General features: G+C 43.7%; 2 protein-coding genes, 5 non-coding genes and 2 pseudogenes across 7 annotated transcripts in view; 3 read left to right on the top strand and 6 right to left on the bottom strand.

Moving 5' to 3' along the window:
- Nucleotides 1–84814: 84814 nt before the first annotated feature.
- On the bottom strand, nt 84815–671343 carry TTLL1B (Tubulin tyrosine ligase-like 1B). Its single transcript, XM_080268174.1, has 9 exons — nt 671231–671343; nt 656490–656555; nt 615808–615932; nt 603826–603960; nt 480336–480489; nt 328749–328899; nt 254863–255093; nt 216288–216397; nt 84815–84959 (listed from the first exon to the last, which is right to left on the bottom strand). The coding sequence occupies exons 1-9, from the start codon at nt 671341–671343 to the stop codon at nt 84815–84817; spliced, it is 1230 nt and encodes a 409-aa protein (XP_080124300.1).
- A 76533-nt stretch (nt 671344–747876) lies between these two features.
- LOC145394322 (5S ribosomal RNA) lies at nt 747877–747995 on the bottom strand. The gene has a single exon (XR_013896395.1). It is a non-coding gene; the product is annotated as a 5S ribosomal RNA (ribosomal RNA).
- Nucleotides 747996–770499: 22504 nt separating this feature from the next.
- On the top strand, nt 770500–770616 carry LOC145394266 (5S ribosomal RNA; annotated as a pseudogene).
- Nucleotides 770617–824817: 54201 nt separating this feature from the next.
- LOC145394188 (tether containing UBX domain for GLUT4) overlaps nt 824818–1053341 on the bottom strand; it is a 673993-nt gene continuing 445469 nt past the window's right edge. The window contains exons 8-11 of the mRNA XM_080268173.1: nt 1048810–1048943; nt 981471–981694; nt 858624–858801; nt 824818–826247 (exon numbers count right to left, since the gene is read on the bottom strand). Coding sequence (XP_080124299.1) covers nt 826055–826247; nt 858624–858801; nt 981471–981694; nt 1048810–1048943 — 729 coding nt within the window. The 3' untranslated portion in view covers nt 824818–826054. The remainder of the gene's footprint in view (nt 826248–858623; nt 858802–981470; nt 981695–1048809; nt 1048944–1053341) is intronic.
- Nucleotides 850311–850429, top strand: LOC145394231 (5S ribosomal RNA). Its single transcript, XR_013896338.1, has one exon. It is a non-coding gene; the product is annotated as a 5S ribosomal RNA (ribosomal RNA).
- LOC145394278 (5S ribosomal RNA) lies at nt 885721–885839 on the top strand. The gene has a single exon (XR_013896351.1). It is a non-coding gene; the product is annotated as a 5S ribosomal RNA (ribosomal RNA).
- LOC145394310 (5S ribosomal RNA) lies at nt 969767–969885 on the bottom strand. The gene has a single exon (XR_013896383.1). It is a non-coding gene; the product is annotated as a 5S ribosomal RNA (ribosomal RNA).
- Nucleotides 973493–973615, bottom strand: LOC145394271 (5S ribosomal RNA; annotated as a pseudogene).
- LOC145394215 (5S ribosomal RNA) lies at nt 1005609–1005727 on the bottom strand. The gene has a single exon (XR_013896321.1). It is a non-coding gene; the product is annotated as a 5S ribosomal RNA (ribosomal RNA).

The raw sequence follows: 1053341 nt of genomic DNA, 5'->3' as shown, positions 1-1053341 counted from the left end.
AGGCTGCCTTGAACACTGCTATTATCCCTTGGTCAAGGGGCTGCAGTATCGAAGTCGTGTTTGGCGGAAGGAAAAGAACCTGAACATTCTCATTCACGTCCATGAGGGATTGTGGGTGGCCTGGGGCATTGTCAATAATCAGCAGGACCTTGAAGGGCAACTTCTTGCTCTCGAGGTAGTCCTTGACATCCGAGACGAAATAGCGCTCAAGCCATTCTGTGCTGATGAGGCCCGTCACCCGGGCCTTTTTATTGAACATGTAGTGTACAGGAAGGCGGTTCAGGTTCTTCCCCTTTAGTGCCCGAGGTCTCTGCGTTCTGTAGACAACTGTTGCTTTAAGCATATGTCCTGCAGCATTGGCACACAACATGACGGTGATCCTGTCTTTCCAGGCCTTGAACCCTGGTGCCTGTTTCGCTTTTTTCTGGATATAAGTCCTGTTGGGCATCTTTTTCCAGAACAGGCCCGTTTCATCCATATTGAACACCTGTTCTGGAAGGTAGCCTTTCTCCATGATGATCTCCTGCAGCTCCTTCGGGAATTCTTAGGCGGCGCCTATGTCAGCAGAGGCAGCCTCACCAGTAATCTTGATATTCTTAAGGTTGAAGCGCCTCTTGAAATTTGCCACCCACCCAGGGCTGGCAGTGAACTCCTTTTGATTCTCCACAGGAAGTTCAGCCCGAAAAGACACGTAGAGGGATTTAGCCTTCTCAGACAATGTGGCGCCGTCCACAGGAACTCTGCGTTGAACCATATTCTCCAGCCAGAGACTCAGAGCCTTTTCTGTCTTCACCAGGGCTTTGTCCCTGGGGAAAAAGCACACTTTCGCTGTTGTGGGGGTCAAGTCAGAGTAGGCCTTACGAATCTCCTTCTCCTTGGCTCTAATTGTGCGAATGCTGGACTCGTTTCGTCCCACTGCACGTGCTGCACTACTCACAGACATACCTAACCTTAACTGATCTAAAACTTTCACTTTCTCAGCAACTGTCAGAGCACTACGAGACCTTTTAGGCTTACCATCCTCAACAGCACTGTTAGATGATCGCTTAGGCATTATTCACAGAGCAAAGGAGTCGGAGCACGGGATAACGTCCTACTGTACTCGGGAATGTCTCACTCACTGACAGGGTTGCCAAGTCGCACCATGCTCTGCCCGTGGAAACCCAACTGAAAACCAGCCCAAAAGTAGCCCAACACCAATAATTATTTTAAAAATCCTCTTATTATGCAAAATTAGTGTTTTATATTAATAAGAGAAAATCCTCTCTACTGCAGCAGTGCTTGCTGGCAACGAAAATTGGGATAAAACAAAACTCTCTCCGGAGTCTCCGCACTGCCTGCATCCACTGGTCCCTGTGGGAGTATTAGGGGGTCTCTCTCCGCCATATGTTTAAACGCTCTCTCTCTCTCTCCCTCTCTCCCTCAGTAGGTCCCACCTAGATCATTACATAATCAAAACAAACCGCGTGCTGCGGTGACGTTCGAGGATTTGATCTTTCAAAGGCCTCTTCTGCGTTAATTTGTAGTTTTCATAATGGTTCTTTAATCTTACGTTGTCTTATATGTATCCCAGCCCTTACCGTGTATAATTGCGAGCGCGTTCCGTGAGATCGTGTTCTGTGCGAGTTACCTGTAATCATTCTCGTTATAATTAACAGAATGTTGATTATTTTCACACTATTTAGGCTAGCAGATTAATCAGCGAGTGCAAACAATCCACCATCTCCATCCTGTGTATCCTCATGCATGTGAAAAATCTGTTTGGTAATGCATTATTCTGATTCATTACCAAACAAATTTTTCATTACCAAATTGGTCCACATTTGGTAATGAAAAATATGAAATGGCAACCCTGACAAGGGAGGGGGGAGGAAGGAAGGGATGAAGGGACCATGGTGCAAACCAGCTGTTCAGCGCCACACGGCAATTTCAAGGTACGAGTGGGAAAAAATTCGGATTTTTTGGGGGGGTTCTGAAGGTCCAGGCCCACAATGTATGGTAAGCGGGGTGTCCGAAATGTGGGCGTCCGGATAGTACGGGGATTACTGTACATATATATATATATATATATATATATATATATATATATATATACATATATATATATATATATATATATATATATATATATACATATATATATATACATATATATATATATATATATATATATATATATATATATATATATATATATATATATATATATATGAGATGGAGGGATGGGGTGGAGAGGTATATGAGAGAGGGAGGTGTGAGTTGGGAGCAGGGCGGTGAAATGGCAGGGGACAGGGCGACTTGGAGGCGATTTGTTTGTGGCCACCCCAAAAGGCATTGAGGCGTCTGGCAATAGATAGATAGATAGATAGATATATATATAAATATTGCCAGACACCTCAATCCCGTTTGGGGTGGCCACAAACAAATCGCCTCGAAGTCGCCCTGTCCCCCGCCATTTCACTGCCCTGCTCCCAACTCACACCCTCCTCTCTCATATACCTCTCCACCCCATCCCTCCATCTCATCCTCGGCCTCTCCCTCCCTTTTCCCCCCTCCACCTCACTCACATACACTCTCTTCGTCAATCTTTCACCCTCCATCCTCTCCATATGGCCAAACCACCTCAGTGTGTTCCTCATAACGCTTCCTATCACATCCACATCCACTCCACAATGCTCCTTTATATCATCATTCGTCAGCCTGTCTCTCCATGTGACTCCACAGGCTCCTCTTAAATGACTCATTTCCACTGCTCTCACTCTTGACTTGTGTCCTTCCAACAACGTCCAAGCTTCACTTCCATACGTTAAACTTGGTATCACAATACTGTCATGTAGTAACTTTTTCACTTCCATGCTCATTTCCCTGTTTCTTATCACTGCTTTCAAAGAACCAGCAACCTTTCTTCTCTGCTGTACCCTTTCAAGCACTTCACCCTCCAAACCTCTATCCTTACTCATAACACTACCCAAGTACTTAAACGTACTCACATTTTCCAATTCCTCACCATCCAACTGCGCTGTACATTCACTGACTTCACCTCTCTCAAAGACCATCACTTTACTCTTCCCTACATTCACCTTTAGATTCCGTTTCTTACACACTCTCCCAAACTCATCCACCAAGCCCTGCAGCTCCCCTTCATCTTCACTCAACAACACAGTCTCATCTGCAAACAACAGTACAGGGAGTTTCCAAACACTATCCTCTCTCACCAGGGCCACTCCAACATCCACTACCCTACCTTGTACTTCTTTTATTACCCCATTCATGTACAGATTGACAACCATGGAGACATGACACATCCCTGTTTCAACCCAACTTTCAAAGAGAAAATTCACTTAGTTCACCATCCACACGCACTTCAGCCTTAGCACCATCATACATACTCTTCACAGCATTCAACAACTTCCCATCTACTCCATATATTATTAATCTGTCTATCTATATACCTAGGCTGCTTCCCCCAAGGAAAGGGAGGTAGCCAAGACAGGACGACACACTCCTCAATTACTCATCCATTCAAACACATTCATTCGCATCTTAGCCCCAAAGGGGAGAACGGACAGATCCTCACCGCACCACACTGCACAAGGGTCAACTGCTCAATGCAATCAGTGACATCCGCAGCAGGGCCCGACAGCAGAGCTGGTTTACCCCTGCCACATCATAACAGACTCATCCCCTTACCCGCACCTGACTTGAAATAGCTGAGCAGACCAAATGCGGGAGAATATCCCCTCAGGGCTGCGTCATCACTTATTCATTCACAATTTCTCTCCATTTATTTCTGTCACGCACAGCCACTCTTCCTTGCTCAACAGACATCCCTCTCGCATCCAGTGCTCCTTCACACTGTCCATCCATCCTATTCGTGGTCTTCCTCTCAGCCTTACACCTCTCACATCAGATCTAGTTATCTTTTTCACCAATCGCTCATTATCCATTCTCTCCATATGCCCAAACCATCACAACACCCTCTGCTCAACTCTACCAGCCATCTCCCGAAAACTCCAGTTCTCCTTCGCACTTCATCATTCCGCACTCGATCCATACGCGTCACTCCACACATACTCCTCAGACACCTCATCTCCATTACATTATTATTAGTAATACTTTCCACAATCCTTGTCTATCCACCTTGTCATATGCTTTCTCCAAATCCATGAAAGCCGCATACAACTTCTTTCCCTTCTCTAGAAACTTTTCCACTAAAGGTCTAAGAATGAATATCTGATCTACACAACGTTTTCCCTTCCTAAAGCCTCCCTGTTCTTCTCCAACAAATTCATCTGTTCATTCTCTAACTCTGTCAGTAAGTATCCTACCATACACTTTACCTATTATACTACAAAGACAAATGCCCCTATGATTATCACACACTTTTTTTCCCCTTTTCCTTTGTACAAGGGAATAATTATACCTGACTTCTAATCCTCTGGTACTCTACCTTCCTCCCAGGCCAATGTGCACATCTTCCACATCCATTCTACTACTATCTCTCCCCCATGCTTCAGCAATTCACCACACACTCCATCAATTCCTGGGGCTTTCCCCGATTTAACTTTCTTCATTGCTTCCACAACTTCTATCCTACTGATTTCTTCGTGTCTTCTCACCTCCCTCCTTCTCCCAGCCATTCCCCAGCCACTTATACTCGCATTACTTCCATCCTCTATGTTCAACAATTCCTTAAAGTGTTCTCTCCATCTCACTTTTTCTCCCTTCGTCACTAGTAATCTACCATTTTTATCTTTCACTCCCCTGCTGACTTCACTTCCACCCTGTCTTACTCTTTTCACCTCTTTCCAGAATATTTTCTTACAGTTCCTCCACTTTACATATATATATATATATATATATATATGTCTATCTATCTATCTATTGCCAGATGCCTCAATCCCGTTTCGTGTGGCCACAAACTAATCGCCTCCACTTCGTCCTGTCCCCTGCCATTTCACTGCCCTCCTCCCAACTCACACCCCCCTCTCTCATATACCTCTCCACCCCATCCCTCCATCTCATCCTTGGCCTCCCCCTCCCTCTTCCCCCCTCCACCTCACTCACATCACTCTCTGCGTCAGTCTTTCACCCTCTATCCTCTCCACATGGCCAAACCACCTCAGTGTGTTCCTTATAACGCTTCCTATCACATCCACATCCACACCACAATGCTCCTTTATATCATCATTCGTCAGCCTGTCTCTCCATGTGACTCCACAGGCTCCTCTTAAATGACTCATTTCCACTGCTCTCACTCTTGACTTGTGTCCTTCCAACAACGTCCAAGCTTCACTTCCATACGTTAGAGTTGGTATCACAATACTGTCATGTAGTAACTTTTTCACTTCCATGCTCATTTCCCTGTTTCTTATCACTGCTTTCAAAGAACCAGCAACCTTTCTTCCCTGCTGTACCCTTTCAAGCACTTCACCCTCCAAACCTCCATCCTTACTCATAACACTACCCAGGTACTTAAACGTACTCACATTTTCCAATTCCTCACTATTCAACCTCGCTGTACATTCACTGACTTCACCTCTCTCAAAGACCATCACTTTACTCTTCTGTACATTCACCTTTAGATTCCGTTTCTTGCACACTCTCCCAGACTCATCCACCAATCCTTACAGCTCCCCTTCGTCTTCACTCAACAACACAGTATCATCTGCAAACAACAGTACAGGGAGTTTCCAATCACTATCCTCTCTCACCAGGGCCACTCCAACATCCACTACCCTACCTTGTACCTCTTTTATTACCCCATCCATGAACAGATTGAACAACCATGGAGACATGACACATCCTTGTTTCAACCCAACCTCCAAAGAGAAAAATTCACTTAGTTCACCATCCACACCCACTGCAGCCTTAGCACCCTCATACATACTCTTCACACCATTCAACAACTTTCCATCTACTCCATATATTCTTATAATACTTTCGACAATCCTTGTCTATCCACCCTGTCATATGCTTTCTCGAAATCCATGAAAGCCGCATACAACTTCTTTCCCTTCTCTAGAAACTTTTCCACTAAAGATCTAAGAATGAATATCTGATCTACACAACCTCTTCCCATCCTAAAGCCTCCCTGTTCTTCTCCAACTAATTCCTCTGTTCTTTCTCTAACTCTGTCAGTAAGTATCCTACCATACACTTTTCCTATTATACTACAAAGACAAATGCCCCTATGATTATCACACACTTCTTTTTCCCCTTTTCCTTTGTACAAGGGAATAATTATACCTGACTTCCAATCCTCCAGGACTCTACCTTCCTCCCAGGCCAATGTGCACATCTTCCACATCCATTCTACTACTATCTCTCCCCCATGCTTCAGCATATATATGTATATATTTATATATATATATATATATATATATATATATATATATATATAGATAGATAGATAGATAGATAGATAGATAGATAAATAGATAGATATATATCTCCAGTACCCTCGCATCCAACATGCCCTTGTTCAGCACGATTCATGTCCAGCACAGAGCAAAAAATTAGTACAATTTAATACGATTTAATTACTGTAACACGGGTGCGTTAGCATAACACAGATGGAGCTCCGAAAAGTGGGCGAAATCCGCAGAGTTCACCTCTAGCACGATCACCCGCGGTCCAACACGGTCATACTGGATGTTTCCATGACGCTGACAGCCAATCAAAACTTCCGATCAAGTAGCCTTCCCTGCCTGCTATTGTGACGTGATCGTGATGTCGTCCAATTAAAAACGCTTCTGCTCTCATGAGATGTTTTGTTTAAATTTCTCCCGCCACAGCGCCACTCAGTCGCATAATTCGCACTGGACAGTGCTTTTTTCTCGCTGCATTTTCTGCCCTTGCTACTGCATTTTACCTTGTTCACAATGCCTAGGAAACCTTCTGAGAATCCCAAGAAGCAGTGGCACCTCCCTCAGGCCACCAAGCTAGAAATCATCGAGAGGAAGAAGAAAGGGGAGAGGAATGTGGACATCGCGAAGGCTTACGACATGAATGAAGCCAGCGTGAGGACCATAATAAAAAACCAAGACAAGATCCTGGCGACAGTGAAGGCTTACGGAGTGCTAGGACAGGCAGAAGCAGGACCTTCCACGGATGTGGATGAGGATAGTGATTCTGAATGTGATTTTGAAGGATTTATGAGGGAGGTTGAGGAGGAGCAGCAGCCATTACCCGCTAATGACGCCAACAGCCATCCTTCGGTGACTCAGTAAGACTACCTACAGCCTCAGATACCACCTTCCATTCCCAGCAAGCCCACCAACACTATCCTAAAAGGGTAGTTATCATTCATAGTACAGTACCATTTATTATAATTACAGTAGTACCAATGTATGTATAGGTGAGGTGTGGCTTAATTGGTAGAGAGGTGGCCTGCCGTTCTAACAGATCCAGGTTCAAATCCTCGCTGGAGCAGGGAACAGTTTAAGGATTTGAATTTCATTAAATCAGGCTTTACTGATCTACCAGAAGACCCGCCGACATGTCATAAAAATACCTCCGCTAATACCAATACACCAGTCCTGTATGAGACAGCCCTAGCATTTATTCAATATGGACGGTGGGTGCTAATGCCGAAGTGGCGACATGTAGAGGTGTATGGTATGTAGGAGGACTGCTGGGCCTTGATAGCAGGCTGTGAAGCCTAGCCCAGAGTCGGACACATAAAAAAAAAAAAAAAGTATATGGTAGGTATTTAGGGTGACTTTTCTTAGGGTTACCGAAATAATTCATTTTTTCCCATAAGCTCTGTTGTTTGTCCAACATGTTTTTGGTCCAACACGGGACCCTTGCATGACAATATTACCGTGTTGGACGCGAGGGTACTGCATATACAGTATATGTATATATATATATATATATATATATATATATACTGTATATATATATTTTTACGGAACAGAGAGAGATAATGAACACTTCAAGTGAGAACTAAAATCACTACTGTCCCGCAAAGTTCCAGGTTCAAAACAAAAGAGTTTGGTAAAATTACAAGTTAAAGTTTAATGCTCAAACTAACAACTAAACATTCAGGACTCATAAGGATTATGTAATGTTAAAAAACAGGTTAAATATATGGTTAACTGCAATAGCCTCTATTAACACGAAATTAGCAAGAGTAAATTTATCTAAGTCAGCCCTGATAAAATGAGAAAACTGGATAATGCTCAGTTAATGCAAGATATATTATTACAGATACAAAATATTATTAATAATGGCTGACATCAAAAACTCCACATGAACCACAAAAACCTCACCAGGCCTACGAATTAACACCTTATGCTATACAGTACAAGAAAAAATGTAGTAACACTTATACTCAAATTACACAGCAGCTAGATGGTTGGAGACTTCCTGTGTACTCACAAAAATAATAACAACTGTACAGGGGAGGACAGAGATGTGAACAAAATGAGGAGTAGATCTAAGTGGCAATTAATGCAGAGACTGAGCTCATTATATAAAGGCCGGCAGAGCTTGATACAACTTGTAAAAAGGATGCGCAAATGAAGCCATAGAGGACAAAGAGTTGATACTCCTGCTCTGAACAACAGAAAGAACGACTTACTCTGCTATACGGGGGAGAAGGGGGGAGTGAGGCAGAACACACAAGTCCGGTCACTATGGAAGCCACGAGGCGAATCGTGATCAAACATGCAGCACACTGTACGTTAGAATTATAAAAAGGATGATGAAATAATAGGCTATGTAACACCTCCCCACAAAGAAAAAGAAATTTACAAAGGAAATTTCTTATTACTCTAAAACAATCTGTCTAAAGTCTAGATAAGCAATCTGCAATAACATTTTCTTTCCCCTTGACATGTTGTATGTCTAATGAATACTCCTGAAAAAGTAGACTCGATCTTGTCAATCTCTGATTTTTATCTTTAAACTTACTAAGGAATTTCAGTGGGTTATGATCGGTATAAATGACTATGGGGTCAAAACCAGAACACAAATAAAATGAAAAATGCTGTAAACCCAAAATCAAAGCCAAAAGCTCTTTCTCAATAGTGGAGTAGTTCTTTTGAGGTGGAGTGAACTTCTTACTGTAATAAGATACAGGGTGTTTAATACCCTGATCATCCTCTTGCAGCAAAACAGCCCCAGCTCCTGTATCACTTACATCAACAGCCATCTTAAAAGGCTTAGCAAAATTTGGAGTAGTGAGCACTGGCTGACTTAATAGGATAGCTTTAAGTTTACTGAAAGAGGATTCACAGTTATCGGTCCAGACAAATTTAACTCCCTTTTTCAGTAGGTCTGTAAGTGGTGATACAAGAATTGAAAAGGTAAGAACAAATCTCCTGTAATAACCTACCATTCCCAAAAATCTTTGTAACTCTTTCCTACTTTTAGGTCCGGGAAGATCACTTATAACCCGAACCTTAGCTCCTGGTGGTGCAACATGTCCATCACCAATTACGTACCCAAGGTACTGAACTTTAGCTTGACCAAACTCACACTTTGATAAATTAGCTACAAGATTAGCCTGAACCAAATGCTCAAGAAATTTACTGACATGGCATAGGTGATCTTTCCAGTTGTCACTGAAGATTAATACATCATCAATATAAACAACACACCCTGCCAAACCCTCTGTTACAACATTCATGAGCCTCTGAAAAGTGGCTGGTGCATTCTTCATACCATATGGCATTACAGAACATGCAAAAGTCTTTCCTAGTGTTACAAAACAAGAGATCTCCCTAGCACATTCAGTCATAGGTACTTGCCAGTATCCCTTTAACAAATCAAACTTACTTATGTACCTAGCCTTTCCGATCTTGTCTAAGCAATCTTCCACGTGAGGGAGAGGGTAAGTGTCTGGTTTGGTTATCTGATTAACACGTCTGTAGTCGATGCAAAGCCGCTGTGACCCACCTGGCTTAGGGACTGGAGTGACAGGAGAACTCCACTCGCTCTGACAGGGCTCAATCATCATGTGGTCCAACAGGTAGCCAAGCTCCTTCTGGATGAGAGGAATTTTCACTGGGTTCACACGGTAAGGAGGCAATTTAATTGGCTTTGCGTCTCCAACATCGACATCATGCATCAACAGAGTGGTTCTTCCTGGAGTGGCACGGAACACTTGCGGGTACTCCTACAGTAAAGCCGAAAACTCCTGCCTTTCCTCGGGAGCTAGATGAGAAAGCTTAGTTTGGAGATCATTCATGATATCAGGATTCTTCCCCAAACTATCACTCAGGCTCATGCTGCATGGGAGAGCTTCACTTGCAGACTCGGGTGGAACAGCTACAGTGCAGACTGGGTTATTTTCGTCCCGCCTGTGATATAACTTTAGCATGTTGATGTGACAAAGTTGCTTGTTCTTTCTACGATCTGGTGTGGCGATGACATAGTTGACATCACTGAGTTTCTTCTCCATGAAATAAGGACCACTAAACTTGGCTTGAAGAGGTTGCCCATGCACCGGTAGCAGAATCAAAACCTGATCTCCTGGCTGAAAGTGGCGTAACCTGGACTTCTTATCATACCAAGTCTTCATCTTCTCCTGAGCAGCTCCTAAATTCTCTCTCACCAGCTGTAAAGCAGTGGACAGCCGTTCTTTGAACTTCATCACATACTCCAGCAGGTTGCTGTCATCTTCCTCCGACAGCCAGCATTCCTTGATTAGCTTAAGGGATCCTCTTACTTCATGGCCAAACAGTAGTTCAAAGGGTGAGAAGCCCAGTGATTCATTTGGAGATTCTCTTGCGGCAAATACAACGAATGGAAGACCTTTATCCCAGTCTTTCTGATGTTCCAAACAGTATTTCTTGAGCATCGATTTGAGTGTTTGATGATATCTCTCCAACGCTCCTTGGGTCTGGGGATGGTAAGCTGAAGACGTGATCTGGGTGATGCCCAACTCTTTCAGAGACTGCTTGCAAACATTTGACATGAAATTACTTCCCCAGTCTGACTGTACCTCCTTGGGCAGACCAAACTTGGTGAAGAACCCTAGCATTTCCTTAACCACGTTCTTTGCTGAGATATTTCTAAGTGGAATGGCTTCAGGATAACGAGTAGCCATATCAATCAGGGTCAACACATAAGAAAATCCTGAAGAAGTCTTAGGAAGAGGGCCCACAATATCCACCAACACACGGGTGAATGGCGCCTCAAAAGGAGGAATGGGAACTAGAGGTGCAACCTTTTCGGTCTGATTACACTTCCCCACAACTTGACAGGTGTGACAAGACTTACAATACCAGGAAACATCTCTGAAGATACCTGGCCAGTAGAAGTGTTTCAAAATGCATGCCACAGTCTTCCTCACTCCAAGGTGTCCTGCCAAACCGGAATCATGAGCTACTCTAATGATATCCTGCCTACAAACACGAGGGATGACAACTTGATGTACAACCTCCCATTCACAGTCGGCTGATGCTGTTGGGGGTCTCCACTTTCTCATAAGTACTCCTGACTTTATATAATAACAAGTAGAAGCACCAGCTGACTCTTCCTCACTGCAAGCAGATTTTACTAGACCTTTCAACTCAGGGTCAGCAACCTGCAACTCAACCAACTCTTGACGAGACAAATTATCAACACTACGGGGTACTGCCTCATCTGGTGAGTGGTCCAAATTAGCAAGAAAAGTGTCAGCTAGGATAACATCATCATCATCATCATCATTATCCTCTAAGTCACCAGCAACTTTAGACTTAGCCCTAGTGACAGCACATGCAGAGAACACATCAGGGACATCACAATCCTGGGTCGCAGTCACTGGTTCACTAGACAACTGAGGAGCTGGACACACTTGACTTCCACCAATATCATTTCCAAGTAAGAAAGTTACACCTGACATTGGGAGTGTCTCAACCAACCCAACCATAACGGAACCATTAACAAAACCAGACTCCAAATTCACTCTGCACAGAGGGACAGAGAAGTAATTATTCCCTACACCTTGTAAGATTACAGTTTCATCAGAGGAATTAACATTAGAGCCTAGAACACTGGTCAGCATAAGGGATTGGCAAGCACCTGTATCACGATATATTTTAACTGATTTCCTCTTATTACTGTCCAGAGGACTGACAAAACCATCAGACAGGAAATTAGCACATGAACTCTTGAGAGTGTCACCCACATTACTGCTCAAAAGAGGAGCTTCATCATGACAATTTAATTTACCCCTCAAAGCAGGTTCAGTTAACTCGGTTCAAGAATTCTGGGAACTCTCAAGGGTGGACACTAGACCAATTGACTGAATATTTAAAGACTCCTTTTTGTTCACATCACGCTGTCTCCTGAAACATTTCTCCGTAGTATGACCAAGCTTACTACAATAAGTACATTTACTTTTCTGAAATCTAGAGGTGGAGCTGGTGTTTACTTCCTGAGAAACATCATCTTTATTCTCTTTCCTGTTACCTGTACTCTGAGTAGAGGCAACGTACTTACTCTCACCTTTCCTTTTTTCTTTAGAATACCTCTTGTGAGTGAGAACATATTCATCAGCTAAAACTGCAGCATCAGACAAATTATCTATTTTTCTCTCATCAAGATATAGGCTTACATCATTATTAATACACCTTTTGAAGTCCTCCAGCAAAATCATCTGCTTAAATTTATCAAAATCAGAATTTACATTCTTAGAATTTAACCACTGCTCTAACAGATCTTCTTTGATTTTTGCATACTCAACATGGGATTGCTTATCTTGCTTATAAGTTGTCCTAAATTTTACTCTATAGGCTTCAGGAACAAGCTCATAGGCCTTAAGAATCAAGCTCTTAACTACATCATAATTATCAGATTGATCCTGAGGCAAAGATGCATAAGTTACTTGAGCTTTACCGGTGAGAACAGTCTGAAGGAGTACTGGCCAATACTTTTTGGGACAATTAAAACCTGTAGCTACCCTCTCAAACAACTGAAAATACTTTGTTAAATCAGATTCATTAAACGGAGGGACAAGTTTAACATTTTTAGCCACATGAACATCATCAGAGCTAGATGATCCAGTTCCACCTTGTTTCATGCGATACTCATGGTCTGCCTGAATCCTAGCAAGTTCAATTTGTGCCTGAGCCTGTGCCTGTGCCTCCTGAATATGAGCCTGAGACTCAGCCTCCTTAGCCTCAGCCTCCTTAGCACGAGCCTGAAACTCAGCCTCCTTAGCACGAGCCTCCTGCAGGGCTAGCTGTAACTTAGCTATTTCAATCTGCGTTTGCTCATCTGGAGGAGTTACATTAAATAAGCTTTTGTTAATCATGTCATCAATTTGATCTTTAGAATGATGAGAGCGAACAGCAATTCCCAATTGTTGAGCAAGAAGCTTAAGTTCATTCTTTATTCTGTTTTCTACATCACACACTGTTTGCACATTTGACAAAAAATCTTTGGCTTCATCAAGAGTAGTAATAGTAGATATCATGAATAAATCACAGTCACAAAATATCAAGCAATATCCTTATGATAATTTCCTGAATACCCTGGCGAGGTCGCCAAATTTATGTTACGGAACAGAGAGAGATAATGAACACTTCAAGTGAGAACTAAAATCACTACTGTCCCGCAGAGTTCCAGGTTCAAAACAAGAGTTAGGTAAAATTACAAGTTAAAGTTTAATGCTCAAACTAACAACTAAACATTCAGGACTCATAAGGATAATGTAATGGCAAAAAACAGGTTAAATATATGGTTAATGCAATAGCCTCTATTAACACGAAATTAGCAAGAGTAAATTTATCTAAGTCAGCCCTGATAAAATGAGAAAACTGGATAATGCTCAGTTAATGCAAGATATATTATTACAGATACAAAATATTATTAATAATGACTGACATCAAAAACTCCACATGAACCACAAAAACCTCACCAGGGCTACGAATTAACACCTTATGCTATACAGTACAAGAAAAAATGTAATAACACTTATACTCAAATTACACAGCAGCTAGATGGTTGGAGACTTCCTGAGTACTCACAAAAATAATAACAACTGTACAGGGGAGGACAGAGATGTGAACAAAATGAGGAGTAGATCTAAGTGGCAATTAATGCAGAGACTGAGCTCATTATATAAAGGCCGGCAGAGCTTGATACAACTTGTAAGAAGGACGCGCAAATGAAGCCATAGAGGACAAAGAGTTGACACTCCTGCTTTGAACAACAGAAAGAACGACTTACTCTGCTACAAGGGGGAGAAGGGGAGAGTGAGGCAGAACACGCAAGTCCGGTCACTATGGAAGCCACGAGGCGAATCGTGATCAAACATGCAGCACACTGTACATTAGAGTTATACAAAGGATGATGAAATCATAGGCTATGTAACAATATATATATACTGTATATATATATATATATATATATATATATATACACACACACATAATATATCTATCTATATAGATAGATAGATAGATAGATGTAAATATACAGAAATACACATGTATGCCAACATACACATGCACACAAGCTCACATATTATACTAATGGTGACAATATTAACAACAAAAGCAATTAATCAATAATAATAATAATAATAATAATGAAAATTATATTAATTAATAATAATCCATCCAGAGTGAGAGAAGAGTTCTGGACAAATGTGAAGGTGGATGGAATAGTTGGTGAGTGGGGTGTGCCTGCTGAGATAGATGAGAATGGCAGTGCTTCAGTGGACATTTGTGCTGGGAGGGGGTTGGTGATAGTCAATACCCTCTTCAGGCACAAAATGATCATCAGGTATACATGGCGAGTGATGAGAAGGGTGGGTGGTGAACTGAATGAAAGGAAGAGAATGATTGATTATGTGTGTGTGGATGAAAGGATGTGAAATGTGTAATGGATGCAAGAGCTTATAAAGGCTGGGGGAGTGGACTTTCTGACCACTAATTGGTGGTGGCCAGAATCAAGGTCCAATTAGGATGGAGAAATAGAAGAAGGAAAAGTCGGGAAGAAGGAGTATTTGTAAGGAGAGTGGAAAGGTTAAAAGAGGATGAGAAAAAGGCAGAGAATAAAAGAGAAGTGGAGGAACAATTGGGCAAATATGAATTGGAGCAGGTGGGGGACGTGGAAGGTGTGTGCAGGATATTTACAAAAGAAACATGTGCAGCATGTGATGTGGTGTGTGGGAGGAAGAGAAGACGGAGGAGGGTGCAAGGAACAGCATGGTGGAATGAAGATGTGAGACAGGCTGTGGCACAAAAGAAGAAAGCATACAATGAATGGATGAGAAATAGGGGCGTGGAAGAAGTTGAGAGGCGGAAGAGAGAGTTATATGTAGAAAGAAAGAGAGAGGTGAAAAGATTAGTAAGAGAGGTGACAAGAGAGCGGATGAGGAATTTGGAAGGAACTTGAGTGTAAAGTGGAGGGACTGTAAGAAAATGTTCTGGAAAGAGGTGAAAAGAGAACAGGGTGGAAGTGAAGTTAGCAGGGGAGTGAAAGATAAAAATGGTAGATTACTAGTGGAGAAGGGAGAAAAAGTGAGTAGATGGAGAGAACACTTTAAGGAATTGTTGAACATAGAGGATGAAAGTAATGCAAGTATAAGTGGCTGGGGAATGGCTGGGAGAAGGATGGAGGTGAGAAGACAGGAAGAAATCAGTAGGATAGAAGTTGTGGAAGCAATGAAGAAAGTTAAATTGGGGAAAGCCCCAGGAATTTATGGAGTGTGTGGTGAAATGCTGAAGTATGGGGGAGAGATAGTATTGGAATGGATGTGGAAAATGTGCACATTGGCCTGGGAGGGAGGTAGAGTCCCGGAGGATTACAAGTCAGGTATAATTATTCCCTTGTACAAAGGAAAAGGGGAAAAAGAAGTGTGTGGTAATCATAGGGGCATTTGTCTTCTTAGTATAATAGGAAAAGTGTATGGTAGGATACTTATAGACAGAGTTAGAGAAAGAACAGAGGAATTGGTTGGAGAAGAACATGGAGGCTATAGGAAGGGAAGAGGTTGTGCAGATCAGATATTCATTCTTAGATCTGTAGTGGAAAAGTTTCTAGAGAAGGGAAAGAAGTTGTATGAGGCTTTCATGGATTTGGAGAAAGCATATGACAGGGTGGATAGACAAGGATTGTCGAAAGTATTAAGAATATATGGAGTAGATGGAAAGTTGCTGAATGCTGTGAAGAGTATGTATGATGGTGCTAAGGCTGCAGTGCGTGTGGATGGTGAACTGAGTGAATTTTTCTCTTTGAAGGTTGGGTTGAAACAGGGATGTGTCATGTCTCCATGGTTGTTCAATCTGTACATGGATGTGTTAATAAAAGAGGTACAAGGTAGGGTAGTGGATGTTGGAGTGGCCCTGGTGAGAGAGGGTAGTATTTGGAAACTCCCTGTACATTTGTTTGCAGATGATACTGTATTGTTGAGCGAAGACGAAGGGAAGCTGCAAGGCTTGTTGGATGAGTTTGGGAGAGTGTGTAAGAAACGGAATCTAAAGGTGAATGTCTATCTATCTATCTATATACCTAGGCTGCTTCCCCCAAGGAAAGGGAGGTAGCCGAGACAGGACAACACACTCCCCATTTACTCATCCATTCAAACACATTCATTCGCATCTTAGCCCCAAAGGGGAGAACGGACAGATCCTCACCGCACCACACCGCACAAGGATCAACTGTGAATGTAGGGAAGAGTAAAGTGATGGTCTTTGAGAGAGGTGAAGTCGGTGAAAGTACAGCGAGGTTGGATGGTGAGGAATTGGAAAATGTGAGTGCGTTTAAGTACTTGGGTAGTGTGATGAGTAAGGATGGAGGTTTGGAGGGTGAAGTGCTTGAAAGGGTACAGCAGGGAAGAAAGGTTGCTGGTTCCTTGAAAGCAGTGATAAGAAGCAGGGAAGTGAACATGGAAGTGAAAAAGTTACTACATGATAGTATTGTGATACCAAGTCTAACGTATGGAAGTGAAGCTTGGACGTTGCTGGAAGGACACAAGTCAAGAGTGAGAGCAGTGGAAATGAGTTATTTATGAGGAGCCTGTTGAGTCACATGGAGAGACAGGCTGACTAATGAGGATGTAAAGGAGCATTGTGGTGTGGATGTGGATGTGATAGGAAGTGTTTGGAGGAATACACTGTGGTGGTTTGGCCATGTGCAGAGGATGGAGGGTGAAAGACTGATGAAGAGAGTGTATGTGAGTGAGGTGGAGGGGGCAAGAGGGAGGGGGAGACCAAAGATGAGATGGAGGGATGGGGTGGAGAGGTATATGAGAGAGGGGTGTGTGAGTTGGGAGGGGGGCAGTGAAATGGGGGGGGGGACAGGGCGACATGGAGGCAATTTGTTTGTGGCCACCCCGAACAGGACTGAGGCGTCTGGCAATAGATAGATAGAATAATAATCCATCCATCCATCATCCAGTCCTACCTTTCCCCATGAGGAGTGTAGAAGCCCGGGGCTAGGCATGTTGGTCTAGACATTTAAGATGAAAGTGACCAGCCTCACTCATCCCTAAGTGGCATTACGTGAGCAATAACCCCAACCATCCCTTGGATATAAACCTTCACCGGCTCAATCCGATTGGAGCTCCGCAATTACCCACTAAACCACCAGGTGCCATAATTTGGTTATATGGTTACTAGCCAGCGTAGTAAATGGTTTCCTGGTGTACAGGAAACCATTTGTCATGTCACTCAGTGTAGAGTCACCCATAGGCAGAAGAAGAGGAAAGAATGAAGGAAAGAAAGACAAAAGAGGGAGTGTAAAGTCACTCGAAGGCAGAAGAACAAGGAAAGAATGAAGTAAAAAAAGACAGAATAGGAAGGAAGGAAAGGAGGGAGGAGAGGAAAGGGCAGACACCCGAGAGCAGCACAACATCGAATGAGTGGATGGTGAGCACCCCCACCTACCACCAATTAATAATAATAATAATAATAATAAAAATAATAGTAATAATACCAATAATATTAAGAACTAAAGCAATTAATGAATAATAATAACCAATTATAATAATTAGTAATAATTATTATAATAATTAACAATAATAATAATAATAATTATTATTATTATTATTATTATCATAGTAATAATAGTAATAATATTGATAATAATAAAAATAATAATGAAAAGAAAAATAATAATAATAATAATAATACTAATGATTAAAACAAAGCAACAAATAACAATGATAATAATAATAATATAATAGTGGTTGGGGGTAGTGCTCACCATCCACTCACTCGATGTACTGCTGCTATTGGGTTCCTGCCATTTCCTCTCTTCCTTTCCATCCTTCCTCTTCTGTCTATTTTCTTCTTTCTTTCCTCTCCTTCTGTCCACGGGTGACTCTTACACTAAGTGACATGCCAAATGGTTTCCTGTACACCAGGAAGCCATTTACTATGATGGGTGGTACCCATATAACCATATTATGGCACCTGGTGGTTTAGTGGGCAATTAAGGTGCTCCAATCAGATTTAGCCAATGCAGGTTTATATCCAAGGGATGGTTGGTGTTTACTGCTCACATAATGCCACTCAGGGATGAGTGAGGCTGGTCACTTATCTGCATGTCAGGACCAACTTGCCTAGCCCCGGGCTCCTATGATTCTCATGGAGCATCACTGGATTATATGATGAATGAATAAATAATAATAATAACAACTAATGACATCATTACAACCACAATTGTCCTTAATATCATAGTTCTTATATCATTAGGACTAAGTATAATACACTTAATGTCAAGTGCGTGTATGTGTGTGCTGAATCACACTGGATCACCTCCACGGGAGCAGGAATTTTTATTGTCTGTTGGATTGGATGTTCCCATGTAGGTGATCCAGAGTGATTCAGCACACACACACACACACACACACACACACACACACACACACACACACACACACACACACACACACACACACACACACACACACACTAATCTGTTGAGCTACTATGACAGAGTAACAGACACATTACAGGAAAGAGAAGGATGGGTGGACAGTATCTATTTAGATTTCAAGAAAGCATTTGACACAATACCATACCAAAAACTTTTATGGAAACTGTACCATCAAGGAGGTTTTTGAGGCAAACTGTATTGTTGGATGCAAGATTTTCTCATAAGAAGAGAAATGAGAACAGTACTAAGGGGAAATTACTCATCTTGGAAAGAAGTGACTAGGGGAGTACCACAGGGCTCAGTGCTGGCACCAATCATGTTTTTAGTGTATATAAATGAAATAGACAGTAACACTGGAAATGAAAGCTATTTAAATATGTTTGCAGATGACACAAAAATACAAAGGAGAATTACTAACACAGACTCTTGTAAAGAACTACATGAAGAATTAAATAAACTTCATGAATGGAGTAATACATGGCAAATGGAATTCAATGTGGACAAATGTCATGTAATCAAGTTTGGTAAAAGTGGAAAAAGACATGATTTGGTTTATATGTTAGGAAATAAAACCCTACACACATCAGAAAGAGAGAAGGACCTAGGTGTGATGATTAATAACAGACTATCTCCGGCTGACCACATCAGTGAGAAGGTACGGAACATATGTACACTGCTTGCAAATATGAGAATAGCATTCACATACATAAATGAAGACATGCTAAGAAAGATAATAACATCATTCATCAGACCAACCCTGGAGTATGCATCAGTAGTCTGGAGTCCTCATCTCAAAAAACACATAGACAAGATTGAAAAAGTTCAAAGGGCCGCTACAAGATGGGTACCAAACTTAAGGGATCTAAGCTACGAAGAAAAACTAAATAAACTGAATCTACCAACACTACAGGAGAGAAGGAAAAGAGGTGACATGATTATGCTATATAAATGCATATCAGAGAAGGAGAAAATAGACAAAAATGATTACTTAACATATGGGGAAGCATCAGCATTACAAAAAATTGCATAAAAAGAGAGGCGATAAAGACGTAAGGAAATTTAGTTTCCCAAATAGAGCAACTGATCAGTGGAATGCACTACCTAATGAAATAGTGTGTGCCAAAACAATTCACAATTTTAAGGATATGTACGATAAATATGGTTTAAGACACGGGACAGTACGACCTTGACTCATTCCTGTAAAGATACAATTAGGTAAGAACAATTAGGTAAGAACACACAGACACACACACACACACACACACACACATGCTTTAACTTTATACATGCCACCCAGATCAAACATTTGGGAAAAAGACAAATATGAAGACCTGGCAGAGAGTACAATTCAGAGTTTAAGAGCATTACTGCACAGAATGGAGGAGAAATCTCAAAGAATTATATTATCTGGAGATTTCAATAAAAATATAAATTGGAATACTCTAGATACAGAAAGCCAGGAAAGCTTTTGGGACCAAAACTCCTGGACCTTGTGCAGGAGTTTTTCCTAATGCAACATGTAAAAGAAAGCACCAGAAAAAGAGGAGTTGATGTACCCTCAGTACTAGATCTTATATTTACTAGGCAAGAAAATGATATTGATAATATTATGTATCACCCTCCATTCGGCAGAAGTGACCATGCAGTATTAAATTGCAACTTCAGGATTGCCTATGACATAGTTAACAGTAATGATAGTTACAAAGGGAGCTTTAAATACAAAAGGGCAACTATCATGACATAAAGAAATACTTCTTAGAAACAGATTGGGAAAAGAGCCTAGAGGACAAGATTTATATGTTATATACAGAAAATTCTTTAAACTTTATGAAATAGGATTCCAAAATTACATCCCTCGGCACAAAGAAGTATAAATGAAAATAAAGAAATGGCTTAATAAAGAATGTAAAAAAAGAAAAAGAAAAATGAGACTTGTGGAATAGATACAGAAGACACAATAGTGAAAGGGCATATAATAACTATGAACAGGCAAGAAATGAATATATAAGAATGTGGAGAGAAGCCCAAAAACAGTTTGAGAAAGACATCATACACAAAAGTAATGATCAATCGATGCTATTTTACAGCTACATCTGAAGCAAAACCAAAGAAAAAGATAAATTACAATCCATTGCAGATGAAGGGATCCTCTATGCACAAGAGGAGGATATTTGTGAAGCAAATTTCCAAACAGTTTTTCTACTACTACAACTACTGCCAGACACCTCAATCCCGTTTGGGGTGGCCACAAACAAATCGCCTCCACGTTGTCCTGCCCCCCGCCATTTCACCGCCCTGCTCCCAACTCACACCCCCCTGCTCCCAACTCACACCCCCCTCTCTCACATACCTCTCCACCCCATCCCTCCATCTCATCCTCGGTCTCCCCCTCCCTCTTCCCCCCTCCACCTCACTCACATACACTCACTTCGTCAGTCTTTCACCCTCCATCCTCTCCACATGGTCAAACCACCTCAGTGTGTTCCTCAGAACACTTCCTATCACATCCACATCCACACCACAACGCTCCTTTATATCCTCATTCGTCAGCCTGTCTCTCCATGTGACTCCACAGGCTCCTCTCAAATAACTCATTTCCACTGCTCTCACTCTTGACTTGTGTCCTTCCAACAATGTCCAAGCTTCACTTCCATACGTTAAAGTTGGTATCACAATACTATCATGTAGTAACTTTTTCACTTCCATGCTCACTTCCCTGTTTCTTATCACTGCTTTCAAAGAACCAGCAACCTTTCTTCCCTGCTGTACCCTTTCAAGCACTTCACCCTCCAAACCTCCATCCTTACTCATAACACTACCCAAGTACTTAAACGTACTCACATTTTCCAATTCCTCACCATCCAACCTCGCTGTACATTCACTGACTTCACCTCTCTCAAAGACCATCACTTTACTCTTCCCTACATTCACCTTTAGATTCCGTTTCTTACACACTCTCCCAGAAGAAAATAATTTTGAGAGGGATGATATGGAATGTGCATGCCCAAACATACTACTGGATATACAAATATCAGAAAAACAAATACAGGAGGAGTTAAGTAAATTAGACAAAGGAAAAGCAAATGGTCCAGACATAATTTCATGTTGGGTGCTACATGAATGTGCAAAGGAGTTAATTGGACTGTTATCTTTAATATTCAAGGAATCCTTGGGTCAGGGTAAACAACCTGATATTTGAAAGAAAGCAAACATTCTTCCCGTATTCAAGAAAGGGAATAGACAAAATCCACACAACTACCAACCAGTATCACTAACCAGTGTTGTAAGCTGATAAGAAAAGTTTGGGTAAGCCATCTAGAAGAACACAATAACTGAAAGGTAGTTTGGTTTCAGAAAGGGAAAACCATGTGTTACTGATCTATTAAGCTGCTATGATAGAGTTCCAGAAACATTACAGAAAAGAGAAGGGTGGGTGGACAGTATCTATCTAGATTTCAAGAAAGCATTTGACAGAGTACTACACCAAAGACTTCTATGGAAACTGTACCATCAAGGAGGAATCCGAGGCAAACTGTACTGCTGGATGCAAGATTTTCACAGAAAAAGGGAAATGAGAACAGTACTAAGGGGAAATTACTCATCATGGAGGGAAGTGACTAGCGGAGTTCCACAGGGCTCAGTGCTGGCACCAATTATGTTTTTAGTGTATATAAATGACATAGATAGTAACACTGGAAATGAAAGCTATTCAAATATGTTTGCTGATGATGCAAAAATACAAAGGAGAATTACTAATGCAGACTCTTGTAAACAGCTACAAGAAGAATTAAATAAACTTCAAGAATTGAGTAATACATGGCAAATGGAATTCAGTGTGGACAGGTGTCATGTAATCACGTTTGGTAAAAGTGGGAAAAGACCAGATTGGGATTATAAGTTAGGAAGTAAAACCCTACACATATCAGAAACAGAGAAGGACTTAGGTGTGATTATCAATAACAGGCTATCTCTGGCTGACCACATAAATGAGAAGGCATGGAACATATATACACTGCTTGCAAATATGAGAGTAGCATTCACATACATAAATGCAGACATGCTGAGAAAGATAATGACATCTTTCATCAGACCAACCCTGGACTATGCATCAAATTGTCTGGAATCCTCATCTCAAGAAACACATAGATAAAATTGAAAAAGTTCAAAGGGCCACTACAAGATGGGTACCAAGCTTAAGGGATCTAAGCTATGAAGAAAGAGTAGAAAAACTGAATCTGCCAACACTACAGGAGAGAAGGAAAAGAGGAGACATGATTATGCTATATAAATGCATATCACAGAAGGAGAAAATAGACATAAATGAATATAACCTATGGGGAAGCATCAGCAAAAGGACACTGCATAAAACTGCATAAAAAGAGAGGCGATAAAGACATAAGGAAATTTTGTTATCCAAATAGGGCAATTGATCAGTAGAATGCACTATCGAATAATGTAGTGTGTGGCAAAACAAGTCATAAATTTAAGGATATGTATGATGAAATTGGCTTAAGATACAGGACACTACAAGCTTGACTCATTCCTGTAAAGATACAATTAGGTAAGAACACACACACAAACACTCAACGTGATGTGTATTATACTTAGTCTTAATGATATAAGAACCGTGATATTAATAACAATAGACGAGTTTCCAGTTCTGGTGAAACATGACAAGTGCACCCTGCTATGTGCTTAGAAGCTTATGGTATACAACGTGTATTTTTTAATTTACTTTATCAGTTGCACTGGTCAAGACGTGATAACTTTAATTCTTTGCAGCTGGAAGGAAGCAGCCATCATATTGGTGATGACGTCAGGATTCATACTGCATACAACACTCCAAACCATCACACAAGACTTTACCAGTAACAGTGAGAGTAGTTGTCAAGATATTTACCGACATGGGCACTGTAGATCCAAATTACCTTCTTCAGGTATGTTGTGAAGGAATGCTTTTCATGGTGGAAGTGGGCAGTACCTGTTAGGTAAGTAAATTGGAATGAAATCAACTCAAGGTAGCTAACAACTACATTGTTTACACCATTCCTGAACTATGCTCGTATCTCATTTGGAAAGTGTTTAATGTATGCCATACAGTATTAGTTGTATGAGTTTATGTTGGTATTATGCTCATGACTGTTTAATATTTGACCTTTTCTTTTCATTATTAGTTTTCTGAAAGAACAGTTTCAGTGAGTATTCTGAACTTGAAGGATATAGAAGTACCTTTGGAAGGGTGCAATGAAATGCCCTGTTGGTGGTCATTTACCAAATTAGCACTTTTGATTAGTAAATATTATAGTTTTTAGCACCATATATGTTTATACACATGTAATTATCTGAAATCCAATCAGATTTTTGTGTTTAACTGTTCATAAAATATCAGGATTCAGAGCAAAAATACACTAAAGTTAGTGGAAGTGTTTTTCCTTTAGCTCAACAACTCACCTTGGCAGACTTCTACTTTGTATACATATTGATTTAACATTCAAATACATTTATTTGCACTGTAAATCAATATTGTGCAAAGTAGAAGTCTGTGAAGGTGAGTTGGTGATTTTATGAAGAACTTCCCACTAACTTTAAGACGTTTTTGTTCTGAATTCCAATTTTCTGTTAATAGTTAAATAGAGCATAATTTGTTTACTGGATTTCAGGTAATTACTGGTAGGTTTGCATGAACATAAATGGTGAAGAAAATTATATTTTCCTACTAAAAGTGCCAATTTAATAAATGACCGCATTTAAGCACTGGCAACTTCTCACAAGTAACCAGCCACCTCTGCTTTCATTTATTCTGATTTGCTGGTACACAGAGAAATAATTTCCAGGTGTGCGTTTGTCTGTGCTCTTACACATTGGGACGAAACACCAGCGATCATTCCTCTTGTCACTGGACATTCTCGGAAGTTAGGAATAAGCACAGAGTATGCAGGCAACAGCTAAACTGCTCAGTGAGTAGCGATGTCACGACCAATTAGAGGCTGTTTCAGAGTCACTTGATTTTTCAGCTACTTTATTACTTTATCATGTATTTGCACATTTTTTTTTTTTTTTTTAATGGTTGGCATAGTAATTTTCTGCATATTTTTTACCTATATATATATATCCTGCTTTTAAAAATTTTTGACCAGAGACTCGTCTGTTGTGGTCGTAACAATGTCATTAGTTCTAATTACAATAAAACCTTTCTATAACAGACTAATTGGGCCCAAGCCATTCCTAAAAAGGCGAAATTCAGATAAAACTGACATCCGGACATCACACTGCTAGCCCGGCCTTTTTCCTATACATCAGACATTAGTGTGGATCAAGCCAATAGTTTTTAAACTATTTTCTCTCCCATTGCGGTACGGTACTGTATTATACATTCATTTCGATAATCAAACATGTCTTTACCTTGTGGTGAACATTGCAGAAGTGGTCAGGCAGTCGAAACTGCTTCTCGCTTTACTGGACTTTTTCTGATATACAGTAAACGCTTGATATAACGAACCCCGATATTCTGAATTTCGGATTTAGCGAACAGCCAAATCAGGGTTGAACTTCCCCCGGATTTTGCGATCAAAGGTCGCTAAATGCAGCGAAAGTTTGCAAACTGCTGGCTTTCACGTGATGGCCAAATCAGGACCGAACTTCCCCCAAATTGTGCGATCAGAGGTTGCTAAATGTGGTGGAAGTTCGCGAACCTGGTGGCTTTCACGTGACCTGTTGTTTAGGGAGCGGCATGTTGATGAGTCACGTAGGCTAGCCCGCGCGTGGCACGTCTTACCCCTTCCCTTGCAACCTCTCTCTCAGTTTATGCCTAGTGCTTGCCATGTGCTTTTCTCTCCTGCCATACCTCTAACTATCACGTTACCTCTTGCCCCATGTGGTACCTACCTACCTACCTACGATCAAGAATGGCTTCTAAGTCTGCTACCTCGTGTACCTTAGGCAAAAGGGGAAATACGCTATAATTCAAGATTTTGAGAAGGGGACAACAAGGGGTCAGTTGATGGAGAAGTATTGCCTAAAAAAAAAAGGATGATTCATGACATCAAGGCAAAAGATAAGGTCAAGGAGGCCATAAAGCGAATGGAAAACAGCAAGACAACCAAAGTGTACCGTAAGCGACGACTTCCTAACGGGAATCTTGACGAAGCTGTCTGTAAGTGGTATGCTCAGGAGAGAGCTCAGGGTGTTCCTGTGCGAGGAGTCAGTATTCAGCATGCAGCACAGAGGCTTGCGAGTCATCTAGGCTATGATGACTTCAAGTGCAGTGATGGCTGGCTGTTGAGGTTTAGGCGCCGTCATGGGATCATGAACAAAGCCATCATGGGGGAGCTGCTCAGCACCATTACCAATGCTGTGGACCCATTTATAGATCAGTTTTGTGAGGTGAAAGAGAAGCAGGGCTTGCACGATTTCTAAATATATAATGCTGATGAAGCTGGTCTGTTTTGGAAATCTTTACCCACTAACACTCAGGCCTCTAAGGAGATGAGCAAGATTCCGGGAAGGAAGAGCACAAAGGAGCACATCTCCATGTTGGCCTGCGCCAGTGCTGATGGGTTGCATCGCCTGAAGCCAGTCATGGTCGGAAAAAGTAGGAAGCCTAGAGCACTGAAGGATATAATGGACATTTTCCTGCTGAATATTATAACAACCCTTCCGCCTGGTTCACCCAAGAGATTGTGTACGACTGGTTTCACAATATGTTCGACCCATCTGTTCGGCAGCGCCAGCTCTGGTGTGGGGTACAGAAGGAGGATGTGAAGGCTATCCTCCTCCACTACAACACCCCAGCTCATCCTTCCACAAATAAACTCTGCAGCAAGGATGGCAAGATCAAGGCCATGCTTCTGCCACCCAACACCACTCCCCTAGTTCAGCCCATGGATCAAGAGGTGATAGACAGTGCCAAGAGACGTTACCGGAACTTGTACCTCCAGCAGTGTTTAGTGGTGACGGAGGATGGAATGGAGGAGGAAGGATATATTGACACCAGGGAGAGGAAAATACTGGAGAACTTCAAAAAGTACACCATCAAGGATGCCATACTGAACTGGGCAGAGGCTTGGAAACAAGTGCCAGTCACCACACTTCGTAATGCATGGTGCAGGCCCCTTCGCACCCCCAAAACTCCAGTCCAAAAGCCAGACTTTGAGGGACTCGAGCCACTGAGGGCAGCAGAGCTGTTGGCTGCAGCTGACCAAGGCTCAATCCCTCAAGAGGAGGTGGAGGACTGGCTGGATGAGGTTGTTGATCTGCCTGTGTATCGCCACCAGATGTAGGAGGAGATTGTGCAGGAGCTGACCTTGCCAGAACCACCTGTGGAGGAGGAAGAGGAGACTACATCTGGCCCATCTCTGTCTGCTGGCATTGACGCTGCAGACACACTGCTGGCCCTGGCTGACAAAATTGGAGGATCTCTCGGCCAGAACTATGAGATGCGTAGAAAGATCAGACTGGACAAAACCAGGCCAGTCAGGTTTGGCAGAAAATTTCAGACTCTTTCAAAGCAGTGCCTTTACCTGTGGGGAAAAAGCAACAAACAGTGCCTGAAACCTCCATTGTGTCTGTGGCGTCAACCTCATCAGTGAGCCTACCGAGTTTGGCATCAGGCAGCAGCACACCTTCCTCACTGGCAGTAGTGATACCAGAGCCAGCAGAAATTATTTTTGCAAAGTCTGACAAGGACTGGTGTTCAGTACAGTCTAGTGTTCAGTGTAGTGTTAAGTTTAAAGTTAAGAGTGTTAAGTACATACTGTACAGTGTATATCATTGTCATCATAACTTTGTACAGTGCTGTTCAGTGCCCTAGTACAGTTATGTAATCAGAGGGGGGTGATAAAAATCTATCTATCTATCTATTGCCAGACGCCTCAATCCCGTTTGGGGTGGCCACAAACAAATCGCCTCCAAGTCGCCTTGTCCCCCGCCATTTCACTGCCCTGCTCCCAACTCACACCCCCCTCTCTCATATACCTCTCCACCCCATCCCTCCATCTCATCCTCGGCCTCCCCCTCCCTCTTCCCCCCTCCACCTCACTCACATACACTCTCCTCGTCAGTCTTTCACCCTCCATCCTCTCCACATGGCCAAACCACCTCAGTGTGTTCCTCATAACACTTCCTATCACATCCACAGCAACACCACAACGCTCCTTTATATTCTCATTCGTCAGCCTGTCTCTCCATGTGACTCCACAGGCTCCTCTTCAATAACTCATCAAGTTCTGAATTTGAGGATGTCCATTTGGGAAATGATTAACACTATTAATACATAAATTTCGATACCAAAACTAACATCATATCTCTTAAAAAAAAAAAACACCCCTTGAAATTCAAAATTAACAAAAAAATTGGCTTTTCTGTCCATTCTGTTGTTTGTATTCCCTGACTTGTTGTATTTTCTACTAGTACAAGGCTTGAAATACTTTTCTCAAAATTGATTTGTAGCACATGTTGATCCAAAAAATAATTGCTTTAGCATTTACATCAATTAAAAAATGGTTATTGGATCACAGTATGTGTATTTTCAAACACAAAACAGGATGCTTAATTCAAGAATTGTAGTAAAAGTCATTAAAGACTGTTTTAAAATACTTAACATTTTTATTTCAAACTTAAAACACTCAGTTAAGTGGCAGAGAAAGAACTATCTTATGAAGATGCCAGTTTGTCAAGGCTTTGCTGGAATTTCTCATTCTAGTGTGGTTTGGTTGCTGCTCCTGCCCAGGTATGACATCAGGGCTTCTCCAAACTCCTGTGCTATCTTCATCCTTCTCTTCCTACTGGGCAGTGACACCTGGACTTAGAAGATAGGATCAACTTTAGGGAGAAGTTTGGTATGCTCTCTGGCGAACTGAAAATCCAGGTTCATCCTCTGCTACTTGTCCCTGTCGCTCAGAGTTGGATCCACAAGGAATTGCTCAACTTCCCCACTGTCAGTAAAGGGGCCACCATTAGATTTTAGTTTTTCTAGCATATCCAGTCATTTCCTCTCATTTCTCTGAGTCTTTTCCTGCTTTTGTTCTGCCCCCTTCTCAAATTTCTCCTTTGTGTATTTACTCCAGTTGAGTTCGACCTCCATTTTAGCTTGAGCCTTGAAACATCTAAAGGAAGGAATCTGTCTATTCCTTAGTTCCTGGCTCATCTGCAGGATAATTGAACTGCTGACTGCATTCAGTGTGCCTAACTTTCTCAGTCTGTCGTCCACTTTGCCACATTGTCTCTCCATGCCAATGTTGTGCACAGGGGTTTCATCGATGTTACATGCCTGGTCGCTCACGGGATAGGCCACTGGGAAAGCCTCCTCATCTATACCATAGTCCCTCCTCTGCCTGGCTAGAACAATCAGCAGTGGGGCAGCATTAGGTTGGTCAGCTTTTTCACCTCCCCTAAGTGCTCCTCAGCTAAGTCAGATATGGAGTTCAGGACTTTGTCCTTGTAGTTCTTCTTCACACCAGCGAAGAGATCGTCAGACACCCCAGGGTATTCAGGTTTGTAAATCTTGTGAAGTCATCACTGATGCTCTGACCCAAGGCTGTGTGGAGTCCTTTGTAGAACTCTCTGAGGTGAGTATTCGCAGCATCTTTTTCTATTGTCCTGGCATAGAAGGGATCCAAGTGCACACCCAAGCAGGTAAACACCATGAGGACAACTTTGAGATAGGGGAGTTCCAATACTTCTCTGACCTGGCAGGCTAGGTGGTTGTTGATATGAGGATTCTGCCTCAGAAACTCTGCCAGGTGGTCATAATTGTATATTAAGACTTCTGTTGCCCTGGAGAGGCACCCAAACCTGCTATCTTTGTAGGACATGATGCACGCCTTTGCTCCAGGAAGACAAGAAATTCCTTGTAGCGGGTCCAAGGCTTGTGTGAAAATTCAGGAGCCACCAGCTTAAGGCACATGTCCAGTACATGCCCAGCCAGACTGGTATTTTTGCTGTCTACCTCCAGATCGACCAAGAAACCCTTCAGAACCTGCTCCATCTTCATATCTGCCTCCACCAGCCTCATGACCTTAATCATGGTACTGCTGAACCCCAGTGTAGTATGAGTGCCACAAAATAACTCCTGCTGGTGTTTCCAGGTTGTACATCTCCGCCAGCAGCTTTGAAAAGCCCTTGTTGTGCTCTGTGCTATCTGTCATATGGGCGTCTACAAGCTTATACACGTCCTCTGCACTGACTCCTCTGACAGGTGCCAGTATCTCAAACCCCATATCCACTTGCATTGCAATGTCCTCAGTTGTCTCTCCATAGAATGGTAGAATAGATAAAGGAAATGGGCTGTCCGTACCTACATGCAGCCCTTGCGCCATGAACTGGCCTACACCTTTCTTTGTGGTACTGTCTGATGCATGAGTAATCATCTTACTCTTCTGTTTCTCCTCCTCCTCAAGCTTGCCCACAACTAACAACAAATTCTGGGCCTCAGTTTGCTGCAGAACTGTCCTTCTGTTCCTCTTGGTTGGCACTGTATCTAAGGCAAAGATCTCATCACATTATTGAGGGTTTTTCCATCTTCTTCCAGACAGTGTATTGCCAACCTCAATGACAGCTTTGCTCGATTCTCTAACAGAAAGTCACTTTCCTGAGAGACTAGCCACAGTTTGGTAAAACTCATCGCGTACTTTACTCTCTGAGACTCGGATGTGCCAAACTTCTTGCGGTAGCGGATCATCTGTGTCTGCCTCAGCAGCATCCTTGAAGAGCTTTCTCTTCCATAGCTTTGGGTCAGCTATAACCTCACTTTTCTTGCCCTTGTTATTGTGTGTGTCAGTCTCACAGGTCTTTTGTTGCATTTGGACTTGGTTCTCTTGCTCTACATCATTGCTGCTGGTGGGAATCTCACCAGCTTCTACGAGAATATCAGTGACCTGGTCAAGGGTCATATACTGGAACTGTTGGTCTCTCTTCCTCTTGTATTCATCTTGTCCCTTTCTCAGCCTTTGGGCTCTCATTGTACTTTGGTACCACATGGGGTCCACACCTTTGACAAAACATCCTCTGCTCCATGTTCTTGTCTTCATAGTACGTATATTACATATCACTCATGCTTATCCCCAACTCCTGCTCCTGATGTTGCTGCCACACAGGGTCCTCTGCATATATGTCAAAGAGCTCACACTTTCTATCAAATAACTCCTTATATTGCCTGACAGCTTTTGAGTCTTCCTTCCCTTTCTGTCCATATTTCTTTCTGCCTTCACTAAACTGTTTCTTGAGGTTCTCTACCCTCCTCTGGATGGTGCTCAAGGACACATAGAACACAGTATCATGGTAGTACTTAGGGTAGATCTGCTTCGCTACGTCCCGTATCGCCATGTCAACAGTCACCTTGCCAGTGCGCACCATCTCCAAGTGGTACCTGACCATGCCTATTACACCCTGCACTGTGGGCAATTTTGTTGGTGGTTGAAATATTTGGATGGAAAAAAGTCTTTATCAGCACCGTATTCTATAGCATCAGATCTAGTTCTTGGCTTGTATCGGGGTTTACTACTGCTTGCCGTGCTGTAACATAACATTATAGTTTTGTGCTTGTTTTATGACCTTCAAACTTGGTCGATTTCTCTAAAACATATTAAAAGAAATTATCTTCAATCACAGTAAACTTTCATGTGTCTTTTTACTTGTCAGTTTTGCACAATATCTTACTGATTTTATATTCATTTACCAGTATTTCTGTACCAATGACCATCTGTGATATTCTTAAAATAATTAAATTGTCAGTTATGTGCTTATTATGAAAGTATTACACTTCAGTGGTGTGATCAATATATAATGTACCAAATTGATCCAAATGGGCAATTTATCACTTTCATACTGACCGGCTGACTGTGTGTATAATGTCAATTCTGTTTTTGGGTGTGTGTGTGTTCCCCCCCCCCCATGCTAGGTACCCACTTCCAATGCAGATATCTCTAAATGACCCAGTACATCACCTCTCAAGTGGACGTTATCATATTTCAAAATTTTTGTTTTCAGCCCAATTATCACCTCACACACACCTGTACACCAGAGCACATCACACTGTACTCCTATACACCAAAGCACACCACACTGTACACCTGTATACCAGAGCACACCATAGTATACACACCGGAAATGTGCAGTATAACATTAGTCTATCAATCTATTTATTGCCAGACGCCATAATCCCATAAGGGGTGGCCATTTGACTTTGAGTTATTTGTTTTACGGGGAGGGGCACTAACCCTCCACCAACCCACTTGCTGACACATAGGGAGCCCGTATGGTTTGGTTATATGGTTACCATGTTCTAGTGTCTGACATTTTTTTCCACATTGGAGCATGTCTCTCGCTACTGTACACATATTATTCATATTTAGAGAAAATGTGTTGTAGCGTTGAGATAAGAATACAAATACCACTTTAGTATAGTGTGGTGTGAGAATGAGACGAGCACTTGATTTGCAGACCCCAGCATTTTCTATCATAAACAACGAGAGTAAAGTGAAGGTGATAGAGAAATATGTATTGTATACATATTTAAAGTCTTGGGGGAAATATTTACCCTGTTGGTATACTTTAATGTAATCAGTACTACTTTATTGAGGTGTATAATGTGCATGATAAAGTTGTGATGCTTCTATTCATGTATAAATCCCAGTTGTCTGTGGGGTTTGGCACCTCTGTATTTATGTTGACCTCAGCGCCACTCCCAGAGGGGAAGCTGGCCAGCTAGGGCAGAACGCACTTATCATTCAAATGAGAGGGACGTATATACTCTGGGTTCTCCCTGTGTCACAGTTGTATCTTTCTGTGGCCAATAAAGAGAGAGAAATCTGCTCAGTTTTCAGTTCACCTGCACACTCTACCTCTACAATTCCCTCAACAGGATTACGATCTACACTGATTCCCACCATCTCCAGTGTGTGAAGACATTTGGTGGAGAGTGTCAGCCGGCAGTGACTTCGACCAGGCGGAACATTATATCTTGATAACCTTGCTTGGAACAGTGCAGTCACGTCTAAGCTGATGTATAAATTGGTGATCAGCTTTGGGGTTCCAATAAGCTGATATATTAGTGACTAGTTGAGGAATTACTACAAGCCGACACATAATTTTGGTGGCAGCGGTGGGATACAAGAAGGTGGTAAAGGGATTTGTGCAGTGAAAACCCTTGCAACCGCTCGTGATGCTGCAGGTGAAACAGAAAATCTTACTCTCCTGTTGCAAAGGGACTAATTGTGGAGCGAGTAAGTGGAGCAGATATATCAGAGTAATTAATCTCGTTCTCTCTCTATCTCTGCCTGAGCGAGATATCTCTACCTTCAAGCGTGAACTGGCAATTATCTCGCTCTCATGTGTGAGATATCGGCTCACCAAGGTCAGTGCGGTGAAGGGTGGTATCGTCTAGACACATCTGGCAACTCTGGGCACTGAGGCTGGAGTGAGGCAAGGCGAGTGTCTAGTGTGGGCTTTGTAGCGTGGTGCGGCGTCCCGCAGTCACCTGAGGACCAGCGTTGGGAGAGGATCGTCATGTGGTTGGAGAAGAAGCCTGGCAGAGTGTGTGGACTTGCAGTATGAATCATCCAGGAACTTCAGCATCATATGACACATAGGTAGAGTATATGCACAGTGAACCTTCAGACACACTTTTTAAGCAGCACATGTTAGTTAGCTAATATGTTTGAAAAAAAAAAAAAAAAAGTTTCAGTTTCCCCTAAATAGATACATTTTCTGTATGTCTTGTCTGTGTCTCATTCTCTATTGCTAAAAGCCATAACTAATCTATTTGTGTCAGTTTTTCCTGTGACTGGGAAGGGAATAAATTCTGACAAGGTTAGACGGATACAGTAAAGAAGTCGGGACGAAAATTAAGGGGAGATTCAGACAAACCAATCATGACGGATGGTGAATCAGACTCAGAATTGTGTGAGTGGATTGAAACTCTGCACAAGGGCATCCAAACTTTACATAGTGAAGGACATATTGGGGCTGAAGATAGTCAGGACACTTCTAAGGAACTGGATAGGGGGGACTTGAACACTTTACATTTGCGTTCTAGTTGTTCTTATTCTACAGTTCCTGAAGGTTCGGTTAGGTCCAAAATGGCCACTAGTCTTGCTAATAAGGGTACTCCTAATGAAGAGACTGGGGATGTTGAACAGGCTACAACAGTACCCGTGGTCACTCAGGATACTCAAGGTCCAATATTCTCTTATAATAATGCAACCACTCACATACCTATATACACCTCAGGCGTGTTCAGTTCACCATTAACCTTTGGGCAGCAAGGACAAGATCATTTATTTGCTAATGTTCCTTATGCTAATCCATGTGGCATGAATACTAACAGTATTGGCATGTAAACCCAGGATCTTAATGCTAATCCATGGGGCACGAATACTAACAGTATTGGCATGCAAACTCAGGTGAATTTTCCTTCTGCATGGCATGAACCTAATATGGCAACCACTTATCTTAACCAGGCCAAGGCTAAAAAGCCAAAGGTACAATGATGGTGTGTTATCCATGGGCAGTGTCCTCATTCTATGGACTATTGCCCAATTGTTCTTGCCAATTGGGAAAAACTGGGCAACCAGGTTAATTCAGGAAAAGCTCAGGGCTGCACGTAGAAGTAAATAAAATTGTACACACGTATGCCAAGGAGTCATCAAGGCTCAAGTTATGTACTGGTGGCAGTGGACCATTTTTCACGATTCACTGTTTTAGCACCTTTACAGATGAAAACTGCAGAGGAGGTGGCGCATGCTTTTGTAACCTCAGTGATTCGTCCATACTCGACACCCAAGGTATTGCTCAGCGATAATGGCAGTGAATTTTGTAACCAAGTGTTAGAGGAAATCTGTCGTACGTATGGGGTAAGGCAATTCTTCATTACACCTTACAGTCCCAAGATCATTGGCCTTGTGGAGAGGACAAATAGGAAGATACTGGAAGTCTTGAGACCAGCGATAAACTTGCAAGAGGACTGGCAAGACTGGTTACAACATGTAGCGGCGGCCATCAACTCCTCAGAAAATTTGTCAATGGGGAAATCTCCTTATTATGTCTTTTATGGAGAGGAGAAGGTGTTACCCTACGATTTACTGGCTGGACCTCCTACCCCAGTGTATAATCAAGAGAATTACAGTACTGTATACCAAAGTCCAGCTTGCAAATTTCCAATGTATACATAGTGAAGTACAAAAAAGATTAAAAGCCTCAAGAGCAGAGATGATGGTGAAACAACACAAAGATAGTCAAGAAAAGACGTTGGAGATAGGCCAAAAGGTTATGATCAACAACCCTGAGAGAACTTCCAAGCTCAGACCCAAGTTACGCGGATCATATACCATTGTGGAACACGTGCGTGGACATACTTATCGAATAAGGGATGATGCTAATGGAACTCAGGAGGCAGTACATGCTGATAGGATCAAACCAGTAAGTCAAGAGCTAGGCCTAACTAACTAATCGTCTGATGTGTTGTCCCTGCTGTCTTCTTCGCAGTCTATGTCGTCGTCCATACCTGTCCCTAACCAAGAGTATCGCAGCAAGCTACAATCCCACAGTAAGAGTGATTAAGGGAGTATCTTCTCTTACAGACATGTGGCTTGCACTTGTACTCCTCTTGTGTTGCTTGGAGTGGACCTATGGAACGATGTCGGACACGGACACGATTGTGTTGATGCCAGGAGTACTGAAGAGCCTACTTGGAGAGGTAGTGGTAGCAGAGGATGCAGTATGCATCTACTATCCAATGAAAGGATATCTCCAAGCTCCAGATACTGTTAAAGAGGTCTCTAAGGGATTGTTTCACCTCAAACAGCAACTGTTCGAAGTCGGCAAGCTATTCAACCGGAACTCACAGTTGACGACCTCAGATAATGAAGCTTTGGTATAAACCTTGCATGGTATAACCGAGCTTCACACTGGACATATAGATAGGCTCACAGACAGGCTCACTAAATTACATGTCACATTACCTAATGCAAACTCTGATCTTTTCAAGCATGTCCATGCACGTACTAAGAGAGGACTTGTGGATCTCCTAGGTATCCTGTCTCAAAAGCTTTTTGGTACAGTGCTAGACAAGGACGTAGTGCAATTGGGGAGACAGATGCATGATTTGGCATCGGCGGCTAAGGCGAATAACAGGCTAATCGTACACATGTATGAACAGTTAGGTAATTAACCCCTCAAGTGCTAATTTCATCAATCGGGCTTTTTGTGCAATATCTTAAGAGGACGAGCAACACCGATCATACAACATACACAAAAAACTGGCGGCAGCTGGCTCCACCCCAGCTGTGACGTAGATGGCTTCTAACCAATCAGAACTAGGTGTTGGACACACTAGAGGGGGAACCCAGGCCCGTACCCAGGTGGTGGGGGGAGTACCCTCTACCTCCCTCTTGCCACGTCCCTCTACTCCACTACCTTGTTACTACCCTACCTCCCACCATTCTTACCACCACAACAACCCCTCCCAACCCCTCCTCATGCATCCCCCCCTCCCATGTTGATCCCCCCCTCACATCCCCTTCCCCAGTCAACTGGGGGGAAGGTATTTCCCCCCTACCCTCCCTCCATGTCCCTGTACTCCACTTTGGCCCTTCCTTTGTGTCTTGTGGTGGTCTCCTCCCATCCCTCCATCCCCATCCACCCCCTCCTGGCATTATCAGCACCCCCCACCCCTCCACCCCCCACCCGAACCCCCTAGCACCTCCCCGGCCTCGAATATTTTGCGTATTATTTACACTTTATGGCACGTGTTTTTGAATCATTACCTGTAATTTATTGGTGTCTGCATACAGATATGCACACCATGGTTATTTTAGCTGTCTTTATTCGAAACCCACTTGAAAAAGACATTTTATTTTATGCCGACGCATGGAAGCATGTTGGAGCCTTCAAAACGAAACGAAAACTAGATTTGACAGCTCGGAGGGGAGGGGAGGGGGAAGGGGAGGTTAGGCGAGGGGGAAGGGGAGGTTAGGCGAGGGGAGGGAAGGGAAGGAGAGGAGAGAGGAGGGGAGGGGAGGGAAGAGAAGGGGAGGGAGGGGACTGGAGGTTTGAAGAGGGGAGAGAAGGGGAGGATAATTTTTACTATTTATCATATTTTTATTGGGGGTGTTCATGACCAATTTCCCTTGCTAGATTTGACAGCTCGGCGGGGAGGGAAGGGGAAAGGGGAGGGGAGGTTAGGCGAGGGGAAGGGAAGGGGAGGGAGGGGATTGGAGATATGAGGAGAGGAGGGAAGGATAATTTTTATTTATCATATTTATCTAGGGGGCTTGTCACTATTTTATTTTTTTCTAAGCACATTACAATGGTTTATAACATCTATACACACCAAAAAAAATTAATTTTGGTGATTTTTGTATGTATTGTTGTGAAGAAAACAGGTGCGAGCGGCATATTTTCTTTCGCCGGGGCCGCGACGGGTAACTATTACAAACATTGATGGACCATAGCTCGGTAACTATTGGGTCTAGGAGGGTGGGGTTTGCGTTTTCAGGTGTGTAAATTCAAGCTCTATAAATCGGGCATAAAACTTTTAACCTTTGAGGAAGTCGAAAAATTGGCCTGTTTTTGCGTCCTGGGGGGCAGTCGAGGCTGGAGAATTGCGTACCCTAGGGGTTAAGACCACCAACCATCTCGTAGGAGTTGTGAACAACATCCAAACCAACTTACCAACCCTGACTAACTTAGTGTTAATTGCTGAGTATTTACATGCTCTCGATGTGTCAACCACTGTTTTGGAGTCGCATGCAGCCAATATGGTGGACGGCTTAATTGATGCAAGTTTGAATAGGGTTAATGATTTATTGCTTCCTACTCACATTTTAATCAATGCTCTTGATGTAGCTATGGTGAAGCATGGAGTTACGCCACTTTTTGGTATGAGTCAACTGGAATATTATTACCCATTGTTAGAGGCCCAGTTGACCCATGATGGCATCCTGATATTGGTACCTATGAGGAATGTTGTAACATACAGTGCATGGTGGTTCATTCCTTTCCCTTTTGCTACTACTAACAATATACTTGTCATTCAGAATGAGGGACCAGAGGTGCTAGTTGTGTTGGATGACAAAGGGTATATAGCAGAAATGACTGTGGATGACTTTGAGAATTGTAAGGCCTCATTTCTTGATCTCCATGTATGTCCTGCTTTCCATTTTGTCTTCATTCCAACAGGGATGGAGAAGTGTAAGATGGCCTTGTTGAACACAAACACTTCCTCTGCATTGCAACACTGCACTTTCCAACCCATTCAATTGAAGTCAGTTTTCCATGCTCATGTACATGCGAAACAATACTTCTTTCCTGAGGCAGAGGACGTAACACTAACATGTGCCTCACAAGACCAGTTCCTTACGGTAAAGGGTTACTATGTTGCACCCGCTTATTGTGAGTTGCACAGTAAAAAGATAGCAGTTCTACCTAACAAGCACCATCTAGCCTTGCCGGTGAACTTCTCGTCCCAGTTACAACCATTTTTACCTTCATTCAATGTTTCTACCTTGAATGTGAACAGGCTGTCTGGTGTGCTCAAAGACATACAGTTCCTCACCCACCTGAACAAGACTGATTTAGAACCATATGTACTGTCCTATCTCCCTTCATACCTTTCTCCTTCCTATTTTGGTCCTGACATTGGTCTTCTACATATTGTGGTCTTGTCCTGTGTTTGTCTTTGGGGCTACTATCCACGAGGCTGAACTAGATACCCACTAAAACCACGGGTCTGTACTCGCAGATCACAATTGGACTTGCCTGCATAGTTAGCTATCCTACACATTCGTTAGGCTACACGGTAGTTAAGACAACAGTGTCAATGGGGATGTTGAAAAGGTGTGGCTGAGCAATGTTTTAGTGTCTGACATTTTTTTTCCACGTTGGAGCATGTCTCTCGCTACTGTGCATATCATGTTATTCATATTTAGAGAAAATGTGTTGTAGCGTTGAGATAAGAATCCAGATACCACTTTAGTGTAGTGTGGTGTGGGAATGAGGTGAGCACTAGATTTGCAGAGCCCAGCATTTTCTATCATAAAGAACGAGAGTAAAGGGAAGGCGATAGAGAAATATGAAATGTATATACAGTAATCCCTCCAATATCTGATGTAATAGAGCCATAGGCAGGTCCGGATAGTGGTCCTGTCCGGATATTGGGCCCCAGCTTACGGACTTGTACTTATGGACCCTAACTCAGAGAAACACCTATACAGCTCCCTCTGGACATGCATTGCACCTATTTAAGACCCAAATCACACCAATAAGGGACATAAAAGACTGAAATAAATGCAAAAGAACCATAAAACGAGGTTTTAGAGGTGAGTTTATACAATATTAAACATTCTGGGTACTTACAAGTCCCTGGCTCCTGGACTGGTTTGAACTGCCAGTTTGCAGTCCACAGTTAATCCTCTGCACTCTAAATTCTAATTTCTTAACACTGCACAACACTGTAAATTCCTGTGTGTTCTAGTGGCAAGGTATTGCAGCTTATTCACTGTTTATTCACAAAAAAAACAAACACCTGTGGCTTGCACTGCTATGAGCATCTGCTCTCGATCGGAGTTAGGCTGTGACTGTTGATGATGGCGGGGTAACAGAGTTGCCAGATCGCAACGGCCACATTACCAATCTCCTCAACTTTCATTACCAAATTTAACTTTTCATTACCAATTTCGTAAAGCTAGCATTTATTCTTCACTAATTATCTATCTATCTATCTATCTATCTATTGCCAGACGCCTCAATCCCGTTTGGAGTGGCCACAAACAAATCGCCTCCAAGTCGCCCTGTCCCCCGCCATTTCACTCCCCTGCTCCCAACTCACACCCCCCTCTCTCATATACCTCACCACCCCATCTCTCCATCTCATCCTCGGCCTCCCCCTCCCTTTTTCCCCCTCCACCTCACTCACATACACTCTCTTCATCAGTCTTTCACCCTCCATCCTCTCCACATGGCCAAACCACCTCAGTGTGTTCCTCATAACACTTCCTATCACATCCACATCAACACCACAACACTCCTTTATATCCTCATTCGTCAGCCTGTCTCTCCATGTGACTCATTTCCACGGCTCTCACTCTTGACTTGTGTCCTTCCAACAATGTCCAAGCTTCACTTCCGTACGTTAGAGTTGGTATCACAATACTGTCATGTAGTAACTTTTTCACTTCCATGCTCACTTCCCTGTTTCTTATCACTGCTTTCAAAGAACCAGCAACCTTTCTTCCCTGCTGTACCCTTTCAAGCACTTCACCCTCGAAACCTCCATCCTTACTCATCACACTACCGAAGTACTTAAACGTACTCACATTTTCCAATTCCTCACCATCCAACCTCGCTGTACTTTCACTGACTTCACCTCTCTCAAAGAGGTGAAAAAAAAAAAAAAAAACAAGTGGAAATACATGTAATCACTCTCCTTATAATTAACACCATGTTGATTATTTTCACACTATGTAAGGTAGCAGATTACTCAGAGAGAGCAAACAATCCACCATCTCCATCCTGTGTATCCTCATACGTGTGAAAAATCCATTTGGTAATGCATTATTCTGATTCATTACCAAATGAATTTTTCATTACCAAATTGGCCCATACTTGGTCATGAAAAATACCAAATGGCAACCTTGACAGGGGAGGGGGGAGGAAGGAAGGGGTGAAGGGACCATGGTGTAACAGCTGTTCGGCGCCAGGCGGCAATTTCAAATTACGGGTGGGAAAAAAGTTTTTTTTTTTTTTCAAATTTTTTGCGGTTTTTGGCGGAATATTGGATCCCAGGATGATTATGTCCGGTTAGTGGGGATGTTCGGATATTGGGCGTTCGGATATTAGAGGGATTACTGTTTAAAGTCTTGGGGGAAATATTTACCCTGGTGGTATACTGTAATGTAATAAATACTACTTTATTGAGGTGTATAATGTGCATGACAAAGCTGTGATGCTTCTATTCATGTATAAATCCCAGTTGTCTGTGGGGTTTGGCACCTCTATATTTATGCTGACCTCAGCGCCACTCCCAGAGGGGAAGCCGGCCAGCTAGAGCAGAACGCACTTATCATTCAAACAAGAGGGACGTATATACTCTGGGTTCTCCCTGTGTCGCAGTTGTATCTTTCTGTGGCCATTAAAGAGAGAGAAATCTGCTCAGTTTTCAGTTCACCTGCACACTCTACCTCTACAATTCCCTCAACAGGATTACGATCTACACTGATTCCCACCATCTCCAGTGTGTGAAGACATTTGGTGGAGAGTGTCAGCCGGCAGTGACTTCGACCAGGCGGAACGTTATATCTTGATAACCTTGCTTGAAACAGTGCTGTCACGTCTAAGCTGATATATAAATTGGTGATCAGCTGTGGGGTTCCAATAAGCTGATATATTAGTGACTAGTTGAGGAATTACTACAAGCTGACACAACCACCCAGCATTGTAAATGGTTTCATGGTTTCCTGTAATCCAAGAAACCATTTACAACGTTGGGTGGTAACCATATAACCAAACCGTGCGTGCTCCCTACGTGTCAGCAAGTGGGTTGGCGGAGGGTTAGTGCCCTTCTCCGTAAAACAAATAACTCAAAGTCAAATGGCCTCCCCTTACGGGATTATGGCATCTGGCAATAGATAGACTAATGTAATACTGTACATTTCTGGTGTGTATATCATGGTGTGCTCTGGTGCACAGGTGTACAGTGTGATGTGCTTTGGTGTATAGGTGTACAGTGTGGTGTGCTCTGGTGTACAGGTGTATAATGTGGTGTGCTCTGCTGTACAGGTGTACAGTGTGGTGTCAGCATCCAACCTCTCCAGAATTCCTCCCCCTGCCTCCCACTTTTTCCCACAGTGATAACAGTATCCCTTCCTGGCATGGTAGGTCTTATGTAACAGTACTACAATATACTGTATTCATATTATAGGTATTGTATTTATATTTACAACTTCATACAGTGTTGTATTTATATGCACTACTTCATACTGTATTTTATTTACAAGTTCATAAACCCTTGAATTCTCCATGTAAAAATTCATAGAGTTAGTTAAGGTTGTGTGTGAGCATGTAGGACCGAACAACTCGCCTTATATAGTGACCTGAGTTCAGTAATCCCTCAGGAATACCATTCCCATCATATATAGCGAACTTTCGGATGTAGCAACTGACCCCTCCTCCCAATTAGTTCGTTATATCAAGGGTTCATTGTATAAGAATTTAGTCCGGTAGCTCCTTGATTCCAGTAAAAGCAAACTCAGGTCTCCTATTTTATAAAATTAACAGAATTTTCTATATACAGTCACTGTTCACATATCGCGCAAATATTGTTCATGGCAGGTCCCGCTTTATGAAAATTCTGCATTATACAGCCATATATTTACATGTTAAAGGGTTTCATGGTATCCAACCCAACCCTAAGTTCGCCTTTTGGGGCAGTTTTCCGGGATTTTTCTTAGGACATTTACCTACCTGAAAATGACTTCAGTACATACAAACACTGAAGGATTCCTCACCTTGAACTGAAGAGTTTGTTGGCTTCCTGGGGGGAGGGGGACTGGGGTTCTGAGGCAGGGCAGGACTCCCACTGGTCCCCAGCATGGTCCTCTGGCTGCGCTGGCTCCACAGGGTTCTTCATACATTTATAGTCGATTGGAACTGTTTCTCTTTCCTGTCGGTTGCAGTACATGACCAAGTACATTTCCATCATAACAAGTGCTGGGTCAGACACTCGAACTCTCCTGACCAGGCCAGATTCCCTGTAGGCTCACACTGTCTTTAATATGGCGTCCTTCTTGCCCAGGATTGTACGAATAGTTGACACATTCACCTGGTACACTTTGGCGATGGCACAATTACATTCTCCTCTCTCCTTCCACTTGATCACACCAAGCTTCTGCTCCTGGGTCAAACTCTTCTGCCATCTTGCTGGGTCACAATGTGGCAACATGGTCAGACTAGGTCAGATGGCAAAAAAAAAAAAAAAAAAAAAAAAAAAGCAAAGTTAATGCACAGCATGTGTTGAGGCAAAGAGCATGGAAACGGTTGACTGGAGTCGGCTGGGAATGCTCAGTAGACCATGATGACACCCTGCACACATATGACATTCATACGTCATGGGCAGATGCAGTGCTTTTTGATGGAATTTCCCCACCTTGTCTTTTTTTTTTTTACCGTGTTTTGGCAAGTTTTCTCATGTAATGACTAAATATTCCATAATTCTTGACCTCAGGCCACGTTTTCACTATTGCAACATCGTAGTACGGTTGTTTAAGAAATGGGCAATTTCTCCACCAGCGTAATATTTGTCAAAATTGCGTTTTAACTATTTCTGTGACTCAAGAAAATGGGCTGTGTTATGACTAGTTTCGCGCTCTCTGATCGTGCGTTATGCAAGCAGTGACTGTATAACTTTTAAATCTTGTCCTCTAAGCTCCTTTTCCCAATCTTTTTCTAATAAGCACTTCTTTAGGTCATGGTAGTTGCCCATTTTGTAGTTTAGGCTCTTTTTGTAACTCTCATTACTGTTAACAGTGTCATATGCAATCCTGAAGTTGCAATCCCTCTCCCAGTGATGACCCGAGCTGCCTGGAACCACTGTCTGACTCACTTCTTCTTCATTTCCGCAACATTCGTGGCCTTTCCTCCAACTTTTGCTGTGTTGAGCACCACCTGTCCTCCTCTAAACCTCTCTCAGACTCAGCTGTCTGCAGCAACAGACAGCAAACCCTTTTCTGTATCCTCCTACTTTCTTTATACTCATTTCAAAGCCAAAGGTGGCTATTGTGTATATATACGCAACGACTTATCTTGCTCTCGTGTTCCTGAACTTGATTCTTCTGAATTCTCAACACTCTGGCTTCGGCTTTCCTATCATTCTTTGACTAAATATATCTGTGCTGTTTACTTATCCCCTAATTCTACTGACTATCAAAAATTCTTCAACTATCTTACTTCTACGATGGAACACATTCTATCCATTTCTCCTTTCTCTGAAATCTCCATTCTAGGAGATATCAATGTTCACCACCACCTTTGGTTCTCCTCTGCTTTCATTGATCCACCTGGTGAACAAGCCTACACCTTTTCTATCCTTAATGACCTAAAGCAGCTTGTACAGCACCCTACCCGTATCCCTGACCGCCTTGGAGAGAGCTCCAACATACTTGACCTTTTCCTTACAATTAATCCTTCTGCTTACCTTGTTAATCTTTGCTCTCCCCTGGGCTCCTCCGATCACAACCTTATCACCTTAACCTGTCCTATCGCTCCGGTACAGCCTGTGAACCCTCCAAAGAAACGTCGTCTGTGGCACTTTGGAGCTGCAGATTGGGAGGCCCTTAGGCAATACTTCTTTGATTTTCCCAGGAATGGTTATTGCTTCCATGGGTGGAAGCCATCTGGATGTGCCTTGTGCATTACGGATGTTATTCTCTCGGGCATGGAAGCATACATTCCTTTCTCATATCCTTTGACTAATGCAAGAAAGCCTTGGTTTAATCAAGCTTGTTCTAATGCTGTCCACAACAACGAGAGGGCTTATAAATGGTACTGGAGCCAACCTGCCCCTGAATCACATCTTTTATACGTTTCTACCCGGAATGGTGCTAAGTCTGTTCTTCGCACTGGTAAAAATAATTTCATCCTTACTAAATGCTCTCAACTCTCCAACTTGAATTCTTCCCGCTCCTTCTGGCACCTTGCCAAAAACCTTTCTAATTACTTTACCTCATCATCCTTCCCTCCTCTTTTAAACTCTGATGGCTCTGTAGCTATTTCTTCTACTGATAAAGCAGATCTCTTCGCTCAGACTTTCTCCTCCAATTCCACCTTAGATGATTCCGGTGATGTTCCTCCATCACTTCCCCCCTCTGACTTCCTGATGGCTGACATTAAAATTTCTTCAGCTGATGCATTTTCTGCCATCACAGGCCTCAATCTTAACAAGGCAAATGGGCCTGATGGAGTCCCTCCTGTTGTTCCCAAGAACTGTGCTTCTGTGCTTACACCCTGCCACGGCAAACTCTTTCATCTTTGTCTGTCAACCTGTACCTCTCCTTGTGGAAGTTTGCTCTCATTCAGCCAGTCCCAAAGAAGGGTGACCATTCCCAACCCTCCAACTATCGTCCAATTGCTTCAACATCCTGTATCTCAAAAGTTTTTGCGTCAATTCTTAATAGAAAAATTTTAAAGTATCTACCCTATCACAACCTTCTTTCTGATCGTCAGTATGGGTTCCGTCAGGGACTCTCCACTGGCGATCTTCTCACCTACCTTTCAGACTCTTGGTTATCCTCCTTTCGGGAATTTGGCGAAAGCTTTGCCATTGCACTTGACATCTCAAAGCCTTCCGATCGAGTCTGACATAAATCTTTAATTTCCGAACTGCCCTCTTACGGTTTCTATCCTCCTATCTGTGCCTTCATCTCTAGCTTCCTTTCTGGTCAATCTATAGCAGCTGTTGTAGATGGCCATCATTCTTCTCCTAGATCTATCAACAGTGGTGTTCCTCAGGGCTCTGTCCTATCCCCAACTCTCTTCCTTTTATTCATCAGTGACCTTCTAAGCTGTACATCTAACCCTATCCACTCATATGCTGATGACTCCACCATTCACCTTTCCATTCGGTTCCTGCAACACCCATCTCAGCAGTTGCTTCAACAGGCAAGGGATGAGGCTATGGCACACCTAATGTCTGACTTGGCTTGTATCTCTGACTGGGGTAAAAATAATCTTGTTATTTTTAATGCATCAAAGACTCAGTTCTTACACCTATCAACCCAATAAAATCTTCCACAGGTGTACCCACTCATGTTCAGTAATATTCATCTTAATCCTGCATCATCCTTGAACATGCTTGGGGTTTCAATTACTCGGGACTTATCTTGGAAAGATCATATTACATCTCTTGTAAAATCTGCTTCCAAGAGATTAGGTATGCTAAGCTGACTCTGTTCCTTCTTTACCCCTGCACTATTGTTGACTCTATACATGGGTTTTATCCGTCCCTGTGTGGAATACAACTCTCATGTGTGGGGAGGTTCCCCACATACATCTCTTCTCAATAGGGTGGAGTCAAAGGCTTTTCGTCTCATTAACTCTCCTCCTCTTATTGACTCCCTACAACCTCTGTCTCTTTGTCGCACTGTTGCATCTTTATCTCTTTTCTATCGCTACTTCAGTGGTCACTGCTCCTCTGAACTGTCTGCTTGCATTCCTCCACCTCTTCGACAGGTGCATAGCACCCGTCTAGCAACAAACTTTCATCCCTTTTCTGTCCATCTCTCTAATGCAAGAGTTAACTGTTACTCCCAGTCCTTCATTTATGCAACAGGTCAACTCTGGAACTGTCTCCCTTTGTCTATATTTCCTGTTTCCTATGATCTCCAGTCTTTCAAACGCAGTGTGTCCAGGCATCTCGATATGATCGGATCTTGAATTTGGCTTTCTCTTGTATTTTGTTTTTCTTTTAGAAGGAACAGTTATTGTGGGCTCATGGCCTTTGGTTCCTTCTTCTTCACATAAAAAAAAAAAAAATTAATACTGCATGGTTGCTTTTGCCAAATGGAGGGTAATACACAATATTGTCAATATTATTTTCTTGCATAGTATATATATGATCTAGTACTGATGGATCATCAGGTCCTCTTTTTCTGGTGTTTTCCTTTACATTTTGTTAGGAAAAACTTATGCACATGATCCAGGAGCCTTTGATCCCAATAGCTTGCATGGCTTCTTAAATCTAGAGTATTCCAGTTTATTCTGCATTTGTATTCAAATCTCCAGTTAATATAATTCTTTTATATTCCTCTTCCATTCTATTTAGTAATGTTCTTAAACTCAGGATTGTGCTTTCTGCCAGGTCTTCATATGCGCCTCTTTCCCAGGTGTTTGTTTTGGGTGGCATGTATAAATTTGCCACAAATCGTTTCCCTTCAGATGTTTTAATCTCTACTGCAATCAGTTCTACTTGTGAGGGTATATCTAGTTCTATTTCTTTGACTTTTAGATATTTCTCTGTTAGGATTATTATTCCTCCTCCTTTTCTTAAATTTCTGTCTCTTCTCCAGGTATTGTATTCCTCAAAGTTTACGGTATCATTTGGTATCATTGGGGTTAATTTTGTTTCAGTGAGGTGAATAATATGTGGTTCCTTTTCTTTGGTATAGTCTTTCATCTCTAACAATTTTGACACCACTCCATCTACATTTGAGGACATCAACTTAATCATCTTTTAAAGGCCCAAACTGAAACTTAACAAATTAATCACTGGTCTGGCCGGGATTTGAACTCAGGCCCTCGCGCCTCATACGCACGCACGTTACCACTGAGCCAAGGAGAGGATCCCTGCTTTGTCTCTAGGCAACGCGGGCTTTTATACACCCCATTGCATCACGCTTTTCTTCCTCTGGTGATTAATTTGGTCAGTTTCTAACACATGTGGTAGCGTAGCACACTGGAGGCCACCATTAGGGGGAGCCCGCAAACCACACAGACAGCTCACCCCCTGGGATGTAAGGTTTAAGATACTATTAACAACATCGTGGCCCTCTAAGCCCCGCCTCACATCCCACACCACTGCCAACCAATGTAAAGGCCCAACCTGAAACTTAACAAATTAATCACTGGTCTGGCCGGGATTTGAATTCAAGCCCTCACGCCTCATAGGTGTGCATGTTACCACTGAGCCAAAGAGAGGATCCCTGCTTTGCCTCTAGGCACCATGGGCTTTTATACACCCCATTACAATCTTGTTTACATACTTGCCATAGCTTGAGTTTGCTACCTTCCTTCTTTTTATTCCCTGTTGGTTATGTATCACTTTCGTATCTGCAATCCAGTTGCCTTGTTAAAAAATGTACTCTTCTCTTCCTCTGATCTTTCCATGTTTTTGGTTTTTGCTTCCTACATTGTAACTACGCTGGTCAGGGACACTGGTCTATAATTTAGGAGTGTGGGTGTGTGTGTGTGTGTGTGTATTTACCTATTTGTATTTACCTATTTGTAGTATACAGGAATTGAGCAATGCTCGTGTTGTCCTGTCTCCATATCCACATTTATCAAGTCTACCTTTACACACATGAATGTTTTTCTCATGCACCACCTCTTTGTCTAAGTCGTTCCAAATATTTAAGAATATACCTAATTGTGATATACACGGAATGTACTATGCTCGTGGGTTTCCGTCGCTGTTTCTCAATAAGTCGAATTTAACTTTAAACTTGTTTAAGTTTTTAGACTGGACGATCTCTTTGTCCACGCTATTCCATAAGTCTATACTTCTGTAAGGAAAGCTATATTTCTTGATATCCTTCAAGCAGCTTGACTTTTTCAATTTCATTCCATGTCCTCTTGTTGCTCTCTTATCCCATAAAAACAGATCTTCTTTGTCAATTTTATCTACTACCACCATGGTCCTGAACACCGCAATCATGTCTCCCCTCTTTCTCCTTTCCTCTAACGAAGGCAAATCCAGTTTTTCCAGCCTCTCTCTGTATGACAGGTCTGTCAGACTGGGGACCATCTTGGTTGCTGTTCTTTGTATTCTCTCAATCTTGTTTATATCTTTCTTTTTGTGTGGGCACCACACTACCACTGCATATTCTAACCTGGGGCGGATCATGGCCACTATCAATTTTTTCATCATTTCCTCATCCATATAATGAAATGCTACTCTTATGTTAGTCAAGAGCTTATAAGTCTCTCCAACTATCTTGTTAATGTGCTTTTCTGGTGACAAACTATCTTGGACCAGCACTCCCAAATCTTTCTCTTCTCTCCTTTTTGTGATTAATTCATTACCCAAAAAATAATTCAGTGATGGTCTCCTGGTACTTTTACCCATTTCCAATATTTTACATTTCTTTACATTAAATTTCATTTCCCACGTCCGGCTCCAATTGTGTATCCTATCCAAATCCTCCTGCAGTATTTTACAATCCTCCTCAACCTCTATCTTCCTCAAGATCTTTACATCATCAGCAAACAGACTCGCATAACTGTTCACTCCATCTACCATATCATTTACGTAAATCAGGAACATTACTGGCGCCAACACTGAGCCTTGAGGGACTCCACTTGTTACTTCCCTCCATCCAGACATCTTTTCCTTTATTACTGTCCTCCTTTGTCTGTCTCTCAAAAAGTCTCTCATCCATTCCAGAAGTTTCCCCTTTAGTCCTCCTGTATATTCTAGTTTCCACATTAGTCTCTTATGAGGTACCTTGTCAAAGGCCTTCTCTAAGTCTAAGTACACACAATCCACCCAACCATCTCTCTCCTGTACCACATCAATTGCTCTTGAGTAAAAGCTCAACAAGTTTGAAACACATGACCTTCCACTTCTGAATCCAAACTGACATTCAGCCAAAATATTCATCTCTTCCAGATATTTTATCCATCTGTCTTTCAGGATTCTCTCACACAATTTTGCGACCATGCTGGTTAGAGACACTGGTCTATAATTCAGGGGTTCTTCCCTGTTTCCTCCCTTGTAAATTGGTACCACATTTGCCCTCTTCCATTCTTTTGGCACTTTCCCCTCTTCCAGTGAGCATACAATTAAGCTGTGAATTTTATCCGCCAGTTGTTCTCTGCATTCCTTCAGTACCCAATTAGAAATTCCATCAGGTCCTGGGGCTTTCCTTACATCTTGAGTTTCCAGTAATTTATACACTTCCTGCACCTCCACTTTTATATCTTTCATCACCGGAACATTTCTAATCACTCCCTCCCCTTCCACAAGCTCCTTTTCTTTAGTGAAAACTGACTGGAAACGTTTGTTCATTATTTCTGCTTGCATTGCCGCATCCTTAAAGACCTCTCCATCTACTTTCAGCTTGGTGATTCCTTCCTTTTGTTTCAGTTTGCCATTAACAAATCTATAAAACAGTTTGGGTTCATCCTTGCATTTGTCAATTATACCTTTTTCAAAGTTCCTTTCTTCTTCCCTATGTATTCTTGTGTATTCGTTTCTTGTTCTTTTATATTCTTCCTTTGTTCTGTCGTTACCTCTCTTTCTCCAATTGTTCCACGCCTTATCTCTCTCTTTTTTGGCTATCATACACCTTCTATTAAACCACTCCTTTTTCCTGTTTTCTTTCCCTCTTACTCTTGGTACAAATTTTTCCACTCCCATATTATAGAGGTCTAGAAAGATATCCCACTTCCTCTGTATCTCTCTTGTTTCTCTGAATTTTCTCCAATCCCCATTTTCAAAAAAGTTTCTCAATCCTGTAAAATTTGCTTTCCCAAAGTTGTATCTTCCCTGTCTATGAAGCTCGTCTCTTGGCTCGACGTTTCCTATTAACATCTAGAACTCAATGACCACGTGATCACTTTTTCCCAAAGGACAGAGATATTCCAATGATTCTATTACATCGGGTTCTTTGGTGAACAGTAAATCTAACCTTGCTGGTGTGTCCTCACCTCGAAACCGTGTCTCTTCTTTGACCCATTGCATCATCACATTATTCATTATTATATTTAATAACATAGTGCCCCACGAATCCTCGCCGCCTCCCGAGTACCATTCCTCCCAGTTCACCTTTTTACAATTTAAGTCACCCACCAAAATTATATTATTGCTTTTCTCAGTTATTTTTTGCAAGTAGCTAGCCATATCTGACAACATCTCATGGTATTCGTCATCCTTCCATGCTCTCATCTTTGGGGGAACATACACTACCGCCATATCTCTCTTAACATTCTCTCCAGTTTCTAATTTCATATATATCACTTCAGCCCTGCCTTCTCCCATTTCCACAGTATCTACATTTATGTTGTTCTTCACTGCTATCATCACTCCTCCTCCCTTTTTTTCTTTTCTGTCTTTTCTCCACAGTTTGTATTTACCATCTCCCAAATGAACATCAATATCTTCTCTTAATTTGGTCTCTACAAAGCACATGACATCAGGTTCATGTTCTCTCAAGAAATCATTAATTTCGATCCTTGTCGATATGAAACCATCAACATTAGTATATATCACCTTCAAATTATTTTTGACATTATTAGTACCCTCTTCTCTCCTACTCTCTGTCCGTACCACTTCCTCAACTTCTGATCTTTCACAACCATCCCCCTTAGTTTCCTTCACTTCTATTTCCTTAAATACCATTTCCTTACTTTCATATCCAATACTCTCCAAAAAAAAGTATTACGTTCTTCCTCTGTCCTCTTATCATTTTTTTCCTTTACTTCTTCCTTTAATGATTTTAAAACTTCTCTTTCTTCTTCATTCAGATCTTTTCTTATTATAATATTTTCCATCCCCGCCTCTTTGCTTAATTTCCAGGTCACTTCAAGTATCTCATTTATTACACTTTCTGATGTAAACTTGACTCTCATTGGTCTTGTTTCCCCTTTCTTATAAGGCCCTATCCTCCTTACTTCCTCAATTTCTTTTACCTACTTGTCTCCTTCGGGGTCAATCTTGCCTAATATTCCTCTCACCATGTTCGTGTCTCTCTCGAGTCTTGCGAACCTAACCTTTTCTTCCTCTTCCCTGTTTCCAAATACTACCACACATCTGTTCCTTTCTACAGTTTCTCTCACTATTTTCTCTTTTTTCTTCAGTATTTTCACTACATTTTCTTCCATTTCTTTCTTGTTCATTTCCCTTTCTTCCTGAATGATCTCTCTTAAGCTGACCACTTCTTTCTGTTCTTCTTCTACGTGTGCCCACTTTGCCTTATGTTCTTCTAATACATTACTCACCTTCTCCGTTTTATTAGTACTCTCTTCAAGTTTCCTCCTCAGTTCAACATTTTCCCTCTTCAAATTCCTAATCTCTTCACTGGCAGTTTCGTTGGACTGGATTAGACTCTGTATGGTGGTTTCCGTATTTCCTGATACATCCTTTATCACTAGATTCTCTACTTTTTTTTCGAGTTCACTAATCCTCATAATTAATGTTTTCACCAGGTCCATGACATTAGTATTAGCATCAAAACCTTGAAATTCCATTCCCTCATTGTTTACATTTTTGGCCATGTTTAATGTAAAGTACACCAGTCGAGCAGGGCAGAACTCCCGAGGTGGATGGAAAGCTGATGACAGGGAGTGCTGGAGCTCCCGTTTCATCAGCCCTCAGGACTAGTTCCTGACCATCCCCCTTTGCTGAACTTTTTCAGTGTCTCAGTTACACAGAGAGTAGGCCAGCATGCTCTCCAGTACAAATTTCTCTATCTATCTTCACCAAACTACATGCACAGTACACACTACACTTCCTATTCAAAATTTACCAAAATGGCGTCTATTCACCTAGCCTCGGAGTCCCCAGGGGGGGGGACCATAAATGCCCCCGCCATCTGCCCCTCTCCCGGTGACGACTCGAGGTGCCTGGAACCACTGTCTGACTCTCTTCTTCTTCATTTCTGCAACATTCGCGGCCTTTCATCTAACTTTCGCTCTGTTGAGCACCACCTCTCCTCCTCTAAACCTCACCTTCTTTTTCTAACGGAGACTCAGCTGTCTGAGGCAACTGACAGCAAACCCTTTTCTGTATCCTCCTACTTTCTCTATACTCATTTCAAAGCCAAAGGTGGCTGTTGTGTATACATACGCAACGACTTATCTTGCTCTCATGTTCCTGAACTTGATTCTTCTGAATTCTCCACTCTCTGGCTTCGGCTTTCCTGTCATTCTCTGACTAAATATATCTGTGCTGTTTACTTATCCCCTAATTCTACTGACTATCAAAAATTTTTCGACTATCTTACTTCTACGATGGAACACATTCTGTCCATTTCTCCTTTCTCTGAAATCTCCATTCTTGGAGATTTCAATGTTCACCACCACCTTTGGCTCTCCTCTCCTCTCACGGATCCACCTGGTGAACAAGCCTACATCTTTTCTATCCTTAATGACCTAGAGCAGCTTGTACAGCACCCTACCCGTATCCCTGACCGCCTTGGAGAGAGCTCCAACATACTTGACCTCTTCCTCACAACTAATCCTTCTGCTTACTCTGTTAATCTTTTCTCTCTGTTGGGCTCCTCCGATCACAACCTTATTACCTTAACCTGTCCTATCGCTCCAGTACGGCCTGCGGGCCCTCCAGGGAAACGTCGTCTCTGGCATTTTGGAGCTGCGGACTGGGAGGCCCTCAGGCAGTACTTCTTTGATTTTCCCTGGAATGATTATTGCTTCCATGGCCGTGAGCCATCTGAGTGTGCCTTGCGCATTACGGAGGTTATTCTCTCGGGCATGGAAGCATACATTCCTTTCTCATATCCTTTGACTAACGCAAGAAAGCCTTGGTTTAAACACGCTTGTTCTAATGCTGTCCGCAACAAGGAGAAGGCCTACAAAAGGTACCGGAGCCAACCCACCCCTGAATCACATAATCTTTACGTTTCTGCCCGGAATCGTGCTAAGTCTGTTCTTCGCTCTACTAAAAATAATTTCATCCATACTAAATGCTCTCAACTCTCCAACTCGAATTCTTCCCGCTCCTTCTGGCACCTTGCCAAAAATCTTTCTAACAACTTTACCTCATCATCCTTCCCTCCTCTTTTCTACTCTGATGGTTCTGTAGCTATTTCTTCTACTGATAAAGCAGATCTCTTCGCACAGACTTTCTCCTCCAATTCCACCTTAGACGATTCCGGTGCTGTTCCTCCATCACTTCCCCCCTCTGACTTCCTCATGGCTGACATTAAAATTTCTTCAGTTGATGTATTTTCTGCCATCACTGGCCTCAGTACTAACAAGGCATATGGGCCTGATGGGGTCCCTCCTGTTGTTCTCAAAAACTGTGCTTCTGTGCTTACACCCTGCCTAGGCAAACTATTTCGCCTTTGTCTGTCAACTTGTACCTTTCCTTCTTGCTGGAAGTTTGCTCTCATTCAGCCAGTCCCAAAGAAGGGTGACCACTCCCAACCCTCCAACTATCGTCCAATTGCTTTAACGTCCTGTATTTCAAAAGTTTTCGAGTCAATTCTTAATAAAAAAATTTTAAGGCATCTTTCCTATCACAACCTTCTTTCCGATCGTCAGTATGGGTTCCGTCAGGGACGCTCCACTGGCGATCTTCTCACCTACCTTTCAGACTCCTGGTCATCCTCCTTTCGGGACTTTGGCGAAAGCTTTGCCATTGCACTTGACATCTCAAAGGCTTTCGATCGAGTCTGGCATAAATCTTTAATTTCCAAACTGCCCTCCTACGGTTTCTATCCTTCTATCTGTACCTTCATCGCTAGCTTCCTTTCTGGTCGTTCTATAGCTGCTGTCGTAGACGGCCATCGTTCTTCTCCTAGATCTATCAACAGTGGTGTTCCTCAGGGCTCTGTCCTATCACCAACTCTCTTCCTTTTATTCATCAATGATCTTCTAAGCTGTACATCTAACCCTATCCACTCATACGCTGATGACTCCACCCTTCACCTTTCCATTCGGTTCCCGCAACGCCCATCTCAACAGTTACTTCAAGAAACAAGGGATGAGGCTATGGCACACCTAATGTCTGACTTGGCTCATATCTCTGACTGGGGTAAAAATAATATGGTTGTCTTTAATGCTTCTAAGACTCAGTTCTTACACCTATCAACCCGACAAAATCTTCCACAGGTATACCCACTAATGTTTAATAATATTCAGATTAATCCTGCATCATCCTTGAACATGCTTGGGGTTTCATTTACTCGGGACTTATCTTGGAAAGATCATATTACATCTCTTGTAAAATCTGCTTCCAAGAGATTGGGTGTGCTAAGCCGACTCCGCTCTTTCTTTACCCCTGCACAATTGTTGACTCTATACAGGGGTTTTATCCGCCCCTGTGTGGAGTACAACTCTCATGTGTGGGGAGGCTCCCCACATACAGCCCTTCTCAATAGGGTGGAGTCAAAGGCTTTTCGTCTCATTAACTCTCCTCCTCTTACTGACTCTCTTCAACCTCTGTCTCTTCGCCGCACTGTTGCATCTTTATCTCTTTTCTATCGCTACTTTAATGGTCACTGCTCCTCTGAACTGTCTGCTTGCATTCCTCCACCTCTACGACGGGCGCGTAGCACCCGTCTGGCAGCAAACTCTCATCCCTTTTCTGTCCAACTCTCTAATGCAAGAGTTAACCGTTACTCCCAGTCTTTCATTCATGCAACAGGTCAGCTCTGGAACTGTCTCCCTCTGTCTGTATTTCCTCCTGCCTATGATCTCCAGTCTTTAACGCAGTGTGTCCAGGCATCTCAAAATGATCGGATCTTGAATTTGGCTCTCTATTGTATTTTGTTTTTCTCTTGGAGGGAACTGTTACTGCGGGCTCATGGCCTTTGGTTCCTTCTTCCTCGCATAAAAAAAAAAAAAAAAAAGCCACAAACATTCATGTATACTATTGCCAACAAATCTTTACATTTTTGGTAGTCTACTAACTTTCATTATTTTAAATTTAAAGAAAGACCCTAGGAGACAGGACAGACAAAATTCCTGAAACTACTCAAGGTTAGGAGCGATGCCTGGGACGTGTGTGTGTGTGTGTGTGTGTGTGTGTGTGTGTGTGTGTGTGTGTGTGTGTGTGTGTGTGTGTGTGTGTGTGTGTGTGCCTGCTTACCTAATTGTATCTTTACAGGAATGAGTCGAGCTCGTACTGTCCCGTGTATTAAACCATTTTTATCATACGTCTCCTTAAGATTATGAATAGTTTTGGCACGCATTATTTCATTCGGTGGTGCATTCCACTGAACAATTACCTATTAGGGAAAATGAATTTCCTTATGTCTTCATCGGCTCTCTTTTTATGTAGTTTTATGCAGTCTCCTCTTACTGATGCTTCCCCACAGGTTATATATTCATTTATGTCTATTTTCTCTTACCCAGAGATGCATTTATATACCATAATCATGTCTCTTTTCCTTCTCTCCTGTAGTGTTGGTAGATTAAATTTTTCTAGTCTTTCTACATAGCTTAGATTCCTTAATCGTGGTACCCATCTTGTAGCTGCCCTTTGTACTTTTTTAATCTTAACCATGTGTTTTTTGAGATGAGGATTCCAGAGTACTGATGCATATTCCAGGGTTGGTCTAATGAATGATGTTATTATCTTTCTCAGTATGTCTTCATTTATATATGTGAATGCTATTCTCATATTAACAAGCAAAATATAAGACAGAAGTAGCGGAACAATTGGGTAAATATGAATTGGAGCAGATGGGGGACGTGGAAGGTGTGTGCAGGATATTCACAGAAGAAATATGTGCAGCATGTGATGTGGTGTGTGGGGTGAAGAGAAGACGAAGGGGGGTGCAAGAAACAGCGTGGTGGAATGACGAGGTGAGACAGGGTGTGGCACAAAAGAAAAAAGCATACAATGAATGGATGAGAAATAGGGGCGTGGAAGAAGTTGAGAGGCAGAAGAGAAAGTTATATGTAGAAAGGAAGAGAGAGGTGAAAAGATTAGTAAGAGAGAGTAAGAAGAGAGTGGATGAGGAATTTCGTTGGAATTTGAGTGTAAAATGGAGGGACTGCAAGAAAATGTTCTGGAAAGAGGTGAAGAGAGCAAGACAGGGTGGCAGTGAAGTTACCAGGGGAGCGAAAGATAAAAATGGTAGATTAGTAATGGAGAAGGGAGAAAAAGTGAGCAGATGGACAGAACACTTTAAGGAATTGTTGAACATAGAGGATGGAAGGAATGCGAGTATAAGTGGCTGGGGAATGGCTGGGAGAAGGAGGGAGGTGAGAAGAGAGGAAGCAATCAGTACGATAGAAGTTGTGGAAGCAATGAAGAAAGTCAAATTGGGGAAAGCCTCAAGAATTGATGGAGTGTGTGGTGAAATGCTGAAGCATGGGGGAGAGATAGTAGTAGAATAGGTGTGAAAGATGTGCAGATTGGCCTGGGAGGAAAGTAGAGTCCAGGAGGATTAGAAGTCAGGTATAATTATTCCCTTATACAAAGGAAAAGGGGAAAAAGAAGTGTGTGGTAATCATAGGGGCATCTGTCTTCTTAGTACTGTATAATAGGAAAAGTGTATGGTAGGATACCCTTAGTGACAGAGTTAGGGAAAGAACAGAGGAATTAGTTGGAGAAGAGCAGGGAGGCTTTAGGAAGGGAAGAGGTTGTGTAGATCAGATATTCATTCTTAGATCTTTAGTGGAAAAGTTTCTAGAGAAGGGAAAGAAGTTGTATGTGGCTTTCATGGATTTGGAGAAAGCATATGACAGGGTGGATAGACAAGGATTGTGGAAAGTATTAAGAATATATGGAGTAGATGGGAGGTTGTTGAATGCTGTGCAGAGTATGTATGATGGTGCTAAGGCTGTAGTGCATGTGGATGGTGAACTGAGTGAATTTTTCTCATTAAGGGTTGGGTTGAAACAGGGATGTGTCATGTCTCCATGGTTTTTAAATCTGTACATGTATGGCGTAATAAAAGAGGTACAAGGTAGGGTAGTGGATGTTGGAGTGGCCCTGGTGAGAGAGGGTAGTGTTTGGAAACTCCCTGTACTGTTGTTTGCAGATGATACTGTGTTGTTGAGTGAAGATGAAGGGGAGCTGCAAGGCTTCGTGGATGAGTTTGGGAGAGTGTGTAAGAAACGGAATCTAAAGGTGAATGCAGGGAAGAGTAAAGTGATGGTCATTGAGAGAGGTGAAGTCAGTGAATGTACAGTGAGGTTGGATGGTGAGGAAATGGAAAATGTGAGTACGTTTAAGTACTTGGGTAGTGTGATGAGTAAAGATGGAGGTTTGGAGGGTGAAGTGCTTGAAAGGGTACAGCAGGAAAGAAAGGTTGCTGGTTCCTTGAAAGCAGTGATAAGAAACAGGGAAGTGAGCATGGAAGTGAAAAAGTTACTACATGACAGTATTGTGATACCAGCTCTAATGTATGGAAGTGAAGCTTGGACGTTGTTGGAAGAACACAAGTCAAGAGTGAGAGCAGTGGAAATGAGTTATTTAAGAGGAGCCTGTGGAGTCACATGGAGAGACAGGCTGACAAATGAGGATATAAAGGAGCATTGTGATGTGGATGTGATAGGAAGCATTAGGAGGAACACACTGAGGTGGTTTGGCCATGTGGAGAGGATGGAGAGTGAGAGACTGATGAGGAGAGTGTATGTGAGTGAGGTGGAGGAGGGGAGAGGGAGGGGGAAGCCAAGGATGAGATGGAGGGATGGGGTGGAGAGGTATATGAGAGAGGGGGGTGTGAGTTGGGAGCAGGGCAGTGAAATGGCGGAGGACAGGGCGGTGTGGAGGCGATTTGTTTGTGGCCAACCCGTATGCGATTAAGGCGTCTGGCAATAGATAGATAGATAGTACACGTGTTAAATACCTTCTCACTGATGTGGTCAGCCAGGGATAATCTGTTATTGATAATCACTCCTAGATCTATCTCCTTTTCTGATATGAGTACGGTTGATCTTCCTAATTTATTATCCCAATCTGGTCTTTCTCACATCTACAAAACTTAATTACATGACACTTGTCCACATTAAATTCCATTTGCCATTTATTGCTCCATTTATGAAGCTTATTTAATTCTTCTTGTAGCTCTTTGGAAGAATCTATGTTAGTAATTCTCCTTTGTATTTTTGCATCATTTGAAAACATATTTGGATATCTTCCATTTCCAGTGTTACTGTCAGTGTTATTGATATATACAGAAGGCTCTCGATTTATTGAAGTGCGAATTGATAAACTTATGGAAAATAAATAAATGGGACTGGTGTGTCGCCCAACAAATCTACACCAACTCTTACATATACTAATATGAGCACCCCCACCACCGGCCCCCCACCCCGCTACGGAGCTGCAGCCCTACCCCCACCCCAGGAGGACACCACAGTGGGCCAGGTGAGTGCGACTCTGGCCCAGAGCAAGACGGGCGCCGGGGCGCCCCTACCTTGTGTCCCTCTTTCCCTCAACCTGCCCAGCCACGATGTCACAGGAATGCGACACTACTTCTCGGCCAGACCAGCCCTTGTCAGGATTGGGATGGGACTGCTCCAGATACAGTCCCAGGCAGCACTGCGGTAACGGCGATTGTACGTACTGGGGAGGGAACAGCCACTGTACGTCCCTCAACTGCTTCCCCTGCAGCCCCGCGACGATGGCCACTGTACACGTCGGGGAAGGAACGGCCACTGTACGTCCTTCTGCTGCAGCCACATCTGGAGCCCACCTCGGTGTGACAGCCACTGTATGCACACCGACAGGCAAAGGTAGGAGGAGTGGAGCCGCGACGGCAGCCACTGTACACGTCGGGGAGGGAACGGCCACTGTACGTCCCTCATCTGCCTCTTCCTCCTTCGGGAGCAGCCCCACGACGATGGCCACTGTACACGTCAGGGAAGGAACAACCACTGTATGTCCTTCTGCTGCTACCCCTAGGGGCTGTGGAACCGCGACGATGGCCACTGTACGCGTCGGGGAAGGGACGGCCACTGTACGCCCTTTGTCCACAGTCCCGAAGGTTCTCCCGGAGGTGAAGGTCCCTTGCGTGGCCGACTCTCCACCTCTCGGCTGCGCGGGACGCCCTTCTGTCTCTCCCTCCAGGTGTGGTTCCCATGAGGTGCTGCTGTTCCAGGAGTGGTGGCGAGGTCCTGTCTCTGAGGGCGGGGTTCATGCCCCTCAGTCTGCCCCTGGACGACGCCGGGTCCTGACGGATGCCCTGCGGGCGAGGTGCTGCAGTCAGCCACTGACGGCACCCCCACCCAGCGGCGACCATAGTCCGCTTCCTTCCAGGGCCATCCCCCGGACCCCAGGGCAGGACCGCTCTGGCCTCCCTCACCGTCAGCTCTCCACCAGGAGCAAGAAGCGGCAGGCCAGACTCCTGACGCTGTTTGGCCCCAGTCCCAAGGGCCCCTCACCAGGTCGAGGCCTGAGTAGAAAAGGACCTCCCAGCACCCCAGACCAGACATGTGCCCGGGCCATGATGCCCCCGAGAGCTGTCCCGTGCCTTCTGCAGGAAGGCCCCCAAGGAGGGCTCCCTCCCACGTGCCACCTCAGTTAAGCCCAGACCTCAGCGGCCCAATGACGAAGCCTCGAGACCCCAGTGTCATGCTAAAGATCTAACAGTGACAGTGACTGAAGGTGATATTGAAACAGTGAGACAGAAACACTACACATAAAGGTCTCTATTCCAGTTTATCCAGAGTGCTGTGTGTATGTCTAAGCGCCCCAGAACCAGAGTACTATACTAGTGTGTGGCGAAGAGACCAACCTATGTGATATTCTCTCATGTATTAACTCAGGTGTAAACACAGTGCCCATGAGATATGTTATCTATCTATCTATCTATTGTCAGACGCCTCAATCCCATTTGGGGTGGCCACAAACAAATCACCTCCAAGTCGCCCCGTCCCCTGCTATTTCACTGCCCTGCTCCCAACTCACACCCCTCTCTCTCATATACCTCTCCACCCTGTCCCTCCATCTCATCTTCGGCCTCCCCCTTCCTCTTCCCCCCTACACCTCACTCACATACACTCTCTTCGTCAGTCTTTCACCCTCCATCCTCTCCACATGGCCAAACCACCTCAGTGTGTTCCTCATAACGCTTCCTATCACATCCACATCCACACCACAACGCTTCTTTATATCCTCATTCGTCATCCTGTCTCTCCATGTGACTCCACAGGCTCCTCGTAAATAACTCATTTCCACTGCTCTCACTCTTGACTTGTGTCCTTCCAACAACGTCCAATCTTCACTTCCATACGTTAGAGTTGGTATCACACTACTGTCATGCTGTAACTTTTTCACTTCCATGCTCACTTCCCTGTTTCTTATCACTGCTTTCAAAGAACCAGCAACCTTTCTTCCCTGCTGTACCCTTTCAAGCACTTCACCCTCCAAACCTCCATCCTTACTCATCACACTACCCAAGTACTTAAACGTACTCACATTTTCCAATTCCTCACCATCCAACCTCGCTGTACATTCACTGACTTCACCTCTCTCAAAGACCATCACTTTACTCTTCCCTACATTCACCTTTAAATTCCGTTTCTTACACACTCTCCCAAACTCATCCACCATGCCTTGCAGCTCCCCTTCGTCTTCACTCAACAACACAGTATCATCTGCAAACAAAAGTACAGGGAGTTTCCAAACACTATCCTCTCTCACCAGGGCCACTCCAACATCCACTACCCTACCTTGTACCTCTTTTATTACCCCATCCATGTACAGATTGAACAACCATGGAGACATGACACATCCCTGTTTCAAATCAACTTTCAAAGAGAAAAATTCACTTAGTTCACCATCCACACGCACTGCAGCCTTCGCACCATCGTACATACTCTTCACAGCATTCAACAACTTCTCACCTACTCCATATATTCTTAACACTTTCCACAATCCTTGTCTATCCACTCTGTCATATGCTTTCTCCAAATCCATGAAAGCCGCATACAACTTCTTTCCCTTCTCTAGAAACTTTTCCACTAAAGATCTAAGAATGAATATCTGATCTGCACAACCTCTTCCCTTCCTTAAGCCTACCTGTTCTTCTCCAACTAATTTCTTTGTTCTTTCTCTAACTCTGTCAATAAGTATCCTACCATACACTTTTCCTATTATACTAAGAAGACAAATGCCCCTATGATTACCACACACTTCTTTTTCCCCTTTTCCATTGTACAAGGGAATAATTATACCTGACTTCCAATCCTCCGGGACTCTACCTTCCTCCCAGGCCAATCTGCACATCTTCCACATCCATTCTACTACTATCTCTCCCCCATGCTTCAGCATTTCACCACACACTCCATCAATTCCTGGGGCTTTCCCCAATTTAACTTTCTTAATTGCTTCCACAACTTCTATCCTACTGATTTCTTCCTGTCTTCTCACCTCCATCCTTCTCCCAGCCATTCCCCAGCCACTTATACTCGCATTACTTCCATCCTCTATGTTCAATAATTCCTTAAAGTGTTCTCTCCATCTGCTCACTTTTTCTCCCTTCTCCACTAGTAATCTACCATTTTTATCTTTCACTTCCCTGCTAACTTCACTTCCACCCTGTCTTACTCTTTTCACCTCTTTCAAGAACATTTTCTTACAGTCTCTCCACTTTACACTCAAATTCCTTCCAAATTCCTCATCCACTCTCTTCTTACTCCCTCTTACTAATCTTTTCACCTCTCTCTTTCTTTCTACATATAACTCTACATATATGTTATGCTAATATTAATTAACCTGTCACTCTACCCCATCCATATTCAGTGTATCTTTGAATGTACAGTATATTGTAAGGGAATTGAACTAAGACAGTAGATGTGTTAAGGTGTCCTGCCGAGTTTTTATGCCCTGTTCCTTTGTAAGCGTTCTATTTCCGGTCTAGAAAGAGGATCCTGCTTAGTCATTGATGTCTTTAGAACGAGAAGTCGGTCTAAAAACATCCAGCATGACACCAGTGGCAAGAGGTGGTTCTGGATCCGATTAGAACACGGAGGAACAAATAGGGAAATCTTGCACAATGGCAGCCAAACCACATATTCAACTGCCAAAGTTCAACCCCGAACAGTACGACATCGATGTGTACTTGGATATGGTAAAACCCTTATTAGACATAGGGTTTGAAAACGACAGGGAGAAAATTGCCATCACACTGCCTCACCTGGGCAAAATTGTGGCAACCATAGCTACAAAAATCGTCCCCGAACTAAAATGGGATCAATTCACACATATCATGAAACAGGCAGTTACCGGTATGCTTTCCTTGGGTAAAGTTGTCGCTCTCTCACAACTAGACACCCTCACATACGACAGTAGTGTCGATGACACGTTCATCCAGGCATGGCGACTCGTCACCCCCGCCTATCCCAAAGCCAGCACAGCCACTCGGGATCAACATACATTCAATACCCTGCTGAGGATCCTCCTGAGCACAGTCAGGGAACACTTTACAATTTATGATCCATCAGGAGACATGGACCAAGACCTGCAGCTTGTACGATGCCTCCTCACCGCCCGCCCCGCACCTCAACCAATACATGCAGTCAGTAAGCTTCCCACAAACAAGGCGGCACCGCAAAAGCAATGGACGCCCCCACCACAACCCGCTACGGAGCTGTCACCTGCCATACCCAGGGCTCACCCTCCAAAGAGACGCCCTAACCCCAGGGAAAACTCCAACTTGATATGCATAAACCGGTGAAAATTTACCACTTGCAGTCACAGCTGACATATGCGTGCAGCTGAAAGCCACATGACGCAGGGTGGTCCCACAAGGGCACCGGAAGGTGTCATCTTTGGATGACGACGCACCGGAAGACGATGCTCCACCCCTCTCTTACACAGTCCCAGGGGAAGTGGAGCCCGACGAGGAAGGCACCATACAGCAGATGGATTTTTAGGTCCACCCCCGCACCTCCCCACAGTGGCGGGGGCCACTTCACATAAATACAGACCCACAGTCTATGACAAAATGAGGCTGAATGGGGTCAAGGCAAGACTCTTGGTTGACACGGGAGCGGCCAATTCCTGCCTCTACTTACATTTTTACTCCCGCCACAGCTCTGCCTTCGGCCCCCTTCTCCCCACCTCAGCCAACCTCGTAGACGCAGGGGACGGCCCCCTGCCTATCCGTGGGGAAACCCGGGACCTGCAGACTGAAACCCACCAACAAGTCACCGCAAGACACCCCTTCATCGTCTTCAATTCTACCTGCCGTGCATACAATGGCTACCTGGGGCTGGACCTCCTACAAAAGCTTCACACCAACATCGACTGCCACAAACGCCGCCTCCACTTTTGTCCAGCCCCCCCTCCCTTGACCACCCACGCAGCACACAACACCCCCCTCCCCTTCCTCACCACCCTCAACCACTCTGCACGTGCATCTCCCCTCCACCCTCACCTCTCCCGTCATCCACCACTACACCTTCCCACCTCCATTCTTCTTCTTCCTCTCCTACCTCACCTCCCCCTCCAACTTTTCCTGCCACCATTGCTTCCGCCATTACCATTCCCCCCCACCATGAGGCTTGGTTACAATTAAACAGGCCCAGCGGTACCTCAGTACTATTTTCACCCAGCTTACCATCTGGGCCCCTTTCATCATGTTAACTATCTCCCACATTCCTCCCCCCCCAACGTCCAAGCAGTGCGAATCGCCAATCTCGCCACCACGCCACTCACCCTCCCTCGAGGGTTAATAGTGGGCAACATGGAGGAAGCCAAGCCTTGTGAGACACCCTCCCCCTCTCCCACCACGCTACCTACTCTACCTGACCACCTCTCCACCCACCAAGCAAACACCCTTCGACAACTCCTTCTGGACTTCCAAGACCTTTTTTCATCTGGCCCAGCGGACATCGGGCACGCCACCTACCTGAACCACGAAATCCACACCGCGGGACCACCCATCCGCCAACCCTCACGACACAAGAACCCTAAGCAGTGGGCAGAGGAAGACCGGCAGGTCCAGGACATGCTTGATGCCTGCGTTATTTCCCACTCCACCAGCCCCTGGTCCTCCCCCGTCATACTCGTTAGAAAAAAGGATGGCACCATGTGGTTCTGTGTTGACTACTGTAAACTCAATGATGTCACCACCAAGGACGCCACTCCCCTACCCAGAATAGATGATACCCTCAACTCTCTGCACGGCTCTTCATGGTTTTCCACCCTTGACCTGCGGTCAGGGTACTGGCAAGTCCCCATCCACCCAGAGAACAAACAAAAATCAGCCTTCTCCAACAGCAATGGCAAACATTATGAATTTAACGTCCTCCCTTTCGGACTTTGCGATGCCCTGGCCACATTCTCCCATCTAATGGAGTCAGTCCTGAGTGGCCTGACCTGGGAGATCTGCCTGGCATATCTAGACGATGTCATTGTGTTCAGCTGAACCTGGGCCGACCACCTCCGCCGCCTCAAACAGGTATTTACACGAATACGCCAGGCCGGATTTAAACTCAACCTTCAAAGTGAGTCCTAGCAGAAAGATCCGTCTCCTTCCTGGGAAACGTGATCAGAGCCAAGGGCATCTCTCCCGATCCCGACAAATTGCGCGCCATTGCTGACCTCCCTCTGCTTAAGAACATCCACGAAACGCGCGCTTTCCTCGGACTTACCTCCTACTACCGGCGTTTTGTCAAGGGCTTTGCTGACATTGCCAAACCCTTGCACGATCTCACAAGTAAAGGCGAGCCTTTTGTCTGGACAGATACACAAATTGCAGCCTTTAACACCCTCAAAAGCAAACTCATCTCAGCTCCGATTGTCGCTTTCCCCAACCTCAACCTAACCTTCCGTCTATACAGCGATGTTTCCCTGATTGCCATTGGTGCAGTACTCGCCCAGGTGCAGGATGAACGTGAACACATCATCGCCTGCACCAGCCGCACCCTTAACCAGGCAGAGAGAAATTATGCTGCTACTAAACATGAGTGCCTGGGCATTATTTGGGCCTTAGATTACTTCTGATCCTATATTTCAGGCACTCATGTAGTCATCATCACTGACCATCAATCTCTCCAGTGGCTGCGACAGTCCAACACCCCCAGCACTCAACTAATTCGATGGAGAGAAGCGCTTGAGGAGTTTGATTTTGAAATATCATACCAACCTGGGAAGCTGCACACAAACACCGACGCCCTCTCCCGCCTACCCATCAACTCAGTCCGCACCAACAAAGACCTTATCCAAATGTGGCAGGCCAAGCAACGCCCCCCCTGGATGATGCCGCACACCTTCGCCAAATTATACCAACACGGTGAACATCTGTTTAACCAAGACGGCCACATTGTCCTAGCTCAACGCTGCACACGATGCCATGCTTCATCTCCACGCAGACAACGGCATCCATCTCGGCAAAAAAAATTACTACAAGTCTTCAATGACATTTATTGGACGCCCAACCCCTCCACCATTGCCAAAAACATCATCCAAACGTGCCGAGCCTGCTCCTTGGGTTAAAGACATCATGCGCACAGCTGGACCTGCGGGAAAAATCAACGGACACAAACCTTGGCAGTTACTGTCAGTTGACGTAGTCGGGTCCCTAACACCCAAAGCGGCTACAAATACATCATTACTTTCATTGATGTATATTCCAAATTCCTCATTGCCTGCCCCGCAAAAGAACATAACACAATGACAGTAGCTGATGCATTGGTCTGCCATGTCTTATGTTATTTTGGGATCCCCGAGGCCCTACACTCTGATAATGCACCAGAATTCACCGGCAAAGTCTGGGATGAATTAGCCAATCTATTTGGCTACCAAATATCACACTCCTCCCCATACTGGCCCCAAGGAAATAGTGTCTGCGAGAGAAGTCATTGTTCTCTCCTTAGCCAGGTACGGGACCAGATTATACAAACAGGCAATGATGACTGGCCAGCCCATGTGAAAATTGTTCAGTGGGGCCTGAACACATGCCCTAGAGATGATGGAATCACCCCCCATGAGCGAGTCTTCAGGGAAGCCCTGCTCCTTCTGCCCCTCTGCCAACACCTTCAGCCCCCTCCCCTGCCCTCCACCACTTACCCCCTACACCATCTCAAGAGGTGCCTCCACCACCTTCAACAACAACAAGATTTACAGCCAGACACAATCACCTCCAACCCCTACAAACTGGGAGACTCTGTCGTTGTGGCACGCTTACCTACCCCAGACAAAATATCTCCCCAATTCAAAGGCCCCTTCACCATCGTCAAAGTCCCCACCCTTTACCAAGTTATCATGCATCATCATGAGCATACACACACGTACTGTAACCGCCACGTGCGCCCCTTCCAACCCACTGATAATACAATCCTGCCAAACCGCGTGCCATACACCTCCCGCCACGCAGTGCTACCCTCCACTCCTTCCAAGAATCAACCCACTGATTCATACTCCTGCTCCTTCACACCCTCCCCCTCCACCTCACCTGCCATAACCCCCTCTCCCACTGTACCCTTACATGACCCACCACCGACATCCTCTGCTTCTGGAACATCACCAACCTCCACCCCTAGCACACTCCACACGGATGCCTCGCCATCACCTCCTCCAACCAACAACTTCCAGTCACCGACCCATACCCCTAACAACACACCAACAACACACCAACCCGCGACAAGTCCCACCATGACCACCGCGGACACAACCACCTGCACCTTACCGCCATGACACTCACCCCCACCCACCCTCACCCCTCCCTGTCACCACCCCCCACACCACCTTACCCGCAAACTCCCCATGTGCATCAACACCAACCACCACCCGCACCGCCCAAGCATCCACGCCCTTCCACCCTTTACCCACTGATCATCCCCACTACACACGCCACCCCTGACCACCACCTACAACCACTCATGCCCAACACAGGATGCCCACACCATCATGTGCCACCACAGCTTCACCTCCCACGCCCATCGTCACTACCACCACCCGCCTCTCATGCCCACCAACCAGGTACACCCCTACGTCCACTCCTACCTCACCAACATCACCACACTCACTCCCCACATGTGACACCCCCCCCTCCAACAATACTGGCCCTATCACATTCAACCTACATCAGGCAAGGTGGAAATTTCCACCTACCCAATTCCCCAGGGGGAGCCACCGCTCCTACCCTAACCTCCCCCATAAAAGGCTGAGAACCTCACCCTTAGTCAGCATACAGCTACCAACCCTGCATCAAGCACCACCACCAGAGATGAGGATCCAAAGGATTGTATGGCATCCCCCACACAGACCGGGACAGAGAGTATGAGGGGCACACCAGCTCCTCTGCAGCCTCCGCCACACTCCACTTACATCCACACTCCACATCACACTCAACCCTCACCAAGTACCCAACCACATAACATTGGACCGCCCTCCTCTAATACATCACATCTACACACCAGACCTCCACTACAAGTACGTACCACCTCCAGTCATGGGGCTGTGACTTCTTTACCACAGACGGTGGTAATATGCGCGCCCTCGTCGCCGGACCCCCCCCCACCCTGCTACGGAGCCGCAGCCCTACTCCCACCCCAGGAGGACACCACAGCGGGCCAGGTGAGTGCGACTCTGGCCCAGTGCAAGAAGGGCGCCGGGGCGCCCTGACCTTGTGTCCCTCTTCCCCTCAACCTGCCCAACCACGACGTCGCAGGAATGTGACACTACTTCTCGGCCAGACCAGCCTTCATCAGGATCAGGGTGGGACTCCTCCAGATACAGTCCCAGGCAGCACGGCAGTAACGGCCACTGTACGTACCGGGGAGGGAATGGCCACTGTACGTCCCTCAGCTGCTTCCCCCTGCAGCGCCAGGACAATGGCCATTGTATGTCCTTCTGCTGTAGCCACATCTAGAGCCCACCTCGGTGTGACGGCCACTGTATGCACACCGACAGGCAAAGGCAGGAGTGGAGCCGCGACGACGGCCACTGTACGCGTCGGGGAGGGAACGGGCACAGTACGTCCCTCATCCACCTTCGCATCCTACAGGAGTAGCCCCGTGGTAACGGCTGCTGTACGTACCGGGGAGGGAACAGCCACTGTATGTCTCTCAGCTACTTCTCGTTGGGCAGGCAGACCTGCGGTAACGGCCATTGTACGTCCCTCATCTGCCTCTTTCTCCTTCAGGAGCAGCCCCATGACGATGGCCACTGTACATGTCGGGGAAGGAATGGCCACTATACGTCTTTCTGCTGCTACCCCTAGGGGCTGTGGAACTGCAATGACAGCCACTGTACGCGTCGGGGAAGGGACACCCACTGTACGCCCTTCGTCCACAGTCACGAAGGTTCTCCCGGAGGAGAAGGTCCCTTGCGCGGCCCACTCTCCACCCCTCGGCTGTGTGAGACGCCCTTCTGTCTCTCCCTCCAGGTGTGGTTCCCCGGAGGTGCTGACGTTCCAGGAGTGGTGGCGAGGTCCTTGTCACTGAGGGTGGGGTCCATGCCCCAGAGTCTGCCCTTGGATGACGCCGGGTCCTGACGGACGCCCTGTGGGCGAGGTGCCGCAGTCAACCACTGCCAGCGCCCCCACCCAGCGGCGACCACAGTCCGCTTCCTTCCAGGGCTATCCCCTGGACCCCAGGGCAGGACCGCTCTGGCCTCCCTCACCGTCAGCCCTCCACCAGGAGCAAGAAGCGGCAGGCCCGACTCCTGACGCTGATTGGCCCCAGTGCCAAGGGCCCCTCACCAGGTCAAGGCCCGAGCAGAAAAGGGCCTCCCTGCACCCCAGACCAGACACGCACCCGGGCCGTGATGCCCCTGAGAGCTGTCCCGTGCCTTCTGCGGAAGGGTCCCCAAGGAGGGCTCCCTCCCACTCCTGGGTGTCACCTCAGTTAAGCCCAGACCTCAGCAGCCCAGTGACAACGCCTCGAGACCCCAGTGTCGTGCTAAAGACCTAACAGTGACAGTGACTGAAGGTGATTTAGAAACAGTGAGACAGAAACACTACCCATAAAGGTCTCTATTCCAGTTTATCCAGAGTGCTGTGTGTATGTCTAAGCGCCCCAGAACCAGAGTAATATACTAGTGTGTGGCGAAGAGACCAACCTACCACTTACAGCCCAAAGAGACCGAGTGTATGAATAGTGTCACCACGGCTATGTGATATTCTCTCGTGTGTTAACTCAGGTGTAAACACAGTGCCCATGAGATATGTTATGCTAATATTAATTAACTTATCACTCTACCCCATCCATATTCACTGTATCTTTGTATGTATATTGTAAGGGCATTGAACTAAGACAGTAGATATGTTAAGGTGTCCTGCTGAGTTTTTATGCCCTGTTCCTTTTTAAGTATTCTATTTCTGGTCTAGAAAGAGGACTTCGCTCAGTCGCTGGTGTCTTTAGAACGAGAAGTCGGTCTAAAAACATCCAGCATAACATATACACTTATATCCACCCAAAATCATAACACAACCATATATTTGCTTATATTTAGTACATACAGTAATCACTCCAATATCCGGATCAATAGAGCCATCGGTAGGTTCGGATATTGGTTTTGTCCGGATATTGGGCCCCAGCTTATGGACTTGTACTTACGGACCCTAACACAGAGAAACACCTATACAACTCCCTCCGGACATGCATAGCACCTATTTAACACCCAAATCACACCAATAAGGCACATAAATGACTGAAATAAATGCAATAGACACATAAAATGTGGGTTTAGAAGTATGTTCATACATTAATAAACATTCTGGTACTTATGGACTCTAACCGAACCTAACCTAACCGAACCTAACCGAACTCTGAAAAACACATTCCTACTGCACATGCATGAGGTAAGTTTAGTATGGAAAGAAGTACAGTATGACACTTTCTGGTAAGTATAGTATGGGAAAAAATACAATATGAAACATTCTGGTAAATATAGTATGGAAAATAGTACAACATGAAACATTTTGGCTACTTACAGCAAGTCCCTGGCCACCTCGATCAATAACCGCCTCCTCTCGGACTCTGACAGTAAGAACGATTTCCTGAAGCACTTGCACTACACTCTTCCTGAAGTCTTGCACTGAACTTAGTCACTAACACACAGAAGTCCGTTCTTTTCACAGTGTTCACTTTAGTCCAAATAATGTTCCATTAAATTTAAATGTTGCACATTAACTTTTCCCAAGTTTTTTTAAGTTTCCAAAGCGAAAACAAAGAAGGTTAGTTACGTTAAATTTCTTTTCTACTTAGTCTTTTCTCCCAACTTGAAAACCTTAACACAACACACCGTTTTTTTCACTGCACAACACTCAAAATTCCCGTGTGGTCTAGTGGAGAAGTTCTTGCTGTTTATTCACTGTCAGAGCCCGAGAGTATCACTGGCAGGCGTCCAAGGGGTGCATCGGTGGGTAGTGGTGATGGCGTACCGACTACAGAAGACTCTGAAGACAGCCGCAAACTCACGTCGAGCGGTGACTCCACTGTAGCTGATGTGCTGGGCTGTGGCTCGGAGCATGAGGACCTGTCTTGGGGAGGCAACGGAGTGGAACCAGGGCTTGGCACAGCGGGGGTCACGGGCCTGAAAAAACTGTCAATCGTTGACTGACGCAAGGACCGACGATTCTGGCGATTGATGATGCGCTGCCGGAAAGCACGCACTTCCTCCACGAGTCCCAAGGGCCCCATCTCCCTGTCGCAGTCCGGGTGTTCCAGGTAGTCTAGGACGAACTCTAGATGTTCCCGGAGTGCGCTCAGCTTGGGGATGGCTGGAGTAGTGTCCTGCTGGGCGGAGTCTGCATCATCATCGCCTCCGTCGTCGGAATCTTCAAGTTCGGGACTGACACCAGCAACCGAAGATGCGATCTCGATATCAGACAACGTCTGATACCCAGGATCGCCCTCGTCGTTGTCCAACCACTCACGAACATCGTCCACATCAACATCGTCGCCGTGCGTACGTAGCCGTGCATGGAAGTCATCCACGTCAAACCCTAGGAAATCGTACTCCACATCTGTTCCGAGAAGCAGACGAGACCAACCATTTTCAAGAGTTTTCACAGGGACTTCCTTCCATGCACTAGCCCAGTTGTACAGCGCAGACTTGATGTTGTAGCGGCGAAGGTTTTCCAAAGTCCGCTTGCCTCGAGTGTCATGTCCTTCCCTGCGCTCGTCCTCGTCCTCGAGAACCACCATCACCTCGTCCAGGAACTTCCGACGGTACAGGCGCTTTGTTGCCACGATCACTCCTTGGTCCATTGGTTGAATGAGAGCAGTCGTATTAGGTGGCAGAAACATGCACCTAATACGGCCATTCTCAGCAACCAAGTCCTTGTCGCACGGGTGGGCAGGTGCATTGTCGAGGAGAAGGAGAGCCTTTACCTGGTCGCGAGGAATTCCCAGTGTCTTCGTCTGGTAATGTATGACCTCCTTGACGAAGTGATGGTGAAACCAGTCTTTGAAAATCACAGCTGTGAACCATGCTTTCAAAGAATGGTACCATACGACAGGAAGGACATCCATCACCCCACGAAGGCACCGAGGCTGCTTTGCACGGCCAACAATAACGGGCTTAAACCAGTGCATGCCGTTAGCATTGGCACAACACAAAGCAGATATCCGTTCCTTAGAAAGCTTGCGGCCAGGTACACGCTTCTCCGTCTCATCGGCGAGAGTGTTCGTTGGCACCGAGCGATAGAATAGGCCAGTTTCGTCAGCGTTATAGACTTGACCGAGAGTGAGGCCCTCCCTGTCGATCAAGCCTTTCACCTTGTGCCGAAACTCGTCCACTCCATCCTCGTTAGCGTCCAATGCTTCGCCATGTGCTTTACGGTTAGTAAGGCCATGTCGCAACTTGAACGCGAAGAGCCAACCCTCGGATGCCTTGAAGTCTAGGGCGTCGTGAAGCCTTGCAAACTTCTCAGCAGCAGCCTTCAGCTCCGTTCCACGTACCATCACACCAGCTGCACGTTGCTGTCGATACCAAATCAACGTGGAGCGGTCGATCTCTGCATACTTGGGGGTAAACATAACCTTCCTCTCCACGTTGCATTTGCTTCTCGACGAGAAGTCAGCCGTGTACTGCATGAGCTTGTCTCGGGAACGCTTGATATCAAACAAAGTCGACCGGGCCAGGTTGAACTCGCGGAGAATGCGAGAGGAAGACCAACCCGCATCAACCTTCTCCAATATCTCCCGTTTCTTCTCCAGAGTCAACACCACTCTCTTCCTTTTCTCAGGAGGCGGGGCCATCATCACACACACTAAGAGTAGGGCAGAGAGCAGCAGGAGGCCTTGCAGCAAGTACGGCACCACCACAAAAGCGAGCACGTGGGCAGCCATGGCGAAGAGCGTAGGTCTTGTCGCGGTGAGAGACAGGCGGGAAGTGGGGAGGATGCAGCGGCGCTCTATCGGACGTCGGAGGAATGACGAACCAAAACAATGCTCTCACGCGGCGTGCGCGGCAAGTTCAAATTACGGACGGCAAAAAATCGATTTTTTTTTGCCAATTTTTTTGGATTTTCGGACCATTTTGGGAATGTTTGATCCCAGGACGATAAGGTTCGGTTAGTGGGGATGTTCGGATATTGGGCGTCCGGATATTAGAGTGATTACTGTATTTACTTACTATGCAAGAGAAGCAAGAAATACAGACTGCACTCTCTTTAAAACAAAAAGAATGAAGCTTATGTTGTTGAGTGGTGGGTTCCAAGACAATTCACTGTCAAGTCAATTCGCCGTCAGACAATTCCCCGTCAAAACATGGGCAATTCTCCGTCAGGACAATTTGCACCCTAGACGATTCCCCCTCAGTCTATAAATATACGTATTATTAATTAATCAATACTTTAATAACTATATTTCAGGGAGATTCATCAAAGTCTGCATTCAGTAGCATAGGCTTTGGATATTATTTATTAGTTGCACCTTTAGTCAATAATTAACTTTTTTCTACCTTGCTGTAGTCACCTTTGCATTATATTCTAGCATCACCCACAGCTGTCTTCATTAATGACAGTGCATTGTCTTGTTATTGTTGTGACGGCAATTTGTCCCGACCGGTTCCGAGGCGGTGGTTGTCATTGTTGTTAGCCACCACTGCCACCCTCACTGCCATCACTCGCGCTCGCCCCAACCCCGCTTGAGTGAACGCCTGCTTCCCTGTCCTTGTCCCAATCACCATGGCCACTGCTGTTGATGCTTTCACTGCCTCCGTCATCACAAAAAAAATTTCAAACATTTGAATGAGGGCAAGCTTCATGAAGTGGCTGATAGGTGGCATGACAGATGAGCATCAACTTGCGCTCGCAACCCAGCCTGAGTAATTTAAGCACGAGTTTTGAAATCCAAGCACGAATTTTGGACAAGTTGGCAAGTCCGATCAAGGTACAAAATATTGAAGTAAGATTAATTGAATATCAAGAGCATTCTGTACCAAAAACATAATTGGTGCCAGCACTGAGCCCTGTGGAACTCTGCTAGTCGCTTCCCTCCATGATGAGTAATTTCTCCCTAGTACTGCTCTCATTTCCCTTTTTCTGAGAAAATCTTGCATCCAGCAGTACAGGTTGTCTTGGATACCTCCTTGATGGTAAAGTTTTCATAAAAGTCTTTGGTGCAGTGCTCTGTCAAATGCTTTCTTGAGGTCTAAATAGATACTGTCCACCCATCCTTCTCTTTTCTGTACTGTTTCTGTAACTCTATCTTAGTAGCTTAATAGATTAGTAGCACATGATTTTCCCTTTCTAAAACCAAGCTGCCTTTCTGTTATCATACTGTGTTCCTGTAGATGGTTTATCCAAACATTTCTTATCAGCTTTTCTAGTATTTTACAACACTGGTCAGTGTTGAGTGGATTCTGTCTGTTCCCTTTCTAGAATAGGGGAACACTTTGCTTTCATCCAAATATCAGGTAGTTTACCTCGACTTAAGGATTCCCTGAATATTTAATACAATGGTCTGCTTAACTCTTCTGCACATTCCTGTAGCACCCAACCTGAAATTTCATCAGGACCAATTGCTTTCCGTTTGTCTGATTTACTTAACTCTTCCTGTACTTCTTTGTGCTTTGTGTGCATGCATGTTGCATACCATCTCTTTCAAAATTATTTTCTTATGTTATAACTGATTGGAAGTTTTTATTTAGTGCATCACAAATATCTTTCTTTTCTGTATTGATCCCCTCATCCGTAATGGACTGTATTTTATCTTTATCTTTGGTTTTGCTTCTGATGTAGCTGTAAAATAGCTTAGGTTGATCACTACTTTTATTTATAATGTCTTCTTCAAACTGTCTTTGAGCCTCCCTCCTTATCTTTGTATAATCATTTCTTGCTTGTTTATAGTTGTTACAGGCCCTTTCTCAATTGTGTAATCTGATTCTGTTCCACAGGAAGTCTCTTTTTCTTTTAATTTTTTACATTCTATATTAGACCATTTTTTTATTTTCATTTGTTTCTTTGTGCTGAGGGATGTAATTTTGGACTCCTATTTCTTATAAATCGCAGAATTTTCTATATACAGTAATACCCTGATATACAATACCCCTAGATGTGATACCCCAGCTTAGCGATGGGGGTACAAATACCACCATACCCCATTAGATGATGGCTGTGCCCAGGTTTAATGATGGGCCCTCCGATGTCGCGTCCACAGGCAATAGGCCAAAATTTTGAATCGCACGTGTTCCCACGGCCAGCTGAGCCTGGCCTCCTCCCAGGATGCACAGAAACGCTCCCTCATTCCCCACAGCCATCACTCACCCTGTGCTAACCCATATCGTTCTTCTCGCACCGGCCATCTCAGAGTAAGGAACTCTCTTACGTTCATCCACCATGCATTGTATTGCATCACCAGTGTTATGCAAGCCGCTATCGTATTGCATCGTAACTGAATATGAGCAGTGCCGAGAGCAGAGCAGTGATACAAATCATGTGTGGAGTGTGATTTTGTGTGTTTTTTTGCCTAAATAAGTATAATCATGTCTGGGGCTAGTGGTGGTGCTAATGGAAGCCCTAGTCAGGGTGGTAAGCGGCCTGCTAGTGTTGGTGCTGGTGATATTCCCTCGAAGCGTGTGCTTGTGACTGTGTCTCTAGAAGTCAAGCTAGATATTCTTAAGCGCCATGAAAAAGGTGAGGGTGCATGTGCTATTGCCTTGGCTCTCCACCTGGCCCCAATCGACTGTCTCCACCATCATTGAGAAGGGTAAGGCCATTAAGGCTGCTGCTGGGGAGGTTGCAGTCTTATCCGCCTCCTGTACCACCCACCATAAACAGCCTGCGATGGAGGAGCTGGAGCTGATGCTGTGCATGTGGGTGAAGGATCAGAACCGGCGAAAGGCATCCATGAGCCAGGCAATTATTTACACCGAGGCTCTCTTACTATGGGAGGAAATAAAGGTCAGGCGGGATCTTGATGCTAGCGAGACCTTCAGGGCTAGCCATGGGTGGTTTGACCAGTTCAAGAGGCGAGCTAATCTGCACCACATGAAGATGTATGGTGAGACAGCAAGTGCAGTTACGGTGGCTGCAGCAGCCTTTCCTGACTAACTAAAATGCATCATCACGGTGGGTGGCTACAGTGCGAAGCAGTTCTTGAATTTTGACGAGACTGGGCTCTTTTGGAAGAGAGCATCCTCCAAGACATATCTTGCAACAGAGGAAATGTCTACGCCAGGGTTCAAAACCTCGAAAGACCGGCTTACACTTCTGCTGGGGGGCAATGCCGAGGGCAACCTCATGTTGAAGCTGCTCCTTGTCTACCACTCCAAGAACCCCAGGGCTCTGGTGGGGTATGTTAAAGAAATTCTTAGGGTGATTTGGAAGTCCAACAAGAAGGCCTGGCTGACTTCCGATATCTGTTCGTCATATTTCCACCTGTACCTCTCTCATGTCCTGAAGAAGTATGCCTCTAGGGAGAGTTTGGCGAACAGATTTCTCGTGATGGTAGACAACGTGCCTAGCCACCCTCCTGAGATGAAGAAATGGGCAAGGAACATTGAAGTGGTGCTCCAGCCCCCCAATCCCACTTTGTTGTTGCAACCCATGGACCAAGGGATGATTGCTGTGTTCAAAGTGTATTACGTCCACCGCACTATGCAGCATTTGGTGAGGGCCTGTGACAGTGATGATAGGACAACAGTGCAGCGGTTCTGGAAGGGCATCAATATATGCAACGCCATAGAGAACATCGCTGCAGCGTGGTGTGAAGTTAGCCAGCCCACCATGAAGGGTGTGTGGCAAAAGCTGTGGCCATAGTGCAAGCACTTCTTCACTGGCTTCCCCGAGGGTGTGCAAGCTCCACCGGTGCATTATGTGTGGCAGGACATAGTGGAATTATCACACAAGGCAGGCTTCGGGAAGGAGATGAGGAGGACATGGACGCAGTTCTCGAAAGCCACAGGAGGAACTTAGCAGTGAGCTCCCAAGTATGGAGACTCAGCAGGTGCACCAGGAGGCACTTACTCCAACCTCTTACAACTTTACTCATAATTGTACTGTATAAATTATCACTGTTGTTTTGTGTTGCATAGGTAATGATTTAGATAGTATAGGCTAATTTTAGGTGTTCATATTGATTTTATTGACATCAAGTACAACCGTAGTTACAGTATTTTATAATGTATCGGCTGTATCAGTTTGTCACCTACAGTACATGGTTATGTACACTACAGACACTTAAAACCTTACCAATTACTGTCATTTTGTGTTGAATAGGGTTTGTTTTTGATGGTTTAGGCTGTTCTGATATGATGAAATTGATTTAGGTGCCTTCCAGGAGTTATTTCTTTACACATGGCATGGGTCTAGGGGGGTCAGAAACTGTTTACAGAAAATCCACTTTTGTGGGGGTCTGTGTCCCCTAACCCCCGTGAAAGTGGGAGGGTCACCTGTATGTATATATATATATATAGCTAAATTATGCCATTTCTGATGGTATCTGGCAATTCAACTATGCCCTGCGTGTTGAGTCCTACAAACTGTGGAGCTCAGTGTGCCCTCAGGCAGCGCCAGGGGAGGTTAATTGCCGCTGGTCCTGACCCACCCTGACCCTGATTTTTTCGTTCTCGCATTGCTGTCGCCCCTCCATGGTTCCAGTGGTGCAAGATGGTTGGCAAACAGTGTTCTGACGTTGAAAAAGCAAGGATTTTGACTCTGAGAGAGGAAAATGTGAGCATAAGGGAGATTTGTCGGCGTACTGGCCGGAGTAAAGCAACCGTAATGCGTCTGCTTGCAGCGGCTCGTGACTTGCCTCCCACCACCATCCCCCAGTTTAAGAAACGCACTGGACGCCGAAGGAAGACCACCCTGCTAACAGACAGACTCCTGAAGCTAGCTGTGACTAGGAACCCACGTCTGACTGCAAAAGAATTGAAATCAATGTATCCCCAGCTTCTCCAGGACGTTGCTATCAGAACCATTCAACACCGCCTAAAACACCACCTGGGCATTCCATCACGCGTTGCAGCTCGCAAGCCTCTCTTGACTGATAATATGCGACGCAAACGCCTTCGTTTTGCTAGGCAACACAAGGACTGGACCACAGAGCAGTGGCGAAAAGTCCTGTTTAGTGATGAAAGCAGTTTCCAGATCATCACAACACACCGAACACGTGTCAGGAGGCCGGTGCAGAGGAACAGGTACGACCCACGCTACACTCTCAAGACAGTTAAACACAGTGCTTCAGTGATGATGTGGGGGTGTTTTAGTGGGTGTAAGGGGGCTGGTTCAATTTATTTCCTACCAAAACATGTCACCATGAATGCAGAACGCTATGAAAAAGTTCTGCATGATCTGATGCTACCTGTTTATGATGAACATGATGTCAGTGTGTTCATGCATGATGGAGCTCCCTGCCACACCGCTAAACGAGTGGGTAGATTTTTACTGAGTAATGATGTTGAAGTGATGAGTTGGCCTGGGAATAGCCCAGACCTCAACCCAATTGAAAATGCGTGGAAAGTGATGAAATACAAAGTGCGTGAAAAGCAGGTGTCCTCCCTACCTCGCCTCATGGAGGTGATAACGCGAAGTGTGGGACACACAGATGGATCTAGAATATTTTCAATCACTCGCCGACAGCATGCCAAAGAGAATGAAGGATGTGCTGAAGGCAAAGGGAGAAATGACAGCCTATTAGGGTGAGTTTTTGTTTGGTTTGCCTTTTATTTCTATTTTTTATTAATATTTTTTGTCAGGCTGCAGGCATTTTAAAGGGCTAAGTCAAGTAGGTCTCATCTACTTCTGCACCCACTGTATATATATATATATATATATATATATACACACACACACACACACACACACACACACACACACACACACACATATACAGTAAAAGTCCATTAATCTGAGCACTGATAATCCAAAAATCCCAATAATCCGAATTTCTGAAGAAGGCTGACAAAAACTCCAAGAGTAAAAATTCAAACTGGGCGCCAAATGCACTGAAGTGCTGAGCGGTGTGGTCATGGAAGTTTCATGGAAGAAAGCTTTTGTTTTACTTTGATAAACTGGTGTGTTTCATTGAACAAAATAATCTTTACAATGGGGCTGAGGTGATCAGGTACCATATCTTGCAAAACAAGTTCTACAAGAAATGTGTGCAGGCTGTCAGGCAGGCTGATTTCCATGACTGGTTGAAGTGCATGAACAACCAGGCAGGTAAATCCACTGATGGTTTCGGGACAATTCGCCGTCACAGCAATAAGACAATTTGCTGTCAGGAAAATTCACACCCTGGACGATTCTGCGTCATACTATAATATACTTATTATCGATTAACTAATACTTTAATTACTAATTTTCAGATGGATCTATCAAAGTCTATGTTCATTCAATAGCGTAGGTTTTGGATATCATTTATAAGTTACACTTTTAGACAATAATTAACTTGTTTCTACCTCACTGTAGTTGACTTTGAATTATATTCTAGCGTCACCCATAGCTGTCTTCATTAATTTCCATTGGTGAACTTGTTGAACGAAAGGCAATGATAGACTACGTGCGTGTGGATGAGCGAATGAGAAGACAAGTGTTGGATGCAAGAGTGTGGAGAGGGTGGGGGAATGGAGTCTCGGACCATCACTTAGTGATGGCCAAGGTAGAGCTGCAAAGAAAGTGGTTGAGGAGACGAAGGGGAAGACAAGAGGAAGCCGCTCCTGTGAGAAGAGTGGAGAAACTGCAAGATAGTGAGAAAATGACAGAGTATAAGAGCATAGTGGAAGAAAGATTGGGAAGGTATGAGCTAGAGCAGATGGAAGGGGTGGAAGACGTATGTAAGATATTCACGGAAGAGATAGGCGCAGTGTGTGAGGCGGTTTGTGGAGTAAGGAGGAGATGCAAGGGTGTGCAAGGGACAGCTTGGTGGAATGATGAGGTGAAACGAGCTGTGGAACAAAAGAAGAAGGCATATGGTGAATGGTTGGCGAGTAGAGGTAGGGGAGAAGATGAGAGAAGAGAGAGGTATATGTGAGCAGGAGAAGGGAGGTTAAGAGACTGGTGAAGGAGAGTAAGAAGAAAGTGGATGAAGAGTTTGGGAGGAATCTGAGTGTGAAATGGAGGGAGAGTAAGAAATTGTTTTGGAAGGAGGTAAAGAAAGTAAGGCAGTGTGAAAGGGGAAATAGTAGGGGAGTGAAAGATAGGAATAATAGATTGTTGGTGGAGAAGAGAGAGAAATTGAGGAGATGGAAGGAGCACTTTGAGGATTTGTTGAATGTAGAGAGTGAGAGCAGTGTGAGTATAAGTGGTTGGGGAATGGCTGGGAGAAGAAGAGATGAGAGGAGGGAGGAAGAGATCAGTAGGTCGGAAGTAGAGGAAGCGATGAAGAAGATTAAGCTGGGAAAGGCCCCAGGAATTGATGGAGTGTGTGGTGAAATGCTTAGGTATGGGGGTGAGATTGTTGTGGAGTGGATATGGAAGTTGTGTAGATTGGCTTGGGAAGAGGGAAGGGTTCCAGAGGACTGGAAATCAGGTATAATTGTTCCTCTGTACAAAGGAAAAGGGGAGAGAGAAGTATGTGGTAACCATAGGGGTATTTGCCTTCTTAGTGTGACTGGTAAAATATATGGTAGAATAGTCATTGATAGGGTTAGGCATATGACAGAGGAGCTAGTTGGAGAAGAACAAGGGGGATTTAGGAAGGGAAAAGGGTGTGTAGATCAGATATTTGTTCTAAGATGTTTAGTGGAGAAGTATCTAGAGAAGGGAAGGAAAGTGTATGCTGCCTTCATGGACTTGGAGAAAGCTTATGACAGAATAGATAGGCAAGGTATGTGGAAGGTATTAAGAATATATGGAGTGGAGGGGAAATTGTTGAGTGCTGTGAAGAGTATGTACGAAGGAGCTAGGGCTACTGTGCGAGTGGATGGTGAGCTGAGTGAGTTCTTTGATCTCAATGTGGGACTGAAACAGGGGTGTGTGATGTCTCCATGGCTGTTTAATATATATATGGATGGGGTTGTAAAGGAGATGCAAGGTAGGGCAGTGGATGTGGGGCTGGCCCTAATGAATGAGGGTGAGATTTGGAAGCTTCCGGTGTTACTGTTTGCTGATGATACAGTATTGTTGAGTGAAGATGAATGGGAGTTGCAAGGTTTGGTGAATGAATTTGGGACAGTGTGTAGGAGGAGGAAGCTGAAAGTTAATGTAAACAAAAGTAAAGTTATGGTGTTTGAGAGGAATGAAGTCACAGAGTGTGCAGTGAGGTTGGATGGTGAGGATATGGAGAATGTGAGTGCATTCAAGTACTTGGGTAGTGTGATGAGTAAGGATGGAACTTTGGGGGATGAAGTACGTGAAAGGGTACAGCAGGGAAGAAAGGTTGTTGGTACAGTGAAAGCCGTGATGAGAAATAGGGAGGTGAGTATGGAAGTTAAGAAGTCACTGCATGATGGTATTGTGATCCCTACCCTGACGTATGGAAGCGAGGCGTGGACCTTGCAAGAGGGGAACAAGTCAAGAGTGAGAGCAGTGGAAATGAGTTACTTGAGAGGAGCATGTGGAGTGACGTGGAGGGACAGGTTGACGAATGAAGAAGTGAAGGAACGTTGTGGGGTAGATGTGGATGTGGTTGAAAATATTAGGAGAAATACGCTGAGGTGGTTTGGACATGTGGAGAGAATGGAGAATGAAAGACTGACTAAGAGGGTGTATGTAGGTGAGGTGGAGGGAGGGAGAGGGAGGGGTAGACCGAGGATGAGGTGGAGGGATGGAGTTGAGAGGTATATGAGGGAGGGGGGGGTGAGTTGGGGGGAGGGTAGTCAATTGGTGGGTGACAGAGTGACTTGGAGGCGTTTTGTCTGCGGCCACCCTTTGCGGGATTAGGGCGTCGGGCTATAGATAGATAGATAGATAGACTACAACATCCTGGGTATATTTTAAAACGACTTTGACGAGGTACAAGTATTCAAAAACTAGTGTACTTGCTAATAAACTGATATGTAGATAAATGACAGGGAATCGTCCTGACGGAGAATCGTCCATATTTTGACGGCGAATTCCCCATGTTACTAACCAAGGAAAAACTGCTACTCTTCATCAGATTCTTTAATTTTTGACATCAAAGTTGATCAGCTAAACCCCGTTCATTTTATGTGCGCTCTGTGTCACTAAAAGGAAGGGAGAAATTATAACAACATTATTTTACTCACAGCTACAAGGAAGAGAGACAGTCATATAGTCAAATAAAATAAAAAATTGGTGGGCTGATTCTACCATCTCTGTATTGGGTTGATTATTATTCTTTCCTTGCTTAAATACTGATAAGCTTTATTTTACATCCATTCATGTATTTGTCCATCAAAACAATAATAAATAGTGTTATGAGAAACAAGTAACAATTCTTCGTTAAGAAATATTAGCACAACATGGCTCGAGATCGTACGTTTCGATAATAGCTCACGTGTGTCTACTGCCCCACTGGGATTTTGGAGCCCTCGGCATAGTCGGATTTTGGCCAGCGGTCTCGTCTTTGCATGATTTCAGCTTTAAACATTGTACAATTTTCATATGAAAAACATTGCAGATTTTCTTCATCATTTTGGAGATGAAGCATTGTTCTTTTAGAAAACTAAATTATATGCGTTTCAAACCAAAGGTGCAGCTAAAAACTTATAAATATGTGATAAATGCTGTCACACCTGGTGTGTTTTCACGGCTTCTATAGTAACGTTTTCCTGCATTTACTGCACTAAAGCATATCTAGGAAATTAGTATAACTACTAAAGAATAATATCATGAAGAGCTTACATACGGTATATTAACCTTTACACCGCGGGCATGTTTCCCAATGTTTTGCATCTCCAGCGGGGTTATTCAGGCTCCGACAGACTCTCAAAAAATATTTGTCAAAAACCAGTTATTAGTCCTAGAATATTAAAATTATATATGCATATGGCACATACCTTCAGCTTTCTCCTGGGATGTTTGTTGAGCCTTCGTCGATTACCGTAGGACTTGTGGAGACCTCTGAAGTTGGGTAACGAAGTCTCCACTTTACACTTCCCGACAACCCGTAATATGATTACCACAGCCAGATATTAACACTATAAACACTACTCTATGATTATCAAGTAGTTTGGGATCCATACTCCAAATAAAAACCACTGTGAAAGCAATGAAAATACGAGCGCGTATGACCTTCCCACTTGCGCTAATTCGCTGTTGGTATTCTGTCATTTATTATTCATAAAACCCCTCACACTTTATATTTCTATTACTATATAACACTTATATATATCTACAGTCTTTATCCATAAGTTTCCTTCAGTAGTATTAGTTTATTGTCACTGTAGGCATTCAATTTCTTTCAGTAAAATAAGTAGCATTCACTTTCTCGTCCTGTATACTAGCATTGAGAGTGAATGTCACTTTCCCCTTCACTCTCATAACTCATAGTATTCAGATATGCTAGAGTGAAACTTTCACTTTCATTACTCCTAGGGTATATGCTCGTATCCTTATAATACTACTCATTTACATTTCTATTTACGTTCTCTATTTTATTTACGTTATTTACATTTCTATTTTATTTACACTGTGTTATGCACTGTCACTTGAAGTAACTTATACTGTAAAACTATTTTCCACTTTTCACGTATATTTACATTCATTACTTTCACTTGCAGTTTACACATTATTTACAATTCCACTTGCACTGTTTTACTCAATAGAAAGATCGTAGTCACTCTTTTATCAATTGTCAGCCCTTTACCTCTTTCCACATGAGGTTTAGTAGGAGGTAAAGGTCACAGGGCCCTTTGCATAGAGGTGAAATGTCCCTGAAGTTAGCAAGAGCAAACAGACGTACCTCCACATTGGAAGATGAGAGTGAACTGATAAGGGTGGGCCGGGGCGGTGGCCTACCTAGGGAAATGCATTACTGCCATCGTTAGCCTCTTGACAGCAGCTAATATATAGCAATGAAATGATTGGCAGGAAGTCTAGACAATACATTATAAATTAGGTAGTTCCAGGTGAATGTAAATATCACTTAGGCTTCTCCCTTCCTTCCTTATATGTATATTTATTACGAAAATAGATTATACGGCATATTTCAAGGGAAAATAAACAGCGAAAATTAGCGAACGAGTGCACGTGAGGTGTTGTCAGGTGATAATTAGCCAATTCCAGGTGTATGGCACTCTCACTTACCTTATTTCTTTCTTTCTTGTATATATTATTTGGTATAAGAATAGGGCATAGGGCTTATTTCAATGGATGAAATCAGTGAAAACTTCCAGGGAAGATATACTTAGCGTAGCACGGCCGGGCAGGCGAGAGGATAGGGTAATGGAGGGGGGGGTAGGAAGGGGAGTCAAGAACGGGGAGAAATGGCTAAATTGTCAACAATGGATGGGAGTACAGATGAAATTAGGAGTGCTGACTAGTGTTGGACATTGGCAATACTGATAGATGATACAAACCACCACTTGGAAGCCCGGGTGAATTCAAAATAACACAGAATCACAAAAGCGACACCCCGCGGTATGATCCCTTGCTCCCAAGCGTCACGAAAGTGACGCCCCGCGGTTAAGGGGTTAATAACCATCACGGGAGAGATTTTTAAATATATGCGACTTCTGTGGTCTCTGCATGAGTAGCCTGACTTTCATATTGACCTAGCTAGTGATCAGTGGCAACTCTTGAGTTAGTGACAGTGGGAATTGAGCTTTTACAATACATGCATATTATTATTAACCTGGACTTACTCCCTCCATTTGGATTTACCTGCCTACAACTGCTGTTTTCAACACTATGCATTACTAGTGAGTTAAAACAACCCATAACATCTCTTAATTTACCAATTACAGTTTGTGTCTTCAGTAATACATTATTAAGTAAAAAATTTGTGTAATGCGTAATGTTAATATGTGCCACATTGTATTATGAATGACTGAAAAGTGATCCATTCGGTAAAATTTCAGTTTAAACATGATATTAAGTGTCTTAGGGGTTCCGTCTAAAAATCCAAAAAATTTGATAATCCAAATGATTCTCAGTCCACTGTCATTTGGGTTAATGGACTTTTACTGTATATATATACATGACCTGATATTAGTAATAACTTTAATAAAGTACAACATGGATCTGTATTACTTGAAGAGGTTCTGTACCATGAAACACGTACACAAAACCATGCATCAGTGTGTTGAGGTTGGCCCAGTGCCTCTTCTGGCCATGGGCTACTTCCACCGTGGGGCAGAGTGACGATCAGAGGTCCTGTTGCGGTGGCCAGAGGAGTGGTCGCTGCTCTGGTATACCTCTTCATCCAGCAACAGCTCAAAGTCTCCATATTTATCTGGGGCTGGTATCTTGTTCCAGTGCACACTTGAAAAAAGAAAGAGATTTGGCTTTTTGAGATATTACTAAAACAAGAATTCATAATTATTTTCTACATCGGATTCTAAACTGGGGAGATAATATATGCTGTATTCCCTATCTATCTATTTATCTATTGCCAGACACCATAATCCCGTAAAGGGTGGCCATTTGACACTGAGTTAGTTGTTTTACAGGGAGGGGCACCAACCCTTCACCAACCCACTTGTTCACAATAGGGAGCACGTATATGTTTGGTTATATGGTTACCACCCAATACAGGTAATATATTGAGTGCAAGAAGTCAGCAGACAGGAGAGTCATGTAACTCATGAATCTGGAAGAAAATTTAATGTGGGCATGTCTGAAAATACAACTGTAAATGATGAAAATTGAAAAACGAACACATGGACAAAATATAAGAATAAGATGAGCAAACATGAAAAAAACAGATGAATGGGAATGATGAAAAAAATAGAGCAAGCCCACAGGTACCGTAATGCATACACACCCTTCTCACAGCTTGTGGAGCGAATGTCTGCTCAATGAAATTCATATGCAGAGCATGCCTACTGGCAAACCAGCTTGGCTTGCCTGCCATCACTAAATCTGACTTCTGAAGGGGTAAGGTACATTTTGTGTGGCACACCTAGGAGTTACCAGGATCAGCTGTTAGCCTCATAACTCTTCATCCTTCTCCACCATCTTCAGGCTGGACACTTAAATTTAATCATCAAATGAAAGTGAGATTCAGCAACTGAGTATGAAGTGGATCTTTGTGAGTCACAGTGATTGAGAATCCATCACAAAGAGAATGAAGTTGCAAGGTCATCCACAGGGACGGCTTGACACTTGAATTAAATCACCAATGAAAGAGAGATTCAGCATGTGAGTATAAAGTGAAGATTTGTTAGACACAGTAAATGAGAATGTATCACATAGATGCTGAAGTAGCAAGGTCATCCACAGGGACAGCCAGGGTTGACATTCTGACAACTATTTATCTATCTATTGCCAGACGCCTTAATCCCGCAAGGGGTGGCCACAAACAAATCGCCTCCATGTCACTCTGTCCCCCACCATTTCACTGCCCTGCTCCCAACTCACACCACCCTCCCTCATATAGCTTTCCACTCCATCCCTCCATCTCATCCTCAGCCTCCCCCTCCCTCTCCCTCCCTCCACCTCACTCACATACACTCTCCTCATCAGTCTCTCACTCTCCATCCTCTCCACAGGGCCAAACCACCTTAATGTGTTTCTCCTAGCGCTTCCTATCACATCCACATCCACACCACACGGCTCCTTCTCTTCCTCATTTGTCAGCCTATCTCTCCATGTGACTCCACATGCTCCTCTCAAATAACTCATTTCCACTGCTCTCACTCTTGACTTGTGTCCTTCCAACAACGTCCAAGCTTCACTTCCATACGTTAGAGTTGGTATCACAATATTGTTGTGTAGTAGCTTTTTCACTTCCATGCTCACTTCCCTGTTTCTTATCACTGCTTTCAAGGAGCCAGCAACCTTTCTTCCCTGCTGCACCCTTTCTAGCACTTCGCCTTCTAAACTTCCATCCTTACTCATCACACTACCTGAGTACTTAAAACGCACTCACATTTTCCATTTCCTCCTCATCCAGCCTCACTGTATATTCATTGACTTCTCTTCTTTCGAAGACCATAATTTTACTCTTCCCTACATTCACCTTCAGATTCAGTTTCTTACACACTCTCCCAAACTCATCCACCAAGCCTTGCAGCTCCCCTTCGTCTTCACTTAACAATTCAGTATCACCTGCAAACAACAGTACAGGGAGTTTCCAAACACTGCCTTCTCTCATGAGGGCCACTTCAACATCCACTCCCCTACTTTGTATCTCTTGTATAACCCCATCCATATACAGATTGAACAACCATGGAGACATGACACATCCTTGTTTCAATCCAGCCTTCAAATAGAAAAATTTACTCAGTTCACCATCCACACGCACTGCAGCCTTAGCACCATCATACATACTCTTCACGACATTCAGCAATTTCCTATCTACTCCATATATTCTTAATACATTCCACAATTGTTGTCTATCCATCCTGTCATATGCTTTCTCCAAATCCATGAAGGCTGCATACAACTTCTTTCCCTTCTCTAGAAACTTTTCCACTATGGATCTAAGAATGAATATCTGATCTACACAACCTCTTCCCTTCCTAAAACCTCCCTGTTCTTCTCCAACTAATTCCTCTGTTATTTCCCTAACTTTGTCAATAAGTGTCCTACCATATACTTTTCCTATTACACTAAGAAGGCAAATGCCCCTATAATTACCACACATTTCTTTTTCCTCTTTTCCTTTGTACAGGGGAACAGTTATACTTGACTTCCAGTCCTCCAGGACTCAACCTTCCTCCCAGGCCAATCTGCACATCTTCCACATCCATTCTACTACTATCTCTCCCCCATGCTTCAGCATTTCACCACACACTCCATCAATTCCTGGGGCTTTCCCCATTTTAACTTTCTTCATTGCTTCCACAATTTCCATCCTACTGATTGCTTCTTCTCTTCTCACATCCCTCCTTCTTCCAGCCATTCCCCAGCCACTTATACTTGCATTACTTTCATTCTCTGTGTTCAACAATTCATTGAAGTGTTCTCTGCATCTGCTCACTTTTTCTTCCTTCTCCACTAGTAATCTACCATTTTTATCTTTCACTCCCTTACTAACTTCTCTGCCACCCTGTCTGACTCTCTTCGCCTCTTTCCAAAATATTTTCTTACATTCCCTCCACTTTACACTCAAATTCCTTCCAAATTCCTCATCCACTCTCTTCTTACTCTCTCTCACTAATCTTTTCACCTCTCTCTTTTTTTCTACATATAACTCTTTCTTCCGTCTCTCAACTTCTTCCACGCCTCCGTTTTTCATCCACTCACAATATGCTTTCCTCTTTTGTGCCACAGCCTCTCTCACCTCTTCAGTCCACCATGCTGTTCCCTGCATGCCCTTTTGTCTTCTCTTCATCCCACAGACCACCTCACATGCTGCACAGATTTCTTCCATGAATATCTTACACACACCTTCCATGTCCCCCATCTGCTGCAATCTGTACTTACCCAATTCCTCCTCCACTTCCCTCTTATATTCTGCCTTTTTTCCATCCTCTTGTAACTTTTCTACCCTCATTGTAAGAACTACTTCCTCCTGTCCTTCCCTTCTTCTATTTCTCCATTTTGTTTGAACACTGATTCTGACCACCACCAAGTGGTGGTCTGAAAGTCCACTCCCTCTGTATACTCTATATACTCTTGCATCCATCACACACCTTCTCATCCTTTCATCTACACACACATAATCAATCATTGCCTTCCGTTCATTTAGATCACCATCCACCCTTCTCATTACTCGCCATGTATACCTGTGGATCATTTTGTGCCTGAAGAGGGTATTAGCTATCACCAACCCCCTACCGGCACAATTGTCCACTAAGGCACTGCCATTCTCATCCACCTCTGCAGGCACACCCCACTTACCAACTACTCCATCCACCTTCACATTCCCCACTTTTCCATTCACATCTCCAGTCAAGAACACTCTCTCATTCCTTTCAAACTTTTCCAAGCACGTTTCCACATTTGTCCAAAACTCTTCTCTCACTCTTCTTGCACGATCTTGCATTGGCGCCTACACACACACATTTGTAGTCCAACTTTCACTCTTACCCACACAATCCTTGAGCCAACTGATCCATACTCTCTTATGTTTTTCTTCCAACAGTTACTCATAACAATACACACACCTTTTGCCCTCTCATTCTCACCTACTCCTGCACATATACCCCATCCATACTCCCATTTGCTCACACTCTCACCTAGCCATTTAATTTCAGTTAATCCACATACAGTACATCCACTTTTGCACCCTCAGGCACCTGTACAATCTCTCTCTCTTTCACCTCATCATTCACACCCCTTACATTCTATGTAGCTATGCACACCAAGTCCTTTGTTTGGTCCTTAGTCGTCATCTTTTGGTCAGTCCTGGTTCGAGGCTTAATGTTCATATTATTGGTTAGTTGTTTTCCGGGAAGGGACACTAACCCTCCGCCAATTCACTGTTTTCACGGAGGGAACACGTGTTGGTTGGTTATATGGTTACCACCTAGCGTTGTAAATGATATCCTGGTTTACAGGAAATCATTTGGCTTGCCACTCAATGTGAAGTTACCCCCCAAAAAACAGGGTATCACCACACCATGTGGGTGGATGATGGGTACCCCCACCTACCACTGACATAACACTGTATGTTTAAATCCAGCATTATCAACTGAAAAAAAAAAGATGGTGGCCTGATGCCAACATGTGTGTACCACTGAATGTCTTTCATGCACGTAGTCCTTTCATCCTTACTTATAACAGAAGAACAGGTTTACTGAAATGGTTAAGACTGTACATAAAGTGGCACAACACAGCCATCCATAAACTCTACAAACAATGCTGAAATTCTGTCTCCCTGTCAATAAATTGTAATAGCAATAACAGAAGCCTAGCAAATTCCAAAAGGAATTGTTGTTGTTGCCTAACTGCAGTCTGCCTGGCCAAGGAGACCTGTTGACTGCAGGTAAGCAGTTGCCCTTTTGGGGTCATCCTAAAGGTTTCATACACTGCAGATTTTGTATGTGCGTCTTCATGTGAGGAGCTGTGCTATTATGTACAGTATTCACCTATGCATATAGGTGTAATGTTTTGTGGGCCTATTCTGCAAGAGCAACATGTGTCATCTGTGATCCCCCCCCCCCCGAGGTCTAAGCTGGTAACTGAGGAGGGCAGTGTGATGTTCTGATCTAAGCCTAACTAGGTGTACAGCACACCCCTATGGTTTATTATGAGGATGTTTTTGAAAATGTTCATCACATAACATTTTATCATATATGAATTCACGTAGAGTGTGCATTTTCGTACATGGGAGAATGAGGGTTAGCGCCCCACCAGGATAAAGTTTGGGAGCATTCTTCCAGCCACATACTGGTTTGGCAGACATAAGAGGTGTTGTGGTTGAACCACAGTCGCGTACTGTATAGTATGCTTGAACCCAGTCGGCTTGCATGGGCTGATTACACTTGGTTCATAGACTACACACACATCCAAAGCCACTCCAACACAGCAATCACACTTACAAGCACTTCTCGCCCTACATACTATCTCTACCAGACAGCCTAAGGCAATTGGTAGAGACACATAGACTGTATCGTCCCCCCTTCGGTTGAGATAGGCCGGTCCTGCCGTGGACACTCAAACGGCTGCTGCTGCTGATGATGATGATGATAACATGGGTTCAGTGGGAATATGTTCTTGGTTAAGGGTTACCCACCCAACAAAGTCTTAAAAACAAGTTCCCAACTGACCTCAACTGGTAGTTGCTTCACTCCACTGCATTTCATTTGCCACTTACCATCAAAAATGTCTAAAAACAAGTTTCCAACGTACCTGAACTGATACTTATTTCACTTCACTGCACTTCTCTCATTGCTTGAACTCCAACATCACACATTGTTCCATCATTGACACTAATGTATGTGATAGCGATGAGTTCAAGGACCATCTTGGAACAAATGAATGACCGGCAGCTTGTGTGCTGGCAACTGTACAAGTGAAAATAACGATTGCACACTGAGCAGTTAAGCTTCATATGGGCTCACAGTGATCATACAAGTGAAAATACTACACTCGTATGACGAAAAAATGTCCTAAATTTTTCCTCATTGTACACCCATACTCTGATTTCCGGCAGTGTTGTGTACCAGTGGGAATGTTCAGTCAGCGTGTATATCGAACATCGAAGCAATTTTCCCCATAAGGTACTGATGAAAAGCTAGAGATGCATTCCAGGCCGAAACCCAAACTCTCATGTACCTTACTCAATCAGTGGAGACTGACACAGAAACATCATAGGTGATGTTATTATCCTCATAAACAGTGCTGTTGCTAAAAAATGAGACAGCAAACATCACTTGCAGGAAGGTGAGGTGGGTGGGATGTGCAGTTTGAGATGCATCTGGAAAACTGATAGGCAGGCAGCTAGCAGTATGCCAAGGGGGGGTAGGGGGGGGATGGAGAGGAAGACAAGCAGGGGTGGAGGAGGGTAGGGGGACAGGGAGGGAAACAAGAAAGCCAAACTGCCCACCCAGTCTCACTCATTGACTCACTCATTCACTCACTCTCACTGACTCTCTCTCTCTCTCTCTCTCTCTCTCACACACACACACACACACACACAGACAGCCACAACGGACGGACGTGTCTCTCAACAGCTCCCAGGCCCAGGCTGCATACCTTAAGTAGTTTCCAGGAATTATGTTTATCCTGTCTCCTATGGTTTTGTTTTAAGTTTAATATATTGTAAGTTAATATAGACTACTAAAAATGTAAAGATTTATTGGGAAGAATATACTTGAATGTTTTGTAGTATTTTCGGTAACAGCTGTTTTTGCTACAGTAACCAACATCCAACATGGCCGAAAATGTAAACACTAAGGGACTTGAATTTCCAGGATTTGATAGAAATACTAATATCATGGATCTGGTTAAAACATTGATAATGAGGATTAGTGAACTTGAAAAGAAAGTGGAGAATTTAGTGTTAAAGGACATGTCAGAGAATACGGAAATTACTATACAGAGTCTTATCCAGTCCAGTGAGATGGCGAACGAAGAAATCAGAAATTTGAAGCGTGAAAATGTTGAATTGAGGAGGAAACTAGAAGAGAGTACTAATAAAACAGAGAAGGTAAGTAGTGTATTAGAAGAACATAAAGCAAAGTGGGCACACGTAGAAGAAGAACAGAAAGAAGTGGTCAGCTTAAGAGAAATCATCCAGGAAGAAAGGGAAATGAACAAGAAAAAGATGGAAGAAAATGTAGTGAAAATACTGAAGAAAAAAGAGAAAATAGTGAGAAAAACTGTAGAAAGGAACAGATGCATGGTAATATTTGGAAACAGGGAGGAGGAAGAAAAGGTTAGATTCGTGAGACTCGAGAGAGACACAAACCTGGTGAGAGGTATATTAGGCAAAATTGACCCCGAAGGAGACAAGTGGGTAAAAGAAATTGAGGAAGTAAGGAGGATAGGGCCTTATAGGAAAGGGGAAACAAGACCAATGAGAGTCAAGTTGACATCAGGAAGTTTAGTAAATGATATACTCAAAATGGCCTGGAAATTAAGCAAAGAGGCTGGAATGGAAAATATTATAATAAGAAAAGATTTAAATGAAGAAGAAAGAGAAGTTTTAAAATCATTGAAGGATCAAGTAAAGGAAAAAAAATGATAAAAGGACAGAGGAAGAATGTAATACTTTTTTTTTGGAGAGTATTGGATATGAAAGTAAGGAAGTGGTATATAAGGAAATAGAAGCGAAGGAAACTAAGGGGGATAGCTGTGAAATATTAGAAATTGAAGAAGTGGTACTGACGGAGAGAAGAGGGTATAAAAAACATGAAAAATAATTGAAAGGTGATATACACTAATATTGATGGTTTAATATCGGCCAGGATTGAAATTAATGATTTCTTGAGAGAATATGAACCTGATGTCATGTGCTTTGTAGAGACCAAATTAAGAGAGGATTTTGATGTTCATTTGGGAGATGGTAAATACAATCTGTGGAGAAGAGACCGAAAAGAAAAAACAGGAGTAGGAGTGATGATAGCAGTGAAGAACAACATAAATGTAGATACCGTGGAAATGGGAGAAGGCAGGGCTGAAGTGATATATATGAAATCAGAAACTGGAGAGAAAGTCGCGAGAGATATGACTGTAGTGTATGTTGCCCCTAAGACGAGAGCATGGAATGATGACGAATACCATGAGATGTTGTCAGATATGGCTATGGTCCTTTCACCGCAAGAAGTCTGTTCAGGGTGGGGCCCACCTGGTGAATCACCTCTAGCGATGCTGCCAAATCAACCGTAGTACATGCCTCTCTCTCTCTTATTTCCCATCTATGTGCTGTTTGAAATTGTTTTTTATATTCTGTATATAGTAAAGGAAGCTATATAGTACACTGAGTATCACTTTTTAGAATTATAACAACGATTTGAATGAATTCTTTGACACGTGGCAGTGCTTTCTTCCCATGTTGCCACGCCGTAGAATTGCCAATTTGACCACCAATTATCGGATTATCACCTACCCCCATCCCACCTGTTTCTCTCTTCCTCTCTCTCTCTCTCTCATCAATATAACAGAAAGTTCTGATGACGAAGAAAATTATGATTAAAGATCAGAGAGAGGATTAGGCCGACAGGGGAAACCTCTTAAAAATAAAACGCGCCTAGACTTTTACCTCATAAGTGGTGTGGAAAAAAATTGGAAATAAATAATATACAGGTAACTCGCACGGAACACGATCTCACGGAACGCGCTCGCAATTATACACGGTAAGGGCTGGGATACATATAAGACAACGTAAGATTTAAAAACCATTATGAAAACTACAAATTAACGCAGGAGAGGCCTTTGAAATATCAAATCCTCGAACGTCACCGCAGCGCGCGGTTTGTTTTGATTACGTGACGATGTAGGCGGGAAATTATTCAGTGAGTGAGACATTCCCGAGTACAGTAGCACAGTATTTGTAAGTTAAATATTTACAGTACCGTACTGTTCTGGTAAGTTTATGTGCAACTTAAAGTACTATTAAATAATGTTAAAGCAAGAAATAAAGTCTTATAACCAGTTTACCTGATAGGCGTCAGAATATTGCCTTTTTTATTTGTTCGTTTTTTCCACAGTGCGTTCAGTATTTGTAAGTTAAATATTTACTGTTCTCGTATGTACTGTACTTGTAAGCACTTAAATAAAGTTAAATCATTAAATAAAGCCTTGTAACCAGATAACCCGAATTATATGATTACCCATGATCGGCGTCGGAATATTGCCGTTTTTGTTCGTTAAACTCTTACTGTACTGCTTTTCTACAGTACTGTATTTGTAAGTAAAATATTTACTGTTCTGGTATGTACTTGTAAGCAATTAAAGCATTAAATAAAGGAGTTAACCTGATTTATATGATTACCCATGATCGGCGTCGGAATATTGCCTTTTTTTTTGTTTGTTCGTTAAAGACTTATAATAAGAGAAAAATACATTTTTGTCTTGGTATCTTTACCTATTTGCCCAGGTTTGCTGTAATGGTTTGCAACTTGTAGAAAACTGTGAAAACTTTCGGGAAGTGAACGAAAATCTGGGACATGACCTTGACTTCACCGTCTCAAGTATCATCTGTCATTAGACTGTCAGTTCACCACCGGCTATCGTGATGAGTGGATGTACGATTTTTTCGCTCGTGGCCATGCCTAACCACACATAGTTACACCCATTATCTCGACCCAGACAGAAAATACAACCTTTTTCCTCCCTTGCAAAACACAAACAACCACCCTGTTTACGAGGCAACAATATATATATCGCGAAAATAACAAGGTAAAATGATAAAGATGAACGTAAAATGATTGAGAAAGATGAACATGTTATGACGGAAAAAATACGTTTTCCCTGTCTGTAAACGTATTTATTTCTGCTTTGCATCTGTATTCGTAATAATTAGACTTATTGTTCGTTCTGAAACTGCATTACGATTCTATTTTTAGCCATTCTCGTGGTGTGGGAGCTGGAAGTTGTGACACAACTTCCTTATTGCTAATCGGACTGACCCTCCACCTTATTCTCCTGTGGCAGAGTCTAGCCTTGGAGGACGTGCAGTTTTCTCATTTAGGACTGAAAATTCAACTCTTTCGCTCTCTTTTCCAAGCATGGGCACAACGATAACGTAAAAAATAACTCGAAACTACCATAAACATAAATCAAAAAGGTGAAAATGTATTCATAACATTTTTTTTTTTCCAGCCATTCCTAACAGATTATGTACTGAAATCATTCGATATCACAGTACTGCATTTCTAAGTTAAATATGTACTGTTCTGGTATGTACTTGTAAGTTAAAGCACTGGTACCAGTTAACCTAATTTATTACCTATGATCAGCGTCGGAATGTTTCCTTGTGTTTACGTACAGTATTTGTGTGTGGAAGTTTTGCTAGGAGTACTGTATTTGTGAGTTATAACATTAAATAAACCTTCTAACCACTTAAAGTGCTTTCTAGTGACAGATAACAGCAAAACAACACATTTGGGGGGTCTAGGGAGCAAAATACGGAGTAGTTTAAATATACGCGATTTCGCACCTAACACGGCACGGTAGGAACGAAACCCTCGTGTTCCGTGCGAATTACCTGTATATACAATATATATATATATATATATATATATACATAGAGAGAGAGAGAGAGAAACAGGTGTGATGGGGGTAGGTAGTGATAATCCAATAATTGGTGGTCAAATTGGCAATGTCGCACTCGGGGGAATTCCAAATTCTGCCACACCCTGAACGGACTTCTTGCGGTGAAAGGACCATAGCTATTTACAAAAAATAATTGAGAAAAGCAATAACATAATTTTGGTGGGTGACTTTAACTGTAAAGAGGTGAACTGGGAGGAATGGGACTCAGGAGGCAGTGAGGATTCGTGGGGCACTTTATTATTAAATAAAATAATGAATAATGTGATGATGCAATGGGTCAGAGAAGAGACATGGTTCCGAGGTGAGGACACACCAGCAAGGTTAGATTTACTGTTTACCAAAGAACCCGATGTAATAGAATCATTGAAATATTTCTGTCCTATAGGAAAAAGTGATCATGTGGTCATTGAGTTCCAGATGATAATAGGGAACATCGAGCCAAGAGACGAGCTTCATAGACAGGGAAGATACAACTTTGGGAAAGCTAATTTCACAGGACTGAGAAACTTTTTTGAAAATGCGGATTGGAGAAAATTCAGAGAAACAAGAGAGATACAAAGGAAGTGGGATATCTTTCTAAACCTCTACAATTTGGGAGTGGAAAAATTTGTACCAAGAGTAACAGAGAAAGAAAACAAGAAAAAGGAGTGGTTAATAGAAGGTGTATGATAGCAAAAAAAGAAAGAAATAAGGCGTGGAACAACTGGAGAAAGAGGGGCAACAGCAGAACAAAGGAAGAATATAAAAGAACTGGAAATGATTACACAAGAATACGTAGAGAAGAAGAAAGGAATTTTGAAAAAGGTATAATAGACAAATGCAAGGATGAACCCAAACTGTTTTATAGATTTGTTAATGGCAAATTGAAACAAAGGGAAGGAATCAATAAATTGAAAGTAGAAGGAGAAGTCTATAAAGATGCAGCAATGCAAGCTGAAACAGTGAACAAATGTTTCCAATCAGTTTTCACTAATGAAAAAGAGTTTGTGGAAGGGGAGGGAGTGACTAGAAATGTACCAGTGATAATAGATATAAAAGTGGAGGTACAGGAAGTGTACAAATTATTGGAAATTCATGATGTAAGGAAAGCCCCAGGACCTGATGGAATTTCTAATTGGGTACTGAAGGAATGCAGAGAACAACTAGCAGATAAAATTCAGTTTAATCATGTGTTCTCTGGAAGAGGGGAAAGTGCCACAAGAATGGAAGAGGGCAAATGTGGTACCAATTTATAAGGGAGGAAACAGGGAAGAACCCCTGAATTATAGACCAGTGTCGCTAACCAGCATGGTCGCAAAATTGTGCAAGAGAATCCTGAAAGACAGATGGATAAAATATCTAGAAGAGATGAATATTTTGGCCGAATGTCAGTTTGGATTCAGAAGTGGAAGGTCATGTGTTTCTAACTTGTTGAGCTTTTACTCAAGAGCGATTGACGTGCTACAGGAGAGAGATTTTGTGTACTTAGACTTAGAGAAGGCCTTTGACAAGGTACCTCATAAGAGACTAATGTGGAAACTAGAATATATAGGAGGACTGAAGGGGAAACTCCTGGAATGTATGAGAGACTTTTTAAGAGACAGACAAATGAGGACAGTAATAAAGGATAGGATGTCTGGATGGAGGGAAGTAACAAGTGGAGTCCCCCAAGGCTCGGTGTTGGTGCCAGTAATGTTCCTGATTTACGTAAATGATATGGTAGATAGAGTGAACAGTTATGCAAGTCTATTTGCTGATGATGTAAAGATCTTGAGGAAGGTAGAGGTTGAGGAGGATTGTAAAATGCTGCAGGAGGATCTGGATAGGATACATGATTGCAACCGGAAGTGGGAAATGAAATTTAATGTAATGTAAAATATTGGAAATTGGTAAAAGTACCAGGAGGCCATCAATGAATTATTTGTTGGGTAATGAATTAATCACAAAAATGAGAGAAGAGAAAGACTCAGGAGTGCTGGTCCAAGATAGTTTGTCACCTGAAAAGCACATTAACCCGTCACGTCCCGAGGTTTTCTGCACCTCTGACATCCCCCAATCCCGAGGTATTTTCGAAAAAAAAATTTTCGCTAAAACCTTCGCTTTTGGTGAGAAACATCGAAAATTCATAGAGAAATCGCTCACTAAGGTTTAAAATACTCAATTCATGTAGGAGTTCCTCCTTACATGACTGGGTTTTCTAACATGCTAGCACCAAAGAAAACGAGTTCTATGGGAGGGTAACTATTTTATCCACTTATAAACGGTATTTATTTATTTATTGGTACGAATTTATATGTAGTATGAGAGTATATTGGTTTTCAAGCAGTAATAAAAGCATTATAAGCATTGTTTCACTCACTAACTAATCACCATACCTGACCATTTTTTGCCACATTACCTGATCATTATTTCTGACTGTTTCTTCTTCTAATGCTATGTAAACATTGTCCTCCACATTGTCATCAATTGGGGAATCACTCTGGCCCTGAATATCTTTACTGGCCGGGTCACTGGTAACAGGTGAATTGCCGAGACAATGGCGTGAGTGGGGGAGGGGGGAGGTTATGCGGTGTAAGGCATTGTCCCTGCTTGGCATCTTGTAGGGGAATAGAGGAAGGTGTCCCGTGTATACATACGAAAAATCACGCGCGAAAATTAAAAATTGTGCAAATTAGGGACCTTGCAATTGCACGACGTACCGGTACATCGCCGGGACTGGCAAATGCAAATTGTTGCAACGTACCCATACGTTGAAGGGACGGGGCGGGTTAATAAGATAGTTAGAGAGACTTATAAACTCCTGACTAACATAAGAATACCATTTCATTATATGGATGAGGAGATGATGAAAAAATTGATAGTGGCCATGATCCACCCCAGGTTAGAATATGCAGCGGTAGTGTGGTCCCCACACAAAAAGAAAGATATAAACAAGATTGAGAGAATACAAAGAACAGCAACCAAAATGGTCCCCAGTCTGGCAGATCTGTCATACAGAGAGAGGCTGGAAAAGTTGGATTTGCCTTCCTTAGAGGAAAGGAGAAAGAGGGGAGACATGATTGCAGTGTTCAGGACCATGGTGGGAGTAGATAAAATTGACCGAGAAGATCTGTTTTTATGGGATAAGAGAGCAACAAGAGGAGATGGAATGAAACTGAAAAAATCAAGCTGCTTGAATGATATCAAGAAATATAGCTTTCCTTACAGAAGTATAGATTTATGGAATAGCCTGGACAAAGAGATCATCCAGTCTAAAAACTTAAACGAGTTTAAAGCTAAATTTGACTTACTGAGAAACAGCGATGGGAACCCACGAGTATAGCATATTTCGTGTGCATCTCAATTAGGTATATTGGGTAAATACATAAGTATTTCGAATGACTTAGACAAAAAGGTGGTGCAGGAGAAAAACATTCATGTGTGTAAAAGTAAACTAGATAAATGAGGATATGGAGACAGGACAACACGAACATCGCTCAATTCCTGTATACTACAAATAGGTAAATACAAATGGGTAAATACACACACACACACACACACACACACACACACAAATGATGCGGAAATCACGTATGCTGAAATGGTGAAAGTAAAGAAAGACTTAGAAACAAGGGTGGAGGAAAAAAGCATTAAACAGGAAGTGAAAAGAATAATCCAAAACAATCCAAAGTTAGTCGGAGATTCAATAGATATAAACAAATCTATAGTAATCACTGGTATAGAAGAGGAAGAAGTAAAAAACAAGATCACAAGAGACAAAAAGGAGATGGCAAATGTAATGAGCTTACTGAAAGAAATATCAGAGGAAATCTGTAGTAAAGACAGAGGAACACAAAAGGTTAAAGAAATACGAGAAAAGCAAGACAAGACCTCTAAAGGCGACTTTCCAGAGTGTAAACACTGAGGAGGAGATACTGAAAAATGCAAAGAATCTTACGGAAAAAGAGGAGTTAAAAAATGTATGGATAAAAAGATGCCTAACACAAGAGGAACTGGAATTACTGAAAGAGAAAAGGGAGGAAGCAAAAACAAAAACTGAGGGAAGATCAGAAGAGGAGAAGAAGAAATTTTTTTACAAAGTAATAGGATTGCAGGTACGAAAGTGGTACATAAACAGGAGGGAATAAAAAGGAGGAAGGTAGTAGAACCATGTCATGACAAGTATATAAACATGATGATTAAGTTGATGTACTCAAATGTGGATGGAATGGTAACTAAATTATTAGAGATGAATGATTATGTCAGAGAAAATGAACCACATATAATATGCCTAACTGAAACAAAATTAACACCAAGGATATCAAATGACATACTAAACTTAGAGGAATATAATATATGGAGAAGAGATAGGAACTTAAAAAAAGGAGGAGGAATTATAATATTAACTAACAAAAATCTAAAAGTCAAAGAAATAGAACTAGATATACCCTCACAAGTAGAACTGATTGCAGTAGAGATCAATACATCTGAAGGGAAAGTAATTGTAGCCAATTTGTACATGCCACCCAGATCAAACACATAGGAAAGAGACGAATATGAGGACCTGCCAGAGAGTACAATTCAGAGTTTAAGAGCATTGCTACATAAAATGGAAGAGAAATTGGAAAGAATTATACTAACTGGAGATTTTAATACAAATATATATTGGAATACTCTAGATATAATAAGCCAAGAAAGCTGTTGGGACCAAAAGCTCCTGGATCTCGTGCAAGAGTTTTTCCTAACTCAACATTTTTTTTTTTTTTTTTTTTATGCGAGGAAGATGGAACCAAAGGCCATGGCCCGCAGTAACAGTTCCCTCCAAGAGAAAAACAAAATAAAATAGAGAGCCAAATTCAAGATCCGATCATTTTAAGATGCCTGGACACACTGCGTTTGATAGACTGGAGATCATAGGCAGCAGGAAATACAGATAGAGGGAGACAGTTCCAGAGCTGACCTGTTGTATAAATGAAAGACTGGGAGAAACGGTTAACTCTTGCATTAGAGAGTTGGACAGAAAAGGGATGAGAGTTTGCTGCCAGACGGGTGCTACGCGCCCATCGTAGATGTGGAGGAATGCAAGCAGACAGTTCAGAGGAGCAGTGACCATTAAAGTAGTGATAGAAAAGAGATAAAGATGCAACAGTGCGGCGAAGAGACAGAGGTTGAAGGGAGTCAGTAAGAGGAGGAGAGTTAATGAGACGAAAAGCCTTTGACTCCACCCTATTGAGAAGAGCTGTATGTGGGGAGCCTCCCCACACATGAGAGTTGTACTCCACACAGGGGCGGATAAAACCCCTGTATAGAGTCAACAATTGTGCAGGGGTAAAGAAAGAGCGGAGTCGGCTTAGCACACCTAATCTCTTGGAAGCAGATTTTACAAGAGATGTAATATGGTCTTTCCAAGATAACTCCCGAGTAAATGAAACCCCCAAGCATGTTCAAGGATGATGCAGGATTAAGCTGAATATTATTAAACATTAATGGGTTTACCTGTGGAAGATTTTGTCGGGTTGATAGGTGTAAGAACTGAGTCTTAGATGCATTAAAGACAACCATATTATTTTTACCCCAGTCAGAGATATGAGCCAAGTCAGACATTAGGTGTGCCATAGCCTCATCCCTTGTTTGTTGAAGTAACTGTTGAGATGGGGGTTGCGGGAACCGAATGGAAAGGTGAAGGGTGGAGTCATCAGCGTATGAGTGGATAGGGTTAGATGTACAGCTTAGAAGATCATTGATGAATAAAAGGAAGAGAGTTGGTGATAGGACAGAGCCCTGAGGAACACCACTGTTGATAGATCTAGGAGAAGAACGATGGCCGTCTACAGCAGCGGCTATAGATCGACCAGAAAGGAAGCTAGCGATGAAGGCACAGATAGAAGGATAGAAACCGTAGGAGGGCAGTTTGGAAATTAAAGATTTATGCCAGACTCGATCGAAAGCCTTTGAGATGTCAAGTGCAATGGCAAAGCTTTCGCCAAAGTCCCGAAAGGAGGATGACCAGGAGTCTGAAAGGTAGGTGAGAAGATCGCCAGTGGAGCGTCCCTGACGGAACCCATACTGACGATCGGAAAGAAGGTTGTGATAGGAAAGATGCCTTAAAATTTTTCTATTAAGAATTGACTTGAAAACTTTTGAAATACAGGACGTTAAAGCAATTGGACGATAGTTGGAGGGTTGGGAGTGGTCACCCTTCTTTGGGACTGGCTGAATGAGAGCAAACTTCCAGCAAGAAGGAAAGGTACAAGTTGACAGACAAAGACGAAAGAGTTTGCCTAGGCAGGGTGTAAGCACAGAAGCACAGTTCTTGAGAACAACAGGAGGGACCCCATCAGGCCCATATGCCTTGTTAGTACTGAGGCCAGTGATGGCAGAAAATACATCAACTGAAGAAATTTTAATGTCAGCCATGAGGAAGTCAGAGGGGAGAAGTGATGGAGGAACAGCACCGGAATCGTCTAAGGTGGAATTGGAGGAGAAAGTCTGTGCGAAGAGATCTGCTTTATCAGTAGAAGAAATAGCTACAGAACCATCAGAGTAGAAAAGAGGAGGGAAGGATGATGAGGTAAAGTTGTTAGAAAGATTTTTGGCAAGGTGCCAGAAGGAGCGGGAAGAATTCGAGTTGGAGAGTTGAGAGCATTTAGTATGGATGAAATTATTTTTAGTAGAGCGAAGAACAGACTTAGCACGATTCCGGGCAGAAACGTAAAGATGATGTGATTCAGGGGTGGGTTGGCTCCGGTACCTTTTGTAGGCCTTCTCCTTGTTGCGGACAGCATTAGAACAAGCGTGATTAAACCAAGGCTTTCTTGCGTTAGTCATTGGATATGAGAAAGGAATGTATGCTTCCATGCCCGAGAGAATAACCTCCGTAATGCGCAAGGCACACTCAGATGGCTCACGGCCATGGAAGCAATAATCATTCCAGGGAAAATCAAAGAAGTACTGCCTAAGGGCCTCCCAGTTCGCGGCTCCAAAATGCCACAGACGACGTTTTCCTGGAGGGTCCACAGACCGTACCGGAGTGATAGGACAGGTTAAGGTAATAAGGTTGTGATCGGAGGAGCCCAACGGAGAGAAAAGATTAACAGAGTAAGCAGAAGGATTAGTTGTGAGGAAGAGGTCAAGTATGTTGGAGCTCTCTCCAAGGCGGTCAGGGATACGGGTAGGGTGCTGTACAAGCTGCTCTAGGTCATTAAGGATAGAAAAGATGTAGGCTTGTTCACCAGGTGGATCCGTGAGAGGAGAGGAGAGCCAAAGGTGGTGGTGAACATTGAAATCTCCAAGAATGGAGATTTCAGAGAAAGGAGAAATGGACAGAATGTGTTCCATCGTAGAAGTAAGATAGTCGAAGAATTTTTGATAGTCAGTAGAATCAGGGGATAAGTAAACAGCACAGATATATTTAGTCAGAGAATGACAGGAAAGCCGAAGCCAGAGTGTGGAGAATTCAGAAGAATCAAGTTCAGGAACACGAGAGCAAGATAAGTCGTTGCGTATGTATACACAACAGCCACCTTTGGCTTTGAAATGAGTATAGAGAAAGTAGGAGGATACAGAAAAGGGTTTGCTGTCGGTTGCCTCAGACAGCTAAGTCTCCGTTAGAATAAGAAGGTGAGGTTTAGAGGAGGAGAGGTGGTGCTCAACAGAGCGAAAGATAGATGAAAGGCCGCGAATGTTGCAGAAATGAAGAAGAAGAGAGTCAGACAGTGGTTCCAGGCACCTCGAGTCGTCACTGGGAGAAGGGCAGATGGCGGGGGCATTTATGGTCCCCCCCCCTGGGGACTCCGAGGCTTGATTAGTAGACGCCATTTTTGTTGATTTTTGAATAGGAAGTGTAGTGTGTACTGTGCATGTAGTTTGGTGAAGATAGTTAGAGAAATTTGTACTGGAGAGCATGCTGGCCTACTCTCTGTGTAACTGAGACACTGAAAAAGTTCAGCAAAGGGGGATGGTCAGGAACTAGTCCTGAGGGCTGATGAAACGGGAGCTCCAGCACTCCCTGTCATCAGCTTTCCATCCACCTCGGGAGTACTGCCCTGCTCGACTGGTGCTACAGTCTACTCCGTGAGGGAAACCACCTGAAAAAGAGGACTCGATGTACCCTCAGTGCTAGATCTCATATTTACTAGGCAAGAAAATGATATTGACAGTTTAATACTGTATATCACCCTCCATTCAGCAAAAGCAACCATGCAGTACTAAATTGCAACTTCAGGATAGCATATGACATGTTAACAGTAATGAACGTTACAAAAAGAGCCTAAACTATAAAAAGGGAAATTATCATGACCTAAAGAACTACTTCTTAGAAATTGTTAGGGAAAAGGAGCTTAGAGGACAAGATTTAAATGCTGCATATAAAAAATTCTGCGAATTTTATGAAATAGGAGTCCAGAAGGAGCATTGTGGTGTGGATGTGGATGTGATTGGAAGAGTTATGAGGAACACATTGAGGTGGTTTGGCCATGTGGAGAGGATGGAGGGTGAGAGACTGACGAAGAGAGTGTATGTGAGTGAGGTGGAGGGGGGAAGAGGAAGGGGGAGGCCGAGGATGAGATGGAGGGATGGGGTGGAGAGGTATATGAGAGAGGGGGGGTGTGAGTTGGGAGCCGGGCAGTGAAATGGTGGGGGACAGGGCGACGTGGAGGCGATTTGTTTGTGGCCACCCCAAACGGGATTGAGGCATCTGGCAATAGAGTGTTAGATAGATAGAGTCCAGAAGTACATCCCACAACACAAAGAAGCAGAAAAGAAAAGAAAGAAATGGTTCAATACAGAATGTAAAAAATCAAAAGAAAGAAGAGATTTGTTGTGGATTAGATACAGAAGACACAATAATGAAAGGGCATATAATAATTACAAACAGGCAAGAAACGATTATACAAGAATAAGGAGGGAAGCCCAAAAACAGTTTGAGGAGGATATAATAAATAAAAGTAGTGATCAACCAAAGCTATTTTACAGCTACATCAGATGCAAAACCAAAGTAAAAGATAAAATACAATCCATTATGGACAAGGGAATCATCTATACACAAGAGAAGGATATTTGTGAAGCACTAAATAAGAATTTCCAATCAGTTTTTACAGAAGAAAAAAACTTTGAGAGGGACTATGTGGAACATGCATGCCAACACATACTACCAGATATACAAATAGCAGAAAAAGTGATACAGGAGGAGTTAGGTAAATTAGACAGAGGAAAAGCAAGTGGTCCTGATGAAATTTCATGTTGGGTGCTACGAGAATGTGCAAAGGAGTTAAGTGAACCATTATTTTTAATTTTCAAGAAATCCTTGAGTCAAGGTAAACTACCTGATATTTGGAAGAAAGCAAACATTGTCCCCTTATTCAAGAAAGGGAATAGACAAAATCCACTCAACTACTGACCAGTATCACTGACCAGTGTTGTAAGCAATGTATTAGAAAAGCATATAAGAAAAGCTTGGGTAACTCATCTAGAAGAACACAATATGATAACAGAAAGACAGTTTGGTTTCAGAAAAGGAAAATCATGTGTTACTAATCTGTTGAGCTACTATGACAGACTAACAGACACAATACAGGAAAGAGAAGGATGGGTGGACAGTATCTTTTTAGATTTCAAGAAAGCATTTGACAGTACCACACCAAAGACTTTTATGGAAACTGTACCATCAAGGAGGAATTCGAGGCAAACTGTATTGTTGGATGAAAGATTTTTTCATAAAAAGAGAAATGAGAACAGTACTAAGGGGAAATTACTCATCATGGAAAGAAGTGATTAGTGGAGTACCACAGGGCTTAGTGCTGGCACCAATCATGTTTTTAGTGTATATAAATGATATAGACAGTAACACTGGAAATGAAAGCTATCTAAATATGTTTGCAGATGATGCAAAAATACAAAGGAGAATTACTAACACAGACTCTTGTAACGAGCTACGAGAAGAATTAAATAAACTTCATGAATGGAGTAATACATGGCAAATGGAATTCAATGTGAACAAGTGTCATGTAATCAAGTTTGGTAAAAGTGGAAAAAGACCTGATTGGGATTATACATTAGGAAATAAAACCCTACACACATCAGAAAGAGAGAAGGACCTAGGTGTGATTATCAATAACAGACTATCTCCGGCTGACCACATCAGTGAGTAGGTACGGAACATGTATACACTGCTTGCAAATGTGAGAATAGTATTCACATACATAAATGAAGACATGCTAAGAAGGATAATAACATCATTCATCAGACCAACCCTGGAGTATGCATCAGTAGTCTGGAGTCCTCATCTCAAAAAACACATAGACAAGATTGAAAAAGTTCAAAGGGCCGCTTAAGGGATCTAAGGGATCTAAGCTACGAAGAAAAACTAAATAAACTGAATTTACCAACACTACAGGAGAGAAGGAAAAGAGGTGACATGATAATGCTATATAAATGCATATCAGGGAAGGAGAAAATAGACAAAAATGATTACTTAACCTATGGGGAAGCATCAGCAAGAGGACACTGCAAAAAACTGTATAAGAAGAGAGGTGATAAAGACGTAAGGAAATTCAGTTTCCCAAACAGAGCAATTGATCAGTGGAATGCACTACCGAATGAAATAGTGTGTGCCAAAATAATTTACAAATTTAAGGATATGTACGATAAATATGGTTTAAGACACGGGACAGTACGAGCTTGACTCATTCCTGTAAAGATACAATTAGGTAAGAACAATTAGGTAAGGTAAGACACACACACACACACACACACACACACACACACACACACACACACACACACAAACACACACACACACACACAAACACACACACACACACACACACAAACACACACACACACAGAGGCAGCGTCAGATTCAACACGTCTGTCTCCTCGCTCTGTGCTGGCCACCGTTGGCCACAACTGGCCATACCTAAATTGTACCTTTATATGAGTCAAGCTCTGTACTAGGTTAAAGTAAATGGTGTTCTAATATAGTAGAGCAAGTTTAAACAAAAGTGTTGTCCAAATAACAGAATACAGCCAATTAGTGCAGGAATGCACTGATCAAGGTTCAAGTTGTTTTGTCTACCTCAGGGAGTACCAAGGTGATGCATACTTGTAATTAGAATTTTTTTCTCATTAATACCACAAGATCACCATCTTTAGTAAAGCGAATATGGAAGGAGTTAAGAAAAGGGATAAAGGTAGAAAACAGGATGATGATTTCTACCAGGAACTGGTTGAAATGGAAACATACTCGTTTAACAAACTATTAGAGAGGGTGTACAGATTAGAGAAAGCATTTCAGAGTGAAATGGATGAAATGAAGAAGCAATTGCACATGGAAGAGGAGGAAAATGGAAACTTAGTAAAGGAATTAACCCGCCCCATCCCGACCACTTTTCCACCACTGACTCCCCCCAATCCCGACCATTTTTGGAAAAATTATTTTTTTGCTCAAACCTCCGCTTTTGGTGAGAAACATCGAAAATTCATAGAGAAATCGCTCAGCTGAGGTTTAATATACTCGATCCAGGTAACAGTACCTCCTTACCTGACTGGGTTTTCTAACAGGCTGGCACCAAAGAAAACGAGTTCTATGGGAGGGTAACTATTTCACACCACTCATAAATGGTATTTATTTATTTACTTGGTACGAATTTATATGTAGTACAAGAGTATATTGGTTTTCAAACAGTAATATAGGCATTATAAGCATTGTTTCACTCACTAACTCATCACCATACCTGACCTTTTTTTGCCACATTACCTGATCATCATTTCAGACTGTTTCTTCCTCTAAGGTTATGTAAAGTTTGTCCTCCACATTGTCATTGATTGGGGAATCACTCTGGCCCTGAATTTCGTACCGTGGCATGACATGGCTTTACTGGCCAGGTCACTGATAACAGGTAAATTGCCGAGACAATGGCGTGCAGGGGGGGGAAGGAGGTCATGCTGGGTAAGGCATTGTCCCTGCCTGGCATCTTGTAGAGGAAGGTGTCCTGTGTATACGTACCAAAAATCACTCGCGAAAATTGAAAATTGTGCAAATTAGGGACCTTGCAATTGATTCATGTTTAGGTACGTCTACGGGATTGGCAGTGACAAAACGTGTGGATGTTAATTCATGTCAACGGGACGCCGCGGGTTAAACAAGATAGACACAACAAAAGATGAGCTGTCAGCTGAGGTGGGTTCACTTAGAAGGAAGATTAGAGAAATGGCAAGCACAGTTGTCAACCATGAGAGTATTATGGAGGAGTTCAGAAATGATTGAGAGACAATTAGGCATGCTAGGAGTCTTATAGACCAGAGCAGTAATACTGAAGAGAAGATAATCCAGGTGAATGAAATGATACAAAGTTGCAAAGATGATGAGGAGTCTGCGTATGCTGAAATGGTGAAAGTAAAGAAACAAGAGTAAAAAAAAAAAACATTAAAAAAGAAGCGAAAAAAAATAATCCAAAACAACCAAAAATTGGTCAAAGATTCAGCAGATATCAACAAATCTATAGTAATCACTGGTATAGATGAAGAAGAAATGAAAACAAGACTTCAAGACAAAAAGGAGATGGCAAATATAATGAGCATATTGAAGGAAGTATGAGAGGAAATCTGTAATAAAGACATAGAGAAACACAAAAGGTTTGGGAAATATGGGAGAATAAGTCAAGGCCTCTGAAAGTAACCTTCCAGAGTGTGAACACTGTGGAGAAAATACTAAACTCATGGAAAAAGAAGAGTGTAAAAAAGTATGGATAAAAAGATGCATAACTCAAAAGGAATTGGGAATACTAAAAGAGAAGAGGTTGGAGGCAAACACAATGAATGAGGCAAGATCAGAGGAAGAGAAGAGTACATTTTTTTGTGCAGAGCAATTGGATTGCAGGTACAAAAATGGTACATAACCAACAGGAAATAAGACTCAAGTTATGGTCGTGGTGTAGTGGATTGCTGTCTGGCTCTCATCTGAGAGTCCTGGGTTCGATTCCCGGAATAGTGATATTATTTTACCCCTGGGGGTAGGGGGGTTTCAAGAATACTCCCCCAGTATCCCTGCTTGTCGTACGAGGCGACTAAAAGGGTTGGTGGTGGGTTAGTGCCCCACCCCGTAAAAAGAACTAACTAAAAAAGCAAATAAAGCGCCTCGGACCCGGACGGACCATACGTTGATGACTAAGGAACGGACAAAGGACATTCTGAGAGTAGGAACGTGGAATGTGAGAGGAGTGAATGATGAAGTGAAAGAGAGAGAGATTGTCCAGGTGCTTGAGGATGCAAAAGTGGATATATGTGGATTGACTGAAACTAAATGGAAAGGTGAAAGGATGAGAGAATGGGAATACGGTGTAGGTATATGTGCGGGAGTCAGTGAGAATGAGAGGGCAAGAGAGGGAGTATGTCTGATGATAAGCAAGAAGTGGAAGGAGAATATAAGAGAGTATGGAACAGTGGGTGCAAGGATTGTATGGGTGAGGATGAAAGTAGGTATACAAGCATGGGCGATTGTATGTGTATATGCTCCAACAGAGGATCGAGTGGCAAGAGTGAAAGATGAGTTTTGGGCGAGAGTAGAAGCATGTATGGACAAGTTTGAGAGGAGCGAGAGAGTGCTGTTGATTGGAGACATGAATGGCAAAGTCGGGAATGTACGAGTGGATGGAGTGGTTGGTCAGTGGGGTGTGCCAGCGGAAGTAGATGGGAATGGTAGTGCTTTGGTGGACATCTGTGCTGGTAAGGGGTTGGCAATAGCCAACACCTACTTTCGTCATAAGATGATCCACCGGTATACATGGAGAGTAATGAGGAGGATGGATGGTGAACTTGTTGAACGAAAGGCAATGATAGACTACGTGTGTGTGGATGAGCGAATGAGAAGACAAGTGTTGGATGCAAGGGTGTGGAGAGGGTGGGGGAATGGAGTCTCGGACCATCACTTAGTGATGGCCAAGGTAGAGCTGCAAAGAAAGTGGTTGAGGAGGCGAAGGGGAAGACAGGAGGAAGCAGCTCCTGTGAGAAGAGTGGAGAAATTGCAAGATAGTGAGAAGAGGACAGAGTATAAGAGCATAGTGGAAGAAAGATTGGGAAGGTATGAGCTAGAGCAGATGGAAGGGGTGGAAGACGTATGTAAGATATTCACGGAAGAGATAAGCACAGCGTGTGAGGCGGTTTGTGGAGTGAGGAGGAGATGCAAGGGTGTGCAAGGGACAGCATGGTGGAATGATGAGGTGAAACGAGCTGTGGAACAAAAGAAGAAGGCATATGGTGAATGGTTGGCGAGTAGAGGTAGGGGAGAAGATGAGAGAGAGAAAGAGAGAAGTATATGTGAGCAGGAGAAGGGAGGTTAAGAGACTGGTGAAGGAGAGTAAGAAGAAAGTGGATGAAGAGTTTGGGAGGAATCTGAGTGTGAAATGGAGGGAGAGTAAGAAATTGTTTTGGAAGGAGGTAAAGAAAGTAAGGCAGTGTGAAAGGGGAAATAGTAGGGGAGTGAAAGATAGGAATAATAGATTGTTGGTGGAGAAGAGAGAGAAATTGAGGAGATGGAAGGAGCACTTTGAGGATTTGTTGAATGTAGAGAGTGAGAGCAGTGTGAGTATAAGTGGTTGGGGAATGGCTGGGAGAAGAAGAGATGAGAGGAGGAGGAAGAGATCAGTAGGTCGGAAGTAGTGGAAGCGATGAAGAAGATTAAGCTGGGAAAGGCCCCAGGAATTGATGGAGTGTGTGGTGAAATGCTTAGGTATGGGGGTGAGATTGTTGTGGAGTGGATATGGAAGTTGTGTAGATTGGCTTGGGAAGAGGGAAGGGTTCCAGAGGACTGGAAATCAGGTATAATTGTTCCTCTGTACAAAGGAAAAGGGGAGAGAGAAGTATGTGGTAACCATAGGGGTATTTGCCTTCTTAGTGTGACTGGTAAAATATATGGTAGAATACTCATTGATAGGGTTAGGCATATGACAGAGGAGCTAGTTGGAGAAGAACAAGGGGGATTTAGGAAGGGAAAAGGGTGTGTAGATCAGATATTTGTTCTAAGATGTTTAGTGGAGAAGTATCTAGAGAAGGGAAGGAAAGTGTACGCTGCCTTCATGGACTTGGAGAAAGCTTATGACAGAATAGATAGGAAAGGTATGTGGAAGGTATTAAGAATATATGGAGTGGAGGGGAAATTGTTGAGTGCTGTGAAGAGTATGTACGAGGGAGCTAGGGCTACGGTGCGAGTGGATGGTGAGCTGAGTGAGTTCTTTGATCTCAATGTGGGACTGAAACAGGGGTGTGTAATGTCTCCTTGGCTGTTTAATATATATATGGATGGGGTCGTAAAGGAGGTACAAGGTAGGGCAGTGGATGTGGGGGTGGCCTTAATGAATGAGGGTGAGATTTGGAAGCTTCCGGTGTTGCTGTTTGCTGATGATACAGTATTGTTGAGTGAAGATGAATGGGAGCTGCAAGGTTTGGTGAATGAATTTGGGACAGTGTGTAGGAGGAGGAAGCTGAAAGTTAATGTAAACAAAAGTAAAGTTATGGTGTTTGAGAGGAATGAAGTCACAGAGTGTGCAGTGAGGTTGGATGGTGAGGATATGGAGAATGTGAGTGCATTCAAGTACTTGGGTAGTGTGATGAGTAAGGATGGAACTTTGGGGGATGAAGTACGTGAAAGGGTACAGCAGGGAAGGAAGGTTGTTGGCACACTGAAAGCAGTGATGAGAAATAGGAGGTGAGTATGGAAGTTAAGAAGTCACTGCATGATGGTATTGTGATCCCTACCCTGACGTATGGAAGCGAGGCGTGGACCTTGCAAGAGGGGAACAAGTCAAGAGTGAGAGCAGTGGAAATGAGTTACTTGAGAGGAGCATGTGGAGTGACATGGAGGGACAGGTTGACGAATGAAGAAGTGAAGGAACGTTGTGGGGTAGATGTGGATGTGGTTGAAAAGATTAGGAGAAATACACTGAGGTGGTTTGGACATGTGGAGAGGATGGAGAATGAAAGACTGACTAAGAGGGTGTATGTAGGTGAGGTGGAGGGAGGGAGAGGGAGGGGTAGACCGAGGATGAGGTGGAGGGATGGAGTTGAGAGGTATATGAGGGAGGGGGGGGTGAGTTGGGGGGAGGGGAGTCAAATGGTGGGTGACAGAGTGACTTGGAGGCGTTTTGTCTGCGGCCACCCTTTGCGGGATTAGGGCGTCGGGCTATAGATAGATAGATAGATGTAAGCAAGATGATTAAATTGATGTACTCAAATGTAGATGCAATGGTGTCTAAATTATTAGAGACAGAAAACTACACCAAAGAAAAGGAACCACATACTATTTGCCTAACTGAAACAAAATTAACCCCAAAGATATCATATGATAACCTAAATTTAAGGAATACAATATATGGAGAAGAGACAGATTTTTAATAAAGGGAGGAGGAGTTATAATCTTAAAGAAAAATCTACAAGTCAAAGAAATAAAACTAGATATACCCTCACAAGTAGAACTGACTGCACTGGAGATTAACACATCTGAAGGGAAATTAATTGTGGCAAATTTATACATGCCACCCAAAACAAACATTTGGGAAAGAGGTGAATATGAAGACCTGGCAGAAAGTACAATTAAGAGTTTAAGAACATTACTACATAGAATGAAAGAGAAATCTGAAAGAATTATATTAACTGGAGATTTTGATACAAATATAAATTGGAATACTCTAAATGTAAAAAGCCATGAAAGCTGTTGTAGAGTCCATTCACTGACGAGCAGTTAGCTATAATTTATGAGTCATGTTAGCTCTCAGCTTGAATACTGCTTACCCTTGTGGAATGGATGTGGAGAGGTTGCATTAAAACAACTAGACAAAATTCAGAACAAAGCTGTTAGAATTATTAATAACCCTGCTATTACAAATAAACTACCTTCCCTACAAGTAAGAAGGAATGTTGCCTCCCTTGCATTATTTTACAGATATTTTTATGGCAAATGCTCAGACGAAGTTGCGTCCATTGTGCATTCCCTCATGTTACACGGGCATCTGGTAGCGCTCATGACTGGAATGTCACTCAGCCATATTGCAGAACTTATGGCTATCAGAATTCTTTCATTTCCTGAACTGCATCTCTCTGGAACTCGCTTCCCCAGAGTTGTTTCCCCCCAAACTTCAACCTACAGCTGTACAAGTCTAACTGTTACTGATATTTTATGAACAGAGGACACCAGTAATCTGGTGTATGGATTAGTTTTTTGTTTGTTTGTTTGTTTGTTTTTTCTTCCTCTGTTCTGTTATTAAAAAAGGAAAAAAAAAAAAAAAAAACTAGATCTTGTCCAGAAGTCTTTCCTAGCACAGCATGTAAAGGAAAACACCAGAAAAAGAGGACTTGATGATCCATCAGTACTAGATCTTATATTCACTAGGCAAGAAAATGAAACTGACAATATAATGTATCACCCTCCATTCAGCAAATATGACCATACAGTATTAAATTGTAACTTCAGGATTGCATATGGCATTACCAGTAATGAGAGTTACAAAAAGAGTCTAACCTACAAAAAGGGCAACTATCATGACCTGAAGAAGTACTTCTTAGAAATAGATTGGGAAAAGGAGCTTAGAGAACAAGATTTAAATATTATATAGAGTAAATTCTGATATTTATGAAATACGAGTCCAAAATGACATCCCTCAACACAAAGAAACAGAAATGGAAATAAAGTAATGGTTTAATACAGAATGTAAAAAAATCAAAAGAAATAAGAGACTTGCTGTGGAACAGATACAGATGACACAATAGTGAGAGGGCTAACAACTATAAACAGGCAAGAAACGATTAAACAAAGATAATGAGGGAGGCTCAGAGACAGTTTGAGTAAGATATTATAAATAAAAGTAGTGATCAACCTAAGCTATTTTACAGCTATATCCAATGCAAAACCAAAGTTAAAGATAAAATACAGTCCATTACGGATGAGGGGATCATCTGTATACAAGAGAAAGATATTTGTGAAACACTAAATAAAAACTTCCAATCAGTTTTTACAAAAGAATATAACTTTGAAAGAGACGATATGGGACATACATGCCCACACGTATTACCAGATGTACAGTCAAGTCGCCTAAAGTGCGGCTAATTGGTTCTGGACTGAGCCCGTGCCATAGAAAACCGCGCCATACAAATAACTAAATCATCATCATCATCAGCGAGGTTGGATGGTGAGGAATTGGAAAATGTGAGTACGTTTAAGTACTTGGATAGTATGATGAGTAAGGATGGAGGTTTGGAGGGTGAAGTGCTTGAAAGGGTACAGCAGGGAAGAAAGATTGCTGGTTCTTTGAAAGCAATGATATGAAACAGGGAAGTGAGCATGCAAGTGAAAAAGTTACTACATGACAGTATTGTGATACCAACTCTAAAGTATGGAAGTGAAGCTTGGACGTTGTTGGAAGGACACAAGTCAAGAGTGAGAGCAGTGGAAATGAGTTATTTAAGAGGAGCCTGTGGAGTCACATGGAGAGACAGGCTGACGAATGAGGATATAAAGGAGCATTGTGGTGTCGATGTGGATGTGATAGGAAGCGTTATGAGGAACACACTGAGGTGGTTTGGCCATATGGAGAGGATGGAGGGTGAAAGACTGATGAAGAGAGTGTATGTGAGTGAGGTGGAGGGGGGAAGAGAGAGGGGGAGGCCGAGAATGAGATGGAGGGATGGGGTTCGTTTCGTTTCGTTTCGTTTTTAAAGGCTCCAACATGCTTGCATGTGTCGGCCTTGGTCACCTAATGGCGGCTCTCCACGCTGCACGATCCATTGCAGCCTCCCTGTTCAGTCCCTTAACCCTAAGGTCACACTTAATGACCTCATCCCATGTCTTTCTCGGTCTACCCCTCATAACCCCACCCCCAATATTAACACTTCTCACCTTCCTCACCCAACTATCATCCCCCATCCTCTCCACATGTCCAAACCACCTCAATCTACCTCTCCTCATCACAACACCAATACACTCCAGTCCCATCCTACCTCTCAACTCTTCCATTGTAAACCTAGCCCCTCCAGGCCTTGGACGCAGGGACGCACTGCACATCCACCTAATCATTGTCATTTCTGTACGTCTGAGCCGGCGAATGTCTTCCTCCTTCACTGCCCAGGTCTCACTGCCATACAGCATTACACTCCTAACACACGCTGCATACAAAGACCCTTTAGCACGTAGGGAGAGCCCCCTCAATGTCAGGAGAGGCAAGAGCTCCCTGAACTTCTTCCAACCACTTCTCACCCTAGCCACAGAGCTAGCTCCAGCCCCACCTCCAGTACACAACATGTCTCCCAAATAACAAGACTCTTCCACACACTCAAGAGATTCACCAGCAAGTTCAATTCTTTCACGTCTGACGATCTCCACCTGCTCTCCCCGACATGCCATACACATAAAATCAGCATTATCTCACAGTCTACCTCTGATACCACTACATCTCTTATGCACCCATTTATCACACACACCGCACAAGATGGAATTACTTCCCATGCCCTTGTGGCAAACTGCACATGGCCACTCTCCCTTGTCTTTGACAGTACCGCCACCAACCCTAGATATCATCACTTTTGTTTTATCTGCATTTACCCTTAAACCCTTTTGCCCCATACCATCTCTCCACTTCCTAAACCTTTCCTCCGCCTCCCTTTCATTCTCTGCAATCAACACCAAATCATCAGCATAAAACAACTCCCACGGGAGTCCGTTTCTAAAGTCACGTGAAAGGGCTTCAAGTACCATGATAAACAACATGGGACTCAAGACTGACCCCTGATGCACACCAACATTCACGGAAAACTCATCACTCAAATCTCCATTCACTCTCACCTGGGTGTGAGCACCCACATACATGGCCATAACCACCCTAACCAGCCACTCCTCCAAGCCAAGCTTTCTCATTGCCCACTTCACCACCTCTCTAGGGACTCTGTCAAAGGCCTTTTCCAAATCAACAAAAACAAAATAAAGATCCCTTCTCCTACCAATATATTTTTCCTGAAGCTGTCGAACAATGAATATGGCATCAGTGGTCCCCCTACCTGGCATAAACCCAAACTGCATCTCATCAATATTCACTCTTTCTCTAATCATACCTTCTAAAACTCTCTCCATTACCTTCATTATCTGATCTAAAAGCTTTATACCTCTATAATTCCCTCTTTCCAGGGCATCACCCTTCCCTTTATACACATTTACAATTACACTCTTCAGCCAATCATCTGGGACAACACACTCATAAATAATCCTATTTATCAGGTCAGTGACTAAACTCACCCCTATATCGCCTGAGGCCTTCAACATTTCGGCAGTCAACCCAGACACACCTGCTGCCTTCCCCACCCTCATCCTGCCTATTGCCTCACTCACATTAGCAGTATCAATCAAAGGCCAAGGGCCAGAAACTGGATCTGCTGGCTCCAAACCTTCCCTGTCCCAGTCAAACTCCTCATTCAACAACCGGTTATAATGCTCTCTCCATGCATCTTTAATATCCTCACTGTTCACCACTACCCTTCCTTCATCATTCTTCACACACTGCTCACCTATGATATCCCGATTATCCCTCTTCACCTGACCTGCCACCCTAAATATATTTTTCCTTTCCCCATGATTTAGGTTATCAAGTAATTGTCTCTGTGACTCAGACTTTGCCCTGTATACCTCTCTCCTAGCCCTACGCTTGGCAGCCAAATATTCCTCTTTGCTACCACCCTTCTTCCATTCCCGGAAAAGCCTTCTTTTCTCCTTAATTGCAGCTTCTACACCCTCATCCCACCACCAAGTTACTTTATGTCTTGGTGGTCCTCTTGTCCAGCCGCATGTTACATCAGTAACTCTCAAGAAATTGTTCTTGAGGGCTCTGTACTGTTCATTAACGCCTCTGTCTACAGCTCCCTGTTCAGCCACCACTCTCCTCAACTCGCTATAGAAGGCATCCCTTACTACTTGGTTTTTCAGCTTCCATATTTTCCTCTTAGGTACATAAGTCCTCTTTTTCATCATTTGTTCTTTAAGCACCATATCACAAATCAATAGTTTGTGCTGCTGCACACACTCCTCACTTCCTATAACTTTAACATCCCTCACTAACCTCCTATCGGCCCTCCTAACCAGAAAATAATCTATCTGACTGCTATTTCCCCCAGACTCATACGTAATTAACCTACTGTCTCTTTTCCTAAAATATGTGTTGCACACAATCATGTCCGTTGCCTCCCCAAACTCAAGTATCCTTTCCCCTTCTGGAAAGGTATATGAGAGAGGGGGGTGTGAGTTGGGAGCAGGGCAGTGAAATGGCGGGGGACAGGACGACTTGGGGGCAATTTGTTTGTGGCCACCCCAAACGGGATTGAGGCGTCTGGTAATAGATAGATAGATCATCATCATCATCATCATCATCATCATCACCATCATCATCCGGACCTCCTTTCCCACCCAAGGGCAGGGTGAGGAGTAGCAATGTCCAGACAGCCCAAAATTGCCCAATCTAATGGGCCACGCTTCCATTCGCTCATCACGCAAGCCCCCGGAATCCTGGCTGTATCGGATACGCCAAAAACATTCACCACGTTCTGTAGCTTCACATAATCGTATCCGACAGTCAATCCAGATGCTGCCACGTTAAAAAGGGGTGCCAATACAGTTTGGTTCTGGACATTCACCCAAAGTCCCCCTTTTCACCCCACTTTTCCCTATTTTTCCCCACTTCACACACGCACACAATCAAGCAATCAGTCCCCGCTGCAGGGGGTCACCTTGACGTGGTGGCGGGGCTTGAAGCGTGGTTGGCGGTGCCACCTACTTTGGAGGCATGCCTACCTTTGCAGGGTTCGGTATTTGTCAGCCACGTGGACCAAGCGCCCCCTGCATCACTGGTGGAGGAGGCCTGCTAGTGATGTTAGTCCCTGCCCATTTGCTATCTAGGGCTGGACTGTTGCCTCCCCACGTGTTTGCCGTGCGTGGCGTCCCGTAATGCTGGGAGACGGGAGTCCTGGAGGTTGAGCGACGCTGTGTATGCTGCACCCTGCAGCTAGCAATACACCTCTTTGGTCCCTTATTCTGGCTAGACGGGTGGCCTGGTTGGGTCCGACCAGGTCAATCGGCTGGTCACTGGCTAGCCACCTAGTGGCTTTAGGGTCAAGTGGGCACTGGGGGACCTGGTGGCTCCTATTGTCCTGGAGTCACCCTTGTCAGGGTCCTTTGGTGGTTACCTGCGTATACTCTCCTGCTACCTCTGGGGTCGCCAGTGGTGTTTATCCCTGGCATATGACCTCCCCTTGTTGGACTCCGTGGTGGGTGGAGGGGTGGGGGAATGAAGTTCATGCTAAATAATATGGGTGACAAAAAAAAAAAATGTTGATGACACTGCCACTGTCCCAGGAAGTTCTCCAGACTGCTCCACCCTCATAGCCACTCTACAGCCTTTCCAGGCCACTGGTGACTTTCCTCTTTTGCCCCAGCGTTCAACTGGGACTAGCAGGAGGCCACGTCTGGTTGGTTCGGCTGTTGAGTTCGGCTCAGATGATACTATGCCTGAGCATTTTGCCAAGTATCTGGTGCTCAGATCCTCCACAGGTGGATCTGTGCTGGATACTGATATATTTGAGCTACACTGTAACATTATTTCAGGATGTGGCAGAGAACCCCGAATAACCTCACAGGGCGATGGAAGCATCCTTATAGAAGTATCGTCTCCTGAAGAGAGCTTAAGATTATTGAATTTGACCTCAGCTTCTGGATCAGAGGTTTCCTGCACTCCACACAGTACATTTAATCAAAGTAAAGGAGTGATTTTTTCGCGTGATCTCCTTCGATTCTCGGAGGCCAGGTTGTTGAAGGAACTGCAGGCTTCAGGCGTGGTGAAAGTTGAACGCCTCCAGAAGAAGATCGACGGTATTTTAACCCCGACTCCAACATTGTTCCTAACATTCGACAGATTGACACTGCCTACATCTGTGAAGCTCGCTTGGCTGTCACTTCCTGTGAAGCCATATGTGCCTACCCCAAGGCGGTGTTTCCACTGTCAGGGATATGGCCTGTCAGCAAATTTTGCTGCCGTGCACAGGCTGGACTTCCTGGTATTTGTGTTTCTTGTGGTGGATCAAGCCATTCCAACGACTGTACAGGACCTATTAAATGCTATCACTGTGGAGGTCCTCATGCTGTCTCATCAAAAAACTGTCCAAGATTCTGCCTTGAAAAGGAGATCCTATCCATTCGTACACATGAGAGGGTTTCATTTCCTGAAGCCAAAAGGAGAGCCCACACACTCTTCTTTCAGCCGGGAATTACCTATGCTTCTGCTCTTTCTAGAACACCAATGCGACTCCCTGTATCTCAGAGGCAGCCTCGACCCACTCCAGTACCCACAACTTCCACTCACGATATGCAGAATGCTGTCCCCAAGGTCAGTACTGCAGGTAAGAATGATGTTTTCCCAACTGCTACTCTGACTGTTTCCGCTCCCACTTCGGTGACTGACGACTTGCACACTTCTGTGGTGGTGGCAGATGTCCACGTTGATCGGACTTCTCCTGTCGTAGCCACTATGCCCAAGATTCCATCTGCACCTGGTAAACGTCACCGTTGCTGGTCAGAGTCGTCTGATTCTGAAGACCGGCCACCTAAGGTCTCTGTTGTTGACCATTCTGTTAACACCTCTCCTGTTCCCTCTCTTCCTAAGGTTACAGTTAGGGAGCCCACTCCTCCACCTGCTTCGAAGCCTATGGCTTCGGCAGAGGTGAGTTCTTGGGCGGGCTCCTCGTCGGCTGTCCGGCCCTCACTGAGTGGGGAGGGCAGGATACCATCACCCTCTCGGTCTTCAGAGTCTTTAGATCCTGAGAGAGCTCGGTCGCTTGTTGCTGAGAGGTCTGACAAGGCAGAAACTGCAGCTCATGGTCCGCCTGTGAACCAGTCCCAGCCCGAAGAGGATGTTGGGCGGACCCTTAGTGCTTCGGATCCAACACTCACGATGTCACCTTCACAGGGTTCTGACCCTGTACAGTCCACTTCCACATCTGGAACTTCTAGTGGTGCCACTGGCCGCCCTACACTACCAAGGGCTCCATCCAGGCCACCTTCCAAGCAGGCTGGTATGCCCACTCCAAGAAGGAGTGTGGTAAAACATCCTTCCTCATCCTCTCGTTTGCCCACAGATGTTCGACAGAGGGTGCGGGTTTCTGGTGCTGGGCAGGCCCCTGCGAAGGGCCTTCATAAGCATCAGTCCAAACCCTCTCACTTGTCAGGTGTACAGTCCCGCACTTAGTCATCATTCCTCCATTATGGGTTCTATCATCCAGTGGAACTGTAGAGGTTTACGTGCTAACTATGAGGAACTTTGTCATCTTGTTTCTCAATTTACTCCTCTGTGCATGTGCATCCAGGAGACCATGGTAGGTGATGCTGTTCCTTCTGGTCCCTCTGGCTACCATGCCTTTTATTCAGATCCTGTGCCAGGTCAAGGTCATCATGGAGGTGCTGCTATCTTCCTTCGCGAGGATATTCCATACAGTCATATGGACATCTCTACTCCCCTGCAGGCTGTCGCTGTCCAGATGTTTTTACATCGGCAGTATACAGTTTGCAGTCTTTATCTACCTCCCAGTGCTGTTGTTGAAAGGGCGGATCTGGAACGCCTTATTCGTGGCCTTCCTTCTCCCTTTTTGTTATTAGGAGATATGAATGGACACCATCCACTGTGGGGAAACAGTGAGGCCAACCCTCAGGGTGTCATGCTAGCCTCTTTAGTGGAAGATGAGGGGTTGGGCATTTTCAATGCTGATAAAATGACTTATTTCAATAGCCAGACTGGAACTTTTACTGCCACTGATTTATCTTTATGCTCAGCTGATGCAGTTTTAGATTTTGCCTGGGATGTGTTGCCAGACCTATATGGCAGTGACCATTTTCCCTTACTTTTAACTGCTAGTGCAGGTGGACCTCAGCCACGTCTTCCTCGATGGCTTCTGGGTAAGGCTGACTGGCCACGTTTCAGGGAATTAAGTTCCACTTCCCTTTCTGTCAATGAGTTTGGCTGTCTTACTGAGGCAGTGTCATATTTCACTGACTTGTTGCACTCAGCAGCCCTTTTAACTATTCCAAGAACTAAAGGTCAGTTTCCTAAACGTCCGGTTCCTTGGTGGAACTCTGAGTGCAGTTCCGTAGTGAGAGCTAAATGAGTCGCCTTCTCTCGACTTCGTCATCACCGTGGGGATCCTCAGTATTTGGTGGCGTATCAGAGGGCACAAGCTCATATGAGGTGGGTTTTAAAGGAGGCCAGGCGATCATCCTGGAAGGGTTATGTTTCCTCCATCAATTCGAGGACTTCCATCACCCAGGTGTGGAACCGGGTAAGGAAAATTTCAGGGAAATTTACTGCCCCCTCGCCTCCCGTTTTATCTGCAGCAGGTGGAACTGTGGCTGATCCTTTTGCTGTTGCAGAGATGCTTGCTGATCATTTTGCCAGTGTGTCACAGAAGGATGCGGATACGCCTTCAGCTTGCCACCGTCGGCGCCTAGAGTCTCGTGATCTCAGTTTTACCTCTCCTGGGGGAGAGCCTTACAATGTTCCATTTTCAATTTCTGAACTCCAGGCAGCTCTGTCGCAGTGCCACGACTCTTCTCCTGGTTATGATGATATTCCTTATGCCTTTTTAAGTCACCTATCTGATGAGTCCCTTATGTTTTTGCTTTCTCTGTTTAATAAGATTTGGTGTTCCGGGGAGTTTCCGGCTAGTTGGGGTGTTGCTGTGGTTATCCCCATCCCCAAACCAGATAAGGACCACCTACAGGCAACGAATTATTGGCCTATTTCTCTAACATCATGTATATGTAAAGTTCTGGAAAAGATGGTCAATGTTAGGCTTGTGTGGTTTTTGGAGAAAGGTGACTTCTTATCCCCTGCCCAGTTTGGTTTTCGAACAATGCGATCTACCTCTGATGCACTGCTGTCCTTGGAATCTTCTGTCTGTGAGGCTTTCTCCACTAACCAACACCAGGTCACGGTCTTCTTTGATCTGGAGAAGGCATATGACACTGCCTGGTGTCACGGTATTTTACTCCCTCTTCATGAGTTTGGTCTTCGAGGATGCTTGCCTATTTTTATTCAACAGTTTTTATCTAACCGAATTTTAAGGGTGCGAGTGGGAGGAGTGCTTTCTAATGCCCGACCACTAGAAGATGGAGTACCACAGGGGAGTATCCTTAGTGTTGCTCTGTTTGCTGTAGCCATTAACAGCGTCATCAGTGTACTTCCTGATGGTGTACGAGGATCACTGTATGTCGATGACCTCTCAATTTCCTTCACCGCATCTAGAATGTCTCTGATAGAGAGGAAGTTGCAGCTGGCTCTCAATAGAATTTCTGACTGGGCAGAAACATGCGGTTTCCATTTTTCTTCAGCAAAGACAGTGGCTATACATTTTTGTCGTCTTCGAGGGTTTCACCCAGACCCTGACTTGTATCTCTATGGTAGGAGAATATCCTATGTGGAAGAGACACAGTTTCTGGGTCTTCTGTTTGATAGAAGATTAACCTGGGTTCCCCATATTCGTTCTGTTAAGGTGGCTTGTCTTAAAGCTTTGAGTCTTTTGAGGGTTTTAGCTCATACCTCTTGGGGTGCTGACCGTCAGACCCTCCTCCTCTTGTATAGGTCTCTTATTCTTCCTAAACTTGAATATGGGTGTGAGGTCTACTCCTCTGCAACAGATGCCCGCCTCCGGTTGTTAAATTCTGTGCATCATGCTGGTGTACGTCTGGCAACCGGGGCATTCAGATCATCCCCAATTCCAAGTTTGTTGGTAGATGCTGGTGTACTCCCCTTGGACTTGCGACATCAGTTGCTAATGATGAGGTGTTGGTATCGTCTTCACCGCATTCCAGACTCAATTTCATGTACCATTGTCTCCCAGGATTCCCGATCTTCTGTTTTTGAGACTCGTCCTAATTTCCCAAAGCCATTTGGTTACAGGGTCCAGTCTGTTATGCTAGCCCTCTCTGTCCCAAGACTGGCAATTTGTCCACATCGGATCCCAAGGGTTGGTTCTTGGCTACTCCCTTGCGTGACATTCTGTAAGTCCGTTGTTGGAAAAAAGGGCTCTCTTCCCTCTCAGGTGTCCCTCTCTCTCTTTTTAGAACATGCCTCCATTCATGAGGGTTCTGTCCCCGTCTACAGTGACGGGTCTAAGACTGATACTGGAGTAGGATTTGGTGTTGTCTTCCCTTCATTTAGTAGGGGTGGTAGCCTTCCTGGCATTACTTCACTGTATACGGCAGAACTGACTGCAATTTTATATGCTGTTAAAATCATTTTTACTCTCCCCCAATCCGTTTTTGTGATTTTTAGTGACTCGCGTAGTGCTTTGTCTGCACTGGAGTCTTTTAATGCATCCCATCCATTGGTTTTATCAATTTTAGAATGGCTTTTTCTTCTTGGCCGTCGTGGCTGCCATGTAGACTTCTGTTGGGTTCCTGCACATGTTGGTGTGGTGGGCAATGAGAGGGCAAATATTTTAGCTAAAGCTGCATCTTCTCAACAGCCCCCAACCGACTACCCACTTCCTGTTTCTGATGTAACACCTTACTTGCGGTACGCAATTCGTTCGTGTTGGTAGAGGCGCTGGGATGGTGTTTCTCATAATAAACTAAAAGAAATTTTTCAGAGAGTGGTTGTGCCAAGGGTTCTTCCCTCTATGTCTCGGCGACTGGAGGTGGCTCTTGCTAGGCTTCGCATTGGGCATTCTCGGCTTACACATGGGTTCCTCATGTGTGGTGAGACTCAACCGTACTGTGATGACTGCCTTGTTCCCCTTACTGTTCGTCACTTGCTGGTTGAGTGTCCGAGTCTGGGGGACCTGCGTCAGAGGTTCCTTCATAGGCATGGGGTGGCAGATGGAGCCTACTGTTTGTCCTCGATGCTTGGTGAGGCTTTTAATGATTTTACTCATGTTTTTAGTTTTCTTCAGGAGGCGGGCCTCCTTTCATTTTTATAAATAATTGTTATTTTATAAACTATTTTTATTATTTTTAGTGTTTTATTCATACTAACAGATATTAACTTTATTTTGAATAGGCACTTTTTATTTTGCTGTGTCTTTTACTTTGTCATCCGGCGGCATATGACCCTGGTAGTTGCGCCGCCAGATTTTTATTATTTTCAATCAATCAATCAAGCAATCAGTCAAACAAAAATGACAACCCACCTTAATCACTTCTTGTGTCAGTCCAAGTCGTCTCCAAGACCAAAGCAAACACTATCACACCAATACAGGCAGCATTACTCACATACAGTAAATCGTTGCAACAACACAATAATCACACTCGCATAATGTTGGCCTGGTGCCACATGATGTATACTGTAGTATGATGCTTGGCTGAGAGGTGACGATAGCAAGGGGGCACACGTGAACGAGGGGAAAAGACTGCTTTGAAGGGGTGGTGGGACTGCGCAACTGAAACAAAACAATGCTCTGCGCACAGGAGCCAACATCTTGCCTGAGATGAGTGACGGTCGCCTTGTGTGCACCTGGCGTTTCGTACGAAATTTTCCGATGGCAATATCGTTATAGTGGCAAATTCATCATAAACTGGATTGTGGGGTGTAACTTTTTTATTATCGTTGTTGCGAATTATCGTATACCGGTTCAACGTATAACAAGTAGTGACTGTACTGTACGTACTTGACTCCGACAACGATAGTGCTTAACCCCTAAAACGCGGCTGTGTACGCGCGATCCCCCCCCTGTGGCGGGGTTGTAGCGGGGTCTGAGTACCTGTGGAAAAATATTTGCCAAAAATCATAGATTAACCCTAGAGCATTAAAATTTTTAAGGCATATATTACTTACATTCAGCTATCTCCTGAGCCACATGTTGAGCCTTCGTTGACTACCAAAGGACTTGTGAAGACTTGCAAAGTTGGGTAACAAAGTCTTCACTCTCACACCTCCAGAAACCCGGTTTTCTTTCTACCACAGCCTCAGTCTGTCACAGTACACTTTATACAACAACGTAAAGGTAGTTAGGAATCCGTATTTGTACAATAAACACTGAAAATAAGGCTAAAATCAACGGAGCGTACGGCCGACATGCACTGTGGCGGCGGTTTTCCCATCACTCAACAAACATTTCCATTTTCACAGCTAAAAACATGTATACTACATTATTTTCAATCATATTACTTCCCAAAAGATCACCACGGCGCGCTTTTTATTCTGCCTTACGTCCGCCACTTTATTCTCGTTCCTGTCGGCCGCTTGCACTGACTGGGAAGAGCTAGAACTCGCCATAATCTCACTTTCAAAGCCTGCAGTAAACTGACACTAAACAGAGGCAAAAGCTAGTGTTACAACTGGGGAAACAAGCGTTTCCTAGTAGCATAAACTGCTTGTGAGAGGAGATCGCAAATTTACAGTTCTGAGCGCTCAGAGCGCTGCCATGTATCACAGCCAGGCTGGCCGGGCCGTGGTAGGGGGGGTACGGGGGGAAAACGCGATATTTGGCAACAACTGAGGTCAGTAGTACAAAGGTAAAGTATGCTAGTTGTAGCTAGAGGATGGTGGTACTGATAGACAATACCAGCTGGAGCCTGCTTGCCCGCGGTTATTCAAAATATACTAAAATCGCAAACGCGACGACCCGCCGTCCTGCCCTTATGGCCGAGCGTTGCAAACGCGACGATCAGCGTTTTAGGGGTTAAGTGGAAGGGGTAGGGTTGGGGGTCCTGAGGCAAGAGGTGCATTTCAACCTTGCCACTCCCGCACCATAGGTATAGTTTATGTGCGTGGTTCGTTTTGGGGGGTTTGACACCTTGCCGTGTCATAGAAAACCATGCCATAGAAGCACACACTATAGGTGACTTGACTGTACTAATATCAGAAAAACAAGTACAGGAAGAATTAAGTAAATCAGACAAAGGAAAAGCAAATGACCCTGACGAAATTTAAGGTTGCGTGCTATACGAATGTGAGGAAGAGTTAAGCAGACCATTGTATTTAATAGTCAAGGAATCCTTAGGTCAAGGTAAACTACTGTACCTGATATTTAGAAGAAAGTAAACAGTGTTCCCCTGTTCAAGAAAGTGAATAGACAGAATCCACTCAGCTACCAACCAGTGTTGTATGTAAGATACAGTACTAGAAAAGCTAATAAGAAAAGTTTGCGTAAACCATCTAGAAGAACACAGTATGATAACAGAAAGGCAGTTTGGTTTTAGAAAGGGAAAATCTTGTGTTAATCTATTAAGGTACTATGATAGAATTACAGAGAAGAGAAGGATGGGTGGACAATATCTATTTAGATTTCAAGAAAGCATTTGACAGAGTACTGCACCAAAGACTTTATGGAAATTGTACCATCAAGGAGGTATCCAAGGCGATCTGTACTGTTGAACGCAGGATTTTCACAGAAAAGGGAAAATTACTCATCATGGAGGGAAGTGACTAGCGGAGTTCCACAGGGCTCAGTGCTGGCACCAATTATGTTTATAGTATACCTAAATGACACAGACCGTAACACTGGAAATTGAAGCTATCAAAATATGTTTGCAGGTGATGCAAAAATACAAAGGAAAATTACTAACAGAAATTCTTAGAAAGATCTGCAAGAAGAATTAAATGAGGCCCTGCACACCATAAGGGGTAAAATGCCATACCAGCTGAAACCTCTTTTTTTCCACCAGCTGCTCCATCAAATACTACCCTGTGACTGCACAAAGTCACTTTGCTCAATTCTAATTAGTGCAGTAAGGGTGAAAGTCTGAAGTGAGCAAAGTGACTTTGTGCAGTCAAAGAGTAGTGTTTGAGGGAGGAGCTGGTGGAAACAAGCAGGTCTCACATGGTACGGCAATTTGCCCCTTATGGTGTGCAGGCCCTCAAATAAGCTTCATGAATGGACTAATAATTAGCAAATGGAATTTAATGTGGACAAGTGTCATGTAATTAAGCTTGGTGAAAGTGAGAAAAGACCATCCATCCATCCATCAGTCATCCAGTCCTACGTTGCCTCATGAGGAGCATAGGAGCCCGGGGCTAGGCAGTTGGTCCTGACATTTAAGATGAGAGTGAAGAGAAAAGACCAGATTGGGATTATAAGTTAGGAAGATCAACCCTACACATATCAGAAAGGGAGAAGAGCCTAGAAGTGATTATCAATAACAGACTATCTCCAGCTGACCAAATCAGTGAGAAGGTACGTAACATGTATACTGTACATTGCTTGCCAATATGAGAATAGCATTCACATATATAAATGAAGACATGCTGAGAAAGATAATAACATCATTCATCAGACCAACCCTAGAGTATGCATCAGCAGTCTGGAGTCCTCTTCTCAAAAAACACATAGATAAGATTGAGAAAGTGCAAAGGACAGCTACAAGTTTGGTACCAAGCTTCAGGGATCTAAGGTTCGAAGAAGACTAGAAAACTGAATCTACTGACACTACAGGAGAGAAGGAAAGAGGAAACATGATTATGCTACGGAAATGCATCTCAGGGAATAGAAAATAGGCAAATGAATATATAACCTAAGGAGAAGCATTAGCAAGAGGACACTGCAAAAAAACACATAAAAAGAGACGTGATAAAGACATAAGGAAATTCAGTTTCCCAAGTATGGCAGCTGATCAGTGGAATGAGCTACCTAATGAAATAGTGTATGCCAAAACTATTCATAAATTTAAGGATGTTTATGCTAAAAATGGTTTACTGCATGTGACAGTACGAGCTTGACTCATTCCTGTAAAGATTTAATTAGGCAAGAACACACACACACACACACACACACACACACACACACACACACAGCCAGAGCGAGCAGACGTCTTGTTTTAAATTTAAAATGATGAAAGTTAATAGACTACCAAAAATAGAAAGATTTATTGGCTAGAGTATACATGAATGTTTGTATTTTTCGGTAACAGCTGTTTTGGTACTTTAACCAACATCCAACATGGCCGAAAATGTAAACATTAAGGGACTCGAATTTCCAGGATTTGATAGAAATACCAATGTCATGGATCTGGTTAAAACATTGATTATGAGAATTAATGAACTTGAAAAGAAAGAAGAGAATCTAGTGATAAAGGACGTGTCTGAAAATACGGAGACTACTATACAGAGTCTGATCCAGTCCAATGAGACAGCAAATGAGGAGATTAGAAATTTGAAGCAAGAAAATGTTGAATTGAGGAGGAAACTAGAAGAGAGTACTGTACTAGTAAAACGGAGAAGGTGAGTAGTGTAGTAGAAGAGCATAAGGCAAAATGGGCCCATGAGAAGAACAGAAAGAAGTGGTCAGCTTAAGAGAAATCATCCAGGAAAAAAGGGAAATGAACAAGAAAAAAATGGAAGAGACTGTAGTGAAAATACTGAAGAAAAAAGAGAAAATAATGAGAGAAACTGTAGAAATGAACAGATGTGTGGTAATATTTGGAAACAGGGAAGAGGAAGAAAAGGTTAGGTTCGTGAGACTTGAGAGAGACACGAACCTGGTGAGAGGAATATTAGGCAAGATTGACCCCGAAGGAGACAAGTGGGTAAAAGAAATTGAGGAAGTAAGGAGGATAGGGCCTTATAAGAAAGGGGAAACAAGACCAATGAGAGTCAAGTTTACATCAGAAAGTGTAGTAAATGATATACTTAAAGTGACCTGGAAATTAAGCAAAGAAGCAGGGATGGAAAACATAATAATAAGAAAAGACTTGAATGAAGATGAAAGAGAAGTTCTAAAATCATTGAAAGAACAAGTAAAGGAAAAAATTATAAGAGGACAGAGGAAGAATGTAATACTTTTTTTTGGAGAGTGATGGATATGAAAGTAAGGAAGTGGTATGTGAGAAAATAGAAGTGAAGGAAACTAAGGGGGATGGCTATGAAAGATCAGAAATTGAGGAAGTGGTACTGATGGAGAGAACGAGAGAAGGGGGTATAAAAAACATGAAAAATAATTTGAAGGTGATATATACTAATGTTGATGGTTTAATATCGGCAAGTCTTGAAATTAACGATTTCTTGAGAGAACATGAACCTGATGTCATGTGCTTTGCAGAGACTAAATTAAGAGAAGATATTGATGTTCATTTGGGAGACGGTATATAAAACCTGTGGAGAAGAGACAGAAAAGAAAAAAACGGCAGGAGGAGTGATGATAGCTGTGAAGAACAGCATAAATGTAGATACCGTGGAAATGGGAGAAGGCAGGGCTGAAGTGATATATATGAAATTAGTAACTGCAGAGAGTGTCAAGAGAGATATGGCGGTAGTGTATGTTCCCCTAAGACGAGAGCATGGAATGATGATGAATACCAAAAGATGTTGTCAGATATGGCTAGTTATTTACAAAAAATAATTGAGAAAAGCTATCTATCTATCTATCTATAGCCCGACGCCCTAATCCCGCAAAGGGTGGCCGCAGACAAAACGCCTCCAAGTCGCTCTGTCACCCACCATTTGACTCCCCTCCCCCCAACGCACCCCCCCCTCCCTCATATACCTCTCAACTCCATCCCTCCACCTCATCCTCGGTCTACCCCTCCCTCTCCCTCCCTCCACCTCACCCTCCCTCCACCTCACCTACATACACCCTCTTAGTCAGTCTTTCATTCTCCATCCTCTCCACATGTCCAAACCACCTCAGTGTATTTCTCCTAATCTTTTCAACCACATCCACATCTACCCCACAACGTTCCTTCACTTCTTCATTTGTCAACCTGTCCCTCCACGTCACTCCACATGCTCCTCTCAAGTAACTCATTTCCACTGCTCTCACTCTTGACTTGTTCCCCTCTTGCAAGGTCCACGCCTCGCTTCCATACGTCAGGGTAGGGATCACAATACCATCATGCAGTGACTTCTTAACTTCCATACTCACCTCCCTATTTCTCATCACGGCTTTCAGTGTGCCAACATCCTTCCTTCCCTGCTGTACCCTTTCACGTACTTCATCCCCCAAAGTTCCATCCTTACTCATCACACTACCCAAGTACTTGAATGCACTCACATTCTCCATATCCTCACCATCCAACCTCACTGCACACTCTGTGACTTCATTCCTCTCAAACACCATAACTTTACTCTTGTTTACATTAACTTTCAGCTTCCTCCTCCTACACACTGTCCCAAATTCATTCACCAAACCTTGCAACTCCCAGTCATCTTCACTCAACAATACTGTATCATCAGCAAACAGCAACACCGGAAGCTTCCAAATCTCACCCTCATTCATTAGGGCCACCCCCACATCCACTGCCCTACCTTGTACCTCCTTTACAACCCCATCCATATATATATTAAGCAGCCATGGAGACTTTACACACCCCTGTTTCAGTCCCTCATTGAGATCAAAGAACTCACTCAGCTCACCATCCACTCGCACCGTAGCCCTAGCTCCCTCGTACATACTCTTCACAGCACTCAACAATTTCCCCTCCACTCCATATATTCGTATTCTTAATACCTTCCACATACCTTTCCTATCTATTCTGTCATAAGCTTTCTCCAAGTCCATGAAGGCAGCATACACTCTCCTTCCCTTCTCTAGATACTTCTCCACTAAACATCTTAGAACAAATATCTGATCTACACACCCTTTTCCCTTCCTAAATCCCCCTTGTTCTTCTCCAACTAGCTCCTCTGTCATATGCCTAACCCTATCAATGAGTATTCTACCATATATTTTACCAGTCACACTAAGAAGGCAAATACCCCTATGGTTACCACATACTTCTCTCTCCCCTTTTCCTTTGTAGAGGAACAATTATACCTGATTTCCAGTCCTCTGGAACCCTTCCCTCTTCCCAAGCCAATCTACACAACTTCCATATCCACCCCACAACAATCTCACCCCCATACCTAAGCATTTCACCACACACTCCATCAATTCCTGGGGCCTTCCCAGCTTAATCTTCTTCATCGCTTCCACTACTTCCGACCTACTGATCTCTTCCTCCCTCCTCTCATCTCTTCTTCTCCCAGCCATTCCCCAACCACTTATACTCACACTGCTCTCACTCTCTACATTCAACAAATCCTCAAAGTGCTCCTTCCATCTCCTCAATTTCTCTCTCTTCTCCACCAACAATCTATTATTCCTATCTTTCACTCCCCTACTATTTCCCCTTTCACACTGCCTTACTTTCTTTACCTCCTTCCAAAACAATTTCTTACTCTCCCTCCATTTCACACTCAGATTCCTCCCAAACTCTTCATCCACTTTCTTCTTACTCTCCTTCACCAGTCTCTTAACCTCCCTTCTTCTGCTCACATATACCTCTCTCTTCTCCCTCTCATCTTCTCCCCTACCTCTACTCGCCAACCATTCACCATATGCCTTCTTCTTTTGTTCCACAGCTCGTTTCACCTCATCATTCCACCATGCTGTCCCTTGCACACCCTTGCATCTCCTCCTCATTCCACAAACCGCCTCACACGCTGCGCTTATCTCTTCCGTGAATATCTTACATACGTGTTCCACCTCTTCCATCTGCTCTAGCTCATACCTTCCCAATCTTTCTTCCACTATGCTCTTATACTCTGTCCTCTTCTCACTATCTTGGAATTTCTCCACTCTTCTCACAGGAGCTGCTTCCTCCTGTCTTCCCCTTCGCCTCCTCAACCACTTTCTTTGCAGCTCTACCTTGGCCATCACTAAGTGATGGTCCGAGACTCCATTCCCCCACCCTCTCCACACCCTTGCATCCAACACTTGTCTTCTCATTCGCTCATCCACACACACGTAGTCTATCATTGCCTTTCGTTCAACAAGTTCACCATCCATCCTCCTCATTACTCTCCATGTATACCGGTGGATCATCTTATGACGAAAGTAGGTGTTGGCTATTGCCAACCCCTTACCAGCACAGATGTCCACCAAAGCACTACCATTCCCATCTACTTCAGCTGGCACACCCCACTGACCAACCACTCCATCCACTCGTACATTCCCGACTTTGCCATTCATGTCTCCAATCAACAGCACTCTCTCGCTCCTCTCAAACTTGTCCATATATGCTTCTACTCTCGCCCAAAACTCATCTTTCACTCTTGCCACTCGATCCTCTGTTGGAGCATACACACATACAATCGCCCATGCTTGTATACCTACTTTCATCCTCACCCATACAATCCTTGCACCCACTGTTCCATACTCTCTTATATTCTCCTTCCACTTCTTGCTTATCATCAGACATACTCCCTCTCTTGCCCTCTCATTCTCACTGACTCCCGCACATATACCTACACCGTATTCCCATTCTCTCATCCTTTCACCTTCCCATTTAGTTTCAGTCAATCCACATATATCCACTTTTGCATCCTCAAGCACCTGGACAATCTCTCTCTCTTTCACTTCATCATTCACTCCTCTCACATTCCACGTTCCTACCCTAAGAATGTCCTTTGTCTGTTCCTTAGTCGTCAACGTATGGTCCGTCCGGGTCCGAGGCGCTTTATTTGCTTTTTTAGTTAGTTCTTTTTACGGGGTGGGGCACTAACCCATCACCAACCCTTTTAGTCACCTCGTACGACAAGCAGGGATACTGGGGGAGTATTCTTGAAACCCCCCTACCCCCAGGGTGGGTGACTTTAACTGTAAAGAGGTGAACTGGGAGGAATGGGACTCAGGAGACAGCGAGGATTCGTGGGGCACTATGTTATTAAATATAATAATGAATAATGTGATAGCGCAATGGGTCAAAGAAGAGACATGGTTCCAAGGTGAGGACACACCGGCAAGGTTAGATTTGCTGTTTACCAAAGAACCCAATGTAATAGAATCATTGAAATATTTCTGTCCTATAGGAAAAAGTGATCATGTGGTCACTGAGTTCCAGATGATAATAGGGAACGTCGAGCCAAGAGACTAGCTTCATAGACAGGGAAGATACAACTTTGGGAAAGCTAATTTTACAGGATTGAGACAATTTTTTGAAGATGCGGTTTGGAGAAAATTCAGAGAAACAAGAGAGACACAGAGGAAGTGGGATATCTTTCTAGATCTCTATAAATTGGGAGTGGAAAAATTTGTACCAAGAGTAATAGAGAAAGAAAACAGGAAAAAGGAGTGGTTTAATAGAAGGTGTATGATAGCAAAAAAAGAGAGAGATAAGGCGTGGAACAACTAGAGAAAGAGAGGTAACAACAGAACAAAGGAAGAATATAAAAGAATTAGAATTGAATACACAAGAATATGTAGAGAAGAAGAAAGGAATTTTGAAAAAAGTATGATAGTCAAATGCAAGGATGAACCCAAACTGTTTTATAGATTTGTTAATGGCAAACTGAAACAAAAGGAAGGAATTACCAAACTGAAAGTAGAAGCAGAGGTCTATAAAGATGCAGCAGTACAAGCAGAAATAATGAACAAATGTTTCCAATCGGTTTTCACTAATGAAAAAGAGTTTTTGGAAAGGAAGAGAGTGATTAGAAATGTACCGGTGATAAAAGATATAAAAGTGGAGGTACAGGAAGTATATAAATTACTGGAAACTCAAGATGTAAGGAAAGCCCCAGGACCTGATGGAATTTCTAATTGGGTACTGAAGGAATGCAGAGAACAACTGGCAGATAAAATTCACAGTTTAATCATGTGTTCTCTGGAAGAGGGGAAAATGCCACAAGAATGGAAGAGGGCAAATGTGGTACCAATTTATAAGGGAGGAAACAGGGAAGAACCCTTGAATTATAGACCAGTGTCTCTAACCAGCATGGTTGCAAAATTGTGCAAGAGAATCCTGAAAGACAGATGGATAAAATATCTAGAAGAGATGAATATTTTGGCTGAATGTCAGTTTGGATTCTGAAGTGGAAGGTCATGTGTTTCCAACTTGTTGAGCTTTTACTCAAGAACGATTGACATGGTACAGGAGAGAGATGGTTGGGTGGATCGTGTGTACTTAGATAAGGCCTTTGACAAGGTACCTCATAAGAGACTAATGTGGAAACTAGAATATATAGGAGGACTGAAGGGGAAACTCCTGGAATGGATGAGAGACTTTTTGAGAGAGAGACAAATGAGGACAGTAATAAAGGATAGGATGTCTGGATGGAGGGATGTAACAAGTGAAGTCCCTCAAGGCTCAGTGTTGACGGCAGTAATGTTCCTGATATACGTAAATGATACAGAAGATGGAGTGAACAGTTATGTAAGTCTGTTTGCTGATGATGTAAAGATCTTGAGAAAGGTAGAGGTTGAGGAGGATTGTATAATGCTGCAGGAGGATCTGGATAGGATACATGATTGGAGCTGGATGTGGGAAATGAAATTTAATGTAAAGAAATGTAAAATATTGGAAATGGGTAAAAGTACCAGGAGGCCATCACAGAATTATTTGTTGGGTAATGAATTAATCACAAAAATGAGAGAAGAGAAAGATTTGGGAGTGCTGGTCCAAGATAGTTTGTCACCAGAAAAGCACATAAACAAGATAAGTAATCCCTCTAATATCCGGACGCCCACTATCCGGACATCCCCACTAACCGGACATAATTGTCCCAGGATCCAATATTCCCAAAATGGTCCGAAAACCGCAAAAAATTCGAAAAAAAAAAAAATTACCTCAAATGCTTCTTTTGCATTTATTTCAGTCTTTTATGTCCCTTATTGGTGTGATTTGGGTCTTAAATAGATGCTATGCATGTCCAGAGGGAGTTGTATAGGTGTTTTTCTGAGTTAGGCCAGGTTATGGTCCATAACTACCAGTCCAGGAGCCAGGGACTTGTAAGTACCCAGAATGTTGAATATTGTATGAACCTACCTCAAAAACCTCATTTTATGTTTCTTTTGCATTTATTTCAGTCCTTTATGTGCCTTATTGGTGTGATTTGGGTCTTAAATAGGTGCCATGCATGTCCGGAGGGAATTGTATAGGTGTTTTTCTGAGTTAGGGTCCATAAGTACAAGTCCAGAAGGCTCGGGCCCAATATCCGGACAGGACCACTATCCGGACATGCCTATGGCTCTTATTACGTCGGATATTGGAGGGATTACTGTAGTTGGAGAGACTTATAAACTCTTGACTAACATAAGAGCAGCATTTCATTATATGGATGAGGAGATGATGAAAAAATTGATAGTGGCCATGATCCACCCCAGGTAGAATATGCAGCAGTAGTGTGGTCCCCACACAAAAAGAAAGATATAAACAAGATTGAGAGAATACAAAGAACAGCAACCAAGATGGTCCCCAGTCTGGCAGATCTGTCATACAGAGAGAGGCTTGAAAAGCTGGATTTGCCTTCCTTAGAGGAAAGAAGAAAGAGGGGAGACATGATTGCAGTATTCAGGACCATGGTGGGAGTAGATAAAATTGACAAAGATCTGTTTTTATGGGATAAGAGAGCAACAAGAGGACACAGAATGAAATTGAAAAAGTCAAGCTGCTTGAAGGATATCAAGAAATATAGCTTTCCTTACAGAAGTATAGACTTATGGAATAGCTTGGACAAAGAGATCGTCCAGTCTAAAAACTTAAACGAGTTTAAAGCTAAATTTGACTTATTGAGAAACAGCGACAGAAACCCACAAGCATAGCACATTTCGTGTGTATCACAATTAGGTATATTAGGTAAATACATAAGTATTTCGAACGACTTAGACGAAAAGGCTGTGCAGGAGAAAAACATTCATGTGTGTAAAGGTAGACTAGATAAATATGGAAATGGAGACAGGACAACACGAGCATTGCTCAATTCCTGTATACTACAAATAGGTAAATACAAATAGGTAAACACACACACACACACACACACACACACACACACACAAAAGAAGTATACAAATTACCGGAAACTAAAGATGTGAGGAAGGCCCCAGGACCAGTCGGGATCTCTAATTGGTACTAAAGGAATGCAGAGAACAAATGGCGGATAAGATTCACAGTTTAACTGTGTGTTCTCTGGAAGAAGAGAAGTGCTTCAGGAATGGAATAGGGCCAATGTGGTGCCAGTTTATGAGGAAGGGAACAAGGAAGTATCTGAATTACAGACCAGTGTCTCTGACCAGTGTGGTAGGAAAACTGTGCGAGAGAATCCTGAAAGACAGATGGATAAAATATCTGGAGGAGATGGACACCTTGGCAGAAAGTCAGTTTGGATTCAGAAGTGGATGGTCAAGTGTTTCCAACTTGTTGAGCTTCTACTCAAGGGTGATAGATGTGCTACAGGAGAGAGAGAGTTGGGTGGATTGTGTGTACTGTATTTAGATTTGGAAGAAGCCTTTGACAAGATACCCCACATGTAACTATAATGTGGAAATTGGAATGCATAGGAGGACTGAAGGGGAACCTCTTAGAGTGGATGTGAGAGACTTCTTGAGAGACAGACAAATGAGGACAGTAATAAAAGACAAGCTGTCTGGATGGAGGGAAGTAACAAGTGGAGTCCCACAAGGCTCAGTGTTAGCGCCCATAAAGTTCCTTATTTACATAAATGATATGGTTGACGGAATGCAGAATGAACAGTTATGCAAGTCTGCTGACGATGCGAAGATCATGAAGAGAGTAGAAGTTGAAGAAGACTATAAAATGCTGCAGGAGGACCTGGATAGGATTCATGATTGGAGCCAGATGTGGGAAATAAAATTCAGCACCAAAAAATGTAAAATATTGGAAATGGGTAAAAGTACCCAGAGACCATCATTGAATTATTTGATAAGTAATGAACCAATCACAAAAGCAAGAAAAGAGAAGGACTTGGGAGTGCTGGTCTAGGATAATTTGTCATCTGAAAAACACATTAACAAGATAGTTAAAGAGATGTGTAATCTCTTGACTAACATAGGAGTAGCATTTCATTATATGGATGAGATGTTGAAAAAATTTATAGTGGCCATGATCCGCCCCTGGTTGGAATATGCGGCGGTAGTGTGGTCCTCACATAAAAAGAAAGATACAGTAATCCCTCCAATATCCGACGGAATAGAGCCAAAGGCATGTCCGGAAAGTGGTCCTGTCTGGATAGTGGGCACCAGCCTCCTGGACTTGTACTTATGGACCCCAACTCAGAAAAACACCTATACAACTCCCTCTGGACATGCATAGCACCTATTTAAGACCCAAATCACACCAATAAGGGACATAAAAGACTGAAATAAATGCAAAAGAACCATACAATGAGGTTTTTGAGGTAGGTTTATACAATATTAAACATTCTGGGTACTTACAAGATACTGGCTTCTGGACTGGTAGTTATGGACCCTAACATAGCCTAACTCAGAAAAACACCTCCCTACTGCACATGCATAGCACCTAAGACACTACACATTCACACCAATAAGGGACATAAAAGCGTGAAATGAGATGTTTGAGGTAAGTACAGTATGGAGAATACAGTACAGTACAGTATGGAACATTTTGCGTACTTACAGCAAGTCCATGGCCATCTCGATGAATAACCGCCTCCTCTCAGACTCTGACAGTAAGAAGGATTTCCTGCCAGCACTTGCAGTACACTGTTCATGAAGTCTTGCACTTAACTTAGTCATTCGCACTCAGAAGTCCATTCTCTTCACACTGTGCAGTCTTGTCTTACTTATACTCCATTGTAACTTACCGGGTAATAAGTGTTGCACTCTGCACTTTAAGTCTTTCCACTCATAAAACCAATTTCAAAACAAAACACACAAGTTAATTTACGTTAAATTTAGTCCAAAAATTGTTTGTCTTTTCACTCAAATGTCTAATTTCTTAACAATACTGTATGTGCTGTTTTTCTTTCACTGCACAACACTAAATTCCCGTGTGGTCTAGTGGAAAAGTTCTTGCCATTTAATCACTGTCAGAGTCTGAGAGTATCACTGGGAGATGACCTAGGGGTGCGTCGCTGGGTCGTGGTGATGGCGTACCCACTGCAGACGACTCAGAAGATAGACGCAAACTCACGTCGTGTGCTGACTCGTGGCTGATGTGCTGGGCTGTGGCTCGGAGCATGAGGGCCTGTCTTGGGGAGGCAACGGAGTGGAGCCAGGGCTAGGCACAGCGGGGGTCACAGGCCTGAAAAAGCTGTCAATCGTTGATTGATGCAAGGAATGAGGATTCTGACGATTTATGATGCGCTGCCCGAAAGCACGCACTTCCTCCACAAGTGCCAAGGGCCCCAGTTCCCTGTCGCAGTCTGGGTGTTCCAGGCAGTCCAGAACAAACTCTAGGTGTTCCCGGAGTGCGCTCAGCTTGGGGATGGCTGGAGTTGTGTCATGCTGAGAGGAGTCCGCATCATCATTGCCGTTCTCGTCGGAATCTTCAAGCTGGGTACTGACGCCTGCAACTGAAGGATCTCCATATCAGACAAGGTCTGATACCCAGGATCGCCCTCGTCGTCATCCAACCACTCACACACTTCGTCCACATCAACATCGTCCCCATGTGCACGTAGACGTACATGGAAGTCATCCACGTCAAAACCTAGGAAATCGTGCTCCACATCCGTTCTGAGAAGCAGACGAGACCAACCATTTTCTAGAGTCTTGACATGGATTTCCTTCCATGCACTGGCCCAGTTGTAAATGGCAGACTTGATGTTGTAGCGGTGAAGGTTTTCAAAAGTCCGCTGGCCTCACGTGTACCGTCCCTCCCTGCGCTCGTCCTCGTCCTCGAGAACAACCATCACCTCATCCAGGAACTTCCATCGGTATAGCCGCTTCGTTGCCACGATCACTCCTTGGTCCATTGGTTGGATGACAGCAGTAGTATTAGGTGGCAGAAACATGCACCTAATGTGGCCATTCTCAGCCACCAAGTCCTTGTCGCACGGGTGGGCAGGTGCATCGTCGAGGAGAAGGGCCTTTACCTGGTCGCATGGGATTCCCAGTTTCTCCGTCTGGTAATGTATGACCTCCTTGACGAAATGGCGGTGGAACCAGTCTTTAAAGATGTGGGCTGTGAACCATGCCTTCAAGGAATGGTACCAGACGACAGGAAGGACATCCATCACCCCACGAAGACACCGAGGCTGCTTTGCACGGCCGACAATAACGGGCTTAAGCTGGTGCATGCCGTTAGCATTGGCACAACACAAAGCAGATAGCCGTTGCTTGGAGAGCTTGTGGCCAGGTACATGCTTCTCCGTCTCCTCAGCTAGAGTGTTCGTAGGCAAAGAGCAATAGAATAAACCAGTTTCGTCAGCGTTGTAGACTTGACCGAGAGTGAGGCCCTCGCTGTCGATCAAGCCCTTCACCTTGTGCCAAAACTCCTCTACTCCAACCTCATTAACGTCCAAAGCTTAGCCATGAGACTTACGGTTGGCAAGGCCATGTCGTAACTTGAACGCGAAGAGGCAACCCTCGGATGCCTTGAAGTCTAGGGCATTGTGAAGCCTTGTGAACTTCTCAGCAGCAGCCTTCAGATCCGTACCATGTACCGTCACACCAGCAGCACATTGCTGTCGATACCAAATCAACGTGGAGCGGTTGATTCAGCAAACTTGGGAGTAAACATCATCTTCCTCTCCACGTTGCATTTGCTTTTAAACGAGAAGTCAGCTGTGTACTGCATGAGTTTGTCTCGGGATCTCTTAATATCAAACAAAGTAGATCGGGCAGGTTGAACTCACGGAGGATGCGTGACGAAGACCATCCCGCATCTACTTTTTCCAATATCTCCCTCTTCTTCTCCAGAGTCAAAACCACTCTCTTCCTCTTCTCAGGCAGCGAGGCCATCATCACACACACGAAGGAGAGGCACGAGAGCAGCAGGAGTGCCTGCAGCAGGTAAGGCATCACCACAAAAGCGAGCACGTGGGCAGCCATGACGACTAGCATTCACTCACAACAAGAGACGGGTGGAAAGTGGGGAGGATGCAGGGGCTCTCTAGTGGACGTCGGAGGAATGATGCACCACAACAAAGCTGTCCTGCGCTGTGCGCGCCAAGTTCAAATTATGGGAGAGAAAAAGTTGGATTTTTTTCGAATTTTTTGCAGTTTTAGGACCATTTTGGGAATATTGGATCCCGGAATGATTATGTCCGGTAAGTGGGGATGTCCAGAAAGTGGGCGTCCGGAAAGTAGAGGGATTACTGTATATATAAGATCGAGAGAATACAAAGAGCAGCATCCAAGATGGTCCCTAGCCCGGCAGATCTGTCATACTAGGAAAAACTGGATAAACTAGATGTGCCTTCCTTAGAAGGAAGGAGAAAGAGGGGCGACATGATTGCAGTGTTCAGCACCATAATGGGAGTAGAAAAAATTGACAGAGAAGATCTATTTGTATGGGATGGTAAAGTAACAAGAGGGCATGGAGTGAAACTAAAAAAAAACAAGTTGTTTGAGGGATATCAAGAAATATAGTTTTCCATATAGATGCACAGACCTATGGAATGGCCTGAACAAAGAGATTGGCCAGTCCAAAGGTTTAAATGAGTTCGAAGCAAAGTTTGACTTATTGAGGAACAGAGATGGGACCCCATGAGTGTAGCTCATTTCCTGTATATCACAACTAGGTATAACACACACACACACACACACACACACACACACACACACACACACACACACACACACACACACACGCACACACATTACTACATAAAATGGAGGAGAAATCGAAAAGAATTATACTAACTGGAGATTTTAATACTAATATAAATTGGAATGCTCTAGATATAATAAGCCAATAAAGCTGTTGGGACCAAAAGCTCCTGGATCTTGTGCAAGAGTTTTTCCTAACGCAACATGTAAAGGAAAGCACCAGAAAAAGAGGACTTGATGTGCCCTCAATGCTAGATCTCATATTTACTAGGCAAGAAAACGATGTTGACAATTTAATATATCACCCTCCATTCGGTAAAAGCAACCATGCAGTACTAAATTGCAATTTCAGGATTGCATATGACATAGATAACAGCAATGAAAGTTACAAAATGAGCCTAAACTATAAAAAGGGAAAGTATCATGACCTAACGAAGTACTTCTTAGAAATTGCTTGGGAAAAGGAGCTTAGAGGACAATATTTAAATTCTATATATGAAAAATTCTGTGAACTTTATGAAATAGGAGTCCAGAAGTACATCCCACAGCACAAAGAAGCAGAAAAGAAAATAAAGAAATGGTTCAATACAGAATGTAAAAAAATCAAAAGAAAAAAGAGATTTGTTGTGTAATAGATACAGAAGACACAATAGTTAAAGGACATATAATAATTACAAACAGGTAAGAAATTATTATACAAGAATAAGGAGGGAAGCCCAAAAACAGTTTGAGGAGGATATAATTAATAAAAGTAGTGATCAACCAAAGCTATTTTACAGCTACATCAGAAGCAAAACCAAAGTAAAAGATAAAATATAATCCATTATGGATGATGGAATCACCTATACACAAGAGAAGGGTATTTGTGAAGCACTAAAGAATTTCCAATCAGTTTTTACAGAGGAAAAAAATTTTGAGAGGGATTATGTGGAACATGCATGCCCACACATACTACCAGATATACAAACATCAGAAAAAGAAATACAGGAGGAGCTAAGTGAATTAGACAAAGGAAAAGCAATTGGTCCTGATGAAATTTCATATTGGGTACTACGTGAATGTGCAAAGGAGTTAAGTAAACCATTATTTTTGATTTTCAAGAAATCCTTGAGCCAAGGTAAACTACCTGATATTTGGAAGAAAGCAAATATTGTTCCCCTATTCAAGAAAGGGAATAGACAAAATCCACTTAACTACCAACTAGTATCACTAACCAGTGTTGTATGCAAGGTATTAGAAAAGCTTATAAGAAAAGCTTGGGTAAATCACCTAGAAGAACACAGTATGATAACAGAAAGACAGTTTGGTTTCAGAAAAGGAAAATCATGTGTTACTAATCTGTTGAGCTACTATGACAGAGTAACAGACACATTACAGGAAAGAGAAGGATGGGTGGACAGTATCTATTAAGATTTCAGGAAAGTGAGGTTGGATGGTGAGGATATGGAGAATGTAAGTGCATTCAAGCACTTGGGTAGTGTGATGAGTAATGATGGAACTTTGGGGGATGAAGTGCGTGAAAGGGTACAGCAGGGAAGGAAGGCTGTTGGTACACTGAAAACAGTGATGAGAAATAGGGAGGTGAGTACGGAAGTTGAGAAGTCACTGCATGATAGTATTGTGATCCCTACCCTGACATATGGAAGCATGGCACGGACCTTGCAAGAGGGGAACAAGTCAAGAGTGAGAGCAGTGGAAATGAGTTACTTGAGAGGAGCATGTGGAGTGACATGGAGGGACAGGTTGACGAATGAAGAAGTGAAGGAACACTGTGGGGTGGTTGTGGATGTGGTTGAGAAGATTAGGAGAACTACAGTGAGGTGGTTTGGCCATGTGAAGAGAATGGAGAATGAAAGACTGACTAAGAGGGTGTATGTAGGTGAGGTGGAGGGAGGGAGAGGGAGAGGTAGACCGAGGATGAGGTGGAGAGATGGAGTTGAGAGGTATATGAGGGAAGGGGGGGTGAGTTGGGGGGAGGGTAGTCAAATGGTGAATGACAGAGCGACTTGGAGGCGTTTTGTCTGCGGCCACCCTTTGCGGGATTAGGGCGTCGGGCTATAGATAGATAGATATGACACAGTACCACACCAAAGACTTTTATGGAAACTGTACCATCAAGGAGGAATTCGAGGCAAACTGTATTGTTGGATGCAAGATTTTCTCATGAAAAGAGAAATGAGAACAGTATTAAGGGGAAATTACTCATCATAGAAAGAAGTGACTAGTGGAGTACCACAGGGCTCAGTGCTGGCACCAATCATGTTTTTAGTGTATAAAAATGATATAGACAGTAACACTGGAAATGAAAGCTATCTAAATATGTTTGCAGATGATGCAAAAATACAAAGGAGAATTACTAACACAGACTCTTGTAAAGAGCTACAAGAAGAATTAAATAAACTTCATGAATGGAGTAATACATGGCAAATAGAATTCAGTGTGGACAAGTGTCATGTAAGCAAGTTTGGTAAAAGTGGAAAAAGTCCTGACTGGGATTACACATTAGGAAATAAAACCCTACACACATCAGAAAGAGAGAAGAACCTATGTGTGATTGTCAATAACAGACTATCTCCGGCTGACCACATCAGTGAGAAGGTATGGAACATGTATACACTGATTCCCAATATGAGAATAGCATTTACATACATAAATGAAGACATGTTAAGAAAGATAATAACATCATTCATCAGACCAACCCTGGAGTATGCATCAGTAGTCTGGAGTCCTCATCTCAAAAAACACATAGACAAGATTGAAAAAGTTCAAAGGGCCGCTACAAGATGGGTACCAAGTTTAAGGGATCTAAGCTACGAAGAAAGACTAAGTAAACTGAATCTACCAACACTACAGGAGAAATGGAAAAGAGGTGACATGATTATGCTATATAAATGCATATCAGGGAAGGAGAAAATAGACATAAATGATTACTTAATGTATGGGGAAGGATCAGCAAGAGGACACTGCAAAAATCTGCATAAAAAGGGAGGTGATAAAGACGTAAGGAAATTTAGTTTCCCAAATAGAGCAATTGATCAGTGGAATGCACTACCGAATGAAATAGTGTGTGCCAAAACAATTCACAAATTTAAGGATTGTTCTGGTGCCAATATTGTTTCCCATGACTAGTTATATTTTCACACTAATGTTGCATATTTTTTATAAAGTTGTTTACTCATAATTAACAATGTACAATGTAGTATGAATGTTAAATAAACAAATGCCATTTCACTGTAAAGTGAGGCTTGGGATGGGATGCGCATCAGATATCTTCTTTTAACCCCTAAACCGCGGGCTTGTTTTGCTTTGACTTGCGGCTCCCGCGGGCAAATTTGCGCTCCAACAGACTCTCTAAAAATATTTGCCAAAAATCAGTTATTAGTCCTAGAATATTAAAATTATATACGCATATGGCACATACCTTCAGATTTCTCCTGGGATGTTTGTTGAACCTTCGTCGAGTACCATAGGACTTGTGGAGACCTCTGAAGTTGGGTAACGAAGTTTCCACTTTACACTTCCCGACAACCCGTAATATGATTACCACAGCGTGATATCATCACTAAAAACACTATTCTATGATTCTCAAATAGTTTGGAATCCATACTCCAAAAAAAAAAAAACACTGTGTAATCAATGAAAATTACGAGGGCGTGTGACTGTCCCACTTGCGATTGTTCGCTGCTGGTGTTCTCTCATTTATTTTTCATAAAAACACTCACACTTTATATTTCTATTACTATATAACACTTATATACATCTACAGTCTTTATCCATAAGTTTCCTTCAGTAATAGTAGTTTATTGTCACTGTAGGCATTCAATTTCTCTTTCAGTAAAATACGTAGCATTCACTTTCTTGTCCTGTATACTACCGTTGAGAGTGAATGTCACTTTCACCTTCACTTCCATAACTCATAGTATTCATATATGCTAGAGTGAAACTGTCACTTTCATTACTTCTAGTATATATACTCGTACTCTTATAATACTACTGTACTCATTTACATTTCTATTTACATTCTCTATTTAATTTACATTATTTACATTTCTATTTTATTTACACTGTGTTAGGCACTGTCACTTGCAGTAACGTATAAAACTATTTTCCACTGTTCACTTATATTTACATTCATTGCTTTCACTTGCTGTTTACACATTATTTACATTTCCACTTGCACTGTTTTACTCACCAGAAAGATTGTAGTCACTCTCTATCATTTGTCAGCCCTTTACCTCTTTCCACACGAGGTTTAGTAGGGGGTAGAGGTCACAGGGCCCTTTGCATGGGGCTAAAAAGCGGCGGAATTTGACAGGTGTGAATCCAACGTACTTTCACCTTGAAAGACGACAGTAAACTGATACTGGTGGCCTGCCAGGCTGCCAAGGTGGAGTGCAATACTGCCAACATCAGCCTTGTGACAGCTGCTAATATATAGCTATGAAATGATTGGCAGGAAATCTAGACAATACATAATAAATTAGGTAGTTCCAGGTGAATGTAAATATCACGTAGGCTTCTCCCTTCCCTCCTTATATATATTTTTATTACGAGAATTGATTATACGGCATATTTCAATAAGAAATAAACAGTGAAAATTAGCGAACGAGTGCATATAAGGTGTTGTCAGGTGATAATTAGCCAATTCCAGGTGTATGGCACTATCACTTACCTTATTTCCTTTATGTATATATTATTTGGTATAAGAATAGGGCATAGGGCTTATTTCAATGGATGAAATCAGTGGAAAATTCCAGGGAAGATTTACTTAGCGTAGAATACAGAGTGGTGGCCTGCAATAATTAGGTAGTTCCAGGTGAATGTAAATATCACTTAGGTTTCTCCCTTCCTTTCTTATATATATTTTTATTACGAGAATAGATTATACGGCATATTTCAAGGGGAAATAAACAGCGAAAGTTAACGAACAAGTGCACGTGAGGTGTTGTCAGGTGGTAATTACCCAATTCCAGGTGTATGGCACTCTCACTTACCATATTTCTTTTTTGTATATATTATTTGGTATAAGAATAGGGCATAGGGATTATTTCAATGGATGAAATCAGTGGAAAATTCCAGGGATGATTTACTTAGTGTAGCACGGCTGGGCAGGCGAGAGGAGAGGGTAATGGAGGGGAGGTAGGGAGGGGAGTCAAGAACGGTGAGAAATGGATAAATTGTCAACAATGGATGGGAGTATAGATGAGATTAGGAGTGCTGACTAGTGTTGGACATTGGCAGTACTGATAGATGATACAAGCCACCACTTGAAAGCCCGGGATACAAGCCACCACTTGAAAGCCCGGGCGAATTCAAAATAACACAGAATCACAAAAGTGACGCCCCGCGGTTAAGGGGTTAATCAAAACCTAGAGTAAAGGGAAGGCGATAGAGAAATAAGAATTGTATGTATGTTTGAGTCTTGGGGGAAATATTTACCTTGTTGGTATACTTTAATGTAATCAATCCTACTTTACTGAGGTGTATAATGTACATGGTATAGTTATGATGCTTCTGTTCATGTATAAATCCCAGTTGTCTGTGGAGGTTTAGCAACTCGGCAGGGTGGAGATGCGCGGGCGTGGTGCGACGAAACCTATTTTTGGTGCCAGCGGTGTGACGAAACCTATTTTTGGTGCCAGTGGTGCAACGACACTTGGTGTTCCGTGTTGGGATACGACAAGGTGCAACCGCTTGTGATCCTGCAGGTGAAACAGAAAAAACTTACTCTCCTATTGGAAAGGGACTAATTGTGTAGTGAATAAGTAGAGCAGATATCAGAGTAAATCTCATTCTCTCTCCATCTCTGCCTGGCAAGATATCCCTACCTTCAAGCGCGAACTGGCAATTATCTCGCTCTCATACCGAGGCCAGTGCGGTGAAGGGTTGGATTGTCTAGACACATCTAGCAACTCTGGAGGCTGGAGTGCGGCAGGGTGGTGTGTGGCTGTACGGGGTGTGGTGCCTCGCAGTCGCAACTCACAAGACTGGCAGTCACCCTAGGACCAGTGTGAGGGGTTGATAGTGGTGTGGTTGGCGGAGAAACTTAGCGAAGAGTGAAGACTTGCAGTAAGAATCTACCTGGAACTTCAGCATCATATGACACCTAGGTAGTGTACATCCACAGTGAACCTTCAGACACACTTTTTAAGCAGCACATGTTAGATACTGTGAAAAAAATAAAGATTTCTCAGTTTCCCCTCAATACATACATCTTCTGTACGTCTTGTCTGCGTCCCATTCTCTATTGCTCAAAGCCATAACTAATCTATTTGTGTCAGTTTAATTTTTCCTGTACTGGGGAGGGAATAAATTCTGATAAGGTTAGATGGATACAGTGAAGAAGTGGGGACAAATTAAGGGGATATTCAGACAAACCAACCATGACGGAAGAAGAGTCTAGTGAATTAGACTCAGAATTTTGAGTGAATTCAGACTTTGGACTGAGACTTTGGTTACAAGTATTCAAACTCTACACTGAAGGATACCTTGGGCTGGAGATACTCAGGACACTAATGAGGAACTGGATAGTGGGGACTTAACCCCTTAAACGCGGATCGTCGCATTTGCGACGCTCGGCGAAAAGGACATAATGGCAGGTCGTAGCGTTTGCGATTCTAGTAAATTTTGAATAACCGCGGGCAAGCAGGCTCCAGCTGGTATTGTCTATCAGTACCACCACCCTCTAGCTACAACTAGCATACTTTACCTTTGTACTACTGATCTCAGTTGTTGCCAAGTATCGCGTTTTCCCCCCGTCCCCCCCCCGCCACGGCCCGGCCAGCCTGGCTGTGATACATGACAGCGCTCTGAGCGCTCAGAACTGTAAATCTGCGCTCTCCTCTCACAAGCAGTTTATGCTACTAGGAAACGCTTGTTTCCCCAGTTGTAACACTAGCTTTTTCTCTCACGGTTTGCCCCTGTTTAGCGTCAGTTTACTGCAGGCTTTCAAAGTGACATTATGGCGAGTTCTAGCTCTTCCCAGTCAGTGCAAGCGGCCGACAGGAACGAGAATAAAGTGGCTGGCGTAAGGCAGAATAAAAAGCGCACCGTGGTGATCTTTTGGGAAGTAATATGATTGAAAATAATGTAGTATACATGTTTTTAGCTGTGAAAATGGAAATGTTTGTTGAGTGACGGGAAGACCGCCGCCATAGTGCATGTCGACCGTACGCTCCGTTGATTTTAGCCTTATTTTCGGTGCTTATTGTACAAATACGGAATCCTAACTACTTTTACGTTGTAGTATAAAGTTTACTGTGACAGAATGAGGCTGTGGTAGACGGGAAACCGGGTTGCTGGAGGTATGAAAGTGAAGATTTGGTTACCCAACTTTGCAAGTCTCCACAAGTCCTTGGGTAGTCCACGAAGGCTCAACACCTGTCTCTGGAGAAAGCTGAATGTAAGTACTATCTGCCATACCAAGTATAATGTTCTAGGGTTAATCTCTGATTTTTGGCGAATATTTTCCTACAGGTACTCAGACCGCGATACAACCCCGCCACTCGGGGGGGAACGATTGTACACAGCCACGTTTAAGGGGTTAAACACTTTACATTTGCGTTCTGGTCGTTCTTATTCAACAGTTCCTGAAAGTTCAGTTAGGTCCAAAATGGCCACTAGTCTTGCTAATGAGGGTACTCCTAGCGAAAAGACTGTGGATGTTAAACAGGCTACAACAACACCCTTGGCCTCTCAACCAGATACTCAAGGTCCAATAATCTCTGATATTAATGCAACCACTCACATACCCACTTACACCTCAGACATGGTCAGTTCACTATTAACCTTCGGACAGCAAGGACAACACCATATATTTGCTAATGTTCCTTATGCTAATCCATGGGGGATGAATACTAACAGTATTGACATGCAAAACAATACTTCTTCCTTCCTGAGACAGAGGACGTAACACTCACATGTGCCTCACAAAACCAGTTCCTTACGGTAAAGGGGTACTATGTTGCACCCGATTATTGTGAGTTACACAGTAAGGAGATAGCAGTTCTACCTAACAAGCACCATCTAGCCTTGTTGGTGAACTTCTCATCCCAGTTACGGCCCTTTTTACCTTCATTCAGTGTTTCCACCTTGAATGTAAATAGGCTGTCTCATGTGCTCAAAGAGATACAGTTCCTCACTCACCTGAACAAGACTGATTTAGAACCATGTGTACTGTCCTATCTCCCTTCATACCTTTCTCCTTCCTATTTGGTCCTGGTGTTGGTCTTCTACTTGTTGTGGTCTTGTCCTGTGTTTGTGTTTGGGGCTAGTATCTACAAAGCTGAATGAGAAACCCACTAAAACCACGGATCCGTACTCGCGGATTGCAAGTGGACATGGCAAAATAGTTAGCTACCCTACACATTGGTCAGGCTACATAGTCGTTAGGACAACAATGTTGACGGGGACGTCGAAAGGTGTGGCCAAGCGATGTTCTGGTGCCAACATTGTTTCCCATGACTAGTTATAGTTTCACACTATTGTTGTATATTTTTTATAAAGTTGTTTATTCATAATTAAAAATGTGCAACGTAGTATGAATGTTAAAAAAACAAATGCCATTTCACTGTAAAGTGAGTCTTGGGATGGGATGTGCATCAGACATCTTCTTTTAATCAAAACCTAGAGTAAAGGGAAGGCGATAGAGAAATATGAATTGTATGTATGTTTGAGTCTTGGGGGAAATATTTACCTTGTTGGTATACTTTAATGTAATCAATACTACTTTATTAAGGTGTATAATGTACATGGTATAGTTATGATGCTTCTATTCATGTATAAATCCTAGTTGTCTGTGGAGGTTTAGCACCACTGATTTAGCTGACTCGACGCCACACCCAAAGGGGATGCCGCTAGCCAACAGCAGAATGCATTTGTCATTCAAACGAGAGGGACGTATAACTCTGAGCTCTCTCAGTGTCGCAGTTGTATCTTTCTCTGGCCAATAAAGAGAGATATAATTTGCTCAGTTTCAGTTCACCTTCACACACTACCTTCTAAGTTCCTTCAACAGGATTCTACACCGATTCCCATCATCTCCAGTGTGTGAGAAGACGTTTTGGTGGAGTGTGTCAGCCGGAAGTGACTTTGACCAGGAGCAACGTTACCTTGCTTAACAACTGTGAGGTCACGACTCAGCTGATATATATAAATTGGTGATCAGCTGTGGGGTTCCAAGCTGATATACTGTATTAGTGACTAGTTGGGGAATTCATACAGCCAAAACATATTTTTAGTGGTTGCAGTGGCGGGATTTCTGCCTGCTGCTGTTACAGGATATGTACAATAATTATGGTTTAAGACACGGGACAGTATGAGCTTGACTCATTCCTGTAAAGATACAATTAGGTAAATAAATACACACACACACACACACCAGGAACTTGTGGAAATGGAGACACATAATAAACTGGTAGAACGAGTGCACAGACTAGAGAAGGCTTTTCAGAGTGAAGTTGATGAAATTAAAAAACAGTTGCACATGCAGAAGGAAGAAAATGAAAATTTAGTAAAGGAGATTAATAAGAAAGACACAACAACTGATGAATTATCAGTTGAGGTGGGTACACTTTGAAGGAAGATTAGTGAAATGGCAAGCACAGTTGTTAGCCATGAGAGTATTATGGAAGAGTTCAGAAATGATACAGAGACAATAAGGCAGGCAAGCACTCTGACAGATCATAGTAGTGATATTGAGGAGAAGATAACCCGGGTAAATGAAGCGATGCAAAGCTACACAAATAGTGGAAACCACATATGCTGAAATGGTGAAAGCAAGGAAAGACTTAAAAACAAGAGTTGAAAAAAAGAGTATTAAAAAGGAAGTGAAGAAAATAATCCAAAACAATCCAAAATTGGTCGAAGATTCAGCAGACATCAACAAATCTATAGTAATCACTGGCATAGAGGAGGAAGAAATAAGAAACAAGATTTTGAGAGACAAAAAGGAGATGGCAAATGTAATGACCATATTGAAGGAAGTGTCTGAGGAAATCTGTAGTAAAGACAGAGGAACACATAAGACTAGGGAAATATGAGAGAAATACAGCAAGGCCCCTGAAAGTAACCTTCCAAAGTGTAAACACTATGGAGGAAATACTGAAAAATGCAAACAATCTATCTATTTATAGCCCGACGCCCTAATCCCGCAAAGGGTGGCCGCAGACAAAACACCTCCAAGTCACTCTGTCATCCACCATTTGACTACCCTCCCCCCAACTCAACCCCCCTCCCTCATATACCTCTCTACTCCATCCCTCCACCTCATCCTCGGTCTACCCCTCCCTCTCTCTCCCTCCACCTCATCCTCGGTCTACCCCTCCCTCTCTCTCCCTCCACCTCATCCTCGGTCTACCCCTCCCTCTCTCTCCCTCCACCTCATCCTCGGTCTACCCCTCCCTCTCTCTCCCTCCACCTCATCCTCGGTCTACCCCTCCCTCTCTCTCCCTCCACCTCATCCTCGGTCTACCCCTCCCTCTCTCTCCCTCCACCTCACCTACATACACCCTCTTAGTCAGTCTTTCATTCTCCATTCTCTTCACATGTCCAAACCACCTCAGTGTATTTCTCCTAATCTTCTCAACTACATCCACATCCATGCCACAACGTTCCTTCACTTCTTCATTCATCAACCTGTCCTTCCACGTCACTCCACATGCTCCTCTCAAGTAACTCATTTCCACTGCTCTCACTCTTGACTTGTTCCCCTCTGGCAAGGTCCACGCCTCGTTTCCATACGTCAGGGTAGGGATCACAATACTATCATGCAGTGACTTCTTAACTTCCATACTCACCTCCCTATTTCTCATCACTGCTTTCAGTGTACCAACAACCTTCCTTCCCTGCTGTACCCTTTCACGCACTTCATCCCCCAAAGTTCCATCCTTACTCATCACACTACCCAAGTACAGTAAACTTGCCCCGAACACGCTCTCGCAATTATACGCGGTTAGTGCTGGGATACGTATAAGACAATGTAAGATTAATGAACCATTACGAAAACTATAAATTTACACAAGAGAGGCCTTTGAAAGGCCAAATCCTCGAACATCACCTCAGCACGCACAGTTTGTTTTGGTCACGTGATGTGATTCGCTGTACTCCTTTTCCACAGTACTGTATTTGTAACTTAAATATTTACAGTACTCTTCTGGTAATTTTATGTGCAAGTTAAAGTACTATTAAATAATGTTCAAGCAAGAAATAAAGTCTTATAACCAGTTTATCTGACAGGCGTCAGAATATTACCTTTTTTATTTGTTTGTTAAATATTTGCTGTACTGCTTTTCCACAGTACTGTATTTGTAAGTTAAATATTTACTATTCTGGTATGCACTTGTAAGTTAAAACACTTAAAGAATGTCAAAGCATTAAATAAAGCCTTGTAACCAGTTAACCTGATTTATATAATTACCCACGATCGGTGGGTTCCAAGACAATTCGCCGTCATGTCAATTCCCCATCAAAACATTGACGATTCCCTGTCAGGCCAATTTGCACCCTAGATGATTCCCCGTCATTCTATAAATATACTTATATTAATTAATCAATACTTTTATAAATATACTTATTATTAATAAATCAATACTTTAATAACTATATTTCAGGGGGATCCATCAAAGTCTATGCTGTCTTGTTATTGTTGTGACGGCGAGTTGGCTTGACAGTGAATAGTCCCGAAACCATTTTGCTCTCTAGACTCCCTAAATATGGTATTTTGCTGTTATCTGCCATTGGTAATCAATATGAAGCACTTTAAGTGGTTAGAAGGTTTATTTAATGTTATAACTTACAAATACAGTACTGCACAGAAAAACTTCAACATACAAATACATAAACACAAGGCAACATTCCGACGCTGATTGGTTTCGGCATCGGGATGTAGCCTTGTGTTTACGTATTTGTATGTTGAAGTTTTGTTGTGTAGTGTACTGTATTTGTAAGTTATAACATTAAATTAACCTTCTAACTACTTAAAGTGCTTCATACTGATTATCAATGGAAGATAACAGCAAAATACCATGTTTGGGGAGTCTAGGGAGCAAAATAAGGAGTAGTTAAAACTTACGCAGTTTCGCGCGGAACGCGCCACGTTAGGAACGAAACCCATGTGTTGGGGGCGAGCTTGCTGTACTTGAATGCACTCACATTCTCCATACCCTCACCATCCAACCTCACTGCACACTCTGTAACTTCATTCCTCTCAAACACCATAACTTTACTTTTGTTTACATTAACTTTCAGATTCCTCCTCCTACACGCTGTCCCAAATTCATTCACCAAGCCTTGCAACTCCCATTCATCTTCACTCAACAATACTGTATCATCAGCAAACAGCAACACCGGAATCTTCCCAATCTCACCCTCATTCATTAGAGCCATCCCTACATCCACTGCCTTACCTTGCACCTCCTTTACAACCCCATCCATGCATATATTAAACAGCCACGGAGACATCACACAAACAAACTTACAGAAAAAGAGGACTTCAAAAATGTATGGATAAAGAGATGCCTAATTCAGGAGGAACTTGGATTACTAAAAGAGAAGAGGGAGGAGGAAAAACAAAGAATGAGGGAAGATCAGAGGAAGAGAAGGACACATTTTTTTACAAAGTAATTGGACTGCAGGTCTGAAAGTGGTACATAAACAGGAGGGAATAAAAAGGAGAAAGGTAGTAGGCCCAAGTCATGACAAGTATGGAAACAAGATAATTTAGTTGATGTACTCAAATGTAGATGGAATAGTATCTAAATTACTAGAAATGAACGATTACTGGTTACCCCTTTATTCACGCGAACTTTTTTCACGCAATTTCGGTTATCCACGAATTTTTCGTACAATAATTAAAACAAAATTATAGTATTCAAATAAGTAATTTCAATATACAAGAGAAATAGATAAAATATAAAAAATGCCTACCTGCTGACCGTGTGCACACATATATGTATGTGTGTGTGTGTGTGTGTATGTGTGTGTGGGATCCTGGGAGGTCGGTCAACCACGCACCACACAGTCAGTTTGAATCCGACGGTCGAATCATGCGTGACTCGAGACTGAGAATCGTTATTTGTGGCTTATTTTTCTGCCTTCCAGTGATTGCTTGCCTTGTTTGCCAACATGGGGCCTAAGCGTAGTGCTAGTGATGCATGTGGTAACACACCAAAGCGGGCTGGTAAAGTGGTGTCACTGACAAAGTTAAAGTGTTGGACAAACTTCAGGGTGGAATGTCGGCGACAATTCTCCGTCAGGACGATTCCCCGTCATTTATTTACATACCAGTTTATTTAGCAAGTACAGTACACAAGTTTTTTACTTATATGAGTTATAAAATCCCCCTGAAAATTAGTTATTAAAGTATTAATTAATCAATAATAAGTATATTAATAGAATGACGGGGAATTGTCCATGTTTTGACGGTGAATTGACTTGATGGTAAATTGTCTCAGAACCGTATGTTTGGGGTGAGTCAACCGTTCATACAGTAAAGAAGGAGAACGTAGCATACGGGAGACAGTGAGGGCTAGTGCACCAGACTGTGCTAAAGTGACTCCACGTACGCCTGTGAATTGTCTTGGAACCGCATGTTTGGGGTGAATGAGTCAACTGTTCATACAGTAAAGAAGGCAGAATGTAGCATACGGGAGGCAGTGAGGGCTAGTGCACCAGACTGCTGAAGTGTCTCCACCTACGCCTGTGCTTGTCAGGTTTCAGTTTTAAATTTCTTATATTTTTGTTGTTTTTAATACTTTATGCTAGTTTATAAGGTGTATGTAGTGCATAACAGTATTATTCAGATGTAATATACATATAGACATGCATAATTATGTGCACAAAAGGGCAGAACATATACGTGAATTTACCACATACGCGAAGGGTCTGGGAACCTAACCCTCACGTGAATTAAGGGCTTATCTGTATATCGGCGCCCATCATCCGCTCACTCGATTTAGAGGTGCCATATGATCTCTACATTGAATGACAAGCCAAATGGTTTCCTGTACCCAGGAAACCATTTACTACGCTGGGTGAACCATATAACCGGGGATTCTGGCAGGGTTAAGTGTCCCCCAGATTCCCCTATCCAAAATCACTTAATCATGGCAGTCATTTCAGAGAGCCTCAGAGGGCCCAATACCTGCCCAGGGCCCCAACCAAATGGGCAGACTTGCATGGCCATGTGGAATGTGAGGGGTGTGAATGAGGAGAGCAAGAGGGTAGAAGTGGTGAATGTGTTTAAGAGTGCGAGATATGCCGTGATGGCATTGTGTGAAACGAAGATGAAAGGGTGCGAAGTGGAGGAGTGGGAGGGTGTGAAATGGGTAAGATCGGGAATGAATGGGCGAGGAAGATGCAAGGAAGGAGTTGCTTTGTTGATGAATGAGGTGTGGCAGAGTGGAATGAGAGACTACAAATGTGTCAGCTCGAGATGTATGTATGTCAAGTTCAAATTTGAGGTGTTAGTGGCAGTGATTGTAGCGTATGCACCATGTGAGGACAGGAGTGAGAGAGAGAAAGACAGGTTTTGGGATGAGCTGGGTGAAGTAGTGGGAGAAATGCCCAGGAGCTATAAAGTGATTGTGATGGGGGACATGAATGGAAGAGTAGGCACTGGTCCTGAGGATGACATAATGGGTTGCTATGGAGTACCAGGAGAAAATGATAATGGGAAGAGACTGAAGGATATGTGTCAGGAGAGGAGGTTGTGCATTTGTAACTCGTATTTCAAACACAGAGATGCACATAAATATACATGGTATAGAGGGAACGGGGTTCGTATTGAAAGAAGCCTGATTGATTACGTGCTCAAAGAGAGGTCGATGATGGGAATGGTTGCTGATACGAGGGCTGTGAGAGGACGATGTGGAGGTCTGTCAGATCATATGATTGTGGTATGCAAAATCAAGCTGAGAGGAGTGAGGTGGATCAGGAGAGAGAGGAGCAGTCAGGGAGAAAGACTGAAAGTTGAGAAGCTGAAGATCAAAGAAATGGCATATGAATACAGGACCAAAGTAGAGGACGAGTTAGAATTACTGAATTGGAATGAAATGGATCTGGACAGAATGTGGAATGCATATAGGGACTGCCTAGTTAGGAATGCTAAAGCAGTGTGTGGTGTGGCAAGAGTAACAACAAAGAAGAAAGGTACGGCATGGTGGGATGAGGAGGTAAAGAGAGTGGTGGAGGAAAAGAGGAAGAAGTGGCTAAAGTGGTTACAGGATAGGGGTTCAGTTGAAGTATCTATCTATCTCTATATCTATCTATCTATATACCTAGGCTGCTTCCCCCAAGGAAAGGGAGGTAGCCGAGACAGGACGACTCACTCTCCATTCACTCATCCATTCAAACACATTCATTTGCATCTTAGCCCCAAAGGGGAGAACGGACAGATCCTCACCGCACCACACCGCACAAGGGTCAACTGGGCAATGCAATCAGTGACATCCGCAGCAGGGCCCGACAGCAGAACTGGTTTACCCCTGCCACATCATAACAGACCCATCCCCTTACCCGCACCTGACTTGACTAGCTGATCAGACCAAATGCGGGAGAATATCCCCTCAGGGCTGCGTCATCACTTATTCATTCACAATTTCTCTCCATTTATTTCTGTCACGCACAGCCACTCTTCCTTGCTCAACAGACATCCCTCTCGCATCCAGCGCTCTCTTCACACTGTCCATCCATCCTATTCGTGGTCTTCCTCTCAGCCTTACACCTCTCACATCAGATCTAGTTATCTTTTTCACCAATCGCTCATTATCCATTCTCTCCATATGTCCAAACCATTGCAACACCCTCTGCTCAACTCTACCAGCCATCTCCCGAACAACTCCAGTTCTCCTTCGCACTTCATCATTTCGCACCCGATCCATACGCGTCACTCCACACATACTCCTCAGACATCTCATCTCCATTACATTCAAACTTTTCCTCTCTGCTACACCCATATTCCATGTTTCAGCCCCATATAATGCAGTCGGTACCACAACACCCTCATACAGCCTTCTCTTTACATCCATTCTAAGCGAAACGACATTTAAACACTTTTTCATTCCTCCCAGCACCTTTCCTACTTCATTTATTCTAAACTTCACTTCTGCATCTATTCTTCCATCCACAGCAACATGTGACCCTAGATATTTAAAACAATCTACCTCCTCAAGCAACTCACCATTCAAAACTATATTCATCCCCCTACCATCTATCAACCTCGTACACTTCATCACTTTACTCTTATTCTCATTTACTTTCAATTTCCTCCTTTCACACACCCTTCCAAACTCCTCTACCAACTGTCTCAATCTCTCCTCTGAATCAGTCACCAGTGCAGTATCATCTGCAAACAGCAGCTGCTTCAGATTCCACTCTCCTCCATCAACATTTACCAGACTCAGACCACCTAAAACTCTTGCATTCACCTCCCTTACAACACCATCCATGTAAATATTAAACAACCAAGGCGACATCACACATCCCTGTCGCAGCCCCACTCTCACGGGAAACCAATCACTCACAGCATTTCCCACTCTTACACACGCTCTACTATTTACATAAAAACTTTTCACCCCTTTTAGTAACCTACCATCAAGTCCATACAATCTTAAAACAGTCCACAAAGCCTCCCTATCAATTCTATCATACGCTTTCTCTAAATCCATAAATGCCCAAAACACATCCTTGCCTTTCGCTAAATACTTTTCACACACTTGTCTCACAGCAAACACCTGATCAACGCATCCCCTCCCTCTCCTAAAGCCACACTGCTCATCACTAATCACTCCCTCTGTACCTTCTCTAACTCTCATAATTAACACTCTACCATACACCTTACCTACAACACTCAACAGACTTATACCCCTAAAGCTAGTACATTCATACTTATCACCCTTGCCTTTATACAACGGGACCACACAAGCACTTGCCCAGTCAATTGGCACCATACCTTTCTCAAAGCACACATTCAACAATCTTACTAACCAGTCAACAATAGTCACTCCACCACCCTTCAGGCATTCCACAGCACACCCATCCATACCTGCAGCTTTCCCTGTTTTCATCTCCTTTACTGCCTTCTCCACTTCTTCCTTCGTGATCAAAGAATCATTCAACTCTCCCAACACATTTATTCCTTGCACCCTTCCATCCGCCACAATCTCAGCCACCCTTTCCTCCTCTACATTTAACAATCTTTCAAAATACTCTGCCCATCTCTTCCTTACTGCATCCATCTCAATTAACATCCTTCCATCCTCTGCTTTTACTCGTTCTTCCTTCCCAGACTCTCCCTTTCGCACCCTTTTCACCTCCTTCCAAAACATTTTCTTATTCTGCTGAAAATTCTCTGTCAGCCGCCTACCCCACCTCTCATCTGCTGCCACTTTAGCATCACGCACAGCCCTTCTCGCTCTATTCCTCTTCTCCTTATACCTTTCATATGACATCTCATCCTTCCTCTGCAGCCACACTTCATATGCACGTCTCTTCTCTGCCACAGCCATACTTACTTCCTCGCACCACCATTCACTTCCTTTTCTTACACCACCACCCACACGTCTCACACCACACACCTCTTCTGCATGCCCCACCACAGCACTCTTAAACAACTGCCATTCCTCCTCCACGCTGCCATTTTCCCGATCTTTCACTGCGTTCCACTCATCTTTCAATTTCTCCTGATACTCTATCTTTTTCTCTCTTTTATCCAACTCACTCACTTTCAAAACCTCCCTGCCACACCTAACCCTCCTAGCTCTCATCCATCTCTTTCCTACTCTTAACTTTCCCTCCACCAGGTAGTGGTCAGACATACCTCCACCCTCCCCTCTCAGAACTCTCACATCCAACAATCTTCCTATTACATTCCTAGACACAACCACATAGTCCATCAAGGCTCTATCAACAACCCTTCCACCCTCCTGTCTCACCCATGTATACTTATAAATATCTTTCTTCTCAAACAGCGTATTCCCAATCACCATCTCTCGCTCAACACACATCGCTATCATTCATTCCCCATTTTCATTTCTTCCAGGCACACCATGCATACCAACTACACCTTCAACTGCTACATTTCCCACTCTAGCATTCAGATCTCCCATCATTACCACATTCACATTCACTTCAAAACTCTGCAGACACTCATCAACATCATTCCAGAAAGACTCCCTCTCTTGTTCATCCCTTTCACTACCAGGCCCATATGCACTCACAAACACCCACAACTCACGTTCAAATTTCGCTTTCACCCACATCAGTCTCGATGACACCTCCTTCCATTCAATCACACATTGCTGAACTTCCGGACTCACTAACAAGGCCACACCTTCTCTTGCCCTTCCTCTATCAACACCTGACAATCTTCCATTCACACTTCCAAACATAGATTCCCCCTTCCCTTTCATCTTCGTTTCACTCAAAGCTAACACATCCAACTTTCTTCTCACAAACATTCTCCCAATCTCCTCCCTTTTAGCCTCAATCGTACTACATCCACGCACATTCATAGACCCAATCTTCAGGGTACGGGGATAACTCCATCCCCCATCCCTTTCTCTGGCCTGTCTCTTTTTAGGAACTACAAAACAGAGGAGGGGGTCCCTAGTCCCCTCACCCCGCCCCTTTTAGTCGCCTTTTACGACACGCAGGGAATACGGTGGCAGTATTCTTCCTAACACAACCTGGCCGCAGAGTAGTAGTACCACCCCATAGTGCGGCCAGGTTGTGTCCCCCCCGCCACAGGGGGGGACACAAATGAATATGTTGAGAGCAAGAAGCATGTAAAGAGACTAGTGAAGAGGAAAAAGGAGGAGGTAAATGAGAATCTAGGAAGAAAAATGAATGCGAACTACTCTGAAAATAGAAAGTTATTCTGGAAAGAGGTGCGGAAATGTAGAAGTGAAAGCGGAAAGAAATGGGATGGTGTGAGGGATGCAGGTGGTAGATTATTATCCCATGGAGATGAAGTAAGGACCAGATGGAATGAATATTTTGAAAGCCTGATGAATGGGGATAGAGAGAGCAGAGCAGCTGTAAACATGATTGATTTTGGGGGTGTGCAGAGAAGGAATGCAGTGCCAGGAAACATGACACTTGCACAGGTGAAGAGTGCTGTGAAGCGGCTGAAGCACAATAGTGCTTAAATGTAGTGGAGAGAATGGAATGAAGTGCTTGTTGGAGATATGTAAAAAGGAATGGATGAGTGAAGCTGTGCCTGCAGAGTGGAAAAGGGCTGTGATTGTACCCCTGTACAAAAATAAAGGTGAACGAAGTGAGTGCAAGAATTATCGTGGCATAAGCTTACTGAGTGTGGTAGGGAAGGTATATGGAAAAATTATTATAGAGAAAGTAAGAGAGATATAAGAAGTCCTAATGAGTGATGAACAAAGTGGCTTTAGGAGTGGCAGAGAATGTGTGGACCAAATATTTACAGTGAGACAGATAGTAGAGAAAGCTTGTGAGAAGGACCATAAGGTGTTTATGGCATTCATGGATCTGAAAAAAGCATATGACAACGTAGACAGAGAAGGATTGTGGAAAGTTTTGCACATTTACGGTGTAGAGGGTAAGCTGCTAGGTGCCGTCAAGAGTTTTTATGATGGTAGCGAAGCACGTGTCAGGGTTAACCCTTTAACCGCGGGTGTCATTCCAGAATGACAGTGACAAAACTGGACCAAACCGCGGGTGTCATTCTGGAATGATCGTGAATATTTTGAACACCGCGCGTTTTCCCAGCGCGCAAATAGTCTCACGCAAGAGTAGCTGTCGAGTTCTTTCACGCCAGCCATCCCACACCTCCCTCCTCCAACCCCGAGGGGGCCCCCCCCACCCCTGCCCTGACCCGCGTCAGTCAGTATCTGTCCAGCTCTGCGTGATAATGGCGCTCCGTCCCGACTCATCGTCGCTCGCTTCCTCCTCTACAATGATTAGTGCTAGTGTTCCCTCTACCTCTACACCGGTAAAGGAACTGCCGACGGCGAGGCAGAAGGGGTTGAGCACTCCTGAAATTAGAACTGAGCTGGACAAAACTGTAAGTACCACTCTTGATTGTGGCAGTGAAAGTGACACACTCACAGCAAGCAGTGATGATTTGGCAGTGATTGGTGGTGAACCATTTTCCATTGATAGTGACAGTGATGAAAGTGATCGTGTTGATTCCCCCCCACCACCCCCAACTTACTCTGGGAAAGGAAAGGCTCCTATGGGCAAATCTGGTATTGCACGTGGGAAGAGAGTGAAGCGCAGGCTCACGTCTCCCACACCAGGCCCTAGTACGCATTTCCCATCAATTTCCCGTTCCCCTAGCCCTATTGCCCTCACATCATCATCATCATCATCTGTCGTGCCCTCTCCTCAGTCTACATCATCTGAGGAGTACGAATTACCAATGCCTGCAAAGCGAGGGAAGGCAGGCCGTGCAGGTCGTGCAGGCAGGCCTAGAACAAAGGGGATGCGTGGCAGTTGGAGGGCAAAGCTGGGCGATAAGCGAGGCGATAAGCGAGGTGATAAGCGGGGTAGAAAGGGTCAAGTTTCACCACGCACCAGGTCAGAAACCCCCCCGCCTGCCCCCCGCTCAGCTCCCTCACCCGCGCCACCCCCCCACTCACCGCCCCCGCACTCACCCCCCTCCCCGTTGCCTCCTGCCTCACCCACCTCCCGCTTGCCTCCTGCCTCACCTCCTGCCTCACCCATTGCCTCACCTCAGCTCCTTCTCACGGGGAAACGAGTGGAATGCAACCTGCCCCTGCCACTGAACCACGCACAGGGCAAGTGGATGCATTTGTTTGGTCTGACGGTGGAGATTTTCAGCCACACAATCCACCGTTTGATATGACAAATGCTGGAATACAGCCTGCCTTCCCATGCAATGCAGGAGATGACTTTGTTGATTACTTCCTGGCCTTCATGGATGATGAAATTGTGCAGCACGTCAGCGATGAGACCAATAGGTATGCAGCTCAGTATGCAGCAGAAGGGCTGGGACCTATTGGCTCACCAAAGCAAGTGTCGTGGTTGCCTGTTGGGATCAGAGAGCTGTATGTGTTCTTTGCACTAATGTTTTTGATGCCCCATATAAAGAGACATGAGTTGGAGGAGTACTGGCTCGTGGATGACATAACTACTATCCCAATATTCGGGAAGTATATGTCACGGGATCGGTTCCGACAGCTGCTTGGATACCTGCACTTCGCTGACAATGACAACCCGTCCCAAACTGACCCTTTGTGGAAAGTGAGGGATTTTCTAAACAGGATTTGGGATCGATTTATGCGATTTTTCAGGCCTATGCAGAAAGTCGTCATAGACAAATCCCTGGTATTGTTCAGAGGACGTCTCAAATTCATGCAGTACATCCCCAGCAAACGCCACCGCTTTGGGATAAAGTTCTTTGTGCTGTGTGACTGTGAGACGGGGTATATCCTGGATTTTGTCATTTACTCGGCTAGCACAATGGATGTGAACAGGAAAGACCCCCTTGGCTTCTCTGGCTCCGTTGTAAAAGTGCTGATGGAGAGGTATTTTGGTGGTAATCATGTGCTGTACACAGACAATTACTACACAGCACCGAAACTCTCCAAATACCTGGCTGAACACGGCATTGGCACTGTTGGCACTGTACAGAGCTATAGGAAAGAGTGGCCTAGTTTCCCCGAAGCATCATCATCATCCAGGGGAGATGTTCACCTGAAGAAGTCAGACAAGCTTCTGGCGATCAGGTGGCATGACAAGAAGGTCGTGAATATGATCAGCACCATCCACAAGGGGGAATTGAAGAGAACTGGGAAGGTCAGCTACAGGACAGGAGAGCCAATCATGAAGCCTGATGCCATCATTGATTATAATGTAAATATGAGACTTGTTGATAAGTCTGATATGATGATTGGCGAAATCGACTGTCTCAGGAGAAACACCCGATGGTACAGGAAGGCTTGCCTGCACATGCTCGATATGTGCATGCTCAACGCCTTCATTCTCTACAAGACACAAGTCGGGGGCATAAGGCAACCATCACTGAGACAGTTTTCCAAGACTGTCGTGCAGCAGCTACTTGCACGATTTGGTCAGGTGACGGCATTGATCCCGAGGCGACACTCTGACACACAACCTGACCGTCTTGAGTGCCGCAATTACATGAGCCGGCACCAGCTTGTGAAATTGCCTCTTACAGCAGGCGGCAGGTTGTCACAGGGCCGCTGCAGAGTATGTTCTACCACCACACGGAGGCCTAGGACGAGAAAAATGAGCACACACCAGTGTCTTGAATGCCAAGTCGCTCTATGTGTAACTCCGTGCTTTGCCGAGTACCACTCTCTGAGTAAATACTGAAAGTGACAGTGATATATAGCGATGCGACAGTGATGTGCTTTGCCAATAATTGTATAATGGATAATGTAGTGATAAGGGATATTTTGCCTAGAAAAAAAAGGAAATATTGGCCAGTATAATAAGTGATATTGTAATAAGAGAATCTGCGGCACTTGTGGAATTCTGCAGCACTTATGTAATTCTGTGATGCGCCAGTGATGCAATATAGTAATAAGTGCATTGTAAATATAATGTATATTGCCCATATTATATGTAAAATAATATTAGAAGTTAGAAAGAATGAAAAGATCGCATGAAACGTCAGTGAGCGGGTACCGCCGCAGTGAAGTGAGGCGCAGCCGCAGGGAAGTGCCTTTTACCTACCTCAGTGAACACAGAGTGGGTGTTTATTGTATGTACAGTGTTCATATATGTTTATATTACTATTATGAGAGAGTGGTTGGCATTTGGTACTGGTGTGTGGGCCGTAAAATAGTTATTTCACACCCCTCACTTCTAATGGCTCTCCCCGTCCTGTGAAAGTCAACAAAGTCATGAAACCTACATCAATGAAAAGCTGAAGGTTAGTACTTTCTAATGGTACCTTATTTTTTTCTCTAGCTTTATTCTGTGCAGAGTTATTAAGGTTTAAAGGTTTGTTTACATTTGGCTGAAACCCCCGCGGGAGAGGACAGTCACACCAAAACAATACCCGCGGTTAAAGGGTTAATGGGCATCTAAGTGAATGGTTCACGATCAGTGTGAGCATGCGACAAGGTAGTGTGATGTCCCCATGGTTGTTCAGTGTATATATGGATGGGGTGATGAGAGAAGTGAAAACATGAGTAATGGAGAGAGGGATGGCATTGGTAATGATTGGTGATGGATGGAATATCTCAAATTGTTGTATGCTGATGATGCAGTACTGCTTGCAAGTACCGGACAAGAACTTGGTAGGCTGGTGCAGAGTTCTGCTGATGTCTGTAAGCGTCGTTCCTTGAGAGTAAATGTAGAAAAGAGTAAAGTGATGGTTATTGAGAGAGAAGGTGACTCCCAGTGCAATGTAACAGTGAATGGAGAGAGACTGGAATTGGTGAGAGTTCAAATATCTGGGTACAGTGATAGAAATGAGAGGAAAATGTGCAAAAGAAGTTGAAAGTAGCGTGACACAAGGAAGAAAAGTAGCTGGTGTAATGAAGGCCTTGATAAGAAACAGAGGCTTGAGTGTTGCAGCTGCATGAGGCTTACATGAGGGAGTGTTAGTGCCAACTTTAACATATGGATGTGAGACTATGGTGTGGCATGAAAATGAAAAGTCAGGAGTAAGAGCAGTGGAGATGGGACTGCTGAGGAATGTATGTGGAGTGCAGAGGGTGGACAGGATACGAAATAATGTACTGTAATTCGTGAAAGATGCGGAGTAAGGAAGTCGGTGGACACCAGAATTGAAGAGAGTGTATTGAGATGGTATGGTCATGTGGAGAGAATGGATAACAATAGAGTGGTGAAGAAGGTATATCTGAGTGAATTCGAAGGAGGGAGGAGGTGAGGTAGGCCAAGGAGAAGATGGAGAGATATGGTGGATGAATGTGTGAGGAAGAGAAGTTTGGAAGTCGGTGAGGCTAGGGAACTGACAGGAGATCGAGCTGGCTGGATGAATTTTGTGAGGAGAAGTGCATGATCAGGGATTTTTGGCACTCCTTTTAACGTGGCAACGTCTGGATTGACTCTGTCGGATACGATTATGTGAAGCTACAGAACGTGGTGAATGTTTTTGGCGTATCCGATAAAGCCAGGATTCTGGGGGCTTGAATGATGAGTGAATGGAAGCATGGCCTATTGGATTGGGCAATTCTGGGCTGTCTGGACATTGCTACTCCTCACCCTGCCCTTGCGTGGGAAAGGAGGTCCAGATGATGATGATGATGATGATGATAAAAGAACCACATATTGTTTGCCTGACAAACAAAATTAACACCAAGGATATCAAAGGATACACTAACCTAGAGGAATACAATATATGGAGAAGAGATAGGAACTTAAAAAAAGGAGGAGGAATGATAATATTAACAAATAAAAATCTGCAAGTCAAGGAAACAAAACTAGATGTACCATCACAGGTAGAACTGATCACAGTAGAGATTAGTACATCTGAAGGGAAAGTAATTGTGGCAAATTTATAATGCCACCCAGATCAAACATTTGGGAAAATGGAGAATATGAAGACCTGGCAGAGAAAACAATTCAAAGTTTAAGAGCATTACTACATAGAAAGGAGGAGAAATCTGAAAGAATGATACTAACTGGTGATTTCAATACAAATATACACTGGAATACACTAGATATAAAATGCCAGGAAAGCTGTTGGCAAGTAAAGCTCCTGGACCTTGTGCAGGAGTTTTTCCTAACACAGCATGTAAAAGAATGCACCAGAAAAAGAGGACTTGACATACCATCAGTACTACTGTAGGTCTTATATTTACTAGGCAAGAAAATGATATTGACAATATAAAGTATCACCCTCCATTCGGCAAAAGTGACTATGCAGTATTAAGTTACAACTTCAGGATTTCATATGACTTAGTTAATAGTAATGAAAGTTACAAAAAGAACCTTAACTACAAAAAGGGCAACTATCATGACCTAAAAAAATACTTCTTAGAAATAGATTGGGAAAAAAAGCTTAGGGGATAAGATTTAAATGTTATATATAGAAAATTCTGTGAACTTTATGAAATAGGAGTCCAGAAGTACATCTCACAGAACAAAGAAGCAGAAAATAAAATAAAGAAATTGTTTAATAAAGAATGTAATAAATCAAAAGAAAAAAGGGATTTGTTGTGGAACAGATATAGAAGACACAATAGTGAAAGGGCATATAACAACTATATACAGGCAAGAAACGATTATACAAGAATAAGGAGGGAAGCCAAAAACAGTTTGAGGAGGACATCGTAAATAAAAGTAGTGATCAACCGAAGCTATTTTACAGCTACATCCGAAGCAAAACCAAAGTAAAAGATAAAATACAATCCATTACAAATGAGGGGATCACCTACACACAAGAGAAGGATATTTGTGAAGCACTAAATAAGAATTTCCAATCAGTGTTTACAGAAGAAAATAATTTTGAAAGGGATTATATAGAACATGCATGCCCACACATAATATCAGATATACAAATATCAGAAAAAGAGCAACAGCCCAAAAGTCATTAGCATATAACTCTTACTTAAAATCAAAAACATCTGAATCACTCTCCCAATTTAAAGTTGCTAGAAATCATGCAAAAGCTGTATTAAATCTAGCAAAATCAAACTTTCTTCAAAAGCAAGCATCAAAACTATGTAACAACCCTAATGACAATAGAATATTATGGTCAACTCTTAATTCTTTCAATAATAATTTTAACAAGTCATCTTCCATTCCCCCACTAAAAAATCTTCAGATGGTGACATTACAAATGACACCCATGGGAAAGCAGATATCCTTGCCAGTACCTTTGCCAGAAACTCTACCATAGACAATACCAGCCAGAATGTCCCAGTACTGGAACTTGATTCTCCCGAAATTGCCCCACTTAAAACACAGACAAGATACGTAAAATCCATCCTAGACAATTTACCTACCAACAAAGCTCCAGGCCCAGATGGAATTCTGCCAGTTGTTTTGAAAAAGTGTTCCCCTGAACTTGCCTCTGTCCTAGCTAAATTATTCAGACTATGCATACGTACTTCTTTATTCCCAAATTCATGGAAAGAAGCCAATATCCACCCAGTTCCGAAGAAAGGAAGTTCGTCTGACCCCTCCAATTACAGACCAATAGCTGTCACATCTTCTCTTGCTAAGGTATTTGAAACTTTAATTAATAAGCACATTGTTAAACATCTTGAATCCAACAACTTAATTAGTGATAGACAATACGGTTTTTGCCACGAAAGATCCACCATTGACATACTCAATCTCTTAACTCATACCATTCATCAATCAATTGATCATTTTGGAGAAACTCATGCAGTAGCTCTTGATATCTCTAAAGCTTTCGACAGAGTATGGCACCGTTCCCTGCTGTCCAAACTCCCTTGCTATGGACTAACGTCTTTTGTTCTTTTGATTTCTTCATATCTTAGTGACAGGAAAATAAAAGTAGATGATGTATATTCAAATTTCCACTCAATTAACGCCGGCGTGCTGCAGGAATCAGTTCTGGTGCCAACCCTATTTCTGGTTCATATTAATGATCTCTTATCTGTCACTCACAATCCCATTCACTCATAAGCAGATGACTCAACACTACATAGTTCATTCACACTCAGATATCCATTTACAAAGTCTAATATCTCCATCTCTCAACTCAGTACAGCCATCTCCATAAATCAAGATCTGTCTACAATCAGTGAATGGGGACAAAACAACCTTGTCTCTTTTAATGCTAGTAAAACTAAATATATACAGTTTACTAATAGAAAGATATTGCCAGATTCATACATTACCTTCAGTGCTACTAATATTCCTATCTCTAAAAGTATTGAAATTCTTGGCGTCTCACTTAACAGTGCCCTCAGCTGGACCTCTCATATCAGATCACTTGCTAAAACCGCCTCAAAGAAACTTGGATTATTGTACAGAGTCCATAACTTCTTCGCCGATGAGCAGTTAGCTATAATTTATAAGAGTCATGTGCGCTCTCAGCTTGAATATTGCTCACCCTTGTGGAATGGTTGTGGAGAGGTTGCATAAAGACAACTAGACAAAATTCAAAACAAAGCTGTTAGAATCATTAACAACCCTGCCATTACAAATAAACTACCTCCCCTGCAAATAAGAAGGAATGTTGCCTCCCTTGCATTATTTTACAGATATTTTTTTGGCAAATGCTCAGATGAAGTTGAGTCCATGGTGCCACCTCTCCATGCCTTCCCTCGTTCTACACGGGCATCTGGTAGCGCTCATGACTGGAATGTCACTCGGCCATATTGCAGAACTTCTGCCTATCAGAATTCTTTCATTCCCCGAACTGCATCTCTCTGGAACTCGCTTCCCCAGAGTTGTTTCCCTCCAAATTTCAACCCACAACTGTTCAAGTCTAACTGTTACAGATATTTTATGAACAGAGGACACCAGTAATCTGATGTATGGATTATTATTTTTTTACTCATTTGTTTTTCCTTCCTCTGTTCTGTTATTTATAAAAAAAAAAAAAAAAGTAAATTAGACAAAGGAAAAGCAAATGGTCCTGATGAAATTTCATGTTGGGTGCTACATGAATGTGGAAAGGAGTTAAGTAAACCATTATTCTTAAGTTTCAAGGAATCCTTGGGACAAGGTAAACTACCTGATATTTGGAAGAAAGCAAACATTGTTCCTTTATTCAAGAAAGGGAATAGACAAAATCCATTCAACTACCGACCAGTATCACTAACCAGTGTTGTAAGCAATGTATTAGAAAAGCTGATAAGAAATTGGGTAAATCATCTAGAAGAACACAATATGATAACAGAAAGACAGTTTGGTTTCAGAAAAGCAAAATCATGTGTTACTAATTTGTTGAGCTACTATGATAAAATAACAGAAACATTACAGAACAAAGAAGGATGGGTGGACAGTATCTATTTAGATTTCAAGAAAGCATTTGACAGAGTACCGTACCAAAGACTTTTATGGAAACTGTACCATCAAGGAGGAATCCAAGGCAAACTGTATTGTTGGATGCAAGATTTTCTCAAAAAAAAAAAAAAAAAAAAAAAAAAAAAAAAAAAAAGGGGGGGGGGGGAATGAGAACTGTACTAAGAGGAAACTACTTATCATGGAGAGAAGTGAGTAGCAGAGTTCCATAAGGCTCAGTGCTGGCCCCAATAATGTTTTTAGTGTATATAAATGATACAGATAGTAACACTGGAAATGAAAGCTATTTAAATATGTTTGCTGATGATGCAAATATGCAAAGGAGAATTACTAACACAGACTCATGTAAAGAGCTACAAGAAGAATTAAATAAACTTCATGAATGGAGCAATACATGGCAAATGGAATTCAATGTGGACAAATGTCATGTAATCAAGTTTGGTAAAAGTGGGAAAAGACCTGATTGGGATTATACATTAGGAAATAAAACCCTACACACATCAGAAAGAGAGAAGGACCTAGGTGTGATTATCAATAGCAGACTATCTCCGGCTGACCACATCAGTGAGAAGGTACGGAACATGTACAGACTGCTTGCAAATATGAGAATAGCATTCACATACATAAATGAAGACATGCTAAGAAAGATAATAACATCATTTATCAGACCAACCCTGGAGTATGCATCAGTAGTCTGGAGTCCTTATCTCAAAAAACACATAGACAAGATTGAAAAAGTTCAAAGGGCCACTACAAGATGGGTACCAAGCTTAAGGGGTCTAAGCTACGAAGAAAGACTAAATAAACTGAATCTACCAACACTACAGGAGAGAAGGAAAAGAGATGACATGAAGGAGAAAATAGACATAAATGATTACTTATCCTATGTGGAAGCATCAGCAAGACAACACTGCAAAAAACTGCATAAGAAGAGAGGTGATAAAGATGTAAGGAAATTTAGTTTCCCAAATAGAGCAATTGATCAGTGGAATGCACTACCGAACGAAATAGTGTGTGCCAAAACAATTCACAATTTTAAGGATATGTACGATAAATATGGTTTAAGACACGGGACAGTACGAGCTTGACTCATTCCTGTAAAGATACAATTAGGTAAGAACACACACACACACACACACATACACACACACACACACAGGATCTCAAACTGGATACTATAGGAATGCTGAGAACAAATGATGGACAAGATTCACTGTTCAAATGTGTGTCCTCTGGAAGAAGGGAAAGTGCCCCGGGAATGGAAGAGGGCCAATGTGGTACTAATTTACAAAGGAGAAGGTAAGGAAGAACCCATGAGTTATAAACCAGTGACCTTGACTAGCATGGTTACAAAATGCGCATGAGAATCCTGAAAGATAGAGGGATAAAATAATAAAGGACAAGATGTGAAGGTGGAGGGAAGTAACAAGTGGACTACTGCAGGGCTCGATGGTGATACCTCTGATGTTCCTGATTTATGTAAATGATATGGTGAATGGAACGAATAGTTATGCAAGTCTGTTTGCAGATGATGCAAAGATCATGAGGAAAGCAGAAGTTGAAGAAGATTGTAAAATGCTGCAGGAAGACCTGGACAGGATTTACAACTGGAGCCGGGTATGGGAAATGAATTTCAGTGCAAAAAAATGCAAAATATTGGAAATGGGTAAAAGTACCAATGGGAAAGGCACCGATCACAAAGGCGAGAGAAGAGAAGGGCCTGGGAGTGTTGGTCAAGGATAATTTGTCACCTGAAAAACACATTAACATGACTGTCAGAGAGACATATAAGCTTTTGACAAAAATAAGGGTAGCATCTCATTACATGGATGAGATGATGAAAAAATTGATCATGGCTACGATCCGCCCCAGGCTGGGAAACGCAGCAGTGGTGTGGTCCCCCTATAAAAAGAAAGATACAGTAATTCCCAATTTATCCCGACATATTAGAGCCAAAGGCATGTCCGGGTAGTGGCAACATCCGAATAATGAACACTATTCCCCTGCCACTTCCAGACCCTACCTATACCCACCTCCAACTTATACCTAACTTATTTGTACAGTATCTATGCTTAATTTGGTAGTGTTTTCCAGTCATTCTGCCATATTTAGACATCAAAATATATAGGAATATCCAAAGTAATGCTAAACACCAAGAAAACCATACAGAAAAACCACTGAAAACCAAAAAACATCCTACCTAAACACTGCTGTATGTACAGAACCCCTCCTTATTTTGGCAGTGGCTTCCAGTCATTCTGCCATATTTTAACATCAAAACATGCATAGGATTATCTAAAATACTTTTCAAAACCTAGAAAACCCTGAAAAATAAAAAATGAGAACTAAAACACACCCTACCTATACACAACTGTATGTACTGTACAGTACCCCTCCTAATTTTGGCACTGTTTTCAGGTCAGTCTGCCACATTTAGACACCAAAACACTATCTATCCTTCTATCTACAGCTCAACGCCCTAATCCTGCAAAGGGTGGCTGCAGACAGAACCTCTCCAATTTGCTCTGTCACCCACCATTTGACTGCTCTCCCCCCAACTCACTCCCCCCTCCCTCATATATATCTCAACTCCATCCCTCCACCTCATCCTCAGTCTCCCCCTCCCTCTCCCTCCCTCTGCTTCACCTACATACACCCTCTTAGTCAGTCTTTCATTCTCCATTCTCTCCACATGTCCAAACCACCTCAGTGTATTTCTCCTAATTCTCTCAGTCACATCCACATCCATCCCACAACGTTCTTTCACTTCTTCATTCGTCAACCTGTCCCTCCATGTCACTCCACATACACCTCTCAGGTAACTCATTGCCACTGCTCTCACTCTTGACTTGTTCCCCTCTGGCAAGGTCCACGCCTCGCTTCCATACGTCAGAGTAGGGATCACAATACTATCATGCAGTGACTACTTAACTTCCATACTCACCTCCCTATTTCTCATCACCGCTTTCAGTGAATCAACAACCTTCCTTCCCTGCTGTACCCTTTCAAGTACTTCATCCCCCAAAGCTCCATCCTTACACATCACACTACCCAAATACTTGAATGCACTCACATTCTCCATATCCTCACCATCCAATCTCACTGTGCATTCTGTAACTTCATTCTTCTCAAACACCATAACTTTACTCTTGTGTACATTAACTTTCAGATTCCTCTTCTTACACACTGTCCCAAATTCTTTCACCAAACCTTGCAACTCCCATTCATCTTCACTCAAAAATATTGTATCATCAGCAAACAGCAACACTGGAATCTTCTACACTTCACCCTCATTCATTAGAACCACCCCCACATCCACTGCCCTACCTTGCACCTCCTTTACAACCCCATCCATAAATAAATTAAACAGCCATGGAGACATCACACATCCCTGTTTCAGTCCCACATTTAGATCAAAGAACTCACTCAGCTCACCATCCACCTGCACCGTAGCTCTAACTCCCTTGTTCAGTACATACTCTTCATAGCACTCAGCAATTTCCCATCCACTCCATATATTCTTAAAACACTTCCACGTACCTTGCCTATCTACTCTGTCATATGCTTTCTCCAAGTCCATGAAGGCAGCATACACTTTCTTTCCCTTCTCTAGGTACTTCTCCATTAAACATCTTAGAACAAATATCTGATTTACACACCCTTTCCCCTTCCTAAATCTCCCTTGTTCTTCTCCAACTAGCTCCTCTGTTATATGCCTAACCTTATCATTCTACCATATATTTTTCCAGTCACACTAAGAAGGCAAATACCCCTATGATTACCACATATATACCACATATATACGCAACGACTTATCTTGCTCTCGCGTTCCTGAACTTGATTCTTCTGAATTCTCCACACTCTGGCTTTGGCTTTCCTGTCATTCTCTGACTAAATATATCTGTGCTGTTTACTTATCCCCTAATTCTACTGACTATCAAAAAATCTTCAACTATCTTACTTCTACGATGGAACACATTCTATCCATTTCTCCTTTCTCTGAAATCTCCATTCTTGGAGATTTCAATGTTCACCACCACCTTTGGCTCTCCTCTCCTTTCACGGATCCACCTGGTGAACAACCCTACATCTTTTCTATCCTTAATGACCTAGAGCAGCTTGTACAGCACCCTACCCATATCCCTGACTGCCTTGGAGAGTGCTCCAACATACTTGACCTCTTCCTCACAACTAATCCTTCTGCTTACTCTGTTAATCTTTTCTCTCTGTTGGGCTCCTCCGATCACAACCTTATTACCTTAACCTGTCCTATCACTCCGGTACGGCCTGTGGACCCTCCAGGGAAACATCGTCTGTGGCATTTTGGAGCCGCGGACTGGGAGGCCCTCAGGCAGTACTTCTTTGATTTTCCCTGGAATGATTATTGCTTCCATGGCTATGAGCCATCTGAATGTGCCTTATGCATTACGGAGGTTATTCTCTCGGGAATGGAAGCATACATTCCTTTCTCATATCCTTTGACTAACGCAAGAAAGCCTTGGTTTAATCACGCTTGTTCTAATGCTGTCCGCAACAAGGAGAGGGCCTACAAAAGGTACCGGAGCCAACCCACCCCTGAATCACATCATCTTTATGTTTCTGCCCGGAATCGTGCTAAGTCTGTTCTTCGCTCTACTAAAAATAATTTCATCCATACTAAATGCTCTCAACTCTCCAAATCGAATTCTTCCCGCTCCTTCTGGCACCTTGCCAAAAATCTTTCTAACAACTTTACCTCATCATCCTTCCCTCCTCTTTTCTACTCTGATGGATCTGTAGCTATTTCTTCTACTGATAAAGCAGATCTCTTCGCACAGTCTTTCCCCTCGAGTTCCACCTTAGATGATTCCGGTGCTGTTCCTCCATCACTTCCCCCCTCTGACTTCCTCATGGCTGACATCAAAATTTCTTCAGTTGATGTATTTTCTGCCATCACTGGCCTCAGTACTAACAAGGCATATGGGCCTGATGGGGTCCCTCCTGTTGTTCTCAAGAACTGTGCTTCTGTGCTTACACCCTGCCTAGGCAAACTCTTTCGTCTTTGTCTGTCAACTTGTACCTTTCCTTCTTGCTGGAAGTTTGCTCTCATTCAGCCAGTCCCAAAGAAGGGTGACCACTCCCAACCCTCCAACTATCGTCCAATTGCTTTAACGTCCTGTATTTCAAAAGTTTTCGAGTCAATTCTCAATAGAAAAATTTTAAGGCATCTTTCCTATCACAACCTTCTTTCCGATCGTCAGTATGGGTTCCGTCAGGGACGCTCCACTGGCGATCTTCTCACCTACCTTTCAGACTCCTGGTCATCCTCCTTTCGGGACTTTGGCGAAAGCTTTGCCATTGCACTTGACATCTCAAAGGCTTTTGATCGAGTCTGGCATAAATCTTTAATTTCCAAACTGCCCTCCTACGGTTTCTATCCTTCTATCTGTGCCTTCATCGCTAGCTTCCTTTCTGGTCGTTCTATAGCTGCTGTTGTAGACGGCCATCGTTCTTCTGCTAGATCTATCAACAGTGGTGTTCCTCAGGGCTCTGTCCTATCACCAACTCTCTTCCTTTTATTCATCAATGATCTTCTAAGCTGTACATCTAACCCTATCCACTCATACGCTGATGACTCCACCCTTCACCTTTCGATTCGGTTCCCGCAACGCCCATCTCAACAGTTACTGCAACAAACAAGGGATGAGGCTATGGCACACCTAATGTCTGACTTGGCTCGTATCTCTGACTGGGGTAAAAATAATATGGTTGTTTTTAATGCATCTAAGGCTCAGTTCTTACACCTATCAACCCGACAAAGTCTTCCACAGGTATACCCACTAATGTTTAATAATATTCAGCTTAATCCTGCATCATCCTTGAACATGCTTGGGGTTTCATTTACTCGGGACTTATCTTGGAAAGATCATATCACATCTCTTGTAAAATCTGCTTCCAAGAGATTGGGTGTGCTAAGCCGACTCCACTCTTTCTTTACCCCTGTACAATTGTTGTCTCTATACAGGGGTTTTATCCGCCCCTGTGTGGAGTACAACTCTCATGTGTGGGGAGGCTCCCCACATACAGCTCTTCTCAATAGGGTGGAGTCAAAGGCTTTTCGTATCATTAACTCTCCTCCTCTTACTGACTCCCTTCAACCTCTGTCTCTTCGCCGCACTGTTGCATCTTTATCTCTTTTCTATCACTACTTTAATGGTCACTGCTCCTCTGAACTGTCTGCTTGCATTCCTCCACCTCTACGACGGGCGCGTAGCACCCGTCTAGCAGCAAACTCTCATCCCTTTTCTGTCCAACTCTCTAATGCAAGAGTTAACCGTTACTCCCAGTCTTTCATTTATGCAACAGGTCAGCTCTGGAACTGTCCCTCTGTCTGTATTTCCTGCTGCCTATGATCTCCAGTCTTTCAAATGCAGTGTGTCCAGGCATCTCAAAATGATCAGATCTTGAATTTGGCTCTCTATTGTATTTTGTTTTTCTCTTGGAGGGAACTGTTACTGCGGGCTCATGGCCTTTGGTTCCTTCTTCCTCGCATAAAAAAAAAAAAAACATACTCTCTCTCCCTTTTTCCTTTGCATAATGGACCAAGTCATACCAATGACTGTCCAGGCCCCCTTAAATGCTCTCACTGTGGGGTCCTCATGCTGTAAATTCTAAAAACTGCCCACGCTACTGCCTAGAAAAGGAGATTTTGTCTATTCGAATAACTGAGAGGGTTTTGTTTCCTGAAGCTAAGAAGAGAGCCCAGACTCACTTTTTCCAGCCCGGAGTTACTTACGTTGCTGTCCTTGCTGAAGTGTTGGTGTGCCGCCCTGTATCTCAGAGGCAGCCTCGACGTATTCCAGTACCCACTCCTTCAACTCATGATCCGCAGGATGCTGTCCTCAAGGACGGTGCTGTTGGTGAGAGTGAAATTTGCCTGATCACTACCCCGACTGCTTCCTCCTCCACTGCCGTGGCTGACGACTTACATACTTCTCTGGTGGTGGCAGATGTCCACGTTGACTGGACTCCTTCTTCCGTCATAGCCAGTATGCCCTAGGCTCCATCTATACCTGGCAAACATCACTGTTGTTCATCAGAGTCCTCTGAACATGAAGACTGGCCACCTAAGGTCTCTATTGTTGACCCATCAGTCGACACCTCTCCTGGTCCCTCTGTCCAGCATGCTGAGGGATCTGGGCAGGTGACAGCTGTAGATGATGGTTCAGCTCTGGCCTGGTCCCCACCTGGGGATGTTGGACAGCTCGTTGGTGCTTCAGATCAGAAGCATAGGATGGCCTCCTCAAATGACTTGAGACATGTGGACTCTACTTCCACTTCTAGGGCTTCTGGTGATGGCACTGGCCATCCTACATCTCTAAAGGTGGCCTCCAGGTTGCTTTCCAAACAAACTAGTATGCACAATCCAAGAAAGAGTGTTGTAAAAATTACTTCCTCATCCTCACGTTTGCCTTCGGATGTTAAACAGAGGGTGCAGGTTTCTGGTGCTGGGCAGGCTCCTCCAAAGGGCTCTCATAAGCATCAGTCCAAACCTGCTGGGGGGCCAAGGTTGTCTTGCCTCTCATCCTGATTCTTCCTTCATTATGGGTACTATGGCATTCTCAGCCAGTATACTACAATGGAATTGTCGAGGGCTGCGCGGTAATTGGGAGGAGCTGCTTGTCTCCAGGAAACTCTTGTAGAGTTTGCCACTCCCCATGCACCACCTGGGTACAATGCTTTTTACTCAACTCCAAACCAGGGTCCCACTGGGAGTAGTGCTGTTTTGGTGAGAGCTGACATCCCTCATCGGCCAGTCCACCTCCAGTCTAACTTCCAGTGTGTTGCTGTGCAGTTGTATGTCCACCGCTGGTGCGCAGTTTGTTCCATTTATTTACCGCCCAACTGTGGTACAGTGGTAGAGTGTGTGTTTCATACACGGGTGGACCAGGGTTCACACCCCGCCAGGGTAATAAACTTTGGGAGTGCTCACCCTGCCACGTACTGCATTGACGGACACAAGGGGTGCTGTGGTTGAACCAGTGTCACTTACTGTAAAGTATGCTTGCACCCAGTCGGCTTGCGCGGGCCGATTACTCTTGGTTCACAGACTACACACACATCCAAAGCCATTCCAACACTACAATTACACTTACAAGCACTTCTAACCCTACATATAATCTCTACCAGACAGCCTAAGCCACTTAGTAGAGATACATTGGCTGTATCGTCCCGACTTCAGTCGGGATAGGCAGGTCCTGCAGTGGATACTCAAACGGCTGATGATGATGATGATGATGACAGCAGTCAGTAGGGTGGAACCTGAGAACCTTCTTGGTTAGTTACATATGCCCTTTCTTCTCTTGGAGGACTTTAATGGTCGCCACCCTTTGTGGGGTGACTGTCTTGTTAACCAATGTGGGAGTTTGCTGGCATCCTTATTGGAGGATGAGGATCTTGCCTTGTTCAGTACTGGGGTGTTTACACATTTTCACCCCCAAACAGGTTCATTTACTGCAACTGACCTCTCCATCTGCTCTCCTGACTGTCTCCTGGACTTTACCTGGGAGGTTATGGGGGATCTGCATGGAAATGATCACTTTCCCATTCTCCTTACTGCAGCAGCCTCTAGTCCCTGTTCCTGTCTACCGAGGTGGAGATTGGATAAGGCAGACTGGTCCCTATTCTCTTCTCTGATTTCTTTTGATGTCTCAGTTGAAGACTTTCCACATATTGATGAGGCTGTCTCGTTCTTTACCTCCACTCTACATTCTGCTGCCCTTCATGCTCTTCCTAAAACCTCTGGCACGTATCGCTATCGACTTGTCCCATGGTGGAATGAGAATTGCAGTGTTGCTGTACGTGCTAAGAAGTTGGCTTTCTCCCTTTATCACAGATGCAGGACAGAACATAATCTTGCCGAGTTCAGAAGGGCACGGGCTAAGGCTCGTCGGGTACTGAAACAAGCTAGGCGGGACTCTTGGATGACTTATGTGCCATCTATAAACTCAAAAACGCCAGTGTCTCAGGTGTGGAAGAGGGTGCGAAAGATCTCAGGAAAATTCACTCAAAGCAGGTCCCCTGTGCTGATGTCTAACGGAGAGCCTGTTGGTGACCCTGCAGCTGTGGCCGATATTTTTGTGTTTGCCTTTGCGGCAGTCAGTTAGGGAGACACTAGCTCACCAATTTTTGCGAGACAACGGGAGATAGAGGAGGTTAGGGTGTTGGACTTCCGTTCGGGGAATGTGGCATCTTACAACCTCCCTTTCTCTTATCATGAACTCCAATCTGCCCTTTCCCTCTTTCATGACACCTTACCAGGGCAGGATGATATTCCCTATGCAATGCTTCGGCACCTGAATAATGATGCACTGTCATTTCTCCTCAGCCATTTTAATAGAATCAGAAAGGAATCTTCTCTTCCCTCCTCTTGACGTGAGGCTATTGTCCTGCCATTCCAGAAGCCGGGGAAGGCAGGTTACAGTCCCCTGGAGTATCGGCCAATTGCCATAACATCTTGCCTGTGTAAATTATTTGAGAAAATGGTCATCACACGCCTAATGTATTTCCTAGAAAGGAATTAATGTCTTTCTCCATGTCAGTCTGGTTTTCGAAAATATTGCTCAACAATAGATGTACTGGTCTGTCTTGAGGCTGAAGCTTGTGATGCATTTGCTAGACAGCAGCATCTGGTATGCATTTTCTTTGACCTAGAAAAGGCTTATGATATTACATGGCGGTTTGGTATCTTCCAACAACTCCGTTCTTTAGATTTACGTGGCAGGCTGCCCCTATTTATAGTAAATTTTCTGCTTGACCGCTCATTCAGGGTTAGGGTTGGTGTCACCCTGTCTCCTTCGTACCCTCAGGAGGAAGGGGTGCCTCAAGAAAGTGTCCTCAGTGTGACCCTTTTCACTCTAGCTTTAGACGGTATTGTGTCCCCAATTCCAGAGGGGGTGTCAGCCTCGCTGTATGTTAATGATTTGGCTCTATGGTATGCTGCTTCCCTAATGTCTGTGGCTGAATGTCGCATGCAGTTCGCTCTGGACAGGGTCTCTCAGTGGGCCACCATGCACGGCTTCCGTCTCTCCCCAACGAAGACAGTGGCCTTGCATTTCTGCCGTTTGAGAGGTGTACACCCAGACCCAGACCTCCAGTTATATGGCCACAGGGTGCAATGTGTGGATGAGACAAGGTTTCTTGGTCTTGTTTTTGACAGAAGACTGACGTGTATACCACATATCCGTTTATTACGACTGTCGTGCCTCCGTGCCCTGTCTCTCCTACGGACTGCATCTCACTTGCCTTGAGGTGCTGGCAGAACCATCCTGCTCCACCTTTACCATGCCTTAGTAAGGAGCAAATTGGACTATGGGTGTGCGGTATACTCTTCTGCTACTGAGGCAAGGCTGCTGCCACTAAATTTGGTCCATCATGCTGGGATTCGTTTGTCAACTGGGGCTTTCCGGTCTTCTCCGATTGAAAGTCTATTGGTTGACGCAAATGAACCGCCACTGGATCTCTGCAGGCAGTCCTTAATGATGCAGTGTTGGCACCGTCTTCTGGCCTTACTGAGTTGCAAGGCTATCTCCGAGGTCTCTCTTCTCTCCTTTTATAACACCCACCCTCGCTATCCACACCCGTTTGGGTACAGAGTGAGGAATGCCATGGGGGAGTTGGATGTTCAGTCCTACCCTGTTTGCCCAGTGCGTGTCCTGCGAGTGGCTCCCTGGCTTCTCCCAGAGGTACAACCATGTGATTACTTTCTTGACAGGAAAGCCTCCCTTTCCTCGCAGGCAGCCTTGTCCTATTTTTTAGAACATGCCTCTGCTCACAGTGACTCAATCCCTGTATATACTGATGGCTCTAATCCTGTGTGGGGACAGGCTTTGGTGTCATTTTTCGTGATTTTAGCCATGGTGGGAGTCTCCCTCCTTCTGCAACTGTTTTTACCACTGAAATTACTGCTATATTAGTCGCAGATGAATTGATTTTTAGTCTTCCCTCCAGCTTTTTTTACCATTTTTGTGTCTCAGCCAGTGCATTAAAAGCTTTGTCTCGTGGCTTTCCATCACATTCTCTAGTCCTGTCTTGGAGTGGCTCTACTTATTAGGTAGGTGAGGATACTCTGTACAACTGTGTTGGGTCCCTGCACATGTGGGGGTTGTGGATAATGAGCGTGCTGACTCTTTGGCGAGAGCTGCTGCCTCTCACCCTTCCTCTCCTCATTACCGCGTCCCATCCGAGGATTTATGTACAACCACCGTGGAGGCTTTCCGTCTCTGTTGGCAAAGAAGGTGGGATGCAATAAGGGCGAACAAACTCCGCAGCATTCGTCGGAACCTGGGCGATGGAGGTATGTGGGACTGTCCCGACAGTGGGAAACAGCTTTGGCCAATCTCCGGACCGGCCACACCAGGCTGACTCATGGTTTTTTAATGGAGAGGGTGCCCCCTCCTTATTGTGATGACTGTCTGGTTCCTTTGACCGTGCGGCATCTTCTTGTGGAATGCCCCAGTCTTGGGGACCCTCGTTGGTGGCACCTTTCCGGGTGCAGAGCCAGCAACGGATTGCACCGTCTCTCCTTGGTGCTTGGGGAAGAGGCTTATGCTATGAGGGGAGGCACCTTCTTCTTTGTATTGAGTTCCGGCCTTCTCCACAGGCTGTAGGGCTTTACCATATTTTAGTTTGCGTTTTATAATGTTTTTGTTTAACTTCAATTTTTCCACCATTTAGTTTTGGTAGTTTCTTTTATACTCTCGGTTTGTTTATGCATCGCTTCTCTCTTTGCTTTATGGATTTTATATAATTTGACTTTCTTTTAATGTTTGTGTTCGGCAGCATATGACCTTTGCTGTTGCTCTGCCATGTCCTTTTTTTTTCATTTATTCATTCATTCATTCAGCTTACACTGCCGCATCTTTATAGACCTCTCCTTCTACTTTCAGGTTGGTGATTCCTTCCTTTTGTTTCAATTTGCCATTGACAAATCTGTAAAACAGTTTGGGTTCATCCTTACATTTGCCTATTATACCTTTTTCAAAGTTCCTTTCTTCCGCTCTATGTATTCTTGTATATTCATTTCTAGTTCTTTTATATTCTTCTTTTGTTCTGTTATTACCTCACTTTCTCTAGTTGTTCCATGCCGTGTCCCTCTCTTTTCTTGCTGTCATACACCTTCTATTAAACCACTCTTTTTTCTTGTTTTCTTTCCCCCTTACTCTTGGCACATATTTTTCCACTCCCAAATTATAGAGGTCTAGAAAAATATCCCATTTCCTTTGTATCTCTCTTGTTTCTCTGAATTTTCTCCTATCTGCATTTTTGAAAAATTTTCTCAATCCTGTAATGTTTGCTTTCCCAAAGTTGTATCTTCCCTGCCTATAAAGCTCGTCTCTTGGCACCACATTCCCAATTATCATCTGGAACTCGATGACCACATGATCACTTTTTCCTATAGGACACAGATATTTCAAAGATTCAATTACGTTGGGTTCTTTGGTTAGCAGTAAATCTAATCTTGCTGGTGTGTCCTAACCTCAGAATTGTGTCTCTTCTTTGATCCACTGCGTCATCACATTATTCACTGATATATTTAACAATACAGTGCTCCTGGAGAGAGGCGAGGACCACCGTAGCGTACGAGTGCCCGGAGTGACGTTGCTCTCGTAACTTACCATAGAGTGTGTTTTACGTGGTGGAGTGTTCAGTATCTCTTGTGTGGAGGGGATTTGTGTGTGTGTGTGTAATTCACCGAGTCGGTCAGGATCACGTGATCGTCAGCTTTTACCCTCCCGGAAGGGAGCTGGGAGCTCATATAGTCCGATCTAAGGGCAAGGCTGTGACCTCCACACACACACACACATACACACACACACACACACACACACACACACACACACACACACACACACACACACACACACACACACACACACACACACACACACACTCATCCCCTTGCTCAAGGGGGACAGTAACCACCCACTTCATCAGTGAAACTTTTTCGCAACCTGAGCGAGGCGCGAACTCCCGTCCACCAGTTGGTAAGCGAGAGCGTTACCACTACACCAGCGAGTGTGTGTGTGTGTGTGTGTGTGTGTGTGTGTGTGTGTGTGTGTGTGTGTGTGTGTGGTGGTGAATAATGGAGGGGGAGAGTGGAGGAGAAGGAATGGACACTGCTTGGCAGGGCAGGAAAAGACCCCACCATATGTCAACCTCGGGTGAGGAGAAGTCTTCGAGATCGACTGAGAAGGCCAGGAGAATGTTGCCACAGTCCAAGTCCGTCATTGAAGGTGAACAAGGTCCAGAGGATGGTGTGGCAGTGCAGACAAGGGTGACATACATAGTGCTGACCCAGGACCGATCCAGGGTGTTTTGTCACCCACAGAGGGTGACAGATCCCCTCAACGCATCTCCCTTTGCCAAATACATTGTGGAGGGATCCACCAAGCCGCTGGGGGACGTATCATGCCTATCCTTTGCAATCCTTTCAGCCAACTTGGCCAAGATCCACCAACAGCCCGAGGAAACGGTGAACTTGGGCCCTTGGGCTGTGGTGTGCAGGCATGCCAGCTATGAACATGGAGGTGCAGTAAACATGGGCAAGATCGGGCCGATATCCCCAGAACAGGACGTCGCAGTGATAGCAGAGAGGGTGCGCCCTGCAGACAACCATGCCTCTCAACTCTTGGAGGTTGCCAGGATTCCTGTTCACTTTCCGGCCCCCAGTGCTTCCAGCCAGTCGCAGTGGATAAGACTCATCTATCATGGTCCCCTTTCCCTCCAGGGTCTTCTATAGGTATTTGTCATTTCCGGTTGGTGAGTACACTCGCCTGTATTACGCTGCCATAATTGTCATCTGTTTGGACATACCCGACTTACATGTAGAAACAAGGTTAGGCGCTCCATGTGTAGTGGTTACCACCCCTTTAGGACAGGCTCAGAGGAAAGCCAGAAATGCACCAGAGGCCCCAGGTGTTTTATTTGTGGGAGTGATGAACACAGGGTGGTGTCCAAGGTCTGCCCCATATACAGGAAGTCCAGCGATATATACCTGACCATGAGGAAGGCAGGCGCCAGCTCTGTGGAGATCAACAAGTGCCTTCGTGAACTACACACTGCGTCCTATAGCCCCCTGAGTCCCCGTGGGTCAGGTCGACCGACACCTTCCCAGGCTCCCCACAGTGCCCTAGTTCAGCAAGGTAACCGTGTATCCTCAAACCACTATGCAGTCCTTGCTGATGATGTTCAGGATGAGGACCCAGGAGAGACTGATGTATGGGGAGTCTCCACCCACCCCACATCAGGAACAGAGGTCATCATCCATGCCAACACCACCGCGAATAAGGCACCATCACGCCCCCACAATGCTTTTCACAACAATCGCCGCACTGCCAGCCCTCAAGCCCAGAGGGTGCCTCAGCAGGATCTGGATGTGGCAGCCCTTGGGAATGATGGTACCTCCCAACGGTGCTCCTCCCCAGCCTCGCCATTGTTGGGATGACGAAGACTTCACCCTACCCATCCAGGACACCAACGAAATTCAGAGCCTTTGTCTTCCACTGACAAGGGTCCAGGTTCTGGGAACTCTTTTATAACACTTCTCACTGAGGCACTGGCATTACATCGACAGGAGAAATCCTTCTCAGAAATATGTTCCCTCCTTTGGCCATGGCTAATGTCCCTGATACTATCAGCATCATGGGGGGTACAGGTAGCTTAAGAATCCTGCCGTGGAATTCTCATTCACTAGTCCATAAGACACAGGATTTTAACATTTTAGTGGCTGGAAAGGGACCAAATGTGGTGGGGGTGTGTGAGACCAGGCTACAACCTCGCATCCGCCTCACCCTGGGGGGTTTCATTGTTTATAGGTTGGACCGCCCTCAGGGGAGGGGTGGGTGCCTATTACTGGCTGTCCGGGAGACCTCCCAGAGTGTGAGTTTGCCTCTTACCCAATATCCCGGTGGCCTGATGGAAGTCTTGGCAGTTAGGGTGGCTGTAAAATCTGGTTGGGCATCAGTGCTATTATGTTACAACCCATGTCAGGATGTGTCACAGGAGGAATTAGTACATTATTTCCACCAGCTTCCGGCCCCTGCCTTCATCATGGGGGATTTTAACACCCATCATCACCTCTGGGATCCATCACTAATCATCAATAATGCATCGAGATCGTCCCTTTTTCAGGCGCTCTTAGACTCCTCACGCATCGGCCTCCTCACATCTCCTGGCCTGTACACCTGATATGACCCCCATTCTGAAAGACCAAATCATCTTGGACCTCTGCCTTGGAGATGCAGCCTTCCAGTGTCCAGCTGTAGAGGTGGGTCCCTATATGGGGAGCGACCATCTACCAGTCTTCTATGATTATCCGGGCCTTTCCACGTTGGAGTCAGGAGAATGTTGCCCCAGATGGAAGCTGGTGGGAGACAGATGGGACACATTCTGGACAGAACTGGCATCCTGTTTTCCAGGCAGCTGGGGCTCCCCTCCACTGTCGGCTAAGGATTTTGCGGATCTCCTGGTTGAGGCGGGGGGCAGAATTTTTCTGCGTTCAACTCGCCGTTGTGTACACCGAGCAGGAGTTCCGTGATGGTCAGACAAATGTGCGGCTGTAGTCAGGGCCCATCATCAAGCTTGGCACATGTGGAGCCGCAACCCTTGCCAAGAACTGGGGCGTGAGTACCGTCGGATCAATGCCATTTGCTCCAGAACCATCAAGTTGGAAAATGACAAGCCTGGACCTCCTTCTGCGCCAGCTTTTCCTTCTCCACCTCCACTGCTCACAATTGGAAATCCTATGGGCCATGACAGGACGCCCCACCACCCACACATATCCACTCTGCAGGGATGGTCTGTGCCTCCTTGATGACTTGTCCAAGGCCGAATATCTGGCGTTGTTCCTCGACACCCAGTTCGGCCATCCATCTGCTTTGCCCTCTTCTACAGTGTACGAGGAGGCAATACAACGAAGAGTCTCTTCCCCTGCCACTGCTGGTCTAGACAACCTTTTCACCGCCTCAGAACTTGTCTCCGCCTTGACTGTCCTTCGGCCCGGCAGGGTGACGGGCCCAGATTCAGTGACTAATGAATTCCTCCAGCGACTGACACCTAACCTGCAGGATTGCCTCCTTAACATTTATAATCGCAGCTGGAGCCAGGGGATATTCCCAACGGAATGGAAGACCTCAATGCTGCTGCCTTTCCTCAAGCCAGGCAAGGACCCTACCATGCCATCCTCGTACAGCTCCATGCTCTCCTCTTGTGTGTAGGGAAACTGCTGGAGAGGATGGTGGCTTGTCGCCTATCGTGGTGGCTGGAATCTAGATCCCTTCTTAAGGAGGAACAGTGTGGTTTTCACCCATGCTGGGGCACCTTGGACATACTCTGCCAGTTGGAATACCTGGTCCACGACACATACCGCAAGGGGCAATACATGCTGGCCCTTTTCGTGGACATCAAGGGGGCCTTCGACTCATCACCACATACTGGCATTCTGTATAAGCTTTCCCGCCTTGAGGTCTCTGGTTCAGTGTTGGTGTGGTTTGCCAACTATCTTACAGGCAGGAGTTATGTTGTATCTGTTGGTGGGGCCATTTCCTCTCCACGTCCCATCCATAAGGGGGTGTCCCAAGGCTCGGTCCTCAGCCCCTTGCTTTTCAACGTTTTGATGTCAGACCTGTCCAACCCTCTGGACATCTCCACACTGGTTTATGCAGATGACGTGACTATTATTAGCAGGGACAACATCATGGACGGTGCACAAAGGAGACTTCAGGTGGCCGTCTCAACTCTAGAGGAATGGGTTCACCAATGGGATCTGGAAATCAATGTGTCAAAGTGTGCCATGATGGCCTTCACCTCGCGCCGCATGCCATCTCAGCCGGTGGTCAGGATAGGCAATGAATCTCCTCCTGCAGTCCGTACTCACACCTTTTTGGGACTTCTTCTAGATAGACCAATCCTTACGTGGCGTCATCACATAGAATACCTTCGAACATCCTGCGCCAAGAGGTTAGATGTCATGAAGGGCACAGCAGGGTCTAAATGGGGTGCCAACTGTGACCTTCTTTTAGGCTACTACCGTGCTGCCATCTTGGGAAGGATCAACTATGGGTGTTCAGTTTATGGTTCAGCATCCTCCACTCAGCTGCAAAAACTTGATCTGATACAAAACGCCGCCCTACACATTGCCCTGGGCGCATTTTGTTCTTCCCCCATGTTGTCCTTGCAGGCGGAGAGTGGTATCCCTCCTCTACATGTCACCAGGTCAAAGCTCGTTGGCCGCCACTACCAGGCCATCCAACACTCCTCCCGCCACCACCCTCTGCCAGCGCTCTTCGAGGAGGCGGGTGTCACTTTGTCACATCCTGCTTGGCCTGTGAGGTCCCGCCAGCCACTCTTGATCAGGGCTCTCTGGGCGTACAGGTCCCTCTCGCTGCCACTACCATACTGTCAGCCCCTCCCCTCAGTACCCCCAGCACCACCTTGGAGGTATCTCTCACTTCTTGTATCATTCTGCCTGACGGAGACTTGTGACAAATCTCATGATGGACATCTTGCGCCAGCATTGTACAGGGAGCTGTCGGACACGGTGTATGCAGGATACTTTGAAGTGTTTACTGATGGTTCACACACCACAACACCTGCAGCATCAGCTGCAGCAATATACCAAGTGGACTTTTCACTCTGTCAAACATGGCGCTTGGATGCACTTCATGATAGTGCCATGTCGGAACTTTTCACCATCTTCAAGGCCTTGGCCTTCATCAGGGCACATCTCCAACCCCCAGGAGGTGGTCATTTATACAGACTGTCTGGCAGCATTGCACCTTATTGTGTCCCCCAAGGCACAGTCAGCGAGACATCTCCTCTATGAGATCCAGACCTTGCTCAGTCAACTTCTCCAGGAGAATTGGGTACTTCACCTACAGTGGATACCATCTCACGTGGGTATCAGGGGCAATGACATCGTTGACAGGGCTGCAAGGCTGGCTCTGACCTCAGCAGTAGTGGAGACTCTCCCACTTCAAGAGGCAACTTGTGGCAGGCTTCTGACGACTGCTAGTGGAAAGGCCTGGGACTCGGACTTGGCAGCGGATCTCCCCTCCTCCACCTTAGGGGCTTACCGCACGGACTCCCCTTGTCACCCTTGGGCCCGATCAACTGCTCGTGCCTTGGATGTGGCACTCACTAGACTGCGTATTGGACCCGTTGGTCTGGCATCCCATCTCCACCGCCTACGCCTGGTGCCGGACCCTTACTGCCAGTGGTGCAGAGATCAAGAGGAAACAATTGCCCACTTTCTGTTGCACTGTCCAAGATTTCAATCCATGGGCACAGAACTGAGGGATCGTCTGTCTTTCTTAGGTGTAAGCGACTTCACTCTGCCAGTACTCCTTGGAGATGTGGGTCTGAACAATCCCCTAAGGTATCAAGTCATTCGCCTGGTGTGTGTCTTCTTAAGGAAGTCCAGGCAACTGCATCGCATCTAGCTAAGCCATCTGCTCCATAAGTGACAGGAAGGGCTCCTCCGACTCCCTCGGAAATAACAGCCCTAACTCAACACCAAGAACCAAGAACCAATGTAGTGCCCCTCGAATCTTCACTGCCTCCTGAGTCCCATTCCTTCCAGTTCACCTCTTTACCATTAAAGTCACCCATTAAAATTATATTGTTGCTTTTCTCAGTCACTTTCTGTAGGTAACTAGCCATGTCCAACAACATCTCCTGGTTTTCATCGTCATTCCATGCTCTTGTCTTAGGGGGGAACATACACAACTGCCATATCTCTCTTGCCATTCTCCCCAGTTCTAATTTCATATTTATCACTTCAGCCCTACTCTCTCCCATTTCCACAGTATCTACATATATGTTGTTCTTCACTGCTATCGTCACTCCTCCTCCCGTTTTTTTCTTTTCTGTCTCATCTCCGCAGTTCGTATTTACCATCTCCCATATGGACATCAATATCCTTTCTTAACTTGGTCTCTACAAAGCACATGTCAGGTTCATGTACCCACAAGAAATTGTTGATTTCTAACCTTGCCGATATTAAACCATCAACATTAGTATATGCCACTTTCAAATTTTTTGTTTTTGTCTTTAATGCCTTCTTCTCTCCTCTCCGTCAAGTACCACTTCCTCAATTTCTGATCCATAACTCTCCAATAAAACACTGCCTTCTCTTCCTCCATTCTCTGTTCATTTTTTTACCTTTGCTTCCTGTACTAACTCCTTTATTTTAGGTATTTCTTCCTCATTTGCATCTCTCCTTATCCAAACATTTTTGAACCCCTCCTTGTCTGATAATTTCCATGTTCTACTGATGATTTCGTTTACAATTGCCTGGGACTTAAACTTTACCTTCAGTGGCCTCACCACTCCTTCCTCGTACTTTCTTAACCTAAACACTTCTTCGGTCTCATCTTGAGCTTCGTTGTTACCCTCCATAATTACTCATATTATTTCTTTAACTCTACTCAGTTTTTCTCATTCTCTTTCTGTGTGTGTGTGTGTGTGTGTGTGTGTGTGTGTGTGTGTGTGTGTGTGTGTGTGTGTGTGTGTTTACCTATTTGTAGTATACAGGAATTGAGCGATGCTCGTGTTGTACTGTCTCCATATCCACATTTATCTATTCTAACTTTACACAAATGAATGTTTTTCTCCTGCACCACCTTTTCGTTTAAGTTGTTCCAAATACTTATGTATTTACCTAATATACCTAATTGTGATACACACAAAATGTGCTATGCTCGTGGGTTTCCATCGCTGTTTCTCAGTAAGTCAAATTTAGCTTTAAACTCATTTAAGTTTTTAGACTGGATGATCTCTTTGTCCAGGCTATTCCATAAGTCTATACTTCTGTAAGGAAAGCTATGTTTCTTGATATCCTTCAAGCAGCTTGACTTTTTCAATTTCATTCCGTGTCCTCTTGTTACTCTCTTATCCCATAAAAACAGATCTTCTTGGTCAGTTTTATCTACTCCCACCATGGTCCTGAACACTGCAATCATGTCTCCCCTCTTTCTCCTTTCCTCTAAGGAAGGCAAATCCAGCTTTTCCAGCCTCTCTCTGTATGACAGATCTGCCAGACTGAGGACCATCGTGGTTGCTGTTCTTAGTATTCTCTCAATCTTGTTTATATCTTCCTTTTTGTGTGGGGACCACACTACTGCTGCATATTCTAACCTGGGGTGGATCATGGCTACTATCAATTTTTTCATCATCTCCTCATCCATATAATGAAATGCTACTCTTATGTTAGTCAAGAGTTTATACGTCTCTCTAACTATCTTGTTAATGTGCTTTTCAGGTGACAAACTATCTTGGACCAGCACTCCCAAATCTTTCTCTTCTCTCATTTTTGTGATTAAATCATTACCCAACAAATAATTCAGTGATGGCCTCCTGGTACTTTTACCCATTTCCAATAGTTTACATTTCTTTACATTAAATTTCATTTCCCACATCCGGCTCCAATCATGTATCCTATCCAGATCCTCCCGCAGCATTTTACAATCCTCCTCAACCTCTACCTTCCTCAAGATCTTTACATCATCAGCAAACAGACTTGCATAACTGTTCACTCCATCTACCATATCATTTACATAAATCAGGAACATTACTGGTGCCAACACCAAGCCTTGAGGGACTCCACTTGTCACTTCCCTCCATCCAGACATCTTATCCTTTATTACTGTCCTCATTTGTCTGTCCCTCAAAAAGTCTCTCATCCATTCCAGGAGTTTCCCCTTCAATCCTCCTATGTATTCTAGTTTCCACATTAGTCTCTTATGAGGTACCTTGTCAAAGGCCTTCTCTAAGTCTAAGGAAACACAATCCACCCAACCATCTCTCTCCTGTACCACGTCAATCGCTCTTGAGTAAAAGCTCAACAAGTTAGAAACACATGACCTTCCACTTCTGAATCCAAGCTGACATTCAGCCAAAATATTCATCTCTTCTAGATATTTTATCCATCTGTCTTTCAGGATTCTCTCGCACAATTTTGCGACTGTGCTGGTTAGTGACACTAGTCTATAATTCAGGGGTTCTTCCCTGTTTCCTCCCTTATAAATTGGTACCACATTTGCCCTCTTCCATTCTTGTGGCACTTTCCCCTCTTCCAGAGAACACACGATTAAACTGTGGATTTTATCCTCCAGTTGTTCTCTGCATTCCTTCAGTACCCAATTAGAAATTCCATCAGGTCCTGGGGCTTTCCTTACATCTTGGGTTTCCAGTAATTTATACACTTCCTGTACCTCCACTTTTATATCTTTTATCACTGGTACATTTCTAATCACTCCCTCCCCTTCTACAAACTCTTTTTCATTGGAAACATTTGTTTATTATTTCAGTTTGCATTGCTGCTCTTTATAGACCTCTCCTTTTACTTTCAATTTGGTGATCCCTTCCTTTTGTTTCAGTTTGCCATTAACAGATCTATAAAACAGTTTGGGTTCATCCTTGCATTTGTCTATTATACCTTTTTTGAAATTCCTTTCTTCTTCTCTACGTATTCTTGTGTATTCATTTCTAGTTCTTTTATATTCTTCCTTTGTTCTGTTGTTACCTCTCTTTCTCCAGTTGTTCCACGCCTTATCTCTCTCTTTTTTTGCTATCATACACCTTCTATTAAACCACTCCTTTTTCCTGTGTTCTTTCCCTCTTACTCTTGGTACAAATTTTTCCACTCCCAAATTATACAGGTCTACAATGATATCTCCCACTTCCTTTGTATCTCTCTTGTGTGTGTGTGTGTGTGTAAGGCGGTGGTAGTAAAGCAGTGGTGAGGCGAGCAAGCGCCCATGCCTGTACCTGAGGCAGCCTGCCTCAAGGTCATTGTTATGGTTAAGCCCCTGTCACGTATGTCGCAGGACGGGGTTATGGTGGGTCCACAACAGAAAACAGGGCAAAATTCTGCGATGGTCATGAGACTGTCCCACGATATTTGGGTGCCCTGCGATGAAAAATAACATCGTAGAGGCCTGTCGTGGGGTTTTGGTCCAAACCAAAATCAAAATTTTGTTGTGGGATTTTTCGCTCGTGGCCATGTGAGAGCATAATCGTACGACTGTGCTATGACGTGTACAATTATTGTACGATTTGAGGGTTTTCCAAGGCCCTCAAAACCATACGATAATCGTACACATGTTGTAGGACAGTCTTACGATTATTGCAGGATTATCGTGGGATATGGGATTATAGCAGGATTATCACAGGATAATCCTGCGATAATCCTGCGAACATTGCAAGACAAAAATATCCTTGTGCAACAGTCGCAAAACAGTCATGAGATTGCAGGACATCTACCTCCCTGGCTATAAATGCCGGGATCATCTGGATCCGGACAAATTGCTCCTTGAAGACACTGAAGAGTACACATCGCTTCACGTTGTTGTCCACATTGCTGAAGAAGTGCAAGATGGCCACAGTTCCGGAGAGCCAATGACTGTGGTGGCTGAAAGCTGAGTTGGAGAGGCTGGAAGAGAGACACGCAGTTATTTTGGGGGCTATCATGTTGCTGCAACGCAGAAGAAACCAAAAGAAGGCTGTGACGGTGGTGGGTTAGGCCAGGGATACAGCGACGTCGGCTCTTTGACTATTTTATCACAATTTCTCAAACAAATTTTTTATAAAACCTGCAGGAACTCTTGGAAAATCTTGGAGAGAAAGGAGAGAGCCTGAGCCCGCGTGCACCTTTCATACCCTTCGACCATCTTACGAATGATGTGCGGCTGTGGTACAATGGTCCTGTGATGCTTTTATGAGCGCTGATTTGTCTTGTGACAATCACGACGAAAAACCATCGTACGACAAACATAGGAGAGTCGCAGGACAGTCATACAATTTACCTACGATAAAGTGCCAATTTTTTCCCACAATGGATGCACGACATGATTTTCCTTTGTGACTGCGGCTAAGATTGTCACCTACGATGCTTCTAGCATTGTAACAGCCCACCCCACCATCGTGGCCCTAGAATTTTGTACTGCGAAAAATATTCGCTATGTATGTGACAGGGGCTTTACCAGACTCAAAGCAGCACTCTCACCACATTTGTGAAAAACGTACAGTAGGATCTCACCAATAATGACTTCGACAATAACGTTTTCGGCAAAAACGGTGAGTTAGATATAATAACATTTGGATTCACCTGAATAACGGTTCTTTTGCGAATGCCAAGTTGTTATACAGCAAATATGTCCATACCAAGATGAAAAATGAAACAGACAAACAAGAAGATATGAAGGAAATCGCCAAAAATGTGAGCAGTAGTGAGGAGGAGATGGAGGATCCTCCCCTCGCCATCCCCCCTGACTTGCCTGCTGCCGTCCCTTCCACCTCCACTGCCCCACCTGACTCACCAGCCGCCTCCCCCTCCACCTCCACAGCCCCACCTGAATCACCTGCTCCACCTGGCATACCTGCAACCCCCAACATAATGGCTGTTGCTGCATTCTTGAAGAAATATAATATTCAACAGGCCTTAAATTTCTTTGTCAATGCCTGGAATAATACAACATTGGCAACCATTAAACATGCCTGGTTAACACTCCGGCCACGACTCAAGTCTTCTGAGACAGAGAGAGAGCAGCCATCAGAATTAATGATTAGTGATTGGACTTGTAAATCAGATTTCCAGAAAATACCAGAAACAGTATTATGATTGAGTGAATGCCCGCCATCAGTCACTCATCACTCACTTTCACAAAGCTAGCCAGCCGAGGAAGAACAACAGAGAATGGTTGAGTAGATGATGACATTGGGGACTTTCCTGATGATTTTGACTTCACGGGGTTTGATGAAAGTTTTGGAAGTGGGTGACCCTGGCGTGAGAGGCATGAGTGGGGACAAGGCCAGCAAGGGGTCAGGGAGTATGCTGCACTAGCGTCCATGCACAAGCGTCGAAACAATCATCATACCAAACACCTTATAACTCCTTTAAGGTGAGTTTTATATTACTCATGATGATATAATAACTAATCTTATTATTTCAGCTAAAAATAGTAGTGATAGGAGGGCTCCAGGTGGGAAGAGTGGATAAAAGTCCTGGAGTGGAGGCACCAATAAACCCTTTATACATGTATTTTAATGTTACGCAAATAACGTTTTCGCTAATAACGGCATTTTTCTGGCACCAATTAGATGTTATTGGGGAGATCCTACAGTACATGGAAATGTTGTTTGTGGTGGATTGCAGTCTGCTGGAAGTGTTATTATTGTGGAGGGCTAGAATAAGCCTTAGTTGTGCACCATACATCTGCCACGCATACGGACATGGGCAAAAAAACAACAAAAATTGCCCCCTTTCCCCACTCCCTCTCTCTGGCTATGCACCCTTCACAGACAATCTGGGGCCATCAGCTTGAAGTTGATGGATTGTTGATTATTATGACACTTAGTTTTTTATTTCTGGTTAAGTATTAGCTGAGATATAAAGGTTTACAAATAGACGATTTTCTTAGGAATGCCCGACTGGGAGAAGGATTGGCAGGAATATATGCTGGAAACAATGGGTTAAATAATGTTTGGCATCTCTGACTCTATGAGGGAGAGGAGATACGTCATTGCTCAGTTCTATCCCTTAACCCCTAAAGTACTAACAGGATCGATCGATGCTTTTCAGGATTACACTAGATGCCAAATGTGATCAATGGAGGAGCCTTTGTAAAAAAAAACTGTGGACACTAGGCTTCGGCCCAATTGTGATGTATATCAACGCAAACCAATGAGAACTAAGTCCTGAGAAGGGAGGGGGGAGGATCCAGCCCCCTACCCATGGTTGGGGGGTGATTCCCCTCACCACCCTCTTGCCCCCTTCCTCTATCCCAATACCTTTGTTCCCTCTCCCCCTCCCTCGCCTCTGACCGCCTCCTGCTCCCTTCCTACCCCTCCCCTACGATCCTCCATCATGCCACCGTGGTTCCCCCCCTTTCCCCTCCTCCCTGTCTCCCTGGGGAGAGTTACATCCCCCCTACCCACCCTCCACACCTCCGTACTCCCTCTCTGCCTGTCCTCTTTGTCTTGTGGTGTCTGTCTCCCACCTCTATACCCCTGTACCACCCCTCCAGGCCTCTCCCCACTCCCCCCACTGCAGGGGGTCACCTTGATGTGGTGGTGGGGCTTGAAGCGTGGTTGGCGGTGCCACCTACTTTGGAGGCAAGCCTGCCTTTGTAGGGTTCGGCATTTGTCAGTCTCGTGGACCAAGCACCCCCTACATCACTGATGGAGGAGGCCTGCTGGTGATGTTAGTCCCTGACCATTTGCCATCTAGGGCAGGACTGTTGCCTCCCCACGTGTTTGCCGTGCGTGGCATCCCATAATGTTAGGAGATGGGAGTCCTGGGGGTTGAGCGATGCTGCACGATGCACCCTGCAGCTAGCAACACACCTCTTTGGTCCCTTATTCTGGCTAGACGGGTGGCCTGGTTGGGCCCGACTAGGTCAATCGGCTGGTCATGCGTTGGCTAGGGTCAAATGGGGACTGGGGGGCCTGGTGGCTCCTATTGTCCTGGCGTCACCCTTCTCCAGGTCCCCCAGTGGTTACCTGCAAATACTCTGTTACTCCTGGGGTTGTCAGTGGCTCCGTCCCTGACATATGGCCTCCCTTTGTTGGGCTCCATGGTGGGTGGGGGGGTGGGGGAATGAAGTCATATGTTGCCTATAATGGAATATTCTTACAATCCCCAACATGACCAAAAGGATGACAACCATATATCTGCCCCTGGACTTCACTCTGACCCATCTTATGAAAAGGTTCTGCCTTCTACTACTGCTTTTCTTATCACCACATTGGAACCTTATCAACAAAAGGCTCATTCAAAGTCCCGTAGGGCATCTGGTCCCACTAGTACTCTTCCATCCCCACGTGAGGTCTTGCCTGGCTTGTATGAATGAGCCCATTTTGCTTGGTACCTGGTGATCCGGGCAGTGGAGGGTGTCCATGTGACGGACTTAGATATTTTTGAGGTGTCCCGGACTATTGTTTCTGCTTGTGGTAGGGAGCCAAAAATGTCATCACAACAGGACGGAATCCTCCTTGTGGAGGTCACCTCTCCAGAAGAGAGAGATCAACTCTGTACTCTGTCCAAAGTATCTGGGACCTCTGTTACATGCTTGCCGCATCCCACTTTCAACCAGTCTCGTGGGATGATCTACTCTCGAGAGCTGCTCCGGTACTCGGAAGAAAAACTTCTTGAGGAACTGAAAGTCCATGGTGTCATCAAAGTGGGAAGATACCATAAGAAGATTGATGGTATCCTTTCGCCTACACCCTCCCTTTTGTTGACTTTCAATACCACCCAGCTCCCCTCTTCCATTAAGGCTGCTTGGTTGTCTTTAAAGGTGAAGCAAGTCCAATACGTTGATATCACGGTCAAAAGTTTGGCCACATCAGCAAACTCTGTCGTAGACTATTGCAGGGGCTTTAAGCCACATGTGGAATTTCCCATGAGAATTTGAATTGTTCTGGTATGGAGGCCTGTGTCAATTGTGGGGGTGACCATGCAGCTACCTCCATATCTTGTGACAGGTATAAATTTGAGTATGAGGTCTTGGCTCTGCACACTCGTGAGAGGATTACTTTTAAAGAGGCTAAACACAGAGTCATGTCCATGTATATTTGACCTGGAGTTTCCTTTGTTTGAGCTCTGTCATGGTACATCCAGTCAGGCCGCCATTCTGGTGGTGGTGAACAGAATTCTCAATGATGTGAGAGTCCAAGTACTCGGTCAACCTCCAGCACGTCCGATAGGATGCTGATTCCCTCAGTGCCTGTCAGCAACAAATTTGCAGCTTTGGGAGACACTGCTGATGGAGAAGACACCTCAGCTAGTATGTCTAAGAATATCTCTGTGATTCCTTCTGAACTTGTGCAGGCTGAGGTACATAACCCTCACTGGTCCTCCTCTAAACACATTCGTGAATCCTCCGGGTCATTGATAGATGTTCCCCCAACTAAAGCTTCCCATGCTGATCAGAGTGGCCTCCCTGATGGTGCTATTGTCCCGGTCATAGCTACCGAGTTGGATGGTGTCGCTGTGGGCCCAGACCCCAAGGTATCCCCACTACAGTCAGGGGCTAAGTCCCTCTCTGCTTCTCAGGATCCAAGCCCTGTGGGATACACTGATGGTCATACACCTCTTCCTAATGTCACTGCCTGCTCTGATCCGACTAAGGCAGCTTGTGGTCCCCCTACCAAGTCATCTTTTGCTCCACCACAGAAGAAGAGTTTTGTCCGGCCTGCTTCTCCTTCCACTTTGCTATCTTCAAAATCAGGTATTTTGGGCTCCATGTCCAAGGGGATAGCTGTGGGGAAGAAACCTATTAAACCTAACCCTCAGCCAAATAGGCAGAAACCCGTCAAGGTTCCCAGTGTCCAGAACTCTGGGGAGGCAAGGTTGTCTCGCCCCTTATCCTGATTATTTCTTCACAATGAATACTATGGCATTCTCAGCCAATATATTATAATGGAACTGTAGAAGTGCCATGGCAAATTGGGAGGAATTGCAGTTATTACTCTCTGCTCTGAACTTGCTACGTGTCTGTCTTCAGGAGACGATGGTGGGGAACAGACAGTTCCCTTCTGTTAGCGGGTATGAGGTCTTCCATGCATCTCCTTCTGGTGGTCACAGCGGTGGATGTGCAATTTTGTGCCGTTCTGATGTCCCCTTTATTTCCTTTGTGATACAGTCCCCCTTTCAAGTTTTAGCAGTACAGATGCACGTTGGGAGGCGCTATACCATCTGTTGTCAGTACCTTCCACCTTCCATTCCTGTTATGCATGCTGATCTGGAAATCCTTATCAGCCTACTTTCACCCCCTTTCCTACTCCTTGGTGACCTTAATGGCCACCATCCTTTGTGGGGTGACTCACTTTCAAATCCCCGGGGCGATCTTGCCTCTTTGGTCGGGGATTTAGATTTGGTTGTCCTAAATGATGGGAGGCCAACCCATTTTCATGTTCAGACTGGCACGTATTCTGTTATTGACATTACTATCTCCTCCTCTGACTGTGCCCTTGATTTTTCTTGGGAGGTTTTGGATGATCTACATGGTAGTGACCACTATCCTGTGATGGTCCAGTCTACTCGCTCTGTTCCTGCAGCCCGTATGCCTCGCTGGTTTCTGAATAGGGCTGACTGGTCTCTCTTTGAGGAACTATATGTATTTGCCAACAGGGTTATTGATTTTTCAACTACTGATGATGCCGAACGTTATTTTACTAAGACATTTTCTCAGCAGGGGTCCATTCTATCCCAAGGACTTCTGGTGTTTTTTCCCAGAGACCTGTGTCATGGTGGAATGATGACTGCTCTATAGCAAAGGGAGCTTACAAAGCAGCTGCCCGTCGGTACTTTGCCAATCGTAATGTTGTTTTTCTAAAAATACAGTTTCGTAAAGCACTTGCCCACAATAGATGGGTCATGAAGAATGCTCGCCATAACTCGTGAAGGTCGTATGTTTCTACAGTTACATCCTTGACTCCAATGTCCATGGTGTGGAAAAAGGTACACAAGATTTCTGGTCAGTTCTCGCCCCCCTCCCCACCAGTGTTGCGACTTTGCAGGGAGCTTGTGTCTGCATCAGATGCAGCAGCCTCTGCTTTTGCAAATCAGTTTTATGCTGTCACAAAAAAGGATTCTTCTCAGCCACTTGCTACCTTTCGTAGGAATCAGGAGAGACTGGGTCTTGACTTTCGTTCTCGTGGCGGAGAGATGTATAACTTAGACTTCAGCCTCCGTGAGCTGCATGATGCCCTCTCAGAGTGTGGTGACACTGCTCCTAGGCCTGACGACATTCCATACGCTTTGCTTCGTCATCTGCCGACTGATTCACTTCAGTTTTTATTGGACCTTTTTAACAGGGTTGGGAGTGAGGGCTCTATTCCCAGGAGTTGGAGTTTCCTTTGTCTGAGTTGTATTGGGTATTGTCCTCCCCATTCTTAAGCCTGGTAAAAACCATTCCCAGGTCACCAACTATCATCCTATCACTTTAACATCATGTGTGTGTAAGCTGTTCGAGAAGATGGTCAATGTCAGGCTTATGTGGTTCTTGGAGAAGGGTTGCTTTCTCTCTCCGTCACAGAGTGGTTTCTGTAAGTTACGGTGCACTTCAGACAACCTTATCAGGCTCGAGGCATCAATCTGTGAAGATTTTGCCTCTAAGCAACATCTTGTGGCTATGTTCTTTGACCTTGAGAAGGCTTATGACACTGCCTGGCACCATGGCATCCTTCAACAACTTCATGCCTTTGGTTTACGTGGTCGCCTGCCCGTGTTGCTTGGAGACTTCTTGACTGATCGTGTCTTTCGGGTCCATGTGGGTTCCACCCTCTCTGCGCCACTGTGCCAGGAGGAAGGTGTCCCACAGGGGAGTGTCTTAAGTGTTTCCCTGTTTTCGATGACCATCAATGGTATCGTTGACACTGCCTGCTGGAGTATCCTCATCCCTTTATGTGGATGACTTAGCTATATGGTTTTCTAGCTCCTGCATGTTTACTGTTGAGCAAAGTATGCAACTTGCCTTGGACAAGATTTCTGCCTGGGCCACTTCCAAGGGTTTTCGGATTTCCCTTTCCCCTTCTAAAACTGTGGCTATGCACTTCTGTAGGCTGAGAGGGGTACATGCACACCCTGATCTCCAGCTTTGTGGCAGGAGACTCCGTTGTGTGACAGACAAAATTCTTGGGTATGACATTTGACTGTTGTCTGACATGGGTTTCACACTTGGCAAATCTTAAAACATCATGTATGAAGGCTCTCAGTCTCTTGAGGGTTCTGTCCCATACCTCTTGGGGTGCTGACTGGAGGACGCTCTTGCATTTGTTTCAGGTTTTTGAAATCTCCAAGCTGTCATATGAAATCTCCTCTGCCACAGAGGCCAGATTAAAAGCTCTAGATGCTGTCTGTCATGCTGGTCTTCGCCTTGCAACTGGAGCTTTTTGGTCAACTCCAATTCCCAGCTTGTTGGTGGAAGCTGGTGTGCCTCCCTTAGTTCTACTGTGTCAGTCTGTCGCAGCATGGTGCTGGCTCCGAATTCGTCGCTTTCCAGACTCACTTGTCTGTGAGTGTGTGAAGAAACAGTCTTATTTTTTGTGTTAGACACCCTCGCATGCCTCGTCCGTTTGGCTATAGGGTTCAGGATATTATGGAGGAGTTTGGTTTGTTGGCAGTACCTGTCAGTCCCGTTCGGATCCCGAGGGTTGCGCCATGGATATTGCCTAAGGTAACTTTCTGCAAGTTTTTTGCAGGCTCAAAGGATTCTGTTACCTCTCAGTGTCAGTCTACAGTTATTTTTAGAACATTCTTTTAGTCATGGTGGTTCTGTACCTGTGTATTATGATGGCTCTAAATCCGCATCTGGTGTTGGTTTTGGAGTGGTATTTCCCAATTTTAGCCGTGGAGGTAGTCTTCCTTTGGTTGGCTCAGTTTTTACTGCAGAGTTGTCAGCTATCATTTTAGCCCTGAAGTTGGTGTTTGTTCACTCTGACAATTATTTTACTATTTTTTGCGATTTTCAAGGGGCGCTTTTGGCTCTGGACTCTTTTGGCTCTGGACTCTTTTAACTCTTCCCATCCTATAGTTTTAGCTATCTTGGAATGGGTGTTCCTCATTTGTCGTCGGGGGAAGAGAGTGGATTTTTGCTGGGTTCCCCCACATGTTGGTGTGGGGGGCAATGAGAAGGCAGATGCATTGGCCAAGGCTGTGGCTTCTCAACAGCCCCCAACCGAATATCCACTTCCTGCTTCTGATGTAACACCCTCCTTGCGGTACAGAATTCATATGTGTTGGCAGAGATGCTGGGATGGTGTCGCTCTTAATAAGCTGAAAGAGGTCTTTCAGAGAGTGGTTGTGCCGAGGGTTCTCCTTTCCATGCCTCGGCAGTTGGAGGTGGCTCTTGCTAGGCTTCGTATTGGGCACTCTCGGCTTACACATGGGTTCCTGATGAGTAATGAGATTCAACCGTACTGTGATGACTGCCTTGTTGCCCTTAGTGTCCGTCACTTGCTGGTCGAGTGTCCGAGTTTGGGGGACCTGCATCAGAGATTCTTCCATAGGCATAGAGGGGCAGATGGTGCCTACTGTCTCTCCTTGATGCTTGGTGGAGTCCATAGTGTTTTTACTGATCTTTTTAGTTTTCTTCAGGAGGCGGACCTCCTTCATCTTTTATAAGAAATTGATATTTTCTTTTAACTGTTCTTTTATTATTTTCAGTGTTTTATTCCTAGTAATAGTTATTAACTTTATTTTGAATAATCGCTATTTATTTCCCTGCGTACTTTGGCTTATGTCCGGCGGCATATGACCCTGGCAGTTGCGCCGCCAGATTTTAATTATTTTCAATCAATCAATCAATCAACCTCTCCCCACCCCATCCCCACCCCCCGCCCCCTGAAGTATGCCGTCTGCTTACCTCTCCCCCCCTCCCCTGCCTAGAGTATTATACATCACTGCTACTATTCATGTTGTGTGTTTTCATTCAGTACCAGATATTGTTTGTGTAATTGCATACACCGATGCACGAAACACAGAATGTGTTTTTTCATGTATGTTTTTTTTATTTTGACAGCTACACAGCTATGAGGGAAGGGGGTGGGGGGAGGGAAGGTGGGGAGGGGAGAAGTGTTGGGGGGAAAGGTGTTGGGAGTGAGTGAGGAACACTGACATAATTATTTTGCATGCTATTGTTTGAAAAAAAAAAAAAAAAAAAAGGAGCTGGAAAATTCTGATAGGTGGAGGGAGGGAGGGAGGGGAGGAAGAGGAGGGGTGATGGGAGGGAAGGAGGGGAGGAAGAGGAGGGGTGATGGGAGTGAGTGGGGAAGGTCATGGGAGGGGAGGAATGAGGGAGGGAGGGTTTGGAGCACATAGAAAACTAGAGTCGCCCCGCCTGGAAGGGTAACTTTTTTCAGCTTTGACGGGCTATAGCTCATGAACCACTTGGCCCAAAATGCTCTGGTTTGCGGCATAAGGCGTGTAAATTCAAGCTCTAAACCTTGGGCATAAAACTTTTTACTTCTGTAAGAGTCAAAAAATTGACTCCATATGCAGGTTTTCAGGGAAGTTCGGTCGATTGAATTGTGTATCCTAGGGGCTAAGCCCATTCAAGCTGCACGTCATAAATAATTGCGCCAGGGCGCTTGGATAAACCATCACAAACCTAACCAAGACTGCTAGCCCATTGTCATCTGTTATTCCAACTCTGTCTAGCTAAGTAACCTGTATGGTTTGGCCAAGTTGAGGGGACTAGCCAGGATACAAGTTGATTATTATGGGTGAGTTAGAGTATTAATTATACCCTAATTTTTCTAAAAGACTCCTGTTATTTGAATTTAACATTTGTTTTTGTTAGATTAATACTCGTTACATAAGAGAGTAACAGATTTCTGACATTTCGGTGCCCCGAGTTAGTTTTGACAAAAGTATGCCGAGGCTTTAGAAGAGTTCAAGGTTGGATTCATGGGTTTGACTCGGGCACAGAAATGCACGTGTACCAAATTCCAAGTGGAGAAGCTGGTTCCTTCTGAATGATGAGCAGCTGTGTGCCGTGTTGGATCCATGGGACAGAAACTTCCGTATCTTTTTGGGGAGAAGTCCAATGGAATATTAATGAACTAACTGCTTCTGAGCTCAGGACAATTTAGTTGTTCATTTATATATATAGTTGTGGGGATAAAGATATAACCCAAGCAGCTTTAACAACCCAGGGAATAAGTTTAAAGGAAAAACTCTTCCCTACAATCATCAAAATTTAATGTGATCAACTGCCTCTGGGCTTAGATAAGTTTAGTCGTTTATTTAGAAATATGACTGTGGGGACAAAGATATAACCCAAGTGGTTTTAAAAGCCCAGGGAATAGATTTAATATAAAACCATTCCCACAATCATCAATATTTAATGTGCAAATATGGGAATTTATTGTGTAAGGAAGGTAATCAGCCAGAATGTCCATTTCCTTGTTAACCCCTACACCGCGGGCTTGTTTACCAATAACTTGCGTGTGCCGCGGGGTTATTTGGGCTCCGACAGACTCTCAAAAAATATTTGCCAAAAATCAGTTATTAGTCCTAGAATAATAAAATTACATATGCTTATGGCACATACCTTCAGCTTTCTCCTGGAATGATTGTTGAGCCTTCGTCGGTTACCGTAGGACTTGTGGAGACCTCTGAAGTAGGGTAACGAAGTCTCCACTTTACACTTCCCGACAACCCGTAATATGATTACCACAGCCAGATACAAACACTATAAACACTATTCTACAATTTTCAAGTAGTTTGGGATCCATACTAAAAAAAAAAACACTGTGAAAGCAATGGAAATTACGAGCGCGTCTGATCGTCGCACTGGCACTAGTTCGCTCATGGTAGCCTGTCATTTATTATTCATAAAACCCCTCACACTTTATATTTCTATTACTATATAACACTTATATATATCTACAGTCTTTATCCATAAGTTTCCTTCCGTAGTATTAGTTTATTGTCACTGTAGGGATTCAATTTCTTTCAGTAAAATACGTAGCATTCACTTTCTCGTCCTGTATACTGGCATTGAGAGTGAATGTCACTTTCATCTTCACTCTCATAACTCATAGCATTCAGACATGCTAGAGTGAAACTTTCACTTTCATTACTCCTAGGGTATATACTCGTAATCTTATAATACTACTCATTTACATTTCTATTTACGTTCTCTATTTTATTTACGTTATTTACATTTCTATTTTATTTACACTGTGTTGTGCACTGTCACTTGAAATAACTTATAAAACTATTTTCCATTGTTCACGTATATTTACATTCATTACTTTCACTTGCTGTTTACACATTATTTACACATTATTTACAATTCCACTTGCACTGTTTTACTCAATAGAAAGATCATAGTCACTCTTTTATCAATTGTCAGCCCTTTACCTCTTTCCACACGAGGTTTAGTAGGGGGTAAAGGTCACAGAGCCATTTGCATGGGGGTGAAAAAAAGGCCTTGAAGTCAGCAAGATGAAACGTACGTCCTCTCACTTCGGAAGATGAGAGTACACTGATAACGCAGGGGCAGCCTAGAGGCCTGCTTTAGGGGTTATTCAGAGTTACCAATATTACTTCTTGAAACAGCTAAGTCTAGCACTGATATGATTGGCAGGAAATCTAGACAATACATTATAAATCTGGTAGTTCCAGGTGAATGTAAATATTCTCCCTTCCCTCCTTACATGTATATTTATTACGAAAATAGATTAGAGGCCTACTTAGGAGATATATAATCAGAGCTACCAATGTTAAATCTTGAAACAGCTTTGTGTAGCACTGATATGATTGGCAGGAAATCTAGACAATACATTATAAATTAGGTAGTTCCAGGTGAATGTAAATATCATTTAGGCTTCTCCCTTCTCTCCTTACATGTATATTTATTACGAAAATAGATTATACGGCATATTTCAAGGGGAAAAAAACAGCGAAAATTAGCGAACGAGTGCACGTGAGGTGTTGTCAGGTGATAATTAGCCAATTCCAGGTGTATGGCACTCTCACTTACCTGATTTCTTACTTGTATATATTATTTGGTATAAGAATACGACATAGGGCTTATTTCAATGGATGAAATCAGTGAAAAATTCCAGGGAAGATTTACTTAGCGTAGCATGGCCGGGCAGGCGAGAGCATAGGGTAATGGAGGGGGGGTAGGGAGGGGAGTCAAGAACGGGGAGAAATGGCTAAATTGTCAACAATGGATGGGAGTACAGATGAGATTAGGAGTGCTGACTAGTGTTGGACATTGTCAGTACTGATAGATGATACAAGCCCCCACTGGAAAGCCTGGGTGAATTCAAAATAACACAGAATCACAAAAGCGACGCCCCGCGGTATGATCCCTTGCTCCCAAGCGTCACGAAAGTGATGCCCCGCGGTTAAGGGGTTAAAGAAGTTAACAAGTGGTAAGGTAGGATGGGTAACAAGAGATATAAACAGTTATAAGGAAGTATTAGAGGAAATACCATTGTCAAAGGAGAAGTTACGTAGCCTTTGGAATATATTAAAGGAGTTGGACTTAGTATGAAGAAAGTTATACTAATCTAGAAGCAGCTACAGTGAAGGAAGATCATGGAGATCTGTTGGAATCAGAGACTACAAAATATAAAAGTAACCTAGAGGAATATATAGCAATCATAAAGTTGCTTGAAACCAAATTAGCTAATTCTACCACAGAAACTCGAATTGTGTAACTACGGAGTAAAGCCACACTACCAGAAATTACGTTTCCAGAGTTTGATGGGGAGCAGAATTGGAGATCCTTTTGGGATAAATTTAAATACCGTACTTAGTCCATGACAGAAGAGACCTCTCCAATGTACGTAAATTCACCTGTCAGTTAGGACAGGTCAAGGGCACACCTTACAAGTTAAGTGTATTACCAGTTGAAGAAAATAATTATGAGGCAGCTTTGGCTCTCCTTTGACAGAATTATGAAGATAGGGAGTAGGTCATTACCCAGTTATTGAAGACTCTAATTAAATTACTCATACCTAAATATGATTTTGATTCCTTGGAAAACTTTCGGATTGCAGCGAGTTGTAATTTAAAGCATTAGGTAACTTTGGGGGATGAAGTACGTGAAAGGGTACAGCAGGGAAGAAAGGTTGTTGGTACACTGAAAGCAGTGATGAGAAATAGGGAGGTGAGTATGGAAGTTAAGAAGTCACTGCATGATGGTATTGTGATCCCTACCCTGACGTATGGAAGCGAGGAGTGGACCTTGCAAGAGGGGAACAAGTCAAGAGTGAGAGCAGTGGAAATGAGTTACTTGAGAGGAGCATGTGGAGTGACGTGGAGGGACAGGTTGACGAATGAAGAAGTGAAGGGGGGGGTGAGTTGGGGGGAGGGTAGTCAAATGGTGGGTGACAGAGTGACTTGGAGGCGTTTTGTCTGTGGCCACCCTTTGCGGGATTAGGGCGATGGGCTATAGATAGATAGATAGATAGGTAATTACGAAGATATAAAAGCTGCAGATTGGGTTCTTTCTAGAACTGTATCCTTCAAGTTGCTACCTGGAACAAAGGATGCATTGTATGGTAGGTACCAAAAGGATCATTTCTGCTGTTAGAAGATTGAGGAGGGCTTAATGCAACTCTGTAAACATTTGCAAGGACCAGTGAAGCCTGCTGAAAATAAACAGAAGGTCAAATTGAAGACAAGAACCACAAACCAACTGGCTGTGAAACCTAAGTCAGAGATGGTTAAGTCTGTAAATAAAGAAGAGGTTGGCACTTATCTTAGCTCCTGAAAATCTGAGAAGAAAGCACAAAAGACAAGGAATGGACAAGCTGATGATATTAAGGAGGCAAAAACTTTCATGGTAAAGGACAGGAAAGGTTGTGTGTTTTGTAGTAAACAACATTCCAGTGTATATTGTCTGAGTTATCCTGATTATGCCTCTAGAATTGTGAGGTTGAAGGAACTGAGATATTGTATAATTTGCATGAATTCAGGATACGTATCTGCGGACTGCAAAAATATATTAAATCTTTGTTTCAAGTGCAAAGAGATAATCATAATAGTGCTTTGTGTCCAAGGACAATCAGGTATGAGGTTCCTAAACCCGCAGGTGTCAATATGACGGTTGCAAAAGCAAATACTCCAGTAACAGTGCCAGCTGCAGTTCCAACTGCAGATGTGAAAGTAATGGTAGAAAATAGATGTGTATCAGCATGTACTCTTTTTAATATGGGAGCATGGAAAACCTTAATTTCTGCAGATTCTGTGGAGAAATTTAAGTTACCTATTATCGGCGAAGTAAATATAGCAGTATTTTCAACTAGTAAGGAAGCACAGTCCTTTGATTTAGTTATACCATTAATACAACTTGGCAGAATAAATTCCATATGACAACAGGTGTACTGGATATGATGGAAACAAATTTAATTATCAAAGGACTGAAGGAAACCTCTGATCATCTTCAGAGCCTAGGGATAAGGTTGACTAAACAGAATGCTAAGTCAGACGCTGTGGGTCCCATAATAATTAATATTGGTTCAGATTACTGTGAAAGATTCATACATAGGATTTTCAAGGAGAATAAAGTACAGTTGTTCAGAGTCCAGGAGGTACCCTTATTATGGGTCAATTGCCTTTTCCAAAGCAAGCCAGAGTGGCGGACAAATTGGTAGACTCAGTCTTTGTTACCCCCGCACAGTCATTGATGGTAGCTAGAATCGATGCAGAATTAGAACCTATTCAAATACGTGACTTATTGGATGAGAAAATTGAACCTGTACACAAATTGTGGGACTTACGAAGAGTAGGTATACACTCTGAAGAACCAGCCCCTGAAAAGAAAATAACTATGGATTTGTAAGATCAGTCTGTGGAATTTAAAGATGGACAGTATTGGGTTGGATTACCACGGAGGCTAAACCATTCGGAGTTACCAACAAATTACCAGGCAGCTAAGGCTCAATTAAATTCTTTTTAAAGAAAGTTGAGAGACAACAGTATATGATAATAATATAAAGGATCAGTTGAAGAATAAATTTATAGAAGAGACAGAATTCCATGTTAATCATAAAGATGGACATTATTTACCACACCATGCTGCAAGCAAGGATTCAGTAACAACTCCCATAAGGATAGTTTTTTACTGTACTGTACAAGTAAAGCATCCAAAGGATTAGCAAGCTTGAACTACTGTCTGTACTTTTGACCTACACTAACAGAGAAGTTGAGGAACATGTTACTATGATTTATGGAGAAACCTTATGCTTATACAACACACATTAATAAGGCTTGTCTCAGAATAAGGTTGAGAGAAATGGACAGGAAGTTTACAAAATTCCTCTGGCCTCAAGACCCTCAAAATGAGGATAGTCCTTTGAAAACTTACTGTTTCTGATCGGTGCTCTTTGACTCATAAGCTAGTCCTTCCCTACTATGCAACACTTTGAAGAATCATTTTGAAAATGTCAAATGCCCAGAAATAGGGCAGGCCTTCTATATGGATAACTTACAAGGTTTTGCTCACACAGAGGTGTAACCATAGATGGCTTATGATGTAGCCAATTCCAAATATGAGAAGACAAATTTACCATTACAGAGCTGGAATACATATTCACCACTTTTAAGGAATAGAATACAAGAGAACTATCCTAATATTGACATTCTCAAAACTCAAAAGTGTTGGATCTTAACTGGGATACAAGGGCTGATGAAATAAGTCTAAAACCAATTAAGTTCCCTGATGTTACTCTCATCAAGAGGTCCTTGTTAAGTCAGGTCTCCATGTTATTTGATCCATTAGGATTGGTCAGCCCCATAGTTATTAGAGGTATAGGTTTAGTGCAAAAGGCTTAGAGAGAAAAGTTGGAATGGGCACTGAATTAGGTGAGAAGTATGTTGAACAATGGGAACAGATTAGAGAGGAATTTGAAAAATCATCAAGCATTTGTATTCCCAGACAGATAAACAGTAATGAGCAGACACATTAGCATATATTTTGTGATGCATCTCAAAAGGCATATGGGACAGTAGCTTACTGTGCAACAGATGATAGTAGAATTATTATGTCTAAAGCCAGAGTTGCATCAATTAAAGGAAGAACCCTACCTCAAATAGAATTGGCTTCCATAGAAGTAGGAACTAAACTGGCCAGGTATTTAAGCACTACTCTTAACACTCAGTTTGAGGATATTTATATATGGACTGACAGTGAGATCTGTCTCTTACTTGAGAGGAAAGGAAGACAGTAAAATTCCTTTCGTCTGGAATAGAGTGAAGACCATAAATGGGCTGTCTTCCATATTTAAATTCATGTATGTATCCTCCAACAAAACCCAGCTGATCTGCTGTCAAGAGGCTTGACATTGAAGAGATTGATTAAAGATGACTTGTGGTTCAAGGGTCCTAAATGGTTACTTACTAAAGTGTGGCCTGAGCAGAAACAGTATAATATTGCCGAGGTTAGTGTTGTAAACGTGGATCCTGTAGTACCTGAGCCAGATGTGATAGATACCAGTAGATTTTCATCACTAAGACAACTCCTTAACACTACTAAATTAGTTGTAAAATTTTTAATTAAGAAAGTGGGGTTTGAAGAGTTTGATCCCATGGAATATTAGGTGATAAAGCTGCAAAAGAAATATTATGGAGAGATTGTTGACCTTTTAAGCCAAGACACAAGCAGCTGTAATAAGCTGATAAGAGATCTAGAATTATTCTTGGATGGAAAGGCTCTAATCAGATGCTGTGGTAGAATAGTACTGTAAAGGCTAATTTGTCTCTCCAAGCTAGACACCCTGTATTTTCATCCAAGAATGATTATTTTGTACAATTAATTGTTAAGGAGGCCCATGAGTTTGCTCTTCATGGAGATGTGCCACAGACTTTTGCCTGAGTTTGAGAAAGGTATTGGATTCCTAAGGGTAGACAGGTCGTAAAGAAATATCTGAAGAGTTGCAATGGGGGGAGGCGGTGGCTGAATCGGTAGAGAGGCTACCTGCAGCCCTAATGGACCCAGGCTCGAATCCTGGGTGGGGCAGGGAACAGTTTAAGGATTTGAATTTCATAAACACGGACTTTCCTGATCTATGGTACCAGAAGACCTGCCGACATGTCATAAAAATACCCCAGCTAATACCAATACACCAGTCCTGTATGAGACAGTTCTAGCATGTATTCAGTATGGACAGTGGGTGTTAGCACCAAAGTGGTGACATGTGGAGGTGTAGGAGGACTACTGGGCCTTGGGATAGGCCAGTGCCCCCAAGAAATAGGCCCTGAAGCCTTGGCCCAGAGTCAGACACATTAAAAAAAAAAAAAAAAAAAAAAAATGTAGAAGGTATGAACAACGACCATATGACTATCTAGGACCACCTGCTTTACCAAAGGATAGGGTATATGTAAGTCGGACCTTTAAAGTAACTGGAGCTGATTACACGGGCTATGATTGTTGTGGGTGAGGGAACTCCCCATAAGGTGCACATATGTTTGTTTAATTGCACCTACACTAGGGCTGTCCATCTAGAAATGGCAGAAGATTTAAGTTCAGAGACATTCCTGAATGTATTCAGAAGATTTGCAAATAGAAGGCCTTGTCCTAGTAAATTAATAAGTGACAACAGAACAAATTTCATTGGAGTATCACCTATAATTTTAAACATAACGAGTGACCCAAAGGTTATGTCGATGCTGGGAATCCGAAATTGTACCTGGCAGTTCATAGCTCCTAGAACACCACAGCAAAATGGATTCACTGAACGAATGATTGGCATTGTGAAGAACTGCCTTAGGAACTAAGATCACAAGAGAAGACCTGAGAACAGAAATAACTGAACTGAGGCTAGAATTAATGATAGGCCTTTAACCTATCTAGATAATACTAGCATATCAAATGAGGCCTTGACATATGCTCATATGTTGTATGGCAGAAAGCTCCATCCGGTGCCTTGTGTTGATAACGAGGAGGAAGTAGATGATCCCATGAGAGAATAATGAACTAAGGTAACATCTGCATGACGGATATCAACGTTTGAAAAATGTATTGAACATCTGGAATAGGCATTGGGACGAAGATTAATGTTTTGAGCCCAAGAGAAAGGTTTTACGGGCTCAAGCTGCCAGTAACAAGTCAATCGTAAACATAGGAGATGTGGTCTTGGTAAAAACAGACCAACCAAGATCCCAGTGGCCATTAGTTAAAGTTATCTCCACTCATCCACATTTGGAGGGGATGCAGAGACTTGCAAAAATTAAATGTAGGGGACATATCAACATAAAAACCATTGATAAATTGGTGCCCCTCGAGTTAACGGCAACCCCTGAGACTGTGAATCATGGAGAAAAATTGGATCTAGATGCGCAACCTAGAAGTGCTGCAGCACAGGGTTCTCAACACTTGTGGAGAGATCTTCTGGCTAGAGGTCACAGTACATGATACAGCGTGTCATTTTTCGCGTGGCCCCAAAACTATGGAAACTATTTTTCCCCAGAGGAAGGTATCCTGTGTTAGTGGTATTTGTGCTTCTTTCTTCATTTTAATAGTTATCCCTGTTGAAAGCAGAAGAGAATACCAGAGAGTGTTTATTACTAATTCAAGTGTATTTTTAACCCAGAGATTTAGCTCTAGTTTCTGGTTAATAATTCTTATTATTAATAAATTAAATGCTACTGCATTTAACCTTTATGGATAACTGTATAGTAAATTCATATATAAATACTTAGGAATTTTCCACTGTACCTAACTGTACCTGAGTGGTGTGGTGACATGGAAAACAGAGGAAGGTCTAACATATCTTGTATAGATAAAGTGAATATTTGGATTTAGTTTTATTTAAAACTAAAATTAACTTGTTAAGCTGGATTTTCCTTGTAAATTTCAGGATTGAATTCATTTTATTTAAGTAATTATAATTAAATACTGTTTGGCATCTCTGAATCCTATGAGGGAAAGGAGATATGTCATTGCTCAGTTCTGTGCCTTAAGCTTGTTCAAGCTGCATGTTGTAAATAATTGCACCAGGATGCTCGGATTAACCCTCACAAACCTAACCAAGACCACTAGCCCATTGTCATCTGTTATTCCGACTCTATCTAGCTAAGTAACCTTTATGGTTTGGCCAAATTGGAGGGACTAGCTAGGATATAAGGAGATAATTATGGGTGACTTAAAGTACTGTATTATTTATACTCTATTTTTTCTAAGGGACTCCTATTACCAGGAGTAGACTGTAGCACCAGTCGAGCAGGGCAGTACTCCCAAGGTGGATGGAAAGCTGATGACAGGGAGAGCTGGAGCTCCTGTTTCATCAGCCCACGGGACTAGTTCCTGACCATCCCCTTTTGCTGAACTTTTTCAGTGTCTCATTAACACAGAGAGTAGGCCAGCATGTTCTCTAATACAAGTTTCTCTAACTGTCAACAGCAGACTACATGCATGGTACACACTACACTTCCTTTTCAAAATTAAAAGTAAAATGGCACCAGAAAATCAGGCCTCAGAGTCCCCAGGGGGTAGGGGGGACGATAAATTCCCCCACCATCAGTCCCTCTCCCGGTGACGACTCAGAGAGATGCCTGGAACCACTGTCTGACTCACTTCATATCTGCAACATTCACGGCCTTTCCTCCAACTTTCTGTCGAACACCACTTCTACTCCTCTAAACCTCATCTTCTCTTCTTGACAGAGACTCAGCTGTCTGAGGCAACTGACAGCAAACCCTTTTCTGTTTCCTCCCACTTTCTCTATATTCATTTCAAAGCCAAAGTTGGATGTTGTGTATATGTACGCAATGATTTATCTTGCTCTCATGTTCCTGAACTTGATTCTTCTTAAGTCTCTATTCTCTGGCTTTGGCTTTCTTATCATTCTCTGACTAAATATATCTGTGCTGTTTACTTACCCCCTAATTCTACTGACTATCAAAAATTCTTCAAATATCTTACTTCTACGATGGAACACATTCTATCCATTTCTCCTTTCTCTGAAATCTCCATTCTAGGAGATTTCCATGTTCACCACCATCTTTGGCTTTCCTCTCTTTTCACTGATCCACCTGGTGAACAAGCCTACACCTTTTCTATCCTTAATGACTTAGAGCAGCTTGTACAGCACCCTACCCATATCCCTGACCGCCTTGGAGAGAGCTCCAACATACTTGACCTCTTCCTTACAACTAATCCTTCTGCTTAAACTGTTAATCTTTCCTCTCCGTTGGGCTCCTCCGATCACAGCCTTATTGCCTTAACCTGTCCTATTGCTTAGGTATGGCCTGTGGACCCTCCAAAGAAATGTCGTCTATGGCACTTTGGAGCTGGTGATTGGGAGGCCCTCAGGCTGTACCTCTTTGAGTTTCCCTGGAATGATTATTGCTTCCATGGCCGGGAGCCATCTTTTTTTTTTTTTTTTTTTTTTTTTTTTTTTTTAGTGCGAGGAAGAAGGAACCAAAGGCCATGAGCAAGCAGTGACAGTTCCCTCCAAGAGAAAAACAAAATACAATAGAGAGCCAAATTCAAGATCCGATCATTTTGAGATGCCTGGACACACTGCGTTTGAAAGACTGGAGATCAAAGGCAGCAGGAAATACAGACAGAGGGAGACAGTTCCAGAGCTGACCTGTTGCATAAATGAAAGACTGGGAGTAATGGTTACCTCTTGCATTAGAGAGTTGGACAGAAAAGGGATGAGAGTTTGCTGCCAGACGGGTGCTACGCGCCCGTCATAGAGGTGGAGGAATGCAAGCAGACAGTTCAGAGGAGCAGTGACCCTTAAAGTAGCGATAGAAAAGAGATAAAGATGCAACAGTGTGGCGAAGAGACAGAGGTTGAAGGGAGTCAGTAAGAGGAGGAGAGTTAATGAGACAAAAAGCCTTTGACTCCACCCTATTGAGAAGAGCTGTATGTGGGGAGCCTCCCCACACATGAGAGTTGTACTCCACACAGGGGCGGATAAAACCCCTGTATAGAGTCAACAATTGTGCAGGGGTAAAGAAAGAGTGGAGTCGGCTTAGCACACCCAATCTCTTGGAAGCAGATTTTACAAGAGATGTAATATGATTTTTCCAAGATAAGTCCCGAGTAAATGAAACCCCAAGCATGTTCAAGGATGATGCAGGATTAAGCTGAATATTATTAAAAATTAGTGGGTATACCTGTGGAAGATTTTGTAGGGTTGACAGGTGTAAGAACTGAGTCTTAGATTCATTAAAAACAACCATATTATTTTTACCCCAGTCAGAGATATGAGCCAAGTCAGACATTAGGTGTGCCATAGCCTCATCCATTGTTTGTTGAAGTAACTGTTGAGATGGACGTTGCGGGAACCGAATGGAAAGGTGAAGGGTGGAGTCATCAGCGTATGAGTGGATAGGGTTAGATGTACAGCTTAGAAGATCATTGATGAATAAAAAGAAGAGAGTTGGTGATAGGACAGAGCCCTGAGGAACACCACTGTTGATAGATCTAGGAGAAGAACGATGGCCGTCTACAACAGCGGCTATAGAACGACCAGAAAGGAAGCTAGCGATGAAGGCACAGATAGAAGGATAGAAACCGTAGGAGGGCAGTTTGGAAATTAAAGATTTATGCCAGACTCGATCGAAAGCCTTTGAGATGTCAAGTGCAATGGCAAAGCTTTCGCCAAAGTCCCGAAAGGAGAATGACCAGGAGTCTGAAAGGTAGGTGAGAAGATCGCCAGTGGAGCGTCCCTGATGGAACCCATACTGACGATCGGAAAGAAGGTTGTGATGGGAAATATGCCTTAAAATTTTTCTCTTGAGAATTGACCCGAAAACTTTTGAAATACAGGTCGTTAAAGCAATTGGACAATAGTTGGAGGGTTGGGAGTGGTCACCCTTCTTTGGGACTGGCTGAATGAGAGCAAACTTCCAGCAAGAAGGAAAGGTACAAGTTGACTGACAAAGGCGAAAGAGTTTGCCTAGGCAGGGTGTAAGCACAGAAGCACAGTTCTTGAGAACAACAGGAGGGACCCCATCTGGCCCATATGCCTTATTAGTACTGAGGCCAGTGATGGCAGAAAATACATCAACTGAAGAAATTTTAATGACAGCCATGAGGAAGTCAGAGGGGGGAAGTGATGGAGGAACAGCACCGGAATCGTCTAAGGTGGAATTGGAGGAGAAAGTCTGTGCGAAGAGATCTGCTTTATCAGTAGAAGAAATAGCTACAGAACCATCAGAGTAGAAAAGAGGAGGGAAGGATGATGAGGTAAAGTTGTTAGAAAGATTTTTGGCAAGGTTCCAGAAGGAGGGGGAAGAATTCGAGTTGGAGAGTTGAGAGCATTTAGTATGGATGAAATTATTTTTAGTAGAGCGAAGAACAGACTTAGCACGATTCTGGGCAGAAACGTAAAGATGATGTGATTCAGGGGTGGGTTGGCTCCGGTACCTTTTGTAGGCCCTCTTCTTGTTGCGGACAGCATTAGAACAAGTGTGATTAAACCAAGGCTTTCTTGCGTTAGTCAAAGGATATGAGAAAGGAATGTATGCTTCCATGCCCGAAAGAATAACCTCCGTAATGCGCAAGGCACACTCAGATGGCTCCCGACCATGGAAGCAATAATCATTCCAAGGAAAATCAAAGAAGTACTGCCTGAGGGCCTCCCAGTCCGCGGCTCCAAAATGCCACAGACGACGTTTCCCTGGAGGGTCCACAGGCCGTACCGGAGTGATAGGACAGGTTAAGGTAATAAGGTTGTGATCGGAGGAGCCCAATGGAGAGAAAAGATTAACAGAGTAAGCAGAAGGATTAGTTGTGAGGAAGAGGTCAAGTATGTTGGAGCTCTCTCCAAGGCGGTCAGGGATACGGGTAGGGTGCTGTACAAGCTGCTCTAGGTCATTAAGGATAGAAAAGATGTAGGCTTGTTCACCAGGTGGATCCGTGAAAGGAGAGGAGAGCCAAAGGTGGTGGTGAACATGGAAATCTCCTAGAATGGAGATTTCAGAGAAAGGAGAAATGGATAGAATGTGTTCCATAGTAGAAGTAAGATAGTCGAAGAATTTTTGATAGTCAGTAGAATTAGGGGATAAGTAAACAGCACAGATATATTTAGTCAGAGAATGACAGGAAAGCCGACGCCAGAATGTAGAGAATTCAGAAGAATCGAGTTCAGGAACACGAGAGCAAGATAAGTCATTACGTATATATACACAACAGTCACCTTTGGCTTTGAAATGAGTATAGAGAAAGTAGGAGGATATAGAAAAGGGTTTCTGTCAGTTGCCTCAGACAGCTGAGTCTCCGTTAGAAAAAGAAGGTGAGGTTTAGAGGAGGAGAGGTGGTGCTCAACAGAGCGAAAGTTAGAGGAAAGGCCGCGAATGTTGCAGAAATGAAGAAGAAGAGAGTCAGACAGTGGTTCCAGGCACCTCAAGTCGTCATCGGGAGAGGGGCGGATGGTGGGGGCATTTATGGTCCCCCCCCCTGGGGACTCCGAGGCTTGATGAAGAGATGCCATTTTTGTTAAATTTTGAATAGAAAGTGTAGTGTGTACTATGCCTTACGCATTACGGAGGTTATTCTCTCGGGCATGGAAGCATACATTCCTTTCTCATATCCTTTGACTAATGCAAGAAAGCCTTGGTTAATCACGCTTGTTCTAATGCTGTCTGCAACAAGGAGAGGGCCTATAAACGATATCAGCACCAACCCACCCTTGAATCACATCTTGTTTACGTTTCTGCCCGGAATCGTGCTAAGTCTGTTCTTCGCTTTGCTAAAAATAATTTAATCCGTACTAAGTGCTCTCAACTCTCCACCTCGAATTCTTCCCACTCCTTCTGGCCCCTTGCAAAAAACCTTTCTAACAACTTTACCTCATCATCCTTCCCTCCTCTTTTCTATTTTGATGGCTCTGTAGCTATTTCTTCTACTGACAAAGCAGATCTCTTCATTCAAACTTTCTCCTCCAATTCCACCTTAGACTATTCCAGGGCTGTTCTTCGATCACTTTCCCCCTCAGACTTCCTCATGGCTGACATTAAAATTTCTTCAGATGATGTATTTTCTGCCATCACTGGCCTCAGTACTAACAAGGCATATGGGCCTGATTGAGTCTCTCCTGTTGTCCTCAAGAACTGTGCTTCACTGCTTACATCCTGCCTAGATAAACTCTTTCGTCTTTGTCTATCAGCTTGTACCTTTCCTTCTTGCTGGAAGTTTGCTCTCATTCAGCCAGTCCCAAAGAAGGGTGACCGTTCCCAACCCTCTAACTATCGTCCAATTGCTTTAACATCTTGTGTTTCAAAAGTTTTAGTCAATTCTTAACCGAAGAATTTTAAAGCATCTTTCCTATCACACCTTTCTGATTGTCAATATGGGTTCCATCAGTGATGCGCCACTGGCCTCTCACCTACCATTCAGACTCCTGGTCATCCTCCTTTCAGAACTTTGGCGAAAGCTTTGCCATTGCACTTGACATCTCAAAGCCTTTCGATCGAGTCTGGCATAAATCTTTAATTTCCAAACTGCCCTCTTACAGTTTCTATCCTTCTATCTGTGCCTTCATCAATAGCTTCCTTTCTGTTTGTTCTATAGCTGCTGTTATAGACAGCCATCATTCTTCTAGATCTATCAACAGTGGTGTTCCTCAGGGCTCTGTCCTAACACCAACTTTCTTCCTTTTATTCATCAGTGACCTAAGCTGTACATCTAACCCTGTCCACACATACACTGATGATTCCACCCTTCACCTTTCCATTCGGTTCCCGCAACGTCCATCTCAGCAGCTACTCCAACAAACAAGGGATGAGGCTATGGCACACGTAATGTCTGACTTGGCTCGTGTCTCTGACTGGAGTAAAAATAATCTTGTTGTTTTTAATGCATCAAAAACTCAGTTTTTACACCTATCAACCCGACAAAATCTTCCACAGGAGTACCCTCTAAGGTTTTATAATATCCAGCTCAGTCCTGCATCATCTTTGAACATGCTTGGGGTTTCATTCACTCGGGACTTATCTTGGAAAAATTACATTGTATCTCTTGTAAAATCTGATTCCAAGAGATAAGGTGTGCTAAGCCGACTCTGTACCCTCTTTACCCCTGCACAGTTGTTAATTTTTTACATGGGTTTTATTCGCCCCTGTTTAGAGTACAACTCTCGTGTGTGGAGAGGCTCCCCACATACAGCTCTTCTCAATAGGGTGGAGTCAAAGGCTTTTCATCTTGTCAACTCTCCTCCTCTTACTGGCTCCCTCACTTCACCATACTGTTGCATCTTTATCTCTTGTCTGTCACTATTTCAATGGTCACTGTTCCTCTAACCTGTCTGTTTGCATCCCTTCACCTCTACGACAGGTGCGTAGCATCCGTCTAGCAACAAACTCTCATCCCTTTTCTGTCCAACTCTCTAATGCAAGAATTAACCGTTACTCCCAGGCCTTCATTTATGCAACTTGTCAACTCTGGAACTGTCTCTCTCTGTCTGTATTTCCTACTTCCTATGATCTCCAGTCTTTCAAACGCTGTGTGTCCAGGCATCTCGAAATGAACATATCTTGAATCTGGCTCCATTTTGCATTGTTTTTGTTTTTTCTTGAAAGGAATGGTTTGCGAGCTCTTGGCCTTTGGTTCCTTCTTTCTTGCATTAAAAAAAAAAAAAAATTAAATTTAATATTTGTTCTTAGACTACTATGTATGTATGTATGTATCTATCTATCTATAGGCCAATGCCCTAATCCCGCAAAGGGTGGCCGCAGACAAAACGCCTCCAAGTCGCTCTGTCACCCACCATTTGACTACCCTCCCCCCAACTCACCCCCCCCTCCCTCATATACCTCTGAACTCCATCTCTCCACCTCATCCTCGGTCTACCCCTTGTCAGAAAAGAGAGTAAAAAACTTCTGACATGTGCTGTAGTTTTACTGCTATGTCTCACAGTTAGAAAAAAGAAAATCAATGACCAGCTTTACGGGTATGAGATCAAAAAGGACAAGCTAAAACATGGATATACAAATTTCCCAGTTAAAACCACTCTAATTCTATTGTAATGAGTACAGAAACAGTTTTAAAGTAAGTTTTCAGCCCTTCTTCTAAGATGTGTGTCACAGTTTTCCTGAGAACAGCTCTTGATGAATATCACAGTTTATGAGTTAGGGCAAGCATCAGCTGTATCTGTGAAGACAGCAGGTATGAAACTTACTTGGGCACGCCATCAGGAGGCAGCACAATGCTGATTATATCATCCACCAGTTTGTACTTCATGATGCGGTCATTGGCTGTAGTTGAAGTCATGGATGGGGATGCATTGACCTGTGACCGAATAGTAAAAATAATGTATTATATGTGCCAACAGGTATCAGATGTGATGTTTATTGTACACCAACTTTCCCCATCATCCTTTCTTAGCCATTCTGCTTAAAATCTTAATCCCCTGCCAGCCAGGGTTTGCCCTCTCATGAATAAAATACTTAACAGTAGCCAAAATCAGGTAATGTGTCCATCATCGTGAAAATATTCCATCCACCCAGCTAAATCTTTTTTTGCTCCATCAGTGGTGTAGGGGCCATGGGGCCCTGGGCTAGGGCACTTATAATTCCTAATATTTAAAGTAAAGGTGCCCAGCCTCACTCATCCCTGAGCAGCATTATGCGATCAGTAAACCTCAACCACCTGACAGACAAACCATTACAGGCTCCATCCAGCTGGAGTGCCTTTAACCACAAGACCACCAGGTTTCATCTAGATATTTAATTGCCACCCAGCATAGTAAATGATTTCCTGAGTCAAAGGATCTGGCTTGTAACTCACTGTAGAATCACCTGAAGGCAACACTACATTGAGTATGTGGATGATTGGTACTCCCACCAACAACAAATGAAAAGTACCTGTATTAATCAAGACAATTTTAAAGTTGAAAAGAAATGGTTACCTGTGTGTGTGTGTGTGTGTGTGTGTGTGTGTGTGTGTGTGTGTGTGTGTGTGTGTGTGTGTATTTACCTATTTGTAGTATACAGGAATTGAGCGATGCTCGTGTTGTCCTGTTTCCATATCCACATTTATCTAGCTTACTTTTACACACATGAATGTTTTTCTCTTGCACCACCTTTTCGTCTAAGTCATTCCAAATACTTATGTATTTACCCAATATACCTAATTGAGATACACACGAAATATGCTATGCTCGTGGGTTCCCATCGCTGTTTCTTAGTAAGTCAAATTTAGCTTTAAACTCATTTAAGTTTTTAGACTGGATGATCTCTTTGTCAAGGCTATTCCATAAATCTATACTTCTGTAAGGAAAGCTATGTTTCTTGATATCCTTCAAGCGGCTTGACTTTTTCAATTTCATTCCGTGTCCTCTTGTTGCTCTCTTATCCCATTGCTCTCTTATCCCATAAAAACAGATCTTCTCGGTCAATTTTATCTACTCCCACCATGGTTCTGAACACTGCAATCATGTCTCCCCTCTTTCTCCTTTCCTCTAAGGAAGGCAAATCCAGCTTTTCCAGCCTCTCTCTGTATGACAGATCTGCCAGACTGGGAACCATCTTGGTTGCTGTTCTTTGTATTCTCTCAATCTTGTTTATATCTTTCTTTTTGTGTGGGGACCACACTACGGCTGCATATTCTAACCTGGGGCGGATCATGGCCACTATCAATTTTTTCATCATCTCCTCATCCATATAATGAAATGCTACTCTTATGTTAGTCAGGAGTTTATAAGTCTCTCTAACTATCTTACTAATGTGCTTTTCAGGTGACAAACTATCTTGGACCAGCACTCCCAAGTCTTTCTCTTCTCTCATTTTAGTGATTAATTCATTACCCAACAAATAATTCAGTGATGGCCTCCTGGTACTTTTACCCATTTCCAATAGTTTACATTTCTTTACATTAAATTTCATTTCCCACATCCGGCTCCAATCATGTATCCTATCCAGATCCTCCTGCAGCATTTTACAATCCTCCTCAACCTCTACCTTCCTCAAGATCTTTACATCATCAGCAAACAGACTTGCATAACTGTTCACTCCATCTACCATATCATTTACGTAAATCAGGAACATTACTGGCGCCAACACCGAGCCCTGTGGGACTCCACTTGTTACTTCCCTCCATCCAGACATCCTATCCTTTATTACTGTCCTCATTTGTCTGTCCCTCAAAAAGTCTCTCATTGATTCCAGGAGTTTCCCCTTCAGTCCTCCTATATATTCTAGTTTCCACATTAGTCTCTTATGAGGTACCTTGTCAAAGGCCTTCTCTAAGTCTAAGTACACACAATCCACCCAACCATCTCTCGCCTGTACCACGTCAATCGCTCTTGAGTAAAAGCTCAACAAGTTAGAAACACATGACCTTCCACTTCTGAATCCAAACTGACATTTGGCCAAAATATTCATCTCTTCTAGATAGTTTATCCATCTGTCTTTCAGGATTCTCTCGCACAATTTTGCAACCATGCTGGTTAGAGACACTGGTCTTTAATTCAGGGGTTCTTCCCTGTTTCCTCCCTTATAAATTGGTACTACATTTGCCCTCTTCCATTCTTTTGGCACTTTCCCCTCTTCCAGAGAACACATGATTAAACTGTGAATTTCATCTGCCAGTTGTTCTCTGCATTCCTTCAGTACCAAATTAGAAATTCCATCAGGTCCTGGGGCTTTCCTTACATCTTGGGTTTCCAATAATTTGTATACTTCCTGTACCTCCACTTTTATATCTTTTATCACCAGAACATTTCTAGTCACTGGTTGTGTGTGTGTGTGTGTGTGTGTGTGTGTGTGTGTGTGTGTGTGTGTGTGTGTGTGTGTGTGTGTGTATTACCTAGTTGTGATATACAGGGAATGAGCTGTGCTCATGGGGTCCTGTCTCTGTTTCTCAATAAGTCAAATTTTGCTTTGAACTCATATGAGTTTTTAGACTGGACGATTTCTTTGTCCAGGCTGTTCCACAGGTCAGTGTATCTATATGGAAAACTATATTTCTTAATATCCTTCAAGCAACTTGGTTTTTTGAGTTTCATTCCATGTCCTCATGTTACTCTCCCCTCCCATAAAAACATATCTTCTGTGTCAATTATTTCTACCCCTATCATGGCCCTGAACACTGCAATCATGTCGCCCCTCTTTCTTCCACACTTCAGCGGTAGGCAGAAAGCTTTTCCAGCCTTTCTCTGTACTCCGCTGAGGGAGGCCACCTTGACATGGTGGCGGGGCTTGAAGCGTGGCTGGCAGTGCCACCTACTTTGGATGCATGCCTACCTTTGTAGGGTTCGGCATTTGTCGGTCTCGTGGACCAAGCACCCCCCACATCACTGGTGGAGGAGGCCTGCTGGTGATGTTAGTCCCTGCCCACTTGCCATCTAAGGCGTGACAGTCGCCTCCCAACGTGTTTGCCATGCGTGGCGTCCCGTAATGTTGGGAGACGGGAGTCCTGGGGGTTGAGTGATGCTGCATGATGCACCCTGCAGCTAGCAATACACCTCTTTGGTCCCTTATTCTGGCTAGACGGGTGGCCTGGTTGGGCCCGACTAGGTCAATCGGCTGGTCATGCGTTGGCTAGGGTCAAGTGGGCACTGGGGGGCCTGGTGGCTCCTATCGTCCTGGGGTCGTCCTCGTCCGGGTCCCCCAGTGGTTACCTGCGTATACCCTCCCACTACCTCTGAGGTTGCCAGTGGTCTTTTCCCTGGCATCTGACCTCCCCTTGTTGGGCTCCATGGTGGGTGGAGGGGTGGGGGAATGAAGGTTTCTTTTCTTTTATTGTGGAATCCACTCCCCCCGAATTTGGTGCTCATGTGGAGGATGGCCAGACTTTTGAGTCCCATGCCAGCGAAAACCTGCATTTAAGGGTACTTTTTTGTGCTGTAATCCAGGAAGCTATCGCATACGATACTCTTTATGCTGCCATGAGGCCTTTTGGTGTCATGAGCAGGTTAAAGTTTATTTTGTGCGAGGATGGAGCCTCATTTGATGCTTATGTTACCTTTTATGAGAGCGCTTCTGCATTGGCTGCTCTACGAACTTTAGATGAAGGTATTGCATTACTTAGATGCAAGGGTAAACTTTTCAGTGCAGCGAATCTGTCTGACAGTGACTTTGACTTCATACCTAAGCCTTTTGAGGATGACGATGGCATTTCAGACATTCCTAGGGACGTTCCTAAGCCATACTGGTATGTCGCCACATATAAGGATGGACTCAGCAATTTTATCAAAGGATCTGAATGCCTCGAGAGGAAAATAGGGAATATCCCTGAGGGGAATTTTAAGAGGTATGGGAGAAATTTGACAGTCAAAGCGGGGAATGACACAGGCTGCCCTTTTGTCTAAATTTACTCCATCTCCTGACTCAGTTCTTCAGTCTGTCTCCCCACATAAGACCTTCAACACTGCTAAAGGAGTCATTTACAGCAGTGATGTTTGTGATTTTAAGGATGAAGAGATACTGCGTTGTTGTCCTGCGAATGTTATTGAAGTAAAGAAGCTGAAGGGCTCAAATTCCGCTATTTGTCTGACATTTTCATCACCTCATCTGCCAGACTACATCAAAATCAGACACCTGAGATTTCATGTCAAGAAGTTTCGCCGTAGGCCAACACAGTGCTATAACTGTTTCAAATATGGTCATGTGAAGGACTCCTGCAAAAGTCAGAAATTATGCTTCATTTGTTCTGCCAGTCACGACCCTGAATTATGCTCTAACTCTAAGTTCTGCAAGCATTGTAGTGGTGGTCACTCTCCGAATTCAAAAACGTGCCTGCGGTACCAGTTCGAGCAGGAAATCATTGCGCTCACAGATAATGAGCATATTAGCTTTGGAAGTGCTCGGCATCGGTTGTTGACGGCCCACAAACACCCTAGCTCCAAATTTTCAAGTATCATCCAAGGGTTTCAATCCCATCGTTCTGATGACAGTCCTCTCAACTTTCTCACACTACTATTAGCAGCACTAAGCAGAATGTCCCTCAGTCACTCGCTAAGCCTCTTCCAGCTTCTGGCGACAGGCCTTCTGTTGGTCTTTCAACTTCTTCAGATTTGCATTCATCCCAAGCCCTTCGTGGTACTGGTGTTGTCTCTGGTAAGGGCCCCTCCTTTTCTCGGTCGTCCTCTGCCCAGTCATTGTTACCTCGCACTTCAAAGGCCGTCAGTAAGTAGAGTGCGGTTGCTCCCTCTGTGCGGGACTACTCTCGAGCAATCTCATTGTCTCCCCGTAATTCAAAGGCCGTCAGTAAGCGGAGTGCGGTTGCTCCCTCTGTGGGGAAGCACTCTAGAGCAATGTCGTTGTCACCTTGTCCTTCAAAGGCAATCAGAAAGCAGAGTGCAGTTGCTCCCTCTGTGAAGGAGCACTCTCATTCAATGAATGCAAAGGCTGACAATGACTTCACTTGTCCTCTGCGTTCTAAGAGATCCCAAAACTCTTCTTCCCCTATGGATACTGGTGGTATTCCACTATCCAATAAGTTCTCAAATCTTGATAAGGACTGTTCACCTGACAACTGTTCGATGGATGTCTCTCCTTTACCTTCTGTCTCTGACCCCCCTGTAGCGTCTGATATAGCTGTCTGCCCCCTCCCGAGGTGACAAAAACCCGTGTCTGTTTCATCTGAAACTTCTAAGTTTCCAGTCACCAAATCTGATGTTGACAAGTCTCTGATGAGCTGTCGTCTGTCATTGCACCCTGATACCAAACATGTGCCTTCATCTTCCTAACCGCGTAACGGAAAGGTTGGGGCTTCTGACGTTAGCAGGTAATTTTCCATTCTGACATCTTGCAATGGAATTTTAAGGGTCTTCACTCTAGGTCTGAGCAACTAAAAGTTCTGATGCATGACTCTGATCCAGGTATCGTTTGTCTCCAGGAGACCATGTTGGGCTCTGAGGTATACAATCCTGGACTGAATTATGTCTTTCATGGGTCCCCCCCCTCCGCCAGGAAATCGGGCACATGGGGGTGCAGCAATAACTGTTCATAGGTCCTTGCAGCACTCTTCTGTTCAATTGCAGATGACTCTCCAAGCTGTTGCTGTTACAGTTGTATTGGAATATTCACTCACGGTATGCTCCTTGTATCTTCCACCTGGTGGTGGTTTCAGTGAGCATGACATTGAAGACTAAATCTGTCAGCTTCCTGCCCCCTTTCTCCTTCTTGGGGACTTTAACGCCCATAATCCACTATGGGGTGGTACAATTTTGGATGCTGGTGGGAGAATTATAAATGACATACTCCAATTATATAATATCTCATTTTACAATGATGGCTTGATAACTTACCACACTGTGTGTAGTGGAGCCTCCTCCGCTATTGACTTGAGCTTGTGTTCTCCCTCCATCCTTATGGATTTTCATTGGTCAGTAAATCTTTTTCTGAATGGAAGCGATCATTACCCAATCCATTTAATGTCTGTGAAAAATGCCCCTGCTCATTCCTCTCCTAGGTGGAGGGAGCGGGAAGCTGACTGGTTGAATTATAAAAACGGTATAATACTGGCTAGGCTTTTCGAGTCCTTCTCTAGTCACTTGGAAGCCTATGATTATTTTGTTGCTGTGATTATGGGCAATGCCCGTGTGGCCATCCCTATGTTGAAAGGTAAACCGCGTCGACCAGCGGTCCCCTGGTGGAATAAAATCTGTGCCATACTAAGGAAAATTACGAGGAAATGTTATCGGCGTTACAAGACCAGTGGCACAGCTGCCATGCGCCAAATTTACCAATGTGCTATGGCAATGCAGCGTCGCTACTTTCGAAAGGCCAAGCGGGACTCCTGGATATCTTATATTAACGGCATTAATTCCAAGACTCCCTCTAGGGTTATATGGAGGAAAATTAGAAAGCTTTCAGGCAAATTTATCCCATCTCCCAACCCGACATTGAAAATAAGTGGCAACCTCCTCACTGATCCTGCTGAGGTTGTGGAGACCTTAGGGAGGCATATTGCTGATGTCTCCAAGTCCTCTCGAATATCAGGGAATGGTATTCCTGACATGCCTCTACCTTCTCCATCTTCTTGCAGTGCTGCCTATAATGCTCCGTTCACACTTCGGGAACTGGAAGACGTTTTGTCATCGATTACCTCTACATCTCCAGGTGAGGACAACATCCTCTATTCAGTGCTCACAAATTTGCCTGCTATAGCTACGAAGTTCCTCCTAAAGATCATTAAAAAAATTTAGGAAACGGGCATTTTTCCTGCCAGTTGGAGGGTTTCCCTCATTATTCCCATCAGCAAGCCAAACAAAAATCCCCTTTTGGCTACCACCTATAGGCCTATCGCATGGACCAGCTGTGTTTGTAAGATGATGGAAAAGCTAGTTAATGCAAGGTTAGTGTGGTACTTAGAATCAGAAAAGCTGCTTTTTCCTTACCAGTTTGGGATTTGGAAGAACCATTTGACATTAGACCCCCTCCTGATTCTCTCAAATAAAATCCAGCAAAGCGTTGCCAACCATTGTCAGACTATTGGGGTGTTCTTACCTCGAGAAGGCGTATGACACAACCAGGCACACTAGTATTCTTCTTCAGCTGTCTCGATATGGCATAGAGGGAAATATGTTTCATTTTATCCGCTCCTTCTTGTCAGAACGTTACATTAAGGTTCATGTTGGAAATGTTGTATCCAGCCCTTATAGGCAAGAGGAGGGTGTTCCCCAAGGCAGCATTCTTAGTATCACCTGTTTTGCTGCGGCTATCAATGGTGTTCTCGATCAGATTTCTCACCCCGTGTTGGGCTCCCTGTATGCTGATAATTTGGCAGTTTGTGTGTCTGGCTACAACGCAGTCGAAATTAGTCATCACATGCAAAAGTCCATATATACTATTTGTCGTTGGGCTGATGATAATGGTTTCTGTTTTTCACCTTCCAAGACTGTTGCAGTTCGCTTCACTAGAAGCTTACGCCAGGAGGTTCTCCCACACTTAAAGTTAAACGATGACATTATCCCTTTTGAGAAGGTGCAGATTGACCTGGGAGGAAGATAGAGTCCCGGAGGATTGGAAGTCAGGTATAATTATTTCCATGTACAAAGGAAAAGGGGAAAAAGAAGTGTGTGGTAATCATAAGGGCATTTGTCTTCTTAGTATAATGGGAAAAGTGTATGGTAGGATACTTATTGACAGAGTTAGAGAAAGAACAGAGAAATTAGTTGGAGAAGAACAGGGAGGCTTTAGGTAGGGATGAGGTTGTGTAGATCAGATATTCATTCTTAGATCTTTAGTGGTAAAGTTTCTAGAGAAGGGAAAGAAGTTGTATGCAGCTTTCATGGATTTGGAGAAAGCATATGGCAGGGTGGATAGACAAGGATTGTGGAAAGTATTAAGAATATACGGAGTAGATGGGAAGTTGTTGAATGCTGTGAAGAGTACGTATGATGGTGCTAAGGCTGTAGTGCGTGTGGATGGTGAACTAAGTGAATTTTTCTCTTTGAAGGTTGGGTTGAAACAGGGATGTGTCATGTCTCCATTGTTGTTCAATCTGAACATGGATGGGGTAATAAAAGAGGTAAAAGGTAGGGTAGTGGATGTTGGAGTGGCCCTGGTGAGAGAGGATAGTGTTTTGAAACTCCCTGTACTGTTGTTTGCAGATGATATTGTGTTGTTGAGTGAAGACGAAGGGGAGCTGCAAGGCTTGGTGGATGAGTTTGGGAGTGTGTGTAAGAAATGGAATCTAAAGGTGAATGTCGGGAAGAGTAAAGTGATGCTCTTTGAGAGAGGTGAAGTCAGTGAATGTACAGTGAGGTTGGATGGTGAGGAATTGGAAAATGTGTGTACGTTTAAGTACTTAGGTAGTGTGATGAGTAAGGATGGAGGTTTGGAGGGTGAAGTGCTTGAAAGGGTACAGCAGGGAAGAAAGGTTGCTGGTTCCTTGAAAGCAGTAATAAGAAACTGGGAAGTGAGCATGGAAGTGAAAAAGTTACTACATGACAGTATTGTGATACCAACTCTAACATATGGAAGTGAAGCTTGGACGTTGTTGGAAAGACACAAGTCAAGAGTGAAAGCGTGGAAATGAGTTATTTAAGAGGAGCCTATGGAGTCACATGGAGAGACAGGCTGATGAATGAGGAAAAAAAATAGAGTTGTGGTGTGGATGTGGATGTGATAGGAAGCGTTATAAGGAACACACTGAGGTGGTTTGGCCATGTGGAGAGGATGGAGGGTGAAAGACTGACGAAGAGAGTGTATGTGAGTGAGGCGGAGGGGAGAAGAGGGAGGGGGAGGCCGAGGATGAGATGGAGGGATGGGGTGGAGAGGTATATGAGAGAGGGGGGTGTGAGTTGGGAGCAGGGCAGTGAAATGGCGGGGGACAGGGCGACTTGGAGGCGATTTGTTTGTGGCCACCCCAAACGGGATTGAGGCGTCTGGCAATAGATAGATAGATAGTCATCACCTCTAAATCTTGTCTCTTCTTTGACCCATTGGGTCATTACATTATCCACTGCTATATTTAACAGTATACTGCTCCATGAATCTTAAATACTTCCAGAGTCCCATTCCTCCCAGTTTACCTCATTACAATTGAAGTCACCTACCATGATTATGTTGTTGCTCTTCTCAATCATTTTCTGAAATTTAAATTGTGTGGTAGGTGGGGGCACTCACTATCCACTCACTCAATGTAGTGCTGCTCACGGGTATCTGCCCTTTCCTTTTCTCCATCCTTCTTTCTATCCATCCATCCTCTTGTGTCTTTCTTTCCTTCATTCTTTCCCAGTCCTTCTGCCTATGGGTGACTTTACACTCCCTCTTCTGCCTTTCTTTCCTTCATTCTTTCCTCTTCCTTCTGCCTGTGGGTGACTCTACACTGAGTGACAAGCCAAATGGTTTCCTGTACACCAGGAAACCATTTACTACACTGGGTGGTAACCATATAGCCAAATTTTGGTGCCTGGTGGTTTAGTGAGTAATTCTGGCACTCCAATCGGATTGAGCTGGCAAAGGTTTATATCCAAGGGGTGGCTAGGATTTTTTGCTCACATAATGCCACTCAGGGATGAGTGAGGCTGGTCACTCTCATCTTAAATGTCGGGACCAACTTGCCTAGCCCCGGCCTCCTACTTTTCTCATGGGGCAATGTAGGATTGGATGATGGATGGATGGATGGATGAAAATTGTGTGTGTGTGTGTGTGTGTGTGTGTGTGTGTGTGTGTGTGTGTGTGTGTGTGTGCACACACATACACACACACACATGCATGGATGCATGCAACTACCACAAAAAAATTCAGTATAGCCACAAATAGCATGTGAAATTTGCCCCTAATCTCTGTTGTTCCTTGTTTTCATGTCGTACAGTATCAATAAAAGAGCTTATGGAAATTCAATAACTGTGTTACATCTGCAAGCCCTGAGTTCTCCTTTTCACCTTTTAACCTACCACATCACCCCAACAAAGTTCAGTTACTGGGGGAGGCGGTGGCTGAATCAGTAGAGAGGCGGCCTGCAGTCCTAATGGACCCAGGATCGAATCCCGACTGGGGCAGGGAACAGTTTAAGGATTTGAATCTCCTAAAAGCAGACTTTCCTGATCTACCAGATGACCCGCCGACATGTCATAAAAACACCCCCGCTAATACCAATACCCCAGTCCTGTATGAGACATCCCTAGCATGTATTCAATATGGAAGGTGGGTGTTAGCGCCTAAGTGGTGACATGTGGAGGTGTAGGAGGACTACTGGGCCTCGGAATGGGTCACTGCCCCTGAGAAATAGGCCCTGCAGCCTTTGCCCAGAGTCGGACAAAAAAAAAAAAAAAAAAAAAAAACACCTTTGTTTCCCAACCATTTCAAATTCTGGCAACTGCACTGTACCAAAATGCCACCAAACCTTTTGTAGAGTGCTAGAATGTCCATTCTATGCCTACAGCCAGATAAAGTTAATAATGTTTTCCTCCTCATACAAATCTTTCTTTCACAGACTCACCTGGCAGTCACAGCAGTCATGTCATACATCAGTTCACTGGTTAGCTCACACCATAGTGAAACAGCTGAAGTTAACTTCCCAGAACAAATGACTACTATATTCTTGCTCAAAAATAATGAACATTTATTTTTGCATTACATCCCCTTAAGAACTGTAATCACAGGCAAAACAGCTGATTGGTAGTTGGTGCAGAGTGGGGTGGAAGGAAACCTCACCATGACCAGGGGCTGGATTTATAAACCCTGCTAACTAAAGTCATTCACAGTCATATTAGAATTGATTAGAATATGAAATATAATAAAAATAAGGTGATCAGTAGTATTAGTTAAGTTATATGGAGACCCTCTTTTCCTGTTAATTGGTTGCAATCATTTTTTCCCTAGTCTCATCATAGCAGCTTCAGGCATTTTTACTTGCATCAAAGCTGACGGGTCTATAAATGGTACACCTAGGGGATCTTTTTTTTTTTCTTTCTCTGTCTCTGTCTCCGTATAACTGATGAATGTGGCATGAGTCTTTATAAATATTGTGACACCACATGCCACCTCATGTGAAGAGTCTACCTGAGGACCCACGTCTAATGACACCATTTGGGGGCTTTGCTGTAACCTGTAAGGTTGCTGCTGCCCCTCTGGATGAGGAATATGAGTATGGGAAGATAGGCCCAGTTGAATATTCATTGTCATCGGAGGATGTTAGGCAGAAGCTTCATGTCTTCCAAGGTGCTAACTTGGAATTGGTAGAGGTTCTTTGCCTGCCCTGACGCCTGTGTGGTGATAGTTCTGGCACCAAAGAGGATTCACAGATGCTTAGGTTGAAATTTAGGGGATGATGGTCAGAGAAAGTATTATTGGGCCATGTTTATGGGACGATACATCTTCTCCATCTTGCAATACTTCACCAACCATATGTTTGGACATGGTGCGGTGTCTTGTAGGAACAAGGTCAGGTGTTCCAGTTGTAGTGGGTTCCATCCTATGTCAGACAGAGAAGCACAGTGTATGCACAATGCCAAATGCTACTTTTGGGGGGATGCACACCAGGTAACCTCCCAGTCTTTTCCGGTGTACCAGAAGGCATCACGGCTTCATGACGAGTACTGTGAAGGGACCCTGACATTTAAAGATTATCAGCAGCAAATTAAAAACTTAATCTCTGTGCTGGGACTCTGCTGCATCCAGTGTACCCATATCCTTCTCTAGGCATCATGCTCGGAAGGTGGATCCAAAGGTCTCCAATGCATCGGTAGCCATGGCCAATAGATATGCTGCTCTGGGTGACCAGTTAGATTTATGTGGGGACGAAAGCAATGCAGGTGGAGAAGAGTCTCATACTACAGTGGTGGGGATGTCAGCCCATCCCTTCTCCTCATCTGAGGTGCTCATCCATGCCCCATGCATGGCGAAGCAAAGGCAGGCAACCAGTCATTATCAGAGTGAAGGGTATGATGATGGACTACATGCTGAGGAAGAGTGCATGGCTTTCCATCCTCCCCAGAAAGAAGCATCAACTTCTGGACAACCTGCCTTTGCTGGGTATGCCCACCACCCAAGCCTCCTAAACCTTCAGCTCATGCCTCAAGTGCAGGACCTGGTGATTCCCATGACTCCTTCCTGAAGATTGTCACCTCAGCACTGGAACTTCTGTATCAGGGGCATGGATTTAAGGATATTTGTGTACTTTTATTGCCTCGTTTGGTTTCTTTACTATCATTGCAATAATGGCTCCCAACTGTTCCACCAACATATTATTGTGGAATGCAAGATCAATCATCCGGAAGATCCAAGATTTAAAAATGACAACATATGAAACATTCCCCACAATAGTCGGCATATGTGAAACATGGCTTAGACCTTCTCTTAATTTTAACCTTCAGGGCTATATATCATTTTGGAAGGACAGGGCTGGCAGGGGCGGGGGCTTGCACTTTTTGTGAGGCAGTCCATTCCTTGTAGGCATCACAGCCTTCACTCTCATGCAAGGGGTTTCCTGGAGGTTTTGGCTGTTGATATAGGATTTTCCTTAGGTTGGGCAACTGTTATGATATGCTATAATCCATGCAAAAATGTTACCCCAGCAGAATTCCATCACTGTTTTGATCAATTACAATCTCCTTGTACAATGGGGGTCGTTAACGCCTGGCACAGTTATTAGGACCCAACAGTTCCCCGTGGGGCTCAGAATCCTTCAGGCGTCTCTCTTTTCCAGACACTTCTACAATGCTGCCATCTCAGTCTCTTGACTCCCCCTGGACTTCCCACCAGTCGACCCTCACTCAGCAGCTTGTTGTACCCTGGATTTATGTATTTCCAGTTCCTTATTCAGTGGTGCCTCAGTGACTACAGGATGATTTATGAGAAGTGATCATTTGACTTTCATGGTGCAACTCCAGAACTTTGATGTGTGAGAAACCCAATGTTCACATCCTAGATGATGATTGCAGGAGGATGGATGGTCAACCTTCCATTCTGGGCTCACGGACTTCCCGGATCTGTGTGGCTGTACTCTAAATGAAGCTGCCGTGACACTCTCCAGCACCACTGTGAGAGCAAGCCAGTCAGTTTCCAGGATGACGAAGCCTTCTCAGGGCATGGTTAGGGTACCATGGTGGTCAAAGAAATGCAAGCAATTTGTCAAAGCCCATTGTTGAGCTTGGAAGAAGTGGTGTGAAGGCCCATGTGACACTCTTAAGCAGCAGTTTCAGAAATTAGATGCCTTATGTACCAAGACTCTGCTGTCAGCACGCAGGAACACCTGGTCTACGTTTTGCTCTTCTCTCAAGCTTTCTGACTCTTGTGCCCATGCTTGGGACTTTATCAGCCTGTTCCCCTTTCCTCTCCACTTTCTGTGAATGGTACATTGACTAGTGATCCACAGGAACAAGCAGACCATCTTGCTGCACATTTTGAATCCAGCCTCAGCATCCCCATCCAGTTACAGCTTTCCCAGCAATTGGAGGCATCGATTGTCCAGAATACTCACTCACTGGCTCCTCCAGGGTTCCCCGCTGAGGGGGGGTCACCTTGACGTGGTGGTGGGGCTTGAAGCGTGGCTGGCAGTGCCACCTACTTGGGAGGCATGCCTACCTTTGTAGGGCTTGGTATTTGTCAACCCCGTGGACCAAGCATCCCCTACATCACTGGTGGAGGAGGCCTGCTGGTGATGTTAGTCCCTGTCCATTTACCATCTAGCGCGGGACTGTTGCCTCCCCACGTGTTTGCTTTGCTTGGCATCCCGTAATGCTAGGAGCCTTGAGTCCTGGGGGTTGAGCGATGCTGCATGATGCGCCCTGCAGCTAGCAATACACCTCTTTGGTCCTTTATTCTGGCTAGACAGGCGGCCTGGTTGGGCCCGACCAGGTCAATCAGCTGGTCATGCATTGACTACGACCAAGTGGGCGCTGGGGGACCTGGTGGCTCCTATCGTCCTGGAGTCACCCTTGCCAAGGTCCCCCAGTGGTTACCCACGTATACTCTCCTGCTACCTCTGGGGTCACCAGTGGCGTTGTCCCTGGCATAAGACCTCCCCTTGTTGGGTTACCCATGGTGGGTGGAGGGGTAGGGGAAAAAAGGTTTTGTTGAAGCACATGGCCACTCGTAAAACAAATTTTGTTGACAACTCTGGCTCTGTCCCTGGCGACTCCCTTATTGCCACCTTGGAGCCTTACCAGGCCCTTGGTGAATGTCCTCCTTTGCCCCAGCATTTAACTAGGACTGGAAGGCGATCACATCAGGTAGGTACGGCTTTGGGGTTGAGCACAGAAGAACTGGTGCTAGCTTCTTATGCAAAGTATCTGGTGCTGAAATCCTCCATAGGAGGGTCAGTCCTAGATGTTGATATCTTTGAGCTGCACCGTGCCATAGTGTCAGCTTGTGGAAGAGAGCCCAAGATCACTTCCCAGGGGGATGGAAGCATTCTCATTGAGGTGTCCACCCAAGAGGAGAGCTCCCGGCTATTGAATTTGACCTCTGTTGCTGGTTCTGCTGTTACCTGTGTTCCTCATGGAACCTTCAACCAATGTAAGGGAGTCATTTTCTCTCCTGACATCTTCCAATACTCAGAGGAGCGACTGTTAGAAGAGTTGCGGTCGTTTGGTGTGGTGAAGGTTGAGCACCTTCAAAAAAAGATAGATGGGATCTTGACCCCGACTCCAGCATTGTTCTTGACAGTTGATAAATTGACATTGCCTAGGTCCGCGAAACTAGCATGGCTATTGCTTCCTGTGAAGCCGTATGTACCAACCCCAAAGCGCTGTTTTCACTGCCAGGGGTATGGACATGTTAGCCAATTTTGCCGCCGCTCATAGGCTGGCCTTCCTGGTGTCTGTATCTCCTGTGGCAGACCAAGTCATGCCAGTGACTGTCCAGGACCCCTTAAATGCTATCACTGTGAGGGCCCTCATGCTGTATCTTCTAAAAACTGTCCTTGCTACTGCCTGGAAAAGGAGATTTTATCAATTCGAACACTTGAGAAGGTTTCATTTCCTGAAGCTAAGAAGAGAGCCCAGACTCGCTTCTTCCAGCCCGGTTACTTATGCTTCTGTCATTTCTGGGATACCAGTACACTGCCCTATGTCTCAGAGACAGCCTCGACCCAATCCAGTGCCCACTGCATCATCTAGTGCTTTGCGGGATGCTGTCCCTATCGTTCATACTGTTTGTGAAAATGAACCTCACGCACCCCCTACTCCGACTGTTTCTGCCCCCAGTTTGGTGGCTGATGACTTGCACACTTTTGTGGTGGTGGCAGACAACCACGTTGACCAGACTTCTCCTGTTGTAGCCAGTATGCCCGAGGCTCCATCTGTACCTGGCAAACATCACCATTGTTCATCAGTCCTCTGAACATGAAGACCAGCCACCTAAGGTCTCTGTTGTTGACCCTTCTGTCGACACCTCTCCTGTTCCCTCTGTCCAGCAGGCTGAGGGATCTAACTAGGTGACATCTGAAGCTGATGGTTCAGCTCTGGTCCAGCCCCCACCTGGGGATGTTGTTGGACAGCTCGTAAGTGCTTCAAATCTGCAGGATAGGATGGCCTCCTCAAATGATTCGAGTCCTGTGAACTCTACTTCCACTTCTGGGGCTTCTGGTGGGAGCACTGGCTGTCCTACACCTTCAAAAACAGCCTCCGAGCCACCTTCCAAACAAACTGGTATGTCCAGTCCAAGAAGGAGTGTTGTAAAACTTACTTCCTCAGCCTCTTGTTTACCCACGGATGTTCGACAAAGGGTGCGGGTTTCTGGTGCTGGGCAGGCTCCTGTCAAGGGCCTTCATAAGCATCACTCAAAACTTGCTCACTTGTCAGGTGTACAGTCCCGCACTTAATCATCATTCCTCCATTATGGGTTCCATCATCCAGTGGAACTGTTGGGGTTTACATGCCAACTATGAGAAACTGTGTCATTTGGTTTCTCAATTTACTTCTCTGTTCATGTGTATCCAGGAGACCATGGTACGTGATACTGTTCCTTACGGTCCTTCTGGCTACCATGCCTTTTATTCTGATCCTGTGCCAAGTCAAGGTCATCATGGGGGTTCTGCTATCTTCCTTCGCAAGGATATTCCATACTATCATCTGGACATCTCCACTCCCCTGCAGGCTGTCGCTGTCCGGATGTTTTTACGTCGGCAGTATACAGTTTGGTTTGCAGTCTTTATCTTCCTCCTAGTGCCACTGTTGAAAGGGCGGATCTGGAACACCTTATTCATGACCTTCCTTCCTTTCTGTTACTAGGAGATATGAATGCTCACCATCCACTATGGGGAAACAGTGAGGCCAACCCTCGGTGTGTAATGCTGGCTCCTTTAGTGGAAGATGAGGAGTTAGGCATTTTCAATGCCAATAAAATGGCTTATTTCCATAGTCAGACTGGAACTTTTACTGCCACTGATTTGTCTTTATGCTCAGCTGATGCTGTTTTAGATTTTAACTGGGATGTGTTGCCAGACCTGTATGGCAGCGACTATTTTCCATTACTTTTAACTGCTAGTGCTGGTGGACCTCAGCCATATCTTCCTCGCTGGCTTCTGGATAAGGCTGACTGGCCAAGTTTCAGGGAATTAAGTTCCATTTCCCATTCTGTCTTACTGAGGCTGTGTCATTTTTCAATACCGTGTTGCACTCAGCAGCCCTGTTATCTATTCCAAAAACGAAGGGTCAGTTTCCTACACGTCTGGTTCCTTGGTGGAACTCTGAGTGCAGTTCTGCAGTGAGAGCCAAATGAGTTGCCTTCTCTCGACTTCGTCGTCACCATGGGGATCCTCAGTATTTGGTGGCGTTTCAGAGGGCATGAGCTCATATGAGGCGGGTTTTAAAGGAGGCCAGGCGTTCATCCTGGAAGGGCTATGTTTCCTCCATCAATTCGAGGACTTCCATCACCTAGGTGTGGAACTGGGTAGGGAAAATTTCAGGAGAATTTACTGTTCTCTCCCCTCCTGTTTTATCTGCAGCAGCTGGAACTGTGACTGATCCACTTGCTGTTGCAGAGTTGCTTGCTGATCATTTTGCCAGTGTGTCAAAGAAGGATGCAGGTACACCTTCAGCTTGCCACCGTCGACACCTAGAGTCCCGTGGTTTCAGTTTTGCCTCTGCTGGAGGAGAGCCATACAATGTTCCATTTTCAATTTCTGAACTCCAGGCAGTTCTGTTGCAGTGCCATGACTCCTCTCCTGGTTATGATGATATTCCTTATGCCTTTTTATGTCACCTGTCTGATAAGTCCCTGTTGTTTTTGCTTTCACTGTTTAATAAGATCTGGTGTTCTGGGAAGTTTCCAGCTTGTTGGGGTGTTGCTGTAGTTATCCCCATCCCCAAACCAGGTAAGGACCACCTACAGGCGACGAATTATCAGCCTATTTCTTTGACGTCTTGTATATGTAAAGTTTTGGAAAAGATGGTCAATGTTAGTCTTGTGTGGTTTTTAGAGAGAGGTGACTTCTTATTCCCTGCCCAGTATGGTTTTCGAAAAATGCGATCTACCTCTGATGCACTGCTGTCCTTGGAATCTTCTGTCTGTGAGGCTTTCTCCACTAACCAACACCAGGTCACGGTCTTCTTCGATCTGGAGAAGGTATATGACACTGCCTGGCGTCATGGTATTTTACTCTTTCTTCATGATTTTGGTCTTCGTGGATGCTTGCCTATTTTTATTCAACAGTTTTTATCTAAACGAATTTTAACGGTGCAAGTGGGAGGATTGATTTCTACTGTCCGAGCATTAGAAGATGGAATACCATGGGGGAGTATCCTTAGTGTTACTCTGTTTGCTGTAGCCATTAACAGTGTCATTAGTGTACTTCCTGACGGTGTACGAGGATCACTATATGTCGAAGACCTCTCGATTTCCTTCACCGCTAGAATGTCTCTGACAGAGAGGAAGTTGCAGCTGGCTCTCAAACGAATTTCTGACTGGGCAGAAAATTGCGGTTTCCATTTTTCTTCAACAAAGACAGTGGCTATGCATTTTTGTCTTCCTCGAGGGGTTCACCCAGACCCTGACTTGTATCTCTATGGTAGGAGAATATCCTGTGTGGAAGAGACGCAGTTTCAGGGTCTTCTGTTTGATAGACGACTAACCTGGGTTCCTCATATTCATCTGTTAAGGCAGCTTATCTTAAAGCTTTGAGTCTTTTGAGGGTTTTAGCTCTTACCCCTTGGGGTGCTGACCGTCAGACCCTCCTCCTCTTGCATAGGTCTCTTATTCTTCCTTAACTTGAATATGGGTGTGAGGTCTACTCCTCTGCAACAGATGCCTGTCTCCGGTTGTTAAATTCTGTGCTTCATGCTGGTGTGCGTCTGGCAACTGGGGCATTCAGATCATCCCTGATTCCAAGTTTATTGCTGGATGCTGGTGTACTCCCCTTGGATTTGCAACGCCAGCTGCTGCTGATGAGGTGTTGGTATCGTCTTCACCGAATTCCAGACTCAATTTCTTGTGCCATCGTCTCCCAGGATTCTCAATCTTCTGTTTTTGACACTCGTCCTAATTTCCCAAAGCCATTTGGTTACAGGGTCCGGTCTGTTATGTTAGCCGTCTCTGTTCCGAGACTGGCAATTTGTCCACATCGGATCCCAAGGGTGGGTTCTTGGCTGCTCTCTCGCGTGACATTCTGTAGGTCCGTTGTTGAAAAAAAGAGCTCACTTCCCTCTCAGATGTTCCTCTCCCTCTTTTTAGAACATGCCTCCATTCATGAGGGTTCTGTCCCCGTCTACACTGACGGGTCTAAGTCTGATACTGGAGTAGGATTTGGTGTTGTCTTCCCTTCCTTTAGTAGGGGCGGTAGCCTTCCTGGCATTACTTCAGTGTATATGGTGGAACTGACTGCAATTTTATATGCTGTTAAAATTATTTTTACTCTCCCCTTATCCGTATTTGTGATTTTTAGTGACTCGCGTAGTGCTTTGTCTGCACTGGAGGCTTTTAATGCATCCCATCCATTGGTTTTATCAATTTTAGAATGGCTTTTTCTTCTTGGCTGTCGTGTAGACTTCTGTTGGGTTCCTACACATGTTGGTGTGGTGGGCAATGAGAGGGCAGATACTTTAGCTAAAGTTGCGTCTTCCCAACAGCCCCCCAACTGACTACCCACTTCCTGCTTCTGATGTAACCTTACTTGCGGTACACAATTTGTACGTGCTGGCAGAGACAGTGGGATGTTGTTTCTCACAATAAACTAAAAGAAATCTTTCAGACAGTGGTTGTGCCAAGGATTCTTCCCTCTATGTCTCGGCGATTGGAGGTGGCTCTTGCTAGGCTTCGCATTGGGCATTCGCGGCTTACACATGGGTTCCTGATGAATGGTGAATCTCAACCATACTGTGATGACTGCCTTGTTCCCCTTACTGTCTGTCACTTGCTGGTCGAGTGTCCGAGTCTGGGGGACCTACGTCAGAGATTCCTCCATAGGCATAAGGGGGCAGATGGTGCCTACTGTTTGTCCTCGATGCTTGATGAAGCCTCTAGCAATTTTAGTGATGTTTTTAGTTTTCTTCAGGAGGTGGGCCTCCTTCCACTTTTATAAGTAACTGATATTTTATAAACTATTCTTTTATTATTTTCAGTGTTTTATTCCTACTAACAGATATTAACTTTAATTTGAATATGCATTTTTATTTTGCTGCGTGTTTTACTTTGTCGTCCGGCGGCACATGACCCTGGCAATTGCGCCGCCAGATTTTAATTATTTGCTATCAATCAATCAATCAATCAATCATTCACACTCAGACACCCATTTATAAAGTCTGATATCTCTAACTCTCAACTCAGTACAGCCATCTCCATAAATTAAGACTTATCTATGATCAATGAATGGTGACAAAACAACCTTGTCTCATTTAATGCTAGTAAAACCAAATATATATAATTTACTAATAGACAGATATTGCCAGATTCGTATAGTACCCTCAATGCTGCTAATATTTCCATCTATAAAAGTATTGAAATTCTCAGTGTCTCACTTAACAATGCCCTCAGCTGGACCTCTCATGTCAGATCACTTGCTAAAAGCACCTCGAAGAACCTTGGATTATTGTACAGAGTCCGTAACTTCTTCACTGACGAGCAGTTAGCTATAATTTATAAGAGTCATGTGTGCTGTCCACTTGAACATTGCTCACCCTTGTGGAGTGGATGTGAAAACGTTCCATTAAAACTACCAGACAAAATTCAGAAAAATGCTGCTGGAATTATTAATAACCCTGCTATTATAAATAAACTATCACCCCTACAAGTAAGAAGGAATGTTGTCTCCCTTGCATTATTTCACATATATTTTTATGATAAATACTGTACTCAGACAAAGTTGCGTCCATTGTGCCACCTCTCCATGCCTTCCCTCGTGTTACACGGGCAACTGGTACTGCTCATGAATGGAATATCACTCAGCCATATTGCAGAACTTCTGCCTATCAGAATTCTTTCATTCCCCGAACTGCATCTCTCTGGAACTCGCTTCCCCAGAGTTGTTTCCCTCCAAACTTCAACTTACAGCAGTTCAAGTCCAACTGTTACACAGATATTTTATGAATGGAGGACACCAGTAATCTGGTGTATGAATTATTTTCTTTTACTCATTTGTTTTTCCTTCCTCTGTTCTGTTATTTAAAATATATATATATATATATATATATATATATATATAATGTACATACAGTAATCACTCTAATATCTGGACGCCCAATAACCGAACATCCCCACTATCCGGACATAATCGTCCTGGGATCCAACATCCCCAAAATGGTCCGAAAACCCCAAAAAATATAAAAAAATAAACGATTTTTTCCCGTCCGTAATTTGAACTTACCACGCACGCCGCGGGAGAGCACTGTTTTGGCGCGTCATTCCTCCGACGTCCGATAGAGCACCCCTGCATCCTCCCCACTTTCCGCCTGTCTCTCACCGCGAGTGCACGCTCATCGTAATGGCTGCCCACGTGATCGCTTTTGTGGTGGTGCCCTACCTGCTGCAGGGCCTCCTGCTGCTCTCAGGCCTCCTCTTAGTGTGTGTGATGATGGCCCCGCCACCTGAGAAAAGGAAGAGAGTGGGGTTGACTCTGGAGAAGAAGAGAGAGATATTGGAGAAAGCAAATGCAGGGTGGTCTTCTTCCCGCATTCTCCGCAAGTTTAACCTGGCCCGGTCTACTTTGTTCAATATCAAGAGGTCCCGAGACAAACTCGTGCAGTACACGGCTGACTTCTCGTCGAGAAGCAAACGCAACATGGAAAGGAAGGTTATGTTTACCCCCAAGTTTGCAGAAATCGACCGATCCACGTTGATTTGGTATCAACAACAACGTGCTGCTGGTGTGATGGTACGTGGAACGGAGCTGAAGGCTGCTGCTGAGAAGTTCACCAGGCTTCATGACGCCCTAGACTTCAAGGCATCCGAGGGTTGGCTCTTCACGATCAAGTTGCGGCATGGCCTTACCAACCATAAAGCACATGGCGAAGCATTGGACGCTAACGAGGATGGAGTCGACGAGTTTCGGCACAAGGTGAAGGGCTTGATCGACAGGGAGGGCCTAACTCTCGGTCAAGTCTACAACGCTGACGAAACTGGCCTATTGTATCGCTTTTTGCCACCGAACACTCTAGCCGAGGAGACGGAGAAGCGTGTACATGGCTGCAAGCTTTCCAAGGAACGGATATCTGCTTTGTGTTGTGCCAGTGCTAACGGCATGCACCGGCTTAAGCCCGTTGTTGTTGGCTGCACAAAGCAGCCTCGGTGCCTTCATGGGGTGATGGATGTCCTTCCTGTCGTCTGGTACCATTCTTTGAAGGCATGGTTCACAGCTGTGATCTTCAAAGACTGGTTTCACTGTCACTTCGTCAAGGAGGTCATCCAATACCAGACGAAGACACTGAGAATCCCGCGCGACCAGGTAAAGGCCCTCCTTCTACTCGACAATGCACCTGCCCACCCGTGCGACAAGGACTTGGTTGCTGATAATGGCCGTATTAGGTGCATGTTTCTGCCACCTAATACGACTGCTCTCATCCAACCAATGGACCAAGGAGTGATTGTGGCAACAAAGCGCCTATACCGTCGGAAGTTCCTGGACGAGGTGATGGTTGTTCTCGAGAACGAGGACGAGCGCAGGGAGGGACGGGACACATGAGGCAAGAGGACTTTGGAAAACCTTCGCCGCTACAACATCAAGTCTGCGCTGTACAACTGGGCTAGTGCATGGAAGGAAGTCCCTGTGAAGACTCTGGAAAATGGTTGGTCTCATCTGCTTCTCGGAACAGATGTGGAGTATGATTTTCTAGGCTTTGACGTGGATGACTTCCATGCACGGCTACGTACGCACGGTGACGATGTAGATGTGGACGATGTTCGTGAGTGGTTGGATGACAACGAGGGCGATCTTGGGTATCAGACATTGTCTGATATCGAGATCGCGTCTTCGGTTGCAGGTGTCAGTACCGAACTTGAAGATTCCGACGCTGAAGGCGACGATGATGCGGACTCCTCTCAGCAGGACACTACTCCAGCCATCCCCAAGCTGAGCTCACTCCGGGAACATCTAGAGTTCGTCCTAGACTACCTGGAACACCCGGACTGCGACAGGGAGATGGGGCCCTTGGGACTCGTGGAGGAAGTGCGTGCTTTCATGCAACGCATCATCAATCGTCAGAATCGTCAGTCATTGCGTCAATCAACCACTGACAGTTTTTTCAGGCCCGTGACCCCCGCTGTGCCCAGCCCTGGCTCCACTCCGTTGCCTCCCCAAGACAGGACCTCATGCTCCGAGCCACAGCCCAGCACATCAGCCATGGTGGAGTCACCGCTTGACATGAGTTTGCGGCTGTCTTCAGAGTCCTCTGCAGTGGGTACGCCATCACCACGACCCAGCGATGCACCCCTAAATCGCCTGCCAGCGATACTCTCGGACTCTGACAGTGAATAAACAGCAAGAACTTCTCCACTAGACCACACGGGAATTTTGAGTGTTGTGCAGTGAAAAAAACAGTGTGTTGTGTAAAGGATTTAAAGTTGTGAGAGAAAAGACTCTATATAAAAAAAATTTAACGTAAACAGACTTGTTTGTTTTGGCTTTGGAAAATTATAAGAATGGGAAAAGTTAAAGTGCAACACTTAGTAAGTTACAATGGAGCTTTATTTAGACAAAAGTGCACACTGTGAAGAGAACGGACTTCTGTGTGTTATTGACTAAGTTCAGTGCAAGACTTCAGGAACAGTGTACTGCAAGTGCTTCAGGAAATCGTTCTTACTGTCAGAGTCCGAGAGGAGGTGGTTATTCATCGAGGTGGCCAGGGACTTGCTGTAAGTAGCCAGAATGTTTCATACTGTAATTTTTTCCATACTATACTTACCTCATTTCACCCTTTAATGTCCTTTATTGGTGTGAATAGGGTGTTAGTAGCTATGCATGTGCAGTAGGAATGTGTTTTTCTGAGTTAGGCTAGGTTAGGGTCCATAAGTACCAGAATGTTTATTAATGTGTGAACATACTGTACTTCTAAACCCTCATTTTATGTTTCTTTTGCATTTATTTCAGTCATTTATGTGCCTTATTGGTGTGATTTGGGTCTTAAATAGGTGCTATGCATGTCCAGAGGGAGTTGTATAGGTGTTTCTATGACTTAGGGTCCATAAGTTCAAGTCCATAAGTTGGGGCCCAATATCCGGACAAAACCAATAACCGGACCTACCTATGGCTCTATTACGTCGGATATTGGAGTGATTACTGTATATATATATATATATATATATATATATATATATATATATATATATATATATATATATAAATATATTACCCCATGTTCAATCTGTACATGGATGGGGTAATAAAAGAGGTACAAGGTAGGGTAGTGGATGTTGGAGTGGCCCTGGTGAGAGAGGATAGTGTTTAGAAACTCCCTGTACTGTTGTTTGCAGATGATACTGTGTTGTTGAGTGAAGACGAAGGGGAGCTGTAAGGCTTGGTGGATGAGTTTGGGAGAGTGTGTAAGAAACGGAATCTAAAGGTGAATGTAGGGAAGAGTAAAGTGATGCTCTTTGAGAGAGGTGAAGTCAGTGAATGTACAGCGAGGTTGGATGGTGAGGAATTGGAAAATGTGAGTACATTTAAGTACTTGGGTAGTGTGATGAGTAAGGATGGAGGTTTGGAGAGTGAAGTGCTTGAAAGGGTACAGCAGGGAAGAAAAGTTGCTGGTTCTTTGAAAGCAGTGATAAGAAACAGGGAAGTGAGCATGGAAGTGAAAAAGTTACTACATGACAGTATTGTGATACCAACTCTAACATATGGAAGTGAAGCTTGGACGTTGTTGGAAGGACACAAGTCAAGAATGAGAGCAGTGGAAATGAGTTATTTAAGAGGAGCCTGTGGAGTCACATGGAGAGACAGGCTGACGAATGAGGATATAAAGAAGCGTTGTGGTGTGGATGTGGATGTGATAGGAAGCGTTAACAGGAACACACTGAGGTGGTTTGGCCATGTGGAGAAGATGGAGGGTGAAAGACTGACGAAGAGAGTGTATGTGAGTGAGGTGGAGGGGGGAAGAGGGAGGGGGAGGCCGAGGATGAGATGGAGGGATGGGGTGGAGAGTTATATGAGAGAGGGGGGTGTGAGTTGGGAGCAGGGCAGTGAAATGGCGGGGGACAGGGCGACTTGGAGGTGATTTGTTTGTGGCCACCCCAAACGGGATTGAGGTGTCTGGCAATAGATAGATAGACAGACATGGAGCCTCTGTGATACAGTGGTAGAGTGTGCGTTTCGTACACGGGTGAGCCAGGGTTCGCGCCCTGCCAGGGTAATAAACTTTGGGAGTGTTCACCCGGCCACGTACTGCATTGGCGGACACAAGGGGTGCTGTGGTTGAACCAGTGTCGCTTACTATAAAGTATGCTTGCACCCAGTCGGCTTGCGCGGGCTGATTACACTTGGTTCACAGAGTACTTACACATCCAAAGCCACTCCAACACTTCAAATACACTTACAAGCACTTCTCACCCTGCATACAATCTCTACCAGACAGCCTAAGCCACTTGGTAGAGATACAGTGGCTGTATCATCCCGACTTCGGTCGGGATAGGCCAGTCCTGCAGTGGATACTCAAACGGCTGATGATGCTGATATATATATATATATATATATATATATATATATATATATATATACTGTATATATATATATATATATATATATATATATATATATATATATATATATATATATATATATATATATATATATAGACTTAATTAGCCTCCTAAACATAACTGTAAACTGTACAGTGTTTACAATGGTATATTTTAAAAAAGTATATATATATATATATATATATATATATATATATATATATACATATAAACATATACAGATATATAAATATATAGATATATATATGTATATAGATATATATATGTATATAGATATATAGATATATATATACAGTACCCTCGCGTCCAACACGTGTTAGTCCAGCATGATTCACGTCCAGCACGGAGAGCAAATAATTAGTATTATTTAATACGATTCAATTATTGCAACACGAGTGTGTTAGCATAACACGCACAGAGATCCGAGAAGTGGGCGAAATCCGCAGAGTTCAACTCTAGCACGATCACCCCCGGTCCAACACGGTCATACTGGACATTCCCATGATGATGATAGCCAATGAAAACTTCTGATCAAGTAGCCTTCCCCGCCCACTATCGTGACGTGATCATGATGCCGCCCAATTAAAAACGCTTCTGGTGTCACGTGATGTTTTGTTTAAATTTCTCCCGCCACAGTGCCACTCAGTCGCATAATTCGCATTGGAAGGTGCTTTTTTCTCGCTGCATTTTCTGCCCTTGTTACTGCATTTTACTCAGCTCACGATGCCTAGGAAGCCTTCTAAGAACCCCAAGAAGCGGCGGCACCTCCCTCAGGCCACCAAGCTAGAAAGTATCGAGAGGAAGAAGAAAGGGGAGAGGAAAGTTGACATTGCCAAGGCCTACGACATGAATGAAGCCAACGTGAGGACCATATTAAAAAACCAAGACAAGATCCTGGCAGCCGAAGGCTATCACACAGCACTTCATACCAGGTTTGCCAAGGATACGATGGTAAATCGGAATGGTAATGTGGTAAAATTGCCGACGATACCACGGGCATTTGGAATTCATCTGGATGGATTCCTGCCGAGGATACGACGGGCAAAACAGTGTGACCAAAACCCAGGCGACTCGACAGAGAATGTATCGTACTACAGCATTGAACATTTAGCCTGACACTGAATACATATTAATATTTTAGAATAAATATCAATCGTTTTGAAACCCTTCTCATCAGCGTGTGTACCAGTTTATAAACAAAGTTGCTTCTCCTTATTCTCTACCGAGTCAGCGACAGCGATCACTTTCCACAGTCACGAGACGGGGCTCTGGCAACAGTGTGAGAAGCATGCTCTTTGCCGAGGATTACAGAGTGCTAGGACAGGCAGAAGCAGGACTTTCCATGGCTGTGGACGAAGATAGTGATTCTGAGAGTGATTTCGAAGGATTTATGAGGGAGGTTGAGGAGGAGCAACAGCCATTACCCGCTAATGACGCCAGCAGCAATCCTCCGGGGACCCAGTAGGACTACCTACAGCCTTGGATACCACCTTCCATTCCCAGCAAGCCCACCAACACTATCCTAAAAGGTTAGTTATCATTCATAGCACAGTACCATTTATTATAATTACAATAGTACCAATATATGTATAGGTATATGGTAGGTATTTAGGGTGACTTTTCCTAGGGTTGCTGACATAATTCATTTTTCCCCATAAGCTCTATTGTTAGTCCAACACATTTTTGGTCCAACACGTGACCCATGCATGACAATATTACCGTGTTGGACGCGAGGGTACTGTATATATATATATATATATATATATATATATATATATATATATACAGTAGGTTCGCACAGTGCGCATCATCACAGTGCGCGATTCGCATTGTGCGCGAGTGACCAAAAATCATAACCAAAAACCCTTGAATGTGCGAGTTTACTGCACAGAATGCGAGGCAGAGGCAAGGAGTGGCTCAAAAATGCCATTTTCTATTAGTGCGCAACCACCCCTCACACAGCGCGTCACGTGTCGTCATGTTGATGCGCACAAATTCCCGGGCATTCTACTGTTAAGGATGAAGAGAATGCAGTGTCAGAAGTGTCAGCATTGGTCTTTGAAGGGTTTATGGCCGAAGTGAGTGACTTTGATGCTCCTTAGGAAGGTGCTCAAGAGGAGTCTGTGGAGGGAAGTGTTGGTGCAGTGGGAGGTGCGGTGGGGGGTGCGGCACTGTGAGTGTTGCTGCGCCTCGGAACCCCTGTTATTTAAGGTCATCAGGCCTGTTGTCTACTGTTGTTAAGGTGACTACCCATACTTTTGTTAATGTAGCTATAGTTTTAGTACAATGTCTGAAAAATATGACCTTTATTATGTCTCTAAGGGCCAAAAAATGTCCAGGTATGAGGGAGTACCGCCCATATGTAATTATTCCCATAAGATTATGTATTCCCAGTACGCGAATTCCCAGTGCGCGAGGTCGTGGACCGCCCAATCTCTCACGCACTGTGCGAGCCTACTGTGTATGTATGTATGTATGTATGTAGGTATATATATATATATATATATATATATATATATATATATATATATATATAATGTATATATATATATATATATATATATATATATATATATATATATATATATATATATATATATATATATATATATATATATATATATATATATAAAATAACATAAAATGATAAAGATGAACGTAAAATGATAGAGAAAGATGAACATGTTATGACGGAAGAAGTACGTTTTCCCCGTCTGTAAACGTATTTATTTCTGCTTTGTATCTGTATTCGTAATAATTAGACTTATTGTTAGTTCTGAAACTGCATTACGATTCTATATTTAGCCATTCTCGTGGTGTGGGAGCTGGAATTTGTGACACAACTTCCTTATTGCTAATCGGACTGACCCTCCACTTCATTCTCCCGTGGCAGAGTCTAGCCTTGGAGGACGTGCAGTTTTCTCATGTAGGACTGAAAATTCAACTCTTTCGCTCCCTTTTCCAAGCATGGGCACAACGATAACGTAAAAAATAACTCGAAACTACCATAAATACATATCAAAAAGGTGAAAATGTATTCAATAACATTTTTTTTTTTTTTCAGCCATTCTTAACAGATTATGTACTGAAATCATTCGATATCACAGTACTGCACTTCTAAGTTACATATGTACTGTTCTGGTATGTACTTGTAAGTTAAAGCACTGGTACCAGTTAACCTGATTTATATGAATACCTATGATCGGCGTCGGAATGTTTCCTTGTGTTTACGTACAGTATTTGTGTGTTGAAGTTTTGCTCTGGAGTACTGTATTTGTGAGTTATAACATTAAATAAACCTTCTAACCACTTAAAAGTGCTTTCTAGTGATTACCAGTGACAAATAACAGCAAAACAACACATTTGGGGGGTCTAGGGAGCAAAATACGGAGTAGTTTAAATATACGCGATTTCGCACCTAACACGGCACGGTACGAACGAAACCCACGTGTTCCATGCGAGTTACCTGTATATATATATATATATATATATATGTATATAAATATATATATATCTATATATATATATATATCTATATATATATATATATATATATATATATATATATATACTGTCTATATATATATACTGTAAATATATATATATATATATATATATATATATATATATATAGCTTTAATTAGCCTCCTAAACATAACTGTATACTGTACAGTGTTTATAATGCTATTACTGTTATTTAGAAACTTTTAAATTATTTACAAACTTACTGACCCTCCAGAGCACAACCACATATAGTATAAGCACTCTTGTCCAGTGTTCTAGGATCCCTAAGCCTTTGTAAACATTAAATTGTGGGGAAAAAGAAGAACAGCTGAGCAGTGCTGAATACATGGTGTGCATGATTCTATTGAGCTTAACCCTTAGCCAGCAGCAGCAGCTGCTGAGAAGCTCGTATTAAAAAAAAAAAAAAAAAAAAAAAAAAAAGGTCTTTATATACATGCCCCCAACCTCAGGATTGGAGTATCAATGTAGTTAAACTGCATTATGTAACGTTTTAACATAATCTAGTTATAGACTCTACCGCATGTAAGGTTTTAACATGATCTATATATAGACTCTTCTGCAGTGTGGAACAGTTGCTATATTTCATTAACATAGCACAAGGGGTGTTGCAAGTGTCTGGTTGGTGGAGTGGTACAAGTAGATTGTAGGCTTCTTTACTATGCCTTGTAAAATGACCAAACCTAAAAAGGTATACATCTCCCCAACATTATCTTCCTTCCTAATTACCTTGACCTGTCCTATTGCTCTGGTACGGCCTGCAACCCTCCAAAGAAACGTTGACTGTGGCACTTTGGAGCTGCAGATTGGGAGGCCCTCAGGCAGTACTTCTTTGATTTTCCCTGGAATGATTATTGCTTCCACGGCAGGGAGCCATCTGAGTGCACATTGCACATTACAAAGGTTGTTCTCTCGAGCATCGAAGCATACATTCCCTTCTCATATCCTTTGACTAATGCAAGAAAGCCTTGGTTTAATCATGCTTGTTCTAATGCTGTCTGCAACGAGGAGAAAGCCTATAAAAGGTACCAGAACCAACCCACCCCTTAATCACACCTTGCTTATGTTTCTGTCCAGAATCGTGCTCTGTTCTTCGCTCTGCTAAAAATAATTTCATCCGTACCAAATGCTCTCAACGCTCCAACTCGAATTCCTCCTGCTCCTGCTGGCACCTTGCAAAAAACCTTTCTAACAACTTTACCTCATCATCCTTCCCTCCCTTTTTCTATTCTGAAGGCTTTGTAGCTATTTCTTCTACTGATAAAGCAGACCTCTTTGCTCAGACTTTCTCTTCCAATTCCACCATAGATGATTCCAGTGCTGTTCCTCCATCACTTCCCCCCTCTGACATCCTCATGGCTGACATTAAAATTTCTTCAGCTGATGTACTTTTTTGCTGTCACTGGCCTTAATACTAACAAGGCATATGGGCCTGATGGAGTCCCTCCTGTTGTCCTTAAGAACTGTGTTTCTGTGCTTACACCCTGCCTAGGTAAACTCTTTCGCCTTTGTCTGTCAATTTGTACCTTTCCTTCTTGCTGGAAGTTTGCTCTCATTCAGCCAGTCCCACAGAAGGGTGACCATTCCCAACCCTCTAACTTTTCTTTTTTTTTATTTATTATGTAAGAAAGAAGGAACCAAGGGCCACGAGCCCACAAAATTGCTCCTTCCAAGAGAAAAACAAAATACAAGAGAGAACCAAATTCAAGATCCGATCATTTCAAGATGCCTGGACACACTGCTTTTGAAAGACTGGAGATCATAGGAAGCAGGAACTACAGACAGAGGGAGACAGGTCCAGAGTTGACCTGTTGCATAAATGAAGGACTGGGAGTAATGGTTAACTCTTGCATTAGAGAGTTGGACAGAAAAGGGATGAGAGTTTGCTGCTAGACGGGTCCTACGCGGCCGTCGTAGAGGTGGAGTGCAAGCAGACAGTTCAGAGGAGCAGTGACCATTGACGTAGCGATAGAAAAGAGATAAAGATGCAATAGTGCAGCGAAGAGACAGAGGTTGAAGGGAGTTGGTAAGAGGAGGAGAGTTAATTAGGCAAAAAGCCTTTGACTCCACTCTATTGAGAAGAGGTGTATGTGGGGAGCCTCATCACACGTGAGAGTTGTACTCCACACAGGGGTGGATAAAACCCCTGTATAGAGTCAACAATTGTGCAGGGGTAAAGAAGAAACGGAGTCGGCTTAGCACACCTAATCTCTTGGAAGCAGATTTTACAAGAAATGTAATATGATCTTTCCAAGATAAGTCCCGAGTAAATGAAACCCTAGGCATGTTCAAGGACGATGCTGGATTAAGCTGAATAATATGAAACATTAGTGGGTATACCTGTGGAAGATTTTGTTGGGCTGATAGGTGTAAAAACTGAGTCTTTGATGCATTAAAATCAACAAGATTATTTTTACCCCAGTCAGAGATACGAGCCAAGTCAGACATTCGATGTGCCATAGTCTCATCCCTTGTTTGTTGAAGTAACTGCTGAGATGGATGTTGAGGGAACCGAATGGAAAGGTGAAGGGTGGAGTCATCAGTGAATGAGTGGATAGGGTTAGATCTATAGCTTATAAGGTCATTGATGAATAAAAGGAAGAGAGTTGGTGACAGGACAGAGCCCTGAGGAACACCACAGTTAATAGATCTAGGAGAAGTACGATGGCTGTCTACAACAACGGCTATAGAATGACCAGAAAGGAAGCTATAGATGAAGGCACAGATAGAAGGATAGAAACCGTAAGAGGGCAGTTTGGAAATTAAAGATTTATGCCAGACTCGACTGAAAGGCTTTGAGATGTCAAGTGCAATGGCAAAGCTTTCGCCAAAGTCCCAAAAGGAGGATGACCAGGAGTCTGAAAGGTAGGTGGGAAGATCGCCAGTGGATTGTCCCTGACGGAACTCATACTGATGATCAGAAAGAAGGTTGTGATAGGCAAGATGCTTTAAAATTTTTCTATTAAGAATTGACTCGAAAACTTTTGAGATACAGGATCTTAAAGCAATTGGATGATAGTTAGAGGGTTGAGAATGGTCACCCTTCTTTGGGACTGGCTGAATGAGGGCAAACTTCCAGCAAGAAGGACAGGTACAAGTTGACAGACAATGGTGAAAGAGTTTACCTAGGCAGGGTGTAAGCACAGAGGCACAGTTCTTGAGAACAACAGGAGGGACTCCATTAGGCCCATATGCCTTATTAGGCCTATGATGGCAGAAAATACATCAGCTGAAGAAATTTTAATGTCAGCCATGAGGAAGTCAGAGGGGGGAAGTGATGGAGGAAGAGCACCGGAATCATCTAAGGTGGAATTAGAGGAGAAAGTCTGAGCGAAGAGATCTGCTTTACCAATAGAAGAAATAGCTACAGAGCCATCAGAGTAGAAAAGGTTAGGGAAGGATGATGAGGTAAAGTTGTTAGAAAGGTTTTTGGCAAGGTGCCAGAAGGAGTTGGAAGAATTCGAGTTAGAGGGTTGAGAGCATTTAGTACAGATGAAATTATTTTTAGCAGAGCGAAGGACAGAGTTAGCATGATTCCGGGTAGAAACATATAAAAGATGTGATTCAGGGGTGGGCTGGCTCCGTTACCTTTTATAGGCTCTCTCCATGTTGCGGACTGCATTAGAACAAGAGTGATTAAACCAAGGCTTTCTTGCATTAGCCAAAGGGTATGATAAAGGAATGTATGCTTCCATGCCCAAAAGAATAACCTCCGTAATGCGCAAGGCACATCCAGATGGGTCCCGGCCAATTGCTTTAAAATCCTGTGTCTCAAAAGTTTTTCAGTCAATTCTTAACAAAAAAAAATGTAAAAGCATCTTTCCTATTACAACCTTCTTTTTGATCGTCAGTATGGGTTCTGTAAGGGACGCTCCACTGGCGATCTTCTCACCTACCTTTCAGACTCCTGGTCATCCTCCTTTCGGGACTTTGGCGAAGGCTTTGCTCTCACACTTGACATCTCAAAGGCTTTCGATCGAGTCTGGCATAAATCTTTAATTTCCAAACTGCCCTCTTACAGTTTCTATCCTTCTGTCTGTGCCTTCATCTATAGCTTCCTTTCTGGTCGTTCTGTAGCTGCTGTTGTAGACAGCCATCGTTCTTCTCCTAGATCTATCAACAGTGGTGTTCCTCAGGGCTCTGTCCTATCACCGACTCTCTTCCTTTTATTCATCAGTGACCTTCTAAGCTGTTTATATAACCCTATCCACTCATATGCTGATGGTTCCACCCTTCACCTTTCCATTCAGTTCCTGCAACATCCATCTCAGCAGGTACTTCAACAAACAAGGGTTGAGGCTATGGCAAACCTAATGTCTAACTTGGCTCGTATCTCTGACTGGGGTAAAAATAATCTTGTTGTTTTTATTGCATCAAAATCTCAGTTTTTACACCTATCAACCCAACATAAACATCCACAGTTCAATCCTGCATCATCCTTGAACATGCTTGGGGTTTCATTCACTCAGGACTTATCTTGGAAAGATCATTTTGCATCTCTTGTAAAATCTGCTTCCAAGAGATTAGATGTGCTAAGCCGAATCCGTACCTTCTTTATCTCTGCACAATTGTTGACTTTATATACGGGTTTTATTCGCTCTTGTGTAGAGTACAACTCTTATGTATGGGAAGGCTCCCCACATACACCTCTTCTCAATAGGGTGGAGTCAAAGGCTTTTTGTCTCATTGACTCTCCTCCTCTTACTGGCTCCCTTGAACCTCTGTCTCTTCGTTGCACTGTTGCATCTTTATCTCTTTTCTATCGCTACTTCAATGGTCACTGCTCCTCTGAACTGTCTGCTTGTATCCCTCCACCTCTACAACACGTGCGTAGCACCCGAATAGCAACAAACTCTCATCCCTTTTCTGCCCAACTTGCTAAAGCAAGAGTTAACCATGACTCCCAGTCCTTCATTTATGCAACAGGTCAACTCTGGAACTGTCTCCCTCTGTCTGTATTTCCTACTTCCTATGATCTCCAGTCTTTCAAACGCAGTGTGTCCGGGCATCTCGAAATGAATGATCTTGAATTTGGGTCTCTTTTGTATTGTTTTTGTTTTTTTCTTAGAAGGAATGGTTTGCAGGCCCCTGGCCTTTGATTCCTTCTTTCTTGCATTAAAAAAAAAAAAAAATCAGATTTCTACTTTTTCTAATCATTTTCCTCTTCCTTCTCTTTTCTTCACAGACCTTGGCAGCACATTTTTTTTTTTTTCTCCCACTATATGTTCGATTATATCCCTGTCTATGAAAGACACAAAAATCTCCAGTGGGTCCTGAGGCTTTTACAAAACTACTTTGACCCCTATCTCCAGTACATGGCAATCATTCTCCACTATCTGGAGAATGACTCAACCACCCAACTGGTGCACTGTCATCATTTTCATCAACTTCTGCACTTGATAGATTATCATCTTGCTCCTCTGCAATCTCAAGCTTTGATCCATCACCACTATCAGTGTTATTACCATCACTGTCTGATGCAGAATTCGCAGAATTACTACTGATATCATCAATAAAAGCATTATCCAAATCCTGATCTAGAATAAGTTTTTATCTCATCATCACTAGTGGTCCTCCTTGTGTGGGACATTATTATGTCTACAATATCTAAATATCAGAAGAAAACTTGTAATTGAGGTCTACAGGAGAAACAAAGTCCTGAGTGTTGTGTCCCCTCTAAGAGCTAGGAACAGACATTGAGTCACTGAGTGAGCAACCTTATTATAAATCACCTATGACCCATATGTTGCCAGTTTGGGATATCTGAGGCTCAAGGGCACTTACACATTGCTGACTATATACAGTTTCTGCTAGGATTTACAAGGGACAGTTTTGAGGAAGCGTCTGCATACAGTCTCCCCACAATTTTTCAGTAGATTTTGCACAATCTATATATAGTTCCACTGCCGGCTAAGGATTAATAACAGCTGACTTAGACGAGACTCATGGATTATGTTAGTACCTAGCCAGTGATTTTCACTGGTTCCCCCCCTTCTAAACAAATACATCCATTGTAATTCAGCCAAAACCTACACCGAATAAAGTGAAACGTCGGATATTGCATAGTACCCCCTATCGACTCAACATTCTGCATCAAGCTGGACATTGTGTCATTATCCATCTCGACCCTTTATGCTAAAAACTTTTCCATGAGTAAAAGATGAATAAAATACAATAATATAATGATACAGTAAATTAATACAATAATATAGCATCGGTTGGCCACCATTTACAAGCTGGTTGATACGCCTCAGTGCTGGATATTGCATAGAACCGCCGGTTACATCCTATTTCAGTAACATATTTGCATAATTTCACTGGATACTGCATTAATATAGCTGACCCAAAAGCACTGGATACTGCTTTGGGCTGGATATTGCGACGACGGATAACTGAGAGTTCTATCTATCTATCTATTGCCAGATGCCTCAATCCCGTTTGGGGTGGCCACAAACAAATCGCCTCCAAGTCGCCCTGTCCCCTGCCATTTCACTCCCCTGCTCCCAACTCACACCCCCCTCTCTCATATACCTCTCCACCCCATCCCTCCATCTCATCCTCGGCCTCCCCCTCCCTCTTCCCCCCTCCACCTCACTCACATACACTCTCTTCATCAGTCTTTCACCCTCCATCCTCTCCACATGGCCAAACCACCTCAGTGTGTTCCTCATAACACTTCCTATCACATCCACATCCACACCACAACGCTCCTTTATATCCTCATTCGTCAGCCTGTCTCTCCATGTGACTCCACAGGCTCCTCTTAAATAACTCATTTCCACTGCTCTCACTCTTGACTTGTGTCCTTCCAACAACGTCCAAGCTTCACTTCCGTACGTTAGAGTTGGTACCACAATACTGTCATGTAGTAACTTTTTCACTTCCATGCTCACTTCCCTGTTTCTTATCACTGCTTTCAAAGAACCAGCAACCTTTCTTCCCTGCTGTACCCTTTCAAGCACTTCACCCTCCAAACCTCCATCCTTACTCATCACACTACCCAAGTACTTAAACGTACTCACATTTTCCAATTCCTCACCATCCAACCTCGCTGTACATTCACTGACTTCACCTCTCTCAAAGAGCATCACTTTACTCTTCCCTACATTCACCTTTAGATTCCGTTTCTTACTCACACTCCCAAACTCATCCACCAAGCCTTGCAGCTCCCCTTCGTCTTCACTCAACAACACAGTATCATCTGCAAACAACAGTACAGGGAGTTTCCAAACACTATCCTCTCTCACCAGGGGCACTCCAACATCCACTACCCTACCTTGTACCTCTTTTATTACCCCATCCATGTACAGATTGAACAACCATGGAGACATGACATCCCTGTTTCAACCCAACCTTCAAAGAGAAAAATTCACTTAGTTCACCATCCACACGCACTGCAGCCTTCGCACCATCATACATACTCTTTACAGCATTCAACAACTTCCCATCTACTCCATATATTCTTAACACTTTCCACAATCCTTGTCTATCCAACCTGTCATATGCTTTCTCCAAATCCATGAAAGCTGCATACAACTTCTTTCCCTTCTCTAGAAACTTTTCCACTAAAGATCTGAGAATGAATATCTGATCTACACAACCTCTTCCCTTCCTAAAGCCTCCCTGTTCTTCTCCAACTAATTTCTCTGTTCTTTCTCTAACTCTGTCAATAAGTATCCTACCATACACTTTTCCTATTATACTAAGAAGACAAATGCCCCTATGATTACCACACACTTCTTTTTCCCCTTTTCCTTTGTACAAGGGAATAATTATACCTGACTTCCAATCCTCTGGGACTCTACCTTCCTCCCAGGCCAATCTGCACATCTTCCACATCCATTCTACTACTATCTCTCCCCCATGCTTCAGCATTTCACCACACACTCCATCAATTCCTGGGGCTTTCCCCAATTAAACTTTCTCCATTGCTTCCACAACTTCTATCCTACTGATTTCTTCCTGTCTTCTCACCTCCCTCCTTCTCCCAGCCATTCCCCAGCCACTTATACTCGCATTACTTCCATCCTTTATGTTCAACAATTCCTTAAAGTGTTCTCTCCGTCTGCTCACTTTTTCTCCCTTCTCCACTAGTAATCTACCATTTTTATCTTTCACTCCCCTGCTAACTTCACTTCCACTCTGTCTTACTCTCTTCACCTCTCTCCAGAACATTTTCTTACAGTTCCTCCACTTTACACTCAAATTCCTTCCAAATTCCTCATCCACTCTCTTCTTACTCTCTCTTACTAATCTTTTCACCTCTCTCTTTCTTTCTACATATAACTCTCTCTTCCGCCTCTCAACCTCTTCCATGCCCCTATTTCTCATCCATTCATTGTATGCTTTCTTCTTTTGTGCCACAGCCTGTTTCACCTCTTCAGTCCACCACGCTGTTCCTTGCACCTCCCTCCGTCTTCTCTTCCTTCCACACACCACATCACATGCTGCACATATTTCTTCTGTAAATATTCTACACACACCTTCCACGTCTCCCATTTGCTCCAATTCATATTTGCCCAATCGTTCCTCCACTTCTTTCTTATATTCTGCCTTTTTCTCATCCTCTTGTAACCTTTCCACTCTCCTTGCAACTACTCCTTCCTCTCGTCTTTCCCTTCTTCTATTCCTCCAACTTACTTGAACTTTAATTCTGGCCATCACCAAGTTGTGGTCAGAAAGTCCACTGATTTACATGAACTTGTTAGTTTCTTCTTTCTTTTCTTTTCAATTTATCAACAGCTACTGCAAGCTTTGAATGTGATCTCTTTTAGTGTTTAAACATAATTGAATCCTGTGTTCCAAGCTTGTGAATTTTTTGTTTAATTTATCAACAGGGTTTGGCAGCAATCTTGCTAATAATTTTTTCTTTTAGTCTGTCAGATGTTTGGGGCTTTTTAAAAAAATCCTTTCTTGTTAATGTGACCCCACACCCAGGAAAAATAGTCAAGTTAAATCAGGAGCATCTAAAATATGTGACCAGTTATCGAGTATGGCACAATCACTGGAGCCTTTTTTATGCCTCCGACCCAGGGCAGAGGCTTAACAGCCTGGTCCCTAAAGCCCAGCAGTCCTTTTATGTGCTATACATTGCCACATACCATCACTTTGGCACTAACACCCACCATGCATATTGAATATAAGCAAGATGCAAGGGCTGTTTCATACAGACTGATAAAATGGTATTAGCAGGGGTGTTTTTACGAAGAGTTGGTGGGTCTTATGGTAGTTCAGAAAAGTCTACTTTTAACACAGTTTACATCCTTCAGCTATTCCCTGTCCCAGCTGTGGTTCAAACCCACTTCCACTAGAACAGCCGACAGACTCTGTACCGACTTGATTGCTGTCTCCCCCAAACTGATGCCCACTCAGCACTGGATTAGTGGAAAAGTGGCATTTAATATCAAGTCTGCCTCTTTATATTCAAATTTGAGTAGTTTCTCTTGTGCAGTATATGATTTGGCATTGACTGAAGTTTGCAACAAATGGGTTTCACTTAAATCTCTTCATTAATAATGGACATATTGGCATGGTCAGAGAGTAGTGAATCTTCCTGTAAAAGCTAGGTAAAGGAATCATAGCTTGAAGCATTATACCTTGCAGGTACTAAGAAATTAATGATATATGGAGCATTTGATTTGACTGCTTTTTGAATATAGACAAAACAATTAGAGTTCTGTCTAATAGAACTTGAGTCTAGAATGCACTTACCTCAATCATCCAGGGCTTTAGCTGATCATCAATGATTATGTCATATCCGTAGCACTCAAAGCAGTGTCTGTCAGAAGCCATGATAGGAGCCACAGCTCGAAGTGAATGAACCACCAGCCATGTGATGTCAGAGAATAGACGATCAGTACGAATCTTGCCCCTGGTACCTTCCAAGTACAGTCTTAATGTCCGGACTGGCCACTTTCCACCATGCACACTGTTGTACTCCTCCTGTCATATTCAGGAATTTGTTCAGATATGGATACTTGCAGGGCAATAGATCCAATTGCAATGAAAATGTGTTTTATTACAATAATAAATTTAATAGTATAAGCTACTTTAGACTGTCTGATGTATTGTTCTGGTACAGCCAAAGCAGTTTACTTTGGATGGTTTTGCATGAGGGATGAAACAAACTTTCAAAGGCTCAAATGATAAGTGAATGCAGGCATCTACACCAAGAAACCATTTACAGTACTAGGCTGTTTTTTTTTTTTTTTTTTTTTTTTTTTTTTTTTTTTGTCCGACTCAGGGCATAGGCTCCACAGCCTGCTCTCAAGGCCCAGTAGTCCTCCTACATACCATACTCCTCTCTACATGTCACCACTTCGGCGCTAACACCCACCGTCCATATTGAATACATGCTAGGGCTGTCTCATACAGGACTGGTGTATTGGTATTAGTGGGGGTACTTTTATGACATGTCGGCGGGTCATCTGGTAGATCAGGAAAGTCTGCTTTTCATGAAATTCAAATCCTTAAACTGTTCCCTGTCCCAGCCGGGATTTGAACCTGGGTCCATCAGGACTGCAGGCCGCCTCTCCACCGATTCAGCCACTGCCTCCCACATAACCAAATTATGCCGCTTGGTGATTTAGTGTGTAATTAAGGCGTTCCAGTCAGTATGAGCCAGTGCAGGTTTATATCCAAGGGATGGTTGGGGTTTATTGCTCATGTAATGCCACTCAGGGAAGAGTGAGGCTGGTCACTCTCATCTTAAATGACAGGACCAACTTGCCTAGCCCCGGGCCCCTATGTTTCTCTGAGGCAGCACTGGATTAGATGATGATGATGATGTAATTTTTCATTTACAAAGTGTCTGTCTGTCTACTGAAGACATAGTACCTCATTACAATACAGGTGCATTTAGTGCACCATGTTTACAGTGCAGAACATTTAGAACACAGCTTATGACAGAAAGATATATAAATTTGTGAGGCTTAATGTAAATTGTGATGTAAAACCTAGTAAAGTTGGTCTCATTGAGCACAGTGTGACCTCCCCTCCAACACTGTGTGACCGTCAACTGTAGCTAACCAGTTAGCTAACCAGTGTGCAAGTGAGAGGCTCTTAAGTGTTATTTGAATTACCCAAACATGGAAAAAAATCATGCAGTCAACCTTAGGGTGGAGAATGGCATCACTTTGTTTACAAAATGTCCATTACTGTTTATTTTTCCATCAAATTATTGTTGTTTCTTTACATATGGTGGTAGGTGGGAGTGCTCACCATCCACTCACTTGATGTAGTGCTGCTCTCAGATGTCTGCCCTTTTCTCTCCTCCATCCTTTGTTCCTTCCATCCTCTTGTCTTTCTTTCCTTCATTCTTTCCTCATCCTTCTGCCTACGGGTGACTTTACATTCCCTCTTCTGTCTTTCTTTCCTTCATTCTTTCCTCTTCCTTCTGCCTGTGGGTGACTCTGCACTGAGTGACAAGCCAAATGGTTTCCTGTACATCAAGAAACCATTTACTACACTGGGTGGTAACCATATAACCAAATTTTGGTGCCTGGTGGTTTAGTGGGTAATTATGGTGCTCCAACTGAATAGAGCCAGGGAAGGTTTATATCCAAGCGATGGTTGAGGTTTATTGCTCATGTAGTGTCACTCAGGGATGAGTGACGCTGACCTCTCTCATCTTAAATGTCAGGACCAACTTGCCTAGCCCTGGGCTCCTATGCTCCTCATAGGCAAAGTAGGATTGGATGATGGATGAATGAATGAATGAATGAATGAATGAATGAATTATGTACATATAACCTTATGACTATCCTTTTCCATTGCTGCCTTGGTCTCACTACCATACATCATTTCACTCTTAGTTTTGCCACATAAGAGATCTCAGTATGTGGCATGTGTTAGGAATGTAATTCTATATGGTAGTGAAACCTGGACACCAGAGGAAGAGGATACTCATTTTGTTTCATTTTTGAAGACTCCAACGTGCATGCATGTGTTGGTCTTGGTCACCTAACGGAGGCTCCCATGCTGCTTGATCTATGGCACCCTTCCTGTTCAGTCCCTTAACCCTGAAGCCACAATTAATGACCTCGTCCTACGACTTTTTCGGTCTAACCCTCGGAACCCCACCCCAAATGTTAACGCTTCTCACTTTCTGCACCCAATTATCATCCCCCATCCTCTCCACATGCCCAGACCACCTCAATCTACCTCTCCTCATCACAACACCAATACACTCCAGTCCCATCCCACCTCTCAACTCTTCTATCATAAACCCAGCCCCCCCCAAGCCTTGCACGCAGGGACGCACTGCAGATCCACCTAACCATTGTCATTTCTGTACGTTTGAGCTTGCGAATATCCTCTTCCTTTACTGCCCAGGTCTCACTACCATACAGCATTACACTCTTAACACATGCTGCATACAAAGATCCCACAGCATGTAGGCAGAGCCCTCTCAATGTCAGGAGAGGCAATAGCTCCCTGAACTTCTTCCAGCCACTTCTCACTCTTGCCACAGAGCCTCACCTCCAGCACATAACATGTCTCCCAAATACCAAAACTCTTCCACACACTCAAGAGACTCACCACCAGGTTCAATCCTTTCATGCCTGACAATCTCCACCTGCTCTCCCCGACACTCCGCACATATAAAATCAGCATTATCTCACAGTCTAGTTCTAATACCACTACATCTCTTATGCACCCACTTATCAAAAACACTGCACAAGATAGAATTACTTCCCACGCACTTGTGGCAAATTGCACATGGCCACTCACCTTCTTCTTTGACAGTACCGCCACCAACCATCAGTTTTGTTTTATCAGCATTATCTCTTAAGACCTTGTGCCCCATACCATCTCTTCACTTCAAAATCTTTCCTCCACCTACCTTTCATCTCTGCAATCAACACCAAATCAACAACATACATTTCCCACGAAAGTCCATTTCTGATGTCACATGAGAGGGCGTCAGGTACCATGATAAACAACATGGGACTCAAGACTGACCCCTGATGCACACCAAAATTCATGGGAAACTCATCACTCAAATCTCCACTCACTCTTACTTTGGGGCGAGCACCCACATACATGGCCATAACCACCCCAGCCAGCCACTTCTCGATCCCAAGCTTTCTTATTGTTCATTTCACCACCTCTCTAGGGACTCTGTCAAAAGCCTTCTCCAAATTAACAAAAACAAAGTACAGTTCCATTTTCTTTCCTGTACAGTTAACCTTCGATATAACGAACTAATTGGGGGGAGGGGTGGGTCGCTATATCTGATAATACGCTATATCTGAGGGTCGTTTTTATCCGAGGGATTACCAAACCAAGGTCACTATATCCGTGGAGTTGTTCGGTCCTACGTGCACAACTACAACCTAAACTTTCTCTGTGAAGTTTTACATGGAGAATTCAATGGTTTTTGTAGTTATACATGTAAATAGCACCCTGTATGAAGTTGTACATATAAATACAATACCTGTAATAAGAATACAAGATAATGTAGTACTGTTACAGTACACTTACCATACCAGGAAGTGATGCTGTAGCCACTGTAGGAAGAAGAGGGAGGTGGGGGGGGGGATTCTGAAGAGGTTAGATGCTGGCACCACACAGTACACCTGTACACCAGAGCACACCACACTGTACACACCAGAAATGTTTGTACTGTATCATTTGGACACTATACTTAATTAACACTTAATAATACAAACTAAACATTACAAAAAAAATATTGACACAAGTACAGTACTGTATGCACCATATATACACTTTACATGACACTTTATTCACTCATTCATCATCTGATTCAGTGAATATTCATTCTGGTGGCTCTGGTGTCACTTGTGTCAGTGAGGAAGGTGTGCTGGTGCCAGAAGCCAAACTGGGGAGGCTCACAGAGGATGTGAAAGCAACAGACACACTCTAGGTCTCTGACACTGAATGCTTTTTTTTTTTTTCCCAGGAGGCGAGGTGACAGGCTTGAAGAAGTCCGAAATTCTCTGCTGGAGAATGCCTGGCCTGGTTTCCCCTTATCAGGTCCAACCTAATCCATCTGAGGAGCTCATAGTTTTCCCCCAGAAATCCACCAATGTTGTCTGTGATGGCCAAGAGTGTGTGTGCTGCATCCATGGCAGCAGGTGGGGATGGCCGATGTGTCCTCTCCTCTTCCTCCTCCGCAGGTGATTCAGGCATGGTCAACTCCTGAACTATTTCCTTGTCTGTTTGGTGGTGATGGTATCCAGGCAGACCCCCATCCTCATCTACCCACTCCACCTCTTCTGCAGGGATGGAGCCTTGGCCAGCTGCAGCCGACATTTCTGCTGCCTACTGTGGCTCAAACCCCTCGAAATCAGGCTTCTAGGCTGGAGTCTGGGTTAGTTTTGAGGAGCTTGCACCAGGCACTGCAGAGAGTAATCACTGGCACCTTCTTCCAAGCCTCTGCCCAGTTCAGTATGGCATCTTTGATACTGTATTTCATGAGCTTGTCCAGTGTCTTCTTCCCCCTGGTGTCCACATACTCCTCCTCCTCTATCCCGTCAGTCACCACTAAGCACTGGTCCCGGTAAATATTTCTATAGTGCTTCTTGGCACTTTCAGTCACCCCCTGGTCCACTGGCTGAAGTAAGGCAGTCGTGTTGAGTGGTAGAAATATTGCCTTTATTTTTCCATCCTCGGAACACAATTTTGCAGTGGAAGGGTGGGCTGGGGTGTTGTCAAGAAGGAGTACAGCCTTTACATCCTCCCTACTGATGCCATACCAGGCCTGGTGTTGCCAAACGGAGGGGTCAAAACTGTGATGGAACCAGTCGTTGATAATATCCTGGGTAAACCAGGCAGAAGGGTTGCTGTGGTAATCTGTAGGAAGGTTGTCCATAACATCTTTGAGAGACCGTGACTTCCTATTCTTACCCACAATGACTGGTTTCATGCAGTAGACCCTGTCAGCGTTAGCACATGCCAACACCAATATGTGATCCTTCGCACTCTTCCTCCCCGGAGTGCTGCTTATTGTCTCGGAGGGCTGTGTATTTTGGGGGAGTGACTTCCAAAAAAGACCATTTTCATCAGCATTATAGATTTGGAAGTCATGGAGGCCCTCCTTCTCCTTCAGTTCACGAAACTGGTCTATGAAGAAGTCCACTGCGTCGGCATCAGTGCTTAGAAGCTCATCCATGATAGCCTTATTCACAGTGCCGTGACGCTGGCTAAAGCGCCACAGCCAGCCATCACTGCACTTGAAACTGTCGTGGCCTAAGTGACAAGGAGGCCTCTGCACTGCATGTTGAATATCAGCACCTCGAACAGGAACATCCTCTGCTCTCTATTGCATGTACCACTTATACACTGCCTCATTGAGATTTTCCACGGGAAGTCATCACTTGCGGTAGAGCTCCTTCCCTTTCTTGCTGGCCTCCACTGCTTTCATGGCCTCCTTCTCCTTCTCCTTTGCCATGATGAGGTTATAAATTGTTCTCTTCTTCAGGTCGTATTTACTCATAAGGTGTCTTCATGTTGCCCCTTCCTCATACTCCTGAATAATTTTATATTTCTTGGTCAAGGAGAGAATCTTCCTCTTCCCCTTGCTTGAGGATGAAGGGCTAGGTGATTTGGAAACCATTCTTGCCGTAGGCAGGTACAGTAGTGTAGGTATATCACATGTGGTACGAGAGGTAACACAAGTGAGAGAGGTAAGGTGAGAGAGAACCACACGGAGCGAGTACTATGCACAGACTGAGAAAGACCCAGCATGGAAAGGAGTGAGGCTCGCGGGCTAGCTAGCCTATGTGAATCATTGCGCGGGCTGGCGAGCACTCCTACAATGGTGAGTCATGGGAGCCGGCTGATACACGAACTTCTGCCGGATACAGCGAACAAAGGTCACTATATCCTGCAGACATTTGCTCTGGAAATGGTGGGTCGCTATATCCGAAGTTTGCAATAAAAGGGTTTGCTATATTGAGCGTTTACTGTATATTTTTCCTGAAGCTGTCAAACAATGAATATGGCATCAGTGGTCCCCATGCTTGGCATAAACCCAAACTACATCTCATCAATAATCACTCTTCTCTAATCATACCTGCCAGAGATCTCTCCATTACCTTCATTATCTGATCTAAAAGCTATATACTCATAGGCTCAAAAGTAGGAAAACAACAATGATTAGATTTTTTTTTAATGCGAGAAAGAAGGAACCAAAGGCCATGAGCCTGCAATAACAGTTCCCTCCAAGAGAAAAACAAAATACAAGAGAGAGCCAAATTCAAAATCCGATCATTTCGAGATGCCTGGACACACTGCGTTTGAAAGACTGGAGATCATAGGCAGCAGGAAATACAGACAGAGGGAGACAGTTCCAGATTTGACCTGTTGCATAAATGAAGGACTGGGAGTAACGGTTAACTCTTGCATTAGATAGTTGGACAGAAAAGGGATGAGAGTTTGCTGCTAGACGGGTGCTACGCGCCCGTCGTAGAGGTGGAGGAATGGATGCAGACAGTTCAGAGGAGCAATGACCATTGAAGCAGCGATAGAAAAGAGATAAAGATGCAACAGTGCGGCGAAGAGACAGAGGTTGAAGGGAGTCAGTAAGAGGAGGAGAATTAATGAGACAAAAAGCCTTTGACTCCACCCTATTCAGAAGAGCTGTATGTGGGGAGCCTCCCCACACATGAGAGTTGTACTCCACACAGGGGTGGATAAAACCCCTGTATAGAGTCAACAAATGTGCAGGGGTAAAGAAAGAACGGAGTCAGCTTAGCACACCTAATCTCTTGGAAGCAGATTTTACAAGAGATGTAATATGATCTTTCCAAGATATGTCCCGAGTAAATGAAACCCCAAGCATGTTGAAGGATGATGCTGGATTAAGCTGAATATTATTAAACATTAGTGGGTATACCTGTGGAAGATTTTGTCGGGTTGATAGGCGTAAGAACTGAGTCTTAGATGCATTAAAAACAACCATATTATTTTTACCCCAGTCAGAGATACGAGCCAAGTCAGACATTAGGTGTGCCATTGCCTCATCCCTTGTTTGTTGAAGTAACTACTGAGATGGGCATTGCGGGAACTGAATGGAAAGGTGAAGGGTGGAGTCATCAGTGTATGAGTGGATAGGGTTAGATATACAGCTTAGAAGGTCATTGATGAATAAAAGGAAGAGAGTTGGTGATAGGACAGAGCACTGAGGAACACCACTGTTGATAGATCTAGGAGAAGAACGATGACCGTCTACAACAGCGGCTATAGAACGACCAGAAAGGAAGCTAGCGATCAAGGCACAGATAAAAGGATTGAAATTGTAAGAGGGCAGTTTGGAAATTAAAGATTTATGCTAGACTCGATCGAAAGCCTTTGAGATGTCAAGTGCAATGGCAAAGGTTTCGCCAAAGTCCCAAAAGGAGGATGACCAGGAGTCTGAAAGGTAGGTGAGAAGATTGCCAGTGGAGCGTCCCTGACGGAACCCGTACTGACGATCAGAAAGAAGGTTGTGGTAGGAAAAATGCCTTAAAATTTGTCTATTGAGAATTGACTCGAAAACTTTTGAGATACAGGACGTTAAAGCAATTGGACGATAGTTGGAGGGTTGGGAGTGGTCACCCTTCTTTGGAACTGGCTGAATGAGAGCAAACTTCCAGCAAGAAGGAAAGGTACAAGTTGACAGACAAAGGTGAAAGAGTTTGCCTAGGCAGGATGTAAGCACAGAAGCACAGTTCTTGAGAACAACAGGAGTGACTCCATCAAGCCCATATGCCTTGTTAATATTGAGACCAGTGATGGCAGAAAATACATCAGCTGAAGAAATTTTAATGTCAGCCATAAGGAAGTCAGAGAGGGGGAAGTGATGGAGAAACAGCACCAGAATTGTCTAAGGTGGAATAGGGGGAGAAAATCTGTGCGACGAGATCTGCTTTATCAGTAGAAGAAATAGCTACAGAACCATCAGAGTAGAAAATAGGTGGGAAGGATGATGAGGTAAAGTTGTTAAAAAGGTTTTTGGCAAGGTGCCAGAAGGAGCGGGAAGAATTCGAGTTGGAGAATTGAGAACATTTAGTACGGATGAAATTATTTTTAGTAGAGCGAAGAACAGACTTAGCACGATTCTGGGCAGAAACGTAAAGATGATGTGATTCAGGGGTGGGTTGGCTCTGGTACCTTCTGTAGGTCCTCTCCTTGTTGCAGACAGCATTAGAACAAGTGTGATTAAACCAAGACTTTCTTGTGTTAGAGAAAGGATACGAGAAAGGAATGTATGCTTCCATGCCCGAGAGAATAACCTCCGTAATGCGCATGGCACACCCAGATGGCTCCCAGCCATGGAAGCAATAATCATTCCAGGGAAAATCAAAGAAGTACTGCCTGAGGGCCTCCCAATCACCAGCTCCAAAGTGCCACAGATGACATTTCCCTGGAGGGTCCACAGGTTGTACCGGAGTGATGGGACAGGTTAATGTGATAAGGTTGCGATGGGAGGAGCCCAACGGAGAGAAAAGATTAACAGTGTAAGCAGAAGGATTAGTTGTAAGGAAGAGGTCAAGTATATTGGAGCTCTCTCCAAGGCAGTCTGGGATATGGGTAGGGTGCTGTACAAGCTGCTCTAGGTCATTAAGGATAGAAAAGATGTAGGCTTGTTCACCAGGTGGATCAGTGAAAGGCGGAGAGGAGAGCCAAAGGTGGTGGTGAACATTGAAATCTCCTAAAATGGAGATTTCTGAGAAAGGAGAAATAGATAGAATGTGTTCCATCGTAGAAGTAAGATATTTGAAGAATTTTTGATAGTCAGTAGAATTAGGGGATAGGTAAACAGCACAGATATATTTAGTCAGAGAATGACAAGAAAGCCGAAGCCAGAGTGTAGAGAATTCAGAAGAATCGAGTTCAGGAACACTAGAGCAAGATAAGTCGTTGTGTATAGATACACAACAGCCACCTTTGGCTTTGAAATGAGTATAGAGAAAGTAGGAGGATACAGAAAAGGGTTTTGCTGTCAGTTGCCTCAGACAGCTGAGTCTCAGTTAGAAAGAGAAGGTGAGGTTTAGAGGAGGAGAGGTGGTGCTCAACAGAGCGAAAGTTAGAGGAAAGGCCGCGAATGTTGCAGAAATGAAGAAGAAGTGAGTCAGACAGTGGTTCCAGGCAGCTCAAGTCATCACCGGGAGAGAGGCGGAAGGTTGGGGCATTTATGTCCCCCCCCCCCCCTGGGGACTCCGAGGCTGAGTGTTGGGACGCCATGATTTTTTGAATTTTGGAAATGGAAGTATAGTGTGTACTGTGGATGTAGTTTGGTGTAGATAGTTAGAGAAATTTGTATGAATGTGTACAGTAGTGCATACTTGAATGTGAGGCCAGGGAGGGCTAAGTTTATGATTAAAGAGTTGAGAGGAAGGATAGGCCTGGAGTGTATTGGCATTGTGATGAGAAGGGGTAGATTGAGATGGTTTGAGCATGTGGAGAGAATGAAGGATGACAATTGGATGCAGAAAGCGAGAAGTGTAAACATCAAGGGTAGAGCTGTGAGAAGCAGACTGGAAAAGACCTGAGATGAGGTCATACAGTGTGACTTAGGGATAAGGGACCGAATCAGAAGGCTGCCCGAGATTAACCCCTTGACACTGGGCTTATTTTGGCCAGGTCGCCCTCTTGCTATGGGTATATTTCCCAAAATAGCCTTTTTTTTTCAGACCTTCATATCTGGGAAAGTATAGGAGTTATGGGAACAAATTAAAATCCATATTGCTCATAAACTCTTCTTCTTATGAATGAAAACATCCTCAGGTCTGCAGGTGGCCGTGTCAATGAGTATGGACGTGAAGAAGATAAGTAACTTTTGGCTCTTGAAGGGGAATGTCTCCATGTGTGTGTGCAGCCATGACTTGTGATAACACTTTACTACTTGTGTTCTGTAGCACTTATTCTGTTTGTACATGATATCACAGTTACAGTTTATATCACATATTTTGCAAAGTAATTTCAGGGCCAAGAAAAATACAGATGTTCAACCAAAAACAGGACAGTTTTCTACAGGTGTGACATAGGTTTTCTTTCATTATTGCTAGGGTGAATCAAGATATTTAAAAATCAACTTCACGTATCAGCTTTGAACTTTCATTATCACTTATAAAACACAGACAAACAAACACATCATTTGAACATCAAGTATCCTTAGGCAGAGGCTTGGGAGGGGTGGATGAGGCAAGGGGTCCACCTGAGGTGGGGACGGAATCAGACGAGGTGGATTCTGATGATATCGCTGTACACCTGGCTAAGTCACTGAGAAGACTGAAGCATGCTTGTGTGGGGTGATGGGAGTCTCTCCTTACCCTTTGGTGGCAAGATCAAATGGCAGACAATTCAAACTGTGGTGGAATTGCATTTATGGTTCCTACTGACACCTGGCAGTAACCATCCACCCCTTTAGCGTCAGACCCATCCGATACTCAATGCGTAATGGTTAAGCAGCGTGGACAGCCAGAGCCCCAGGTCTTATGTGTGTGGTGTGGACCGCAGGGTGTTGTCTCGGCAGTGCCTCGTATACTTGGAGGCTCATTACATGCACGACACCTTACGTAGAGATGGTGTGTCTTCAGTGGACATTAACAAAAGGTTTCATGTGCTGCACTCCATGCTCTGACATTCTATAATATCCAGCTCATCTGTGCTTTCGCAGGATGCCAGTGTAAGGGATGGGACGAGCTATGTCAGTGCCATCAAAAACATGCACAACATACTGGTTAATCAGAATCAGGAGGACAGCCCTGAGAAGATCAAAGACACAGTGAGGGTCTCCACAAATCCAGCATCTCAGGCCAAGACTCTGGTCAAAAACAATAACACTGCCAGGAGAAGGGCACCTCTTCCCTAGTGACCATCTTGTCAACAATGCCAACCCATTCACTGGTTTCCAAGGAGCCACAGCAGGATCCAGGCATGCACATCCCTGCCCCAGCCAATGATCCCCTCCCTCCTGCCTATTTTGCCAGACCTTCTCAGACATCTGCCAATCTAGCCACAAGTTCCCACCCTGCCTCCAGTGTATGAAGTCACCAGGACACTGCCCAACTGAGTGTTAGTGAAGAAGCGGGTACTGGTGGAACCTTCATCTTGCTAACCAAAGCCTTGGATTTGTATCAGAAGGGTTGGCAGTTCGTAGATATATCTTCATTCCTTTGGCCCAAGCTACTCACTCTTCTTCTAACATCATCATGCCAGGCATAACAAGCCAGACTTTCATGGTGTGGAATGCAAGGTCATTAGTGCGTAAGACCCAAGATTTTAAATTAGTGGTGGCTGGTAGAGGCCCCTGTGGGGCGGGAGTCTGCAAGACCTGGATGTAGCCCTGCCTACAGTTTACAGTTTCACTTGGGAGGTTACTTAGTCTTTCAGACTGATCGTCCTCAGGGAAGGGTGGAGGCCTGTTCATAGCTGTGTGTGTGAGAAGCCTCAAGAGTGTGCAGTTGCCACTTGCTCCTTTTCCTGTGGTCTGTTGGAGGTGTTTGCCTTCCAAGTGGCTCTGTGCTTGGGTTGGGCTTTGAATTTCTTTTGCTGTAACCCATGCAGGAATGTCACCCAAGAGGAGTGTCTGCATTCCTCCTGTCAGCTGCCAACCCTGTTGTTCATCAAGGGAGTCCAGTACTCATCACAGCCACTGTGACCCTGCCCAAGATGCTGCCAGTGCTGCTGGATCATCTCTCTTTTAGACACTTGTGGACACCCCACATGTTGGACTCCTTTTTCCTCCATGTCTCGACAAACGTTTTGACCCTTGCACTGGGAGGGCTTCTGTACTGGACCTCTTCCTTGGGGATCCCACTTTTCAGCACCCCAAAGCAGAGGTGGGCACATATATGGGCAGCAGTCATCTGCCACTGTTCTGCAGCTTTCCTAGGTTGTCACCATTAGTGTGAGTCAACCCCACTGGAAGCTGCAGGGTGACAGATGGCCTTCTTATACAATCAAGCTATCTGGATGTTTCCTGGGTAGGGGCTCCCCAGGGTTGAATACCCCCCAAACTTAACCTACAGCTGTTCAAGTCCTACTGTTACAAATTTTTTATACATGGAGGGAACAGCATTGTGGAATGATGAGGTGAAACGAGCTGTGGAACAAAAGAAGAAGGCATATAGTGAATGGCTAGCGAGTAGAGGTAAGGGAGAAGATGAGAGAGAGAAGAGAAGTATATGAGAGCATAGACTGCTGAAGGAGAGTAAGAAGAAAGTGGATGAAGAATTTGGGAGGAATCTGAGTAAGAAATGGAGGGAGAGTAAGAAATTGTTTTGGAAGGAGGTAAAGAAAGTAAGGCAGTGTGAAAGGGGAAATAGTAGGGAAGTGAAAGATAGGAATAATAGATTAATGGTGGAGAAGAGAGAGCAGTTGAGGAGATGGAAGGAGCACTTTGAGGATTTGTTGAATGTAGAGAGTGAGAGAAGTGCGAGTATAAGTGGTTGGGAACTGGCTTGGAGAAGAAGAGATGAGAGAAGGGAGGAAGAGATCAGTAGGGCGGAAGTAGTGGAAGCAATGAAGAAGATAAAAATGGGAAAGGCCCCAGGAATTGATGGAGTGGGTGGTGAAATGCTGAGGTATGGGGGTGAGATTGTTGTGGAGTGGATATGGAAGTTGTGTAGATTGGCTTGGGAAGAAAGAAGGGTTCCAGAGGACTGGAAATCAGGTATAATTGTTCCTTTATACAAAGGAAAAGGGAAGAGAGACGTATGTGGCAACCACAGGGGTATTTGCCTTCTTAGTGTGACTGGAAAAATATATGGTAGAATACTCATTGATAAGGGTAGGCATATGACAGAGAAGCTAGATTTTTTTTTTTTTTTTCCATGTAAGGAAGAAGGAACCAAAGGCAGTGAGCCCACAAAACTCTTCCTACCAAGAGAAAACAAAATGCGAGAGAGCCAAATTCAAGATCCAATTATTTCGAGATGCCTGGACACACTGCGTTTGAAAGACTGGAGATCATAGGAAGCAGGAAATACAGACAGAGGGAGACAGTTCCAGAGTTGACCTGTTGCATACATGAAGGACTGGGAGTAACGGTCAACTCTTGCAATAGAGAGTTGGGCAGAAAAGGGATGAGAGTTTGCTGCTAGATGGGTGCTACGCGCCCATCGTCGAGGTGGAGGAATGCATGCAGACAGTTCAGAGGAGCAGTGACCATCGAAGTAAAGATAGAAAAGAGATAAAGATGCAACAGTGCAGCAAAGAGACAGAGGTTGGAGTCAGTAAGAGGAGGAGAGTTAATGAGGCGAAAAGCCTTTGACTCCACCCTATTGAGAAGAGCCATATGTGGGAAGCCTCCCGACACATGAGAGTTGTACTCCACGCAGGGGTGGATAAAACCCTTGTATAGTGTCAACAATTGTGCAGGGGTAAAGAAGGAATGGAGTCAGCTAAGCACACCTAATCTCTTGGAAGAAGATTTTACAAGAGATGTAATACGATCTTTCTAAGATAAGTCCCGAGTAAATGAAACCCCAAGCATGTTGAAGGATGATGCAGGATTAAGCTGAATATTATTAAACATTAGTGGGTATACCTGTGGAAGATTTTGTTGGGCTGATAGGTGCAAAAACTGAGTCTTTGATGCATTAAAATCAACAAGATTATTTTTACCCCAGGCAGAGATATGAGCCAAGTCAGACATTAGGTGTGCCATGGCCTCATCCCTTGTTTGTTGAAGTAACTACTGAGATGGACGTTGTGGGAATCGAATGGAAAGGTGAAGGGTGGAGTCATCAGCGTATGAGTGGATAGGGTTAGATATACAGCTTAGAAGGTCATTGATGAACAAAAGGAAGAGAGTTGGTGATAGGACAGAGCCCTGAGGAACACCACTGTTATTAGATCTAGGAGAAGAATGATGGCCATCTACAACAGTGGCTATAGAACGACCAGAAAGGAAGCTAGCGATGAAGGCACAGATAGAAGGATAGAAACCATAAGAGGGCAGTTTGGAAATTAAAGATTTATGCTAGACTCAATCGAAAGCCTTTGAGATGTCAAGTGCAATGGCAAAGGTTTCGCCAAAGTCCCGAAAGGAGGATGACCAGGAGTCTGAAAGGTAGGTGAGAAGATCGCCTGTGGAGTGTCCCTGACGGAATCCATACTGACGATCAGAAAGAAAGTTGTGATAGGAAAAATGCCTTAAAATTTGTCTATTGAGAATTGACTTGAAAACTTTTGAGATACAGGATGTTAAAGCAATTGGACGATAAAGGGTTGAGAATGGTCACCCTTCTTTGGGACTGGTTGAATGAGAGCAAACCTCCAACAAGAAGGAAAGGTACAAGTTGATAGACAAAGGTGAAAGAGTTTGCTTAGGCAGGATGTAAGCACAGAAGCACAGTTCTTGAGAACAACAGGAGGGACTCCATCAGGCCCATATGCCTTATTAGTAATGAGGCCTGTGATGGCAGAAAATACATCAACTGAAGAAATTTTCATGTCAGCCATGAGGAAATCAGAGGGGGGAAGTGATGGAGGAACAGCACCAGAATCGTCTAAGGTGGAATTGGAGGAGAAAGTCAGTGCGAAGGGATCTGCTTTATCAGTTGAAGAAATAGCTACAGAGTCATCAGAGTAGAAAAGAGGAGGGAAGGATGATAAGGTAAAGTTGTTCGAAAGGTTTTTGGCAAGGTGCCAGAAGGAGTGGGAAGAATTCGAGTTAGAGAGTTGAGAGCATTTAGTACGGATGAAATTATTTTTAGCAGAGCGAAGAACAGACTTAGCACGATTCCGGGCAGAAACGTATAAAAGATGTGATTCAGGGGTGGGTTGGCTCCGGTACCTTTTATAAGCCCTCTCCTTGTTGCGGACTGCATTAGAACAAGAGTGATTAAACCAAGGCTTTCTTGCATTAGTCAAAGGATATGAGAAAGGAATGTATGCTTCCATGCCCAAGAGAATAACCTCCATAATGCGTAAGGCACACCCAGATGGCTCCCAGCCATGGAAGCAATAATCATTCCAGGGAAAATCAAAGAAGTACTGCCTGAGGGCCTCCCAATCTGCAGCTCCAAAGTGCCATAGACGATGTTTCTTTGGAGGGTCCGCAGGCCGTACTGGAACTATAGGACAGGTTACGGTGATAAGGTTGTGATCAGAGGAGCCCAACGAAGAGAAAAGATTAACAGTGTAAGCAGAAGGATTAGTTGTAAGGAAGAGGTCAAGTATGTTGGAGCTCTCTCCAAGGCAGTCAGGGATACGGGTAGGGTGCTGTACAAGCTGCTCTAGGTCATTAATGATAGAAAAGGTGTAGGCTTGTTCACCAGGTGGATCAGTGAAAGGAGAGGAGAGCCAAAAGTGGTGGTGAACATTGAAATCTCCAAGAATGGAGATTTCAGAGAAAGGAGAAATGGATAGAAAGTGTTCCATTGTAGAAGTAAGATAGTCAAAGAATTTTTAATAGTAGAATTAGGAAATAAGTAAACAGCGCAGATATATTTAGTCAGAGAATGACACGAAAGCTGAAGCCAGAGTGTAGAGAATTCAGAAGAATCGAGTTCAGGAACACGAGAGCAAGATAAGTTGTTGCGTATATGTACACAACAGCCACCTTTGGCTTTGAAATGAGTATAGAGAAAGTAGGAGGATAGAGAAAAGGTCTGCTGTCAGTTGCCTCAGACAGCTGAGTCTCAGTTAGAAAAAGAAGGTGAGGTTTAGAGAAGGAGAGGTGGTGCTCAACAGAGCGAAAGTTAGAGTAAAGGCCAAATGTTGCAGAAATGAAGAAGAAGAGAGTCAGACAGTGGTTCCAGGCATCTTAAGTCGTCACCGGGAGAGGGGCAGATGGTGGGGGCATTTATGGTCCCCCCCCCCTGGGGACTCCGAACCTATGTTATTCGACTATTCGACACCATTTTCTTTTTTTAATTTTGAAAAGGAAGTGTGGTGTGTACTGTGCATGTAGTTTGGTGTTGATAGTTAGAGAAACTTGTACTGGAGAGCATGCTGGCCTACTCTCTGTGTTACTGAGACACTGAAAAAGTTCAGCAAAGGGGGATCGTCGGGACCTAGTCCTGAGGGCTGATGAAATGGGAGCTCCAGCTCTCCCTGTCATCAGCTTTCCATCCACCTTGGCAGTACTGCCCTGCTCGACTGGTGCTACAGTTGGAGAAGAACAAGGGGGATTTAGGAAGGGAAAAGGGTGTGTAGATCAGATATTTGTTCTAAGATGTTTAGTGGAGAAGTATCTAGAGAAGGGAAAGAAAGTGTATGCAGCCTTCATGGACTTGGAGAAAGCTTATGACAGAAGAGATAAGCAAGGTATGTGGAAAGTATTAAGAATATATGGAGTGGAGGGGAAATTTTTGGGTGCTGTGAAGAGTATGTACGAAGGAGCTAGGGCTATTGTGCGAGTAGATGGTGAGCTGAGTGAGATCTTTAATCTCAATGTGGGACTTAAACGGGGTTGTGTGATGTCTCCATGGCTGTTTGATATAACCATAGATGGGGTTGTAAAGGAGGTGCAAGGTAGGGCAGTGGATATGGGGGTGGCTCTAATGAATGAGGATGAGATTTGGAAGATTCCGGTGTTGCTGTTTGCTGATGATACAGTATTGTTGAGTGAAGATGAATGGGAGTTGCAAGGTTTGGTGAATGAATTTGGGACAAGTGTGTGGGAAAAGGAATCTGAAAGTTAATGTAAACAAGAGTAAAGTTATGGTGTTTGAGAGGAATGAAGTCACAGAATGTACCGTGAGGTTGGATGGTTAGGATATGGAGAATGCGAGTACATTCAAGTACTTGGGTAGTGTGATGAGTAAGGATGGAACTTTGGGGGATGAAGTGCGTAAATGGGTACAGCAGGGAAGGAAGGTTGTTGGTTCACTGAAAGGAGTGATGAGAAATAGGGAGGTGAGTATGGAAGTTAAGAAGTCACTGCATAATAGTACCGTGACCCCTACCCTGACGTATGGAAGCGAGGCGTGGACCTTGCAAGAGGGGAACAAGTCAAGAGTGAGAGCAGTGGAAATGAGTTACTTGAGAGGAAGATGTCGAGTGACATGGAGGGACAGGTTGATGAATGATGAAGTGAAGGAACATTGTGGGGTGGATGTGGATGTGGTTGAGAAGATTAGGAGAAATACACGAGGTGGTTTGGACATGTGGAGAGAATGGAGAATGAAAGACTGACTAAGAGGGTGTATGTAGGTGAGGTGGAGGGAGGGAGAAGGAGAGGTAGACTGAGGATGAGGTGGAGGGATGGAGTTGAGAGGTATATGAGGGAGGGGGGAGTGAGTTGGGGGGAGGGTAGTCAAATGGTGGGTGACAGTTTTGTCTGCGGCCACCCTTTACGGGATTAGGGCGTCGGGCTATAGATAGATAGATAGATAGTTTTTCCTTCCTCTCGTTTTCATTTTCATTTTTTTAAAGGCTCCAACATGTTTGCATGTGTCGGCCTTGGTCACCTAATGGTGGCTGTCCACGCTGCACGATCCATTGCAGCCTCCCTGTTCAGTCCCTTAACCCTGAGGTCACACTTAATGACCTCGTCCCATGTCTTTCTCGGTCTACCCCTCATAACCCCATCCCCAATATTAACACTTCTCACCTTCCTCACCCAATTATCATGCCCCATCCTCTCCACATGTCCAAACCATCTCAATCTACCTCTCCTCATCACAACACCAATACACTCCAGTCCCATCCTACCTCTCAACTCTTCCATCATAAACCCAGCCCCTCCAGGCCTTGGACGCAGGGACGCACTGCACATCCACCTAACCATCGTCATTTCTGTACGTCTGAGCCGGCGAATGTCTTCCTCCTTCACTGCCCAGGTCGCACTACCATACAGCATTACACTCCTAACACATGCTGCATACAAAGACCCCTTAGCACGTAGGGAGAGTCCTCTCAATGTCAGGAGAGGCAACAGCTCCCTGAACTTCTTCCAACCACTTCTCACCCTAGCCACAGAGCTAGCTCCAGCCCCACCTCCAACACACAACATGTCTCCCAAATAACAAAACTCTTCCACACACTCAAGAGATTCACCAGCAAGTTCAATCCTTTCATGTCTGACAATCTCCACCTGCTCACCCCGACACGCCGTACACATAAAATCAGCATTATCTCACAGTCTACCTCTGATACCACTACATTTCTTATGCACCCATTTATCACAGACACCGCACAAGATGGAATTACTTCCCACGCCTTTGTGGCAAACTGCACGTGGCCACTCTCCCTCATCTTTGACAGTACCCCCACCAACCCTAGATATCATCACTTTTGTTTTATCTGCATTTACCCTTAAACCCTTGTGCCCCATACCATCTCTGCACTTCCTAAACCTTTCCTCTGCCTCCCTTTCGTTCTCTGCAATCAACACCAAATCATCAGCATACAACAATTCCCACGGGAGTCCGTTTCTAAAGTCATGTGAAAGGGCTTCAAGTACCATGATAAACAACATGGGAATCAAGACTGACCCCTGATGCACACCAGCATTCACGGAAAACTCATCACTCAAATCTCCATTCACTCTTATCTGGGTGTGAACACCCACATACATAGCCATAACCACCCTAACCAGCCACTCCTCCAAGCCAAGCTTTCTCATTGCCCACATCACCACCTCTCCAGGGACTCTGTCAAAGGCCTTTTCCAAATCAACAAAAACAAAATAAAGATCCCTTCTCCTGCCAATATATTTTTCCTGAAGCTGTCGAACAATGAATATAGCATCAGTGGTCCCCCTACCTGGCATAAACCCAAACTGCATCTCATCAATATTCACTCTTTCTCTAATCATACCTTCTAAAACTCTCTCCATTACCTTCATAATCTGATCTAAAAGCTTTATACCTCTATAATTTCCTCTTTCCAGGGCATCACCCTTCCCTTTATACACATTTACAATTACACTCTTCAGCCAATCATCTGGGAGAACACACTCATAAATAATCCTATTTATCAGGTCAGTGACTAAACTCACCCCTATATCGCCTGAGGCCTTCAACATTTCGGCAGTCAACCCAGACACACCTGCTGCCTTCCCCACCCTCATCCTGCCTATAGCCTCACTCACAATAGCAGTATCAATCAAAGGCCAAGGGCCAGACACTGGATCTGCTGGCTCCAAACCTTCCCTGTCCCAGTCAAACCTCTCATTCAACAACCGGTTATAATGCTCTCTCCATGCATCTTTAATATCCTCGCTGTTCACCACTACCCTTCCTTCATCATTCTTCACACACTGCTCACCTATAATATCCCGATTATCCCTCTTCACTTGACCTGCTACCCTAAATATCATATTTTTCCTTTCCCCATGATTTAGGTTATCAAGTAATAGTTTCTGTGACTCAGACTCTGCCCTGTATACCTCTCTTCTAGCCCTACGCTTGGCAGCCAAATATTCCTCTTTGCTACCACCCTTCTTCCATTCCCGGAAAAGCCTTCTTTTCTCCTTAACTGCAGCTTCTACACCCTCATCCCACCACCAAGTTACTTCATGTCTTGGTGGTCCTCTTGTCCAACCTCATGTTACATCAGTAACTCTCAAGAAATTGTTCTTGAGGGCTCTTTACTGTTCATTAACGCCTCTTTCTACAGCTCCCTGTTCAGCCATCACTCTCCTCAACTCGCTATAGAAGGCATCCCTTACTACTTGGTTTTTCAGCTTCCATATTTTCCTCCTAGGTACATAAATCCTCTTTTTCATCACTTGTTCTTTAAGCACCATATCACAAATCAATAGTTTGTGCTGCTGCACACACTCCTCACTTCCTATAACTTTAACATCCCTCACTAACCTCCTATCAGCCCTCCTAACCAGAAAATAATTATCTGACTGCTATTTCCCCCCAGACTCATACATAATTAACCTACTGTCTCTTTTCCTAAAATATGTGTTGCATATAATCATGTCCGTTGCCTCCCCAGACTCGAGTATCCTTTCCCCTTCTGCATTCCCTAGACCATATGCACATCCCCCATGCACTCCTTCATAACCTTGTGCTGCTTCACCTACATGACCATTTAAGTCCCCTCCCAAAATCACTATCTCATCATACCGCATACCACCCACTACACGTATTAAATCATCCCAAAATCTATCTTTCTTTGCTTCATCCAATCCTGCCTGTGGAGCATATGCCAATATAATCAAAGCTATCTTTCTACCCAACAGAATTTTCACTACCAATATCCTATCACTTACTCTCAAAACATTCATAACATATTCCACCCATTTCTCCGCAACCATCACACCAACACCTCCATATCCGTCTGTCCTCCCCTGCCAAAACAACTTATAGCAACAGTCCTTCCCAACAATCTTTCTGGCTGATTCACTCCTGTACCGGACTTCCTGCAAACACGCCACATCCACACACCTCCTACTGAATGCCTCAACGACTTCCCCCGCTCTTCCCCTCAAACTTCCTCTGTTTTTTTATATGTATATATATATATATATATATATATATATATATATATAAATATATATATATAGATAGATATATAGATATATATATATATATGTAGATATATATAGATAGATAGATAGACAGTTTTTCCTTCCTGTTTTGTTTTATATATATATATATATATATATATATATATATAAAATCTGATAATGGAGGTAGGGAGCCACATCTTTTGGGGGTCATCTCATCATTACTTACAGCAGGCAAGGGTTCCATAGTGGATATAGACATGTGCTGCAGTGGTCAAAGCCCATTGTTGAGCCTGGCATGCCTGGAGTAGACTCCTGTGCACAGCTTTGAGGGAACAAATTGCTGCCAAGATGCTGCATGTGCATGGACCATCTGTAAGATAAAAGGAAGGCCTGGGATTCCTTTTGTGCAGCACTCTCTTTCTCCAGTTCCTCCACTCAGATTTGGCAGTTCCCGAAAGCAATGGCTGGCCACCCAACCAAATATTCGTAATCCCTTTGTCATGACGTGTTGGATGACTTGCCCAATGCAGTTATTAGCATCATTTTTTCAAACCTGCCTTGCTTTCATCATCCACCTAAGAGGAGGAGATAGAGCCGAGTATCTCAACACCACTTGCCTCTGACGTGGGCTATCCACTCTATGCCTTTGAGCTGACCACCCTACCTGCTGGTTGGGCTATGGGCCTAGACATGGTGGCCAGTGAAAAACCTCTGGCACCTTCCTCCTTAGCCACAAGACAGCTTCATGGAAATCTTCAGTCACAGTTGGTGTCAGGGTGTGTTCCTGAGTGACTGGAAAGAATCCTTGTTGTTGCCATTCCCCAAACTGGGATGAGACCCTGCTACAGTTCAGCTTCATTATGCGATACAGTTGCATCGTGAAAATCTATTGCCTAACAAATTATCACATAACAGGGCCGATATAACATGGGTTCAATGGGGTTAGGGAGAGTGACTTTGACGTGAAGTCTTAAACGAAAAAAAAAAAAAAAAAAAAAAAATCTCCCACCTTCTTGAAATTTATCCTATGCCGGTATGAGTCATCACCAAAGGTCCCCCCCCCCCCCAATACCTGGCAGGCAGTTGGAAGGCCTGGACACTCACTTTGCACTAAAAGATATGGTATCACTTCTCTTAATATCACACACTACACTGTTTTTTGAGCATTTGCGCTGTTATATTTTGACGATAGCAATGGTGTTTCAGTGAAAGGCTGATGATCACAGCAAACGTAAACACTGGGAAGCTATCGTGACTCAGTCAGCTGAGTAGAGGCCCATTATGGGGATGTTGGCTCAGCCAGCTGAGCAGAAGCCCATTATGGTGATGATGGTTACTTAAAGTTGACATGATTTCTAGGTCACAAGTTTCAGTATTTCAGACACAAAAACGCATCATTTCACATAATTTTGCACACTGCACTATTTGTTAAGTGCTGGCACTGTTATTTAGCGATAACAATGGTGCTTCAGTGACCTTTCATGCACAAAATAGAATGAAAGGCAAAGCTTACAGCCATTGTAAACATGGGGCGGGCGCCTTAGCTCAGTCAGCTAAGTAGAGGCCCATTAAGGAATGATGGTTACATGAGGTTGATGTGATTTCTAAGTCACAAGTGTCAGTATTTCACACAGAAAAAAGTATCACTGCACTTACTCCTGTGCGCCATAATTTTTTTGGTGAATCTACCTTCTCAGTATGGCAATATTTCCCAAAATAGCCATGCTTCAAACCTTCATATCTGGGAAAGTATAGCAGTTGGGGAAACAAAGACCATATTACTCACCAACTCTTCTTCTTATGAATTAAAGCATCCCCAGGTCTGCAGGTGGTCGCGTCAGTGAGTAAGGATGTGAAGAAAATGAGTTATTTTTGGCACGTGAAGCAGGATGTTTTTGTGTGTGTGCATGTCCCCTGGCTTTTGCTTTGTTCTCAGTGTGATAACTTCTCCACTTCTAGATAAACTAGACACACTAGCATCCAAGGCACTCCCTATGGCAGTATCTCTGAGTCCTTTTGTAGCATCCTTGAAAAGAGGCTTGGCAGGGGTGGATGAGGCAAGGGGTCTTCGTTAGGTGGGAATGGGATCGGACAAGAAGTTTCAGAAAACATTGTTCAGCACCTAAGTCACAGAGAAGACTGAGGTACACTTGTGTGAGGTGGCGGGAGTCTCTCCCTACCCTTTGGTAATAAGATGAATTGGTGGCCACTTCAGACTGTGATGGGAATACATTTGTAGTTCCTACCAACACCCAGCAGGCTCTCTCAAGCTATTTTGTGTCTGTTTTGACCGAAGCCTGGCGCGTAGGGTTAATATTGCATTCTTCACCATTTGTTAAGCACTTGCACTGTTATTTGGTGATAACAATGCTGTTTCAATGGCCCTTCGTGCACAAAATAGAATGAAGGTCAACAATCACATCCATTGTAAACACTGGGTGGCTATTTTGGCTTGCATGCGTCAATGTGTCCACACGAGATTCTCGGCGGCAGCTGTCGATAATATCACTGTATTGAAATCATGGTTAATTTTTAAAAGTTGTACCAAGACAGGATATAACTTTTGAGCTATCACTGTAGTGATTTATTACATAGCGAGGTGTCATATAATGAGGCTGCATTGTATCCCATCATCCTACAGGTCCACAGTTCTGCTTCCATGTTTGGGGAAGCTGCTGGAGAAGATGGTGGTGTTTAGCTTCTTGTGGTGCTTGGAATCTGAGTCACTGCTCTTGGAGGAACAATGAGGATTTCACCCTTACTGGTGCATCATGGACATCCTGGTCCAAATGGAGCACCTCATGATATAGCAGAGGGATGTTTATGCTCACCATCTTCATAGACCTGAAGGGGGCATTTGACTTGGCCCCTCTTACGACTGGGGGTCACTGGTTCCCCTCCAGCACGGTTTCAAAATGTCCTGTCAAACCGTAGCTTCAGGGTGTCAATTGATGGGGCCCTCTCCAGTCCATGTCCAATTGGTCGAGGGATGTCTGAAGGATCAGCACGCAGCCCACTCCTCTTTAGTGTCATGATGTCAGACCTGCGCTCTTCTGAAGCCACTTAACAGGTTTATGCCGAGGACCCCACCTTCATCAACCAGGCTGCCACCCTTGCTGTGGGCCAACGATGTCTTCAGTTTGCTGTGTCCAGCTTCTTTGACTGGGCCCAAAAGTGTCATATGGAGGTAAATGTCCCTGAAAATGCAGAGATAACTTTTATACTGTGGCACCTACCTTCACAATCAGCTCTCAAGATTGGATCAGAGGCAGCATCAATTTTCAGGGAGCATACCCTTCTTGGTCTTCGTCTGGGTGGCCCGATCCTTACCTGGGGCCGGCACATACAGTATCTGCAGAATTTAAGTGCCAAGCAGTTGAATGTCATGAAGAAGCTGGCAGGATTGCACTGGGGTCCCAGTTGTGATCTGCTCCTGGCCAATGGGGGACTTTCAGCTGAGTCATTCCAAACTCAGTCCAACACAAGTCTTTTGCTGGTTGCCATGCTTGTAATCGTTCGTTCGTTTTTAAAGGCTCCAACATGCTTGCATGTGTCGGCCTTGGTCACCTAATGGCGGCTCTCCATGCTGCACGATCCATTGCAGCCTCCCTGTTCAGTCCCTTAACCCTAAGGTCACACTTAATGACCTCGTCCCATGTCTTTCTCGGTCTACCCCTCATAACCCCACCCCCAATATTAACACTTCTCACCTTCCTCACCCAACTATCATCCCCCATCCTCTCCACATGTCCAAACCACCTCAATCTACCTCTCCTCATCACAACACCAATACACTCCAGTCCCATCCTACCTCTCAACTCTTCCATTGTAAACCCAGCCCCTCCAGGCCTTGGACGCAGGGACGCACTGCACATCCACCTAATCATTGTCATTTCTGTACGTCTGAGCCGGCGAATGTCTTCCTCCTTCACTGCCCAGGTCTCACTGCCATACAGCCGTGGATTATTTGTACTCCAGTGTCTAACTGTGAAATACAGTAAAACCTCGATATAACGGACTTCAATAGACCGGAATTTGCTTTTATCGGACTCAAGGAGCTACTGGACTAAATTCCTATATATCGGAAAAAGTCCGATAAAGCCAAAAGCAGTCTGGACTGCCTGACCACTTCAGCTGTGTTCACCATGATCAGGTAAATAAAGGACATGTTTATCAGTGTATAATATAGTATTATTATATATAATATGCCATTTGCTAAATGTAGTGAAGTCCTAACACAGTACAGTACCGCAATGGCAGTCAAAACAGTTTAAAAACTGTTCATGCGATCCGGACTAATGTCTGATATATCGGAAAAAGTCCGGATTAGCAGGGGGAAGTCCGGATGTCGCTTTTATCGGAATTTCGCATTTCTCGGAATGGTTTTGGCCCCAATTAGTCCGTTATAGTGAGGTCTTACTGTATAGTAATAGCATGTCATTAAAATAGCTAAAATAATACTCAGAAAAATCATACCCAATAGGAATGATCTTTATTTTCATAATTTTAGAATTTATGATCGTAGACTCGATACCACATTGTCAGGCTTTCACAACTACACCTTGCATACAGTCATCCCTTAACATCCGCGTTTTTAACATACGTGGTTTTAAATATCCGCGGGTGGATATAACATAAACGGTTTTAAATATCCGAGGATGGATATAACATAAACGGTTTTAAATATCTGCAGTTGGATACAGTACCAGGGCCGGATTCACTAAAGCATTTTATCTCACTGAACTCTGCTGACACTGTTCACTGCAAATGTAACATTATCCCAGGCACAGTTCATGGCTGTTTTAGTGATGGCATTATCCAGTGAATCAATTATAACATTCTTCCTTTTGGCCACTTCATTTATTAATGCCATTAGTTCATCAGGTGAAAAGTTAGAACGGGCTGGCTGGGAGTATTTCTTTCTTCCATGTACCCTCAATGAGCTGGTCTAAACCAGTTTGCTACCCTCACCCCCCCCTCCCTCTCTCTCTTGGCCCCCTTGATGAGCTGGTCTAAAATGGTTTGCTGTCCTCCCCCCGCCTTTCTCTCTCTCTCTCTCTCTCTCTCTCTCGTCCCCCTTGCTGGCTAAAGTCTAACATAAACACTGGAATATCGTAAGAAAATCATAGGAGACTGACAAGAAGTGTATTATTTTTATTATTATTGGTAGATGACTGACTCCAACTTAGGGGTTAAACTTTTAAACACTGATAATTACCCTAATACTAAATAATAGTACTGTATACAAACATAAAAGGGCTTTTGTGAAGAGGATGTGGGAAAAGGAAGTATTAAGTTGAACCAGATAAGAATAGCAGGTGTAGAGAAAACAGCAGAGAGGAATGAACAGGAGATAAAAAAGGTATAGGCAGTGATTAAAGAGTTACAGGAATGGACCATAGAGCAGGAAAACAAGATCAAAAGTCTAAGGAGTACACTGGAAAAAATCTGTACATGTAGTGACGAACAAGAAAGGGAAGTTACTGAATTAAAAGTGAACAATGAATCAGCCTCGAATGAAATAAAACAGCTTAAGAAGAAGAATAAGAGGTTGGAAGAGGAAAGGGACATGATGAAAAGCAAACTAGATGAGTATGAATCCAAATCAAAAAAACAGGAAGATCACATTAAAGAAATCAAGGAGCAACATAAGGGGTGGAAGAAAATTCAGGAAGAGGGAAATGTAAATTTGAGAGAGATTATAGACCAACAAAGCAAGGAAAAAGTGGAGAGGGAAGTGGTTAGGGTGTTGAGAAGTAGAGAATCTTTAGTTAGAGATGTAGCAGATAAGAAAAAATGTATAATAATTTCAGGAGTTAAAGAAAAATGTATGACAAAAAGATCAGACAGAGAAAGAGAAGAACTGAGTAAGGTTAAAGAAATAATATCAATAGTCATGGAGGAAAACAACGAAGCTCAAGAAGAGATTGAAGAGGTGTTTAGGTTGGGAAAGTACGAGGAAGGAGGGGCAAGGCCATTGAAGGTAAAGTTTAAGTCCCAAGCAACAGTTAATGAAATTATCAGTAGAATATGGAAACTATTGGATAAGGAAGGGTTTAAAAATGTTTGGACAAGGAGAGATGCAAATGAGGAAGAAAGAGCTAAATTAAAGGACTTAGTAAAGGAAGCAAAGGTAAAAAACGAACAGAGAACGGAGAAAGAGAAGACAGTGTTTTATTGGAGAGTCATGGATCAGAAGTTAAGGAAGTGGTACCGGCGGTGAGAAGGAGAAAAGAGGGTATAGAAAACATCAAAAATCATTGGAAGGTGGCATATACTAATGTTGATGGTTTAATATCGGCAAGGTTAGAAATCAACGATCATTTGAGGAGACATGAACCTGACATGTGCTTTGTAGAGACCAAGTTAAGAGAAGATATTGATGTTCATTTGGGAGATGGTAAATATAAACTGTGGAGAAGAGATAGAAGAGAAAAAACAGGAGGAGGAGTGATGATAGCAGCGAAGAACAACATAAATGTAGATACTGTGGAAATGGGAGAAGGCAGGGCCGAAGTGATAAATATGAAATTAGAAACTGGAGAGAATAACAAGTGAGATATGGCAGTAGTGTATGTTCCCCTTAAGACAAGAGCATAGAGTGATGATGAATACCAGGAAATGCTGTCAGACATGGCATGTTATTTACAGAAACTGATTGAGAAAAGCAACAATATAATTTTAATGGGTGATTTCAATTGTAAAGAGGTGAACTGGAAGGAATGGGACTCAGGAGGCGGCGAGGATTCGTGGGGCACTATATTATTAAATATAGCAATGAACAATGTGATGACGCAATGGGTCAAAGAAGAGACAAGGTTCCGTGGTGAGGACACACCAGCAAGACTGGACTTACTGTTTACCAAAGAACCCGATGTAATAGAATCATTGAAATATCAGTGTCATATTGGAAAAAGTGATCATGTGGTCACTGAGTTCCAGATGATAACAGGGAACGTGGAGCCAAGAGAAGAGCTTTATAGGCAAGGAAGGTGCAACTTTGGGAAAGCAAACTTTACAGGATTGAGAACATTTTTTGAAAATGCACAATGGAGAAAATTCAGAGAAACAAAAGAGATACAGAGGTCATGGGATATTATTTCTAGACCTGTATAATTTGGGAGTGGAAAAATTTGTGCCAAGAGTAAAGGGGAAAGAAAACAGGAAAAAAGAGTGGTTTAACAAAAGGTGTATGACAGCAAAAAAAGAGAGAGACACGGAGTGGAACAATTGGAGAAAGAGAGAACAACAGAACAAAGGAAGAATATAAAAGAACTAGAAATGAATACACAAGAATACGTAGAGAAGAAGAAAGGAATTTTGAAAAAGGTATAATAGACAAATGTAAGGATGAACCCAAACTGTTTTATAGATTTGTAAATGGCAAACTGAAACAAAAGGAAGGAATCACCAAACTGAAAGTAGAAGGAGAGGTCTATAAGGATGCAGCAATGCAAGCAGAAATAATGAACAAAGGTTTCAAGTCAGTTTTCACTAATGAAAAGGAGTTTGTGGAAGCGGAGGTAGTGACTAGAAATGTAGTGATAAAAGATATATAAGTGGAGGTACAGGAAGTGTATAAACTACTGGAAACTCAAGATGTAAGGAAAGCCCCAGGACCAGATGGAATCTCTAATTGGGTACTGAAGGAATGCAGAGAACAACTGGCAGATAAGATTGACAGTTTGACTGTATGTTCTCTGGAAGAGGGGAAAGTGCCTCAGGAATGGAAGATGGCAAATGTGGTACCAATTTATAAGGGAGGAAACAAGGAAGAATCCCTGAATTATAGGCCAGTGTCCCTAACCAGCATGGTTGCAAAATTGTGTGAAAGAATTCTGAAAGATAGATGGATAAAATATCTGGAAGAGATGAATATTTTGGCTGATAGTCAGTTTCGATTTGGAAGTGGAAGGTCATGTGTTTCCAACTTGTTGAGTTTTTACTCAAGAGTGACTGACGTGCTTCAGGAAAGAGAAGGTTGGGTGGATTTTGTGTATTTAGATTTGGAGAAGGCCTTTGACAAGGTACCTCATAAGAGACTAATGTGGAAACTAGAGCATATAGAACTGAAGGGGAACCTCCTAGAATGGATGAGAGACTTTTTGAGAGATAGACAAATGAGGACAATAATAAAGGATAAGATGTCTGGATGAAGGGAAGTAACAAGTGGAGTCCCACAGGGCTCGGTGTTGGTGCCAGTAATGTTCCTGATTTACGTAAATGATATGGTGGCTGGAATGAACAGTTATGCAAATCTGTTTGCTGATGATGCAAAGATCATGAGGAAGGTAGAGGTTGAGGAGGATTGCAAAATGCTGCAGGAGGATCTGGATAGGATACACGAATGGAGCCGGATGTGGGAAATGAAATTCAATGCAAAGAAATGTAAAATATTGGAAATGGGCAAAAGTACCAAGAGGCCATCATTGAATTATTTGATGTAATGAACCAATCACAAAAGCGAGAGAATAGAAAGATTTGGGTGTGCTGGTCCAGGACAGTTTGTCACCTGAAAAACACATTAACAAGACAGTTAGAGAGACGTATAAACTCCTGACTAATATAAGAGTAGCTTTCTGTTATATGGATGAGGAGATGATGAAAAAATTGATAGTGGCCATGATTCGCCCCAGGTTGGAATATGCAGCAGTAGTGTGGTCCTCACACAAAAAGAAAGATATAAACAAGATTGAGAGAATACAAAGAACAGCAACCAAGATGGTCCCCAGTCTTGCAGATCTGTCATACAGAGAGAGGCTGGAAAAGCTGGATTTGCCTTCCTTAGAAGAAAGGAGAAAGAGAGGCGACATGATTGCAGTGTTCAGGACCATGATGGGAGTAGATAAAATTGACAAAGAAGATCTGTTTTTATGGGATAAGAGAGTAACAAGAGGACACGGGATGAAACTGAGGAAGCCAAGCTGCTTGAAGGATATCAAGAAATATAGTTTTCCTTATAGATGTATAGACCTGTGGAATAACCTGGACAAAGAGATCATCCAGTCTAAAAAGTTAAACGAGTTTAAAGCTAAATTTGACTTATTGAGAAACAGAAACGGGACCCCACGAGCGTAGCTCATTTCCTGTATATCACAATTAGGTAAATACAATTAGGTAAATACATGTACACATACACTCGATGAGCTGGTTTAAACTGATTTGCCCCTTCTCTCTCTCTCTCTCTCGTAAATACAATAATCCTTCCAATATCCGACGTGATAGAGCCATAGGCAGGTCCGGATAGTGGTCTATCTATCTATCTATAGCCCGACGCCCTAATCCCGCAAAGGGTGGCCGCAAACAAAACGCCTCCAAGTCACTCTGTCACCCACCATTTGACTCCCCTCCCCCCAACTCACCCCCCCTCCCTCATATACCTCTCAACTCCATCCCTCCACCTCATCCTCGGTCTACCCCTCCCTCTCCCTCCCTCCACCTCACCTACATACACCCTCTTAGTCAGTCTTTCATTCTCCATCCTCTCCACATGTCCAAACCACCTCAGTGTATTTCTCCTAATCTATTCAACCACATCCACATCTACCCCACAATGTTCCTTCACTTCTTCATTCGTCAACCTGTCCCTCCACGTCACTCCACATGCTCCTCTCAAGTAACTCATTTCCACTGCTCTCGCTCTTGACTTGTTCCCCTCTTGCAAGGTCCACGCCTTGCTTCCATACGTCAGGGTAGGGATCACAATACCATCATGCGGTGACTTCTTAACTTCCATACTCACCTCCCTATTTCTCATCACTGCTTTCAGTGTGCCAACAACCTTCCTTCCCTGCTGTACCCTTTCACATACTTCATCCCCCAAAGTTCCATCCTTACTCATCACACTACCCAAGTACTTGAATGCACTCACATTCTCCATATCCTCACCATCCAACCTCACTGCACACTCTGTGACTTCATTCCTCTCAAACACCATAACTTTACTTTTGTTTACATTAACTTTCAGCTTCCTCCTCCTACACACTGTCCCAAACTCATTCACCAAACCTTGCAACTCCCATTCATCTTCACTCAACAATACTGTATCATCAGCAAACAGCAACACCGGAAGCTTCCAAATCTCACCTTCATTCATTAGGGCCACCCCCACATCCACTGCCCTACCTTGTACCTCCTTTACAACCCCATCCATATATATATTAAACAGCCATGGAGACATTACACACCCCTGTTTCAGTCCAACATTGAGATCAAAGAACTCACTCAGCTCACCATCCACTCACACCGTTGCCCTAGCTCCCTCGTACATACTCTTCACAGCACTAAACAATTTCCCCTCCACTCCATATATTCTTAATACCTTCCACATACCTTTCCTATCTATTCTGTCATAAGCTTTCTCCAAGTCCTGTCCGGATATTGGGCCCCAACTTATGGACTTGTACTTATGGACCCTAACTCAGAGAAACACCTATACAGCTCCCTCTGGACATGCATAGCACCTATTTAAGACCCAAGTCACACCAATAAGGCACATAAAAGACTGAAATAAATGCAAAAGAAGCATAAAATGAGGTTTTTGAGGTAGGTTCATACAATATTCAACATTCTGGGTACTTACAAGTCCCTGGCTCCTGAACTGGTAGTTATGGACCCTAACCTAGCCTAACTCAGAAAAACACCTTCCTACTACACATGCATAGCACCTAAGACAGAGCATATTCACACCAATAAGGGATATAAAAGAGTGAAATGAGGTGTTTGAGGTAAGTATAGAATGGAAAATAGAGTAGAGTACAGTATGAAACATTCTGCCTACTTACAGCAAGTCCATGGCCATCTCGATGAATAACCGCCTCCTCTCAGACTATGACAGGAAGAAGGAATTCCTGAAGCACTTGCAGTACACTGTTCATGAAGTCTTGCACTGAACTTAGTCATTCGCACTCAGAAGTCCATTCTCTTCACAGTGTGCACTCTTGTCTAACTTATGCTCCATTGTAACTTACTAAGTGTTGCATTCTGCACTTTAACTTTTTCCACTCTCTAACCATTTTCTAAAGCAAAAACACACAAGTCTATTTACGTTCAATTTAGTTCAAAAATTGTCTTTTCACTCACAACTGTAAATCCTTAACACAATGCACTGTTTTTTTCACTGCACAACACTGTAAATTCCCGTGTGGTCTAGTGGAGAAGTTCTTGGCGTCTATTCACAGTCAGAGTCCTAGAGTATCACTGGCAGGTGACCTAGGGGTGCGTCACTGGGTTGTGGTGATGGCGTACCCACTGCAGACGACTCTGAAGATAGATGCAAACTCATGTCGAGCGGTGATTCCACCGTGCCTGATGTGCTGGGCTGTGGCTCAGAGCATGAGGGCCTGTCTTGGGGAGGCAACGGAGTGGAGCCAGGGCTGGGCACAGTGGGGGTCACGGGCCTGAAAAAACTCTCAATCGTTGATTGACGCAAGGAACGACGATTCTGACAATTGATGATGCACTGCCTGAAAGCACGCACTTCCTCCACAAGTCCCAAGGGCCCCATCTCCCTGTCACAGTCTGGGTGTTCCAGGTAGTCGAGAACAAACTCTAGGTGTTCCCGGAGTGCGCTCAGCTTGGGGATGGCTGGAGTTGTGTCATGCTGAGAGGAGTCCGCATCATCGTCGCCGTCCTCGTCGGAATCTTCAAGCTGGGTACTGACACCTGCAACTGAAGATGCGATCTTGATATCAGACAACGTCTGATACCCAGAATCGCCCTCGTCGTCATCCAACCACTCACGCACATCATCCACACCAACATCGTCACCATGCAAACATAGACGTGCATGGAAGTCATCCATGTCAAAACCTAGGAAATCGTACTCCACATCCATTCCGAGAAGCAGACGAGACCAACCATTTTCTAGAGTCTTGACAGGGACTTCCTTCCATGCACTGGCCCAGTTGTAGATTGCAGACTTGATGTCATAGCGACGAAGGTTTTCCAAAGTCCTCTGGCTTCACGTGTCCCGTCTCTCCCTGCGCTCATCCTCATCCTCGAGAACAACCATCACCTCGTCCAGGAACTTCCTTCGGTATAGGCGCTTTGTTGCCACGATCACTCCTTGGTCCATTGGTTGGATGAGAGCAGTCGTATTAGGTGGCAGAAACATGCACCTAATCCGGCCATTCTCAGCCACCAAGTCCTTTTCGCACGAGTGGATAGGTGCATTGTCGAGGAGAAGGAGGGCCTTTACATGGTCACGCAGGATTCCCAGTGTCTCCGTCTGGTAATGTATGACCTCCTTGACGATCTGGGCTGTAAACCATGCCTTCAAAGAACGGTACCAGACGACAGGAAGGACATCCATCACCCCGCGAAGACACCGAGGCTGCTTTGCATGGCCAACAATAACGGGCTTAAGCCGGTGCATGCCGTTAGCATTGGCACAACACAAAGCAGATATCCGTTCCTTGGAGAGCTTGCGGCCAGGTACACGCTTCTCCGTCTCCTCAGCTAGAGTGTTCGTTGGCAAAGAGCCTGTCGATATAGCCCTTCACCTTGTGCCGAAACTCGTCAACTCCATCCTCGTTAGCGTCCAAAGCTTCGCCGTGAGCTTTACGGTTGGTGAGGCCATGCTGTAACTTGAACGCGAAGAGCCAACCCTCAGATGCCTTGAAGTCTAGGGCGTCATGAAGCCTGGCGAACTTCTCAGCAGCAGCCTTCAGCTCCGTACCATGTACCATCACACCAGCAGCACATTGCTGTCAATACCAAATCAACGTGGGGCGGTTGACTTCAGGAAACTTGGGAGTAAACATCACCTTCCTCTCCGCGCTGCGTTTGCTTCTCGACAAGAAGTCAGCCGTGTACTGCATGAGTTTGTGTCGGGATCTCTTAATATCAAACAAAGTAGATCGGGCCAGGTTGAACTCGCGGAGGATACGGGAAGAAGACCACCCTGCATCTACTTTCTGCAATATCTCCCGTTTCTTCTCCAGAGTCAACACCACTCTCTTCCTCTTCTCAGGCGGCGGGGCCATCATCACACACACGAAGGAGAGGCACGAGAGCAGCAGGAGTGCCTGCAGCAGGTAAGGGACCACCATAAAAGTGAGCAAGTGGGCAGCCATGACGACGAGCGTGCACTTACGATGAGAGACTGGCAGAAAGTGGGGAGGATGCAGGGGTGCTCTAGTGGACATCGGAGGAATGACGCGCCACAACAAAGCTGTTCCGCGCCCCACGCGCCAAGTTCAAATTACGGGCGGGAAAAATTCGTTTTTTTTTTTTTTTTTTTTTTCAATTTTTTTTTCAGTTTTCGGACCATTTTTGGGAATATTGGATCCCGGGACGATTATGTCCGGTTAGTGGGGATGTTCGGATATTGGGCGTTCGGATATTAGAGGGATTACTTTAATACGAAGCAATAGGCACTGTCATGAATCAAATTCGCGACATTTCCCTTTTGTGAGAAGCCACGAACTATTAGTGGAAAACTCACTGTGTATCGCTCAGTTAACCGTTTCTCTCTCCATTTCGGGGTATACTTTTCAAAACATTCATCGCTGTTTCAAAAGCGACCGATTTAATGCACATCACTAAGTGCTCTACTGAGCGATACTATTGTTTCTTTATTGTTCGCCCCTGCTTGCCTCGACCGTTAGAAAAATGCGGCCTAGTGCTCCGCTTTTCTTTCCCACGACTTGTTCAGTCGGGTGTTTGCTCTGACGGAGAGAGGTCCTGTGCTCCAGACGTGAGAGGTCAACCCAAGCTCCACTAGAATCACAGTTATCCAGTGCTCCCACCTTGGTGATACACAGCATTCATCGACCAGTATTTCTTTTTGTATTTTCCTAGTTTTAAGAGCTTAGTTAAGGTGTTTTTTTCCTAGGCGTAAGAATTTAGCTCGTGTGTGAGTGAGTGAGTGCGATCTCATTAATTTGATTTGAAATGTAACGTTAAATTTATTTTTGTAATCAATAAATTTAACAGTTCTTTTTCTTGAGCTTAATGTAATGTAAACTCGTTTCATTTCTCCATAATTAAGCTTATTTCGCATATAGCTCCTAGCTTGCATAAACGTTTGCCTTTCATAACTGGTACTTAGGCCAGTCTTGTTGTATTAAGCTTAAAATCCGTTGTGCCACCTAGGAGTTAAGCACCAGCAAGAACCTGATACTGTTATTAATATTACTTATTTATTGTCAGGGGTGAAGTAACTTTCTCCAGAGGCTACAGTACAAATAAACAGCAATTGAGTGATTAGTCTCTGCTGTGTACCGTCAAGAAAGTTTATAAATTCTCGTTCTTAGAGAATTGTGTGAAGCAAGCTAGCGTAAAGTAATCGTTGCTTGATTTAGCAAGACAATCATTGTCCCTGCTCTGCAATATTATTGAATATTATTATCAATTGAATAATATTTAGCATTTATTTTAAAAACCCCGTGATATTTTAAAAACCCCGTGACAATTGGCGACCTCATTCCAGGATATTAACTCCTAGCTCTAAAGCTACTCATGAGATAGTACTCACTCGTTCATATTTAGGTATTTATCATTAAAGTTTATAGGCACAAGCTTACTGGTGTTTACCGTTAATTTAGCAAGTGAATTTTTGCTTTATTAATCCATAGAGTATTTAACTATTTAGTACTTTATTTTTGTAACGCCAGACGATTTTATTCGCTCCTGGGTAGCCGCCGCACCCAATGTGTTAATTATTGAGTTCTCAGTTATTTGCATTTTTGCTTTACTCTTTGCCAGTTAACTAGATAAGACTGGTCACCACTAGCTTGTGTCTGTATTCTTTATTTGTGTTATTAGCATTTGCTTGCGAAGTAGCAGTCAGTACTGAGTCGCTAGTTATTTAAATTGAGCTAGCATCATGGCAGCCAGTGCTTAGGTACAGGAAGCCAAAGATATGGGTCTCACAGACCCAGAGAAAATACAGAGTTACGTTCTCTCACGGTTTAATTATGAGCAAGAACGTGAGAAAGATGCTCGTGAAGAGCGTAGAATTCAGCGCGAATACGAGCGAGAACAGCGCGAACACGAGCGAGAACAGCGCGAACACAAGCGAGAACAGCGCGAACACGAGCTGAAACAACGCGAGCTCGAGTTAGAAAAAGAGCGACAACAGCACGAACACGAGCAAAAACAGCGCGAATTCGACTTGGAACATGAGCGAGAACAGCGTGAGGAACGAGAGAGAGAACAAGAACACGAACGTGCCGAGCGAGAAGCACGCGAAAAACACGAATATGAAATGCTGAAGCTCAAACGAGATTCCTTGGCTTCAGATATATCTGGTGCAGTTGGTCAAAGCTCCACGAGCGTTCTCCCTGCACATGTCCTGGCGACCCCACGCATCAAGCTTCCTTCATACAAGGAAAGCGAGCGAATCAAGCCATACATAGCTCGTTTTGAGGACATGGCAGACATGTATCAACTGGATGAGGCAGCTAAGCGGCTTCAGTTTCTTAGCCTATTTGAGGGCCCTGCCCTCGATATTCTCCACAGAATTCGTGGAGACAATCTCACATATGAGATGATGAAAGCTGCACTCATTAAGGCATATGGTCTCACAGCAGACGACGCCAAAGTTCAATTCATGCGAGCTCGTCTCCAAGACAAGGAGACAGCTGTTCAGTTCCTTGATCATCTCACTGCTTACTTAAATGAGTGGATGGAGAAAGATGAAACTCCTTCCACGCGTGAGGGGATAATTGACCTTATGCTGCATACACAGCTAGAGAGGTCGTGGCCTGCTGAGCTCATAGCACAGCTTAAGATCTGCCAGGTGAAAGATGCCAGCCAAATGGCAGAAAAGGCTGACGCATTCTTTACTGCATACGGGTATCAAACTCGTAAGCAAAACACCTGGAACAGAAAACCTGATAAATCTGGGAAGCCGTCTCAGACTGAATCCCAGCAACAAGGCCATTCTCAGAATAATGGCCAAGGTCCAAAACCGCAGTGGAAGGACCAGGGGCAAAACACTCAGAAACCTGAGTGGAAGAGGTACAACAAGTACCCTAACCAGCAGCAGTATCAGCCATGCAACCGACCGTCGGGACAAACTTTTTCACCACCAGCTCAAAAGAGGCAGGAAGCGAATGCAGCCTTCATTCCTCAGCAGCAGCACAGTGGTCACGTCCCTACCAGTGTGGGTACTCCCCCACAGTTCACTAGTCCCACAGTGACAGTGAACCCCCCTCCACAGATGGCCAATGTTCCATCTTCCCAATATAATTCACAAGGCACAATGTTTGCCGCATCAATTCAGCAGCCTCATGAGTGGCTAGCTGCTTCCTCCACAGGCCCTCCCACAGGTGACAGTACCTTCCTTGTTCAGCCAGGGTTTGTGGGAGGCATTCCTGTGAAGGTCCTGAGAGACAATGGTTCCCCAGGTTGCTCTGTTAAGCAGAGTTTAGTTCGGCCTGAGCAGTACACAGGTCGACAGATCCATGCAAACCTTATTGATGGATCAGTGAGATTGTTCCCTGAGGCATGTATCCAGGTGGCATCTCCATTTTATACTGGTATGACACTTGCAGTTGTCATGCCAGAACCTTTATTTGACCTCATCATTGGCAATATTCACGGAGTCAAGGATAGTTGCTCCGATGATGACGCTACTCAGACTTTGGCTGCTGCGGTAACACGAGCCATGGCTGAGGCTCCAGACTGTGTCACCCCAGTGATCATTGAATCTCCGCAAGATCTGATGTAGTCAACTTGTTGTACAAGAACAACATTCTGACCCAACACTTGCTACCGTGCGGAACAAACAAAAGGGTTGAGTGATAAAGTATTCACGGGGAGGTCGAGCCAAGTTCCTTCGTAAACAAGGACGGCTCTACCGTGAGTCATGAACACCCAAGGGCGAGGTTCGACTGCAGTTTGTCGTTTCTGCCAAGTACCGCCTAGCAGTGTTACAATGGGGTCATTGTTCAGCCTCAGGAGGTCACATGGGCAAAAGGAAGACCCAGGGCCGTATCCGAGCTGACTTTTTCTGGCCAGGGATGGGACGAGACATAGATAGTTTTGTCCGTTCCTGCAGTGTGTGTCAAAGTAACACCACTAATCAGGGACATGCCCTCCCTGTGCCGTTCATAACCACACCCGTAATCTCTGAGACAGTTGAGAGACAGGGTAATGGTGAAGTGGGTGCAGACCTGACGTCTCGCCCATTGGCCCCACAGGACACATTACGTCCAGGGCCTGTACATACATATTATGTACCGTAAGTTAAGGGGAAAGTTTGAGAGAGAACTCCGCAGAGGCGACTCGAGGCTATGGAAGACCCGAGTTTGCACAAGGATTCTCAGCTCCCCGATACTAATATAAGTACTGTAGGTTAAGGGGGAAGTTCGAGAGAGAACTCCGCAGAGGCGACTCAAGGCTATGGAAGACCTGAGTTTGCACAAGGATTCTCAGCTCCCCGATATTAATATAAGTACTGTAGGTTAAGGGGGAAGTGAGAACTCCGCAGAGGCGACTTGAGGCTATGGAAGACCCGAGTTTGCACAAGGATTCTCAGCTTCCCGATATTAAAATAAGTACTGTAGGTTAAGGCACAGGTTGGGGACCCGTGTGCAGTTTGAGGCTATAGAAGACCCGAGTTTGCACAAGGATTCTCAACTTGCCGACCATAATCGTGTGCTATAATTAATGGCGACCTCGAATGTACGTCGTAGCACTGACTGCTAGGCAGAGAGAGTAATTGTAACATAATAAAATTTTGCCTCATTGACACTTTTGATGCTCCACCTCAATTGGTTTTGCAAGTACAGCAATGGGTGTTGCAGTTTTGCTGTGCGGGCCAGCTGATCGTCTGCCGCACGCTGCCGCCTCTTCTCTGCCTTCATTGTCAATATGTTATTGTTTACTATGTCATTTTACACGTAGGTACAGTTACACTACAACTGTCACACCAACACCGTGTATTACATACACCACGCTACACAACAATTAGTTGTCAGTGTAAATGTAGCGACTTTTCGCTCAGTTTGACCTGAGTACAGGATTTTCACCGTCATCACGGAGTTTTTCCCTCAAGCTTGCTTCTATTAACGTAAATACGAGGTTTTTTCACTCACTGGCGACTGCGACTTTCTCCTGTAGCAGGATAGCACATACACCACAGTGTGAATCTTGTGTGACTGAGTTAGGATGTGTACATATATATATATATCCCAAATTTTTTCCCATAAGGAAAAAATTTAATTTTGTAGGGGCGTAATGTCATGAATCAAATTCGCGACATTTCCCTTTTGTGAGAAGCCACGAACTATTAGTGGAAAACTCACTGTGTATCGCTCAGTTAACCGTTTCTCTCTCCATTTCGGGGTATACTTTTCAAAACATTCATCGCTGTTTCAAAAGTGACCAATTTAATGCACGTCACTAAGTGCTCTACTGAGCGATACTATTGTTTCTTTATTGTTCGCCCCTGCTTGCCTCGACCTTTAGAAAAATGCGGCCTAGTGCTCCGCTTTTCTTTCCCACGACTTGTTCAGTCGGGTGTTTGCTCTGATGGAGAGAGGTCCTGTGCTCCAGACGTGAGAGGTCAACCCAAGCTCCACTAGAATCACAGTTATCCAGTGCTCCCACCTTGGTGATACACAGCATTCATCGACCAGTATTTCTTTTTGTATTTTCCTAGTTTTAAGAGCTTAGTTAAGGTGTTTTTTTCCTAGGCGTAAGAATTTAGCTCGTGTGTGAGTGAGTGAGTGCGATCTCATTAATTTGATTTGAAATGTAACGTTAAATTTATTTTTGTAATCAATAAATTTAACAGTTCTTTTTCTTGAGCTTAATGTAATGTAAACTCTTGTTTCATTTCTCCATAATTAAGCTTATTTCGCATATAGCTCCTAGCTTGCATAAATGTTTGCCTTTCATAACTGGTACTTAGGCCAGTCTTGTTGTATTAAGCTTAAAATCCGTTGTGCCACCTAGGAGTTAAGCACCAGCAAGAACCTGATACTGTTATTAGTATTAGTTATTTACTGTCAGGGGTGAAGTAACTTTCTCCAGAGGCTACAGTACAAATAAACAGCAATTGAGTGATTAGTCTCTGCTGTGTACTGTTGAGAAAGTTTATAAATTCTCGTTCTTAGAGAATCGTGCGAAGCAAGCTAGCGTAAAGTAATCGTTGCTTGATTTAGCAAGACAATCATTGTCCCTGCTCTGCAATATTATTGAATATTATTATCAATTGAATAATATTTAGCATTTATTTTAAAAACCCTGTGATATTTTAAAAACCCCGTGACAGGCACCCAAATTGAACTGAAATCATACGAGAGTGGCCAAAAGTATTATATTATATTGTGAATTACTGTGATAAAATACAAGTGATTTTGTGATATTTTTGCAATAATCAGAGAAGTCATGATGCTAAGCGCATTAGCTAGTGATCATTTTTGCGGTTGAAAATTGTGCAGCTATGCCATGAAATGACTCATGACCTTATATCAATAAGCTTTTTAAGAGTAATTGGTATTAAAAGTCATTCATGAGGTTTGATAAAGTCTGTAATGGTTTTCCTCACATCGTTACTGTTTCGCTAAAGTCTAACATAAACACTGGAATATTGTAACAAAATCATAGGAGACTGGCAGGAAGTGTTTTATTTTAATTATTATTGGTGGATGAGTGACTCCAGCTTTAGGGGTTAAACTTTTAAACACTGATAATTACCCTAGTACTAAATAATAGTACAGTAGAACCTCTCTCATTCGGACTATATGGGGGGAAGGGTTGTCAGAATTAGCAGATTGTCCGGACCATCAGGGTAATCTCCAGTTCATACCAAAAACTATCTACATATGGTATGTTTGTTAATTATTAACATATGTGGCATGTGTCAACCCCATGTAACTGCAAAAGATGAAAGGATACTAAAATAACCAAACTAATCATGTATGATAGTTTTGTACTGCATAAGTTACAGGTAAGGCCATGACAAGAAACTAGCCTACATTTTAAATTGTAGTAAGTGACTAAGGCCCGTGTAGGCAAAAAAATAAATTAATTAATTAACTGTAATATTTGGAATAAAAATAAAACTTATGTAGGCAAAAAATACATTGTCATCTTTGGCATATTGATAACACTCATATGGGCAAGAAGCTATTGTTTGATGTACAAGTAAAGCACATTTAAGTACAAAAAATAACCTACAGTAATCATTAAACACTGCAGAATATTCTGACCCATTTTTGTGTAAGCAAACTCCTCCTTTTAACACCTTTATTCATTGCAGAAGCTACACTTGCATTAAGGGGCATGGTAAGGAGGATTAACTTTTGAAATACAGCGTAAAAATATAAATGGTTGGTGAACTAGTTGATAGAATGAATGCTAGCATGTGTTTAAACAGGCGCCCATGTTGCGACCTAGCTTGATCCGAGACTAAACGAATGATGATCGCTCTCCGCGCCGATACTGAAAATGACTTTAGAATTACTTTCAACATATTTTTGGAGCTTACTATTTTTAAATTTTGTCCGAATTAACAGAAATCCGGATTAAAGGGGTCCGGACCAAAGAGGTTCTACTGTATATGTACATACATGCACATGTATACACATACACTCGATGAGCTGGTTGAAACCGGTTTCCCCCCCCCTCTCTCTCTCTCTCTCGTAAAAAGTACGAAGCAATAGGCACCCAAATTGCACTGAAATCATATGAGAGTGGCTGAAAGTGTTACTTTATGTTATATTGTGAATTACCCTGATAAAATACTTGTGATTTAGTGATATTTTTGCAATAATCAGAGTAGTCACGACGCTAAGCGCATTTGTTATCGCACATTTTTGCAGTTGCAACTTGTGTAGCTATGCTATGACTCATGACATTAGATCAATTAAGCTTTATAAAAGTAAGTGGTAATAAAACTCATTCATGAAGTTTGATAAAGTTTGTAACGATTTTCCTCACATCACTAGTTTTGCTGAAGTCTAATGTAAACACCGGAATATCATAACAAAATCACAGAAGACTGGCAAGAAGTATTTTATTTTTATTACTATTGCAATTACTGTGATGAGGTAACATGGCTGTAACCCTATTTTGTATGGAAAAAGTCTTGTGGTTTGGTGGAAATTTCCACCTCTCTGGGCAATTTCCTGCATTAGACAGTCAAAACACACCTTGTATTCTCAGATTTTTCTCCATGCTTGGAGTGCCTATGGACATGCAGTTTGTTGTAAACGATAGTAGAAAGATTGATGTTTGTCTGACAAAAATTTTAGCTCAAGATTAACAATAAGTGGGTTAAAACACGAATTGAAAACACACAATTTTATTTCCTATTTCTCCACAATGAGCACAGTCAGTATGTTGTCATCACAGCCACTGCAGCCAAAGGGTTATGAGGGGTCCAGGGGGGGTTTTAAGGGGGGCAGCAGATATCCACAGAGTTTTAACATTCGCGGGTGTCTCTGTTACCTAACCCCCGTGGATGTTAAGGGAGCACTGTAATTTATATCTGATATGCTGGACATTGTAGCCAATCTCTTATATACACAGTATTAAGGCCTGCCTATAATACATTATTAACATCAGTTTTCACACTGACAGCCCTTGTATTATCTGAAATTTAATATTTTGTAAATTTAAGCATTTAACATATTGCCACGAGACTCGTGCATGCGCATTAAAGGGGCAGTCCTGAAAAGGAGAACAGACCATGCTTGTTTACCAGCAAGCAGTGCTTGTTTTGTCCGTCCTGTGATAACGTTTGAGATTGAACAATACTATAGGGATTAAATGGGATAACTCAAATTTAGAGGTTGCCAAATCAAATCACGGACTGCGTATCAGCCTTCATTATTATCAATATCCTATACTAGTAACATCAAGATTCAAAACTCACTCACAGGAGAGAGAGAGAGAGAGAGAGAGAGAGAGAATTTATCTTTTCTATCAATTGATGGACAAAAGGGAATTAATGGTTTGCCAGAAAGAAAAAAAAATGCCTGATTACTTTTATTACTAGTGTTATAACTTTGCCACTAAGCTACTCTTTGATTTATATTTGACGAAATTACATTACCTGGCCAAATTTTAATTGTATAATACCTTGCATTTAACAGACATCTCAGCAAAACGTTGCCACCTTTATGTTTAAGATATGAAAACTGAAGAAAAAAAAAGGTATGTAATGTACATTTTAATTTCAACAGCTTGCATCATTTAATGTACAAGATGGTATTAATGTGTAATATAGACAGAAGTCGTACCAAGTCTCCAGTGCCATTTAGAATCATGTATGTTCCTTCAGCTTTTTGGAAGGGATGGTAAAATAAATCTTAAAACGTGTACCAAATGATGATCAGGTAAGCGTCTGAGCCTCTGAATGAGAAAGTGATGTCAAAAGCCTAACTTTTTCAGTCCGATGATATACATAGTTTTATTCTTGCTGCCAAACGATTTTACCAGTTAGAATACTCATACGGAAGGGGGTTAATGAAGCTATATCATCATACAGTTCGGTCTCCCCTGAGCTGAACAATGTCGTCAGAATAAAGAATAAAATAATTTAAATCCTCAGAGTGAAGGAAGTAGTTTCATCATGTTTATGTAGCAGGACAGACTCAAGAATACTCCCCCAGTATCCCTGCTTGTCGTACGAGGCGACTAAAAGGGTTGGTGGTGGGTTAGTTCCCCACCCCGTAAAAAGAACTAACTAAAAAAGCAAATAAAGCGCCTCGGACCCGGATGGACCATACATTGACAACTAAGGAACGGACAAAGGACATTCTGAGGGTAGGAACGTGGAATGTGAGAGGAGTGAATGATGAAGTGAAAGAGAGAGAGATTGTCCAGGTGCTTGAAGTGAAAGAGAGAGAGATTGTCCAGGTGCTTGAAGATGCAAAAGTGGATATATGTGGATTGACTGAAACTAAACGGAAAGGTGAAAGGGTGAGAGAATGGGAATACGGTGTAGGTATATGTGCGGGAGTCACTGAGAATGAGAGGGCAAGAGAGGGAGTATGTCTGATGATAAGCAAGAAGTGGAAGGAGAATATAAGAGAGTATGGAACAGTGGGTGCAAGGATTGTATGGGTGAGGATGAAAGTAGGTATACAAGCATGGGCGATTGTATGTGTGTATGCTCCAACAGAGGATCGAGTGGCAAGAGTGAAAGATGAGTTTTAGGCGAGAGTAGAAGCATGTATGGACAAGTTTGAGAGGAGCGAGAGAGTGCTGTTGATTGGAGACATGAATGGCAAAGTTGGGAATGTACGAGTGGATGGAGTGGTTGGTCAGTGGGGTGTGCCAGCTGAAGTAGATGGGAATGGTAGTGCTTTGGTGGACATCTGTGCTGGTAAGGGGTTGGCAATAGCCAACACCTACTTTCGTCATGAGATGATCCACCCGTATACATGGAGAGTAATGAGGAGGATGGATGGTGAACTTGTTGAACGAAAGGCAATGATAGACTACGTGTGTGTGGATGAGTGAATGAGAAGACAAGTGTTGGATGCAAGGGTGTGGAGAGGGTGGGGGAATGGAGTCTCAGACCATCACTTAGTGATGGCCAAGGTAGAGCTGCAAAGAAAGTGGTTGAGGAGACGAAGGGGAAGACAGGAGGAAGCAGCTCCTGTGAGAAAAGTGGAGAAATTGCAAGATAGTGAGAAAATGACAGAATATAAGAGCATAGTGGAAGAAAGATTGGGAAGGTATGAGCTAGAGCAGATGGAAGGGGTGGAAGACGTATGTAAGATATTCACGGAAGAGATAAGCGCAGCGTGTGAGGTGGTTTGTGGAGTGAGGAGGAGATGCAAGGGACAGCATGGTGGAATGATGAGGTGAAACGAGCTGTGGAACAAAAGAAGGCATATGGTGAATGGTTGGCGAGTAGAGGTAGGGGAGAAGATGAGAGAGAGAAGAGAGAAGTATATGTGAGCAGGAGAAGGGAGGTTAAGAGACTGGTGAAGGAGAGTAAGAAGAAAGTGGATGAAGAGTTTGGGAGGAATCTGAGTGTGAAATGGAGGGAGAGTAAGAAATTGTTTTGGAAGGAGGTAAAGAAAGTAAGGCAGTGTGAAAGGGGAAATAGTAGGGGAGTGAAAGATAGGAATAATAGATTGTTGGTGGAGAAGAGAAGAGAAATTGAGGAGATGGAAGGAGCACTTTGAGGATTTGTTGAATGTAGAGAGTGAGAGCAGTGTGAGTATAAGTGGTTGGGGAATGGCTGGGAGAAGAAGAGATGAGAGGAGGGAGGAAGAGATCAGTAGGTCGGAAGTAGTGGAAGCGATGAAGAAGATTAAGCTGGGAAAGGCCCCAGGAATTGATGGAGTGTGTGGTGAAATGCTTAGGTATGGGGGTGAGATTGTTGTGGAGTGGATATGGAAGTTGTGTAGATTGGCTTGGGAAGAGGGAAGGGTTCCAGAGGACTGGAAATCAGGTATAATTGTTCCTCTGTACAAAGGAAAGGGGGAGAGAGAAGTATGTGGTAACCATAGGGGTATTTGCCTTCTTAGTGTGACTGGTAAAATATATGGTAGAATACTCATTGATAGGGTTAGGCATATGGCAGAGGAGCTAGTTGGAGAAGAACAAGGGGGATTTAGGAAGGGAAAAGGGTGTGTAGATCAGATATTTGTTCTAAGATGTTAAGTGGAGAAGTATCTAGAGAAGGGAAGGAAAGTGTATGCTGCCTTCATGGACTTGGAGAAAGCTTATGACAGAATAGATAGGCAAGGTATGTGGAAGGTATTAAGAATATATGGAGTGGAAGGGAAATTGTTGAGTGCTGTGAAGAGTATGTACGAGGGAGCTAGGGCTACGGTGCGTGTGGATGGTGAGCTGAGTGAGTTCTTTGATCTCAATGTGGGACTGAAACAGGGGTGTGTGATGTCTCCATGGCTGTTTAATATATATATGGATGGGGTTGTAAAGGAGGTGCAAGGTAGGGCAGTGGATGTGGGGGTGGCCCTAATGAATGAGGGTGAGATTTGGAAGCTTCCGGTGTTGCTGTTTGCTGATGATACAGTATTGTTGAGTGAAGATGAATGGGAGTGCAAGGTTTGGTGAATGAATTTGGGACAGTGTGTAGGAGGAGGAAGCTGAAAGTTAATGTAAACAAAAGTAAAGTTATGGTGTTTGAGAGGAATGAAGTCACAGAGTGTGCAGTGAGGTTGGATGGTGAGGATATGGAGAATGTGAGTGCATTCAAGTACTTGGGTAGTGTGATGAGTAAGGATGGAACTTTGGGGGATGAAGTACGTGAAAGGGTACAGCAGGGAAGAAAGGTTGTTGGTACACTGAAAGCAGTGATGAGAAATAGGGAGGTGAGTATGGAAGTTAAGAAGTCACCGCATGATGGTATTGTGATCCCTACCCTGACGTATGGAAGCGAGGCGTGGACCTTGCAAGAGGGGAACAAGTCAAGAGTGAGAGCAGTGGAAATGAGTTACTTGAGAGGAGCATATGGAGTGACGTGGAGGGACAGGTTGACGAATGAAGAAGTGAAGGAACGTTGTGGGGTAGATGTGGATGTGGTTGAAAAAACTGGGAGAAATACACTGAGGTGGTTTGGACATGTGGAGAGAATGGAGAATGAAAGACTGACTAAGAGGGTGTATGTAGGTGAGGTGGAGGGAGGGAGAGGGAGGGGTAGACCGAGGATGAGGTGGAGGGATGGAGTTGAGAGGTATATGAGGGAGGGGGGGGTGAGTTGGGGGGAGGGGAGTCAAATGGTGGGTGACAGAGTGACTTGGAGGCGTTTTGTCTGCGGCCACCCTTTTTAGGATTAGGGCGTCGGGCTATAGATAGATAGATAGATAGATAGTATAAATCAAGGCACATCATACAATCATGCAAACAGTATTGGCCTTCAAAACCTTGGTTAACCACCATAATGGCCTAGTAAATGAACCATATGCACATCCGCCTTTACTGAGAGCTAGCAGAAAGTGAGCTAGATTTTATCCCGCCGTGGGGATGGTCGCTTATGATGTATGGAAACAAATGTCAGGTATTTGACAAATATTAGATTTCAGAAAACTAAGGCTATAACAGGCTTCAAGAAAGCAATATTCTTACTCAAAAAGACGATACAAATGTAGATATGAAAGCCAATTGCACTGAACTCATTAGTAATATAATGAAATGACTGTCTGTAAGGGACTGCCAGATGGAAGCCTCATGTATGCATATGCAAAACAGCCAGTCAAAAGTATTCATTCATGGGTGTGATACCGGGTATTTATCAAGTATTTTGGTGGCTTTAATGGTCTACAGTGTTGTTAGCTCTTGTAAGTTTATCCAGACATATAGAATAGTAGCAATAGTTATGTTACTTTTCCAAGTCTAGGACCGAGTTAGGGCTCACCAGCTAGGTAGCAGACAACACCTGAAAGGCCCTCATTACAGAACCACCATACTTGCCAGGTTGAATTACAGATCTCCACCTTATGACTCGCCTTCCAGCACCCGGCTCTAGATGATAAATGCTGTACAAATTACAGCTCTAAGGGTAGCACCTGGGGTGTTTTGCTCTTCTCCTGCTGTGTCTCTGCAGGCAGAGAGTGGTGTTCCTCCTCTCCAGGATAAAACTGACCTACAGATGTTTCTAGGCCATCCAACAGTTTCCCCCTCACTACTCAGTATCAGTTCTCCATGCCACTGTGGGGGTCGACCCTTTGGATCGGACTTGGCCCATGAAGTTCACAGGGCTCTTGTTAATCTGAACTCTCTAAGTGTACTGGACACTCACTCCAACTTCCTCCCCATCAGCCACTGGTGTCAGTACCTCCTATCCCTCCTTGGTGAGGCCTCTTGACCATGGTCTCACTTCAACTAACAGAGTCCTTCAGTAAGTCCCAATTGGACATCTCACCCCCCCCCCCAAGTCTTTCTGGATGGTTTCCACTCCCCAACCCCTGAGGCACCAGTGTATATTGTGGATTTATCCATTTGTTAGACTTGGTGGTTGGATGCCCACCATTATAATACAGTAGCAGGATTCTTTGCTGTCCTTTAGGCCCTTGAATTCCTCAGCTTTCACTTCCAGCCTCAGAAAGTGGTACTATTCACTGACAATTCGGCAGCTCTTCACCATAGTTTTTCTACCTGACCTTGGTCAGAGAGACATCTGATTCAAGACATCCAAGCTTTACTTTGGTGCCTTCTCAGCAAGGGCTGGGCATTCCACATTCAGTGGGTTCCCTCCTATGATGGCATCAGGGGAAATGAGACTGCAGATGCTGCTGCATGGATGACCTTGTCATCATCATCCTTGGAACCTCTGCCTCTCTTGGAAGCTACGCATTGTCATCTGGTGGTCGCCTGGAGAGCAGACTGGGATGCTGACCTGGGGGTTCACCTTCCTGCCACATCACTGGGGTCATACTGCATGGAACTGTCTAATCACCCTAGGGCCCGTGTATCTTCCCATGTCCTGGTTGAGGCACTCACCAGATTGTGCATTGGGCATGTTGGCATGGCATTTCATCTCCATCGCCTCAGACTAGTCTTGGACTCATATTGCCAGTGATGCAGAGACCAAGAGGACATCATAGCCCACTTCTTATTACACTGCCCTCTCTTCTACACCATCCGCCCTGATTTAACCCTTTCAGGTCTCAAGTACGTCCCAAGGTCACGTTTGACAGACACATTTTTTGGAAAAAAAGCTAAGGCCTGCAAATAAAGAAAAAAATATCATATTCATACACAGGGAAGTAATACACATCTGGCTATAAAACATTAGAGCTCTAGTTGCCATACAAGTGCTGCAAAAATTATTGGAAGTTGCATAGCAAGTGATGTGTGGTAGCATGGTGAGTATTGCCATCTCAGTGGGTAGGTGATTTCTTGGTGCGTAGGCGACATGATTGCATTGTTTGTTTCCATGTTTTTCCATAAAACAGTGCAATGATATATGTACTGTACATTATATCTCACGTGATTTGTGAATGATTCTTGAGATGTTTTCTTTTCAAACAACAAACTAAACAGTTACAAGATTCTTATAAAACTATCACTTACTTACTTGTTACTACTAATGTATTTTACTTTGCTCTTATTTTGCTTAGTACTGTCCAAAGCTGTGGGGGGTGAGGACATGAGGGTAAGCCTACAAGCTTGCCTTTTGTATGTGCATACGTTTATTTCATTGTTGCTAACTATATCATCCTGTGTACTTACTGGCAACAGTACAGTAGAGACAGTGATCAAATACTTATTATTTCTCAAAATTGACGGTGTTATAAGTATAACCAGCAAATGTGAGAAACTCATGAAATATAAATCAGAAAAAAGTAAGGAGATACGAACAATCATTTGTCAGTGAAAAAGGCAACACTTGCTGCACGTGTATGTCCGCCTGGTAACAAATAAATGCATGGTACGTATATAAAAGGCTACAGAAATAACCTTAGAAACCTAAAATCGTAAATCTGTATATATTATCCCTCAATCAGACACTCTAACACACAGGAAATGAATAAATATTGAGACATACAACGCAGAAATCTCTTGCTTGCCTGTGAAGCGTTAGCTATGTGCGTAAGCGGGAGGCAGGGGATGGGGGATTGGAGGAAGAGCGGAGGGTGGGAGGTAGAGGGGTGGGGGATCGGTGGGAGGCAGGAGGGTGGAGGATGTAGGGGGTGGGGGATTGGAGGGAGAGTGGAGAGTGGAAGGGTGGGAGGTAGAGGGGTGGGGGATCGGTGGGAGGTAGGGGGGTGGAGGAAGGAGGATATGAAAGGGAGGAGGGAGTTGAGAGCTATGTATCCTCCAGAGCAGTAAAAATATACCGCGAACAATATTCTTTTGCTAAATGAACTGTCTGATACCAAAATAGTAAAAAATATTGCCAGATCAACAGTATAATAGAACCAGTACGTGCAACCCAACGCCCCATGAAGATTAGCTCTTCCCAAACTGTGTAAACTAAAATATTGTGATCTACACATGCCTGGTAGAAGCAGAGGGGTCTGGGGAGAGGCTTGTATCCTTATTTCATTCACCAGCCTCACGCAACAGTTTTCATTCATGCTTAAATATGCTGCCACGGGAGTGGCTACTGAGAAAGCCACTATAGTGGCCGGGAGACCTGAAAGGGTTAAGGGATCATCTAGTTGCTGGTGGGGGCGCACATCATCCACTCACTCAGGGTACTGGTATGGTACTTTTATTTCAGGTAACTCTACAGTGGATGACAACCCAAATGATTTCCTGCGAACCTGGAAAGCATTTAATACTCTGAGTGGTAACCTTAAAACCAACCAACACACGTTCCCTACGTATTAATAAGTGAGTTGATGGAGGGTTGGTGCCCCTCCCCGGAAAATAACTAACTAAAAATACAAACAAAGAAGCCTCGGATCAAGACGGACCAACGTGTGACGATCAAGGACCAGGCAAAGGACATGGTATGGATTGCAACACGGAATGTAAAGGATGTGAATGATGAGGTAAAAGAGGGTGAGATTGTCCAAGTGCTTAAGGGTGCAAAAGTGGACATACATGGATTAATTGAGACTAAATGGGGAGGTAAGAGTGTGGGAGACTGGGTGTATGGATGGGGTATATGCATGGGAGTAGGTGAGAATGAGAGGGCAAAAGAGGGTGTATGTACTGTGTGCAAGAGATGTAAGGAGAATATGAGAGAGGATGGGTCAGGTGGCTCAAGGATTGTGTGGGTAAGATTGAAAGTGTGAATACAAACGTGGGCGACTGTGTGTGTACTGTATATGCGCCAGTGCAAGATCGTGCAAGCAGAGTGAAAGAAGGGTTCTGGACAAATGTGGAGGCATGCATAGAAAAGTCTGAGAGGAACGAGAAAGTGTTTTTGATTAGAGATATGAATGGAAAAGTAGGAAACCTGAAGGTGGATGGAGTAGTTGGTGAGTAGGGTGTGCCTGCAGAAGTGGATGAGAATGGCAGTACTCTAGTGGACTAATGTGCAGGGAGGGGGTTGGTGACAACCAATACCCTCTTTAGGTACAAAATAATCCACAGGCATACATGGCGAGTGATGAGAAAGGTGGGTGGTGAACTGAATGAATGGAATGCAATGATTGATTATGTGTGTGTGGATCACAGAATGAGAAGGTATTTAATGGATGCAAGGGTATACAGAGGATGGGGGAGTGGACTTTCTGACCACCACTTGGTGGTGGTGAAAGTCAAGGCTCATGTTCAATAGAGGAGTAGATGAAGTGAAGGACCAGAGGAAGTAATCCATACAAGGAGGGTAGAAAGGTTGCAGGAGAATGGAAAAAAGGCAGAATACTGTATAAGAGAGAAGTGGTGGAGCAACAGGGTAAATATCATTTGGACCAGACAGGGGTAAGTGGAAGGTGTGTGCTCTCTCTTGTATTTTGTTTTTCTCTTGGAGGGAACTGTTATTGCGTGCTCATGGCCTTTGGTTCCTTCTTCCTTGCATAAAAAAAAAAAAAAAAAAAATTCACAGAAGAAATATGTGCAGCATGTGAAGTGGTGTGTGGGCTGAAGAGAAGACAAAAGGAAGTGCAAGGAACAGCATGGTGGAATGAAGAGGTGAGACAAGCTGTGGTGCAAAAGAAGAAAGCATATAGTGAGTGGATGGAAAGCAGAGGCATGGAGAAAGTTAAGAGATGGAAGAGAGAGAGAGAGTTATATGTAGAGAATAAGAGGGAGGTGAAAAGATTTGTAAGACAGTAAGAAGAGACTGGATGAGGATTTTGAGTGTAAAATGAAGGGATTGTAAGAAAATGTTCTGGAAGGAGGTAAAAAAGAGTCAGACAGGGTAGGAGGTAAAGAGAGTCAGACAGATAAAGAAATTAGAAGGGGAGTGAAGGATAAAAATGGTAGATTGATAGTGGAGACGGGAGAAAAAGTGAGCAGATGGAGAGAACACTTTAAGGAACTGCTAAACACAGAGCATTAAAGTAAAGCAAGTATATTGTCATCATAGGGGCATTTGTCTTCTTAGTGTAATAGGAAAAGTATAGGGTAGGATACTTATTGACAGAGTTAGGGAAATAACAAGGGAATTAGTTGGAGGGGAACAGGGAGGTTTTAGGAAGGCAAGAAGTTGTGTAGATCAGATATTCATTCTTAGATCTTTAGTGGAAAAGTTTCTAGAGAAGGGAAAGAAGTTGTATGCAGCTTTCATGGATTTGGAGAAAGCATATGACAGGGTGGATAGACAAGGATTGTGGAAAGTATTAAGAATATATGGAGTAGATGGGAAGTTGTTGAATGCTGTGAAGAGTATGTATGAAGGTGCTAAGGCTGCAATGCGTGTGGATAGTGAACTGAGTGAATTTTTCTGTTTGAAGGTTGGGTTGAAACAGGGATGTGTCATGTCTCCATCGTTGTTCAGTCTGTACATGGATGGGGTTATAAAAGAGATACAGGGCAGGGCAGTGGATGTTGGAGTGGCATTAGTGAGAGAGGGCAATGTTTGGAAACTCCCTGTACTGTTGTATGCAGATGATACTGTGTTGTTAAGTGGAGACAAAGGGGAGCTGCAAGGCTTGGTGGATGAGTTTGGGAGAGTAAGAAACAGAATCAAAAGTTGAATGCAGAGAAGAGCAAAGTTATGGTCTTCGAGAGAAGTTAAGTCAGTGAATGTACAGTGAGGATGGATGATTAGAAAATGGAAAATGTGAGTACATTTAAGTACTTGGGTAGTATGATGAGTAAGGATGGAGGTTTGGAGGGTGAAGTGCTTGAAAGGGTACAACAAGGAAGAAAGGTTGCTGGTTCCTTGAAAGCAGTGATAAGAAACAGGGAAGTGAACATGGAAGTGAAAAAGTTACTACATGACAGTATTGTGATACCAACTCTAATGTATGGAAGTGAAGCTTGGACGTTGTTGGAGGGACACAAGTCAAGAGTGAGAGCAGTGGAAATGAATTATCTGAACGGAGCCTGTGGAGTCACATGGAGAGACAGACTGACAAATGAGAATGTAAAGGAGCATTGTTGTGTGGATGTGGATGTGATAGGAAGTGTTAGGAGAAACACACTGAGGTGGGTTGGCCATGTGGAGAGGATGGAGAGTGAGAGACTGGTGAGGAGAGTGTATAAGAGTGAGGTGGAGGGGGAGAGAGGGAGGGGGAGGCCAAGGATGAGATGAAGAGATTGAGTGGAGAGGTATATGAGAGAGGGGTGTGTGAGTTGGGAGCAGGGCTGTAAAATGGCGGGGGACAGGGCAACGTGAATGTGATTGTTTGTGGCCACCCCGTATGGGATTAAGGCATCTGGCAATAGGTACATAGATAGAAGTATATGTAGCTGGAGAATGGCTGGGAGAAGGAGAGTGGTGAGAAGGGAGGAAGAGATCAGTAGGATGAATGTACTGGAAGCAATCAAGAAAGACAAAATGGGAAAACTCTCAGGAACTGATGAAGTGTGTGGTGAAATGATGAAGCATGGGGGAGATATACAGTAATCCCTCTACTATCCGATGTAATAGAGCCAAAGGCATGTCAGGAAAGTGGTCCTTTCCGGAAAGTGGGCCCCTAGCTCCTGGACTGGTATTTAAGTACCCCAACCCAGCCTAACTTTGAAAGCCACCTAAAGAACTCCCTACCAGACATGCACAGCACCTATATAAACCTATTTAAGACCCTATTCACACCAATAATGGACATAAAGCATGAAATAAATGAAAAGGAACCAAGGAATGAGGAATTAGAAATGACTGTACCTCAGCCAGGGTACTTACAGCACATTTGTGGCCAGCTTTTCTAAGATTTTGGCAGTGGTGATAATGCTCTTGAAGCACATACAGTAATCCAGTGTTGTGCTGCACTTACTTCTTTGCACTGTGAGATATAATTGTTTAACACTGCACATTGTTCTTAACTGCACCACGCCAGTTTCAACCACCAGTTTCAGCCGCCAATTTGTACTCCACAGTTAATCCTTTGCACTCTAAATTCTAATTTCTTAATACTGCACAACATTGTATATTCCCGTGTGGTCTAGTGGTGAGGTATTGCAGTTTATTCACTGTTTATTCACAAAAAATGACCACATGTGGCTTCCATTGTGATAGGCATCTACTCACCATCGAAGTTAGGCAGTAACTGTTGGACTTGGAGTGTTGGTGACAGGGAAACAGAGTTGCCAGATCCCAACAGCCACATTACCGAACTCAATTTTCATTACCACATTTGACTTTTCATTACCCGACCTGGGGGTAGGGGGGTTTCAAGAATACTCCCTCAGTATCCCTGCTTGTCGTACGAGGTGACTAAAAGGGTTGGTGGTGGGTTAGTGCCCACCCCGTAAAAATACCTAACTAAAAAAGCAAATAAAGCGCCTCGGACCTGGATGGATCATACGTTGACGACTAAGGAACGGACAAAGGACATTCTTAGGGTGGGAACATGGAATGTGAGAGGAGTGAATGATGAAGTGAAAGAGAGAGAGATTGTTCAGGTGCTTGAGGATGCAAAAGTGGATATATGTGGATTGACTGAAATTAAATGGAAAGGTGAAAGGGTGAGAGAATGGGAATATGGTTTAGGTATATGTGCGGGAGTCAATGAGAATGAGAGGGCAAGAGAGGGGGTATGTCTGATGATAAGCAAGAAGTGGAAGGAGAATATAAGAGAGTATGGAAGAGTGGGTGCAAGGATTGTAGGGGTGAGGATGAAAGTAGGTATACAAGTGTGGGCAATTGTATGTGTGTATGCCCCGACAGAGGATCGAGTGGCAAGAGTGAAAGATGAGTTTTGGGCGAGAGTAGAAGCATGTATGGACAAGTTTGAGAGGAGCGAGAGAGTGCTTTTGATTGGAGACATGAATGGCAAAGTTGGGAGTGTACGAGTGGATGGAGTGGTTGGTCAGTGGGGTGTGTCAGCTGAAGTAGATGGGAATGGTAGTGCTTTGGTGGACATCTGTGCTTGTAAGGGGTTGGCAATAGCCAACACCTACTTTCATCATAAGATGATCCACCGGTATACATGGAGAGTAATGAGGAGGATGGATGGTGAGCTTGTTGAACGAAAGGCATTGACAGACAACGTGTGTGTGGATGAGCGAATGAGAAGACAAGTGTTGGATGCAAGAGTGTGGAGAGGGTGGGGGAACGGAGTCTCAGACCATCACTAAGTGATGGCCAAGGTAGAGCTGCAAAGAAAGTGGTTGAGGAGACGAAGGGGAAGACAGGAGGAAGCAGCTCCTGTGAGAAGAGTGGAGAAATTGCAAGATAGTGAGAAAATGACAGAGTATAAAAGCATAGTGGAAGAAAGATTGGGAAGGTATGAGCTAGAGCAGATGGAAGGGGTGGAAGACGTATGTAAGATATTCACGGAAGAGATAGGCGCAGTGTCTGAGGGAGAGTAAGAAATTGTTTTGGAAGGAGGTAAAGAAAGTAAAGCAGTGTGAAAGGGGAAATAGTAGGGAAGTGAAAGATAGGAATAATAGATTGTTGGTGGAGAAGAGAGAGAAATTGAGGAGATGGAAGGAGCACTTTGAGGATTTGTTGAACGTAGAGAGTGAGAGCAGTGTGAGTATAAGTGGTTGGGGAATGACTGAGAGAAGAAGAGATGAGAGGAGGGAGGAAGAGATCAGTAGGGCGGAAGTAGTGGAAACGATGAAGATTAAGTTGGGAAAGGCCCCAGGAATTGATGGAGTGTGTGGTGAAATGCTTAGGTATGAGGGTGAGATTGTTGTGGAGTGGATATGGAAGTCGTGTAGATTGGCTTGGGAAGAGGGAAGGGTACCAGAGGACTGGAAATCAGGTATAATTGTTCCTTTATACAAAGGAAAAGGGGAGAGAGAAGTATGTGGTAACTATAGAGGTATTTGCCTTCTTAGTGTGACTGGTAAAATATATGGTAGAATACTCATTGATAGGGTTAGGCATATGACAGAGGAGCTAGTTGGAGAAGAACAAGGGGGATTTAGGAAGGGAAAAGGGTGTGTAGATCAGATATTTGTTCTAAGATGTTTAGTGGAGAAGTATCTAGAGAAGGGAAGGAAAGTGTATGCTGCCTTCATGGACTTGAAGAAAGCTTATGACAGAATAGATAGGCAAGGTATGTGGAAGGTATTAAGAATATATGGAGTGGAGGGGAAATTGTTGAGTGCTGTGAAGAGTATGTATGAGGGAGCTAGGGCTACGGTGCGAGTGGATGGTGAGCTGAGTGAGTTTTTTGATCTCAATGTGGGACTGAAACAGGGTTGTGTGATGTCTCCGTGGCTCTTTAATATATACATGGATGGGGTTGTAAAGGAGGTGCAAGGTAAGGCAGTGGATGTGGGGGTGGCTCTAATGAATGAAGGTGAGATTTGGAAGATTCTGGTGTTGCTGTTTGCTGATGATATAGTGTTGTTGAGTGAAGATGAATGGGAGTTGCAAGGGTTGGTGAATGAATTTGAGACAGTGTGCAGGAGGAGGAATCTAAAAGTTAATGTAAACAAAAGTAAAGTTATGGTGTTTGAGAGGAATGAAGTCACAGAGTGTGCAGTGAGGTTGGATGGTGAGGATATGGAGAATGTGAGTGCATTCAAGTACTTGGGTAGTGTGGTGAGTAAGGATGGAACTTTGGGGGATGAAGTGTGTGAAAGGGTACAGCAGGGAAGGAAGGTTGTTGGTACACTGAAAGCAGTGATGAGAAATAGGGAGGTGAGTATGGAAGTTAAGAAGTCACTGCATGATAGTATTGTGATCCCTACCCTGACGTATCGAAGCGAGGCGTGAACCTTGCAAGAGGGGAACAAGTCAAGAGTGAGAGCAGTGGATATGAGTTACTTGAGGGGAGTATGTGGAGTGACGTGGAGGGACAGGTTGACGAATGAAGAAGTGAAGGAATGTTGTGGGGTGGATGTGGTTGAGAAGATTAGGAGAAATACACTGAGGTGGTTTGGACATATGAAGAGAATGGAGAATGAAAGACTGACTAAGGAGGTGTATGTAGGTGAGGTGGAGGGAGGGAGAGGGAGGGGTAGACCGAGGATGAGGTGGAGAGATGGAGTTGAGAGTTGAGAGGTACTGTATATGAGGGAGGGGGGGGTGAGTTGGGAGGAGGGTAGTCAAATGGTGGGTGACAGAGCGGCTTGGTGGCGTTTTGTCTGCGGCCACCCTTTGCGGGATTAGGGCATCGGGCTATAGATAGATAGATAGATAGATAGATAGATTACCAAATTCGTAAAGCTAGCATTTATTCTTCATTAATTATATATACAAGTGGAAATACATGTAATCACTCTTCTCATAATTAACAGCACGTTGATTATTTTCACGCTATGTTCGCTAGCAGATTAATCAGAGAGAGCAAACAATCCACCGTCTCCATCCTGTGTATCCTCATACATGTGAAAAATCCGTTTGGTAATGCATTACAGTAATCCCTCTACTATCCGATGCAATAGAGCCAAAAGCATGTCCGGAAAGTGGTCCCCAGCCTCCTGGACCTGTACTCATGGACCCTAACTTATCCTGACTTAGAAAAACACCTATACAACTCCCAACTGGACATGCATAGCACCTATTTAAGACCCAATTCACACCAATAAGGGACATAAAAGACTGAAATAAATGCAAAAGAAACAGAGAATGAGGTTTTAGAGGTGAGTTTATACAATATTAAACATACTGGTACTTACAAGTCCCTGGCTCCTGGACTGGTAATAATGGACCCTAACCTACCTTAACTCAGAAAAACACCTCCCTACTGCACATGCATAGCACCTAAGACCCTATTCACACCAAGAAGGAACATTAAAGAGTGAAATGAGGTTTTAGAGGTAAGTATGGAAAATACAGTACAATATGAAACATTCTGGGTACTTACAACAAGTCCCTGGCCATCTCGATGAATATCCTGCCTTCTCTTAGACTCTCACAGTAAAAAGGAGTACCTGAAGCACCTGTAGTACATGAAGTCTTGCACTGAAACTTAGTCATTTCCACTCAGAATTCCATTCTCTTAACACTGCGCACTCTAGTCTTACTTGCGCTCCATTGCACCTTAATGAAATAAGTGTTGCACTCTGCACTTAAGTCTTTGCACTCATAAATCCAGTTTCTCAACACTACACAAGTCTAATTTGTGCTCCATTGAACATCAATAAAATCAGTGTTGCACTCAGCACTTAAGACTTTGCATTCAGAATTCTAATTTCTTAACACTACCACTGTTTTTTTTCACTGCACAACACTGTAAATTCCCGTGTGGTCTAGTGGCGAGTTCTTGCTGTTTATTCACTGTCAGAGTCTGAGAGTAGCACATGCAGGTGGCCTAGAGGTGCGTTGCTGGGACGTGGTGATGGACTACCCACTGCAGACGACTCTGAAGAGAGGCGCAAACTCACGTCCAGTGGCTGATGTGCTGGGCTGTGGCTCAGAGGATGAGGGCCTATCTTGGGGAGGCAATGGTGTGGAGCCAGGGCTTGGCACAGCAGGGGTCATGGGTCTGAAAAACCTGTCAATTGTTGATTAACGCAAGGAACGATGATTTTGGCGATTAATGATGTGCTTCCTGAAAGCGTGCACTTCCTCCACAAGTCCCAAGGGCCCCATCTTCCTGTCACAGTCCAGGTGTTCTAGGTAGTTGAGAACGAACTCTACGTGTTCCCGGAGTGCGCTCAGCTTGGGGACGGCTGGAGTAGTGTCACGCTGAGAGGAGTCCGCATCATCGTCGCCGTCCTCGTCAGAATCTTCATGCTGAGTACTGACACCAGCAACTGAAGATGTGATCTCGATATCAGACGTGGTCTGATACCCAGGATCGCCCTCATCATCATCCAACCACTCACGCACTTCGTCCACATCAACATTGTCATTGTGCGCAGGTAGACGTGCAAGGAAGCCATCCACGTCAAAACCTAGGAAATCGGGCTCCACATCCGTTCTGAGAAGCAGACAAGACCAACCATTTTCTAGAGTCTTGACAGGGACTTCCTTCCATGCACTGGCCCAGTTGTAGATTGCAGACTTGATGTTGTAGCGGCGAAAGTTTTCCAAAGGCCGCTGGCCTCGCGTGTCCCGTTCCTCCCTGCACTCGTCCTCGTCCTCGAGAACAACCATCACCTCGTCCAGGAACTTCCTTCGATACAGCCTCTTCGTTGCCACGAACACTCCTTGGTCCATTGGTTGGATGAGAGCAGTTATATTAGGTGGCATAAACATGCACCTAATGCACCCATTCTCAGCCACCAAGTCACTGTCGCATGGGTGGGCAGGTGCATTATCGAGGAGAAGGAGGGCCTTTACTTGGTCGCGCGGGATTCCCAGTGTGTTCATCTCGTAATGGATGACCTCCTTGACGAAATGGTGGTGGAACCAGTCTTTGAAGATCTGAGCAGTGAACCATACCTTCAATGAACGGTACCAAATGACAGGAAGGACATCCATCACCCCATGAAGACACTGAGGCTGCTTTGCACGGCCAACAATAACGGGCTTGAGCCAGTGCATGCCGTTAGCATTGGCACAACACAAAGCAGATATCCGTTGCTTGGAGAGCTTGCGGCCAAGTACACGTTTCTCCGTCTCCTCGGCTAGAGTGTTCATTGGCAAAGAGCGATAGAATAAACCAGTTTTGTCAGCATTGTAGACTTGACCGAGAGTGAGGCCCTCCCTGTCAATCAAGCCCTTCACCTTGACCCGAAACTCCTCTACTCCATCGTTGTTGGCGTCCAAAGCTTCGTCATGAGACTTACAGTTGGTAAGGCCATGTTGTAACTTGAACGCAAAGAACAAACCCTCTGATGCCTTGAAGTCTGGGGCATCATGAAGCCTTGCTAACTTCTCAGCAGCAGCCTTCAGCTCCGTGTCACGCACCAGCACACCAGGAGCACGTTGCTGTCAATATCAAATCAACGTGGAGCGGTCGACTTCAGCATACCGGGGAGTAAACATCATCTTCCTCTCCACGTTGCGTTTGTTCTTCGACGAGAAGCCAGCCGTGTACTGCATGAGTTTGTCGCAGGAACTCTTGATTGGGCCAGGTTGAATTCACGGAGGATGCGTGAGGTTGACCATCCCGCATCCACCATGTCTAATATCTCGCTCTTCTTCTCCAGAGTCAAAACCACTCTCTTCCTCTTCTCAGCTGGCAGGGCCATCATCACACACACTAACAAGAGGCAGGAGAGCAGCAGCAAAGCCTGCAGGAAGTAAGGCACCACCACAAACGCGAGCATGTGGGCGACCATGATGACGAGCGTGCCCTGACAACAAGAGACGGGCGACAAGCGGGGAGGATTCAGGGGTGCTCTAGCGGATGGCGGCAGAACTACGCACCAAAACACAGCTTGTCCGCTCCCCATGTGCCGAGTTCAAATTACGGGGACAAAAAGTCGGATTTTTTTTTTAATTTTTTGCGCTTTTTGGCTTTTTGGCCAATTTTGAGAATACTGAATCCCAGGACCAAAATGTCTGGTAAGTGGGGTGTCTGGAAAGTGGGCATCCAGATAGTATGGGGATTACTGTATTTTGATTCATTACCAAACAAATTTTTCATTACCAAATTGGCCCACATTTGGTAATGAAAAATACCAAATGGCAACCCTGACAGGGGAGGGGAGAGGGGGGAGGAAGGAAGGGGTGAAGGGGCCATGGTGTAAACCAGCTGTTCGGTGCTGCGCAGCAATTTCAAATTATTGGTGGGAAAAAAATAGGATTTTTTTGGATTTTTTTCTTTTTTTGGCCAATTTTGGGTTCCGAAGGTCCAGGCCCACAATGTCCGGTAAGTGGGGTGTCCGGAAAGTGGGCGTCCGGAAAGTACAGGGATTACTGTAGTTGTAGAATGGGCATGGAAGATGTGCAGATTGGCATGGGAGGAAGGTAGAGTCCTGTAGGATTGGAAGTCAGGTATAATTATTTCCCTGTGCAAATAAAAAGGGGAAACAGAAGAGTGTGGTAATCACAGGGGCATTTGTCTTCTCAGTGTGGTAGGCAAAGTATATGGTAGGATACTTTTTGACAGAGTTAAGGAAATAACAGAGGAATTAGTTGAAGAAGAACAGGGAGGTTTTAGAAAGGGAAGAGGTTGCTTAGATCTGATATTCATCCTTAGGTCTTTAGTGGAAAAGTTTCTAAAGAAGGGAAAGAAATTGTATGTGGCCTTCATGGATTTGGGGAAAGCATATGACAAGAGTAGAAAGACAAGGAATGAGGAAAATACTAAGAATTTATGAAGTAAATGAGAAGTTGTTGAATTCTGTAGAGAATATGTATAAGGGTGCTGAGACTGCAGTGTGTATGGATAGTGAACTGATTGAATTTTTCTGTCTGAGTGTTGGATTGAAACAGGGATGTCATATCGCCAGGGTTGTTCAATCTGTGTATGAATAGGGTTGTAAAAGGGGTACAAGGTAGAGCAGTGGATATTTAAGTAGTCATAATGAGAGAGGGCAGCATTTGGAAACTTCCTGTATTGTTGTTTGCAGATGATACTGTATTGTTAACTGAAGACGAAGGGGAACTTCAAGGCTTGGTGAATGAGTTTGTGAGAGCATGTAAGAAATGGAATCTAAGGGTAAATTTAGGGAAGTGTAAAGTTAAGGTCTTCGAGAGAAATGAAGTCACTGAATGTACAGTGAGGCTGGATGATGTGGAAATGGAAAATGGGAGTGCATTTCAGTCCTTGGGTAGTGTGAGGAGTAAGGATGGAAGTTTGGACAAGAAAGTGCTTGAAAGGATACAACAAGGAAGGAAGGTGGCTGGTTCTTTGAAAACAGTGATAAGAAACAGGGAAGTGAGCGTGGAAGTAAAAAAGTCGCTGCATAATGGTATTGGGATACCACATATGGAAGTGAAGATTGGACCTTGTTGGAAGGACACAAGTCAAGAGTGAGAGCAGTGGAAATGAGTTCATTAAGAGGAGCATGTGGGATTACATGAAGAGAGAGACTGACAAATGAGGAAGTGAAGGAGTGTTGTGGTGTGGATGTGGATGTGATAGGAAGCATTAGGAGAAATACACTGAGGTGGTTTGGCCACGTGGAGAGGATGGAAAGTGAGACTAATGAGGAGAGTGTATGTGCATGAAGTGGAGGGGGGGGGGAGGGAAAGGGAGGCTAAGGATGAGATGGAGGGATGAGTGGAGAGATTTATGAGAGGAGGATGTGAGCTGGAGGGAGGGAAGTGAAATGGTAGAGGACAGGGCAACATGGAGGTCATTTGTTTGTGGCCACCCCATACGGGATTAAAGTGTCTGGCAATAGATAGAGAGATAGTCTAGGTGCCCTAGGAATCACAGAATTATCCCTCCAAATACTCTGTGGTGGAGTGTGCCTCAGCCGTCAGCTCTGACATCAGGTTCTATGCCCTGTGCAGGGTTTGAGTATTGTCTGTACAATGTCTCAAACCTGTTGGGCTAGAGCAACTGTTGTATGTCCAGTGAACATGTCACAGTATGATGTGGTAACATGTTGGACTTAAACCGTTGGCATGTGCATTAAACCCGCGGCACAAGAGGGGTGCCAAAGTTCCCCGTAATGTGCATGTCATTCCCGCCATTTTTTGGTTCCTTCAGGACGAGTCTGATGTGAGTGCGGCCCCACCTTGTGGTGGTAACGTAGACTGGGGCTCGTGGCACTTGGCCACGAGCTCAAACACTCATGCCCTCATCTCCCCAGCGGGTTCCATCCTCCTCGCTCTAGCCTGGGATTGGCTTCGGTTGCCTGGGCGGCCCTATGGGGCCACTTTTTCCCAGAGGAGGATGGGGGTGGTTCGGTCAGACCACTTGGGAGAACATCAACAACAACAACAACATCAGGTTCTTCGCCACATGTGTATCTTCCTCAGAAGATCTAGACTACTACATTTGTCTCTAGTTGGGGAGTTCTCTTTGTGAGTCTCAGGAAGGGCTCCCCTGTGCCTTCAGCCAGTAGTCAGCACCAAAACCAAAGTTGTATGACACCATCATCAGGTCTCTATTGGGTGAGTATAGCATAGAGAGTTCGCTTTGGGTTTTGGGAAAAGGATCTGTTATTAGATTCTGTTTGTTTGCTGGAGATGTGGCCAAGAGGACTGTGCCACCTGATTTTCTCATCCAGCTGGGGGACTGGCCTGTCAGGTGCTGGTTGGCTCACTCACCTTCCAGTGGTGAGTTTTCCTATGGAAGAATCAGGCCCGTTCATCCTGATGTCTCAGAAGAGGAACTCTTATATCACCTTCATTGTCATGGTAACTGTTCCTCCCAACTGGCAAAGGTCACCCACCTCACAGTCCGCCCTTGTGGAGGTGAGGATGCAGTGGCAGTGTGGGTGGTGCAGCTTTATCTTGAGCCACTCCCACTATTCTGTAGAGACACGTATATTTCCCATCCTGAGGCGTTATATGCCTCATTGCTTTGGATATGGCAGTCTCCTGCAAATACAAAGTTGGGTGTTCTTGATGTAGTTGGTTCCATCCTTGCAAGTTCTCGTCAGGAGGTTTGTGCTCCAATGACCCCAACTACTTTTTCTGCAGTGGTGCACATCCAGTTGTCTCCTGCTCTTGCCCAGTTTATCAGCAGGCACCTGCCATCCATGGTGCTGCCAGAACCAACCTTTCGACCCTGCCTGACATCAACATCTGTCTGTGTACTCTCAACCCCTTCCGGGCACACCCCTCCCAGCTCTACCCTCCTTCCAACACTTACTGCTCCCACTTGGACATCCTGACTTGTCCAGGAAGGCCTTACCTTTGCAGTGGTGGTCAGCAACCATTTTTCAACATTGAATGACCTTGCTGATGCTTCCAGTGGTGAATCTGCAGCTGGACCCAGTGAGATGGAACACAGGGTTGCTGTACCCTCCCACCCAACCTCCAGTCAGTGGTGGCTGCTCCTCCCTGCCCCTTCTCCTCAGCCCCATCATCATCATTCCCACCCAGCTCATACCTATCCCCTTCATGCTGCATAAACCTTTCAGGTCCTTCCATCCAGCCTTGTACCTTGCCAGTGAGTTTTGCCTCAACATTGACTACTGGTATTACTGCTGCCCTGTTCCATTCATGCTGCCTGTCATCTCCCCAGGCTTTCCTGTGTTGGACTCAGTCCCTGGCGACTCTCCTGTTCCTCCACATCAACCTGTATCAAGGACAACTTCCCTAGCCTTCCCACATGCCAACCCTCAGATGTCCATTCCTCTGAGTCCTTTGTGATTATGGACCTCCTCCTAACAGCCCTGTCTGTATATCAGAATGGACAGTCCTTAATTGGCATCTGTACCAGCATCTTTCTCAGGCTCCTCTCCTTCCCTTCTTCCCAGTGATGGCCCCTCCATCTCTCCACAGATTTCTCCTGTTGAATGCCAGATCCCTTCCTCAAAAAACTTCCAATTTCAAACAGATGGTGGTGGACCTCGCCTTGGCTATCCCCACATCTCCATCTGTCACTCTGGGGTTTTACCATCTACCAGGCTGATGGTGAGGGTGTTGGGGTGGCCTAGCTGTTGCATTCTGGGAAGACATGCCCAACTTTCTTCTGCCTCAAACTGAGCCCCTTCGGGGAGTATTATAAGTTCTTGCAGTCTGCCTTTCCCTTGTGATGAGTTGGATCACAGTGGTAGTTTGCTACATCCCTTGCATGGGTGGCCTAGATGAACTCTGGGCTCACCTAGATCAGCCCCCTTCACCTTGCCTACTCCTGGGTGACTTTACTCGTAATGCCAGACATCCCCACTGGGATTCTTCCTGGTGTGAGGTTCTGGTAACAGGTCAGGATCCTTCCTCTCTCAGTTTCTCTTGGAGAGTGGTCACTTTTTCCTTCTCACCCCATAGGGCTTGAAGACCTGTATCGACCCACATTCAATCCTACCATCCACACTTGATCTTTATGTGAGGGACTCAGTCTTTGGTGGTGCGGCCATTTGGAATGGTCCATATTTGGGGTTTGATCATCTTCCAGTAATGCCAAATGTCTCTGGCCTTTCTCCACCCTGCCTCATCCAGACTGATCCTCAGATGGGGCTCCTGGTTCTCTTTTGAGGTAGCCCTAAGTGATGCCCAGGGTCTGCCTGGAGGGCCCTTGGATGAATGTGTGGCAACCTTTACTTCCTGTCTGTGGTTGTGGCAGGTGAGTTGACTTTTTTGCAAATCTGCACGTCCTCAAAGTGCCGCTATGGTTCCTTGGTGGTTGAAGGGCTGCACCAGGGTTGTGTGGACTAGGCAGTCATCCTGGAATGCCTGGCAGAGGTGCTCCTGACCCAGCCACTGGATCAATCATCACCACAGGGATGCAGAATGCATGCAGATGCTTCATCAAGCTTGTCATGCTGCCTGGTCTGCTTTCTGCTCGACCTTCTCATTTTCCAGCTCACCATCCCAGACTTAATCCTCTGTTCGAGCAATGAAGGGTTGCCTTACCACCCCTTTCATATCACCTGGGGAAGGAGGGTACCCTTCTGGTAGGCTTCCAGGACAAGGCTGCCTTCTTGACCACCTTCTTCGAGTTCCAGTTTGGCACCCCTGCTCCACTTCAAGGTCTTCAGCAGTTGCGTGGGGTAGTTCAGGTTGGTATTTCCTCCTCAACTCCTGCAGGCTTGGCCTCCTCCTTTACCCAGGTGGAGTTTTCCTCAACTCTGTGAGCCTTGTCGCCTAAGAAAGCGTGCAGCCCAGAATTTGTCCCCAGCGAGTTTCTGGTCCATCTCCCCCTTCCTATCAGGTCTCTCTCCTGGACATCTTTAATGTCAGCTAGGCATCGGGGGTCTTCCCTTCCTCCTGGAAAGCCTCTCACCTCCTCCCCTTCCCCAAGCCAGGGAGAGACTGTTCTCCAGTTTTGTATAGGCTGATAGTGTTGTGCTCCAATGTCAGGAAAGTGCTTGAGCGGATGGTGTGCCCCTGGCTTTCCTGATGACTTCAACATGACTGCCACTGGTCTGAGGTTCACTGTGGATTCTACCCTGGGAGGGAGACACCTGATTTCCTCCTCCAGTTTGACAGTCACATTCACCAGGCATACTGTCACCAGCAGGTATTCCTGGCAGTCTCTGTGGATCTCCAGGGGACCTTTGGCTCAGCCTCCCATGATGGGATCCTCTACAAATTATGTTGTTTTGGTGCCATGCACTCTGCACTTGCCTGGGTCCAAAGCTTTCTGGAGGGGTGGTCGTTCTGTGTTTCCCTTGGGGGTACTTACACCTCCACCCTTGCCAGGTGGGGAGTACCACAGGGATCTGTTCTTAATCCCCTTCGTTTTGATGTCTAAATGTTTGGCCTCCCTCATCCTCCTGGGGTGTCTGTATTGGTATATGTTGATGATGTTTTCATTCTTTGAAGTGCTGACTCATTATGAGATGCCCAGCATCGCCTCCAACAGGCTGTGGATGCTTTTGCCACTTGGGCTGCATACTGGGACATTACAATTAATGCACACGAGTGCTGTTATGTACTTCACCAGTTTGAAACCCCTCCATATTGGTGGTTCAGCTTGCTGGGAAGCCTCTCACCTTGTGGGCATGCCACAAGTTTCTCTGCCTCCATCTATATGGCCCCCGTCTCACCTGGGCCTCTCACATAGAGTGTCTTTTAATCAGCATGCCTCAGGCACCTGGTCATCATAAGTGTGTTGCAGGAGTTTGGTGGGGTTCTGAACATAGTACTTCCTTCGCCTATATCTGACATTCATATGGAATAAGCTGTCATATGGTTCCCTTTATGGATCAGCTGGCCAGACTCACCTCAGGAAGCTGGGTGTTGTCCAGAACACAGCACTTTGTGTGCCTTCAGGTCTATCCCTGTTGTTTCAGTTCATGTGGAGTGTGGGATGATGCCTCTCTCCATCTATTGCATGGAGTTGGACTGTAGGCTACTCCATCACATTTGTACCCCTCACTCCAGTCACCCAGTCTCCTCCCTGTGCTGCCTCCCAGTGGTTCTTTTCCAATCCCCAGACTGGCCAGGAGGGTGGTTACCCTTCATTCTCTGCAGCAACCAGGCCTGCCACACACTATCTCTAGACTTACCCTGTCCTGCTCCAGTGGCCCCTCTCCCCCTTGTCCTCCCCTTGGATGGTTGTGTCTGATTATTTCCCCCCTCTTCCCCATCCCCCAGTGCTGTTCCTAAAGTCATCTGATGCGGTCTTTGCATGGCAGCTCTTTCCTAACATGGACTCCTCTTTTTATGGGAACTCCTGTAGAATTTACATGGATGGGTCCCACTTCCCCCATCATCATCCTTTGCCTCAGTGTCCTACTTAGGACCATTCATCAGATTAAAGTTGGTCTTTCAATGAGTGGCATGACATCCTGACTATGAACTCCTATCCTCCAGGTCCCTCCGCCTTCCCCAACCAGTGGTTTTATATCCTGACTCACAGTCCTCACTTACCCTCCTTCTCTCAGGTCTGAGTCATGCCAGGTTAGTTCATGACATTTTGGAACACCTCTTTCTTCCTGTCTTTTCCCCCTGGCACTTTCACCTTTAATGGATCCCCTCATATGTAGGCATCCATGGTAATGAAACTGCTGATGCAGCAGAGAGGCAAGCACAGACCTCCAGCATGTTGGTCTCCATGGCTCCTGATCCATCCACATTCCCAGCTCATGCTTGTGGTGCCTGCATGTTACACTGGAATGGAAACTCGGTGACTGACCTCCCTGCCTCCCACCTAGGGCATTTTCGTACTGACTTCTCTGCAAGTCTTTGGGCTTGCCACCCCTCCTGGGATATTAATATTGCCATCACCAGGTTGCAGTTGGGCCACACAGGCCTCACAAGTCACCTGTACTGTTTGGGTATGATAGAGCACCCTTGGTGCCAGTGGTGTTTCTGGGTTGCAAAAATCATAAAACATTACGTGTTGTGGGGCCTAAGATTCCACTTTCTCTGCACACTCTTGAAAGTCTGGCATCACTGAGAGTTTTCAGCCTGTCTCTTCACATCCTCTTGGGAAGAAGGGTGAAGGAGACCCTCAGTAGTGCATCATGCAGTACATGTCTGACTTCACCTGTAAATCTAGGCCAGATCTCACACATTTAATGAGAGTCCCTAATTAGTTTGCATTGGAAGTGCATTGGGCCATTGTTTTGGCCATGTCCTTCAAACCCACAGGAAGAGGAAAAAGACCCTTTCCTCATATGTTCCTCTTAACTGATTTTGCATATCTAACCATCTATTTTTGTCAATGTATTTGTTGAGTTCATTCAGAAGAGGAAAAACAAGTGCCTAGAGCGACTGATGAGACTGAGGATAAAACTATCATAACCATTTCATAGGATAAACAAAAGTATGATTCACATAACTGATATATATATATATATATATATATATATATATACATATACACTCAACCCTCGGCCATCACGAGTTCCGCTATAGCGTATCTCGCTATCACGCCTATATAAAAAACTACCCAAATAACTTTATCTTGCACTAAATGCCTGCTATCGCACACTGCAAATATTCGAAAATTTCAAAAAGGCCAGGCTCCAGTGTTCCGCCCAGCCAACAAAAGCGTCACTCCATGATTGGTCTTGTGACGTCAGTGCCAGCGGAGCGCTGATTGGCCGCCCGACCGAGTCTCCTGCCCGCCAAACCATTCAAGTGCACGCCCTCAGACCGTGAACAGTGATAGCGAGAACAATAACCTTTTTTATTATATGACCTATCCAACGTACCCCCTCCCCGTCCCCCTACCATCACCCAACATAATGCTGCAGCACCTGGCAGGGAAGTAAAGAAGAGGAAGAACCTAAGTTATGCAGATAAACTGGAAATGTGAAACTTATAGAGAATGGTGAGACCAAGCAAAGTGTGAGGAAGTAATATAACATCAATGAATCAACTGTGAGGGGTATTTATAAGAATCGTGATCACATCATAAAACATGCTCATTTTTAGACTATTATATATTAATATGTGGTACAAAAAGTGTATCTTAGGGGTAAATACTGAGGTCATGGCACCAATTAGAATTATTACCATAGGTTCTTCAATTCGGCTATCATGGTTTCGGCTATAGCGCAGCCATAACGGGACCAATTGGGAGTGATAGCCGAGGGTTGAGTGTACATATATATACTGTATATATATATATATATATATATATATATATATATATATATATATAAAGCCATTTTATTTTTATGACAAAATTAAAATTAACTGTGATTTCACTTTCAGTGACTTCAGTTCCAAAAGGTTTACACAGGTTGTCCCCTACTTACAAACTGGTTACGTTCCGAGACGCTTGTCGTAAATTGAATTTTTTGAAAGTTGAAAATGCACTTAATATTCCTAACCAACCAAACATAGACTAGCCTAGCCTAGCTTAAACTTGCTTAGAACACTTATGTTAGCCTACAGTTGGGTAAAATCATTAATACAAAGCCTATTTAGCAATAAACTGTTGAAAATCTCATGTTAATTTATTAAGTATTGTACTGAGCTTGTCGATTACGAAAGTCCAAGCTCACGTGCGATGGCCATTATGGGCTGGTTCAGAATTTCCCATTAGGATGAGTCCTCAACACAACAAAAACAAGAGAAGTTGTCATCTAGGCAATTTGCCGTCAGAGGAAATTATAGAGGCATAAAGCGTTTAGGGGGAGGCGGTGGCTCAATTGGTAGAGAGGTGGCCTGCAGTCCTTACGGACCCAGGTTCGAATCCCGGCTGGGGCAGGGAACAGTTTAAGGATTTGAATTTCATTAAATCAGGCTTTACTGATCTACCAGAAGACCCGCCGACATGTCGTAAAAATACCCCTGCTAATACCAATACACCAGTCTTGTACGAGACAGCCCTAGCATGTATTCAATATGGACGGTGGGTGTTAGCGCCAAAGGGGTGACATGTAGAGGTGTATGGTATGTAGGAGGACTGCTGGGCCTTGATAGCAGGCTGTGAAGCCTATGCCCAGAGTCGGACACACACACACACACACACACACACACACACACACACACACACACACACACACACACACACACACACACAAAAGATAATGACGGTAATGGAGAGAGTTCTAGAAGGTATGATAAGAGAAAGTGAATATTGATGTGATACAGTTTGGGTTCATGCTAGGCAAAGGAACCACTGATGCCTTATTCATTGCCTGACAGCTTCAGGAATAATATATGCGAAAGAAAAGAGGACAGTACTTTGTTTTTGTTGATTTGGAGAAGGCCTTTGACAGAGTCCCTAGGGAGGTGGTGAAGTGGGCAATGAGAAAGCTTGGGACTGAGGAGTGGCTGGTTATGGTGGTTAAGACCATATGTGTGAGTGCTCGCACCCAGGTAGGGGAGGACGGTGATAGTTCAGACAGTGGGATGGTTCGGACATTCCCTGAGAAATGTATGGGACCTAGAGCCTTATGATCTTGCGTGAAAGTGGGAGAGTTTGTTTACTTCGACCACACAGAACCTCCAAGCTAGAAACGCCTTACTTTTTTATGCAGGTCAGATTTTACGTGTTTTTGCATCTCCTATGTAATAATTTGAGTGTATATCGTAAGCTCTACCATTATGAATACGCCAAGCATCATACTGTGCATTATTAGAGTGAATCTGTGTTGCATGTAGAACATATTGCTATGAAAAACGAATGTTAAACTCACTCTTGTGAAACTTGAGAGTACCCATCAATTAATTACATAGATTCGGGATGATTCGGACAGTTGAGGAGGGGGATGGTTCAGACAGTCCGAACTATCCTTCCGCTACTATCAAGTCTTGACCTTATCAGATGATAACGCTACTTCTGATCATTTATATTTGAACACATAGTGAAACACCATTCTTAATAGTTACTGAGGAATATATATTAATAGTGTTGTTTATTAAACCTATTCCTCAAAGTCTTAAAAGAAGGAAGGGGTAATACAACTTCTGTTTCAGTTTTGCAGGCAGCAATATGCATTAAAGGTCTTAAGTTAGTCCATCTGAAATAAGGCCTAGAAAGTGAAAAATGAAGTCAATATTCCAGAGAGAGAGAGAGAGAGAGAGAGGGAGGAAGTGAGTGAGAGAGAGAGAGAGAGGCTAATTATGCATAATTTGTAGCAGAAAGTAAGAGGTTAAGTCATTTATTAATACATCTGGTGAAGGTTATTTCAGTTATAAAATATATATTTTTAAACAGATAGCCTATCAAGTAGTTCATTTTGATTCTGAAGTTTAATATTGTACTTTAGGAAAATGAAATAGCTTTGAATTAATAAATGTTTGTTTTTATTCAATATGCATAAGAGGCCGATGGATTTGGACTACGCTGATGATATTGTACTGATTTGTGGAAGTAGTTACAAGATGCAGAGGATGCTTGATTATCTGGTGGAGGAAGGAGAAAAAGTGGAATTGGTAATAAATTGTGGAAAGACGGAAATTATTAATATGATGGTGGAGAACCAAATCGACTGTGTAATTGGGAATAATGTGGTGAAGAATGTAGAAAATTTTAAATATCTGGGAACGATTGTATCATCTAATGGATCATTAAACAATGAAATTGAGGAGAGGATTAGACAGGCTTGGCGAGCTGTTGGAATGTTGAAATCTGTTTGGAATAATAATACGCTTTCGGTACATACTAAAGTAAAAATTTACAAGTCCATGGTTAGACCAATTTTAATTTATGGGCATGAGTCATGGTATAGTACAATTGCAACAGATCAGAAAGTACTAGGATCTGAGAATAAAATACTGAGAAGGATACTTGGGGTAAAGTGGCAAGACAGAGTTACAAATAAAAGAGTAAGGGATATTACGAGAGTGGAACCAGTTGATGAGTATGTGATACTGTCTCACTGGAAATGGCTGGGTCACATATATATAAAAGAAGGCAGTTTAATACAGGATGTGCCAGAGTAGACTGCTAGAGGAAGAAGAGGCAGAGGTAGGGAAACCTGGTTGAGGACAATGAAAAGAGAAGCAGGAGAGGAGTGTTGGTGGGACCTGAAGGAGATGGCAAGAGACAAATACTGGTGGAGAGAGTTCATCGAAGCTCTATGCATCCCATGGGGTGCCACAGGAAATGATTGATTGATTGATTGACTGATAACTCACATAATTTTAAGAATATGCTGAGTAATACATATGGCTGAACCATCCCACCCTACTGTCCAAACCATCACCACTGGTAAGGGATGGTTTGGACGATTTAGTCACTTGTGTTTCGTTAACTATAGCTTAAAGCTGAAAAGAGCTAAGAATTTCATATTACCATCCTAAAGACCCACATGATATGGCAACATTTTAACATAAACCAGATTACACTCCTGCTTAAACCTGATTTTTTATAAATATTTTTCTAAAAAATGTCCAAACCATCGCTGCCCTCCCCTAAGGGTGAATGGAGATTTGAGTGATGAGTCTTTCATGAATGTTGATGTGGACCAGGGGTCAGATCTGAGCCTCTTGTTGCATGCCATGGTACTTAAGCCCTCTCACATTATTTCAGAAATGGACTCTCATGGGAAATGTTGTATGCTGATGATTTGGTGTTGACTGCAGAGAATGAAAGGGAAGTGGAGGAAAGATTTTGGAAGTGGAGAGATGGTATGGGGCACAAGGGCTTAAGAGTAAATGCAGATAAAACAATAGTGATGATAACTAGGGCTGGGGGCAGTACTGTCAAAGAAGAGGGAGTGTGGCCTCATGCGATTTGCCACAAGGGCATGGGAAGTAATTCCATCTTGTGCAGTGTCCATGATAAGTGGGTGCATAAGAGATGTAGTGGTATTAGAGGTAGACTATGAGATAATGCTGATTTCATACGTGCGGAGAGCAGGTAGAGATTGTCAGGCATGAAAGGATTGAACTTGCTGGTAAGTCTCTTGAGTGTGTGGAAGAGTTTTGTTATCTGGGAGATATGTTATGTGCAGGAGGTGGGTCTGAAGCTAGCTCTGTGGCTAGAGTGAGGAGTGGAGTGGTTGGAAGAAGTTCAGGGAGCTGTTGCCTTTCCTGACACTGAGAGGGCTCTTCCTCCATGGTAAGTGATCTTTATATGCAGCATGTGTTAGGAGTGTAATCCTGTATGGCAGTGAGACCAGGGCTGTAAAGGAAGAGGATATTATTTGGAGGCTCAAATATACAGAGATGACAATGATTAGGTGGATGTGCAGTGCATCCCTGAGTGCGAAGCCTGGGGGGACTATATTCACAATGGAAAAGTTGAGAGGTAGCATGGGCCTTGAGTGTATTGGTGTTGTGATGGGGAGAGGCAGATGGTTTGGGCATGTGAAGAGGATGGGGGATGATAACTGGGTGCACAAAGTGAGAAGTGTTAACGTTGGAGGTAGGGTTTCGTGTGGTCGGCCGAAAAAGACCTGGGACAAGATCTCAGGGATAAGGGACAAATATATAAGCTGCCAGAGATCGAGCAACATGGACAGCCACCATTGGGTGACCAAGACCAACACATGGAAGCATGTTGGAGTCTTCAAAAACAAAGCAAAGCAAATATAGCGGTCACTTGTTCTGGGAGATAAACATAAACTGTTTCATTGTTGCTGTGATGTGAGCTACCCATGCAGTGTTGTGGTGGCCCGGTGAGCCTGGGTATAAAAGACATGTATGAGAAGGGAAACATTTTCATTTTATCTGGCTGTAGGCACAGATTGGACATGCCAGCATGTAATGACATTTGGTAGCATTTTGGTAACTGAAATGGGGTTAAAGGGAATGATGTCATAGGTTCAAGAGTCAATAGGGAAATTTGGGCTTGAGGCTGGGATTCAGTTAAATATTTCCATTAAGTTCTTTTATTCATGCAGTGAAAAAAAAAAAGAAGAAGAATATGATAGGTGTTAGGAATGCAACTCATCCATTACATATTACCATACTATAGTTTTACATCTCCTCACCCAGCTCCTCTCATCCAGCCTCTCAACATGTCCAAATCATCCTAGGCTCCTCCTTTATACTTGAACTTACATTGTGATGCTTTCCACTCCCAGTCATCTTCTCAGTTCTCATAAGGATATCCCATTACCTAGTTTTAATATCCATCAACATCAAATCATGTTCATGTCATATTCTTCTCTTGTACGAACATATTCACTACCATGCAGTATGACACTTCTTACAGAAGTACCACACACTTTCCCTTCTGTGGGGAATGAGAATACTCATACACTCATGTATAATACTGGTAGTAGGAGAATGATGATGTTAATGAAGCTACTGCACAGATTACAGGACATTTTCAGAATACCCTTGGTTCCTGTTTCCTGCAGCTCTCTGCAGTAGTTTTTTGCACCCTCTTCATTCCTGTGGCTTTTCCAATGAGAAAATATATTACTGCACCTAATGTACATGCTAAACATACTTGCTTGATACTTAATAAAGCTTGTTGTTGCATTAAATGTATGATCTCATGACTTTGAGTAAAAGAAGAATAAAACTGGATAGCAAATCCAATACAGTATGAAGATTGCCACCAACCCCATGTTTCTGTATTGAGACATTGGTGAGATGGACGAACATGTTATCCAGCTCCTGGCCTGATGTATCGTAGCGCACTGTGCAGAAGCGGCAGAATCCCTGCTTGTACAGGTAGGCCTTCAGTGGCCTGTATGATGTTACAAGCACATACCTTTTGGAAAGGGAATGATTAGAATGTACAGCAGGTCTACTTAAAAGTAACTTTTTCCATTAAGTCCACAGTAAATTACATTGAGTTGTATATTTCAATGTGACATAAAGATTTTCCATTTTTTCCCAGTTAACAGTATAGTATTGGTTACATGAAAAATGTGATGATGTTATGGAATCATCAGTGGCTTAATAACAAGGACTGTCTGTAATTAAAAGAGGCTAATCAAGTAAGTAATGAAAGTAGAGTTAAAGAGTAAGGAGAGAGACTGAACTTGCATTTGCTGCATCCTGGAAAAGTCTTTTTATCTAATGGAAATACATTTATTGCACTAGTGGACATGAATGTCAAACCATCCACCATTGTTTTTAATATGTCCATGGAGGCTCATTCACGGGCCTGCTGCATGATGGATGCCCATTCTAGCCACAAGTCCAGTAAAATGCTAAAGGATACATAGAATATTACCGTATTTAACTTGGAAGCTGCTGCATGCATCACATGATGACTAGTCATTTGCCAGTGGGTCAGTTGTTTTTACTTTATACAGCCATCCCTCATTTCTCACAATTACAACTTTTACAGACTTGGGTTACTTATGGAGTATCCTAGAAAACAAGCAAACTTTTTCACAAGTCCCAGGGATTATTTTGCAGGGTACAGCAATTGCTCATAACAGCCAGGAAGCATCCAGCAAGGGCAGTGTTTCCATTCACTTTAAAGGTAGGTGTATATAAAAAAAAACTCACCAAAATAGTGAACATCCAGAATCCTGTTCATTCCAGGGTACAGTAGTAGTAAAGACTGGTTTGCAAAGTTTTGTGCTCGAGCAGCTTCAACATCTGTTTACATTTACCTGCCTATAGCCGGATAACTTAATCCCATAACGGGTGGCCACAGACAAATCGTCTCCATGTTGCCCAGTCCCCTGCCATTTTGCTGCCCTCCCCCAGCTTACACCTTCTTCTCTCATATACCTCACCACTCCATCCCTCCATCTCAACCTTGGTCTCCCCTTCCCTCTTCCCCCTTCACCTCATGCATATACACTCTCCTAGTTAGTCTATCACTCTCCATCCTCTCCACATGGCCAGACCACCTCAATGTATTTCTCCTAATGCTTTCACATTCACATCCACACCACAACGGTCCTTCCTTTTCTCAATTGTCAGTCTGTCTCTCCATGTAACTCCACATGCTCCTCTCAGATAACTCACTTCCACTGCTCTCACTCTTGACATGTGTCCTCCCAACATGGTCCAAGCTTTGTTTTCATATGTTAAAGTGAGGATCACAATACTGTCATGCAGTGACTTTTTTATTTCCATGCTCACTTCCCTGTTTCTTATTGCAGCTTTCAGTGAAACAGGAACCTTTTTTCCCTGCTGTACCCTTTCAAGCACTTCATCCTCCAAACTTCCACCCTGAGTCATCAAACTACCGAAGTACTTAACTCCACTTACATTTTTCATTTCCTCACTATCCAGCCTCACTGTGTATTCAGTGTCATCATTTCTCTCAACGATCACAACTTTAATCATTCCTACATTCATGTCCCGTTTGGAAATTTGACTTAATATCTCTATCTATTTATCTATTGCCAGATGCCTCAATCCCGTTTGGGGTGGCCACAAAGAAATCGCCTCCAAGTCGCCCTGTCCCCCACCATTTCACCGCCCTGCTCCCAACTCACACCCCCCTCTCTCATATACCTCTCCACCCCGTCCCTCCATCTCATCCTCGGCCTCCCCCTCCCTCTTCCCCCCTCCACCTCACTCACATACACTCTCTTCATCACCCTCCATCCTCTCCACATGGCCAAACCACCTCAGTGTGTTCCTCATAACGCTTCCTATCACATCCACATCCACACCACAACGCTCCTTTATATCCTCATTCATCAGCCTGTCTCTCAATGTGACTCCACAGGCCCCTCTTAAACAACTCATTTCCTCTGCTCTCACTCTTGACTTGTGTCCTTCCAACAACATCCAAGCTTCACTTCCATACGTTAGAGTTGGTATCACAATACTGTCATGTAGTAACTTTTTCACTTCCATGCTCACTTCCCTGTTTCTTATCACTGCTTTCAAAGAACCAGCAGCCTTTCTTCCCTGCTGTACCCTTTCAAGCACTTCACCCTCCAAACCTCCATCCTTACTCATCACACTACCCAAGTACTTAAATGTACTCATATTTTCCTATTCCTCACCATCCAACCTCGTTGTACATTCACTGACTTCACCTCTCTCAAAGAGCATCACTTTACTCTTCCCTACATTCACCTTTAGATTCCTTTTCTTACACACTCTCCCAAACTCATCCACCAAGCCTTGCAGCTCCCCTTCGTCTTCACTCAACAACACAGTATCATCTGCAAACAACAGTACAGGGAGTTTCAAAACACTATCCTCTCTCACCAGGGCCACTCCAACATCCACTACCCTACCTTGTACCTCTTTTATTACCCCATCCATGTACAGACTGAACAACCATGGCAACATGACACATCCCTGTTTCAACCCAACTTTCAAAGAGAAAAATTCACTTAGTTCACCATCCACACGCACTGCAGCCTTCGCACCATCATACATACTCTTTACAGCATTCAACAACTTCCCATCTACTCCATATATTCTTAATACTTTCCACAATCCTTGTCTATCCACCCTGTCATATACTTTCTCCAAATCCATGAAAGCCGCATACAACTTCTTTCCCTTCTCTAGAAACTTTTCCACTAAAGATCTAAGAATGAATATCTGATCTACACAACCTCTTCCCTTCCTAAAGCCTCCCTGTTCTTTTCCAACTAATTTCTCTGTTCTTTCTCTAACTCTGTCAATAAGTATCCTACCATACACTTTTCCTATTATACTAAGAAGACAAATGCCCCTACGATTACCACGCACTTCTTTTTCCCCTTTTCCTTTGTACAAGGAAATAATTATACCTGACTTCCAATCCTCCGAGACTCTACCTTCCTCCCAGGCCAATCTGCACATCTTCCACATCCATTCTACTATTATCTCTCCCCCATGCTTCAGCATTTCACCACACACTCCATCAATTCCTGGGGCTTTCCCCAATTTAACTTTCTTCATTGCTTCCACAACTTCTATCCTACTGTTTTCTTCCTGTCTTCTCACCTCCCTCCTTCTCCCAGCCATTCCCCAGCCACTTATACTCACATTACTTCCATTCTCTATGTTCAACAATTCCTTAAAGTGTTCTCTCCATCTGCTCACTTTTTCTCCCTTCTCCACTAGTAATCTACCATATTTATCTTTCACTCCCCTGCTAACTTCACTTCCACCCTGTCTTACTCTTTTCACCTCTTTCCAGAACATTTTCTTACAGTCCCTCCACTTTACACTCAAATTCCTTCCAAATTCCTCATCCACTCTCTTCTTACTCTCTCTTACTAATCTTTTCACCTCTCTCTTTCTTTCTACATACAACTCTCTCTTCTGCCTGTCAACTTCTTCCACGCCCCTATTTCTCATCCATTCATTGTATGCTTTCTCCTTTTGTGCCACAGCCTGTCTCACCTCTTCAGTCCACCACGCTGTTCCTTGCACCCCCCTCCGTCTTCTCTTCCACACACCACATCACATGCTGCACATATTTCTTCTGTAAATATCCTACACACACCTTCCATGTCTCCCATCTGCTCCAATTCATATTTGCCCAATCGTTCCTCCACTTCTCTATTATACTCTGCCTTTTTCTCATCCTCTTGTAACCTTTCCACTCTCCTTGCAACTACTACTTCCTCTCGTCTTTCCCTTCTATTCCTCCATCTTACTTGAATCCTAATTCTGGCCACCACCAAGTAGTGGTCAGAAAGTCCATTCCCCCAACCTCTATAAGCCCTTGCATCCATTACACATCTTCGCATCCTTTCATCCACACACACATAATCAATTATTGCCTTCCTTTCATTCAGTTCACCACCCACCCTTCTCATCACTCGCCATGTATGTGGATCATTTTATGCCTGAAGAGGGTATTGGCTATCATCAACCCCCTCCCAGCACTAATGTACACTAATGGATTCCCATTCTCATCTATCTCAGCAGGCACACCCCAGTCACCAACTATTCCATCCACCTTCACATTCCCAACTTTACCATTCATATCACTGATCAAAAACACTCTCTCATTCCTTCCAAACTTTTCCATGCACACTTCCACATTTGTCCAGAACTCTTCTCTCACTCTTCTAGCACGATCTCGCGTTGGCGCAGACGTCCCAGCCATCATTGCTAACCTTAAGTAGTTTCAGGAATTTTGTCTGTCCTGTCTCCTAAGGTCTTGTCTTAAATTTAAAATAATGAAAGTTAATAGACTACCAAAAATGTAAAGATTTATTGGCTATAGTATACATGAATGTTTGTAGTTTTTTTCGGTAACAGCTGTTTTGGTACTTAACCAACATTAAACATGGCCGAAAATGTAAACAATGAGGGACTTCAAGGATTTGATACAAATACCAATGTCATGGACCTGGTTAAAATATTAATTATGAGGATTAGTGAACTTGAAAAGAAAGTAGAGAATCTAGTGATAAAGGATGTGTCTGAAAATACGGATACTACCATACAGAGTCTGATACAATCCAATGAAACAGCGAATGAAGAGATTAGGAATTTGAAGCGGGAAAATGTTGAATTGAGAAGGAAACTAGAAGAGAGTACTAATAAAACGGAGAAGATGAGTAACGTATTAGAAGAGCATAAGGCAAAGTGGGCGCATGTAGAAGAAGAACAGAAAGAAGTGGTCAGCTTAAGAGAGATCATCCAAGAAGAAAGGGAAATGAACAAGAAAAAAATGGAAGAAAATGTAGTGAAAATACTGAAGAAAAAAGAGAAAATAGTGAGAGAAACTGTAGAAAGAAACAGATGTGTAGTAATATTTGGAAACAGGGAAGAGGAAGAAAAGGTTAGGTTCGTAAGACTCGAGAGAGACATGAACCTGGTGAGAGGAATATTAGGCAAGATTGATCCCGAAGGAGACAAGTGGGTAAAAGAAACTGAGGAAGTAAGGAGGATAAGGCCTTATAAGAAAGGGGAAACAAGACCAGTGAGAGTCAAGTTTACATCAGAAAGTGTAATAAATGAGATACTTAAAGTGACTTGGAAATTAAGCAAAGAGGCAGAGATGGAAAATATTATAATAAGAAAAGATCTGAATGAAGAAGAAAGAGAAGTTTTATAATCATTAAAGGAAGAAGTAAAGGGAAAAAATGATAAGAGGACAGAGGAAGAATGTAATACTTTTTTTGGAGAGTATTGGATATGAAAGTAAGGAAGTGGTATTTAAGGAAATAGAAGTGAAGGAAACTAAGGGGGATGGCTGTGAAAGATTAGAAGTTGAGGAAGTGGTACGGATAGAGAGTAGGAGAGAAGAGGGTATTAAAAACATCAAAAATAATTTGAAGATGATATATACTAATGTTGATCGTTTCATATCGACAAGGATTGAAATTAACGATTTCTTGAGAGAACATGAACCTGATGTCATGTGCCTTGTAGAGACCAAATTAAGAGAAGATATTGATGTTCATTTGGGAGATGGTAAATACAAACTGTGGAGAAAAGACAGGAAAGAAAAAAAGGGAGGAGGAGTGATGATAGCAGTGAAGAACAACATAAATGTAGATACTGTGGAAATGGGAGAAGGCAGGGCTGAAGTGATATATATGAAATTAGAAACTGGAGAGAATGTTAAGAGAGATATGGCGGTAGTGTATGTTCCCCCAAAGATGACAGCATGGAAGGATGATGAATACCATGAGATGTTGTCAGATATGGCTAGCTATTTGCAAAAAATAATTGAGAAAAGCAATAATATAATTTTAGTGAGTGACTTTAACTGTAAAGAGGTGAACTGGGAGGAATGGTACTCGGGAGGCGGCGAGGATTCATGGGGCACTATGTTATTAAATATAATAATGAATAATGTGATGACGCAATGGGTCAAAGAAGAGACACGGTTTCGAGGTGAGGACGCACCAGCAAGGTTAGATTTACTGTTCACCAAAGAACCCGATGTAATAGAATCATTGAAATATCTCTGTCCTTTAGGAAAAAGTGATCATGTGGCCACTGAGTTCCAGATGTTAATAGGGAACGTTGAGCCAAGAGACGAGCTTCATAGACAGGGAAGATACAACTTTGGGAAAGCAAATTTTACAGGACTGAGAAACTTTTTGAAAATGCGGACTGGAGAAAATTCAGAGAAACAAGAGAGATACAGAAGAAGTGGGATATCTTTCTAGACCTCTATAATTTGGGAGTGGAAAAATTTGTACCAAGAGTAAGAGGGAAAGAAAACAGGAAAAAGGAGTGCTTTAATAGAAGGTGTATGATAGCAAAAAAAAGAGAGAGATAAGGCGTGGAACAATTGGAGAAAGGGAGGTAACAACAGAACAAAGGAAGAATATAAAAGAACAAGAAATGAATACACAAGAATACGTAGAGAAGAAGAAAGGAATTTTGAAAAAGGTATAATAGACAAATGCAAGGATGAACCCAAACTGTTTTATTGATTTGTTAATGGCAAACTGAAACAAAAGGAAGGAATCACCAAACTGAAAGTAGAAGGAGAGGTTTTCAAGGATGCGGCAATGCAAGCAGAAATAATGAACAAACGTTTCCTGTCAGTTTTCACTAAAGAAAAGGAGCTTGTGGAAGGGGAGGGAGTGATCAGAAATGTTCCGGTGATAAAAGATATAAAAGTGGAGGTACAGGAAGTGTATAAATTACTGGAAACTCAAGATGTAAGGAAGGCCCCAGGACCAGATGGAATTTCTAATTTGGGTACTGAAGGAATGCAGAGAACAACTGGCGGATAAAATACACAGTTTAATCGTATGCTCACTGGAAGAGGGGAAAGTGCCACAAGAATGGAAGAGGGCAAATGTGGCACCAACTTACAAGGGAGGAAACAGGGAAGAACCCCTGAATTATAGACCAGTGTCTCTAACCAGCATGGTCGCAAAATTGTGTGAGAGAATCCTGAAAGACAGATGGATAAAATATCTGGAAGAGATGAATATTTTGGCTGAATGTCAGTTTGGATTCAGAAGTGGAAGGTCATGTGTTTCTAACTTGTTGAGCTTTTACTCAAGAGCGATTGACATGGTACAGGAGAGAGATGGTTGGGTGGATTGTGTGTACTTAGACTTAGAGAAGGCCTTTGACAAGGTACCTCATAAAAGACTAATGTGGAAACTAGAATATACAGGAGGACTGAAGGGGAAACTTCTGGAATGGATGAGAGACTTTTTGAGAGACAGACAAATGAGGACAGTAATAAAGGATAGGATGTCTGGATGGAGGGAAGTAACAAGTGGAGTCCCTCAAGGCTCGGTGTTGGTGCCAGTAATGTTCCTGATTTATGTAAATGATATGGTAGATGGAGTGAACAGTTATGCAAGTCTGTTTGCTGATGATGTAAAGATCTTCAGGAAGGTAGAGGTTGAGGAGGATTGTAAAATACTGCAGCAGGATTTGGATAGGATACACACTTGGAGCTGGACGTGGGAAATGAAATTTAATGTAAAGAAATGTAAAATATTGGAAATGGGTAAAAGTACCAGGAGGCCATCACTGAATTATTTGTTGGGTAATGAATTAATCACAAAAAGGAGAGAAGAGAAAGATCTGGGAGTGCTGGTGCAAGATAGTTTGTCACCAGAAAAGCACATTAACAAGATAGTTGGAGAGACTTATAAACTCTTGACTAACATAAGAGTAGCATTTCATTATATGGATGAGGAGATGATGAAAAAATTGATAGTGGCAATGATCCGCCCCAGGTTAGAATATGCAGCGGTAGTGTGGTCCCCACACAAAAAGAAAGATATAAACAAGATTGAGAGAATACAAAGAACAGCAACCAAGATGGTCCCCAGTCTGACAAACCTGTCATACAGAGAGAGGCTGGAAAAACTGGATTTGCCTTCCTTAGAGGAAAGGAGAAAGAGGGGAGACATGATTGCAGTGTTCAGGACCATGGTGGGAGTAGATAAAATTGACAAAGAAGATCTGTTTGTATGGGATAAGAGAGCAACAAGAGGACACGGAATGAAATTGAAAAAGTCAAGCTGCTTGAAGAATATCAAGAAATATAGCTTTCCTTACAGAAGTATAGACTTATGGAATAGCCTGGACAAAGAGACTGTCCAGTCTAAAAACTTAAACGAGTTTAAAGCCAAATTTGAATTACTGAGAAACAGTGATGGAAACCCACGAGCATAGTACATTCCGTGTATATCACAATTAGGTATATTAGGTAAATACTTAAATATTTGGAACGACTTAGACAAAGAGGTGGTGCATGAGAAAAACATTCATGTGTGTAAAGGTAGACTTGATAAATGTGGATATGGAGACAGGAGAACACGAGCATTGCTCAATTCCTGCATACTACAAATAGGTAAATACAAATAGGTAAATACATTTGTATTCCAACTTTCAACTTTACCCACACAATCCTTGACCCAACTGATCCATACTGTCTTATGCTCTTCTTCCATCTGTTACTCAAAACTATATATACTCCTTCCTTTGCCCTCTCATTCTCACCTACTCCTGCACATATACCCCATCCATACTCCCATTCTCTCACACTTCCTCCTCTCCATTTTGTTTCAGTTATGCCACATACATCCACTTTCGCACCCTCAACCACCTGGACAATCTCTCTCTCTCTTTCACCTCATCATTCGCTCCTCTTACATTCCATGTACCCATTACTAAGTCCTTTGTCCGGTCCTGGGTCGTCATCGTTTGGTCAGTCCTTGTCCGAGGCTTCTTGTTTGTTTTTTTAGTTAGTTGTTTTCCGGGGAGGGGCATTAACCCTCCGCCAACCCTTTTAGTCGCCTTTTACGACAAGCAGGGATACTGGGGGAGTATTCTTGAAAAAAAAAAAAAAAAAACTACCCCCAAGGGGTTAATACTTAATAAATTTGGCTAATTGTTTTGGCAAATTTGGAAAAACCTCTGTGATGTGTGCATGCAACTAAATCTGGTGACTAATTAATGTACCCCCATGACAGTATACTGTACAGTACATTTAAGTTTGGTATTTCTAAGTGTCAAGTTTTGTGTGCTGAGAGTCAACCATCCATCAACACAGAATAATCACAGCAGCAAACCTACATATACTGTATGTGTTTGGGAAAAGTAAATACAGTTATTATTCATTCATTCATTCATTCATCATCCAATCCTACGTTGCCCCATGAAGAGCATAGGAGCCCGGGGCTTGGCAAGTTGGTCCTGACATTTAAGATAAGAGTGACCAGCCTCACTCATCCCTGAGTGGCATTACATGAGCAATAAACCCCAACCATCCCTTGGATATAAACCTTCACCGGCTCAATCCAATTGGAGTGCCATAATTACCCATTAAACCACCAGATGCCAAAATTTGGTTATATGGTTACCACCCAGCATAGTAAATGGTTTCCAGGTGTACAGGAAACCATTTGGCTTGTCACTCAGTGTAGAGTCACCCACAAGCAGAAGGAACAGGAAGAATGAAGGAAAGAAAGACAGAAGAGGGAGTCTAAAGTCACCCATAGGCAGAAAGATGAGGAAAGAATGAAGGAGAGAAAGACAGAAGAGGATGGAAGGAAAGAAGGATGGAGGAGAGGAAAGAGCAGACACCCGAGAGCAGCACTACGTCAAGTGAGTAGATGGTGAGCGCTCCCACTTACCACAAAGTAAATATTATTACAGTAGTGTATTAGAAGGTAAGTTATGTTGATAATATAAAGACTAGTGAATTAGGGCCCAGCCTATACTGAAGTTGACTGAATGCACAGGACTGAACTCATTAAGGAATGATAATGCTACATAGAAGGTACCATACTTTGTGTGTACACTTATTTGTGCATTCTTCTCATTCCTACTCAAACATAAGCAAAAGGTGTATGAGACATATCACTTTTATGTCAATATCATGTGATTATGTCTGCTGATCAATGGTAAGTAGATTGTAATATCTGATCAAAGCTTAATATGCGGCAGTGTTTATGACTAAATAGCTTATGTGAGCAATGTACTGTATCTATGTTGCTAAACCATCTCAAAATACAGTTTAAACAAATAAAATCTGGCATCTAATGGTGTTTTGGGGTACCTCAGAGGGTTTTTAGGCCATTGTGTAAGTACAGGCCTTCCTCATTATAACGATGGGATGCATTTAGAAAAACCCATCGTTGAGCCTGGGTATCACTAATTGGGGATACTATAACACAGAAAGAATAGGGATGCATTGGAGAGCCTTGGGATTCCCCCCCCCCAACCAAGTCGAAAACCTACCCAAATGAGTCCAAAAAACAAGTTTCTAGTTCACCTAAACCCCCAAATAGCTTTAAAACAGGCTAAACTAAGCCTTAAAGCAGTTTATAACTCACCTCAGCCCAAAAATAGTATCTGAAAAGCATCAAAATTAAGTCTGGAAATAAATCAGACTCAGTAAACTGCACCCAAAAATGAGTGTTCACCCTACCTAAATTAATCAAAGTCTAAAAACAGTCTAAATATCATCAAAATCGGTTAAAAAAGAAACTATCAGAAAAAAACCCATCGGATAACCGGGGACTAACCATTGATAGGCAGGGAAAGGTGTTAATTTTTTTACATCACTATGGCAGGGTATTGTATAGCAGTTGACTGTACTGCGGGGTATGCCTTTACTGTATAATACAACTCTGTGGGTTCAGTTGACCCGTAAGGATTAAGTTAGGTCATGGTTCTCAACCTTTCTTGAGCTGTGGTCCCCTCAGCAACCAGAGATCAGGGTCACACTCCTGCTTCCTCTGTTCATAATCTGATTCCATTCTAGCTTCTTTAGGAACTGTACAGTGGTAGAGTGTACGTTTCGTACACGGGTGAACCAGGGTTTGTGCTCCGCCAGGGTAATAAACTTCGGGAGTGTTCACCTGCCCAAGTACTGCATTAGCGGACACAAGGGGTGCTGTGGTTGAACCAGTGTCACTTACCATAAAGTATGCTTGCACCCAGTCGGCTTGCATGGGTCAATTACACTTGGTTCACAGCCTACACACACATCCAAAGCCACTCCAACACTACAAATACACTTACAAGCACTTCTCACCCTACATACAATCTCTGTCAGACAGCCTAAGCCACTTGGTAGAGATACATTGGCTGTGTCGTCCTGACTTTGGTCAGGATAGGCCAGTCCTGCAGTGGATACTCAAATGGACGATGATGATTATATATATATATATATATATATATATATATATATATATACAGCCACCGCAAATTGACTTAGGACGTCCCTCCACAAGGTAGTAAAAAACACAGAAACTATAGTATATCACAATATTTGTTCATGAAATGCCATTCATTAATGTGAAATCATATTTCTCTTGTTTTTCAGGACCAGCTGGATGCGTTTTGGCATGGAATCACTTAGATCTCTAAAGTAATCTAAGGACATTTCTTTGCACCAAACATTTGTCAGTTCATTCTTGAGGTTGTCCAGATTGGGTGTCTTCTTCTCTGCCATGATTTTCTTCATCTTTGCCAAGCAGTTTTCTATCGGATTTAGATCCGGACTGTTGCCAGGCAAGTCGAGGACCTCAATCCAATTATCCTGAAGCCATTTTGTCACCCTTTTTGATTTGTGACATGGAGCTGAATCGTGCATGAAAAAGTCACATCCATGAATGGCAAAAAAGTTTAACAAATGATCTTTCAGAACTTGAATGTACTGGCCACCATTCATCATCAAGTTCTTAGGAAGAAAGTAGAGGTCTCCCCTTCCCATTTCACCTTAGAAACTCCCCCATACCATTACTGATTGTGGGTGCTTAACAGTCAGCATCGTGTAAGCAGGGTCATATTGACTAAGCAGGGCGACGAACCTTGGCAGAAAGCACCTGGAACACTTGAAATGTGCTTTCAACAGAAAACACTCATCCGATGTCCAGTGTGCATACTTCTTGGCAAACTGAATGCGCTGCTTCTTCATGCAGTCAGTGAGAAGAGTTTTTTTAGCTGTGGTGCGGCTTGGCAGACCCACCTCCTTCTGCAAGCGGTGTTGGATAGTTCGAATTGAGACATAACAGGTGGGGATGCATTCTGTTCAATTCTGCTGCTGTCAGTCGAGAATTCTTGATTACTTCCCTCTTCAGAAGCATTTCTGTACCTCTGGAAGTCGTCCTCCTCTTTCCATCGCCATGCTTGTGCTCTGGTATGACATCAGGTGGTAGGCTGCGCGCTGCAGCAAGAATCTTCATGATGGTCAACTTTGCGCATCCAGTACGTTCACAGATCGTGTTGATAAGGACATTATCCCTTGAACAGTACTTTCCAGGCATGACAACTCAACTCTAGGAAAATAACAGGGCAAACAGTAATGCATACGAAAAGGAGAAAGGTGCAAGCTTGGAGCGACAAGAACACATACTCTCACTCACACTTCTGGGCCAGCACTTATGTGCTGAGTATTTCACCACCTCCTGCCAACACTAGAGGAGTTGCCAGTTACACCTTGCCCCCAAAAATCACTTGGTAGAGGTGGAAACACAAAGCAAAGACAGGAACTCTCCCATACCAATTCTGTGTGTATTTCCGAAGTCAGTTTGTGGTGGGTGTATATATACAGTAATCCCCTAACTATCTGGACGCCCACTTTCCGGACACCCCACTTACCCGACATTTTGATCCTGAGATTCAATATTCCTCAAATTGCCCCAAAATCGCAAAAAATTCAACAAAAAATCTGACCTTTTTTCCCCCGTAATTTGAACTCGGCACACGCGGTGCAGACCAGCTGTGTTTTGGTGCACAGTTCTGCCACCGACTGCTAGAGTGCCCCTGCATCCTCCCCACTTACTGCCCGTCTCTTGTTGTGAGTGCACGCTCGTCATCATGGCCGCCCACTTGCTCACTTTAGTGGTGGTGCCCTAAATGCTGCAGGCTCTGCTGCTACTCTCCTGCCTCTTCTTCTTGTGTGTGATGATGTTTCTGCCGCCTGAGAAGAGGAAGAGGGTGGTTTTGACTCTGGAGAAGAGGGAGATATTGGACAAGGTGGACACAGGATGGACAACCTCACGCATCCTCCAAGAATTCAACCTGGCCTGATCTAGTTTGTTTGATATCAAGAGATCCTGCGACAAACTCATGCAGTACACGGCTGACTTCTCGTCAAAGAACAAATGCAACGTGGAGAGGAAGATGATGTTTGCTCCCCGGTATGCTGAAATCGACCGCTCCACGTTGATTTGGTATCGACAGCAATGTGCTGCTGGTGTGCTGGTGTGTGGCATGGAGCTGGAGACTGCTGCTGAGAAGTTCGCAAGGCTTCACGACGCCCCAGACTTCAAGGCATCCGAGGGTTAGCTCTTTGCATTCAAGTTACGACATGGCCTTACCAACTGTAAGTCTCATGGTGAAGCTTTGGACGCCAACGAGGATGGAGTAGAGGAGTTTCAGCACAAGGTGAAGGGCTTGATCAACAGGGAGGGCCTCACTCTCGGTCAAGTCTACAATGCTGACGAAACTGGTTTATTCTATCGCTCTTTGCCAATGAACATGCTAGCCAAGGAGACGGAGAAGCGTGTACCTGGCCACAAGCTCTTCAAGCAGTGAATATCTGCTTTGTGTTGTGCCAATGCTAACGGCATGCACCAGCTTAAGCCCGTTATTGTTGGCCGTGCAAAGCAGCTTCAGTGTCTTCGTGGGGTGAGGGATGTCCTTCCTGTTGTTTGATACCATTCTTTGAAGGCGTGGTTCACTGCCCAAATCTTCAAAGACTGGTTCCATCGCTGTTTCATCAAGGAGGTCATCAATTACCAGAAGAAGACACTGGGAATCCCGCACAACCAGGTAAAGGCCCTCCTTCTCGATAATGCACCTGCCCACCCGTGCGACAAAGACTTGGTGGCTGAGAATGGCCACATTAGGTGCATCTTTATACCACCTAATACGACTGCTCTCATCCAACCAATGGACCAAGGAATGATCGTGGAAATGAAAAGGATGTACCGAAGGAAGTTCCTGGATGAGGTGATGGTTGTTCTTGAGGATGAGGACGAGCGCAGGGAGGGACGGGACACATGAGGCCTGCGGACTTTGGAAAACTACACCAAGTCTACAACACCAAGTCTGCAATCTACAACTGGGCCAGTGCATGGAAGAAAGTCCCTGTCAAGACTAGAAACTGATTGCTCCCGTCTGCTTCTCGGAACGGATGTGGAGCATGATTTCCTAGGTTTTGACGTGGATGACTTCCTTGCACATCTATGTGCGCACAATGACAATGTTGATGTGGAAGAAGTGTGTGAGTGGTTGGATGATGACTAGGGCGATCCTGAGTATCAGACCATGTCTGATATCGAGATCGCATCTTCAGTTGCAGGTGTCAGTACCCAGCTTGAAGATTCCGACGAGGACGGCGACGATGATGTGGACTCCTCTCAGCGTGACACTACTCCAGCCATCCCCAAGCTGAGTGCACTCCGGGAACACGTAGTGTTCGTTCTCGACTACCAGGAACACCCGGACTGTGACAGGGAGATGGGGCCCTTGGGACTTATAGAGGAAGTGCACGCTTTCAGGAAGCACATCATTAATCGCCAAAATCATCGTTCCTTTCGTTAATCAACCATTGACAGGTTTTTCAGACCCGTGACCCCTGCTGTGCCAAGCCCTGGCTCCACACCATTGCCTCCCCAAGATAGGCCCTCATCCTCCAAGCCACAGCCCAGCACATCAGCCACGGTGGAGTCACCACTGGACGGGAGTTTGTGTTTCTCTTCAGAGTCGTCTGCAGTGGGTAGTCCATCACCACTTCCCAGCAACGCACCCCTAGGCCACCTGCATCAGCTACTCTCAGACTCTTGACAGTGAATAAACAGCAAGAACTTGCCACTAGACCACATGGGAATTTACAGTATCGTGCAGTGAAAGAAACAGTGCGTAGTGTTAAGAAATTAGAATTCTGAGTGCAAAGACTTAGGTGCAGAGTGCAACACTGATTTTATTGATGTTCAATGGAGCGCAAATTAGACTACAGTGTGTAAAGAAAATGGATTTATGAGTGCAAAGATTTAAGTGCAGAGTGCAACACTGATTTTATTTACATTCAATGGAGCGCAAATTAGACTAGAGTGTGTAGTGTTAAGAAAATGGATTTTTGAGTGCAAAGACATAAGTGCAGAGTGCAACACTTATTTCATTAAGGTGCAATGAAGCGCAAGTAAGACTAGAGTGCGCAGTAAGAGAATGGAATTCTGAGTGCAAATGACTAAGTTCAGTGCAAGACTTCATGTACAGTGTACTGCAGGTGCTTCAGGTACTCCTTTTTACTGTCAGAGTCTGAGAGGAGGTGGGTTATTCATTGAGATGGCCAGGGACTTGTTGTAAGTACCCAGAATGTTTCATATTGTACTGTATTTTCCATACTTACCTCTAAAACCTCATTTCACTCTTTTATGTCCCTTATTGGTGTGACTAGGGTCTTAGGTGCTATGCATATGCAGTAGGGAGGTGTTTTTCTGAGTTAGGCTAGGTTAGGGTCAATAAGTACCAGTCCAGGAGCCAGGGACTTGTTGTAAGTACCCAGAATTTTTAATATTGTATAAACTCACCTCTAAAACCTCATTCTCTGGTTCTTTTGCATTTACGTCGGTCTTCTATGTCCCTTATTGGTGTGAATTCGGTCTTAAATAGGAGCTATGCATGTCCAGTAGGGAGCTGTATAGGTGTTTTTCTGAGTCAGGGTAGGTTAGGGTCCATAAGTACTAGTCCAGGAGGCTGGGGCGCACTTTCCGGACGGGACCACTTTGCGGACATGCTTTTGGCTCTATTGCATTGGATAGTAGAGGGATTACTGTACACAGTAAAAGTCCATTAATCCAAACATGGATAATCCGAAAATCTCAATAATCCGAATTTTTGAAGAGGGCTGACAAAAACTCCAAACGTAAAGAAAAAAATAAATAAATAAAAAATTCAAACTGGGTGCCAAATGCGCTGAAGTGCCGAGCAGTGTGGTCATGGATCAGGTAATGCATGGATTGGCAACTCCTCGTAAACAACTGACCACTTTTGGATCTGTACCATAGGTTTAAGGAATTTTCCACAGTACACTCAACCCTCGGCTATCACTCCCAATTGGTCCTGCTATGGGTGCGCTATAGCCGAAACCGTGATAGCCGAATTGAAGAACTTATGGAAATAATTCTAATTGGTGCCATGACCTCAATCTTTACCCCTAAGATACCCATTTTGTACCACATATTAACATACAATAGTCCAAAAATGAGCATTTTTTATGATGTGATCATGATTCTTATAAATACGCCTCACAGTTGATTCACTGATGTTATATTTCTTCCCCACACTTCGCTTGGTCTCTCCACTGTCTATAAGTTTCACATTTCCAGTTTATCTGCATAACTTAGGTTCTTCCTTTTCTTTTATTTCCCTGCCAGGTGCCGCAGCATTATGTTGGGTGATGGTAGTGGGACAGGGAGGGGGTAAGTTGGCCATGGTCATATCATTAAAAAGGTTATTGTTCTCACTGTCACTGTTCACGGTCTGAGGGTGCGTACTTGAATGGTTTGGCGGGCAGGAGACTCGGTCGGGCGGCCAATCAGCGCTTGGCTGGCGCTGACGTCACACGACCTATCACGGAGTGAAGCTTTTGTTGGCTGGGCGAAGTACTGGAGCCCGGCCTTCCTGAAAATTTCGAGCATTTCCGGTGCGTGATAGCGGGCATTTAGTGTGTGATAAAGGTGTTTGGGTAGTTTTTTATATAGGCATGATAGCGAGATACGCTATAGCGGAACCCGTGATAGCCGAGGGTTGAGTGTAATACATATTAAGTTTTTGTGTTTTTACAATACGTGCATATTATTATTAACCCTGGACTTCTATCTATCTATCTATTGCCAGACGCCTCAATCCCGTTTGGGGTGGCCACAAACAAATCGCCTCCAAGTCGCCCTGTCCCCCGCCATTTCACCCTGGACTTACTCTTTCTAATTGGATTTACCTGCCTACACCTGCTGTTTTCAACACTATGCATTATTGGTGAGATAAACAACCCATAACATCTCTTAATTTACCAATTACAGTTCGTGTCTTCAGTAATATATTACTAAGTAAAAAATTTGTGTAATACATAAAGTAATGTTAATGTGTGCCATATTGTATTATGAATGAATGAAAAGTGATCCATTTGGTAAAATTTCAGTTTGAACATGAAATTAAGTGTCTTAGGGGTCCCACCCAAAAATCTGAAAAATCTGATAATCCGAATGATTCTCGGTCCACTGCCATTCGGATTAATGGACTTTTACTATATATATACAGTATATATATATATATATATATATATATATATATATACCCCTGGGGGTAGGGGGATTTTTCAAGAATACTCCCTAAGTATCCCTGCTTGTCGCACAAGGCGACTAAAACGGTTGGCGGAGGGTTAGTGTCCCTCCCCAGAAAACAACTAACTAAAAAGACAAACAAGAAGCCTCGGACAAGGACTGACCAAAAGATGACGACCCAGGACCAGACAAAGTACATGGTAATTGCAACATGGAATGTAAGAGGTGCGAATGATGAGGTGAAAGAGAGAGAGATTGTCCAGGTGCTTGAGGGTGCGAAAGTTGATGTATGTGGAGTAACTGAAACTAAATGGATAGGTGAGAGTGTGAAAGAATGGGAGTATGAATGGGGTATATGTGCAGGAGTAGGTGAGAATGAGAGGGTAAAAGGAGTGTGTATAGTTGTGAGTAAAAGATGGAAGAAGAACATAAGAGAGTATGGATCAGTTGGGTCAAGGATTGTGTGGGTAAGATTGAAAGTTGGAATACAAATGTGGGCAATTGTGTGCATGTATGCGCCAACGCAAGATCGTGCAAGCAGAGTGAGAGAAGAGTTCTGGACAAATGTGGAAGTGTGCATGGAAAAGTTTGGAAGGAATGAGAGAGTGTTTTTGATCGGTGATATGAATGGTAAAGTAGGGAATGTAAAGGTGGATGGAATAGTTGGTGAGTGGGGTGTGCCTGCTGAGATAGATGAGAATGGAAGTGCGTTAGTGGACATTTGTGCTGGAAGGGGATTGGTAATAGCCAATACTCTCTTCAGGCATAAAATGATCCACAGGTATACATGGCAAATGATGAGAAGGGTGGGTGGTGAACTGAATGAAAGGAAGGCAATGGTTGATTATGTGAGTATGGATGAAAGGATGTGAAGATGTGTAATGGATGCAAGAGCTTATAGAGGTTGGGGGAATGGACTTTCTGACAACTACTTGGTGGTGGCCAGAATCAAGATCCAAATAAGATGGAGAAATAGAAGAAGGGAAAGACGAGAGGAAGGAGTAGTTGCAAGGAGAGTGGAAAGGTTACAAGAGGATGAGAAAAAGGCAGAATATAAGAGAGAAGTGGAGGAACGATTGGGCAAATATGAATTGGAGCAGATGGGGGATGTGGAAGGTGCGTGCAGGATATTCACAGAAGAAATATGTGCAGCATGTGAGGTGGTGTGTGGGATGAAGAGAAGACAGAGGGGTGTGCAAGGAACAGCATGGTGGAATGAAGAGGTGAGACAGGCTATCACACAAAAGAAGAAAGCATATAATGAATGGATGAGAAATAGGGGCGTGGATGAAGTAGAGAGGCGGAAGAGAGAGTTATATGTACAGTAGAAAGGAAGAGAGAGGTGAAAAGATTAGTAAGAGAGAGTAAGAAGAGAGTGGATGAGGAATTTGGAAGGAATTTGAGTGTAAAGTGGAGGGACTGTGAGAAAATGTTCTGGAAAGAGGTCAAGAGAGTAAGAAAGGGTGGAAGTGAAGTTAGCAGGGGAGTGAAAGATAAAAATGGTAGATTACTAGTGGAGAAGGGAGAAAAAGTGAGTAGATGGAGAGAATACTTTAAGGAATTGTTGAACACAGAGGATGGAAGTAATACGAGTATAAGTGGCTCGGGGAATGGCTGGGAGAAGGAGGGAGGTGAGAAGACAGGAAGAAATCAGTAGGATAGAAGTTGTGGAAGCAATGGAGAAAGTTTAATTGGGGAAAGCCCCAGGAATTGATGGAGTGTGTGGTGAAATGCTGAAGTATGGGAGAGAGATATTAGTAGAATGGAGGTGGAAAATGTGCAGATTGGCCTGGGAGGAAGGTAGAGTCCCGGAGGATTGGAAGTCAGGTATAATTATTCCCTTGTACAAAGGGAAAGGGGAAAAAGAAGTGTGTGGTAATTATAGGGGCATTTGTCTTCTTAATACAATAGGAAAAGTGTATGGTAGGATACTTATTGACGAAGTTAGAGAAAGAACAGAGGAACTAGTTGGAGAAGAACAGGGAGGCTTTAGGAAAGGAAGAGGCTGTGTAGATCAGATATTCATTCTCAGATCTTTAGTGGAAAAGTTTCTAGAGAAGGGAAAGAAGTTGTATGCGGCTTTCATGGATTTGGAGAAAGCATATGACAGGGTGGATAGACAAGGATTGTGGAAAGTATTAAGAATATATGGAGTAGATAGGAAGTTGTTGAATGCTGTGAAGAGTATGTATGATGGTGCTAAGGCTGCAGTGTGTGTGGATGGTGAACTGAGTGAATTATTCTCTTTGAAGGTTGGGTTGAAACAGGGATGTGTCATGTCTCCATGGTTGTTCAATCTGTACATGGATGAGGTAATAAAAGAGGTACAAGGTAGGGTAGTGGATGTTGGAGAGGTCCTGGTGAGAAAGGGTACTGTCTGGAAACTCCCTGTACTGTTGTTTGCAGATGATACTGTGTTGTTGAGTGAAGATGAAGGTGAGCTGCAAGGCTTGGTGGATGCGTTTGGGAGAGTGTGTAAGAATCGAAATCTAAAGGTGAATGTAGGGAAGAGTAAAGTGATGCTCTTTGAGAGAGGTGAAGTCAGTGAATGTACAGTGAGGTAGGATGGTGAAGAATTGGAAAATGTGAGTACATTTAAGTACTTGGGTAGTGTGATGTGTAAGGATGGAAGTTTGGAGGGTGAAGTGCTTGAAAGGGTACAACAGGGAAGCAAGGTTGCTGGTTCCTTGAAAGCAGTGATAAAAAACAAGGAAGTGAGCATGGAAGTGAAAAAATTACTACATGACAGTATTGTAATACCAACTCTAACGTATGGAAGTGAAGCTTGGGCGTTGTTGGAGGGACACAAGTCAAGAGTGAGAGGAGTGGAAATGAGTTGTTTAAGAGGGGCCTGTGGAGTCACATGGAGAGACGGGCTGACAAATGAGGATATAAAGGAGCGTTGTGGTGTGGATGTGGATGTGATAGGACGCGTTAGGAGGAATACACTGAGGTGGTTTGGCCATGTGGAGAGGATGGAGGGTGAAAGACTGAAGAAGAGAGTGTATGTGAGTGAGGTAGAGGCCGAGGATGAGATGGAGGGATGGAGTGGAGAGGTATATGAGAGAGAGGGGTGTGAGCTGGGAGCAGAGCAATGAAATGGCGGGGGACAGGGCAATGTGGAGGCGATTTGTTTGTGGCCACCCCGAATGGGATTGGGGCGTCTGGCAATAGATAGATAGACAGATAGATAGATATACAGTGGAATCTCAAATTTCGACAGTTTAGAATTCGATTAATCAAATTTCGATGCATTTTGGAGTGGTCTGCCTACCTTACTTTTTTATGCAAATTCGCGCATTTCAATGCTCTCAGGGCCAGACTCTAACCAAAACAAGCAAAGACAATATTTTTCATGGGAATCAAAGTGCTAGAAGTGAAGGAAAATTATACGGAAAAAGTATGAGCCTAAACTAATATCGTATGTGACGTGCTCTCAGGGCCAGACTCCAACCAAAACAAGCAAAGATAACATTTTTGATGCGAACCAAAATGCTAGCCGTGAAGGAAAATTATAAGAAAAAGTATGAGCCTACCCTAATATCGTATGTGACGTGTCAAGAAGAGAATGAAAATCAACATCATTGATTCATACTTGTATAGTATATGAAGCATATGATGATATGGTTCTGCGACAATTCACTGTCAAGTCAATTCGCCGTCAGATAATTCCCTGTCAAAACATGGACGATTTCCCGTCAGGACAATTCACACCCTGGACGATTCCCCGTCATTCAATAAATATACTGTACTTATTATTAATGAATCAATACTTTAATAACTTGAAGATATAGCAAGAGAAATTAAAGGAAGAGAATCAATAGTAGAAATACTAAAACAAAATGATTTACAGGTGGTAGCAAATACAGTAGGCAGAATACTGAAACGAAGAGAAGTACGGTAATTATGAATATAAGGAGCAACATAGAAATGAACAATAGAGACTGAGAAAAAAAATAGTCACGTTGTTTAAGGACAAGAGCTCACCAATGGGAGTAGGCACCAACAACAACAAGCCATGTGCAAGGCGATGCTCTGTTGTTGGCGACCATCTTGCAACTGTCCTGCCAGCAGCCAGCCCTCTACAGCCAAGTGCTGCACTTTCAGCCTGTACCAACCACATGTGGACATGCATTTCACTGCAATTTAGTTGTACGTATTTTCTTTGTATTTTTGTCACAACATACCTGTTTCAAGATGGCAAGCAAGAGTGGTTCTTCGGGTAGCAGTGGTAATGGACGAGAGCAGCCTGGCACCTCTAAGTCTTCGCAGCCAAAGAAGAAATGGCAATACAGGAAAGGGAAGAAATACACCAAAGATACACTTGCTGACAGTATGGCAATACAATGCAGAACTACAGTTACTTAACTACAATTATAGTTCATAAAGTTTACAGGGGGTGTGGGCAAAAAATCATGATTTTAGGTAGTTAGGTTCGGAGGCCCTGGACCCAAACTAATTTTTCCCATAAGAAGTTCAGTTTAAATTCCGATTATTTGAATTTCACGGTGATTTTTAGGTACATATGCCCATCGAAATTTGAAATTCCACTGGATATCCAAAAGCTGCAGTAATCTGAATACTGTAGGAAAAGTAATCCTTGTACTATCCAGATGCCCACTATCTGGACTCCCCATTTACCGGACATTTTGGTCCCAGGACTTAATAAGTCAAGAGTGAGAGCAGTGGAAATCAGTTATTTGAGAGGAGCCTGTGGAGTCACATGGAGAGACAGACTGACAAATGAGGATGTGAAGGAGCATTGTGGTGTGGATGTGGATGTGATAGGAAGGATTAGGATTGATTGATTGAAAATAATTAAAATCTGGCAGCACAACTGCCAAGGTCATATGCCACCGGATGACAAAGTAAAAGACACGGCAAAATAAAAAGTGTCTATTCAAAATAAAGTTAATATCTGTTAGTAGGAATAAAACACTAAAAATAATAATAGTTTATAAAATAACAATTACTTATAAAAGTGGAAGGAGGCCTGCCTCCTGAAGAAAACTAAAAACATCAGCAAAATCATTAGAGGCCTCACCAGGCATCGAGGACAAACAGTAGGCACCATCTGCCCCGCCATGCCTATGAAGGAACCTCTGACGCAGGTCACCCAGACTCAGAGACTCGACCAGCAAGTGACGGAGAGTAAGGGGAACAAGGCAGTCATCACAGTATGGTTGAGTCTCACCACACATGAGGAACCCATGTGTAAGCCGAGAATGCCCAGTGCAAAGCCTACCAAGAGCCACCTCCAATCGCCGAGACATAGAGGGAAGAACCCTTGACACAACCACTCTCTGAAAGATTTCTTTTAGTTTATTGTGAGAAACAACATCCCACTGTCTCTGCCAACACGTACGGATTGCGTACCGCAAGTAAGGTGTTACATCAGAAACAGGAAGTGGGTAGTCGGTTGGGGGCTGTTGAGAAGACGCGACTTTAGCTAAAGTATCTGCCCTCTCATTGCCCACCACACCAACATGTGTAGGAACCCAACAGAAGTCTAAACGGCGGCCACAACGGCCAAGAAGAAAAAGCCATTCTAAAATTGATAAAACCAATGGATGGGATGCATTAAAAGACTCCAGTGCAGACAAAGCACTACGCGAGTCACTAAAAATCACAAAAACGGATTGGGGGGAGAGTAAAAATGATTTTAAGAGCATATAAAATTGCAGTCAGTTCTGCCGTATACACTGAAGTAATGCCAGGAAGGCTACTGCCCCTACTAAAGGAAGGGAAGACAACATCAAATCCTACTCCAGTATCAGTCTTAGACCCGTCAGTGTAGACGGGGACAGAACCCTCATGAATGGAGGCATGTTCTAAAAAGAGAGAGAGGGACATCTGAGAGGGAAGTGAACCCTTTTTTTCAACAACGGACCTACGGAATGTCACGCGAGAGAGCAGCCAAGAACCCACCCTTGGGATCCGATGTGGACAAACTGCCAGTCTCGGGACAGAGAGGGCTAGCATAATAGACTGGACCCTGTAACCAAATGGCTTTGGGAAATTAGGACGAGTCTCAAAAACAGAAGATCGGGAATCCTGGGAGACAATGGCACAAGAAATTGAGTCTGGAATGCAGTGAAGACAATACCAACACCTCATCATTAGCAACTGGCGTCGCAAGTCCAAGGGAAGTACACCAGCATCTACCAAAAAACTTGGAATCAGGGATGATCTGAATGCCCCAGTTGCCAGACGTACACCAGCATGATGCACAGAATTTAACAACCGGAGGCGGGCATCTGTTGCAGAGGAGTAGACCTCACATCCATATTCAAGTTTAGGAAGAATAAGAGACCTATGCAAGAGGAGGAGGGTCTGACGGTCAGCACCCCAAGAGGTATGAGCTAAAACCCTCAAAAGACTCAAAGCTTTGAGACAAGCCACCTTAACAGAACGAATATGAGGAACCCAGGTTAATCTTTTGTCAAACAGAAGACCCAGAAACTGCGTCTCTTCCACACAGGATATTCTCCTACCATAGAGATACAAGTCAGGGTCTGAGTGAAACCCTCGAAGACGACAAAAATGCATAGCCACTGTCTTTGCTGAAGAGAAATGAAAACCGCATGTTTCTGCCCAGTCAGAAATTCTATTGAGAGCCAGCTGCAACTTCCTCTCTATCAGAGACATTCTAGACGTGGTGAAGGAAATCGAGAGGTCATCGACATATAGTGATTCTTGTACACCATCAGGAAGTACACTGATGATGCTGTTAATGGCTACAGCAAACAGAGTAACACTAAGGATACTCCCCTGTGGTACTCCATCTTCTAGTGGTCGGGCATTAGAAAGCACTCCTCCCACTCGCACCCTTAAAATTCGGTTAGATAAAAATTGTTGAATAAAAATAGGCAAGCGTCCACGAAGACCAAACTCATGAAGAGAGAGTAAAATACCATGACACCAGGCAGTGTCATATGCCTTCTCCAGGTCAAAGAAGACCGTGACCTGATGTTGCTTGGAAGGATTAGGAGAAACACACTGAGGTGGTTTGAACATGTGGAGAGGATGGAGAGTAAGAGACTGATGAGGAGAGTATGTGAGTGAGGTGGAGGGGGAGAGAGGGAGGGGAAGGCCAAGGATGAGATGGAGGGATGGAGTGGAGAGGTATATGACAGAGGGGGGTGTGAATTGGAAGCAGGGCAGTGAAATGGCAGGGGACAGGGTGACGTGGAAACGATTTGTTTGTGGCCACCCCGTATAAGGGATTAAAGCGTCTGGCAACAGATAGATAGATAGACTGATTAATCTTTAAAAAAAAAAAAAAAAAAAAAAAAAGTTTTTCCCCCCCCCAGTAACTTGAACTCAGCACGTGGTGCAGACCAGCTGTGATTTGGTGCGCAGTTCCACCAATGTCCGCTAGAGCGCCCCTGCATCCTCCCCACTTACTGCCCGTCTTTTGCCGTGAGTGCATGCTCCTCACCATGGCTGCCCACGTGCTCGCTTTTGTGGTGGTGCCCTACCTGCTGCAGGCTCTCCTGTTTCTCTCCTGCCTCATTTTCATGTGTGTGATGATGGCCCTACCGCCTGAGAAGAGGGAGAAAGTGGTTTTGACTCTGGAGAAGAAGAGGGAGATATTAGACAAGGTGGACGTAGGATGGTCGACCTCACGCATCCTCCGTGAATTCAACCTGGACCGCTCTACACTGTTTGATATCAAGAGGTCCCCTGACAAACTCAAGCAGTACACGGCTGACTTCTTGTTGAAGAACAAACGCAACGTGGAGAGGAAGATGATGTTTACTCCCCGGTTTGCAGAAATCGACTGCTCCACGTTGATTTGGTATCGACAACAACATGCTGCTGGTGTGCTGGTGCGTGGCATGGAGCTGAAGTCTGCTGCTCAGAAGTTCGCAAGGCTTCACAACGCCCTAGACTTCAAGGCATCTGAGGGTTGGCTCTTCATGTTCAAGTTACGGAATGGCCATTCCAGCCGTAAGGCCCATGGCAAAGCTTTGGACACCAACTAGGATGGAGTAGAGGAGTTTCAGCACAAGGTGAAGGGCTTGATCGACAGGGAGGGCCTCACTCTCGGTCAAGTCTACAATGCTGACGAAACTGGTTTATTCTATCGCTCTTTGCCAACGAACACTCTAGCCGAGGAGATGGAGAAGTGTGTACCTGGCCGCAAGCTCTCCAAGCAGCAGATATCTGCTGTGTGTTGTGCCAATGCTAACGGCATGCACCAGCTCAAGCCCATTATTGTTGGCCGTGCAAAGCAGCCTCGGTATCTTCGTGGGGTGATGGATGTCCTTCCTCTTGTTTGGTACCATTCGGTGAAGGCTTAGTTCACAGCCAAGATCTTCAAAGATTGATGCCACAGCCATTTCGTCAAGGAGGTCATCCATTACCAGACGGAGAAACTGGGAATCCTGCGCGACCAGGTAAAGGCCCTCCTTCTCTTGGACAATGCACCTGCGCATCCATCTGGCAAGGACTTGGTGGCTGAGAATGGTCGCATTAGGTTCATGTTTTTGCCACCTAATATGACTGCTCTCATCCAACAAACGGACCAAGGAGTGATCGTTGCAACGAAGAGGCTGTATCGAAGGAAGTTCTTGGACGAGGTGATGGTTGTTCTTGAGGATGAGGATGAGTGCAGGGAGGGACGGGACACACGAGGCCAGTAGACTTTGGAAAACCTTCGCCGCTACAACATCAAGTCTGCAATCTACAATGGGTCAGTGCATGGAAGGAAGTCCCTGTCAAGACTTTAGAAAATGGTTGGTCTCGTCTGCTTCTAGGAACAGATGTGGTGCACGATTTTCTGGGTTTCGACGTGGATGACATCCATGCATGTCTCCATGTGCATGGCGACAATATTGATGTGGACGAAGTGCGTGAGTGGTTGGATGACAACGAGGTCGATCCTGGGTATCAGACCATGTCTGATATCGAGATCGCATCTTCAGTTGAAGGTGTATGTACCCAGCTTGAAGATTCCAATGAGGTCAGCGACAATGATGCGGACTCCTCTCAACGTGCCACTACTCTAGCCATCCCCAAGCTGAGCGCACTCGGGGAACACATTAGAATTCGTTCTCAACTACCTGGAACACCCAGACTGCGACAGGGAGATGGGGTGCTTGGGACTTCTGGAGGATGTGCACACTTTCAGGCAGCGCATCATTAATTACCACAATCGTAGTTCCTTGCATCAATCAACCATTGACAGCTTTTTCAGACCCGTGACCCCCGCTGTGCCTAGCCCTGGCTCCACACCATTGTCTCCCCAAGACAGGCCTTCATCCTCCGAGCCACAGCCCAGAACATCAGGCACGGTGGAGTTGCCACTGGACGTTAGTTTGCGCTTCTCTTCAGAGTCGTCTGCAGTGGGTAGTCCATCACCACGTCCCAGCAACGTGCTCCTAGGTCATCTGCATCAGTTACACTCAGACTCTGACAGTGAATAAACAGCAAGAACTCGCTACTAGAGCACACGAGAATTCACAGTGTCATGCAGTGAAAAGAACAGTGCGCAGTGTTAAGAAATTAGAATTCTGAGTGCAAAGACTTAAGTGCAGAGTGCAACACTGATTTTATTAAGGTACAATGGAGCGCAAATAAGACTAGAGTGCGCAGTGTTTAGAAAATGGAATTCTGAGTGCCAAGACTTAAGTGCGGAGTGCAACACTGATTTCATTAAGGTACAATGGAGCGCAAGTAAGACTAGAGCGCGCAGTGTTAAGAAAATGGAATTCTGAATGCAAATGACTAAGTTCAGTGCAAGACTTCATGTACTGCAGGTGCTTCAGGTACACCTTTTTACTGTCAGAGTCTGAGAGGAGGCGGATTATTCATCGAGATGGCCAGGGACTTGTTGTAAGTACCCAGAATGTTTCATATTGTACTGTATTTTCCATACTCACCTCTAAAACCTCATTTCACTCTTTTATGTCCCTTATTGGTGTGAATAGGGTCCTAGGTGCTATGCATGTGCAGTAGGGAGGTGTTTATCTGAGCTAGGCTAGGTTAGGGTCCATAAGTACCACTCCACGAGCCAGGAATTTGTTGTAAGTACCCAGAATGTTTCATATTGTATAATCTCACCTCTAAAACCTCATTCTCTTGTTCCTTTGCATTTATTTCACTCTTTTATATCCCTTATTGGTGTCAATAGGGTCTTAAATAGGTGCTATGAATGTCCAGAGTGCTGAAAGATTTTGGGCGATATCAGATAGCGAACTGTTATTGAAAATTTGTACTAAACCTATGAAATTGAACATTATACAGGTGTATGCTTCAACACAGAATATGATGAAGATGAAATGGATTTGTTTTATCTAGATGTTGAAAAGGCAGTAGCACAAATTAAGGAACATGAGATTGACGTTGTAATGGGAGACCTGAATGCAAAGGCTGGAAGAGAAATATATGGAGATGTGGTGGGAATTTTTGGATTGGGTGACATGAATGAAGGAGGAGAAAGGTGGAGAGAATGGTGTAATTTGCAGAACTTGGTGATAATGAATACGTGGTTCAGACATCATCCTAGAAACCTTTGGATGTGGAGAAGTGCTGGTAACATCTACAAAAACCAGATAGACTATATTACAGTAAATAAAAGGTTCAGGAATTCAGTTACAAATGTTAAGACCTACCCGGGAGCAGATTATGGCATTGGATGTGATCATGTTCCTGTGGTAGCAACCTGTAAAGTTAAACTCAAGAAAGTTAGAAGAAAAATGAGACGCAAAAGAAAAGAGTGGAGCTATCTTGGAATAGAGGAGTGAAGAAATGAGTTTCAACTCGAGTTGAGAAATAGGTTTGATATACTAAGTGAAGAAGAGCTGAATGAAGGTGGGATTGAACAGGAGTGGAAGCAGTTTCAGACAGCTATTTTGCAAGCAGTGGAGGAAACCGTACCAGAAAAGGAACAGGAAAGAAGTCAACAGTGTATTACTGATGATATTTTAGCAATGATGGAGGAAAGAAGAAGAGAAAAACATAATGAAAGTTGATACAGAGAACTGGATGTTGAATAAAAAGAAAATGCAAAGATAAGAAAAAAGAATGGTTGAACGAAAAATGCCAACAAGTAGAAATATTACAGAGAACTAACACTAGGAAGATGTATAAAGTTACTGAAGAGATAAGCAGAAGAAAAAGAAATGCTAGAAGTTCAGTAATAAAAGATAAAAATGGAAACATTTGAATGGATAAACAAGAAGTATTAAAGAGATGGGAGGAATATATTCATGAGCTTTATGATGATGAGAGAGGAGTCAAACCCAAGATTGACGGTGAAATGAGCTGACCAGTCATTTTAAAAGAGGAAATTCAGAAAGTTATGAGAAATATGGGTAAGAATAAAGCTGAAGGAGAGCATGGAGTGGTGGTTGAGATGATGGAGGCAACCAGAGAATTTGGATTAGAAAAAATAACCACTTTGGCAAACAGAATATATGATGCTGGATATATCCCAGAAGCAATGAAAGTGTCTTTGTGGCCATACCAAAGAAAAATGGAGCACTGGAATGTGATGAGCACAGAACAATCAGTGTAATGAGTCAAATGGGGAAAGCATTGTTAAGAGTGATAGGGAAAAGAATAAGACGAAGCATAAATAGCTACGTGGCAAAGGAACAGTATGGATTTCGATGGAGCGCAGGCACTAGAAATGCTATTTTTGCATTGTAAATGTTAGTAGAAAGAGCTCTGGAAGTACAGAAGGATTTATACATGTGTTCTGTGGATTTTGAAAAGGCCTTTGACACAATGAGGCATGAAGAGATGGTGAGAATGTTATGAATGGTTGGGGTAGATAATAAGGATATAAGAATCATTGTAAACCTGTACTGGAATAAAAAACCTGCTGTTAGAGTCAGAAAGAAGAAGACGGAGTGGGTGACTATAAAAAGAGTAAGACAGGGATGTGTTCTGTCACCAGACTTGTTTTCTTTATATGGATGAGTTGTAATGGACAAACTGAAGGAACTGGAAGGGGTCAAGGTTGGTGGTAAGAACATCAATAATCTGAGGTATGCTGATGACACAGTACAGTACTGATAGTGGATTCAGAAGGGAAACTACATGAACTAGTGGATAGATTAGTGCAAGCATGTCAGCAGAAAGGGATGAAGATTAACATCAGGAAAACAAAGGCAATGGTACTCACAAAACGGAGAGAAGCAATAAATATCCAACTTAATATCCATGGAAACTATACAGAGCAGGTGAGAAGTTTCGAGTACTTGGGTGCTGTTATATCAGATGACGGAGGAAGTGAGATGGAAATTGTAAGAAGAATTGGTATTGCTAAAGGAGCTTTCGGATGAATGAGAAAAATTTTAATTAACATAACTATGGATATGAGGACACGAATAAGAGTGTTGAAATGTTTTGTCTGGTCAACGCTATTATATGGGTGCGAAACATGGACAGTACAGAAGAAAATGAGAGAGAGATTATAAGCAGCTGAAGTATGGTTTTTGAGAAGAATGATGCAAATATCATGGATAGAAAAAGTAACAAATGAAGTTTTGAGAAGGGCACAAGTGGAAAGGGAAATGATGAAGACTATAAGGAAAAGACAGAAGGAATTTTTGGGACATGTTATAAGAGTAAAAGAACTTGAAAATGACTGTTTAATTGGAAGAACAGAGGGAAAAAGAGCAAGAGGAAGACAATGACTAAAGTATATGGACTGTATAAGAAACGATTTACAAGAAAGAATCAGCAATGTGGAGTTAATCAAGATAGCTGAGGATAGAGGAAGATGGCGCTCCATAGCCGCTAATATCACGTGACCGGCACTTTGGTAAGGTAAAGCATGCCCAGTAGGGAGTTATGTAGGTGTTTTTCTGAGTCAGGCTAGGTTAGGGACCATAAGTACAAGTCCAGGAGGCAGGGGCCCATTATCCAGATGGGACCACTTTCCGGACATGCCTTTGGCTCTGTTATGTCGGATAGTGCAGGGATTACTTTACTAACTAGTTCTCACTGTCGACTTCGAAGTAGTCCCCTTGGGCATGTATAGTGTTGTCCCAGCATTTTTTCCATGAGTCCATGCATCCCTGGAAGGCTTCAGGTGTGATGGTCTTGAGCATCTCCTTCTATTCTGTCTGGATCTCCTCATTCGAGTCAAATCGACGCCCTTTCAGTCGTAATCTCAGCTTGGGAAACAGGAAAAAGTTGCAGGGGGCAAGGTTAGGCAAATAGGGTGGGTGAGGAATGGCTACTGTGTTCGTGGAAGCCAGGAACTGTTGGAGAACAATTGATGTGTGGGTGGAGGTGTTGTCATGATGCAGGACCTAGTCCTTGTTCTTCCACTGTTCTGGATATTTGCAGCAGATGTTCTCCCTCAGATGCTGCAAAACTTCACAGTACAAATTTCCACTGACAGACTAACAGGGTAGGACGAATTACTTGTGAACAATCCCTTGGATATTGATGAAAGTGATCAACATCGACTTGACATTGCTGCGCCACTGGTCCGCCATTGCAAAACCACCAAACCACCTACACACCACGTTACAATAGTAAGCATAGCTCAACAACACGTCCGCTTACAGACATGGCTGGGGCCACACTGATGCACAAGGGGTGCTGCTGACTCCTCCTAGCAGCAAAAGGCAAAACTGCAAATGGTTGGCTCCCTCTGTTCAAAGTACTGGAACTTTTGGGTAGCACTTCGTATATATATATATATATATATATATATATATATATATATATATATATACACTGTATATATATATATATATATATATATATATATATATATATATATATATATACAGTACCCTCGCGTCCAACACGGTAATATTGTCATGCATGGGTCACGTGTTGGACCAAAAACGTGTTGGACTAACAATAGAGCTTATGGGGAAAAATGAATTATGTCAGCAACCCTAGGAAAAGTCACCCTAAATACCTACCATATACATATACTGTACATATATTGGTACTATTGTAATTATAATAAATAGTACTGTTCTATGAATGATAACTAACCTTTTAGGATAGTGTTGGTGGGCTTGCTGGGAATGGAAGGTGGTATCCAAGGTTGTAGGTAGTCCTACTGGGTCCCCGGAGGATGGCTGATGGCATCACTAGTGGGTAATGGCTGTTGCTCCTCCTCAACCTCCCTCATAAATCCTTTGAAATCACACTCAGAATCACTATCTTCGTCCACAGCCATGGAAGGTCCTGCTTCTGCCTGTCCTAGCACTCTCTAATCCTCGGCAAAGAGCATGCTTCTCACACTGTTACCAGAGCCCCGTCTCGTGACTGTGGAAAGTGATCGCTGTCGCTGACTCGGTAGAGAATAAGGAGAAGCAACTTTGTTTATAAACTGGTACACACGCCGATGAGAAGGGTTTCAAAACGAGATATTTATTCTAAAATATTAATATGTATTCAGTGTCAGGCTAACTGTTCAGTGCTGTAGTACGATACATTCTCTGTCGAGTCGCCTGGGTTTTGGTCACACTGTTTTGCCCGTCGTATCCTCGGCAGGAATCCATCCAGATGAATTCCAAATGCCCATGGTATTGTCGGCAATTTTACCACGTAACCGTTCCGATTTACCATTGTATCCTCGGCAAACCTGGTATGAAGTGCCGTGTGATAGCCTTTGGCTGCCAGGATCTTGTCTTGGTTTTTTATTATGGTCCTCACATTGGCTTCATTAATGTCATAGGCCTTGGCAATGTCAACTTTCCTCTCCTCTTTCTTCTTCCTCTCAATGCTTTCTAGCTTGGTGGCCTGAGGGAGGTGCCGATGCTTCTTGGGGTTCTCAGAAGGCTTCCTAGGCATCGTGAGCAGGGTAAAATGCAGTAACAAGGGCAGAAAATGCAGCAAGAAAAAAGCACCTTCCAATGCGAATTATGCGACTGAGTGGCGCTGTGGCGGAAGAAATTTAAACAAAACATCACGTGACACCAGAAGCGTTTTTAATTGGGCGGCATCACGATCACGTCACGATAGCGAGCGGGGAAGGCTACTTGATCAGAAGTTTTCATTGGCTATCATCATCATGGGAATGTCCAGTATGACCATGTTGGACCGGGGGTGATCGTGCTAGAGTTGAACTCTGCGGATTTCGCCCACTTCTTGGAGCTCTGTGCGTGTTATGCTAACACAATCGTGTTGCAGTAATTAAATCGTATTAAATAATACTAATTATTTGCTCTTCGTGCTGGATGTGAATCGTGCTGTACTAACGCGTGTTGGACGTGAGGGTACTGTATATATATATATATATATATATATATATATATATATATATATATGTTGTGAGTAAAAGATGGAAGAAGAACATAAGAGAGTATGGATCAGTTGGCTTAAGGACTGTGTGGGTAAGACTGAAAGTTGGAATACAAATGTGGGCAATTGTGTGTGTGTATGCGCCAATGCAAGATCATGCAAGCAGAGTGAGAGAAGAGTTCTGGACAAATGTGGCAGTGTGCATGGAAAAGTTTGGAAGGAATGAGAGAGTGCTTTTGATCAGTGATATGAATGGTACAGTAGGGAATGTGAAGGTGGATGGAATAGATGGTGAGAGGGGTGTGCCTGCTGAGATAGATGAGAATGGCAGTGCGTTAGTGGACATTTGTGCCAGGAGGGTGTTGGTGATAGCCAATACCCTCTTCAGGCAGAGAATGATCCACAGGTATACATGGCGAGTGATGAGAAGGGTGGGTGGTGAATTGAATGAAAGGATGGCAATGATTGATTATGTGTGTGTATTGATTATGTGTGTGTAGATGAAACAATGCGAAAATGTGTAATGGATGCAAGAGCTCATAAAGGCTGGGGGAGTGGATCTTCTGACCACTTCTTGGTGATGGCCAGAATCAAGATCCAAGTAAAATGGAGAAATAGAAAAAGGGAAGGATGGGAAGAAGGAGTATTTGCAAGGAGAGTGGAAAGGTCACAAGAGGATGAGAAGAAGGCAGAATATAAGAGAGAAGTGAAGGAACGATTGGGTAAATATGAATTGGAGCAGATGGGGGACGTGGAAGGTGTGTACAAGATATTCACATAAGAAATATGTTCAGCATGTGATGTGGTGTTAGGTGAAGACAAGACAGAAGGAGGTGCAAGGAACAGCATGGTGGAATGAAGAGGTAAGACAGGCTGTGGCACTAGAGAAGAAAGCATACAATGAATGGATGAGAAATAGGGGCATGGATGAAGTTGAGAGGCGGAAGAGAGAGTTATATGCAGAAACGAAGAGAGAAGTGAAAAGATTAGTAAGAGAGAATAAGAAGACAGTGCATGAGGAATTTGGAAGGAATTTGAGTGTAAAGTGGAAGGACTGTAAGAAAATGTTCTGGAAAGAGGTGAAGAGAGTAAGACAGGGTGGCAGTGAAGTTAGTAGGGGAGTGAAAGATATAAATGGTAGATTACTAGTGGAGAAGGGAGAAAAAGTGAGCAGATGGAGAGAACATTTTAAGGAATTGTTGAACATAGAGAATGGAAGTAATGCGAGTATAAGTGGTTGGGGAATGGCGAAGGAGGAAGGTGAGAAGACAGGAAGAAATCAGTAGGATAGAAGTTGTGGAAGCAATGAAGAAAGTCAAATTGGGGAAAGCCCCAGGAATTGATGGAGTGTGTGGTGAAATCCTGAAGCATGGGGGATAGTAGTAGAATGGATGTGGAAGATGTGCACATTGGCCTGGGAGGAAGGTATAGTCCTGGAGGAATGGAAGTCAGGTATAATTATTCCCTTGTACAAAGGAAAAGGGGAAAAAGAACTGTGTGGTAATCATAGGGGCATTTGTCTTTCGTAGTGTAATAGGAAAAGTGTATGGTAGGATACTTATTGACAGAGTTAGGGAAATAACAAGGGAATTAATTGGAGAAGAACAGGGAGGCTTTAGGAAGGGAAGAGGTTGTAGATCAGATATTCATTCTTAGATCTTTAGTGGAACAGTTTCTAGAGAAGGGAAACAAGTTGTACGTGGCCTTCATGGATTTGGAGAAAGCATATGACAGGTTGGATAGACAAAGATTGTGGAAAGTATTAAGAATATATGGAGTAGATGGGAAGTTGCTGAATGCTGTGAAGAGTATATATGATGATGCTAAGGCTGCAGTGCATGTGGATGGTGAACTGAGTGAATTTTTCTCTTTTAAGGTTGGGTTGAAACAGGGATGTGTCATGTCTCCATGGTTATTCAATCTGTACATGGATGGGATAATAAAAGAGATACAAGGTAGGGCATTGGATGTTGGAGTGGCCCCAGTGAAAGAGGGTAGTGTTTGGAAACTCCCTGTACTGCTGTTTGCAGATGATACTGTGTTAAGTGAAGACGAAGGGGAGCTGCAAGGCTTGGTGGACGAGTTTGGGAGAATGTGTAAGAAACGGAATCTTAACATGAATGTAGGGAAGAGTAAAGTGATGGTCTTTGAGAGGGTTGAAGCCAGTGAATGTACAGTGAGATTGGATGGTGAGGAAATGGAAAATGTGGGTACATTTAAGTACTTGGGTAGTGTGATGAGTAAGGATGGAAGTTTGGAGGATGAAGTCCTTGAAAAGGTACAACAAGGAAGAAAGGTTGCTGGTTTCTTGAAAACAGTGATAAGAAACAGGGAAGTGAGCATGGAAGTGAAAAAGTTACTGCATGACAGTATTGTGATATCAACTCTAACGTATGGAAGTGAAGCTTGGACAATGTTGGAAGGACACAAGTCAAGAGTGAAAGCAGTGGAAATGGGTTGTTTAAGAGAAGCCTGTGGAGTCACACGGAGAGACAGGCTGACAAATGAGGATATAAAGGAGCGTTGTGGTGTGGATGTGGATGTGATAGGAAGCGTTATGAGGAACACTCTGAGGTGGTTTGGCCATGTGGAGAGGAGGGAGGGTGAGAGACTGATGATGAGAGTGTATGTGAGTGAGGTGGAGGGGGGAAGAGGGAGGGGGAGGCCGAGGATGAGATGGAGGGACGGAGTGGAGAGGTATATGAGAGAGGGGGGTGTGAGCTGGGAGTAGGGCAGTGAAATGGCGGGGGACAGGGCGACGTGGAGGCAATTTGTTTGTGGCCACCCCGTACGGGATTGAGGCATCTGGCAAAATAAATATATATATATATATATATATATATATATATACAGTAATCCCTCTAATATCCGGACGCCCAATAACCGAACATCCCCACTAACCGAACCTTATCATCCTGGGATCAAACATTCCCAAAATGGTCCGAAAATCCAAAAAAATTGGAAAAAAAATCGATTTTTTGCCGTCCGTAATTTGAACTTGCCGCGCGCGCCGCGTGAGAGCATTGTTTTGGTTCGTCATTCCTCCGACGTCCGATAGAGCGCCGCTGCATCCTCCCCACTTCCCGCCTGTCTCTCACCGCGACAAGACCTACGCTCTTCGCCATGGCTTGGGAAAAGTTAATGTGCAACACTTAAATTTAATGGAACATTATTTGGACTAAAGTGAACACTGTGAAAAGAACGGACTTCTGTGTGTTAGTGACTAAGTTCAGTGCAAGACTTCAGGAAGAGTGTAGTGCAAGTGCTTCAGGAAATCGTTCTTACTGTCAGAGTCCGAGAGGAGGCGGTTATTCATCGAGGTGGCCAGGGACTTGCTGTAAGTAGCCAAAATGTTTCATGTTGTACTATTTTCCATACTATATTTACCAGAATGTTTCATATTGTATTTTTTCCCATACTATACTTACCAGAAAGTGTCATACTGTACTTCTTTCCATACTAAACTTACCTCATGCATGTGCAGTAGGAATGTGTTTTTCAGAGTTCGGTTAGGTTCGGTTAGGTTAGGTTCGGTTAGAGTCCATAAGTACCAGAATGTTTATTAATGTATGAACATACTTCTAAACCCACATTTTATGTGTCTATTGCATTTATTTCAGTCATTTATGTGCCTTATTGGTGTGATTTGGGTGTTAAATAGGTACTATGCATGTCCGGAGGGAGTTGTATAGGTGTTTCTCTGTGTTAGGGTCCGTAAGTACAAGTCCATAAGCTGGGGCCCAATATCCGGACAAAACCAATATCCGAACCTACCGATGGCTCTATTGATCCGGATATTGGAGTGATTACTGTATATACATACATACATACATACATGGAGCCTCTGTGGTACAGTGGTAGGGTGTGCGTTTCGTACACGGGTGGGCCAGGGTTCGCGCCCCACCAGGGTAATAAACTTTGAGAGTGTTCATCCGGCCACGAACACAAGGGGTGCTGTGGTTGAGCCAGTGTCGCTTACTGTAAAGTATGCTTGCACCCAGTTGGCTTGCGTGGGCCGATTACACTTGGTTCACAGACTACACACACATCCAAAGCCATTCCAACACTACAATTACACCTACAAGCACTTCTCACCCTACATATAATCTCTACCAGACACCCTAAGCCACTTGGTTGAGATACATTGGCTGTATCGTCCCGACTTCGGTCGGGATAGACCGGTCCTGTAGTGGATACGCAAACGGCTGATGATGATGATGATGATGATATATACATAGATTCACACACTGTATATGTGGGTATATATATATATATATATATATATATATATATTGTATATGTGGGTATATATATATATACTGTATATATATATATATATATATATATTGTATATGTGGGTATATATATATATATATATATATATATTGTATATGTGGGTATATATATATATACTGTATATATATATATATATATATATATGGCTATGTATGTGGGTGCTCACACCCAGGTAAGAGTGAATGGAGATTTGAGTGATGGGTTTTCCATGAATGTTGGTGTGCATCAGGGGTCAGTTTTGAGTCCCACGTTGTTTATCATGGTACTTGACGCCCTCTCACGTGACTTTAGAAACAGACTCCCATGGGAGTTGTTGTACAGTATCCTGATGATTTGGTGTTGATTGCAGAGAACGAAAGGGAGACGGAGGAAAGGTTTAGGAAGTGGAGAGATGGTATGGGGCACAAGGGCTTAATGGTAAATGCAGATAAAACAAAAGTGATGATATCTAGGGTTGGTGGCGGTACTGTCAAAGACGAGGGAGAGTGGCCATGTGCAGTTTGCCATAAGGGCATGGGAAGTAATTCCATCTAGTGCGGTGTCTGTGATAAATGGATGCATAAGAGATGTAGTGGTATCAGAGGTAGACTGTGAGATAATGCTGATTTTATGTGTATGGCATGTCGGGGAGAGCAGGTGGAGATCGTCAGACGTGAAAGAATTGAACTTCCTGGTGAATCTCTTGAGTGTGTGGAAGAGTCTTGTTATTTGGGAGACATGTTGTGTGCTGGAGGTGGGGCTGGAGCTAGCTCTGTGGCTAGGGTGAGAAGTGGTTGGAAGAAGTTCAGGGAGCTGTTGCCTCTCCTGACATTGAGAGGACTCTCCCTACGTGCTAAGGGGTCTTTGTATGCAGCATGTGTTAGGAGTGTAATGCTGTATGGTAGTGAGACCTGGGCAGTGAAGGAGGAGGATATTCGCCAGCTCAGACGTACAGAAATGACAATGATTAGGTGGATCTGTAGTGTGTCCCTGCGTCCAAGGTCTGGGGGGGCTGGGTTCACGATGGAAGAGTTAAGAGGTAGGATGGGACTGGAGTTTATTGGTGTTGTGATGAGGAGAGGTAGATTGAGATGGTTTGGACATGTGGAGAGGATGGAGGGTGATAATTGGGTGAGGAAGGTGAGAAGTGTTAGTATTGGGGGTGGGGTTACGAGGGGTAGACCGAGAAAGACATGGGACGAGGTCATTAAGTATGACTTCAGGGTTAAGAGACTGAACAGGGAGACTGCAATGGATCGTGCAGCATGGAGAGCCGCCATTAGGTGACCAAGGTCGACGCATGCAAGCATGTTGGAGCCTTTAACCCCTACACCGCGGGCTTGTTTACCAGTGACTTGCGTGTGCCGCGGGGTTATTTGGGCTCCGACAGACTCTCAAAAAATATTTGCCAAAAATCAGTTATAAGTCCTAGAATAATAAAATTACATATGCTTATGGCACATACCTTCAGCTTTCTCCTGAAATGATTGTTGAGCCTTCGTCGGTTACCGTAGGACTTGTGGAGACCTCTGAAGTAGGGTAACGAAGTCTCCACTTTACACTTCCCGACAACCCGTAATATGATTACCACAGCCAAATACAAACACTATAAACACTATTCTACAATTTTCAAGTAGTTTGGGATCCATACTAAAAAAAAAAAAAACACTGTGAAAGCAATGGAAATTACGAGCGCGTCTGATCGTCGCACTGGCACTAGTTAGCTTTTGTTACTCTGTCATTTATTATTCATAAAACCCCTCACACTTTATATTTCTATTACTATATAACACTTATATATATCTACAGTCTTTATCCATAAGTTTCCTTCAGTAGTATTAGTTTATTGTCACTGTAGAGATTCAATTTCTTTCAGTAAAATACGTAGCATTCACTTTCTCGTCCTGTATACTGGCATTGAGAGTGAATGTCCCTTTCATCTTCACTCTCATAACTCATAGCATTCAGACATGCTAGAGTGAAACTTTCACTTTCATTACTCCTAGGGTATATACTCGTATTCTTATAATACTACTCACTTACATTTCTATTTACGTTCTCTATTTTATTTACGTTATTTACATTTCTATTTTATTTACACTGTGTTGTGCACTGTCACTTGAAATAACTTATAAAACTATTTTCCATTGTTCACGTATATTTACATTCATTACTTTCACTTGCTGTTTACACATTATTTACACATTATTTACAATTCCACTTGCACTGTTTTACTCAATAGAAAGATCGTAGTCACTCTTTTATCAATTGTCAGCCCTTTACCTCTTTCCACACGAGGTTTAGTAGGGGGTAAAGGTCACTGGGCCATTTGCATGGGGGTGAAAAAAGGCCTTGAAGTCAGCAAGAAGAAACATACGTACCCTCGCTTCGGGAGATGAGAGTAAACTGATAACGGAGGGCCAGCGTGGAGGCCTGCTTTAGGGGTTATTCAGAGTTACCAATATTGGTTCTTGAAACAGCTAAGTCTAGCACTGATATGATTGGCAGGAAATCTAGACAATACATTTTAAATTTGGTAGTTCCAGGTGAATGTAAATATCACTTAGGCTTCTCCCTTCCCTCCTTACATGTATATTTATTACGAAACTAGATTAGAGGCCTACTTAGGAGATATATATTCAGAGCTACCAATGTTATATCTTGAAACAGCTTTGTCTAGCACTGATATGATTGGCAGGAAATCTAGACAATACATTATAAATTAGGTAGTTCCAGGTGAATGTAAATATCACTTAGGCTTCTCCCTTCCCTCCTTACATGTATATTTATTACGAAAATAGATTACATGGCATATTTCAAGGGGAAAAAAACAGCGAAAATTAGCGAACGAGTGCACGTGAGGTGTTGTCAGGTGATGATTAGCCAATTCCAGGTGTATGGCACTCTCACTTACCTTATTTCTTTCTTGTATATATTATTTGGTATAAGAATAGGACATAGGGCTTATTTCAATGGATGAAATCAGTGAAAAATTCCAGGGAAGATTTACTTAGCGTAGCACGGCCGGGCAGGCGAGAGGATAGGGTAATGGAGGGGGGGTAGGGAGGGGAGTCAAGAACGGGGAGAAATGGCTAAATTGTCAACAATGGATGGGAGTACAGATGAGATTAGGAGTGCTGACTGGTGCTGGACATTGGCAGTACTGATAGATGATACAAGCCCCCGCTTGGAAGCCCGGGTGAATTCAAAATAACACAGAATCACAAAAGCGACGCCCCGCGGTATGATCCCTTGCTCCCAAGCGTCACGAAAGTGACGCCCCGCGGTTAAGGGGTTAAAACAAAAACGATATATATATATATATATATATATGGTGGAATCTCCTAAATCACGCATTTCTAAACAGAAAATTCATATTATGTGGTAACATCATGCAACAGTTTGCATTATCAGTAATTTGCAGAAATTACACAAAATTTGCGATCGCAACCTTGAAAGTGGAGGTTTTGCAATGTGTTTTTGAACATCTATTATGCTGTGTTTGGACAAATTGTGGTAATAAGCAAAGTTGTATGAAAATGAGATTTTCCCCTTTGTTAGGAGGTGGCTGTAGCACCAGCCAATCAGGGTGGTACTCCCATGGGGAATGGGAATGCCAGTGATAGGGAGAACTGGAGCTCCTGTTTCACTAGCTACCTAACCATCCCCCTTTGCTGACCTTTTCAGTATGACACTAACATGGAGATTAGACCAGCATACTCTCCCAATCCCAAACACTTCCTCTAACTATCTCATACACTACACCACATACGCTCTGCATATCACACAGTGTACTTCACCACACCACTGAGGTTGATGCCAGCAAGGGCATGCAACCAGAAAATTTTGGTCCCACCCTAGTGGCAGACCTTTTGAGGGGAGGCGTGACGAGGACTCCACCAGCATAGATCGTGGGGCCAGGGTGAGATGGGGCTCAATCCTGTGCTAGAGGGTACAGGGCATTGCGGTTCCCGGGCTGCCGCTTCAGCCCAATAGAGAGGGGCCCAAACCTGGAAGTATCCCTCCAGGAGGATGCCCTATCAGTGGGTGTATAATGGCAGGGCAGTTACAGTGCCAAGGCATGCCTGGCAGGGTGCCCCGAGGGCACTACCACAGCCACTGGTCAAGTTAGTGGGCTAGGGATCTCAGGTCCATTGCCTGGGCCTGGGACTGTGCAGTGGGTGGGGCTTGTGGCATGTCTCTTCCCTTCTTATTTTATTGATTATGACCAAGCTACAGAATGTAAGTCAATGCAAGTCTGAGGCCATTAAATCACCCAGGGGGATCAGAGTGGCTTCATGGAATGTGGGAAGTGTGAGGGGTAGAGCAGGGGAAGTGGTTGAGGTAATGGGTAGGAGGTGGGTGGATGTGGGATGTGTGCAAGAAGTCCGGTATAAGGGTGGATCAACCAGAAAGATTGCTGGGAGGGATTGTTGCTATGAGTTGTTTTGGCAGGGTAGGATAGATGGATATGGGAGTATGGGTCTGTTGGTTAGGGAGAAATGGTTGGAATATGTCATGAATGTTATGAGAGTAAGTGACACAATATTAGTAATTAATGTTGTTCAGTGGGATGGTGTTTGCAAGTCTATCGGCCTATGCTCCACAAGCTGGCTTGGATGAGGCAGAGAAGAATAGATTTTGGGATGACTTAATACCTGTAGTAAGTGGTATGAGGAATGATGAAATTGTAGTATTAGGGGGGAATTTAAATGGCCATGTATGTGAAGCAGCTCAAGGATATGAAGGAGTAAATAAGGGATGTGCATATGGTACATGAAATGAGGAAAGGGAAATGATACTCGAGTTTGGGGAGGCAATGAACATTGTGCAACACATATTTTAGGAAAAGAGAGAGTAGGTTGATTACATACGAGTCTGGGGGAAACAGCAGCCAGATAGACTATTTCCTGGTCAGGAGGGCTGATAGAAGGTTAGTGAGGGATGTTAAAGTTATAGGGAGGGAGGAGCGTGTGCAACAACACAAATTATTGATATGTGACATGGTGCTGAAGGAGTGGGTGATGAAATACAGGACCTATGCATCTAGGAGGAAAATATGGAAGTTGAAAAAGCAAGCAGTAAGGGATGCCTTATTTAGCGAGATGAGGAGGGTGGTGGCTGAACAGGAAGACGTGGACAGAAGTATTAATGAACAGTACAGACCCCTCAAGACCAACCTCATGAGAGTTACTGATTCAGTATGTGGATGGACAAGAGGCCCACCAAAACATAAAGTAACTTGGTGGTGGGATGAGGGTGTAGAAGCTGCAGTTAAGGAGAAAAGAAGACTTTTCCTGGAATGGAAGAAGGGTGGTGACAAAGAGGAATACTTGGCTGCCAAGCGTAGTGGTAGAAAAGAGGCTTACAGGGCGAAGTCTCAGTCACAGAGACTTTTACTTGATAACCTAAATTGTGTGGTAGGGAAGAATATGATTTTTAAGATGGCAAATCAGATGAGGAGGGAGAACAGGGATATTATAGGTGAGCAGTGTGTGAAGACTGATGAAGGAAGGGTAGTGGTGAACAGTGAGGATATTAAAGACACATGGAGAGAGCATTACAAATGGTTGTTGAATGAGGAGTTTGACTGCGACAAGGAAGGTTTGGAGCTAGCAGATCCAATGTTTAGCCCTTGGCCTTTGATTGATGTTGTTACTGTGAGTGGGGTAATAGGTAGGATGCAGGTGGGGAAGGCAGCAGGTGTGTCTGGGTTGACTACTGCAATGTTGAAAGCCTCAGGAGACATAGGAATGAGGTTAGTCACTGACCCGATAAATATGATTATTTTTGAGTGTGTTGTTCCAGATGATGGGCTGAAGAGTAAAACTGTAAATGTGTACAGAGAGAAGGGTGATGCCCTGGAAAGAGAAAATTATAGATGTATAAAGTTTTTAGACCAGACAATGAAGGTAATGGAGAGAGTTCTAGAAGGTATGATTAGAGAAAGAGAGAATGTTGATGAGATGCAGTTTGGGTTTATGTCAAGCAAAGGGACCACTGATGCCATATTCATTGTTTGACAGCTTCAGGAAAAATATATAGGAAATAAAAAAGGAACTGTACACTGTTTTTGTTGATTTGGAGAAGGCCATTGACAGAGTCCCTAGAGGTGGTGAAGTGGGCAATGAGAACGCTTGGGGTAAAAAAGTGGCCAATAAGGGTGGTTATGGCCATTTATGTGGGTGCTCACACCAGGTAAGAGTGAATGGAGATGTGGGTGATGAGTTTTCCATGAATGTTAGTGTGCATCAGGGGTCAGTCTTGAGCCCCTTGTTGTTAACCATGGTACTTCAAGCCCTCCCATGTGACTTCAGAAATGGACTCCCATGGGAGATGTTGTATACTGATGATTTGTAGTTGGCTGCAGAGAATGAAAGGGAGGTGGAGGAAAGATTTTGGAAGTGGAGAGATGGCAAGAGTTTAAGAGTAAATGCAGATAAAACAAAAGTGATGATAGCTAGGGCTGGGAGTGGTACTGTCAAAGAAGAGGGAGAGTGGCCATGTGTGATTTGTCACAAAAGCATGGGAAGTATTTCCATCCTCTGCAGCATCTGTGATAAGTGGGTGCATAAGAGATGTAGTGGTATTAGAGGTAGACTGTGAGATTATGTTGATTTCATGTATGCAGTGTGTTGGGGAGAGCATGTGGAGATTGTCAGGTGTGAAAGGACTGAACTTGCTGGTGTGTCTGTTGAGTGTGTGGAAGAGTTTTGTTATTTGGGAGACATGTTATGTGCTGGATATGGGGCTGGAGCTAGCTCTGTGGCTAGAGTAAGGAGTGACTGGAAGAAGTTCAGAGAGCTGTTGCCTCTCCTGACACTGAGATAGCTCTCCCTCTGTGCTAAGGGATCTTTGTATGTGGCATGTGTTATGAGTGTAATGCTGTATGGTTGTCAGACCTGGTCAGTAAAGGAAGAGGATATTCGCAGGCTCAAACGTACAGATATGGCGTTGATTAGATGGATGTGCAGTGTGTCCTTGAGTGCAAGGCCTGGGGGAACTAAGTTTATGATGGAAGTGTTGAGAGGTAGGATGGGACTGGAGTGTTTTGATGTGATGAGGAGAGGTAGATTGAGATGGTCTGGGCAAGTGGAGAGGATGGGGGATGATAATTGGGTGCAGAATATGAGAAGTGTTAATGTTGGGGTAGGGTAGTGAGAGGTAGACCAAAAAAGACCTGGGACGAGGTCACTGAGTGTGACCTCAGGGTTAAGGGACTGAATAGGGAGGGTGCCAGATGTTCCACCCCTTTTGTAACCCCAGTTAGGATCATCTAGAGATCTTGATGTAGTTTCAATGGGAGTTTATTTAGAGACGACAACCACAGGTCCAACTCGTTCTATGCCAGCCCTTAAACTGTCCACTGTGAGAGCAGCGTGGGGAGCCAGCTTGGAAGGTGTTATGTAGCTGTCAGCATTCTTCGAACTTTGGTGATATGTGCACTAATTGTCACATAGGCACCCACCGCTAGATTCATATACTATTAACTTATACACAGTTAGTTCTAGTTTGCAAGTTCAAGAGATTATCAACATATGGTTACAGTATAAAGGCATGGTTACATAGTATGGTTACATTACTGCGCCATATAATCAAAATGGTGACTTCTGACACAATGAGCCATTATCATACAATGCATTTATTTTGCAAGAATATGTGAAGGGAATGAGTTTAGCTAAGTTTCTAAGTACCTGGAATGATGATAATTATATGTTCCTATAAAAGTAGTTGGACTAAAAAAGAAATACAGTATTTACAATACATGGCCATGTGAGTCAAATGGGAAATCCAGTAATAATATAAATGTATAAATGGATCAGTAATATGTAAATAATTGAGACAGTATTTCAAATAATAGTATAGATTAGCATTCTTCATCAATCAACAGTCAAAGTTCAATGTTACAGATATAATATTATAATGATACATAGAATAGTGATCATTCAGAAGTGGAGCACCCAAGGATTGTGTGGATATACACTTTTTTTTTTTTTTTTTTTTAGTATTGTTGTTCATTTCATTTTCACACTATTTACTTTTTTTTTCTTTTTGTTATGGTACTATTTTGATAATTTTCTGTGCTTTTGCTCTACTGTATTTTCTTTCTTTTTTTATTTATCATCCATTTCCCTTATCACTTTAAAGAATTTCATTAAGTTTTCGGGGTTGTCATGGTTCCTTTCAACTTGCCCTTTTACTTTCCATATTTGTCATGTGATTCTTTTGGCACTTTTAGCAGTCATATGAGGGGATACTATGTACGGCCAACTTCAGTGTCCTTTGGTGGCTGTACTATCCTTGTTGCGATATGGATTTTGTGTAGTCTGCGTTCTATTTTCCCAACACAATTATGCAATTCACAAATGGTCAAAATGAATCAAATAAAAGGGATAACCACTGGGGGAAACACAAAGACTTGATGTACCCATGCAGGGGCGCACACAGGAATTTTCTAAGGGGGAGTCCCGTAGTGAGGTGAGGTCAGGTAATTCGATAATTAGTGGGAGGTCATATGCAGGTTTAGAGTCAGAGAGCTGCTGGCTCATGTGTTACTCTTTGTTTGTACTTGCCAATTTTTCATGTTTTGCTGTTATCAAAACAAATATATATAAATTTTTAAAGGACCCAGAGAGCTAAGGGGGGGGCCCAGGCCCAGGCCCCCCCTTCCTGGATGCACCCCTGTACCCATGATTGGCTGAAGGCCAAGGAAAATTGATGCATAACAAAATCACCTTGGTTAACCCCTAAAACGCGGATCGTCGCATTTGCGACGGTCAACCCAAAGGGCAGAACGGCGGGTTGTCGCGTTTGCGATTTGAGTTAATTTTGAATAACCGCGGGCAAGCATGCTCCAGCTGGTATTGTCTATCAGTCCCGCCACACTTGACCTTTGTACTACTGACCTCGGTTGTTGCCAAGTCTCATTTTTTTTACCCACCGACGCACCGATGCGCGGCCCTCCCTCGTCGTGCAATATGGCAATGCGCGGACGGCTGATACGTGTCAATCTGCGCTGTCATCTTGCAAGCACTTTTTGCTATTGGGAAACGCTTGTTTCCCCAGTTGTCACACTGTCATTTTTTCACGCGGTTTGCCCCAGAATAGCGTCAGTCCACGCAAATCTGCCACGGTGACACCATGTCTAGCTCGAGCTCTTCTGGTTCTGTGCCTTCTAGCCCTCTGAAAAAGGGTTTTGTGACCTCAACCCCCTTCAAAACCTTACCAGTAACTACAAAGGGGCTAAGTGACTCTGCAATAGCCTCAGAACTTTTGAAAGCCTCAATGGACTATGGCAGTGACGTCGGTGTTTGGTCGAGCCTGGCTGAGTCAGAGACACAATCTAGTGCTGATTCCGGCCCAGAAGTGATTGTTTCTGTGCCGGAGGAGACTGTGTCAGTGCCCAGCACCTCAACAGGGAAGGCTCCGGTGAGAAGGGGCCTCGAATATGGGAAGGGGGAAAAAAGGAAGAGGAGCGGAGACCCCAGCTCACCGCCATTGTCCCCTAAGCCACGTCACGCCACCGCAAGCCCGCCATGTACTCCCAGCCTGCCACGTACTCCCAGCCCTGTTCTCTCGTCCTCCTCGTCTGCTGTCCTGTCTCCTGAGTCGTCGGAGTCTCCTTCACCACCGAGAAAGGGAAGTAAAAGAGCATCTTTACGTTTGAGAGGTTATCGTAGGCCTAGTGTTCGTGTTAGTAGAGTTAAGTCCCCTAGTATAAGGCTTACTCGCACTAGGCAACTCAGGAGTCACGCCACCGCGGGTGACCTTGACCCAAGTGATAATGTCCCTCCCACCACCACCACCACAACAGCAACACGGCCTGGGATAGCCTCTGCCTTACCTACTGTTGCCCAGCCTGCCTCACCCACTCCCACACGACCTGCCTCACCCCCCGCCGCCCCAAGCACCTCCCAGCCTAGGCAGGGAACGCTAGATGCCTTCGTGTGGTCAGAGGGATCAGATTTTGTGCCTGAGGATCTGCCCTTTGACGACAGTGAGTGTGGACTTCAGGCTGACTTCCCTGTGGACGACGATGGTGAATGCCTTGACTACCTGTTGGCCTTCCTTGACGACGAGGTTATGGAGCACATCTGTACCGAGACAAACAGGTACGAGGGGCAATGTGCACCAGTTCGCGAAGGAGAAGGTCAGGCGGCCACGCCATCCACGTCGCGGATGGCATCATGGGTGCCTCTTACGATCCGCGAGCTTTTTGTATTTATTGGATTGATGTTGCTAATGCCGCACAACTGGAAACACAAGTTAGAAGAATACTGGACTTCCGACGAGCTGTGCCCAACACCCATATTCAATAAATACATGAGCCGCGATCGTATTAGGCAGCTGATGACTTATCTTCACTTTGCGAACAATGATGAGCCTTCCCAAACTGACCCATTATGGAAAGTGAGGGGAATCCTGAACATGGTCAAAGATAAGTTTACGAGGTTCTTGCGCCCGTTCAAGAAAGTCGTGATTGACGAGTCTTTGGTATTGTTCAGGGGCCGTCTTCGGTTCGTCCAGTACATTCCAAGCAAACGCCACTGCTTTGGAATCAAGTTTTTCGTGCTGTGCGACTGCAAGACGGGGTTCATCCTTGACTTCGTCATTTACACCGCCAGCAATGTCGATTTGGATAAGACTGACCCCCTTGGATTCTCTGGTTCTGTGGTGAAAGTGCTTTTGGAAAAGTACTTTGGCGAGAATCATGTCCTGTATACGGACAATTATTATACCGCTCCTAAACTCGCCAAGTACCTTTCTGAACACGGCGTCGGCTCCTGTGGCACTGTCAGAAGTAAAAGGGCACATTACCCTGCCTTCCCCGAGGCTGAAAAGTCAAAGCGGGGAGACGTGCACCTGAAGAAATCTGACAAGATGCTTGCGATCAGGTGGCATGATAAGAGAGTCGTGAACATGCTCACCACAGTACACAAGGGTGAAATGCTGGCAACAGGGAAGGTCGACAGAAGGACTGGCGAGCCTGTGATGAAGCCTGATGCTGTCATTGACTATAACGTCAATATGCGGCTGGTGGACAAGTCTGATATGATGATTGGAGAGATTGACTGCCTGAGGAAAAATTGTCGTTGGTACAGGAAGGTGTTCTTGCACTTGATTGATATGTGCATGTTGAACGCCTTCATCCTGTATAAAATCAAGAACAGGAAGCCAGCCAACTACTCTCTCAGACGATTTTCCAAGACTTGTGTCTACCAGCTGCTTCAGCGTTACGGCCAGGTTCTTTCTACAGGTCCCAAACGCCACCCTCACACACCTCCAGACCGCCTACAGTGTATGGCCTACCTTCAGCGACACCGCCTGGAGCCACTGCCAGCCACTGCAAAGAGGGGGAAAGCACTGAGGAGGTGTCATGTGTGCAGCCACACTACCAGGCAGGAAAGAACCTTTAGGCGCACCTCCTTGCAGTGCAAAGAGTGCAAAGTTCCCCTCTGTGCTTACCCGTGTTTCTTTGACTACCACAGCCTAAGTAGATTTTGAAAATAAGGGTAAGAATCTTTGAAAAAATACTGAGAGTGACAGTGATAATATTGTTTAGTTTTCTTTTACGTGCTGACAGTGACAGCCTGATGAGTGTAAATTAGTGTATGTACTTGTAAAAGCACTGACAGTGACAGTGTTTTTTGGTGTAAATAATTGTACATAGTAATAATATAAGTATTGCAAGTGACAGTCACTCCAGTGTAAAAAGATGAAAGCATATTTTCCTATTCTATGTTCTGACAGTGACAGTTTGTTGTGTAGAAAATATTATTTTTATAACACTGGACAGTGACACTGATGAATAAGGCAAAAAAAAGAACAGATACAGTGAAAGTGAGCGATAGAAATGAAGTGCGAGTGGCCGACAGGAGCGAGAATAAAGTGCCTGCCGTAAGGCTGAATAAACTCGCGCCGCGGTGGTCTTCCTCAGTCCCAATCCACAATACTGGCAGTGACATTGATTTTTATGGCCGTAATAGTGACAGGCAAACGTTTGCGAAGTCCTATGATGAAAAAAAAAGGAGTATACGTGTTTTTTGCCGAGAAAAGGCAAATGTGACAATATTGACGGGAAGATCGCCACCGCGCTGCATGTCGGCCGTGCGCTCCGTCCATTTTAGCCTTATTTTCAGTTCTTATTTACAAATACGGATTCCAAACAACCTGTACGTTGTTGTATAAAGTGTACTGTGACAGATTGAGGCTGTGGTAGAAAGAAAACCGGGTTTCTGGAGGTGTGAGAGTGAAGACTTTGTTACCCAACTTTGCAAGTCTTCACAAGACCTTTGGTAGTCAACGAAGGCTCAACATGTGGCTCAGGAGAAAGCTGAATATAAGTAATATATGCCATAAAAATTTTAATGCTCTAGGGTTAATCTATGATTTTTGGCAAATATTTTTCCACAGGTACTCAGACCCCACTACAACCCCGCCACAGCGGGGGGATCGCCCATACACAGCCGCGTTTTAGGGGTTAAGAAAGTCCAACATATGCAAGTTTGCAGAAGTGATGGCTAGATTGTCAAAGGGGAGGCTGGAAGTCATGCTGATGGGTTGAAAGATTCATGTGTGACTGTGTATGTCTGATGATAATGAGTGGCATAAGTAATCACAGATTCTGATTTAACTATACAGTAGTCAGGCACCTTATACAGACCACTAACAGGCACTGAATGAACAGAAGTTCCAAGACACATGATACTAACAGAGATTGGGACAGAGTAGAAGTACTGGATGTGGTTTATACGAGCATGATACACTGGGAGTTGAGGAGCCTGAATAAGGGAACAGGCAGAGTGTACAGAATGGTTGCGAACCAGGGCAGATTCACAGGGTGCAGCGCTACTAGGAAAAATAGCCAGAAGGTAGGCAGCACAAAGATGAGAAGCAGGTGTACGGAAAGAACACTTGTTGAGGTCAATGGAGGATGTGAAAGCAATGGAGAGGCGATCATGGGACAGGAGGAAATACTCCAAGAAAACTGAGGCCTGCAATATGGAATTATTAAACAAGAAGGGAAAAGGAATAATTTGGAAGAGATCGAATGTGATGGGAGAACAAAGAGGAATGTCAACAACAATGTCCTTAGTGAGCAAGGTGGCCTCAGGTACTGGATAGTAGAATTCTTGAGAGGAGAATGAAAGCACTGAAGACAAGTCAAAAGTAGAGTGAGCCCATTCCAATACAGAACGAAAATCAGAGATAGCTACTAAGTCTGTAGTGACACGACCACTGACAGCATCAACTAGAATACAAGCTTGGGAGTCAAGAGAGTATAGGGAGAGTTGCAGGTTGTCCACATGTAGTTTGACATACAGGAGCTCAGTGACAATGTTAACTTTTGAAATCTGCTCCTTTAGAATTCCTATGAAGTTGTTTAAAGTGTATGTAACATCATTTAATGGGCTGTAATCTTCTGCAGTATAATGTGTTGATCCTTTATTACTTGATTTTGAGACTCAAGGGCACCAGCTAACTAAGAAAGGTCGGATTTGAAATTAGTGAGGTCATGAGTTGTTGCAACTGCAAATAAGCCACTTATAATATCTCCCCCAAGGCCAAAGAGACCACTCTTCACACAGAATGACCTACAGGTGCCTGGCTAGAAAATGTGTCGTTTAAATGAGAGAACTGTGTTTGAATATTCTCAAGTTTCCAACAAATTGGAAAATAAAGAGGGTACCAGAATGTATCCGGGTTGTGATTCCCCACAATGGTCAATAGGAGGATCTGTATCTCAACCAGCTGGCATGCGTAGTGAGGCAGGACGATGGCTACGTCAGCCAGGGGTTCAAGATCGTAGTGCAGGGAGACTACATCTTCTGTCACCATTACCTCATCTCCAGAGCCGACCAAGGCCCCATGACGTACTCCACCATCATCCTCAGCCAACCCAGACCCTGTTAGGGTGAGCACTGCCAGCAGGTAGACCTCAAACATCTTACCTATAAAGTAAGTTTGAATTAATGGGAATTATTTCGAGGAGGTGAATATACAAGAAACAGGAGGTTTGTGTGCAGAACGCAACTTGGATCGATATTCATTGGCTGAAGGGGAGGAAGATGGTGTGACGAGGGTTCAGATGTAGGAATAGAAGTAGATGTAGTTTGTGTTGTGACTCCTCCAACACCAAGCCTCTTGGTGCATACTTAAGGTTGTCCACATGCACCCACTTTGTATCTCTAGCTGACAGTTCCTGTATTTCAAACTTGTTACCCTGTCGAGTTATCATGCGGTGTGGGCCCATAAATCTGTCATCCAATTTAGAGGTGCACGTAAATGAACGAGCAAATACCAGATTTCCAGTACTGATACTGAGAGTTGAGGTAGACATGCTGGCATTGCATCATGCTCTCCTGAGATGAAGCCATATTTACTTGTACATACTGATGTATTTTCTGGAAATTTGACATTTTCACTTTTGCATACGGTAGTAATGCATATTACAGAGGGGACCACAGCCTTGACGATAACATGGAATAGGGGAGGTCTTTATTGAACCCATATAAGACAAAGAAGACAGATTCGCCAATAGAGGCACTGATGGAACTATTTATAAAGGCTGCAACTTGAGATCTCCATTCATCCCAGAATACACTTGGTGATCCTAGAAGTCTTAAACAGTCCAAAACTTTCCAGTTATGGTGCTCTATGAGGCCATTTGAAGCTGGATGGTTAGGAATAATGTTGGGGTGAGAACTAGAAAGGTGTTGGAAACAGTGAGGCCAGCTTGAGATTTATTCTAATAGGTACAGGCCAGGGGATGTCCCCTCTCTAGGGCAGCCTGAGTCAGACTGTCCACCAAGCCCCAGATGCAGGTGGTGGCGGGAAACTTCCCATGCAAATTCAAACTCCAACATCTCTCCATTGCAGTGAACTCTCCATGTCCTGCAGTACTGGTACAAAGTACACTGGTCGTGGATGAGGGAGGTCACTGCAATAACAAAATAATGGGCAGATACTGACACTCATCATAACTTAAGACTAGGCATTACATGACACAATGCTTTCAAAATTTTCATGTTACCTATATCCTTGCTTAAGAATGGCATAATTAATATAGTGATAAGGAATTCAATTACATGCACTGGAGCAACCATTGCTCTGGTATCATGGTATGAGTGCAGCAAGGTTATACATATTACAGAACACCTTAACACGCCTAGGGGTACAAAACACAGCAATGTCACGGTACATAGTTTTCTAGCCGTCTTGGGGCGCGCCTTGCATGCTGCAGCTTCTCCAGGGGAGGGAGAGGCTGAGGGGCCTCCCCCCTGCGGTTGTTCCCCTGCCAGGACCACCCTCAACGTGCGTGGTGGGTGTCTGTTCGCCTGTCTCCTCGTAGGAGCGGAGGTGGCGGCGGTTCCTGAGGGAGGCTTGCCCAATGCCATCCAGCCGTACCAGGTATTGCCTTGGGGCTAGTGTGTCAACAATAGCCCCTACACGGTCCCACCACCCTGTTTCCTGGTTCTGTAGACATACCCGCTGACCTGGGTTGAGAGGGGTGAGGTTGTGTGACGTCTGGTTGAATCTTATGGCTGCTACATCCCCAGTGTGGGCCACGGCTCGTTCCCTGCTTCACAGCATCCTGGCCCATCACCTGCTGATCCTGTATGTTCTTTGGCAGCAGGTACGGAGTCTCTCAGCTGATGTCCCATCAGCAACTGGGCTGGGGATGCGTCGATGTTATGTAGCAGGGTGTTGAGGTACTGCAATATGGCCCTGGTGGCTGCATCTGGGTCCAGGGAGCCTCCCGGGCTGGTGCTGTTCCTCAGCAGCCTCTTGGAGAACTTGACTCCGGCCTCCACTCAGCCGTTGGACTGTGGGTAATGGGTTGACAACACCCTCAGCTGCACGTGCCATGCGGATAGGAATGCCCTTATTTCCCCACTCACAAGGGTCATACCCCCGTCACAAGACAGGACCTGTGGGATACCGTACCTTTTGAACCACTTACAAAAGGCCGTTATGAGTTTTGAGCTGGCAGTGCACCTAGGCAGATGCTCCACCTCCAGCCAGACAGCTAACCTGTCTGCATAAGCGATGTACTCTTCCCCCTCCAGTTGGAACAGGTCAGTCACTGATTGCTGGAAGGGATACTTGGGTGGGGGTGTGGGCAGCAAATTTTCTGTGGGTTGTGATGGGGCACTAATTTCTTGTACTTGACAGTGCCTCCTCTTCTGCTCCACCTCAGCATCTATGCCAGGCCAGTACATGCATTGCCTGGCGTGCCTGAGCAAGGGAGTCCTTGCCCTGGTGACCTGTGTGGAGGTTGGCTAGGACTGCATGGTGAGGGGCTGTGGGAATTACAAGTCGCAGGTGCCCCTTGTTGCTGGCGTACGTGACAGTGTCCGCCTGGCATGACAGGTGCCCCTCATCCTGTAGTATGGGCAGAGTGCTATCAGCTCCTCATCCTTCCGGTCGGCCCAGTCCTCAGCACTCATGCGGTCATGGAGGAGCCTGTAGTTCTTGTGCTGGTGTACTTCCTCCTCCACTTGACGGAGGTCCCTGATGACACCTTCTTCATCCTCTAGGGCACAGGCCATTGCTGCTGTGACCGCAGCACATGTAGCCTCATCTTCCACCAGGTCTGTCTCATCTGGTCCGCCTCATAGCAGGGGCTGTCTTGAGAGTGCGTCAGCTGTGCGGTTTGCCTCCCCCTTCATGTACTTAATGCAAAATTAGTACACCAATGTCTTCTCCTTGAGGATGAGTATGCAGAGGTTGCTGATGTCTTTCAGCTCTTTGTCCCTGAAGATCTTGGTGAATGCATGGTGGTCTGTGATGAAGGTTAGGTCAAGATATCCCAGCAGGAACAGGCATGCCTTTTTGAGGCGCCATGCAATGGCAAGGGCCTTCCCCTGCAACGGTGAGTAGTTCTTCTCAGCTGCTGTTAGATGGTGGCTGCCACACAGGGCCAGTTTCCAGCTGCCCTTGCAGCACAGGGGGACCTTCTGAGACACACACTGGCAGTACTGCTGCATGATCAAGAAACCAATGCCAAGCCTGCTGAAGTCGGTGAACACTCCTGTGGGCCATGTGGCGTCGTAATACTGGAGGCCTGCATGCTTGCCTATAGCCTCCTTTGTTGACTCGAAGATGGACTGGAGTTGGCCATCCCATTTTTTTTTTTTTATGCTAGGAAGAAGGAACCAAAGGCCATGAGCCCGCAAAACTGTTCCTTCCAAGAGAAAAACAATGTACAAGAGAGAGCCAAATTCAAGATCTGATCATTTTGAAATGCCTGAACACACTGCGTTTGAAACACTGAAGACCATAGCTAGCAGGAAATACAGACACAGGGAGACAGTTAAAGAGTTGACCTGCAGCATAAATGAAGGACTGGGAGTAATGGTTAACTCTTGCATTAGAGAGTTGGACAGAAAAGGGATGAGAGTTTGCTGCTACACGGGTGCTACGCGCCCGTCGTAGAGGTGGAGGAATGCAAGCAGACAGTTCAGAGGAGCAGTGACCATTGAAGTAGCAACAGAAAAGTGACAAAGATGCAACAGCAAAGCGAAGAGACAGAGGTTGAAGGGAGCCACTAAGAGGAGGAGAGCCAATGAGATGAAAAACCTTTAACTCCACCCTGTTGAGAAGAGCTGTATGTGGAGAGCCTCCCCACACATGAGAGTTGTACTCTACACAGGGGCAGATAAACCCATGTATAGAGTCAACAACTGTGCAGGGGTAAAGAAGGAACAGAGTCGGCTTAGCACACCTAATCTCTTGGAAGCAGATTTTACAAGAGATGTAACATGATCTCTCCAAGATAAGTCCTGAGTGAATGAAAGCCTAAGCATGTTTGAGGATGATGCTGGATTGAGCAGGATATTATTAAACATTAGTGGGTACACCTGTGGAAGATTCTGTTAGGTTGAAAGGTGCAAGACCTGAGTCTCTCATGCATTAAAAACAACAAGATTATTTTTACCCCAGTCAGAGATACGAGCCAAGTCAGACATTAGGTGTGCCAAAGCCTTATCCCTTGTTTGTTCAAGTAACTGCTGAGATGGACGTTGCAGGAACCAAATGGAAAGGTGAAGGGTGGAGTCATTAGTGCACGAGTGGACAGGGTTAGACGCACAATTTAGCTCACTGATGAATAAAAGGAAGAGAGTTGGTGACAGGACAAAGCTTTAAGGAACACCACTGTTGACAGATCTAGGAGAAGAATGATGGCTGTCTACAACAATGACTATAGAATGACCAGAAAGGAAACTATAGATGAAGGCAGATAGAAGGATAGAAACCGTGAGAGAAGTTTGGAAATTAAAGATTTATGCCAGACTCGATCGAAAGCCTTTGAGATGTCAAGTGCAATGGGAAAGCTTTTGCTAAAGTCCTGAAAGGAGGATGACCAGGAGTCTGAAAGGTTGGTGAGAAGATCGCCAGTGGAGCATCCCTGACGGAACCCATACCGATGATCAGAAAGAAGGCTGTGACAGGAAATATGCTTTAAAATTTTTCTATTAACCCTTTAACCGCGGGCATTGTTTTGCCCCGACTGGCCTCTCCCGCGGGGGTTCCAGCCAAATGTAAACAAACCTTTAAACCTTAATAACTCTAAACAGAATAAAGCTAGAGCAAAAAATAAGGTACAATTAGAAAGTACTAACCTTCAGCTTTGCAGTGATGTAGGTTTCATGACTTTGTGGACTTTCACAGGACGGGCAAACCGTTAGAAGTGAGGGGTGTAAAATCACTATTTTACGCCCCACACACCAGTACCAAATGCCAACCACTCTCTGATAATAGTACTATAAATATATATGAACACTGCACATACGATAAACACCCACTCTGTGTTCACTGAGGTAGGTAAAAGGCACTGTAATTGCCCGCACGTCACTGCGGCATCACACGCTCACTGACGTTTGGTTAGCGGCGATGTTTTCATTATTTCTAACTTCTATTACTATTTTACATATAATCTGGGCAATATACATTATATTTACACTGCACTTATTACTATATTGCGTCACTGTCGCATCACAGAATCACAGCAGTACCGCAGATTTTCTTATTACCATATCACTTATATACTGGCCATATTTACATAATTTTCTAGGTAAAATATGTCTTATTACTATATTATACAATTATTGGTAAAGCACGGCACTGTCGCATACCAGAATCACAGCAGTGCCGCAGATTTTCCTATTACCATATCACTTATATACTGGCCATATTTACATAATTTTCTAGGTAAAATATCTCTTATATTATTGGTAAAGCACGTCACTGTCGCATCACAGAATCACAGCAGTGCCACAGATTTTCTTATTACAATATCACTTATTATACTGGTCAATATTTACATTGTTTTCTAGGCAAAATATCCCTTAGTACTACATTATCCCTTATACAATTATTAGTAAAGCACATCACTGTCGCATCACTGTATATCACTGTCACTGTCAGTATTTACTCAGAGAGTGGTACTCGGCAAAGCACGGAGTCACACAGAGAGCGACTTGGCATTCCTGGCACTGGTGTGTGCTCATTTTTCTCACCCGAGGCCTCCGTGTGGTGTTATGACACAATCTGCAGCGGCCCTGTGACAACCTGCCGCCTGCGGTGAGAGGCAATTTCACAAGCTGGTGCCGGCTCATGTAATTGCAGCACTCAAGACGGTCAGGTTGTGTGTCAGAGTGTTGCCTCGGGACCAATGCCGTCACCTGACCAAATCATGCAAGCAGCTGCTGCACGACAGTCTTGGAAAACTGTCTCAGGGATGGTTGCCTTATGGCCCCAACTTGTGTCTTGTAGAGGAGGAAGGCATTGAGCATGCACATATCGAGCATGTGCAGGCAAGCCTTCCTGTACCATCGAGTGTTTCTCCTGAGACAGTCTATCTCGCCAATCATCATGTCCGACTTATCAACAAGTCTCATGTTGATATTATAGTCAATGACGGCATCGGGCTTCATGATTGGCTCTCCCGTCCTGTAGCTGACCTTCCCAGTTCTCTGCAATTCGTGGATGGTGTTGAGCATATTCACGACCTTCTTGTCGTGCCACCTGATCGCCAGAAGCTTGTCAGACTTCTTCAGGTGCACATCTCCCTTGGATGAGGATGATGCTTCAGGGAAACTTGGCCACTCTTTCCTGTGGCTCCGTACAGTGCCAACAGTGCCGATGCCGTGTTCAGCCAGGTATTTGGCGAGTTTCGGTGCTGTGTAGTAATTGTCCGTGTACAGCACATGATTCCCACCAAAATACCTCTCCATCAGCAATTTTACTACGGAGCCAGAGAAGCCAAGGGGGTCTTTCCTGTCCACGTCCATTGTGCTTGCAGGGCAGATAACGAAATCAAGGATATACCCAGTCTCACAGCACAAAGAACTTTATCCCAAAGTGGTGACGTTTGCTGGGGATGTACTGCATGAACTTGAGACATCCTCTGAACAATACCAGGGATTCATCTATGACGACTTTTTGCATAGGACAGAAAAATCGCATAAATCGATCCCTAATCCTGTTGAGAAAATCCCTCACTTTCCACAAAGGGTCAGTTTGGGACGGGTTTTTATTGTCAGCGAAGTGCAGGTATCCTAGTAGCTGTCGGAACCGATCTCGTGACATGTATTTGCCGAATGTTGGGATTGAAGTGATGTCATCAACCAGCCAGTACTCCTCCAACTCATGTCTCTTGATATGGGACATCAAGAACATGAGAGCAAAGAACACATACAGCTCTCTGATCTCGACAGGCAACCACGACACTTGCTTTGGTGAGCCAATAGGTCCCAGCCCTTCTGTTGCACACTGAGCTGCATACCTATTGGTCTCATCGCTGACAAATTGCACGATTTCGTCATCCATGAAGGCCAGGAAGTAGTCCACTAAGTCATCTCCATCGTTGCATGGGAAGGCAGGCTGTATTCCCGCGTTTATCACGTCAAACGGCGGATTGTGTGGCTGAAAATCAGCACCGTCAGACCACACAAATGCATCCACTTTCCCGGTGCGTGGTTCAGTGGCAGTGGCAGGTCGCATTGCACTCTCTTCCCGGTGAGAAGGAGTTGAGGTGGAGGCAATGGGTGAGGCAGGAGGTGAGGCAGGAGGTGAGCGGTAGGGGGGTGAGTGGGGGGGTGGTGAGTGGGGGGGTGGCGAAGGTGAGGGAGCTGGGCGGGGGGCAGGTGGGGGGGTTACTGACCTGGTGTGTGGTGAAATCTGACCCTTTCTTCCCCGCTTATCACCTCGCTTATCACCCCGCTTTGCCCTCCTGCTGCCACGCATCCCCTTTTTTCTAGCCCGGCCAGCCCTGCTTACCCTGCCTGCACGGCCTGCCTTCCCTCGCTGTGCAGGCTCTGGGAATTCATATTCCTCAGATGACGTAGACTGAGGAGAGGGCACGGCAGAAGATGAAGATGATGTGAGGGCAATAGGACTAGGGGAACGGGAAAGTGCTGGGAAATGCTTGCTAGGGCCGGGTGTAGGAGACATAAGTTTCCGCTTCACTCCCTTCCCACGTGCTACACCCATTTTCCCCATGGGCACCTTCCCTTTCCCAGAGTAAGTTGTGGGCGGTGGAGGGGAGACAACATGTTCACTTTCATCACTGTCACTGCCCAAGTGTTCAATCATAAACGGTTCACCAGCAATAACTGCATAGTCATCACTACTTGCGGTAAGTGTATCACTCTCACTGCCACAATCCAGAGTTGTACTTACAGTTTTATCCAGCTCTGTCCTAATTTCTGGGGTGCTCAACCCCTTCTGCCTCGCCGTTGGCAGTTCCTTCTTCGGTGTAGAGGTCGAAGGCACACTAGCACCCGAGGAGGAAGCGAGCGATGATGACTCGGGACGGAGGGCCATTATCACGCACAGAGCTGGACAGATACTGACTGATGCGTGTCAGGGCAGCGGTGGGGGGGGCCCCGGGGGGTGGGAGGAGGGAGGTGTGGGAGGGCTGGCGTGAAAGAACTCGACAGCTACTCTTGCGTGAAACAATTTGCGCAAAGGAAAAACGTGCGGTGTTCAAAATATTCATGAACATTCCAGAATGACACCCGCGGTCTGGTCCAGTTTTTTCAATGTCATTCTGGAATGACACCCGCGGTTAAAGGGTTAAGAACTGACTCAAAAACTTTTGAGACACAGGATGTTAAAGCAACTGGACGATAGTTAGAGGGTTGGGAATGGTCACCCTTCTTTTGAACTGGCTGAATGAGGGCAAACTTCCAGCAAGAAGGAAGGGTGCAAGTTGATAGACAAAGGCGAAAGAGTTTACCTTGGCAGGGTGTAAGCACAAAAACAGTACCTGAGGACAACAGGAAGGACTCCATCAGGCCCATATGCCACTTTCCTTGATGGTTTTTGCAATAATTCTCTGAAGGGCTCCATGAGTGGTCCAATGGCAAGGAATGGTGCCACCTGGTTCACCAGCCCGAACCACGATCAGATATCTGTGAGGGAGGGGCATGGCAGCATCTGAAAGCTGCTTATATTGCTTAGCAAGTCCTGGCTAGGCTGATACTCCTCTCAGCCAAGCTGATAACCTGCGAAGCTCACGTTTCTCCTGCAGAAGCGGAATTTGTCTGGGCGGGACATGATCCCATTTTCTACACATGTTCATACGAACTGGTATGTGTGCCAGAAAGCATAGCAACACTACGGTCGTGCTGGAGCATGTCGTTGATGCATTTCAGTTTCCTGGGGATCTCTGCTGCTGCGCTGTTGAAACTCTTAGTAAAGTCATTCTGCCCTGCAAAGAGGCCCATAGATGTGTGCCGGTAGTGGAAGCAGCCCCATGGGGTGATGAAAGTGGTTAACTTCTTGTCTTCCTCGTCTAGGGGGATCTGACAATACCTCAAATAAGCGTCCGCTGCTGTTTTGAACGTGTGCTTCAGCACGATGGTGACTGCGTTGAATGGTGGGCAGGCGTGGTGGGTCTTCCGCTGGCTTGCCTGGTCAAGTCACTGATAGTCCACTGTTCTGCGCAGCTGCCCATACTTCTTTGGGACCACCCCCATGTGGAAACACTTCTCCATGGGTTTTCGAGCCAGTACAGGCTCAATGAAACCCTTCCTTATGTTCTCTTCCAATTGCTGGCAAACTTCGTTTTAGAAGTGGTGGGGGATGGACGCTGGTGTGTGCACCATGTAGGGTTTTAAAAAGGGTGCATATGGATGTGGTGGACTGGCCCTTTTCTCTCCAGTAGGGGGGTGCAGTTTACTGAGAATATTGTGCACCCGAATTGCTCCAGGAACCACTTTTAGAGCAGGTTCACATTTTATCCGGTCAGGGCATATGGGGGAGTATTGGGTAGGGTGGGGATTGGAGGCTCTTTTACCTATTCATAGGATTACATAGGAAAGCAAACAGCAACAGACCTTATGGTCCTTTCGAGGCTCCTTGTTACAAGGAAAACTATGACTACACGATCTAACTCTACATGCTGAAGGATAAGGATAGTAAAGCAAGAAGGCTCCCCCCACAACCAAACCCTCCAGGAAAAAGTGAGAAAAACCACCATGTAGCATGGAAAAACTGACATGGAAATTTCATAGGAAATATTGGAAAGGAAAAGCCACATTCTATAATACTTTGTCTATAGCTACCCGTTTGAGTAACCTGAAAGAGAAAATAATCAAATAAACTGATAGTTACGGCATGACATTATAAACCGGTATACTGAGTTAATGGGAAGTCTGTGGACATAACGTGGAAACTACACACTTACATAGTGTGGATGTTTAGGGGTGGTGCGGCAGCCTTGCCTGGCGCTTTTAAGGTAAGCAGCAGTCAATCAGACCCTAGCTCCGTTCACTCCACTGAGACAAGGAACTCTCCCATGTGGGACAAGTACACAAGTTTCATCCTAAAGCAGTGACCCCTGGTACTTTAAAAAAATCCTGATGGTGGTCACTTGACTAACAGGGACCCTAAGTGATCCACAACCCATCACAGGTAGAAAGTAAGATAGTGACCATTAACTCAGGGTTAACTGCGCAGATCCTAATCTGTGCTTATATTGCTTTCTTTGCACTGGGGAGATTGAAAAATATATAAGACGGGTGTCTTAGACAAAAGGGGACTGCACAGTGTGGATGTGCAATGCACATAGTGGATGTTTAGGGGTGGTGCGGCAGCCTTGCCTGGTGCTTTTTAGGGAGGCAGCAGTCAATCAGGCTCTAGCTCCTTTCACTTCACTGAGACAAGGAACTCTCCCATGTGGGACAAGTACACAACTTTCATCCTGAAACAGTGACCCTTGGTACATAAAAAAAATCCCGATGGTGATCACTTGACTAACAGGGACCCTCAGTGATCCACACCCCATCACAGGTCGAAAGTAAGAGTAGTGACTGTTAACTCAAGGCTATCTGTGCTTACTATACTGTATATTACCTCCTTTGCATTGAGTAAATCGAAAAATGTATAATGACGTGACGTGACGCATGTTAAGTTTACGGGGTGTCCTGTAGAAACGAGGGGACTGCACAGTATGGATGTTTAGGGATGGTGCGGCAGCCTTGCCTGGGGCTTTTTAGGTAGGCAGCAGTCAATCAGGCCCTAGCTCCGTTCACTCCACTGAGACAAGAAACTCTCCCATGTGGGACAAGTACACAAGTTTCCTCCTGAAGCAGTTATCCTTGGTACATTAAAAAAATCCCGATGGTGGTCACTTGACTAACAGGGACCCTCAGTGATCCACACCCCATCACAGGTCGAAAGTAGAGTAGTGACCGTTAACTCAGGGCTATCTGTGCAGATCCTATTCTGTGCTTATATTACTATATTTGCATTGAATAAATTGAAAAACGTATAATGATGTGATGCGACACTATGTATGGGTACGTTGTTTATGGGGTGTCTTGTAGACAAATGGGGAATGAACTTACACGTAGCTATAAAAGCAAGTTATTCAGACAGAAAAAGAGTCAGCTGAGGATTATCGTGCAAATACTTGTCTATTTTGTTTTTGAATGTCTCAACTGAGATACTGTTCACGTTATCTGAGGGTAATCTGTTCCAGATATTTACAACTCTGTTAAAGAAGAAGTATTTTGCTTCATGGGATTGGAAACGCTTTCCCATAATTTTGCAGCCATTACTTCTGGTTTGACTCAACTGGTCTATATCAAAATATTTATTCATGTCTAAGTTGTCATATCCCTTCATGATTTTGAAAACTTCAATAAAATCCCCTCTTAACCTGCACTTCATTAGGCTAAATAATTTAAGTTCTTCAAGGGGTTCCTCATATGGTTTGTTTCTAAGTCATGGTATCATTTTTGTGATTCTTCGCTGAATTCTCCCTAATTTTTCAATGTCCTTTCTGTAGTAGGGAGACCAGAATTGCACACAATACTCAAGATGGGGGCGCACTAGCGAGTTGTACAAGACAAGTATGACTTTTTCCGATTTAAACTCGAAAGTTCTTCCAATAAAACCCACCAGCTTGTTTGCAATTTTAACCGCCTCAGTGCACTGCTTACTTGGTTTTAGGTCATTTGATATTATCACACCAAGATCCTTTTCATTGTCTCATTTCGTTTTGTTTCGTTTTTAAAGGCTCCAACATGCTTGCATGTGTCGGCCTTGGTCACCTAATGGCGGCTCTCCACACTGAACGATCCATTGCAGCCTCCCTGTTCAGTCCCTTAACCCTAAGGTCACACTTAATGACCTCGTCCCATGTCTTTCTCGGTCTACCCCTCATAACCCCATCCCCAATATTAACACTTCTCACCTTCCTCACCCAATTATCATCCCTCATCCTCTCCACATGTCCAAACCACCTCAATCTTCCTCTCCTCATCACAACACCAATACACTCCAGTCCCATCCTACCTCTCAACTCTTCCATTGTAAACCCAGCCCCTCCAGGCCTTGGACGCAGGGACGCACTACAGATCCACCTAATCATTGTCATTTCTGTACGTCTGAGCCGGCGAATGTCTTCCTCCTTCACTGCCCAGGTCTCACTGCCATACAGCATTACACTCCTAACACATGCTGCATACAAAGACCCCTTAGCACGTAGGGAGAGCCCTCTCAATGTCAGGAGAGGCAAGAGCTCCCTGAACTTCTTCCAACCACTTCTCACCCTAGCCACAGAGCTAGCTCCAGCCCCACCTACAGCACACAACATGTCTCCCAAATAACAAAACTCTTCCACACACTCAAGAGATTCACCAGCAAGTTCAATCCTTTCACATCTGACGATCTCCACCTGCTCACCCCGGCACGCCGTACACATAAAATCAGCATTATCTCGCAGTCTACCTCTGATACCACTACATCTCTTATGCACCCATTTATCACACACACCACATAAGATGGAATTACTTCCCATGCCCTTGTGGCAAACTGCACATGGCCACTCTCCCTCGTCTTTGACAGTACCGCCACCAACCCTAGATATCATCACTTTTGTTTTATCAGCATTTACCCTTAAACCCTTTTGCCCCATACCATCTCTCCACTTCCTAAACCTTTCCTCTGCCTCTCTTTCATTCTCTGCAATCAACACCAAATCATCAGCATACAACAACTCCCACGGGAGTCCGTTTCTAAAGTCACGTGAAAGGGCTTCAAGTACCATGATAAACAACATGGGACTCAAGACTGACCCCTGATGCACACCAACATTCACGGAAAACTCATCACTCAAATCTCCATTCACTCTCACCTGGGTGTGAGCACCCACATACATGGCCATAACCACCCTAACCAGCCACTCCTCCAAGACAAGCTTTCTCATTGCCCTCTTCACCACCTCTCTAGGGACTCTGTCAAAGGCCTTTTCCAAATCAACAAAAACAAAATACAGATCCCTTCTCCTACCAATATATTTTTCCTGAAGCTGTCGAACAATGAATATGGCATCAGTGGTCCCCCTACCTGGCATAAACCCAAACTGCATCTCATCAATATTCACTCTTTCTCTAATCATACCTTCTAAAACTCTCTCCATTACCTTCATTATCTGATCTAAAAGCTTTATACCTCTATAATTTCCTCTTTCCAGGGCATCACCCTTCCCTTTATACACATTTACAATTACACTCTTCAGCCAATCATCTGGGACAACACACTCATAAATAATCCTATTTATCAGGTCAGTGACTAAACTCACCCCTATATCGCCTGAGGCCTTCAACATTTCGGCAGTCAACCCAGACACACCTGCTGCCTTCCCCACCCTCATCCTGCCTATTGCCTCACTCACAGTAGCAGTATCAATCAAAGGCCAAGGGCCAGACACTGGATCTGCTGGCTCCAAACCTTCCCTGTCCCAGTCAAACTCCTCATTCAACAACCGGTTATAATGCTCTCTCCATGCATCTTTAATATCCTCACTGTTCACCACTACCCTTCCTTCATCATTCTTCACACACTGCTCACCTATGATATCCCGATTATCCCTCTTCACCTGACCTGCCACCCTAAATATAATTTTCCTTTCCCCATGATTTAGGTTATCAAGTAATTGTCTCTGTGACTCAGACTTTGCCCTGTATACCTCTCTCCTAGCCCTACGCTTGGCAGCCAAATATTCCTCTTTGCTACCACCCTTCTTCCATTCCCGGAAAAGCCTTCTTTTCTCCTTAATTGCAGCTTCTACACCCTCATCCCACCACCAAGTTACTTTATGCCTTGGTGGTCCTCTTGTCCAGCCGCATGTTACATCAGTAACTCTCAAGAAATTGTTCTTGAGGGCTCTGTACTGTTCATTAACGCCTCTGTCTACAGCTCCCTGTTCAGCCACCACTCTCCTCAACTTCATAACTGGACACTGTTCATTTTGTAATTCGCATGGACGTTGTTACTTCCAATATGAAGTACTTTACATTTTTCTGTGTTGAATTTCATTTGCCATTTTTCTGCCCAGCTTGCTACAGTATTAAGGTCATTTTGTAACTGCTGCCACTGTAATTTTGAAGTTACTTTACTGGTTATTTTAGTATCATGTGCAAATTTGGATACTTTACAATTTAGACCCTCATCAATATCATTTACAAAGATAATAAAAAGTATTGGTCCAAGTACTGAGCCTTGGGGAATGCCGCTGATCACATTATGCCATTTGGATTCCTTTCCATTTATCACAACTCGCTGTTTTCAGTCTGAAAGCCAGTCTTGTAACCATTTCTCTGTATTCCCTTTTATTCCATGTGCTTCTATTTTGTTCATGAGACGCTTGTGAGGGACAGTGTCAAATGCTTTCTGAAAGCCGAGGTAAATTATATCTACTGCTCTTGAGTCATCGTATGATTTGTAAACATCATGGAAGAAGTCCAGTAAGTTAGTTAAGCATGAATGACGACGTCTGAATCCATGCTGTGATTCTTTAATTATATTATTTTCTTCTAGATAATTAACTATTTTATCTATTATGATTTTTTCCATTAACTTGCACACTACTGATGTTAAGCTGATTGGTCTGTAATTTCCTGGGTGCAACTTATTTCCCTTTTTGAAAACTGGTGTTACATTTGCTAGTTTCTATTTGCACGGAACTTTCCCAGTACTTAACGATTTATTGAATGAGACAGAGAGTGATAGCAATAACTCATTTTTTGCTTCTTTGAGAATTCTCGGTGATATTTTATCAGGGCCAGGGGTTTTGTTTATGTTTGTACTATTTATAGATGAAAGAATATCGTTATTATGGATAGCATAGTTACTAAGGACTGTGCTATTTGGTTGGTTTGTGGGTAACAGTAGGTTTCTGGTGGTGTTTTCAACTGTAAAAACAGATGCAAAGTAATCGTTAAGTGTGTTCGCCATTTCAACCTCATTTTCTGTGTGTTTGTCATTGTATGTTTCTAGAGGACCTATTGATGTAGTCGTAACCTTTTTCTTTCTAAAGTAACTGTAAAATTCTTTAGGATTTGATTTGCATGTATTAGCAATGTGCATTTCCAGTGCTCTTTTGCTTTGTTTAATAAGTCTTTTCGATATGGGGCTTAGATTTTCGTCCTGTAATTTATCATCATTATTTTGTGTAGTTTTAAATTTATGGTATGCCTGTTTTTTGGCTATTAAGTTACTTTTAATTTCACTGGACCACCATTTTGGTTTACTATTACCAGCTGGATGCCTGATGCGTAGTGGCACACATGACTTTACCGCTCCTACAGTCGCAAGCACACTGGGGAAGTCATGTGGCACCACGCCTCGTGCTTTGCACATCTGCAGCGACAGATACAGCTGCTGCACCACGTCAGCGAAATACAGGTTCACCATACCAGACATTCTGCCCATGTTGAAGCGGTATTCCTTGCATCCCACAACATGTATGCTCCCACCCGCGAGGTGATTAATATGGTAGGTCTCTGTAGATTTTGCGATGTCAGCCCGAGGCCCTGCATGAGGTGGCGTCCCACTATTCATACCTGTGTGTATGAATGAAAGACTGACTAAGAGGGTGTATGTAGGTGAGGTGGAGGGAGGGAGAGGGAGGGGTAGACCGAGGATGAGGTGGAGGGAGGGAGTTGAGAGGTATATGAGGGAGGGGGGGGTGAGTTGGGGGGAGGGTAGTCAAATGGTGGGTGACAGAGTGACTTGGAGGCGTTTTGTCTGCGGCCACCCTTTGCGGGATTAGGGCGTCGGGCTATAGATAGATAGTGTCCATATTGGCTACCGCTGACTGACACCTCACATGCTGCAGGTGGGTTGTCACACTTCACTTCCACCCTGAGGCACACTGATGCCTCGGCGCTGGCTATTGTGACACTGCCAGTGGTCTTGGCAGGGCCAGGCTGCTCCGCCAACCTACACACTCGCTGGAAGTGGCCAACCCTTCCACATCTGTGGCAGATCACCTTGACAGCAAGGCACTGGTGCTCCCTGTAGTACCTGCTGCCACTGCACCTCCAGCAGCTCCTTGCTGGTGGGGGAGGGGCAAGAGGCTGGGGTGGCCCTGCACCCGCCTGCTGTGCCTGAGTGGCACCGGCTGCTTCTGTTTCTTCCTCGTCACTCATTGAAGCACCTGCGACACCACTATGGCCATGAATCCTGCTGTTTTCTCTGCCGTTTGAACACTTCACAGACATTAGTGATTTCATCCACAGAATGCAACATTGGAAGTCACTGCAGCATTTCTGTTTTCATACTGAGGTTGCGCAGCCCCATCACAAGTTTTTTCAATAGCATGAAATCGTCGAGATTTATGGAACACTGGAGGCAATAAAAATCAAACTCTACCACCTTTGCTCTACATTTTACCATATATGAACACACACTATCATTGGGCTCCTGCGTGTACGTGAAGAAATTTGACCATGCTCCCACAGTGCACCTGGGCCAACCACCACACTTCTCACCATGCCGATGGCCTCCTCTGTGCACATGGCCTCGAATCTATGCATGGCCACTTGTGCGTCCACACACTGCTGCACTTCAGGATCACACAGCAATCTTACATAACCTGCGGCCAAGGGTGGGACCCACCTGCAACTGCTGCTGTAGCACTCAACGTCTCATGCCAATGCCTCAAACTGGGATGGCAACATTCTCATAGTAGCCTTACCAGAAGCTGCAGGTGGTGCTGACACTTGCCACTGGGCCTGTGCCTCTGGGTGCAGGGTTGAATGTACTCGCTGGCAGGGTGTTCCCATTCCTGGAGGTTGTAGCTGGAATGGTGGCACATTGTACATGTTGCCACCAACTTGGTCTCCTGGTGCCATGCTGCGGAACCGGTCTTTTGACTCTGGGTTCACCCGCTCAAGCACTGGCGGTGCCGCCCCAGGATCACCAGTAAAACTTCACTGCGCCATGTTGGGGTGAGAACCAGGAGGGAGATGTAAGCAGTGAGGCCAGCATGAGATTTATTCTAACAAGTACAGGCAAGGGTAGGGCCTCTAACTTCTTTAGACATAGTTATTCTGGGATGGAGCAAAGGGGTCAAGACATCATTTTTCATGGACACAGGATCAGTGGTAAATTTAATCTTGGAAACCTCTCTAAACAGCATTAGGAGAACAATTAGAATGGTCAGGATCCTTGAACTACCTGATATACATCTGTGCACTTTGGATGGCTCAGAGATTAATGTCAAAGGAAGGGTCACTTTAGAGAAACAACTTGATGAAGCCTTAAAACCTTTCATAGCAGAGTTTCATGTAACCATGATCTCAGGTAACCCTCAGATACTCTTATTGGTTTACCCACCATGGCTCAACAATTCATTGTCCTAATACCTGCTTGTGGTAGTTGTTTCCCAGTAGTAGTAACCATGGAGTAACCACGTCCTCTCCTTTCCCACATAAACTCAGTCATTCAGTCTAACGTGACTCCACCACTGCCTTAGAGTAACGAGGAAAATTCACTAACATATAATGACACCCCCTCCAAGCATTCAGTAGTGGCTAATGAGAACCCCTCTAACAGTGACACAATAGCCGACTCAGACATGTTTCATTTAACTACCTCAAACATTTTGAATGACATTCTACAATGAGTGAAGATGAGGCAAGCAGTAACAAAACAGTGCACAATTTTGTCGACACATGAGTTTACAGAAATCTCTTCGTGTTGTAGGTGCAAAAGAAGGAGTGGATGTACTAGCATTACCAGAGACGTGTTGTGAGAATGGCTTAACTTACAAGTCGGCATTGTGCATTGTGTAGGAGGATAATTTGTGCATTTTTCTTCGGTAACTGAGTCAGAAGAACAGCGATCTGTGCATACTCTTTAACCCGTTACCTGCTCATGGCAATTTTTTGGAGGTGTCCATGGTGTGCAGACATAGGAGTAAAATGAAATTTCCCAATCAAATTTTTTCTTAGGAATTGAGAGAACACATGCCAAAGCATATAGTAACGAAATATTAGGTCAATATTTACCTTGGTAAAGCCATGGATGAACATTGAAGTGTCTGATTCCCCATTGCAATGTATGGTTTTTGTTTTCTTTTCGGTTTCAGTTTTGGTTTTGAAGGCTCAAACATGCTTGCATGGGACGGCCTTGGTCACCATGGCACTATATTCAAAATTCACCTGCGCAGCCAGGGCTGCATTGAGCAGTCGCACTCAGAACAGCCCAGGCTGTATAGAGCAGTTAAAGGTTTAAGAAATCATCGATTGTAACCATTTAATCCAAGGAAACTCCTTACATCATCTGTACTAGTAGGTTCTGAGAAGTTGATGACCGCTGTAATCTTACCTTCAGTAGTATGAATACCCTCAGCATCAACTACATGGCCACGGAATTTAATTTTCTTTCTTAGGAAGTCACATTTACTGAGGTTAATCTCGAAATGAATGGATCTTGAATTTGGCTCTCTCTTGTATTTTGTTTTTCTCTTGGAGGAAACTCTTATTGCGGGCTCATGGCCTTTGGTTCCTTCTTCCTCACATAAAAAAAAAAAAAAAAGACCGGTCATCTGAAGGCTATCAAATACTTTTTTTTTTTTTTTTTTGTGAGGAAGAAAGAACCAAAGGCAACGAGCCCGCAAAACTGTTCCTTCCAAGAGAAAAACAAAATACAAGAGAGAGCCAATTCAAGATCCAATCATTTCGAGATGAATGGATACACTGAAACACTGGAGATCATAGGAAGTAGGAAATACAAACAGAGGGAGACAGTTCCAGAGTTGACCTGTTCCATAAATGAAGGACTGGGAGTAACGGTTAACTCTTGCATTAGAGAGTTGGACAGAAAAGGGATGAGAGTTTGCTGCTAAACGGGTGTTACACACACGTCGTAGAGGTGAAGGAATGCAAGCAGACAGTTCAGAGGAGCAGTGACCATTAAAGTAGCGATAGAAAAGAAATAAAGATGCAACTGTGAAGCGAAGAGACAGAGATTGAAGGGAGTCAGTAAGAGGAGGAGCGTTAATGAGGCAAAAAGCCTTTGACTCCATCCTGTTGAGAAGAGCTGTATGTGAAGAGCCTCCCCACACATGAGAGTTGTACTCCACGCAGGGGCGGATAAAACCCCTGTACAGAGTCAACAATTGTGCAGGGGTAAAGAACGAACAGAGTCGGCTTAGCACACCCAATCTCTTGGAAGCAGATTTTACAAGAGATGTAATATGATCTTTCCAAGATAAGTCCCGAGTAAATGAATCCCCAAGCATGTTCAAGGCTGATGCAGGATTAAGCTGAATATTATTAAACATTAGTGGGTATACCTGTTGAAGATTTTGTCGGGTTGATAGGTGCAAAAACTGAGTCTTTGATGCATTAACCCGCCCCGTCCCGGCAACTTTTCGACTACTGGTACCCCCAATCCCGGGCAATTTTCAACCTTTTTTTTTTTTGCTTAAACTTTCGCTTTTGGTCAGAAACAATGGCCGGTGGCAAAGAAAGTGGTCCCTGGGGTCCCTAATTAGCTTAACCAGGTATGCGATGGTCCCACCTGGCCCCGTGTTCTCCGTATGCGGTGTGAGCATCAAACGTTTTCTATGGTATTATAAGTTTGTGAAACCAATGAAAGTAAGTAGAAATGAATTTATTACAAACATAAAAACATGTGATAAAAGAGTATATTGGATTTTATACAAAAATAGAGCAGAAATAACCATTGTACCATCGTGAGAAACGAGCAAAATCGGCCAACTTGGTTCCCATGAATCGCTAACATTCTAAAATCATGATACATATAATTTTTTTTACTTACATAATACTTCTACAATAACATTATACCATTTTACATTATATTGAACTGTTTTTACGTATTCACAGGCCTTTTGATAACATTTAACGTAATGCTAGCGCTAATTTACGTAGTGAGTGAACTCGCTGTGACTGATGTTTCAACTCGTATTGTGCTTTTTCTACTAACATAATACCTTTCTAATATTATTATACACTTTTCAACTTTATAGAACTGTTTTGAGATTATTTCAGGCCTTACGTAAATATATAGCGTAATAATAGCGCATAGTAACACACACGGTGAAGTCGCTATGACAACTAATTCAACTTACAACCTATTTTTTTACTTATATAATTATTCTACACTAACATTGCACATGTAAACACTTGATATAATTGATATTACATCATTTCTGAACGTACGATGGAACTTAGCGTCATATTTGCGCGTACTTACACAGGGAGTGTTATCGCGATATCATTTGTTTCATCTTACACAAGTAATCAACTTATAAAATACCTTACTACTAACATTACAACATCATCCACTGTATATAATTCCTATCACATACTGTATATTCTAGTGTCACCCGTTGCTGTCTTCATTAATTTTCATTGGTACTACAACATCCTGGGTATATTTTAAAACGACTCTGAAGAGGTACAAGTATATATTCATCTCAGATGACAATATCCAACATGTTATTCGGATCGGCCATAGTGGACGCAAACTGTGGGGAAAGATATGGCTGAGCCTCAACAGATGTCACTACATTTATTATAAAAAAAATAAACCACCACCACTTTTAAAAACTCGTATATTTAAAAGGCTATTATAGTATGTAAATAAATGACGGGGAATCGTCCTGACGGCGAAAAGTCCTGACGGCGAATTGTCTTGTTATTGTTGTGACTGTGAATTGACTTGACGGCGAATTATCCCGAAACCATTCTCACTGTGACCACGCTTGTGTGTTCTTGTACTCACTGATCTCTCTGTGACATCATCATTTTATCTACCATGGGCCCTAAGAGAGCAGCCAAGACATCTCCTGAAGGCACCCCAAAGCACCAGAAGAAGGTAATGACCCTGCTGGAGAAGGTAGAATTGCTGGACAAGTTACGGGAGGGAAAATCCTGGTAACGGTGGTGGAGGGTGAGAGTGTAGCTGTGACGAGCGGTGTGAGCAGCCATCCACCTACGTAATTAAACTATTTTTTTCATACTTTAATTATGAATAAAGTGTTTATTGACATGTACACAGGGGTTTACTTTCATTAACCCGCCCCGTCCCGTCGACATATGGGTACGTTGCAACGATTTGCATTTGCCAGTCCCGGCGATGTACCAGTACGTCCTGCAATTGCAAGGTCCCAGATTTGCACAATTTTCAATTTTTGCGCGTGATTTTCCGCATGTATACACGGGACACCTTCCTCTATTCCTCTACAAGATGCCAAGCAGGGACAATGCCTTACATCGCATAACCTCCCCCCTCCCCCCCTCACGCCATTGTCTCAGCAATGGACCTGTTACCAGTGACCTGGCTAGTAAAGATATTTAGGGCCAGAGTGATTCCCCAATCGATGACAATGTGGAGGACAATGTTTACATAGCATTAGAAGAAGAAACAGCCAGAAATAATGATCAGGTAACGTGGCAAAAAAAGGTCAGGTATGGTGATTAGTTAGTGAGTGAAACTATCTATCTATCTATTGCCAGACGCCTCAATCCCGTTTGGGGTGGCCACAAACAAATCGCCTCCAAGTCGCCCTGTCCCCCGCCATTTCACTGCCCTGCTCCCAACTCACACCCCCCTCTCTCATATACCTTTCCACCCCATCCCTCCATCTCATCCTCGGCCTCCCCCTCCCTCTTCCCCCCTCCACTTCACTCACCTACATTCTCTTCGTCAGTCTTTCACCCTCCATCCTCTCCACATGGCCAAACCACCTCAGTGTGTTCTTCATAACGCTTCCTGTCACATCCACATCAACACCACAACGCTCCTTTATATTCTCATTCGTCAGCCTGTCTCTCCATGTGACTCCACAGGCTCCTCTTAAATAACTCATTTCCACTGCTCTCACTCTTGACTTGTGTCCTTCCAACAACGTCCAAGCTTCACTTCCTTACGTTAGAGTTGGTATCACAATACTGTCATGTAGTAACTTTTTCACTTCCATGCTCACTTCCCTGTTTCTTATCACTGCTTTCAAAGAACCAGCAACCTTTCTTCCCTGCTGTACCCTTTCAAGCACTTCACCCTCCAAACCTCCATCCTTACTCATCACACTACCCAAGTACTTAAACGTACTCACATTTTCCAATTCCTCACCATCCAACCTCGCTGTACATTCACTGACTTCACCTCTCTCAAAGACCATCACTTTACTCTTCCCTACATTCACCTTTAGATTCCATTTCTTACACACACTCCCAAACTCATCCACCAAGCCTTGCAGCTCCCCTTCGTCTTCACTCAACAACACAGTATCATCTGCAAACAACAGTACAGGGAGTTTCCAAACACTATCCTCTCTCAGCAGGGACACTCCAACATCCACAACCCTACCTTGTACCTCTGTTATTACCCCATCCATGTACAGATTGAACAATTATGGAGACATGACACATCCCTGTTTCAACCCAACTTTCACAGAGAAAAATTCACTTAGTTCACCATCCACACGCACTGCAGCCTTCGCACCATCGAACATACTCTTCACAGCATTCAACAACTTCCCATCTACTCCATATATTCTTAACACTTTCCACAATCCTTGTCTATCCACCCTGTCATATGCTTTCTCCAAATCCATGAAAGCTGCATACAACTTCTTTCCCTTCTCTAGAAACTTTTCCACTAAAGATCTAAGAATGAATATCTGATCTACACAACCTCTTCCCTTCCTAAAGCCTCCCTGTTCTTCTTCAACTAATTTCTCTGCTCTTTCTCTAACTCTGTCAATAAGTATCCTACCATACACTTTTCTTATTATACTAAGAAGACAAATGCCCCTATGATTACCACACACTTCTTTTTCCCCTTTTCCTTTGTACAAGGGAATAATTATACCTGACTTCCAATCCTCCGGGACTCTACCTTCCTCCCAGGCCAATCTGCACATCTTCCACATCCATTCTACTACTATCTCTCCCCCATGCTTCAGCATTTCACCACACACTCCATCAATTCCTGGGGCTTTCCCCGATTTAACTTTCTTCATTGCTTCCACAACTTCTATCCTACTGATTTCTTCCTGTCTTCTCACTTCCCTCCTCCTCCCAGCCATTCCCCAGCCACTTATACTCGCATTACTTCCATCCTCTACATTCAACAATTCCTTAAAGTGTTCTCTCCATCTGCTCACTTTTTCTCCCTTCTCCACTAGTAATCTACCATTTTTATCTTTCACTCCCCTGCTAACTTCACTTCCACCCTGTCTTACTCTTTTCACCTCTTTCCAGAACATTTTCTTACAGTCCCTCCACTTTACACTCAAATTCCTTCCAAATTCCTCATCCACTCTCTTCTTACTTTCTCTTACTAATCTTTTCACCTCTCTCTTTCTTTCTACATATAACTCTCTCTTCTGCCTCTCAACTTCTTCCACGCCCCTATTTCTCATTCATTCATTGTATGCTTTCTTCTTTTGTGCCACAGCCTGTTTCACCTCTTCAGTCCACCACGCTGTTCCTTGCGCCCCCCTCCATCTTATAATGCCTTTATTACTGCTTGAAAACCAATATACTCTCATACTACATATACATTCGTACCAGGTAAATAAATAAATACCGTTTATGAGTGGATAAAATAGTTACCCTCCCATAGAACTCGTTTTCTTTGGTGCCAGCATGTTAGAAAACCCAGTCAGGTAAGGAGGAACTCCTACCTGGATTCGGTATTTTAAACCTCAGGTGAGCGATTTCTCTATGAATTTTCGATGTTTCTCACCAAAAGCGAAGGTTTTAGCCAAAAAAAATTTTTTCGAAAATACCTCGGGACTGGGGGATGTCGGAGGTGCAGAAAACCTCGGGACGTGACAGGTTAAAGAAGGAAATGGGGGGCTAGAGGTGTTTTTAGGGGGGCACCAATTTTACATGGATTTTCGATCTTCACGGGGGTCTCAGGCCCCTAACCCCCGTGAAGACAGAGGGTCGACTGTATTTATATATATATATAGATGAGAATGTGAGTGCATTCAAGTACTTGGGTAGTGTGATGAGTAAGGATGGAACTTTGGGGGATGAAGTACGTGAAAGGGTACAGCAGGGAAGAAAGGTTGTTGGTACACTGAAAGCAGTGATGAGAAATAGGGACGTGAGTATGGAAGTTAAGAAGTCACTGCATGATGGTATTGTGATCCCTACCCTGACGTATGGAAGCGAGGCATGGACCTTGCAAGAGGGGAACAAGTCAAGAGTGAGAGCAGTGGAAATGAGTTACTTGAGAGGAGCATGTGGAGTAACGTGGAGGGACAGGTTGACGAATGAAGAAGTGAAGGAACGTTGTGGGGTAGATGTGGATGTGGTTGAAAAGATTAGGAGAAATACACTGAGGTGGTTTGGACATGTGGAGAGAATGGAGGATGAAAGACTGACTAAGAGGGTGTATGTAGGTGAGGTGGAGGGAGGGAGAGGGAGGGGTAGACCGAGGATGAGGTGGAGGGATGGAGTTGAGAGGTGTATGAGGGAGGGGGGGGTGAGTTGGGGGGAGGGGAGTCAAATGGTGGGTGACAGAGTGACTTGGAGGCGTTTTGTCTGCGGCCACCCTTTGCGGGATTAGGGCGTCAGGCTATAGATAGATAGATAGATATATATTTTGTATCTGTTTCATTATGGTATATTAAGTCTTTACATATCAGGACAGCAGAGCGAGGAGGGACAGCAGTGCGTGGAGGGGGGAGTGGGGGAAGGTGGGGGAGTGGAGTGAGCAGGGACAGCAGCAGACGACGAGTGATGCGTAGATGAAGTGATACTGTGTGTTGTTATTGTTTGTGACCTTACAGTAATGAAAATTTTGCCTTTACTGTATTGTTTCTATGACCTACTAATGTTGAGGAACTTTCACAATGCCGTGAAAGAAGCAGAATTGAAAGAAAATCCACGTAAAAAATGAAAACAGTACTGTATGTATTTGAGGAGAAGTAAACAATGCTTTGGCCCAACTACGGCTCAAACTGTTTTTGTTTCTTACGTGGATTTTCTTTCAAATTAATATTGTTGCTTTTAAGTCTAGAGTAGCATAACTTCCCAAATGGGTAGACTTTTCCAGAGTCCAGGAACATAACCCCCAATAGTACCATTGTTTCTTATGGGAAAATTATGTTTAAATAATGCATTTTAAGATAACGCAACCTCTCCAGGAACATAACCCTCGTGTTATTTGAGAAGTTACTGTACAAGAATATGTAGAGAGGAAAGAAACTTAAAAAAACTTATAGTTTACAAATGTATGGAAGAACTAAATTGTTTTTCAGGTTTGTTAATGGCAAACTGAAACAAAAGGAAGGAATCAACAAGCTGAAAGTAGAAGGAAATGTCTATAAAGATGCAGTTATGCAAGCTGAAATAATGAACAAATGCTTCCAATCACTTTTCACTGGAGAATGTGATTTTGTGGAGGAGGAGGGAGAGGGTAGAAATGTAGTGTTAAAAGATGTAAAAGTTGAAGTGCAAGAAGTATGCAAACTACTGGAAACTCAAGATGTGACGAAGGTCACAGGACCAGACAAGATCTCTAATTGGATATGAAAGATACGATTCATGGTTTAACTGTGTATTCACTGGCAGAAGGGAAAGTGCCTCGAGAATAGAAGACGGCCAATGTGGTACCAGTTTATAAGGGAGGGAACAAAGAAGAACCTCTGAATTATAAACCAGTGTCCCTGACTAGCATGATTGCAAAATTGTGCGAGAGAATCCTGAAAGACAGATGAATAAAATATCTGGAGGAGATGGACATTTTGGCAGAAAGTCAGTTTGGATTCAAAAGTGGAAGGTCATGTGTTTCCAACTTGTTGAGCTTCTACTCATGGGTGACAGACGTGCATCAGGGGGGAGATAGCTGAGTGGATTGTGTGTATTTAGATATGGAGAAAGTCTTTAACAAGGTATCCCACAGGCAACTAATGTGGAAATTGGAACACAGGATGACTGAAGGGGAACCTCTAAGAGTGAATGAGAGTCTTCTTGAGAGGCAGACAAATGAGGACAGTAATAAAGGACGGGATGTCTAGATGGAGAGAAGTAACAAGTGGAGTCCCACAGGGCTTGGTGTTAGAGCCCGTAATGTTCCTGATATGACTGATGGAATGAACGGTGATGCAAGTCTGTTTGCTGACAATGCAAAGATTGTGAGGAGGGTAGAAGTTGAAGAAGACTGTAAAATGCTCCAGGAGGACCTGGATATGATTAATAAGTGGAGCCAGATGTGGGAAGTGAAATTCAATGCAAAAAAATGTAAAATATTGGAAATGGGTAAAAGTACCAAGAACCCATCACTGAATTATTTGATGGGTAATGAACCATCACAAAAGCAAAAGAAGAGAAGGACTTGGGAGCGCTGGTCCAAGATAATATGTCACCTGAAAAACACACTAACAAGATAGTTAGAGAGATGTATTATCTCTTGACTAACATAAGAGTAGCATTTCATTCCATAGGTGAGGAGATGATGAAAAAATTGATAGAGGCCATGATCCGCCCCAGGTTGGAATATGCGGCATTAGTGTGGTCCCAACATAAAAAGAAAGATATAAACAAGATCGAGAGAATACAAAGAACAGCAACCAAGATGGTCCCTAGCCTGGCAGATCTGTTGTACAGGGAAAGGCTGGAAAACTAGACCTACTTTCCATAGAAGAAAGGAGCGAGAGGGGTGACATGACTGAAGTGTTCAGGGTCATGATGGGAGTAGAAAAAATTGACAGAGGAGATCTGTTTGTATGGGATGGGAGAGTAACAAGAGGACACAGAATGAAACTGAAAAAAGCCAAGTTGCCAGAAGGATATAAAGAAATATAGTTTTCCATATAGATGCATAAACCTGTGGAATAGCCTGGCCAAAGAGATCATCCAGTCTAAATACTTAAATGAGGTCAATGCAAAATCTGACTTATCGAGAAACAGAGATGGGACCCCATAAGTGTAGCTTATTTCCTGTATATCATAACCAGGTAAATATGTAAACACCAAGATAATTACTGAATTGTACTGTTGCCAAACCAAACTGTTGGTAGCTGCAAAATACGAGGGGGTGCTGTGTTTGTTTACTGGTGCTTTTTTGCCCTTATTAATACAGCAAACTCTCACATTTGGCGAATAACAGGTGCGAAAAAACTCTGCCAAACTGGAATTTGCCAAATCTGAACTGAATAACTAATGGGAAAAAAATATATTGTTTTTGGGGATGCATGATTGGACTGATCTTCCGCCCATATTATAACAGTACTGGGTGTAAATCATGTGACAAACACACATAACCTTGTTTCTGGCCCTGATCTAACATCTTGATAACTTCTCTTTGTCCTGCAAAGTGTACTTGTTGAATTTCTTCCCAACTCTGTACTCACATTCTGGACGATTTGGTGGTCTGCCACGGTCACCCATTCCGCTCTTTTGTGTTTCATCAACTGTTATGTATTCTCATGTCCTCAGCACAGATAGGAATCACAATAAAACACAGACAAAATGATGCACACTTGATGGTGGTTGGCAGAGAAGTGTACCGCATGTGATGGTAGCTGGTAGAGAAGTGTAAACAAAGATGTCTCGAAACTTCAAAACGTTTGAGAAGACGAGACTTGAATTTCACAATACAAACTAAATTTTGTTGAATTTAATTCAGATTAATAAAAAAATGGTTGAAATTAATTGGCATAAAATTATAGAATACAGTTACAGTATATTTTTATTATAAACAACTCACCAAATGTGAGATTTCTGTCACCAATTAGAGTGTTGTGTACAATCCCATCCCATCGCCAAAAGTGAATTCTCCAAATGTGAGGGTATACTGTAGTTTGAGTTTGCTGCATTTGGGTGCAATAACACTGATGGACATTTTATGCGACTTTTCTGACTCCCTTGTGATCCACCAAGAAGGAAATTATGGGATATTAAGGTGAAGAGAGCAAGCTGGTATGTGAGTGAGTGTCGCTGGCTTTGGTAGGCGAGTTTCATGTACAGTTTTTGGCCCACATCCACATAGGGAGGTAAGCATCAATAATATCCCAATGGAAACCACTTTACCACAATTATGGATATCAAGAAGAACGACTGTTTATATTCAACCAAAACTTCATCAAACTTAAAAACAGAGGGCAAAATAAGTAAGGACTGCTGATATTAATCATTCTAGCATCATCTGGCAACTAGTCTCAGATCTTTATATGATTCAGAATTCCCCTACCTGATACATTTTCGTTTTTGAAGGCTCCAACATGCTTGCATGTGTCGGTCTTGGTCACCTAATGGCAGCTCTCCACGCTGCACGATTTCTGTGTAGCCATACTATGTAACCATACCTTTATACTGTAACCATATATCGATAATCTCTTGAACTTGCAAACTAGAACTAACAGTGTATAAGTGTACAGTATAAGTTAACAGTGTATGTATCTAGTAGTGGGTGGCTATGTGACAGTTAGTAAACATATCAGCAAACTTTGAAGAATGCTAACACCTGCAAAACGCCTTCCAAGCTGGCTCCCCACATTACTCTCGCAGTGAGCAGTTGATGGCTGGCATAGAATGGGTTGGACCTGTGTTTGTCTTCTGTAAATAAACTCCTGTTGAAACTACATCAAGATCTCTGGACTACTCCTAACTGGGGTTACAAAAGGGGTGGAACAAATTGGTGGCAGTGGTGAGTTGGATCTCATTCACATTGCCTCCGCACAGTATATTCTCAGTGAAATAGCCCATTGGCCACACCTCGCTTGTGCTGATGCTCTGTCCCTGCTCCAGTCTCCACACCTACCACACTCCTCTCTGTTCACCTGCCTTGTGGTTGTGTCCCCTATGTATTTCTGGGTGAGATCTTGCTATAGTAAGTTCCTGAATTTCAGCTCTATACTGATCTTCAGCTCGCCTTAATGAAGTTGCTCCTCCAGCCAGCTGACTTCTTGCTTCCTCCAGTGACGTTTCAGTATTCAGTACGTGTAAATATACTGTTTCATGTCATCTGTCCATACCTTGACTTTTGACAGAGATTATCCTAAGATCATCTTTACAGATTGTGACTCATATTACCATTCATCTACTTTCATTCACTGTATCGCATTTCTGATTCATATTAATCAATCTTCTCGCCTGCTTCATTCATCACGCTCCTCTCTCACTTTATTCATTCTTCACCCAAGCAATTCTCTTTCACATCCGCTTTCACTGTGTGTATTCCCCTTCATTATCATTGTATATGTTTCATGTTCCTTTATAGTCTCGTTGTATATACTGTAATACATTTTCAATGTCATAACTATTCATATAAATTTTCTTACATTACTACATGTAATACATCCAGAAATTTAATCTCTCTCCTGTTCACCAGCAACTTGAGACCAACAGTGAGGATGTTGATCTCAGTGATGTAAATACCTTGACTCGTCCCTGTAGTGGGAAGGTGTCTGTAAAACCCAGCGTATCCACTCATACAACACCTACCACTGAACTCTTTCACACCACCCTCACTACCACCATTACTACTTCCATTCTAGAAAATCCAGATGATTTTCTTCCAGATAAAATAAATCCAGATACACCACCCTCTCTAAATGATTCTTTAGAGATTCCCTCTGCCCATTCTCCAACTACTCCTTCTAATTTGTCTATTACATCATCACAGCACCCAGTTCTACCACACACAACTACCACTACTTTAACTCTGTATCTCAACCCAGTACACTACTTACTTCCACAACTTCCCACCCTCAAACTCTACCAGCGATGGTGAACCTGGCTTCCCCTCCACAGTCCATATATTTGGACGACGGTAACTGCTCAAAGTACACCACTGAAGATAACTCAGGTCTATCTATGACTTCCTCAGAGAAGTCAGAACAGATATTCATAATTGACATATCACGACTGAACCCCTAAAAATCTCCTATCTTAAAGGCTGGTTACATCAAGGCAAATCACAGATGGGAGCTATGCTCCACGCCGGTTATTTCGATCACTGCAACACATTTGATGAATTCCATCAGAAATTAATACAGCTCTGTTGTACCCATTCCAAGGCTGGGTCTCTCACTGGTAAATCTAATCTCCTCAAACAAATGCAGGAGGATATGGAAATTCCAACTAAAGATGCAGTGCTGTTTGAGGCAGCAGCCACAGCAAAAGCTACAAGCTCAGAGATAAGCCAGTTAATGCGAGATACTCCTTGGGTAACTCATGATGATGGAAATTATGTTATTAAATTGGAAGATTTTGGAGACTTAATGGGTTACCTTAGATTTATCAATTGGTTGGATGGTAAACAACAGGAAATAGCCTTACAGATATGCTTTAATCCATGAGATGACCTCCTGGACATCTCAAAGGCAAGAACAGAAAGACTAGGACCAAGAATCACTTGCCAGCAAGTACTTGCACCTCAGCCTCTCACATCGCAGATGGAACTGTAAAAGTCTTTCATACCTCTGCTGCTTCATCAGACTCCTCACATTCACGACTGACTACCAGAGGCAAACCTAGCAGTATCCATTCCTGCTCACAGCACTGATCACCAGCAAGCAGTCATGACCAGTCCAATGTATGACAGGGCAAACAATCCTCAACTGTGTGCTGGCAGTGTGACTACGCTGGTAATTGAGAATCAAGCTGTTATCGCAAACAAGGACAGAGCCACTCACAGGGGTGATGGCACACACCTTTGCAATCACGTCATCCTACTTGCAGATATCACAAGGACAGTGCTGCTCATACCACTGATGAGTGTCATTATCTTGCTAGCCACTAGTTGGGGAAATAGGAATGTCCTTATCAGAAAAATGTCACAAAACAGCTGAAGATCAACTCCCCATTCGCCAGGTAGGGCCTCTAACTTCTTTAGACATAGTTATTCTGGGATGGAGCAAAGGGGTCAAGACATCATTTTTCATGGACACAGGATCAGTGGTAAATTTAATCTTGGAAACCTCTCTAAACAGCATTAGGAGAACAATTAGAATGGTCAGGATCCTTGAACTACCTGATATACATCTGTGCACTTTGGATGGCTCAGAGATTAATGTCAAAGGAAGGGTCACTTTAGAGAAACAACTTGATGAAGCCTTAAAACTTTTCATAGCAGAGTTTCATGTAACCATGATCTCAGGTAACCCTCAGATACTCTTATTGGTTTACCCACCATGGCTCAACAATTCATTGTCCTAATACCTGCTTGTGGTAGTTGTTTCCCAGTAGTAGTAACCATGGAGTAACCACGTCCTCTCCTTTCCCACATAAACTCAGTCATTCAGTCTAACGTGACTCCACCACTGCCTTAGAGTAACGAGGAAAATTCACTAACATATAATGACACCCCCTCCAAGCATTCAGTAGTGGCTAATGAGAACCCCTCTAACAGTGACACAATAGCCGACTCAGACATGTTTCATTTAACTACCTCAAACATTTTGAATGACATTCTACAATGAGTGAAGATGAGGCAAGCAGTAACAAAACAGTGCACAATTTTGTCGACACATGAGTTTACAGAAATCTCTTCGTGTTGTAGGTGCAAAAGAAGGAGTGGATGTACTAGCATTACCAGAGACGTGTTGTGAGAATGGCTTAACTTACAAGTCGGCATTGTGCATTGTGTAGGAGGATAATTTGTGTTATCTCTACTTGTTAAATGTCACAAATATGCCACTGAAGCATAAAACTGGTATAAAGATTAGGGATTTCCTGGTTTACCCATCACCCTTAAGGGTGTGCAAGGATGTACCATTCTTCATGCCTACTAAGGATGATGATGATAGTGAATCATCTGGTGTGTCTACCATCAACGCTAATGGATCTACCACGACTCTTTCACCTGACCTTGTTTCACAGGTATCTTCCGGTGACTACCCACAGCATAAGGAGCAATTACTCATTCTTTTGCAGACTTATCGAGATGTAGTAGCCTTACCTGGGGAACCTATGGGTAGGACAGATCCAGTGCAACATCACAAAGAATTAGTGCCAGGAACTCAGCCAATGTACATACCAGCGTATCGATTACCCCACAGTTTGAGATAAGAAACAGATGAGATAGTGCAAAACATGTTAGATCAGAACATTACTGAGCACTGTCAGTCCATGGAATAGTCCACTTTTCCTAGTTCCACAGAATGGTGGACAATTTAGACCAGTAGTGGACTGTCATAAAGTAATTTCTGTCACCGTACCTGATTGTTTTCCATTGCCAGTTTTAACTGATTTGTTATAGTCACTAAGGGAGAACAACTTGGTCTTTACATCCCTTGACCTACTCGGTGATTACTGGCAAGTAGAAATGGAAGAGTCATCTCGCCCAGTGACAGCATTTACCACCCCTTCTGGACATTTTCAGTTTAAGAGGCTTCCTTTTGGATTAAATGCCCCTTCAGTATTCATGAGACTCAGCCTTCAGTGGCATGATTGCCCACTCTCTTTTTGCCTATTTGGATGATGTAATTGTGGCAGCAAGTCTGTTCCTCAACATTTTGCCGCCAAGCTTCAACAAGTGAGGAGTAGACTGTAGCACCAGTCGAGCAGGGCAGTACTCCCAAGGTGGATGGAAAGCTGATGACAGGGAGAGCTGGAGGTCCCATTTCATCAGCCCTCGGGACTAGGTGAGTAGGCCAGCTTGCTCTCCAATACAAGTTCCTCTAACTATCTACACCAAACTACATGCACAGTACACACCACACTACCTTTTCAAAATTTGGAAAAAAAAACAAAAAAATGGTGTCGAATGACATAGCCTCGGAGTCCCAAGGGTGGGGGACCATAAATGCACCCACCTTCTGCCCCTCTCCTGGTGATGACTCAAGATGCATGGAACCAGTGTTTGACTCTTCTTCTTCATTTCTGCAACATTCGTGGCCTTTCTTCTAACTTTCGCTCTGTTGAGCACCACCTCTCCTTCTCTAAACCTCTCCTTCTTTTCCTAACTGAGACTCAGCTGTCTGAGGCAACTGACAGCAGACCCTTTTCTGTATCCTCCTACTTTCTCTACACTCATTTCAAAGCCAAAGGTGGCTGTTGTGTATTAATACGCAACAACTTATCTTGCTCTCATGTTCCTGAACTCGATTCTTCTGAATTCTCTACACTCTGGCTTCGGCTTTCCTGTCATTCTCTGACTAAATATATCTGTGCTGTTTACTTATCTCCTAACTGTACTGACTATCAAAAATTCTTCGACTATCTTACTTCTACGATGGAACACATTCTATCCATTTCTCCTTTCTCTGAAATCTCCATTCTAGGAGGTTTCAGTGTTCACCACCACTTTTGGCTTTCCTCTCCTTTCACTGATCCACCTGGTGAACAAGCTTACACCTTTTCTATCCTTAATGACTTAAAGTAGCTTGTACAGCACCCTACCCATATCCCTGACTGCCTTGGAGAGAGCTCCAACATACTTGACCTCTTCCTTACAACTAATCCTTCTGCTTACACTGTTAATCTTTTCTCTCCATTGGGCTCCTCTGATCACAACCTTATCACCTTAACCTGTCCTATCGCTCCGGTACGGCCTGCAGACCCTTCAAAGAAACTTCGTCTGTGGCACTTTGGAGCTGCGAATTGGGAGGCCCTCAGGCAGTACTTCTTTGATTTTCCCTGGAATGATTATTGTTTCCATGGCCGGGAGCCATCTGGGTGTACCTTGCGCATTAAGGAGGTTATTCTCTCAGGCATGGAAGCATACATTCCCTTCTCATATCCTTTAACTAATGCACGAAAGCCTTGGTTTAATTACGCTTGTTCTATTGCTGTCCGCAACAAGGAGAGGGCCTATAAATGATTCCGGAGCCAACCCACCCCTAAATCACATCTTTTATACGTTTCTGCCAGGAATCATGCTAAGTCTGTTCTTCACTCTGCTAAAAATAATTTCATCTGTACTAAATGCTCTCAGCTCTCTAACTTGAATTCTTCCCGGTCCTTCTGGCACCTTGCCAAAAACCTTTTTAACAACTTTACCTCATCATCCTTCCCTTCTATTTTCTACTCTGATGGCTCTGTAGCTATTTCTTCTGCTGATAAAGCAGATCTCTTCACTCAGACACTCTCCTCCAATTCCACCTTAGACGATTCCGGTGCTGTTTCTCCATCACTTCCCCCCTCTGACTTCCTCATGACTGACATTAATATTTCTTCAGCTGATGTATTTTCTGCCACCACAGGCTTCAATACTAATAAGGGATATTGACCTGATGGAGTCCCTCCTGTTGTTCTCAAGAACTGTGCTTCTGTGCTTACATCCTGCCTAGACAAACTCTTTCACCTTTGTCCATCAACTTGTACCTTTCCTTCTTGCTGGATGTTTGCTCTCATTCAGCCAGTCCCAAAGAAGGGTGACCATTCCCAACCCTCTAACTATCGTCCAATTGCTTTAACATCCTGTATCTCAAAAGTTTTCGAGTCAATTCTTAATAGAAAAATTTTAAAGCATCTTTCCTGTCACAACCTTCTTTCTGATCGTCAGTATGGGTTCTGTCAGGGACGCTCCACAGGCGATCTTCTCACCTACCTTTCAGACTCCTGGTCATCATCCTTTTGGGACTTTGGCGAAAGCTTTGCCATTGCACTTGACATTCTCAAAGGCTTTCGATTGAGTCTGGCATACAGTAAATCTTTAATTTCCAAACTGCCCTCTTACGGTTTCTATCCTTCTATCTGTGCCTTCATCTCTAGCTTCCTTTCTGGTCGTTCTATAGCCGCTGTTGTAGACGGTCATCGTTCTTCTCCTAGATCTATCAACAGTGGTGTTCCTCAGGGCTCTGTCCTATCACCAACCCTCTTCCTTTTATTCATCAATGACCTTCTACGCTGTACATCTAACCCTATCCACTCATACACTGATGACTCCACCCTTCACCTCTCCACTCGATTCCCACAATGTCCAGCTCAGCAGTTACTTCAACACACAAGGAGTGAGGCTATGGCACACCTAATGTCTGACTTCGCTCGTATCTCTGAGGGGTAAAAATAATCTTGTTTTTAACCCACGCCGTCCCGAGGACGTACTTCCACGGCCTCACGTTTTGTCACAGCCAGTCCCGAGGACGTACTTCAACGTCCTGCAATTGCAAGGTTCATAATTTCCACAATTTTCAAAATTCGCGGGAGATTTTCGTTTCGCCCGGGTACCCAAGCCTCCCCTACCTGCCGCCAGGCAGGCAGCGTCCTAGACCCCGCGTGACCCGCGCTCGCCCTTGTCTCGGTCACTCACCTGCCAGCAGTGACCCAGGTCAGACATGGCGCAGAAAGGTCTCTCAGATGAGCAAATTGCATCCGTCCTGGAAGCCTTCACTGGAGACAGTGATTCTCCACTCGATGATGATGTGGTGGATCGCAATTACGTCCAGCCAGAGGAAGAAATAAGTAGCAGTGATGAGGAGGTCCCTTCGCCCCGAAAAACGCGGTATGTGACATACCGTAAGGCAAGGGAAGGCCAGGCTGCTCCCCAACCACGTGCACAGCTATCTCTCCATCACGATTCTGATCAGGACGAGGATGAGGACGATGAGGATGACGGAGGGCTAGGACATGATATCGCCGAGTGGTTGGGAAAGGAAAAAATATCACCATGTGGATCAGAAGGTGGGGCGAGACGACACCTAAGGTATGGTTCAAGTACTTTGTCTGGGGAAGTAGCAAGTGGTGTGGTGGGATTGCTGGGAGAAAGGGAAAGTGTTGTGGCGGCAGCGCGGGGTGAAAGTGAGAGTGGTGTGGGGGTAGTGCGGGGTGAAGGGGCCAGTGGCGTGAGGGAGGCAGCACGAGCACGTGGTGCTCGTAGGCCTAGGGGAGAGCAGGTTGAGTCACTCCCCAGCACTTCTTTCGCCCCTGAATATTCACAAACTTCCTCCCCACAGCCCCAGGATGTGGGGAAAGGAAAGAAAGGGAAGGGAAAGGGCAAAGGAAAAGGGAGAGGGAAGAGAAGTGCGAGTGATGAGAGGCGCCGCTCTCCACCTCCCCAACCTCCCCCACCACCCTCACCTCCCCACCCTGACGAAGGGGACGATGGTGACGTGGCTGGAGACGGTGGTGTCACGTGGAACTGGGAGGATGGGAGTAATTTTACTCCCATCATTCACCAGTTCACTGAGGAGTGGCGGTCAGGTTGCACGGCTCCAGGTGTAAATGCTGGGTCGTCACGTTTAGATTTTTTCAACTTGTTTTTTGATGAGGCGTTTGTTGGGCGCATAGTAGAACAGACAAATATATTTTCACAATCCCAGCGCCTTGAAAGTGAACGCCTAGGAACCACAAGCAAGCATGCAGAACAGTATGACTTTCCCGTGACTATATCAGAGATATTCCTATTTTTTGCCCTGGTAATCTTGATGGGTGTGGTGAAGAAAAATCAAATTCCTGCCTACTGGACAACGGACCCAATCATCCTAACACCTTTCTTTGGAAAGGTGATGGGTCGTAATAGATTTCAGTTTATTCTCGGCCGCCTCCACTTTTTGATGCAGATGATCCAGCCAATGCAAATAACACCGATAAAATGAGGAGAATTAGGCTGGTATTTGATCATTTACGGGAAATGTTCCGCTCCTCATTTTATCCCTACAGAGACCTCGTCATAGACGAGAGTCTTGTGTTGTGGAGAGGCAATATTTCCTTTAGGCAGTATATACCCAGCAAGAGACACCGTTTCGGGTTCAAGATCTTTGTTATGTGTGACTGTAAGACTGGTTATGTGCAAGACATAGTCTTGTACACGGGCGCACAGACAGATATAATAGAAGATCGGAGTATAGGACTCTCTGGGGCCGTGGTGAAGACAATGATAGAAGAGTACCTTCATCGTGGTCATGTTTTGTACCTGGACAACTGGTACACTAGCCCTCTTCTCGCTAGGTTCCTCCACAAACACGACACCGGAGTCTGTGGTACAGTCAAGAGAAACCGTCGCCATATGGTCAAGATAGGGAGGAAACTTGACAAGAATGAGGTGGTTTTCTTCCAGGCCAATAACATCCTTGCAACCCTGTGGAACCACAACAGGGAAGTTTGCCTCCTATCAACTGTTCACAGCCCCCTGATGCACCGCACAGACTCCGTGGATCACCGTAGCGAGAGGAGGCGCAGCGTATGGAAACCAGAGTCTGTACTTGCCTATAATCTGAACATGAGGCAAGTTGATCAGTCAGACTCGATGATTTCAAGTGTTGACTGTGCCAGGACAACGATGAAGTGGTACAAGAAACTCTTTTTCCACTTGCTCGACATCACGGTCCTGAACGCCCACTACCTGCACGCAATGACCACCGGAGTATCCGAGACCTTTGAGGGGTTTGTGAGGGAGCTGGCACGTGAAATAATCGCCAAGCATGCCCAGGAAAGACCCCCACACCGCCCCCGCGCCCCCCGTGCTGCTCAGACTCCCCTACGTCTTGCAGCCCGCCACTACCCTAGCGCAATCCCTTCCGAACCAAACCGTCGTAAACCCCAGCATCGCTGCCATGTATGTAAGCACTCGACAGTCAGACCATCAACGCAGAGAAAAGACACAAGATACAAGTGTGTCGAGTGCAATGTTGCGTTGTGCCTTCAGCCTTGTTTCAAGGAATATCATAATCTCGTACACTTCTGAAACTGTGTGGGAAGGCGAAATGACGCTCATGATAATGGTAAGGCCAGTCAGTAGGTGCTAAGTCAAATATAAAGTTGAAACGGGTGGTATTTTTTCAGAAAAGTAATGTATAAGATGAGAATTAGTGTAAGTGGAAAGAATTGTTATCAAAACTACACCCACTGTGTAAATCTGGTCAGTAAATATGTGATAGCAAGGAAATAAAGTGGAAACGGGTGTAATGTTAGCATGAATAAAATGTATAAGTTGAACATTACTGTAAGTTGTCATAATTGATGTCACGAGTACACCCACATTCTGGTCAGTAAGTACTGTAATTCAAAGTTGACTACAGCGAACTAGAAACACGTTAATTATTGGTTAAAAGTGCAACTTACAAATGATATCCAAAGCCTACGCTATTGAATGAACATAGACTTTGATAGATCCCCCTGAAAATTAGTTATTAAAGTATTAATTATTCAAAAATAAGTATATTTATAGAATGACAGGGAATCGTCCAGGATGCGAATTGTCCTGATGGAGAATCGTCCATGTTTTGAGGGTGAATTGACTTGATGGCGAATTATCTCGTAACCTGAGAATGAGAGAGCCTGCCGCGAAAGATTCAAAACAATGCAGGGGTGGCGCGGGTGGCGCTGTGGGCGGTATGCAGCATGTGGCGTGCGATTTGAATGTGTTTCAATTTTTCTCTGGACTTCAAAAAAGGTGATTTGGTTTCCCTGGTGACAAACCGCGAACAATCGAAAAAGCAAACAGAGGAACCACGAGGACAGAGGGTCGACTGTGCATACATATATATATATATATATATATATATATATATATATATTTTTTCAACTGAATAAATTAAACTGTCCCCGAGATGGTCTATCAGCTCGGGACTGGCCAAAGCGCGCGCGGCTAACTTGAAAACATCACGTGCATGTAAAGTCACGTTAAATCGAGAAACCCTTGTTAGTTAAACACATCTCCTTAAATATTTGCTTGTGTTAAAACAGAAACACGCTGTTTAAACTCACATAAGTTGAGAGGTTACTGTATATTCATTTCTAGTTCTTTTACGTTCATCCCTTGTTTTGTCATTACCTTTCTTTTTACATTTGTTCCATGCCTTATCCCTTTATCTCTTTTCTATTAGGTAGATACACACACACTGTCATTTTGGAAAAGTTGCTCCCCATAACCTGAAACTGGTATCAAACTGGTCGCCAGTGAATTTTAACAACCTGGAAAAGAAATTAGTAAAGGGAAAGACGAGAGGAAGGAGTAGTTGCAAGGAGAGTGGAGACGTTACAAGAGGATGAGAAAAAGGCAGAGTATAAGAGAGAAGTGGAGGAACGATTGGGCAAATATGAAATGGAGCAGATGGGAGACGTGGAAGGTGTGTGTAAGATATTTACAGAAGAAATATGTGCAGCATGTCATGTGGTGTGTGGAAGGAAGAGAAGACGGAGGGGGGTGCAAGGAACAGCATGGTGGACTGAAGAGGTGAAACAGGCTGTGGCACAAAAGAAGAAAGCATACAATGAATGAATGAGAAATAGGGGCGTGGAAGAAGTTGAGAGGTGGACGAGAGAGGTATATGTGGAAAGAAAGAGAGAGGTGAAAAGATTAGTAAGAGAGAGTAAGAAGAGAGTGGATGAGGAATTTGGAAGGAATTTGAGTGTAAAGTGGAGGGACTGTAAGAAAATGTTCTGGAGAGAAGTGAAAAGAGTAAGACAGGGTGGAAGTGAAGTTAGCAGGGGAGTGAAAGATAAAAATGGTAGATTACTAGTGGAGAAGGGAGAAAAAGTGAGCAGATGGAGAGAACACTTTAAGGAATTGTTGAACGTAGAGGATGGAAGTAATGCTAGTATAAGTGGTTGGGGAATGGCTGGGAGAAGGAGGGAGGTGAGAAGACAGGAAGAAATCAGTAGGATAGAAGTTGTGGAAGCAATGAAGAAAGTTAAATCGGGGAAAGCCCCAGGAATTGATGGAGTATGTGATGAAATGCTGAAGCACAGGGGAGAGATAGTAGTACAATGGATGTGGATGATGTGCAGATTGGCCTGGGAGGAAGGTAGAGTCCCGGAGGATTGGAAGTCAGGTATAATTATTCCCTTGTACAAAGGAAAAGGGGAAAAAGAAGTGTGTGGTAATCATAGGGGCATTTGTCTTCTTAGTATAATAGGAAGAGTGTATGGTAGGATACTTATAGACAGAGTTAGAGAAAGAACAGAGAAATTAGTTGGAGAAGAACAGGGAGGCTTTAGGAAGGGAAGAGGTTGTGTAGATCAGATATTCATTCTTAGATCTTTAGTGGAAAAGTTTCTAGAGAAGGGAAAGAAGTTGTATGCAGCTTTCATGGATTTGGAGAAAGCATATGACAGGGTGGATAGACAAGGATTGTGGAAAGTGTTGAGAATATATGGAGTAGATGGGAAGTTGTTGAATGCTGTGAAGAGTATGTACGATGGTGCGAAGGCTGCAGTGCATGAGTATGGTGAACTAAGTGAATTTTTCTCTTTGAAAGTTGGTTTGAAACAGGGATGTGTCATGTCTCCATGGTTGTTCAATCTGTACATGGATGGGGTAATAAAAGAGGTACAAGGTAGGGTGGTGGATGTTGGAGTGGCCCTGGTGAGAGAGGATAGTGTTTGGAAACTCCCTGTACTGTTGTTTGCAGATGATACTGTGTTGTTGAGTGAAGACGAAGGAGAGCTGCAAGGCTTGGTGGATGAGTTTGAGAGAGTGTGTAAGAAACGGAACCTAAAGGTGAATGTAGGGAAGAGTAAAGTGATGGTCTTTGAGAGAGGTGAAGTTAGTGAATGTACAGTGAGGTTGGATGGTGAGGAATTGGAAAATGTGAGTACGTTTAAGTATTTGGGTAGTGTGATGAGTAAGGATGGAGGTTTGGAGGGCGAAGTGCTTGAAAGGGTACAGCAGGGAAGAAAGGTTGTTGGTTCCTTGAAAGCAGTGATAAGAAACAGGGAAGTGAGCATGGAAGTGAAAAAGTTACTACATGACAGTACTGTGATACCAACTCTAACGTACGGAAGTGAAGCTTGGACATTGTTGGAAGGACACAAGTCAAGAGTGAGAGCAGTGGAAATGAGTTATTCAAGAGGAGCCTGTGGAGTCACGTGGAGAGACAGGCTGACGAATGAGGATATAAAGGAGCGTTGTGGTGTGGATGTGGATGTGATAGGAAGTGTTATGAGGAACACACTGAGGTGGTTTGGCCATGTGGAGAGGATGGAGGGTGAAAGACTGACGAAGAGAGTGTATGTGAGTGAGGTGGAGGGGGGAAGAGGGAGGGGGAGGCCGAGGATGAGATGGAGGGATGGGGTGGAGAGGTATATGAGAGAGGGGGGTGTGAGTTGGGAGCAGGGCAGTGAAATGGCGGGGGACAGGGCGACTTGGAGGCGATTTGTTCGTGGCCACCCCAAACGGGATTGAGGCGTCTGGCAATAGATAGATAGATAGATGTAATGACACACACACACACACACACACACACACACACACACACACACACACACACACGCACACACACACACCTTAATGAAGTCATGTACAAGTTAAATCCTATGATGAGGTCACTGGTGGAAACGTCCTCTCCTACACCGATACCCCTCAAGGAATTCGCCGCTCATGATTCACTCCATTTTTCTCACCCTCCCAGAGAGAGAGAGAGAGAGAGAGAGACACACACACACACACACACATGGTCACTGAGTTCCAGATGTTAATAGGAAACGTCGAGCCAAGAGACGAGCTTCATAGACAGGGAAGATACAACTTTGGGAAAGGAAATTTTACAGGATTGAGAAACTTTTTTGAAAATGCGGATTGGAGAAAATTCAGAGAAACAAGAGAGATACGGAGGAAGTGGGACATCTTTCTAGACCTCTATAATTTGGGAGTGGAAAATTTTGTACCAAGAGTAAGAGGGAAAAAAAACAGGAAAAAGGAGTGGTTTAATAGAAGGTGTATGATAGCAAAAAAAGAGAGAGATAAGGCGTGGAACAATTGGAGAAAGAGAGGTAACAACAGAACAAAGGAAGAATATAAAAGAACAAGAAATGAATACACAAGAATACGTAGAGAAGAAGAAAGGAATTTTGAAAAAGGTATAATTGACAAATGCAAGGATGAACCCAAACTGTTTTATAGATTTGTTAATGGCAAACTGAAACAAAAGGAAGGAATCACCAAACTGAAAGTAGAAGGAGAGGTTTTCAAGGATGCGGCAATGCAAGCAGAAATAATGAACAAACGTTTCCAGTCAGTTTTCACTAAAGAAAAGGAGCTTGTGGAAGGGGAGGGAGTGATTAGAAATGTTCCAGTGATGAAAGATATAAAAGTGGAGGTACAGGAAGTGTATAAATTACTGGAAACTCAAGATGTAAGGAAAGCCCCAGGACCTGATGGAATTTCTAATTGGGTACTGAAGGAATGCAGAGAACAACTGGCGGATAAAATTCACAGCTTAATCATATGCTCACTGGAAGAGGGGAAAGTGCCAAAAGAATGGAAGAGGGCAAATGTGGTACCAATTTACAAGGGAGGAAACAGGGAAGAACCCCTGAATTATAGACCAGTGTCTCTAACCAGCATGGTCGCAAAATTGTGTGAGAGAATCCTGAAAGACAGATGGATAAAATATCTGGAAGAGATGAAAATTTTGGCTGAATGTCAGTTTGCATTCAGAAGTGGAAGGTCATGTGTTTCTAACTTGTTGAGCTTTTACTCAAGAGCGATTGATGTGGTACAGGAGAGAGATGGTTGGGTGGATTGTGTGTACTTAGACTTAGAGAAGGCCTTTGACAAGGTACCTCATAAGAGACTAATGTGGAAACTAGAATATATGGGAGGACTAAAGAGGAAACTTCTGGAATGGATGAGAGACTTTTTGAGAGACAGACAAATGAGGACAGTAATAAAGGAAAAGATGTCTGGATGGAGGGAAGTAACAAGTGGAGTCCTTCAAGGCTCAGTGTTGGCGCCAGTAATGTTCCTGATTTACGTAAATGATGTGGTAGATGGAGTGAACAGTTATGCAAGTCTGTTTGCTGATGATGTAAAGATCTTGAGGAAGACAGAGGTTGAGGAGGATTGTAAAATACTGCAGGAGGATTTGGATAGGATACATGATTGGAGCCGGACGTGGGAAATGAAATTTAATGTAAAGAAATGTAAAATATTGGAAATGGGTAAAAGTACCAGGAGACCATCACTGAATTATTTGTTGGGGTAATGAATTAATCACAAAAAGGAGAGAAGAGAAAGATTTGGGAGTGCTGGTCCAAGATACTTTGTCACCAGAAAAGCACATTAACAAGATATTTGGAGAGACTTACAAACTCTTGACTAACATAAGAGTAGCATTTCATTATATGGATGAGGAAATGATGAAAAAATTGATAGTGGCCATGATCTGCCCCAGGTTAGAATATGCAGCGGTAGTGTGGTCCCCACGAAAAAGAAAGATATAAACAAGATTGAGAGAATACAAAGAACAGCAACCAAGATGGTCCCCAGTCTGACAGACCTGTCATACAGAGAGAGGCTGGAAAAACTGGATTTGCCTTCGTTAGAGGAAAGGAGAAAGAGGGGATACATGATTGCGGTGTTCAGGACCATGGTGGGAGTAGATAAAATTGACAAAAAGATCTGTTTGTATGGGATAAGAGAGCAACAAGAGGACACGGAATGAAATTGAAAAAGTCAAGCTGCTTGAAGGATATCAAGAAATATAGCTTTCCTTACAGAAGTATAGACTTATGGAATAGCCTGGACAAAGGGATCGTCCAGTCTAAAAACTTAAACGAGTTTAAGGCTAAATTCGACTTATTGAGAAACAGCGATGGAAACCCACAAGCATAGTACATTCCGTGTATATCACAATTAGGTATATTAGGTAAATACTTAAATATTTGGAACAACTTAGTCAAAGAGGTGGTGCATGAGAAAAACATTCATGTGTGTAAAGGTAGACTTGATAAATGTGGATATGGAGACAGGACAACACGAGCATTGCTCAATTCCTGTATACTACAAATAGGTAAATACAATTCACAAATTCAAGGATATGTATGATAAATATGGTTTAAGACACGGGACAGTACGAGCTTGACTCATTCCTGTAAACATACAATTAGGTAAGAACAATTAGGTAAGAACAAACACACACACACACACACACACACACACACACACACACACACACACACACACGAAGAAAGACTAAATAAACTGAATCTACCAACACTACAGGAGCGAAGGAAAAGAGGTGACATGATAATGCTATATAAGTGCATATCAGGGAAGGAGAAAATAGACATAAATGATTACTTAACACATGGAGAAGCATCAGCAAGAGGACACTGCAAAAAACTGCATAAGAAGAGAGGTGATAAAGACGTAAGGAAATTCAGTTTCCCAAACACAGCAATTGACCAATGGAATGCACTACCGAATGAAATAATGTGTGCCAAAACAATTCACAAATTTATGGATATGTACGATAAATATGGCTTAAGACACGGGACAGTACGAGCTTGACTCATTCCTATAAAGATACAATTAGGTAAGAACACAGACACAGATGGATAAAATATCTAGAGGAGGTGGACATTTTGGCAGAAAGTCAGTTTGGATTCAGAAGTGGAAGGTCATGTATTTCCAACTTGCTGAGTTTCAACTCAAGGGCGACTGACGTGCTACAAGAGAAAGAGAGAGTTGGGTGTGATTGTGTGTGTTTAGAACTGGGGAAAGCCTCTGATAAGGTAGCCCATTCGTGACTAATGTGGAAATTGGAATGAAAGGGAACATTTTGGAGTGGATGAGAGACTTCTTGAGAGACAGGCAAATGAGGACAGTAATGAAGGACAGGGTATCTGGATGAAGGGAACTAACAAGTGGAGTCCCACAGGGCTCAGTGTTAGTACCTGTAATGTTCCTGTTTACATAAACGATACAGTAGATGGAATGAACTGTTATGCAAGTCTGTTTGCTGACGATGTAAAGATCATGAGGAAAGTAGAAGGTGAAGAAGATAGGATTCATGAATGGAGCCAGATGTTCATTCATTCATTCATTCATTGCCAGATGCCATGTATCCCAGACGGGGTGGCCAAGGGCTTAAAGTTAATTGTTTTACAGGGAGGGGCACTAATCCTCCACCAACCCCACTTGACGTAGGGATGCCAACAGCATCTGGTGTTCCCAGGCGGTCACCCATCCAAGTACTAACCAGACCCAACGTTGCTTAAATGAAATTCAACCCCCCAAAATGTAAAATATTGGAAATGGGTAAAAGTACCAAGAGACCATCACTAAATTATTTGCTGAGTCATGAACCAGTTATGAAATTAAGAGATGAGAGGGACTTGGGAGTGCTGGCCCTGGATAATTTGCCACCCGAAAAACACATTAACAAGATAGTTAGAGATATGTATAATCTCTTGACTAACATAAGAGCAGCATTTCATTATATGGATGAGGAGATGATGTAAAAATTGATACTGGGCATGATCTGCTCCAGGTTGGAATATGCAGCAGTAGTGTGGTCCCCACATAAAAAGAAAGACATAAACAAGATCACAATAATACAAAAAGCAGCAACCAAGATGGTCCCTAACCTTGCAAATCTGTTGTACAAGGAAAGGCTGGAAAAGCCATATCTGCCTACCTTAGAAGAAAGGAGAGAGAGGGGTGCAATGATTGCAGTGTTCAGGGCCATGATGAGAGTAGAAAAAACTGAGAGAAGATCTGTTTGTATGGGATGAGAGAGGACACAGAATGAAACTAAAAAGCCGAGATGCTTGAAGGATATCAAGAAATACAGTTTTCCATATAGATGCATACACCTGTGGAATAACCTGGCCAAAGGGATCATCCAGTCTAAAAACTTCAAAAAAAGTTCAAAGCAAAATTTAACATATTAAGAAATGAAGACAGGACCCCACAAACGTACCTCATTTCCTGTATATCACAACTAGATAAACACACACACACACACACACACACACACACACACACACACATAGTAACACTGGAAATGAGAGCTATCTGAATATGTTTGCAGATGATGCAAAAATACAAAGGAGAATTACTAGCACAGACTCTTGTAGGGAGCTACAAGAAGAATTAAATAAACTTCATGAATGGAGTACTACATGGCAAATGGAATTCAATGTGGACAAGTGTCATGTAATCAAGTTTGGTAAAAGTGGAAAAAGACCTGATTGGGATTATTAGTTAGGAAATAAAACCCTATACACATCAGAAAGAGAGAAAGACCTAGGTGTGATTATCAATAACAGACTATCTCCGGCTGACCACATCAGCGAGAAGGTACGGAACATGTATACAATGCCTGCAAATATGAGAATAGCATTCACATACATAAATGAAGACATGCTAAGAAGGATAATAACATCATTCATTAGACCAACCCTGGAATATGCATCAGTAGTCTGGAGTCCTCATCTCAAAAAGCATATAGACAAGATTGAAAAAGTTCAAAGGGGTGCTACATGATTGATACCAAGCTTAAGGGACCTAAGCTACGAAGAAAGACTAAATAAACTGAATCTACCAACACTACAGGAGAGAAGGAAAAGAGGTGATACGATAATGCTATGTAAGTGCATATCAGGAAAGGAGAAAATAGACATAAATGATTACTTAACATATGGAGAAGCATCAGCAAGAGGACACTGCAAAAAACTGCATAAGAAGAGAGGTGATAAAGACGTAAGGAAATTCAGTTTCCCAAACAGAGCAATTGATCAATGGAATGCACTGCCGAATGAAATAGTGTGTGCCAAAACAATTCACAAATTTAAGGACATGTACGATAAATATGGTTTAAGACACGGGACAGTACGAGCTTGACTCATTCCTGTAAAGATACAATTAGGTAAGAACACACCGAGGCACCGAGAAAGAGCAGACGCACATCGCCATCACTCTATACCTGGCCAACTTGGCCAGCGGCATTACCTAAATAAGTATCTTTATATGAGTCAAGCTCTGTACAAAGTTAAACTAAATGGTGTTCTAATATAAAAAGAAGAAATTTTAAGTAAGACTTGGTCAAACAGAAAAGTAAACAAGCAACGCAAGAATGCGCACAATCAGCTGATCGTTGTTTAGTCTACAATCTGCCCCACGGAACGTAAGTACTATATGCGCTTTTAGTACCGCAAAATGACCTCATACTTTAGTAAAGCAAATTTGGAAAAGAAAAGGGATAAAGGTAGAAAGCAGGATGATGATTTCTACCAAGAACTGGTTGAAATGGAGACTCACAATAAACTGGTTGAACGAGTACACAGGTTAGAGACGGCTTTTCAAAATGAGATTGATGAAATTAAGAAACAAATGCACTTGCTAATGGAAGAAATATAAAAATTAGGAAAGGAAGTCAACAAGAAAGACACAACCATAGATGAGCTAACAGTTGAAGTAGGTACACTGAGGAGGAAAATTAGTGAAATGGCAAGTACAGCAGTCAACCACAAGAGTATTATGGAAGAGTTCAAAAATGATACAGAGACAATTAGGCAAGTAAGCAGTCTGACAGACCAGAGCAGTGATACTGAGGAGAAGATAAAACAGGTGAATGAAGCTGTGCAAAGCTACAAAAATGATGTGGAAACCATTTATGCTGAAATGGAGAAAGTAAAGAAAGACTTGGAAACAAGGGTGGAAGAAAAAAACATTAAAAAGGAAGTGAAAAGAATAATCCAAAACAATCCTAAGTTAGTCAGAGATTCAGTAGATATTAACAAATCTATAGTAATCACTGGTATAGAAGAGGAAGAAGTAAAAAACAAGATCACAAGAGACAAGTAAAGAAAGACTTGGAAACAAGGGTGGAAGAAAAAACATTAAAAAGGAAGTGAAAAGAATAATCCAAAACAATCCTAAGTTAGTCAGAGATTCAGTAGATATTAACAAATCTATAGTAATCACTGGTATAGAAGAGGAAGAAGTAAAAAACAAGATCACAAGAGACAAAAAGGAGATGGCAAATGTAATGGGCATATTGAATGAAAGTATCAGAGGAAATCTGTAGTAAAGACACAGAGGAACACAAAAGGCTAGGGAAATACGAGAAAAGCAAGTCAAGACCCCTAAAGGTAACCTTCCAGAGTGTAAACACCGTGGAGGAGATACTAAAAAATGCAAAGAATCTTATGGAAAAAGAGGAGTTCAAAAATGTATGGATAAAAAGATGCCTAACACAAGAGGAACTGGAATTACTGAAAGAGAAAAGGGAGGAAGCAAAAACAAAAAATGAGGGAAGATCAGAGCAGAAGAAGAATACATTTTTTTTACAAAGTTATTGGATTGCAGGGACGAAAGTGGTACATAAACATAAGGGAATAAAAACAAGTATATAAACAAGATGATTAAGTCGATGTACTCAAATGTGGATGGAATGGTATCTAAATTGTTAAAGATGAATGATTATGTCAGAGAAAATGAACCACATATAATATGCCTAACTGAAACAAAATTAACACCAAGGATATCGAATGATATCCTAAACTTAGAGGAATATAATACTGTATATTGAGAAGAGATAGGAACTTAAAAAAAGGGAGGAGGAATTATAATATTAACTAAGAAAAATCTAAAAGTCAAAGAACTAGAACTAGATATACCCTCACAAGTAGAACTGATTCCAATAGAGATAAATACATCTGAAGGGAAAGTAATTGTAGCCAATTTGTACATGCTACCCAGATCAAACACATGGGAAAGAGACGTATATAAGGACCTGGCGGAGAGTACAATTCAGAGTTTAAGAGCATTACTACATAAAATGGAAGAGAAATCGAAAAGAATTATACTAACTGGAGATTTTAATACAAATATAATTTGGAATACTCTAGATATAATAAGCCAAGAAAGCTGTTGGGACCAAAAGCTCCTGGATCTTGTGCAAGAGTTTTTCCTAATGCAACATGTAAGGGAAAGCACCAGAAAAAGAAGACTCGATGTGCCCTCAATGCTAGATCTCATATTTACTAGGCAAGAAAACGATATTGACAGTTTAATATATCACCCTCCATTCGGCAAAAGCGACCATGCAGTACTAAATTGCAATTTCAGGATTGCATATGACATAGATAACAACAATGAAAATTACAAAAAGAGCCTAAACTATAAAAAGGGAAAGTATCATGACCTAAAGAGGTACTTCTTAGAACTGCTTGGGAAAAGGAGCTTAGAGGACAAGATTTAAATGCTATATATGAAAAATTCTGTGAACTTTATGAAATAGGAGTCCAGAAGTACATCCCACAGCACAAAGAAGCAGAAAAGAAAATAAAGAAATGGTTCAATACAGAATGTAAAAAAATCAAAACAAGAGATTTGTTGTGGAATAGATACAGAAGAAACAATAGTGAAAGGGCATATAATAATTACAAACAGGCAAGAAACGATTATACAAGAATAAGGAGGGAAGCCCAAAAACAGTTTGAGGAGGATATCATAAATAAAAGTAGTGATTAACCAAAGCTATTTTACACCTACGTCAGAAGCAAAACCAAAGTAAAAGATAAAATACAATCCGTTACGGACGATGGAATCACCTATACACAAGAGAAGGATATTTGTGAAGCACTAAACAAGAATTTCCAATCAGTTTTTACAGAGTAAAAAAATTTTGAGAGGGATTATGTGGAACATGCATGCCCACACATACTACCAGACATACAAACATCAGAAAAAGAAATATAGGAGGAGCTAAGTAAATTAGACAAAGGAAAAGCAATTGGTCCTCATGAAATTTCATGTTGGATGCTGCGTGAATGTGCAACGGGGTTAAGTGAACCATTATTTTAAATTTTCAAGAAATCCTTGAGTCAAGGTAAACTACCTGATATTTGGAAGAAAGCAAACATTGTTCCCTTATTTAAGAAAGGGAATAGACAAAATCCACTTAACTACCGACCAGTATCGCTAACCAGTGTTGTAAGCAAGGTATTAGAAAAGCATACAAGAAAAGCTTGGGTAAATCACCGAGAAGAACACAGTATGATAACAGAAAGACAGTTTGGTTTCAGAAAAGGAAAATCATGTGGACAGTATCTATTTAGATTTCAAGAAAGCATTTGAAACAGTACCACACCATAAAAGTCTATGGTGTGGTACTGTTTCAAATGCTTTCTTGAAATCTAAATAGATACTGTCCACCCATCCTTCTCTTTCCTGTAATGTGTCTGTTACTCTGTCATAGTAGCTCAACAGATTAGTAACACATGATTTTCCTTTTCTGAAACCAAACTGTCTTTCTGTTATCATACTGTGTTCTTCTCGGTGATTTACCCAAGCTTTTCTTTTATGCTTTTCTAATACCTTGCTTACAACACTGGTTAGTGATACTGGTCGGTAGTTAAGTGGATTTTGTCTATTCCCTTTCTTAAATAAGGGAACAATGTTTGCTTTCTTCCAAATATCAGGTAGTTTACCTTGACTCAAGGATTTCTTGAAAATTTAAAATAATGGTTTACTTAACCCCGTTGCACATTCACGCAGCATCCAACATGAAATTTCATGAGGACCAATTGCTTTTCCTCCATCAAGGAGGAATTCAAGGCAATCTGTATTGTTGGATGCAAGATTTTTTCATGAAAAGAAAAATGAGAACAGTACTAAGGGGAAATTACTCATCATGGAAAGAAGTGACTAGTGGAGTACCACAGGGCTCAGTGCTGGCACCAATCATGTTTTTAGTGTATATAAATGATATAGACAGTAACATTGGAAATGAAAGCTATCTAAATATGATTGCAGATGATGAAAAAATACAAAGGAGAATTACTAACCCAGACTCTTGTAAAGAGCTACAAGAAGAATTAAATAAACTTCATGAATGGAGTAATACTGTACATGGCAAATGGAATTCAATGTGGACAAGAGTCATGTAATTCAAGTTTGGTAAAAGTGGAAAAAGGCGAAAACCCTACACACATCAGAAAGAGAGAAGGACCTAGGTGTGATTGTCAATAACAGGCTATCTCCGGCTGACCACGTCAGTGAGAAAGTATATACAGAACTTGTATACAATGCTTGCCAATATGAGAATAGCGTTTACATACATAAATGAAGACATGCTAAGAATGATAATAACATCATTCATCAGACCAACCCTGGAGTATGCATCAGTAGTCTGGAGTACTCATCTCAAAAAAAACATAGACAAGATTGAAAAAGTTCAAAGGGCCGCTACAAGATGGGTACTAAGCTTAAGGGACCTAAGCTACGAAGAAAGACTAAATAAACTGAATCTACCAACACTACAGGAGAGAAGGAAAAGAGGTGACATGATATGCTATATAAATGCATATCAGGGAAGAAGAAAATAGACATAAATGATTACTTAACGTATGGGGAAGCATCAGCAAGAGGACACTGCAAAAAACTGCATAAGAAGAGAGGTGATAAAGACGTAAGGAAATTTAGTTTCCCAAATAGAGCAACTGATCAGTGGAATGCACTACCGAATGAAATAGTGTGTGCCAAAACAATTCACAAATTTAAGGATATGTACGATAAATATGGTTTAAGACATGGGACAGTACAAGCTTGACTCATTCCTGTAAAGATACAATTAAGTAAGAACAATTATGTAAGAACTTGAGGCATCATAGAGACTGCATGCATCTCAACTCACTCCGCATTGGCCACCCTTGACCACAACTGGCCACACCTAAACAGTATCTTTATATGAGTCAAGCTCTGTACTAGGTTAAACTAAATGGTGTTCTAATGTAGTAGAGCAAGTATAAGCAAAAGTGTTGTCCAAATGATAAAATTTATCTATCTATCTATCTATAGCCCGACGCCCTAATCCCGCAAAGAGTGGCCGCAGACAAAACACCTCCAAGTCACTCTGCCACCCACCATTTGACTACCCTCCCCCCAACTCACCCCCCCCTCCCTCATATACCTCTCAACTCCATCCCTCCACCTCATCCTCGGTCTACCCCTCCCTCTCCCTCCCTCCACCTCACCTACATACACCCTCTTAGTCAGTCTTTCATTCTCCATTCTCTCCACATGTCCAAACCATCTCAGTGTATTTCTCCTAATCTTCTCAACCACATCCACATCTACCCCACAACGTTCCTTCACTTCTTCATTCATCAACCTGTCCCTGCACGTCACTCCACATGCTCCTCTCAAGTAACTCATTTCCACTGCTCTCACTCTTGACTTGTTCCCCTCTTGCAAGGTCCACGCCTCGCTTCCATACGTCAGGGTAGGGATAAAATACATCAAAAATAGTGGAGGAATGTGCTGATCAACGCATCATCAGCTGAGTGTCGTCTGTCACCAGCCCGAGAGCAAGGAGATGCATACTTGTAAGAAGAATCTTTCTAAGTAATACCACAAGATCAGCACCATCTTTAGTAAAGTGAATATGGAAGGAGTTAAGAAAATGGATAAAAGTAGAAAACATGATGATGATTACTACCAGGAACTGGTTGGAATGGAAACATATAACAAACTAGTAGAGAGGGTGAATAAACTGCAGAAGGCTTTTCAGAGTGAAATGGATAAAATTAAGAAGCAATTGTACATGCAGAAGGAAGAAAATGTAAAATTAGTAAAGGAATTAAACAAGAAAGAAACAACAAAAGATGTGCTGTCAGCTGAGGTGGGTTCACTTAGAAGGAAGATTAGTGAAATAACAGGTGCAGTTGTCAACCATGAGAGTATTATGGAGGAGTTCAGAAACGATACAGTGACAATTAGGCAAGCAAGCAGTCTGATAGACCAAAGCAGTGATACTGAAGAGAAGCTAAGCTAGGTGAGTGAAGTAATGCAAAGTTGCAAAGATGATGTGGAAACTATGTATGCTGAAATGGTGAAAGTAAGGAAAGACTTACAACCAATAGTCAAAGAAAAAAGCATTAGAAAGGAAGTGAAAGAAATAATAAAAAACAACCCCAAATTCATGAAAGATTCAGCAGATACCAACATATCTATAGCAATCAATGGTATAGATTAAGAAGAAATAAAAAACAAAATTTTGAGAGACACAAAGATGGCAAATGTAATGAGCATTTTGAAGGAATTCTATCTGTCTATCTATTGCCAGACACCTTAATCCTGTAAGGGGTGGCCACAAACAAATCGCCTCCATGTCGCTCTGTCTCCCGCCATTTCACTGCCCGGCTCCCAGCTCACACCCCCCTCTCTCATATACCTCTCCACTCCATCCCTCCATCTCATCCTTGGCCTCCCCTTCTCTCTCCCCTCTCCACCTCACTCACATACACTTTCCTCATCAGTCTCTCACCCTCCATCCTCTCCACATGGCCAAACCACCTCAATGTGTTTCTCCTAACACTTCCTATCACATCCACATCCACAGTACAATGGTCCTTCACTTCCTTATTTGTCAGTCTGTTTCTCCATGTGACTCTACATGCTCCTCACAGAAAACTCATTTCCACTGCTCTTACTCTTGACTTCTGTCCCTCCAACACGGTCCAAGCTTCACTTCCATATGTTAGAATTGGTATCACAATACTGTCGTGAAGTAATTTTTTTCACTTTCATGCTCAGTTCCCTGTTTCTTATCACTAGTTTCAAGGAACCAGCAACCTTTCTTCCCTGCTGTACTCTTTCAAGCACTTCACCCTCCAAACCTCCATCCTTACTCATCACACTGCCTAAGTACTTAAATGTACTCATATTTTCCATTTCCTCACCATCCAACCTCACTGTACATTCACTGACTTCATGTCTCTCAAAGACCATCACTTTACTCTTCCCTACATTTACCTTTAGATTCCGTTTCTTACACACTCTCCCAAACTCATCCACCAAGCCTTGCAGCTCTCCTTCTTCTTCAGTCAACAACACAGTATCATCTGCAAACAACAGTACAGGGAGTCTCCAAACACTACTCTCTCTCACCAGGGCCACACCAACATCCACTACCCTACCTTGTACCTCTTTTATTACCCTATCCATGTACAGCTTGAACAACCATGGAGACATGACACATCCCTGTTTCAACCCAACCTTCAAAGAGATTAATTCACTCAGTTCACCATCCATATGCACTGCAGCCTTAGCACCATCATACATACTCTTCACAGCATTCAACAACTTCCCATCTACTCCATATATTCTTAACACTTTCCACAATCTTTGTCTATCCACCCTGTCATATGCTTTCTCCAAATCCATGAAACCCGCATACAACTTCTTTCCCTTCTCTAGAAACTTTTCCACTAAAGATCTAAGAATGAATATCTGATCTATACAACCTCTTCCCTTCCTAAAGCCTCCCTGTTCTTCTCCAACTAATTTCTCTGTTCTTTCTCTGACTCTGTCATTAAGTATCCTACCATACACTTTTCCTATTATACTAAGAAGACAGATGCCCCTATGATTACCACACACTTCTTTTTCCCCTTTTCCTTTGTACAAGGGAATAATTATACCTGACTTCCAGTCCTCTGGGAATCTACCTTCCTCCCAGGCCAATCTGCACATTTTCCACATCCATTCTACTACCATCTCTCCCCCATACTTCAGCATTTCACCACACACTCCATCAATTCCTGGGGCTTTCCCCAATTTAACTTTCTTCATTGCTTCCACAACTTCTATCCTACTGATTTCTTCCTGTCTTCTCACCTCCCTCCTCCTCCCAGCCATTCCCCAGCCACTAATACTCGCATTACTTCCATCCTCTACGTTCAACAATTCCTTAAAGTGTTCTCTCCATCTGCTCACTTTTTCTCCCTTCTCCACTAGTAATCTACCATTTTTATCTTTCACTCCCCTGCTAACTCCACTTCCACCCTGTCTTACTCTTTTCACCTCTTTCCAGAACATTTTCTTACAGTCCCTCCACTTTACACTCAAGTTCCTTCCAAATTCCTCATCCACTCTCTTCTTACTCTCTCTTACTAATCGTTTCACCTCTCTCTTTCTTTCTACATATAACTCTCTCTTCCACCTCTCAACTTCTTCCACGCCCCTATTTCTCATCCATTCATTGTATGGTTTCTTCTTTTGTGCCACAGCCTGTCTCACCTCTTCGTTCCACCACGCTGTTCCTTGCACACCCCTCTGTCTTTTCTTCATCCCACACACCACATCACATGCTGCACATATTTCTTCTGTAAATATCCTGCACACACCTTCCATGTCCCCCATCTGCTCCAATTCATATTTGCCCAATCGTTCCTCCACTTCTCTCTTATACTCTGCCTTTTTCTCATCCTCTTGTAACCTTTCCACTCTCCTTACAAATACTCCTTCCCGTCCCTCCCTTCTTCTATTTCTCCATCCTAATTGAACCTTCATTCTGGCCACCACCAAGTAGTGGTCAGAAAGTCCACTCCTCCAACCTATATAAGCTCTTGCATCCATTACACATTTTCACATCCTTTCATCCACACACACATAATCAATGATTGTCTTCCCTTTCATTCAGTTCACCACCTACCCTTCTCATCACTCGCCATGTATACCTGTGGATCATCTTGTGCCTGAAGAGGGTATTGGCTATCACCAACCCCCTCCCAGCACAAATGTCCACTAATGCACTGCCATTCTCGTCTATCTCAGCAGGCTCCCGATGATTCCAGAAAATATAGTGTCATGGTCCACTGTGCAGGTAAAATATATGTGGAAAAATAGACTCTAGCAGAACTGAGGCATTTTCTCAAAGCTAAAGGAATATCATGCCTTTAAAAATTCGGGTCAGCCGATCTCGGCCCTGTAAGATTCTGGCCATACAGTTCTTACTATTATTAAGTCTATAATGCATAGAATCATGTCAGGATTTGCCAGATGAAAGATTATGATCTTTGGAAACTATGATATATTTTTCCAACAACTGAGATTCATAACACTTGGTGAAAATGTGCTGAATGCAAAAACACACAATAAGCTTTCATGCTTTTTAGTAAACTCCATGGAGAGCTTTTCAGCATAAATCTCATTTACAGCTTCAGTAAAATATCTGTGATGAATACAATACTGGTATAATGCTTTATGCATGAGTAATAATCCCAACAGAAATTGTTTTAAAGGAAGGTATACCAGCTCTGAGTGGGTAGTGACCCCATGCAATTTAGTGATCCAGAGAACACTAGCAACTTTCTGGAGTTTGTGGGGGCTCCTATTGGCCAATTCTATGGGGAATTAGCTAAGAGATAGGAGATAGGAGAATAATAACTAGGTGAGTTGAAGTGTCAGTTACATCTAATCCTCCTAGGAGACTTATGTGAATTTACTTACGGTTGTCTGAGATTAACACACGTCAGACAAAGGAGTGTATAAAAATTTTCTGACACATTTTTGGTATCCCAAATAAGGATACCAACTTAAATAAATTTCTGACATTTTTTGGTACCCTGAGAGTGAGGAAAGCAGATGTGTGCAGAGGCACTGAATGTTTTTAACCCCTCAAAGACGGGTGTCCGCACATGCTGTTCGAGAGTACTAAGGCCAAGAAGACGGGTGTCCGCATATGCGGTCACGTCCCCAACACCCCCCCAGACCCACCCCACCCACCTACCACCCTGCCACCCACCCCCACCCTCACCCCTTGCTCTCCCCCCACCACCCCCACCACAACCACTACCCTCCCACCCCCATCCTCACCCCTTGCTCTCTCCCCACCACCCCACCCACAAACCTCCACCCCCCCCAAATCCCCCCACTGTCCCCCAATACCCTCCATACTCCTAATCCCCACCCTCTCACCACCACTACCCTCCCACTCCCACCCTCACCCTTTGTTCTCCCCCCACCACCCCACCCACAAACCTCCACCACCCCCTAAATCCCCCCATTGTCCCCCAATACCCTCCATACCCCTAACCCCCACCCTCTCACCACCACTACCCTCCCATCCCCACCCTCACCCCTTGCTCTCCCCCCATCACCCCACCCACAAACCTCCACCCCCCCCAAATCCCCCCACTGTCCCCCAATACCCACCATACCCCTAACCCACACCCTCTCACCAGCACTACCCTCCCATCCCCACCCCATCCCCCATGCCCCCCACAATCCCCAATCCCCCAACAGCTTCCCCATCCCCCACTCCCCCCACCATTCCCCCACCACCCACCACCCCCCAATCCCCCACTCCCCTACTGCCCTCCCCCTACCCCCACCACCCCAAACCCCCTTCCCTCCTCCACCCTCCACCCCCATATCCCCACCCCCCCAAACAACTCCACCCTTCTAACCACCACTGCCACCCCCACCCTTTTACCCCCCACCCCCTCCTGGTCCCCCACTTACCACTCCCCACCCATGACCCCCCACCCCCACCCTACCCCCACCCCCACTTACCACTCCCCACCCATGACCCCCCACCCCCATCCTACCCCCACCCCCACCTCCCCCAAAGCACCCAGACCCATACCTGCACCACCCCACAACCCCCCCCTCCACTCCCCCCACCCCTCCATCCCCCCCCATATCGCACCTGCCGATTATGCCTGTCCTGACCATATTGCAAAACATTACGATGCCCGTCTTTTAGGGGTTAAGGTTGCATTTGTTGGGCATAGCCTACTGCAACGTTTGGTGCAAGTGGATGACGTGGAAATACGTATATACCACACTCCGGGTGGAAGGGCAAGTTCCTTTTCTGATGATGGAAGGCTAAATGCCGTATTAGATTGGAAGCATGACTGAAGTGATATATAGGAAATTAGAAACTGGAGAGAATGTTAAGAGAGATATGGTGGTAGTGTATGTTCCCCCTAAGACAAGAGCATGGAATGATGGCGAATACCAGATGTTGTCAGATATGGCTAGTTATTTACAAAAAACAATTGAGAAAAGTAATAATATAATTTTTCTGGGTGACTTTAACTGTAAAGAGGTGAACTGGGAGGAATGGTACTCAGGAGGCGGCAAGGATTCGTGGGGCACTATGTTATTAAATATAATAATGAATAATGTGATGACGCAATGGGTCAAAGAAGAGACACGGTTCCGAGGTGAGGACACACCAGCAAGGTTAGATTTACTGTTTACCAAAGAACGCAATGTAATAGAATCATTTAAATATCTCTGTTCTATAGGAAAAAGTGATCATGTGGTCATTGAGCTCCAGATGATAATAGGGAACGTCGAGCCAAGAGACGAGCTTCATAGACAGGGAAGATACAACTTTGGGAAAGCAAACTTTACAGAACTGAGAAATTTTCGAAAATGCGGAATGGAGAAAATTCAGAGAAACGAGAGATACAGAGGAAGTGGGATATCTTTCTAGACCTCTATAATTTGGGAGTGGAAAAATTTGTACCAAGAGTAAGAGGGAAAGAAAACAGGAAAAAGGAGTGCTTTAATAGAAGGTGTATGATAGCAAAAAAAAAAGAGAAATAAGGCATGGAACAATTGGAGAAACAGAGGTAACAACAGAACAAAGGAAGAATATAAAAGAATTAGAAATGAATACACAAGAATACATAGAGAAGAAGAAAGGAATTTTAAAAAAGGTATAATAGACAAATGCAAGGATGAACCCAAACTGTTTTATAGATTTGTTAATGGCAAACTGAAACAAAAGGAAGGAATCACCAAACTGAAAGCAAAAGGAGAGGTCTATAAAGATGCAGCAATGCAAGCTGAAATAATGAACAAATGTTTCTAATCAGTTTTTACTAATGAAAAAGAGTTTGTGGAAGGGGAGGGAGTGACTAGAAATGTACTGGTGATAAAAGATATAAAAGTGGAGGTACAGGAAGTGTACAAATTCCTGGAAACTCAAGATGTAAGGAAAGCCCCAGGACATGATGGAATTTCTAATTGGGTACTGAAGGAATGCAGAGAACAACTGGCAGATAAAATTCACAGTTTAATCATGTGTTCTCTGGAAGAGGGGAAAGTGCCACAAGAATGGAAGAGGGCAAATGTGGTACCAATTTATAAGGGAGGAAACAGGAAAGAACCCCTGAATTATAGACCAGTGTCTCTAACCAGCATGGTCGCAAAATTGTGCGAGAGAATCCTGAAAGACAGATGGATAAAATATCTAGAAGAGATGAATATTTTGGCTGAATGTCAGTTTGGATTCAGAAGTGGAAGGTCATGTGTTTCTAACTTGTTGAGCTTTTGCTCGAGTGATTGACATGGTACAGGAGAGAGATGGTTGGCTGGATTGTGTGTACTTAGAGAAGGCTTTTGACAAGGTACCTCATAAAAGCTTAATGTGGAAACTAGAATATATAGGAGGACTGAAGGGGAAACTTCTGGAATGGATGAGAGACTTTTTGAGAGACAGACAAATGAGGACAGTAATAAGGGATAGGATGTCTGGATGGAGGGAAGTTACAAGTGGAGTCCCTCAAGGCTCGGTGTTGCCGCCAGTAATGTTCCTGATCTACGTAAATGATATGGTAGATGGAGTGAACAGTTATGCAAGTCTGTTTGCTGATGATGTAAAGATCTTGAGGAAGGTAGAAGTTGAGGAGGATTGTAAAATGCTGCAGGAGGATTTGGATAGGATACACGATTGGAGCTGGACGTGGGAAATGAAATTTAATGTAAAGAAATGTAAAATATTGGAAATGGGTAAAAGTACCAGGAGGCCATCACTGAGTTATTTTTGGGGTAATGAATTAATTACAAAAATGAGAGAAGAGAAAGATTTGGGAGTGCTGGTCCAAGATACTTTGTCACCAGAAAAGCACATTAACAAGATAGTTGGACAGACTTATAAACTCTTGACTAACATAAGAGTAGCATTTCAGTATACGGCTGAGGAGATGATGAAAAAATTGACAGTGGCCATGATCCGCCCCAGGTTAGAATATGCAGTGGTAGTGTGGTCCCCACACAAAAAGAAAGATAAAAACAAGATTGAGAGAATACAAAGAACAGCAACCAAGATGGTCCCCAGGAGACATGATTGTAATGTTCAGGACCATAGTGGGAGTAGATGAAATTGAAAAAGATCTGTTTTTATGGGATAAGAGAGCAACAAGAGGACACGGAATGAAGTTGAAAAAGTCAAGCTGCTTGAAGGATATCAAGAAATATAGCTTTCCTTACAGAAGTATACAGTAGACTAATGGAATAGCCTGGACAAAGAGATCATCCAGTCTAAAAACTTCTATCTATCTATAGCCCGATGCCCTAATCCCGCAAAGGGTGGCCGCAGACAAAACACCTCCAAGTCACTCTGTCGCCCACCATTTGACTACCCTCCCCCCAACTCACCCCCCCCTCCCTCATATACCTCTCAACTCCATCCCTCCACCTCATCCTCGGTCTACCCCTCCCTCTCCCTCCCTCCACCTCACCTACATACACCCTCTTAGTCAGTCTTTCATTCTCCATTCTCTCCACATGTCCAAACCACCTCAGTGTATTTCTCCTAATCTTCTCAACCACATCCACATCTACCCCACAACGTTCCTTCACTTCTTCATTCGTCAACCTGTCCCTCCATGTCACTCCACATGCTCCTCTCAAGTAACTCATTTCCACTGCTCTCACTCTTGACTTGTTCCCCTCTTGCAAGGTCCACGCCTCGCTTCCATACGTCAGGGTAGGGATCACAATACCATCATGCAGTGACTTCTTAACTTCCATACTCACCTCCCTATTTCTCATCACTGCTTTCAGTGTACCAACAACCTTCCTTCCCTGCTGTACCCTTTCACGTACTTCATCCCCCAAAGTTCCATCCTTACTCATCACACTACCCAAGTACTTGAATGCACTCACATTCTCCATATCCTCACCATCCAACCTCACTGCACACTCTGTGACTTCATTCCTCTCAAACACCATAACTTTACTTTTGTTTACATTAACTTTCAGCTTCCTCCTCCTACAAACTGTCCCAAATTCATTCACCAAACCATGCAACTCCCATTCATCTTTACTCAACAATACTGTATCATCAGCAAACATTAACACCGGAAACTTCCAAATCTCACCCTCATTCATTAGGGCCAGCCCCACATCCACTGCCCTACCTTGCACCTCCTTTACAACCCCATCCATATATATATTAAACAGCCATGGAGACATCACACACCCCTGTTTCAGTCCCACATTGAGATCAAAGAACTCACTCAGCTCACCATCCACTCCCACCGTAGCCCTAGCTCCCTCGTACATACTCTTTACAGCACTCAACAATTTCCCCTCCACTCCATATATTCTTAATACCTTCCACATACCTTGCCTATCTATTCTGTCATAACCTTTCTCCAAGTCCATGAAGGCAGCATACACTTTCCTTCCCTTCTCTAGATACTTCTCCACTAAACATCTTAGAACAAAAACTTACACGAGTTTAAAAGCTAAATTTGACATATTGAGAAACAGCGACGGAAACCCACGAGCATAGCACATTCTGTGTATATCACAATTAGGTATATTAGGTAAATACATAAGTATTTAGAACGACTTAGACGAAAAGGTGGTGCATGAGAAAAACAATCATGTGTGTAAAAGTAGACTTGATAAATGTGGATATGGAGACAGGACAACACGAGCATTACTCAATTCCTGTATACTACAAATAGGTAAATACAAATAGGTAAATACACTATCCTTTTCCTGGGAGGAAATGATATTCATGAAGATGTGGAAGTCAATGAAATTATGGAAAAACATTCTAGCCATGGTAGGAGCCATAGAAGTTCATGTAAATCCTCAGTAACCATAACTCTTCTTGAGCTTAAAAACCTACCATATGGTTCTCCAGTTTGCTATGGTACGTATAAATTAATTAGCAGAGCTGTGAACAGGAAGTTGCAACGAATTAGGAAGGGAAAGGATTTTATCCATTTTAATGCAAAGCCCTTCCAAGCAGCATTAAAAACCGATGGTATACACTGGAATCATCATGGCAGAGAAGCGGTTCTGCAGAACTTTATAAATTATATAAAACTGAAGAAAGGACGGTTCAGTGCCAGACAAGCTTTGGGTGGGCCTATGGTATACTAGGAGATAAATATTTCTGAGCTCAGGGAGTATGGGTTATTTGGAAATTGAGTGTGGGGATAAATATAACCCTAGAGGTTTAACAACCCAGGGGGATAGGGTTGATATTACGGACCTAATCCCTACACTCTTCAAAATTTAAAATAATTAGATAATTACTGAGCTAGGGTTGAAATTAATGGTTAAATTATTAAATTAGAAATAAGGCAACATGTCTACTTCCTTGTCACAGAGATCTTCTAGCAGTAAGGCAGGATAGGTAACAAGAGCCATAAATGATTGCAAACAATGCTTAGATGAAACACCTCTGTCCAGGGAGAAATTAAATAGTCTCCTGAATATACTTAAAGACCAATGGACTAAGTATGAAGAAGGTTGTGTAAATTTAGAAGTGGCCATGGTAAAAGCTGATGATAAAGATCTCTTAGTGTCAGAGACTGCAAAATTTGAAGGTAAATTAGGAGAATATTTATCCGTAGTGAAGTTACTGGAGTCAAAATTGGCCGAGACTAACGTGGAAATACAAGTTGTGGAACCGCGGAGTAAAACTGTACTACCACAAATTATGCTTCCGGAGTTTGATGGGATGCAAAATTGGAAATCCTTTTGGGACTAATTTAAATACTTAGTTCATGATAGAATAGATCTCCCTAATGTGAGCAAACTCACATATCTGTTAAGACAGCTCAAGGGAATGCCTTATAAGCTGATAAAAGCATTACCAGTGGAAGAAAGCAATTATGAGGTGGCCCTGACTATCCTTCAACAAAACTGTGAAGACAGGGAGCAAGTTATCACTCAATTACTGAAGGCTCTACTTGAATTACCTATACCTAAACATGATTCTGACTCCTTGCAAAATTTTAGAATTGCTATAATTTGTAATTTAAAGGCTTTAGGTACTTATGAAAATACTAAGACAACAGACTGGGTGCTTTCTAGAATTGTGTCCTTAAAGCTTCCACCAAAAAACCAAGGATCCCTTGTACAGTAGGTACCAAAAAGGATACTTTCTCCTGTGAGGAGATTGAGGAAGACTTAATGCAACTCTGTAAACATTTGCAAAGGAACAGTAAAGCCTGCCGAGATTAAACCGAAGACTGAAAAAAAGAAAAAACCAACTAACCAACTGGTTGGGAAATCGAAGTCAGAGAAGGCTAAGTATGTGCCTAAAGAAGAGATAGGTACTTTCCTTAGCTCTTTAAAAAGAGGATAAAACATTAAAGACAAGGAATAGACAAGCTGATGAAATTAAGAAAGTAAAACCTTCCACGATAAAGGACAGGAAACTTTGTGCATTTCGTGGGGAGCAACATTCCAGTGCACCTTGTCAACATTACCCTGATTATGCTTCTAGAGTAGGGAAGCTTCAGGAACTGGGATGTTGTATAATCTGTATGAATTCCGAACACACTTCTGCAAACTGCAAGACTAAATTAAATCTTTGTTTCAAATGTAAATGAGATCAACATCATAGTGCTTTATGCCCAAGGATGAAAAATGAGGTTCCTAAACCTGCGAGTGTCAACATGACAATTGCAAAAGGGAATACTCCAGTAGTAATGCCAGCTGCAGTTCCAATAGCAGATGTGAAGGTAGTGATTGAGAATAGAAACCTGTTAGTATGTACTCTCTTGGATAAGGGTGCTCAGAAAACCTTCATTTCTGCAGATACTGTGAAGAAATTAAAGTTACCTATTATTGGCAAGGTAAATCTAGCCATTACAGGATTCTTAACTACTAAGGAAGCTCAGTCTTTTGATTTAGCTAGACCTGTAATACAACTAGGCAGATATAAATGCCATATAACAGCAGCTGTACTGGATAATATGGAGACAAGTATGTATATATATATATATATATATATATATATATATATATATATATATATATATATATATATATATATATATATATATATATATATATATATATATATATATATATATATATAAAAAGGACTGAAGGAAACCTCTGATCATCTACAAAGCTCAGGGATAAGGTTGGCTAAACAGAATGTGGAGTCAGATACTGTGGGTCCCATACAAATGATACTTGGTTCAGATTACTGTGGAAGATTCCTACATAAGACTTTCAAGAAAAATAAGGTACAGTTGTTCAAGAGTCCAGGAGGTAACCTTATTATGGGTCAGTTGCCTCTTCCAAAACAAGCTAAAGGAGAGGCTAAACTAGTAGACTCAGTCTTTGTTACCCCCACACAGTCATTGATGGTGACTAGAACAGGTGCAGAATTAGAACCTACTCAGATAAATGACTTGCTGGATGAAAATACTGAACCTGTAGACAAATTATGGGACCTAGACAGTGTAGGAATACACTCTGAGAAACCATCCCCTGAAAATAAAATAACTTTGGATTTGTATAACCAGTCAGTGGAATTTAAGGATGGACAGTATTGGGTAGGATTACCATGGAAACTAAACCATTCAGAGTTACCAACAAATTACCAAGTGGCAAAGGCTCAGTTAAATTCTCTTCTAAGAAAGTTGAGAGATAAACCAGAACATCTAACCATATATGATAAAATTATAAAAGATCAATTGGAGAATAAATTTATAGAAAAGGTAAAATTCCCTGTTAACCATAAGGAGGGACATTATTTGCCACATCATGCTGTAAGCAAGGATTCAGTAACTATTCCCATAAGGATAGTTTTCAACTGTAGTAGTAAAGTGTCCAAAGGATAAGCTAGCTTGAACGATTGCCTATACTCTGGACCTACAACACTAACTTCTAGAGAAACTAGGGAATGTGTTGCTAAGATTCAGAGAGAGACTTATGATACAGCAGACATTAGTAAGGCTTTTCTCAGAATAGGACTGAGAGAGAAGGATAGGAAATTTACAAAATTCCTCTGGCCTCAAGATCCTCAAAATGAGGATAGTCCATTGAAAACTTACTGTTTCCGATCGGTGCTATTTGTCTCTTGTGCTAGTCCTTTCCTACTTTGCAACACTTTAAAGTATCATTTTGGAAGTCAGATGCCCAGAAATAGGGCAGGCTTTTTACATGGATAATTTGCAAGGTGTTGCTGATACAGAGTTGGAGGCATTGAAGGCTTATGAAGTAGCCAATTCCAAATATGGGAAGGCAAATTTGTCGTTACAGAGCTGGAATACAAATTCACCACTTTTGAGGAATAAAATACAAGAGGACTATCCAAATAATGACATTCCCAAAATTAAAAATGTGTTGGGTCTTAATTGGGATACAATCGCTGATGAAATATGTTTGAAACCAATAAAGTTCTCTGATGTCACTCTCACCAAGAGGTCCTTGTTAAGTCAGGTCTCCACGTTATTTGACCCATTAGGACTGGTCAGTCCTATAGTTATTAGGGGCAAATGTTTAGTGCAAGAGGCTTGGTGAGAAAAGTTAGACTGGGACTCTGAATTAGGTGACACACATGTGGAACAATGGGAATAGATTAGAAAGGAGTTTGAAACCACATCAAGCATATGTATTCCCAGGAAATTAAACAGTAATGAAAAGTTGCATTTACACACATTTTGTGATGCTTCTCAAAGGAGATATGGAGCAGTAGCTTATTGCACAACAGGAGAGGACAGTAAGATTATTATGTACAAAGCCTGAGTTGCACCAATTAAAGGAAGAACCTTACCTCAAATGGAATTGGCTTCCATAGAAATTGGAACTAAACTGGCCAGGTATTTGATCACTACTCTTGATACTCAGTTTGAGGATATCCATATTTGGACTGACAGTGAGATTTGTATTTACTGGATACAGAAGGAAAACAGTGAAATTCCTTTTGCCCACAACAGAGTGAAGACTCTTAAAAAGCTGTCATACAAATTTAAATTTATGCATGTATCCTCCAAACAAAACCCAGCTGATCTGCTCTCGAGAGGTTCGACTGTAAAGAGACTGATCAAAGATAACTTGTGATTTGAAGGTCCTAAATGGTTACTCACTAATGATTGGCCTGAGCAGAAACAGTACAGTATTGCTGAGGTTGGTGTAGTAAACTTGGATCCTGTAGTACCCGAGCCAGAAGTAATTGACATAAGCAGATTCTCATCACTAAGACAACTTATTAACACAATTGAAATAGTTGTTAAATTTTTGAATAAGAAAGTGGGGTTTCAGAAGATAGATCCCATGGAATATTGACTGAGAAGGATACAAGGGAATTATTATGGAGAGATATATGACCTTTTAGGCAAAGGCACTGGGTACAAGAATAAGCTGATAAGAGATTTAGGCTTGTTCTTAGATGGAATGGGTCTAATTAGATGCTGGGGCCGAATAATAAAGGCTGATTTGCCTCTCCAAACTAGACACCCCATATTATTGCCTAAGAGCCATTATTCTGTACAGTTAATTGTAAAGGAAGCCCATGATTTGACTCTTCACAGAGGTGTGCAGCAGACTTTGGCCCAAATCCGGGAAAGGTATTGGATCCCTAAGGGTAGACAGGTCATAAAGAAATACCTCAAAGGTTGCAATACATGTAGGAGGTATGAACAACGACCACATGACTATCCAGGACCACCTGCCTTACGAAGGGATAGGGTAAATGTAAGTCAGCCCTTCAAAGTAACTGGAGTTGATTACACAGGGGCTATAACTGTTACGGATGAGGGAACTCCCCATAAGGTGTACATATGTCTGTTTACGTGCACCTACACAAGGGCAGTCCATCTAGAAATGGCAGAAGATCTGAGTTCAGAGACATTTCTGAACGTATTTAGAAGATTCACTAGGTCTTGTCCTAATAAATTAATAAGTGACAACAGAACCAATTTCGTTGGAGCAGCACCTCTACTTATAAATATAATGAATGACCCAAAGGTTAACTTGGTGCTGGGAATCCGAAATTGCACCTGGCAGTTCATAGCTCCAAGAGCGCCGTGGCAAAATGGATTTACCGAACAAATGATTGGTATTGTCAAGAACTGCCTAAGGAAAACCTTATACAGAACTAAGATCACTACAGAAGAGTTAAGAACAGTGATAACTGAAACTGAAGCTAGGATTAATGATAGACCCCTAACCTATATAGATGACACTAGAGTCTCAAATGAGGCATTGCACTGGCTCATATGTTATATGGCAGAAAGCTTCATCTGGTGCCTTGTGTGGATATCCAGGAGGAAGTAGATGATCCTACCACAGAAAATAATGAATTAGGACAACATCTGCGGGAGGGATATCAACGTCTGAAAAAGGTATTAGACACCTGGAATAAACATTGGAGCGAAGAATACCTTTTATGCCTACGAGAAAGATTTTATGGGGCTCAGGCTGCCAGCAACAAGTCTGTTATAAACATAGGAGATGTGGTCTTAGTAAAAACAGAACAACCAAGATCCCAGCGGCCATTAGCTAAAGTGATCTCCACGCACCCAGATTCAGAGGGGGTGCTGAGACTCATAAAAATAAAATGTAGGGGACAAATCAACATAAAAACTATTGATAAACTGGTACCCCTTGAGTTAACGGCTACCCTGGAGACAGCGAATGGTGGAGACCAAATGGGTCAAGATGCATGACCTAGTAGGGCAGCAGCACATAGTTCTCAAGACCTATAGAGAGAATTCCTGATAAGAGTCATAATACATGATCCAGCATATCATATTTCGCCCGGCCCCAAAACTGTGGGAAATAATTTCCCTCAAAGCGGTTGTGCTCCTTACTTTTTAAAATAGTCGTCCCTGGCTAGAAGCAGAGGCAAACCTGGAGATTGTTAATAACTGTTCAAGTGGTTTTTATAACTGTGAGATTATGTTTTCTCTAATAATTCTTATTATTCATAAATTAAATACTACTGCGTTTAACCCTTGTGGACAACTATAAATACATGTAATCGTTTTGGAAAGTTCCATTGACCTAAACCGTGTCTGCATGGTAGATGACATGTCTTGAGGATGAAAAGCCTCACATGAAAAGCAGATGTGGGTTTAACATAATTACGTTTATAAAGGGAATATTTGGTTTGGCTTTAGTAAAATTAAAACTAAGATTAATTAGTTAGATTTGTCCTGTCTGTATCATGATGTAATCTAACTGTATTTAGCATTGTAATTAATAAATAGCTGGCACATCTTCAAATCCTATGAGGGGAGAAGAAGCTCACCATGTTTTCACGCTGCTCTTAGACAAGGTTCATGCAGCACGTTGCAAATACGCACCTCAAGGACGTTTGACAGCCCAGGCAAACGACCTAAAGATCAGGCTTGTCATCATCTGCTGTCCGACTCTTTCTAGCTAAATAACCTATATGGATTGGCCAATTATATGAGGAATTAGCTAGGAGAGTGGAGATAGAAGAATAATAACTTCGTGAGTTGGAGTATCAGTTACACCTAAGAGTCTATCTATCTATCTATAGCCCGATGCCCTAACTTCGCAAAGGGTGGCCGCAGACAAAACGCCTCCAAGTTGCTCTGTCACCCACCATTTGACTACCTTCCCCCCTCACTCACCCTTCCTCATATACCTCTCAACTCCATCCCTCCACCTCATCCTTGGTCTACCCCTCCCTCTCCCTCCCTCCACCTCACCTACATACACCCTCTTAGTCAGTCTTTCATTCTCCATTCTCTCCACATGTCCAAGCCACCTTAGTGAATTTCTCCTAATCTTCTCAACCACATCCACAGCCATCCCACAACGTTCCTTCACTTCTTCATTCGTCAACCTGTCCCTCCATGTCACTCCACATGCTCCTCTCAAGTAACTCATTTCCACTGCTCTCACTCTTGACTTGTTCCCTTCTTGCAAGGTCCATGCCTCGCTTCCATACGTCAGGGTAGGGATCACAATACCATCATGCAGTGACTTCTTAACTTCCATACTCACCTCCCTATTTCTCATCACTGCTTTCAGTGAACCAACAACCTTCCTTCCCTGCTGCACCCTTTCACGCACTTCATCCCCCAACGTTCCATTCTTACTCATCACACTACCCAAGTACTTGAATGCACTCACATTCTCCGTATCCTCACCATCCAACCTCACTGTACATTCTGTGACTTCATTCCTCTCAAACACCATAACTTTAATCTTGTTTACATTAACTTTCAGATTCCTCTTCCTACACACTGTCCCAAATTCCTTCACCAAACTTTGCAACTCCCATTCATCTTCACTCAACAATACTGTATCATCAGCAAACAGCAACACTGGAATCTTCCAAATCTCACCCTCATTCATTAGAGCCACCCCCACATCCACTGCCCTACCTTGCACCTCCTGTACAACCCCATCCATGTATATATTAAACAGCCATGGAGACATCACACAACCCTGTTTCAGTCCCACACTGAGATCAAAGAACTCACTCAGCTCACCATCCACTCGCATCGTAGCCCTAGCTCCTTCATACATACTCTTCACAGCACTCAACAATTTCCCCTCCACTCCATATATCCTTAATACCTTCCACAAACCTTGCCTATCTATTCTGTTATAAGCTTTCTCAAAGTCCAAGAAGGCAGCATACACTTTCTTTCCCTTCTCTAGATACTTCTCCACTAAACATCTGACAAATATCTGATCTACACACCCTTTTCCCTTCCTAAATCCCCCTTGTTCTTCTCCAACTAGCTCCTCTGTCATATTCCTAACTCTATCAATGAGTATTCTACCATATATTTTTCCAGTCACACTAAGAAGGCAAATGCCCCTATGGTTACCACATACTTCTCTCTCCCCTTTTCCTTTGTATAAAGGAACAATTATACCTGATTTCCAGTCCTCTGGAACCCTTCCCTCTTCCCAAGCCAATCTACACAACTTCCATATCCACTCCACAACAATCTCATCCCCATACCTCAGCATTTCACCGCACACATCATCAATTCCTGAGGCCTTTCCCATCTTGATCGTCATTGCTTCCACTACTTCTGCCCTATTGATCTCTTCCTCCCTCCTCTCATCTCTCCTTCTCCCAGCCATTCCCCAACCTCTTATACTCGCACTGCTCTCACTCTCTACATTCAACAAATCCTCAAAGTGCTCCTTCCATCTCAATTTCTCTCTCTTCTCCACCAACAATCTATTATTCCTATCTTTCACTTCCCTACTATTTCCCCTTTCACACTGCCTAACTTTCTTTACCTCCTTTCAAAACAATTTCTTACTCTCCCTCCATTTCACGCTCAGATTCCTCCCAAAAGCTTCATCCACTTTCTTCTTACTCTCCTTCACCAGTCTCTTCACCTCCCTTCTCCTGCTCACATATACCTCTCTCTTCTCTCTCTCATCTTCTCCCCTACCTCTACTTGCTAGCCATTCACTATATGCCTTCTTCTTTTGTTCCACAGCTCGTTTCACCTCATCATTCCACCATGCTGTCCCTTGCATCTCCTCCTCACTCCACAAACCATCTCACACGCTGTGCCTGTCTCTTCTGTGAATATCTTACATACATCTTCCACCTCTTCCATCTGATCTAACTCATACCTTCCCAATCTTTCTTCCAATATGCTCTCATACTCTGCCATTTTCTCACTATCTTGCAACTTCTAAACTCTTCTCACAGGAGCTGTTTCCTCCTGTCTTTCCCTTCATCTCTTCGACCATTTTCTCCTACAAGACTTATGTGAATTTACTTAAAGTTGTCTTAGATTAACACACATCACACAAAGGAGTGTATAAGAATTTTCTGACACATTTTTGGTGTCCCGAGTGAGGATACCGACTTGAACAAATAAATTTCTGACAAGCTTGAAAGTGTCCAAAGACACAAAATTTTAGATTTGCTGATCGCTGGGTTCCGCCCGAAAAACTCAGTTGTAAAATCAAGAACGTGGTTGGGACGTGTGTCAGCAAATATGTCCCTTATCAACTGCCAGCCACCTTCAATTTCTTTTTCATGAATATCATCAAATTCATCACTCTCAAGTTCTTCACCCAACGAGTCATCAATATGTGAGTCTTGAGCCGATGGCCAATAGCCCTCATCACGCGAGGAATCGCGAGATTCCTCAAGAATACGCTGTGATTTGGCAAAATTCACTGTGGAGGGAACGACAGTACACTCTCCTATGACACACTGTCAATACTGATCCTGGCGGGATGCAGAGCAACTGTCCAACACGCCATCAATCACATGCCCTCCCATATACAGTAATCTCTATACTATCCGGACGCCCACTATCTGGACACCCCATTTACCGGACATGCTGGTCCCGGGATTCAATATTCCCAAAATTGTCCCCAAAGTGCAAAAATTTTTTTTAAAATCCGGCTTTTTTCCCCCTGTAATGTGAACTCGGTGCGCACGGCATGAACCAGCTGTGTTTTGGTGCGTAGTTCCGCTGCCATCTGCTAGAGCGCCCCTGCATCTTCCCCACTTACCGCCCGTCTCTTGTTGTGAGTGACGCTCGTCATTATGGCCGCCCACGTGCTCGCTTTTGTGGTGGTGCCCTACCTCCTGCAGGCTCTCTTGCTGCTCTCCTGCTTCTTGTTAGTGTGTGTGATGATGGCCCCACTGGCTGACAAGAGGAAGAGAGTGGTTTTGACTCTGGAGAAGAAGAGGGAGATATTGGACAAGGTGGACACGGGATGGTCAACCTCACGCATCCTCCGTGAATTCAACCAGGCCCGATCTACTCTGTTTGATATCAAGAGATCCCGCGACAAACTCATGCAGTACACAGCTGACTTCTCGTAGAAAAGCAAATGCAACATGGAGAGGAAGATGATGTTTACTCCCTGGTATGCTGAAGTCGACTACTCCATGGTGATTTGGTACTGACAGCAACGTGCTGCTGGTGTGATGGTGCGTGACACGGAGCTGAAGGCTGCTGCTGAAAAGTTCGCAATGCTTCACGATGCCCCAGACTTCAAGGCATCCGAGGGTTAGCTCTTCGCATTCAAGTTACGAAATGGCCTTACCAACTGTAAGTCTCATGGCAAAGCTTTGGACGCCAACGAGGATGGAGTAGAGGAGTTTCGGCACAAGGTGAAGGGCTTGATCGACAGGGAGGGCCTCACTCTCGGTCAAGTCAACAACGCTGATGAAACTGGTCTATTCTATCACTCTTTGCCAACGAACACTCTAGCCGAGGAGGTGGAGAAGCGTGTAACTGGCCTCAAGCTCTGCAAGCAATGGATATCTGCTTTGTGTTGTGCCAAAGCTAACGGAATGCACTGGCTCATACCCGTTATTGTTGGCCGTGCAAAACAGCCTCGGTGTCTTCATGAGGTGATGGATGTCCTTCCTGTCATTTGGTACCATTCTTTGCAGACTTAGTTCACGGCCCAGATCTTCAAAGACAGGTTCCACTGCCATTTCGTCAAGGAAGTCATCAATTGCCAGACGAAGACACTGGGAATCCCGCACGACCAGGTAAAGGCCTTCCTTCTCCTCGAGAATGCACCTGCCCACCCGTGCGACAAGGACTTGGTGGCTGAGAATGGCCGCATTAGGTGCATGTTTATGCCACCTAATATAACTGCTCTCATCCAACCAATGGACCAAGGAGTGATCATGGCAACAAAAAGCCTGTACCGAAGGAAGTATTTGGATGAGGTGATGGTTGTTATCGAGGACGAGGACTAGCGCATGGAGGGACGGGACACGCGAGGCCAGCGGACTTTGGAAAACCTTCGCCGCTACAACATAAGTCTGCACTCTACAACTGGGCCAGTGCATGGAAGGAAATCCCTGTCAAGACTCTAGAAAATAGTTAATCTCGTCTGCTTCTCGGAACGGATGCGGAGCACGATTTCCTAGGTTTTGACGTGGATGATTTCCACGCACGTCTACGTGCACATGGCGACGATGTTGATGAGGATGAAGTTCGTGTGGTTGGATGACAACAAGGGCGATCCTGGGTATCAGACCATATCTGATATCGAGATCGCATCTTCAGTTGCAGGTGTCAGTACCCAACTTGAAGATTCCGATGAGGACGGCGACGATGATGCGGACTCCTCTCAGCGTGACACTACTCCAGCCATCCCCAAGCTGAGCGCACTCCGGGAACACATAGAGTTCATTCTCGACTACCTGGAACACCCGGGCTGCGACAGGGAGATGGGGCCCTTGGGACTTGCAGAAGAAGTGCGCGCTTTCAGGCAGTGCATCATTAATCGTCAAAATTGTCTCTCCTTGCATTAATCAACCATTGACAACTTTTTCAGACCCATGATCCCCGCTGTGCCCAGCCCTGGCTCCACACCATTGCCTCCCCAAGACAGGCCCTCATCCTTCGAGCCACAGCCCAGCACATCAAGCACGGTGGCGTTACCACTGAACGTGAGTTTGTGCCTGTCTTCAGAGTCGTCTGCAGTGGGTAGTCCATCACCACGCCCCAGCGACGCACCCCTAGGCCACCTGCATCAACTACTCTCAGACTCTGACAGTGAATAAACAACAAGTACTCTCCACTAGACCAGACGGGAATTCACAGTGTTGTGCAGTGAAAAAACAGTGTTAAGAAATTAGAATTCTGTGTGCAAAGACTTAAGTGCAGAGTGCAACACTTATTTCATTAACCCTATAACCGCGGCCATTGTTTTGACCCAACTGGCCCCCCCCGCGGGGGTTCCAGCCAAAATGTAAACAAACTTTAAACCTTTATAACTCTGCACAGAATAAATCTAGAGCGAAAAATAAGGTACCATTAGAAAGCACTAACCTTCGGCTTTGCAATGATGTTGGTTTCATGATTTCATTGACTATCACTGGATGGGCAGTGCCATTAGAAGTGAGCGATCTAAAATCACTATTTTTCGCTCACACACCATTACCAAATGCCAACCTCATTCTGATAATAATACTATAAACATATATGAACACTGCACATACGATAAACACCCACTCTGTGTTCACTGAGGCAGGTAAAAGGCACTGTAATTGCCCGCACTTCACTGCCACATCAGCGGTGTTGTCATTCACACAGCTGGACAGATACTGATGAGTGTTTGGTCAGGGGTGGGGTGGGGGGCCCAAGGGGTGGGAGGAGGGAGGTGGGGGTCAGCTGGAGTGAAAGAACTTAATAGCTACTCTCCCTTGAAACAATTGGCGAGCGGAAAAAACGCGCGGTATTCAAAATATTCACAAACATTCCAGAATGACACCCGCGGTTTGGTCCAGTTTTTGCAATGTCATTCTGGGATGACACCCGCGGTTAAAGGGTTAAGGTACAATGGAGCGCAAATTAGACTAGAGTGTGTAGTGTTAAGGAAATGGATTTATGAGTGCAAATGACTAAGTTCAGTGCAAGACTTCATGTACAGTGTACTGCAGGTGCTTCAGGTACTCCTTTTTACTGTCAGAGTCTGAGAGGAGGCGGGTTATTCATCGAGATGGCCAGTGACTTGTTGTAAGTACCCAGAATGTTTCATACTGTACTGTATTTTTCATACTTACATCTCAAACCTCATTTCACTCTTTTATGTCCCATCTTGGTGTGAATAGGGTCTTAAGTGCTATGCATGTCCAGTAGGGAGGTGTTTTTCTGAGTTAGGCTAGGTCAGGGTCCATATGTAACCAGTCCAGGAGCCAGGTACTTCTTGTAAGTACCCAGAATGTTCAATATTGTATTTACTCACCTCTAAAACCTCATTCTCTGGTTCTTTTGCATTTATTTCATTCTTTTATATCCCTTATTGGTGTGAATTGGGTCTTTAATAGGTGCTATGTATGTCCAGTAGGAAGCTGTATAGGTGTTTTTCTGAGTCAGAGTGGGTAAGGGTCCATAAGTACTAGTCCAGGAGGCTATGCCCCACTATCTGGACGGGACCACTTTTCGGACATGCCTTTGGCTCTATTACAATGGATAGTGGGGGGATTACTATATATTAGAGCCAGTAAGTAAGGCCCTAGCACAATAAACTAAACCCTCTGCTGTCTCCTTTGGTAGCAATGATATATGATGACACAGAGGCGTCGCATTGTGCACGCACTGGAGGGTTATGACGACTATAAGCGTCATCGTGGCGAAGGGGTTAAAATTTTCATACGGGTGTATAATGGTGGATGGAGAGAGTCCATTGTTTACATTCAGGGCAGGTGAATTTGGGGGATTCTCCACTGAAGACTGGAGTGGATGGTTGGTATTAACCCGTGGACTGCGGTTACATTTTTTTTTATCCCACCCCATGGTGCACAATTTTGTGTGTTCTTACCTAATTGTATCTTTACAGGAATGAGTCAAGCTCGTACTGTCCCGTGTCTTAAACCATATTTATCGTAAATATCCTTAAATTTGTGAATTGTTTTGGCACACACTATTTCATTCGGTAGTGCATTCCATTGATCAATTGCTCTGTTTGGGAAACTGAATTTCCTTACGTCTTTATCACCTCTCTTCTTATGCAGTTTTTTGCAGTGTCCTCTTGCTGATGCTTCTCCATATGTTAAGTAATCATTTATGTCTATTTTCTCCTTTCCTGATATGCATTTATATAGCATTATCATGTCACCTCTTTTCCTTCTCTCCTGTAGTGTTGGTAGATTCAGTTTATTTAGTCTTTCTTCGTAGCTTAGGTCCCTTAAGCTTGGTATCCATCTTGTAGCGGCCCTTTGAACTTTTTCAATCTTGTCTATGTGCTTTTTGAGATGAGGACTCCAGACTACTGATGCATATTCCAGGGTTGGTCTAATGAATGATGTCATTATCCTACTTAGCATATCTTCATTTATGTATGTGAATGCTATTCTCATATTTGCAAGCAGTGTATACATGTTCCGTACCTTCTCGCTGATGTGGTCAGCCGGAGATAGCCTGTTATTGATAATCACACCTAGGTCTTTCTCTTTCTGATGTGTATAGGGTTTTATTTCCTAACTTATAATCCCAATCAGGTCTTTTTCCACTTTTACCAAACTTGATTACATGACACTTGTCCACATTGAATTTCATTTGCCATGTACTACTCCATTCATGAAGTTTATTTAATTCTTCTTGTAGCTCTTTACAAGAGTCTGTGTTAGTAATTCTCCTTTGTATTTTTGCATCATCTGCAAACATATTCAGATAGCTCTCATTTCCAGTGTTACTGTATATATCATTTATATACACTAAAAACATGATTGGTGCCAGCACTGAACCCTGTGGTACTCCAGTAGTCACTTCTTTCCATGATGAGTAGTTTCCTTTTAGTAATGTCCTCATTTCTCTTTTTATGAGAAAGTCTTGCATCCAACAAAACAGTCTGCCTCGAATTCCTCCTTGATGGTACAGTTTCCATAAAAGTCTTTGGTGAGGTACTGTGTCAAAAGCTTTCTTGAAATCTAAATAGATACTGTCCACCCATCCTTCCCTTTCCTGGATTGTGTTTGTTACTCTGTCATAGTAGCTCAACAGATTAGTAACAAATGATTTTCCTTTTCTGAAACCAAACTGTCTTTCTGTTATCATACTGTGTTCTTCTAGATGATTTACCCAAGCTTTTCTTATAAGTTTTTCTAATACCTTGCTTACAACACTGGTCAGTGATACTGGTCGGTAGTTGAGTGGATTTTGTCTATTTCCTTTCTTGAATAAGGGGACAATATTTGCTTTTTTCCAAATATCAGGTAGTTTACCTTGACTCAAGGATTTCTTGAAAATTAAAAATAATGGTTTACATAACTCTTTTGCACATTCTCGTAATACCCAACATGAAATTTCATCAGGACCACTTGCTTTTCCTCTGTCTAATCTACTTAACTCCTCCTGTATTACTTTTTCTGCTATTTGTATATCTGGTAGTATGTGTGGACATGCGTGTTCCACATAGTCCCTCTCAAAATTTTTTTCTTCTGTAAAAACTAATTGGAAATTCTTATTTAGTGCTTCACGAATATCTTTCTCTTGTGTATAAGTGATTCCCTCGTCCGTAATGGATTGTATTATATCTTTTACTTTAGTTTTGCTTCTGATATAGCTGTAAAACAGCTTTGGTTGATCACTACTTTTATTTATTATATCCTCCTCAAACTGTTTTGGGCTTCCCTCCTTATTCTTGTATAGTCATTTCTTGCCTGTTTGTAATTATTATACGCCCTTTCACTATTGTGTCTTCTGTATCTATTCCACAACAAATCTCTTCTTTCTTTTGATTTTTTACATTCTGTATTGAACCATTTCTGTATTTTCTTATCTGCTTCTTTGTGCTGTGGGATGTACTTCTGGACTCCTATTTCATAAAATTCACAAAATTTTTTATACACAGCATTTAAATCTTGTCCTCTAAGCTCATTTTCCCAATCAACTTCTAAGAAATACTTCTTTAGGTCTTGATAATTTCCCTTTTTATAGTTTAGGCTCTTTTTGTAACTATCATTGCTGTTTACTATGTCATACGCTATCCTGAAGTTATAATTTAGTACTGCATGATCGCTTTTGCCGAGCGGAGGGTGATATATTAAACTGTCAATATCATTTTCTTGCCTTGTAAATATTAGATCTAGCACTGAAGGTACATCAAGTCCTCTTTTTCTGGTGGTTTCCCTCATATGTTGCGTTATGAAAAACTCTTGTATGAGATCCAGGAGCTTTTGGTCCCAACAGCTTTCTTGGCTATTTATATCTAGAGTATTCCAATTTATATTTGTATTGAAGTCCCCAGTTAGTATAATTCTTTCCGATTTCTCTTCCATTTTATGTAGCAATGATCTTACACTCTGAACTGTACTCTCTGCCAGGTCCTCATATTAGTCTCTTTCCCATGTGTTTGATCTGGGTGGCATGTACAAATTGGCTACAATTACTTTACCTTCAGATGTGTCGATCTCTACTGCAATCAGTTCTACTTGTGATGGTATATCTAGTTTTATTTCCTTGACTTTTAGATTTTTCTTAGTTAATATTATAATTCCTCCTCTCTTTTTTAAATATCTGTCTCTTCTCCATATATTGTATTCCTCTAAGTTTAGTATGTCATTTGATATCCTTGGTTTTAATTTTGTTTCAGTTAGGCATATTATTTGTGGTTCATTTTCTCTGACATAATCATTCATCTCTAGTAATTTAGATACCATTCCATCCACATTTGAGTACATCAACTTTATCATCTTGTTTATATACTTGTCATGACATGGTTCTACTACCTTCCTCCTTTTTCTTCCATCCTGTTTGTGTACCACTTTCGTACCTGCAATCCTATTACTTTGTAAAAAAATTTCTTCTTCTCCTCTTCTGATCTTCCTTCATTTTTTGTTTTAGCTTCCTCCCTTTTCTCTTTCAGTAATTCCAGTTCCTCTTGTGTTAGGCATCTTTTTATCCATACATTTTTGAACTCCTCTTTTTCCTTAAGATTCTTTGCATTTTTTAGTATCTCATCCACAGTGTTTACACTCTGGAAAGTCACCTTTAGAGGTCTCGTCTTGCTTTTCTCATATTTCCCTAACTTTTTGTGTTCCTCTATGTCTTTACTACAGGTTTCCTCTGATACTTCTTTCAGTAAGCTCATTACATTTGCCATCTCCTTTTTGTCTCTTGTGATCTTGTTTTTAATTTCTTCCTCTTCTATACCAGTGATTACTATTGATTTGTTTATCTCTACTGAATCTCTGACTAACTTTGGATTGTTTTGGATTATTCTTTTCACCTCCTTTTTAATGCTTTTTTCCTCCACCCTTGTTTCTAAGTCTTTCTTTACTTTCACCATTTCAGCATACATGGTTTCTACATCATTTTTGTAGCTTTGCACAGCTTCATTCACTTGTGTTATCTTCTCCTCAATATCACTGCTCTGGTCAATAAGACTGCTAACTTGCCTAATTGTCTCTCTGTCATTTTTGAACTCATCCATAACACTCTCGTGATTGACTACTGTACTTGCCATTTCACTCATTTTCTTCCTAAGTGTACTCAATTCCACTGTTAGTTCACTGATGGTTGTGTCTTTCTTATTGGCCTCCCTTCCTAGTTTTTCTATTTCTTCCTTTTGCAAGTGCACCTGCTTCTTTATTTCATCAATTTCATTTTTGAAAGCCATTTCTAGTTTGTTCACACGTTCAACCAGTCTATTGTGGGTCTCTACTTCAACCAGTTCTTGGTAGAAATCATCATTTTGCTTTTTACCTTTATCCCTTTTCTTTTCCAAATTTGTGTGTGTGTGTGTGTGTGTGTGTGTGTGTGTGTGTGTGTGTACTACAAACTTGAAGATAAACATCAAGGGCATCATCTCGTGGAAAAAAAAAAAAAAAATCTCTCTTTCCGTCTTTGCCTAGGGCCATGCGTAAGTTTACACAGAAAAAAAAAAAAAAAAAAAAAAAAAAAAATTTGTTTATTATAAACTAGAAGATAAACATCCAGGGCATCATCTGGTGAAAAGAAAAAAATCTCTTTCACTCTCTGTCTTTGTGTAGCACCATGCATAAGTTTGCGTAGGGATGGAGTGGTTAGCGGTAATGCACAGCCAGCACAGCCTGAGCTGTGGCATGTAATCCACAGGTTAAAATTAACCAAACAAGAGTAGCAGGTGCAGAGAAATAGCTGAGAGGAATGCCCAGGAATTAGGAAAAGTATGATCAGTACAGTAGTATCCCAATATAAAATACCCCTAGATGCAATATCCCGGCTTAACGATGGGATAGAAATACCACCTTACCATGCCTAACGATGGCCAAACCTTGGTTTAACGATGAGTTTAGATCTTTTTTTACCAATTTTGATGATCTTTTAGACTAAAATTGTGTGTTTACGATGATTTATAAACAGGTTTTAGACTTCGATTAATATGTTTTAGCCATAGGTGGGGTGAAGATTGTCATTTTTTGTCCAGACTTATATTTGATGATATTCAGATTTTATTTTGTTGGTTTTAGTGAGTTATTTACAGGTGTTAGGCTTAGGTTAGCTTCTTTTACAGCTGTTAAGCCATTTAAATTGGCTTTAAACTTGTTTTTGGGCTCATTTGGATGGGTTTTGGACTTGGCTGGGGGGAAACCCAAGGCTGAAAAACGCATCCCATTACATGTTAAAACTACCCCGATATACAATACCGCGCTTAACGATGGGTTTTACCTAACCAACTGCATCATTAAACCAGGGAACAAGAGAAAGACATTAAGGAATTGAAAAATGAGGTAGAAAGCATCTGTTCACATAGTGCAGTGCAAGAGAGAGAGAAATATCAAAATTAAAAGTGAGTAATGATTCAACCTAAAATGAAACAGAACAGCTTAAAGGAAAAAATAAGAGGTTGGAGGAAGAAAGGGATAGGATGAAAAATAAACTCAGAGTATGAATAAAAAACAAAGATGTATGCTGAACACATTAAGGAAATCAAGGATGAGCATAAGTGATGGATGAAAATTCATGAAGGGAAAATAAATCTAAAGGAGATTATAGAACAACAGAGGAGAGAAAACCAGGAAAAGGTAGAGAAGGAAATGGTTAGGGTACTGAAAAGAAAAGAATCACTTGTAAGAGATGCAACAGACAAGAAAATAATGTGTGATTATCTCAGGTTTGAAAGAAAAACCTTTGTCAATGAGGTCAGAAAGAGAAAGGGAAGAACCGTGAAGAGCGAAGGAATTAATGTCAATAGATATGGAAGGAGAATGTTGTGGAGGGGGGGGAGAGGGAGGGGGAGGCCAAGGGTGAAATGGAGGGATGGAGCAGAGAGGTATGTAAGAGAGGAGGGGTGTGAGCTGGGAGCAAGGCAGTGAAATGGCATTGGACAGGGCGACATGGAGTCAACTTGTTTGTGGCCACCCCTTACAGGACTGAGGCGGCAGATGATAAATAGATAGTTATGGATGGAAATGTCGAAGCCCAAGAGGAGATAGAAAATGTGTTTAGGCTGGGAAATATGTGGTGGGAGGGGCTATCTATCTGTTGCCAGACGCCTTAATCCTGTAAGGGGGTGGCCACAAACAAATCGCCTCCATGTCACCCTGTCCCCCACAAAGTCACTGCCTTGCTCCCAGCTTACACCCCCCCTCTCTCATATACCTCTCCACTCCATCCCTCCATCTCATCCTTGGCCTCCCCCTCCCTCTCCCCCCTCCACCTCACTCACACACACCCTCCTCATCAGTCCCTCACTCTCCATCCTCTCCGTATGGCCAAACCACCTCAGTGTATTTCTCTTTATGCTTCCTATCACATCCACATCCACACCACAAATCTCCTTCACTTCCTCATTTGTCAGTCTGTCTCTCCATGTGACTACATGCTTTTCTCAAATAACTCATTTCCACTGTTCTCACTCTTGACTTGTGTCCCTCCAACAAGGTCCAAGCTTCACTTCCATACGTTTGAGTTGGTATCACAATACTGTACTGTCATGTAGTAACTTTTTTTGTAGCAGGGCCACTAAAAATAAAATTTCAATTTCAGGTCACAGTAAACAAAATAATCAACAAGACTTGGAAATTAACAGATAGGGAGGGATTCAAAAATATCTGGATATGGAGCAATGCAAATGAAGAAGAGAGAGCTAAAATAAAGGAACTTGTTAAAGAAGCTAAGGAAAAAAAAAACGACCAGAGAGTGGAGGAAGAGAAGACAGAGTTCTATTGGACAGCTATGGATCAGAAACTGAGGAAATGGTACCGAGGGAGAAAGGGAAGGAGAAGGACATAATAAAAAACAACGCAAAAAAATTGAAAGTGGCAAACGCTAATGATGATGGTCTAACCTTAGCAAGGCTAGAAACAAACAATTTCTTAAGGGTAAATGAGCCAGACATTATGTGCTTTGTAGAGACCAAGCTAAGAGAGAATATTGAAATCCAAATGAGAGATGGAAAATAAAAACTATGGAGAAGAGACAGAAAAGAAAAAAACAGGAGGAGTGGTGATACAGGTATACCCCAGTTTAACGATGCAATTGGTTCAGTAAAAAAACATCGTTAGGTGGGGTATCATATATCAAGGTAGATTTAGCATGTAAAGTAATGGGATGCACTTTTCAGCTTTGGGTTTCCCCCTCCAACCAAATCCAAAACCCACCCAAATGAGCCCCAAAACAAGTTTAAAGCCAATCTAAATGGCCTAACAACTGTAAAAGAAGCTAACCTACACCTAACACCTGTAGATAACTTACTAAAACCAAAAATTAAAATCTGAAAATTGTCAAACAGAAGTCTGGGAAAAAATCAAGCCTTGTAAACTGTATCCCAAAATAACAATGTTCACCCCACCTAAGGCAAAACTCATTAATCTAAGTCTGAAAAAAGGTTATAAATCAACCTGAACACACAATTTTAGTCTAAAATATCATCAAAATCAGTATTAAAAAAAAAAAAAAAAAAAAAAAAAAAAAAACATTATTAAACTGGGATTTGGTTATCATTAAGCAGGGTATGGTGGTATTTCTACTCCACCATTAAGCCGGGGTATCACATCTAGGGATATCATATATTGAGGTATACCTGTAGCAGTGAAGAAAAACATAAATGTGGATAATGTGGACATGGGGCAGGGTAGGATGGAAGTGACAAACATGATATTAGAAGCCAGAGGGAAGGGCAAGAGAAACATTACAGGAGCATATGTCTCTCACAAGAGAAAGGGCATGGAATAGGGAGGAATGTCAGGAGATGTTGTTGGACATGGCTAGATACCTACAGTGGGTCAAAGAAGAGACAACATTTAGAGGTGATGACAAGCCAACAAGACTAGATTATGTTCCACTTGTTCCACCTCCCTTCCCATTACTCTGTTAGGTTAATCCCAAAGAGCCTGGAAGATAAACAACAGAGGTTTATTAGAGGAAAAGTGTACAGATGTTCTCCCTTTGACGTCCAGCCTCCAACTGCTCTACTGAGAGAGGGCAAGTGTGGGAAGCCAGCTGCTTGCTTGCAGTTTTATGAAATTTGCTGATATAAGCTGTACTGGTCATGTAAACAGGTTTAAGGCACTATGAATGAATAGATATATATACATGGTTACAAGGTATGATTTATATAGCATGGTTACAATAATATAGTATGGGTACAATACTCCCCCGGTGAATAAAAATGGTGTCTCCTAACACAATGAGGGATTGTAATGTAGTGGATTAATGTATATAACTAGGGGTGGGGGGATTTACTAAGTACATAAGCACTTTGTGCAACAATGAAGGTAAAGTAGAACTATGCTATAGAAGTTGTATGAAGGAAAAGGGATACAGTATATACAACACATGGCCATGTGAATAAGGTAAGAAATTTAGTTATATGGAAATTGAATAATAATATGCATACAGTATATATATATATATATATATATATATATATAAATGAGACAGTATTTCCATTAAACAAACAGTTCTTTAGGGGGGTTTTTCAAGAATACTCCCCCAGTATCCCTGCTTGTCGTAAAAGGCGACTAAAAGGGTTGGCGGAGGGTTAGTGCCCCTCCCCGGAAAACAACTAACTAAAAAAACAAACAAGAAGCCTCGGACAAGGACTGACCAAACGATGACGACCCAGAACCGGACAAAGGACTTGGTAATGGGTACTTGGAATGTATGAGGAGCGAATGATGAGGTGAAAAAGAGAGAGATTGTCCAGGTGCTTGAGGGTGCGAAAGTGGATGTATGTGGAATAACTGAAACAAAATGGAGAGGAGAAAGTGTGAGAGAATGGGAGTATGGATGGGGTATATGTGCAGGAGTAGGTGAGAATGAGAGGGCGAAGGAAGGAGTATGTATAGTTGTGAGCAAAAGATGGAAGAAGAGCATAAGACAGTATGGATCAGTTGGGTCAAGGATTGTGTGGGTAAAGTTGAAAGTTGGAATACAAATGTGGGCGATTGTGTGTGTGTATGCGCCAACGCAAGATCGTGCTAGAAGAGTGAGAGAAGAGTTCTGGACAAATGTAGAAGTGTGCATGGAAAAGTCTGGAAGGAATGAGAGAGTGTTTTTGATTGGTGATATGAATGGTAAAGTTGGGAATGCGAAGGTGGGTGGAATAGTTGGTGAGTGGGGTGTGCCTGCTGAGATAGATGAGAATGGGAGTGCGTTAGTGGACATTTGTGCTGGGAGGGGGTTGGTGGTAGCCAATACCCTCTTCAGGCATAAAATGATCCACAGGTATACATGGCGAGTGATGAGAAGGGTGGGTGGTGAACTGAATGAAAGGAAGGCAATGACTGATTATGTGTGTGTGGATGAAAGGATGCGAAGATGTGTAATGGATGCAAGAGTTTATAGAGGTTGGGGGAGTGGACTTTCTGACCACTACTTGGTGGTGGCCAGAATCAAGGTCCAATTAGAATGGAGAAATAGAAGAAGGGAAAGACGAGAGGAAGGAGTAGTTGCAAGGAGAGTGGAAAGGTTACATGAGGATGAGAAAAAGGCAGAGTATAAGAGAGAAGTGGAGGAACGATTGGGCAAATATAAATTGGAGCAGATGGGAGATGTGGAAGGTGTGTGTAGCATATTTACAGAAGAAATATGTGCAGCATGTGATGTGGTGTGTGGAAGGAAGAGAAGACGGAGGGAGGTGCAAGGAACAGCGTGGTGGACTGAAGAGGTGAAACAGGCTGTGGCACAAAAGAAGAAAGCATACAATGAATGGATGAGAAATAGGGGCATGGAAGAAGTTGAGAGGCGGAAGAGAGAGTTATATGTAGAAAGAAAGAGAGAGGTGAAAAGATTAGTAAGAGAGAGTAAGAAGAGAGTGGATGAGGAATTTGGTAGGAATTTGAGTGTAAAGTGGAGGGACTGTAAGAAAATGTTCTGGAAAGAGGTGAAAAGAGTAAGACAGGGTGGAAGTGAAGTTAGCAGGGGAATGAAAGATAAAAATGGTAGATTACTAGTGGAGAAGGGAGAAAAAGTGAGCAGATGGAGAGAACACTTTAAGGAATTGTTGAACGTAGAGGATGGAAGTAATGCGAGTATAAGTGGCTGGGGAATGGCTGGGAGAAGGAGGGAGGTGAGAAGACAGGAAGAAATCAGTAGGATAGAAGTTGTGGAAGCAATGAAGAATGTTAAATCGGGGAAAGCCCCAGGAATTGATGGAGTGTGTGGTGAAATGCTGAAGCATGGGGGAGAGATAGTAGTAGAATGGATGTGGAAGACGTGCAGTTTAGCCTGGGAGGAAGGTAGAGTCCCGGAGGATTGGAAGTCAGGTATAATTATTTCCTTGTACAAAGGAAAAGGGGAAAAAGAAGTGTGTGGTAATCATAGGGGCATTTGTCTTCTTAGTATAATAGGAAAAGTGTATGGTAGGATACTTATTGACAGAGTTAGAGAAAGAACAGAGAAATTAGTTGGAGAAGAACAGGGAGGCTTTAGGATGGGAAGAGGTTGTGTAGATCAGATATTCATTCTTAGATCTTTAGTGGAAAAGTTTCTAGAGAAGGGAAAGAAGTTGTATGCGGGTTTCATGGATTTGGAGAAAGCATATGACAGGGTGGATAGACAAGGATTGTGGAAAGTGTTAAGAATATATGGAGTAGATGGGAAGTTGTTGAATGCTGTGAAGAGTATGTACGATGGTGCGAAGGCTGCAGTGCGTGTGGATGGTGAACTAAGTGAATTTTTCTCTTTGAAAGTTGGGTTGAAACAGGGATGTGTCATATCTCCATGGTTGTTCAATCTGTACATGGATGGGGTAATAACAGAGGTACAAGGTAGGGTAGTGGATGTTGGAGTGGCCCTGGTGAGAGACGATAGTGTTTGGAAACTCCCTGTACTGTTGTTTGCAGATGATACTGTGTTGTTGAGTGAAGACGAGGGGGAGCTGCAAGGCTTGGTGGATGAGTTTGGGAGAGTGTGTAAGAAACGGAATCTGAAGGTGAATGTAGGGAAGAGTAAAGTGATGGTCTTTGAGAGAGGTGAAGTCAGTGAATATACAGCGAGGTTGGATGGTGAGGAATTGGAAAATGTGAGTACGTTTAAGTACTTGGGTAGTGTGATGAGTAAGGATGGAGGTTTGGAGGGTGAAGTGCTTGAAAGGGTACAGCAGGGAAGAAAGGTTGCTGGTTCTTTGAAAGCAGTGATAAGAAACAGGGAAGTGAGCATGGAAGTGAAAAAGTTACTACATGACAGTATTGTGATACCAACTCTAACGTAGGGAAGTGAAGCTTGGACGTTGTTAGAAGGACACAAGTCAAGAGTGAGAGCAGTGGAAATGAGTTATTTAAGAGGAGCCTGTGGAGTCACATGGAGAGATAGGCTGACGAATGAGGATATAAAGGAACGTTGTGGTGTTGATGTGGATGTGATAGGGAGCGTTATGAGGAACACACTGAGGTGGTTTGGCCATGTAGAGAGGATGGAGGGTGAAAGACTGACGAAGAGAGTGTATGTGAGTGAGGTGGAGGGGGGAAGAGGGAGGGGGAGGCCGAGGATGAAATGGAGGGATGGGGTGGAGAGGTATATGAGAGAGGGGGGTGTGAGTTGGGAGCAGAGTAGTGAAATGGCAGGGGACAGGGCGACTTGAAGGCGATTTGTTTGTGGCCACCCCAAACGGGATTGAGGCGTCTGGCAATAGATAGATAGATAGAGTAGTGATATTCCTATTGTGGGGCACATAAGTATTGTCAGGATGAATTCTATTAAATATATAGATGTTGTCCATTTCTTTTTTTTCTATGTCATTCTCTTGTCTCTCTGTTATTATATATTTGTTTGTTTCAATAATGTCACAAATGAATATTGGTCCTCGTTATTTTTGCAATTTTTTGTACTATACGAATTTCATCCAGGAGACTGTCGTTAAACTCTGTGCCATTATCTGTAGTAATTGTACTACGGGTAGTAAATAGGCAAATTACCAGGTCTATGAAGGCACGTGCCACACTCTTGAAGGTCTTATCTGAGAGGGGCACTAGGATATAGTGGCATGAGAAGTGGTCCACTGCTACAAATAAATACTCAGTGCCAGATTCTGTAAGATGGCATTTTAGAAGGTCAATAGAGAGTGTTTCCCACGGGCATGATGGAATTGGGTATTGTAACAGCGATGCAGGTGACCTGGTTGATCTTTTATGGCAGTTACAAGAAAGACAAGAGTCATAGTGCACATTAATGTCTCGACGCATAGTTGGCCAATAGTATCCGTGGCATGATTGTCTCAAACATCGATCTTTACTCGGATGAGATGCGTGAGGAGTGTCTTGAATTATTTGAAGTATCGCAGGTATTATGTCAGTGGGGACAACGAGTTGGTGTACTTCCCTATTGGATAATTTCTTTCCTGGAAGTATTGGCACTGGCAGAGTAGGTAAGATTGAATTATCTCCCGATTGTAGGAAATAAATACTCTGGACCACACAGGGTCTTTGCGCTGGCAATTCTGAACTACCTCTGGTGTTAATGTGGTGTTATCTGTGTTGTTTGGCTGGAATGGTGTGACTGCGGCTACTACATGGCGTGAAAGTGCGTCTGCGACTACATTTGATTTCCCTGGCACATACTGGAAGGCTGGACTGAAGTCCTGGATGGTGACTGACCATCTGGCTAGTATACCCGTAAGGTTCCATCCCTTGAACAGATCACACAGAAGATGATCTGTCTGGATATGCACTGGGTAACCATATACTATATCTATGAAATGTTTCAGGGACCAGACTACTGCCAGGGCTTCCAAATCAGTAACACTGTAATTATGTTCAGCAGGGTTGAGGGAGCGACTAGCATACGCTATTACACGCTTCCTTGATGCTCGATCTAGTTTCATCAAAACCACACCTAGTCCTGCGCCTGATGCATTCGTGCACTGAAGAAAGGATTTTGTATAATCCGGGAATGCTAAAACTGGGGCATTTGCAAGGGCAAACTTCAATGCTTCGAAGGCTTGTGATTGATCTTCAGACCACATGAAAGGCGCATTTTCTTTTTAGGGAGGGGTAGACCGATGATGAGGTGGAGGGATGGAGTTGAGAGGTATATGAGGGAGGGGGGGGTGAGTTGGGGGGAGGGTAGTCGAATGGTGGGTGACAGAGCGACTTGGAGGCGTTTTGTCTGTGGCCTCCCTTTGAGGGATTTGGGCATCGGGTTATAGATAGATAGGTAGAGAACTGAGTCAGAGGGGCGGCAATCTGTGCATATCCTTTAATAAATCGACGGTAGTAACCGCTCAACCCCAGAAAAGTCTTTACGTCATCTGTACTGGTAGGTTAAGGAAGCTGATGACCGCCTTGATCTTATCTTCGGTGGTATGAATACCTTCAGCATCAACTATATGCCTCAGGAATTTAATTTTCTTTCTTGGGAAGTCACATTTACTGAGGCTGATTTTCAGACCAAAAACCTGAAGGTGCTCAAGTACTTGTTGAAGCTTAGCAAAATGTTCAGGGATAGGCTTCTGGCCTTTGGTTCCTTCTTTCTTACATTAAAAAAAAAAAAAATCTAAGCAAAATGAGAGTGGCCAATCATGCCACTGAAGATGAAATGGATGAGTCTCATGAATCCGAAAGGAAGCATCTTAAACTGAAAGTGTCCAGAAGGGGCGCTAAAGGCTGTTACAGGGTGAGATGACTCTTCCATTTCTACCTGCCAGTAGCCACTGAGTAGGTCTAGGGATGTAAAGACTACGTTGTTCTCACCTAGTGAGAACGATCATGTACGGTGACAGAGTTTACCTTTCGATAATCCACTACTGGTCTAAATTGGCCGCCCTTCTTTGAAACTAGGAAAAATGGTCTATTCCATGGACTGACAGAGGGCTCAATAATGTCCTGATCTAACATGTTTTGTACTATCTCTTGTCTCTTTCCTCAAGCTGTGAGGCAGTCAATATGCTAGGATGTAAATTGGCTGAGTACCTGACACTAAGTCTATGTGATGCTGAACCAAGTTTGTCCTACCCACAGGTTCTCTGGGTAAGGCTATTACATCTCGGTAAGACTGCAACAGATTGACTAATTGATCTTTATGCTGTGCGAAATCGCCAAAGATACTCTTGAGAGTAGGTCAGGTGAAAGAGTCATAGCAAATTCCTTAGAGTTGATGGCATACACTCCACATGGCTCATCATCATCATCATCTTTTTTGTCAGGTATGGAGAATGGTATATCCTTGCACATCTTTATGGTCGATGGGTAAATCAGGAAGTCCCCAATCTTTATACCACTTTTGAGCTTCTGTGGAGCATTAGTGACATTTAACAAGTACAGGTAACACAAGCTATCCTCCAGCATGGTACACAATGCTGACTCATAAGTTAAGCCATTCACACAACATATCTCAGGTAGTGTTAGTACATCCACTCCTGCTTTTGCACCCACAACATGAACAGAAACTTTGGTAAACTCATGTGGTAACAAAACAGTGCACTGATTTGTTACTGCACGCCTCGTCTCCGTGCACTGTAGAACATCATTCAAACTATGTGAGGTAGGTAAATGAGACGTGCCTGAGTCAGATATTGTGCCACTGTTAGAGGGGTCGTCATGATCCACTACTGACTGCTTAGAGGGTGTATCATTAGATGACAGCGAATTTGCTTGTCTGCTCTCAGGCAGTGGTGGATTTGCCTCTTTACTCTCAGGTAATGGTGGAATTATATCTTTACTCTCAGGTAATGATGGAGTCACGAGACAGAATAACCGAGTTTTTTTGGGAGAGTACAGGACGAAGGTATTCCATGCTAGATACTGGGAACCCTTTAATGTCTATACTACCACACGCAGGCAACAGGGCAACTGCTTGTTAAGCCATTGTCGGTAAGCCAACAAGGGTATCTGCTGGATATCTGAGATCATTTGTTACATGAAATTCTGCAGTAAAAGGTGTTAAGGCTTTATCAAGTTGTACCTCTAAAGTGACTCTTCCCTTGACCTTAAACTCTGAGCCATCCACGCCACACAGGCCTATGTCAGGTGGTTCAAGAATCCTGACTTTTTTACTTGTTCCCCTAATGCTGTTTAGAGAGGTATCACAGATCAAATTTACCATATATCCCATGTCCATGAAAAATGAGCTTTGAACCCCTTAACCTCATCCCAGAATAACTAAGCCTGAAGAAGTTATTGGGCCCTACTTGGCGAATGGGGAGTTGATCTGTTGTTACATTACATTTTTCTGGTACGGGCTTATCTGTTTTTGTTATGTTACATTCTTCCGGTACGGGCGCTTCTCTTCCCCTGACTGGCGGCTCTTAAGGTAACGACACTCTTCAGCAGAATGAGTTGTATTGTTCTTGTAATATTTGCATGTAAGACGATGGGATCGCGAAGGTATGCGCTGCTGCCCCTGTGAGCGATGCCGTCCTTGTTTGCGGTAACAACTGGGCCCTCGATGATAGGCATTACCACAGTGCCAGCACACAACTGAGGCTTGTTTGCCCTGTTGCACATTGGACTGGTCACGACCACTGGCTGGTGATTGCTACTGTGAGTGAGAACGAGTGCTAGGTTTCCCTCTTGTGGTCGGCTGTGAACGTGAGTAATCCAATGAAGTGGCGGAAGTGTGGCATACTTTCGCAGTGGCGTCTGCGGAGTGAGAGGCTGAGGTGCAAGTACTTGCCAGGTGAGTAATGTTTGATTCTGATCTTTCTTGTATTGCCTCTGAGATGTTAACAATATTGTCTCCTGAATTAAGTACACCCTGTAGGGCTATCTCCCGCTGCCGGTCATCCAACCAATTCATAAATCTAAGGTAACCCAGCAAATCTCCAAAATTGTCTTGTTGTAAGCATAAGCTGCCCATTAACTTCCGTTACCCATTGTCTCCCAATAACCGGCGCATCTCAGAACTTGTGGCTTTCATTGCAGCAGCTGCCTCAAAGAGTTTCTCATCTTGTAATGGTATTTTTATATCCCCCTCCATTTGTTTGAGGAGATTAGTTAAACCAATGAGAGATGTGGCACTGGAATGTTTACAATAGAGCTGATTTCACTGCAGACAGAATACATCGAATGTTTGACAATCCTTGAAATGCCCCCTACAAATCACGGCTCCTATTTGCGATCTGCCATGGTGTAACTGACCCATAAGATAAGAGACTTTCAGGGGTTCAGTTGTGAATTGCCGATTGCGAATGTCTGTTTCAACCTCACTGAGGGAGTCATAGATAGAGACAGAGCTATCGTTCCCAGTGAATTTTGGGCGCATAGCATCGTCCAAATATATGGACTGTGGAAGAGGGACCTGATTCATCATCACTGGAAGAGTGTGAGGTTGGGAAAGTGTGGAAGTAACTGATGTACTAGGCTGAGAGGTCAAGAAAGTAATGGGAGCTATTTGTGTCCAAGTTGGTAAGTGAGTTGTTGTAGTAGAAAAATTAGGGAAAGTGGTAGGAGAAGGGATAGAGGGAATTTCTAGAGTCATTTAGGGAGGATCGTGTATCTGGATTTATTTTATCTGGAAGAATATTATCTGGGTTCTCTAGGACATTAGAAGTAGCAGTAGTAACAGTAGTAGTCGTGGTGCTGTGCATGATTTCAGTGGTAAATGATGTTTGAATAGAAGAAGAAGGGTTGGAGGATGACCTTCCACTACGAAGGCAAGTCAAGGTATCTACATCACCAGGATCTTCCTCCTCGCTTTCGGTCTCAAGTCGCTGGCGAACAGGAGATCAGTTTTGGGGAAATATGACATGCAGTGAAGTAAGAAAATTTATAAATAATTATGAGAATGAAAATGTTTAAAATATAATGATGGGGCGAAGGGATGTGAAATATTTACAGTGATGATGAAGGGGCATATATATACAATGAAGGCAAACATGAAAGAAAATGACGGGTGAAGGAAAATGAGGTATGAAGTGAGTATGTCAGGTGTGGTTGGTGAGCAGTAAGGTAAATGTAGGAGATGAAGGATAGTGAATAAGGCAGATGAATGGTAATATGAGGCACAATCTGTAGAGAAAATCCGTAGAATAATCTCTATAGAAAGTCAATGTATGGGCAGATGAATATAAACTATACAGTAAAAGTCCAATTCTTCGGCATCCAATTCCCCGGCAAATCTGACATTTCGGCAGTTTTGAGAAATAGTCCCATTTACGAAAATCTCTGATCGTTCGGCAGATTTTCCGATTTTTTTCGTCTCCTCTACTGCTGGGGACTTCTTCCAGCAGTAGCAGACTCCAATGAACCCCTTCTATTGTACATATGTAAATAAGGAACCTACTATAAGTTTAGGTAAGTGCATGTGAACTTGTAGGCCTACTGTACCATTACATTTATATACAGTATGTTCACTAATTTCTTTATTTTTCATATTCATGTATAGTACTGTATTCATTACAGTATTGTACAGTATCAAACAGTATACAGTACTCTCTCCAAACACATTTGTAATGATATGAGTAGTGATGACAGTGTTCATCGAAACATATAAGGTACTGAGTGGGTAGGGTTTTTGATAATTCGGCAATTTTGATATTTCGGCACTTGCCTGGTCCCATAGATGCCGAAAAATCGGACTTCTACTGTACTCAGTATTTACATATACTGAATATTGAAGCGTCACAGAATGAAGCGAAGTCTGGCTGGCTGGAGAAAACTTGAGAAGATACATGAATAAAAGTTGCCCATCCCAGGGAAGGGGGTAGGTGGTGGGGGAGAATGACATCACTAAGAGAAGTCGGCCTATGCGATGTGACCTGGAGCATCAGATGATCACCACCAAGATGTTGACTGGAGAAGCGACGATAACGCAGTGACCACTGAGAGGCTTGCCACACACATCCAGGGAGAGAAGGTGCGGGTTGCACTGCCCAGAGAGATGGGGAAGTGGGCTGGTTTCCGGGCTGATTTGCTTGGTCAAGAATACTGCAGATGGGGATGAGAGGGAGGCGGTTGGGGTTTGGTGGGATGTGGTGGGGTGGTTAATTATCATAATTGTCCAAAACAGGAAGGGTGTGAGAACTGGAACTGGCTTACTGACTGCTTGCAGGTGTTGGCAATGATGGGGGTGAACACTGGTGTTGGTTTAAACTTTGAGAAGTACAGAAAGCGACACAAACCCAGGGTAGGCAAATGTCGAGGCGTGCGGCAAGTGTAGTGATTGGATTTCTAGAACAGAATACCCGCACAAATAGTTTAGAGTAGAACAGAATACCTGCACAAACAGTTTGGTTGCGTCACTGAGGAATCACTGTACGGAGGCGATGAAAATAGGAGATCCGACACACTGCTGCTACCAATTGTTCCACTCGTTCCATCTCTCTTCTCGTTACCCTCTTAGGTTAATCCCAAAGAGCTTGGAAGATAAACAACGGAGGTTTATGAAAGGAACTCTGTACAGATGTTCTCCCTCTGATGTTCAGCCTCCAACTGCTCTACTGAGAGAGGGAGAGCGTGGGAAGCCGGCTGCATGCTTGCAGTTTAATGAAATTTACTGATATACGCTGTACTGCTCACATACACAGGTTTAAGGCACTATGAATGTATGGGTATATATACACAGTTACAAAGTATGGTTGTATAGCAAGGTTACAGTAATATAGTATGGATACATTTAATTCTAACCAAAGAACCTGATGCAACTGAATCTCTGAAATATCTATGTCCTGTAGGACAAAGTGATCAAGTAGTGGCAGAGCTCCAAACGATAGAAGGAAATGAGGAGACGAGATGAACTATGCAGGCATGGGTGATACAACTTTAGGAATGCAGACTTTACAGGATTGACAAAAATTTTTGAAGAAGCAAATTAGTGAGAATTCAGAGAAACAAGAAAGATAATAAAGAAGTTGGATATCTTTCTAGACTTCTATAATACAGGTGTGGAAAAGTACCGGTATGCGTCAAGAGTTAGTGAGAAGGAGAACTGGAGAAATAGCAGGTTCAACAAAAGGTGTATGATAGCAAAAAAGGAAAGGGATAAAGCATGGAACAAATGGAGAGAGGTAATGAATGACAGAACAAAGGAAGAATATAAAAGAACTAGGAATGCATATATAAGAATATGTAGAGAGGAAGAAAGAAACTTCAAAACAGAATAACTGACAAATGTAAGGAAGAACTAAATTGTTTTATATGTTTGTTACTGGCAACCTGAAACAAAAGGAAGGAATCAATATTTTGAAAGTAGAAGGAAATGTCTATAAAGATGCAGTTATGCAAGCTGAAATAATAAACAAATGCTTCCAATCAGCCTTCACTAGAGAATGTGATTTTGTGAAGGAGGTGGGAGGGACTAGAAATGTAGTGTTAAAAGATGTAAAAGTTGATGTGCAAGAAGTGTACAAATTACTGGAAACTCAAGATGTGAGGAAGGCCTCAAGACCAGAATGGATCTCTAATTGGATACTAAAGGAATGCAGAGATCTACTGGTGCATAAGATCACAGTTTAATTGTGTGTTCTCTGGTAGATGGGAAAGTGCCTTGGGAATGGAGGTACCAATTTATAAGGGAGGGAACAAGAACCCTTGAATTATAGACCAGTGTCCCTGACAAGCTTGGTCATAAAATTATGTGAGAGAATCCTGAAAGACAGATGGATAAAATATATGGAGGATGTGGACATTTTGGCAGAAAGTCAACATGGATTCAGGAGTGGAAGGTCGTGTGTTTCCAACTTGTTTAGCTTCTACTCAAGGGCGACTGACGTGCCACAAGAGATAGTTGGGTAGATTGTGTGTATTTAGATCTGGAGAAAGCCTGTGACAAGGTACCACACAAGTGACTGAAGGAACACGTAGGAGGACTGAAGAGGAACCTCTTGGAGTGGATGACAGACTTTTTGGGAGACAGACAAATGAGGACAGTTGTAAAAGACAGGATATCTGGATGGAAGGAAGTAACAAGTGGAGTCCCACAGGGCTTGGTGTTAGTGCCCGTAATATTCCCGATACACCGTACGTAAACAATATGATAGATGGAATGAAGAGTTATGCAAATCTGTCTGCTGGCAGTGCAAAGAGCATGAGGAAAGTAGAAGCTGAAGAAGGCTGTTAAATGCTGCAGGGGGTCCTGGATATGATTCATGAAAGAAGCAGGATGTGGGAAATGAAATCTTGCCCTGCTTTATTTATTTAATTATTTATTTAAATTTTCAAAGTGCAACAGCTTCAAGTACCAGTCGCCAGCTATGTCCGCAAATGACAGCTCCCTGTCTCTCACACTCGTACTTTTCTTTATTCAGCTGAAACACAGTATGTTTCATTACATGAAGTAAACAATAATGATGTTTCTGTAGTTGAAGATTTTTGCTATTTGGTTTGTTTTCACACTGAGAAGGAAGTTTGGCAAATAAAGGGAGATTACCCCCTGGGGGTAGGGGGGTTTTCAAGAATACTCCCCCAGTATCCCTGCTTGTCGTAAAAGGCGACTAAAAGGGTTGGCGGAGGGTTAGTGCCCCTCCCCGGAAAACAACTAACTAAAAAAACAAACAAGAAGCCTCGGACAAGGACTGACCAAACAATGACGACCCAGGACCGGACAAAGGACTTGGTAATGAGTACATGGAATGTAAGAGGAGCGAATGATGAGGTGAAAGAGAGAGAGATTGTCCAGGTGCTTGAGGGTGCGAAAGTGGATGTATGTGGAATAACTGAAACAAAATGGAGAGGAGAAAGTGTGAGAGAATGGGAGTATGGATGGGGTATATGTGCAGGAGTAGATGAGAATGAGAGGGCAAAGGAAGGAGTGTGTATAGTTGTGAGTAAAAGATGGAAGAAGAGCATAAGACAGTATGGATCAGTTGGGTCAAGGATTGTGTGGGTAAAGTTGAAAGTTGGAATACAAATGTGGGCGATTGTGTGTGTATATGCGCCAACGCAAGATCGTGCTAGAAGAGTGAGAGAAGAGTTCTGGACAAATGTGGAAGTGTGCATGGAAAAGTTTGGAAGGAATGAGAGAGTGTTTTTGATTGGTGATATGAATGGTAAAGTTGGTAATGTGAAGGTGGATGGAATAGTTGAGTGGGGTGTGCCTGCTGAGATAGATGAGAATGGGAGTGCGTTAGTGGACATTTGTGCTGGGAGGGGGTTGGTGATAGCCAATACCCTCTTCAGGCATAAAATGATCCACAGGTATACATGGCGAGTGATGAGAAGGGTGGGTGGTGAACTGAATGAAAGGAAGGCAATGACTGATTATGTGTGTGTGGATGAAAGGATGCGAAGATGTGTAAAGGATGCAAGAGTGTATAGAGGTTGGGGGAGTGGACTTTCTGACCACTACTTAGTGGTGGCCAGAATTAGGATCCAAGTAAGATGGAAGAATAGAAGAAGGGAAAGACGAGAGGAAGGAGTAGTTGAAAGGACAGTGGAAAGGTTACAAGAGGATGAGAAAAAGGCAGAGTATAAGAGAGAAGTGGAGGAACGATTGGGCAAATATGAATTGGAGCAGATGGGAGATGTGGAAGGTGTGTGTAAGATATTTACAGAAGAAATATGTGCAGCATGTGATGTGGTGTGTGGAAGGAAGAGAAGACAGAGGGGGGTGCAAAGAACAGCGTGGTGGACTGAAGAGGTGAAACAGGCAGTGGCACAAAAGAAGAAAGCATACAATGAATGGATGAGAAATAGGGGTGTGGAAGAAGTTGAGAGGCGGAAGAGAGAGTTATATGTGGAAAGGAAGAGAGAGGTGAAAAGATTAGTAAGAGAGAGTAAGAAGAGAGTGGATGAGGAATTTGGAAGGAATTTGAGTGTTAAGTGGAGGGACTGTAAGAAAATGTTCTGGAGAGAAGTGAAAAGAGTAAGACAGGGTGGAAGTGAAGTTAGCAGGGGAGTGAAAGATAAAAATGGTAGATTACTAGTGGAGAAGGGAGAAAAAGTGAGCAGATGGAGAGAACACTTTAAGGAATTGTTGAACGTAGAGGATGGAAGTAATGCGAGTATAAGTGGCTGGGGAATGGCTGGGAGAAGGAGGGAGGTGAGAAGACAGGAAGAAATCAGTAGGATAGAAGTTGTGGAAGCAATGAAGAATGTTAAATCGGGGAAAGCCCCAGGAATTGATGGAGTGTGTGGCGAAATGCTGAAGCATGGGGGAGAGATAGTAGTAGAATGGATATGGAAGATGTGTAGATTGGCCTGGGAGGAAGGTAGAGTCCCGGAGGATTGGAAGTCAGGTATAATTATTCCCTTGTACAAAGGAAAGGGGGAAAAAGAAGTGTGTGGTAATCATAGGGGCATTTGTCTTCTTAGTAAAATAGGAAAAGTGTATGGTAGGATACTTATAGACAGCGTTAGAGAAAGAACAGAGAAATTAGTTGGAGAAGAACAGGGAGGCTTTAGGAAGGGAAGAGGTTGTGTAGATCAGATATTCATTCTTAGATCTTTAGTGGAAAAGTTTCTAGAGAAGGGAAAGAAGTTGTATGCGGCTTTCATGGATTTGGAGAAAGCATATGACAGGGTGGATAGACAAGGATTGTGGAAAGTGTTAAGAATATATGGAGTAGATGGGAAGTTGTTGAATGCTGTGAAGAGTATGTACGATGGTGCGAAGGCTGCAGTGCGTGTGGATGGTGAACTAAGTGAATTTTTCTCTTTGAGAGTTGGTTTGAAACAGGGATGTGTCATGTCTCCATGGTTGTTCAATCTGTACATGGATGGGGTAATAAAAGAGGTACAAGGTAGGGTAGTGGATGTTGGAGTGCCCCTGGTGAGAGAGGATAGTGTTTGGAAACTCCCTGTACTGTTGTTTGCAGATGATACTGTGTTGTTGAGTGAAGACGAAGGGGAGCTGCAAGGTTTGGTGGATGAGTTTGAGAGAGTGTGTAAGAAACGGAACCTAAAGATGAATGTAGGGAAGAGTAAAGTAATGGTCTTTGAGAGAGGTGAAGTTAGTGAATGTACAGTGAGGTTGAATGGTGAGGAATTGGAAAATGTCAGTACGTTTAAGTATTTGGGTAGTGTGATGAGTAAGGATGGAGGTTTGGAGGGTGAAGTGCTTGAAAGGGTACAGCAGGGAAGAAAGGTTGCTGGTTCCTTGAAAGCAGTGATAAGAAACAGGGAAGTGAGCATGGAAGTGAAAAAGTTACTACATGACAGTATTGTGATACCAACTCTAACGTACGGAAGTGAAGCTTGGACATTGTTGGAAGGACACACGTCAAGAGTGAGAGCAGTGGAAATGAGTTATTTAAGAGGAGCCTGTGGAGTCACGTGGAGAGATAGGCTGACGAATGAGGATATAAAGGAGCATTGTGGTGTGGATGTGGATGTGATAGGAAGCGTTATGAGGAACACACTGAGGTGGTTTGGCCATGTGGAGAGGATGGAGGGTGAAAGACTGACGAAGAGAGTGTATGTGAGTGAGGTGGAGGGGGGAAGAGGGAGGGGGAGGCCGAGGATGAGATGGAGGGATGGGGTGGAGAGGTATATGAGAGAGGGGGGTGTGAGTTGGGAGCAGGGCAGTGAAATGGCGGGGGACAGAGCAACTTGGAGGCGATTTGATTGTGGCCACCCCAAACGGGATTGAGGCGTCTGGCAATAGATAGATAGATAGATTAATTATTGTGGTATGTTGGGGATGCTCATCATCCACTCACTCAATGTAGTGCTGCTCTCAGGTGTCTGCCCTTTCCTCTCCTACCTCCTTTCCTTCCATCCTCTTCTGTCTATCTTTACTTCATTCTTTCCTCATCCTTCTGCCCATGGGTGACTTTACACTCCCTCTTTTGTCTTTCTTTCCTTCATTCTTTCCCATTCTTCTGTCTATGGTGACTCTGTACTGAGTGACACGCCAAATGGTTTCCTGTACACCAGGAAACCACTTACTTTGCTGGGTGGTAACCATATAACCAAATTATGGTGCTTGGTGGTTTATTGGGTAATTGTGACGCTCCAATCAGATTGAGCCTGTGTAGGTATTATGTCCAAGGGATGGTTGAGGTTACTGCTCATGTAATGCCACTCAGGGATGAGTGTGGCTGATCTCTCTCATCTTAACTGTCAGGAACAACTTGTCTAGCCCCAGGCTCCTACACTCCTCGTAAGGCAATGTAGGATTGGATGATGGATGGATGGATAGAAAATTTTTGAATATGTATCTTCACTTACTAGTGAAGTAAAGGTGGACTGGTGCTTATTAAACATGCACTGTGGTGGTGCTTATGATCACGTGGTGTGATGATGTTTGTGACCATGAGTTGTGGTAGTATGACCATGTGGTGTGTTGGTGCTTATGATCATGTGGTATCATCGGGTTTATGACCACGTGGTGTGTTGGTGTTTATGACCACGTGCTGTAATGGTACTTATAACCATATGATTTATTAGTGTTTATGACCATGTGGTGTGGTAAATATAACCATGTGAAGTGGTGGTGTTTATGACCATGTGCAGTGGTGATGTTTATGACCATGTGAATTGGTGGTGTTTATGACCATGTGAAGCGGTGATGTTAAATACCATGTGGTATTGTGTTTATAACCATATAGTGGGGTGTTTCTTTCGATTCATTTTTAAAAGCTCCAACACGCTTCCATACGTCAGCCTTGGTCACCTAATGGCAGCTTTCCAAGCTGCTTGATCTCTTGCAGCCTCCTTATTCAGTCCCTTATCCCTAAGGCCTTGTTCAAGGTCTTTTTCGGTCTGCCTCTTGCAACCCTACCCCAAATGTTAACACTTTTCACTTTCTGCACCCAGTTATCATCCCATGTCCTCTCCACTTGCCCATCTCTCACTACCATACAGCATTACACTCCTGACACATGCTTCATACAAAGATCCTTTAGCATGGAGGGAGAGCCCTCTCAATGTCAAGAGAGGCAACAGCTCTCTGAACTTCTTCCAACCAATTCTCACTCTAGCTGCAGAGCTAGCTCCAGCTTCACCTCCAGCAGATAACATGTCTCCCAAATAAAAAAACTCTTCAACACACACTCGAGAGAGAGAGTGTTAAATAAGAGAGGGGGGTTGTGCTGGAGGAAGGGCAGTGAAATGGCAGGGGATAGAGTGACATGGAGGCATTTTGTTTGTGGCCACCCGTTACGGGATAAAGGCATCTAGCAACAGATACCATCTCTCTACTTCCAAAATCTTTCCTCCACCTCCCTTTCATTCTTTGCAATCAACAACAATCATCGACATACAACATCTCTACAGAGTCGATTTCTTAAGTCACGTGAGAGGACTTCAAGTACAATGATAAACAACAAGGGGCTCAAGACTGACTCCTGATGCACACCAACATTCATGGCAAACTCATCACACAAATCTCCATTCACTCTTACCTGGGTGGAAGCACCCACATACATAGCCATAACCACCCTAACCAGCCACTCCTCAATCCCAAGCTTTCACATTGCCCACTCCACCACCTCTCCAGGGACTCTGTCAAAGGCCTTCTCCAAATCAACAAAAACAAAGTACAGGTCCCTTTTCTTTCCTATATATTTTTCCTGAAGCTGTTGAACAATGAATATGGCATCAGTGGTCCCTTTGCCTGGCATAAACCCAAACTGCAGCTCATCAATATTCACTCTTTCCTTAATCATACCTTCTAGAACTCTCTCCATTACCTTCATTATCTGGTCTAAAAGTTTTATGTCTTTATAATTTCCTCTTTCCAGGACATCACCCTTCCCTTTGTACACATTTACAATTACACTCTTCAGTCAATCATCTGGGACAACACTATCTATCTATAGCCCGACGCCCCAATCTCGCAAAGGGTGGCCGCAGACAAAACGCCTCCAAGTCGCTCTGTCACCCACCATTTGACTACCCTCCCCCTAACTCACCCCCCCCCTCCCTCATATACCTCTCAACTCCATCCCTTCACCTCATCCTCGGTCTACCCCTCCCTCTCCCTCCCTCCACCTCACCTACATACACCCTCTTAGTCAGTCTTTCATTCTCCATTCTCTCCACATGTCCAAATCACCTCAGTGTATTTCTCCTAATCTTCTCAACCGCATCCACATCTACCCCACAACACACTCATATATAATTGTATTTATCAGCTCAGTGACTAACCTCACTCCTGTATCTCCTGAGGCTTTCAACGTTTCAGCAGTCAACCCAGACAAATGAAAACAAATGTGCTTCAGAGGTTGAAGCAGAGATAACACAGGAAATTAATATAAATTATAAGGTTCATCATGATAGAAGCACACTTATTCAGGCCTCTCATTAATTCCCCCCTCCCTCCCGGAAACTTCTTATGCTCCAATAGGGGGCTGCACCCCCTATTTGAAAACCATTGGGTTGGGGGTGGATCACACATATTCACAGAAACTTATATCTCATGGGTATTGATGTTCCTTGATACCCATGAAAAATGAGAGATAACTATAGAAGACCTTGTTTGGTATTATGAGGAGATTTTTGTGTTGAGTCAGAGTTCACTAAAGCCAACATTCAAGGTTTTTTGTGATAAGGTTTCCACTACTTCATTTATCCCTTTAGAAGCAGGGCCTCATTTAGATACTGCTAAACTATTATCAACATAAAGATATTTCTATAAACTACAGTATAAGCTGTACTTACATTCTCAGGTCAAATTTTTTGCCGCCAATGAGAAGTGGGTTTTCAATGTAGCGGGAGATAACATAGGTGTCCTTGACCAATGTAGGGTTGAAGGAGCTCTTGGTGTCACGTGACCACTTCTTGATCTGTGCCAGCTTGTTGACCAGGAAGATACCTTTAATACATAACATAGTTAACACATGTGTTCTTTAGTCAATAACAGACTCACATGTTTGTTAGTTTATGCAAGAATTTAAATGAATTTTTGCACATCATGGGCATTACTGCAGTTCGTATTCTTAACCCTTTCAACCTGAAGACATTTTTTTTCTACCTACGTGTCAAGTGGGGTTGGTGGAGGATTAGTGCCCCTCCCTGTAAAACAATTAACTCTAAGCCCTTGGCCACCCCGTTTGGGATACATGGCGTCTGGCAATGAATGAATGAATGAATTCTGGGTAGTACCAGTCAGCTTTATGCATCTTTCTGAAAACTCCCCTGGATAGAAGAGGTTAACCCTTTGAGATTCCAATGACGCATTCTTGTGTCAAGTCCAACCTCAAAGATTCCGATGACATGTTTATAAGTAATTTTAAGATACGTCTGTGAAATATTCACAATAAATCATGTTTATTCATCATAACAAAGAGACTCGACTGTGACATCACAAAATGGTTGCACTATGCCTGGCTGGTACTGCACAGCTGGTGTGACTCATGGTATTGTCTCTTTATTACTTTATTCTTGGCGAATATTTTTCTACAACAAGGTACAAAATATTTGCTTTTTGCCTTAAGTTCATCTCATCATTTTGACTTATTATTTTTTGTTTCCCTCCTTTGAACATACTATGATAAAGTACAACTATTCACGATTAAATTGGCATCAAAACCAGCATTCTATCATGAAAACTGTATTTACACAGTCTGATCAAAGAAAAAGACTGCTAAGTGAATATGCGGCCAAGAATCATACAAAATTGTGCATCTTTTTTTCTTTTGCTTTTCCACGCAGTAACATGCATAAAATTGCCATAAACTATACATCATTATAAAGGTGATTTATTGTAGTTTTGCTTGGTTTAAACCCGATTAATATATCTTTATTAGTTTCTTTTTGCCAAATATTTTTCTCTGGCAAGGTATAAAATTTTTGGTTGTCTCTTAACTTCAACTTACCATTTCAGTGTTTTATTTTCTTTGTTTTCCCTTTTTGAACATACTACGATAAAGTACAACTATTCAGCTTCAAAATAACACCACAACCAGCATCCTATTTTATAATGTGTATTTACACTGATCAAAGAAAAAGATTGTGAAGTGGATAAATCGCATTTACTGTTTCGCTTTCCTGCAGAGTAACATGCATAAATTGCCATACACTATTCATCATTATAACGATGATTTATTGTAGTTTTGCTTGGTTTAAACCTGATTAATATATCTATATTAGTTTTTTTTTTTTTTGCCAAAGATTCTTCTATGGCAAGGTATAAAGTTTTTGGTTTTCTCTTAACTTCGACTTGCCATTTTGATTTTTTATATTCTTTGTTTCCCTTTTTGAACATATCACGATAAAGTACAACTATTCAGCTTCAAAATAACACCACAACCAGCATCCTATCATAAAAAGTGTATTTACACTAACCAATCAAAGAAAAAGATTGTGAAGTGGATATGGAACCGAGAATCATAAAAATACTGTGCTTCTTTTTCCTTTCATTTCACCGTGCAATAAAATGCAGAAATAACCATAATCTATATATCAATGTAGAGGTAATTTATTGTAGTTATGCAGGGTTTAGACCAGATTTCTATACCTTTATTAGTTTTTTTTTTCCTAATGTTTTTCTACAGCAGGTATAAAATTTTTGGTTTTTGCCTATATTCAACTCGTCCTTTTAGCTTATCATTTTCTGTTTTCCTTTTTTGAATATACTAAGATAAAGCACAACAATTCAGCTTTAAAATGACACCAAAATCAACATTCTATCATAAAAAGTGTATTTACACAGACTGATGGCATGAAGATGTGGGTCAGCACGAGCGGCTGGCTCTAGCATAGACATAATCTGCCCGGCCCAGAAACCTGATAAGGTTAAAATATAATGTAAATTTTATGCAAGAGTTTTATACATTTCTATAAACATCCCTGGGCAGAAGAGGTTAAAAGAGATTAACTATTACAGTACTGTATTGTAAATGTTATGAAGTTTTAATAGAGTATTGCCAGAATTACCCTAACCACCTTGCTTTTTTTTTTTTTTTTTTTTAATGCAACGAAGAAGGAACCAAAGGCCAGAACCCTGCAAGCCGTTCCTTCCAAGAAAATATATATATATATATATATATATATATATATATATATATATATATATATATAAAAGAGAGCCAAATTCAAGATCCATTCATTTTGAGATGCCTGGACACACTGCGTTCGAAAAACTAGAGATCATAGGAAGTAGGACATACAGACAGAGGGAGACAGTTCCAGAGTTAACCTGCTGCATACAGGAAGGACTGGGAGTAATGATTAACTCTTGCATTAGAGAGTTGGACAGAACAGGAGTGAGAGTTTGTTGCTCGATGGGTGCTACGCGCCAGTCTTAGAGGTGGAGGGATGCAAGCAGACAGTTCACAGGAATAACATCCACTGAAGTTGCGAGAGAAAAGAGATAAAGATGCAACAGTGCATTGAAGACATAGAGGTTGAAGGGAACCAGTAAGAGGTGGGGAGTTAATGAAACAAAAATCCTTTGATTCCACCCTATTGAGAAGAGCTGTATGTGGGGAGCATCCCCACACATGAGAGTTGTACTCTACACAGGGGCGAATAAAACCCGTGTATAAAGTCAACAACTGTGCAGGAGTAAAGAAGGTATGGAGTCGGCTTAGCACACCTAATCTCTTGTTAGCAGATTTTACAAGAGATGTAATATGATCTTTCCAAGATAAGTCTTGAGTGAATGAAACCCCAAGCATGTTCAAGGATGATGCAGGATTGAGCTGGATATTATTAAACATCAGTGGGTACTCCTGAGGAAGAATTTGTCGGGTTGATAGGTGTAAGAACTTAGTCTTTGATGAATTAAAAACAACAAGATTATTTTTACCCCAGTCAGAGATATAAGCCAAGTCAGACATTAGGTGTGCCATAGTCTCATCCTTTGTTTCTTCAAATAACTGCTGAGATGGACGTTGCGGGAACCAAATGGAAAGGTGAAGAGTGGACTCATCAGCATATGCGTGGATAGGGTTAGATGTACAGTTTAGAAGGCCATTGATGAATTCTAGGAAGAGAAGTGGTGATAGGACAGAGTCCTGAGGAACACCACTGTTGATAGATCTTGGGGAAGAACGTTGGTTGTCTACAACAGCGGCTACAGAAGGGCCAGAAAGGAAGCTAGAGATGAACGCACAGAAAGAGGGATAGAAACCATAGAAGGGTAGTTTGGAAATTAAAGATTTATGCCAGACTCAATCGAATGTCTTTGAGATGTCAAGTGCAATAGCAAAGCTTTCACCAAAGTCCCAATAGGAGGATGACCAGGAGTCTGAAAGGTAGGTGAGAAGACGCCAGTGGAGCGTCCCTGATGGAACCCATACTGACGACCAGAAAGATTGTTGCGATAGGAAAGATGCTTTAAAATTTTTCTGTTAAGAACAGACTCAAAAACTTTTGAGACACAGGATGTTAAAGCAATTGGATGATAGTTAGAGGGTTGGGAATGGTTACCCTTCTTTGGGACTGGCTGAATGAGAGCAAACTTCCAGCAAGAAGGAAAGGTACTAGTTGACAGACAAAGGTGAAAGAGTTTACCTAGGCAGGGTGTAAGCACAGAAGCACAGTTCTTGAGGACAACAGGAGGGACTCCATCAGGCCCATATGCCATGTTAGTATTGAGGCCAGTGAGGGAAGAAAATACATTAGCTGAAGAGATTTTAATGTCAGGCATGGGGAAGTCAGAGGGGGGAAGTGATGGAGGAACAGCTTTGGAATCATCTAAGGTGGAATTAGAGGAGAAAGTCTGAGCGATGAGATCTGCTTCATCAGTAGAAGAAATAGCTACAGAGCCATCAGAGTAGAAAAGAGGAGGGAAGAATGAAGAGGTAAAGTTGTTAGAAAGGTTTTTGGCAAGGTGCCAGAAGGAGCGGGAAGAATTCGAGTTGTAGAGCTGAGAGCATTAGTACGGATGAAATTAATTTTTGCAGAGTGAAGAACAGACTTAGCATGATTCTGGGCAAAAACATAAAAAAGATGTGATTCCATAGTGGGATGGCTCTGGTACCTTTTATAGGCCCTCTCCTTGTTGTGGACAGCATTAGAACAAGCATGATTAAACCAAGGTTTTCTTGCATTAGTCAAAAGATATGAGAAAGGAATGTATGCTTCCATGTCCAAGAGAATAACCTCCTTAATGCGCAATGCACACTCAAATGGCTCTCGGCCATGGGAGAAATAATCATTCCAGGGAAAGTCAAAGAAGTACTGCCTGAGGGCCCCCCAATCTGCAGCTCCAAAGTGCCACAGTTGACGTTTCTTTGGAGGGTCCACAGGCCGTACCGGAGCAATAGGACAGGTTAAGGTAATAAGGTTGTGATCAGAGAAGCCCAACGGAGAAGAATGATTAACAGTGTAAACAGAAGGATTAGTTGTAAAGAAAAGGTCAAGTATGTTGGAGCTCTCTCCAAGGTGGTCAGGGATACAGGTAGGGTGCTGAACAAGCTGCTCTAGGTCATTAAGGATAGAAAAGATGTAAGTTCATTCACCGGGTGGATCAGTGAAAGGAGAGGAGAGCCAAAGGTGGTGGTGAACATTGAAATCTCCTAGAATGGAGATTTCTGAGAAAGGAGAAATGGATAAAATGTGTTCCATCGTAGAAGTAAGAGTGTCGAAGAATTTTTCATAGTAGAATTGGGGGATAAGTAAACAGTGCAGATGTATTTAGTCAGAATGACAGGAAAGCCGAAACTAGAGAGTAGAGGATTCAGAAGAATCAAGTACAGGAACACGAGAGCAAGATAAGTCATTGCGTACATATACACAACAACCACCTTTGGCTTTGAAATGAGTATAAAAAGGGGATTAATCCCTGAGCTAGACCTCATCAGATCATATAGCCCTGCTAGGGTTACAGGAGAGCGCTACCCCTCCCAGCACAGCAGCCACCGGGTGAGGCGCGAACTCGCAACCTCACGATTACGAGCGGACACCCTACCACCAAGCTACTGCGCTCCCCAAAAATGAGTATAAAGAAAGTAGGGGGATACAGAAAAGGGTTTGCTATCAGTTGCCTCAGACAGCTGAGTCTCGGTAAGGAAGAGCAGGTGAGATTTACAGGAGGAGAGGTGGTGCTCAACAGAGTGAAAGTTAGAGAAAAGGCTGCGAGTGTTGCAGAAATGAAGAAGTGAGTCAGACAGTGGTTCCAGGCATCTTGCTCAGTCGTCACCAGGAGAGGGGCAGATTGTGGGGGCATTTATGGTCCCCCCCACTGGGGACTCCGAGGCTTGATTGTAAGACGCCATTTTTCTTTTTTAATTTTGAAAAGGAAGTGTACTGTATATTATGCATGTGGTCTGGTGTTGACAGTTAGAGTAACTTGTACTGGAGAGCATGCTGGCCTACTCTCTGTGTTACTGAAGCACTAAAAAAGTTCAGCAAAGGGGGATGGTCAGGAACTAGTCCCGAGGGCTAATGAAATGGGAGCTCCAGCTCTCTCTGTCATCAGCTTTCCATCCATCTTGGAAGTCCTGCCTGCTTGACTGGTGCTACAGTCTACTCCTCATACAGTACTGTAATAACCATAACAATGGCTTCTACCTCGAGTATAATGTTGGTGTCTATAACTGTGGAAGTCAGTGAATCACACACGTCATTCAGCATGGCTGGTGCAAAGCATTTACTTGTTACCATGGCACTAGTCTCATACCTCACTCCAGTTCAAGATGCCTACTGGACTCCACCATGAAAGAACATTGTTCTAAACTTATTTTCTTATGACAAAAAAACTTCAATATTCATGATTACTTGATAAAATTGATAAAACAGAATATGTTCTGACATACTGTGATAGAAAAATGTTACTTTGGGGTATAAGCATGAGTACAAAGTTAATTTGTATTTATTGTGGGTGTATTACATGTCATCTTAGTCTGGCTGGTGTTAGACACATACGAGGTCTGTTCAGCATCCAACCTCAGGCTCTAAAAAGAATAAATAGGTAACCTTTTGAGCTAGGACACTAGTCCTCCTCAAAGTAGACCCCTCCTAACTTGACACACAGCCCAGTATTCTTTCCATTGTCTGAAAAATTTTTCAAAGTCAGTTTTCGGTATCTCCTGCAGGTTCTTCATTGCATTCATCATAATCTCTTCTCTTGGCTGCATGTTGCTTAAGACATGCGGGAGTGTGCAAATCGTGATCCAGACTTTCTGAAGACTGTTATCACTGAAAATGAGACTTGGATGTATAGATACGACCAAGGAACCAAAACACAGTCTTTCCGGTGGAAGCATGCAAGGTCGCCTTGGACTAAAAAAGCACGAAAGGTCCACAGCAAGGGGAAATGCATGTTGACAGTTTTTTTTTTGCTACTGTGTTGTACATCATGAGAATGCATCTGAAGGTTAGACCATCAAAAAATATTACTACCTCGACGTTATCCGTCAGCATTGTGACGCAGTTTAGTGGAAGAGACCAGACCTTTGGAAAGCGGCAAGTTGGAAGCTACACCATGACAATGCTCCTGCCCATTCTTCTCAACTGATTCAGGAATTTTTAGCCAACCACATCTCTCAGGTCTGCCAGGCTCCCTACTCACTAGACATGGCTCCATGCAACATCTGGTTATTCCCCAAGCTCAAAACTCTGCTGAAGGGTTCCTGATTTGAGATGAGAGAAGAGATTACGACGAATGCGATGAAGCACCTGCAGGAAATACTGAAAACCGACTTTGAAAAATGTTTCAGGCAGGAAAGGATGCTAGGTTATGTGTGTCATGTCAGAAGAGGCCTACTTTGAGGGGGGATTAGTGTCCTTGCTCAACAGGTTAGTTACGTATTTTTTTAGAGCCTAAGGTCTGATACTTTCTGAACAGACCTCATATGTGCCACCTTGCTAACTACCCCACACCTCACCACAACTGCACACACAAAGCAACTGCGGTCACAAAATACATACTCTTTTCACATCACCTCTTGTCATAGGAGCTTGGTCATTTGTAAAGTGACTGATAATAAAGTTAGGGTCCAAGTATGTTGTGATGTATTTTAGTGCCAGTTGCACTTGACAAGGGTGATACATTTATTTGTCAGTGTGTGAGTGTGTGTGTGTGTGTGTGTGTGTGTGTGTGTGTGTGTGTGTGTGTGTGTGTGTGTGTGTGTGTGTTCTTACCTAATTTTTCTTACCTAATTGCATCTTTACAGGAATGAGTCAAACTTGTCCCGTATTCTGAACCACTTTTATCTTCCATATTTTTAAATTTATGAATAGTTTTGACACACACTGCTTGATTCAGTAGTGCATCCCACTGATCAGTTGCTCTATATGGGAAACTAAATTTCCTTATGTCTTTATCAACTCTCTTTTTATGCAGTTTTTTGTAGTGTCCTCTTGCTATTTTTCCCCACAGGTTATATTCTCATTTAAATTCATGGCTCGCATAATGCACGATTACATAGTGCAATATATGTCAAAGCACAAAAGGTGCCATTTGTGTCCAAAAAATGTCACAACACGAAAAAATTAAGTACAGTGTAATGCAGTTGGAGGAAGCTGCCCATTTTTTACAGCACCTTACTATGTACTAACAATTGATATAACATGGCAGGAGGCCCCAATTAATGTTTCAAAGGTATGCTATGTGGCCAATGATAGAGAGAATGCAGTGCAAGGCATAAAATTTTACAGTAAAACCTCACTAGAATGGACTAATCGGGGCCCAAGCCATTCCGAACAAAGCAAAACTTCGGAAAAAGCGACATATGGACTTAACCCCCTACTAAGATACTGTTATACATGAAAAGCGTTATGGTCACAATCCTGCTTCACCCCACCAGTTCCTTCTGACTTGGGGTATTATCCCATTTACCTCTTAACTTTTCTCAAATGCCACTATATAAAATTTATTGCATTGCACAGTGTAATTATAGTAAGGTTTAGACTCGATAAACGCCATATGAAACACACACAAGAAGATAATTCATACATGAAAAGTGTCATGGCCACCATCCTGCTTCACCCCACCAGTTCCTTCTAACTCATTACAGTATCCCTTTTGCCTCTTAGCTTTTCTGAAATGCCACTAAAACTTATTTGTTGCATAACAGTATAATTTTAGCAAGGTTTAGACTCAATAATGGCCACCTGTAACACGCAAAAGAAGATATTTTCATTCATGGAAAGGATCATGGCCACCATCCTGCTTCAACCCCACAAGTTTCTTGTAACTCAAGGCAATATCCCATTTGCCTCTTACCTTTTCTCATATGCCACTATAAATAAATTATTACATAACACAGTAAAATCTAAGCAAGGCTTGGGCACAATAAAACTCATAAGTAATAAAAAAAATATTTTCTTCCGTAACCATTCCAACTCACCTGGCTCAACCGACTCAACCCCCTCACCTTGCCGAGTGTTTATCATCATTCAGTACCTGGTGGAGGATCTTTTAGCGCAAATCCTTCAAAATCATTACCCAATATCTTCAGGGTCATTGTAAAGGAACAGTGAGTCATCCTCCTGATTGTCTTCACTAGCAGAAGCTGAATCATGGATGGGAATTGGAGGTATTGCTTCTACTTTGCGTGCCGTGTGGTGTACTTAATTCTAAGCATTTTTCAAATATTGTACTGTACACTTTATACACCTTATTTTTTACGATCTTAGAGACTAAAGATGTTCACTTTGTATATTTCACTTATCACTCGTGATCCTCGAGCAGTATATCAGGGACTTCCGGGGAAATGATGTGGGTTGACTGAGGCAGAGCATGTGGGAACAATAGTGATGCCACCAGAAGCCAGCCCACCACCAACTGATGCACAAACACAAACCGCTCTCCATGTGATAAAGTGTTTAAAATTAAGTTATACTTTATTGGTATAACTTAATTTTAAACACTTTTCAAACTGTACAGTGCACTTTATGCACCTTTATATTTACGATTTTAAAAACTAAAGATGTTCACTTTGTATATTTCACTTAACATTTGTCATCCTCAAGCAGTATATCAGGGATTTCCAGGGAAATGATGTGGGTCAGACTAAGGCCAGAGCACAGGGGAACAACAGTAACACCACCAGCCCACCACCAACTGACACACGAACACACAAACTGCATCGACAATATGGCTGCCCTGGCCTGAGGTTAGGCAGTCCGGTCTGCTTCTAGCTTTTTGGAGTTTATATACAAGAAATAATTCCAGTCGGCTCCTCGACTCCGAATAAAGCGAATTCCGGTCTAGTGCAGTCCGTCGTAGTAAGTCATAATGTAGTTAGAAAACACACTGCAGCAAGTTATAGACAGAGCGCAGATTGCATCAGCTAAAAAATGAGACATCAAACATCACATGTAAGAAGGTGAGGCAGTGGGAGGTGCAGTTCAGGGCAACTGACAGCCCATAGGCAGTGAGCTAAGTGGGGAGCAGGGGTGGGCAGGGGGGAGAGGGAGGGAGACAAGCAGGAGTGGGGGAGGGCGAGAGGAAAGGGAGGGAGACAAGTGGGGGTGAGGGAGGGCAGTGGGAAGGAGAGGGAGACAAATAAGGGTGGGGGAGGGTGGGGGGACAGGGAGGGAGACAAGAACTACTACCCCCCCACCCCATCTCACTCACTCATTCTCTTATTCATTTTCATACTCACACATTTTCTCACTCATTATCTCACTCACTTTCTCACTCACCTACTCTCTCACTCACTCACTCTCTCACTCACTCATTCTCTCTCTGTCTCTCTCTCTCTCTCACACACACACACACACACACACACACACACACACACACACACACAAGTTATAGACAGAGCGCAGATTGCTAAGAGGCAAAAGGGATACTGTAATGAGTTAGAAAGAACTGGTGGGGTGAAGCAGGATGGTGGCCATGACACTTTTCATGTATGAATTATCTTCTTGTGTGTGTTTCATATGGCGTTTATCGAGTCTAAACCTTACTAAAATTACACTGTGCAATGCAATAAATTTTATATAGTGGCATTTGAGAAAAGTTAAGAGGTAAATGGGATAATACCCCAAGTCAGAAGGAACTGGTGGGGTGAAGCAGGATTGTGACCATAATGCTTTTCATGTATGACAGTATCTTAGTAGGGGGTTAAGTCCGTACGTCGCTTTTTCCGAAGTTTTGCTTTCTTCAGAATGGCTTGGGCCCCAATTAGTCCATTCTAGTGAGGTTTTACTGTAAAATTTTATGCCTTGCACTGCATTCTCTCTATCATTGGCCACATAGCATACCTTTGAAACAAATTGGGGCCTCCTGCCACGTTATATCAATTGTCAGTACATAGTAAGGTGCTGTATAAAATGGGCAGCTTCCTCCAACCGCATTATACTTAATTTTTTCGTGTTGTGACATTTTTTGAATACAAATGGCACCTTCTGTGCTTTGACATATATTGCGCTATGTAATCGTGCATTATGCGAGCCATGAATTTAAATGAGAATATAACCTGTGGGGAAAAACAGCAAGAGGACACTACAAAAAACTGCATAAAAAGAGAGTTGATAAAGACATAAGGAAATTTAGTTTCCCATATAGAGCAACTGATCAGTGGGATGCACTACTGAATCAAGCAGTGTGTGTCAAAACTATTCATAAATTTAAAAATATGGAAGATAAAAGTGGTTCAGAATACGGGACAAGTTTGACTCATTCCTGTAAAGATGCAATTAGGTAAGAAAAATTAGGAAGAACACACACACACACACACACACACACACACACACACACACACACACATACTTAAAGTGACCTGGAAATTAAGCAAAGAGGCATGGATGGAAAATATTATAATAAGAAAAGATCTGAATGAAGAAGAAAGAGAAGTTTTAAAATCATTAAAGGAAGAAGTAAAGGAAAAAAATGATAAGAGGACAGAGGAAGAATGTAATACTTTTTTTTGGAGAGTAATGGATATGAAAGTAAGGAAGTGGTATTTAAGGAAATAGAAGTGAAGGAAACTAAGGGGGATGGCTGTGAAAGATCAGAAGTTGAGGAAGTGGTACGGACAGAGAGTAGGAGAGAAGAGGGTATTAAAAACGTCAAAAATAATTTGAAGGTGATATATACTAATGCTGATGGTTTCATAGCGACAAGGGTCGAAATTAATGATTTCTTGAGAGAACATGAACCTGATGTCATGTGCTTTGTAGAGACCAAATTAAGAGAAGATATTGATGTTCATTTGGGAGCTGGTAAATACAAACTGTGGAGAAAAGACAGAAAAGAAAAAAAGGGAGGAGTGATGACAGCAGTGAAGAACAACATAAATGTAGATACTGTGGAAATGGGAGAAGGCAGGGCTGAAGTGATATATATGAAATTAGAAACTGAAGAGAATGTTAAGAGAGATATGGCGGTAGTGTATGTTCCCCCAAAGACGAGAGCATGGAAGGATGACGAATACCATGAGATGTTGTCAGATATGGCTAGCTATTTGCAAAAAATAATTGAGAAAATCAATAATATAATTTTGGAGTGTGACTTTAACTGTAAAGAGGTGAACTAGGAGGAATGGTACTCGGGAGGCGGCGAGGATTCGTGGGGCACTATGTTATTAAATATAATAATGAATCATGTGATGACGCAATGGCTCAAAGAAGAGACACGGTTTCGAGGTAAGCACACACCAGCAAGGTTAGATTTGCTGTTTACCAAAGAACCCGATGTAATAGAATCATTGAAATATCTCTGTCCTTTAGGAAAGAGTGATCATGTGGTCACTGAGTTCCAGATGTTAACAGGGAATGTCAGGCCAAGAGACGAGCTTCATAGACAGGGAAGATACAACTTTGGGAAAGCAACTTTTACAGGATTGAGAAACTTTTTTGAAAATGAAGACTGGAGAAAATTCAGAGAAACAAGAGAGATACAGAGGAAGTGGGATACCTTTCTAGACCTCTATAATTTGGGAGTGGAAAAATTTGTACCAAGAGTAAGAGGGAAAGAAAACAGGAAAAAGGAGTGGTTTAATAGAAGGTGTATGATAGCAAAAAAAGAGAGAGATAAGGCGTGGAACAATTGGAGAAAGAGAGGTAACAACAGAACAAAGGAAGAATATAAAAGAACAAGAAATGAATACACAAGAATACATACAGAAGAAGAAAGGAATTTTGAAAAAGGTATAATAGACAAATCCAAGAATGAACCCAAACTATTTTATAGATTTGTTAATGGCAAACTGAAACAAAAGGAAGGAATCACCAAAATGAAAGCAGAAGGAAAGGTCTTTAAGGATGCGGCAATGCAAGCAGAAATAATAAACAAACGTTTCCAGTCAGTTTTCACTAAAGAAAAGGAGCTTGTGGAAGGGGAGGGAGTGATTAGAAATGTTCAGGTGATAAAAGATATAAAAGTGGAGGTACAGGAAGTGTATAAATTACTGGAAACTAAAGATGTAAGGAAAGCCCCAGGACCTGATGGAATTTCTAATTGGGTACTGAAGGAATGCAAAGAACAACTGGCGGATAAAATTCACAGTTTAATCGTATGCTCACTGGAAGAGGGGAAAGTGCCACAAGAATGGAAGAGGGCAAATGTGGTACCAACTTACAAGGGAGGAAACAGGGAAGAACCCCTGAATTATAGACCAGTGTCTCTAACCAGCATGGTCGCAAAATTGTGTGAGAGAATCCTGAAAGACAGATGGATAAAATATCTGGAAGAGATTAATATTTTGGCTGAATGTCAGTTTGGATTCAGAAGTGGAAAGTCATGTGTTTCTAACTTGTTGAGCTTTTACTCAAGAGCGATTGACGTGGTACAGGAGAGAGATGGTTGGGTGGATTGTGTGTACTTAGACTTAGAGAAGGCCTTTGACAAGGTACCTCATAAGAGACTAATGTGGACACTAGAATATATAGGAGGACTGAAGGGGAAACTTCTGGAATGGATGAGAGACTTTTTGAGAGACAGACAAATGAGGACAGTAATAAAGGATAGGATGTCTGGATGGAGGGAAGTAACAAGTGGAGTCCCTCAAGGCTCGGTGTTGGCGCCAGTAATGTTCCTGACTTACGTAAATGATATGGTAGATGGAGTGAACAGTTATGCAAGTCTGTTTGCTGTTGATGTAAAGATCTTGAGGAAGGTAGAGCTTGAGCAGGATTTGGATAGGATACACGATTGGAGCTGGACGTGGGAAATGAAATTTAATGTAAAGAAATGTAAAATATTGGAAATGGGTAAAAGTACCACGAGGCCATCACTGAATTATTTGTTGGGGAATGAATTAATCACAAAAAGGAGAGAAGAGAAAGATTTGGGAGTGCTGGTCCAAGATGGTTTGTCACCAGAAATGCACATTAACAAGATAGTTGGAGAGACTTACAAACTCTTGACTAACATAAGAGTAGCATTTCATTATATGGATGAGGAGATGATGAAAAAATTGATAGTGGCCATGATCCGCCCCAGGTCAGAATATGCAGCGGTAGTGTGGTCCCCACACAAAAAGAAAGATATAAACAAGATTGAGAGAATACAAAGAACAGCAACCAAGATGGTCCCCAGTCTGACAGACCTGTCATACAGAGAGAGGCTGGAAAAACTGGATTTGCCTTCCTTAGAGGAAAGGAGAAAGAGGGGAGACATGATTGCAGTGTTCAGGACCATGGTGGGAGTAGATAAAATTGACCAAGAAGATCTGTTTGTATGGGATAAGAGAGGAACAAGAGGACACGGAATAAAATTGAAAAAGTTAAGCTGCTTGATGGATATCAAGAAATGTAGCTTTCCTTACAGAAGTATAGACTTATGGAATAGCCTGGACAAAGAGATCATCCAGTCTAAAAACTTAAACGAGTTTAAAGCTAAATTTGACTTACTGAGAAACAGCAACAGAAACCCATGAGCATAGTACATTCCGTGTATATCACAATTAGGTATATTAGGTAAATACTTAAATATTTGGAACGACTTAGACAAAGAGGTGGTGCATGAGAAAAACATTCATGTGTGTAAAGGTAGACTTGATAAATGTGGATATGGAGACAGGACATCACGAGCATTGCTCAATTCCTGTATACTACAAATAGGTAAATACAAATAGGCAGGTAAATACACACACACGAACAGCCACAACGGACGGACGTGTCTCTCAACAGCTCCCAGGCCCAGGCTGCATACCTTAAGTAGTTTCCAGGAATTATGTTTACCCTGTCTCCTATGGTTTTGTTTTAAGTTTAAAATATTGCAAGTTAATATAGACTACCAAAAATGTAAAGATTTATTGGGAAGAATGTACATGAGTGTTTTGTAGTAGTTTTCGGTAAAAGCTGTTTTTGCTACAGTAACCAACATCCAATATGGCTGAAAATGTAAACACTGAGGGACTCGAATTTCCAGAATTTGATAGAAATACTAATATCATGGATCTGGTTAAAACATTGATAATAAGGATTAGTGAACTTGAAAAGAAAGTGGAGAATTTAGTGTTAAAGGACGTGTCTGAGAATACGGAAATTACTATACAGAGTCTGATCCAGTCCAATGAGACGGCGAATGAAGAAATCAGAAATTTGAAGCGTGAAAATATTGAATTGAGGAGGAAACTAGAAGAGAGTACTAACATAACAGAGAAGGTAAGTAGTGTATTAGAAGAACATAAGGCAAAGTGGGCACACGTAGAAGAAGAACAGAAAGAAGTGGTCAGCTTAAGAGAAATCATCCAGGAAGAAAGGGAAATGAACAAGAAAAAGATGGAAGAAAATGTAGTGAAAATACTGAAGAAAAAAGAGAAAATAGTGAGAGAAACTGTAGAAAGGAACAGATGCGTGGTAATATTTGGAATCAGCGAGGAGGAGGAAAAGGTTAGGTTCGTGAGACTCGAGAGAGACACGAACCTGGTGAGAGGTATATTAGGCAAAATTGACCCCGAAGGAGACAAGTGGGTAAAAGGAATTGAGGAAGTAAGGAGGATAGGGCCTTATAAGAAAGGGGAAACAAGACCAATGAGAGTCAAGTTGACATCAGAAAGTTTAGTAAATGATATACTCAAAATGGCCTGGAAATTAAGCAAAGAGGCAAGGATGGAAAATATTATAATAAGAAAAGATCTGAATGAAGAAGAAAGCGAAGTTTTAAAATCAATGAAGGATCAAGTAAAGAAAAAAAATTATAAGAGGTCAAAGGAAGAATGTAATATTTTTTTTTGGAGAGTAATGGATATGAAAGTAAGGAAGTGGTATATAAGGAAACAGAAGCGAAGGAAACTAAGGGGAATAGCTATGAAAGATCAGAAATTGAGGAAGTGGTACTGATGGAGAGAAGGAGAGAAGAGGGTATAAAAAACATAAAAAATAATTTAAAGGTGATATACACTAATACTGATGGTTTAATATCGGCAAAGCTTGAAATTAATGATTTCTTGTGAGAATAGGAACCTGATGTCATGTGCTTTGTAGAGACCAAATTAAGAGAGGATATTGATGTTCATTTGGGAGACGGTAAATACAATCTGTGGAGAAGAGACCGAAAAGAAAAAACGGGAGGAGGAGTGATGATAGCAGTGAAGAACAACATCAATGTACAGTCGGCGCAATGGAAGTCTGGACCCTCTAATTCGCACCATATATTTGGTAGGGTCCAAGAAATATTGTAGGAAAATTCCTGTAGTCGGTGGATTTTTTTCTGGTGGCTTCTAGCAACTCTATAGGCTTACCGCCACATGCTGTGAGATTATTAGCTCAGTGCCTGCCTGACTTTGGGTGGGAGAGCACGTCAGATTTTCTTGTCCTGTCTGGCACTTGTTAATTTCGAAGCTCTCGTTTTCACACCCTCCTCTGCCTTAGTGAATCATCGGAGATGGGTCCGAAGCCACTAACTGATGTAGGAAAAGCCCGAATTTTAACTATGAGAAAGGAAAATGTAAAAATTGAGAGGCTTCAGTGCAGCAGTACGGCTGGGGATCTTGAAGTCTTTCTGAAGTCGATGCTGTATGGTTCTTTCAGACACATCTTTCAGCAACTCTGGGTACATATCTTTCAGCTGTCTAGCAGTCAAATGTGGGTCTTTTATCACAGCTTGCTTCATTAACCTGTCTGTAATTGGTGATGTCTTCCTTTTAGGTCCTAGCCTGTCTTTATGTTGGGGAATTGTGTTTTTTTGCAGGTGGCAGGCAGCAGAGAGAAGTGCCATAACGGTAGATTTTCCTCGCCCAGTTTGCATACAAATATCCTTAATTTTTACATTTTCCTCTCTCATAGCTAAAATTTGGGCTTTTTCTACATCAGTTAATGGCTTCGGACCCATCTCCAATGATTTACTAAGGCAGAGGAGGGTGTGAAAACGAGAGTTTTGAAATTAACAAGTGCCAGTCAGGACAAGAAAATCTGACGTGCTTTCCCATCCAAAGTCAGGCAGGCACTGAGCTAATAATCTCACAGCATTTGGTGGTAAGCCTATAAAGTTGCTAGAAGCCACCAGAAAAAAATCCACTGACTATAGGAATTTTCCTACAATATTTCTTGGACCCTACCAAATGTATGGTGCGAATTAGAGGGTCCAGACTTCCATTGAGCTGACTGTAGATACCGAGGAAATGGGAGAAGGCAGGACTCAAGTGATATATACGAAATTAGAAACTGGAGAGAAAGTCAAGTGAGATATGGCGGTAGTGTATGTTCCCCCTAAGACGAGAGCATGGAATGATGACGAATAGCAGGTGATGTTGTCAAATATGGCTAGTTATTTACAAAAAACAATTCAGAAAAGCAACAATATAATTTTGGTGGGTGACTTTAACTGTAAAGAGGTGAACTAGGAGGAATGGGACTCAGGAGGCAGCAAGGATTCATGGGGCACTATATTATTAAATATAATAATGAATAATGTGATGACGCAATGGGTCAAAGAAGAGACACAGTTCCAAGGTGAGGACACACCAGCAAGGTTAGATTTACTGTTTACCAAAGAACCCGATGTAATAGAATCATTGAAATATTTCTGTCCTACAGGAAAAAGTGATCATATGGTCATTGTATACCAGATGATAATAGGGAACGTCGAGCAAAGAGATGAGCTTCATAGAAAGGGAAGATACAGCTCTGGGAAAGCTAATTTCACAGGACTGAGAAAATTTTTTGAAAATGCAGATTGGAGAAAATTCAGAAACAAGAGACATACAAAGGAAGTGGGATATCTTTCTAGACCTCTATAATTTGGGAATGGAATAATTTGTACCAACAGTAAGAGGGAAAGAAAACAGGAAAAAGGAGTGGTTTAATAGAAGGTGTATGATAGCAAAAAAAGAGAGAGATAAGGCGTGGAACAACTGGAGAAAGAGAGGCAACACCAGAACAAAGGAAGAATATAAAAGAACTAGAAATGAATACACAAGAATACGTAGAGAAGAAGAATGGAATTTTGAAAAAGGTATAATAGACAAATGCAAGGATGAACCCAAACTGTTTTATAAATTTGTTAATGGCAAACTGAAACAAAAGGAAGGGATCTCCAAATTGAAAGTAAAAGGAGAGGTCTATAAAGATGCAGCAATGCAAGCTGAAATAATGAACAAATGTTTCCAATCAGTTTTCACTAATGAAAAAGAGTTTGTGGAAGGGGAGGGAGTGACTAGATATGTACCGGTGATAAAAGATATAAAAGTGGAGGTACAGGAAGTGTACAAATTATTGGAAACCCAAGATGTAAGGAAAGCCCCAGGACCTGATGGAATTTCTAACTGGGTACTGAAGGAATGCAGAGAACAACTGGTGGATAAAATTCACAGTTTAATTATGTGTTCTCTGGAAGAGGGGAAAGTGCCAAAAGAATGGAAGAGGGCAAATGTGGTACCAATTTATAAGGGAGGAAACAGGGAAGAACCCCTGAATTATAGACCAGTGTCTCTGACCAGCATGGTCGCAAAATTGTGCGAGAGAATCCTGAAAGACAGATGGATAAAATATCTAGAAGAGATGAATATTTTGGCCGAATGTAAGTTTGGATTCAGAAGTGGAAGGTCATGTGTTTCTAACTTGTTGAGCTTTTACTCAAGAGCGACTGACGTGGTACAGGAGAGAGATGGTTGGGTGGACTGTGTGTACTTAAACTTAGAGAAGGCCTTTGACAAGGTACCTCATAAGAGACTAATGTGGAAACTAGAATATAGAGGAGGACTGAAGGGGAAACTCCTGGAATGGATGAGAGACTTTTTAAGGGACAGACAAATGAGAACAGTAATAAAGGATAGGATGTCTGGATGGAGGGAAGTAACAAGTGGAGTTCCTCAAGGCTCGGTGTTGGCGCTAGTAATGTTCCTGATTTACGTAAATGATATGGTAGATGGAGTGAACAGTTATGCAAGTCTGTTTGCTGACGATGTAGAGATCTTGAGGAAGGTAGAGGTTGAGGAGGATTGTAAAATGCTGCAGAAGGATCTGGATAGAGTACATGATTGGAGCCGGATGTGGGAAATGAAATTTAATGTAAAGAAATGTAAAATATTGGAAATGGGTATAAAAGTACCAGGAGGCCATCACTGAATTATTTGTTGGGTAATGTATTAATCACTAAAATGAGAGAAGAGAAAGACTTGGGAGTGCTGGTCCAAGATAGTTTGTCACCTGAAAAGCACATTAATAAGATAGTTAGAGAGACTTATAAACTCCTGACTAACATAAGAGTAGCATTTCATTATATGGATGAGGAGATGATGAAAAACTTGATAGTGGCCATGATCCGCCCCAGGTTAGAATATGCAGCAGTAGTGTGGTCCCCATACAAAAAGAAAGATATAAACAAGATTGAGAGAATACAAAGAACAGCAACCAAGATGGTCCCCAGTCCGGAAGATCTGTCATACAGAGAGAGACTAGAAAAGCTGGATTTGCCTTCCTTAGAGGAAAGGAGAAAGAGTAGAGACATGATTGCAGTGTTTAAGACCATGGTGGGAGTAGATAAAATTGACCAAGATCTGTTTTTATGGGATAAGAGAGCAACAAGAGGACACGGAATGAAATTCAAAAATTAAAGCTGCTTGAAAGACATCAAGAAACATAGCTTTCCTTACAGAAGTATAGATTTATGGAATAGCCTTGACAAAGAGATCATCCAGTCTAAAAACTTAAATGAGTTTAAAGCTAAATTTGAGTTACTGAGAAACAGCGTTGGGAACCCACGAGCATAGCATATTTTGTGTGTATCTCAATTACGTATATTGGGTAAATACATAAGGTGGTGCAGGAGAAAAACATTCATGTGTGTAAAAGTAAACCAGATAAATGTGGATATGGAGACAGGACAACACGAGCATCGCTCAATTCCTGTATACTACAAATAGATATATACAAATAGGTAAATACACACACACACACACACACACACACACACACACACACACACACACACACACACGAACAGCCGGAGAGAGCGGATGTCCCAGGCATCGCTCCTAACCTTGAGTAGTTTCAGGAATTTTGTCTGTCCTGTCTCCTAGGGTCTTTCTTTAAATTTAAAATAATGGAAGTTAGTAGACTACCAAAAATGTAAAGATTTGTTGGCAATAGTATACATGTATGTTTGTGGCGTATTCGGTAACAGCTGTTTAGGTACTTTACATTAAACATGGCCGAAAATGTAAACAATGAGGGAATGGAATTTCAAGGTTTTGATGCTAATACTAATGTCATGGACCTGGTGAAAACATTAATTATGAGGATTAGTGAACTCGAAAAAAAAGTAGAGAATCTAGTGATAAAGGATGTATCAGGAAATACGGAAACCACCATACAGAGTCTAATCCAGTCCAACGAAACAGCCAATGAAGAGATTAGGAATTTGAAGAGGGAAAATCTTGAACTGAGGAGGAAACTTGAAGAGAGTACTAATAAAACGGAGAAGGTGAGTAATGTATTAGAAGAACATAAGGCAAAGTGGGCACACATAGAAGAAGAACAGAAAGAAGTGGTCAGCTTAAGAGAGATCATCCAGGAAGAAAGGGAAATGAACAAGAAAGAAATGGAAGAAAATGTAGTGAAAATACTGAAGAAAAAAGAGAAAATAGTGAGAGAAACTGTAGAAAGGAACAGATGTGTGGTAGTATTTGGAAACAGGGAAGAGGAAGAAAAGGTTAGGTTCGCAAGACTCGAGAGAGACACGAACATGGTGAGAGGAATATTAGGCAAGATTGACCCCGAAGGAGACAAGTGGGTAAAAGAAATTGAGGAAGTAAGGAGGATAGGGCCTTATAAGAAAGGGGAAACAAGACCAATGAGAGTCAAGTTTACATCAGAAAGTGTAATAAATGAGATACTTAAAGTGACCTGGAAATTAAACAAAGAGGCGGGGATGGAAAATATTATAATAAGAAAAGATCTGAATGAAGAAGAAAGAGAAGTTTTAAAATCATTAAAGGAAGAAGTAAAGGAAAAAAATGATAAGAGGACAGAGAAAGAACGTAATACTTTTTTTTGGAGAGTATTGGATATGAAAGTAAGGAAATGGTATTTAAGGAAATAGACGTGAAGGAAACTAGGGGGGATGGTTGTGAAAGATCAGAAGTTGAGGAAGTGGTATGGACAGAGAGTAAGAGAGAAGAGGGTACTAATAATGTCAAAAATAACTTGAAGGTGATATATAATAATGTTGATGGTTTCATATCGACAAGGATCAAAATTAATGATTTCTTGAGAGACCATGAACCTGATGTCATGTGCTTTGTAGAGACCAAATTAAGAGAAGATATTGATGTTCATTTGGGAGATGGTAAATACAAACTGTGGAGAAAAGACAGAAAAGAAAAAAAGAGAGGAGGAGTGAAGATAGCAGTGAAGAACAACATAAATGTAGATACTGTGGAAATGGGAGAAGGCAGGGCTGAAGTGATATATATGAAATTAGAAACTGGAGAGAATGTTAAGAGAGATATGGCGGTAGTGTATGTTCCCCCAAAGACGAGAGCATGGAAGGATGATGAATACCATGAGATGTTGTCAGATATGGCTAGCTACTTGCAAAAAATAATTGAGAAAAGCAATAATATAATTTTGGAGGGTGACTTTAATTGTAAAGAGGTGAACTGGGAGGAATGGTACTCGGGAAGCGGCGAGGATTCGTGGGGCACTATGTTATTAAATATAATAATGAATAATGTGATGACGCAATGGGTCAAAGAAGAGACACGGTTTCGAGGTGAGGACACACCAGCAAGGTTAGATTTACTGTTCACCAAAGAACCCGATGTAATAGAATCATTGGAATATCTCTGTCCTTTGGGAAAAAGTGATCACGTGGTCACTGAGTTCCAATTGTTAATAGGAAACGTCGAGCCAAGAGACGAGCTTCATAGACAGGGAAGATACAACTTTGGCAAAGCAAATTTTACAGGATTGAGAAACTTTTTTGAAAATGCGGATTGGAGAAAATTCAGAGAAACAAGAGAGATACAGAGGAAGTGGGATATCTTTCTAGACCTCTATAATTTGGGAGTGGAAAAATTTGTACCAAGAGTAAGAGGGAAAGAAAACAGGAAAAAGGAGTGGTTTAATAGAAGGTGTATGACAGCAAAAAAAGAGAGAGATAAGGCGTGGAACAATTGGAGAAAGAAAGGTAACGACAGAACAAAGGAAGAATATAAAAGAACAAGAAACGAATACACAAGAATACGTAGGGAAGAAGAAAGGAATTTTGAAAAAGGTATAATTGACAAATGCAAGGATGAACCTACACTGTTTTATAGATTTGTTAATGGCAAACTGAAACAAAAGGAAGGAATCACCAAGCTGAAAGTAGATGGAGAGGTCTTTAAGGATGCGGCAATGCAAGCAGAAATAATGAACAAACGTTTCCAGTCAGTTTTCACTAAAGAAAAGGAGCTTGTGGAAGGGGAGGGAGTGATTAGAAATGTTCCGGTGATGAAAGATATAAAAGTGGAGGTGCAGGAAGTGTACAAATTACTGGAAACTCAAGATGTAAGGAAAGCCCCAGGACCTGATGGAATTTCTAATTGGGTACTGAAGGAATGCAGAGAACAACTGGCGGATAAAATTCACAGCTTAATTGTATGCTCACTGGAAGAGGGGAAAGTGCCAAAAGAATGGAAGAGGGCAAATGTGGTACCAATTTACAAGGGAGGAAACAGGGAAGAACTCCTGAATTATAGACCAGTGTCTCTGACCAGCATGGTCGCAAAATTGTGTGAGAGAATCCTGAAAGACAGATGGATAAAATGTCTGGAAGAGATGAATATTTTGGCTGAATGTCAGTTTGGATTCAGAAGTGGAAGGTCATGTGTTTCAAACTTGTTGAGCTTTTACTCAAGAGCGATTGATGTGGTACAGGAGAGAGATGGTTGGGTGGATTGTGTGTACTTAGACTTAGAGAAGGCCTTTGACAAGGTACCTCATAAGAGACTAATGTGGAAACTAGAATATATATGAGGACTAAAGGGGAAACTTCTGGAATGGATGAGAGACTTTTTGAGAGACAGACAAATGAGGACAGTAATAAAGGAAAAGATGTCTGGATGGAGGGAAGTAACACGTGGAGTCCCTCAAGGCTCAGTGTTGGCGCCAGTAATGTTCCTGATTTACGTAAATGATATGGTAGATGGAGTGAACAGTTATGCGAGTCTGTTTGCTGATGATGTAAAGATCTTGAGGAAGATAGAGGTTGAGGAGGATTGTAAAATACTGCAGGAGGATTTGGATAGGATACACAATTGGAGCCGGACGTGGGAAATGATATTTAATGTAAAGAAATGTAAAATATTGGAAATGGGTAAAAGTACCAGGAGACCATCACTGAATTATTTTTTGGGTAATGAATTAATCACAAAAAGGAGAGAAGAGAAAGATTTGGGAGTGCTGGTCCAAGATAGTTTGTCACCAGAAAAGCACATTAACAAGATAGTTGGAGAGACTTATAAGCTCTTGACTAACATAAGAGTAGCATTTCATTATATGGATGAGGAAATGATGAAAAAATTGATAGTGGCCATGATCCGCCCCAGGTTAGAATATGCAGCGGTAGTGTGGTGCCCACACAAAAAGAAAGATATAAACAAGATTGAGAGAATACAAAGAACAGCAACCAAGATGGTCCCCAGTGTGACAGACCTGTCATACAGAGAGAGGCTGGAAAAACTGGATTTGCCTTCCTTAGAGGAAAGGAGAAAGAGGGGAGACATGATTGCAGTGTTCAGGACCATGGTGGGAGTAGATAAAATTGACAAAGAAGATCTGTTTGTATGGGATAAGAGAGCAACAAGAGGACATGGAATGAAATTGAAAAAGTCAAGCTGCTTGAAGGATATCAAGAAATATAGGTTTCCTTACAGAAGTATAGACTTATGGAATAGCCTGGACAAAGAGATCGTCCAGTCTAAAAACTTAAACGAGTTTAAAGTTAAATTCGAGTTATTGAGAAACAGCGACGGAAACCCATGAGCATAGTACATTCCGTGTATATCACAATTAGGTATATTCTTAAATATTTGGAACGACTTAGACAAAGAGGTGGTGCATGAGAAAAACATTCATGTGTGTAAAGGTAGACTTGATAAATGTGGATATGGAGACAGGACAACACGAGCATTGCTCAATTCCTGTATACTACAAATAGGTCTATCTATCTATCTATCTATTGCCAGACGCCTCAATCCCGTTTGGGGTGGCACAAATAGGTAAATAGGTAAATACACACACACACACACACACACACACACATACAAACACACACACACACAGGTTGCTGACAGAGACGAAGCTCTCGTGGATCATGGGGAAATAATTGCCAATCAGCGGTGAAAAGGAGCCCAACCTATTGTGATTATGTGAATGAATACATGAGTGATGGTCCCGTGTCATATTAGTGAAAAAAACGTAGATTTCAGTCAAACGAGTACAAAACACAGTGGAAGTGAAAAGATTTCATAGGTTCCATCATAGCAGAAGGAAGTACAGTAGTTCATTGTTTACGTATGATGGCGGTGAATTTGCAGGCTTCTCAGATGAGGATAAGGGTAAAGGAAGTACTAAACTGAATCAAACAAGAGTAGCAGGAGTGGAGAAAATGGCAGAGATAATGTCCAGGAGTTAAAAAGAGGACCTTAGAGCAGAAGAAAGAGATTAAGATACTTCAGACCAAGCTGCATAACATCTGCACACGCAGTGCTGAACAAGAAAGGCAAGTTACAGAATTGAAATTGAGTAATGAATCAACCTCAAAAGAAAAAAACAGGTCAAGAGGGAAAACAAGAGGTTGGAAGAAGACGGGGATAGGATGAAAATTAAACTAGATGAGCATGAATCAAAACCAAGGATGCATGATTAACATATTAAGGAAATCAAGGAACAACACAAGAGGTGGAAGAAAATTCAAGAGGAAGGATATATAAATTTGAAAAAGATTATAGAACACCAGAGCAAGGAAAAGGTGGAAATGGAAGTGATTAGAGTACTAAAAAGTTGAGAATCTTTAGTCAGGGATGCAGCAGACACGAAAAAATGCGTGATAATTTCAGGAATAAAAGAAAAATGTATGACAGTAAGATGAGAAAGGGAAAGAGAAGAACTGAGTAAGTCTAAAGAGATAATATCTGTAGTTATGGAGGGCAACAACGAAGCTTAAGAAGAGACTGAAGAAGTGTTTAGGCTAGGAATGTACGAGGAAGGCCACTTAAAGTAATGTTTAAGTCTCAGGTAATGGTAATGGAAATTATCAACAGGACATGGAAATTATCAGAAAAGTAGGAGTTCAAAAATGGCTGGATAAGGAGAGATGCAAATGAGGAAGAAAGAGCTAAGATAAAGGAGATAGTAAAGGAAGCAAAGGCAAAAAATGAACTGAGAATGGAGGAAGAGATGACAGCGTTTCATTGGAGAGTTATGGATCAGAAATTAAGGAAGTGGTATCGACGGACAGAGGGAGAGAAGAGGGAATAAAGAACAACGAAAAAAGTTGGAAAGTGGATTATACTAATGTTGATGGTTCAATATCGGCAAAGTTAGAAATCAACAATTACTTGAGGGCACATGAACCAGATATTATGTGCTCTGTAGAGACCAAGTTAAGAGAGGATATTGATATCCATATGGGATATGGTAAATACAAACTGTGGAGAAGAGACAGAAAAGAAAAAATGGGAGGAGTGGCATATACTGTACTAATGTTGATGGTTTAATATTGGCAAGGTTAGAAATCAACGATTACTTGAGGGTACAAGAACCAGATATTATGTGCTTCAAAGAGACCAAGTTAAGAGAGGATATTGATATCCATATGGGAGATGGTAAGTACAAACTGTGGAGAAGAGACAGAAAAGAAAAAACGGGAGGAGGAGTTATGATAGCAGTGAAGGACAACATCAATGTGGATGAGTGGAACTAAAGAGAGGATATTGATATCCATATGGGATATGGTAAATACAAACTGTGGAGAAGAGACAGAGAAGAAGAAATGGGAGGAGGAGTTGTGACAGCAGTGAAGGACAACATCAATGTGGATAGAGTGGAACTGGGAGAGGGTTAGGCTGAAGTGATATATATGAAAACAGAAACTGGACAGACTGGCATGAGACACATCGCAGTGGTATATGTTCCCCCTAAGACAAGGGTATGGAATGATGATGAATACCACAAGATGTTGTCAGACATGGTTGGTTATCAACAGGAAGTGACTGAGGAAAGTAACAACATAATTCTGATGGGTGTTTTTAATTGTAAAGAAGTAAACTGGGAGGATTGGGACTCAAGAGGCAGTGAAGATTCATGGGGCACTATACTGTTAAATTAGCAATGAATAATGTAATGACCCAATGGGTTAAAGAAGAGACAAGATTCAGAGGTGATGACATGCCAGCAAGATTAGATTTACTGCTAACCAAAGCACCTGACGTAATTGAATCTTTGAAATATCTGTGTCCTATAGGAAAAAGTGATCATGTGGTCATTGAGTTCCAGATGATAAAAGGGAATGTGGTGCCAAGAGATGAGCTTAATAGGCAGGGAAGAAACAAAGCTGGGAAAGAGAACTTTACAGGACTGAGGAAATTTTTTGAAAATGGAGATTAACCCGTGCCGTCCCGAGGACGTACTTCCACGTCCTCACGTTTTGTCACAGCTAATCCCGAGGACGTACTTCAACGTCCTGCAATTGCAAGGTTCATAATTTCCACAATTTTCAATTTTCGCGAGTCATTTTTGGTACGTATACACGGGACACCTGCCTCAACAAGATGCCAGGCAGAGACAATGCCTTACCCAGCATGACCTCCTCCCCCCCCCTGCATGCCCTTTTCTCAGCAATTCACCTGTTATCAGTGACCTGGCCAGTATAGCCATGTCATGCCACGGTACAAAATTCAGGGCCAGAGTGATTCCCCAATCAATGACAATGTGGAGGACAAACTTTACATAGCTTTAGAGGAAGAAACAGTTAGAAATGATGATCAGGTAATGTGGCAAAAAAAGGTCAGGTATTAGCGAGTGAAACAATGCTTATAATGCCTATATTACTGCTTGAAAACCAATATACTTTTGTACTACATATAAATTCGTAACAGTAGATAAATAAATACCGTTTATGAGTGGTGTGAAATAGTTATCCTCCCATAGAACTCGTTTTCTTTGGCGCCAGCCTGATAGAAAACCCAGTAAAGTAAGGAGGCTCTCCTACCTGTAATGAGTATTTTAAACCTCAGGTGAGCGATTTCTCTATGAATTTTCGATGTTTCTCACCAAAAGCGAAAGTTTTAGCAAAAAAAAAAAGGTCAAAAATTGCCCGGGATTGGGGGGTACCAGTGGTCAAAAAGTGGCCGGGACTGGGCGGGTTAAAGAAAATTCAGAGAAACAAGAGAGATACAAAGGAAGTGGGATATCTTTCTAGACCTCTATAATTTGGGAGTGGAAATACATGTTCCAAGAGTAAGTGGGAGAGAAAACAGGAAGAAGGATTGGTTTAACAAAAGGTGTATGATAAAAAAAAATAAAAAAAAATAAAAAAAAAAGGGACATGGCATGGAACAACTGGAGAAAAAGAGGTAGTAACTTGAACAAAGAAGGAATACAGAGGAACTAGAAATGAGTATACAGTTTGCTCGCCTAGTGCACGAGCTCAGAGTGTGAGAATCGCATTGTGAGTGAGTGACCAAAAATCATACCCAGAAACTTTGAATGCGCGAGTTTACCTCACAGAATGTGAGGTAGAGGCAAGGAGCGGCTCAAAAACGTCATTTTCCATTAGTACGCGACCCTCCCATCCACACAACACGTCCATCATCATGTGTCGTCATGTTGATGCGCAGAAATTCCCGGGGCATTCCACCGCGTAGCTTGGGGTAGGAGGCAGCAGGTGCACCATTAGTGACAATGCACGTGCACAGTGCAGATCCGCTCTCTCAAGCTAACCTGTCATGCACAACGTGTGGCATTTTTTTTGCTGCTTCATCCTGGCCTGTACTTTGCCGCACAATGCCTCCAGCCCCAAGAGTTAAGAAACTTCTGATGCATGCAAGCAAGTCAGAGATTATCAAGATGATGGAGGAGTGACAAGGAAACACCGCTATCGGGAAAGCCATGGGACTGGCTGAATCAACAGTGAGGAATGTTTGGATCAGGGCACTTGTGAAGACATATGATGCATCTGAGCTTGACGGCAATTCCCGGGTGGGAAATCGTGAGATGATACTTATGGAACGGTATCTTGCCACCTACATTATGAGAAAGGAGAAGGAAGGTGTACCACTGAATGGCAGATTTATTTGGAACCAAGCCCAGCTATTTAACATGGCAGCATCTCGCAAGTTAAATGTGGAGAAACCTTTCAAGGCATTGGTTGGATGGCTGCACTGGTTTCTGAAACACAAGGAACTCCGTCACATCAAACTGTCTGGTGAACATGCCTTTGCCGACGAGCTGGCTGCGGGAGATTATCCTGAAAAATTTAGAGTGCTAACTGAAGAAGGACAGTACACCAAGGACCAGATCTACAACATCAACGAAACATCATTTTATTACAAGGCCATGCCCAAAACGACTTACATCGCTAGAAAACAGAAACAAGCCCCTGGTCGAAAGCTCCAGAAGTGTAAGATGATGGCAATGTTCACTGTAAACCTGTCTGGGAGCCATAAGATAAGGCCAGCTGTTGTACACACAGCTTCACACCCAAGGTGCTACAAAAACCTTACGAACATGGACACAAGTGGCGTGTGCTGGTACAAATCGGCAAATGGTTGGATGACTAGGAACGTTATGGCAGACTGGTTAACAATGCACTGCATCCCCGATGCCAGGGCCAAGTGTCAGGAACTTGGCATTCCATTTAAGATGCTCCTTGTGCTAGCTAGACAATGCACCAGGTCACCCTCCATACCTAGAAAATCTGCACAAGGATTGTTGTGTTGTGTTTCTGCCGCCCCAGACGACATCACTCATACAGCCACTGGATCAAGAACTGATCGCCACTGTCAAGCACTTCCACAAGCAACTATACGACTACCTATGCAGGAAGACTGACACACAAGAGGAGCTTCATGCCCTACAAGAAGATCACGAAGAAGACCTCCATGAGGCAGGTGCTCCCGTATCATCTCTGCCAGTGGCGGAATCCCAACCTGCCACACCTGACATGACTGTTGAGGCATTCTGGTGTTGTTTCACAGTGAAGGACGCAGTTAACTTTCTCCTACAAGCCTGGCACCAGATTACACCTGCAACGGTCAACCATGCGTGGCGACTGCTTGTGTCTCACTTATGCCCGGAACACGAGATGGCCATTCAAGCACTGGCCAAGCCTGAGACAGCAACACTGACAGCAGCACCAGCTGTACCAGGTTTTCAGGAAGTTACTCTGGTGGACATACGAGAAGTGCATGCTGCTACTGAGGAACAGCCTCCTGAGGAAGTCTTGCAACGGATAAACGAGGTTAACGCAGAGCCCGACATTAGGCAGAGTCAAGTTGAGGAGCCTAGTGTGATGGAAGGCAAGAGAGAGCTGTGTATGTCAAGAATGAGCAAGATCCTTGCTGCCGTGGATAAGCTCAAGAAAGAGGTGAAGGAACATGAAGTGAGCACCCTAAGAATGGAGGAGGTTCTCGGTGGTATTGACAAACTCTTCCATTTCTACATAGACAGGCACAGGCAAGAAAGAAACAGGAGAAGGCAGACGCTAATAACATGTTACACACAGCAGGCTCAAGTTAGTGACAGTGAAGAACCAGTGACATCGTCTGATCCTGTTCCTATTGAGGATGAAGAGGATGTAATGTCAGATGTGTCAGCATTGGACTTGGAGGGGTTTATGGCCGAAGTGAGTGAGTTAAAGGCTCCTGGGGAAGGTGCTCAGGAGAAGTCTGTGGAGGGAAGTGTTGATGCGACAGGAGGTGCAGAGGGGGGTGCGGGGCAGTAAGTGTTGCTGCGCCTTGGAACCTCTGTTAAGTATTTTAAGTCCATCAGTCCTGTTGTCTACTGTTGTTAAGGTGACTGCCTATATTTTTGTTATTGTAGCTATATCTGTAGCAGAATGGCTGAAAAATTTGATCTTTACTATGTCTCTAAGGGCCAAAAAAGGTCCAGGTATGAGGGGGTACAGCCCATATGTAATTTTTCCCCAAAAATTATGTATTCTCAGTGCGCATATTCACACTGCGCGAGGTTGCGGACCACCCAATCTCTCGCGCACTGTGCGAGCGAACTGTACAAGAATACGTAGAAAGGAAGAATGGAACTTTGAAAACGGTATAACTGACAAATGTTAGGAACAACACAAATTGTTTTATACATCTGTTAATGGCAAATTGAAACAAAAGGAAAGAGTCACCCAACTGAAAGTAGAACGAGAGGTCTATAAAGATGCGGCAATGCAAGCTGAAATAATAAACAAATGTTTCCAATTGTTTTTCACTGAAGAAAGAGATTTTATGGAGGGGGAGGGAGTGACCAGAAATATAGTGATAAAAGATATAAAAGTGGAAGTACAGGAAGTGTACTGGAAACTCAAAATGTAAGGAAAGCCCCAGGACCAGATGAAACCTCTACTTAGATACTGAAAGACTGCAGAGAACAACTAGTGGATAAGATTCACAGTTTAATTGAGTGTTCTCTAGAAGAAGTGAAAGTGCCACAGGAATGGAAGAGGGCCAGCGTGGAAGCAGTTTATAAGGGAGGAAGCAAGGATGAACCTCTGAATTATAGACCAGTGTCCATGACCAGCATAGTCGCAAAATTGTGTGAGAGAATCCTGAAAGACAGACAGATGAAATATCTGGAGGAGATGAACAGTTTGGCTGAAAGTCAGTGTGGATTCAGAAGTGGAAGGTTGTGTGCTTGCAACTTGTTGAGCTTTTACTCAAGAGCGATATACGTGCTAAAGGAGAGAGGCAGCTGGGTAGATTGTATGTATTTGGATTTGGAGAAAGCCTTTGCCAAGGTACCCCACATGCAACTAACGTGGAAACTGGAGCACAGAGGAGGACTGAAGGGAAACCTCCTGGAATGGATGAAAGACTTCTTGAGAGACAGACAAATGAAGACAGTAATAAAGGACAAGATGTCTGGATGGAGGGAAGCAACAAGTGGAGTCCCACAGGGCTCAGTGTTAACACCAGTAATGTTCCTGAGTTACATAAATGATATGGTAGATGGAATGAACAGTTATGCAAGTCTGTTTGCTGACGATGCAAAGACCTTGAGGAAAATAGAAGTCGTAAAAAACTGTAAAATACTACAGGAAATCCAGGACATGATTCATGATTGGAGCCGGATGGGGAATGAAATTCAACGCAAAAAAATGAAAAATATTGGAAATGGGAAAAAGTACCAAGACGCCATCGCTGAATTATATGATGGTTAATGAACCAATCACAAAAGTGAGGGAAAAGAAAGATTTGGGGGTGCCAGTCCAGGATAGTTTGTCACCAGAAAAACACATTAACAAGATAGTTCGAGAGACGTACAATCTCTTGTCTAACATAAGCATGGCATTCCATTACATAGATGATGAAAAAATTGATAATGGCCATGATCTGCTCCACGTTGGAATATGCAGAAGTAGTGTGGTCCCCACACAAAAAGAAAGATATATTATAAACAAGAACGACAGAATACATAGAACAGCAACCAAGATGGTCCCTAGCCTGGCAGATGTCGTATGGATAGAGGCGGGAAAAGCTGGATCTGCCTTCCCTAGAAGAAAGGAGAGAGAGAGGGGCGACATGATTGCGGTGTTCAGGGCCATGATGGGAGTAGATAAAGTTGACAGAAAATATCTGTTTGTATGGGATGGGAGAGTAACAGAAGGACATGGAATGAAACTGAAAAAGCCAAGTTGCTTGAAAAATATCAAGAAATATAGCCTTCCATATAGATGCATAGACTTGTGGAATAGCCTGGACAAAGAGATCTTCCAGTCCAAAAACTTAAACGAGTTTAAAGCTAAATTTGACTTACTGGGAAACAGAGACGGGATTCCAAGAGTGTAGCTCATTTCCTGTATACCATAATTAGGTAAATACACACACACACACACACACACACACACATGGATAAAATATCTGGAAGAGATGAATATTTTGGCTGAATGTCAGTTTGGATTCAGAAGTGGAAGGTCATGTGTTTCAAACTTGTTGAGCTTTTACTCAAGAGCGATTGATGTGGTACAGGAGAGAGATGGTTGGGTGGATTGTGTGTACTTAGACTTAGAGAAGGCCTTTGACAAGGTACCTCATAAGAGACTAATGTGGAAACTAGAATATATAGGAGGACTAAAGGGGAAACTTCTGGAATGGATGAGAGACTTTTTGAGAGACAGACAAATGAGGACAGTAATAAAGGAAAAGATGTCTGGATGGAGGAAGTAACAAGTGGAGTCCCTCAAGGCTCAGTGTTGGCGCCAGTAATGTTCCTGATTTATGTAAATGATATGGTAGATGGAGTGAACAGTTATGCGAGTCTGTTTGCTGATGATGTAAAGATCTTGAGGAAGATAGAGGTTGAGGAGGATTGTAAAATACTGCAGGAGGATTTGGATAGGATACACAATTGGAGCCGGACGTGGGAAATGAAATTTAATGTAAAGAAATGTAAAATATTGGAAATGGGTAAAAGTACCAGGAGACCATCACTGAATTATTTTTGGGTAATGAATTAATCACAAAAAGGAGAGAAGAGAAAGATTTGGGAGTGCTGGTCCAAGATAGTTTGTCACCAGAAAAGCACATTAACAAGATAGTTGGAGAGACTTATAAGCTCTTGACTAACATAAGAGTAGCATTTCATTATATGGATGAGGAAATGATGAAAAAATTGATAGTGGCCATGATCCGCCCCAGGCTAGAATATGCAGCGGTAGTGTGGTCCCCACACAAAAAGAAAGATATAAACAAGATTGAGAGAATACAAAGAACAGCAACCAAGATGGTCCCCAGTCTGACAGACCTGTCATACAGAGAGAGGCTGGAAAAACTGGATTTGCCTTCATTAGAGGAAAGGAGAAAGAGGGAGACATGATTGCGGTGTTCAGGACCATGGTGGGAGTAGATAAAATTGACAAAGAAGATCTGTTTGTATGGGATAAGAGAGCAACAAGAGGACATGGAATGAAATTGAAAAAGTCAAGCTGCTTGAAGGATATCAAGAAATATAGCTTTCCTTACAGAAGTATAGACTTATGGAATAGCCTGGACAAAGAGATCATCCAGTCTAAAAACATAAACGAGTTTAAAGTTAAATTCGACTTATTGAGAAACAGCGACGGAAACCCACGAGCATAGTACATTCCGTGTATACCACAATTAGGTATATTCTTAAATATTTGGAACGACTTAGACAAAGAGGTGGTGCATGAGAAAAACATTCATGTGTGTAAAGGTAGACTTGATAAATGTGGATATGGAGACAGGACAACACGAGCATTGCTCAATTCCTGTATACTACAAATAGGTAAATACAAATAGGTAAATACATACCACTCACTGGTGCAGTGGTAACGTTCCCGCTTGCCAACTGGTGGACGGGAGTTCACCCCTCGCTCAGGTTGCGAAAAGTTTCACTGATGAAGTGGGTGGTTACTGTCCCCCTCGAGCAAGGGGATGGGTGTGTGCATGTGTGAAGGTCACAGTCTTGCCCTTAGATCGGACTATATGAGCTCTCAGCTCCCTTCCGGGAGGGTAAAAGCTGACGATCACGACCATCAAGTGATTCTGACCGACCCGGTGAATTACACACACACACACACACACACACACAGGTGGCCGACAGAGATGGAGCTCTTTGTGGAACGTGGGGAAATAATCACCGAATCAGCGGCAAAAAGGAGACAAGCCTATTGTAATTATGTGAATGAATGTGTGAATGGTGGTCCCGTCTGATATTAGTGATAAAAATGTAGATTTCAGTCAAACAAGAGTACAAAACACAGTGGAAGTAGAAAGTTTTTGTGGGTTCCATCATGGGGGAAGGAGACAGTTAATTGTTTACATCTGGTGGCGGTGAATTTGCGGGCTTCTCCGATAAGGATAAGGGTAAAGGAAGTACTAAAGTGAACTAGACAAGAGTAGCAGGAGTGGAGAAAATGGTGGACAGGAATGTCCAGGAGTTAAAAAAGGTATGCACAGTAATTAGAGAGTTGCAGGAATGGAACTTAGAACAGGAGAAAGAGATTAATATAATTCAGACAAAGATGGAAAACGACTGCACATGCAGTGTGAACAAGAAATGGAAGTTACAGAATTAAAATTGAGTAACATATCCGCCTCAAATGAAATAAAACAGCTCAAGAGGGAAAATAAGAGGTTGGAAGAAGAAAGGGACAGGATGAAAAGTAAACTAGATGAGCATGAATAAAAATCAAGGATAAACATAAGGGGTGGAAAAAAATTCAAGAGGAAGGAAATATAAATATGGAAGAGATTACTGAACAACAAAGCAAGGGAATGGTGGAAGAAAAAGTGGTTAGGATAAAAAGTAGAGAATCTTTAGTCTGGGATGAAGCAGACAAGAAAAAATGCATGATGATTTCAGGAGTAAAAGAAAAACGTATGACAGTAAGATCAGAAAAGTAAAGAGAAGAACTGAGTAAGGCAAACGAGATAGTAATAGTTGTTATGGAGAATAATGACGAAGCTCAAGAAGAGACTGAACAAGTGTTTAGGTTAGGAAAGCATGAGGAAGGAGGGGCGAGGCCATTTACAGTGAAGTTTAAGTCTCAGGTAATAGTAAATGAAATAATCAACAGAACATGGAATTTATCAGACAAAGAGGAGTTCAAGAATGTTTGGATAAGGAAAGATGCAAATGTGGAAGAAAGAGCTAAAATAATGGAGCTAGTAAAGGAAGCAAAGGCAGAAAACAAACAGAGAACAGAGGAATAGAAGACAGTGTTCTATTGGAGAGTTATGGATCAGAAATTAAGGAAGTGGTACCTATGGAGAGAGGGAGAGAAGAGGGAATAAAGAATATAAAAAAATGTTTGAAAGTGGCATATACTAATGTTGATGGTTTAATATCGGCACGGTTAGAAATAAACGATTACTTGAGGGTATATGAACCAGATATTATGTGCCTTGTAGAGACCATGTTAAGAGAGAATATTGATATCCATATGGGAAATGGTAAATACAAATTGTGAAGAAGAGGCAGAAAAGAAAAACTGGGAGGAGAAGTGATGATAGCAGTGAAGAACAACATCAATGTGGACAGAGGGGAACCGGGAGGGTAGGGCTGAAGTGATAAATATGAAATTAGAAACTGGAGAGAATGGCAAGAGAGACATCGCAGTGGTATATGTTCCCCCTAAGACAAGGGTATGGAATGACGATGAGAACCAGGAGATGTTGTCAGACATGATTAGATATCTACAGAAAGTGACTGAGAAAAGCAACAACATAATTCTGATGGACGTTTTTAATTGTTTGTGGTAGGTGGGGGGCGCTCACCATCCACTCACTCGATGTAGTGCTGCTCTCGGGTGTCTGCCCTGTCCCCTCTCCCATCCTTCTTTCCTTCCGTTCTCTTTTGTCTTTCTTTCCTTCAGTCTTTCCTCATCCTTCTGCCTACAGGTGACTTTACGCTCCCTCTTCTGCCTTTCTTTCCTTCATTCTTTCCTCTTCCTTCTGCCTGTGGGTGGCTCTACAATGAGTGACAAGCCAAATGGTTTCCTGTACACCAGAAAACTATTTACTACGCTGGGTGGTAACCATATATCCAAGTTTTGGCGCCTGGTGGTTTAGTGGGTAATTATTGCGCTCCAATCGGATTGAGTCGGTGAAGGTTTATATCTAAGGGATGGTTGGGGTTTATTGCTCACGTAATGCCACTCAGGGATGAGTGAGGCTGGTCACTCTCATCTTAAATGTCAGGACCAACTGCCTAGCCCAGGGCTCCTACTCTCTTCATGGGGCAATGTAGGATTGGATGATGGATGGATGATTTATAATTGTAAAGAGATGAACTGGGAGGAATGGGACTCAGGAGACAGTGAAGATTTGTGGGGCACTATACTGTTAAATATAGCAATGAATAATCTAATGACCCAATGGATCAAAGGAGAGACAAGATTCAGAGGTGATGACACACCAGCAAGACTAGATTTACTGCTAACCAAAGAACCTGACATAATTGAATCTTTGAAATGTCTGTGTCCTATAGGAGAAAGTGATCACGTGGTCATTGAGTTCCAGATGATAAAAGGGAATGAGGTGTAAAGAGATGAGCTTTATAGGCAGAGAAGATTCAACTTTGAAGAAGCTAACTTTTCAAGATAGAGGAAATTTTTCGAAAATGCAGACTGGAGAAAACTCAGAGAAACGAGAGAGATGCAGAGGAAGTGGGATGTCTTTCTAGACCCCTATAATTTGGGAATGGAAAAATATGTTCCAAGAGTGAGTGGGAAAGAAAACAGGAAGAAAGATTGGTTTGACAGAAGGTGTATGATAGCAAAAACAGAGAGGGACATGGCATGGAACAACTGGAGAAAGAGAGGTAATAATAGAACAAAAGAAGAATATAGAAGAACTAGAAATAAATATACAAGAATACGTAGAGAGGAGGAAAGGAATTTTGAAAAAGGTATAATTGACAAAAGTAAGGGAGAACCCAAATTGTCTTATAGATTTGTTAATGGCACACTGAAACAAAAGGAAGGAATCACCAAACTGAAAGTAGAAGGAGAGGTCTATAAAGATGTGGCAATGCAAGCTGAAATAATGAACAAATGTTTCCAATCAGTTTTCACTAAAGAAAGGGATTTTGTGGAAGGAGACAGGGTGACTAGAAATGTAGAGATAAGAGACATAAAAGTGGAAGTGCTGGAAGTATATAAATTACTGGAAACTCAAGATGTAAGGAAAGCCCCAGGACTGGATGGAATCTCTACATGGGTACTGAAAGAATGCAGAGAACAACTGGCGGATAAGATTCATGGATTAATTGTTTGTTCTCTGGAAGAAAGAAAAGTGCCACAGGAATGGAAGAGGGCCAATGTGGTAGCACTTTATAAGGGAGGAAACAAGGAAGAACCTCTGAATTGTAGACCAGTGTTCCTGACCAACATAGTCGCAAAATTGTGCAAGAGAATCCTGAAAGACAGATGCATAAAATACCTGGAGGAGATGAACATTTTTGCTAAAAGTCAGTGTGGATTCAGAAATGGAAGGTCATATTTCCAGCTTGTTGAGCTTTTACTCAAGAGCAATAAACGTGCTACAGGAGAGAGACAGCTGGGTGGATTGTGTGTATTTAGATTTGGAGAAAGCCTTCGACGAGGTACCCCACAAGCGACTAATGTGGAAATTGGAGCACATAGAAGGACTGAAGGGAAACCTCCTGGAATGGATGAGAGACTTCTTGAGAGAAACAGACAGATGAGGACAGTAATAAAGGACAAGATGTCTGGAAGGACGGAAGAAACAGGGCTTGGTGTTAGCTCCAGTAATGTAAACGATATGACAGATGGAATGAACAGCAATACAAGTCTGTTAGCTGATGATGAAAAGATCTTGAGCAGAGTAGATGTTGAAGAAGACTGTAGAATGCTGCAGGAAGACATGGACAGGATTCATGATTGGAACCGGATGTGGGAAATGAAATTCAATGCAAAAAAATGTGAAATATCAGAAATGGGTAAAAGTACCAAGAGGCCATCACTGAATAATATGATGGTTAATGAACCAATCACAAAAGTGAGAGATGAGAAAGATTTGGGGGCGCTGGTCCAGGCTAGTCTGTCGCCTGAAAAACACATTAACAAGATAGTTAGAGAGCCGTACAATTTCTTGACTAACATAAGAGTGGCATTTCATTACATGGATGAGATGATGGAAAAATGTTAGTGGCCATGATCCACCCCAGGTTGGAATATGCAGTGGTAATGTGGTCCCCACACAAAAAGAAAGGTATAAACAAGATCGAGAGAACACAAAAAACAGCAACCAAGATGGTCCCCAGCCTGGCAGATCTGTCGTACAGAAAGAGGCGAGAAGAGCTGGACCTGGCTTCCTTAGAAGATATGAGAGAGAGAGGGGCGACATGATTGCAGTGTTCAGGGTCATGATAGCAGCAGATAAAATTGATAGAAAAGATCTGTTATGTATGGGATGGGAGAGTAGCATGAGGACACAGAATAAAACTGAAAAAGCCAAGTTTCTTGAAGGATATCAACAATTATAGTTTTCCATATAGATGCACAGACCTGTGGAATTGCCTGGACAAAGAGATCGTCCAGTCTAAAAACTTAACAAGTTCAAAGCAAAATTTGACTTATTGAGAAAAAGAGACCGGACCCCACGAGCTTAGCTCATTTCCTGTATATCACAACTAGGTAAATACACACACACACACACACACACACACACACACACACACACACACACACACACACACACACCGGTGATAAAAGATATAAAAGTGGAGGTACAGGAAGTGTATAAATTACTGGAAACTCAAGATGTAAGGAAAGCCCCAGGACCTGATGGAATTTCTAACTGGGTACTGAAGGAATGCAAAGAACAACTGGCGGATAAAATTCAGTTTAACTGTGTGTTCTCTGGAAGAGGGGAAAGTGCTACAAGAATGGAAGAGGGCAAATGTGGTACCAATTAATAGAGAGGAAACAGGGAAGAACCCCTGAATTATAGACCAGTGTCTTTAACCAGCATGGTCACAAAATTGTGTGAGAGAATCCTGAAAGACAGATGGATAAAATATCTAGAAGAGATGAATATTTTGGCTGAATGTAAGTTTGGATTCAGAAGCGGAAGGTCATGTGTTTCCAACTTGTTGACCTTTTACTCAAGAGCGATTGATGTGGTACAGGAGAGACAAGGTTGGGTGGATTGTGTGTACTTAGACTTAGAGAAGGCCTTCGACAAGGTACCTCATAAGAAACTGATGTGGAAACTAGAATATATAGGAGGGCTGAAGGGGAAACTCCTGGAATGGATGAGAGATTTTTTAAGAGTCAGACAAATGAGGACAGTAATAAAGGACAGGATGTCTGGATGGAGGGAGGTAACAAGTGGAGTCCCTCAAGGCTCGGTGTTGGTGCCAGTAATGTTCCTGATTTAGGTAAATGATATGGTATATGGAGTGAACAGTTATGCAAGTCTGTTTGCTGATGATGTAAAGATCCGTAGAGGCTGAGGAGGATTGTAAAATGCTGCAGGAGGATCTGGATAGGATACATGATTGGAGCCGGATATGGGAAATGAAATTTAATGTAAAGAAATGTAAAATATTGGAAATGGGTAAAAGTACCAGGAGGCCATCACTGAATTATTTGTTGGGTAATGAATTAATCACAAAAATGAGAGAAGAGAAAGATTTGGGAATGTTGGTCCAAGATAGTTTGTCATCCGAAAAACACATTAACAAGATAGTTAGAAAGACGTATAAACTCTTGACTAACATAAGAGTAGGATTTCATTATATAGATGAGGAGATGATGAAAAAATTGATAGTGGCCATGATCTGCCCCAGGTTAGAATATGCAGTAGTAGTGTGGTCCCCACACAAAAAGAAAGATATAAACAAGACTGAAAGAATACAAAGAACAGCAACCAAGATGGTCCCCAGTCTGGCAGATCTGTCATACACAGAGAGCCTGGAAAAGCTGGATTTGCCTTCCTTAGAGGAAAGGAGAAAGAGGGGAGACATGATTGCAGTGTTTAGGACCTTAATAGGAGTAGATAAAATTGACTGAGAAGATGTTTTTATGGGATAAGAGAGCAACAAGAGGACACGGAATGAAATTTAAAAAGTCAAGTTGCTTGAAGGATATCAAGAAATACAGCTTTCCTTACAGAAGTATAGACTTATGGAATAGCCTGGACAAAGAGATCGTCCAGTCTAAAAACTTAAACGAGTTTAAAGCTAAATTTGACTTACTGAGAAACAGCGACGGGAACCCACGAGCATAGCACATTTAGGTATATTAGGTAAATACATAAATATTTGGAATGACATAGACAAAGAGTTGGTGCAGGAGAAAAACATTCATGTATGTAAAAGTAGACTAGATAAATGTGGATATGGAGACAGGACAACACGAGCATTGCTGAATTCCTGTATACTACAAATAGGTAAATACAAATAGGTAAACACACACACACACACACACACACACAAACAGAACAGAGGAATAGAAGACAGTGTTCTATTGGAGAGCTATGGATCAGAAATTGAAGTGGTACCGATGGAGAGAGAGAGAGAGAGAGAGAGAGAGAGAGAGAGAGAGAGAGAGATGAGGAAATAAAGAATGGTGAAAAAAGTTGGAAAGTAGCATATACTAATGCTGATGGTTTAATATTGGCAAGGTCAGATATCAATGATTACTTGAGGATTCACGAACCAGATATCATGTGCTTTATAGAGACCAAGTTAAGAGAGGATATTGACATCCATATGGGAGATGGCAAATACAAATTATGTAGAAGAGACAGAAGAGAAAAAAACAGGAGGAGGAGTGATGATAGCAGTGAAGAACAACATCAGTGTGGAAAATGTGTACTGGGAAAGGGTAAAGCCGAAGCGATAAATATGAAACTAGAAACCGGAGAGAATGGCAAGAGAGACATCGCAGTGGTATACGTTCCCCCTAAGACAAGGGCATGGAAGGACGATGAATATCAGGAGATGTTGTCAAATATGGTTATCTATTTCAAGAAAGTGACTGAGAAAAGCAATAACATAATTATGAAGAGGGATTTCAACTGTAAAGAGGTGAACTGGGAGGAATGGAACTCGGGAAGCAATGAAGATTCATGGGGCACTATATTGTTAAATATTGACCCAGTGGGTCAAAGAGGAGACTAGATTCAGAGGAGATGACATGCCAGCAAGATTAGATTTACTACTAACTAAAGAACCTGATGTGATTGAAAATTTAAAATATCAGTGTCCTATAGCAAGGCTAGAAATCAATGATTACTTGAGGGTAAATGAGCCAGATATTATGTGCTTTGTAGAGACCAAATTAAGAGAGGATATTGATATGCAAGTGGGAGATGGTAAATACAAATTATGGTGAAGAGATAGAAAAGAAAAAATGGGAGGAGGAGTGATGATAAAAGTGTAGAACAGAATAAATGTGGATGATGTGGAACTGGGAGAAGGTAGGGCAGAAGTGATAAATATGAAGCTAGAAACAGAGGGGAAGGCAGGAGAGACATCGCAGTAACATACGTTCTCCCTAAGACAAGGGCATGGAATGAAGATGAATACCGGATGTTGTCAGACATGGTTAGACACCTATGGAAAATGACTGAGAAAAGCAACAATATAATCCTGGTGGGTGATTTTAATTGCAAAGAGGTGAACTGGGAAGAGTGGGACTCACAAGGTAGTGAAGATTCATGGGGCAGTAAAACTTAATATAGCAAGATTTAGAAGTGATGACACATCAGCAAGACTAGATTTACTGCTAACCAAAGAACCTGATGTACTGTATTTAAATCTCTGAAATATTTTGTCCTATGGGAGAAAGTGCTCATGTAGTGATTGAATTCCAAATGACAGAAGGAAGACGAGATGAGCAATGCAGGCGTGGAAGAAAATTTTTAGAAGCCAACTGGAGAGACTTCAGAGGAACAAGAGAGACGCTGAAGCAGTGGGATATCTTTCAAGGCATTTACAACTCGGCTGTGGAAAAGTATGTGCCAAGAGCAAGTGGGAAAGAGAACTGGAAAAAAGATTGGTTCAACAAAAGGTGTATGATAATTAACAAAGAAAGGGATGGGGCATGGAACAAAAGGAGAAAGGGGGGCAATAATCGAACAAAAGAAAAGTACAAAATTACTATAAATGAATATACAAGAATCTGTAGAGAGGAAGAAAGGGATTTAATACCCAAGCTAGGCAACTATGGCCATATAGCCCTGCTAGGTTACAGGAGCGTGCTACCACTCCCAGGACGGCAGCCCCAGGTGAGGCTTGAACTCACGACCTCCCAGCCACGAGTTCGACGCTCTACCTCTGAGCCACCGTGCCTCGAGAGAGAGGAAGAAAGAAACTTTGAATGAGGTACAATTGACAAGTGTAAGGAAGAACCTAAATTGTTTTAAAGGTTTGTTAACGTCAAATTAAAACACATGGAAGGAAACAATAAGCTGAAAATAGAAGGAGAGGCCTACAAAGATGCGGTAATGCAAGCGGAAGTAATAAATACAAGTTTCTACTAAAGAAAATGATTTTATGGAAGGGGAGGATTTGACTAGAAATGTAGTGTTAAAAGATATAACAGTGGATGTGCAGGTAGTGTATAAATTACTGGTAACTCAAGATGTAAAGAAGGCCCCACGGCCTAACGGGATCTTGAATTGGATACTAAAGGAATGCAGAGAGCAACTGGCAGACAAGATTCACGAATTAATTGTGTTCTCTGGAAGAAGGTAAAGTGCCCTGGGAATGGAAAAGGGCCAATGTGGTATGAATTTACAAAGGAGGGAATGAGGAAGAACCCCTGAATTATAGACCAGCATCCCTGACCAGCGTGGTCACAAAACTATGCAGGAATCGTGAAAGACAGATGGACAAAATATCTGGAGGAGATGGACATTTTGGCAGAAAGTCAGTCTGGATTCAGAAATGGAAGGTCGTGTGTCTTAACTTTGTTGAGCTTCTACTTAAGGGCAATTGATGTGCTACTGGAAAGAGAGAGTTGGGTGGATTGTGTGTACCTAGATATGAAGAAAGCCTTTGACAAGATACCCTGTAACTAACTTATGTGGAAATTGGAGTACATAGGATGACTAAAAGGAAACCTATTGGAGTGGATGAAAGACTTAATGAGAGACAGGCAGATGAAGACAGTAATAAAAGACAAGATGTCAGGGAGGAAGGAAGTAACAAGTGGAGTCCCACAGCGCTCAGTGCTGGCACCTGTAATGTTCCTGATTTACATAAGCGATATGGTGGATAGAATGAATAGTTGTGCAAGTCTGTCTGCAGATGATGCAAAGATTGTGGGGAATGTAGAAGTTGAAGAAGGATGTAAAATGATGCAGAAGACCTGGACAGAATTTAAGACTGGAGACAGGTATGGGTAATGAATTTCAGCACAAAAAAATGCAAAATATTGGAAATGGGTAAAAGTACCAAGAGGCCATCCCTGAATTACTTGATGGGAAAGGAAATGATCACAAAAGTGAGAGAAGAGAAGGACCTTGGAATGTTGGTCAAGAATAATTTGTCACCAAGAAAACACATTAACAAGACTGTCAGAGACACATATAAGCTCTTAATAAACACAAGGGTGGCATTTCATTACATGGATGAGATGATGAAAAAATTGATAGTGGCTATGATCCGCCTCAGGTTGGAATATGCGGCAGTGGTGTGGTCCCTCATAAAATGAAAGATATAATAATAATAATAATAATAATAATCTGGCCTTTTGTTTCTCAAAAGTGCCAGTTCTTCCTTTTGGGAATTCACTAGCGCTCGACACACACACATTATTTTTACAATTACAAGAACTGTGACATTTCTTGTATATAATACAAGCTACATCATATATACATGAAAGTGGCAATAATTAAACCCTATAATCATCCGTCATAGTACCTCTCTCCAGGTCATAGCATTTTGAAAAAAGAAAGGCTTTCAGCTGTCTCTTAAAGGATTCAACAGTAGAGAGTTGTCTTATGGACAATGGCAATCTGTTATATAATCTAGAGGCTCTATATGCAAAAGAACGATCAGAGAAAGATGACTGATGAATGGCTCCTGGCTCATCAAGACGCAAGGAATCATCTTTGCTGCGTAACATCACACCCGGGCGTGTCGATGGGAGTTTTAACAATTCAGCAAGATACTTCGGTTCACCAAACTTAAGAACCTTGAATGTAATAAGACACAGTTTAAATTCAATTCTAGCCTTTACTGGTAACCAATGCAACCCAATCAGAAACGGGGTAGTTGAGGTTCTCGGGGGGAGACCAAAGATAAGCCGTGCCGCCCTGTTCAACACAGACTGAACTTTTGTTAGTATATTATTTGGAAGACCAACCCACAGTGAATTACAATAATCAACACGAGACAAGACCACTGCATGGACCAATGTTAAGAGGCACTGTCTATTCAGGAATCTTCTCACAGAGTACAGATTTCTGATATGCAAGTTACACCCTCTTACAACCTGATTAATATGTTCTTTGTAATTTAATTTAGAATTAAAATAAACACCCAGATTTCGAACAGAACTGACTGGATGCAGCTGTGACACGCCAATGTTCAAAGCCAGGGCATTGTCAGTGTCATCACCCCTTCCGTTTCCTCTGATGATAATGATCTCAGTTTTACCATCATTCAGCTTAAGTTTCCTCTTAGCCATCCAAATCTTAATATCAGACATTAGAGATTCAAACTTGATGATAGGACACATCATGAGCATCAAGTAGAGACGATAAACTACTTGTGTAGATAGTAAATAGAATTGGACCCAAAACTGATCCTTGAGGGACTCCAAATAGAAGAGGAGCAGAATCAGAGCTAGAGTAATCAACAACCACTCTCTGAGATCTGTCCGACAGATACGACTTAAGGAGCAAAAGGGCACTATCACGAACGCCATAAAAATACAGATCATCCAACAATAGTTTATGATCTACTGTATCAAAAGCTGCAGACAGATCCAAAAGAACTACGAGAGAGGACATCCCACTACAAGTGTTTGCCACCAAGTCACTCTGAATCCTTGTTAGTGCAGTTTCAGTTGAATGGTATTTTCTGTATGCTGATTGAACAACAGGAACAACTCTGTTGTGTTCCAGTAGTGGTACAAGTTGATCGAGTATGGCCCGCTCAATAATCTTGGATAAAAAAGACAGGTTAGAGACAGGACGATAATTTGTCATGCTCTCGACATCAAGGCCAGGTTTCTTAATTAGGGGCCTAAGCAAAGCACGTTTCTCAGACTGCACAAAATTACTTTCTAAGAAGCATCTATTTATTATGTTGCAGATTAAGTCTGCAGCATGCTCATCCACATCAGGCAGTTGTGACATGTTACATGGATTGAGTGAGCAAAATGTTTTATTAAGTTCTCTGATGTAACATTTGACTTTGTTTACATCCAGTGGATGAAATGTTGAAAGCAAATGATCCCCGGTGCACCATGGCTGGAAGTCAACTGAGTACGCTTCACTAGGAGAAATGCTGTCTAAATCACTTCTTATGCGAGATATCTTACTTGTAAAAAATGAAGCAAAATCAGAAGCCAATTGGGCATCAGATAAAGAAGTTGGTTTAACAATTACATTCCTCCGACCAACCAAATTGTTCACAACTGCAGACAGTTTTTTTTTATCACCACCACATGAATCAACTTTATTTTGATAATACCTAGCCCTTTGGGCTTTTACAGTGTGAACGACTGCTCTTGTCGCAGAAACATAACGCAAACGAGTTACTTCGGTCCGCTGCAAGCGCCACTCACGTTCTGCCCTTCTACGTTGTCTACGCAAAGAATTAATGGATGGACCATACCACAGAGAATTATCATGTACAGTGATTGTTTTTACTACCTCAGGACAATAATGGTCAAAAATTGACCTGTGCTCGTTGTTGTAAATCTCAACCAATTCACCAGAAGAAAGACTTGAAGAATCGATGGAGTTTAAATGTTGATCAATTTCAAAACATATCGACTGGCGGTCAACATTGTTGTAATTTCTGAACCTGATGACCTTTTTATATGAAGGGGATTTCGGGACATCAAAACTAAGAGTGATCAGAGCAAGATCAGAGATGAGCGGGTCAAATGAGTCAACCTCCACATCTGATACGTGCCTGCAACCAACAGGTGACAAGATCAAGTCAAGGACATGTCCTGAGACATGAGTTGGATTACTCACATGATTGAAAAAATTGTTCTGGGTGATCAACTCATGGAATTCTGAAGAAAATGATTTTGACTCTGGACTGTCAATCCAATAATTGAAATCACCACAAACAAGAAGTCCTCCAGGTTTAAGAGAAAACCCTTCAAGAAACTGCCCAAACTCCTCCATAAAACCTCGATCTCTGCCCGGATGACCTGGTCGATAGACAATTGCAATTCTAATGGTATTCTGATGGAAATTTATTAATACTTCCATAAATTCAAATGATGATGGGGTCAGGTCTGAGTCAATGAGAGAAACGTTTGCAAGTGCTGGCGAGTAGATGAGTGCTACGCCTCCTCCTGGATAGTCAGCAGCAGGCCTGGGAATACTAATAATAGAATGTGTCTTAAGCAAAGTATTACGAATAATATCGATATCAGACTCATACAACCAGGTTTCAGTCAAGCACAATATGCCAAGCTTGTGCTGATTTAGGGTTTCATTAATATAGTCTATCTTATTATGGATGGAACAAATATTTAAAAGACCCATCCTTAACTGGTTCAAGAGGGACGTTGTCAGTTTTTTGAATGGTCAAAATTGGTGTTTTCAATCAATCTATTCCTATCAGAAATCATAATTGGACATTCTGTACTTGAAGCAAAATGGGCAACCACCTGTGACTTTGAATTAGCATCTTGATGTCTTAAAGAGGAGCAGTTGATGCATTTGGGAGAATTTCTGTTACTACAGTCCTTAGATTTATGGGCTCCAGCACAAAAGACACATTTAGGTTCATCACTTTTCCTAGAAAATCTCTCAAATGTATGACCAAAGCCTTGACAGTGATGACACTGTGTAACCCAGAATCTATCGAAAGTGCGGCATCTTGTAAGATCCACATAGATGTAATTGCCCTGTTCTACAATGGAGGATCTCACCTCTGGCGACATCTTCAAGACAGCAGTTTTGGTGTCATTCCTTGTCCTTGTGAAGAGAAGGCTGAGGATACAACCTCGATCAACGAGCATCTTAATTTTATTGTTTTTTCTCAGAATATTTGGGATGATGTCAGAGTCATCCAAGGAAGAGGAAAGGCCTGTCACGGTCATTTTAGGCAACATTTTCTTTGGCTCTGATATGCAAAAAGTGCCCTCAGAGCCAAAATGATCAGTCAGCACCCCAGTTGCTTCACCCTTGGCCTCAGCTGACGGAAACTTCATTACCAGCCCACCAGCCTTGGTCTTAAGGCAGCTGTCAACCGGTACCGAGTTAAGTACGCCTCTGATGTCTTCTGGTCCCATCTGATTTGTCAGGGCACTAGCGCCACTCTCTGGTTTCACAATCGATACATGCTGAGTATGAATGGCTTTCTTCTGGCCATGAGCACTGATCTCAATCACGCCCCCAGGCAGATCCTTCCCTCCCCCCACGAGAGACCCGCGAACAGCATCCACAAATGACTTGGCCTGATCTTGTGTGACCGCCATGGGTGATGAGACCTTGGCCTCTAGTGCCTCCAGTCTATTTGATACGTCTCTGATTGCTTGAAAGATTGGCCCAATAACTTTATCTTCATACTCCTTCTTGATACTACTTCCTCCAACAGCCAAGACCTCGTCTGCTGGTGCAACACACTGGCTACACAGCCAGCAAAAGCCCAGCTGGTGGCTCCTCTTCATGAATGAATAGTCGCCTGCATCCAAATTTTCACAAGCTATATGAATCCACTCGCTGCAGTAGGCGCACTTCAGTGCTTGTGCACTTTTTGCTACAGACCTACTGCAGCGAGGGCACTGGTGTTGTTTACTCATGATAAGGGAGAACAAAAAACAAAACAAAATGACAACAACAGCAAAACATATATACAATACTACCCGGGAAAAACCCGGTTAGAGCCGCCCCCGTTTGTGTCACCCTAATTTGGGAGAAAAAAAGAAAACCGAAAGAAAAAAAGCACAAAAAAACAGAAATGGAAAAACAAAAAACAAAAAAACAGGGTGTCGCAAGGTCACCACGAGCAGGTGGGGTACGACTTGACTACCCTTCTAGGAAAGGTAACCCAAACCGAGGTGCCACAGAAGTGCTGAGATGGTATTGAAACTTTTCCCAATTCGAGCTTTACAGCAGCAGCAAATACGTCACTTAGGCAAGACCTCATTGGTTACGATACTGCCACTGCGCAATACAAAGAACAGCAACCAAGGTGGTCCCTAGCTTAGCAGGTCTGTCATACAAGGAAAGACTAGAAAAGATATCTACCTTCCTTAGAAAAAAGAAGAGAGAGGGGTGACATGATTGCAGTGTTCAGGACCATGATGGGTGTAGACAAAACTGACAGAGAAAATCTGTCTGTATGGGATGAGGAAGCAACAGGAGGACATGGGAAGAAATTGAAAAAGACATAGATATCAAGAAATACAGTTTTCCATATAGATGCACTGATGTGTGGAATAGCCTGGACAAAGAGATCCCAAAAACTTGAATTAGTTTAAAGCAAAGTTTGATCAGCTGAGACGTGGAGACAGGACCCCTCGAGCGTAGCTCATTTCCTGTACTGTATATCACAAAGAAGTAAATAAAAAACAAAGATGCAAGATAACCACATTAAGGAAATCAAGGATGAACAGAAGGGGTAGAAGAAAATTCAGGAAGAAAGGAAAATAAATCTAAAGGAAATTATAGAACAAGAGAAGAAAGAAAACCAGGAAAAGGTAGAGAAGGAAGTGGTCAGGGTACTAAAAAGTAAAGAATCACTTGTCAGGGATGCAACAAAGAAAAAATGCGTGCTTATCTCAGGTTTGAAAGAAAACCCGATGAGAAAGAGAAAAGGAAGAACTGAGAAGAGTAAAGAAAATACTGTCAATAGTTATGGAAGGAAATGACGAAGCCCAAGAGGAGATCGAAGAGGTGTTTAGGCTGGAAAAATATGTGGAGGGAGGGGAAAGGCCACTAAAAATAAAATTTCTATCTCAGGTCACAGTTAATGAAATAATCAATAAGACTTGGAAATTAGCACATAAGGAAGGATTATAAAATATCTGCATAAGGAGAGAGGCAAATGAGGAACAGAGAGATAAAATAAAGGAACTCGTTAAGGAAGCTAAGGAAAAATAATGACCAGAGAATGGAGGAACAGAATACAGAGTACATTGGAGGGTTTCGGATCAGAAATTGAGGAAGTGGTACTGAAGGAGAGGGGGGAGAGAGAAGGACAGATTAAAAAAACGATGGAAAAATATTGAAAGTGGCATACGCTGATGTAGATGATCTAATCTCAGCAAGGCTAGAAACAGATGATTATTTGAGGGTAAATGAACTAGACATTATGTGCTTTGCAGAGACCAAGCTAAGAGAGAATACTGAAATCCAAATGGGAGATAGGAAATACAAACTATGGAGAAGAGATAGGAAAGAAAAAAACAGGAGGAGGGGTGGTGATCGCAGTGAAAAACAGCCTAAATGTGGATAGTATGGAAGTGGGAGAAGGTATGTCTGAAGTAATAAACATGATGCTAGATACCAGAGGGAAAGTCAAAAGAGACATCGCAGTAGCATATGGTCCCCCCAAGACAAGGACATGGAATGAGAAAAAATATTACGAGATGCTGTCGGACATGGTTAGATACCTACAGAACGTGACTGAGAAATGCAACAACATAATCCTGATGGGTGACTTCAGTTGAAAAGAAGTAAACTGGGAGGAGTGGGACTCAGGAAATAGTGAAGACTCATGGGGCAGTATACTATTAAATATAGCAATGGATAATGTAATGACCCATGGGGTCAAAGAAGAGATAAGATTTAGAGGTGATTATACACCAACAAGATTAGAATTAAATCTTCCCAAAGAACCTAATGCAACTGAATCTCTCAAATATCTGTGATCTATATGAAAAAGTGATTATGTAGTGATAGAGTTCCAAACACAGAAGGAAAGGGAAAGACAAGAGATCAGCTATACAGGCACTGAGGATACACCTTTGGGAAAGCAAACTTCACAGACTTGAGAAAATTTTTCGAAGAAACAGATGGGCAAGAATTCAGGGAAACAAGAGAGATAAGTAAGAAGTGGGATCTCTCTAGACTTCTATAATACAGGTGTGGAAAAGTACTGTATGTGCCAAAAGTTAGTGGGATAGAGACCTGGAGAAATGACTTGTTCAACAAAAGGTGTGTGATAGCAGAAAAAGAAAGAGATAAGGCATGGAACAAACAGAGAAAGAGAGGTAATGATGGAACAAAGGAAGAATATAAAAGAACTAGAAATGAATTTACAAGCATATGTAGACAGGAATATGGAAACTTCAAAAAAAGGATAACTGACACATGTAAGGAAGGACCTTACATTGTTTTACAGGTTTATTAATAGCAAATGAAAATAAAAGGAAGGAATCAATAAGCAGAAAGTAGATGGAAATGTTCATAAAGATGCAGTTATGCAAGCTGAAGTAATGAACAAATGCTTCCAATCAGTCTTCACTAGAGAAAGTGATTTTATGAAGGAGGAAGGAGTGACCAGGAATGTAGTGTCATGTAAAAGTTGAAGTGAAAGAAGTGTATAAATTTTGAAGTGAAAGAAGTGTATAAATTACTGGAAACTCAAGATGTAAGGAAGGCCCCAGGAGCAGATGGGATCTCTAATTGCATACTAAAGGAATGCAGAGAACAACTGGCAGATAAAATTCATGGTTTAAGTGTGTGTTCTCTGGAAGATGGGAAAGTGCCTTGGGAATGGAGGAGGGCCAATGTGGTACCAGTTCACAAGGGCGGGAACAAGAAAGAACCCCTGAATTACAGACCCGTGTCCCTGTCCAGCATGGTCACGAAATTGTGCAAGAGAATCCTGAAAGACAGATGGATAAATTATCTGGAAGAGATGAACATTTTGGCAGAAAGTCAGTTTGGACTCAGAATGGGAAGGTTATGTGTTTCTAAGTTGTTGTGCTTCTACTCAAGGGTGATAGACCTGTACAGAAGAAAGACAGTTGAGTGGATTGTCTGTATTTACATTTGGAGAAAGCCTTTGACAAAGTACCTCACAAGCAACTGATGTGGAAATTGGAACACATAGGAGGACTAAAGGGGAACCTCTTGGAGTGGGTGAGAGACTTCTTGAGAGACAGACAAATGCAGACAGTAATAAAAGAAAGGATGTCTGGATGAAGGGAAGTGACAAGTGGTCCAACAGGGCTCGGTGATAGTGCCCATAATGTTTTTCATTTACGTTAACGATATGGTAAATGGAATGAACAGTTATGCAAGTTTGTTTGCTGACAATGCAATGATCACGAGGAGAGTAGAGGTTAAAGAAGACTGTAAAATGCTGCAGGAGGACCTGGATTGGGGCTGGATGTGGGAAATGAAATTCAACAAAAAAAAATATATAAAATACTGGAAATGGGTAAAAGTACCTACAGACTGTCACTGATATATTTGATGGGTAATGCACCAATCACAAAAGTGAGAGAAGAGAAGGGCTTGGAAGTGCTGATCCACAATATTTGTCACCGGAAATACACACTAATAAGTTAGTTTGAGGGGCATATAATCTCTTGACTAACATAAGAACAGCATTTCATTACATGGATGAGGAGATGATGAAAAAATTGATAGTGGCCATGATCCACCCCAGGTTGGAATATGTGGCATTAATGTGGTCCCAACATAAAAAGAAAGATATAAACAAGACTGAGAGAGTGCAAAGAACAGCAACCAAGATGGCCCCTAGCCTGGCAGATCTGTCATAGAGGGAAAGGCTGGAAAAGCTAGAGCTGCCTTCTTTAGAAGAAAGGAGAGAGAGGGACGACATGACTGCAGTGTTCAGGACCATGATGGGAGTAGAAAAAATTGACAGGAGATATGTTTGTATGGGATGGGAGAGTAACAAAAGTACACGGAATGAAACTGAAAAAGCCAAGTTGTTTGAGGGATATCAAGAAATACAGTTTTCCATATACAGGTGTAGATGCATAGACCTGTGGAACAGCCTGGCCAAAGAGATCGTCCAGTCTAAAAACTTAAACGGCTTCAGAGCAAAATTTGAGTTACTAAGAAATAGAGTTGTATATCACAACTAGGTAAATACATACACACACACACAAACACACACACACACACACAAATACACGTGTCCCTTCCATCCCCGCCTCTTCTCTCCCCATATAAAGGAGCGTTGTGGTGTGGATGTGGATGTGATAGGAAGTGTTAGGAGGAATACACTGAGGTGGTTTGGCCATGTGGAGAGGATGGAGGGTGAAAGACTGACAAAGAGAGTGTATGCGAGTGAGGTGGAGAGGGGGAGAGGGAGGGGGAGGCCAAGGATTAGATGGAAGGATGGGGTGGAGAGGTATATGAGAGAGGGGGGTGTGAGTTGGGAGCAGTGCAGTGAAATGGTGGGGGACAGGGTGAAGTGGAGGCGATATGTTTTGTGGCCACCCCGAACAGGATTGAGGAGTCTGGCAATAGACAGACAGATAGATAGATATATAATACTTATATACAGTATATATGTGGTAGGTGGTGGCGACCATCATCCACTCACTTGATGTAGTGCTGCCTACTTCTTCCTTAGCCTTTATCATTCTTTTTCTGTGCCTGCCTTTTTATATATATAAGTGGCAGGTGATGGTGACCATCATCCACTCACTTGATGTAGTGCTGCCTACTTCTTCCTTAGCCTTTATCATTCTTTTTCTGTGCCTGTCTTCCTCTCTTACTATTTCTCCCATCTTTCCTGTCACTTCTTATTACTTTTCTTTCCTTACAGGTGGCATTACATTGAGTGACAAGGCAAATGGTTTCCTGTATGCTAAGAAACCATTTACAATGCTGGGTGGTAACCATATAACCAAACCATACGTGCTCCCTACGTGTCAGCAAGTGGGTTGGTGGAGGCTTAGTGCCCCTCCCTGTAAAACAAATAACTCAAAGTCAAATGGCCAACCCTTCTGGGATTATGGCATCTGGCAATAGATAGAGAGATAGACTTATATATATACAGTATATATATACACTCAATCCTCATAAATCGCATGTTTATAAATCACGGATTCGTAAATCATGGCTAAGTGGCTGTCAGACTGCCGGCACCCTTAAATCGCTGTTAAGTCACGAAAATCGCAGACCTAGGCACCGAAGTCGGCCTTTTCCGAGGAGAATCATAAACCGTGGCATTCAATTTGAAAATCGCGACCCAACAACCAATTACCACCCGTCCCTGGTGGCAAGTGTGCATACTAATGCCGACATGTTGTTGATGTTCTTCCCGCCAGTCCGCACACTACAGACCATTGCCGTGGAGTACGAGAGCTACCTGCCTTTTTTTGTGCACTTTCCCCCCCGCCTCCTCCCTTCCATGGCCCCTCCCGAACCCCCGATGAAGCGCTCTAAGCAGTATGGCATCAAGAAGCAGCTGCCTTTGTCGTAGAGTCAATGTTTGGAGCTCATTTGTTGTGTTGAGAAGGGAGAGAAGTTTTCAAAGCTGACGAAAGAGTTTGGGAGGAACAAGTGCTGAGAGGTTCTAAGTTCTTCCCAACACCACCCCACTCCATTCACCCTTTAACCGCGGGTGTCATTCCAGAATGACATCGACAAAACTGGACCAAACCGCGGGTGTCATTCTGGAATGTTCGTGAATATTTTGAACACCGCGCGTTTTTCCTGTGCGCAAATTGTCTCACGCAAGAGTAGCTGTCGAGTTCTTTCACGCCAGCCATCCCACACCTCCCTCCTTCCACCCCGAGGGGGCCCCCCCCCACCCCTGCCCTGACACACATCAGTCAGTATCTGTCCAGCTCTGTGCATGATAATGGCGCTCCGTCTCGACTCATCGTCGCTCGCTTCCTCCTCACAAATGATTAGTGCTAGTGTGCCTTCGACCTCTACACCAAGGAAGGAACTGCCGACGGCGAGGCAGAAGGGGTTGAGCACTCCAGAAATTAGAACAGAGCTGGACAAAACTGTAAGTACAACTCTGGATTGTGGCAGTGAGAGTGATACACTTACAGCAAGTAGTGACAATTTTGCAGTGATTGGTGGTGAACCCTTTAGCATTGACAGTGACAGTGATGAAAGTGAGCGTGTAGTTTCCCCCCCACCACCCCCAACTTACTCTGGGAAAGGGAAGGCGCCTATGGGGAAAATTGGTGTTGCACGTGGGAAGGGAGTGAAGCGCAGACTTACGTCTCCTACACCAGGCCCTAGCAAGCATTTCCCACCACTTTCCCATTCCCCTAGCCCTATTGCCCTCACATCATCTTCATCTTCTGCCGTGCCCTCTCCTCAGTCTACATCATCTGAGGAATATGAATTCCCAGAGCCTGCACAGCGAGGGAAGGCAGGTTGTGCAGGCCGTGCAGGCAGGGTAAGCAGGGCAGGCCGGCCTAGAACAAAGGGGATGCGTGGCAGTTGGAGGGCAAAGCTGGGTGATAAGAGAGGTGATAAGCGGGGAAGAAAGGGTCAAATTTCACCACGCACCAGGTCAGTAACCCCCCCGCCTGCCCCCCGCCCAGCTCCCTCACCCTCGCCACCCCCCCACTCACCACCCCCGCACTCACCCCCCTCCCGCTCGCCTCCTGCCTCACCCATTGCCTCCACCTCAGCTCCTTCTCACGGGGAAACGAGTGCAATGCGACCTGCCACTTCCACTGAACCACGCACAGGGAAAGTTGATGCATTTGTTTGGTCTGACGGTGCAGATTTTCAGCCACACAATCCGCCGTTTGATATGACAAATGCTGGAATACAGCCTGCCTTTCCATGCAACGCAGGAGATGATTTTGTTGACTACTTCCTGGCCTTCATGGATGACGAAATCGTGCAGTATGTCAGCGCGATGAGACCAATAGGTATGCAGCTCAGTGTGCAGCAGAAGGGCTGGGATCTATTGACTCACCAAAGCAAGTGTCGTGGTTGCCTGTCGGGATCAGAGAGCTGTATGTGTTCTTTGCACTGATGTTCTTGATGCCCCATATCAAGAGACATGAGTTGGAGGAGTACTGGCTCGTGGATGACATTACTTCTATCCCAACATTCGGGAAGTATATGTCACGGGATCGGTTCCGACAGCTGCTAGGATACCTGCACTTCGCTGACAATGGAAACCCATCCCAAACTGACCCTTTGTGGAAAGTGAGGGATTTTCTAAACAGGATTTGGGATCGATTTATGCGATTTTTCCGTCCTATGCAGAAAGTCGTCATAGATGAATCCCTGGTATTGTTCAGAGGACGTCTCAAATTCATGCAGTACATCCCCAGCAAACGCCACCGCTTTGGGATAAAGTTCTTTGTGCTGTGTAACTGTGAGACGGGGTATATCCTTGATTTCGTGATCTACTCTGCAAGCACAATAGACGTGAACAGGAAAGACCCCCTTGGCTTCTCTGGCTCCGTTGTAAAAGTGCTGATGGAGAGGTATTTTGGTGGGAATCATGTGCTGTACACAGACAATTATTACACAGCACCAAAACTCTCCAAATACCTGGCTGAACACGGCATTGGCACTGTTGGCACTGTACGGAGCTATAGAAAAGAGTGGCCAAGTTTCCCAGAAGCATCATCCTCATCCAAGGGAGATGTGCACCTGAAGAAGTCAGACAAGCTTCTGGCGATCAGGTGGCATGACAAGAAGGTCGTGAATATGATCAGCACCATCCACAAGGGGGAATTGCAGAGAACTGGGAAGGTCAGCTACAGGACGGGAGAGCCAGTCATGAAAGCCTGATGCCGTCACTGATTACAATGTGAACATGAGACTTGTTGATAAGTCTGATATGATGATTGGCGAAATAGACTGTCTCAGGAGAAACACCCGATGGTACAGGAAGGCTTGCCTGCACATGCTCGATATGTGCATGCTCAACGCCTTCATCCTCTACAAGACACAAGTCAGGGGCATAAGGCAACCATCCTTGAGACAGTTCTCCAAGAATGTCGTGCAGCAGCTGCTTGCACGATTTGGTCAGGTGACAGCATTGATCCCGAGGCGACACTCTGACACACAACCTGACCGTCTTGAGTGCCGCAATTACATGAGCCAGCACCAGCTTGTGAAATTGCCTCTTACCGCAGGCGGCAGGTTGTCACAGGGCCGCTGCAGAGTATGTCATAACACCACACGGAGGCCTCGGACGAGAAAAATGAGCACACACCAGTGCCAGGAATGCCAAGTCACTCTCTGTGTGACTCCGTGCTTTGCCGAGTACCACTCTCTGAGTAAATACTGAAAGTGACAGTGATATACAGTGATGCGACAGTGACGTGCTTTACCAATAATTGTATAATGGATAATGTAGTAATAAGGGATATTTTGCCTAGAAAAAAATGTAAATATTGGCCAGTATAATAAGTGATATTGTAATAAGAGAATCTGCAGCACTTGTGTAATTCTGCGGCACTTGTGTAATTCTGTGATGCGACAGTGACGCAATATAGTATAAGTGCAGTGTAAATATAATGTATATTGCCCAGATTATATGTAAAATAATATTAGAAGTTAGAAATAATGAAAACATCGCCGCTAACCAAACGTCAGTGAGCGGGTGAAGCCACAGTGAAGTGCGGGCAATTACAGTGCCTTTTACCTACCTCAGTGAACACAGAGTGGGTGTTTATCGTAAGTGCAGTGTTCATATATGTTTATATTACTATTATCAGAGTGTGGTTGGCATTTGGTACTGGTGTGTGGGGCGTAAAATAGTGATTTTACACCCCTCACTTCTAACGGCACTGCCTGTCCTGTGAGAGTCAACAAAGTCATGAAACCTACATCAATGGAAAGCTGAAGGTTAGTACTTTCTAATGGTACCTTATTTTTTTCTCTAGCTTTATTCTGTGCAGAGTTATTAAGGTTTAAAGGTTTGTTTACATTTGGCTGAAACCCCCACGGGAGAGGACAGTCAGGCCAAAACAATGCCTGCGGTTAAAGGGTTAGGCAATATCATCATAGGATTAAGGTGAGATCCCTTAAATTTTTTTTTTTTTTTTTTTTTTTTTTTTTTTTATGCAAGGAAGAAGGAACCAAAGGCATGAGCCTGCAGTAATAGTTCCCTCCAAGAGAAAAACAAAATACAATACAGAGCCAAATTCAAGATCCGATCATTTTGAGATGCCTGGACACACTACGTTTGAAAGACTGGAGATCATAGGCAGAAGGAAATACAGACAGAGGGAGACAGTTCCAGAGCTGACCTGTTGCATAAATGAAAGACTGGGAGTAACGGTTAACTCTTGCATTAGAGAGTTGGACAGAAAAGGGATGAGAGTTTGCTGCTAGGACGGTGCATGCCCGTCAGAGAGGTGGAGGAATGCAAGCAGACAGTTCAGAGGAGCAGTGACCATTAAAGTAGCGATAGAAAAGAGATAAAGATGCAACAGTGCGGCGAAGAGACAGAGGTTGAAGGGAGTCAGTAAGAGGAGGAGAGTTAATGAGACGAAAAGCCTTTGACTCCACCCTATTGAGAAGAGCTGTATGTGGGGAGCCTCCCCCACACATGAGAGTTGTACTCCACACAGGGCGGATAAAACCCCTGTATAGAGTCAACAATTGTGCAGGGGTAAAGAAAGAGCGGAGTCGGTTTAGCACACCCAATCTCTTGGAAGCAGATTTTACAAGAGATGTAATATGATCTTTCCAAGATAAGTCCCGAGTAAATGAAACCCCAAGCATGTTCAAGGATGATGCAGGATTAATCTGAATATTATTAAACATCAGTGGGTATACCTGTGGAAGATTTTGTCGGTTGATAGGTGTAAGAACTGAGTCTTAGATGCATTAAAGACAACCATATTATTTTTACCCCAGTCAGAGATATGAGTCAAGTCAGACATTAGGTGTGCCATAGCCTCATCCCTTGTTTCTTGAAGTAACTGTTGAGATGGGCGTTGCGGGAACCGAATGGAAAGGTGAAGGGTGGAGTCATCAGCGTATGAGTGGATAGGGTTAGATGTACAGCTTAGAAGATCATTGATGAATAAAAGGAAGAGAGTTGGTGATAGGACAGAGCCCTGAGGAACACCACTGTTGATAGATCTAGGAGAAGAACGATGGCCGCCTACGACAGCAGCTATAGAACGACCAGAAAGGAAGCTAGCGATGAAGGCACAGATAGAAGGATAGAAACCGTAGGAGGGCAGTTTGGAAATTAAAGATTTATGCCAGACTCGATCGAAAGCCTTTTGAGATGTCAAGTGCAATGGCAAAGCTGCCAAAGTCCCGAAAGGAGGATGACCAGGAGTCTGAAAGGTAGGTGAGAAGATCGCCAGTGGAGGCGTCCCTGACGGAACCCATACTGACGATCGGAAAGAAGGTTGTGATAGGAAAGATGCCTTAAAATTTTTCTATTAAGAATTGACTCGAAAACTTTTGAAATACAGGAAGTTAAAGCAATTGGACGATAGTTGGAGGGTTGGGAGTGGTCACCCTTCTTTGGGACTGGCTGAATGAGAGCAAACTTCCAGCAAGAAGGAAAGGTACAAGTTGACAGACAAAGGCGAAATAGTTTGCCTAGGCAGGGTGTAAGCACAGAAGCACAGTTTTTGAGAACAACAGGAGGGACCCCATCAGGCCCATATGCCTTGTTAGTACTGAGGCCAGTAATGGCAGAAAATACATCAACTGAAGAAATTTTAATGTCAGCCATGAGGAAGTCAGAGGGGGAAGTGATGGAGGAACAGCACCGAATCGTCTAAGGTGGAATTGGAGGAGAAAGTCTGTGCGAAGAGATCTGCTTTATCAGTAGAAGAAATAGCTACAGAACCATCAGAGTAGAAAGAGGAGGGAAGGATGATGAGGTAAAGTTGTTAGAAAGATTTTTGGCAAGGTGCCAGAAGGAGCGGGAAGAATTCGAGTTGGAGAGTTGAGAGCATTTAGTATGGATGAAATTATTTTTAGTAGAGCGAAGAACAGACTTAGCACGATTCCGGGCAGAAACGTAAAGATTATGTGATTCAGGGGTGGGTTGGCTCCGGTACCTTTTGTAGGCCTTCTCCTTGTTGCGGACAGCATTAGAACAAGCGTGATTAAACCAAGGCTTTCTTGCGTTAGTCAAAGGATATGAGAAAGGAATGTATGCTTCCATGCCCGAGAGAATAACCTCCGTAATGCGCAAGGCACACTCAGATGGCTCACGGCCATGGAAGCAATAATCATTCCAGGGAAAATCAAAGAAGTACTGCCTGAGGGCCTCCCAGTCCGCGGTTCCAAAATGCCAGAGACGACGTTTCCCTGGAGGGTCCGCAGGCCGTACTGGAGCGATAGGACAGGTTAAGGTAATAAGGTTGTGATCGGAGGAGCCCAACGGAGAGAAAAGATTCACAGAGTAAGCAGAAGGATTAGTTGTGAGGAAGAGGTCAAGTATGTTGGAGCTCTCTCCAAGGCGGTCAGGGATACGGGTAGGGTGCTGTACAAGCTGCTCTAGGTCATTAAGGATAGAAAAGATGTAGGCTTGTTCACCAGGTGGATCCGTGAAAGGAGAGGAGAGTCAAAGGTGGTGGGAACGTTGAAATCTCCAAGAATGGAGATTTCAGAGAAAGGAGAAATGGATAGAATGTGTTCCATCGTAGAAGTAAGATTGTCGAAGAATTTTTGATAGTCAGTAGAATTAGGGGATAAGTAAACAGCACAGATATATTTAGTCAGAGAACGACAGGAAAGCCGAAGCCAGAGAGTAGAGCATTCAGAAGAATCAAGTTCAGGAACACGAGAGCAAGATAAGTCGTTGCGTATATATACACAACAGCCACCTTTGGCTTTGAAATGAGTATAGAGAAAGTAGGAGGATACAGAAAAGAGTTTGCTGTCAGTTGCCTCAGACAGCTGAGTCTCCGTTAGAAAAAGAAGGTTAGGTTTAGAGAGGGAGAGGTGGTGCTCAACAGAGCGAAAGTTAGAGAAAGGCCGCGAATGTTGCAGAAATGAAGAAGAAGAGAGTCAGACAGTGGTTCCAGGCACCTCGAGTCGTCACCGGGAGAGGGGCAGATGGCGGGGGCATTTATGGTCCCCCCCCCCTGGGGACTCCGAGGCTGGGTGAATTGATGCCATTTTGGTGAATTTTGGATAGGAAGTGTAGTGTGTACTGTGCATGTAGTTTGGTGAAGATAGATAGAGAAATTTGTACTGGAGAGCATGCTGGCCTACTCTCTGTGTAACTGAGACACTGAAAAAGTTCAGCAAAGGGGGATGGTCAGGAACTAGTCCTGAGGGCTGATGAAACGGGAGATCCAGCACTCCCTGTCATCAGCTTTCCATCCACCTCGGGAGTACTGCCCTGCTCGACTGGTGCTACAGTCTATTAAATACATGCACTGAATATTCTTAAATTTGTATGTTTGTGTTTGATGGTGCCTAGATAGGTGCAGGTAGGATGCTGTGGGGGGTGGTTGGCCAAAGTCCAGACCCAAATTCATTTTTCACATAAGAGTTATTATTTATAAACCATGGAATTTGTAAATCGCGGCAGTTGTCCAGATCCAAATTGCCGTGATTTACATATATATATATATATATATATATATATATATATATATATATACATGTATGTATGTATGTATGCAGAAAGTCCACTGTGAAGACATATATGCAAAATAAGTACAGAGAAATGAAAGTAGTGACAGTGAGCACTTTTGTATTTTACATCTTCAGACAGAGTGATATAGAGATGTAAAGAGTAGAGGTCCTTTAAACACACCTGCAGCAAGGAGTGGTACCGTATTCAGAACAAGGGATGACCTTAATTAAAACTGAGAGATACACAGAACAATAGATAAGCAGGGAAGGTGATGGCTGAATTGGCAGAGAGGCAGTCTGCAGTCCCAATGGACCCAGAATCAAATCATAGCTATAGCAGGGAACAGTTTAAGGATTTGAATTTCATAAAAGGCAAACTTTACTGATCCAAGAAGAACCACCATGTTGTAAAAATATCCCCACTAATGCCTGTACACCAATCCTGTATGAGACAGCCCTAGCATGTATTCAATATGGACGGTGGATGACACGTGGAGATGTGTAGGAGGACTACTGGGTCTTGGAATAGGCCCTGAAGCCTTTGCCCAGAGCTGGACACACACACACACACACACACACACACACACAGATACACACACACACAAAATAAATAAATATAAAATAAACATGAGGATGCACCTGACAAAAGGGGTGTATACTGCAGCTTAACTTATGCACGCCTACAGCAGGGAGTGGCACACAGAACAAAGGATGACCTGAAAAAATAAGTGATACACGGAACATAATGTACCTGACATTTTTCCTTAGGAAGGCACCTGACAAAAAGGGGTAAACACTGCGGCTTTACTTAAGAATACTCCCCCAGTATCCCTGCTTGTCGTATGTTGCAACTAAAAGGGTTGGTGGTGCGCTAGTGCCCCATTCCCATAAAAAAAACTAACTATACAAGCAAACAAAGCGCCTCGGACCAAGATGGACCATACGGTGATGACCAAGGAATGGGCAAAGGACATTGTAAGGATGGGAACGTGGAATGTGAGAGGAGTGAATGATGAAGTGAAAGAGAGAGAGATTGTTCAGGTGCTTGAGGATGCAAGAGTGGATGTACAAGTTGGTCCCAATTAACGCATCTATATGGTGGATGTGCAAGCGCGCGCTATTTGATCTCGTACTAATTGATACATAGAACTTATGGGGAAAAATTCATTTGGTGGAAGAGTGACTCCAACTTTAGGGGTTAAACATTTAAACACTGATAATTACCCTAGTGCTAAATAATAGTATATGTACATACATGCACACGTGTACACATACCCTCAATGAGCTGGTCTAAACTGGTTTGCTGCCCCCCCCTCTCGTAAATAATACGAAGCAATATGCACCCAAATTGCACTGAAATCATACGAGAGTGGCTGAAAGTGTTATCTTATATTGTGAATTATTGTGATAATATACAAGTGATTTAGTGATACTTTTACGATAATCAGAGAAGTCATGCTAAGTGCACTGGCTAGTGAACATTTTTGCGGTTGCAAACTGTGCAGCTATGCTATGAAATGACTCATGACATTATACCAATAAGCTTTATAAGTGGTAATAAAAGTCATTCATGAACTTTGATAAAGTTTGCAATAATTTTCCTCACATCACTACTGTTTCACTAGAGTCTAGTGTAAACACTGTGGAATATCGTAACAAAATCATACGACACTGGCTAGAAGTGTTTTATTTTTATTTTTATTGCAATTATTGTGATGAGGTAATGTGGCAGTAACCCTATTTTATATGGAAAAAATTTTGTGGTTTGGTGGAAATTTTCAACTCCCTGGGCTATTTCCTGCATCAGGCGGTCAAAACACACCTTGTATTCTCTCAAATTGTTCTCCAGGCTTGGAGTCCCTACGGACATGCAGTTTGTTGCAAACAATAGCAGAAAGACTGACGTTTCTCTGACAAATTCTAGCTCTCAAGGTTAATGATAAGTGGGTTAACCCGCCCCAACCCGACCACTTTTCCACCACTGACTCCCCCCAATCCCGACCATTTTTAGAAAAATTTTTTTTGGCTCAAACCTCCGCTTTTGGTGAGAAACATTGAAAATTCATAGAGAAATCGCTCACCTGAGGTTTAAAATACTTGATCCAGGTAGGAGTACCTCCTTACCTTACACGGTTTTCTATCAGGCTGGCTGCAAAAGAAAACGAGTTCTATGGGAGGATAACTATTCCACACCACTCATAAACGGTATTTATTTATTTATTTGGTATGAATTTATATGTAGTACGAAAGTATATTGGTTTTCAAACGGTAATATAGGCATTATAAGCATTGTTTCACTCACTAACTCATCACCATCCCTGACATTTTTTTGCCACATTACCTGATCATCATTTCTGACTGTTTCTTCCTCTAATGTTTGTCCTCCACATTGTCATCGATTGGGGAATCACTCTGGCCCTGAATCTCGTACCGTGGCATGACATGGCTTTACTGGCCAGGTCACTGATAACAGGTGAATTGCTGAGAAAAGGGCATGCAGGGGGGGGAGGAGGAGGTCATGCTGGGTAAGGCATTGTCCCTGCCTGGCATCTTGTAGAGGAAGGTGTCCTGTGTATACGTACCAAAAATCACTAGCAAAAATTGAAAATTGTGCAAATTAGGGACCTTGCAATTGATTCGCGTTTATGTACGTCGACGGGATTGGCAGTGACAAAACGTGTGGACGTTAATTCACGTCGACGGGACGCCGCGGGTTAAAACACGAGTTGAAAACACACATTTTTTTTTTTTTTTCTCCGCAATGAGCACATTCAGTTCACTGTCATTACAGCCACTGCAGCGAAAGGGTTAAGGCATCTCCAGCAGCCAAGATTCAACAGATCTTCATCATGGAGAGATCTCCTGATGTTTCTGGTGTTGCTGGCATCAATGTAACCTTCTCTTGTCTCACCTCCTGTAATGCATGATCGATAGATGCTGCAGTAATCACATCTGCTGTGGTGACTTCATCAGCATTGTTAATTTCAGACATTGTGGAAATTAATAGACAGCTCGCACCCCTCTTGTCTAACCTCCTGTAATGCATCATCGATAGATGCTGCAGTAATCACATCTTCTGCTGTGGTGGCTTCACCAGCATTGTTAATTTCAGACATTGTGAATATTAAGAGACAGCTCACATTATTTGGGAATCGTGCTATTTGATCACGCGCTAATTGGGACCTAGGTGTATGTGGATTGACTGAAACTAAATGGTAAGGTGAAAGGGTGAGAGAATAGGAGTATAATTTTGGAATATGTGCGGGAGTTAATGCCAATGAGAGGGCAAGAGAGGGAGTATGTTTGATGATAAGCAAGAAGTGGAAGGAGAATGTAAGAGAGTATGGAACAGTGGGCACAAGGATTGTATGGGTGAGGATGAAAGCAGGTATACAAGTTTGGGCGTTTGTATGTGCATATGCACCGACAGAGGACCAAGTGGCAAGAGTGAAAGATGAGTTTTGGGCGAGTGTAGACGCATGCACTGATAAGTTTGAGAGAAGCGAGAGAGAGTTATTGATTGGAGATATGAGTGGCAAAGTTGGGATGTGTTAGTGGATGGAGTGGTTGGTCAGTGGGGTGTGCCAGCTGAAGTAGATGGGAATGGTGGTGCTTTAGTGGACATGTGAGCTAGTAAGGGGATGGCAATAGCCAATGCCTTCTTCCAGCATAAGATGATCCACAGGTATACATGGACAGTCATGAGGAGGATGGACAGCAAACTTGTTGAACGAAAGGCAATGATAGATTACGTGTGTGTGGATGAGCGAATGAGAAAACAAGTGTTGGATGCAAGAGTGTGGAGAGGGTGGGGGAATGGAATCTTGGACCATCACTCAGTGATGGCCAAGGTAAGGCTGCAAAGAAAATGGGTGAAGAGACAGAGGGGAAGACAGAAGGAAACAGCTCCTGTGAAAAGAGTGGAAAAATTGCAAGAAAGTGAGAAAATGGCAGAGTATAAGAGCGTAGTGGAAGAAAGACTGGGAAGGTATGAGTTAGAGCAGATGGAAGGGGTGAAAGAAGTATGCAAGATATTCACGGAATAGATAGGCGCAGCGTGCGAGGTGGTTTGCTGAGTGAGGAGGAGATAAAGGGGTGTGCAAGGGACAGCATGGTGGAATGATGAGGTGAAACAGGCTGTGGTACAAAAGAAGAAGGCATATAGTGACTGGCTAGTAAGTATAGGTAGGGAAGAAGATGAGAGAGAGAAGAGAGAGGTATATGTGAGCAGGAGAAGGGAGGTGAAGAGACTGGTGAAGGAGAGTAAGAAGGGAGTGGATGAAGAGTTTGGGAGGAATATGAGTGTAAAATGGAGGGAGAGTAAGAAATTGTTTTGGAAGGAGGTAAAGAAAGTAAGACAGTGTGAAAGGGGAAATAGTAGGGTGTGAAAGATGGGAATAATAGATTGTTGGTGAAGAGGAGAGAGAAATTGAGGAGATGGAAGGAGCACTTTGGGGATTTGTTGAATGTAGAGAGTGAAAGCAGTTTGAGTATAAGTGGTTGGGGAATGGCTGGGAGAAGAAGAGATGAGAGGAGGGAGTAAAAGATCAGTAGGGTGGAAGTAATGGAAGTAATGAAGAAGATCAAGATGGGAAAGGCCCCAGGAATTGATGGAGTGTGTGGTGAAATGCTGAAGTATGGGGGTAAGATTGCTGTGGAGTGGATATGGAAGTTGTGTAGATTGGCTTGGGAAGACGGAAGGGTTCCAGAGGACTGGAAATCAGGTATAATTGTTCCTTTATACAAAGAAAATGGGGAGAGAGAAGTATGTGGTAACCATTGGGGCATTTGCCTTCTTAGTGTGATTCGAACAAGATATGGTAGAATATTTATTGACAGGGTTAGGCATATAACAGAGGAGCTAGCTGAGAGAAGAACAAGGGGTATTTAGGAAGGGAAAAGGGTGTGTAGATCAGATATTTGTTCTAAGACTGAAATGCCCATCCCCACAAGAAACCCAGGGAAGGGTGTTGTAACACCAACCCCAGGAAGGACCCACAGCCCCACACTCACCCCAGGAGGAGACCATGGAGGGGCACATGGAAAGAGCGCCGGGCCCAAGCGAGACGGGCCTAGGTGTCCCATGGACCTATGCCCCTCTTCCACTCAACACGGCCACCAGCAGGGAAGCAGTCCCAGCCAACTACATCTCAGCCGGGCCAGCCCTCACCCGGATGGGGGTGGGACTTGTCTCCAGACAGTCCCAAGCGGCACTGTGGTGACAGCCATTGTACGCACCGGGGAAGGGACGGCCACTGTATACCTTTCAGCTGTTACCCCCTGCAGCCCCCACTGTGATGGCCACTGTATGCACGTCGGCTGCAGCCACCCCTGGAACCAACACCGCGGTGATGGCCACTGTACGCACCGGGCAGGACGTGACGTCCACTGTATGCACATCAGCTGGTAAGCCAGGCAGAGGCAGAACTGCGGTGACGGCCACTGTACGCACCGGGGAAGGGATGGCCACTGTACGCCCTTCATCTGCCTCCTCCTTAGGGTCAGGACTGTTGTGACGGCCACTGTATGCACCAGGGAAGGGATGGCCACTGCACAGTACATCCTTCAGCTGTTGTTTCTAGGGTTTGTGGAACAACTGTACACACCGGGGAAGGGACGGCCACTGTATGCCCTATATCCATGACCCCTGAGACTACCCCTTTGGAGGAAGTCCCTGGCTCGGCCCACCACCCATCTGGAGGCCGAGTGGGACGTCTCTCTCTCTCTCTCTCTCTCTCTCTCCTCATAGGTGCAGCCCCCCAGAGGAGTTGCAGCTTGAGGACTTATGGCAAGGGCCTCTCCCGGACCTGGGGATCCACGCCCTACAGGCCGCCCCTGGATGACGCCCGAAGCTGACGGACACCACGAAGAAGGGACGCCACAGGCAGCTCCTGACTTCAGTCCGACCCAGTGGGGACCGCAGCCTTCAGACCTCCAGAGACACCCCCAGGACCCCAGGGCAGGATCCCCCGAGCCCCAGACAACCCTCCGCCAGGCACCGATGGAGACAGGCGCGCCTGTTGGCCCTGTTTGGTCCTAGTCCCGAGGGCCATACAACAGGTTGAGGCCCCACCAGGAAAGGGTCTCCCTGTACGCCGACCCGCAGCCCCACCTGGACGACCTCACCCCTGGCAGTAGTTCCATGCCTCCTGAGGGAGGGCACGCCTGACGACCCGCCTCCCACTCCCGGGCACCACCTGTTATCCCCCCAGGCCCAGCAGCCCATGAAGAACTCGACAGCGTGTTTCGCTGTGCCTTGTGTTATGTGTATGGTGAAACCTGACAGTGCCCCTAGTTACCTGGCAATGTAATACTGTGTGTATCCAGGCCTTACAGTGTCTATATCTACCTGGTCATATACTATTGTGTGTATCCAGGCCTAACAGTGTCTATATCTACCTGGCCATATACTATTGTGCATATCCAGTGTCCAGATCCACCGGGACACATAGGCTAATATTGTGTGTGTTAGAGCCTGACAGTGTCCATATCCTCCTGGCCATAAGTTATTGTAATATCAAGTATAGCATTGTGTATAACTAGGCCTGGCAATGTCCACATTCGCCTGGCCATATATTACTGTGGATATCGAGGCCTGACAGTGTCCATATCCACCTGGCCATATATTACTGTGCATATTAAGGCCTGACAGTGTCTATAGCTACTTGGCTATATATTATTGTGTGTATTAAAAGCTTGACTGTGTCCATACCTTCATGTACAGTATATATTTGTTGTATATTATTAAGGATCAGAATTAAGGCAATATATGTTTAAGGTTGGTCTGCTGAGTTTTTATGCCCTGTTTCATGCAGTGTATTCTAGTTCTGGTCTTGAAAGAGAACCCCGCTCAGTAGCTAGTGTGCTTAGGACAAGGAGTCGACTTAAAAACCCTAGTATAACAAAGATGTTTGGTGGAGAAGTCTCTAGAGAAGGGAAAGAATGTATATGCTGCCTTCATGGACTTGGAGAAAGCTTATGACAGGGTAGATGGGCAAGGTATGTGGAAGGTATTAAGATTATATGGAGTGGATGGGAAATTGCTGAATGCTGTGAAGGGTATGTACAAGGGAGCTAAGGCTACGGTGCGAGTGGATGGTGAGCTGAGTGAGTTCTTTGATCTAAAAGTGGGACTGAGACAGGGATGTGTGATGTCACCATGGTTGTTTAATATATTCATGGATGGGGTTGTAAAAGAGGTGCAAGGTAGGGCAGCGGATGTAGGTCTAATGAAAGTGGGTGAGATGCGGAAGATTCCGGTGCTGCTGTTTGCTGATGATACAGTATTGTTGAGTGAAGATGATGGAGTTGCAAGGTTTGGTGACTGAATTTTGGACAGTGTGTAAGAAGAGGAATCTGAAAGTTAATGCAAACAGGAGTAAAGTTACGTGTTTGAGAGGACTGAAGTCACAGAATGTACAGTGAGGTTGGATGGTGAGGATATGGAGAATGTGAGTGCATTCAAGTACTTGGGTAGTGTGATGAGTAAGGATGGAAGTTTTGGGGATGAGGTGCTTGAAAGGGTACAGCAGGGAAGGAGGGTTGCTGGGTCACTGAAAGCGGTGATAAGAAATTAGGAGATGAGTATGCAAGTTAAGAAGTCACTGCATGATAGCATTGTGATCCCTACCCTGATGTATGGAAGCAAGGCATGGACCTTGCTAGAGGGGAACAAGTCAAGATTGAGAGCAGTGGAAATGAGTTACCTGAGAGAAGCATGTGGAGTGACATGGAGGGACAGGTTGACAAATGAAGAAGTGAAAGAATGTTGTGGGGTGGATGTGGATGTCTATCTATCTATTGCCAGATGCCATAATGTGATTGAGAAAATTAGGTGAAATGCACTGAGGTGGTTTGGACATGTGGAGAGAATGGAGAATGAGAGACTGACTAAGAGGGTGTATGTAGGTGAAGCGGAGGGAGGGAGAGGGAGGGGGAGACCGAGGATGAAGTGGAGGGATGGAGTTGAGAGGTATATGAGGGATGGGGGGGGGGCAGTCAAATGTTGGGTGACAGAGCAACTGGCGTTTTGTCTGCAGCCACCCTTTGTGGGATTAGGGCACTGGGCTATAGATAGATAGATAGATAGAGCACTTAAGAACATAGAGGAATAATGCTAGGTGTGTCCCACACAGATGTGACTATTATTGGGAGAAGACAAGGATACAATCAGTTGTTAGTCTCGGGGGTATGTGACTGTATTATTGGGAGAAGACAAGGATACAATCAGTTGTTAGTCTCGAGGGTACTGTTTTGAAATGAATTCAGTTAACAATTTATCGCATTTAAAACAACCATAGCTCATGTTTACATTCTTTTAATATGTGCCAGAATTTAGGCAAAATTCTATTACACTTATCAAAGCTTTTTGATCTTGCTGGAATCTTAGAGTCTACCTAGTTAATATGGTGATCACTGGATGCTTTGTGCTGAAATAACCACTGCTTTGTTGGGCTGTCCTTACACTGTATTTATGTTGTGAGATTGTTTCCAAATCTTTTCCAGATTGTCCTATGTAAAATTTGCTTTTACATGGGATTTTGTAAACAACACCTGAATCACTATATGGCTAGTCTTGATTTTTTTTTTTTTTTTAAATGATGTTCTCATGTTTGAATACTACTTGTCCTTTAAGTTTCTTCAGTATGTGAACAATATCAAGAAATTTTCATGGAAGGGAAGGACAAGTGTTCTTTGATTATTCTGGTGATCTGGCATTTCAGTTTTCCCTTCAAAGAATCATTTCTTTGCTGTATTGAGGCACTGAGTTAGTGTACTTGATGAATATTTTAGCTTCTCTCCAATGCTCTGTAATCATTTTTAGTCCATCCTCTAAAAATTCTGGGTCTGAAATTCTATATGTTCCCAAGAACACGGACATGAACATAGATTTTTTTTTTTACATTTATGTGATGGTTTGAATAATAATGCACATACAACATTATTTTTGTAGGTTTTCTGTATACCTTAGTCTTCAAAAAATTTTTTTTTTTCCTTTTGTCCCTGTTAACTTTTACATACAAGAATGACAGTGCATTATCCATTTCCACCTCATGAGTCAGCTTCTTGATGGAACTAACAAATTTAATTTCAGGAGAAATTCATCAGTGGGAAGACTATTAGGCCCATCTAGTAAGTCAGGTGTTGTTTATAAAATCCCATGTAAAAATCGTAAAAAATTTTGCATGGGATAATATAGAAAAGATTTGGAAACTAGGATTTCATAACGTATATAGTGTAAGGACAGCCCAACAGAATTAATTTTAAAGCAGTACCCTTCCAGACTAACAACTGATTGTATCCTTGTCTTCTCCTGGTAGTACAGTCACACCTGTGTGGGACACAACCAGCATTAATCCTGTTTGTTCTTAAGTTAAGCCGCAGTATTTACCCCCACTTTGTCAGGTGCCCCTCTAAGGAAAAAAGTTAGGTACCTTTCGTTCAGTGTATCACTCATTTTTTTCATGTTGTTCTTAACTTGCCGCGTCCTGGCAGATTTTTCACCACTGACCCCCCCAATCCTGGCAGATTTTCAAAAAGTTTTTTTGGGGGGCTAAAACCTCCGCTTTTTATGAGAAACATCGAAAATTCAGAGAGAAAGTGCTCAGTTGAGTTTACAAATACCAAATACAGGTAACAATACCCCTACCTTGGTACCATGTTCTCTCAGGCCAGGCTCCAGAGAAGACATTTTCTTGGGAGGGGTAACTATTCCAAACCACTCATTACAGTATATGTAAATATTTATTTATTAGGTACGAATTTATATGTGGTACAAGAGTATATTGGTTTTCACACAATAATATAGGCGATATAAGCATTGTTCACTCACCAAAAACATCAACATATGGCACCTTCCTTTACGACATTACCGCCTCATCACTTCTGCTTGTTTCTTCCTCTGGCTTCTTTCTTCCCTTGTTCTCCACCTCGGGAATCACTTTTGCCTTGAATTTCATCATTAGAGAGACTATGGTGCGACATGTCTTTACTGGCCAGGTCACTGCTAACAGGTGAGCTGCCGAGAAAATGGCATGTGGGGGGGGGAGGGGGGGTCATGTGGGGCCAGGCATTATCCCCACCTGGCATTGGGTAGAGGAAGGTCTCCCACACATGCCTATCAAAAAATCACCCGTGAAACTTAAAAAATGTGCAAATGACGGACTTTGCAATTGCAAAACATATGGATAAGTTGTCAGGTGTCACCGTGACAAAACGTGGCATATCAATACGCCTCAGGTTAAGTTAAGCCGCAGTATTTACTCCTTTTTTGTTCAGGTGCCTCTCTATGGAAAAGAGTTAGGTACCTTTTGTGAGATGTCCCCCCTGTGGCGGGGGGGACACAACCTGGCCGCACTATGGGGTGGTACTACTACTCTGCGGCCAGGTTGTGTTAGGAAGAATACTGCCACCGTATTCCCTGCGTGTCGTAAAAGGCGACTAAAAGGGGCAGGGTGAGGGGACTAGGGACCCCCTCCTCTGTTTTGTAGTTCCTAAAAAGAGACAGGCCAGAGAAAGGGATGGGGGATGGAGTTATCCCCGTACCCTGAAGATTGGGTCTATGAATGTGCGTGGATGTAGTACGATTGAGGCTAAAAGGGAGGAGATTGGGAGAATGTTTGTGAGAAGAAAGTTGGACGTGTTAGCTTTGAGTGAAACGAAGATGAAAGGGAAGGGGGAATCTATGTTTGGAAGTGTGAATGGAAGATTGTCAGGTGTTGATAGAGGAAGGGCAAGAGAAGGTGTGGCCTTGTTAGTGAGTCCGGAAGTTCAGCAATGTGTGATTGAATGGAAGGAGGTGTCATCGAGACTGATGTGGGTGAAAGCGAAATTTGAACGTGAGTTGTGGGTGTTTGTGAGTGCATATGGGCCTGGTAGTGAAAGGGATGAACAAGAGAGGGAGTCTTTCTGGAATGATGTTGATGAGTGTCTGCAGAGTTTTGAAGCGAATGTGAATGTGGTAATGATGGGAGATCTGAATGCTAGAGTGGGAAATGTAGCAGTTGAAGGTGTAGTTGGTATGCATGGTGTGCCTGGAAGAAATGAAAATGGGGAACGAATGATAGCGATGTGTGTTGAGCGAGAGATGGTGATTGGGAATACGCTGTTTGAGAAGAAAGATATTTATAAGTATACATGGGTGAGACAGGAGGGTGGAAGGGTTGTTGATAGAGCCTTGATGGATTATGTGGTTGTGTCTAGGAATGTAATAGGAAGATTGTTGGATGTGAGAGTTCTGAGAGGTTAGGTTGGAGGTATGTCTGACCACTACCTGGTGGAGGGAAAGTTAAGAGTAGGTAAGAGATGGATGAGAGCTAGGAGGGTTAGGTGTGGCAGGGAGGTTTTGAAAGTGAGTGAGTTGGATAAAAGAGAGAAAAAGATAGAGTATCAGGAGAAATTGAAAGATGAGTGGAACGCAGTGAAAGATCGGGAAAATGGCAGCGTGGAGGAGGAATGGCAGTTGTTTAAGAGTGCTGTGGTGGGGCATGCAGAAGAGGTGTGTGGTGTGAGACGTGTGGGTGGTGGTGTAAGAAAAGGAAGTGAATGGTGGTGCGAGGAAGTAAGTATGGCTGTGGCTGAGAAGAGACGTGCATATGAAGTGTGGCTGCAGAGGAAGGATGAGATGTCATATGAAAGGTATAAGGAGAAGAGAAATAGAGCAAGAAGGGCTGTGCGTGATGCTAAAGTGGCAGCAGATGAGAGGTGGGGTAGGCGGCTGACAGAGAATTTTCAGCAGAATAAGAAAATGTTTTGGAAGGAGGTGAAAAGGGTGCGAAAGGGAGAGTCTGGGAAGGAAGAACGAGTAAAAGCAGAGGATGGAAGGATGTTAATTGAGATGGATGCAGTAAGGACGAGATGGGCAGAGTATTTTGAAAGATTGTTAAATGTAGAGGAGGAAAGGGTGGCTGAGATTGTGGCGGATGGAAGGGTGCAAGGAATAAATGTGTTGGGAGAGTTGAATGATTCTTTGATCACGAAGGAGGAAGTGGAGAAGGCAGTAAAGGAGATGAAAACAGGGAAAGCTGCAGGTATGGATGGGTGTGCTGTGGAATGCCTGAAGGGTGGTGGAGTGACTATTGTTGATTGGTTAGTAAGATTGTTGAATGTGTGCTTTGAGAGGTATGGTGCCAATTGACTGGGCAAGTGCTTGTGTGGTCCCGTTGTATAAAGGCAAGGGTGATAAGTATGAATGTACTAGCTTTAGGGGTATAAGTCTGTTGAGTGTTGTAGGTAAGGTGTATGGTAGAGTGTTAATTATGAGAGTTAGAGAGGGTACAGAGGGAGTGCTTAGTGATGAGCAGTGTGGCTTTAGGAGAGGGAGGGGATGCGTTGATCAGGTGTTTGCTGTGAGACAAGTGTGTGAAAAGTATTTAGCGAAAGGCAAGGATGTGTTTTGGGCATTTATGGATTTAGAGAAAGCGTATGATAGAATTGATAGGGAGGCTTTGTGGACTGTTTTAAGATTGTATGGACTTGATGGTAGGTTACTAAAAGGGGTGAAAAGTTTTTATGTAAATAGTAGAGCGTGTGTAAGAGTGGGAAATGCTGTGAGTGATTGGTTTCCCGTGAGAGTGGGGCTGCGACAGGGATGTGTGATGTCGCCTTGGTTGTTTAATATTTACATGGATGGTGTTGTAAGGGAGGTGAATGCAAGAGTTTTAGGTGGTCTGAGTCTGGTAAATGTTGATGGAGGAGAGTGGAATCTGAAGCAGCTGCTGTTTGCAGATGATACTGCACTGGTGACTGATTCAGAGGAGAGATTGAGACAGTTGGTAGAGGAGTTTGGAAGGGTGTGTGAAAGGAGGAAATTGAAAGTAAATGAGAATAAGAGTAAAGTGATGAAGTGTACGAGGTTGATAGATGGTAGGGGGATGAATATAGTTTTGAATGGTGAGTTGCTTGAGGAGGTAGATTGTTTTAAATATCTAGGGTCACATGTTGCTGTGGATGGAAGAATAGATGCAGAAGTGAAGTTTAGAATAAATGAAGTAGGAAAGGTGCTGGGAGGAATGAAAAAGTGTTTAAATGTCGTTCGCTTAGAATGGATGTAAAGAGAAGGCTGTATGAGGGTGTTGTGGTACCGACTGCATTATATGGGGCTGAAACATGGAATATGGGTGTAGCAGAGAGGAAAAGTTTGAATGTAATGGAGATGAGATGTCTGAGGAGTATGTGTGGAGTGACGCGTATGGATCGGGTGCGAAATGATGAAGTGCGAAGGAGAACTGGAGTTGTTCGGGAGATGGCTGGTAGAGTTGAGCAGAGGGTGTTGCAATGGTTTGGACATATGGAGAGAATGGATAATGAGCGATTGGTGAAAAAGATAACTAGATCTGATGTGAGAGGTGTAAGGCTGAGAGGAAGACCACGAATAGGATGGATGGACAGTGTGAAGAGAGCGCTGGATGCGAGAGGGATGTCTGTTGAGCAAGGAAGAGTGGCTGTGCGTGACAGAAATAAATGGAGAGAAATTGTGAATGAATAAGTGATGACGCAGCCCTGAGAGGATATTCTCCTGCATTTGGTCTGATCAGCTAGTCAGGTCAGGTGCGGGTAAGGGGATGGGTCTGTTATGATGTGGCAGGGGTAAACCAGTTCTGCTGTCGGGCCCTGCTGCGGATGTCACTGATTGCATTGCCCAGTTGACCCTTGTGCGGTGTGGTGCGGTGAGGATCTGTCCGTTCTCCCCTTTGGGGCTAAGATGCGAATGAATGTGTTTGAATGGATGAGTAAATGGAGAGTGAGTCGTCCTGTCTCGGCTACCTCCCTTTCCTTGGGGGAAGCAGCCTAGGTATATAGATAGACCTTTTGTTCTGTGTATTGCTCATTTTTATAGGTCATCCTTTGTTCTTGGTGCTACTCCCTGCTGTAGGTGTGCATAAGTTAAGCCACAGTATTTACCCCTTTCATCAGGTGCAACCCTAAGGTAAAAAGTCAGGTACCTATTATTCTGTTTATTGCTCAGTTTTAATTCAGGTCATCCTTTTTTTTTCTGTGTGCCACTCTCTGCTGCGGGTGTGTATAAATGACCTCTACCCTTTGCATCTCTGTGTCACTCTGTCTGAAGATGTAATACAGTATCCGAAGGTACAAACTGTCGTTACTTTCATTTCTCATGTGGCTATTTTGCATTTACTGTATACATATATATACAAGTATACACACACACACACACACACATATATATATATATATATATATATATATATATATATATATATTTATACTGTATATATAGATGTATGTCATCATCATTAGCCATTTGAGTGTCCACTGCAGGACCGGCCTATCCCTACCGAAGCAGGGACAATAGAGCCAATGTATCTCTACCCAGTGGCTTCAGCTGTCTGGCAGAGACTATATGTACGGTGAGAAGTGCTTGTGAGTGTAATTGTAATGTTGGAATGGCTTTGGATGTCTGTGTACTCTGTGAACCAAGTGTAATCGGTCCGCCTTAAGCCAACTGGGTGCAAGCATACTAGTACGTGACAATGGTTCAACCACAGCATCCCTTATGTCTGCCAGAGCAGTATGTGACTCGGTGAACACTTCCCAAAGTTTTACAACTCTTGCAGGAGGCGAACCCGTGTCCACCAGCAAGCGAGACGCACACTCTACCACACACACACACACACATATATATATATATATATATATATATATATATATATATATATATATACACAGTACAGTCACTATTTTCGCCCCCAATTGGTACCACAATTGCGGTGCGAAAGTTAAACTCACGAAATTCGTGCGTATACTTTACAAGTTATAAGTGGTAATTGGTTCCGGGGTTAGCCACCTCATTCCCCCTCAGCTACCCATTAATGACACAATATCCCTACTATAAATTACATACAGTTAATCAGACATATAATAAATTACTGAACACAGAATTTACTAAGACTGACACTTAGGCTGAACTGCTTGATGGGGCTTGAAGATGAGTTCTGAGGCTGAGAGCAGTGGTTAGCTACCACCTGCCCCCTCACTGCTCCCCACCACTACTGTTGAGTCCCCCATACCACCACTTCCCGATGCTTCAACATCAAAGCCCTTAATATCCAGTGGGAGCTCATCAAGCCCCCCAGTGTCGTCAGTGTCTTCGTCCACAGCATCTTCGTCCTCCCCAGCTTGTATGTTCTCCAAAGCCTGGACTTGTTGAATACAAGAGGACAGGAATGATGTTATTAGAGTCTGATGATGTGCCTGAACTCTGGCATTGAAAAGGTCCTTGTAATTAGCCAGAAGTCTATCCACCACTGGAAGGAAAGTGCCCCTGATCTCTGTTCTCCCATCACATTCCTCAATTTGCACTAAAAATTTCAAACGAGCAGTGGATGCCAGCAAGTCGGTGATTTGGCGAGATGTTGGCTCTCCTGGTGGGACAGGTAAGGATTCCTGAACTTCACTGTCATTGACTCATTCGTCTGTTTCCAACATCTCCTCAATGGTCAGTTCAAAACAAGTGACTACAGAGATGCAGGGGCTCGCGAAAATCGTAGGAAAATCGTGAGACTCCTAGCAAAAAAACCACTCCCTTGCCATCGCGAAACGAAATTTCGTGAGAATATATATCGCGAAAATAGTGACTGTACTGTATGTATATACACACACACACACACACATATTGTTACGTCCCCGTCCCACACTGCCACAGACTCAAACAGCAATAGCTCAGTATAGGAAAGACACTGTCCAGTGAATTGTGTTTCCTATGGTCAGCCTTTCAGTGTGCAGTACACAAGGTCTGCTCAGGCACTGTAAATTAACACTGGCTTCTTAAGTTCACTGTCTTTATTTTCCAAATAATTACACCTAATGCTTGCCAACTACGCTTCACTGTTTTCACAAGTACCAGACCTATACAATCTTCACTAACTGCAATAACACTTAATGCTTGCCAGCTACACTTCACTGTTTTCACAAGTACCGGAGATATACAAACTCCACTGCACTGACACTGAACTACACTCAAACTGAACTGAAACTGACTGAAACTGCTGTAGTCTCTTCCTCATCCTAATATAAGCTTCCTCTATTATACTGTGACCTACTACTTCTCCAAAGTTCTTGTGCATTCTTGAGGGAGCAACAATTTATAACAGTTACCAACTCAGAGACATCTAAAACATGCCAGAGTTTACTTACACTGCATAACACTAAATTATGTAGCATACAAACTGAGATAAAAGTACATAATTTAACAAACAATCACATAAATAAAACATTATAGTGAAAAGGAGCATAAAATATAATGCATAACTTAAAGAAATACCTCCGCTAACAAATAGCAGGCTAACTGGCAACTCTGACACGTGGCAGAAAAATTTGAGAATCGTCAGGAACGCTCCAGCACTACCTAACTGGCAAATCCTGCTTCTCAACACTACCCCCTCCCTAGTCCTTTTGTCGTCCCGACAAAAATACACAGTATAGTACTTACAAACATAATTAATCGTAAAGAAACATCTAATTATACACCAAATAATCCTTCAACTTATCAGGTCTTCTCCTATACCGATTCCGACAATGTCCCTGCTCCTCCACACAGTCCACTCCTCCTGGGATGTCTTGGTCCTCTTCCTGATTCACTTCTTCCCTTAGGAAATTGTTGCCACCCTTTTGTACTTCAGCTCCTTGATCCTCCTCAACATCCTCAGTTGCGGGAGTGCATGATTCCTTGGAGATGTCCCACCTGTACTGTCCTGGCCCATGATACCGTCACAGACAATTCATGTGTACCACTTTTGGGCGAGATTTCCTGCCTCACGAATCTGGTATCTTACGTCTGATAGGTGGTGGTCCAACACAGTGTAAGGCCCATCCCACGGGATCTGTAGCTTTGGAGACTGTCCCTGCTTCTGCTGAGGAATGTATAACCAAACTTTGTCACCATTATTGAAGCTCACCTGACATGCCTTGGCATCATACTTGCGCTTCATCACCTCTCCTGAAAACTTGAGGGCTCCTTGAACTTGATGTACATCAGCCAGCCTTTCCTGAAGATGCTTCGCATAGCTGAAGGTGTCTGTAGGCAGCTCATCACCAGATGGTCTTCTCATTAACAAGTCAGCAGGTAAATGTAACTCGTGGCCCAGCATCAGTTTTGCAGGGGTGTAGCTGGTAAACCTGTGGGATGTAGACCGATATGCCATCAACAACACAGGTAATTTCTGGTCCCATTCCATTTGTCCCTCTATGCAGTACTTTGCCAGTTCTTGTCCCAGGGTCCAGTTGAATTTCTCCACCATCCTATCTGACTGTGGCTTTAGTGGAGACATCCTGGTCTTCATGATCCCCAGTAACTTGCAGCACTCACAGAACACAGCAGACTCGAAGTTTCTATCCTAGTCAGAATGTAGCTCTTGTGGCATCCCAAAAAGACAGAAAAACTGGTCAACCAACACCTCAGCAACAGTCACAACCTCTTGATCAGGGATGGAATAGGTTTCTGGCCACTTTGTGAAGAAGTCCATAGCGACACATACATACAGGTTTCCTCGTTTAGCGAGTGCCTGATGTCCAGCAATGTCCACCATGACTCTTTCCATCGGTGCACCCACTTGGTACAGCTGGAAAGGGACGCGACCATGTTTCTTGGGTCCCTTCTTGGCACAACATACATCACAGGCCCATCATCACTCTTCAACATCCTGACGCATGCCAGTCCAGTAGAACCTCAGTCGCAACCGACTTATAATGTTCTTCACTCCCAGGTGTCCATTAGTGATCTGGTTATGAGACTCATCCAAGATCCCTGACCTCATTTTCTTCAGAACCACCAATTGCCAATACTGTACTGTACTTGCTGAAGCCATCAGGTGTCTCCCACTGACATTCCATAGTTCATTGTTCAAACGAAGAAGGTCCCACTGACTCCAGTAGCTCTTAGTTGCAGGGCTGCATCTGGAAACCTCTTCCCATGATAGTCACACTGTACTCTGCGGCAGCCATTATATCACTGGTTGTAAATCTGTGTCCTCCATCTGCATCCTCTTCAGGTTTTCTTAAGCTGACACTGGCCTTGGCACTACAGTACGGCAGCAATTCTTGCTAAGATTTCCATTCCTACTACACTGCTTGTTGTCTGCTCTTCTGTCATCTCACACACTATCAGCCAAGGTTCACTTGCATTTCCTCAGTGGTGGGGCTTCTTAGGAAAAATTGTCTGGTTGCCTCTTCTAACCAGCCTTTAGTAATTTATCCTCATACTTCTCATCTTCTGTAGCCTTCTTCTTACTGTCCTCATTTGGACACTCACAGCTGAAGTGTCCCACCTCACCACATGTCCAATACCCATTTGTTGCAATCATGGGTTTCCTTGCACTGTTCCACTCTTGCTCCTTCCATTTGCAACAATCCACCTTCTTGTGTCCTGGCTTCTCGCAGAACCAGCAACCTCCTCTGATCTCCTGTTCTCTCTTCCACTTGTAGCAGTCCACTTTCCTATGTCCCAGCTTTTCACAGTGCCAGCATCTTCCTTCAAATTTTTCCACTTCACATACAGTAGTTGCGCCTTTCTTGCCTTGAATCCCGCACTACGACTTGCCTGAAAAGTGGATGTACTGGACCTGATGTAGGACTCAAGTTCTAGAGCCCTGGCTAGTGCTTCTTGCAAGATTCCAGGTTGTGCCTGTTTCACTTGCACTTTCAATTCTGCACTATCAAGAGCATCAATGAACTGGTCCCATGTAAGAATTGCCAACAGGTTTGGTGCTGCTCCAGGGTACATTTTGTATGCCATACTCTCCAGGTCATGAGCAAGCTGCTGTAGGGATTCAACTCGAGTCTGTACACAGGTCCGGAATCTTGCTCTGTAAACCTCAGACTGGTACATGGTCCCATATCTGGGTTCCAGCACCTCTACTAGGGACTGATAACTGCTCCTATCATCCCCTGACAATTGGCCAAGAATCTCCATTGCAGTACCCTTGAAGCTAGTAACAAGCTGCACTGCCCTCTGCCTATCATCCAAACCATTCTGATCTGCAAGCAACTCAGACTGCACATGATAAGATTCCCATGATACTCTACCATGAAATTCCTGAGATTCCTTTTTAATTGTACCTCCATTATAGCCATGCTCTTCACTGGTTGGGGCCTAAAAACTGGGGCACCATAGTTGAGTCCAGGACTTAAAACTTCTGCATTCTGATTATTCAGACCTGAAATGCTACCTTTAGATGCTTGGGATCCGTCAAGATTCACCATACACTGTCCATTCTTTCACATGCTTCCTGTACACAAGCCTGAGGCTCAGCAGTGCAATATTTCTCTTCTGGCTCAATTCTCAAACTAATTATCTTCACATAGTTGACTACATGCTTCAAGTGGTTATCTCCATGCTCTCTGCACTCCATCACAATTCCCTCACTAACTGTCTTCCACTGGTCATCTACATGCTGTTTGCACTCTGTCACATTATTGGTTATGTCATACTTCTGCTATCATAGCTCAGTGTACACTTCCTCCTTCAACTGTTGCTGCTCTTCCTTAATTTCCCCCATGAAAGCATCTAAATGTCCTTGCATCTTCAGTTGTAATTCCCTCTGTTGCTCCTGTAATGCCTCTTGAAGCTGTTCATATTGTTCTTTCTGTTCTTCACTTTGTGCCTTTTGCTTTTCACTCTGTCCTTGCAAGTGTTCTTTGATTTCTTCATTATGTGCCTATAATTGTCCTTTGAGTTCTTTCTGTCCTTCATTCTGTGTCTGTAATTGTACACTTTGTGCTTGTAATAGCTTCATAATTGCAGCCAGGGACACTTCCTGCTCCTGCCCAGCTCGGGACCTTGTCTGCACACCTCCTTGCTCTGTGTCAAAGATTAGACTCACTGCAGCACTTTTCTAGTGATCCACACTCCTGACACCACTGTTACATCCCCATCCCACATTGCCACATTCTCCAACAGCAGTAGTTCTGAACAGGAAGGTCATTGCCCAGTGAGTTTTCCTTCCTATGGGCAGCCTTTTGGTATTCAGCACACAAGGTCAGCTCATGTGTTGTAAATAAACACTGGCTTCTTAAGTTCACTGTCTTTATTTTCCAAGTAGTTACACTTAATGCTTCCCAACTACACTTCACTGTTTTCACATGTACCAGAGATATACAAACTGCACTGCATTGACACTGAACTACACTCAAACTGAACTGAAACTGACTGAAACTGCTCTAACCTCTTCCCCATCCTAATATAGGCTTTCCATATTCTACAGTGATCTATAGCTTCTCTAAAGTTCTCGTGCATTCTCAAGGAAGCAATGGTTACAACATTACCAACTTGGAGACATCCAACACATGCCAGAGTTTACTTACACTGTGTAACACTCTTAAATTATTTAGCATATAAACTGAGATAAAATTACATAATTTAACAAACAAGCACATAAGTAAAACACTGCAAAGAAAAGGGGCATAAAATTTAATGCATAACTTTACAAAATACTACTGCTAACAAATAGCATGCTAACTGGCAACTCTGCCACTTAGTGGAAAAATTCAAGAATCGTCGGGAATATTCCAGCACTACTTAACTGGCAAATCCTGTTTCTCAATCCTATATACATATACTCTCTCTCTCTCTCTATATATATATATATATGTCATGTCACCATGGTTGTTCAATCTGTACATGGATGGGGTAATAAAAGAGGTACAAGGTAGGGTAGTGGATGTTGGAGTGGCCCTGGTGAGAGAGGATAGTGTTTGGAAACTCCCTGTACTGTTGTTTGCAGATGATACTGTGTTGTTGAGTGAAGACGAAGGGGAGCTGCAAGGCTTGGTGGATGAGTTTGAGAGAGTGTGTAAGAAACGGAATCTAAAGGTGAATGTAGGGAAGAGTAAAGTGATGGTCTTTGAGAGAGGTGAAGTCAGTGAAAGTACAGTGAGGTTGGATGGTGAGGAATTGGAAAATGTGATTACGTTTAAGTACTTGGGTAGTGTGATGAGTAAGGATGGAAGTTTGGAGGGTGAAGTGCTTGAAAGGGTACAGCAGGGAAGAAAGGTTGCTGGTTCTTTGAAAGTAGTGATAAGAAACAGGGAAGTGAGCATGGAAGTGAAAAAGTTACTACATGACAGTATTGTGATACCAACTCTAACGTACGAAAGTGAAGCTTGGACGTTGTTGGAAGGACACAAGTCAAGAGTGACAGCAGTGGAAATGAGTTATTTAAGAGGAGCCTGTGGAGTCACATGGAGAGACAGGCTGACGAATGAGGATATAAAGGAGCGTTGTGGTGTTGATGTGGATGTGATAGGAAGCGTTATGAGGAACACACTGAGGTGGTTTGGCCATGTGGAGAGGATGGAGGGTGAAAGACTGACGAAGAGAGTGTATGTGAGTGAGGTGGAGGGGGAAAGAGGGAGGGGGAGGCCGAGGACGAGATGGAGGGATGGGGTGGAGAGGTATATGACAGAGGGGGGTGTGAGTTGGGAGCAGGGCAGTGAAATGGCGTGGGACAGGGCGACTTGGAGGCGATTTGTTTGTGGCCACCCCAAACGGGATTGAGGCGTCTGGCAATAGATAGATAGATAGATAGATAGATAGATATATATATATATATATATATATATATATATATATATATATATAAATCATTTCCTGTGGCACCCCACGGGATGCATAGGGCCTCAATGAACTCTCTCCACCAATATTTGTCTCTTGCCATCTCCTTCAGGTCCCACCAACACTCCTCTCCTGCTTCTTTTTTCATTGTCCTCAACCAGGTTTCCCTCGGCCTACCTCTACCTCTTCTTCCTCTAGCAGTCCACTCTGGCACATCCTGTATTAAACTATTGTACCTTCTTTTCTGTATATGTGCCCCAGCCACTTCCAGTGAGACAGTCTCACATATTCATTAACTGGTTCCACTCTCGTAATATCCCTTACTCTTGCATTTGTAACTCTGTCTTGCCACTTTACCCCAAGAATCCTTCTCAGTATTTTATTCTCAAATCCTAATACTTTCTGATCTGTTGCAATTGTACTGTACCATGACTCATGCCCGTAAATTAAAATTGGTCTAACCATGGACTTGTAAATTTTCACTTTAGTATGTACAGAAAGCATATTATTATTCCAAACAGATTTCAACATTCCAACAGCTCGCCAAGCCTGTCTAATCCTCTCCTCAATTTCATTGTTTAATGATCCATTAGATGATATAATCGTTCCCAGATATTTAAAGTTTTCTACATTCTTCACCACATTATTCCCAGTTACACAATCAATTTGGTTCTCCACGTTCATATTAATAATTTCAGTCTTTCCACAATTTATTATATATATATATATATATATATATATATATATATATACTGTATATATTTTCTATCAAATGCCAGATGTCTTAATCCCATACAGGGTGGCCACAAACAAATCGTCTCCACATCACCCTGTCCCCTGCCATTTCACTGCCCTGTTCCTAACTCACACCCCCCTCTCTCATATACCTCTCCACTCCATCCCTCCATCTCATCCTTGGCCTCCCCCTCCCCCTCTCCCCCTCCACCTCACTCACATACACTCAGTCTCTCACTCTCCATCCTCTCCACATGGCCAAACCACCTCAGTGTGTTTCTCCTAATGCTCCCTATCACATCCACATCCACACCACAACGCTCCTTCACATCCACATTTGTCAGTCTGTCTCTCCATGTGACTCCACAGGCTTCTCTCAAATAACTCATTTCCACTGCTCTCACTCTTGACTTGTGTCCCTCCAACAACGTCCAAGCTTCACTTCCATATGTTAGAGTTGGTATCACAATACTGTCATGTAATAACTTTTTCACTTCCATGCTCACTTCCCTATTTCTTATCACTGCCTTCAAGGAACCAGCAAACTTTCTTCCTTGTTATACCCTTTCAAGCACTTCACTCTCCAAACTTCTATCCTTACTCATCACACTACCCAAGTATTTAAACATACTCACATTTTCCATTTCCTCATCATCCAGCCTCACCGTACATTCACTGACTTCACCTCTCTCAAAGACCATAACTTTACTCTTCCCTACATTCACCTTTAGATTCCATTTCTTACACACTCTTCCAAACTCATCCACCAAACCTTGCAGCTCCCCTTCATCTTCACTTAACAACATAGAATCATCCACAAACAACAGTACAGGGAGTTTCCAAACACAACCCTCTCTCATTAGGGCCACTCCAATATCCACTGTCTTACCTTGTATCTCTTTTATAACCCTATCCATATACAGATTGAACAACCATGGTGACATGATGCATCCCTGTTTATACAGTGGGCTTGCACAGTACGCGAGTTCACAGTAGGCGAATTGCACAGTACGCGAGTGACCAAAAATAATAACCAAAAAACCTTGATTGCATGAGTTTAGCCCACAATACACAAGGCAGAGGCAAGGAGTGGCCCAAAACCGCTATTTTCCCTGACTATGCAACCCCCCTCCCCACACAACGCACAAGGCTCAGGGGGAAGGTGCTGAAGAGGAATCTACAGCAAGATCTTGCCAATAGTGACTAAGACAACAACGTTTTCAGCAATAACGGTAAGTTAGAACAGATACCCAGTTTTCATAATAATGTTTGGATTCACTTGAATGACAGTTATTTCGCAAATGCCAAGTTGTTAAACTGCATCTACATCCATAACAAGGTGAGGAATGAAACAAACAAAGAAGAAGAGATGAAGGAATTTGCTGAAAATGTGTGCAGTAGCAAGGAGGAGATGGAGGATTGTCCCCTCACCATCTCCCCTGACTCGCCTGCCGTCATCCCCTCCACCTCCACTGCCCCACCTGACATGCCAGCTGCCTTCCCCTCCACCTCCACAGCCCCACCTGACTCACCTGCTTCACCTGGCATACCTGCAGCCCCCACCATAATGACTTGCTGCATTCTGGAAGAAATATAACATTCGACAGGCCATGGCACTCTAAGTGTGTTGTCCTGCCTTGGAACCCCTGTTAGTTAAGTCCATCACGCCTGTTGTCTACTGTTGTTGAAGTGACTGACCATATTTTTGTTACTGTACCGTAGCTATATCTGTAGTAGATGTCTGAAAAATTTTCTCTTTATTATGTCTCTAAGGGTCCAAAAATGTCAAGGCATGAGGGGGTACTGGCCATATGTAATTTTTCCCATAAGATTATGTATTCACGGTGTGTGATTTCACAGTGCGTGAGGACCAGGACCGCCCATCCACTTGCGTACTGTGCAAGCCCACTGTGTGTGTAAATATATACTGTATATATATATATATATATATATATATATATATATATATAGTATATATATATATATATATATATATATCTATATATATACACAGTATATATATATATATATATATACACAGTGATCGTCAGAATTATTGAGCGCCCTGCGTCCCTCCTAAGAAACAAACCTTTCAACATTGAAAAAACATATAAATAATGCATTTTATTTACCTTTAGTGCTTCGTAGGGTAGCCTTTACATTTCTTCACGGACCTGAGACGTCTTGGAAGTGAAAGGGCGAAGCTCCTGAGGTGCTGGAGGGGTATTTTGTCCCAGGAGTCACGAATAGCAGCTTCCAGCTTAGGCAGAGAGCTAACGTCCTTCCCTTGGAGACTCTTCTTTACGAGGTACCAGAGGTTTTCAATCGGGTTGAGGTCTGGGCTATTTCCTGGCCAGTCTGTCATGAATGATACCTCGCAGTCACGAAGCCAATTGGTGACCGATTTGGCCCTGTGAGCAGGTGCACTGTTCGACTGAAACACTCGTGCACCTGTTAGCTCGAATGAGTCTGGTAAATGATCACACAGAAGTTCCAGGTAAACATCCTGATTCACTCTAACATTCTTGGGAAGCAAAACAAGCTTCCCCAAACCTTGACCCGAGAAACAAGCCCACACCATGAGTGAATCAGGATGTTTAACTGTGCTTTCTACATACTGTGGGTCAAGTGGGTCACTACCTTTGCGTCGATACACACGTGCTCCTCTGTTACAGGTAACACTAAACGTTGCCTCATCAGACCACAACACTGACAACCATTGCTCCTCACCCCAGTTTAGATATTTATTAGCAAAGGCAAGCCTACGAATTCTCTGGCTCTTGGTGAGAAGAGGCTTTTTCACAGGCCTATGACTTGTGTAACCAAGCTCATGCACCCTACGAGACACTGTTCTCTCAGACACCTCACCAAACACTTCCGGGTTGCTCTCCTTAATTTTCCTTGCACTCACACGAGGATTAAACTCCACTGCACGTTTTAAAACATTAACAGACCTTGGGGAAGTTTTCCTAGGCCTACCAGACCTCAGTTTCTTTGTGGGAACTTCACCACTGTTTTCCAACTGAAACCGCACACACCAACGACGCACTGTCGATTGTGCCACACCAACCAATTCACTAATTTCCTTTGTCTGGTGGCCTGCCTCCTTTAGAGCAATGATCTGGGATATGATTTCATTCGATAGTTCACGGGTAGGTGCCATAACAAAGTGGTGAACCCCAAAACACTGCGGGACACTCGGTAAAAAATGGCGCAATTTGAGAGGGACACTCGGCGGAGTTCCTCTCTTTCAGGCAGCCCGTGGGCGACTGAGGCGGGAACCAACCAGCGCGTCGGAAGGCCTCAGGCTACCGTGACGTCATGATCGCAGTGCAAACTTGTGGCTTAATTTTTACCCCCCAAAATGGGTGATTCTTTTTTGGCCATAAGTATTGCGAGCCCGGCGGACAACGCTGAATAATTTTGACGAGTACTGTATATATATATAAATAATTTGCTAAGTTTGACTAAGGGAATTTAACTGCATAACCTACCAGGAAGATCATGTCACTGACATGATTAGAGTATGAGAACAGAACATGGATACTTTAGGTGGGCACTGCTACTGGTAAAATGTATAATGTCCCTGGCCATTCTGTGTGTGTGTGTGTGTGTGTTCTTACCTAATTGTTCTTACCTAATTGTATCTTTACAGGAATGAGTCACGCTCGTACTGTCCCGTGTCTTAAACCATATTTATCGTACATATCCTTAAATTTGTGAATTGTTTTGGCACACACTATTTCATTCGGTAGTGCATTCCATTGATCAATTGCTCTGTTTGGGAAACTGAATTTCCTTACGTCTTTATCACCTCTCTTCTTATGCAGTTTTTTGCAGTGTCCTCTTGCTGATGCTTCTCCACATGTTAAGTAATCATTTATGTCTATTTTCTCCTTTCCTGATATGCATTTATATAGCATTATCATGTCACCTCTTTTCCTTCTCTCCTGTAGTGTTGGTAGATTCAGTTTATTTAGTCTTTCTTCGTAGCTTAGGCCCCTTAAGCTTGGTATCCATCTTGTAGCGGCCCTTTGAACTTTTTCAATCTTGTCTATGTGCTTTTTGAGATGAGGACTCCAGACTACTGATGCATATTCCAGGGTTGGTCTAATGAATGATGTTATTATCCTTCTTAGCATGTCTTCATTTATGTATGTGAATGCTATTCTCATATTTGCAAGCAGTGTATACATGTTCCGTACCTTCTCGCTGATGTGGTCAGCCGGAGATAGTCTGTTATTGATAATCACACCTAGGTCTTTCTCTCATTCTGATGTGTATAGGGTTTTATTTCCTAACTTATAATCTCAATCAGGTCTTTTTCCACTTTTACCAAACCTGATTACATGACACTTGTCCACATTGAATTCCATTCACCATGTACTACTCCATTCATGAAGTTTATTTAATTCTTCTTGTAGCTCTTTACAAGAGTCTGTGTTAGTAATTCTCCTTTGTATTTTTGGATCATCTGCAAACATATTCAGATAGCTCTCATTTCCAGTGTTACTGTTTATATTATTTATATACACTAAAAACATGATTGGTGCCAGCACTGAACCCTATTGTACTCCACTAGTCACTTCTTTTCATGATGAGTAGTTTCCTCTTAGTACTGTCCTCATTTCCCTATTTATGAGAAAGTCTTGCATCCAACAAAACAGTTTGCCTCGAATTCATCCTTGATGGTACAGTTTCCATAAAAGTCTTTGGTGTGGTACTGTGTCAAAAGCTTTCTTGAAATCCAAATAGATACTGTCCACCCATCCTTCCCTTTCCTGTATTGTGTTTGTTACTCTGTCATAGTAGCTCAACAGATTAGTAACACATGATTTTCCTTTTCTGAAACCAAACTGTCTTTCTGTTATCATACTGTGTTCTTCTAGATGATTTACCCAAGCTTTTCTTATAAGTTTTTCTAATACCTTGCTTACAACACTGGTCAGTGATACTGGTCGGTAGTTGAGTGGATTTTGTCTATTTCCTTTCTTGAATAAGGGGACAATATTTGCTTTTTTCCAAAGATCAGGTAGTTTACCTTGACTTAAGGATTTCTTGAAAATTAAAAATAATGGTTTACTTGACTCCTTTGCACATTCTCGTAATACTCAACATGAAATTTCATCAGGACCACTTGCTTTTCCTCTGTCTAATCTACTTAACTCCTCCTGTATTACTTTTTCTGCTATTTGTATATCTGGTAGTATGTGTGGACATGCGTGTTCCATATAGTCCCTCTCAAAATTTTTTTCTTCTGTAAAAACTAATTGGAAATTCTTATTTAGTGCTTCACAAATATCTTTCTCTTGTGTATAAGTGATTCCCTCGTCCATAATGGATTGTATTATATCTTTTACTTTCGTTTTGCTTCTGATATAGCTGTAAAACCGCTTTGGTTGATCACTACTTTTATTTATTATATCCTCTTCAAACTGTTTTTAGGCTTCCCTCCTTATTCTTGTATAGTCGTTTCTTGCCTGTTTGTAATTATTATACGCCCTTTCACTATTGTGTCTTCTGTATCTATTCCACAACAAATCTCTTCTTTCTTTTGATTTTTTACATTCTGTATTGAACCATTTCTGTATTTTCTTATCTGCTTCTTTGTGCTGTGGGATGTACTTCTGGACTCCTATTTCATAAAAGTCACAAAATTTTTTATATACAGCATTTAAATCTTGTCCTCTAAGCTCATTTTCCCAATCAACTTCTAAGAAATACTTCTTTAGGTCTTGATAATTTCCCTTGTGTGTGTGTGTGTGTGTGTGTGTGTGTGTGTGTGTGTGTGTGTGTATTTACCTATTTGTAGTATACAGGAGTTGAGCAATGCTCGTGTTGTCCTGTCTCCATATCCACATTTATCAAGTCTACCTTTACACACATGAATGTTTTTCTCATGCACCACCTCTTTGTCTAAGTCATTCCAAATATTTAAGAATATACCTAATTGTGATATACACGGAATGTACTATGCTCGTGGGTTTCCGTCGCTGTTTCTCAATAAGTCGAATTTAACTTTAAACTCGTTTAAGTTTTTAGACTGGACGATCTCTTTGTCCAGGCTATTCCATAAGTCTATACTTCTGTAAGGAAAGCTATATTTCTTGATATCCTTCAAGCAGCTTGACTTTTTCAATTTCATTCCATGTCCTCTTGTTGCTCTCTTATCCCATACAAACAGATCTTCTTTGTCAATTTTATCTACTCCCACCATGGTCCTGAACACCGCAATCATGTCTCCCCTCTTTCTCCTTTCCTCTAACGAAGGCAAATCCAGTTTTTCCAGCCTCTCTCTTTATGACAGGTCTGTCAGACTGGGGACCATCTTGGTTGCTGTTCTTTGTATTCTCTCAATCTTGTTTATATCTTTCTTTTTGTGTGGGCACCACACTACCGCTGCATATTCTAACCTGGGGCGGATCATGGCCACTATCAATTTTTTCATCATTTCCTCATCCATATAATGAAATGCTACTCTTATGTTAGTCAAGCGTTTATAAGTCTCTCCAACTATCTTGTTAATGTGCTTTTCTGGTGACAAACTATCTTGGACCAGCACTCCCAAATCTGTCTCTTCTCTCCTTTTTGTGATTAATTCATTACCCAAAAAATAATTCAGTGATGGTCTCCTGGTACTTTTACCCATTTCCAATATTTTACATTTCTTTACATTAAATTTCATTTCCCACGTCTGGCTCCAATTGTGTATCCTATCCAAATCCTCCGGCAGTATTTTACAATCCTCCTCAACCTCTATCTTCCTCAAGATCTTTACATCATCAGCAAACAGACTTGCATAACCGTTCACTCCATCTACCATATCATTTACGTAAATCAGGAACATTACTGGTGCCAACACTGAGCCTTGAGGGACTCCACTTGTTACTTCCCTCCATCCAGACATCTTTTCCTTTATTACTGTCCTCATTTGTCTGTCTCTCAAAAAGTCTCTCATCCATTCCAGAAGTTTCCCCTTTAGTCCTCCTATATATTCTAGTTTCCACATTAGTCTCTTATGAGGTACCTTGTCAAAGGCCTTCTCTAAGTCTAAGTACACACAATCCACCCAACCATCTCTCTCCTGTACCACATCAATCGCTCTTGAGTAAAAGCTCAACAAGTTAGAAACACATGACCTTCCACTTCTGAATCCAAACTGACATTCAGCCAAAATATTCATCTCTTCCAGATATTTTATCCATCTGTCTTTCAGGATTCTCTCACACAATTTTGCAACCATGCTGGTTAGAGACACTGGTCTATAGTGTGTGTGTGTGTGTGTGTGTGTGTGTGTGTGTGTGTGTGTGTGTGTGTGTGTGTGTGTGTCAGTCATGTTTCTGGCACATGACCAGAGGTGTTTGACATTCTTGATTAGGCTGGGGGATGTGCAGCTGTCTCTGCCTGGATAACACAGATATAACTACCTGTTTTACATACTGTTACATATAGTTACATACAACAATTACATAAAGCATTGTGTCATAACACATTATGCCTACATATCGTTCCGTCACACAAAGCTGTTGTACCAATGACAGTTAATATTGTCATGACATATTAATGCATATTATATTCACATTACAATCAACTTGTAAGCTAATTAAGTGAAATACATAATATTGTGAAAGTAACATAATTGACCTTTATGAGAAGCTGCAGGTTGTAGTGAACAGAGTGGCAAAACATGTGTTAGATTACTTTTTTTTTTTTTTTTTTTTTTTAAGCAAGAAAGAAGGAACCAAAGGCCAGGAGTCCACAAACCGTTCCTTCCAAGAAAAAAAAAAATACAATACAAAAGGGAGCCAAATTCAAGATCCATTCATTTTGAGATGCCTGGACACACTGTTTGAAAGACTGGAGATCATAGGGAGTAGGAAATACAGACAGAAGGAGACAGTTCCAGTGCTGATCTGTTGCATAATGAGGGACTGGGAGTAACGGTTAACTCTTGCATTAGAGAGTTGGACAGAAAAGGGATGAGACTTTGTTGCTACACGGGTGCTACGTATCCGTCATAGAGGTAGAGGGATGCAAGCAGAGAGTTCAGAGGAGCAGTGACCATTGAAATTTGAAAAGAGATAAAGATGCAACAGTGCGGCGAAGAGACAAAGGTTGAAGGGAGCCAGTAAGAGGAGGAGAGCTGATAAAACGAAAAGCCATTGACTCCACCATATTGAGAAGAGCTGTATGTGGGGCACCTCCCACACATAAGTGTTGTACTCTAAACAGGGGCGAATAAAACCCATGTATAAAGTCAACAACTGTGCAGGGGTAAAGAAGGTATGGTGATTTTAATGCGATTGTTGGTAGTAGTAGGGATGGCTTTGAAGATTGTATGGGTGAAGAGGGTGTTGGTATAAGAAACAATAATGGTGTGCGATTTGGAAGCTTTTGTTTAGCAAATTACCTTACGATTGGAGGAACTATCTTTGAGCACAGAAAAATATGTAATACTACTTGGATTTCACCATGTGGTAACATACTGTAACCAGATTGACCACATAGCAATTAGCAGAAGGCATAGGAGTTATTTGCAAGATGTTTGCGTAAGGAGGTGGGTATATATAGGTGGTGATCATCAACTTGTTGTGTCAAATATTAAAATAAAACTTAAGAGAAATGTTAATGGTAATTGTACAGGAGGTAATAAATATGACTTTGATGAGCTAAGAAATGATGAGAACACGAAGGAAAAGTTTCGGTGGGAATGTAGGAACAGGTTTCTAGTCCTGCAAACTCTGACAGAATCTGAAGACAATTATATTAATCAAATGTGGAGAGAGAAAGCTAAAGTTACTATTAAGAAAAAGGGAAAAGTGAGAAGTAAAAAGTGGATGTCAGATGAAACATGGAATGCAATTCAGAAAAGGAAAGAGGCGAAGTTAAGAAGTGAAGAACAACATGTTGATGGCCTGCTAGTTGAAGTACTTAGAGCAAAGTACTGGAGTTTACATTCTGAAGTAAAATGACTCACTAGACATGATAAGAGAAGGCTATATGATGAAAAGGCAACAGAGACAGAAATTATGTAAAAATGATGGTCAGAGCACAAGAGCAGCATATCAGGCCATAAAGGAGTTAACTGGGACTGAAAGGAGAAGGAGGGAAATACCTGTACGAGATGGAAATGGTAACTTATTGACTAAAGATCTGGATATAAAAGGAAGATGGAAAGAGCATTTTGAATCTGTTCTAAACAGACTAATCCCAGCTGAAGAGAACATTTTGCCAAACAAGAGAGATGTGCAGATAAAAACAGGGGATATAATCTTGGAAGAGGTAGCAAAATCTATAAAGGAATTAAAGAATTTTAAGGCCCATGAGAAGGTGGAATATTTCCTGAAATGCTTAAGGTGGAAAATGATGAGCTGATGAATGCACTTTTGAAACTTTTTAACGTGGCTTGGGATAATCGTGGAATTCCAGAAGAGTGGAAAATTGGAGTAATTATAAAAATACCAAGAAAAGGAGAGTTAAGTGTGTGTGGAAAATGGAGGGGCATAACATTGACACCTGTATTTGCAAAAGTCTTTGCCAAAATCTTATTCAACAGAACAGAGCCAGTAATTGATAAAATTTTAAAAGAACAAGTAGGATTTAGAAAGGGTTGAGGTTGTAATGATCAGATTTTTACTGTAAGGCATCTAATGCAACAAGCTATCTATCCATCTATCTATCTATTGCCGGACGCCTTAATCCCTTTTATGGGTTGGCCACAAACAAATCGCCTCCACGTCACCTTGTCCCCCGCCATTTCAGTACCCTGCTCCCAATTCACACATCGCTCTCTCATATACCTCTCCACTCCATCCCTCCATCTCATCCTTGGCCTTCCCCTCCCTCTCTCCCCCTCCACTTCACTCACATACACTCTCCTCATCAGTCTCTCATTCTCCATCCTCTCCACATGGCCAAACCACCTCAGTGTGTTTCTCCTAAGGCTTCCTATCACATCCACATCCACACCACAACGCTCTTTTACATCCTCATTTGTCAGTCTGCCTCTCCATGTGACTCCACAGACTCCTCTCAAATAACTAATTTCCACTGCTCTCATTCTTGATTTGTGTTACTCCAGCAACGTCCAAGCTTCACTTCCATATGTCAGAGTTGGTATCACAATACAATCATGTAATAACTTTTTCATTTCCATGCTCACTTCCCTGTTTCTTATCACTGCCTTCAAAGAACCAGCAACCTTTCTTCCTTGTTGTACCCTTTCAAGCACTTCACCCTCCAAACTTCCATCCTTACTCATCACACTCCCCAAGTACTTAAACGTACTCACATTTTCCATTTCCTCATCATCCAGTCTCACTGTGCATTCACTGGCTTCACCTCTCTCGAAGACCATAACTTTACTCTTCCCAACATTCACCTTTAAATTCTGTTTCTTACACACTCTCCCACATTCATCCACCAAGTCTTGCAGCTCCCTTTCATCTTCACTTAACAGCACAGTATCATCTGCAAGGGAGTACATGGAACAGCATGGTGGAATGAAGAGGTGAGACAGGCTGTGGCACAAAACAAGAAAGCATATAATGAGTGGATGAGAAATAGAGGCGTGGAAGAAGTTGAGAGACGGAAGATAGAGTTATATGTAGAAAGGAAGAGAGAGGTGAAAAGATTAGTAAGAGAGAGTAAGAAGAGAGTGGATGAGGAATTTGGAACGAATCTGAGTATCAAGTGGAAGGAATGTAAGAAAATGTTCTGGAAAGAGGAAAAGAGAGTCAGACAAGGTGGCAATAACGTTAGTAAGGGAGTGAAAGATAAAAATGGTAGATTACTAGTGGAGAAGGGAGAAAAAGTGAGCAGATGGTGAGAACACTTTAATGAATTGCTGAACATAGAGAATGAAAGTAATGTGAGTATAAGTGGCTGGGGAATGGCTGGGAGAAGGAGGGAGGTGAGATGACAGGAAGAAATCAGTAGGATGGAAGTTGTGGAAGCAAAGAAGAAAGTCAAAATTGGGAAAGCCCCAGGACTTGAGGAAGTGTGTGGCGAAATGCTGAAGCATGGGGGAGAGATAGTAGTGGAATGGATGTGGAAGATGTGCAGATTGGCCAGGGAGGAAGGTAAAGTTCTGGAATGATTGGAAGTCTATCTATCTATTGCCAGATGCCATAATCCCTTAAGGGGTGGCCATTTAACTCTGAGTTATTTGTTTTACAGGGAGGGGCACTAACCCTCCACCAACCCACTTGTTGACATGTAGGGAACACGTATGGTTTGGTTATATGGTTACCACCCAGCGTTGTAAATGGTTTCTTGGCTTACAGGAAACCATATGGCTTGTCACTCAAAGTAAAGCCACCTATAAAGGAAAGAAAAGCAAAAGAAGTGACAGGAAAGATGAGAGAAATAGGAAGACAGGAGGGAAGTCAGGTATAATTATTCCCTTGTACAAAAGGAGAGGGGAAAAAGAAGTGTGTGGTAATCATAGGGGCATTTGTCTTCTCAGTGTAATAGGAAAAGTATACGGTAGGATACTTATTGAAAAAGTTAGGGAAATAACAGAGGAAATAGTTGGAGAAGAACAGGGAGGCTTTAGGAGGGGAAGAGGCTGTATAGATCAGATATTCATTCTTAGATTTTTAGTGGAAAAGTGTCTAGAGAAGGGAAAGAAGTTGTATGCGGCTCTCATGGATTTGGAGAAAGCATAGGACAGGATGGATAGACAAGGATTGTGGAAAGTATTAAGAATATATGGAGTAGATGGGAAGTTGCTGAATGCTGTGAAGAGTATGTGTATGGGTACTAAGGCTGCAGTGCGTGTGGATAGTGAACTAAGTGAGTTTTTCTATTTGAAGGTTGGGTTGAAACAGGGGTGTGTCATGTCTCCATGTACATGGATGGGGTTATCAAAGAGATACAAGGTAGGGCAGTGGATGTTGGAGTGGCCCTAATGAGAGAGGGCAGTGTTTGCATGCAACAAGCTAATGAGATTAAAATGCCACTTAGTATGTGTTTTGTGGATTTGAAAAGGCGTTTGATAGTAATTCATGTGGAGCTATATTCAAAATTATGAGACTCTATGGTATACCAGAAAAGTTTGTAAATATTATTAGAAGCCTGCATGAAGGTACTTTCTGTAAGGTAATGGTGGGTAGTTCTTTGAGTGATCCATTTGAAGTTAGGTCAGGAGGGATTCAAGGAGTTCTTTCACCTTTGCTGTTTGTTTTGGTTATGGATTATGTTATGAGAAAGGTTGTAAGAGGACAGGTGCAGAAATTAACTGGAAAGAAAATAAGAGGCTGATGGATTTGGACTATGCTGATGATATTGTACTGATTTGTGGAAGTATTTATGAGATGCAGAGGGTGCATGATTGTCTCGTGGAGGAAGGAGAAAAAATGGGATTGGTAATAAATAGCGGAAAGACTGAAATTATTAATATGACGTGGCGAACCAAATTGATTGTGTAACTGAGAATAATGTGGTGAAGAATGTGGAAAATTTTAAATATCTGGGAACAATTGTATCTACCCTGGGGATAGGGGGGTTTTCAAGTATACTCCTCCAGTATCCTTGCTTGTTGTATGAGGCGACTAAAAGGGTTGGAGGAAGGTTAGTGCCCCGCCCTGGAAAACAGCTAACTAAAAAGACGAACAATAAGCCTCGGACAAGGACTGACCAAAGAACCGGACAAAGGACATGGCACGGATCGCGAGGTGGAATGTAAGGGGTGCGAATGATGAGGTGAAAGAGAGAGAGATTGTTCAGGTGCTTGAGGGTGTGGAAGTGGATGTATGTGGAGTAACTGAAACTAAATGGAAAGGTGAGAGTGTGAGAGAATGGCAGCATGGGTGGGGTATATGTGCAGGAGTAGGTGAGAATGAGAGGGCAAAAGATGGAGTGTGTATTGTTGTGAGTAACAGATGGAAGAAGAACATAAGAGAGTATGGATCAGTTGGCTCTAGGATTCTGTGGGTAAGATTGAAAGTTGGAATACAAATGTGGGCAATTGTGTGCATGTATACACCAACGCAAGATCGTCCGAGCAGAGTGAGAGAAGAGTTCTGGACAAATGTGGAAGTGTGCATGGAAAAGTTTGGAAGGAATGAGAGTGTTTTTGATTGGTGATATGAATAGTAAAGTAGGGAATGTGAAGGTGGATGGAATAGTTGGTGAGTGGGGTGTGCCTGCTGAGATATATGAGAATGGCGGTGTGTTAGTGGACATTTGTGCCGGGAGGGGGTTGGTGATGGCCAATACCCTCTTCTGGCACAAAATGATCCACAGGTATACATGGAGTGTGATGAGAAGGGTGCGTGGTGAACTGAATGAAAGGAAGGCAATGACTGATTATGTGTGTGTGGATGAAAGGATGCGAAGATGTGTAATGGATGCAAGAGCTTATAGAGGTTGAGGGAGAGGACTTTCTGACCACTAATTGATGGTGGCCAGAATCAAGATCCAAGTAAGATGGAGAAATAGAAGAAGTGAAGGATGGAAGGAAAGAGTAGTTGCAAGGAGAGTGGAAAGGTTACAAGAAGATGAGAAAAAGGCAGAATATAAGAGAAAAGTGGAGGAACGATTAGGTAAATATGAATTGGAGCAGATGGGGGACGTGGAAGGTGTGTACAAGATATTCACAGAAGGGGAGGCGGTGGCTCAAATGGTAGAGAGGTGGCCTATAGTCCTAACAGACCCAGGTTCAAATCCTGCTGGGGCAGGGAATAGTTTAAGGATTTGAATTTCATAAATATAAGACTTTACTGATCTACCAGAAGACCCGCAGACATGTCGTAAAAATACCCCCGCTAATACCAATACACCAGGCCTGTATGAGACAGCCCTAGCATGTATTCAATATGGACGGTGGGTGTCAGCGCCGAAGTGGTGATATGCAGAGGTGTGTGGTACATAAGAGGGCTACTGGGCCTTGAAAGCAGGCTGTAAAGCCTATGCCCAGAGTTGGACACATAAAAAAAATAATAATACATAAATAAAAAATAAAGCATGTGACGTGGTGTGTGGGGTGAAGAGAAGACGGAAGGGGGTGCAAGGAACAGCGTGGTGGGATAAAGAGGTGAGACAGGCTGTGGCACAAAAGAAGAAAGCATACAATGAATGGATAAGAAATAGGTGCATGGAGGAAGTTGAGAGGCAGAAGAGAGAATTATATGTAGAAAAGAAGAGAGAGGTGAAAAGATTAGTAAAAGAGAGTAAGAAAAGAGTGGATGAGAAATTTGGAAGGAATTTGAGTGTAAAATGGAGGGAGTGTAAGAAAATGTTCTGCAGAGAGGTGAAGAGAGTAAGACAGGGTGGCAGTGAAGTTAGTAGGGGACTGAAAGATAAAAATGGTAGATTACTAGTGGAGAAGGAAGAAAAAGTGAGCAGATGGAGAGAACACTTTAAGGAATTGTTGAACATAGAGAATGGAAGTAATGCGAGTATAAGTGGCTAGGAAATGGCTGGGAGAAAGAGGAAGGTGAGAAGACAGGAAGAAATCAGTAGGATAGTAGTTGTGGAAGCAATGAAGAAAGTCAAATTGGGGAAAGCCCCAGGAACTGATGGAGTGTGTCGTGAAATGCTGATGCAGGGGGGAGAGATAGTAGTAGAATGGATGTGGAAGATGTGCAGATTGGCCTGGGAGGAAGGTAGAGTCCCAGAGGATTGGAGGTCAGGTATAATTATTCCCTTGTACAAAGGAAAAGGGGAAAAAGAAGTGTGTGGTAATCATAGGGGCATTTGTCTTCTTAGTGTAATAGGAAAAGTGTATGGTAGGATACTTATTGACAAAATTAGGGAAACAACAGAGGAATTAGTTGGAGAAGAACAGGGAGGGTTTAGGAAGGGAAGAGGTTGTGTAGATCAGATATTCATTCTTAGATCTTTAGTGGAAAAGTTTCTAGAGAAGGGAATGAAGTTGTATGCAGCCTTCATGGATTTGGAGATAGCATATGACAGGGTGAATAGGCAAGGATTGTGGAAAGTATTAAGAATATATGGAGTAGATGGGAAGTTGTTGAATGCTATGAAGAGTATGTATGATGGTGCTAAGGCTGCAGTGCATGTGGATGGTGAACTGAGTGAATTTTTCTCTTTGAAGGCTGGGTTGAAACAGGGATGTGTCATGTCTCCATGGTTGTTCAATCTGTACATGGATAGGGTAATAAAACTGATACAAGGTAGAGCAGTGGATGTTGGAGTGGCCCTAGTGAGAGAGCAGGGCTCTCGCTAACTGTCGATGATGTGAGCCATTTGGCTCCTTTCAGATTTACGAGCCAAACAAATTATTAGTAGCCAAACTGACTACATGGTGAAATATTGTATGAGCAATAAATATATTTATTTACACATTGTGATAATTAGAATCATATAATGAGGTTTTAAACATTCACAGTGGCAACAAGGAAAGACTTAATAATCGATCACAATGTGCTTTTTTGTTCATTTAAGTAAGATTTACTTATTCTGTAGTTTACCGGGTTTTGAAATGGATGTATTTTCTCCTCGCCAAAAGGCATCTTGCATGTAAAATTTGTTTGCCGAAGAGAAAAAATACTCACAATTGCAAGCTGTGGCTCGCCAAACAAGAGCCCTGGAGAGGGTAGTGTTTGGAAACTCCCTGTGCTGATGTTTGCAGATGATACTGTGTTGTTAAATGACGACGAAGGGGAGCTGTAAGGCTTGGTGGATGAATCTGAGAGAGTGTGTAAGAAACGGAATCTAAAGGTGAACATAGGGAAGAGTAAAGTGATGGTCTTTGAGAAAGGTGTAGTCAGTGAATGTACAGTGAGGTTGGATGGTGAGGAAAGGGAAAATGTGAGTACATTTAAGTACTTGGGAAGTGTGATGAGTAAGGATGGAAGTTTGGAGGGTGAAGTGCTTGAAAGGGTACAATAAGGAAGGAAGGTTGCTGGTTCCTTGAAAGCAGTGATAAGAAACAGGGAAGTGAGCATGAAAGTGAAAAGTTATTTCATGACTGTATTGTGATACCAACTCTAACGTATGGAAGTGAAATTTGGACGTTGTTGGAAGGACACAAGTCAAGAGTGAGAGCAGTGGAAATGATTTATTTAAGAGGAGCCTGTGGAGTAACATGGAGAGACAGGCTGACAAATGAGAATATAAAGGAGCATTGTGGTGTGGATGTGGATGTGATAGGAAGTGTTAGGAGGAACACACTGATGTGGTTTGGCCATGTAGAGAGGATGGAGGGTGAGAGACTGATGAGGAGAGTGTATGTGAGTGAGATGGAGGGGGGAGAGGGAGGGGGAGGCCGAGGATGAGATGGAGGGATGGAGTGGAGAGGTATATGATAGAGGGGGATGTGAGTTGTAAGCAGGGCAGTGAAATGGCGGGGGACAGGGCGACGTGGAGGCGATTTGTTTGTGGCCACCCTGTACAGGATTGAGGCGTCTGGCAATAGAGAGATAGATAGATTGTATCATCTAATGGATCATTAAACAACGAAATTGAGGAGAGGATTAGACAGGCTTGGTGAGCCTTTGGAATGTTGAAATTTGTTTGGAATAATAATATGCTTTCAATACATACTGCAATGGGGTGTATAAAAGCCTGCATTGCCTAGAGGCAAAGGGGGGATCCTCTCTTTGGCTCGGTGGTAACAAGTGCACATATGAGGCACGAGGACCTGAGTTCAAATCCTGACCAGACCAGTGATTAATCTGTTGAGTTTCATTTCAGTTATTACATTTGTTGGCAGTGGTGCGGGATGTGAGGTGGGGCTTGGTTGGCAATTTGATGTTGGTCCTTGGTTAGCTGACAGCCCTCATCCCGGGGATGGGCTGTTTCGGTGTGGTCCGCAGCCTCCCCATGATGGCCTCCGATGCTTACACTACCTTGTGTGGTTGAAACTCACCAAATTAATCACCAAGGGGAGAAAAGAGGGATGTAATGGCGTGTATAAAAAGCCCACATTGCCTAGAGGCAAAGGGGGGATCCTCTCTTTGGCTCAGTGGTAACGTGTGCGCGTATGAGGCACGAGGGCCTGAGTTCAAATCCCGACCAGACCAGTGATTAATTTGTTAAGTTTCATTTCAGTTATTACAATACTAAAGTAAAAATTTAGAAGTCCATGGTTAGACCAGTTTTAATTTATGGGCATGAGTCATGGTACAGTACAATTGCAAAAGATCAGAAAGTATTAGAATTTGCGAATAAAATACTGAGAAGGATTCTTGGGGTAAAGTGGCAAGATGGAGTTACAAATGAAAGAGTAAAGGATATTACAAGAGTGGAACCAGTTGATGAATATGTGAGACTGTCTTGCTGGAAATGGCCGGGGCACATATATAGAAAAGAAGATAGTTTAATACAGGATATGCCAGAGTGGACTGCTAGAGGAAGAAGAAGTAGAGGTAGGCCAAGGGAAACCTGGTTGAGGGCAATGAAAAGAGAAGCAGGAGAGGAGTGTTGGTGGGACCTGAAGGAGATGGCAAGGGACAAATATTGGTGGAGAGAGTTCATCAAGGCCCTATGCATCCCGCGGGGTGCCACAGGAATGATTGACTGATTGATTGAACATAATTGAAGGAATATTGTATCATAATGGCAGTTACATCATGTTAATGCAGTTGTAGTTACACTGTGTAAATGCTACTGTTATGCATGTGTGGCTGTAATGCAACATTGTGTTAATGCAACTGTTGCACAGTTGTGGTTGCAATAAATTGTAGTTCTATCTATCTATCTATTGCCAGACGCCTCAATCCCATTTGGGGTGGCCACAAACAAATCGCCTCCAAGTCGCCCTGTCCCCCGCCATTTCACTGCCCTGCTCCCAACTCACACCCCCCTCTCTCATATACCTCTCCACCCCATCCCTCCATCTCATCCTCGGCCTCCCCCTCCCTCTTCCCCCCTCCACCTCACTCACATACACTCTCTTCGTCAGTCTTTCACCCTCCATCCTCTCCACATGGCCAAACCACCTCAGTGTGTTCCTCATAACACTCCCAATCACATCCACATCAACACCACAACGTTCCTTTATATCCTCATTCGTCAGCCTATCTCTCCACATGACTCCACAGGCTCCTCTTAAATAACTCATTTCCACTGCTCTCACTCTTGACTTGTGTCCTTCCAACAACGTCCAAGCTTCACTTCCGTACGTTAGAGTTGGTATCACAATACTGTCATGTAGTAACTTTTTCACTCCATGCTCACTTCCCTGTTTCTTATCACATCTTGTTAATTGAACTGTTATATAACTGTGGCTGCAATAAAACTGTAGTTACATCTTGTTACTGCAACTGTTACATAACTTCGGTTGCAATAAAATTGTAGTTACATTTTGTTAATGCGCCTGTTACATAATTGTGGTTGTAATAAAACTGTAGTTACATCTTGTTGATGCAACAGCTACATAAATGTGGTTGCAATAAAACTGTAGTTATATATTGTAAATGTAACTGTTACATAGCTGTGGTTGCAAAAGAATTGTAGTTACATCTTGTTAATGCAACTGTTACATAATTGTGGTTGTACCAAACTGTACTTGCAGAATTATAGCAATTTTAATATAACTGCAGTAATGCCAGTGTTTGTAATTACATAATTGTAGTGACTAAGATAACTGCAGTAATGCTAGTGTTTGTAGCTATATAACTGTAGCAACTGTAACATAACTGCAGGAATCACAAGTGCAGTCATTGTAGCTATATAACTGATACATTTGTATATAATTTATATAATAATAGCAATACAATGAAGAGGTGAAACCGGCTGTGGCACAAAAGAAGAAAGCATACAATGAATGGATGAGAAACAGGGGCATGGAAGAAGTTGAGAGACGGAAGAGAGAGTTATATATAGAGAGAAAGAGAGAGGTGAAAAGATTAGTAAGAGAAAGTAAGAAGAGAGTGGATGAGGAATTTGGAAGGAATTTGAGTGTAAAGCGGAGGGAGTGTAAGAAAATGTCCTGGAAAGAGATGAAGAGAGTAAGACAGGGTGGAAGTGAAGTTAGCAGAGGAGTGAAAGATAAAAATGGCAGATTACTAGTGGAGAAGGGAGAAAAAGTGAACAGATGGAGAGAACACTTTAAGGAATTGTTGAACATAGAGGATGGAAGTGATGCAAGTATAAGTGGCTGGGGAATGGCTGGGAGAATGAGGGAGGTGAGAAGACAGGAAGAAATCAGCAGGACAGAAGTTGTGGAAGCAATGAAGAAAGTTAAATTGGGGAAAGCCCCAGGACTTGATGGAGTGTGTGGTGAAATGTTGAAGCATGAGGGAGAGATAGTAGTAGAATGGATGTGGAAGATGTGCAGACTGGCCTGGGAGGAAGGTAGTGTTCCGGAGGATTGGAAGTCAGGTATAATCATTCCTTTGTACAAAGGAAAAGGGGAAAAAGAAGTGTGTGGTAATCATAGGGGCATTTGTCTTCTTAGTATAATAGGAAAATTGTATGGTAGGATACTTATTGACAGAGTTAGGAAAATAACAGAGGAATTAGTTGGAGGAGAACAGGGAGGGTTTAGGAGGGGAAGAGGTTGTGTAGATCAGATATTCATTCTTAGATCTTTAGTGGAAAAGTTTCTAGAGAAGGGATAGAAGTTGTATGCAGCTTTCATGGATTTGGAGAAAGTATCTGGATAGACAAGGATTGTGGAAAGTATTAAAAATATATTGAGTAGATGGGAAGTTGCTGAATGCTATGAAGAGTATGTATGATGGTGCTAAAGCCACAGTGCATGTGGATGGTGAACTGAGTGAATTTTTCTCTCTGAAGGTTAGGTTGAAACAGGGATGTGTCATGTCTCCATGGTTGTTCAATCTGTACATGGATGGGGTAATAAAAGAGGTACAAGGTAGTGTAGTGGATGTTGGAGTGGCCCTGGTGAGAGAGGGTAGTGTTTTGAAACTCCCTGTACTGTTGTTTGCAGATGATACTCTGTTGTTGAGTGAAGACGAAGGGGAGCTGCAAGGCTTGGTGGATGAGTTTAGGAGACTGTGTAAGAAACGGAATCTAAAGGTGAATGTAGGGATGAGTAAAGTGATGGTCTTTCAGAGAGGTGAAGTCAGTGAATGTACAGCGAGGTTGGATGGTGAGGAACTGGAAAATGTGAGTACGTTTAAGTACTTGGGTAGTGTGATGAGTAAGGATGGATGTTTGGAGGGTGAAGTGCTTGAAAGGGTACAGCAGGGAAGAAAGGTTGCTGGTTCTTTGAAAGCAGTGATAAACAGGAAAGTGAGCATGAAAGTGAAAAAGTTACTACATGACAGTATTGTGATACCAACTCTAACATATGGAAGTGAAGCTTGGACGTTGTTGGAAGGACAGAAGTCAAAAGTGAGGGCAGTGGAAATGAGTTATTTAAGAGGAGCCTGTGGAGTCACATGGAGAGACAGGCTGACAAATGAGGATATAAAGGAGCGTTAAGGTGTGGATGTGGATGTGATAGGAAGCGTTAGGAGGAATACACTGAGGTGGTTTGGCCATGTGGAGAGGATGGTGGGTGAAAGACTGATGAAGAGAGTGTATGTGAGTGAGGTGGAGGGGGGTAGAGGGAGGGGGAGGCCGAGGATGAGATGGAGGGATGGAGTGGAGAGGTATATGAGAGATGGGGGTGTGAGTTGGGAGCAGGGCAGTGAAATGGTGGGGGACAGGGTGATGTGGAGGCAATTTGTTTGTGGCCATCCCGAACGGGATTGAGGTGTCTGGCAATAGATAGAGACAGATAGCAATACAATCATATCATGAATCAGCCATATTTGATGCACTTGTTTATTTGAGACACCATAGGTGTACTGGCTTAGTTATGTTGCAAAGTTTATATTTAAATGATATTATACATAACCCCATATTTTGTTATTTTATATGGTATAAAGTTAAATATACAATATTTACAATTTATACCGTATTCACTTAGTTTCACACATCACTTGATACTATAGTCCTCCAAAGGTTGTACAGTCAGCTTGATATGTTTCATCTTTAGGTACTGGTTGGAAGCATATACATCTGTGGTTAAGTACAACACAATACTGCTAGCTTCATCTGTGTTAGGCATTTTCACTTGACTTTCCTTGTGACTGTAATATGAATTATATGTGTAATTATATTTTAATTTTCTGGTTTTATTTGATTTTCATATGTATGTATTACATTTTGATGTAAGGATATACAGTATACTGTCCATCACCGTGTATATACGTAAGATTGTCTATAAATGAAGTAGTATTATTAAACTTATAGATTAGTATTCAGCTCACTGATAATAATTGTAGTAGTGATGATGATAGTGATGTTGGCTGAAGGGTGTTGGTTGGGTTTGATTTAGGTAGGTCGGGGTCCTGGTATGACTGCGTCAGCAGTTAGTGTCATCACTGCAGGGCAGGCAGACAGGCTGGCAGGCAGGCAGGTAGGTGCAGGATGGCAGGATGGCATTGTCAGGCACTGACTGACGTGTTGTGATGCTCTTAGCAAATGATGACACTGCTGAGTCGCTGCCTCACTCCAGTAGCTGTGGTGGAGCAGGTGGTGGAGGTCAGCTGTTCTGTGCTTAACCCAGCTGTCACACAGTTCACTCACTTCCTTGTTTGCTTCTTCTTCTTCTTAATTTGTAGTGCTTGATTTTCCTTATTTATTGTGATTAACTTGAGGCTTGTAGAGTTGTCGATAGACGTAGTTTATTGGTGCTATTGTTTCTTGTAAATCGTGCACTTGTGGTTGACGTGGTTAGGAGCAGTTAGGGACAAGGGTAAGTTGCGTTGATGCTCCACCAGCTCTCATTCTCTACTTTGCTTGTTTTGTTTTTTTGTCTGAGTGTTTCTTGTTACTTGTGATTGCATGAAGTCACCAAATTGAGCATAGTCAGTTTGTTTGCCACTGTTGTTTACCACCGTTCTCTGCTGCTGCCAAAGTCGATGAACGTACATTGATTGCTGTTGGTTCATTTTTGCCACTTGCCACCAATCTCGATGGACACAGCTGTAGGTACATGTAGAGAGATAAGGAGGCTGATTGTGCGGTTCATGAGAGTCGTCTGCTGCATATAAACTTGTTAGGGGTGGTTTGACTGTAGTTTGTTTTACTGCTGTCATCAATGTCAATGATGTAGCCGAGAGGTTTAATTAGACAGAGAAGGTTATTTGTTTGTATCGTCAATAGGAGTGGCACCAGGAGAGAAAGTAGTGGTGAGGATTGTAGGAGATGTCAGTGTAGGCCTTCTCTGTTCTGTTATCCTCTTCGTATTTTAAGTGGGGTGATGAAATAGGCAGATTGGGGTCGATGGAGATTATTGGGAGACAGTTACCTGAATAAATGTTAAGAGCTTGGCGTGACCCTTGTATGGTTAGTAGCAGTTTGTGCTACTTGCAGTCCTCCTACTTTACTCTCACTCTCCTACTCCCTACTGCTCTCTGGGAATCTCTCTCCTTTCTCCTAGTCATTTCTGGTTCTCTTTCCTTCTCTCTCTGGTTCTTTCTCCTCTTCTCCTGGCCGTCTCTCTCTCTGGTTCTCTCTCCTTTTCTCCTGGCTGTCTCTCTCTCCTTCTCTAACCCTCTTACATGTGATTTCGGACTTATATTCCCCTGTAGCTTCCGGCTAAAGTGTGTGTGTGTGTGTACGTATGTGCGTGTGTGCATGCACGTCAGTCAGGTTTCCGGCACATGATCGGAGGTGTTTGGCATTCTTGAATAATTTAGGCTAGGGGATGTGCAGTTGTCTCTTCCTGGAGAACTCAGACATAACTACCTGTTTTACAAATTGGGTCAGTCTGTATCAAATCACCCAGTTTGAGAAAAATATTCCAGGTCACCCACTCAGATTCTCTTGAAAAAATTCACAGGTGCTCCTATAGCAAACTTATGGTGAAATCCCAAATATTAGGTCTGTATCTCTAATAGTTTTGAAACTGCAGCCCTTTGAAATTTTATGCATTTTTGCCGCACGAGCCATTTGGTCCAACTCCCGACATTCATAGCTCCTTTGATATGGCATGTACAGCATTGAAACTTTGTGGCTAGGGCTAACTTTTTCAGTAGAATTAAAAACTGTAACCAGATCAGGTGTATCTTATGTACTTTTCCTCCTGCAAGCCTCTGAAAATGGCCAATAATTCAAAATGACACCCTCTTTGAGAGCTTCTCACTCAAACAATATGCTAGATAAAGCACTCAGAGCTTTTTTCATGTCAGTTATGACATATTAGGCCTTGTGTATACAGTAACCATGTTCATTACTGTTATAGGAGTGTCAGAATAATGTTTTGAAATATGTTCTATTTTCATATTTCCTCAAAACTGTCCATTTTCATATCCTCATTTGACCATGTTGGCAGTTAACTATTATTTTCATATTTTTACCTTGTATTCTTATATATCTGAAGATGATCTGAAAAAAATTTGATGTTGTTGCTGTGCTTCCTTCTGGAGTTATGATTTTTTAAAGACTAAGCTGCCATGCTCTTGTCATACAAATTCAGCCAAAACAAATATTTCATAGTTAGCAATTTCAGAATTGCCACATAGTCTTATTTCAGTAAGAGGAACATACTGCCCCTTCATAAATTACTGTAATTCAAAATAGTGAAAATGAACATTTTTTTTTAGTTAGGCAATTATATTGATTGTCAAAATCATATCAAAGCATTATCACCAGTAATGGACAAATTATCAGAGCAAGAACTTTTTCTTTCCAGGATATAAACAATCACTGTAAATAGTATTCAGATTCAGACTGACAGTAGTCAATATTTTCATAGTGACAGGTCAGCATTTCACCAAATAGGTTTTAATATAACTATCTTTCTATCTATCTATAGCCCGACGCCCTAATCCTGCAAAGGGTGGCTGCATACAAAACGCCTCCAAGTCGCTCTGTCACCCACCATTTGACTACCCTCCCCCCAACTCACTTCCCCCTCCCTCATATACCTCTCAACTCCATCTCTCCACCTCATCCTCGGTCTACCCTTCCCTCTCCCTTCCTCCACCTCACCTACATACACCCTCTTAGTCAGTCTTTCATTCTCCATTCTCTCCACATGTCCAAACCACCTCAGTGTATTTCTCTTTATCTTCTCAACCACATCCACCCCACAACGTTCCTTCACTTCTTCATTCATCAACCTGTCCCTCCTCCATGTCACTCCACATGCTCCTCTCAAGTAACTCATTTCCACTGCTCTCACTCTTGACTTGTTCCCCTCTTGCAAGGTCCACGCCTCGCTTCCAATGTCACAAATTTTTTGGTAATACCTTAATTCTATAGATTATCATTTTGAAGTTCATTGTGACATCAGTATCACAAACAACACAATGACTTGTATGGCATATATTGCAAAAACACACTTAACTGGACATGGCAATACTCAAGAGTTATTGATTTTGCACAGATTTTGGGAAGAGAGTGTGAATTTTGTTCAGGTCAATGAAAACTAACTGTGTAGTTGTAAGCCCTACTATCTTGAGCACTACAGGTTCACTGATGTCACACATGATATGTTGGAATGGTACATAAGACTGAAGGGTTTGACACCTGTAAAACAATAGCTGGTGTAAGGTCACACCACAGTTTCATTCCCTGTTTGGGAAATAAGACTGAAATGAGGAGAGTTTTCCTTGATGATGTCTACACTACTGTAAATTTAGGCAGTGAGAATGAAGACCAGATCACTGTAAACTGGGAAGACTATCAACCAGGCAAACATATAGCATGCATTTATGATGTCAACTGGAATGTGGGAAATATCAAAGATTGGTCAGATAAACATTCTGATGTTCTTGTTTCTTCATGAAAAGATCTAAAAACAATGTACTCTCATGGCCTGCAAGGTCTCGAAAAGACAAATGGTGGGTACCATTACAATATATCATATGTAACATCAGTGCACCTATAGTGCTCAAGATAGTAGAGCTCGCATGTACACAGTTAGTTTCCACTGACATGAACAAAATTCACACTCTCTTCCCAAAATCTGTGCAAAATCAACAACTCTTGAGTAATCCCATGTCCAGTTAAGTGTGTTTTTGCAATATATGCCATGCAGTTCACTGTGTTGTTTGTGATACTGATGTCACGATGATCTTCAAAATGATAAACTACAGAATTAAGGTATTACCAAAAAAAATTGTAACAGTGTAATATTAAAACCTATTTGGTGAAATGCTGACTTGTCACTATCAAAGTACTGACTACTGTCAATCTGAATCTGAATACTATTTACAGTGATTGTTTATGTCCTGAAAAGAAAAAGTTCTTGCTGTGATAATTTGTCCATTATTGGTGATAATGCTTTGACATGTTTTTGACAATCAATATAATTGCCTAACTTAACAAAAATGTTCATTTTCACTATTTTTGATTTATGAAAGGGTGGAGTACCGTCGCGTCCAACACGGTAATATTGTCATGCATGGGTCCCGTGTTGGACCAAAAACGTGTTGGACAAACAACAGAGCTTATGGGGAAAAATGAATTATGTCAGCAACCCCAGGAAAAGTCACCCTAAATAGCTACCATATACCTACAGTATACATATATTGGTACTACTGTAATTATAATAAGTGGTACTGTACTATGAATGATAACTAACCTTTTAGGATAGTGTTGGTGGGCTTGCCGGGAATGGAAGGTGATACCCGAGACTGTAGGTAGTCCTACTGGGTCCCTGGAGGATGGCTGCTGGCGTCACTAGCGGGTAATGGCTGCTGCTCCTCCTCAACCTCCCTCATAAATCCTCTGAAATTCCTCTCCCCTTTCTTCTGCCTCTCGATGAATTCTAGCTTGGTGGCCTGAGGGAGGTGCCGCCGCTTCTTGGGGTTCTTAGAAGGCTTCCTAGGCATCATGAGCAGGGTAAACTGCAGTAGCAAGGGCAGAAAATGCAGCAAGAAAAAAGCACTGTCCAATGCAAATTATGCGACTGAGTGGCGCTGTGGCGGGAGAAATTTAAACAAAACATCACGCGAGAACAGAAACGTTTTTCATTGGGCAACATCACGATCTCGTCATGATAGCGGGAGGGGGAGGCTACTTGATCATAAGTTTTGATTGGTTGTCAGCGTCACGGGAATGTCCAGTATGACCGTGTTGGACCGGGGGTGATCGTGCTAGAGGTGAACTCTGCGGATTTCGTCCACTTTTTGGAGCTCCATCAGTGTTATGCTTACGCACCTGTTTTACAGTACTTAAATCATATTAAATCATACTAATTTTTTGCTCTCCGTGCTGGACGTGAATCGTGCTGGACAAACGCGTGTTGGATGCGAGGGTACTGTACGTTCCTCTTACTGAAATAAGACTATGTGGCAATTCTGAAACAGCTAACTATGTAATATTTGTTTTGGTTGACTTTGTATGACAAGAGCATGAATGCCCATTCTTTAAAAAATCATAACTCCAGATGGCAGCTCAGCAACAACATCAAATTTTTTTCAGATCATCTTAAGATATATAAGAATACAAGGTAAAAATATGAAAATAATAGTTAACTGCCAACATGGTCAAATGAGGATATGAAAAATGGACAGTTTTGAGGAAATATGAAAATAGAGCATATTTCAAAACATTATTCTGACACTCCTATAACAGTAATGAACATGGTTACTGTATACACAAGGCCTAATAAGTCATAACTGACAGAAAAAAAGCTCTGAGTGCTTTATCTAGCATACTGTTTGAGTGAGAAGCACTCAAAGGGGGTGTCATTTTGAATTATTGGCCATTTTCAGAGCCTTGCAGAAGGAAAAGTACATAAGATACACCTGATCTGGTTACATTTTTTAATTCTACTGAAAAAGTTAGCCCTAGCCACAAAGTTTCAATGCTGTACAGGCCATATCAAAGGAGCTATGAATGTCGGGAGTTGGACCAAATGGCTCGTGCGGCAAAAATGCATAAAATTTCAAAGGGCTGCAGTTTCAAAACTATTAGAGATACAGACCTAATATTTGGGATTTCACCATAAGTTTGCTATAGGAGCACCTGTGAATTTTTTCAAGAGAATCTGAGAGGATATAGTTATATACCACAGTTTCATATAGCATTTTGTCATAACACATAATGCTACAAAACAAGTTGTATGTGGCCTTCATGGATTTAGAGAAAGCATATGACAGGGTGGGTAGACAAAGGATTGTCGAAAGTATTTAGAATATGTGGAGTTAATGGGAAGTTGTTGAATGCCGTGAAGAGTAGGTATGAGGTTGCTAAGGCTGCAGTGCATATGGACAGAGAACTGAGTGAATTTTCCTATTTGAATGTTGGATTGAAACAGGGATATGTCATGTCTCCAAGGCTGTTCAATTTGTATATGGGTGGGGTTATAAAAGAGATACAAGGTAGGGTAGTGGATGTTGGAGCAGCTCTAATGAGAGAGGGGTGTGTGGAAACTCCCTGTACAGTAATCCCGTATTTTTAGTGGATTTTTTTTCTACGGTTTTGCCCTGTTGCGGATTTTCTTAGCATTAATAAGGTCAACTAAAATATCCTTGAATATACGGAAAACAAAAGACTTGAAATTCCTGCCATTTCCAATCGTAGCGCGGCAAACTCACGCCACCCTCTGTCCCTTGCCGTGGCCCCTCTGCCCCGCATCCCTTAGTCCACGCCTGCCTGCCTCACCTGCTTGGTGCACTTGTAAGCGCGCTGTGATATAAGCCTCTTGCCTCGTATGTGCTTTCCACATGGCCCCAGGACATAAGCCAGCCTCACCAAAGGCTAATAATACAATTAGTAAGAACTCCAAAGTGACAAAACGATCAAGAAAAGTTACGACCTTAGCAGAGGAAATTGTGTAATTGGACAAGCTAAGAAGTGGCATGAGCTACACCGCATGTAGTCGTGAGTATGGAGTGAACGAGTCGACAGTGTGTTACATTAACCCGTGCCGTTCCGGCGACGTGAATTAACGCGGCAACATTGCAAGGTCCCTAATTTGCATAATTTTCAATTTTCACGAGTGATTTCGCGAGTGATTTTTGGCATGTATACACGGGACACCTTCCTCTATTCCTCTACAAGATGCCAAGCAGGAACAACGCCTTACACCGCATAATCTCTCCCCCCCCCCCTGCACGCCATTGTCTCGGCAATTCACCTGTTACCAGTGACCAGGCCAATAAAGACAATCAGGGCCAGAATGATTCCCCAATCAATGACAATGTGGAGGACAATGTTTACATAGCATTAGAGTAAGAAACAGTCAGAAATGATGATCAGGTAATGCGAATGGTGATGAGTTAGTGAGTGAAACAATGCTTATAATGCCTATATTACTGTTTGAAAACCAATATACTCTTGTACTACATATAAATTCGTACCAAGTAAATAAATAAATACTGTTTATGAATGGATAAAATAGTTACCCTCCCATAGAACTCGTTTTCTTTGGTGCCAGCCTGTTAAAAAACCCAGTCAGGTAAGGAAGTACTTGTACCTAAATCGCGTATTTTAAACCTCAGGTGAGCAATTTCTCTATGAATTTTTGATGTTTCTCACCAAAAGCGGATGTTTGGGCCAAAAAAAAAAAAAGGTCCAAAAACGTCGGGATGGGCCGGGTTAAGGAAAGTGAAAAAGAATAAGACATGCAGTTGCTAGCTGTGCATCAGCGTCAGCAAAGGTGTCTCAACATGTTCATGATAATGCTCTGATTAAAATGGAAAAGGCGCTGAACATATGGATAGAAGATTTGAACCGATGACATATTCCTGTTGACACAAATTTGACCAGAGAAAAGGCCAAGGATTTGTACAATCATTTCAGTGATGGAGAGAGCGATGGGAAGCACTCATTTATCACTAGCAATGGCTGGTTTGAGAACTTTAAGAAGAGATTCTCACTCCATAATCTCAGGATCACTGGCGAATCAGCCTCTGCTGATCATGTGGCAGCAGAAACGTATCCAGCAGAATTTGAAAAATTAGTGAAGGACGAAGAGCATCTGCTGGAACAAGTTTTCAATGCCGATGAGACTGGGCTGTGGTGGAAAAAAAATGCCATGCAGAACTTTTATATCTCGAAAGGAGGGACAGGCACCTGGATTTAAAGCTCAGAAGGCCAGAGTATCGCTGCTATTCTGTTGGAATGCAAGTGGTCATATGATCAAGCCTATGCTGCTATACAGGGCTAAAAAACCAAATGCAATTAAAGAGAAAGACTTAAATCAGCTACCAGTGTTTTATCGTCACTACTAGAAAGAGTTGATGACAGCACCATTGTTTAGTGACTGGTTCCATAACTGTTTTGTTACCAAGGTAGAAAGATACTTGAAGGCAAAGGGGACTGATAATAGATAACTGCCCAGGTCACCCTGAATCAATTAAATTTGCACATCCCAACATCGAGGTAGTTTTTCTACCAAAGAACACCACATCACTCATTCAGCCACTTGATCAGGACATCATTGCTGTTTTCAAGGCAAAATACATGGCATGAAGCTTTGCCATGATTAGACAAGCTATAGAAGAAGGAGATAACAACATCAAAATGTGGTGAATGAAATTCAACATAGCCAACTGTATCATGTTAATTCAACAGTGCCATGAAGAACTCTCTGCTAGCTGCGTCAACTCCTGTTGGAAGAAATTGTGGCCTTCAGTCATGAATGCAGAATTCCCAATTGTTGATGCTGAAATTGTTAGAATTAAAAATCTCTTGAGGACTGTCGGAGGTGAAGGGTTTTCTGATCTGCAAGACAATGGAATTCGGGAGGAACTGCTGAGGAATGCAGAAGAAGAACTAACAACACATGAATTGGGAGAACTACTCAATGAAGAAGAGAAAGATGAAGAGGAAGAGGAATCTGGTAGAAATGACTTATCACAGACATGGACACTAGAGAAGCTTGGGGAAATCACTCGCAGTATGAGGCATACCATCTCCTTCCTAACGTCATATGACCCATCGCTGGATATGGCAATAAAAGTGAAGAATGGGATGCAAGCTGTGTTTGCTCCCTACCATAAAATAATGAAGGAGATGAAGTGTGAAAGGGAGCAGCTTCCAATAACTATGTTTTTCTCAAAGAAAAACCAACTCAGCCCTGCATCTGCCCTGCCATCGACATCTGGCAACTCATCCTCTCCTTCCTCACCACGCATGGAGGACGAGTCAGCTGATGATCCCTCTCCTAACTCTCCTGCCTCGTCTGATTTCTGAGTGAAACTCATTATCTTTAACTAAAGGTATATAAAGTGGTAAAACAAACAGACACTAACTAAAAATATTGTATTACTGTACTTATAGACGTGAATTAAAGTTTTACGTAGTGCACACTTTGAAAAAAAAAAAAAAAAAAGATACTAACTACATACAGTACATGATACTGAGGAAAAAATATGTTTGTTAGGTAACAAGTTTAATAATTTCAACTTAACTTGCAGTGTAATGATTGAAAAACCATTTTGTCAGATTGTGAGTCTTCTAGTGACGTTGGTAGCTGGCAGTGGTCGGGGAAGGTGCGACTGTGTGAGTGGGGGGAGATGCGACTGTGCGAGCGTTTGCTATCACCAGTTACTGCATCTTTTTATTTTGTACTGTTTTGTGAATAAATGTGTAGATAATTGTATAGTACAATACGGTGTTTACATTTTTCCTTTACTTTATAATGGAGTATGTACTTTCAACCTTGGAAGAAGGTATTTCGGGATGAGTATGGAGGTTTCGGGACAATTTGCCGTCAAGTCAAATCGCCGTCACAACAAAAACAACACAATTTGCCTTCATTAATGAAGATAGCTATGGGTGACGCTAGAATATAATTCAAAGGTGCAGCAAGGAAGAAACAAGTTAGTTATTGACAAAAGGTGCAACTAATAAATAATATCCAGAGCCTACGCTATTGAACATAGACTTTGCTGGATCCCCCTGAAATACAGTTATTAAAATACTGATTAATTAATAATACATATATTTAAAGAATGACGGGGAATCGTCCAGGGTGTGAATTGTCCTGAAGGGGAATCATCCATGTTTTGACGGGGAATTGTCTGACGGTGAATTGTCTCGCAACCAGTATGGACATGGACTGTGTAAATAAGCAAGATTCAACTGTAAAGAGTATTCGCGAATTTGGCTTTTCGCGGAGTTTACAAGAACGTAACTACCGCGAAAAATGCGGGATTACTGAACAGTACTGCTCTTTGCGGATGATACTGTCTTGTTAAGTGAAGACGAAGGGGAGCTGCAAGGCTTGGCAATTGAGCCTGGGAGAGTGTAAGAAATGGAATCTAAAGGTGAATGTAGGGAAGAATAAAGTTATGGTCTTCGAGTGAAATGAAGTCACTGTATGTACAGTGAGGTTTGACAAGGAGAAAATGGAAAATGTGAGTGCATTTCAGTACCTGGGTAGTGTTATGCGTAAGGATGGCAGTTTAGAGGAAGAAGTGCTTGAATGGGTACAACCAGGAAGAAAGCTTGCTGGTTCTTTGAAATCAGTGAGAAGAATGGAAGTGGGCATGGAAGTGAAAAAGTTACTGCATGACAGTATTGTGATACCAGCTCTAATGTATGGAAATGAAGCCTGGACCTTGTTGGAGGGACACAAGTCAAGAGTGAGAGCAGTGGAATGAGCATGTGGGGTCATATGGAGAGAGAGACTGACAAATGAGGAAGTGAAGAAGCGTTGTGGTGTGGATGTGGACATGACAGGAAGCATTAGGAGAAACACAATGAGGTGGTTTGGCCATGTGGAGAGGATGGAGAGCATGAGACTGATGAGGAGAGTGTATATGAGTGAGTGGCGGGGGGAGAGAGGGAGGCCAAGGATGAGATGGAGGGATGGAGTAGAGAGGTATATGAGAGAGGGGGGAGTGAGCTGGAAGCAGGGCAGTGAAATGATGGGAGACAGGGAGACATGGAGGCGATTTGTTTGTGGCCACCCATTACAGGACTAAAGCATCTGGCACTAGACTATCCCCTTCCTCATTTCAGAGAAAGAGAAAGAGAGAGAGAGAGAGAGAGTGTGTGTATTTACCTATTTGTATTTTCCTATTTATAGAATACAGGAATTGAGCAATGCTCGTGTTGTCCTGTCTCCATATCCACATTTATCAAGTCTACCTTTACACACATGAATGTTTTTCTCATGCACCACCTCTTTGTCTAAGTCGTTCCAAATATTTAAGTATTTACCTAATATACCTAATTGTGATAAACACGGAATGTACTATGCTCGTGGGTTTCCGTCGCTGTTTCTCAGTAAGTCGAATTTAGCTTTAAACTCGTTTAAGTTTTTAGACTGGTCGATCTCTTTGTCCAGGCTATTCCATAGGTCTATACTTCTGTAAAGAAAGCTATATTTCTTGATATCCTTCAAGCAGCTTGAATTTTTCAATTTCATTCCGTGTCCTCTTGTTGCTCTCTTATCCCATACAAACAGATCTTCTTTGTCAATTTTATCTACTCCCACCATGGTCCTGAACACCGTAATCATGTCTCCTCTCTTTCTCCTTTCCTCTAACGAAGGCAAATCCAGTTTTTCCAGCCTCTCTCTGTATGACAGGTCTGTCAGACTGGGGACCATCTTGGTTGCTGTTCTTTGTATTCTCTCAATCTTGTTGATATCTTTCTTTTTGTGTGGGGACCACACTACCGCTGCATGTTCTAACCTGGGGCGGATCATGGCCACTATCAATTTTTTCATCATTTCCTCATCCATATAATGAAATGCTACTCTTATGTTAGTCAAGAGTTTATAAGTCTCTCCAACTATCTTTTTAATGTGCTTTTCTGGTGACAAACTATCTTGGACCAGCACTCCCAAATCTTTCTCTTCTCTCCTTTTTGTGATTAATTCATTACCCAAAAAATAATTCAGTAATGGTCTCCTGGTACTTTTACCCATTTCCAATATTTTACATTTCTTTACATTAAATTTCATTTCCCACGTCCGGCTCCAATTGTGTATCCTATCCAAATCCTCCTGCAGTATTTTACAATCCTCCTCAACCTCTATCTTTCTCAAGATCTTTACATCATCAGCAAACAGACTTGCATAACTGTTCACTCCATCTACCATATCATTTACATAAATCAGGAACATTACTGGCACCAACACTGAGCCTTGAGGGACTCCACTTGTTACTTCTCTCCATCCAGACACCTTTTCCTTTATTACTGTCCTCATTTGTCTGTCTCTCAAAAAGTCTCTCATCCATTCCAGAAGTTTCCCCTTTAATCCTCCTATATATTCTAGTTTCCACATTAGTCTCTTATGAGGTACCTTGTCAAAGGCCTTCTCTAAGTCTAAGTACACACAATCCACCCAACCATCTCTCTCCTGTACATCATCAATCGCTCTTGAGTAAAAGCTCAACAAGTTAGAAACACATGACCTTCCACTTCTGAATCCAAACTGACATTCAGCCAGAATATTCATCTCTTCCAGATATTTTATCCATCTGTCTTTCAGGATTCTCTCACACAATTTTGCGACCATGCTGGTTAGAGACACTGGTCTATAATTCAGGGGTTCTTCCCTGTTTCCTCCCTTGTAAATTGGTACCACATTTGCCCTCTTCCATTCTTTTGGCACTTTCCCCTCTTCCAGTGAGCATACAATTAAGCTGTGAATTTTATCTGCCAGTTGTTCTCTGCATTCCTTCAGTATCCAATTAGAAATTCCATCAGGTCCTGGGGCTTTCCTTACATCTTGAGTTTCCAGTAATTTATACACTTCCAGTACCTCCACTTTTATATCTTTCATCACCGGAACATTTCTAATCACTCCCTCCCCTTCCACAAGCTCCTTTTCTTTAGTGAAAACTGACTGGAAACGTTTGTTCATTATTTCTGCTTGCATTGCCGCATCCTTAAAGACCTCTCCTTCTACTTTCAGTTTGGTGATTCCTTCCTTTTGTTTCAGTTTGCCATTAACAAATCTATAAAACAGTTTGGGTTCATCCTTGCATTTGTCAATTATACCTTTTTCAAAATTCCTTTCTTCTTCTCTACGTATTCTTGTGTATTCATTTCTTGTTCTTTTATAGTCTTCCTTTGTTCTGTCGTTACCTCTCTTTCTCCAATTGTTCCACGCCTTATCTCTCTCTTTTTTGGCTATCATACACCTTCTATTAAACCACTCCTTTTTCCTGTTTTCTTTCCCTCTTACTCTTGATACAAATTTTTCCACACCCAAATTATAGAGGTCTAGAAAGATATCCCACTTCCTCTGTATCTCTCTTGTTTCTCTGAATTTTCTCCAATCAGCATTTTCAAAAAAGTTTCTCAATCCTGTAAAATTTGCTTTCCCATAGTTGTATCTTCCTTGTCTATGAAGCTCGTCTCTTGGCTCGACGTTTCCTATTAACATCTGAAACTCAATGACCACGTGATCACTTTTTCCCAAAGGACAGAGATATTCCAATGATTCTATTACATCGGGTTCTTTGGTGAACAGTAAATCTAACCTTGCTGGTGTGTCCTCACCTCGAAACCGTGTCTCTTCTTTGACCCATTGCGTAATCACATTATTCATTATTATATTTAATAACATAGTGCCCCACGAATCCTCGCCGCCTCACGAGTACCATTCCTCCCAGTTCACCTCTTTACAATTAAAGTCGCCCACCAGAATTATATTATTGCTTTTCTCAATTATTTTTTGCAAGTAGTTAGCCATATCTAACAACATCTCATGGTATTCGTCATCCTTCCATGCTCTCGTCTTTGGGGGAACATACACTACCGCCATATCTCTCTTAACATTCTCTCCAGTTTCTAATTTCATATATATCACTTCAGCCCTGCCTTCTCCCATTTCCACAGTATCTACATTTATGTTGTTCTTCACTGCTATCATCACTCCTCCTCCCTTTTTTTCTTTTCTGTCTTTTCTCCACAGTTTGTATTTACCATCTCCCAAATGAACATCAATATCTTCTCTTAATTTGGTCTCTACAAAGCACATGACATCAGGTTCACGTTCTCTCAAGAAATCATTAATTTCGATCCTTGTCGATATGAAACCATCCACATTAGTATATATCACCTTAAAATTATTTTTGACATTATTAATACCCTCTTCTCTCCTACTCTCTGATCTTTCACAACCATCCCCCTTAGTTTCCTTCATTTCTATTTCCTTAAATACCATTTCCTTACTTTCATATCCAATACTGTGTGTGTGTGTGTGTGTGTGTGTGTGTGTGTTCTTACATAATTGTATCTTTACAGGAATGAGTCAAGCTCGTACTGTTCCGTGTCTTAAATCATATTTATCGTACATATCCTTAAATTTGTGAATTGTTTTGGCACACACTATTTCATTTGGTAGTGCATTCCATTGATCAATTGCTCTGTTTGGGAAACTGAATTTCCTTACATCTTTATCACCTCTCTTCTTATGCAGTTTTTTGCAGTGTCCTCTTGCTGATGCTTCTCCATATGTTAAGTAATCATTTATGTCTATTTTCTCCTTCCCTGATACGCATTATATAGCATTATCATGTCACCTCTTTTCCTTCTCTCCTGTAGTATTGGTAGATTCAGTTTATTTAGTCTTTCTTCGTAGCTTAGGTCCCTTAAGCTTGGTATCCATCTTGTAGCGGCCCTTTGAACTTTTTCAATCTTGTCTATGTTTTTTGAGATGAGGACTCCAGACTACTGATGCATATTCCAGGGTTGGTCTAATGAATGATGTTATTATCCTTCTTAGCATGTCTCCATTTATGTATGAGAATGCTATTCTCATATTTGCAAGCAGTGATAACGTTCTCCCTACATGTCAAGTGGGGTTGGTGGAGGATTAGTGCCCCTCCCTGTAAAACAATTAACTCTAAGCCCTTGGCCACCCCATCTGGGATACATGGCATCTAGCAATGAATGAATGAATGTATACATGTTCCGTACCTTCTCGCTGATGTGGTCAGCCGGAGATAGTCTGTTATTGATAATCACACCTAGGTCCTTCTCTCTTTCTGATATGTATAGGGTTTTATTTCCTAACTTATAATCCCAATCAGGTCTTTTTCCACTTTTACCAAACTTAATTACATGACACTTGTCCACACTGAATTCCATTTGCCATGTATTACAGGTAACTCGCACGGAACACGAGGGTTTCGTTCCTACCGTGCCGTGTTAGGTGCGAAATCGCGTATATTTAAACTACTCCGTATTTTGCTCCCTAGACCCCCCAAATGTGTTATTTTGCTGTTATCTGTCACTAGAAAGCACTTTAAGTAGTTAGAAGGTTTATTTAATGTTATAACTCACAAATACAGTACTCCATAGCAAAACTTCAACACACAAATACTGTACGTAAACACAAGGAAACATTCCGACGCCGATCATAGGTAATAAATTAGGTTAACTGGTACCAGTGCTTTAACTTACAAGTACATACCAGAACAGTACATATTTAACTTAGAAATGCAGTACTGTGATATCGAATGATTTCAGTACATAATCTGTTAGGAATGGCTGAAAAAAAAAAAAATGTTATGAATACATTTTCACCTTTTTGATATATATTTATGGTAGTTTCGAGTTATTTTTTACGTTATCGTTGTGCCCATGCTTGGAAAAGGGAGCGAAAGAGTTGAATTTTCAGTCCTAAATGAGAAAACTGCACGTCCTCCAAGGCTAGACTCTGCCACGGGAGAATAAAGTGGAGGGTCAGTCCGATTAGCAATAAGGAAGTTGTGTCACAACTTCCAGCTCCCACACCACGAGAATGGCTAGAAATAGAATCGTAATGCAGTTTCAGAACTAACAATAAGTCTAATTATTACGAATACAGATACAAAGCAGAAATAAATACGTTTACAGACGGGGAAAACGTACTTCTTCCGTCATAACATGTTCATCTTTCTCAATCATTTTACGTTCATCTTTATCATTTTACCTTGTTATTTTCGCAATATATATTGCTGTCTCGTAAACAGGGTGGTTGTTTATGTTTTGCAAGAGAGGAAAAAGGTTGTATTTTCTGTCTGGGTCGAGATAATGGGTGTAACTATGTGTGGTTAGGCATGGCGAAAAAATCGTACATCCACTCATCACGATAGCCGGTGGTCAACTGACAGATGATACATGAGACGGTGAAGTCAAGGTCATGTCCCAGATTTTCGTTCACTTCCCGAAAGTTTTCACAGTTTTCTACAAGTTGCAAACCATTACAGCAAACCTGAGCAAATAGGTAAAGATACCAAGACAAAAATGTATTTTTCTCTTATTATAAGTCTTTAACGAACAAACAAAAAAAAGGCAATATTCCGACGCCGATCATGGGTAATCATATAAATCAGGTTAACTGGTTACAAGGCTTTATTTAATGCTTTAATTGCTTACAAGTACATACCAGAACAGTAAATATTTTACTTACAAATACAGTACTGTAGAAAAGCAGTACGGTAAGAGTTTAACGAACAAACAAAAAAGGCAATATTCCGACGCCGATCATGGGTAATCATATAATTCGGGTTAACTGGTTACAAGGCTTTATTTAATGATTTAACTTTATTTAAGTGCTTACAAGTACAGTACATACGAGAACAGTAAATATTTAACTTACAAATACTGAGCAGCACTGTGGAAAAAACGAACAAATAAAAAAGGCAATATTCTGACGCCTATCAGGTAAACTGGTTATAAGACTTTATTTCTTGCTTTAACGTTATTTAATAGTACTTTAAGTAGCACATAAACTTACCAGAACAGTACAGTACTGTAAATATTTAACTTACAAATACTGTGCTGCTGTACTCGGGAATGTCTCACTCACTGAATAATTTCCCGCCTAGATCGTCACGTAATCAAAACAAACCGCGCGCTGCGGTGACGTTCGAGGATTTGATCTTTCAAAGGCCTCTCCTGCGTTAATTTGTAGTTTTCATGATGGTTTTTTAATCTTACATTGTCTTATATATATCCCAGCCCTTACCGCGTATAATTGCGAGCGCGTTCCGTGAGATCGTGTTCCGTGCGAGTTACCTGTACTCCATTCATGAAGTTTATTTAATTCTTCTTGTAGCTCTTTACAAGAGTCTGTGTTAGTAATTCTCCTTTGTATTTTTGCATCATCTGGAAACACACATCATCTGTGTGTGTGTGTGTGTGTGTGTGTGTGTGTATTTACCTAATTGTATTTACATATTTGTAGTATACAGGAACTGAGCAATGCTCGTACTGTCCTGACTCCATATCCACATTTATCTAGTCTACATTTACACATATGAATGTTTTTCGCATGCACCAACTCTTTGTCTAAGTCATTCCAAATACTTATGTATTTACCTAATATACCTAATTGTGATATACAGGAAGCAGGCTATGCTCGTGGAATCTCGTCTCTGTTTCTCAATAAGTCAAATTTAGCTTTAAACTCGTTTAAGTTTTTAGACTGGACGATCTCTTTGTCCAGGCTATTCCACAAGTCTATACTTCTATAAGAAAAACTATATTTCTTGATATCCTTCAAGCAGCTTGACTTCTTCAATTTCATTCTGTGTCCTCTTGTTGCTCTCTTATCCCATACAAACAGATCTTCTCGGTCAATTTTATCTACTCCTATCATGGTCCTGAACACTGTAATCATGTCTTCCCTCTACCTCCTTTCCTCTAAAGAAGGCAAGTCCAGCTTTTCCAGCCTCTCTCTGTATGACAGATCTGCCAGACTGGGGACCATCTTGGTTGCTGTTCTTTGTATTCTCTCAATCTTGTTTATATCTTTCTTTTTGTGTGGGGACTACACTACCACTGTATATTCTAACCTGGGGCGGATCATGGCCACTATCAATTTTTTCATCATTTCCTCATCCATATACTGAAATGCTACTCTTATGTTAGTCAAGAGTTTATACGTCTCTCTAACTATCTTGTTAATATGTTTTTCAGGCGACAAACTATCCTGGACCAGCACTCCCATATCTTTCTCCTCTCTCGTTTTTGTGACTGATTCATTACCCATCAAATAATTCAGTGATGGCCTTCTTGGTACTTTTACCCATTTCGAATATTTTACATTTCTTTGCGTTAAATTTCATTTTCCACATCCAGCTCCAATCATGTACCCTGTCCAGATCTCCCTGCAGCATTTTACAATCCTCCTCACCCTCTACCTTCCTCAAGATCTTTACATCATCAGCAAACGGACTTGCATAAATGTTCACTCCATCTACCATATCATTTACATAAATCAGGAACATTACTGGCGCCAACACCGAGCCTTGAGGGACTCCACTTGTTACTTCCCTCCATCCAGACATCCTAGCCTTTATTACTGTCCTCATTTCCCAGTCTCACAAAAAGTCTCGCATCCATTCCAGGAGTTTCCCCTTCAGTCCTCCTATATACTCTAGTTTCCACATTAGTCTCTTATGGGGTACCTTGTCGAAGGCCTTCTCCAAGTCTAAATACACACAATCCACCCAACTGTCTCTCTCCTGTAGCACGTCAATCGCTCTTGAGTAAAAGCTCAACAAGTTGGAAACACATGACCTTCCACTTCTGAATCCAAACTGATATTCAACCAAAATATTCATCTCTTCTAGATATTTTATCCATCTGTTTCTAAGGATTCGCTCACACAATTTTGCAACCATGCTGGTTAGAGACATCGGTCTATAATTCATAGGTTCTTCCCTGTTCCCTCCCTTATAAAGTGGTACCACATTTGCCCTCTTCCATTCTTGTGGCACTTTCCCCTCTTCCAGAGAACACACAATTAAACCGTGAATTTTATCTGTCAGTTGTTCTCTGCATTCCTTCAGTACCCAATTAGAAATTCCATCCGGTCCTGGGGGTTTCCTTACATCTTGTGTGTGTGTGTGTGTGTGTGTGTGTAATTCACCAGGTCGGTCAGGATCACTTGATGGTCGTGATTGTCAGCTTTTACCGTCCTGGAAGGGAGCTGAGAGCTCATATAGTCCGATCTAAGGGCAAGGCTGTGACCTGCACACACGCACACACCCGTCCCCTTGCTCGAGGGGGACAGTAACCACCCACTTTGTCAGTGAAACTTTTCGCAACCTGAGCAAGGCGCGAACTCCCGTCCACCAGTTGGCAAACGAGAGCGTTACCACTGCACCAGTGTGAACGACTTGTGCGTGGTTTCCATCCCGGGTCTTACTAATCAGACCCAGTTATCTACCAGTGTTGGCTGCTGTGTGTGTGTGTGTGTGTGTGTGTGTGTGATATTTATGAATTGAGGACACTCAAGCAGCTATTCTTTAGGACTCTGATGAGGCACATATCAACCTAAAAAGTGACACACAAATTTTATCACATTCTCTATGAGCCAGTGTGACACACACACTCACAAAAGATCAGTCGGATTTTTCCCTCACATCATTGGCACTTAGTATTATTTTTTCTATAAGCTGCAGACTACATGTTAACTTAATCGCCTCACTGCAGTTGTAGCTTTTCTCCATTTGTTCAAAACATAAGTAACATAACTACTTTCTGTATTGACAATGACACCAAAATGTTAGGTACTTCAGCTCACACAGTGTGTTCTGGGTCACCACCTACATATCTTGTCATTGCCCGTCCCCTTGGGGAAGGGATTTGTTTTCACTCGGTTTGTTTGTTTGTCTGTCTGTCTGTTAAAAACTTTTTGTGAAAACTACATGTGCGATTTTGGCGAAAAGTACAGGGATGATGGGCCATGACTTGATCACCTGATTAAATTTTGGGCTAAAGCCCAGGCTGTAGACCCAAAAAAATGTAAAAAAAAGAAACGGGGATGGGTAAAAATTGTTTTTTCGCCATAACTCCTTTCAAATTCGTCATATCGACATGAAACTAAAACCTAATGGTGCATCAATCAAATCTGCATCCTATAACATGCCTCATTACATCGGGGGGGTCAATGTCAGGTGGGTCATGCGTAAAATTTCAAATGGACATAAAATCGTCAATTTTTACCCAATTTACTCCAAATCTGATATATGACATCTTTGACTAGATATCATGCTGTGTTTATATATCAGCACTAATATAACTGCTGGGGATGTGTTTGCTGTGCCATGGCACCACTTCTTGTTTCTTCCTTGTATCGCCATAACAGCCACCACAGATAATCAAATGTGTATACCCATATTCTACTCCTGGTTAGTGAGTACCAGATGACCTTATGATATGTTTACGCTAAAACCCAATCAAAGATATTTATTGTAAGACCTGAATAAAAGTGAAACTAACAAGGCTGATAATATTCCAGTGTTGTGCCTTGTTTCCTGTTTTAAAAATTCGATTGCTTTTATGGTCATGTCATTAGGGAAAATAGTGAGTAACTTTAGCATTGAGCAGGGGAGAAAGGAGAAACAGTAGGAGGGTTCCCAGTACTCACCAACACCCTGTGAACGTCCAGCAGGCTTCAGGATCCAGGTAGTATTGGGGTTTCGGCGAAACTCCTCCACAAAGAGATTGTAGTCTGCTGGCAGCATGAAAGTGGTTGGCAGGAAGTCTAGGTGGATGTAACGTCCTGGTAATGAAATGGAAACACTATACACTTGGCTTGAGGCACATTATAAGCCCGCAAGCAACCAAGGGCAGATCCAGGAATACCTGTATTTACGAGATGCTGCCCATATTTTTTCCCAAAGCAATAAGCTTTTGACAAACATTTTCCATTCAATGTGGCATAGCTATACAGTAATCCCTCTAATATCCGAACTCCCAATATCCAAACATCCCCACTGACCGCACATAATCATCTTGGGATCCAATACAGTATTCCCAAAATGGGCCAAAAACCGCAAAAAATTAGAAAAAAATCTGACTTTCTTCCCACCCGTAATTTGAAATTGCCACCTGGCACCGAACAGCTGTTACACCATGGTCCCTTCACCCCTTCCTTCCTCCCCCCTCCCCCCTCCCCTGTCAGGGTTGCCATTTGGTATTTTTCATTACCAAGTGTGGGCCAATTTGGTAATGAAAAATTCATTTGGTAATGAATCAGAATAATGCATTACCAAATGGATTTTTCACATGTATGAGGATACACAGGATGGAGGTGGTGGATTGCTTGCTCTCTCTGATTAATCTGCTACCCTACATAGCGTGAAAATAATCAACATGGTGTTAATTATAAGGAAAGTGATTACATGTACTTCCACTTGTATATATAATTAGTGAAGAATAAATGCTAGCTTTATGAATTTGGTAATGAAAAGTTAAATTTTGTAATGAAAGTTGAGGAGATTGGTAATGTGGCCGTTGCGATCTGGCAACTCTGTTACTCCGCCATCATCAACAGTCACAGCTTAACTCTGATCGAGAGCAGAGCTCATAGCAGTGCAAGCCATAGGTGATTGTTTTTTGTGAATAAACAGTGAATAAACTGCAATACCTCGCCACTAGAACACACAGGAATTTACAGTGTTGTGAAGTGTTAAGAAATTAGAATTTAGAGTGCAGAGGATTAACTGTGGACTGCAAACTGGCGGTTCAAACCAGTCCAGGAGCCAGGGACTTGTAAGTACCCAGAATGTTTAATATTGTATAAACTCACCTCTAAAACCTCATTTTATGGTTCTTTTGCATTTATTTCACTCTTTTATGTCCCTTATTGGTGTGATTTGGGTCTTAAATAGGTGCTATGCATGTCCAGAGGAAGTTGTATAGGTGTTTCTCTGAGCTAGGGTCCATAAGTACAAGTCCATAAGCTGGGGCCCAATATCCGGAAAGGACCATTATCCAGACCTGCCTATGGCCCTATTACGTCGGATATTGGAGGGATTACTTTATTTAATTGTGAAACTGAAAGCAAAAACTATGAACATGGATGCAACACACTGTTTGACAACCACAGACGGGTTGTATTATATTTCTGTGGGAGAAGTAAACATAATTATGAAAAGATGTAGTTTATATACAGTAATATCATTGTCAAAACCAGGGATGCTGCCATGCAACCAGAAGCACCTCTAAATCTGTCCATGGACAACAATAACTAGCATACAGTATTCCGTTATTATGGAAAATATAATTTTTGGTCATCACGATATCTGTTTTAATCCGCCGCGTGCCGACTATTTTTAGCCCTATGGGTCACCCCAGTGCCGGCTATTTTTCAACCTTTTTTTTTTTTTGGCTAGAATGATAGATTTTGATGTGGAAACAATGAATTTTGCCATTATAATGCTCACCGAGGCTCAGAAATGGGTTTTATTGAGTCCTGCATACTCATATACTGGTATAGCCACTCTCTCATGCTCACCACATACGTGAGAGAAAGCCGTTTTCTATGTAAAGTATACTCAGGTATTTATGCTGGGAAGGTATAACAATGTTCAGTACACTTTTCTGATTACTTACTACTTCAGCATCTATCACAATTTGCATGTCTTTCTCACTGTGAATGCATTATCTTACACTTACTTGAAGACAGGTACAACCTGACTTCATTACGTACAGTCCTGGCAATTACAAGAAGGTATTTACAACTTGACTTCACTATATAGTCCTTACAGTTACAAGACAATATTTACAACTTACATGAAAATATTTACAAAATGCCTTCACTATGTACAGCACTGGGTGAGGCACACAGGCAGAGTGAGGCAGAGCGAGGATGAGGGGGGAAGCGAGTGATTGTATGGCCTTGACATTCTGGGGGATGGTAGAGGAACAGTTACCATACATTCCTGCCAATTTTTACCCGCGAATCTTGAAAAATGCAGTCACAGTGAATTTTTTTATTTTAAACCGTTTTAAAATGGCAATGGCACTGGCCGCGGAATTATGTCAGACTGTTTTAAAACGGCACTGGCACGCGGCGGGTTAAAGAAACCATGTGTGTATGATGACTATTGTATTGCATAGGGTTTTATACATGAAAACAAAACCAGTAGGAGACAAGTGTTTGCCATTGTAGTTCAGAGAATATGGTTAAGGCCATCAAAATTTCTCATCTAAGAGGTACTGTGCAGGAAGGTAATTTGGGAAAGTTGATAAGAAATCTATTTATCTATTGCCAAATACCCCAATCCCGTACGGGGTGGCCACAAACAAATCGCCTCCATGTCACCCTGTCCCCCACCATTTCACTGCCCTGCGCCCAATTCACACACCCCTCTCTCATATACCTCTCCACTCCATCCCTCTATCTCATCCTCGGCCTCCCCCTCCCTCTCCCCCCTTCCACCTCACTCATATACACTCTCCTCATCAGTCTCTTACCTTCCATCCTCTCCACATGGCCAAACCTTCTCATTAGGTTCCTCCTAATGTTTCCTATCACATCCACATCCACACCACAACACTCCTATATATCCTCAATTGTCAGCCTGTCTCTCCATGTGACTCCACAGGCTCATCTTAAATAACTCATTTCCACTGCTCTCACTCTTGACTTGTGTTCTTCCAAATAACGTCCAAGCTTCACTTCCATACGTTAGAGTTGGTATCACAATACTGTCATGTAGTAACTTTTTCACTCCCATGCTCACTTCCCTGTTTCTTATTACTGCTTTCAAGGAACCAGCAACCTTTCTTCCTTGTTGCACCTTTTCAAGAATTTCACCCTCCAAACTTCCATCCTTACTCATCACACTACCCAAGTACTTAAACGTACTCACATTTTCCATTTCCTCACCATCCAACCTCACTGTAAATTCACTGACTTCACATCTCTCAAAGACCATCACTTTACTCTTCCCTACATTCACCTTTAGATTCCGTTTCTTACACACTCTCCCAAACTCATCCACCAAGCCTTGCAGTATCATCTACAAACAACAGTACAGGGAGTTTCCAAACACCTGGTACCCTCTCTCACCAGGGCCACTCCAACATCCACTGCCATATCTTGTACATCTTTAATTACCCCATCCATGTACAGATTGAACAATCATGGAGACATGACACATCCCAGTTTCAACCCAACCTTCAAAGAGAAAAATTCACTCAGTTCATCATCCACACGCACTGCAGCCTTAGCCCCATCATACATACTCTTCACAGTATTCAACAACTTCCCATCTACTGTACTCCATATATTCTAAATACTTTCCACAATCCTTGTCTATCCACCCTGTCATATGCTTTCTCCAAATCCATGAAAGCCGCATACAACTTCTTTCCCTTCTCTAGAAACTTTTCCACAAAAGACCTAAGAATGAATATCTGATCTACACAACCTCTTCCCTTCGTAAAGCCTCCCTGTTCTTCTCCAACTAATTCCTCTGTTCTTTCCCTAACTCTGTCAATAAGTATCCTACCATACACTTTTCCTATTACAGTAAGAAGACAAATTATAAGAAATACTGAACAGAAATACGATAATTCTGATGCCTCCCAGGTGTCCTGTTTATTGTGTGTGTACTGAAATATGACTGCTTACTGGTCACACTCATTCCATTTACTATCTATCTATCTATGTATAGCCCGACGTCCTAATCCCGCAAAGGGTGGCCGCAGACAAAACGCCTCCAAGTCGATCTGTCACCCACCATTTGACTACCCTCCCCCCATCTCACTCCCCCCTCCCTCATATACCTCTCAACTCCATCCCTCCACCTCATCCTCGGTCTACCCCTCCCTCTCCCTCCCTCCACCTCACCTACATACACCCTCTTAGTCAGTCTTTCATTCTCCATTCTCTCCACATGTCCAAACCACCTCAGTGTATTTCTCCTAATCTTCCCAACCACATCCACATCCACCCCACAACATTCCTTCACTTCTTCATTCATCAACCTGTCCCTCCATGTCACTCCACACGCTCCTCTCAAGTAACTCATTTCCACTGCTCTCACTCTTGACTTGTTCCCCTCTTGCAAGGTCCATGCCTCGCTTCCATACGTCAGGGTAGGGATCACAATACAGTACTATCATGCAATGACTTCTTAACTTTCATACTCACCTCCCTATTTCTCATCACTGCTTTCAGTGAACTAACAACCTTCCTTCCCTGCTGTACCCTTTCACGCACTTCATCCCCCAAAGATCCATCCTTACTCATCACACTACCCAAGTACACTCAGTCCTTGAGTACCGCGGGCAATAGGGACTGGACAAGGACCGTGGTACCCAAATCCGCGTCACTCAGACAATATGTTTACATGTATAATGGTACAATGTGTTCTGGCAACTTTCCAAAACTCTCAATTTTACCCCTTCTTACCACCTAACCCCACGTAAATTACCCCCACTTGCACCCACCATCAGGTAAAACATTGAAAGAGATATAACTGTTGTAATTAAAAACATCAATGGTTTTAAAAATAGCATTAACAAAAATAAAAGTTCGGATGGGTACCCTTTTGTTGATATGTAGCTCCCCGGTATTTTCCTCCCATCCCCCAACCCCAATGTTGTTGTCAAAGTTTCGCCTTCTCTCATATCATGTGGCTTTCAGGAGAGACCTTAGGCCATATGGTTAGACAAAAATTTATGGGTCTGGCAGTTTTAGAGTACGAAATAGAACGAAAATTTGTGCTAACAAGAAAAAATTACTTTAATCCGTGTGTTCTCGTGAGTTAGCGTTCAGTTTCACATTTTTCGTTTGATATCGCGTTTCCCAACGCATTTCTGATAAACTAAACATATGGCTAAACTGCTCAATCAATTTGAAATGTGTTGGGAAGAGCGATACCGAACGAAGAGTAATGTGTTGGGAAGAGCGATACCGAACGAAGAATGTGAAACGGAACGCTAACTCAGGGGAACACATGGATGAAAGAGTACCTTTTTTCTGGTTTGCAAAGATTTTCACTCCATTTTGTTCCCTAAAACAGCCAGACCCTTAAATTTTAGTCTAACTATACAGCCTAACGTCTCTCCCGAAGGCCACATGATACGAGAAGGCGAAACTTTGACAACAACTTTGGGGTTGGGGGGCGAGAGTAAAATACCGTGGAGCTATCAACAAAAGGGTACTCAGTGGAGGTGGTGTTGACCCAGTCCACTTCTGTTTTTGTTAATGCCATTTTTAATACCACTGATGTTTTTAATTACAACAGTTATATCTCTTTCAGTGTTTTACCTGATGATGCGAATAGGTGGAGGTAAATACGTGGGGTAAGATGGTAAAAAGGGGTAAAAGTGAGAGTTTGCTTTCTCTGACGCTCCACATAACGCCCTATAAGCTTCTCAGTCAGTTTCTGGACAACATATAAACCTTCACAGCTGCCAGGATTGCATCACTTCCTACGCACGATCTTTATCTTCTCCCCGTCCTTCCAAATCGTTATGATGGTGCTTTCTTTTATGCTATGGTTTTTCTTTTTTTCTTTTGCCATTTTGGTATTTGTACGCTTAAAGCAGTGGAAGAACCTTACCAATTCAGTTCATATTCCTCCAGTTTGTTTTCTGTATTTTTCTGACTATTTTCAGGGTGGTAAATTACCTTTTCCTACTGAAAAATTTCCCACTTTTTATCATCACGTTCCTTAAGCCATAACATGATTGTCTTGATGTACTCAAAGGTGATTTTCGTCTCCCAACTTCCCAACTGGATGCTACGTTAGGTTAGGTTAAATTATAAGGTATAGTTAAGCTAGGTTAGGTCAAGTTTAAACACTTAGGTTAGGACAGGCCCTAATTTCGCCGTAACCCTGATGTGTAAACAAGTTGACAGCGGAATACAACTTAAAACGACGGGGGAAACAGATTTAGTATGAAACGTTTATTTACCTCCCAGAAGTAATCCGACAAACATAAGACTATCAGGAAGAAGAACGAAGAATGTGAAACTGAATGCTCACTTACACGAGCAGAAGTATTTTGTGTGTGTGTGTGTGTGTGTGTGTGTGTGTGTGTGTGTGTGTGTGTGTGTGATTAGCAAACATTTTCGTTCAGTTTCGTCTCCTAAAACCCGAAAACCATATGACTGTGAGGTAGAGTCTGTGAGACGCGAGAAAGGACTTGATAGCCGTATGCTCAGTCGGTCCAAATGTGTTGGGAAGCACGAAACCGAACGAAAAATGTGGAACTGAACACTAACAAGAACCATTAGACGAAAGTATTTTTTTCTAATTAGCAAACATTTTCGTTCCATTTCATCCCCTAAAACTGCGAAACCCATTATGAGTGTGGGGTGGAACTAGGTGAAGCATGAGAAAGGATTGATAACAGTATGCTCAGTTAGTTGGAAGTGTTGGGAAGCATTAAATCGAACGAAGAATGTGGAACTGAACGCTACGATAACACACGGACGAAAGAGTAACTTTTCCTCTAATTAGCAAACATTTTTGTTCCTTAAAACTGCAAAATCCATGATAATTGTGGGTAAGAACTAGATGAGGCATGAGAAAGGACTGGTAACCATATGTCCAGTTGGTCCAAAATGTGTTGGGATGCGTGAAATCAAACGAAGAATGTGGAACTGAACTGTAACTTACGAGAACGCAAGGATTTTTTTTTTTTTTTTCTGATTAGCATACATTGTCATTCCATTTTGTCCCCTGAAATTGCCGAAACCCATAAATTTCGTCAAACCGTTCGGCCTTGAGTTTGACCAGAAAACATATTTCCATTCTGTATGGATATTCATAAAAACCACCAGGAACCTTCAGCCAGGAACAACGCTTGCCCATTCGTTTCAAAACTAACCATAGGTTTTTCACGAAAATATACCCACTGTGCTTCCCAGGCAAAATTTCAGCAACCTAACCTACCCTAACCTATCCCATCTCACTAGGGCTGTTTGGCTGAGGTGGCTGGCTGTGGTACTGAGATAAATACCCATACAGAATGGAAATATGCGCCCAGGAAATGTACCCAGAAGTTAGAGGGTGACGTCATAGCGCGCGGCTTTCAAATTTTGTCCCCAGGCCAGCTGACTTCCCGCGTGAGCTCGAGTTTTTCCGCGTGTTGACATGACTTGTCTCATTATGCTGACCGCGTTAGAACAAAAACGTGTTACTCAACCACGTGTTACTTAAGGATTGAGTGTACTTGAATGGACTCACACTCTCCATATCCTCACCATCCAACCTCACTGTACATTCTGTGACTTCAATCCTCTCAAACACCATAACTTTACTTTTGTTTACATTAACTTTCAGCTTCCTCCTCCTACACACTGTCCCAAATTCATTCACCACACCTTGCAACTCCCATTCATCTTCACTCAACAATATTGTATCATCAGCAAACAGCAACACCGGAATCTTCCAAATCTCACCCTCATTCATTAGAGCCACCCCCACATCCACTGCCCTGCCCTGCACCTCCTTTACAACCCCATCCATGTATATATTAAACAGCCATGGAGACATCACACAACCCTGTTTCAGGCCTACATTGAGATAAAAAAAATTCACTCAGCTCACCATACACTCGCACCGTAGCCCTAACTCCTTCGTACATACTTTTCACAGCATTCAACAATTTCCCATCCACTCCTTATGTTCTTAATACCTTCCACACTTCTTGCCTATCTATTCTGTCATAAGCTTTCTCCAAGTCCATGAAGGCAGCATACACTTTCTTTCCCTTCTCTAGATACTTCTCCACTAAACATCTTAGAACAAATATCTGATCTACACACCCTTTTCTCTTCCTAAATCCCCCTTGTTCTTCTCCAACTAGCTCCTCTGTTATATGCCTAACCCTATCAATGAGTATTCTACCATATATTTTACCAGTCACACTAAGAAGGCAAATACCCCTATGGTTACCACATACTTCTCTCTCCCCTTTTCCTTTATATAAAGGAACAATTGTACCTGATTTCCAGTCCTCTGGAACCCTTCCCTCTTCCCAAGCCAATCTACACAACTTCCATATCCATTCCACAACAATCTCACCTCCATACCTCAGCATTTCACCACACACTACATCAATTCCTGGGGCCTTCCCCAACTTGATCTTCTTCATTGCTTCCACTACTTCCGTCCTACTGATCTCTTCCTCCCTCCTCTCATCTCTCCTTCTCCCAGCCATTCCCCAACCACTTATACTCGCACTGCTCTCACTCTCTACATTCAACAAATCCTCAAAGTGCTACTTCCATCTTCTCAATTTCTCTCTCTTCTCCACCAACAATCTATTATTCCTATCTTTCACTCCCCTACTATTTCCCCTTTCACACTGCCTTACTCTCTTTACCTCCTTCCAAAACAATTTCTTACTCTTCCTCCATTTCACACTCAGATTCCTCCCAAACTCTTCATCCACTTTCTTCTTACTCTCCTTCATCAGTCTCTTCACCTCCCTTCTCCTACTCACATATACCTCTCTCTTCTCTCTCTCATCTTCTCCCCTACCTCTACTCGCTAACCATTCACTATATGCCGCCTTCTTTTGTTCCACAGCTCATTTCACCTCATCATTCCACACACCCTTGCACACCCTTGCTTCTCCTCCTCACTCCACAAAACGCCTCACACACTGTGCCTATCTCTTCCATAAATGTCTTACATACGTCTTCCACCCCTTCCATCTGCTCTAGCTCATACCTTCCCAGTCTTTCTTCCACTATGCTCTTATACTCTGCCATTTTCTCACTATCTTGCAACTTCTCCACTCTTCTCATAGGAGCTGTTTCCTCCTTTCTTCCCCTTCGTCTCGTCAACCATTTGCTTTGCAGCTTCACCTTGGCCATCACTAAGTGATGGTCCGAGACTCCATTCCCCCACCCTCTCCACACTCTTGCATCCAACACTTGTCTTCTCATTCGCTCATCCACACACACATAGTCTATCATTGCCTTTCGTTCAACAAGTTCACCATCCATCCTCCTCATTACTCTCCATGTATACCGGTGGATCATCTTATGTCGAAAGTAGGTGTTGGCTATTGCCAACCCCTTACCAGCACAGATGTCCACCAAAGCACTACCATTCCCATCTACGTCAGCTAGCACACCCCACTGACCAACCATTCCATCCACTCGTACATTCCCAACTTTGCCATTCATGTCTCCAATCAAAAGCACTCTCTCGCTCCTCTCAAATTTGTCCATACATGCTTCTACTCTCACCCAAAACTCATCTTTCACTCTTGCCACTCGGTCCTCTGTCAGAGCATACACACACACAATTGCCCACGCTTGTATACCTACTTTCATCCTCACCCATACAATCCTTGCACCCATTGTTCCATACTCTCTTATATTCTCCTTCCACTTCTTGCTTATCATCAGACATACTCCCTCTCTTGCCCTCTCATTCTCATTAACTCCCGCACATATACCTAAACCATATTCCCATTCTCTCACCCTTTCACCTTACCATTTAGTTTCAGTCAATCCACATATATCCACTCTTGCATCCTCATGTACCTGAACAATCTCTCTCTCTTTCACTTCATCATTCACTCCTCTCACATTGCATGTTCCCACACTCAGAATATCCTTTGTCCGTTCCTTAGTCATCAACGTATGGTCCGTCCTGCTCCGAGGTGCTTTATTCGCTTTTTTAGTTAGTTCTTTTTACAGGGTGGGGCACTAACCCACCACCAACCCTTTTAGTCACCTCGTACGACAAGCAGGGATACTGGGGTAGTACAGTAGGCTCGCACAGTGCGCGAGAGATTGGGCGGTCCACTACCTCGCGCACTGGGATTTCACGTACTGGGAATACATAATCTTATGGGAATAATTACATATGGGCGGTACCCCCTCATACCTGGACATTTTTTGGCCCTTAGAGACATAATAAAGGTCATATTTTTCGGACATTGTACTAAAGCTATAGCTACAATAACAAAAATATGGGTAGTCACCTTAACAACAGTAGACAACAGGCCTGATGACCTTAAATACAGGGGTTCCAAGGCACGGCAACACTTACAGCGCCACACTCCCCACCGCACCTCCCACCGCACCAACACTTCCCTCCACAGACTCCTCTTGAGCACCTTCCTAAGGAGCATCAAAGTCACTCACTTCGGCCATAAACCCTTCAAAGTCCAATGCTGACACTTCTGCGCAGTAGAATGCCCAGGAATTTCTGCGCATCAACATGACGAAACGTGACGCGCTGTGTGAGGGGTGGTCTCGCACTAATAGAAAATAGCATTTTTGAGCCACTCCTTGCCTCTGCCTAGCGTTCTGTGTGGTAAACTCGCGCATTTAAAGGTTTTTGGTTATGATTTTTGGTCACTCGCGCACAATGCGAATCGCACACTGTGATGACGCGCACTGTGCGAACCTACAGTATTCTTGAAACCCCTCTACCCCCAGGGGGGGTAATTCTTGATGTGTGCTTAACATCATTACAGTAGTTGGCTAAAGGGGTCAATTATTGAAAATACAATTACTGTACAGTAATAAACGAAACACTGCATAGGTTCATGGAATGTCAGCCGAGTCCAATTGTTATATAGTCATTTCTCCCTATAATACATGAGTAGGTAATTAGCAGTAACCATGCAGCAATATTTATCTCGACTGTTGCCTAGAGATTGATGGGATTCCCCACGAAAGCACTGCAAAGCTGGGTGTTCCCATCACTCAGGGGAAGGCCAACATCACTTATCCAATAACTTTGCCTACCAGCCGACTGTTGCATCATTAGCGCATCCACCACAGTTTCCCTGATGGACATACCACGTTGAGTACACCGTCCGATCAGCGAAGTTAAGCAACGTTGGGTCTGGTTAGTACTTGGATGGGTGAGCGCCTGGGAACACCAGATGCTGTTGGCATAATGTTCTCCCTACGTGTCAAGTGGGGTTGGTGGAGGATTAGTGTGCCTCCCTGTAAAACAATTAACTCTAAGCCCTTGGCCACCCTGTTTGGGATACATGGCATCTGGCAATGAATGAATGAATGAAAAAAAATTATCCTTGGCCATGGACAGAGGCACTTATGCTAATACTATATCCTAAATTCGTTAAATGACTGAAAGCAGTGATTATTTAAAAAAGTGGGAGTGGATGAAACTTCCTGATACTGGACTATCCAGAGTAAAAGGCGATCCTGTAAATCTCCATAGGGCCCTTGTTTCTATCAATACGATCTCAAATGCTCTTTACTGCCACTCATGGCAGATTTTCATGTTAGACTTACCACTAGTTTCTACTACCTGAGGACAGCTTACTACTATGTTGACACACAGTACAGTATTGATGCCCAGCCACATTACAATTCTGACATAACTTATTCATTATGCCCTAAGTCCTTTGAGGTCTGTGCTTTATTCAGATGTCATACTGGCAACTACCACTTATGTGAACAAAGAGTCTTGAGCTACAGATCAACTAGGGTTGAAAGTTTGGGTCCACTACCACATCCCATAGAAACTGATTATTCTGTTACTGTGGTGTTTTATGTTCAAGCTGCTCTTCGGTTACTTCCACATCTGCTATAGTGTTAACATTTTGTGCAGTTCCCACATACTACTAAAAAAAAATAAAAAAAAATAAAATAATATCATACCTGTAGAATCCCTGGAAGCCAACTGTGACCCTTCCCTTTCAAGTTCACGTCGATAACGTTTAATATTCTTTACCAGTAGGTCCTTGCGGGTAAGCTCATAGTGTGTTGGGAAGTGGTTGATCATCCTGGAGAATAGGTACTATGTTACACAAGAGTGCATGGTGAAGTTAGGACAGTAAGAAAAACAGAATCAGATGGCATGAGATGGGAATTGTGATTTTCTTTTTTTTAATGGACATAAGCCAGATGACATACAACAATCTGACCGTTTCAGATTACCTGTTTGAACAGGTTGTGTTGAAGGATTATTCGTGTAAGGAGACACTGATGCCCACGTGTTTGTGCTTACATGTGCAATGATGTGTTGGGTGATAATGAAGGTGTGAAGGGATTTTCTTTATTTCATTGTGATGAGGATGATGGTACCTTAGGTTACAGGGATTTTGTAGATAACCGGTAATGTGTCGAGGCACTGAACTGTGAACATTCATGTGGCTCTTGGTGTACAGTACTCTATTTTTGTTTTATTTCACGGTGAAGTTGACTCCTACTGGTTCTTCTGCATCATGTTGTTTATGAGAACTGTGTGTGTGTGTGTGTGTGTGTGTGTGTGTGTGTGTGTGTGTGTGTGTGTGTGTGTATTTACCTATTTGTTTTACCTATTTGTAGTATACAGGAATTGAGCAATGCTTGTGTTGTCCTGTCTCCATATCCACATTTATCAAGTCTACCTTTACACACATGAATGTTTTTCTCATGCATCACCTTTTTGTCTAAGTCGTTCCAAATATTTAAGTATTTACCTAATATACCTAATTGTGATATACACGGAATGTACTATGCTCGTGGGTTTCCGTCGCTATTTCTCAATAAGTCGAATTTAACTTTAAACTCGTTTAAGTTTTTAGACTGGACGATCTCTTTGTCAAGGCTATTCCATAAGTCTATACTTCTGTAAGGAAAGCTATATTTCTTGATATCCTTCAAGCAGCTTGACTTTTTCAATTTCATTCCATGTCCTCTTGTTGCTCTCTTATCCCATACAAACAGATTCTCTTTGTCAATTTTATCTACTCCCACCATGGTCCTGAACACCGCAATCATGTCTTCCCTCTTTCTCCTTTCCTCTAACGAAGGCAAATCCAGTTTTTCCAGCCTCTCTCTGTATGACAGGTCTGTCAGACTGGGGACCATCTTGGTTGCTGTTCTTTGTATTCTCTCAATCTTGTTTATATCTTTCTTTTTGTGTGGGGACCACACTACCGCTGCATATTCTAACCTGGGGCGGATCATGGCCACTATCAATTTTTTCATCATTTCCTCATCCATATAATGAAATGCTACTCTTATGTTAGTCAAGAGCTTATAAGTCTCTCCAACTATCTTGTTAATGTGCTTTTCAGGTGACAAACTATCTTGGACCAGCACTCCCAAATCTATCTCTTCTCTCCTTTTTGTGATTAATTCATTACCCAAAAAATAGTTCAGTGATGGTCTCCTGGTACTTTTACCCATTTCCAATATTTTACATTTCTTTACATTAAATTTCATTTCCCATGTCCGGCTCCAATTGTGTATCCTATCCAAATCCTCCTGCAGTATTTTACAATCCTCCTCAGCCTCTATCTTCCTCAAGATCTTTACATCATCAGCAAACAGACTTGCATAACTGTTCACTCCATCTACCATATCATTTACGTAAATCAGGAACATTACTGGCGCCAACACTGAGCCTTGAGGGACTCCACTTGTTACTTCCCTCCATCCAGACATCTTTTCCTTTATTACTGTCCTCATTTGTCTGTCTCTCAAAAAGTCTCTCATCCATTCCAGAAGTTTCCCCTTTAGTCCTATATATTCTAGTTTCCACATTAGTCTCTTATGAGGTACCTTGTCAAAGGCCTTCTCTAAGTCTAAGTACACACAATCCACCCAACCATCTCTCTCCTGTACCACATCAATCGCTCTTGAGTAAAAGCTCAACAAGTTTGAAACACATGACCTTCCACTTCTGAATCCAAACTGACATTCAGCCAAAATATTCATCTCTTCCAGATATTTTATCCATCTGTCTTTCAGGATTCTCTCACACAATTTTGCGACCATGCTGGTTAGAGACACTGGTCTATAATTCAGGGGTTCTTCCCTGTTTCCTCCCTTGTAAATTGGTACCACATTTGCCCTCTTCCATTCTTTTGGCACTTTCCCCTCTTCCAGTGAGCATACAATTAAGCTGTGAATTTTATCCGCCAGTTGTTCTCTGCATTCCTTCAGTACCCAATTAGAAATTCCATCAGGTCCTGGGGCTTTCCTTACATCTTGAGTTTCCAGTAATTTATACACTTCCAGTACCTCCACTTCTATATCTTTCATCACCTGAACATTTCTAATCACTCCCTCCCCTTCCACAAGCTCCTTTTCTTTAGTGAAAACTGACTGGAAACGTTTGTTCATTATTTCTGCTTGCATTGCCGCATCCTTAAAGACCTCTCCTTCTACTTTCAACTTGGTGATTCCTTCCTTTTTTTTCAGTTTCCCATTAACAAATCTATAAAACAGTTTGAGTTCATCCTTGCATTTGTCAATTATACCTTTTTCAAAATTCCCTTCTTCTTCTCTACGTATTCTTGTGTATTCATTTCTTGTTCTTTTATAGTCTTCCTTTGTTCTGTCGTTACCTCTCTTTCTCCAATTGTTCCACGCCTTATCTCTCTCTTTTTTGGCTATCATACACCTTCTATTAAACCACTCCTTTTTCCTGTTTTCTTTCCCTCTTACTCTTGGTACAAATTTTTCCACTCCCAAATTATAGAGGTCTAGAAAGATATCCCACTTCCTCTGTATCTCTCTTGTTTCTCTGAATTTTCTCCAATCCGCATTTTCAAAAAAGTTTCTCAATCCTGTAAAATTTGCTTTGCCAAAGTTGTATCTTCCCTGTCTATGAAGCTTGTCTCTTGGCTCGACGTTTCCTATTAACATCTGGAACTCAATGACCACGTGATCACTTTTTCCCAAAGGACAGAGATATTCCAATGATTCTATTACATCGGGTTCTTTGGTGAACAGTAAATCTAACCTTGCTGGTGTGTCCTCACCTCGAAACCGTGTCTCTTCTTTGACCCATTGCGTCATCACATTATGCATTATTATATTTAATAACATAGTGCCCCACGAATCCTCGCCGCCTCCCGAGTACCATTCCTCCCAGTTCACCTCTTTACAATTAAAGTCACCCACCAAAATTATATTATTGCTTTTCTCAATTATTTTTTGCAAGTAGCTAGCCATATCTGACAACATCTCATGGTATTCGTCATCCTTCCATGCTTTCGTCTTTGGGGGAACATACACTACCGCCATATCTCCCTTAACATTCTCTCCAGTTTCTAATTTCATATATATCACTTCAGCCCTGCCTTCTCCCATTTCCACAGTATCTACATTTATGTTGTTCTTCACTGCTATCATCACTCCTCCTCCCTTTTTTTCTTTTCTGTCTTTTCTCCATAGTTTGTATTTACCATCTCCCAAATGAACATCAATATCTTCTCTTAATTTGGTCTCTACAAAGCACATGACATCAGGTTCATGTTCTCTCAAGAAATCATTAATTTCGATCCTTGTCGATATGAAACCATCAACATTAGTATATATCACCTTCAAATTATTTTTGACGTTTTTAATACCCTCTTCTCTCCTACTCTCTGTCCGTACCACTTCCTCAACTTCTGATCTTTCACAACCATCCCCCTTAGTTTCCTTCACTTCTATTTCCTTAAATACCATTTCCTTACTTTCATATCCAATACTCTCCAAAAAAGTGTATTACGTTCTTCCTCTGTCCTCTTATCATTTTTTTCCTTTACTTCTTCCTTTAATGATTTTAAAACTTCTCTTTCTTCTTCATTCAGATCTTTTCTTATTATAATATTTTCCATCCCCGCCTCTTTGCTTAATTTCCAGGTCACTTTAAGTATCTCATTTATTACAGTTTCTGATGTAAACTTGACTCTCATTGGTCTTGTTTCCCCTTTCTTATAAGGCCCTATCCTCCTTACTTCCTCAATTTCTTTTACCCACTTGTCTCCTTCGGGGTCAATCTTGCCTAATATTCCTCTCACCATGTTCGTGTCTCTCTCGAGTCTTACGAACCTAACCTTTTCTTCCTCTTCCCTGTTTCCAAATACTACCACACATCTGTTCCTTTCTACAGTTTCTCTCACTATTTTCTCTTTTTTCTTCAGTATTTTCACTACATTTTCTTCCATTTCTTTCTTGTTCATTTCCCTTTCTTCCTGGATGATCTCTCTTAAGCTGACCACTTCTTTCTGTTCTTCTTCAACGTGTGCCCACTTTGCCTTATGTTCTTCTAATACATTACTCACCTTCTCCGTTTTATTAGTACTCTCTTCTAGTTTCCTCCTCAGTTCAACATTTTCCCACTTCAAATTCCTAATCTCTTCATTGGCTGTTTCATTGGACTGGATCAGACTCTGTATGGTGGTTTCCGTATTTACTGACACATCCTTTATCACTAGATTCTCAACTTTCTTTTCGAGTTCACTAATCCTCATAATTAATGTTTTCACCAGGTCCATGACATTGGTATTAGCATCAAATCCTTGAAATTCCATTCCCTCACTGTTTACATTTTCGGCCATGTTTGTACCGGTAAAGTACCAAAACAGCTGTTACCGAATAAACCACAAACATTCATGTATACTATAGCCAACAAATCTTTACATTTTTGGTAGTCTACTAACTTTCATTGTTTTAAATTTAAAGAAAGACCCTAGGAGACAGGACAGACAAAATTCCTGAAACTACTCAAGGTTAGGAGCGATGGCTGGGACGTCCGCTCTCTCCGGCTGCTCGTCTGTGTGTGTGTGTGTGTGTGTGTGTGTGTGTGTGTGTGTGTGTGTGTGTGTGTATTTACCTAATTGCATTTACCTAATTGTGATATACAGGAAATGAGCTATGCTCGTGGAGTCCTGTATCTGTTTCTCAGTAAGTCAAAGTTTGCTTTAAACTTGTTTAAGTTTTTAGACTGACGATTTCTTTGTCCAGACTATTCCACAGGTCTGTGCATCTATAAGGAAAACTATATTTCTTGATAACCTTCAAGCAGCTTGGTTTCTTCAGTTTCATTCCGTGTCCCCTTGTTACTCTCTTATCCCATAAAAACAGATCTCCTCTGTCAATATCATCTACTCCCATCATGATGTGTGTGTGTGTGTGTGTGTGTGTGTGTGTGTGTGTTTTATGCAAGGAAGAAGCAACCAAAGGCCAGGGACCTGCAAACTTCTCCCTCCTACAAAAAAATAAAAACAAGATAACAGAGAGCCAATTTCAAGATCCAATCATTTTGAGATGCCTGGACACACTGCATTTGAAAGACTGGAGATCATAGGCAGTAGGAAAAATAGACAGAGGGAGACAGTTCCAGAGTTGGTCTGTTGCATACAGGAAGGGCTGGGAGTAGCTGATAACTCTTGCACTAGCAAGTTGGACAGAAAAGGGATGAGAGTTTGTTGCTAGACAGGTGCTACGTGCCCATCGTAGTGGTGGAGGAATGCAAGCAGACAGTATAGTGGAGCAGTGACCACTGATGCAGCAACAGAAAAGAGACAATGATGCAACAGTGTGGCAAAAAGACAGAGATTGAAGGGGCCAGTATGAGGAGGAGAGTTAAAGAGATGAAAAGCCTTTGACTCCACCCTGCTGAGAAGAACTGTGTGGGGAGCTTCTCCACACATGAGAGTTGTACTCTACACAGGGGCGAATAAAACCAGCAAATAAAGTCAACAACTGTGCAGGGGTAAAGAAGGTATGGAGTTGGTTTAGCACACCCAATCTCTTGGAAGCAGATTTTACAAGAGAGGTAATATGTTCTCCCCAAGATAAATCCCGAGAGAATGAAACCGAAGTATGTTTACAGATGATGCAGGATTTAGCTGGAGATTGTTAAAAATTAGTGGGTATTCCTGTGGAAGATTTTGTTGGGTTGATAGATGAAAGAACTGAGTTTTTAATGCATTAAAAACAACAAGGTTATTTTTACCCCTATCAGAGATATGAGTCAAGTCAGACATAAGGTGTACCACAGCCTCATCCCTTGTTTGTTGAAGCAACTGCTGAGATGGACACGGGGGGGAAGCGAATGGAAAAGTGAAGAGTGGAGTCATCAGAGTATGAGTGGATAGGGTTAGATGTACAGCTTAGTAGGTTATTGATGAATAAAAAGAAGAGTTGGTGATACGACAGAGTCCTTAGGAACACCACTATTGATAGCTCTAGGAGAAGAACAGTGGCTGTCTACAACAGCTGCTACAGAATGACCAGAAAGGAAGCTAGAGATGAAGGCACAGACAGAAGGATAGAAACAATAAGAGGGTAGATTGGAAATTAAAGATTTATGCCAGACTCGACTGAAAGCCTTTGAGATGTCAAGTGCAATGGCAAAACTTTTGCCAATGTCCCAAAAAGAGGATGACCAGGAGTCTCAATGGTAGGTCAGATGATCACCAGTGGAGTGTCTCTGGCGGAACCCATACTGACGATCCGAAAGATAGATATGATAGGAAAGATGCTTTATTTATTTATTTATTTATTTTTTTTTGTTAAGAACAGATTCGAAAACTTTTGAAATACAAGATGTTAAAGCAATTGGGAGATAGTTAGAGGGCTGAGAAAGGTCACCCTTCTTTGGGACAGGCTGAATGTGTGTGTGTGTGTGTGTGTGTGTGTGTGTGTGTGTGTGTATTTACCTATTTGTAGTTTACAGGAATTGAGCAATGCTCGTGTTGTCCTGTCTCCATATCCACATTTATCAAGTCTACCTTTACACATATGAATGTTTTTCTCATGCACCACCTCTTTGTCTAAGCTGTTCCAAATATTTAAATATTTGCCTAATATACCTAATTGTGATATACACGGAATGTACTATGCTCGTGGGTTTCCGTCGCTGTTTCTCAATAAGTCGAATTTAACTTTAAACTCGTGTAAGTTTTTAGACTGAACGATCTCTTTGTCCAGGCTATTCCATAAGTCTATACTTCTGTAAGGAAAGCTATATTTCTTGATATCCTTCAAGCAGCTTGACTTTTTCAATTTCATTCCATGTCCTCTTGTTGCTCTCTTATCCCATACAAACAGATCTTCTTTGTCAATTTTATCTACTCCCACCATGGTCCTGAACACCGCAATCATGTCTCCCCTCTTTCTCCTTTCCTCTAACGAAGGCAAATCCAGTCTTTCCAGCCTCTCTCTGTATGACAGGTCTGTCAGACTGGGGACTATCTTGGTTGCTGTTCTTTGTATTCTCTCAATCTTGTTTATATCTTTCTTTTTGTGTGGGGACCACACTACCGCTGCATATTCTAACCTGGGGCGGATCATGGCCACTATCAATTTTTTCATCATTTCCTCATCCATATAATGAAATGCTACTCTTATGTTAGTCAAGAGCTTATAAGTCTCTCCAACTATCTTGTTAATGTGCTTTTCTGGTGACAAACTATCTTGGACCAGCACTCCCAAATCTTTCTCTTCTCTCCTTTTTGTGATTAATTCATTACCCAAAAAATAATTCAGTGATGGTCTCCTGGTACTTTTACCCATTTCCAATATTTTACATTTCTTTACATTAAATTTCATTTCCCACGTCTGGCTCCAATTGTGTATCCTATCCAAATCCTCCTGCAGTATTTTACAATCCTCCTCAACCTCTATCTTCCTCAAGATCTTTACATCATCAGCAAACAGACTTGCATAACTGTTCACTCCATCTACCATATCATTTACGTAAATCAGGAACATTACTGGCGCCAACACTGAGCCTTGAGGGACTCCACTTGTTACTTCCCTCCATCCAGACATCTTTTCCTTTATTACTGTCCTCATTCGTCTGTCTCTCAAAAAGTCTCTCATCCATTCCAGAAGTTTCCCCTTTAGTCCTCCTATATATTCTAGTTTCCACATTAGTCTCTTATGAGGTACCTTGTCAAAGGCCTTCTCTAAGTCTAAGTACACACAATCCACCCAACCATCTCTCTCCTGTACCACATCAATCGCTCTTGAGTAAAAGCTCAACAAGTTTGAAACACATGACCTTCCACTTCTGAATCCAAACTGACATTCAGCCAAAATATTCATCTCTTCCAGATATTTTATCCAACTGTCTTTCAGGATTCTCTCACACAATTTTGCGACCATGCAGGTTAGAGACACTGGTCTATAATTCAGGGGTTCTTCCCTGTTTCCTCCCTTGTAAATTGGTACCACATTTGCCCTCTTCCATTCTTTTGGCACTTTCCCCTCTTCCAGTGAGCATACAATTAAGCTGTGAATTTTATCCGCCAGTTGTTCTCTGCATTCCTTCAGTACCCAATTAGAAATTCCATCAGGTCCTGGGGCTTTCCTTACATCTTGAGTTTCCAGTAATTTATACACTTCCTGTACCTCCACTTTTATATCTTTCATCACCGGAACATTTCTAATCACTCCCTCCCCTTCCACAAGCTCCTTTTCTTTAGTGAAAACTGACTGGAAACGTTTGTTCATTATTTCTGCTTGCATTGCCGCATCCTTAAAGACCTCTCCTTCTACTTTCAGCTTGGTGATTCCTTCCTTTTGTTTCAGTTTGCCATTAACAAATCTATAAAACAGTTTAGGTTCATCCTTGCATTTGTCAATTATACCTTTTTCAAAGTTCCTTTCTTCTTCTCTACGTATTCTTGTGTATTCATTTCTTGTTCTTTTATAGTCTTCCTTTGTTCTGTCGTTACCTCTCTTTCTCCAATTGTTCCACGCCTTATCTCTCTCTTTTTTAGCTATCATACACCTTCTATTAAACCACTCCTTTTTCCTGTTTTCTTTCCCTCTTACTCTTGGTACAAATTTTTCCACTCCCAAATTATAGAGGTCTAGAAAGATATCCCACTTCCTCTGTATCTCTCTTGTTTCTCTGAATTTTCTCCAATCTGCATTTTCAAAAAAGTTTCTCAATCCTGTAAAATTTGCTTTGCCAAAGTTGTATCTTCCCTGTCTATGAAGCTCGTCTCTTGGCTCGACGTTTCCTATTAACATCTGGAACTCAATGACCACGTGATCACTTTTTCCTAAAGGACAGAGATATTCCAATGATTCTATTACATCGGGTTCTTTGGTGAACAGTAAATCTAACCTTGCTGGTGTGTCCTCACCTTGAAACCGTGTCTCTTCTTTGACCCATTGCGTCATCACATTATGCATAATTATATTTAATAACATAGTGCCCCACGAATCCTCGCCGCCTCCCGAGTACCATTCCTCCCAGTTCACCTCTTTACAATTAAAGTCACCCACCAAAATTATATTATTGCTTTTCTCAATTATTTTTTGCAAGTAGCTAGCCATATCTGACAACATCTCATGGTATTCGTCATCCTTCCATGCTCTCGTCTTTGGGGGAACATACACTACCGCCATATCTCTCTTAACATTCTCTCCAGTTTCTAATTTCATATATATCGCTTCAGCCCTGCCTTCTGCCATTTCCACAGTATCTACATTTATGTTGTTCTTCATTGCTATCATCACTCCTCCTCCCTTTTTTCCTTTTCTGTCTTTTCTCCATAGTTTGTATTTACGATCTCCCAAATGAACATCAATATCTTCTCTTAATTTGGTCTCTACAAAGCACATGACATCAGGTTCATGTTCTCTCAAGAAATCATTAATTTCGATCCTTGTCGATATGAAACCATCAACATTAGTATATATCACCTTCAAATTATTTTTGACTTTTTTAATACCCTCTTCTCTCCTACTCTCTGTCCGTACCACTTCCTCAACTTCTGATCTTTCACAATCATCCCCCCTAGTTTCCTTCACTTCTATTTCTTTAAATACCATTTCCTTACTTTCATATCCAATACTCTCCAAAAAAAAGTATTACATTCTTCCTCTGTCCTCTTATCATTTTTTTCCTTTACTTCTTCCTTTAATGATTTTAAAACTTCTCTTTCTTCTTCATTCAGATCTTTTCTTATTATAATATTTTCCATCCCCGCCTCTTTGCTTAATATCCAGGTCACTTTAAGTATCTCATTCATTACACTTTCTGATGTAAACTTGACTCTCATTGGTCTTGTTTCCCCTTTCTTATAAGGCCCTATCCTCCTTACTTCCTCAATTTCTTTTACCCACTTGTCTCCTTCGGGGTCAATCTTGCCTAATATTCCTCTCACCATGTTCGTGTCTCTCTCGAGTCTTACGAACCTAACCTTTTCTTCCTCTTCCCTGTTTCCAAATACTACCACACATCTGTTCCTTTCTACAGTTTCTCTCACTATTTTCTCTTTTTTCTTCAGTATTTTCACTACATTTTCTTCCATTTCTTTCTTGTTCATTTCCCTTTCTTCCTGGATGATCTCTCTTAAGCTGACCACTTCTTTCTGTTCTTCTTCTACGTGTGCCCACTTTGCCTTATGTTCTTCTAATACATTACTCACCTTCTCCGTTTTATTAGTACTCTCTTCTAGTTTCCTCCTCAGTTCAACATTTTCCCGCTTCAAATTCCTAATCTCTTCATTGGCTGTTTCATTTGACTGGATTAGACTCTGTATGGTGGTTTCCGTATTTGCTGACACATCCTTTATCACTAGGTTCTCAACTTTCTTTTCGAGTTCACTAATCCTCATAATTAATGTTTTCACCAGGTCCATGACATTGGTATTAGCATCAAATCCTTGAAATTCCATTCCCTCACTGTTTACATTTTCGGCCATGTTTAATGTACCGGTAAAGTACCAAAACAGCTGTTACCGAATAAACCACAAACATTCATGTATACTATAGCCAACAAATCTTTACATTTTTGGTAGTCTACTAACTTTCATTATTTTAAAATTAAAGAAAGACCCTAGGAGACAGGACAGACAAAATTCCTGAAACTACTCAAGGTTAGGAGCGATGGCTAGGACGTCTGCTCCCTCCGGCTGTTCGTGTGTGTGTGTGTGTGTGTGTGTGTGTGTGTGTTCTTACCTAATTGTATCTTCACAGGAATGAGTCAAGCTCGTACTGTCCCGTGTCTTAAATCATATTTATCGTACATATCCTTAAATTTGTGAATTGTTTTGGCACACACTATTTCATTCGGTAGTGCATTCCATTGATCAATTGCTCTGCTTGGGAAACTGAATTTCCTTACATCTTTATCACTCTTCTTATGCAGTTTTTTGTAGTGTCCTCTTGCTGATGCTTCTCCATATGTTAAGTAATCATTTATGTCTATTTTCTCCTTCCCTGATATGCACTTATATAGCATTATCATGTCACCTCTTTTCCTTCTCCCCTGTAGTATTGGTAGATTCAGTTTATTTAGTCTTTCTTCGTAGCTTAGGTCCCTTAAGCTTGGTATCCATCTTGCAGCGGCCCTTTGAACTTTTTCAATCTTGTCTATGTGTTTTTTGAGATGAGGACTCCAGACTATTGATGCATATTCCAGGGTTGGTCTAATGAATGTTATTATCCTTCTTAGCATGTCTTCATTTATGTATGTGAATGCTATTCCCATATTTGCAAGCAGTGTATACATGTTCCGTACCTTCTCGCTGATGTGGTCAGCCGGAGATAGTCTGTTATTGATAATCACACCTAGGTCTTTCTCTCTTTCTGATGTGTATAGGGTTTTATTTCCTAACTTATAATCCCAATCAGGTCTTTTTCCACTTTTACCAAACTTGATTACATGACACTTGTCCACATTGAATTCCATTTGCCATGTACTACTCCATTCATGAAGTTTATTTAATTCTTCTTGTAGCTCTTTACAAGAGTCTGTGTTAGTAATTCTCCTTTGTATTTTTGCATCATCTGCAAACATATTCAGATAGCTCTCATTTCCAGTGTTACTGTTTATATCATTTATATACATTAAAAACATGATTGGTGCCAGCACTGAACCCTGTGGTACTCCACTAGTCACTTCTTTCCATGATGAGTAGTTTCCTCTTAGTACTGTTCTCATTTCTCTTTTTATGAGAAAATCTTGCATCCAACAAAACAGTTTGCCTCGAATTCCTCCTTGATGGTACAGTTTCCATAAAAATCTTTGGTGTGGTACTGTGTCAAAAGCTTTCTTGAAATCTAAATAGATACTGTCCACCCACCCTTCTCTTTCCTGTATTGTGTTTGTTACTCTGTCATAGTAGCTCAACAGATTAGTAACACATGATTTTCCTTTTCTGAAACCAAACTGTCTTTCTGTTATCATACTGTGTTCTTCTAGATGATTTACCCAAGCTTTTCTTATAAGCTTTTCTAATACCTTGCTTACAACACTGGTCAGTGATAATGGTCGGTAGTTGATTGGATTTTGTCTATTTCCTTTCTTGAAAAAGGGGACAATATTTGCTTTCTTCCAAATATCAGGTAGTTTACCTTGACTCAAGGATTTCTTGAAAATTAAAAATAATGGTTTACTTAACTCCTTTGCATATTCTCGTAGTACCCAACATGAAATTTCATCAGGATCACTTGCTTTTCCTCTGTCTAATTTACTTAACTCCTCCTGTATCACTTTTTCTGCTATTTGTATATCTGGTAGTATGTGTGGACATGGATGTTCCACATAGTCCCTCTCAAAATTTTTTTCTTCTGTAAAAACTAATTGGAAATTCTTATTTAGCGCTTCACAAATATCTTTCTCGTGCATAAGTGATTCCCTCGTCCGTAATGGATTGTATTATATCTTTTACTTTGGTTTTGCTTCTGATGTAGCTGTAAAACAGCTTTGATTGATCACTACTTTTATTTATTATATCCTCCTCAAACTGTTTTGGGGCTTCCCTCCTTATTCCTGTATAATCGTTTCTTGCCTGTTTATAATTATTATACGCCCTTTCACTATTGTGTCTTCTGTATCTATTCCACAACAGATCTCTTCTTCCTTTTGAGTTTTTACATTCTGTATTGAGCCATTTCTGTATTTTCTTATCTGCTTCTTTGTGCTGTGGGACGTACTTCTGGACTCCTATTTCATAAAATTCACAGAATTTTTTATATACAGCATTTAAATCTTGTCCTCTAAGCTCATTTTCCCAATCAACTTCTAAGAAATACTTCTTTAGGTCTTGATAATTTCTCTTTTTATAGTTTAGGCTCTTTTTGTAACTTTCATTGCTTATCCTGAAGTTGTAATTTAGTACTGCAAGATCACTTTTGCCTAGTGGAGGGTGATATATTAAACCGTCAATATCATTTTCTTGCCTAGTAAATATTAGATCTAGCATTGAAGGTACATCGAGTCCTCTTTTTCTGGTGGTTTCCCTCACATGTTGCGTTAGGAAAAACTCTTGCACGAGATCTAGGAGCTTTTGGTCCCAACAGCTTTCTTGGCTAGTTATATCTAGAGTATTCCAATTTATATTTGTATTAAAATCTCCAGTTAGTATAATTCTTTCCGATTTCTCTTCCATTTTATGCAGTAATGATCTTAAACTCAGAATTGTACTCTCTGCCAGGTCCTCATATTCATCTCTTTCCCATGTGTTTGATCTGGGTGGCATGTACAAATTGGCTACAATTACTTTCCCTTCAGATGTGTTGATCTCTACTGCAAGCAGTTCTACTTATGATGGTATATCTAGTTTTATTTCCTTGACTTTTAGATTTTCTTAGTTAATATTATAATTCCTCCTCCTTTTTTTAAATTTCTGTCTCTTCTCCATATATTGTATTCCTCTAAGTTTAGTATGTCATTGGATATCCTTGGTGTTAATTTTGTTTCAGTTAGGCATATTATATGAGGTTCATTTTCTCTGACATAATCATTCATCTCTAGTAATTTAGATACCATTCCATCCACATTTGAGTACATCAACTTTATAATTTTGTTTATATACTTGTCATGACATGGTTCTACTACCTTCCTCCTTTTTCTTCCATCCTGTTTGTGTACCACTTTCGTACCTGCAATCCTATTACTTTGTAAAAATATTTCTTCTTCTCCTCTTCTGATCTTCCCTCATTTTTTGTTTTTGCTTCTTCCCTTTTCTCTTTCAGTAATTCCAGTTACCCTTATGTTAGGCATCTTTTTATCCATACATTTTTGAACTCCTCTTTTTCCATAAGATTCTTTGCATTTTTTAGTATCTCCTCCACAGTGTTTACACTCTGGAAAGTTACCTTTAAAGGTCTTGTCTTGCTTTTCTCGTATTTCCCTAACCTTTTGTGTTCCTCTATATTTTTACTACGGATTTCCTCTGATACTTCTTTCAGTAAGCTCATTACATTTGCCATCTCCTTTTTGTCTCTTGTGATCCTGTTTTTTACTTCTTTCTCTTCTATACCAGTGATTACTATGGATTTGTTGATATCTACTGAATCTCTGACTAACTTTGGGTTGTTTTGGATTAATCTTTTCACTTCCTTTTTAATGCTTTTTTCCTCTACCCTTGTTTCTAAGTCTTTCTTTACTTTCACCATTTCAGCATACGTGGTTTCCACATCATTTTTGTAGCTTTGCACAGCTTCATTCATCTGTGTTATCTTCTCCTCAATATCACTGCTATGGTCTATCAGACTGGTTACTTGCCTAATTGTCTCTGTGTCATTTTTGAACTCTTCCATAATACTCTCGTGATTGACTACTGTACTTGCCATTTCGCTCATTTTCTTCCTAAGTGTACTCAATTCCACTGTTAGTTCACTGATGGTTGTGTCTTTCTTGTTGGCTTCCCTTCCTAGTTTTTCCATTTCTTCCTTTTGCAAGTGCATCTGCTTCTTTATTTCATCAATTTAATTTTTGAAAGCCATCTCCAGTTTGTGAACATGTTCAACCAGTCTATTGTGGGTCTTCACTTCAACCAGTTCTTGGTAGAAATCATCATCTTGCTTTCTACCTTTATCCCTTTTCTTTTCCAAATTTGCTTTACTAAAGTATGTGTCCATTCTGCAATACTAAAAGCACAGAGTACTTACTGTACATTCCCTGGGGCAGTTGTGTGTGTGTGTGTGTGTGTGTATTTACCTAACTGTATTTACCTAATTGTGATATACAGGAAATGAGCTACGCTCGTGGGGTCCCGTCTCTGTTTCTCAATAAGTCAAATTTAGCTTTAAACTCGTTTAAGTTTTTCGACTGGACGATCTCTTTGTCCAAGTTATTCCACAGGTCTATACATCTATAAGGAAAACTATATTTCTTGATATCCTTCAAGCAGCTTGGCTTCCTCAGTTTCATCCCATATCCTCTTGTTACTCTCTCATCCCATAAAAACAGATCTTCTTTGTCAATTTTATCTACTCCCATTATGGTCCTGAACACTGCAATCATGTCGCCTCTCTTTCTCCTTTCTTCTAAGGAGGGCAAATCCAGCTTTTCCAGCCTCTCTCTGTACGACAGATCTGCCAGACGAGGGACCATCTTGGTTGCTGTTCTTTGTATTCTCTCAATCTTGTTTATATCTTCCTTTTTGTGCAGGGACCAAACTACTGCTGCATATTCCAACCTGGGGCAAATCATGGCCACTATCAATTTTTTCATCATCTCCTCATCCATATAATGAAAAGCTACTCTTATATTAGTCAGGAGTTTATACGTCTCTCTAACTGTCTTGTTAACGTGTTTTTAAGGTGACAAACTGTCCTGGACTAGCACACCCAAATCTTTCTCTTCTCTCGCTTTTGTGATTGGTTCATTAGCCATCAAATAATTCAATGATGGCCTCTTGGTGCTTTTACCCATTTCGAATATTTTACATTTCTTTGCATTGAATTTCATTTCCCACATCCGGCTCCATTCGTGTATCCTATCCAGATCCTCCTGTAGCATTTTGCAATCCTCCTCAACCTCTACCTTCCTCATGGTCTTTGCATCATCAGCAAACAGACTTGCATACCTGTTCACTCCATCTACCATATCATTTACGTAAATCAGGAACATTACTGGCGCCAACACCGAGCCCTGTGGGACTCCACTTGTTACTTCCCTCCATCCAGACATCCTATCCTTTATTACTGTCCTCATTTGTCTGTCTCTCAAAAAGTCTCTCATCCATTCTAGGAGGTTCCCCTTCAGTCCTCCTATATGCTCTAGTTTCCACATTAGTCTCTTATGGGGTACCTTGTCAAAGGCCTTCTCCAAATCTAAATACACACAATCCACCCAACGTTCTCTTTCCTGAAGCACGTCAATCGCTCTTGAGTAAAAACTCAACAAGTTGGAAACACATGACCTTTCACTTCTAAATCCAAACTGACTATCAGCCAAAATATTCATCTCTTCCAGATATTTTATCCATCTATCTTTCAGAATTCTTTCACACAATTTTGCAACCATGCTGGTTAGGGACACTGGTCTATAATTCAGAGGTTCTTCCTTGTTTCCTCCCTTATAAATTGGTACCACATTTGCCATCTTCCATTCTTGAGGCACTTTCCCCTCTTCCAGAGAACACACAATTAATCTGTGAATCTTATCTGCCAGTTGTTCTCTGCATTCCTTCAGTACTCAATTAGAGATTCCATCTGGTCCTGGGGCTTTCCTTACATCCTGTGTTTCTAGTAGTTTATACACTTCCTGTACTTCCACTTTTATATCTTTTATTACTGCATTTCTAGTCACTCCCTCCCCTTCCACAAACTCCTTTTCATTAGTGAAAACTGACTTGAAACGTTTGTTCATTATTTCTGCTTACATTGCAGCATCCTTAAAGACCTCTCCTTCTACTTTCAACTTGGTGATTCCTTCCTTTTGTTTCAGTTTGCCATTAACAAATCTATAAAACAGTTTGGGTTCGTCGTTACATTTGTCTATTATATCTTTTTCAAAATTCCTTTCTTCTTCTCTGCGTATTCTTGTGTATTCATTTCTAGTTCTTTTATATTCTTCCTTTGTTCTGTTGTTACCTCTCTTTCTCCAATTGTTCCATGCCGTGTCTCTCTCTTTTTTTGCTATCATACACCTTTTATTAAACCACTCTTTTTTTCCTGTTTTCTTTCCCCTTTACTCTTGGCACATATTTTTCCACTCCCGAATTATACAGGTATAGAAAAATGACCAACTTCCTCTGTATCGCTGTTGTTTCTCTGAATTTTCTCCAATCTGCATTTTCAAAAAATGTTCTCAATCCTGTAAAGTTTGCTTTCCCAAAGTTGTACCTTCCCTGCCTATAAAGCTCGTCTCTTGGCTCCATGTTCCCTGTTAACATCTGGAACTCAATGACCACATGATCACTGTTTCCAATAGAACACAGATATTTCAAGGAGTCTATTACATCGGGTTCTTTGGTAAACAGTAAGTCTAGTCTTGCTGGTGTGTCCTCACCTCGGACCCTTGTCTCTTCTTTGACCCATTGCGTCATCACATTGTTCATTGCTATATTTAATAATATAGTGCCCCACGAATCCTCGCCGCCTCCTGAGTCCCATTCCTCCCAGTTCACCTCTTTACAACTGAAGTCACCCATTAAAATTATATTGTTGCTTTTCTCAATCAGTTTCTGTAAATAACATGCCATGTCTGACAACATTTCCTGGTATTCAACATCACTTCATGCTCGTCTTAGGGGGAACATACACTACTGCCATATCTCACTTGTTATTCTCTCCAGTTTCTAATTTCATATTTATCACTTTGGAATTTAGTTTCCAAATAGGGCAGTTGATCAGTGGAATGCACTGTGTGTGTGTGTGTGTGTGTGTGTGTGTGTGTGTGTGTATATTTACCTATTTACCTATTTGTAGTATACAGGAATTGAGCAATGCTCGTGTTGTCCTGTCTCCATATCCACATTTATCAAGTCTACCTTTACACACATGAATGTTTTTCTCATGCACCACCTCTTTGTCTAAGTCATTCCAAATATTTAAGAATATACCTAATTGTGATATACACGGAATGTACTATGCTCGTGGGTTTCCGTCGCTGTTTCTCAATAAGTCGAATTTAACTTTAAACTTGTTTAAGTTTTTAGACTGGACGATCTCTTTGTCCAGGCTATTCCATAAGTCTATACTTCTGTAAGGAAAGCTATATTTCTTGATATCCTTCAAGCAGCTTGACTTTTTCAATTTCATTCCATGTCCTCTTGTTGCTCTCTTATCCCATACAAACAGATCTTCTTTGTCAATTTTATCTACTCCCACCATGGTCCTGAACACCGCAATCATGTCTCCCCTCTTTCTCCTTTCCTCTAACGAAGGCAAATCCAGTTTTTCCAGCCTCTCTCTGTATGACAGGTCTGTCAGACTGGGGATCATCTTGGTTGCTGTTCTTTGTATTCTCTCAATCTTGTTTATATCTTTCTTTTTGTGTGGGCACCACACTACCGCTGCATATTCTAACCTGGGGCGGATCATGGCCACCATCAATTTTTTCATCATTTCCTCATCCATATAATGAAATGCTACTCTTATGTTAGTCAAGAGTTTATAAGTCTCTCCAACTATCTTGTTAATGTGCTTTTCTGGTGACAAACTATCTTGGACCAGCACTCCCAAATCATTCTCTTCTCTCCTTTTTGTGATTAATTCATTACCCAAAAAATAATTCAGTGATGGTCTCCTGGTACTTTTACCCATTTCCAATATTTTACATTTCTTTACATTAAATTTCATTTCCCACGTCCGGCTCCAATTGTGTATCCTATCCAAATCCTCCTGCAGTATTTTACAATCCTCCTCAACCTCTATCTTCCTCAAGATCTTTACATCATCAGCAAACAGACTCGCATAACTGTTCACTCCATCTACCATATCATTTACGTAAATCAGGAACATTACTGGCGCCAACACTGAGCCTTGAGGGACTCCACTTGTTACTTCCCTCCATCCAGACATCTTTTCCTTTATTACTGTCCTCATTTGTCTGTCTCTCAAAAGTCTCTCATCCATTCCAGAAGTTTCCCCTTTAGTCCTCCTATATATTCTAGTTTCCACATTAGTCTCTTATGAGGTACCTTGTCAAAGGCCTTCTCTAAGTCTAAGTACACACAATCCACCCAACCATCTCTCTCCTGTACCACATCAATCGCTCTTGAGTAAAAGCTCAACAAGTTTGAAACACATGACCTTCCACTTCTGAATCCAAACTGACATTCAGCCAAAATATTCATCTCTTCCAGATATTTTATCCATCTGTCTTTCAGGATTCTCTCACACAATTTTGCAACCATGCTGGTTAGAGACACTGGTCTATAATTCAGGGGTTCTTCCCTGTTTCCTCCCTTGTAAATTGGTACCACATTTGCCCTCTTCCATTCTTTTGGCACTTTCCCCTCTTCCAGTGAGCATACAATTAAGCTGTGAATTTTATCCGCCAGTTGTTCTCTGCATTCCTTCAGTACCCAATTAGAAATTCCATCAGGTCCTGGGGCTTTCCTTACATCTTGAGTTTCCAGTAATTTATACACTTCCTGCACCTCCACTTTTATATCTTTCATCACCGGAACATTTCTAATCACTCCCTCCCCTTCCACAAGCTCCTTTTCTTTAGTGAAAACTGACAGGAAACGTTTGTTCATTATTTCTGCTTGCATTGCTGCATCCTTAAAGACCTCCCCATCTACTTTCAGCTTGGTGATTCCTTCCTTTTGTTTCAGTTTGCCATTAACAAATCTATAAAACAGTTTGGGTTCATCCTTGCATTTGTCAATTATACCTTTTTCAAAATTCCTTTCTTCTTCCCTATGTATTCTTGTGTATTCGTTTCTTGTTCTTTTATATTCTTCCTTTGTTCTGTCGTTACCTCTCTTTCTCCAATTGTTCCACGCCTTATCTCTCTCTTTTTTGGCTATCATACACCTTCTATTAAACCACTCCTTTTTCCTGTTTTCTTTCCCTCTTACTCTTGGTACAAATTTTTCCACTCCCAAATTATAGAGGTCTAGAAAGATATCCCACTTTCTCTGTATCTCTCTTGTTTCTCTGAATTTTCTCCAATCCGCATTTTCAAAAAAGTTTCTCAATCCTGTAAAATTTGCTTTGCCAAAGTTGTATCTTCCCTGTCTATGAAGCTCGTCTCTTGGCTCGACGTTTCCTATTAACATCTGAAACTCAATGACCACGTGATCACTTTTTCCCAAAGGACAGAGATATTCCAATGATTCTATTACATCGGGTTCTTTGGTGAACAGTAAATCTAACCTTGCTGGTGTGTCCTCACCTCGAAACCGTGTCTCTTCTTTGACCCACTGCGTCATCACATTATTCATTATTATATTTAATAACATAGTACCCCACGAATCCTCGCCGCCTCCCGAGTACCATTCCTCCCAGTTCACCTCTTTACAATTAAAGTCACCCACCAAAATTATATTATTGCTTTTCTCAATTATTTTTTGCAAGTATCTAGCCATACCTGACAACATCTCATGGTATTCGTCATCCTTCCATGCTCTCGTCTTTGGGGGAACATACACTACCGCCATATCCCGCTTAACATTCTCTCCAGTTTCTAATTTCATATATATCACTTCAGCCCTGCCTTCTCCCATTTCCACAGTATCTACATTTATGTTGTTCTTCACTGCTATCATCACTCCTCCTCCCTTTTTTTCTTTTCTGTCTTTTCTCCACAGTTTGTATTTACCATCTCCCAAATGAACATCAATATCTTCTCTTAATTTGGTCTCTACAAAGCACATGACATCAGGTTCATGTTCTCTCAAGAAATCATTAATTTCGATCCTTGTCGATATGAAACCATCAACATTAGTATATATCACCTTCAAATTATTTTTGATATTATTAATACCCTCTTCTCTCCTACTCTCTGTCCGTACCACTTCCTCAACTTCTGATCTTTCACAACCATCCCCCCTAGTTTCCTTCACTTCTATTTCCTTAAATACCATTTCCTTACTTTCATATCCAATACTCTCCAAAAAAAAGTATTACGTTCTTCCTCTGTCCTCTTATCATTTTTTTCCTTTACTTCTTCCTTTAATGATTTTAAAACTTCTCTTTCTTCTTCATTCAGATCTTTTCTTATTATAATATTTTAAATCCCCGCCTCTTTGCTTAATTTCCAGGTCACTTTAAGTATCTCATTTATTACACTTTCTGATGTAAACTTGACTCTCATTGGTCTTGTTTCCCCTTTCTTATAAGGCCCTATCCTCCTTACTTCCTCAATTTCTTTTACCCACTTGTCTCCTTCGGGGTCAATCTTGCCTAATATTCCTCTCACCATGTTCGTGTCTCTCTCGAGTCTTGCGAACCTAACCTTTTTTTCCTCTTCCCTGTTTCCAAATACTACCACACATCTGTTCCTTTCTACAGTTTCTCTCACTATTTTCTCTTTTTTCTTCAGTATTTTCACTACATTTTCTTCCATTTCTTTCTTGTTCATTTCCCTTTCTTCCTGGATGATCTCTCTTAAGCTGACCACTTCTTTCTGTTCTTCTTCTACGTGTGCCCACTTTGCCTTGTGTTCTTCTAGTACATTACTCACCTTCTCCATTTTATTAGTACTCTCTTCAAGTTTCCTCCTCAGTTCAACATTTTCCCTCTTCAAATTCTTAATCTCTTCATTGGCTGTTTCGTTGGACTGGATTAGACTCTGTATGGTGGTTTCCGTATTTCCTGACACATCCTTTATCACTAGATTCTCTACTTTTTTTTCAAGTTCACTAATCCTCATAATTAATGTTTTCACCAGGTCCATGACATTAGTATTAGCATCAAATCCTTGAAATTCCATTCCCTCATTGTTTACATTTTCGGCCATCTTTAACGTACTGGTAAAGTACCTAAACAGCTGTTACCGAATAAGCCACAAACATTCATGTATACTATTGCCAACAAATCTTTACATTTTTGGTAGTCTACCAACTTTCATTATTTTAAATTTAAAGAAAGACCCTAGGAGACAGGACAGACAAAATTCCTGAAACTACTCAAGGTTAGGAGCGATGCCTGGGACGACCTCTCTCTCCGGTGTGTGTGTGTGTGTGTGTGTGTGTGTGTGTGTGTGTGTGTGCGCGCGCGTGCATGCGTGTGTGCACGTGCTTGCGTGAGTGCGTAAGTACATGAGTGTGTGTGTGTGTGTGTGTGTGTGTGTGTGTGTGTGTGTGTGTGTTCTTACCTAACTGAATCTTTACAGGAATGAGTCAAGCTCGTACTGTCCCATGTCTTAAACCATTTTAATCATACATCTCCTTAAATTTATAAATTGTTTTGGCACACACTATTTCATTTGGTAGTGCATTCCACTGATCAACTGCCCTATTTGGGAAACCAAATTTCCTTATGTTTTTATCACCTCTCTTTTTATGCAGTTTTTTGCAGTGTCCTCTTGCTGATGCTTCCTCTTAGGTTATATATTCATTTATGTCTATTTTCTCCTTTCCTGATATGCACTTATATAGCATTATCATGTCACCTCTATTCCTTCTCTCCTGTAGTGTTGGTAGATTCAGTTTATTTAGTCTTTCTTCGTAGCTTAGGTCCCTTAAGCTTGGTATCCATCTTGTAGCGGCCCTTTGAACTTTTTCAATCTTGTCTATATGCTTTTTGAGATGAGGACTCCAGACTATTGATGCATATTCCAGGGTTGGTCTAATGAATGATGTTATTATCCTTCTTAGCATGTCTTCATTTATGTATGTGAATGCTATTCTCATATTTGCAAGCAGTGTATACATGTTCCGTACCTTCTCGCTGATGTGGTCAGCCGGAGATAGTCTGTTATTGATAATCACACCTAGGTCTTTCTCTCTTTCTGATGTGTATAGGGTTTTGTTTCCTAACTTATAATCCCAATCAGCTCTTTTTCCACTTTTACCAAACTTGATTACATGACACTTGTCCACATTGAATTCCATTTGCCATGTACTACTCCATTCATGAAGTTTATTTAATTCTTCTTGTAGCTCCCTACAAGAGTCTGTGCTAGTAATTCTCCATTGTATTTTTGCATCATCTGCAAACATATTCAGATAGCTCTCATTTCCAGTGTTACTGTTTATATCATTTATATACACTAAAAACATGATTGGTGCCAGCACCGAACCCTGTGGTACTCCACTAGTCACTTCTTTCCATGATGAGTAGTTTCCTCTTAGTACTGTCCTCATTTCTCTTTTTATGAGAAAGTCTTGCATCCAACAAAACAGTTTGCCTCGAATTCCTCCTTGATGGTACAGCTTCCATAAAAGTCTTTGGTGTGGTACTGTGTCAAAAGCTTTCTTGAAATCTAAATAGATACTGTCCACCCATCCTTCCCTTTCCTGTATTGTGTTTGTTACTCTGTCATAGTAGCTCAACAGATTAGTAACACATGATTTTCCTTTTCTGAAACCAAACTGTCTTTCTGTTATCATACTGTGTTCTTCTAGATGATTTACCCAAGCTTTTCTTATAAGTTTTTCTAATACCTTGCTTACAACACTGGTCAGTGATACTGGTCGGTAGTTGAGTGGATTTTGTCTATTTCCTTTCTTGAATAAGGGGACTATATTTGCTTTTTTCCAAATATCAGGTAGTTTCCCTTGACTCAAGGATTTCTTGAAAATTAAAAATAATGGTTTACTTAACTCCTTTGCACATTCTCGTAACACCGAACATGAAATTTCATCAGGACCACTTGCTTTTCCTCTGTCTAATCTACTTAACTCCTCCTGTATTACTTTTTCTGCTATTTGTATATCTGGTAGTATGTGTGGACATGCGTGTTCCACATAGTCCCTCTCAAAATTTTTTTCTTCTGTAAAAAGTAATTGGAAATTCTTATTTAGTGCTTCACAAATATCTTTCTCTTGTGTATAAGTGATTCCCTCGTCCGTAATGGATTGTATTATATCTTTTACTTTGGTTTTGCTTCTGATATCGCTGTAAAACAACTTTGGTTGATCACTACTTTTATTTATTATATCCTCCTCAAACTGTTTTTGGGCTTCCCTCCTTATTCTTGTATAGTCGTTTCTTGCCTGTTTGTAATTATTATACGCCCTTTCACTATTGTGTCTTCTGTATCTATTCCACAATAAATCTCTTTTTCTTTTGATTTTTTACATTCTGTATTGAACCATTTCTGTATTTTCTTATCTGCTTCTTTGTGCTGTGGGATGTACTTCTGGACTCCTATTTCATAAAATTCACAGAATTTTTTATATACAGCATTTAAATCTTGTCCTCTAAGCTCATTTTCCCAATCAACTTCTAAGAAATACTTCTTTAGGTCTTGATAATTTCCCTTTTTATAGTTTAGGCTCTTTTTGTAACTGTCATTGCTGTTTACTATGTCTTATGCTATCCTGAAGTTATAATTTAGTACTGCATGATCGCTTTTGCCGAGTGGAGGGTGATATATTAAACTGTCAATGTCATTTTCTTGCCTAGTAAACATTAGATCTAGCACTGAAGGTACATCAAGTCCTCTTTTTCTAGTGGTTTCCCTCACATGTTGCGTTAAGAAAAACTCTTGTACGAGATCCAGGAGCGTTTGGTCCCAACAGCTTTCTTGGCTAATTATATCTAGAGTATTCCAATTTATATTTGTATTGAAGTCCCCAGTTAGTATAATTCTTTCCGATTTCTCTTCCATTTTATGTAGCAAGGATCTTATACTCTGAATTGTACTCTCTGCCAGGTCCTCATATTCGTCTCTTTCCCATGTGTTTGATCTGGGTGGCATGTACAAATTGGCTACAATTACTTTACCTTCAGATGTGTCGATCTCTACTGCAATCAGTTCTACTTGTGATGGTATATCTAGGTTTATTTCCTTGACTTTTAGATTTTTCTTAGTTAGTATTATAATTCCATCTCCTTTTTTTAAATTTCTGTCTCTTCTCCATATATTGTATTCCTCTAAGTTTAGTATGTCATTGGATATCCTTGGTGTTAATTTTGTCTCAGTTAGGCATATTATTTGTGGTTCATTTTCTCTGACATAATCATTCATCTCTAGTAATTTAGATACCATTCCATCCACATTTGAGTACATCAACTTTATCATCTTGTTTATATACTTGTCATGACATGGTTCTACTACCTTCCTCCTTTTTCTTCCATCCTGTTTGTGTACCACTTTCGTACCTGCAATCCTATTACTTTGTAAAAAAATTTCTTCTTCTCCTCTTCTGATCTTCCCTCATTTTTTGTTTTTGCTTCCTCCCTTTTCTCTTTCAGTACTTCCAGTTCCTCTTGTGTTAGGCATCTTTTTATCCACACATTTTTGAACTTCTCTTTTTCCATAAGATTCTTTGCATTTTTTAGTATCTCTTCCACAGTGTTTACACTCTGGAAAGTCACCTTTAGAGGTCTTGTCTTGCTTTTCTCGTATTTCCCTAACCTTTTGTGTTCCTCTATGTCTTTACTACAGATTTCCTCTGATACTTCTTTCAGTAAGCTCATTACATTTGCCATCTCCTTTTTGTCTCTAGTGATCTTGTTTTTAATTTCTTCCTCTTCTATACCAGTGATTACTATTGATTTATTTATTTCTACTGAATCTCTGACTAACTTTGGATTGTTTTGGATTGTGTGTGTGTGTGTGTGTGTGTGTGTGTGTGTGTGTGTGTGTGTGTGTGTGTGTGTGTGTGTGTGTGTGTGTATTTACCTATTTGTAGTATACAGGAATTGAGCTAAGCTCATGTTGTCCTGTCTCCATATCTACATTTATCTAGTCTACTTTTAAACACATGAATGTTTTTCGCCTGCACCACCTCTTCATCTAATTCGTTCCAAATACTTATGCTTCTATTCGGGAAACTGAACATTTTAAGATCATTAAGGCATCTACTTTTCCTCAACATGAAGTCATGACCTCTTGTTTTTCCATCATCCAGCACAAAAAGATCCTCTCTATCCACCCTTTCCAATTCTCTTACATTTCTAAATATCATGATCAAATCACCTCTTTCCCTTCTCTCACGCAGTGTTGGTAACTTCAGTTTTTCCAATCTCTCCTCGTAGGTCAGTTCCCTTAAGCTTGGTATCATCCTTGTTGCCATCCATTGAACCCTCTCTAATTTATCAATATGCTTCTTCAAGTGAGGTGACCATACCACAGCTGCATACTCCAGTCTTGATCTTATCATGGACACTATCAACTCCCTCAGCATTTCCTCATCCATATAATTAAGAGCCACTCTCATGTTGGTCAGTAATTCGTAAGTGCCTCCAATGATTTTGTTTATATGCTTTTCTGGTGAGAAGTCATCCTGAATGATTACTAGGATGATTACTCCCAAATCTTTCTCATCTTTTACTAATTATCTCATTGTCCATTTTATATGTCCAGTGCGGTCTTTTTTCACTCATTCCCATTTCTAACACATGACACTTCTTGACATTAAAATCCATTTTCCAAGTCTGGCTCCATCTGTGGAGTTTGTCCAAGTCCTCTTGAATTTTTTACAACTATCAATACATTTAATATGCTTCATGATTTTAGCATCATCTGCGAACATACTCATGTAACTATTCAAACCCTCTGGTACTCCACTAGTCACGGTTCTCCATTGTGACACCTTGTCTCTTATGACTGTTCTCATCTGCCTTCCTATCAAATAATCTCCCATCCACTCTGATAGTTTCCCATGCACCCCTCCAAAGGTCTTCAACTTCCACAGCAGTCTCCTACTGGGCACCCTGTCAAATGCTATCTTTTGTGTGTGTGTGTGTGTGTGTGTGTGTGTGTGTGTTTGTTCTTACCTAATTGTTCTTACTTAATTCTATCTTTACAGGAATGAGTCAAGCTCATACTGTCTCGTGTCTTAATCCATTTTCATCATACATCTCCTTAAATTTATGAATTATTTTGGGACACACTATTTCATTTGGTAGTGCCTTCCACTGATGAATTGCCCTATTTGGGAAACTAAATTTCATTACGTCTCTCTCGTCTCTCTTTTTATGCAGTTTTTTGCATTGTCCTCTTGCTGATGCATCCCCATAGATTATATATTCATTTATGTCTATTTTCTCCTTCCCTGATATGCATTTACAGTAAGTCCTCGTATTTGGACGCATTTTACTTCGATGCCTAGTTTTTCATGCACGAAAAAAGTTTCTGAGTTGTCTCACAATTCATGAATTTCCCCAAAATTCGATGCTCCCAGCCGGCAGCCGATGACACAAACTGATGCTCATTTGTTGGCGGAAATCTTACGACCACCCTGTCCACCATAACCGACGTGGCAACAATCTTCGATGCATACACCAGGACTATGCCTGAGGCTACCAACATCCTATCGACCTTGAGTGATCTGAAGTCTCAAGTGATGGCCGCCTACGAAAGAAACATAAAGGAGAAGAGACAAGCCCGGATCACACGATATTTTCATGAGACAGAATGTGGCTGCTATTCTGCAAGACTTGGACATGCCAACAGGGGTGGATGAAGGAAGACAAGTGGACAGAGAGGAAGTGGAGGTGCTGGAGCCTGAGTTCAACTTCGAGGTCTTCGGCATAGGTGATGGGGCTTCCCCAGAGAGGCCCATGTCACCTAGTAACTAGCCCATCTACCCTCAACACACCACCTGCCACTCAAGCCAGTCTTCACTTTATTTCTGGTAAGGATTTTTGGTGTTGCAGCTCTTTATAACAGCTTGAATATCTTTTCAGGTACATGTTTATTGAGTTATGCTGTTTTAGCACTAGTAAACACTCTTCATTTAATTTTCGGTAGGGCCTGTTTGGTGTTATAGTACTTTCTGATAGGGTAGATACATGTCCCACCGGAACGCTCCTCTATTTTTCCCATTGATTCTTAACTTCACAATTCGACGTTTCATGTTTCATGTGGTTTTGGCAGAACATCCACACCGCGAAAAACGAGGATTTACTGTATATACAGTAAAAGTCCAAAATTTCGGCATCCAATGCCCCGGGAAATCTGACATTTCGGCAGTTTTGAGAAATAGTCCCATTTACGAAAATCTCCGATCGTTCGGCAGATTCTCCAATTTTTTTCGTCAGTCTTGAAATTCTCCATGAGGCTCGCCAACTAGCTACCCGCCTTTACCCGCCTTAGTGAGTGAGATAGTGAAAGTGATGGAACGAGTCTACCACTGCCATGAAGCTCAGAGGCTAGCTCTTTCTCCTATAGCTTAAAGAGAGGACAAACATGTAGTGAGTCTAGTATGGGAAAGAGAATCTGTTTCGCCATTCTTCCTCCATTCTTCCGAGTTGTTGCCGTGCTGCTGCCGACTTCTCTTGATTCTTCTGTGTGCTTTGTGAACTTCGTACCGAAATACCTCTGAAATTACTATTCGAGTGTGCTGTAAGCACCGTAACATCAGACAGGAGCTTTGTAACACCTGAGTGGACCAGCTATGTGTTGTGAACAGTATAAACATCTGCGTGCTTTGAAAATGGCCTCCACGTGTGGAAAGTTGACTGGTGTTAGCAAGAAGCGTACACATAAGATGTTGACTATTGTACATATGTACATATTGTACATATGTAAATAAGGAACCTACAGTACTATAAGTTTAGGTAAGTGCATGTGAACTTGTAGGCCTACTGTACCATTACATTTAAATACAGTATGTTCACTAATTTCTTTATTTTTCATATTCATGTATAGTACTGTATTCATTACAGTATTGTACAGTACCAAACAGTATACAGTACTCTCTCCAAACACATTTGTAATGATATGAGTAATGATGATAGTGTTCACCGAAACATATAAGGTACTGAGTGGGTAGGGTTTTCGATAATTCGGCAATTTTGCTATTTCGGCACTTGCCTGGTCCCATAGATGCCGAAGTATTGGACTTCTACTGTAGCATAATCATGTCTTCTCTTTTCCTTCTCTCTTGTAGTGTTGGCAGATTCAGTTTTTCTAGTCTTTCTTTGTAGCTTAGATCACTTAAGATTGGTACCCATCTTGTAGCAGCCCTTTGAACTTTGTCCATCTTATCTATGTGTTTTTTGAGATGAGGATTCCAGACTACTAATGTATACTCCAGCATCCGTCTGATGAGTGATTTTATTATCTTTCACAGCATGTTTTCATTTACGTATGCGAATGCTGTTGTCATATTTGCAAGCAGTGTATACATGTTCCATACCTTCTCACTGGTGTGGTCATCCGGAGATGGTCTGTTATTAATAATCACACCTAGGTCCTTCTCTCTTTCTGATATGTGTAGGGTTTTACTTCCTAACTTATAATCCTAATCTGGTCTTTTCCCACTTTTACCAAACTTGATTACATGACACTTGGCCACATTGAATTCCATTCGCCATGTATTACTCCATTCACGAAGTTTATTTAATTCTTTCTTGCAGCTCTTTACAAGAGTCTGTGTTAGTAAATCTCCTTTGTATTTCTGCATCATCAGTAAACATATTTAGATAACTTTCATTTCCAATGTTATTATCTATGTCATTTATATATACTAAAAACATAATTGGTGCCAGCACTGAGCCCTGTGGAACTCTGATAGTCACTTCCCTCCATGATTAGTAATTTCCGCTTAGTACTGTTCTCATTTCCCTTTTCCTGAGAAAATCTTGCATCCAACACTACAGTTTGCCTCAGATTCCTCCTTGATAGTACAGTTTCCATAAATGTCTATGGTGCGGTACTCTGTCAAAGGCTTTCTTGAAATCTAGATAGAAACTGTCCATCCACCCTTCTCTTTTCTGTTAATGTTTCTGTAACTCTGTCATAATAGTTTAATAGATTAGTAACACATGATTTTCCCTTTCTCAAATCAAATTGCATTTCTGTTATAATAATTTTATTGTGTTCTTCTAGATGGTGTATCCAAACTTTTCTTATTAGCTTTTCCAGTGTGTGTATATATGTGTGTTCTTACCTACCTTACCTAATTGTTCTTACCTAATTGTATCTTTACAAGAATGAGTCAAGCTCGTACTGTCCCGTGTCTTAAACCATATTTATCGTACATATCCTTAAATTTGTGAATTGTTTTGGCATAAACTATTTCATTCGGTAGTGCATTCCACTGATCAATTGCTCTGTTTGGGAAACTGAATTTCCTTACATCTTTATCACCTCTCTTCTTATGCAGTTTTTTGCAGTGTCCTCTTGCTGATGCTTCTCCATATGTTAAGTAATCATTTATGTCTATTTTCTCCTTCCCTGATATGCACTTATATAGCATTATCATGTCACCTCTTTTCCTTCTCTCCTGTAGTATTGGTAGATTCAGTTTATTTAGCCTTTCTTCGTAGCTTAGGTCCCTTAAGCTTGGTATCCATCTTGTAGCGGCCATTTGAACTTTTTCAATCTTGTCTATATGCTTTTTGAGATGAGGACTCCAGACTACTGATGCATATTCCAGGGTTGGTCTAATGAATGATGTTATTATCCTTCTTAGCATGTCTTCATTTATGTATGTGAATGCTATTCTCATATTTGCAAGCAGTGCATAAATGTTCCGTACCTTCTCGCTGATGTGGTCAGCCGGAGATAGTCTGTTATTGATAATCACACCTAGGTCTTTCTCTCTTTCTGATGTGTATAGGGTTTTGTTTCCTAACTTATAATCCCAATCAGGTCTTTTTCTACTTTTACCAAACTTGATTACATGACACTTGTCCACACTGAATTCCATTTGCCATGTACTACTTCATTCATGAAGTTTACTTAATTCTTCTTGTACCTCCCTACAAGAGTCTGTGCTAGTAATTCTCCTTTGTATTTTTGCATCATCTGCAAACATATTCAGATAGCTCTCATTTCCAGTGTTACTGTTTATATCATTTATATACACTAAAAACATGATTGGTGCCAGCACTGAACCCTGTGGTATTCCACTAGTCACTTCTTTCCATGATGAGTAGTTTCCTCTTAGTACTGTCCTCATTTCTCTTTTTATGAGAAAGTCTTGCATCCAACAAAACAGTTTGCCTCGAATTCCTCCTTGATGGTACAGTTTCCATAAAAGTCTTTGGTGTGGTACTGTCAAAAGCTTTCTTGAAATCTAAATAGATACTGTCCACCCATCCTTCCCTTTCCTGTATTGTGTTTGTTACTCTGTCATAGTAGCTCAACAGATTAGTAACACATGATTTTCCTTTTCTGAAACCAAACTGTCTTTCTGTTATCATACTGTGTTCTTCTAGATGATTTACCCAAACTTTTCTTATAAGCTTTTCTAATACCTTGCTTACAACACTGGTCAGTGATACTGGTCGGTAGTTGAGTGGATTTTGTCTATTTCCTTTCTTGAATAAGGGGACTATATTTGCTTTTTTCCAAATAACAGGTAGTTTACCTTGACTCAAGGATTTCTTGAAAATTAAAAAAAATGGTTTACTTAACTCCTTTCCACATTCTCGTAATACCCAACATGAAATTTCATCAGGACCACTTGCTTTTCCTCTGTCTAATCTACTTAACTCCTCCTGTATTACTTTTTCTGCTATTTGTATATCTGGTAGTATGTGTGGACATGCATGTTCCACATAGTCCCTCTTAAAATTTTTTTCTTCTGTAAAAACTTATTGGAAATTCTTATTTAGTGCTTCACAAATATCTTTCTCCTGTGTATAAGTGATTCCCTCGTCCGTAATGGATTGTATTATATCTTTTACTTTGGTTTTGCTTCTGATATAGCTGTAAAACAGCTTTGGTTGATCACTACTTTTATTTATTATATCCTCCTCAAACTGTTTTTGGGCTTCCCTCCTTATTCTTGTATAATCGTTTCTTGCCTGTTTGTAATTATTATACGCCCTTTCACTATTGTGTCTTCTGTATCTATTCCACAACAAATCTCTTCTTTCTTTTGATTTTTTACATTCTGTATTGAACCATTTCTGTATTTTCTTATCTGCTTCTTTATGCTGTGGGATGTACTTCTGGACTCCTATTTCATAAAATTCACAGAATTTTTTATATACAGCATTTAAATCTTGTCCTCTAAGCTCATTTTCCCAATCAACTTCTAAGAAATACTTCTTTAGGTCTTGATAATTTCCCTTTTTATAGTTTAGGCTCTTTTTGTAACTGTCATTGCTGTTTACTATGTCTTATGCTATCCTGAAGTTATAATTTAGTACTGCATGATCGCTTTTGCCGAGTGGAGGGTGATATATTAAACTGTCAATATCATTTTCTTGCCTAGTAAATATTAGATCTAGCACTAAAGGTACATCAAGTCCTCTTTTTCTGGTGGTTTCCCTCACATGTTGCGTTAGGAAAAACTCTTGTACTAGATCCAGGAGCTTTTGGTCCCAACAGCTTTCTTGGCTAATTATATCTAGAGTATTCCAATTTATATTTGTATTGAAATCCCCAGTTAGTATAATTCTTTCCGATTTCTCTTCCATTTTATGTAGTAATGATCTTATACTTTGAATTGCACTCTCTGCCAGGTCTTCATATTCGTCTCTTTCCCATGTGTTTGATCTGGGTGGCATGTACAAATTAGCTACAATTACATTACCTTCAGATGTGTTGATCTCTACTGCAATCAGTTCTACTTGTGATGGTATATCTAGGTTTATTTCCTTGACTTTTAGATTTTTCTTAGTTAATATTATAATTCCTCCTCCTTTTTTTAAATTTCTGTCTCTTCTCCATATATTGTATTCCTCTAAGTTTAGTATGTCATTGGATATCCTTGGTGTTAATTATGTTTCAGTTAGGCATATTATTTGTGGTTCAATTTCTCTGACATAATCATTCATCTCTAGTAATTTTGATACTATTCCATCCACATTTGAGTACATCAACTTTATAATTTTGTTTATATACTTGTCATGACATGGTTCTACTACCTTCCTCCTTTTTCTTCTATCCTGTTTGTGTACGACTTTCGTACCTGCAATCCTATTACTTTGTAAAAAAATTTCTTCTTCTCCTCTTCTGATCTTCCCTCATTTTTTGTTTTTGCTTCCTCCCTTTTCTCTTTCAGTAATTCCAGTTCCTCTTGTGTTAGGCATCTTTTTATCCATATATTTTTGAACTCCTCTTTTTCCATAAGATTCTTTGCATTTTTTAGTATCTCATCCACAGTGTTTACACTCTGGAAAGTCACCTTTAGAGGTCTTGTCTTGCTTTTCTCATATTTTCCTAACCTTTTGTGTTCCTCTATGTCTTTACTACAGATTTCCTTTGATACTTCTTTCAGTAAGCTCATAACATTTGCCATCTCCTTTTTGTCTCTTGTGATCTTGTTTTTTACTTCTTCCTCTTCTATACCAGTGATTACTATAGATTTGTTTATCTCTACTGAATCTCTAACTAACTTTGGATTGTTTTGGATTATTCTTTTCACTTCCTTTTTAATGCTTTTTTCCTCCACCCTTGTTTCTAAATCTTTTTTTACTTTCACCATTTCAGCATACGTGGTTTCCACATCATTTTTGTAGCTTTGCACAGCTTCATTCACCTGTGTTATCTTCTCCTCAATATCACTGCTCTGGTCCATAAGACTGCTTGCTTGCCTAATTGTCTCTGTGTCATTTTTGAACTCTTCCATAACACTCTCGTGATTGACTACTGTACTTGCCATTTCACTTTTTTTTTTTTTTTTTTTTTTTTTTTTTTTTTTTTTTAACAGAACAGAGGAAGGAAAAACAAATGGGGAAAAAAAAATAATCCATACATCAGATTACTGGTGTCCTCTGTTCATAAAATATCTGTAACAGTTAGACTTGAACAGTTGTAGGTTGAAATTTGGAGGAAAACAACTCTGGGGAAGCGAGTTCCAGAGAGATGCAGTTCGGGGAATGAAAGAATTCTGATAGGCAGAAGTTCTGCAATATGGTTGAGTGACATTCCAGTCATGAGCACTACCAGATGCCTGTGTAGCACGAGGGAAGGCATGGAGAGGTGGCACCATGGACGCAACTTCATCTGAGCATTTGCCAAAAAAATATCTGTAAAATAATGCAAGGGAGGCAACATTCCTTCTTACTTGCAGGGGAGGTAGTTTATATGTAATGGCAGGGTTGTTAATGATTCTACCAGCTTTATTCTGAATTTTGTCTAGTTGTCTTAATGCAACCTCTCCACAACCATTCCACAAGGGTGAGCAATATTCAAGCTAAGAGCACACATGACTCTTATAAATTATAGCTAACTGCTCATCGGCGAAGAAGTTACGGAGTCTGTACAATAATCCAAGTTTCTTTGAGGCGGTTTTAGCAAGTGATCTGACATGAGAGGTCCAGGTGAGGGCACTGTTAAGTGAGACACCAAGAATTTCAATACTTTTGGAGATGGGAATATTAGTAGCACTGAAGGTAATGTACGAATCTGGTAATATCTGTCTATTAGTAAACTGTATATATTTAGTTTTACTAGCAGTAAAAGAGACAAGGTTGTTTTGTCCCCATTCACTGATTGTAGATAGATCTTGATTTATGGAGATGGCTGTACTGAGTTGAGAGGTAGAGATATTAGACTTTGTAAATGGATGTCTGAGTGTGAATGAACTATGTAGTGTTGAGTCATCTGCATATGAGTGAATGGGATTGTGAGTGACAGATAAGAGATCATTAATATGAACCAGAAATAGGGTTGGAACCAGAACTGACCCCTGCGGCACGCCAGCATTAATTGAGTGGAAATTCGAATATACATCATCTACTTTTACTCTTATTTTCCTGTCACTAAGATAAGAAGAAATCAAAGGAACAAAAGACGTTAGTCCATAGCAAGGGAGTTTGGACAGCAGGGAACGGTGCCATACTCTGTCGAAAGCTTTAGAGATATCAAGAGTTACTGCATGAGTTTCTCCAAAAAGATCAATTGATTGATGGATGGTATGAGTTAAGAGATTGAGTATGTCAATGGTGGATCTTTCGTGGCGAAAACCGTATTGTCTATCACTAATTAAGTTGTTGGATTCAAGATGTTTAACAATATGCTTATTAATTAAAGTTTCAAATACCTTACCAAGAGAAGAGGTGACAGCTATTGGTCTGTAACTGGAGGGGTCAGACGAACTTCCTTTCTTCGGAACTGGGTGGATATTGGCTTCTTTCCATGAATTTGGGAATAAAGAAGTACGTATGCATAGTCTGAATAATTTAGCTAGGACAGAGGCAAGTTCAGGAGAACACTTTTTCAAAACAATTGGCGGAATTCCATCTGGGCCTGGAGCTTTGTTGGTAGGTAAATTGTCTAGGATGGATTTTACAAATCTTGTCTGTATTTTAAGTGGGGCAATTTCGGGAGAATCAAGTTCCAGTACTGAGACATTCTGGCTGGTATCATCTATGGTAGAGTTTCTTGCAAAGGTACTAGCAAAGATATCTGCTTTCCCACGTGGGTCATTTGTAATATTGCCATCTGAAGATTTTAGTGGGGGAATGGAAGATGACTTGTTAAAGTTATTATTGAAAGAATTAAGAGTTGACCAGAATATTCTATTGTCATTAGGGTTGTTAAGTAGTTTTGATGCTTGCTTTTGAAGAAAGTTTGATTTAGATAGATTTAATACAGCTTTTGCATGATTTCTAGCAATTTTAAATTGGGAGAGTGATTCAGGTGTTTTTTATTTTAAGTAAGAGTTATATGCTAATGACTTTTGGGCTGTTGCTCTGGCACAATTGCCATCAAACCATTTTGGAGAGTTTGATCTTTTAGTGAATTGTTGACTTGGTATGAATAAATCCATACCATCTAGTATTAAGTCGCAAATGTGGGACTGGGTAGAATTGGGATCACTAGAGAAGAAAGACTGCCATGGAACATCAGCAAGATAATTTCTAAATCCATCCCAGTCTGCCCTGTCAAAGTGCCATCGGGTCACCCTGACAGGTTCGGAATGGGGAGGTGTAGGAGGGTTAACTAATGAGGCTTTGATGAGATTGTGGTCAGAGGATCCAAGTGGTGACAGTACCTCTATCCTGTATTGATCTGGATTATTTGTCAAGAATAAATCCAAGAGATGGGCATTATGGTCAGGATTATCAGGTATTCTGGTTGGTTGCTTTACCAACTGGGTGAGATTAAACGATTCCGCAAACAGCTCGCATTCTAGACCAGCGTCGTCAGTCCGGGCTGAATGCAATAACCATTCAACATTGTGTATGTTAAAATCACCCAAAATGGTAATTTCATTGCCAAGGGCAAGGTCAAGGTTACTCAACTGAGTGGATATGGAATCAAATACACTGGGTTCCGAAGAAGCACTGGGGGAACGATAAATTACACAGATATATTTGGTAATGTTTTGGCAATTTAATTTATATAATGAGTAATAAAAACTGGATGAAGTGAAGTTTAAAATAGTATCAACTGCATATTGGGATTTGATATAACAACAGGTGCCGCCCTTGTTTCGAAAGTTTGTAAGGAGACGGTAACCGGGAAAACAAAATGGAGATATATCAATAGAGGGTGAGATTTGTGGTTCTGTGAGGAAAAGGGCCAAAGGGGATATGGACTGAAGGAAAAAATGAACTGAGTTTAAATTTGTGGTAAGGACGCGGATGTTGGTAAAGAATAAGGCCGCACCGTCACCTCTTTGTCGACAAGCATTCCTGGAAATAGCAACAGTCGCTGCCGGCACAGTCGCTTGATGGCAACCAGGAGGACCCTGTGCCTCCAGCCCTACCCTGCCGGTGGTGGCAATCCGAGGTACCACCTCATTTGATTGTAAGATTGCAGCGGCCATTACTAAAGATGTGAATAGAAGGTGTAATATGTTATGCGCATGTAGTGTGGTGTAGACACTTGAAGGTAGAGGTATTATGAGAGCATGCTGGCCTACTCTCTGTATAAATGAATGCACTGAAAATGTTCAGAAAAGGGAGATGGTCAGGATTAAGTCCTAAGGGCTGGTGAAACGGGAGCTCCAGCTCTCCCCATCACCAGCTTGCCATCAAACTTCCTATGCGTACTCAATTCCACTGTTAGTTCACTGATGGTTGTGTCTTTCTTATTGGCCTCCCTTCCTAGTTTTTCTATCTCTTCCTTTTGCAAGTGCATTTGCTTCTTTATTTCATCAGTTTCATTTTTGAAAGCCATTTCTAGTTTGTGTACACGTTCAACCATTCTATTGTGAGTCTCCACTTCAACCAGTTCTTGGTAGAAATCGTCATTTTGCTTTTTACTTTTATCCCTTTTCTTTTCTAAATTTGTTTGACTAAAGTATATATCCATTTTGCAATACTAAAAGAACAGAGTATGTACTTACAGAGCATGTACACTTTCCCCACGTTGCTGTAGTCTAAACAAACCCAGCTGACTCAGTGCATTTTTTTCCTCGTGGTTCTCTTTTCTGTGTGAACAAGTCTTGTTTAAACTTATTATTTTTTCCTTTTAATAATGAAAAATCATTTAGTCTAACCTGGTACAGAGCTTGACTCATACAAAGATACTAATTTAGGTAATGCCACTGGCCGTGTTGGTCTGGTACGGAGCGCCGATGTCGATGTGTGTGTATTTACCTATTTGTATTTACCTATTTGTAGTATACAGGAATTGAGCAATGCTCGTGTTGTCCTGTCTCCATATCCACATTTATCAAGTCTACCTTTACACACATGAATGTTTTTCTCATGCACCACCTCTTTGTCTAAGTCGTTCCAAATATTTAAGTATTTACCTAATATACCTAATTGTGATAAACACGGAATGTACTATGCTCGTGGGTTTCCGTCGCTGTTTCTCAATAAGTCGAATTAAACTTTAAACTCGTTTAAGTTTTTAGACTGGACGATCTCTTTGTCCAGGCTATTCCATAAGTCTATACTTCTGTAAGGAAAGCTATATTTCTTGATATCCTTCAAGCAGCTTGACTTTTTCAATTTCATTCCATGTCCTCTTGTTGCTCTCTTATCCCATACAAACAGATCTTCTTTGTCAATTTTATCTACTCCCACCATGGTCCTGAACACCGCAATCATGTCTCCCCTCTTTCTCCTTTCCTCTAACGAAGGCAAATCCAGTCTTTCCAGCCTCTCTCTGTATGACAGGTCTGTCAGACTGGGGACCATCTTGGTTGCTGTTCTTTGTATTCTCTCAATCTTGTTTATATCTTTCTTTTTGTGTGGGGACCACACTACCGCTGCATATTCTAACCTGGGGCGGATCATGGCCACTATCAATTTTTTCATCATTTCCTCATCCATATAAGGAAATGCTACTCTTATGTTAGTCAAGAGCTTATAAGTCTCTCCAACTATCTTGTCAATGTGCTTTTCTGGTGACAAACTATCTTGGACCAGCACTCCCAAATCTTTCTCTTCTCTCCTTTTTGTGATTAATTCATTACCCAAAAAATAATTCAGTGATGGTCTCCTGGTACTTTTACCCATTTCCAATATTTTACATTTCTTTACATTAAATTTCATTTCCCACGTCCAGCTCCAATTGTGTATCCTTTCCAAATCCTCCTGCAGTATTTTACAATCCTCCTCAACCTCTATCTTCCTCAAGATCTTTACATCATCAGCAAACAGACTTGCATAACTGTTCACTTCATCTACCATATCATTTACGTAAATCAGGAACATTACTGGCGCCAACACCGAGCCTTGAGGGACTCCACTTGTTACTTCCCTCCATCCAGACATCTTTTCCTTTATTACTGTCCTCATTTGTCTGTCTCTCAAAAAGTCTCTCATCCATTCCAGAAGTTTCCCCTTTAGTCCTCCTATATATTCTAGTTTCCACATTAGTCTCTTATGAGGTACCTTGTCAAAGGCCTTCTCTAAGTCTAAGTACACACAATCCACCCAACCATCTCTCTCCTGTACCGCATCAATCGCTCTTGAGTAAAAGCCCAACAAGTTAGAAACACATGACCTTCCACTGAATCCAAACTGACATTCAGCCAAAATATTCATCTCTTCCAGATATTTTATCCATCTGTCTTTCAGGATTCTCTCACACAATTTTGCGACCATGCTGGTTAGAGACACTGGTCTATAATTCAGGGGTTCTTCCCTGTTTCCTCCCTTGTAAATTGGTACCACATTTGCCCTCTTCCATTCTTTTGGCACTTTCCCCTCTTCCAGTGAGCATACAATTAAGCTGTGAATTTTATCCACCAGTTGTTCTCTGCATTCCTTCAGTACCCAATTAGAAATTCCATCAGGTCCTGGGGCTTTCCTTACATCTTGAGTTTCCAGTAATTTATACACTTCCTGTACCTCCACTTTTATATCTTTCATCACCGGAACATTTCTAATCACTCCCTCCCCTTCCACAAGCTCCTTTTCTTTAGTGAAAACTGACTGGAAACGTTTGTTCATTATTTCTGCTTGCATTGCCGCATCCTTAAAGACCTCTCCTTCTACTTTCAACTTGGTGATTCCTTCCTTTTGTTTCAGTTTGCCATTAACAAATCTATAAAACAGTTTGGGTTCATCCTTGCATTTGTCAATTATACCTTTTTCAAAATTCCTTTCTTCTTCTCTACGTATTCTTGTATTCATTTCTTGTTCTTTTATATTCTTCCTTTGTTCTGTCGTTACCTCTCTTTTTCCAATTGTTCCACGCCTTATCTCTCTCTTTTTTGGCTATCATACACCTTCTATTAAACCACTCCTTTTTCCTGTTTTCTTTCCCTCTTACTCTTGGTACAAATTTTTCCACTCCCAAATTATAGAGGTCTAGAAAGATATCCCACTTCCTCTGTATCTCTCTTGTTTCTCTGAATTTTCTCCAATCCGCATTTTCAAAAAAGTTTCTCAATCCTGTAAAATTTGCTTTCCCAAAGTTGTATCTTCCCTGTCTATGAAGCTCGTCTCTTGGCTCGACGTTTCCTATTAACATCTGGAACTCAATGACCACGTGATCACTTTTTCCCAAAGGACAGAGATATTCCAATGATTCTATTACATCGGGTTCTTTGGTGAACAGTAAATCTAACCTTGCTAGTGTGTCCTCACCTCGAAACCGTGTCTCTTCTTTGACCCATTGCGTCATCACATTATTCATTATTATATTTAATAACATAGTGCCCCACGAATCCTCGCTGCCTCCCGAGTACCATTCCTCCCAGTTCACCTCTTTACAATTAAAGTCACCCACCAAAATTATATTATTGCTTTTCTCAATTATTTTTTGCAAGTAGCTAGCCATATCTGACAACATCTCATGGTATTCGTCATCCTTCCATGCTCTCGTCTTTGGGGGAACATACACTACCGCCATATCTCGCTTAACATTCTCTCCAGTTTCTAATTTCATATATATCACTTCAGCCCTGCCTTCTCCCATTTCCACAGTATCTACATTTATGTTGTTCTTCACTGCTATCATCACTCCTCCTCCCTTTTTTTCTTTTCTGTCTTTTCTCCACAGTTTGTATTTACCATCTCCCAAATGAACATCAATATCTTCTCTTAATTTGGTCTCTACAAAGCACATGACATTAGGTTCATGTTCTCTTAAGAAATCATTAATTTCGATCCTTGTCGATATGAAACCATAAACATGTGTGTGTACATGCAAAACGGGAGATTACGAGGCCACAAGTTAATATTACCCTACTTAAGAATTAAATCAGACTAGCAGGAATGTTATTTGAGAACTAGCAGTGCAATGCAAAGCCATTGTAGGTAACAGAGGCAAAATGAGGTCAGGATAGGAAGTTGAATGTGATTTTAAAGTAGGTGAGGATAGCAGGGAAGGCTGAAAATGGCAGTGATGAAAAAAATAAATGTTGGACGTTTAAGGATGAAACCGAACTTATAGAAGCAGGATGTAGAATAGTGAAGCCAGAAAACTGAATGATACAGAACTGTAATATGACACTACATAAAGTATTATGTATATTTTGAAGCCTTAAACTCACTGGTTGTCATTCATTCGGTAACCACTGTCCACGCTGAAGAGAGACCGGCAGGTCTGCGCACCAGCCCTAATGAAAAAAAAAAAGACAAATAATTATGTTTCGCATATTGAATTAATTTGTTATTCACATCGATAAATTTGTGATTAAGTAATCAAAGTTTAGAAGCTAAGTAGGGAAGTGCAACACCAGAAAACTGTTTTGGCAGCCATCATAAATTTTATTTCGCTTAGGTGAGGCCTTTCTATGATGGAACACATTCTGTCCATTTCTCCTTTCTTTCAAAACTCCATTCTAGGAAATTTCAGTGTTCACCACCACCTTTGGCTCTCCTCTCCTTTCACTGATCTACATGGTGAACAAGCCTACATCTTTTCTATCCTTAATGACTAGAGCAGCTTGTACAGCACCCTACATATCCCTGACCGCCTTGGAGAGAGCTCCAACATACATGACCTCTTCCTTACAACTAATCCTTCTGCTTACGCTGTTAATTTTTCCTCACCGTTGGGCTCCTCCAATCACAATCTTATTACCTTGACCTGTCCTATTGCTCCAGCACGGCCTGTGGACCCCCCCCCCCCAAAGTCGACTGTCACACTTTGGAGCGGCAGATTGGGAGGCCCTCAAGCAGTACTTCTTTGATTTTCCCTGGAATGATTATTGCTTCCATGGCTGGGAACATCAGTGTGTGCTTTGTGCATTACGGAGGTTATTCTCTCGGGCATGGAAGCATACATTCCCTTCTCATGTCCTTAGACTAATGCAAGAAAGCCTTGGTTTAATCATGCTTGTTGTAATGCTGTCTGCAACAAAGAGAGGACCTATAAATGGTACCAAAGCCAACCCACTCCCGCATCAAATCTTGTTTATGTTTCTGCCCGGAATCGTGCTAAGTCTGTTTTTCACTCTGCTAAAAATAATTTCATCCGTACTAAATACTCTCAACTCTCCAACTCGAATTCTTCCTGATCCTTCTGGCATCTCATCAAAAACCTTTCTAACAACTTTACCTCATCATTCTTCCCTCCTCTTTTCTACTCTGATGGCTCTGTAGTTATTTCTTCTACTGATAAAGCAGATCTCTTTACTCAGACTTTCTCCTCCAATTCCACCTTAGACGATTCCAGTGGTGTTCCTCCATCACTTTCCCCTCTCTGACTTCCTCATGACTGACATTAAAATTTCTTCAGCTGATGTATTTTCTGCCATCACTGGCTTCAATACTAACAAGGCATATGAGCCTGATGGAGTCCCTCCTGCTGTCCTCAAGAACTGTGCTTCTGTGCTTACACCCTGCCTAGGTAAACTCTTTCACCTTCATCCTTCAACTTGTACCTTTCATTCTTGCTGGATGTTTGCTCTCATTCAGCCAGTCTCAAAGAAGGGTGACCATTCCCAGCCCTCTAACTATCGTCCAAGTGCTTTAACATCCTGTGTCTCAAAAGTTTTCGAGTCTATTCTTAACAGAAAAATTTTAAATCATCTTTTCTATCACAACTTTCTTTCTGATTGTCAGTATGGGTTCCATCAGGGACATTCCACTGGGAATCTTTTCACCTACCTTGCAGGCTCCTGGTCATCCTCCTCTCAGAACTTTGGCGAAAGCTTTGCCATTGCACTTGACATCTCAAAGGCTTTCAATCGAGTCTAACATAAATCTTTAATTTCCAAACTGCCCTCTTACGGTTTCTATCCTCCTATTTGTGCCTTCATCTATAACTTCCTTTCTGGTTGTTCTATAGCCGCTGTTGTAGACGGCCATTGTTTTTCTCCTAGATCTATCAAGAGTGGTGTTCCTCAGGGCTCTCTCCTATCACCAACTCTCTTCCTTTTCTTCGTCAATGATCTTCTATGCTGTACATCTAACCCTATCCACTCGTACAATGATGATTCCACCCTTCACCTTTCCATTCGGTTCTCGCAATGTCCATCTCAGCAGTTACATCAACAAACAAGGGATGAGGCTATGGCAAACCTAATGTCTGACTTGGCTCATATATCTGACTGGGGTAAAAATAATCGTGTTGGTTTTAATGCATCAAAAACTTAATTTTTACACCTATCAACCCGACACAATCTTCCATAGGAGTACCAACTAATGTTTATTAAAATCCAGCTCAATCCTGCATCATCCCGCATCTCTTGTAAAATCTGCTTCCAAGAGATTGGACATGCTAAGCCGACTCTGTACCTTCTATACCCCTGCACAGTTGTTGACCTTATACATGGGTTTTATTCACCCCTGTGTAGAGTACAACTCTCATGTGTAGGGAGGCTCCCCACATACAGCTCTTCTCAATAGGGTGGAGTCAAAGGCTTTTCGTCTCATCACCTCTCCTCCTCTTATTGGCTCCCTTCAACCTCTGTCTCTTCACTGCACTGTTGCCTCTTTTTATATCTCTTTTCTATCTCTACTTCAATGGTCACTGCTCCTCTGAACTGTCTGTTTGCATCCCTCCACCTCTACAACAGGTCCATAGCACCCAGCTAGCAACAAACTATCATCCCTTTTCTGTCCTGCATGAGTTAACCGTTACTTCCAGTCCTTCTTTTATGCAACAAGTCAGCTCTGGAACTGTCTCCCTCTGTCTGTATTTCCTACTTCCTATGATCTCCAGTCTTTCCAAAGCAGTGTGTCCAGGCATCTCGAAATGAACGGATCTTGAATTTGGTTCTCTTTTGTATTGTTTTGTTTTTTCTTGGAAGGAAAGGTTTGTGGGCTCCTGGCCTTTGGTTCCTTCTTTCATGCATTAAAAAAAAAAAAAAATAGAAAAAGCCTTTACTGACGTGTGTGTTATGAACTTAGCTAAAGGGTCTTCCATATTCAAAAACAGTATTTTAATCATCTGGAGGTGGCAAGACTGAACTCAAATGATGTCATAGTAATCTATCTATCTATGTCTATAGCCAGATGCCTTAATCTCATTAGGGATGGCTACAAACAAATCACCTTCATGTTGTCCTGTCTCCTGCCATAGCACTGCCCTCCCCCCAACTCACCCTCCCCTCTCTTTTACACGGTACCTCTCCACTACATCTCTCCGTCTTATCCTAGGTCTCCCCCTCCCTCTCCCCCTTTCCTCCTCACTCACATACACTCTCCTCATTAGTCTCTCATTCTCCATCCTTACCACATGACCAAACCACCTCAGTGTAGTTCTAACACATTCTATCATCCACATCTATCATACTCATCTACATCCACATCACAACACTCCTTCTCATCATCATTTCTCAGACTGTCTCTCCTTATAACTCCACATGCCTCTCTCAAATAACTCATTTCCATTGCTCTCACTTTTGACTTGTGTCCTTCCAACAAGGTCCAAGCTTAGCTTCCATACGTTAGAGTTGGTATCACAATACTGTCATGCAGCGACTTTTATTTATTTTACTTCCATGCTCACTTCCCCATTTCTATTTATTGCTTTCAAAGAACCAGCAACATTTCTCCCCTGTTGTACCCTTTCAAACACTTCTTCCAAACTTCCATCCTTAATCATCACACTACCCAAGTACTTAAATATACTCACATTTTCAATTCCCTCACCATCCATCCACACTGTGCATTCAGCGACTTCATTTCTCTCGAAGATCACTTTACTCCTCCCTACATTCACTATTAGATTCCGTTTCTTATACTCTTTCAAACTGATTTACTAACCCTCGCAGATCCCCTTCGTCTTCATTTAACAAAACGGTATCATCTGCAAACAACAGAACAGGAAATTTCCAAACGCTGCCCTCTCTTATTAGGGCTTCTCCAACATCCCCTGCCCTACCTATATCTCTTTTATAACCCCATCCATATCAGACTGAACAACCATGGAGACATGACACATCCCTACTTCAATCCAACATTCAGATAGAAAAATTCAATCATTTCACTATCCATATGCATTTCAATCCTGACATCCTCATAGCTACATACCATACTCTTGATGGCATTCAACAGCTTCTTGTTTACCTCATATATTTTTAATATTTTACACATTTGTTGTCTGTCCACTCTGTCATATACAGTACTTTCTTCAGGTCCATGAAAACTGCATATGGTACTTTTTTTTCTTCTCTAGAAACTTTTCTATTAAACATTTTATGCTGAATATATCTGATCTTCGCAACCTCTTCTCATCCTAAAACATCCCTGTTCTTCTCCAACTAATTCCTCTGTTAGCTAGTTCCCTAACTCTGTCAACAAGTATCCTACCATATACTTTTCCTTTTACACTAAGAAGATAAATGCCCCCATGATTACCACACATATCTTTTTCCCCTTTTTCTTTGTACACGAAAATGATTATATGGTACTTGACTTCCAATCCTCCGGGAGTCTATCTTCCTCCCAGACCAATCTGCACATCTTCCATATCCACTCTACTACAATCTCTCCCCCGTGCTTCAACATTTCACCACACACTCCATCAGTTCCTGGGACTTTCCCCATTTTGACTTTTTTCATTGCTTCCAGCACTTCCATCCTACTGATCTCTCCCTCCCTTCTCCTAGCCATTCCCCAGCCACTTAAACTCATGTTACTTTCACTTTCTGTATTTAAGAATTCCTTAAAGTGTTTTTTCCGTCTGCTCACTTTTCCTTCTTCTCCACTAGCAATCTGCCATTTTTATCTTTCCCTCCTCTACTACGGTACCATCTTTATCATCCTGGCTAGCTCTTTATCTCCTTCCAGAACATTTTCTAACATTCCCTTCACTTTACACTCAAATACATAGTAGTGAAGGAATTAAACTGGTTAATTTTTATTACTGTAATGTTCTGGATCTGCTTCCTGAGGGAATCTTCATATATACATGCCACCTTTGGGGAGGCTTTAGTAGCTTAAAGTTTTCACCCCGTCACTGGAATGGCATTTATATTGTTAAAAGTCTCTTAAAGTAGAGCAACATTTTCAGACCTATGACGAATAAACACCATATGCAAAATTAACCCCTCTTCCCCCTAAAAAAAGTTTTCTTGGTATCAATCCATGTAATCCAGGTGGAGCCCTTTCGATTCGTGTAATACAGTAAATGGTTTGTTCCGAACACTGGAAGATTCTGCAGCAGAAGTATTTAGCTTAACCCCTTCAGTACGGGACTTATTTTTAATTCACGCTACTCTGTTAGCTACAGATGATTTCATTTAGCTAAGGAGCTGTATTACCAGATGATTTCATTTAGCTAAGGAGCTGTATTACCAGATGATTTCATTCACTTCACGTGAGTCTTTCAAGTTGAAGGATTTTAATTTCACTTTCATCAGCCCCTCTATCACTGAGGGACTGTAATAAGCACAATATAATACTCTTGTAGTAGCAATTTAGAATAAACTTTAAAATACACTACCAGCATGAAGGGCTTAATGCTCTTGACTTAAGTAAGACACTGGTATGCCAATTATTGAACAACCAACTACAATTCTCCAGAAAGCTCTTTGCAATGGTGCACCACATTCTCGAGGCATCCTACACAAGTATCTATTTATCTATTGCCAGACACCTTAATCCCATAAGGGATAACCACAAACAAATTACTTCCACGTCACCCGGTCCCCCGACATTTCACTGCCCTGCTCCCAGCTCACCTCCCCCACCTCTCTCATATACCTCTCCATTCCATCCCTACATCTCATCCTTGGCCTCCCCCTCCTTCCCCCATCCTCCACCTCACTCACATACACTCTTCTCGTTAGTCTCTCGATCTCCATCCTCTCCACATGGACAAACCACCTCATTGGATTTTTCCTAACGCTTTCTATCACATCCACATCCACACCACAACCCTACTTCACTTCCTCATTTCTTAGTCTCTCTCTCCATGTAACTCCATGTAACTCCACATGCTCCTCTCAAATAACTCATTTCCATTGCTCTCACTCTTGACTTGTGTCCTTCCGACGAGGTCCAAGCTTCACTTCCATATGTTCGAGTTGGTATCACAATAATGCCATGCAGGGACATTTTTACTTCCATGCTCACTTCCCTGTATCTTATCACTGCTTTCAAAGAACCAGCAACCTTTCTTCTTCTTGTACCCTTTCAAGCACTTCACCCTCTAAACTTCCATTCCTACTCATCACACAACCCAAGTACTTAAATACATTCACATTTTCCAATTCCTCATCATCCAACCTCACTGTACAACCACCGACTTCTAGACCTGGAGCAGTGGTGTCTTCACCGTGGGTCTACCCCCCAGAGGCTGTCGAAGAGAAGAGGAGGACAGCATGGGGGCCAAACCACCACAAACCCCTCTGGCCCCTCACGGGGCCCGAGTACCTGGGAATGGCTCTGGTCGCCCAGGCAATACCACAGCTCCCAATACAACACACACAACACCATTTTATCTACACTGAGAAATGACTCCCCAGCAGTCATTTCTCGATGACTTCTTCTAGCCGGGGACATTGAAAGCAATCCAGGACCCACCAACAAATACATATGTCCAACATGCTCAAAACCTATCACGTCGAGCTGACAGACAAAGGGTTCAGTTCAGTGCAATTTCTGCAAGAACTGGACCCATTACACCTGCACAACACTTGCATCCAGAAAACATTACACAAACACCTGGACCTGCTCCTTATGCTCCTTCCCCCCACCCACTAACCCCCCACCAACCCTACTCCTATTTCCTTCACACCTCCACAGGCAAACCCACCGATCCTTCCCACACCATCCAATCCCCCAACTCATCCCATTCCAACCCATCCCAATCCACTCCAACCCTTACCTCCATCACAACCTCCTACTACCCATTCCCCTTCACCCACACCACCACCCCTCCCCTGTGCTGCAGCAGCCAACGCACATCGCACACACAACATTAACATCCTTCAGTTAAACAAAGATGGCATAAACACAATTCATCAAACAACAAAACATACACGTTGCCATCTTACAAGAAACAAAACTACACAGAGCACAGAAAACACCAACATTTCAAAACTTTACCACCATTCGATAAGACCGGGCCGATGGCGGTGGAGGTGAACTCATCACCGTGGTAGCAGATACCAGTGCACACACAAAGTCACTTCTCCCCCCACATGACACCACAACAGAAATACAATCAATTAAAATACGCACTGGTAACAAATCACACATAACAATCGCTAACACATACATTCCCCCCCCCAGTCATCCCCCACAGTACCACACAATTACTCTCCACAGATACACCACATCACTAACATACCCAACATCATCCTGGGTGGTGATTTCAATGCCAAGTCATCGGCCTGGCATGTCAACAACCCTGACACAGACAGAGGGCTGGTACTACAATCCCAGACAGATCATCTTTTCATACTGAACAATCTAGACTAACATACCCATATCCCACACCAAGCCCTCTTCCTCCCATCATCCCCAGACACCACCTTCTGCTCCCCAAACCTCGCCCCCACTACATCCTGAAGAGTGGTCAAAACCCTAGGCTCTGATCACCTCCTGATCATCATCAATACCAAAACCAGAATCACCCCAGCTGGCCACAGACACACATACACTAATAATAAGAAAGCCAACTGGGAGGCCTTTGCAACTGAAACAGAACAACATTATGAAACAATAAATAGTACACCCATCACAAACATCAACACTGCTGTGCACACTTTCAATACAATTATACAAAATGCAGACAAAAGACACACCCCTAGAGGCAACAGAAAGAGACACAACCCCAACTTCACACCGGAAATTCAAGGCCTCCTCAGTCAACGGGATACACTGCGACACTCCCCAACACCCCATACATAAGATACCGTACAACAAACACAAGAACTCAACACTCAAATAAACAATAAAACATCAGAACAGCAAACGCTAAACTGGAATAATTATCTCCAAACACCATACCACAAAACAAACACCAGTAAACTCTACAAAACACTAAACAGCATCACACTCTCCAACAACAACAACACTACACACTCACATGCCGCCATCACATCAACAGACACAGTAACACTATACCTTCAAACAAACAACAAGCAAACACCCCCATCAATCACATTTCACAAGTCAGCCATCTAAAACCCCATCCCGAAGACCGAATATCATCCAATGTAAGAGACAGTTCCCCACAGACCCAGACTAAGCACCTTTCACTTACAACCAGATGAAGCACATCATTAGCAACCTTAAGCACTCATCTGCCTGTGGACCAGACAACATAAGCAACATTCACCTTAAACACCTTGGACCACAAGGCATACAAGCACTCACCGACATATCAAATTATAGCTACTCACACAACATAATACCCAACATCTGGAAGCATGGCATTATCATCACTATCCCTAAACTCAACAAAGACCCCACGTTACATTCCTCACACCGCCCCATCACACTACTCTGCACCCCCTCTTAAAGTCACTGAACGACTGGTACTACAACTAGTCACATCTCAAATTCCCCTAGCCCAATTACAACATGGCTTTAGTCCACTACACTCCACAAACACCCTTCTTACAGACCATACACAGAGAGTTTTTGATGGCATAAATTCAGCTAGGCCAGCACACAGAACACTCCTAGTCACATTAGACATCAGCAAAGCTTTTGATGCCATCCCCCACCACAACCTCACAAACAAAATACTCAACACAAACATGCACAATAACACAAAAAGATGGTTGGCAAACTACTTAGCAGGCAGATGTGCACACGTAACATATGCCAGTCAGTCTTCTAACATCAGAAACTTCACAAATGGCATCCCCCAAGGATCTGTTTTGTCCCCTACACTCTTTTGGAAGGAATGAGAGAGTGTTTTTTATCGGTGATATGAATGGTAAAGTAGGGAATGTGAAGGTGGATGGAATAGTTGGTCAGTGGGGTGTGCCTGCTGAGACAGATGAGAATGGGAATGCGTTAATGGACATTTGTGCTGGGAGGGGGTTGGTGATAGCCAATACCCTCTTCAGGCATAAAATGATCCACAGGTACAGTATACATGGCGAATGATGAGAAGGGTGGATAGTGAACTGAATGAAAGGAAGGCAATGATTGATCATGTGTGTGTGGATGAAAGGATGCGAAGATGTGTAATGGATACAAGAGCTTATAGAGGTTGGGGGAGTGGACTTTCTGACCCCTACTTTGTGGTGGCCAGAATCAAGATCCAAATAAGATGGAGAAATAGAAGAAGGGAAGGATGGGAAGAAGGAGTATTTGCAAGGAGGGTGGAAAGGTTACAAGAGGATGAGAAAAAGGCAGAGTATAAGAGAGAAGTGGAGGAATGATTGGGCAAATATGAATTGGAGCAGATGGGGGACGTGGAAGGTGTGTGCAGAATATTCACAGAAGAAATATGTGCAGCATGTGATGTTGTGTGTGGGAGGAAGAGAAGATGGAGAGGGGCGCAAGGAACAGCGTGGTGGAATGAAGAGGTGAAACGGGCTGTGGCACAAAAGAAGAAAGCATACAATGAATGGTTGAGAAACAGAGGCATGGAAGAAGCTGAGAGGTGGAAGAGAGAGTTATATGTAGAAAGAAAGAGAGTGGTGAAAAGATTAGTAAGAGAGAGTAAGAAGAGAGTGGATGAGGAATTTGGAAGGAATTTGAGTGTAAAGTGGAGGGACTGTAAGAAAATGTTCTGGAAAGAGGTGAAGAGAGTAAGAAAGGGTGGAAGTGAAGTTAGCAGGGGAGTGAAAGATAAAAATGGTAAATTACTAGTGGAGAAGGGAGAAAAAGTGAGCAGATGGAGAGAACACTTTATGGAATAGTTGAACATACAGGATGGAAGTAATGCGAGTATAAGTGGCTGGGGAATGGCTGGGAGAAGGAGGGAGGTGAGAAGACAGGAAGAAATCAGTAGGATAGAAGTTGTGGAAGCAATGAAGAAAGTTAAATTGGGGAAAGCCCCAGGAATTGATGGAGTGTGTGGTGAAATGCTGAAGCATGGGGGAGAGATAGTAGTAGAATGGATGTGGAAGATGTGCAGATTGGCCTGGGAGGAAGGTAGAGTCTCGGAGGATTGGAAGTCAGGTATAATTTTCCCTTATACAAAGGAAAAGGGGAAAAAGTAGTGTGTGGTAATCATAGGGGCATTTGTCTTCTCAGTAAAAGAGGAAAAGTGTATGGCAGGATACTTATAGAGAGAGTTAGAGAAAGAAGAGAGGAATTAGCTGGAGAAGAACAGGGAGGCTTTAGGAAGGGAAGAGGTTGTGCAGATCAGATATTCATTCTTAGATCTTTAGTGGAAAAGTTTCTAGAGAAGGGAAAGAAGATGTATGCGGCTTTCATGGATTTGGAGAAAGAATATGACAGGGTCGATAGACAAGGATTGTGGAAAGTATTAAGAATATATGGAGAAGATAGGAAGTTGTTCAATGCTGTGAAGAGTATGTATGATGGTGCTAAGGCTGCAGTGCATGTGGATGGTGAACTGAGTGAATTTTTCTCTTTGAAGGTTAGGTTGAAACAGGGATGTGTCATGTCTCCATGGTTGTTCAATCTGTACATGGATGGGGTAATAAAAGAGGTACAAGGTAGGGAAGTGGATGTTGGAGTGGCTCTGGTGAGAGAGGGTAGTGTCTGGAAACTCCCTGTACTGTTGTGTGCAGATGATAATGTGTTGTTGAGTGAAGACAAAGGAGAGCTGCAAGGCTTGGTGGATGAGTTTGGGAGAGTGTGTATGAAACAGAATCTAAAGGTGAATGTAGGGAGGAGTAAAGTGATGGTCTCTGAGAGATGTAAAGTCAGTAAATGTACAGCGAAGTTGGATGGTGAGGAATTGGAAAATGTGAGTACATTTAAGTACTTGGGTAGTGTGATGAGTAAGGATGGAGGTTTGGAGGGTGAATTGCTTGAAAGGGTACAGCAGGGAAGAAAGGTTGCTGGTTCCTTGAAAGTAGTGATAAGAAACAGGAAAGTGAGCATGGAAGTGAAAAAGTTACTACATGACAGTATTGTGATACCAACTCTAACATATGGAAGTGAAGCTTGGATGTTGTTGGAAGGACACAAGTCAAGAGTGAGAGCAGTGGAAATGAGTTATTTAAGAGGAGCCTGTGGAGTCACATGGAGAGACAGGCTGACAAATGTGGATATAAAGAAGCATTGTGGTGTGGATGTGGATGTGATAGGAAGTGTTAAGAGGAATACCCTGAGGTGGTTTGGCCATGTGGAGAGGATGGAGGGTGAAAGACTGACGAAGAGAGTGCATATGAGTGAGGTGGAAGGGGGGGAGAGGGAGGCTGAGGATGAGATGGAGGGATGGGGTGGAGAGGTAGGCTTACTGAGCGAGGGGGGTGAGTTGGGAGCAAGGCAGTGAAATGGCGGGGGACAGGACGACATGGAGGTGATTTATTTGTGGCCACCCCGAACGGGATTGAGGCGTCTGGCAATAGACAGATAGATAGACTCCTTAACCTATACATACACAACATACCCATGCAGATGATATAACACTTACATGTACGCACCAAAACGCAAATACAGCTGCACTCATCCTCCAACCTTACCTCAACACACTACACGAATGGTTCACCACAAACAGGCTCAAAATCGCCCCAGCCAAATCTACAGTGACCCTTCTCACAAACTGGAGAGCAGAACACAGTCACATCCCACACCTCACCATAAAAACACTCCCCTACCACACACACACACACACACACACACACACACACACACACACACACACACACAAAATCCCTGGTGTAACATACAATACATCAATGTTATTTAAACAACACATCACAAACATTAAAAATAAAATAACACCAAGACTCAATGCCTTGAGGTCACTTGCCCATACAACATTCGGACACAACAAAGAAACCACCACCACAGTATACAAACAATACATACATTCAGTGATGAATTATGCAAGCCCTGCCTGGGCTCCTAACCTCACTAAAACACACTACAACACTCCACAGACCATAAAGAATAAGGCCCTAAAAATAATCACAGGCTGCACAGCTACTACACCCACAGACCACCTACATCAAGAAACCAAAGTCCTCAAAGTCAAGGATCACCTAGACATGAGAGGCACCTAGATTCTTGCTGCAGCCTCCACAAACCAACAACATCCATTACATTACATGGCAAGGAACATCAAAACAACACCCAGCACACGATATCATACACAATGACTGTCATCTCTCCCCCTTCGCCCACCTCAGACCAGCTTCCAGAAGCATATCCACACTCGCCGCTCCATTCAGTCACTTAAAGACAACACACAGCTGCATGCACGGCCTCCTGACGTCCACTCTTCTGGATCCTATCTCCCTCGTGAGGACAGGGTCCACCTGACCAGGCTGAGATGTGGGCACCATCCAGCCCTCTTAAGCTACCAGAAGAGGCTGGATGACTCCGTTGCTGATGCCTGTCCAGGATGTAATACAGCACCCCATACTATTAAGCACATTATGGAAGACTGCATTGCACACAATCACCTATGCCAACAACACAACATACACTCTTTGAGAGCTCTGTGGGAAAGCCCAGTCTCAGCCATGGCCTTCCTAAGGGACTCGGGGCTGTTCAGCCAGACTACCTAGGGAACAACTACTGCTACTACTACCATCAACTTCTTTGCTTTCGAAGACCATAGCTTTACTCTTCCCGACATTCATCTTTAGATTCCGTTTTTTACACACACTTCCAAACTCATTCATCAAGCCATGCCGTTCCCCTTCATCTTAACAATACATTATCATCCAAATGCTGCCCTCACTTATTAGGGATGCTCCAATATTCATCGTCCTACCTTGTATCTCTTTTATAACCCCATTGGTATACAGACTGAACAACCATGGGGACATGACACATTACTGTTTCAATCCAACATTCAGACAGAAAAATTCACTCAATTCACTATCCACACACACTGCAGCCTTAGCCCCCTCATGCATAGTCTTTACGGCATTCAACAATTTCCCTTTTTCTCCATATATATTCTTAATATATTCCACGTTCTTTGTCTATCCACCATGTCATATGCTTTCTCCAAATCCATGGAGACCGCATACAAATTCTGGTGATTGATTTTGTTCCCTACAGCACACCGTATAATTTTGTGGTGATATCTTGAGCAGTTGTGACGTTATCTTGCTTACAGACACACAGACATATTGAAAACAATACCAGCTTTCCTATCACGGCAGGTATGGTAATAATGCCAAAATGAGCCTTTATCTTTTTCTGTGCCTGCCCTCTTCTCTTCCTATTTCTCCCATCTTTCCTGTCACTTCTTACTGCTTCTTTTCTTTCCTTTACAGGTGTCTTTACATTGAGTGACAAGCCAAATGCTTTCCTGTAAGCCAAGAAACCATTTACAACGCTGGGTGGTAACCATATAATCAAACCATACGTGCTCCCTACGTGTCAACAAGTGGGTTGGTGGAGGGTTAGTGCTGCTACCCGTAAAACAAATAATTCAAAGTCAAATGGCCACCCCTTACGGGATTATGGCGTCTGGCAATAGATAGATAGATAGATAACCTCATCACTATATCACAACTATTACTTGAACATCAATGTTAGTACCAAGCTCAATATGTGAAGATAGTTTTCACATGGAATAAAAAAAAAGAAAGAAAAAAAAAAAACTGACCTGAAAAGAAATACATGCCCGATATAATTTAAACTGAAAACTGCATTTCATTCTCTACCATCTGACAGACATTCTGTCAGTTTAAGAGCATGTCTGAGTAATTATTACCTCCAAAATTATTTATTTACATCTTTATTTATTGGCTTGGATTGTCTCTCTACTATCATGTAAAAATTATTGGATGAGAGTTTACCAAACCTAGAATGATGCCCAAGAGCCATCTGAGGAACAAATGTAGGGTTGCCGTACGTCTGGATTTTCATGGACGTCATGTATTTAGGTGTCAAAATCTTCATCCGTGAGGAATTTTAAAAATTCTCCAAAAGTCCAGAATTTCAGCTTCCATCACTGTTTCGCGATAAATTCAATATACTATTAAACTCCATAATGACGAGAGAGAGAGAGAGGGAGACTTTCGTTGTTTTCGTCTGCTGGTAAGTATTGCCGACTTGGCTGGTTTAGTGCTAGCAGCTAGCAAAAATGTCCTGCCTTTTCCTCTTGTTCAGCCGTGAGCTTTTTTTTTTTTTTGTTTCATAAATAATGCTGTTACAGCCATTAAATAAATGGTAATTGCAGAGAATTATTGGCTTAGTTTTCATTTTTACACTGTAGTATTTGTTATTCTTATGATCTTATCCTGCATCTGTGTCGTTGCATTTTAGTCATAATCTTGCCAATTCTGTACTTTGCCTGTTTTCCAATATACGGTACTGTAAAAAAATTAAAGAAGGCACTCCAATCGGATTGAGCCTTTGCAAGTTTATATGCAATGGATGGTTTGGGTTTACTGCTCACGTAATGCCACTCAGTGATGAGTGAAGCTGGTCACTCTCATCTTAAATGTCAGGATGATGGATCATGGATGGATGGATGGATGGATGCAGTACAGTAGTACATGTGTGTGTATATGTATATATATATATATATATATATATATATATATATATATATATATATATAAGGGTTTCATAATGCCAAAAGCCCAAATTTTGTGTTGGGGGGAGGATACCTTTCAGCCGAGTCATCCGTATTTTGACTCTTCAGATATGGCAACCCTAAACAAATGGCTAATTGAATTTCAGTCCAGGAAGGTCAAAGGCCAGTCTTAACAGGAATGATGACAGAGGTACGCGCACTGCAAGTTCACAGGTTAGTGACTTATCTTACCAATAAAAATTCCACTCGTCGTCCGGGCTTACTTGGAACCACCCTCGCTTCTCAAAATTATTAGCTAGTACGGACTTTTCCATGTCAGTACAGTATGCAATTCTGGCAGTCATGTTACAGTTGAAAACCAATAATTGTTGGAGTTGATGTGTGTTAAAGTTTTCAGGTTCCTGAAGATTCTCTTATTAAAATGATTTTTTCAATTTTCCAGAATTTTTGCGATCATTTGGAGTATTTAAACATTTCACCATTTAATACCGTGAACAAAGATATTTTCAGATTATGTAGATAACTGTCAATGTATGAAAGGTGGAACAATATAATCCTTATCTGGATCTTGAAAGCATAAGCTAGTTAAATAGTTACTGCTCCCTAAGACTACGAGCTCGATTCGTTTTTAAAGTTGTTTACATGGTTGTCATGGTAACGTAGTCACGTGCCGACAGGTGTTTCATTGTTATCTTTAGGTTTTCCTTTATCAAGAAGTGTATTAAATGTCATGATGGGAAATTTAGATTACTGTGGAATAGTAATCAAAATTCTCATAATATTTAATATACTTCTTGAAATTAAACTTCAGTTACACACTAGACTGGCTGTTCCCAGAAATAATGAAACCAAAAGTCGTTTGAATGCGAAAATGTTGGAAGCACTCAGTGGTTAGAACAGAAGTTACAAGTTAAGCTCTACCCGCAATATTGTATGGAACAAACATAATACTGTATATATGAATGAACTGGTAATTAGGAAGCTACAATGAAATGAAAACCAAGGGGGTAAATATTGCTTTAAAGCAGTAGAAGCACCTTATCAAATGGCAGCTCTTCCTGTTTCTGTCATACGGAGAGGCTTTCCACTGAGCTCTGTAGCCTCTGTAGTATGGAGAGGCCATAGATATAAATAAGACTAGATGCTGCATCACCCATTCTTCAGTACAGCGGCGATGCGTCTGAGCGGGAATCTTGGAGCGGTCAAACATGTAACAGTGGGACTTGTTTTTCAGTGAATTCAGAGGGTTATACAACATGTTTTTAGGCAGACTTCTCGTCCTAGATGTTATGCTGGTGTTTTTATGGCGACTTCTCGTCGTAAAAACACTAGCTACTGAAGCGGGGTCCTCTTTCTAGACCGGAAGTAAAGCACTAACAAAGGAACAGGACATAAAATCCAGGCAGTATACCTTAACACATCTATTACCTTATTTCTAACCGTAACAATACACGTAGAGTGATATATGAAATACAGGGGAACAGAGACACAGAGTTAATATTCAGCACCACAAAATAGAGTTACACTTAGCACACACTACAATGTTCATACAGGGAGATCTTGAATTATCTATAGTATTGTTTATGTGTCACTTTTAGGTAGGATATATATAGAATGGTTCACAAAGGGAATAAACAAGATTGGGAGTCTGTATGGGAAATATTACTATAAATGAGGTAGGGTGCGGATAGCGACACTTGACATCGTCACCTTGTCACGGCGACACTAACACTCAGGCTTTTGACGAGCCCGCGCACCCTTACCTCAGGTGTTCACAGAAAGTTCTCTTATATGGGGGGACTGGGATAATTACAATAAAGTTCATTCTCTGCCCTGCACTGAGTTCTTGTGGGCTACTATCAACTACACTGTTCTTCACTTTGTCACTGTTCAGTTCTTTTTTTTTTTTTTTTTTTACGACTTGTTCTTGACACAGGGGGGGAGAGTCACTATTTTCCTATATCACCTGGGTAACATTCACTCTGGGTCACACTCGTAGGTGGGGTGCAGGGAGGCTCTCCCGTCTGGGGGCCTCGACCTGATAGGCGGCCCTCGTGCTGGGGCCGTGTCGGTGTGGTGCAGGGAGACCCTCTGGTCTGGGGGCCTCGACCTGATAGGTGGCCCTCGGGACTGGGACCAAACAGCTGGAGTAGTTGGACCTGTCGTCTTTGGCTCCGTGGAGTGAGGGAGCCCGGATCGCCTTCGTCAGGAGCTGGAGAGTCTGGCCTGGGTGTCCTGGGACTGCGGGCACCAAGGGGGAGAGGCGCCGTCAGGACTGGGCTGCAGCAGCGTCTCCTTCGGGGCTTGGACAGGAACACGGAACTCCCGGGCGTGGGCGGTAAGTCCGTTATCGGGCCTTGCCACCACTCTAGCGTCTCCTCCGGGGCTATATTCCCGGGTGGTGACGAAGGGCTTCCACAAGGGAAAGAGGCTGGAGAAAGATTCACGTCACCCGTGTCCTCTCTAGTACGTCCTGAGGCCGGAGCCTTGGGTCGCCTTACCCTGGTACATACTCTGGCTGTAGCTGTGGACTTGCCCGTTGTACGAGGAACAACTGAAGGGCGTACAAGGCCGCTCCTTCCCTGCCACGTATATAGACCATTGGCGTGGTGTTGCTCCCGTAGTAGGGGACAAGCCAGAGTGAGGGGCACAGAGGCCACACTCTCTCCAGTACGAACTGAAACTACCTTCAGGGGCTTCTCTACCCTGGTACGTGCCCTGGCCAGAGCCGAGTGCCTACCAGTTTTACTGAGAGCAACTGAAGGGCGTACAAGGCCGCTCCTTCCCCGCCACGTATATAGACCGTCGGCGCAGTGTTGCTCCCGTAATAGAGAAGGGCTACACGTACGGTAGCAGGGGCTCTCTACCCTGGTCCGTACTCTGGCCGTAGCCGGAAGCTGATCTGTCCGATCAGGAACAACTGAAGGGCGTACGAGGCCGCTCCTTCCCCACCACGTATATAGACCGTCGGCGCGGTGTTGCTCCTGAAGGGGAGAACAGAAAGAGAGGGATGCACTGGGGCAACTCTCTCTTTCTGGTGTACTAAGGCCGGAGCCTTGGGTCGCCTTACCCTTTGTACACTTTGTTAGGCCATAGCCTTGGGCCTCCTGCCCTTGGGCCTCCTGCCCTAGAGGGTGTAACAAAGCCGTCAATACGGTGTTACCTGGGACTGAATCTTGTTCAGTCCCACCCCAATTCTGATGACCATTGCTCTGCCCGCAATGTAGTTTCCTTTCCCTGGTCACCTGGAGTTGAGGCAATTGCGGGGAACAAGGGCCCAGGATCGTGATGTCCTGGTGACCCTCTTGATCGGGGTCACTAACCCCACCGTTGTGTCCTCCTGGGGTGGTGGTGCGGTGGCGGCCCGGTGGTGGGGTGGGGGGTGGTGAGGTGGGAGGTCCGGCGGCGGGCACGGTGGGCATTTTACCACCCTCTGCATCGTAGAAGTCACAACCCCGTGACTGGAGGTGGTAGGTGGTGGAGGTGGATGTCTGTTGGGCCGGGGTGAGGTGTTGGGTGAGGCTGACCCAGTGGGTGGTGAAGGTGTTGGGCTCCTGATCGGGGTTGAGAGTGAGCCGGAGGGAGGATGGTTGGTCGGTCCGGCGTGTGAGTTGGAGCAGGTGGTGGGTGTTCCGGATTCTGGCATGTGTGCGGTCGTGGGGTCGCCAATGCACTCTCGTCACCTTCATCTCGGGGAATGGTGCCTGGCAGGACCCATATACATACAGGGTCTAACCATATCGACCCCAAAACGCGTCGCGTTTGCGCATGACGTCATGGCGAAGACACCAGGTGAGGTCTTCCGAGAAGGGGTTGCCATATAGTGAGAAGTAGACTCAGTTGCTCAGAGGTCACGGCGCCAAACAGGTCACCTCTGTCACCTGCACTTTATTCCATTGTATGTGCCCAGTGAAATAATGCCTATCAATTGTGCATTGTTTGGCTGTAACTCTTTACTGAAGAAAGGTGGGGATATAACTTTCCATATTTTCCCCAAAGATGAAGAGATTAGACGTAAGTGGATTCATCTGTGCAAGAGGAGACACAATTACTCCGAATACTGCTCGCATCTGCAGCCTTCACTTTGATCAAAGTGCTTATAAAAGAAATCTAAAATATGAACTTCTCAAATTGCCTATTCCAAAAAATCATATACGCCTTGAAGAGCACGCCCTGCCAACGCTGAATCTGCCATCAGCTTCATTAAATGTTAGTCCCTTCCTCTCTCTCTCTCTCTCTCTCTCTGCATAGGTGCATATCCCTGTATATGGTGGGCTTTGCTCTTTATAAGCTGTACAGTATATCGCCCCTCACGGGGTTAGTGCTTGCAGAAATGTGGAAAAGCACGTGGTGCATTGCATTTACCAGCCCAGGTAAAATAAATTGAGGCAACTGGCCACCGCACTAGTATGAGTTGCTAGTATTCATATTTACCCACCATTATTTTGTTCTACCCACGTACTGTAGATAACCATAACTGAATACCCTGGCAAGAAAGCAGTAGTGTTGATTATTAAATACGGTATATCGCTGAATCTATTTGTTTAAAGCAGGTTCGTAACGTAGTAATTCCATCTGGAAGCGTTCGGCAAGAAGTATGTTATCATCCCCCCCCCTTCCATCCCTCCCTCCCTCCCTTCCAGGTCGCAAAAACAACGGTGCCAGGTCGTTGGAAATGATTTATACAGCCACTTTTCGTTCTCAAAGAGTGAATAATTCGTAAAAACTATATAGCGTTTTATGTACATGAAGCCACAAAGAGTATATGAAATACATTCACATATATTTAGTAGCTCGGATTAAGAGATTTGTTATTTATAATTAACGATTTGATATCTACGCAGTCTCTCTCTCTCTCTCTCTCTCTCTTTCCATGATATATGCGGAATATATACATTGGACATACTGTGGCTTAAAACCAGCATAAAACCTAAGCCTTACCAACGGTAATTTAAAAGACAACTGGCAAGGCATTGTCAGTACTAATATATAGGCATGCGTCTCTTCCTACTGAAGTAATTAGCCTTTTTGTTCGATACCGAGTATTTTTCAGGATGCGGGTATTAAACAGAAATTTGGCTAACTCGACACGAAAGCTGCAGAGTAAGATGTCGAAGTTAAGGAAATGAAGCCTGCATAGTAACATATAGTCAATACCGGTAGCAGTACCAATAAACACCCGGTATCATTTATAACAAGATGATATCCATGTATCCTAATAAATGCCACTATTAGAGTATATTGTGTTTATTTGTAAATCATGTACCTTTAAATATGAGAAGGGAGAGGTTAAACAATCATTTGAATTTAGAAAAAGTGTGTGGGGAACAGAGTTGTGTGTGGGAGGGGTGGGTATGGAGGATGACAGACAGCTGCACCTCACCGCGACTTGAGGCCTCCCTCTGAGGTCCCAAGGGAGTTGGTGGGTGGGGAGAAATGGGAGGAGTGCCCTGTCTCAAGCGTGACGTCAGTAAATCTGCGTAGTAGAAAGGTGAGAAGACCCTATATGTATATGGGTCCTGGTGCCTGGTGGAGAGATGAAAGCTGAATGCTGGAGAGTGACGGGAGGTTGGTGGTTTTATGGGGGATGATTCGGTGGGAGGAGCATTGTCCTTTGGGGAATTGGGACTTGGGAAGATTCCATCGTGCTTGGTGGAGGGAGAGGGTTATGGGGGAGGTGTTTGGGGCAGGGGGGGTATGTGGAGGTGGTGGGTGCCGGGATGGGCGTGTGATGGGCGGAGGTGTTGGGGTGTACCTCAAGGGTGGGCGTGAGAGGCGTCCTGATCTGGTGGTGGTGGTGGTAGTGATGGTGGGTGTGGGTGGCGATGGTGGTTGTGCACGTGGTGGTGGTGAGGGCGTGTGGCTGTTAGGGGGGGAGGCGGGTGGGGGTGCGGTGTGGCGCGCATAATGAGAATGGTCAAGGGGGAGGGGGGGTGCGGAGGTGGTGGGGTGGTGAGTGGTGAGGTCTGCGGGGGTGGTGGCTTTGGGCGGTGGTGGTGATGTGGGCGGTATGGGCGGTGTGGGTCGGGAGATGGTGGGTGGACAGGTGTTAGGAAGGTGAGTTGTGAGTTGTGAAGGGGTGGCGGTCTCGGCCGGTGGTGGTGGGGTGTCGGGGGGTGGGCTGGATGTTGGTGAGGTGGAGGGAGGGGGAAAGAAGGGGGAGTAGGAGTCTGGGGGGTAATTCTGAGAAAGGTCGGGATGGACAGGTGTGCGGGCAGGGGTGCAGGTTGGCAGGGCGCGTGGGTGGTCAGTGGAGGGTGGGTGGAAGGGTCGCACGTGGCGATTTCTGTATGTGCGGTGTTGTCCCTGTTGATCTATAATGACTTGGTATGGGTTGGGTACTCGAACAATTTTGAAGGGTCCATTAAATCGGGGGGAGGTTTTGGAGGGGATGGGCAGGTGTGCAACGACTACGGACTGACCAGGTTTGTATTGGTTGGAGTGGGTCGTGTCGGGTGCCAGGTCTTGTTGAGAGTGTAGGTGGTGGAGGCGGCGTTTGAGGTGGTGGAGAGGGTCGGTAGTGGAGGGTGGGGTGGGTGGCTGTAGGTGGTGGCGGAGTGGCAGGAGTAGTGGCGATTCCCCAAAAACTCTTTCTTGTGGAGTTATCCCGTCTTCTCGTGGGCATGTGTTTAAACCCCATTGGATAATCTTGAAGTGGGCAGGCCAGTCTTCGTTCCCTGTTTGCATAATGCGTGTGCGGACCTGGTTCATGAGGGAGCGATGGCTTTTCTCGCAGATGCTGTTACCTTGGGGCCAGTAGGGGGATGAGTGGGAGATGTGGTATCCAAATATGTTCGCCAGTTCTTCCCAGACTTTTCCAGTAAATTCTGGGGCATTATCTGAGTGCAGTGCTTGGGGAATACCAAAATATGGGAAGACATGGCGGGTGAGGGCATCAGCAACTGATACTGCACTGTGATCTTTAGCGGGGCATGCGATGATAAACTTTGAATACACATCCACGAATGTGATTATGTATTTGTACCCTGCTTTGGGTGTGAGGGGGCCGACGACGTTTAAGGAAAGTAGTTGCCACAGTTTCTGTGCTGTTAATTTTCCTGAAGGGCCGGGTGTACGGGTGATGTCCTTTCCTAAAGCACAGGCTCGGCAGGATTGTATAAAGTTCTTGGCGATGGTGGATGGGTTAGGGGTCCAGTACATGTCGGTAAAGACTTGTAGGAGTTTTTTAGTTCCCAGGTGGATGCCGTTATGGGCATAGAGGTGGAGCATGGTGTCATGGGCAGTGGTGGGGCTTAGGACGATGTGTCCGTTTGGATTGAACAGGTGTTCGCCATGTGGGTGGAGTTTAGTGAATGTGTTCGGTGGGATCCAGGTAGGGCGTTGTTTGTTGTGCCACATTTGGACTAGGTCTGGCTCTGTTGAGATTGCATTGATTGGTAGACGGGACAGGGCGTCGGCGTTTGTGTGGAGTTTGCCTGGTCGGTATGAGATCTCGAAATCATACTTCTCGAGTGTTTCTCGCCATCGTACAAGTTGTGCGTTGGTGGTGTTTGACTGACGTAACCATTGCAGGGATTGGTGGTCCGTAATGACTATCACATGGGTGCGTGAGATGTAGGAGCAGAAGTATTTGAGGGACCAGATGATTCCCAGGCACTCGCGTTTGGTGGCCGCGTAGTTTCTTTCTGCAGGATTTAGGGTGCGGCTGGCACAGGCGATGATATGTTCACGGCCATTTTGTACTTGTGCAAGGACAGCCCCTATGGCAATGAGTGATACATCGGTATACAGGCGGAATGGGAGGTTGTAATCTGGGAAAGCGACTACTGGGGCAGAGGTTAACTTTGACTTGAGGGTGGTGAATGCAGTTTTTCTTGGTTCAGTCCATACGAACGGCTCGCCTTTTTTTGTTAGGTTGTGTAGGGGTTTGGCGATATCTGCAAATCCTTTGACGAACCGCCTGTAGTATGATATTAGGCCTAGGAAGGCTCTAGTTTCGTGCACATCATGAGGTAGGGGAATGTCGGTGATTGCACGTAGTTTTTCTGGGTCCGGGGAGATGCCTTCAGCGTTAATTAGATGTCCAAGGAAAGAGACTGATCTCTCGGCCAAAACGCATGTTGTTGGTTACAGTTTTAGTCCTGCCTGGCGTATACGGTGGAACACTTGTTTGAGGCAGTGGAGGTGGTCGGCCCAGGTATGACTGAAAACGATGACGTCGTCCAGATACGCCAAACAAGTCTCCCAGGTTAGTCCGCTGAGAACTGACCCTGTATCGGTACACGGCTATAACTAAATATCGTGCCACCGCTAGCACCAATAAAATGTATCGTCGCACTGCTGGCCAACAATTTAATGTAGCCGTTATGGAGTAGCAGTTGACTACATATTAAGTGTTCTGCTGTTATAGTATAACTAGACCACCGTGTTGGATCGACGACACTGTCTGTAGTACACGTCAGCTACTCGCCATCACTGCCCGACACTTCCCACCAAAGGTCCTCTGCCACGAGAAGGTGGAAGCTGGTCTGTTATTAAGTGGTAGCGTAAGGTGACAGAAATGAGCAGATTAAATCTCTCTTTATTGGGTACAGAATAATATAACTGCGACCCGAGAGATATGTAGGAGCGACACCACCTCCCTTTATAACTGTAAAACGGCCTCTCTAACGCTGTACAGTCACCGAGCCGGACAAGGGCGCGGTGCTTAGGTCAGCTAAAAAGTGAGGTGCCGAGCATTACATATACTCTGGGCTTATGCAAAAAGTAGAGATAAATGACAGCTCTACTAGCACATTATACACCTCTATAAAATGGTATTAAGTACATTCACATATACCAACATAATAAATGGTTCCCCAGGACTTTACACTTACGCACTTATTCAGATATCTTTTCACTTCTCCAAACCTTCTTTTTATAATTGAAACAGGGTGGCCCTTGTGGTCTGCCATCCACCTTCTTCCTATACCACAGCTAACAGCGAAATGATATTTGGTTGTTCATCATTCACACTTCATTACACACTGTTAATTATGACTAAACAGCTTTAAAAATTATTATGTAAAATGTGTGATACTACAACTTCATATGGAAAAAGATGTTGACACCAGAACATCGCTCGGCCACACCATAGACGTCCTCGTCGACATTGTTGTCCTAACTACCGTGTAGCCTAACCAGAGTGTAGGGTAGCTAACTATTCAGGAACATCCACTTGCAATCTGCGAGTACGGACACTTGGTCTCAGTGGGTCCCTTAATTGGCGCCTTAAATAGTAGCCTAAAACACAAACACAGGACAAGACCACAATAAGTAGAAGACCAACGCCAGGACCAAAATAGGAGGGAGAAAGGTATGAAGGAAGATAAGACAGTACATAAGGCTCTAAATCAGTCCTGTTCAGGTGGGAGAGGAAGGTAAGCTCCTTTCATACATGAGACAGCCTGTTCACATTCAAGGAAGTAACATTGAATGAAGGTAAAAAGGGTCGTAACTGGGATGAGAAGTTCACTGTCAAAGCTAGATGATGCTTGCTAGGCAGAACTGCTATCTCTTTACTGTGTAACTCACAAAAATCAGGTGCAACATAGTACCCCTTTACTGTAAGGAATTGATTCCGCGAGGCACAAATCACAGTTACATCCTCTGTCTCAGGAAAGTAATGCTGAGTCTAGTGGTTGGCTTATCTCTATTTCCCTAATTCATGGAACACATATACAATACACAGAAAGTATATTTATTTCAAGGGAATTCTGAGAAACCTTTATTTCCACTCATCAACTAACTAACGTGTGTTGATTCAAGTGTGTGTGTGTGTGTGTGTGTGTGGATAGCATGGACTCTACCTAGATATGAAAGTCCAGGATGATGTTCCACATTCCACGTTCCACACTCCACCAGACTCCTCCAACCATGCACGACAGCCCTCTCGCTGTGGGAGTTAGCAGCACGCCAGGCAGTGACGCCACTCGACGCACCACTTACGATCGTGGCACCACATACGCCCGCTCTCGCTCTCCCTCGGCTCGCTGCGGCCGTCCGCGCCTCTGGAGTTGCCAGAAGTCGCTCGCTAGTTGACCCACTCCTCACCGCACTGGCTTGAACTCTCCTTATCTCGCCTCTCGCACACGAGAGCGAGATTCTTGCCAGTTTGCGTTTGAAGATGGAGATATCTCGCACACCACAGGGCGAGATAACTGCCAGTTTGTGCTTAAGATAGGAATCTCGCACTGGCAGAATAATGGGAGGAATTAATATTCACCACTCCAGTTTATCTGCTCCACTTAACTCACTAGTAATTAGTCCCCTTACAATAGTAGAGTAAGATTTTCTGTTTCACCTTCAGGAACGAGCGATTGCAAGGGTTACTGGTTCACAGCATAAAGCCCTTTAGCACGTATCGTATCCCAGCACTGAACACCAATTTAATGTATCGGTACACGGCTAGCACTAAATATCGTGCCACCGCTAGCACCAATAAAATGTATTGTCGCACTGCTGGCCAACAATTTAATGTAGCCGTTATGGAGTAGCAGTTGACTACATATTAAGTGTTCTGCTGTTATAGTATAACTAGACCACCGTGTTGGATCGACGACACTGTCTGTAGTACACGTCAGCTACTCGCCATCACTGCCCGACACTTCCCACCAAAGGTCCTCTGCCACGAGAAGGTGGAAGCTGGTCTGTTATTAAGTGGTAGCGTAAGGTGACAGAAATGAGCAGATTAAATCTCTCTTTATTGGGTACAGAATAATATAACTGCGACCCGAGAGATATGTAGGAGCGACACCACCTCCCTTTATAACTGTAAAACGGCCTCTCTGACGCTGCACAGTCACCGAGCCGGACAAGGGCGCGGTGCTTAGGTCAGCTAAAAAGTGAGGTGCCGAGCATTACATATACTCTGGGCTTATGCAAAAAGTAGAGATAAATGACAGCTCTACTAGCACATTATACACCTCTATAAAATGGTATTAAGTACATTCACATATACCAACATAATAAATGGTTCCCCAGGACTTTACACTTACGCACTTATTCAGATATCTTTTCACTTCTCCAAACCTTCTTTTTATAATTGAAACAGGGTGGCCCTTGTGGTCTGCCATCCACCTTCTTCCTATACCACAGCTAACAGCGAAATGATATTTGGTTGTTCATCATTCACACTTCATTACACACTGTTAACTATGACTAAACAGCTTTAAAAATTATTATGTAAAATGTGTGATACTACAACTTCATATGGAAAAAGATGTTGACACCAGAACAACTCCATCAGGCGGGAGAATGTGGCAGGGGCGTTGCAGAGTCCGAAGGGAAGAACATTGAATTCATAATGCTTCCCGTTTGATGTTGAGAAGGCGGTTTTGTGTTTGTCGTCGGGGTGTACAGGGACTTGCCAATAACCCGATTGCAGGTCTAGGGTCGAGAACCAGGTTGACCCATGTAGGGAGTCAAGCGAGTTGGCGATTCTGGGTAGGGGCGTAGCGTCTTTGATAGTGACGTCATTGACTCGGAGGTAGTCTACGCAAAAGCGCATAGTCCCATCTTTCTTCCGTATGAGTACGACAGGTGAGGACCATGGGCTAGTGGAGTTGGAGATAACGCCGGCATCGAGCATATCCTGGACTTGCCGGTCTTCTTCTGCCCGTTGTTTTGGATTTTTTCGTCGTGATGGTTGGCGAATTGGAGGTCCGGTTGTGTGTATCTCATGACTGAGATAGGTAGTGTGGCCAAGGTCGGTTGGGCCAGAGGAGAACAGGTCCTGAAAGTCCAGGAGGAGTTGTCGGAGGCTGTTGGTTTGGGAAGGGGATAGGTGTGATGGTAGGTCGGGGAGAGTGGGATGGTCGGGGGGTGGTGCTTGGCATGGTTTGGCTTCTTCTGTGTCGCTGATGATGAGTCCTCTTGGTAGGGTTAGTGGGGTTGTGGCGAGGTTGGCGATACGGATTTCATGGGCATGTAGGGGAAGGAAGGTGGGGCTTACTAAACAGGAGGAGAGTGGTCCGGTGGGGATGGATGGTGAGAAGAGGACAGAGGTACCTGAAGGTCTGTTCAATTTTACCCAAGCTTCATGGTGGGGTGGAATGGTGATTGAGGAGGCGATAGTGGCAGGAAAAGATGGGGAGGGGTCCAGATGATGTGTGGTGGGGGGTGGTGATGGAGGGGGATGAAGTGAGGCATTGCGTGAGGTTCGGTTGGGGCAGGTGAGTGTTCTGGGGTTGTGTGTGTTTGCGTGGTGGAGGGGGGGGTGTTCTTGCTTTTTCTTCTATGAGATTTTTTTTCTTGTTGATTGATGCTTGATTGGGGCGGGCTGGACTGAAGTGGAGGCGGCGCTGATGGCAGTCAATGGTGGCGTGGAGTTTTTGGAGAAGGTCCAGCCAAAGATATCCATCATATTGATCGCATGTCGAGTCGAATATGATGAATGGGTGGTTAGTGGATACTCGTTGGTGGGTGCTGGTTTGAAGGACCCATGTTTCCCCATGGATAGGCAGGGGGCCATCCCCCGCGTCGACGAGGTTGGCTGAAGTGGGGAGAAGGGGGCCAAATGCAGAGGTGTGGCGGGAGTAGAAGTGGGAGTAGAGGCACGATCTGGCTGCTACCGTATCTACCAGTAATCGTGCCTTGACCCCGTTCAGCCAAATCTTGTTGTAGACTGGGGGTCTGTAGCTATATGGGGTGGCCCCCGCCACCGTGGGGAGGTGCGGCCTAAAAATCCATCTGCTGAGGAGTGGGGCTGTCATGGTCGTTGTCATCTGTTCCCGAGTAGAGTGTTGGCGGGGCGTCGTCGTCTAGGGAGGAGACTTTCTTGCGCCCTTGGTGAAAGTTTCTGCGCCTGCTAGCCTTTAGCTGTTTTATGTCGTGCAGAGGGCAGGTGTGACTGCAGGCCGTGAACTCCCAAGGATTAATAGTGATGAGATTGTCTTGTTCCTTGGGGTGTACAGGGACTTGCCCTGGGCACAGTAGGAGTTGGCTCTGTAGTTGGCTGGTGAGGCGGCAGCTTAGGTTTGGGTGGAGGGTTGTGTTTCGTCGGGAATCTTGTCACCGCGTGGAGTGGTTGTGGTATGGGACGGGCGGCGAGGAGACGTCTGAAGAGTTGCAGGTCGTTTTCCATGTCCCCTGAGGGATCATAGATTGAGAAGTGCTCCCTGACTGTGCTAGGGAGAATCCTCAGCAGGGCATTAAATGTATGTATATCTCGGACATTTGTAGGTGCCTCGGGATAAGCGGCGCTGACGAGGCGCCGAGCCTGGACGAATGTGTCGTCCAGGTTCCCGTCATAGGTGAGGGCGTCGAGTTGAGAAAGGGCGACGACTCTGCCTATTGATGGCGTGAAAGCCTGTCTCACTATTTGTGAGAATTGATCCCATGACGGTTGTGGGACGATTTTTGATGCGACAGTGACAATTATTTTTCCCAGGTTAGGTAATGTGACTGCAATTTTTTCTCTGTCTGAGTCGAACCCTATGTCTAGGAGGGGATTGACCATATCTAAATATACTTCTATGTCGCATTGGTCCGGGTTGAATCTCGGTAATTGGATGTGCGGTTTGGCTGCCATTGTGCAAGTTTCCTTTTTATCGTTCCTCCGTGCTTTTACTCGGATCCAGAAGCACCGCTTGCCACCAGTGTTATGCTGGTGTTTTTATGGCGACTTCTCGTCGTAAAAACACTAGCTACTGAAGCGGGGTCCTCTTTCTAGACCGGAAGTAAAGCACCAACAAAGGAACAGGACATAAAATCCAGGCAGTATACCTAAACACATCTATTACCTTAATTCTAACCGTAACAATACACGTAGAGTGATATTTGAAATACAGGGGAACAGAGACACAGAGTTAGTATTCAGCACCACAAAATAGAGTTACACTTAGCACACACTACAATGTTCATACAGGGAGATCTTGAATTATCTATGGTATTGTTTATGTGTCACTTTTAGGTAGGATATATATATAATGGTTCACAAAGGGAATAAACAAGATTGGGAGTCTGTATGGGAAATATTACTATAAATGAGGTAGGGTGAGGATAGCGACACTTGACATCGTCACCTTGTCACGGCGACACTCACACTCAGGCTTTTGACGAGCCCGCGCACCCTTACCTCTGGTGTTCACAGAAAGTTCTCTTATATGGGGGGACTGGGATAATTACAATAAAGTTCATTCTCTGCCCTGCCAACACTGAGTTTTTGTGGGCTACTATCAACTACACTGTTCTTCACTTAGTCACTGTTCACTGTTCTTTTTTTTTTTTACGACTTGTCCTTGACACAGGGGGGGAGAGTCACTATTTTAATATATCTTCTGGGGCCTCGACCTGATAGGTGGCCCTCGGGACTGGGACCAAACAGCCAGAGTAGTCGGGCCTGTCGTCTTTGGCTCCGTGGAGTGAGGGAGCCCAGATCGCCTTCGTCAGGAGCTGGAGAATCTGGCCTGGGTGTCCTGGGACTGCAGGCACCAAGGGGGAGAGACGCCGTCAGGACTGGGCTGCGGCAGCGTCTCCTTCGGGGCTCGGGCAGGAACAAGGAACTCCCGGGCGTGAGCGGTAAGTCCGTTATCGGGCCTTGCCACCGCTCTAGCGTCTCCTCCGGGGCTATATTCCCGGGTGGTGACGAAGGGCTTCCACAAGGGAAAGAGGCTGGAGAAGGATTCACGTCACTCGTGTCCTCTCTAGTACGTCCTGAGGCCAGAGCCTTGGGTCGCCTTACCCTGGTACATACTCTGGCTGTAGCCGTGGACTTGCCCGGCATACGAGGAACAACTGAAGGGCGTACAAGGCCGCTCCTTCCCTGCCACGTATATAGACCGTTGGCGTGGTGTTGCTCCCGTAGTAGGGGACAAGCCAGAGTGAGGGGCACAGAGGCCACACTCTCTCCAGTATGAACTGAAACTACCTTCAGGGGCTTCTCTACCCTGGTACGTGCCCTGGCCGGAGCCGAGTGCCTACCAGTTTTACTGAGAGCAACTGAAGGGCGTACAAGGCCGCTCCTTCCCCGCCACGTATATAGACCATCGGCGTGGTGTTGCTCCCGTAATAGGGAAGGGCTACACATACGGTACCAGGGGCTCTCTACCCTGGTCCGTACTCTGGCCGTAGCCGGAAGCTGATCTGTCCAATCAGGAACAACTGAAGGGCGTACGAGGCCGCTCCTTCCCCACCACGTATATAGACCGTCGGCGTGGTGTTGCTCCTGAAGGGGAGAACAGAAAGAGAGGGATGCACTGGGGCAACTCTCTCTTTCTGGTGTACTAAGGCCGGAGCCTTGGGTCGCCTTACCCTTTGTACACTTTGTTAGGCCATAGCCTTGGGCCTCCTGCCCTTGGGCCTCCTGCCCTTGGGCCTCCTGCCCTAGAGGGTGTAACAAAGCTGTCAATACGGTGTTACCTGGGACTGAATCTTGTTCAGTCCCACCCCTATTCTGACGACCATTGCTCCGCCCGCAATGTAGTTTCCTTTCCCTGGTCACCTGGAGTTGGGGCAATTGCGGGGAACAAGGGCCCAGGATCGTGATGTCCTGGTGACCCTCTTGATCGGGGTCACTAACCCCACCGTTGTGTCCTCCTGGGGTGGTGGTGCGGTGGCGGCCCGGTGGTGGGGTGGGGGGTGGTGAGGTGGGAGGTCCGGTGGCGGGCATGGCAGGCATTTTACTAGACACACCAGCTATAGAGCCTGGGTCCTTTTTCGAGACCGGAGCAAGAACACACAACAACCTTACACGTGTATTATCTCAATTACAATCTCCAGTATACAATATGAATGTGAGTTATACACAATACAATTACGCTGGGTGTTTTTAGACCGACTTCTCGTTCTAAAGACACCAGTGACTGAGCGGGGTCCTCTTTCTAGACCGGAAATAGAACACTTACAAAGGAACAGGGCATAAAAACTCGGCAGGACACCCTAACACATCTATTGCCTTAGTTCAACTTCCTTACAATATGCATACAATGGTACACTGAATGTGGATGGGGCATAGTGACAGGTTAATTAATATTGGTACAATATATCGCATGGGCACTGTGCTTATGCCTGAGTTACTACACAAAAGAATATCACAAATGTGATGACACTGTTCATACACTCGGTCTCTTTAGACTCTACGTGGTATATTGGTCTCTTGGCCACACACTAGTATATTACTCTGGTTCTAGGGCACTCATACATTCACACAGCACTCTGGATAAACTGGGGTAGAGACACTTTATGGGTGGTATTTCTGTCTCACTGTTTCCGAATCACATACAGTCACTGTCACTGTTAAGTCTTTAGCACGACACTGGGGTCTGGAGGCGTCGTTACTGGGCTGCTGGGGTCTGGGCTTAACTGAGGTGGCACCCGGGGGTTGGAGGGAGCCCTACTGGGGAGCCCTCCTGCAGAAGGCACGGGACAGCTCTCGGGGGTGTCGCGGCCCGGGTGCGTGTCTGTTCTGGGGTGCAGGGAGGCCCTTTCCTGCTCGGGCCTCGACCTGGTGAGGGGCCCTCGGGACTGGGGCCAAACAGTGTCAGGAGTCAGGCCTGCCGCTTCTTGCTCCTGGTGGAGGGCTGATGGTGAGTGGGACAAGAGCTGTCCCACCCTGGGGTCCGGGGGCTGGCCCTGGGAGGATTGGGACTGCGATCGCCTCTAGGTTGGGGCACCATCAGGGGCTGGCTACAACACATAGCCCACAGGGCATCCGCCAGGATCTGGCATCATCCAGGGGCAGACTGGAGGGCGTGAACCCCGCCTTCAGCGACAGGACCTCGCCACCACTCCTGGAACGGCAGCACCTCCTGGGAACCACACCTGGAGGGAGATACAGAAGGGCGTCCCACGCAGCCTGGGGGTAGAGAGTGGGCCGCGCAAGGGACCTTCTCCTCCGGGAGAACCCTCGGGACTGTGGACGAAGGGCGTACAGTGGCCGTCCCTTCCCTGATGCATACAGTGGCCATCATCGCAGTTGCACGGTCCCTTGGGGTAGCAGCAGAAGGACATAAAGTGGCCATTCCTTCCCCGGCACATACAGTGGCCATCGCTGCGGGGCTGCTCCCAAAGGAGGAAGAGGCAGATGAGGGACATAAAGTGGCCGTTCCCTCCCCAGCGCATACAGTGGCCATCACTGCGGGGCTGCCTGCCCAACGGGAAGTAGCTGAGGGAGGTACAGTGACCATTCTTTCCCCGATACGTACAGTGGCCGTTATCACAGCGCTGCTTGGGACTGTATCTGGAGCAGTCCCACCCCGATCCTGACAAGGGCTGGTCTGGCCAAGAAGTAGCTTTGCATTCCTGCGACGTCGTGGTTGGGCAGGTTGAGGGGAAGAGGGACACAAGGTCGGGGCACACCTGAGCCCGTCTCGCTCCGGGCCAGTGTCTCATTCACCTGGCCCATCGTGGTGTCCTCCTGCGGTGGGGGTAGGGATGCGGCTCCATAGCGGGGTGGGGGGGTCCAGCAGCGGGAAAGGGCGCGTACTTTACCACCGTCCATGGTGAAGAAGTCACGGCCCCATGACTGGAGGTGGTATGTGCTTGTGGTGGAGGTCTGGTGTGTAGGTGTGATGTGTTGGAGGAGGGCAGTCCAGTGTTGTGTTATATGGTTGGGTTCTTGGTGAGGGTTGAGTGTGATGTGGAATGTGGAAGTGTGTGAAGTGTGGCAGAGGCTGCGGAGGAGCTGGTGTGTCCCTCGTATTCTCTGTCCAGGTCTGTGTGGGGGATGCCATACAATTCGTTGGATCCTCATCTCTGGTGGTGGTGCTTGGTGCGGGGCTGGTAGCTGTATGCTGGCTAGGGCTGAGGTCCTCACCCTTTTATGGGGGAGGTTAGGGTAGGAGCGGCAGCTCCCCCTGGGAAATTGGGTCAGTGGAAGTTTCCACCTTGCTTGATGTAGGCTGAGTGTGATGGGGATGGTATGGGGGAGGGTGTCGCGTGTGTGTGTGAGTGTGGTGATGTTGGCGAAGTAGGAGTGGGCATAAGGATGTACCTGGTCGGTTTGCATTAGAGACGTCTGGATGTAGTGGCGGTGGTAGTGAGGATGGGAGTGGGGGATGAAACTGTGGAAGCACGTGGCGATGTGGGTGTCCTGTTTTGGGTGTGGACAGTTTTGGGTGGTGGTGAGTGGCGTGTATAGTGGGCATGATCGGTGGGTAAAGGGTGAAAAGGCATGGGTGTGTGGCTGGTGCAGGTGGTGGGTGGTGTTGCTGCACGTGGGGAGCTTGTGGGTGAGGTGGTGCTGGGGGTGGTGACGGGGAGAGCGAGGGTGGGTGGGGGTGTGTGTCGTGACAGTGAGGTGTGGGTGGTTGTTTCCACGGTGGTTAGGGCGGGATTTGTCGCGGAGTGATGTGTTGTTGGTGTGTTGTTAGGGGTGTGGGTCGATGATTGGAAGTTGTGGGTTGGAGGAGGTGATGGTGAGGAGTCTGTTTGGGGTGTGCTAGGGGGGGAGGTTGGTGACGTTCCGGAATCAGAAGATGTTGGTGGTGGGTCATGTAAGAGTGCAGTGGGAGAGGGGGTTGTGGCAGGTGAGGTGGAGGGGGAGGGTGAGAAGGAGTAGGAGCCAGTAGGTTGATTCTTGGAAAGAGGAGAGGGTAGTGCAGCGCAGCCGGAGGTGTATAGCACGCGGTTTGGCGGGATGCTATTGTCAGTGAGTTGGAAGGGGCACACATGGCGGTTACGATACATGCTTGTATGCCCATAATGCTGAATGATAACTTGGTAAGGGTAGGGGACTTTGATGATGCTGAAGGGGCCTTTGAATTGGGGGGATACTTTGTCTGGGGTAGGTAAGTGTACCACAACGACAGTCTCCCAGTTTGTAGGGGTTGGAGGTGATTGTGTCTGGCTGTAATTCTTGTTGTTGTTGAAGGTGGTGGAGGCGCCTCTTGAGGTGGTGTAGGGGGTCGGTGGTGGTGGGTGGGGGAGGGGGTTGAAGGTGATGGCAGAGGGGCAGAAGGAGCGGGGCTTCCCCAAAGACTCGTAGGGGGTAAGCTCATCATCCCTAGGGCATGTATTCAGGCCCCACTGAATGATTTTCACATGGGCTGGCCAGTCATCATTGCCCGTTTGTATAATTCGGGCCCGTACCTGGTTGATTAAGGAGAGAACGATGACCTCTCGCACACACTATTTCCTTGGGGCCAGTATGAGGAGGAGTGAGATATTTGGTAGCCGAATAGAGTGGCTAATTCATCCCAGACCTTGCCGGTGAATTCTGGTGCATTTTCAGAATGTATGGCCTGGGGAATCCCGAAATAAGGGAAGACGTGGCGGATCAATGGGTCAGCTTCTGTCACTGCATTGTGTTCTTTTGTGGGGCAGGCGATGAGGAACTTGGAGTATACATCAACGAAAGGACTGATGTATTTGTAGCCTGCTTTGAGTGTTAGGGGCCCGACTACACTGACTGATAGTAATTGCCATGGTTTGTGTGTGGTGATTTTTCCCGCAGGTCCAGCTGTGCGTGTGATGTCCTTACCCAAGGAGCAGGCTCGGCACGTTTGGATGATGTTTTTGGCAATTGTGGAGGGATTGAGCATCCAATAAATATTGCTGAAAGCTTGCAGTAATTTTTTTGATGACGAGGTGGATGCTGTTGTCTGTGTGGAGGTGAACCATGGCGTCATGTGCAGCGTTGGGGTCTAGGACAACTTGGCTGACTTGGTTAAACAGGTGTTCGCCATGTTGGTATAATTTGGTGAAGGTGTGTGGTGGTATCCAGGGGGGACGTTGCTTGGCCTGCCACATTTGGATGAGGTCTGTGTAGGTGCGGATGGAGTTGATGGGTAGGCGGGAGAGGGCGTCAGCGTTTGTGTGCAGTTTCCCTGATTGGTATAATATTTCAAAATCAAACTCCTCGAGCGCTTCTCGCCATCGAATTAGTTGTGCGCTGGTGGTGTTGGATTGTTGCAGCCACTGGAGAGATTGATGGTCAGTGATGATGACTACATGGGTGCCTGAAATATATGATCGGAAATAATCTAAAGCCCAAATGATGCCCAGGCACTCATGTTTAGTAACAGCGTAATTTCTCTCAGTCTGGTTGAGGGTGCGGCTGGTGCAGGCAATGATGTGTTCCGGCCCGTTCTGCACCTGGGCGAGTACGACACCGATGGCAACCAAGGAAACGTCGGTGTATAGACGGAAAGGTAGGTTGTAGTTGGGCAAAGCGACAATCAGGGCTGAGACGAGTTTGTTTTTGAGGGTGTTAAAGGCTCCAATTTGGGTATCTGTCCAAACGAAAGGCTCGGCTTTCCTTGTGAGATCGTGCAAGGGTTTGGCAATGTCGACAAAGCCATTGACAAAACGCCGGTAGTAAGAGGTAAGTCCGAGGAAGGTGAGCATTTCGTGGACTTCCTTAGGCAGAGAGAGGTCAGCGATAGCACACAATTTGTCAGGATCAGGAGAGATGCCCTCAGCTCCGATCGCATGTCCCAGGAAGGAAACGGATCTTTTGGCTAGGATGCACTTTGAAGATTTGAGTTTAAGTCCGGCCTGGCATATTCGCGTAAATACCTGTTTGAGGCGGCGGAGGTGGTCGGCCCAGGTTCAGCTGAACACGATGACATCGTCTAGATAAGCCAAGCAGATCTCCCAGGTCAGGCCGCTAAGGATTGACTCCATTAGACAGGAGAACGTGGCTGGGGCATTGCAAAGTCTGAAAGGGAGGACATTGAATTCATAATGTTTGCCGTTGCTGGTGGAGAAGACTGTTTTCTGTTTGTCCTCTGGGTGGACGGGGACTTGCCAGTACCCCGACTGTAGGTCAAGGGTGGAAAACCATGAAGAGCCGTGTAGTGAGTCAAGAAATTCATCTATTCTGGGTAAGGGAGTGGCGTCCTTGGTGGTGTCATCATTGAGTTTACGGTAATCAACGCAGAACCGCATGATGCCATACTTTTTTCTAACGAGTACGGCAGGGGAGGACCAGGGGCTGGTGGAGGGGGAAATGACGCCGGCACCGAGCATGTCCTGTGCCGGTCTTCCTGTGCCCGCTGATTAGGGTTCTTTCATCGTGAGGGCTGGCGGATGGGTGGTCCTGTGATGTGGATTTCGTGGTTCAAGTAGGTGGTGTGCCCAATGTATGCTGAGCCAGATGAAAAAGGGTCTTGGAAGTCCAGGAGGAGGTGTCAGAGGCTGTTCACTTGGTGGGTGGAGAGGTGGTCAGATAGAGCAGGTAGTGTGGTGGGAGAGGGGGAGGGTGTTTCACAAGGCTCGGCTTCCTCCATGTCGCCTACTATTAACCCTTGAGGGAAGGTGAGTGGCGTGGCGGCGAGATTGGCGATTTGCACTGCTTGGATGTGAGGGAGGACGAATGTGGGAGATAGTAAACACGATGAAAGGGACCTGGATGGTAAGCTGGGTGAAAATAGTACGGAGGTACAATACCTCTGGGCCTGTTTAGCTGTAACCAAGCCCCATTATGGTGAAGAATAGTAGTAACGGCGGAAGCAATGGTGGCAGGAAAAGTTGGAGGGGGAGGGGAGGTGGTAGAGGAAGAAGAAGAAGAATGGGGTTGAGAAAGTGTAGTGGTGGGTGACATGAGGAGTGAGGGTGGAGGAGAGGTGCACGTGCAGAGTGGTTGAGCGTGGTGAGGAAGGGTGGGGTGGGGTGGAGGTGTGCACATGCTGTGTGGAAGGTCAAAGGAGGGGCTGGAAGAAACTGGAGGCGGCGCTTTTGGCAGTCGATGTTGGCATGAAGTTTCTGTAGGAGCTCCAGCCCCAGGCAGCTGTCGTATGCATGGCAAGTAGAATCGAAGATAATGAAGGGGTGTCTTGCGGTTACTTGTTGGTTGGTTTCAGTCCGCAGGTCCCAGGTTTCCCCACGGATAGTTAGGGGGTCATCCCCCATGTCTACGAGGTTGGCTGAGGTGGGGAGAAGGGGGCCAAAAGCAGAGCTGTGGCGGGAGTAAAAATGTAAGTAGAGGCAGGATCTGGCTGCTCCCGTGTCAACCAATCGTCTTGCCTTGACCCCATTCAGCCTCATTTTGTCATAGACTCGGGGTCTGTATTTATGTGAAGTGGCCCCTGCCACCGTGGGGATGTGCGGGGGCGGACCTAAAAATCCATCTGCTGTATGGTGCCTTCTTCCTTGGGCTCCATTTCCCCTGGGTCTGTATAAGAAAGGGGTGGAGCATCGTCTTCCGGTGCGTCGTCGTCCTGAGATGACACCTTCAGGTGCCCTTGTGGGGCCACCCTGCATCATGTGGCTTTCAGCTGCTCACGTATGTCACGCAGAGGGCAGCTGCGACTGCAGGCGGAAAATTCCCACAGGTTTATAGAAATCAAGTTGGAGTTTTCTCTGGGGTTGGGGCGTCTCTTTGGCGGATATGCTCTTGGTATGGCAGGTGACAGTTCCGAAGTGGGTTGTGGTGGGGGGGCGTTCGTTGCTTTTGCAGCACCGCCTTGTTTGTGGGAGACTTACTGACTGCATTAATTGGTTGAGGTGTGGAGCAAGTGGTGAGGAGGCGTCATACAAGCTGCAGATCTTGGTCCATGTCTCCCAATGGATCATAGATCATAAAGTGTTCCCTGACTGTGCTCAGGAGGATCCTCAACAGGGTATTGAATATATGTTGATCCCGAGTGGCTGTGTTGGCTTCAGGATAGGTGGCGGTGACGAGTCACTGTGCCTGGATGAACGTGTCATCAAGGCTACCGTCGTATGTGAGGGCGTCTAGTTGTCAGAGGGCAACAACTCTGTCCAAGGAAGGCATAACTGCCTGTTTCATGATATGTGTGAATTGGTCCCGCTTTAGTTCGGGGACGATTTTTGTGGCTATAGTTGCCACAATTTTGCCCAGGTGAGGCAGTGTGACAGCAATTTTCTCCCTGTCATTATCAAACCCTATGTCTAATAAGAGTTTTACCATATCCAAGTACACATCAATATCATATTGATCGGAGCTGAATTTAGGCAGTTGGATGTGTGGTTTGGCCGCCATTGTGCTAGATTTCCCTATTTGTTCCTCCGTGTTCTAATCAGATCTAGAACCACAGCTTGCCACCAGTGTTATGCTGAGTGTTTTTAGACCAACTTCTCGTTCTAAAGACACCAGTGACTGAGCGGGGTCCTCTTTCTAGACCAGAAATAGAACACTTACAAAGGAACAGGGCATAAAAACTCGGCAGGACACCCTAACACATCTATTGCCTTAGTTCAACTTCCTTACAATATACATACAATGGTACACTGAATGTGGATGGGGCATAGTGACAGGTTAATTAATATTGGTACAATTTATCGCATGGGCACTGTGCTTACACCTGAGTTAATACACAAGGGAATATCACATAGATGTGGTGACACTGTTCAAACACTCGGTCTCTTTGGACTTTACGTGGTATATTGGTCTCTTGGCCACACACTGGTATATTACTCTGGTTCTAGGGCACTTAGACATTCACACAGCACTCTGGATAAACTGGGGTAGAGACACTTTATGGGTGGTATTTCTGTCTCACTGTTTCCGTATCACATACAGTCACTGTCACTGTTAAGTCTTTAGCACGACACTGGGGTCTGGAGGCGTCGTTACTGGGCTGCTGGGGTCTGGGCTTAACTGAGGTGGCACCCGGGGGTTGGAGGGAGCCCTACTGGGGAGCCCTCCTGCAGAAGGCACGGGACAGCTCTCGGGGGTGTTGCGGCCCGGGTGCGTGTCTGTTCTGGGGTGCAGGGAGGCCCTTTCCTGCTCGGGCCTCGACCTGGTGAGGGGCCCTCGGGACTGGGGCCAAATAGCATCAGAAGTCGAGCCTGCCAGTTCTTGCTCCTGGCAGAGGGCTGATGGTGAGTGGGGCCAGAGCGGTCCCGCCCTGGGGTCCGGGGGCTGGCCCTGGGAGGATTGGGACTGCTGTTGCCTCTAGGTGGGGGCGCCATCAAGGGTTGGCTGCGGCACCTTGCCCACGGGCGTCCGTCAGGATCAGGTGTCGTCCAGGGACAGACTGGAGGGTATGAACCCCACCTTCAGTGACAGGACCTCGCCACCACTCCTGGAACGGCAGCACCTCCAGGGAACCACACCTGGCGGGAGAGACAGAAGGGCATCCTGCACATCCTAGGGGTGGACAGTGGGCCGCTCAAGGGACCTTCTCCTCTGGGAGAACCTTCGGGACTGTGGACGAAGGGCATACAGTGGCTGTCCTTTCTCCGACACATACAGTGGCCGTCGTCGCAGTTCCACAGCCCCTTGGGGTAGCAACAGAAGTACATACAGTGGCCGTTCCTTTCTTGTTGCGTACAGTGGCCATCACAAGGGGGCTGCTCCCGAAGGAGGAAGAGGCAGATGAGGGACGTAAAGTGGCCGTTCCCTCCCCGGTGCGTACAGTGGCCGTTGCCGTGGGTCTGCCTGCCCAACAGGAAGTAGCTGAGGGACCTACAGTGGCTATTCCCTCCCCGGTACATACAGTGGCCATTACCGCGGGGCTACTCCTGTAGGAGGTGGAGGAGGTGGATGAGGGATGTACAGTGGCCGTTCCCCCCCAAACGCGTACAGTGGCCATCGTCGCAGTTCCACTCCTCCTGCCTTTGCCTGTCGGTGTGCATACAGTGGCCGTCACACCGAGGCGGGCTCCAGATGTGGCTGCAGCAGAAGGTTGTACAGTGGCTGTTCCTTCCCTGATGCGTACAGTGGCCGTCGTCGCAGGGCTGCAGGGGAAGGCAGCTGAGGGGCGTACAGTGGCTGTTCCCTCCCCAGTACGTGCAGTGGCTGTTACCGTGGCGCTGGCTGGGACTATATCTGGAGCAGTCCCATCCCAATCCTGATGAGGGCTGGTCTGGCCGAGAAGTAGTTTCGCATTCCTGCGACGTTGTGGTTGGGCAGGTTGAGGGGAAGAGGGACACAAGGTCGGGGAGCACCTGAGCCCATCTCACTCTGGGCCAGTGTCACATTCACCTGCCCCACCGTGGTGTCCTCCTGGGGTGGGGGTATGGCTGCGGCTCTGTAGCGGGGTGGGGGGTCTGGCGGCGGGAGCGCACATTTTAAATACACTATTCAGTATCAAATGCACTAGACAGACTAGAGGGCTCCAACTGGTTTGCGTGGTGTTAGTATCATGCAGGATACTATCCAGTCATAAGGGCACTGAACAGACACTGTACACAAAGTGAGGGTAGGTTTCACACAGTCTGTTACTTGGGCTTGAGTACACAATCTGAATATAAGTGTCTCACCATATAATATGTTGTGGTAGGGGCACTAGTTTGACACATTAAACAATATGAAGATGGAGACACACAGTACAATATGCAGTCACCAGAGCACTAGCTCGACACTGTATACAACACGAGCACTATTGTCACAATATACACTGGTCAGTCACCGTTAAACTGGGCAGGCCAGAGGGCTCCGGCTAAGCTGCAGGAGCTGGGTGGCCCTCAGGTGTAAGCCAGGCGTTGGAGGGGTCCCGTCTGGCATTCCTTCTCTTAAGGGACACGGGACGACCCTCAAAGGTGACGTCATGTTCTGTGGACTGCAGTTGGGCATGGTGAGAGGCCCTCTGCTTGTGGGGCCTGGCTGTGTAGTCTGGTCCTCAGGGCTCGGGCTAAACAACACATGTAGGCGCGCTTGTCTGCGCCCACCCTGGAGAGGAGGTTGCTATCGTCTAGGGCTGGGGAGATCATACCCTGGGGTTGCAAGGGCGCTAGAGGGAGTCCGGTGTCTGCAGTCACCCTCCCGTCGGGCCATCATCAGGGTCAGGCTGCAGCTTCGCCTCTGATGGGAGTCCATCAGCTGGTTGTCCTCCACCAGGGGAAGTCTCAGAGTGAGAGACCTTGGTGGTGGTGTCTCTCCGAGGTCCTGTATGCAACAGGGGGAGGGTGGCTAGAGGCCGTCCCTTCCCTGTTGGTGTGGTTAGAGGCCATCACTGAGGCCCGACTTCCTGACAGGACCGTGGGCGAGGTGCGGCTGAAGGCCATCACCTGACCACAGGTGTGGCTAGAGGCCGTCACCAGTGTCCTGCAAGGGGAGTGATGTACAGTTGAGGTGCAGGTGGAGGTCGTCACCTGCCTGCTGGTGTGGCTGGAGGCTATCACAGGTGTCTTACTCCTGGCGGCAGCTGCAGAAGGAAAGGGGGGTGTACCTTTCTCTCCCTGAGTGCAGCTGGAGGCCGTCACCAGTTTCTGCAGGAGAGGGGGCGGGGGTTGGCAGCACTTGAGCAGCTAGAGGCCATCCCCATTATTGTGCGGCTACAGGCCGTCACTTGGCTCAAATGGCTCGAGGCTGTCACGTTGTATGTGCGGCTACAGGCCATCACAGGGGTGCTGCTAGGGACTGAATATTCAGCCCCACCCCGAACCTGTCAAGGGCTGGTCTGGTTGGAGGGTAATGTACTCAGACTGAGATATTCCCAATGGGTCCATTCCGGGAAATAAGGGCGCATGGTAGTCGGGAACACAGGTCCATACTGCCTTGGCAGTGCGTGCACCCTCAGAACCCCTCCGTGGTCGCCTCCTGGGGGTGGTGTCACCATGTCCCGGTGGTGCTCAGTTGCCATGGTCGGTATTTCACCTCCGTCTTGGGGGGAAAAGCTACGTCCCCATGGCTGGAGATAGTAGATCTTGGTGGTGGTGGTGCTGTGGGCACGTGTCAGGTGCTGGAACAGGGTGGTCCAGTGAGAAGTGGCTAGGTTTGGGTCTTGGTGAGGGGTATAGGTGATGTAGAGGGTGGAGGCTTGATGTGTTGTGTGGAGGAGTCGAAGGAGATGGTGGGGTCCATGGACGCATTGCTTCTCTTCATGGGTTGGGGCCTAGGTGATACACCGTACCTTTATGGCTGGTGGTGGTCGGTGTTCAGAGTACCTCAGCTGAATGCTGGCAACCAATGAGGTGGTGGGGGTTTTATGCGGTCACTGAGGGTAGGTGCAGCTGTTTTCCCTGGGAATAGGGGCAGGTGGATATTTCCACTGGACTTGTGTAGCATGAGTGTTATGGGGGTTGTGCTGGGGGTGTGGGAGGTAGGGGTGGTTTGGCCTGGTGGTGAAGGCAAGGTGAGGGGAGTAAGGGAAGGTGTGGTGGAATATCTGGCTGGTGTGTGTGAAAGACAGCCGGAGTGGGTGATGATGGTTTTGAGGGTGGGTGTGGGTGGTGAGGTGGGAGTGCATTCTCGTGGTGTCAGGGTTGGGTATGATATCCGAGTGTTTGGTGAGGGTGTGGGTGGTGAGGGGGGAGTGCACCCTCATGGTGTCGGGGATCAGCGTGATCTCTGGGTGTTTGGTGACGGGGTGGTGTGGGTAGTGGTGGCAGTTGGTGTTTGAGGTGCGGGGTGGGTTGTGGGTGGAGAGTGAGGTGTAGGGGGTGGGGGGCAAGGTGTGTGGGTGGAGGTGGCAGCGGGTGGTGTGCAGGGCCGAGAGTGTGCTACGGAGGGGGGTGGACTTCGGGTTCATGGGTCGGGTTGATGGATTTGCGGCGGTGGTGAGGTGGCAGGTGAGGAGGTATGAGGTGTAGCAGGGGAGTGGGCTGGCGTGGAAGGAGTGGGGGAGGAGGGCAGGGAGGAGGATGGTGTGATAGAGCAACTGTATGAGTCGGATGGAGGATCTGGAGTGGCGGGTGGTGGTGAGATGGTGCAGGTGATGGGGGGAGTGGGGTCATGGCGTGGGGTGGTGGTTGTCGGGAACAGGCACTCATGGCAATTCCAATATGTGCGTGGTGTGTTGTGATAGTCTGTGGTGACCTGGTAGTGGTTCGGGACGTGCTGGATGTGGGTTGCTTTGCTACCACTACCAAGTTGCCTGGCTCGTGGGGGCTGGAGGGAACGGTGTCCAGCTGGAGGTCTAGATTTTTCTGTAGGTGGTGCAATTGCCTTTTGAGGTGGTGAAGAGGGTCGGACGTGGGGGACGTGGCGGGACGTGGCGGGGGTCTGCAAGTGCTGTCATAGAGGTAGGAGGAGGGGGGCCACCCCGAATACCCTTTCGTGGGGAGATATACCGTCGTCCCAGGGGCAGGAGTTTATTTCCCACTGAACAATTTTGACGTGGGCCGGCCAGTCCTCACTTTTGGTTTCCTCTATTTGGGTCTGCACCTGGTTCATAAGGGTACAATAGTTCCTCCCACATATCCCATTCCCCTGGGGCCAGTCAGGGGAGGAGTGTGAGATGTGGTAGCCAAAGATATTAGCAAGTTCTTGCAATGTGGTGCTGATGAACTCGGGGGCATTGTCTGAGTGCAGGGCTTGGGGAATCCTGAAATAAGGGAAAACTTGGTGGATGAGGGCGTCAGCCACAGCGTCTGCATGGTGTTCCTTGGCCAGGCAGGCGATGAAGAATTTTGAATAGGTGTCTACGAAGGTGATGATATACCTGTAGCCAGATTTGGGTGGTAGGGGGCCCACTACATCCACAGATAGTTATTGCCAGAGTTTGTTAACAGTGATGCTCCTCAACGGGCCTGGTGTGCAGGTGGTATCCTTGCCTGGTGCGCAGGCTCAGCAAGACTAGGTAACTTGTTTGGCCAGGTTGGAGGGGTTAAGGGGTCCAGTAGGCATTGTTGAGTACCTGTAGTAGTTTCTTGATGCCCAGGCGAATGCTGTTGTCAGAATGGAGGTGCACCATGGTGTCCAGGGCGGTTTTGGGGTCAAGCACTGTATGTCCCAACTGGGTAAATAGGTGGTCGCCCTGCTGGTGGAGTTTAGAGAACAGGTGTGGTGACATCCAGTGGGGGTAGTCTTTGTTGTGCCACTGTTGTAGGAGTTCTGATTCATTGTGGATTAAATTGATTGGCAGTCGAGATAGAGCGTCAGCATTGGTGTGTAGTTTGCCGGGATGGTAGGAAATATTGTAGTTGAACAATTCCAGCGTTTCCCTCTATCTAATAAGTTGGGCATTGTATGTGTTGGATTGCCGTAGCCATTGGAGTGATTGGTCGTTGGTGATAATGGTGACGTTTGTGCCCGACAGGTAGGACCGGAAATGTTCTAGCGCCCAAATGATGCCCAGGCATAGTTCCTTTCAGCTTGGTTGAGGGTGCGGCTGGCACAGGCGATGATGTGCTCTTGCCCTTCCTGTACCTGGGCAAGAACAGTGCTGATTGCTATCAAAGATACATCGGTATATAGATGGAAGGGCAAGGTGTAGTCGGGGAAGGCGACAATCGAGGCAGTGATGAGTTTGTTCTTTAGTTCATGGAAAGCGGCTCTCCGTTCATTGGTCCAGGTAAAAGGCTCCCCCGTTTTGGTCAAGTCATGGAGGGGCTTGGCGATGTCGACAAACCCTTTCATGAAGCGCCGATAGTATGACATAAGGCCCAGGAAGGAGCAGACTTTGTGAACGTCTCGTGGTAGAGGAAGATCTGCAATGGCACGCAGCCTTTCAGGGTCAGGTGATGTTCTGTCCTCATAGATGATGTGCCCCAGGAAGGCGACGGTTCGTGCGGCCAGGACGCATTTGGAGGGCCTGAGCTTGAGGCCGGCCTGGCGGATGCATAGAAAGACTCTTCTGGGGCATTGGAGATGATCGGCCCATGTTTGGCTGAAAATGATTACATTGTCCAGGTATGCCAGGCAAATTTCCCAGGTAAGGCTGCTCAGAACAGACTCCATTAATCCAGAAAAGGTGGCTAAGACATTGCAGAGCCCAATGGTAGAATATTGAAGTTGTAGCGTTTCCCATTGCTAGTGGAAAGCGCGGTTTTCCCCCTGTCCTCGGGGTGTACAGGGACTTGCCAATATCCCGATTGGAGGTCTAAGGTAGAGAACCAAGAGGCTTGATATTGGGGGTCGAGGGAGTTGTCTGTCCTGGGAAGGGGTGAGGCATCTTTGGTGGTCACGTTGTTCAATCAGCGGTAGTCCACGCAAAAACGCATGGTACCGTCTTTCTCCTTAACGAGGACGTCGGGGGAGGACCAAGGGCTGGTGGAGGGTAATAAGACGCCGGCATCGAGTATTTCCTGGACCTGTCAGTCTTCCTCAGCCTGTTGCTTTGGATTTTTTCACCGAGATAGTTGGTGAATAGGTGGTTCTGTGGTATGTATTTCATGAGTCAGGTAGGTGGTGCGGCCGATGTCGGTAGGGCCTGATGCAAAAAGGTCTTGGAAGTCCAAGAGAAGACGGCGGAAGCTGTCCGCCTTGGGGTGAGAGATGTTGAGGTATGGGGGGCAGGGTGGTAGGGGGGGAGTGGGGGATGGTGCAGGGCTCGGCCTCCTCCATCTCTCCTACCACTAATCCCTTAGGTAGCATGAGGGGGGTGGTGGAGATGTTGGCTGCTCTGACTGCTGCGATGTGGGGGACAGCAGACAGGCTGAGAGGGTCCCGGGTGGTAGGTCGGGAGAGAATAGGACAGAGGTGCCAGTAGGCCTGTTCAGTTGCAGCCAAGCCTTATGCTGGGGAGGGATTGTTAGATCGGAGACAATAGTTACTGGGAAGGGTGTGGGAGGTGGGCTGGAGGGGGAGCTGGGGGAAAAAAGGAGGAGGGAGGGGGGGCGGTGTGGAGGAGGCGGGGGTCTGCATGTGCACATGGGCTAGGGGGGGTGGAAGGTGGGTCTGGGGGCTTCTGGAATTGGAGCCGCTGCTTGTGGCAATCGATGTTCATGTGTAACTTCTGCAGGAGGTCCAGTCCCAGATAACCATCATAAGCATGGCAGGTCGAGTCATACAATGAACTTCTGCTGAGTAGAGACTTGTTGGTGGGTGTTGGTGCGTAGGGCCTGGGTTTCCCAATGGATGGGCAGGAAGCCATCCCGTGTGTCCACAAGATGAGCTGTCATAGGGAAAAGCAGGCCAAAAGCTAACTTATGACGGTAGTAAAAATGACTGTAGAGGCAGGATCTGGCTGCTCCCGTGTCGACCAGTAGCCTCACTTTTACCCTGTTCAGTCTCACTTTGTCATAGACTGGGGGGTGGTATTTCTGAGAGGTGGCTTCTGCCACTGTGGTGAGGTGCGGAGGCAGGCCTAAAAATCCAGCTGGTGTGAGTTCTCATCTTCCTCTGGCTCCGTTTCCCTGGGGTCGGTGTCCCCGGTTGGTGCAGTGTCGTCCTCAGGGCCCTCGTTATCTAGGGAGGACACTTTTCGTTGCCCCTGGGTGACTGGTCTGAGCCGGGTAGCCTTTAGTTGTTCTCTGATGTGGAATGGACATCTGTGGCTGGAGGCAGAGAATTTCCACAGGTTAATGGAAAATAAATTCTGGTTCTCCATGGAGTTGGGGCACTTGTTGCTGAGGTGCACCCTGGGTAGGTTGGGTGTTGGCGTGGGGTTGGTGTGGGTTGAGGGCAGCCGCAATTTGTTGTGTGGTGCTGGTCTTTGGGTGGGGAATTTACTGACTACACTGATCTGTTGAGGGATGGAGTGGGAGGTTAGGAGGCATCGTATGAGCTGGATATCTTTATCTAGGTCTCCCGTACGGTCGTGTATCGTAAAATGTTCCTTGACCATACTGGGGAGAATTCTTAGCAGTGTGTTGAATGTGTGTTGTTCCCGGGTTGCTACATCAGTTTCCGAGTATGCGGCAGTGATGAGTCACCTGGCCTGGATGAGTGTGTCATCCAGGTTTCCATCGTAGGTTAAGCTGTCGAGTTGCGAGAGTGCCACAACTCTTGCTAGTGATGGCATGATGGCCTGGATCACTATTTTGGTAAAGTTCGCCCAGGTCAGCTCTGGGACGATCTTGGGTGCGATACTGGCCACTACTTTGTCCAAGAAAGGTAGGGTGACTGCTATTTTCTGTTTGTCATCCTCGAACCCTATATTTACCAGCAGTTTGATTATGGATAGGTATGTGTGTACGTCATATTCTTCCTGGTCGAATTTAGGAAATTGCACATGAGGTTTTGTTGCCATTTTTGCTGTTGTCCCTGTTTTGCTCCTCCCTGTATTCTGCCTGGGTCAAGAACCACCGCTGGCCACCAGTGTTATGCTAGGTGTTTTTAGGCCGACTTCTCGTTCTAGAAACACCAGCTATAGAGCTGGAGTCCTCCTTCGAGACCAGAGCAAGAACACACAACGAGCAGAGCAGGACATAAAAATTCTGGACAACAACTTACACGTGTATTATCTCAATTACAACTCCCAGTATGCAATATGAATGTGCGTTATACACAATACACTGTTCAATATCAAATGCACTAGACAGGCTAGAGGGCTCTGACTGGCTTGTGTGGTGTTAGCATCACGCAGGATAGTATCCAGTCGTAAGGGCACTGAACAGACACAGTACACAAAATGAGGGTAGGTTTCACACAGTCTGTTACTTGGGCTCGAGTACACAATCTGAATATAAGTGTCTCGCTGTATATTATGCGGTGTCAGGGGCACTAGTTAGACACAGTAAACAATATGAATATAGAGACACACAGTACACTATGCAGTCACCAGAGCACTAGTTCAGCACTGTACACAACACGAGTACTATTGTCACAATATACACTGGGCAGTCACTGTTACACTGGGCAGGCCAGAGGGATCCAGCTAGGCTGCAGGAGCTGGGTGACCCCCAGGTGTCAGCCAGGCGTTGGAGAGGTCCTGTTTGGCGTCGCTTCTCTTAAGGACCACGGGAAGACCCTCAACGGTGACGTCATCTTCTGTGGGCTGCAGCTGGGCGTGGTGAGAGGCCCTCTACTCATGGAGCTTGGCTGGGTAGTCTGATCCTCGGGACTCGGGCCAAACAGCGCAAGTAGGCACGCTTGTCTGTGCCCACCCTGGGGAGGAGGTCGCCATCGTCTAGGGCTGGGGAGGTCAAGCCCTGGGGTTACAGGGGTGCCACGGGGAGCCCGGCATCTGCGGCCTCCCTCCCATCGGGCTGCCATCAGGGTCGGGCTCTGGCGTCGCCTCCAGTGGGAGTCCGTCAGCTGGTCGTCTCCAGTGGGTGCCGGCTGGACTGCACACACTCCCCGGGTCAGCATGGGGGCCTCGCCACTCTACTTCCAGGCAGGAAGGCTCCTCTTGGGGGCTGCCTCTGTGGAGAGAAATGGAGGAATGTCCCACTCAGCTACAGGAGTGTCTGTGGTACAGTAGTAGAGTGTGCGTCCCTCACGCTGGTGGATGCGGGTTCACCTCCCACCAGAGTTGTAAAAACATTGGGTAGCATTCACCGAGCCACATACTGCTTTGGCAGACATAAGGGGTATTGTGGTTGAACCACTGTCGCATACTAGTATGCTTGCACCCAGTCGGCTTAAGGCGGGCCGGTACACTTGGTTCACAGACTACACACACATCCAAAACCACCCCAAGATTACAGTCACACTCACAAGCACTTCTCACCCTACATACAGTCACTTCCAGATAACCTAAGCCATACATTGGCTGCATCGTCCATGCTTCGGTAGTGACAGGCCAATCCTGCACTGGACACTCAACGGCTGATGATGATATATATATATATATATATATATATATATATATATATATATATATATATATATATATACTGAGGAGTAGACTGTAGCACCAGTCGAGCAGGGCAGTACTCCCGAGGTGGATGGAAAGCTGATGACAGGGAGTGCTGGAGCTCCCGTTTCATCAGCCCTCAGGACTAGTTCCTGACCATCCCCCTTTCCTGAACTTTTTCAGTGTCTCAGTTACACAGAGAGTAGGCCAGCATGCTCTCCAGTACAAATTTCTCTAACTATCTACACCAAACTACATGCACAGTACACACTACACTTCCTATTCAAAATTCAACAAAAATGGCGTCTCTTCATCAAGCCTCGGAGTCCCCAGGGGGGGGGGGACCATAAATGCCCCCATCATCCGCCCCTCTCCCGGTGACGACTCAAGGTGCCTGGAACCACTGTCTGACTCTCTTCTTCATTTCTGCAACATTCGCGGCCTTTCCTCTAACTTTCGCTCTGTTGAGCACCACCTCGCCTCCTCTAAACCTCACTTCTTTTTCTAACGGAGACTCAGCTGTCTGAGGCAACTGACAGCAAACCCTTTTCTGTATCCTCCTACTTTCTCTATACTCATTTCAAAGCCAAAGGTGGCTGTTGTATATATATACGCAACGACTTATCTTGCTCTCATGTTCCTGAACTCGATTCTTCTGAATTCTCTACACTCTGGCTTCGGCTTTCCTGTCATTCTCTGACTAAATATATCTATGCTGTTTACTTATCCCCTAATTCTACTGACTATCAAAAATTCTTCGACTATCTTACTTCTATGATGGAACACATTCTATCCATTTCTCCTTTCTCTGAAATCTCCATTCTAGGAGATTTCATTGTTCACCACCACCTTTGGCTCTCCTCTCCTTTCACAGATCCACCTGGTGAACAAGCCTACATCTTTTCTATCCTTAATGACCTAGAGCAGCTTGTACAGCACCCTATCCGTATCCCTGACCGCCTTGGAGAGAGCTCCAACATACTTGACCTCTTCCTCACAACTAATCCTTCTGCTTACTCTGTTAATCTTTTCTCTCCATTGGGCTCCTCCGATCACAACCTTATTACCTTAACCTGTCCTATCACTCCTTTACGGCCTGTGGACCCTCTAGGGAAACATCGTCCGTGGCATTTTGGAGCTGTGGACTGGGAGGCCCTCAGGCAGTACTTCTTTGATTTTCCCTGGAATGATTATTGCTTCCATGGCCGGAAGCCATCTGAGTGTGCCTTGCGCATTACGGAGGTTATTCTCTCGGGCATGGAAGCATACATTCCTTTCTCATATCTTTTGACTAACGCAAGAAAGCCTTGGTTTAATCACGCTTGTTCTAATGCTGTCCGCAACAAGGAGAGGGCCTACAAAAGGTACCGGAGCCAACTCACCCCTGAATCACATCATCTTTACGTCTCTGCCCGGAATCGTGCTAAGTCTGTTCTTCGCTCTACTAAAAATAATTTCATCCATACTAAATGCTCTCACCTCTCCAACTCGAATTCTTCCCGCTCCTTCTGGCACCTTGCCAAAAATCTTTCTAAGAACTTTACCTCATCATCCTTCCCTCCTCTTTTCTACTCTGATGGTTCTGTAGCTATTTCTTCTACTGATAAAGCAGATCTCATCGCACAGACTTTCTCCTCCAATTCCACCTTAGACGATTCTGGTGCTGTTCCTCCATCACTTCCCCCCTCTGACTTCCTCATGGCTGACATCAAAATTTCTCCAGTTGATGTATGTTCTGCCATCACTGGCCTCAGTACTAACAAGGCATATGGGCCTGATGGGGTCCCTCCTGTTGTTCTCAAGAACTGTGCTTCTGTGCTTACACCCTGCCTAGGCAAACTCTTTCGCCTTTGTCTGTCAACTTGTACCTTTCCTTCTTGCTGGAAGTTAGCTCTCATTCAGCCAGTCTCAAAGAAGGGTGACCACTCCCAACCCTCCAACTATCGTCCAATTGCTTTAACGTCCTATATTTCAAAAGTTTTCGAGTCAATTCTCAATAGAAAAATTTTAAGGCATCTTTCCTATCACAACATTCTTTCCGATCGTCAGTATGGGTTCCGTCAGGGATGCTCCACTGGCGATCTTCTCACCTACCTTTCAGACTCCTGGTCATCCTTCTTTCGAGACTTTGGCGAAAGCTTTGCCATTGCACTTGACATCTCAAAGACTTTCGATCGAGTCTGGCATAAATCTTTAATTTCCAAACTGCCCTCCTACGGTTTCTATCCTTCTATCTGTGCCTTCATCGCTAGCTTCCTTTCTGGCCGTTCTATAGCCGCTGTTGTAGACGGCCATCGTTCTTCTCCTAGATCTATCAACAGTGGTGTTCCTCAGGGCTCTGTCCTATCACCAACTCTCTTCCTTTTCTTCATCAATGATCTTCTAAGCTGTACATCTAACCCTATCCACTCATACGCTGATGACTCCACCTTTCACCTTTCCATTCGGTTCCCGCAACGCCCATCTCAACAGTTACTTCAACAAACAAGGGATGAGGCTATGGCACACCTAATGTCTGACTTGGCTCGTATCTCTGACTGGGGTAAAAATAGTATGGTTGTTTTTAATGCATCTAAGACTCAGTTCTTACACCTATCAACCCGACAAAATCTTTCACAGGTATACCCACTAATGTTTAATAATATTCGGCTTAATCCTGCATCATCCTTGAACATGCTTGGGGTTTCATTTACTCGGGGCTTATCTTGGAAAGATCATATTACATCTCTTGTAAAATCTGCTTCCAAGAGATTGGGTGTGCTAAGCCGACTCCGCTCTTTCTTTACCCCTGCACAATTGTTGACTCTATACAGGGGTTTTATCCGCCCCTGTGTGGAGTACAACTCTCATGTGTGGGGAGGCTCCCCACATACAGCTCTTCTCAATAGGGTGGAGTCAAAGGCTTTTCGTCTCATTAACTCTCCTCCTCTTACTGACTCCATTCAACCTCTGTCTCTTCACCGCACTGTTGCATCTTTATCTCTTTTCTATCGCTACTTTAATGGTCACTGCTCCTCTGAACTGTCTGCTTGCATTCCTCCACCTTTACGACGGGCGCGTAGCACCTGTCTGGCAGCAACCTCTCATCCCTTTTCTGTCCAACTCTCTAATGCAAGAGTTAACCGTTACTCCCAGTCTTTCATTTATGCAACAGGTCAGCTCTGGAACTGTCTCCCTCTGTCTGTATTTCCTGCTGCCTATGATCTCCAGTCTTTCAAACGCAGTGTGTCCAGGCATCTCAAAATGATCGGATCTTAAATTTGGCTCTCTATTGTATTTTGTTTTTCTCTTGGAGGGAACTGTTACTGCGGGATCATGGCCTTTGGTTCCTTCTTCCTTGCATAAAAAAAAAAAAGGGTCATCCTCCACCGGGGAAGTCTCAGGGGGTGAGAGACCCTGGTGGTGGTGTCTCCCAGGCGTGGCTAGAGGCCGTCTCTTTCCTGTTGGTGCAGTTAGAGGCCATCACTGGGGCCCGGCTTCCTGACAGGAATGTGGGCGAGGTGTGGCTGGAAGCTGTCACCTGGGCAAGGTGCGGCTGGAGGCTGTCACCTGACCATGGGTGCGGCTAGAGGCTGACACCAGTGTCCTGCAAGGGGAGTGATGTACAGTCGAGGTGCAGGCAGAGGCCGTCACCTGCCTGCTGGTGCAGCTGGAGGCCGTCACTGGTGTCTTACTCCCGGAGGCTACTGCAGAAGGAGAGGGGGCATACCTTTCTCTCACCAAGTGCAGCTGGAGGCCATCACCGGTTTCTGCAGGAGAAAGGGGCATTGACAGCACTTGAACAGCTAGAGTATGTCTGTTATTGTGCAGCTACAGGCCATCACGTTGTATGTGCGGCTAGAGGCCGTCACTTGTTTCATGCAGCTACAGGCCGTCACATTGTATGTGCGGCTACAGAACGTCACAGGGGTGCTGCTATAGTCGTTCTATTTTATGAAGGCAGTTTGGGTGGGGCGATCTGAGACCTCACACTGTTAGCTCTGTTGCCACATCGCCGCCGACACACATGTAATTATTTGTGCTCACCTTTCTCTCTCTCTCTCTCTCACTCTCCTATTTTAAGCTAGTAACTACTTATAAATGAATTTGAACACGTATATATGTAATTCAATAAAAAAGCTATAGTATAGTATAAATCTCATAAGACTTGTCAGCGTTGCTTTTGCGACGTTGTCATGTGGTGACACGAGGGATAGCCCTGCATGAGCGGGGCATACTCGATCAGTCTCCCGCCATGGAAGCTATATAAAAAAAATGCACCTATAGATTTTTACCTCAGGGGTGGTGGAAAAAAGTCGAAAACAAGAGAAAAAATAAAGAAAATAAAGTTAGTAGTAGTTAATATAAATATGAGAGAGAGAGAGAGAGAGAGAGAGAGAGCACGTGTGTGGCGACGATGTGGCAACAGAGCTAGCAGAGTGAGGTCCCAGAGCGCCCCACCCAAACTGCCTTCATAAAATAGAACGACTATAGGGACTGAATATTCAGCCCCACCCCAATACCTGTTGAGGGCTGTTCCGGTTGGAGGGTAATGTACTCGACTGCAACATTCCCACTGGGTCCGTTCCGGGAAATAAGGGCGCAAGGTAGTTGGGGACATAGGTCCATACTGCCTTAGCAATGTGCATGCCCTCAGAGCCCCTCCATGGTCGCCTCCTGGCAGGAGTGTCGCCATGTCCCGGTGGTGCTCAATTGCCATGGTCGGTATTTCACAGAATATGAAAATGAACGTTGTTGTGGTGGAGGTGGTGTTGGTGGTTATTGTTGTGGTGGTAATGATGGTGGTTATTGTTGTGGTGGTAATGATGGTGGTTATTGTTGTGGTGGTAATGATGGTGGTTATTGTTGTGGTGGTGGTGATGGTGGTTACTCTAGTGGCAGTGGTGGTTTTTGCTGTGGTGGTGGTGGTGGTTATTGTGCTGGTTGTGGTGGTTATTGTGTTACTGCTGGTGGCTGTTGTTGTGGTGGTGGTGGTGGTTGTGATGGTGGTTATTGAAATACTCACCTGGTGGAGCAATCCCGACACCACCACCCCAGGAGGAGGACATGGGGAGGTGGCCCCCACCCCAAGAGGAGGCAATGGGGAGATGCATAGGCATTCCGCACCACAGTGGCTCATATCCCCTGTGACCCTACGCCATTCTTCCATGCAGCCGGACCACCAGGAACTACGCCGATTGAGTACATTATCCTCTGACAGGGAGAACACTTGCCAGAATCGGGGTGGGCTTTGCCCTTCGACAGTCCCAAGTAGGCCCTCGGACACAGTGTCCACTGGACCTGCCTTCACGAGAGGGAGAGCCGTCACCAAAGCCCACAGTCCTACCCCCAGGGGAGCAGCAGCGCAGTAGTATCCACTGGGTCTACTGTAGGAGGAGTGTCCACTGGATCTCCTCCTGCCACCCACCTCCGGGAGCAGGTGTCTCAGACTGTCACTCCGACGACCTTCGCCTGCAATTCCCAGGAGGGCGGCGGGCCCCATGGTAGTATCCACTGAATTTCCCACCGGGGAAGAGACCACCGGTCATCCCCCAGTTGCACTGTCCCCCCACAGCAGGAGGGCGGCAGAGTCCACCGGACCTGCTGCAGAAGCCAGAAGGCCCTTCTCCTCCTACTGTCCCTGGGACGAGTGGTCCCCCAGCAGCGTCCCCCGGACATGTCAGCCCAAGAGAGTGTCCACCGGATCTCCCTCAACCACTACCCCAGGAGGAAGCCTGGGTAGCATCCCCTGAACCTACCAGGTGGAAGGAATATCCTCCGGACCTCTTTCCTCTGCCCTGGACTGGAGATTCAGCAGGGACCGTCAGGCCCACCAGGCTGAGGGACAGACCACCAGTCATCCCTCCTCCACTAACCCGGAGGCTCCCTACGAGGGCATTGTCCCTTGCTTGGCCCACCCCTCCTGTGGCCGAGCAAGACACCCCTCCTCCTCCCCCTCCTCTACGAAGGGTGGAGACTGCTCTCCAACAGGGCCCCCGTCGGAGAGTATCTGGGATGGACCCACCTTTGGGACCCACCTCAAGGCTAGGCATCCTGTCCCTGCAGCTCAGCCCCTGACCCCCCCAGCAGCTAACGGACTTCCCCAGGGCGAGCGACCATGGTCAGTACCTGACGGCCTCCTCCTCCCAGCGAGATCGCAGCCCCAGGACGACGAGGGGCATTGTGCAGCCGACACCAAGCCCGGACCAGCCCAGACCCGTCCCCAGGACCCCCATTATGGCCAAGGGCAGGCGCTGTGCCGCACGCCTCTTGGCCCTGTTTGGCCCCAGCCCAGAGGGCCATCACACCCCCAGGGCCCCCACCAGAAAAGGGCTGCCGATCACACCATCCTCCAGCTTGATCCAGACCCCTGATCATGCCGTACGAGACCCGCTCTGGGAACACACCCCGGATGGCCCTTCTCCCACACTGGGCCATCACCTGTGGCTACCTGTGCCAGTCTTGGGTGTGCCCCTAGTGCCCGTCGACAACCCAGCCTACACTGTGAAATACTCTTCCAATGATTCCCAGTGCTACAGACCCTGTGTGAACCCCTCTCCCTCCCCTCCCTTGTCCAGAATGTCGTGTCCCTGTGTGCCCTAATTCATACTAGACCCTCGTGTAGTGTTCCCTGTATGTGTTCCCTTGTGTGCTGCCCCACCCCCCGTGTGTGACCCTCCACCCCATAGGTAAGACCCACACCCCCTGTGTACTATAGTGTCTTAGGCCTGTGGAATATCTGTCCCCTTGATTAATATACGTCTATGTAAAAGACTCGGATGATATATCTTGTTGATGGTGTATTTCAGCGTAGTGTCACATACTATATCTGGATCACGGATCGTGTTGTTCCCCTGTGTAATATATACCTTGCTTGTGTTACATGTTATATTGTTTGTGATATATAGCTAGGTAGTGTCGTGTGCTATACTGTGTTTATGTTATATATGTGTACTGTATAGTGCTGTGTCATATAGTATACTTGTGTCTCATATAGAAATGTCCATGTACCAGTGTGTAAATTCTGTTGTACTCTGTGAGGTAATATACGTGTGGAACTGGTTAGCCCGTGTTTGAGTCCTATCCCCTGTCTGCATGCCCTAGCCCGGTCCAGAATAAAAGAACCCAAGGCCCGTGCCCGTATCTGAGGCCAAGAATTTGGGTGCAGAATACTCTGCATTACAGTTATAATGGTGGCTGTTGTGGTAGAGTGTTTGTTGTTGCTATTGTGGTGGTGATGGATGTTGTAGTTATTGTTGTTGTGGTGGATGCTGTGATGGTGGTTGTGGTTGTTGTTGTTGTGGTGGTGGTTATGGTGATGGTTGAAGTGGTGGTGGTGGTTGTTGTAGTGATGGTTGTTGTGATGGTAGTTGTGGTTTATGCTGTTGTGGTGGTGGTGGTAGTTGTTCTTGCAGTGGTGGTGATTGTGTTGGTTGTTGTTGTTGTTATGGTGGTGGTGGTTGTTGTGTTGGTGCTTGTTGCAGTTGTGGTGGTGATGGTTGTTGTGGTGGTGGTTATTGTTGTGGTTGCTGTTGTTGTTGTTGTTGTTGTTGTTGTGATGGTGGTGGTGGTGGTGGTGGTGATTGTTGCTGTGGTGGTAGTTGTTGTGGTGATGATGGTTGTTGTGGTGGTAGCTATTGTTGTGATGGTGGTGGTTGATGTGGTGATGGTGGTGGTTGCTGTGATGATGGTGGTTGTTGTGATGGTGGTGGTGGTTGTTGTGGTGGTGGTTGTTGTGGTGGTGGTGGTAGTGGCTGTTGTTGGTGTTGTGGTAGTTGTGGTTGTTGTTGCTGTTGTGGTGGTGATTGTTAAAATGCCGAGAATAGTGAATGAGGGCAGCACGACACCACTGGGAGGAGCTTATGGAGGGGCAGACAGAGCGTGGCCCGACCCTGGGCGACAGGGACATAAGTCCACACAGGCCGCACGCCCCTATGACCCGGAACTCGACCGCCGCCACCATTGCAGGAAAAAGTGACTACCTTGTGGGCGAGCTGACCCTCGACAGGCCAGAAGCCGCGCCATGTGAGACGGCCAGTAGCCACTCAGCCCTTCAGGAGACAGCTGGTAGCCACTCTGCCCTTCAGGAGACGGCTGGTAGCCACTCTGCCCTTCAGAAGACGGCCGGTAGCCACTCTGCCCTTCAGGAGATGGCAGGTAGCCACTCCCCCTTAAGAACCACAGCCTGTAGCCAGGCTCAGGCGATGGCCAGTAGCCGTGCCCTTAAAAGGCCACGGCCTGTAGCCAGGCCCCACGGCAGGAGACGGCCAGTAGCCGCTCCCCTGTCAGGTGTTGCTATACCCCCCTGCAGGAACCAGCAATGGCCGGTAGCCGTGCTGGGGAGAGAAGGGTACATCCACTCTCCTCTTGTAGTTGTCTCAGAGGACAGGACACAGGTGAATGCCAGTAGCCGCGCCTGTCAGCAGGAGACGGCCTGCAGCTGCTCCTCATCGGCACGTCGACCTCTATATGGGGCTCAGGCGATGGCCGGTAGCTGCACTTCACCTGTGTCCCCATCAGGGAGTCAGGCCCAGGCAACAGCCGGTAGCTGCCCTCGTTTCATTGCCCATGGGAACCCAGCGACGGCTGGCAGCCACGCCGGGGAGGAACACCAAAGCCCCTCGCCCCCTGTGACTCCACTACAAGAAGACATTCTGCCATCAGACCTGCCGACCGGCAGGGGCACAGGCAACCCTACTGTCCACCACCAGTGAGGCAACCTTCAAGAGGAAGGCCTCAGCCTCGAGGATCTGTGGAGAGACCCTGTGCTATCTCCAGCGCTATTCTCTGCCCAGCCAGCTCCAGAGGGACCCTACCTGACAAACTCTGATGAAGGCCGACTCCGCAGCCCACTCCTGATGGCATACCCGACAGCAGGAGACCACAGCCACTGACGGGCCCCCGAGGCCACCCCCAGGACCCCCGGGCAAGACCTCTCCCCACCCTGACGCAGACGACACTCGTCCTCCATCAGGCACCTGAGTGAGCGCTTCCGGAAACTTTTCGGCCCCAGTCCTGAGGGCTGGACCCCAGTTCCCAGTCCCGACAGTGTGGGGCCCTTCACCGCATGCAGCCCCGGACGAGAGAGGATGCCCCTATGAGTGATTCTGTGGCCGCAGGATATGGAGGCCCCTAGCGGAGCTCAGCCCCCTTCAGGAGCCAGGCTGTGAGCTCTCCCACTGTCCTCCACCAATGCCGCCACCCTACCCAGTCCTGACAGTGAGTGACAATGCTGGGAACACAACTAATAAAAAGTAGCGGCACTCCCATTCCCGTTGCTGGCTCGAAAAAGTATTGGCATTACTGGTTTTGCTACTTGATACGAAATGCAGCAGCGCTCCTGCTCCCGCTACTTTGGATAAGAAAAATGTAGATGAAGGAAAGGTTAACAAAAATCTGTGATGAATAGCAGTACACTACTGTATATACTGTTTCAATAATATCAGTCAGTTTGAGTGGTTATGTCAGTATATACTTTTACTGAAAAAAAAAACATTAAAATGTAGTATAATGCCACAGGGGGCGACCTACGAATAACACTCCCAGAAGGAGCCCACAGAGGAGCAACGACAGCGCACCAGGACTCAGGACGACAACGATATAAGTTTGCCCGGGCCGCACACCCCTATGACCCGGAGCTCGGCCGCCGCCACCATAGCAGGAATACAAGACTACCTTCTGGGCAAGTCTTCCCTAACCAACATAGGGGTGGAGCTTTTACTCCAGCTCCAGCCAGCCCCCTGAGACGGCCAGTAGCTGCTCAACCCTCTTGAAGGAGACAGCCTGTAGCTGCTCTGAGGGAAAACACAAGACAACCTGCAGCCACTCCCGCCTTTGTCAGGAGACGGCCTGTAGCCACTCTGAAGGTGCCCCTGAGTCGGCTTGTAGCTGCTCCCTTCCCCAGGCCACAGCCAGTAGCTGGGCGTTAGCAACAGACTGTAGCCAGGCCCTACAGCAGGAGACGTCCTGTAGCCGCTCCCCCGTCTGATACTGATTCCTGTTCACCAACCTATGACTCAAAGGGAGTCCCCAGCCTGGAGGAGTATTGGAGAGGCCCCATGACTTCCCCTGGCCTCTTCCCCCTGCAGCGGATCTGGAGAGGACTCACCTGAGATCCCAACGTAGGCCTGCACCACAGCCCCTTCCTGATGGCACCACTGAGCACCGGGGACCGCAGCCCTTGGGACCCCCAGACCACCCCCAGAACCCCCGGGCAAGACCTCCCTACACCCAGACGCCGGAGATCTTCATCCTCCATCAGGTGCCTGAACGAGAAGTTCAGGCAGTTATTCGGCCCCAGACCTGAGGGCCGTACTCCCACCTCAAGCCCCGAAAGTGCGGGGCCCTTCGCCACCCGCAGCCCCGGACGAGAAAGGACCCCCCTATGTGTGATCCCGTGGCCCCTGAACACAGAGGCCCCCGGCGGAACCCAGCCCTGCCAGTAGTGAGGCTCGATCACCTCTGCCGCCCTTGTACCTGACCGCCACGATGCCCAGACCCGAAAGGAGTGACAGTGAAAGCACAGTGTCCGTGACTTAGTGATGTGAAGGCAGAGCAGTGAATTAACCATATAAAGGAAGTCAGTGAGAGAAACACCAGTGACAATATAGAAGTGGTGAATAAAAGTAACAGTGAAACCGTGAACATGGCCAAACAGTGAAATATAGGTCTATTACAGTGAATACACTACCATCTGATAACGCCACATCATACTAAAATCATAGAGACCCGACTGTTAAAGTAATAATTGCCAACAGTGAAATAGTACCATGCACTCCATAAATATATAAACCTTGGACTTCCTGCAATAATAGTACATAAACCTCTGCGCTGAGTGCTATTCACCTTGCCCGATCTTGACCTGGGTAGATACTAATAACCCTTAAGAATGATAATTGTTGTTATGCTAAGTGTTTTTAGGTCGACTTCTCGTCCTAAAAGCACTAGCGACTGAGCGGGGTCCTCTTTCCGGACCGGAAGTAAAGCACCCACAAAGGAAAAGGACATAAAAACCAGGCAGTATACCTTAACACATCTATTGCTTTAATTCTACACCGTTACAATACAACATAGAGTGATATTTGCTATACAGGAGACAAGGACACAGAGTTAGCCTTTGACACCACAATGCACAGTCACACTTAACACACGGTATAATGCATGTACACTAATGTCATGAACTATATGTATTGATACCCGTATTTCATCTTTAGGCAGAATATATATTTAGTCAGAAGCAAGGGGAATAAACAAGATTAAGAGCCCGTGGGGGAAATGCTACTATAAATAAGACGGGGTGCGGATTGCGACACTTGATGTAGTCACTTAATCGTGGCGGCACTTACACACAGACTTTTGACTCGCCCGCACACCCTAGTCTCCGTTCACAGTTACTGAAAGTTCTTTTACCTAGGGACTCACACAATTACTATAAGTTCTCTTACTGAGGGTTTAAATTATTTTCTGTTCTGCCGGGTATCAAGTTCTTATAGACTATCATTGGCTTTACACTGGTCTTCACTCGGTCACTGTTCACTGTTCTTTCCCCTGGTTTGTTCTCGGTACAAGGGGCATCGCTATGTTACCCGTGTTTCCTGGGTGGAGTTCACTCTGTCGTATGGGCGTGAGGAGAGGGCCCTAGGGAAACCCTGCCTGCAAGGGGCAATACACTACCCGCAAGGGAGTCACTGCCCGGGTCCTGGTTGTCAGTGAGGTCCAGGGAGGCCCTCCTGTCTGGGGGCCTCGACCTGAGAGGAGGCCCTCGTATTGAAGCCTCGTTGGTGGGGTGCAGGGAGGCCCTCCTGTCTGGGGGCCTCGACCTGAGAGGTGGCCCTCAGGACTGGGGCCAAACAGCTGGAGGAGGCGGGCCTGTCGTTTCTGGCTCCGTGGGGTGAGGGAGCCTGGGTTGCTCTCGTCTGGAGTCTGCTGGTCAGGCCTGGGGGTCCTGGGACTGAGGTCGCCTATTGGGAGAGGCGCCAACAGGGTTGGGCTGCGGCACCGTCTCCATCTGGTGTCTGGCAAGAACATAGATTTCCCAGGTGTGGGAGGTAGGTCCGGTTTCAGGCCTTGCCACCACTCTGGCGACACCTCCGGGACAACACTCCCGGATGGTGACGAAGGGCTCCCGCAGGGGGAAGAGCCAGGAGAAGGATTCACGGAGTCTGTGTCCTCTCTGATACGTACTGGAGCCGGAGCCTCGGGTCGCCTTACCCCGGTACGTACTTTGGCCGTAGCCGGGAGCTGATCTTCCCATAGAGAAGCAACCGAAGGGCGTACAGTGGCCGCTCCTTCCCCGCCATGTACAGTGGCCGTCGGCGCGGTGTTACTCCCATAGGATAGAACAGCGGGAGAGGGATGCACAGAGGCAACGCTTTCTCTGGTGTATACTAAGGCCGTGGCTAAGGGTCCCCTTACCCTGGTGCACACTTCTGGCCGTAGCCTTGGGCCTCCTGCCCTTGAAGTGGCTAAGGGTCCCCCGATCCTGGTGCACACTTCTGGCCATAGCCTTGGGCCTCCTGCCCTTGGGCCTCCTGCCCTTGAGGTGGTAACAATAGCCGTCGACACGGTGTTACCTGGGACTGAAGCTTGTTCAGTCCCATCCCAATTCTGGCGATGGTTGTCCCGCCCGCAAGGTTGTTGGCTTTTTCCGGTCACCTGGCGTTGGGGTAGTTGCGGGGAAAAGGGACTCAGGACAGTAGTGTCCCAGTGACCCTCTTGACCTGGGTCACTAGCCCCACCATTGTGTCCTCCTGGGGTGGTGGTGTGGTAGCGGCCCGGTGGTGGGGTGGGGGGTGGTGGGGTGGGTGGTCCAGCGGTGGGCATTTTACCACCCTCCGTGGTAGAAAAGTCACGACCCCGTGACTGGAGGTGGTATGTCGTGGAGGTGGACGTCTGGTGGGCCGGGGTGAGGTGTTGTAGGAGGCTGGTCCAGTGGTAGGTGATGGGGTTAGGCTCCCGATGAGGGTTGAGAGTGAGCCGGAGGGAGGACGCGTGGTTGGTCCAGCGTAGGAGGCGGAGAAGGTGGTGGGTCTCCCGAATCCTGACAGGTGGGCAGTCGTGGGGTAGCCAGTGCACTCTGGTGATCTTCATCTCGGGGAATGGTGCCTGGTGAGGAGATAGAAGCTGAATGCTGGAGAGTGACAGTAGATTGGTGCTTTTATGGGGGATGGGTCGGTGGGAGGAGCGTTGTACTTTGGGGAATTGGGATTTGGGAGGATTCCATCGTGCTTGGTGGAGAGGGAGGGTTATGGGGGAGGTGTTTGGGGGTAGGGGGGGTTTGTCGTGGTGGGTGGTGGGATGGGTGTGCGATGGGAGGTGGTGTTGGAGTGTATCTGGAGGGTGGGCGTGAAAGGCGTCCTGACCTGGTGGTGGTGGTACTGAGTGTGGGTGTGGGTGGTGAGGGTGGTTGTGCACGTGGTGGTGGTGAGGGCGTGCAGCCGTTAGGGGGGGAGGCAGGTGGGGATGCGGTGTGGCGCGTATCATGAGAATGGTCATGGGGGAGGGAGGGTGAGGTTGGATGGGTGGTGTCTGTGCGTGGTGGCCTGGAGTGTGGTGTGGTGTGGGAGGTGGTTAGTGTACAGGTGGTAGCGAGGTGAGTGGTGAGCTGTGAGGAGGTGGTGGCGTTGGGCGGTGGTGGCGATGTAGGCAGTGGAGGTGGTGCGTCGGGATCGGGTGTGTTGGAAGGTGGCGTGGTCGTCGGTGAGGTGGAGGGTGGGGGTGAGAAGGAGTAAGAGTAGGAGTCGGGAGGGTAATTCTCGGAAGGCTTGGTGTGGACATGTGTGCAGGAAGAGGTGCGGGGCGCGCGGGTGTGGGGGTGATCATTGTTGGGTGGGTGGAAGGGTCACACGTGGTGATTTTGGTACATGCGTTGCTGTCCTTGTTGGTCAATGATTACCTGGTAGGGGTTAGGGACTCGGATTATTTTGAAGGGGCCATTGAACTGGGGGGAGGTCTTGGTGGGGGCGGGAAGGTGTGCTACGATGATGAACTGGCCAGGTTTGTATGGGTTGGAGTGGTTGGCGTTGGGCGCCAGGTCCTGTTGGGTTTGTAGGTGGTGGAGGTGGCGTTTGAGGTGGTGGAGAGGGTCAGTAGTGGAGGGCGGGGTGGGTGGGTGGGGGTGGTGGCGGAGGGGTAGGAGGAGAGGGGTTTCCCCGAAAACTCGCTCATGGGGTGTTATACCGTCCTCTCGTGGGCATGTATTCAGGCCCCATTGGACAATCTTGACATGGGCAGGCTAATCGTCATTCCCTGTTTGCATGATGCGTGTCCGGACCTGATTCATGAGGGAGCGATGGCTCCTCTCACAGATGCTGTTACCTTGGGGCCAGTAGGGGGATGAGTGGGAGATATGATACCCGAATATATTCGCCAGTTCTTCCCAGACTTTGCCAGTGAATTCTGGGGCATTATCCGAGTGCAGTGCTTAGGGAATGCCAAAATACGGGAAGACGTGGCGAGTTAGGGCGTCGGTGACAGATACCGCGCTGTGATCTTTGGCGGGGCATGCGATGATGAACTTTGAATACACATCCACGAATGTGATAATGTATTTGTACCCTGTTTTGGGTGTGAGGGGGCTGACGACGTCTAGGGAAAGCAATTGCCAAGGTTTCTGTGCTGTTAGTTTTCCTGAAGGGCCGGGTGTGCGAGTGACGTCCTTCCCCAAAGCACAGGCGCGGCAGGATTGTATGATGTTCTTGGCAATGGTGGATGGGTTAGGTGTCCAGTACATATCACTGAAGACTTGTAAGAGTTTCTTAGACCCCAGGTGGATGCCATTGTTGGCGTGAAGGTGCAGCATAGTGTCGTGGGCGGTGGTAGGGCTTAGGACGATGTGGCCGTTGGGATCGAACAGGTGATCACCGTGAAGGTGGAGTTTGGCGAATGTGCTCGGCGGGATCCAGGTAGGGCGTTGTTTATTGTGCCACATTTGGATAAGGTCTGGTTCCATGGAAATGGCATTGATGGGTAGACGGGAAAGGGCATCGACATTCGTGTGGAGCTTGCCTGGTCGGTATGATATTTCAAAATCATACTCCTTGAGTGCTTCTCGCCATCGTATGAGTTGTGCGTTGGTGGTGTTGGACTGGCGTAACCACTGTAGGGATTGGTGGTCAGTAATGACAATCACGTGGGTGCCTGAGATATATGAACGGAAGTAATTGAGGGACCAGATGATTCTGAGGCACTCGCGTTTGGTGGCCGCATAATTCCTTTCCGCAGGATTTAGAGTGCGGCTGGCACAGGTGATGATATGCTCGTGGCCGTCTTGCACTTGGGCAAGGACAGCCCCTATGGCGATGAGTGAGACGTTGGTATATAGACGGAAGGGGAGGTTGTAATCTGGGAATGTGACGACGGGGGCAGAGGTCAACTTGGACTTGAGGGTGGTGAATGCGGTTTTTCTTGGTTCTGTCCATATGAATGGTTCGCCTTTTTTTGTCAGGTCGTGTAGAGGTTTGGTGATGTCTGCAAATCCTTTTACGAAACGCCTGTAATATGAGGTTAGGCCTAGGAAGGCTCTGGTTTCGTGTACGTCGCGAGGTAGGGGGATGTCGGCGATCGCACGTAGCTTGTCGGGGTCAGGAGAGATGCCTTTGGCATTGATCAGGAGTCCAAGGAAGGAGACTTATCGTTCGGCCAAAACACAGTTTGTGGGTTTGAGTTTGAGCCCAGCCTGGCATATGCGTTGGAACACCTGTTTGAGGCAGTAGAGGTGGTCGGCCCAGGTGTGACTGAAGACGATGATGTCATCCAGGTAGGCCAAACAGGTCTCCCAGGTCAGCCCACTCAGAACAGATTCCATGAGGCAGGAAAATGTGGCGGGGGCGTTGCAGAGTCCGAAGGGAAGGACGTTAAATTCGTAATGCTTCCCGTTTGATGTTGAGAAGGCGGTCTTGTGCTTGTCGTCTGGGTGGATGGGGACCTGCCAATAGCCTGATTGCAGGTCTAGGGTAGAGAACCATGTCGATCTGTGCAGGGAGTCAAGAGAGTCGTCGATCCTGGGTAGGGGCGTAGTGTCTTTGATAGTAACGTCGTTCACTCTGTGGTAATCAATGCAGAAACGCATGGTTCCGTCTTTTTTACACACAAGTACAACAGGTGAGGACCACAGGCTAGTGGAGTTGGAGATTACACCGGCATCAAGCATATCCTGGACCTGCCAGTCTTCTTCTGCCCGTTGTTTAGGATTTTTTCGGCGTGATTGTTGGCGAATGGGAGGTCCGGTAGTATGTATCTCGTGGCTGAGATAAGTAGTGTGGCCAAGGTCTGTTGAGCCGGAGGAGAATAGGTCCTGAAAGTCCAGGAGTAGTTGTCGGAGGCTGTTGGTTTGGGAAGGGGATAGATGTGATGGTAGGTTGGGGCGACTGGGGTGATTAGGGGGTGGTGCTTGGCATGGTTCGGCTTCTTCCGTGTCGCCAATGATGAGTCCTTGTGGTAGAGTTAGTGGTGTTGTGGCGAGGTTTGCGATACGGATCTCTTGGGCATAGGGGGGAAGGAAGGTGGGGGACACTAAACAGGATGAGAGGGGTCCGGTGGGTAAGGATGGTGAAAAAAGGACGGAGGTACCTGAGAGTCTGTTCAGTTTCACCCAAGCTTCGTGGTGGGGTGGAATGGTGATTGTGGAAGCAATTGTGGCAGGAAAAGATGGAGAGGGGGCCAGTAGAAGTGGAGTGGGGGATGGGGATGGAGGGGGATGAAGTGAGGTGTTGAGTGAGGTCGGGGTGGGGTTACATGTACAGGTGGGTTGGGGCAGGTGAGTATCCGGGGAGTGTGTGTGGGGGGGTGGTGTGGGGGAGGTGGTGTTGTTTTTCTTTTTTCTTCTTGATTTTTTTTCCTTTGTTCGTTGATGCTTGGTTGGGGCGGGCTGGACTGAAGTGGAGGCAACGCTGATGACAATCGATGGTCACGTGGAGTTTTTGGAGGAGGTCCAGCCCAAGGTATCCATCATATCGATTGCATGTGGAATCAAATATGATGAAGGGGAGGTTAGTGGACACTCTTTGGTGAGTGCTGGTTTGAAAGGCCCGGGTTTTCCCACGGATGGGTAGGGGCCATCCCCCGCGTCTACGAGGTTGGCTGAGGTGGGGAGAAGAGGGCCGAAAGCAGAGGTGTGGCGGGAGTAGAAGTGGGAGTAGAGGCATGACCTGGCTGCTCCCGTGTCTACCAGTAGTCTCGCCTTGACCCCGTTCAGCCAAATCTTGTCATAGACTGGGGGTCTGTAGTTGTGTGAGGTGGCCCCCGCCACCGTGGGGAGGTGCGGAGGCGGGCCTAAAAATCCATCTGCTGAGGTTGGCCGTGGTCGCTGTGTTCCTCGTCGTCCGGTCCTGGGTAGGCTAGTGGCGGCGCGTCGTCTTCCAGGGCGTCGTTGTCCAAGGAGGAGACCTTCTTACGCCCTTGGTGAAAGTTCCTGTGCCTGCTTGCCTTAAGCTGCTCTCTTATGTCGTGCAGGGGGCAGGTGCGACTGCAGGCTGTGAACTCCCAAGGATTAATGGTGATGAGGTTGCCTTGATCCCTGGAGTTGGGGCGTTTCTTCTGTGGGGTAAGCCCTGGGCACAGTAGGAGGCAGCTCCGTGGGTGACTGGTGAGGCGGCGGCTTTGGTTTTGGTGGGGGGTTCTGGTTTGTGAGGAATCTTGTCACCGCGTGAAGAGGTTGTGGCATGGGACGGGCGGTAAGGAGACGTCGGACGAGTTGCAGGTCCTGGTCCATGTTCCCTGAGGGATCATAGATGGAGAAATGCTCCCTGACTGTGCTAGGGAGAATCCTCTGCAGGGCATTGAATGTGTGAATATCCTGGGTATTTGTGGCTGCCTTGGGATAAGCGGCGCTGACGAGGCGCCGAGCCTGGACAAAAGTGTCGTCTAGGTTACCGTCAGGTGAGGGCGTCGAGTTGAGAAAGAGCGACAAGTCTGCCCATGGAAGGCATGAAAGCCTGTCTCACAATTTGTGAGAATTGGTCCCATGTCAGTTCTGGGACGATTTTTGGTGCGACAGTGGCGATTATTTTACCCAGGTTAGGTAATGTGACTGCAATCTTTTCTTTGTCTGAGTCGAACCCTATGTCTAAGAGGGGTTTAACCATATCTAAATACACATCAATGTCACATTGGTCCAGGTTGAATTTCGGCAACTGAATGTGCGGTTTGGCTGCCATTGTGCAAGTTTTCCTTTATCATTCCTCCATGCTTTATTCGGATCCAGAACCACCGCTTGCCACCAGTGTTATGCTGAGTGTTTTTAGGTCAACTTCTCGTCCTAAAAGCACTAGCGACTGAGCGGGGTCCTCTTTCCGGACCGGAAGTAAAGCATCCACAAAGGAACAGGACATAAAAACCAGGCAGTATACCTTAACACATCTATTGCTTTAATTCTACACCGTTACAATACAACACAGAGTGATATTTGATATACAGGAGACAGGGACACAGAGTTAGCCTTTGACACCACAATGCACAGTCACACTTAATGCATGGTATAATGCATGTACACTAATGTCATGAACTATATGTATTGATACCCATATTTCATCTTTAGGTAGAATATATATTTAGTTGGAAGCAAGGGGAATAAACAAGATTAAGAGTCCGTGGGGGAAATGCTACTATAAATAAGACAGGGTGCCGGGTATCAAGTTCTTATAGACTAATAGTAACTGTCATTGGCTTTACATTGGTCTTCACTCAGTCACTATTTAGTGTTATTTCCCCTGGTTTGTTCTCGGTACAAGGGGCGTCACTATGTTACCCGTATTTCCTGGGTGGAGTTCACTCTGTTGGATGGGCGTGAGGAGAGGGCCCTAGGGGGATCCTCCCTGCAAGGGGCAATACACTACTCGCAGGGGAGTCACTGCCCGGGTCCTGGTTGTCGGTGAGGTGCAGGGAGGCCCTCCTGTCTGGAGGCCTCGACCTGAGAGGAGGCCCTCGTATTGGTGCCTCGTTGGTGGGGTGCAGGGAGGCCCTCCTGTCTGAGGGCCTCGACCTGAGAGGTGGCCCTCGGGACTGAGGCCAAACAGTTGGAGGAGGCGGGCCTGTTGTTTCTGGCTCCGTGGGGTGAGGGAGCCTGGGTTGCTCTCGTCTGGAGTCTGCTGGTCGGGCCTGGGGGTCCTGGGACTGCGGTTGCCTATTGGGAGAGGTGCCGACAGGGTTGGGCTGCGGCACCGTCTCCGTCTGGTGTCTGGCAGGAACAGAGACTTCCCAGGTGTGGGAGGTAGGTCTGGTTTCGGGCCTTGCCACCACTCTGGCGACACCTCCGAGGCAACACTCCCGGATGGTGACGAAGGGCTCCCACAGGGGGAAGAAGCAGGAGAAGGATTCACGGAGTCTGTGTCCTCTCTGGTACGTACTGGAGCCAGAGCCTCGGGTCGCCTTACCCCGGTACGTACTTTGGCCGTAGCCGGGAGCTGATCTTCCCGTAGAGAAGCAACCGAAGGGTGTACAGTGGCCGCTCCTTCCCCGCCACGTACAGTGGCCGTCAGCGCGGTGTTGCTCCTGTAGGATAGAACAGTGGGAGAGGGATGCACAGAGGCAATGCTTTCTCCGGTGTATACTAAGGCCGTGGCTAAGGGTCCCCTTACCCTGGTGCACACTTCTGGCCGTAGCCTTGGGGCCTCCTGCCCTTGAAGTGGCTAAGGGTTCCCTGACCCTGGTGCACACTTCTGGCCGTAGCCTTGGGCCTCCTGCCCTTGAAGTGGCTAAGGGTCCCCTGACCCTGGTGCACACTTCTGGACGTAGCCTTGGGCCTCCTGCCCTTGGGCCTCCTGTCCTTGAGGTGGTAACAATAGCCATCGACACGGTGTTACCTGGGACTGAAGCTTGTTCAGTCCCACCTCAATTCTGGCGATGGTTGTCCCGCCTGCAAGGTCGTTGGCTTTTTCCGGTCACCTGGTGTTGGGGTAGTTGCAAGGAAAAGGGACTCAGGACAGTAGTGTCCCGGTGACCCTCTTGACCTGGGTCACTAGCCCCACCGTTGTGTCCTCCTGGGGTGGTGGTGTGGTAGCGGCCCGGTGGTGGGGTGAGTGGTCCGGCGGCGGGCATTTTAATTGTCCAGTGTATCTGTATTCGTGACATCTACCCATTCCACTGTAGAATTTAGTAATACACGTGTAAGGTTGTTGCCTTGTGTTTTTGTGTCCTGCCTCTTTCCTATTTGTCTAAGCTCCGGTCTAGAAAGAGAGCCCAGCTATACACTAGGCATTAAACTCTTAGAGGGACGGGAAGCTGACCCTAAAACACCTAGCATTACACTGGTGGACAGCGGTGGTTCTTGACCTGGGCATATGAGAGAGGCAATCAGGAAATACTGGAAAACTGGCAACCAAACCGCATGTGCAATTACCTAAATTCGACCCCGAACAGTATGACATTCACACATACCTGGCAATTATTAAAACTTTGCTAGATATCGGGTTCAAGGATGACAAGCAGAAAATTGCAGTCACACTCCCGCTACCGGGCAAAGTGGCAGCTAATATAGCACCCAAGATCGTCCTGGAGCTCACCTGGCAGAATTTCACGAAACTCGTGATTCAAACCATCACTCCATCACTAGGTAAAATGGTGGTGCTATCCCAACTGGATATTTTAACTATCGATGGCAACTTGGATGACACTTTAATCCAGGCTAGATGCCTGGTCACTGCTGCCTACCCAGAGGCAGATGATGAAACCCAGGAGCAACACACCTTTAATACTCTTCTGAGAGTGCTCCCCAGCATGGTCAAGGAGCACTTTACGATCAGACCTGACCGGAGACATGGATAAGGACGTTCAACTGACACGCTGCCTCCAGAACTCCCGCCCTGTACCCCCAGCAAATCAACGTGGTAAATAAGTTTCCCACAAATATTCCGGCTCCCCCAGTCAAGCCACATCCGTCTATGCCCCGCACTAGCCCCACCCCAGCACCCAGCCCACCAAGGGCACACCCCACCCATCGGTGCCCCAGCCGCAGGGAGAACCCCAACCTCATCCTAGTGAATCCCTGGGAGTTCTCCGCATGCAGCTCCAGGTGCCCACTACATTATATCAGAGATCAGTTGAAAGCTGCACATCTGAAAACCACCACCCCAGGCCAACGTAAAGTTTCCTATCTAGAGAATGAGATAACAGAGGATGAACCTGCACCTGCGGAGGAGACCGAACCCGGGAACAGGAGCCGGAGGAAGAAGGAGGAGGCCCCAGACAGTTGGATTTTTAGGACCGCCCCTGCACCTTCCCACGGTGGCAGGGGCCACTTTCCCCAAATACTGCCCCCAGTTTACCACAAGATGAAGTTGAATAGGGTGAAAGCCAGACTTCAGGTCGATACGGGAGCGGCCAGATCCTGCCTGTATAGCTACTACTTCTAAAGTCACAAATCGACCTTTGGCCGGTTATTCCCAACGGCTACTCACCTTGTGGATGCGGAGGATGGCCCCCTGCCATTCCATGGGGAAACACGGGCCCTGTGCATTGACACCCATCAGCCGGTGTTGACCCAGCTTAAGTTCATAGTATTCGACTCATCCTGCCGCAGTTACAATGGACAACTGGGGTTGGACCTGTTGCAGAAGTTAGGAGCCACCATTGATTGCTGCAACAGACAGCTCCAGTTCTGAAAATCACCCGACCCCCCCTTCCCCCTCGGGCCATCTGTACCTGCACGCCATGGCCCCAGCCGGAAGACTCTGCACCCCCCCTATTTCCCCCCTCCCTCCCCCTAACTACCCCCCCTTCTTTTCCTCCCACTATTTCCTCTGCCGTCACCTTTCCCCCCCACCATGTAGCCTTGGTGCCCCTCAACCTCTGTCCTATTTTCCCCACTCCTGCCACCCGGAACCCTCTCGGCCTACCTTCTGCCCCCAACCTTCCTTCCCCCTCACCACACATCAGTCCGGATTGCCAACCTTGTCCCCTCACCCCTCACCCTCCTTAAAGGGCTCATACTCTGAGAGATGGAGGAAGCCGAGCCCTGTGTCCCCTCCCCCTCCCACTCCCCAGCCCCCCTGCCCCCCATCCCCAACCATCTCTCCACTCACCAATCAGACACCCCGCCTCCTCCTGGATTTCCAGGATCTGTTCGTGGCGGGACCAGCTGACATTGGACACACCTCCCACCTGGCTCACAAGATTCATATGACGGGCCCACTGATCCAGCAGCCATCCTGGCAGAAGAACCCCAAACAGCGGGAAGAGGAAGACCGCCAGGTACAGGAAATGATCGAAGCCGGAGTCGTCTCCCCCTCCACCAGCCCCTGGTCCTCCCCCGTCATCTTCGTGAAGAAAAAGGATGGCATGATGCGGTTCTGCGTCGATTACCGCCGGCTTAATGATGTAACCACCAAGGACGCCACTCCACTCCCACACATAGACGACTCCCTGGATTCCCAGCACGGCACCTCCTGGTTCTCTACCCTCGACCTCCAGTCAGGATATTGGAAAGTCCCGGTGCGTCCAGAGGACAGAGGGAAAACCGCCTTCTCGACCAGCAGTGGGAAACATGAATTTAATGTTTTGCCCTTCGGCCTCTGTAATGCCCCCACCACCTTCTCCAGATTAATGGAATCCATCCTCAGCGGCCTCATGAGGGAGATCCGTCTTGTGTACTTGGATGACGTCATAATCTTCAGCCAGACCTGGGCCAACCACCTGCAGTGCCTCCACTGGGTTTTCCAGGATCTGACAGGCAGGCCTCAAACTTTGGCCCACCAAGTGTGTCCTGGCTGCCAGAACTGTCTCATTCCTGGGGCACATTATCTCCCAGGCTGGCAATCTCCCGACCCAGACAAACTCTGCGCCATCGCGGACATACTCCCACCACAAGACGTTCATGGGATTCGAGCCTTCCTTGCCCTGACGTCCTATTACTGCCATTTTGTGAAGGGGTTCGCCCACATTGCCAAGCCACTCCACGACCTGACCCATAAGGGAGAACCATTCATCTGGACAGACGAGAGACGAGCCACCTTCCAACAACTTAAGGATAAGCTCGTTTCTGCCCCCATTGTGGCCTTTCCCGATAATGCCCTCCCATTCCAGCTCTACACAGACGTTTCCCTAATTGCGCTGTGCTGGTGCAAATCTAAGAGGGTCGCGAGCCCATCATTGCCTGTGCCAGCCGTACCCTCAATCAGGCAGAAAAAAATTATGCTGCCACCAAGAGGGAGTGCCTGGGCATCATCTGGGCGGTTGAGCACTTCTGGACATATCTATCAGGGACCCAAGTTACCATCATCACTGATCACCAGTCCCCCTAGTGGCTGCGTCAGTCTGATACCACAATGCCCAGCTCATCCGATGGCGCAAGACCCTGGAGGAGTTCAACTATGAAATCTCGTACCGCCCCGGCAAACTCCAGACCAACGCGGACGTTCTCTCTTGGTTCCCCATCAGCGCCACCCAGCCGGAGCCAGATCTCCTCCAGCAGTGGCATCGCAAAGAGCAACCCCCCTGGATTCCCCAGAACCTTTTCAAGAAACTGTATTGCCAGGGCAACCACCTGCTTACTCTGTCCAGGCATATCCTCCTAGCCCCCGACGCCCTCCGACACCTACACACCCATAACAGCATGCACCTGGGCACGAAAAAACTCCTGCAGATCTTTAACGACACCTACTGGGCGCCCAATCCTTTCTCTGTCGCCAAGGAAATTGTCCAATCCTGCCGAGCATTCACCCTTGGTAATGACATTACCCACACCGCCAGTCCATTGAGCCAGATTACTGCCCACAAACCTTGGCAGCTATTGGCGATTGACAAGTGGGACCTTTGCCCCTGAAATCAGGATATAGGTACGTGATCACGTTCGCCGACACATACTCCAAATTTGTCATAGCCTGCCCAGCGAAGGAATATCATACTGTCACAGTGGCCGACGCCCTAATTTGGCACATATTCCTGTACTTTGGTATCCCGCAAGCGATCCACTCAGATAACGCACCCGAGTTCACCAGTAAGATCTGGGAGAAGCTGGCCCACATATTCGGCTATAACATCTCCCACTCGTCCCCTTACTGGCCCCAAGGAAATGCCATATGAAGGCGAAACCATTGTACGCTGATAAATCAACTCCGCACTCAGATAGAAGCAACCAAAGACGATGACTGGCTCACCCATGTAAAAATCGTGCACTGGGACATCAACTCCTGCCCCCGAGAAGATGGAATTTCACGGTATGAATGAGTGTTTGGGGAAACACCCCTCCTCCTGCCCCTTCGACAGCATTTGTAACCCCCCACTTCAACCCCCACGCCATACCCATTACACCATCTCAAACGTTGGCTAATCCACCTCCAAAACAACCTGGACCTCCACCCCAACACCGCCTCCAACCCCTACAAGCTGGGCGACAATGTTATGATAACACAGCTCCCCACCCCCCACAAGCTCGCTCTGCGCTTCACGGGGCCCCACACCATCATCCGCATCCCAAACCCCCATCAGGTGATCGTCAAGTACCATGGCACTCCCCGCACTCTCCGAAACCGGCATGTGCGCCCTTTTCGCACTCCTCCCCCCACCGCCTCAGCCCCGCGCCCCATCCTACCCACTACCCCCACGCCATTTCCCTCTACCTCCTACGATTGCTACATCTCCCCCTCACCATCTCTCTCTCTCCCTTCCCCTCCCCCACTGCCTCCACCTCACCTTCCATCACACCGCATTGCACCTCACCTGACAACCCACTGACACCACCAACTCCCCGCTGCTCCCCCACCTCCTCACCACCCGCCGCCTCCTCTCCCACGCCCAGCACTGCATCTCCCACCCACACCCCTGCCCCAGCCATCACCCACCATTGCCACCACATCTCCCAGCCTGCCTCCCGCACACGCCCACTCGACCCCGCCTGCCCTGTCCCCTGCCCCCAACTCCACCTGCGCCACCCAAGCCCCCATGATGCCACCGCCCACTCACCCTACACCCCGCTTCCCACACTGTGCCGCCCACACTCCTACCACCCCACAGCCACCCTCGTGTGCCCCGTGCACCTCACACACACGCTGACACTGCACACCCACATCACTGCCAACACCCACCCTTAAAACAACCATCACACACTCCAGCCGCCTCTCCTGCCCACCCACCCGATACACCCACTCTCCCACCCCACCCACCTCGCCGCAAAATCACACCCCTACCCCTTCCCTAAATCATCTCACACTTATGATACACCAGGCACAAATCCCGGCCACCTACGCTCCCCAGATATCCCATGCTGCATTACCCCAGCATAAAACCCCACACTCACCGTCCATCCCCAGCATTCAACACAGCCCTGCACAAAGGATAACACCTAATGCCATGAGGATTCAATGAGCCATATGGCCTCCGCCCTTTGGATGGTAACAACGAGTGTGAGGACCTCACCATCTCCTACGACTCCTCCGCTCCTCCACCGACTCATCTACCCTCTTCATCACCTGTGACGAGCAGCTAGACGAGAACTCAGCCACCACAGCCTGGCATGCCCTCCTCCAACACCTACAGCCAGTCTGCCACACCTACAACACCAAAGTTTACCACCTCCAGTCACAGGGACGTGACTTTTTCCCAGAAGACGGTGGTAAAATGCAGTATAGTGCCACAGGCAGCAACCTAACACCTCCAGAAGGAGCCCACAGAGGAGCAACGACAGTGCACTGGGACTCAGGGTGACAACGACATAAGTCCGCTCGGGCCACGCGCCCCTATGACCCAGAGCTTGCCAGCTCACCGCCACCATAGCAGGAATACAAGACTACCTTCTGGGCGAGTCTTCCCCAACCAACATCGGGATGGAGCTGTTACTCCAGCTTCAGTCAGCACCCCTGAGACGGCCGGTAGCTGCTGAACCCTCCTGAAGGAGACGGCCTGTAGTAGCTCTGAGGGAAAACAGAAGATGGCCTTTAGCCACTCCCGCCTTCGTCAGGAGATGGCCTGTAGCTGCTCTGAAGGTGTCCTTTCCGAGACGGGCTGTAGCCGCTCAACCCTACTGAAGGAGACGGCCTGTAGCCGGTCTGAGGGAAATCAGGAGATAGCGTGTAGCCGCTCCCACCTTTGTCAGGAGACAGCCTGTAGCCGCTCTGAGGGAAATCAGGAGATGGCCTGTAGCCGCTCCCACCTTTGTCAGGAGACAGCCTGTAGCCGCTCTGAAAGTGCCCCTGAGTCGGCCTGTGGCTGCTCCCTTCCCCAGGCCACAACCAGTAGCATGGCCTTAGTGACGGCCTGTAGCCATTCCCCTCGAAGGCCATGGCTAGTAGCCGGGCCCAATGGCAGGGAGATGGCCTGTAGCCACTCCTCTGTCAGGTGCTGACTCCTGTTCACCAACCTACGGCTCAGAGGGAGTCCCCAGCCAGGAGGAGTACTGGAGAGGCCCCATGACTTCCCCTGGCCTCTTCTCCCTGCAGCCGGATCTGGAGAGGACTCACCTGATGGACCCCGACATAGGCCAGCGCCGCAGCCTCTTCCTGACGGCGCCACCGAGCACCAGGGACCGCAGCTCTTTGGACCCCCAAACTGCCCCCAAGAGCCCCGGGCGGGACCTCCCTACACCCACACGCCAGAGATCTTCGTCCTCTGTTAGGCGCCTGAGCGAGAAGTTCAGGCAGTTATTTGACCCAAGCCCTGAGGGCCGTACTCCCACCCCAAGCTCTAAAAGCACGGGGCCCTTCGCCACCCACAGCCCCAGACGAGAGAGGACGCCCCTACGTGTGATCCCATGGCCCTTGAACACAGAGGCCCCTGGCAGAGCCCAGCAGCATCAGTAATGAGGCTGGATCACCTCTGCTGCGCTTGTACATGACCGCCACGACGCTCAGATCCAAAAGGAGTGACAGTGAAAGCACAGTGTCCGTGACTTAGTGACGTGATGGCAGAGCAGTGAATTAACCATATAAAGGAAGTCAGTGAGAGAAGCAACAGTGACAATATAAAAGTGATGGAGTGAATAAAAGTAACAGTGAAACCGTGAACACGGCCAAGGAGTGAAATACGGGTCTATTCCAGTGAATATGCTTCCATCTGATAACGCCACATCATACTAAAATCATACACAGACCCCAGTGTTAAAGTAATAATTGCCAACAGTGAAATAGTACCACCCACTTCACAAATATACAAAACTTGGTGTTATGCTGGGTGTTTTAGACCGACTTCTCGTACTAAAGACACCAGCAACTGAGCGGGGTCGTCCTCTTTCTAGACTGGAAATAGAACACTTACAAAGGAACAGGGCATAAAAAATCGGCAGGACACCTTAACACATCTATTGCCTCAGTTCAACTTCCTTACAATATATGTACAATGGTACACTGAATGTGGATGGGGCATAGTGACAGGTTAATTAATATTGGTACAATACATCACATGGGCACTGTGCTTACACCTGAGTTACTACACAAGAGAATATCTCATAGATGTGGTGACACTGTTCATACACTCGGTCTCTTTGGACTCTGCGTGGTATATTGGTCTCTTGGCCACACATCAGTATATTACTCTGGTTCTAGGGTGCTTAGACATTCACACAGCACTCTGGATAAACTGGGGTAGAGACACTTTATGTGTGGTGTTTCTGTCTCACCACATACAGTCACTGTCACTGTTAAGTCTTTAGCACGACACTAGGATCTGGAGGCATCGTCACTGGGCTGCTGGGGTCTGGGCTTAACTGAGGTGGCGCCCGGGGGTTGGAGGGAGACCTACTGGGGAGCCCTCCTGCAGAAGGCACAGGACAGCTCTTGGAGGCATCACGGCCTGGGCGCGTGTCTGTTCCGGGGAGCAGGGAGGCCCTTTCCTGCTCGGGCCTCGACCTGGTGAGAGGCCCTCGGGACTGGGGCCAAACAGCGTCAGGAGTCAGGCCTGCCACTTCTTGCTTCTGGCAGAGGGCTGACAGTGAGTGGGGCCAGAGCGGTCCCGCCCTGGGGTTCGGGGGCTGGCCCTGGGAGGATTGGGACTGCGGTTGCCTCTAGGTGCGGGCGCTGTCAGGGGTTGGCTGCAGCACCTTGCCTGTGGGGCGTCTGTCAGGATCCGGTGTCGTCCAGGGGCAGACTGGAGGGCGTGAACCGCGCCATCAGCGACAGGACCTTGCCATCACTCTTGGAATGGCAGCACCTCCGGGGATCCACACCTGGAGGGAGAGACAGAAGAGCATCCCGCGCAGCCTATGGGTGGAGAGTTCACTATGCAAGGAACCCTCTCCTCCGGGAGAACCCTTGGGACTGTGGACGAATGGCGTACAGTGGCCATCCCTTTCCTGACACATACAGTGACCGTTGTCGCGGTTCCACAGCCCCTTGGGGTAGCAGCAGAAGGACATACATTGGTCATTCTCTCCCAGGCGCATACAGTGGCCATCACTGTGGGGCTGCTTCCGCAGGAGGGAGAGGCAGATGAGGGATGTACAGTGGCCGTTCCCTCCCCAGTAAGTACAGTGGCCATCGCCACGGGTCTGCCTGCCCAATGGAAAGTAGCTGAGGGATGTACAGAGGGCGTTCCCTCCCCAGTAAGTACAGTGGACGTTACCGTGGGGCTACTCCCGTAGGAGGTGGAGGAAGTGGATGAGGGACATACAGTGGCCGTTCCCTCTCCGACGCATACAGTGGCCATCGTCGCGATTCCACTCCTCCTGCCTTTGCCTGTCGGTGTGCGTACAGTGGCTGTCACACCAAGGCGGGCTCCAGATGTGGCTGCAGCAGAAGGACGTACAGTGGCCGTTCCTTCCCCAATGCGTACAGTGGCCGTCGTCACGGGGCTGCAGGGGGAGGAACCTGAGGGACGTACAATGGCCGTTCCCTCCATAGTAAGTACAATGGCCATTACCGCGGCGCTGCCTGGGACTGTAGCTGGAGCAGTCCCACCCTGATCCTGACGAGGGCTGGTCCAGCCGAGAAGTAGTTTTGCATTCCTGTGACGTCATGGTTGGGCAGGTTAAGGGGAAGAGGGTCGCAAGGTCAGGGCGTAGCTGAGTCCATCTCGCTCTGGGCCAGTGTCGCATTCACCCAGCCAATCGTAGTGTCCTCCTGGGATGGAGATAGAGCTGCAGCTCCATAGCGGGGTGGGGGGTCCGGCGGCAGAAGCGTGCATTTTACTTGGACTTCCTGCAGTAATAGTATTTAAACCTCTGCCTTAAGTGCTATTCACCTTGCCCAACCTTGACCTGGGTAGTATCCTGCGTGATACTAATGACCCATTTCTAGGCCTAAGAATTATAATTGTCCAGTATATCTGTATTTGTGACATCTACCCATTTCACTGTAGAATTTACTAATACACGTGTAAGGTTGTTGCCTTGAGTGTTTGTGTCCTGCCTCTCTCCTATTTGATCAAGCTCCAGTCTAGAAAGAGAGCCCAGCTACACACTAGGCGTTAGAGGGATGGGAAGCCGACCCTAAAACACCTAGCATTACACTGATAATGTAACAAATGTTCTTTTACACTGTCACATAGTATACCTACTGAAAGTAACATACGTAAATAAAAGGCAAAAAAACGTGGCCTACCATTGATACATATTATATAGATTTATTATTAAAATGCAGTATAGTGCCACAGGGGGCGACCTGACACCCCAACAAGGAGCCCATAGAGGAGCAACAACAGCGCACTAGGACTCAGGACAACAACGGCATAAGTCTGCCTGGGCCGCGCGCCCCTATGACCCGGAGCTCGCCTGCTACCACCATAGCAGGAATACAAGACTACCTTCCGGGTGAGCTTTCCCCAACCAACATCAGGGTGGAGCTGTTTCTCCAGCTCCTGCCAGCACCCCTGAGAGGGCCCGTAGCCACTCAACCCTCCTGAAGGAGATGGCCTGCAGCTGCTCCCGCCTCCATCAGGAGATGGCCTGTAGCCGCTCTGAATGTGCCCTTCTCAAGACAGCCTGTAGCCACTCAACCCTCCTGAAGGAGATGACCTGTAGCCGCTCTGAGGGAAATCAGGAAACAACCTTCAGCCACTCCCGTCTTCGTCAGGAGACAGCCTGTAGCCACTCTGAAGGTGCCCTTGTAATAACCGAAATGAAACTTAACAAATTAACACTGTCCTGGCCGAGATTCGATCTCAGGCCCCCCCGCTTCATACACAAGCACGTTACCACTGAGCCAAAGATAGGATCCCCTCTTTGCCGCTAGGCAATGCGAGCTTTTATAAACCCCATTACACCCCTCTTTTCTCGCCTTGGTGATTAATTTGGTAAGTTTCGAACACACAAGGTAGCGTAAGCATCGAAGGCCACCATGGGAATGCTGCGGACCACACCGAAACAGCTCATCCCTGGGATGAGGGCAGGGACACTGTCACCTAACCAAGGACCAACATCAAATTGCCAACCAAGCCTCGCCTCACATCCCACACCGCTGCCAACCGGTGTAAAAACCAAAATGAAACTTAACAAATTAATCACTGTCCTGGTCGAGATTCGATCTCGGGCCCCTGCACTTCATATGTACACATGTTACCACTGAGCCAAAGACAGGATCCCCTCTTTGCCTCTAGGCAAGGCGGGCTTTTATACACCCCATTACACCCTCCCCAAGACGGCATGTAGCCGCTCTGAGGGGAATCAGGAGACGGCCTGCAGCTGCTCCCGCCTTTATCAGGAGACGGCCTGTAGCCGCTCTGAAGGTGCCCTTGGGTCTATTGGTAGCTGCTCCCTCCCCCAGGCCACGGCCAGTAGCTGGGCCCTACGGTAGGAGACGGCCTGTAACCACTCCTCTGTCAGGAGCTGACTCCTGTTCCCCAACCCACGACTCAGAGGGAGTCCCCAGCCGGGAGGAGTACTGGAGAGGCCCTGTGACTTCCCCCGGCCTCTTCTCCCTGCAACCGGCTCTGGAGAGGACCCTCCTGACGGACCCCAATGTAGGCCAGTGCTGCAGCCCCTTCCTGACAGCGCCGCCAAGCACCGGGGACTGCAGCGCTCGGGAACCCCAGACTACCCCCAGGACCCCCAGGTGAGATCTCTCCAAACCCCAACGCCGGAGATCTTCGTCCTCTGTCAGGTGCCTGAGCGAGCAGCCCTGAGGGTCGTACTCCAGCCCCCAGCCCTGAAAACGCAGGGTCCTTTGCCACCCGCAGCCCTGAATGAGATAGGACGCCCCTGTGCGTGATCCCGTGGCCTCTGGACGCAGAGGCCCCCGGCGGAACCCAGCCCTGTCAGTAGTGAGGCTGTGACACCTCCGCCGCCCTTATACCTGACCGCCACGACGCCCAGATCAGAAAGGAGTGCCAGTGATAGCACAGTGTCCGTGACTCCGTGACGTGAAGGCAGAGCAGTGAACTAACCACATAACGGAAGTCGGTAAGAGAAGCACCAGTGATAATATCAAAGTGGTGGAGTGAGTAAAAGTGACAGTGCAACCGTGAACACGGCTGCGCAGTGAGATAAGTCTCCATATAGGGAATACGCTACCATCTGATAACACCTCCTAATACTAAAACCGTACACAGACCTCAGTGCTAAAGGAACACTTACCAACAGTGAAACAGTACCAGCTACTCCACGAACATGTAAAACTTATTCTGTAACTAATAATACGTAAACCTCTGCCCCAAGTGCTATTCATTTTGACATGAGCAGTATCCAGCGCGATACTGATAACCCATATCTAGACATAAGAGTTGTAATTGTCCAGTGTATCTGTATCCGTGACATCTACTCGTTCCACTGTATACAACTTAATAATACACGTGTTAGGTTGTTGCCTTGAGTTTTTGTGTCCTGCCTCTCTCCTATTTGTCTGAGCTCCGGTCTAGAAAGAGAGCCCAGCTACACACTAGGCGTTTAAGGGACGAGAAGCCGACCCTTAAAACACCTGGCATTACAATAATTGTAATGCTAGGTGAAATTAGGCTCGACTTCTCGTTCCTATTTCACCTAACGTGGAGTGGGGTCCTCTTTCGAGACCGGAGCTTAGTGCAATAAAGAGAGGCAGGACACAAAAACTCTAGGCAACAAATTTTACACGTATATTACCACAGTCAGACACAGGACAAATCAGCAGATATTACAGCACAATATATAGCAATATAAAACCTTATCTAGGATATGTGTATCTCGCAGGATACTTGCTTCTCTGATAGTAATGACAACACAAACAATCCTAGTGTATCAAGAGTGCAGTAAATATAGCCGCGCGCGGGGGCGCAGGAGAGGGGTTGAGTCTCACTAGGAGGAGATAGGGGAGGTGCGGGGAGTGACTTGTGACGGCTAGTGGAAAGTTATGGTAATACTGGAGGGCGGCAGATATTAGCCGTGAAGTTTATATGGTTTCCACTAGCCAAAAGACTGGTAATTGATATTATGCTTGATTTACACTTACTTGAGATATGGGAGTGAGAGAGGGTGGTAAACAAGATTTTATGGGTAGCGTGGGGGTGGGAGAGAATACCATTAATACTTCCTTTCACAATATTCCTTCACAGTAATGGGGGTATGTCTTTATAGGGAAATTTCCCGGCGGCACAGGCTTATTAATTGTATAACAGGGATGTCACTCACATGTATAGTCAATTAGATCTTGTTCCACACTCTCATCCTTTAACTTCTCACTGTGATCTTATTCACCCTGATATTCACTATATGAAATCACTGCATAATACTTACATTAGGGGAAATCACACTTAACCTAAATCACTCGTGCTACAATATCACACGTATTCATCAGGGGGATAGGCAGGAACATGTCGTCAGCGATCCTGCCGGGCTAGGGGCACCGCCAATGCGAGGCATGCCGAGAGGGCACGGGATAACTCGTAAGGGTGTCCTCTCGCGTCCTGGGCTTCCCGTGGCTTCCGGGCTTGGCTCAGGCGTGTGGCCCTCGGGACTGGGGCCGAATAGCTCCAGGAACCTCTGTGATAAGTCCCGGCGTCGTGGGGGCGTAGAGAGATCACACCCAGGTGTCCTGGGGAGAACTGAGAGAGACTGTGGGCTGCGGTCTCCAGCGTCTAGGGGCGCCGACAGGGGAGGGCTGCGGCAGCAACTTCCACTGGGGTCCATCAGGTGCGTCTGCTCTAGAGCCAGGCGTAGGGAACAGAGACCAGGGGAGGCTGTGAGGCCTGTCTGGGTCACTCTGGGACAGGAAGACTGGGCTCTAGTCTCCTGCCGTGGAGACATCTCTCCACTCACCTCTCTCTGCACACCCTCGGAGCGACAGTAGATCGTCTCACGAGGAAGGGAGCAACAATAGGTCGTCTCTACCAAGACACTCTCGGAGCGACCATAGATAATCTCACGAGGATGGGAGTGACCATGGATCGTCTCTACCGGAGCACTTTCGGAGTGACCATGGATCATCTCACGAGGAAGGGAGCAACCATAGATCGTCTCTACCAGAGACTTTCGGAGCGACCATAGATCATCTCACGAGGATGGGAGCGACCATAGATCGTCTCTACCAGAGCACTTTCGGAGCGGAGGGTACGAGGAGTGCCGTAATAGTCTACGACTACTTGGTATGGGTTGGGGACTTTGGTGATTGTGTGGGGCCCCGTTAAACGGGGGGCGAGCTTGTGGGGAGTGGGAAGTTGGGTGACGACGACTGTGTAACCTGGGTTGAAAGGGTTGGAGGCTGTGTCGGGTCCCAGGTCTAGGTTCTTTTGTAGGTGGTATATCCGCCCTTTTAGCAGGTGTAGCGGGTCTGTAGTGGGAACGGAAGCGGGCGGTTGCAGGTGATGGTGTAGGGGTAGTAGGAGGGGGGAGCGACCATAGATCGTCTCTACCGTAGCACTTTCGGAGCGACCATAGATCGTCTCTACCAGAGCACTTTCGGAGCGACCATAGATCGTCTCACAAGGATGTGAGCGATATAGATTGTCTCTACTGGAGCACTTTCGGAGCGACCATAGATCATCTCACGAGGATGGGAGCGACCATAGATCGTCTCTACTGGAACACTTTGGGAGCGACCATAGATTGTCTCCACTGGAACACTTTGGGAGCGACCATAGATCGTCTCTACCAGAGGGGCGCCGTCTGGAGTGTTTTTTATAACTCCATCCCTAGCTGGCTCAACAATTCCACTCCGCGAAGGTAGTGTCCTTCTCCTACGGTGGCGGCGGCGTGGTGGCTGCATGACACAGGGGTGCACGGCCCGGGCTGACATATGTCGCTGTTGCCGAGAGTGGTGGTGACTGGTGGTGGCTACCCCGTGGGGTCCGTGTCGGGGTGTCGGCGCATCTTCGGGCATACTAAGCTGTGTTAGGCTTGCCCTGTCGTCGGGGGTACTATGGTATTCTTCGGGGGCACTGTTCTTCAAACCACACATTTTACCACTCTCCCCCTGTAAAAAGTCACGTCCTCGTGGCTGGAGGTGGAACGCTTGTGTGTTGGAGGTGGTGTAGACGGGCTGGAGGTGTTGCAGCATAGTTTGCCAGGCGACAGTGTAGGGGTTCTCTTCTTGTGCTGGGTCGCAGGTGAGGAAGAGTGTGGAGGTGGCAGTGGTAGACTGGAGGAGGTTTAGCATGTGGTGTGGCCCGCGGAGTCTGTGGTTCCTGCCAAGGGTAGGTGCCCGTACGGCCCGCTTCACTCTCATCTTGCTTGGTGTGGCTGTCGGTGTGGTTGGGGGCTGAATGCTGGATACTGCGGGTAAGGGCCGGGTTTTATGCCAATGGTAATGCGGCGTTGAGTCTCTGGGGAGTACAGGTAGAGGGGATTTGGGCCTGATGTAGCTTGACGGTGTGAAGTCGTGGAGAGGTGGGTGGTGTAGGGGTGTGTGAGTATCGGGTGGGCAGGCGTGAGAGGTGGCCCGAGCGGGTGATGGTGGTCTTGAGGGTAGGGGTGGGGGGAGAAGTGGGTGTCTGGGATGGGCGGGTTGTTTTGCGTGTTATGGGCACGATGGGGCGCGGTGTTGGCGGAGTGGGTGTACGGATGGTGGGTGGGGGAGGGGGGGGTGGAAGTGGGTTGTGGTGAGGGTGTGGTGGCGTGGGCAGAAGATGTGGGAGTGGGCGTTGAGGGGGAGGCCATGGAAGGAAGGGGTGAGGGTGAGGGAGGGGTGGCAGGGGAGGCATCAGGTGAGGTGCTGGGGGTGGTGGTGGCCAGGGAGGTGGAGATGGTAGGGGGGGGCGGAGTGGGAGGGTGAGGAGGAAACATAGCACTCATATGTGACTGTAGAGGGTGGTGCGGGAGCCGGAGGGGGCTGGGGGTGTGGGGCCGGAGTGGGGGAGGTGGGCGTGCGGAAAGGCCGCACGTGACGGTTGCGGAGGGTACGGGGAGTGCCGTGATAGTCTATGACTACTTGGTATGGGTTGGGGACAGTGGTGATTGTGTGGGGCCCCGTGAAACGGGGGGCGAGCTTGTGGGGAGTGGGAAGTTGGGCGATGACGACTGTCACCCGGGTTGAAAGGGTTGGAGGCTGTGTCGGGTCCAAGGTCTAGGTTCTTTTGTAGGTGGTATATCCGCCCTTTTAGCAGGTGTAGCGGGTCTGTAGTGGGAGTGGAAGCGGGCAGTTGCAGGTGATGGCGTAGGGGTAGTAGGAGGGGGGTTTCGCCAAAGATTCTTTCGTGGGGGGAAACCCCGTCTTCTCGGGGGCACGAATTCATGCCCCATTGGACAATTTTTACATGTGCCGGCCAGTCATCGTCTTTTGTAGCCTCAATTCTGGTGTGTAGCTGATTGATAAGGGTACGATGGCTACGTTCACATACCGCGTTCCCTTGTGGCCAGTATGGTGAGGAGTGGGAGATCTTGTACCCGAAAATCCTGGCTAGTTCTTCCCAGACTTTTCCGGAGAACTCGGGGACATTATCGGAATGGATGGCTTGGGGAATGCCAAAGTATGGGAACACGTGTTGGAGCAGGGCATCAGCGACAGCGACGGCATGATGTTCCTTAGCTGCGCAGGCTACTACGAATTTGGAGTACGTGTCTACAAAAGTGATCACATATTTATATCCAGATTTAGGGGGAAGAGGGCCTACTACATCAATCGCCAGGAGTTGCCAGGGCTTGTGGGCGGTGATATGGCCAGATGGCCCGGCAGTCCGGGTGATATCTTTCCCAAGCTCGCAGGCATGGCAAGTCTGGATAATTTCCTTGGCGAGGGTGGAGGGATTTGGGGTCCAGTAAATATCATTGAACACCTGTAGTAATTTTTTGGTGTCCAAGTGGATGCCGTTGTGAGCATGTAGGTGACGCAGGGTGTCACGTGCCGCATCGGGGGTCAAGAGGATGTGTCCGGACGGGGTTAGAAGGTGGTCGTCCTGTCGGCACAGCTTGGGGAACAGGTGAGCAGGGATCCAGGAGGGCCGTTCCTTGTGGTGCCAGAGTTGTAGTAGGTCGGGGTCCGGTTGTACCGCGTGGATGGAGAGGCGGAAGAGGGCATCTGCATTGGTGTGGAGCTTTCCGGGTCTGTGTGAATGATTTCATACAGACCCGTACTGAAACTCCTCTAGGGTGTCACGCCACCGGACGAGTTGGGCGTTATGGGAGTCTGATTGGCGCAACCACTGGAGTGATTGGTGGTCGGTGATTATCATGACTTGGGTCCCGGAAAGATAAGCCCTAAAATATTGGAGGGCCCAGATTATGCCGAGGCATTCTCGCTTGGTGGCGGCATAATTTTTTTCGGCTGGGTTCAGAGTGCGGCTGGCGCAGGCGATGATGTGTTCCCGGCCGGCCTGTACCTGGGCTAGGACGGCGCCTATCACGGTAAGGGATACATCCGTGTAGAGGTGAAAAGGGAGGGCATAGTCAGGGAAGGCCACGATGGGGGCCAAGACAAGCTTGTCTTTTAGCTGTTGAAAAGCAGCTCACCGATCCTCGGTCCAGAGGAAAGGTTCCCCTTTTCGTGTCAAGTCGTGAAGAGGCTTAGCGATCTGTGCGAATCCCTTCACGAAGCGACGGTAATAGGACGTGAGTCCCAGGAAGGCGCGGACGCCGTGGACATCCTGCGGAGATGGTATGTCCTCTATGGCACGGAGCTTGTCGGGATCTGGGGAAATTCCTGCTTGGAAAATAATATGTCCTAGGAACGAGACAGTCTTAGCGGCCAGGACACATTTAGAAGGATGTAGCTTGAGGCCTGCCTGGCGAATTCTGGTGAAAACTCGACGGAGGTGCTGCAAGTGGTCGGCCCAGGTCTGGCTAAAAACAATGACGTTGTCAAGATAAGCTAAACATATTTCCCAAGTGAGGCCACTCAAGACAGATTCCATTAGTCTCGAGAAAGTGGCAGGGGTGTTGCAGAGGCCGAATGGCAGAACATTGAATTTGTAATGTTTGCCATTATTGGTGGAAAAGGCCGTCTTGCCTCGATGGTCCAGGTGGACGGGGACCTGCCAGTATCCAGACTGGAGGTCGAGGGTAGAAAACCAAGACGCCCCGTAGAGGGAGTCTAGGGAATCGTCAATGCGGGGGAGGGGGGTGACATCTTTAATGGTGACGTCGTTCACATGGCGGTAGTTGATGCAAAACCGCATCGTGCCGTCTTTCTTTTTTACTAGAACGACAGGGGAGGGCCACGGGCTGGTGGAGGGGGAGATAGCACCTGCCTCTTCCATTTCGTGCACCTGGCAGTCCTCCTCTTCTCTCTGTCGGGGGTTCTTGCGTCGGGAAGATTGTCGTATAGGTGGGCTTGTTGTATGGATTTCGTGCGACAGGTACGTAGTATGTCCTATATCTGCTGGTCCTGTCGCAAACAAATCCTGGAAATCCAGGAGGAGGCGGCGTAAAGTGTCTGACTGCTGGTTGGAGAGATGGTCAGGGATGGGGGGTAGAGGGGTGGGGTGGTGGGAGGAGGATGGGGCACAGGGCTTGGCTCCCTCCATCTCTCTGATGATAAGCCCTTTGGGGAGGGTGACAGAGGACGGGGCGAGATTGGCGATGCGGATGGCGGAGTGGTGGGGAGGGAGGAAGGTGGGGGACACAAGACAGGCAGAAAAGGCTCCGGAGGGGAGCAGGGGTGAGAACAAAACGGATGGACCTGAGGGCCTGTTAAGGGGCACCCATGCCTCATGGTGGGAGGGGATGGTAACGGCGGTGGAGATGGTGGCAGGGAAAGAGGGGGCAGGAGTGGGGTGGAAAGGCATGGGAGGGGGAGGAGAGGGAGGGGGAAAAAGGGGGGGAGAAGGGGGGCACTGGGGGGAGGAGGAGGGCGAATCCTCCGGCCGGGGCCGCGGCGTGCATGTGCAAACGGCTGGGGTGGAACAGGGTGGGGTTTTCGGTGGCGACAGTCGATCGTGGCTCTGAGTTTTTGGAGCAAGTCTAGCCCTAAATACCCGTCATAACTCCGGCAGGAGGAATAAAAAATGATGAATGGATGTTGGGCAGACACTGGCTGGTGGGTGTCGACCCGTAGGGCCTGAGTTTCCCCACAGATGAGCAGGGGGCCATCCCCCGTGTCCACAAGGTGAGTGGTAGTAGGGCGGAGTGGGCCAAACCGCGATTTGTAGCGGGAGAAATAGTGGCTGTAAAGGCAGGACCTGGCCGCTCCTGTATCGACTAGTAGTCTGGCCTTCACGCCGTTTATTTTCATCTTGTGGTATACTGGGGGGCGATACTTAGGGGTGATGGCCCACGCCACCGTGGGTTGGTGCGGGGGCGGGCCTAAAAATCCAGCTGGCTAGGGCTCTCGTTCTCCTGTTCCTGCTCTAGTTCTCCTGGATGGGGCTCGTCCATGGGCATCAGCTCGCCTCCTGGGGCCTCGCCTTCTAAGGCGGACACTTTACGCAAACCCAGGGCTGTGATTCTGCGGCGAGCAGCTTTAAGCTGGTCCCGTATGTCATGAAGGGGGCAGCGGGAGTTGCAGGCTGTGAATTCCCACGGGTTGATAAGAATTAGGTTCAGGTTTTCTCGCGGGGCGGGGCGCCGATGGGAGGGGTGTGCCCTGGGCGGGCTAGGCGTCAGGGTCGGGCTGGTGTGAGGCAGAGGTGGACGCGGTGTGGCTGGGGGAGCCGGGGGTCAGGTGGGGAATTTCTTAACAACGTTAATTTGTTGTGGAGAAGGGCAGGCGGTCAGGAGGCGCTGCATCAGCTGTATATCTCTATCCATGTCTCCTGTTGGGTCATGGATAGTGAAGTGTTGTTTCATAACACTTGGGAGTACTCTGAGCAGAGTATTAAATGTATGCTGATCCCGGGTTTCCTCATCTGCCTCCGGGTAGGCAGCAGTAACCAGGCGTCTTGCCTGTATCAGGGTATTATCTAAATCCCCGTCGAATGCAAAACTATCCAATTTGGATAGAGCCACTACTTTCCCTAATGATGGGGTGATGGCTTGTACAGTGAACTTTGTAAAGTTCTCCCAGGTGAGTTCTGGGACGATTTTCGGCGCTATGTTCGCCGCCGCTTTACCCAATAGTGGTAGTGTGACTGCAATTTTTTGTTGGTCATTTTCAAAGCCAATATCCAGTAATGGTTTAATTATTGCCAGATATGTGTGTACATCTTAATGGTCGGGGTCAAACTTGGGTAACTGAACGTGCGGTTTGGTTGCCATTTTGCCAAATATTTCCTGATTACCTCTCTCTTACGCCCAGGTCTAGAACCTCCGCTGGCCACCAGTATAATGCTAGGTGAAATTAGGCTCGACTTCTCGTTCCTATTTCACTTAACATGGAGCGGGGTCCTCTTTCGAGACCGAAGCTTAGTGCAATAAAAAGAGGCAGGACACAAAAACTCTGGGCAACAACCTTTACACGTATATCACCACAGTCAGACACAGGACAAATCAGCAGATATTACAGCACAATATATAGCAATATAAAACCTTATCTAGGATATGTGTATCTCGCAGGATATTTGCTTCTCTGATAGTAATGACAACACAAACAATCCTAATGTATCAGGAGTGCAGTAAATATAGGCGCACGCGGGGGCGCGGGAGGGGGGGTTGAGTCTCGCTAGGAGGAGATAGGGGAGGTGCGGGGAGTGACTTGTGACGGCTAGGGGAAAGTCATGGTAATACTGGAGGGCGGCAGATATTAGCCGTGAAGTTTATATGGTTTCCACTAGCCAAAAGACTTTGGTAATTGATTTTATTCTTGATTTACACTTACTTGAGATATAGGAGTGAGAGAGGGTGGTAAACAAGATTTTATGGGTAGCGTGGGGGAGGAAGAGAATACCATTAATACTTCCTTTCACAATATTCCTTCACAGTAATGGGCGTATGTCTTTATAGGGGAATCTCCCGGCGGCACAGGCTTATTAATTATATAACAGGGATGTCACTCACATGTATAGTCAATTAGATCTTGTTCCACACTCTCGTCCTTTAACTTCTCACTGTGATCTTATTCACCCTGATATTCACTATATGAAATCACTGCACAATACTTACATTAGAGAAAATCACACTTAACCTAAATCACTCGTGCTACAATATCACACGTATTCATCAGGGGGATAGGCAGGAACATGTCGTCGGCGATCTTGCCGGGCTAGGGGCATCGCCAATGCGAGGCGTGCCGAGAGGGCACGGGATAACTCGTAAGGGTGTCCTTTCGCATCCTGGGCTTCCCGTGGCTTCCGGGCTTGGCTCAGGCGTGTGGCCCTCGGGACTGGGGCCGAATAGCTCCAGGAACCTCTGTGATAAGTCCCGGTGTCGTGGGGGCGTAGAGAGATCACGCCCGGGTGTCCTGGGGAGAACCGAGAGAGACTGTGGGCTGCGGTCTCCAGCGTCTAGGGGCGCCGACAGGGGAGGGCTGTGGCAGCGACTTCCACTGGGGTCCGTCAGGTGCGTCTGCTCTAGAGCCAGGCATAGGGAACAGAGACCAGGGGAGGCTGTGAGGCCTGTCTGGGTCACTCCGGGACAGGAAGCCTGGGCTCTAGTCTCCTGCCGTGGGGACGTCTCTCCACTCACCTCTCTCTGCACACCCTCGGAGCGACAGTAGATCGTCTCACGAGGAAGGGAGCGACAATAGGTCGTCTCTACCAAGACACTCTCGGAGCAACCATAGATCGTCTCACGAGGATGGGAGCGACCATGGATCGTCTCTACCGAAGCACTTTCGGAGCAACCATGGATCGTCTCTACCGAAGCACTTTCGGAGCGACCATGGATCGTCTCACGAGGAAGGGAGCAAATCATAGATCGTCTCTACCGGAGCACTTTCGGAGCGACCATAGATCATCTCACGAGGATGGGAGCGACCATAGATCATCTCTACCGGAGCACTTTCGGAGCGACCATAGATCGTCTCTACCGGAGAACTTTCGGAGCGACCATAGATCGTCTCACGAGGATGGGAGCGATCATAGATCGTCTCTACCGGAGCACTTTCGGAGCGACCATAGATCGTCTCACGAGGATGGGAGCAACCATAGATCGTCTCTACCGGAACACTTTGGGAGCGACCATAGATCGTCTCTACCGGAACACTTTGGGAGTGACCATAGATCATCTCTACCAGAGGTGCGCCGTCTGGAGTGTTTTTTCTAACTCCACCCGTAGCTGGCTCAACAATTCCACTCCGCGAAGGTAGTGTCCTTCTCCTACGGTGGTGGCGGCGTGGTGGCTGCATGACACAGGCGCACGGCCCGGGCTGACATATGTCGCTGTTGCCGGGAGTGGTGGTGACTGGTGGCGGCTACCCCGTGGGGTCCGTGTGGGGGTGTCAGCGCATCTTCGGGCATACTAAGCTGTGTTTGGCTTGCCCTGTCGTCGGGGGTACTATGGTATTCTTCGGGGGCACTGTTCTTCAAGCCACACATTTTAACAATTATATTTTCAATGATACCTATTTAAGATATGTACGAAAACAAAAGTAAAAATGAACTAGGGCTTTCTTTTAACCCCTTAACCGCGGGGCGTCACTTTCGTGACGCTTGGGAGCAAGGGATCATACCGCGGGGCATCGCTTTTGTGATTCTGTGTTATTTTGAATTCACCCGGGCTTCCAAGTGGGGGCTTGTATCATCTATCAGTACTGCCAATATCCAACACTAGTCAGCACTCCTAATCTCATCTGTACTCCCATCCATTGTTGACAATTTAGCCATTTCTCCCCGTTCTTGACTCCCCTCCCTACCCCCCCTCCATTACACTATCCTCTCGCCTGCCCGGCCATGCTACGCTAAGTAAATCTTCCCTGGAATTTTTCACTGATTTCATCCATTGAAATAAGCCCTATGCCCTATTCTTATACCAAATAATATATACAAGAAAGAAATAAGGTAAGCGAGAGTGCCATACACCTGGAATTGGCTAATTATCACCTGACAACACCTCACGTGCACTCGTTCGCTAATTTTCGCTGTTTTTTTTCCCCTTGAAATATGCCATATAATCTATTTTCGCAATAAATATACATATAAGGAGGGAAGGGAGAAGCCTAAGTGATATTTACATTCACCTGGAACTACCTAATTTATAATGTATTGTCTAGATTTCCTGCCAATCATTTCAGTGAAATACATAGCTGTTTCAAGAGCTACGTTGGTAGTACTGAATAACCCCTAAGTAGGCCTCAACCCGGGCCGGCCCTCCTTTATCAGTTCTCTCATCTTCCGAAGAGGAGGTACGGCTCATCCTCTTGCTGACTTCAGGGCCTTTTTTCACCCCCATGCAAAGGGCCCTGTGACCTTTACCCCCTACTAAACCTTGTGTGGAAAGAGGTAAAGGGCTGACAATTGATAAAAGAGTGACTACGATCTTTCTATTGAGTAAAACAGTGCAAGTGGAATTGTAAATAATGTGTAAATAATGTGTAAACAGCAAGTGAAAGTAACGAATGTAAATATACGTGAACAATGGAAAATAGTTTTATAAGTTACTTCAAGTGACAGTGCATAACACAGTGTAAATAAAATAGAAATGTAAATAACGTAAATAAAATAGAGAACGTAAATAGAAATGTAAATGAGTAGTATTATAAGAATACGAGTATATACCCTAGGAGTAATGAAAGTGAAAGTTTCACTATAGCATGTCTGAATACTATGAGTTATGAGAGTGAAGATGAAAGTGACATTCACTCTCAATGCCAGTATACAGGACGAGAAAGTGAATGCTACGTATTTTACTGAAAGAAATTGAATCCCTACAGTGACAATAAACTAATACTACTGAAGGAAACTTATGGATAAAGACTTTAGATATATATAAGTGTTATATAGTAATAGAAATATAAAGTGTGAGGGGTTTTATGAATAATAAATGACAGAGTACCAAGAGCGAACTAGCGCAAGTGCGGCGGTCAGACGCGCTCATAATTTTCATTGCTTTCACAGTGGTTTTTTATTTGGAGTATGGATCCCAAACTACTTGAAAATCATAGAGTAGTGTTTATAGTGTTAATATCTGGCTGTGCTAATCATATTACGGGTTGTCGGGAAGTGTAAAGTGGAGACTTCGTTACCCAACTTCAGAGGCCTCCACAAGTCCTACGGTAACTGACGAAGGCTCAACAAACATTCCAGGAGAAAGCTGAAGGTATGTGCCATAAGCATATATAATTTTAATATTCTAGGACTAATATCTGATTTTTGGCAAATATTTTTTGAGTCTGTCGGAGACCGAATAACCCCGCGGCACACGCAAAACATCGGTAAACATGCCCGCGGTGTAGGGGTTAAGGGCTGTTTATACAATAGCAATGTTTTTTTTTTTTTTTCATTACTTTAAACTGAAAGTAACATTTCATTCATTCATTGCCAGACGCCATGTATCCCAATCGGGGTGGCCAAGGGCTTAGAGTTAATTGTTTTACAGGGAGGGTCACTAATCGTCCACCAACCCCACTTGACACGTAGGGATGCCAACAGCATCTGGTGTTCCCAGGCGGTCACCCATCCAAGTACTAACCAGACCCAACGTTGCTTAACTTCGCTGATCGGACGGGAAGCGGTGTACTCAACGTGGTATTACTGTTACGAAATAATAACATAGTGAGAAGAATTAGTCTGAAAGAGACAGTGGGGGAGAGAGCGGGAGTTAGAGACGGGGATAGAGATGTGTGTGTGTGCGTGTGTGTTCTTACCTAATTGTTCTTACCTAATTGTATCTTTACAGGAATGAGTCAAGCTCGTACTGTCCCGTGTCTTAAACCATATTTATCGTACATATCCTTAAATTTGTGAATTGTTTTGGCACACACTATTTCATTCGGTAGTGCATTCCACTGATCAATTGCTCTGTTTGGGAAACTGAATTTCCTTACGTCTTCTTATGCAGTTTTTTGCAGTGTCCTCTTGCTGATGCTTCTCCATATGTTAAGTAATCATTTATGTCTATTTTCTCCTTCCCTGATATGCACTTATATAGCATTATCATGTCACCTCTTTTCCTTCGCTCCTGTCGTGTTGGTAGATTCAGTTTATTTAGTCTTTCTTCGTAGCTTAGGTCCCTTAAGCTTGGTATCCATCTTGTAGCGGCCCTTTGAACTTTTTCAATCTTGTCTATGTGCTTTTTGAGATGAGGACTCCAGACTACTGATGCATATTCCAGGGTTGGTCTAAAGAAATGATGTTTTTATCCTTCTTAGCATGTCTTCATTTATGTATGTGAATGCTATTCTCATATTGCAAGCAGTGTATACATGTTCCGTACCTTCTCGCTGATGTGGTCAGCCGGAGATAGTCTGTTATTGATGATCACACCTAGGTCTTTCTCTCTTTCTGATGTGTATAGGGTTTTATTTCCTAACTTATAATCCCAATCAGGTCTTTTTCCACTTTTACCAAACTTGATTACATGACACTTGTCCACATTGAATTCCATTTGCCATGTACTACTCCATTCATGAAGTTTATTTAATTCTTCTTGTAGCTCTTCACAAGAGTCTGTGTTAGTAATTCTCCTTTGTATTTTTGCATCATCTGCAAACATATTCAGATAGCTCTCATTTCCAGTGTTGCTGTTTATATCATTTATATACACTAAAAACATGATTGGTGCCAGCACTGAACCCTGTGGTATTCCACTAGTCACTTCTTTCCATGATGAGTAGTTTCCTCTTAGTACTGTCCTCATTTCTCTTTTTATGAGAAAGTCTTGCATCCAACAAAACAGTTTGCCTCGAATTCCTCCTTGATGGCACAGTTTCATAAAAGTCTTTGGTGTGGTACTGTGTCAAAAGCTTTCTTGAAATCTAAATAGATACTGTCCACCCATCCTTCCCTTTCCTGTATTGTGTTTGTTACTCTGTCATAGTAGCTCAACAGATTAGTAACACATGATTTTCCTTTTCTGAAACCAAACTGTCTTTCTGTTATCATACTGTGTTCTTTTAAATGATTTACCCAAGCTTTTCTTATAAGCTTTTCTAATACCTTGTTTACAACACTGGTCAGTGATACTGGTCGGTAGTTGAGTGGATTTTGTCTATTTCCTTTCTTGAATAGGGGACAATATTTGCTTTTTTCCAACTATCAGGTAGTTTCCCTTGACTCAAGGATTTCTTGAAAATTAAAAATAATGGTTTACTTAACTCCTTTGCACATTCTCGTAGTACCCAACATGAAATTTCATCAGGACCACTTGCTTTTCCTCTGTCTAATCTACTTAACTCCTCCTGTATTACTTTTTCTGCTATTTGTATATCTGGTAGTATGTGTGGACATGCATGTTCCACATAGTCCCTCTCAAAATTTTTTTCTTCTGTAAAAACTTATTGGAAATTCTTATTTAGTGCTTCACAAATATCTTTCTCTTGTGTATAAGTGATTCCCTCGTCCGTAATGGATTGTATTATATCTTTTACTTTGGTTTTGCTTCTGATATAGCTGTAAAACAGCTTTGGTTGATCACTACTTTTATTTATTATATCCTCCTCAAACTGTTTTTGGGCTTCCCTCCTTATTCTTGTATAATCGTTTCTTGCCTGTTTGTAATTATTATACGCCCTTTCACTATTATGTCTTCTGTATCTATTCCACAACAAATCTCTTCTTTCTTTTGATTTTTTACATTCTGTATTGAACCATTTCTGTATTTTCTTATCTGCTTCTTTGTGCTGTGGGATGTACTTCTGGACTCCTATTTCATAAAAAATTCACAGAATTTTTTATATACAGCATTTAAGTCTTGTCCTCTAAGCTCATTTTCCCAATCAACTTCTAAGAAATAGTTCTTTAGGCCTTGATAATTTCCCTTTTTATAGTTTAGGCCCTTTTTGTAACTGTCATTGCTGTTTACTATGTCATATGCTATCCTGAAGTTATAATTTAGTATTGCATGATCGCTTTTGCCGAGTGGAGGATGATATATTAAACTGTCAATATCATTTTCTTGCCTAGTAAATATTAGCTCTAGCACTGAAGGTACATCGTCTTCTTTTTCTGGTGGTTTCCCTCACGTGTGTGTGTGTGTGTGTGTGTGTGTGTGTGTGTGTGTGTGTGTGTGTGTGTAACTAGCAAATTCCTGTCTAATTATTGCACATTATTAATTACAATGCTAGGTGTTTTGCATCCGGCTTCCCGTCCCATGAACACCTAGCGTGCAGCGGGGCTCTCTTTGTAGACCGGAGCTTAGACAAATAGGAGAGAGGTACGACACAAAAACTCAGGGCAACAACCTTACACGTGTATTACTAAGTTGGACAGGGGAATGGGTAGATGTCACTGATACAAGTGCACTGGGCAATGACAAGCTCTTAGGTCTAGATATAGGTTATCAGTATCTCGCGGGATACTGCTCCGGTCACTGTGAATAGCACTTGAGACAGAGTGTTATTAATGATGGGAAGTTTGGGTTTTCTATATTCGTGGAGTTATTAATATTATTCCCTGCTGGTGAGTGTTTCATTGGCACTGGGTCTGATTATGGTCTTAGTATCAGGAGGTATTTTCCGATGGTAGCGTATTGATTCGACTCTCACTGGGTGGCCGTATTTGGGTTTACACTGACGTTGTGACTCACTCCTTCACTTGGGTATTGTTACTGACTTCTATTAGAGGGATAGTTCACTGTCCTGTATTTATATCACTAGGTCACAGACACTGTACACTGTAGTTGTTGTTCACTCCACTTGGGTATTATCACTGACTTCCATTAGAGGGTTAGTTCACTGTTCTGCCTTTATATCATTAGGTCACAAACACTGTACTATTACTGTCACTCCTGTCGGGTCTGGGCGTCGTGGCGGTCAGGTGCAAGGGCGAGGGGCATCACAGCTCCGCTACTGACGGTGCTGGGCACCACCAGGGGCCTCTATATCCAGAGGCCACGGGATCACATGCAGGGGCGTCCGTTCTCATCCGGGGCTGTGGATCTCTTGTTCAGGCTCCTGATGGAAGACAAAGATCTCTGACGTCGAGGGGTGGGGAGTTCCCGCCCGGGGGTCCTGGGGGAGGTCTGGGGTTCCCAAGGGCTGCGGTCCCTAGGGCTTGGTGGCGCCGACAAGAAGGGGCTGCGGCACCAGTCTGCGTCGGGTTCCGTCAGGTGGGTCTCCTCCAGATCCGGTTGTAGGGAGCAGAGGCTGGGGGAGACTAAGGGGCCTCTCCAGTACTCCTCTAGGCCCGAGACTCCCTCTGGGTCATGGGTCGGGGAACAGGAGTCAGCTTCAGACGGAGGAACGGCTACAGGCCGTCTCCTGCTGTAGGGCCCGGCTACTGGCTGTGGCTTCCTGGGGGCGCGGCTACAGGCCGTCGCCAAAGCCCGGCTACTGGCCATGGCCTGGGGGAGTGAGCAGCTGCCAGCAGACCCAAGGGCACCTTCGGAGCGGCTACAGGCCATCTCCTGACGAAGGCAGGAGTGGCTACAGACTGTCTCCTGGTTCCCCTCAGAGTGGCTACAGGCCGTCTCTTTCAGGAGGGTTGAGCAGCTACAGGCCGTCTCAGGGAGGACACCTCCGGAGCGACTATAGGCCATCTCCTGACAAAGGTGGGAGCAGCTACAGGTCGTCTCATTACCCTCAGAGCGGCAACAGGCTGTCTACTTCAGGAGGGGTTTGCATCAACAGGCCATCTCAAGGAAAGCACCTTCAGAGCGGCTACAGGCCGTCTCCTTCAGGAGGGATGAGTGGCTACAGGCCATGTCCTGATGAAGGCAGGAGCGGCTACAGGCCATCTCCTTCAGGAGGGGTGAGTGGCTACAGGCCGTTTCCTTATTACCCTCAGAGCGGCTACAGGCCATCTCCTTCAGGAGGGGTGAGCACCTACAGGCCATCTCAGGGAAGGCACCTTTGGAGCAGCTACAGGCCGTCTCCTGATGAAGGCAGGAGTGGCTACAGGCCGTCTCCTTCAGGAGGGTTGAGTGTCTACAGGCCATCTCAGGAAGGACACCTTCGGAGTGGCTACAGGCTGTCTCCTCATTACCCTCAGAGCAGCTACAGGCAGTCTCCTTAGCGAGAGGTGAGCGTCTACAGGCCATCTCAAAAGACACCTTCAGAGCGGCTACCGGCCGTCTCATGACAAAGGCAGGAGCGGCTACAGGCCGTCTCCTTATTGCCCTCAGAGCGGCTACAGGCTGTCTCCTTAGTGAGGGGTGAGCGGCTACAGGCCATCTCAGGGGTGCTGGCAGGAGCTGGATAGACAGCTCCACACCAAAGCTGGTTGGGGAAGGCTTGCCCGGAAGGTAGTCTAGTATTCCTGCTACGGTGGTGGCAGGTGAGTTCCGGGTCATAGGGGCACGCGGCCTGGGCGGACATATGCCGTTGTCGCTCCGAGTCCTGGCACGCTGTCGTTGCTCTTCTGTGGGCTCCTTATGGGGGTGTCTGGGCGCTTTCAGGGGCACTATACTGCATTTTACCACCATCTGCTGGGAAAAAGTCACGTCCCTGTGACTGGAGGTGGTAAACTTTGGTGTCGTAGGTGGTGTAGACTGGCTGTAGGTGTTGGAGGAGGGCATGCCAGGCTGTGGTGGCGGAGTTTTCATCTTGTTCCTCATCACAGGTGAAGAAGAGGGTGGATGAGGCGGTGGAGGAGTGGAGGAGGTGCACGAGGTGGTGTGGTCCTCGGACTCGCTGATTACGTCCAAGGGACGGTGCCCATACAGCTCGCAGTATCTTCATGGTGCTAGCTCTTGTCCGTGGTGTGGGGATGTGTTGAATGCTGGAGATGGACGGTGAGTGTGAGGTTTTTTGCTGCGGTAATGCGGCGCAGCATCTCTGGGGAGTGCAGGTGTCAGGGATTTGTGCTTGATGTATCATGAGTGTGAGATGATTTAGGGCAGGGATAGGGGTGTGATTTTGCGGCGAGGCGGGTGGGGTGGGAGAGTGGGTGGGAGAGGCGCCCGGAGTGTGTGATGGTTGTTTTGAGGATGGGTGTGGGTGGTGATGTGAGTGTGAGGGGTTGGCGTGTGTGTGAGGTGCGTGGGGCACATAAGGGCGGGTGCGGGGTGGTAGGGGTGTGGGCAGCACGGCGTGGGGGGCTGGGTGTGGGGTGAGTGGGTAGTGGTGTCGTGGGGCCATGAGTGGTGCAGGTGGGGGTGGGGGCATGTGCGGGCAATGGGCTGGGAGATGTGGGGGCGGTGGTGGTCGGCAGCTGGGGCGAGAGTGTGGGGGTGGGGGCGGGACATGTGGTACTGGGTGTGGGGGAGGGGGTGGCGGGTAGGGAAGAGGTGGGGGAGCGGCGGGGTGTTGGTGGTGTCGGTGGGTTGTCAGGCTACAGACCGTCTCCTGGTTCCCCTCAGAGTAACTACAGGCCATCTCCTTCAGGAGGGTTGAGCGGCTACAGGCCATCTCAGGGAGGATACCTCCAAAGCGGCTACAGGCCATTTCCTGATGAAGGCGGGAGCGGCTACAGGCCATCTCCTGGTTCCCCTCAGAGTAACTACAGGCCGTCTCCTTCAGGAGGGGTGAGCGGCTACAGGCCGTCTCCTTCAGGAGGGGTGAGCGGCTACAGGCCGTCTCCTGATGAAGGCGGGAGCTGCTACAGGTCGTCTCTTTCAGGAGAGTTGAGCGGCTACGGGCCATCTCCTTCAGGAGGGGTGAGCGGCTACAGGTCGTCTCAGGGAAGATACCTTTGGAGCGGCTACAGGCAGTCTCCTAACGAAGGTGGGAGTGGCTACAGGCTGTCTCCTTATTACCCTCAGAGCGGCTACAGGCCATCTCCTTCAGGAGGGGTGAGAGGCTACAGACCGTCTCAGGGAAGGCACTTTCAGAGCAGCTACAGGCCGTCTCAGGAAGGACACCTTCAGAGCGGCTACAGGCCGTCTCCTTAGTGAGGGGCGAGTGGCTACAGGCCGTCTCAAGGAAGACACCTTCAGAGCGGCTACAGGTCATCTCCTGACAAAGACGGGAGCGGCTACAGGCCATCTCCTTATTGCCCTCAGAGAGGCTACAGGTCATCTCCTTAGAGAGGGGTTAGCGTCTACAGGCTGTCTCAGGGGTACTGGCAGGAGCTGGATAGACAGCTCCACCCCGAAGCTGGTTGGGGAAGGTTCGCTCAGAAGGTAGTCTAGTATTCCTGCTATGGTGGCGGCGGGCGAGTTCCAGGTCATAGGGGCGTGCAGCCTGGGTGGACTTATGCCGTTGTCGCTCCGAGTACTGCTGTGCTGTCGTTGCTCCTCTGTGGGCTCTTTGTGGGGGTGTCTGGGTGCTTTCGGGGGCACTATACTGCATTTTACTAATAAATAATAATTAATAAACTGCTGATGTAATGTAGAACAAACATCATTAATTGACAGAATTGACGAAAGTATAATTTTTTATCATTAATAAATACAACCAAACCGTCGGCATATCTGTATGTACTCACCGACTCCTGACCTGTATTTGTCGCGTAAATAACGAGGAGCATGGCAACACGTGAGTACAGCCAAAAAGTAGCGGCGCTCTCAGTTCCGCTACTGGCTAAAAAAAGTAATGGCATTACCACCATCGCTATTAAAATAGTAGCAGCACTGTTCCCAGCTTAGGTGAGTGATAGTGGAAGTGCAGTGACAGTGAAACAGTGACATGGACATCGTGCAGTGTGTTAAAATACTAGAGGAAAATTAGGCCCAAATTCTACCAGTGATACAGTACCGGAAGTGTAAACCATCAGTGAAACAGAGACCTAAAACATTGGGCCATGTGTTAGAATACAAGAGGGAAACTGAGCCCAAATTCCATGAGTGCCACAAGACCGAGAGTGTAAACCAACGGTGAAACTGTGACAGAGCCAGAGAAGCCAAACAGTGATTGCAGGAACTTGAGTGAATGTGTAACTTGGCTCTAGTAATATAATACTTCCGCAACACAAGACCTATAGCCACGCTACCTATTCCAACTGTAATGCTAGGTGTTTTAGGGTCGGTCTCCCGTCCCTAGAGCACCTAATGATTAGCTGGGTTCTCTTTCTAGACCGAAGCTTAGACAAATAAGAGAGAGGCAGGACACAAAAACTCAAGTTAACACCTTACATGTGTATTACTAAATCTTGCACAGGAATGAGCAGATGTCACAAATACAAACGGGCTGGACAATTATAATCCCTCGGCTTCAGATATGGAATTGTAGTATCACGCAGGATACTGTACAGGACCAGATTGGTTAGGGGGAACAACATTTGAGCTAGACACTTATGTTGGTGAGGGGGTTTAGATTTCCTAGGCCAGTGGTGGTGGTGGTCTCGATTTCCCAGGGTAGCGTTAATATTTTACACTGGGCCTAAAGCGTGACCTTATCGAGACGTGCCGTCACTGTTGCATAAAATGTTCACTGTACCTTGGCCCGTAGATCACTTTTACATTACTATGTACCCGGGTGGAGCTGGCGGTACTGGAACTTCAACTCAGGGGCCTATGTATGATCTTCATTGTTTTACGGCAGCACTGTACACTATAATAGGCCCATCCTTCACTGTCGTACTATTCCACTATCTTTTCCATCACTTTCTTTTATGCTTTAACCACCAGCCCACTTTACTCTGTCACTCCTACACTATCTGTATGCTGTGTGTGTTCACTTTCACTCACTGTCAGGTCGGACATGTCACAGTCAGGTGCAAGGGCGTTGGTGGAGTCTCAGCCTCCCTATTGACGAGGCTGGAATCCACCAGGGGTGGCTAGGTCCCAGGGGCGGGGGACAGTGCGTAAGGGCGTCCTCTCTCGTCCGGGGCTCCTGGGGGCATAGGAGCCCGAGGCTTCTGGGCTCGGGGTGAGAGTCTGGCCCTCTGGGCTGGGGCCGAACAGTCGCCTGAACTTCTGAGTCAGGTGCCTGACAGAGGATGAGGATCTCCAGCACCTGGGAGCAGGGAGGTCCCACTTGGGAGTCTGAGGGGCGGTCGGGAGGCTGTGGTCCCCGCAGGTCAGGGACACCATCAGGAGTGAACTGCGGCATCGGCCGGCGTCCGTCAGGGGCGTCTCCACTGGCTGTAGGGAGAAGAGGTCGGTGGTGATCACAGGACCTCTCCAATACTCTTCCAGGCTGGGGGCTCCCTCCAAGTCGTGGGTAGGTGGACCGGGCTCAGTACCTGACGAAGGAGTGGCTTCAGGCCGTCTCTGGCAGTAGGGCCCAGCTACTGGCCGTGGCTGTCTCGGGACACCAGTGCAGCTACCGGCCGCCTCCTGGAAGAGGGTAGAGTGACTACAGGCTGACTCTCCAGGGGCACCTTCAGAGCGGTTTCCGGCCGTCTCCTGATTGACCTCCAGAGCAGCTTCAGGCCGTCTCCTGTAGGAGGGTGAGCGGCTACTGGCCGTCTCTCCAGGGGCACCTCCAGAGCAGTTTCTGGCCGTCTCCTGATGAAGGCGGGAGCGGCTACTGGCTGTTTCCTGATTGGCCTCCGGAGCGGCTTCAGGCCATCTCCTGTAGGAGAGCGAGCGGCTGCAGGCCGTCTCTCCGAGGGGCACCTTCTGAGCGGTTTCAGGCTGTCTCCTCTTTTCCTCCAGAGCGGCTTCAAGCTGTCTCCTCTTTTCCTCCAGAGTGGCTTCAGGCCGTCTCCTAGTTTCCTCCAGAGCAACTTCCGGCCGTCTCCTGTAGGAGGGTGAGTGGCTATCGGCTGTCTCAGGGGTGCTGTTAGGAACTGGAGAAACAGTTCCACCCCTGTCTGATCTGTGGGCAGCTCACCCGGCAGGTTATCTTGTATTTCTGCTATGGTGGCGGCGGGTGAGTTCTGTGTCATAGGGGCGCACGGCCCGGGTGGACTTGAACTGTTTCCTCCCAGAGCTCATTCGCGCCGTGTACACTCCTCCGTGGGCTCCTTCTGGTGGCTCGTTGCAGTCTGTTTTGATGTCCTGCTGCATTTTACCAAAGTCGGGTGGGAAAAAGTCACAGCCTCATGACTGAAGGTGATAAATTCTTGTATCGTAGGTGGTGTAGACTGGCTGGAGGTGTTGGAGGAGGGTGTGCCAGGCTGTGGTAGCAGGATTTTCTTCGTGCTTTCGTCGCAAGTGATGAACAGGATGGATTGGTCGGTGGAGGAGCAGAGGAGGCATAGGAGATGGCGAGGTCCTCGGACACGCTGTTTGTGCCCGAAGGGCAGTGCCCATACAGCTCAGCAGATCTTCATGGTAGGTGTCATCTCGGGTGTTTGGGCTGTGCTGAATGCTGGAGATGGAGAGCAAGTGTGGAGTTTTATGCCGGGGTAATGCAGCATGGATTCTTTGGGGAGTATAGGTGGTCAGGGTCTGAACTTGGTGTATCATGTATGTTAAAGGGCTTAGGGTAGGGGTCGGTGTGTGAATTTGCAGTGAGGCAGGTGGGGTGGGAGAGTGGGCATATTGGGCGGGTGGGCAGGAGAGGCGGCTGGAAAGGGTAGTGGTTGTTCTGAGGGTGGGTGTGGGTGGCGATGGGGGCATGCGGCATCAGCCCACTTGTGATGGGCGCGGGGCATGGGCAGTTAGTTTGGGGGTGGTCGGTGGGTGGATAGCACAAGGCGGGGAGTGGGGAGTGGGTGTAGGGGTTGGTGGTGGAGTGGGAGTGTGGGCGGCTCTGGAGGAAGCAGGGATGGGAGCTGGGGTGGGTGAGACTGAGGGGCTGTGGGCGGATGGTGGTTGGTTTGATTGTCGGAGGGGGGCAGAGGTTGAAGTGGGGGTGTGGTGGGTGGCGAGGGTGCGGAGGCATGGGTGGGACACTTGATGTCGGGCGTGGTGGCCCGAGTACTAGGTGGTGATGGAGTGGGGGAGGTGCGGGGGCTCGGTGGTGTTGGTGAGCTGTCACATGAGGTGCTGTACATGGCGGGGGGTGAGGTGGAGGCAGCGGGGGAGGGAGAGGGAGAGAGAAGGGGAGGGGGAGATATAGCAGTCGTAGGAGGTACAGGAGGGTGGCACAGGGGTGGGGGGTGGGGTGGGGCACAGGGTTGGAGCCGGGGAGGTGGTAAGGGGTGGACATGCCGGTTTCTGAGGGTGCGGGACGTGCCGTGGTATTCTACAGTCACCTGGTAGGGGTTAGGGACGTGAGTAATGGTGCGTGGTCCTGTAAAGCGTGGGGCAAGCTTGTGGGGGGTGGGGAGCTGCACGATCATCACGGTATCACCTGGGTTGTAGGGGTTGGAGGCGGTGTTGGGGCGGAGGTCCAGGTTGTTTTGGAGGTGCGTCAGTCATCATTTGAGGTGGTGTAAGGGGTCGGAGGTGGGGGTGGAAGCGGGGGGTTGCAAGTGCTGCCAAAGGGGCAGGAGGAGGGGTGTTTCTCCAAACACTCACTCGTAGGGCGAGATGCCGTCCTCTCGGGGGCAGGAATTAATGCCCCATTGCACAATGTTTACGTGAGTGGGCCAGTTGTCATTTTTGGTGACTTCTATCCGGGTGCGGAGTTGATTCATCAGGGTACAATGGCTGCGTTCGCACACGGCATTTTCTTGGGGCCAGTAAGGGGATGAGTGGGAGATGCTATAGCCAAAAAAATGGGCGAGTTCCTCCCAGATTTTGCTGGTGAACTCTGGTGCATTGTCTGAATTGATGGCCTGCGGGATACCAAAGTAAGGAAAAACATGTCGGACCAGGGAGGCAGCCACTGCGACAGCATGGTGTTCTTTCGCTGAGCAGCCGACGACGAACTTAAAGTAGGTGTCGATGAATGTAATCACGTACCTATAGCCCAATTTCATAGGCAAAGATCCCACTATGTCAAGTGCCAAGAGTTGCCAAGGTTTGTGGGCGATAATACGCCCAGTTGGGCCAGCAATACGGGTGATGTCATTACCAAGGGCGCATGCTTGGCAGGATTGGATAATCTCCTTGATGAGAGTGGAGGGATCTGGCGTCCAATAGGCGTCGTTGAACACCTTTATGAGTTTCTTCGTGCCCAGATGAATGCTGTTATGGGCGTGCAAGTGTCGTAGGGCATCTAGAGCGGCGTCGGGGGCCAGAATGATATGCCCAGATGGAGTTAGCAGATAGTTGCCCTGGCGGTACAATTTTTTGAAGAAGGGCTGAGGGATCCAGGGTGGCCTTTCCTTCCAATGCCATTGTTGGAGGAAGTCGGCCCCCGGCTGGGTGGCATTTATAGGCAGTCGGGAAAGGGCATCTGCGTTGGTATGGAGTTTGCCGGGGCGGCACGAGATTTTATAGTTAAACTCCTTCAGAGTTTTGCACCATCTGATGAGCTGTGCATTGTGGGTGTCGGACTGTCGCAACCACTGGAGGGACTGGTGATCAGTGATGATGATAACCTGGGTCCCTGATAGGTACGCCCGGAAGTGCTCAAGGGCCCAGACAATACCCAAGCACTCCCTCTTGGTGGCGGCGTAATTCTTCTCCGCTGGATTTAAGGTACAACTGGCACAGGCAATGATGTGTTCGTGGCCCTCTTGGACTTGCGCCAGCACGGCCCCGAGTGCAATTAGGGAGAGTCTGTGTAGAGCCGAAATGGAAGGGTGTAGTCGGGGAAAGTGATGACAGGGGCGGATGTGAGCTTATCCTTAAGCTGTTGGAAGGCAGCTCATCTCATCTGTCCAGATGAACGGCTCTCCCTTTTGGGTCAGGTCATGGAGGGGCTTGGCGATGTGCGCGAATCCCTTCACAAAACGGCGGTAGTAGGAAATCAGGCCCAGGAATGCTCGGATTCCATGGACATCACTGGGTGGGGGATGTCCGTGATGGCACGGAGTTTGTCGGGGTCGGGAGATATGCCAGCCTGGGAGATGACGTGCCCCAGGAATGAGACGGTTCTGGTGGCCAGGACGCACTTGGAAGGCCGGAGTTTGAGGCTTGCCTGTTGGATTCGGGAAAAAACCTGGCGGAGGAGCTGCAGGTAACCAGCCCAGGTCTGGCTGAACACAATGACGTCCAAGTATGCCAGACAGATTTCCCACGTAAGGCCGCTGAGGACAGATTCCATGAGTCGTGAAAAGGTGGCAGGGGCATTAGAGGCCAAAAGATAAAACATTAAATTCATAATGTTTCCCATTGCTGGTGGAAAACGCAGCTTTGCCTCTGTCCTCTGGTCGCACTGGAACCTACCAGTACCCCGACTGGAGATTGAGGGTGGAGAACCAGGATGCGTCATATAGGGAGTCTTAGAGAATCGTCTATTTGCGGGAGCGGAGTGGTGTCCTTGATAGTGACGTCATTGAGCCAGCAGTAATCGACGCAGAACTGCATTGTGCCATCCTTTTTCTTCATGAGGACGACGGGGGAGGACCAAGGGCTGGTAGAGGGGGAGACGACTCTGGCTTCAATCATCTACTGCACCTGGTGGTCTTCCTCTTCCCGCTGCTTGGGGTTTTTCCGCCAGGATGGTTGTCGGATTGGTGGGCCCGTTGTATGGATCTCATGAGCTAGGTAGGTGGTATGTCCAATGTCGGCGGGTCCTGCGGTAAATAGGTCCTGGAAGTCCAGGAGAAGGCAGCGGAGGGTGCCGGATTGGTGGGCGGAGAGATGGTCAGGGATAGGGGGCAGAGGGGTGGGGGAGCGGGATGGGGAAGGGACACAGGGCTCGGCTTCTTCCATCTCTCCGATTACGAGCGCTATCAGGAGGGTGAGGGGCGAGGGAGCAAGATTTGCAATCCGGACTGCCGAGTGATGAGGGGGAAGGAAGGTTGGGGACAGGAGGCAGGCTGAGAGGGTTCTGGGCGGAAGAAGGGGGGAGAATAGAATGGAGGTACCTGAGGGCCGATTAAGGGGCACCCAAGCCTCGTGATGAGAGGGGATAGTGACAGCCAAGGAGGTGGCGGAGGGGAAGGAGGGAAGGGGGGAGAGGGGTAGAGAGAAGGGGGGGAAAGGAGGGGAGGAAGAGGACAGGGAGTCTTCCTGCCGTGGCCGTGGCGTGCAAGTGCAGACAGCCCTCGTGGGAGGGGGGGCTGGAGGGTTTCCGGAACTGGAGCTGTCCATTCTGGCAATCAATGGTGGCACCCAGCTTCTGCAGCAGATCCAGTTCCAGATAGCCATCGTAGTTTCAGCAGGAAGAGTCAAATACAATAAATTTGTGCATCGCCGATGCCGGCTGATGGGTGTTGATGCACAGGGCCCATGTTTCCCCACGGATAGACAGGGGGCCATCCCATGTCCACCAGGTGAGTAGCAGGCCAAAGGTCGACTTGTGATGGGAGAAGTAATGGCTATACTGTATAGGCAAGATCTGGTTGCTCCCGTGTCGACAAGCAATCAGACTTTTACCCCATTCAGCTTCCTCTTGTGGTAAACTGGGGGGCAGCATTTGGGGGAAGTGGCCCCCGCCACTGTGAGAAGGTGCAGGGGCGGTCCTAAAAATCCAACTGTCAGGGGCCTCCTTCTTCTTCCTCTGGCTACTGCTCCCTGCATTCGGCTTCCTCTACGGGGCCAGGTTCGTCGTCTGGCTCCTCATTATCTAGGGAGGAGACTTTACGCCTGCCCGGGGTGGTGGTTTTTTGTCTGGTAGCGTTTAGCTGGTCCATGATATCATGCAGGGGGCATCGGGAGCTGCAGGCGGAAAACTCCCAGGGGTTGACTAGGATGAGGTTGGGGTTCTCCTTGTGACTAGGGTGTCGGTGGGTGGGGTGTGCTCTAGGTAGGCTGGGTACCGGAGTGGGGCTGGTGTGGGATATGGGTGGGCATGGCTTGACTGGGGGAGCCGGAGCATTTGTGGGAAACTTCTTTACCACGTTGATTTGCTGGGGAGCATGGCGGGAGGTCAGGAGGCGGTGTATCAGTTGGATATCCTTATCCATGTCTCCTGTAGGGTCATGGGTTGTGAAATGCTCCTTCACCATACTAGGGAGCACTCTCAGGAGAGTATTGAAGGTGTGTTGTTCCTGGGAGTCATCATCTGCCTCCAGGTAGGCAGCAGTGACCAGGCGTCTAGCCTGGATTAGGGTATCATCCAAATTTCCATCAAAGGTTAGGCTATCCAACTAGGACAGCGCAACTACTTTCCCTAGTGAGGGAGTGATAGCTTGAATCACGAGTTTCATAAATCTTGGCCAGGTGAGTCCCAGAACGATTTTCGGTGCTACATTAGCTGCCGCTTTGCCTTGTAATGGAAGCGTGACTGCAATTTTTTGCTTATTGTCCTCGAATCCGATATCCAGCAAAGGTTTAATAATTGCCAGGTATGTGTGAACATCATACTGCTTGGGGTCGAATTTTGGTAACTGCACATGCGGTTTAGTTGCCATTTTTATAGTATTTCCTGATCACCTCTCTCGTATGGTCGGGTCAAGAACCACCGCTGTCCACCAGTGTAATGCTAGGTGTTTTAGGGTTGGCCTCCCATCCCTAGAGCACCTAGTGAGTAGCTGGGTTCTCTTTCTAGACCTGAGCTTAGACAAATAAGAGAGAGGCAGGACACAAAAACTCAAGGCAACACCTTACATGTTATTACTGAATCTTACACAGGAACGAACAGATGTCACAAATACAAACAAGCTGGACAATTATAATCTTTGGGCTGCAGATATGGAATAATAGTATCAAGCAGGATACTGTACAGGACCAGATTGGTTAGGGAGAACAACACTTGAGCTAGACACTTATGTTGGTGGGGGAGTTTAGATTTCCTAGGCCAGTGGTTGTGGTTGTCTCGATTTCTCAGGGTAGAATTAATATTTTACACTGGGCCTAAGCGTGACCTTGTCAAGACATACCGTCACTGTTCCATAAAGTGTTCACTGTGCCTTGGCCCGTAGATCACTTTGACATTACTTTACTATGTACCCAGGTGGAACTGGCGATACTGGAACTTCAACTCAGGGGCCTATGTATGATCTTCATTGTCTTACGGCGGCACTGTACACTATGGTAGGCCCGTCCTTCACTGTCTTACTATTGCACTGTCTTTTCCATCACTTTCTTTTTTTGCTCTAACCACTGGCCCACTTTACTCTGTCACTCCTACACTGTCTGTATGCTGTGTGTGTTCACTTTCACTCACTGTCAGGTCAGACGTTTCACAGTCAGGCGCAGGGGTGGTGGCAGAGTCTCAGCCTCCCTACTGATGGGGCTAGGATCTGCCAGGGGTGGCTAGGTCCCAGGGGCGGGGGACAGCACGTAGGGACGTCCTCTCTTGTCCTGGGCTGCTGAGGGCCTGGGGGCCCGAGGCTTCTGGGCTCGGGGTGGGAGTCCGGCCCTCTGGGCTGGGGCCGAACAGTCGCCTGAACTTCTGATTCAGGTGCCTGATGGAGGATAAGGATCTATGGCATCTGGGTGCAGGGAGGTCCCGTCCAGGAGTCTGAGGGGTGGTCAGGAGGCTGTGGTTCCTGCAGGTCGGGGATGCCATCAGGAGCGAGGTGCAGCGTCGGCCGGCGTTGGGGTCTGTCAGGGGCATCTCCACCGGCTGTAGGGAGAAGAGCCTGGTGGTGGTCACAGGGCCTCTCCAATACTCCTCCAGGCTGGGGGCTCCCTCCAAGTCATGGGTAGGTGGACTGGGCTCAGCACCTGACAAAGGAGCGGCTTCAGGCCATCTCTGGCGGTAGGACCCGGATACTGGCCGTGGCTGTCTCGGGACATTTTCGGAGCGGCTACCGGCTGCCTCCTGCAGAAGGGTAGAGCGGCTACAGGCCAACTCTCTGGGAGCACCTTCAGAGTGGCTTCCGACTGTCTCCTGACGAAGGCGGGAGCGGCTTCTGACAGTCTCCTGATTGACCTCCAGAGCTGCTTCCGGCCGTCTCCTGATTGACCTCCAGAGCGGCTTCCGGCCGTCTCCTGATTGACCTCCGGAGCGGCTTCCGGCCGTCTCCTGATTGACCTCCGGAGCAGCTTCAGGCCGTCTCCTGTAGGCGGGTGAGTGGCTACCGGCCGTCTCTCCAGGGGCACCTTCAGAGCGGCTTCCGGTCGTCTCCTGACGAAGGCAGGAGCAACTATTGGCCATTTCCTGATTGGCCTCCGGAGCGGCTTCAAGCCATTCCCTGTAGGAGGGAGAGCGGCTGCAGGCTGTCTTTCCGAGAGGCACCTTCCGAGTGGCTTCAGGCCGTCTCCTGACGAAGGTGGGAGCAGCTTCAGACCGTCTCCTCTTTTTCTCCAGAGCGGCTTCAGACCGTCTCCTGTAGGAGGGCAAGCAGCTGTACGCCACCTCTCCGAGGGGCACCTTCTGAGTGGCTTCAGGCTGTCTACTAACGAAGGCAGGAGCAACTTCAGGCCGTCTCTTAGTTTCTTCCAGAGCGGCTTCCGGCCGTCTCATGTAGGAGGGTGAGCAGCTATCGGCCATCTCGGGTGCTGTTAGGAACTGGAGAAACAGTTCCACCCCGGTCTGATCTGTGGGCAGGTCACCTGGCAGGCCGTCTTGTATTCCTGCTATGGTGGCGGCAGGCGAGTTCCATGTCATAGGGGCGCACGGCCGGGGTGGACTTAAGCCGTTTCCACCCGGAGCTCATTTGCGCTGAGTACACTCCTCCATGGGCTCCTTCTGGTGGCTCGTTGGAGTCTGTTTTGATGTCCTGCTGCATTTTAAGTAGAATAATTTCCGAAACCAAAGAGGTCAAAATTAGCTTTAAAAGTTTATGGTTATCAAAGAAAATTTAAGTTGATTATAAAGTTTTATAAAACAATAAGATGTTTGAAGTAGATGCAGGCATGTATTATATTTCAACATGCGGACATAGGTGTACACCATGAGTGGATGTACTACAACATGGGGATGTAGCTGTACACCGTGGGTGGATGTAGTGCAACATGCGGATGTAGGTGTATAGCGTGGGTGGATAATTTACTTACCAGAGAAAGCATGCGGCCTGGATTTTTTCCCCAAGTTTTTCTCCCTCTCCCCCATTAGGACTCTTTATAGTGACAGCTGGAGACTGGCAGTATTCCCATTCTGCTGGAAAGCCAGGCCTATCACTTCCTTCCCTTCTCAAAGCTGGAGAGGGACCCTTCTTCTCTGACTTTGTATGGGCTGATAACGTTGCTATTCAGTGTGATGGTGCTTGAGAGGATGGTGTACTGCTAGCTAGAGCATGACTGCCACCTGCGGCCTGTCTGAGGGTCAATGTGGATTCTGCCCAAGGAGGGGGGCAACTGATGTCCTCCTCCAGTTCGATCATATTCATCAGATTTACTGTCATCAGCAGATACTCTTGGTTGTTTTTGTGGATCTCCAAGGGGCCTTTGATTCTGCCTCATACAATGAGATACTTTACAAGTTGTTGTCTTGGTGTCACGGGCACTGCTTTTACCTGGGAGTTTTTGGGAGGAGTGATCCTTCAGCGTTTCTCTTGGGGGTACTTACTCCTCCGTCACCCCAGTCAGGCAGGGAGTACTACTGGGATCAGTCCTTAGTCTCCTATCTTTAACATGTTAATATCTGACCTCCCTCATCCTTCTGGAGTATTCATCTTAGTCTCTGTGATGATGTACCATATCTGTCATTTGCAGTGCTGCCTCATTATGGGAGGCCTATCATCACTTCCAACAAGCTGTAGATGTTTTTACCACCTGGGCTGCAGACTGGGGACGAACAGTTAAGGCACACAAGAGTGCTCTCATGTGCTTTGGTCATCGGAGGCTCCCCTCCATGCTGATGGTTCAGCTTGCCAGAGACTGACCCCTATGGACACGACATAAGTTTCTGGGCCTTCATCTTGATGGCCCTCGTCTCACCTGGGCCCTCCACATTGACCATATTCGGTCAGCATGCCTTAGGTGTCTGGACATTATGAAATGTGTAGCAGGAGTTGGCTAGGGTGCCGATCAAAGCATTCTCCTCTGCCTGTGTCTAGCATTCATCCACAGTAAAATTTTGTATGGTTCCTCTCTTTATGGATTGGTTGCCCAGATCCACCTCATCGGAGGCTCCCCTCCATGCTGATGGTTCAGCTTGCCAGAGACTGACCCCTATGGACACGACATAAGTTTCTGGGCCTTCATCTTGATGGCCCTCGTCTCACCTGGGCCCTCCACATTGACCATATTCGGTCAGCATGCCTTAGGTGTCTGGACATTATGAAATGTGTAGCAGGAGTTGGCTAGGGTGCCGATCAAAGCATTCTCCTCTGCCTGTGTCTGGCATTCATCCACAGTAAAATTTTGTATGGTTCCTCTCTTTATGGATTGGTTGCCCAGATCCACCTCAAGAAATTGGATGTTGTCCAGAATACTGCACTTCACATTGCAATAGGTGCCTTCAAGTCCACTCCACAGAGTCTGGGGTGATCCCCTTTTACTTCTATCGCATGAAGTTGGACAGTCAGCTGCTCCATCAGATTTCTGCCCTTCCCTACAACCACCCAGTCTCCTCCCTCTCCTTCCTCCTCATGGTCCTTCCCCCATGCACAAGTAGGCAATCGGATGTTTTGCGCTGAGGCATTTGTGGACTTTCTGAATCAGGCTGAGGCCAGTAGACTTCTTGTTAATTCTTCTGGGGAGATAGTTCTGTCTGTAAACAGTGTAGGGCTGACACTGGGCAACACACAAAGAAAACTCAATCTGTGCCCAGAAAGATTGTATGAGAGTTAGAGATCAGGTACACTCTGTGGGTGTAACATCTAAGCTCCTGATACTGCATCCAGTAGTAATACTGAGTCTTTAAGTCAACCTGAAAACTGATGGTAAATCTACAGGCCCACACCTCACACCCAGACTGGCCACAGGTGCAGTTACCATTCATTCTTCGCAACATCCAGGCCTGCTACACCATATCTCTTGACCTCCCTTGGCCTGCCTCAGTGACCATGTAATGAGGTGTATAAAAGCCCGCGTTGCTTAGAGGCAAAGCAGGGATCCTCTCTTTGGCCCAGTGGTAACATGCGCGCGTATTAAGCGTGAGGGCCCAGGATCGAATCCCGGCCAGACCACTGTGATTAATTTGTTAAGTTTCAGTTGGGTCCTTTACATTGGTTGGCAGCAGTGTGGGATGTGAGGTGAGACTCAGAGGGCCATGATGTTGTTGACAGTATTTTAAACCTTACATCCCGGGGGTTAGCTGTCTGTCTGGTTCGCAGGCTCCCCCTAATGGTGGCCTCCAGTGTGCTATGCTACCATGTGTGTTTGAATTTACCAAATTAATCACCAGGGGGAGAAAAGAGTGACGTAACGGGGTGCATAAAAGCCTGCGTTGCTTAGAGGCAAAGTGGGGATCCTCTCCTTGGCTCAGTGGTAACGTGCGCACGTATTAAGCGCGAGGGCCCAGGATCAAATCCCGGCCAGACCACTGTGATTAATATGTTAAGTTTCAGTTCAGCCCCTTACAACTCCTGTCCCCACTTAGATGGATTTCTCTCCATTTATCTGCCCCTATCATCTGGTGCCATTCCTGAAGTCAGCAGATGTAGTCTTGGCATGGCAGCTCTTCCTCGACATGGACTCCTCTTTTCTTAAGGACTCTTAGAATTTACATGAATGGGGACTACTCCCCTTCATTCATTTTCCTTTGCCTTGGTGGCTTACTCTGAGGACCTTTCCTTATGTCAAACATGTCTTTCAATGGGTGGTATGATGTCATGACTGCAGAGCTCCTAGCCATCCTCCTGGCCCTTGAGTTTGCATGGACCTTCCTCCACAACCCCAGCCTCTGGTTTTACAAACTGACCCTTGGTCTTCGCATACCCTCGTCCTCTTGGATCAACCTATGACTCATGTTACACCTGTCCGTGCTACTTTGGTGCACCTCCTTCTCCTTGCGTCACCCCCCTGGCACTTCTGTCTTTGGTGGATTCTTTCACATATAGGCATCCATGGCAATGAAATTGCAGATGCAGCAGCAAGGAGGACACTGACTTCCAACACATTGGTATGTGTGGCACCTGATATCACCACATGCCCTAACCTTGCACGCAGTGCCTGCATGTCATATTGGAATGCAAACCATGCAACCAACCTCCTTTCCTCTCACCTGTATCATTTGACATGCATAGTTTACAGAGTCCTGTACATTATCATCATGAGTATTTTGTCTGCTTTTTGTGACAGGAAGAATATGGTTCCCACAACAAAATTTTGTAGTTAACCTTCTATCTCTAAGGCTAAAAACTAACAAGTATTTTTCCAGGGTGCTGTTTTCCTTAAACATTCTGTAGACAGTGCATTGTGAAGTTTGAGTCATGTTCTTATGCTAGCTCTGATAATCGCAGTCACTCAACCTTAATAATATAGTTGTGGGGAACCAACTCTATCCCCTTCATAAAGCTATAGATTGTTAACCCTTTGCTGTTAAATATGTCTCCTGTAGCATTAATCCGCCCTGACTGAAGTGCATTTTTTATTTGGGTCATCATACATACTCTTAGTATTTTGTCCATTATATAAGTTAGCTTATGTTGATTACCTGTCATGATTCTGCTCCAGTAAACAACCATTCTCTGCCTAATTGTGATAATTAACTCTCCTGTGGCAGTCTCACCATAAACCATACAGTCTGCTGTGTTCTTGTGAACCTGCAGTAAATTTTTAAAGGAATTTTCTATAGAAGACCACTGTTGTCTTCAGGTCCTCATACCCTCACTCTTCACAACCATATGTGAGAATCGGTAGTAAATGTTTCTGAAATAGAGGTCAGTCTGTGTATCTGCTGAGAGTTTTAACTATGTTGCCTTGGTTTTCATACTTAACTATGCCTTACTGGCCTGTTTTATGTTTTGATATACGGTACCCTTTTTAAAATCATAATTGAATCCCACTCCCAGGTACAGTAATCTCTCAGTTATCTGTCGTCGGGATATCCAGCCCAACACAATATGAAGTGCTTTGTTGCACGGCTCTATTAAAACAATATTGGGTGAAATTAGGCAATATCCGGCTCAGAAACAGGAAGCAGGCAGTACTGAGCACTTTTTGGCGGTGATGTGTATCATTCAGCCCAGACACAGGATCCATTCAGCACACAATCAGACCTTGCAACACATCAGCCAAGCTAAATGCATTGCAGGAGCAGCCCATCTGGTGTGGCAAGCCTACCGGTGCTCTCTCATTCTCTCCCTTGGATGCCGTATAGTGAGGACATATCTGTGCATTGTGCATTTTTTACCCCACAGGGTGGCTACCCACTTATGCTGTGACTTTGCCTGTGGCTCTTCATGCTGGAGTAATCGTTGTGAGAGCCATCTGCCAGTAGACAATATGCGATTGAGTACACCGTACTGTATTGTGTGCTGCTCTACCCTCCACTGATGTTAACTCTAGGTGAGTACAATATGATTATATTATGTACTGTATTACTTCTACAGTGATAGCCTGATTATCTGGGCTGTGTGGTGTGAAGGGGTGCATGAATAGTCCAAAATCATGATTAATGCAATTGAAACAAAACACAAGTACTGTACTACTATACTGATTTATTATTGAAATACATTACTGTTTGTATTAATACTCTTTCTTTCACACATACACACAAGAACAGACATAAGAATAAACAAACAAGAGTATCTCTCTGGTGGTGGCTTCCCTTCCTTATCAGTCACTTCACCAAACTCCACTGCGCCTTACTGAATGGGAGGTTTGGGTGGGGGTAGACTCACTCCTGCTTACCTGTGGCTTGCTCGCTAGCAACTGGATGCTCACTGTTTAAATGGGAGTTGTTGTATGGATAATTTTATGTATTACCATACCACTGTATCATTCAGTCACAGCCCAGATGTCGAAAACCGAATGTTCCGAACACAGAAATTTGAGCTTTCACTGAATGTGTACTGTATCAGTACTGTACTGTAAGGTATTGTATTTTATGCCTGACTTTAATAATTTACTCATGTATGATAATGTTGGAATATTATTAGGATGGATGGTCGAGACAGCTTAGGAAGGTGACTCATTATCTGGCTACCTTAAATGTCGAATGGATAGCTGATTGGGGGTACCATCACAATATCCAGCATTTCGCATAATTTGGTATGGGGGTTGGCTGAATTACATTGGATGATTGAGGGATACTGTATATGTAAGAATCAACATTTTCCATGTGGTCATCACCAAATGTGAAGTTACAAGCTTGACTGACTCTGCCCCTTCCAAATACAACTGTTTTAGACTTACTAGTACAGCATTAACAGTTAGCTTCCATATGTTACACTATTCATAGACCCCATGTAATGCATTTTGCAGTTCAGTAGAGTACATGATTCAGCCATAACAGTAGTATCATCAGCATACAGAAGAACATTTAACCTAAGGAAGATTCCACTGTCCTGGTCCCTAAGATATGCCAGTGCATTCTTTTTCAATTTTTCAAGGGCTTTATAGTAATTACATGCCACGTTGAGTACACCGCTTCCCGTCCGATCAGCGAAGTTAAGCAACGTTGGGTCTGGTTAGTACTTGGATGAGTGACCGCCTGGGCACACCAGATGCTGTTGGCATAATGTTCTCCCTACGTGTCAAGTGGGGTTGGTGGAGGATTAGTGCCCCTTCCTGTAAAACAATTAACTCTAAGCCCTTAGCCACCCTGTTTGGGATACATGACGTCTGGTAAGCTGCTGTACTCACGCAGTTGCTAGCGCTGGTTCGAATCCTCTGGGGAAGGCGGTGGCTCAGTCGGTAGAGAGGTGGCCTGCAGTCCTGACAGACCCAGGTTCGAATCCCGGCTGGGGCAGGGAACAGTTTAAGGATTTGAATTTCATTAAATCAGGCTTTACTGATCTACCAGAAGACCCGCCGACATGTTGTAAAAATACCCCCGCTAATACCAATACACCAGTCCTGTATGAGACAGCCCTAGCATGTATTCAATATGGACGGTGGGTGTTAGCGCCGAAGTGGTGACATGTAGAGGTGTATGGTATGTAGGAGGACTGCTGGGCCTTGATAGCAGGCTGTGAAGCCTATGCCCAGAGTCGGACACATTAAAAAAAAAAAAAAAAAAAAAAAAAAATTAAGTAGATAGCAAATAACAATGGTGACAGATTTTCACCCTGTCAGACTCCTGCATTGCATGGAAAGCAATCTGGTACTTATTAGTTCACCATGATACATGACTTTGCATTTTTATACAAATTGTATATGTACTTCCATTATTTTTCCATTTATATTGCAGTTTAGTAATTTTTCCAGAGTGACACTCTGTCAACAAAGTCAAATGCTTTCTTGTAATCAATGAATCCACAATATAGCCTCTGCTTCCTACTTAGATAAATGTTGATGACACAGTGCAAGACAAATACATGCTCAATTGTGGGGAAAGTTTCTCAAAATCGTGCTTGTTCATCTCCAATAGCACCAGTTACTGTAAGGAAAGCTGATATTCGGTTATATGTTATTACTGTAAATAGTCTCCCTAGACAGCTTAACAATGTAATACTGTACCTCTGTGGTTGTCTGGATTATTCTCAGATCTCTTATTTTTGAAGATTAAAAGTACAAGTCCTACACACCAGTCAGCAGGTACTATACCATTGTCTTGGGGAGTATTAACTAAATTTGTAAATAAGGTTATTAATTCAGGCACACTGGTCTTAAGGAATTCACTTAGCAGTAATTTGGTCTATACCACAGGCTTTATTATTTTTTTAGTCCTTTAACTGTTTGCTTCATTTCTTTGTTGGAAAAAGGTTTGTTTAAATCTTCATTTACTGAGTGAACTATAAACCTTGGCTCATAGTCTTCCTTAGCTACTGTCTTATTAGTACTGTTAGTTATGTTACTTATTGCCTTGGAATGATCAGCAAATTCCTGTAGTGGGATATTACTATGCAGTCTGTTTTGTTTATTGCCATTTAGTACCAGTACCTTCAATTATTCTTTACCATCGTTACATTTGTTGGCTCTAAGTTTCTGGTTTAGGCTAAAATGATATTTTTTTGCTTTCTGTCCAACAAAGCTCTTGCACCTCTTACTATCAACCTTAAATGTTCCGTAATCTACCTGTATTTCCTCTTGCCTTCCATTTACATTTCTCAGTCTCTTATTATGTCTATTCTTGAGCCTCGTGAGCTCATTTTACTTAACTTCACATTTCTTGTTAAACCACGATTTTGAATCAGTTTAGGGTTTCATCTTACCATGTTTGTGTTGTATAGATACCATTATCTACTGCTGCACTTATGAATACATTTTGCAGCTGGTTACAAGTTCCATCCATCTTTTGCTGGCTTTGAAGTTCTGACAGGAAGTTTAAGCTCTCCAGTTGGTTACTGTGATCATAATTTCCCATGGTAAGATAACCTTTCTGCCTTGTCTTTATCCCATTCAAAAATCATTCTCTCCAAGACCCTCCCACCTGCACTGGGGGCTGAGCACTTATTGTCATCCTCCTCTGCCTGTCTTCTCTGTTGAACCATGAGTTCAACAAAAATTGGACAGTGTACATCTGAAAACAAGTATCATACACATCCACACTAAAATTTATAATGGCTGGGAAAAGCAATGTAGATACAATAATATGATCAGTGGTGCTTCTGCCTTCATTTCTATTTTAACAAGTTATAGCTTCAACACCTTTGTCTTCTCCAATTCGTCCACTTAGTATCATAAGCTCACTTCTGAATATCTATTATGAGATGTCCTAATCCTGTAAAGGGTGACCACAAAAAAAATCACCTCCATGTCGCCCTTTCCCCCGCCATTTTGCTGCCCTCCCCCCATCTCACATTGTCCTCTTTATTATACCTCCCCACTCTATCCCTCCATCTCATCCTTAGCCTCCCCCTTCCTCTCTCCCCTCCACCTCACTCACATACACTTTCCTCATTAGTCTCTCACTCTCCATCCTCTCCATATGGCCAAACCACTTCAGTGTATTTCTCCTGACACTTTCTGTCACATCCATATCAACACCACAATGCTCCTTCTCTTTCTCATTTGACAATCTGTCTGTCCATGTAACTCCACATGTTTCTCTTAGATAACTCATTTCCACTGCCTTCACTCTTGACTTGTGTCCTTCCAACAGGGTCCAAGCTTATCTTCCATACATTAGAGTTGATATCACAATACTGTCATACAGCAACTTTTTTGCTTCCATGTTCACTTCCCTATTTCTTATTGCTGCTTTCCTTGCATTCAAAGAACCAGCAACCTTTCTTTCCTCTTGTACCCTTTCAAGCACTTTACCCTTCAAATTTCCATCCTTACTCATCACATTACCGAAGTACTTAAATGCACTCACATTTTCCATTTCCTCATCATCCATCCTCACTGTTCATTCAATGACTTCATATCTCCAGAAGACCATAACTTTACTCTTCCCTACATTCACCTTTAGGTTCCATTTCTTACATTCTCCCAAACTCATTCACCAAGCCTTGCAGTTCCCCTTCATCTTCCCTTAACAGCACAGTATCATGAGCAAACAAAAGAAAGGGAAGTTTCCAATCACTGCCCTCTCTCATTAGGGCTGCTTCAACATCTACTGCCCTGCCCTGTATCTCATTTATAACCCTATCCATATGCAGACTGAACAACCAAGGAGACATGACACATCACTGTTTCAATCCAACATTCAGATAAAAAAATTCACACACTTCATCAACATGCACTGCAGCCTTAGCATCTTCACACATACTCTTCACTGCATTTAACAGCTTCTCAGTTATTCCATATATTCTTAATGTTGTCCACATTCCTTGTCTATCCGCTCAGTCATATGCTTTCTCCAAATCCATAAAGGCTGCATACAACTTCTTTCCTTTCTCAAGAAACTTTTCCACTACAGACCTAAGGATGAATATTTGATCTACACAACCTCTTCCCTTCCTAAAACCTCCTTGTTCTTCTCCAACTAATTCCTCTGTTATTTCCCTAACTCTGTCAGTAAGTATCCTACCATATACTTTTTGAATTACATCAAGGAGACAAATGCCCCTATGATTACCACACACTTCTTTTCCCCCTTTTTCATTGTACAGGGGAATAATTATTACTTACTTCCAATCCTCTGGGACTCTATCTTCCTCCCAGACCAATCTGCACATCTTCCATATACATTTTACTACTGTCTTTCCCCTATGCTTCAGTATTTCAGCACACACTCCATCAATTCCTTGGGCTTTCCCCATTTTGATATTCTTGATTGCTTCCACTGCTTCCACCCTACTGATCTCCTCCACCCATCTCACCTCCCTTCTTCTCCCAGCCATTCCCCAGCCACTTATACTCGCTTAACATGTACTTTCATTCTCTGTGTTTAACAATTCCATAAAGTGTTCTTTCCATCTAATCACTTTTTCTCCCTCTCCACTATCAATTAACATTTTTATCTTTCACTCCCCTACTATCTTCCTTATCACCCTATCTAATTCTCATTACCTCCATCCAGAACATTTTCTTACATTCCCTCCACTTTACACTCAAACTCCTTCCAAATTCTTCATCCACTTTCTTCTTACTCTCTCCTCCTAATCTTTTTACCTCTCTCTCTTCCACTCTACATATAACTCTCTCTTCCAGCTCTCAACATCCTCCATGCCTCTGCTTCCCATCCACTCACTGTATGCCTTCTACTTTTGCGACACACCTTGCCTCACCTTCATTCCACCGTGCTGTTCCTTGCACCCTCTTTTGTCATCTCTTCAACTCACACACCACACTGCATAGATTTCTTTTGCAAATATCTTGCACACATCTTCCACCTCCCCCATCTGCTCAAAATCATATTTACCCAATTACTCCTTCACTTCTGTCTTATGTTCTGCCTTTTTTCCATCCTCTTGCAACCTTTCCACCCACCATGTATGGACTACTTCCTCCTGTCCTTGTCTCTTTTTCATTCATCGCATTTGTACCTTGACTTTCACCACCACCAAGTGGTGGTCAGAAAGTCCACTTCCCCAACCTCCGTATGCTTTTGCATCCATCACATACCTTCTCATTCTCTCATCCACACACACATAATCAATAATTGCCTTCCATCCATTCAGTTCACCACCCACCCTTCTCATCACGCTCCATGTATACCTGTGGATCATTTAGTGCCTAAAAAGGGTATTGGCTATCATCAACCCCCTCTGCACACTTAAGCACTGCCATTCTTATCCACTTCTGCAGGCATATACACTTTCATTCCACTCAAACTTTTCCATGCAAGCTTCCACATTTACCAAGAACTCTTCTTTCACTCTGCCCACAAAGTCTTCCAGTGGTGCATATCAGAGCTGGGCACTCCCACAATCACTTCCGCAAACCGCTAATTCTGCAGTTGCAGAAGTGTGATTTCGTTTGCGGATTTGTGTTTGCAACAAATTCTACACAAATTTGCAGTTTTACGCTTGCAGAAGTAGTGTACTTCTGCAAACACAAATCTGTCCGCGAACATCTACATAGCCTAGCCTGACAGGCGGCATCTTGGTGAGTCACCGGGGCTCGCCAATGCCTCCTGCAGTCCTGCCACTCTCTCACTGTTGCCATATGTACGATAAATATTGTAAATATACGATAAATTCTCTGTCAGTATGATGTACGATAGCATTTCAGTATCCTACATTTTGTATGATAATTTCATGATTCCTTCAAAAAGAAATATAAAGGGAGACGGAGGGAGAGGGAGAGGGAGAGGGAGAGAGAGAGAGAGAGAGAGAGAGAGAGAGAGAGAGAGAGAGAGAGAGAGAAAGAGAACAGTTGAAGATCAGATTCATCTCTTTTTTATATTCACTGGCTTCATACCAAGCTCTCAGGATTGGAATGAAAATGGGTATAAGCCAAGAGGGGGCAATGTTTATACTCGTGATTAAATAATAAAGCATAACATCATCATAGCAAGTCATTTTTTACTTTACATTGAAGGGTTCCTCACTACATTAGCTTAATGATTTACTGTATGTGCTTTCTGGGGGTGGGCAAGAAAAAAGAATCTAAGGATAAAAGCCGGGAAAGATATTTTTTACCCAATAAATAATGAAAAATATAAAGCCTAATTCAAGATCAGTTTATTTTCCAAATTCTTAGATGTTATAAGTACACTCTATCTATCTATCTATTGCCAGATGCCATAATCCCATATGGGGTGGCCATTTGACTTTGAGCTATTGGTTTTATGGGGAGGGGCACTAACCCTCCACCAACCCACTTGCTGACACGTAGGGCCAATCCTTGTAAATCGCAGCAATTTGGGTCTGGACCACTGCCGTGATTTACGAATTCCGTGATTTATGAATAATAACTCTTATATGAAAAATTAATTTGGGTCTGGACTTTGACCAAACCACCCCCACAGCACCCTACCTACACCTATCTAGGCACCATCAAACACAAACATACAAATTTAGGAATATTCAGTGCATGTATAAATAGAAATAAGCAATGTTAAGGGATCTCACCTTAATCCTATGATGCAATTGCTTCAGTGAATGGAGTGGGGTGGTGTTGGGAAGAACTTAGAACCTCTCAGCACTCGTTCTTCCCAAACTCTTTAGCCAGCTTTAAAAACTTATCTCCCTTCTCAACATGACAAATGAGCTCCAAATGTTGACTGTACGACAACGGCGGCAGCTTTTTGATGCCATACTGCTTAGAGCGCTTCATCTGGGGGTCGGGAGGGGCCATGGCATGTAAGAGGCAGGGGGGAAGTTGCACAAAAAAGGCAGGTAGCTCTCGTACTCCATGGTGACGGTCTGTAGTGTGTGGACTGGCAGGACAAAAACAACAACATGGCGGCATTAGTATGCACACTTGCCACCAGGGATGCACGGTGATTGGTTGTTGGGTCACGATTTTCAGTTTGAATGTTGCGGTTTACGGTTCTCCTCGGAAAAGGCCCACTTGGGTGCCTAGGTCCACGATTTTCATGACTTCAGGGTGATTTAAGGTTGCCAGCAGTCTGACGGCCACTTAGCCATGATTTACAAATCCGTGCTTTATGAACACGCGATTTACGAGGACTGAGTGTATACTACTGATGTAAACTACATCAATACTAGAAAGACTTGTCTAGCATACAAGCCAATAACAAGATGAACAGTGCAAAGATGTGCTACGAAGGCTCCCAGTCCATCTAAAATATGACCTTTGGTCTACATTTCAAATTTGTCAGACTTATAGCATTGCCAGTGCCAGTATTTCAGTCTCAATAGAAATTATTAGGTAGATAAATAACAGATTGAACAAGAAACATACAAAATGAAACTGAACACTGTTTTACCATTTTTCCTACCTGACAACCACCTTTCCTCATGCGGTATCAATACAGATAGACAGATATACACTCAAACCTCAATTTAAGGGATTTCAGATTTAAGGGACTCCACATTCTACCAGACAAATGGACAAGACCATTCAAAAGTGATATGTAATGTCTAGGTTATACACATTAATATGTTTCTTTATATGGTCCATGTGCCTAAGGCATCCTGCATTCATAAAATACTTATAACAATTGGATTTAAATTCGAATGGATTAAATGTATGTGGGAAGCAACTCCCAGGAAGTGAATTCCAGAGTAGTAGTAGTTCTGGGGATAAATGAATTTTGATAAGCAGAGGTTCTGCATTACAGGGGAGAGAGTGTGAGTTCATGGGCGCTCCCAGCTGCCCGAGTATTTCGGGAGAAAATGTGAAGGGGAGGCACAATTGAAGCCAGTTCGTCAGAGCACTTACTGTAAAAATATTGATAAAATAATGCTAAAGAAGCAACATCTCTACATACTGATAATGGAGGAAGGTCCTGCGTTATGGCAGGATTATTGATTAATCTAATGGCTTTATTTTGAATTTTGTCCAATTGCCTCAATGCAACCACTCCACATCCACTCCACAGTGGTGAACAGTATTCGATCTGAGAACGCACATGACTTTTGTATATTGTGGCCATCTGCTCATCAGTGAAGAACTCACGAACTCTGTACATAAGTCCCAGATTTTTAGAAGCATTTTTAGCAAGGGATTTAACATAAGGTGTCCAGCTTAGGTTGGGGTTTAGAGTAACACCTAGGATATCAACTGTAGTAGATATGGGAATATTGACATCATTTAAAATTATGTGAGAGTCTGAGGGATTCTTTCTGTTGGAGAAATTATTGTATTTAGTTTTCTAAGCATTAAATGAGACCAGATTTTTTTTGTCCCCATTGATTAATTTTAGAAAGGTCCTGGTTCAGAGAAATTGCTGTGTTTATTTGGGAATTTATAATATCAAATTGTATAAAGAAGGTACTAAATGTGAAAGAACTATGAAGGGTCGAGTCATCAGCATAAGAGTGTATTGGGTTGTGCGTGACAGATAAGAGGTCATTAATACGAATGAGAAAGAGGGTTGGCACCAAAACTGATCCCTGAGGTATGCCAGCATTTATGGAATGAAATTGAGAATAAATTCCATCTACCATGACCCATGTTTTTTTATTATGAAGGTAAGAAGAAATTAGAGGAACCAGTGATGCAAGGCCATAGTGTGACATCTTAGACACTAAGGCCTGGTGCCATACTCTGTCAAATGCTTTTGAAATATCAAGTGCTACTGTTCTTACCTAATTATACTTACCCAATTGTATCTTTACAGGAATGAGTCAAGCTCGTATTGTCCCGTGTCTTAGACCATATTTATCGTACATATCCTTAAATTTTTGAATTGTTTTGGCACACACTATTTCATTCGGTAGTGCATTCCATTGATCAATTGCTCTGTTTGGGAAACTGAATTTCCTTACGTCTTTATTACCTCTCTTCTTATGCAGTTTTTTGCAGTGTCCTCTTGCTGATGCTTCTCCATATGTTAAGTAATCATTTATGTCTATTTTCTCCTTTCCTGATATGCACTTATATAGCATTATCATGTCACCTCTTTTCCTTCTCTCCTGTAGTGTTGGTAGATTCAGTTTATTTAGTCTTTCTTCGTAGCTTAGGTCCCTTAAGCTTGGTATCCATCTTGTAGCGGCCCTTTGAACTTTTTCAATCTTGTCTATATGTTTTTTGAGATGAGGACTCCAGACTATTGATGCATATTCCAGGGTTGGTCTAATGAATGATCCTTCTTATGTATGTGAATGCTATTCTCATATTTGCAAGCAGTGTATACATGTTCCGTACCTTCTTGCTGATGTGGTCAGCCGGAGATAGTCTGTTATTGATAATCACACCTAGGTCTTTCTTTCTTTCTGATGTGTATAGGGTTTTTATTTCCTAACTTATAATCCCAATCAGGTCTTTTTCCACTTTTACCAAACTTGATTACATGACACTTGTCCACATTGAATTCCATTTGCCATGTACTACTCCATTCATATTTAATTCTTCTTGTAGCTCCCTACAAGAGTCTGTGCTAGTAATTCTCCTTTGTATTTTTGCATCATCTGCAAACATATTCAGATAGCTCTCATTTCCAGTATTACTGTTTATATCATTTATGTACACTAGAAACATGATTGGTGCCAGCACCGAACCCTGTGGTACTCCACTAGTCACTTCTTTCCATGATGAGTAGTTTCCTCTTAGTACTGTCCTCATTTCTCTTTTTATGAGAAAGTCTTGCATCCAACAAAACAGTTTGCCTCGAATTCCTCCTTGATGGTACAGCTTCCATAAAAGTCTTTGGTGTGGTACTGTGTCAAAAGCTTTCTTGAAATCTAAATAGATACTGTCCACCCATCCTTCCCTTTCCTGTATTGTGTTTCTTACTCTGTCATAGTAGCTCAACAGATTAGTAACACACAATTTTCCTTTTCTGAAACCAAACTGTCTTTCTGTTATCATACTGTGTTCTTCTAGATGATTTACCCAAGCTTTTCTTATAAGTTTTTCTAATACCTTGCTTACAACACTGGTCAGTGATACTGGTCGGTAGTTGAGAGGATTTTGTCTATTTCCTTTCTTGAATAAGGGGACTATATTTGCTTTTTTCCAAATATCAGGTAGTTTCCCTTGACTCAAGGATTTCTTGAAAATTAAAAATAATGGTTTACTTAACTCCTTTGCACATTCTCGTAACACCCAACATGAAATTTCATCAGGACCACGTGCTTTTCCTCTGTCTAATCTACTTAACTCCTCCTGTATTACTTTTTCTGCTATTTGTATATCTGGTAGTATGTGTGGACATGCGAGTTCCACATATTCCCTCTCAAAATTTTTTTCTTCTGTAAAAACTAATTGGAAATTCTTATTTAGTGCTTCACAAATATCTTTCTCTTGTGTATAAGTGATTCCCTCGTCCGTGATGGATTGTATTATATCTTTTACTTTGGTTTTGCTTCTGATGTAGCTGTAAAACAGCTTTGGTTGATCACTACTTTTATTTATTATATCCTCCTCAAACTGTTTTTGGGCTTCCCTCCTTATTCTTGTATAGTTGTTTCTTCTATCTATCTATCTATTGCCAGACGCCTCAATCCCGTTTGGGGTGGCCACAAACAAATCGCCTCCAAGTCGCCCTGTCCCCCGCCATTTCACTGCCCTGCTCCCAACTCACACCCTGTTTGTAATTATTATATGCCCTTTCACTATTGTGTCTTCTGTATCTATTCCACAACAAATCTCTCCTTTCTTTTGATTTTTTACATTCTGTATTGAACCATTTCTGTATTTTCTTATCTGCTTCTTTGTGCTGTGGGATGTACTTCTGGACTCCTATTTCATAAAATTCACAGAATTTTTTATATACAGCATTTAAATCTTGTCCTCTAAGCTCATTTTCCCAATCAACTTCTAAGAAATACTTCTTTAGGTTTTGATAATTTCCCTTTTTATAGTTTAGTCTCTTTTTGTAACTGTCATTGCTGTTTACTATGTCATATGCTATCCTGAAGTTATAATTTAGTACTGCATGATCGCTTTTGCCGAGTGGAGGGTGATATATTAAACTGTCAATGTCATTTTCTTGCCTAGTAAATATTAGATCTAGCACTGAAGGTACATCAAGTCCTCTTTTTCTAGTGGTTTCCCTCACATGTTGCGTTAAGAAAAACTCTTGTACGAGATCCAGGAGCTTTTGGTCCCAACAGCTTTCTTGGCTATTTATATCTAGAGTATTCCAATTTATATTTGTATTGAAGTCCCCAGTTAGTATAATTCTTTCCAATTTCTCTTCCATTTTATGTAGCAAGGATCTTATACTCTGAATTGTACTCTCTGCCAGGACCTCATATTCGTCTCTTTCCCACGTGTTTGATCTGGGTGGCATATACAAATTGGCTACAATTACTTTACCTTCAGATGTGTCGATCTCTACTGCAATCAGTTCTACTTGTGATGGTATATCTAGGTTTATTTCCTTGACTTTTAGATTTTTCTTAGTTAATATTATAATTCCTCCTCCTTTTTTTAAATTTCTGTCTCTTCTCCATATATTGTATTCCTCTAAGTTTAGTATGTCATTGGATATCCTTGGTGTTAATTTTGTCTCAGTTAGGCATATTATTTGAGGTTCATTTTCTCTGACATAATCATTCATCTCTAGTAATTTAGATACCATTCCATCCACATTTGAGTACATCAACTTTATCATCTTGTTTATATACTTGTCATGACATGTTTCTACTAACTTCCTCTTTTTTCTTCCATCCTATTTGTGTACCACTTTCGTACCTGCAATCCTATTACTTTGTAAAAAAATTTCTTCTTGTCCTCTTCTGATCTTCCCTCTTTTTTGTTTTTGCTTCCTCCCTTTTCTCTTTCAGTAATTCCAGTTCCTCTTGTGTTAGGCATCTTTTTATCCATACATTTTTGAACTCCTCTTTTTCCATAAGATTCTTTGCATTTTTTAGTATCTCTTCCACAGTGTTTACACTCTGGAAAGTCACCTTTAGAGGTCTTGTCTTGCTTTTCTTGTATTTCCCTAACCTTTTGTGTTCCTCTATGTCTTTACTACAGATTTCCTCTGATACTTCTTTCAGTAAGCTCATTACATTTGCCATCTCCTTTTTGTCTCCAGTGATCTTGTTTTTAATTTCTTCCTCTTCTATACCAGTGATTACTATTGATTTATTTATTTCTACTGAATCTCTGACTAACTTTGGATTGTTTTGGATTATTCTTTTCACTTCCTTTTTAATGTTTTTTTCCTCCACCCTTGTTTCTAAGTCTTTCTTTACTTTCACCATTTCAGCATACGTGGTTTCTACATCATTTTTGTAGCTTTGCACAGCTTCATTCACCTGTGTTATCTTCTCCTCAATATCACTGCTCTGGTCCATAAGACTGCTTGCTTGTCTAATTGTCTCTGTGTCATTTTTTAACTCTTCCATAACACTCTCGTGATTAACTACTGTACTTCCCATTTCACTCACTTTCTTCCTAAGCGTATTCAATTCCACTGTTAGTTCACTGATGGTTGTGTCTTTCTTATTGGCCTCCCTTCCCAGTTTTTCTATCTCTTCCTTTTGCAAGTGCATTTGCTTCTTTATTTCATCAATTTCATTTTTGAAAGCCATTTCTAGTTTGTGTACACGTTCAACCAGTCTATTGTGAGTCTCCACTTCAACCAGTTCTTGGTAGAAATAATCATTTCTGTGTGTGTTTCGCCATGTTGGTCTATTGTTTTGTTAACCTCATGGGTAAGTAGGCAAAAGAATATCTACAGTTGAACGTTCTTGTCTAAATCCATACTGCTGAATACTGATTAATTTACTGATTTCTAGATGCTTGACTATGTGTTTGTTAATTAGTGTCTCAAAAACTTTACCGAGAACAGAGGTTATTGCAATAGGTCTATAGTTTGATGGATCAGAAGTTGCCCCCTTTTAGGAACAGGATGGATATTTGCTTCTTTCCAAGAGGCTGGAAAAATTGAGGTACGAATGCATAAGGGAAAATATTTTGCTAATACAGGAGCCAACACTGAGGAGCAATTTTTAAGTACTATTGAAAGAATTTCATCTGGACCAGTAGCTTTGTCTGCTGAGAGATTCGGTAATACAGCTTGTACGTATCTGGTGTGAATCATGAAAGGTGGTATTTGAGGGGAATCAAAATCAAGTACAGGAATATTGTGATTTTCTGTATTTAGGGTTGAGTTTGTTGAAAAAATGTCAACAAGAAGGTTGGCTTTTCCACGTGGGTCACTTACTAGAGTCAGACTCAAATATGAAGTCCGTTTGGGTGGGGCCCGAGAGGGGATTTCCCTCTCTACAGCTTTGCCGCATCAACCCCAGTACCTATCTCTCTCTCTCTCATAAGTCAGCTATTTACTATTTGAAATTGTATATTAAATATTCTGTACTTATTAAATATATTAAATAAGGCTATATAGTGCTATGAATGTGTCGCTTTTTAGGATAATAGCAATGATTTGTATAAATTCCACACCACGTGACATGGTCGCTTTCCGACGTTGCTAGAGGTCAAGGACACCCACCTCAGACTACAGGTGACCGGTCACTTCCTCCCTGATCCCCACCCACGATGGCAGCTACTCCGACTCGCTCTTGTGTGCTCCACAGTCGGGAGAAAGAACTTATTTACAATGTGAACAAGTATTTTTTAGAAGAAAAAGCTATTGGAGACTTTATAAGTCCACCTTCAAGAGCAGTTGCTCGCACTGCCAAAGCTATCAACGTTAGCGAAAAAACAGTCCAAAGAATCTGCTCTAAATTTAATAAGGCTTGTGTGACCACCGTACCACTGTCAGTACAACCCTATTGAGCTCATTTGGGCTCAGGTGAAGACCTATATAGCCAAGGCAAACACCTTCAAAATGGTTGATATTAAACGTCTTGCCAAAGAAGCTTTGAATCATGTAACACCGAATAACTGGATGAAAGCAGCGCAGCATCCTGAACAACAGCAAGAAGAAGATTCACAGCAAGACGTAGCAGGCGACCATTTCGTGGATTCATTCTTAATCAACATATCAGAAAGCTCAGATGATGAATTGTCTGATTAAAGATCAGAGAGAGGACTTATGCCTACTGGGGAAACCTCTATAAAAAAAACGCGCCAAGACTTTTACCTCGGTGGTGGTGTGGAAAAAATGTCGAAACAATATAGAAAACAAAACTTATAAATATATAAAAACTTTCTCAATCAACTGAGAGAGAGAGAGAGAGAGAGGAGGTTTGGCAGAGCTGTAGAGAGGGAAATCCCTGCGCGGGCCCCACCCAAACGGACTTCATATTTGAGTCTGACCATAGATTTCCATTGGGGGACTGTAACGGTGGAATGGAAGAAGTGGTAGTGAAGTTAATTTTGAATTAATTAAGGGATGACCACAATATTTTATCATTTGGATTGTTTAATAGTTTGTTAGCTTGTCTATGAAGAAAGTTTGATTTAGAAAGACTGATAATGGAATGTAAGAGGAGCGAATGATGAGGTGAAAGAGAGAGAGAGATTGTCCAGGTGCTTGAGGGTGCGAAAGTGGATGTATGTGGAATAACTGAAACAAAATGGAGAGGAGAAAGTGTGAGAGAATGGGAGTATGGATGGGGTATATGTGCAAGAGTAGGTGAGAATGAGAGGGCAAAGGAAGGAGTATGTATGGTCGTGAGTAAATGATGGAAGAAGAGCATAAGATAGTATGGATCACTTGGGTCAAGGATTGTGTGGGTAAGGTTGAAAGTTGGAATACAAATGTGGGCGATTGTGTGTGTGTATGCGCCAATGCAAGATCGTGCTAGCAGAGTGAGAGAAGAGTTCTGGACAAATGTGGAAGTGTGCATGGAAAAGTTTGGAAGGAATGAGAGAGTGTTTTTGATCGGTGATATGAATGGTAAAGTAGGGAATGTGAAGGTGGATGGAACAGTTGGTGAGTGGGGTGTGCCTGCTGAGATAGATGAGAATGGAAGTGCGTTAGTGGACATTTGTGCTGGGAGGGGGTTGGTGATAGCCAATACCCTCTTCAGGCATAAAATGATCCACAGGTATACATGGTGAGTGATGAGAAGGGTGGGTGGTGAACTGAATGAAAGGAATGCAATGATTGATTATGTGTGTGTGGATGAAAGGATGTGAAGATGTGTAATGGATGCAAGAGCTTATAGAGGTTGGGGGAGTGGCCTTTCTGACCACTACATGGTGGTGGTCAGAATTAGGATCCAAGTAAGATGGAGAAATAGAAGAAGGGAAAGACGAGAGGAAGGAGTATTTGCAAGGAACGTGGAAAGGTTACAAGAGGATGAGAAAAAGGCAGAGTATAAGAGAGAAGTGGAGGAACGATTGGGCAAATATGAATTGGATCAGATGGGGAACGTGGAAGGTGTGTGCAGGATATTTACAGAAGAAATATGTGCAGCATGTGATGAGGTGTGTGGGAGGAAGAGAAGACGGAGGGGGGTGCAAGGAACAGCATGGTGGACTGAAGAGGTGAGACAGGCTGTGGCACAAAAGAAGAAAGCATACAATGAATGGATGAGAAATAGGGGCGTGGAAGAAGTTGAGAGACAGAAGAGAGAGTTATATGTAGAAAGAAAGAGAGAGGTGAAAAGATTAGTAAGAGAGAGTAAGAAGAGAGTGGATGAGGAATTTGGAAGGAATTTGAGTGTAAAGTGGAGGGACTGTAAGAAAATGTTCTGGAAAGAGGTGAAGAAAGTAAGACAGGGTGGAAGTGAGGTTAGCAGGGGAGTGAAAGATAAAAATGGTAGATTACTAGTGGAGAAGGGAGAAAAAGTGAGCAGATGGAGAGAACACTTTAAGGAATTGTTGAACATACAGGATGGAAGTAATGCGAGTATAAGTGGGTGGGGAATGGCTGGGAGAAGGAGGGAGGTGAGAAGACAGGAAGAAATCAGTAGGATAGAAGTTGTGGAAGCAATGAAGAAAGTTAAATTGGGGAAAGCCCCAGGAATTGATGGAGTGTGTGGTGAAATGCTGAAGCATGGGGGAGAGATAGTAGTAGAATGGATGTGGAAGATGTGTAGATTGGCCTGGGAGGAAGGTAGAGTCCCGGAGGATTGGAAGTCAGGTATAATTATTCCCTTGTACAAAGGAAAAGGGGAAAAAGAAGTGTGTGGTAATCATAGGGGCATTTGTCTTCTTAGTATAATAGGAAAAGTGTATGGTAGGATACTTATTGAGAGTTAGAGGAAGAACAGAGGAAATAGTCGGAGAAGAACAGGGAGGCTTTAGGAAGGGAAGAGGTTGTGTAGATCAGATATTCATTCTTAGATCTTTAGTGGAAAAGTTTCTAGAGAAGGGAAAGAAGTTCTATGCGGCTTTCATGGATTTGGAGAACGCATATGACAGGGTGGATAGACAAGGATTGTGGAAAGTATTAAGAATATATGGAGTAGATGGGAAGTTGTTGAATGCTGTGAAGAGTATGTATGATGGTGCTAAGGCTGCAGTGCATGTGGATGATGAACTAAGTGAATTTTTCTCTTTGAAGGTTGGATTGAAACAGGGATGTGTCATGTCTCCATGGTTGTTCAATCTGTACATGGATGGGATAATAAAAGAGGTACAAGGTAGGGTAGTGGATGTTGGAGTGGCCCTGGTGAGAGAGGATAGTGTTTGGAAACTCCCTGTACTGCTGTTTGCAGATGATACTGTGTTGTTGAGTGAAGACAAAGGGGAGCTGCAAGGCTTGGTGGATGAGTTTGGGAGAGTGTGTAAGAAACTGAATCTAAAGGTGAATGTAGGGAGGAGTAAAGTGATGGTCTTTGAGAGAGGTGAAGTCAGTGAATGTACAGCGAGGTTGGATGGTGAGGAATTGGAAAATGTGAGTACGTTTAAGTACTTGGGTAGTGTGATGAGTAAGGATGGAGGTTTGGAAGGAGAAGTGCTTGAAAGGGTACAGCAGGGAAGAAAGGTTGTTGGTTTCTTGAAAGCAGTGATAAGAAACAGGGAAGTGAGCATGGAAGTGAAGAAGTTACTGCATGACAGTATTGTGATACCAACTCTAATGTATGGAAGTGAAGCTTGGACGTCGATGGAAGGACACAAGTCAAGAGTGAGAGCAGTGGAAATGAGTTATTTAAGAGGAGCCTGTGGAGTCACATGGAGAGACAGGCTGACGAATGAGGATATAAAGGAGCATTGTGGTGTGGATGTGGATGTGATAAGAAGCGTTATGAGGAACACACTGAAGTGGTTTGGCCATGTGGAGAGGATGGAGGGTGAAAGACTGACGGAGAGAGTGTATGTGAGTGAGGTGGAGGGGGGGAGGAGGGAGGAGAAGGCCAAGGATGAGATGGAGGGTTGGGGCGGAGAGGTATATGAGAGAGGGGGGTGTGAGTTGGAAGCAGGGCAGTGAAATGGCGGGGGACAGGGCGACGTGGAGCGATTTGCTTGTGGCCACCCCAAACAGGATTGAGGCGTCTGGCAATAGATAGATAGATAGATAGATAATAGTTTTGGCATGGTTTCTGATATTTCTATAATAGTTAAAGGCTTCTTTGGTTTTGGTCCTTGTATAAATTTTACAGGCTATTGTTTTATGTTCTGTTACTTTAGCACAATTGTGGTCAAACCATTTAGGAGAATTACATCTTTTTCTGTATGTATTATGGGGAATGAATGTTTCAATGCCGACTTTAATGAAATCCTGTATGTGGCCCAACGTGGAATTTGCATCTTGGGAGAAAAAAAGAGGTCCAAGGAACATCCATGAGAAAATTTTGAAGTCCTTCCCAATCTGCCCTGTCGTAGTACCATTTAGGCATCATGACAGGTTCAGAGCAGGAGGGTATGGTAGGTGTTAAACTGGTGGCTTGAATCAGACAGTGATCAGAGGATCTGAGGGGGGACTTCACTTCGACATTATATTTATCTGAATTGGTTGTTAGAAACAAGTCCAATAGGTGGGGATTTTGATCGGAGTTGTCTGGTACACAGGTGGGTTGACTGACTAACTGGATGAGATTAAATAAGTCTGCAAATAGCTCACATTGAAGACCAATGTCATAAGTTCTGGCTCAATAAGTGAGCCATTCAACATTATGGACATTAAAATCACCCAGAATAGTAATTTCTGATGCAGTATTAATGTTGAGGACACTTAGTTGTGAAGACAGAGAGTCAAATAAACTCGGCTCTGGAGGGGCATTAGGGGAACAATAAACACAACAGAAATACTTAATTTTACCAAAAGAATATAATTTGTATATGGAATAGTCGAAATAAGGATATTAGTAATCTCCTCCAGGGCAATTTCTGATTTAGCAAAGCACCATACTTTGGGTCTGAAATTTTGAATCAAGATATAACCCGGGAAATTAAATCTAGCTAAATCAGAGGTGCAGCTTACTTGTGTCTCTGTCAAAAATACTAGATCAGGGGATTCAAACTGGAGGAAATTTTGAATAGAGTTGATGTTGGAGTGAAGTCCCCTAATATTGCAAAAGAAAATTTTACTGCACCGATGAGCAGATTTAGGGCGCCGCATCACTGGAGGTGGCACAGTCGCTTGATGACGACCAGGAGGGCCCTGTGCAGACGACCCAGCCCTGCCGGTGGTGGTCACCCGAGAAACCACCACACTGTTTCCCAGTATAGCAGCAGCCATGGTTCTTTTTATGGGGGGAAATGCAGGGATGTGTTGTGGAATGTGTACGATATGTAATGACAAGATCGGTGTTTTTTTTGGAGAGAGGATAACTAGTTTAAGGTAAGGTAATATAATGTGGATGTGTGTATTGTGTAAAGAGGGCAGCCTGATGCCCTCCAGTGTTTGAGGCAGAAAGATGTGTAACAACTACCAAGGCCTAGAAGAGAAAATGGAATCCAGGCTATTCCATGAGTCTCCCGTTACCTTGGCTGTAGTACTTCCCTGGGCGAGGCTGCCTACCCCTACTACTCAGAATAATTCACAGTGCAGAGGATTAAATGCAGCACAACACTGGATTACTGTACTTGCTTCAAGAGCATTTTCACCACTGCCAGAGCCTTAGAGGAGGCAGTTTAACCTTCGTAATGGCCATGGACGTGTTGTAAGTACCCTGTACACTGCTAAATATTTTCCATACTCACTTCTAATTCCTCATTCTCTGGTTCCTTTTCATTTATTTCATGCTTTCTGTCCCTTATTTGTGTGAATTGGGTCTTAAATAGGTACTATCTATGCATGTCCAGTAGGGAGTTATGTTGGTGGTTTTCTGAGTTAGGCTGGGTTAAGGTTCATAAGTACTTGTCCAAGAGGCATTATCCCAATTTCTGGACAGACCCCATTTCCGGACATGCTTTTGGCTCTATTACATCAGATATTGGAGAGATTTCTGTATATACAACCAAAGCCAAGAAGTATTCAGAAAAGACATTTGAGCTTATGAAAAAAAGGAAATGAAAGTAAAAACAAAGAAAGATGAAATAAAATGAGCAGAATTAAATAAGTTTATCAACAAAACACAGAGACAATAACAAAGAAAGAGAAACATGGATCAGATTAAAGAAACCATCAAAAAAGGAAAAAAGTCTGAAACAGGTCTGACGCAAAATGGCATTAGGAAAGCAACAAGTTACATCACTGAAAGACAAAAACAGTGACGTCATTAAATGCTGAGATAAGACGACGAAGAGAGTTAACGAATTTTACAAAGAACGGTATGCATCAAAGACTGTACTACCAATAGCTAACTTTCAGTTGACACAAGTTGACAGTTTGCACTTTCCACTTAATCCTTTCACTCTGAATTCTAATTTCTTAACACTGCACAACACTGTAAATTCCCATGTGGTCTAGTGGCAAGGTATTGCAGTTTATTCACTGTTTATTCACAAAAACGAAAATATGCAGCAGCCACTGCAATGAGGGTCTAGTCATGACAGTAATTAGGCAGTAACTGGGGAGGGGAGGAGGAAGCATACAGTATATATATATATATATATATATATATATATATATATATATATATATACACATATGAGTGTGTTGTCCCAGATGATTGGCTGAAGAGTGTAATTGTAAATATGTATAAAGGGAAGGGTGATGCCCTGGAAAGAGGAAATTATAGAGGTATAAAGCTTTTAGATCAGATAATGAAGGTAATGGAGAGAGTTTTAGAAAGTATGATTAGAGAAAGAGTGAATATTGATGAGATGCAGTTTGGGTTTATGCCAGGTAGGGGGACCACTGATGCCATATTCATTATTCGACAGCTTCAGGAAAAATATATTGGTAGGAGAAGGGATCTTTATTTTGTTTTTGTTGATTTGGAAAAGGCCTTTGACAGAGTCCCTAGAGAGGTGGTGAAGTGGGCAATGAGAAAGCTTGGCTTGGAGGAGTGGCTGGTTAGGGTAGTTATGGCCATGTATGTGGGTGCTCACACCCAGGTGAGAGTGAATGGAGATTTGAGTGATGAGTTTTCCGTGAATGTTGGTGTGCATCAGGGGTCAGTCTTGAGTCCCATGTTGTTTATCATGGTACTTGAAGCCCTTTCACGTGACTTTAGAAACGGACTCCCGTGGGAGTTGTTGTATGCTGATGATTTGGTGTTGATTGCAGAGACTGAAAGGGAGGCGGAGGAAAGGTTTAGGAAGTGGAGAGATGGTATGGGGTAAAAGGGTTCAAGGGTAAATGCAGATAAAACAAAAGTGATGATATCTAGGGTTGGTGGCGGTACTGTCAAAGACGAGGGAGAGTGGCCATGTGCAGTTTGCCACAAGGGCGTGGGAAGTAATTCCATCTTGTGCGGTGTGTGTGATAAATGGGTGCATAAGAGATGTAGTGGTATCAGAGGTAGACTGCGAGATAATGCTGATTTTATGTGTACGGCGTGCCGGGGTGAGCAGGTGGAGATTGTCAGACGTGAAAGGATTGAACTTGCTGGTGAATCTCTTGAGTGTGTGGAAGAGTTTTGTTTTTTGGGAGACATGTTGTGTGCTGGAGATGGGGCTGGAGTGAGAAGTGGTTGGAAGAAGTTCAGGGAGCTCTTGCCTCTCCTGACATTGAGAGGGCTCTCCCTGCGTGCTAAGGGGTCTTTGTATGCAGCATATGTTAGGAGTGTAATGCTGTATGGCAGTGAGACCTGGGCAGTGAAGGAGGAAGATATTCGCTGGCTCAGACGTACAGAAATGACAATGATTAGGTGGATGTGCAGTGCGTCCCTGCGTCCAAGGCCTGGAGGGGCTGGGTTTACAATGGAAGAGTTGAAAGGTAGGATGGGACTGAAGTGTATTGGTGTTGTGATGAGGAGAGGTAGATTGAGGTGGTTTGGACATGTGGAGAGGATGGGGGATGATAATTGGGTGAGGAAGATGAGAAGTGTTAATACTGGGGGTGGGGTTATGAGGGGTAGACCGAAAAAGACATGGGACGAGGTCATTAAGTGTGACCTTAGGGTTAAGGGACTGAACAGGGAGGCTGCAATGGATCGTGCAGCGTGGAGAGCCGCCATTAGGTGACCAAGGCCGACACATGCAAGCATGTTGGAGCCTTTAAAAACGAAAAACGACGAAAACGACATATATATACGTATACAGTATATATATATACACAGGCATACCCCAGTTTAATGATCTAATTGGTTAGGTAAAACCCCATCATTTGGCGTATATCAGGGTACTTTTAACATGTATTTCAATGTGGACCGTTTACCAGCCTTGGGTTTCCCCCCCAAACCAGGTCCAAAACCCAACCAGATGAGCCCTAATCTAGGTGGCCTAACAGCTGTCAAGGAAACTAACCCAAGCCTAACACCTGTAAATAACTCACTGAAAGCAACAAATAAAGCCTGAAAATCATAAGGAATAGGTTAGAGAATATGAAACACCTCTCATCACTTACTTCTTGTAAGTCCATGTCCAGTCCTGGTCCCCATCCTTGCTATCCCCTCCCCCAAGGCAAGGGGACATGTGGTGCTCTCTAACACTCAATCCTCCTCCTCAAAGCCCTAAAACAGGGGAGGGTCAGAGGGGGGTGGCGATGGAGTGCGCTGCGATGACTCAGGCAGAGGCGATGGGGTGTGATGCGCTGGCTCAGGCAGTGGCGATGAGCTGCAATGCGATGGCTCTGGAGGTGGTGATGGAGTGCGATGCGATGATAGAGGAGGTGGTGTGGAAGACAGGTGCGATGAATGATAAGTAACGATGGAGTCAGCTGCAGTGGCTCTCGTCATGGCGAGGGAGACAGAAACAGTGGCCAAAGTGGTGTGGGAGATGGAGGGTGGGACGAGGAAGGCAGCGATAGAGTGGCAGAGTGCTTTAGTGGAGACACAGGTGACACGGGAGACGGCGATCAGCTGGAGGTTAGGTCCAGCACAACGGGCCGAGCACGTCCTCGGCAGGAGGTGTCCCTTGGTGTTTCTCTGCTGGTTGAAGGTTGGGGAGATGCTCTGCTGGTTGAAGGTTGGGGAGATGCTCTGCTGGTTGAAGGCTGGGGAGATGCTCTGCTCATCAAGGGCTGAGGAGATCCTATACAATGTACTGGCCTGGTGGGGGCCTGCTTAAAGAAGACTGTGATCGTTGTCTGCCTGGCCGCCCTCTTCTTCTACTCCAGCATCGTCTTGTAGAGTTTCATACCCTCCGTGAGCCGATTAGCTGTGTCCCTGCTTCGTCCTGGGAGGAGGTCGTGTGTTTTCATTAGGTCTATAATCTCACCCAGCTTCATTAGCATCTCCTCCAGGATCTTGATGTTGAAAGCTCGGACCTCAGGCACAACCTCCTCCTCCTCTACCTCCTGGTGTGCCTGCTGGATCTCCATGTTGAGGAGCTCCTCCCTGTGGCTCTCGAGAACCTCCTCCACGTCATCCTTGTCAACCTCCCCGAAGCCTGCCTCGTCCGAACTAGACAATGTCCTGCCACACACGCTCAACAGGCAGAGGTTGCACACCCTCAGGGAAGCCGGTGAAGGAGTGAACACACTCTGGCCACAGCTTCAGCCACACACCGTTCATCGTCTCCTGGCTCAGCTCGTCCCATGCTGCAGTTATATTCTCCAGGGTGTGGCGTATGTTGTACCCTCTCCAGAACTGCTGTACTGTTCATACAGTATTAAACATTCTGGTTACTGGCTCCTGGACTGGTAATTATGGACCCTAACCTAGCCTAACTCAGAAAAACACCTTCCTACTGCACATGCATAGCTCCTAACACCCAATTCACACCAATAAAGGACATTAAAGAGTGAAATGAGGTGTTTGAGGTAAGTATAGTATGGAAAAAAGTACAGTATGAAACATTCTGCCTACTTACAGCAAGTCCATGGCCACCTCGATGAATAACCGCCTCCTCTCGGACTCTGACAGTAAGAAGGATTTCCTGAAGCACTTCCAGTACACTGTTCATGAAGTCTTGCACTGAACTTAGTCAATCGCACTCAGAAGTCCGTTCTCTTCACAGTGCGCACTCTTGTCTAACTAATGCTCCATTGTAACTTACTAAGTGTTGCACTCTGCACTTTAACTTTTCCCATTCTTCTAATAATTTTCTAAAGCAAAAACAAACGAGTCTATTTATGTTAAATTTTGTTCCAAATTAGTCTTTTCACTCACAACTGTAAATCTTAACACAACACACTGTTTTTTTCACTGCACAACACTGTAAATTCCGGTGTGGTCTAGTGAAGAAGTTCTTGCTGTATATTCACTGTCAGAGTCCAAGAGTATCACTGGTAGGTGTCCTAGGGGTGCGTCGCTGGGTCGTGGTGATGGCGTACCCACTGCAGACGACTCTGAAGACAGACACAAACATGTCGAGCAGTGACTCCACCGTGGCTGATGTGCTGGGCTGTGGCTCGGAGCATGAGGGCCTGTCTTGGGGAGGCAATGGAGTGGAGCCAGGGATGGGCACAGCGGGGGTCATGGGCCTGAAAAAACTGTCAATGGTTGATTGACGCAATGACCGACGATTCTAACGACTGATGATGAGCTGCCTGAAAGCACGCACTTCCTCCACGAGTCCCAAGGGCCCCATCTCCCTGTCGCAGTCCGGGTGTTCCAGGTAGTCTAGGACGAACTCTAGGTGTTCCCGGAGTGCGCTCAGCTTGGGGATGGCTGGAGTAGTGTCCTGCTGAAAGGAGTCCGCATCATCGTCTTTCCTCGTCGGAATCTTCAAGCTCGGTACTGACACCTGCAACTGAAGACGCGATCTCGATATCAGACAATGTCTGATACCCAGGATCGCCCTTGTCGTCATCCAACCACTCACGAACATCGTCCACATCAACATCGTCGCCGTGTGTACGTAGCTGTGCATGGAAGTCATCCACGTCAAACCCTAGAAAATTGTACTCCACATCCGTTCCAAGAAGCAGACGAGACCAACCATTTTCCAGAGTCTTGACAGGGACTTCCTTCCATGCACTAGCCCAGTTGTAGAGTGGACTTGATGTTGTAGCGGCGAAGGTTTTCCAAAGTCCACTAGCCTCATTTGTCCCGTCCCTCCCTGCGCTCGTCCTCGTCCTCGAGAACATCCATCACCTCGTCCAGGAACTTCCGTCGGTATAGGCGCTTTGTTGCCACGATCACTCCTTGGTCCATTGGTTGGATGAGAGCAGTCGTATTAGGTGGCAGACACATGCACCTAATCCGGCCATTCTCAGCCACCAAGTCCTTGTCACACGGGTGGGCAGGTGCATTGTCGAGGAGAAGGAGGGCCTTTACCTGGTCGCGCAGGATTCCCAGTGTCTTCGTCTGGTAATTGATGACCTCCTTGACGAAGTGGCGGTGGAACCAGTCTTTGAAGATCACGGCTGTAAACCATGCCTTCAAAGAATGGTACCAGATGACAGGAAGGACATCTATTACCCCACGAAGACACCAAGGCTGCTTTGCACGGCCAACAACAATGGGCTTAAGCAGGTGCATGCCTTTAGCATTGGCACAACACAAAGCAGATATCCGTTCCTTGGAGAGCTTGCGGCCAGGTACACGCTTCTCCATCTCCTCGGCTAGAGTGTTCGTTGGCAAAGAGCGATAGAATAGACCAGTTTCGTCAGAGTTGTAGACTTGACCGAGAGTGAGGCCCTCCCTGTTGATCAAGCCCTTCACCTTGTGCTGAAACTCGTCAACTCCATCCTCGTTAGCGTCCAAAGCTTCGCCATGAGCTTTACGGTTGGTAAGGCCATGCCGTAACTTGAACGCGAAGAGCCAACCCTTGGATGCCTTGAAGTCTAGGGCGTCATGAAGCCTGGCAAACTTCTCAGCAGCAGCCTTCAGCTCCGTACAACATACCATCACACCAGCAGCACGTTGCTGTCGATACGAAATCAACGTGCAGCAGTCGATTTCAGCAAACTTGGGAGTAAACATCACCTTCCTCTCCACGTTGCGTTTGCTTCTCGACGAGAAGTCAGCCGTGTACTGCATGAGTTTGTCTCGGGATCTCTTGATATCGAACAAAGTAGATCGGGCCAGGTTGAACTCGTGGAGGATGCAGGAAGAAGACCACCCCGCATCTACTTTTTCCAATATCTCCCGTTTCTTCTCCAGAGTCAACACCACTCTTTTCCTTTTCTCAGGTGGCGGGGCCATCATCACACACACTAAGAGGAGGCCCGAGAGCAGCAGAAGTGACTGCAGCAGGTAAGGCACCACCACAAAAGCGAGCACGTGGGCAGCCATAACGACGAGTGTGCACTCGCAGCGAGAGACAGGCAGAAAGTGGGGAGGATGCAGCGGCGCTCTATCGGACGTCGGAGGAATGACGCGCCACAACAATGCTGTCCCGGGCCGTGCGCAGCAAGTTCAAATTACGGGCGGGAAAATTTCGTTTTTTATTTTTATTTTTTTGCGGTTTTCGGACCATTTTGGGAATGTTGGATCCCGGGGTGATCATGTCCGGTTAGGGGGGATGTTCGGATATTGGGCGTTCGGATATTAGAGGGATTACTTTTATATATATATATATATATATATATATATATATATACTGTATATATATATATTTATACTGTAACTCGCACGGAACACGTGGGTTTCGTTCCTACCGTGCCGTGTTAGGTGCGAAATCGCGTATATTTAAACTACTCCGTATTTTGCTCCCTAGACCCCCCAAATGTGTTGTTTTGCTGTTATCTGTCACTAGAAAGCACTTTAAGTGGTTAGAAGGTTTATTTAATGTTATAACTCACAAATACAGTACTCCTGAGCAAAACTTCAACACACAAATACTGTACGTAAACACAAGGAAACATTCCGACGCCGATCATAGGTAATCATATAAATCAGGTTAACTGGTACCAGTGCTTTAACTTGCAAGTACATACCAGAACAGTACATATTTAACTTAGAAATGCAGTACTGTGATATCGAATTATTTCAGTACATAATCTGTTAGGAATGGCTGGAAAAAAAATTAATGTTATGAATACATTTTCACCTTTTTGATATATGTTTATGGTAGTTTCGAGTTATTTTTTAAGTTATCGTTGTGCCCATGCTTGGAAAAGGGAGCGAAAGAGTTGAATTTTCAGTCCTAAATGAGAAAACTGCACGTCCTCCAAGGCTAGACTCTGCCACGGGAGAATAAAGTGGAGGGTCAGTCTGATTAGCAATAAGGAAGTTGTGTCACAACTTCCAGCTCCCACACCACAAGAATGGCTAAAAATAGAATCGTAATGCAGTTTCAGAACTAACAATAAGTCTAATTATTACGAATACAGATACAAAGCAGAAATAAATACGTTTTACAGACAGGGAAAACGTATTTCTTCCGTCATAACATGTTCATCTTTCTCTATCATTTTACGCTCATCTTTATCATTTTACCTTGTTATTTTCGCAATATATATTGCTGTCTCGTAAACAGGATGGTTGTTTGTGTTTTGCAAGGGAGGAAAAAGGTTGTATTTTCTGTCTGGGTCGAGATAATGGGTGTAACTATGTGTGGTTAGGCATGGCCACGAGCGAAAAAATCGTACATCTACTCATCACGATAGCCGGTGGTGAACTGACAGATGATACATGAGACGGTGAAGTCAAGGTCATGTCCCAGATTTTCGTTCACTTCCCAAAAGTGTTCACAGTTTTCTACAAGTTGCAAACCATTACAGCAAACCTGAGCAAATAGGTAAAGATACCAAGACAAAAATGTATTTTTCTCTTATTATAAGTCTTTAACGAACAAACAAAAAAAAGGCAATATTCCGACGCCGATCATGGGTAATCATATAAATCAGGTTAACTGGTTACAAGGCTTTATTTAATGCTTTAATTGCTTACAAGTACATACCAGAACAGTAAATATTTAACTTACAAATACAGTTTGTACTGTAGAAAAGCAGTACAGTAAGAGTTTAACGAACAAACAAAAAAGGCAATATTCCGACGCCGATCATGGGCAATCATATAATTCGGGTTAACTGGTTACAAGGCTTTATTTAATGATTTAACTTCATTTAAGTGCTTACAAGTACAGTACAGACGAGAACAGTAAATATTTAACTTACAAATACTGAACAGCACTGTGGAAAAAACGAACAAATTAAAAAGGCAATATTCTGACGCCTATCAGGTAAACTGGTTATAAGACTTTATTTCTTGCTTTAACGTTGTTTGATAGTACTTTAAGTTGCACATAAACTTACCAGAACAGTACAGTACTGTAAATATTTAACTTACAAATACTGTGCTACTGTACTCGGGAATGTCTCACTCACTGAATAATTTCCCGCCTAGATCGTCACGTAATCAAAACAAACCGCGCGCTGCGGTGACGTTCGAGGATTTGATCTTTCAAAGGCCTCTCCTGCGTTAATTTGTAGTTTTCATAGTAGTTTTTTAATCTTACGTTGTCTTATATGTATCCCAGCCCTTACCGTGTATAATTGCGAGCGCGTTCCGTGAGATCGTGTTCTGTGCGAGTTACCTGTACATATACAGTGGTTTCCTGAATTTCGACAGTTTAGAATTCGATGAATCAAATTACGATGCATTTTGGCTTGGTCTGCCTACCTCACGTTTCGATGCAAAGTCGCGCATTTCGATGCTCTCAGGGCCAGACTCCAACCAAAAAAGCAAAGATAATATATTTGATGCAAACCAAAATGCTAGAAGTGAAGGAAAAGTATAAGAAAAAGTATGAGCCTAACCTAATATCGTATGTGATACGTGTCAAGAAGAGAATGAAAATCAATGTCATTTATTCATATGTGAAGCACACGATGATAAGGTTCCGAGACAATTCACCGTCAAGTCAGTTCGCTGTCAGATAATTACCCTCAAAACATGGACAATTTCCTCTGTCAGGATAATTCGCACCCTGGACTATTTCCCATCATTTTATAAATATACTTACAGTATTATTAACTAATCAATACTTTAATAACTCGAAGATATAACAAGAGAAATTAAAGGAAAAAAATCAATAATAGAAACACTAAAACAAAATGAATTACAGGTGGTGACAAATACACTAGGCAGAATACTGAAATGAAGAGAAGTACAGTAATTGTGAATATAAGGAGCAACACAGAAATGAACAATAGAGACTGAGAAAAAAAAAAAAAAAAGAAAGTCATGTTGTTTAAGGACAAGAGCTCCTGGATGGGAGTAGGCACCAACAACAACAAGCCATGGGCAAAGTGATGTTCTGTTGTCGGTGGCCATCTTGCAACTGTCCTGCCAGCAGCCAGCCCTCTACAGCCAAGTGCTGCACTTTCAGCCTGTACCTTCCATGTGTGGACGTGCATTTCACTGCAATTTAGTTGTGTATTTTCTTTGTATTTTTGTCACAACTTACCTGTTTCAAGATGGCAAGCAAGCGTGGTTCTTCGGGTAGCAGCGGTAATGGACAAGAGCAGCCTGGCACCTCTAAGTCTTTGCAGCCAACGGAGAAATGGCAATACAGGAAAGGGCAGAAATACACTTGCTGACAGTATGGGAATACAATGCAGAACCAGTTACTTAACCACAATTATAGTTCATAAAGTTTACAAGGGGTGTGGGCAAAAAATCATGATTTTATGTAGTTAGGTTTGGAAGCCCCGGACCCAAACTAATTTTTCCCATAAGAAGTTCAGTTTAAATTTCGATGGTTTGAATTTTGCGGTGATTTTTAGGTACCCAAACCCATCGAAATTCGAGAAACCACTGTGTATATATATATATATATATATATATATATATATATATATATATATATATACTGTATATATATATATATACTGTATATATATATATACTTATATACATATATATATATATATATATATATATATATATATATATATATACCCCCTGGGGGTAGGTTTTTTTTTTAAAGAATACTCCCCCAGTATCCCTGCTTGTTGTACAAGGCGACTAAAAGGGTTGGCGGAGGGTTAGTGCCCCTCCCCGGAAAACAACTAACTAAAAAGACGAACACGATGCCTTGGACAAGGACTGACCAAAAGATGACGACCAAGGACCCTACAAAGGACATGGTAATAGCAACATGGAATGTAAGAGGTGCAAATGATGAGATGAATGAGAGAGAGATTGTCCAGGTGCTTGAGGGTGCAAAAGTTGATGTATGTGTAGTAACTGAAACTAAATGGTGAGGTTAGAGGGTGACAGAATGGGAGTATGGATGGGGTATACGTGCAGGAGTAGGTGGGAATGAGAGGGCAAAAGAAGGGGTGTGTATAGTTGTGAGTCAAAGATGGAAGAAGAACATAAGAGAGTATGGATCAGTTGGGTCAAGGATTGTGTGGGTAAGATTGAAAGTTGGAATATGAATGTGGGCGATTGTGTGCACGTATGTGCCAACGCAAGATCGTGCAAGCAGAGTGAGAGAAAAGTTCTGGACAAATGTGGAAGTGTGCATAGAAAAGTTTGAAAGGAATGAGAGAGTGTTTTTGATCAGTGATATGAATGGTAAAGTAAGGAAAGTGAAGGTGGATGGAATAGTTGGTGAGTGGGGTGTGCCTGTTGAGATGGATGAGAATGGCAGTGCGTTAGTGGACATTTGTGCTGGGAGGGGGTTGGTGATAGCCAATACCCTCTTCAGGCATAAAATGATCCAGGCATAAAATGGACAAGAGCAGCCTGGCACCTCTAAATCTTCACAGCCAAAGGAGAAACTGCAATACAGGAAAGGGCATGGTGAGTGATAAGAAGGGTGGGTGGTGAACTGAATGAAAGGAAGGTAATAACTGATTATGTGTATGTGGATGAAAGGATGCGAAGATGTGTAATGGATGCAAGAGCTTATAGAGGCTGGAGTAGTGGACTTTCTGACCACTACTTTGTGGTGGCCAGAATCAAGATCCAAATAAGATGGAGAAATAGAAGAAGGGAAGGATGGGAAGAAGGAGTACTTGCAAGGAGAGTGGAAAGGTTACAAGAGGATGAGAAAAAGGCAGAATATAAGAGAGAAGTGGAGGAACGATTGGGAAAATATGAATTGGAGCAAATGAGGAACGTGGAAGGTGTGTGCAGGATATTCACAGAAGAAATATGTGCAGCATGTGATGTGGTGTGTGGGATGAAGAGAAGACGGAGGGGGGTGCAAGGAACAGCGTGGTAGAATGAAGAGGTGAGACAGGCTGTGGGGGTAGGGGGGTTTTCAAGAATACTCCCCCAGTATCCCTGCTTGTCGTAAAAGGCGACTAAAAGGCTTGGCGGAGGGTTAGTGCCCCTCACCGGAAAACAACTAACTAAAAAAACAAACAAGAAGCCTCGGACAAGGACTGACCAAACAATGACGACCCAGAACCGGACAAAGGACTTGGTAATGGGTATATGGAATGTAAGAGAAGCGAATGATGAGGTGAAAGAGAGAGAGATTGTCAAGGTGCTTGAGGGTGCGAAAGTGGATGTATGTGGAATAACTTAAAAAAAATGGAGAGGAGAAAGTGTGAGAGAATAGGAGTATGGATGGGGTATATATGCAAGAGTAGGTGAGACTGAGAGGGCAAAGGAAGGAGTATGTATAGTTGTGAGTAAAAGATGGAAGAAGAGCATAAGACAGTATGGATCACTTGGGTCAAGGATTGTGTGGGTAAAGTTGAAAGTTGGAATACAAATGTGGGCGATTGTGTGTGTGTGTATGCGCCAACGCAAGATTGTGCTAGAAGAGTGAGAGAAGAGTTCTGGACAAATGTAGAAGTGTGCATGGAAAACTTTGGAAGGAATGAGAGAGTGTTTTTGATCGATGATATGAATGGTAAAGTTGGGAATGTGAAGGTGGATGGAATAGTTGGTGAGTGGGGTGTGCCTGCGGAGATAGATGAGAATGGGAGTGCGTTAGTGAACATTTGTGATGGGAGGGGGTTGGTGATAGCCAATACCCTCTTCAGGCATAAAATGATCCACAGGTATACATGGCGAGTGATGAGAAGGGTGGGTGGTGAACTGAATGAAAGGAAGGCAATGATTGATTATGTGTGTGTGGATGAAAGGATGCGAAGATGTGTAATGGATGCAAGAGCTTATAGAGGTTGGGGGAGTGGACTTTCTGACCACTGCTTGGTGGTGGCTAGAATTAGGATTCAAGTATGATGGAGAAATAGAAGAAGGGAAAGACGGGAGGATGGAGTAGTTGCAAGGAGAGCAGAAAGGTTACAAGAGGATGAGAAAAAGGCAGAGTATAAGAGACAAATGGAGGAACGATTGAGCAAATATGAATTGGAGCAGATGGAAGATGTGGAAGGTGTGTGTAGGATATTTACAGAAGAAATATGTGCAGCATGTGATGTGGTGTGTGGAAGGAAGAGAAGACGGAGGGGGGTGCAAGGAACAGCGTGGTGGACCGAAGAGGTGAGACAGGCTGTGGCACAAAAGAAGAAAGCATACAATGAATGGATGAGAAATAGTGGCGTGGAAGAAGTTGAGAGGTGGAAGAGAGAGTTATATGTAGAAAGAAAGAGAGAGGTGAAAAGATTAGTAAGAGAGAGTAAGAAGAGAGTGGATGAGGAATTTGGAAGGAATTTGAGTGTAAAGTGGAGGGACTGTAAGAAAATGTTCTGGAAAGAGGTGAAAAGAGTAAGACAGTGTGGAAGTGAAGTTAGCAGGGGAGTGAAAGATAAAAATGGTAGATTACTAGTGGAGAAGGGAGAAAAAATGAGCAAATAGAGAGAACACTTTAAGGAATTGTTGAACATAGAGGATGGAAGTAATGCGAGTATAAGTGGCTGAGGAATGGCTGGGAGAAGGAGAGAGGTGAGAAGACAGGAAGAAATCAGTAGGATAGAAGTTGTGGAAGCAATGAAGAAAGTTAAATTGGGAAAAGCCCCAGGAATTGATAGAGTGTGTGGTGAAATGCTGAAGCATGGGGGAGAGATAGTAGTAGAATGGATGTGGAAGATGTGCAGATTGGCCTGGGAGGAAGGTAGAGTCTCGGAGGATTGGAAGTCAGGTATAATTATTCCCTTGTACAAAGGAAAAGGGGAAAAAGAAGTGTGTGGTAATCATAGGGGCATTTGTCTTCTTAGTATAATAGGAAAAGTGTATGGTAGGATACTTATTGACAGAGTTAGAGAAAGAACAGAGAAATTAGTTGGAGAAGAACAGAGAGGCTTTAGGAAGGGAAGAGGTTGTGTAGATCAGACATTTATTCTTAGATCTTTAGTGGAAAAGCTTCTAGAGAAGGGAAAGAAGTTGTATGCAGCTTTCATGGATTTGGAGAAAGCATATGACAGGGTGGATAGACAAGGATTGTGGAAAGTGTTAAGAATATATGGAGTAGATGGGAAGTTGTTGAATGCTGTGAAGAGTATGTATAATGGTGCGAAGGCTGTAGTGCATGAGGATGGTGAACTAAGTGAATTTTTCTCTTTGAAGGTTGGGTTGAAACAGGGATGTGTCATGTTTTCATGGTTGTTCAATCTGTACATGGATGGGGTAATAAAAGAGGTATGAGGTAGGGTAGTGGATGTTGGAGTGGCCCTGGTGAGAGAGGATAGTGTTTGGAAACTCCCAGTACTGTTGTTTGTTGTTGTTGAGTGAAGATGAAAGGGAGCTGCAAGGCTTGGTGGATGAGTTTGGGAGAGTGTGTAAGAAACGGAATCTAAAGGTGAATGTAGGGAAGAGTAAAGTGATGGTCTTTGAGAGAGGTGAAGTCAGTGAAAGTACAGCGAGGTTGGATGGTGCGGGATTGGAAAATGTGAGTATGATTAAGTACTTGGGTAGTGTGATGAGTAAGGATGGAGGTTTGGAGGGTGAAGTGCTTGAAAGGGTACAGCAGGGAAGAAAGGTTGCTGGTTCTTTGAAAGCAGTGATAAGAAACAGGGAAGTGAGCATGGAAGTGAAAAAGTTACTACATGACAGTATTGTGATACCAACTCTAACGTATGGAAGTGAAGCTTGGACGTTGTTGGAAGGACACAAGTCAAGAGTGAGAGCAGTGGAAATGAGTTATTTAAGAGGAGCCTGTGGAGTCACATAGAGAGACAGGCTGATGAATGAGGATATAAAGGAGCGTTGTGGTGTTGATGTGGATGTGATAGGAAGCGTTATGAGGAACACACTGAGGTGGTTTGGCCATGTGGAGAGGATGGAGGGTGAAACACTGACGAAGAGAGTGTATGTGAGTCAGGTGGAAGGGGGAAGAGGGAGGGGGAGGCCGAGGATGAGATGTAGGGATGGGGTGGAGAGGTATATGAGAGAGGGGGGTGTGAGTTGGGAGCAGGGCAGTGAAATGGCAGGGGACAGGGTGACTTGGAGGTAATTTGTTTGTGGCCACCCCAAACGGGATTGAGGTGTCTGGCAATAGATAGATAGAGTAGAAGAAAAGAGTGGATGAGGAATTTGGAAGGAATTTGAGTGTAAAGTGGAGGGACTGTAAGAAAATGTTCTGGAAAGAGGTGAAGAGAGTAAGACAGGGTGGAAGTGAAATTAGCAGAGGAGTGAATAGTAAAAATGTTAATTACTAGTGGAGAAGGGAGAAAAAGTGAGCAGATGGAGAGAACACTTTAAGGAATTGTTGAACACAGAGGATGGAAGTGATGTGAGTATAAGTGGCTGGGGAATGGCTGGGAGGAGGGAGGTGAGAAGACAGGAAGAAATCAGTAGGACAGAAGTTGTGGAAGCAATGAAGAAAGTCAAATTGGGGAAAGCCCCAGGAACTGATGGAGTGTGTGGTGAGATGCTGAAGCATGGGGGAGAGATAGTAGTAGAATGGATGTGGAAGATGTGCAGATTGGCCTGGGAGGAAGGTAGAGTTCCAGAGGATTGGAAGTCAGGTATAATGATTCTCCTGTACAAAGGAAAAGGGGCAAAAGAAGTGTGGTTATCATAGGGGCATTTGTCTTTTTAGTGTAATAGGAAAAGTGTATGGCAGGATACTTATTGACAGAGTTAGAGAAAGAACAGAGGAATTAGTTGGAGAAGAACAGGGAGGCTTTAGGAAGGGAAGAGGTTGTGTAGATCAGATATTCATTCTTACATCTTTAGTGGAAGAGTTTCTAGAGAAGGAAAAGAAGTTGTATGTGGCTTTCATGGATTTGAAGAAAGCATATGACAGGGTGGATAGACAAGGATTGTGGAAAGTATTAAGAATATATGGAGTACAGTAGACGGGAAGTTGTTGAATGCTGTGAAGAGTATGTATGATGGTGTTAAGGCTGCAGTGCATGTGGATGGTGAACTAAGTGAATTTTTCTCTTTGAAGTTTGGGTTGAAACAGGGATGTGTCATGTCTCCATGGTTGTTCAATCTGTACATGGATGGGATAATAAAAGAGGTACAAGGTAGGGTAGTGGATATTGGAGTGGCCCTGGTGAGAGAGGGTAGTGTTTATAAACTCCCTGTACTGTTGTTTGCAGATGATACTGTGTTGTTGAGTGAAGATGAAGGGGAGCTGCAAGGCTCGGTGGATGGGTTTGGGAGAGTGTGTAAGAAACGGAATCTAAAGGTGAATGTAGGGAAGAATAAATTGATGGTCTTTGAGAGAGGTGAAGTCAGTGAATGTACAGCGAGGTTGGATGGTGAGGGATTGGAAAATGTGAGTACATTTAAGTACTTGGGTAGTGTGATTAGTAAGGATGGAGGTTTGCAGGATGAAGTGCTTGAAAGGGTACAGCAAGGAAGAAAGGTTGCTGGTTCCTTGAAAACAGTGATAAGAAACAGGGAAGTGAGCATGGAAGTGAAAAAGTTACTACATGACAGTATTTTAATACCAAGTCTAACGTATGGAAGTGAAGCTTGGACGTTGTTGGAAGGGCACAAGTCAAGAGTGAGAGCAGTGGAAATGAGTTATTTAAGAGGAGCCTGTGAAGTCACATGGAGAGACAGGCTGACAAATGAGGATATAAAGGAGCATTGTGGTGTTGATGTGGATGTGATAGGAAGCGTTATGAGGAACACACTGAGGTGGTTTGGCCATGTGGAGATGATGGAGGGTGAAAGACTGACGAAGGGAGTGTATGTGAGAGGGGTGGAGGGTGGGAAGAGGGAGAGGGAGGCCGAGGATGAGATGGAGGGATAGGGTGGAGAGGTATATGAGAGAGGGGGGTGTGAGTTGGGAGCAGGGCAGTGAAATGGCAGGGGACAGGGCGACATGGAGGCGATTTGTTTGTGGCCACCCAGAATGGGACTGAGGCGTCTGGCAATAGATAGATAGATATATAGATATATATATATATATATATATATATATTGTTGGCCTTGGCCTTGGCCTTTGACTGATGCTGCTACTGTGAGTGAGGCAATAGGGAGGATGAAGGTGAGGAAGGCAGCAGGTGTTTCTGGGTTGACTGCCGAAATGTTGAAGGCCTCAGGAGATATAGGAGTGAGGTTAGTCACTGACCTGATAAATATGATTATATATGAGTATGTTGTCCCAGATGATTGGCTGAAGAGTCTAATTGTAAATGTGTATAAAGGGAAGGGTGATGCCCTGGAAAGAGAAAATTGTTGAGGTATAAAGCTTTTAGATCAGATAATGAAGGTAATGGAGAGAGTTTTAGAAGGTATGTTTAGAGAAAGAGTGAATAATGATGAGATGCAGTTCGGGTTTATGCCAGGTAGGGGGACCACTGATGTCATGTTCATTGTTCGACAGCTTTGGGAAAAATATATTGGGAAGAAAAAGGATCTATGTTTTGTTTTTGCTGATTTGGAAAAGGTCTTTGACAGAGTCCCTAGAGATGTGGTGAAGTGGGCAATGAGAAAGCTTGGCTTGGAGGAGTGGCTGGTTAGGGTGGTTATGGCTATGTATGTGGGTGCTCACACCCAGGTGAGAGTGAATGGAGATTTGATTGATGAGTTTTCCACGAATGTTGGTGTGCATCAGGGGTCAGTTTTGAGTCCCACGTTGTTGATCATGGTACAAGCCCTCTCACGTGACTTCAGAAACGGACTCCCGTGGGAGATGTTGTACGCTGATGATTTGGTGTTGACTGAAGAGAATGAAAGGGAGGCGGAAGAAAGGTTTAGGAAGTGGGGCACAAGGGCTTAAGGGTAAATGCAGATAAAACAAAAGTGATGATATCTAGGGTTGGTGGCGGTACTGTCAAAGACGAGGGAGAGTGGCCATGTGCAGTTTGCCATGAGGGAATGGGAAGTAATTCCATCTTGTGCGGTGTTTGTGATAAATGGGTGCACAAGAGATGTAGTGGTATCAGAGGTTGACTGTGAGATAATGCTGATTTTATGTGTACGGCGTGTTGGGGAGAGCAGGTGGAGATTGTCAGGCATGAATGGATTGAACTTGCTGGTGAATCTCTTGAGTGTGTGGAAGAGTTTTGTTATTTGGGAGACATGTTGTGTGCTGGAGGTGGGGCTGGAGCTAGCTCTGTGGCTAGGGTGAGAAGTGGCTGGAAGAAGTTCAGGGAGCTCTTGCCTCTCTTGACATTGAGAGGACTCTCCCTATGTACTAAGGGGTCTTTGTATGCAGCATATGTTAGGAGTGTAATGCTGTATGGTAGTGTGACCTGGGCAGTAAAGGAGGAGGATATTCACAGGCTCAGACGTGAAGAAATGACAATGACTGGGTGGATGTGTAGTGCGTCCCTGCGTGCAAGGTCTGGGGGAGCTGGGTTTACGATGGAAGAGTTGAGAGGTAGGATGGGACTGGAGTGTATTGGTGTTGTGATAGAAGAGGTAGATTGAGATGGTTTGGGCATGTGGAGAGGATGGGGGATGATAACTGGGTAAGGAAGGTGAGAAGTGTTAATACTGGTGTGGGGTAGACCAAGAAAGACATGGGACAAGGTCATTAGTGAGACCTCAGGGTTAAAGGACTGAACAGGGAGGCTGCAACAGATCGTGCAGCATGGAGAGCTGCCATTAGGTGACCAAGGCCGACGCATGCAAGCATGTTGGAGCCTTTAAAAACGAAAGAAAAACGAAACGAAACATCATGCTAGTCATTTCTAGGTCGGCTTCCCGCCCTAAGAATGCCTAGAATGCAGCTGGGTTCCCTTTCTAGACTGGAGCTTAGACACAGTATGAGAGGAACAGGGCATAAAAACACAGGGCAACAACGTTACACGTATATTGACAAATTCCTTGCTATGGAACAGAAAGATAGTTTACACAATATGCTAAACAAAGTTAATACATAGGCTGGCAGGTGGGTTTTGAGAATCGCACAGGATACTAGATAGACAGGGGTCTTAGTCTGGGTAGGGATGCAATACACAACTTTCTCAGTCCTTGCATAGGAGGCTTGTTCCCAGTGAGAAGACAAAATATAGGTTTTACAGTGCACGAGGAAGTTCAAGAATCATACTCTGACGCTGAGTCTGGTTCCTGGTTCATGATGGTTATATATATATTGTCACTGATTTCCATTTCTTGGCTTACACAGGGTGAATGTGCACTGAGCTTTGCCTCTCGTCTTGGACAGAATGGATATGCACTGTCTTGAGTGTCTTTCCTTGCTTTCCTGAATTTCACGGTTCACTTGCCCTGCATAGTCTTTGCCTCTCACTCACAGTCTGTGGGAGCCATGTACCACTGCCAATGTTATATATAATGTCACTTATTGGGCAAACGGGCAAGGGGGAAGGGCTGGAGACTCACAGTTGTTGACCTGGGGTAGGCAGAGTCCCTTCAGAAGTCCCTTCGTCCCGCAGCCACGGGACTACTCGCAGGGGTGTTGTCTCTCGTCGAGGGTTTGGGCTGGGTGTGGTGAAGGGCCCCTCACTGTCAGGGCTGGGAACTGGGGTCTGGCCCTTAGGACTAGGGCCAAACAGGTCCTGGAGGTGCTCCTTCAGGCACCTGGTGGAGGAAGGGCATTGCCTTTGTCGGGGAGGGGAGAGATCTTGCCCCAGGGTCCTGGGGGTGCCCTCAGAGGTCTGTCGGCTGCAGTTTCCTTCCCGTGGTGTCGCTGTCAGGTTGGGGTTGCAGCACTGTTCTTGGCAGGAGTCTGCCAGGTGGGGGTCCCCCACGGGGGCCGACTGGATGGAGAACAGCCCTGGGGATAACACCGGGCCTCTCCACCATTCCTCGGGGCAGAAGTCCTCCTCCTGGAGGTTGCCTCGATCTGGGTGGACAGAGGAGCGGCCTGCGCTCCCGCCGGTAGGCAGGGCTGATCGCAGGTTGCTCTCACACTGCAGAGTCACAGGGGGTGAGGGCCTTTGGTGTCTCTCCTCGGCGCAGCTACCAGCCGTCACTGGGTTCCCTTGGACAACGGACGGAGGGCAGCTACAGGCCGTCCCTTCGCTGTCGGTGCGGCTTCTGGCCGTCACTAGGGATCGACTCCCTGATGAGAACGCTGACGAAGTGCGGCTACAGGATATCGCTTGCCTGCCGGCGCGGCTGCAGGCCGTCGCCGAAGTCCCGTATGGAGGGCGACGTGTAGATGAGGAGCGGCTACAGGCCATCTCCTGCCTCCTGGCACAGCTACAGGCCATCGCCGGCGTCGTGCCCTCCGAGGAAACTGCAGAAGGAGAGGGGGCGTACCTTTCTCTCTCCTCGTGCGACTTCAGGCCATCACGGGTTCTGCAGGGGATGTAAGTAGCACCTGACGGAGCAGCTACAGGCCGTCGCCTCTTTTGGGGCCCGGCTACAGGCCATGGCCTTTTTGGTGTGTGGCTTCTGGCCGTCACAGGGGCACGACTACAGCCAGAGGCCCTTTGGTCGGAGAGGCTACAGGCCGTCTCCATGTTTTCAGAGCAGCTACAGGCTGTCTCTTGTTTTGCACGGCTTCTGGCCATCACTGGGATGCTGCTTGGAGCTGAAGGTTCAGCTCCACCCCAGTCCTGGAGAGGGCTAGCTCACCCGATAGGTAGTGCACTCGGACCGGGGTGGTCTCGTTGGGCACACTCCAGGGAATAGGGGCGCGTGGCCCAGGAGGACTTATGTCCGTCCTGACTGGACATAAAGCGAGCATCATCTACCCCTCTGTAGTCTCCTCCTGGGGGTGTGGTGGCGACCTGAGTTGCCACGGCCGGTATTTCATACATACAGTATACTGTATATATATATACAGTAATCCCTGTACTTTCCGGACGCCCACTTTCTGGACACCCCACTTACCGGACATTGTGGGCCTGGACCTTTGGAACCCAAAAATGGCCAAAAAAAGAATAAAATCCCCCCCCCCATCTGAATTTTTTTCCCATCCATAATATGAAATTGCCACACAGCACCTAACAACTGTCACACCACAGACCTTTCACCCCTTCCTTCCTTCCCCCTCCCCTGTCAGGGTTGCCATTTTGTATTTTTCATTATCAAATGTGGGCCACTTTGGTAATGAAAAATTTGTTTGGTAATGAATCAGAATAATGCATTACCAAACAGAGTTTTCACATGTATGAGGATACACAGCATGGAGATGGTGGATTGTTTGCTCTCTCTGATTAATCTGCTAGCCAACATAGTGTGAAAATAATCAACATGCTGTTAACTATAAGAAGAGTGATTACATGTATTTCCACTTGTATATATAATTAGTGAAGAATAAATGCCGGCTTTATGAATTTGGTAATGAAAAAGTTAAAAATGGTAATGAAAATTGAAGAGCTTGGTAATGTGGCCGTTGCGATCTGGCAACTCTGTTTCCCCGTCACCAACACTCCAACAGTTACTGCCTAACTTTGATTGCAAGTAGATGCTTATCACAGTGGAAGCCACACGTGCTCATTTTTTGTGAATAAACAGTGAATAAATTGCAATAACTCGCCACTAGACGACATGGGAATTTACAGTGTTCTGCAGTGTTGAGAAATTAGAACTTAGAGTGCAAATGATTAACTGTGGAGTGCAAATTGGCAGTTGAAACTGGAGTGGTGCAGTTAAGAACAATGTGCAGTGTTAAACAATTATAGCTCACAATGCAAAGAACTAAGTGCAGCATAACACTGGATTACTGTACGTGCTTCAAGAGCATTTTCACCACAGCCAAAACCTTAGAAAAGGCGACCATAAATGTGCTATAAGTACCCTGGTTGAGGTACAGTCAATTCTAATTCCTCATTCTTTGGTTCCTTTTCATTTATTTCATCCTTAATGTCCATTATTGGTGTGAATAGGGTCTTAAATAGTTTAAATAGGTGCTATGCATGTCTGGTAGGAAGGTATTTAGGTGGCTTTCAAAGTTGGGCTGGGTTAGGGTCCTTAAGTACCAGTCCAGGAGCCAGAGGCCCACTTTCCGGGCATGCCTTTGGCTCTATTACATCAGATAGTAGAGGGATTACTATACATACATACATATATATATATATATATATATATATACAAGTGTATATATATATATATATATATATATATATATATATATACAATGCCTTCGCATAGTAAACGTATTCAGAGTGAACGATTCGCCTAGTAAATGAGCAGGGGGTAATCGGGTCCACAAAACCATAATGAACGAGTTGAACCCTGAGTGAATGAAATCGGGGGAAAGAGTTGGCCATAACCGCTATCTCCCATATTGAACGACCTCCCCCCCCCCCCCAGTAGACACTGCACAAAAGGCCAGATCTGAGCAACCTTTTGAGCAGAATCCAATGGAGGACAAAGATTTGCCCATGTCTATTTGCCTTAGATCAGTAAAATTCTAGCGGCAATGTATATGAGAATGCAAGGAAACTGAAACCAGCTACCTTAGGACACAGGAAGTGCTCAGTGGAGTAGAAACCACTTTTTGTCATTACATTGAAAGGCACAATATGGAAGTCAACAGAAGAAAACAAACACTCACCGCATGCTACTACCGAACTCAAGAACAACAGGAGCCAGTTGACTCTATATTGTCTGCTACACTTCCTGGGGAAGACAATGATGATGTGATGTCAGTGGTGTCATCTTTGGACTTTGAAGGTTTTATGGGAAAGGTGAATGAGGTAGAGGCATGTGGGGAAGTGGTTCATTCAAGTGATAAGGGCGAGACTGGCGACAGGAATGAGTGGAAGGTAATGTGGCAAGGACAAACTAAGTGTATCTCCCTGCCTCGGAACCACCTGTATTCAAGCCAATCAGGGCCAACATCTGCTTCATTTAAGGTAAATAACCATGTGTTTTATATTTTATATATCTGAACTGTATGTGTTTGAAATGTGCCCCTTAGTACATCCCTGTGGCTCAAAAAGTGGACTTTGAGGGAGCGGTGTTGCCCATATGCTATTTTTTCCGTAAGATATATTGTTCACAGTGAACAAATTCACTTTGAACGAGCTCGTCTGCTGCCCATAAACTCGTTCACTGTGCGAGGGTACTGTACATATATATATATATACGTATATATATACATACATATATATATATATATATATATATATATATATATATATATATATATATATATATATATATATATATATATATATATATATGTAGCAGCCATGGCTCAGTGGGTTAGAGCGCTCCGCTCTGACCAAAGGGTCGGAGGATCGAATCCATCCAAGGGTCATTGGTAGACATCAGGAAGGGCATCCGGTCACAAAATGCTACACGCTCCAGTCCAAAAGTCCTCTACCCAGGGGCAACGCCTTAGCCCTTCTGGGATACCTGGCGTAAAACCAAATTTTTTATATATATATATATATATATATATATATATATATACAGTATATATATACACATACACTCAATCCTCGAGTACCACGGGCAATAGGGACTGGACAAGGACCGTGGTACCCAAATCCGCGTCACTCAGACAATATGTTTGTGTGTATAATGGTACAATGTGTTCAGGTGACTTTTCATAACTCACTTTTACCCCTTTTTACAACCTAACCCCACGTAAATTAACCCTTACTTGCACCCACCATCAGGTAAAACAATGAGACGTAACTATTGTTATTTTAAAAATCAGTGGCATTAAAAATAGCATTAACAAAAGCAGAAGTTGGGCTGGGTACCCTTTAATTGATACGTAGCTTCACGGTATTTTCCTCCCTCCCCTCAACCCCATTGTTGTTGTCAAAGTTTCGCCATCTCTTATATCATGTGGCCTTCAGGAGAGACCTTAGGCCATATGGTTAGATGAAAATTCATGGGTTTGACGGCTTTAGGGGACGAAACAGAAAAAAAATGTGTGCTAACCAGAAAAAATTACATTCATCCTTGTGTTCTCTTGAGTTAGCATTCCGTTTCACATTCTTCATTTGATAACGCGCTTCCCTACACTTTTCAGATAAGCATATGGCTAAACTGCTCAGTCAGTCCGAAATGTGTTGGGAAAATCGATATCGAACAAAAAATGTGAAACGGAATGCTAACACAAGAACACATGGATGAAAGAGTACTTTTTTTTTTTTTTTTTTTTTTTTTGCAAACATTTTCATTCCATTTCGTCCTCTAAAACTGCCAGACCCATAAATTTTAGTCTAACCGTACGGCCTAACGTCTCTCCCGAAGGGCACATGATACGAGAAGGTTAAACTTTGATAACATTATCGGTGGGGGGTGGGGAATGAATGCCGGGAAGCTACGTATCAACATAAGGGTACCTAGCCCGACTTTTTTGTTAATGCTATTTCTAATATCATTGGTGATCTTAATTACAATGATTATACCACTGTTTTACCTGATGGTGCATATAAGTGGGGGCAATTTACGTGGGGTAAGGTGGTAAGGAGGAGTAAAAATGACAATTTCTCTGACGCTCTACATAACGCCCTATAGGCCTAAGCTTCTCAGTCAGCTTCAGGACAAATATAAATTTTCAGTGCTACAAGGTTCGCATCACTTCCTTCGCACGATGTTTATCTTCTCCTGGTCCTTCCAAATCGTTATGATGGTGCTTTCATGTACTCCACACTTTTTTGCCATTTCGGTAAACGTACGCTTTACTTACAGCAGCAGAAGGACCTTACCAATTCAATTCATATTCCTCCAGTTTGTTTTTGGTGTTTTTCTGACTATTTCAAGGGTGATAAATTACAACTTCCTGCTGAAAAACTTCCCACATTTTATCATCACGTTCCTTAAGTCGTACCTATGATTGTCTTGACGTGCTCAAAGGTGGTTTTCGTCTCCCAATTTCCCAACTGGATGCTAGGTTAGATTAGGTTAAATTATTAGGTATAGTTAGGCTAGGTTAGGTCAATTGTAGTTAACATTTAGGACAGGCCCTTTCGCTGTAACCCTGATGAGTCAAACAAGTTGACACAGTGTAACACAGCTAAAAACAACGGGGAAACAGATTTAGCACGAAACGATTATTTATCTCCCATAAGTAATCCGAAAAATACAAGACTATCAGGAAGAAGATCGAAGAATATGGAACTGAACGCTAACTTGTGAGAGAACATGGATGGAAGTAATTTTTTTTTCTGGTTAGCAAACATTTTCATTCAGTTTTGTCCCCTAAAACTGCGAAACTCACATGACTGTGAGGTAAAGTCAGTGAGATGCGAGAAAGGATTTTATAGCCGTATGCTTAGTCGGTCCGAAACTTGTTGGGAAGCACGAATTCGAACGAAAATGTGGAACTGAACACTAACTTACGAGAACCCACGGATGAAAGTTTTTTTTTTTTTTTTTTTTTTTAATTAGGAAACATTTTCGTTCCATTTCGTTCCCTAAAACTGTGAAACCCAGTATGAGTGTGGGGTAGAATTAGGCGAGGCACAAGAAAGGACATAACCGTATGCTCAGTTAGTTGGAAATGTGTTGGGAAGCACTAAATCGAACGAAGAATGTAGAACTGAACGCTAATTTACAAGAACACATGGATAAAAGAGTAACTTTTTGTCAAGCAAACATTTTCATTCCATTTCGTCCCTTAAAACTGCAAAATCCATTATGAGTAGGTAAGAACTAGGTGAGGCATGAGAAAGGACTGATAACCATATGCCCAGTTGATCCGAAATGTGTTGGGAAGCATGAAATCGAATGAAGAATGTGGAACTGAACCCTAACTCACGAGAACACATGGATTTTTTTTTTTTCCTGATTAGCATACATTTTCGTTCCATTTCATCCTCTGAAATTGCGAAACCCATAAATTTTGTCTAACCATTTGGCCTTGAATGTGCCCATGAAGCATATTTCCATTCTGTATGCGTATTCATCTCACCACCGGGAACCCTCAGCCAGGAACGATGCTCGCCCAGTTGTTTCAAAACTAATCATAGGTTTTTCTCAAAAATATGCTCAGTGTGTTCCCCAGGCAAAATTTTTTCTACCTAACACCTAACCTATCCCACTAGGGCTGCTTGGCTTAGGTGGCTGGGTGTGGTATTGAGATCAATACCCATACAGAATGGAACTATGTGCCCAGGAAAACTACCCAGAGTTTAGAGGGTGACGTCATCGCGCGTGACTTTCAAATTTAGTCGCCAGGCCAGCTGACTTCCCGCATGAGCTCTAGTTTTTCCGCGTGTTGACATGACTTGTCTCATTATGATGACCGCGTTAGAACAAAAACAGTTACTCAACCACGTGTTACTCAAAGATTGAGTGTGTATATATATATATATATATATATGTATGTATGTATACAGTCATCTCGCATAAAGTGCGTGAATATGGGTGACACACCCCGTCGCACTTTATAAATTCGCACATTGTGACGCATAGGATCCCATGGGCGACACATCCTGCATTTTCATATATTGATTCACCAACATCTATCCCTAACTAAAATGCAAAAGGAAGACTTACAACAGAAACCTGGAAGAGTAATTCTGTATATTTATTTGAAAATTCAAGACCTTACCAGCATTGTACAGAGGGTAGATGATGCGAACTGTTGGTGTGGTACCTAAGGCCATACCACGGAAGCTGAATCAAAACAATCTCAGCTGTTCTGCCTCATCCCGTGTCTCACTATCACTGTCATCGCTACTGGAGGGGTTTTTGGCTCTCTTTTGTATTGTTTTTGTTTTTTTCTTGGAAGGAATGGTTTATGGGCTCTTAGCCTTTGGTTCCTTCTTTCTTGCATCACAAGAAACAACAAAATATAATCCACCGTCTCCATCCTCGGTACACTCATACATGTGAAAAATCCTTTTGGTAATGAATCATTCTGAATTATTACCAACTGAATTTTTCATTTGCAAATTTCCCCACATTTGGTAATGAAAAATATCAAATGGCAACCCTGGCAATGACTGCATGAGCGATAAACGAATGCTCTTAAAGCACAATATTGTGTGGCCAGTTTAATGGAATGCACATCTTGGTTTACACTAGGTTAGGTGCTGCCTGTTGCTGCTCCAGGAAACCCTCAAAGTCCAGGTCAGACACTACAGACATTACATCATCATCCTGCTGCTGTGGCCACTACTCACTCAAACACCAGCCGCACCGCACCACACATACTCACCAGCCCCACCCTTACCCATCGTGCGCTACAAATTATGCTCATGAGTTGCGAAAGAATACCTTATTTGCCTCAATTTTTCATACCCATTGCACACTGAAAGTAGCAAACGCACTTTCTAAATAATTAATTATTGTCAGACCCCCATCGCACATTAGGTGAGACACACTTTGCAAAGGCACACTTTAGGTTAGATGATTGTATATATATCCCATATACTATAGCACTAGCCATGTGTGTGTGTGTGTGTGTGTGTGTGTGTGTGTGTGTGTGTGTGTGTGTGTGTGTGTTTTGGGCAGCCAAAACTACACATTCAAATTGCACCAAAACTGGCACAAAAATCACAAAAAATTCGCTGATGTGAAAAAACTTGGTTCCATCATGATTGAAAAACTTTTACTATATTTAATGAGCGATCACATTTTGACCAAAAAACTCCACTCCCGGAGCCTGGCATAGGATCTCCGTAGAATTTTTTGTTCATAGCTACAACTAAATTTAAAATGCAGTATACTATTGCCAAGGGCAACCCAACACCCCCAGAAGGAGCCCACAGAGGAGCATATATAGCGTGCCTGGACTCCGGGCGACAGGGACATAAGTCCACCCGGGCCTTGTGCCCCTATCACCCGGAGCTCGCCCGACACCACCATAGTAGGAATATGAGACTACCTTCTGGGTGACCCGACCACTGACAACCACAAGGTGGAGCTATTACTCTAGCTCCAGTCAGCACCCCTGAGATGGCCGGTAGCCGCTCAACCCTCCTACAGGAGACGGCCTGCAGCTGCTCCGGAGGTAACAAGGAGACGGCCGGTAGCCGCTCCAGAGGTAACAAGGAGACGGCCGGTAGCCGCTCTGAAGGTGCCTTTGAGTTGGCCTATAGCCGCTCTCTTCCCCAGGCCACGGCCAATAGCTGGGCCTTAGCGACAGCTGGTAGCTGCGCCCTTAGAAGGCCACGGCCAGTAGCCGGGCCCTACAGCAGGAGATGGCCGGTAGCCACTCCTCCGTCAGGTGCTGACTCCTGTCCATGACTCTACAACCCAGAGGGAGATCCCAGCCTGGAGGTGTATTGGAGAGGCCCTGCAACTACCACCGGGCTCTTCTCACTGCAGCCGGTTCCTGAGAAGACCCACCTGACAGACCCTGACGGACGCCGACGTCGCAGCCCACTCCTGATCGCGTCTCCAACCACCGGAGGCCGCAGCCCCCAGGACCCCCAGGCGGGACATTCCTTCACCCCGACGCCGGAGATCTTCATCCTCCGTCAGGCACCTGAGCAAGAGGTTCAGGCAGCTTTTTGGCCCCAGCCCTGAGGGCCAGACTCCCACCCCAAGCCCTGAAAGTGTGGGACCCTTCGCCACCAGCGGCCCCGGACGAGAGAGGACGCCCCTACGCGTGATCCCGTGGACCCTGAATACGGAGGCCCCTGGCGGAACTCAGCCCCGTCAGTAGTGAGGCTGAGTCGTCTCCGCTGCTCTTGTACCCGACCGCCAGTATGCCCAGTCCCGACAGTGAATGACAGTGAAAGCACAGTGTCCGTGACATAGTGAAGTAAGGGTAGAACAGTGAGTGTCAGAATATGGGAAGTCAGTGCACGAAACATCAGTAATAATATAAAAGAAAAGTGGAATAAGTAAGGTAACAGTGAAACAATGAACATGGTAAGGCAGTGAAATAAGGGTCTATCTCAGTGAACACGCTACCAGATAGTGACACCGCCTCACATTAAGATCATATGGAGGCCCCAGTGCAAGAGTAATAATTAACGACATGATCGACAAACCAGTTAGCCTGCCAGCAGTGAAAATAGTGCCACAAACTCCACGAGTATACAGAACCTAGACTTTCCCAAAATAATAGTGTTTAGCTTCTCTGCCCTAAGCGCTATTCACCTTACCCGATCGTGTCCTAAGTAGTATCCTGTGCGATACTAACACCCGATATCTAAGCCTTTGAATTATTGTATAATTGTCCAGCATAACTGTATTTGTGACATCTGCCCGTTCCATTGTAGAATTTAGCAATACACATGTAAGGTTGTTGCCTTGAGTTTTTGTGTCCTGCCTCTCTCTTATTTGTCTATGCTCCAGCCTAGAAAGAGAACCCAGCTGCACACTACTGTAGGTGTTAGAGGGATGGGAAGCCGACCCTAAAACACCTATTACAAAAATAATTATGCCATAGCAGTAGCCATGTGTCTGTGGGTGTATTTCAGACTTATGTTCAGACAACTTGGGTTCCATTCCCGAAGCTGCAGATAACACGATCAGTTGAATAACTGCAAAAAATCCAAGTGACAATGTTAGACAAGAACAGCACATAAACGTGAGAGCCCTCCGCAGGAGCAAGTGCGAGGGGCCCGAAGGGCCCACGAGCACTTTTATACAGAGATAGACAGAACATGCAGGCTCTATAGTGTAAATGGTTGCCCTAATAGTCAAAATCATGATCTATCCAGTGAAAACAAAACACAAGCACTGTTAGACTGATTTATTTGCCAGTAAATGTACACTTTAAGCTGCAGAAAGACCTTACCAATTCAGTTCATATTCCTCCAGCTTGTTTCGGTATTTTTGTGACTGCTTTCAGTTTGGTAAACTACTTTTTCTTGCTGAAAAATTTCCTCCCTGTTATTATCGTCACGTTCCTTAAGCCATACCTACGATTGTTTCCAGCATAATGGAAGAAACTCAGCATACTCAAAGGCGGATTTCATTTCCCAATTTCCTAACTGGAGGTTAGATTAGGTTAAATTATTATGTAGTTATGCTAGATTAGGCCAGGTATAGTTAAACACTTAGGCTAGAACAGTCCCTTCTGCCATTACATTAACAAATCAAACAAGAGTTGTCATTGCAGAACAGCTAAAAACAATGGGGAAACAGATTTAACAAGAAATGTTTACTTATCAACCCAGAAATAATAATCAGAAAAATATAACAGAGTATCAAGAAGAACTGATTTGGTAAGGTGCTTTTACTGCAGTAAAGTGTATGTTTAGCCCCCTGAATGGCCATGAGTTCAGAAATTTGCATGCTCCTGTGGCTGGCCTTGAGACCATTTTTTCAAAGTTCTAAAATCAATTTCTTTTTCTTATATATGTGAAAAGACTTGTCTGGCACACCTGGCTCCCCCCCCCCCAAACTCATCCTTTGATTTGCTATGAATCATGAAAGAATTAATAAAATTAGGAGGCATGTTACATAACCATGTAAACATTGGCAAAAACATCTGGGATGAAGTGAACGCCTGACTGCTTGGGATGGTAGAGTAGGGTCGTGTAAACATACCTGTGACCGTTCCCTTCCCATAATTGTTTGCAGTTTTTTATAGCTCACCCTAACTCAATGTCACTGACATCAGTACGGTAAAGTGTTGTTCAAGGCCGGCAGCTATGAAGGGGTTCATGGAATACATTATTGTTTGTATCAATACTCTCTCTTTCACACATATAAGAACGAACAAAAGAATGAGCAGTAAATGTACACTTAACTTTAAGGTGCAAAAATAACAACGCTCAGTCAGACCAAAATGTGTTGGGAAGAACGGTATTGAACAAAGAATGTGGAACTGAATGCTAACTTACGAGAACAAACGGGATGAAAAAGTAATTTTTTTCTGATTAGCAACCACTTCTGTTCCATTTCATCCCCTAAAATTGTGAAGCCCATAAATTTTCATCTAAGCATACAGCCTAAAGACCTTACCAATTCAATTCATATTCCTCTAGTTTGTCTTCTGTATTTTTCTGACTATTTTGAGGGTGGTAAATTACTTTCTCTTGGTGTAAGATTTCCTCCCGCATTATCATCACATTCCTTAAGCCATACTTACGACTTTCTGGCATACTGGAAGAAACTTACTTAACGTACTGAAAGGTGGATTTTGTTTCCCAATTTCTCACCTGGAACCTAGGTTAGGTTAGAATAGATTAAGTTAAATCATTAGGTAGTTAAGCTAGGTTAGGTTATTAATCACCTCACCAAACTCCACCCCACCACCCTTCTGATCGAGCTCACTCGTCAGCAACTGGATGCTTGCTGTTTAAACTGGAGCTATGATACGGATAATTTTATGTATTACCGTACCACTGAACCATTCAGTCACGGCCCGGAAATACCGAAACCTGGATAATCGAGCTTTCACTGTATACAGTAAATCCTCAATGTAACAAACCCTGGTATTGCGAATTTCAGATATAGTGAACGGCCAGATCGCGACCGAACTTCCCCTGGATTTTGCAAACAAATGTTACTAAATGCAGGGGAAGTTCGTGAATCAGCCCACGGTGACAACAGCATCCTTTCCTGGCACAGTAAGAGTACTTCAACAGCTTCCCTTCCTGGCACAGTAAGAGTACTTCAACAGCATCACTACCTGGCACAGCAAGTGTACTTCAACAGCATCCCTTCCTGGCACAGTAAGTGTACTGTAACAGTCCTACATTATACTGTATTCATATTACAGGTATTGTATTTATATGTTCACTCTTATCTAAAATGTCAGGACCAACATGCCTAGCTCCAGGCTCCTACGCTCCCCATGGGGCAAGGTAAGACTAGATGATGGATGGATGGATAGTATTTATATGTACAACTTCATAGACTATTGTATTTACATGTACAACTTCATACACCATTGAATTCTTCATGTAAAATTTCACAGAATTAGTTTAGGTTATGTTTGAGCAAGTAGGACCAAATGACTCCCCTTATACAGCGAACTGAGTTCGGTAATCCCTTGGAAATACCAAACCCCTCGTATATAGCAAACTTTCGGATATGGCGACCCACCCCTCCCCACAATTAGTTCGTTATATTGAGTGTTTACTGTATATATATATATATATATATATATATATATATATATATATATATACAATCTTTCCTTATACTTCGATGTTTCGCACTTCGATGATTCACGCTTCAATGCGACGAAAAAGTTACCGTTTTCCTCAAAGTTAGACGAAAATTTCACACTTTGACGTTACTCCCCGGCCGAGAAAACGCCACCCATGCATACCGATGCTCACTTGTTGGCAAATTATGAGGAGGAGGCAGCTGCGATGGAAATGACAGAGGAAGAGACTGAAAGCCCAGAGTAGCCAAGGGAAGGCAAGATGAGCATGCAGAAATTATCCCACTGCCTGTCCACCATAACAGAGCTGGTAACCATCATCGAGGCATACACCAGGACCATGCCAGAGGTACCCGAAATCCTGTCCAGCTTAAAGTCTACAAAGTCTAAACCACTGGAAGTGTACAATAACAGCATTAGGGAGCAGAAACAAACAAAAATAACAAGATATTTCCAGCAAAAACCAAATGTAGCACATATTATTAGAGACTTGGATGTGTCTGGTACTGGGGATGAGGAGGAAGGAGAAATGGACAGAGAAGAGGCAGATGAACTGGAACCAAGGTTCGGCTTCAAAGGATTCAGCCTAGGTGATGGTAACGGGTTTTCCCCAGAAAGGCCCATGTCGCCTAGTCAATAGCCCCATCCACCCTGTACAAAAATTCACATGCCCTTCACACACACACACACACACACACACACACACACACACACACCTAGTCACTATCCCCCGTCCACCCTGTACAGAACTTCACATGCCCTACAAGAACATCCTCACTTAACCCCTGCATTTGATTTTCTTTCTTTGTCAATTTTTCAATAAATTGTATACTCGCAGTGGTAGGTGGTGGCAACCATCATCCACTCACTTGATGTAGTGCTGCCTACTTCTTCCTTAGCCTTTATCTTTTTTTTCTCCTCTCTTCCTGTTTCTCCCATCTTTCCTGTCACTTCTTATTGTTCTTCTTTCCTTTACAGGTGGCTTTACACTGAGTGACATGCCAAATGGTTTCCTGTAAGCCAAGAAACCATTTACAATGCTGGGTGGTAACCATGTAACCAAACCATACGTGATCCCTACATGTCAACAAGTGGGTTGGTGGAGGGTTAGTGCCCCTCCCCGTAAAACAAATAACTCAAAGTCAATGGCCACCCCTTACGGGATTATGGCATCTGGCAATAGACGATAGATAGACAGTATACTCGTATGTACGTTTTTTATTTTTACCTCTAATTATCACCCAGTTTGACCCTAATTACAATGTAATGTAACCTAAAACTATTCTTCAGTTCATTTTGTTAGGTAATTCTTGTGTTTGAGGATTTTTTTTTATTAAGGTTAGGTAGGTAACCTAGCTGTTCCTCCGAAACACTTTTAATTTTTCACGTAAATAATTGACTTCATACTTCGACATTTCCCACTTCGCACAGTTTTGGTGGAACATACCTCCGTCGAAGTATGAGGAAAGACTGTATATATATATATATATAGAGAGAGAGAGAGAGAGAGAGAGATTCAATAAGTTTATGTGAAGCTACATAACATGGTGAATGTTTTTGGCATATCCGATACAGCCAGGATTCCGGGGGCTTGAATAATGAAAAAATGGAAGCATGGCCCATTGGATTGGGCAAATTTGGGCTGTCTGGACATTGCTACTCCTCACCTTGGCCTAGAGTGGGAAAGGAGGTCCTGATGATGATATATATATATATATATATATATATGTATATATATATATATATATATATATATATATATATATATATATATGTATATATATATATATATATATATATATATATATAGTCAGTCTAAACATTAGCAAAGCTTTTGATGCCATCTCCTGCCATAACCTCACAAACAAAATATTCGACACAAACATGCACAATAATATAATAAGATGGCTGGTAAACTACTTAGTAGGCAGATGTGCACATTTAACAGCTGCTGGTCAGTCATCTAACAGTAGAAACTCAAGGATCTGTTTTGTCCCCTACACTCTTTAACCTATACATGCAGGACATACCCACACCCCACAGATACACATGGCTTCCTATGCAGATGACATAACACTTACATGTACACATCAAAATGCAAACACAGCTACACACATTCTCCAACCTTACCTCAACACACTACACAAATGGTTTACCACAAACAGACTCAATATAGCCCCAGTCAAATCTACAGTGACCCTTCTCACAAACTGGACAGCAGAACATACTGTCACATTCCACACCTCACCATAAACAACACTACCCCCCCCCCCACACACACAAAATCCTTGGTGTAACATACGTCAATGTCATTTAAACAACATATCACAAACATTAAAAATAAATTAACACCAAGACGCAACGCCCTAAGGTCACTTGCCCATACAACATTCGGACGCAACAAAGAAACCACCACCTCAGTATACAAACAATATATGCATTCAATGATGAATTATGCAAGCTCTGCTTGGGTTTCTAACCTCATTAAAACACACTGCAACATCCTGCAGGCTATACAGAACAAGGCCCTAAAAATAACCACAGACTGCACAGCTACTACAACTACAGACCACCTACACCAAGAAACCAAAGTTCTCAAAGCCAAAGATCATCTAGACATGAGAGGCACACAAATTCTTGCCACAGCCTCCACAAACTCACACCATCCACTACACTACATGGCAGTACATCTATTCACACTGAAGAACATCAAAACAACACCCAGCACATGACATCACACACAAATACTGTCATCTCTCCCCCCTTGCCCCCCTCAAACCAGCTTCCAGAAGCATATCCATGCTCAAATTACTCGCCGCTCCATTCAGTCACTCAAAGACAACACACAACTGCATGCATGGCCTCCTGATATCCACTTTTCTGAATCCTACTTCCCTCATGAGGGCAGGGTCCACCTGGTGAGGCTGATGTAGGCATCATCAAGTCCTCTTGAGTTATCAGACGAGGCTGGATGACTCAGTAGCTGATGCCTGTCCAGGATGCAACACAGCACCCCATACTGTTATGCACATTACAGAAGACTGCATTGCACACAATCACTTGCCCCAACAACACAACATACACTCCCTGACAGCTCTGTGGAAAGCCCGGTCTCACCTGTGGCCTTCCTTAGGGACTCGGGGTTGTTCGGCCAGACTGCCTAGGGAACAACTACTACCACTACTACTACTACTGCAGGTAGGCAACCACCCCTGCAGAGCCATCCTATGCAGTGAACCAATACAGTAAAAGTCCTCTCATTTGGCATCTGGTCTTAGGGTATTTCCGGTCTTTCGGCAGTTTTCACAAGTAGTTTCATTAAGAAAGTTCTCTGCTCTTCCGGCAGATATGCTGAGCCAACCAGCCAATTTGGCGCTGTTGGTGGTAAATCTTGCACTTTTCACAATAGTTTAGCACCAATAAATATTAGATTTTTTTCTTTATCATGCATGTTTTAAGTTCAATTTAGCATAAAAGTTTGAACAGTTCACCTAAAGCTTAGTACGTTTTAAAGTTGAGCTTAGCGCTTTTGAAGATTTCTGCTTGCCAACCCTGCATGCACTGTCAGCCATCATGACTTGAGGGTGTCTGGCTTTTTGAGTGGGACCTTTTGAGAGTTTGGAAACTTTGTTGTGCTACTTTATGGTCATCCTCTCATTCTTGTGTTGTGTTATGGCCTTTACTAGTGGACAACCTACTGGTGTTGTGAAATAACACACCCATAAGGTGCTGACTATCACCAATAAGATTGAATTACTGTATTGAAAAAATTGGAGGCAGGTGCTCTACTAGGAAGAAGATAATGGAAGATTTCAGTGTGAGCTCATCCACTATATACAGTACAACCTTAAGAAACAGAAGGCCAATTTAGTGCTTAGGGTTGACCAATAATATTTGCTAGACGCTGTGATTGCACTGGGGTGACCGACCATGCTTGCTAGAAACTTTTTGGCAGGTTTTCCCAGTCATCCAGCAGTTTCTGCTGTTTCAGCACCTGCTTGGTCCCAAAGATGCTGAATGAGAGGACTTTTACTGTACTCCCATACAGGAGGCAGCACCTCATCACAGCAAGGAGTGAGGGAGAGTCTGGAGGTTTGGTTCCCAAATGGACGCAGTACTTGCATCTCTTGACTTGCATAATGGAGGGCCCATAGGCTCCACATAACCCCATTATCTGGTTATATGGTTATCACCCTAATGCAAGAGTTAACCATTACTCCCAGTCCTTCATGTATGCAATAGATAAACTCTGGAACTGTCTTTCTTTGTCTGTATATCCTTCTGCCTAAAACCTGCAGTCTTTTAAACACAGTGTGTCAAGGCACTTCAAAATAACCAGACCATTATTTAATTTGTCTCTCATTTATTTATTTATTTATCTTTTGGGGGGAGGAAAATCTTGCAGGTTACCAGTCACTGATTCCTTCTGACTTGTATTCACAAAGAAAGAATGGAAAAAAAAAAGCACTTTCCTGGGTTCCAGGAATCATTAGGCTTGTCACTCAATGTAGAACCATGTAAAAATGAAGGAAGACTAGTACATAATGAAAGGAAGAATTGGAGAGATAGGATGAGAAGATAGAAGACACAGAGAGAGAATGATAAAGGTGAAGGAAGAAGCAGACAGCAGTATATCAAGTGAGTGGATGGTCAAGAAAGTAATGTATGAAGGTCTATGAGATGAGGGAATTGGCAGGGCAGTGAGTTGTTTGTCACATTGATTATTGGATAGGTAATGTGAACCAGATCTGACTGAAAAAAAAAAAAAAAAAGGTGCCCATTGTCATGCCTGGGAAGTAGAATCAGGATCCGGAGACTTTAGTGGCGAGTGAAAGAGCGTATCATCTATTTCACTAGGGATACTATTGATTAGTTCTCCCTCCATCATGCTTTCCTCTTTCCTTAATGCCATATTTAGTAGGAAGATGAGGTCTAAATAATGATGATATGAGACAGACTGGTGGCGTTGATTTAGCTGGAAGGTAGGCAGCCAATATGAAAGAAAACACATGACTGGTCCAAACATGAAGAGCTGATTGTAATTGGTCAGCATCTATATCTGCATTGTTCTCTGGTCTCTCCTTAAGCAATGGCCAGAATCAACTCCAATTATGTAAAGAGTTTTTTTTTTTTTTTTTTTTTTTAATGTATTGGAGTAAATGTATTTGCAAACCATACTTACAGTACGATAAAGTGGAAGTAATGAAAGATTAATGTACAGTACTACTTAAAATGCTGACACCCACAAAAGTCACTTGAGTGCAGTACTCAAGTAAATTTACTTTGTTACATTACAATTCTGCTGGAACAGCCAGAATAAAATAAAAATGGCTTCCCTGGGCTGAATGGGTTCCTGAGCTGAATCAAGCTGTTTTGTATTAGTTGAAATTAAACTATAGTAAAAAGACATCTCATGGCTTAGAGAGAGACAGAGAGAGAGAGAGTGAGAGAAACTATGCATATCAATATCAAACAAACATAAGAGAGAGAGAGAGAGAGAGAGAGAGAGAGTAAAAGAGAGAGAGAGAAACTATGCATATTGATATCAAACAAACATAACTCATATAACAAACTTTCTCCTTAATAAAGTGTAACTGGTAAACACAAAGCCAAACTTTGAACCAGCTATCATTTACCCAATTTGAACCATTTAGGCACCTTGGTTACAGTTCCAGATGCCTGGGTTGGAGGTTGGCCCTGGCTGCGATCTTGGGAAGGTAATGAGGGTGAGGAGGAATGGCCAGATGCTCCACATAACATCTTCCCTGTTTTCTTAGACTCATTTTCATCCATAGAGCCCTCACACACTTTTCTGCCATGCCTAGGAGAGAAATAAAAAAGTGAATAAAACTGATTTACTAATTACGTCCAGTACAGTACAAGTATCTATGTTCCTGACTGCAGTATCCTACAGCAGTGTAGACATTATACAAAAGTCTTCCAGTATATCTTGACCCTTTCAAGATGATTATGTCTTTTTCAGTTTAGTCTTGCTACTTTGAGAGTACCTTCAGCTCTGGAGAAACTTTTTGATATGGAGAGGCTAGATACTAAATAGCCTTCATAAATTCCCTTTACTGTTAGGAAGGGATTTGGTTAGATTGGTGGGATGCCATCTTCACGAGGGTGACTGCTCCCTATGACATTTTTTACATTAGGGGAAGTGACTCTGACAGTTAATTCCCTCTTACTTACGTTGTATCATATTGTACTGTATTGTTTAAAAAGGCTCCAACATGCTTGCATACGTCAGCCCTGGTCGCCTAATGGTGGCTTTTCGTGCTGCTCAATCTCTGGCAGCCTCTCTATTCAGTCCCTTATCCCTGAGGTCACACTCTATGACGTCATCCCAGGTCTTTTTTTGGTCTGCCTTTCACAACCCTACCATCTGCATTCACATTTGCCAGAAATATCAAGACCAATTCCAGGTCCCAAACATGATACATTTGCCCAACTGGTTCCCTACATTTCACAAGCAAAAGATGAACATCTGGATATGACCAGTGCAATTCTTGAAAAGAATGGATCCACAGTACATTAACTACTAGTGATGTGGATTTATTCTGATTTCTGGGGGGGGGGGGTGGCTTCTGAAACTAAAGTGTACAGGCATCCCCATTATCTGAAGGGGTTATGTCAAATTAAGTTCATTCAGTTACTGATTTTTTGGATAATGAGATGATTAAACATGGGTTCTATGGGGTTATGTCAAGTGGTCATGGAGGTTTACTCTTGTGTGACTCTGGTCACCTCCTCAAAGTACTTGACCAGTTATGATATACCGTATTTTGCAGCTTATGAAACATGCACCCTAATTCTGGAAGGGCAGTTCTGATAAAAAAAAGTTTGTCTTGACCAAGGCTGCAGAAAGGTGGCTTGATATGAGTAGTTTTAACTCAAATACACACCTTTCAGAATCTCTATTCACTGCTGTTGATCAGTCACTGATTTCTTTATTTTCATGCAAAAGAACAGTACAAGAAAAGAAAACAAACAAACAGCCCCTTCCTTATAAAAAGTTACTTTGTTCCACAATGCCATATTGACAATTTATGTTTATGAACTGTCTGATTTCTTTCATACAATACTTTGAGAATTAATGTTCATTTCCATTAAAGTATAATTATTATGTATCAATACATAGAGATAAATATTTTTTTTCTTGAAATGAACTGAAAGTTCAATAAAATCTGTTCTTTCATTCATTCAAGAAAATATAAAGGACATTTAAAGCAGAAATACACTTTATCTCCATATTAATTGTTTGTATGTATATTAAAGTCACAAACAATATAAACAAAATTTCTAAAAAAGCAAGTACAGTGAACAACTACGGCATTTTATTTACCATAAAAGTACCCTGTACTGTACATATCAGATTTGTACACAATACCTCCGATGTTACAATATCTTCCCACATTCAGGCTCGGCTCAGTGCAATATGAGACTACTGTAACTTGCCCCTGATGTCTCATTACCTATTGACAACATACTCACTTCCTTAACTGAAAAAATATACTATAACAAATAAACAAAATTAAATATGACACGAGTTTTCTGCTCAGCTGACCAGTAAAATACAAACATGCTCTTGAACACTACTTTACTGCCATCACTAATTATGCATTTTCACTAACCTCTAACCCTTTAACCGTGGGCATTGTTTTGACCCGACTGGCCTCTCCCACGGGGGTTCCACCAAAATGTAAACAAACCTTTAAACCTTTATAACTCTGCACAGAATAAAGCTAGAGCAAAAAATAAGGCACCATTAGAAAGTACTAACCTTCAGCTTTGCAGTGATGTAGGTTTCATGACTTTGTGGACTTTCACAGGACGGGCAGTGCCGTTAGAAGTGAGCGATGTAAAATCACTATTTTTCGCCCCACACACCAGTACCAAATGCCAACCACACTCTGATAATAATCTATCTATCTATCTATAGCCCGACGCCCTAATCCCGCAAAGGGTGGCTGCAGACAAAACGCCTCCAGGTCACTCTGTCACCCACCATTTGACTACCCTCCCCCCAACTCACCCCCCCCTCCCTCATATACCTCTCAACTCCATCCCTCCACCTCATCCTCGGTCTACCCCTCCCTCTCCCTCCCTCCACCTCACCTACATACACCCTCTTAGTCAGTCTTTCATTCTCCATCCTCTCCACATGTCCAAACCACCTCAGTGTATTTCTCCTAATCTTTTCAACCACATCCACATCTACCCCACAACGTTCCTTCACTTCTTCATTTGTCAACCTGTCCCTCCACGTCACTCCACGTGCTCCTCTCAAGTAACTCATTTCCACTGCTCTCACTCTTGACTTGTTCCCTTCTTGCAAGGTCCACGCCTCGCTTCCATACGTCAGGGTAGGGATCACAATACCATCATGCAGTGACTTCTTAACTTCCATACTCACCTCCCTATTTCTCATCGCTGCTTTCAGTGTACCAACAACCTTCCTTCCCTGCTGTACCCTTTCATTTACTTCATCCCCCAAAGTTCCATCCTTACTCATCACACTACCCAAGTACTTGAATGCACTCACATTCTCCATATCCTCACCATCCAACCTCACTGCACACTCTGTGACTTCATTCCTCTCAAACACCATAACTTTACTTTTGTTTACATTAACTTTCAGCTTCCTCCTCCTACACACTGTCCCAAATTCATTCACCAAACCTTGCAACTCCCATTCATCTTCACTCAACAATACTGTATCATCAGCAAACAGCAACACCGGAAGCTTCCAAATCTCACCCTCATTCATTAGGGCCACCCCCACATCCACTGCCCTACCTTGAACCTCCTTTACAACCCCATCCATATATATATTAAACAGCCATGGAGACATTACACACCCCTGTTTCAGTCCCACATTGAGATCAAAGAACTCACTCAGCTCACCATCCACTCGCACCGTAGCCCTAGCTCCCTCATACATACTCTTCACAGCACTCAACAATTTCCCCTCCACTCCATATATTCTTAATACCTTCCACATACCTTGCCTATCTATTCTGTCATAAGCTTTCTCCAAGTCCATGAAGGCAGCATACACTTTCCTTCCCTTCTCTAGATACTTCTCCACTAAACATCTTAGAACAAATATCTGGTCTACACACCCTTTTCCCTTCCTAAATCCCCCTTGTTCTTCTCCAACTAGCTCCTCTGTCATATGCCTAACCCTATCAATGAGTATTCTACCATATATTTTACCAGTCACACTAAGAAGGCAAATACTCCTATGGTTACCACATACTTCTCTCTCCCCTTTTCCTTTGTACAGAGGAACAATTATACCTGATTTCCAGTCCTCTGGAACCCTTCCCTCTTCCCAAGCCAATCTACACAACTTCCATATCCACTCCACAACAATCTCACCCCCATACCTAAGCATTTCACCACACACTCCATCAATTCCTGGGGCCTTTCCCAGCTTAATCTTCTTCATCGCTTCCACTACTTCCGACCTACTGATCTCTTCCTCCCTCCTCTCATCTCTTCTTCTCCCAGCCATTCCCCAACCACTTATACTCACACTGCTCTCACTCTCTACATTCAACAAATCCTCAAAGTGCTCCTTCCATCTCCTCACTTTCTCTCTCTTCTCCACCAACAATCTATTATTCCTATCCTTCACTCCCCTACTATTTCCCCTTTCACACTGCCTTACTTTCTTTATCTCCTTCCAAAACAATTTCTTACTCTCCCTCCATTTCACACTCAGATTCCTCCCAAACTCTTCATCCACTTTCTTCTTACTCTCCTTCACCAGTCTCTTAACCTCCCTTCTCCTGCTCACATATACCTCTCTCTTCTCTCTCTCATCTTCTCCCCTACTTCTACTCGCCAACCATTCACCATATGCCTTCTTCTTTTGTTCCACAGCTCGTTTCACCTCATCATTCCACCATGCTGTCCCTTGCACACCCTTGCATCTCCTCCTCACTCCACAAACCGCCTCACACGCTGCGCTTATCTCTTCCGTGAATATCTTACATACGTCTTCCACCCCTTCCATCTGCTCTAGCTCATACCTTCCCAATCTTTCTTCCACTATGCTCTTGTACTCTGTCATTTTCTCACTATCTTGCAATTTCTCCACTCTTCTCACAGGAGCTGCTTCCTCCTGTCTTCCCCTTCGCCTCCTCAACCACTTTCTTTGCAGCTCTACCTTGGCCATCACTAAGTGATGGTCCGAGACTCCATTCCCCCACCCTCTCCACACTCTTGCATCCAACACTTGTCTTCTCATTCGCTCATCCACACACACGTAGTCTATCATTGCCTTTCGTTCAACAAGTTCACCATCCATCCTCCTCATTACTCTCCATGTATACCGGTGGATCATATTATGACGAAAGTAGGTGTTGGCTATTGCCAACCCCTTACCAGCACAGATGTCCACCAAAGCACTACCATTCCCATCTACTTCAGCTGGCACACCCCACTGACCAACCACTCCATCCACTCGTACATTCCCAACTTTGCCATTCATGTCTCCAATCAACAGCACTCTCTCGCTCCTCTCAAACTTGTCCATACATGCTTCTACTCTCGCCCAAAACTCATCTTTCACTCTTGACACTCGATCCTCTGTTGGAGCATACACACATACAATCGCCCATGCTTGTATACCTACTTTCATCCTCACCCATACAATCCTTGCACCCACTGTTCCATACTCTCTTATATTCTCCTTCCACTTCTTGCTTATCATCAGACATACTCCCTCTCTTGCCCTCTCATTCTCACTGACTCCCGCACATATACCTACACCGTATTCCCATTCTCTCATCCTTTCACCTTTCCATTTAGTTTCAGTCAATCCACATATATCCACTTTTGCATCCTCAAGCACCTGGACAATCTCTCTCTCTTTCACTTCATCATTCATTCCTCTCACATTCCACGTTCCTAACCTCAGAATGTCCTTTGTCCGTTCCTTAGTCGTCAACGTATGGTCCGTCCGGGTCCGAGGCGCTTTATTTGCTTTTTTAGTTAGTTCTTTTTACGGGGTGGGGCACTAACCCACCACCAACCCTTTTAGTCGCCTCGTACGACAAGCAGGGATACTGGGGGAGTATTCTTGAAACCCCCCTACCCCCAGGGGGGATAATAATACTATAAACATATAATACTATAAACATATATGAACACTGCACATACGATAAACACCCACTCTGTGCTGAGGTAGGTAAAAGGCACTGTAATTGCCCGCACATCACTGCCACATCACACGCTCACTGACGTTTGGTTAGCGGCGATGTTTTCATTATTTCTAACTTCTATTACTATTTCACATATAATCTGGGCAATATACATTATATTTACACTGCACTTATTACTATATTGCGTCACTGTCGCATCACAGAATCACAGCAGTGCCGCAGATATTCTTATTACCATATCACTTATTATCTATCTATCTATCTATCTATAGCCCGACACCCTAATCCCGCAAAGGGTGGCCGCAGACAAAACGCCTCCAAGTCACTCTGTCACCCACCATTTGACTACCCTCCCCCCAACTCAGCCCCCCCTCCCTCATATACCTCTCAACTCCATCCCTCCACCTCATCCTCGGTCTACCCCCCAACTCAGCCCCCCCTCCCTCATATACCTCTCAACTCCATCCCTCCACCTCATCCTCGGTCTACCCCTCCCTCTCCCTCCCTCCACCTCACCTACATACACCCTCTTAGTCAGTCTTTCATTCTCCATTCTCTCCACATGTCCAAACCACCTCAGTGTATTTCTCCTAATCTTCTCAACCACATCCACATCTACCCCACAACGTTCCTTCACTTCTTCATTCGTCAACCTGTCCCTCCACGTCACTCCACATGCTCCTCTCAAGTAACTCATTTCCACTGCTCTCACTCTTGACTTGTTCCCCTCTTGCAAGGTCCATGCCTCGCTTCCATACATCAGGGTAGAGATCACAATACTATCATGCAGTGACTTCTTAACATCGATACTCACCTCCCTATTTCTCATCACTGCTTTCAGTGTACCAACAATCTTCCTTCCCTGCTGTACTCTTTCACGTACTTCATCCCCCAAAGTTCCATCGTTACTCATCACACTACCCAAGTACTTGAATGCACTCACATTCTCCATATCCTCACCATCCAACCTCACTGCACACTCTGTGACTTCATTCCTCTCAAACACCATAACTTTACTTTTGTTTACATTAACTTTCAGCTTCCTCCTCCTACACACTGTCCCAAATTCATTCACCACACCTTGCAACTCCCATTCATCTTCACTCAACAATACTGTATCATCAGCAAACAGCAACACCGGAAGCTTCCAAATCTCACCCTCATTCATTAGGGCCACCCCCACATCCACTGCCCTACCTTGCACCTCCTTTACAACCCCATCCATATATATATTAAACAGCCATGGAGACATCACACACCCCTGTTTCAGTCCCACACTGAGATCAAAGAACTCACTCAGCTCACCATCCACTCGCACCTTAGCCCTAGCTCCCTCGTACATACTCTTCACAGCATTCAACAATTTCCCCTCCACTCCATATATTCTTAATACCTCCCATTCTCTCACCCTTTCACCTTACCATTTAGTTTCAGTCAATCCACATATATCCACTTTTGCATCCTCACTTATTATTGCATCATGACTTACTATACTGGTCAATATTTACATTGTTTTCTAGGCAAAATATCCCTTATTACTACATTGTCCCTTATACAATTATTGATAAAGCACGTCACTGTCGCGTCACTGTATATCACTGTCACTGTCAGTATTTACTCAGAGAGTGGTACCCAGCAAAGCAGGGAGTCACACAGAGCGACTTGGCATTCCTGGCACTGATGTGTTCTCATTTTTCTCGCCCGAGGCCTCCGTGTGGTGTTATGACACACTCTGCAGCGGCCCTGTGACAACCTGCCGCCTGCGGTGAGAGGCAGTTTCACAAGCTGGTGCCAGGTCATGTAATTGCGGCACTCAAGACGGTCAGGTTGTGTATCAGTGTCGCCTCGGGACCAATGCTGTCACCTGACCAAATCTTGCAAGCAGCTGCTGCACGACAGTCTTGGAGAACTGTCTCAGGGATGGTTGCCTTATGCCCCCGACTTGTGTCTTTTAAAGGAGGAAGGCGTTGAGCATGCACATATCGAGCATGTGGAGGCAAGCCTTCCTGTACCATCGGGTGTTTCTCCTGAGACAGTCTATCTCGCCAATCATCATGTCAGATTTATCAACAAGTCTCATGTTTATAATGTAGTCAATGACGGCATCTGGCTTCATGATTGGCTCTCCCGTCCTGTAGCTGACCTTCCCAGTTCTTTGCAGTTCCCCCTTGTGGATGGTGCAGAGCATATTCATGACCTTCTTGTTGTGCCACCTGATCGCCAGAAGCTTGTCAGACTTCTTCAGGTGCACATCTCCCTTGGATGAGGATGATGCTTCAGGGAAACTTGGCCACTCTTTCCTGTGGCTCTGTACAGTGCCAACAGTGCCAATGCCGTGTTCAGCCAGGTATTTGGCGAGTTTTGGTGCTGTGTAGTAATTGTCCGTGTACAGCACATGATTCCCACCAAAATACCTCTCCTTCAGCAATTTTACTACGGAGCCAGAGAAGCCAAGGGGGTCATTCCTGTCCACGTCCATTGTGCTAGCAGAGTAGATTACGAAATCAAGGATATACCCCATTTCACAGTCACACAGCACAAAGAACTTTATTCCAAAGTGGTGGCATTTGCTGGGGATGTACTGCATGAATTTGAGACGTCCTCTGAACAATACCAGAGATTCATCTATGACGACTTTTTGCATAGGACGGAAAAATCCCATAAATCGATCCCTAATCTTGTTGAGGAAATCCCTCACTTTCCACAAAGGGTCAGTTTGGGACGGGTTTTCATTGTCAGCGACGTGCAGGTATCCTAGTAGCTGTCGGAACCGATCTCGTGACATGTACTTCCCGAATGTTGGGGTTGAAGTGATGTCATCAACCAGCCAGTACTCCTCCAATTCATGTTTCTTGATATGGGGCATCAAGAACATGAGAGCAAAGAACACATACAGCTCTCTGATCCCTACAGGCAACTACGACACCTGTTTTGGTGAGCCAATAGGTCCCAGCCCTTCTGTTGCACACTGAGCTGCATACCTATTGGTCTCATCGCTGACAAATTGCATGATTTCATCATCCATGAAGGCCAGGAAGTAGTCCACAAAGTCATCTCCTTTGTTGCATGGGAAGGCAGGCTGTATTCCGGCGTTTGTCATGTCAAACGGCGGATTGTGTGGCTGAAAATCAGCACCGTCAGACCACACAAATGCATCCACTTTCCCGGTGCGTGGTTCAGTGGCAGTGTCAGGTCGAGTTGCACTCTTTTCCCGGTGAGAAGGAGTTGAGGTGGAGGCAATGGGTGAGGCAGGAGGTGAGTGGGAGGGGGTGGGTGGGGGGGTGGTGAGGGGGAGGGAGCTGGGTGGTGGGCAGGCGGGTGGGTTACTGACCTGGTGTGTGGTGAAGCCTGACCTCCCTTTGTTCCCCGTTTATCACCCCGCTTTGCCCTCTGGCTGCCACGCATCCCCGTTGTTCTAGCCCGGCCTGCCCTGCTTACCCTGCCTGCCCGGCCTGCCTTCCCTCGCTGTGCAGGCTCTGGCAATTCATATTCCTCCGATGATGTTGACTGAGGAGAGGACACGGCAGAAGATGAAGATGATGTGAGGGCAATAGCGCTAGGGGAACGGGAAAGTGGTGGGAAATGCTTGCTAGGGCCGGGTGTAGGAGACGTAGCTCTCCGCTTCACTCCCTTCCCACGTGCTATACCCATTTTCCCCATGGGCGCCTTCCCTTTTCCAGAGTAAGTTGTGAGCGGTGGGGGGGAGACAACCTGTACAATTTCATCACTGTCACTGCCCAATTGTTCAACCATAACCGGTTCCCCAGCAAAAAGTGCATAATCATCACTGCCACAATCCATTGTGGTACTCACAGTTTTATCACGCTCTGTCCTAATTTCTGGGGTGCTCAACCCCTTCTGCCTCGCCGTCAGGAGTTCCTTCTTCGGTGTAGAGGTCGAAGGCACACTAGCACCAGGATTTTCCGAGGAGGAAGTGAGAGATGAGGACTCGGGACGAAGCGCCATTGTCGCGCACAGAGCTGGACAGATACTGGCTGATGCATGTCTGGGCAGGGGTGGGGTGGGCCCCTGGGGGGTGGGAGGGGGGAGGTGGGTGAGGGCTGGAGTGAAAGAACTTGATACCTACTCTTGCGTGAAACAATTGGCGGCCAGAAAAAACGCGCGGTATTCAAAATATTCACGAGCATTCCAGAATGACACCAGCGGTTTGGACCAGTTTTTTCAATGTCATTCTGGAATGACACCCACGGTTAAAGGGCTAAATACCTCTACAAGAATATAAAAATGCAGCACTTGTATATACACACTAAACAAAGTGCAAATTACTGTACAATGCTTAACAATTTCAATACAGCGAGGCTGTTTGGGAACTTGGTATACAGCTGTCGCTACCCTCTTCCCTCAATATCACTCCTTCGCTGTCAGCTATGTTTGCCTCACATCGTCATCAATTAACAAAACATACTTAACTGTTCAGAAATTACTAAAAACAGTCATTCACCGAAAAACATATCGAGTATAGTGAAAACATCCACTGTTACGCCTTAATAATTCTGTTGCCTCCCAGTTGCTACCGCAGTGTACGGGTGCACACACACACACACACACACACACACACACACACACACACACACAAAGAATTAAATATACTTCATGAATGGCAAATGGAATTCAATGTGGACAAGTGTCATGTAATTAAGTTTCGTAAATGTGGAAAAAGACCAGATTGGGATTATAAGTTAGGAAGTTCAAGCCTACACATATCAGAAAGAGAAAAGGACCTAGAAGTGATAGTCAATAACAGACTATCTCTGGCTGACCACATCAGTGAGAAGGTATGGAACATATATATGCTGCTTGCTAATATGAGAACAGCATTCACATACATAAATGAAGACATGATGAGAAAGATAATAACATCATTCATCAAACCAACCCTGGAGTATGCATCAGTAGTCTGGAATCCTCATCTCAGAAGACACATAGATAAATTTGAAAAAGTACAAAGGGCTGCCACAAGATGGATAACAAGTTTAAGCAATCTAAGCTATGATGAAAGACTAGAAAAAATTAATCTACCAAAACTACAGGAGAGAAGAAAGGAGACATGATTATGCTATATAAATGCATCTCAGGGAAAGAGAAAACAGACATAAATGAGTATATAACCTATAGGGAAGCATAAGCAAGAGGACAGTGTAAAACTCTACATAAAAAAAAAAAAAGAGAGAAAAATGAGGTGGCAAAGACTTAAGGAAATTCAATTTCCCAAATACGGCACCTGATCAGTGGAATGCACTACCGAATGAAACAGTGTGTGCCAAAACAATTGATAAAGTTATGGATATGGATGATAAAAGTGATTTAATATACAGGACAGTATGAGCTTGGTTCATTCCTATTAAGATACAATTTGGTAAGAACAATTAGATAAGAACTCACACACATGTGAGCATACACGCCGCACACAACACTCGCTCAGCATGTTACAGTGAGCTACTAGTGGCTCTAAGAACGGGAAAGGGAAGTGCTCCCCCGAGCTAGACGTTTCTAGATCATATAACCCTGGTAGGTGACAGGAGGGTGTTACCGCTCCCGGAAAGGCAGCTACCGGGCTTGGCTTGAACTCATGGCCCCCGGTCCCAAGTTCAATGCTCTACCACTGAGCTACCCTGCCCCCGGAGTGGTAGTAGATGTGCAAGAAAAATACAGCCCCATCTCAAATATCAAAACATAATTTTGAACTGGAAATGCCAAGATGAAGAGATAGAGAGCTAAATAAATAAAATTATAGATGGATGGGTACCGAGTCAGATTGACATTCACTCTTACCACCCGACTCCCCTACACACATAATCTTTCTCGTTAAATGTCATATCAAAATCCTACATCATTCTCTCAAACATTTTCTGCCAGTTTCAGTCAAAAGGTTACATAAGCAAAGGAAGGTCTTCCTCTTTCTTATCTTGTTTTATTCTAACAGCTTAATCAAAGAAGCTGCCAATCATGAGTTAACCAACCAACTGCAGCTTTTCTCTTATTATGCTCTCCTTATTCACACTTCTCACATTCCGCATGGCCATGCGAATCTGCCCATTTGGTTGGGGCCTTGGGCAGGTACTGGGCCCTCTGAGGCTCTCCAAAACAACTGCCATGATTAAGAGATTTTAGATAGGGGAACCTGGGGGACACTTAACCCAGTCAAAACCCCCGGTTATATGGTTACCATTCAGCGTAGTAAATGGTTTCCTGTGTACAGAAAATCATTTGGCTTGTCACTCAGTGTAGAGACCATAAGGCATCCCTACACTGAGTGAGTGGAAGATGGGTGCCCCCATCCAGCACCAAACATCACAGTACTAGGTTGAAGGGATAATGGTAAGTGGTTTATCACTGAGCCCCTACCTGGACTTCTCTCACCCCTTCTCTACAACCACCCCACACTCATAGCCATGCACACATGCACTGGGTTGCATTCAGGCATTCACCATCACTGATCAAGAGAGATTTGCTAGGACAGTAGTGAGGCAGAGGATGAACGGGATCGCTCACTCTGGTCACTTCGTCTGCTATGAGACTATGGATGCTGCTAGCCTGCTATGGATGCCTGTCAAGCAATGCTAATTTCAAATATTGTATTATGTTACTCAGTATATTTAATCCTATTTTCAAAGGAGTTGTGTAATTGGCTGATCCCTGAATGGCTTAGATACTGCTAAAGTACTCTAGTAATGGCTGAAAAATACAGGGTAGCTGTAATTTCAGGGAGTATTGTTTAATATTGCAACTGTTTTTCCTGTTTTTCATGACCAGTAATATAAGACTGTTTCCTTTTATGATACTCTTGTCTCGAATGAAACAAAATTTCAGTAAGAGAAACCAGCCTAACAAGGGTTACTGAATTTCCATATGGGACAGGCGTCTGTTATAATGTCTCAGCAGCCTCGCTAGCCAACATCTCTCCAACATGACTGCCTTGCTAGTTAGTGAGTGGATGGCAAGTGAAGTGATCATGACTGCCCTTCATAAGATTAGCAGGCAGTTCACCAGTGATCATGTTAGTTTGCTAGAGTAGGGTGAACACTGGGCGCTAAATTGCTAAACCCCTAGACATGGCCAGTTGTACTGTAAAAAACTGCGAGTGTTTTGTGTTCTTGAACTTGGATGTTTCTAAAATCTGCTAATTATATACATAAGTGCATGTAATTTTATTACAATAAATCCACAGTCTTTAAAATCTAGTAAATATATACCTGTGATTACCCCACAGTGAGATGATCATCTATATAAGAGTTTCTTCTAAGTGAAGCCAAGCTAGCTTGTCTTGTCTGGCCTCCAGGATGCATGGGGATATTTCAAGGTAATTTTGATACATAAGTGTCTTATACACCATGAAATGCAATACTCATTATAATCTTCCCGCAGCACAACACTACCAACAGAATCAGATTAACGTTCGACAACATGTGGGTTATATGGAGTTATGTCAGGTACCTTGAGGGTTACTCATGAGTGACTTTAGTCACCACACTCCAAAGCACACCCAAAAGCATTAATTTCTACCCCCCTGGTAGCAGGAGTCACAACCAGTGATGACCGGGCGATCAAGCACCCCACATCCACCGCCCATACTCCAGCCCCAGCATAAACAACATTGGATAGATGTGGAATGGCTGAAGCTGGTGATGGTACAATGTGTCAAGATTGTTTTTATAGGCATTCAGAACCAGTAGGAGTAAGTATGTAAAGGTATTTAATGTGTAATACTGCACTGTTATCCACAACATAACTGTACTGTAAGGATATGAGAAAGGCATGAAAGCGAAAGAAGACCTACAATGTATTATGTGTTAATTATATTTACATCCTATATTATAATGTTACAAATAAGTACAGTATAGTAACCATCTGTTGAAAGATATGATGATTATTCATAGCCATTCTCACTACCACCTCCACTGCCCTGCTCTCTGAGTGCCTGTCTCCACCACACGCCTCTCTTACCCTCTTGTCCACTGCTCCCACCCTTTGTTAATCAGTGTAAACTAAAATAATGATGAAATGATCCATCAGGTATTGATCATATTATATTATCATACATTTCTGTATTGATTTCCGTAACAAGGGGGGCACCTGCTGTTATATCATATCTCAATATGCAGTTGACACTATTTTAAACTTCACTTCATCCAGTTTTGATTACTCACTGTGTAAACTAAATTGTCTAAATATTACCAAATATATCTGTGTAGTCTATCCTTCCCCCAGTGCTTCTTCAGAACCCAGTGTATTTGATTCCATATCCACACAGTTGAGTAGCCTCACCCTTGCCCTCAGCACCGAACTTACCATTCTGGGTGATTTTGACGTACATAATGTTGAATGGTTATTTCATTCTGCCACGACTGACGATGCTGGTCTAGGGTGCAAGCTGTTTAAAGAATTGTTTAATCTCATGCAGCTGGTAAAGCAACCAACCAGAATACCAGATAACCCTGACCATAATGCCCATCTCTTGGATCTATCCCTGACAAATAATCTACATCAATACAGGATAGAGCTACTGTCACCACTTGGATCCTCTGATCACAATCTCATCAAAGCCTCATTAGTTAGCCCCCCCAAATCTCCCCATTCTGAACCTGTCAGGGTGACCCAATGGCACTTTGATAGGGCATTGGATTTAGAAATTATCTTGCTGACATGCCATGGCAGTCTTTTTGCTCTTGTGATGCCAATTTTACCCAGTCCCACATTTGTGACTTAATACTAGCTGGTATGGATTTATTCATGCCAACAGTTCACTAAAAGATCGAACTCTCCAAAATGGCTTGACAGCAACTGTGCCAGAGCAACAGCCCAAATGTCATTAGCATATAACTCTTACTTAAAATAAAAAAACATCTGAATCACTCTCAATTTAAAATTGCTATAAACCATGCAAAAGCTGTAATAAATCTTGCCAAATCAAACTTCTTCAAAATCAGGCACCAAAACTACTTAACAGTCCTAATGACAACAGAATATTCTGGTCAACTGTCAATTCTTTCAATTATAACTTTAACATCATCCATTCCCCCACTAAAATCTTCAGATGGCAACGTTATAAATGACCCAGGTGGGAAAGCAGATACTGTATCTTTACCAGTACATTTGCCAGAAATTCTACCATAGGGGAAGTCAGCCAGAACGTCCCAGTACTAGAACTTGACTCTCCTGAATTGTTCCACTTAATATTCAGACAAGACACGTAAAATCCACCCTAGACAATTTACCTACCAACAAAGCTCCAGGACCAGATGGAATTTCTCCAATTGTTCTGAAAAAGTGTTCCCTAGAACTTGCCTCTGTTCTAGCAAGTTCCTCTGACCTCTCTGATTACAGACCAATAGCTGTCACATCTTCTCTTGGTAAAGTATTTGAAATTTTAATTAATAAGTACATAGTTATACATCTTGAATCCAATAATTTAATTAGCGATAGACAATATGGTTTTTGCCATGAAAGATCCATCATTGACATACTCAATCTCCTGACTCATACCATTTATCAATCAATTGACCTACATGGAAAAACTCATGCAGCAGCCCTTGATATTTCTAAAGCTTTTGACAGAGTATGGCTATGTTCCCTGCTGTCCAAACTCCCTTGCTATGGACTAACGTCTTTTGTTTCTCTGCTTTCCTCATATCTCAACGACAGAAAAATAAGAGTAAAATTAGATGATGTATATTCCAATTTCCATTCAATTAATGTCAGCATACCACAGGGATCAGTTCTGGTGCCAACCCTGTTCCTGGTTCATATTAACGATCTCCTATCTGTCACCCACAATCCCATCCATTATATGCAGATGACTCAATACTTCATAGTTCATTCACACTCAGACACCCATTTACAAAGTCTAATATCTCTAATTCTCAACTCAGTACAGCCATCTCCCTAAATCATGACTTATCTAAGATCAATGAATGGGGACAAAACAACCTTGTCTCATTTAATGCCCGTAAAACCAAATATATACAATTTACTAATAGACAGATATTGCCAGATTTGTATATTATCTTCAATGCTACTAAAATTCCCATCTCCAAAAGTATTGAAATTCTTGGTGTCTCAATTAACAATGCCCTCAGAGGAACCTCTCATGTCAGAGCACCTGCTAAAAGTGCCTCAAAGAAACTTGGATTATTGTACAGAGTCCGTAATTTCTTCACTGACGAGCAGTTACCTATAATTTATATGAGTCATGTGCACTCTCAGCTTGAATATTGCTCACCCTTGTGGAGTGGATGTGGAGAGGTTGCATTAAAACAACTAGACAAAATTCAGAACAAAGCAGCTGGAATTATTAATAACCCTGCTATTATAAATAAACTACCTCCCCTACAAGTAAGAAGGAATGTTGCCTCCCTTGCATTATTTTACAGGTAATTTTATGGCAAATGCTCAGACAAAGTTGCATCCATGGTGCCACCTCTCCAAGCCTTCCCTCGTGCTACATGGGGATCTGGCAGCACTCATGACTGGAACATCACTCAGCCATATTGCAGAACTTTTGCCTATCAGAATTCTTTCATTCCCCGAACTGCGTCTCTCTGGGACTCGTTTCCCCAGAGTTGTTTCCCTCCAAACTTCAACCTACAGCAGTTCAAGTCCAACTGTTACAGATATTTTATGAATGAAGGACACCAATAATCTGGTGTATGGATTATTATTTTTTTTTTCTATCTATCTATCTATTGCCAGACGCCTCAATCCCGTTTGGGGTGACCACAAACAAATCGCCTCCAAGTCGCCCTGTCCCCCGCCATTTCACTCCCCTGCTCCCAACTCACACCCCCCTCTCTCATATACCTCTCCACCCCATCTCTCCATCTCATCCTCGGCCTCCCCCTCCCTCTTTCCCCCTCCACCTCACTCACATACACTCTCTTCGTCAGTCTTTGACCCTCCATCCTCTCCACATGGCCAAACCACCTCAGTGTGTTCCTCATAACGCTTCCTATCACATCCACATCAACACCACAACGCTCCTTTATATCCTCATTCGTCAGCCTGTCTCTCCATGTGACTCCACAGGCTCCTCTTAAATAACTCATTTCCACGGCTCTCACTCTTGACTTGTGTTCTTCCAACAACGTCCAAGCTTCACTTCCGTACGTTAGAGTTGGTATCACAATACTGTCATGTAGTAACTTTTTCACTTCCATGCTCACTTCCCTGTTTCTTATCACTGCTTTCAAAGAACCAGCAACCTTTCTTCCCTGCTGTACCCTTTCAAGCACTTCACCCTCCAAACCTCCATCCTTACTCATCACACTACCCAAGTACTTAAACGTACTCACATTTTCCAATTCCTCACCATCCAACCTCGCTGTACATTCACTGACTTCACCTCTCTCAAAGACCATCACTTTACTCTTCCCTACATTCACCTTTAGATTCCGTTTCTTACACACTCTCTCAAACTCATCCACCAAGCCTTGCAGCTCCCCTTCGTCTTCACTCAACAACACGGTATCATCTGCAAACAACAGTACAGGGAGTTTCCAAACACTATCCTCTCTCACCAGGGCCACTCCAACATCCACTACCCTACCTTGTACCTCTTTTATTACCCCATCCATGTACAGATTGAACAACCATGGAGACATGACACATCCCTGCTTCAACCCAACTTTCAAAGAGAAAAATTCACTTAGTTCCCCATCCACACGCACTGCAGCCTTCGCACCATCGTACATACTCTTCACAGCATTCAACAACTTCCCATCTATTCCATATATTCTTAACACTTTCCACAATCCTAGTCTATCCACCCTGTCATATGCTTTCTCCAAATCCATGAAAGCCGCATACAACTTCTTTCCCTTCTCTAGAAACTTTTCCACTAAAGATCTGAGAATGAATATCTGATCTACACAACCTCTTCCCTTCCTAAAGCCTCCCTGTTCTTCTCCAACTAATTTCTCTGTTCTTTCTCTAACTCTGTCAATAAGTATCCTACCATATACTTTTCCTATTATACTAAGAAGACAAATGCCCCTATGATTACCACACACTTCTTTTTCCCCTTTTCCTTTGTACAAGGGAATAATTATACCTGACTTCCAATCCTCCGGGACTCTACCTTCCTCCCAGGCCAATCTGCACATCTTCCACATCCATTCTACTACTATCTCTCCCCCATGCTTCAGCATTTCACCACACACTCCATCAATTCCTGGGGCTTTCCCTGATTTAACTTTCTTCATTGCTTCCACAACTTCTATCCTACTGATTTCTTCCTGTCTTCTCACCTCCCTCCTTCTTCCAGCCATTCCCTAGCCACTTATACTCGCATTACTTCCATCCTCCACGTTCAGCAATTCCTTAAAGTGTTCTCTCCATCTGCTCACTTTTTCTCCCTTCTCCACTAGTAATCTACCATTTATATCTTTCACTCCCCTGCTAACTCCACTTCCACCCTGTCTTACTCTTTTCACCTCTTTCCAGAACATTTTCTTACAGTCCCTCCACTTTACACTCAAATTCCTTCCAAATTCCTCATCCACTCTCTTCTTACTCTCTCTTACTAATCTTTTCACCTCTCTCTTTCTTTCTACATATAACTCTCTCTTCCGCCTCTCAACTTCTTCCACGCCCCTATTTCTCATCCATTCATTGTATGCCTTCTTCTTTTGTGCCACAGCCCGTTTCACCTCTTCAGTCCACCACGCTGTTCCTTGCACCCCCCTCCGTCTTCTCTTCCTTCCACACACCGCATCACATGCTGCACATATTTCTTCTGTAAATATTCTACACACACCTTCCACGTCCCCCATCTGCTCCAACTCATATTTGCCCAATCGTTCCTCCACTTCTCTCTTATACTCTGCCTTTTTCTCATCCTCCTGTAACCTTTCCACTCTCCTTGCAACTTCTCCTTCCTCTCGTCTTTCCCTTCTTCTATTCCTCCATCTTACTTGAACTTTAACTCTGGCCACCACCAAGTAGTGGTCAGAAAGTCCACTCCCCCAACCTCTATAAACTCTTGCATCCAATATACATCTTCGCATCCTTTCATCCACACACACATAATCAATCATTGCCTTCCTTTCACTCAATTCACCACCCACCCTTCTCATCACTCGCCATGTATACCTGTGGATCATTTTATGCCTGAAGAAGGTATTGGCTATCACCAACCCCCTCCCAGCACAAATGTCCACTAACGCACTCCCATTCTCATCTATCTCAGCAAGCACACCCCACTCACCAACTATTCCATCCACTTTCACATTCCCAACTTTACCATTCATATCACCAATCAAAAACACTCTATCATTCCTTCCAAAGTTTTCCATGCACACTTCTACATTTGTCCAGAACTCTTCTCTCACTCTTCTAGCACGATCTTGCGTTGGCGCATACACACACACAATCGCCCACATTTGTATTCCAACTTTCAACTTTACCCACACAATCCTTGATCCAACTGATCCATACTGTCTTATGCTCCTCTTCCATCTTTTACTCACAACTATACATACTCCTTCCTTTGCCCTCTCATTCTCACCTACTCCTGCACATATACCCCATCCATACTCCCATTCTCTCACACTTTCTCCTCTCCATTTTGTTTCAGTTATTCCACATACATCCACTTTCGCATCCTCAAGCACCTGGACAATCTCTCTCTCTTTCACCTCATCATTTGCTCCCCTTACATTCCACGTTCCAATTGCAATGTCCTTTTACTCATTTGTTTTTCCTTCCTCTGATGTTATTAAAAAAAAAAAAAAAAAAAAAGCACCATTAAATGAAAAACACAATACTTCAGTATACTGCCAACTATTCCATCCTGTTTTAAGCTATTATGTGACACATGCACTGCAAGTTGGACCTTGAGCTACAAGGACATATGGTTGTTTATCATTAACACAGGTTATATGTGGTTTACATCCATTAATTCATATTAATATGGCAATTTAAGCCTTACATATAAACACTAAGGTTTATGTTCCTGTCATTATTGCATTAACCTAACAAATCAGGGCTCAGCTCTAATGAACCACAAACTCTCTGCTTTAACAAAAATATTCCTACCTCTTGTCACAAGAGTGACACAATATTGTTATATTTAAGACTGAATGTGGGTCAATCATATACATAATGATGTTGTGTTGCCTTTGTTGTGGCGCTTCAGTATGCCCAATTTCACCTCTAGTGACAGTCTTATGCACAGGCTTCCCAGGAACATCACCAGCACCACCACTAGCAGGTTGCTTACCATCACGACTAGGGTCTCCACTAGCACTACCACTAGCCCCACCATGTGCAGCACCCTTACCAGATATTTCAACATTTATTTGGGCCAAAAATCACACAATATCGCACTTCACACGCGATTAGTATCACTACTCTACTCATGGCAATGCTCGAACACAGGAATGATGCACTAGGATAGCAGCTTGCATAACGTTGGTGGTGCAACCCGATGCATGGTGGGCAAGCACAAGCAAGATCCTCACTCTGAGATGACCGGTGCGAGAAGAGTAATATGGGTGAGCGCAGGGTGAGCAATGGCTGTGGGTCCTGCGCGAGCGTTTCTGCGCATCCTGGGAGGCGGGTGGGCTCAGCTGGCCGCAGGAACGCATGCAGTTTAAAATTTCGGCCTGTCGTCTGTGGATGTGACATCGGAGGGCCCATCATTAAACCGGGGCTCTGCCATTGGGTATCGGGGCGTGGTGGTATTTGTACCCCCATCGCTAAGCCAGAGTATCGCATCTAGGGGAATCGTACATTGGGGTATTACTGTATACAGTAATATCTTTGAGATCTGGATGCCCAAGACCCGGACACCCCAAGTCCCAGACATTTTTGGACTGGGTCACACACACACACACACACACAAGAGTAAGAGGGAAAGAAAACAGGAAAAAGGAGTGGTTTAATAGAAGGTGTATGATAGCCAAAAAAGAGAGAGGTAAGGCGTGGAACAATTGGAGAAAGAGAGGTAACGACAGAACAAAGGAAGAATATAAAAGAACAAGAAACGAATACACAAGAATACGTAGGGAAGAAGAAAGGAATTTTGAAAAAGGTATAATTGACAAATGCAAGGATGAACCCAAACTGTTTTATAGATTTGTTAATGGCAAACTGAAACAAAAGGAAGGAATCACCAAGCTGAAAGTAGATGGAGAGGTCTTTAAGGATGCGGCAATGCAAGCAGAAATAATGAACAAACGTTTCCAGTCAGTTTTCACTAAAGAAAAGGAGCTTGTGGAAGGGGAGGGAGTGATTAGAAATGTTCCGGTGATGAAAGATATAAAAGTGGAGGTGCAGGAAGTGTATAAATTACTGGAAACTCAAGATGTAAGGAAAGCCCCAGGACCTGATGGAATTTCTAATTGGGTACTGAAGGAATGCAGAGAACAACTGGCGGATAAAATTCACAGCTTAATTGTATGCTCACTGGAAGAGGGGAAAGTGCCAAAAGAATGGAAGAGGGCAAATGTGGTACCAATTTACAAGGGAGGAAACAGGGAAGAACCCCTGAATTATAGACAAGTGTCTCTAACCAGCATGGTCGCAAAATTGTGTGAGAGAATCCTGAAAGACAGATGGATAAAATATCTAGAAGAGATGAATATTTTGGCTGAATGTCAGTTTGGATTCAGAAGTGGAAGGTCATGTGTTTCAAACTTGTTGAGCTTTTACTCAAGAGCGATTGATGTGGTACAGGAGAGAGATGGTTGGGTGGATTGTGTGTACTTAGACTTAGAGAAGGCCTTTGACAAGGTACCTCATAAGAGACTAATGTGGAAACTAGAATATATAGGAGGACTAAAGGGGAAACTTCTGGAATGGATGAGAGACTTTTTGACAGACAGACAAATGAGGACAGTAATAAAGGAAAAGATGTCTGGATGGAGGGAAGTAATAAGTGGAGTCCCTCAAGGCTCAGTGTTGGCGCCAGTAATGTTCCTGATTTACGTAAATGATATGGTAGATGGAGTGAACAGTTATGCGAGTCTGTTTGCTGATGATGTAAAGATCTTGAGGAAGATAGAGATTGAGGAGGATTGTAAAATACTGCAGGAGGATTTGGATAGGATACACAATTGGAGCCGGACGTGGGAAATGAAATTTAATGTAAAGAAATGTAAAATATTGGAAATGGGTAAAAGCAGCAGGAGACCATCACTGAATTATTTTTTGGGTAATGAATTAATCACAAAAAGGAGAGAAGAGAAAGATTTGGGAGTGCTGGTCCAAGACAGTTTGTCACCAGAAAAGCACATTAACAAGATAGTTGGAGAGACTTATAAGCTCTTGACTAACATAAGAGTAGCATTTCATTATATGGATGAGGAAATGATGAAAAAATTGATAGTGGCCATGATCCGCCCCAGGTTAGAATATGCAGCGGTAGTGTGGTCCCCACACAAAAAGAAAGATATAAACAAGATTGAGAGAATACAAAGAACAGCAACCAAGATGGTCCCCAGTCTGACAGACCTGTCATACAGAGAGAGGCTGGAAAAACTGGATTTGCCTTCGTTAGAGGAAAGGAGAAAGAGGGGAGACATGATTGCGGTGTTCAGGACCATGGTGGGAGTAGATAAAATTGACAAAGAAGATCTGTTTGTATGGGATAAGAGAGCAACAAGAGGACATGGGATGAAATTGAAAAAGTCAAGCTGCTTGAAGGATATCAAGAAATATAGCTTTCCTTACAGAAGTATAGACTTATGGAATAGCCTGGACAAAGAGATCGTCCAGTCTAAAAACTTAAATGAGTTTAAAGTTAAATTCGACTTATTGAGAAACAGCGACGGAAACCCATGAGCATAGTACATTCCGTGTATATCACAATTAGGTATATTCTTAAATATTTGGAATGACTTAGACAAAGAGGTGGTGCATGAGAAAAACATTCATGTGTGTAAAGGTAGACTTGATAAATGTGGATATGGAGACAGGACAACACGAGCATTGCTCAATTCCTGTATACTACAAATAGGTAAATAGGTAAATACACACACACACACACACACACACACACACACACACACACACACACACACACACAAAAGCCAATATGTGTTCATCCCTACTCTAAATTTGCCGCGTGATGATGAACAGCTGTGTATTGGCGTGTAGTTCTGGTGACATCCGCTACAGCACTCCTGCATCCTCTCCATTTCCCACTTACCTACCATCTTGACTGCACGCTCATTGCCATGGCTGCCCACGTGCTCACTTTTGTGAATAAACATTGAATAAACTGCAATACCTTGCCACTAGACAACATGGGAATTTACAGTGTTGTGCAGTGTTAAGAAATTAGAATTCAGAGTGCAAAGGATTAAGTGCAGAGTGCAACACTGGCGTGTTGCAACTGATGTGGCGCAAGAACAATGTGCACTGTTAAACAATTATAATTCACATTGCAAAGGGTTAAGTGCAGTGCAACACTGGATTACTGTATGTGAATCAAGTGCACCTTCACCATTGTAAGAGCCATAGAGGAGGCAGGTTAATCTTCGCGACAGCCACGGACATGTCGTACGTACCCTGTACACTGCTAAATATTTTCCTTACTCACTTCTAATTTCTCACTCTCTGGTTGCTTTTCATTTATTTTATGGTTTCTGTCCCTTATTTGTGTGAACAGGTTCTTAAATAGGTCTGCTGTGCATGTTTGCTAGGGAGTTATTTAGGTGGCTTTCAAAGTTAGCTTGGGTTGGGGTCTTATAAGTACCAGTCCAGGGGCATTTTGCCCAAGTCCCAGACAAGACCAAGTCCCAGATGTTGCTTGGGCTCTATTATGTCAGATCCTGGAAGGATTACTGTGTGTGTGTGTATATGTGTGTGTATATATATATATATATATATATATATATATATATATATATACTTGTATATACATACAGTAATCCCTCTACTATCCCATATAATAGAGCCAAAGGCATGTCCGGAAAGTGGTCTCGTCTGGAAAGTGGGCCCCTAGCTCATGGACTGGTACTTAAGGACACTAACCCAGCCTAACTTTGAAAGCCACCTAATTAACTCCCTACTGGACATGCATAGCACCTATTTAAACCTATTTAAGACCCTATTCACACAAATAATGGACATAAAGCATGAAATAAATGAAAAGGAACCAAAGAATGAGGAATTAAAAGTGACTGTGCCTCAGGCAGGGTACTTACAGCACGTTTGTGGCCGTTTTTTCTAAGGTTTTGGCAGTGGTGAAAATTATCTTGAAGCACATACAGTAATCCAGTGTTGTGCTGCACTTAGTTCTTTGCATTGTGAGTTATAATTGTTTCACACTTCACATTGTTCTTAACTGCACCACGCCAGTTTCAACCGCCAATTTGCAATCCACAGATAATCCTTTGCACTCTAAATTCTAATATCTTAACACTGCACAACACTGCAAATTCCCGTGTGGTCTAGTGGCGAAATATTGCAGTTTATTCACTGTTTATTCATAAAAAATGAGCACATGTGGGTTCCATTGCGATAGGCACATACTCGCCATTGAAGTTAGGCAATAACTGTCGGAGTGTTGGTGACGGGCAAACAGAGTTGCCAGATCACAATGGCCACATTACCAAACTCCACAATTTTCATTACCAAATTTAACTTTTCATTACCAAACTCATAATGCTACCATTTAATCTTCACTAATTATATATACAAGTGGAAATACATGTAATCACTCTTCTCATAATTAACAGCATGTTGCCAATGGCCATACCACGTTGAGTACACCGCTTCCCGTCCGATCAGCGAAGTTAAGCAACGTTCGGTCTGGTTAGTACTTGGATGGATGACCGCCTGGCAACACCAGATGCTGTTGGCATAATGTTCTCCCTGCATGTCAGGTGGGGTTGGTGGAGGATTAGTGCCCCTCCCTGTAAAACAATTAACTCTGAGCCCTTGGCCACCCCGTTTGGGATACGTGGTGTCTGGCAATGAATGAATGATTATTTTCATGCTATGTTGGCTAGCAGATTAATCAGAGAAAGCAAACAATCCACCATCTCCATGCTGTGTATCATCATACATGTGAAAAATCCGTTTGGTAATGCATTATTCTGATTCATTACCAAACGAATCTTTCATTACCAAAGTGGCCCACATTTGTTAATGAAAAATACCAAATGGCAACCTGACAGGGGAGTGGGAATGGGGGAGGGGGAGGGGGGAGGAAGCAAGGGGTGAAGGGGCCTTGGTTTAAATCAACTGTTCAGTGCCACACAACAATTTCAAATTCCGGTTGGAAAAATATTAGGATTTTGGGGGGATTTTCTTCTTTTTTTTTGGCCACTTTTGGGTTCCAAATGCCCAGGCCCACAATGTCCTGTAAGTGGGGTGTCCGGAAAGTACGAGGATTACTGTGTATATATATATATATCTATCTATCTATATATATATATATATATATATATATATATATATATATATATACAAACACAGTAATATCTCAATATATGATACCCCTACATGTGATACCCTGGCTTAAAGATGGGGGTTGAAATACCACCATACCCTGCCTAACGATGGCCAAGCCCCAGTTCAGGGAAGGGTTTTTATTTTTTTTTACCGATTTTTATGATATCTTAAACTAAACTTGCGTGTTTAGGTTGATTTATAAATTGTTTTTAGACTTAGATTAATGTATTTTAGCCATAGGTGGGGTAAACATTATCATTTTAGGGTACTGTTTACTAAGCTTTATTTTTTCTATCTTTCTATCTATTGCCAGATGCTTCAATCCCGTTTGGGGTGGCCACAAACAAATCGCCTCCACGTCGCCCTGTCCCCTGCCATTTCACTGCTCTGCTCCCAACTCACACCCCCCTCTCTCATATACCTCTCCACCCCATCCCTCCATCTCATCCTCGGCCTCCCCCTCCCTCTCCCCCCCTCCACCTCACTCACATACACTCTCTTCGTCAGTCTTTGACCCTCCATCCTCTCCACATGGCCAAACCACCTCAGTGTGTTCCTCATAACGCTTCCTATCACATCCACATCCACACCACAATGCTCCTTTATATCCTCATTCGTCAGCCTGTCTCTCCATGTGACTCCACAGGCTCCTCTTAAATAACTCATTTCCACTGCTCTCACTCTTGACCTGTGTCCTTCCAACAACATCCAAGCGTCACTTCCATATGTTAGAGTTGGTATCACAATACTGTCATGTAGTAACTTTTTCACTTCCATGCTCAGTTCCCTGTTTCTTATCACTGCTTTCAAAGAACCAGCAACCTTTCTTCCCTGCTGTACCCTTTCAAGCACTTCACCCTCCAAACTTCCATCCTTACTCATCACACTACCCAAGTACTTAAACTATCTATCTATCTATTGCCAGACGCCTCAATCCCGTTTGGGGTGGCCACAAACAAATCGCCTCCAAGTCACCCTGTCCCCTGCCATTTCACTGCCCTGCTCCCAACTCACACACCCCTCTCTCATATACCTCTCCAACCCATCCCTCCATCTCATCCTCGGCCTCCCCCTCCTTCTTCCCCCCTCCACCTCACTCACATACATTCTCTTCGTCAGTTTTTCACCCTCCATCCTCTCCACATGGCCAAACCACCTCAGTGTGTTCCTCATAACGCTTCCCATCATATCCACATCCACACCACAACGCTCCTTTATATCCTCATTCGTCAGCCTGTCTCTCCATGTGACTCCACAGGCTCCTCTTAAATAACTCATTTCCACTGCCCTCACTCTTGACTTGTGTCCTTCCAACAATGTCCAAATTTCACTTCCATATGTTAGAGTTGATATCACAATACTGCCATGTAGTAACTTTTTCACTTTCATGCTCACTTCCCTGTTTCTTATCACTGCTTTCAAAGAACCAGCAACTTTTCTCCCCTGCTGTACCCTTTCAAGCACTTCACCCTCCAAACCTCCATCCTTACTCATCACCCTACCCAAGTACTTAAACGAACTCACATTTTCCAATTCCTCACCATCCAACCTCGCTGTACATTCACTGACTTCACCTCTCTCAAAGACCATCACTTTACTCTTCCCTACATTCACCTTTAGATTCCGTTTCTTACACACTCTCCCAAACTCATTCACCAAGCCTTGCAGCTCCCCTTCGTCTTCACTCAACAACACAGTATCATCTGCAAACAACAGTACAGGGAGTTTCCAAACACTATCCTCTCTCACCAGGGCCACTCCAACATCCACTACCCTACCTTGTACCTCTTTTATTACCCCATCCATGTACAGATTGAACAACCATGGGGACATGACACATCCCTGTTTCAACCCAACTTTGAAAGAGAAAGATTCACTTAGTTCACCATCCACACACACTGCAGCCTTCACACCATCGTACATACTCTTCACAGCATTCAACAACTTCCCATCTATTCCATATATTCTTAACACTTTCCACAATCCTTGTCTATCCACCCTGTCATATGCTTTCTCCAAATCCATGAAAGCCGCATACAACTTCTTTCCCTTCTCTAGAAACTTTTCCACTAAAGATCTAAGAATGAATATCTGATCTACACAACCTCTTCCCTTCCTAAAGCTTCCCTGTTCTTCTTCAACTAATTTCTCTGTTCTTTCTCTAACTCTGTCAATAAGTATCCTACCATACACTTTTCCTATTATACTAAGAAGACAAATGCCCCTATGATTACCACACACTTCTTTTTCCCCTTTTCCTTTGTACAAGGGAATAATTATACCTGACTTCCAATCCTCTGGGACTCTACCTTCCTCCCAGGCCAATCTGCACATCTTCCACATCCATTCTACTACTATCTCTCCCCCATGCTTCAGCATTTCACCACACACTCTATCAATTTCTGGGGCTTTCCCCGATTTAACTTTCTTCATCGCTTCCACAACTTATCCTACTGTTTTCTTCCTGTCTTCTCACCTCCCTCCTTCTCCCAGCCATTCCCCAGCCACTTATACTCGCATTACTTCCATCCTCTATGTTCAACAATTCCTTAAAGTGTTCTCTCCATCTGCTCACTTTTTCTCCCTTCTCCACTAGTAATCTACCATTTTTATCTTTCACTGACATATATTTTATGATTTTCAAACATTATTTGTTGATTTTAGTGAGTTATTTGCAGGTGTTAGGTTTAGGTTAGCTTCCTTGGCAGCTATTCGGCAATTTAGATTGGCTTTAACACGTTACCCGTGTGCTGATCCACTGGTGTACCATTTGATGTCTTCATTCCTAGCATGTTGATACACTGATGGTGCAATAATGAGTAATAATTTGTTTTCACTTTTTCATGTATTTCACTTTCACGAATATTTGCTGGGCAGATTTTTTGTTGCTGCTTCTACAGTAGAAGACATGTTCAATAGGATTATAATATAAGATTAGAGAAATGCCTATTTAGTTAGAGAATATATATCAGACTTCCAGTAGTGACTATTACATTTCATTTTGATGACAAACAATACTATTAATTACACAAAAACATTGAAAAACACCTCCGTGTTGCAGAACTAGGGCCATGAGATGCAAATACACTTTTCTTGAACAGACAAACAAACAAAGAGTAAATTTACTAATGATAAATATTTGCAATTTTTTACTAGAAGAAAAAATGGAGCAACTACTCTTGTTTCGAACAGTTCTATATTTACTTTGTTAGGAAACAACAAAAAAAGATAAGTGCTGGATGTTTTTGGTTATTGAATTTTTTTTATAATTATAAATGATTAATTATTACCAATACTTGTAATTATCCCTGCCTGGATACTGATGATTACTATTACGGCATTCAACGTACCCAGCTATCATTATGCTTGGTTGCAAGAAACACTGTCTTCAGTGATGCAAAAAAAAAACTTTAGAAGGCTGGTGAAGAGATTAGGAGGAGGAAAAATGAACAAGAAACAAGATAATAATAAAAAAAGGTAGTGTTGGGTCTTTGGTTGGACTTCCTTCAATTACCTAAATAGCTAAGTGCCACCTGGAACTTCACGACAGAGAATGAGATGGTAACAAACCAAAGAAAATGTAAGCACCAGGTAAGGGTGAGCGGAGACTGCGCTACCTGGGCCAAATTAGTACACTACCTCAGTGATCCACCAGTGGTGCATCATGCAACATGAGAAGAAAATGTCAGGATGCCATATGTTGGGCCACCAGTGACGCATTACTTTTATGAAGGCATAACCCTCATTGGTACTCAGTAAAGCGACATAAATCCTTTCACTGTGACAGCTCCTTGCAGACTGCTGGGAGAGAGTTCTGAAGTGAAACGTGGCCTGGGAGAGAACTCATATTGCCGAAACGCGGGTAACGTGTTAAACTTGTTTTGGGGCTCATTTGGGTGGGTTTTGGGCTTGGTTTGGAGGGACACCCAAGGATGTTAAACACTCCACATTACTTAACATGTTAAAAATACCCTGATATACACGCCGCCTAACGATGGGGTTTTACCTAACCAATTACATCATTATACCGAGGTATGCCTTATATATACAGTAATCCCTCAATTATCCGGACGCTCCATATCTGGTCATGCTCTATATACGGACGTTAGGCCTTGGGTCTATTAGTTCTGTATCCGGATTTATTTGTCAGTAACCAGACATAAGAGTTCCGGCTTCAGCGGGCGCCCAGCCTACAAAGTAAAAAAAAAGTCTGTTGGGTGGCTCACCGGCTTCTTTGTTCACACATGGGTAATACAGGCATACCTCTATTTAACGATGCATTTGGTTAAGTAAAAACCCAATCCTAGGCAGAATATCATATCTTGGGGTAGATTTAACATGTACAGGGATGCGTTTTTGAGTCTTGGGTTTCCTCCCCAACCAAATCCTAAACCCACTCATATGAGTCAAAAAAAAAAGTTTAAAGCCAATCTAAATGGCCTAACAGCTGTAAAAGTAGTTAGCCTAAGCCTAAAACCAGTGCCCATCTTGCTTGCACCCAGTCAAGGTCACTGGAGAATGCGATCTCTGACTCGTATTCAAACTCGGTGGAGAAGAAACAGCTGCACTTTATACAATCCCACTGTCAATTAAATATACATCTATTATGCATAATAACATTGTCTGAATGACGCAGAATCGTCCAAGGTGCAAAATGTTGTGACGAAGAATCGTTGATGTTTTGATGGAGAATTCTCTTGATGGGGAATACAATCAATGATGAGATCAGGATTGCCTTTTCAACAGCCCCTCTTTATGTTGTTTTTGTAACTGTTCTTGTTGCTGAGCTCCTTTATTTTCTCCTCTCTTATTTTCCAACATTTATTTAGAAATTCCTTTGTATTTTCAAAGCGTTCTCCCTTGAACAACTCATGTGTAAACACATGATTTATCAACTGATGATGCGATCAGGATAGCCTTTTCAATGACCCCTCTATATGTTGTTTTGGTTACTGGTCTGGTTGCTGAGTTCCTTTCGTTTCTTCTCCCTTATTTTCCAACATTTATTTAGAAATTCCTTTGTACTGTATTTTCAAAGGGTTTTTCCTTGAACAGTCTGAATGTAAACACATGATATATCAATGTCACAATTTTCATCAATGCATTAAATATTTAATCTCTATGGTTTTCATAATTATCATTATTTATTTAAAATGATGATAGGTTAGATGACAGTCCCTCTTTATCTGAAATGCCACCTAAAATATCAAATTCTTCCTTTCCAAACTATTTATCAAGTAAAAGTCTCTGAGATTCAGACTTTGCCCTAGCTTGGCAGCCAAGTATTCCTCTCTGCTACCACCCTTTCTCCACTCCCAAAGAAATCTTCTTTTCTCCTTAACTGCAGCTTCTATGCCCTCATTCCACCACCAAGTTACTTTATGTCGTGGGGGGCCCCTTGTCTATCTATACACTGAATCAGTAACTCTCAAGAGGTTGTTCTTGAGGGCTCTGCACTGTTCCTTAATACCTTTATCAACATCTCCCTGTTCAGCCACCCTTCTATTCATCTCACTACAAAAGGCATCCTTTAATGCTTGGTTTTTCAACTTCTATATTTTCCTCCTAGGTGCATAGGTCTTTTTTTTTCATTGCCCATTCCTTAAGCGCCATGTCACATATCAATAACTTGTGTTGTAGCACACAATGCTCGCTCCCAATAACTTTAACATCCTCACTAACCTCTTATCAGCCCTCCTGACCATGAAATAGTCTAACTGGCTGTTATTTTCCCCAGACTCTTATGTAATCAACCTACTCTCCCTTTTCTTAAAATGTGTGTTGCACACAATTGTGTTCATTGCCTCCCCAAACTCAAGTATCCTCTCCCCTTCCTCATTTTTTGTACCATATGCACATCCCCCATGTACTCCTTCATATCCTTGAGCTGCTTCACCTGCATGAGCATTTAAGTCCCCTCCCAAAACTACAATCTCATCATTCCCCATACCACTTACTACACGTACTAGGTCATCCCAGAATCTATCCTCCTCTACCTCATCCACGCCTGCCTGTGGGGCATATACCAACATCAATACACATGTAATCCCACCAAACAAAATTTTCGTTACTATTATTCTATCACTGACTTTCATTACATTCATGACATATTCAACCCACTTCTCCCCAACCAACACACCCACACCATCATATCCATCTACCCTACCCTACCAAAACAACTTGTAATGTACATCCCTCCAAGCAATCATTCTCACTAATCCTCCTCTATATCTGATCATCTGCACACATCTCACAACCACCCATCTCCTACTAAAGGCCTCAACTACTTCCCCTGCTTTATCCATCAAACTTCCCACATTCCATGATGTCACTCTGATCCCCTTGGGTGATTTAGTTTCCTCAGGCTTGCTTAGAAGATCTTTCTAGTCATAATCTGGTAAGAATAAATAATGGGGAGACATACCACAGGCCTCACCCACCCACACAGTCCCAGGCCTAGGCAAGGGATCTGGAACCCATAGCCCACCAGCTGTGACCAATGGCTGTGGCAGTGGCCTCAGGGCACCCTGCCAGGACAGCTACAGAGACACACTCCAAGCACGCCTTGGCACTGTAACTGCCTCGCCAATAAACGCCTACTGATAGGGCAGCCTCCTGGGATGCTACTCCCAGATTTGGGCCCCTTTTTATTGCGCAGATGCAGCAGCCTAGGAACCGTAATGCCCTGTACCCTCTAGCACAGGTTGAATCCCATCCCATCCCGGCACCAAAATCTATGTTGGTGGAGCCCTTGTCACACCTCCCCACAACAGGTCCGCAACCAGGTAGAAGGGGCAAAGTTTTCTGGCCGCATGCACTTGCTGGCATCAACCTCTGTACATAATGGGAAACATTGTGTGATGTGTAAAGCGCATGTAGAACAGTGCATGACACAGTTTGGGGAAAGTGTCTGGAAGAGTATGCTGGTCTACTCTCCATGTAAGTGTCAAACTAAAAAGGTCAGCAAATGGGGATGGCCCAGTAGCTTGTGAAACAGAAGCACCAGCTCTCCCTACTGCCAGCATTCTCATTACCCTTGGGAGTACCACCCTGATCAGCTGGTGCTACAGCTACACCATGAAGTGAAAAAAGCCAAGCCACCTGAATTCTGTGAAGAACCAGATAAACCCACATCAGTCACAGTTTATGGATTAATCATAAACTTCACTGCATTGGGAGGGTGCTATGCTCATTTTCTAGCCCAGGGTGTTGGGATTAATAACGCTTAATTCATAAAGTTTTACTGTAGGCCTATTTCGTTCACTTCAGGCCCTTCCAGGGCATTCATGTTCATCAGATCCATTCACGTCAAGCTTATGAACCCATAAGCAAATAACAGATGTATCCAGTCAATGTTTCTAAGTTATGAATTTTGAAACTGGGCAGAGATGCTTGAAACAGAGACTACCAGTACATTTTTTCCCACTGGTCAACACAATACTGCAACCAAAGGACTTCTATAATAATAAAACAAAACTAGCTTCAAAAGAACTCTGAGTACCATCTTTCTCACTAGGTAATCTAATTAATAAAAGCAAAATCTATGACCAGGCTTACAATAGTCTTGGGTATTTATGTATACAGTAGACTGCTCTACTTACTTTTTGTGAGCCAAGGTGGTGGTGACACCAGCAAAAGATGACTTGTTAGCCAGAGTATTGTCACTGAGGTAGGGTGGACCAGCTTGGTTACTGCCATAGTACAATCGGGCATTGGGGACACATCCAGCACTTACCAATGTCTCTTCCCCACACAAAGCCCTTGTGGGATGTCGCATATCTGTCAAAAATTCACATTAATTATTTAATTAATTATTTAATTATTTAATTTTCATGAAATTATTTAATTTCATGAAATTATTTAATTTTCATGAAAACTGATCATCATCCAGTGAAGGTGATCATTAAAGATGATTATCATTCCTACCATTCATAACAAGTTACAGTATTTCATAACCTTCTATGTTAATCAGTATGATTTAACATCACTAAATGTAAACAGCTCCCACAATATGTTCGTTTCATTTACAAAGGCTCTAACATGCTTGCATGTGTTTGTCTACGCCACCTAATGGTGGTTCTCCATGAAGCTTGATCTCTGACAGCCTTCCAATTCAGTCCCTTATCCCTGAGGACACACTCCATGACCCCATTGCAGTTTTTTTTTTTTTTTTTTTAATCTGCCTCTTGCAACCTCACCCCCAATGTTCACACTTCTCACTTTCTGCACCCAATTATCATCCCCCATCCTCTCCACACGGCCAAGCCATCTCAATCTACCTCTCCTCACCACAACACCAATACACTCCAGTCCCATCCTTCCTCTCAACTGCTCCATCATAAACCTAGCCCTCCCAGGCCATGCATTCAAGGATGCATTGCACATCCATCTAATCATTGTCATTTCTGTACATTTGAGCCTACAAATGTCCTCATCCTTTACTGCCCAGGTCTCACTACCATACAGCATTATACTCCTAACACATGCTGCATTTGACAAGGATCCCTTAGCACAGAGGGAGAGCCCTCTCAATGTCAAGAGAGGCAACAGCTCCCTGAACTTGTTCCAACCACTCCTCATTCAAGCCCAGTGATTCCCAACCAGGGATCTGCAGACGATCATCTGGGGTTTTGCACAAAATAATGAAATAAATATATAAATATACGGAAATAAAATAAACTGAAATATAGTTTTAACAATAGTATCAGGCTCAAAACCAATAAACATATACTGTATATCGATATATGATACCCCTAGATGCGATACTCCGGCTTAATGATGGGGGTAGAAATACCACCATATCTCGCCTAACGATGGCCAAACCCCGGTTTAACAATTGGTTTTGATTCTTTTTACCGATTTTGATGATATTTTAAATTAAAAGTGTGTGTTTTGGTTGATATATAAACAGTTTTTAGACTTAGATTAATATGTTTTAGCCATGGGTAAGGTGAACATTGTCATTTTGGGGTACACTTTACTAATTTTGATTTTTTCCAGACATATTGGATGATTTCCAGATTTTTCTCTTGGGTTTAGTGAGTTATTTACAGGTATTAGACTTAGGTTATTTCTTTTACAGCTGTTAGGCCATTTAGATTGACTTTAAACTTGTTTTTGGACTCATTTCGGTGGGTTTTGGACATGGTTCAAAGTAAACCCAAGGCAGAAAAATGCATCCCATTTCTTTACACGTTAAAACTACCTTGATATACGATACCCCACCAAATGATGGGTTTTTACCTAACCAACTGCATCGTTAAACCAGGGTATACCTGTATACTGTATATATATACATATACAGAGGATCGAGTGGCAAGAGTGAAAGATGAGTTTTGGGTGAGAGTAGAAGCATTTAAGAGAAGCAAGAGAGTGCTGTTGATTGAAGACATGAATGGCAAAGTTGGGAATATACGAGTGGATGGTCAGTGGGGTGTGCCAGCTGACGTAGATGGGAATGGAAGTCCTTTGGTGGACATCTGTGCTTGTAAGGGGTTGGCAATAGCCAACACCTACTTTCGGCATAAGATGATCCACCAGTATACATGGAGAGTAATGAGGAGGATGGATGGTGAACTTGTTGAACAAAAGGCAGTGATAGACTACGTGTGTGTGGATGAGCGAATGAGAAGACAAGTGTTGGATGCAAGAGTGTGGAGAGAGTTGGGGAATGGAGTCTCGGACCATCACTTAGTGATGGCCGAGGTAAAGCTGCAAAGAAAGTGGATGAGGAGACGAAAGGGAAGACAGGAGGAAGCAACTCCTGTGAGAAGAGTGGAGAAATTGCAAGATAGTGAGAAAATGACAGAGTATAAGAGCATACCGGAAGAAAGATTGGGAAGGTATGAGCTAGAGCAGATGGAAGCAGTGGAAGATGTATGTAAGATATTCACGGAAGAGATAGGCGCAGCATGTGAGGCGGTTTGTGGAGTGAGGAGGAGATGCAAGGGTGTGTAAGGGACAGCATGGTGGAATGATGAGGTGAAACGAGCTGTGGAACAAAAGAAGAAGGCATATAGTGAATGGTTAGCGAGTAGAGGTAGGGGAGAAGATGAGAGAGAGAAGAGAGAGGTATATGTGAGCAGGAGAAGGGAGGTTAAGAGACTGGTGAAGAAGAGTAAGAAGAAAGTGGATGAAGAGTTTAGGAGGAACCTGAGTGTGAAATGGAGGGAGAGTAAGAAATTGTTTTGGAAGGAGGTAAAGAAAGTAAGGCAATGTGAAAAGGGAAACAGTAGGGGAGTGAAAGATAGGAATAATAGATTGTTGGTGGAGAAGAGAGAGAAATTGAGGAGATGGAAGGAGCACTTTGAGGATTTGCTGAATGTAGAGAGTGAGAGCAGTGCGAGTATAAGTGGTTGGGGAATGGCTGGGAGAAGAAGAGATGAGAGGAGGGAGGAAGAGATCAGTAGGGCGGAAGTAGTGGAAGCGATGAAGAAGATTAGTTGGGAAAGGCCCCATGAATTGATGGGGTGTTTGGTGAAATGCTTAGGTATGGGGGTGAGATTGTTGTGGAGTGGATATGGAAGTTGTGTAGATTGGCTTGGGAAGAGGGAAGGGTTCCAGAGGACTGGAAATCAGGTATAATTGTTCCTTTATACAAATCAAAAGGGGAGTGAGAAGTATGTGGTAACCATAGGGGTATTTGCCTTCTTAGTGTGACTGGTAAAATATATGGTAGAATACTCATTGACAGGGTTAGGCATATGACAGAGGAGCTAGTTGGAGAAGAACAAGGGGGATTTAGGAAGGGAAAAGCGCGTGTAGATCAGATATTTCTTCTAAGATGTTTAGTGGAGAAGTATCTAGAGAAGGGAAGGAAAGTGTATGCTGCCTTCATGGACTTGGAGAAAGCTTATGACAGAACAGATAGGCAAGGTTTGTGGAATGCATTAAGAATATTTGGAGTGGAGGGGAAATCATTGAGTGCTGTGAAGAGTATGTACAAGGGAGCTAGGGCTACGGTGCGAGTGGATATTGAGCTGAGTGAGTTCTTTGATCTCAATGTGGAACTGAAACAGGGTTCTGTGATGTCTCCATGGCTGTTTAATATATACATGGATGGGGTTGTAAAGCAGGTGCAGGGTAGGGCAGTGGATGTGGGGGTGGTTCTAATGAATGAGGGTGAGATTTGGAAGCTTCCGGTGTTGCTGTTTGCTGATGATACAGTACTGTTGAGTGAAGATGAATGGGAGTTGCAAGGTTTGGTGAATGAATTTGGGACAGTGTGTAGGAGGAGGAATCTGAAAGTTAATGTAAACAAAAGTAAAGTTATGGTGTTTGAGAGGAATGAAGTCACAGAGTGTGCAGTGAGGTTAGATGGTGAGGATATGGAGAATGTGAGTGCATTCAAGTACTTGGGTAGTGTGATGAGTAAGGATGGAACTTTGGGGGATGAAGTGCGTGAAAGGGTACAGCAGGGAAGGAAGGTTGTTGGTACACTGAGAGCAGTGATGAGAAATAGGGAGGTGAGTATGGATGTTAAGAAGTCACTGCATGATAGTATTGTGATCCCTACCCTGATGTATGGAAGTGAGGCATGGACCTTGCAAGAGGGGAACAAGTCAAGAGTGAGAGCAGTGGAAATGAGTTACTTGAGAGGAGCATGTTGAGTGATGTGGAGGGACAGGTTGACAAATGAAGAAGTGAAGGAACGCTGTGGGGTGGATGTGGATGTGGCTGAGAAGATTAGGAGAAATACACTGAGGTGGTTTGGACATGTGAAGAGAATGGAGAATGAAAGAATGACTAAGAGGGTGTATGTAGGTGAGGTGGAAGGAGGGAGAGGGAGAGGTAGGCCGAGGATGAGGTGGAGGGATGGAGTTGAGAGGTATATGAGGGAGGGGGGGGTGAGTTGGGGGGAAGGTAGTCAAATGGTCGGTGACAGATCGACTTGGAGGCGTTTTGTCTGCGGCCACCCTTTGCGGGATTAGGGCGTCGGGCTATAGATAGATAGCTAGATATATAAATACATACAGTATCTCTCGCTCTCTCTCTCTCTCTCTCTCTCTCTATACTGTGTACATATATATATATATATATATATATATATATATATATATATACAGTACCCTCGCGTTCAACACGGTAATATTGTCATGCATGGGTCCTGTGTTGGACCAAAAACGTGTTGGACAAACAACAGAGCTCATGGGGAAAAATGAAAAAGGTCAGCAACCCTAGGAAAAGTCACCCTAAATACCTACCATATACCTATACATATATTGGTACTACTGTAATTATAATAAATGATACTGAGCTATGAATGATAACTAACCTTAGGATAATGTTGGTGGGCTTGCTGGGAATGGAAGGTGATATCCAAGACTGTAGGTAGTCCTACTGGGTCCCTGGAGGATGGCTGCTGGCATCACTAGCGGGTAATGGCTGCTGCTTCTCCTCAACCTCCCTCATAAATCCTTTGAAATTCCTCTCCCCTTTCTTCTGCCTCTCAATGAATTCTAGCTTGGTGGCCTGAGGGAGGTGCTGCTGCTTCTTGGGGTTCTCAGAAGGCTTCCTAGGCATCGTGACCAGGGTAAAATGCAGTAGCAAGGGCAGAAAATGCAGCGAGAAAAAAGCACTGTCCAATGCAAATTATGCAACTAAGTGGCACTGTGGCGGGAGAAATTTAAACATAACATCATGTGAGAGCAGAAGCGTTTTTCATTGGGCGACATCACGATCTCGTCATGATAGCGGGAGGGGGAGGCTACTTGATCGGAAGTTTGATTGGCTGTCAGCGTCACTGGAACGTCCAGTATGACCGTGTTGGACCAGGGGTGATCGTGCTAGAGGCGAACTCTGCGGATTTCGCCCACTTCTCAGAGCTCCGTTAGTGCTATGCTTATGCACCCATTTTACAGTACTTAAATCATATTAAATCGTACTAATTTTTTGCTCTCTGTGCCGGACGCGAATCGTGCTGGACAAACACGTGTTGGACGTGAGGGTACTGTATATATATATATATATATATATATATAGCGAATCGTGCTGGACAAACGCGTGTTGGACGCGAGGGTACTGTATATATATATATATATATATATATATATATATATATATATATACTGTATATACCGGTATATATATATATATATGGAGCCTCTGTGGTACAGTGGCAAAGTGTGCGTTTCGCACGCTGGTGAGCGTGGGTTCGCCTCCTGCCAGAGTTGTAAAAACTTTGGGAATTGTTCACCAAGCCACTTGCTACTTTGGCGGACACAAGGGGTGCTATGGTTCAACCAGTGTCGCATACTAATATGCTTGCACCCAATCAGCTTAAGGCGGGCCGATTACACTTGGTTCACAGACTACACACATATTCAAAGCCACTACAACACTACAGTCACACACACAAGCACTTCTCACCCTACATACAGTCTCTACCAGACAGCCTAAGTCACTAGGTTGAGATACATTGGCTGTATCGTCCTTGCTTCAGTAGGGATAGGCCAGTCCTGCAGTGGACCTCAATGGCTGATGATGATGATGATGATGATATATATATATATATATATATATATATATATATATATATATATATATATATATATATATATATATATATAAAGTATATGCACTCAATCCTCGTAAATCGCGTGTTCATAAAGCACTGATTCGTAAATCACGGCTAAGTGGCCGTCAGACTACCAGCAACCTTAAATCACTGTTAAGTCACGAAAATCATGGACCTAGGCACCCAAGTGGGCCTTTTCCGAGGAGAACCATAAACCATGGCATTTAAACTGAAAATCACGACCGAATAACCAATCACCGCGCGTCACTGGTGGCAAGTATGCATACTAATGCTGCCACGTTGTTGTTCTTGTCCCGCCAGTCTGCACACTACAGTCCGTCGCTGTGGAGCAGGAGAGCTACCTGCCTTTTAATGCAACTTCCACCTGCCTCCTACCTGCCATGGCCCCTCCCGAACCCCCGAAGAAGCACTTTAAACAGTATGGCGTCAAGAAGCTGCCACCATTGTCGTACAGTCAACGTTTGGAGCTCATTCATTGTGCTGAGAAGGGAGAGAAGTTTTCAAAGCTGGCGAAAGAGTTTGGGAAGAATGAGTGCTGAGAGGTTCTAAGTTCTTCCCAACACCACCCCACTCCATTCACTTATGCAATTTTGTCATAGGATTAAGGTGAGATCCTTTAACATTGCTTATTTCTATTTAATACATGTACTGAATATTCCTAAATTTGTATGTTTGTGTTTGATGGTGCCTAGATAGGTGTAGGTAGGGTGCTGTGGGGGCAGGTTGGCCAAAATCCAGACCCAAATTAATTTTTCACATAAGAGTTATTATTCATAAATCACGGAATTCGTAAATCACGGCAGTGGTCCAGACCCAAATTGCTGTGATTTACGAGGATATATATATATATACTGTATATATATATATATATATATATATATTCAAGGATGCACTGCACATCCACCTAATCATTGTCAGTCTGTACATTTGAGCCTACGAATATCATCTTCCTTTACTGCCCAGGTCTCACTACCATACAGTGAAAAAAAGAAAATGATTAAAGATAAAAAGATATGCCCAATAAATGTAAATGAAAACAAAGTAGCCTTTCAGTTGGAAATAAGGAACAGATTTCAGGTTCTAAGTAATGCTGAATGTGACACTGATGAGCTGAATGACAAACTAACAAAAGTGCTTGGAGAATCAGCAGAGGTAGTAAGAAAACCTAATACAACCAAAGCCAAGAAGTATTCAGAAAAGACACTGGAGTTTATGAAAAAAAGAAATGAATGTAAAAGCAAAGAATGATGAAATAGAATGAGTGGAATTAAACAAGCTTATCAACGTGAGACAGAGAGAAGAAAAAAGAAAGAGAAACATGGATCAGATCACAGAAACCATCAAAAAAAGGAAATAGTTTGAAACAAGTCCAAAGTAAAATGGCACTAGGAAAGCAACAAATTACATCACTGAATGACAAAAACGGTGAAATCATTAAATGAAGAGTTGAAGACTTTTACAAAGAACTGTATGCATCAAAGAAAGTTGTATCAACAGCTAACTTTTCAGATGACACAGGTGAAATACCTGAGATAACACCAGATGAGGTAAATATTTCTCTTAAAAATATGAAAAGAGGGAAGGCTCCGGGAGAAGATGGAATAGTAGCAGATTTACTGTTGGATGCAGGAGTAGAAGTACAAACAGGCTTGCAAACTTATTTATTCAATATATGAAAAAGAAGAAAATTCCCAAAACATGGTGTAATAGAATAGTTATTTTACTTTACAAAAAAGGTGGCTCAAAACATCTTAGTAACTATAGACCCATTAGCTTATTATCAGTCATTTACAAACTCTTCATTGAAGTCCTTATGAACAACTTAACAACAAATTTGGAGGAAAACTAACCTCGCGAACAGGCACGATTCCAAAGCAGGTATTCGACTACTGATCATCTACATACAATGAATCAGCTAACCGAGAAAACTACAGAATATAGTTAATCATTGTATTTACCTATTTGTATTTACCTTTTTTTTTTTTTTTTTTTTTTTTTTTTTTTTGTGTCCGACTCTGGGCATAGGCTTCACAACCTGCTATCAAGGCCCAGCAGTCCTCCTACATACCATACACCTCTACATGTCACCACTTCAGCGCTAACACCCACCGTCCATACTGAGTACATGCCAGGGCTGTCTCATACAGGACTGGTGTATTGGTATTAGCGGGGGTATTTTTACGACATGTCGGCGGGTCTTCTGGTAGATCAGTAAAGTCTGATTTAATTAAATTCAAATCCATAAACTGTTCCCTGTCCCAGCCGGGATTCGAACCTGGGTCTGTTAGGACTGCAGGCCACCTCTCTACCGATTGAGCCACCGCCTCCCCCCTATTTGTAGTATACAGGAATTGAGCAATGCTCGTGTTGTCCTGTCTCCATATCCACATTTATCAGGTCTACCTTTACACACATGAATGTTTTTCTCATGCACCACCTCTTTGTCTAAGTCGTTCCAAATATTTAAGAATATACCTAAATGTGATATACACGGAATGTACTATGCTCGTGGGTTTCCGTCGCTGTTTCTCAATAAGTCGAATTTAACTTTAAACTCGTTTAAGTTTTTAGACTGGACAATCTCTTTGTCCAGGCTATTCCATAAGTCTATACTTCTGTAAGGAAAGCTATATTTCTTGATATCCTTCAAGCAGCTTGACTTTTTCAATTTCATTCCATGTCCTCTTGTTGCTCTCTTATCCCATACAAACAGATCTTCTTTGTCAATTTTATCTACTCCCACCATGGTCCTGAACACCACAATCATGTCTCCCCTCTTTCTCCTTTCCTCTAACGAAGGCAAATCCAGTTTTTCCAGCCTCTCTGTATGACAAGTCTGTCAGACTGGGGACCATCTTGGTTGCTGTTCTTTGTATTCTCTCAATCTTGTTTATATCTTTCTTTTTGTGTGGGTACCACACTACCGCTGCATATTCTAACCTGGGGCGGATCATGGCCACTATCAATTTTTTCATCATTTCCTCATCCATATAATGAAATGCTACTCTTATGTTAGTCAAGAGCTTATAAGTCTCTCAAACTATCTTGTTAATGTGCTTTTCTGGTGACAAACTATCTTGGACCAGCACTCCCAAATCTTTCTCTTCTCTCCTTTTTGTGATTAATTCATTACCCAAAAAATAATTCAGTGATGGTCTCCTGGTACTTTTACCCATTTCCAATATTTTACATTTCTTTACATTAAATTTCATTTCCCACGTCCGGCTCCAATTGTGTATCCTATCCAAATCCTCCTGCAGTATTTTACAATCCTCCTCAACCTCTATCTTCCTCAAGATCTTTACATCATCAGGAAACAGACTCGCATAACTGTTCACTCCATCTACCATATCATTTACGTAAATCAGGAACATTACTGGCGCCAACACTGAGCCTTGAGGGACTCCACTTGTTACTTCCCTCCATCCAGACATCTTTTCCTTTATTACTGTCCTCATTTGTCTCTCTCTCAAAAAGTCTCTCATCCATTCCAGAAGTTTCCCCTTTAGTCCTCCTATATATTCTAGTTTCCACATTAGTCTCTTATGAGGTACCTTGTCAAAGGCCTTCTCTAAGTCTAAGTACACACAATCCACCCAACCATTTCTCTCCTGTACCACATCAATCGCTCTTGAGTAAAAGCTCAACAAGTTTGAAACACATGACCTTCCACTTCTGAATCCAAACTGACATTCAGCCAAAATATTCATCTCTTCCAGATATTTTATCCATCTGTCTTTCAGGATTCTCTCACACAATTTTGCGACCATGCTGGTTAGAGACACTGGTCTATAATTCAGGGGTTCTTCCCTGTTTCCTCCCTTGTAAATTGGTACCACATTTGCCCTCTTCCATTCTTTTGGCACTTTCCCCTCTTCCAGTGAGCATACAATTAAGCTGTGAATTTTATCCGCCAGTTGTTCTCTGCATTCCTTCAGTACCCAATTAGAAATTCCATCAGGTCCTGGGGCTTTCCTTACATCTTGAGTTTCCAGTAATTTATACACTTCCTGCACCTCCACTTTTATATCTTTCATCACCGGAACATTTCTAATCACTCCCTCCCCTTCCACAAGCTCCTTTTCTTTAGTGAAAACTGACTGGAAACGTTTGTTCATTATTTCTGCTTGCATTGCCGCATCCTTAAAGACCTCTCCATCTACTTTCAGCTTGGTGATTCCTTCCTTTTGTTTCAGTTTGCCATTAACAAATCTATAAAACAGTTTGGGTTCATCCTTGCATTTGTCAATTATACCTTTTTCAAAATTCCTTTCTTCTTCCCTACGTATTCTTGTGTATTCGTTTCTTGTTCTTTTATATTCTTCCTTTGTTCTGTCGTTACCTCTCTTTCTCCAATTGTTCCACGCCTTATCTCTCTCTTTTTTGGCTATCATACACCTTCTATTAAACCACTCCTTTTTCCTGTTTTCTTTCCCTCTTACTCTTGGTACAAATTTTTCCACTCCCAAATTATAGAGGTCTAGAAAGATATCCCACTTCTTCTGTATCTCTCTTGTTTCTCTGAATTTTCTCCAATCCGCATTTTCAAAAAAGTTTCTCAATCCCGTAAAATTTGCTTTCCCAAAGTTGTATCTTCCCTGTCTATGAAGCTCGTCTCTTGGCTCGACGTTTCCTATTAACATCTGGAACTCAATGACCACGTGATCACTTTTTCCCAAAGGACAGAGATATTCCAATGATTCTATTACATCGGGTTCTTTGGTGAACAGTAAATCTAACCTTGCTGGTGTGTCCTCACCTCGAAACCGTGTCTCTTCTTTGACCCACTGCGTCATCACATTATTCATTATTATATTTAATAACATAGTACCCCATGAATCCTCGCCGCCTCCCGAGTACCATTCCTCCCAGTTCACCTCTTTACAATTAAAGTCACCCACCAAAATTATATTATTGCTTTTCTCAATTATTTTTTGCAAGTAGCTAGCCAGATCTGACAACATCTCATGGTATTCGTCATCCTTCCATGCTCTCGTCTTTGGGGGAACATACACTACCGCCATATCTCGCTTAACATTCTCTCCAGTTTCTAATTTCATATATATCACTTCAGCCCTGCCTTCTCCCATTTCCACAGTATCTACATTTATGTTGTTCTTCACTGCTATCATCACTCCTCCTCCCTTTTTTTCTTTTCTGTCTTTTCTCCACAGTTTGTATTTACCATCTCCCAAATGAACATCAATATCTTCTCTTAATTTGGTCTCTACAAAGCACATGACATCAGGTTCATGTTCTCTCAAGAAATCATTAATTTCGATCCTTGTCGATATGAAACCATCAACATTAGTATATATCACCTTCAAATTATTTTTGACATTATTAATACCCTCTTCTCTCCTACTCTCTGTCCGTACCACTTCCTCAACTTCTGATCTTTCACAACCATCCCCCCTAGTTTCCTTCACTTCTATTTCCTTCTATTTCCTTAGGTTTTGTTGATTATGAAAAGGCTTTCGACTCAGTGGAGCACACAGAAATTATAAATTCATTGCGAGAATAAGGAGTGAATGAAAACATTGTAAAACTGCTCGAAAACATAAAGAGGGAACTGCTACAGTAAATTACATAATGACTCAGAAAAACTTAATATTGAGAAGGGTGTGTGTCAGGGAGATACAAGTTCACCAAAATTATTTACACCATGTCTAGAAAGTATTTTCTGAAAGCTACATTGGGAAAACAAAGGCACGAACATAGATGGAGAAAAGCTAAACCATTTAAGATTTGCAGATGACACTGTCCTAATCTCAGAAACAGCAGAGACATTGCAAGAAATGTTAAATGACCTGAACAGAGCAAGTCTCAAAGTAGGGCTAAAGATGAACCGGAGTAAAACTACAGTAATGTTTAATTCACAAACACCAAAATGTGTCATCAGAATAAGCAAAGAAATTCTTGAAGAAACTGAGGAGTACAATTACTTGGGGCAAATACTAAATTAATGAAAGATCATCATAGCAAAATAAAAAGACACATTACCATTGGATGGCAAGCTTTCGGGAAATATAGACACATTATGAAAAGTAGCTTGCCAGTTTGTATGAAACGAAAAGTATATAATGAATGCATAATTCCAGCTATGACGTATGGTTGTGAGACCTGGAAACTAACAAAATCAATGGAAAATAAATTAATCTGTTCCCAGGGTGCAATGGAAAGGTCAATGTTGGGAATATTTTTAAGAGGCAGGAAAAGATCAACTTGGATGAGAGAGAAGACTAAAGTCAAAGATATAGAAGTTATAAAGAAACAGAAATGGAGGTGGGCAGGCCATGTAGCAAGAATAAGGGATAACCGATGGAGCAAGAGGCTGACTGACTGGACACCAAGAGATTGTAAGCACAGCAGAAAAAGGCCTGACAGGAGGTGGAGAGATACGATAGAGAAATTTGCAAGGAAAAAGTGGCAAAGATTGGCTCAGTCAAGGAATTCGTGGAGCAGGCTAGGGGAGGCCTTTGTTCAGTAGTGGACTTGTAATGACTGATGATGATATACTGTATCTATCTATTCTATCTATCTATTGCCAGACGCCTCAATCCCGTTTGGGGTGGCCACAAACAAATCGCCTCCAAGTCACCCTGTCCCCAGACATTTCACTGCCCTGCTCCCAACTCACACCCCCCTCTCTCATATACCTCTCCACCCCATCCCTCCAATTCATCCTCGGCCTCCCCCTCCCTCTTCCCCCCTCCACCTCACTCACATACATTCTCTTCGTCAGTCTTTCACCCTCCATCCTTTCCACATGGCCAAACCACCTCAGTGTGTTCCTCATAACGTTTCCTATCACATCCACATCAACACCACAACGCTCCTCTACATCCTCATTCGTCACCCTGTCTCTCCACGTGACTCCACAGGCTCCTCTTAAATAACTCATTTCCACTGCTCTCAATCTTGACTTGTGTCCTTCCAACAATGTCCAAGCCTCACTTCCGCACGTTAGAGTTGGTATCACAATACTGTCATGTAGTAACTTCCCCACTTCCATGCTCACTTCCCTGTTTCTTATCACTGCTTTCAAAGAACCAGCAACCTTTCTTCCCTGCTGCACCCTTTCAAGCACTTCACCCTCCAAACCTCCATCCTTACTCATCACACTACCCAAGTACTTAAACGTACTCACATTTTCCAATTCCTCACCATCCAACCTCGCTGTACATTCACTAACTTCACCTCTCTCAAAGACCATCACTTTACTCTTCCCTACATTCACCTTTAGATTCCGTTTCTTACACACTCTCTCAAACTCATCCACCAAGCCTTGCAGCTCCCCTTCGTCTTCACTCAACAACACAGTATCATCTGCAAACAACAGTACAGGGAGTTTCCAAACACTATCCTCTCTCACCAGGGCCACTCCAACATCCACTACCCTACCTTGTACCTCTTTTATTACGCCATCCATGTATATAATATATATATATATACAGTACCCTAATGTCCAAGACAGGTTTGTCCAAGATGTTTCGCGTCCAAGACGGAGACAATAAGTAATAATTCAATATACAGTACAGTATTCCTATAATATGGTTGCATACGTCCAATACGGAACCAACGGTTCATAACGGCCCAAATTCGAGGAGAATACAGCTACAACGGTCTCACCCAGTCTAAAACGGTTCCCGTGCCCAGGAGAGTGACGTGGTTGCAATGTTGTCCAAAAAAATATTGGCATCTGGTCACATGTTGAGCATGCGGGGTTTGCTTTTGTCTCCCTCGTGAGCGTTGCACTCAGCGTTTGCTCCTGGGTTATTGCCTCTCCTTATGTACGCATTCCTAGGAAACCGTCTGCTAACCCCTCAAAGCGCCGCCATCTACCTCAGGCTACTAAACTGGAGATAATTAAGCCACTAAGTTGGAGACAACAAGTTCAGAAACACACACTTTCAAGGTGAGGAAATTTATTTTGGTGCCAAAATAGGTCTAGGTTGATGTTTTTAGGGGCACTTTTCGAAGATCTTGTGACAATATTAATTTTTTCCATAAGGTCTTGTGTTGGTCGAAGACGTTTCTCATCCTAGATGGGACCCTCAGGCGACAATACTATCGTCTTGGATGCGAGGGTACTGTATATATATATATATATATATATATATATATATATATATATATATATATATATATACATCTATCTATCTATCTATCTATTGCCAGACGCCTCAATCCCATTCGGGGTGGCCACAAACAAATCGCCTCATCGTCGCCCTGTCCCCCGCCATTTCACTGACCCGCTCCAAACTCACACCCCCATCTCTCATATACCTCTCCACCCCATCCCTCCATCTCAACCTTGGCCTCCCCCTCCCTCTTCCCCCTTCCATCTCACTCACATACACTCTCTTCGTCAGTCTTTCACCCTCTATCCTCTCCACATGGCCAAACCACCTCAGTGTATTCCTCCTAACGCTTCCCATCATATCCACATCGACACCACAAAGCTCCTTTATATCCTCATTTGTCAGCCTGTCTCTCCATGTGACTCCACAGGCTCCTCTTATATAACTCATTTCCACTGCTCTCATTCTTGACTTGTGTCCTTCCAACAATGTCCAAGCTTCACTTCCATTCGTTAGAGTTGGTATCACAATACTGTCATGTAGTAACTTTTTCACTTCCATGCTCACTTCCCTGCTTCTTATCACTGCTTTCAAGGAACCAGCAACCTTTCTTCCCTGCTGTACCCCTTCAAGCACTTCACCCTCCAAACCTCCATCCTTACTCATCACACTACCCAAGTACTTAAACGTACTCACATTTTCCAATTCTTCACCATCCAACCTCGCTGTAAATCCACTGACTTCACCTCTCTCAAAGACCATCACTTTACTCTTCCTTACATTCACCTTTAGATTCCGTTTCTCACACACTCTCCCAAACTCATCCACCAAGCCTTGCAGCTCTCTTCGTCTTCATTCAACAACACAGTAACATCTGCAAACGACAGTACAGGGATTTTCCAAACACTACCCTCTCTCACCAGGGCCACTCCAACATCCACTACCCTACCTTGTACCTCTTATATTACCCCATCCATGTACAGATTGAACAACCATGGAGACATGACAAATCCCTGTTTCAACCCAACCTTCAAGGAAAAAAATTCACTCAGTTCACCATCCACATGCACTGCAACCTTAGCACCATCATACATTACTCTTCACAGCATTCAACAACTTCCTATCTACTTCATATATTCTTAATACTTTCCACAATCCTTGTCTATCCACCCTTCCACAGTCCTTGTCTATCCACCCTGTCATATGCTTTCTCCAAATCCATGAAAGCTGCATACAACTTCTTTCCCTTCTCAAGAAACTTTTCCACTAAAGATCTAAGAATGAATATCTGATCTACACAACCTCTTCCCTTCCTAAACCTCTCTGTTCTTCTCCAACTAATTCCTCTGTTCTTTCTCTAACTCTGTCAATAAGTATCCTACCATACACTTTTCCTATTATACTAAGAAGACAGATGCCCATATGATTACCACACACTTCTTTTTCCCCTTTTCCTTTGTACAAGGGAATAATTATACCTGACTTCCAATCCTCCGAGACTCTACCTTCCTCCCAGGCCAATCTGCACATTGTCCACATCCATTCTACTACTCTCTCTCCCTCATACTTCAGCATTTCACCACACACTCCATCAATTCCTGGGGCTTTCCCCAATTTAACTTTCTTCATTGCTTCCACAACTTCTATCCTACTGATTTCTTCTTGTCTTCTCACCTCCCTCCTTCTCCCAGCCATTCCCCAGCCGCTTATACTCGCATTACTTTCATCCTCTATGTTCAACAATTCCTTAAAGTGTTCTCTCCATCTGCTCACTTTTTCTCCCTTCTCCACTAGTAATCTACCATTTTTATCTTTCACTCCCCTACTAACTTCACTTCCACCCTGTCTTACTCTTTTCACCTCTTTCCAGAACATTTTCTTACAGTCCCTCCACTTTACACTCAAGTTCCTTCCAAATTCCTCATCCACTCTCTTCTTACTCTCTCTTACAAATCTTTTCACCGCTCTCTTTCTTTCTACATATAACTCCCTCTTCCGCCTCTCAACTTCTTCCACGCCCCTATTTCTCATCCATTCATTGTATGCTTTCTTCTTTTGTGCCACAGCCTGTCATACCTCTCCATTCCACCATGCTGTTCCTTGCACCCCCCTGCCTCTTCTCTTCATCCCACACACCACATCACATGCTGCACATATTTCTTCTGTAAATATCCTGCACACAACTTCCACATCCCCCATCTGCTCCAATTCATATATATATATATATATATATATATATATATATATATATACAGTCAACCCTTGGCTATCTCGAGTAACTGGTACCCTAGGCGACCCGCCATAGCCAAAATCGCGATAGCCATACTTAAGAACTAATGGGAAAAATTCTAATTGGTTCCCCGACCTCCAACTTTACCCCAACCTTACCCTATTTTCACATCTCCTTCACTAAAATACCTGGGATTACAAACCAGTGCTGCAAATTAACAACAGTACAGTACATAAAGGTTATAAATAAAACAGAATTAACTGTAATAAGCCATTTTACTTAACATTTTTGGAGAGGATGAGGGGCTTGGGTGGGTTGAAGGGGTTCCGAGGCTGGGGTGGAGTATTACTGGCCACCCCTCCGACGTTCTATCTCGTCTAGGAATTGATCAGCTTCATCAGGAGTCTGGAAGGGACCCTGAGCATAAGGCAGGTTCTTCCTCTTCCTCACTTGCCGTCCTGGGTTAGCCGCGTTACGTGCACCAATGGTAGGAGGGTTGGATGGAGTATTGGTGGCCATTGTGGTTGAACAATAGGTCTTCACGGCTATAGCTGCTGTCGACTGGTAACGCTGACTCTCTCTGAACCTTGGCGGGAAGGATGGGTAGCTGTAACCATGTCTTGGGCCAATCAGCGCTCGGGTAGCCTGTGACGTCGCGCCAATCACGGCGCGAGTATACGCATGGGCGGAGCCCGTGCGATTTGAATGTTTCTGGCCGACCATCGTCCGCGATAGCAGTATTTGAGGTCGCGATAAAGGTAATCGTGTTGCATTTCACCTGTCTGTGATAGCCATGAAACGCGATAGCAAAACCCGTGATAGCCAAGGGTTGACTGTATATATACAGTACTCTAGCATCCAACACGTTTGTCCAGCACGATTCGTGTCCAGCACGGAGAGCAAAAAATTAGTACAATTTAATACGATTTAATTACTGTAACATGGGTGTGTTAGCATAACATGGACGGAGTTCCGAGAAGTGGGTAAAATCCGCAGAGTTCGCCTCCAGCACGATCACCCCTGGTCCAACACGGTCATAATTGACATTCCCGTGACACTGACAGCCAATCAAAACTTCCAACTGAGTAGCCTCCCCCACCCGCTATCATGAGGTGATCGTGATGTCGCCCAATTAAAAACACTTCTGCTCTCATGTGATGTTTTGTTTAATTTCTCCCGCCACAGCGCCACTGAGTCGCATAATTCGCATTAGAAGTTGCTTTTTTCTCGCTGCAGTTTCTGTCCTTGCTACTGCATTTTACCCTGCTCACGATGCCTAGGAAGCCTTCTGAGAACCCCAAAAAGCGGTGGCACCTCCCTCAGGCCACCAAGCTAGAAATCATCGAGAGGAAGAAGAAAGGGGAGAGAAATGTGGACATCGCTAAGGCCTATGACGTGAATGATGCCAGTGTGAAGATCATAATAAAAAACCAAGTCAAGATCCTGGCGGCAGTGAAGGCTTACGGAGCCTCGGATACCTTCCATTCCCAGCATGCCCACCAACACTATCCTAAAAGGTTAGTTATCATTCATAGTACAGTACCATTTATTATAATTACAGTAGTACCAATATATGTGTATGGCAGGTATTTAGGGTGACTTTTCCTAGGGTTGCTGACATAATTCATTTTTCCCCATAAGCTCTGTCGTTTGTCCAACACGTTTTTGGTCCAACACAGGACCCGTGCACAACAACATTACCGTATTGGACGCGAGGATACTGTATATACACACACACACACACACTCAAACCCTGATTTCCATTTAAGGGATTTCAGACTTAAGGGACTCCATATTCTACCTGACAAGTGGACAGGACCATTCAAAAAGTCCCACTGCTTGAAACATTAATATGTTTCTTTATACAGTACCTGTAAAATAAGACTCCTAATCATATAAATAAGCGAAACAATCATTGAATTTCATAAGAAGATTGTCTTTATATGTGGTAAAACAATGGACATTTTCAAGTACACTCGGATCTTCAATTATGCGCAAATATGGTCGATAATGCGCACTGCATTTTTGTAAATGCGCATAATTCAAATACTATAAACAATGCAATAAACAGAATATGGTCAACATCCTCCCCAATTTTTGCCACATTTTACTCATCTTTTTATACCCATCCAACAGAACTCCTTCCTTCTCCCTTCTGTTGATGTAACGAGCTAGGTAGCATTCCATATGAATAAGCACTGTGTAGGTGAAATGACTCTGGAGTTGCTGAAGTACGTGAGGCAGTTGCAGAAACTGAGGAAAAGGGAGTGGGTACTCCGTGATGGTTTGTTTACAAATGACCCCGAGGCGCCAAGGCAGATGACACTATTAGCCATTTCGGCTAGCAAAAACACACGAGTGTGACTGGCACTCGACTCTGCTAGCCTTTTTGCCTCACAAAAGCTGCTCGCATATTAGCCACTTTTGGTCTAGTGTGACGCCGCCTTCAGGTGACCTGAGTCCCGCTTTTTTAAAGTCTGTCCCACTTTTTTAACTGTGACTAAAATGTCCTGCTTTTTGTGCATATTATTTTTAATTTCCCCCATTTAGAAAATTACTGTTACATTAGTAATGACATGACCTTCTTTTATGAAATTATAAATTAGTAAAATTATGAATAACCCAAACAAAATGAAATACCAAACTGTCTGGTCACCTTATGCATTCCATCTCCCTCAAAAAGTAGTATGGAATGTAGTTGGAATGGCTCGGTCTTCTCAGACGTGCCCACACAGTTAAAAAAAACACACACAATACGAAAATTATTTAATCGTATTTTTTCGGATGGTGCCCGCATAATTGGCGAAACGCAAAATTCAAAAGCACATTTTTCAGGGATGTACGCACTGTAAGGGACAAGTTGCTTCCCCATTTAGCCCCTTAAATTGAGGTTTGAGTGTGTGTATATATATATATATATATATATATATATATATATACAGTATACCATATATATGTATATCTACATACATACATACATACAGTAAACCCCTGATATGACGAACCCCAGTATTGCGAATTTCGGATTTAGCAAATGGCCAAATTGTGACCGAATTTCCCCCAGATCTTCCGAACAAAACTTGCTAATGCGGGGGAAGTTTGCGAATCAGCCCACAGTGACAACAGCATCCCTTCCTGACACTGTAAGTGTACTTGAACAACATTCCGTCCAGGCACAGTAAATGTACTGTAACAATACGACATTATACCGTGTTCTTAGCATAGGTATTGTATTAATATGTATAACTTCATACAGTACTGTATTTACATGTACAACTTCATAAACCATTGAATTTTCCCTGTAAAACTTCACTGAGTTAGTTTAGGCTATGTCTGAGCATGCAGGACCAATGCTCCCCTAATACAGCAAACTGAGTGTGGTAATCCCACGGAAACCGAATCCCTCGTATGTAGCGAACTTTCAGATGTAGCGACACATCCCTCCCCCAAATTAGTATCATTATATTGAGGATTTACTGTATATATATATATATATATATATATATATATATATATATATAAAAGTAATCCCTCCAATATCTGACGTAATAGGGCCATAGGCAGGTCCGGATAGTGGTCCTGTCCGGATATTGGGCCCCAGCTTATGGACTTGGACTTATGGACCCTAACTCAGAGAAACACCTACACAACTCCCTCTGGACATGCAGAGCACCTATTTAAGACCCAAATCACACCAATAAGGCACATAAATGACTGAAATAAATGCAAAAGAAGCATAAAATGAGGGTTTAGAGGTAGGTTCATATAATATTAAACATTCTGGTTACTGGCTCCTGGACTGGTACTTATGGACCCTAACCTAGCCTAACTCAGAAAAACACCCTCCTAATGCACATGCATAGCTCCTAACATCCTATTCACACCAATAAAGGACATTAAAGAGTGAAATGAGGTGTTTGAGGTAAGTCTATCTATCTATCTATCTATAGCCCGACGCCCTAATCCCGCAAAGGGTGGCCGCAGACAAAACGCCTCCAAGTCACTCTGTCACCCACCATTTGACTACCCTCCCCCCAACTCACCCCCCCTCCCTCATATACCTCTCAACTCCATCCCTCCACCTCATCCTCGGTCTACCTCTCCCTCTCCCTCCCTCCACCTCACCTACATACACCCTCTTAGTCAGTCTTTCATTCTCCATTCTCTCCACATGTCCAAACCTCCTCAGTGTATTTCTCCTAATCTTCTCAACCACATCCACATCTACCCCACAACGTTCCTTCACTTCTTCATTCGTCAACCTGTTCCTCCACGTCACTCCACATGCTCCTCTCAAGTAACTCATTTCCACTGCTCTCACTCTTGACTTGTTCCCCTCTTGCAAGGTCCACGCCTCACTTCCATACGTCAGGGTAAGGATCACAATACCATCATGCAGTGACTTCTTAACTTCCATACTCACCTCCCTATTTCTCATCACTGCTTTCAGTGTACCAACAACCTTCCTTCCCTGCTGTACCCTCTCACGTACCTCATCCCCTAAAGTTCCATCCTTACTCATCACACTACCCAAGTACTTGAATGCACTCACATTCTCCATATCCTCACCATCCAACCTCACTGCACACTCTGTGACTTCATTCCTCTCAAACACCATAACTTTACTTTTGTTTACATTAACTTTCAGCTTCCTCCTCCTACACACTGTCCCAAATTCATTCACCAAACCTTGCAACTCCCATTCATCTTCACTCAACAATACTGTATCATCAGCAAACAGCAACACCGGAAGCCTCCAAATCTCACCCTCATTCATTAGGGCCAGCCCCACATCCACTGCCCTACCTTGCACCTCCTTTACAACCCCATCCATATATATATTAAACAGCCATGGAGACATCACACACCCCTGTTTCAGTCCCACACTGAGATCAAAGAACTCACTCAGCTCACCATCCACTTGCACCGTAGCCCTAGCTCCCTCGTACATACTCTTCACAGCATTCAACAATTTCCCCTCCACTACATATATTCTTAATACCTTCCACATACCATGCCTATCTATTCTGTCATAAGCTTTCTCCAAGTCCATGAAGGCAGCATACACTTTCCTTCCCTTCTCTAGATACTTCTCCACTAAACATCTCAGAACAAATATCTGATCTACACACCCTTTTCCCTTCCCAAATCCCCCTTGTTCTTCTCCAACTAGCTCCTCTGTCATATGCCTAACCCTACCAATGAGTATTCTACCATATATTTTACCAGTCACACTAAGAAGGCAAATACCCCTATGGTTACCACATACTTCTCTTCCCCTTTTCCTTTGTACAGAGGAACAATTATATCTGATTTCCAGTCCTCTGGAACCCTTCCCTCTTCCCAAGCCAATCTACACAACTTCCATATCCACTCCACAACAATCTCACCCCCATACCTAAGCATTTCACCACACACTCCATCAATTCCTGGGGCTTTTCCCAGCTTAATCTTCTTCATCGCTTCCACTACTTCCGCTCTACTGATCTCTTCCTCCCTCCTCTCATCTCTTCTTCTCCCAGCCATTCCCCAACCACTTATACTCACACTGCTCTCACTCTCTACATTCAACAAATCCTCTAAGTGCTCCTTCCATCTCCTTAATTTCTCTCTCTTCTCCACCAACAATCTATTATTCCTATCTTTCACTCCCCTACTATTTCCCCTTTCACACTGCCTTACTTTCTTTACCTCCTTCCAAAACAATTTCTTACTCTCCCTCCATTTCACACTCAGATTCCTCCCAAACTCTTCATCCACCTTCTTCTTACTCTCCTTCACCAGTCTCTTAACCTTCCTTCTCTTGCTCACATATACCTCTCTCTTCTCTCTCTCATCTTCTCCCCTACCTCTACTCGCCAACCATTCACCATATGCCTTCTTCTTTTGTTCCACAGCTTGTTTCACCTCATCATTCCACCATGCTGTCCCTTGCACACCCTTGCATCTCCTCCTCACTCCACAAACCGCCTCACACGCTGCGCCTATCTCTTCCGTGAATATCTTACATATGTCTTCCACCCCTTCCATCTGCTCTAGCTCATACCTTCCCAATCTTTCTTCCACTATGCTCTTATACTCTGTCATTTTCTCACTATCTTGCAATTTCTCCACTCTTCTCACAGGAGCTGCTTCCACCTGTCTTCCCCTTCGTCTCCTCAACCACTTTCTTTGCAGCTCTACCTTGGCCATCACTAAGTGATGGTCCGAGACTCCATTCCCCCACCCTCTCCACACTCTTGCATCCAACACTTGTCTTCTCATTCGCTCATCCACACACACGTAGTCTATCATTGCCTTTCGTTCAACAAGTTCACCATCCATTCTCCTCATTACTCTCCATGTATACCGGTGGATCATCTTATGACGAAAGTAGGTGTTGGCTATTGCCATTCTGCCTACTTACAGCAAGTCCATGGCCATCTCGATGAATAACCGCCTCCTCTCAGACTCTGACAGTAAGAAGGATTTCCTGAAGCACTTCCAGTACACTGTTCATGAAGTCTTGCACTGAACTTAGTCAATCGCACTCAGAAGTCCGTTCTCTTCACAGTGCACACTCTTGTCTAACTTATGCTCCATTGTAACTTACTAAGTGTTGCACTCTGCACTTTAACTTTTCCCACTCTTCTAACCATTTTGTAAAGCAAAAACAAACAAGTCTATTTACATTAAATTTTGTTCCAAATTAGTCTTTTCACTCACAACTGTAAATCCTTAACACAACACACTGTTTTTTTCACTGCACAACACTGTAAATTCCTGTGTGGTCTAGTGGAGAAGTTCTTGCTGTTTAATCACTGTCAGAGTCCGAGAGTATCACTGGCAGGTGACCTAGGGGTGCGTCGCTGGGTCGTGGTGATGGCGTACCCACTGCAGACGACTCTGAAGACAGACGCAAACCCACGTCGAGCGGTGACTCCACCCTGGCTGATGTGCTGGGCTGTGGCTCAGAGCATGAGGGCCTGTCTTGGGGAGGCAACGGAGTGGAGCCAGGGCTGGGCACAGCGGGGGTCACGGGCCTGAAAAAACTGTCAATCGTTGATTGACGCAAGGACCGATGATTCTGACGATTGATGATGCGCAGCCTGAAAGCACGCACTTCCTCCACACGTCCCAAGGGCCCCATCTCCCTGTCGCAGTCCGGGTGTTCCAGGTAGTCAAGAACGAACTCTAGGTGTTCCCGGAGTGCGCTCAGCTTGGGGATGGCTGGAATAGTGTCATGCTGAGAGGAGTCTGCATCATCGTCGCCGTCCTCGTTGGAATCTTCAAGCTGGGTACTGACACCTGCAACTGAAGACACGATCTCGATATCAGACAATGTCTGATACCCAGGATCGCCCTCGTTGTCATCCAACCACTCACGAACATCGTCCACATCAACATCGTCGCCATGCGTACGTAGCCGTGCATGGAAGTCATCCACGTCAAACCCTAGAAAATTGTACTCCACATCCGTTCCAAGAAGCAGACGAGACCAACCATTTTCTAGAGTCTTGACAGGGAATTCCTTCCATGCACTGGCCCAGTTGTAGATTGCAGACTTGATGTTGTAGCGGCAAAGATTTTCCAAAGTCCGCTGGCCTTGCGTGTCCCATCCCTCCCTGCGCTCGTCCTCGTCCTCGAGAACAACCATCACCTCGTCCAGGAACTCCCAGCGGTATAGGCGCTTTGTTACCACGATCACTCGTTGGTCCATTGGTTGGATGAGAGCAGTCGTATTAGGTGGCAGAAACATGCACCTAATCCGGCCATTCTCAGCCACCAAGTCCTTGTCGCACGGGTGGGCAGTTGCATGGTCGAGGAGGAGGGCCTTTACCTGGTCACGCGGGATTCCCAGTGTCTTCGTCTGGTAATTGATGACCTCCTTGACGAAGTGGCGGTGGAATCAGTCTTTGAAGATCTGGACTGTAAACCATGCCTTCAAAGAATGGTACCAGACGACAGGAAGGACATCCATCACCCCAAGAGGACACCGAGGCTGCTTTGCATGGCCAACAATAATGGGCTTAAGCCGGTGCATGCCATTAGCACTGGCACAACACAAAGGAGATATTCGTTCCTTGGAGAGTTTGCGGCCAGGTACACGCTTCTCCGTCTCCTCGGCTAGAATGTTCGTTGACAAAGAGCGATAGAATAAACCAGTTTTGTCAGCATTGTAGATTTGACCGAGAGTGAGGCCCTCCCTGTCGATCAAGCCCTTCACCTTGTGCCGAAACTCGTCAACTCCATCCTCATTAGCGTCCAAAGCTTCACCATAGGCTTTACGGTTGATAAGGCCATGCCGTAACTTGAACGCGAAGAGCCAACCCTCGGATGCCTTGAAGTCTAGGGCATTGTGAAGCCTGGCGATCTTCTCAGCAGCAGCCTTCAGCTCCGTTCCACGTACCATCACACGAGCAGCACGTTGCTGTCGATACCAAATCAATGTGGAGTGGTCGATTTCAGCAAACTTGGGAGTAAACATCACCTTCCTCTCCACATTGTGTTTGCTTCTTGACGAGAAGTCAGCCGTGTACTGCATGAGTTTGTCTCGGGATCTCTTGATATCGAACAAAGTAGATCTGGCCAGGTTGAACTCGAGGAGAATGCGGGAAGAAGACCACCCTGCATCTACTTTCTCCAATATCTCCCGTTTCTTCTCCAGAGTCAACACCACTCTCTTCCTCTTCTCAGGCGGCGGGGCCATCATCACATACACTCATAAGAGGCCCGAGAGCAGCAGGAGTGCCTGCAGCAGGTAAGGAACCACCACAAAAGCGAGCACGTGGGCAGCCATGACGACGAGCGTGGACTCGCGGCGAGAGACAGGCGGAAAGTGGAAAGGATGCAGCGGCGCTCTACTGGACGTCAGAGGAATGACGCGCCACAACAAAGCTGTCCTGCGCCACGCGCAGCAAGTTCAAATTACGGGCGGGAAAATTTTTTTTTTTTTTTTTTTTTTTCCCTATTTTTTTGCGGTTTTTGGACCATTTTGGGAATGTTGGATCCCGGGACGATTATGTCCGGTTAGTGGGGATGTTCGGATGTTGGGCGTTCGGATATTAGAGGGATTACTTATATATGTACACACTCAACCTTCGAGTTCCCATACCCCTATTTCCTGGTTTTCGGATTTCCCGAACAGGGGCTGAGGCCAGACAATATTATCAAATGTGAGAAAAATGCCCATAAAAGTCCGGGATTCTCTCAAAAGTCTGGCCATTATTCTCTCATATAAAACTATAAGCAATCTGCTGCACAACACAATAATTTTAGCAAGGTTTTGACTCAATAAAGGCCATTTGTAACACATGCAAGAAGATATTTTCATACATGAAACACACCTTGGTCACCAACCTGCTTCACCCCACCTGTTCCATTAACTTTTGGCAATATCCCATTTGCCTCTTACCTTTCTCAAATGCCACTATAAATAGTTTCCTGCATAACACAGTAAAATTTAAGGAAGGCTTGGACACAATAAAATTCACAAGTATTGTAATAAAAAAAAACTATTTTCTTACACACAAAGTCAATGGGATCCATTCCTACTCACTTAGCTCACCCAACTTGGTGCGACTAAATACCGAATCGGCACTTTCACTGGAGAATATTTTTTTCACTGCAGTGGCTCATACACACCTAATTATCTGAAATCCACTAAAAAAAATTGTACTTAATATACCTTAATAAAAAAATCAGGTTTCAGAGATAAATGCACCAATGTTAGCAGATATTTCCCCTTCAGATCATCAGCACACCTTGACAGATTTCTATTTCACATAAATATTTATTTTGATTACAAAAAAGTGTATATGCATTGTAAATTGATATTCATACAAAACAAAAGTCCGTCATGGTGATTTGTTAGGCTAGAGGCAAAACACTTCTGCAAACTTTAAAATTTTTGTTCTGAATCTTGATTTTCTATTAATTAAAAATAAGCACAAATTTCAGACTGAATTTCAAATAATCAACACCATAACAAAGTGCGCTGTAACCGAGGGATCACTAGCATCATGTATGAAATGAGGAAGTTTGTGGTGGTGTGGGGGGGGCCGCATTTTTGTGTGGGCATAGTAGATTGTGTGTTATTTTAATTGTGCTTGTTTTGTGCTGGTATTGTAGCAGTGAAGAGTGGGGACTGCATCGCAGTCAGGTTAGGCTTACTTGTGTCTCTGTGGGTTAGAAAAGTTTACGACGGGTGTATGTTTGGTGGTGGTTCATGAAAGTTGTTGTTTGGTTGAAGGTTTTGGATGACTGTGGTTGATATATATTTTTGAATCCATTTGTTTAGACCCTCTGTGGCTGAGCGTCTGTAATTTGTTGGGACCCACTGGGCGACCCCGGGGCTGATTTTTGAAGTTTTGAAAATTTGATTTTTTTTATTAATGGAATTTTTTTTTATTGCCATATTGAAGAGGAACATCAGATGCTCCTGACAGTGCAATATTGAGCTTCCCAGACTCATCCTGTGCGGTGCAGTGAAGCACGGAAAGTTCTCAAATTTGCATAGATGATATTGGACACACCTAGATATTGCTGCGATGTTTAGTTTTTTCTTTCTTTCTTTTTACGGAAAAACAATGTCAGTGGTGGTGAAATGGTGTGAAATGGCTAGATATGTGTATTTAGAAGTTTATCAATACATAATATGTGAGGTTTCAATAAAAAATATTGCAAGCTCACTTAATGCGCGAATACTGTCCCCGGAAGGTTCCACTTTATGAGATTTTCACGTTATAGAGACATATGTTTACATGTTAAAAGGGATTCATGGTACCCAAGCCATCTCCAAGTTCACATTTTGGGGCAATTTTCAGGGATTTTTCCCTGGACATTTACGTACCTAATAATTACTTCATGCCAACGGCCATACCACATTGAGTACACCGCTTCCCATCCGATCAGCGAAGTTAAGCAATGTTGGGTATGGTTAGTACTTGGATGGGTGACCGCCTGGGAACACCAGATGCTGTTGGCATAACGTTCTCCCTACGTGTCAAGTGGGGTTGGTGGAGGAGTAGTGCCCCTCCCTGTAAAACAATTAACTCTAAGCCTTGGCCACCCCGTTTGGGATACATGGCGTCTGGCAATGAATGAATGAATGAATGAGGTGTGCAAACCTATATGGTGATAAAGATTAAAATATTTTCAAATTAAAATTACCGATTCGGTCCAAGATCGAGTTCACATTCGATGATTGCATGTTTGTATCTCGGTCAGCTGATGAGTGGTTGGCTCACCTTGTGGTGTTCCATTCCTTGTTCATTTTGCTCTTTTTCCTCAGCTTTCTGATCTTCTTCTATCATACTCTCCACATTCTTGTCAACGACTGTCTAAACAACCATTCTTAGAGTTGTAGCTAGCAGAATACCACAATTGTGACAGTTATCATTATGGTTATCGGATCAGTGTCATTATTTTATGTATTGTGTATGTTAGTTACGTTGGTGTAGATAGTATACATTCCAGAATGCTCAAGAATATCAGAATAACTGCCGGACAATTTTGGAGAATTTGGAAAAAGTATGGTAATAGTCCGGGGAATGGTATGTGGGGTCTGACTTTTGCAATTTTCGGACTTTTGGGGTTCCTGGACTGGTCTCCCCCCCCCTTTTAGTCCTGGAAATCAAGGGTCGAGTGTGTGTATATAGAGTAAACCCTCATTATATAATGCCTCATTGTACGATATTTCGCTTACAGAATGTCAAAATTTTAGTACCCTATGCCCACTATACAATGGGAACGATTTGCAACAACGATGGATCATCTGCGGCTCAGTGAACAGCGAATGTGCAAATGCAACAAAAACGTCCTCACACTTTCAGCATTAGACCAAACGTCCTCACACTTTCGGCATTAGACCACACACACTTGTCCACCAGTCCAGCCTCATTAGCTAGCCCTGCCCAGCCAGCCAGCCAGCCCTGCCCAGCCAGGCAGTTCTGACATTGATGAGTGAGGGCTGTGAGTCCCTGTGACTGTGAGGCCGAGTAGCGACAATTCGCCGTCAGGACGATTCCCCATCATTTATTTACGTATCAATTTATTTAGCAAGTACACTAGTTTTTTAATTATGTAAGTTATAAAAGTGATGGTGGTTTATTGTTTATATGGTAAATGTAAAATATGGCATCAAATCATGGGCATTAAATGAAAAATAATAATATATTGAAACGTGAATCAGCTGATTTATGATCGATCCTTCATCTTAGCATAAGGCTACATACGAGACATTGGCATTTATATAAATGCCTAATTACCTTAAGTGAACGATCGACATACTTTGGAAATATACAAATAATCTTCATGTTACGTCTATATAAATGTTTCGGGATATTTTGCCATCAAGTCAATTCGCCATCACAACAATAACAAGACAATTCGCCATCGGGACTTTTTGTCGTCAGGATGATTCCCCGTCGTTTATTTTCATATCAGTTTATTTAGGAAGTACACTAGTTTTTTAGTACTGTACTTGTACCTCTTCAAAGTCATTTTAAAATATACCCCCAGGATGTTGTAGTACCAATGGAAATTAATGAAAACAGCTGTGGGTGATGCTAGAACATAATTCAAAGTCAACTACAGCAAGGTAGAAACAAGTTAAATATTGTCTAAAAGTGCAGCTTACAAATGATATCCAAAGCCAATGCTACTGAATGAAAATAGACTTTGACAGATCCCCCTGAGAATTAGTTATTAAAGTATCAGTTAATCAGTAATAAGTATGTTTATAGAATGACAGGGAATTGTCCTGACAGGGAACGTCCATATTATGACGACGAATTGTCGACTTCATGGCGAATTGTCTAGGAACCACATAAACAACCGTTGCTTGCTTCAGTAAAGGTAAGATCTACTGTATACTGTAGTTTTCATGCTTTTTTCTCTTTATTCACTATTAATGTGTTACTTTAAATGTTTAAACATAAGGATATTTCATGTATGTGAGTGCTAAGGTGTGTGTATGTGAGAGTTTAGGCACGTCTGGGAACGTATCCCCATTGACTCCATGTTATAATGGGATTGCTATACGATGGATTGTTTTACGATGGGGTTTTCAGGAACGGAACCCCATCGTATAATGAGGGTTTACTGTATATATATACAGTACTCCCTCATTATCGACGTTTTTTTTTATCGACGGATTTGATTATCGACGGTTTTTTTCTCTGCTGGGAGTTAAATTATTATTATAAAAAAAAAAAGAAAAAAAGAAAAAGAAAAATTGTATTGGCACCTCCTAGCAAGTTTGCGCGCCATCCCGCCAGGTGTCTCTGGCTGCTCGCGGCATGTTCCCGCCGACCCAACAAACAACAGCATCAGTACACGTTTGTCTGTTGTTCTCACATCGTGTTCAGTCACATCTATCGTGCTTTCGCGATCATCATGGCTCCGAAGCACCCTTGTAACACTCCAACTGGAAATAAGGCAGCTAAGAGAGCAAGGAAAGTACTTACCTTGGAAGTAAAGAACGAAATATTACAAAAACTTAGAAGTGGAATGAGCTATGCAGCAGTTGGTCGCGAGTATGGCATGAATGAGTCCAGTGTTCGTGGCATAAAACGGAGAGAAAAAGACATTAAAGATGTTCTGGCTTCGTGCACACCAGGATCGGCTAAAGTAACGATGCATGTGAGAGATGATGCCTTGGTGAAAATGGAAAAGGCACTGAATATTTGGACTGAGGACTTAAACCGTCGACACGTGCCGCTAGACTCCCAGTTCATCAGAAACAAAGCAAAACAATTCTATGCTCGGTTTGCTGGTGAAAACAGTGGTGTTGGTGAAGATAATGGTGATGAAAGTGAGGCAGGTGAAAATAGTGATGATGGTGATGAAAGTAATGATGATGATGATAGGCCTAGTAATGTTGGTGCTTCTAGGCAAAAGAAATTTACAGCCAGCAAGGGCTGGTTCGAGAATTTTAAGAAAAGATATGGCCTACATAACATCAGGATGACTGGTGAAGCAGCTTCAGCAGATCAGATAGCAGGAGAATCGTACCCACGTGACTTTAAAGGGTACACGCCTGAACAAGTGTTTAATGCGGACGAAACAGGCCTGTGGTGGAAGAAAATGCCTAAAAGAACGTACATTTCGAAGGAGGTGAAAAGTGCGCCAGGCTTTAAAGCAGCAAAAGATCATGTGTCTGTGCTGTTGTGTGGTAATGCAGCAGGACATATGATAAAACCCATGCTCCTGTATCATTCCAAACGTCCACGTGCTTTAAAAAATAGAGACATGAACCTCTTGCCTGTGTTTTACCGATCAAACAAGAAAGCATGGATGACAGCTGAATTGTTTCTTGATTGGTTCCACAACTGTTTTGTCCAAGAGGTGGAAAAATATCTGGCAAACCTGGGAATGGAATTTAAAGTTTTACTTGTTTTGGACAACTGCCCTGGGCATCCAGATAGTTTAAAATTTGCCCACCCCAATGTTGAGGTTGTCTTCCTCCCCAAGAATACAACCTCAATTTTGCAACCAATAGATCAGGGAGTCATCGCCGTTTTCAAAGCAAAATATGCAGAGAAAAAATTTGCCATGATCAGGGAGTCTCTTGATGAGAAAAGTGAGGCCACAAGCAGGGAAATATGGAGGCAGTATAATATCGCCCAGTGCATAGCTTTCATTAAAGAAAGTCATGACGAGTTGACAACAAAATGTGTGAACTCGTGTTGGAGAAAATTATGGCCTGACGTCGTCAATAATTTCCAAGGATTCCCCTCTATTGTTCCCCAGTTACTCAACATTAACTTTCAGCTTCCTCCTCCTACACACTGTCCCAAATTCATTCACCAAACCTTGCAACTCCCATTCATCTTCACTCAACAATACTGTATCATCAGCAAACAGCAACACCGGAAGCTTCCAAATCTCACCCTCATTCATTAGGGCCACCCCCACATCCACTGCCCTACCTTGCACCTCCTTTACAACCCCATCCATATATATATTAAACAGCCATGGAGACATCAAACACCCCTGTTTCAGTCCCACACTGAGATCAAAGAACCCACTCAGCTCACCATCCACTCGCACCGTAGCCCTAGCTCCCTCGTACATACTCTTCACAGCACTCAACAATTTCCCCTCCACTCCATATATTCTTAATACCTTCCACATACCTTGCCTATCTATTCTGTCATAAGCTTTCTCCAAGTCCATGAAGGCAGCATACACTTTCCTTCCCTTCTCTAGATACTTCTCCACTAAACATCTTAGAACAAATATCTGATCTACACACCCTTTTCCCTTCCTAAATCCCCCTTGTTCTTCTCCAACTAGCTCCTCTGTCATATGCCTAACCCTATCAATGAGTATTCTACCATATATTTTACCAGTCACACTAAGAAGGCAAATACCCCTATGGTTACCACATACTTCTCTCTCCCCTTTTCCTTTGTTTAAAGGAACAATTATACCTGATTTCCAGTCCTCTGGAACCCTTCCCTCTTCCCAAGCCAATCTACACAACTTCCATATCCACTCCACAACAATCTCACCCCCATACCTAAGCATTTCACCACACACTCCATCAATTCCTGGGGCCTTTCCCAGCTTAATCTTCTTCATCGCTTCCACTACTTCCGACCTACTGATCTCTTCCTCCCTCCTCTCATCTCTTCTTCTCCCAGCCATTCCCCAACCACTTATACTCACACTGCTCTCACTCTCTACATTCAACAAATCCTCAAAGTGCTCCTTCCATCTCCTCAGTTTCTCTCTCTTCTCCACCAACAATCTATTATTCCTATCTTTCACTCCCCTACTACCGTATTTCGCGGCATATAAGACGCACTTTTTTGTCTCAAAGTTACCTTAAAATATCCCCATGCGTCCTGCACGTTAGACTAAGGCAGGTTAGTTAGGCTTCACTGAGAAGAAACTCTTATAAAGATGATCATCTCAATGCTTAGCAACCACAGGTGTTTTCTACAGTATGCAGACTTGATTTTATTTTTAAAAATAATATACACTAGTGTGTATATGCAGCAGATTTTAAGAAACACGCGAGATCAGAAACACAAAAATTTCGCGGGTTTGTTTACAGCTCAACTGGCTAACATCGTGAAGATATTTAGCGGTTTAGCAATTTAACAGTTTAGCATCCGCACTATTCCAGCAAGCTAACGTACATGATCACTGGTGAACCGTCTGCTAACCTTCTGAAAGGCAATCATGACCACTTTGCTTGCCATCCATTCACTAACTAGCAAAGCAATCATACTGGAGAGATGCTGGCTAGTGAAACTGCCAAGTCATCAAAACAGACTTTCGTCACGTATGGAAATACAGTAACTCTAATTAGGTCAGTTACTTTTGTGACATTTTGTGAGTGTATATATGCAGCAGATATTAAAACACGGAAGTTCAAAAACACAAAGCATCCACGGTTTGTTTTCAGCTCAACTGGCCAATACCGTCAAGAGGTTTAGCGGTTTAGCAACTTAGCAGTTTAGTGTCTAGCGTACACCCTACTCTAACAAGCTAACGTGCTCACTGGTGAACTGTCTGCTAACCTTCTGAAAGGCAATCATGACCACTTTGCTTGCCATCCATTCACTAACTAGCAAAGCAATCATACTGGAGAGATGCTGGCTAGTGAAACTGCCAAGTCATCAAAACAGACTTTCGTCACATATGGAAATTCAGTAACCCTAATTAGGTCAGTTACTTTTGAGACATTTTGTGAGTGTATATATGCAGCAGATATTAAAACATGCAAGTTCAAGAACACTAAGCATTCACGGGATTGTTTTCAGCTCAACTGGCCAATACCGTCAAGGGGTTTAGCGGTTTAGCAACTTAGCAGTTTAGTGTCTAGCGTACACCCTACTCTAGCAAGCTAACTTAAGTTACAGCTTCACTTTTTCAGCCAAGTGAAGTACTTTAGCAATGTCTATGCAACTCAGGGCACACCCAATTACAGTATTTTGTTATGAAAATAGGATAAAATTCACTGAGTAGCATAACTGATGCAATATCTGAAATAGCAGTGCCTGACGGGCATTCGTATCAGCGTCCGCTCATTTCTGTTGTATTCTTAGCAGACGAAGCGATCAGAATGATCGACAACGTTCACTCTCTGCATCTCTGCTGCTTAAGCAAAGCTCTCATGATCGGCAATGGGGATCATTTAGGCCGTAACGTCCAAATTTGTTAGGTTAGGTTAGGTTAGGTTGTAAAATCTTTTGCCATTTTGGACGTTACGGTCGAAACGACCAGAATCCTAAGGTGTAGGTGAGAGTTTGGTGTAGGTGTAGTTAAGGAAGTAGAAATGGAAGAAGAGTCAGGCTAGGGAACTGATAATCCGCTTATTATAATCCCTTCAGCCCAGCAATGTATTTTATAGGGTAGTTTATTCATGCTCGCCATATGATTTTATTCAGTTCAGGAAACATGTACTGAGGAGGTTAATGTGGGCTGTATCAAATGCCCCAAGTCTGAATATCGCCTGTGCTCAGTTAAAACGATTGCCAAGTTAAAATCGTATGGTGTGGTATAAGCAATTCAATGGATGGTACTGAGGACCATTTACTGTATGAAAGTGACAGTGAAACAGTGATGATGACTGTGGTGATGACTTCCAGTGATGCTTCAGGACTCGGGGGAAGTAGTGATGAATTCTTAGGATTTGAAGACGAGTGAAATTTTCACCATGTCAGTAATATGAAGTGAATATAGGTTTTAGGTGATCATGAAAGATGCAACCATGGAAAATTTAGGATCAATGGTGCTGTACACCTTTAGTCTTGCACTGACGATGTTTGGATGAATAAATTGTTTGAGATGTTTCATATCCTTAAGTGATGATATTTATATTGAACAACCAAATACATTTTGATGTTTTTGGCATATAATAAAGCCACTGGGTACTCCAAAACGGACTGATGTAAATGTTTCAGAGGTGAGCGAATGTTGCATGTGGCGTGTACATGTATGCGTGTGTGTGTGTGTACCATAGCGACTAGGAGGCAGCAGTGTTAAGACCAAAAATAGATGTTTTCACAGTACTCGAATGTTTTGAGATGGATATCTGTTTTTAGCAAATTCTGGTAAGAGAAATATGCATTTTTAATTGTTGATGCTGCAAGGAAAACAGCTGACAGTAAGGGAGTGATACTGGGAGAAGAGGGTTGAGCCAGTTGTGTAGCGCTTGGGATGCAGCAGTGTTGCTAAGAGATAGTTTCACCATTCTCGACATGTTTTGAGATGAATGTCTGTTTTTAGTAAATTGTGATCAGTGAAGAACGTATTTTTAACTGTTGATGCTGCAAGGGAAACATCGCTGACAGTGAGGAAGTGATACTGAGAGGAAGGGGTAGAGACTGCTGTCTAGCGACTGGGAGGCAGCAGTGTTACTAAGGTGTAACAATGGATGTTTTCACCATAGTATGTTTTGAAATGAATGTTTATAGTAAATTGTGATCAGTGAAGCATACATTTTTAATTGTTGATGCTGCAAGGCAAACATAGCTGACAGTGAAGGAGTGATACTGAGAGAAGAGAGTAAAAACAGCTGTCTATCCTGTTCCCAAGCAGCCTTGCTATATTGAACTTTGGTTGTAAAACATTGTAATTTGTGTATTTACAAGTGCTACCTTTTATATTATTTGTGGAGGTAATTACAGGTTAGAGTGCATGATTAATGATGGTAGTCGTCTGATATTGTGCTTGAGTCAAGGCAATGTGAGGAAATTCCGTAACAGGTGTGGAATATGACGGGGTTCTTTAGGATAAATGAACTGATGTGAACATTCATTGTATTTTATGTTTTCTGGCCAGTGAATGAAAGAATAGAGTTTATTGACTTCATTTGTGGTTTTAAATTCATAAAATATTAAAAACAGTGTTTATATCAGTTTACTGATACATATTTATCAACAAAATTGAGATGGCCTCGTGGTTTGAAGTCACATTTTGTTAAGATGGGGTTTTGTTTTCTCTTTTCCTGTATCATTCTTTGTACATAAAAGAAGAAACTAAAGGATGATGAGCAGTACTGAATAGATTCTGAAAGGTGAGTGTTGTATCTAAGTGATAGTGGCTCATATCAGTCACGTTTTGTCAAGAAGGGGCATTGTTTTCTTTTCCTGTACCATTCTTTGTATATAAAAAAAGAAACCAAAGGCTGATGATCAGTAATGAATAGATTCTGAAAGGTGAGTGTGTATCTGTGTGGTAATGGCTCTTATCAAGAAACCTTACTGCAGTCTTGGTTGGGGCAAACTTTTTTTTCACAGAACTGCCCTGCCAGAATTAGGGTGCGTCTTTCACAATGCTGCGTCTTACATGCCGCGAAATACGGTATTTCCCCTTTCACACTGCCTTACTTTCTTTACCTCCTTCCAAAACAATTTCTTATTTTAAGATACTTTTGTAAAATAATCACAGTAAATAGCGTTTATGTGTCAAAACAAAGAGACTCGAGAAGGAAGTCACGTAATGGTTGCTCTATGCATTGTAGGTACTGCACAGCTGGTCTGAGTCAAGGCTCTGTCTTCTTTTTACTTCATTCTTAGTGAATATTTTTCTACAGCATGGTATAAAATTTTTGGTTTTTGCCTAACTTCAACTTGTCAATTTAACTTTTTTGTTTCTTTGTTTTCTGAACATACTGCGATAAAGTACAACTATTCAGCTTCAAAATAACACCACAACCAGCATCCTATCATAAGTGTATTTACAGTGACTGATCAAATAAAAACATCATGAGGCAAATAGGAGGCTGAGACTCATAAAAAATTGGGCATCTTTTTCCTTTCACTTCACCGCATAATAAAACGCAGAAATAACCACAATCTTTATATCATTGTAAAGGTAATTTTTCTGTCCTTTTGCATGGATTCAACCAGATTTATATACAGTACCTTTATTATTTCTTTTTTTGCCAAATATTTTTCTACAGCAAGGTAAAATTTTTGGTTTTTGTCTAATTTCAACTCATCATATCAACTTTTTATTTTATATGTCTTCCTTTATTGAGCATTCTACAATAAAGTAACTCTGTTGAGCTTCAAAGTAACACTACAACCAGCATCGTATCGTAAAAAGTGTATTTACACTGTCCGATCAAAGAAAAAGATCGCAAAGCGAATATGCTGCCAAGACCAATATAAAATTGTGCATCTTTTACCTTCTGCTTTATCGTGCAAAAAAATGCAGAAATAACCATAATCTATGTATCATTGCAGAGGTAATTTATTGTAGTTTTCCATGGTTTAAACCAGATTTATATATTTTTATTAGTTTTGAAAGGTTACAAGAGGATGAGAAAAAGGCAGAGTATAAGAGAGAAGTGGAGGAACGATTGGGCAAATATGAATTGGAGCAGATGGGGGACGTGGAAGGTGTGTGTAGAATATTTACAGAAGAAATATGTGCAGCATGTGATGTGGTGTGTGGAAGGAAGAGAAGACGGAGGGGGGTGCAAGGAACAGCGTGGTGGACTGAAGAGGTGAAAAGGGCTGTGGCACAAAAGAAGAAAGCATACAATGAATGGATGAGAAATAGGGGCGTGGAAGAAGTTGAGAGGCGGAAGAGAGAGTTATATGTAGAAAGAAAGAGAGAGGTGAAAAGATTAGTAAGAGAGAGTAAGAAGAGAGTGGATGAGGAATTTGGAAGGAATTTGAGTGTAAAGTGGAGGGACTGTAAGAAAATGTTCTGGAAAGAGGTGAAAAGAGTAAGACAGGGTGGAAGTGAAGTTAGCAGGGGAGTGAAAGATAAAAATGGTAGATTACTAGTGGAGAAGGGAGAAAAAGTGAGCAGATGGAGAGAACACTTTAAGGAATTGTTGAACATAGAGGATGGAAGTAATGCGAGTATAAGTGGCTGGGGAATGGCTGGGAGAAGGAGGGAGGTGAGAAGACAGGAAGAAATCAGTAGGATAGAAGTTGTGGAAGCAATGAAGAAAGTTAAATCAGGGAAAGCCCCAGGAATTGATGGAGTGTGTGGTGAAATGCTGAAGCATGGGGGAGAGATAGTAGTAGAATGGATGTGGAAGATGTGCAGATTGGCCTGGGAGGAAGGTAGAGTCCCGGAGGATTGGAAGTCAGGTATAATTATTCCCTTGTACAAAGGAAAAGGGGAAAAAGAAGTGTGTGGTAATCATAGGGGCATTTGTCTTCTTAGTATAATAGGAAAAGTGTATGGTAGGATACTTATTGACAGAGTTAGAGAAAGAACAGAGGAATTAGTTGGAGAAGAACAGGGAGGCTTTAGGAAGGGAAGAGGTTGTGTAGATCAGATATTCATTCTCAGATCTTTAGTGGAAAAGTTTCTAGAGAAGGGAAAGAAGTTGTATGCGGCTTTCATGGATTTGGAGAAAGCATATGACAGGGTGGATAGACTAGGATTGTGGAAAGTGTTAAGAATATATGGAGTAGATGGGAAGTTGCTGAATGCTGTGAAGAGTATGTACGATGGTGCAAAGGCTGCAGTGCGTGTGGATGGTGAACTAAGTGAATTTTTCTCTTTGAAAGTTGGGTTGAAACAGGGATGTGTCATGTCTCCATGGTTGTTCAATCTGTACATGGATGGGGTAATAAAAGAGGTACAAGGTAGGGTAGTGGATGTTGGAGTGGCCCTGGTGAGAGAGGATAGTGTTTGGAAACTCCCTGTACTGTTGTTTGCAGAGGATACTGTGTTGTTGAGTGAAGACGAAGGGGAGCTGCAAGGCTTGGTGGATGAGTTTGAGAGAGTGTGTAAGAAACGGAATCTAAAGGTGAATGTAGGGAAGAGTAAAGTGATGGTCTTTGAGAGAGGTGAAGTCAGTGAATGTACAGCGAGGTTGGATGGTGAGGAATTGGAAAATGTGAGTACATTTAAGTACTTGGGTAGTGTGATGAGTAAGGATGGAGGTTTGGAGGGTGAAGTGCTTGAAAGGGTACAGCAGGGAAGAAAGGTTGCTGGTTCTTTGAAAGCAGTGATAAGAAACAGGGAAGTGAGCATGGAAGTGAAAAAGTTACTACATGACAGTATTGTGATACCAACTCTAACGTACGGAAGTGAAGCTTGGACGTTGTTGGAAGGACACAAGTCAAGAGTGAGAGCAGTGGAAATGAGTTATTTAAGAGGAGCCTGTGGAGTCACATGGAGAGACAGGCTGACGAATGAGGATATAAAGGAGCGTTGTGGTGTTGATGTGGATGTGATAGGAAGCGTTATGAGGAACACACTGAGGTGGTTTGGCCATGTGGAGAGGATGGAGGGTGAAAGACTGACGAAGAGAGTGTATGTGAGTGAGGTGGAGGGGGAAAGAGGGAGGGGGAGGCCGAGGATGAGATGGAGAGATGGGGTGGAGAAGTATATGAGAGAGGGGGGTGTGAGTTGGGAGCAGGGGAGTGAAATGGTGGGGGACAGGGCGACTTGGAGGTGATTTGTTTGTGGCTACCCCAAACGGGATTGAGGCGTCTGGCAATAGATAGATAGATTAGTTTTTTTTTTTTTCCGAATATTTTTCTACACCAGAGTATGAAATTTTTAGCTTTCGCCTAACTTCAACCCATCATTGTAACTTTTTACTTTCTTTGTTCTCCTTTTTTGAACATACAACAATAAAGTACAGCTATTCAGCTTTAAAATGACACCAAAACCAACATTTTATTAAGAAAAATGTATTTGCCCCAACTGGGGGTAGGGGGGTTTCAAGAATACTCCCCCAGTATCCCTGCTTGTCGTACGAGGCGACTAAAAGGGTTGGTGGTGGGTTAGTGCCCCACCCCGTAAAAAGAACTAACCAAAAAAAGCGAACAAAGCGCCTTGGACCCGGACGGACCATACGTTGACGACTAAGGAACGGGCGAAGGACATTCTTAGGGTGGGAACGTGGAATGTGAGAGGAGTGAATGATGAAGTGAAAGAGAGAGAGATTGTTCAGGTGCTTGAGGATGCAAAAGTGGATATATGTGGACTGACTGAAACTAAATGGGAAGGTGAAAGCGTGAGAGAATGGGAATATGGTTTAGGTATATGTGCAGGAGTCAATGAAAATGAGAGGGCAAGAGAGGGAGTATGTCTGATGATAAGCAAGAAGTGGAAGGAGAATATAAGAGAGTATGGAACAGTGGGTGCAAGGATTGTATCGGTGAGGAAGAAAGTAGGTATAAAAGCGTGGGCGATTGTATGTGTGTATGCCCCGACAGAGGTTCGAGTGGCAAGAGTGAAAGATGAGTTTTCAGCTAGTGTAGAAGCGTGTATGGACAAGTTTGAGAGGAGCGAGAGAGTGCTGTTGATTGGAGACATGAATGGCATAGTTGGGAATGTACGAGTGGATGGAGTGGTTGGTCAGTGGGGTGTGCCAGCTGACGCAGATGGGAATGGAAGTGCTTTGGTGGACATCTGTGCTTGTAAGGGGCTGGCAATAGCCAACACCTACTTTCGGCATAAGATGATCCACCGGTATACATGGAGAGTAATGAGGAGGATGGATGGTGAACTTGTTGAACGAAAGGCAATGATAGACTACGTGTGTGTGGATGAGCGAATGAGAAGACAAGTGTTGGATGCAAGAGTGTGGAGAGGGTGGGGGAATGGAGTCTCGGACAATCACTTAGTGATGGCCAAGGTAGAGCTGCAAAGAAAGTGGTTGAGGAGACGAAGGGGAAGACAGGAGGAAGCAACTCCTGTGAGAAGAGTGGAGAAATTGCAAGATAGTGAGAAAATGACAGAGTATAAGAGCATAGTGGAAGAAAGATTGGGAAGGTATGAGCTAGAGCAGATGGAAGGGGTGGAAGACGTATGTAAGATATTCACGGAAGAGATAGTCGCAGCGTGTGAGGCGGTTTGTGGAGTGAGGAGGAGATGCAAGGGTGTGCAGGGGACAGCAAGGTGGAATGATGAGGTGAAACGAGCTGTGGAACAAAACAAGAAGGCATATAGTGAATGGTTAGCGAGTAGAGGTAGGGGAGAAGATCAGAGAGAGATGAGAGAGAGATATGTGAGCAGGAGAAGGGAGGTTAAGAGACTGGTGAAGGAGAGTAAAAAGAAAGTGGATGAAGAGTTTGGGAGGAATCTGAGTGTGAAATGGAGGGAGAGTAAGAAATTGTTTTGGAATGAGGCAAAGAAAGTGAGGCAGTGTGAAAGGGGAAATAGTAGGGGAGTGAAAGATAGGAATAATAGATTGTTGGTGGAGAAGAGAGAGAAACTGAGGAGATGGAAGGAGCACTTTGAGGATTTGTTGAATGTAGAGAGTGAGAGCAGTGCGAGTATAAGTGGTTGGGGAATGGCTGGGAGAAGAAGAGATGAGAGGAGGGAGGAAGAGATCAGTAGGGCGGAAGTAGTGGAAGCGATGAAGAAGATTAAGTTGGGAAAGGCCCCAGGAATTGATGGAATGTGTGGTGAAATGCTTAGGTATGGGGGTGAGATTGTTGTGGAGTGGATATGGAAGTTGTGTAGATTGGCTTGGGAAGAGGGAAGGGTTCCAGAGGACTGGAAATCAGGTATAATTGTTCCTTTAAACAAAGGAAAAGGAGAGAGAGAAGTATGTGGTAACCATAGGGGTATTTGCCTACTTAGTGTGACTGGTAAAATATATGGTAGAATACTCATTGACAGGGTTAGGCATATGACAGAGGAGCTAGTTGGAGAAGAACAAAGGGGATTTAGGAAGGGAAAAGGGTGTGTAGATCAGATATTTGTTCTAAGATGTTTAGTGGAGAAGTATCTAGAGAAGGGAAGGAAAGTGTATGCTGCCTTCATGGACTTGGAGAAAGCTTATGACAGAATAGATAGGCAAGGTATGTGGAAGGTATTAAGAATATATGGAGTGGAGGGGAAATTGTTGAGTGCTGTGAAGAGTATAAACGAGGGAGCTAGGGCTACGGTGCGAGTGGATGGTGAGCTGAGTGAGTTCTTTGATCTCAATGTGGGACTGAAACAGGGTTTTGTGATGTCTCCATGGCTGTTTAATATATACATGGATGGGGTTGTAAAGGAGGTGCAGGGTAGGGCAGTGGATGTGGGGGTGGCTCTAATGAATCAGGGTGAGATTAGTATTGCTGTTTGCTGATGATACAGTACTGTTGATTGAAGATGAATGGGAGTTGCAAGGGTTGGTGAATGAATTTGGGACAGTGTGTAGGAGGAGGAAGCTGAAAGTTAATGTAAACAAAAGTAAAGTTATGGTGTTTGAGAGGAATGAAGTCACAGAGTGTGCAGTGAGGTTGGATGGTGAGGATATGGAGAATGTGAGTGCATTCAAGTACTTGGGTAGTGTGATGAGTAAGGATGGAACTTTGGGGGATGAAGTGCGTGAAAGGGTACAGCAGGGAAGGAAGGTTGTTGGTACACTGAAAGCAGTGATGAGAAATAGGGAGGTGAGTATGGAAGTTAAGAAGTCACTGCATGATAGTACTGTGATCCCTACCCTGATGTATGGAAGCGAGGCATGGACCTTGCAAGAGGGGAACAAGTCAAGAGTGAGAGCAGTGGAAATGAGTTACTTGAGAGGAGCATGTGGGGTGACGTGGAGGGACAGGTTGACGAATGAAGAAGTGAAGGAACGCTGTGGGGTGGATGTGGATGTGGTTGAGAAGATTAGGAGAAATACACAGGTGGTTTGGACATGTGAAGAGAATGGAGAATGAAAGACTGACTAAGAGGGTGTATGTAGGCGAGGTGGAGGGAGGGAAAAGGAGAGGTAGACCGAGGATGAGGTGGAGGGATGGAGTTGAGAGGTATATTAGGGAGGGAGGGGTGAGATGGGGGGAGGGTAGTCAAATGGTGGGTGACAGAGCGACTTGGAGGCGTTTTGTCCGCGGCCACCCTTTGCGGGATTAGGGCGTCGGGCCATAGATAGATAGATAGATAGTATTTACACAGAGTGATCAAAGACAAATATCGCAGTGCGAAGATGTGGGTCAGTGTGAGAGTGGCTGACTCTAGCACAGACATAATCTGCCCAGCCCAGAAACCTGATAGGGTTAAACTGTGCAGTCAACCTGTACAGGAAAGTGCTGTTCAGAACAGAGCAACTTCACATCATCATCACTGCATGGTAAGTACAGTACACTGTACTCAGAAAGGCTTGTGTTACATCCTGTGCTCTCTTTTAAGGATGTATTAATGTGCCCCCTGGGGGTAGGGGGGTTTCAAGAATACTCCCCCAGTATCCCTGCTTGTCGTATGAGGCGACTAAAAGGGTTGATAGTGGGCTAGTGCTCCACCCCGTAAAAAGAACTAACTAGACAAGCGAATAAAGCGCCTCGGACCAGGACAGACCATGAGTTGACAACTACGGAACGGACAAAGGACATTCTTAGGGTGAGGACGTGGAATGTGAGAGAAGTGTATGATTAAGTGAAAAAGAAAGAGATTGTGCAGGTGCTTGAGGATGCAAGAGTGGATATATGTAGACTAACTGAAACTAAATGGTAAGGTGAAAGCGTGAGAGAATGGGAATATGGTTTAGGTATATGTGCAGAGTTAATGAGAATGAGAAGGCAAGAGAGAGAGTATGTCTGATGATAAGCAAAAAGTGGAAGGACAATATAAGAGAGTATGGAACAGTGGGTGCAAGGATTGTATGGATAAGGATGAAAGTAAGTATACAAGCATGGGTGATTGTGTGTGCGTATGCGCCGACAGAGGAACAAGTGGCAAGAGTGAAAGATGAGTTTTGGGCGAGTGTAGAAGCATGTATGGACAAGTTTGAGAAGAGTGAGAGAGTGTTTTTGATTGGAGATATGAATGGCAAAGTCGGGAATGTACGAGTGGATGGAGTGGTTGGTCAGTGGGGTGTGCCAGCTGAAGTAGATGGGAATGAGAGTGCTTTGTTGGACATCTGTGCTGGTAAGGGGTTAGCAATAGCTAACACCTACTTTCAGCATAAGATGATCCACAGGTATACATGGAGGGTTATGAGGAGGATGGATGGTGAACTTTTTGAATGAAAGGCAATGATAGACTGTGTGTGTGGATGAGCGAATGAGAAGACAAGTGGTGGATGCAAGAGTGTGGAGAGGGTGGGGCAATGGAATCTCGGACCATCACTTAGTGATGGCCAAGGTAAGGCTGCAAGGAAAATTGCTGAAGAGACAAAGGGGAAGACAGGAGGAAACAGCTCCTGTGAGAAGAGTGGAGAAATTGCAAGACAGTAAGAGAATGGCAGGGTATAAGAGCATAGTGGAAGAAAGACTGGGAAGGTATGAGTTACAGCAGATGGAAGGGGTGGAAGACGTATGCAAGATATTCACGGAGGAGATAGGTGCAGCGTATGAGTTGGTTTGTGGAGTGAAGAGGAGATGCAGGGGTGTGCAAGGGACAGCATGGTGGAATGATGAGGTGAAATGAGCTGTGGAACAAAAGAAGAAGGCATATAGTGAATGGTTAGCGAGTAGAGGTAGGGGAGAAGATCAGAGAGAGAAGAGAGAGAGATATGTGAGCAGGAGAAGGGAGGTGAAGAGATTGGTGAAGGAGAGTAAGAAGAAAGTGGATGAGGAATTTGGGAGGAATCTGAGTGTGAAATGGAGGGAGAGTAAGAAATAGTTTTGGAAGGAGGTAAAGAAAGTAAGGCATTGTGAAATGGGAAATAGTAGAGGAGTGAAAGATAGGAATAACAGATTGTTGGTGGAGAAGAGAGAGAAATTGAGGAGATGGAAGGAGCACTTTGAGGATTTGTTGAATGTAGGGAGTGACAGCAGTGTGAGTATAAGTGGTTGGGGAATGGCTGGGAGAAGGAGAGATGAGAGGAGGGAGGAAGAAATCAGTAGGGCGGAAACAGAGGACGCAATGAAGAAGATAAAGATGGGAAAGGCCCCAGTAATTGATGGAGTGTGGGGTGAAATGCTGAGGTATGGGGGTGAGATTGTAGTGGAGTGGATATGGAAGTTATGTAGATTGGCTTGGGAAGTGGGAAGGGTTCCAGAGGACTGGAAATCAGGTATAATTATTCCTTTATACAAAGGAAAAGGGGAGAGAGAAGTATGTGGTAACCATAGGGGTATTTGTCTTCTTAGTGTGACTGGAAAAATATATAGTAGAATACTCATTGATAGGGTTAGGCATATAACAGAGGAGCTAGTTGGAGAAGAACAAGGGGGATTTAGGAAGGGAAAAGGGTGTGTAGATCAGATATTTGTTCTAAGATGTTTAGTGGAGAAGTATCTAGAGAAGGGAAAGAAAGTGTATGCTGCCTTCATGGACTTGGAGAAAGCTTATGACAGAATAGATAGGCAAGGTACGTGGAAAGTATTAAGAATATATGGAGTGGAGAGGAAATTGTTGAGTGCTGTGAAGAGTATGTACGAGGGAGCTAGGGCTACGGTGCGAGTGGATGGTGAGCTGAGTGAGTTCTTTGATCTCAATGTGGGACTGAAACAGGGTTGTGTGATGTCTCCATGGCTGTTTAATATATACATGGATGGGGTTATAAAGGAGGTGTAAGGTAGGGCAGTGGATGTGGGGGTGGCTCTAATGAATAAGGGTGAGATTTGGAAGATTCCGGTGTTGTTTTGGTGATGATACAATATTCTTGAGTGAAGATGAATGGGAGCTGCAAGGTTTGGTGAATGAATTTGGGACATTGTGTAGGAAGAGGAATCTGAAAGTTAATGTAAACAAAAGTAAAGTTATGGTGTTTGAGAGGAATGAAGTCACAGAATGCACGGTGAGGTTGGATGGCGAGGATATGGAGAATGTGAGTGCATTCAAGTACTTGGGTAGTGTGATGAGTTAGGATGGAACTTTGGGGGATGAAGTGTGTGAAAGGGTACAGCAGGGAAGGAAGGTTGTTGGTTCACTGAAAGCAGTGATGAGAAATAGGGAGGTGAGTATGGAAGTTACGAAGTCACTGCATGACAGTATTGTGATCCCTACCCCGACGTATGGAAGCAAGGCGTGGACCTTGCAAGAGGGGAACGAGCCAAGAGTGAGAGCAGTGGAAATGAGTTACTTGAGAGGAGCATGTGCAGTGACATGGAGGGACAGGTTGATGAATGAAGTGAAAGAACGTTGTGGGGTGGATGTGGATGTGGTTAAGATTAGGAGAAATACACTGAGGTGGTTTGGACATGTGAAGAGAATGGAGAATGAAAGACTTGCTAAGAGGGTGTATGCAGGTGAGGTGGGGGGAGGGAGAGGGAGGGGAAGACCGAGGATGAGGTGGAGGGATGGAGTTGAGAGGTATATGAGCGAGGGGGGAGTGGGTTGGGGGGAGGGTGGTCAAATGGTGGGTGACAGAGCGACTTGGAGGCATTTTGTCTGTGGCCACCCTTTGCGGGATTAGGACTTCAGGCTATAGACAGATAGATAGATTAATGTGCCAAAAATGCATTTACAGGTCTCATAGTGGGTCTGTAGATAATGGGAGTACTGTATATCCTGGCGTATAAGTTAACATTAGGAGTATAAAAAACTCTCTCACAGACAATGGGCTGACTACTACTTGTAAACCAAACATAAAATTGTCAATACATGGCAGAGATGAAAATAAGGCCATGGCATATAACGATGGAGAGAAATGACACTACCAGCAAGCCTACAGCCATATGGTACCCTGCTAATTTGATCATGCTAGTCTTGAGACTGGTTGCTCTCATCTTAATATGTCAGGACTCCTACGCTCCTATGGGGCAACACAGGACTGGAAGATGATGATGATGGTCTTGTACCACAACTTTTATGACAGATCTAAGTTTTATATACAGTACTACTTCTTATCTGGTTACTTTTTTTTGCCGAGACAAAGTTTTAGTAAAAACAAGTCATGGTTACCAGTAATTACCAGTGTTTACACCTAAAATGTGAGGAGTATCCTATGCTATGCACCCTTCCACGCATGTAAACAAACACCAACTGGGTATCGGCTACTTGAGACAGTGAATCTGACATGCTACTCTTGATGGCTTTCCGTTTCAAACAGTTTTGCTGCGGTGATCAGAATGCTGTTTTTGTTCAAATGACATCAGTTGTCTGCTGGTTAACATATACAAATTCCTGACAGTCAGATGGAAATAGTGCTGCTTTATTTGGGGGGGGTCGACTTACTGGGCGAATATAGGCATAAACATAAATTACACCTCAGAATTTTTGGGATCAAATTATCTGCCAGCATATACGGTAGATAAAACAGTGAAACCTGTGATTTTTTAAGAAGGTACGGATTATTTGTGGGTTTCACTTATTCACTAGGGAGGTTGGTATGTAACCCTGGCGAACAGTGGGGGTTGACTGTAGTAGTGGTAATCCTTCATTTATCTGGACATCCATTATCCGAACATTCCATTATCCAGACGCTGTGCTCTGGCTGTTCAAAACCATTATTCATACATTTTTCCATTTTATCTGGACAAAATGCTTGCCTCCAGGTGGGAATTTTGGCAGTGTGAACATTTTTATCAGGCCTTTTTTTTTTTTTTTTTTTTTTTGCAGGGTATGGTCCTGCATTGGTTATTGCCTGTCTGTGGTTGATGGGTCTGCTTGACCATGGTAATTGCTTGGCTGAGGTTTATGGGTCTGCTTTGCCAGAAAAAGTAATGTAAAACACCAGGAATAAGTGTCATACGATGTACTGTAGTGGCCTTTTACAACGGCTTTCAAAATTTGGGTATGTACAAAGGGGGACCAGGGAACAAGTCCATTATACGGATGAATCCACTATACAGACATGCATTTGGCTCTATTACATCAGGTAATTGAGGGATTACCGTATTACTTTAGTAGTAGCAGTAATAATAACAGTGCTTAGTAGTAGTTCACAATGACTTCACCCACTACTCATCCTCTATGCTTGTTTTTCCCCCAAGAAAGATTGGTTCCAAGTCTACAAATTACTGTTTGACGGTAGTCTGCATAATCATTCAATACAGCAATATGAACAGCATGCAATAATGAAACTATGATAATTATGATATTTAATATTTTACCAAAAGGTGATGACTAGGACCGAACTAAGGACATGGTACGGATAGCTACATGGAATGTAAGGGGTGCGAATGATAAGGTGAAAGAGAGAGAGATTGTCCAAATGTTTTAGGGCACGAAAGTGGATGTATGTGGAGTCCCGTTGACGACTCGAGGTGCCTGGAACCACTGTCTGACTCTCTTCTTCTTCATTTCTGCAACATTCGCGGCCTTTCATCTAACTTTCGCTCTGTTGAGCACCACCTCTCCTCCTCTAAACCTCACCTTCTTTTTCTAACGGAGACTCAGCTGTCTGAGGCAACTGACAGCAAACCCTTTTCTGTATCCTCCTACTTTCTCTATACTCATTTCAAAGCCAAAGGTGGCTGTTGTGTATACATACGCAACGACTTATCTTGCTCTCGTGTTCCTGAACTTGATTCTTCTGAATTCTCCACTCTCTGGCTTCGGCTTTCCTGTCATTCTCTGACTAAATATATCTGTGCTGTTTACTTATCCCCTAATTCTACTGACTATCAAAAATTCTTCGACTATCTTACTTCTACGATGGAACACATTCTGTCCATTTCTCCTTTCTCTGAAATCTCCATTCTTGGAGATTTCAATGTTCACCACCACCTTTGGCTCTCCTCTCCTTTCACGGATCCACCTGGTGAACAAGCCTACATCTTTTCTATCCTTAATGACCTAGAGCAGCTTGTACAGCACCCTACCCGTATCCCTGACCGCCTTGGAGAGAGCTCCAACATACTTGACCTCTTCCTCACAACTAATCCTTCTGCTTACTCTGTTAATCTTTTCTCTCCGTTGGGCTCCTCCGATCACAACCTTATTACCTTAACCTGTCCTATTGCTCCAGTACGGCCTGCGGACCCTCCAGGAAACGTCGTCTCTGGCATTTTGGAGCTGCGGACTGGGAGGCCCTCAGGCAGTACTTCTTTGATTTTCCCTGGAATGATTATTGCTTCCATGGCCGTGAGCCATCTGAGTGTGCCTTGCGCATTACGGAGGTTATTCTCTCGGGCATGGAAGCATACATTCCTTTCTCATATCCTTTGACTAACGCAAGAAAGCCTTGGTTTAATCACGCTTGTTCTAATGCTGTCCGCAACAAGGAGAAGGCCTACAAAAGGTACCGGAGCCAACCCACCCCTGAATCACATAATCTTTACGTTTCTGCCCGGAATCGTGCTAAGTCTGTTCTTCGCTCTACTAAAAATAATTTCATCCATACTAAATGCTCTCAACTCTCCAACTCGAATTCTTCTCGCTCCTTCTGGCACCTTGCCAAAAATCTTTCTAACAACTTTACCTCATCATCCTTCCCTCCTCTTTTCTACTCTGATGGTTCTGTAGCTATTTCTTCTACTGATAAAGCAGATCTCTTCGCACAGACTTTCTCCTCCAATTCCACCTTAGACGATTCCGGTGCTGTTTCCTCCATCACTTCCCCCTCTGACTTCCTCATGGCTGACATTAAAATTTCTTCAGTTGATGTATTTTCTGCCATTACTGGCCTCAGTACTAACAAGGCATATGGGCCTGATGGAGTCCCTCCTGTTGTTCTCAAAAACTGTGCTTCTGTGCTTACACCCTGCCTAGGCAAACTATTTCGCCTTTGTCTGTCAACTTGTACCTTTCCTTCTTGCTGGAAGTTTGCTCTCATTCAGCCAGTCCCAAAGAAGGGTGACCACTCCCAACCCTCCAACTATCGTCCAATTGCTTTAACGTCCTGTATTTCAAAAGTTTTCGAGTCAATTCTTAATAAAAAAATTTTAAGGCATCTTTCCTATCACAACCTTCTTTCCGATCGTCAGTATGGGTTCCGTCAGGGGCAGCTCCACTGGCGATCTTCTCCTACCTTTCAGACTCCTGGTCATCCTCCTTTCGGGACTTTGGTGAAAGCTTTGCCATTGCACTTGACATCTCAAAGGCTTTCGATCGAGTCTGGCATAAATCTTTAATTTCCAAACTGCCCTCCTACGGTTTCTATCCTTCTATCTGTGCCTTCATCGCTAGCTTCCTTTCTGGTCGTTCTATAGCTGCTGTCGTAGGCGGCCATCGTTCTTCTCCTAGATCTATCAACAGTGGTGTTCCTCAGGGCTCTGTCCTATCACCAACTCTCTTCCTTTTATTCATCAATGATCTTCTAAGCTGTACATCTAACCCTATCCACTCATACGCTGATGACTCCACCCTTCATCTTTCCATTCGGTTCCCATAACGCCCATCTCAGCAGTTGCTTCAAGAAACAAGGGATGAGGCTATGGCACACCCTAATGTCTGACTTGGCTCATATCTCTGACTGGGGTAAAAATAATATGGTTGTCTTTAATGCATCTAAGACTCAGTTCTTACACCTATCAACCCGACAAAATCTTCCACAGGTATACCCACTAATGTTTAATAATATTCAGATTAATCCTGCATCATCCTTGAACATGCTTGGGGTTTCATTTACTCGGGACTTGTCTTGGAAAGATCATATTACATCTCTTGTAAAATCTGCTTCCAAGAGATTGGGTGTGCTAAGCCGACTCAGCTCTTTCTTTACCCCTGCACAATTGTTGACTCTATACAGGGGTTTTATCCATCCCCCTGTGTGGAGTACAACTCTCATGTGTGGGGAGGCTCCCCACATACAGCTCTTCTCAATAGGGGGGAGTCAAAAGGCTTTTCGTCTCATTAACTCTCCTCCTCTTACTGACTCCCTTCAACCTCTGTCTCTTCGCCGCACTGTTGCATCTTTATCTCTTTTCTATCGCTACTTTAATGGTCACTGCTCCTCTGAACTGTCTGCTTGCATTCCTCCACCTCTACGACGGGCGCGTAGCACCCGTCTCGCAGCAAACTCTCATCCCTTTTCTGTCCAACTCTCTAATGCAAGAGTTAACCGTTACTCCCAGTCTTTCATTTATGCAACAGGTCAGCTCTGGAACTGTCTCCCTCTGTCTGTATTTCCTGCTGCCTATGATCTCCAGTCTTTCAAACGTAGTGTGTCCAGGCATCTCAAAATGATCGGATCTTGAATTTGGCTCTCTATTGTATTTTGTTTTTCTCTTGGAGGGAACTGTTACTGCGGGCTCATGGCCTTTGGTTCCTTCTTCCTCGCATAAAAAAAAAAAAAAAAAAAAAAAAAAAAAAACTGAAACTAAATGGAGAGATGAGAGTGTGGGAGAATGGGAGTATGGATGGGGTATATGTGTGGGTGTAGGTGAGAATGAGAGGGCAAAAGAAGGAGTGTGTATTGTTATGAGTAACCGATGGAAGAAGAATATAAGAGAGTATGGATCAGTTGGCTCAAGGATTGTGTGGGTAAGATTGAAAGTTGGACTACAAATGTGGGTGATTGTTTGCGTGTATGCGCCAATGCAAGATCGTACAAGCAGAGTGAGAGAAGAGTTCTAGACTTGTGTGGAAGTGTGCATGGAAAAGTTTAAAAAGAATAAGAGGGTGTTTTTGACTGGAGATATGAATGGAAGGGGGTTGGTGATTGCCAATTCCCCTCTCCACTCTTCAGGCACAAAATGATCCACAGGTATATGTGGCGAGTGATGAGAAGGTTGGGCGGTGAACTGAATGAACAGAAGACAATGACTGATTATGTGCATCTGGATGACAGGATGAGGTGTGTAATGGATGCAAGAGTATATAGAGGTTGGGGGAGTGGACTTTCTGACTACCACTTGGAGGTGGTCAGAATCAAAGTACAAATGAAATGGAGAAATAGATGAAGGGAAGGACAGGAGGAAGTAGTTCACACAAGGAGTGTGGGAAGGTTACAAGCGGATCGAAAAAAGGCAAAATATAAGAGAGAAGTGGAGGAACGACTGGGTAAATATGGATTAGAGCAGATGGGGGTCGTGGAAGGTGTGTGTAAGATATTCACAGAAGAAATCTGTGCAGCATGTGAGGTGGTGTGTGGGGTGAAGAGAAGATGAAAGGGGATGCAGGGAACAACATGGTGGAATGAAGAGGTAAGAAAGGCTGTGGTACAAAAGAAGAAAGCATATAGTAAGTGGATGACAAACAGGGGCATGGAAGAAGTTGGGAGATGAAAGAGAGAGGTGAAAAGATTAGTATGAGAGAGTAAGAAGAGAATGGATGAGGAATTTGGAAGGAATCTGAGTATAAAGTAGAGGGAATGTAAGAAAATGTTCTGGAAAGAGGTAAAGAGAGTTAGACAGGATGCCAAAGAAGTTAGTGAGGAGTGAAACATAAAAATGGTAGATTACTAGTGGAGAAGGGAGAAAAAGTGAGCAGATAGAGAGAACACTTTAAAGAATTGTTGAACATGGAGCGAGTGTAACTGGCAGGGGAATGGCTCAGAAACAGAGGGATGTGAGAAGAGAGGAAGAAATCAGTAGGATGGAAGTTGTGGAAGCAATGAAGAAAGTTAAAATGGGGAAATCCCCAGGAATTGATGCAGTGTGTGGTGAAATGCTGAAGCATGGGGGAGAGATAGTAACAGAATGGATGTGGATGATGTGCAGATTGGCCTGGGAGGAAGGTAAGGTCCCGGAGGATTGGAAGTCAGATATACCGTATTTTGCGGCATGTAAGATGCAGCATTGTGAAAGATGCACCCTAATTCTGGCAGGGCAGTTCTGTGAAAAAAAAGTTTGCCCCAACCAAGACTGCACTAAGGTTTCTTGATAAGAGCCATTACCACACAGATACACACTCACCTTTCAGAATCTATTCATTACTGAAAATCAGCCTTTGGTTTCTTTTTTTTATATACAAAGAATGGTACAGGAAAAGAAAACAATGCCCCTTCTTAACAAAACGTGACTGATATGAGCCACTATCACTTAGATACACACTCACCTTTCAGAATCTATTCAGTACTGCTCATCATCCTTTAGTTTCTTCTTTTATGTACAAAGAATGATACAGGAAAAGAGAAAACAAAACCCCGTCTTAACAAAACGTGACTTCAAACCACGAGGCCATCTCAACTTTGTTGATAAATATGTATCAGTAAACTGATATAAACACTGTTTTTAATATTTTATGAATTTAAAACCACAAATGAAGTCAATAAACTCTATTCTTTCATTCACTGACGAAAACATAAAATACAATGAATGTTCACATCAGTTCATTTATCCTAAAAGAACCCCGTCATATTCCACACCTGTTACGGAATTTCCTCACATTGCCTTGACTCAAGCACAATATCAGACTACTACCATCATTAATCATGCACTCTAACTAACCTGTAATTACCTCCACAAATAATATAAAAAGGTAGCACTTGTAAATACACAAATTACAATGTTTTACAACCAAAGTTCAATATAGCAAGGCTGCTTGGGAACAGGATAGACAGCTGTTTTTACTCTCTTCTCTCAGTATCACTCCTTCACTGTCAGCTATGTTTGCCTTGCAGCATCAACAATTAAAAATGCATGCTTCACTGATCATAATATACTACAAACATTCATTTCTAAACATACTATGGTGAAAACATCCATTGTTACACCTTAGTAACACTGCAGCCTCCCAGTCGCTAGACAGCAGTCTCTACCCCTTCCTCTCAGTACCACTTCCTCACGTCAGCGATGTTTCCCTTGCAGCATCAACAGTTAAAAATACGTTCTTCACTAATCACAATTTACTAAAAACAGACATTCATCTCAAAACATGTCGAGAATGGTGAAACTATCCCTTAGCAACACTGCTGCATCCCAAGCGCTAGACAACTGTCTCTACCCTCTTCTCCCAGTATCACTCCCTTACTGTCAGCTGTTTTCCTTGCAGCATCAACAATTAAAAATGCATATTTCTCTTACCAGAATTTGCTAAAAACAGACATCCATCTCAAAACATTCGAGTACTGTGAAAACATCCATTTTTGGTCTTAACACTGCCGCCTCATAGTCGCTATGGTACACACACACACGCACACATGTACACATGTGGAAACTAGAATATATAGGAGGACTAAAGGGGAAACTTCTGGAATGGATGAGAGACTTTTTGAGAGACAGACAAATGAGGACAGTAATAAAGGAAAAGATGTCTGGATGGAGAGAAGTAACAAGTGGAGTCCCTCAAGGCTCAGTGTTGGCGCCAGTAATGTTCCTGATTTACGTAAATGATATGGTAGATGGAGTGAACAGTTATGCAAGTCTGTTTCCTGATGATGTAAAGATCTTGAGGAAGATAGAGGTTGAGGAGGATTGTAAAATACTGCAGGAGGATTTGGATAGGATACACAATTGGAGCCGGATGTGGGAAATGAAATTTAATGTAAAGAAATGTAAAATATTGGATATGGGTAAAAGTACCAGGAGACCATCACTGAATTATTTTTGGGGTAATGAATTAATCACAAAAAGGAGAGAAGAGAAAGATTTGGGAGTGCTGGTCCAAGATAGTTTGTCACCAGAAAAGCACATTAACAAGATAGTTGGAGAGACTTATAAACTCTTGACTAACATAAGAGTAGCATTTCATTATATGGATGAGGAAATGATGAAAAAATTGATAGTGGCCATGATCCGCCCCAGGTTAGAATATGCAGCAGTAGTGTGGTCCCCACACAAAAAGAAAGATATAAACAAGATTGAGAGAATACAAAGAACAACAACCAAGATGGTCCCCAGTCTGACAGACCTGTCATACAGAGAGAGGCTGGAAAAACTGGATTTGCCTTCGTTAGAGGAAAGGAGAAAGAGGGGAGACATGATTGCGGTGTTCAGGACCATGGTGGGAGTAGATAAAATTGACAAAGAAGATCTGTTTGTATGGGATAAGAGAGCAACAAGAGGACACGGAATGAAATTGAAAAAGTCAAGCTGCTTGAAGGATATCAAGAAATATAGCTTTCCTTACAGAAGTATAGACTTATGGAATAGCCTGGACAAAGAGATTGTCCAGTCTAAAAACTTAAACGAGTTTAAAGCTAAATTCGACTTATTGAGAAACAGCGACGGAAACCCACGAGCATAGTACATTCCGTGTACAGTATATCACAATTAGGTATATTAGGTAAATACTTAAATATTTGGAACGACTTAGACAAAGAGGTGGTGCATGAGAAAAACATTCATGTGTGTAAAGGTAGACTTGATAAATGTGGATATGGAGACAGGACAACACGAGCATTGCTCAATTCCAGTTTACTACAAATACGTAAATAAGTAAATACATCTCAAAAAGCATGTAGACAAGATTGAAAAAGTTCAAAGGGCCGCTACAAGATGGATACCAAGCTTAAGGGACCTAAGCTACGAAGAAAGACTAAATAAACTGAATCTACCAACACTACAGGAGAGAAGGAAAAGAGGTGACATGATAATGCTATACAAGTGCATATCAGGAATGGAGAAAATAGACATAAATGATTACTTAACATATGAAGAAGCATCAGCAAGAGGACACTGCAAGAAACTGCATTAGAAGAGAGGTGATAAAGACGTAAGGAAATTCAGTTTCCCAAACAGAGCAATTGATCAATGGAATGCACTACCGAATGAAATAGTGTGTGTCAAAACAATTCACAAATTTAAGGATATGTACGATAAATATGGTTTAAGACACGGGACAGTACAAGCTTGACTCATTCCTGTAAAGATACAATTAGGTAAGAACAATTAGGTAAGAACACCACATGCAACATTCGCTCGCCTCTGAAACATTTACATCAGTCAGTTTTGGAGTACCCAGTGGCTTTATTATATGCCAAAAACATCAAAATGTATTTGGTTGTTCAATATAAATATCACTTAAGGACATGAAACATCTCAAACAATTTATTCATCCAAACATCGTCAGTGCAAGACCAAAGGTGTACAGCACCACTGATCCTAAATTTTCCATGGTTGCATCTGTCATGATCACCTAAAACCTATATTCATTTCATATTACTGACATGGTGAAACTTTCACTTGTTTTCAAATCCTGAGAATTCATCACTACTTCCCACAAGTCCTGAAGCATCACTGGAAATCATCACCACGGTCATCATCACTGTTTCACTGTCATTCTCATGCAGTAAATGGTCCTCAGTACCATCCATTGAATTGCTTATACCACATTTCATACAACTTTAACTTGGCAATCGTTTTAACTGAGCACAGGCGATATTCAGACTTGGGGCATTTGATACAGCCCACATTAACCTCCTCAGTACATGTTTCCTGAACTGAATAAAATTATATGGCGGGCATGAATAAACTACCCTATAAAATACATTGCTGGGCTGAAGGGATTATAATAAGCGGATTATCAGTTCCCTAGCCTGACTCTTCCCACTCCTACTTCCTTAACTACATCCACACCAAACTCTCACCTACACCTTAGGATTCTGGTCGTTTCAGCCGTAACATCCAAAATGGTAAACAATTTTACAACCTAACCTAACCTAACCAATTTGGACGTTACGGCCTAAATGATCCCCATTGCAGATCATGAGAGCTTTGCTTAGGCAGCAGAGATGCAGAGAGTGAACGTTGTCAATCATTCTGATCGCTTCGTCTGCTAAGAATACAGCAGAAATGGCGGACGCTGACATGAATGCCCGTCAGGCACTGCTATTTCAGATATTGCATCAGTTATGCTACTCAGGGAATTTTATCCTATTTTCATAACAAAATACTGTAATTGGGTGTGCTCTGAGTTGCATAGACATTGCTAAAGTACTTCACTTGGCTGAAAAAGTGAAGCTGTAACTTCAGGGAGTACTGTTTAACGTTACAACTGTTTTTCCTGTTTTTCGCTATTGGTATAATAAGACTGTTCACTTCAATGATACTCTTGTCAGGCATGAAACAAAATGTCACTAAGAGAAGCCAACCATATGAGGGTGATTGACTTTCCATATGCGACAAAAATCAATTCTGATGACATGTCAGGTTCGCTTGCCAGCATCTCTCCAGTATGACTGCTTTGCTAGTTAGTAAGTGGATGGCAAGCAAAGTGGTTATGATTGCCTTTCAGAAGGTTAGCAGACAGTTCACCAGTGAGCATGTTAGCTTGCTAGAGTAGGGTGTACACTAGATGCTAAACTGCTAAGTTGCTAAACCGCTAAACCCCTTGACAGTATTGGCCAGTTGAGCTGAAAACAAACCGTGAATGCTTTGTGTTCTTGAACTTGCATGTTTTAATATCTGCTGCATATATACACTCACAAAATGTCACAAAAGTAACTGACCTAATTAGGGTTACTGAATTTCCATACGTGACGAAAGTCTATTTTTGATGACTTGGCAGTTTCACTAGCCAGCATCTCTCCAGTATGATTGCTTTGGTAGTTAGTGAATGGATGGCAAGCAAAGTGGTCATGATTGCCTTTCAGAAGGTTAGCTGACAGTTCACCAGTGATCATGTACGTTAGCTTGCTGGAATAGTGCGGATCCTAAACTGTTAAATTGCTAAACCGCTAAATATCTTCACGATGTTGGCCAGTTGAGCTGTAAACAAACCCGTGAAAGTTTTGTGTTTCTGATCTCGCATGTTTCTTAAATCTGCTGCATATACACACTAGTGTATATTATTTTTTAAAATAAAATCAAGTCTGCATACTGTAGAAAACACCTGTGGTTGCTATGCAGTGAGATGATCATCTTTACAAGAGTTTCTTCATCAATGGAGCCAACCTAACCTGCCTTAGTCTAGTGTGCAGGACGCATGGGGATATTTTAAGGTAACTTTGAGACAAAAAAGTGCGTCTTACATGCCGCGAAATACGGTAATTATTCCGCAGTACAAAGGAAATGGGGGAAAAAAAAGTATATGGAAATCATAGGGGCATTTGTCTTCTTAGTGTAATAAGTATATGATAGGATACTTATAGACAGAGTTAGAGAAATAAAAGAGGAATTACTTGGAGAAGAACAGGGAAGTTTTAGGAAGGGAAGAGGTTGTGTAGATCAGATATTCATCCTTGGATCTTTAGTGGAAAAGTTTCTATCTATCTATCTATCTATAGCCCGACGCCCTAATCCCGCAAAGGGTGGCCGCAGACAAAACGCCTCCAAGTCACTCTGTCACCCACCAATTGACTCCCCTCCCCCCAGCTCACCCCCCCCTCCCTCATATACCTCTCAACTCCATCCCTCCACCTCATCCTCGGTCTACCCCTCCCTCTCCCTCCCTGCACCTCACCTACATACACCCTCTTAGTCAGTCTTTCATTCTCCATCCTCTCCACATGTCCAAACCACCTCAGTGTATTTCTCCTAATCTGTTCAACCACATCCACATCTACCCCACAACGTTCCTTCACTTCTTCATTCGTCAACCTGTCCCTCCACGTCACTCCACATGCTCCTCTCAAGTAACTCATTTCCACTGCTCTCACTCTTGACTTGTTCCCCTCTTGCAAGGTCCACGCCTCACTTCCATACGTCAGGGTAGGGATCACAATACCATCATGCAGTGACTTCTTAACTTCCATACTCACCTCCCTATTTCTCATCACTGCTTTCAGTGTGCCAACAACCTTCCTTCCCTGCTGTACCCTTTCATGTACTTCATCCCCCAAAGTTCCATCCTTACTCATCACACTACCCAAGTACTTGAATGCACTCACATTCTCCATATCCTCACCATCCAACCTCACTGCACACTCTGTGACTTCATTCCTCTCAAACACCATAACTTTACTTTTGTTTACATTAACTTTCAGCTTCCTCCTCCTACACACTGTCCCAAATTCATTCACGAAATCTTGCAACTCCCATTCATCTTCACTCAACAATACTGTATCATCAGCAAACAGCAACACTGGAAGCTTCCAAATCTCACCCTCATTCATTAGGGCCACCCCATCTACTAAAGTAGGGAAAGAAGTTGTATAAGGCCTTCATGGATTTGTGAAAACATGTGACAGGGTGGATAGACAAGGATTGCGGAAAGTAGTAAGAACATAAGGAGTAGATGAGTTGTTGAATGCTGTGAAGAGTACAATATGTATGAGGGTGCTAAGGCAGCAGTGCGTGTGGATAGTGAACCGCGTGAATTTTTCTATTTGAAGGCTGGATCAAAACAAAGATGTGTCATGTCTCCATGGTTGTTCAATCTGTATATGGATGGGGTTACAAAAGAGAAACAAGGTAGGCCAGTGGACGTTGGAGTGGCCCTGATGAGAGAGGGCAGTGTTTGGAAACTCCCTGTACTGTTGTTTGCAGATGATACTGTGTTGTTAAGTGAAGACAAAGGGGAGCAGCAAGGCTTGGTGGATGAGTTTTGGAGGGTGTGTAAGAAACGGAATCTAAAGGTGAATGTAGGGAAGAATAAAGTTTTGGTCTTCGAGAACGCTGAAGTCAGTGAATGTACAGTGAGGTTGGATGAGGAGGAAATGGAAAATATGAGTGCAATTAAGTACTTGGGTAGTGTGATGAGTAAGGATGGAAGATTAGACAGTAAAGTGCTTGAAAGGGTACAACAATGAAGAAAGGTTGCTGGTTCCTTGACAGCAGTGATAAGAAACAGGGAAGTAACCATGGATGTGAAAAAGTTACTACATGACAGTACTGTGATACCAACTCTAGCGTACAGATATGAAGCTTGGACCTTGCTGTAGGGACAGATGTCAAGAGTGAGAGCAGTGGAAATGAGTTAATTCAGCTAATATGTTATTTCAGCTAATAATGAGGTATATCAGCTAACTAAGAAAACTACAGAATATAATAAATCATTGTGCTTAGGTTCTGTTGATTATGAATAGGCTTTCGACTCAGTGGAGCACATAGCAGTTCTAAATTTATTCCGAGAATAGGGAGTGAATGAGAACACTGTAAAACTACTCAAAAACATATATACAGAGGGAACTGCTACGGTAAATTACATAATGACTCTGAAAAAATTAATATTGAGAAGGGTGTGTGTCAGGGAGATACAATTTCACCAAAATTATTTACAGCACGCCTAGAAAGTATTTTCAGAAAGCTAGACTGGGAAAACAAAGGAGTGAACATATATGGAAAAAAGCTAAACCGTTTAAGATTTGCAGATGACACTGTCCTAATCTCAGAACCAGCAGAGACACTGCAAGAAATGTTAAATGACGTGAACAGAGAGTCTCAACGTAGGGCTAAAGATGAACCAGAGTAAAATTAAAGTAATGTTTAATCCATGAACATCAAAAAGCATCATCAGAATAAGTGAAGAAATTCTTGAAGAAGTCAAGGAGTACAAATACTTGGGGCAAATATTAAAATCATTGAAAAAACATTATAGCGAAATAAAAAGACGTATTACAATTGGATGGAAAGCTTTCAGGAAACATAAGAGACATTATAAAGAGCAGCTTGCCAGTTTGTACGAAATGAAAAGTACATAACAAATGTATAATTCCAGCTATGACGTATGGTTGTGAGACCTGGAAACTGACAAATTCGATGGAAAATAAATTAATCCGTCCTCAGAGAGTAATGGAATAGTTAATGTTGGTAACATTTTTAAGAGACAGGAAAAGATCAACTTGGGTGAGAGAGAAGACTAAAATCAAACTTGGGTGAGAGAGCAAACTAAAGTCAAAGATATTATAGAAGTTATAAAAGAACAGAAATGGAGGTGGGCAGGCCATGTAGCAAGAATAAAGGATAGCTGATGGAGCAAGAGGCTGACTGACTGGAAACCAAGGGATTGTATGCATAGCAGAAAAAGGCCAGACAAGAGGCGGAGAGACAGGATGTAGAAATCTGCAGGGAAAACGTGGCAAAAATTTGCACAGTCAAGGAATTCATGCAGAAGGTTGAGGGAGGCCTTTGTTCAGCAGTGGACTGGTAATGGCTGCTGCTGCTGCTGCTGATGATGATGATGATGATGATGATGAATGGATGGTGAGCGAAGTGAGTGCATGAATTATCGTGACATAAGTTTATTGAGTAATGCTGGGAAGGTATATGGAAGAATTATTATAGGAAAAGTATGAGAGATATCATATGTCCTAGTGAGTGATGAATTGGGTGGCTTTAGGAGTGGCAGAGGATGTGTGGATCAAATATTTGCAGTGAGACAGATGGTCTCAGTATCCCTGCTTGTTGTATGAGGCAACTAAAAAGGTTGGCGGAGGGTTAGTTTAAAAAGACGAACAAGAAGCCTCGGACAAGGACTGACCAAAAGATGACAACCAAGGACCGGACAAAGGACATGGTAATAGCAACATGGAGTGTAAGAGGTGCGAATGATGAGGTGAAACAGAGATTGTCCAGGTGCTTGAGGGTGCAAAAGTTGATGTATGTGGAGTAACTGAAACTAAATGGAGAGGTGAGAGGGTGGGAGAATGGGAGTAGGGATGGGGTATATGTGCAGGAGTAGGTGAGAATGAGAGGGCAAAAGAAGGAGTGTGTGTATAGTTGTGAGTAAAAGATGGAAGAAGAACATAAGAGTATATGGATCAGTTGGGTCAAGGATTGTGTGGGTATGATTGAAAGTTGGAATACAAATGTGGGCGATTGTGCGCGTGTATGCGCCAACGCAAGATCGTGCAAGCAGAGAGAGAGAAGAGTTCTGGACAAATGTGGAAGTGTGCATGGAAAAGTTTGGAAGGAATGAGAGAGTGTTTTTGATTGGTGATATGAATGGTAAAGTAGGGAATGTGAAGGTGGATGGAATAGTGTAATGCCACAAGAGTCAAAACATGGGAGGGTCATGTAAGTTAAAGCTTTAGTGCGTAAGCTATACATTTGTAAGTGTTTACCCTAATCCATTCTAGGCTTAAGGTATAGAAACATGCTTGTACCCAGTAGTTAATACATGTTCTTTTTTATTATTATTTCTGCAGCTGTAAGATCATAAATCTCATTTATGCTGTGCTAGTCCTTAAGAATATTTGTACATGTTGTAGGTGAAGCTTTGCTGGAGGCATACGTGGGGTATTTGAGTGGTGTATTGTCTGTACTCATTTTCTATTAAATCAGATCCGATGCAATCATAGTAAAGTCATAATGTCGTCGATTAACATGCTTATAGAAGAAATAATATCGTACAGAGGGGGAAAGCCGTTAAAAATTTTAGTTAGCTAGTACCCGAGGACATGACTTAATGTATTCCTCCGCCGAGAGGATGATAGCGACCACTGTTGATTCAACTTACGACTCTTTGTGTGGGATAATTAGAATAACTAAATTTTCCCTGTCAGATTGAGAGTAAAGAAAATTAATATCTGCATCCGTTCAGAATCAGAAGTTTAGAATTGTGACCCTCATATGGGGTAAAGTAAAAGTACCCTACACGTCATGCAAGTCGCTTAGTTTCCCGCATAGAAGAGTAGCAGAGGGGGTGTTAGCCAGCTCCTGGCTCACTCTCAGTTTTGTCTCCGTGCCACGTACAAGTGAGTTTCATTACTCTGTTTTCTTCCCTTCCCCCTTGTTCATACTGGCGTTGTGAAAGTTCAGTGATATTATGTGTGCCGTTGTGACCTATGTTGTAGTGAGACTCACTCACTTTCAGTCTTGTCTCTGTGCCACGTACAGATGCTGCGAAAACGCCACCTCAAAAACTCCCTCTAACCGCCATATTGTATCTCCCCTAGCAAAGTTCGTTAGGATTCACATTGTGCACTCACCATTTACACAAAACACAGTGATTAGTTCTTTTGATTATGTAATTGTTTAGTGAATTTATCTTGTGAAAGGAGAATAGTCGTCATTTTTCTTTTGGTATATAGTGTATCGATGGAGTCGGGTGTAACATTTCTTCTGGGCACGGCCTATGGCTGTATTCTTAAACATTTCCTTCCCTTGCAGAGGCATGGGAAGGAAATCTTTAGCCGAATTGGTATTCTTAAAAAAATCCTTCCCTTCCTGGGCCGCACGAAGGGAAAGATTTTTCCTCTGGGCAGCAGATATTATTGGAACTTGAAGGAATTCCTTGACCCTTCTCTTCACAAATTCCTTCAAAAATTTTGTGCTTTCTGTTGTGGTTCATTGTCTTATATATACTTAAAATGTTGACAGAAGTTACTGTATAATTTTATTGATGCAGTTTACAACGCTATACTAATGTTTAAGTGCTATTTGTGTCTCTTTAAAAGTGTTACCCATGTCGGCTGAGACAATAAGCCAGACAAACAGAGCAGACGACGTACTACCTCCAATATTCATCCAGTCTTTTATGATCTGACACTGACAAATCTTATACATTATGGCCAGGGTCAAATGAGGATTCATTTCAAGAAACATTTTGGTTGTTAATTTGCCTGAAAAGGAAAATCTGCCGACAAGGTCACACGTGTGGTTCGGCTCATGTCTTCCAGCTGGAAAAAAACAAGTGAGCGCCGCCATGCGAGTACACGAGACGGACGTTAACAAGTGATTCTTACACTTACTAATAACAACATTAAGCGTAATAATATTCCTCGAATATAATTTATCAAAATATTGTCTTGAGGAGTGAAGACGCTGCGGTGTTGGCCAGAAAGGCATTTATGGCTGAATACAAACCAACAGTATACTGTAGATGTGGTGGCGACCTCCCACGTCTCGAATGTGTTGTGCTTTCATTATCCAGCACGAGATATGCGTGTTTTGATGTATTAGTTTATAAATTTAACGCTCCATCATACCAAATATCAGCAGGATGGGTCATTTTAGTTTAACAGGGCTACCAACCTGAACATTTTTCCTTCCCTTCCAAGGAAATCTTTATGCATACTGAAGGGAAAGTAAAATCCTTCGAAGGGATGGAAAAGTTTAGGGAAGGAATTATTTTTAAGAATATGGCCGCTAAAGCTCTCCCGCGCCAGGTGAGCTCGGAGAGCACCCTAAGTCCCTAAGGCAAACTCCCTCGCCTGATGTGCTTGGAGAAAGCCCTATATGCCCACGAGTGTACTGAATGTGGCGAACTGTTTGGCAGGAAGCGTAATCTCACTCAGCACCTGATAATTCATTCAGGAATGAAGGATTTCAAGTGTAAGGTAGGTGGTAAAATGTTTGGTCAGAAGTACCGTCTTTCAAAAGGGTTACCAACTCGTCCAGGATGTTAAGTTTCACTGATGTTGGGGAGGAGTGAGATCTAAAGAGTAATAACATTTGTTGGCTAACTGAGGTATATGTGCCTGCATAAAATTCGCTGTGGAGAAAATTCAGTGTACTGTGAATAAATAAAATGTTAAATGATTGAAAAATCTAGAGTTCTATCAAAAAGTAAAGTTTCATTTCTTAGAGAAAAATCAATTTAAGTTGTCATTTATTAGTAAATTGAACAGTATAATGTAATGTGATTTAAAGAAAGGAGAGATAATAGTAAATTCAGCATTTTGAAAAGTTTATTGAGTTTCACTGTCATTCCTCTCTTATATCTCTCAAATCCTGTATAACTTCTTCTCATAACCCTCGTGCCTTGGTGGGAATTGTTTTCGACCCCTGTGCTGCATCGGTTTTGGGAGTATAAAGTTCTGTTATTGCATTGTCATCCTACCCAAAATTGTTATTGTTACGCTACCTAAAAATTCTCTTATTGTTACGCTACTCACGATCAAGCTACCAAATTTCTTTCCTATTAGTAATTATTCAGAATGGCCAATATTCCTTGTGTGTGATATTTGATAGAGAGAATTAAATTAATTTTGAATAATCTCGGATCCCAACCGATTCCACAGTTAGTCCAACAATATCAGGATAAAGGTCGAACGAACCCTAGGGATACAATTGTGGTACTCGCTGTAAGTCAGCCTCAAACAACAACATCCAATAAAAGGGATCGGGCATCACATAATGGTGGCAGCATAGTGGGATAAATTCCCAGTCATTACCCCAAGGTTACAGGCTTGTGAGAAGCCGAGAGAAAGAGCCAGAATGTTAAAGGTTGCTTTGGTGGGACACAGCCAGATCCTGAGATGGTTGGAGGTGAGGGATGTTGAGCTGAGGATTTTCAGAGGGCCAGGGGCCAAAGCTAGGAATTTTTTTCATGATCAACGGCTGAATGCTGTCTTAGAGTAGGACTATGACCTAGTCCTTTTATGGCTAGGGAGCAATGACACTGACGGGGAATGCACCCCTCCGAAAGTGTTCTCGGATATCAGAGAAGTAGTGGAAGAGTTGGAAAGGAAATGTAAGGCAGCTATATGCGTGTGTCAGATAGAACCCCTGAAATATACTGAGGAAACAGCTCCCACAACATCAGCCAGATATAAGAACATTCAAGTAGCAGTTAATAGAAGGATTAAACAGTTTCTGTGGAAACATAAAATTATCCAATTCAACACTAAATTCTTTGAGCAAAATCTGGTGGACGGGGTCCATTGGAACGATGAAGCTAGGGAGTGGGTGGACACGAAACTCATGAGGGTAATTGAAGAGTATCAGTAGAAGAACAAGTAGAGGTGTGAATGAGTAATGGTACTGAATGTTAAAAATGTCTAGACCAGGGCAGTTATTTTTATCCAGACCTGAAGCAGAGCAATCAGTAGTAGAAACCATGGAAAGGCCTGCCAGAGAAATTCGTGATACTGAAGCCCAGATGCAAGATAGTAACACCATGAATGAATTGGTCCCCCCTCCAATTCTTTTAATAGCCCTAGTACTAACCCAGGTCCAATCCACTCAACCCCTAACTCACAGACAATGGTCCCTAGGAAATCTCTTACCAAGCCGCGAGACATACCTATATTGGAGTTAACCACGTTACAAGGATTAGAGGCTACCACACGATTGGACATGTTTTTCGAGTTAGTAAAGCAGGTAGATGAGAGCGACGAGATCCGAATACAGGTAGCTAAGGGACGAATGGGACAGGAACTGGCCGTGTTCATACATAATTATCAGAAGGGACATCATGTACTCACCTGGCCAGAACTCAAACAGTACCTTAGAGATGAGTTTGCCGTTGAAGTGACGATAGACCGAGCCTGCCAAGAGCTGGATGGTATGACATATAGTTGGGAAGAGCCCCCACAATCGTTCGTACACCGTTACATTTGTCAACATGCGGTGGTGGAATCGAGATTCCCTCACGAGAAATTCCCATGTCGAGATCGAAGGTTGAAGCGTAAGCTATGGTATGGGTTGCCAACAGAGTCCCGTGAGAAGCTGGAGGGCTTCCTAGATGACTCATCCTCTCTGAGGAAATTCATGGACAGACTAGAGCATGAGAGACAACTGTTAGAAGAGAGATATGCTGGGAGAGTTAATACGACATCAGCTAATGGTTTGCAAGGGTCTCTCAATGTTTCTCAGTCCGTTTCCCAACCCCGTGACGGTAAAGACAGATAATGCTGCAGTAGCCGCGAATGACATGATGAAAGAGTTAGGAGACCAAATAAGAGAATTGAAGGCTGATCTAACTAAAGTAAATAAAACAGCAGTTCAAACTAAACCAGTAACCAGATGGAAGTACTGTACTAATTGCTTAGCTTCCTCACATGATTTGAGAGAGTGCTGGCGAAAACCACCTCCGGGTCATTGTTTCGACTGCAGGCGACCCGGGTGTAGACGTGGAAATAAAGGTTGTCCCGGACGAGCGGGGCAGACTCAGTCGGCTGTGAACGCGCAGGCTACCCCGACTCCGACTGCTAGACAGAACGAGCCAGTCACAAATGCACAACGAACCCAGAATACGAATACGCAGATATGACTAACCGGAGGCTTAACTTTGTCTACCATAAGTGTGAATGTCAATGGTAGAATCTTAGAAGCAGTAGTAGATACTGGGAGTGGTCATACACTAATCACAGAAAAGGCCTCTCGCAGACTTGGCGGGGAAATAAATACACGGTGAAACCCTCCTAACTTGCAAGGTGTCACGGGTGTGCCCCGTTGAGAATCCTGGGCATGATCAAGGTCAACATCGGCATAGGTGATGATAAAGTATATAGTCAATGGTGCCCAGTGGTACCAAATTCATATCTTGGGACTGAAATGCTTTTGGGGTGCGACGTAATTGGACAGGCACCACTAATCTGGAATGGAGCACAAAGGGCGCTGATGTGGGGTGGAGCCCCCTAAACAGTCAATCACATCCTGAGACAACGCAACAAAGTTCAGAGAGTCAGGACTGCTCCAATTGCATCAACAACTATGCAGTTTTTTTTCTTTCTTTTTTTTTTATGCGAGGAAGAAGGAACCAAAGGCCATGAGCCCGCAGTAACAGTTCCCTCCAAGAGAAAAACAAAATACAATATAAAGCCAAATTCAAGATCCGATCATTTTGAGATGCCTGGACACACTGCATTTGAAAGACTGGAGATCATAGGCAGCAGGAAATACAGACAGAGGGAGACAGTTCCAGAGCTGACCTGTTGCATGAATGAAAGACTGGGAGTAACGGTTAACTCTTGCATTAGAGAGTTGGACAGAAAAAGGATGAGAGTTTATTGCTAGACGGGTGCTACGCGCCCGTCGTAGAGGTGGAGGAATGCAAGCAGACAGTTCAGAGGAGCAGTGACCATTAAAGTAGCGATAGAAAAGAGATAAAGATGCAACAGTGCGGCGAAGAGACAGAGGTTGAAGGGAGTCAGTAAGAGGAGGAGAGTTAATGAGACGAAAAGCCTTTGACTCCACCCTATTGAGAAGAGCTGTATGTGGGGAGCCTCCCCACACATGAGAGTTGTACTCTACACAGGGTCGGATAAAACCCATGTATAGAGTCAACAATTGCGCAGGGGTAAAGAAAGAGCGGAGTCGGCTTAGCACACCCAATCTCTTGGAAGCAGATTTTACAAGAGATGTAATATGATCTTTCCAAGATAAGTCCCGAGTAAATGAAACCCCAAGCATGTTCAAGGATGATGCAGGATTAAGCTGAATATTATTAAACATTAGTGGGTATACCTGTGGAAGATTTTGTCGGGTTGATAGGTGTAAGAACTGAGTCTTAGATGCATTAAAGACAACCATATTATTTTTACCCCAGTCAGAGATACGAGCCAAGTCAGACATTAGGTGTGCCATAGCCTCATCCCTTGTTTGTTGAAGTAACTGTTGAGATGGGCGTTGTGGGAACCGAATGGAAAGGTGAAGGGTGGAGTCATCAGCGTATGAGTGGATAGGGTTAGATGTACAGCTTAGAAGATCATTGATGAATAAAAGGAAGAGATGGTGATAGGACAGAGCCCTGAGGAACACCACTGTTGATAGATCTAGGAGAAGAACGATGGCCGTCTACAACAGCGGCTATAGAACGACCAGAAAGGAAGCTAGCGATGAAGGCACAGATGGAAAAATAGAAACCGTAGGAGGGCAGTTTGGAAATTAAAGATTTATGCCAGACTCGATCGAAAGCCTTTGAGATGTCAAGTGCAATGGCAAAGCTTTCGCCAAAGTCCCGAAAGGAGGATGACCAGGAGTCTGAAAGGTAGGTGAGAAGATCGCCAGTGGAGCGTCCCTGACGGAACCCATACTGACGATCGGAAAGAAGGTTGTGATACGAAAGATGCCTTAAAATTTTTCTATTAAGAATTGACTCGAAAACTTTTGAAATACAGGACGTTAAAGCAATTGGACGATAGTTGGAGGGTTGGGAGTGGTCATCCTTCTTTGGGACTGGCTGAATGAGAGCAAACTTCCAGCAAGAAGGAAAGGTACAAGTTGACAGACAAAGACGAAAGAGTTTGCCTAGGCAGGGTGTAAGCACAGAAGCACAGTTCTTGAGAACAACAGGAGGGACCCCATCAGGCCCATATGCCTTGTTAGTACTGAGGCCAGTGATGGCAGAAAATACATCAAATGAAGAAATTTTAATGTCAGCCACGAGGAAGTCAGAGGGGGGAAGTGATGGAGGAACAGCACCGGAATCGTCTAAGGTAGAATTGGAGGAGAAAGTCTGTGCGAAGAGATCTGCTTTATCAGTAGAAGAAATAGCTACAGAACCATCAGAGTAGAAAAGAGGAGGGAAGGATGATGAGGTAAAGTTGTTAGAAAGATTTTTGGCAAGATGCCAGAAGGAGCGGGAAGAATTCGAGTTGGAGAGTTGAGAGCGTTTAGTATGGATGAAATTATTTTTAGTAGAGCGAAGAACAGACTTAGCACGATTTCGGGCAGAAACGTAAAGATGATGAGATTCAGGGGTGGGTTGGCTCCGGTACCTTTTGTAGGCCCTCTCCTTGTTGTGGACAGCATTAGAACAAGCGTGATTAAACCAAGGCTTTCTTGCGTTAGTCAAAGGATATGAGAAAGGAATGTATGCTTCCATGCCCGAGAGAATAACCTCCGTAATGAGCAAGGCACACTCGGATGGCTCATGGCCATGGAAGCAATAATCATTCCAGGGAAAATCAAAGAAGTACTGCCTGAGGGCCTCCCAGTCTGCGGCTCCAAAATGCCACAGACAACGTTTCCCTGGAGGGTCCACAGGACGTACCGGAGTGATAGGACAGGTTAAGGTAATAAGGCTGTGATCGGAGGAGCCCAATGGAGAGAAAAGATTAACAGAGTAAGCAGAAGGATTAGTTGTGAGGAAGAGGTCAAGTATGTTGGAGCTCTCTCCAAGGCGGTCAGGGATACGGGTTGGGTGCTGTACAAGCTGCTCTAGGTCATTAAGGATAGAAAAGATGTAGGCTTGTTCACCAGGTGGATCCATGAAAGGAGAGGAGAGCCAAAGGTGGTGGTGAACATTGAAATCTCCAAGAATGGAGATTTCAGAAAAAGGAGAAATGGATAGAATGTGTTCCATCGTAGAAGTAAGACAGTCGAAGAATTTTTGATAGTCAGTAGAATTAGGGGATAAGTAAACAGCACAGATATATTTAGTCAGAGAATGACAGGAAAGCCGAAGCCAGAGTGTGGAGAATTCAGAAGAATCAAGTTCAGGAACACGAGAGCAAGATAAGTCGTTGCGTATATATACACAACAGCCACCTTTGGCTTTGAAATGAGTATAGAGAAAGTAGGAGGATACAGAAAAGGGTTTGCTGTCAGTTGCCTCAGACAGCTGAGTCTCCGTTAGAAAAAGGTGAGATTTAGAGGAGGAGAGGTGGTGCTCAACAGAGCGAAAGTTAGAGGAAAGGCCGCGAATGTTGCAGAAATGAAGAAGAAGAGAGTCAGACAGTGGTTCCAGACACCTTGAGTCGTCACCGGGAGAGGGGCAGATGGCGGGGGCATTTATGGTCCCCCCCCCTGGGGACTCCGAGGCTTGATAAAACGACGCCATTTTTGGTAAATTTTGAATAGGAAGTGTAGTGTGTACTGTGCATGTAGTTTGGTGAAGACAGTTGAGAAATTTGTACTGGAGAGCATGCTGGCCTACTCTCTGTGTAACTGAGACACTGAAAAAGTTCAGCAAAGGGGGATGGTCAGTAACTAGTCCTGAGGGCTGATGAAACGGGAGCTCCAGCACTCCCTGTCATCAGCTTTCCATCCACCTCGGGAGTACTGCCCTGCTCGACTGGTGCTACAGTCTACTCCTGACACAGATAAAACTATTGAAAGCAGAAAAATTTAGTCCTTATCAGACCAAATTTGTAGCCGTACCTGTCGCCGAAGTACCTGAAACAACGCTAATCGTACACCCACAAGCTAGGTTCAGCCAAAACAGTCATCCATACTTAGTGAAAGTGAACTCAGAGGGACAAATACATCTGCTCCTTAATAATGTATCTAAGGTAGATAAGACATTCAAGAGAGGTACAATATTGGGTTCATACGAAAGAATGCCGGACCAGTCACCAGGTACAATCCAAAGTGTAACTCAGATCCATAATGATTTGCTACCCAATAATGACGAAGTAGATGAGAGTGGTACGCGCGTACAAAGGCTGAACAAGCTGATCAACGAGCAACTGTGGAGCCATCTCATGCAGAAACAAAGGGACGAGTTAGCCAAGGTAATCCTCCAGCATGATCCTTTATTCATTCCAGATAAGAGAGAGTTGGGTACTATTGCTGGTCCTCCCGCACACATTAAGGTAGCCGATCCTCAACCGAGTCGTGGGCTGACCCATCGTTATCCAGAACAGGCGAAGCAAATCATCGCTGATATGTTACAGGACATGGAAGATAGGGAGATCCTTGAGAGGTTGACCGGGGCCTGGCTCTCTCCCATAGTACTTGTTAACAAACCAGATGGAAGTAAGCGTATGTGTCTGGACTATCGGTACGTAAACACTCATCTTGCCACGGACATATACCCACTACCCAGACTCGAAAAATTAGTAGAACAAGCTGCGGGATATAAGTACTATGTGACTCTTGACATGCGGGAGGCGTATTTCCAAATCATGCTTGATGAAGAAAGTAGAGACCTCGCGACCTTCAGTGATGGAGTAACTTTGTATTGATTCAGAAGGCTCCCGTTTGGGCTAAATTGCTCACCAGCTATTTTTTCACATCGTATGCAGGCCGTCTTAGCACCATTATTGCGACAAGGGTGGATCAAAAACTACCTAGATGACATCATTTTGTGGGCCCATGATTTTCCGAACCTACTCGACCAGCTGAGTCAGTTGTTTGCACTGCTAACCTGTAATGGTGCGAAGTTGAATTTGAGTAAATGCACATTCGGGATGAAAGTAGTCACTTTCCTTGGACATAAGATCTCTGCCGAGGGTAGTAAGCCAGATCCTAAAAATATTGAGGCAGTCTCCAAAATGAAGCGCCCGACCAATGTAAAAGAAGTGCGCCGATTTCTGGGTATGTGTGATTTCTACAGGAAACACATTCCATCATTTGCTAAAGTTGCCACAGCCCTAACCAATCTAACCAAATCAACAGTGAATTATGAATGGAGATATCAGTGCCAGGAGGCATTCGAATATCTGAAATCATGCCTTATTAATGCACCTATCCCGGTCAGAGCGAGTGTAGAACGACCGTTTATCGTCACCACTGATGCTAGTAACACACATGTTGGAGGCGTTCTGAGTCAGATCCAACCAGATGGGACAGGTAGACCGATCGGGTACTTTTCAAAGAAATTGGGACCGTGTGAGACCTGGTACTCAGTGACAGACAAAGAAGCTCTTGTGTTAATGTGTCGTCATTTTTCACATTATTTGTGGGGGAACATTTTTACGATTGTTACAGACCACCAACCGCTAACCAGTGTATTTAAGAGAAAAACTAAATCACCCCGTATGAATAGATGGATACTTGAAATGCGAGAGTTTAATTACAACATTCAATATGTCAAAGGCAAGTATAATTATGTAGCAGATCAGTTATCTAGACCCGTTCGAGTCATAGTACATTCACCAGAGTCTGATTGGTTGGGACTGACAAGGGAACAGATGCGAGATAAGCAGAAAGAAGATCTAATGTGGGAAGAACTTATCCAATATTTGCGAGGTGAAAGGTTTCCAGCCAGAAGACTACCTAAAGCCGCTCTAAGTCAATTTGCACTTCAGAATGAATTGTTATATTACACCAGGGTTAAGTCAGATGGCACTATCCAATATTGTTTAGTAGTCCCACAGACCATGATTGGTAAGTTAGCTCATGAGACATCTGGACATTTGGGCTAGAAGATGACGATCCAAAAGGCAGAGGAACTCTTCTACTGGCCTAATTTGAAAGTGGACATTTGTCAGTATGTAAAAGAGTGTGTAACCTGTTAGCGATTCAAAGGCGAAGCTGGACTACAACAGCAGTATAAAGAGTTTCCACCTGTGGATAAACCACTTGAAAGACTCAGTGTAGATTTGACAGATATGACTGCTGGAGTACAGGGCTATCGCTACGTGATGACACTGATTGATCACTACTCTAGGTATGTTAAATTCTATCCTCTTAAAACAAAACATACACACACGACAGTACACAATCTAGGGCAGTTTATGGCAGACTATGGCACTCCAAGAGGGGTTATGGTGGACAATGGGGGAGAGTTCTGCAGTCGGGAGTTTCAGGAGTTCTGCAGGAGGCGGAATGTTACGATCTGGTATATCACGCGGTATCATCCTCAGAGTAATGGGATGGTTGAAAGGATGCACCGCACCTTCAAGAGTGTGCTGGCCTGTTTGAGTAATGGGCATCCTCTCCACTGGCCTGAACTCCTGCAACCAACCCAGGTCGTGACGAATCAGGCCTGGCACTCCTCTACGGGACACCAACCCTATTTCACATTTTTCTCTCGCTACCCGCCTAGAATTGTTAGTGCTTCCTTGCCCTGTGTTGATGGTGAAGAGGACGAGTTGGCTGTTACTCACGAGCTAATTAAACAGACCCATAAGAAAATGACCAGAAAGTATAGAAGTGTGGCGAACCACCGGCGTAAGAATCAGTCGGTAGGAGTTCACAGTCTGGTGTGGATAAGACGGGAGACCCCTATCCCAGGGACATGTCGAAAGTTGAACGTGAAATGGGATGGGCCTTACCGAGTAGTGCAAGTATTATTGGATGGGGGAGGATATGTGTTAGAAAATGTGTTCACTGGAAACAAAGTACAAAGGGCAGCGGACAAAGTGAAGCCGTACAGTGGTAGTGAGGAGTGGTTACTGGGTCCTCTTGAGGAGGAGTTTACCCCGTGTCCCGAGGATGAGAACCTACCTCTTCGAACTAGGAGGCCTCCCCGGAGGTTGATTGAAGAATGTTAGTGATGAATTGTGGTGGAAAGCTGTGTTCCGAGACAGCAAAGGTTGGTGTGCGAAACCAGACCATGTGAAAGTCAACCGCCGGAGGTGTTATATGGAAGAAAAAATATCAAACTCAGAGTTAGGTCAAGGAGAGAGTAGACCTAGTGCTGAAGTGGGGACAAGTGCTTTAATTCGAGGAGGAAAGCTAGCTCATCCTTCAACTTACAGTCAGCACAGTTCGTGGTGAAGGGGGGTCACTTCAAGACGTAGCAAGTGCTAGTCAGTATGCCGGGCGGAGGGCTGGAAACACATGGTTGAATGAATGTGAGGAATAAACGAAGGTGTGTTTGACAGAGTAATGTGGAAGCGCCCCCGGGACTATCTTGCTATCGAGAATGCCAATCATAACCCAGGTGGGTGGATAACCTTGACCCGGACAGGAGGCTGGCTGGGGCGCTGATATCTTCACCAATAAGAAAAATGGGGAAAGAGAGAGATGTGACAGGTGAAACAACCCCCAGGGGTATGTGGTTGGTGTTACGTGCGGGCCGAAAGAGCGCCACTTATGAAGGGATGAAAGAGTTGTCATGTTGAGAGTGTTATGAAGAAATTAAAGTCTATTCAGAGTAAAAGGTGATGGCGCTTGACTAGTAATATCTGTCTCATTGGCAAACCTCCCTTGGTTAGTAATCTGCTGTGGGTTATGGACTGGACAGGGGAAAATTTAGCTTCCGGAGGGGGAGAGCCATGTAATGCCACAAGAGTCAAAACATGGAAGGGTCATGTAAGTTAAGGCTTTAGTGCATAAGCTATACCTTTGTAAGTGTTTATCCTAATCCATTCTAGGCTTAAGGTATAGAAACATGCTTGTACCTAGTAGTTAATACATGTTCTTTTTTATTATTATTTCTGTAGCTGTAAGATCATAAATCTCATTTATGCTGTGCTAGTCCTTAAGAATATTTGTACATGTTGTAGGTGAAGCTTTGCTGGAGGCATACGTGGGGTATTTGAGTGGCGTATCGTCTGTACTCATTTTCTATTAAATCAGATCTGATGCAATCAAAGTAAAGTCATAATGTTGTCGATTAACATGCTTATAGAAGAAATAATATCGTAAAGAGGGGGATAACCGTTAAAAATTTTAGTTAGCTAGTACCTGAGGACATAACATAATGTATTCCTCCGCCGAGAGGATCATAGTGACCACTGTTGATTCAACTTACGACTCTTTGTGTGGGATAATTAGAATAACTAAATTTTCCCTGTCAGATTGAGAGTAAAGAAAATTAATATCTGCATCCGTTCAGAATCAGAAGTTTAGAATTGTGACCCTCATATGGGGTAAAGTAAAAGTACCCTACATGTCATCCAAGTCGCTTAGTTTCCCGCGTAGAAGAGTAGCAGAGGGGGTGTTAGCCAGCTCCTGGCTTACTCTCAGTTTTGTCTCCATGCCACGTACAGGTGAGTTTCATTACTCTGTTTTCTTCCCTTCCCCCTTGTTCATACTGGCGTTGTGAAAGTTCAGTGATATTATGTGTGCCGTTGTGACCTAAGTTGTAGTGAGACTCACTTTCAGTTTTGTCTCTGTGCCACGTACAGATGCTGTGAAAACGCCACCTCAAAAACTCCCTCTAACCACCATATTGTAACTGCCCTAGCAAAGTTCGTTAGGATTCACATTGTGCACTCACCATTTACACAAAACACAGTGAGTAGTTCTTCTGATTATGTAATTGTTTAGTGAATTTATCTTGTGAAAGGAGAATAGTCGTCATTTTTCTTTTGGTATATAGTGTATTGATGGAGTCGGGTGTAACGTTTCTTCTGGGCACGGCCTAGAGCTCTCCTGCGCCAGGTGAACTCGGAGAGCACCCTAGGTCCCCAAGGCAAACTCCCTCACCTGATGTGCTCGGAGAAAGCCCTATATGCCCACGAGTGTACTGAATGTGGTGAACTGTTTGGTAGGAAGCGTAATCTCACTCAGCACCTGATAATTCATTCAGGAATGAAGGATTTCAAGTGTAAGGTAGGTGGTAAAATGTTTGGTCAGAAGTACCGTCTTTCAAAAGGGTTACCAACTCGTCCAGGATGTTAAGTTTCACTGATGTTGGGGAGGAGTGAGATCTAAAGAGTAATAACATTTGTTGGCTAACTGAGGTATATGTGCCTGCATAAAATTCGTTGTGGAGAAAATTCAGTGTACTGTGAATAAATAAAATGTTAAATGATTGAAAATCTAGAGTTCTATCAAAAAGTAAAGTTTCATTTCTTAAAGAAAAATCAGTTTAAGTTGTCATTTATTAGTAAATTGAATAGTATAATGTAATGTGATTTAAAGAAAGGAGAGATAATAGTAAATTCAGCATTTTGAAAAGTTTATTGAGTTTCACTGTCATTTCTCTCTTATATCTCTCAAATCCTGTATAACTTCTTCTCATAACCCTCGTGCCTTGGTGGGAATTGTTTTTGATCCCTGTGCTGAATCGGTTTTGGAAGTATAAAGCTCTGTTATTGCATTGTCATCCTACCCAAAGTTGTTATTGTTACGCTACCTAAAAATTCTCTTATTGTTACGCTACTCACGATCAAGCTACCAAATTTCTTTCCTATTAATATTTATTCAGAACGGCCAATTTTCCTTGTGTGTGATATTTGACAGAGAGAATTAATTTTGAATAATCTCGGATCCCAACTGATTCCACAGTTAGTCCAACAATATCAGGATAAGGGTCGAACGAACCCTAGGGATACAATTGTGGTGCTCGTTGTAAGTCAGCCTCAAACAACAACATCCAATAAAAGGGATCGGGCATCACAATAGTTGGTGAGTGGGGTGTGCCTGATGAGATAGATGAGAATGGCAGTGTGTTGGTGGACATTTGTGCTGGGAGGGGGTTGGTGATAGCCAATACCCACTTCAGGCACAAAATGATCCACAGGTATACATGGCGAGTGATGAGAAGGGTGGATGGTGAACTGAATGAAAGGAAAGCAATGATTGATTATGTGTGTGTGGATGAAAAGATGCGAAGATGTGTAATGGATGCAAGAGCTTACAGAGGTTGGGGGTGGAAAGGTTACAAGAGGATGAGAAAAAGGCAGAATATAAGAGTGAAGTGGAGGAACGATTGGGCAAATATGAACTGGAGCAGATGGGGGACGTGGAAGGTGTGTGCAGGATATTCACAGAAGAAATATGTGCAACATGTGATGCAGTGTGTGGGATGATGAGAAGACAGAGGGGGGAGCAAGGAACAGCATGGTGGAATGAAGAGGTGAGACAGGCTGTGGCAGAAAAGAAAAAAGCATACAATGAATGGATGAGAAATATGGGCGTGGAAGAAGCTGAGAGGAGGAAGAGAGAGTTATATGTAGAAAGTAAGAGAGAGGTGAAAAGATTAGTACGAGTGAGTAAGAAGAAAGTGGATGAGGAATTTGGAGAGAATTTGGGTGTATAGTGGAGGGACTGTAAGAAAATGCTCTGAAAAGAGGTGAAGAGAGTAAGAAAGGGTGGAAGTGAAGGTAGCAGGGAAGTGAAAGATAAAAATGGTAAATTACTGGTGGAGAAGGGAGAAAAAGTGAGCAGATGGAGAGAACACTTTAAGGAATTGTTGAACATAGAGGATGGAAGTACTGTGAGTATAAGTGGGTGGGGAATGGCTAGGAGAAGAAGGGAGGTGAGAAGACAGGAAGAAATCAGTAGGATAGAAGTTGTGGAAGCAATGAAGAAAGTTAAATTGGGGAAAGCCCCAGGAATTGATGGAGTGTGTGGTGAAATGCTGAAGCATGGGGGAGAGATAGTAGTAGAATGGATGTGGAAGATGTGCAGACTGGCCTGGGAGGAAGGTAGAGTCCTGGAGGATTGGAAGTCAGGTATAATTATTCCCTTGTACAAAGGAAAAGGGGAAAATGAAGTGTGTGGTAATCATAAGGGCACTTGTCTTCTTAGTATAATAGGAAAAGTGTATGGTAGGATACTTATTGATGCAGTTAGAAAAAGAACAAAGGAAATAGTTGGAGAAGAACAGGGAGGTTTTAGGAAGAGAAGAAGTTGTGTAGATCAGGTATTCATTCTTAATCTTTAGTGGAAGAGTTTCAAGAGAAGGGAAAGGAGTTGTATGCAGCTTTCAAGGATTTGGAGAAAGCATATGACAGGGTGGATAGACAAGGATTGTGGAAAGTATTAAGAATGTATGGAGTAGATGGGAAGTTGCTGAATGCTGTGAAGAGTATGTATGATGGTGCTAAGGCTGCAGTGCGTGTGGATGGTGAACTGAGTGAATTTTTCTCTTTGAAGGCTGGGTTGAAACAGGGATGTGTCATGTCCCCATGGTTGTTCAATCTGCACATGGATGGGGTAATAAAAGAGGTACAAGGTAGGGTAGTGGATCTTGGAGTGGCCCTGGTGAGAGAGGGTAGTGTTTGGAAACTCCCTGTACTGTTGTTTGTAGATGATACTGTGTTGTTGAGTGAAGATGAAAGGGAGCTGCAAGGCATGGTGGATGAGTTTGGGAGAGTGTGTAAAAAACGGAATCTAAAGGTGAATGTAGGGAAGAGTAAAGTGATGGTCTTTGAGAGAGGTGAAGTCCGTGAATGTACAGCAAGATTGGATGGTGAGGAATTGGAAAATTTGAATACGTTTAAGTACTAGGGTAGTGTGATGAGTAAGGATGGAGGTTTGGAGGGTGAAGTGCTTGAAAGTGTACAGCAGGGAAGAAAGGTTGCTGGTTCCTTGAAAGCAGTGATAAGAAACAAGGAAGTGAGCATGGAAGTGAAAAAGTTACTACATGACAGTATTGTGATACCAACTCTAACGTATGGAAGTGAAGCTTGGACACTGTTGGAAGGACACAAGTCGAGAGTAAGAGCAGCGGAAATGAGTTATTTAAGAGGAGTCTGTGGAGTCACATGGAGAGATAGGCTGACAAATGAGGATATAAAGGAGAGTTGTGATGTGGACGTGGATGTGATAGGAAGCATTAGGAGGAATACACTGAGGTGGTTTGGCCATGTGGAGAGGATGGAGGGTGAAAGACTGACAAAGAGAGTGTATGTGAGTGAGGTGGAGGGGAGGAGAGGGAGGGGGAGGCCTAGGATGAGATGGAGGGATGAGGTGGAGAGGTATATGAGAGAGAGGGATGTGAGTTGGGAGCAGGGCAGTGAAATGGCGGGGGACAGGGCAACGTGGAGGCGATCTGTTTGTGGCCACCCCGAACGGGACTGAGGCGTCTGGCAATAGATAGATAGACAGATGGTTGAGATGGCTTGTGAGAAGGACTATAAATTGTTTATGTCATTTATGGATCTGGAAAAAGCATACAACAACATAGACGGAGGAGGATTGTGGAAGGTTTTGCACATGTATGGTGTGGATCATAAGCTGCTAGGTGCCATCAGGAGTTTTTATGATGGTAGTGAGGCATGTGTAAAGGTAAATGGGCATCTAAGTGAATCATTCACATTCAATGTGGGCGTGCAACAAGGTTGTGTGATGTCCCCATGGTTGTTCAATACATATATGGATGGGGTAATGAAAGAAATAAAAACACAAGTAATGGAGAGGGATGGCATTTGGTAATGAATGATGGATGGAATATCTCAAATTTGATGTATGCTGATGATGCAGTGCTACTTGCAAATACTGAATAAGAGCTTGGTAGACTAGTGCAGAGTTTAGTTGGCATCTGTGAGCATTGTGCCTTGAAAGTAAACGCAGAAGAGGGTAAAGTGATGGTAATCAAGAGAGAAAGTGACTCCCAGTGTGATGTTAGAGTATGTGAAGTACAGAAGGTGGATACGATATGAAATAATTTCTATCTATCTATCTATCTATAGCCCGACGCCCTAATCCCGCAAAGGGTGGCCGCAGACAAAATGCCTCCAAGTCGCTCTGTCACCCACCATTTGACTACCCTCCCCCCAACTCACCCCCCCCTCCCTCATATACCTCTCAACTCCATCCCTCCACCTCATCCTTGGTCTACCTCTCCCTCTCCCTCCTCCCACCTCACCCACATACACCCTCTTAGTCAGTCTTTCATTCTCCATTCTCTCCACATGTCCAAACCACCTCAGTGTATTTCTCCTAATCTTCTCAACCACATCCACATCCACCCCACGGCGTTCCTTCACTTCTTCATTCGTCAACCTGTCCCTCCACGTCACTCCACATGCTCCTCTCAAGTAACTCATTTCCACTGCTCTCACTCTTGACTTGTTCCCCTCTTGTAAGGTCCATGCCTCGCTTCCATACGTCAGGGTAGGGATCACAATACTATCATGCAGTGACTTCTTAACTTCCATACTCACCTCCCTATTTCTCATCACTGCTCTCAGTGTACCAACAACCTTCCTTCCCTGCTGTACCCTTTCACGCACTTCATCCCCCAAAGTTCCATCCTTACTCATCACACTACCCAAGTACTTGAATGCACTCACATTCTCCATATCCTCACCATTCAACCTCACTGCACACTCTGTGACTTCATTCCTCTCAAACACCATAACTTTACTTTTATTTACATTAACTTTCAGATTCCTCCTCCTACACACTGTCCCAAATTCATTCACCAAACCTTGCAACTCCCATTCATCTTCACTCAACAGCACTGTATCATCAGCAAACAGTAACACCGGAAGCTTCCAAATCTCACCCTCATTCATTAGAGCCACCCCCACATCCACTGCCCTACCCTGCACCTCCTTTACAACCCCATCCATGTATATATTAAACAGCCATGGAGACATCACACAACCCTGTTTCAGTCCCACCTTGAGATCAAAGAACTCACTCAGCTCACCATCCATTCGCACCGTAGCCCTAGCTCCCTCGTACATACTCTTCACAGCACTCAACAATTTCCCCTCCACTCCATATATTCTTAATACCTTCCACATACCTTGCCTATCTATTCTGTCATAAGCTTTCTCCAAGTCCATGAAGGCAGCATACACTTTCCTTCCCTTCTCTAGATATTTCTCCACTAAACATCTTAGAACAAATATCTGATCTACACACCCTTTTCCCTTCCTAAATCCCCCTTGTTCTTCTCCAACTAGCTCCTCTGTCATATGCCTAACCCTATCAATGAGTATTCCATCATATATTTTACCAGTCACACTAAGTAGGCAAATACCCCTATGGTTACCACATACTTCTCTCTCTCCTTTTCCTTTGTATAAAGGAACAATTATACCTGATTTCCAGTCCTCTGGAACCCTTCCCTCTTCCCAAGCCAATCTACACAACTTCCATATCCACTCCACAACAATCTCACCCCCATACCTAAGCATTTCACCACACACTCCATCAATACCTGGGGCCTTTCCCAACTTAATATTCTTCATCGCTTCCACGACCTCCGCCCTACTGATCTCTTCCTCCCTCCTCTCATCTCTTCTTCTCCCAGCCATTCCCCAACCACTTATACTCGCACTGTTCTCACTCTCCACATTCAACAAATCCTCAAAGTGCTCCTTCCATCTCTTCAGTTTCTCTCTCTTCTCCACCAACAATCTATTATTCCTATCTTTCACTCCCCTACTATTTCCCCTTCCACACTGCCTTACTTTCTTTACCTCCTTCCAAAACAATTTCTTACTCTCCCTCCATTTCACACTCAGATTCCTCCCAAACTCTTCATCCACTTTCTTCTTACTCTCCTTCACCAGTCTCTTAACCTCCCTTCTCCTGCTCACATATACCTCTCTCTTCTCTCTCTCATCTTCTCCCCTACCTCTACTCGCTAACCATTCACTATATGCCTTCTTCTTTTGTTCCACAGCTCGTTTCACCTCATCATTCCACCATGCTGTCCCTTGCACACCCTTGCATCTCCTCCTCACTCCACAAACCGCCTCACACGCTGCGCCTATCTCCTCCGTGAATATCTTACATACGTTTTCCACCCCTTCCATCTGCTCTAGCTCATACCTTCCCAGTCTTTCTTCCACTATGCTCTTATACTCTGTCATTTTCTCACTATCTTGCAATTTCTCCACTCTTCTCACAGGAGTTGCTTCCTCCTGTCTTCCCCTTCATCTTCTCAGCCACTTTCTTTGCAGCTCTACCTTGGCCATCACTAAGTGATGGTCCGAGACTCCATTCCCCCACCCTCTCCACACTCTTGCATCCAACACTTGTCTTCTCATTCGCTCATCCACACACACGTAGTCTATCATTGCCTTTCGTTCAACAAGTTCACCATCCATCCTCCTCATTACTCTCCATGTATACTGGTGGATCATCTTATGCCGAAAGTAGGTGTTGGCTATTGCCAATCCCTTACAAGCACAGATGTCCACCAAAGCACTTCCATTCCCATCTACTTCAGCTGGCACACCCCACTGACCAGCCACTCCATCCACTCGTACATTCCCAACTTTGCCATTCATGTCTCCAATCAACAGCACTCTCTCGCTCCTCTCAAACTTTTCCATACACGCTTCTACACTCGCCCAAAACTCATCTTTCACTCTTGCCACTCGATCCTCTGTCGGGGCATACACACATACAATCGCCCACGCTTGTATACCTACTTTCATCCTCACCCATACAATCCTTGCACCCACTGTTCCATACTCTCTTATATTCTCCTTCCATTTCTTGCTTATCATCAGACATACTCCCTCTCTTGCCCTCTCATTCTCACTGACTCCCGCACATATACCTGAACCATATTCCCATTCTCTCACCCTTTCACCTTCCCATTTAGTTTTAGTCAATCCACATATATCCACTTTTGCATCCTCAAGCACCTGAACAATCTCTCTCTCTTTCACTTCATCATTTGCTCCTCTCACATTCCACGTTCCCACCCTAAGAATGTCCTTCGTCCGTTCCTTAGTCGTCAACGTATGGTCCGTCCGGGTCCGAGGCGCTTTGTTCGCTTTTTTAGTTTGTTCTTTTTACGGGGTGGGGCACTAACCCACCACCAACCCTTTTAGTCGCCTCGTACGATAAGCAGGGATACTGGGGGAGTATTCTTGAACCCCCCTACCCCCAGGGTGAGGTAGTCTGTGGACACCAGAATTGAAAAGAGTGTACTGAGATGGTATGGTCATGTGGTGAGAATGGATAACAACAGAGTCGTGAAAAGTTATATCTGAGCAAATCTGAAGGAGGGAGGAGGCAGGGTAGGCCAAGGAGAAAGTAGAGGGATGTGGTTGATTAGTGTTTGATGAAGAGAGGTACAGATGTCGGTGAGGCTAGGGGACTGACAAGAGATCGAGGTGGCTGGGTGAATGTTGTCAGAAGAAGTGCAAGATCAGGGATTTGGCACTCCTTTTTTAAGTGACGGCATTAGAATGACTCTATTGTATACTTTTATGTGAAGCTACAGAATGTGGTGAAAGTTTTTGGTGTATCAGATACAGCCAGGATTCTGGAGGCTTGAATGACAAATGAATGAAAGTGTGGCTCATTGGTGTGGGAAAACTTGGGCTGTCTGGACGTTGCTACTCCTCATCCTGCCCTAGGGTGGGAAAGGAGGTCCGAATGATGATGATGTGGACATCCTTTATAAGATAAATCATAAACAGTAATCCCTTGATTATCCGACAGAAAAGAGCCAAAGTTATGTCCAGGTAATGACTCTGTGCAGATAATTTACTTCTCCCCTGGCCCCTATTCATACATGACCTAACTCTGAAAGCCAGTGTAAAAGGCCACTACAGTATATGATACAAAACTTGTTCCTGTTGTTTAACACTACTCTATCTCATCAAGCAGACCTATAAACCACGGCCAAGCAATTTTTAAAGCAAACCAAGAACAAGCAGTCACCACTGGGTAAACCACCCAGCCAGACAGGATGGCACCACCAGGCAATTCCCACCTGCCTGGGAGGAGATGTTCGTGCGACCATAATTTCCACACGGACGCAAGCATTTTGTCCGGATATCAAGAGAAAATGTACAAATAATGGTTTCGAACAGCCAGAGCACAGCGTCTGGGTAATGTTTGTCCTGGTAATGGCTGTCCGGATAATAGAGAGATTACTTGTACCAGTTTAAATTCTGCTGTTTATATAACTTGCCTGTCGACTCACCAGAGTGTGATACTATCCCTGCATGGTATAAGAGATGGCATGTCAGCAGACATTCAAAGAATCGATCTATCTATCTACTGCCAGATGCCTCAATCTCGTAAGAGATGGTCACAAACAAATCACCTCCATGTCGCCCTGTCCAATGCCACTTCACTGCCTTGCTCCCAGCTCACATCCCCCTCTCTCATAAACTTCTCTACTCCATCCCTCCATCTCATCCACAGCCTCCCCCTCCTTCTCCCCCCTTCCACCTCACTTGTATACAGTCTCCTCGTCAGTCTCTTGCTCTCCATCCTCTTCACAAGGCCAAACCACCTCACTGTATTTCTCCTAACGCTTTCCATCACATCCATATCCACACCATAGCGCTCCTTCACTTCCTCATTTCTCAGTCTATCTCTCCATGTAACTCCACATGCTCCTCTCAAATAACTCATATCCACTGCTCTCACTCTTGACTTGTGTCCTTCCAACAAGGTCCATGCATCACTCCCATACAACAAAGTTGGTATCACAATATTGTCATGCAGTGACTTTTTTACTTCCATGCTCATTTCTCAGTTCCTCATCACTGCTTTCAAAGAACCAAAAACCTTTCTTCCCTGTTGTACCCTTTAAGCACTTCACTCTCTAAACATCCATCCTTACTCATACACTACCCAAGTACTTAAACACATACACATTTTCCACTTCCTCCTCATTCAGCCTCACTGTACATTCAGTGATTCACATCTTTCAAAGACCATAATTTTACTCTTCCCTACACTCACCTTTAGATTCTGTTTTTAACACACACAATTAAACTCATGCACCAGGCCTTGCAGTTACCCTTCATCTTCACTCAACAATACAGTATCATTTGCAAACAACAATACAGGGAGTTTCCAAACAATGTCCTCTCATATTAGGGTTGCTCCAACATCCAATGCCCTACCTTGTATCTCTTTTCTAACCCCATCCATATACAGACTGAGCAATCATGGGGACATGACACATCCCTATTTCAATCCAACATTCAGAAAAAAATTCACTCTGTTCACTATCCACACACACTGCAACTTTAGCACCATCATACACACTCTTTGCATTGACTCCATATATCCTTAATACTTTCCAAATTCCTTGTCTATTCACCCTGACATATGCTTTCTCCAAATCCATGAAGGTTGCATACAACTTCTTTCCCTTCTCTAGAAACTTTTCTACTAAAGACCTAAGAATGAATATCTGATCTACATAACCTCTTCCCTTTCTAAAGCCTCCTTGTTCTTCTCCAACTAATTCCTCTGCTATTTCTTTAACTTGGTCAGTAAGTATCCTACCATATACTTTTCCTATTACACTAAGAAGGCTAATGCCCTTATGATTACCACACACTTCTTTTTCCCCTTTTCCTCTGTATAGGGGAATAATTATAACTGGCTTCAATCATCCGGGACTCTACCTTCTTCCCAGGCCAATCTGCACATCTTCCATATCCATTCTACTAATATCTCTCCCCCATGCTAATTCCCCCATGATTCCTCTGAGGCTAATTCCTCCATAATACTGTTCAGTATGGTTGCTATCAATCATACACTTGACTATAACGAGTAGCACTGACCACACAAGCTGTTTTCCTTTTCCCGTAAGCTAAGGTACTGAACACAACTCACCACCTCTAATCATATGCTTGTGATATCCCTTTACAGTATAATCCCAAACACACACACACACACACACACACACACACACAAAGTGCAAATGAAATATTACTTTCTTCAGTGTGTGTGTGAGTGTGTGTATTTACCTATTTGTAGTACAGTAATCCCGCATATTTCGCGGTAGTTACGTTCTTGTAACCCCCGCGAAAAGTCAATTCCGCGAATACTCTATTAACAATTGAAAACTTGCACTTGTGTCCACCATGCTGCCCATCACACAGTCCATGTCCATACTGATTGCGAGACAATTCGCCGTCAGACAATTCCCCGTCAAAACATGGACGATTCCCCTTCAGAACAATTCGCACCCTGGACGATTCCCCGCCATTCTATAAATATACTAATCAATACTTTCATCAATATACTTATTATTAATTAATCAATACTTTAATAACTATATTTCAGGGGGATCCAGCAGTCTATGTTCAGTAGCGTAGGTTCTGGATATTATTTATTAGTTGCACCTTTAGTCAATAATTAACTTGTTTCTTCCTCGCTGTAGTCGCCTTCGAATTATATTCTAGCGTCACCCATAGCTATCTTCATTAATGAAGGCGAATTGTTTTGTGTTTGTTGTGACTGCGAATTGTCCCGAAACCTCCATACTCATCCCGAAATACCTTCTTACAAGATTGAAAGCACATACTCCATTATGAAGGAAAAACGTAAACACCGTACTGTAATACACAATTATCTACACATTTATTAACAAAACAGTACAAAATAAAAAGATGCATTAACTGGTGATAGCAAACACTCGCACGGTCGTTTCTTAGCTTGTCCAGTAACACAATTTTCTCTGCTAAGGTCATAACTTGATCGTTTTGTCACTTTGGAGTTCTTACTAATTGTATTATTAGCCTTTGGTGAGGCTGGCTTACGTCCTGGGGCCATGTGGAAAGCAAGTGGGAGGCAAGAGGCTCATATCATAGTGTGGTTACAACCACAACAGCCACTTAAGGCAGTCAGGCGTGGACTGAAGAATGCGGGACAGAGAGCAGTGTTGCCATATCCAAACAACGAAATTATGCTAGGGCAATGAAAAAATTATGCTAGATTGAGCATATTTGTTCCAAGTAAAAAATGAATTATGTTAACTTGAAGCTAAATGATAAAATTCTACACATATTCGTGCAACATATTAATTATGTATTGTTTACTATGAAAATATTAAAATGAACCTACATACAGTAAGAGGATAAATATCGGTATCTACCCATGCTGCTTTTTCCCACGAAACTTACATTTTTCTGATGGATTTTGATGTGATTCGTTCGATTTTGAGCATCATTTCCGTCGGAAATAACCAGATTTTGAGATATGACCCCCCCCATCCCCCTGAAATAATGAGGGATCTTTGGGGAATCGGGGGTTATAGGGAGGGGGGAAAACACAGAAAATGGTCATTTCCGACTGAAATGAAGCTGAAAATCGAATGAATCATACCAAAATCAGTCGGTAAAACCTAGGTTTCATGGGTAAAGTACAAAGCTCAAACTTATCCTAACCTAACCGAACCTAACCTAAAACCTAACCTAACCTAATCCAACCTAACCTAACCTAACCTAATCCAACCTAACCTAACCTAACCTAATCCAACCCAACCAAGCCCAAACTGAAAGTAACCAACTATTCAAACATCTTACCTTATTCGTCTCTCTCTCTCTCTCTCTCTCTCTCTCTCTCTCTCTCTGATTTGTAGCTTTTATAAAATTATTCTAAAAATATTCCATTCCATTCTAAATTATGCTAGAATGATTCTAAAACTTCTAATATGCTAAAAAATATTCCAGACTCGAAAATTTGATCAAAATTATGCTAAAAGAATAAAATTATGCTAGATATGGTAACACTGGCAGAGGGGCCACGGGAAAGGGACAGAGGGTGGCGTGAGTTTACCGCGCTACAATTGGAAGCTGCGGGAATTTCAATTTTTTTTTTTTTTCTGTATATTCAAGGATATTTTTGTTGAACTTATTAATGCTAAGAAAATCCGCGAGAGGGCAAAACCGTAGACAAAAAATCCGCAAAAAATGCGGGATTACTGTATTCAGGAATTGACCGATGCTCGTGTTGTCCTGTCTCCATATCCACATTTATCTAGTCTAACTTTACACACATGAATGCTTTTCTCCTGCACCACCTTTTCGTCTAAGTCGTTCCAAATACTTATGTATTTACCCAATATACCTAATTGTGATACACACGAAATGTGCTATGCTCGTGGGTTACCATCGCTGTTTCTCAGTAAGTCAAATTTAGCTTTAAACTCGTTTAAGTTTTTAGACTGGACGATCTCATTGTCCAGGCTATTCCACAAGTCTATACTTCTGTAAGGAAAGCTATGTTTCCTGATATCCTCCAAGCAGCTTGACTTTTTAAATTTCATTCCGTGTCCTCTTGTTGCTCTCTTATCCCATAAAAACAGATCTTCTCGGTCAATTTTATCTACTCCCATCATGGTCCTGAACACTGCAATCATGTCTCCCCTCTTTCTCCTTTCCTCTAAGGAAGGCAAATCCAGTTTTTCTAGCCTCTCTTTGTAAGACAGATCTGCCAGACTGGGGACCATCTTGGTTGCTGTTCTTTGTATTCTCTCAATCTTGTTTATATCTTTCTTTTTGTGAGGGGACCACACTACTGCTGCATATTCTAACCTGGGGCGGATCATGGCCAATATCAATTTTTTCAACATCTCCTCATCCATATAATGAAATGCTACTCTTACGTTAGTCAAGAGTTTATACGTCTCTCAAACTATCTTTGTTAATATGCTTTTCAGGTAACAAACTATCTTGGACCAGCACTCCCAAATCTTTCACTTCTCTCATTTTTGTGATTAAATCATTACCCAACAAATAATTCAGTGATAGCCTCTAGGTACTTTTACCCATTTCCAATACTTTACATTTCTTTACATTAAATTTCATTTCCCATGTCCGGCTCCAATCATGTATCCTATCCAGATCCTCCTGCAGCATTTTACAATCCTCCTCAACTTCTACCTTCCTCAAGATCATTACATCATCAGCAAACAGACTTGCCTAACTGTTCACTTCTTCTACCATATCATTTACATAAATCAGGAACATTACTGGCGCCAACACCGAGCTTTGAGGGACTCCACTTGTCACTTCCCTCCATCCAGACATCTTATTCTTTATTACTGTCCTCATTTGTCTGTCTCTCAAAAAGTCTCTCATCCATTCCAGGAGTTTCCCCTTCAATCCTCCTATGTATTCTAGTTTCCACATTAGTCTCTTATGAGGTCCCTTGTCAAAGGCCTTCTCTAAGTCTTAGTACACACAATCCACCCAACCATCTCTCTCCTGTACCATGTCAATCACTCTTGAGTAAAAGCTCAACAAGTTAAAAACACATGACCTTCCACTTCTGAATCCAAACTGACATTCAGCCAAAATATTAATCTTTTCTAGATATTTTATCCATCCGTCTTTCAGGATTCTCATGCACAACTTTGCGACCATGCTGGTTAGAGACACTGGTCTATAATTCAGGGGTTCTTCCCTGTTTCCTCCCTTATAAATTGGTACCACATTTGCCCTCTTCCATTCCTGTGGCACTTTCCCCTCTTCCAGAGAACACATGATTAAATTGTGGATTTTATCCGCCAGTTGTTCTCTGTATTCCTTCAGTACCCAATTAGAAATTCCATCAGGTCCTGGGGCTTTCCTTACATCTTGGGTTTCCAGTAATTTATACACTTCCTGTACCTTCACTTTTATATCTTGTATCACCAGTTCATTTTTAATCACTCCCTCCCCTTCTACAAACTCTTTTTCATTAGTGAAAACCGATTATTTCAGCTTGCATTGCTGAATCTTTATAGACCTCTCCTTTTACTTTCAATTTGGTGATTCCTTCCTTTTGTTTCAGTTTGCCATTAACAAATCTATAAAACAGTTTGGGTTCATCCTTGCATTTGTCTATTATACCTTTTTCAAAATTCCTTTCTTCTTCTCTATGTGTTCTTGTGTATTCATTTCTAGTTCTTTTATATTCAGCTTTTGTTCTGTTGTGTGTGTGTGTGTGTGTGTGTGTGTGTGTGTGTGTGTGTGTGTGTGTGTGTGTGTGTGTGTGTGTGTGTGTTCTTACCTAATTGTTCTTACCTAATTGTATCTTTACAGGAATGAGTCAAGCTCGTACTGCCCCGTGTCTTAAACCATATTTATCGTACATATCCTTAAATTTGTGAATTGTTTTGACACACACTATTTCATTCGGTAGTGCATTCCACTGATCAATTGCTCTGTTTGGGAAACTGAATTTCCTTACGTCTTTATCACCTCTCTTCTTATGCAGTTTTTTGCAGTGTCCTCTTGCTGATGCTTCTCCATATGTTAAGTAATCATTAATGTCTATTTTCTCCTTCCCTGATATGCACTTATATAGCATTATCATGTCACCTCTTTTCCTTCTCTCCTGTAGTGTTGGTAGATTCAGTTTATTTAGTCTTTCTTCGTAGCTTAGGTCCCTTAAGCTTGGTATCCATCTTGTAGCGGCCCTTTGAACTTTTTCGATCTTGTCTATGTGATTTTTGAGATGAGGACTCCAGACTACTGATGCATATTCCAGGGTTGGTCTAATGGATGATGTTATTATCTTTCTTAGCATGTCTTCATTTATGTATGTGAATGCTATTCTCATATTTGCAAGCAGTGTATACATGTTCCGTACCTTCTCACTGATGTGGTCAGCCGGAGATAGTCTGTTATTGATAATCACACCTAGGTCCTTCTCTCTTTCTGATGTGTATAGGGTTTTACTTCCTAACTTATAATCCCAATCAGGTCTTTTTCCACTTTTACCAAACTTGATTACATGACACTTGTCCACATTGAATTCCATTTGCCATGTATTACTCCATTCATGAAGTTTATTTAATTCTTCTTGTAGCTCTTTACAAGAGTCTGTGTTAGTAATTCTCCTTTGTATTTTTGCATCATCTGCAAACATATTCAGATAGCTCTCATTTCCAGTGTTACTGTTTATATCATTTATATACACTAAAAACATGATTGGTGCCAGCACCGAACCCTGTGGTACTCCACTAGTCACTTCTTTCCATGATGAGTAGTTTCCTCTTAGTACTGTTCTCATTTCTCTTTTTATGAGAAAATCTTGCATCCAACAAAACAGTTTGCCTCGAATTCCTCCTTGATGGTACAGTTCCCATAAAAGTCTTTGGTGTGGTACTGTGTCAAAAGCTTTCTTGAAATCTAAATAGATACTGTCCACCCATCCTTCTCTTTCCTGTATTGTGTTTGTTACTCTGTCATAGTAGCTCAACAGATTAGTAACACATGATTTTCCTTTTCTGAAACAAAACTGCCTTTCTGTTATCATACTGTGTTCTTCTAGATGATTTACCCAAGCTTTTCTTATAAGCTTTTCTAATACCTTGCTTACAACACTGGTCAGTGATACTGGTTGGTAGTTGAGTGGATTTTGTCTATTTCCTTTCTTGAATAAGGGGACAATATTTGCTTTCTTCCAAATATCAGGTGGTTTACCTTGACTCAAGGATTTCTTGAAAATTAAAAATAATGGTTTACTTAACTCCTTTACACATTCTCGTTGTACCCAACATGAAATTTCGTCAGGACCACTTGCTTTTCCTCTGTCTAATTTACTTAACTCCTGCTGTATTACTTTTTCTGCTATTTGTATATCTGGTAGTATGTGTGGACATGCATGTTCCACATAGTCCCTCTCAAAATATTTTTCTTCTGTAGAAACTAATTGGAAATTCTTATTTAGTGCTTCACAAATATCTTTCTCTTGCGTATAAGTGATTCCCTCATCCGTAATGGATTGTATTATATCTTTTACTTTGGTTTTGCTTCTGATGTAGCTGTAAAACAGCTTTGGTTGATCAGTACTTTTATTTATTATATCCTCCTCAAACTGTTTTTGGGCTTCCCTCCTTATTCTTGTATAGTCGTTTCTTGCCTGTTTGTAATTATTATACGCCCTTTCATTATTGTGTCTTCTGTATCTCTTCCACAACAAATCTCTTCTTTCTTTTGATTTTTTACATTCTGTATTGAACCATTTCCGTATTTTCTTATCTGCTTCTTTGTGCTGTGAGATGTACTTCTGGACTCCTATTTCATAAAATTCACAGAATTTTTTATATACAGCATTTAAATCTTGTCCTCTAAACTCATTTTCCCAATCAGCTTCTAAGAAATACTTCTTTAGGTCTTGATAATTTCCCTTTTTATAGTTTAGGCTCTTTTTGTAACTTTCATTGCTGTTAACTATGTCATATGCTATCCTGAAGTTGTAATTTAGTACTGCATGATCGCTTTTGCTGAGTGGAGGGTGATATATTAAACTGTCAATATCATTTTCTTGCCTAGTAAATATTAGATCTAGCACTGAAGGTACATCGAGTCCTCTTTTTCTGGTGGTTTCCAGCACATGTTGCATTAGGAAAAACTCTTGCACGAGATCCAGAAGCTTTTGCTCCCAACAGCTTTCTTGGCTAATTATATCTAGAGTATTCCAATTTATATTTGTATTAAAATCTCCAGTTAGTATAATTCTTTCTGATTTCTCTTCCATTTTATGCAGTAATGATCTTAAACTCTGAATTGTACTCTCTGCCAGGTCCTCATATTCGTCTCTTTCCCATGTGTTTGATCTGGGTGGCATGTACAAATTGGCTACAATTACTTTCCCTTCAGATGTGTTGATCTCTACTGCAATCAGTTCTACTTGTGATGGTATATCTAGTTTTATTTCATTGACTTTTAGATTTTTCTTAGTTAATATTATCATTCCTCCTCCTTTTTTTAAATTTCTGTCTCTTCTCCATATATTGTATTCCCCTAAGTTTAGTGTCACTGGATATCCTTGGTGTTAATTTTGTTTCAGTTAGGTATATTATTTGTGGTTCATTTTCTCTGACATAATCATTCATCTCTAGTAATTTAGATACCATTCCATCCACATTTGAGTACATCAACTTTATCATCTTGTTTATATACTTGTCATGACATGGTTTTACTACCTTCCTCCTTTTTAATCCATCATGTTTGTGTACTACTTTCGTACCTGCAATCCTATTACTTTGTAAAAAAATTTGTTCTTCTCCTCTTCTGATCTTCCCTCATTTTTTATTTTTGCTTCCTCCCTTTTCTCTTTCAGTAATTCCAGTTCCTCTTGTGTTAGGCATCTTTTTATCCATACATTTTTGAACTCCTCTTTTTCCATAAGATTCTTTGCATTTTGTAGTGTCTCCTCCACAGTGTTTACACTCTGGAAAGTCACCTTTAGAGGTCTTGTCTTGCATTTCTCGTATTTCCCTAACCTTTTGTGTTCCTCTATGTCTTTACTACAGATTTCCTCTGATAGTTCTTTCAGTAAGCTCATTACATTTGCCATCTCCTTTTTGTCTCTTGTGATCTTGTTTTTTACTTCTTCCTCTTCTATACCAGTGATTATTATAGATTTGTTTATATCTACTGAATCTCTGACTAACTTTGGATTGTTTTGAATTATTCTTTTCACCTCCTGTGAAGAGAATGTGGAGAGAATGGAGAATGAAAGACTGATTAAGAGGGTGTATGTAGGTGAGGTGGAGGGAGGGAGAGGGAGGGGTAGACCGAGGATGAGGTGGAGGGATGGAGTTGAGAGGTATATGAGGGAGGGGGGGGGTGAGTTGGGGGGAGGGAAGTCAAATAGTGGGTGACAGAGTGACTTGGAGGCGTTTTGTCTGCGGCCACCCTTTGCGGGATTAGGGCGTCGGGCTATAGATAGATAGATAGACCTCCTGTTTAATGCTTTTTTCCTCCACCCTTGTTTCTAAGTCTTTTTTTACTTTCACCATTTCAGCATACGTGGTTTCCACATCATTTTTGTAGCTTTGCACAGCTTCATTCACCTGTGTTATCTTCTCCTCAATATCACTGCTTTGGTCTATCAGACTGCTTACTTGCCGAATTGTCTCTGTATCATTTTTGAACTCTTCCATAACACTCTCATGATTGACTACTGTACTTGCCATTTCACTCATTTTCTTCCTAAGTGTACGCAATTCCACTGTTAGTTCACTGATGTGTGTGTGTGTGTGTGTGTGTGTGTGTGTGTGTGTGTGAGTGTGTGTGTGTGTGTGTGTGTGTGTGTGTGTGTGTTGGAGCCAGCTGGTTGGGAGGATTAGGTGGATGAGGTTGGAGTGGAGGTTTGGGTGGTTCTGTGCACTGCCAGGGTGGGTGGGCAGGATGGGTAATAAGGGTGGGGTGGGGTGGGGTGGGGTGGGGTTGGTTGGTTGGGTAGGGTGAGTGAAATGGTAAGGGGTGGGTTGTTGAGGCAGATGGGTTGGTGAGTGGATTCATGGATAAGTAACCACAGTGAAGTTTCAACAACATAAGCATAAATATGAGAATCTACCAATGCCATAATAGGTGCCAGAGAGCCATGCAGCCATGTAAAATGAGCAGCACATAAATTATTCACCAACGAATAATCACACTTTGAGGATTTGTTGAATGTAGAGAGTGAGAGCAGTGCGAGTATAAGTGGTTGGGAAATGGCTGGGAGAAGAAGAGATGAGAGGAGGGAGGAAGAGATCAGTAGGGTGGAAGTAGTGGAAGCGATGAAGAAGTTTAAGTTGGGAAAGGCCCCAGGAATTGATGGAGTGTGTCGTGAAATGCTTAGGTATGGGGGTGAGATTGTTGTGGAGTGGATATGGAAGTTGTGTAGATTGGCTTGGGATAAGGGAAGGGTTCCAGAGGACTGGAAATCAGGTATAATTGTTCCTTTATACAAAGGAAAAGGAGAGAGAGAAGTATGTGGTAACCATAGGGGTATTTGCCTACTTAGTGTGACTGGTAAAATATATGGTAGAATACTCATTGATAGGGTTAGGCATATGACAGAGGAGCTAGTCGGAGAAGAACAAGGGGAATTTAGGAAGGGAAAAGGGTGTGTAGATCAGATATTTGTTCTAAGATGTTTAGTGAAGTATCTAGAGAAGGGAAGGAAAGTGTATGATGCCTTCATGGACTTGGAGAAAGCTTATGACAGAATAGATAGGTAAGGTATGTGGAAGGTATTAAGAATATATGGAATGGAGGGGAAATTGTTGAGTGCTGTGAAGAGTATGTACAAGGGAGCTAGGGCCACGGTGCGAGTGGATGGTGAGCTGAGTGAGTTCTTTGATCTCAATGTGGGACTGAAATAGGGTTGTGTGATGTCTCCATGGTTGTTTAATATACACATGGGTGGGGTTGTAAAGGAGGTACAGGGTAGGACAGTGGATGTGGGGGTGGCTCTAATGGGTGAGGGTGAGATTTGGAAGCTGCCGGTGTTGCTGTTTGCTGATGATACAGAACTGTTGAGTGAAGATGAATGGGAGTTGCAAGGTTTGGTGAATGAATTTGGGACAATGTGTAGGAGGAGGAATCTGAAAGTTAATGTAAATAAAAGTAAAGTTATGGTGTTTGAGAGGAATGAAGTCACAGAGTGTGCAGTGAGGTTGGATGGTGAGGATATGGAGAATGTGAGTGCATTCAAGTACTTGGGTAGTGTGATGAGTAAAGATGGAACTTTGGGAGATGAAGTGCGTGAAAGAGTACAGCAGGGAAGGAAAGTTGTTGGTACACTGAAAGCAGTGATGAGAAATAGGGAGGTGAGTATGGAAGTTAAGAAGTCACTGCATGGTAGTATTGTGATCCCTACCCTGACGTATGGAAGCGAGGCATGGACCTTGCAAGAGGGGAACAAGTCAAGAGTGAGAGCAGTGGAAATGAGTTACTTGAGAGGAGCATGTGGAGTGACGTGGAGGGACAGGTTGACGAATGAAGAAGTGAAGGAACGCTGTGGGGTGGATGTGGATGTGGTTGAGAAGATTAGGAGAAATACACTGAGGTGGTTTGGACATGTGAAGAGAATGGAGAATGAAAGACTGACTAAGAGGGTGTATGTAGGTGAGGTGGAGGTAGGGAGAGGGAGAGGTAGACCGAGGATGAGGTGGAGGGATGGAGTTGAGAGGTATATGAGGGAGGGGGGGGTGAGTTAGGGGGAGGGTAGTCAAATGGTGGGTGACAGAGTGACTTGGAAGCGTTTTGTCTGCGGCCACCCTTTGCGGGACTAGGGCGTCGGGCTATAGATAGACAGATAGATAGAATAATCACACTTCAAAGTACAAATGAACCAATAACTAAGAGGAGTACTGGGTATTGTTTTGTTTCATTTTTGAAGGCTCCAACATGCTTACACGCGTCGACCTGGGTATCTAATGGCGGCTGTCCATGCTGCTCGATCTTTCCCTATTTAGTCCCTTATCCCTGAGGTCGCACTCAATGACCTCGTCCCAGGTCTTTTTCAGTCTCTCTCTTGCCATCCTACTCCACCCCTAACATTAACACTTCTCACTTTCTGCACCCAATTATCATACCCCATCCCTTCCACATGCCCAAACCATCTCAATCTAACCCCTCCTCATCACCACAACAATACATTCCAGTCCAGTCCTACCTCTCCAACTCTTCCATCTTAAACCTAGCCCCCCGCCCCCCCAGCCTTGCACTCAGGGATGCACTGCACATCCATCTAATCACTACCATTTCTGTACGTTTAAGCTTGTGAATATCCTCTTCCTTTACCGCCCAGGCCTCGCTACCATACAGCATTACACTCCTAACACATGCCAAATACAAAGATCCTTTAGGCCCAACTCACACTACAGGGATGGTGGCACTCCGCTCACGCTTCGGTCAAATATCATTACATGCATTTCAGTGGAAGCATTCACACTGGTAGTAATGGTCAAGGAACACTCCGTTCTCGCTCCGTTCACGATCCATTCAAAAGTTATTTTGACCGGAGCGAGAGTGGACCGTGAGTGAAGCGAACCGCCAATGTGAACACCTGCCATGGTCTCGGTCCACTCCAGTCTTGATTCAGCCCTCTGAATGATGTGTTTTCCTTTTTCAGGTCATCCTCAATTTTTGATACTATTTTTTCAAATGTTCCAATGTTCATTCTAAAATAGCTCTGAAATTTACTTTCATCATCAATCAGATGAGGAAACATTGTATGGAATTCCCCTTCACTTTTCCCATCTTGCAAGACTGGATGAACCCACACTTTCTTTTCTGACTTTGTTTTCTTCTTTTTTCTTCTTCATCCAGTGCAATGGTGATCACTGCCAACTCGGTTCGTGAAAAGTCACACATCCTCTGTCAATGGTGGAGGCACTTCTACTGTTGAGGGAGAGGGGATGATGGGACCATGAGCGAAGCGAGTGCGGACCAGACGTGCGAATGCACCAGGACCGTGAGAGGAGTGAGAGTGGGGAGTGACTGAAGCGTAACCGTCCTTATAGTGTGAATAGGGCCCTAGCACAGGGGAGGAGCCCACTCAATGTCAAGAGAGGCAACAGTTCCCTGAACTTCTTCCAACCATTCTTCACTCTAGCCACACAGCTAGCTCCAGCCCCACCTCCAGCACATAAAATGTCTCCCAGATAATAAAACTCTTCCACACACTCAAGAGACTCACCAACAAGTTCAATCCTTTCACACCTGGCAATCTCCACATGTTTTCCCCGACACGCTGTACATATGAAAGCATTATCTCGCAGTCTACCTCTCATACCACTACATCTCTTATGCACCCACTTATCACAAATACTACACAAGATGGAATTACTTCCCGCAACCTTGTGGCAAATCGCACATGACCACTCCCCCTCTTGTTTGACAGTACTGCCCCCAGCCACAGATACCATCACTTTTGTTTTATCTGAATTTGCTCTTAAGCCCTTGTGCCCCAAATCATATCTCCATTTCCTAACTCTTTCTTCTGCCTTCCTTTCATTCTCTGCAATCAACACCAAATCGTTAGCATGCAACATCTCCCACGGGAGTTCATTACTGAAGTCACATAAAAGGGCTTCAAGTTCCATAACATAAACAACAAAGGACTCAGGACTGACCCCTGATGCACACCAACATTCACGGAAACTCCTCACTGAAAACTCCATTTACCCTTATCTGGGTGCATGCACCCACATACTTGTCCATAACCATGTTAACCAGCCACTCTGCAGTCCCAAACTTTTTCATTGCCCACTTCACCACCTCTCTAGGGACTTTGTCAAAGGCCTTCTTCAAATCAACAAAAATAAAGTTCCCTTTTCTTTCCTATATATTTTTCCTGAAGCTGTTGAACAATGAATATGGCATCAGTGGTCAAATCAACAAAAACAAAGTACAGTTCCCTTTTCTTTCCTATATTTTTTTCCTGAAGCTGTTGAACTATGAATATGGCATTGGTGATCCCTTCGCCTGGCATAAACCCAAATTGTATCTCATCAATATTCACAGTTCCCTTTTCTTTCCTATATTTTTTTCCTGAAGCTGTTGAACTATGAATATGGCATTGGTGATCCCTTCGCCTGGCATAAACCCAAACTATATCTCATCAATATTCACTCTTTCTCTAATCATTCCTTCTAGAACTCTGTCCACTACCTTCATTATCTGGTCCAAAAGCTTTATGCCTCTATAATTTCCTCTTTCCAGGGCATCACCCTTCCCCTTGTACACATTAACAATTACACTCTTTAGCTAATCATCTGGGAAAACACACTCATATTTTATCATATTTTTCAAATCAGTGACTAACCCCACTCCTATATCTCCTGAGCTTTTCAACCTTTCCACAGTCAACCCAGACACACCTGCTGCCCTCCGCACCTGCATCCTACCAATTGCCCTGCTCACAGTAGCTGCATTAATCAAAGGCCAAAGGCGAAACACTGGATCTGCTGGCTCCAAACCTTCCCTGTCCCAGTCAAACTCCCCCTTCAATAACCAGTTGTAGAGCTCTCTTCAGGCATCTTGAGTATCCTCACTGTTCACCAATACCTTTCCTTCATCATCCTTCACACACTGCTCACCTATGATATCTCTTTTCTCCCTCTTCATCTGATTTGCCACCTTAAATATCATATTCCTCCTTTCCCCACTATTTGGGTTACCAAGTAAAAGTCTCTGAGATTCAGACATTGCCCTGTAAACCTCTCTTCTAGCCCTATACTTGGCAGCCAAGTATTCCTCTCTGTTACAACCCTTTCTCCACTCCAGGTAAAGCCTTCTATTCTCCTTAACTACAGCTCATCCCACCACCAGGTTACTTTATGTCTTGGGGCATCATTGTAATTTTTTACCCTTTCCATATCTTGTTACATGTGTTATACAGTACAGTCTTTTCATTTTGGTGGGCAAAGTATACAAACCAGGTCAAACAAATTTGTAAGCTTCGTTACACTGGATTGCATTTCAGTTAAATAAGAGTGAACCACTGGGTAAAGATCCATGACAATATAAAGGTGATGTAAGGTAGCGCAACCTGAGAATCTAACAAATATGTCCCAAGTTTGACCCTAACTGACTTGACCTGACCTGTCACCAAATGCAATGAGAACCCTACCACTGCATTTCTGAACTTGGTGTCCTCATTCCCTTTGGCGGCAATTGCACGTTTATCTGTTTATGTAACAAATGTCTAACGAAGTTGTCACTGGATTTCAGTTAAATCTGGTGGATAAGAGGACAATGGGTCAAGGACAGCTGAGTAGATTTTGAGGTGGATCCAGACTTGGATGCGAGAAAAAATAATAAACGTTACTAGCATTGGGAGATGTAAGTACTGTACTCAGTGTAACAGGGCACACTAAGACAACAGACTTAACTGACTACATGAGACCGTAACAACAACAGTCTGGATGGAACGAGAAATTATGTGAGTAAATCATGAATTTTATTGGTGCTGGAAGAGGTCTGCACTCTCTGAGTGCTTTCTAGCTAATGTGTGTGAACATCATGCCTTGGAAGTAAATGTTGCCAAGAGTAAAGTGATAGCTGCTGAGAAAGTTGGTGACTCCCAGTGTGATGTTATGGTGAATGGAGAAAGAGCGTTTGGTAAAAGGGATAAAGCACCTGGATGCAGTGATACACATGCGAGGTAAATGTGCAAATGAATAGAATAGTAGAATGGTAAAGGTAAGGAAAATGGCTCATGCTCCAAAGGCCATACTATGAAACAGAGGTCTGAGTGCAGCAGCTGCGGGTGGACTGTATGATGGAGTTTTAGTACTCACATTAACCCACTGGCACACGAAAACACAATTCATGCTCTTTTGGTCTGTCTTGGTCAAAACATGGAGATGCAAATCACATTCCTTTGGTTTGTCCTGATCAAAACACAAAGACATGAATCGCATTCTACAGCAGAAAAATATTCGTTAAAAAATAAGTTTCTGACCGATTTGTGTCAAATTTTAATGCATCCTAGCAGGCTAGTCTAGTGTCCAAAATTGGTCCTGGTATGGGGAAGAACAAATTAGTATTCCACAGTCTCTCACTACCAGCCAGGCAGAAGGGTAGCACTCTGTTCCTTGTCCCTTTAAACCTCCTTCATTTTCCCTGTTCCGCCTGAGGCAGAAGCCACGATTGAAATATTGTTATTGTATAGTGTTTGTGAATATACTGTGAACTGACTGTGTCTGTCGAACATACATATAGCATTTGTAAAGCACTGGGCCCTGTTATCAGCCGTTATGCCTTGGCAGGAGTCATGTTTGTTACAGTGGGGTTTGCCACTCTGCATCACCCTGCCCCAAATGATGAGAGTATTTTACCTATATAGTGAAGCAAGTGTTTATACTGTGTGACAGATATAGTGCCTGGCATCATTGTAATAGTGATATGCAGCGTATGGTTTAGTGTGAAATATACGTTCGTAGAGAAAAATATTTGTGTGCACTGCCTGAGTTACTGCAAACAGCAGAAGAATGACAGGCATCAAATGTGCCACACAGCCACATACTGTACTTGAATGAAATGTATTCCACCGTTCTCAGACAGCGATAGATTATGCATGGTTTTGTGTGAAATATACGTACAAAGTGCAGTGAGTGTTCGTAGAGAAATATATTGAATCATTTGCGTAGTGCTTGTCTCAATAAAAGGTGTTGTGTGACAGAGAATGAAATGTAGTTTCACACAATTTACTCAGAAACTATGAGGCACATGAAAAATCTGAAAACACCATGAGAAAGCCCATGAAATTCGACATAAGCTGAGGAAATAAAACGTAACATCTGCAAGAAAACTTCTTTGCTAGAGTACTGTGAACAAAAAATAACTTCCCTGTAGGTAAGTACTTTTAGTTTTTGGCTATTTTCTCAAAATTAAAAATTGTATTAAAAAAGCCGCTAACAATAGTAGAAAGCTGATGAAAGTCTCTTTCTAAACATGTAATAACAATCAGAGGTGTGAGGGAAAACATTTGAGCTATGATGGTGGGAAGTGAGACTGACGTTCCAGAATGTTTATTCACACAGGCCTAATGTACTTCTATTCGTATTTTTCTGTACTCTTATTTTTGGTTATCGGTTCGAACAAACATTGGCAAATAAGATTATGTAGTTTTTATTGCAATATATGTATGTTTAGAAGGCAAAAATAAGGTGAGAATACACCCACAGCAAACTGACCTACACACAAAATTGCTATGGGAGAGTTGTATGTCTTTGCTTTGTGTTTCCACCTCTACCAAGTGAATTTTTTGGGCAAGAAGTAACTGGCAACTCCTCTGGTGTTGGCGGGAGGTGGTGAAACACTCAGCACATCAGTGCTTGCCCAGAATCGAGAGTGAGAGTATATGTTCCCATTGCTCCGAGCTAGCACCTCCCTCTTATTTCGTATACATTACTGTTTGCCCTGTTATTTTCCTAGAGTCGAGTTGTCATGCCTGGAAAGTACTGCTCAAGGGATGGGAGGGTCTATTCCATTGCACGGAGGCAGGATGATGTCCCCATCAACACAATTTGTGAAAGTACTGGATGTGCAAAGTTGATCGTCATGAAGATTCCTGCTGCAATGCGTGACCTGCCACCTGATGTCGTACCAGAGCACAAGCATGGCAGCGGAAAGAAGAGGACGACTTCCAGAGGTACAGATACGCTTCTGACGAGGGAAGTAAGCAAGAATCCTCGACTGAGAGCAGCAGAATTGAAGAGAATACATCCCCAGCTGTTACAAGACGTCTCAATTTGATCTACCCAACACCGCCTGCAGAAGGAGCTGGGTTTGCCAAGCCGCACCGCTGCCAAGAAACCACTTCTCACTGACCGCATGAAGAAGCAGCGCACTCAGTTTGCCAAGACCTATGCACACTGGACATCGGATGAGTGGAAAGTTATGTTTTACAATGAGGGCACATTTCAAGTGTTCCAGGTGTGTTCTGCCAAGGTTCGACACCCTGCCTCCCGTAGTCGATATGACCCTGCTTACATGGTGCCAACTGTTAAGCACCCACAATCAGTAATGGTATGGGGGTGTTTCTCAGGTGAAATGGGAAGGGGAGGCCTCTACTTTCTTCCTAAGAACTTGATGATGAATGGTAGCCAGTACATTCAAGTTCTGAAAGATCATTTGTTAAACTTTTCTTCTATTCATGGATGCAACTTTTCATGCATGATTAAGCTCCATGTCACAAGTCAAGAAAAGTGACAAAATGGCTTCAGGATAATCAGATTGAGGTACTCGACTGGCCTGGCAACAGCCCGGATCTAAATCCGATAGAAAACTGCTGGGAAAAGATGAAGAAAATCATTGCAGAGAAGACACCCATTCTGGAAAACCTCAAGACTGAATTGACAAATGTTTGGTGCAAAGAAATGTCCTTAGATTACTTTAGAGATCTACGTGATTCCATGCCAAAATGCATCCAACTGGTCTTGAAAAACAAGGGAAACATGATTTCATATCAATGAATGGCATTTCATGAACAAACATTGTGATATACTATGATTTCTTCGTCTTTTAATACCTTGTGGGAGGAGGTCCTAAGTCAATTTGCGATAGTTGTGCATGTTTTCACAGGCACATGGGGGGCTAGCGAAGAGGGGGGGTGGAATAAAATCGTGCGCCAGAAAACTTACCGAAACTTACCGTGCGTGACAGGATTAACATGAGTGTGAAGGAATTTCGTGTGGCATGAGAACGAAAAGTGATGGAGTTACCAACAGTTGTGTGTGGAATGCAGAAAGAAACTTGTCGTATCATATCATTTATAAAGGCTCCAACATGTGTCCATGCATTGGCCTTGGTCACCTACCAAGAAATGTATGTGGAATGTGGAAAGAACCTCGTTGCATCATACCATTTATATAGGATCCAACATGCATGCCTGTGCTGACCCTGGTCACCTAATGGCAGCTCTCCATGCTACCTGATCTCTGACAGCCCCCCTATTCAGTCTCTTATTCTTGTGGTCACATCCTGTGACCTCGTCCCAAGTCTTTTTCAGTCTGCCTCTCGCAACCCAACCCCCAACATTCACACCTCTAACTTTCTGCAGACAACTGTTATCCTCCATCCTCTCAACATCCTGAAACCACCTCAGTCCATCCCTCCTCATCAGAGTGCCAACACACTGGAGTCCCATCCTTCCTCTCAACCAGATAAAATAAATTATGCAATTCATATATGATGTGGAGGACAAGAGTCCATGGACAATGGTGTTATGTGGGGGTACTTTAACAATATGGTGAAATGGAGAGTATGGGTATAAACTGGGTGGTGAAATGGGTACCAGTCTATGTGAGTCTGAACAAAGAAGAAGGCATGGCAGACTAAGCTGGATGGGTATAGTCAAAGAGTTAGAGACAAAGAGAGGTATGGATGTTGATAATGGCTAAGCAACTGACAGAGGACTGAGCCTGGGTGGATGAATTTTGTACTGAGGAGTGCATGCCACAGGTTTGGCATCTACTTTTAATTTAACAGTTGTCAAACTGACTCTGATAGGCAATTATGAAGCTACACATAAAATGTGTGCCTATGAGGAAGAGCGAGGATTCCTGGGGATTGAATGGTGAGTGAATAAGTGTATGGCCCATTTAATAGGAAACACTGTTGATTAAGGTAGTCTTCACACTGCCTTTTTTTCTTGCATTCTGGACCCTACCTCACTCTACCTGTTGATAGGGTGGAAAAAAAAAAATGACAACAATGATGACAATGACTATCTATCTGTCTATCTATCTATTGCCAGACGCCTCAATCCCGTTTGGGGTGGCCACAAACAAATTGCCTCCAAGTCGCCCTGTCCCCCGCCATTTCACTGCCCTGCTCCCAACTCACACCCCCCTCTCTCATATACCTCTCCACCCCATCCCTCCATCTCATCCTCGGCCTCCCCCTCCCTCTTCCCCCCTCCACCTCACTAACATACACTCTCTTCGTCAGTCTTTCACCCTCCATCCTCTCCGCATGGCCAAACCACCTCAGTGTGTTCCTCATAACGCTTCCTATCACATCCACATCAACACCACAACGCTCCTTTATATTCTCATTCGTCAGCCTATCTCTCCATGTGACTCCACAGGCTCCTCTTAAATAACTCATTTCCACTGCTCTCACTCTTGACTTGTGTCCTTCCAACAACGTCCATGCTTCACTTCCATACGTTAGAGTTGGTATCACAATAGTAATTTTTTCACTTCCATGCTCACTTCCCTGTTTCTTATCACTGCTTTCAAAGAACCAGCAACCTTTCTTCCCTGCTGTACCCTTTCAAGCACTTCACCCTCCAAACCTCCATCCTTACTCATCACACTACCCAAGTACTTAAACGTACTCACATTTTCCAATTCCTCACCATCCAACCTCGCTGTACATTCACTGACTTCACCTCTCTCAAAGGCCATCACTTTACTCTTCCCTACATTCACCTTTAGATTCCGTTTCTTACACACTCTCCCAAACTCATCCACCAAGCCTTGCAGCTCCCCTTCATCTTCACTCAACAACACAGTATCATCTGCAAACAACAGTACAGGGAGTTTCCAAACACTATCCTCTCTCACCAGGGCCACTCCAACAATGATGATGATGATAATTAAATTGTCACAAACTGGTATACTGAGGTAGGTGGATAGGTGCATACTATAAGATCGATATCATATCGTTTGTATTGTTTAGAACGGCTCAAACATGCCTGCCTTTGCCTTGGTCACCTAATGATGGGTCTCCATGCTGCTTCATCACTGGTAGTCGATACGAGATGCTAATTAAGAGAAATTTCTGAGGAATGCATCATGCGGTTACTTGTGGCACTCTATTTATTGATGTCATCAGCAGTCTGGGCCTACTGCTACAATAAATGCCATCAGCAGTTTGACCCCAGTGCATGACCAATACCATCAGCAGCAAAGAGGTTAAAGAGCCAAATTCTACATAACACATTTCACTTGAATTAGTACCATTTGAAAATATTCATTCAAGTGATCTGTAGTGTTTAGATGATGGTAATGATTATTAAATGCACTCAGAGTGGCTACATAGTGAAAATAGAGCATCTTGCTTGAATAAACAGTTTCAGCTAATTTTGTGGGAAATGCTAAACATGTTGGATGCACCCATGATGCACCTGTTCACGGTATGTAAGTGTGTTTTCTTATTAGTATCACGTATTCTAGCAATTACATTGGATAAATATGGTTTTTGAAGCTAAAAATCACGGTGAGACAAGATGGCTGGGCGCTATAATCCCCTTAGAGTGTATAGGGGAGGGGTTAAAACTTGTTGAAGGGTGGAACTATGTCATAAATGAAAATTTCTAGAAGCCTGCTGTTACTTACCTAATTATCCCATAAATTGTTAAAAATCATCTCCCTTCAGTATTTTTCACACTCCTCACCATATCTTGTTCACTTGACCTTTATGTACAGAGAGGTCCTAATGTCTAATAATGTACCTTCACCCCAAAGGGTGAATAGTCCTGCATCATACAGACTAATACCACTGCTTAGCACGCCACCCAATATAATGGAAAAGTTAATCTTTATGACCATCATGTTCTGCATAACTCTACCTGACTCCTAACATGGATTTCATCCTATTCACTTAACTATCACCCAACTCAACTCATTCAAGATGATTTCAACAAAAAACAACTACAATTAAGAGGGTCTGGTTAGTACTTGGATGGGTGACCGCCTGGGAACACCAGATGCTGTTGGCATCCCTACGTGTCAAGTGGGGTTGGTGGAGGATTAGTTCCCCTCCCTGTAAAACAATTAACTCTAAGCCCTTGGCCACCCCGTGTGGGATACATGGCGTCTGGCAATGAATGAATGAATGAACTACCAGTAGCAAACATAAACAGTACAAGTGTACCAATAATACATCCTAATACAGTCTGTCAGCCACTAACATGGTTTGCTGTAATGCGATATTGCTCTGACGTGGCATGATTTTGCAGAAAGAAATGAACATTCTAACGTGGGCACTGTTAATGTAACACAGCAATTTGAACCGGGCGGGCTGTGACGCAGTGTGCGTCGCACAGCCTCACAATACTTGATGTCATCGTCCGCCAATCATGCTTTGCCTTTCCCGCTCTCCCAGCCACCCAACCAGTCAGGACCCCCCTACCTCCCTCCTGCCTCCCGTGTTCCCCACTCGGCCCACTCCTACCTATACCATCCTCCTCAGCTTGTCTTGTGTAGCAAGACTCACTGTACCTCATCTCCGGTGACATGTGTCTGCTCTTCTCCTCACGTAAGGTACAGTACAATAAATAAAAAAGTCCTATCGACCTAATGTATTTTTTATAACCATATTAATGCTTTTTGGAGGTTTTAATGGGGGGCATTAAAAAATATTGCACCAGAAGTGGGGAAAAAGTGGACTTTGGGCAGGGGTGTGGAAGGAAATAGGGGTTTTCAAGGGTCCCTGTAATGCGATATTTGCTTAATGTGAGGTCGGTGCGGAAGCAAATACCCATGTTAGGAAAGGACAGACTGTAATTAAAAAGGGGGGGGGGGGTTGCCAGGCAGACAAGCCCATGAACTCTACCAAAACCATAGTTTTAAATTCAGACTACTATCTAATGGTGTTTCACAGGGCTCAGTATTCTCACCCTCAATTAACCTTCTCCTCCATGACCTGCCGACCTTCCAACTTCAGTAACAGTACTGTCCTATGCCCATGACTTTGTAATAGTTTTGCAGCACTCAAAAACTTAACAAGCAGCATCCCAACACCAACTTCACCAACTAAATCAAACATTACACTCTTTACTCCAGTTATGACTCTCAAACATATCCAGAAGTTCCCTCTTTAAGTAACCAATCTCCCTGGAGGCACCCCAAAATTTTAGGACTTACTTTGGGCATACAAATGACCTTTTCCCAGCCTACAAGTAAAATCAGTGCAAAGGTATGTCATAATCTCAACACATTGAGACAATCACAGGCACTACCTTTGGGCAAGAGAGAAAATCCCTTAAAACAGTTAATTAGAACAACTGTGAATCACGTAAGCCCAAGCCAGGCCCCAACCTAAACCAACATGAACATGAGCAAGCTTCAAAAAGAATGACACGATGCACAAAGACCACAAATACAGATCACCTATATTAAGAAACAAAAATACTTCCAATCAAAGATCATACGAAGTCTGATTTTCCCGTTGCTGCTGTTACCGCCACTGCTGCTACTGTTGCTGCTGTGGCAGCAGGAGCGGCAGCGGTGATATTGGTTAGAACTTGTGTAACGAATTCAGACATCAAATATCAATCCCCTTCAAGGTATGCCCCTCAGAATACTCAACATACATAGCCCAGCGGTCCTTCCATTGCTGGAAATAGTTTGTAGTTAGTTTTTAGGATCACTGATAAGATCTTTATTGCACATGTCTTTATCACATTTGTATCATCAAATCTCAAGTCCTTCTGTGGCATCTTCAATTTAGAAAATAGCCAAAAGTTGCAGGCAGCCATGACAGGACAGCAGGGAGCCTATCAGACCTGTGTGATCCAGTGTTTGGCCAAAAAATCCTGGATGAGATTCAATGACCTGGAGTATTTTCATCCTGGAGCTGCCAGTCCTCTGCCTCCCACAACTCTTGTCTATTGTGGATTATTTGCCCAAACACAGAATCATGCAGAATTGGTAGGCTCTCTATTTTCCAGAAATTGCTCCATGTGATTCTTGGCTATTTCTTAAGCTGAAGCTGCTGCCACTGAATGGTTCCAGGTTTGACAACACAAATGAGATAAAGACAAATGTGACAAAGATCTTGTCAGCAATCCCCAAAACTGACTTAACAAACTGTTTCCTGCAATGAAAGGACCACTGGGATGAGGGTGTTGAGCTCCAAGGGTCATACTTTGAAGAGGATTAATGTATAACTTAGTATGTAAGCTTTTTTCCTCTTTTTTCTTTCTTTTTTCTTTTTCTTCTTTCTTTTCTTCTTCTTTTTCTTCTCTCTCTCTCTCTCTCCTTTTTTTTTTTGTCACCAGCTGAAGGTTGGATACTTTTCAATCAGTTAAGCAGTTTATCACTTCAGCTCAAGATCCATCCTGCCCCTGTAACTTCATGTTGCACCATTTCCCTCCACAAAGAAATAAAACTTGAACAAATGCCCAACACTACCCAGAAAACATTTCTCCTCAGCCAGCACTCTATTAACCCTTCTGTGGCCGCTGGCGTCAAATGACGTTTTACCATAGCGTGGCTGCCAGTGTTGATGCAACGCGTTTCGTTTTCGTTTTCGTTTTTAAAGGCTCCAACATGCTTGCATGTGTCGGCCTTGGTCACCTAATGGCGGCTCTCCACGCTGCACGATCCATTGCAGCCTTCCTGTTCAGTCCTTTAACCCTAAGGTCACACTTAATGACCTCGTCCCATGTCTTTTCTCGGTCTACCCCTCATAACCCCACCCCCAATATTAACACTTCTCACCTTCTTCACCCAATTATCATCCCCCATCCTCTCCACATGTCCAAACCACCTCAATCTACCTCTCCTCATCACAACACCAATACACTCCAGTCCCATCCTACCTCTCAACTCTTCCATTGTAAACCCAGCCCCTCCAGGCCTTGGACGCAGGGACGCACTGCACATCCACCTAATCATTGTCGTTTCTGTACGTCTGAGCCGGTGAATATCTTCCTCCTTCACTGCCCAGGTCTCACTGCCATACAGCATTACACTCCTAACACATGCTGCATACAAAGACCCCTTAGCATGCAGGGAGAGCCCTCTCAATGTCAGGAGAGGCAAGAGCTCCCTGAACTTCTTCCAACCACTTCTCACCCTAGCAACAGAGCTAGCTCCAGCCCCACCTCCAGCACACAACATGTCTCCCAAATAACAAAACTCTTCCACACACTCAAGAGAAAACTGCAAAAATTTTGAGGAAGTGAACAAACGTCTGGGATATCTTGAGACTGACCTACTCTACACTCCAACACACCCCATCAGCCAATTCAGAGCCTGCTCGCATGACGAGTAGTTTGTTTTATTTTTTTGCTCGTGACCTCGCCTTAACATGCACAGCTACACCCATTATCTCAACCCAAATGAAAATATCATCTTTCTCCTCCCTTGCAAAATACACACAACCACCGTGTTTGTAATTATATATAAATACAGGCGTAAACCAAAAAAGACATGAAAATAAGAGAAAAATTTATTTTTGTTTTGGTATCTTTACCTATTTGCTTAGGTTTGTTGTACTGGTTTGGATCACTCAATGCAGTGCGACTTGTAGAAAACTACAAAAACTTTGGGGAAATGAATGAACGTCTCAGACATCTTGAGAGTGACTTTGACTACACTCCCTCACCTTATCTGTCAGTTCACGCCTGTTACCGTGATGAGTGGCTGTACGATTTTTTTACTCGTGGCCATGCCTAAACACACACAGTTACACCCATTATCTCAATCCAGACAGAAAATATAATCTTTCTCCTCCCTTGCAAAACACACACAACCACCCTGTTTACAATTATAAATAATTATAGGCATAAACAAAAAAGACATGAAAATAGGAGGAAACTATATATTGTTTTGGTATCTTTACCTATTTGCTCAGGTTTATTGTACTGGTTTGGATCATTAAACATATTTTATGCCTTGTACTGACATTACATCAACGCTTGCTGTGTTCAAATGATGTTTTGGTAGGTGGAAAGGCCTCTTTCCCTTCCCCCATAATCATCTCGTGCGAGGTGCGAATCACAGGTCATCTTACATATCAACCCTCACTGTTCAGCCTGTACACTCAAGGGATTACCTTCACCTTGTTTAGGTCTAAAAATATAATCTGTTGCCTCCCTTTTTCCACAAACTCCACCACCCATTACACAAGTATGTCGATATTACCATAAACACAATAAACACTGGAAAATGCTAAATAAATTCATTATATATAGACAGCAAGCCCTCACTTAATGCACAATCAGAGTGCGCGAACCTCTCATAACATGGAAGGCAACTTTTGAGGCCAGGATATGGTCAAAACGCAAAAATGACAGATATAACTCGTGGAAAAATCTGCCCATTTCTTTGGAAAACCATACTATACTGCAAGACAGGGATTACACGGCCTGAGGCCACAAATTATGGTTTAAACAGTCATTACGCAAAAATCTGGTCATACCATGGGCAGCGATAGTCATAGCACAGGTTGCATCAGCCAATAACGTATGGCTATCACGTGTCTGTGTGGGGTGTCATCACGGTCCACTGAGCATTCCTGCTCCACTTGAACCTACCCTCTTCCTGCGCTCTGGCTCCATACATGCTGTGTGTTATCTCTGCTTCTTTTTTTTTGGCCAACTGACCCAGCCTGACCATGCCGCTGCACCATGACCCAGTGGGATGTCAGAAGAGTCTGACCCAGGAGCAGAAGCTTGATGTCATCAAACAGAAAGGGAGAGGAGAATGTAATTGTGCAATTGCCAAGGTGTAACAGGTCAACACGTCAATTATTTGTACGATCCTGAGGAAGAAGGATGCCATTATGAAGATGGGGGATCTCCAATAGACCAGAGGATACAAGTGTCTGACCCAATGCTTGTTAAGATGGAGAGGTTCCTGGTCGTGTACTTGAACTGAAAGGAAATGGAAGGAGTTCCAACTGACTCCATTAACATAAGGAGGATGGCCCACCACCTGTATGCTGTAGCTTGCCATAAGCTGTCCCAACCCCCAACCGGGTTTAAGGCGTCGAGTGGTTGGTTTGCCAAGTTTAGGAAAAGGAAGGATTTGAAAAGAGTACAGGTGACAGGAGAATGAGCATCAGCAGATGCTGGAGCAGCAGAGACGTCTGTGGATGTCCTAAAAGGAATCATCAGGGATGGGGGTTACAATGCTGAGCAAATTTTTAACTTAGATGAGACACGTCTCTGACACAAGAGGATGCCAAGGACTACCTATATATCGAGAGAACACAGGCAAGGGAAAGGTAGGAAAGTTGATAAGGTAAGCATCACTCTACTTTTCTCATGCAATGTTGCAGGCCATAAGCTAAGACCATTACAGACCTTGTTAGTATTTAAAAAAAAAAAAACTAGGTGCTTTAAGCAGCTGAAACACATGAATGAGTTCGGGGTAAATTGGGAAAAATCAAAGACAGGGTGGATGACTAGGGATATACTGAAAAGATGGTCCAAGAAATATTTTGTTCCTGATACCAAGGGAAGGTGTGAGGAGTTGGGCATACCATTTAAAATCCTGTTGGTGCTTGCCAATGCACCAAGGCACCCAGCCTAATTGCAGGGTTTACATGAAAGTGTTAAGGTAGTGTTTTTGCTAGCTAACATGACTTCCCTCCTGCAGTCCCTAGACCAGTAAGCAATAGCTTCTTTGAAGTATCATCATGAGAAAATCTTGCTTGAGTATCTGAGGGAGGCCACAGACAATTGTGAGGAGGAACTGATGAGGAGGTTTTGGATAATCCAGCAGATCCCCAACCAGCTCCCACCCGTTTGCCTCAGCTTGACCCAGCTGAACCGGTCCCCTGTTTTTCTCACGTGCCTCAGCCTGACCCTTCACAGCATCACCTTTTAACTGTGCCAGCTTTTTGGAAAAAGTACAATATAAGAAACGTTGTCACGAACATTCTTAAGGAGTGAGATTGGGTGTCTGTCGCAATAATAAATCACGCCTGGCACAAGCTGGCACCTAAGTTGTGTGCCGTCAGAGGTGGTGAGGTGCAGTCACTACAGGCTGTGCAGCAGGAAGTGATACAAGTATGCACAATCATGCCAGACTGTGAGGTGGTGCAAGAGGAGGATTTGGTTGAGGTTGTGGAGGACAACAAGATACCAGAGGATGCCATGCAATGCACCGAAGAGCTCGACAGGGAACATCGTGAGGCAGAGGAGCAGAGGGATCAGGCTGAGGCACGGACCACAGCACCAGTTATGACCGTGGGTCCCATAAATAACATCCTCGCTGGTGCAGAGGCACTCAAGGAAGCCAACATGGTTTATGATGTGGATGAGGTTTGGAAGGCTGATATGCAAGGACACTGTGTTGCAAGCACGTGGCCAGATGAAGTGCCAAGAAACAAAGAAAAAATGACAAAACCACCATACTCTACTCACCTGGTACTTTCATCCTCAACAGACGCCAGAACAGCAAGAGCCAGAAGAAGATGTGATGTCTGTGGGTTCCCTTGACTTTGAAGGATTTGTGCAGGAGGCAAAAGAGTTGCAACAGAGGATTATGGATGTACAGGATTTATCTTCTCCCTCAGATGAGGACTCCATGGAGCAGGCACAGCAAGAGGATTATGCTGGGGACAAGTAGGAGTCCTGCTCTACCTCGGAACCCCACTTCCACTCCCCCCAGCAAGCCCACAACCTCTTCAATTCAAGGTGAGGAATCCTCCAGTGTTTGCATGTTCATTCATCATTCATTCATTGCCAGACGCCATGTATCCCAAACGGGGTGGCCAAGGCTTAGAGTTAATTGTTTTACAGGGAGGGGCACTACTCCTCCACCAACCCCACTTGACACGTAGGGAGAACGTTATGCCAACAGCATCTGGTGTTCCCAGGCGGTCACCCATCCAAGTACTAACCAGACCCAACATTGCTTAACTTTGCTGATTGGACGGGAAGCGGTGTACTCAACGTGGTATGGCCGTTGGCATGAAGTAATTATTAGGTACGTAAATGTCCAGGGAAAAATCCCTGAAAATTGCCCCTAAATGTGAACTTGGAGATGGCTTGGGTACCATGAATCCCTTTTAACATGTACACATATGTCTCTATAACGTGAAAATCTCATAAAGTGGAACCTTCCGGGGACAATATTCGCGCATTAAGTGAGAGCTTGCAATATTTTTTATTGAAACCTCACATATTATGTATTGATAAACTTCTAAATACACATATCTAGCCATTTCACACCATTTCACCACCACTGACATTGTTTTTCCGTAAAAAGAAAGAAAGAAAAAACTAAACATCGCAGCAATATCTAGGTGTGTCCAATATCATCTATGCAAATTTGAGAACTTTCCGTGCTTCACTGCACCGCACAGGATGAGTCTGGGAAGCTCAATATTGCACTGTCAGGAGCATCTGATGTTCCTCTTCAATATGGCAATAAAAAAAAATTCCATTAATAAAAAAAATCAAATTTTCAAAACTTCAAAAATCAGCCCCGGGGTCGCCCAGTGGGTCCCAACAAATTACAGACGCTCAGCCACAGAGGGTCTAAACAAATGGATTCAAAAATATATATCAACCACAGTCATCCAAAACCTTCAACCAAACAACAACTTTCATGAACCACCACCAAACATACACCCGTCGTAAACTTTTCTAACCCACAGAGACACAAGTAAGCCTAACCTGACTGCGATGCAGTCTCCACTCTTCACTGCTACAATACCAGCACAAAACAAGCACAATTAAAATAACACACAATCTACTATGCCCACACAAAAATGCGGCCCCCCCCACACCACCACAAACTTCCTCATTTCATACATGATGCTAGTGATCCCTCGGTTACAGCGCACTTTGTTATGGTGTTTTTGTTATCACTGCAAAATGAAAATCTGCACTCCTGTTCTTATCATACATTTTCTGGCTAAAAATCAATGTTATCACGCACCTGAGCTGGTTTCTGCATACGATGATGGCACAGTGTCTGTGGTTTCTGATGGTTCGAGGGATTCAAAGACGGAGTTTGAGGGATTCAATGATGAAGTCCTACTGAAGGAGTTAATCCCAGGTTGTGGAGACCACTAACTCTCCATCTCCTGGCCTCAGAGTCCTTTACCTCAAGCCCATCTCAAGTCTCTATGGTATGTGTTAATTCCTTATTGTGCCATATTCATCTATCTATCTATCTATTGCCAGACGCTTCAATCCCGTTTGAGGTGGCCACGAACAAATCGCCTCCACGTCGTCCTGTCCCCCGCCATTTCACTGCCCCGCTCCCAACTCACACCCCCCTCTCTCATATACCTCTCCACTCCATCCCTCCATCTCATCCTCAGCCTCCCCCTCCCTCTTCCCCCCTCCACCTCACTCACATACACTCTCTTCGTCAGTCTTTCACCCTCCATCCTCTCTACATGGACAAACCACCTAAGTGTGTTCCTCATAACACTTCCTATCACATCCACATCCACACCACAACGCTCCTTTATATCCTCATTCGTCAGCCTGTCTCTCCATGTGACTCCACAGGCTCCTCTTAAATAACTCATTTCCACTGCTCTCACTCTTGACTTGTGTCCTTCCAACAACGTCCAAGCTTCACTTCCATACGTTAGAGTTGGTATCACAGTAGTAACTTTTTCACTTCCATGCACACTTCCCTGTTTCTTATCACTGCTTTCAAAGAACCAGCAACCTTTCTTCCCTGTTGTACCCTTTCAAGCACTTCACTCTCCAAACCTCCATCCTTACTCATTACACTACCCAAGTACTTAAACGTACTCACATTTTCCAATTCCGCACCATCCAAACTCGCTGTACATTCACTGACTTCACCTCTCTCAAAGACCATCACTTTACTCTTCCCTACATTCACCTTTGGATTCCGTTTCTTACACACTCTCCCAAACTCATCCATCAAGTCTTGCAGCTCCCCTTCGTCTTCACTCAACAACACAGTATCATCTGCAAACAACAGTATAGGGAGTTTCCAAACACTATCTTCTCTCACCAGGGCCACTCCAACATCCACTACCCTACCTTGTACATTAACCAATGCCTGTGTGTGTGTTTCTGATACCTACTAAAACAGCTCGTGTACATTTTGTGGGCATAAACTGTTGTAAAAGGGAGAATTTGGACTTGTCCTTGGGCTCCCTGGTCCCAATTAGGATAAATGCCATAGGCTCTGTGCTTTCATTATTGCACAATTCTGCTGCCATGCACCAAACTCTTCCAGTTATGCATGATAACCAAGGAATCACTGCATTTTACACCACAGATAATCCTTCAACACATGGGTCTAAATTGTCATAAAAGGGAAAACTTGGGCTTGCACTTGGGATACCTGGTACCAACTGCACTGGCCACAAACTCCCAAAAGTTGCCAATTCTCACCTGATAACTTAATAGAATACATTAAAAGTCAGTCAACTGTCCTACTTTCTTTAGGTGCTTCATGTATCTCTGTAGTCACAAGTAAAATAATGTGTTTTTAACATATTTACTCACTACAGTGAGGAAACAATGCTCCATTATGATAAGTACAGTAAATCAATAAAGCTACATATAACTATCACTTCCATCTCTCAACTTCCTCCAAGCTTCTGTTTCTCACCCACTCTCTATATGCTTTCCTCTTCTGCACCACAGCCCATGGTGGAATGAAGTGGTGAGACAGGCTGTGGCTCAAAAGCAAAAAGTATACAGTGAATGGATGAGAAACAGGGGCATGGAGGACGTTGAGAGACAGCAGAAAGGGTTATATGTAGAGAGGAAGTGAGAAGTGAAAGATTAGTAAGAGAGAGTATGATGAGAGTGAATGAGGAATTTGGAAGGAATTTCAGTGTAAAGTGGATGGAATTTAAGAAAATGTTCTGGAAAGAGATAAAGAGAGTTAGACAGGCTGATAAAGGAGTAAGTCCGGGAGTGAAAGATAACAATGGTAAATTGCTGGAGGAGAAGGGAGAAAAAGTGAACAGATGGAGAGAACACTTTAAGGAACTGTTGAACATAAAGAATGAAAGTAATGCAAGTATACTTGGCTGGGAATGGCTAGGAGAAGGAGGGAGGTGAGAAGAGAGAAGAAATCAATAGAATGGAAGTAGTGGATGTAAGGAAAAAAGGAAAAAATGGGGAAAGCCCCAGGTACTGATGGAGCATGTGGTGAAATGCTGAAGCATGGGGGAGAGACAGTAGTAGAATGGATGTGGAAGATGTGCAGATTGGCCTAGGAGGAAGGTAGAGTCCCGGAGGACTGGACGTCAGGTATAAATATTCCCCTGTAAAACGGAACTGGGGAAAAAGAACTGTGTGGTAATCACAGGGACATTTGTTGCCTTAGCGTAATAGGAAAAGTATATGGTAGGATACTTACTGACAGGGTTCATGAAATAACAGAGGAATTAGTTGGAGAAGAACAGGGAGCTTTTAGGAAAGGAAGAGGTTGTATAGATTCATTCATTCATTCATTGCCAGATGCCATGTATCCCAAACAGGGTGGCCAAGGGCTTAGAGTTAATTGTTTTACAGGGAGGGGCACTAATCCTCCACCAACCCCACTTGACACGTAGGGAGAACGTTATGCCAACAGCATCTGGTGTTCCCAGGCGGTCACCCATCCAAGTACTAACCAGACCCAATGTTGCTTAACTTCGCTGATCGGACGGGAAGCGGTGTACTCAACGTTCAGTTATTCATTCTTGGGTCTTTAGTGGAAAAGTTTCAAGAGAAGGGAAAGAAGTTGTACTTGGCCTTCATGGATTTGGAGAAAGCATATGACAGGGTGGATAGACAAGGAATGTGGAAATTATTAAGAATACATGGAGTAAATGGGAAATTGTTGAATGCCGTAAAGAATATATATGAGAGGGCTAAGGCTGCAGTGCATGTGTATAATGAACTGAGAGAATTTCTCTCTTTGAATGTTGGATGGAAACATGGATGTGTCATGTCCCCATGGTTGTTCAATCTGTATATGGATAGGGCTATAAGAGAGGTACAAGGTAGGGCAGTGAATGTTGGAGTGACCCTAATGAGAGAGGGCAGTGTTTGGAAACTCCCTGTACTGCTGTATGCAAATACCTTATCGTTAAGTGAAGGCGAAGGGGAACTGCAAGGCTTGATGAATCAGTTTGGGAGTGTGTGTAGGACATGGAATCTAAAGGTGAATGTAGGGAAGTGTAAAGTTATAGTCTTCAAGAGAAATGAAGCCACTGAATGTACAGCGAGGCTGGAAGAGGAGGAAATGAAAAATGTGAGTGCATTTAAGTACTTGGGTGGTGTGATGAGTAAAGATGGAGGTTTAGAGGGCGAAGTGCTGGAAAGGGTACAACAGGGAAGAAAGGATGCTGGTTCTTCAAGAGCAGTGATAAGGAACAGGGAAGTGACAATGGAAGTAAAAAAGTCACTGCATGACAGGACAGTATTGAGATACTAACCCTAACGTAAGGAAGTGAAGCTTGGACCTTGTTGGATCGAAGTAAGTCAAGAGTGAGAGCAGTGGAAATGAGTTATTTGATAGGAGCATGTGGAGATTCGTGGAGAGACAGACTGATGAATGAGGAAGTGAAGGAGCATTGTGGTGTGGATGCGGATGTTACTGAAAGCATTAGGAGAAATAAACTGAGGTGGTTTGGCCATGTGGAGAGGATGGAGACCGAGAGACTAATGAGGAGAGTGTATGTGAGTGAAGGGAGAGGGAGGGGGGGGATCAAGGATGAGGAGAGTCTATGTGAGTGGAGAGAGAGGGAGGGGGGGCCAAGGATGAGATAGAGAGATGGAGTGGAAAGGCATATGAGAGGGGGGGGGGGTGCTGGAAGCATGGCTATGAAATGGTGTTGGACAGGGCGACATGGAGGTGATTTGTTTGTGGCCACTCCTTACAGGATTGAGGCGTCTGGCAATAGAATAGGTAGAAATCTGCATACTGTGTCACTTCTGGGACCAACCTTGTTCTTAGCTCAATCCATCAATGTTTATGCTCTCTCATTATTTGAATGCAATGAAAAGTTCATATCCATACCTCTACGGTACATATGGATCTACTATAAAGTAATTTGACTGCAAGATGTTAGTACATCTCAGGTGAAGACCGTATGCCATGACGTGCTTGTCCTGCAAAAGGTATTGTGGTTAGTATGGAAACATTGGCATACCGTCTCATTTTCAGGAAACATTTTTCTTAGCTCAAATGCCAATTAATCACTCTGACTCATACTCTTTCTTTACTAGTTCAATACAACAGTCCCGCATTTATCTGGACCCTCAGTATCCAGATGTGTTCATTATCCACATGCTGGACCTAGGCTCTTTTAAACAATTATCTGAATTTCCTTGCTATTACACTGACATAAAAGTCCCCAGGAATTTCAGCCGGCCAGGCAATATGTTCATACATTCAGTATCATGGCTGCTGGGCTTGAGTCAGGGGTGGGAAGTAGTCCGTAACACGTAACCAATGCTAAAATGTCTGTCCATCCCTGTACTCAATAGGCAAAGTTGCGCACTCGTCCTATCACTTCCAATGAATCTCCAGCACCTGAGTAATATGACTGTAACCCGAAAGTGTCAAAACATCAGTATGCATTCCCCAATGAATGTCCAATATCAAGCGGCCACTGGGGTTACAGCTACCGCAAACTGACTTAGGACCTCCCCCCACAAGATATTAAAAAACACAGAAATCATAGTATATCACAATGTTTGTTCATGGAATCCCATTCATTGATATGAAATCATGTTTCCCATGTTTTTCAGGACCAGTTGGATGCATCTTGGCATGGAATCACATAGATCTCTAAAGTAATCTAAGGACATTTCTTTGCACCAACATCCGTCAGTTCAGTCTTGAGGTTGTCCAGATTGGGTGTCTTCTTCTCTGCCATGATTTTCTTCATCTCTGCCCAGCAGTTTTCTATCGGATTTAGATCCGGACTGTTGCCAGGCCAATCGAGGACCTCAATCCGATTATCCTGAAGCCATTTTGTCACCTTTCTTGACTTGTGACGTGGAGCTGAATCGTGCATAAAAAAGTTGCACCTATGAATAGAAGAAAAGTTTAACAAATGATCTTTCAGAACTTGAATGTACCAGCCACCATTCATCATCAAGTTCTTAGGAAGAAAGTAGAGGCCTCCCCTTCCCATTTCACCTGAGAAACACCCCCATACCATTATTGATTGTGGGTGCTTAACAGTCAGCATCGTGTAAGCAGGGTTATATCGACTACAGGAGGCAGAGTGGCGAACCTTGGCAGAACACACCTGGAACACCTGAATTGTGCTTTCATAGGAAAATATAACTTTTCTCCACTCATCCGATGTCCAGTGTGCAAACTTCTTGGCAAACTGAGTGCGCTGCTTCTTCAAGTGGTCAGTAAGAGGCGGTTTCCTGGCTGCAGTACAGCTTGGGAAACTCAGCTCCTTCTGCAAGCAGTGTTGGATAGTTCGAACTGAGACGTCTTGTAACAGCTGGGGATGCATTTTCTTCAATTCTGCTGCTCTCAGTCAAGGATTCTTGCTTACTTCCCTCTTCAGAAGCATGTCTGTACCTCTGGAAGTCGTCCTCCTCTTTCCACCGCCATGCTTGTGCTCTGGTACGACATCAGGTGGCAGGCCGCATGCTGCTGCAAGAATCTTCATGACGGTCAAATTTGCGCGTCCGGTACGTTCACAAATCGTGCTGATAGGGACATTATCCTGCCTCCATACAATGTTACAGACCCTCTCATCCCTTGGGCAGTACTTTCCAGGCATGAAAACTTGACTCTAGGGAAATAACAGGGCAAACAGTAATGCATATGAAAAAAGAGGAAGGTGCAAGCTCGGAGCAATGGGAACATATACTCCCACTCTCGCTTCTGGGCAAGCACTGACGTGCTGAGTGTTTCACCACCTCCCGCCAGCACCAAAGGAGCTCCCAGTTACTTCTTGCTCAAAAAATTCACTTGGTAGAGGTGGAAACACAAAGCAAAGACAGACAACTCTCCCATAGCAATTCTGTGTGTAGGTCCTAAGTCAATTTGCGGTGGGTGTAAGTCTTTCTGAACCACCGCATCCATTGAACACAGACCACAAGCACATGTTTGGCGACATCAGCCATCCACCCTTCCACTGAATGTCGAAAGTCCCCTGGTCACGGCATGTTGTGTTTCCACATGGCCACTTGGCATCAGACCGCAAGCCATGAGTAAGTGTACAGTAAAAGCGCCCGTCCGCCTGTTGACAGAAGGGAAAGAATCCTGCCCATAGCCTTGCTTCTCCCCCCCTTCCCTCCCTCCTCCATACCCTCCTGGCTACCTCCTCAATCCCTCAGTCCCTACCCCCCTCCGTGGTGACAACACTGACTCGTGAGTTTTCAAAGTTTTTTGTGATTTATTCAACTACTATTGGTCGTATCAAAATTCCAAAGTGACACGAGAAAGCTCATGATATTCTGTATCTAGAAATATGTTTAACTCTTGGAAGGTGCTGCCAAATTTTGCACTGGGATGATGGGAAATTATATAAAGGTAAGCTTAACTCCTGAACAATTTATTCTTGTTTGTGAAAGGTGGTGGCAACCATCATCCACTCACTTGATGTAGTGCTGCCTACTTTTTCCTTAGTCTTTATCATTCTCTTTCTGTGCCTGCCCTCCTCTCTTCCTATTTCTCTCATCTTTCCTGTCACTTCTTATTGCTTTTCTTTCCTTTACAGGTGGCTTAACATTGAGTGACAAGCCAAATGGTTTCCTGTAAGCCAAGAAACCATTTATAATGCTGGGTGGTAACCATATAACCAAACCATTCGTGCTCCCTATGTGTCAACAAGTGGGTTGGTGGAGGGTTGGTGTCCCTCCCCGTAAAACAAATAACTCAAAGTCAAATGGCCACCCCTTACGGGATTATGGCATCTGGCAATAGATAGATAGATAGATAGATATTTTTGTACATTTACTTGTCACTTTAATGTGTTTTTATTAGCTTACCTTATAGTATAAACATCAGCAAAGATGATGGTATAACATTTATACCAATATAACCAATTTCCTTTGGCATATTTGGCCACAGAATTCTTTTTAAGCCCTGGGAGCAATCATTCATCACAGACAACAGATTTTCAAACCGTCATCAGTCTTTTTGTAGATTTTTGTTGTTTATGCAAGCTTTCTTGATGTTTAGCATTAATATGGATAATCCTATGTGTGTTTTGATGTCTAAATATGGCAGATTGACCTGGAAACAGCGCCAAAATTAGGAAGGGTACTGTACATACAGTCGTGTATAAGTCAGGAGTTTTTTGGTTTTCAATGTTTTTTCATGGTTTTCTTGGTGTTTTGCATTACTTTGGATATTCCTATGTGTGTTTTGATGTTTAAAAATGCAAACTTATCTGAAAACAGTGCCAACATTAGGAGGGGTAATGTATACAGTCGTGTATAGGTCGGGTATTTTTTTGGTTTTCAGTGTTTTTTTTTCATGGTTTTCTTGGTGTTTAGCATTAATCTGGATATCACTATGTATACTTTGATGTCTAAATACTGCAGATTACCCCCAAAACAGTGCCAATATTAGGAGGGGTATACAGTGATGTAAGGGTAGGGTGTTTATTGTTTTCATTTTGTTTTTCAGTTTTCTTGGTGTTTAGCATTACTTTGGATATTCCTATGTGTGTTTTGATGTCTAAATATGGCAGACTGGCCTGAAAACAGTGACAAAATTAGAAGGGGTACTGTACATACAGTGGTGTGTAGGCGGGGTGTCTTTTTGTTTTCAGTATTTTTTCTTTACATGGTTTTCTTGGTGTTGAAAATTATTTTAGATAATCCTATGTATGTTCTGATGTCAAAATATGGCAGAATGACTGGAAAATACTGCCAAAATAAGGAGGGGTACTATACATACAGTAGTGTTTAGGTAGGGTGTTTTGGGGTTTTTCAGTGGTTTTCATGCATGGTTTTCTTGGCATTTAGCATGACTTTGGATATTCATTTGTGTGTTTTAATGTCTAAACATGCCTGAATGCCTGGAAAACACTGCCAAATTAACCTCAGGTACTGTACAGATAGGTATAGACTGGAGATGGGTATAGGTAGGGTCTGGGTATGGTAGGGTAATAAATAGTGTTCATTATCTGGATGTTGCCACTACCTGGACATGCATTTGACTTTTGTCCAGATAAATGTGGGAGTACTGTATTTGAAAAATTTACATTCATATATCAATATGCAAAAGTAATATAAAGCTGTTTGAACACAAAATATTAGTGCAAATCAATTTAAGCTTGTCAGCACCGACCTCAAGCGCCACGTGTTATAGGGTTATTCAGCACCTGTGATTTTGGCCGGCAGTTTCATCTTCCCATGTTTCCAGTTATGAAAATTACACTTTTTCCATAAATAACATTCAGTACACTCACTTCAACATTTGCCACATGAAGCATTAATCTGTCAGAAAACTACATGACAGGCATTTCAAAATAAACATGCAGCAAGACTTCTCGTATTATGTGATGAATGCTGTCACACCACTTATCGTTTTATGTATTTTAGTAAGTGTTCTACAATGGTTTCTTAGTAAATCATGTCTATAAAACTGGTCTATCTATCCATCTATTGCCAGATGCCTCAATTCTGTACAGGGTGGCCACAAACAAATCGCCTCCATATTGCTTTGTTCCCCACCATTTCACTGCCCTGCTCCCAACTCACACCCCCCTCTCTCATATACCTCTCCACCCCATCCCTTCATCTCATCCTTGGCCTCCCCCTCCCTCTCCCCCCTGCCACCTCACTCACATACACTCTCCTTGTCAGTCTCTCACCCTCCATCCTCTCCACATGGCCAAACCACCTCAGTGTGTTCCTCCTAATGCTTCCTATCACATCCACATCCACACCACAATGCTCCTTTATATCCTCATTTGTCAGCCTGTCTCTCCATGTGACTCCACAGGCTCCTCTTAAATAACTCATTTCCACTGCTCTCACTCTTGACTTGTGTCCTTGCAACAACATCCAAGCTTCACTTCCATACGTTAGAGTTGGTATCACAATACTGCCATGTAGTAACTTTTCACTTCCATGTCACTTCCCTGTTTCTTATCATTGCTTTCAAGGAACCAGCAACCTTTCTTCCTTGTTCTACCCTTTCAAGCACTTCACCCTCCAAACTTCCATTCTTACTCATCACACTACTCAAGTACTTTAACATACATTATTCATTTCCTCACCATCCAACCTCACCGTACGTTCACTGACTTCACCTCTCTCAAAGACCATCACTTTACTCTCCCCTGCATTCACCTTTAGATTCCGTTTCTTACACACTCTCCCAAACTCATCCACCAAGCCTTGCAGCTCCCCTTTGTCTTCACTCAACAACACAGTATCATTTGCAAACAACAGTACAGGGAGTTTCCAAACACTACCCTCTCTCACCAGGGCCACTCCAACATCCACTGCCCTACCTTGTACCTCTTTTATTACCCCATCCATGTACAGATCGAACAACCATGGAGACATGACACATCCCTGTTTCAACCCAACCTTTAAAGAGAAAAATTCACACAGTTCATCATCCACACGCACTGCAGCCTTAGCACCAACACACATACTCTTCACAGCATTCAACAACTTCCCATCTACTCCATATATTCTTAATACTGTACTTTCCACAATCCTTGTCTATCCACCCTGTCATATGCTTTCTCCAAATCCATGAAAGCCGCATACAACTGGTATAATAACTAATGATAACATTATTGCTGAATTTATGTACTGTTCACTAATAATAATCATGGAAGGGATTTTAGAAGGTATGCAACTGTGTGAGCCAGGAAGAAGTGACTGACTTCAATTGAATAATCACGTGAGCATTGGCAATATTTGGGAGTTTGTGGCCAAGAGAATTAGGATAAATGTCATAGGCTCCATGCTTTCGTTATCACACAATTCTGTTATCACACACCAAGTTTCATACCATTTATGCATGATAACTAAGGAATTGCTGCATTTTACAACACAGATAATCCTTCAACACAATATCCAGAAAAGACTTCTGGGAGCAACTGGTTAAAGTGGCTGCTTTCCTGCACAAAGTCCACTGATTCATGTCCATATAAGTTTGGGGTTGCAACAACACAATCCCAAAGGGTTTCATATTGGCTGAATAAGATTTTGTGAAGTTGGCTACAATACAATATAAAGTACAGTATGTCCTTTGGCTAAAGTGAACTAAGATTTTGTCTAACCCCTTCACCCCCAGGGCTCTCTTCAGCCAAATAAAATTATTTGGCATTAGCCTGAATGAAATACAAAGTATGTCCTAGAGATAAAATGGCTTACCTGTCAGCCAGGGGTTTCCCTCAGCTGAATATTACTGCCTGGCAGAAGTGAGAGTAAAATAATGAAGTAACTCCTAGCACTCAAAGTACTGAATCCTGATACTTTATGCTCTAAACTGACAGACAAGGGTTTCTTTCAGGCTAAATTGTATCTTCTGGCAGCAGCCACAATAAAATACTTAAGTGGTTACCTGTATAAAAAAAAAAGAAAAAAAAAAAAAAAGTGAAAGTGCTTACAGAGATGAAATTCTTGGCAAGAATCAACAAGGAAAGGCCGGAGGGCAGATATGACAGTAGCTACTGTGTCAGATGGCTTAAAGGCTGCCTGGATGACATGCTGGTCAGGGAAGTGTATCCTCAGGTGGGTTACAGGATAACGATTCATTGCAGACAACATTCGGCTACTCTCCTCCATTTCTCTCATGTGTGATGTCATCAGTGGTGCCTCCTCCAAGTCATGTCTGATAAAGGAATTGAATTATTTGTACAATATTCTATCACAGGTATAATTAAACATACAGTAACACTGGTGTTATCACAATTAAATGGTACAGTGCTGCCTCGTTATGCAACACGGATGTGTCAAGTGAAGACCTGCTGCATAACGAGGTATGGAATAACGAGGTCAACATAATATGTGTTCAATGGAGTTACGGAGAGTGACCATGACTGTCAAGCCCGAAATGACCTAAAAAAAAAAAAAAAACGTGCAACCCACCTGAAGTTTGTCCTATGCTAGTATGAGTCTTCGCCAAGGCCCCCCTCCCCACCTATGATGGGAGACAATTTGAGGGCCTGGACGACCACTCCACACAAAAAGATACAGTACTACTTCACTTACTATCACACGCTGCACTATCTGTTATGCATTTGTGCTGTTATTTGGTGACAGCAATGGTGCTTTAGTGCCACTGGGCTTTCATGTACAGAATTAAATGAAAGGCAACAATCACAGTCAATGTAAATACTGTGCAGGCAGCTTGGCTCAGGTGGTTGAACTAAGACCCAAAAGAGGATGATGGCTACATAAGGCTGACATGGTTCCCAAGTCACGTTTCAGTATTTCACTATCTATCTATCTATATACCTAGGGTGCTTCCCCCAAGGAAAGGGAGGTAGCCGAGACAGGACGACACACTCCCAATTTACTCATCCACTCAAACACATTCATTCGCATCTTAGCCCCAGAGGGTAGAAGGGACAGATCCTCAAAGCACCACACCACATGAGGGTCAACTGCACAGTGCAATCAGTGACATCTGCAGCAGGGCCTGACAGCAAAGCTGGTTTACCCCTGCCACATCATAATGGACCCATCCCCTCAGGGCTGCATTATCATTTATTCATTCACATTTTCTCTCAATTCAATTTTATCACGCACAGCCACTCTTCCTTGCTCAACAGACATCCCTCCCACATCCAACACTCTCTTCACACTGTCCATCCAGCCTATTCATGGTCTTCCTCTCAGCCTTGCATCTCTCACATCAGATCTAGTTATCTTTTTCACCAATTGCTCATTATCCATTCTCTCCATATGCTCAAACAATTGCAACATCCTCTGCTCAGCTAGATCAGTCATCTCCCGAACAACTCCAGTTCTCCTTCGCACTTCATCATTTCTCACTTGATCCATACGCGTCACTCCACACATACTCCTCGGACACCTCATCTCCAATACATTCAAACTTTTCCTCTCTGCCACACCCATATTCCATGTTTCAGTCCCATATAATGCAGTCGGTACCACAACACCCTCATACAGCCTTCTCTTTACATCCACTCTAAGCGAATGACATCTAAACATTTTTGTCATTCCCCCCAACACCTTTCCTACTTCATTCATTCTAAACTTCACTTCTGCATCTATTCTTCCCTCCACAGCAACATGTGACCCTAAATACTTAATATACTCTACCTCCTCAAGCAACTCACTATTCAAAACTATATTCATCCTCCTACCATCTACCAACCTCGTACACTTTATCACTTTACTCTTGCTCTCATTTACTTACTATTTCCTCCTTTCACACACCCTTCCAAACTCCTCTACCAACTGTCTCAATCTCTCCTCAGAATCAGCCACCAGCGCAGTATCATCCACAAACAGCAGCTGCTTCAGATTCCACTCTCTACCATCAACATTCACCAGACTCAGACCTCCACCTAACACTCTTGCATTCACCTCCCTTACAACACCATCAATATAAATATTAAACAACCAGAGTGACATCACACATCCCTGCCGCAGCCCCACTCTCATGGGAAACCAATCACTCACAGTATTTCCCATTCTTACACACGCTCCACTCTTTACATAAAAACTTTTCATTCCTTTTAGTAACCTACCATCAAGTCCATGCAATCTTAAAATGGTCCACAAAGCCTCCCTATCAATTCTACCATACGCTTTCTCTAAATCCATGAACGAACGCCCAAAACACATCCTTACCTTTCAATAAGTACTTTTCACACACCTGTCTCAGCAAACACCTGATCCATGCATCCCCTCCCTCTCCTAAAGTCACACTGCTCATCACCAATCACTCCCTCTGTATCCTCTCTAACTCTCTTAATTAACACTCTGCCATACACCTTACCTACAACACTCAACAGACTTATACCCCTAAAGCTAGTACATTCATACTTCTCACCCTTGCCTTTAAACAACGGGACCATGCAAGCACTTGCCCAGTCAACTGGCACCATACCTTGCACAAAGCACATATTCAACAATCTTACTAACCAGTTCACAATAGTCACTCCACCACCTTTCAGACATTTCACAACACACCCATCCATACCTGCAGCTTTCTCTGTTTTCATCTCCTTTACTGCCTCCTGCATTTCCCCCATCATGTTCAAAGAATCATTCAACTCTCCCAACACATATTCCTTGCACCTTTCCATCTGCCACAGTCTCAGCCTCCCTTTCCTCCTCTACATTCAACAATCTTTCAAAATACTCCACTCAGCCCATTTCTTCCTTACTGCATGCATCGCAATTAACATCCTTCCATCCTCTGCTTATACTCACTCTTCCTTCCCAGACTCTCCCTTTCTCACCCCTTTCACCTCCTTCCAAAACATTTTCTTTTTCTGTTGAAAATTCTCAGTCAACCGCCAACCCCACCTCTCATCTGCTGGCATTTTAGCATCACGCACAGCCTTTCTCGCCCTATTCCTCTTTTCCTTACACCTCTCATATGACACATCCTTCCTCTGCAGCCACACTTCATCCGTACGTCTCTTCTCAGCCACAGCCTTACCTACTTCCTCGCACCCCCATTCAGTTCCCTTTCTTACACCACCACCCACTCGTCACACCACCCACCTCTTCCACATGCCCCACCACGGCACTCTTAAACAAATGCCATTCCTTCTCCACACTGCCATTCTCCTGATCTTTCACTGCGTTCCACTCATCTTTCAATTTCTCCTGATACTCTATCATTTTCTCTCTTTTATCCAACTCACTCACTTTCAAAACCTCCCTGCCACACCTAGCTCTCCAAGCTCTCTCCCATCTCTTACCTACTCTCAACTTTCCCTCCACCAGGTAGTGGTCAGACATACCTCCACCCTACCCTCTCAAAACTCTCACATCCAACAATCTTCGTATTACATTCCTGGACACAACCACATAGTCCATCAATGCCCTATCAACAACCCTACTACCCTCCTGTCTCACCCATGTATACTTAAAAATATCTTTCTTCTCAAACGAGGTATTTCCAATCACCATCTCTTGCTCAACGCATACCCCTATCATTTGTTCCCTATTTTCATTCCTTCCAAGCACACTATGCATATTGACTACACCTTCAACTGCTACATTTCCCACTCTAGCATTCAGATTTCCCATCATTATCACATTCACATTCACTCCAAAACTCTGCAGACACTCATCAACATCATTCCAGAAAGATTCCCTCTCTTCTTCATCCCTTTCACTACCAGGCCCATATGCACTCACAAATACCCACAACTTATGTTCAAATTTCGCTTTCACCCACATCAGTCTCGATGACACTTCCTTCCATTCAATCACACACTGCTGTACTTCCAGGCTCACTAACAAGGCCACACTTTCCCTAGCTCTTCCTCTATCTACACCTGACAATCTTCCATTCACATTTCCAAACTTAGACTCACCTTTTCCTTTCATCTTTGTTTCACTCACAGCTAACACATCCTACCTTCTTCTCAAGAACATTCTCCCAATCTCTTCCCTTTTAGCCTCAACTGTACTTCATTCACGCGCATTCATAGACCCAATCTCCAGGGTACGGCAATAACTCAATACCCCATCCTTTACTATGGCCTGTCTCTTTTTAGGAACTGAAAAACAGAGGAGGGGGTCCCTAGTCCCCTCACCCCAACCCTTTTAGTCGCCTTTTACGACACGCTGGGAATATGGTGGCAGAATTCTTCCTAACACAACCTGGCTGCAGAGTAGTAGTTCCACCCCATAGTGTGGCAAGATTGTCCCCCCACTGCCAGGGAGGGGGGGGGGAGGACCCAAAAAATATATCACTTCACTTAATATTGTACACTGAACTACGGTACTGTATTTGTTAAGCCTATGCACTTTCATGCACAAAATAGGAAGAAAGGCAATGATCACAGCAAATGTAAACACTGGGTGGGCATCTTGGCTCAGTCAGCTGAGTAGTGGGCCAAAATGGGGATGATGGCTATGTAAGATTGGCACAATTTCCAAGTCACAAGTTCTAGTACTGTATTTCACACACAAAAAAGTATCACTTCACTTAATATTGCACACTGCACTATTTGTTATGAACTTGCACCATTATTTGGTGGTAACAATGGTGTTTCAGTGGCCTTTCATGTGCACACTGCACTACAGTACTGTATTTGTTAAGCCTTTGCACTTTCATGCACAAAATAGGAAGAAAGGCAACGATCACAGCAAATGTAAACACTGGGTGGGCATCTTGGCTCAGTCAGCTGAGTAGTGGCCCAAAATGGGGATGATGGCTATGTACGATTGACACAATTTCCAAGTCACAAGTTCCAGTACTGTATTTCACACACAAAAACGTATCACTTCACTTAATATTGCACACTGCACTATTCGTTAGGCACTTGCACCATTATTTGGTGGTAACAATGGCGTTTTAGTGAACTTTCATGTGCCAAATACACTACTGTAGAAAGAAAGGCAATAATTACAACCTATGTAAACAATGGGTGGCCATTTCGGCTTGCACACGTCGTCGCGTCCACATAAGATTCTCGGAGGTGGCCATCAAAAACATTGTGGTAAAAAAATCGTGATTAATTTTTTAACGTTGTTTCCTGTACACCAGGAAACCATTTACTATGCTGGGTGGTAACCATATAACCAAATTTTGGCACTTGGTGGTTTAGTGGGTAATTACAGCACTCCAATTGGATTGAGCCGGTGAAGGTTTATGTCCAAGGGGTGGTTGGGGTTTATTGCTCACATAATGCCACTCAGGGATGAGTGAGGCTGGTCACTTTCATTTTAAATGTCAGGACCAACTTGTCCAGTCCCGGGCTCCTATGCTCCTCATGGGGCAATGCAGGATTGGATGAAGGATGGATGGATGGATGTACTGAGACAAGGTATAACTTTTTAGTACTCGTGGTGGCAATCTGTCACACAGCGGGGCATCATATAAAATGGCTGCGGTGTACAAATTCTGTCACTATGCCTAAAATCATGATGCCCCTGGGCACTGTCAACATGTAAAATAAAGCTGGTTCCTGACTTTTGCAACCCATGCTTTCTTTCCACATACCATAATAATTTATGGTTCCCTGTGTGTCAGCAAGTGCTCTGGTGGAAGGTTAGTGCCCCTCCCTGTAAAACAACAAACTAAAATGACAAACAACCACTCCTTACAGGATTATGGTGTCTGGCTGTAGACAGATAAGCAGATATGTACAGTATAATGCATTCAGGGGGCCCCAGTGAACAATGATTCTAAGTTTGCAATCCTAACTTGCATTCTGTGCATAGCCAATAGTAATATAGCAAATATGATGGTGAAAATTTGACAACAGCTGCTGTTGGACTATACACATAATATGGATTGAACTCACACTATATTCTTCCCAGGGCTTCATTGTTTGACTGATCAATTGCATGAATTCAAACTTAGGTGAAGTCAACTTAATATGTGTACTCATGTTTAAATCCACCTTAGGTAGTGGTTGGAAGTGCTTATGAGTGTAACTGAGGATGGCATAGTTGTTTTTCATAGCTAAGGTGGACAAAGATGGTGTAAGTACAGCACAATGGTCAGGTGCTATGTATAGACCTGATGCTGAAGTAAGAGATGGTGGTGTATCTGGACAAACTGAGAAGACTGATGTGTTATGAGTGAAGTAGAAGAACTGTGGATGACTTATGCGTTGTCGATGGGTGAGTTTATCTGAAGCAAATGTGACATTGCAATGCTGATGAATGTCATGGTTTCTTATGATAGCCATTTCACAAGGGACTGTTTCAGCTGGCTGAAACATGAAGATGTACACGGGATAAAGGTGAAAAACATGTATTGATGTGCGACAATTATATTCAACCGTTGATTCACTAGTGAAGGTGACAGTGTCCTGTTTCATAGAGACCGTGATGAGCTCCATGTTAGTGTTGATGGTGACCACTGTGTCATCTTTCCTAGAAAGGAAAAAGTGTATTTGACAGACTGTGAACAGATCATCTGTAGTAGTGGTAGCAGCTGTTCCCTAGGCAGTCTGGCTAAACAGCACTGAGTCCCTAAGGAAGGCCATGGCAGAGACTGGGCTTTCCCACAGAGCTCTCAAGGAGTGTATGTTGTGTTGTTGGCATAGGTGATTGTGTGCAATGCAGTCTTCCATAATGTGCTTAATAGTACGGGGTGCTGTGTTACATTCTGGATAGGCATCAGCGACGGAGTCATCCAGCCCCTTCTGGTAACTTTAGAGGACTAGATGATCCCCACATCTCAGCTTGGCCAGGTGGACCCTGTCTTCAAGAGAGACAGGATTCAGAAGGGCGGATATCAGGAGGCCATGCATGCAGCTGTGTGCTGTCTTTACGTGACTCAATGGAGCAGCGAGCGATTTGAGCATGGATATGCTTCTGGAAGCTGGTCTGAGGTGGGTGAGGGGGAAAAGATGAAAGTGTTTGTGTATGATCTCAAGTGCTGGGTGTTGTTTTGATGTTCCTTGGTCTGTGTGGATGTGGTGCCATGTAGTGTAGTGGATGTTGTGGGTTTGTGGAGGCTGCAGCGAGAATGTGGGTGCCTCTCATGTCTAAATGATCCTTGCCTTTAAGGATTCTGGTTTCTTGATGTAGCTGGTCTGTGGGTGTAGTAGCTGTGCAGCCTGTGATTATTTTTTGGGCCTTGTTCTGTATGGTCTGTAGAGTGTTGTAGTGAGATTAGAAGCCCAAGCAGGGCTAGCATGATTCATCACTGAACATATATATTTTTTGTATACTGTGGTGGTGTATACTGACAGGAGGAGGCTGTAGCATGGGCCGAACATGGTGGTACTCTAGAGGGGAACGGGAATGCTGGTGATAGGGAGAGCTGGAGCTCCTGATTCACTAGCTATCTAACCATCCACCTTTGCTGACCTTTTCAGTGTGACAGTAACATGGAGAGTAGATCAGCATACTCTCCCAAACATTTCCTCTAACAATCTTATGCACTACACCACATGCACTTTACATTTCACACAACGTATCCCACTACATTACAGGGGTTGGCGCCAGCAATGGCATGCGGCCAAAAAACTTTGCCCCTGCTATCTAGTGACAGACTTCTGGGGGGGAGGCGTGACGGGGGTTCTGCCGGCATAGATCATGGGTCCAGGGCGAGATGGGGCTCGGGCCTGTGCTAGAGGGTACAGGGCATTGCCGTTCCCAGGCTGCCATTTCCGCCCAATAGAGAGGGGCCCGAACCTGGGAGTAACGCCCCAGGAGGCTGCCCTATCAGTGAGTGTATAATGGCAGGATAGTTGCATTGCCAAGGCACGCTTGGAGGGTGTCCCTGCAGCTGTCCTGGCAGGGTGCCCAGAGGCCACTACCACAGCCACTGGTAAGCTGGTGGGCTAGGGGTCCCAGATCCATTGCCTGGACATGGGACTGTGCAGTGAGCGGGGCCTGTGGTATGTCTATCCCCCTTTATTAATCCTGACTATGACAGAACACAAGAATAAGTTTCAAAGCAAGCCTGAGGACAGTAAATCACCCAGGAGAATGAGGGTCAGTTCATGGAATGTGGGAAGTTTGAGGGGAAGAGCGGGGGAAGTCGTTGAGGCATTCAGTAGGAGGTGGGTGGATGTGGCGTGTTTGCAGGAAGTCTGGTACAGGGGTGGATCAGCTAGAAAGACTGTTGGGAAGGCGTGCTCCTATAAGTTGTTTTGGCAGGGAAGGACAGACAGATACGGGGGTGTTGGTGTGATGGTTGCGGAGAAATGGGTGGAATACGTTATGAATGTTATAAGAGTAAGTGATAGGATATTGGTAGTGAAAATTCTATTCGGTAGAAAGGTAGCCACAGTTATATCGGCATATGCTCCACAGGCAGGATTGGATGAAGCAGAGAAAGATAGATTTTGGGATGATTTAATACATGTAGTAGGCGGTATGCAGGATGATGAGATAGTGGTTTTGGGAGGGGAATTAAATGGTCATGTAGGTGAAGCAGCACAAGGTTATGAAGGAGTACATCGGGGATGTGCGTATGGTATAAGGAATGCGGAAAGGGAAAGGATACTCGAGTTTGGGGAGGCAACGGACATGATTGTGTGCAACATATGTTTTAGGAAAAGAGAGAGTAGGTTAATTACATATGAGTCTGGGGGAAATAGCAGTCAGATAGATTATATTCTGGTTAGGAGGGCTGATAGGAGGTTAGTGACGGATGTTAAAGTTGTAGGAAGTGAGGAGTGTGTGCAGCAGCACAAACTATTGATTTGTGATATGGTGCGTAAAGAACTGATGATGAAAAAGAGGACTTATGTATCTTGGAGGAAAGTATGGAAGCTGAAAAACCAAGTAGTAATGGATGCCTTCTATAGCGAGATGAGGAGAGTGGTGGCTGAACAGGGAGCTGTAGACTGAGGAGTTAATGAACAGTACAGAGCCCTCAAGAACAATCTCTTGAGAGTTACTGATGTAACATGTGGTTGGACAAGAGGACCACCAAGACATAAAGTAACTTGGTGGTGGGATGAGGGTGTAGAAGCTGCAGTTAAGGAGAAAAGAAGGCTTTTCCGGGAATGGAAGAAGGGTGGTAGCAAGGAGGAATACTTGGCTGCCAAGCATAGGGCTAGAAGAGAGGTATACAGGGCGAGGTCTGAGTCACAGAGATTTTTACTTGATAACCTAAATCATGGCGAAAGGAAAAATATGATATTTAAGGTGGCAAATCAGATGAAGAGGGATAATCGGGATATTATAGGTGAGCAATGTGTGGAGAATGATGAAGGAAGGGTAGTGGTGAACAGTGAGGATATTAAAGATGCATGGAGAGAGCATTATAACCGGTTGTTGAATGAGGAGTTTGACTGGGACAGGGAAGATTTGGAGCCAGCAGATCCAGTGTTTGGCCCTTAGCCTTTGATTGATGCTGCTACTGTGAGTGAGGCAATAGGCAGGATGAAGGTGGGGAAGGTAGCAGGTGTGTCAGGGTTGACTGCTGAAATGTTGAAGGCCTCAGGAGATATAGGGGTGGGGTTAGTCACTGACCTGATAAATAGGATTATTTATGAGTGTGTTGTCCCAGATGATTGGCTGAAGAGTGTAATTGTAAATGGGTAAAAAGGGAAGGGTGATGCCCTGGAAAGAGGAAATTATAGAGGAAAAAGCTTTTAGATCAGATAATGAAGGTAATGGAGAGAGTTTTAGAATGTATGATTAGAGAAAGAATGAATACTGATGAGATGCAGTTTGGGTTTATGCCAGGTAGGGGCACCACTGATGCCATATTCATTGTTTGACAGCTTCAGGAAAAATATATTGGTAGGAGAAGGGACCTGTATTTTGTTTTTGTTGATCTGGAAAAGGCCTTTGACAGAGTCCCTACAGAGGTGGTGAAGTGGGCAATGAGAAAGATTGGTTTGGAGGAGTGGCTGGTTAGGGTGGTTGTGGCTATGTATGTGGGTGCTCGCACCCAGGTAAGAGTGAATGGAGATTTGAGTGATGAGTTTTCCGTGAATGTTGGTGTGCATCAGGGGTCAGTTTTGAGTCCCATGTTGTTTATCACGGTAATTGAAGCCCTCACACGTGACTTTAGAAACGGACTCCCATGGGAGATGTTGTATGCTGATGATTTGGTGTTGATTGCACAGAACGAAAGGGAGGCGGAGGAAAGGTTTAGGAAGTGGAGAGATGGTACGGGGCACAAGGGCTTAAGGATATCCTCATCCATCATCCAATCTTACGTTGCCCCATGGGGAGCGTAGGAGCCCGGGGCTAGGCAGTTGGTCCTGACATTTAAGATGAGAGTGACCAGCCTCACTCATCCCTGAGTGGCATTATGTGATCAATAAACCCCAACCATCCCTTGGATATACACCTTCACAGGCTCAATCCGACAGGAACACAATAATTACCCACTAAACCACCAGGTGCCAAAATTTGGTTATATGGTTACCACCCAGCATAGTAAATGGTTTCCTAGTGTACAGGAAACCATTTGGCTTGTCACTCAGTGTACAGCCACCCACAGGCAGAAGGAAGAGGAAAGAATGAAGGAAAGAAAGACGGAAGAGGGACTTTACACTCCCTCTTTCGTCTTTCTTTCCTTCATTCTTTCTTCTTCCCTAGGGTAAATGCAGATACAACAAAAGTGATGATATCTACGGTTGGTGACTGTACTGTCAAAGATGAGGGAGAATGGCCATGTGCAGTTTGCCATAAGGGTGCGGGAAGCAATTCTATCTTGTGCGGTGTTTGTGATAAATGGGTGCACAAGAGATGTAGTGGTATCAGAGGTAGACTGCGAGATAATGCTGATTTTATGCGTATGGCGCGTCGGGGAGAGCAGGTGGAGATTGTCAGGCGTGAAAGGATTGAACTTGCTGGTGAATCTCTTGAGTGTGTGGAAGAGTTTTGTTATTTGGGAGACATGTGTGCTGGAGGTGGGGCTGGAGCTAGCTCTGTGGCTAGGGTGAGAAGTGGTTGGAAGAAGTTCAGGGAGCTCTTGCCTCTTCTGACAATGAGAGGGCTCTCCCTACATGCTAAGGGGTCTTTGTATGCAGCATATGGTAGGAGCGTAATGCTGTAAGGTAGTGAGACCTGGGCAGTAAAGAAGGAGGATATTCGCCAGCTCAGACATACAAAAATGACAATGATTAGGTGGATGTGTAGTGCGTCCCTGCATGCAATGTCCAGGGGGGCTGGGTTTATGATGGAAGAGTTGAGAGGTAGCATGGGACTGGAGGGTATTGGTGTTGTGATGAGGAGAGGTAGATTGAGATGGTTTGGACATGTGGTGAGGATGGGGGATGATAATTGAGTGAGGAAGATGAGAAGTGTTAATACTGGGGGTGGGGTTATGAGGGGTAGACCGAGAAAGACATGGGACGAGGTCATTATGTGTGACCTCAGGGTTAAGGGACTGAACAGGGAGGTTGCCATGGATCGTGCAGCGTGGAAAGCTGCCATTAGGTGACCAAGGCCGATGCATGCAAGCATGTTGGAGCCTTTAAAAATGAAATGATGAAACAATGTCCAAATGTTGTATGGGCAAATGACCTTAAGGCATTAAGTCTTGGTGTTATTTTATTTTCAAAGTTTGTGAGGTGTTGTTTAAATGACACTGATGTATTGTATGTTTCACCAAGGATTTTGTCTGTGTGTGTGTATGGTACAGGAGTGTTGTTTATGGTGAGGTGTGGAATGTGATTGTGTTCTGCTGTCCAGTTTGTGAGAAGGATGACTGTAGATTTGACTGGGGCTATTTTGAGCCTGTCTGTGGTCATTCGTGTAGTGTGTTGAGGTGAGGTTGGAAGATGTGTGCAACTGTGTTTGCATTTTGGTGTGGACATGTAAGTGTTGTCATCTGCATAGGAGGCTATGTGTATGTGTGGGGTGTGGGCATGTCGTGCATGTATAGGTTAACCCAAGGCGTCCCATCGACATATGGGTACATTGCAACATTTTGTATTTGCCAGTCCTGTCGATGTACTGGTACGTCGCGCAATTGCAAGGTTCATAATTTGCATAATTTTCAATTTTCACGCGTAATTTTTCATATGTATACACGGAACACCTTCCTCTATTCCTCTACAAGATGACAAGCAGGGACAATGCCTTACACCGCATAACCTCCCCTCCCCTACATGCCATTGTCTCGGCAATTCACCTGTTACCAGTGACCTGGCCAATAAAGACATTCAGGGCCACAGTGATTCCCCAATCAATGACAATGTGGAGGGCAAAGTTTACATAGCATTAGAGGAAGAAACAGTCAGACATGACGATCAGGTAATGTGGCAAAAAAAGGTCAGGTATGGTGATGAGTTAGTGAGTGAAATAATGCTTATAATGCCTATACTACTGTTTGAAAACCAATATACACTCGTACTACATATACATTCGTACCAAGTAAATAAATAAATACCGTTTATGAGTGGTGTGAAATAGTTACCCTCCCATAGAACTCGTTTTCTTTGGTGCCAGCTTGTTAGAAAACCCAGTAAGGTAAGGAGGTACTGCTACATGGATCGAGTATTTTAAACCTCAGGTGAGTGATTTCTCTATGATTTTTCAATGTTTCTCACCAAAAGCGGAGGTTTTAGCCAAAAAAAAAATTTTCGAAAATACCTTGGGATTGGGGGGTGTCAGAGGTGCGAAATAGCTCGGGACGTGATGGGTTAAAGAGTGTAGGGGACAAAACAGATCCTTGGGGGACACCATTTGTGAAGTTTCTGATGTTCGAAGACTGATTGGCAAATGTTATACGTGCACATTTGCTTGCTAAGTAGTTTGCCAGCCATCATTTTTGTGTCACTGTGCATGTTCGTGTTGAATATTTTGTTTGTGAGGTTGTGGTGGGGGATGGCATCAAAAGCTTTGCTAATGTTTTGTATGACTAGGAGTGTTCTGTGTGGTGGCCTAGCTGAATTCATGCCATCAAAAACTCTCTGTGTGAGGTTTGTAAGAAGTGTTTGTGGAGTGTAGTGGCCTAAAGCCATGTTGTGATGGGGCTAGGGGGGTGTGAGGTGAAACTTGTTGTAATACCAGTCGTTAAGTGACTTTAGAGGGAGTGCAAAGGAGTGTGATGGGACCGTATGAGGAAGGTAACGTGGGGTCTTTGTTGGGTTTAGGGATAGTGATGATGATGGAGGAATAGAAGAAGGGAAAGACGAGAGGAAGGAGTAGTTGCAAGGAGAGTGGAAAGGTTACAAGAGGATGAGAAAAAGGCAGAGTATAAGAGAGAAGTGGAGGAACGATTGGGCAAATATGAATTGGAGCAGATGGGAGACGTGGAAGGTATGTGTAAGATATTTACAGAAGAAATATGTGCAGCATGTGATGTGGTGTGTGGAAGGAAGAGAAGACGGAGGGGGGTGCAAGGAACAGCGTGGTGGACTGAAGAGGTGAAACAGGCTGTGGCACAAAAGAAGAAAGCATACAATGAATGGATGAGAAATAGGGGCGTGGAAGAAGTTGAGAGGTGGAAGAGAGAGTTATATGTGGAAAGGAAGAGAGAGGTGAAAAGATTAGTAAGAGAGAGTAAGAAGAGAGTGGATGAGGAATTTGGAAGGAATTTGAGTGTAAAGTGGAGGGACTGTAAGAAAATGTTCTGGAGAGAAGTGAAAAGAGTAAGACAGGGTGGAAGTGAAGTTAGCAGGGGAGTGAAAGATAAAAATGGTAGATTACTAGTGGAGAAGGGAGAAAAAGTGAGCAGATGGAGAGAACACTTTAAGGAATTGTTGAACGTAGAGGATGGAAGTAATGCGAGTATAAGTGGCTGGGGAATGGCTGGGAGAAGGAGGGAGGTGAGAAGACAGGAAGAAATCAGTAGGATAGAAGTTGTGGAAGCAATGAAGAAAGTTAAATCGGGGAAAGCCCCAGGAATTGATGGAGTGTGTGGTGAAATGCTGAAGCATGGGGGAGAGATAGTAGTAGAATGGATGTGGAAGATGTGCAGATTGGCCTGGGAGGAAGGTAGAGTCCAGGAGGATTGGAAGTCAGGTATAATTATTCCCTTGTACAAAGGAAAAGGGGAAAAAGAAGTGTGTGGTAATCATAGGGGCATTTGTCTTCTTAGTATAATAGGAAAAGTGTATGGTAGGATACTTATAGACAGAGTTAGAGAAAGAACAGAGAAATTAGTTGGAGAAGAACAGGGAGGCTTTAGGAAGGGAAGAGGTTGTGTAGATCAGATATTCATTCTTAGATCTCTAGTGGAAAAGTTTCTAGAGAAGGGAAAGAAGTTGTATGCGGCTTTCATGGATTTGGAGAAAGCATATGACAGGGTGGATAGACAAGGATTGTGGAAAGTGTTAAGAATATATGGAGTACATGGGAAGTTGTTGAATGCTGTGAAGAGTATGTACGATGGTGTGAAGGCTGCAGTGCGTGTGGATGGTGAACTGAGTGAATTTTTCTCTTTGAAAGTTGGTTTGAAACAGGGATGTGTCATGTCTCCATGGTTGTTCAATCTGTACATGGATGGGGTAATAAAAGAGGTACAAGGTAGGGTAGTGGATGTTGGAGTGGCCCTGGTGAGAGAGGGTAGTGTTTGGAAACTCCCTGTACTGTTGTTTGCAGATGATACTGTGTTGTTGAGTGAAGACGAAGGGGAGCTGCAAGGCTTGGTGGATGAGTTTGAGAGAGTGTGTAAGAAACGGAACCTAAAGGTGAATGTAGGGAAGAGTAAAGTGATGGTCTTTGAGAGAGGTGAAGTTAGTGAATGTACAGCGAGGTTGGATGGTGAGGAATTGGAAAATGTGAGTACGTTTAAGTATTTGGGTAGTGTGATGAGTAAGGATGGAGGTTTGGAGGGTGAAGTGCTTGAAAGGGTACAGCAGGGAAGAAAGGTTGCTGGTTCCTTGAAAGCAGTGATAAGAAACAGGGAAGTGACCATGGAAGTGAAAAAGTTACTACATGACAGTATTGTGATACCAACTCTAACGTACGGAAGTGAAGCTTGGACATTGTTGGAAGGACACAAGTCAAGAGTGAGAGGAGTGGAAATAAGTTATTTAAGAGGAGCCTGTGGAGTCACGTGGAGAGACAGGCTGACGAATGAGGATATAAAGGAGCGTTGTGGTGTGGATGTGGATGTGATAGGAAGCGTTATGAGGAACACACTGAGGTGGTTTGGCCATGTGGAGAGGATGGAGGGTGAAAGACTGACGAAGAGAGTGTATGTGAGTGAGGTGGAGGGGGGAAGAGGGAGGGGGAGGCCAAGGATGAGATGGAGGGATGGGGTGGAGAGGTATATGACAGAGGGGGGTGTGAGTTGGGAGCAGGGCAGTGAAATGGCGGGGGACAGGGCGACTTGGAGGCGATTTGTTTGTGGCCACCCCAAACGGGATTGAGGCGTCTGGCAATAGATAGATAGATAGATGATGATGCCATGCATCCAGATGTCGGGTATTATGTTGTGTGAGTAGCTGTTGTTTGATATGCTGGTGAGTGCTTGTGTGCCTTGTGGTCCAAGGTGTTTAAGGTGAATGTTGCTTATGTTGTCTGGTCCACAGGATGTTGATGATGTGCTTCGTCTGCTTGTAAGTGAATGGTGCATAGTCAGGGTCTGTGGGGAACTGTCTCTAACGTCAGATGATGTGTCGGTCGTCGCGATGGGGGTTTAAATGGCTGACATGTGAAAAGTGATTGATGAGAGAGTTTGCTTATTGTTTGTTTGAAGGTATGGTGTCTATTGTTGTGATGGCAGTGTGTGACTGTGCAGTGCTGCTGTTGGAGAGTGTGATGCTGTTTAATGTTTTGTAGAGTTTGCTGGTGTTTGTTTTGTGGTCAAGTGTTTGGAGATAATTACTTCAGTTTAGTGTTTGCAGTTCTGATATTTTACTGTTTATCTGAGTGTTGAGTTCTTGCATTTGTTGTACGGTGTCTTGTGTATGGAGTGTTGGGGAGTGAGGTACAGCTACCACAAGCTGACTTAGGACTCCTGCCACAAGGTATTAAAAAACACAGAAATTATAGTATATCACAATGGTTGTTCATGAAATGCCATTCATTAATAAGAAATCATGTTTCTCTTGTTTTTCAGGACCAGTTGGATGCATTTTGGCATGGAATCACTTAGACCTCTAAAGTAATCTAAGGACATTTCTTTGCACCAAACATTTGTCACTTCAGTCTTGAGGTTGTCCAGATTGGGTGTCTTCTTCTCTGCCATGATTTTCTTCATCTTTGTCCAGCAGTTTTCTATCGGATTTAGATCCGGACTGTTGCCAGGCCAGTCGAGGACCTCAATCCGATTATCCTGAAGCCATTTTGTCACCTTTCTTGACTTGTGACATGGCGCTGAATTGTGCATGAAAAAGTCGCACCCATGAATAGCAAAAATGTTTAACAAATGATCTTTCAGAACTTGAATGTACTGGCCACCATTCATCATCAAGTTCTTAAGAAAGTAGAGGCCTCCCCTTCCCATTTCACCTGAGAAACACCTTCATACCATTACTGATTATGGGTGCTTAATACATTAAGTCAGCACTGTGTAAGCAGGGTCATATTGATTACGGGAGGCTGGGCGACGAACCTTGGCAGAATGCACCTGGAACACTTGAAATGTGCTTTCATCAGAAAACATAACTTTTCTCCACTCATCCGATGTCCAATGTGCATACTTCTTAGCGAACTGACCGCGTTGCTTCTTCATGCGGTCAGTAAGAAGCGGTTTCTTGGCTGCGGTGCGGCTTGGCAAACCCAGTTCCTTCTGCATGCGGTGCTGGATAGTTCTATTTGAGACATCTTGTAATGGCTGGGGATGCATTTTCTTCAATTCTGCTGCTCTCAGTCAAGGATTCTTGATTACTTCCCTCGTCAGAAGTATATCTGTACCTCTGGAAGTCGTCCACTTCTTTTCACTGCCATGCTTGTGCTCTGGTACGACATCAGGTGGCAGGCCGTGCGCTGCTGCAAGAATCTTCTTGACGGTTGACTTTGGATGTCCAGTACGTTCACAAATCGTGTTGACAGGGACACTATCCTGCCTCCATGCAATGATACAGACCCTCTCATCCCTTGGGCAGTACTTTCCAGGTATGACAACTCGACTCTAGGAAAATAACAGAGCAAATAGTAATGCATTACGAAAAAAACAGGGGGGTGCAAGCTTGGAGTAACGGGAACATACACTCCCACTCTCGCTTCTGAGCAAGCACTGACATGCTGAGTGCTTCACCACTCCCACCAACACCAGAGGAGTTGCCAATTACTTCTTGCTCAAAAAATTCACTTGGGAGAGGTGAAACACAAAGCAAAGACAGACAACTCTCCCATAGCATTCTGTGTGTAGGTCCTAAGTCAATTTGCGGTGGGTGTAGCGTGTCCCATTGACTAATGAGGACTTGAATTTCTGGTATGAAGTTGGGGTTGTGTCTCTTTCTGTTGCCTCTAGGGATGTGTCTTTTGTCTGCATTTTGTATAACTGTACTGAAAGAGTGGACAGCGGTGTTCATGTTTGTGATGGGTGTATTGTTTAATATTTCAAAATGTTTTTCTGTTTCAGTTGTGATGGCCTCCCAGTTGGCTCTCTTATAATTAGTGTATCTGTGTCTGTGGCCAGCTGGGGTGATTCTGGGTTTGGTAGTGATGATGATTGGGAGGTGATCAGATCCAAGGGTTTTGACCACTCTCCAGGATGTTGTGGGGGCGAGGTTTGGGGAGCAGAAGGTGATGTTTGGGGATGATAGGAAGAAGGGGGCTTGGTGTGGGATATGGGTGTATTGATGGAGATTATTCAGTATGAAAAGATGATCTGTTTGGGATTGCAGTACCAGCCCTCTGTCTCTGTCAGGGTTGTTGATATGCCAGGCCGACACCTTGGCGTTGAAATCACCATCCAGGATGATGTTGGGTATGTTAGTGATGTGGTGTATTTGTGGAAAGTAATTGTGTGGTATTGTGGGGGACGGCTGAGGGGGAATGTATGTGTTAGTGATTGTTATATGTGATTTGTTACCAGTGTGTATTTTAATTGACTGTGTTTCTATTGTGGTGTCATATGGGGGGAGAAGTGACTTTGTGTGTGCACTGGTATCTGAGAAGTTGATGGATTTGTGTACCAGGGTGATGAGTCCACCATCACTACCATCAGCCCAGTCTTGTCAAATGGTGGTGAAATTATGAAATGTAGGGAGGGTTTAGGTAGGGAAGAGGTTGTGTAGATCAGATATTCATTCTTAGATCTTTAGTGGAAAAGTTTCTAGAGAAGGGAAAGAAGTTGCATGCAGCTTTCATGGATTTGGAGAAAGCATATGACAGGGTGGATAGACAAGGATTGTGGAAAGTATTAAGAATATATGGAGTAGATGGGAAGTTGTTGAATGCTGTGAAGAGTATGTATGGTGGTGCTAAGGCTGCAGTGTGTGGATGGTGAACTGAGTGAATTTCTCTCTTTGAAGGTTGGGTTGAAACAGGGATGTGTCATGTCTCCATGGTTGTTCAATCTGTATATGGATGGGGTAATAAAAGAGGTACAAGGTAGGGTAGTGGATGTTGGAGTGGCCCTGGTGAGAGAGGGTAGTGTTTGGAAACTCCCTATACTGTTGTTTGTAGATGACACTGTGTTGTTGAGTGAAGATGAAGGAGAGCTGCAAGGCTTGACGGATGAGTTTGGGGGAGTGTGTAAGAAATGGAATCTAAAGGTGAATGTAAGGAAGAGTAAAGTGATGGTCTTTGAGAGAGGTGAAGTCAGTGAATGTACAGCGAGGTTGGATGGTGAAGAATTGGAAAATGTGAGTACGTTTACGTACTTGGGTAGTGTGATGAGTAAGGATGGAGGTTTGGAGGGTGAAGTGCTTGAAAGGATACAGCAGGGAAGAAAGGTTGCTGGCTCCTTGAAAGCAGTGATAAGAAACAGGGAAGTGACCATGGAAGTGAAAAAGTTACTACATGACAGTATTGTGATACCAACTCTAACATATGGAAGTGAAGCTTGGATGTTGATGGAAGGACACAAGTCAAGAGTGAGAGCAGTGGAAATTAGTTATTTAAGAGGAGCCTGTGGAGTCACATGGAGAGACAGGCTGACGAATGAGGATATAAAGGAGTGTTGTGGTGTGGATGTGGATGTGATAGGAAGCGTTAGGAGGAATACACTGAGGTGTTTTGGCCATGTGGAGAGGATGGAGGGTGAATGACTGACGAAGAGTGTATGTGAGTGAGGTGGAGGGGGGAAGAGGGAGGGGGAGGCCAAGGATGAGATGGAGGGATGGGGTGGAGAGGTATATGAGAGAGGGGGGTGTGAGTTGGCAGCAGGGCAATGAAATGGCGGGGGACAGGGCGAAGTGGAGGGGATTTGTTTGTGGCCACCCCGAACGGGATTGAGGTGCCTGGCAATAGATAGATAGATAGATAGGTGTTTTTGTGTTCTGTGTAGTTTTGTTTCTCGTAAGATGGCAATGTGTATGTTTTGTTGTTTGATTAATTGTGTGAGTTCTTGTTTTTTGGTGTTTATGCCATCTATGTTTAATTGAAGGATGTTTATGTTGTGTGTTTAATGTGTGTTGGCTGCTGCAGCACAGGGTGGAGGTGATGGTGTGGGTGTAGGGGAAGGGGTAGGAGAAGGCTGTGATGGAGGTAAGGGCTGGGGTGGATTAGGATGGGGTGGAATGGGAGGGGTTGGTGGAATGGGAGGGGTTGGTGGAATGGGAGGGGTTGGGGGATTGGATGGTGTGGGAAGGATCAGTGGGTTTGGCTGAGGAGATGTGGAGGAAGTAGGAGTAGGGCTGGTGGTGGGGTTAGTGGGTGGGATGAAGCGACATAAAGAGCAGGTCCAGGTGTTTGTGTAATGTTTTCTGGATGCAAGTGTTGTGCAGGTGTAATGGGTCCAGTTCTTGCAGGAATTGCACTGAATTGAACCCATTGTCTGTCAGCTCGATGTGATAGGTTTTGAGCATGTTGGACATATGTATTTGCTGGTGGGTCCTGGATTGCTCTCAATGTCCCCGGCTGGGAGCATGATGCATGAACTACTATTGATGACAGTGTGAGAGTTGCTTCTGAGTATGGGTAATATAGCATGAGGGTCTTTTTCTCAATCAACAGCTTTAAACCATGTCAATGCATGCCATGACTGATTATTTGATGTAAATCATGAATTGACAGTAAGCTAATGGTGATCTTGCCATTAACAGCATTGGCAATACCTTTCATGAAAGCTTGATATGGAGCCCTGGTACATGAAGCTTGATAACAAGCCCTGGTACTGTCTAACAGAAGTACAGTGAGCGCTCACACAATGCAGGAATATTGTACCCTGAAGCTCCCACTTTATGAGAATTCCTTATTATAGGGCCATATGTCTACATGTTAAAGGGTTTCATGGTACCTAAGCTAGCCCCAAGTTCACCTGTTGGAGCCGTAACTTTGAAACGGGCATGTAGGAACACAGATGTGGTGGTGTACATGGCTCTCCCAGTCCTCCCTCCATCCCCTCCCTTTACCCTCCATCCCTCCTCCATTTCTGCTATGGCTGTTTCTGCCTAAGCACAAAGAAAAAATTTGCCCTCGGAATCTGGTTATTATTGGTATAAATTGTATACCATCATCTTCACTGTGCTTATACTAGAAGATAAGCTAATAAAAACACACAAAACTAATGAGTTAAAGTACAAAAGTGAGGTGAGAATAAGATTGTTCAAAGGTAAAAATAGCTTCAAATAACTTCCCAACATCCAAGCACAACATTTTACATGCATCAAGCTTGAGCAAAGTATATGTCGAGATGCAGCACTTCACGAAGCTTCTTGTGTTTTTTTCAGAATTTCTATATGACCAATAGTTTTTTAGTAAATCACCAAAAACTGTGGGGGGGGGGAGAGGAATGCAGGGCTTGGAAGGGGATGGAGGGATGGGGGGGGAACTGGGAATGGAGAGAAGGGATGTGTGTGTGTGTGTGTGTGTGTGTGTGTGTGTGTGTGTGTGTGTGTGTGTGTGTGTGTGTTCTTACTTAATTGTACCTATTTATTCTAACCTAACTGTATCTTTACAGGAATGAATCAAACTCATACTGTTCCGTGTACTAAACAATTTTTATCATACATATCCTTAAATTTATGAAGAGTTTTGGCACACACTATTTCATTCGGCAGTGCATTCCACTGATCAATTGACCTATTTGCGAAACTGAATTTCCTTATATCTTTATTGCCTTTCTTTTTATGTAGTTTTTTGCAGTGTCCTCTTGCTGATGCTTCCCCATAGATTATATATTGTCTATTTTCTCTCTCCCTGATATGCATTTATATAGCACAATCAAGTCGGGGGACAGGGCGACTTGGAGGCGATTTGTTTGTGGCCACCCCAAACGGGATTGAGGCGTCTGGCAATAGATAGATAGATAGAAGTCTCCTCATTTCCTTCTCTCCTGTGGTGTTGGTAGATTCAGTTTCTCTAGTTTTTCTTCATAGCTTGGATCCCTTAAGCTTGGTACCCATCTTGCAGCTGCCCTTCGTACTTTTTCAATATTATCTATGTGTATTTTGAGATGAGGATTCCAGATTACTGATGCATACTCCAGGGTTGGTCTGATGAACGATATTATTATCTTTCTCAGCATGTCTTCATTTATGTATGTGAATTCTATTCTCATATCGGCAAGCAGTGTATACATGTGCCATACCTTCTCATAGATGTGGTCAGCCGGAGATAGTCTGTTACTGATAATCACTCCTAGGTCCTTCTCTCTTTCTGATATGCATAGGGTTTTACTTCCGAACTCATAATCCCAATGTTTTTTTGTTTTTTTTCACTTTTACCAAACTAAATTTGTGTGTGTGTGTGTGTGTGTGTGTGTGTGTGTGTGTGTGTGTGTGTGTGTGTGTGTGTGTGTGTGTGTGTGCGCGCGCGTGCGTGCGTGCGTGTGTGTTCTTACCTAACTGTTCTTACCTAATTATATCTTTACAGGAATGAGTCAAGCTTGTACTGTCCCGTGTCATAAACCATTTTTATCGTACATATCCTTAAATTTATGAACTGTTTTGGCATACACTATTTCATTCAGCAGTGCATTCCAATGATCAATTGCCCTATTTGCGAAACTGAATTTCCTTATATCTTTATTGCCTTTCTTTTTATTTAGTTTTTTGCAGTGTCCTCTTGCTGATGCTTCCCCATAGGTTATTTATTGTCTATTTTCTCTCTCCTTGATATGCATTTATATAGCACAATCATGTCTCTTCTTTTCCTTCTCTCCTGTAGTGTTGGTATATTCAGTTTCTCTAGTTTTTCTTCATAGCTTAGATCCCTTAAGCTTGGTACCCATCGTGTAGTTGCCCTTCGTACTTTTCAATATTATCTATGTGTTTTTTGAGATGAGGATTCCAGACTACTGATGCATAGTCCAGGGTTGGTCTGATGAATGATATTATTATCTTTATCAGCATGTTTTCATTTATGTATGTGAATGCTATTCTCATATTGGCAAGCAGTATATACATGTTCCATACCTTCTCATAGATGTGGTCAGCCAGAGATAGTCTGTTACTGATAATCACTCCTAGGTCCTTCTCTCTTTCTGATATGCATAGGGTTTTACTTCTGAACTTATAATCCCAATTTTTTTTTTCTTTTTTCTCACTTTTACCAAACTAAATTTGTGTGTGTGTGTGTGTGTGTGTGTTCTTACCTAATTGTATCTTTACAGGAATGAGTCAAGCTCGTACTGTCCCGTGTCTTAAACCATATTTATCGTACATATCCTTAAATTTGTGAATAGTTTTGGCACACATTATTTCATTCGGTAGTGCATTCCATTGATCAACTGGCCTATTTGGGAAACTAAATTTCCTTACGTCTTTATCACCTCTCTTTTTATGCAATTTTGTGCAGTATCCTCTTGCTGATGCTTCCCCATACGTTAAGTAATCATTTATGTCTATTTTCTCCTTCCCTGATATGCATTTATATAGCATAATCATGTCACCTCTTTTCCTTCTCTCCTGTAGTGTTGGTAGATTCAGTTTATTTAGTCTTTCTTCACAGCTTAGATCCCATAAGCTTGGTACCCATCTTGTAACGGCCCTTTGAACTATTTCACTCTTGTTTATGTGTTTTTTTGAGATGAGGACTCCAGACTACTGATGCATACTCCAGGATTGGTCTGATGAATGATGTTATTATCTTTCTTAGCATGTCTTCATTTATGTATGTAAACGCTATTCTCATATTGGCAAGCAGTGTATACATGTCCGTACCTTCTCACTGATGTGGTCAGCCGGAGATAGTCTGTTATTGATAATCACACCTAGGTCCTTCTCTCTTTCTGATGTGTGTAGGGTTTTATTTCCTAACATATAATCCCAATCAGGTCTTTTTCCACTTTTACCAAACTTGATTACATGACACTTGTCCACATTGAATTCCATTCGCCATGTATTACTCCATTCATGAAGTTTATTTAATTCTTCTTGTAGCTATTTACAAGAGTCTGTGTTAGTAATTCTCCTTTGTATTTTTGCATCACTGCAAACATATTTAGATAGGTTTCATTTCCAGTGTTACTGTCTATATCATTTACATATGCTAAAAACATGATTGGTGCCAGTACTGAGCCCTGTGGTACTCCACTAGTCACTTCTTTCCATGATGAGTAATTTCCCCTTAGTACTGTTCTCATTTTCCTTTTCATGAGAAAATCTTGCATGCAACAATACAGTTTGTCTCGAATTCCTCCTTGATGGTATAGTTTCCATAAAAGTCTTTGGTGTGGTACTGTGTCAAATGCTTCCTTGAAATCTAAATAGATACTGTCCACCCATCCTTCTCTTTCCTGTAATGTGTCTTTTACTCTGTCATAGTAGCTCAACAGATTAGTAACACATGATTTTCCTGTTCTGAAACCAAACTGTCTTTCTGTTATCATATTGTGTTCTTCTAGATGATTTACCCATGGTTTTCTTATAAGCTTTTCTAATACCTTACTTACAACACTGGTTAGTGATACTGGTCGGTAGTTAAGTGGATTTTGTCTATTTCCTTTCTTGAATAAGGGAACAGTGTTTGCTTTTTTTCCAGATATCAGGTAGTTTACCTTGACTCAAGGATTTCTTGAAAATTAAAAATAATGGTTTACTTAACTCCTTTGCACATTCACATAGCATTCATTTCATTCATTCATTGCCAGATGCCATGTATCCCAGACGGGGTGGCCAATGGCTTAGAGTTAATTGTTTGACACGTAGGGATGCCAACAGCATCTGGTGTTCCCAGGCGGTCACCCATCCAAGTACTAACCAGACCCAACGTTGCTTAACTTCGCTGATCGGACGGGAAGCGGTGTACTCAACGTGGTATGGCCGTTGGCATTCACCTAACATGAAATTTCATCAGGACCATTTGCTTTTCCTTTGTCTAATTTACTTAGCTCCTCCTATATATCTTTTTCTGATGTTTGTATATCTGGTAGTATGTATGGGCATGCATGTTCCACATAATCCCTCTCAAAAATTTCTTCCACTGTAAAAACTAATTGGAAATTCTTGTTTAATGCTTCACAAATATCCTTCTCTTGTGTATAGGTGATTCCATCGTCCGTAATGGATTGTATTTTATCTTTTACTTTGGTTTTGCTTCTGATGTAGCTGTAAAATAGCTTTGGTTGATCACTACTTTTATTTATGATATCTTCCTCAAACTGTTTTTGGGCTTCCCTCCTTATTCTTGTATAATCGTTTCTTGCCTGTTTGTAATTATTACTGTATATGCCCTTTCACTATTGTCTTCTGTATCTATTCCACAACAAATCTCTTCTTTCTTTTGAATTTTTACATTCTGTGTGTGTGTGTGCATGCGTGTGTGTGCATGCATGCGTGCGTGCATTTATGTGTGTGTTCATACCTAACTGTTCTTACCTTATTGTATCTTTACAGTAATGAGTCAAGCTCGTACTGTCCCGTGTCTTAACCCCTTAAACGCGGCCGTGAACAGTCGACCCCCCCCAAGTGGCGGGGTTGTATCGCGGTCTGAGTACCTGTAGGGAAATATTAGCCAAAAATCAGAGATTAACCCTAGAACATCATACTTGGTATGGCAGATAGTACTTACATTCAGCTTTCTCCAGAGACAGGTGTTCAGCCTTCGTGGACTACCCAAGGACTTGTGGAGACTTGCAAAGTTGGGTAACCAAATCTTCACTTTCACACCTCCAGCAACCTGGTTTCCCCTCTACCACAGCCTCATTCTGTCACAGTAAACGTTTTACTACAACGTAAAGGTAGTTTGGAATCCGTATTTGTACAATAAGCACTGAAAATAAGGCTAAAATCAACGGAGCGTACGGCCGACATGCACCGTGGCAGCGGTCTTCCCGTCACTCAACAAACATTTCCATTTTCACAGCTAAAAACATGTATACTACATTATTTTCAATCATATTACTTCCCAAAAGATCACCACGGCGCGCTTTTTATTCTGCCTTACGCTCGCCACTTTATTCTCGTTCCTGTCGGCCGCTTGCACTGACTGGGAAGAGCTAGAACTCGCCATAATGTCACTTTGAAAGCCTGCAGTAAACTGACGCTAAACAGGGGCAAACCGTGAGAAAAAAAGCTAGTGTTACAACTGGGGAAACAAGCGTTTCCTATTAGCATAAACTGCTTGTGAGAGGAGAGCGCAGATTTACAGTTCTGAGCGCTCAGAGCGCTGCCATGTATCACAGCCAGGCTGGCAGGGCCGTGGTGGGGGGGCAGACGGGGGAAAAACACGATACTTGGCAACAACTGAGGTCAGTAGTACAAAGGTAAAGTATGCTAATTGTAGCTAAAGGGTGGTGGTACTGATAGACAATACCAGCTGGAGCCTGCTTGCCCGCGGTTATTCAAAATTTACTAGAATCGCAAATGCGGCGATCTGCCGTTATGTCCTTTTTGCCGAGCGTCGCAAACGAGACGATCCGCGTTTAAGGGGTTAAACCATTTTTATCGTACATATCCTTAAATTTATGAACTGTTTTGGCACACATTATTTCATTCGGTAATGCATTCCACTGATCCATTGCCCTATTTGGGAAACTAAATTTCCTTACGTCTTTATCACCTCTCTTTTCATGCAGTTTTTTGCAGTGTCCTTTTGCTGATGCATCCCCATAGGTTATGTAACCATTTATGTATATTTTCTCCTTCCCTGATACGCATTTATACAGCATAATCATGTTTCCTCTTTTCCTTCTCTCCTATAGTGTAGGTAGATTCAGTTTCTCTAGTCTTTCTTCGTAGCTTAGATCCCTTAAGCTTGGTACAGTAAACCCTCATTATACAATGCCTCATTGTACGATATTTCGCTTATACAATGTCAAAATTTTAGTACCCCATGCCCACTATACAATGGGAACGATTTGCAACAACGATGGATCATCCGTGGCTCAGTGAACAGCGAATGTGCAAACACAACAAAAACGTCCTCACACTGTCGGCATTAGACCACACACACTTGTCCACCGGTCCAGCCTCATTAGCTAGCCCTGCCCAGCCAGCTAGCCCAGTCTTATCGATTGGTCCAGCCCCATCAGCCAGCCCCACCCAGCCAGCTAGCCCAGTCTCATCCGCCAGTCCAGACTCATCAGCCAGCCCCGTGCAGCCAGCCAGTCTTGCCCAGTCAGCCAGTTCTGTCAGTGATGAGTGAGGGCTGTGAGGCCCTAACTGTCCCTTAGCCTCGGAGGAGACATCAACAATCCTATTTACTTAAGTAATAGTAAGAACTACCGTATACTGTTATTTTCAAGTTTTTCCCCTCTTTATTAATTATTAATGTGTTACTTTACATGTTTAAACATAAGGATATTTCATGTATGTGAGTGTTAAGGTGTGTGAAAGTGCGAGTTTAGGCAGGTCTGGGAACGTATCCCCATTGACTACATGTTATAACAGGTTCACTATACAATGGATTGCTATACGATGGGGTTTTCAGGAACGGAACCCCATCGTATAATGAGGGTTTACTGTACCCATCTTGTGGCGGCCGTTTGAACTTTTTCAATCTTATCTGTTTTTTGAGATGAGGACTCCAGACTACTGACGCATACTGCAGGGCTGGTCTGATGAATGATGTTATCTTTCTTAGCGTGTCTTCATTTATGTATGTGAATGCTATTCTCATATCTACAAGCAGTGTATACATGTTCCACACTTTCTCACTGATGTGGTCAGTCAGAGATAGTCATTTACTGATGATCACACCTAGGTCCTTCTCTTTTTCTGATGTGTGTAGGGCTTTACTTCCTAACTTATTATCTCAATCAGGTCTTTTTCCACTTTTACCAAATTTTATTATATGACACTTGTCCACATTGAATTCCATTTGCCATGTATTGCTCCATTCATGAAGTTTATTTAATTCTTCTTGTAGCTCTTTACAAGAGTCTGTGTTAGTAATTCTCCTTTGTATTTTTGCATCATCAGCAAACATATTTAAATAACTTTCATCTCCTATGTTACTGTCTATATCATTTATGTACACTAAAAACATAATTGGTGCCAGCACTGAGCCCTGCAGAATTCCGATAATCACTTCCCTCCATGACGAGTAATTTCCCCTTAGTAGTGTTCTCATTTCTCTTCTTATGAGAAAATCTTGCATCCAATAATACAGTTTGCCTCGAATTCCTCCTTGATGGTACAGTTTCCATAAAATTCTTTGGTGCAGTACTTTGTCAAATGCTTTCTTGAAATCTAAATAGATACTGTCCACCCATCCTTCTCTTTCTTTATTGTGTCTGTTACTCTGTCATAGTAGCTCAACAAATTAGTAACATATGATTTTCCCTCTCTGAAACCAAAGTGTCTTTCTGTTATCATACTGTGTTCTTCTAAATGATTTACCCAAACTTTTCTTATCAGCTTTCCTAATACCTTGCTTACAACACTGGTCAGTGATACTGGTCGGTAGTTGACTGGCTTTGTCTATTCCCTTTCTTGAATATGGGAACAATGTTTGCTTTCTTCCAAATATCAGGTAGTTTACCTTGTCCCAAGGATTCCCTGAAAATTAAAGATAAGAGTTTGCTTAACTCCTCTGCACATTCACATAGCACCGAACATGAAATTTCATCACGACCATTTGCTTTTCCTTTGTCTGATTTACTTAACTCCTCCTGTATTTCTTTTTCTGATATTTATATATCTGGTAGTATGTGTGGGCATGCATATTGCATATCATCCCCCTCAAAACTATTTTCTTCCGTAAAAACTGATTGGAAATTCTTATTTAGTGCTTCACAAATATCATTCTCTTGTGTGTAGGTGATCCCCTCATCTGTAATGAATTGTATTTTAACTTTTACTTTGGTTTTGCTTCTGATGTAGCTGTAAAATAGCTTTGGTTGATCACTACTTTTATTTACGATGTCCTCTTCAAACTGTTTTGGGGTTTCCCTCCTTATTCTTATATAATCATTTCTTGCCTATTTATAGTTGCTATATGGCCTTTCACTATTATGTCTTCTGTATCTGTTCCACAACAAATCTCTTTTTTCTTTCGATTTTTTTCATTCTGTATTAAATCATTTCTTTCTTTTCTTTTCTGCTTCTTTGTGCTGTGGGATGTACTTCTGGACTCCTATTTCATAAAGTTCACAGAATTTTCTAAATATAACATTTAAATCTTGTCCTCTAAGCTCTTTTTCCCAATCTATTTCTAAGAAGTATTTCTTTAGGTCATGATAGTTGCCGTGTTTGTAGTCAGGGCTCTTTATGTAACTTTCATTACTATTAACTATGTCACATGCAATCCTGAAGTTGTAATTTAATTGTCAATAGCATTTTCTTGCCTAGTAAATATAAGATCTAGTACTGATGGTATGTCAAGTCCTGTTTTTCTGGTGCTTTCTTTTACATGCTGTGTTAGGAAAAACTCCTGCACAAGGTCAATGAGCTTTTGGTCCCAACAGCTTTCCTGGCTTTTTATATCTACAGTATTCCAATTTATTTTAGTACTGAAATCTCCCGTTAGTATAATTCTTTCAGATTTCTCCTCCATTCTACATAGTAGTGTTCTTAAACTCTGAATTGTTTTTTCTGCCAGGTCTTCATATTTGCCTTTTTCCCAAATGTTTGATCTGGGTGGCATGTATAAATCTGCCACAATTACCCTCCCTTCAGTCATACTAATCTCTACTGCAATCAGTTTTACCTGTGAGGGTACATCTAGTTCTATTTCCTTGGCTTGCAGATTTTCTTTCTTAATATTATAATTCCTCCTCTTTTTATAAGTTCATATCTCTTCTCCATATATTGTATTCCCTAGGTTAAGTGTATCGTTTAATATCCTTGGTGTTAATTTTGTTTCAGTTAAGCAAACAATATGTGGTTCCTTTTCTTTGATATAATCATTCATCTCCAGTAATTTAGATACCATTCCATCTACATTAGAGTACATCAACTTAATCATCTTGTTTACATACTTGTCATGACTTGGGTCTACTACCTTTCTCCTCTTTATTCCCTCCTGTTTATGTACCACTTTCGAACCTCCAATCCTATTACTTTGTAAAAAAAAAAAATGTGTTCTTCTCTTCCTCTGATCTTCCCTCATTCATTGTGCTTGCCTCCTTCCTCTTCTATTTTAGTAATCCAAGTTCCTCTTGAGTTAGGCATCTTTTTATCCATATATTTCTGAAGTCCTCTTTTTCCATAAGTTTGCTTGCATTTTTCAGTATTTCCTCCACAGTGTTTACACTCTGGAAGGTTACTTTCAGGGGTCTTGATTTATTTCTCTCATATTTCCCCAGCCTTTTGTGTTCCTCTATGTCTTTACTACAGATTTCCTCTGACACTTCCTTAAATATGTTCATTGCATTTCCCATCTCCTTTTTGTCTCTTGAAATCTTGTTTTTTATTTCTTCCTCCTCTATACCAGTGATTACTATAGATTTGTTGATGTCTGCTGAATCTTTGACCAATTTTGGATTGTTTTGGGTTATTTTCTTCACTTCCTTTTTAATGCTCTTTTCTTCAACTCTTGTTTCTGAATCTTTCTTTACATTCACCATTTCAGCATATGTGGTTTCCATATCATTTTTGTAGCTTTGCGTTGCTTCATTCACCTGTGTTATCACTGCTATGATCTATCAGAGTGCTTGCCTGCCTTATTGTCTCTGTATCACTTCTGAACTCTTCTATAATACTCTCATGGCTAACAACTGTGCTTGCCATTTCACTAATCTTCCTTCTAAGTGTACCCACCTCAACTGATAATTCATCTATTGTGTCTTTCTTGTTAATCTCCTTTACTAAATTTTCATTTTCTTCCTTCTGCATGTGCAACCGTTTTTTAATTTCATCTATTTCACTCTGAAATGCCTTCTCTAGTCTGTGAACTCGTTCCACCAGCTTATTATGTGTCTCCATTTCCACCAGTTCCTGGTAGAAATCATCATCCTGCTTTCTACCTTTGTCCCTTTTCTTAACTCCTTCCAAAGTTGATTTGCTAAAGATGGTGGTCATCTTCTGGTACTAACAGAAAGGTTCTACTTACAGTTTTGCATTCCTTGGTTCTTGGTTCTTGGTGTTGACTTAGGGCTTTCGTTTCCAAGGGGGACGGAGAAGCCCTTCCGGTGGCTTATGGAGCAGATGTCTTAGCTAGATGTGATGCAGTTGCCTGGACTTCCTTAAGAAGACACACACCAAGCGAATGACATGATACCTTAGGGGACTGTTCAGACCCACACATCCAAGGAGTTACTGGCAGAGTGAAGTCTCGTACACCTAAGATAGAAAGACGATCCCTCAATTCTGTGTGCATGGAATGAAATCTTGGACAGTGCAAAAGAAAGTGGGCAATTGTTTCCCCTTGATCTCTGCACCACTGGCAGTAAGGGTCCGGCGCCAGGCGTATGCGGTGGAGATGGGACGCCAGACCAACGCGTCCAATGCGCAGTCTGGTGAGTGCCACGTTCAAGGCACGAGCAGTTGAACGGGCCCAAGGGTGACAAGAGGAGTCCGTGCGGTAAGCCCCTAAGGTGGACGAGGGGAAGTCTGAGTCCCAGGCCTTTCCACTAGCAACTGTCAGAAGCCTGCTACAAGTTCCCCTGATCAAGAGTGGCTGGCGGGACCTCACAGGCCAAGCAGGATGTGACAAAATGACACCCGCCTCCTCGAAGAGCATTGGCAGAGGGTGGTGGCGGGAGGAGTGTTGTATGGCCTGGTAGCGGCGGCAAACGAGCTTCAACCTGGTGACATGTAGAGGAGGGACACCACTCTCCTCCTGCAAGGACAGCACGGGGGAAGAACAAAATGAGCCCAGGGCAATGCGAAGGGCGGCATTTTGTATCGGGTCAAGTTTTCGCAACTGAGTGGAGGATGCTGAACCATAAACTAAGCAGCCGTAGTTGATCTTTCCCAAGATGGCAGCATGGTAGTAACCTAAAAGAAGGTCACGGTTGGCACCCCATTTAGACCCCGCTATGCCCTTCATGACGTCTAGCCTCTTGGTGCAGGATGTTCGAAGGTATTCTATGTGGTGACACCATGTAAGGATTGGCCCATCCACATGAAGTCCCAAGAAGGTGTGAGTACGGACTACAGGAGGAGATTCATTGCCTATCCTGACCACCGGCTGAGATGGCATGCGGCGCAAGGTGAAGGCCATCATGGCACACTTTGACACACCGATCTCCAGATCCCATTGGTGAACCCAGTCCTCTTGAGTTGGGACAGCCGCCTGAAGTCTCCTCTGTGCACCTTCCATAGTGGTGTCCCTGCTAATGATAGTCATATCATCTGCATAAACCAATGTGGAGACGTCCGGATGGTTGGGCAGGTCCGACATCAAAACATTGAAAAGCAAGGGGCTGAGGTCTGAGCCTTGGGGCACCCCCCTACGGATGGGACGAGGAGAGGAAATGGCCCCACCAACAGATACGACATAACTCCTGCCTTCAAGATAGTTGACAAACCACGCCAACACTGAACCAGAGACCCCAAGGTGGGAGAGCTTATACAGGATGCCAGTATGTGGCGATGAGTCAAAGGCCCCCTTGATGTCCACGAAAAGGGCCAGCATATATAGCCCCTTGCGGTATGTGTCATGGATCAGGTATTCCAGCTGGCAGAGTATGTCCAAGGTGCCCCGGCATGGGCGAAAACCACACTGTTCCTCTTTAAGAAGGGATCTAGATTCTAGCCACCATGACAGGCATCAAGCCACCATCCTCTCCAGCAGTTTCTCTACACACGAGAGAAGGGCAATGGGCCTGTACGAAGATGGCATGGTCGGGTCCTTGCCTGGCTTGAGGAAAGGCAGCAGCATTGAGGTCTTCCATTCTGCCAGGAATATCCCCTGGCTCCAGCTGCGATTATAAATGTGAAGGAGGCAATCCTGCAGGTTGGGTGTCAGTTGCTGAAGGAATTCATTAGTCACCGAGTCCGGGCCCGCCGCCCTGCCGGGCCGAAGGGCAGACAAGGCGGAGACAAGTTCTGAGGCAGTGAAAAGAGTGTCTAGACCAGCAGTTGCAGAGGAAGAGATGCTTCGTTGTATTGCCTCCTCATACACCGTGGAAGAGGGCAAAGCAGATGGATGGCCGAACTGAGTGTCGAGGAATGACGCCAGATAGTCAGCCTTGGACAGGTCATCAAGGAGGCACAGACCATCCCTGTGGAGTGGATAAGTGTGGGTGGTGGGGCGTCCTGACATGGCCCGTAAGAATCTCCAAGTGCGAGCCGTGGGGGTAGAGAAGGAAAGGCTGGCGGAGAAGGAGGTCCAGGCTTGCCATTTTGCCAACTTGATGGTTCTGGAGCAGATGGCATTAATCCAACGGTACTCATGCCCCAGTTCTTGGCAAGGGTTGTGGCTCCACATGTGCCAAGCTCGATGACGGGCCCTGACTGCAGCTGCACATTCGACTGACCACCATGTGACTCCTGCTCGGTGTACACAACGGCGAGTTGAACGCTGAAAGACTCTGCCCCCCGCCTCAACCAGGAGATGTGCAAAATCCTTAGCCGACACTGGAGGGGAGCCCCAGCTGCCTGGAAAACAGGAAGCCAGTTCCGTCTGGAACGTGTTCTATTTGTCTCCCACCAGCTTCCATCTTGGGCGACAGTCTCCTGACTGCAACGTGGAAAGGCCCGGATAATCATAGAAGACTGGTAGATGGTCGCTGCCCATATAGGGACCCACCTCTACAGCTGGACACTGGAAGGTTGCATCTCCAAGGCAGAGGTCCAAGACTGATGGTCGTCCGGAATGGGGGTCATGTCGGGTGTACAGGCCAGGAGGTGTGAGAAGACCGATGCGTGGGGAGTCTAAGAGTGCCTGAAAAAGAGACGATCCCAATGCATTACTGATGGTTAGTGAAGGATCCCAGAGGTGATGATGGGCATTAAAATCCCCCATGATGAAGGCAGGGGCCGGCAGCTGATGAAAGTAATGTACTAATTCCTCCCGGGATACATCCTGACATGGGTTGTAACATAACAGCACTGATGCCCATCCAGATCTAAGAGCCACCCTTACCGCCAAGACTTCCATCAGGCCACCGGGATATTGGGTAAGAGGCAAACTCACACTCTGGGAGGTCTCCCAGACAGCCAGTAATAGGCACCCACCCCTCCCCTGAAGGCGGTCTGACCTGTGGACTATGAAACCCCCCAGGGTGAGGTGGATGCGGGGTTGTAGCCAGGTCTCACACACCCCTACCACATTTGGTTCCCTTTCAGCCACTAAAATGTTAAAATCCTGTGACTTGTGGACTAGTGAATGAGAATTCCACAGCAGGATTCTTAAGCCGCCTGTACCCCCTATGATAGTATCAGGGACAATAGCCGCGGCCAAAGGAGGGAACAAATTTCTATGAAGGATTTCCCCTGTTGGTGTAACGCCAGTGCCTCGGTGACATGTGTTATAAAAAAGTTCCCAGAACCTGGACCCTCATCAATGGAAGACAGAGGCTCTGAATTTCGCTGATGTCCTGGATGGGTAGGGTGAAGTCTTCGTCAGCCCAACAAAGGCGGGGCAGGGGTGGGGCCAGAGGAGCACTGTCGGGAGGTACCATCGTTCCCAAGGGCAGCCATATCCAGATCCTGTGGAGGCACCCCCTGGGCTTGAGGGCTGGCAGTGCAGCGACGGTTGTGAAAAGCAGTGTGGGGGCGTGATGGTGCCTTATTCACAGTGGTATCTGCATGGATGATGACCTCTGCCCTTGATGTGGGGAGGATGGAGACTCCCAATACGTCAGTCAATCCTAGGTCCTCCTCCTGAACATCATCAACAAGGACTGCATAGCGGTTTGAGGATACACAGTTAGCATAAGTCTTTCCTTGCTGAACGAAGGCACTAAGGGGGGCCTGGGAAGGTGTCAGTCGACCCGTCCCACAGGGAGTCGGGGTGCTATGGGATGCAGTGTGTAGTTCACGAAGGCACTTGTTGATCTCCACAGAGCTGGCGCCTGCCTTCCTCATGGTCAAGTATATATCACTGGCCTTCCTGTAGATGGGGTAGACCTTGGACACCACCCTGTGTTCATCACTCCCACAAATAAAACACCTAGGGTCTCTGGTGCATTTCTGGCTGTCCTCTGGTCCTGCCCTAAAGGGGTGGTAGCCATACACATGGAGCACCTAACCTTGTTTCTACAAGTAAGTTGGGTATGACCAAACAGATGACAATTATGGCAGTGTAATACGGGGTGGGTGTACTCACCAACCGAGAATGACAAGTACCCAAAGAAGACCCTGGAGGGAAGGGGGCCACGATAGACGAGTCTTATCCATTGTGACTGGCTGGAAGCACTGGGGCCGGAAAGCAAACTGGAATCCTGGCAACCTCCAAGAGTTGAGAGGCATGGTTGTCTGCAGGACGCAGCCTCTATGCTATCACTGAGACGTCCAGTTCTGGGGAAATCGGCCCAATCTTGCCCACTTTTACTGCACCTCCGGGTTCATAGTGCGCCTGCACACCACAGCCCAAGGTCCCAAGTTCACCATTTCCTCGGGCTGTTGCTGGAGCTTGGTCAAGTTGGCTGAAAAGATTGCAAAGGATAGGCACGATCCATCCCCCAGTGGCTTGGTGGATCCCTCCACAATGTATGTGGCAAAAGGAGATTCATTGAGGGCATCTGTCACCCTCTGTGGATGACAAAACACTCTGGATCGGTCCTGGGTCCGCACTATGTAAGTCACCCTTGTCTGCACTGCCACACCATCCTCTGGAGCTTATCCACCTTCAGTGACGGACTTGGACTGTGGCAACGTTTTCCTGGCCTTCTCAGTTAATTCCGAAGACTTTTCCTCACCCGAGGTTGACGTATGGTGGGGTCTTTTCCCGCCCTGCCAGCCGGTGTCCATACCTGCTCCTCCACTCTCCCCTTCCATTATTCAGCACTACACACACACACACACCTCCCCTCCACACAAGAGGTACTAAACATTCCACCCCGCACAACACACTCTATGGTAAGATGTGATAGCAACGTCACTCCGGGCACCAGGACCAGATCTCCGAAACGTCCGTACGCTACGGCTGTCCTGACGAGAGTCGTCGTTTTGCATTCCTCTTCATTGCAGTCTAAACAGTCAACACTAAAACAGCTGATTTGCTTGTTCCAACACAGCTGCCTACATCATTGTATTGTGTTACTGGAACAACACTTTTACTTAAACTTCCTCTTTTATATTAGAACACTATTTAGATGGACCTAGTACTGAGCCTGACTCATAAAAAGATACTTTTTAGGTATAGCCATTTGAGGGCTGAGATTGACCCGGTGAGGAGCGATACTAGGCACATCCTCTCACTGTCATGTCTAGTTTGTGTGTGTGTGTGTGTGTGTGTGTGTGTGTGTGTGTGTGTGTGTGTGTGTGTGTGTGTGTGTGTGTGTGTGTGTGTGTGTGTGTGTGTGTTCTTACCTAATTGTATCTTTACAGGAATGAGTCAAGCTCGTACTGTCCCGTGTCTTAAACCATATTTATCGTACATATCCTTAAATTTGTGAATTGTTTTGGCACACACTATTTCATTTGGTAGTGCATTCCACTGATCAATTGCTCTATTTGGAAAACTAAATTTCCATACATCTTTATCACCTCTCTTTTCATGCAGTTTTTTGCAGTGTACTCTCGTTGATGCATCCCCATTGGTTAAGTAATCATTTATGTCTATTTTCTCCTTCCCTGATATGCATTTATATAGCATAATCATGTTTCCTCTTTCACTTCTCTCCTGTAGTGTTGTTAGATTAAGTTTTTTTAGTCTTTCTTCGTAACTTAGATCGCTTAAGCTTGGTACCCATCTTGTAGCGGCCCTTTGAACTTTTTCAATCTTGTCTATGTGTTTTTTGAGATGAGGACTCCAGACTACTGATGCATACTCCTGGGTTGGGCTGATGGATGATGTTATTATCTTTCTTAGCATGTCTTCATTTATGTATGTGAATGCTATTTTCATATTTGCAAGCAGTGTATACATGTTCCGTACCTTCTCACTGATGTGGTCAGCCGGAGATAGTTTGTTACTGATAATCACACCTAGGTCCTTCTCTCTTTCTACTGTGTGTAGGGTTTTATTTCCTAATTTGTAATCCCAATCAGGTCTTTTTCCACTTTTACCAAACTTGATTACATGACACTTGCCCACATTGAATTCCATTTGCCATGTATTACTCCATTCATGAAGTTTATTTAAATCTTCTTGTAGCTCTTTACAAGAGTCTGTGTTAGTAATTCTCCTTTGTATTTTTGCATTATCTGCAAACATATTTAGATAGCTTTCATTTCCAGTATTACTGTCTATATCATTTATATACACTAAAAACATGACTGGTGCCAGTACTGAGCCCTGTGGAACCTCGCTAGTCACTTCTTTCCATGATGAGTAATTTCCCCTTAGTACTGTTCTCATTTCTCTTTTCATGAGAAAATCTTGCATCCAACAATACAGTTTGCCTTGAATTCCTCCTTGATGGTACAGTTTCCATAAAAGTCTTTGGTGTGGTACTGTGTCAAATGCTTTCTTGAAATCTAAGTAGATACTGTCCACCCATCCTTCTCTTTCCTGTAATGTGTCTGTTACTCTGTCAGAGTAGCTCAACAGATTAGTAACACATGATTTTCCTTTTCTGAAACCAAACTGTCTTTCTGTTATCATACTGTGTTCTTCTAGATGATTTACCCAAGCTTTTCTCATAAGCTTTTCTAATACCTTGCTGACAACACTGGTTAGTGATACTGGTCGGTGGTTCAGTGGATTTTGTCTATACCCTTTCTTGAATAAGGGAACAATGTTTGCTTTCTTCCAAATATCAGGTAGTTTACCTTGTCTCAAAGATTTCTTGAAAATTAGAGATAATGGTTTACTTAACTCCTTTGCACATTCATGTAGCACCCAACATAAAATTTCATCAGGACCATTTGCTTTTCCATTGTCTGATTTACTTAACTCCTCCTGTATTACTTTTTCTGATATTTGTATATCTGGTAGTATGTGTGGGCACGCATGTTCCACATAATCCCTCTCAAAATTTTTTTCTTCTGTAAAAACTGATTGGAATATCTTATTTAGTGCTTCACAAATATCCTTCTCTTGTGTATAGGTGATTCCCTCGTCCGTAATGGATTGTATTTTATCTTTTACTTTGGTTTTGCTTCTGATGTAACTGAAAAATAGCTTTGGCTGGTCACTGCTTTTACTCATGATATCCTCCTCAAACTGTTTTTGGGCTTCCCTCCTTATTCTTGTATAATCGTGTGTGTGAGTGTGTGTGTATTTACATAATTGTGATATACAGGAAATGAGCTACGCTCGTGGGATCCCGTCTTCGTTTCTCAGTAAGTCAAATTTAGCTTTAAACTCGTGTAAGTTTTTAGACTGGACGATCTCTTTGTCCAGGCTATTCCACAGGTCTATACATCTATCAATCAATCAATCAATCATTTCCTGTGGCACCCTCGGGGATGCATAGGGCCTCGATGAACTCACACCACCACATCCTATCTTGTGCTAACTCCTCAAGATCTCCCCAACACTCATCTCCAGCTTCCCGTCTCATTGTCCTCACCCACGTCTCTTTTGGCCTTCCTCTACCTCTCCTACCAAGTGCCACCCACCCTGGTGTACCTCGTACTATTCCCTGTCTCCTATACACATGTCCTAGCCACTTCCATCGTGAGAATCTAACATATTCATCGATCGGCTGCACTCCCGTTATTTCTCTAATTCTACTACTTGGTATCCTTTCCCACCACTTAACTCCTAATATTCTTCTAAGTGCTTTATTTTCAAACACCAAGAATTTATTTTCCATAGTCACTGTGCTGTACCAAGACTCGTGTCCATAAATTAAGATACTCCTAACCATTACCTTATAAAGTTTGATTTTTGTATGCACAGAAAAATTGTTATTATTCCAAATATTTTTAAGCATTCCCATTGCCTGATTAGCCTTCTTTAACCTTTCCTCGAATTCAAAGTTCAAAGAACCATCCTTGGATAAATAAGTACCTAAATATTTAAACCTATCAACTTGCTTTACAACCATACCTCCAATTACACATTCCTGCGCATTTTCCATATTCATATTGATTATTTCAGTTTTTCCACAATTAATAACCAAACCCACCTTACGACCTTCACTCACCAAACAGTCCAACACTCTCTGCATCTCTTCTGGCCCATCACAAATCAAAACTATATCATCTGCATAATCTAAATCCAAAAGTTTCCTGTTCTCTCCCCAAAGTATACCTGCACTGGTTTCTGTTCCAACGCGTTTCATAATGTAATCAATGACCAATATAAATAGTAAAGGCGATAGAACACCACCTTGAATTACTCCGGACTTGACTTCAAACGAATCACTCAGACAACCATCAACCATCACTTTACAAAATGTGTCCTCATGCATGTTCATAATGACCCTCACAAACTCCTCTGGTATTCCATAATGTCTCATGATCTTCCCCATAGTCTCTCTCAAAACACTATCAAAAGCCTTTTCAAAATCAACAAAACAAAGACTTAACAGTACTCTCATTTCATTAACTTGCTGCATCAAATGCCTAACTATAAAGATATGATCATTGCAACCACGTCCCTTTCTAAAACCAGCCTGTTCATCCCTCAGAATACCCTCAACCACCGGCTCCAACCTATTTAACAACACTCTACTGAAAACTTTCAAAGCTATCGGTGACAAAGAGATTCCCTCCAATTACCACATTCACTCAGGTCTCCCTTCTTCGGAACTTTAACAATTACACCATTCTTCCAAACTGATGGTAGTAACCCCGTCACCCATATCTTATTGAATAGCTTGGTCAAGATCATTATTAATCTATCCCCCTCCACTTTAAACATTTCCAGAAATAAACCATCCTCCCCTGATGCCTTATTATTCTTTAACTGTTTTACTGCTTTCTCCACTTCTGCAAGCCTCAACTCTCCTGTTTCTATATTTAAATCTTCCTGAGCAGACGGTATATCCTCTTCTGGTGGTATTGGTCTATTAAGAACTGTCTCAAAATGCTCTTTCCATCTATTTTTAATATCTCCATCTTTGGTCAATAAATTTCCTTCCCTGTCTCTAACTGGTATTTCCTTGCGTTTACCTGCATTACCACTCAGTTCTCTAATCGATTCATATGCTATTCTTTGACTCTGTCCATCATTTTTGTTTATTAAGATTTCAGTCTATGCAACCTTTTCATCCACACATCTTCTTTTATCTCTCCTAGCTAACCTTCTTACTTCTGAATTCAAACTCCAGTAGGCAGCTCTTGCTAATTCAATCTCTTGTTCATCAACGCATTGCATCTCACTCCTCAATTTAGCCTCACCTCTCTTTTTTATCATATCCCACGTTTCCTCTGACATCCATTTCTTTCTCCTGAATCTATGTCTCCTTCCAATCGTACATTCAGCAGTCTCATGCAGAACTTTGTTCACATCCTCCCACATCTCATCTACACTTCTCTCCCCCTCTTCCAACGTTTCCAACACCAAAAACCTATTTCTGCATTCTAATCTGAATTCCTCCTTTTCTTCTCCTTCCCTTCTAAGCTTAACAATATCGTATCTACCAACACCAGATTTTTCCTTCTTCTGATTTTTAAGTTTAAACCTTAGTTTTGCAATGCTGAGTTGATGGTCACTACCAATATCCGCTCCCCGTTTAACATGAACATCTAGCAGAGAACTTCTATGCCTCCTACTGATAGCGATGTGATCAATCTGATTTTTATATTTTCCACACGGCGACACCCAAGTTGTCTTGTGTATATTGCAATGCTGAAAGAGTGTGCCCCGATGACTAAGTCATTTGCTAGACAGAAGCTTCCAAACCTCACTCCGTTTTCACTCATCCTACTACCAACACCCATCTTACCCATACATGCCTCAAATCCCTCATTTGAACAGCCCATTACTGCATTAAAGTCTCCAACGCAGATCAAAACATCATGTCTAGGTACCCTTCCTACTCCTTCTTGCAACTTTTCATAAAATGTGTCTTTCCTTTCATTGAGTGCATCATTAGTAGGTGCATAACACACAAACAGGCTGATGTTGCCATGATTTGATTTAAACCGTGCGTATAATAATCGCTCATCTATAGGATCCCACTCACATAAAGCCTTATTTGCCTTACAACCCAGCAACAATCCTACTCCCTGATAATGCATTCCGTCCTGTCGGCCAGATATCAATAAACGTATACCATCCTCCAAATCCAACTTATCGACTCCAGTTAATCTTGTTTCTGTCAGAGCACAAACATCAAGTCCGTAATTTTGAAAAACCTTCACTAACTCATCGATTTTACCGTCATGATTTAGCGTTCTCACATTCCAGTTACCAATTTTAATTGTATTTTTTGCATTAACAAATGCAAACTATATTTCTTGATATCCTTCAAGCAGCTTGGCTTCTTCAGTTTCATCCCATGTCCTCTTGTTACTCTTTTATCCCATAAAAACAGATCTTCTTTGCCAATTTTATCTACTCCCATCATGGTCCTGAACACTGCAATCATGCTGCCTCTCTTTCTTCTAAGGAAGGCAACTCCAGCTTTTCCAGCCTCTCTCTGTACAACACATCTGACAGACTGGGAATCATTTTGGTTGCTATTCTTTGTATTCTCTCAATCTTGTTTATATCTTTCTTTTTGTGTGGGGACCACACTACTGCTGCATATTCTAACCTGGGGCGAATCATGGCCACTATCAATTTTTTCATCATCTCATCCAAATAATGAAAAGCTACTCTCACATTAGTCAGGAGGTTATACATCTCTCTAACTGTCTTGTTAATGTGTTTTTCAGGTGACAAACTGTCATGGACCAGCACATCTACAGTAAATCTTTCTCTTCTATCGCTTTTCTGATTGGTTCATTACCCATCAAATAATTCAATGATGGCCTCTAGGTACTTTTACCCATTTCCAATATTTTAAATTTTTTTGCATTGAATTTAATTTCCCACGTCCGGCTCCATTCGTTTATCCTATCCAGATCCTCCTGCAGCATTTTACAATCCTTGTCAACCTCTACCTTCCTCAAGATCTTTGCATCATCAGCAAACAGACTTGCATAACTGTTCACTCCATCTACCATATCATTTACATAAATCAGGAACATTACTGGCACCAACACTGAGCCCTGTGGGACTCCACTTGTTACTTCACTCCATCCAGACATCTTATCCCTTATTACTGTCCTCATTTCTCTGTCCCTCAAAAAGTCTATCATCCATTCCAGGAGGTTCCCCTTCAGTCCTCCTATATGCTCTAGTTTCCACATTAGTCTCTTATGGGGTACCTTGTCAAAGGCCTTCTCCAAATCTAAATACACACAATCCACCCAACCATCTCTTTCCTGTAGCACATTAATCGCTCTTGAGTAAAAATTCAACAATTTGGAAACACATGACCTTCCACTTCTAAATCCAAACTGACTATCAGCTAAAATATTCATCTCTTCCAGATATTTTATCCACCTATCTTTTAGAATTCTTTCGCACAATTTGCGACCATGCTGGTTAGGGACACTGGTGTGTGTGTGTGTGTGTGTGTGTGTGTGTGTGTGTGTGTGTGTGTGTGTGTTTTTATCTAATTGTATTTACCTAATTGTGATATACAGGAAATGAGCTACGCTTGTGGGGTCCCGTCTCTGTTTCTTAATAAGTGAAATTTAGCTTTAAACTCGTTTAAGTTTTTAGACTGGACGATCTCTTTGTCCAGACTATTCCACAGGTCTATACATCTATAAGGAAAACTATATTTCATGATATTCCTTCAAAGCAGCTTGGTTTCGTGTTTCATTCTGTGTCCTCTTGTTACTCTCTTATCCCATACAGACAGCTCTTCTTTGTCAATTTTATTTCCTCCTACCATGGTCCTGAACACTGCAATCATGTCTCCTCTCTTTCTCCTTTCTTCTAAGGAAGGCAAATCCAGCTTTTCCAACCTCTCTCAATAAGACAGATCTGCCAGACTGGGGACCATTTTGGTTGCTGTTCTTTGTATTCTCTCAATCTTGTTTATATCTTTCTTTTTCTGTGGGTACCACACTACTGCTGCATATTCTAACCTGGGGCAAATCATGGCCACTATCAATTTTTTCATCATCTCCTCATCCATGTAATGAAAAGCTGTTCTTATATCAGTCAGGAGTTTATAAGTCTCTTTAACTGCCTTGTTAATATGTTTTTCAGGTGACAAACTATCCTGGACCAGCACTCTCAAATCTTTCTCTTCTCTCACTTTTGTGATTGGTTCATTACCCATCAAATAATTCAATGATGGCCTCTTGGTACTTTTACCCATTTCCAATATTTTACATTTCTTTGCATTAAATTTCATTTCCCACATCCAGCTCCAATCATGTATCCTACTCAGATCCTCCTACAGCATTGTACAATCCTCCTCAACCTATACCTTCCTATGATCTTTGCATCATCAGCAAACAGACTTGCATAACTGTTCACTCCATCTACCATATCATTTACATAAATCAGGAACATTACTGGCACCAACACCGAGCCATGTGGGACTCCACTTGTTACTTCCCTCCATCCAGACATCCTATCCTTTATTACTGTCCTCATTTGTCTGTCTCTCAAAAAGTATCTCATCCATTCCAGGAGGTTCCCCTTCGGTCCTCCTATATGCTCTAGTTTGCACATTAGTCTCTTATAGGGTACCTAGTCGAAGGCCTTCTCCAAATCTAAATACACACAATCCACCCACCCATCTCTCTCCTGTAGCACGTCAATCACTCTTGAGTAAAAACTCAACAAGTTGGACACACATGACCTTCCACTTCTGAATCCAAACTGACTATCAGCAAAAATATTCATCTCTTCCAGATATTTTATCCATGTATCTTTCAGAATTCTTTTGCACAATTTTGCGACCATGCTGGTTAGGGACACTGGTCTATAATTCAGGGGTTCTTCCCTGTTTCCTCCCTTATAAATTGGTACCACATTTGCCCTCTTCCATTCTTGAGGCACTTTCCCCTCTTCCAGAGAACACACATTTGGACTGTCAAATCTTATCCACCAGTTGTTTTCTGCATTCCTTCAGTACCCAATTAGAGATTCCATCTGGTCCTGGGGCTTTCCTTACATCTTGAGTTTCCAGTAATTTATACACTTCCTGTACCTCCACTTTTATATCTTTTATCGCTACATTTCTAGTCACTCCCTCCCCTTCCACAAACTCACTTTCATTAGTGAAAACTGACTGGAAACGTTTGTTCATTATTTCTGCTTGCATTGCTGCATCTTTATAGACCTCTCCTTCTACTTTCAGTTTGGTGATTCCTTCCTTTTGTTTCAGTTTGCCATTGACAAATCTATAAAACAGTTTGGGTTCATCTTTACACTTGTCTATTATACCTTTTTCAAAATTTCTTTCTTCCTCTCTATGTATTCTTGTGTAATCATTTCTTGTTCTTTTATATTTTTCCTTTGTTCTGTTGTTACCTCTCTTTCTCCAATTGTTCCATACCTTATCTCTCTCTTTTTTTGCTATCATACACCTTCTATTAAACCACTCCTTTTTTCTGTTTTCTTTCTCCCTTACTCTTCACACAAATTTTTCCACTCCCAAATTATAGAAGCCTAGAAAAATATGCCACTTCCTCTGTATCTCTCTTGTTTTTCTGAATTTTCTCCAATCTGCATTTTCGAAAAAATTTCTCAATCCTGTAAAATATGCTTTCCCAAAGTTGTATCTTCCCTGCCTATAAAGCTCGTCTCTTGGCTCCACGTTCCCTGTTATCATCTGGAACTCAATGACCACATGATCACTTTTTCCAATAGGACACAGATATTCCAAGAATTCTACTACATAGGGTTCTTTGGTAAACACTAGGTCTAGTCTTGCTGGTGTGACCTCACCTCGGAACCGTGTCTCTTCTTTGACTCACTGCGTCATCACATTGTTCATTATTATATTTAATAATGTACTGCCCCATGAATCTTTGCAGCCTCCTGAGTCCCATTCCTCCCAGTTCACCTCTTTACAATTGAAGTCACCCATTAAAATAATATTGTTACTTTTCTTAATCATTTTCTGTAAATAGCTAGCCATGTCTGACAACATTTCCTGGTATTCATCATCACTCCATGCTCTTGTCTTAGGGGGAACATACACTCCAGCCATATCTCTCTTGCTATTCTCTCCAGTTTCTAATTTCATATTTATCACTTCAGCCCTGCCTTCTCTCATTTCCACGGTATCTACAGTACATTTATGTTGTTCTTCACTGCTATCATCACTCCTCCTGCCGTTTTTTCTCTTCTGTCTCTTCACCACAGTTTGTATTTACCATCTCAAATATGAACATCAATATCTTCTCTTAATTTGGTCTCTACGAAGCACATAACATCAGGCTCATGTACCCTCAAAAAATTGTTGATTTCTGGCCTTGCCGATATTAAACCATCAACATTAGTATATGCCACCTTCCAATTCTTTTTGATGTTTTTTATACCCTCTTTTCTCCTTCTCTCTGCCGGTACCACTTCCTAAATTTCTGATCCATGACTCTCCAATGAAACACTGTCTTCTCTTCCTCCATTCTCTGTTTGTTTTTTACCTTTGCTTCCTGTAGCAACTCCTTTATCTTAGCTCTTTCTTCCTCATTTGCATCTTTCCTTATCCAAACATTTTTGAACCCTTCCTTGTCTGATAATTTCCATGTTCTACTGATAATTTCATTTACTGTTGCTTGGGACTTAAACTTTACCTTCAATGGCCTTGCCCCTCCTTCCTCGTACTTTCCTAACATAAACACCTCTTCAATCTCTTCTTGAGCTTCGTGGTTTTCCTCCATGACTAGTGATATTATTTCTTTAACCTTCCTCAGCTCTTCTGTTTCTCTTTCTGATCTTATTGTCATACGTTTTTCTTTAACTCCTGAAATTATTACACATTTTTTCTTATCTGCTACATCTCTAACTAAAGATTCTCTACTTCTCAGTACCCTAAGCACATCACCTCTCCACTTTTTCCTTTGCTTTGTTGTTCTATAATCTCTTTCAAATTTACATTTCCTTCTTCCTGAAATTTCTTCCACCCCTTATGTTGCTCCTTGATTTCTTTAATATGCTCATCCTGTATTCTTGATTTGGATTCATACTCATCTAGTTTGTTTTTCATCCTGTCTCTTTCTTCTTCTAACCTCTTACTCTCCCTCTTAAGCAGATTTATTTCATTAGAGGCTGATTCATTGCTAACTTACAATTCGGTAACTTCTCTTTCTTCTTCGTCACTGCATGTACAAATTTTTTCTAGTTTATTCCTTAAACTTTTGATCTCATTTTCCTGTTCTATGGTCCGTTCCTGTAACTTTTTAATTACTCCACATACCATTTTTATCTCCTGGACATTCCCCTCCCTTGTTTTCACTACAGCTGCTATTCTTGTTTGGTTCAACTTAATACTTCCATTTCCCACATCCTCTTCACAGAAGCCCTCGAACTCTCTCTCGCCACTTGTAAACACTGCACCGTCCCTGACCACCATGATTCAACCACATGGAAACTCTCTATTTTCACTATATCTTGTTCTTTTTGTTAGCGAAACCACAGTTTTTTTACTACTGTCCAACAGGACCACCACTCACGCACTCATTAACATGATCACAAATAGGCTGGTCTTTTCGTCGCTGATTTTGCGATTATTTCTCCATGATCAAGGAAGAGCTCCGTCTCTGTTGGTGTGTGTGTGTGTGTGTGTGTGTGTGTGTGTGTGTATATTTACCTATTTGTATTTACCTATTTGTAGTACACAAGAATTGAGCAATGCTCGTGTTGTCCTGTCTCCATATCCACAATTATCTAGTCTACTTTTACACACATGAATGTTTTTCGCCTCCACCAACTCTTAGTGTAAGTCGTTCCAAATACTTATGTATTTACCTAATACTTTGTACTTAATTGTGATACAAACGAAATGTGCTACGTTTGTGGGTTCCCGTTGCTGTATCTCAGTAAGTCAAATTTAACTTTAACTTTGTTTAAGTTTTTAGACTGGACGATCTCGTTGTCCAGGCTATTCCATAAGTCTATACTTCTGTAAGGAAAGCTATATTTCTTGATATCCTTCAAGCAACTTGACTTTTTCAATTTCATTCCGTGTCCTCTTGTTGCTCTCTTATCACATAAAAACAGATCTTCTTTACCAATTTTATCTACCACCACCATGGTCCTAAACACTGATATCATGTCTCCTCTCTTTCTCCTTTCCTCTAAGGAAGGCAAATCCAGCTTTTCCAGCATCTCTCTGTATGACAGGTCTGCCAGACTGGGGATCATTTTGGTTGCTGTTCTTTGTATTCTCTAAATCTTGTTTATATCTTTCTTTTTGTGTGGGGACCACACTACCGCCACATATTCTAACCTGGAGCGGATCATGGCCACTATCAATTTTTACATCATCTCCTCATCCATATAATGAAATGCTACTCTTATGTTAGTCAAGAGTTTATACATCTCTCTAACTATCTTGTTAATGTGTTTTTCAGGTGACAAACTATCTGGGACAAGAACTCCCAAATCTTTCTCTTCTCTCATTTTTGTGATTAATTCATTACCCAACAAATAATTCAGTGATGGCCTGCTGGTACTTTTACCCATTTCCAATACTTTATATTCTTTACATTAAATTTCATTTCCCACGTCTGGCTCCAATCATGTATCCTATCCAGATCCTCCAGCAGCATTTTACAATCCTCCTCAACCTCTACCTTCCTCAAGATCTTTACATCATCAGCAAACAGACTTGCATAACTGTTCACTCCATCTACCATATCAATTACATAAATCAGGAACATTTATTGGCGCCAACAACGAGCCTTGAGGGACTCCACTTGTTACTTCCCTCCATCCAGATATCCTATCCTTTATTACTGTCCTCATTTGTCTGTCTCTCAAAAAGTCTCTCATCCATTCCAGAAGTTTCCCCTTAAGTCCTCCTATATATTCTAGTTTCCACATTAGTCTCTTATGAGGTACCTTGTCAAAGGCCTTACCTAAGTCTAAGTACACACAATCCACCCAACCATCTCTCTCCTGTACCACGTCAATCGCTCTTGAGTAAAAGCTCAACAAGTTGGAAACACATGATCTTCCACTTCTGAATCCAAACTGACAATCAGCCAAAATATTCATCTCTTCTAGATATTTTATCCATCTGTCTTTCAGGATTCTCTCACACAATTTTGCGACCATGCTGGTTAGAGACACTGGTCTATAATTCAGGGGTTCTTCCCTGTTTCCTCCCTTATAAATTGGTACCACATTTGCCCTCTTCCATTCTTGTGGAACTTTCCCCTCTTCCAGAGAACACACGAATAAACCGTGAATCTTATCAGCCAGTTGTTTTCTGCATTCCTTCAGCACCCAATTAGAAATTCCATCAGGTCCTGGGGCTTTCCTTACATCTTGAGTTTCCAGTAATTTATACACTTCCTGTACCTCCACTTTTATATCTTTTATCACCGGTACATTTCTAATCACTCTCTCCCTTTCCAAAAACTCTTTTTCATTAGTGAAAACTGATTGAGGTGAAAAGAGTAAGACAGGGTGGAAGTGAAGTTAGCAGGGGAGAGAAAGATAAAAATGGTAGATTACTAGTGGAGAAGGGAGAAAAAGTGAGCAGATGGAGAGAACACTTTAAGGAATTATTGAACGTAGAGGATGGAAGTAATGCGAATATAAGTGGCTGGGGAATGGCTGGGAGAAGGAGGGAGGTGAGAAGACAGGATGAAATCAGTAGGATAGAAGTTGTGGAAGCAATGAAGAAAGTTAAATTGGGGAAAGCCCCAGGAATTGATGGAGTGTGTGGTGAAATGCTGAAGAATGGGGGAGAGATAGTAGTAGAATGGATGTGGAAGATGTACAGATTGGCCTGGGAGGAAGGTAGAGTCCAGGAGGATTGGAAGTCAGGTATAATTATTCCCTTGTACAAAGGAAAAGGGGAAAAAGAAGTGTGTGGTAATTACAGGGGCATTTGTCTTCTTAGTATAATAGGAAAAGTGTATGGTAGGATACTTATTGACAGAGTTAGAGAAAGAACAGAGAAATTAGTTGGAGAAGAACAGGGAGGCTTTAGGAAGGGAAGAGGTTGTGTAGATCAGATATTCATTCTTAGATCTTTAGTGGAAAAGTTTCTAGAGAAGGGAAAGAAGTTGTATGCGGCTTTCATGGATTTGGAGAAAGCATATGACAGGGTGGATAGACAAGGATTGTGGAAAGTGTTAAGAATATATGGAGTACATGGGAAGTTGTTGAATGCAATGAAGAGTATGTACGATGGTGCGAAGGCTGCAGTGCGTGTGGATGGTGAACTAAGTGAATTTTTCTCTTTGAAAGTTGGTTTGAAACAGGGATGTGTCATGTCTCCATGGTTGTTCAATCTGTACATGGATGGGGTAATAAAAGAGGTACAAGGTAGGGTAGTGGATGTTGGAGGGGCCCTGGTGAGAGAGGATAGTGTTTGGAAACTCCCTGTACTGTTGTTTGCACATGATACTGTGTTGTTGAGTGAAGACGAAGGGGAGCTGCAAGGCTTGGTGGATGAGTTTGAGAGAGTGTGTAAGAAACGGAATCTAAAGGTGAATGTAGGGAAGAGTAAAGTGATGGTCTTTGAGAGAGGTGGAGTCAGTGAATGTATAGCGAGGTTGGATGGTGAAGAATGAGAAAATGTGAGTACGTTTAAGTACTTGGGTAGTGTGATGAGTAAGGATGGAGGTTTGGAGGGTGAAGTGCTTGAAAGGGTACAGCAGGGAAGAAAGGTTGCTGGTTCGTTGAAAGCAGTGATAAGAAACATGGAAGTGAGCATGGAAGTGAAAAAGTTACTACATGACAGTATTGTGATACCAACTCTAACGTACGGAAGTGAAGCTTGGACGTTGTTGGAAGGACACAAGTCAAGAGTGAGAGCAGTGGAAATGAATTATTTAAGAGGAGCCTGTGGAGTCACATGGAGAGACAGGCTGACGAATGCGGATATAAAGGAGCGTTGTGGTATTGATGGGGATGTGATAGGAAGCGTTATGAGGAACACACTGAGGTGGTTTGGCCATGTGTAGAGGATGGAGGGTGAAAGACTGACGAAGAGAGTGTATGTGAGTGAGGTGGAGGGGGGAAGAGGGAGGGGGAGGCCGAGGATGAGATGGAGAGATGGGGTGGAGAGGTATATGAGAGAGGGGGGGGTGAGTTGGGAGCAGGGCAGTGAAATGGCGGGGGACAGGGCGACTTGGAGGCGATTTGTTTGTGGCCACCCCAAACGGGATTGAGGCATCTGGCAATAGATAGATAGATAGATAGAAAACTGATTGGAAACATTTGTTCTATATTTCAGCTTGCATTGCAGCATCTTTATAGACCTCTCCTTTTACTTTCAGTTTGGTGACTCCTTCCTCTTGTTTCAGTTTGCCTTTAACAAATTTATAAAAAAGTTTGGGTTCATCCTTGCATTTGTCTATTATACCTTTTTCAAAATTCCTGTCTTCTTCTCTATGTATTCTTGTGTATTCATTTCTAGTTCTTGTATATTCTTCCTTTGTTCTGTTGTTATCTCTCTTTCTCCAGTTGTTCCACGCCTTATCTCTCTCTTTTTTTGCTATCATACACCTTCTATTAAACCACTCCTTTTTCCTGTTTTCTTTCCCTCTTACCCTTGGTACAAATTTTTCCACTCCCAAATTATAGAGGTCTAGAAAGATATCCCACTTCCTCTGTATCTCTCTTGTTTCTCTGAACTTTCTCCAATCCATATTTTCAAAAAATTTTCTCATACCTGTAAAATTGGCTTTCCCAAAGTTGTATCTTCCGTCTATAAAGCTCGTCTCTTGGCTCGACATTCCCTATTATCATCTGGAACTCAATGACCACATGATCACTTTTTCCTATAGGACAGAAATATTTCAATGATTCTATTACATCGGGTTCTTTGGTAAACAGTAAATCTAACCTTTCTGGTGTGTCCTCACCTCGGAACTGTGTCTCTTCTTTGACCCATTGCGTCATCACATTATTCATTATTATATTTAATAATATAGTGCCCCACGAGTCCTCGCTGCCTTCTGAGTCCAACTACTCCCAGTTTCCCCCCCCCCCTGCGAGGAAGAAGGAACCAAAGGCCATGAGCCCGCAGTAACAGTTTCCTCCAAGAGAAAAACAAAATACAACAGAGAACCAAATTCAAGATCCGATCATTTTGAGATGCCTGGACACACTGCGTTTAAAAGCCTGGAGATCATAGGCAGCAGGAAATACAGACAGAGGGAGACAGTTCCAGAGCTGACCTGTTCCATAAATGAAAGACTGGGAGTAACGGTTCACTCTTGCATTAGAGAGTTGGACAGAAAAGGGATGAGAGGTTGCTGCCAGACGAGTGCTACGCGACCGTCGTAGAGGTGTAGGAATGCATGCAGACAGTTCAGAGGAGCAGTGACCATTAAAGTAGCGATAGAAAAGAAATAAAGATGCAACAGTGCGGCGAAGAGACAGAGGTTTAAGGGGGCCAGTAAGAGGAGGAGAGTTAATGAGACGAAAAGCCTTTGACTCCACCCTATTGAGAAGAGCTGTATGTGGGGAGCCTCCCCACACATGAGAGTTGTACTCCACACAGGGGCAGATAAAACCCCTGTATAGAGTCAACAATTGTGCAGGGGTAAAGAAAGAGCGGAGTCGGCTTAGCACACCTAATCTCTTGGAAGCAGATTTTACAAGACATGTAATATGATCTTTCCAAGATAAGTCCCGAGTAAATGAAACCCCAAGCATGTTCAAGGATGATGCAGGATTAAGCTGAATATTATTAAACATTAGTGGGTATACCTGTGGAAGATTCTGTTGGGTTGATAGGTGTAAGAACTGAGTCTTAGATGCATTAAAAACAACCATATTATTTTTACCCCAGTCAGAGATACGAGCCAAGTCAGACATTAGGTGTGCCATAGCCTCATCCCTTGTTTGTTGAAGTAACTGTTGAGATGGGCGTTGTGGGAACCGAATGGAAAGGTGAAAGGTGGAGTCATCAGCGTATGAGTGGATAGGGTTAAATGTACAGCTTAGAAGATCATTGATGAATAAAAGGAAGAGAATTGGTGATAGGACAGAGCCCTGAGGAACACCACTGTTGATAGATCTAGGAGAAGAACGATGGCCGTCCACAACAGCGGCTATAGAACGACCAGAAAGGAAGCTAGCGATGAAGGCACAGACAGAAGGATAGAAACCGTAGGAGGGCAGTTTGGAAATTAAAGATTTATGCCAGACTCGACTGAAAGCCTTTGAGATGTCAAGTGCAATGGCAAAGCTTTCGCCAAAGTCCCGAAAGGAGGATGACCAGGAGTCTGAAAGGTAGGTGAGAAGATCGCCAGTGGAGCGTCCCTGACGGAACCCGTACTGACGATCGGAAAGAAGGTTGTGATAGGAAAGATGCCTTAAAATTTTTCTATTGAGAATTGACTCGAAAACTTTTGAAATACAGGAAATTAAAGCAATTGGACAATAGTTGGAGGGTTGGGAGTGGTCATCCTTCTTTGGGACTGGCTGAATGAGAGCAAGCTTCCAGTAAGAAAGAAAGGTACAAGTTGACAGACAAAGGCAAAAGAGTTTGCCTAGGCAGGGTGTAAGCACAGAAGCACAGTTCTTGAGAACAACAGGAGGGACCCCATCAGGCCCATATGCCTTGTTGGTACTGAGGCCAGTGATGGCAGAAAATACATCAACTGAAGAAATTTTAATGTCAGCCATGAGGAAGTCAGAGGGGGAAAGTGATGGAGGAACAGCACCGGAATCATCTAAGGTGGAATTGGAGGAGAAAGTCTGTGCGACGAGATCTGCTTTATCAGTAGAAGAAATAGCTACAGAACCATCAGAGTAGAAAAGAGGAGGGAAGGATGATGAGGTAAAGTTGTTAGAAAGATTTTTGGCAAGGTGCCAGAAGGAGCGGGAAGAATTCGAGTTGGAGAGTTGAGAGCATTTAGTATGGATGAAATTATTTTTAGTAGAGCGAAGAACAGACTTAGCACAATTCCGGGCAGAAACGTAAAGATGATGTGATTCAGGGGTGGGTTGGCTCCGGTACCTTTTGTAGGCCCTCTCCTTGTTGCGGACAGCATTAGAACAAGCGTGATTAAACCAAGGCTTTCTTGCGTTAGTCAAAGGATATGAGAAAGGAATGTATGCTTCCATGCCCGAGAGAATAACCTCCGTAATGCGCAAGGCACACTCAGATGGCTCCCGGCCATGGGAGCAATAATCATTCCAGGGAAAATCAAAGAAGTACTTCCTGAGGCCCTCCCAGTCCGCGGCTCCAAAATACCACAGACGACGTTTCCCTGGAGGGTCAACAGGCCGTACCGGAGTAATAGGACAGATTAAGGTAATAAGGTTGTGATCGGAGGAGCCCAACGGAGAGAAAAGATTAACAGAGTAAGCAGAAGGATTAGTTGTGAGGAAGAGGTCAAGTATGTTGGAGCTCTCTCCAAGGCAGTCAGGGATACGGGTAGGGTGCTGTACAAGCTGCTCTAGGTCATTAAGGATAGAAAAGATGTAGGTTTGTTCACCAGGTGGATCCGTGAAAGGAGAGGAGAGCCGAAGGTGGTGGTGAACACTGAAATCTCCTAGAATGGAGATTTCAGAGAAAGGAGAAATGGATAGAATGTGTTTCCATCGTAGAAGTAAGATAGTCGAAGAATTTTTGATAGTCAGTAGAATTAGGGGATAAGTAAACAGCACAGATATATTTAGTCAGAGAATGACAGGAAAGCCGAAGCCAGAGTGTAAAGAAAACAGAAGAATCGAGTTCAGGAACACGAGAGGAAGATAAGTCATTGCGTAGATATACACAACAGCCACCTTTGGCTTTGAAATGAGTATAGAGAAAGTAGGAGGATACAGAAAAGGGTTTGCTGTCAGTTACCTCAGACAGCTGAGTCTCCATTAGAAAAAGAAGGTGAGGTTTAGAAGAGGAGAGGTGGTGCTCAACAGAGCGAAAGTTAGAGGAAAGGCCGCGAATGTTGCAGAAATGAAGAAGAAGAGAGTCAGACAGTGGTTCCAGGCATCTCGAGTCATCATCGGGAGAGGGGCGGATGGTGGGGGCATTTATGGTCCCCCCCCCCCGGGGACTCCGAGGCTTGATGAAGAGACACCATTTTTGTTGAATTTTGAATAGGAAGTGTAGTGTGTACTGTGCATGTAGTTTGGTGTAGATAGTTGGAGAAATTTGTACTGGAGAGCATGCTGGCCTACTCTCTGTGTAACTGAGACACTGAAAAAGTTCAGCAAAGGGGGATGGTCAGGAACTAGTCCTGAGGGCTGATGAAACGGGAGCTCCAGCACTCCCTGTCATCAGCTTTCCATCCACCTCGGGAGTACTGCCCGGCTCGACTGGTGCTACAGTCTACTCCTCTTTATAGTTAAAGTCACCCACCAAAATTATATTGTTGCTTTTCTCAATTATTTTTTGTAAATAATTAGCCATATCTGACAACATCTCCTGGTATTCGTCATCATTCCATGCTCTTGTCTTAGGGGGAACATACACTACTGCCGTGTCTCTCTTGCCATTCTCTCCAGTTTCTAATTTCATGTATATCACTTCAGCCCTGCCTTCCATTTCCACGGTATCTACATTTATGTTGTTCTTCACTGCTATCATCACTCCTCCTCCCGTTTTTTCTTTTCTGTTTCTTCTCCACAGTTTGTATTTACCATCTCACAAATGAACACCAATATCTTCTCTTAATTTGGTCTCTACAAAGCACATGTCATCAGGTTCATGTTCTCTCAAGAAATAGTTAATTTTAAGCCTTGCAGATATTAAAACATCAATATTAGTATATGCCACCTTCAAGTTATTTTTGATATTTTTTATGCCCTCTTTTCTCCTTCCCTCCGTCGGTACCACTTCCTCAATTTCTGATCTTTCATAGCCATCCCCCTTAGTTTCCTTCACTTCTATTTCCTTACATACCACTTTCTTACTTTCATGTGTGTGTGTGTGTGTGTGTGTGTGTGTGTGTGTGTGTGTATTAACCTATTTGTTTTTACCTATTTGCAGTATACAGGAATTGAGCAATGCTCGTGTTGTGCTGTCTTCAAATCCACATTTATCAAGTCTACCTTTACACACATGAATGTTTTTCTCATGCACCACCTCTTCGTCTAAGTCGTTCCAAAAATTTATGTATTTACCTAATATACCTAATTGTGATATACACAGAATGTGCTCTGCTCGTGGGTTTCCGTCGCTGTTTCTCAATAAGTCAAATTTGGCCTTAAACTCGTTTAAGTTTCTAGACTGGACGATCTCATTGTCCAGGCTATTCCATAAGTCTGTACTTCTGTAAGGAAAGCTATATTTCTTGATATCCTTCAAGTAGCTTGACTTTTTCAATTTCATTCCGTGTCCTTTTGTTGCTCTCTTATCCCATGCAAACAGATCTTCTCGGTCAATTTTATCTACTCCCACCATGGTCCTGAACACTGCAATCATGTCTCCCCTCTTTCTCCTTTCCTCTAAGGAAGGCAAGTCCAGCTTTTCCAGCCTATCTCTGTATGACAGGTCTGCCAGACTGGGGACCATCTTGGTTGCTGTTCTTTGTATTCTCTCAATCTTGTTAATATCTTTCTTTTTGTGTGGGGACCACACTACTGCTGCATATTCTAACCTTGGGTGGATTATGGCCACAATCAATTTTTTCATCATCTCCTCATCCATATAATGAAATGCTACTCTTATGTTAGTCAAGAGTTTATAAGTCTCTCTAACTATCTTGTTAATGTGCTTTTCTGGTGACAAACTATCTTGGACCAGCACTCCCAAATCTTTCTCTTCTCTCATTTTTGTGATTAATTCATTACCCAACAAATAATTTAGTGATGGCCTCCTGGTACTTTTACCCATTTCCAATATTTTACATTTCTTTACATTAAATTTCATTTCCCACGTCCGGTTCCAATCCTGTATCTTATCCAAATCCTCCTGCAGCATTTTACAATCCTCCTCAACCTCTACCTTCCTCAAGATCTTTACATCATCAGCAAACAGACTTGCATAACTGTTCACTCCATCTACCATATCATTTACATAAATCAGGAACATTACTGGCGCCAATACCGAGCCTTGAGGGACTCCACTTGTTACTTCCCTCCATCCAGATATCCTATCCTTTATTACTGTCCTCATTTGTCTGTCTCTCAAAAAGTCTCTCATCCATTCCAGAAGTTTCCCCTTCAGTCCTCCTATATATTCAAGTTTCCACATTAGTCTCTCATGAGGTACCTTGTCAAAGGCCTTATCTAAGTACACACAATCCACCCAACCATCTCTCTCCTGTACCATGTCAATCACTCTAGAGTAAAAGCTCAACAAGTGAGAAACACATGACCTTCCACTTCTGAATCCAAGCTGACATTCAGCCAAAATATTCATCTCTTCTATTTTATCCACCTGTCTTTCAGGATTCTCTCTCACAATTTTGCGACCATGCTGGTTAGAGACACTGGTCTATAATTCAGGGGTTCTTCCCTGTTTCCTCCCTTATAATTGGTACCACATTTGCCCTCTTCCATTCTTGTGGCATTTTCCCCTCTTCCAGAGAACACACAATTAAATTGTGACTCCACAATTTGTGTGTGTGTTGTGTGTGTGTGTATGTTTTACCAAACTAGTTCTCTGTTACCAAAATTTGTAAAACTACTATGATAGCTATCTACCATAGGTAATGTGGTACCAACTACAGTATAAATAGAAACTTATAAAAAATGTAAGTAATTAAAATGTGTTCTTAGTGTGTTTTGGGTGCTCATATATCCAGCCTTGCAGGAAATACAGCTTAGTAACATCAATACATAATATCTGTATTGTTGTTACATCTACATGATGTCTTCTAATACCATGTGAAGAGAAACTGAAATAGGATGATGATGGTAATTCATGAAAGAATAGAGGAGAGAGTGCTGAAATGGCATAATAATGAGGAGAGAACTTGTATGCGAAGGATGGTGAAAAGGATACATGTGGGTGTGTTTGACAGTAGAGAAGGGAGTGTGGCTGGCAAAGAAGGTGGATAGATATGATCAATGAGTGTGTGAGAAAGTGAAGTGTGGAGGATGATAAGGCTTGGGAACTGACACGCAATCAAGCTGGATAAATGAATCTAGAAAAGTGCATGATGTGGGTCTGTCATATCTGTTTAAACCTGACACTCATCAAACTGATTCTCTGCCGTATTACTAGATCTTCGTCATTGTAATCATCTTCATATTGTTACCATGGTCGTCAGCTGTGATGGTGTTCGTCGCTGTAGTATTCCTAGTCACACTTGAGATGTCCTCCAAAGTGATAGTCAGAACTTTTGTATAAGTGCTACCACCTGATGCGATTCTTGCATTCAGACCCAGATTCAGATGTTTCTTTACCATTCTGTAGATGTACGGATATAAGCATCAGTGCTGGCCAGGTGTGCAAACACTTGCGTAAAGCGCAACTGCGCATCCTTGCACTCCGGTGATATCGTTTGCATATTGCACACCGCATGAGACCATGCACAATTTTGCGCTTGCGCACATGAAAAGGCAGGTGCGCAAGCGCAAACTTAGTTGCACTTGCACAACTAAATTTACGCTTGCGCACCTGCCTAGAACACACCTGCCCTGTGGATTGCGCACTGCACAATCCAAGGGACACGTGGTCTTCCAGGGGACACGTGGTGAGAGCTTCCCGCATGGCTGGACAAGGGATGGGGGAGGCTGGGGCGGGTCGCGAGGGTGGTTTGGTGCTTGGTGGGGGGAGGCGGGAGGGAAGGGGGTAGTGGTATTTATATGCTTCAACAGATAATGTATTTTTAATATTTTTAAATCATTATTATTAGTAAATGATAATAAATATACATTATTTATTAAGATTAGCATATGCAATTCCTTACAAAAACCATTAAAACACATTATTTAAATCAAATATCCACAGCCTCTTAATTTATTAGGCTGTGGATATTTGATTTCAATACTCTGTTTTCTTGATTTTTTATTTTTTGTAACGAATTACATATGCTATTGTATATCTATATTGAATTATTAAATAAACTGTCTTGACAAGACAAGAGAAAGGGAGAGATAAAGAGCATTATTCTGAGAGAGAGAGAGAGAGAGAGAGAAAGAAATAAAGAGCATTATTCTGAGAGAGAGAGAGAGAGAGAGAGAGAGAGAGAGAGAGAGATAAAAAGCATTATTCTGAGAGAGAAAGAGCATTATTCTGAGAGAGAGAGAGAGAGAGATAAAGAGCATTATTCTGAGAGAGAGAGAGAGATAAAGAGCATTATTCTGAGAGAGAGAGAGAGAGAGAGAGAGAGATAAAGAGCATTATTCTGAGAGAGAGAGAGAGAGATAAAGAGCATTATTCTGACAGAGAGAGAGAGAGAGATAAAGAGCATTATTCTGAGAGAGAGAGAGAGAGAGAGATAAAGAGCATTATTCTGAGAGAGAGAGAGAGAGAGAAAGAGCATTATTCTGAGAGAGAGAGAGAGAGAGAGAGAGAGAGAGAGAGAGAGAGAGAAAGAGCATTATTCTGAGAGAGAGAGAGAGAGAGAGAGAATAAATGCATTTCATGATTTTTTATTTTTTGTAACGAATTACATATGCTATTGTATATCTATATTGAATTATTAAATAGTCTTGAAAAGACAAGAGAGAGATAGAGATAAAGAGCATTATTCTGAGAGAGAGAGAGAGAATAAATACATGGAAATGGCAAAGGAGCGTCCCTCTGAGTGAGGAGATAAGGCATAAACTTCGTCCCTCTTCTCTCTCTTATTCTCCATTCCTTCCCTCCTCTCTCTATTCTCCATTCCCTCCCTCCTCTGTCGGAGAGAAAGAGAGAGAGTTGTTGATACAGTAATCACATGATATTTGCCAATGCCTTGGTAAATCAAGGCTGTTTTTCCCGGACAATGACCTCCTGTACCTCAGTCACCACGGGTGGTGGGCAGGTTGTACTTTACTAAGTTATTTAATTATACCAATATATGTTTTACAGTAAATCCCACAAATATATGCAAATGATTTGTGCTGGCGCTTTGCAACATTGCATAAGCTAAATATTAGATTGCGCACTTCCGCAAATAACAAATAATAGAAAATAATAATACAAAATAAAAGTAAGTAAGTAGGTATGCAGATTTACTTAACTATCTCAATATTTTTGGTAATTCCCAAAAATATATGCAAATGGTTTGCGCTTGCACTTTGCGACATTGCACAAGCTAAATATTTGTCAGATTGCGCATTTGCACTTGCGCAAGGTAGTGAACTGTGGATTGCGCTTGCGCAAGGTCCTTCTTCATTTGCGCTGCCCACCACTGATAAGCATTCAAGTGAAGAAGGTATGTGTGATGATCAAATAATTATATAACAGCAGCAATTCTTATATAAATGAGAATTATAACACCTCTGTCAGTTGGTATGCTACTTGATGTAAACAAACCTCCTTTGATCAATATGACCAGCAAGGACTAAGCTCTTCCTCTCTCACAGAACCAGTGTACAACACTGCTTAATTTAATGAAGGAGAGAGAGGCCATCATTGCAGACAAGTCATCATTCACCATGGCAATGCTATAATGGTATTTAAACACCAAAAAGGTTAAGCTGGACCTAAAAACCTAACCTAACTTATCCTAGCCTGTCTCTCCAAAGAAGGTTGTTAGAAGCCCAAATTAAGTGACTGAAAGAGAACGATGTGAAATAAGATGGCAAGGCTGATCTTTACCCAAGGGAAATAGTAGAAAAAATTGCGAAGAAAAGTAAAATATTTGACTGTGAGATAGTTTATGCAAAAATTTTTGTGTAAGGTGCTACACTTCACTCCTATTTCACCTTACCCTTAATTGTGGAAGTCTGCATGTGGTTATTTATTTTTCTTAGAATAATATTGTGTCGTCTTCCCTTATTTAAAAGAAGAGATGGTACTTACCGTATTTCGCGGCATGTAAGACGCAGCATTGTGAAAGACGCACCCTAATTCTGGCAGGGCAGTTCTGTGAAAAAAAAAGTTTGCCCCAACCAAGACTGCACTAAGGTTTCTTGATAAGAGCCATTACCACACAGATACACACTCACCTTTCAGAATCTATTCATTACTGATCATCAGCCTTTGGTTCTTTTTTTTTATATACAGTGCTCGTCAGAAGTATGGAGCGCCCTGCGTCCCTCCTGAGAAACAAACCTTTCAACATTGAAAAAACATAAAAATAATGCATTTTATTTACCTTTAGTGCTTTGTAGGGTAGCCTTTACGTTTCTTCACGGACCTGAGACGTCTTGGAAGTGAAAGGGCGAGGCTCCTGAGGTGCTGGAGCGGTATTTTGTCCCAGGAGTCACGAATGGCGGCTTCCAGCTTAGGCAGAGAGCTCACGTCCTTCCCTTGGAGACTCTTCTTTACGAGGTACCAGAGGTTTTCACTCGGGTTGAGGTCTGGGCTATTTCCTGGCCAGTCTGTCATGAATGATACCTCGCAGTCACGAAGCCAATTGGTGACCGATTTGGCCTTGTGAGCAGGTGCACCATCCTGCTGAAACACTCGTGCACCTGTTAGCTCGAAGGAGTCTGGTAAATGATCACACAGAAGCTCCAGGTAAACATCCTGATTCACTCTGAGGTTCTTGGGAAGCACAACAAGCTTCCCCAAACCCTTCCCTGAGAAACAACCCCATACCATGAGTGAATCAGGATGTTTAACTGTGCTTTCTACATACCGTGGGTCAAGTGGGTCACTACCTTTTCGTGCTCCTCTGTTACAGGTAACACTAAACGTTGCCTCATCAGACCACAACACTGACAACCATTGCTCCTCACCCCAGTTTAGATATTTATTAGCAAAGGCAAGCCTACGAATTCTCTGGCTGCTAGAGAGAAGAGGCTTTTTCACAGGCCTGTGACTTGTGTAACCAAGCTCATGCACCCTACGAGACACTGTTCTCACTGACACCTCACCAAACACTTCTGGGTTGCTCTCCTTAATTTTCCTTGCACTCACATGAGGATTAAACTCCACTGCACGTTTTAAAACATTAACAGACCTTGGGGAAGTTTTCCTAGGCCTACCAGACCTCGGTTTCTTTGTGGGAACTTCACCACTGTTTTCCTCCCGAAACCACGCACACCAACGACGCACTGTCGATCGTGCCACACCAACCAATTCACTAATTTCCTTTGTCTGGTGGCCTGCCTCCTTTAGAGCAATGATCTGGGATATGATTTCACTCGATAGTTCACGGGTAGGTGCCATAACAAAGTTTTAAAGGCCAAAACACTGTGGGACACTCGGTAAAAAATGGCGCAATTTGAGAGGGACACTCGGCGGAGTTCCTCTCTCTCAGGCAGCCCGTGGGCAACTGAGGCGGGAACCAACCAGCGTGTCGGAAGGCCTCAGGCTACCGTGACGTCATGCTCGGAGCTCAAACTTGTGGCTCAATTCTTACCCCCAAAAATGGGTGATTCTTTTTGGGCCATAAGTATTGCGCGCCCGGCGGACAACGCTGAATACTTCTGACGAGTACTGTACAAAGAATGGTACAGGAAAAGAAAACAATGCCCCTTCTTAACAAAACGTGACTGATATGAGCCACTATCACTTAGATACACACTCACCTTTCAGAATCTATTCAGTACTGCTCATCATCCTTTAGTTTCTTCTTTTATGTACAAAGAACGATACAGGAAAAGAGAAAACAAAACCCCGTCTTAACAAAACGTGACTTCAAACCACAAGGCCATCTCAACATATGATACATATGTACCAGTAAACTGATATAAACACTGTTTTTAATATTTTATGAATTTAAAACCACAAATGAAGTCAATAAACTCTATTCTTTCATTCACTGACGAAAACATAAAATACAATGAATGTTCACATCAGTTCATTTATCCTAAAAGAACCCCGTCATATTCCACACCTGTTACGGAATTTCCTCACATTGCCTTGACTCAAGCACAATATCAGACTACTACCATCATTAATCATGCACTCTAACTAACCTGTAATTACCTCCACAAATAATATAAAAAGGTAGCACTTGTAAATACACAAATTACAATGTTTTACAACCAAAGTTCAATATAGCAAGGCTGCTTGGGAACAGGATAGACAGCTGTTTTTACTCTCTTCTCTCAGTATCACTCCTTCACTGTCAGCTATGTTTGCCTTGCAGCATCCACAATTAAAAATGCATGCTTCACTGATCATAATTTACTATAAACATTCATTTCAAAACATACTGACTATGGTGAAAACATCCATTGTTACACCTTAGTAACACTGCTGCCTCCCGGTCGCTAGACAGCAGTCTCTACCCCTTCCTCTCAGTATCACTTCCTCACTGTCAGCGATGTTTCCCTTGCAGCATCAACAGTTAAAAATACGTTCTTCACTGATCACAATTTACTAAAAACAGACATTCATCTCAAGACATGTCGAGAATGGTGAAACTATCTCTTAGCAACACTGCTGCATCCCAAGCGCTAGACAACTGTCTCTACCCTCTTCTCCCAGAATCACTCCCTTACTGTCAGCTGTTTTCCTTGAAGCATCAACAATTAAAAATGCATATAACTCTTACCAGAATTTGCTAAAAACAGATATCCATCTCAAAACATTCGAGTACTGTGAAAACATCCATTTTTGGTCTTAACACTGCTGCCTCCTAGTCGCTATGGTACACACACACACACGCACACATGTACACACCACATGCAACATTCCCTCGCCTCTGAAACATTTACATCAGTCAGTTTTGGAGTACCCAGTGGCTTTATTATATGCCAAAAACATCAAAATGTATTTGGTTGTTCAATATAAATATCATCACTTAAGGACATGAAACATCTCAAACAATTTATTCATCCAAACATCGTCAGTGCAAGACTAAAGGTGTACAGCACCATTGATCCTAAATTTTCCATGGTTGCATCTGTCATGATCACCTAAAACCTATATTCACTTCACATTACTGACATGGTGAAAATTTCACTCGTCTTCAAATCCTGAGAATTCATCACTACAGTACTTCCCCCAAGTCCTGAAGCATCACTGGAAGTCATCACCACGGTCATTATCACTGTTTCACTGTCATTCTCATACAGTAAATGGTCCTCAGTACCATCCATTGAATTGCTTATACCACACTTCATACGACTTTAACTTGGCAATCGTTTTAACTGAGCACAGGCGATATTCAGACTTGGGGCATTTGATACAGCCCACATTAACCTCCTCAGTACAGGTTTCCTGAACTGAATAAAATCATATGGCGAGCATGAATAAACTACCCTATAAAATACATTGCTGGGCTGAAGGGATTACAATAAGCAGATTATCAGTTCCCTAGCCTGACTCTTCCCACTTCTACTTCCTTAACTACACCCACACCAAACTCTCACCTACACCTTAGGATTCTGGTTGTTTCGGCCGTAACATCCAAAATGTCAAACGATTTTACAACCTAACCTAACCTAACCTAACAAATTTGGACGCTACGGCCTAAATGATCCCCATTGCCGATCATAAGAGCTTTGCTTAGGCAGCAGAGATGCAGAGAGTGAACGTTGTCAATCATTCTGATCGCTTCGTCTGCTAAGAATACAGCAGAAATGGCGGACGCTGATATGAATGCCCGTCAGGCACTGCTATTTCAGATATTGCATCAGTTATGCTACTCAGTGAATTTTATCCTATTTTCATAACAAAATACTGTAATTGGGTGTGCCCTGAGTTCCATAGACATTGCTAAAGTACTTCACTTGGCTGAAAAAGTGAAGCTGTAACTTCAGGCAGTACTGTTTAACGTTACAACTGTTTTTCCTGTTTTTCGCTATTGGTATAATAAGACTGTTCACTTCTATGATACTCTTGTCAGGCATGAAACAAAATGTCACTAAGAGACGCCAACCATATGAGGGTGATTGAATTTCCATATGCGACAAAAATCAATTCTGATGACATGTCAGGTTCGCTTGCCAGCATCTCTCCAGTATGACTGCTTTGCTAGTTAGTAAGTGGATGGCAAGCAAAGTGGTTATGATTGCCTTTCAGAAGGTTAGCAGACAGTTCACCAGTGAGCAAGTTAGCTTGCTAGAGTAGGGTGTACGCTAGACACTAAACTGCTAAGTTGCTAAACCGCTAAACCCCTGGACGGTATGGGCCAGTTGAGCTGAAAACAATCCCGTTAATGCTTTGTGTTCTTGAACTTGCATGTTTTAATATCTGCTGCATATATACACTCACAAATGTCACAAAAGTAACTGACCTAATTAGGGTTACTGAATTTCCATACGTGACGAAAGTCTGTTTTGATGACTTGGCAGTTTCACTAGCCAGCATCTCTCCAGTGTGATTGCTTTGCTAGTTAGTGAATGGATGGCAAGCAAAGTGGTCATGATTGCCTTTCAGAAGGTTAGCAGACAGTTCACCAGTAAGCACGTTAGCTTGCTAGAGTAGGATGTATGCTAGACACTAAACTGCTAAGTTGCTAAACCGCTAAACCCCTTGACGGTATTGGCCAGTTGAGCTGAAAACAAACCGTGAATGCTTTGTGTTCTTGAACTTGCGTGTTTTAATATCTGCTGCATATATACACTCACAAAATGTCACAAAAGTAACTGACCTAATTAGGGTTACTGAATTTCCATACGTGACGAAAGTCTGTTTTGATGACTTGGCAGTTTCACTAGCCAGTATCTCTCCAGTATGATTGCTTTGCTAGTTAGTGCAAGCAAAGTGGTCATGATTGCCTTTCAGAAGGTTAGCAGACAGTTCACCAGTGATCATGTACGTTAGCTTGCTGGAGTAGTGTGATGCTAAACTGTTAAATTGCTAAACCGCTAAATATCTTCACGATGTTAGCCAGTTGAGCTGTAAACAAACCCGCGAAAGTTTTATGTGTTTCTGATCTCGCGTGTTTCTTAAATCTGCTGCATATACACACTAGTGTATATTATTTTTAAAATAAAACCAAGTCTGCATACTGTAGAAAACATCTGTGGTTGCTAAGCAGTGAGATGATCATCTTTATAAGAGTTTCTTCTCAATGGAGCCAAACTAACCTGCCTTAGTCTAGTGTGCAGGACGCATGGGGATATTTTAAGGTAACTTTGAGACAAAAAAGTGCGTGTTACATGCCGCGAAATACGGTATATGTATAACTGCAAAATTGCTTTGATAATCCTCAACTCTTCCATGAGATTGGCCAGCTATGTCGTTGTTGTGTGTCTGTGTCTGGTCTCATAATTCATGAGCCCAAACATGTTCATTTAAAACATATTTACATTTGTATAAAAATATTACAACGGCACTCATACGAGGTATTTTAATGTTTTTTGTATACCCAGTAAAACCTCACTATATCGGACTAACTGGGGCACAAGCCAGTCCAAAAAAAGCGAAAGTCCAATAAAAGCGACATCTGGACTCCTCCCTGGACTTCCTCCTCCTTATGCAAAGAGAAGCACTTGTCATTCATGCATTTATTCTACAGTCTCTCTCTCTCTCTCTCTCTGGCACTGGGCACTTCCATTTTACTTCTCATATTTTTTGTCTTCCTCGTCACCTTCATTTTCACCTTCCCATCCATTTAGCCTTTGTTTTCATTTCACTTTGACATTCTCATTCACTTTCATATTCAGTTCCATGCTCACTTTCACCTTCATCTTCACACTTACTTTCACTATCACTCATTTTGAATTTTCATTTCACCTTCACTTGCAATACGCTTTCATGTTTACCTTTAGAATTACTTTCACTCACCTTCACTTTCACCCTCCCTTTTACTATCACATTCCCCTTCACCTTCACTTTCATTTTCACCTCTCTCACCTTCACCTTCACTTCCACCTTCACCTTGACTTTCACCTTCACCTTCACTTTCATTTTCACCTCTTTCACCTTCACCTTCACTTCCACCTTCATCTTCACTTTCACTTTCACCTTCACTTTCACATTCATTTTCACCTTCACTTTCATCTTAACCATCGCTTTCACATTCACCTTCACTTTTGCCTTCATTTTCACCCACACTTTCACTTCACCTTCACCTTCACTTTTGATTTCACTTTCACCTTCACTTTCATTTTCACCTTCTTTCACCTTCCACCTTCACTTTCACTTTTGACTTCATTTTCATCTTCACTTTCACCTTCACCTTTGCCATTTTCACATTCACTTTTACTTTCACCTTCACACTACCTTCACTGACCTTCGTTTATAAATTCACTTTCGCCTCTCTCTCCTGAAGAGAGAGAGAGAGAGAGGAGGGGCCAATGGTATGCCTATCTCCCTCATTTGTTTATAGGAAAGGGGACGCCACTTGTCATTCCCGTATTTATTCCCTCTCTCTCTCTCTCTCTCTCTCTCTCTTTCTCTCTCTCTCTCTGTAGACTTCGACATTCACATTCACTTCCATGCTTTTTCACCTTCACCTTTACACTCATTTTCACAACTACTTTTTAATTTTAATTTTAATTTTCAATTTCACCTTCACCTCTCTCTCTCTCTCCCATCTTCGGGAGGAAGGGAAGAATTGGAGGAGGAGAGAGGAGAAGGGACCGATGTTATGGTGTCTCCTCCGTTTGTTTGTTTATTCATTATTCCAAGAGGCGGACAGCTTCTGGCTTTATCGGACTTTTTCTGATGCATAAGAAATTTGTCCAGTTGGCTCCTCGAGTCCGATAAAAGCGAATTCCGCTATATTGAAGTCCGTTATAACATGGTTATACTGTAATACAGTACATCGTGTAACTGGTTCTTTGAAAGCTGTGATAAGAAACAGGGAAGTGAGCATGGAAGTGAAAAAGTTACTACATGACAGTATTGTGATGCCAACTCTAACGTACGGAAGTGAAGCTTGGACGTTGTTGGAAGGACACAAGTCAAGAGTGAGAGCAGTGGAAATGAGTTATTTAAGAGGAGCCTGTGGAGTTACATGGAGAGACAGGCTGACGAATGAGGACATAAAGGAGCGTTGTGGTGTTGATGTGGATGTGATAGGAAGCGTTATGAGGAACACACTGAGGTGGTTTGGCCATGTGGAGAGGATGGAGGGTGAAAGACTGACAAAGCAAGTGTATGTGAGTGAGGTGGAGGGGGGGAAGAGGGAGGGGGAGGCCGAGGATGAGATGGAGGGATGGGGTGGAGAGGTATATGAGAGAGGGGGGTGTGAGTTGGGAGCAGGGCAGTGAAATGGCGGGGGACAGGGCGACTTGGAGGCAATTTGTCTGTGGCCACCCCAAACGGGACTGAGGCATCTGGCAATAGATAGATAGACAGATAGTGTAACTTTCATCTTCGGAATACTGTACTTTTTTTTCTTTCAAATACAATACTGTAATAGCTTTTTAACTTTCATTTGTGCAGCTTTGCCTGGCCACCCCTTGCGAAGAAATTCACCATCATCGGTCCAATACTATGTTATTGTATGTGTATGGAGCGAGTGAAGACAAATGTTCTGGGAGTACGACAAGACCATGACGATGACAATAGCGAAGATCTAAGAATATGGATGTCTGTCTTATAGCTAATTATGAAGCGAATACAATACATGTGGAAAAGTATGCCTATGAGTCAGGATTCCATGGGTCTGAATGGTGAGTGAATGAGTGTGTGGTCCATCTCATTAAGCATGATGCTGATTATTCTCGCACTGCCTTTTTACTTTCATTTTCATCACATCCTGGACTCTACCTCACTCCACCTGAGAATGGCAGAAAAAGATGTTGTTGTTGCTGCTGTTCTTGTCGTTGTCGTCGTCGTCATTCAATCATCATCATGACTGATGATGATGATGATAATTATGATAATGTGGCAACAGTGACAATGATGATTATAACAATTATGATTCTAACGATGATGATGATCAGTGCTGAAAACATAAAAAGTAGAATACTTACATTGCTTTTTTCTGTTCCATGTACAAGCGCTTGACTTCATCAGCTGAGAGCTCAAAAAAGGTGTCATCCTCCTCGATGAATTGTGCAGACGGGGCATCATCCATGGAGAACACAACTACATTGTGGGGGCCAACCTGGAAAATATAAATATATATATATATATATATATATGTTTGTGTATATAAATATATATATATATATATATATACACAGTAATCACTCCAATATCCAATGCAATAGAGCCATAGGTGGGTCCGGATATTGGTTTTGTCCGGATATTGGGCCCCAGCTTATGGACTTGTACTTATGGACCCTAACTCAGAGAAACACCTATACAACTCCCTCTGGACATGCATAGCACCTATTTAAGACCCAAATCACACCAATAAGGCACATAAATGACTGAAATAAATGCAAAAGAGACATAAAATTAGGGTTTAGAAGTATGTTCATACATTAATAAACATTCTGGTACTTATGGACCCTAACCTGGCCTAACTTAGAAAAACACATTCCTACTGCACATGCATAGCTACTAACACCCTATTCACACCAATAAAGGACATTAAAGAGTGAAATGAGGTAAGTATAGTATGGAAAAAAGTACAGTATGAAACATTCTGCCTACTTACAGCAAGTCCCTGGCCACCTCGATGAATAACCGCCTCCTCTTGGACTCTGACAGTAAGAACGATTTCCTGAAGCACTTGCAGTACACTCTTCCTGAAGTCTTGCACTGAACTTAGTCAATAACACACAGAAGTCCGTTCTCTTCACAGTGTTCACTTTTGTCCAAATAATGCTCCATTGTAACTTAGTGTTGCACTTTAACTTTTCCCAATTTTTTTTAATTTTCCAAAGCCAAAACAAAGAAGTCTATTTATGTTAAATTTCTTTTCTATTGAGTCTTTTCTCTCAACTTTAAATCCTTAACACAACACACCGTTTTTTTCACTGCACAACACTCAAAATTCCAGTGTGGTCTAGTGGAGAAACTCTTGCTGTTTATTCACTGTCAGAGTCCGAGAGTATCACTGGCAGGCGACCTAGGGGTGCATCGCTGGGTCGTGGTGATGGCATACCCACTGTAGAGGACTCTGAAGAAAGCCGCAAACTCACGTCGAGCGGTGACTCCACCGTGGCTGATGTGCTGGGCTGTGGCTCGGAGCATGAGGGCCTGTCTTGGGGAGGCAACGGAGTGGAGCCAGGGCTGGGCACAGCGGGGGTCACGGGCCTGAAAAAACTGTCAATGGTTGATTGACGCAATGACCGACGATTCTGACGACTGATGATGCGCTGCCTGAAAGCACGCACTTCCTCCACAAGTCCCAAGGGCCCTGTCTCCCAGTCGCAGTCCGGGTGTTCCAGGTAGTCTAGGACGAACTCTAGATGTTCCCGGAGTGCGCTCAGCTTGGGGATGGCTGGAGTAGTGTCCTGCTGAGAGGAGTCCGCATCATCATCGCCTTCCTCGTCGGAATCTTCAAGTTCGGTACTGACACCAGCAACCGAAGACGCGATCTCGATATCAGACAACGTCTGATACCCAGGATCGCCCTCGTCGTCATCCAACCACTAACGAACATCGTCCACATCAACATCGTCGCCGTGCGTACGTAGCCGTGCATGGAAGTCATCCACGTCAAATCCCAGAAAATCGTACTCCACATGCGTTCCGAGAAGCAGACGAGACCAACCATTTTCAAGAGTTTTCACAGGGACTTCCTTCCATGTACTAGCCCAGTTGTACAGTGCAGACTTGATGTGTAGCGGCGAAGGTTTTCCAAAGTCCGCTTGCCTCATGTGTCCCGTCCCTCCCTGCGCTCATCCTCGTCCTCGAGAACAACCATCACCTCGTCCAGGAACTTCCTACGGTATAGGGGCTTTGTTGCCACGATCACTCCTTGGTCCATTGGCTGAATGAGAGCAGTCGTATTAGGTGGCAGAAACATGCACCTAATACGGTCATTTTCAGCAACCAAGTCCTTGTCGCACGGGTGGGCAGGTGCATTGTCAAGTAGAAGGAGAGCCTTTACCTGGTCGCGCGGGATTCCCAGTGTCTTCATCTGGTAACGGATGACCTCCTTGACAAAGTGACGGTGAAACCTGTCTTTGAAGATCACAGCTGTGAACCATGCCTTCAAAGAATGGTACCAGACGACAGGAAGGACATCCATCACCCCATGAAGGCACCGAGGCTGCTTTGCACGGCCAACAACAACGGGCTTAAGCCGGTGCATGCTGTTAGCACTGGCACAACACAAAGCAGATATCCGTTCCTTGGAAAGCTTGCGGCCAGGTACACGCTTCTCCGTCTCCTCGGCTAGAGTGTTCGTTGGCAGCAAGCAATAGAATAGGCCAGTTTCGTCAGTGTTGTAGACTTGACCGAGAGTTAGGCCCTCCCTGTCGATCAAGCCTTTCACCTTGTGCCGAAACTCGTCAACTCCATCCTCGTTAGCGTCCAATGCTTCACCATGTGCTTTACGGTTGGTAAGGCCATGTCGCAACTTGAACGCGAAGAGCCAACCCTTGGATGCCTTGAAGTCTAGGGCATCGTGAAGCCTGGCGAACTTCTCAGCAGCAGCCTTCAGCTCCATTCCACGTACCATCACACCAGCAGCACGTTGCTGTCGATACCAAATCAACGTGGATCGGTCGATTTCTGCAAACTTGGGGGTAAACATAACCTTCCTTTCCAAGTTGCGTTTGCTTCCCGACGAGAAGTCAGCCGTGTACTGCATGAGTTTGTCTCGGGAACGTTTGATATCGAACAAAGTCGACCGGGCCAGGTTGTACTCACGGAGAATGCGGGAAGAAGACCACCCCGCATCAACTTTCTCCAATATCTCCCCCTTCTTTTCCAGAGTCAACACTACTCTCTTCCTTTTCTCAGGTGGCGGGGCCATCATCACACACACTAAGAGGAGGCCCGAGAGCAGCAGGAGGCCCTGCAGCAGGTAGGGCACCACCACAAAAGCGATCACGTGGGCAGCCATTACGAGGAGCGTACACTCGCGGTGAGAGACAGGCGGGAAGTGGGGAGGATGCAGCGGTGCTCTATCGGACGTCGGAGGAATGATGGCCAAAACAAATTACGGACGGGATTATTATTATTATTATTATTATTATTATTATTATTTTTGGGGTGGGTGGGGGGATGTTGGATCCCAGGATGATTAGGTCCGGGTAGTGGGGATGTTCGGTTATTGGGCGTCCGGATATTAGAGTGATTAGTGTATATATATATATATATATATATATATATATATATAATTAATCCCATGATTGTCACAGTTGACTGTGATTGACAGAAAAGAAAATACACTCTGACATGGCACATGTTGCTATTTTTTTTTTTTTTAATTCTATTTCATATTCTGAGTTTTATGTGATGTGTAAAATTTATTCAGTTTTGCAACAAATACTGTACAGCATACCAAGTGTATTACTCTTGTATCAACTGTAAGGTATGTTTTAACATAATGTGAAAAATTCTGAGACTGATTTTCCACAGCTTTTGCCTCAAGTAATTGTATAATACTAATTTTTCACTTTCATACACTTCTGTAAAAAATAAATGTAAAAAATGACAATTTCAGGGATTTTTTTTGTTGATGAAAAAAAAAAAAAGTACACTGGTGCCTCCAATTACAAGTTATTTATTTGCACAGTTCTGGTACAGCGTACCACCATAAGGAAAAGTGTGATTAGGTCTGTGAGTAACAGTATATTTGTGAACATGTGTGAATGGCTCCCCTCCCCCCCTGCTCTGTATTTACCTAGTTGTGATATACAGGAAATGATCTACATTCATGGGGTCCTGTCTCTGTTTCTCATTAAGTCAAATTTTGCTTTGAACTCAGTTAAGTTTTTAGACTGGCTGATATCTTTGTCCAGACTCTTCCACAGGTCTATGCATCTATAAGGAAAACTATATTTCTTGATATCCTTCAAGTAGCTTGGCTTTTCAGTTTCATTTTGTGCCCTCTTGATACTCTCCTATCCCATTCAAACAGATTTCTCTTTCAATTTTATCTACTCCCATCATGGCCCTGAACACTGCAATCATGTCGTCCCTCTCTCTCCTTGCCTCTAAGGAAGGCAGATCCAGCTTTCCCAGCCTCTCTCTGCATGACAGATCTGCCATGCTAGGGATCAATTTGGTTGCTCTTCTTTGTATTCTCTCAATCTTGTTTACATCTTTCTTTTAGTGTGGGGACCACACTCTAGTGTGGGGACCACACTACTACTGCATATTCTAACCTGGGGTGGATCATGGCCACTATCAATTTTTACATCATCTCCTCATCCATGTAATGAAATGCTACTCTTATGTTTGCCACAGTTTATACGTCCCCCTAACTGTCTTGTTAATGTGTTTTTCAGGTGACACACTATCCTGGACCAGCACTCCCAAATCTATTTCTTCTCTCACTTTTGTGATTGGTTCATTACCCATCAAATAATTCAGTGATGGCTTCTTGGTACTTTTATCTATCTATCTATCTGTCTATAGCTCAACGCCCTAATCCCGC

This window comes from Coenobita brevimanus, chromosome 26 (genome assembly GCF_032717465.1).
Source record: "Coenobita brevimanus isolate Jiangsu-jjx chromosome 26, ASM3271746v2, whole genome shotgun sequence".
In the NCBI taxonomy this organism is placed as follows: domain Eukaryota; kingdom Metazoa; phylum Arthropoda; class Malacostraca; order Decapoda; family Coenobitidae; genus Coenobita; species Coenobita brevimanus.
Note: the sequence above shows the minus strand (reverse complement) of the source record. Positions and strands in the feature narration are given on the sequence as shown.

Excerpts from the sequence above, each read along its gene's own strand:
- TTLL1B (XM_080268174.1), bottom strand. The coding sequence starts at position 671,343 with ATGACTGCCAGAATTGCATACTGTACTGACATGGAAAAGTCCGTACTA. Across the intron at positions 328,900-480,335 it reads AAAAAATTTGACCTGAGAAT|GTATGTGCTTGTAACATCAT; the intron begins GTAAGTACAGCT and ends CCTTTCCAAAAG. Across the intron at positions 255,094-328,748 it reads TCTCAATACAGAAACATGGG|GAGGAGTACAACAGTGTGCA; the intron begins GTTGGTGGCAAT and ends TGAATATGACAG.